Source organism: Manis pentadactyla, chromosome 5 (assembly GCF_030020395.1).
Source record: "Manis pentadactyla isolate mManPen7 chromosome 5, mManPen7.hap1, whole genome shotgun sequence".
Lineage (NCBI taxonomy): Eukaryota > Metazoa > Chordata > Mammalia > Pholidota > Manidae > Manis > Manis pentadactyla.
Window position 1 is genome coordinate 70,394,737 of NC_080023.1, and position 893,613 is coordinate 71,288,349.

Below are 893,613 nucleotides of genomic sequence, written 5' to 3' on the forward strand. Positions count from 1 at the left end.
AGAAACAGCAAGACAAATAAGAATTAGAATGATAGTAATTAAGTTATAGAAAAGCCATTTTAAAAATAGTTGTAACACCTTGCAACTTTAGTGGCAATTCTATCCCTGATGCAAAATAAATCATGTATTAGACTTTCAGCCCCCACAGTGAATTCTTTATCAGTATCACAAATTTAGAATATATAAAAATATCAGCACCATTGTCCCACATTAACAACATAATACCTCAGTTCATCTCCCTGTGCTGGTGTTCTGTAAGAGCAGATTTAGAGAGTCCTAAAACAAATTAACAAATGTTATTTGATAGAAGGCTTTATGAGGGGATAAAATATATTTTGTTAGGGAATAATGATTTGTTTTGCAGACATTCAGTTATGGATGATTGAACTTGCCTAAGTCATCTTCCCGTATTAGTTCCTTTTGTCAATTTCATTTTCTTTATTTCTACTATTAGGCAGGAAAATAGATATGAGAGGGGTGGAAAGAGAAAAGGCCAGGAAAATCCACTAAAAAGACCCAATAATTAACCAATTAAAGCTCAAAAAGCCAGGAGCAACTTGGCCTAGAAAATTTGAATATTCCCCAGATAAAGGAGGGTACCTCAGCATAGTCCATGTCTTTACTGTGTTGATTGTGCAGGCCCAGCTTATTTTTTAAGTTTACCTGTACGCTGTTTTTTCTCTTCTTCGGCTCTACTCAAGTGGTTTGCAACCAAGGCAACTAATTTAGCACTCAGGCCCAGCTGTAAACAACATAGTAAAAGGCAGGAAGGATTCCATCTTAAAGATTTTATTTTAATACCCAGGAAGTTGAGAAGGAAGATTCTTAACTTATTCTTTATTAAACAGACAATAACTCAGCCCACCGTGGGGGCTGGGCAGGTGGTCTTGTTTGATATGCTGGTAGATGCCTGTATCTGTATCCCAGGGAGAAATCAGAGCAGGAAGTTCCCTGTGTTAAGTTAATTTTAAGTATTCAAAGACCACTTAAAAAGTCTGCACCCTCAGCCCTTAGTCATATCCCTGAAAATCCTTAAAATGAGGAACCCCCAACCTTTCTGGGCACTCCTCTCTCTGAGGTCACCCACACTTTCTAAGTGTGTAACATTTCAATCTTAAACTTTCTCTCTCCAACCTTTCAGGGCACCTCTCCTGGCTGAGGTGGCCTGAACATTTTCTCTCTTTAAATAACTTTAAATAAAACTTTTACTTTGCTTCACTACCATGTTTCTGCCCTTCGATTCTTTGTTGCAGCAGGGACAAGGACTGAGGAAGATACACAGTGCTACCCCAACACTACCATTTACACTTAACAGATAAGCATTATCTGTGATTTGTTCCAGCATTATTAAATGTCTAAAATTTGCAGGACACTGGCTTGGGAATAGAAGGGATACAAATATATCATTTTTGCCTTCAAGGGGTTTGTAATATAGATAAAGAAAAATTGCTAAAATGTAAAGAAATAATGTAAGTAATTAATACTTTCAGAAATAATTCATCAACATTTTTCTAGTTCATTAGATTTGTAATTTGAATGTAAATGTGGAGAATTTACTCTTGTCACAATGTAAAGACATATTCTTTTACTTTAATCTTCAGAAAAAGCATCACAGATTATTGTATTTTAAGACAGTATGTGACGAACAAAAAGTTAGAAGTTTATTAACTTTTTGAAGTAAAGCTGTAATTCAGAGGAGCTTTGGAATACACTAACTTTTGTCTGTTATTTTAATTAAGCACCTACAACAATCATTGCATTTTAATGATCAAAATGGACAGTTATTATGTCATGTCACATAGTGGAAGTATGAGATTATTCCTCAGTGCTTTCTGTAGAAGGTAAATGTTATTGACCAATTAATCCCAAAGGGCAAGGCTGATGATGGAAGGACAGCAGAAAAGTAGGACATCATGTTGCCCTCCACTTGAATGCTACTTCTCTTCTCACTATTGCACCATGACCTATGGTGTTGAGGAGTTCACCTAGAGGATCTGGCCACTGGTTGACCTGCCAGCTGAGTCCAGACATTGGTGGCTCACCACCCCATCCTTTGTACTTGAAATGTACATTCCTGCTAGTGTTACAGGACTAGGAGCCGCTTTAAGGTATAGCCTTGAGAAAGAAATGTGTTTTTGAGACCATCTGGACTGCATATGTGACTGAACCCAGTTAAAGCCTCTTTAAAGTTTTAAGATTTGGCGGGTGAGTGTGGAGATCTAGATGAGTTTTGTGTGTAAGTTCCCTTGCTTAGTAAACCTGCAACTTACCAGTCTGAAGCAGCCTAACTCTTTCTTAGTTCACTTCTTGTCATCCATGTACTACACAGCTAATTTCAGATTTCACCTGGGAAGCTCACAAGGGCACAAACCAGCAACTGGAGAACCAGCCAGGAGGGTCTGCCTCTCTCTTTTGCCTCTCCTGCCCTCCAAGTACCAGAGCCAGTTTAGAAGTTCATCTGAAGAATATCTGAGCTTCCAAAACAATATATGGTAAAACAGTTTTGTTTTGTTTAATATTTTTAACTGAAGTGTTCAGATAAATATCCTAAAGCACTACAAAGTTGGACAGCAGAGAGTTTTCACTTTAATTAAATTTACTCCTATATTCTACTGACAAGTGATGAAGCCTTACTTTAAGACTATTCTCATCTGCCTTCCCAATTTGTTCTCCTCTCACTGTCCTCTTACCTCAGTCCCTTCATCAAGTACTTCCCTTTCTTGTGTCCTGATGCCTCCCTGGGGACACTCCAACTCTTTCCATGTGACAGGAAAACCTTAATGGAGTCCTGGTCCCAGAGTGTTTCCTGACTCTTATCAGCATTCTTGCCACAAACTCTAGTGGGCAAAGGTTTTGCTTCTGCCTAGGGGTCTCCCGGCCTGAAGGGACAGCAGGAGTCGGCTCTCTGGAGCAACAGCTGGGTTTGTAGATGCTCTGACTTTGCCTCAGACTCTCCACCCACAATGGCTGAGGCTGTTTTCCTCCCTGAATTTGCCAATGCACAAACATGCCTGACTGATCTTAGTTTTCTTCTAGAAACCAATCTGTTCTCAACATGAAGAATTTAGATTCTTCCTATGACTGTGTTTTCAATACTAAGCTTGAGGAAGCAGTAGTGTAAAAGTAATTAAACAAGCTGGCTGTTAGACCAAGGTGGCTCTCTAATGCCCTGGCAGCCTGTGTAAAGGAACCTAAGCCGGTGTCATTCTTGTAAATGCCTCAAGGCTGGGAAATCGAAACCCAAGGATAACCAGTCACAAATGGCCAACTACACTTTCCCAAATACAACAACCGGTTAAGCTATAAATATCAAATAATTTCCTTGCTTTGCTCCTGCATCCGTCTATAAAAGCCTTTCTCCTCCCCCCTGTTGGTGGAGTGCTCCTAACCACTTACAGTTTGGTGCTGCCTGATTTGAATCAACGTATGCTCAGATAAGCTCTTCAAAATTAGTGTGTTTCAGCTTATCTTTTAACTGTAATGTGCTGTTACTGTGCTAAGGAAACAATCTCCTGGAAGGCATAGAAGACACATTATTTATGTAGGCATTTAATAATGCTGGACTTGGTCAGAAACACTACCAATGTTTTAAGTCTGGGTGCAGTTTTCTTCCTGATGGTTAAGTGATGAATTTCAATCATGTTGCCCCCAAAATATTAACCTCATGCAACACATCAATATATTTCCAAGAGAGAAACCTGGGAGTCAGTTTTCTCTTTTCTTGTCAAATCTAGTTTGCCATCATTTCCAGTACTTCTACTTTATAGCTATCTCTTGAAGCTTCTTTTTTCAACCCCTTTCATACACTATAGGACTCACAAGATGCATTCTAAATTTTATATAGCACTGAATGCAAGGCATTTTATCATCTGACCCTTGTCTACCTACTTGGTGGCCTCGTTTGTAGCTACTCCTCATTGTGGTCATGAAAATGCCACACTCAAGTTTCCTTTTGCAGGGAGCATAATTGAATGATGGCTCTTGTGGTCCAATATTAAACTCTGCTGAGCAAATGGAGGGCTTATCCTGCAGCATCTGATATTTCTGGCTCCATTCTTAGGGCTTCTAGCTGCTCCTTTTAAAACTTGGCCACTGTTTTAAACAGTGGGGGGGTCTCTTCTTTGCTTTATATGGTCTCATTCTTCCTTATCGTTTTACCTTTGCCTCAGAGTAACCTCATGAAATAAAAGTTAGATCCTTCACACTACAAGCATCTGCTTATTGAAAGTTCACAGCGTAGCAGGCACTTGGGACACGTTAATAAAGAAGATAAGAAAAAAACAAAGACAAAAGTCCTGCCTTGTAGAGCTTAAGTTGTAAATGGGGGAGATAGGCAATAACTAATAAACACAATATATAAGTTTATAAAATAAAGTAGGTAAAAAGATGATATGTACTGCAGAATAAAAGTGTGCAGGGTAAGACACGTCTGGAATGTGTATGGGAATGAGGGTGAGTGAGTTGCAATTTTAAATAATTTTGATATCAATCAACCTTTAAAACCCCCTTATCGCTCAGCAAAGTTTAACATTGGACTACAAAGGCCCACACGATCTGACCCCTATCATCTCTTTGACCTCATCTCATGATTATATCCCCCTTGCGCCCTCTATCTGGCCACACTGGCCTCCTTGCTGTTTCTAGAACTGCCAGGGTCCAGCTCCAGCTGAGGGGTATGATGCCCGAAAGGATGAGACGGAGTGGGTGCACGGAGAGACAGGACATGGAGTCAGTTGGAGGAGGTCTCTCGACAAAGTGCCCCATGACATCTTTATTCATACCATTTTGCACAAGGATATGATTATTTTTTATTTATTCTTTTGATTAATAAGTATAGGCAAGCTTTTTCTTTCTATTTCCTTCTGATCTATACATGGTTAGCCAAGTGTCAGACAGGTGACCTTTCTCTGTTCCTTGACCTAAACTTTTCTTAGCAACATGTACTCTATTGTGTTTCTCATTTCTATGCGAAGTGGTTTCTAAGTAATGCATGTGACTGCAGAAGCATGCAGCATGTAGCAGTGACTATGGAGTCCATCAGCTCAGGGTGAAATACAGGTCACTCACTGCTACAGTTAGCTAGGCAGGTATCATCATCTATATTTCTAATGCAATGGGTACATTTTATCCCCTCATAATATTTATTCTATCATAGGTAGATGCAAGATAAAGATAGAAATCATGATTTAGTGCTGTAAGAAGGCAAGTGTAGATGATCAGGTCTGTGCCTATAGACTAGGTATTAATCCAAGTTAGACAAGGGCAACAAAACATCCACGGGTGTAGAAGATTTCTCTCAAAACTGGGGGTGAGGGGTGAGGTTCTAAGCCTCACCTCTATTGGCCCCCATTTTCTCACCTGATGGCCTCCCTGCGACCGGGCCTGTCTTAGGTTGTTCCTCTCTTGAGGAATCTTACCCGTCTCTGGCTAACCAGCCATTTTCCGGGGCCATACAAGGAGATGTAAAGCTGGTAAGTGAGAGGGAAGTAATATTCTTTGAAAAGGTTAGCTTTTCACTTTGCAGATTTATGCTCCATGGCTTCTATGCCCAGCACTTGTCTTGAGGTATCTTTACCACTGGGAAGAATTATGGTACTAGGTAATTTCATGTATGAGGCACGAATTCTAGTAAAGGACTGTAATTAGGAAGGAAGAAGAGAAGCTATAGAAATAGCAGATGGAAGAAAACATGAGAAGATAGATTAAGTGTCAGACAGGGTTATTCCATTCAGTATTCTCCCATAACTCTATTTCTCTAATTTTCCCATAAAACTCTTTATCACTAATTTCACTAGCATTGTAAAAAAGGGGGGCATTCCCACTTAGGCGGAGATGGGGTAGTCAGTGTTTGACTAGCTACCTGCAGGTTTCGATATTCTATGCCAAGATCGCCATCTGGCCCCTTCATGTTCCATCCTTCAGGAGCACTGTCCTGAAAAGCTTCTGGGAAGTTTATGTTCTCCTCCTTTCTGTGCTGCTTATCAAAGCTTAGCTTAGTCTTTGGCAAAAACACAAGCAAAAGCAAAGCCGATAGTATAATGGAGAAAAACAAACTCAAGGTGGGTAATGGGGGAGCCAGCTGTGAAGGCTCCTGCTTTGCTACTCAAGCTTTACACAGCTTGAGTAGCATGGCTCCTGCCATAGAACAGTTCCGACATACTTCTACCTCTGGAGGGAACAATCTTCTACCAGATATCCACAGAGCTGGATTTCTTTTCATGTTAATATTCTCAAATGCCACTTTCTCAGTGAGACAGTTTACACCTACTTTATTGTAAATTGTTCTTTTATCCCCTATAACCTTTCTCCAATTTTTCTGATCTGATTTCTTTTCCTCAGCTGCAGGTATATGTTTATGTAATGTACTATGTAATATACTTACTTATTTATTGTCTGTCTGTTTTTCCCCGGAGTGTAAGCTCCATGAAGGCAGTGTTCTACTGTGCCTGCTGCAACTTACCAGGTACTCAATAAATATCTGTTGAATGGGTGATAAAGGAGAAAATGTCTGAGCCTGGATCAAAGTGGAGAACCTGAAAGGTGGTTGCAGTTGGTATCAGTCTTCTTACAACTTGAGATCTATAGAATAAAATAATCTTAGATAATATTCTTAAATTCATGAGCATTCAATTACTTCCTTAGCCTGCAGAAATTCTTTTTACCTCATAATAACTGTATCACCCGGGCAGCTTTGAGGATCATGATGTCGCCATTCTTTACTCTGTTGCTTCTCAGGGGCCAGCTTATTGTGATTTGCTAAAAGATCACATAATATATATTCAAACATCTACGAAGACAATTTTTGTTGGCCTCATAACAACAGAAATGAGATTGTACCAGTTGCTAATTTCTGTCTCAAGTTAAGATTACTGACATTGGAATTAGATTTATATCTGTACATGTGATTTTACCATTTTCCATTAACTATGAAATTTTGGTTTTGAAAATTCATTAGAACAGAGAGATAGAACTTCATGCACTGCAGAATCTCAGTTGTTATTGCTACTTTCTCTCCCCAACTAGGATTACTGCTAACATTGAAATTATGTTTATTATTTTTGTTTCTACATGACATGTTGTTTTTACTATTTTCTACTAACCATGGAATCTTGGTTTTGATATTTATCACAGCAGGAAGAACATTCACACACTACTGTATCTCAGCTGTAATCAGCATATGGACATATGACCATATTATAGCAAGAAGCTGTGACTTCCAGATGCTGGGAATGGATGCTGTAGGCTGATTTTTATTCTGCTTATTTCCCATAGAGATTAGCTTGTCATGTAGAACATGCAGGTCATCATTTTGGGCATGAAACAGAATTGATTACTCTGTCGTGGACATAATAAAGGCTTATGCAAGACAAAGCTAGTATGATTTAATACTGTACTTGAAAGAAAAAAGAGGGGATGTGAACTCAACAGTCCAAGCAGTTTATTGCTAAACCTGAGAGGGACCCCTCTGTTCTGGCCAGCAAAACAACAGAAAAGAGCTTTCCAACAGGCCAAGAGGCTTTTTATGGCCAGGGTTTTTGGTGGCCTCTTTGAGGGGATGGGTCAGGGAAAGGTGGGCTTGTGGCTTGCTGATGTGTCCTCTAGAGAATGCTTGTATCCTAGGTAAGATGACACCTAAGTCTCTCTGAGATGGTGGGTGGGCTTATTCAAAAGGCGGTACTCAGGTCTGGATTCTATTAGTACTTAGGAAGTTTTAAAGTATATTACAATTCCACTATTCCTGTCAGACTGTATTTTAAATATCATTATATAAGATATCTAGCTCATGTTTTGTTTATTTCCTTGACTTACCTTAGCTGGTCTATCTCATAATTAGGAATTTTAAAGATGTTATTTAGAAACTATTGGATCCCCTTAATTTCCCCTTTATTTGCTGTCTTCTTAATAATTTTGTTTTTTTAGCTATAGGTCCCCGGAATTTTCTAGATGAATACTATTAATCTAAGCCTCTAAATTCTCTGGGAACTGGTTATCAATATCAGATGTGTCATTTTGGTGTTCCAGTTTTTTAAAAATAACACATCTGTGTTATGTTTCATGTATTCTCTATATTATTTTCATCAAAATGTCTCTCTTTTAATTAGTTTACTTGACAATATACTTGTTTGAATACGCATTACTGTTTCATCTGGGTGGGCCAATTTAAAAGGTAAATTTTCATCACAGCTGTTAAAATTAATATTAACAAATCTGGGGACCAGAGTAGATAAGAAATGGGGATATCTCTGAATTCAACTGAGTTGAGGCATTATTTATAGGGAGGTACTAGTTGAACCTAAACATCAATATTGATAAGGGTCAGTCTCTTTCTAGCTGTTAGTTTTTTGACTCTTTTATATTGTAACTTAAAAACATTTTGGAGGACAGGAAAGACTTATTAACATTTCTCTGTTGGGCTATTAGAGATTTATACATCCAAGGGAAAGAGCCTTCTAGTGGAAAGCTTGATATTTGTGAAAGATGGCATTCATTATTCAAACATTCAACAAATATTTATTAAGAACCTATGATATGTTAGGTAATGATCTAGTAACTGAATACACAAGAAATAGAGTCTTGTCTATCATGGAGCTAATAAGTGAAGACAACATAAAAGAACTTATAAATACATGATAATTCTGGTAGCAGTAAGTCCTATAAAAAACCCTAGGGAATATTACAGTGACTGGGACAATTTTGATGGAGTTGATGGACCCAGAGAAAATGACATTAGAGCTGGGACTAAAAAATAAGCAAAACAAGGCATGCAGAAATCCAAGAAAGTAATGGTATGGCTGGATTAAGGGACTGTATGGTATAAAATCAGGTGGGAGAGATAAGCAATGGCCAGATCATGGGTGGCCTTGTAGCCTATAGCAAGGTATTTGTCTTTTATTCTAATTGTAATTGAAAACCAGAGTTTTGAGCAAGGGAGAGATATAATCTGATGGATTCTAAAAAGATTATTCTGGTTTCAGTGGGGAAAATGGAGAAGGGAGTGTGGGTAAAGTTGCAATATTTCCAGAATCTCTCGCCTGGCCTTAGTCCATCTCCATATCAATAGGTGACTACAAGTGGGGGAGAGCAAGAGTATGTCTAGACCAGAGAGGTTGGGTGGGGTCCCTTTTTAGAGCCCTGTCGCAAGAGAATGGGCGAGCAGAAGTGGACAACTGCTTGTAAGCAATAAATGTGTTTCTCCCACTTTATTTCTTGCTTTGACTGATTTCAGTTTCAAAGGTAATTTTCCCCAGGCTGGAAAATATTTTCTTCCTGTAGTTACAGGAATAATGTGGATACCTTGCCCCTATCATGAGGGGAAAACAGGCAGTAGCATGGGCAAGAATGAAGGTCACCATACCTCTTTACATACTCAGAAAATGTGGACTTGTTAGGTAGAAAGCAGCCGGGGAAGGTGAAGATAAGGGTCAAGGAGAAAAACCGCTCAGTTAGGGGTCCCTCTTGAAAACAACAAAGGCTTTGCTGGGAGATAACATCCTTGCCTATGGGAACTGTAACTCCGGGGAAAAATCCCAGGGGAAAATACTTTTGAGACCGAAATCAAAGGGAGAAATAAAGTTTAAGGAACCCATTTATTTCTTACAAGCAGCCGTTCAATCTCTCTCTTGACCAGGCTGCAGCAGAAGAGAGCACTCCACCCAAACTCTCCAGTCCAGATAAACCCTCGCACGCCCTTGTAATCCTATTGATATGTCGATGAACTAAATCTCTCCACCCCTTGTAAACACCTACTGATATGCAGATGACCTAAAGCCAGGCAAGAGATTCTGGAAATACTGCAATCTTACCCACAGGGACCAGGTCAAACTGGCCCCAACCAGATCACAATGCAGGCACAATCAAACAAAACTAAGAACCACCCAAAACACCCTTCATTATAATCTCGTTAAAGGAAAATTGTGGTTTTGCTCAACAACCACCACCTCCACCCCTTCGGTGGGCTTTTCTGTGTACATTTTGGGAAAAGGCATGTGCACTAAGCGGAATGAGTGTGTATAACTAGAACTGCCAATCAAATGACCTCACCCTGTTTGGGTAAAATTGTATTATTTCCAGAATGTCTCGCCTGACTTTAGTACATCTGCATATCAACAGGCGCTCAAGGGTGGAGAGAAGTATGGCTTTAGTGCATTTGCATCATTCCTTAGGGGTGGAGAGAAGTTCATCTCAGTATCAGTGGCTAATTACCTGGGCAGCGGAGGGCCTATCTGTACCTGAGAGGTGAGGTGAGTGCCGTTTTTGTTTCTGCTGGAGCAGGAAAGAGAGAAGGCCCCGGACTGCAGTTTGTAAGCAGAAAACGGATTTTAAACTTTATTTCTCCCTTTGACTGATTTCGGTTTTAGAGTATTTTGCCCCAGGATTTCCTCTCCCTGGACTTACACCCTGTCAATTAAAGACGTGCCTCCTGGCTAGGTCATGATAAATAGACCCTCCCCTAAAAGATCCAGTCCTTTGTCTACCTAGACTTTGGCCAGCTCCTCGGAGTGCATTCAAATAAAATCTCGCTCTGCTTTGCTACTGTGTCTATTTTATTCAGGGACTGTTTCAACAGGGAAAAAGAGATCTCAGTATAGATGGGGGCCCAGTTCTGAATACAGTAAGGACAAATGGGAGATTTATAGCCAAGGAAGGTGGGGAAGCAGTATGTGAAAAATTACCAAAATGAAACATCAGAGGTAAAGGATGATTCTGTTTAAACTGACTTGACAGGATTCTTGCTGAAGATGAGCCACGGTGATCACATATCATGTAGGAGACGGTGAGAGATCAGGAATTATATCAGATATTGATGTGATCAAATATAGTGGGTGTGGTATTCTCTCTAAATTGACTTAACAAGATTCTTGCTGACCTGGACAATTCAGGACCAACAAGGAGGGACACTGAAGCCCAAGGTCAAAGTCTAGTTGAGAAGATGGCATAGCCTGACTAAAGTTTGGTGAACGAGATGGTCTTTGTCAACCAGGAAGAAATAATCACATATGTATGTATTGCTACTTCTTCACTGCTAACATTAATAGGAAGGATGAATGTTTTGTAGACTACAGGGTCCAGGGAAATCAAACAAAGATTTTTATTCACAGCAATAGCATTAGGCAGATATTCAAGGCAATCTTAAGGGGAAAAGAAAATGTTGTAGGAAAGCCACATGCAATTTTTGAAGGAAAAATTAAAAGAAGAAGCAATAGAGTTATACCTTTAATACCTTGGTGACCTGGGAAGCAGTGGGTAAATGTTTTCAGAACCACTAAGGGCTCCACTTTATTCTAGGAAAATAAATTATGGTACATGCTGCATTCACAATCCTTGCACCACTCTACCTACATCCTTCACCTCCATAGTCACAGCATATTTGAAAAAGAAGAGCCCAAACAGCCATATTTTATATCAGATGTTCCTGCCCCTTTGGCTGTAGGTATTGGATTAGGAATATTTCATCTAATGGCAGCCAGTGTATAGATCTCACCACATGCACAATTAAACACAAAATGATGATTTGGGGCCAATTACATTTGCACTTACATTTACATGAGCTGAGAAAAGAGAATCAGGCAGTTAATAGTGAATTTGAAGCTGAAGGAAAAATAGATAGAAGCCCTTGAAATAGATTTTGGGCCATGTATAAGGGATTAGACTGAAGAGCATGAAAGGTCAGGGCAATCTAAGTTATAAACAGAGGTTATTGGGGGAGAAAAGTTCTAGAATATAGTGAGAAAAGAACTAAATTAGTTGGTGTAATAGATTCAAGATGGCTTCAAATTCTTTGACACTTTGTCCTACCAAAGATGAGGTCTGTATCTTCTCCCTTTTGATCCTTTCTTTTTTTCTTTTGACTGCTTGACCAATAAAGTATAGTGGAAGTAACCATATGCTATTTTGGAATCTCAAGAGATTATTAGCTTCCAATTTCTGTCTCTTTGAATACTTGCTCTAGGAAACAAATCAACATGCTATGCCTTGAGGAAGGCTCACAGAGAGGCCTATGTGGAGAGTTAAGGCCCCTCTCAATTTCTCAATAGCCTCAGATGAGCTCCCAGCCAAGTGCAGAACCAAACTGCAAGTCACATGTTAAGCCACCATGGAAGTGGGTGCTCCAGATGCAACTGAGCTGTCCAACCTGACAACACATGAACCAGGATTTAGACATTTCCATTCAGCTATGCCCAAATTGTGGATTCAGGAGCAAATAAATGGCTGATATTAGTATGTCTATCTTTAATTGTGGTGAAATACACGTAACATAAAATGTATCATCTTAACCATTTTACAATTCAGTGCCATTAAATATATTTACATTGTGTGCAGTTGTCACCATTCATCTCCAGAACTCTTTTCATCTTGCAAATCTGAAACTATACCCATTAAACAAGAACTCCCCTTCTTCTCTCCCTCCAGCCCTGGAAACCACCATTCTACTTTATGTCTCTATGAATCTGACTACTCTAGATCCCTCATGTAAGTGGAATCATATAATATTTGTCTTTTTGTGACTGGCTTATTTCACTTAGCATAATGTCCTCAGCATTCATCCACATTATAGCATGTGTCAAAATTTCTTTCCTTTTTAAGGCTGAATAATATTTCATTGTATGTAAATACCATATTTTGCTCAGTTATTCATCCACTGATAAACACTTGGGTTGCTTCCACCTTTTGATTATTGTCAATAATGCTGCTGTGAACACAGATGTAGAAATTGTCATAGCTAACCCTTCCCTGTATATTTGAGTTAGATATGTGTATTATAAAAAGTGCTACTATGTGAAGGGGTTTAATGTGTGTGTATGTTACATGTGTTTCTGTGCATTACATAGACTGTAGGAGCCCAGAACAACTGTTCTTAACCCCAGATGCATATTTGTATCACTTGGAGACCTTTCAAAAATACCCATGCTCAGGTACCACCCAACATCACCAAGTTAGAATATCTGAGGATGGAATTCCAACAAAGATATTTTTTAAAGTTCTCCAGATGATTTTAATGAGTGCCTAGCACAGAGAATAACTGGACAGATTAGATACTATGTTGGTACGTTTTGCAGATTTTGCACAAAGCCAACTACACTTGGAGTGCTCTCTGAACATTAAGGATGCCTCTGTGGACTAGGTCTTTTAGTAACAGATGGGGCCTCAGTTAGATAGGTAGCCACTCTATTTTATAGTGCTTTCAGTTTCCAAGTTCACACAGATAAGATGAACAGTATCCATGACAACGGCAGAGGTGATTCATCCAATACCTAGTTTTCTACTTTTTGAGACATTTGTTCCTTAGGATAACACTGGGGGCAGCTCTTATGCTCTTTCAGTCATTTGGCATAGCTGGTAATTTGACCATTTCTTCATCTATACTGTTTTAACGTTCTAATCCTAAGGCTAGGCCTAATGTGTGATACCAGTTCACAAATGCTTTAGAAAACTGGCATGATAGTTGCATGGTTATGATGAACTATATTGATTGATTAATTTACTCTTTAAGCTTTTGCTGACTGTTTCAGGATCAATTCAAGGACCTTAAATTCTAAGTGAAGGTGTTAGTACCCTATTTTATCCTATCAAATCTATTTTATGACTTAGGGTTTCTCATTTACATATGGCACTGCATTAGTCAAGGTTCTCCAGAACAACAGAATAGAATGCACATATATAAAGACAGATTTATTATAAGGAACTGGCTCACATGATTATGGACGCTGGCAAGTCCAAATCTGCAGTGTGGGCCAACAGGCACAGAGCCAGGAAAGCTGATGTTCCAGTTCTACTCCAAAGGCTGGCAGTGCCGAGACCCAGGAAAGCTGAGAGTGCAGATGACATCCCAAGGCCATTTGCTAGAACATTCCCTCTTGCCTGAGGAAGCAGGTCTTTTTGTTCTATTTAGGCCTTCAACTGATTACATGAGGCCTGTAGGAGGGCAATTTGGTTATTCAAGGTTCATTGTATGTTAATCTTATCCAAAAACACCCTCTAAACTGACACATAAAATTAACCATCACAGAAACTTAGAACCCATTGTGATGGTGACAGAGATGGTGATGGTGATGGTGATGTTGGTGGTGACGTGGCACTGGCAGTGATGTGATGGTGATGGTAGGTACAGTATACTGAGTGCTTACCATGTATCAGACACTGTGCTACTCAGTTTATACTCTTTGATCTTCACATTAGTCCTATGAAGGAACCACTGCTATCATCATCGTACAGAGGAGGAACATGAGACATGAGTTAAGTATCCTCTTCAAACCACACAGCAGGGGTAGGTCCTGTGATTTATACTCAGAACCGCCTGACTCATAGCCTTTGTCCTTCACAAAGGGTCACAAAGATTTTGTGGGGGAAGTTTTCTTTCTGCTCTCCTATGAAGTATACTGCTAATGGGAAATGATACTTTGTTGTACCTTACAAAGGACAAATTTTCATCATTTGCAAAGTTTCATTTAATACTAACTTGAAATACCATGGGTGATTGCATTCTAATATGTTAAATTCAGAGCAAAAACCTGTCTTTTTCCACTGGAAAATTTTCATTGAAAGTAAATGTGCCTCTGTTTCCTCCTATTTAAAGTCAAGAGGAGCTGCTTATCCCTGTAGGTTTATAAAGTGCCCTGAGATCCTCAGGCGACGACTACCCCACATAGGGGGGTGGTGGTATGCTGACTTAAATAATTGAGTCAATTAATTTAATCCCCCTGATCAGTGTAGAACATTAATATAGCTTCTCTGCCATTCTGACTTAATTGCATTGGTCATATTATGAGCATAAAAGTGATGTTGTTGGAGAGAGCTGTGCTGAAAACCAGTTGGAATGGGAATCATGATATATTACCTGTCATAAGAACTGAGAAACTTGAGTGAGTCACATACATCATTTTCCAGTACAGTATACCTTTTTATCTTTCATGGCCCTGGTTCACTTAACATTTATTTTAACTAGCTATTTAGTTAACTAGCAATCATTCTAAAACCTTTCATCAAGTATTTCTAATGTGACGGCTGGACAGCTAACGCCTGTTCAGAACTGCATGAAGCAGTTCCCCGCACAGCGCACCTGTCCTCGCTCCTCTTGTGAGACGGAGCATGTTAACTCTTCACATACGGACTTACTATTTTTGTCCATGTTTCTACTCCTTTTCAAAACTTACTTTTGCTTTAAGGTAACTGTGTTGTTGAAGCTGAAGATCCAGGCTCCCATCAGAAATAACTTAATAACTGATAATTTCCAAAATGTATGGTTTTCACTGAAATTTTCCCACTTGGTCTTTCCATTTCAGTCTGTGAGATTAATTTTCACCACCTGTAATTTTTTAGTTTAATGAATCAATATTATACTGGTTCTTGTTATTTCCTTCAGAAAGTATCAATTATCAGATCAGAATATCAGATTTTGGAACATTGTGAGAAAATGTTACATGATGAGAAGAAAAACTTTATTAAGTTTTATCTTGGTACTTAAATGAAGTGTTAGGCGTGGGAAGGTCATATTATAAAGGCATGTGAGAGTCTTTAGAAAAGTGATTCAAACCTAACCAGCCAATGCTTGCCTAGCCTAGGCCCTACATGTGACAAAAATAATCATAGTTGGAAATATCTATGACAGGTGTGAGGCCCCTTATTGAGCTGGTTTTCCTTCTGCTCTTTAAAGAGAAGTATTGTATTCACCTTTTGCGCTGACCATACTATGCTTTGCTTTGCAAAATGGTTGTTGATTAACTGCCAACTCATTGCCCATATGTTGGACTCTGTAAAGTAGTAAGTTATGCTATCATAATGACTGTGGATATAGAAAGGTTTCAGGCAGTTTTAGCAAGTTCACTTCATTTTTATTGAAACTTAACATCAACATTCCTGGAGACTTGAGCATTATTATCTGTTTTAGCATTATATAGAGATCTTTCTATATTTTTCTGACAAATTCAGTGATTATAAACACAAGAAAAATTAATTTGTATGTGCTGAAGGCTTGCAGATCCTCATATCTTTATTTTATTAAACACTTTCGAAGTTAATGAGAGAACCTCTTGCTGACCTTTTGAGGAACATTTTCTGTATCCTCAATTTCCACTTGTCTACCTATCTTTCTCTACTCCACTCCAATAAAAGGGGAAATACTGAATGGGATTCATAAGGACATTACACAGGTCACATTTTTAGGAGTAGAGCCTAAGCAGGTGGGGAATATATGGAATAGCATGCTTTTGTTTTCCCTTTTCTAGGCTTTCTGTGTAGCTGAGGCATATTATATTTGACAAAATAAGATCTGAGAATTGAGCTTAACAATAAAGTGGAAATAAACAGAGTAGACTTTCCAAATCAGGGTTCTTCAGGCCTGGGTAGTGTACAAAATGAGTTTTCTACAAAGTCTAATCTAGAAAATTGGGGTTGACATGGGGATTTATGGCAGGATCCAGGCAGTAATGAAGGGTGACTTTTTTGGCTCATCTTATGTGTATATACCTTCCTTAATAAATTTGCAGGGAGAAGTGGGGTAAGACAGGTTGGGGTGTTTATGTATCCTAGAAAAAGAGCACTGTAATGCCATTTTAATTTTGTTTTAATGACATCCATTCAATTACTACATTTATCTAGTGTCTTAATGGACTTCCATTGCAGGCGCACTAAAGTAGCCTCAAATTAAGTCCACTCTATTAATTCCTACCTGTAAACCCAAGCCATAGTTTTGCATCTTACTATTTCAATTCAGTGAAAGATCATACATGCCTTTCTTAGAGAAAAGAGAGGGGATGGGGAAACATATCAACTTAGCAGAAGGTTCATCTTTAGAGTGATGGACTGATCAGTAAACCTGGAATCTGATCTCTGGGGAATAGATAGGAATGGAGGTGAAAAGGTAAAGAGCATGTGCTTTCACTGGAGGTCAGAATTCTTTACTCTAGATGTGGCCTCAATAATAGTACCCAGCACAAACAAGCATAATAAATAGTGAAACACAGCACAACACCCTCAAAGTCATACAACACTTACTCTTGAGTTCCCTCCCCTACCCAGTGTGAACCTGACAGAAAGTACAATTACATTTGGAAATTGAAAAGCCAATAGTATGTTAAATACACCCAAGGAAGAGTTTCTGATCTACCGTATTATTTTAGAGAGAAGGAAACAAGTTTCTTTTACTCAATATTGACATTACTTTTCCATTCCTTTCCTAAACGTGAACACTCGCCATTCCTCATTTGTCAGGTATCAGGTTAACTTAATTAATCTTAGATACTCTAGTGAAGATACAGAAACACTTGATAATGTTTATTGAATTATTTCTATGTGCTATTCATTCTATTACACTCTTGTTTAATTTTCATGACCACTGTGTGACTAACTTCACAAATTAGTAATCTTAGGCTTTGAGGTGTTAGTGTTTTGGAGGTCAAACAACTAGTAAGTGACAGCCCCAAGATTCTTTCTCAGGACTGTCAAACTACAGTCAGTCTTCCTGTTTTCTGTCTGTTGTATACATACATTAGTATGGTATCATTTTCTATTTTAAATAGTTGGTTCTGTTATGAAAATTTTGTTTTGCTGGGTAGATGTTCCCCCAGATATTTGCATTCCAATTATATACAATTCATCAGGATTTTTTAATAAGAGTGCTACTCTTTGGACGCTAAACTCTTCTGAAAAATAATTAAAATTCTTATTTTTTCCCTACTGAGAAGTTTCTACAGTTTTCCTGCTTAAATATTTGTACAAAATCACATTCTTTGAGTTCTCTGTTTTTTTGTGTGGAGTATATAATTGTCCTTAGATATTAACCCAGGTATTTCATTTAATTTGAATCTGAAATAGACACAGTCTTGCATATAAGATCTAAAGCTTAAAGTCTTTCATGAACTCATTTTGGGAAATGATTCTATATGGCTGGAACAGGGAACCCATGAGGGTGTAGAGAAATAAAGATGTGGGTGCAAAGGTAAACTGGGCCCAGTTTGTAATATGGCCTCCGTGTAAGCCTTGTTGGAACAGTGTTGCTTTCAGCTGCTGAATATCCCACACTTTCAAATTACTCTGTACTAGGCACAGAGTAGGTGCTGATTTAACTTTGAGGGGAAATAAACTCTGGCTAAACAACAAGTTTTAATAGAACATCATTAAGAATCAGAGATGGATTAATGTCTTAATATTATTATTATTAAGCTTAAAACATTTTTAATCTGCAAAAGAGAGTTTAGTAAAGGAAACAAAGTATATGCAAATAAATAAATACTACAAATATAATCAAGTACAAAAAAGTGTTAAGTAGTCAAATACCTACATTATTTGGCTAACATGGCTCACAATACTATACCCAGGTATGTAGGCCTAGGTCAAATGGTCTAATACTTGACCAGTGGTTTTTTTTTTTTTTAATTCAAGTATCATTGATATACAATCTTATGTTGGTTTCAAAAACACAACACAATGGTTCAACAGTTACTCATATTATTAAATCCTCACCCCCTCTAGTGCAGGTACCATTTATCAACATAGAAAGATGTTACAGAATCATTGACTATATTCTCCATGCTGTAGTACCATAAATTATCTGCAAAAGAATTAGAGTTTAGTAAAGGAAACAAAGTATAGGCAGATGAATAAATACTACAAATATAATCAAGCTTTTTCTTAATACTATTTTTAGTATCAAAACTACTTTATGAGGAAAACATAAAGGGATATTGGAGAATGATTAACTTTAAAATAGACAGTAATAGAATGGGGATTAAAGATGACAGTGTGAGAGGTGAGACAGAGGCTTCCTCCTAAAACTGCATACAGTTCAAAAATGTAGTTGGTGCAACTACTCCTGAGAGAGCAACAGGAAAGAGGACTTTGCCAGACTGCATACACCTGGAGAAAAGAGCAGACCTCACAGAACAGGGTAACGTACCAAAGCTGTGGCCCGGCAGGACCCAAGCCCTTCCCGCACCCCAGCTCACCATCAGGAGGAAGAGAAATGGAGCAGGGAGGGAGTGGAGGCATGGGAATGCTGAATACCTAACTCTGGAGATCTGCTCTGGGAGCACAAACCTACATTTCATGGTACTTTCATGATACTCACATGATTACCGGGTTGGAAAGTTCAGACAGGCAGAATTCCTGGAGAGACTGAGATTCCAGCTGCTTGTGGAAAGCAGGGATCCATATCCAGCTGCTCTGGGACAAAAGCTTATACCTGTGTGCTTGGCTCACTGGCTCAGGCAGTGGAGACAGGCATAGCAGCCAGGAAGCAGGAAACAGCTCTTTCCTCCCCCAGGCATCAATACTGCTCCCATGCAACCCCCCGACATTGCTTCAGGGGCTGAGCAGCTGCAGAGAGCAGAGCTTCTGGACACTAGGGGGCACCATATACAAATATGAAATGCAAAAGGGACCTGGTCCAGAGTAAAATTAATATTTAACTCCGGAGAAAGATTTAAATGACATGGACCTTATGACTCTTCCTGAAAGGGAGTTCAAAATAAAAATCATCAACATGCTAATGGAGGTATGGAAAGATATCCAAGAACTCAGGAATGAATTCAGGTTGGAGATCCAATTGTTGAAGAGCACAATGGAGGATATTAAAAGCAGGTTGGATACCATGGAGGAGACGATAAATGAAATAGAAACTAGAGAAGAGAAATACAAAGAAGCTGAGGCACAGAGAGAAAAAAAGATCTCTAAGAATGAAAGAATATTGAGAGAACTGTGTGACCAATACAAATGTAACAATATTCACATCATAGAGATATCAGAAGAAGAACAGAGAGAGAGAAAGGGATAGAAAGTGTCTTTGAGAAGGTAATTGCTGAAAACTTCCCCAATCTGGGGAAAGAGATAGTCTCTCAGGCCATGGAGATTCACAGACCTCCCAACACAAGGGACCCAAGGAAAACAACACCAAGACACATAGTAATTAAAATGGGAAAGATCAAGGATAAGGACAGACTGTTAAAAGCAGCCAGAGAGAGAAATAAGATCACATACAAAGGAAAGCCCATCAGGTTAACATCAGACTTCTCAGCAGAAACGTTATAGGCCAGAAGGGAGTGGTATGATGTACTTAATGCAATGAATCAGAAGGGCCTGGAACCAAGATTACTTTATCCGGCAAGACTGTCATTTAAATTTGAAGGAGGGATTAAACAATTTCCAGATAAGCAAAAGCTGAGAGAATTTACCTCCCACAAACTGTCTCTACAGTCTATTTCGGAGGGACTGCTATAGATGGAAGTGTTCCTAAGGTTCCATAGCTGCCACCAGAGGTAATAAAACAATTATAAAGAAAGTAGAACAGCTAATTACTAAGCAAATGGAAAATTAAATTAACTATCCCCAAAGTCAATCAAGGGATAGACAAAGAATACAGAATATGATAACTAAAATATAAGGAAGAAAAAGGAGGAGAAAAAGAAAAGAACCTTTAGATTGTGTTTGTAACAGCATAGTAAATGAGTTAAGTTAGACTCTTAGATAGTAAGGAAATTAACCTTGGATCTTTGGTAACCACGAATCTAAAGCCTGCAATGGCAACAAGTACATACCTATCGATAATCACTCTAAATGTAAATGGTCTGAATACACCAATCAAAAGACATAGAGTCACTGAATGGATAAAAAAACAAGACCCATCTATATGCTGCCTACAAGAGATTCATTTTAAACCCAAAGACATACACAGACTAAAAGTGAAGCGATGGAAAAAGATATTTCATGCAACTAACAGAGAGAAAAAAGCAGGAGTCGCAGTACTTGTATCAGACAAAATAAACTTCAAAACACAGAAAGTCACAAGAAGACAAAGAAGGAGATTACATAATGATAAAGGGGTCAATCCAACAAGAAGATATAACCATTATAAATATCTATGCTCCCAACACAGGGGCACCCACATATGTGAAACAAATACTAACAGAATTAAAAGGGGAAATAGAATGCAATGCATTCATTCTAGGAGACTTAAACACTCCACTCACTCTGAAAGACAGATCAACCAGACAGAAGATAAGTAAGGAAACAGAGGCACTGAACAACACAATAGAACAGATGGACCTAACAGACATCTACAGAACTCTACACCCAAAAGCAGCAGTATACACATTCTTCTCAAGTGTACATGGAACATTTTCAAGAAAAGATCATATACTAGGCCACAAAAAGAGCCTTAGTAAATTCAAAAAGATTGAAATTGTACCAACCAGTTTCTCAGACCACAAAGGTATGAAACTAGAAATAAATTACACAAAGAAAATGAAAAATTCAATAACATGTGGAGGCTTCACCATATGCTCCTAAATAACCAATGGATCAATGACCAAATAAAAACAGAGATCAAGCAATATATGGAGAAAAATGACAACAATAATTCAACACCACAAAATCTGTGGGATGCAGCCAAGGCTGTGCTAAGAGGAAAGTATCTTGCAATATACACCTACCTCAAGAAAGAAGAACAATCCCATATAAGCAGTCTAAACTCACAATTAATGAAACTAGAAGAACAACAAATGAGGCCCAAAGTCAGTAGAAAGAGGGACATAATAAAGATTAGAGCAGAAATAAATACATTTGAGAAGAATAAAACAATAGAATGAATCAATGAAAGGAAGTACTGGTTCTTTGAGAAAATAAACAAAACAGATAAAGCCCTAGCCAGAGTTATCAAGAAAAAAAGAAAGTCTACACACATAAACAGAATCAGAAATGAGAAAGGAAAATTCACTATGGACACCACAGAAATACAAACAATAATTAGAGAATACTATGAAAAATAATATGCTAAAAAACAGGACAACCTAGAAGAAATAGACAACTTTCTAGAAAAATACAACCTTCCAAGGCTGACCAAGGAAGAAACAGAAAATCTGAACAAACCAATTACCAGCAACGAAATTGAACTGGTAATCAAAAACCTACCTAAGAACAAAACCACTGGACCAGATGGGTTCACCATGGAATTTTATCAAACATTTAGTGAAGACCTAATACCCATTCTCCTTAAAGTTATCCAAAAAATAGAAGAGGAGGGAATACTTCCAAACTCATTCTATGAGGCTAGCATCACTCTAATACCAAAACCAGGCAAAGACACCACAACAAAAGAAAATTACAGACCTATATCCCTGATGAACATAGATGCAAAAATACCCAACAAAATATTAGCAGGCCGAATTAAAAAATACATCAAAACCATCATGGTCAAGTAGGATTTATGTCAGGGATGCAAGGATGGTACAGCATTAGAAAATCCATCAACATCATCCACCACATCAAGAAAAAGAAGGACAAAAACCACATAATCTCCATAGATGCTGAAAATGCATTTGACAAAATTCACCATCCATTCATGGTAAAAACTCTCAGCAAAATGGGTATAGAGGGCAAGTACCTCAACATAATAAAGGCCATATACGAGAAACCCACAGCCAACATTATACTTAATAGCAAGAAGATGAAAGCTTTTCCTTTAAGATTGGGAACAAGGCAAGGATGCCAACTCTCCCCACTTTTATTCAACATAGTACTGCAGGTCCCAGCCACAGCAATCAGACAACACAAAGAAACAAAAGGCATCCAGATTGGCAAGAAAGAAGTTAAACTGTCCCTGTTTGCAGATGACATGATATTCTACATAAAAAACCCTAAAGAATCCACTCCAAAACAACTAGATCGAATATCTGATTTCAGCAAAGTTGCAGGATACATAATTAATACACAGAAATCAGTGGCATTCCTATACACTAACAATGAACTAGCAGAGAGAGAAATCAGGTAAACAATTCCATTCACAATTGAATCAAAAAGAATAAAATGCCTAGGAATAAACCTAACCAAGGAAGTGAAAGACCTATACTCTGAAAACTACAAGACACTCATGAGATATATTAAAAAAGATACCAATAAATGGAAACATATCCCATGCTCATGGATAGGAATAATTAATATTGTCAAAATGGCCATCCTGCCTAAAGCAATCTATACATTCAATACAATTCCTATCAAAACAGCATTCTTCAGCGAACTAGAGAAAATCATCCTAAAATTCATATGGAATCACAAAAGACCTCGAATAGCCAAAGAAATCCTGAGAAGGAAGAAGAAAGCAGGGGGAATTAGCTCCCCAACTTCAAGCTCTAGTACAAAGCCACAATAATCAAGATAATTTGGTACTGGCACAAGAACAGACCCATAGACCAATGCAACAGACTAGAGAGCCCTGATACAAATCCAAGCATATATGGTCAATTAATATATGATAAAGGAGCTGTGGACACACAATGGGGAAATGACGGCCTCTTCAACAGCTGGTGTTGGCAAAACTGAACAGCTGCATGCAAGAGAATGAAACTGGATTATTGTTTAATCCCATACACAAAAGTAAACTTGAAATGGATTAAAGACTTGAATGTAAGTCATGAAACCATAAAACTCTTAGAAGACAACATAGGCAAACATCTCCTGAATATAAGCATGAGCAACTACTTCCTGAATGCATCTCCTTGAGAAAGGGAAACAAAAGCAAAAATGAACTCATGGGACTACATCAAAATAAAAAGTTATTGTACAGCAAAGGACATCATCAACAAAACAAAAAGGCATCCTACAATATGGGAAAATATATTTGTAAATGACATATCCAACAAGGGGTTAACATCCAAAATATATAAAGCACTTGCACGCCTCAACACCCAAAAAAGCAAATAACTTGATTGACAAATGGGCAGAGGATATGAAGAGACAGTTCTCCAAAGAAGAAATTCAGATGGCCAACAGACACATGAAAATATGCTCCACATCACTAATCATCAGGGAAATGTAAATTAAAACCACAATGAGATATCACCTCACACCAGTAAGGATGGCCAGCATTGAAAAGACTAAGAACAATAAATGCTGGTGAGGATGTGGAGAAAGGGGAACCCTCCTACCCTGCTGGTGGGAATGTAAGCTAGTTCAACCATTGTGGAAAGCAATATGGAAGTTCCTCAAAAAACTAAAAATAGAATACCATTTGACCCAGGAATCCCTCTCCTTGGAATTTACCCAAAGAATACAACTTCTCAGATTCAAAAAGACATATGCACCCCTATGTTTATTGCAGCACTTTTTACAATAGCCAAGATATGGAAGCAACCTAAGTGTCCATCAATAGATGAATGGATAAAGAAGAGGTGGTACATATATGGAATACTATTCAGCCATAAGAAAGAAACAAATTCTACCATTTGCAACAACATGGATGGAGATGGAGGACATTATGCTCAGTGAAATAAGCCAGGCGGAGAAAGACAAATGCCAAAAGATTTCCCTCATTTGTGGAGTATTACAATGAAGCAAAACTAAAAGAACAAAATGGCAGGAGACTCAGAGACTCCAAGAATGAACTAGTGGTTACCAAAGGGGAGGGGTGTGGGAGGACGGGTGGGGAGGGATGGAGAAAGGGACCGAGGGGTATTATATTTAGTACACATGGTGTGGAGAATCACGGGGAGAACAGTGTATCATAGAGAAGGAACATAGTGGATCTCTGGCATCTTGCTCCACTGATGGTCAGTGACTGCATTGGGGTATGGGTGGGGACTTGATTATATTGGTATATGTAGTAACCACATTTTTTTTTCATGTGAAACCTTCATAAGAGTGTATATCAATCATACCTTAATAAAATATTAAAAGAAAAAATTAGACAGTAATATAAGGAAGAACAAGGTTTCTAGAATAACAGTTAAGTTTGTGTCTAGTCACAAGGGGCTCAAGAAATGTCAAGTAAATTAATAACAGTATGAATGAAAAGTATATAGTGTATGCATGTGTGGGTGTGTATGTGTACACACTCATGCAGATCATACTAGTAAAGGACCAATAGGTAAAAAAAATGAAATTTAATGTATTGAAAAATATTCCCATGAAACTCAAAGTATAACTTTTGAAAAACCTAATGGGAAGCCAAACTCAACAAAGCTTATTCTTTGTTTTTATTCACTGCTCTAAAGCCTTTTGACAGCTTCCTTGAAATCTCAAGTTCCCCAATGCAATACTGTAATAATTTAGGGAAGAAAATCTGAAAGTTGGTGTTGAAGCATAATTAGCATTTAACTGGATGTGAATGCAAGCATGAAGCAATATCCCAGGGGTAGCAAATGTGAAAAATACTTAATGAAGGGGAGAAAAGTAATGATGATGACAACAACAAAAAGATAACACTTTTAGACTTCCAGTTCTAAAGTCTTTAAAATGGCACTGAAATTTTCAGTAACAGAGTGGCTTCTGGGACACCAGAATACTTCTTTTTTGTCTGGTTCTTGGAAAAGTAATCATGGAGGTAATGGGTGAGCATAATTTTGAGAAGCAATAATTTTAAACCACACCATCTGTAGCTCCAGGAGATGGGTATTGCCAGCCCAGAGTGAATCCCCTATGAAACCGGTGAAACAGAAATAAGTCTAAGGAAAAAGTAGGTTGGAAGAAAGGCTTTTTATTGCTCATAGCTTGCTTAAATTCACTGGCCAGGCTTGGAACCAACCGTCTCCTTTGGCCCTGGCTTGTGCTCTACTTTGCCCACCCCTTCTGGGAGGAGCTGCATTGGTGGGTCCTTGGTGACTGGTAGATGCCAGACTGATTACATACCAGGAATGGTGGGGAGGAGAAGAGTAGAGAGCTTGCTGTGAGGGCAGAGCTGGGGAGACAGCGGAAGGAGTTGGATGGGGCTGGGGCTAGATAGCAAATTCAAGCAAGCTGTGACAATAAAAAGCCTTCCTCCCCACCTACTCTTTTCCTTGACTTATTTTGTTTTCACCAGTTTCATAGGGGATTCATACTGAACCAGGAATACCCTTCCCCCCAGAGCTACACCTGGCATAGTTGGCAGGATGTTGCTCTGCTGGCCATATCTTGGCTTCAATAATTCCTCTTTGGTTTGCACATGTGATTGTCTAGGAGAGGCAGCAATGTTTGTCAGCAAGTCAGCAGGGCTCACTGCTCCCTTCTGGAGCTTCTCATTCAAACGCCATAGCACTGTCCACAAATGGACTGATCAGACCCGTAGACTGTTGGTGTTTGATTTCAGGCCATATTTCAACAAACCATTGTACCTATCATGCCTGCCATGATAGAGCTATATGGTACTTGAAACTTCCACCTTATCCCTAACTGCTGCATCATTCTTGTAATTCATGTACAGTAAAGTGGGTGCATTGATCACTCTCAATCACCTGTGGTTGGATATAGGCTGCCAGGAGACACTCTAAGCCCCTTTTGGTCATTTGCTGATCTGCATAACATGCAGGAAAAGCAACCAACAGTAGCTATGTCCACACAAGTCAGGCATACTGGTATCTTTCTGATGCAGAGCTACAGTCAGGTGCTTAGCATATCTCCTCAGAACTGCCTTTATTACATGTACCCTCAGTCTGAACTCACCTGCAGTGGTCTGTAACCACAGGCTCTGCAGGATATCCACCCCAAAAATACATTCAGGGATGGGAGAAATAAACAGTTACTCCTTTGAGGGTAAACACCCTATTTCCAATGGGATTTGGGCTTTCTTCACTCTAATTGCCTTACCCCCATAGTCATCTATCACAGCAGGGATCCCAGGAAACTGCTCTTCATAAATGAGAGAACATTCAGCTCCTGGGTCCACCAGTGTCAGGAAACATTGCACATTCACAGGGGACCAATGTATTGCTTATTCTACATGTGGCCTCCAGTCCCCACCATGTCCGCCAATGTGGGGGCCTTGGCCTCTGCCTCAGTCAAACCACTGCACCCAGTTGTACTCCTGTGGGAGTGAGGACCCAGGCAGGGTCTGGGTACTCTCCCTGAGAAAGTCTTGCAGGTACATGGGCCAGACATGGGGCTTTGCCTCTGACTTCCATGTCTCGGACCTCAGTGACTGGAACTGCTGCTCTTCTTTTATCTGATTCCACAGCTCTAGCAAGATTCTGTTGGGCTGTGCGTCAATTTCTCTTTCAATGCTGTGCCTTTATCAAATCAACCCACATTTGCATCATTGAGACCTTCACAGAGCCCTTTGAACCTTTTCTTTCAGTTGCAGACTGTATTTCCTTCTGTGCTTTTATTATTTCAACCTCCCTCAGATCTGCTATAGTACAAGTAACCTTACTTATGGGTTGCCCTATGTGAGTGGCAAGAAGCCACTAGGGACCCAAAGAGGGTCATGGGAGCTGTATGGAGCACCAGATTTCTCATCCCCATGGTGAACAGCTCCTCATGAGGTCTCTGAGGGTTCATATTATAGATGATACTTTTCATGCCCACCTCCCATAAAACCTGCTGGAGCTCTGCATGTGGGGAAATATGGTTAATCACCCTGATTAGGCCAAATTGCCTTGAGGGCTGCAGCCAGCCAATCCAAAAGTGCATGATTCCTTGGGGTCTGATGAGCATTTTGTAACCTCTGTCAGACAAAGGGGTGAGTCATCAGGGAAGCCAGTTTACCTATTTCTGACTCAGAAAGAATAATACCCTCTACTCCTAAATCCCTAAGGCGCAAAAGCCATGTAGGCAGAGGCTCTGAGGGCTTCTGTTGAAGCTGGGTGCTTAAATCCACCAGCTCAGCCTGGGTATTGGGGCAGAGCATGGAGTGCTTCACAACCTGAGGATGGGGCTGCTCTTCTTCCTGAGGAACCTGTGGTTGTTATGTCTTTATTTTCTTAACCACTACTGGGTGGGCTCTCAATACTGGAGGGACTGGAGCCTCAGGTAGTGGCCTTGGCAACAGTTCCACCCTCAGCCCCACCTCCTCATCATCCCCAGCTCCTCTACCATCTCTGGAGCTGAAGGCACCACCCCTTCCTTCACTTCCCCAATGAGCTCATATTTTTTGCTGCCTTCTCCCTTACCACTAATATGTCTCTCAGCAGTGTGACCTCAGTTTTTAATAGCTTTCATTCCCTTTTCAGAGGATCCCACATCTCATCTTCCTGTTCTTCCAATCCATGCTGAAGTGCATCTCTCTCCTTAGTAACTCTTTCCAATGCACGAGAAACAGCCACCTCACTTTTCCTGCTGGCTCATAGCCACTCAGTTCCCCTAAGGAGTCCCCGATTTTGCAGAGGGCTAACTCCACTGCCTCTGGCGTCCCCAGTTCTGGGGAGGAGCCCACTCCTTAAGAGACACTTTACCCCAGATCACATCCCCACTGGGGAATCCCAGGTGAACCCCTACCACCCACAGGGGGACCAAAGATATTTCCTCACCATCTCTAGGGGCAGCCTGCCCAAATATTACACCCATGAAGACAGATTTTGGATTCACTGGATCCTACCAACTTACACCAGGTGTTGTTCCAGGGGGAAGGGTGTTCTTGGGGTGTGATGAATCTCTATAAAAATGGTTTCTCCCAACCTATCCTTTCCCTTAACTTATTTTGTTTTCACTGGTTTCATAGGGTAGTTTCCCTGGCCTTGGAACACCCATTCCCCTGGAGCAATACCATCTTCCCTTCATTCTTCAATGTTTATGTGATCTCACTCCATATGAATTTCATCTCCTGCGGGTGTCTCAAGCCAGCTTTAGAGCCTGAGCCTAAAGTTAAACCTTATGTGGGCAGAGTTTTCTAACATCGTGATGAACATGGTGGAGTTTGCTTTTGTTAAGAAAATCAAATGTAAGGAAGGTAACATTTTAATTTTGTTAAGTCTTTAATAAAGTTTAAAATCATACCACTTTGTGGGAGAAAAATACTTAAATTCTCCATCTCCAGTCTTGATCTTTTCCGAATACTGTAGTGCCACATGTTTTGTGGGTCTATGAGCTTTCTGTTTAGGCGTTCTGCTAAGACTTTGTACTCTTCCGTCAATGACTTTGTACTCTCCTAGTTAAATGACACCCTGGTAACACATTTTGGAATAATTTTACCTTCTCCTTTTTTCTCTGTTTACAGCTTATTACTTTGTCTTAGTAATTTTCCTTCCAGAGCTTAAATACTTAAAAAATCTACTTAAAAATTAAATAGCTAAATAGTTCCATTCTTATTGCTCTACTCTGAATCGTCTTTACTTATTAATTGCTTATCCAAAATATTCTTCAGGAAAATGAAGATAACAGTATGGTTGTTTTGAATGAAATAATGTATGCAAGAGTATGTAGCATATAGTAGATGCTTAGTAAATGGTATTTATTAATACATTCCCTGTTGAAAACTTTTATTGCCTCCAGAATAAAGCCTAGAAACTCAGACTGATGCTTCAGATTACGTGATTTTGGCCCTAACTACCCATCTCAAATTATTTTCTACTAATCTTTATTATTTAATTACACAAATCTCTTTATGGCACCAACAGGCCATATTCATTCCAATATCTTGGGCAACATTCCTACTCTTTGTTCTTAGAGGCTGTGACTTCCTCTATTGAATCGTATACTCCAAGTTTCAACTCCAGTCTCACTATCTCAAGGGAACTTTCTTTAACTGTTCTAGGTGCAGCAGATATGGCAATGAATGAGGTAGACACTGTTTTTGCTCTCACGAAGCTGACACTCCAGTGGGGGAACAGAAAATAACCAGGTCAACAAAGAAATAAACAAAATGTGGTATATGTGCACAATAAAGTATCATTCAGACTTAAAAAGGAAGGTAATTCTGACATATGCTGCAACATGGATAAGACTTGAGGACATCATGCGAAGTGAAGTCAGAAAGAAAAATAGTGCATGATTCTACTTATATGAGGTGCCTAGAGTGGTCAAATTTGTAGAAACAGCAAGCAGAATGGTGATTGCCAGGAGCTGGAGCTGTAGAAATGGGGAGTTGTTCAATGAGTATAGAGTTTCGGTTTCAGCCGATGAATTTGTTCTAGAGATCTGTTGCACAATATGCATTAATGAACACTACTGTACTGTCCACTTAGAAATGATTACGATGGTAATTTTATACTAAAAGTATCTTTTACCACAACAAATAAGAGAAATTATTGAGACAATCTCAGCTGCTTATAAGTACTATTAAGAAAATAAACTAGAAGAACAGGATAGTTACTGGAAGCCCCTCTGAGGGAATGACTTTTGAGCTGAGACCTGAATGATGATGTGGATCATGACAGTCAGAAGAATGGTAAGGGCAAAGGTCATGAGACTGAAACAAGTTTGTCCTATTTAAGGGAGAGGAGGAAGGCAACATTCAGAGAGCAGGCAATCTGCTGAGGAAGGCAGACATTAGGTTCTGTAGGGACTGGTGGGCTGCAGAAAGGGGACTGATTTTTATTTAAGTGCAATAGAAATTCATTAGACTTTTAAGCAGTGAATGAACTGATCCGATCTACAGTTTTAAAAAAGTCAGTTAGTTGTAATGAGGAAACTAACTCAGGGAGGAAAATATAAGAGCTGAAACACCAGTTATAAATTACTACTCTTGGAAAGATTCTGGTGTAATACTTTTAGAGTAAGAAAAGTACTTACTCTGGAAAAGATTATGGTGACTTGCACTTGAGCTGGGGAGTGAGGTAGTCAGGATTGGGATATGTATATATATATATATATATTTTTTTTTAATTTTTAAATTTTGTTATCATTAATCTATAATTACATGAAGAACATTATGTTTACTAGGCTCCCCCCATCACCAAGACACCCCCACATACCCCATTACAGTCACTGTCCATCAGCATAGTAAGATGCTATAGAATCACTACTCGTCTTCTCTGTGTTGCACAGCCCTTCCCATGCCCCCCTCCACATTATACATGCTAATCGTAATGCCCCCTTTCTTTTTCCCTGCCCTTATCCCTCCCTTCCCACCCATCCTCCCCAGTCCCTTTCCCTTTGGTAACTGTTAGTCCACTATTGGGTTCTGTGATTCTGCTGCTGTTTTGTTCCTTCAGTTTTTCTTTGTTTTTATACTCCACATATGAGTGAAATCATTTAGTACTTGTCTTTCTCTGCCTGACTTATTTCACTGAGCATAATACCCTCTAGCTCCATCCATGTTGCTGCAAATGGTAGGATATATTTTGACATAGTGATGATGCATTTGTAGATGGATTGGATGTGAGGGATGTCTAGAGAAGAATCAAGGATGACTTCTATAATATTGGCCTGGACAACTGGGGAAAACTGGGAGAGAAACAGGTTTGGGTTTGAAGGAGAAAGAAGTTAAGGTTTCAGGTATAGCTTTATTAAGGTTTATTTTTTTTAGAACTTTGTATTAAGATATAAGTAGAATACCATGAAATTCAGACATTTGAAGTGTACAATTCAAGGATTTTTTAGTATTTTCACAGAGCCATGTAATCATCACCACAATCTAAGTTTAGAACATTTTATCACTTCATAAAGAAACCTGTACCTATTCCCTAGGAAACCACTAACCTACTTTTTGTCTCTATAATTTCTCCAATCTTGGCATTCATATTAAAGAATGCTACAGTATGTGGCCTTTAATGGGTGGATTCTTTCAAATAACTTATTGGTTTCAAATTTTATACATGTTGTAGTTTGTATCAATCAGTACGTCAATCCTTGTTTTTTTCTGAATAATATTCCATTGTAGGGATAGACCACACTTTGTTTATCGATTCTTCAGTTTATGGACATTTGTGTTATTCCTACATTTTGGCTATTGTGAATAATGCTGTTATGGGTGTTGTGTACAGAGTTTTTGTTTGGACCTATGTTTTCATTTCTCTTTAGGAACCCAAGAGTAGAATTTATGGGTTGTACAGTAAATCTGTTTTTAACATTTTGAGAAATTGCTGAACTATTTTCCAAAGTGGCAGACCTTTTACATTCCCACCAAAATGAATGAGGGTTTTAATTCCTCCACATCCATGTCAACACTTGTTATTATCTATATTTTTCATTGTACCCATATTAGTGGCTAAGTAAGCTCAACTTACCTTTTTTTTCCTTTTGTCATTTTTGCTTTTAGTGTCATATCTAAGAAATGGCCAGGTTAAATTTTAGTTACCTATTAGACATCCAAATGGAGCTAGTAGACAGCTGCTATATGAGAGTCTGGATTTCAAAGGAGAGATCAAATTGGATAGAAATTGGGGAACAATAAGTATAAAGGTAGTATTTAAAACCCTAGGCCTTGATAGGATCACTCAGAGAAGTAGGCATGACCTGAAGGATACAATTCATAAAGGTTAATGTCGAAGTTTCTCCATTTTGAAGTGACAGTTTTTCCATCTAAATATAACATAGGGTGAACTGTATCAGTGAATTCACAAATTTATCAGCTATTTGCATTTCTTTTAGAATAGGCCTCAGATCTGGATGGTAAGTTGTTATGTGTATGGGATGTTATTCATATTTTAATATACATGAACTACTCAGTGACCTTACATTATTGAAGATTAATAATTTCTCATCATAAAGAAAGAAATTTTATGATGTTACTCATTTAATGAGATCTATATGCATTATTTTTGTCTGTGAGATACCTGGCAAAGAAAAGTCACCGTAAAGATACAGTACTAATCATGAATTTATTACAAATCTTTAAAGTAGTAACTAATAGGGCTTGAATAAAACAAGAATTTTGTTTTGCTTAGCCATTGCTTGTTTTACTCAACTTTACTGAAGTATAATTTACATAAAATTAAATATATCCTTTTCATGTTTGGTATGTTTTGGCAAATATGTTCACTCAAAATAGTCACCAGACACAATCAAGATACGAACATTTCAATAGCCTCCAAAGTTAATTTGGGACTTTTTGCTCCTTTAGATCATCTCTACATCCCCAGCCCTATGAAACTACTAATTTACTTTCTGTCGCCATGGATATTGATTTTTTTCAAGTTACTGACGAATAATTTACATACAAGATAATGCATCCACTTTAAGTGTTCAGTTTGCTACAGCCATTGACTTTTAAAAAGTAAAATTATTGTCTCTATGTTTTGTTTTGATTTCTTAGCTGTAGTTACTGAACTTAAAAAAAAACAGTCTACCAATCATTTGGTTATATAGGAAAGCATGAAATACATTCATTTGTCTTCTATATACACAGATTCACAGAGTCACTTCACACTTTCTGCACACAAGCCACATGACATCACAATATTCTTGATCCATAAACTATTAATGAAAAATTGTTAATACGACGGCTAGAGAAAAAGCAGATATAAAACTAAGCTACAGATTTAGAACCAAGCTTTTAGCTACTGCCACACACCTATGAATTATAAGTTCCCTGAAATATGGATATTAATGGTAATTCTAGCTAATCATTCCTATAAAATTATTTTAAGGAAGGTGGAGTATAAATCTTAAGTAAACAAATGAATAATACACAGTTGGTGATTTAATGGTTGATGTGTGTGGGAGAGGATGGCTATAGTACATGTTACTCAGGGACTTCCACAAATGATTCAATTCTAAAAAAGCTTATTTGAAGCTATTAGCATGTTTTATGAGTTATTGATTTTGAAACGTCTTCCTAGCTTGGCAAGAAAATTAGATCTTAGAGGACAATGCCAGCTAATGCTTTTTATCGGGTAGGGTAGATAATGATTTAAGTGCAGTCCAGTTCACTGAATATGAAAAAAATAGAATGGTTTTCTACAGTGTGGTGTCCCAATTTGCATGTGAGTTACAGTAATAAATGCTGGTAGAAAATTATTACAGCTTAGAAATTTGGAGCCATTGATAAAATTTTCAGGGAGGGGCTCCTAAACCATTGAAAAATTGAAAATAAACAAGGATAGCAATTGTACAATCAATGACTAGCCATTAATTAATAGCCATATCACTTTTTTGAACAAGCATGTATTGTGAACGTGTTCCGTATGAATCACTGCCTAAAGCCACAGTGATATGCAGGTGAAGGAGGGCTTCTGCTCTCGAGCTCCCACTTTACACAGGCAGGAGAGAGGGAACGCATTTGAAATCGCGATTGTAACAGAGATTGCTAAATTCAGGAGAGAACTATGTCTAGAGTGCCATTGCAGCAGGGATAAAGAACACTGGATTTACCCTGGGAGAATTAGAAAAAGCTTTCCAAAGGTGATATTTTTGTTAAGTCAAATAGGACTAGCAGAAGTTAGCCAGACAAAGGAAACAGTCTTTTTGGCTGCATTTCTAAGAAACCTCCCATGATTAAAAGTCACATTAAAACTGCTTCACTGGAAAAAGATAAGATGCTAGAGAGCCTCAAGATTATAATACTTAAGTTTTTTTTTCTACTGTAGAAATTTCAATAATAAGGATATCTCTATTGTTATAAGGATACTTTTTTAATGAACAAAAACATCGAAGTGGGCAAAATCAAAACTAAACATTCTCTTATTTACTATTTGGTTGATGCAGCCCGGTTCCCTCTGTTGCGGAGTGCCTGCTGCATTTATAATAGCCGCCGAAGGTGAACAAAGGAACCCCAGGACAGACGTCCAAGGGAAGGTGCTGGGAGAACACCAGCCATGTGCTCAAAGCAGTCATGTGTTTCTAGGCTTTTTCTGCGTGAGTTTTTCCCCCTCTATAGTAAGCTATTAATTCCCAATAGACATTGATTTAGAATCAATAGTAGTTTACACAATGCAAAGTAGGTTTTATAATTAATTGATTATATTTGATTCCCATTATAAAAGCTTGTTCTGTTTGGTATGATTGGAGCCAAAAATACATCTGAGGGTATGTTGAGAGTGAGGCTGGACAAGTGGCCAGATCCTGGGGGTCTTTGTGTATCCAGCTAAGGAATTTGGATTTTATCCTGAAAGCAATACAGGGAGATTGACTGATGAATTTCAGGGAGGGCTGAGAGATAGCACATGATTTGAATTTAGAAAAAGCCCCCTGGCAGTGGTGTGAAATATAGATTGGAGTGGAGAGAGACCAATAAGAGGCTATTAGGATAATCAGGGCCTAAAGTAAGGCGGTAAGAAAGCAAAGGAAGGAACAATTCCGAGAGATAAGAACACTGAGTGATTTTACTTAGTGACAAACTGGATGTGCTTGGATGTGTTTGTGAGTGTGTCAGTGTATGTGGCAATGTGTGTGACTGCATAGAGAGTGTTTAAATTAATTCCTGTCTTTCTGATTTAGTGCTGCCAGGTGACATAAGAAAGACCAGAGGAGAGGCAGGAACAGGATTTCTGCAGGGGAGTGGTGGAGGAGGATGGCTCATGCATGAATTTAAGGTCTATATGGGATATGGAAGAGAATATACTCAGTTGGTAGGCCTGAAAATCAGGGAAAACCAGGAAAACCAGGGAATTATGTTCAAAAGATACAGGAGTTTAGAAAATAAAATTCAACTTCAATTTTTTATTAAAACAAACATATAGTTAAAATAATCTAGTATCCATTATGGTTTGCAAAGAAAAATCATGATTATAGGGTAGCAGTTATCAATTCATTGCCTTTCATTTCCAGTTCCATCCCTCACTGCCTGCTCTGTAATAATGCACCTGGACCCTCGAAACATTTCCCCTTTGCAGCAGGCAGAGTGAAAAGCTTTCACAGTCAAGGGTGCTGGAAGGACAGTGCAAGAGGAGAGAGTTCTCTTATTGACTCCTGTCTGCTCCTTCATTCAGCTCCTGCGGCATGGTCAGCTTCTGAAGGACCAGGGCAGAGACTATGGGCAGCCTCCTCCAGCTCTGGGCTTTTGCCGCGTGTGCAGCTTCTCCAGCACACAGTGGCCAGTGGCTTCCCTGGACACCTATGGCAGCTTTGCAGCAAGTTCCTAGGTTTGGTATCTCCCAGTAAATGGCTTTCTGATGAATGCCTTCCTCTGGCACCTCAGAGGGCAGATTTCCAGCCAGCTCCAGATGACAGATTTCCAGAAAATTCCCCTGGCATTGGCACCACAGTGAATTCTTTGTCATCCAATGAGTCAGAGCTGTGCTCTCTGTGCAAGGTCTGGATCTCAGCTCTGGGAATGGACTTTCCCAAGCACTCTTGCTCAGCTCTAGATGTACTGGCTGCTCTTTAATCTGCTATTCCTGTATTCTTCAAAGTTCTCTTTAGTTCTTATTAGTCAATCTTCTGTTTCCTCAACTCCTAGTAGCACTTTATATTTAACCTTCCATCTTCAAAAGACCAGAATGTTTCTCTCTCCTGATTGGACTCTGGTTGATAGAGTTATCTTTTCTACTCCTCCACAAACATAATGCCACTTTCTAGAGGCAATGATTATTACTCTCTTTTACTATTTCTCATTTCAGTTTTATGTTTTTTGGCTGTTCTAAGATTAGTGATGATTTAGGGTATTGCCACATCACTTCCCTTCCATTCTACCTTCTGCCATCCGTCTCTCCTCCCCTTGGTACTAATATCTTTCTCAGTTCCACCACAGCCACCCTGAAACTACAAACTACATACCTAATCCTTAAATCTTATTCTATTACCTGAAGAAAGTATTTGTTTTTTGTCTACCAACCTTGTAAAGTGAGAACATTGCCATTTAACTTCTTTGCTTCACCTTTTGGCCCCCATTTCACCTCCCTATATGTATCAGCTCCAATTTTAACTATACTCTGGTCTAGATTAGAATGAATCATATATAGGCAAATTCTTAACAATAAAGGCAAACAGGTAGCATTCATATTATTTCAGTTTAAAAGAAATTGCTCAGTGAGCCAAATGATGCCCTACGATTATATTTCATTCTCTAAGTTTATGATGTCAGGATCCAGTGTCATCCAAAAGAGAAAAAACCTAGTATCAAGTTCAAAAGAATTCTTTTTGTTATTTATTCAACTCATGTTTTAGTATGCTTCAGATTTAAGCTGCTTTTCTTTTATACCTTTTTGTCTTGTAAGTGCTTTCTCTTATATGCATTATGCATTATGAGCATATATGCACATAGTCAAGTTTTTACAAGCCCTCATCAGTACTATAAAGTGTATTGAATTTTTTCCTGTCTCTTTTCCCCTTAGAGACCTCCCTCTCAGAGCTTTCCATCTCCTTTTCCATTTTATACTCTATGCCAGCTGAGCAGCCCAAAAATTCTCTTCACTGCTTTTTTTCCAAGTTGATTTCTTCCTTCCTTCCCTCCTTCTTTCCATCCTTCCTTCCTTTCTCTTTCTTTCTTTTTTCCTTCCTTCCTTCCTTCCTTCCTTTCTTCTTTTGTTATGGTTCACTTCCTTGTTTTGCTGGAGCATATCCTGCAACAAGTTTCTAAGAGGAGATTTGGTACATGTAAATTTTAAGAGTTCTTACATGTTTGAAAATGTTCATATTTTGTTGCCATATTTTATTATTTTACTAGGTAGAATGCAATAAGTTAAGGTATTTTTTTCCCTCAGAACTCTGAGGACATTGCATCATTATGTTCTGATATCCAATATTGCTTATAAGAAGCCTAAAGCTATAACTTTCAGAGTTTTCTTTTTATTCTTAGCCTCATGAACATTCATAATAATGTATCTCTTATGAAGCAGAGGGGAGATGATATGACTGAGTGTCGGACACTTTTTCACTTATTCTTCCTACAACACAATTGGCCCATGCTGCTTTATTCCATGCTGCTTCATCAGTTAGCACTCTGCATCTATTTTTTGTCTCCTTATAATTTGTTGAAATATCTCATGTGTGTTGTCCCCTGTGCTAGATAGTCTCTATTTGTCTCTTGAGATTCAATTTCCGCCCTTTTCTATCCTTTTGCATGCCTTGGGAGGGCAGTGTTTATGGACAGCAGCAAGAAGCTCCTTTGCCCTCTGGTTTTCAGTAGTTGGGTTTGGTCAATCAAAGGCACCAGTAGTACATTGGAATATGGGAAGAAGGTAAAGTTGATGTATGACATATTTATCCTTTTTTTCTTGGTGTTCTATTTTTTTTATTAAAGTATCATTGATATACAGTTTTATGATGGTTTCATATAAGCAACACTGTGGTTTCAACATTCACCCATATTATCAAGTCTACACCCTCCACCCCACATTGCAGTCACTGTACATCAGCTAGTAAGATGCTATAGAGTCATTACTTGTCTTCTCCGTGCTGTACTGCCTTCCCTGTCACCTACCTATATTGTGATCGCTAATTATAGTGCCCCTTAATCCCCTTCTCCCTCCCCATCCCCTTCCCTTTAGTAACCACTAGTTCCTTCTTGGGGTCTCTGAGTGTGCTGCTGATTTGTTTCTTCGATTTTGCTTTGTTCTTATACTCCACAATTGAGTGAAATCATCTGGTACTTGTCTCTCTACCTGGCTTATTTCACTGAGCATAATTCCCTCTAGCTCCATCCATGTTGTTGCAAATGGTTGGATTTGTTTTCTTCTTATGGCTGAATAATATTCCATTGTGTACATGTACCACCTCTTCTTTATCCATTCATCTATTGATGGACACTTAGGTTGCTTCCATTTCTTGGCTATTGTAAATAGTGCCATGACAAACATAGGGTGCATATGTCTTTTTGAACCAGAGATCTTGTTTTCTTTGGGTAATCCTAGGAGTGGAATTACTTGATGAAATGGTATTTCTATTTTTAGTTTTTTGAGGAACCTCCATATTGCTTTCCACAATGGCTGAACCAATTTACATTCCCACCAACAGTGTAGGAGTGTTGATGTATTTATTCTTATGGAAACCTCCCTGCTGGGTCATGTATGGACAGTGGTTGTGTTTCTCTACAGAAGATCACAGCTTCTACTTAACAAGTATTAATAAGGTCCAACAAGTGTGTTTTTGGAACTGCTCCTTCTTCTTGCCCCTTTAGATCTAAGGAGAGTAATTGCTTCACACTGTTCCTGGACTCTGGGTCCCTCATTACTTATTGGAGTCCTTGTATTACTGACCACACTTTTGTATGTTGTATATGTCTTAAGCTCTCATCAATACCCATTTTGGGGGTACTATTTGGTATTTATGAAGGACCCGATTCATATAGTGCCCCCTGTCATTTTCTTCTTGGTAGATGAAAATAAACATGCAGAGAAGAGATCGATGTTTCTGCTTAATCTCTCATTATGACTGGTAGTTGAGAATATTGGTGAATCAGAATCATAATACAGGAAAATAAGAATATAAATGATAGTTGATGTTTGGATAAGGACAAGATTATCCAAGATTGTGTTTTGGAGTGCAAGTTGCATTTTTACCTATCTTGTCAGTGCCTGTATTAGTAATTTACTTTTAAGAAGTTAATCAACTGAATGTCAGAAAATTTACAGAGTTTAACCCAAACTGAGTATTAAAGGAAATATTTTTTAACAACTTACTGGTCTTGAGTAACACTTGATAAATAACTGGTTAATTTTGAAGATATTCCATTCATGAGTAAGGAAATTCAATTTTTGGAGATTTTAGGTTGATCTCCTATCATCTTTTTGTACCTTCAAAGTTTCTTGTTACTATGTAGAAATTAATGCCATTTATTTTGAAAATCTAGCTGAAATTTTAATAATTACTTCTGCTGTAGTTAATAATATATAAGCATTCTAAAGGGGCAGATACACAACAGAACTGCTTTCTTATGCTCATTTTACGGAAATACTAGGAATAGTGGAATTTATGTGTATTAGAAAAATGTGAGAGGTCCCAGAAACTTTATAGAGGAGGATAAGTCAAGGTTCATCCTACTAGAAAGTTAAATTCACAGTCACGATTGATTGAAGAATACATAAGGCAGATACCTCTGATCTACATGTTATTCTTGCTAGTCTGCCATTACATCATTTTCTAACACTCTCAAAATTCTCCCTATTCAAGTTATTGCTTCAGTTATGTAATGAAGTTGGGGAGGCAAGGAAGGAGAATGGGCACAGCGTGGTGGTGGTAAGTGGCTACTCCAAAATTCTTAAGTCTACTCTTTGGGGTCAAGATGAATCACATATGCTTAAAATAAAATTGCCTCTTCCCCAACAGAGGTTAAGAGAGAGATGGTACATTGGGTTAAGAGTGTTTTACCTCTAGTTTTCTATCATCATAAGGAGCCCTATAAATTCATCTTTCCCTATCTGCCAGTAGTCATAGCCTATCAGAATCTATATCATATCTACTGGGACTACTCTATTATTCCATTGATGCCTATTTATGTCAGCCACAAAGGAGTCCCCAGACATCCAGGTCACCCCTCCTCTTCCACACCCTAATTCCCATTGATTTCCAGCCCCCGCCCCCAACTCTGTTCTCTTTCCCCATCTTTCTCCAACTCTTAAGATTCTTCCATGGTGCCTTCTGAAATTTCAGTTCCATTGGAAATAAAATCTCTTGTGTTTTCAACCCATTTTCTGAATTTTTCTTTCATCGTCTTGTTCTAAAACAAACCTGGCTCTCCTGTGAAGTTTCTGCTTCTCTGACATTCATCTCCAGTGATGGCTGCTTTTACCTGCAGCTCTCTCACCACTGACTCTGTGAATACAGGACTTCTTGCTCCTTATTAATGCTTCCACACCATTATTCTGAATCCCTACCTACTGCTTCTCAACACTGAACTCATGACATCAGATTGTATCCTTAATTACCCTATTGTTGCCATCATTTACTGATTCTTTAGTTTTTTCTTCTTATTTTCTATGGTTTACACATGGCTCATTCTTGCTTTCTCCAAAACACTCCTCCTAATTCTTTCTAATTTTAATATGGACACAAGGAGTCCTTCCAACACACTGATGTCCAGTCTACTGCAGCCTCTCACTCTCATGGTTACATCCCAGACTTTGTGACTACCAATAAATGTGAACTCTCCATAATCTTAATTTCTCATATCTACTCTAACCAGCCTCTCCTTCCAGCTCAAATCCAGCCATCCTTTGACTTCTACAGGGACCTACAGGTCATTGATCTACCACCTTTAAACTATTTCCTAGGTGACACCTTCATTATCCTTCCCAGCCTAATTCATGAGCAATCCTAATTCTCTCACATTTACTCTCGACTCCATTGCCCCATCTCTCCCTTCATTGAACGCTTCATGAAACTACAGCTGGGTTAGCTTTTTCCTTCTTTGAGTCTACAATCATATAGCTAAGGATTGTTGGAGAAAAACTTGCAACCATACTGACTAATCTCACTTCAAATTTAATAAACAAACCTCAAGGGAGTCCTTAATGCTGCCAGGCAATCATAGTGGCCCATTCAGTCTACCATTCTGCTACACAACTGTTTCACATTTCTCCTCTACCCTTAAACCCACAACCCCTTCTTTCTTGTCATCATTCTCAACTTCCTTGAAAAGAAAATTCAAGCAATAAAAAGAGAACTTCCACAGTTTGTCCAGCACCATATCTAGTAGTATCTAAACTGTCAGACTTTGCTTTCCTGCCTGTTGCTACAAATTAACTATCAGTGCTCTATCTAGAATCCATCCATCCTCTTATGTATTTGATCCCTTTTTGTCTTGCTACAACAGATAATGATTTAACAATTCTTCTGTCTTCCACATATTTTCTTTGCTCTCTCTTACATCTTTCCCATCAACACATAAACGTACTGTTATTTCTCTCCTCTAAAATAAAACTTTCTCTTGGCCTCATTGTCTCACCAGTTACCCACCTTTTCTTTAATCCTTATTGCTGCAAAACTCCTGAGAGGAGTTGTAAACTCATACCAATCAGGATGTCCTTGCTCTTAGGCTTGTTCCAAAGAAGTGACTTCTTTCAAGGCAACCAGTGATTTCCATATCACTAATTACTAAATCTGGTGGCCAGTCCCCAGCCCTCATCTTTTTTACCTGTTAGCACATTTGACATAGTCGATGATACTATATTCCTTGATTCAATTCACTTTGTTTCCATTATACCACTCTCTTTTGGTTTTCCTCATATCTCAAGGTTAACTCCTTCGTCTCTTATGATTCTTTTCTCTAAACCTGTCAGGGTGCTTTAGGATTGAGCTCTTTTCATTCTTGATCCTTTTTTTCTCTTCTATCAATTTTCATTTAATGCTGTCCTCTAGTACAAGCCCAGGGTTTCTAAGTACAGATTTTCTCCTGAACTCTAGATTCATGTTTATATGACCTCCTACTAGACATCTACACATTGGACATCTAAAAGTCAGCATGTTAAAGATTGAACTACGAATCCCCTCCCCTCTACCCATAGCCTTTCCCATTTTGGTTGTTGGCAATTCTATCCTCATGCTTAGTTGCTTAAGTCAAGATTCTTGAAATTATCTTTGATTTCATTTTGCCTCCAGTAGCCTATGTCCATTAAGAAATCTTTTGGCTTTGCTTTCAAATATATTTAGAATCCAAAGTCCTTATAATTGTCTCTGAGTCCCTGGACACTCTGGCCCTTATTTCTGACTCACTCACCTACCCTTTTCCCATCTACTACATGCAGAAAGCTATGAGGAGAGCCATGCTGGCTTCTTTATGTCCTTCCAGCATGCATGGAATCTTTCCTGTAAGGGACTTTTTTCAACTGTTCTCTTTCTCTAGAGTAGTCTCCACCAAGATTTGCAGGTGGTTTAAGCTTTTGCTAAAACATCACCTTCTGGAAGAAACCTACTTCAAACACCTTGATCCCCCAAAAACTCCTTATCTCCCTTAGCCTGCTATATATAGCTCAGATATAAGAACTTTTCCTCTGAAGAGCCTCTTCCTTTTTGATCTCTATTTCCCAAACCAAAGATTTGCATAATATTTCAAGGGAATATGTTTACTCCAAAGTAATTTGTACATATGTATTTTTGACTATTATGAGGTCACTTAGCTGAAGCAGGATAGATAATATACAATTCTGAAAGCTTTCTTGAAATGTAATAAAAGTATCAATTATGCAAATTCTTAGAGACTTAGACACTATGGTAAATACAGGGTAAGAAAAGAGATGACTATTGTCCCAATAATGGTAATTGCTAGCATTTATAGAGAACTTTCAATATTTCAGCTACTGTGAATTACTAATATTTACTGAGTGCACAGTAAATGTCAGGCATTGTTCTAAACACTTCACATACATGTTATTTAAGCCTCACAGTAATACCAAGAGGTAGGTACTAATATATCTCCCCCTTGTGGCTTTGTGGAGAGAATTATGAAAGTGGGATGTAGGCAAACGCGGAAGCAAGGACACACAGGCTTGGCAATTATCTTCTGTGCTCCTAATTTTTCATCCTATCCAAAACTGTGACTTGAGAATCTGCAGGGGCTATGGATCAAGAGAGAAAGGAAAGGAGCTAACAGAAGTGGTCAGTGTCAGGAGAAGCAGGAAACTTGAGGCAGAAACCACAGAAACATTCAGAGAGGGTTTCAGCAGGGTTATGTTTAATGGCTGTTATACCATCTTTTGCTTCTAGCAAATGTAAGTGTTCGTCACAAATAAAGCTTTATAAGTGGAAATTTCTCCTAAAATTCTGGGAATAGGGAGAAAGGTTAGCACCCTGGAGCAGAACAGGAAGTAGAATGTACAAAACCTAGTCAGAGACTCATGAATGAACCATGAATGCTGAAAGGAGGGAAAAATGAGGGTGAAAAAGGTTAGGAAACCAAGGCCTGGGAACAAGCACAATTTTGCCATGTGAATCTTCATTTTCTGCCCAACATGTGAAACCTTGCTACTATCAGTCCCTGAGCACAGTTGAGTAAAGTGCATGATAGCAGCCCCAGTTTCATGCTTGTTACTGATTCTCTTCTACCTTGGCCAAGGTAAATGAAGCGAATCAATGTTCTTATCCTCGAGTCCCCTCTGTCAAGCTATCCCACATTCAGTCTGTGAGGATGCAAAGGGCTCACATGGCAATGAAAAGACACTATTGCATTTCGATGCGTATTTCATCTTGATGCTCTTCTGCACTGTGGCTGTACTTCATGGGAAGGACTAAGGCTCCAGGGATGATTAATCAGTAACTAACTCACCCTTTAATTGGAATGACAGCTCCGGTCTGAGAATGGCCCTTTGTTTATGAAGGGTTTTATTAATTTGAAAAATCTACTTGTTTCCACATAAACCTACAAGGTACATTATTGTCACTGTCGTTCTGAAGATGAGCAGTGGAGCTTGGATAACTCCTATAAGGTCATAAGAGAAGTTAGTGGCTTAGTCACAATGAGAACTCACAGTTCTTGTTTCACCAGATTGTTGCCCTTTGAGTCACAGAATTTTAGTGACAAATGCAATGACAAGAAATAATGTGAAAGAAGTGAGATAGGCATAGAATTCTGTTGATGCAAAAAGTTGGAAGACAAAAGGGGCCACTATTCATGCAACACAGTCTGTGCCATTTTTCATTGTTTTTTTTTTTGGCTGTCCATATTGCCTGCCTGCTGTCCTTGCTTTTAGGCTTGTCAGGTGACTCCTGAACAGGGCTTGACATTCCCATGATGTTTCATGTGTCCGGGTTTCATACTCAGAGGGCACATGGTGAGTGGATGATTAAGCACATCGAATAGGATCAAAACACAGTAGTGGTTTTAACGATTTCATTCTGCCTCTCCTTTTTAGACTCTTATGAGATACATTGCTCTATTGAGAGAGAAGGCCATTGAGGGTGAGAGCAAGGGAGACTAATCTATTATTTTACTTGATTTCCTGATGCAGTGGCTAACAAAGGGAGCTCTTTTTATGTTAGGCATGTGAATCGTAGGTGAAGCCTGAGGTGGGGTCAGAAGAAAAGTGCAGGCTTTAAGTTCCAGAGAAGGGAATTATTTTACTCAGATCTGATGCTGAAGATTTCAAAGGAAGGTTGTCATTGTTGCATTCCAACTGCCATCCCAACCAGGAGTGGTTGGAATGAACAAAGGCAAGGGTAGTGGTGAAAGCTCTGTAACAAAATAGACTAAAGGGCTGGCCTCTGAGTACTGGCAGGGACCCTGCTTGTGGACAGACACAAGGCAGGACTAACCTATACAGAGCAACATCCCTTTGGATGCATGTGTGGAAGGATTAGGAAACATTTCTCACCTGTGCATGTCAAGAGTAAGTACAATAAGTAGGAAAAAGGGAAAATGCATAATAAGTGTGGAAAAAGCCTTGGGAGTCCCATGCCAAGTCAAGATAGTACAAAGGAAAGTTGTCCAGCCTGCCCTCCTTCTTTGAGGGAGAAAATAATCTATGAGACTATTTAATTATAGCAGTTCATCATTGCTGAATTATTCCTGCAGATAGGACAATTAGCAACAAGATATTTGGGGGGAAGGAGAGAAAACTGTCTAGGTTAGTCTCACTCCTTTTTTTTTTCCCATGGTGCCTTCTATGACCACCATAACTATGTCAACAATATTTCAATAGTCTATCTTCTTATCTATACCCCTGACAGATGAAGGCTTTCTAAGGGCAGGACTCTTGTCTGCTTGTTTAGTGTGGTATCTCCAGTGCCTGGCACACTAAATGGTTTTTGGCTGTCCAAAGGTGAATATTGGATCAAGAAAAGCGATTGTACAGACAGGAGGAAAAGTCAAGTTTTGTTTCCCAAATCTAATCCTATGGAACCCTTTTAAGAGATATACAGTGTATAATTAAGATCCAGACCCCTAGGTTGGAAATACATGCTATCATCTCTAAGCTGTGCCATCATGTCATTGTGGGACACTCTTTAGCCTTATCTGTGAATGGGGACAATAATATTCACATTAGTGGATATATCAGGGATATAATTTTGGCTGCATGTATATAAAGCCTAAATAAAAGTAGTTCAAATAAGGGTTTATCTTTTACTACCTAATGAGAAGTCAATTGGACAAGAGGTAGTCCTGGATGTTGTAGGTCTACTCTGAAATCATCATGACCAAGGATCTTTCCACCCTTCATTGTAGTTAGCCTTGAAGTGTGACTTTTACTATGGTGTAGATAAAATGAAAGTTCCTGTGGCCAGGATTCTCCCCTGGCTCTGACTGGCTAGATCACTCCACACATGTGGGTAATATGTTGCTATTGACTCTATATAGAGAGCTCTGCCCAGTGTTCTGGGCAACACGGTGGCATGGCTGCAAGGCTGCTGGAGAGCAGAGAAGAGGCTGGAGTGGTGGCAGTGCCGAGGACAGAGACTGGGATGGCTGTGTGGGCTGAGAGGCCCAGAGGCAGAGACCAGCTTGCTGCATGCAGACTCGCTCTGAGTGAATGGGATTTTTGTTGTTGTTGTTGTTGTTGTTGTTTTTATTATTTTTTATTTTATTTTTTTAATTTTGGTATCATTAATCAACAATTACATGAAGAACATTATGTTTACTAGGCTCACCCCTTGAGTAAATGGGATTTTAGTAATTGACCTGCCACCATGGAAATAAAGTTGGGTATAACCCTTTCATCCCAAGAATGTTCTACTGTCACATTGAATCCACATTGAACTTGTCTGGGGCTGGAGCCAATTGGCAAGACATATAGTCACCCAGTGGCTGCTGGAGCTCCAACTGTTGCACCTGCTCTCCAGATTAACAAAAGCAAACTCCACATGACAGCAATTTGCCTCCCTTTAAAGGAGATTTCTCAGAAGTTTCAACCCAAAACTTACATTTGTAACTCACTGGGCAGAATTATGTCACATGAATCCCCCATCAGAATAGGAGTTTGGGAAATATGTTCTTTCTTTTATTTGGGCACACTGCTACTCCCAAAATAAAAAGGATTATGTTGGAAAGAAAGAAGTGGAAATTGGATATTGGACAGATAACTAATAGTGTTGGAGCAGGTGAAGACACACACAATAGGCACTCAGGAAATGTTGCTGTACTTACATTTAAATTAGGCTCACAGTTGTAACTCAAAGTGTGTATAAATATATAAAAAAATGTGGATATGTGAAGCTGAACTTTGTATTTATAGAATGTAGCTTTTTGGGTGGCTTCCCAGCACATGATAATGATTAATTTTGACATGGTATTTACTCTGAACCTGGATCTTTTTTTAAAAAAATTTTTATTAAGGTATTATTGATATACACTCTTATGAAGGTTTCACATGAAAAAACAATATAGTTACTACATTTACCCATATAATCAAGTCCCCACCCATACACCAATGCAGTCACTGTCCATCAGTGTAGAAAGAGGCCAAAGAGTCACTATTTGCCTTCTCTGTGCTACACTGTTTTCCCTGTGATCCCCCACACCATGTGTACTAAACATAATACCCCTCAATCCCCTTCTCCCTCCCTCCCCACCCATCCTCCCCCACCACTCCCCTTTGGTAACCACTAGTCCCTTCTTGGAGTCTCTGAGTCTGCTGCTATTTGTTCCTTCAGTTTTGCTTTGTTTTTACACTCCACAAATGAGGGAAATCATTTGGCACTTGTCTTTGTCCACCTGGCTTATTTCACTGAGCATAATGTCCTCCAGCTCCATCCATGTTGTTGCAAATGGTAGGATTTGTTTCTTCCTTATGGCTAAATAGTATTCCATTGTGTATATGTACCACCTCTTCTTTATCCATTCATCTACTGATGGACACTCTGGTTGCTTCCATATCTTGGCTATTGTAAAAAGTGCTGCAATAAACATAGGGGTGCATGTGCCTTTTTGAATCTGAGAAGTTGTATTCTTTGGGTAAATTCCAAGGAGTGGGATTCCAGGATCAAAGGGTATTTCTATTTTTAGTATTTTGAGGAACTTCCATATTGCTTTCCACAATGGTTGAACTAGCTTACATTCCCACCAGCAGTGTAGGAGGGTTCCCCTTTCTCTGCATCCTTGCCAGCATTTGTTGTTCTTAGTCTTTTCGATGCTGGCCATCCTTACTGGTGTGAGGTGATATCTCATTGTGGTTTTAATTTGCATTTCCCTGATGATTAGTGATGTGAATCATCTTTTCATGTGTCTGTTGGCCATCTGAATTTCTTCTTTGGAGAAGTGTCTGTTCAGCTCCTCTGCCCATTTTTTAATTGGGTTATTTGCTTTTTGGGTGTTGAGGCATGTGAGTTCTTTATATATTTTGTATGTTAACCCCTTGTCAGATATGTCATTTACAAATATATTCTCCCATACTGTAGGATGCCTTTTTGTTCTGTTGATGGTGTCCTTTGCCATACAGAAACTTTTTTATTTTTATTTTATTTATTTATTTATTTTTAAAGATTTCATTTCTATATTTTTTTTTTGAAGAATCATCGTATTGTTTTCCATAGTGGCTAAGCCATTTTACATTCCTACCAGCAATGCACTAGAGTTCCAGTTCATCAACAGCCTCACCAATATCTGTTATTCTCTGTTTTTTTGTAAAATAGTAGCAATCCTAATGGGTATCAGGTGATTAAAAATTTTATATTGATACAAGTTATCTTGAGTAACCATTGATGTTTGTTACAGAGTATAACTGCCGTACATAGTAGGAGCTCTGCTGTGAGTTGTGTTTGCAAAAGTCACAGCAAACCCTTGAGGACATTAACTCCAGATTTTTAAGGACTCACTGGTGTTTGAATGACAACCATGAACTGAAATCATCACAAACTAGCAACTAAAACTGGTATTCTGAAATTGTTAATGTATACCAATTACCCTGAATTCCTGTTATTAAACTAACAATGTAGTGCTAGAACCAAATTAGTGTTGAAGGGATAGTGAAGCTTAAATCTGTGTGTTTTATAGATACTAATATTAGAATGGCTTCCTAAGATTTCCACTATTCATTTTTCTACCCTAATAATGTGTTTGCAGAGCCTGGAGTATTCTACCCAGAACTGGAATAACAGAGTAGAAACTTTTTTCCTACTTAATGTAAGTTTAAGACTTTGCATTAATTTTTTTTCTTTTGCCATTGATTCTTTTTTTTTTTTGTGAGGGCATCTCTCATATTTATTGATCAAATGGTTGTTAACAACAATAAAATTCTGTATAGGGGAGTCAATACTCAATGCACAATCATTAATCCACCCCAAGCCTAATTTTCGTCAGTCTCCAATCTTCTGAGGCATAATGAACAAGTTCTTACATGGAGAACAAATTCTTACATAGTGAATAAGTTCTTACATGGTGAACAGTACAAGGGCAGTCATCACAGAAGCTTTTGGTTTTGTTCATGCATTAAGAACTATAAACAGTCAGTTCAAATATGAATACTCATTTGATTTTTATACTTGATTTATATGTGGATACCACATTTCTCTATTATTATTATTTTTAATAAAATGCTGAAGTGGTAGGTAGATACAAGAAAAAGGTAGAACACAGAGTTTAGTGTTGTAAGAGCAAATGTAGATGATCAGGTGTGTGCCTGTAGACTATGTGTTAATCCGAGCTGGACAAGGGCAATAAAACATCCACGGATGCAGAAGATTTTTCTCAGAACAGGGGGGGGTGAGGTTCTAAGCCTCACCTCTGCTGATCACCATTTTCTCACCTGATGGCCCCCTGCGACTGTGCCTGTCTTAGGTTGTTCCTCCCTTGAGGAATCTTACCCGTCTCTGGCTAACCAGTCATCTTCCGGGGCCATACAGGGAAATGTTAAGTTGGTAAGTGAGAGAGAAGCCTTATTGTTTGAAAAGGTTAGCTTTTTACTTCTTTGCATATTTATGCCCTGTGGCTTCTATGCCCAGCATTTGTCTTGAGGTATCTTTACCACTTGGAAGAATTATGATACTCGGTAAATTCGACATGTGGCACGAATTCTATTTAAGGGTTGTAATTAGGTAGGAAGAAGAAAAGCTATAGAAGTAGCAGGCGGAAGAAAACATGGGAAGATTGATTATTTCTTTGACATATCTTCTTGTAGAGTAACTTCAGCATATATAGGTTTTAAGCTACTAATTAAATTGTGCGCACACATTAACATAATAGGAGTACAGTTATGTAACTAAAGCATACCTGTAATTACCAGCCATCTCCAGTGAAACCAAGAAAACCAGTTAGGCACCTTAGGCATTTGTGAAAACTTATCTATGATATGGTGGATATTGTCCAACTGAACGTGAACGGTCTGAGAGAAATCAGCAAATTAAAACAACCCATTCCTGGGGAATGTTCACATCCCTTATGTTCTTTTAACAGTAAATAGTCTGTAGTTGTAAGATTTTGGAGTGCTACAATTTGTACTTATCCTAATTCTTGATTGAGTTCCAACAGTATAGATCCAGTCAAATTTGTTGTTTTACTGTATGCACAGGCCAGCTTAGATATCTCCTTCATTCCCATGGCAAGTCCAGGAACTGGTGGGATGAGTGCATCTACATCATCTAGCAGTGTGTGGAATTTTGTTGGGGTTTTTTGATGATCATCTTCTGGCATGAGTCTTCCAGGGAGTGCTGATGTTTGAAGTTCTTTTTCATATCATATCTTAGTTCATTTTCGGGGTAGCCCAATTAGGCTTTGATACACTGTATAAACACAAACAAACCCTTTGCCTACACTTTTATATGCCCTTTGTACCCTTGTGTAGAACTCATTGGAGGTTACCACACAGGAACTGCCTTTTTTTTTTTTGTATCATTAATCTACACTTACATGACGAATATTATGTTTACTAGGCTCTTCCCTATACCAGGTCCCCCCTATAAACCCCTTTACAGTCGCTGTCCATCTGCATAGCAAAATGTTGTAGAATCACTACTTGCCTTCTCTGTGTTGTACAGCCCTCCCCTTTCTCCCACCCCCCATGCATGCTAATCTTAATACCCCTCTACTTCTCCCCCCACCTTATCCCTCCCTACCCACCCATCCTCCCCAGTCCCTTTCCCTTTGGTACCTGTTAGTCCATTCTTGAGTTCTGTGATTCTGCTGCTGTTTTATTCCTTCAGTTTTTCCTTTGTTCTTATATTCCACAGATAAGTGAAATCATTTGGTATTTCTCTTTCTCCGCTTGGCTTGTTTTACTGAGCATAATACCCTCCAGCTCCATCCATGTTGCTGCAAATGGTAGGATTTGCCCTTTTCTTATGGCTGAGTAGTATTCCATTATGTATATGTACCACTGCTTCTTTATCCATTCATCTATCAATGGACATTTAGGTTGCTTCCAATTCTTGGCTATTGCAAACAGTGCTGCGATAAACATAGGGGTGCACTGATCTTTCTCATACTTGATTGCTGCATTCTTAGGGTAAATTCCTAGGAGTGCAATTCCTGGGTCAAATGGTAAGTCTGTTTTGAGCATTTTGATGTACCTCCATACTGCTTTCCACAATGGTTGAACTAACTTACATTCCCACCAGCAGTGTAGGAGGGTTCCCCTTTCTCCACAGCCTCGCCAACATTTGTTGTTGTTTGTCTTTTGGATGGCAGCCATCCTTACTGGTGTGAGGTGACACCTCATTGAAGTTTTGATTTGCATTTCTCTGATAATTAGCGATGTTGAGCATCTTTTCATGTGTCTGTTGGCCATCTGTATTTCTTTTTTAGAGAACTGTCTGTTCAGTCCCTCTGCCCATTTTTTAATTGGGTTATTTGTTTTTTGTTTGTTTAGGCGTGTGAGCTCTTTATATATTCTGGATGTCAAGCCTTTATCGGATGTGTCATTTTCACATATATTCTCCCATACTGTAGGGTTCCTTTTTGTTCTATTGATGGTGTCTTTTGCTGTACAGAAGCTTTTCAGCTTAATATAGTCATACTTGTTCATTTTTGCTCTTGTTTTCCTTGCCCGGGGAGATATGTTCAAGAAGAGGTCACTCATGTTTATGTCTAAGAGGTTTTTGCCTATGTTTTCTTCCAAGAGTTTAATGGTTTCATGACTTACATTCAGGTCTTTGATCCATTTTGAGTTTACTTTTGTATATGGGGTTAGACAATGGTCCAGTTTCATTCTCCTACATGTAGCTGTCCAGTTTTGCCAGCACCATCTGTTGAAGAGACTGTCATTTCACCATTGTATGTCCATGGCTCCTTTATCAAATATTAATTGACCATATATGTCTGGGTTAATGTCTGGATTCTCTATTCTGTTCCATTGGTCTGTGGCTCTGTTCTTGTGCCAGTACCAAATTGTCTTGATTACTATGGCTTTATAGTAGAGCTTGAAGTTGGGGAGTGAGATCCCCCCTACTTTATTCTTCTTTCTCAGGATTGCTTTGGCTATTCGGGGTCTTTGGTGTTTCCATATGAATTTTTGAATTATTTGTTCCAGTTCATTGAAGAATGTTGCTGGTAGTTTCATAGGGATTGCATCAAATCTGTATATTGCTTTGGGCAGGATGGCCATTTTGACGATATTAATTCTTCCTAGCCACGAGCATGGGATGAGTTTCCATCTGTTAGTGTCCCCTTTAATTTCACTTAAGAGTGACTTGTAGTTTTCAGAGTATAAGTCTTTCACTTCTTTGGTTAGGTTTATTCCTAGGTATTTTTTTTTTTGATGCAATTGTGAATGGAGTTGTTTTCCTGATTTCTCTTTCTGTTGGTTCATTGTTGGTGTATAGGAAAGCCACAGATTTCTGTGTATTGATTTTGTATCCTGCAACTTTGCTCTATTCCGATATCAGTTCTAGTAGTTTTGGAGTGGAGTCTTTAGGGTTTTTTATGTACAGTATCATGTCATCTGCAAATAGTGACAGTTTAACTTCTTCTTTACCAATCTGGATTCCTTGTATGTTTTTGTTTTGTCTGATTGCCGTGGCTAGGACCTCCAGTACTATGTTAAATAACAGTGGGGAGAGTGGGCATCCCTGTCTAGTTCCTGATCTCAGAGGAAATGCTTTCAGCTTCTTGCTGTTCAATATAATGTTGGCTGGGTTTATCATAGATGGCCTTTATTATGTTGAGGTACTTGCCCTCTATTCCCATTTTGCTGAGAGTTTTTATCATGAATGGATGTTGAACTTTGTCACTTGCTTTTTCAGCATCTATGGAGATGATCATGTGGTTTTTGTCTTTCTTTTTGTTGATGTGGTGGATGATGTTGATGGACTTTCGAATGTTGTACCATCCTTGCATCCCTGGGATGAATCCCACTTGGTCATGGTGTATGATCCTTTTGATGTATTTTTGAATTCGGTTTGCTAATATTTTGTTGAGTATTTTTGCTTCTCAGGGATATTGGTCTGTAGTTTTCTTTTTTGGTGAGGTCTTTGCCTGGTTTTGGTATTAGGGTGATGTTAGCTTCATAGAATGAGTTTGGGAATATCTCCTCCTCCTCTATTTTTTGGAAAACTTTAAGGAGAATGGGTATTATGTCTTCCCTGTATGTCTGATAAAATTCCAAGGTAAATCCATCTGGCCCGGGGGTTTTGTTCTTTGGTAGTTTTTTGATTACTGCTTCAATTTCGTTGCTGGTAATTGATCTGTTTAGATTTTCTGTTCCTTTTTGGGTCAATCTTGGAAGGTTGTATTTTTCTAGGAAGTTGTCCATTTCTCCTAGGTTTCCCAGCTTGTTAGCATATAGGTTTTCATAGTATTCTCTAATAATTCTTTGTATTTCTGTGGGGTCCGTCGTGATTTTTCCTTTCTCGTTTCTGATACTGTTGATTTGTGTTGACTCTCTTTTCTTCTTAATAAGTCTGGCTAGAGGCTTATCTATCTTGTTTATTTTCTCGAAGAACCAGCTCTTGGTTTCATTGATTTTTGCTATTGTTTTATTCTTCTCAATTTTATTCATTTCTTCTCTGATCTTTATTATGTCCCTCTTTCTGCTGACCTTAGGCCTCATTTGTTCTTCTTTTTCCAATTTCGATAATTGTGACATTAGACCATTCATTTGGGATTGTTCTTCCTTTTTTAAATATGCTTGGATTGCTGTATACTTTCCTCTTAAGACTGCTTTTGCTGTGTTCCACAGAAGTTGGGGCTTAGTGTTGTTGTTGTCATTTGTTTCCATATATTGCTGGATCTCCATTTTGATTTGGTCATTGATCCATTGATTATTTAGGAGCGTGTTGTTACGCCTCCATGAGGTTGTGAGCCTCTTTGCTTTATTTGTACAGTTTATTTCTAGTTTTATGCCTTTGTGGTCTGAAAAGTTGGTTGGTAGGATTTCAATCTTTTGGAATTTTCTGAGGCTCTTTTTGTGGCTTAGTATGTGGTCTATTCTGGAGAATGTTCCATGTGCACTTGAGATGAATGTATATCCTGTTGCTTTTGGATGTAGAGTTCTATAGATGTCTATTAGGTCCATCTGCTCTACTGTGTTGTTCAGTGCTTCCGTGTCCCTACTTATTTTCTGCCTGGTGGATCTATCCTTTGGGGTGAGGGTTGTGTTGAAGTCTCCTAGAATGAATGCATTGCAGTCTATTTACTCCTTTAATTCTGTTAGAATTTGTTTCACATATGCTAGTGCTCTTGTGTTGGGTGCATATATATTTTTAATGGTTATATCCTCTTGTTGGACTGACCCCTTTATCATTATGTAGTGTCCTTCTTTATCTCTTGTTATTTTCTTTGTTTTGAAGTCTATTTTGTCTGATATTAGTACTGCAACCCCTGCTTTCTTCTCGCTGTTGTTTGCTTGAAATAGGTTTTTCCATCCCTTGACTTTTAGTCTGTACATGTCTTTGGGTTTGAGGTGAGTTTCTTGTAAGCAGACTATAGATGGGTCTTGCTTTTTTATCAATTCTATTACTCAGTGTCTTTTGATTGGTGCATTCAGCCCATTAACATTTAGGGTGACTATTGAAAGATATGTACTTATTGCCATTGCAGGCTTGAGATTCGTGGTTACCAAAGGTTCAAGGTTAGCCTCTTTAGTATCTTACTGCCTAACTTAGCTCGCTTATTGAGCTGTTATATACATTGTCTGGAGATTCTTTTCTTCTCTCCCTTCTCATTCCTCCTCCTCGATTCTTCATATGTTGGGTGTTTTGTGCTGTGCTCTTTCTAGGAGTGCTCCCATCTAGAGCAGTCCTTGTAAGATGTTCTGTAGAGGTGGTTTGTGGAAAGCAAATTCCCTCAGCTTTTGTTTGTCTGGGAATTGTTTAATCCCACCGTCATATTTGAATGATAGTCGTGCTGGATACAGTATCCTTGGTTCAAGGCCCTTCTGTTTCATTGTATTAAATGTATCATGCCATTCTCTTCTGTCCTGTAGGGTTTCTGTTGAGAAATCTGATGTTAGCCTGATGGGTTTTCCTTTATAGGTGACCTTTTTCTCTCTAGCTGCCTTTAAAACTCTTTCCTTGTCCTTGATCTTTGCCATTTTAATTATTATGTGTCTTGGTGTTGTCCTCCGTGGATCCTTTCTGTTGGGGGTTCTGTGTATTTCCGTGGTCTGGTCGATTATTTCCTCCCCCAGTTTGGGGAAGTTTTCAGCAATTATTTCTTCTAAGATACATTCCATCTCTTTTCCTCTCTCTTCTTCTGGATCCCCTATAGTACAGATATTGTTCCTTTTGGATTGGTCACACAGTTCTCTTAATATTGTTTCTTTCCTGGAGATCCTTTTGTCTCTCTCTATGTCAGCTTCTATGCGTTCCTGTTCTCTGGTTTCAATTCCATCAGTGGCCTCTTGCGTCCTATCCATTCTGCTTATAAACCCTTCCAGAGTTTGTTTCATTTCTGTGATCTCCTTTCTGGCATCTGTGATCTCCCTCCGGACTTCATCCCATTTCTCTTGCGTATTTCTCTGCATCTCTGTCAGCATGTTTATGATTCTTATTTTGAATTCTTTTTCAGGAAGACTGGTTAGGTCTGTCTCCTTCTCTGGTGTTGTCTCTGTGATCTTTGTCTGCCTGTAGCTTTGCCTTTTCATGGTGATAGGAATAGTTTGCAGAGCTGGGACGAGTGACGGCTGGAAGAACTTCCCTTCTTGTTGGTTTGTGGCCCTCCTCTCCTGGGAGAACAGCGGCCTCTAGTGGCTTGTGCTGGGCAGCTGCGCGCAGACAGGGAGGGTTTCTGCTTCCTGCCCGGCTGCTATGGAGTTAATCCCACTGTTGCTGTGGGCGTGGCCTGGCTTTGGCAGCTGCTCCAAAGTGGTGGAGTCGCGTTGGAGGGGGAGCGGCTGGGAGGCTATTTATCTCCGTAAGGGGCCTCCCTGCTCCCTGCAGCCCAGGGGTTAGGGTGCCAGAGATCCCCAGATTCCCTACCACTGTATAAGTGACCCGCCCTGCCCCTTTAAGACTTCCAAAAAGCACCCACCAAAACAAAACAACGACCACATAAAAATAAAAAAAAAAGGTGGTCGTTCGTTTTTCTTTATTCTGCAGCGCCAGCCTCAGGCATCTGCTCACCGGTCTTGCTGCCCTGTTTCCCTAGTATTGGGGTCCCTATCCTTCAAGACTTCCAAAAAGCGCTCGCCAAAACAAAGCAGCAAAAAAAAAAAAAAAAAAATGTTCACTCGCTTTTCTGTTGTCCTCCTGCGCCAGGCCTCCAGTGCCCGCTCACTGTTCTTGCTGCCCTGATTCCCTAGTATCCAGGGCCCCCTGCACATGCACTGTGTCTGCACTCTGGCCCGGATGACTGGGGCTGTGTGTTCGGCAGTCCTGGGCTCCGTCTCCCTCCCGCTCTGCCTATTCTTCTCTTGCTGGGAGTTGGGGGGATGGGCGCTTGGCTCCCGCCAGGCTGGGGCTTGTATCTTACCCCCTTCCCGAGGCACTGGGTTCTCTCAGGTGCGGATGTGGTCTGGATATTGTCCTGTATCCTCTGGTCTTTTTTCTAGGAAGAGTTCTCTTTGTTATATTTTCATAGATATATGTGGTTTTGGGAGATTTCCGCTGCTCTACTCATGCCGCCATCTTCCGATCCCCCTCATTTGATTTTTATACTTGATTTATATGTGGATACCACATTTCTCTCTTTATTATTATTATTTTTAATAAAATGCTGAAGTGGTAGGTAGATACAAGATAAAGGTAGAAAACATAGTTTAGTGTTGTAAGAGAGCAAATTTAGATGATCAGGTGTGTGCCTGTAGATTATGTGTTAATCCAAGCTAGACAAGGGCAATAAAACATCCACGTATGCAGAAGATTTCTCTCAGAACGGGGGGGTGAGGTTCTAAGCCTCACCTCTGTTGATCCCCAATTTCTCACCTGATGGCCCCCCTGCGACTGTGCCTGTCTTAGGTTGTTCCTCCCTTGAGGAATCTTACCCATCTCTGGCTATCCAGTCATCTTCCGGGGCCAGGCATACAGGGAAATGTAAAGTTGGTAAGTGAGAGAGAAGCAATATTCTTTGAAAAGGTTAGCTTTTTACTTCTTTGCAGATTTATGCCCTGTAACTTCTATGCCCAGCATTTGTCTTGAGGTATCTTTACCACTTGGAAGAATTATGATACTCGGTAAATTTGATATGAGGCATGTATTCTATTTAAAGGTTGTAATTAGGAAGGAAGAAGAAAAGCTATAGAAGTAGCAGGCGGAAGAAAACAGAAACTTTTTTATTTTGATGTAGTCCCATGAGTTCATTTTTGCTTTTGTTTCCCTTGCTCAAGGAGATGCGTTCAGGAAGAAGTTGCTCATGCTTATATTCAGGAGATTTTTGCCTATGTTGTCTTCTAAGAGTTTTATGGTTTCATGACTTACATTCAGGTCTTTGATCCATTTTGAGTTTACTTTTGTGTATGGGGTTAAACAATAATCCAGTTTCATTCTCTTGCATGCAGCTGTCCAGTTTTGCCAACACCAGCTGTTGAAGATGCTGTTATTTCCCCATTGTATGTCCGGGGCTCCCTTATCATATATTAATTGACCTTATATGGCTGGGTTTATATCAGGGCTCTCTAGTCTGTTCCATTGGTCTACGGGTCTGTTCTTGTGCCAGTACCAAATTGTCTTGATTACTGTGGCTTTGTAGTAGAGCGTGAAGTTGGAAAGTGAGATTCCCCCTGCTTTATTCTTCCTTCTCAGGATATCTATGGCTATTAGGGGTCATTTGTGGTTCCATATGAATTTTTGAACTATTTGTTCCAGTTCATTAAAGAATTCTGTTGGCATTTTGATAGGGATTGCATTGAATCTGTAGATTGCTTTAGGCAGGATGGCCATTTTGACAATATTAATTCTTCCTATCCATGAGTACAGGATGTGTTTCCATGAACCTGGATCTTAAGATGCATTCGTTCATTTAACCCTTAACCACAACTCTGAGTAGTTAACGCTATAGTTTCACTTTGTAGATGAGGAAACTTGAGAGTTAAGTATGATGCTACCACAACCTTGAGTGGTAGTTATGTAAGAATGAAACTCAGCTGTTGTGCTTTCAGAGTCAGTGCTCTTGATCACCAATATAAGTGAGAAAATGTCTTCCAATATAAGCAAATTTGAAAAAAACTCATTTCCTTTAAAAATTTCCCAGTTCCCTAGATGCAATAAGTTAACTATGAATCTTATAAAATCATTTAAGTTTGTTGAGTCTCTGTAATACCATGTGCAAAATAAGGGGAATAAGTAGCAGATGGTGATATCTGTTAGAACACAAATCCAATAAGGGAAAAGAGTACCGTTTTTCTGGCTGCATGAAGTGCCTAACTTAGTGTCTCAAATTATGCAAGTATTTGGCAAATCACATTTGTTAGTGAAGCCCACACTTTGACTTTTCCAGCTAACAAGCCTCAGCATATAAATATGCTGCAACTTAAGGGCTTCCTTTACAGATGGAACTGAAATTCTCATCTTTAGTCCAAATGAGAACATGCTGTTTATAAACACATTTAAAGCTGAATGATCATAAATCAAATGGCTGAAAAGAAAAGGCACATATAATCAGATTTCATGTATATAGCATACACACATATACATGTTTATATTTTGTATGTATATATTATAAACACTCGTGCTTATAAAAAAACAGCCTGATTAGTTTTAGAACATCTGTTGGGAGAAAAGGACATTACCAAGTCACCTTTCAAGGAAGACACAGATGGTAGGTCGTGATTATGAAGAAGTGCTGTTACCTATGCAAGGTCAGGCAAAACAAAGCTTTGAGCTCTTTCAGTGTTAGGCTGAAGGCAATTGAAATGCAAATGGGAGAGGCAAGAAGTAGGTAGCAGTTACTGCAGCTGGACTCACCAGTGACCAAGTAATTGTCAGTATCAACCCTGCCTGCAAAGCCTGCAAAGAGGGGTGGTGGCCCTTACCGCCTTTTTCCTTTCTCTTGCCAACCTCCCACCGAGGAGCAGCAGGGTGGGCGGCACCACCCGTGACTGCTTCTGGTCGGAAGGGGAATAAGCAGGTGGGTTCTCAGAAACAGGTTCAGGACCCGGGGACTAGAGGAGATTTTTGCCGTAATTAACCCTGGAGGTGCTACTCTTCCCGTTGTCCCCTCCTTTGTATTTTGCTAGTTAATGCCCAAAATGTGGACTCTTCACTCTGCCCTTAAAGAAGCCCTTCTGCCAGGGCTGGTGGGTACCCGCCTCGGCCCTGCTCTCAGGAGTCAGTAAGTATTTCTCTGGCTGGTTTGCATCTTTTCCTGTGGGCTTTTTGATTGTGGTTGGTGTTTTTTGGTGTGGACATCTACTGTCATGAAAATGACCATGAGGGCCCACTGAAGGCTGCCAGTTGTACGCAAGCCCTCTGTGGGGTCACTGAGGGGGTCATAGGTGACCACTGTTTGAAGGGCTGTGAGGGAGCCATTCGCTGCTCTCAGGGAGGGGGAACCCCACAGGGCACCAAGTCTCCACCGAGTATCACTGTAACATATTATTAATGTTGTTTTTATTATTGAAATTATTAGAGCAACAATCTTAGCAACACAAAATCATAAAAGTATGGGAAATCAACTAACTGTCGTGTGATTTTAGTAGAGGAGAGAAGCTTTTTTATCTTGTTTTCTTGTTGCTTTGTAGTTTTTGAAAATGCATGTAATATCTGAAACTGTATATTTCCCCATGGCTAGCAGAGATGAATGAATTCAGCAAGGGGGAGTGACACCTATTTATTTTTTCCTTTTAATAGTTTTACTTGGTGTGTTTTGTTAAAACTTAGTAAAAGATATACACGGATGTTTGAAATTTTTCAAGCATCTGTTTTTTTAAGCTGTATAAAATGTATTTTCATAGCATTGGGATTTTTATGTGACCAAGACTACTCAAATGTATTTCCATGGGAACAGGATAAAAAATATTGAGTAGGTTAGTTAAATCTGATTATTGAAAAAAACAACTAGTTATGTATTTTGGGGCATTTCAGTTCTTAGTGCCTTTTTGTCCTTTAGAAACACCAACACCTCATTGATTTTGATGATATTAGCTAGCAATTCATCAGTTTAGTCTGGGTGAAAATTTTCTGGCTAGGGCTTAAATCAGAGGTAGAGAATATAGGTTGAAATAACAGATTGTAGAAAGAATGTTTCAAAGAATAATGAGAATACATTGTTTTTTTTTTTTTTTGATAATTATTTTTTATTGAAGGGTAGTTGACGCACAGTATTACATTACATTAGTTTCAAGTGTACAACACAGTGGTAAAACATTTATATACATAATTCTAGGTTCCAGCTATCACCCTACCAAGCTGTTACAATATCTTGACTATATTCCTTATGCTATACATTACATCCCAGTTACTTATTTATTTTATCATTGGAAGTCTGTCCTTTTTTTTTTTTTTTTTTTTTTTGTGAGGGCATCTCTCATATTTATTAATCAAATGGTTGTTAACGACAATAAAATTCTGTATAGGGGAGTCAATGCTCAATGCACAATCATTAATCCACCCCAAGCCTAATTTTCGTCAGTCTCCAATCTTCTGAGGCATAACAAACAAGTTCCTACATGGAGAACAAATTCTTACATAATGAATAAGTTACATGGTGAACATTACAAGGGCAGTCATCACAGAAACTTTCGGTTTTGCTCATGCATTATGAACTATAAACAGTCAGTTCAAATATGAATACTCATTTGGTTTTTATACTTGATTTATATGTGGATACCACATTTCTCTCTTTATTATTATTATTTTTAATAAAATGCTGAAGTGGTAGGTAGATACAAGATAAAGGCAGAAAACATAGTTTAGTGTTGTAAGAGAGCAAATGTAGATGATCAGGTGTGTGCCTGTAGACTATGTGTTAATCCAAGCTAGACCAGGGCAATAAAACATCCACGTATGCAGAAGATTTCTCTCAGAACAGGAGGGGGGAGGTTCTAAGCCTCACCTCTGCTGATCCCCATTTTCTCACCTGATGGCCCCCCTGCGACTGTGCCTGTCTTAGGTTGTTCCTCCCTTGAGGAATCTTACCCGTCTCTGGCTAACCAGTCATCTTCCGGGGCCATACAGGGAAATGTAAAGTTGGTAAGTGAGAGAGAAGCCTTATTGTTTGAAATGGTTAGCTTTTTATTTCTTTGCATATTTATGCCCTGTAGCTTCTATGCCCAGCTTTTGTCTTGAGGTATCTTTACCACTTGGAAGAATTATGATACTCGGTAAATTTGATATGAGGCACGAATTCTATTTAAGGGTTGTAATTAGGAAGGAAGAAGAAAAGCTATAGAAGTAGCAGGTGGAAGAAAACATGGGAAGATTTGATTATTTCTTTGACATATCTTCTTGTAGAGTAACTTCAGCATGTATAGGTTTTAAGCTACTACTTAAATTGTGCGCACACATTAACATAATAGGAGTACAGTTACGTAACCAAAGCATACCTGTAATTACCAGCCATCTCCAGTGAAACCAAGAAAACCAGTTAGGCACCTTAGGCATTTGTGAAAACTTATCTATGATATGGTGGATATTGTCCAACTGAACTTGAACAGTCTGAGAGAAATCAGACAAATTAAAACAACCCATTCCTGGGGAATGTTCACATCCCTTATGTTCTTTTAACAGTAAATAGTCTGTAGTTGTAAGATTTTGGAGCGCTACAATTTGCACTTCTCCTAATTCTTGGTTGAGTTCCAACAGTATAGATCCAGTCAAATTTGTTGTTTCACTGTATGCACAGGCCAGCTTAGATATCTCCTTCATTCCCATGACAAGTCCAGGAGCTGGTGGGATGAGTGCATCTACAGCTGTAACAGTGCGTGGATCTTTGTTGGGGTTTCTTGATGACCATCTTCTGGCATGAGTCTTCCAGAGAGTGCTGATGTTGGAAGTTCTCTTTCATATTGTATCTTAGTTCATTTTCGGGGTAGCCCAATTAGGCTTTGATTTCTGTATAAACGCAAACAGACCCTTTAGAATACATTGTTTTTTAACTATTCACTCATTGCCTACCCAGAAATAATTGGGAAGCATATTTGCATTCAAACAGCCTGGGGGCTTCTAGGCTTTTCACTTTACCTCCTGATGAGTGATGTTCAACAAGTATGTATTGGAAACCTATTTGTCCTAGGAACTGTGGTTGGCTATAGAGAATAAATCAGATCTCCATTGTCAGAGAGCTCCAAGCCCAGTGATGTGATAGATAGGAAATAAATCACAATAAAAGTAGTTAATGTTCTTGTATGTGTATGAACAAAACATCATGTAGTCACTGTTACAGGCATCAAAAAAGGCTTATGGATTTACTCAGGAGGTGAGGTTTAAGGGGTTTTGAAGGAGGAATGAGAGGTTTTTGGGGCAATGAGGTAACAAACAGCACGTGCAGAAGGCATAAGGAGGTCAGAACGCAGGGGCCTGTGACATAAGGATCTGGTATGTCCTTGTGGGAGGTGACTCAGAGTGTGCGTGGCTGTGACAAGGGTTCAGCAATGGTGGAATGGAAGAGACAAGTCTGGAAAGGTAGGTTGGGATCCAACCCCTCAGGGCCTATAGTCCCTCTCCTCTGGCTTCAGGAGCACTCTGGGGATCAAAGTTTGAGAAGCAGCAGGCCAATGGGGAAAGCATGGAACATCATTTCTGAAGCTTTCTGATCTAGTTTGTGTAAAATGGTGTAATAGTACCTACCTCTCCATACTAATGGGAAAAAGAATTTAGGAGAAACATGTGAAGTGCCAAGCAACTTGGTACATTGTTGACTTAAGTACCTTCCTTTCCCTCTTAAAATGCTATTTACAGGAATCCTCCAGGAGCTGTTTTTGTAAGTGGGCAAATCCTTAACCTGAGTCTTTCTGTTTGTTTGTTTTGTAAATATGTATTGTGACTTGAATTATCCATAAATTGCAGTAACCTTCCAAATTCCTTTGATTATAGAAACATGAAAATCAAAAGATTTGGATCTTTAGGCTGAATTTAATCTATCTGATGCAGAATGGACTTAACTCATGCAAAGATTTTGCAAAATTTCCTCTTAGTCCTTTTTTTTCAAGAAGTAGAAATAACAGGTTTCCTATCTGGCTCCTATGGGGATCTCTGAGGGATTAATTAAATAATGTATGCAAAAGAGATCCATACAAAAATAATAACAACGTCACACAAAGCCCCTAATCAGGGTTAATGTGACCTAGGTTATTTTAATTCTTAATACTTTAGCACATTTCAATGATCTTTTGTTGGGATAGAAATCTTCAGATGAAAATGCAAGTGTGTAAAAGCTTTATTTCTGTAAAGATGATAAATACTCAATTCTAAACCTAGTTCAGAGTTTATTCTTTTTCATTTGTTATAGTTAGGCTTTGTGGTGGAGCTAAATCAATACCTTTTATATTTACTTTATTAAACCCCAGCACTCTGCATTTTGGCCAGGATTAATTGGTCGGTTACTATGTTGGCAGACAGTACATCTTTTAACTATTTTCAAAATAGTCCTACATTCTTAGAGAATTATGTTAGTTTGTCATATACATAAGGGATACTTGCTGATATGTAATCTTTTAAAAATTTTTTCTTTGTTATTTTATTTTATTTATATTTATTATTTTTTATTTGGTATCATGAATATACACTTACATGAACAACACTGTGGATACTAGATTCCCCCCATTGTCAAGTCCCCACCACATACCCCATTACAGTCACTGCCCATCTGATTCATAATCTTACCGTAATAATGATGACTGATAAAGTTCACAGTTAAACTAAGAGGGAGCTTTCCCTGATGTTACATGTTTATGTAGGTTTTAGTAGTTGCTCTACCTCAGTTGGTTTCATGAGCAGCACCTGTTTTCTTTCTGTTTGTGATTTTAGTAATGATTACTTTTCCTTGATTGCTGCTGTACATCCATCTGTTAGCCTCAGGAAATCCCTTGTGTTGCTGTAAATTAGGCCATAATCAGTGCATTTTAGGGTGTGAAGTGTAGTTCTGCCCAGTGGTGAGTTTATAGAGGTTGTAATCGCTCAGGTTGTTACTGGATGGCAGTATAAATAACTTGTATGGACAATTCTTTTTCTCCTCTCTTTTGTAGTAGGCAGAGTATTTCAGTTGTGATGTTAGATGTTGCAGAAGACCTGTTGCCATTTTATTACATGGCAACAGTATCTTTTAGAATTTGCTTGAAACTTTTATAATACAGTAAAATAGAATCATGGTTTATGTATTGCTTTAATTTCGTTGCTTTAACTGAGAGGTTTTAATATCTCCACAGGGAAACAATGCTTTTCAATTGAATGACAGTAACATTAGTATCAACAGTCATTGTGTTTGTAAAAAGAGTTCAGTGACAAATCCTTGGCATTTAATTTAGCAGTAGTTTGTTCTGACATCAAAGAGAAACTATGTGGAAAGCCTAAACAGTTTATATGGAATTTATTTGTCTTATTATTCACCTCTAAGGTGTCTTGTAATTTGACCTTTGTGGTAGCTATACAATACTAAAGTAAAACAAAATCAAAATGAGATATTTACCTATGACAACACATTCTTTTGGAAGCAATTTTAAAGTAAATATTATAATGATAAAAAGGAAAAATCTCCTTGTTATGCTGATGACTTTAATTGTTAATTACAAGTCATTTTTTATTTTTAGATGCTTATTAAATCATTGCTTCAATCTGCATTTTTCTACTTTATGTTCTCAAATGAAAAAAAAAAGTCTCTTTAAGGGATCTGTTCTATCTCCATATGATGGTGATTGAATTTCCTAAAGGAAAATGAAAATTTTCTAAAAGGATATTGATTGTTAAAATATATACCCAACAACACCAAATACTTATTTCCTGGGTCCTTGACAAAGAATGAATGAACAAATATTTACCGAGTGTCTTCTATAGACCCAGCCCAGTTCTAGGCATGGAAGATGCAGCAAGAAACCAAAGTTGCTGCTTTTATGAGCTTATGTCCTATAACCCAGATTGGTCTCCTGCTCAATACTTTCCCAAAACCCAATTGACAGAAGGGCTAATTGGACTATAGTAATGATCATTATTTTCACAAAGGAGGAAACTCTGACTGATGGTTGGTTTCAAATTCCTGTATTTTTAATGACATGAAAGTTTCACTAGGAATTAGATCACAGTCATGTGGTCATGTTGGGAAGCTCCATGGGCCCCTATGGAATGAAAGTTTGCTCATCAAAACTCTAAATAGTATAAGTCAGTGGCTCTTAAACTTTAGAACACATTTGAAACAACTTTAGAGATTGTCTATTGCAGATTCCTGACCCCTCTTGGAGAAATTCAGATTCTGTAGATTAGAAATGTGCTTGGGAATCTGCATGTGTAACAAGCAAGAGGGGTTCTGATGTCTGACGATGGTGGTACCTCAACCACAATTTGAGAAACACTTGATTTTAGGTTTTATATATGTGGCATCTATTGATATTATAGACTTAATCTAATTATTAGTAATTGCTACTAAAATTACAAACTTAATGACAACCTTAGCTTTTCCCTGGTGTAGATAAGATATGTGACCCATGTCAGAATTTCATTTTAGCATGAGATGTTAGAAATGTTTACTTTGAATATTTTATCCTAGTGGATAATGTCAAATATGTTACTGGTCCTGTTTTCCTTTCCTTTTGGGATACAGGCAGCTTTGCCTTAAATTAATAAATGAACAATAGTTGTAAATTTAATCATTATAGATACTCTAATTCACACCATCCTCTCCTCCCCATCCCTGAAGTCTATAATTGTCTCTTCCAACTTAATGTTTCTCTATGGTTCTGATGATGAACTTTTATTCATATTTTGTAATTGCAATCCTCTAAACAGCCATAAATATTCTGTGGAATGAGCTAGGTTATGAGCAAAATACTTCATAATTCAGATTTTTATTAATACAGACAAATGTTTCTTCCAACTTAGTCTAATTTCGGTACCACTATGCTAAAGAGGACAGCTAGTTTCCTATTTTGCAGTAATCATATTTTTGAAATTTGTATTCAATTAGAAAATACTGAGAAAGTGGTTAATAAATATTATTATTTGTAATAACCATCACCCCTGAGCATCCTTGGTTATGCAAATATGACATGAAAGAGGCAGTGTGCTGAGGTGGAGCATCCTGGACCAAGAATCAGGAGCCTGGGATTTAGTCCTAGTTCTATTTATAATCACCTACACATTTAGATCACAACCTCTTTGAATTTCTGGTTTTCCCTCCATGAAATTACATGGTTTGGAGTAAATAATCTCTAGGGCTCTTTCAGCCTTATTTACATGTTAATGTAATTTCCTTAAGATTTATATGATATTAACTCTTTTTTAGGTAAAAAACAGGTAAATGCATATATCTAAACTGGATATCTCTATTTAGACAATCCTCCAGCCTCAAGAACTGATCCTGATGTACGAAATGGGCCAGTCTTAATCTCGTGTAAAGTGTTTCTTACCAATGAGACTAAAAGCACAGATGAGTGTTGTTGACACCTCCAATCCCTGCCTATTGCATAGTAGCTATACAAAAGAGGATATGGGAATGCGTGTATACTTTATCAAGAAAATTCAATTACATTCAGACACATGTAAAGTGTGTCTCAATGTCTTTCTCCCTAATTCTCCCATACCTGTTCTAGCCTTCCACACACTTAATCCTGCTCATTCACTTGATTCTTCACAGCAGACCTGAGATGGAGATTACAAACTATTGTCATGGTGATTTTCTGATGATAACTTCTGAGAAATTGAAGTCAGGCTGTAGGATGTTTATCTCTCCTGCAATTGCTCACTTAAAAGAGTAGGCTTATAAAAACATTTTTGATGACTCAAAAATACACTTCCAGCATGCAGTGTGATAGCCTTGATGAGAACATTAAAGTATTCAAGGCCTCCCAATTGAATTTGCTACATATATGATGCAATCTTGTTGCCTAGAGAGGGGGATACAAAACATTTTCAGCATTTACAATGGCTGGAACATCCTTTTGTTTGTTTCTACTATGACAAACCTTCAGAGGGAGTTGAAGCTGTCAGAATATGCCCAGAAGCAGCTTCGTTTTTAGACATCTGGTTAGTGAAAAGATCTCTAGTCCAAAGCATACAAATCAGAGACAGCACTAATTAATCCTTTTTTTCCCCCTTACTGCACTGGGACAGTAAGAATTGTCATCAAGAGGAATGGCCATGCAATATTTAATTAACATGTGCATGTTCTTTGTCAAGCTTATAGTTCTTAAAAAAATGTTTGTCTGCAATAGTGGAGTCCTAGGGACCACATTAAAGGAATATAAATAATTGCGGCTGAAATTTGTGCCCCATTTTTTGTTTCTATCTCGACATTCCATAAAAGATATTCACCAGTGATTAGATGGCAAATTATTTCTTGAGGATTGTCAGGAGCAGTCTTTTAGCAGAGTAGCTGGGGCAACCGCAAACTTGTCATTCAAAAACTATTTTTGGGCCTATGTATCTCCCACTGCAGTGTGCACAGAGGTTTGTTACACGTGGTCTCAAGCCCTTAGGGAACTGGGGAGACAAGGCATCAGCTCGTAACAGTGTGATTAATGTGAGTAAGAACTGCCATGGATTCAGGAAGTGCTGAGGGAATGACTTAGACAATAAATGCTGAATGTAGAGGATGAACAAATTATGTAGAGAGGAGCAATCAGGGAGGCTGTTATTGAGGAGTGTGACCTTTTCAGCATTTTGTAATTTTTATGGCTGGTGAGGAAGGGATGGGATATTTCCCACAAGCAAATGGTGTGTGCAATATTAAACTGAGGGGAAGGTGGAAATGCAAGGACTAAATCAGACCTGCTTATAGAGTGGGGTTTGGTGACTGTAGAGGGATTCTGGGAGATGACAGTGGAAAGATAGATTGATGCAGATGATAAATTGTTCAAAGGCTGGCTCAGTAGTTTGAGTTCTGTGCTGTCAGTGATGGAGAACAATCCAGCAGGAGGAAAGCAATCATTTTGGAAAATTCCCTTGTAAAATACAGGAAGACTAGAGCAGTGGCTCCCAAAGTGTGGTTCTGCAGGCCTCTGGGCATCCCCCAGATTATTTTAGGGGTCTCTGAGGTCAAAACTTTTCATACTAACACTAAAACATTATTTACCTTTTCACCATGTTGATATTTGCTCTGATGATGCAAAGTGGTGGTGGGTAAAACTACTAGCCTCTTTGTGTAAATCAAGGCAGTGGCACCAAACGGGGCCTGTAGTCATAAGATTGTTTATCACCACACTTGCAGTGCTAGTTTTGCTTAATAATGTCCCTTTGAAGTAGTAAAAATGTTTATTAAATCCCAACCCTTGAACATGTATCTTTTCAGTGTTCTTTGTGACAAGGTGGAAGTATGCATAAAGCATTCTGCTGCATATTGAAATATGATGGTTTTTGTAAGGAAATGCACTTGTTTTGAGATAAACTGACCTGGCCACTTTTAAAATAGTTTTTATGAAACACCATTTGTATTTGAGAGAAAGGTAAACTATGGTCATTTAGATTAGGTATTTAGTAGACAAGTTCTCAGAAAAGAAGTGACTCTGGAGATCTTGTTCACAACATGGTAACTATAGTTAATAATAATGTATTGTATACTTGAAAATTGCTGAGAGATCTCACGTGGTTTCAACAAACACGTGAAAAAGCTAAATATGTGAGGTGATTGATAAGTTAGCTTGATTGGGGGAATGGTTTCTGTCTCGCCCAGGGGTTTCAACCCTGGGCAAGTTCATTTTGGATTCAGTGAGACAGAATAACAACAGAACGCTGGAGGGTAAAAAGGGGCTCATACCAAGCTTTAGTCTCTGTCTCTAACTCAGCCTCTGCCCCAGGCTCTGCCCTTGACTCCAGCCTCTGCTCCCCTTTCTCCTGCTCTCTTACTTTCTTCTTTAGGCTCTGCTCTTAGGCTTGGGGAGTCTCTTTTTATAGCAATACCAGGCGGCACCTACAGGTATACAAATGTGTGCCTTTTACATGTTCTACAAACATTGTATATATACAGTGGGTGAAATTAGGGTTAGGTGAGAATCCTGGCTATGGAACTTCCATTTCCCTACAGTTTCACATTGTGTACATATATCAAAACATCATGTTGTAGAATACCAAAGCATGTTGTAGACCTTAAATGTATACTATGTTTATTTGTCAATCACACCCCAGTAAAGCTGGAAAAAAGTGAAATTTGCTAATCAAAAACAAAGTGAGCTTGTCATGTCAAAGAAAACAGCTGACAGTATTTGTTGTCAATGACAAAATTTGAGCTTTCAAATGAAAAGTAGAATTTTGGGAAATGTTCATCCACCACAGTGATGTTGACAGGTCTCCTGTGCATAGAGACGTTCTGAATGAGATCAGTACTGATACAAACAAACATGACTTTTTTTTGTAGAATGAGATTTGTCAACATTTGGAAGATCTGTGTAATTCATTGAAATAATAACTTTCTGAGTGACCAATGCATGATGTTAGACAATAATATACAAAAAAGATTGCATTCAAATTTCAAGACAAACCAATGAAATTTAATGTATCCAAGTTCAAGCAATTCTGTGATATGGTTTTATATTCCATATTGGAACCAACTTTTAAGAAATTATCACTTGTTGAGTTGCACTGGCAATATTAAAGAAATATTCATGATGGTCTAAGAGGGTATTAAAGTATCACTCTTTTTTTCATCCACACATCTGTGTGAGGTGGGATTTTTAAAAATATACTTCAAGCAAAACAGCATATTGCAGCAGATTGCAGGATACAAGTCTCTTACCAAGTCATTGACTATACAGATTTGTAAAAATGTGAAACAATAGCATTTGCTCACTACATTTTACCTGTGACTTGGAAATATAATTATATTCATAAAACTGTGTAATTTGTGTTTATATTTAGTAGGTTTATTAATTTTCAAATGAATTTCTCAAAGCTCTCATTTTAAAATGAAAAGTTTGTAAAACTCTCAATTTTAATTTCCAATTCAATAAATATGAACAACTATGACCTAAATAATAGGACCTACCTCAAAGTTTTTTTTTGTTTTTTGGAGAGCTGGAAAAGGTTTAATATATACAACAGTTATTTACAAGCTGTGACTTTCACACCAGTAAAAACAAACACGCATTTGTTTTGTCCTTGATTTTTGGTGCAACTTATACATAAACATTACATCGGTTAGTTTGTACTTTTAAAAATAATCGAGCATATGTACAATTAAATTTACAACTGAAAGTAAATTAATCTGTTGGTATGATATGACTACAACTTAGTGGACCAGCAGAGAATATTCTAAGACTTCCGTCCCTCCTATAACCAGACTGGAAATACACTGAGAGGACACCCTCTAGCCTTCACTTAAATGGAACTTCTTAACTTCAAAGACGTAGGGTGCAGAAGAAAAGTATTGATTACACAGTTACAATTATACGGACTTTAAGTGTAAAGATGAGAGAAAAACAATACAACATATTAACCCACACATATATAATTAAAATAAATATATATTTAATTCCAAGTGCATATGATAATCAACATTATGGGGGGAAAGGGCCTCAGAAACATTTACTCTGAAACTATTTCAATACCAAGTTATTCCTTACGACTGGGTCTAGTCTCCTTAAAGTACCTTTAAAATGGCTCCAGCTGCTGGGTGCCCCAGTTCTGCCCAGTCTGACATCCCAAGGTACAGAAGGGATAGGTTCCCCCCCAACCCAACCCCTCAGTTATTGTGAGGGTTAAATGAGCTAATACAAATAAAACCTTCAGAAAAAAAAAAATGATGCTACATAGTGAATACTCATAAGTGTTTTAACTTATCATTATTATGTTACCTTTTACTACTTGATAGTTCCTTAAGAAGAAGTAGGTGATTTGTAGTGAAACTCAAGAGATTCGTGTCTTTCAGAGAGCATGTACCTGAGCATTGGCATTGGAGCAGGATGGTTGCTGCTCCCTTTTATCTTGTGAATCTCACTTGAGTGTCTCTCACTGGTAGATTATAACCCAGAACCATGCCTGAAAGAGAATCTGGGCAATAGTGTTTGTGTTCCTGGCTTTTGGCCCCTATTATACAGGAGAGCAGAGAATTTTCTTTCCTAAACTAATGGGCATTGTATTTCTTTAGTTATTATCTTTTAAATTAAAGTATCATTGATATACAATCTTATATTGGTTTCAAATGTACAACACAGTGTTTCAACAGTTACCCATATTATTAAATCTTCACCCCCTGTAGCGTGGTTACTATCAATGTAGAAAGATGTTACAGAGTCATCAACTATATTCTCCATGCTGTACTACTGTCCCAGTGACTAACTTATATTGTGATTGAGAATTATTGTGCCCCTTTATCCCTCTCTCCTTATGCTCTCCACCTGACCCAAACCCTCCCCACTGGTAATCACTAGTCACTTCTCAGTGTCTTTAGTCTACTGCTGTTTTGTTCCTTCTGTTTCGCTTTGTTTTTATATTCCACAAATAAGTGAAATCCTATGCTATTTGTCATTCTCTACCTGGCTTATTTCACTGAGCACAATACCCTCTTGATCCATCCATGTTGTTGCAAATGGTGGGATTTCTTTTCTTTTTATGGCTGAATAACATTCCATTGTGTATATGTAGCACATCTTTTTTATCCATTCATCTATTGATTGATACTTAGGTTGCTTCCATATCTTAGGTATTGCAGATAATGTGGTGATAAACATCGGGGTGCATATACTTTTTGAATCAGGGGTTTTGTTTTCTTGGGTAAATTCCTATAAGTGAAATTACTAGATTGAATGGTATTTCTATTTTTGGCATTTTGAGGAAACTTCTGTGGGTAAAATTGCAAAATTTCCAGAATTTCTCTCCTGGCCTTAGTGTATCTCCATATCAATAGGTAGTTACAAGGTGGGTGGGAAGTGCATGCACTTGTACCAGTGGGGTTTGCTGTGGTCTTTTGAAACCGGGTCCTGAGAGACATGGGTGAGCAGGAGCAGATGACTGCTTGTAAGCAATAAATGGGTTTCTTCCGCTTTATTTCTCCCTTTAACTGATTTCAGCCTCAAAGGTTTATTTGCCCCATGCTGGGAACATATTTTCCCCCATGAAGTTACACCTCCATACTGCTTTCTATAGTGGTTGCACCAACTTACATTCCCACCAACAGTGTAGGAGGGTTCTCATTTCCCGCATCCTTGCCAACATTTTTTATTTCTTGTCTTTTGGATACTGGCTATTCTAACTAATGTGAGGTGGTATCTCATTGTGGTTTTAATTTGCATTTTAATGATGATTAGCTATGTGAAGCATCTTTTCATGTACTTGTTGGCCATTTGTATTTCTTTGGAGAAATGTCTCTTCAGGTCCTCTGCCCAACTAATGGGCATTTTAAAACTCCAAAGGAGATGAACTTATGCTTTCCAACCATATTTGATGTATATTTTTTCCTCTGGATCATTTATTTTCCATGGAATACTGGGGAAAGGAAGAGTATTGTTTTCTTTGAGCTCAGTAAGTTCTGGGCTCAATAAGGCATTGATGCATGTTGGCATTGATGGACTAGAGTCAGTAAGCATCAAATTTCACAGAATCAGTGCTTGAATTCTTGTGATGCACTCAGTCTTCTGGGAACACAGGACATTTCAACATTTGGAACCAATGGGAACCTGCTGATTTGTAAATAACTTCCCATTACCTGAAGTTTTCAATCCTAGTCAGAGTCAACTGGTGTAACATTCATAAAATGATTCTGCAACTGTAATGTCATACTGTAGTTGAATTTTGAACAGAGGTGGATTATCTAATTAGTGAGTTATCAGTATGAATCAGTTATCACTATCCCTTTCATTTTTCATTCCTTATTTGATCCAATAAATACATACATACATGTAGTATGTGTGTGTGTATAGATAGATAGGTAGCAGGTAGATAGGTAGAGAGAGTGTCAGATGATAGTGCCTACTATCAGGTACCAGGCATGCTGCTAGACATGGAAACATAAAAATAGTAGAGAAGACTTATTCTTGTTTTCAAGGACTGTACATACAGTCAGGTTTAGTGAATTCCATTTATGGAGAAAATGGGAGTTTCTGACCAGAATTCCCACCTGGCCTTAATAGCATCCATTGTGTATAGAATAAGAGTCTGTTTGTACTTTTATGTGATGCTTACCAGCAACAGAACAGCTGGTCAGTCATGGGAGTACCAGCCCAGGGAAGGGGTGGAGAGGAATCGCCCATTCTGTTCTCCCCTCACTTTCTGGTATGTAGTTGGTCTGGTGTCCACTGGTCAGCAGAGACCCACCTGAAGAGTTCCTGCTGGTGCTGGGGGTGGGGAAGTGTGTCGCTGGGGAAGCTGTGAGGGAGGAGAGACTGAGACCTACTGCTGTGAGAATAGCCCCCACTTTAAGGCCCCAACTTCTTGCCCTTGCCTTAATTTGGTCTCATTGAATGCATAGGGAACTTGCCCAGGCAGGGAACTTTCTCCTCTTGGAGCAACACCCTTTTTTTCATACTCTGTCCATTTTGTTGTTTATTGAAAGCTTAGTGGGCGAACCACAGAAAGCTCAAAATATCACTGAAATAAGCATTCCTTATAACTTTTTAAAAACAGTTTTATTGGAAATATTAGCTCATTTTCATTAAAAAGAGGTAGAAGTCTGTAAGGAAAATGGATATTTCACAGCCAGGATTCTCACCTGATTCTAGTATTACCCATTGTATACATGTGATGAGGTAAAACTTCGCCTGCTGCACAGGTGCCTGCTTGTATACCCGTGGCAGTAACCTGTTTACCACTGATACTGCTTTAAGAAGAGCCACCCAGAATGAACAGTCACAGAAGTATGGCCTGGGGCAGGGGTGGAGAGGAAACAAACAAGCGCCTAGAAATAATTGGTCATGGTGTCCGCCAGTCACTATAGAGACCTGCACAGAGTTCTGCCTGTGCTAGGAACAGAGAAGGGCAGAGGGAAGCAGCAGAGAGGGAAGCCTCGAGTCCCATGCTGGGGAGCGGGAGAGAACAGGGATGGAGCCATGAGCAGAGGCAGCACCTGGGGAGCAGAGGCTGGAGCCTGGCCAGAGTCTGTGACAGGTGGGTGGGAGCCTAGAACTCGACCCACTCACTGCCTTGAGAGTAAAGCTTGGTATAAGCTCCTTTTTACCCCCAATGTTCCATTGTCATTGTCATTATTGAATCTCACAGAATTCATAGTGAACTTGCCTGAAGTGGGGAACCCACTCGTCTCGGAGCTACAAAGTTCATAGAATATATCGTAAAAAAATATTGGATTAAGTAATTTATTTAATGCTTATTTACTCTGTCATTTATCTATGTTCTTCTTATCTCCTGTTAACTGCTGACCCAAGCTTCATCTTCTAAAGAGTCAAACAAGTATAAATGAGGTCAAAGCTTGATTACTTCAAAATTACTGTCATTACTTTTGGTGTCATATCAATAAACTTAAAACCTCAGCCTCAGGAATTCTTTCTGTAACTATATACCCTAAGCACTGTATGTGTACACATCTGTAATATTTTATATATTAATCAGTGGGTGCTATGGACTGATTTTTGTCTCCTCCCATTCATATGTTAAAGCTCTAACCTCTAATGTGACTGCATTTGGAGGTACATTAAGGTTAAATGAGGTCATAAGGTTGGGGGGATCCAGTAGGATTAGTAAAGACACCAGAGAAGTTACTCTCTCTTTCTCTGCCATGTTAGGACTCAATGAGAAGATGGTCATTCGCAAGCCAGGAAGAGAGATGTCACCAGACACTAAATCCCTTGGCATTTTGATCCTAGATTTCCTAGCTTCTAGAAATGAGAGCAATAAATATGTTTGTTTAAGCTATCCAGTCTGTGGTATTTTGTTATATAGCAGCCTGGTCTGACTGATATAGGGCCCAATGGGAAAAAAATTAACTTTCAAGGTTGAAAGCAAGGAAATTTGTAATCTTGCATTATTCTAAGAACTCATGCCAGTTTAAAGGGGATTTTTATTTTATTATTATTATTTATTATTATGTAACAAAACGTATTGTTACATCTGCCATCTTAACCATTTTAAGTGTACAGTTTACATTCACAGTTTTAAGTGTATAGTGTATATTCACATTGCTGTTCAACAGATCTCTAGAACTTTTCATCTTACAAAATGAAACTCTAATATTTACTAAACACTAATTTTCTATCCCTTTTACCCTCAGCCCTTGACAACCTCCTCTCTACTTTCTGTTTTTGTGATTTGACTCCTTCAGGTAATTCATGTAAGTAGAATTGTACAGTATTTGTCCTTTTGTGATAGCCTTATCTTACTCAGCATAATATCCTCAAGATTTATCCATGCTGTATGGTATGTCTGCATTTCTTTCTTTTTAAAGGCTGTATACTATTCCACCATATGTATATGTGTATATATAATATTTTTTTATCCATTCATTTGTTGATGGACATTTAGGTTGCTTCCACCTCTTGGCTATTGTGAATAGTGCAAAATGTAAAGGGGATTATTTGTCTATTTATACCATCAGATGATTACAGATAGTGCATTATTTCTATGGGCAATGGATTCCTTCAAATTTTCATATCAATGTTACTGATGTATAATAAATACCTGCCAATACTATGATGACTAAATAGTTAGAGGTAAAAAAGAGGACTTAAAAAAAATAACAGAGAAGAAATGCAAAGAACTGTTTAACAGCATAATTGATACCATAGAATTCACTTGAACTTTTATAGCTGTTGTCATAGTTCCCAATGGTTTTTCGTGAGTGATTATCTGATTAGTATAATGTATAAAGTCCACTGCTAGTTTTTCTTTGGAGACTTATTAATTGCAAATAAAAGACCAAAGTTCAAGTAAGTAAAATCAAAGTTACTTGAATTCCTTTTGCACACTCTCTCTTCCTCTCATCTTTGTTTAATCTATTACTCACAAGTATGTTTTTCTTAGAGGGCTCCATTTGAGATGATGGAGTACCCCAAACTGTATTAGTCCCTGGACCTGTTCTCCATCTCTACTTTCTCATCTAGTTCTGTGGTTTTAAATATCATTTACATGGTAATAACTTACATGTTCCATTCCTGGCTGTCCCATGGACACACAGCCATGTAGTAAACCTCCATCTCTGCCTCAATTTCTGTACAACCCTCCTAACTGGTGTCCTCTCCCCACCCTGCAGCCAGGTTCTTTTTTTTTAGGATATTAATTCTGTATTTATTTCATTTCACATGTTAGGCACAAATTTTTTTTTTTTAAGTAGAGTCTATTTTTTTTAAAAAGTCTTAGTTTCACAACAAGACTGAGCAGAAGGTACAGACACATTCCATAGAACCCCTGCTTTCACGTATGTTCAGCAGCTCAATCCTTTTGACTCTTAAGTGGTACTGCGTCATTTTCCTGTTTGGAATCTTCTGTTATCATATATAGAGCAAAAACCACGCCTCTTACCTGCAGGGCTCTTTGCTGACCTGGGCTCTTGCTGCCTTTCCAGCTTCCTTTTCTATTGTTCTTCGCCCTCATGGGGCTCCAGTCACAAGACTTTTTAGCTATTTCTCAACCATTCCAGTCCATCCATCCTTATTTTTGGACTTTGTATTTGCTGTTTTGTATAAACTGCTCATTTGCCAGGTCTTCACATGGCTCTCTATGTTAGTTATTTAGGTAGCTACTCATTTATCATCTTGGAGAAGTTTTCTCTGGCAACCTTTTCTAAATGAACAACCCTTATCATTTTCTATCCTCTTACCCAGATTTGGTTTTCACCCTAGAACTCCAGAACTCTGACTACCTGACATTACAGTATATATTGCTTTGTTTGTGTTTATTGTCTGTTTCTCCTACTAGGATGTAAGCTTCATAAGAGCAGAGGAATTTCCAGTTTGTTTTCTATTGAATCCCCAGTTGCATAAAATAATGCTTATTGTATAGTAGGTTCTTTAAAGCAACTTTTTGAGTGAATGAATATGGATGAATTTTATGCTTACTACTGTTTGAGTGTTGATTCTGTCCATGTTTAATGTTCAACTGTTCTATGTCTTCATAATCTGCTCTCCCTTTTTACTCTTATAGCAAAAATATAGACATTAGACCAAAGGACTTTGGTTCATTAGAATATTCCTTTGGAATTCAGTGACACAGGTAATGACAGTATTCTTTTAGTTTCTCTGACTCCTTGCTCTTTCACTACCCATGGCCAATGCTTCAACCTTTATATTTGTGGACTCCTCTAACCCATCCAACATGCTTCTCAGTTAATATATTCTCTGACTTAGCCACTGAAAATATAGCCCTTCTTAGGTATAAATCCCCTCATGTTCTCTTTTTCTAACCTCAAATTTTATTTAGTTCTTATTTAAACTTTCTTTTTCTCTTAAAGCAGAGGAAGAGGTCTGTAAATGCTTTTCCGAGCTTATGCTTTCTTAATCCTTCTTTTAACCCTCTTTCCTACCGTCTTATCTCCACAGCTCTTTCCCTTGAGCTCAAATATATTTCCCAGTCTTCCCTGTACCAACTCTTGTCTGTTTTCTCTTAAGCCACTGCCCTGGCCCACGATCCTCATACCTATTACCATCCAGGCTCTTGAAGAGGTCAGTGCTTCTTCTATTTCTACACTTCTTCATTTCATATTTTTAAATCTTCATTTTCCTTTCATTCTGTATAAAGATTTTACATCCATAATTCTTTTATATCAGAAGTCACCTCTTATCTTCTAATGATCAAATCCAATAAGTTCTTCTTTATCTTCATCCTGTATGACTTTTGGCATTTGACTTTGGTTCATACTATACTTCACAACCCTATCTCATTTTCTCATTTTAGTATCTCTCTTTAGCTTCTTCATTTCTGTTCACACATATTTGGCCATCTTATATAATTTATTTCACTGGTTCTTATTTTTCATATGCAACCCAAAAAAAAAAAAAAAGATGCTGCCTAAGGTTTAGTGGCCAAAACCCAACTCAGACCAATCTAAGTAATAAGAGAAAATGTGAAGGTATACTCGATTCATAGGCTCTGATATTGCCATTCAAGCCTCTCTGTTCTGTACTTCTTCACTCCGTGGGCCCCCTATGATGGCAAAATTTACCATTGACAGCTCTAGGCCTGTTATCCTTATAGCTAACAATCCTGGGGAAAAAAAGAATGTTCCCCTTTTGATAACTTTAGAGAGATCTAAGATACCCTTGCTGGCCTAGTTTCTGTTCTGCGGCCACCCCTGACTCCATCACTGTGGTCAAGAAGGGAGGACTTGGGATTACCAGGCCTGGGTCACCTATTCATTCCTGGAATTGAGATTTTGGTCATATCTCTCTCTGAGCCCTATGGCCTGAGAATGGGAGAGGGATGGGCTCCCAAAGAAGTACTGAGGATCTTTTCTTTCCATTCTTTACGTTGTGTAAGGCTATTGTGTCCACTGTTATTTTTATCATCTATATTTGGTACCTTGAACATCTCATAATACAGATGAGCCTAATTGCACTGGAAAGCCATTGGAAAGTTAAATGGAGCTGGAATCACTGATTTAAATGCAATGGCTTCCTGATGAGGAAAACTCAAGGGACAGTGTTCAAAGAGATGAGGCCACACTCATGTGTGGCCTATAAAGTATTGCCACCAGGATCTGGCAAATTAATTCAGTAGTGGAGTAGGTAGGGATTGTTCAATTTCAGGCAGACTTGCAGGACTTATTTCCAGTCTCATTGGGAGGCCCACCTAAGGCAGGTAGGAAGCAGGATTTTACCCTACAACTGAGGAAGGCCTGGCCCAAACCAGGTGGGGCATCAGGGCCCTACGCAAGCAGGCTGGTTTTTAAGACCTTAGTGCTATGAACAAATTAGAAAAGTACATAGATTCATTGGGAAGAGCATAGAATGGTGGCAGGCAGGAATCCAGTATGGATGGGATCTGTACAAGGAGGGGATGGGAACTGGAAAAGCAGTGGCTTATAGTCTATACCCAGGGCTTATTCTTGTATAACCAATACAGGTCTGGTTGGAAATAAAACTTTTCTATAGGCCCAAACTATTGTGAATGCTCAGAGACAGGCTTTTGTGTACTTCTGTTCCTCATCAGTTGTGTTTGTGTTTTCCTCTTTATAAATAATGAATTACAAGTGAAACAACTAGGTTGAATTAACTTATCTCTAAGATACCTTCCCAATTAAATACATCTATAATTCTAAGAGTATTCAAGAGTATATAATTAATAATTTAAGGAAAGGCAGAGATTTTGTCTGTTTTTTTTCCTCCATTAATTCATTAACCTAGAACAGCACTTTGCACAAAATAAATATTTGTGGAATTTGAAAGAAACTTGTACATGGAAAAATAAAAAGTGAGCTTCTGCTTTAACTCTCTATCTTGAAATTAAAGAATAAGATTTAAAAATTTTTTGCAGTCTGTGACATGAAAAGGAGGTAACAGTTTGTCTGGAAACCTGGCAAGTTCTTCATTATTATAAGAAAACTGAGATATAGGCAGGTCAAAGTTATTCCTAATTCTTATTTTCAAATAGGAGTGCTTCCAACTTACTTGAATGGATCTTGGTCTTACCTTAAAGGAAAAAAAAGGAGGTAGATAGATTCATAAGACAAAGCATTTTAATGTTAATATTTGATTTTAATTAGCTTTAGTTGTAAAATAAAAAAAACCCAGGCCTTCATCTAGTACCATTCTATGGAAGACTTTTTAGCAGATGATGGCATAATGTGAGAAATTTCCTTAGAATCATTAATTTAAGTAGGAAACCAAGAATTTCAAGTTGTCTTTTTCAGAGCTGAAATCATATTCGTTGGTACTGTTAAGTTGTAAGACCAAATTATATCACTAGGTGGCATGAGTTGCAAGTTGAAAGGCAATAGTATTAGCAGATATGAAATAAAATATCTGACTTATACCTGTACCTTACCTTACTTTTGTATGTACACATATTAATCTTGGAAATTCTCACTAGGTAAAATATGATTTTTGTTTGGATCTTTTCTTATGAAATACAGCTAGTAAAATAGGAAACAAGGCATTTAGCTCTTAGTTTAAGAAAAATTAAAGAAAAATAGTCAAAAAAATACTTTTTATTGACTGAAGTCATTGGCCATTGAGTTAAAAAATTAGAGGGCAGGTACAGGGCATATGGGATTTAAAAAATTTTTCATTTATAGTCAAACAATTCAGCAAACGAATTTCTCTCTTTCAGTTAAAATATTGACCCTATGTACTAAATCTCTGATTTTTAAAAGCCTTGTCGAATGAGAGACAGGCTAACATGTGAATTTGAAATCTGGTGATTAGGAAGTATTTTCAATGATCTTGACACCTGCAGGTAAAACATTAAATTATACTACTATTCTTGTTTAGTTAAACTTTTTAATGTTTTTAAAAAGCCCTTCATAATATTTTGATACGCAAATTCTTGGGCCTGGTTTCAATTTGAGTCAAATTCCAGATAATAGTGTTACAATAAACCTTCTTAACAGGCGGTAACATTAAACTGAAAACAGAATTCTTAAAAAAAAGAGAAAAATTGAAGGCAATAGGGTAAGTAAAGTTAGCTCCAGGCAAAACTTCCCTGTGGGGGGATTAGTTCCTCTCTCTGGTATCCCGCAGGAATTAAAATAGATGGTTCTCTTCTGTTCACTTTTGGAAAGTCCCTTCTCCCAGCTGTTGCTCTTCCTGCTCTCCCCAGCTGCTCCACGTTCACCCCTGTGGGTGCTCAACAGACTCATTAAATTGTACATTCATCAAAACATGCCTAATCTATGTCTCATCCTCTTGGAGTCAGACGTTTGAGTTCTTTCACAAACAGGCTGATTAAGAAACCAACCCATTCATGAATGGGGACTAGGGTTTAATGGGAGAACTAGCTCAGCTTTGTTTATTTCTCTTTAATAAAGTGCATTTTCATAGAGGTTCTGCTGGTCAAGATTTGAGCAGGAAACAGAAAGCATATGCAATGGGCTAAGTGGAGGGAACATCCACTAGTGGTAGGAAACACCTTGGGACTGTCGGCAGCAGGGAAACCATTACCAGCCCTTTGCCACGGAGTGTTTGGCCTCCCATGGGGGAACTGCAGACATTAGCGGAAGAATGCCATCACCACAGACTTGAAGCTCCACACTGTTGTTGTTGTTGTCGGTAGTGTATGTGTGTTGTTAAAAGGTAAACTGAGGCATACTAAACATTTTAGGAGTTTATATAAGCAAAACTCAATTCAAATTGGGCAGCGTCCAATTAGCCAATAGAAAGGAGCTCCGAGGAGCTGTACAGAACGGAAGGCTTTTATTGGCAGAAGGGAGCTGGATGAGGAAGTTATACTAGCCAAAAAGCAGGTTGGCATTGCAAAATAACTTTCCTTTAGGGTATGGCAAGGATCCACCAGGCAGACTACTGACTTGTACTGATCAGGCAATTCCTGACTGACTGGATTAAGATTCCAATTCTGAGAGAGCCAAAACTAATTAACTTAAGTTTTGGTTTGGTGATGTGGAGCTTAGCATGAGTGATTCTATTTTGGGCCTGCTTTTTTTTTTTTAAACCTAACTTTTTGATCAGCCTCTCATCCTGAGAGACCTGATAAAAAATTTAAGGCATTCCACTATTTCCAGCTACTCCTTTGGAATTCTTGCAGTTTTTCCTTTATCTCTGTGGTATTCACAGGTCATGACACTGGGTTCACATTCTTTAAATTGGTCATTCTCTTTGTTCCTTTTCTGATGTTCTATTCTTGAAGAGATTGTTTGCTTGGTGGTTAGTGACTGTGGCCATGCATTTAAAACATTTGAGAGGATACAGAGCACCAGGAGGTCACTGGGATTATTACAGGCAGGATAATTTCCACTGTCTAGAGTGCACTTCATGGACCCCAGGACCTAGGCCAATCCTGATCAAGTCAGTCAGAAAAAGACTGTTGAAGGAGTCACTTCCATAAGCTAATGGACTTGATCAGTGATCTTACATAGCTGAGTCTCAGCTTCCCCAGAAGTGTTAACCCAGATGCAGGAAGTGGTGTTGGCCACAGCACAGACACCTCCTTGCCCCACTAAAAGATAATCAAGGGAGAAGGCTGTGGTGGGCAGAACTATGGGATCACCAGCACTGTGGCAAATCCAGCAGTCATTTGGAGGTTGGATTACCACTCCCCCTTAAAATGGCCTGAGATATATGAACAATGACAATATCTTTTCAGGCCAGAGCAAGACAAAAGGTGAACAAAAGAATCATAAAGGCCTTCATGATATAAGAATTAGGAAAAAGATGGTCAGAGAAGGAAGGAGGAATGGAAAGAAGTATTCTTGATCTGACGTTTTAGGACAACGCCATCTACTTCGGTGCTGGCTGCTTCTCCTAGCATTAGCACCAGACTAGATGTCAGGTCGAGCCTTCTTTGGTTTGGACTTCTTTTAATTTGGCAGCGGTTTCAGTGGTCCAGAGTACTTGCCAGGGTTCGTGAATCTCACTTTTGCAAAAGCATCAGAGTAAAATAGTTACTATTTGTAAATGACAAAAGATTTAAAAATGCCCATGGTTAAAGATTTGATGAGAGTTTATTATAATGAAATTGATAAGGAAATTTATTAATTTCTGTGACACATAGCATTTTGAGATAATAACTGGAGTTATGAATGATAACATTTTACTAGGGCATGTCAGGTTTTAGAAATTTCATACCATTTCTGGAGCATTATATTAATAACAAGCATCCATAAAAATATAACCAAAGAAAGCTTATCACCACTTTTTTGACCGTGCTTCCTATGTAATTTAACATAGCAAATAAATTTAATTAACTTAACATCTCTTACAAGGTGGGAGACAAATCCTTTGAGGTCAAAAAGATTCCATTTGCAGTTTGATTTTGGGAAGTTGTCCAAACATCAAAAGGTTTGAATATTTGACTAAATAGGATCACACATCATTATGAAATAATATTCTATTATCTATTTAACCAAAGTGACAATAGAAAATGTTAAAGGCAAATACAGAAGGTTACATAGTTGTGAACAAAATTTAGCTCTTTAAATATTGAAAAGACTGGGCTTTCTTAATTTATTAAGGAACTGATAAAGACAATGTGAAGCACTATAAATTATTTTGGTAAGGCACGATATCTGTGATTTATAGGTAAATTATGTAAAAGATTAAAACAAACCTTTCACAATCTCTTATCAAGAGCAGACTAATAATTAAAGAAAATGTCCTTTTAACAGAGACAACCAACTTCTAATTTTGCTCCAGTGTACTTTTGATATTAAAAACCATTTAAAATATAAATAAATCCATCCCAACCTTAGTCAGCTTGGCCACATGTAAGATTCCTTTCCCAAGAGTTCTTTTCTATGAATCTTCTACAGTGTTTTTTACATCTGTTTATATTTTGTCCAATTTTTGTCCCTTTTCTCATTCTGGAACAGTCATTTTACTTTCCTTACCTACTTTTAATACACAGTTGTTTCCTTTCATTGTTCTTATTTCTAAGTAGTTTTAATTACATACATTGATAAGAATTCCTTATTAGAGTTCTTTATTTCTAGTTAAAAACTAAGAAGTAAATAACTATGGGTTGTCTCTTTTTTTTTTTTTTTCCTGGATAATTATTTTTTATTGAAGGGTAGTTGACACACAGTATTACATTAGTTTCAGGTGTACAACACAGTGATTCAACATTTATATACATGATAATTCTAGGTACCAGGTATCACCATACCAAGTTGTTACAATATTTTGACTATATTCCTTATGCTATACATTACATCCCAGTTACTTATTTATTTTACAATTGGAAGTGTGTTTATATATATATATATATATATATATATTTTTTTTTTGTGAGGGCATCTCTCATATTTATTGATCAAATGGTTGTCAACAACAATAAAATTCTGTATAGGGGGGTCAATGCTCAATGCACAATCATTAATCCACCCCAAGCCTAATTTTCATCAGTCTCCAATCTTCTGATGCATAACGAACAAGTTCTTACATGGAGAACAAATTCTTACATAGTGAATAAGTTACATAGTGAACAGTACAAGGGCAGTCATCACAGAAGCTTTCGGTTTTGCTCATGCATTATGAACTATAAACAGTCAGTTCAAATATGAATATTCATTTGATTTTTATCCTTGATTTATATGTGGATACCACATTTCTCTCTTTATTATTATTATTTTTAATAAAATGCTGAAGTGGTAGGTAGATGCAAGATAAAGGTAGAAAACATAGTTTAGTGTTGTAAGAGAGCAAATGTAGATGATCAGGTGTGTGCCTGTAGACTATGTGTTAATCCAAGCTAGACAAGGGCAATAAAACATCCACGTATGCAGAAGATTTCTCTCAGAACGGGGGGGTGAGGTTCTAAGCCTCACCTCTGTTGATCCCCAATTTCTCACCTGATGGCCCCCCTGCGACTGTGCCTGTCTTAGGTTGTTCCTCCCTTGAGGAATCTTACCCATCTCTGGCTAACCAGTCATCTTCCGGGGCCATACAGGGAAATGTTAAGTTGGTAAGTGAGAGAGAAGCCTTATTGTTTGAAAAGGTTAGCTTTTTACTTCTTTGCATATTTATGCCCTGTGGCTTCTATGCTATGGGTTGTCTCTTACACTACATTCTAAGGATTGGCAAATTTATACATTTCATAATTTCTAGAATTATATTTTCTTACAGTAAAATCTTCAATGTAGCATAAGACGTATTTACTGATGGACCCAAATATCTTTAGTTCCTTTGTAATATGAACTCAGAAGTAGATTAACTTGTATGTAGTAATTAATGTTTCAATACTGTATGTTATTTGGAAATGATCTAAATATTCAATGAATAGCCAACATTTAACTTACTTCAGTAAAATTTTAAGGTTTCAACTACCAAAGATTTTGGAAGCTATTTTTAAGCAGTCATACCATAAGACATAATTATTGAAAATTTCATTTATAACTTTTATCTTAGTTACATCTATTTAATTCACTCATTCTTAAAAATTATGTTTAGATTTGCCATGAAAATTTTATGAGACATTAAACAGATAACTATCACCTTAGGTTATCTTTCTTACTGACAAAATCTGTAACAGAAGTAACAGGAACTCGTTTGACATTTAATAAACTTAGGTAGAATAAAAGTGTTATATTTAATGCTGATAACTCTAATGACATGCCAGCTTTAGTTAAACTAACAAACTTAAACTAGCTTTTATTTACTGAAGATTATCCTCCATCATGTGAGCTTGAAAAATATTTGGGTTAGCTCTGATATTTCTTAGAGTACAGTAGATTTATAAAAATGCCTGTTTGTCTTTAAGCCATTTAAATAGAGCCTTTTACAAATTAATTTTGACCATACCATCTGAAGGTAGAAAAAAATACCACACATTTATAAAATACATACAGAACATACAGATAGATGCATTCAGGGATCTTACAGCTTTCATTTAAAAATTTTAGCCATGACAGAGGTATAATGCAAAACTTACTAGTTTATAACAGCACCGTTAGATGCAAATCATGTTTCTGGCATATGGAATGAGTTAAATTTACCTGCTCAGATGGCAGATGGCTAGAACCTTTTACTAATATTTGTGGAAGAGACCTCTAAGATTTCTCATAAGTATAGTTTTCAGAATAGCCTTTCCATTATTTTTCTCCTTCTGATAAGAATTACCTCAGTTTCTAGAGAAGACCAGGTAAAATACATGTTAAAGGCACAGAGAAAGAATGCAAGTTCCACTGTAAAGGATTTTGTTCCATAAGTCCAGATATTTTACAGTATCTGCAAGCTTTTTTAACTGAATGGGGCAGATTTTGGGGTGGGTAGGCTTTAAATTGTTCTTAGAACCACATTTCTGTTGTTGTAAAGACTAGGTTTATAAAACAAGTATAGTTGTTTACAATTCCTCAAAATGGGTTGCTACTTGAATGCTATTAAGAGGCTGACCCACTCATCCAACTACCTTATCCTCAGTTTGCCTCTTTATTTTAGGGAGGTCTTCAGGTAGGCTGGAAATCAAAAGATCCCTGTGTTCTAGTTAAGAGTTGTGTGTATTTAGACTGCTTTAGTAAATCCTTCCACAAAAAGCTCCAGATGTTTTCTCTCTGGGTACATAGTTTCATTTTAGCTGAGGGGAGAAGGCCTGAAAAAATTCAGGCTCTGAATATCAGCTTCCAATTGGGCCAACTTCTGGACATATAGCTACTTAAACAACAGCGCAACAAAACATCCTTTCAATTATTTTGTCAGGGTTCATCTGGAGCAAACAGTAAATATTCCTGGCAGCACTGAACAACCCCTTGGACCCAAGAGGTGTCCCCAAAGAGGGTGTAAAAGATACCACCCTCCCAAGATCCAGAGCTACTCCCAAAGATAACTAAAAGATAGACTTAGACAATTCCCATGAGAGCTGGCATCCGTGGTAGGATCCCAGATGCAAATGCAGTACAACCTACATTTCTGCCCAGCCATATTTAACCATAAATTTGTGTTTGTTCATATTTTGGGGGCCCCCAACTTGACGGTTGCTAAGACAAGTTCTCAGTGCACAAAGCAAAATAAACAAGAAGACAGTAGTTGTCCCAGTAGAGGAAGGACCAACAACCAGTGAGTACACAAAAGCAAGTTAACGAGTCATGGTTCAAAGATCTAGTTCTTACGAATGTTTTCTTGCCTGCCAATCTGAATTTAGAAAGGAAGGGGCAGTGTGAAAGTTTGTCTTTCCCTCTTGGCCAAGCACCAGAGATACAGATCTGGGAACACTGTCTTTGGTGAGAATTCTCATCCTTTGCTGGCTTTGGCCAGTTTTCCGAGAATCTCATCTGCAGCCTTTGGAGTAAGCAGTGTGTCACAGTGGGAAAATCATTTTCCCTCTGTCTTTTACGGCAAGTGCTTGGCTGAGAACCCTTTTTCTCTAGGGCACCTCATAAATGGATATGCTTATCTAGGTTGAAAGGTCCCCACTATGACCACTGTAATTCAAGCTCATTTTCATAAGGTTAATCAGCTTGTTCAGCCTTAAGATACAATTTTATTCACCTAAAGCATCACACTGTTTCCTGTCCAGCTTATGTTGGGTCCAGTCTGACTTTGGCCAGTTTCTGGACCTAGACCAGAAAAAGAAATGCTCAAATAAAGTTTGAAAGGTCATAATACAAAAGCTTCATAGCTAGGATCTGAGAGGGGTGCCTCCAGAGAACAATTCTGCTCTACTGGCTCTTAAATAAAAAAATTAAAACACAAAGGAGGTTTTCTTGTTTCTTCTTCCCTGGCCCAGATTGTTCTTCTATGAGCAAAGATTAACAGGACCCCAGAGAATCTCATAGTAAAGACTTAGAAATGCTTCACCACCCCAGACTGTTTACTAGTTTACTGAGGAGAAATTTTAGAACTAATTAGGATTTTGGTCACCCTCTGACTCTGGCCCTCAGATTCTCCTGGTACTTAACACCAGGTTGCTAAGCATCTGGGGTAAAACTGGGTCATCCTTGGTCCTCTTATTTTTTACTTAAACTTTCTTTAGACAAATTTATGTAAGCCCACTGCCCCAGCTACCAGATATACACATATAACTGTCAGTTACAACATTCTCCTTTGATTCAAGCACAACTACCTCATAACCTAGTTTTCTAATCTCCTTTTCAGATAATGCCACTACAACCTACCTGTGAGTAATCCTGCATGCCACCATCTTCTGCGTATCTCAGTAAGTCATTAATTTCCATTTACATCTTTAAAACTGCTGGAACATGCCCTCTCCTCTCCATACTCTTTGTAACTGCCCTGGGTCAGGTAATTTCCCTGCACTGGTGGTGTGCTCTGGTCTTACTGAAGTACTTGCTTTTATCATTTTTGTGTTAGCTTCTCCATCTCTTCATTTTATATGCTTTCATTAATTAGCTCAAGTGTCAATGCCTTGTGATGTGAAGCCATGATTGATTCCCCAGGTAAACTCCAAACTTCTCTCTCTTGGTTCCTATAGTGCTTTGACCATATTTCTCATACATTTTAGCAATTATTATTGTATTATATTTGCTTATTTCTATATATGTCTCCCCACAGTCCTGAAACTCTTTATGAGTTGGGACTTTGTCTTCATATCTAGGTATCCTAAACATTCCGAATCAGCACTGAATAAATATGAATTACTAAGTAAGTAATTATATGCGTATAGGACCATCCCCCTTGTCATGGAAGTGAAACATTCATATTCCGGTGGTGAGATCTAATAAAATGGTTTACCCAAGGGGAGGCTGGGAAAGTCCCATGTTTAATGACTAGCTGGCTTGTGTGCCATAGGAACTATGTTATTAGAGGATATGTATTTGGAAATGTTAGCTGCTCCTTTTAAATAAAAATTTCTATCATTATGTAGTGAATCCTGATCATTTTTGCCTTAATGTCTTTTTATGTCTAATATTAATAAAGATATAACAGATTTCCTTTGACTGATTTTTATCTGGAACTTGTTTTTTATTATTAAAAATTCTATATCTTTACACCAATTATTTAGATGTGTCTTGTAAAGAGCATATAGCTGAATTACTTTTTTTAACAGCTTTATTGAGATATAATTCAAATACCACACAATTCAACCATTTAAAAGGTACAGTTCAATGGCTTTTAATATATTCACACAGTTAAGCACCCATCACCACAATCAATTTGAGAGCATTTCATTAGCCTACAAAGATAACCCACATACTTAGCCATAACTCTCCAATTTCTGTACCTCCCCACCATCCCTTAACTATTAACCTACTTTCTGTCTTTATAGATTTACCTATTCTGGACATTTCATATAAAAGACCATGTTAATATGTGGTCCTTTGTTACTGGTTTCTTTCAGTTAGCACATCTTCAAGGTTCAACCAACATTACAGCATGTATCCGTATTTCATTTCTTTTATTGCCAAAAAATATCCCATCTTAAGAATATGCCACATTATGTTCATCCATTCATCAGCTGAGGAACAGAATTCTATACCCAGACTATCACTTTTTAAAAAAATTTTTTATTAAGGTATGATTGATATACACTCTTATGAAGGTTTCACATGAAAAAACAATGTGGTTACTACATTTACCCATATTATCAAGTCCCCACCCATATCCCAATGCAGTCATGAATTACTTTTTATAAATCCAACATGACAGTCTTCCCTTATTGGTAAATTTAAACATTTAAGTTCAAATCTTACACTTACTGTAACTTATGACATTTTTGGATTTCATTCCTCCTTATTTTATAGTTTCTGTTTGTCTTTTTATATGATTCTTTTCCATTCCTACTACCTTTGGATAGACCAAGATTTAAAAATTTAATTTTTTCCTTAAGGGTATGTGTATCATCACTTTCCCAGCTAATGACAAACTTTTCCAAAATGCTTTACCAATTTATACTACCATCAGCAGTGTATGAGAATTTTCTTTGCTTTACATTCTCAACAGCATTTGATATTGTTTGGCTGGTATTATTTTTGGCAATTTAGGAGGTGTGCAATGGTATCTTAATGTGTTTTAATTTGCATTTATCTGTTTACTGGTGAGGTTGATCTTTTCATATATTTAGTGGCCATTAATATCCTTCTTCTCTGAAGTGTTCATATCTTTAGCCCTTTTTTTCCCCCTATTAGGCTTGTTTCTTTCACATAAATTAGCAACAGTTCTTTATGTTTTCTCTGAGCTAGTCCTTTGCCAATCTTATGTGTTGCAAGTGTTTTTTTCCACTTTGTTGCTCATTTCCTTCTCTTTCTGTGGTGTCTTTCAATGAAGAGTTTTTTATTTTAACATACTTAAATTTATCATTCTTTTCTTTGTGCTTAGTAACTTTTGTATCTTAAATATCTTTCCCTCCCCTGAAATGTAAGGATATTTTCCTGTATTTTTTCTGAAAGATTTATGGTTTGCTTTTCCTATAGGTTTTCAATTTACTTTGAAGTGACATTAGTCTGTGGCAGGAGACGGGGCTTTTCTTAAATGAAGATACCCAATTATTCTAGATAATTTACTTATAATTTGTGATAACACTACCTCTCCCCCAGTTTCTAATGACACCTCCATCATATATCATATTTCCCTCAATTTGTAATAACTTCTGTCCTAATTTCTAATGACACCTATGTCATGTATCACACATTCATATATGTATGTTAATTTCTGGGCACTCTTTTTGTTCCCTTGGTCTGTTTTCCTAGCACTGTAGCATTACTAAACAGCCATATTTACTCTAGCTTTGTGATAAATGCTGCTATCTTATGGCAAATTTCTTTCTAATCCATCCATGTAGCCTTAAAATGTAAGGTTCTAGGTCCCAGGACTCAGTACCTGCCCTAAGGCAGGATTCATATCACACTGTATTCCTGGTTCTTTTTCATTTCACAGCTTCTGAGGATTTCCTTTACTTTTTGGATTCTTAGCTATGTATTCAAATGAATATTTATTCCAAGTCATCTTGCATTGTTTTTTTTTTATCTGGAAAGATGTTTAAGGCTATCTTGTTCTCCATATTGCCAGAAGCCATGCCTCCTTCACTTGACAAGGAGAAACAACCTGCTTTAAAGAGTATTTCTAAATTTTAAGAGGAAATATTGCTCTAAAAATTTTGCATGAGCATGAACATGGAGAGGAGGATGGGGAAGAGAAGTTTAGTTTTATGATTTATCCCCATTATCATGCAATCAGTTATCCCCAGATCTAGATAGTCCCTACTAATTAAAATATTGCATCTAGCAGGAATATTTTCATAGAGATATTTAGTAGCTGACCATGACTTTTTTTCTATAACAAATAGTTTGTAAATTATTTTTGGTTGACTAACTGATGATAGTATTTCAGAAGAAGTCAACTTGTTAAAGGAAAAATTTATATAATCCTTTTCATGTGCCAGACACTATTTCAAATATAAATATTGGCTCATTAATACTCATACAACTCGATGAAGTAGGTAGTAGTATAACTGATTTATTAATGGAGACATGAAATTATTAAATTAGATTGCCTAACATCAAAGCTGGTAAGTGGCAGAGCAGGGATTTGAATCCAGATGGCTTGGCTTTAGAGTCAGCATTTCTAATCACAATACTTTGCAAATTCAGCTTGTTTTTCCAGAATTTGTTTTCTCCCATAGGAGATAGAATTCTTACTGATAAAAAATGATAATAAAGTCTAAAGAGAGAAATAAGAAATTATGTAAAGTTATTTCTATAAATCTACACTACTTGGCTTTTACAATCATATTAGTGTATGATTCACATTAATTTGGCAGTGGGAAATGGACTATAGCATGCTCATCTTCTATATTGTTCATTCATCATTTTTGCTACATTCGGAGGTTAAAAATACGAATAAGATAGGCCTTCCCTCCAATTCTCACTTCTAGAGTCTAGAAGAAAGTTTGCCAGAAAGGCAGAAGTGGGTTCTGTTGAATAGGGGTACATCTCTGTAGGAACTTCCTTAAATCTGCACAGTTGGAGGTTGGAAGTGTAAGAGAAAAAGGTAAATATATATAAAAGAAGGAAAGCAGGAAGATGAAGTGTTTGACCATATTCCTCTTCCTGTTTCACCTGTGCTGGCGGCCTATTTCCATGTTTCTGGGATGGAGCCCAAGGATTTCTGTTCCCTCTGCTTTGAGCACTGCAGACAAGATGTGGATGTGATAGACAATTTGAGCATGTTAGTTTCAGGGAAACTGATGAGGAAAGAAAAAGCAGTTGACACATCTCAGAGCTCACTAATTATTATTGTTTTCCTGGAATGTGAAAAAGGGAAAGCACAATGGCAGAGTGTTCTAAGGTAATAAGGCAACAGATTATCTGCAGTGTGAACATGGCTGTTACGACTTCTCATTCCAGTGGTGTAATCAACTCATATGTGACCCTAAACAATTGCTGCTTGGGCATTTTCACTACCTAATTCCCAGAATTGTAAAATAAGAGCAAAAACAAACTGAAGTCAATCAAAGTATCAAAACCCAGGGCTGATAATAAAGCATAGGTCCTCTGAGTTTTTAGTGGCAAGTTCTGTATTTTTGTAGGTAAATACTTTCAGAAAAATCTGCACAATATGCTTTCATATAGAGTTTACTCTTTTAGCCCACAATCAGTCATATAGTTTCTTGGTTCCTATTACAGTTACAGGGATAGTTCTATATTATTCTTTCCATTCATTCCCTTTTGCCTGACTCCCTTTCCTTTTGTGACAAATACCATGCAGAAGACTATTAAGTGGTATTCTGGCAAGATAAAACACTTATATAAATTTATTTAATTAGAAGAACATTATTGTATTTTTGTACTAAAGAAAATGTATTTGTCATTGCACTTGTTATATGTTATATTAGAGACCACATAGAAAAATTTTAGGAAAATGGACAAAATAATTAGGCCAAAGCTTGCGAAGAAATGTATATTAAAATAATAATTCTTAAGGGGATATTAGTAACATGATTTATTGGTGAGATGAAACAAAAAGAGAGCAGGAGCATCTTAATAATCAGGAAAGCTAATGGAACTAAGGTTTGCATCATTTTAAAAGTAGTTCAAAGGGCCTGGAAGCCATCCCTCTTGGAGCTTTGTGCATGATTCTGAACCTTATATGACAGGAATGGTAATGAAGCATCAGTAAAGAGAGCCATGGTGATGAAAGATCTTTAGGTCACAGCTCCTTGCAGAGATTCAAAAAATGAAGTCTGTGTTCACTCTTGAGAAGGGAAATGAAAGGTGAACATACTAATGCAGGTAAAGTTTGGAGCATAGGAAAGGCATATGAAAGGAACTTGCTCAAGGATATAGTAGTTCAAAAGCAAGAGGGCATGAAATAGAACAAAGAAGGGACTGAAGTTTATAGAATGAGTGTAGTTCAGATGTGGAACTAATGGCCAAAGGTGGCCATGGAATTTTCCATTTAGGAAGAAGGAATTTATTATATACTCAGGTAACATCATGGAACAAATTGGAGGATGTTGTAAGTGTTGTAACTATGACCTAGATGTTCTTCTATGAAGAACTTCTATGTCTTGGAGTATATCTTATAGATAGTTTGTTCAGAAGTAATGGATCACATCTGTTAGGCAGCTTGACAGTATGTTATATGCTGCATTTAGTTCATTGTTTCTGGTCAATTGTTGTATATTTGAAATTATATTTTGAAGTTTTTATTTATAAGCACATTTATATGCTGGCATAGAAACCTGTCAGTAGAGAAAATTGTATTTTACTAACTATATAATGAATAAAAATACATACAGAGGGGATACTCAGGTAGATCTGGGAGGAGACTAGAGGTCAATTTACTCTGACTACTTTCTTGGTTAAATGAGAGTAAACTGGATGTACATGAAACGTGTTTCTCTGAGCTACACCAGCTTAAGGGTAAAAATGTACTTATATTAATTACAATAAACTATGTTTTTCTGGATTTTTTACCACTTTCTATTCTGTATTCCCATTACTCTGCATATGTCTTCTATACCTTTCTGGGTTTCTATAGGGGATGTGTCTTGTGATCTCACAAATATGGCTTTTTAATTATTACAGGCTATGGAAAGGCATTTTTCTAGCTGCTTCTGTGTCCACAGCCTCCTACTAGACATAACCACTAGGTATCACCACCAAGTGCAAATCCTGCCCTTGGATGTCCTAGGGCAGTATCGTCTATGTGGGACCTTTTCTGAAATGGGGACCTTCAGCCATTCTCCCCTGCAGAGGTAGGAGAGTGTCTCTCTCTCCCATGTTGGGTTTTGTTTGGCCATGTGGATACCAAACTGGTGCCTCCTTGGTCTAGAAACTTAAGAGGTTTTAATGAAAGATCATATGTGTGTGTGTGTGTAGATATATATATATATATATATATGATGTTATATAATAATAATAAAAATATATAATATGTAATATATATATTAATTTAACATAACTAGGATTATTTAGCATAACTAGGATTGAGTCAGTGGGTCAGGGAGATTGCTTATGATAAACACTTACCAAGGGGCTTCCTTCTTAGTCCTGAGTGCAAATGGGTTTCTATATTTTCTTCTTAACACCCCTTACCCTAATTCTGTCAGAAAAATTTAGACATATCTGAAGCCCAGAAATGAACTCATCAGATAAAACCTGGGAGATCAGGTTGAATGAAGAATCTTCAAAAAAAAAATTAAGGAGAAGAGGTAGAGGAGAAATAGAAGTTGAAGAAGAAAAAGGCATAAAAGAAAAAAAGAAGTAAAGATTCAAAGCAAACAGTAAGCTAGTTTCCCATTCTATTTTCCTCCCTTTCTCCATACTGGTCTTTCATTAATACTGTAACTCTGACGTTTCTTAGTTTAATATTCAACATTTGCTTCCTATTGGTTTCAAAATCTGTTATTTCTTGTTAGATGGAATCAACTAGATCTCACCAAAATCTTTACATTTGACATTTTAGATAGCACATGCAATTTCATGGTTTAAATGAAATTCCATTTTAATTAGTGACTACCAAACAGGCATCCAGCTTGATTCTCTTTTTATATCTGAAAGAATGCCGGAAGTGTACCCCTTTGGTTGCTGAAGAGAAAGAAATTCTCTTTATAGCTCTTCTCAATTCTCTTGCTCCCTGCCTTATAATATTTTGTTGGTGGCTGGCTGCATCTTTATAATTCAATTTTCCATGGTATAAATTTTTTTCCTTTGGAAGTAAGTTCCCGTTTCAATTGAGTAGATCTTTTCCACAGATATTTCAATGACATCAACAAAACTTGTGAGCCAACAAACACTGGCAGGACTTGACTGTGGACTTCCCTTCCTCTGATTTCTAGAAGGGAGGGCTGTACAACCTCACAGACAAGGCCAGGCAAGCCCCTAATGCCAGGACACTGGGAAATTTCTAAAGCTAGAATAGCTTTCTGTTCTCAAAAAGGAGAAGCATATCATGTTCATTTTCTGATGACCTTAGCTGCAGAGTCAACAATGACTGTAAATAGCAAAATTAAGAAGGTTAGGGTGTTTCCTGTCATCATTAACACCTACTGGAGAATTTAAGGGAGTCCAGTTTTAAAGCTGAGATAATTATAATTCGCATGCAGTTGTAATGAATAATACAAGTGATCTCTTGTGCACTTTGACCGTTTTGCCCCAGTGGTAATAACCATAGTGTAATAACAGCCATGATGTAATATACAAGATGAAAACCCAGGAGTGCAGTTTTGGGCTGCACGGTAGTTGAGCCTTTAGTTTGATAAGAAACTGCCAGTTGTTTTTCAGAATGGCTGATCATTTTACAGTCCCACCACTATGTCTGGGTGATCCAGTGTCTGAACATAGCCTTGCCAGCCTGTGGTGGTGTCACTTTTTAATTTTTGCCATTAGGTGTGTAGCTGATAGGTGTGTAGTGATATTCCATTGCAGTTTTAATTTCTATTTCCTTAATGGCTAATGGAATTGAACATCTTTCCATGTGCTCATTTGCCCTCTGTATATCGTCTTCATATGGGCTTTCACAGAGCAAAATTTTAAATTTTGATGAGGTCCAACTTAGCAGTTTTTCTTTTTATGAGCTGTACTTTGGTGCCAATTCCAAGAACTCCACCTAACCCCAGATGCCAAAGAATTTCTCTTGTGTATTTTTCCCCTTAAAGTTTTACAGTTTCAGGTTTTATATTTAAGTTTATGATCTATTTTGAGTGAATTTTTGTATAAGCTGTAAGATTTAAATCAAGGTGTATTTATGTTTGGCCTATAAATGTCCAATTGCTGCATAATCATTTGTTGAAAAGGTTATCCCTCCTGCATTGAATTGCTTTTATAGTGTATTTATGTTGGTCCATTTTGGGGTCTTTTGTTATGTTTCATTGATCTATGCATTTATGACTAAGGTAGTCTATTTTGATCTAATTTGATGAGTGAACACACACAAATGAATTCACTGTGACTTTTTTGGCAGGTGGTCTTAAACACATAAAGGTTTATTTTGACATGGCTGCACTATGACTTATTTTTAAGATCAGTAGTTTTATGGCCATTCTAGATATTTCTTGTTTTTAAAAACTAAACTGGCAAATCTAAAACCAGTATAACAAAAATAACTAAAATGTATTGGGGGTTGTTATTTGCCAGGTACTATTCTAAGTATTTTTTTTTTGTATCATTTAATTTGCATAATGATGCTGAGCAGTAGGTGCTATCCTTATTTTATAGATGAAGAAACTGAAGCACAGAAGCTTAAAGGTTATACAGCTCTTAAGTTAGAATGTGCTCTATGACTTTGGAAATAGGACTATTATTCACAATACTAGATAAACTCTTACAGAAGGGTATATATTTATAGTATGTAGAAACCCAGGTAATAATGCTCATGAAATCTATCTTTTAAAGTCATTATGAAAGTTTGCATCTCCATTTGCTGAGATGCTTATCCACTATAAAAATTAATTTGTAATTTAGAAATAAAGGCACAGAATTTTTTGAAAGACATTTTTGAATGATAATTATACAACTTCACTTTCCCTTGCTACTTGATGACCTTTACTTTGAAAATATTTACCTTATTTTTGCATTAATTATAATCAAAAGCATGAAAGGGAAAGGTGATTATCTTTAGGACCCTAGACACTGTGTATTGACCTGCTATTTCTTCATGGCTTTATTTAAATTATACTTTGTATACATAGGAATTGTTGCATTAATCCTTTTATAAAGGAGCTAAGTTTTTTTTTTCTTCTTTCAGTAGTGAAAAGAAAAATGACTTTTCCATAAAGCCTTTCCCACTTGGATGTTTAATGAAAAATTTATGAAGCTCTTTAAATGTATATAATGAAAAGTCCTTGTCAATATTATGAAAGCATTGTTTTTCTTCTAAGGTCTTTAAATGATTATTTTTGTTGCATAAGTTATTTTCTCATTAGTACTGTGACATTTTTTTTCACTTTCATGATGGTATTGACATTTGGCATTTTTCTGTTATTATATATTAGTAGTTGTGGTAGGCTAATAATGGCTCCATCAAAGGTATCCGTGTCATAATCCCTGGAACTTGTGAGCGTTACCTTCTATGGCAAAAAGGACTTGGCAGATGTGATTAAGTTAGGGAATCGGAGATGGGAAGATTGTTCTGGATTATTTGGGTATGCCATAAATGTAATCACAAGAGACTTCATGAAAGGAGGGTTGGAGGATTTTTGTGAAGAAATAGTGATGATGGCAACAAGAGATTGAAGCAGTGCAAGGAAGGAGTCTGAGCCAAGGAATGCAGACGGCTTCCAGAAGCCGGGAGGAGACCAGGGAATGGATTTTCCCCAGAGGCTCCAAAAGGAATCAACCCTACCAACACCTTGATTTTTACCAGTAAAACTGACTTCATACTTCCTGTCTCCAGAACTGTGAGAGAATAAATTTAGGTTGTTTTAAACTATGAAGTTTGTGGTTACAGCAACTGTAGGAAACTAGTTACGGTAGTCTTCTCATGGAAATGTGGAAGTTTGGTCTGATTTGAAACATATTGAGGCCAGAAATTCCTGACATTGAGTTTAAGGTGGTTGACAACACAATTATTTCCCTTTTGATATGGACATCTTTGAAAGGGTGGCCTGCTGCCCCTCTGAGGTCAGGGGACCTAGGGAGAGGAGAGCCTGGGGGCTGGCTCCAAGGGAGGGGCTGGCAAGGCTGGGGCAGGACAAGTCAGGGAGATTTCAAGATACAGGTCAGGGGAAGAGTTCTTATTTGACAAGTCAAAGTTTTAAGGAAAAAGAAAGCTAAAGGGCAATGTACAGAGACAGTAGAAAAACAAGAAAAGTGTAGCAGAGGGTCAGTGGAAGGAGAGGCTGAGCTAGGAGAGGCTGTACAAGTTGACGTCAGTTAAAGCCTCCCCAGATGATGGACTGGAATGGCTGGAGGTTACTTTCACTTTGGTTGCCTGGCAAACTGTAAATTATGTCCATCAGAAAAGCACACACATGAATGTCTGCAGTTACCTGATGCCTCCCTTGTTCCTTAAGGAGCTGCCACCTAGATCCTGTGATCAGTGCCTCTGATCACAAAACCACCCGTTCAGAGGAGACGAGAAACCTTACGCCCTCCTCTGCCCTTTAAACATTAGTCTAGGAGTGGGGACACGGCATCAGTGGTCCGCTTACTGCAAGTAGGGCATCCCCACCTGGCCTCAGCCACTAGGGTACAAATACACAACATACCGGTACCAAATCTCTTCCTAAGAGAACATTTTGGTAAAAGATGGGCCTATTGCAGACCTGGACATGATCTACCACAGAAGCTCTCCAAGTGTTAAAGAATAATATTTAATAAAAATTCCATTTCACATTCCCATTTTCTTAGTAATTGAGTTTATGCTGAAGGAGTTTTCGTCCTTTATTTCCCCAATAAACAGAAGAGGATTCACTCACTTTTGAATTTGTAGTTCTTTTCAGATAAAAAGGGAAAGCAGAAAATCCTCTGTTACTGGATTGGGAGGGAGAGGGAGAGAGAGCAGGGGGTTAAACAAGAGCGTCTCGGGTCTGCTTTCCCAGGGTGTATCCAGTAAACTCTGCAGCCCCTTCTCACTGTCTGCATATGGCACCAACATGACATGGCCTGGTCATAGTGGTACAGGAGACTTGGTGGGGAGGGTGTTGTAGGCCTGAGGGTGGAACCCCCTCAAGGGAGATACTGAGACAGCCACCTGACATCAAGGGCCCTCCTCTGGGGAGAGGGAAGGCTGCCATGGCCTGGGGGAGCTCTGTGGTTGGGGCGAGGAGGGTGCAGAGTACAGGGGCTAGGGGTTGCTCAGGACACTATAGACAACCAGCCACACCTTAGCAGAAGCCAGTGCAGCAGACACAGGGGATCATGTGAAATGAGGGACATTTTCAAGGAGGTGATAAAGATCTGAAAAGCAGGGACAAGGGTACATTAGCCATCCCTTACACTGGTGTCACTATGATAAGAAAGCTCCCCAAGATTTAGATCAAGCAGAAAAGGTGGAATCTAAGTAAGTGCCCCCTGAGATCACACTCTGAAGACTAGTCTGAAAGAGCCCAAGTTAGTCTTAAAGAAATACCTGAGATACCTTAAGTAGATGAATGAAAGTTTTTCTTTTGTTTTGTTTTGCTGCTGTATAGGAAGGGGGTGGGGGTGCTCAAAACAGAATGAAGTAAGTTATAAAAAGAAATGTACACTTAAATATTTTTTTGTACATTTGAGTAGGAGGGTGCAAATTTTGGCCCTCATCACCCAAGGTTAATCCTTTTGCTTTTGTTCTAAAATATTCTCTCCTGCTCTAAGATTGTATGCTTTACTCTCTGTTTTCTTTCCCACACACTCTTCCTAACTGCTTCTTATTACCTCAAAGATTATTATTATCTCAAGGATTGATCATCACTGATTTCATACTTGCCAAACCTGATGACTGTCTGCAGTCCTTATTCAATATGATTTCTGTGCTGGTTCTGGGACTGTGCGGGCTCTGATTCCTCTTCATTCTTATCCTGCTCCGGGTGGTGTGCTGGGGTCTGAACCCTGTAGCTTGTTTCCTGGTCTTCCATATGACTTGCTCATGCCTGGATTGAGATAAGGGGAAAAAATGGCTAAAGACTATAAGGGGAGCTTTCTGTTAGCTCCAATATGTGAATCATTTCTGAGTCTGCTTTGATTACTTTCTTTATTCTCTTGATTTTTAGACACATTTCAAAGGTCTATATTTGAATTCTTGTATTATGTTGATTTTTGTATTATGTTACAATGGACTGTTCTCTGTCTTCTCCATTCCCAACCTAAAACATCAATAAGTTTCTTAATGATTGTGTGTAGCACTTGACTTACAGAGAACAGACTACAAATGTTTACTAGCCAAATGAATGGGTAGAAGTATGGAGTGAGGTAACAGAGAAACCTCTTCTGAGGGAATTATCAGAGTGACTTTTTTTGACAAGATTCTGATATCCTGCTGAGAATCACTCTGTCTAAGTGTTACTCATGAAAGTGTGTCTTATCCACAGGTATTACTATCATGCAGAAAAAAGGTGAGAAACTTCGTTCTGTGGAGAAGAGAGCTTCCTCTATAGATAAGCCTCTTAACTCATTGGAAAGTAACAGAACTAGACTAAAAATTAAAGTAGATCCAAATATAGTCCAAGTATGGAGACAGTGCTTCTCAATCTTCTCCTCCCGTGTACCCGTCAGGGCACAGGAAGGTAGGTATGTACATCTGGGCCTGAGCTGGAGGTTACAGCAGTGTGGATTAGAAGCCTATCTGCTGTAAACTGAGAGTTTACCTCTAGAATTGATTGAAATGTAAATTCTTCTCTGCTGCGTGTTTATTTTGATAGGAAAGTCTTCTACTTTGAATCGATTTGACTTTCTCAATGTGTGGCTGGAGTTTTACTCTGAGACTGTGTTCACTGGCAACTGCTCCCCCTTCTCCATACTTCGTCTTTGAAATGTACAGCACTAGGGTACAAATACACAACATGCCAGTAGCAAATCTCTTCCTAAGAGAACATTTTGATAAAAGAAGAGAGCTGGAAGCCATCAAGTGCATGTAATGGGGGACAGGAGAGAAGATTTGTCATGGAGATGGGAGAGGCCACTGAAAGGTTAGGATGGAATCCCTTTGACTTTTTCCTCTGGCAGGTCCTGTTGTCTTAGAATTTTTGAGTAGCATTGATTTTGATTAATACAGGACATATTCTCATATTTCCCTTCAACAATTCTAATGGCTCCACCTTCCTTTTATGACAGTCAGTAAAAGAAAACCTGATCTTGCTAGATAACCTGTGTGTCCTGCCCCAAACCGCAATCACCATCTGCTTTAAAGTTGTTACCATGGTCCCAGAGGACAAAAAGTCACATTCCTATTTCTTCTAGTGAGGCTGACATTCCTTGCAGTGCACTTTACCTTTGTTCTTACCAGATATGTACAATCTCGTTTAGAAGTGCTGAGATGGGAGAAAATAGAAGCCTTGAACATACTATAAATCTGATATGCAGATTTTATCACAGTTGCATTATTTGCTGAAGTTCATTTTGAGGCACTCTGGGATGTGATTAATTTTAAGGGCAATACAGAATGTTGCCTACTGAATGTAGAGGCCCTGAGGGATAAATGAGCCTGCCTGTTTTTGTATTACCAAGGGGATTTTTAATATAAAATGGAAGCATAACAGTCAGAGTAGAACCTTATAGTATCTTATATTTACTGAGGCATAAACTATACTAAGAGATGAGCTGTAGGATAGATGGGCCTATTACAGCATAGGTCAAACTAATAAAATAAAAATATGTTAAATTCTGTCTATTTGTGTCCTTCTGTGCAGCACAAGAGTGCCTTGTACCTCTTGGAGATAAGGTTCTATCAATCAATTATCTGTCTTTTCAAACTATTACAGATTTCTCTAGCCATAATGTACCACTTTCTTGTCAAAACTTATATTCCATAAACTCAGCAACAATCACTTAGTAATTAGTCTTGTGCTATTTTAAAATAGATATTTGGAATCTGTATTATTACACAGCTAGTCTCTTTTCTTCCTAATTGGATTATAAACCTTCAGAGAACAGAGACTGTGATTTCCTTTTTGTACTACCCAAAGGTCCTAATGTAGTTCTCAATGAATATTTTATTGGGTTTCAATTATATAAGCACTTTTTTTAAACCAATAAAAGAAAGTAGAGTTTCAAAATATTTAGCAGTCACTCAAGAAGTCAGGTGAATGCAGTCAGATTATTCTCCTTTCCTGGGTAACACCCAGGCCAATTCATGTCACAAACCTTATTGAGGATTTAGTTTTTCAGGCACTGTTATGCATGGCAGCAGGGAAAGCCGTAAGTTCTTTTTTTTAGGTCATAAAACTATTTATTTTATTTTTCTCCTGGGAACACAGGAAGATGTATATTTCCCAGTGTCACATTGCTTCTGGGCGGGCTGTGTCACTGAACTCTGCAGTGGAAGAAGAGTAGAAGTAACATACACCACTTCCAGGCCTGGCCGTTAAAAAGTCCCTGTGTCATCTCCCTCACGCTTTCCCCCTAACCCCAGAGCAGTAAAGGAAGGCTTTTGAAATGGCACATGAAATGGAAGTATCCTCAATTCTGAGTTGATCACTTGGAAGAGCTGCCCACCCAGGAAATCTCCTGGCCAGGAACTTCAGCTCTAGATTTTGTATGAGCAAGAATATTGTATTATTCTATTCAGTTGCTGATATACTGGGGTTGGCTGTCACAAATTAATGTAAAATAATACATGTGGAAAAATCAGTAATAGGGTTTGAAGGGTGAAGAGCTGCAATTAGAGCAAACTAAATGAGAGGAAAAAGGGAGGGAGATTGGAGCCAAGTCACATGGTCTTCGGCTGGGCTCCATGGAAGGGCTGATCGGGAGAAGATGTTGTTTGAGGTGTTAAAAAGCTGTAGGAACTTGAAGAGCAGAGGTGCCAACTACTTAGGTAAAATGTTTTTAGAACATAATGCTTGATACATATAAAAGGATAGTTACGTTAAATTTTAGCAACAGGATGAAAAAAGGCAAGTCTCAGAAGATTATATACTATTTGATAATATTTTTTATGAAGCTCAGAAAAAACAAAATAAAACATTTATGGATACATACACACTTAGTTTTTCAGTTGCTATGCTGTGCTTTTCTTTAAATTAAGGTATCATTGATATACAATCTTATGAAGGTGTCACATGAGCAACATTGTGGTTACTACATTCCTCTTATTATCAAGTCACCCCCACATACCCCATTACAGTTACTATTCATCTATGCTGTGCTTTTTCACCCTAAACCTTCAGTAAAAACTTTTTTGAATTTTGTTGGCATGCTGGAAGGATAAGTTCTGAGATTTAATGAAGGGAGAGAGATATATAAACATCTGACTATAGGCTACTTCTTAAAGTGCATTCTATGGACCAGCATCCTTGGGATACCTTTGAATCTTGTTAAAAATGCAGAATCTCAGTGCCAATGAGACCTCTTGAATCAGAACCTGCATTTTAACAAGGTTCTAGGTGGTCTGTATGCACATTAAAGTCTGAGAAGCACTGGACTATAGCACACTCTCCAGATTGCTGTTCTTTTCCTTTTCCTGTCTTGGTTCTGTATACAGTGTTCATCAGAGAGCTCCACAGGGGGACAAAATAAAGGGGTGGGGAATGAATGTTTACTGAGCACCCATCTGGAGATACAGACATATCTAGGGTTATCCTTCCTTTCTCTTCTCTCTTCCCTGATTCTCTGTTATAATCAGGCTCATGGTAGCAGGAGCCACTGACTCATATTAAGTCCCTAAATCACTGTTTAGCTGTATGTCAGTAACATGCTGACTTCCAGGGAAATATCAGTTGAAGAGCCTGTTATTGTTCATGCTCCCACTTAAGGCTATGCTCCTGAAGAGGATCATGTGTCACAGCTGGGCTGTGGTGTGCAAGAGGCACTGGGATGAAGCACCAGTGTGTTGCTTTCTCAAATGGTGCCTCTGTCTATTGGAAATGCTGGGTGTATTTCACACACTAATGAATGACCTTGCTGGCTGCTAATGCATGCCAGAGGCATTAATTTAATCTAGTTTTTACTGTGCACTGATGGATCCTGTCAGGAAATAGACTAAAAGATGAGATAAGACATTTTTTTTAAACTAGATTTTAAAAAAAGGACAGTCTCTTTGGTTTTGTAAAATGAGTTGACATGTGGCATTAAATTCATTGCTGTTATCTGTCATAGGCTTTTCTGGGAAGAATAATGAATGCTAAACTTATTAGAAATATGGCTCAATCTTAATATCTCAAACCTGTTGGTAGACCAGAAGGAATGTAATTGTTTTATCAGAATGACTTTGGTTGCTGGAAGCATAATTAACAGAAGAGATAGCTTATGCCATCAGAATTTTCCATTTAGGTTTTGAAAATCTAACAAAAACCTAACAAGGAAATAAATGAAATATAAATCATACTTGAGAATACAAAAGAGATTAAAGAATAAATGATGCAACTTTTTATTAAGCATGGTGGATAGCATATATGCATTCACTACCAACTCCACTGGAAGCTCACTAAGTGACAGTATAGAGATTAAAAAAAAAAAAAAAGGTCTTATGCCCCAGGAACAAAAAGACCAGGAGGGGGGAAAACACAATATAAGTTGGAAGGGGAAAGCAGATTGTTCTGGTTGTCAACGGCTGAAGAATTAACTATCTCAAAAATTAATGGATTAAAACAACAACTATCTTATCATACTCCTCACTTTTTATGGTCAAAAATTTGGGCAAAGTTCTATTGGGTGATTCTTCCATTTCATACAGCATCGATTGTGATCTCTTGGGTTTATCTATCTGGCAGCTGGGCTCATGTGAAGTATCCCAGAAGGCTTCACTCAGCCCCTTAGCAGAGGCAGCAGGAGTCTGAGCTCAGCTGACTAGTTTTCACCCTCTGTGTCGTCTGTCAGGGCTCAGACACGCTGCCTCTCCTGCCTAGCGGTTAGATTGTTTACCTGGCAGCTCAGGCACCTTTGGTGAGTTTCCAAGAGCAGAAAATGAAGGCCGTCACTTTGGTGAGGCCTGGATCTCACAAGTAACACAGCTCCATTTCTGCCATATTTATTAGTCAAAGTAGTAGTCTCAACAGAAAAATGGGGCAAAAAATGTATGGCCATCTTTAATATATTACTAGCTATGTGAACAATGCTTAGACGACAAGAGGAATCTGAAACCCAAGCCAGCAGTGAGGGAAACACAGAGGTCAGCCCGGTCTGCCACAGTCCCAGACAGGCTCAGGGATTGAGGGTGGTGGACGGACTATGTAAGGATTGGTTGACAGTCTGTGTAAGAACAGTTAGATCCCTTGACCTTCCCTTAGCTGCTGAGCCCCTTCTCCATGCTGACAGAAGACTAGAGGCCTAATTTCCGGTGAGGCTGAGCCAAACAGACTCTAGACTTGCACAACTGAAAATGAGAGAAACATACAGAACACAAAAGTACTGAATTAAAATCTACATATTGTACCATGAAGCCCTTTTCCCTTCATTTCCTAAATCAGCTCTGGTAATACTGGCAGACTCTTACGTAGGAATTGAAGAGCTCCTCTTTGGCAAAATTCACCAGTCCAAGAGAAAATGTGTACAGACGTTGACAGCTGGGGCTTCGGTGAAGGGCGCTTGCGAGGCACGGCACGGGAGCGGTCAGCGCACCTCATCCGCACATCCAGGGTCTACGCAGCTTTCTGGGGCCTCACTCTTAAAAGGAGAAGGTAATCAAGGATCAATAGACATTTGAGGCAGCTTCATAACATGCAGAAGCCAAACCAAATAAATAAAATAAGGAACATAGGGTAAATAAAAAATGTAGAGGACAAAGTAAAATAAGAAAATTGTAATCAATATCCCTAAACAGTTGAGAAAATATATTCCATAAATGAGACTAAGTAGAAGTTTGAGTAAACAAACTAGAATTCTTGGAAATGAAAACTATGGGATCAGAAAGTAAAAATTCAATAGAATGTCTGAAAGATATTTGAGGAAATTTTATGAATCAAACAACCAAAGAGATGAAAAATAGTTAAGAAATTGTAAGAAAATTAGAAAGTAAGTTCAAGAGGTCCCCTATTCTATCCAGATAATAGAATAAACAGAGGGAACTGAAAAGACAGAGGGTAATAAACAACTGGGGAGATACATCAGGAAAAGATATCATATCTGAAATGCCAGACTGATAGGGACCACAGAAGGAACAGAGAACAAAGGATGAGAAAAGGATCCATGCTATGGTACGTCATCACAAAATGTCAGGAAACTGGTGGTGAAGAGGAACTCTGCAAAGCTTCAGAGGAGGAAACAAATTGATCAGGATTCAAAATTGCACACGTCTCCTCATGAGCAACACCATATGCTAGAAGATTCATGGTGTGACATATTCAGAATTCTGATTGAAATGATTTCCAATCTGAAATTCTATGCTCAGCTAAGCTATCAATCAAGTGGGTTTATAAAAGGCATACTGCTTTTTGCTAGTTAAAATTTGATAGAATGTATATGGGATCTTTAAAAGTTGTAAATGATCACTTCTCTTTATTATGCATTCCATCCTCAATTAGCCTCTGTGGTTCCCTAGGGATATGATTTTAATTTTTAATTTGTCCTGCATATTTATGAATGGTGTTTATGAATAAATGGACCCTGTCCTACTTTAAATCATGATTATTTGAAGTGCTGAATATAATAGCATTGCTTTGATATAGAAAGGCAACTTATTTGCTTATTTGCAATTTCTTGACACCATATTTATTTGCAGATGCTTTTCATGATCTATTTTTATTTGCATAAAAAGGAATCTTTTATCTTATTTTCTCCTTTGGTTTAATAGTTTAAAGGGTTTTCTTGCCTGAATGTTTAGAAAGAAGAGTAGATAAGATACACATTTGTCATATCAGAATACTTTCAGAGTCACTTGTGAGGATGTTGACCTGATAATTAATACTGAGTACCAAATAAATTAAAGATAAAATTTGAATTTTCCCCATAGTAATTACTATCCAGAACAGTAATCAGATGTTAATTATTCCCAGAATTACTGTTGGTAATGAAGTGTTTACTGCCACCCATGAATAGGAACTTCAGTGAATAAGGGAACAAGCAGATTGGTTTATACAGTGGAGGAAGATGGCTCTGGACCCCAGAAATAATGGCTCAAGGAGAACCCAGGGATCTGTATGAGGGTCTGGAAGTCAGAAGAGACTTCAGCCACAATTGTAAAAAGAAAAATCCAGAGATCAAGAAGGACAGGAAAGAGAAAGTCAGGTTGGATCAGATACAGAAATATTTTGGGTCTTGAGAGAATGTAGGCTTCAGTACAGTAGGAAGAACTGATCTCAGGTGGCTGAGCAGAAATATTCAAATCAAAGAATATAGAAGGTCACTCAGTAACCAGTGCACACCTATTTGTTTTTATTCTTTATAAGGGTAACTGTAATTTTTGCTGCTTATAGCAAAGCCATTTATTTTTTCTTTCTTGCTTTTAAGAAGACTGACTTGGATATTTGACTTCCCATTAAGATAACTATAGGGATATAGGTATAATTTCATACCACAGGCTAAAGTCCAAAAGGGAGCCTTCTGTGACCTCACACATCCTAATTAACATGCAGTCACATGATAGAGGTGTTTTATTACTTATACTCCTCAGGCAATGCCAGGGCTGATTGCTACCCCTGTGTATTCACCCCTGACTCCTCACTGACAAATGCTGTGGTGTGCTGGGAGCTGTGTAAGGGCACAGACGGGGACATGTGGGGCTTGAGGAGTGAGTGGCATTGTGGTAGAGATGCCAATCATTCCTTCTCTCCACACCACCTTCCCTTAGAGAATGTCCCTTCCGTTAATCCCCACAAGAGGTGGCCTTATGTATCACAAGACTTCATCCTTCATGCAGTGGCTGACTGATCATAGACTGACATGTGACCCAAGCTAAGTCTGGAATTTGGAGTTGGGATAGTGAGAGCTTAATTCAAATAAACGGTGGCAGGCATTGGACCCAGGAGACCATGCCAACTTGGGACTTGTGATCTTGTTAGCCACATGCAATCATGGGGAGAGGGAAAAAGTAAAGGAATGAAATAGAGACTAAGCTAATACTGATGTGACCACTGCCTGACAGAGTGTGATAGTGACTGGCTTTTCAAGTCCAGTTCTTATTGACAGGAGCCCTGACTCTTTACTTAATACTTTGCAGATGTAAACTTAAAATACCCTCCACTTCCCGTAGCTTGAGCAGGGTTTTTCTAACTCAGCAATAAGGTTGACAAGGTTGACCCACCTGCAGACCCGTTAAGATACCACACAGTCCCAGAATGCCCAGTCTATTGCAATCACGACTTCATAATTACTTGGCTTTTATCTGTTTCTTTTAGAAGATGGTGAGCAACCTGAATTTTTTAAAAAAGGAAGCTCCTCCAGTTCATTTCACAAAATAGGTGGCCAATTGATTTTTGAAGTTGGGTATTGCCTGAGCTGTAGCAAACATGGCTTATGTCAAACATGTTTGTCTTGATACTCTCAGAGAACAATATTTGTAGCACTACTCACATATGTTTTCAAACAATTCCCTTTAAAGTTCTGTTTATATGAAAAACTAGGTGTGTATGTGTATTACAACGTGAGCATCCTCTGACCCACACTATTGACTATATTAAGGGTATCAGGGCCTTTGTGACTCATGGAGGAATTAGTCTTGGGTCATCAGCCTGCCTGTCAACACCAGAGGTGAGGAGGTCAGCCTGACAGTGTGGCCAGCAACTTTTGGTCGTTATGATTCCCAAATAGTCATTCTGATTCCACACAGTCCATAGGGCAGACGGTAGGCACTTCGGCTGTAAGAACATTTGGATGAGCATGTATCACTGTAAATTTAATTATTTGGCAACTGTTGAGTAAACTCATCTTGGGAGAATAAACTGTCATTAGAGTCAGTTTTCACATTAAAAAAAAATACTGCCTAGACAGTAACACAAGTGTAATATCATTTAATTATGTTGCCTATTTATTGACTTTCTCAAGAGAGTTCTTTCTTGCTTTTCCTATAATACCTTATAATGTTACCATAATGGGACTTATTTCTTATTTTCCACATGCATTGCTCTGATAATTGGAAAAAGAAGATTCAACAATTGAAATGAGTGACCTTCACGTTTGGAAAACTCATTTGTTTGACATAAATATAGGAGTTCTTATCATTCTAAAACACAGAATTAATGATCAATTTAGTTTTTTGTTAATGGAAATTGTTTACTTAAACTATGCATATCATATCTTTGTCTAATTTCCTTTCTGTTATTTATTCTACTCTTTTCCTCCTTCCTACCAAATTTAATAAGTTTTTGATACTTTAACATTTGAGAATGCAAATTTTTATATAGAACCAGTTATCAATGTCGGGAAAATTAGCAGCAAGTAGGTCATAACAACTCAGACTGGAGAAAGTTCATGATTTACTCACCTTCCCAGGTTCCTCTCAGAATTTCTATTTGAGAAGAGCCTTTGGCTTTACGAGGTCTTTTTTTGTTTTAATTGCAAGTTATATCACTTTGTACTTCTGGAAAGCAACAGTGCCCTGGAACTTGTTCCTAAGTATTTCTTTATTTTTATTTTAGTATCTCAGGCACTACATTATGGCCTTACTTAGTTTTCAGCCTAGATTTTGGTCCTTTTGATGAGGGGGAAAAAACCATTTATGTACAAAAGAACAGGCCTCCAGCTGTGGGTGAATCCACAGATGCTCTGGGAAGTCATCGTCTCTTCCCGTGGACAAGAGCTGAGGCTCCAGGATTCCCAGGACCAGTTCTGTCTAGCCTGCCTACCTTACATTTTATCACGAAAGGAGGAAGCCTCCCAGCTTACCCATCATTTCAAAAAGAGTTCTCCTCTTGTTCCTCAGGACATACTCTGGTCCGAGGCAATCTCCTACCTCTCCCTATCCACCCAGCCTCGCCCACTCTGCCCTCAAGAACCCACGGGCTTTCACCTGTCAACTGCTCAACACCGTCCATCTCCCCTCGGACTGTTCCCACCGCACTGGTGTTCAAGGGTCACCAGCTTGTACTGGCACCTCTTCCCCTGTAGTCCCTGCAGAGGCCGCTGTATTCTCGCTCACACTCCAGTAGGACTTCAGGGCCTGGAGGGGAACAGATGGCCTCTTATCCCTTGCTGCCTACAAAGCTTCCTTCCCTTCTTTTAAACTCCTAGTTCTTTTTAGCTGATGACTTCAGATGTTACCATGACTTCATCTCACAGTGCCATTCACCCTCCTTCCAGCTGCTTCCTCTTCCTCCTGGGTGACTGTCCCTGCGGCTCACTCCCTTCTCTCTCCTACTTCCCTTGTTGCTATGCTCGACTCTCAGTTGCTTGACCTTCCAGTTCCAGGACTGTCTTCCTCTTCACCTTCCTGACTCATGTATATAGTTACAGTCGTCCCCCCTTATCCTCAGGGCATATATTCCAAGACCCCCAATGGATGCCTGGAGCTGTGGATAGTATGGAACCCTGTATATACTGTGTTTTCTCCTGTATATATATATATATATATATATACCTGTGATAAAGTTTAATTTATGATTGAGGCACAGTAAGAGATTCACAAGAATAACTACTGATAAAATAGAACAATTATAACAAAATTCTGTGATGAAAACTATGTAAATGTGGTCTCTTCCCTCTTTCTCTCTCAAAATATCCCACTGTATTGTACTCATCCTTCTTCCTCTTGCGATGATGTGAGATGATAAAATGCCTATGTGAGAATAGGAGGTGAGGATAAGGGGGTACTGTAGTAAATCCAAGCCCGGCATCACCTATAAGTACACCACCTCCAACATCCTATTTTCCTCCCTGACTTTGCCTCCCAGCTAATTCCTAACTTGTCCTCTTACTTTGGTAATTCTACCTCTTAAAGATCTCTGATCAACTGATCCTTCCACATTTTCACTATTTGCAACCCCTTAATATTTTCCCTCCCCTTAACTTAGATTTCATGTTTTGCCACTATAACCATTCCCTTGCTAACATCTTTGACTCTCTTGACCCCTTCCCCTCCATTGTAGGCACCTGACCAAACCTCAGTTCTTACCTCTGGTTTTCTGCATCTTCTGGCCGTGTAGCAGAGCAGCTGATCGCTGCTGAGTAACAGTCACACGGTGAAGCTGACCAGCCTCACTTCAGATGTATGACCCCAGATCTCAAAGCACTGGACACTGTCAGAAAACCCTATTTCATTCTGTAGTAAATTCACCTTCATCCTCCCTAGATGACTGTTTCACGCCTTCTCTTCTCTCTTCCAACCTCAAAACTGTTTCTTCTTTGTTATATTCACATGATTACTTGACTTTATACTGCTTAGAAAAAATAAATGCAATCAATAAGAAATGCCTCATTTTTCTACCACCTGTCTTTATCTTTAGCCGCATACTCTGTCTTTCCTCCTCTATTTGCTCTTGGCTTGTGTTTTCAATGAATTTGGTTTCTCAGGTTGTTCTTAGGTTTGCCAGCTCCATTTCTTTATGTATCTCTAAATGTTGAGTGCCCCAGAGGTTAATTTTTCAGCCCTCTAATCTTTGCTAGCTACATTTTCCTCAGGAGAGCTGTTTAATCCCATGGCTTTAAGCACCATCTGTGTGCTGATGGCTACCAAATTTTTGTCTCCACCTTGAACTCTGTCCTGAGCATCAGAATTGTACATCTGATTTTTTATTCAACATTGTCACTTGGTGTCTTTTTGGCTCCTCTAACCTAACATGGTCAAGACAGACCTTTTAGTTTTCTCAAAAAGAAAAAAAAAATTCCACCCTCTCTCAGTGCCTCCTTATATCAGTAAATGGTACTATCATCCACCCAGTGGTTGTTTAGGCCAAACGCATGGAAATTATTGTTGAATCTCTTCACTCACTGCCCGCATCGAATCTACCAGCAAGTCCAGTTGCCTATGTTTCCAAATTACATCCCAAATCTGACCACATCTCATCATTTTCAGTGCTACAAAACTTGACCAAATTGTTCCTGTGTTTTATTCCATGCACTTAAAAAGTTCCTGAAATTACAGTAATTATTTTTTCTGTGTTTACTTTCTGCTCCCCTGCATTAGAATGTAAACTCTTTGAGAACAGGGATTTTATCCTGTTCACTGTTGCGTCCCTAGTACCTGTATTTGGCACATAGTAAGGGGGCAATAAGTATTCCTCCTGACTGGTACTTCAGTCTATGGAATCTGTCTACCAGGGTAATCATTGAGCTATATGGAATTCATTAAATGTTTATTTATATTCCTGAAATCCCAACAAATTGTCAAGTCTCAGTGTCTCAAATTTTAAAAAGATAATCAATCATGCCAGGGCCTAGCTTTCAGCTATAAACTATTCATAGGACATGACTCTAAAGAGATCACTGAAAAGTATATACATTTCTGTGTGTGTGTGTGTGTGTGTGTGTGTGTGTATGTAACATATATATAGTGTGTATACAGTGTATATATACACAAAATATGTATACATCTATATGCATGTATATGTGTATATATGTACATATATATACAAGCTTACTATTTTACATAAACAGTCATATTATAGACGAGTTTTTCCCTTTCTTATTTTTTATTTGCCTTTCCCTTCCCTACTTGTCTCTTACCCTCTACCACGTAGTTTTCCCAACCCTGAAATAACAATCTGCCATGTTTTCTTCTGAATGAAAACATGTAATACATAAATGTACATGTATTCAGCAGTAGACTCACAGACACTGAGAAGGGACTGGTGGTTACCTTGGGGGAGGGATTGGTATGGGGAATAAAGGGGCACAAAAATTCTCAATCATAATGTAGGTTGGTCACGAAGATGGTAGCACAGCATGGAGAATGCAGCCAGTGTTCCTGTGATGTCTTCATATGCAGACAGGTAGTAGCTGTACTAGAGGGAGCGAGGATGTAATAATATGGGTAACCATTGAACCACTGTGTTATATACTGAAACTAAAATAAGACTGTATATATATAAAAGGAGGTGGTTTCCTCTAAAAAAATGTTACATGCATTTAAATATATAGGGATAGAAGGATACTTTGTGATTGATTGTTTCACATAAATGGGATCACATTATGTTTAGTATTGTGCATTTTACTATTTAAAAGGTTAGTTTTAGCAATCCATCTCAAATGCTTCCTCTACAAATTTCAGGTTCCTGTTTTTGCTATAAAAAATCATAAGAATCCCTTAGAATACTCCTGTGATGCTTGTGCAGTGTAAGTGAGAAGAGATGAACAAAGAATTGTGTTACACTTGAATAGGCCTTAATCAGCGGTCTACCTAAGAAGGACTCAAAGTTCAGTAATGCGATCAGTATGGACTTTTGGAACAATCAGGGAAAGGCATCCTGGAGAGACTTGCATGTATACAAGGGTAGGGCTCTGCAGTGCGGTGGTAGTAAAAGCCTTGGCTTGGCAGTAAAATGGCCTAGATTTTAACTCATATACTGCTGCTGATGTGGTGGTTAGCCTTCAGCTTTTCATTTCATGTCTCTGAGGCAGCCTAATTTCTGGATAGGAGGAGACTTGGGTTCAAGTTTATTACCAGGATTGTGATCCTAACCTATGAAGATCTTAAGTTCTCTAACCTGTCAGCTAGAGATAATATAATATTTGTCTTAACCCCATAGATTATTATTTTGGATCCTAGGAGATAAAATAGGACAACATACCTTGGACTGCACTGTGATTTAGAAATGATAGTTGTCATTATTTATGTTTTCTCGCACACGAACTGAAAGCTGTAATAGACATTTGAGCAGTAGTTCAGCTCTGTAGGATCCAGTGTGGTAGCTACCAGTCACATGTGGCTATTAAGCACTTGAAATGTGGCTTGTCCAAATTGGTATGGCCTATAAGTGTAAATACACACAGGGTTTTAAAATGTAGTATGAAAAAAATATAAAACATAGTATGAAAAAAATGTTAACTATCTCACTAATATTTTAATATGGATTGTACATTTAAATGATAATTTTTGGATATATGAAGTTAAAAATATTATTAAAATTAAAATTTATGTCACCCATTTGTTTTTCTTTTTCACTTAATCTTGTGTAGGTGTCAGGAGCCACTCAGCTGAAGGTCTGACCTTTGTGGGTATGTTTGTGCCAGGTGACTCTGTCTGCTTTCAGCTGACACATGCTGGGACTTGGAGATCCTACAGAATCCTTGTCTTCTCAGAGCTCCTGTAAGGTCATATCCAGCATAGGATCAACTTCCTAGTTCAGGTAAATTACAGGAACATTTGGGATAATAAAGAGCCAGTAGCCTGAAAATGCTCTGCTGTTTTTCTTAATTAGTTTTGATGGATTAGATTCCCTAACACCTGGTTGTTTCTATCACAGATTTCAGGATGGCTCACACATTTTCTCTGGTTCTTCCTTTGATCATCCTGCTCAGGCTTCAGCTCTGATTCCTGTCCAACTTTACATTTCTGCTTTCATCTTTTTAATCTCTCTTGTAATAGCCTCTTAAATCCTGCATTAACTGTGTTCTCCAAGCGCACCTCCTCGGTGGAGTGTTTAGAATTTTCTGTGTATAGTATCAGGTTATCTGCAAATAGTGACAGTTTTACTTCTTCCTTACCAATCTGGATGCCTTTTATCTCTTTGTCTTATCTGCTTACTGTGGCTAGGACCTCCAGTACTGTGTTGAATGGAAGTGGTGAGAGTGAACATCAGAGTATAGGTCTTTCACCTCCTCGGTTGGGTTTTTTTTTTTTTTTTAATAATTATTTTTTATTGAAGGGTAGTTGACGCACAGTATTACATTACATTAGTTTCAAGTGTACAACACAGTGATAAAACATTTATATACATAATTCTAGGTTCCAGCTATCACCCTACCAAGCTGTTACAATATCTTGACTATATTCCTTATGCTATACATTACATCCCGGTTACTTATTTATTTTACCATTGGAAGTCTGTCCTTTTTTTTTTGTGAGGGCATCTCTCATATTTATTGATCAAATGGTTGTTAACGACAATAAAATTCTGTATAGGGGAGTCAATGCTCAATGCACAATCATTAATCCACCCCAAGCCTAATTTTCGTCAGTCTCCAATCTTCTGAGGCATAACAAACAAGTTCTTACATGTAGAACAAATTCTTACATAATGAATAAGTTACATAGTGAACAGTACAAGGGCAGTCATCACAGAAACTTTCGGTTTTGCTCATGCATTATGAACTCTAAACAGTCAGTTCAAATATGAATACTCATTTGGTTTTTATACTTGATTTATATGTGGATACCACATTTCTCTCTTTATTATTATTATTTTTAATAAAATGCTGAAGTGGTAGGTAGATACAAGATGGTAGTTCATGATTTTATCTAAAGTTATATATCAGAGTTCCTATGGTGACTACATTCAGCTTGATCTGTGCCCATACAGTTAGGCTATAGGTGGTGTCAGACAATGTGGGCAGTAGGAGTACAGCCCTTGGTTGACTCCAGTGACAATGACAGTGGTTCACTGTGAGGTGGAGACTGAGGGCTCAGAGACATATCTATGCCCCTGCCCATGTGGGCATGACTTCTCCATCACTAGGGGAGTTTTGGGGAATGGGGAAGATGTGGCAATGTTGTAGATCCTCTCTCATTATAAAAGGGATTTATGACAAAGATCAGTTTAGGTATGGAGAAAAAGTCCAGCTCATCCCACCAGCAAGGAATTAGTTAAGTTTGAAGAAGATTGTAGGAATCCAAATTCTGAACAGTGGAAAATGGGCCAAATTGAAAAAGCAGATGCAAAGGCATTGGCTTCTGCACTGGGACAGCCATTCTGTGGTCTGCTTTTCTGGTACAGTGCGGACCCTTTCCATGGACTGCTGAGTTCCTCTGCAGTCAGAGAAGTGAGTCCGTGGCAGGATGGGTGAACCTGGATTAGAACTTCTGTGTTTAGAACTTTGAATTGGAAATGTCTTTAATTTTCCATTTCAATTGAAATGGAGATAATTTCAAATTACTAATTAGTTCATTATCTGATAAAAGCATAATCTATCTCAAAGCCATTGAGGATTCCTTAATAAAGAAGGGATTTTACTATTTTTTTGAAAAGTTATACTTTAGTAAAAGGCCCAACCACTTGTTTGGTGGCTGCTGAAAATGCAGGTACTGTGACCAGAAATAGACTTTAAAGACTTTGCATTTATTTTTCATAATTATTCCATAATTATGAATTTATGGGCAATTTGTTTTTATTTTTTATTGAAGTATAGTTGATATGCAAGACTATATTGGTTTCAGGTATACAACATAGTGATTCAACAATTATATTCCATACGAAATGCTCACTATGATAAATGTACAAAGATATTCCAATATTATTGACTACATCCCCTATACTGTACCTTTTATCCTATGGGCAATTATGGTTAGTTTCTTTCCTGCTTTGTGCTTCAGAGAAACCAAGATGATCATGCTATTGTTGCATGCATTTACATTCTGAGATTGTTTCTGATGCTCCTTCCCTAACAAATAAACAAAAAAACAAACTCAGCTTCAGGGTGGGCCTCCCCCATCCCCTCTTATGATGGACTTCTTAGGTGGTTTCACATTGAACCTTCTGGAAATTCTGAGATTTGACAGCATCCTTTCCAAACCCACCAATTTTGTATTTGTGTTTTTGAAGATGGTGTAATATTTCAAGCCCATAGCTCAGTGAGAGTGTTCTGTATTGAAGAAAAGTGAGTCATAAAGACATGTTCTACTGCTTGCACACAGAGTAAGGCAAACGTTGGTTTGCTTTCTTTGTTTTATCTAAAAACTTGTCTTTGACAACCCTTCCATCTCTCATATTCCTCCCTGGAGGCCAGATGCACATCTGCGCCCCTGTCCTGTGCCCTGGCCCTTTAACTTGTACCATGCTAGTCTTTCAGTCCAGCAGAACAGAGAAGATTTCTTATCCGGGGCCAGGGAGGAATATAGGGCCTTTTAAAAAAAACAAGTTTTCTTCATCTATAGTTGGAGACATTTACCCCCATAAAAATAAATAATAATGCTCTCAGGTTTTAATTTTGCAGTGTTTGGATACCTCTATTGGGAGATTTTGAAGGCAGAAGGCACAAATCTTAATTAGTTGCTTGTTTAAAAGTAATTGTGGAAGAAGAAGAATAGAGAATCAGCTAGCAAATAAGTGACTCCTCAGGGCTTCTGAGTTACCTGGTCAGGGAAACTTCATTCAAAGAATGTCACAAAGGTGTGCTAAGGAGCCTTTTGACTGTAGGCAGTCTCTTCACCTAAGTTTCATCAAGAATTGTTGAAAAGTGTTGACTTATTAGAAGGCATATAACTCATTTAAACTGAAACTATACCTAAAGCTAATTTCTCTCTCTCTCTCCACACACACACACACACACACACACACACACACACACACACACTCACACAAACACAGGTTTCATTTTTGAGACATATATTTGTAATAGCTACAGCTTTGAAAATAATTTATCATATTTAACTATATTTATTAAAAAATACCTCAAGGGTACATTTCCTTTGTTTATGTCATCACTGTTCTCTTCTCACATAGGCTCAGAATGTCATCACTCTCAGGGTTCCTAGACTTCATATGGTTGAAGATGAGGCATAAGGGCTGGGTATCCAAGTTTGAGAAGGGAAGAGAAGACGACGCATTGAGTAATCATGGCATGGTCTCCAGGTCTTCTGTTTATTGCCTTCTGCCCAACTTTACCTGCCATCACCCACCTTAGAGTGATTGAGAGATCGTGTCTCAACATGCAATTTGGCATCTTCTCTATCTGTATTTGTATAAATTTTTTCAAGTGTCTTTGCAGATGGTTGGTCCTTTTCTCAGGCTGATCCTCGTTACCTGGCCAGCCAGAGCCTATACTCAATCACTGATTCTGGTAACCTCTTCTTTAACTCTCCTATCTGACCTCCGAAATGGTTAAAGGAGCTCATCACTCTTGCCACAGTGACTGCTGGACTTGATCTCACTAATCCTAGCCATGTTATTCCTTGATGACTGTGAAATCTCAAGTGCAAGTATCTTCCTTAAGCCTGACAGTGTCCTTAATGGCATCACCAAGGTTGGGGTTCAAAGACAAAGATCCTGATCCTCAGTGTTCTTGTCTGACCTTTGCCATATGGTTCACACAGGAAGATTCCTCATATCTGAGACTTCAGTTTACTTTTCCTCCATGACTTATAGTAAATAAATCTGGGGGAAGGTGAGAATAGTTTTAGCAACTATATTTTCAGTTATTATTCCAGTGTTAGCCTCTGTGCCACCTGGCCCATATAAAAAGAATGCATGTCCCCCAGTCTTGCTCCACCTGCTAGTAAGATGAATGCATTTTAATGCACATATGCTACTCATTTATACATGGACCACTTATATGTCAGAAATAAACAGATATTCTTCAGGCAGTACCATATGGTGAAAAAGGCCCAGACATTCAAGTCACTTGTTACTGGTATTGTTTTTTTTTTTTTTTTAGATAATTATTTTTTATTGAAGGGTAGTTGACACACAGTATTACATAACATTAGTTTCAGGTGTACAATATAGTGATCCAACATTTATATACATGATAATTCTAGGTACCAGCTATCACCATACCAAGTTGTTACAATATTTTGACTATATTCCTTATGCCATACATTACATCCCGGTTACTCATTTATTTTACAATTGGAAGTGTGTACTTTTTTTTTTGTTGTTGTTGTTGTTGTGAGGGCATCTCTCATATTTATTGATCAAATGGTTGTTAACAACAATAAAATTCTGTTTAGGGGAGTCAGTGCTCAATGCACAATCATTAATCCACCCCAAACCTAATTTTCGTCAGTCTCCAAACTTCTGAAGCATAACGAACAAGTTCTTACATGGAGAACAAATTCTTACATAGTGAATAAGTTACATGGTGAACAGTACAAGGGCAGTCATCACAGAAACTTTTGGTTTTGCTCATGCATTATGAACTATAAACAGTCAGTTCAAATATGAATACACATTTGGTTTTTATACTTGATTTATATGTGGATACCACATTTCTCTCTTTATTATTATTATTTTTAATAAAATGCTGAAGTGGTAGGTAGATACAAGATAAAGGTAGAAAACATAGTTTAGTGTTGTAAGAGAGCAAATGTAGATGATCAGGTGTGTGCCTGTAGACTATGTGTTAATCCAAGCTAGACAAGGGCAATAAAACATCCACGTATGCAGAAGATTTCTCTCAGAACAGGGGGGGTGAGGTTCTAAGCCTCACCTCTGTTGATCCCCAATTTCTCACCTGATGAACCCCCTGCGACTGTGCCTGTCTTAGGTTGTTCCTCCCTTGAGGAATCTTACCCGTCTCTGGATAACCAGTCATCTTCCGGGGCCATACAGGGAAATGTAAAGTTTGTGAGTGAGAGAGAAGCCTTATTGTTTGAAAAGGTTAGCTTTTTACTTCTTTGCATATTTATGCCCTGTGGCTTCTATGCCCAGCATTTGTCTTGAGGTATCTTTACCACTTGGAAGAATTATGATACTCGGTAAATTTGATATGAGGCACGAATTCTATTTAAGGGTTGTAATTAGGAAGGAAGAAGAAAAGCTATAGAAGTAGCAGGCAGAAGAAAACATGGGAAGATTGATTATTTCTTTGACATATCTTCTTGTAGAGTAACTTCAGCATGTATAGGTTTTAAACTACTACTTAAATTGTGCACACACATTAACATAATAGGAGTATAGTTACATAACCAAAGCATACCTGTAATTACCAGCCATCTCCAGTGAAACCAAGAAAACCAGTTAGGCACCTTAGGCATTTGTAAAAACTTTTCTATGATATGGTGGATATTGTACAACTGAACTTGAACAGTCTGAGAGAAATCAGACAAATTAAAACAACCCATTCCTGGGGACTGTTCACATGCCATATGTTCTTTTAACAGTAAATAGTCTGTAGTTGTAAGATTTTGGAGCACTACAATTTGCACTTCTCCTAATTCTTGGTTGAGTTCCAACAGTATAGATCAGTCAAATTTGTTGTTTTACTGTATGCACAGGCCAGCTTAGATATCTCCTTCTTCATTCCCATGGCAAGTCCAGGAACTGGTGGGATGAGTGCACCTACAGCTACAGCAGTGAGTGGATCTTGTTGGCATTTTTTGATGATCATCTTCTGGCAGGAGTCTTCCAGAGAGTGCTGATGTTTGAAGTTCTTTTTCATATCATATCTTAGTTCATTTTCGGGGTAGCCCAATTAGGCTTTGATCCTCTGTATAAATACAAACAGACCCTTTGCCTACACTTTTATATGCCCTTTATACCCTTGTGTAGAACTCATTGGAGGTCACCACACAGGAACTGCCTTTTTTTTTTTTTTTGGTATCACTAATCTACACTTACATGATGAATATTATGTTTACTAGGCTCTCCCCTATACCAGGTCCCCCCTATAAACCCCTTTACGGTCACTGTACATCAGCATAGCAAAATGTTGTAGAATCACTACTGGCCTTCTCTGTGTTGTACAGCCCTCCCCTTTCTCCCACCCCCCCATGCATGCTAATCTTAATAGCCCCCTTCTTCTCCCCCCACCTTATCCCTCCCTACCCACCCATCCTCCCCAGTCCCTTTCCCTTTGGTACCTGTTAGTCCATTCTTGAGTTCTGTGATTCTGCTGCTGTTTTGTTCCTTCAGTTTTTCCTTTGTTCTTATATTCCACAGATGAGTGAAATCATTTGGTATTTCTCTTTCTCCGCTTGGCTTGTTTCACTGAGCATAATACCCTCCAGCTCTATCCATGTTGCTGCAAATGGTTGGATTTGCCCTTTTCTTATGGCTGAGTAGTATTCCATTGTGTATATGTACCACATCTTCTTTATCCATTCATCTATCGATGAACATTTAGGTTGCTTCCAATTCCTGGCAATTGTAAATAGTGCTGCGATAAACATAGGGGTGCATTGGTCTTTCTCATACTTGATTGCTTCATTCTTAGGGTAAATTCTTAGGAGTGCAATTCCTGGGTCAAATGGTAAGTCTGTTTTGAGCATTTTGATATACCTCCATACTGCTTTCCACAATGGTTGAATTAATTTACATTCCCACCAGCAGTGTAGGAGGGTTCCCCTTTCTCCACAGCCTCGCCAACATTTGTTGTTGTTTGTCTTTTGGATGGCAGCCATCCTTACTGGTGTAAGGTTTTAATTTGCATTTCTCTAATAATTAGAGATGTGGAGCATCTTTTCATGTGTCTGTTGGCCATCTGTATTTCTTTTTTGGAGAACTGTCTGTTCAGTTCCTCTGCCCATTTTTTAATTGGGTTATTTGTTTTTTGTTTGTTGAGGCGTGTGAGCTCTTTATATATTCTGGATGTCAAGCCTTTATCGGATGTGTCATTTTCAAATACATTCTCCCATACTGTAGGGTTCCTTTTTGTTCTATTGATGGTGTCTTTTGCTGTACAGAAGCTTTTCAGCTTAATATAGTCCCACTTGTTCATTTTTGCTGTTGTTTTCCTTGCCTGGGGAGATATGTTCAAGAAGAGGTCACTCATGTTTATGTCTAAGAGGTTTTTGCCTATGTTTTCTTCCAAGAGTTTAATGGTTTCATGACTTACATTCAAGTCTTTGATCCATTTTGAGTTTACTTTTGTATATGGGGTTAGACAATGGTCCAGTTTCATTCTCCTACATGTAGCTGTCCAGTTTTGCCAGCACCATCTGTTGAAGAGACTGTCAGTTCCCCATTGTATGTCCATGGCTCCTTTATCAAATATTAATTGACCATATATGTCTGGGTTAATGTCTGGTTTCTCTATTCTGTTCCATTGGTCTGTGGCTCTGTTCTTGTGCCAGTACCAAATTGTCTTGATTACTATGGCTTTATAGTAGAGCTTGAAGTTGGGGAGTGAGATCCCCCCTACTTTACTCTTCTTTCTCAGGATTGCTTTGGCTGTTCGGGGTCTTCGGTGTTTCCATATGAATTTTTGAATTATTTGTTCCAGTTCATTGAAGAATGTTGCTGGTAGTTTCATAGGGATTGCATCAAATCTGTATATTGCTTTGGGCAGGATGGCCATTTTGATGATATTAATTCTTCCTAGCCACGAGCATGGGATGAGTTTCCATCTGTTAGTGTCCCCTTTAATTTCTCTTAAGAGTGACTTGTAGTTTTCAGAGTATAAGTCTTTCACTTCTTTGGTTGGGTTTATTCCTAGGTATTTTATTTTTTTTGATGCAATTGTGAATGGAGTTGTTTTCCTGTTTTCTCTTTCTGTTGGTTCATTGTTAGTGTAAAGGAAAGCCACAGATTTCTGTGTATTGATTTTGTATCCTGCAACTTTGCTGTATTCCAATATCAGTTCTAGTAGTTTTGGGGTGGAGTCTTTAGGGTTTTTTATGTACAGTATCATGTCATCTGCAAATAGTGACAGTTTAACTTCTTCTTTACCAATCTGGATTCCTTGTATTTCTTTGTTTTGTCTGATTGCCATGGCTAGGACCTCCAGTACTATGTTAAATAACAGTGGAGAGAGTGGGCATCCCTGTCTAGTTCCCGATCTCAGCGGAAATGCTTTCAGCTTATTGCTGTTCAATATAATGTTGGCTGTGGGTTTATCATAGATGGCCTTTATTATGTTGAGGTACTTGCCCTCTATTCCCATTTTGCTGAGAGTTTTTATCATGAATGGATGTTGAACTTTGTCAAATGCTTTTTCAGCATCTATGGAGATGATCATGTGGTTTTTGTCTTTCTTTTTGTTGATGTGGTGGATGATGTTGATGGATTTTCGAATGTTGTACCATCCTTGCATCCCTGGGATGAATCCCACTTGGTCATGGTGTATGATCCTTTTGATGTATTTTTGAATTCGGTTTGCTAATATTTTGTTGAGTATTTTTGCATCTACGTTCATCAGAGATATTGGTCTGTAGTTTTCTTTTTTGGTGGGGTCTTTGCCTGGTTTTGGTATTAGGGTGATGTTAGCTTCATAGAATGAGTTTGGGAGTATCCCCTCCTCCTCTATTTTTTGGAAAACTTTAAGGAGAATGGGTATTATGTCTTCCCTGTATGTCTGATAAAATACCGAGGTAAATCCATCTGGCCCGGGGGTTTTGTTCTTTGGTAGTTTTTTGATTACCGCTTCAATTTCGTTGCTGGTAATTGGTCTGTTTAGATTTTCTGTTTCTTTCTGGGTCAGTCTTGGAAGGCTGTATTTTTCTAGGAAGTTGTCCATTTCTCCTAGGTTTCCCAGCTTGTTAGCATATAGGTTTTCATAGTATTCTCTAATAATTCTTTGTATTTCTGTGGGGTCCGTCGTGATTTTTCGTTTCTCGTTTCTGATACTGTTGATTTGTGTTGACTCTCTTTTCTTCTTAATAAGTCTGGCTGGAGGCTTATCTATTTTGTTTATTTTCTCGAAGAACCAGCTCTTGGTTTCATTGATTTTTGCTATTGTTTTATTCTTCTCAATTTTATTTATTTCTTCTCTGATCTTTATTATGTCCCTCTTTCTGCTGACCTTAGGCCTCATTTGTTCTTCTTTTTCCAATTTCGATAATTGTGACATTAGACCATTCATTTGGGATTGTTCTTCCTTTTTTAAATATGCTTGGATTGCTATATACTTTCCTCTTAAGACTGCTTTTGCTGTGTCCCACAGAAGTTGGGGCTTAGTGTGTTGTTGTCATTTGTTTCCATATATTGCTGAATCTCCATTTTGATTTGGTCATTGATCCATTGATTATTTAGGAGCGTGTTGTTAAGCCTCCATGTGTTTGTGAGCCTCTTTGCTTTCTTTGTACAGTTTATTTCTAGTTTTATGCCTTTGTGGTCTGAAAAGTTGGTTGGTAGGATTTCAATCTTTTGGAATTTACTGAGGCTATTTTTGTGGCCTAGTATGTGGTCTATTCTGGAGAATGTTCCATGGGCACTTGAGAAGAATGTATATCCTGTTGCTTTTGGATGTAGAGTTCTATAGATGTCTATTAAGTCCATCTGCTCTACTGTGTTGTTCAGTGCTTCCGTGTCCTTACTTATTTTCTGCCTGTTGGATCTATCCTTTGGGGTGAGTGGTGGGTTGAAGTCTCCTAGAATGAATGCATTGCAGTCTATTTCCCCCTTTAGTTCTGTTAGTATTTGTTTCACATATGCTGGGGCTCCTGTGTTGGGTGCATATATATTTATAATGGTTATATCCTCTTGTTGGACTGAGCCCTTTATCATTATGTAGTGTCCTTCTTTATCTCTTGTTACTTTCTTTGTTTTGAAGTCTATTTTGTCTGATATTAGTACTGCAACCCCTGCTTTCTTCTCACTGTTGTTTGCTTGAAATATGTTTTTCAATCCCTTGACTTTTAGTCTGTACATGTCTTTGGGTTTGAGGTGAGTTTCTTGTAAGCAGCATATATATGGGTCTTTCTTTTTTATCCATTCTGTTACTCGGTGTCTTTTGATTAGTGCATTCAGCCCATTAACATTTAGGGTGACTATTGAAAGATATGTACTTATTGCCATTGCAGGCTTGAGATTCGTGGTTACCAAAGGTTCAAGGTTAGCCTCTTTAGTATCTTACTGCCTAACTTAGCTCGCTTATTGAGCTGTTATATACACTGTCTGGAGATTCTTTTCTTCTCTCCCTTCTCATTCCTCCTCCTCGATTCTTCATATGTTGGGTGTTTTGTGCTGTGCTCTTTCTAGGAGTGCTCCCATCTAGAGCAGTCCCTGTAAGATGTCCTGTAGAGGTGGTTTGTGGGAAGCAAATTCCCTCAGCTTTTGTTTGTCTGGGAATTGTTTAATCCCACCATCATATTTGAATGATAGTTGTGCGGGATACAGTATCCTTGGTTCAAGGCCCTTCTGTTTCATTGCATTAAATATATCATGCCATTCTCTTCTGGCCTGTAGGGTTTCTGTCGAGAATTCTGATGTTAGCCTGATGGGTTTTCCTTTATAGGTGACCTTTTTCTCTCTAGCTGCCTTTAAAACTCTTTCCTTGTCCTTGATCTTTGCCATTTTAATTATTATGTGTCTTGGTGTTGTCCTCCTTGGATCCTTTCTGTTGGGGGTTCTGTGTATTTCCGTGGTCTGTTCGATTGTTTCCTCCCCCAGTTTGGGGAAGTTTTCAGCAATTATTTCTTCCAAGATACTTTCCATCCCTTTTCCTCTCTCTTCTTCTTCTGGTACCCCTATAATATGGATATTGTTCCTTTTGGATTGGTCACACAGTTCTCTTAATATTGTTTCATTCCTGGAGATCCTTTTGTCTCTCTCTATGTCAGCTTCTATGCGTTCCTGTTCTCTGATTTCAATTCCATCAATGGCCTCTTGCATTCTATCCATTCTGCTTATAAACCCTTCCAGAGTTTGTTTCATTTCTGCGATCTCCTTTCTGGCATCTGTGATCTCCTTCCGGACTTCATCCCATTTCTCTTGCGTATTTCTCTGCATCTCTGTCAGCATGTTTATGATTCTTATTTTGAATTCTTTTTCAGGGAGACTGGTTAGGTCTGTCTCCTTCTCTGGTGTTGTCTCTGTGATCTTTGTCTGCCTGTAGCTTTGCCTTTTCATGGTGATATGAATAGTTTGCAGAGCTGGGACGAGTGACGGCTGGAAGAACTTCCCTTCTTGTTGGTTTGTGGCCCTCCTCTCCTGGGAGAACAGCGACCTCTAGTGGCTTGTGCTGGGTAGCTGCGCACAGAGAGGGCTTCTGCTTCCTGCTGGGCTGCTGTGGAGTTTTTCTCCGCTGTTGCTGTGGGCATGGCCTGGCTCAGGCAGCTGCTCCAAAGTGGTGGATTTGCGTTGGAGGGGGAGTGTCCGGGAGGCTATTTATCTCCGTAAGGGGCCTCCGTGCTCCCTGCAGCCCAGGGGATTAGGATGCCCAGAGATTCCCGGATTCCCTACCTCTGGATTAAGTGTCCCGCCCTGCCCCTTTAAGACTTCCAAACAGCACCCACAAAAACAAAACAAAAACAAAAACAAAAACAAAAATTTTTTTAATTTAAAAAAAAAAAAAGTCACCGCTCGTATTTCTTTATTCTCCAGCACCAGCCTCAGGCATCTGCTCACCAGTCTTGCTGCCCTGTTCCTCTAGTATTGGGGTCCCTATCCCTTTAAGATTTCCAGAAAGCGCTCGCCAAAAAAAGGAAAAAAAAAAAAAAAAATGGCCGCTCGCTTTTCTTGGGTCCTCCAGTGCCAGGCCTCCAGTGTCCGCTCACTGTTCTTGCTGCCCTGTTTCCCTAGCATCCAGGGCCCCCCGCGCACGCACTGTGTCTGCACTCGGGACCGGATGGCTGGGGCTGGGTGTTCAGCAGTCCTGGGCTCCGTCTCCCTCCCGCTCTGCCTGCTCTTCTCCCACCAGGAGCTGGGGGGAGGGGCGCTCGGCTCCCGTGGGGCCGGGTCTTGTACCTTACCCCGTTTACGAGGCACTTGGTTCTCGCAGGTGTGGATGTGGTCTGGATGTTGTCCTGTGTCCTCTGGTCTTTATTCTAGGAAGAGTTCTTTGTTATATTTTCATAGATGTATGTGGTTTTGGGAGGAGATTTCTGCTGCTCTACTCACTCCACCATCTTGGCTCCCTCTGGTATGGTTTTTAACAATAACCTTGCACTTGTTTGTTTCATACTGAAGGGAATAATCTTGCAAAAGGTGATTAAATGAGATTGTTTATAAAATACTGCTGAAGTAGACGATAAATGCAAAGGACCTAGTATAGTCCTTGGGGCAGAGAAGCTCTTCCCGAAGTCACGTTGCCACTGGCTCAATGCTGCTGTGTGTGACCACCAACATGCAGCAGGATCCCCACTACCACCAGCATCTCCCCTACCTGGGGAAGCACCTTTCTCCTTTATTGTTTTTCCCCAAGGAAAAAACTGACACAAAAGCAGAATCCCAAGTGGTTTCTTATGGATCTTGAAAAAAAAGGTTCAGACTTTGCTATCTGGACCTCTTGAACATGGCATGGACAAGAAGACTGGTAGGAGTAGAAATCTCTACTAGAATTGTCAGTCCTTATTTTATTTATTCCAAGCATATTCCCACCTAGAAGCCAGTAGGAGTTCATTCAAAACACACACACACACACACACACACACACACATTGTTGGTTTGTTATTTAAAATTGAACATGTTTCTATGAGAAACTGTCCTGCTACAAACAATGTTTAGAATCTGTGCTGAATAACTGGCTCCAATCCTGGAGAAAATAACTTAATAGTTCAGAAAAGATGATCTAAATTGTACATCTGTGTGTCTTAAATTATAAGCTGATCTCTCTGTTGGATGGTCATGGAGACCCCTGAGGAAATTATTATTAAGCTTTGTTCTCATTGAAAACTGAAACTTTTCCAAACCACCTTACATGAGATTTGAGTAGGGTCATGTAGTTTTGGAGGAAGACCACAGAGGTGAAGTGCCGCTTTTGTCACTTCGTGTTAAGAGTTCCTACTATCAACGTGACTTATCACTGCTGATGTTGACATTAATCATGTGGCTAAGGCAGTATTTGTCAGGTTTGTCCCCTTAAAGGTACTTCCCCTCCCCACCCATACGGTACTCTCTGAAGAAGGCTGCTGTGTGCAGCCCACACTTAAGGAGTGGGGAGTTATGCTTGAGGGCAGTATCTATATAAATTATTTGGAATTCTTCTGCATGGGAGATTTTTGTATTCTTTCTAATTTACTTATTTACTCAATAATTTATTCACAGGAGTATGGACTCATGGATAGTACATTGTGTTTTTATATTATTGGGAAATAGAAGACCCAGAATAAAGCGGGAAAGAAGAAATAAAAAAATACCCAGTTGTGCAAGTTTACTCTCATTTTAAGTGGTAGTGGGCAAAAGTTCAGAAGTATTTCTTTTTTCCTGTAGTAGTCATGGGGATGTGTGTATGCAGTTTTCACAATTTTACAAAACTCAAAATACATAAAAGAATGGGAATTAGAATTTTTATTTAAAAATAAAATCTTTAATAAATCTGAGGATTTTTCTCTGCTTAGACTTTCAGTGTCAGAAAGTACTGGGGACCATGAGACTCAAAAGAATATAGCAAAACATAATCTGTATCAGAAGTTTTGATCTTGGCCTCACAAGGCTAATAAAAATTTTCTACATCACAAGGCACAGTAGATATTCCAAAGTAGGGGTAATTTACTTCACTACTCCTGAAAAAAAATCTAGTAATTCCTTCATAATTTCTCTTTAAAGCTAATTCTCTCCTTAAAAGGGAGACTTATAGTTCTGATTTCACATTTTCTACCTCAAAGAGGGGGTTTTTACAATTCTGATTCTATGATGATATACATAAGCAGCTGTTCCTATGACAACTGAGTTTGATACTGTGGGAAGACTTGTTAACTGTAATTTGTTGACTTACATAAAAGATTGAGAAGGGTAAAAGACTGAGAAGAAAATTATAAAATGTACAGTTCATGAATTATTACAAAATGATGAATTCATATTACTTAGCAAGTGTTTAATCATTACTCTGCTTATAAAAACTCAAACTGGGAATCACAGACATCAGGTTATGGGGAGGACGACTAGGGGCTTGCCTGAAACGGTTTGTTTTGTGGTTGGTGACCCAGTGTCCCATCTGCGAATTGTGGTGGGATATAGAATGAATAAGGTGTAATTTCTAAGGATCTTAGATTATAATCATAAAGATAATCATCATTTAAGCTTGTGACATAATTTTATTGTCTAAGTAGAATAAGCTTCAAGAAACACCTAGATCTCTTGGCCATTCTCTACAGAACAACTTAACAGCAATTACAAAAAAAAAGTTCCAGTAGTGTATGTCCTTTCTTACATTTAAAATATGATCCCAACCCAAGGTTATTTAATAAGGAGGCTGTTCTAATTGGCAATCCATCCAGAAGAAAAGTTAGATCCCTTCCTCACATCATGCACTAATGGATCAAATTTAAAAAAAGAAAATAGGAACATGGCAAAAAAAACCCCACAAACCTAGGGGCATTTGTGGAAAGCTGATTAATTCATTGTATAAAAATAAGAAATTAGTAGGTCAAAGACACTATAAGTGAAATCAAAATCAAAATGATAGAAAGAGCAATAATAGAAATTCTAAATCAAATGTTATATCCTAATATAAAAAGATTCTTATAAATTATTGCATGTGAGACTCAGAGACTCCAAGAATGAACTAGTGGTTGCCAAAGGGGAGGGGTGTGGGAGGGAGAAGGGGACTGAGGGGTATTATGTTTAGTACACATGGTGTGGGGGATCACGGGGAGAACACTGTATCACAGAGAAGGGACATAGTGAATCTCTGGCAACTTGCTGCACTGATGGACAGTGACTGCATTGGGGTATGGGTGGGGACTTGATAATATGGGTAAATGTACTAACCACATTGTTTTTTCATGTGAAACCTTCATAAGAGTGTATATCAATCATACCTTAATAAAAAAAATTGTTGCATGCACAAGTGCTCTCCTGCAGAGTACAATTAACGTGCGGGCGCTTGGGAAGTTTTCAAGTCCTTGTTAAATTAGCTCAACTTGCATGGTGTCTGTCTCTGTACAAGCAGAGCCTCCTCTCTGGGCAAAATGTCACTCAGGCTGGTACATTTTTCACAACAAAACGAATAGTTTACCTCCTTAAAATCTGATATTTAAAGCATATGTTTTGGGCCTCAGCTAACACCACAGCCTACATGAAATACAAATGAAGTAGGAGAAAATTTCTGCTCCCTACAAAGCTGCCTTGCATAAAGTTCCCTTAAGATACCTCATAATTGAGAATGAGTTCTCTCTATTCTTTGGTGAGGTCATCAGAAACAGCATTTCCATGCCACGATATCTCCTCCTAGTATTCTTTTATGTTTGGTTCTGTCTTTATTGAAAGGGTTTATAATTGAAGCCTGCATTTCAGTGATATTTCTGTGCCCTTTATAAAGCCACAATTGATTAAATGACAACATTTTACAATGTTAGCCAGATTCTCTACTATAGTCAGGAGAAGAATTAATTTTTATTAAAATTTATTTCCAGGAATAAGGTTGCTTTTGCAGATGAAAATTATTTTCACTGGGGAACTTAAATACAGTGTCCCAATCTAGCAATTAGTTTCTTTCAGAAATCTTGAAGAGCTAATCCCATTTTTGTTTTTAGGTGGCCACCCTCTGCTTTAATGTTTTTAAAACTAGAATTCTCAAGTTTTATGTTTTTAGTTTATAAGTCACACAAGTCTTTTTGGAAGCAGAAAGTAAAAATCCCTCATCTTATATGCAGTGAAACTGAGGCTCAGAAATACTAATTGGCTGGTCTAGTCTCATGTTAATTTACAGTTGAACCAGGTCTAGAGACCAGTTCATTGACTGTCAGTGTAGAACTCATCGCACATTACTTTCTAAATTTCTAGACAAGTTTTTTGTTTTTGTAGATAATTATTTTTTATTGAAGGGTAGTTGACACACAGTATTACATTAGTTTCAGGTGTACAACACAGTGATTCAACATTTATATACATGATAATTCTAGGTACCAGCTATCACCATACCAAGTTGTTACAATATTTTGACTATATTCCTTATGCTATACATTACATCCTGGTTACTTATTTGGAAGTGTGTACGTTTTTTTGTTTTTTTTTTTTGTGAGGGCATCTCATATTTATTGATCAAATGGTTGTTAACAACAATAAAATTCTGTATAGGGGAGTCAATGCTCAATGCACAATCATTAATCCACCCCAAGCCTAATTTTCGTCAGTCTCCAATCTTCTGAAGCATAACGAACAAGTTCTTACATGGAGAACAAATTCTTACATAGTGAATAAGTTTCATGGTGAACAGAACAAGGGCAGTCATCACAGAAACTTTCAGTTTTGCTCATGCATTATGAACTCTAGACAAGTTTTTATGAAATATTATTCTTCCAGAATTAGGCAAATTGTAGTTTCTAAAGTTTGATAGCAAATCTCAATTTCCGGTGGCTCTTTGGAATTAATTGACTTCTAAGGCAGTTCCTTATAGTGGCTTAATGCCTTTTGAAAGGTGTATATTAAGAGCAAGCAGAAATATATTTAGATTTCTAATTATATTCTTACTATTTAGTGATGGTCGTCTGGTCCTATATCTGTATGGCTTTGACTTTGAAGAACCTGAACATAAATATAGGTTATAAATTGTAATATATAGGATGTCACACAGTATTTCTCCCAAAATAACTCATCGTTATTTTGTAAATGTTCCTATCCCCCCAAAACGCAACTTCATATATAACTGGAGGAATAAACTTCAACTTTTTTCCTTGTGACTTCATTTCCTGTTTGGTAGGCTAAGATTTCTTGAATCTGGCAGGTGTTCTCCAGATTTTCATAATACTTGATTCGTAACAGCCAATTTCCTATGATTTCCTTTTTAATGGTATAACATACCATATTATCTATTGCCTGATATCTGGGATAGTAGTCTCCCAAAGGCTCTTTGCAGCTATAGAGAGCATTCAAGTATTTGCCAAAGAAAAACTGTTTTCGTCCTGAGGGCTGAACAAAAGGAAGCCCTGCCTATCCGAAGCTGTCAAACTGGCCGACCGTTTCTTCACTATACCCTCTGCTGCAGATGAAGAATGTGAACAGGTGCACTGGTGCCTTCCCTAAAGAAAACAAGCCTTTTCGACTACGGCACATTGCTAGTCATGCAAAAAAGAAACATTCCTGGAAAAACAGAGGCCAAATTATTGAGGTATTTTTTTCTTCATACTGATTCCTTTGAAAGTTACTAGAAACTGCAGAAGAATGGGCAGGAGTGGGCGGGGATGCAACATTGCCAGGCTGTAGTGAATCACCATAATCACCACCACCAAGTGCTTCCTAGAGCTTCCCCCAAGCCTGGACGGCACCCTGGTGGTTGCTATGGACTTACAGTGTTGAGTTTCAGCCTGTTGTGCAGGCTCATGGATGACAGCAGGTCGCGGGTTTGCGGCAGCGGGAGCGGCTGCCTCTGCAGTCCCGGCCCCAGCACAGGTGCGGCAGCTATCAGCTGTGAGACAGCAAAGGCGGCTGTTAAGTCTTTCCTTTTTATTAGTTCACTGTTATAAAAGGTGGAAGCTATATATGCTTCTCCTTGATATTTTAAAATTTAGGTTTATTAGTAGATCTAAGAAAAGTTGACCACAACAAATCATTAGAGATATTCACAGGCAAGATTGCAGAATTCGGCTAATAGTAGTAATAAGAAAAAAAAATGTAAGCATTCCTAAGTCTAGGTAGGTAGGTTCCATCTGGAGTTCTCATTGGTGAACAATATTTAGGCAGGTTAAGTAGGTGAAGGCAACAGCCATCCAGAAGTGGTGGCACTATATATTTCTAATTGAATCATACCAGAAGGTCCATGATGTCTATCTCTTTTTGTGATAATTGGTCACTGGGTTCAGATGTTGTCAGTTGATTCATTTATTATAACTTCTCCAACTGCCCTTTATCTAATGGTTTTAGCAAACATTGATGATTAATGCCTAAATTCAAGATTTCATTAGGGTTTCAAAAAGGTTATACTCTAATTCTGATGCCGGAGTTCTGTTCTTGGAGTCAAAGAATGAACTTTGCAAACACTCAAAGTAGGAGAGCAAGGCAGAGGCTTTTATTTAGAGATAGAGCGAGAGGACAGAGCTCCTGGCTTAGACCAGGAGGGGACAAAAGAGCCCCAGGGGTGGTGTGTTGTCTAGGGGTTTTATAGGTGGTTGAGAGACCAAGGGCTAGGGATGTACACCTGCTAAGTGGTCACAAAATATTTATCTTTGAAGAGACATTAAGTTTCTTATTAGTCTTCTGGGTTATTTACAAGAATTTTACTGCTCTGATTTCCTCCCAGGATAGCAGCTTCCTGGTCTGGGACCATATCACTTAAGACTGCCTGCTTTGCTCCCAAGGTGGGCTGAGTTATTGTCTGTTTGTTAAAGAGTAGTTAAGAAACGTACTTTTTAACTAATTGGGTTTTAAAATGCAATCTTATTTTCAAGATGGAATTCTTCCTGTTTTTACTACGTTGTTTTGGGCTTTGCCTGCTAAAAAAGGCTTGTTTGGGCTGGAGGAAGAAAAGCCGCACCTGGGTGAAGTCAGAAAAATAAGCTGGACCCCCCAGCAGGCCAAAGCAAACCCCACAATGGATTATCTTGCTTTGTTTTTTCCAGAGGCCCTCACCCTACTCTGTGTAAGCCCATGGTCCCTGTCTCAATTCTATTATTCCATCTGTATTTATTAGCTGAAATTTATCCACAAAAGAATAACATGTTGGTGGTATTCACCATTAGATGAAATTCTATGAGAGCAGGACCCATTTCTGTTTTAGGTGGCATATCTGTAGAAGTTAGCACAGAAAATACCACAAGAAGAGCTAAGTAAGTACTCATGAGGACAAATGAATGTAAGAACATTCATGTTATTCTTATGATGTTATTAGTCATTCATTCTGACTATACATCATAAGAATTGAGACAGGGACCATGGGCTTAGACAGAGTATGGTGAGGGCCTCTGGAAAAAACAAAGCAAGATAATACATTGTGGGATTTGCTTTGACCTGCTGGGGTTCCAGCTTATTTTTCTGACTTTACCCAGGTGCTGCTTTTCTTCCTATAAAAACTATAATAACATTCTTTTGTGGATAAATTTGAGAATCTGGAAAATGGTTTGTAAAGCAAAGGTAAGGCAACTATTTGCTTTTTTCTTTCTTTTTTCATTTATTGATTCATTATCATATTGAGGCAATTATTAGTCATTCATTCTGTTATCTTGGTGTTCTTTACTGGGCTCCAAAAGATAGTGTAATACTGAGTCTTACTATAGACATTTCCAAATATTAAATATATAAATGAAACCATTGTGGGAAGAATAGAAATTTCATTTCATTCATTCACTCACCCATTTATCAAAAATTCAGTGAAACTAAAATATACAAGATGATTTCAGAAAATATAGAGATGCTCAGGCCAATTGTTTTTTAAGGCAACAGAGATGAGTTAATCAGATTTAGACAATGTCTCGTCAGTGTTTGACCGGCCATTATTCACTGCAAATTGGATTAAATATTTGGGATGAAAGATTTGGATCAATATGCCTGATTTAATATACAAATAAGACAATAATAATTTGAGACAGACTGATCATACTTTTAAAAAGTAATTTTCTTGCAAAAATAGGCATGAGGTAAGGAAACGAATAGGGAATGTCACCTGCCAGAACTGAACCAAGACTCCCTGGTCTATGACTTGATGAGCAAAGATGTGTAGTGTTTTTCTTTATCATTGTCCCAACCCTCACTATTCTATTTCTTTTTCTTTTCACTTCTATTAATTGGCAAGTATATCTTGGCTTTCTTGTTTTGTGCACTCAGTGATATATTCTCTGTGTTGACCTGAGTTATTCTGTAACCTATAGTTTAAAATACCTATGTGTGCGTGTGTCTAAGATACCTGTTGAGATGATTCAGAAATCTAACTTCCGTTCAAGTGTGCAAGTTGGATTTAGGTCATATCTTTTAGATTCTTAGTTTTATAACATTTTTTTTGTGGTGACCAAAGAAAGTGTATTATCTCATTGATATTTTGATTCTTTTTCTCTTTTTACAACTTGGTAACAATTTATTTTCTTTTAACTTTGTCATAACTTTCTCATAATATTTAACTTTCAGTTTTCAAGAGTGAGGGTATGGTGGAATATATTCTTTTTCTCATTTACTTTTTCCCCTTTCTGTTTGAGTGTTATACTTCTTGACCTCATTAATACCATATTTGGGCAGTTTACTTGCTGAGGAATTGGACTGTGAGTGGAAGTAATAGTTAAGAGTCATCATGTAGTTCTATGATTATTCTTTTTCGTCTGCTGTGAGAGCAAAGTAAGAGCTGCCTCTTCAGCCTGGGTACAGGATGAAGGCACTCAGTGGTGACTGAGGCTAATGCAGACAAAAATGACATCATTTTTGTAAAAAAGCTCAGGTGTGTTACTGTAGCATGTAACTAGGCTAATACATAGGAAAATAGTAATTTCATTAGTGTTAAGAGGCATGGGAAAGGACTGTTAGTGTGACATAGAAAAAAGGGTATAAGTTTTGGAGTTAGATATGTTTGACCCAAGTTTGAGCTTTATTAGTTTTGAGTACTTGGACTAATTATTTAACTATCTGAAACTTAATTCTTTCATCTATAAAATGGGTATAAATCTGCTTAAATTTACTAATTTTGCTGTGAAGATTAAATAACTATGTGTTATTTAACTAAATGTTTCATTGAATGCCTAACTGAATAAATATGCCTCTCTTGATTTTATAAAATATTATGACTGAGCAAGTGCTGTACCCTTTTGTAAGGCATATGGCAAAATACGAGGAAGATTAACTAACTACATTAATGTAATGTTTACTGCTGTAACCAATAATCAAAGGGAAACTGCATGAGGACTCAAAATTTATAGAGCTTATTTCTCACATAAACTGCAAAATGGATGATCCTGATTGTCAGATGCTCTTTCCCCAAGCGATGATGGTTCAGCGATCTAGTCTCCTTACTTCCGTTTTGTAGCTCTGATATCTGCAATACATGGTGTCCAAGGCTGGCTAGGAACCATATCTATTCCAGTTATCAGAAGGGTAGAGGAACATGGAGGAATCTCATGGGCTAGGCAGGGAAGTGGTACATACTGCCTCTGCTCACGTCCCGATGGTTAGGGTCCAGTTGCATGCTCACACCCAAGTACATTGTAGGCTGGAAATGTGGTCCACTCTGCTTAAGAAAAGGAAATAGGTTTGAAAAACAGTTAGCAGTTGGAGAGTCAGTGACATATATGAGGGGCATAGACTACTAAGGAGAACCTGGCAGATGCTTAATAAACATTCTTTCCTGTTTGCTTCTCTAGGTTCCTTTAAGCCTTATGTCAATATCAAAAGGAGTTTTTTCCTACTGGGGATCAGGTATATGACATTTAAAATGGAATATATAATCTTGCTACCACAAAAAACTTATTAGTTCAGGGGTCTTTCTTGCCTGATAATCTTTATATTAACACAACAACTTGCTTTGCGCAAAGATCCTGTTCACTGACTTTCAGAACTAAACGTAGTGTTAGAGACATTGACTAAATGTTTCATTGAATGCTTAACTGAATAAATATGCTTCTTGATTTTATAAAATATCATTACTGAGCAAGTGTTGTACCCTTTTGTAAGGCATATGGTAAAATATGAGGAATGAAATTTGCCTTCTAGACATTATTGCTTTGCCATGCAAGAACTGGTATTTCACTTTTGTTTACAATGGAAAATGTTTGTTTTTCTACCATGAGTTTAAAAGAATTCACACAGATTTTCAGTTTTATTTTAATTGTTATTGAATAATTCCTATGGATTTTCACTTTCATGAGACTGGACACATGTAAAAGCTACTGATAATTTGTTGTTTGAATCAGGATTTTAAGAGTCTTGGCAAACATATTAAGATGGACTTGAATCTCAATATTTTCTTTACCTCTTCTGAGGTGGTTGACCTTGTCCAACTTACATTACATATATATGCCTCAATTATTTGATCCATAACCCAGAATGAGGGTAAACCTAGGTTATAGAGTCTTAAATGAGGTCCAATATGTAAAACAATGAATACATTTTCTGGTATATAGTAAATGCTCAGTAAATGGCAACTTTTCTATTTATATTAATAATGATGATGATACTAGTAATAACAGGAATAATAATAATAATTTTAGTAGAATAATAAACTGTTACCTTGGAAGGGTATATTTTTCTCAGAGGTACACCATACCTCTGTGAGGTAGGAATGATCTTTAAACACTTTTTTCCTTTAAAAGTCATCATCCCTAGAGAAAATGTAGAATGAGTTTGCAATACATTTCCTGTAATGCCCAGAGGAAGCTTTTGTTCTCACCTGAGTTTTTGACATTGCGTAATTGCATAGTAAACAAATTATGTCACATGCTGGGTTTGTACTTCTTAATAATTTTGAAAAACCACCAGAGGGTGCTACTTTGTTAGGAAAAATAAAAGCACCTCCCAACAGTAGCATTCAGTCGACAGCGGCGACGTCTGATGTTAGGGGCCAGAACTGAGCTCTCTGCTGTGAGTATCGGGATACAATTTATTCGTTTGTTATTTATGTGGGAAGTAAATAGCAATAGTTCAGGTAAGCCACAAAAGTTGACTCAAATAAAATCCTAGTCTTCTCTTTAAGCAAAGGTTTATACCAGTTTTGTTATGGAAAAGCTGTATGTCTTACCAAACAAAATTGTGAGGCTATTTGACTTTCTTAGGAGAGATAAGCTGGCTTTAATATGTGTGTTGTGTTTCAACCAGATATCTGTTGCTTTAAGTTTGATGTAGTGATTTCTGTCTTTGGTATTTTTTACTGTAAAGATTGGAGGAAATGAAGCTCTTCTTGTATTATTTTTGCCCTCTGAAAAATAGCATTTCAGTGATCCAAAGGTCACAAATACATTCAGGTGGGTGAGGTGCAGATAAAGTAAGTATGCGACCTTCATTTATGTTACTCTGGGTTTAAAGTTAATGTTATGCTGGTGAGAGGTTGTATGAAGTGTCAACCTCAATTATGAATAGCAGCCTTTAGTCTGTAGTTCATATTCAGTGGCAATTTTTGCATCTTTGTGGAGCCAATCATCTAAGGACAAAACACAGCATGAGGTTTGTCAAAAGATTTGTGTAGATAACTATTGTCTTTTCAACCGACCATGGGCAATGATAGGGATAGAAGAAGCCTGTCAATAGTTGGATGAAAGGTAGAAATAAGTGGGGAGACCCAAAAGAATCCTTATTCTTCAGTAGATGTAAACTATACAAAAATTGGGGGTTGTCAGTGGGTATATTTTTGATTCCTGATAGAGCAGTTAGCTTCCTGAGGGTGTTTTTCCTACTATGTATTACTTCTAAAATATGAGTGGGGGAGAGGGTTTTTTATTTGACTTGGGTAAGTGAAAGGAACAACTGAAAAGTTTCAGACAAAATTATCTGGAGGAGTCTAGCTCCTTGAATCTTCTGAGACTCCCATAGCCAGTGTAACTAATCAATAGCCCAGGTTGGATTTGATGATTAAACATAGAGGACTGGCTCTGGTTCATGGTGTGTGTATGTGTGTGTGTGTGTGTGTGTGTGTGTGTGTACTTCACACACTCACGTACTCTTGATTACAACCTTAAGAAGTCTTGTCAGTCAAGAGCTTAGTCTTACCCTGTTTGAATTTTTAATGTTAATCCAGCTTCTTTAGCTTGTTTAGTTTTTGGAACAGTTTTCGGGAGTTAAGGCAGTTATTGGTGGTAGGAGGGGGAGAAGAGTTAGGAGGCTCTGACTATTATCCACTGTTGAGATGTTTTCAATCCCCTACTTCAAATCCTGCACAGAGAGTTTGATGGAGACTGGCAGCAATTGGTGGTACTAAAATATGAAAAAAATTCTTTCTCTCTCTTTTTTAACTAAAATATGAAAAAAAAAATTTTCTTTCTTTTTAATTATAGATCATGTCTTTCTTTTTACTTAAGTTCATTTGAAGATAAGAATAAAATAGTGTGGGGTTATCTCACTGTCCATGTTAGGGGAATAAAGAAACTCTAATTTACCTTCTCTGGATGATCAGAAAGAGAATTCCCAAGTCTTGAGATTTTGCTGAGTAAAACATCTCAGTTTTAATTTGCCAGTTGCAGGAATGCATGGATTATAGAAAATAATAATGAATTAGAAGGAAGCTGGGAGGGGTTTAAACCCTCTGGTTCTGATGAGGGAGGTAGAAAAGGGTAGTTTATCTTCTCATGTAATATACAGTGTCACTGCCAACACCCTACAGCTGGGCTTTTGTTCTTGTTTTCTTTGTAACTTTTGTATGACCCAACTCCTGCTTTAAGGCATTGTGTTCTTATCCTCTTACACTTAGATGCTCACACAGTTCCGTGGGATGCCCTTCATAGACTCAAAACGTGTGTGGATGTGAAATTGGAAATATTGCACTTGACAGACTTATTTTTTCCTCAGATTTTCTCATTTGGGAACTTGAGGGGAGCAAGGTTTTCAGTCGCTTCCTTTTGTACAGCTCCATGGCTTTCAAACGCTGAATGTAGGCTTCCCTTTATTACCTCACTGACTGAATACTGTTAAGGAGTCCTCTTATTTTGCCTTACACAACCTTAAACAAGCCCAATGAGTGACAGCGGTGGTTTCCCTGCCTTAGTTAATAACATATATATATTTGTATACTTCAGTCTGACCCATATGTATGGGGTACGATAGATGGAGATCAAGGAGATAAAAATATCACTTTTATCCTTTCTAATTGGTAAAATTAATACTAGAGCATGTAACTTGGAGAAGTAGAAGCAATAGGATCTCATTACCAAATTCCAGACTCAGCCAGGGTCAGGCAGCTTGGGACACCCTGGGTGGAGGCCTGCCCCTGTTCCTAAGGGCATCATGGGGAATGTGTATTCTCTCAGAGCATCTGGCTCTGCTGGGGGTGCTAGGAAAAGGGCTGAAGCCATGCCTTGCTTGTTCCTCTCCCAAACTCATTGATCAGTCAAATGACTCCAACTTTTTGGGCTGAGAAACCTTGGAAAACCTCATTACAGAAGCATGAGGGGAGGAAAGAATGTCCCCACCTTTCACACCTCAGAATTCTCCAGGGTCTTGTTTTCTTACTTTTTGGAGCAAAGGATTACTGCTGTTGTCTTAGAGGAGAAAATCTGCAGTCTATCAAGACAGCCTGCTCCCATGATCATGAGAATTTTGTCCCAATTCAGATCTCTGACTTTTTGTGGATCTTCCCAAGACAGTGGTGAGAGTGACATCTTATTCCTTCAGAAGGATTCAAAAGGGTCAGTCTGTATTAAAGCTGAACATCCTTCCTCTTCTTTTCCCAACCCAAATTATTACCTAGCTACATTGTCCAAGCTTATTAAAGGTTTTGCAATGATATCAAATGGTCACATGGGACATGGGAGTTATTCCAATAATAACATGTCAAAAAACTAGATATCTTAAATTTAAATATGTCTCTGCCCATTATTAAAGTCAACAAAAATTAAAGTACAAATTTAAGCTCCCTTGAATGTTACAGTTCAAATGAATTAAAATTCAAAATCAAATTGTTTTACCTTTGTGACTTCAAAGAAATTAGTGGGAGAAATCATCCTTGTCAATTCCTTCTCTGATTAGCCTTAGCAGAGGGTTCCTGATGGCTGGAGAGGCTGTTTCCTTCAACAGCTGCAGTATGGAGTCCTTCTCATGGAATGCATACAGTTCTTCACAACTTCAGAAGTTGCATTAATTCATTGCCAAGTTTCTGGTGTACCTAATTTTTAAAAAATGACTTTTTTTATTATAGCATCAGCCCCATGATCTCCAGATTTAGAAAAAAATAAATCCCCAGCCCCTAGAGCAGTTTTTCCAGGAACAACTGAATTCTCCAAGCTCAGTATTTAGTGATGTTAAGGATTCTAGAAGATACTCAGTGGGGTCTGAGAACAGGATAGACAGTCTTGATTTTAGTCTAATCAAGATGCCACTTCATCTATACCAGTTTTTCAGAATCTGTGACTTGGGTGTTGGGTCCGTGCAATTGACCTCCAAATAACCAGGAGATGCATGGATGCAAAAGCAAGAGCATTTATTGGGTAGCCAGCATGCTGGGGTCTCACACTTGCAGGTTGAGACCCCAAAGTACAAGTTCATTCTCCTTTTATACACAGGAATGGGGTCATGTGCAGAGCGGGCTGTGCGCAGAAAGGACTGTGCGCAGAGCGGGCCATGAGCAGAGTGGGCCTAGATATGACCTGACCTTTACTGAATCTTGACTGCCGGGTGGGCGAATTGTCTTCTTTCTATTGGCTGGAAGCATCTGGCCAGTTTTGGTAACTGTGTTGGTTAAATTTTTGTAACTCTTGTAACTTCCTCTTGATGTGAGCTGTCTTTTACAAAATGAAGTCACTTATAAAATGGAGTAGCTTATGTCAAGACTCTTTAGTCAGGACTCTTCATTGGGAATTTGCATTCAGTTGGGAGAAATCGTCTATAAATATATACTACTTTTGACCACAGGGAATTATCAGATCTTGAGAAAATCCATCTATGAATTGGTTTTTCCCTTAGAAAGGGATATTTGAGACATGCTGGCCAAGCTGAGGAGTTTTCAGGTTTCTACCTTCTAATTTGGCATGTCTTTTGTTTGGGGCATCCAGATGGTGGGTAATTTAGTGTGGATTCTATTTAGTGACAAGTCCCCCAACTCTCTCATAGGCCATGATGGGTGATTCCACTGCTCTGCTATGAAATGACGTAGCCCTGAGAACTCTTTCTCTTAAGAGAAAGTTTTTTCTCCTCTTCCTTATTCCAGCTGGAGAAACATCTTCGGTAGATTTCTGAACTCACACTGTCACTGATATTTCTTGAAGCTTGTAGCCTTAGGATGGTTTAGTGAGAACAGGTATCTTCCTGTGTTAAGTAAATGTTTTCTGGCACAAAAAGTTTAAAGCAAGGACCTCACACATGTGTGCTCCAAAGGCACTTGAAGAACTTAGACATTTGTGAACTTAAAGATGGTGCCTACGAGCATGGTTGAGAGACACAGTAAAATCATCAAAAATTGTTTCACCTGTTGTCCACACACAATAGGTAGTTCAAGGTCATGTTGTAGCAGCCGGTTTCTGAAGGTCTCTGTGGCCCACGCAACTTTATTCAAAGCGTGGGAAGCCCTGCCTCTGTAAAAACAGCCATACACTTGTGGACAAGCCATCATAAGCAGCAATTCCCTACCAAATGCGAAGTTCCACAGTAACATATCCTTTTAAAGTCTAAGATTTAAAGCTCCTTAGGCTGTGAAAACCAGTTGCAGGTGCAAAATAAGCCCCTGCAAACTACCAAACTCAACAACTGATACAGGCTGACCTCATCCAGTGCCTCAAGATTCTAAGTTGTTTTTGCACCCTGAATTACACTCCATGTTTCTCAGTATTCCTGGCTCAAGACACCATATTCTAACACTCCCTTGAATTGAACTTCCGAATGGAGGGCAGAAGCAGTTTGCCTTCTAAACCACAGGATTTAGAATAAAGTGCATGCTTCTATACTCTATACTTAGCTGGAGTGATGGGCAGAAGCTGGGCTATTCATGTCCAGTTCTTTTCTGAAACTCACCGTTCAGGTAGCTCACTGTTCTTTGTGCACAGAAGCTAGAAGTATTTAGGATGAATCTCTCCTCAAGGAAAGCTGAGGAGTGGAGAAGTTCTATTTCCCCTTAACAGAACTTGATGGATTTTCCCTCTGTGACCTCCTTTGATAGCCTGTTCTTGAAACCATTTCCACTCAAACCAAACCAAATCAACATAAGATTTATGTGTTCCAAGTAACTGAGAAACTCAACAGTGGAATGGCTCAACGGCTGCATCATCAATTTCAAATCTGCTGCAGGAGGTTTCCCCAGGTGTTTTACATATGTTAGCTGTAACTGACCTCTTCAAACAGTAAACGTAACACATTTTTGGAAATGGTTGGTTAGGTCTCATTTTCCAAAAGTGGGTTTGGAAGGATTTCAAGTAATGTGAATCGAAAAAAAAAAAAAAAAGACCAATAGGAAAATGATTCACAGTGAGCATCAATACAGGGAGATGTAATTACTTTAAGTCAAATGAGGTAATAGTTGTGAAAGCACTTGGCAACTATGTAAAGTACCATATGAAGGTAAAATTTTAGCTGTTCCATTCTGTACAAATGAATTGGAATTTGAAGCCTACAGTTCTTAGCATAAGAATTTTGGTAGGAACTTTAAAGTCTAGTTCCATTATCTCTTAAAGAAACTGGGGACTTGAAGTGGGAAATAAGTTCTCTAAGCCTTACAGTCTGTGGTCACTCACTTGATAATTGGCCAAGTGGAACCAGGGACAGTTTGGTTTTCTCCATGATTGGTGCCAGAAGCTGGTGCTCACCTAGGTCCATGTGAAATGCAAGCCACCAGGGCATGAGGCCCTCACAAAGATGAAAACTTGACAAGAGACAAATGTTAGTGACACCAGCTCTAGATATGAAAGAAAAGAGACTGAAAGAAAAAAGAGGGGATAAATAAAAGAAAAAAGAGCGGATGTGAACTCAACAGTCCAAGCAGGTTTATTACTAAACCTGAGAGGGACCCCTCTGTCCTGGCCAGCAGAACAAAGGAAAAAAGGGGTCTCTAACAGGCCAAGAGGCTTTTTATGGCCAGGGTTTTTGGTGGGTTCTTTGAGGGGAGAGGTCAGGAAAAGGTGGGCTGTGGCTTGCTGACGTGTCCTCTGGAGGATGCCTGTAGCCCAGGTAAGATGACACCTAGGTCTCTCTGAGATGGTGGGTGGGCTTATTCAAAAGGTGGTACTCAGGTCCGGGTTCTATCATTCCTGGCTCTAAAAGGTATAGGAAGACCCATCGTCATTCTTTTCTTGGCTACTTCCTGCTGAGCAGGGGCAATGAAGGGGGTTTTCTGATATTTTGAAGTGGGAAGGCCATTTGGAGGTGTTCTTGAGTGGTTGCCTGGGAGATGGCTCCCATTCGATCCTGTAAAAATCTTTGGAATAGGTTACTTAAGCAGGGAAGGAAAAGAAGGAGGAATTGTGATAAAGATGAATGGGGCCAGGAGAGGTAGAAGGTAACTGAGGGTTGTACTTGGGCCCGGGAGAGGAGGGTTAGAGCCCACTGGCTGGGAAGGTCGGAGAGGTTGCATGAGGAGTGTGCGTATAGGGGCTGATGGAGGGCAATTTTGGGGGGCTTCAGGGATAAGGAGTGTAGCTGACGCCAGGACCTGTAAGCAGAGAGGCCAGCCTTTTATCGCAAGGTTGAGTTGTTTGGTCAAAATAGGCAACAGGCGGGAGGGAGTCCCCAGATGATTGTGTTAGTAGTTGTACCACTTGTTCCTTTTTGCTGGTTAAGAAAAGAAATGTTTGTTAGGGTTAGGTAGGGTCAAAGCAGGTGCCTTGAGGCATGCTCGCTTAATGGCCCAGAAAGAAGCAGGAATTAAATCTGTCTCTGGCACCCTTTCTTGGGGATTCCCATGGGAGGCCTCATAAAGGGGTTTTGCAATGAGTGAAAAATTTTGGATCCAGAGTTTAAAATAGTTAAGAAACCCTAGGAAGGAAAGAAGATCTCGTTTTGTGGTGGGGAAAGGGAGATTATTAATAGCTTGTTTTCAGAAGATGGGTTTGCAGCGAGTGGTAGGGGTGAGGTCAAGACCAAGGTAAACAACCTTTTGCTGTACTGGTTGAGCTTTGTGTTCTGAGACATGGTATCCCTTTTCCCTCAGGAATCTAAGGAGGGAGATAGTGTGGGATATAGAGTCATTTTTTGAGGGGCTGCAAAGCAAGAGGTCGTCATCATACTGGAGCAGGTGGCTAGGGGTGAGGTCGAGAGACTGGAGGTCCTTTGCAGTGCTTGGCCCAAGAAGTGGGGACACATCGGTTAAGACTGCCTGCCCAGTCTTAGCAGTTCATAGGCTGTTGGGCTACTATCTGATTACCAGAGAATATGCTAGGAATCTTACTTCTCAATTCTCTGCTTTTTAAAATGGAATCTTAGCCTTAAGATGGAGTCCCTCCTGTTTTTACTGTACTGTTTATATCTCAGCATTTTTCACCATAGACTGGAAAAGCTAATCATGATGCTTGTCCCATGTCTCTGCGTCACCTCCCTTACTGCTCAAGGAATGTGGACCCTTGGAATCTTTTAAGGAAAGTGGGTGTCCGTCACTCTTCTTTAACTGCTTCCTGCTGAGTAGGAGCGTTGGCCCTGCTTGGGTCCAGCAGTTCCTTTCTGTCTGTCCTGGATTTTTTGTTCTGGAGGAAACAAACTTGACAAGGAGATTAAGAATGAATGGTTGAATGTGAGGACTAGAAATAGTAAACCTCTAATTGAAATGATGGAAGAAAACTGATACATTTGGAGAGTCATAGTCAGATATTTTGAGGAAGCTTTAAAATGGTTGGCTTGATTATTTACATAAGTGCAGCAAGAACAGCCATTGATGGCACAGGCTCTTTTAAATGTGCTTTGCTGGAACTTTTTATAAGGAACTTCAGATTGATCTTTTAAAGAAGGCCTTTCGAGGCCAGAAAGCCAAGCCAGACTTGCCATCAGGTTTTGACTGCAGTACCTGTAGATTTGAGTGAATTCCTCTGTTCTCGAGGTCCCCACCTTTTGAGGTTCCTGCACCCTAGGAAATGGCCTTCCTTACTCACCTGGTAAGGCTGCTGGGAACCCTGTAAGCAAGGTACCAGGCCAGGTCTTCCAAGGGGCTTTGGTGGCTCCATAAAGTCCATCTTAGTTCCTTAAACTATCTGTTCATATCTGAGTCTATGCACGTGTCTCAAATATGACATTCCAGTCAAAGCCTTGGTAGCATAATCAGCGTTTTCAACTGGTCCTGTCACAAGGAGAGTAGATTCTTATTGAACTTATGCAAATAAAAATATTGCCATAAAATATGAAAATAGTCACTGAGAGTTTCTAAATTCTGGAGGGTTGGGGTAGAGAGAGGAAGATAAATGTTTCAATTCTGCTTTAAAGGTAAAATTTACTAAACTGTTGTAAACTAGCTTAAGAGAAAAAGGTTAAAACAGACACTTGTTTTTCTGTTTAAGAGATTAGTGACATTTGCATAAAAATTAAAATCATCTTCCTCAGTTTACCTAATTTTATGTAACTAATTTTTGCTCTGCTTGAATCTAGTTCTTTACTGGTTCCAGGAGTAAAATGTGACTATAAATGACAAAAGACTTAGAAATGGCAATGGTTAAAGATTTGATATTATAAGACAGTTGATATAAAAGGATGTTTGGGTATTTCTATAACATATCAACTTAGCTTTTAGCTCTCTTAATATTAAGATCTCATTTTCTTAAGTACTTAGACAACTCACTGAGCCCTTAAGCATGAGAAATCGTTTTGATAGAACAATTAGAAAAAACCCTTTACAACTTTTCAATATTAAGAGCAGACTAATAGTTCAAGAAAACTTTGTCCTTTTAACAAACAGAAAACAAAATTCCAATTTTGCTGTGTACTTCATATCAAGACTCATTTGCTTTAATCTCACATAGCATGACCATGTCAAATTCTTCCACAAACTTTCTACAACTTTCTTTTTTACATTCAGTTCTCCCTCTATTTAAACAGCTGTACTTTAGAACAATTACCTTCTTTTACCCTCAGTAAAATGAATTTCCATTCCTTACACCTTCTCTTATCAAAACACACATCTTTTCTATCATGCAGAGATGTTTTCTTTATTACTTTAAGTAGTTTTAATTAGGACTTAAAACCATTAGGAACTTTAATTTTTAGTGAACACTGAGAAGTAAGCTATTGTAAACTGTCACACTAGCATTCTTTAGATTGGCAATCAGTAATTAATGTTTCATTATTTTATCTTACTTGGGAGTGACTTAATTCATTAATTTGACTTATTACTTAACTTAGAAAAACTTTAAGGTTTCAGGTTACCACAAAGATTCTTAAGCTGTTTTTAGGAATACATACTGTATTAAGAAGTTTACTTGCTACACTTTAGTTCACTCATTCCTAACAACCATGCTAGATTACTCACAAAACCTTTACAACATTAGACAAAGTCAAGCCTCTCTTTCAGCATTTTTTTTTGAAAGATTTAACAGATAACATCAATTTAAATGACTAGCTAGGTAAACCTAGGCAGCTGATAACCATATGTTTTTGTTAAATGTAAGTTAACATTAATGCTGAGTAACTTTTATCAGAATTTCCGGAAGTTTTGGGATGCTCAATTTTTACAAGTGCTTGTCTTTGAATCAATTAATTTTTAGCAGTACCATCCAGAGGTAGAAAAATATCTTCCATTTACACATTTAGACATACAAACATATAGATTGAGACATAATGACCACAGTTATTCTAGGCTGTAACGCCCATGATTGCTGGCCGCAGTTTGGTAGGACCCAGCTTGCAAGTGGAGGTTTAACTTACATTTCTCTCCAGCCACGTTTGGCCGCAAATGGAGTGTAACCCACATTTCTGGTCATAGGGTCTCCAGCCTGATGGTTATTAAGGCAAATTCACAGGACACAAAACAAGCTTAGGTTTTAGGCTATGCACTTAGAAACTGTAGGCAACCTCAGAGAGAGAGATGCATGCTGAAAGATTGGGGTTCCCCCTGTTAAGGATTTTTCAGGTATGTGACAAAGGACTAGGGATGTAGACTTGTTAAGAGGTCTCTCTTATCTTTCTGGAGACATTAAGTTTTTTAATGTCCTCTGGGTAATTCTGCAAAATTGACATAAGAAATTTACTGCTCTAGTCCTCTCCCAGGATAGCAGCTTTCCTCTGGGAGCATATCAGTCAAGACCGCCCACCCTGCCCCCATGCGGTGGAGGATGTCTCTTCCCAGAGGGGTGTGGGCAGTGCAGGATTACCAGAGAGGAGTGAGGGAAAGTAATATGGCCTAAGGAACAGTATGAAGAGGGGTTTGGGCTGGTGTTTCTATTAAGCCTTTCATTCCAACAACTGAGATAGAGGAAGGGAGCAAAGGTCCTGAATATTCAGTAAGCACATAGAGGCTGGCTCCTGTGTCCACCAGGAAAGAAACCTGACTTCCTGCCACCACCACTGTTACCCGGGAATCCGCTGGTGTCATTGTGGAGGGGGCCCTGGGATCCAGGCCCTGTCATTCAGTCTCTGAAGACATGGCCATAAGGGCTGCCAGGTCCTCTCTAGATTTGTCTGGTTGCCTGGAGGGGAGAGAACTCTAGGGAGGGGCTGACTTCCCTAGAAGGCAAGGCATTTTCCAGTGACCCCAATGTGCGCAGTGCGGACACAGCTTAGGAGGCTTGGAATTAGGGCAAGCTCTTGCCTAGTGGCCCGGACTGCCACAGTGGAAACAGTTGCTGGGCAGGTGTGGGGTGGAGCTTTTTGCAGGGTTGTAAGCAGGAGGTTGAACTAGGGAGGCCAGAATCTGATATTTGGCTTTAGACTGTTTTTCTTTCTGAGTTTTTTGTTCCTTATTCTGGTTGTTGAAAACTTTAAAGGCAAGGTCTACAAGCTCTTTCTGGAGTGTTTGGGGTCCATTTTCTAATTTTTGGAGCTTTTTACGAATATCTGGGTATGACTGGTAAATGAAGTGTAGTTTTAGGAGAATAAGGCCCTCAGGGGAGTTAGGGCTGGTGTTTGTGTATTTGATCAAGGCCTCTGAAAGGTGGTTCATAAAGAGGGCTGGGTTTTCATCTTCCCCCTGGGTAATTTCCCTGAGGTGCTTGTAGCTGACCTGTTCGGTACAACCCATCAGCATGATTTTCAGCTGCATGCCAAATGCGTTCCCTCTCGTCATCCATGAGAGTGGATGAGAGGATGAGGTAAATGTCTCCCAAGTGAAGTCGTGCATTTGAGTAACATGAGGAACTCTTTCCTGATGTTTTATTAATACGCTCCATATCATTAATTGAAAAGGAGACATGGACATGAACAGGCCCTTCAATGCCTGCTACCTCACGGAGGGGCAGGATAGGGCGAGAAGCGGTCTGGGGAGGTACTGGGTGTGAAGGAGAGTGTGAGAGCATGTTTGAGGCTGGGGCGGAGGAGGAGGGACTGGGTTAGAAGAGGCAGGCGTGCTGGCACTCATCAGAGAGGAGGGGAGGGGTGTTCAGAGGAAAAGAGGAAGATGCTTAGGCAGAAAGGAGGAGGGGGAAGGGTGTTCAGGGGAGGCCGACCGTGGGGAGGGGTTTGGATTTTGCTGAGGCTGTTGGGGAGGAGGATGATAAAGTGGAGGGTTGCAGAGGAGGGAAGAGGGGGGTAAAGGCGCGATGTTGTCAGGGTAGGGGTAGGAGATTTTTGTTTGGCGAGGAGAATTTTAGAGGGTTTTTGTTCAGCTCTCACCTGGGCTCTTAGACAAAAGGCTTAGAGAGTGCAAAAGGCGTAAAGGAGTGTTTTGGCCTGGCAAACCTCCCAGAGATCTGGGAGCCTTGTCTGGGGACACTGGGAAGTTAAGGTACCTGGGGAGACTACCAAACTAGTTAGGAAAGTTGCCTGGGCTGAGGCAGGCAGCTGTGGGAAAAAAGAAGCAGCAAAAAAAAGTGCTGAGAAATAGGTTTTGCCCTAGGCTATGTTTCTCCTGCAGGCTGCGTGGTAGGCCGGAGAGGTGGGTTCTCATTGGAAGGTCAGAGTTAAATGGAGAACAAAGGGAGGTTGCTCAGGGAACCTCTGACCTGTTGCCAATCCTCTGCAGGAAGTTACTAAGATCTCGGAGAATTTGGAAATAGAAATTGCCCTCAGCTGGCCACTGTGACCCATTGTCAGTGTATATTGAGGCTACATGGAAATAGAGTAAAAGACCAATTTTTTTGGTTTAATGTCTCCTTTTAATCCCAATTGGGAAAGATTACATGGGAGACAGCTGAGGGAGAACTCCCCATCGTGGAAGGGTGAGAAAGGGTGGCCAGGGTTTGGGAATCAGGCCGCCAGGACGTCTCACTGAGATCGCTTTCCCACCCGTAGGCTTCTGGAGCCGGGTTTTCCTGCATACCGAAAGGAAAAGTACCCCCAGTAAGAGTGTAGGAGGTTCCCTAATGGTGTTATCAACCAGAGAGCAGAGAGGAACGGGAAGGAAGGAAAAGGGGACCCGGACCACTTTCTCTTGGTGCCAAGAGAAAGCTGATGAGAGGCCAAATTCTTACCCTTCTGGGAATTGTGGCTGGTGGTGGATTGAAGTCTGGCAAGATGGTCCCTGGATGTAGTTCATGAGGAGGTGTTGGGTGAGCGAGGGAAGGGAAACGGGGTGAGACACAGGAGGCTCTCAGGATCTAGGATGAGCTGCCTTGTAGGCTGCAAAAGAGACCCTGCTCTTGGCTTCCCACTCCCGGGTTTCAGCGCCAAATGAAAGAAAAAAGAGGGGATAGATGAAAGGTAAAAAAAAAGGAGATGCAAACTCAACAGTCCAAATAGGTTTATTGCTAAACCTGAGAGGGACCCCTCTGTCCTGGCCAGCAGAACAAAGGAAAAGGGGCCTCTAACACATCAAAAGGTTTTTTATGGCCAGGGTTTTCAGCAGGCTTTTTGAAGGGAGGGAGCAGGGGAAAGGTGGTCTTGTGGCTTGCTGATGTGTCCTCTGGAGAATGCTTGCAGCCTAGGTAAGATGGCACCTAGGTCTCTCTGAGATGGCGGGTGGGCCTATTCGAAAGGTGGTACTCAGGTCTGGATTCTCAGAGATGTGTATATTTCAGAAGGTAAAATTAATTCCCCTCTTGTTTTCTTTAATTATGTCAGGAAATTGATCAGTAATATCTTCTTAAAAAAAGAAATGATAAAACAGTATATTACAAAAGGCCCCACTCTTCGTCCTTCACTTCTGTATTAATTTAGCGTTCATAAAGATTTTATCCAGAGGACTAGTTAGTAACTTCTTATTTTGCCATTTTGTTTAAATGCTTAGTTCAGTGATGCATTCTTTTATGTCTTAATGAGACATCCCCTTTCAATGGAAAAAAAGTTCCTTATGGGACTACAATGTATAGCAAGTTCTGCTACAGCAACAAGAAATTGTTCCAACACAATTTGTATTATATATTAGGGAACTTTGAGCATGACACAAATTTTGTCTTTGCTTCTGCAGTTTTGTTTTTTAGAAACTCTAAGTGAACGCAGCAAACTGCAGCCAGCTGAACAGCTATATAGGAATCAAACACGTGCAAACATACCTCAAATATCTATCAGCTAATTCACCATGTGTAGTATCAGCCTCGCCCACCTATATCCAATTTTAGAGCTTTCAGTATCTATTTCACGTAACCCTTGGCCACATTGCTCAGTAACTTACAAGTTGCAACCCTTCTGCAAACCTCAGGTCTTTTTCAAGATAATCTGCCGTGTTTATGGTAATATTTATGTATTTTGTAATTATTTTATATGTATAAAACTGCTACCCAGTTTATTGGTCCTATCTTTAAAAAATGTGTCACTGATGAAATTTCAGTGTTGCATCCTGTAACTCTGGGGGGTGGGGGGGAGGGGAAATTCTGAAGTAAAGTACCTTTGAACCTGGAATCAAAGGGAGAAATAAAGTGGGAGACACCCATCTATTTCTTACCAGCAGGTGTCCTGTGTCTCTTGGGACTGGGCTCAGAAGAGGCCCCACCCAACCTCACCCATCCAAATGCACCCTTGCTTGCCCTTGTAATTACCTATTGATATGGAGATAACTACTTCTCTCCACCCCTTGGAAACACCTATTGATATGTAGATGCACGAAGGCCAGGTGAGAGATTCTGGAAATACTGCAATTTTACCCACATGTCCCTAAACCCATTTTCTCTTAAGCCCTGTAGTTGATGTGTTTGATTTTGCACAGCAGCGTAATTTTAAGGAATGCGGATACCATGTTCTAGCAGAGCTGACTGGGTTTGAAATCAGGTTTTCACTTTTATTTATCATTTGGACCAACTAGTAATACAATTCTCTCTTTCTCCTATCCCTTCCTCCTTTTTTGATAGTGCTGTTAGTTTATTGCAAGATCCCTGCAAAGTGTCTGCTAACTAGTTTCCGTGGGAAGCAGGCCTGTCTGGTGTACATGGGCTGTGAACAATTTCTTGCAATTCTCATCTTTGAAATGAGGCAGAAACCTGCAGGAGTCTGTCTTTAAGCTCAGGGATATTGACAGCAGTCATGCATCCTTGTTTTTCCAGGCTCTGAATTTGAGAGTTTTGACAATCAAAACTTCCATATGTGATATTTAATATACATAAGGAAAAAAAATTTTCCCCAGGATTTTATTTTGATTTTGTGCATCTGTCTCAGGCCAGGTGAATAATATGACATATATAGTATATGCCTTTACTATGGTATTTTATTGTATTGTCTTTAGAATCCCTTTTTTTCCCCTATACTATACAATTATCCCCTATTGAGGTATAATTGACAAAATTGTAAGATATTTAGAGTGTACAGCATGGAGATTTGCTATATGTATACATTATAAAAGGATTCCTTCCATTTAGTTAATTAACACATCCATCATCTACAAATTTATCCTTTTTTTTAGAAACTGCCCTGCTTTTCTACATCCCTTATCCCATTCATCATGTGCTATACCCTATGCACAGCCACAGTGCATGAAATATAAGTTATAGAAAAAAATATTCAGTGATGTGAGGGAAATGCAATTGTTCATAAAACTGAAAAGAGCTATTAATATTTATTAACTTCTTCTATGTTCCCAGAAGTTGGCTACTTGTTCACTGATAATATATCTCATTCAATCTTCATGAGACCCCTTATAGTTTTTACTCTCTAGTTGAACAGATGAGAAAATGAAGCTCATGGAAGGTCATTTCTTAGCTGTCCCCAAATCAAGTGTTGTTAGGATCATGTGTCAATTTGGATCCTCTGATAAGTGAACACAAAGATGAAATGAGATTTGCAAGAGATTTATTGAAGGAAAAGCTGTGATCGAAGATGGATCAGGAGCATCTTCAGACCATGATGCAGGTCTGGCAACCTGGGAAAGGAGAGACTAGGAAGGAGGTCTTGGTAAGCAAAACCTCAAACTGCAGGCAGTTCTAAGAAAGTCTAGGCCAGGCCAGTGCCTCAGGGAATCCCTGAGCAAAAAAAAAATTGTCCGTGAGAGGAGTCCTGCATTGAGTAGAGAGAGCCCAATTCTCATACTCCTGCCCTACTCTGTCATTGATTGGGAGCAGCCCACAGGAAGCATGGTCCCTGTGAGCTCCAAGTTGAATCCAAAGGTGTGGACAGCAGGAGGCTGTCAGTTAACTGTGAACCAATGAGGCAGATTCTCCTGGAGGGAGATCTGAGCAGCGTGCCTCTCTGGGCCCCCTCAGTCATATTACAAGACAAGATCTTCCTGAGCCCAAAGTTCCTCTCTATGTGGGTAATATGCAAGGTTAATAACAGGGATCATTTCTCACCAATCAAAATAACACCCTTAATCACCTCCAAATAATAAAAGCTTAGTAAAATTTGTGAGTTTGATATGTGGACACAACTTCAGGACATATTCCTAAGTCTCCTAGCTTTCACCAGCTTGCTTCATCTAAGTCTGTCCTAAAGAGAAATTCTGTAGCTGCCACTTAAGAGCTATGGGCAGAGAAGCAATTTTCTAAAGCAGTGATTTTTAATATTGGCAGCACATTAGAGTCAGGGCAAGGGGATGGTTAACATTCTAAGACACCTATGGCTGGTCTGCACCTCCAATCAATTAAATCAGAATCTCTTGAGGTAGAGCTTAGCCATTAGTATTTTTTAAAGGTTGCCAGGTGATTTCAATGTGCATCCAAAGTTGAGAGCTGCTGTTGTAAAGGATATCTGCCTGAAATAAAAGAACAGACATGTCTTTGGACATTCTTCTAAGTACCTAATCTCCCTACCAGTCCCACTCATCCACCCCAGGGAGTTACCTAATTAGTTCAGGAATATTCCCAGAAGACATCAAGCTTAAAAAATTTTTTTTGGTCTTTGTGACAGGAATCCTTTACCAGACTTTCCTATACTGAATTTAAATTTGCATTCACATTTTTGTTTTCACATATACCTTACTTTGAGTACTTTTGTATATTTCCAGTGAAAGAAAATTACGATATAAATTATAGCAGGAGTCCTGGTGTTCTGGCTCTAGTCAGCAATGTGGCTTTCTGAGGTGCTGCCTAGTGAATCCTAGGGAATTCTGGGGGCAGAGGCAGAGAGAAGCCTTCTATCTTCAAGTGGAAAGGATCAGTGTCATATTTTCCCAAAATGTGAAAGGAAAAACAGAGAGAGATTGTGGACTGAACTGAATAGAGAGCTCGTACGGGGTCTGTTTTTTTTATTGTGGAGAAGTTGGGGTTCCTATGGCCAGGATTCTCACTGAACTTAAACCACCTGATGATGTAACTGGCCTGTTGCTAGGCTACCACTTCCACACCTTTAGGCAATAAGCTATTATTGTGCTATATAGAGAGCTCAGCCCAATGCTCTGGGCGGAGGCAGAGACGCTAGTGCTCGACCTACCGCCAGGAGAACAAGCCAGGTAATAAACTCTTTCACCTCCTCAAAGAACGTTTTGCTGTCAATTTCTTTGGTCACATTGAATCCATAGCGAACTTGCCTGGGGCTGAAACCCATTGGCAAGATATTTATGATCTTATTTTTATCTTAAATAGCAATGGATATTTAAGTAATATTCATTGATACCAATGAAAATGATGTTTTCATTTTCCAAACAAAACTTTGGAAAAAGACATAGTAGAAAGGTGAAAATAATATAATTAATATTGGTTATTTGCTCAGTGTCTTGCCAATGGGTTTCAGCCCTGGGCAAGTTCGCTATGGATTCACTGTGACCAAAGAAATCGACAGCAAAACATTCTTGGGGTGAAAGGGTTTATTACCCGGCTTGTTCTCTGGCAGTAGGTCGAGTACTAGAGTCTCTGTCTCCCCGCAGAGCACTCCGCGTCAAGCTCTCTATATAGCGCAATAGCTTATTGCCTACAGGTGTGGAAGCAGCAGCCCAGCAACAGGCCAGTTACATCAGGTGGTTTAAGTTCAGTGAGGATCCTGGCCATAGGAACCCCAACTTCCCCACACTCCACCCCTCCAGGATTCTTGCCTTACAATCTACAAGTTATCAATCTTCCGCAATGGTCCCTGTGTGAGAAAGCTTGAGCACTGTAACCAGATTCCACAATAGCAACAGAGGATAACAACAACTTAGAGATAATAAAAATTAAGATACAGCAAGATTTTGATACAAAAATTATAATAATCCTCAAGCCAGAGGAAGTTCCCAATCCACAAAGACTTTAGGGGTGATAAGACACATGTTTTAATGCCACCAACATAGGGAAACTTGTCCATCAGGTAGGATGCATGCAAGAGAGTTGTCCTGTGATAGGACTGTAGTAGGAAGGGGGTCCCTCCCAGGTCTAGTATACCATACTTTTACTCCTTTCCCCGTGGGGGTTACTGAAGGGTCTATACATTTTGCTACTGGAGGTGCATGTACTGGCTACAATGATAAAACTACTCTGTAAGATGTTCTTACCTTCTGGCCGTTCAGGATATACTACTGTGACCTTTGGCAGCCACTCTGCTGTTATTCCAGAAATAAACAGGAGGCCAGCTTCCAGGCCTTGTTCCCAACGTGCCAAGAGAGCCAGTCATCGTTGGTCCATGTGTCAAAAGGTCCAAGGCCACGTCCACTCAATGGAGTCTCCGGGGTTCAGTGCAGTTGGTGCTGGCAGCAAGATGTTATTCTGGTGGCCAAATCTCGGCTTCAGTGATTCTTCCTTTGTTTGTACTTGCAGTTGTATGGGGGAGGCAGCCATATGTGTTAACATGTCTACGGGGCTCAAAGCTCCCTTTTGGGGTCTCATTCAAATGCCGTAGTATGGTCCATAAGCAGACTGACCATCCCCGCAGACTACTGGTATCTGACTGTAGTCCTGATTTTAACAAGCCATTGTGCTTCTCTGTCATGCCTGCTGAGGTAGGATTGTATGGCACATGAAACTTCCACTTGATTCCCAGCTGTCGTACCCATTCTTGCAGTGAATGTCCAGTAAAATGGGTGCCCTAATCACTCTCAATCACCTGTGGTTGGCCATAGGCAGCAAAGAGACACTCCAGGCCTCTTTTGGCCACCTGCTGGTTTGCACAACAGGTAGGAAAAGCAACCAGAAGTCCAGTAGCTGTGTCCACACAAGTCATCACTTACTGGTATCCTTCTGACACAGGTAGAGGCCCAATATAGTCTATCGGCCACCTGATGAGGGTTATAGGTCCCTTAGCTATTGTTCCATGTTGCTGTGGAACTTAGTGTAAGTCCCTTTTGGAGCACATGACTCACTCCTGCCGTGCTCTACTAACTTCTTCGAAGGTCAAAGGCAAGCCCCACAGATGGGCTACAGCCCACATTGTCTTTTGCCCTGCATGCAACAAGCACTGATGTAGCCATTGGGCTACATCAGAGGCAGGCTTTCCTTCTAACCAACGTATCTGGGCTAATTTATCTGTCTCATCATTTCCTGGGGATGCCAGTGGCAAATGACCTGTCACATGGTATACTGTAATTATTTTGGACTGACCACAGGCCCATAAGTCTTGCCATCATTCTTGCTCCCAAAGGGGTTGGTGACCAACTAGCCATTTGGCATGGTACCAGGTTGGTAGCCACAGGGTCAAGCCCTGATAGACAGCCCAGCTGTCAGTGCAGACAACTATAGGGGAGGGCTCCTGGACGATCATAAGCCACACGGCCCACAACTCTGAATATTGGCTGCTCTTCCCCTCACCATCTTCTATCCATATTGTCTCAGTCTTAGGATGGAAAGCTATGGCCCTCCATTTTGGGGGCTGCCCATGGCTGGAGCTATCTGTATACCATGCATCTTTGGGTATAGGGGCTCTTCCCTCCTGATAGGGACTCTCTGCTACTAATGGTTCAAAAGCAAGTTCTTCCTACTTTTCACTAGTATATGTCACCGGCCCCAACAAGAATTGGAGTTCTTCACTCAAGGGGCTGCTAGAGAGGGCACTACGCTTCTGTAGGTAAGCACCGCACTTGGCTAGTGTGGATGTTCGTGCCATATCACTCCTTGGCTTTTGGGTCCAGTCTCGTACCAACCCCAAGATGGGATAGGTGGTTATTACCTTTATCGGGGCCATTCCAGTGATGGGTTCTGTAGCCAACAAGGCATGATACATCGCAGACAGTTGTTTTTCTATCAAAGTGTATCATACCTCTGCCCCCTTCCAGAGTTGTGACTAGAATCCAACAGGTTGGCGAGTTTGTTCAAGCTCCTGTCAGAGACCCCAGCCATAACCATCTTCAGTGACATGAACATCCAGCTCACAGGGCCTTGATGGGTCTATCACACTCAGGGCCTGCACAGCCTTGACTTCCCATTTTGCTGTAGTAAAGGCAGATGCACGTGTCTCTTCCCAGTCCTGCCTGATGCCCTTTCGTACCAACCGGTATAAGGGCTTCAGAATTTGCGCCAAGTGTAGTATAAACACTCTCCAGTAGCCTAGAAGACCCAGAAATTCCTGTAGCAATGTTACATTGTGGGGGTAGGAAAGGCCTGGACTTTGTCTATAACTGCTTCTGGTGTAACTTTGTTCTTACCCAACCAGACGACCCCCAAGAATTTAACAGACAAACCAGGTCCCTGAACCTTGGTGCTGTTCACAGCCCATCCTTTCTCCTGTAAATGTTGCAGCAGTCTAGGTGCTGCACCTTCTAGATCTGAAAGAGAATCGGACGTGAGCATGACATCATCAATATAATGGTACAGCCGCACTGTTGGCAGTTTCTCCCATGTAGCCAAGTCCTGGGCTACAAGTCCATGACAGATGCTGGGGCTGTGGAGGTATCCCTGTGGGAGGATGGTGAAAGTCCATTGCTGTCCTTCCCATGTGAAGGCAAACTGTTCCTGACTTTCCTGCTCAATGTCAATGGAAAAGAAGGCATTTGGAAGATCTACCACATAATTGTATGTTCCTAGTTCATGGCTGAGGGTATCCATCAAGCCTGCAATAGAGGAGACAGAAGCATGCATAGGGGTTATGACTTTATTCAGTTCTCTACAATCCACAGTCATACGCCAGGAGCCATCTGGCTTTTTTACAGGCCACACTGGGGAATTGAAAGGACTATGGGTGGGCTTTATAATACCCACCTTTTCCAGCTCCTGGAGAGTTTCTCCAATCTCTTTATGTCCTCCAGGCAGTTTGTATTGTTTGGTATTAGTCACCCGCCTCCGAGGCATAGGCAAAGGTATGTGCGGGTGCCTAGCATGGCCCCTCAGAACTGCCTTCACCACACGTACTCTCAGTCTGAACTCGCCTGCAGTGGTCTGCAACCATAGACCCTGCAGGATATCAATCCCTAAAATACACTCAGGAATAGGAGATATATACACAATATACTATTTTGGGGGAAGATGCCCTATTCCCAAAGGGATTTGGGCTTTTTTCACCGATAGCCCTCCCCCCGTATCCATCCCTCCCCATAGTGGGGGTCCCGGGGAGCCGCTCAGGGTTACCGTGAATCAGTGAACATTCAGCCCCTGCCAGAGCCAGGACACATTGTATGTTCACTGGGGACCAATGGATAGCTATTTCAACATGCGGCCTCCGGTCACTCTTGGTCCCTCAGGGAAGATACCTTGACCTTTCCCTCAGTCAAACTGTATACCCCAATCACCTTCCTGCATGGCCTCAAGTGAGGTTGGCTTGTTCTCCAGCAGGAAGTCTTGCAAACACACAGGCCGGACTCGTGACTCTGTCTCTGACCCCTGCCTCTTTGGCCTTAATGGCTGGAACTGCTGCTCTGGTTTCAGCTGTTGCCATAGCTCTAGTAAGATCCGATTTGGCTTCCCATCTAATTTCTTTCCATCTGCTCCTACCCATATTAAATCAACCCACATCTGGGTCCTTGTAACCTTCATAGGGCCCTGTAAATTCTTCTTGTGAGTAACAGGTCTTATTTCTTTCTGGATTCTCGTTGCTTCTGCCCCTCCTAAGTCTGCTACTGTAGTGTCACCTCGCTTATGGGCTGCCCTAAGTGAGGGGAAAGAATGGCCACTCGAGACCCAAAGAGGGATGTAGGAGCCGTTTGAAGTACAGTATTTCTCATCCCAGTAGTGAAAATCTCTTCATCTGGGTTATAATTCTCTGACTATAGATGGCATTTCTTACGTGTAGCTCTCATAGCACCTGTTGGAGCTCAGCATATGTCTGCCATCTAACAGGAGAGGATGGCAGATCACCCGGATTGGGCCATACAGCACAAAGTGCAGCCATAAACCAATTGAGGAGGGAGTGACTCCCTGGGGTCTGATGTGCATTTTTTAGTCACTGCCTCAAGGCAGGCTGCACTGCCAGGGAAGACAGCTTTGCCATTTCTGATCCCGACAGAACAATTCCATCCACCCCTAAGTCCCACAGACGCAGGAGCCAAGCTGATAATGACTCGGAGGGCTTCTGCCTAAACTGGGAGCCCAAATCCACCGGCTCAGCCTGAGTATAGGGGCAGAGCATAGAGTGCTGCACGACCTGGGGAGGGGGCTGCTTCTCTCCTTGGGGAACTTTCAGCTGCTGGGTCTTTATTTTCTTTACAACCACTTCGTGTGCTTTCAATACAGGAGGCGCCAGTGCCTCCGGCACCACCCCTTCATCCTTCTCCAGCTCCTCCATTTCTGGGGCTGATGGCACCTTTCTCTCCCCTCCCCCTAGTGTCTCCTCTGCTACAACCTTTACCTTTTCTACTGTGCCTCGCAGCAATGCTACCTCAGTCTTCAGAAGCTCTCTTACCTTCAGCTCAATGCTTCGCAGCTGATGTTCTCGTACCACCTCCACCTGTGCTTCCTTCAGGAGTTCGTCCTTTTCCTTGATGACCTCTTCCTCGTTCAGAACACCTGGCAGCGCTGCCGTCTCATCTCCAATGGCACCTTGTTGTTGGCGCACTCGTGCTGCCTCCTCCCGCATCCAGGCCATCTCCTTCCTTAGGAAATCCACAGAGGTTTGCACCTCGTGCTCTCGTGCCGCCTCCTGCATCATTTCTCTCCTCAGGGCATCCACGAAGTCTGCAGCTTGCGTTCTCATGCCACCATTTCTTGGGTCTCTTCTGTAGCCTTTTTAAGACTGTGAGAAGCAGCCAACCCGCAGTCCCTGCTGCCTCACGGGCACTGTGCTTCTCAAAGGATCTGCTTATTATACAAGAGCCACCCCTACAGCCTCAATTGTCATGTCCACTTGCCTCCTAGGGTGGGGCCCAGTCCTCTAGGAGGCAAGCCACCTCAGACCACATACCCATTGGGGGATGATCCACTGTCTCCCCATTCACAGGAGCAGCCCACTGAAGCACCCCTCCCATAAGGGCAGCCTGTCTTTTACCTTGGCCAACAATGAACCCTGCTGACTTTCACCAATTGTCTTGCCAATGGGTTTCAGCCCCGGGAAAGTTCACTGTGGATTCACTGTGACCAAAGAAATCAACAGCAAAACATTCTTGGGGTGAAAGTGTTTATTACCCGGCTGTTCTCCAGTGGTAGGTTGAGCACTAGCGTCTCTCCTTCCCTGCAGAGCACTAGGCCGAGCTCTGTATATAGCGCAATAGCTTATCGCCTACAGGTGTAGATGTGGCATCCCAGCAACAGGCCAGTTACATCAGGTGGTTTAAGTTCAGTGAGGATCCTGGCCATAGGAACCCCAACTTCCTCACACTTAGAAATCTAAGCTGGTCAATATGTTTGCCACCAGTGAACTCGAACCTTGTTAGATTAGGATGGATTGATCAAGGTGCAGCCTTTGGTAACTGATCTCCTTTGCAGTATTAAATTTTCTCTGTTATCAAGAAAAAACAAAACTAAAGCCCAAAAAACCTACCAGAATATCTACTCATCTGCAGTGGCAGACCAAGAATGTAGGCAGAACAGTAGAAACTATTGGAAACAGTCAATAAGGAGATGTATGGTCTGTAGAAAAGTTACACACAATAATAAAGTGAAGTGAGAAATTGATTTTTAAAAATTATCACCATGCATTGGTAAATCTAAATGATATCAGTGGTAAAAATGCTTCTCCATATAAAAATATATTTTCTCAGTCTAAGTTCCAAATCTCAAATGATCACCTTTTAAAAACCTATCTTTTAATAAACATAGTAGTCTGCACTGTATTCTCCTTGGAATATTGCCATTTATACAGTTAGTCTCTCATATATGTGAACTCTGCCATATACCTTGTCTCCAGAATTTGTTTGTAAAAGCTTGGCCTCCTTCCATCTTGCTTAGGGGTATAGCTTGTCTCTGACGGATAATACATATTCCTGCATTTAAAGAATAGATTAAATAGAGACAATGATGGCACAGTAGGGGTAAAAGATGAACTAGCCCTGGAGTTACTTGAATTTTGTCATTCTGTGGGATGATTTGGGGTTTTCATTTGTGTTTAAACAGTGAAATAGTGCCGGTAGAGAGATGTAAGTGCAAAGTTTAGTTCTTATATGAAATATTTTGAATTCAAATGTCTTTAAAGTTGAAACTTACTCTACTTTTTATATTGTGAATTGCTTGAAAACTAAAGAACTAATCAAGGAAATAAAACATGACAACAATGTGATTAAGTATATCTAGACATTTTGGTTTTATTAAAATTCATTTTAAATAGGTGAAGGGGATTAAGAGGTACAAACATCCAGCTATGCAGTAAAGAAGTCATGGGATGAGGAGTACGGCATAGGGAATGCCACCAATAATATTGTAATGACTTTGTGTGGTGACAGATGGTAGCCACACTTACTGTAGTAGTTCATGCTACATATGAATGTTGAATCACTACATTGTACACTTAAAACAGAATATTGTATTCCAATTATATTTTAATTAAAGTAAGTAAAAAAGCAAGTAAATACATACATAAATAGGCTCTCGATTTGGAGAAAGCCTGGCATGATTATATTGCTAAAAAATTTTATAAAAGGAGAAATTCACTGTCTTTGTATCTTTTTGGCTGTTACTTGTTCCATTTCATGATTATGACCAAAGAATAATTTTGCTGTATGGGGTAGGGAGATGTTGAAAAATGCTCTGCTTTCAGTGCCCGATAGTCAAGGTCTGACACTGCTTTTGCAAAGAGCTTGAAAATCACAGTAATGGGCCTCACACTTTTTTCCTTTATTGTGTCAGTTTTCCCCTTTTCTCCATTTCTCCCTCCTCCTTTGCTTGCTCTTGGCATTGAGTCTCTGAGGGCAGAAAATGTCTCGCAGCAAATGTAGAAAGAAGTCACTAATTATATTTACAGTTCTGCTTTTTCTGTGTTGTCAAAGGGGCTTAAAGCAATCCTGTCTCAGACCTGGTCAAGGATTAGTTGACAGTCTGAAGAGATCAGTGAGATTTATTTGTCCAAGGGTAAGGGCAGTGTGATGAGTATTGTACTGAGAACAATAATCTGATTTGGGCTGTCCAAGGGAGATTGATCAAATTAAATGGTCACTACATACTGTGAGTTCTGTTCAGCAGAAATGTTCAAACAATTAATTGCTCTTTGGTTTGTAAGCAGAGCTGACAACTTTTTTTTGAAGTGAATGGTTGATAGTGGAAGGGAAAAAATGGGTCTTCATAGATTTAGGGAACTAAAGCCTGGAAGTGAAGAAGTATGAGATTGGAGGAATCATTTCACACCTGTACTCCTGCTTACAAATAGAATATCATCAAAGCACTCTTGGAGAGATATGAAGGGAGAGTGTATTAATGAAAAGACTTAGATTTGGTATTCCAGGTTTTCATTTCATTTCTGGACTAAGTAATTGCAGGAATAGGACAAACCACATACAATATAGGAAAAAATGGAGGGACTGGGTAATAGGATCTAAACAAGCCATACTTTCAAACTACTTTTATTGTTGTCTTAAAAATTGACTTGACCTAGAAGTGTACTACCAAAAGGTATTCTGTTTTCTTTGGTGTTTGTCAAGAAGAAGTAATTCTTGAAATTGTACAGACTTTTTTCACAAAAGTAAACTAGAGGGAAATGTCTTTAACTAAAACATATGGCTTTACAATGCAATACTTACAACACATTCCAAATGCAAATAATTAGTACTATTAACATGTTCAGTATTACTTTACTTTTTAAGGTTTTTTTCAATTAAAGTATAGTTGATATACAGTATTATATTGGTTTCAAGTATACAGCATAGTGATTTGACAGTTACCTACATTATTAGATGCTCACCCAAACTAGTGTAGTTACTGTCTGTCAACAAAGAAAAAAGTTACAGAATTACTGACTATATTCTCTGTGCTGTACTTTCATTTCATGTGACTAATTTATATTATGATTGAGATTTTGTGTCTCTTTGTCTCCTTCACCTATTTCACCCATTCACCACCCCAACCCCTTCCCATGGTAACCACCAGTCACTTCTGAGTGTCTACCAGTCTACTGCTGTTTAGTTCATTTCATTTTATTTTTTGGTTCCACTTGTAAGTGAAACCATAACAATATTACTTTAATGATCATATATATCTTAATCTCTTGAATTTTATTTATGAAGCTATCCTTCAAACATGCAGAAAAGTTAAGAGAATATAGGAAGTAACCGTGTAACCAACACTCAGTTTTACAAAGTTTAATATTTTACCATTTTCCTCTAAGAGCTTTTTTTTTTTTTTTTGAAAGGGAATCTCTCATATTTATTGATCATATGGTTGTTAACAACAATAAAATTCTGTATAGGGGACTCAATGCACAATCATTACTCAACCCCAAGCCTAATTCTCAACACTCTCCAATCTTCTGAAGCATAACGAACAAGTTTTTACATGGTGAACAAGTTCTTACTTAGTGAATAAGTTACATAATGAACAGTACAAGGGCAGTCATCACAGAAACTTTCAGTTTTGATCATGCATCATGAACTATAAACAATCAGGTCAATTATGATTATTCGTTTGATTTTTATACTTGATTTATATGTGAATACCACATGTCTCCCTTATTATTATTATTATTATTATTATTATTATTATTAATAAAATGCTGAAGTGGTAGGTAGATACAAGATAAAGGTAGAAAACAGTTTAGTGCTGTAAGAGGGCAAATGTAGATGATCAGGTGTGTGCCTGTAGACTAAGTGTTAATCCAAGCTAGACAAGGGCAATAAAACATCCACAGATGAAAAAGATTTCTCTCAAAACAGGGGGAGTGAGGTTGTAAGCCTCACCTCTGTTGATCTCCAATTTCTCACCTGATGGCCCCCCTGCGACTGTGCCTGTCTTAGGTTGTTCCTCCCTTGAGGAATCTTACCTGTCTCTGGCTAACTAGTCATCTTCCGGGGCCATACAGGGAAATGTGAAGTTGGTAAGTGAGAGAGAAGCAATATTGTTTGAAAAGAGTAGCTTTTTACTTCTTTGCAGATTTATGCCCTGTGGCTTCTATGCCCAGCATTTGTCTTGAGGTATCTTTACCACTTGGAAGAATTATGATACTCGGTAATTTCGATATGAAGCGTGAATTCTACTTAGGGGTTGTAATTATGAAGGAAGAAGAGAAGCTATAGAAGTAGCAGATGGAAGAAAACATGGGAAGATTGATTATTTCTTTGACATATCTTCTTGTAGTGTAACATAAGCGTGTCTAGGTTTTAAATTACTAATTAAATTGCATGCACACTTTAACATAATAGGAATACAGCTACATAACCAAAGCAGACCTACAATTACCAGCCATCTCCAGTGAAACCAAGAAAACCAGTCAGGCACCCTAGGCATTTGTGAAAACTTATCAATGATATGATGGATATTGTCTAACTGAATTTCAATATTTTGAGAAAAATCAGACAAATTAAAACGACACATTCCTGGGAACTGTTCACATCCCATATGCTCTTTTAACAATAGATAGTCTATAGTCGCAAGATTTTGGAGCACTGCAACTTGTACTTCTCCTAATTCTTGGTTGAGTTCCGACAGTATAGATCCAGTCAAATTTGTTGTTTTACTGTATGCACAGGCCAGCTTAGATATCTCCTTCTTCATTCCAATGGCAAGTCCAGGAACAGGTGGGATGAATGCAGCTACAACTGCAACAGCACCAGGATCTTTGTTGAAGATTTGATGATCATCTTCTGGAATGACTCTTCCAGAGAATGTTGATGTTGGAAGTTCTTCATATCATATCTTAATTCATTTTTTGGGTAGATAAATTAGGCTTTGATCCTCTGTATAAACACAAACAAACCCTTTGCCCACACTTTGCTATGCCCTTTATAACGTTGTGAAGAACTTATTGGAGATCACCACACAGGAACTGCTTTTTTTTTCTTTTTTCTTTTTTAAGAGAAAGGAATATTATCAGAAAAATGTATTTCCATAGCTGATCATCTGACTTTAAATGATCAAAATTAAGGATATTTAAAGCATGCATTAATCATTGATTTACAGTTAGTTTTATCCTATCAGGGAGTAATCCCCCTTTTCTTTCTTTTTTTTTATCATTAATCTACAATTACATGAAGAACATTATGTTTACTAGGCTCTCCCCTATACCAGGTCCCCCCCACAAACCCCCTTACAGTCACTGTCCATCAGCATAGCAAAATGTTGTATAATCACTACTTGTCTTCTCTGTGTTGTACAGCCCTCCCCTTTCTCCCACCCCTCCCATTATGTATGCTAATCATAATACCCACTTTCTTCTTCTCCCCCCTTATCCCTCCCTACCCACCCATCCTCCTCAGTCCCTTTCCCTTTGGTACCTGTTAGTCCATTCTTGGATTCTGTAATTCTGCTGCTGTTTTGTTCCTTCTTTGTTCTTATACTCCACAGATGAGTGAAATCATTTGGTATTTCTCTTTTTCCACTTGGCTTATTTCACTGAGCATAATACCTCTAGCTCCATCCATGTTGTTGCAAATGGTAGGATTTGTTTTCTTCTTATGGCTGAGTAATATTCCATTGTGTATATGTACCACATCTTCTTTATTCATTCATCTACTGATGGACACTTAGGTTGCTTCCAATTCTTGGCAATTGTAAATAGTGCTGCGATAAACATAGGGGTGCATCTGTCTTTTTCAAACTGGAGTGCTGCATTCTTAGGGTAAATTCCTAGGAGTGGAATTCCTGGGTCAAATGATAAGTCTATTCTGAGCATTTTGAGGAACCTCCATGCTGCTTTCCACAATGGTTGAACTAATTTACATTCCCACCAGCAGTGTAGGAGGGTTCCCCTTTCTCCACAACCTCGCCAACATTTGTTGTTGTTTGTCTTTTGGATGGTAGCCATCTTTACTGGTGTGAGGTGATATCTCATTGTGGTTTTAATTTGAATTTCTCTGATAGTTAGCAACGTGGAGCATCTTTTCATGTGTCTGTTGGCCATCTGTATTTCTTTTCTGGAGAACTGTCTGTTCAGTTCTTCTGCCCATTTTTTAATTGGATTATTTGTTTTTTGTTTGTTGAGGTGGGCAAGCTCTTCATATATTTTGGACATCAAGCCTTTATTGGATCTGTCATTTACAAATATATTCTCTCATACTGTAGGGTTCCTTTTTGTTCTATTGATGGTGTCTTTTGCTGTACAGAAGCTTTTCAGCTTAATATAGTCCCACTTGTTCATTTTTGCTGTAGTTTTCCTTGCCCGGGGAGACATGTTCAAGAAGAGGTCACTCATGTTTATGTCTAAGAGGTTTTTGCCTATGTTTTTTTCTAAAAGTTTTATGGTTTCATGACTTACATTCAGGTCTTTGATCCATTTTGAATTTACTTTTGTGTATGGGGTTAGACAATGGTCCAGTTTCATTCTCCTACATGTAGCTGTCCAGTTTTGCCAGCACCATCTGTTGAAGAGACTGTCATTTCCCCATTGTGTGTCCATGGCTCCTTTATCAAATATTAATTGACCATATATGTTTGGGTTAATGTCTGGAGTCTCTAATCTGTTCCACTGGTCTGTGGCTCTGTTCTTGTGCCAGTACCAAATTGTCTTGATTACTATGGCTTTATAGTAGAGCTTGAAGTTGGGGAGTGAGATCCCCCCTACTTTATTCTTCTTTCTCAGGATTGCTTTGGCTATTTGGGGTCTTCGGTGTTTCCATATGAATTTTTGAATTATTTGTTCCAGTTCATTGAAGAATGTTGCTGGTAGTTTCATAGGGATTGCATCAAATCTGTATATTGCTTTGGGCAGGATGGCCATTTTGACGATATTAATTCTTCCTATCCATGAGCATGGGATGAGTTTCCATCTGTTAGTGTCCCCTTTAATTTCGCTTAAGAGTGACTTGTAGTTTTCAGAGTATAAGTCTTTCACTTCTTTGGTTAGGTTTATTCCTAGGTATTTTATTCTTTCTGATGCAATTGTGAATGGAGTTGTTTTCGTGATTTCTCTTTCTATTGGTTCATTGTTAGTGTATAGGAAAGCCACAGATTTCTGCGTGTTAATTTTGTATCCTGCAACTTTGCTGTATTCTGATATCAGTTCTAGTAGTTTTGGAGTGGAGTCTTTAGGGTTTTTTATGTACAATATCATGTCATCTGCAAATAGTGACAGTTTAACTTCTTCTTTACCAATCTGGATTCCTTGTATTTCTTTGGTTTGTCTGATTGCCGTGGCTAGGACCTCCAGTACTATGTTAAATAACAGTGGGGAGAGTGGGCATCCCTGTCTAGTTCCCGATCTCAGAGGAAATGCTTTCAGCTTCTTGCTGTTCAATATAATGTTGGCTGTGGGTTTATCATAGATGGCCTTTATTATGTTGAGGTACTTGCCCTCTATTCCCATTTTGCTGAGAGTTTTTATCATGAATGGATGTTGAACTTTGTCAAATGCTTTTTCAGCATCTATGGAGATGATCATGTGGTTTTTGTCTTTCTTTTTGTTGATGTGGTGGATGATGTTGATGGATTTTCGAATGTTGTACCATCCTTGCATCCCTGGGATGAATCCCAGTTGGTCAGGGTGTATGATCCTTTTGATATATTTTTGAATTCGGTTTGCTAATATTTTATTGAATATTTTTGCATCTACACTCATCAGGCATATTGGTCTGTAATTTTCTTTTTTGGTGGTGTCTTTGCCTGGTTTTGGTAATATGGTGATGTTGGCTTCATAGAATGAGTTTGGGAGTATTCCCTCCTCTTCTATTTTTTGGAAAACTTTAAGGAGAATGGGTATTATGTCTTCTCTGTGTGTCTGATAAAATTCCGAGGTAAATCTGTCCGGCCTGGGGGTTTTGTTCTTGGGTAGTTTTTTGATTACCGTTTCAATTTCTTTGCTCATAATTGGTTTGTTTAAGTTTTGTGTTTTTTCCTTGGTCAGTCTTGGAAGTTTGTATTTTTGTAAGAAGTTGTTCATTTCTTCTAGGTTTTCCAGCTTGTTGGCATATAGGTTTTCATAGTAGTCTTTAACAATTCTTTGTATTTCTGTGGAGTCTGTCGTGATTTTTCCATTCTCATTTCTGATTCTGTTGATTTGTGTTCTCTTTTTCTCTTAATAAGTTTGCTAGAGGCTTATCTATTTTGTTTATTTTCTCAAAGAACCAGCTCTTGGTTTCATTGATTTTTGCTATTGTTTTATTCCTCTCAATTTTGTTTATTTCTTCTCTGATCTTTATTATGTCCCTCCTTCTGCTGACTTTAGGCCTCATTTTTTCTTCTTTTTCCGGTTTCGATAATTGTGATATTAGACTATTCATTTGGGATTGTTCTTCCTTCTTTAAGTGTGGCTGGATCGCTGTATACTTTCCTCTTAAGACTGCTTTTGCTGCGTCCCACTGAAGTTGGGGCTTTGTGTTGTTGTTAATTGTTTCCATATATTGCTTGATCTCTATTTTAATTTGTTTGTTAATCCATTGATTATTTAGGAGCATGTTGTTAAGCCTCTATGTGTTTGTGAGCCTTTTTGTTTTCTTTGTAGAATTTATTTCTAGTTTTATACCTTTGTGATCTGAAAAGTTGGTTGATAGAATTTCAATATTTTGGAATTTACTGAGGCTCTTTTTGTGAGCTAGTATGTGGTCCATTCTGGAGAATGTTCCATGTGCAGTTGAGAAGAATGTATATCCTGTTGCTTTTGGATGCAGAGTTCTATAAATGTCTATTAGGTCCATCTGTTCTACTGTGTTGTTCAGTGCCTCTGTGTCCGTACTTATTTTCTGCCTGGTGGATCTATCCTTTGGGGTGAGTGGCATGTTGAAGTCTCCTAAAATGAATGCATTGCAGTCTATTTCCCCCTTTAGTTCTGTTAGTATTTGTTTCACATATGCTGGTGCTCCTGTGTTGGGTGCATATATATTTAGAATGGTTATATCCTCCTGTTGGACTGAGCCCTTTATCATTATGTATGTCCTTATTTATCTCTTGTTACTTTCTTTGTTTTGAAGTCTATTTTGTCTGATATCAGTACTGCAACCCCTACTTTCTTCTCTCTGTTGTTTGCCTGAAATATGTTTTTCGTCCCTTGACTTTTAGTCTGTGCATATCTTTGTGTTTGAGGTGAGTTTCTTGTAAGCAGCATATAGATGGGTCTTACTTTTTTATCCATTCTATTACTCTGTGTCTTTTGATTGGTGCATTCAGTCCATTTACATTTAGGGTGACTGTTGAAAGGTATGTACTTATTGCCATTGCAGGCTTTAGATTCTTGGTTACCAAAGGTTCAAGGTTAGGCTCTTTAGTATCTTACTGCCTAACTTAGCTCGCTTATTGAGCTATTATATACACTGTCTGGAGATTCTTTTCTTCTCTCCCTTCTTATTCCTCATCCTCCATTCTTTATATTTTGTTTGTTTTATTCTGTGCTCTTTTGTGTATCCTTTAACTGCTTTTAGTGGGTAGTTGATTTTATTTATTTTTTGCCTTTTGTTAGTATTTGGTTCGTCTGCTTTCTTTGCTGTGATTTTATTTTCTCTGGTGACATCTGTTTAGTTTTAGGAGTGCTCCCATCTAGAACAGTCCCTCTAAAATACCCTGTATAGGTGATTTGTGGGAGGCAAATTCCCTCAACGTTTGCTTGTCTGGGAATTGTTTAATCCCTCCATCATATTTAAATGATAATCATGCTGGATACAGTATCCTTGGTTCAAGGCCCTTCTGTTTCATTGCATTAAATATATCATGCCATTCTCTTCTGGCCTGTAAGGTTTCTCTTGAGAAGTCTGATGATAGCCTGATGGGTTTTCCTTTATAGGTGACCTTTTTCTCTCTAGCTGCCTTTAAAACTCTTTCCTTGTCCTTGATCTTTGCCATTTTAATTATTATGTGTCTTGGTGTTGTCCTCCTTGGGTCCTTTCTGTTGGGATTTCTGTGTATTTCTGTGGTCTTTTCAATTATTTCCTCCCCCGGTTTGGGGAAGTTTTCAACAATTATTTCTTCAAAGACACTTTCTATCCCTTTTTCTCTCTCCTCTTCTTCTGGTACCCCTATAATACGGATATTGTTCCTTTTGGATTGGTCAGAGAGTTCTCTTAAATTGTTTCATTCCTGGAGATCCTTTTATCTCTCTCTTTGTCAGCTTCTATGCATTCCTGTTCTCTGGTTTCTATTCCATCAATGGCCTCTTGCATCTTATCCATTCTGCTCATAAATCCTTCCAGAGTTTGTTTCATTTCTGTAATCTCTTTCCGGGTGTCTGTAATCTCCCTCTGGACTTCATCCCTTAGCTCTTGTATATTTCTTTGCATCTCTGTCAGCATGCTTATGATTTTTATTTTGAACTCTTTTTCAGGAAGACTGGTTAGGTCTGTCTCCTTCTCAAGTGTTGACTGTGTGATCTTTGTCTGCCTGTAATTTTGCCTTTTCATGGTGATAGAAATAGTTTGCAGAGCTTTCACGAGTGATAGCTGGAAGAACTTTCTTCTTGTTGGTTTGTGGCCTTCCTCTCCTGGGAGAACAGCGACCTCTAGTGGCTTGTGCTGGGCAGCTGCGCTCAGACAGGGCTTCTGATTCCTGCCTGGCTGCTATGGAGTTTATCTCCACTGTTGCTGTGGGCGTGGCTTGCCTCGGGCCGCCGCTCTGATATGGTGGAGCCGTGTTGGTGGGGGAGCTACCAGGAGGCTATTTATCTCTTTGAGGGGCCTCCATGCTCCCTGCTGCCCAGGAGGTTAGAGTGCCCAGAGATCCCCAGATTCCCTGCTGCTGGACTAAGTGTCCTGGTAGTTTTCCATCTGGTTTTGGGTTCCCTGTCCCTTTAAGACTTCCAAAAAGCACTCGCAAAAAAAAAAAAAAAATTTTTTTTAAATAAATAATTAAAAAAAAAAAAGCTGCTTGCTTTTCTTTGTCCCTGGCACCGGCCTCAGGGACCCACTCACAGGTTTTGCTGTCCTGTTTTCCTAGTATCCAGGACCCCATGCAAGCACTGTATCTGCGCTCTGGTGCGGATGGCTGGGGCTGGTTGTTCAGCAGTCCTACGCTCCCTCTCCCTCCCAGCTCCGACTCCTCTCCTCCCGCTGGGAGCTGGGGGGAGGGGCGCTCGGGTCCCGCTGGGCTGGGTTTTGTATCTTACCCACTTGGTGAGGTACTGGGTTCTCGTAGGTGTGGATGTGGTCTGGATGTTGTCCTGTGTCCTCTGGTCTCTATTCTAGGAAGAGTTGTCTTTGTTATATTTTCATAAATATATGTGGTTTTGGGAGGAGATTTCTGCTGCTCTACTCACGCCGCCATCTTGGCTCCACATCCTAAGAGTTTTTTTAAGAAATAAAATATGGTGATGACTGTTGAATCTCTTCCACCTTCTTCCTGATCCTGTTTCCTTTTCTCTCTTTTCCCTAGGGTGAAATGCCATCCTACATTTTGTGATTATCATTGTCATGTATGATGGAGGTCACTGTCTGCTTCCAGATCCAAGCCTAGTAGATCATGGCTTTAGGTCTGCTCGCTATCTTGCATTTCAAGTCCATAGAAGTTATAATCAGACACCTGTTAGGCATTTCAGGTACTTCAGATACTCTTGTCATATCTTGTCTTTGGGACCCTGGGTCACTTACTTTAGCCACAGACACTGCCGCATTGACCAGCTTTCTCTGTAGATACCAAACAATCTTCAATGCAGGTACAACTAAATAGAATTCACTTTCTCACCTCCTGCCTCCTGGCTCCCTGTTAAAGATGGGCAGGTGATGCTGTGGTCCCAAGCATGTACAACCTGCAAGTGTGTGTGTGTGAGAGCAGTGGGTGGGGAGAGTTAGAGACCTTGTTTAGTAAAGCTTTAGCCAATAGGAAATGGGCTTGAAAATAAATTCATCCTTTCTTTCATGGAGTAGGAAGTCATTCATATAGCCTCTCAGAATATAGTTTTAGGAGATTATCAATCAGTCATTCTTAATACCTTGAACCTTTTTTTTTTCCTTCCTTGTCTCATTCCTCTTTTCCTTCATTTCTGCTCCATGGGACTGTACTGCCTAAAAAAGCAGTAAGCCTTTGCCCAAGGCTATGCATTCTGGGGAGGCCAGGTTAAAACAGAGATATTTACCTTCTTCTATCTCTGTCTGGTTGGCTTTATCTTTCCATAGTTCATATATTTATTGCTATGTGTTTGGAGCAGTGTGGTATATGTTACTATTTCATTTGACTAGAAGTCATTGATTCTCTCTCTGCAGTTTTTCTTGCGGAAAGGAATCTGCATTGCTTTCATATTCACCAAGAAATCTTTAACATTAGTTATTAATACATTTCCCATTATGTATAAACCAATACAAACCAATTTTTAGCAGAGAGCCCGACATAGAAGAGGAACATGATGAATATTAATTCCAATCCTGTATCTTTTTCTAAAATGTTATTCCTTAAGGGCCCAGAATTTGGAAAGCCTTTCTCATGCTTTGTACCTATTTATGCCTTTATAGAAATCTAATGATGGATTTTTCTCCCCCACATCTGTTTTTCTCCCAAGACTGTGAACTTGAGGGCAAGGATTTTGTCTCACTTATTTTTGCAAAGAATGTAGTGCTTGGCCCAAATGGCTCTCAGTTAATGGATGTGGAATAGATCTGACACTTGGTGTGTACATAAATAAACAGGCATAAACATTTTGGATATATATATATATATATATATATATATATATATATGCAATTCTCTTGATTTCTTCCTTGGACATAGGAAAAAACTGTCAGTAGATTGTTGGCAGTTTTTTGTTGTGATGGCACATGTGTTTCTTGCTGCTAAGTGTAGCTGTTTGAGCATGTGCACTCTCCGGTATGATAGTTTGTGTGGTAAAAGGAATATTCTGCAAATAGTATACTTCTAGAAAGTTAAGACATAAGTCATAATGAGGATTCTATATTATGAGACAAGTGTCTCATTAGCAATAAAAGCTATTAATGTCACTGTTCTTAATGAAGGACTAAAATAGCACCCCTCCTTTAGGATAGAAAGGGCAAGAGTGAGGCAATCAGCCTTGTGGATAGAAAATTGATGAACAAACCATTGGATGGTGGGCATGTAAAAAAAGGCTGCAATCTGAAATGACTCCAAGGCTTAACATTTGGATAATATGAAAAGATAGTTATGCCATTTTAGGAAACATTGAAATAGGAAAAAGGATGTTTAAGGAGATGAGTTTGGTTTTTAACTGACTTTTACATTAAATAATATCCATTCTATCAAGAATTAATTCACTCAATTTGTTTTGAGTACCTGTTATTGCCAGATATTGTGTAGGCTCTGAGCACACAAATGATATAGTCTGTCATGTGGTCCCTTGAAGAACTTTGTGTCAACAAATTTTCAGGTGACACAAGTGCAAGTGGAATAATAATTATATTAGTTGAAGTAATAGGAGTTAAGAATTCATACTGTTCAATTGGCAGTGATGGTACAAATTTAAAGAGATGAAATTTAGTCAAAATAAATTTATGTGAAAAAAAACTTTGGTGTTTGTTAATAGTATGACATGGGAACCTTCTGGTATTAAATACATTTTATGCTATATTAGTACAGATGTATAATATAATAAGGGATATAGTACATTTTTGTTAAATAAACAGATGCATAAATGATAAAAAAATCATATCTAGTGTATGGTGTTCAATTCCATGTGCTGCATTTTAAGCACCAGTCAACCAGATGAGCTCAATTTTATGTCATGTGAAGAAGTGGTAAAGAACCTAGGAGAAAAATTGCTTTGAAGTGTTTGGTCTACTACCTAATGCCAATGTCAAAACTGAGGCAGTTTATATAGAAATACTAGGGGGGGAGAGGGGGCGGAAGATGGCGGCGTGAGTAGAGCAGCGGAAATCTCCTCCCAAAACAACATATATCTATGAAAATATAACAAAGACAACCCTTCCTAGAATAAAGACCAGAGGACACAGGACAATATCCAGACCACATCCGGACCTGAGAGAACCCAGCGCCTCGCGAAGGGGGTAAGATACAAGCCCCGGCCCCGCGGGAGCCGAGCGCCCCTCCCCCCAGCTCCCGGCGGGAGAAGAGCAGGCAGAGCGGGAGGGAGACGGAGCCCAGGACTGCCGAACACCCAGCCCCCGCCATCCGGGACAGAGTGCAGGGCCCTCGATACTGGGAAAACAGGGCAGCAAGAACAGTGAGCAGGCACTGGAGGCTGGGCGACAGAGGACATAAGAAAAGCGCGCGACCATTTTTTTTTTTGCTTTTTTGCTGCTTTGTTTTGGCGAGCGCTTTTTGGAAGTCTTAAAGGGACAGGGACCCCAATATTAGGGAAACAGGGCAGAAAGACCGGTGAGCAGAGGCCTGAGGCTGGCACCGGAGAATAAAGAAAAACGAACGACCACCTTTTTTTTTTTTAATTAAAAATTTTTTTTTTTTTTTATTAAAAAAATTTTTTTTTCTTGTTTTTTTTTGTGGTCGTTGTTTTGTTTTGGCGGGTGCTTTTTGGAAGTCTTAAAGGGGCAGGGTGGGCCACTTAATCCAGAGTTAGGGAATCCGGGATCTCTGGGCACCCTAACCCCTGGGCTGCAGGGAGCAGGGAGGCCCCTTACGGAGATAAATAGCCTCCCAGCAGCTCCTGCTCCAACGCGACTCCACCATTTTGGAGTAGCTGCCCGAGCCAGGCCACGCCCACAGCAACAGCGGAGATTAACTCCATAGCAGCCGGGCAGGAAGCAGAAACCCTGTCTGCGCGCAGCTGCGCAGCACAAGCCACTAGAGGCCGCTGTTCTCCCAGGAGAGGAGGGCCACAAACCAACAAGAAAGGAAGTCCTTCCAGCCGTCACTCGTCCCAGTTCTGCAGACTATTCCTATCACCATGAAAAGGCAAAGCTACAGGCAGACAAAGATCACAGAGACAACACCAGAGAAGGAGACAGACCTAACCAGTCTTCCTGACAAAGAATTCAAAATAAGAATCATAAACATGCTGACAGAGATGCAGAGAAACACGCAAGAAAAATGGGATGAAGTCCGGAAAGAGATCACAGATGCCAGAAAGGAGATCGCAGAAATGAAACAAACTCTGGAAGGGTTTATAAGCAGAATGGATAGAATGCAAGAGGCCATTGATGGAATTGAAATCAGAGAACAGGAACGCATAGAAGCTGACATAGAGAGAGACAAAAGGATCTCCAGGAATGAAACAATATTAAGAGAACTGTGTGACCAATCTAAAAGGAGCAATATCCGTATTATAGGGGTCCCAGAAGAAGAAGAGAGAGGCAAAGAGATGGAAAGTATCTTAGAAGAAATAATTGCTGAAAACTTCCCCACACTGGGGGAGGAAGTAATCAAACAGACCACGGAAATACACAGAACCCCCAACAGAAAGGATCCAAGAAGGGCAACACCAAGACACATAATAATTAAAATGGCAAAGATCAAGGACAAGGAAAGAGTGTTAAAGGCAGCTAGAGAGAAAAAGGTCACCTATAAAGGGAAACCCATCAGGCTAACGTCAGATTTCTCAACAGAAACCCTACAGGCCAGAAGAGAATGGCATGATATATTTAATACAATGAAACAGAAGGGCCTTGAACCAAGGATACTGTATCCAGCACGACTATCATTCAAATATGACGGTGGGATTAAACAATTCCCAGACAAACAAAAGCTGAGGGAATTTGCTTTCCACAAACCACCTCTACAGAACATCTTACAGGGACTGCTCTAGATGGGAGCACTCCTAGAAAGAGCACAGCACAAAACACCCAACATATGAAGAATCGAGGAGGAGGAACAAGAAGGGAGAGAAGAAAAGAATCTCCAGACAGTGTATATAACAGCTCAATAAGCGAGCTAAGTTAGGCAGTAAGATACTAAAGAGGCTAACCTTGAACCTTTGGTAACCACGAATTTAAAGCCTGCAATGGCAATAAGTACATATCTTTCAATAGTCACCCTAAATGTTAATGGGTTGAATGCACCAATCAAAAGACACAGAGTAACAGAATGGATAAAAAAGCAAGACCCATCTATATGCTGCTTACAAGAAACTCACCTCAAACCCAAAGACATGTACAGACTAAAAGTCAAGGGATGGAAAAACATATTTCAAGCAAACAACAGTGAGAAGAAAGCAGGGGTTGCAGTACTAATATCAGACAAAATAGACTTCAAAACAAAGAAAGTAACAAGAGATAAAGAAGGACACTACATAATGATAAAGGGCTCAGTCAAACAAGAGGATATAACCATTCTAAATATATATGCACCCAACACAGGAGCACCAGCATATGTGAAACAAATACTAACAGAACTAAAGGGGGATATAGACTGCAATGCATTCATTCTAGGAGACTTCAACACACCACTCACCCCAAAGGATAGATCCACTGGGCAGAAAATAAGTAAGGACACGGAAGCACTGAACAACACAGTAGAGCAGATGGACCTAATAGACATCTATAGAACTCTACATCCAAAAGCAGCGGGATATACATTCTTCTCAAGTGCACATGGAACATTCTCCAGAATAGACCACATACTAGGCCACAAAAAGAGCCTCAGAAAATTCCAAAAGATTGAAATCCTACCAACCAACTTTTCAGACCACAAAGGCATAAAACTAGAAATAAACTGTACAAAGAAAGCAAAGAGGCTCACGAACACATGGAGGCTTAACAACACGCTCCTAAATAATCAATGGATCAATGACCAAATCAAAATGGAGATCCAGCAATATATGGAAACAAATGACAACAACAACACTAAGCCCCAACTTCTGTGGGACACAGCAAAAGCAGTCTTAAGAGGAAAGTATATAGCAATCCAAGCATATTTAAAAAAGGAAGAGCAATCCCAAATGAATGGTCTAATGTCACAATTATCGAAATTGGAAAAAGAAGAACAGATGAGGCCTAAGGTCAGCAGAAGGAGGGACATAATAAAGATCAGAGAAGAAATAAATAAAATTGAGAAGAATAAAACAATAGCAAAAATCAATGAAACCAAGAGCTGGTTCTTCGAGAAAATAAACAAAATAGATAAGCCTCTAGCCAGACTTATTAAGAAGAAAAGAGAGTCAACACAAATCAACAGTATCAGAAACGAGAAAGGAAAAATCACGACGGACCCCACGGAAATGCAAAGAATTATTGGAGAATACTATGAAAACCTATATGCTAACAAGCTGGGAAACCTAGGAGAAATGGACAACTTCCTAGAAAAATATAACCTTCCAAGATTGACCCAGGAAGAAACAGAAAATCTAAACAGACCAATTACCAGCAACGAAATTGAAGAGGTAATCAAAAAACTACCAAAGAACAAAACCCCGGGGTCAGATGGATTTACCTCGGAATTTTATCAGACATACAGGGAAGACATAATACCCATTCTCCTTAAAGTTTTCCAAAAAATAGAGGAGGAGGGGATACTCCCAAACTCATTCTATGAAGCTAACATCACCCTAATACCAAAACCAGGCAAAGACCCCACCAAAAAAGAAAACTACAGACCAATATCCCTGATGAACGTAGATGCAAAAATACTCAACAAAATATTAGCAAACCGAATTCAAAAATACATCAAAAGGATCATACACCATGACCAAGTGGGATTCATTCCAGGGATGCAAGGATGGTACAACATTCGAAAGTCCATCAACATCATCCACCACATCAACAAAAAGAAAGACAAAAACCACATGATCATCTCCATAGATGCTGAAAAAGCATTTGACAAAGTTCAACATCCATTCATGTTAAAAACTCTCAGCAAAATGGGAATAGAGGGCAAGTACCTCAACATAATAAAGGCCATCTATGATAAACCCACAGCCAACATTATATTGAACAGCGAGAAGCTGAAAGCATTTCCTCTGAGATCGGGAACTAGACAGGGATGCCCACTCTCTCCACTGTTATTTAACATAGTACTGGAGGTCCTAGCCACGGCAATCAGACAAAATAAAGAAATACAAGGAATCCAGATTGGTAAAGAAGAAGTTAAACTGTCACTATTTGCAGATGACATGATACTGTACATAAAAAACCCTAAAGACTCCACCCCAAAACTACTAGAACTGATATCGGAATACAGCAAAGTTGCAGGATACAAAATCAACACACAGAAATCTGTGGCTTTCCTATATACTAACAATGAACCAACAGAAAGAGAAATCAGGAAAACAACTCCATTCACAATTGCATCAAAAAAAATAAAATACCTAGGAATAAACCTAACCAAAGAAGTGAAAGACTTATACTCTGAAAACTACAAGTCACTCTTAAGAGAAATTAAAGGGGACACTAACAGATGGAAACTCATCCCATGCTCGTGGCTAGGAAGAATTAATATCGTTAAAATGGCCATCCTGCCCAAAGCAATATACAGATTTGATGCAATCCCTATGAAACTACCAGCAACATTCTTCAATGAACTGGAACAAATAATTCAAAAATTCATATGGAAACACCAAAGACCCCGAATAGCCAAAGCAATCCTGAGAAAGAAGAATAAAGTAGGGGGGATCTCACTCCCCAACTTCAAGCTCTACTACAAAGCCATAGTAATCAAGACAATTTGGTACTGGCACAAGAGCAGAGCCACAGACCAATGGAACAGACTAGAGAATCCAGACATTAACCCAGACATATATGGTCAATTAATATTTGATAAAGGAGCCATGGACATACAATGGCGAAATGACAGTCTCTTCAACAGGTGGTGCTGGCAAAACTGGACAGCTACATGTAGGAGAATGAAACTGGACCATTGTCTAACCCCATATACAAAAGTAAACTCAAAATGGATCAAAGACCTGAATGTAAGCCATGAAACCATTAAACTCTTGGAAGAAAACATAGGCGAAAACCTCTTAGACATAAACATGAGTGACCTCTTCTTGAACATATCTCCCCGGGCAAGGAAAACAACAGCAAAAATGAGTAAGTGGGACTATATTAAGCTGAAAAGCTTCTGTACAGCAAAAGACACCATCAATAGAACAAGAAGGATCCCTACAATATGGGAGAATATATTTGAAAATGACACATCCGATAAAGGCTTGACGTCCAGAATATATAAGGAGCTCTCACGCCTCAACAAACAAAAAACAAATAACCCAATTAAAAAATGGGCAGAGGAACTGAACAGACAGTTCTCCAAAAAAGAAATACAGATGGCCAACAGACACATGAAAAGATGCTCCACATCGCTAATTATCAGAGAAATGCAAATTAAAACTACAATGAGGTATCACCTCACACCAGTAAGGATGGCTGCCATCCAAAAGACAAACAACAACAAATGTTGGCGAGGCTGTGGAGAAAGGGGAACCCTCCTACACTGCTGGTGGGAATGTAAGTTAGTTCAACCATTGTGGAAAGCAGTATGGAGGTACATCAAAATGCTCAAAACAGACTTACCATTTGACCCAGGAATTCCACTCCTAGGAATTTACCCTAAGAATGCAGCAATCAAGTTTGAGAAAGACAGATGCACCCCTATGTTTATTGCAGCACTATTTACAATAGCCAAGAATTGGAAGCAACCTAAATGTCCATCAATAGATGAATGGATAAAGAAGATGTGGTACATATACACAATGGAATACTACTCAGCTATAAGAAAAGGGCAAATCCAATCATTTGCAGCAACATGGATGGAGCTGGAGGGTATTATGCTCAGTGAAACAAGCCAAGCGGAGAAAGAGAAATACCAAATGATTTCACTTATCTGTGGAATATAAGAACAAAGGAAAAACTGAAGGAACAAAACAGCAGCAGAATCACAGAACTCAAGAATGGACTAACAGGTACCAAAGGGAAAGGGACTGGGGAGGATGGGTGGGTAGGGAGGGATAAGGGGGGGAGAAGTAGGGGGGTATTAAGATTAACATGCATGGGGGGGTAGGAGAAAAGGGAGGGCTGTACAACACAGAGAAGGCAAGTAGTGATTCTACAACATTTTGCTATGCTGATGGACAGTGACTGTAAAGGGGTTTATAGGGGAGACCTGGTATAGGGGAGAGCCTAGTAAACATAATATTCGTCATGTAAGTGTAGATTAGTGATAGCAAAAAAAAAAAAAAAAAAAAGGGCAGTTCCTGTGTGGTAACCTCCAACGAGTTCTACACAAGGGTATAAAGGGCATATAAAAGTGTAGGCAAAGGGTCTGTTTGTGTTTATACAGAGGATCAAAGCCTAATTGGGCTACCCCGAAAATGAACTAAGATACGATATGAAAAAGAACTTCCAACATCTGCACCCTCTGGAAGACTCATGCCAGAAGATGATCATCAAAAAACCCCAACAAAGATCCACGCACTGCTACAGCTGTAGATGCACTCATCCCACCAGTTCCTGGACTTGCCATGGGAATGAGGAAGGAGATATCTAAGCTGGCCTGTGCATATAGTAAAACAACAAAATTGGACTGGATCTATACTGTTGGAACTCAACCAAGAATTTGGAGAAGTGCAAATTGTAGCGCTCCAAAGTCTTACAACTACAAACTATTTATTGTTAAAAGAACATATGGCATGTGAACAGTCCCCAGGAATGGGTTGTTTTAATTTGTCTGATTTCTCTCAGACTGTTCAAGTTCATTTGGACAATATCCACCATATCATAGATAAGTTTTCACAAATGCCTAAGGTGCCTAACTGGTTTTCTTGGTTTCACTGCAGATGGCTGGTAATTACAGATATGCTTTGGTTATGTAACTATACTCCTATTATGTTAATGTGTGTGTGCAATTTAAGTAGTAGCTTAAAACCTATACATGCTGAAGTTACTCTACAAGAAGATATATCAAAGAAATAATCAATCTTCCCAAGTTTTCTTCCGCCTGCTACTTCTATAGCTTTTCTTCTTCCTTCCTAATTACAACCCTTAAATAGAATTCGTGCCTCATATCAAATTTACCGAGTATCATAATTCTTCCAAGTGGTAAAGATACCTCAAGACAAATGCTGGGCATAGAAGCCACAGGGCATAAATATGCAAAGAAGTAAAAAGCTAACTTTTTCAAACAATAAGGCTTCTCTCTCACTTACCAACTTCACATTTCCCTGTATGGCCCCGGAAGATGACTGGTTAGCCAGAGACGGGTAAGATTCCTCAAGGGAGGAACAACCTAAGACAGGCACAGTCGCAGGGGGGCCATCAGGTGAGAAATTGGGGATCAACAGAGGTGAGGCTTAGAACCTCACCCCCCCGTTCTGAGAGAAATCTTCTGCATACGTGGATGTTTTATTGCCCTGGTCTAGCTTGGATTAACACATAGTCTACAGGCACACACCTGCTCATCTACATGTGCTCTCTTACAACACTAAACTATGTTTTCTACCTTTATCTTGTATCTACCTACCACTTCAGCATTTTATTAAAAATAATAATAATAAAGAGAGAAATGTGGTATCCACATATAAATCAAGTATAAAAACCAAATGAGTATTCATATTTGAACTGACTGTTTAGAGTTCATAATGCATGAGCAAAACCGAAAGTTTCTGTGATGACTGCCCTTGTACTGTTCACTATGTAACTTATTCATTATGTAAGAATTTGTTCTACATGTAAAAACTTGTTTGTTATGCCTCAGAAGATTGGAGACTGACAAAAATTAGGCTTGGGGTGGAATAATGATTGTGCATTGAGCATTGACTCCCCTATACAGAATTTTATTGTCGTTAACAACCATTTGATCAATAAATATGAGAGATGCCCTCACAAAAAAAAAAAAAAAAGGACAGACTTCCAATGGTAAAATAAATTAGTAACCGGGATGTAAGGTATAGCATAAGGAATATAGTCAAGATATTGTAACAGCCTGGTAGGGTGATAGCTGGAACCTAGAATTATGTATATAAATGTTCTACCACTGTGTTGTACACTTGAAACTCATGTAATGTAATACTGTGTGTCAACTACCCTTCAATAAAAAATAATTATTAAAAAAAAAAAAAAAAAAAAAAAAAAAAAAGAAATACTAGGGGGATACTAGGGAGGAAGACTTGACACAGTATAAATTTTAACAGTCTAGTAACTGGAGCTGCCTTCTGTAAGTGAGCTGTTCACACCAAGGCTGGTTGAAGAGCACGTGGCAGGAAGCACTCCTGTTAATGGCAGTGGCCTTTATTTCTTGCTTGCATAAGGTTTGTGGGTACGTATTAACTTTCTAGTAGCCAATCACCTTTCATTCAAAATCTAAAGGAAAAAGAAAGGAACACAATGTTTAATATTTATAATTATATATTTTACCAGCTTAATATATTTTTACCAACTTAAAGATTAAGACAGGAGGAAGTAGATCCATAAAATGACTGTTTTCTAATGCGCTGGGCATTTTTTTGTCAGTTATGCTGTGGGGTGACATTCTCATAGAAGAGAATATAAAGAGAATGTTGATTTACAAAGTTGTTTGGAGAGCAGGTTATTCCGTTTAAGGTTGCATACAGATTAAAAGGTCACATTTAGAGATTCTTCTATCCTGGGAATGTTAAAAAAACATAGAATTCCTTTAATAAGAGAGAACACAGTATACACATTTTAATTCCTTGTAGTCCAGTTGAACTGGCAAAATTAAATAAACATTTGTGGGTAGATACCACTGATGTTGCAGTTGTTTATAATTATTCATTCACTTATTCATCTGCTAAAATTTATTAATGAAACATTTACTAAGGGGCTTCTAAATACCAGAAAATAAGGAAAAAAACAAATGGTTATGTCTGCAAAATAACTGAAATTGCAATATGGGAGACAGGAAGTAAGCAAATGATTGTTATGCAATGTGATAGGTCATATTAGAGTCAGTTGTAGACATGATGAGGATGATCAACTCTACATGTGTCTGAGGTTGATGTATAGAGTTGCTCTTGAAGAATGACATTCAGATGGAAGATGGAGGAAAGGACATTTCTGTATAAGAGATGTGTGCAAGATACAATATATTACAATCTAAGTGATTTCATGGTTCTATATTTAATTCTGTATAACAATGATACCTAACAATTGTTTTGTGCCATTATGTCTAAGGTACCAGGCTAAACATGTTGTGTATATTAACTAATCAAATCATCATAGCAATCTGGAGCAGACTGGCTCCAAAATCTTTACCTTTAACTCCCATGTCTACATACTTTCTTAAAGTGATGGCTTAAGTGTTGATTGACCATTGTTTTTAACAGTATGAGAGCTTAGATACCTCAAAATGAAGTGAAAGTAGGAACCCAGGAGCATACCTGGAATATTTACATGCTGCTTCTGGAAGGGTAAATTGTTACAAATACTTTGGAAAAGAGTTCGCTATTATCTTGTAAAATTGCGTTGGTTCAACCCTAGTTTAGAGAACATTTCATTCCTGAATATATTCCCTACAGAAACTCCTGAACATGTGCTCTAGAAGAACAGTTCAAGGGTGTTCATGACAATATGTTTGTAATGGCACACACACAAAAAGCAAACACCGAAATGTTCATTATCAACACGTTGGCAATAACAGTAGGATAGAAACATTGTAAATGTACATAGAATACAGCAGTAAAAATGATTTAGTTATAGTGCCAACATGGTTGACCTCAGGAAGATTATACTGAACAAAAAAGGAATATTCCATAATACCTAAAAAACATATTTGTGTAAAGTTCAAAATATGCTAAAATAACATATTACTTAAAGATAAAAAACGTATGTGGTAAAATGACAAAAAAAGCAGAGGATGATTTTTTAAAAATTGAAAATAGTGTTCCCTCTGAAGGGAGGATAGGAGAATGAAATAGGTAGAAAAGTGTGGGTAGATGTCACAGTAAGGCCCAATTCACAATATTATTCCTCATATTTAACACATATTTTATGAATATTCCTTTGTACCCACTCAACAATTACATTTCATTAATTTTTTAGCCAACATTTTTTCATATTTTAATATTTCTGAAACTAAGATGTGTCTTAAAACTGATACTATTGTACAAGTATAATGGTCAGCATTATCTTTTCTTAGTTGTTTATAGAAAATAATATGGTAATTGAGGGCATCTTAAATCTGAAGAAATACAGTAAGAAAAACAGTATTCTGGGAATAATTCTGATAAATGCCCTTGAGAATATATAAAGAGTATGTAGGAAAATGGCAGGATATGGGACTCCAGTGGAATACAGGGCCAGACCCTATATATATACCACCATTTTATATATATATACATATACATACACACACCCACACACACATACACACACCACCATTCAAAAGGTTGTATGCCACAACTGAAGTTATACATCCTATAAGAAATGGGAAGCTGTTAAAGGTTTTAATAAAGGAAAATAACATGATAGATTTATGTGATTTTAAAACTTAATTATGACATTATCTTGAACTGACCTTTTCTTTCATGTTTCAGTTTTCTAACAATAAGTATTATCCTTATCTTATTAAGAAAAACCACTTAACTTGGGTGACAATGAATGCAACATATGGTTTTTAATCCATAGCATTATGGATCCTATGTGAGGAGGCTGAACTTTCACTGCCATCTGACAACACATAGATGCCCCCTTCCCTTCCCTCTGGGGTGATATCAGAGGAGGCTTAGTGAAGGATCAGGACTTTCATCATTGCCCAGTGGTAATGAGGCCACCACTATCACAGTGCCAATGTACATCACACAGGGTGCTGGAACTCTCTTTCTATTTAGCAGTAATAAGAAACCCTTCTCCTCCTACTTGATGTCAGCAAAGTCTGAGTAAGGAACTTGGACTTTTGCCCCCTCTTTGCAGTAAGGAGGCAATCTTTCCCACATTCCCCCCATAGAATGGCATTATAAAAAACCACCTAAAATAGGCTTAAATAAGATTCAGTTTCATAACATGAAAGTATTCAGATTTTCAATTTAAAAAATTCATCATATTAAGAACCAAGTATATATCAAACCAAATCAAAGAAGATGTTAATTATAATAGATACTAATACTGAAATGACAGGTTGTAGAATTCTCTGCCACAATAATAAGAAAGCTCCAGCAAGCAATTACAAACATACTTGAAATAAACAAACAAAAAACCCAGAAAACCTCAGCAAAGAAATAGAAGATATAAAGAAGAAGCAAATGAAAACTTTAGAATTTCCTAACACAGAACGAAAAACACAATAACTAAAAAAAAGTACCCTCAATGGATGGGTTAACATCAGAATGGAGGGGACAGATGAAAAAATCAATGAACTAGAAGATAGAAAAATAGAAGTAATCTAATCTGAAAGAAATAAAATAGACTGGGCGAAAAAGCAGTCAGTTAATCAATCAAACAAATAAACAGAGCCTTAGGTAGCTGCAGATTGCTAACAAGTTCTAACATTCATACCTCTGGGATCACAGGAAAGTTAAAAGAGGATGGGGTTGAAAAAGAAATGAAGTTAATAATGGCTGTAGCTTTTCAGATTGGGCAAGAGACATAAACCTACAGATTCAAGAAGCTGAGTGAATCCCTAACATCATAAAGTCAAATTCACTGAAAGACATCATAATCATACTTTTGAAAATTAAAGACAATAAAATATCTTGAAAGTGGTCAAAGTAAAATGACACCTTATCTATAGGAAAAAAAGCAATTCAAATGATAGTGGAATTTTTGTCAAAAACCACTGAGGCCAAAAGGAAGTGGCATAATGTTTTTCCAGAGGTGAAAGAAAAGAAATTTCAACACAGAATTTTATACCCAGCAAAGATTGAAGAGGAAATCAAGACATTCTCAAAGGAAGGAAAAATAACAGAACTGGTCACCAGAAGACCTAGCTTAAAAGAATAACTTAATGAAGTTCTTTAAATAGAAAGGAAATGGTAAAAGAAGGAAATATGAAAGGTCATAAAGGAATAAAGAACATTATAAGCGAGAACATCGCTAACCACAGTAGGCTTTCCTTCTCTTGTTTCCTGAATTATATTTTATAATTGAAGAAAAAATATAACATTGTCTGATGTGATTTTACATGTATGTAGAATAAATATTTAAAATAATTATAGGGAGGGAGAATAAGGAATGTAAACATAGATAAAATTTCTGTACTTTACTTGAACTGATAAAATGGCAACATCTGTAGAATGTGATAAGTAATGCACAAATAACACAATTTTCTGGAGAATGAGTAAGAAAGCTACATAAAAATATATACTCAAAATTACTGTATAAATCAGAATAGGATTCTAAAAGTTGTTGATCAACAGAAATCTATGAAAAAGGAAGCAAATGAAAAACAGGGAGAACAGTTAACAAAAAATGGTAGACTTAATCCCTAAGATACCAATAATTACATTGTTTCAATAAACTAAATGTACTGATTAAAAGATAGAGGTTAGCAGAATGGGTTAAAAAATGACAAAACTATATGCTGTTTTATTTCAACTATATATGATATAGGAAGGTTAAAAGTAAATGGATGGGAAAAGATATATCATAAAAACATTGATCAAAGGAAAGCAGGAATGACTGCATTATATCAGTTAAAATAGACTTTAAAGCATAGAAAATAATTAGAAACATAAGGCTGATACACCAAAAGACATAAAAATGCTAAATGTGCATGTACCAAAATAAAGCTGCAAATTAGGTAGAGGAAGAACTGATAGACTAAAAGGAGAAATAGACAACTTCACAATTACAGTGACTTCAAGACCCCTCTCCCTAATTGATAAAGAAGATGAGACAGAAAGTCAGTGAAAATATGAAAGAACCCACCACCACCATCATCTAACAGGATCTAACTAACATTTATAGAGCACTCCGTCTAATATCAGAATACACATTCTTTTCCATATATACCCATGGAATATATATTAAGGTGGACCATATCTTGGGCCATAAAACAAACTTCAACAAATTTTAAAGAATTGATATAATGAAGCATGTGTTCTGTAACTACAATGAAACCAAATTAGAAATCAATAACAAAAAGATAACAGGAAAATCTCTAACCACTTGGAAACTAAATAGCACAGTTCTAAATAACCCATGTATCAAAAAGGATGATCTTTCTATGTTGACAGATAGTAACTACACTTATTGGGGTGAGCATTTAATAATGTAGATAACTATCCACAATGTTATATATTGAAACCCATATAATATTGTATATTAACTATACTTCAATTAAGAAAAGAAAAAAAGGAATTCTCAAGGAAAGTAAGAAATACACTGAAGTGAAAGAAAATGCTGCATATCAAAATTTTTGGGACAGCTAAGACAGTGCTAAAAGGGAAATTTATAACACAAAATCTGTAGGGGAGAATTTTCAAATCAATAATTTAAAGTTTCCTCTTAAGAAGTTAGAAAGAGAAGACCAAAGTAATCCAAAGGCAAGCAGAAGGGGGAGGGGGGGGAGGAAGGATTTGAGCAAAAATCATTGAAATTAAAAATGGAAAAACTATAGAGAAAAATCAATGAAAATTAAAGCTGACTCAGTAAAATTGGTAACTATTTGGCAAGACTGACAAAGAAAAACAGAAGCAACAAAATTACCATTATCAGGAAGGAATAGGAGGGGAAAAGCCAGGTTATGATGGCACCTTTGGATGAACTCAGAGACACAACAGAGTACAAAGGAACTGCAGTCCATGTCCACTGATATCCAAATGCTGTAGCCCCATTTGTTAAAATGGCAGTATGTCCTCCACTGAATTTCTTTTGCATCTTTGTCAAAAATAAATTGGGTATGTTTGTATGCATCTACTTTTGGTTCTCTGTTCTTTGACCCTCAGTCCTCTTCTGATTGTTGCTTTATATTCACTATCCTGTAATTAAATTAACCTCTTATAGTTAGGAATGGTTATAAAGATAAACACACATATTGTAAAGGAAAATATCTACCTTTGGAAAAGATATGTGATTTATTTTTAATGCATTGTTTTCTGTTCCCCTTGCTAAGACTTACACAAAATGCCTTGTAGATAACAGAGGATCTTGCACTCCTTGTTTAAAACAGAACACGAATTCTATGGTAAGTTTTGGATGTTGATCATAGGGCCGTTACATATCAAAGAACATATCATTCTTTCTTAAGAGGCATCTAATAGGTTAAAATAGTGAATCTTCATGAGCCATAAATCAGATGACCTCTAAGGAACAGGAGAAGCAGAGATAATTTACCCTCCATCTGAAGTGGGGAGGCCTTAAACTTCCCTGGGACACTCAACTCACATCTTCAGTGGAGTGCTATTTGAACTATGTTCAATGAATGTGCAAGAACAATCTATGTGTGAAGACATTCTGGAGCCCTGCGTTCAACTCAGAATTTCTTCTCTCATTCACAAAGAATGACTCTTTTCTCTTCCAGGATCTAAAAAACGTCAGTATTTTTTGAAACCAATTGTGTTGGAAAGCTATTTTCAAATATTTTTCTTGGTTCTAAGTCATTTTGTAAATAAGCAAGATTCAAAACGTTTGGACTGGATTGATGGATGCATTAAATTTGCTGAGGGATTCATGTTTATCTTTGGCAGCTACCAGTTAAGTTACCTGAACCTTTTAGCCAAGGGATTTCATGCCCTGACTTTTAATGTTTTCTAGTGCATTATAGACCATGATCAGAGATTCCTTTGCTATTTTCCCTTGATGTAAGTGCCTACACAAGAAAGAGGAATCCTGTGGATTAACCCTTGTCTCTTTCTAGATAGGCAAACAGATAAATAGATGGCACTGTCATTTGTACCTAAATTCCTTTTACTTGTCTACCTGACAAGGAGATACATATGACAGCTACTGTAGTAAAGAGAAACAAATCTAGGAGTACAATCTGTTTTACGTCCTTTAATAAAAAACAATCCAGTTGAGTTGAAAAGGGGTCTTCAAAATTAACACATATCATTAATTCATCATCTCAATCTTCCTTTGTATGTTTAAGAGACTTTACTTCTTAGTCTTGTCCTGCTCTGATATTGGTATTGTTTCAACCATTGCTGTTTGAGAGGCCCACACAAATAGCCACAGTTTGTCTGAGTGCTGACAGACAGTAGTACACATATTAAATGGTATTGATTTTATGTCCCCAGGGTACATAGTCACACAGAGTGCTTTATCCTAAATTACTTGGACAGTTGTAAATATAAACTATTGGCTAAAGGGGAGTCCTGCTGAGAGTGAATGGATAGCTTTGCACAAATTTGTTACCACTGCCAGAAAAAAACCTGAAGATATATACTTAATAGCCACATGGGGCAGTAGTGTCACTTATGTCATAAAACAAATGATTATCTTCTATGTTCCAAAAATCAGTGTTTAGTTTTTTTTCACCCAAAGTTAAAGACAAATGTGTCATTGAATTGTGGGTATGTATACTGTTTTTAGCATTTCAGAGTATAAAGTCATTTCTAACAAAAGAAGTAAAAAAAACCTGAATTCTTAAAGATGAAGTTAATTTAGTTTTAAATTTCTTATATTAACATTTTGTTGTTATTATTTTTGTTTTTCTGCTTAGCATGGGCTTGAATAAAGACTGTTTGGGTTTTTATGGTGCAACATAAGTCAATCAATACAGTGATTTGTTTTGTTCCTTACATATAGATCCTTTAATAAAACACTCACAAACTTTTATTGAGTTTCTACTTGAGTTAAAAACAGTGCTTATTGGTGGTGTGGGGAGGGGGAAGGATGTTAGAGCAGCCCTCCCTTGACAGTTATGTGCAGGAGAGGCAGAACTGTGAGGTTTTTAAGCTTTGTCCACGGTTCCTGTCATTTTGTTATCTCTTGGTCACCTGGGCACTGGGCCTCTTGGTGTGCCCAGACTCCAGGGGTTTCTGTTCACTTGCTCTCATTATCCTAGCTAATGCCCCATGCCCTCTTTAACTGGGTGCTTGCCACACTATCCCAAATGGCAGTCTGCTGCTCTGATCAAAGATGGTGTGTACACAAACCTTTCTATGCCTCTCCTGTGTGTCTGTATTTTACAAGTCACTTTTGGGGAGCAAAACAAACCCAGGGATTGATGGCAACATAGGAATTTCAGGTGTTATGGAAGACAAATAGGTTGGTGATTCCGTGGGGCTCTCCTGATGTCACACTGTGTGGACAGCTGCCTGCATTTTCATAGGGTTTAGTTGATATATGATAAATAAACATATGTTTCCCACTAGGTTTTTATTGCAACAGTTAAGGTCATAATCCTTGTTGAAAAATAATGAGAATTGTTAATTTTTTTTGTTCGAAGTGGGGTAAATATATTATAGGAGAAGTGCATTTATGATAAGATTGTGCTTTACAGTTAGGCCCTCAGTTTTGTGGAATATTTATTAGTACACTGACAATTCTTTCTTTTTTAAAAATTGTAACAGAAAAATTTGGAATAGTTCCGTTATTATTCCTAAATGTTCCCAAATGTTTCTGAACATCTATTCATTTATAAAATCATGCATATTCCTTGAATTCTTATTGTGTTGCAAACTCTGAGTTAGTCCAGAGAGCATGAAAATTTTTACAGAAAAAAAAGAAGCTAACTGATCATTTGGGATTTATGAGTGGTTAACTAGACGTTATACAAATCTCACCCCAATTTACATACTGTAGAAATGGAAACAGGGAAAAAACAAGCCCACACCCAAACAAACAACAACAAAACAAACATTATCAAAAACTTAACTCAGAATATAGTCATCAGCTTTCCAGACTCCCATTCCCGAGCTGATCCCTGTGCAGATGCCTGCCTTTGGTGCATTGCTTCCTCAGTTACAAAATCACCTCACGTGCCTTTTTGAACAAGGTTTTCTCAGTATGTTCAGCCTTACTGCTCACCAACTCTGAAGGCAGATGGCAAATTTGCATTTAAGCACAATCTGGAAAGACTTTTTTTTTTGGTATCCAGTCAATGCTCTCATCTCATTAGTGAAACAGCAGGAAGTGCCTCTTAACTACAAGGAAGTGTTTACCCAGTTTTAATTATGTTACCAATTTAGAAAGTAGATTCTATAGTTTTAACCTGCAACACTGTGAAGAGTTCAGTTTAGTGGATGTTTGCAACCCTAATATATAAATTTCTTTATTTTCCAAGCCATGTTGTGTATAATGTAAGTCTCCAAGGAACCCCAAGCCTTTAATTGAATCATATTTGCTTCTCTGTTTGATTAAAATTAAAGCTAAATAGGGAGATTTGACCATGGAAATATACATGTCCAGGCAAAGATATTATTACAATTTAGAATAAAATTAGACTAAAAAATATAAAAACCACCCCCTTTCTGCAGTTACCAACAGTTTTTTTAAAGCTTTTTTTCCTTGTGGTAATAAAGATATTGCAATGATCCTTTTTATTTCTAGTCAGTTTAGAACTTTCATAGATACGAACTGAGCTGTGATCCAGAGCAGACTGTTTTCATTTCGCTCCCCATCAACAGTGTTAATAGTGGCCCATAGTCATTTGAGTGTTGGCTATATATTGGTGGTTACTATGAGGCATTAGTCATAAATTGGTAGCTTTTGGACTGCAAACTCTTATTTTGCCTACTGAGTGTTTTTATTTATTTTTTATTCAGTTTGTGTACTTTTAGGTGAACATGCACTTTTCAGTTTCGTTATACATCCCAGCAATCCCTTTTATATATATCCTATTCATTTTAAATAATTATACCTGGCTGGCATTTAATGACATTTAAGTTTGTCACATTGGCTGTGTAAGTGCTCATGAGAAGAGGGATAAGTGGTACAAACTGAAAGTGGCAAAAAAAAAAAGGCAAGTTTTGCATGTCAATATAGCATATAGGATGAACCATTTCACAGTAGAAGCAATTAGAAACAGGAAGTGATCATCTATTCTTTGTGAAAAGTGCTGGGCCCATGCAATTGATAATAGGGAAAGTGATTGACAAAACTGAGAATCTTTGATTGTGAAGCTAGAGGATCAGCATCAGAGTTGAATGTTTATTAGCTTAAAATACATTCAGAAGACAGTTAGGAGTTTGTTAACAGAACTAAAAGCCAAGCATAGTGAAGGCAAGATTGATGAGATTTTTGCTGCAAGTCCTACAGGTTACAGACCTATTTGAATCTGCACAACACTGACGCGAAGAGAGAGGCTCTAAGTGCTGATAATGTAATTTCTTAGAAGAAGGAGTGTTCTTTGCATAATAAAGATGAAACTTCTATTTTGGGGAAAGGATGACAATAGTATGTATATAGTGAGGTGATAAACAGTAAGTAAGTGTTTAAAAGTTTGAAGGACCAATACAAACTTCCACTGGGAAAATGCATCCTGAGATTGCAAATTTAAACATCTTATTTCAAACAGCTTTTTGGATTAAGAGTAATTCATAGTGTGCAGAGCTTATACACTGGAAGATAGAGGAATAAATTTGTCCATTGCTATAACCCTCCATATATGAAAGTGAAAATGAACATTCATCACTTAAATCTTAAGAATGCTGCAGTTATGTTTTTGGTATGGGTTAAAAATTTATATTCACTTTTAAAGTTGTAGTTAGATATATATAACGTAAAATTTACCATTTTAACTGTGTTTAAGTGTACAATTTTGTGGCACGAAGTACATTCACACTGTCATGCAACATTTACCACTGCCCATTTCCATAACTTGTTCATCTTCTCCAGCTGAAAATGAACCTATTATACACTAACTCCCCATTCCTCCCTCCCCCAAGTCCCTGGCAAACTCCATTCTACCTCCTATCTCCATAAATTTGACTATTCCAGGTACCTCATGTAACTGGAATATTTGTTCTTTTATGACTGGTTTATTGCACATAGCATAATGTCTTCTAGGTGCATCCATGTTGTAGCATTTGTCAGAGCTCCTTCCTTTTTAAGGCTGAATAATAATTCCATTACATGTATGTACCACATTTTGTTTATCCATCCATTTGCCGATGGACATTTGGGTTGCTTCCTCCACTTGGCTGTTGTTCATAGTTTACCATGAACATGGGTACAAATGTTTATTTGAGTCTCTGCTTCCTTTTTTCATAATTTTTAAAATTCAAGTATTGCTGATATACAATCTTATATTGGTTCCAAATATACAACACAGTGGTTCAACAGTTCCCTTTATTATTAAATCCTCACCCCAACTAATGGGATTACTATCTGTCAACATAGGAAGCTGTTACAGAATCATTGTATTCTCCATGCTGTGCTACCATCCCTGTGACCAATTTATACTTTGAGAATTTTTGTGCTCTTTTATCCTCCTCAACCTCCTCACCTACTCACCTCAACCCCTCCCCCATGGTAACCACCAGTCCCTCCTCAGTGTCTATGAGTCTACAGCTGTTTTGTCCATTTTGTTTTGTTTTGTTTCTAGATTTCACAAATAAATGAAATCATATGCTATTTGTCTTTCTTTGGCTGGCTAATTTCACTTAACATAATACCCTCTAGATCCATCCATGTCACAAATGGTAGGATTTTTTCTTTTTATGGATGAATAATATTCCATTATGTATATGTGCCACATCTTCTTTATCCATTCATCTACTGATGGACACTTAGGTTGCTTCCATATCTTTGTTATTGTGTATAATGCAGCAATAAACATTGGGGTGTATATGTCTTTTTGAACCAGGGATTTTGTTTTCTTTGGGTAAATTCCTGTAAGTGGAATTACCAGGCTTAATGCTATTTCTATTTAGTTTTTTGAGGAACCTCATACTGCTTTCCACAGCAATTGTACCAGTTTACATTCCCACTAACAGTGTAGCAGGGTTCTCATTTCTCCACATTCTCACCAACACTTGCTACTTCTTATCTTTTGGATAGTGGGCATTCTAACTGGTATTAGGTGGTAACTCATTGTGGTTTTAACTTACATTTCTCTGATGATAAGCGATGTGGAGCATCTTTTCATGTGCCTCTTGGGCATCTGTATTTTTTCTTTGGAGAAATGTCTGTTCAGGTCCTCTGTCCATTTTCTAATTTGTTTTTAGTGTTGAGGCATATGAATTCTTTATATATTTTGGATGTTAACACCTTACTGGATGGATCATTTACAAATGTATTCTCCCTTACTCCAGGTTGCTTTTTTGTTTTGCTGATGGTGTCCTTTGCTGAATAGAAGCTTTTCAGTTTGATGCAGTCTGACTTCTTCGTTTTTTATTTTTTTCCCTTGCCTGAGGAGATGTATTTAGGAAAAAATTGCTCATAATTATGTTCAAGAGATTTTTGCCCATATTTTCTTTTAAGAGTTTTATAGTTCCATGTGTCACATTCTGGTCCTTGATCATTTTGAGTTTACTTTTGTATATGGAGTTAGACAATAATCCAGTTTCATTCTCTTACATGTAGCTATGCAATTTTCCCAACACCAGTGGTTGAAGAGACTGTCTTTTTCCTATTGTATATTCATGGCTCCTTTATTGTATATTAATTGGCCATATATTTGTGGCTTTATATCTGGGCTCTCTATTCTATTCCATTCCTTTGATCTATGGGTCTGATTTTGTGCCAGCACTAAACTGTTTTGATTGCCATAGCTTTGTAGTATAGCTTGAAGTCAGGGAACATAATCCCCCTAGCTTTGTTCTTCTTTCTCAGGATGGCTTTGGCTATTTGGGGTCTTTTGTGGTTCCATATGAAGTTTAGAATTATTTGTTCTAGTTCATTGAAAAACGACATTGGTATTTTGATAGGGATTGCATTAAAATCTGCAAATTGCTTTTAGCAGGATGGCCACTTTGACAATATTAATTCTTCTTATCAAGAGCATGGGATAGATTTCTATTTATTCATGTCTTCTGTAATTTCTCTTGTAAGTGTCTTATACTTTTCAGAGTATAGGTCTTTCACTTTCTTGGTTCAGTTGCTTTTAAAAAGAATAACACTTTGTATTTGCCAAGTTTCAGTCATGTTTCTTTATTATTTCTCAGTATATCCAAACATGTCTGTTTAAGGTTTGGATATTTTCGTTGTTCCTACAACAAAGGTTTATTGAATATAAAAGTTTCTAATCAAAATTTTAAGCTCATAAATAAATGCAGAAATGAAACTCTTAAGTTATGAACCATCACTAAACTATGTCTAGCATATACAATTAAGTTGTGAAACACCTATATGATGGACATTGGTCCTTGGTATATCATAGTGAGAAACTTGGAATTTAAGAGATATAGAAAAGAAAGCAGGTGATTCAAATATATTGCAGCATTTTATTAAAGTTTTTAAAAAAGTTTTGGGGATGTCTCACAAATTTCTTAATGTTCGATCCAAATCATACCCTATTTTTACATGTACAGGATGGCAAAGAACAATTTTTGACTCTAAAAAATTAAAGTCAAAGTTTGTTAGGGAAAATTCATTTAATTTTTAAATGGGATTGCATGTCTGTCCTTGATAAGTGATTTCTTCTAGAGCTGTGTTGGTCCATTTGTAAATAGGTCAGAATTAGGTTATTTATTTTGTACTGTGGTAGGTTTTTAAAAATTCTTTAAGACACAGTTTTAAAGTTTCCCTTGTGTATCTTTTAGGAGTATAAAGAAAAATAAAACAGAGTGCTGAAATTCCTTGAACATCCTGGTAATTACATATCCAATCTGGGTTCAGAATTTACGGAAAGAATTGAAGAATAAAAAAATAAATAAAGGGTCAACTTGTTCTATTTTCTTTAGAACATGAAAGTTTTTACTAGATTAACTATGAACTCCAGGATAACTATAGTAAAACTAGAAAGTTTTACTAGATTAACTTCATGTAAAAAGTTAAACCCAGACATTACAACAAAACAAATATTTAACAAAAAACTTTTGGAATCCTAGAAGGAATCCAATTATTTGAAATAGAAAAAATATTTTAAGAATTCAGAGCAATGAAAGAATGAACCAGTGTTTTTAGTTCTTTATTGAGGCTGTACAACAAAGCAGAAATCTGGGTTATAAATTTATAGATTATGAAGTCTGATTTAGAGATTATGAAGTTTCTGGTGGTTATGCTACAGGAAAATGGTGTGATCTTGTTATATAACTCAGTTGAGTCATTTGTAAACTAAGGATTACAATACCAGCAGTGGCTGTTAAAAAATGAAAGTAAATAGTACAGTCAGTTCTTGATCAGTAAGTCATTACCTACTTTGGGGGATTTTCTTGTTCTTTTGTTTCATTTTCACTTAAGTTACATTATGTATCTTTTGAGTATTTTGCCATTTGTTTTTTGATTATATTAGGGTGGTCATTAATAAGGAGAAATAGATTGTTAAAAAGATTTTTCTCTCTTTTTTAAAAATCTCCTTTTGTATAGGTTTTCAAAAAGCTTTGAGCTTGTTGGTTGACTGCAGCAGTGTAGGGCTGCCGCCAAAGGCCGTACAATGGGCAATGTCAGAGGGGAGTGACCCAGGTTAGTGGCAGAACCCAGGTTAGATGCTGCTTGCATCTTCTGTAGGAGAAGCCTTTTTCCTGGCTTATTGGTTTGGAAATTTATACTTTCAGTTTATTTTATTTTAGTGATTATTCTTACTTTATGTCATATGCATTTAACAAATTAAAAGTCAAGATCTCCACCCTTCTCCCAAACAATATGGAAATTAAATGTTTTAATTCTGACCTTCCATCTTTCAACTTCAGTGCCATTGTTGAATATTTAGTTCCATCCTGTTTTTTTGACTCTCTTATGCTCAGTGATAATTATTACTATTTTATTTATTTAAATTTCCATTATATTTAGCAATTTCTTTGTTTACTTTTGGTTCTTACATCCCAAGCCTTCCTTCTTGGTTCAGTTTTCTTATTGTTGAGTTATACTTCATAGTTATTTCAGCAAAGGTCTGTGAGTGGTGAAATTTCAGGCTTATTGCAGGAAAATATTTCAAGCTCACTTCTATCTGTGAATGATAGTTTAGCTGAATACAGGCCAACAGTTATTTTTCCTCAGAACTTTGAAATTGTCTGCTGGCAAGTAGTATTGCTTAAGCTTTGCTGTCGATACAGCTGCTCCCTTGTAGATAATTTGCAATTTCTCTAAGGTATTTTTAAGATGTTGTATTTGTCTTTGATGTTCTAAATTTCACTAGATGTAGATCTAGGTTTAGATATATCCTACTTGGGACTTGCAGTGCCCCTTCAGTTGGAGAATGAATCCTGTCTTTCTTTAATACAGGCAAAATTCAGTTCTTTCTCTAAATATATATATTTTTGCCATTTTTCACATTGCCTGCAGTGCAAACTCCTAGTATACATATCTTGGAGCTATTCGTTCTCTCACCCATGCCACTCAGATCATCTTTCATATTTCCCATCTGTTTGTCTCTCTGTTTTGTATTCTGGGTCATTACTTTAAATCCATTCCAGTTCACTTTTTTCCCCCACTTGTATCCAGTCAACTCTTCAACCTATCCATTGAATTATTTATTTCAATGACTCTAGTTTTCACTTCTAGCTTGAAATGTTTTTCAAACTTACTGTTTTCCCCACCCTTCTGTTCTCATCTCATGGCTTCTATCTGTTACAGACTGTTGCACTCCATTTTGCCGTGGGGGAATGGGGACGATATAGTCATTCTCCCATTGCTTTAGGTGACCTTTCCGAATTTTATTTTCTTGTGTGGTTTGTAATCTTGTGAGCTCATCTTCACGAGTAGTTGTGTTTTGTGGGAATCAAGAGCATTCTGCACTCTGGAAGTGCACCATTGGGTGTTTCAGTCTGGCTTCTGAAGGGACCCCAATGCATGTGGACAAATGCACCCTGATGTCTCACAGACACTCAAAAGTCTCTCCAAGAAGACATCCCATCTCCTCCACTCCACACTTGCTGCCTCTCCTGTGTGTTCCTTTTCTCAATGAAGGCTACCATTTCGTTTACTAGGGCACCCAAGACAAAGTATCACTGACCAAGTTAAGCAGCAGGAATTTATTTTCTCCTAGTTGGGAATGCTGGAAGTCTGAGAGCAAGGGGACAGAAAGGCTGGTGCTTCTGAGGTTCCTCTCATGCACTCAGTGGCAGCCATCTCCCTTGTCTGCATGATCTTCCTTCTGTGGGTGTCTGTGCTCTCTGCTCCTTTTTTTCATGAGCACACTAGTCAGATTAGAGCACACACTAATGAACTCTTTTTGACTTAATTACCTCTGTGAACACCCTATTTCCAAATATAGTCACATTCTGAGCTACTGGGGATCAGCACTTCAACATTTGAATTTTGGGAAGACATTATTCAGGCCATAATATGCCAGAGATCTGGAAATTGTCCTTCACTCCTTTCTATTTGCCCTCTCAATTCAAGTGTCACCATGGATTCTATTTCCTAAATATCTCTCAAATTTTCACTTTCATGAATTTTCACAGCCACTTCCCACCTTTTAGCCATCATTATTTTTTCACCTAGATGATAGCAATGATCTCCTTACTGGTTCCTTTCGGCCCAATATTGCATTTTTCTGTTCTTTCTTCCACATGACAGCCAGAGTAATTTTTAAAAAAGCATAATTCTTATGATTATGTCCTTGTCTGTTCCTGATGAAAACCTTTCAGAAAGCCGAAATCCTGTCCATAGTTTCTGGGGCCTGCTTTTCTCTCCAATTTAACTTTTTGTTAGATTTTACTAAAACATTTTCAGTTCTCTGTACAGGATATAGTCTCTCTAGGCTCTGACCATTTGCATCTTGTTCTTTATATTTGGAATAGTCTCCTTCCTCCCTTTCACCTCACTTTGGATAACTTGTCCTTTAGATTTTGGCATAAAAGCTTTTCTAGGAGGAAGAATTTCATTATTCTTTAAGCCAGGTAAGTCGCTCCTTAACTGGTCCCCTCTCCCACAGCACGTGACACCCCACACTGGGGTTGCCTGTAGAGACCTCTGTCTGGAAGATCTACTGGAAGAGGATTATTTGCACATTGTTCACAGCTGGGTCAGTAGTGCTTAACCCACAGTATGTACTGAATTAACACTGACACCAGCATACTCCATATCATTGTTATGGAGCAGTGGGTCAAATGGTACTTCATTTTCCTAATCATGGTGTTTAAAAGTTGCCCTACTCTCTTGCTTTCTTTATTTCTTTATAGAAATATCTATAGAATACCTATAGATTTGTTTATTTATTTATTATCTCTCTTCTTTCTCTCTACAAATGTAGAGCTTGTGCTCTAGACTAAGTACAGATGAGAACTGAAGGGTCTACTAAAGTTTTACATGTCTGATCATAAAAGAAATTTTATACAAACTAACTTCTGTTTGTGTAAATTTCAAACTTTGGTGCCTTCCATAGAACATGTTCACATTGCTAGAGCATCTTTGGCCCTACACCTTTCTGTCATGATCCTGGGTGAGTTGGGGCAGTGAGTGAGGAGAGCATTCCTGGAAGCCATTCCTGCCCTGGGGTAGCGAGCAGCCCCTCAGCCATACACAGGCATGGCTGTGAAGCTCAGACATACATCCTGATACACCTAAACAAAATGTGTTCCCAGATTCTTCCTTAACTTCATCCCCCCAAATGCCTGCAGCCACTCCAGTGCCACTTAATACCAGGGAATAGAGAATGGAAGGAAACAGTGGCCTTAACTAATTGCTGTTAATTTTTTTTATTTGCACAAATTTTGCAAAACATATGATCAAGTGAATGTATAGCTAGGAGTTTTGGAAGTGTTTGTGCAAGTGAGGTTCCTTGATGCTTAGCTCTATTGATTTCAAGATAAATATGTGGCTGAAGGCAGAGCTGCTCTGGCTGAAGTGGGGATGTGGGCAGAGTTGGGGGCTGGAGCCAGGCCTAGTGAAATCCACTAGTCCCTCCCTTCACCTTCCTAGGAAGACCCCAAGAAATACCTAAAGTATCTCTGATCAGATGAAAACAACTACTCTATACCACCGTACTTTCCAGTATCCTTTCCTTTAATATATGGTTTAAGAACTAGATTTGTAGTAAAGAACATTAACTTTTCAAATATGGAGAGGAAGTACAATTCTTTTCCCCTGAAAAGCTCTTTCATATTTTTTAGGTTGGCCCTGTCATTTATTATCAAAAGGATAATTCAAACCTCTATTCCTGATCTGGTGGAAAATAGCCAGACTTTCAAGATCCTATCAAAACAAAGCAGCCGAGAACGTCTTTTGAAAAGGAAATGATAAATTGGTGCAAAATGCTGCTGTGAAGGCAGTGGGGTAGTGCGATCAGGCTGTGATTAGAGACCTATTACCTCTGTCTGCCGAGCCATCAGACCAGCAGTAATGATTAGGTTGCACAATATAAATGCCTGCCCATATGAACACAATTTGGTAAGTAGTATGTGAAAGTTTCCAGCCATAACCAAGTAATATTATTCAAAAAGAGATGATTTTAAGGCTCTCCATGCATGCTCTAGGACCCTTAACATGGAAACTGTTTTCAGATTCAGTGACAGCTCAATCTATCAGCCTTCTGCCATGACCTTGCAGGCACACAGGGAAAGGCTTCAGAATTCAGCTATCAGCCAAGAATGAAGGTTCTTTGGTAACCAAACTGTGGCAGGTGGTATGTAGTTTGATCCCTGAAAGGAGAATCTCTGACTTTTAAAAAAAATGGAATCTGTAGTCTAACATTTGTGAAGATTGATAGCAATAATGACAAAATAAACCCAAACGTGTGGTTACTTTATATGGTGTAAAGAGGTGAACTTTGTTCTTGGTGACAGGATATGGGGAACCCAATAAAGTATCTTCTAGGAACTTAGAATTTTAGATGGTCTTTTGAGAGTTAAACTAATCAAGCCTAAATATATACGTATAATTGTCTATAAGGGCAAATGTGTGACTGAATAGGGAACAACTAAAACACCAATAAAAGTGAACTGGATGGAGTCATTTACAGGAGAAAGGACAAGAACGGGATGGGAATGTAATTAGGGGAAGGAAACGGCACAGTGACTTCATGCTCAGTGTGGAGCACGAGCGGGAGAGGTGGGCATTAAATGCACCAAGGAAGGACATTCGGAAGAGCCAGTGTTGATGATGCCATCTGGGTGTGATCCAGTGGGAGGAATGATTCAGCCAAATAGATACGTGTCTTCCAAGATAGGCTTCATGGGTGCAGAAAATCTGCATTTCTTGTTTACTGGCACATAGTGGACACTAAATACATACTGAATTAATTCATGAAGAAATAATGGTGGTGAATCTACCCTACACTTAAAAGAGAGCTGAATCTTACCAACTAATTCGCCTGAGCCTGTGCTTACTAAGCAAATGTATGATCATTTTTATCGTTATGTCGCTTGTTTGTAGGGAAAAAGGTTCAGACTTGGTCAAATTGTCATTTTGGTATCTGAGATCTGAGTTAATTTGGTCTGCTCCTGAGAAATTACTATTCTCACTTGTGGTCACAAACTGAGGTATCTCTCTCCTGCTCGGTTGATGTGTGCAATGACTTTAGCATGGAAAACAACCAGCGTGGGATTCTCTTGTTGGCAGTTGCTCATCTTCTTAGGTGACATTCCACTTCATTAGGCACCTTCTTTGAGTGTACAATATTACTTATTAAAATTAGCTTTTTGGAGACCTTTTCTTATTTTTGAAGATGCAGGATTTAGAACAACAGAGAATAGTTTTGTTTTGTGTTCATTAGACATCAAGCATTTCCTAAGTAATGTCAATAATGTTATTGCAGCAGGACCATGGGGGAGGAGCTCAAGGCTGCTTTCTACAACACAGATAGCTTATGCATTTCAAAAGTTGTGGTAGAGTCTAGTTGTTATTCCTCTGCTTATTAAAAAAACACATCATTCATCATTACTTTATGTTAAGGATGTGGTACAAGTTTTAGCAAACCAGGAAAATACACAGCCTAGCAAAATGTCCAAGGTAGGAAAGTATTGCTGTTGGAAAGGAAACCACTACTTCTGATCATGATTTACAACACTAGATAGAGAGATTATATTTCTGCTTCCACCAGTCACATTCAGCAAGATGCTCACGACAGAATTCCCAAGCCCTGTGGTGCTGGGAAAACTAGTAGTGGCACAAGAGGAGAATATTAATGCCTCTTATAATTAGGGAATATGCAAGGTGACACATTGTCTTGGTAGACATCAAAGGTTATTGTATAATTGCTCTAGGGCAAAAACATTGTTAAGATTGCTGTCATGATTTTATTTTTTGTCATTGCATATTAAAAAACCTATGGCTAACGGACACTTCATCTTCTAACATTATGGATATTTAGGGCTGAGTATTGTTTTATTTGTAGTGGGTTATAAGAGCCACTTTTCTAGTTTGTCTTCAGTCAATGTTCATATACATAGATTCTTATGCTATAGTTTACTGATGTGGCTAAAAATTGACTTGAGAATTTTGACTATGTTTGAATTTATTCATATAATTTAGAACAAAAGTAGCACTTAGTGATTTGGACTGGAAAAAGCAAATGTAGTTGAACTCTGTGATAGGTAAAATACCTCCAAATCAAAAAATTACATAATCACAGGCATTTAATAATCATTTGTTCCTGAGTTCAGCATGGCCCACTTAAACTTCTAAGTGGCAGTTATAAATGTACTAAACTTTTAAAGTTATTTTTATTATCAGTTATATTTTATTTTAAAAATGAGTTTACTGTCATTGAAATGCACATTATAAGTTCAATCGATTTGACAAATACAAACTCCATTGTAACTACATTCTTATCAAGATACAGAACATTTAAGGTTTGTACCAATATGAATAAAACCACTGAGAACAATCTTATACAAGTCTTTTTGCGGCCATACGTTTTTATTCTGTTGGTAATACTTAGAAATAGAGGTACTGGGTAGTAGGGTGGGAATATGCTTAATTTATCAAGAAATCACTAAACAGCTTTCCAAAATTATTGTCCATTTTGTATTCCCACCAGCAATGTGTGAGAGGTCTGGGTGCTCCACATGCTGGGCAACATTTATCACTGTAAATTTTTAATTTTTCTCTGTATTTTGGTGGGTGTGTAGGGACATCTCACTGTGCTTTCACTTTGCAGTTCCCTGAGTACTCATACTTGGAACATATTTTCATGTGCCTATTGTCTATTAATACTTCTTTTGTGGAGTATCTGAACAAATCTTTTGCCCATCTTTCTTGAGATAAATGGTAGTTTTTCATTGAAGTTTTATTTCACTTTACAGGAAGAGACATTAGGGTTGTGGTAAGGTAAAAATTAACATTGGAATTTTAAAGCAACCAACTAGTAGCAAAGAAGTAAAGCTAAAAAACCAATAGGAAATGGAATAATAAACTATACTTTCTTAGTCCAAAAGAAAACAGGAAAAGAAGAAAAAAAAGGAACAAAAAACAGGGAAAAATGGAAAAAAATAGCCAGATAATGGATTTCAGCCCATCCATATCAAACAATTGAATCATTCATTATTTATTTTGTCCTATATTCTCTCTCTGAAAGTAAAATTACATGTATATTAATCAGCCTGATATTTTCCCACATGTTAGAGTCTATGTTTAATTTTTTAAATCCCTTTTTCTTGGTTTTCTAATACCTCCCACTTCCACGTGTCCTGCAGAATATCATCGGAGCTCAAAACATCCCACTAGCCCTTCTCCGCCAAACCTTACACTTCCCCTGCCTACACAGCGTGAGCCACAGCTACAGACCCAAGATGGCCATGCCCTTGCCCGCATCTCCTTCCCTGAGCTGCAACATAGGCTTAACCACTTTCTTTTTGATATCTTTAAAAATATTATTTTGAGGGAAGGCAAGAAACAGAATAGGGAATCTTACATATATAAGGAGAAACAAAGCAGTCATACAATCACTGAGATTGCTGCAGGAAATATTGCAGAGAAAAAGAAGCACTTCAATGTTTGTCGTTTGTTATAATTTATTTTTTTATCCATACTCAATTCTTATACAAGTAGAATTTACTAATCCTGCATACTGAAATCCACACACTGGTGCAGTGATAATGGTTGTTAAAACATTGAACACTTACATACAGGGTAGATACAGCCGCTGCCTCCTGGCCCTCTGAGACCCTACCTGCTACCCCAGCACTCTTGTCATCCAGCCCCTCACCCGAGAGCTCTTTATACCTACCCATAATTGAAGGGGGCTTTGTAGGGGGCTACTGGGCCTTATTCCACACTGTGTTGGTATTTTATGCCATACCATTAGTGGTTAATATTTCTAAGACCACCACATATGTATTCGATTAAGCTTCACTTATTAACAGAATGAAGTTAAGCTTTCAGGAAAAATACTATAGCTGCAGTCTAGGTATTTGTCAGAGACTATTACCTTGATTTTACCTCCATGTAATGCTTTTTGGAAGTTGAGGTTAGCCATCTTCCCAACCTCACGATTACATGAGTGATATGCAATGCATCCATTTCCCATTTTAGAAATGAGAGTTTATTCCTGAATTTAGTGATTGTCAGAGAGAGGTGAATTTTAGGGTAAGTTGTTTTATCCCCTTTGAGTTGCTATTACTAAATTGTAGTTGGTAGTGTATTCTTCGTCTGCTCTGAAAGATGTTTTAAGAAATCACATTCAGAATTCACTTTCTACCAGGATGTGTATTCTTTATCAGAACTCAAGGGAGAAGCTTTTCTCAGGGCTTACCCCCCTTTCTGGGGGATACGTTTGCTTCTTGGCAGTAACTGTTTGGTTTTATATAAGGACAACAGGGTACTGAATAACATGTTCCCCTTATTGGATCAACCTTTAATAATCTCACAGCCAGATATCTTTGCCATTTTAACAAGTCTTCATTTTATCTTTATCTTTATTTTCAATTTTTAAAAATTCTATATGGTATATATATATTTTTATAAACTCCCTGAGATCATTTTTAAACAATGTGAGCACAATTAAATAAGTAAAATATACAAATGAAACATAATAGCCTTTCATTAACATTTTTCTCCTTAAGTCTTTGAAGCTAGACTCACAGGTAGATTGCAAGAGCAGGGGGTGCCTGTGTTTTTGTGGCATGTCATTGTTAACACATGCCTGCATGTTGTATGCCATTGATTTAAAGATGCACAGCTTTCCCACACCTTATAGTAAGAAATCTAGATGTACTTTATAATTGATAGTGTCTTAAATTAGAGGGAACATGATATTATATGTGTTTGTTGATGGTAAGGAAAAGGGAGAGATTGTCTTTATTTTCTCTGTTTAAACTAACTGAAGCCTTGCTTTTTCCACTGTGCATTACATGTGCCCCTCTTCCCTTGTGCTCTGTCTGGTATACCTGATGCACTTTTTCAAGGCAAAATGCAGCAGTCATGTTCTCCAGGAGGCCTTCCTTGATCCCTCAGTTCAGCTTAGGGTATATTTTTATGCTTTCAAGTATCCAATGCTGCCTCCATTTCACTTACCATACATACTCTTTTGTAATTATTTCTTTAGTGTTTGAGAAGCTGTATACAGAGAAACTGATGGTTCACTCCAGACTACTGCGTTGAAGTGAACATCACTATCAAGCCAGTAAAATGAAGTTTTTGGTTTCTCAGTACATATAAAAGTTATATTTACACTATTTTGTAGTCTATTAACTAGGCAATAGCAGTAAATTAATGTAGTCTATTTGGTGTGCAATAACAATAAATATAAAATAAACAGATATACCTTAATTAAAAAATACATGATTGTTGAGAAATGCTAGTCATCATGTGAGTTTTCAGTAAGTCATGATCTTTTTGCTGGTGAGGGTCTGTGCTGATGGCTGTTGACAGATCAAGGTGGTGGCTGTTGAAGGTGGCGTGGCTGTGGCAAGTTCTTGAAGTAAGATGACAACGAAATCTGCTGCATTGACTGACTTTCCACCACTGTTTCTCTGTAGCATGTGATATTGTTTGATAGCATTTTACTCACAGTAGAACAACTTTCAAAATTGGAGGTAATTCTCTCACACCCTGCTGCTGCTTTATCAACTAAGTTTATATAACACTTTAAATCCTTTGATGTCCTTTCAACAGTCCTCACATCTTCATCAGTAGATTACATCTCAAGACACCACTTTCTTTGCTCATCCCTAAGAAGCAACTCCTCATCCAATTGAGTTTCATCATGAGATTCAGTCCCATCTTCAGGCTCCACCTCTAAATTTAGTTGTTTTCCGATTTCCACGAGATCTACAGTTACTTCCTTCACTGAAGTGTTGAACTCCTTGAAGTCATCCACAAGGGTTGGAATCAACTTCTTCCAAACTCCCATTAATGTTGATATTTTGACCTCTTCCCATGAATTGTAAATATTCTTAATGACACTAAAGTGATGAATCCTTCCCAGAAGCTTTTCAATTTACTTTGTCCAGATCCATCAGAGGAATCACTATCTATGGCAGCTATGATCGTACAAAACTTTTTTCTTAAATAAGACTCGGAAGTGAAAATGATTCATTGATCTTTGGGCTGCAAAATGCATACTCTGTAGGCATGAAAATCACATTAATCTCATTGTCCATCTCCATCAGAGCTCTTGGGTGACCAGGTACAATGTCAATGGGAAGTAATATTTTGAACAGAATCTTTGCTTTTTAGCAGCAAGTTCTCAACAGTGGGCTTAAACTGTTCAGTAAAGCTTATGGAAAACAGATGTGTAGTCATCCAGTCTTTGCTTTTCCATTTATAGAGCATAGGCAGAGTAGATTCAGCATGATTCTTAAGGGCCTTAGGATTTGGGGAATGGTAATGGCTTCCACTGAAAGTCTCCAGCTGCATTAGCCCCAATGAGACGGTCAGCCTGTCCTTCGGAGTTTTGAAGCCAGGCATTGACTTCTCCCTAGCTGTGAAAATCCTAGATGGCACCTTCCAGTAGAAGGCTGTTCTTCACCTACACTGGGATCTGCTGAGTGCAGCCGCATCCACTACCTCAGCTCCATCTTCTGGATCACTTGCTGCAGCTTCTCCATCATCACCTGCTGCTTCACCTGCCCTTTTACAATATGGACACAGCTTCTTTCCTTAACCCTCATGAACCAGCCTCTGCTTCCTCACCTCTCTCAGCCTTCAAAGAATTGAAGAAAGTTAGGGCCTTGCTCTGGATTAGGCTTATGTTATAACTGGTTTAATAGTCTATTCAATATGCTAAATTTTTCTCCGTATCAGCAATCAGGCTGTTTCACTTTCTCACCATTCATGTATTCACTGGAGTGAATAAAAAGTTTTATTTCTTTTCAAGAACTTTTCCTTTGAATTCACAACTTGGCTAACTGTTTGGTGCAAGAGGCCTAGCTTTTGGCCTGTTTCAGCTTTTGACTGCTTTCCTCACTAAATTTAATCCTTTGTAACTTTTTGTTTAAAGTGAGAGACACGCGACTCTTCCTTCTACTTGAGCGCCAAGAGACCACTGAAGGGTCACTAACTGGCCTATTTCAGTATCGTTGTGTCAGGGAATGAGAGGCCTGAGGAGGGGGAGGGGGAAGGGGAACAGCTGGCCAGTGGAGCAGTCGGATCTTAGTATTTGTCGATTAGGTGTGCTGTCTTATGTGGCTGTGGTTCATGGTGCCCCAAAACAATGACAACAGTGACGTCAAAGACCACTGATCACATATCACCATAACCAATATAATAATAATGAAAAAAAGTTTAAAGTATTGTGAGAAATAGCGAAACATGACCCAGAGACACAAAGTGAATAAATGCTGTTGGAAAATGGCTCTGATAGACTTGCTTGACACAAGTTTACCCAAACCTTCAATTTGTAAAAAAAAATGCAATATCTGCAATGTGCAATAAAGTGAAGTGTAATAAATAGGTGTGTTCCCGTAGAGAAGTATGATTAAGCAGTTGGCCTCTGGAGGTAGACATCTTTGGATTTAGTTTTATTATTACTACCTCTTGGCTGAACTGCTTCAGTGTGTCCCTCAGTTTGTTCATCTCTAGAGTAGAATTATCATGGTAATCTGTCTCAGGGGAGTATTTCAAAGATTAAATGAGTTCACACATTGAAAACAGTGCTTGGAATAGGAAATGTTTTTCCTTCTTCTTGATATTACTGTTGTCCACTCTAGAAGGTGAGCTCTAGAAGCAGAACTGCCTAAATCCCATCTTATTCTTTCATTTCTAAATTCTTAGAACCTGCAAGAGGGCTTGACATAAGGAAGTCCTCATTAGATGTTTACAAAATGGAGTCCTGTATTAGATATGAATTTTGGGTGACATGTCATATTTTAGTGAAAATTGAACTCTGTTCTTGAAAATGCTTTATGAAATAGAGCTAGTGTGATTATCATATATCTTTCTAGATGATATAAAATCAAATACTTATTTATTAAACATTAATTGAATGGAGAGGTGAAAAGGAACCTCTGCCTGTAAAGAACTTATTTTGTACTATAAAGTCAGAGCTCACGGTTTTTTCAACTGGACATTTGGTTTGTTATAAAATTACCTTAAATCTGTTTGTGATAGTATATGCAAAACAAAGAAAAAGTTTATTATTACATAAATTTGTTATGTTTCTGAGTTTATAGAGGATACTGAAAATACTAAGTTCTTCCAAAAAGCTTTACAAAATAATCTATTTCCTTATCTATTCTCTGATACATTAAAAGATTGGAACTGAGTGACTAGCTGTTGATTGGCACTTTCTTAGATTGTCTGAAAACTGTACATGGTATTGCATATTGCCTTTGAAAAACCTCTTGTGTTTCTTGGCTTCTTTTAGTAAATTATGTTTGATTTTACTAGACCCTTTATAAGTTGTTACATTGAAATTTGGGTCCTCAGTCTCAGGTTTTTCCATCGGCATCCATTTAACTCAGTTGGCATATGTACAAAACGGTAGTCCATTAAGATAAACCCAGGGGTCTTATTGTCTGTGTTGTCCTTCCAAATCAGTAGCTATGAATTTTTTTTTTTTTTTAAGAAAATCCTTGACACCATTGACTTGTGTAGAGGAAATGTTTTCTTGAGAGAAATTCTTAGTTTTCCTTTCAGGAGGATTTCCTTTTTAAACTTACTTATTTCATTTGCTTTAGGGCTTGCTTCCAAGTTTTAGCTGATGTTATTTCTCCTATGATACATATCTCAAGAGACAATTCCTCCAAAATGTTATGAGTGCCCTATACCAGAGCTAATTCTGGGACAAGATTCTTTCTCTTGAATACAATTATCATTTATGGTCTTGCCACTTTTGCTTCTTTCCACTTATTTATCCATCTGGTGTTATACTACCAAGCCTTTACCATTTATGAATCATTGGCAATATTCACACCCAACTGCCTATGACTCACTAGGAATCTTTGCCAGATTTCTAAGCATTTAAAGGATATTTTCCTATTTTTATGTTCTTTCATTTTAACAGGGACAGTTAGCACATATGCTTCTATGTAATGTAATTTCAAAAACGGATGCCAGGTTAAAAGGGGTTCCCATATTTAAATCATTTACACATGTAACCTCTTGAACTAAAAACTCACAAATTAAGACATTTTGGGGGGCTGCTTATAACAAGCATGGACATCAAATTTAAACAATGTGAACTTCTCTAGATGAGACATTAGAGTGAATAACAAAGTTTTTCAATTCTGTAGAAAGTTTGGGAATATTCACTCTCTTTAGGTAATTAAAATTTCTAAGGATTTCTTCCTTGTTTCCAATGGTAATATAAGTATAGCTCTGTTACTAATTAGCTATGTGATCTTAGAGAAGATATTAATAGCTTTACACATTTCCTCATTTGTAAATATTTATATCTATGCCATTCTGTCTTCAGTTCTATAAGGGATTCTCTACATGGAATTTGTTCTCTGGAAAATATATTTATTGATTAGAAGTAGCTTAGAAGATACTTACATAAAAGATGAACACATGGAACAAAGAATTGTGACTAACATTTTTTCAGATATAGGAATACTTATATATAATCTTCTCTCATTGTTTTTTGGGGGTCATTGAACAAAGCATAATTATTCTAAGTATGTGAAGAGAGCCTATAATTTAATAAAGAGTAATACCCTAATAGTATAAAAATGGTAAAGATATGAATAAACAATTCATGCACACACAAACACATAAAAAATTGCAAGTTGATTAAAAAGTTGGATAAAAATGTTCAGTCTCCATAGTGATTGAAGAAAGACAAAATAAACAATAAAATTTTATTTTATATCCATTAATTGGTGAAGAAAATAATAATGGGTAGTGTGGCATGGTTTTAGAAAATGGACATTCTTATACATTGCTGGTAGATGTTTTGGAATTTTTCTAGAAGTCAGTTTGAAGTCTTAATATATTTCTAATACACTATAAGCCTACAATTTATTTATAAAAATTTATTCTTTGTAACCACAAAAACCTACATATATGTATATATAATGTATGTGCATATACATACTAATTAAATATTGCCATTAACAGTGGGAAATAAAAATAATATAAATCTCCATCAGTAAGACCAACAATATATTTATCATATTACCAACCAAAGCACGCTCCCCCTGTGACTTCTCCATCAGTTACAGGGAACTTACTCAGGTAAAAAATTGGGGGTTATTTGCTGCTTCTCCTTCCCTCACCCTCCACTCAGGGTAAATTCCCAAGTCCACCACTTGAGATCCCAGGCGGAGATCTGTTCTTTTATAACATGGTTTAGGGATACATTGTAATTTAATTAAGAAAACGCCATTAAATTTGTTGTGAGAGCAACTGAATTCACTAATTACTAGCTATCCATACTTGAGCAAACTGCTAGAAGCCTTACTCTTTTTATGTGTAAAATGGGGATATGATGGTACAACCTAGTGACTTCGTAGGGCTGCTTTGCTGAAATAAGGTAATGACTATGCAAGTGGCTTATATGCTTGTGTGTGAGGGGCCCTCGCTTACCTCGCCTGTGCTGCACCCCTGCACACGAGAGGGGGCCGTGGCGATCAGGGTGGGGGGCGGGTCTTCTGACACAACAGCTGACTGCTTTGTGCATCTGTGAGGATTGACGTTCACCCCCACAGTAGGAATTTTACAGGAACAAGGAGGAAAGATTAAATAGAATAAAGGGAGTAATGTATGACCTCATTTAAAACTGCATCAGATCAGAAAAATTGAAGGAGCACGCACTTCTGTACACGCATGAACGTGGGAGTCAGACATCGGCGTGGGAGAGAGACGGAGAGGCTGGGTAGAACAACTTACTTGTTTTTGGATGTTCAGAATCGTATCAGAGACTTTTCTATAAAGGCCAATAAGAAAGATGGAACTTGATCTAGTATACTTAGTTACTGAAATAGTTATAATGATCACCTCCCATTGTTTTCATTATTTTGTTACTGTTATTGTATTTGGATTTGCACACCTTTTGAGCCATATAAGATCTGCTCTTTAAAAGCAATTGAAAGCCATGTGTCTCCTTTCTTTCTATTGATATATGTTATTTTTATAAAGGTTCCTTCCAGATGTTTTAGAATTTTTCTTAAGCAAAACTTTCAATTCTTGTGAAATATCTCATACTAGTGTTTATTATCTGTATTTTTCAAACTGGGAAGATTGGTCCAATGTGGTTAAGTGAATGGGTTGGCTAAGTCAATTTAGCAAGAGATATAAAGAAAAATAGACCAGATCTACTGAATATATAGTGGTATTTGTCCAACTGGTTTTCCCCTAACTCTGTATTCCTATTTTCACTGAACTCACACAGAATGGAGGCTTCAAGCAAAAACACAGTGCTGTCTAAATGTAGCTGTCATTGCAGCCTAACAAGTTTGATTAGCTTCATTAGCAGGGATGCTCTGTGGGGAACTTTAGATAAAAAACATTAAAAACTTGGATTATCAACAAACTCTTGGGCCTAGCCGGGCCTGGTAGCCAATGTAGAAATTGATTGTCTCATGTAATTGGATTTACTGGGGTTACTATATCAGTATCATATCAGAACTCTGCTTCTTTCTTTTTAGGTACTCGTAATAGACTTCTACCGCCTATCACTGTCCCTTTTTGATGGAATAATCTGAATTCCCACTGAAAGCTTTGTTTGGCAATGTGAAAAAGCATTATGAGGCACTGGATATAGTCAATGGGAGTCTTTTTAATTTTTGTTATTAGCTGAATTCATGAAAAGTTCACAAGAAAAGGGAGTATCTCTCTCATAGTTAGTGCCATATTCTGATTCTTTTATTGGTCATATTTTTAAAAAGCAAATGCTTTACAGGTTAATGTTCTTTATACAGAATTTGGAGACGTAACATTGCCTTCTATGTACCATTCTCTGGTAAAACATTCCAGAGATTTTATAGGCCATAATTTCAGATACACAAATGCTCATTAAAAATTACTTTCCTATAAAAGTTGTATTTGATGTATAAAGTTAATGTGATCCTCCCCAGACTCAATCAGAGGTTTTTTCCTGGTCTTCAACATTCAGATTTTTCATCACACTCATGGCAAATAAAACATGTCTTCCATGGTGTTCTTGGGTGGAGTAAATTAAGTGAATGTAGATTGATTACCTGGAACAGAACAGGTGTCCAATACTAAAAAAAAAAAAAAAAAAAGACATACCCATTTACCACTATCCCTTTTCCCCTGACATTGAGCCAATTCTCCATTCATGACAAAATGTCTTTTCCACCACAAATCCATATTAGTTTAGATTTTGAAAGCATTCTTCATTAATTAATGCTGCCAAAGGCTTCTAAGTAATCCAAATAAACTACAGTTATTCTTTTTTCCACTTGTTTATTTATTCACTTGTTTGTTCCTCCTTCCCTCCCTCTTTCCCTTCCTCTCTCCTTCCCTTTCTGCCTTCCAAGAATAATGGCAGATTAGCTGGGTATAAGCATTTTTTAAAAGCCTTACCAGCTTTTCCTATTAGTAGCTTGTTCTTGCTAAGTCTGCACTGATGTCCTTCCTTTAGTAGACATCATCCACTGCCCGAGAGGAAAGAGACTTGCCCTAATTTAAGGGGAGGGGGAGGCAAAATGTAGTCACCCTGCCATATGTATTCATGTAGCATGCTCTAATCCACAGGAAAGAATTTGGGTTCCTTATTTCTTTTTGAGTGTTTTGTACATTCTGAATATGTCTGTTCCTGAAAGTCTGATTTTAGCTAATTTCCACTATTTTTCTTAGTACCATAGTCTCCACCTTTTGTGTGATAGCAATTCCACAACATGTGGCTTCTCTGGCTTCTGTGACTTAGCTCATTTCATTCCCATGCATTTAATATTCTCAACCCTTCTGTCTATTGGCCTCTTCTCTGATTTTAGAGGTCCAAGACAAATCTCTGTTCCTTCCTAGGAAATGTCTGCCCACTGAAGACTCAAGGAATCTGCCTTCCCTCTGAACCTTTGTGGCTCTGGGGACTGGGCCATTTCTTAGCCATGTCATTTACTACCACATACTGCCAGTGTTCTTCTCATAGTTTGAATTCATCATCTTTTATACCAGACTGGTTCATCTTCCAGTGTTTCTATCATGGTCAATGATAGAACACCATCCAAATAAGCGCTCAAGCACACACTGGGCATCATCAGTGCTTCTCCCACCATCTGCCTCAACCTGTAAACATGAAGTTTTGTGCCATCTCAGTATCTTTGTCCTCTTCCCTTAGCTCGAGGTATGATCATCTGTGGCCTGCATTACTGCAGTGGCTTTCTATAACTTGTCAGATTCCAAATTATTCATTTACTCTGTTCTCCCTCCTGCAGCCAGAATGATATTTGCTAAAATGCAAATGTGACCTTTTCAATTCCCTGCTTAAAAATTTTCAATGGTACTGAAATGCTTTTAAAATAAAGTCCAAATTTCCTAGCATGGGCATAGAAAACCCTTTACAAGCTAGCCCCTACGTAGCTATGCAGCTTTATATCTTTCCACTTTCTGCACTAAGCTTCTGCATACTGAGATGATTGCCCATGTTGGTGAATGTAGAATGGGGCTTTTCCTGTTGTCTCAGAACTTCTACTAAAGCCTCAAAGTTGAGGGCAGTTGGCGGTAAGTATTCTATCATTTCTTAAGAGAACTACAAAGCATTTCTGTAGAGCTTTCTAAAAGATAAGAATGTGATTTTGTGGCTATCATTTTCCATAACCCACCTCCAGCCCATACAAGAGAAAATTAGAAGTTCAAAAGACAGTTCATTGGAAACTAAGAGAATGTCTAGTGGTAGATGGTGCTGTGGTATTTCCCTCATCTCTCTATGGAAGTCAGAGGAACTACACCCTCTTCCCCTGGATGCACAAGAAGTCATCACGACTATCACTGACAGAGGATGGAGGTGTCTGAAAGAGGGGGCCTGTGGAGGAGTTGGGGTTCCTATGGCCAGGATCCTCACTGAACTTAAACCACCTGATGATGTAACTGGCCTGTTGCTAGGCTGCCGCTTCCACACCTGTAGGCAATAAGCTATTATTGTGCTACATAGAGAGCTCGGCCCAGTGCTCTGGGCGGAGGCAGAGATGCTAGTGCTCGACCTACTGCCAGGAGAACAAGCTGGTTAATAAACCCTTTCACCCCAAAGAACGTTTTATGGTCAATTTATTTGGTTACTTTGAATCCATAGAGAATTTGCCTGGGGCTGAAACCCATTGGCAAGACAGGGCCTCACCTCCCACAACGTTGCTCTATGTGTACTGTTGCATAGCATCACTAGCTTGGGCTCCAGTATCTCCTGGAGCAGAGAGTTGAGGCAGTTCTTGTGTGAATCCTCCCATGGGGATTGGAAACAGGTGAACGTGGGGCCTAGTAATTGCCTTCCCCTGGGGATCTGAAGGGCAGGCGGCTTATGGGAGTACCAGCGTGAAGGACACCAGGCAGCATTTGGTAGAGGAAGCATTTCTCAGGGCAAGGAGAGGGGAGTTCCCCACGCACTTAGTGGATGTCGTGACGGCAGCCGCCAAGTGCTGCAGGGGCGAGGAGAACCCGGCTGCATGGCCTGCCTGAAAGTGCGCCTCCAGGGACAGGAGCCCGACGGGGTCTGCCCAAGTTCAGAGAATGTTGGCTGTCTGGAACAAATGCAGTGTAGACATCCCTGCAGCAGCCAGGGACAGCCTTAGGGGACACCCAAGCATCTCCTGAAACAACCAGTGAATGAAAACCCTCCAGAATGGAGGAGAGTGTAGGGGGAGCAGAGGGGGGAGAGGAGGGGGTTGGGGGAGAGGGTGTAGGGGCTGGTGATGGGCGGAAGTGGTTAAAGAGTGGAAGAGATGAGACAGATTTGCCAGCCAATAAAGCCAATTGGATTTGCTGAGAGTTGGAGGAGGAGTATGAAAGGGCAGACTAGCATGATTTTTGGCCTGAGCAACTAGATGAAACTCATTAACTGAGAAGGGCTTCTGGTAGGAGGGGCAGGGGGCAGGCTAATTTTGAGATGTTCATTAGACATCCAAGGGCAGAGGTCATGTAGGCAGCTGGAGTTCAAGGGAGAGATTGGTCTTATTAGGGCATCTGTCTTATTAACACTTCTGTCTCCAGTTCTAGTGTAGGACCCATGCAGGGTAGATGTCCAATGAGTCACTGGACTCACTAAATGCAAGCAAGCAGGTTAGGGGCAGAGGCTGTGCTCTAAATATTGTACTGTTTTCTGTGGTGCAAGAGAAAGATATTGATGAGGTCAGTGTGTGGATGCTCTTTAATGCTATGAGACACAGGTTTTGATATTTATGGCTATGGAATTTTTATGAAAATGACTGAAAAGCTTTAGGACTGGCTGGATGGCTCAGGATTAAGGGACTGGGTGTAGAAAGATCCAAAGAAACACTTTAAACCAGGTGATGGGGAACAATAATGCTTCCCATTTGCATCCCATCAAATGCTGCTCATTCAGCAGACTAGCTGCATCTGGCTCTATCTTCCTGACTTTACACACAACTTTCCCTGCCTGTGTATTCGCTACACTACCTCTACTTATCTTTGCCTGGAAAGCTAATATGAATTTTTCTAATGTGCATTTTTCTAGTGCTTTATGAGTGGCATTTTCTTACTCTCTTGTGCTTAGATTTCCTTACTATGAGGCTAAGACCCTTCCCTTTCATGACGCTATTTGCGTGTTCTTTGTCCTTTTCTAAGCTGTAAGTTCCCTGAGGGTAGGGCATGTGTCTTATTAACGCTTCTGCCTCCAGTTCTAGTGTAGGACCCATGCAGGGTAGATGTCCAATGAGTCACTGGATTCACTAAATGCAAGCAAGCAGGTTAGGGGCAGAGGCCGTGCTCTAAATACTGTACTGTTTTCTGTGGTACTAGGGACTCGCATCACACTTAGGAGTAAGTCTGTAAATGTCAGTGGCATGGAAGGAGGGCTGCAGCCCTGTTTTCTCACTATGGCTGTAGACACTTGATAGTATCAGACAGAGTCCCTGTTCCTGTAAATACTGGTGAGTTTATCTCCAAATTTTATGAAGATGACGAGAAGGTCTTTTGAGAATGACTGAATTTATATTCTGAAATGAAAACTGTATACAATTTGCCATACATTTATTTGTGTATATGTGTACAATAGCTCTGCATGCTGTACTTGAATATTTCTCAGTAACAACAATCCATACCCAAGTTAGCATCTTTCTTTGTGGTCTGTCCTCTTCTTTCCAATGATGCTGGTGTTCCCTTCTGGCATTACTCTCCTTCAGGCTCTAAGTGATAGAACCTATAGGTTCTGTGCTGGGATTGTTATCTTTTAGGATTAGGTGTAGCTGACTATTATAGAACACCTAAAATAACAGTTTTTGACATAATATAATTGCTTGTTTTTCTCTACTGCAAAATAAATCCATAGATAGATAGTACAGGGTGGATTTAATGACCCCATAGTCACAAGAGACTCAGGCTTTTCCTCAATTTCTGCTCATCCATGTGCCTAGTATGTGCCTTCAACTTCAACTTCACCTCGTAGGCTAAGAAGGTTTCTGATGCCCCAGCCATCATGTTCAAATTACAGACCATGAGAAAGAAGGAAGAAAGGAATGATAGCAGGGATTTCTTTCCAAAGGAGGAAGCTATCCATTTTCCTAGGAGTCCCACTCCACACCACTGTCTGCATGTATTAGTCTCAGAATTAGTCACATGGCAATTGATAGGCAATGCTGTCTCTTACATGAAACTGGGGTTCTATTATTTACAAAAAAGGAAATTGGTAGCATGTGGAGCAACCAGTCTCCTGGGGATACATGGCTGCATTCTTGCTTCAGGGTTTACTATTTACCACTTTGTCCCTTATTTGACTCATGTTCCCCTTACATACAAAATCTTTACTTATTGATTTCCACAAAATGCCCTGCTTCTCTCTAATCTGCTCTGAAAATCCTGGCTGACTGCTTTGTTCGTTCACAGAGGATATAGCTTGCCTGACCTTGCTGCTCTTTCTAACCTCAGTGCTCTGTCTGCATCTGTGTTCTCAGAGCCCACAGTGTTCTCCTTGGAGGGCAGGGCAAAGGGAATGATTTTATTTTGCTCCCTTACACTTATTATAGTCATGTTCTTGTCAGAACCTGAGCTGGAAATTGCACCATGGCTTTGCAGTATTTTGATACTTCCTGTGGCCAAAGGATGGGTGGGTGGAGGGTCGCATGTGTCCTGTAGCAGCAGACTTGCTCACTGGTTATCAAGTCTTCTTCCTTGCTGCTTCTGATTCCTAAGTGGGCTGCCTCTTCCTTCCCGGCTGGTCCCCTGCTGGTCCCCAGCTGGCATGTCTAGACACAGTCCTTTCAGTAGTTGCTGCTGACTCCCTGAAGGTTCCCTTAGGAAGATAAGCCCCTGATGCTATACACCAATATCACAGAAAGCTCCATGTGTATATAAGACTTTACTCAAAGATTTGGGTAACAATATTGAATTACAATGTTGATGGTAGAAAATGGAAACTCTGTTATAAACAGGACCTTTCTGTGGTCAAGGGAGGACCATCCAAGGCATTCGATCTTCAGAGTGCCCTTGTCTATGCTCTTGTGTATTAAGTTCTTTCTGTGTGACAGTATCTTTTCTCTGAACACATTTGAAGAAACCTATTCTCCTCACTGTGGGGAATGGTTTCACTCCAGAACCTATTCCAATCTTGATTCCCCCAGCCAATCATTTCTCCTTGTCGAGTTACTTGGAAAATAGTAACATCCAAGAGAGTTCATAGTCACCTATGCATTCCAAGTCCCATAGAATGATCCAAGTTAGATACTCTGAGGTTTTATGCTGATTATCTGGTAGATAATTGTACCCATTCTTACACACACACACACACACACACACACACACACACACACACACACACACACACACACACACCCCTCTCTACCAAAGACAAACTGTATGAGTCCACCCATAAAATGGTAAGTCAATTACCTGAGATTTTCCTGCTCAAGTAAGATTTACTGACAAGGGCTTTGGGGAGCTTTACCACTGTGGGCACCTTCCCAGTTTTCATTTTGGTACAGGGTCACCATATGTTCCAACAGTGAGCATCACTGGAAGATCTCTAGGTATGTATTGCCTCAGAGGCCCAGCCATTTGTTTCTTTTGTTGATTTTGAGGTGGGTGCTCTTGCTTGGTAATAAGGTGAACTGACCTAGAAATAGGAAAACTTGACTACTCTTGAAAGAGGCAGTTTTGGAAGCTTTTGTTTTTCCTGATAGCTTAGAAACAGAATGTAAGCATCTAAAGACCTCAAATGAGAAAGCTAGCATTAAATTATTATAATTTAGGTATCCTACGGATTTGTTTGCATTATTGGAGAACATTTTATTCACTGCACAAAGGAAGAATGGTTGGGTTAAGAAAGGGATCTTTAGAATACTTTGCGAAGCTATGGCACCAAAGAGACAGCAGGATAACATTCTAGATCCTTCTGTAAACCTTAGGATCAAGTCTGATTTACTTAAGGAATGTTCAAAGGTATTCAAATCATCTCTATTATATATTTTGAAGACAATTTTTTCTAGAGTTTCTATCAAAGTCTTTTTCAGGGTAGTCCTTTGGCCTCTGCAGGGAGAGACTTCTTTTTTTGGGCTACACCTGAATAGGTCCAGGTGCTCAGAGGCCTTTGGGAATCACTTTGAATTTTCAGAATTATTTGCCTCTATTAATTCTGTTGGGCATACACATGTATGCCCATCAGGAACTGAATCTCACCCTAAAGAAGCAAAAGGAGAGGGTGGTAGTAGTGCCATAATGCTCGCGTTGACCCCACCAGGCCTCTGGTGATTTGTCTGGGGCTGTACGCTCATTAAGGAAGAGTACATGGAAGAATCCAAGATGTGTGAGAATGTGAAGGACCTTATAGTTCTAGCCTCAGTATCTACCACCTGACCCTCCCTTGGACAAGAGAAGCCATCTTCTTTTGGATTTCTGAGTTTAGCTCAAATAGCCCTTTTGAGCTGGGCTCAAAGTCCATGGCCTCTCCCTAGCCCCTTTTAATTTGCATGGGTATACTCAGATCTCAGCCGACTCTCTTACTTTGCTTGTATGTCCCTCTTAATACTTTTCCTTATGCCTATAAAGATATGCAGTCTGTCTGTAATTAATACTTTCTTATGAATGGGAAATGCTTATCATGTTTATAAATTGGGCCATATTGGGCATAATCTAGAACCCTTCCAAATACCGTGTAGCTCTAACTGTTGTCTTTTCTCATCGGGTTTATTTATTTTTTTAGTTGTTGCTAACATTTATAAATAAACTTGTAAAACTTTCTAGCACTTTCTCTTAGCAAAATTATGAGAAGGAATGATTAGCCTTGCACTGCTAAGATGGGTTGTGTTAATAAGAAATAGAAAAAAAATGAGCTAATTAAAGAAATGGTTGTATCTTTAGATAAGACCATTGAGAGAAGATGTGCTGGAGGTGGAAATGGTTCAGTGAAGACAAAAGCTCAGGCTAGTAATTAGAAAGTGGCATTTACTTTTGCTTCTGAATTTAATCCCATCTGACAGTCTCTTGTGCAGAACTGTCCGGTAAGCTGCCACCACCAACTTCATATTTTTTCTCTCACTGGGTTAGTCTTGCCTTCCTTTTTATGATCAGCAGATGGAATGCTCAATTAACAGAAGAGCTAATATTATGGAAAAAAAAAATCCAAAGGCTAGAGGACTCCCCTGAGCCCTCATAAAAAAGCAGTGGTGAATGGGTAGGCAAGAGACACATCTCAAATTCTTTGGCACAATGTTGATTGAAAGACAATCATTAAATAGGAGTAATAGTAGGGGTATGCACACCTGTTCCTGTTGCACTTTGGGGTAACAAACAGATCTAGCTGCACCATACATCAGACTCCAGGAGAGGGAGCCTGGTTGTGAGTTTATAAACAGCTGGTTTAGAAAAAAAGAGCCCTTGCCCTTTTGTAATCAGAGGCACAATAAAGGATCACATGGTAGATATCTGACCCCTGGCCCTGTTTTACCACCTCAATACCAGGTTGGGAGAGTGCCAGCCTTTCCTAGGGCTGATCAAGGGCTGGGACCCCAGTCTTGTGGTGGCAGCTCTGCAGTGTGGGGACTCATGTCCCTGATCCACCAAGTCAGCATTCTGTGGGGACTGCCTTTAGCACCTGGCTCTGGCTCTTTCCTTGGTGAGGAAAGAGGCTCTTTCCTCTTTACTCAAGGTAACATAGCTAGTATGCATGTCAAGTTGAGATGCAAGACCAAGTAGGTATTCCTGGATCCGAAGCTTACTAAACCCATGGCTTGAGAAAATACAAAGGCCTATACCTAAGTTTGTGCTAATTTTCAGGAGTCTGACATTGCAATGGGTTTTTTTTTAAACCTCCACTTAATTCCTAAAGTACTTTATCTCATGTTGACACATGAAATTTTCATCTCTTTGAATTAACCCCAACTCATCCCCACAAAACATTAATTAGTTAACGGGATTTACTAAGGATTCCATGGAAGAATCAGAGAAGGGGTTTTCATTACTTTGACACAAATGACTTTAGTTGTCAATTTAGGTGTCTTCATTTAAAAAATATCTACCCTTTGCCTTGCAATTGTGGAGAACTTCTATTCATCCCAGCCTTTCTTGATCTACTGGCCTCTCCTTTCTGCAACTTCCTTTTAGGATTAGGCAAGCAAGCAAGAAAAACAACTAATCCAAGAACATTTCTGTCTTAAAAAAAATTTTGTTTTTAAAGAAAATAACTGTCCTCTTCCTCTGAAGCTTTGGTGTCAGCAAAAGCCAAGGCCCTCAGTGTATTACCTCTAACCCAAGTAATTATGGATGTACTCCCCTCTCCCTGAAGACGTCTACACTGTAAGATAAATGCAGACTTTCTAGTTTCATCACCAGTAGATAGAACCTTCCCTGCACTGTAGAGTTTGAGTTCTTACAGCCTATACACCACGCCTCTCTGCTTGACCATCTACATTGCTGTGCCCATCTCAAAACCTTCTAGAGGAAAAAGTTCAGGAAGGAAAACAGAAAGATGGAGGAGAGGGGAAGGAATGGAAAGGGGAATGGATGCAGAAAGGGTCTTTTTTTTAAACTTATTTTGGAACACTGCCTGTGGACTTCTGAAGTACAAGTTAAAGGTTTCTTCCTAAAAATGCCTGTCCTCATTCACTACCTTTAAGCTCTTTATCTTTATATGTTTTTCTTTCACTTTAACTCAGATAAAGGCACTGTAAAATCAAAAAGCAAAGATATGGTGCAGAGGGAGGAGATTTTGGGGTAGGAGAGCAGCATTAAATGCTTTGTTTTAATACTTTCCTTATTTGCTTATATGCTACAAATTATAGAAGTAGAAAAGAACAGTTTTCTTCATTCTTTTTTGAACAAAGAGGAGAAAGACATAGTTGAAACATCCAGCATTCACATGTTGCCAGTTTTTTTTCCTTAAAAAGTGTTTTTTTTAAGTACTAGGAAAAACAATCTCAGATTATTAATCTATAAAACAAGGACATTGTTTTGTAGGATTGTAGGGTAACTTTCTTATTCATTACTGATTGTGGGAAATGATCCCACACTGTCACTATCTACAGATACACTGGGTAGTAATTGTGAAATTAGACATTTTCACTCTTTTCAGTAAGTTTATTTTACTTCATAAATGAATGAATTCTGGTTTGATTGTGTCTCTCCATTTAGAGTGAATTATTAGTGAATATGCTAAAACTCTTTCTGAGCACCCTGTATCACTCTGTTATTCAGCATAATTAGGTAATGAGGAATTTGTAGCTCATCAAATATTTTAAGTAATTGTTGCCATATATAATACATAGTTTTATATATAAATCAGATCACTGATTTTCCAAAAAATTCAGTAAATGCTTTTAAAGCTAAATTACAACTAATTTAACTTCCATAATAACAAATTGAGCACTCATTATGCTATCTACTGTAGATTCTTAAATGAATGCAAAATGGATCAGATACAACCCTTGCTAGCAGACACTCACAGCCGGAGAGAAGAACACAGTGTATCTCATCTGTATGTACTGGTGCACAAAGATGTTCTTAGAGCCCTGAGGGCTCACGGGTTCATTTGGCTTGAATGAGTTTGAGGGGTGACGACTTTAACCTGGGAAGAAGAGTAAGGTCAGGTTGGCAGAGAGAACAAAACAGGCATAGCAGGTAGAATGGTGCAGTATGCAGGTAGGAAAGTGGAGGCTGGAGTGTAGTTGTACTTGAGCTGGTGGTGGGAGATAAGGCAGGATCTAAGCCCAGTTGCAAGGTGAGGCTCTGAATTCAATGCTAAATGGTGGGCACTTTATTGTAAGACTAGTGTTTTGCTAAATGCTGGTGTTTGTAATTGTTGAAGGTTTTCCTTAAAATAGCATGGACTAACAAGTTTGGGAAATGCTGCTTATATTTTTCCTCTCAGGCATTCACAATTCATAGTGGCACATTAATGGCTTAGAAAACTCCTGCACTAAAGATCTATTTTGTCTTGTTTAACATGTTTCCCAACTTACTTAACCACAGAAACTGCTTTCAGAATCTTTTTTAATACATGCAGAGATACCTTTATTTCATGGAACACAGTTTGGGGAAACTTCAGCCATTGTTATAAATAATGGATCAGAGAAAAAAAATGTGTGGTTAGGACAATAGCATGATCAGATCTATATTTTAGGAAGGAATTTCATGTATTTCAAGATATAGCACCTTGGAGCTGTTATTTTTACAATAATTATCAATGTTTTGGATATGTTCAGAAGTATAAATTAATAAATCTTTCTGGTTACTAGTATGAAGGATAATGGAATCTAGTATCCCAATATTTGGGATTTCTCTGGAAATCTCACATTCTATATGTGACAAAATTTAATTCCTGTCTATCATTCCAAGCTGGTATTTAAAAAAAAGCTCATCGTCAGATACTCTGACACAACTATTAACCATAGACAAGGAAACTACAAAATTAGCTAAAGAAGTGCAATTGGATCCCATGTTCTTAAGAGAGAAAACAACACAGAAAAAGGAGGGCATTTTGGCACTTTTTAGACAGATGTTCCATTTTCTGTTCTGGAAAATGTCTTTTTTCAGTAAATTGCTCTGAGGTGTCTATTTTACTTGTCTTACTTTAGTGGTATATGTGGTTTAGTACTGATCAAGGTGAAGATACTCATTAAAATCTTATTAGAAGCCTATACAAATCTTTTTAAAAATAACCTTTTATAAAAAGGCAAATCAATGTAGTGTGATGCCTTGCATTCTAATAATTATTATTTAAAGTAATTAAATTAGGATACTCCTGCTGAGTAGTCCTTTGTTATAGTAAATCTTATTGAGAAGACAGGCATTAGTCAGGGAGCACTGTGTACAGTTCTGTGTTTGTCAAGGGAAAACAGGTGGGAAAATAATTAGAATTTTAGAAGGATCACTCTGATAGCAGTGTGGAAGATTGATGATGGGGGAGGGTGAGCAAGACTGGAAGAAGGGGTGATTGTGAATAGACTATAGTGATGTTATGAAGAAGAGATTTTAGGGAACTACGTCATGACAATGAAAGTGGAGAAAGTGCAGTGGGGTGACAGATGAAACAGGTACAAGTAATTTCACTGAGTTAAGTTGACAGTATGAATATGAGTGCTAGTGGGAAAAAGTAGAAGGCAAAGAGATTATTTTCTAGTGTCATTTCTGGTGTTATTTTTAGACTTTACTGATTGCAGATTTGCAATTTGTGGATTGTGGTGTAATTGTTCTCACTCAGAACTGCAGGAGGGTTATAGAATTTTAGGGGGAGGATTTTCAATCAAGATATGCACAGTGTGAGTTTGAGGTGCTATGAAAAATTGAGGCAGATCTGTGATTTTCAAAACATGGTCTATTGATGTTTACAGTCTCTACCATCTTTTTAAAAGGTCAGTAGTCAAAATCATTTTCATAATAATACTAAGACATTATTGCCTTTTAAACTGTGTTGACATCTGTATTGGTAGTGGAAAAGTAATTGTGGGTAAAATTACTGGTGCCTTAGCATGAATAAGGCAGTGGTTCCAAACTGTAGGACTGTTACCCTTTTAGTCTTTACTGCCATGTGCTTCCATTTTTAAAAATGTCCATTTCACTTAAGAATGTCCTTGATGAAGCACTAAAAATTATTAATTTTACTAATTTTGACCCTTTAGTACATGCCTTTTCTTTAGAGTAATGCATATTTTATTTATTTTGTTATAAAGTTGCAACTGAATAGTAATTAAGAAATAGTTCTATATGATAGAGATTATGGTTATGGAAAAATATAATGGCAGTACAATGGTGGGGAGTTTAGCTCAAATTACTCAATAGGAAAACAGCATATATAAGTCTGTGCATTTCTAACTCTAGAAATTTTGTGTAAACTTAATTGCTAAAATATTTATTTTTCCTCAGAAGGTTCTTTTTAGAAATATCTAAGGTATCTTATAGTCCAGTTGATGAAATGGGAAATATGCAGAATTATGAGCTGAACTAGCCCACTTTTTGTTTCATGGACTATCATTTTTACTAGAAAGTAAAACTGACCAAAAAACTATGATCATTCAGAATTGAGTCTTTGGCAGTTATGTTCTTGATAATGAATGAACTGAGCTGTCCCTTTGAGAAAAATGACTGATATTATTTGTTGCTAATGATAAAGTTTGAACTTCTAAGCAAAACTGGGAATTATGGAAAACTTGTACTTAACACCATAAATTTGATGGCTTCCCAAAGCTTAAAAGCTTTTTAAATAAAATTGGTGTTAACTTTAAAAATGTAGTTAAAAAAACATTGTGTAATAAAATGTGCTAGTACTTGGAAGATCTGTATAACTAAGTGAAGCAATATTTTTAAAAGACCAATCTATAATGCTACAAACCAGGCAAGATAGACCAATAGCTTTTTGAGTTCATCGATTATTTTATTAGCTCTGTCAAGTCTACTAATAAGAGTTTCTATGGAATTCTTTATCTCTGTTATTTTGTTTTTTATAAATTCAAATATTGCCATTTGATTCTCACAGTTTTCATCTCTATGCTTAAGTTCATGTATTCATGTTTTTACTTGATCTTTAAGCATATTTACCATAGTTATTTTAAAGTCTCTTGTCTGACAGTTCCAATACCTGGGTTAGGAGATTCTGGTTCTGTTAATTGTTTTAATCTTTTGAAAATGAGTTGTTTAATCTTTTTGTGTATATCTTTGATATTTTTGCTTTAAATGCTGGACATTAGATTTAGAACAGTAGAGACCAAGACAAATAGTATTTTTGACAGAAAATAAGCATGCAGTTTTGTTTTTCCCCAGGACCCTTCATGTGGGGGCTGGAGACAATTTAGTAAGGAGTTGATCTGGGTTTGGTGTTTGGCATTGCTATTGTTATCTTACATGCAGCACCATCTTCAAACATGACTGGTGTGCAGTTGCTTTTGTATATTCAGGGTAATGTGAGGGCTGGGGTGCCAACAGATTTTTCTGTTTGTACCCCGCCTTTAGCTGGCAGATGTTGCATGCTTGTACCTGGAAGGGATCTCTCCATGTTTTGCTGGTCACTCAGTTCTAGGCTGGTGGTGGTAAGGTTCTGTGCTGTCCTGGCCCAGCCTCAGTCTTATGAAAGGATTGTATCTCAGAGGTGAGGATCTCAGAGGTGAGTGTTTCTTAGCATTGCTGTCTGTCTTCTCTGTGGCAGCTAAACTCAGTCTTATATCTGTAGCTTGTTGTGGAGTAAATGGAAGTTTTCACTCAGAGTTTCCAGAATCTTTTGCCTGGCCTTAGTCCATTTACATACCAGTGGGTGTTTACTGCAATCATGGGCAAGGGGTGGAGAGAAAACGGAGATTCTCTTCTCCCCTTCCTTCCTGGTACCTAGTTGGTCTGGTGCTGTCAGTCACCACAGACTAGCCCAGGGTGTTCCTGCTGGAAGAGGCAGGCAGGGGAAGGTGTGCGCATGGCAGCCGGAGGAGATGGTTGGGAGCAAGCTGTGAGAAATAAAATCTCTTAACCCAACTGTCATTCCCCTTGTCTTACTCCAGTTTCACTGGATTCACAGGAACTTGTCCCAGGAGGGGAACCCCCTTACTGCCAGAGCTACACTCATCTTGGGTAGGAGTCTCTCCCCTAACCCTAGCAACAGTAGCCTTTCATATTCTGTATATGCATATGTTCTTGGAATCAGGAACCCTGGGGAGAGATCTTTTCTTTTTACCTGCCTCCAAGATGCAATGGGTAATTGCCTATGTTCTGGGAGCTGCAATAATTGCTGCCCCATCCCTAGCAGCTTAAGACTTTTGCTTCTTAGGAAAAAATGTTCCTGGGAAGCAAGCAGGAATTCATGTGTTTTCCCCCAACATCAGCTGACCACTTTCTACAGTCCTGCACTGGAGTAAGACCAGGCTGGTTTTTCCTGGTCCTGCCTTGCTCCATTCTTTCATGTGAGCAGTCAGAGGAAGTCCAAGAAAGAGAATTCGCAAGTGAGTGCAAACTGCCCTTATGTTGGAGGCCTACAGTTATTATAGACTGACTGACTGACCCACACCTTTAACAATTAACTAAAAATTTATTTTATTTCTTCTTATCCATTTGTTTAGTGGCTACCTCTTCTCATGATCTGCCACAGGCAAGACATTTTGTGTATTCCATCTTAGAGAAACTAGTCTCAACTTAGAATTCAGGTTACTCACTTGCCTTGTGAATCTAGCTATTTAGCTGGATCAAAAAAGTTCTGATTTTCTACTTTATCTGACTTAGCACCTCATTGTCAAGATGGGGGTGACTTTTTCTCTAGCTTTTTATACTCTCAGACCAATAGATTTCAATGTATATTAAAACTGAAAAGTTATGATATGATTTAAGATTTCACATCACAACTTACCTTTAAGAACCTACTATTTGTTCAGTTTTGGTGTAGTGTAAAGAACATCTACAATTATTTAAAAGAACTGTTAAAATACTCCTCTCTTTTCCAACTAGTTATCTGTGTGAAGCTGATTTTTTTCACATAGTTCAAACAAAACAATAATATAACAGCAAATTGAATGAAGCAGATATGAGAATCTAGCTGTCTTCTATTCAGACAGATATTAAAGAAAGTACAAAAAGATATTTTTTCACTATTTTTATTCTGAAATATATAGTTCAAAAAAATGAAAACATTTGTTAGCATACAATGGATTTATTATTTTCATGAGTTTTATTTTATTTAGCATTTAATAAAATAAATTGATCTTTAAAATAATAAATATTTCAGAAATTTTCTCATTTTTAAGCTCAAGGAATAGATAAAGTAAATATCTATAGATATAACCCTCAGAAACAATATTTCTTTGGTATTCTTAATGATTTTTGAGAGTGTAAAGGATTTAGTTCCTACGATAAGAGCATCTGAGAGCCATAGGAATAAATGAATTTAATAGAAGCAGGATATATGGGTCTGAAGCTAGGAGAATTCTGAAGCAGAAACATTGTTTGTGAGTCAGTAGTGCATGGTTGGTAGAGAAGACTATGGGAATCGATAATATTATCCACAGAGAGGGTATAGAGTAAGAAAAAAACAGAACAAAGAATAGGCCTGGGGGAACACCAATAATAATTATGGTGAAGGAAAGACAATAACCATGGGGTACTGGGGAGAATTAATCAGGAGAATACAGTGTCACAGTGGTCAAAAGAGCAGAGTTTGAGAATAAAGGGATGGCTTAACTGGGCTCATCAATATCTTAGCGAAAAAAATGTCCTTTAGGTTCTCACTGTGCCATATTTAGGGGGTGTGAGATCATAAGTAATGAGTCCCCTCCAAGATCTGCTAAGCCATTGGATTCCTTCCTGAGTACTATAGAAAGAAGTTCTAGCATCTTAATTTCATTTATTGTAGGCTAATTACCAGCAAACCAAGTGAGTTGGTGGAAACATTGCTAGCCACTAACGCTAAAACATTGACTCCACAATTAGTATTTATTCAGGGTGCCCATATCAATATATTTGCTTCCCTGAAACTTTGAGATTTTTAAGCACTTGATTCCAGGCAATGAGACCTGGTATGTTCTGTAACCTTAGTTACTACGAGCCATGAATTATCATCATTCCATTTTTTACTGGCCATGAGCTCACTATTGCCTTCAAATCTAATCAGCTTGTGGATTTGATTCTACATTCCTATCTTTTGAAATATTATTTTTGGGTATCAAATATGAAAGCCACTCTCTGTGGTGCAGATTTGAAGGGCTTTGGTGTAAGTACCTTGAGGCCCCTACAAGAGATGGGAAGCAAAGTCCGAGAAGCTGTAACTGACAATCTTAGCAGGAGGCATGGAAGTCAATCCATCTCAAAAGCTTATCTGCTTATGAATCTCTCAGCATGTGGCTCAACCTGCCTTTGGGGAATAATGGCCTCCCCTTTCTCCAAGCCTCAGTGAGTGACAGGGGATAATTGGGAAACATGGAGGGAAGAGGCTTCTAGGAAATACAGTTTCCAGCTTTCCCTCTACTATCAAGAAAATTTTAAAAGAGAGAGGTTACGGTGCTGAGTTGACCACAAGTAATTCAGCATGAGGTATGAAATGATGGGTCATATGGGGCGATCTGATAAGATTAAGAGTCTGAGAAGATGCACTGGAGTCAACAGAGTTTGAAAACAAGCAAAAAGACATGGTGGGGAATAGTATAGCCTAAAGACATGACTGCATGTTGAAGTTCAAGCCAGGAAGAAGGAAAAGAACAAGCAATTATTGGCCACACCAGGGTCTCCCATGATACATACATTCCAGAGCTACCTTTCCATTCTCAGCTCTATGACCTACTCTCAGCACTCTCTGTTCAATGCTTTCTTTTGTTCTTCCAAAAGTTATGCTTGACTCCTTTTACATAGGATGCTTTCCCCTCATGTCTTCATAGGGTAGCTTGTAGTTTAGATCTTAGCTCAGAAGCCTTTCCCTCAGACAGACATTCTCATACAACTATAACTGAAGTGTTCCTATACCCTCTCACAACTCTTTGATTATTTCTTTCAGAACTTCTAGAACAATAAACAATTGCTTTGGTTCAATTATTTGCTTAAATGAGTTTGTCATTAAACATAAGACATCAAAAAAGCCCTCAAGGAAGAAATTTACTAGTGATTAGGGGGCCGGTAGGGGAGCTGTTTGAGTCATGAGACTTTCTAGGATCCAGCAAATCATAACATTTTGGTAGCTGCTATTCTGCTTATGAAACACAGATATCCATATGGCTAAACATAATCTTCCATTCATTCATGTGTGTATTATTATTGTGTCCTTAGTTTGGAGTTTCAGTTAGTTGTCATAAAATTCAGTACATTTGGGTATGTCAGTGAACATTTGGTTGAATTCTTAAATTGCTAACTTGTTTATTTGTTCATATCACAAATATTTTATGTGTATCCAGCAGCTCTCCAAATTTTCAAGCTCTCAAGCCTCATTGGTATTGAATTCACATGGCATTTAGATAATAGCTACCATCCTCCTTTGATACCCCTGCCCACCAGCCTACATTGGCTAAGATTATAGCTATGATATAAGATATCATTTTACTTACTTTCCATTTTAGGGAAACAAGCACTAATAAAACCATAGAAGAAAACTGTTAACCTATAGATTTCTTTAAGAAGCAGTTCCCTCTCTGTCAGCACATATATCACTTAGGTTGGTGGGGACTTGGTTTACAATAGTGTTGGTGAAGAGGGTAGAACTATCTGTGTTATAGAATAAGAGTGTAGCAGACCTTTATTATATGTATTTATTTCCAGAGATAATAAATACAGTAAAATAAATACAGCAAAACTGAATCCAGAGTAAAGATTCTTCTTCTGTAAAGACTAGGTTCCATTTCTTTCCTTATTAAATGACAGTTCTATTGATATGTTTATGTACAGAATCATGTGTTTGTGTGTGTGTATAAGCACATGAATACACAGTGCAGTATGATTTGATAATGTTGACCTTGTGTGGTTATTATTTCTCCTTTGTTCCCCTTCTTAATTCCTTCATCTAACCAGTCACCAAGAACTATCCATTCTACCTCTCAACTCTCCCAGACAGACCTTCAGATATGTGTCTCTACAATATTCATTTAAGCCCTCCCCAGTAATCTCTCTCTTGGATGGTTGCAACAGATTTAAAACTCTTCTCCTTGATTTGTTTGTTTTCATGAATATGTTTTTGGGCTGAGTCCTTATTAGGTAGGTTATTTGGGGCAAGATACCTAGTCTCTAAGGTTAGGTTTGCACTTTGAAAAATGGGCACAATTGTACCAGCTTCTTTTGTTTGTTGTGAAGAGTAAATGAACTAATGTATGTAAGTGCTTAGCATTTAATAAGTTCTCATTAAGTGGAAGGGGAAGGGAATCTTCACCGTAATGTGATCTACCTTTCCAACTTCACCTGATTCCACTTTCCTTTCCCAAATACAGTGTCTGCTGTAGTGAAACCAGACTCCTCGTTATTCCCATGAATTCCTCTTAATTAGAATTAGATTTTTCCTCCCTTCTGGCCCCATCTTTTCCTTTGCTTCCATTATCCCCACTTGCCTGGGAATTTATACCAAACATTTGGGAATTAGCAATCTTTATCCTTGCTATCTATCATATTCACTCCTTATTTGTGGGTAGAAATGGCGTTTATTTTATAGTTCCTACTTATTATAAACTCTTTAAGGATAGGGACCTTCATATATCCCACAAAGTCTCCAGTTGTACTTTGCAAATAATAGATGTTAAAATAAATGTCTAACAAATGAATAAAATTGATTATGATTATGAGTCACTTTGAAGATCTTTATTGTGAATAAAATGGGATTGTTTTCTTTGTTGCTGTTCTTTCATTTACTTTTTTCCTGGTTAAAAGACACTTGATTTTGACCTAGAGATTTTCAGTATCCATACACACACTCTCAGAGCCGAGAGAAATTGCCATGTGCCTCGTTCTTCATGCACCAGATGGGAACAATCCATACCTGGAACAGTCCTTTCCCTTCTCCTCCCTTACATGTTAATACTGAGACAGGTGGTGACAGGATGCCCTGGAAAGGGCACTGGGGGCTACAAGACAGTGACATAGAGGAAATGTCAGGGGACTTATAGAGTAATCTTCAAAGGAATCCTTGCTGCCGGTCACATGCAGTGCAGATATTGCTTGTCCTTCCCCTTGCCCCAGTCAAGCTGTATGTACTCATTTTGATAATTTTGAGTAGTTCTCTGGAGAGACTAACAGTGGCAGTCTGTCAGGTTTCATAATAAAAATTCCTGAAACTCATGCTGATTTTAGCCTGCTTTGTAGCTCAACAGTGATACCTACAAATTAAGTGGAACAGACAAATTAAGTGGAATAGAGAGGAGATTATAGCCAAAAGGTGGTAATAACAATAAAGAAAATAACAAAGTGACTAAGCAATTTAATGTTTACAAGTCCTTACATAAGCAAGGAAGAAATTTTTTTAATATTGTTCAAGGTATAAGATGAAATTATGGGCTAGATCATATTTTTTTTCATAATTTGGTTTTGTTTTCTTTTTCAAACTCCTTTACTTCTGTGTGTGTGTGTGTGTGTGCACACGCACACATGAGCTTATTGCTTACCTTGCTAAGAGCTTTTAGAGGATTTAGGGCTTAGATTCTTTTGAATCGTTGCATTGCATAAAAGTTAGGAATTGCATTCTTGGCAGATGTAAGTTAGTGGGAAACTAGATTATGTTCCTTTGAATATACTATTAAACATTTTGTGTACTGTGTGCACAAGCCCCAATTAGAATCTGTGGGTGTTGTGTGCATATATCCAAGTAAGGGACCACCTAAAACCTTTAAAAAAGAAAAGACTTAGTTGGAATCACAACAACATAAATACTATAAATGAACAGAAGGTTTTAAAATGCCAAAGTAGTACAATATATCATATGCTTTAGTATGCGGAGTGTGCGGTTGAGAGGAGCATACAAAGGCTACCCAGAAAAAGACTGCTTTCAAAAGAGACCAAGGTCTGTCTGGGGATGGCAGGGTTTCAAGTTTTGATGTTGCTTTCACCAGAGTAAAATCTTCGTAATTTTCACATTTGGGGTAGCCCACATCAATATGTCTCCTCCCAAATCTTAGATCATGAAGTGAATTCTCCAGATGAATCTCACAGATCAGAGAATACAGTCAACTTTCCATTGTATTGGGGAGTTATGTTTCAAAAAATAAATGTGCACCAAAGCAGAAGAAACTTATCTACCTCTATTAAGTAATGTAGTCTTTCATTTTAAAATGTGAACCCATACCTAAGAATCACTCTATATTCGATAAATGCAAACAACGCAAAAGAGGATGACCAAGATGAAAAACAGAAAAATGAAGCCAGAAGGACACAGCAGTAATGCAGAACTAAGAACCAGCCAACCAACTAACGGAGCACCGTGAATGGTGATTTATATCAGAGAAATCTGTGAATCCAATATACCTGTAAGTAGAACCAGCTTTTATTAAAAGTGATCATTGGAGATTAACACAGTGTTCTCAGATACTTAAAAAATGTAATTATCAAAATAAGAGAAGTTAATAGAAAGTCTGGAAAATTAAATCATTGAATTTTTCAGAAGGTAAATAATAGAAAATATGGTGGCACATTTAGAAACAAGAACTATTACTCTAAAAAGTCTAGTATGCATCTAAAAGGAGAAAGAGTAGAAGGAAAATAAGAAATATGAGAACACATCTTTGATCTAAAGAAAGATATGTCTTCAGATTGAAAATGTCTGTTAGAGTTAAACAGGCTGAATATGTTTTTAAGAAACACACTTAGGTAAAATTTCTCAATAATAAGGATAAACAAAAATTCCTTATAATGTCCAGAAATGTTTTAAAAAATATGTACAAAGGAACAATAATTGGACTAACACAAGATTTCTTGTTTTTGAGAGCATAATGTACTGAGAGCTCTTATAGAATGTAATTTTGCACATAGAATTTCATACCAAGCCAAACTACCAAAGATAAGGAAACAATAAAAATGTGCTGCAGCGTGCAAGAATTCAGAAACTCTGTCACTATCACTAACTTTTCCTCAGGGGTGCAGAAAGTGAGAACTACTTGAGTGTGATTCCAGGAGGAGAATATTTTTTTAAACTTCCAGAAAAAAGAAGAGTATATGCCAGGAAACAAGAATTACTCAGGAGAATAATAAAAATAAATTCCAGGATGACAGATACACAACAGTTCTAGAAAGTAATCTGTCCAAATTAGAACAGGAAGTCAGAAAGTTCCTTAAAACTATCTTTAAGAATAGGATGTCATTTGCTCAATGGAGTGTTTTAATGTATTTTAATGTGATTAAAAATTCATAGAATAGAAATATTAATTGCAATAACAGAAGAAGACCAAATTGAAATTAAAATAAAAGAAACAAATTCACAAAAATGTTGTGGTCCAAATATGTAGCAAGTAAGAACTGTGGGTGATTTTGAGAACTTGGAGGAGAAAAAGGAAAGAGAATCCATTTTATCTTGATGTGTGTAAATTCTAATAGCAGCAAAGGTTTAGTGCGTTTTCCTTTTTCTATGTGTCTATTCAATTAATTAGTTTTAGAATTAATAGTAATTACATAATCATGTTATAAATTCTGTTACTTTAGGTCCTAATTTTATAAATGAACAACTGAGATTTTAATTATATTTACAGAATGGGATGCAAATGTAAACCTTGGCAATATGCATGTGATGATAAAGCTGACAGGAGGTGGAGAGAGAGTACTAGTGTAGAGCCCTGCTTAGTAAAGTATTAAGAAACAGTAGCAAAGTTGAAAAAGCAAGAAAGAAATTTAAGTATTTAACTTTATAGGGCTATTCAGTGGAAGAACTAAAAACCAGAAACATAACCAATACACCTAGATGGTGAGGAGTGGGCGCAGGAGGAGGAACAATGGACACGATTTTTGGAAACTAGTTCTTAGCAGAGTCAGTTGATACCATACCCAATCCATAGAGAAAGTGATAGATAAACCAGGTGTAATGGGTAATTTTATGTGTCAACTTGACTGGCCACAAAGTTCCCACATACTTGGTCAAACATTATTCTGGGTGTTTCTGGATGATATTACCACGTAACTGGTAGATGGAGTAAAGCAGGCTGCCCTCTTTAGTGTGGTGGGCTTCATCCTACCTTTGAAGGCCTGATGAGAACAAAAAGGCTGACTCTTCTCAGAGTAAGAGAATTCCTCCTGCTTGACTACTTTTGAAATGGGGCGTTGGCTTTTTCCTGCCTTTGGACTCACATGAAGACAGTTCTTCCTGGGTCTTGTGCCTGCTGGCGTCAGACTGATGCTGAACCTCAGCTCTCCTGGGTCTCTTGACTCTTGCTGCAAATGTTGGGACCTGTCAGCTTCCATTATCATGGGAACTGATTTCTTATAGTAAACCTATCTGTCTATCTGTCTTTCTATCTGTCCATCCACCATCCATCCATCCAGCCTTTTGGTTCTGTTTCATTTAAGAACACCAGCATACCAAGAAATAGATATTTATATACATCCTTTTGAATTATGGTGATACTACCAGAAGATATAAAAACCAAAATGAGAACTTCTAAAGAATGAGACTCAGAGAAAGGCATCTGGATGGGGAGATAAGACTTTTGTGTCACTCTAATTTTACTTGCTTGTATGCATGCATTACTTTATAAAAAAGAAAGAAAATAGAGAGCCTAAAGAAATATTTATTTTGAAATTATGAATTTTATTCCCAACATTTTGAAACATTGTCTTTTGATATTTAATATTTATTTAATCTTTAATATTTAATAAAAATATCACATGATATTCATGGTGTTTGAATTCCAAATTTGTCATTTCATAAAAGCATATCCATTGCAAGACTAAGATAACATTACAATTCAAAGTGGTGGACTTGAATTTATAAGGCACTGCATAAAGCCTAGGGAAGTAAGCACCTCTGAAGGTGTTAATTGGTCATTTCTCCTAGGTAACTGTTGCCTATTCTGCAGGTAGAGCCCGATATTGAATAAGTTGCTTTTCTTATTAAGCCACATTATATCTAAGTGCTTATTAAGCAATGATTATATGAGTCTGGAGTATGTATGGTAAGAGAGTTGAACTGAGAGAATAGATTTCAGGGTGTTTTTGCTGTGTCAGTAAGTGCCATACATCATATTTAGCATAGCAATAAGGCAGATTTGAATAAAAAGGTCAGTATGAAACTGTCAGGAAAAACATGAGTTAACAATATATCAATAAGTGTTAGGCCAGGATGCATCAGTGGAAACTGAAATGCTATAAAAATGGGCAGTGGACTGTCAATACATATATTTCTGATGTGTGCTTCTATATTGAAGTCTAGAATGATTGTCCTCCCAAAGGTCATGGAAAAGCTGGGACAACTAGCTCCCTTGTAAATCTGGAAATGTTCAAGTGATGGATTCCTGGTACTACCTGAGTCAAACCCGAATATATGGAGAATATATGGAGAATATACTTGAATAGTGGAGATGTGGATATGCCAGGGGACCTCTTACCCTCATTAGGTACTGATGAAACACATGCTTTCAGTAAAACAAACACATTTTATTAGACTGAATTACTGATTTCAGTAAAAACAAATAAACAAAGCCTCAGGGAAATCTCAGTGCTGCGCCAGCCCTAGGAACTTGAATATATAAAGCATATACATGATCAGGTCTTCTAATGTGCCCTAGGAAGAAAACTCTGAAGGAATTACAGGTTCATTCCTCATAATGAAATGGACTATTCTGTAGTTAGAGATAAGTTAGATCTGTAGTTAGAGTTTTGAATAAGTTGCTTCTCCTGCTCAGTCATATTGTATCCAAGTGCTGTAAAGCAAAGGTTATATGGGGCTGGGGGAGGTGTGATAATAACTGTCATTGTGAGGAGATATCAGGAATGTCCCACCTTAACCCCAGAACTTGCTGGTCAGGAACATGCTAAGCTGCACGTAAATTTATTATGACCTTATCTTGTACTCCTGATTCTACATGCCTCATCCTACAGCTCTGACAAATGTCTAGTTTTCTTGTATCCAACCACCATTCCATTAGCCACGATCCCAGAGATTCAGGCGCTAGAAAATCCAAGTGTGTTTAAACCCTGAGATTTGGAGTGCAGAGATCATTACAAATATGGATAATAAAAACTGAATTTTTACTACAAAATTAGAGTACTGAATAGCCTCCCTGGACACACACAACAGTTATGTGTGTGGATGTTACTGTTCATGGTGTTAATTCCGTAAGATACCAATTACTCTCCTCCTAAGTTTCTTCTGACAATGGCTTCCACTCCCATAGCTAAATTTTTGTGCCCTTTCTTATTTTAGAGGAAGTCTTATTTTAAAAAGAAGTCTGTTTGAATAGGCAAGCATGGCAACACTGATTTTGCTTCATGGTGATGTACCTGTTCTAGGTAAAATGGTCACTTGATCTAGTAAAACTTTACACTGCATGAAAGATCTTTGAGAATTCAAAAACTGTTGTAAAGGAAAATGTTGCTCTGCAAACATCAGTTGCTGTTCGCTATTTCTTTCACATGTTAGAAAAAATCATACTTAAGAACTAGGGTGAATTAGTGTGAAATTTTGCCAAGTAAATCCTATTTGAACAGCCAAAGTCTTTTTCCTTTGGTACTAGAATGGTTGTCTAAAATCCCTGCCCCCTCCTATTCACCTTGCCTTCCCATCTAGACACAGGACATCTATGACTGTTGTCTCCAGTGTAGGAGCCCAGTCTCTTTGATATATTCTGCATTTCTTCTTATTCACTAATCTTTCTTTTTCTTCACCATTTTATCCTCTTTTCCCCCATAAGCCTATCTTATTTCATTCATCGTGGAGATATCCAGACCTGAAGACAAAAATATTTAGTTGATATCAATTAATTAACAAACTTACATTAATTGAGCAAGTACTGGCAATCTGTTGGTGCGTGTCCCTAAAGCACTGATTCCCAAACTTGAGTCCTGGGTTTTAGGTAGCTATACAAATAACACTGTGCACTGAGCAGCTGTTTATAATTTAATGTTTATCTGAAACAGCACACTTTCCTATTATACACAGGCTAACTAAAGCATAATTTATTTTTGGCTGGAGATACATTAATTCCTTGTGGTAACACAAAGGATCTCATATGGATCACAAGCTCTAATTGTATGCATTTTGGGAATGCCTTATTGCATATTTCATTTTCTTATGTAGCTGCATAATAAAAATGGGAGAATACATTAATTATTACTTAGTGTTTGATTTGGTACACGCTATGTTTTAATGATTGTAGTTTGCTGTGGAAGGGTAATAAAAAATAAAAATGTGATTGAAATATTAGTACATATTAGTTTTCAGACTTTGTTCTTTGGAGAAGTCGGGATATTGAGCACACATCTGTAGGATCTCTTGTCCTTATTTCAAGCAAAGCAACTCCAAATTGATCATTCATACATACACAGAATATCCATATATGTTTGGAAACTTTTTTAAAACAAATTTGTGATGTCCTTGGTGACACTATATTCATCTCTGCTTCCAGACTTTATGAACACTTGTAGCATTAGGCTTCCGAGTAAGTGTTGTCTAAAGATCATTCCGAGGCCATGGAACGTTGGAATCTAGTGTCCTAGAGAGCTCTTATTTGCCTTAGGCTCCCAGAGGTGGAGCAGTGCCTTTTGATGTTGGCTGTACGGAGGGCACTGGTTTTCTCCCACAGTACCTTACTCAGGTGGTTTTCCAAAATGTAGTTCTCAAAATCACTCTGGTAAATCCCATTTAAAAAAATGTAAGGAAAAGGTGTAATGATGATGTGACTTATTCTTTTGAAGAATAGCCATCTTTTCAAAGAGGCCTGCTTCCAAATAAAGTATGACTGTGGTTCATTAGACGTTGACCAAGGGGACTGTTGCCGCTTGTTGAGAGCCATCCAGGAAAGGACGGACAACTCTGCTCCTGTTTTGTTTGGAACATGGGCTGGGGCATAAAAATATTAAAAAATTCCTTCCATTCATTGAACTTATTGTACCTTTATACGGTCTTACATGCTTGCTAAGACATTTCTATTGTGTCTTCTTTTCATTAATAAAGAGGGATCACCTATTAATATAAAAAATTTTGGAAAAATCACATTTCTTTATACATTGTAAGATACTGTGGTAAGAATTCCAAAGCTGAGTTTCCTTTTCTACCTGTCTTCCTTCAGCAGGGCTCTTTGAAACAGTAGCTGTCTTATTTAAATTTAACTCTAAGTTTACCTAAAAATTAGGAAATACTGCTTAAAAAGAAAGTAATAATGGAAACAAAAAAGCCTTAAACTATATGAGTTTAATTCCTAAACACATGATCATCACCCTATTTACCACCTAAGTTAAGATGTCAAAGTGGCCTCTGTCTCCTGTGTAAAAGTAAAATTGTCATGTAAGTTGGTCATGGGGATGGTAGTGTAGCATGGAGAACATAGCCAATGAGTCTGTGACATCTTTATATGCTGACAGATAGTAACCGCACTAGAGGGGGTGAGGATTTAATAATATGGGTAACTGTTGAACCACTGTGTTGTAAATTTGAAACCAATGTAAGATTTCATATCAATGATACTTCAAAAAAAATAAAAGAAATAAACTTGTTGGTAGTCTTATGTTTTAGTTTATAAGCTTTTTATTTGTGGATAATTATATATTTACAGAGAATTTGCAAACATAGTAGTGAGACTTTCTGTACACCCTTTGCCCAACTTCCTCTAATGTTAATATTTTACATAGCTATGGTACATTTGTCAAGACTGAGAGGTTAACATTGGTCCATTAGTATTAGCTAAACTCCAGAGTTATTTGCATGTCTTGGTTTTTCCACTAATGTTCCTTTTTTCCCCAGGAGCCGCTCAGGGATACCACACTGCGGTAGTCCTTATGTTTCCTTAGCCTCCTCTGGTCTGTGACACTTTCATAGTCTTGTTTTCATAACCTTGAATCTGTAGTGAAATTTATCATATGCAATATTTAGTTGACCTACAAGCCTTTTATTTACCAAATATTCAAAGAAGATTTTTTTCATTTTCAGATCTTTCTTTCTCTCCCTGTATAGATCTAAATTCCTTTGTACTCACTTGGATAAATGTAGTTTGTTATTGTTTAGTTTTTTTTTTTGCTATATTCATTATTTCATTCTCACCATGCTATAACCTCCCCAATCCCTGCCAGGAATGTTTAATTCTTTGCTCAACTAAGAAATAGTGGGAGAGTGTCATCTGCTTAAAGTTGTGGACGAAAAGAAATTCTCATAGAGAAAAAAGCTCTCTCCTGAAAAAATTTTAAGAATGTGATATTTGTTAGTCGAATCCAGAAAACAGTGAACAAAAAGTATTATAAAGGGCTGACAAAAAGAATTTGAGTGTGGAGATAAGTTACAATTCCCAATGAAAGGCTGGTGTTAATCAGTTTGAAATTATCCAGAGATCTGCTCAGGCATTACCTGATTCCAGTTAGTATACCATTAAGGGAACATGTGGTGATATTTATACACAGAATGCTGGTATTTTTACAAATGGCTTTGATAGACTCCTTTGTGTTGGCTTGTATTTGGCATATTATAAGCCAGTCATCACAGCCCACATATGAGCTTGAGCCAGTGGTTCTTTCTCTTTCATGAGTGTCTTTAAAGGGTTTTGAGACTATCACTCCCACTATTACTTCATCTGCAGTTTCCAAAATGTGTGATGTTTTGCATGAAGTTGAGCAGCAATCAAGTAGTTCTCCTGCCCGATGCTGTGGCAGGTGGACAATATTATTGTTGACATGAAAACCAGGCATTGATTCACCAACACTATGCTGGTGATAATGTGGCATTTTCCCCATGCAAAGGCACCACTGATTTCCTTAACGGGGCCGAGGACTGGATGAAATAGAGTTCTGGATCAGAATCAGTCAATATATCATGTTTTGTTCACAAGCAAGATTCAGTTAAGTTTAGCAATAACCGAGTAACAGAGTATAATGCTGTCCAATATTTTATAAGAAGTGAATACCTATTTCCTTTGATTTTAATAATTGTTCTGTGATGAGTAAATCTAAACTTTACATTTACACACAAAAAATAAGAAGAAACCTAGGAAGTCCCATCTTTAAATATGGAATACTTCACAACCCTTACATAATTTTGCTTTCAATTCAATGAACATACATGTCCAATAACTTTGGTTTCTTCCTCATACCAGTTTCCTTCTAAGGAGGTATATTCATCTCCTCTGTGCTATTCATTGTTTATTTTTTTTATGTGTTTTATATTCAGCCAATGAATATCTCATTTAAGAATTTTCACTGAAGACCTATTGTCATATCCTGGGATTTGGTGAGATATGTGTATAGAGCAGGATTTGGAACTACTAGATCTACTCACCGAGGTTGAACAAGCTCTGAGGTCATTGATAACCTACAGAGGGGATCAATCTGGTAATCAGGTAGAATATCCAAGTGTTTCTGCAACCTCTGGTCACAATCTGATTAGCATGGGGAAATTACACGGAGTAGTGTATTGTTGCAATAAGATGATCCAGTTCAACCAGAGGGAATTTTGTGCAAAGGGAGCTATGCTTAGTTTGAAGATGAGTTCAGCAAACAGTTGTGACTGAAAAGTCTGTTCCTGGACATAAAAGCCTGGATATTATTGTCACATTGAGGAGTACATTATCACTGGGAACTCACAACAGAGGACTAAGGCAGAACAAGTTCAAATGTAAGAACTGAGGTTTGTGGGACTATGTACAAGAGGAAATTAGGAATTGAAGAAAGGTAGGAATCCATTTTTCACATCTATTGCACATGTGCTAGTTCAAGACTGATGAGAAAAATGATGTCAAGGCAGAATTAAAAATTTAAAAATTTTATTAGAAGAAATGGCTGTGTGAGGGAAAATGGGAGCACAAAAGTCTGGGACAACCGTGAGATCAGCGGCAGATCTGACCCTTAAGTGGAAAGGGAGAGAAGGTGGGGTGGGAGAGCCTCAGTCTGCTTCACAGAGGCTCTTCAAGGTTGTTTGGGAGTCCTCAAACCAGCATATAGGGCCTTCTCTTCCTCACAAGAGGCACTGCCCCAGGACGCCTGCAGTGCTCCGTCACTGGTTCACAGAGCCTATGGGAAAGCGGGGCTTTGGTGCCACTGTGGCAGTGGCTTTTAGAGCAGGCAACTAAGGCTCTTGGTCTCTTTGCAATTGGAGGGCTGAGGAATGCATCCTGAAGACCATCCCAGTGTATTTCTTCAAGAGCAAATAAATGCTCATCTCAAAACAGAGAACTGTGACTCTGACTTGACTCAGTTTTAGACACTGGGGACAAAATTAATTCTATAAGGGAAAATTAAGACATCCCTGTTGGGCAGAGGAGAATGGCTTTGGAGGTTAGGAATCAGTTTGAGTTTGGCAGCTACTTAGTGTTGCTGAGTTTCTTAGCTTTAGTTTTCTGTAGGTACTTAGGCAGTTCTTAAGTGGTTTCCATTTGCAACTCATTATCCAGTGTTGTTTAAGAAGTAATGAAACCTCCACTCCTTCTTCTTTTCCAACAGTTTTCACCTCAATACCAAGACATTCTGCATAACATTTTTGTACATACCCACTTCTTTCCATGTAGACCCCTCATAAGATGTATTTGCTGGGCTTACCTTTCCTGTAAAAGTTGACTCAGACTTATTAAAATACACAATGAGGGGAGACCACTATTTTCTGCAGCTGACTTTTATCACAAAGATTTCATGGTCAATGTATAACTTGGTTGTGTCAATTAATTCTCACATATCATTTTTATGGCTGTTGTAATAAAATATTTATGGAAATAACTTAAATATTAATAAATAAAGCCACAATGTCAAAAGAGAAAGTTCCAATATGATTTACTGTAAAAGTTATCAGCTTTCTTGGTCCATCTCCCTTTGTTACAATATGTAAGAAGAAAAATAGGAAAGTTCACTTTCTCAAATGTGAAGAAGTAGTCAAACTGGCCCAGAAATACCCCAAATTACCTTGAGTGCTACTGAGATCAAATGGGTGTCTACTGATGTTTTGTTTATAGACTCCAATGCTGTAATGTGAAAAGCCTGAAACTGTTTACAGATGAAGACTTGTAAGGCTCTGAGGTCAGGAAGAAATGTCATTCTTGTTTTCATGGTCCCCACCGACACTCATATTGCACAACTTTTTTTCTTAATGAATTTTCCTGTTTAAAACCTTCTCTTTGGTCCTTTCAGTTGGCATAGATTATTCTGTGATTCTTTTTTAAACTAATATAATCCAGATTCAGTCAACCAGTAATGAAGTTTTAAAAGGACCTACTTTGTCCTCAGAATGCTTAAGATCAAGTTTTCTTGGTGAAGTAGCTTCAGAAAGAAAAGTTGGTGAGAGACGGCAGGAGCACTGGGGGTGGTAAATTTTGGTTGATGCAGACTCCTTCCTGAAGTTTCTTTCTAAGACAGAGGCCAACTATCCACACTCTCTTCTTTACTCATAGTTATGAAGCAGAAGAATGCTGAGAGGGAAGACCAGAGCAGAAGATGATGAATGAATCTGGTTATTCCTGGGTAGTGATCTCTTCTGCTACCTACATCTACTTATCCTCACATAGAGATACACCAAAGATACACATCTGTATTTATATATTTATTTTAATATTTAATATTTATATTTATATAGTATTAAATGCATGTTTATATATTATTTACTTATATTTTTGTGTATCTATATTTTTTACTTTTAGTCAATTTGAAGAACAGGCAAAGGATGCCAAAATAGCATATATTGGAAGGTTTACATGTTTCAAAACCATGGAGAGTTCTTTAAGTCATAGTTGGATTCTTTCTGATTTAGTATTCATTAGGCCTGGGGCTTTTGGCTCCTTTAGATTCTCTTCACATCCTTTCTGACTTTGCCTGTATTAAAGACAGTTATCTTTGTTAATACAAACCTATCCTGTGTTGGTGTTGCCTCCTAAACTGAAAATACAGTCAGGCTTTTCCTAATATTTCATGCCAAATAATTGGTGTTGCTTTCACTTAAATGAAGAATTTGCATTCCTAAGGACTTGTGAAGTGGGTGATACTCAGTTCACTAGAGTTTGCTCAATTCGCTGAAACACTCCATGGTAGATTGTTACAGTAATGGCCACAATAAATCACAATTCTTAAAATCCAGGCACCTGTGCATTGTGACTTGGCTGTTTCTTTAAGCAAGAGAAGGAATCTATTTCTACACACTTTAAATCTGGGCTGGTCTTGTGGTTTGCTTTGACTAATAGTGTGTGGCACAAGTGCCATTGTACAAGTTCTAGAGCTTAGGCCTCAAGGTGTCTTGTAGCTTTTATTCCTACCTTCTTGGAAACTTGAAACCACCATCCTGTGAAGATGCCAGACTGTAGCCTATTGAGGATGAGAAGTCAAATGCAGAAGAACCAAGGCTTCCCAGTGGGTAGCCAGCACCAACACATGAGGGAGACCAGGTTAGGTGCTCCGGCTCCAGGCAAGCTGTCCGATGCCTGCAGCTCTGTTGGTGAGCCCAGTGGGACTTGAAGAAGTGCTCAGATTGACAACGCATAGAATTTTGAGAAGTAATAAGTCATTACTGTTTTACACTGGTAAGTGTTGGAGTGGTTTTTATACAGCAGTAGATAACTGAAACAATCCAAGATGAAGAACTATAAGGATTATATTCCTCACCTCTAGGGAGTCTAAGACTGTGATATAATCACACTGCCCCTCCGTAATCGCAAAATTCCTTTGGCTCACTTTACCTTAAAAATTTGTGTGATTTTGGATTCTGTTCAATGATACAGCTATGTTTATTTTGACCCAGAAATAAATTTAAGAATCTTCCTGACACTAAATATAATGGACACTTAAGAAAGATATGTTTTATTTATCCTGTGGAAATATAACCCCTGGCATGCCACTCTGTATTCCACTTTGAGTAGCATAATATTTCTAACATATAGCTATGGAAATGCAGCATTTTAGAATAGAAGGTGATTTTAACTGTCCATCCCTTGTAGTTTTTTTTTAATTATCAAATAAGATAGGTTTATTATTCTTCTGTAATGTAAGTTTCATTATCTTAACAAGCAGTATTTTCTGCATTCAATTATTCATCCCATTTATAATCACATGTTGACCTCACATCAATTACACTTTTAAATTATAATCTTTTGTTATATATAGATATTTCACACTGAACAGTATTTTTCACATACAGTATCTTTGGTATGCTAAATTTAATTTGAGGTATGACTTCAGAAAAAAATAAAAATGAGATTGTGTTTCTGTACAATATGTTGGTTAAATATGCAATACAGAGATATAGCCAAAATTACATTGTGTCTGATTTTAGCATACAATTACACCAGATACATGCTATCTATTTTTTTTATATTGTTAATGTACAATTACTTGAACAACATTATGGTTACTAGACTCCCCCTATTACCAAGTCCCCGCCACATACCCCATTACAGTCACTGTCCATCAGCATAGTAATATGCTACAGAATCATTACTTGTCTTCTCAGTATATACTGTCTTCCCCATGTCCCCACCCTCCTACATTATATGTGCTAATCTTAATGCCCATTTTCCCCCTTATCCCTCCTTTCTCACCCATCCTCCCCAGTCCCTTTCCCTTTGGTAAATGTTAGTCCATTCTTGGGTTATGTGAGTCTGCTGTTGTTTTGTTCCTTCAGTTTTTTTCTTTGTTGTTATACTCCACAGATGAGTAAAATCATGTGATACTTGTCTTTCTCTGCCTGGCTTATTTCACTGAGCATGATACCCTCTAGCTCTATCCATGTTGTTGCAAATGGTAGGATTTGTTTTCTTCTTGTGGCTGAATAATATTCCATTGTGTATATATACCACATCTTCTTTATCCATTCATCTACTGATGGACACTTAGGTTGCTTCCATTTCTTGGCTATTGTAAATAGTGCTGCGATAAACATAGGGGTGCATCTGTCTTTTTCAAACTGGGCTGCTGCATTCTTAGGATAAATTCCTAGGAGTGGAATTCCTGGGTCAAATGGTATTTCTATTTTGAGGAACCTCCATACTGCTTTCCACAATGGTTGAACTAGTTTACATTCCCACCAGCAGTGTAGGAGGGTTCCCCTTTCTCCACATCATTGCCAACATTTGTTTTTGTTTGTCTTTTGGTTGTTGGCCATCCTAACTGGTGTGAGGTGGTATCTCATTGTGTTTTTAATTTGCATTTCCCTGATGATTAGCGATGTGGAGCATCTTTTCATGTGCCTGTTGGCCATCTGAATTTCTCCTTTGCCATCCCTTATAGTTTTGTCTAAATGTTGTTTATCTCCTCAGTTTTGATGTGATAAGCGATCCTGGAGTTTCTCTTTTGCATCCTTGAATAAGAATGAGTCTTAGTTATTTAATTATGAGCAGTGTTCACAAGTGACCCCAGTGAGAGCCTCCTACCTGGTTTGGTCAGTTCTTTACAGACTGAAGGCTTTGTTTTTTTTGTTTGGCGGGGTGTGGGGTTAAAAAAAAAAAAAGGTGACCTGTTCATTTTTGTTGTCACTAGAGTAAAGAAGTTGTTGCCTAGCAAAATCCTAGAGCAGCAGGATCTTGCTAGGTAAATTGCTTTACAGTTATTCAGAAGAGATTGAATTTATCCCAATATATTCTGGGGTTTGGAAAATAATCCTGGAAGCATCAGGGACACAAAGAAAAAGTTAGGGAAAGACCTGATCTTATATTAAGCCAGTTTGCCCTAGTTCTGCTATTATAATGTTGAAAATAAACAAACAAACAAACTGGTTGGTAAATAGCCACTGCTCTATGTAGATGGTTTTCTCCACTCCCAGCTATCTCATTGTCTCCCCTGAGCTCACCACTACCCTCTATATCCAAAGGGTTAAGATCTGGAACCATAGGCTGTCCTCCAGAACCCTGCTCTAGCCATTCTTGTTGTTAGACATTTTTAGTATAATCTTGGAAATGATCAGGGTTCAACTGATATTTATCAGAGTAACTGGGAAAGCAGGCAAAAGAAAGTGTGAAATAATAAAAAGAGCATGAGGCTATTAGTAAAGGAGCTTGTTGTGTTAGGATTTTAGGAATAACTAGCTGGATAACACTAACCTGGTCTATCATGTCCACATCTGGATCATGAAGGAATTGATTTATATAATCTCTAAAGCTATAATCTGTACAAATATTTTATGATTCTATGTAACAGTCTCCATCTTTCATCAAAATGAGTTCCACCCTAATTTAGAAAATAAATAGTATTTAATTAAAATAAAGTCCAACTTATAGCACTGGTGGGTGACATAAAAGCCAACCAAATAAAGAATTCTGCTACAAGAGGCTAATTATAAACCTTTGAGAGAAAATCAGGAAGTTTCTATAGGCAGCAGAATAAAGGAAAAGGAATAAGGGTGTTAGTTTTTGTACACTGATTCTATTTTTTAGGCATATGACTTTGAAATTATTTTATACTTGAATTTATTAAGAATTATAAAATTATAAACCTTATTAATAAGCTTTTAATCTAGTGATAGTAAATGACTCTGTTCCAGAACAATGAGATCATGTATTTAATAGCTACCATATCCTGGCAAAAGATTTAGAAACAAAACGGTATATCTTGCTTATTATGAATATTTAATTTAGAGAATATCTTTTGATTAATCTGCATAAAGTAATAGTGATCACTAAATAAAGTTCTGTTGGAAAAATTTGAGACTGGATGTCAGCAAAATGACAGGCAGGGAAATACCTGGGTCTTGTGTCCCACAGAAACATCAGTAAACAATTAGAAATTGGCTGAACTAACAGAAACTTGAAAAACAAAGCTCTACAGAAACCAAATGTCCACTCAAGAGAAAGCCACCTACAAAATGACAGGAAATTTGATGGCATTTTTACTCAACCTTATCCCACCCCATTCCTGGATTGTATGGTTTTGGTTTGGAGGAGGTATCACCCTGCTTCCCAGTTCTCTGCTGCATTAATCTCCTCAGTTTGCTGTAACAAACTATCATATACTGGGTGTCTTAAACAACAGAAGCTTATTTTCTCAGAAAGCTAGAAGTCTGAGATCAGGGTGCCAGCAAGATCAAGTTCTGGCAATGACTCTTTCTAGTTTGCAGACAGCTGCTTTCTTCTCTCTGTACTCACATGAAAGAGAGAAAGGGAGCAAGTTCTCTGGCATATTTCTTATAAGGCCACTAATCCCATTATGAGAGCCCTATCTCTATGATTTCACCTAACTCTAATTACTTCCTAAAGTCTCCCCTCCAAATGCCATCACATGGGCTCCAACATATAAATTTTTGGGGAGACAAACATTTAATCCATAGAAGATGCCAACTCCTTGAAGGGAAAGACTGTTTTTAATTACATTGTTCTATTTCTTAGCAGAGTGTCTTGTATGAAGTAGGCTTTAATCAGTGTTTGAATGAATGAATGAATAAACAAATGAACTAATTAACTCTTGCTGGAATCTTGGACAGAGTGCTTAGTCTATTGGTACTGTTAGGTCCTCTATTTTAAAAAGTATCCAGTTACCTCAATATTGTTGTTATTATAGTGAGAAAATATTTAAATAATTTTCAGCAAGGCATTTTGTTTATAGAGTTAAATACATTCTAAAGAAGCAAATTTAAAATACTCTAGAAATTATAAATATTCATACTTCTAAATCATAGTACTGTGTGTAAATCTTTGTAAACCATTATTTGATAAAATAGAGTACTCTTTTCTTACAATATATTTGTTATAAGCTTGAATATTTTTTTGGTTGGAAAGATTACTCTTAATTATATTTTTCTTTACAATGACATTTAATATTTTTGCCTACTGAATATGTATAATTGAGTAGTTTAGGGTTTTGTAAATCAATATACTTTGCATAAAATTATAAATCAAGATCGATAAAACAGTGAAATGTCTAGTTTTACACATTGTTTATGGATAATAAAGGAGAATTGGCTCATTTGTGTACATTCAGTTTGGAAAGTATCAGCCAAAATGTCACACGAGTTGTACCTCTGAACAGATATCAGGCTTCTGAGCTCTACTGAATTCCCTCACGGGAAGTTTTCATAGTATGCAAACAGATGCCTAATTTGTTCTTCTATCACAAGAAAAAAGGAAACCACGTTTATGAGGTGGTGAATTTCCCTCTCCTGTTTTACTGTTTTTGAAATACTGAAAATAAATAAGAAAGAAGCAAAAAACCTACTGTTGTGTGAAATTTTGAAGTTATGAAGAATTTTGAAGAGAAATTTTAACAGTTATATTTCTTAAAATTTCTTTTTAAGAAATTATTTCCTGATCAAGGCCACAAAAGTTACAAAAATGGTAAATATCTTAGTTTGTCCTGTGATTATTAGTCTTGTTACTTTTAATATATTTGTGTCTTTGTATGTACAGTGGTTTCTGTATTTTTCTTTGCAAGCGTGGTAGTTTTCATCTCTAGAAGTTTGATTTGAGAGTATTTTTATATCCTCTACACCTCTAAGTAACATGCTTAGTTCTTCTAACTTGTTGAGCATTTGGAATGTTTTATTGTCCTTGTCTGATAATCCTATCATCTGTGTAATTTTTAGGTAAATCCCAACTAATTGATTTTATTCTACTCATTATGGGTAAAATTTTCTTGTTTTTTTAAAATATGTTTTGCTAGTCAATTTTTTATTTGATGCCATACATTGTGAATTTTAGCTTGTTGGCTGCTGGATATTTTTGTATTCATCAAATTACTGTTGGATATTATTCTGGGACAGAGTTTAATTATTTGGAAACCATTTGATGTTGCAAGCTTTGTTAGGTAGAATTAGAGCTGCACTGAGTTCTCGGGCTGCCTCTCCTCTTACTGAGCCAAAAAAATCCTTTGAATACTATGATCGGTGAATGGCTGGTGGGACCAGGAACTGGTTCTGTCGCTGTCTGAACTCTGGCATTTCCTCTTCTAATCTCTTTGGATGTCTTTTCCCTTGGCTTTGGGTAGATTCCTCAGCCTTATGCTCCAGTCAGAACTCAGCTGGAGATGTGAGGGGAATGCCCCTCAGATCTGAGTATTTTCTTTTTGCAACCCTCTCCTCTTCTCCTCGCTGTGAACCCTAGCTATCTTGGCTTCCCTGACCTGCCAGTGTCATTTATCTTACGACTCTATCAGGCTTAGGTTCTCCCTCCCTGAATCATTCAGTCTGTAAAACTCTCTAGGTGCTCAGCTGAGGCAATTGTAGGGCTTACTTTGTTTCCTTTCCCTGAAGATCACTGGTTTTCATTGTCTCATGAGCAGTATCTTGAGGATTGTCATTTTGTATATTTTGTCCATTTAAAGTTATTTTCAGAGAAAAGATAAATCTATGCTCTGTTATTCCATCTTTCCTGGAAGAGGAAATTTCTCCTAATGTTATTGAAAATACTAGATTCACGTAATTTTGGGTAAAGCATCTTGAAGAAACCAAATAGTAAGAAGACCCCAATATTTGGAAGAAGATATGGGCTTTGTGGATGAGGGTCTTGTCATCCCTAAAATCTTTGGCAAATGTGCTCATGGAACAATAAGAACACTGAAGAGAGGTATTGCATTAAACCTACTTTGAAACTAATGTTTCAAAGTATCCCTTATGAAACATAAATCTGTTCATGCTATTTCTCTCTTTAAACCTTTAAAATGACTCTACACTATAAAGGAACTTAGACCTGAGAGGATGGAGAAAGGTTGAAGGTCTCTAATTCATAACATATGACTGAGAATAGGCTGTGTTGTATAATTATGGGTGATGCTTAGAAAAGGGTGACAATAAATGAGGCAAGAGATACGTGTAAGGGATACTTCCTCAGACCTGTCTGAAATCCCAGATTACAAATATTTCCCAAGTAAGTTCAAGGATGAGTTGCTTCAAACAGCTACTATTCAGATCTCAGCAGTCAGAAAATCTGCCACAGTTCCAAAAATGTGTACTTTAGAAAAATGACCAATCAGTGTCTCATGGACCTTCAGGCTACCCACATAAGCCCTGGGTGAGAAGATTAAATCCATAAATGTCCCCATTCTATTATTTACTTAACAGAGATATGAGTGTCAAGGTGAACGTCTGGTTGGGTGACTAGGGTAACTCCTAAACAACTCTTCTTGGAGCATGTTGGATCTCTGCCAGGCATTTGACACTTCGTGAGGTTGATTATGGTTTTTACTTCTGTTAGAAAAGTTTAGCCAACAAACGATTAATGATTATGGATCATTTGCTCTAATTGCCAAGCATTGTACCTGGTGCTGTGGGGCATTACATAAAAAAGAAATCATGACATATTACTTGAAGATATAAGGCAGCAAAGTGAATACTCCTAAATAAGATGAATGGAAATATTTTATCTGGTTCTATCACAATCAGAAACACATTTTTCCTTCTCACATAAGGAATATATCATGAACAGTTTTGTTCCTAGACATGAGGGCAAAACATGATTTATAGAGATCTTTGGATAGTAAATTCTGAGCTTCATAGAATGTCAAGCTATAAGGAACACACTTTTCCCTATTAAGCCTGTGGACAGCATTTAGCTCAATGGTTAATTTTTTCACTATATGCCTAACCTTGCCACGAAAATGTTCTTTTGTTTATGACATATTCTTTAACACAGGCCATTGTGAACATAAATTATTTTTATAATGCTTTAGACAATATGCAATCATTTGGGGGCAATAACATTAAAACAATATTGGATTTTATGGTGAAAATTTTTCCTACATGGTGGCAAATAATGGTTGCTTTTATGCTGAAGAAAAATATACAAATTTGACATGGCAAGACATGCTCAGAATATGCATTATAAAATACAATGAGGTGACTGCAGGATCTGTTCATCAATCTGGTTGTCTAAAAGAAAATGACCATTTTAAAGAGTGATTTTTAGGCAAAGGGGACTCCCCGAATATTTACTGATAATTGGGAGTACTGCACAACAATGTATATTTCCCTTTGAGATTGAAATTTGTTAGTAGGTGCTAGTGATATTTTCTTGGAGATGTGGGGAAACCTCAGATTTTACCCTAACAACATGGTTCTTTAATAAGCATGATGTCTATGCCTATGGGATGTTAAAACATCTGGATTGATTCCGTCATTAATGAGGGTTGAGGCTCTGAGTATAAAACACATCCAGTACATAAAATATATAAGACCTAATTTAGGGAATGTAAAGAACAGTAAGTATTAACCTGGGCCTGCTTTAACTGGAAAACTTCCATTAGGGAAGTATTATTCTTTTAAATGAAGCCATACTGGCTGATGTGTTTTTGGAATGTTTTGGGGCAATATTCTTGTGCTTTTTACCACTTGTCCAGCCTGCTTCTTTTGTGATTTACATTTCAATAGGCTCTTCATTTCTTAGTAATAATCTAGCAGCTGCTGGGTTCTTGTTAATGAGTCCATTTGGATGCATACTCTCTGTCGTTAGCACACACTGAGCTTTCTGTTCGTGAAGTAAATCTTCTGATTCTGCTTGGCTATGTTAGTTGTTGGTGGTTGCTGATACAACTTCTTGAAATATGCTACCTGACAATTTTGGACTAATAAAGATTGAACTGCATGTGGTGACATTTTCAATCAATGCTGCAGTGACTCATATTTACAATTTTAAGATGTTAAGGGAATAGCCTGTCCGACTCCAAAGAAATCATTTTAAGGCTTCCTTACTAATATCCACAAGGCAGATTTTCAAATAAATCATTAGCATTTCATCTAGAAGCCAGCTCTTAGCTTCCTAGGGGTATCTGCCTAGATGGCTCTTTTCTTGCGTCTGGTTTAGCCAACTTCTACTCATCCTTTAGGATGTGATCCAGGCACTATCACGTCCCTAAAGACTTCCTCGCACCATGCTGAGGGCCAGACGCCTCTCTCGTACCACCCTCCAGTGTTTGTCTCCGCACATGTTACGTGTTACCACGGTGACCTCTTGACAGGTCTGACAGCTTTAGCACTAGAAAATGGATTCTTTTGGGGACAACGGTGTGTCTTTCTAACCTGGGATTTTCAGAGCGTGGCACCTAGTAAACAAGGTTTGTTAAACGGAGAATGGTCGATCTGATGACAGTTGTTTAAGACTGGTGAATATCCATGCTGTTTTTTGGTTTGTGGAATATTTATGAAGCATGGTTTTGATTACTAGGTTTGTTTTAGTAGAGTTGGTTGGAGAAAATCTTTAAAAAGGAGTTTTTCTGGTTGTCAGTCAATTACTTTGGGTCTTTTCTCACCAAGATACTAAAATCTCTGGTGATCAGGCTGCCACTTCTTAGCCTTTATCTAAAAATACTCCTGTAGTATTTCCATATGCTCAAATGACTGTGAATGGTTTCCTGGGTCTTAAAAGTTTTATGATACTGAAGTGACAACTTATAACTTAAAAAAGTTTTTGAACATATAAAAATCATATAATATAGCTAATATGGAACCACTCCTTCTCAGGAAGTTCTATATATTTATGCAATTGATGTTCTGAAACTATGTTTCCAGTGAAAGAATTTATAAGACCCAAGTTACTGAATGCATAAGACCAATGTTACTGAATGCAAAAACTATGTAGTAAACACCAAACTCACTTGGAAAGATTGAACTGTTAACAGAAAGGGGGAAGTTTCAGTTCTTTCATTTCTGAAAGTTACTAGCTGAGCTGGGTCTCCTTCCAGCTCTGAAGAGTAAGGTGAGAAAATGGGTTGAATACCTATTCCTATTCCAAGTATCTTACATATATCATCTAATTTAAACTTTTCCATAAAATCTATGATGCATGGAGTACTGTCCTACTTTTATAGATGAGAAATTGAGCATCACAAAGATTATATTTCTTGTTCAAAGTGGCAGAGTCTGTACAGATAAAGTCTGGTTTTGAAACCAGATATGTCTGAGAATAATTGTCAATAGATTTAACATAATGATCACTCTTGGAACTTTATTCATTGACCAGCTGAATTTGCATACTATGGCCCCTTTTGATAATCTTGTAAAGAAAATAATACGTGGTTGTTAAAAATTACATTATTGTTAAAAAGAGTTCACAGGTACTGTGAAGGAGATTATATCATTATTGTGGATAACCTGGGTTTATGCAGGTTTGTAAAGAATAAGTTAACATATTTCTTTTAAATTATTTTCATTTCTCTCCTTTTTTTTTTTTAAAGTAAGTGAATAACTTAAGCACAGATGCTGTTTTTCCTGTGGGTGCTTGTTGAAGAATAAGCGAAAGCCTCTAATTAGGTTTTCTTGAATATAAGCTGTGTTTTTCTGCAGTAGAATTTATCAAGAGCTCATATACAAAGAACATTTGTACCATTCAGTTACATATGAAAAATTAAATGTAAGAAGTATCTGATCTGATAATGGATACTTGCTAACATTTTGGAAGCTTTTCTAATTGGATTCAAAGTCACTAAATGGTAGAGAAAAATATCTTTCAGTGACATGTCTGAGGACAGATGACAGTGCACATTTTGTTTCTCTGTGGAAAGCAGTGAGCATTAATGTTGAATATAGTGAATACTTTCAAAAGATGCCAAGTAAATGTAAGTCAGCCACAACTACATAAAAGGTTAAAGAGAGCCCTCAAGTTGTAGATGAAAAAAGAATCTATTGGATTAACCTATGCTTCCACAACTATTATAGCCAGTGGGAGGGGGTCACACTAAGCATTAATAATTTACATCTCCCCCTCGGTTGTAATCACAAGGGTAGCAGCTGCCACCCCCCAATTATCTCCTCAAATTTGTGCATCACGTTAATATGTCAAACAGAATTGTAGAAGCAGTAGTAAATGAAAAGCAATAAAACTTTAGGTTTAAACTTAAATTTAAGAAAGAGAACAATTTGAACAGAAGAGGGGAGCCCTAGTAGCCTACCCACCCTCAGGACTGACGCAGGGGCAGCAGCTGCAGGGGCACAGCCACGCTACTTTGAAAATGTTCCTTACTGACTTTTATCTTGAAAATGTAAGCTATGCACGTGACACGGACTTCCAAGCATTTACATGGAAAGCCATACCGATGAGTAAACTGTCTTCTGTTCTCGCGTCTCTACTCCCCAGAGGCAGCACCATTATAGTTTTTCTGAGTCTCTTCACAGATTATGTATTTATTTTAAACAAGGGACTGTCCGGGATGCTCTGTAAGGTGTATTTCCCCCTGGAATACACTAGCTGCACTTTCTTTTTCTGTTCTGCCCCTTTGGAGTACATGCGGAATGAAAAATTAAATTGCCCAGCAATTCTGTCATCACATGCTTAATAAGATATTTAGATTGTTGGCACCTTTGCCCTCTGTGGCCTCAACTGCCTGAGAACTCTTGTAAGAGCAGCAGAATGAGTGACGGGTCAGATCCAGGAGCGTGTGTTTAATTTTCAGTGAGTTAATGTGAGAAAAAAAGAATACATCTTTGCACTTAATGAAGGCTCAGTATACTTATCCCAGCATTATATTACCTTTCTGGCAGGTAGGTGATCCAAAAAGAAAACTTTATTTGTGTGTCTCCTCACCTAGTTGTCATGTATGCAGAATGACTGAGGGCCTCTGTCAGGAATGGGGCAAAATTCTTCTATTTAGGCTCCCTGGGAAGCGGAAGTCCGTCTCTCTTTGTGCCTTTCTAAGTCATCTTCATAGTACTCTAAATTCTTATTTCCTTAAACAGCTTTGTTGAGGTGACATTGACATGCAATAAACTCCACATAGGTAAAGTGTACCATCTGATAAGTTTTGACATGGGAAAAACAGTGAAACCATCACCACAATCAAGGTAATGAACATGTCTGTCATCTCCAAAAGTTTTCTAATGCCTCTTTGTAATCCCTCCTTCCTGCCTTCCCCAGCCTGTACCCCATTGTTAGTCTGTTTTCTGGCACTATAAATTAGCTGCCACTTTCAAGAATTATACATAAATGGACTTACACAGTATGTATTGTTTTTTATCTGCTTTCTTTCACTCAGCATAATTATTCTGAGATTCTTCCCTGTTTTTGCATGTATCTGTAGTTCATAGATGTACCACAGTTTATTTATCTGCTCACTTGTGAAGAGACATTTGAGTTGGTTCTAGGTTTTAGGTCCTACAGATAAAGCTTCTATGAACATTCACATTCAACTCTTTATATGGATGTCTTCTTTCATTTCTCTTGGGTAAATACCAAGGAATAGGATGGGTGAGTCATATGGTAAGTGTATATTTAATTTAATTTTTTAGGAGACTGCCAAACTGTTTCTCAAAGCAATGGTACCATTTTCCATTTCTGTCAACAGTGTATGCAAGTTCTAGTTGCTACCTTAAAAAAAATGTGTATGTATATATATATGTGTGTGTGTGTGTGTGTGTGTGTATGTGTATAAAGAATAGATCATATATTTGGCCATAAAAAGAGCCTCAGTACCAACCAGCTTCTCAGACCACAAAGGTATGAAACTAGAAATAAATCATGGGAAGAAAACGAAAAAGCCCACAAACATTTAATAAAAAAGTGAGCTTTCTCCCTCCTCCCTCTTAAAACCCAGAGGACCAGCTGAGACATTTTGAGGAAGGAGGAGGAACAAGCCCCGAAGAGGAGAAGCTTGGAGAGAGAAGAGAGGGGGCAATGAAGGGGGAAAGGGAGGAAAAGCAAGGGGAGAAGGGGCGAGGGTATGGACGGCGGCCCCGAGGGCCTAGGCTCTCTGCCCTCTCAGGCAGGGGCTCCAAACGCCAGGCATGTGGCGTCCACATTCACAGTTCTCTGCAGGGTCACGTGCTGCCTCCTATATGTACCTATTTCATGGTTTTAAAAGCTGACTCACTTTTAAGCTTCAATTACTCTTGAAAGCAAAGTTCCTGTCTTCTGTGTGCTTGTTTTATTATTTCCAATACACATTAAAATAGAAAAAAAAAAGAATGTTCTAGTTGCACCACATCTTACCAACCTTTGGTATGGTCAGTGTTTTAACTTCAGTAATTTTAGTAAGTGTGTAGTAATACCTCATTGTGTTTTCATTTGTACTTCTCCACTGACACATGATATTATTGAACATACTTTCATATACTCAATTGCCACTTGTATCTCTTCCTTATTATTTTTGTTTTGTTTTGCTTTGTATCGCTTTTACAGATTGATTTTGTAACTGTATGAAGTGTTGGTTCAAACTATTGGTCTAATTAATTAGTTAAGACTGTTTTCTTATTATTAGGTTTTGAGAAGTCTTTGTGCTAAATTACAAGTCTTTAATCAGACATATGATTAACAGATATTTTCTCTGTGCAAATATTTTCTCAGTTTGTAGGTGTGTTTTCATTGTCTTTATAGTATCTTTCCACAAACAGACATTCTTAATTTTGATGAAGTCCAATTTATCAATGTTTTACAAACCTTATGGGTTGCACTGCTGGTGTTAGAGCTTAGAACTCCATGCCTAATCAAGGCCATAGGTATTATCTCCTGTGTTTCCTGTCAGAGGTTTTATAATTTGAGGTTTTCCATTTAGGTCTATAAACCTTTTTGAGGTAATTTTTATTCATGGGGTGAGATATTGAGCAAATTTCATTGTTTTGCCTTTAATACTACTCTACCTTTATTACTGTGGCTTTATAATAATTACTGAAATCCCCACATCTACGTCCCCTAACTTAGTTTTCTTTTACAAAGTTGTTTTAGCTATTTTAAGTCCTTTCCATTTGTGCATAACTTTAGAATCAGTTTGTCAATCTCTGTGCAAAGGTATGCTATGATTATGATTGGGGTTACCTTGAAACTATAGAGTCAATTTGGAGAGACTTGACATCTTATCAATATTGAGTGTTTCATTCCATGAACATGGTAAATTCCCTCATTTATATATGTGTTCTTTATTCTCTCAGCAATGTTTTCTGATTTTCAATATGCAGTCTTATGCATCTTCTGACAGATTTATCCCTAATTATTTCTTATTTTTTAATGTTATTGTAAATGGCATTAAAATATAATATCTGATTGCTCTTTGCTAGTATATAGAAATATAATTGACATTTGTATTTTTTCTTGTATCATTCAACCTTGTTAAACTCATCAGTTAGTTCTAGTAGCTTTCTTTAGATTCCATAGAATTTTCCACATAGTTATTATATAATCTGCAAATGAGGGCAGCTTACTTCTCCCTTTTTAATCTGAATGCCTTTATTTGTTTTTCTTGCCTCACTACCCAGCCTGGCACACCTAATGGAAATTTCAATAGAAGTAGTGAGAGTGATCATGCTTGCCTGTTCCTGATTTGAGGGAAAAAGCATGTGTTTTATTTTACCTACAGTTTTAAAGACACTTTCATTCTAGTTTGACAGTCCTTCCTTTATGGATGTCATTCCACTGTCTTCTAATTTGTATTGTAACAAGAAACCTATCATCATTCTTAACTTCTTCCTTTGTACATATTGTGTCATTTGTCTCTGTTTTTAAGATTTTGTCTTTATCACTGTTTTAAGCAAGTTGATTTTGATGTGCTGCAGTAGCAGTTTTTTTGTTGCTGTTTCTTGTGTTGGGGGTTAATAGATCTTCTTGGATCTGTGCACTTACAATTTTCATCAAATTTGGGCATTTTTCCAGTTACTATTCTTAAAACATTTTTTCTGTCTCCACTCTTCTCAAGGACTTTAATTACAATTGCATACAGATACTTCATAAATTGCCTCTTAGCTCACCGATGCACTATTTGTTCTCAGTCTTTTTCTTTCTTATTCATTTTTGATGGTTTCTATTGCTATGTCTTCAAGTTCACTAATCTTTTCTTCTGTAATGTCCAGTTCATTGTTTATCCCAATCCACTGCATTTCTCCCTCAGACATAGAGTTTTTTTTCATCTCCAGAGGTTTGATTTGCATCTTTTAAATATTTTCCATGACATTACATTTTACAGATGAGAAAACTGTGGCACACAGAAGAGAAGAAATTTGCCCACAACTTTAGAGCTGTAAGAAATGGATGCCAGAGTACAAATCCAGGCAGCCTGATCCTAGGGACTTCACTTTTAACTGATACTTGTATTCTCATTTTAAATGGTATCACTATCCCTTACTATTCTTTCCTAAGCATTTAGAACAATGCTTGGCCCAAAAATATGTGAAAATTTTTAGTCATTGTGATTGTTATAGTAATGAGCTGATAATCTACAAAACCTCCTAAAAATTGAAAACTGAACTCAGATGACAATTCTTTAAAGTTTCCCTGATCCTTCATCACCCGCAAAGGCATTTCCAGTGTGCAATTCCTTCTATAACAGTACTATGGAATTTGTAATTGTATGTGTCCTTGAATTTTGAACGGAGGGTAGGTTGGATGGTGGGCCAAGTAAAGTTTTAGGGCATAGATGGCCTGTTTGGTAGTCATGGGTGAGGTGTTGCTGGCAGTCATCAAGGGAAAACGTCACTAGACACCAGCAGGAAAGAGAGATAAAATGACTTCTCAGTGCAGGCCATGCGCCATGGATGAAGTCATCCCTGCTTTGACTCCATGAGGCTTCTAGGGTTGTCGCATATGATGACACAGCCCTGGGGGAGCAGTCATATCAGTATCTGTGTGCGTAGTAACCCTGTAGAACTGTAAGGCCCACAACCATTACAATGGCATGCAGCTGCCCTGTGAGGTTACCAGGTAGATCACAGGAAAAGATGATTTAAATTGGAACTCAGCTGGAGACAGGGTGGCCTCGAAGTACTAATTCTTCTTGCAGGAGGGTCCTTTGAGGATTGGTTACACCGTCCTAAGCTCTACTAATGTATCATCTTTTGTAATCACGTCCTTCTTGTTTATTCACTTTCTCCTTCCACCCTGGGGAATTTTCATTCTGTCTAGGAGGCAGGGAATTTAGCTTTAACTCATTGGGTTTCTTCTTTGCCCTAAGTTCTCTCAAAGACTAAGCTTTTGAAACTTAAAAATATTTATATTTTCTTTGGTAACCAATCTTCTTGAACAAATTACAAGATCAGATTATTGCACAAATGGGAGAGTCAGAAATATTGGAAAAGGGGAAAAGTGTCAGTTGTTATTTTAAATATGTTTGTCTCCTCAACTAGACTTGAACTTCTCAAGGAGTTTACTATCAAGGGTAAAGAAGATGTTTTCATAATCAAAGGGAATGGATTTGGGTGACATAAAGGTTTGCTCAAACTAAATTGTTAGGTATTTACATTTCTCATTAGTTGCTACTACTCCAGAGGAAATTCTGTTCAATTAGTGCATCTGCACAATTTCACCCTTGAAAATGTGTTGTGTACTTGCCTAATTCACTTCTGTGTTATGTAGCACTTCTGTGCTATAAACTGTTAGGGACAATGTTAGTTTCTCTAGTTTTGGGAACTGTGAGACTGATGTTTCCCTTTATCCCTGATTATAGCTTATACCTATTTATATTGAGTTCCACCATGCAAGCTTCTTAGAATCCTATCTCTGAATTCTGAAAATATGCCTCATTCTTTTTGATTAAACACCAAGATTTATGTGAAACTTAACACTTTGGTTAAAATGATCTACTCCATATTTTCAGAGATGTGTAGGCAATTGCATTTAAAACACTAAGGGAGAAGACTGAATGAGTAGGTATTCATTTTATTTTGTATACTTGGGTTTACAGTTCATATCTAAAAGGAATTTAATATAAATAATGTATAAATTAGAATGTGTAAAAATTATAATTAGTAGCCATCACCTGCTGGTGTCAGATACAAATCAACACTAAAAAAAAAAATCTCATTTGAGCTTATTTTTCAGTAGTACAAAGTGTGGATTCACATTCTGGAAACTTGCTTTCCAATTTCAGTTGTACAGGTACCTTCTGTGGCTTTGAGAAACATATAACTCCTGGTATCTGTGTTCTTGTCTTTATGATGGGGGCACTGGGTACAGTCAGTTGTAAGCTCACTACTCTGCATGAAGATCCATTCAGGAAAAAATGTGCTCTGAAAAAAATGAACACAAATTTTCTTAATTATATATTTTATCAGGAAATGAAATATTTGCAACTATACATAAAATTTCTTTTATTATTTCTCCATGAATAGAGAGTATATTTTTGAATTAAATTTTAGGAAATACAATAAAACATCTGCCATGATGAAATGTTGAGACTGAATTACTATTGTTTTTGAAATTGGTGTATTTTGCTTTCCTACTAGTCTTCTAGAACACTTAGTTGAAAATGTGGTTTATCACATATGGACTCTTGATACTGTATTCTTCAAAACAAGATTTTCCCATTGCAAAGCAAAAAACATCAGTAGTGTTTTTAATTTAAAAACCATTATTCCCCAGGTCCCTTGTGTTGCAACATATGATTTTCATTAGCCACTTTTCTCTTCTTGGCAGTGGCCATAGAAATATTTTATGTTTTATTTGGAAAACAGCCTGTCACACACATATTGCCACCTGCTGTTTTTTTCCTTCTGTATTCCACACTGAACAGATCATTTCTTACATTACTTTCCCATAATTTCAATCAACTTATTCTTCCCTAATAGTCTGAACCCCAAGAGACAGAGACACAAAACGTTGATCAACAAGTGATTTTTAAGGGCTGGAATGTAGTAAGCTGCATTTGGCCCTCTGTAAGCCTCATTCCTAAGCCTCACCAAGGAGTCAGAAGGACCAGATGTGGTCTGTGGATTCCAGAATGCATATCAGCACAATTTATCGTCTCTGGATTCCTTCCATCTTGAAAATATATTATTTCATTATGGAAGGAATATCAAAAGCAGAGTTTTTATTGTTGTTGTTTTGTTTTTTAGATGTAGGCCCTTCACTTCCACCAGAATCCTGTGAAATAAACTCATGGGAATCATCTTGCTTTGGAATTCACTCTTGTTAGGCACCATCTTGATTTTTCTGAAAAATTCTAAGTGATTTTTGACGAAATTGGGAAACAATATTTTGAGACCTCCAAGAAGTCTATTACTAGTTGACATGCTTACTAGCCCCAGAAATACAATATCAAAGCAGACTCCCAATCCTAATTGAATTTGGAGGCCCACGTTGACCTAGAAAGGGTACATATTCCTTGAACTTAGATCTATGCTTATATAAGGCTATACACTTCAGTGGACTCATACAGGAAAAGCAACATAAATAGACATGAACACAAATATCATGTGCAAACACATAAAAAAACTGCAAATACTTTTCTAATAAAAACTTTTGGTTCAAATAATAATAGTATTTTCATAACTGTGGTCAGTCTTACATAGCTTTAGCAGTATTTAGAGGTACTTGTCATTAACACCAAATTTAAAGTATTAATAAGTGGCTGGTGCTATAAGCTGATAATTATTCATTGGTCATAAATTAAGTTCACATTTACAAAATGCATCACCATCTTACACTGCTTGAGACTGATGTGGTAAAGATATGCTATATAGTCCCCAAACCTCATTTCATTCTCTCTTAGGCTCCTTTGTGGTTGGGGAACATGGTCATATGATTCAATTCTGACCAGTGGAATGTGGGCAAAAATAAACCATGTCACTAATAGTCCTGACCCATAAAGTCCTCTTACCATCCGTCACTCTGTTTATTCCCCACTCACATGGCTCCTGAAGGAGGATTCGGTGGAAGACTTCAAGGCTACAAGGAAGATAAAGCCAAACACTGTGCAGCCTATTAGTAGATTTACCATTCTTCCTAAATATGCCTGCCATTCAGAAATCACCTGTGGGTTTTGAAGTCCAGGCTCAATCAAAAATGGCAATAGGGTTCACCTCATTAGCCAATTATAGGACTGACTGGAAAGCTGAAGGGTTAACCTTAGCAGAATTTGGAGGCTGTATTTAAATTTAGTGGAAAAAATTACCCAAATTCACTAGAGATTTTTGTCTTGGGCAACAGAGAGAAGAACAGTGGTACAGATGTCAAATATTTGAAAGCAGATAAGCCCAGGTTGCAAAGGTACTTTTCTTATAATAATGACATAATTTATAACCACAACTGCTTAATTATAGCTTCAACTCTAAATCTCAGCATCATGCTAGGATCTTAAAAGTTATTTGGTAAAATTTTGTAGAATGAATTGGTGAATAAATAGAAATGAAAGGTATTTGCCTATTGAGAGAAAATTCTTTTAAAATAAGTTGTAAAGAAAGATTCCATATTCTTATATGGTGTCCACTTCCTGATTATCTTTTGTGCCATCAGTTATTAGAATGTGAGCTTTGTGAGGACAGCAGTACCTCTGACCCTGGAAGAGTACTTGATACTTTGGAGGTACTTGATTGAATATTTGTTGAACAAATCAAATATGGTTTAGATGAATCTTACTCAGGCTTTGATTTGTTTTCTAGAGGGAAAGTTTCCTCTGCTGTGCTTCTAGCTGGCAGTACTTCTATACTTGACACCACAGGGCTTGTGAGCAGGCCATTTACTTTGCTCTTTATCCATATCAGAGAAAGGTGGTATTCTTAGTGGGGAGTGTGCCCTGGAAACAGATCACAGAGGCTACCACTTGTGCTTCTTAATTGCTGAAGTATTCAGTTCTGTAAGCAGAACAATAAAGTATTTGAATAACAACATTATGAAAATGTATTACTGGCCCGTCCTGGAACTTGTGCTTCTGAAGTCAATAAATAAAGAAATGTGTGAAAAAAATACAAATATACATACTGCCAGTGAAGGGCTTGGTTGTTTCAGCCTATTATTTTGTAGCTTTTGAAGCATTCTAAATACACATTAATTGTGAATTTTTTTCACACGGGAAAGAGTAAAGAAGGCTCCATGTCATACTCACTCATGGACTGGCTTCATGGGTGTGCAGTCTGTGAGGTTGCCTTCTCTGGTGATAGCTCCTAATTCTTGATACACTTTGTGTAAAGGACCTCACATTCTCAACTTGGGCTGCACCCACAAATTATGTACTCACCCTGATCACATGGCATCTTTTAAAATACACCTTGAAGATAGCAGGGCATTTCCTGTCACAGAACAGATGCCCCATAACACAAATGTTTTTCTTTTTTTTTTGAAGGAATGTAACTCTGGGGTGGGGGAGGGAGGTTGAGGGGGATCTGTCTCCCAGCCCGGGGCAAATTACCTTTGAAACCAAAATCAGCTAAAGGGAGAAATAAAGTGGGAAAAACCTGTTTATTGCTTATAGGCAGTTGTCTACTTCTGCTCATCCATGTTTCTTGCCACCCAGCTGCCAAAATGGGCCCTACCCAACCTCAGGGCTTCCCCTTGTAATCACCTATTGATATGGATGTGGACTACTTCTTTCCACCCCTTGGAAACACCTATTGATAAGGAGATACACTAAGGCCAGGTGAGAGATTCTGGAAATACTGTAGTTTTACCCACAGACACAGAGAATTAAAATTGGTGAATTAAAATGCTTCAGTAGAATTTAATAAAAATAAAACTACTTGCATTTCACACTTAAAATGAAAAGTTTCTTACTTGAACTAGGAAATGGAGGTGGAAAGAGTCAAAAGTGAGAAAAAGACAATCAGAAGTTCTTTTTTTCCCCAAATCCACAGAGTAAAAATGTCAGAGTACTGCCTATGAAGCCAAGTAAAATAAGAGTAAATTATTATCTTTTAACTTTTGGTATGTTTATGGAGTATTGATTACAATATAGTCAGAAACATTCAAAGGTTTATTAGATAATCCATTGAAAACCATTTTCTGTTGTCAAAGTTGGACAGGCTCCTTTTAATTTTAATGAAAATTATTTCTCTTGTGTTATGGTACATTATGAGTAGTAATACTGTTACTTGGAATTTGTATCGAACTTTTTCTTTACAAAGCACATGTTTGAAAAATATCTTCTTAACCTGCCCAATATTTGGCAACATGTCAGAAGAAAATGAACTTGAAACTCAGGGTAGTTGACGTTAGATCAATAACAAGAATGGAAAGAAACCTTAAGCTTTTCAGTTCAACCTCAGAAATTTAGATTAACCATGTAGTTGTGCTGTTTTCAACATAGTATCATACCTTGTTTTATGCAAATTATAGTTTATACCAAATAGGTTACAGATGGACATAATCATTATCAAACACTTTTTGCACCACAATTGAGTGTAGCACTGACTTAAAGATCATGGATTTGCTTAGCTTGAGATGTGTGTGGTCTATTTGATGCTTATCCGGTCTCGCTGAGAGACTGATGGTTCTGCCATTGCAGCTTTGCTGCTGCGGTCATGGCCACCTGTTGAGGTGACTTAGATAATGCTTTTGGTCATATTTCAGACCTATTGTTTCTGTCTAGCATAGAAACACATTCCTACAGAAGCAACAGTTGTGTGCTTTTGTTTAAACACTAAATTGAGGTTTTATATTTAACTTCTCAGTAATGTAAAGCCAAGAAAGATGTATCTGATTACTTTTGTTAGATGCTAGTTAATAAATATGTTTTCACTAGAGAGGTATAAGTTCTTCTGGAAGAAATAAAAGATCTTCAATCTCTGACTTGATAGCTAACCTAATATAAAGTTCCCAGTCCATTCTGCTGCTAGTGACAGACATTCTACTTATAGAAAGTAGCACTTTCAGATTAAGTTGAAATAGTGGCAGGCTGGCTGACCCTTGCTACTAATTTCATTTTTAATGGAAAAAATTTAACTAAAATGGGATATTGATTTAATTTTGAAACTATCTCCTTAGAAGAGGTTTGTCTCATTTATTACAAATGAGAAGTTATTTGTTTGGCTGCTGTACCTATCAATTTCCTCTCTAGTGTTTCAAAGGAATTAATGAAATAAATATGTATTGCAAGTTTGTGATCCACTTTAATATAGTCATTAAATATAGGTCTTTTATTTTGGGTTTCACTATGGTAATAAATAAATAAAAATATAAAAACTCACTTAGCTAAAAATTTTAACATATTAATATAATACAATTTTTAATATTTTAAAATATGCATAAGTAGTCTTCCTTATTTTCCCCTTATTTATCATTTGTCCTAATACTCAATATGGCTTCAAAAATGTGAATTATGCCGAAAGAATTATGTAATTTTATTCTTACCTGAATCTACATTTATTGCTTTGTAGATATATTAGGACATTTTTTCCAAGAGGTAATAGGAGTCATGTTTTTATGTTACTAATTCTATATCATAGGCAGAACAGGAAAAAAAAAAATAAAGACTAAGAATCAGAAAAGAGAGCAGTATGGTGTTATATGAGATTTTGGAAAACTCCCACCATGGACTGAACCTTCAGGCTTTGACTGTGTGTTGATGGAATGACATTTCTTTTATTGGAACAAAGGATAATAATAAAATAGGACAATTATTCTTAAACGTGGTAGGTCAGTATAACTCCTCCCTTTCCTATAATATATTTCCAAATATATTAAGGCTAACAAATAAAAAGTTAATCCTTTTATAAATCTCCTTTTTTAGGAATCCCACTGCCTTACTATTTTGATAAGTATGCTCCTCCAATTTGTTAGGGAGAGATTAGGTCCTTTGCAAACACATTCAAAAGACATATGTAATGTTATCTTACCTTGGGTCAAGGTTTAGTAGGATTTTATCATGGTGGAGTACATAATACATTTTACCAAGGGCCAGAAATCATACACCAGGGAAAACAACAAATTATTCAACATGCTCTTTTGTTCCCAAGCAGGAACTCCGGATTAAACATTCCCCACAGTAGCTCAGTTATATTCAAGAAATACCCTTTCTGTCATCTATTCCTTACTGAGCTAGAAGCATCAGCTTTGGGATCCAGGACCATTTCCATCATTAACATTTACCGTATATGTGCAGAAAGTTTAAGAGGTGTATATGGTAACTATTGTTTGAACTTTATGTTTCACAGGAAAGTCAGCATCTGTGAAACACTTTACCAGTTCTGTCTCTTGATAAGCCTGAAATTTCCATCTAATTATTATTTTACAGATTGGAGTGGGAAATCTTCTTTCCCATACTGAGTTCAGGGGTGGAGGTAACCAGAGCTTGAGGCTGTAGGGCAGGAGGTGGTGGAGGAGCCAAGGGCTGAGCAGCAGAGGCTGTGATTAGGTGGAGGGATGTGATGAACAAACAACATGAACCATGTCACAGCACTCATCAACCTGGTAGCTGGCGCAGTGGGATCCCTCAGTGAAATGGTGGGCTTTTACTGGGATCTGTGCAAAGGTGTTGAGTAAATAGCACCCTTTACTCCCACCAGGATTCTGAAAGAGCTGAGAAATAAAAAGAAAGAAATGTAGCAAATGGAGGCATAATATCTTTTTTTCTGATAGAGGCTAGGTTGAGCAAGTGGCTTTAGGTTTGGTAGCCCAGTAAGTTCAATAATTCTGAGGTCCTGATGGACTAGATTTCCTGGCTCAATCAGAGAAGCAAAGGTCCAGGAAAGACAGACTTAGTGGAGGAGCAGAAGTCACACTCCCCTTGAATAGTTCAAGTCCTAGAGGAAAAACGATGATGCTCACCATGCACATTTTATATTGTTCTTCCAAAATATATCAGTCAGATCTCTACCTCCATAGGTAGAAATTGAGCAAAAGGTAGAAAAATGCCAGTGCTGTGCTTAAGAGAAAAAAAAATCCCTCCTCAGACCTAGCCATGGTAATCAGACAAGATAAAGAGATAAAAGGCATCTGGATTGGTAAGGAAGAAGTGAAACTGTTAGTATTTGTAGGAAACATGATATTATATATAGAAAACCCTAAAGACTTCACCAAAAACCTATTAGAACTAATAACTGGATTCAGCAAAGTTGCAGGATACAAAATTAATGTGCAGAAATCTGTTGAATTCTTATACAGTAACAATGAACTAGCAGAAAAAGAAATCAGGAAGACAATTCCATTTACAATTGCATTAAAGGAATAAAATACCCAGGAATAAATGTAGCCAGGGAGTGAAAGATCTGTACTCTGAAAACTGTAAGATGCTTATGAGAGAAATTAATGAAGATGCAAATAGGTGAAAATCTATCCCAAGCTCATAAATAGGAAGAATTAATATTGTTGAAATGGCCATCCTGCCCAAAGCAATATACAGAGTCAATGAAATCCCTATCAAAATACCAATGACACATTTCAATGAACTAGAACAAATAATCCCAAAATTCATATAGAACCACAATATTCATATGACCCTGAATAGCCAAAGCAATACTGAGAAAGAAGAACAAAGTTGAAGATATTGTGCTCCCTGACTTCAAGCTATACTACAAAGCTACCGTAATCAAAACCATATGGTACTGGCACAAGAACAGATCCATAGATCAGTGGAACAGAATAGAGAGCCCAGAAATAAACCCACACACATATGATCAATTAATATATAATAAAGGAGCTGTGAATATAAAATGGGGAAAAGACAGTCTCTTCACTAAGTGGTATCGGGAAAACTGAACAGCCATATGCAAGACAATGAAACCAGATTATTCCCTAACACTGTACACAAAGTAAACCTGAAATGGCTTAAAGACTTAAACATAAGACATGAAACCATAAAACTCTTAGAAGAAAAGAAGTCAAAAATCTCTTGAGCATAAGCATGATTTATTTATTTATTTATTTATAATAATTTTTTTCTGGTCACGTTTCCCCAGACAAGGGATAGAAAAGCAAAAATAAACAAATGGGACTACATCAAAATAAAAAGCTTCTGTACAGCAAAGGGCACCATTAACAAAAGAAAAAGGCAGCCCACAGTATGGGAGAATATATTTGTAAATGATATATCTAATAAGGAGTTAACATCTAAAATATGTAAGAACTCCTGTGACTCAACACCAAGAACACAAATTACCCAACTAAAAAATGGGCAGAGCAGCTAAGAAGCCAAAGAAGACATACAGATGGCGAACAGGCACATGAAAAGATGCTCCACATTACTAATCATCAGGAAAATGCAAATCAAAACCATTATGAATTACCACCTTACATGAGTCAGAATGCCCACTATCCAAAAGATAAGAAATAACAAGTGTTGGAGAGGATGTGGAGAAAAGGGAACCCTCATACAATGTTATTGGTGCTGCCGCTGTGAAAAGCAGTATGGAGAGACCTGAAAAATCTAAAAATAGAAATACCATATGACCCAGTAACTGCACTTCTAGGAATTTACCTGAAGAAAACAAAATCCTTGATTCTAGAAGATATATGCACCCCTATGTTTACTGCTTTATTATTTGCAATAGCCAAGGTATGGAAGCAATCTAAGTGTCCATCAAGAGATGAATGCATAAAGAAGATGTGGTACATATATACAGTGGAATATTATTCAGCCATAAAAAGAAAAGAAACCCTGCTATTTGCAACAACATGGATGGACCTTGAGGATCTTATGCTCAGTGAAATAAGCCAGATGGAGAAAGACAAATACCATATGATTTTACTTACATGTGGAATCTAAAAATAAAACAAGATGAATAGAAGAGCAATAAACTCAGAGACACTGAGTAGTGACCGGTGGTTACCATGGGGGAGGGGTTGGTGTAGGTGGGTGGAGTGGGTGAAGTGGGTGAGGGAGATTAAAAGGCACAAAATCTCAGTCATAATATGAGTTGGTCATGGGGATGGACATTCTGCTTGGAGAATATAGTCAATATTTCTGTGATATCTTTCTTTGTTGACAGACAGTGAGTGCACTGTTTGGAGTGAGGATTTACTGATACATGTAACTGTCAAGTTACTGTGTTGTATACTTGAAACCAATATAATATTGTGTCTCAGTTATACTTCAATAAAAGAAAAAGAAAAAAGGTTACTCCTCTAGAAAACTTGGAGTGGGGAGACATTCTTCCCCTCTAAAACTTATTTATTAAGGGAGGCTTGAGTAAGGTAATATTGGACCTACTGTGACATAATGGTTTGGAAATATGATGGGTATTTATTAAAGAACTTTAATAGTAGATGTAAGAGAAGCAGATTTGATTTTTAGAAAGATCATTCTGGAAGTGCATACACAATAGAGAAGGAATGGGGACAGGGTTTGGGGAAAAGATCAGAGATTAAAGGTAGGAAGTTCATTTTAGAAGGCTTTCCCCAATCTTAGCTAGAATTGTGAGGGTCTCAACTGAGAAAATTACTAAAAGATTAAGAAAAGTATGTCTATTTGGGTATCTGCAATGTAATTATAAGATAACAGCATTCATCAAAAATCAACTCACATAATTAATTGTGATTTTTTACCCTATGTTCTGAGTATTTTGTTATACATGAAGGTTAATGTCAAAGTGTGACCATTTCTAGGGCAGCTTCAGTTCCCTGAATAAAAATGGCTAAAGAAAGAAAAGTGATTCGATGTACCTCAGAGTACTTATTAAAAAGGGTCAAAGTAAAAAGCACTGATGAAGCAAATATTTTTAATCTTGCTCTGACAGGTGTAGAGTGCTGATACCTGAATTTCCTGTGCTGTCTTTCATCTGATGTGACTCACAGAGTGTTCTTTGTATAGCGCCCTCAGTTTAGTTATTGCGTCTGATCTTGACACCTGTCAGCAGGCACTGATGGGGTTCTCATGCTGGACACATCACATACACACAAATTGTCCTAGAGAAAGCATTTCAAATTATTATTTGTTAATACATAATTGCTATCTTCTTAAAAATGTTCTATTTAAAAATTAAAGCGGTATAGAAAAGCATAAACAAGAAAGTAAAAAAGTACTCAAATTTCACAACCAAAAACTAACAAAAACTTGATAACATCATTTCAAACATCTTCCTAGCCATATGTACAGATAGATTTTTTTTTCCATTTGTATGAATTTATTTATTATGGACATTTCCTATCAATGTAATCATACAATGTGTGGCCTTTTGTGTCTGGCTTCCTTCACTTGTTTTCTAAAAAACTTACTGTTACTGTCACTTAGAAATGATCACTACTAATGTTTGTCTTATTTCTACCTAAATAATTGCAAAAAAGTCAAGAAGTAAGACTGTTTAATTTGGTTCATTGTCTTGCAGGAGAGTCTTACCATCAGTGTGTTGCCAAGGATTTCCTATGGGTGTCCTTCTTCCTATTAGCTCTGTTCCTGAGGTACTTGTACTCCAGGATGTGTATATCTTGAATATAGACCACAGACTTTTTGTTCCCTGTTTCATTGTGGTAGGTGGTATCAAGTGGCTGACCCTTGAAATTAATATGATTTGCCCTGATTTACCAGGCAGATCCAATGTCCCCCCAATTCTCCAGCCAAATAGAATGAATGGACAAAATAAATGAAAACAGATTTGGAGTTAGGGAGATATTCCACCATGTTCTCCTGCTGTCTGTCAAAGTGTAGTGGGTCCATGATTCAAGTCAAGTAGCTTGGCCAAATAACTTGCTTTGTGTATCTCCATATGAATAGGTGTTTCAAATGGTGGAGAGAAGTAGCCATCTCCATATCAATAGGTAATTATAAGGGCGACCTGGGGCACATCTGGAGAGACTGGGAGGGGGCATTCTTTGCAGCCACATGTGAGACACGGGAGGATAGAGATGGATGACTGCTCTACAGATAGATTTTTAAAAGGTAATTTAGAAAAATAAATGGGATTATACTATACATTCAATTTTTATGTATTAAATTTAATTTAAATTACATTTAACAAAAGTTCAATCCTCTTAAGTTAAAAAAAAATTGCTGAATTATCTGAAGCAAAAACCTTCAGAAAAATGTTTCTATACAAGAAAGAGATTGATTGGATCTTTAAATATCTCCCAGAGGTAAAGATAAATAAAAGTTAAAGCACTCACTTTTTAAAAAATTTAATTATGTATTTCTACTTTAGATAGCAACATAAAAGTGGAGAAATTAATTGGCAAATTCACACTTTCTCCAGTTCCTTGCTTAGGCTTATATGTACCTTGCCTTTTCTTCCTGAATCATTTATGATTCGTTTTTTAATCCTCAGATTTTGTAATTTTTCCTTAATATATCTTGATGTTGCTCATTCTGCATCAAATTTTTGCATCAAATTTCCTAGGGACCTATCCTAATTTTAATAACTGTCTACTTTCTCTTTCTTGGTACCTGGTGAGCCATTTCAATCTTCAGTTTCAATTTCAATTTCAAGGTTTTCTTCTATGATATTTTGCAATTTTTTCCCTGTTCCACTTGTTTTGTTCTCTGCATTGTGAACACAGATTATATATCAGAACTCTTTATCTCTCTATCAAATATTTTTCTTCTTATTTAATTACCATTTAATGACTGTTTTATTTTATGCTGTTTTTTGTCCCTAGCTTTATTGTTATTATTTTTTTAAATTTTTTTATTAAGGTATGATTGATGTACATTCCTATGAAGGTTTCACATGAAAAAACAATGTGGTTAGTACATTTACCCATATTATCAAGTCCCCACCCATACCCCAATGCAGTCACTGTCCATCAGTGCAGCAAGTTGCCAGAGATCCACTATGTCCCTTCTCTGTGATACACTGTTCTCCCCGTGATCCCCCACACCATGTGTACTAAACATAATACCTCTCAGTCCCCTTCTCCCTCCCTCCCCACCCACCCTCCCATACCCCTTCCCTTTGGTAACCACTAGTCCATTCTTGGAGTCTGTGAGTCTGCTGCCATTTTGTTCCTTCAGTTTTGCTTCATTGTTATGCTTCACAAATGAGGGAAATCATTTGGCATTTGTCTTTCTCTGCGTGGCTTATTTCACTGAGCATAATGTCCTCCAGCTCCATCCATCTTGTTGCAAATGGTAGGATTTGTTTCTTTCTTATGGCTGAATAGTATTCCATTGCATATTTGTACCACATCTTCTTTATCCATTCATCTACTGATGGACACTTAGGTTGCTTCCATATCTTGGCTATTGTAAAAAGTGCTGTGATAAACATAGGGGTGCATATGTCTTTTTGAATCTGAGAAGTTGTATTCTTTGGGTAAATTCCAAGGAGTGGGATTCCAGGGTCAAATGGTATTTCTATTTTTAGTTTTTTGAGGAATCTCCATATTGCTTTCCACAATGGTTGAAATAGCTTACATTCCCACCAGCAGTGTAGGAGGGTTCCCCTTTCTCCGCATCCTCACCAGCATTTGTTGTTATTCTTTTCGATGCTGGCCGTCCTTACTGATGTGAGGTGATATCTCATTGTGGTTTTAATTTGCATTTCCCTGATGATTAGTGATGTGGAGCATCTTTTCATGTGTCTGTTGGCCATCTGAATTACTTCTTTGGAGAACTGTCTCTTCACATTCTCTGCCCATTTGTTAATCAGGTTATTTGCTTTTTGGGTGTTGAGGTGTGTAAGTTCTTTATATATTTTGGATGTTAACCCCTTGTCAGATATGTCATTTACCAATATATTCTATACTATAGGATGCTTTTTTGTTTTGTTGATGATGTCCTTTGCCATAAAAAGCCTTTTTAGTTTGTTGTAGTCCCATGAGTTCATTTTTGCTTTTGTTTCCCTTGCTCGAGGGGATGCTTTCAGGAAGAAGTTGCTCATGCTTATATTTAGGAGATGTTTGCCTGTGTTGTCTTCTAAGAGTTTTATGGTTTCATGACTTACACTCAAGTCTTTAATCCGTTTTGAGTTTACTTTTGTGTATGGGGTTAAACAATAATCCAGTTTCATTCTGTTGCATGTAGCTGTCCAGTTTTGCCAACACCAGCTGTTGAAGATGCTGTCATTTCCCCATTGTATGTCCATGGCTCCTTTATCATATATTAATTGATCATATATGGTTGGGTTTATATCAGGGCTTTCTAGTCTGTTCCATTGGTCTATGGGTCTGTTCTTGTGCCAGTACCAAATTGTCTTGATTACCGTGGCTTTGTACTAGAGCTTGAAGTTGGGGAGCGTAACTCCCCCTGCTTTATTCTTCCTTCTCAGGATTATTTTGGCTATTAGAGGTTCTAGCTTTTTTCCCTTTTTTTTTTTTGAGCACTGTCAGCTCAGTATTTCGTCTTGAGATATTATGCATTTTGAAATTCTGTTTAAAGTTATTTAAAAAATTGCTGAATAATTTATCTAATCTCTTTATCCCTGTGTGGATTTTTCATTTCTCTCACCCTGAGTCATTTTTGAGACTTTTGTGTATATGTCCTACATGAATTCCTTTCTGTTTCTTACTCATTTTTGATGAGACCAGCTAAGTGCTGAAAAAATAATGAAAGAAGGTGTGGAAGAAGGAGCTGCTGGAGGAACATATGCCTTGAGAAATGAGAATTTGTGCTGTTCTTTGATGACCAGAAGAGGAATTTGTTTCTCTCCCCAACTGTTGAGTGTGACCATGGTTCATCTATTTCTTCTGTCTCCTGGGTTCCACCTAGTATGCAGTGTTGTCCACAAGTATTTTTTGAAATGAACATTTTTTTTTGAAACTGGTGAAGCCATAGAAGATGAGATTTTACATAAATTGTTTTTAACCCTTAATTTCAAACACACACACACATGCACACACACAATCACACAATTGTATTGCAGTTCTGGGAAGGTTGGATGGAAGAAACAGTAGTATTTGGGGGAGACCTCAACATATTTCCTAATTGTTGCACTACTTATATATGCATAATTATCCAAATTGCTGCATAGAAGCTTTTTTCCTTCCTCTCAGCTTTGGGGAAAAAATAACCTTTAATGCTAACTGAAGAGAAATTGTGATTTGGATGGCTATCATCTTTTCCAGGGCTTGATTTCTAGACTTGTGTAACTTATAGTTAATGAAGTCACACATCTGAGACTAGCAGTGCCTAGCAACCACATTGTTCTTAATTCCCAGAGAGCCTCACATTCCCAGAGCTGGCAAGACAAACTTATAATGGTCTGCTTTAGATTCAGTTCTATTAAGTTTATCAGACACTTGATTGACAACTGGAAGGAGGTGAGAGGAAGCCAGACATCCCAAGAGGTAAAGACTGGGATTGCCTTTCACTGCTCTGGGGGGCAAGTTTCTCCTCCTGAATGGCCAAGTTGTCACAACAATCAAAACTCCTGTGGAAGAAAGGTTTTGGAGAAGGTCACATTCTCCTATTTAACTTTCTTCTTTCTCATTTCGGTGATTACCAATTAAATTTTGGGAAAATATCATTGCAGAAGCAACACTGTATAAAAAGCCTAGAAAGTGACTTCTCCAGGAAACAGTTATTGACAGTTTTATAAGGAAGAGAAATTTATTTTTGTTTCTTGCTAATAAAGTAATATATGTCAATTTTGGGAAATCTTGTTGATACCAGAATGTATAAAGAAGAAAATAACGTTCGTGCATTATTCCATTCTTTAGAAATAAATACTTCAACATTTGGGTATGCTTTTGCTTAGCCTTTTTCTATCTGTGGGCATATATTGAGCCTATGCTGTACAGTTTTGGATTCTGCTGGCTTTTTTACCAAACATTATATCATAAATAACTTCCCACATTATATATTTTTAGGAAACAACATTTTTCATCATAAGTAATATTCTGAATAAATGGGTATATCCTAATTTATTTCATTCCCTTATTGTTGGATATTTATGTAGCTTCTAGCTGGGTTTTTTTTTTTGAATTATAAATAACACTGCAGTAAAAAATTGGGAGGGGGCATAAATATTTGCCTGAGCCTGAATTTTGTAGGCAGATTTCTGACTTACTGGCTCAAGGAGTATGAATATTTTGTCATCTTGACAAATATTTATTATTCAGACTTGACATGTATTTATTCCAACTTTCTACCTTGTCTTTATGATTTAGCATTTGTTACTAGAAGGATTTGTGTGCTCCTGAAATGTCATTAGACTCTCATATATTAGGCAGTTCCTTGGTATTATCTGGAGATGTGTGTATGTGTGTATGTGTGCATGCATGTAATGATTAAACCAGTTTTGTCAAACTGCTTTTCATGAGGCATAATTCTGTGAAGTATTAAAGCATGTGCTGAGGGACAGAAGTGGTTAATGTTCAACTAAATGTAGGAAACACTGGCCCAAGTGCTATTTATATTTATTGTTCCTAATTACTCATCCATGGCTAATAGCAGCCCCAAATGAGTATTAGTGAGTTGTACAACTGAACAGCAAGGTTTAATACCTGCGAATGACTGTGCCTTAGGGCTGGTAATCTGAAATATCAGTTTTCCAAATAGAGAATCTTTTTCAGAGTCATTGCAAAGTCAGATGGCATGCAAAAATTTTGACGCTTTCTGACTCATAGTGTGTGGACGAGATACGGGCTGAAAGATAAATACATTTGAAGGCTACTGTAAGTCAGGTCAAAGAAGGGAATGCGGCCTGCTGAGATGAACTGTGTCAATTCTCAGGGGCCTGGAGCTCATACTGAGACACACAGACTCTCAGCGTGTCTTCTTCATATTTCTTCTCATACATTGATTTGGAAAGAACTGCAGTTCCACCCAAAAATAGATGCTAATCAGTTTTTTCATTATTATGTTTTCCCATGTGGTAGAAAGGATTTCTGTCCTAAAAAGACAAGAGACATGATCCAGGATGCTTTCTGTTGCTTGGAGAAGTTTTTTTGTCATTTGGAAATATTTTTACTTCTTTTTGGTCCTCTGTAATGATGTTGTTATATATATTTGTATGTAAGCATATCTATTTCTCTATCACAGTTCAGTGGTTAGAAAAGGTGCCTGAGTTGGATGCCATGATATTCTCATTTTTTTCCTCAGGGGACCAGTTGGAGACATTATTATTGGTTATTTGCAAAAATCTTATATTGATGGTGGTTGCCAAAAACAAAAGGTATCATCATTTATCAAGAAAATCTATTAAGTGTTTGTAACATATTGTTTTATACTTCCTCACAGGAAAAGACAGCTATTCATTAAATAATTTAATACCCATTATGAAAAAACACCATAAAAATAATTAGACCTTTGTTTTAACCAGTGACACTTCTTACTTGTTTATAGTACATTTACATTAGCTATAGAAACTGAGGAAAAACATTTTTTTTGCTTTGCCAAATTAGTGTCTAGGAAGTTCAAGCATTAGGAAATAACAAAGAGGTTAATAGATGTGCCATAAAAAGAACAACTATAATAAAGATAATAGAAAGTTCTGGAAAGTTCTCAGAGATAACTTGTATGAAAGGGAATTATGCTCAATATTTTAGAAGATTTTCTTCTCTTCACAAGAGTGAAATTTCTTTCCTTGTAATTTCCACTCTTTGATCTTAGCTCTACTCTTGAAGCTACATGGAATAAGTCCAATTCTTATCCCAATAATAGCCCTCCATCTATTTGAGAACAGCCATCATTATTTTTGAGTGTATTGTGTCACATTCACATTCACACATTATTTTTCTAATATGTGCATAAAAATTTGTCATGTATATTTGTATTTATAAAACTTTTCAGCATTGCACTGCATGCTATTAGATAAATGATAACATTTTAGATAGTTATTCTTGGGAATAATTTTTATGCCTTGGTTAAGCCTTCCCTTTTCTCTTTCATCCCTTCTCAGTAATTAGAAGGTCATAGATGTATTTACACATTTCTACCCATTTCTGCAAGTCAGGATGCAATTATGAGTCAGGAATAGCAATTCTCTTAAAGGCCCTTCTTTCTCTGATGGCTTTGCAGAAACCAAACTGTTAGCCCTCCTTCCCAGGCCTGAGTGTCAAACTTCTTGATTCATGACATCTTTTGGAATTTGAAGACTAGCAGGACCCAACGCCACTACTGCCTTACTTCAGTTTACCTATTTTCAGAAGTGTCTGAATACCCAGTTTAGAGATAAATTGCAAGGCAGGATTCTTTACAAATCCTCCTACAGATGCAGGTTGTTCAGGTCCTGGATACTCAGACATAACTACTGATTATTTTGGGGAAGCCCAGCCCAATCAAACTGGCTCGACTCTTCTCTCATCCACTCACTGCTCCCATTCTGTTGTACTAAACCCATTAAAAAATTTCAGACATCTCTGGATTTTAGGACTGCAACTGGTATTTTTTAGGACAGGTAGTTATTAAATAAAATTTTAGTGCCTAATAACTCTTTGAAGTTAAATAATACATGTAAGTCACAGGGACTGTTCATGAATTATTTATGTGGTAATGTTCAAAAGGAGGAAGGTTATTGCATCAGAAGTAGAGGTCAGTGATAGTTCAAAACATCTGTGAATTTAAAAATTATTAAGAAATTGCTGAGGAAAGACACGTTTATGTTCTTAGAAAATGGACCTTAGAAAATCAGAGGTGTTTGAGTCAATTTCATGTAATTGCAGTTGTCACTGTAATCTTACAAATTACTCTTGTGTGCAAAAATTGAGAAGGCTGAATATGTGCCCTAATCTAGAAGAAAAAAGATCTTACATAAAGATACAGCAACCTTATCAGCATCAATGGTGACTTTTTACCAGCTTTTGGATAGATGGTCATTAGTAGTAAGCTAATTCTTCCTCATGGAAATGGATGAGAGTTCTCAAGATATCTTAGCCTTTCCCCAAGGAGTCTGGGAACCTTGGGGAGGTAGCATTGAAAGAGGTGAAGACTGTAGACTATAGATCCTGACTGCTTGGAATCAAATCCTGGTTCAATCACTTATGAGCTGCCAAGTGTTTGGCCAAGTGACGTAGCCTCACATTCGCATGCACTTAGGCATAGCACTAAGAGAGTTCTGTTTCACAGGGTTGTTTGTGAGTAGATGAGTTAAAATTTATTACTTGAAGTTAGTGCTATATAAACATTTATTAAGTAAGATAAAATAAAAAACAAAAAATAGAATGATGTGAATCATTTCTGTCTGAAAAAGACTGAAGTGTGGTGACCTGAAGCTTCCACTTGCTATAATAAACACTTTTTGTTTAGTTTTGTAAGTAAGTCCCCATATGTGTGTGTGGACGAGATACAGGCTGAATTTTTGTATTCTGACTTAGCTCTCTCTCACAAGGTTATATCCCCTGGGATTAAGTTCTCTGGGTCTTGTTATATCTAGGAAGAAACTGATGCAGAAGGAATTCAATGGACAGTGCTCAAGCTTTCCATTTTCACAGTCTTGGAGAACTAAGGTTTGGCCTAGAGACACCAGTATATGTGTTTGCAAATTAACAAGTAATGTCTATTGAATGTCTTCAGCAGCAGAATATTTTACAGTGCTAATACCCAATGTGATTATTCTTTAAACTGATTATTTGATTACATTGAAGTAACTAAATTGACCTATTTGGTAATTTGGGTACTATGTACACAACTAATCTCAAAATCAGTTTTAATCAGTCCAATAACAGTGTTAGAAATAGGTTTAAGAAATTCTGAAATCAAATTCTTTCCTGAGTTTCTAGAGTAGTGGTTTGCACTTCAGGGTTTTAGAAATTATCATTATTTAGATCTACAACAAAAACATAAGATAACCTTTCAGGAAGATACGGATAGAATCTGAGGAAATGTGTGCTGTAAATCTGAGGAAAAAGCTATTAGGAAAAGCTACTGTACCTACCAACAGTGTAGGAGGGTTCCCTTTTCTTCACATTCTCTCCAACACTTGTTATGTCTTGTCCTTTAGACAGTGGCCATTCTGACTGGTGCAAGGTGAGAGCTCACTGTGGTTCTGATTTGCATTTCCCTGATGATTAGCAAATGGAGCATCTTTTCATGTGCGTCTTGGCCATCTCTATTTCTTCTTTGGAAAAATGTCTGTTCAAGTCCTGCATCCATTTTCTAAGGAGGTTGTTTTTTTTTTTTTTGTGTTGAGTTGTATGAGTCCTTTATATATTTTGGGTTAACCCCTTATTGGATAAATTATTTACAAATATATTCCCGCATACTGTAGGCTGCCTTTTTGTTCTGTTGATGGTGTCCTTTGCTGTACAGAAGCATTTTAGTTTGATGTAGTTCCACTTGTTCATTTTTTATTTTGTCTCCCTTGCCTGAGGAGATGTGTCCAGGAAAATGTTGCCCTATGTTTATTGCCACATTATTTACAGTAGCCAAGATATGGAAGCAACAAAAGTGGCCATCAATAGATGAATGCATAAAGAAGATGTGATACATATACACAATGGAACATTATTCAACCATAAAAGAGAAAGAAATCCTGCCATTTGCAACAATATGGATGGACCTAGAGAGTATTATGCTCAGTGAAATAAGCCAGATGGAGAAAGACAAACACCATATGATTTCACTTATTTTTAGAATCTAAAAACAAAACAAAACAAAATGATAAGAAGAGCAGTAGACTCAGAAACATTGAAAAGTAACTGGTGGTTATCATGGGGGAGGTGTTGGGGTTGGTGAATGAGGAGGGTGAGGGGCATAACGAGTCACAAAAATTCTCAGTCATGATATAAGTTGGTCATGGGGATAGTAGTGCAGCATGGAGAATATAGCCAGTGATTCTGTAACATCTTCCTATGTTGACAGATAGTAACTGCAGCAGTGCGGGGTGAGGATTTAATAATATGATTATATGTTGAACCATGTTGTATCCTTGAAACCAATATAATATTGTGTATCAACTATACAAGAATAAATAAAGAACAGCTATTGAAGATTTTGTATACTTACCATTTTCCAAATAATACATTGCCTTTAAATTATATCGACCTTCTCTCAAAAGGTACATGCACTTGAGAAGTTTCTATAGTAAGGATGATCTAAGGCTCTTTTCCACTACTTTGCAAGTATCCTACAATTTTTTTCTTCCTCAAAAGTCTAAATAGCCCCACCAAGAATCAAGCATATTTGATCAGCTTTGAAATACATCACACTGAAAAGAAATGTGTGACATAAGAGAGGACAAAGAAAAAAACCTCCACAAAATAAGTTCACTTACATCAAAAATAAAACAAACACAAGTTGAACACCAATAAAATTCAGTTAATTGCACTTTATTGTATTAACATGATTATAGTAGGAATGGGAAACAATGTTTATAGAAGGAATGGGATGTAATAATTAAGAAACAAAGTAACTTAAATTAGACTGTTAGATAGTAAGGGAATTACCCTTGGAAATTTGGTAACCACAAATCTAAAGCCTGCAAAGGCAATAAGCACATACCTATTGATACTCACCCTAAATGTAAATGGTCTGAATGTACCAATCAAAACACATAGAGTCACTGAATGGATAAAAAACAAGACCCATCTATATGCTGCCTACAAGAGACTCACTTCAAACCCAAAGACATACACAGACTGAAAGTAAAGGGATGGAAAAAGATATTTCATACAACTAATAGTGAGAAAAAAGCAGGAGTTAGCAGTACTTGTATAACACAAAATAGACTTCAAACAAAGAAAGTAACAAGAGACAAAGAAGGACATACATAATGATAAAAGGGTCAGTCCAGCAAGAGAATATAACTATTATAAATATCTATGCACCCAACAGATGATCACCTCTGTATGTGAAACAAATACTAACAGAATTAAAGGGGAAAATAGAATGCAATGCATTCATTTTAGGAGACTTCAACACACCACTCATTCCAAAGGACAGATCAACCAAACAGAGAAGAAGTAAAGAGACAGAGGCACTGAACAACATATTAGAACAGATGGACCTAACGGACATCTACAGAACACTCCATCCAAAAGCAGCAGAATACACATTCTTCTCAAGTTCACATGGAACATTTTCAAGAATAGATCATATACTAGGCCACAAAAAGAACTTGAGTATATTCAAAAAGATTGAAATGGCACCAACCAGCTTCTCAGATCACAAAGGTATGAATCTAGAAATTAATTACACAAAGAAAATGAAAAATCCCCCAAACACGTGGAGGCTTAATAACATGCTCCTAAATAATCAATGGATCAATGAGCAAATGAAAACAGAGATCAAGCAATATATGGAGACAAATAACAATAATTAAACAACACAAATCTGTGGGATACACTGAAGGCCATGCAAAGAGGGAAATATATTGCTGTACAGGCCTACCTCAGGAAATGTAATAATTAAGGGAGTAAGAATAATTTGGGATTAAGAACAATCCCAAATGAACAGCCTAAACTCACAATTGATGAAACTAGAAAAGGAAGAACAAGCGAGGCCCAAAGTCAGTAGAAGGAGGGACATAATAAAGATTAAAACAGAAATAAATATAATTGAAAAGAATAAAACAATAGAAAGAATCAATGAAAGCAGGAGCTGGTTCTTTGAGAAAATAAACAAAATAGATAAACCCCTAGCCAGACTTATCAAGAAAAAAAGAGAGCCTACACACATAAACAGAATCAGAAATGAGAAAGGAAAAATCACTACAGACACCACAGAAATACAAAAAATTGTTAGAGAATACTATGAAAAATTCTATGGTAGAAACTGGATAACCTAGAAGAAATGGAAAACTTTCTAGAAAAATACAATCTTCCAAGGCTGACCAAGGAAGAAGCAAAAAATCTGAATAGATCAATTACCAGCAAAGAAATTGAATTGGTAAACAAAAAACTACCTAAGAACAAAACCCCTGGATTAGATGGTTTCACTGCTCTATTTCATCAAACATTTAGTGAAGACCTAATACCCATCCTCCTTAAAGTTTTCCAAAAAGTAGAAGAGGAGGGAATACTTCCATACTCATTCTATGAGGTCAACATCACTCTAATACCAAAACCAGGCAAAGACACCACAAAAAAAGAAAATTACAGACCAATATCCCTGATGAACATAGATGCAAAAATACTCAACAAAATATTAGTGAACTGAATTCAAAAATACATCAAAAAGATCATCCATCATGATCAAGTGGGATTCATCCCAGGGATGCAAGGATAGTACAACATTCGAAAATCCATCAACATCATCCACTACATCAACAAAAAGAAGCACAAAAACCACATGATCATCTCCATAGATGCTGAGAAAGCATTTGACAAAATTCAACATCCATTCATGATAACAACTCTCAACCAAATGGGTATAGAGGGCAAGTACCTCAATATAATAAAGGCCATATATGACAAACCCACAGCCAACATCATACTTAACAGTGAGAAGGTGAAAGCTTTTACTCTAAGATTGGGAACAAGACAAGGATGCCCACTCTCCCCACTTCTATTCAACATAGTTCTGGAGGTCCTAGCCACAGCAATCAGATAATGCAAAGAAATAAAAGGCATCCAGATTGGCGAGGAAGAAGTCAAACTGTCCCTGTTTACAGATGACATGATATTGTACATAAAAAACCCTAAAGAATCCACTCCAAAACTACTAGATATAATATCTGAATTCAGCAAAGTTGCAGGGAACAAAATTAATACACAGAAATCTGTGGTATTCCTATACATTAATGATGAATCAGCAGAAAGAGAAATCAGGAAAACAATTCCATTCACAATTTCATCAAACAGAATAAAATACCTAGGAATAAACCTAACCAAGGAACTGAAAGACCTATACTCTGAAAACTACAAGACACTCATGAGATAAATTAAAGAAGAAACCAATAAATGAAAACACATCCCATACTCATGGATAGGAAGAATTAATATTGTCAAAATGGCCATCCTGCCTAAAGCAATCTACAGATTCAATGCAATCCCTATCAAAATACCAACAGCATTCTTCAATGAACTAGAGCAAATTGTTCTAAAATTCATATGGAACCACAAAAGACCCCGAATAGCCAAAGCAATCCTGAGAAGGAAGAATTAAGCAGGGGGAATTACACTCCCTGACTTCAAGCTCTACTACAAAGCCACAGTAATCAACACAATATGGTACTGGCACAAGAAAAGACCCATAGACCAGTGGAACAGAATAGAGGGCCCATATATAAATCCAAGCATATATGGTCAATTAATATATGATAAAAGAGCCATGGATATACAATGGGGAAATGACAGCCCCTTCAACAGCTGGTGTTGGCAAAAGTGGACAGCTACATGTAAGGAATGAAACTGGATCATTGTCTAACCTCATACACAAAAGTAAACTCAAAATGGATCAAAGACCTGAATGTAAGTCATGAAACCATAAAACTCTTAGGAAAAAACATAGGCAAAAATCTGTTGGACAGGGGGGGCGGAAGATGGCGGCGTGAGTAGAGCAGCGGAAATCTCCTCCCAAAACAACATATATCTATGAAAATATAACAAAGACAACCCTTCCTAGAATAAAGACCAGAGGACACAGGACAATATCCAGACCACATCCACACCTGAGAGAACCCAGCGCCTCGCGAAGGGGGTAAGATACAAGCCCCGGCCCCGCGGGAGCCGAGCGCCCCTCCCCCCAGCTCCCGGCGGGAGAAGAGCAGGCAGAGCGGGAGGGAGACGGAGCCCAGGGCTGCTGAACACCCAGCCCCAGCCATCCGGGCCAGAGTGCAGGGCCCTCGATACTGGGAAAACAGGGCAGCAAGAACAGTGAGCAGGCACTGGAGGCTGGGCGACAGAGGGCATAAGAAAAGCGCGCGACCATTTTTTTTTTTTTCTTTTTTGCTGCTTTGTTTTGGCGAGCGCTTTTTGGAAGTCTTAAAGGGACAGGGACCCCAATATTAGGGAAACAGGGCAGAAAGACCGGTGAGCAGAGGCCTGAGGCTGGCACCGGAGAATAAAGAAAAACGAACGACCACGTTTTTTTTTTTTTTTTTTTTTAATTTTTTTTTTTTTAATTAAAAAAATTTTTTTTCTTGTTTTTTTTTGTGGTCGTTGTTTTGTTTTGGCGGGTGCTTTTTGGAAGTCTTAAAGGGGCAGGGCGGGCCACTTAATCCAGAGGTAGGGAATCCGGGATCTCTGGGCACCCTAACCCCTGGGCTGCAGGGAGCAGGGAGGCCCCTTACAGAGATAAATAGCCTCCCAGCAGCTCCTGCTCCAACGCGACTCCACCTTTTTGGAGTAGCTGCCCGAGCCAGGCCACGCCCACAGCAACAGCGGAGATTAACTCCATAGCAGCCGGGCAGGAAGCAGAAACCCTGTCTGCGCGCAGCTGCGCAGCACAAGCCACTAGAGGCCGCTGTTCTCCCAGGAGAGGAGGGCCACAAACCAACAAGAAAGGAAGTCCTTCCAGCCGTCACTCGTCCCAGTTCTGCAGACTATTCCTATCACCATGAAAAGGCAAAGCTACAGGCAGACAAAGATCACAGAGATAACACCAGAGAAGGAGACAGACCTAACCAGTCTTCCTGACAAAGAATTCAAAATAAGAATCATAAACATGCTGACAGAGATGCAGAGAAACACGCAAGAAAAATGGGATGAAGTCCGGAAAGAGATCACAGATGCCAGAAAGGAGATCGCAGAAATGAAACAAACTCTGGAAGGGTTTATAAGCAGAATGGATAGGATGCAAGAGGCCATTGATGGAATTGAAATCAGAGAACAGGAACGCATAGAAGCTGACATAGAGAGAGACAAAAGGATCTCCAGGAATGAAACAATATTAAGAGAACTGTGTGACCAATCTAAAAGGAGCAATATCCGTATTATAGGGGTCCCAGAAGAAGAAGAGAGAGGCAAAGAGATGGAAAGTATCTTAGAAGAAATAATTGCTGAAAACTTCCCCACACTGGGGGAGGAAGTAATCAAACAGACCACGGAAATACACAGAACCCCCAACAGAAAGGATCCAAGAAGGGCAACACCAAGACACATAATAATTAAAATGGCAAAGATCAAGGACAAGGAAAGAGTGTTAAAGGCAGCTAGAGAGAAAAAGGTCACCTATAAAGGGAAACCCATCAGGCTAACGTCAGATTTCTCAACAGAAACCCTACAGGCCAGAAGAGAATGGCATGATATATTTAATACAATGAAACAGAAGGGCCTTGAACCAAGGATACTGTATCCAGCACGACTATCATTCAAATATGATGGTGGGATTAAACAATTCCCAGACAAACAAAAGCTGAGGGAATTTGCTTTCCACAAACCACCTCTACAGAACATCTTACAGGGACTGCTCTAGATGGGAGCACTCCTAGAAAGAGCACAGCACAAAACACCCAACATATGAAGAATCGAGGAGGAGGAACAAGAAGGGAGAGAAGAAAAGAATCTCCAGATAGTGTATATAACAGCTCAATAAGCGAGCTAAGTTAGGCAGTAAGATACTAAAGAGGCTAACCTTGAACCTTTGGTAACCACGAATTTAAAGCCTGCAATGGCAATAAGTACATATCTTTCAATAGTCACCCTAAATGTTAATGGGTTGAATGCACCAATCAAAAGACACAGAGTAACAGAATGGATAAAAAAGCAAGACCCATCTATATGCTGCTTACAAGAAACTCACCTCAAACCCAAAGACATGTACAGACTAAAAGTCAAGGGATGGAAAAACATATTTCAAGCAAACAACAGTGAGAAGAAAGCAGGGGTTGCAGTACTAATATCAGACAAAATAGACTTCAAAACAAAGAAAGTAACAAGAGATAAAGAAGGACACTACATAATGATAAAGGGCTCAGTCAAACAAGAGGATATAACCATTCTAAATATATATGCACCCAACACAGGAGCACCAGCATATGTGAAACAAATACTAACAGAACTAAAGGGGGATATAGACTGCAATGCATTCATTCTAGGAGACTTCAACACACCACTCACCCCAAAGGATAGATCCACTGGGCAGAAAATAAGTAAGGACACGGAAGCACTGAACAACACAGTAGAGCAGATGGACCTAATAGACATCTATAGAACTCTACATCCAAAAGCAGCGGGATATACATTCTTCTCAAGTGCACATGGAACATTCTCCAGAATAGACCACATACTAGGCCACAAAAAGAGCCTCAGAAAATTCCAAAAGATTGAAATCCTACCAACCAACTTTTCAGACCACAAAGGCATAAAACTAGAAATAAACTGTACAAAGAAAGCAAAGAGGCTCACAAACACATGGAGGCTTAACAACACGCTCCTAAATAATCAATGGATCAATGACCAAATCAAAATGGAGATCCAGCAATATATGGAAACAAATGACAACAACAACACTAAGCCCCAACTTCTGTGGGACACAGCAAAAGCAGTCTTAAGAGGAAAGTATATAGCAATCCAAGCATATTTAAAAAAGGAAGAGCAATCCCAAATGAATGGTCTAATGTCACAATTATCGAAATTGGAAAAAGAAGAACAGATGAGGCCTAAGGTCAGCAGAAGGAGGGACATAATAAAGATCAGAGAAGAAATAAATAAAATTGAGAAGAATAAAACAATAGCAAAAATCAATGAAACCAAGAGCTGGTTCTTCGAGAAAATAAACAAAATAGATAAGCCTCTAGCCAGACTTATTAAGAAGAAAAGAGAGTCAACACAAATCAACAGTATCAGAAACGAGAAAGGAAAAATCACGACGGACCCCACGGAAATGCAAAGAATTATTGGAGAATACTATGAAAACCTATATGCTAACAAGCTGGGAAACCTAGGAGAAATGGACAACTTCCTAGAAAAATATAACCTTCCAAGATTGACCCAGGGAGAAACAGAAAATCTAAACAGACCAATTACCAGCAACGAAATTGAAGAGGTAATCAAAAAACTACAAAAGAACAAAACCCCCGGGCCAGATGGATTTACCTCGGAATTTTATCAGACATACAGGGAAGACATAATACCCATTCTCCTTAAAGTTTTCCAAAAAATAGAGGAGGAGGGGATACTCCCAAACTCATTCTATGAAGCTAACATCACCCTAATACCAAAACCAGGCAAAGACCCCACCAAAAAAGAAAACTACAGACCAATATCCCTGATGAACGTAGATGCAAAAATACTCAACAAAATATTAGCAAACCGAATTCAAAAATACATCAAAAGGATCATACACCATGACCAAGTGGGATTCATTCCAGGGATGCAAGGATGGTACAACATTCGAAAGTCCATCAACATCATCCACCACATCAACAAAAAGAAAGACAAAAACCACATGATCATCTCCATAGATGCTGAAAAAGCATTTGACAAAGTTCAACATCCATTCATGTTAAAAACTCTCAGCAAAATGGGAATAGAGGGCAAGTACCTCAACATAATAAAGGCCATCTATGATAAACCCACAGCCAACATTATATTGAACAGCGAGAAGCTGAAAGCATTTCCTCTGAGATCGGGAACTAGACAGGGATGCCCACTCTCTCCACTGTTATTTAACATAGTACTGGAGGTCCTAGCCACGGCAATCAGACAAAATAAAGAAATACAAGGAATCCAGATTGGTAAAGAAGAAGTTAAACTGTCACTATTTGCAGATGACATGATACTGTACATAAAAAACCCTAAAGACTCCACCCCAAAACTACTAGAACTGATATCGGAATACAGCAAAGTTGCAGGATACAAAATCAACACACAGAAATCTGTGGCTTTCCTATATACTAACAATGAACCAACAGAGAGAGAAATCAGGAAAACAACTCCATTCACAATTGCATCAAAAAAAATAAAATACCTAGGAATAAACCTAACCAAAGAAGTGAAAGACTTATACTCTGAAAACTACAAGTCACTCTTAAGAGAAATTAAAGGGGACACTAACAGATGGAAACTCATCCCATGCTCGTGGCTAGGAAGAATTAATATCGTTAAAATGGCCATCCTGCCCAAAGCAATATACAGATTTGATGCAATCCCTATGAAACTACCAGCAACATTCTTCAATGAACTGGAACAAATAATTCAAAAATTCATATGGAAACACCAAAGACCCCGAATAGCCAAAGCAATCCTGAGAAAGAAGAATAAAGTAGGGGGGATCTCACTCCCCAACTTCAAGCTCTACTATAAAGCCATAGTAATCAAGACAATTTGGTACTGGCACAAGAGCAGAGCCACAGACCAATGGAACAGACTAGAGAATCCAGACATTAACCCAGACATATATGGTCAATTAATATTTGATAAAGGAGCCATGGACATACAATGGCGAAATGACAGTCTCTTCAACAGGTGGTGCTGGCAAAACTGGACAGCTACATGTAGGAGAATGAAACTGGACCATTGTCTAACCCCATATACAAAAGTAAACTCAAAATGGATCAAAGACCTGAATGTAAGCCATGAAACCATTAAACTCTTGGAAGAAAACATAGGCGAAAACCTCTTAGACATAAACATGAGTGACCTCTTCTTGAACATATCTCCCCGGGCAAGGAAAACAACAGCAAAAATGAGTAAGTGGGACTATATTAAGCTGAAAAGCTTCTGTACAGCAAAAGACACCATCAATAGAACAAGAAGGATCCCTACAGTATGGGAGAATATATTTGAAAATGACACATCCGATAAAGGCTTGACGTCCAGAATATATAAGGAGCTCTCACGCCTCAACAAACAAAAAACAAATAACCCAATTAAAAAATGGGCAGAGGAACTGAACAGACAGTTCTCCAAAAAAGAAATACAGATGGCCAACAGACACATGAAAAGATGCTCCACATCGCTAATTATCAGAGAAATGCAAATTAAAACTACAATGAGGTATCACCTCACACCAGTAAGGATGGCTGCCATCCAAAAGACAAACAACAACAAATGTTGGCGAGGCTGTGGAGAAAGGGGAACCCTCCTACACTGCTGGTGGGAATGTAAGTTAGTTCAACCATTGTGGAAAGCAGTATGGAGGTACATCAAAATGCTCAAAACAGACTTACCATTTGACCCAGGAATTCCACTCCTAGGAATTTACCCTAAGAATGCAGCAATCAAGTTTGAGAAAGACAGATGCACCCCTATGTTTATTGCAGCACTATTTACAATAGCCAAGAATTGGAAGCAACCTAAATGTCCATCAATAGATGAATGGATAAAGAAGATGTGGTACATATACACAATGGAATACTACTCAGCTATAAGAAAAGGGCAAATCCAATCATTTGCAGCAACATGGATGGAGCTGGAGGGTATTATGCTCAGTGAAACAAGCCAAGCGGAGAAAGAGAAATACCAAATGATTTCACTTATCTGTGGAATATAAGAACAAAGGAAAAACTGAAGGAACAAAACAGCAGCAGAATCACAGAACTCAAGAATGGACTAACAGGTACCAAAGGGAAAGGGACTGGGGAGGATGGGTGGGTAGGGAGGGATAAGGGGGGGAGAAGTAGGGGGGTATTAAGATTAACATGCATGGGGGGGTAGGAGAAAAGGGAGGGCTGTACAACACAGAGAAGGCAAGTAGTGATTCTACAACATTTTGCTATGCTGATGGACAGTGACTGTAAAGGGGTTTATAGGGGAGACCTGGTATAGGGGAGAGCCTAGTAAACATAATATTCGTCATGTAAGTGTAGATTAGTGATAGAAAAAAAAAAAAAAAAGGGCAGTTCCTGTGTGGTAACCTCCAACGAGTTCTACACAAGGGTATAAAGGGCATATAAACGTGTAGGCAAAGGGTCTGTTTGTGTTTATACAGAGGATCAAAGCCTAATTGGGCTACCCCGAAAATTAACTAAGATACGATATGAAAAAGAACTTCCAACATCTGCACCCTCTGGAAGACTCATGCCAGAAGATGATCATCAAAAAACCCCAACAAAGATCCACGCACTGCTACAGCTGTAGATGCACTCATCCCACCAGTTCCTGGACCTGCCATGGGAATGAGGAAGGAGATATCTAAGCTGGCCTGTGCATACAGTAAAACAACAAAATTGGACTGGATCTATACTGTTGGAACTCAACCAAGAATTTGGAGAAGTGCAAATTGTAGCGCTCCAAAGTCTTACAACTACAAACTATTTATTGTTAAAAGAACATATGGCATGTGAACAGTCCCCAGGAATGGGTTGTTTTAATTTGTCTGATTTCTCTCAGACTGTTCAAGTTCATTTGGACAATATCCACCATATCATAGATAAGTTTTCACAAATGTCTAAGGTGCCTAACTGGTTTTCTTGGTTTCACTGCAGATGGCTGGTAATTACAGATATGCTTTGGTTATGTAACTATACTCCTATTATGTTAATGTGTGTGTGCAATTTAAGTAGTAGCTTAAAACCTATACATGCTGAAGTTACTCTACAAGAAGATATATCAAAGAAATAATCAATCTTCCCATGTTTTCTTCCGCCTGCTACTTTTATAGGTTTTCTTCTTCCTTCCTAATTACAACCCTTAAATAGAATTCGTGCCTCATATCAAATTTACCGAGTATCATAATTCTTCCAAGTGGTAAAGATACCTCAAGACAAATGCTGGGCATAGAAGCCACAGGGCATAAATATGCAAAGAAGTAAAAAGCTAACTTTTTCAAACAATAAGGCTTCTCTCTCACTTACCAACTTCACATTTCCCTGTATGGCCCCGGAAGATGACTGGTTAGCCAGAGACGGGTAAGATTCCTCAAGGGAGGAACAACCTAAGACAGGCACAGTCGCAGGGGGGCCATCAGGTGAGAAATTGGGGATCAACAGAGGTGAGGCTTAGAACCTCACCCCCCCGTTCTGAGAGAAATCTTCTGCATACGTGGATGTTTTATTGCCCTGGTCTAGCTTGGATTAACACATAGTCTACAGGCACACACCTGATCATCTACATGTGCTCTCTTACAACACTAAACTATGTTTTCTACCTTTATCTTGTATCTACCTACCACTTCAGCATTTTATTAAAAATAATAATAATAAAGAGAGAAATGTGGTATCCACATATAAATCAAGTATAAAAACCAAATGAGTATTCATATTTGAACTGACTGTTTAGAGTTCATAATGCATGAGCAAAACCGAAAGTTTCTGTGATGACTGCCCTTGTACTGTTCACTATGTAACTTATTCATTATGTAAGAATTTGTTCTACATGTAAAAACTTGTTTGTTATGCCTCAGAAGATTGGAGACTGACAAAAATTAGGCTTGGGGTGGAATAATGATTGTGCATTGAGCATTGACTCCCCTATACAGAATTTTATTGTCGTTAACAACCATTTGATCAATAAATATGAGAGATGCCCTCACAAAAAAAAAAAAAAAAAAAAAAAAAAAGGACAGACTTCCAATGGTAAAATAAATTAGTAACCGGGATGTAATGTATAGCATAAGGAATATAGTCAAGATATTGTAACAGCCTGGTAGGGTGATAGCTGGAACCTAGAATTATGTATATAAATGTTCTACCACTGTGTTGTACACTTGAAACTCATGTAATGTAATACTGTGTGTCAACTACCCTTCAATAAAAAATAATTATTTAAAAAAAAAAAAAAAAAAAATCTGTTGGACATAAACATGAGCAACTTCTTCATGAACATATCCCCCTGGGCAAGAGAATCAAAAGCAAAAATGAGCAAGTGGGACTATATCAAACTAAAAAGCTTCTGTACAGGAAAGGACACCATCAATAGAACAAAAAGACAGCCTACAGTATGGGAGAATATATTCATAAATGACATATCCGATAAGGGGTTGACATCCAAATTATATGAAGAGCTCACGCACCTCAACAAACAAAAAGCAAATAATCCAATTAAAAAATGGGCAGAGGAGCTGAACAGACACTTCTCCAAAGAAGAAATTCAGATGGCCAACAGACACATGAAAAGATGCTCCACATCGCTAGTCATCAGAGAAATGCAAATTAAAACCACAATGAGGTATCATCTCACACCAGTTAGGATGGCCAACATCCAAAAGACAAACAACAAGAAATGTTGGCGAGGATGTGGAGAAAGGACAACCCTCCTACACTGCTGGTGGGAATGTAAACTAGTTCAACCATTGTGGAAAGCAGTATGGAGGTTCCTCAAAAAACTAAAAAAAGAAATACCATTTGACCCAGGAATTCCACTCCTAGGAATTTACCCTAAGAATGCAGTAGCCCAGTTTGAGAAAGACATATGCACCCCTATGTTTATCGCAGAACTATTTACAATATCCAAGTAATGGAAGCAACCTAACTGTCCATCAGTAGATGAATGAATAAATAAGATGTGGAACATATACACAATGGAATATTATTCAGCCATAAGAAGAAAACAAATCCTACCATTTGCAATAACATGGATGGAGCTAGAGGGTATTATGCTCAGGCAGAAAAGACAAGTATCAAATGATTTCACTCATATGTGGAGTATAAGAACAAAGAAAAAAACTGAAGGAACAAAACAGCAGCAGACTCACAGAACCCAAGAATGGACTAACAGTTACCAAAGAAAAAGGGACTGGGGAGGATGGGTGGGAAGAGAGGGATAAGGGGGAAAAAGGGGCATTATGATTAGCACACATAATGTAGCAGTGGGGGACATGGGAAAGGCAGTATATACAGAGAATACAAGTAATGATTTTATAGCATGTTACTACACTGATGGACAGTGACTGTAATGGGGTATTTGGGGGGACTTGATAATAGGGGGAGTCTAATAACCATAATGTTGTTTAAGTAATTGTACATTAGCGATACAAAAAAAAAAAAAAAAAAGAAACCGTGTAACAAGAATAAATAGAATATCGTTCTGACCTTAGAAAAAATATTTTCTAATGCAATCAAGGGAGACTGGCAGAGAAAAGTAACAATGTCTTGTCGTACATGTTGCAATAGGGCTACATGCCAGGGATCAGGAGAACAGAGAACTAAGCAAGGCTTTGCAGGAGAGATCATATTTAAACTGGAACTTATAGGATGATGTACATCAAGAATAGGTACTAAAAGGGAAGGTATATATAAAGGATAGAGATGCAAACAACACTGGATATTTGGGAAATGAGGATTGGCTCAGCTTTTTAGGTAGGAATACTTGGGTGGGTTATGTAAAATGTGGTTGACAAAGTACAATGGGATTAGATTATAAATGCCTATATATTGCCATACCAAGGAATTTGGAATTTACAGGCAGTGGGAAAGCTACAGGTTTCTTACCACATAACAATTTATGTGTAGAAAGAAAACTGTAGCTGTACAGAAATAAATGGTATTTTCCCTATAATGTCTTTAAGTCATTTAGGCTGTCTGTGCTTGTTTTAGTAAATATTTTTCATGTTTATACTGCAAAGAGAATGGTAGGGTATTTTTTTGCAGGCTGAATTTTAAAAAGATCATTTAAGATTATTTTACACATTTGCAAATATTGATATTTTTCTCTTTTTGATATTAAGAAAAATGATGTTGGTAGTTTTCTAATTTAATAAGTTATGTTAATTAAATGCAGGCATACCTCTCAGATATTGTGGGTTCAGTTCCATATTATCAATATAAAGTACATATTGCAATAAATTGAATCAGTTGAGTTTTTTGATTTCCCACTGCATATAAAAATTATGCTTGCACTATATAGACACTATGTAGTGTTTATACTTAATAGACACTATGTAGTGCCTTACATTTATTGCTAAAAAATGCTAACTATCATCTGAGCTTCCAGCAAGTCACAGTCTTTTTGATGGTGGAGCGTCTTGCTTTGATGTTGATGGATGCTGACTGATCAGGATGGTGGTTGCTGAAGGTTGGGATGGCTGTGGCAATTTGTTAATATAAAACATTCTTAATGTAAGAAGTTTGCTGCACCAGTTAACTCTTTCACAATTTCAATGCAGCATGCAATGTTATTTATAGCATTTTAGCCACAGTAGAACTTCTTTCAAATTTGGAGTTAAGCCTTTCAAACCCTAATGCTGCTTTATCAACTAAGTTTATATAACACTCTAAATACTTTGTTGTCCTTTCAACAGTCTTCATAGCATCTTCACCAGGAGTAGATTCCATTTCAAGATGCCACTTCCTTTGTTCATCCCTAAGAAGCAACTCCTTATCCTTTCAAGTTTCATCATGAGATTGCAGCAATTCAGTCACATCTTCAGGCTCCACTTCTGACTCTAGTTCTCTTGCTATTTCCACTGCATCTACAGTTATTTCCACTACTGAAGTCTCGAACCCCTCAAAGAAATCCATGAGGGTTGGAAACAACTTCTTCCAAACCCCTTATTAATGTTGGTATTTTGACCTCTTCCTCTGAATCACAAACACTCTTAATGAGATCCAGAATGGTGAATCCTTTCCAGAAGGTTTTCAACTTGCTTTTCCCAGACCCATCAGAGGAATTCACTATGTATGGTGGCTATAACATTTTGAAATGAATTTCTTAAATAAAAAGACTTGAAAGTCAAAATGACTCCTTGATCCATGGGCTACAACATGGATGCTGTGTTAGTAGGCATGAAAATCACATTAATCTCATTGTCCATCTCCATCAAAGCTCTTGGGTGACCAAGTGCATTGTCAATGGGAAGTAATATTTTGAAAGAAATCCTTTTACCTGAGAAGTAGGTCTCAACAGTGGCCTTAAAGTGTTCAGGAAACTTTGTTGTAAACAGCTGTGCCGTCTGTCAGGCTTTGTTGTTCCATTTACAGAGCACAGATGGAGTAGATTTAGCATAATTCTTAAGAGCCCTAGGATTTTCAGAATGGTAAATGAGCATCGGCTTCAATGTAATCCATCAGCTCCATTAGCCGCTAGCAAGAGTCAGCGTGTCCTTTGCAGCTTTGAAACCAGGCTTTGACTTCTCCTCTTTAGCTGTGAAAATCCTAGATGGCATTTTCTTCCAAAAGAAAGCTGCTTCATCCACACTGAGATCTGTTTAGTGGAGCCCCCTTCATGAGTGACCTGAGCTAGATTTTCTCACTGGATAATGCTGCCACTTCTGCATCTAGCTGCTTCACCTTGCACTTGTCTGCTGTGAAGACGGCTTCCTTCCTTAAACCTCATGAACTAACTTTTGCTGGCTTCAAAGTCTTCTTCTGCAGCTTCCTCAGCTCTCTCAGCCTTCACAGAGTTGAAGAGACTTAGGGCGTTGCTCTGGATTGAGCTTTGGTTTAAGGAAATGTTGAGGCTGGTTTGACCTTCTACCCAGACCACTAAAACTTTCTTCATACCACCAATAAGGCTGTTTTGAATTCTTATTATTCTCGTTATTTGCATGTTCACTGGAATAACACTTTTCATTTACTTCAAGAACTTTTCCTTTACATTCACAACTTGGCACAACATTCCTAGCTTTCTGCCTGTCTCAGCTTTCAAGATTCCATCCTCACTAAACTTAATCACTTCTAATTTTTGTTTTAAAGTTAGAAATGTGAGATTCTTTCTTTCATTTGAACACTTTAGAGGCTGCTGAAGGGTTATTAATTGGCCTAATTTCAGTATTGTTGTGTGTCAGGGAATGGGAGGCCTGAGGAGAGGGAGAGAGAGATGCGGGAACAGCTGGCCAGTGGAGCAGTCAGAACACACACATTTATCAATAAAGTTCACTGTCTTGAATCGGGGCAGTTCATGGCACCCCAAAACAATTACAATAGTAACATCAAAGATCACTTATTACAGTCACCGTAAAAAGTATAATGATAATGAAAAAATCTGAAGTATTGGGAGAATTAGCAAAATGTGATACAGAGGCAGAAAGTGAGCAAATGCTGTTGGAAAAATGTTGCTGATAGACTTGTTGCATGCAAGGTTGACTCAGACCTTCAATTTGTACAAAGCACAGTATCTGTGAAGTGCAGTAAAGTGAAGCCCAATAAAACGAGGAATGCCTGTAAGTTCAAATACATTCAAAGGAAATTTTCTACTGTTTAACTTAAAAATATTGCTTTTTTTTTCCCCTTGAAGAAGAAAGTACTGTTTATCTACCTTTGTCGAATCTCTTAGAACTTTTAACACAAGAAAGATGATAAGACATCTCCTTTGTCCTGACTGTTGTGCTAAAACCCTGACACTCCTGCTTCATCATTTGGTTCTAGCAACCCATGGTCAGTAAGAATCCTGCAAACTTCTTTACCGAGATGAAGCTGTCAGTTTTGGTCCATTTCAAGAGTAAGCAGGTAGGAAGTTAGACTTATGTTTTTATCCTGTCTCTGCTTTTCTGAGTTTTATTTATGGCAAATCACTGTCCTTGTATTCTAAGTAACTCTATCTCCATAGCTATGCAAGAGAACTTACAGTTATAGTTCAGGTCTTTTTCTGATTTAACATTGTCTCTCATTCAATGCCTATGTCATTATTTTAAGGCAGTTACAGAGTAATCTAGAAGCTGGTAATCCTATTGGAAGAAATCACCTGAATACCTAGAGTTCACAGAGCAAAGACCTGAAAGAATAGTAGTGCCATGTGTAGACTTCTGTTAATTTTAGAATATTACAGTATCATATTTAAGGCTGAGCAAATATCTTATGATCTGAAGGCAGAATATAGCTCAGAAAAATGCAAAAGAGAAGGTAATTAGTGAATTACTTTTTCCTCCCAAATTTTGATCAACTTTTTCAAGATACAATTTACATGTGTAATATAATCCACTAATTTTCAATTTATGGTTAGTAAGTTGAAAAATGTAACCACCTGCATAACCACCACAAAAATCAGCCTAGAGAATGTTTCTAGCATTCTCTCATGCATCTTTTCAGTCATCCTCCTACCTTCAGCTCTAGTCAACCACTGGTAAATCATCACTATAGATTAGACTTGCCTTGTCTAGAAATCCCTTTAAATAGGATTTAAATAGAATGCTTACTCTTTTGTATCTAGCTTCACTTATTTAGCATGTTTTTGAGATTCATTTGTGTGTAAATCAGTAATCTGTTCCTATTTATTGTTGGGTAGCATTCAGTTTTAAAGATATACCAAATATGTTTACCCATTCACCTGTTGATGGATATTTAGGTTATTTCAAGCTTATTGTTACAAATAAACTTGCTATGAATAAGCATATGTAATTCTTCCTGTTGGGCACAAGGTTTCATTTCTCTTGGGCAAATACCTAGGAGTGGAGTTGCTGTTACCATCTGGTAAGTGTTTGTTCAATTTTGTAAGAAACTGCCAAGTTTGAAGTTTGTAAGAAAACTTTGTTTCCTAAAGTGGTTTCATGTCTAGAAATATGTGAGTTCTGGCTCCTCCACATCCTTCATAATATTTGCAATTGTCAAGGTTTCTAATGTTAGTCATTCTAATATGTAGTGGTATCTTATTGTACTTTTAATTTGCATTTTTCTGATGGCAAATAATATTGAGCATATTTTCAGATGCTTATTGGTCGTTTATATTTGTCTTCTTCTTAGCTACGTTGTTTGTATCTCTCTCTCCACATATATATATATATGTTACATATAATACACATATATTACATATCTATGTAGGTATTTTCTGCTAATATACTGAATTAAACCAGTTGATTTTCTAATATTAACCTAAATTTACATTCCTAGGATTAACCCCATTTAGTCATGATTTTATCCTTTTTACTATTCTAATTGTATATATTTGTAAAAGAAATTTTCATCTGTGTTCATATGAAGTAATCTTAAGTTTTCTTTCTCATGTCTTTTTCTGATATTGTAACTATTGTAACAGTGGCTTTTGAATTTAGTCTAGCTTTTAATATATGCCAGTTTAGACCTTTTGCTATAGCATTTTCCTTCTGGAGCTTCTCAGAATCTCCACATGTTCAAGAAGGACTCTACTTTTTGGCTAGTCAAAACTCAAATGTCTCCCAGTCCCATATGACCTCTTGTCCAGATCTCAGCTCCTGGTTGGTATGTGTCCTGGGAGCATTCTACCCTATGCATGGCTGGTATGCATTCTATCCTATGCATCATGACTTTATATTCAGCCAAGGTTAGGGGTGGGCATGTGTATTTCTGGAGCTCTAGCTCTCTAGTTCTCTATACTCTGGAACTCTGTCCTTCAATTTCCAGCCACCCAGCCTGCCTGCACTCAGAGCTCTGTTTTAACTCAGAGGCGTCTATGCTTTGCTTGGAATCCCCCCTCCCTGTGCGAGGGGCCGGATAGTGTGCCGCAAGGTAGAAAGTTGGGAATACTGTAGGAACTACCTCATTTGTTTTCTTTTCTTCAAGCATCAGCATTTTATGCTGCTTGTTTTTTAATATCTGAACATAGTTTCTGAATGTATTTTGTCCAGTTTTCTAGTTGTTTACTATAGAGGGGAGGCCCATTTCCTTTGCTCTATCATGGTCAGAGGCAGAATTCAATGTGCCCTGCTCTTTGTTGTTTAAAATCATTTGGGTTAAGCACCAGCGTCTGATCCTGCACTCTTTGGATGGAGTGAATAAAACACTGGATGAAAGCCCTGGGTATTTTTTCTAATTAAGCAACAATATATGTTTTCTTATTTGAAATAGACCATAAATAGTCATCCATGCATTAACCGGACAGTCACTGAACCTAAAACCAAATGACAGGGCTTAGAAACATGACTAAGATTCCTTAAGAGCTGGCTATTTGTTTACTTAAAAATCAAGTTATTGTTTAAAAAATGATAAAAGAATTTATGGTTCACCTTTAAAAATCTAGTTAGGTTTACTTCACCACCATTTTTCACATGTTCAGAAATAGTATATGAACAAAAAGCCAGAAAAACTCTTAATTTATTTGGATTATGCAACACAATTTTATATGGTTTTAACAGTACACCTAAATTAAAAGTGGGGAAGAGAACTAAATTCAATATGCTGTAAAAGAGAAATACTGCTATATTTATGGCTCAGAATATCAAAATTTAAATTGACTCAATAAAATATTACAAAGATGATACTAATGATCAATATCATAAGGGCATATATTTTACAATCATGTTTTTGAATTATGATGAGAATTTGAATTACCCATATGTCTATTCCCTTTCATGACTATTAATAAGTAATTATAGACTGATTGCTTGAAGGTAGAGTTAGCTTGTACCCATAAACTACTGAAGCAAACTGGTCTCACAGGGAGTCAGACTGTTGACTTTGGCCTCTGATCAACAGAGTATACCAAACATTAGTTATTTTGTGTTTTACTAACATTGAGGCATAATGAGAATGCAATTTGAAAATTATTAATGTGCTTCTCTTTTTTTGCCTTTTAGAATATAAGACCTTTGCCTTAGTTTCCCAGGGGTAGATTCTGCCTGGGACTATATTAGGAACTGACAGCATAGAATACAAAGAGAAAAACCACATCTACTCATGCAGATTCCTTAGAGAGGAAGTTGGTGGAGGAAGGAGGAGAATATTAGAGACACAGAGAATTTTTATCCTGAGAAATGAACCCTATATGGATTTAATCCTAAATTTGTAGCCTTAATCTGGATTGGAGAGTTAATTAGTTATTCCCCTTATTCACTAGGGATCAACCACAGGGATTATTTGTAGATTGGAGTTTGTTAGAACAAATGGAAAAAGCTTTATATTTCCTCAGTATATTTAATTGGAATTTACAAATCACTTTAATTAGTGGCTTATTATTTTGATGTAAATTTTAGACAAATTATTTTCATTTATTCCAGTTATGTTCATTGAAAATAGAAATCTAAAATGAACCAAGTTCTATGCAAAGTACTATGGCAGGCACAGCAAACGTGTCTGAGTACCGTCATTTTCCGCCCCTCCTCTACCCGCTATCTTCCCGTTCCCCAGTCATACTCCTGACACCATTACTAATCAACAGATCTTTTTACTGAGACAGGAAACTGGCTGTACAAGTTTTCAACGTGGCACGATGTGGCACTCTAAACAGACCACCAACTACTCAAAGTTGATAGGGGCGAAGAAATTTATTTTACATCTGTGTACAATGAGGGCCCAAGATCTTTAAGATATTGTCTTGCCCTCAAGTGAGTAATTTAATCAAGATAAGTCATGTGTAAAGGTTGACTAGTAAACCAGGTAGCATATGATGAAGGATGTGTAAGTGTTAGAGTAAATGAATGCTATGGGATTTCACACAAGAAAGACAGAACTGGAGCCTAGAGCATCAGTGAAATGTTCATCAAAGATCTGGTCCCTTCTGTGCACCCTTGAAAGCAATTTGAAGAGTTGGAGAGGACAGAGAAGGAAAGTCACTAATATTGTGAGTAGCCCTCAAATTCCTAAGTACACCAGAGTAAATCAAATATGCATTGTAAAAATGTGTATTCAAAACCCTACTCTACCACTTAACCAACCTTGTGAATTTGGACAAGTGACCTCGGTTCTTTGAGTCCATTTCCTTATCTGTGACAATGTGGGTGATAATAGTGAAATTGTAGTATTTTTGAGGATTACATGAAATAGCTTAGACTGCACTGAGTTCAGTGCCTGTGCATAGCTCAACAATGTAATTTAACTCAATTTTTCTGTTCATCATTGCCTTTCATCTCTTTTGACTGAGCAAGTTTCTCTTATAGAAAATTTTGTTCCATCCAGAGTGTTCCCTTTCCATTATTACTTTGTATGACACCCTTCCAATTCCTATTATGTTAAAAATTCAGAAATGGTTATTTAAAATAAATGCTTCTAACAGGCACCTCCAAACTAAAAATACTTAATTCAGCTGCCACATATTTAAATAAATGTAACATTTCACATTTTGCAAGGTCTCCCTTAAACCCTAAATACAATATGCTTTCTTCTGAGTATAATAGTTAAAATGATTGCATATACTAGAGACTTCATGTCAAGGAAATTGCATTTCTTATATATTGCAAATACAGTTATTTTATTATGTTGGCTATTTTCTGTTCAAACTGCATAGCATACAGGAGTTTAGATCCAAGGTAATTTAGTCTTATGGCTCTTGTCATTGCACTGTCAGGTTAGAGAGACCTGAGCTCAGCTATTCCAGTGTTTCCTTCACTTCTTCCTAGCCCTCAGGTTGAAGTGAAAGTAAGGAGCTACACACATGTGGGGTTAATGAATTTGTTGAGATCAGATTATAATTAATTGGATGATGTAATTCCACATTATTAAATTTGCTGCTGGAAATAAGAATCTACCTGCATTCTGAACACCTGTAGGGTGATCTACAAATGGTAAAAATCCACATTTTCTCTGTGTTTTGGAGAATGGTCTCAGAAGAACTTGGTGGCTTGCCAACAAATGTAACAGTTTATAGCTAAATAGGTGCTATGTGCAGTGTAGCTGATTGGGTTATGGAGTGGCAAAGAGAGACCTCTCTCTGTCTAATCCCTGCCAAGGGTATAGAACCTAAAGGAGGTGAGGTAGCTACACAGAACAGACACAAGTGGAGTATTCAGTAAAGTTTTTCTTTTGCCCCTATATTCTTTATGCTTGTGAAATTCTTGGCTGTTAAAATCCTGCTAGAATTGGGAAAGAGGCTGAATTCTTGCTACTTCCCTGCTTTTTTCCACTACATTTACATCTCAGTATTGACACAGTAACCTATGTGCTTCTGTTTGAGGGAATGTCTAAGTATTTCAGGTTCTCCTAGTTCATGAACCAGACTCAGAATTAGCAATGCGAACCGCGGTGGAAGATGGAGTCGGTGTCTGATTGTCTCCTGAAAATATCTCTGCATGTGGCTTTCAAATGTCCCAGAATATCTGTCTTCCAGACTATTATTGGATACTTATCTCCTTTATCAATATGTCTGGAGCTTCCTGGGAATGGAAAGATGAGAGCAGGCTGCTGAGAGGCTGGCATAAGTTGTGAGAACCACTGAGAATTTGCAGTTTGTCAGTTGGTTAATGTTAGCTGTCTTTTGTGCTCAAGGGCTTAGAAAAGTACAGACTTCCTGGTCTCTGGGCTCACACAGTCTTGAATTTTTCCTCTTATTATAAGTAAGACCAACACCTATTCCTGGAATGACATCCAGTTTATCAAATGCTCAGGACGGTTGTAGTTTTAGAATCCATCCCTGGGACAGTGGGTCCCAAGTGCTAGTCTAAAGATCTGTGCCTCAGTAACAAGGGCCCCAGTGGTACAAGGTAAAATAAAAAAATGTTGGTTTCCCAAATTTATGGGAGGACATTTTAGTGGTCTCTGATATCTCAGAGTCAGTAACTTACTGCCCCATAGTGTACTAGGATAAATGAATACAAAGATAAAAAAAGATCCAACAACATTTTAACTCACGTATTAGAGTAGCTGAAAAAAACAAATAGGGGAAATTCTAAAATCAGCAGCTACTCTGTTCTTTTCTCAGCACAGAGCAAGCAAGATATTAAGTATTAGGATTTCAAATACTGACTAGTAACACTGGTCACCATCGGGTAGAAAATATGGTGGAAGGTAAATTAGATCATATTTAATATTTTGCTTATATAAAAATAAAGAGGGTGACTATGCTAATTCTATTTAAAGAAATGGGATGATTTATCTAAGGGAGGTGAATGCTGGGGAAGATTTTACAAGGGTAATTTTTTTACTTTGATATATTTACAAATTATAATATGAACACCAACATAACAATATTTATCACATTATGTAATCATAGTACAGTATTATTGCCTATATTCATTATACTGTTCACTAGGTCTCTATGGCTTATTTACTACACATTGCAAGTTTTCACTCTTAAATACCATCACCCTTATCTCTCCACTCTCCTCCCTTCCCCTGGTGACCACCATTTTACTCTAATTTTTACAGGTTTAACTGTTTTAGATTCCACATATAAGTGATATCACATAGTATTTGTCTTTCTCTGACTCATCTCACTTAGCATAATGTGCTCATGTCCATCCATGTTGTTGCAAATGGGAGGATATCTTTTCTCATGGCTGAATAATATTCATTTGTGTTTATGTACCACATCTTTTTTATCCATTTATCCATTGATGGCTATTTGGGTTGTCTCCATATTTTGGATATTGTGAATAGTGCTCTCATAAATGTGGGAGTGCTTATATGTTGTTGAAATCCTGTTTTCATGTCCTTTGGGTATATACCCAGAAGTGGAATTGCTGGATTGTATGGTAGATCTATTTTTTAAATTTGAGAAATCTCCATATTGTTTTCCATAGTAAGACCAATTTATATTCTCACCAAAAATGTATAAAGGTTCCCTTTTCACCACATCCTTGTACCACCTGTTGTCTCTTGTCTTCATTATGATAGTCATTCTAACAGGTATGAGGTGACAGCTCATTGTGGTTCTGATTTGCTCATGATGATAAGTGATGTTGAGAATCTTTATGTATGTTGGCTACCCATCTTGATGTCCTCTTTGGAGAAATGTCTATTTAGTTCTGCTGATTTTTTAGTTCAATTTTATTGTTGTTATTAATTTGAATGAGTTCTTTATATATGTTGGATATTAACCCCTTATCTGATATATATGGTTTGTAAAAATTTTATCCCATTCTGTAGGTTTTCATTTTGTTAATTGCTTCTTTTGCTATGAAGAAGCTTTTAAATTGGTCTAGTCTCATTTCTTGATTTTTTTCTTTCAATATTTGAGCTTTTGGCATCATGACCCCCAAAATATTGCCAAGATCAATATTGATGAACTTTTTCCCTGTGTTTTCTTTTAGGAGTTTTATGGTATTAGGTATACGTGTAAGTATAATCCATTTTGAGTTAATTTTTGTGAGTTGTGTGAGATAGAGGTCCAATTTCATTGTTCTTTATGTATTTCTCCAGTTTAACCAGCACCATTTATTGAAGAGACTATCCTTTCCCCTTTGGGTATCTGTGGCTTTATTTTTTAATATTAGTTGACCAATATACCAGGGTTTAATTCTGGCTTTCTATTCTGTTCCATTGGTCAGTGTGTCTATTTTTGTGTCATTATCATACTGTTTTTTATTATTATGGCCTTGTAGTATAGTAAGAAATCTGGAAGCATGATTCCTTTGTCTTTGTTCTTTTTTTTCCCAGGCTATTTGGGGTCTTTTATGGTCCCACACAAATTTTAGGATTGTTTCTTCTGTTTCTATGAAGAATGTCTTTGATATTTTGGTGGGGATTGTGTTGAATCTGTAGATGGCTTTGGGTGGTATAGTCATTTTAACAATACTAATTCATGTTGTGTACTTGAAACTAAAATAAGACTGTATATTAATTTAAAAAACAATATTCTTATCTATGAACATGGGATGTCTTTACATTTGTTTGTCTTTTTTGAGTTCTTTCAGCAAAGTTTTGTAATTTCCTACATTTTATATAGATCTTTATAATATCTATAATATTTAATATCTAATCCATTTCTACAGTCTGTATAGATCCTTCAGTTCCTTGGTCAAAGTTATTCCTAAGGATTTTATTATTTTTGATACTATTGTGAATGGGATGGTTTTCTTTATTTCTTTTTCAGATGCTTCACTATTTTGTAAAGGAAAACAATTGATTTCTGTATGTTGATTTTGTATCCTGCCACTTTATTGAAATTGGTGATTAATTCTAATAGTTTTGATCAATTCTTTGGGATTTTCTCTATATAAGATACCATCATCAGAAAATTATGATAATTTTACTTCTTCCTTTCTTTATCCAGTTTGGATCTCTTTTATTTCTTTGTCTTGCCTAATTATTCTACTTATGACTTCAAGGAGTGGTGAGAGGGTATCCTTGCTTTGTTTCCAATCATAGAGGAAGTGTTTTCAATTTATTTCCATTGGGTGTAATGTTAGCTGTGAATTTGTTGTATATGGACTTTATTATGTTGAGGTATGTTCCTTCTTACCCAGTCTGTTTAGGGTCATTGTCATGAAAAGATGTTGTATTCTGTCAAATGCTTTTTCTGTGTCTGTTGAAATGGTCATGTGATTTTTATCTTTCATTTTTATTTATGTGATGTATTAGATTTATTGATTTTCACAAGTTGAATCATCCTTGCATCCCAGGGATAAATCCCACTTTGTATGGTGTATTCTTAATACATTCTTGAATTTGGCTTGCTAATATTTTGTTGAGAATTTTTGCAACTATATTCATCAGTGATATTGGTCTGTAATTTTCCTGTGGTATCTTTATCTGGTTTTGGTATCAAAATAATACTGATCTTACAGAATAAATTTGAAAGCATTTCCTTCTTGTCATATTTGGAAGAGTTTTAGGAGGATTGGTGTTAATTCTTTAAGTGTTTAGTAGAATTCTCCAGTGAAGCCATTTTGTCCTGGAGTTGTCTGGGTTGGGAGTTTTTTGGTTTCAAATTCAATCTCTTGTTATTGGTCTGTTTAGATTCCCTATTTCTTCCATATTCAGTCTTGGTAGGTTGTATGTTTCTAGAAAAGTATCCATTTCTTCTAGGTTGTATAATTTGTTGGCATATGATTCTTCATAGTAGTCTCTTATGATTATATGTGTTTCTGTAGTTTTAGTTGTGATGTCTCCTCTTTCATTTCTAATTTTATTTATTTGAGTCTTCCCTTCTTAGTCCAGCTAAAGATTTGCCAATTTCATTTATATTTTTGAAGAACCAATTCTTAGTTTTTTGACTCTTTCTATTGTCTTTCTGATCTCCAATTTCATTTATTTCTGCTCTGATCCTTATTATTTGCTTCCTTCTGTTAACCCTGAACTTAATTTGTTCTTTTTCTAGTTTCTAGAGGTGTAAAATCAGGTTGTTTGAGATTTTTCCAATTTTTTAGTACATGCATTTATTGCTACAAACATTCATCTCAGAACTTCTTTTGTTACATCCACAATATTTGATATGTTGTGTTTTCATTTTGATTTGTTTTTGGAGATAATTTTGTATTTCCCATTTTAATTCTTTGACCCAACTGTTGTTTAGAAGCATTTTGTTTAGTTATCACATAGTTGTAGATTTCACTTTCCTCTTGTTGTCAATTTCTAGTTTCATACCATTGTGGTCAGAGAAGACAATTGGTATGATTTCAGTCTTCTTAAATTTGCTAACATATGTTTGTGGTCTGACATATGATCTATCCTACAGAATGTTCCATGTGCACTTGAGAAGAATGTGTGTATTCTGCTATTGGAGTGTTTTATATATGTCTACTAAGTCCATTTGTTCTAAAGTGTGGTTCAAGTCCAACATCTCCTTGTTGATTTTCTATCTGGACAATCTATCCATTGCTGATAGTTGGGTAGTAAATTCCCCAACAATTATTGGATCTGTTATTAATTGCTTAATATTCTTTTGGTATATAGGTGTTGGGAATGTATATATTTGTGATTGTTATATCTTCTTGATATATTGAGCCCTTCATCGTTATAGGGACCTTCTTTGTCTCTCATTGCCCTGTTTGGTTTGAAGTCTATTTTGTCTGATATAAGTATGGCTATGTCTGTCTTCTGTTTGTTTCTTTTTGCTTGGAATATCATCTTCTATCTTTTCGTGTTGAGCCTATGTGTGTCTTTAGGGCTGAAATGAGTCTCTTGTAGGCAGCATATAGTTGGATCTTGTTTTTTATTCTATTTAGCCACTCTGTGCCTTTTTAATTTGTGAGTTAATCCATTTACAGTTAGAGTGATTATTGATATTTAAGGATTTGCTACTGCAATTTTATCTTTTGCCTTCTGATTACTTTGTTTCCCCATTGTTTCTTTTTCCTTCTGTTTTTGTCTGCCTTTGTAAGTTGGTGGTTCTCCATGGTGATTTACTAAGTCTCCTCATTTTTTGTTTTGTGTCTCTGCTCTAGATTTTTTCCTCTGTGGTTGCATGAGGTTTACATAAAATATCTCATAGTTAAAATAGTAATTTTTTACTAAGAGTAATTTATCTTCATTTGCTTATAAAGATACAATCTTTTTACTCATCTTTTATGTTTTTAGATGTCACAAATTGTCTCTTTTTATGTGATTTTTGTTACCAAGTTGTAGTAGCTATAGGTATTTTTAATGCTCTTTCAATTTATGGTACAATTAAAATTTAATATACTGTTCTATGAAAGAGTTACAGTATTCTCAATCTGACTACCACTTTAGAGTTTTGTGTATTTTTGTCTTTTCATTTCAGCCTGAAGAGCTCCCTTTAATATTTCTTTTAAGGCAAGTCTAGTGGTTATGAAATCTCTCAGCTTTGGTTTTTCTGGGAAAGCCTTTACTTCTCCTTTATATTTGAAGGGTAACTTTGCTGGATAGAATATTCTTGTCTGGCAGTTTTAATCTTATTTTGAATATGTCATTCTACCATCTCCTGGCCTGTAAAGTTTCTGCTGAGGAATTTGCTGATGGCCTAATGGGGGTACCTTTGTAAATTACTGTCTTTTTCTTCCCCTGGCTGCCTTTAAAATTCTTTATTTATTATTGACTTTTAACACTTTTAATACAATGTATCTTGGAGAAGGTCTTTTTTGTGTATGTGTTGTGATAATACTATGTTCTATTAGCTTTGTGGACTTGTACATACAGTTCCTTCCCAGTTTAGGCAGTTCCAAACTATTATTTCTTTAAATATGCTCCCTGCTCCCTTCCCCATCCTTTCTCCATCTGGGATGCCCATTATGTTTATGTTGACTTTTCTAATGGGGTCAGTTCTCACGGGGTTTCTTCACTTTTTCAAAATCTTAGTTCTCTGTCCTCTTCCATCTGATTCATTTCTGTATTTTACCCTCACACCCACTAATTCTCTCTTCCATATGATCTGCTCTATTTCATCATCTCACTGAGTTTTTCAACTTCAAAATTTGTTTAGTTCTTTTTTAGAATTTTAATCTCTTTGGTAAGTTCCTCCTGTTCATTAATTTATTCTTGAGCTCATTGTATTGTCTAAGTCTTCTTGTGGCTCACTGAATTTCTTCCTAAAATCTATTTTAAATGCCTGATCAGTTAGATAGTAATATTCTTTGTCTTTTAATTTAGTTGCTGGAAAATTATCGTTTTCTTTTTTTATACCATATTACTGTGGTTTTTCATGGTGAGTGATGAGAAATGCTTCTATTGTGTCATTTGAAGTAGTGAACGCCTTCCCCATTTAGGCAAGGCTTTGTTTATGTTGATTCTAATAGTTTAACAGGTCGGTAGTTAGGAGCCTTTTTTTGTTTATCAGCAGGTGGCGCTATATCACAGGTTTTTGGTTTCTCTTAACAGAGCTGACACCCTGCTAAGGTTGGGTGTGCTGGGAGGGGAATTAAAAAAAAAAATATGCAGAGAGTGGTGGCAGAGCAGGGGGAGGTATGTACATGGTGCCCACTGCTTGATAGAGGGACCTTCAAGCTGGGTGGTGGGGTTCCTGATGTCTGTAGTGGTACTCTGGCCTCTAGGGATGGACAGCAAGGAACCCTCTCCTTCAGTTCTGTCCCCTTACTTCCTTTTCCTTTTCCTCCCCACAGTCACTGTGGCTTCTTTCGGAGAAGCAACAGGTCCCTGCAGCTGCAGCTTGTGTGGTGGGGCAGACGCCCCCTTACTGTCTTTACCCTGCACCTCCCTGCACCTCCCTGCTAGGAAGGTCACGCTGACTTGTTGCCAAAACCTGCTGCAGGCTTCCCTGCTGCCATCTCTGCCACTTGCCTCCACCTCCTCCTCCACCCAGTACCCAGCTTTGGGGGCACGGATGTATGGGCCTCTCAGGTGTCCTCTTATGCTGTGCAAAGGCGCTTTCTTTTTGATTATGGATGTCTCATTAGTTGCAAGTCAAAGGGGAGAGAAAAAAATAAATGACTCAAGGCACCATAATGCTAGTGTCACATTCCTAATAGTAATTACTTGGTAGACTCAGTCAGTGTCTCTCACTCATTGGCTCATCAGCCATCATGTGCTGAGGTGTAACATTTACTGAGAATTCTACCAGCTTTATATTGTTTGTGATTCATTGTCCCTGTTACACGTCATGCTGTGAGGCCAATAGTATTTCTCCAGTGTGACAGATCTGGAAATGCCCACTGGACACAACTAACAGAGAATCTCTGGCTTTCTATTTGGCCAAGGCTTTGAGTCTGAACTTCAGAGTCCCAAATTAAAGTTCTTTCACTTGTTTTGTTTGTTTATTTTTAGGCTATCTCACATATTCAGGCAACAATCATTCAGTACCTGGTTTCAACACCTTCCTAAGTAATGCAATTCGCTATTGATAAATCACTCATTAATATATTGTTCAGTTAAGTCTCCTTAGTTGGATGAGTTTAATAATGATAACATTTTAGACCAAGTGGTTTCCCAGGTACGAAATACCCTCAGAGCTAAGTAAGTATTATTTGATTTTATATTTTATGTCCTTGTGATGACTAATACAAGGTAGTACTTTTAGGTAGCTTGGTATTTATGAAGCACAGTGCCCAATGTAAGAATAAGAGCAAATAATTTTACTGTGCTTACTCCGTACTACTCAATTTGCAGGGTACTAAGTGCATTATATGTTTTACCTCATGTAAGCCTTTTAAATACTCTATGAAGCAGTTACTACTATTATATTATCCTCATTTTACAGGTATAAATGGAGGCATAGAAGAGGTTAAGTAGTTGTCCAGAATGATAGTGAGGGGCCCAAGCCAAGTTGTTTGACTTCAGAGTGCAAATTTGAACCTTCTGACTTGGTGGTTACTGGAAGTCATGAAACCATATCATGGAAAGCATATTTGTAGCTATTATTACCTTTCAAAGCTTAGATAAAACAAATTATAAAAAACTCTTACTTATTATTAATTTGTTTGCTGTCTTAATTATTCTTCATCTCTGCTTAAATCCCTGTATGAGCTGCAGGAGGAGGACATTACATTAAATGTAGACTTTTATTGGGGGTGTTGAAAGGACCTAACTTGATAAGAGAGTAACAGTAGACTTGAAGAAACAAAACTTCCGGCCCACAGAAGTGAGTTTCTGCCCAGGCACATGTGTCGTCCTTCCACTACTGCACCACGACCACCACCACCATCATCACCATCCCGTGGTTTTGATGACCGAATGGGGAATTTTCTCCCAAGAATAAACATTATGTTACTTATTAAAGACTATTTCCACCTTCCTACATATTTCATTCCATCAAATTTTCTTTTAAATGGAAATTTGTTACTTGACATTAGATGAAAAGGAGCATATAACTCTAAATTTCATTTCAATTTTTCTAAATTTAATTTCTAAATTTCTAAAACTTCTAATTTTATTGAAAAATGTAATGAAAAGTTATTGAAAATTTTGATGAAATTTCAATAAAATCACCAAAATCAAAACAAAAACCTTTTGGCTTCAAACACACAGCCTCTCATTTTATTTAAAAAATCCAAGTACCATTCTCTCTCCTTGGTATTGAGGCAAGGAGTTGTCTTTGGAGTCCAGCCATCTTAATTTTTCCTTAACTTACCTTTATTGGCCCCTGGCACAGTGTGCCTTGTGGTCTGAGGATTTTTTTTGACCGCTTGATTTTGGGAGAGTGGCCTTATTAATATGTGATTATTGAACTTTTTAGATTGACCAGTAATTTCCGATGGATGTTGTAGCTAAATTTAATCCAAACAGAGAAAAAAATCAAGTTTTATTTCCTCACATCAAATAGGGTTTGTTTTACTGTTAGAAAAATTTTCAAGTTGTTCAGTAGTCCTCCCGTTGTCATCTGTGTTGGGTCGGTCCTAGCCTCCTGATGCCTGAGGAACACCTTAGGCGGAATGTCCCTGCCCAGGACGTGTTACTCCTGGCGAGCCCCACAGACCTTACCCACTGGGGCCAGTGTTGTGGCTCAGCTGGCCTTTGTGATTCTGATTATGGTAGCAGGACATAGTTCAGCAAAAAACCATCAGGGAACTTTGAGGAGCAAGATATAATACTGAGGTCCTGGAGGGTACATGGCGTGTCAAGGGCCATGCGACCGACCAGGTCGCAGGTACAGAGAGGGAGACAGAAAGAGAGAACTTTGGGCTCTGCCTGTATTAGGGTCCGAGGGTGGGTGTCTAGGGTTTTTGTAGGGTCATTCCTTAGTGACTGTTGGGGACAGTGGAGGCAGGGTCACTCAAGCACTCAGTTATCTAGGTGGCCCAGGGTTTTCTGAAAGGAGAACTGCATCCGATTGATGGCCTTGTTCACCTGGTGGTTTTGCTAATAGCTATGTCATCCCGCTGGCGATGTGTTCACTCAAAATGGATGACTTTTGAAATGAATTCCTCAGCAACCAAAGGCTTGGTGTTAAGCGCTAACACTATCGTACTCCACTTCTCACAACTTCATCTGCCTGAACAGCAAAATATTTTTAACTGTAAACCTAAAACTACCTTTTTCGCACTCCACCCCCTTCAGGGTGAACATTCCTACCCAATTGGAAGAAAATAGTCAATTTCTGTGATTTAGTCATTGCAATGAACTGAAATTATTAAATCTACTTCAAAAGATAAACAATTTATTTCACTTCTATTAGTAGTATCAGGGTCAAGACAGAATTGTTTACTCCACTAACTCAAGATGAGACTCAGTATTTGTTTGATTTTATGCCATGTAACTGGCATGACTTGTCCCAGCATGTAGTTTTCATGTAGTCGTCATTTGAATCTATAGCATCTCTTCTTTCATCATGTCTGACAGCACTGTAAATCCAGTGAATTCTTCTAACCTGAGTGATTGTACAAACAAAACAAAACTCCAAACTCATTTCAGGGATGGTTAATCATCCTGCATGAAAGTCGTACTCTTTCTTGTGCTGCAGTGGTCTGAGAGAAATGCCAAGCCAGGGCTATCGTTCCCAGCTACTTGGTATCTAAGTGGGTCCAGGAGCATGGCTCTTGCCAGTGGAATGTGCAGGGGGAATGAAATCTGCCAGTTTCTATTTTGGCAGCTTTCTTCAGACAGGCATAACCAGATGTTCCAACATCTTGGAAGCCAGGTGTCAAAGATGGAAAAGTGTTGAGATAAAGAATGTTGGAGTTCCTGAGCCAACACTTTGAAGAGAAAACCTGATCAGGAATACATAGTTTAGATTTTATGTAAGAGAGAAATTAACTACTGTTGTATTTTAATATAACCTTAAACTTAATTTTAACTGTGGTTAGCACCTAAATTTGGAATGTGCTTCAGCTATAATATCTGATCTAACATTCTATTACTTATTCAGTCATCAAATCTTTACAGAGAACTTACCAGACACATACACACTTACACACACATATGTGCATAAATTTATATTATTTATAGAAAACATACTGAGCCAGGCACAAAGGGTATTAAGAAAAGAACGTAGATGCTAGATACTTTTTGGCCTCGATGAAGTGAAGTCCCTTGTTCTCCAGAAATCTTCCTATGGTGAATTTCTCTTTTCCTGGGTTTTCATTCTTTTTATTTCAACACCAAGTTTTTCAAGTCCCTGTACTTTCATTCTTTATAAACAATAATTTTGCTCAATTGTCACCTCTGTTATTGACCTCTAAATCCATTTGTCTGAGTAGCCTCTTAGCTATGTTCTTATTTTTCATTCCAAATATTTATAGGACATCTTCACTTGAATGCCCACCATCATCCTAAGCTCAACTAGGAGGCAATACAGAGTTATGATTAGTAGCATTTAACAAAGAAGTTAAAATTATGACTAAAGTTGAATTTCCTACAGCAAGACAACTATTAATTGAACAACTACCAAATAAATTGTCTTGCCACTAGCTTATGTTGTTTCTATAAATAACAGGTTTTTTTCCTAAAAGGAAATGTAAAATAAATGCTGAGTTTTAGTTAAAATGAATTTGTGTGTCTCTTTCACATAAATAAACTAACAGTGAATGACACACTCTAAGAAAAGTTGTAGCTATAGCAATTTGAAGGCTTTTAACCTTTGCTCTTTATTCTGATATAAAAACTTCAAGCACCTCTTCACCAAGGAAACCTTCATAAGAGTGTTTGTCAGCTTCTACTTCTTTTCAACCACTTTCTTTTTAGTGTGAGCACACAAGGGCTTGGATTTGAGCTTGAAAACACCCATGTCCTACTTGCTGGAAGAGTTGGTGACCTAGTTCTATATGCATGTAAGTTCCAGGAAAAGCCTAGTGTGAGAGACAGCCTGGACACATTGTAGCCCGACAGTTGTTGCCTCTCTGGACCCTGTATCAAGACTCCTTAGAGATCAGTTCACAAGAGCCACCCTTTAATATCTCTAGCAGTGCCATGACTACATTAACAAAAGGGTCAAGTCACTCAAGCTTTTGAGGGTATTCTGGTTGAGGAGCAAGGAGGAGAGAAAATTTTAGACATAGAAATGTAGTGTCATTAAAATTAACCCATTTCTCATTTCCTCTTTCTTTATCTTTTGACCCTGTCCTGGCAGAACTACTATCCCAAATAATACCTTCAAGTCACCTGGAAAATTTGTCCTTTTCTTGTGAGATGTACCACTGTGCCAGGTCTTGTCACAACGGGGAGGGAGGTGCTGTCCCCATCTAGTGGGTGGAGGGGAGGGATGCTGCCCAAAATGCCTGAGGGTCCCAGGGAAGCTGCCCAGCACAAAGAATAATGCTGTTCAAAATGTGAATTGCCATAGAAAAGACTACTAAGAACAACAAATGCTGGCAAGGATGTGGAGAAAGGGAACCCTCCTATACTGCTGGTGGGAATGTAAGCTAGTTCAACCATTGTGGAAAGCAATATGCAGGTTCCTCAAAAAGCTCAAAATAGACATACCATTTGACCCTGGAATCCCACTCCTCAGAATTTACCCAAAGAATACAAGTTCTCAGATTTAAAAAGACATATGCACCCCTATGTTTATTGCGGCACTTTTTACAATAGCCAAGATATGGAAGCAACCCGTCTGTAGATGAAGGATAAAGAAGATGTGGTTCACATACACAATGGAATACTATTCAGCCATAAGAAAGAAACAAATCCTACCATTTACAACAACATGGATGGAGCTGGAGGACATTATGCTCAGTGAAATAAGCCAGGTGGAGAAAGACAAATGCCAAATGATTTCCCTCATTTGTGGAGTATAACAATGAAGCAAAACTGGGAACAAAATAGCAGCAGACTCAGAGACTCCAAGAAGGAACTAGTGGTTACCAAAGGGGAGGGGTGTGGGATGGCAGGTGGGGAGGGAGGGAGAAGGGGATTGAGGGTTATTATGTTTAGTACACATGGTGTGGGGGGTCACGGGGATGACAGTGTAGCACAGAGAAGGCACATTGTGGATCTGTGGCATCTTACTACACTGATGGACAGTGACTGCATTGGGGTATGGGTGGGGACTTAATAATATGGGTAAATGTAGTAACCACATTGTTTTGTCAAGTGAAACCTTCATAAGAGTGAATATCAATCATACCTTAATAAAAAAAGATGTGAGTTGCTCCGAGAGCCTGGGACAGCCTGCCCTGGAGCACGCCACACCCTGAGCACACTGCCCTTCCTTGCTAGGAGTCCACCAGTGACCTCACCCCACCTCTCACATCAAGCAACCAGGGGACTTGAGTTATCACTTTTAATTTTTCACTAAGCTCTGACTCTGAACAAACCTTATCCTCAATGTCTTCTATCAAATGTGATGAAAGTATTCTTATACTGACTCTATAGGACAGTGATGCGAATGAAATACTAGATGGAATGTTCTTTGAAAAATTTTCAAAATGCCACAAAACGCATTATTTCTGCCACATTGAAGGATTTGCAGACACAAAAGCATTGTCTATCACTGAATTACTCTCTGCTTTATGCCCTTGCTTAACTGTAACTTCAAACAATCCGTTTTAGAAATATGCCACCTTGTTTGAACATAGAATAAGTTATCTATGAGAGCATTTGCTTGAAGTGATTGGTATTCATCTTTTCTTATTCTCTATTGCTTCCCTTGTCATCACTATTTTTTTTGTCCATATTGACATAAGTATTATCTACATCCCTGAAAAAAATCTACTTAAAATTGGGCTGGCTTATAAACATCATCTAAAGTAATGATCATTTATGATCAGAATTTATATTATTTTTAAAAAATTTTTATTAAGATATAATTGATATACACTCTTATGAAGATTTCACATGAAAAAACATTGTGGTTACTACATTTACCCATATTATCAAGTCTCCACCCATACCCCATTGCAGTCACTGTCCATTAGTGTAGTAAGATGCCACAGAGTCACTATTAGCCTTCTCTGTGCTACACTGTTTTCCCTGTGATCCCCCACACCATGTGTACTAAACATAATACCCCTCAATCCCCTTCTCCCTCCCTCCCCACCCGCCCTCCCCCACCCCTCCCCTTTGGTAACCACTAGTCCCTTCTTGGAGTCTCTGAGTCTGCTGCTATTTAGTTCCTTCAGTTTTGCTTTGTTGTTACACTCCACAAATGAGGGAAATCATTTGGCACTTGTCTTTCTCCACCTGCCTTATTTCACTGAGCATAATGTCCTCCAGCTCCATCCATGTTGTTGCAAATGGTAGGATTTGTTTCTTTCTTATGGCTGAATAGTAGTCCATTGTGTATATGTACCACCTCTTCTTTATCCATTCATCTACTGATGAACACTCTGGTTGCTTCCATATCTTGGCTATTGTAAAAAGTGCTGTGATAAACATAGGGGTGCATATGTCTTTTTGAATCTGAGAAGTTGTATTCTTTGGGTAAATTCTGAGGAGTGGGATTCCCGGGTCAAATGGTATTTGTATTTTTAGTTTTTTGAGGAACCTCCATTTTGCTTTCCACAATGGTGGAACTAGCTTACATTCCCACCAGCAGTGTAGGAGGGCTCTCCTTTCTCCACATCCTCACCAGCATTTGTTGTTCTTATTCTTTTCAATGCTGGCCATCCTTACTGGTGTGAGGTGATATCTCATTATGTTTTTAATTTGCATTTCCCTGATGATTAGTGATGTGGAGCATCTTCTCATGTGTCTGTTGGCCATCTGAATTTCATCTTTGGAGAACTGTCTCTTCACATCCTCTGCCCATTTGTTAATTGGGTTATTTGCTTTTTGGGTGTTGAGGCTTGTAAGTTCTTCATATATTTTGGATGTTAACCCCTTGTTGGATATGTCATTTACAAATATATTCTCCCATACTGTAGGATGCTTTTTTGTTCTGTTGATGGTGTCCTTTGCCATACAGAAGCTTTTAAGTTTGATGTAGTCCCATTTGTTCATTTTTGCTTTTGTTTCCCTTGCTTGAGAAGACGCTTTCAGGAAGAAGTTGCTCATACTTATATTCAGGAGATTTTTGCCTGTGTTGTCTTCTAAGAGTTTTATGGTTTCATGACTTACATTCAGGTCTTTGATCCATTTTGAGTTTACTGTTGTGTATGGGGTTAAACAATCCAGTTTCATCCTCTTGCATGTAGCTGTCCAGTTTTGCCAACACCAGATGTTGAAGAGGCTGGCATTTCCCCATTGTATGTCCATTTTATGTTAATTGACCATTGGGTTTATATTAGGGCTCTCAGTCTGTTCCATTGGCCTATGGGTCTGCTCTTGTGCCAGTACCAGATTGTCTTGATTACTGTGGCTTTGTAGTAGAGTTTCAAGTCAGGGAACATAATCCCCCAGCTTTATTCTTCCTTCTCAGGATTGCTTTGTCTTTTATGGTTCCATATGAAGTTTAGAATGATTTTCTCTAGTTCATTGAAGAATGCTGTTGGTATTTTGATAGGAATTGCATTGAATCTGTAGATTGCTTTAGGCAGGATAGCCATTTTGACAATATTAATTCTTCCTATCCATGAGCATGGGATGTGTTTCCATTTATTGGTATCTTCCTTAATTTCTCTTACGAGTGTCTTGTAGTTCTCAGAGTATAGGTCTTTCACTTCCTTGGTTAGGTTTATTCCTAGGTATTTTATTCTTTTTGATCCAACTGTGAATCGAATTGTTTTCCTGATTTCTCTCTCTGCTAGTTCATTGTTAGTGTGTAGGAATGCCACAGATTTCTGTGTATTAATTTTGTATCCTGCAACTTTGCTGAATTCAGATATTAAATCTAGTAGTTTCAGAGTGGATTCTTTAGGGATTTTTATGTACAATATCATGTCATCTGAAAATAGTGATAGTTTAACTTCTTCTTTACCAATCTGGATGACTTGTATTTCTTCCTTTTGTCTGATTGCCATTGCTAGGACCTCCAGTACTATGTTGAATAGAAGTGGGGAGAGTGGGCATCCTTGTCTTGTTTCTGATCTTAAAGGAAAAGATTTCAGCTTCTTGCTGTTAAGTATAATGTTGGCTGTGGGTTTGTCATATGTGACCTTTAGTATGTTGAGGTACTTGCCCTCTATACCCATTTTGTTGGCAGTTTTTATCACGCATGGATGTTGAATTTTGTCAAATGCTTTTTCACCATCTATGGAGATGATCATGTGGTTTTTGTCCTTCTTTTTGTTGATGTGGTGGATGATGTTGATAGATTTTTGAATGTTGTACCATCCTTGCACCCCTGAGATGAATCTCACTTGGTCATGGTGTATGATCCTCTTGATGTATTTTTGAATTTGGTTTGCCAATATATTGTTGAGTATTTTTGCATCTATGTTCATCAGAGATGCTGCTCGGTAATTTTCTTTTTTTGTGGTGTCTTTGCTTGGTTTTGGTATTAGAGTGATGCCATCCTCATAGAATGAATTTGGAAGTATTCCCTCTTCTTCTACTCTTTGGAAAACTTTAAGGAAGATGGGTATTAGGTTTTCACTAAATGTTTGGTAAAATTCAGCAGTGAAGTCATCTGGACCAGTGGTTTTGTTCTTAGGTAGGTTTTTGATTAGCATTTCAATATTGTTGCTGGTAATTGATCTGTTCAGATTTTCAGTTTCTTTCTGGGTCAGCCTTGGAAGGTTGTATTTTTCTAAAATGTTGTCCATTCCTTCTAGATTATCCAGTTTGTTACCAAATAATTTTTCATAGTATTCTCTAATAAATCTTTGTATTCCTGTGGTGTCTGTAGTGATTTTCCCTTTCTCATTTCTGATTCTGTTTATATGTGTAGACTCTCTTTTTTTCTTGATAAGTCTGGCTAGGGGTTTATCTATTTTGTTTATTTTCTCAAAGAACCAGCTCTTGCTTTTATTGATTCTTTCTATTGTTTTATTCTTCTCAATTTTATTGATTTCTGCTCTAATCTTTATTATGTCCCTCCTTCTACTGACTTTGGGCCTCATTTATTCTTCTTTTTCTAGTTTAATTAATTGTGAGTTTAGACTGCTCATATGGGATTATTCTTCCTTCCTGAGGTAGGCCTCTATTGCAATATACTTTCCTCTTAGCACCGCCTTTGCTGCGTACCACCCGTTTTGCAGTGTTGAATTATTGTTGCCATTTGTCTCCATATATTGCTTGATCTCTGTTTATATTTGGTCATTGATCCATTGGTTATTTAGGAGCATGTTGTGGAGCCTCCATGTGTTTGTGGGGTTTTTCATTTTCTTTGTGTAATTTATTTCTAGTTTCATACCTTTGTGGTCTGAGAAACTGGTTGGTACAATTTCAATCTTTTTGTATTTACCGAGGCTCTTTTTGAGGCCTAGTGTATGATCTATTCTTGAAAATGTTCCAGGTGCACTTGAGAAGAATGTGTATTCTGCTCCTTTTGAGTGTAGAGTTCTGTAGATGTCTGTTAGGTCCATCTGTTCTATTGTGTTGTTCAGTGCCTCTGTCTCCTTACTTATCTTCTCTCTGGTTGATCTGTCCTTCAGAGTTAGTGGAATGTTGAAGTCTCCTAGAATGAATGCATTGGAATAAAAGATTAAAATCCTTTTAATTCTGTTAGTATTTGTTTCACATATGTAGGTGCTCATGTGTTGGGCCCATCGATATTTATAATGGTTGTATGTTCTTGTTGAATTGAGCCTTTTATCATTATGTAATGTCCTTCTTTGTCTCTTGTGACTTTCTTTGTTTAGAAGTCTATTTTGTCTGATACAAGTACTGCAACTCCTGCTTTTTTCTCCCTATTAGTTGCCTCGAATATGCTTTTCCATCCCTTCACTTTTAGTCTGTGTATGTCTTTGGGTTTAAAGTGAGTCTCTTGTAGGCAGCAGATAGATGGGTCTTGTTTTTTTATCCATTCAGTGACTCTATGTCTTTTGATTATTGCATTCAGTCCATTTACATTTAGGGTGATTATCGATAGGTATGTACATATTGCCATAGCAGGCTTTAGATTTGTGGTTACCAAAGGTTCAAGGTTAACTTCCTTACTATCCAAGAGTCTAACTTAACTCACTTAATATGCTATTACAAACACAATCTAAAGGTTCTTTTATTTTTCCTCCTCCTTTTTCTCCCTCCTCCATTCTTTATATATTAGGTATCATATTCTGTACTCTTTGTCTATCCCTTGATTGACTTTGGCGGTAGTTAATTTAATTTTGCATTTGCTTAGTGATTAGCTGTTCTCCTTTCTTTGCTGTGGTTTTATTACCTCTGGTGACAGCTATTAAACCTAAGGAACACTTCCATCTATAGCAGTCCCTCCAAAGTACGCTGTAGAGATGGTTTGTGGGAGGTAAATTCTCTCAGCTTTTTCTTATCTGGAAATTGTTTAATCCCTCCCTCAAATTTAAATGATAATCTTGCTGGATAAATTAATCTTGGTTCCAGGTCCTTCTGCTTCATTGCATTAAATACATCATGCCACTCCCTTCTGGCCTGTAAGGTTTCTGCTGAGAAGTCTGATGACAGCCTGATAGGCTTTCCTTTGTATGTGATCTTGTTTCTTTCTCTGGCTGCTTTTAATAGTCTATCCTCATCCTTCATCTTTGCCATTTTAATTACTATATGTCTTGGTGTTGTCTTCCTTGGATCCGTTGTGTTGGGAGGTCTGTGTATCTCCATGGCCTGAGAGACTATCTCCTTCCCCTGATTGGGGAAGTTTTCAGCAATTACCTCCTCAAAGACACTTTCTATCCCCTTTTCTGTGTCTTCTTTTTCTGGTACCCCTATAATGTGAATATTGTTCCACAGTTCTCTAAATATTCATTCTTACTTAGAGATCCTTTTTTCTCTCTGTGCCTCAGCTTTTTTGTATTCCTCTTCTCTAATTTCTATTTCATTTGTCATCTCCTCCACCATATCTAGTCTGCTTTTAATACCCTCCATTATGCTCTTCAACATTTGGATCTCCAACCAGAATTCATTCCTGAGTTCTTGAATATCTTTCTGTACCTCCATGAGCATGTTAATGATTTTTATTTTGAACTCCCTTTCAAGAAGATTCATGAGGTTGATGTCATTTAAATCTTTCTCAGGAGTGGTATTAATAATTTTACTTTGAACTAGGTTCCTTTGGTGTTTCATATTTGTACATGGTGCCCTCTAGTGTCCAGAAGCTCTGCTCTCTGCAGCTTCTCAGCCCCTGAACCAGTGTTGGGGGTCACAGGGGAGTGGTATTGGTGCCTGGGGGGAGGAAAGAGCTGTTTCCTGCTTCCTGGCTGCTATGCCTGCCTCCACTGACTGAACCAGTGGGCCGAGCACACAGGTAAAAGCCTCTATGCTTTGCGTTTGTAGTTGCTGCAGACAGATCTTCTCTCTGGCTGGACTAATGCCAGGGTAGGATTTGCCGGTTTGCGAGCCAGGTGGGGTTGGCTGGGAGAAAGGCAGAGTAGGCTGTGTATCATGGAGGGGGATCCTTGGAGCTGTGTAGTCATCCAGGGAGCTGGAGCACCTGAAGATCATAAAAGCCCCCAACCTCCTGGGCAGAATGCACTCAGACAATTTTGTTTACCTGTCCTTTCTCCTAAGAAGTAAGCTCTGTGCAATCCTTGCCCCTTTAGCAGCCCTCTTGCTAAGGGCTTCCTTCTTAGGACATCTCTCAGACTACCTACCTTTCTTTTGTCCCAGAGCAGCCATATGTGGATCCCTGCTTTCCACAAGCGGCTAGAATCTGAGTCTCTCCAGGAATTCTGCCTGTTGTAGCTTTCCAACCCCCTAATCATGAGAGTACCATGCAAGCACCATGGAATGTAGGTTTGTGCTCCCAGAGCAGATCTCCAGAGTTAGGTATTCAGCAGTCCCAGGCCTCCACTCCCAGCCCACTCCATTTCTCTTCCTCCCACCAGTGAGCTTGGGTGCGGGAAGGGCTTGGGTCCCGCCGGGTCACAGCTTAGGTACATTACCCTGTTCCATAAGGTCTGCTCTTTTCTCCAGGTGTATTCAGTTTGGTGTAGTCCTTTTTCCTATTGCTATTTCAGGATTAGTTGTATTTATTGTATTTCATATTACGTGTGGTTTTAGGAGGAAGCCTCTGTTTCACCTCTTATGCCACCATCTTTAATCCAATCTCCACTTTTTACTTAATCTTTGATGACTTCTCAATATATTTCTGGAAAAGCAGTTGTCCACTTCTGCTCTCCCACCACCCAGCTGCAAAAAGGGGAGAATTTATATATAATTTAAAACTTACAGCTCTAGATGGTAAAAGTCTCCAAACCAGATCTCTTCCCTGGCTCCTGAGAGCAGGGGAGTCATTTGACTTCTTTGATAGAATTACACAAGCGAAATAAAGTGACCTTAGACATGCACAGTCATTGTCATTGACACAAACACACTAAATGGGATGAAACATTATAGAAAATCCATGTATATATGAAATTGGTTTCATAGTCTTACTCCTAGCAAAGCAGGACTGAAAGTAATGTGAATGGGACTTAATGTAAACTTATTATTTGATAAGTGATTGGCCATTTAGCAAAACAGAATGGCACATTCTTAGAGTGAGTCTTTAGTCAGTAATCCAATTACAAAACTTCATCTTACCAGTTAAGAGGGATAAACTGGAAAATAATATTAGAATTATTAATCAAAACAATATATTAGAGACTGAGAAGATAATGGATGAAAGGTTTTTAGACTGCTCTGTTTGAAGCACTGTTTGAAATGGGCATGCCTGTCTAGAGCATGTCAGGGTGTCATAGAGCTACATTTCAGATGAAAAATGTCAGTTTTAGGGAGAGAGATGTTACAAGTGAAAGAAAATTTCTCATCTCCTATTAGATGATTTCAAGATCTTACAGAAAAGACACATCTGGCATTCTCTGTATTTCTCTGAAATTCTAGAAAGGAATCTTAAACTTATATCTTTACTCTATTTTTTGCAACTTGTTTTAATAAAAGAAGTGTATACACTCCTTCAAAATACTGCAGGTTAGGCAGCGAGGAAGAGGTGGTAAAATGGCTTGTAAATTTATAAACTGTTACTTGAGCTTTTCTAGCTTCTTTCAGTTCACAGAATGTAGGTATCATGAATCAAAGTGAACATATCCATATTGGCACAAACCAATTAAGCAGTTGCTGAGTTGTTTTATGAGTTGGTATAGTTTCTGAAATAGTGTAACAAAACCAAACAATGGCCAGAATTTGAATCACTATTTAATGCAGATTGGTAGATGTAAACGTAAGGACTTCAGCTCACCACCGCAATTCACAGGACTGGATGGCATGCTACTGCCTTGTTTTAGACAATGTCCAGCCCATTTCTGGTGCTCAGTGTGCATTAAATAATACTGATACTGTCAAGTGCTTCTTATTTTTCACCTGGGAACATTTATAATTCTTTACTCCATGTATTTTCTAATTCTTCATGCTCAATGATGGAGATGAAAATTAATTACTCTGGGAATGTGAATGTTGCCTTGACAAATCATTTCTTTTCTGCTAAATGATGTTTTCATTGGTGAAACCAACAAGTCCCTGGACTCAAATATCTTGTCCTAGTCCCTTACTCCTCATTCTTTTGCTCTAAGATCTTTTTGGAGGTGCCAAAACTGAACAAGAGTCATTTCCCTTTAATTTAGGTCTGGGATTTGGATGTTATGACCTTCCTAAGTGTGGCATTGAAGTCTACTTGAAATTCCCAATTCCCTATTCCTGTAGCTCAGCCACAGATGTCATTTTGATTTCTGAGCTGCACATTTCTTGGAACAGGGGTCTCATTTGTCTGAAAAAGAGAGATGTAAACTCATTTGAAGTTTCAGTTGACTTACAGTTCCTTTTTGACCTTTGTGACTAATAGCTGACAGAGGATAAAACTAGACATGTCAATCACTGTCTAGATTGTATAAACTATTGACTGTTTCTTGAAGATTGTAATGCTTATTTTATTGGCTTGTTGTACAATAGGAGGAGATTTATAGAGTGCCAAAAAAATGAAATCCATGTCTAGCTAGCATCATCCAGACCTGTTAGTAATAAAGTCATTGTGATTAATAACTATAAATTGAATATAAGTGAGCAGAAATCACACCAAGGAAAGAATCAAAAGCATTTTACTCCCTACATCTCTTTTGGCACTCTCATATTTAAAGCTTTGGAGACAGTAAAATTAAACTAGTTTTCCTGATTTTTATTAAGCTGAACCCTTCCTGTAAATTATTTTGTTCAAATTTTGTAACTTCCAAAGGAAGACTGTCGAAGTCACTACTTAAGTGTGCTGTCATCCAGGAAGGCTCACCCCTTTTCTCTTTACTCCCACTTGTGCCTTAGAGATTTTGAGCCCATGCACCCTTCCACTCTATCCAGCACAATGGCTGCCATAACATTGGTGATTTTCAATACTCTGGCCTCTCAGTTTTTGAACTTCTCTCCTCCAGTGATTTTTGTTCTACATCCTGCCATAGACATTCATTCCGTTGTTCATATCCTAGATTGGCAGTCTTCAAAGGGTGGACCCATGTACCCTGAGGTGCCCAAGACACTTTCTTGGGGTCCGTTGGTTAAAAACTATTTTGTAATATTGTTATGATGTCACTTACCTTTTTTGCTCCCATTCTTTAGTGAATATACAATGCTCTCCAGAGGCTACCTGCCATGCAATATCACAATAGACTGAATTAGGAGCAGATATGAGAAAAAATCTGTCTTCTATTGAGCCAGACAAGAAAGAGATTTGTAAAAATGTAAGACAATGCCACTCTTCTCACTAATTTTTTTGTTTTGGAAAGCATAGTTATTTTTTTTTATTTTTTAATTTTTTTCATGGCATTGGAGCCAAGGAAACCTTTATTTTCATTCTTGGAAATTGTGAAAACATGAAGAAAATTTTAAGCATAGTTATTTTTTATAAAAATATGCCATGTTACCATGTAATGGTTTGTTTTTAAATTGATTTAAATGAACATTTAATCATTTCCTTTTCTAATTTCTAATACAATAAGTATAATAGATGTAATCTATATAAAAATATTTTCCATCAATAATTTTTAAGAGTGTAAAGGGGTCCAGAAACCCAAAAATTGACAACTGTTGCCATTGACCAAATTTCTCAAACAGTCCAGTAAGATGAAACCTTCTTATATTGTTGCTGTTGTTTTTTACTACCTAATTCATCAAAGACTGATGCTTTTGGCAAATGCAGTACAAATAAAGTAGTAAAGGATGTAGATGCAAAACCTGCAAACCAACGATCCAAAGCTTGGGTGTCATACCACTGCCAAACTGCTGTCAAATTTTCTACTTGTTTATTTCCAGTTTCTGCAATTATCTCACTGTGGATGCATATGAAGTGCACAGACTGGCTCTGGTGCTGCTTTGAGCAGCATAGCTCTAGACCTTCCAGGAACAGCCCTTCTTCCGTCGAAACAACATTGGCCCACAACCTCCTTTTCTTTCATTTCACTCCCTTCAGTAATTCAACTCCAAAAATCCTTGATTCCCACCAAGATCTTCAATCTTTTTTTCTAACCCTTTTTCACTCTTCCTCGGTGCCCTCAATTTCTTATTTGTCCCTTAAAATTCCTGATCAATTGTGACAATTACTTCTTTGTAACATTTTCAAATACCTGTACCTATTTCTTCCTTCTTTATATACAATTTAATGACTCACAACCCTATTGAAATCCAACTTTACACCTCTGCCATGCCTGCCTCCATGCAGTGAATGTGGCTGGGAAAAATCCTACCATCATACAATCAGGTCTCACTGTATAATTATGATGGTAACTTTAAGTGGGTCCTTAGTTCTGCCTATAGTAGCCAATTTTGTCTAGTTATGCTGTTACTAAACAACCTCAAAGTCTCAGCAGAGACTATAAGAAAAGTTTATTTCTCATGTATTTTAAATGAACACTGTGGGTCAGCTTTGAACTTCTGGGAGCGAGGCTAGTGGAACAGCTCCTCTCTGGGGGTGCAGCTGTACTCATAGCAAAAGGAAAGGAGATGGTGGGACATAGGATGTTTCTTACAGCTTCTCTTCTGAAATGGCACCTGCCACTTTCACTTAGATTTCATTGGCCAAAGAAAGTCATTTGGTCAAGTTGAGCATCATGAGAAGGGAATTGTAATCCTCCTGCAGGGACAAGCATGGTCAGGAGGAGCTAGTAGGAAAGGTCAATAAATGTTTCCACACTAATATAATCTAACCAGTAACTATCCAATGCTATAATTTCTCATTTAATCACTCTTTGTCCTTACAAAGTGAGTATTTAATGCTTTCTCCACTCCTGAAACTACCCAAACCTCCTCCCCCATCCTTACTCCCTATTGATGACCTTGATTTTCATTTCATTGAAAAAATAAACAATCAGAAGAGAAATTCCACATATCTCACTTACCCACCTGCCTGCATTTGTAGCCATGTGTATCTTCTTCCCTTGGATTACCATTTCACACTCAGGATTGACCCCTTTATTTATCTACTGGATCACATTGCCTCCACCTGCTCAAATTCACTGCTCCACCAACTCTTTTCTCATTCCTACATTGTCAGTATCTACTCTGTACTGGATTATTCCTATCTGGAGGCCAATATGTCCTTTTTTTTTACAATCTTAAAAACAAAACAAAACAAAACCTTGACCTCATTCCCCCTCATGATACTTCTGTATTTTCACTTCTCATCTTTGAAAGAGCTGTTTTGCATGCTGTCACTGTATTCTCTCCAGAACCCACTGCCCTTATCGATGTTTCAACGTCCTCACCAGCGTGAAAGCCAAGAGTAAGTTCTCAGTTCTCATCTTCATTGACCTATCAGCAGCCTGGAAATAATTTCTCCACTTGCCATCAGAAACACATATCTGATTTTAATTCTACCTTTCTGACCACTGCTTATTAAAGTTTTTGTGGCTTCTTCCCCATTTCCCTTTAGGAAGCAATAATGGGTTTTCTTTTTGTCTATACTCTCTTCTTTGGTATATACTGTCTGTACTCTTTCATCCAGTCTTATGATTTTAAGCACATTCTACTTGTTCTAACTCTCATATTTATTACTTAAGCTTGGCTCCTGCTATGTACTCCATACATGCAAATCCAATGCCTATTTTACATCACCAGTTGGATTTCTGATAGGCATTTCTAATGTAATGTCTTAAGATCATCTCAGATCTCCCCCAAACCTGCTCCTTCCATAGACATGCTCATCTTAATAAATGATAATTCAATTCATCCATGAGTCCCAGACAAAAAGCTTGTAGCTGTCTTTGATTCTCTTTCTTTGCCTCAGAATATATGACAGAATATATGTCCATCTGTACATTCTGGTAGCTCCACCTCCAACAAATATTAAAAATATGATCACCCCCCAACCCAATTCCACTGTTAACACTGAAATCCATTGTCTTCCATGGATTATTGCAGTCTCCTCCTACTTGGTCTTCCTGTACCTGGACTTGCTCTCTTTCATCTATTTTTAGTAGGTAATAAAAATGTCTACACTTCGAGTAAAAGAAAAGTGATGGCAATGACTATAAGCAGACAAACCATAACATTTATGTTCCACATTTGGATACTTCAAAAGTGAAAGAGGAGTTAATAATAATTATGCATGGATAATGGGCACAATGTAGAATTGTACTGGGAAAACTGGGATGCCTGGTCACCCTACCAGTAAGGCCCTATAGTCACTGCCCCTCGTTTTTTCTCTACCTTTTCAGTTTCTTAGTTAATACCTTGTTTATTGCCTTTCTTACTAGAATATAAACTCCAAGAAGTCAGATTCTTTTCTGTTTTGCTCTATCTGTAAATATTTTCAGTAAACATTTGAATAAGTTACTTATGAGGTACATGTCTGTTAATGTAATTCAACAAATATTTATTGAGGATTTTTCAAGACACATGTTCCACAAAGGCCAAAAATAAGACCTGTGTCTTATTTATTTATAGGCTAGTCAGAAGTTATTTTGCCTTTTTCAAACTACAAGTTTTACCAAGACCTTTAAACACTGAAATTGTAGGTCTGTCCATTCAAAAGCATGTATTGCACATCAGGCCTTGGGATGCTTTTAGGATATAGCAGGTAACAGGGCACATATGATCTCTCCCCTGTGGAGCTTCAGACACCTCTGGGAGACGTGGGCACCTAGATGTGTTAACACCTTGCAGAGCGCAACACCCCTGCAGCAGGCAAATGCCTTGAGATTGCGGTACTCACCCTGCCTTGGGTATGTGGGGGAGGGCCTGCACAGCTAGTCAAAGAATGGTTGCTGGGCTGGCCATTGTGTGTTTTGCCTGTATTGTCTTGAAGTCTTTATAAAATATCTACAAGATAAGAATTATTATCATCACTATTTTGCAGAACTGAAGCACAGAAGAGTTAACTAACTGGGTTAAAGGTCATACAGTTAGTTAAGGGTGGAGCTTGGATTTGAACCCTGGCAGGGCTGACCTCAGAGCCTTCCCATATGACCACTAAGCTATATTAGCTCATAAATAGGTTTGTCTGGGACAACCTGTTTATACCTGTTGTCTGGGTGTAATTATTAATACAGTCCACTTTGACTCTTCATAGTGTCTCGGTTTGGGTGCAAACACATGTGGCCATCCTCATAGGTCACAGAGGACGAGAGGGCTGTGGCTGTGTCCGGGGACCACTGAGGGAGGCTGGAGCACAGACAGAGTCCAGCACACACCCAACAACTGTTCATGTCACATTCCGGAGTGGGTCCTTTTAGAATAAATTTGCCTTTTCACATGTGATTTGCCTTGCTTAAAATTAAATCATTTTAGTTTTTATTAAAACATCAATAATTAAGACAATATATAATCTGTGTACACAAATAAAATTTCTACTTTTTTAATGTGTACTTTTGGAGGAGCTCAGAGTGAATGAGGAGCCAGGATAAGGACTAGAAACAGACGTGGTGCTGATGATGTAGGTGCTGCTACAGCAAAGAGGGTGTTGTTACCTAGCCAGAGACCTCAGGTCCGACTCCTGCGGCTGCCTTCTCTATCTGTGAACATTTTGGGGCATGAGCCACCAACATAGTCAAGTACTATATGTATTCTAAAATATATAAAGAGATAGAAGTGGAGATGGATGTGACAAAAATCAAACATAATGATTGCAAACCACCTTAATTTATAATTTATTAATGGGATAATTACAGAGAACCCTTTAGTCTCACTAATGGAATAGATTAATGAGGACAATGTGGTTGAATATTCCATTATTTTCAAACTCTTGGCTTACAGTTTTTCATACAGAAATTTGAAGATCTGGTTCACTTGACTTTTGGTTTTAATTTCTCTCATGGGTTTGAGATGCACACAGATCCAGCCAGATGCAGATGGAAGGAGGCCAGTGTCAGTTGTATTTATTAAATCATGATTTTGCTTTTAATCCTAGATTCTAACCATGCAAATGGATTTATTAAGGTTTGGCTAGTAAATTCCCTGGTGTTCATTATTAAACTCTTTCCAATTACCTGGAAGATGCCACATTTTAATATATTTAATGTATGAGTCCCAAACCCACTGCAGCCGTGTTTGGGGAGGATTTATCATCAGGTTAGAAAATTCTGATTGCCAGGGTTTTGTTTTTTTTCTTTAATAAGTTTAATTTTAAAATAGTTTTGAATTACGGAAATGTTGCAGAGAGAGTGCATTGTGCTCCCATGTGGCCCAACACTAGATTCCATACAATCATCAACTTACACTAGTAAGGGACATTTATCACAACTAATAAGCCCATATTAATACATTATTATTAATCGCAGTCCACATGGCTTTCAAATTTCCTTTATTTTTACCTAAGGTACCTTTCCTGCTCCAGGATAGGATATGACTCCTTAGGCTCTCCCAACTGTAACAGTTAACTTTTCTTGTTTTCTCAGACTTACCTTGTTTTGATGACCTTGGTAGATTTGAAGAGTGCTGGTCAGGTATTTTACAGAAAGTTCCCAAATTTGTCAAGTATGCAGGTATGAGATTTTATAGGTGGTATAAATTATATTATATTGCTTTTTGGAACAAATGTTTACAGATGTAGAAACCTTTAAAAACCGTAATTTTAAACTACTTTCTCCTCATCACTCTTGAAGAACACCTTTTGTGTTGTTCATTATAGAACACATCACATTTACATTGAATGGACAGATTATACATAGTTATCATTACATTTTGAAATTTTTCTCCTCGGTGGTATACTACCAAGTGCTACACTGTCCACGGAACAAATCAGCAAATTTGGGACATATGTCTTTTTTTAACAGAAAATATACCATCCATCTTTGGTTCAACAACTCTTTTAAGACTTTGATGCAAGGTAACAGATACATCTCTGATTATGTAACAGATTCTCTTGTTCACTCCCCATCTCATTACTGAGGTATTGTGAGAACTCTATTGTATGTTAAAGATCTTTTAAAGAATGAATTGCATCAGTGAATTCCTTAGCACTCTGCATACTTCTAGCTTTTATTTTGCTGCAAGAGCTCTCATGTGAACCACGAAGGGAATCTTTTCACTTCTTCATGCTATAGCTGTAATTATTCCTTATTGTAAAAAAAAAAAATCATTTTTTTTTATTACAGCCAAAATAGTTGATCCATTAATGGTATAATGTAAATTCTTTTTAGGAAAAAACACTACTGTAAAAAACTAAAGAATTAATTCCATCAACAGTATATCTTTTAAGGTACATCTCTAATTTTGCAGTGCACAGGAAGTTTTGATGTATCTTATTTTTGAAACAGATTTTGATGTATCTTATTTTTGAAACAGCAAGTACCACATATTAAGTCATATTAGAAATGCCTATACTTTCAACCAACTTTAGAGAAAACATATCCCCATCTATAGAGTAGATTGTTCCAGTTCTTTTTTCTCCCAATCTTCAGATGTGTGTTCTATACATTTTCCAAAACTATATGCTCATGGGGGAAGCTATATTATTTTTTCTTAATATTGTGTGTGTGTCTTCAGCTAATTTTTACCAAGGAAAGGAGAATAAAATTTTCCTAGATAATATGTGGCTTTAAATATTTTTTCTCATAATGAGGAACTTCAGAAGACATTTTATGTCTATCATGAAATTTAGTAAATGTTGTAAAGTTAAGGTGACTTTTAAACATGACTGAAAAACTTATGGAGTTTTGTCTTCATGTTCTGGATATTTAATTTTAATATGGCTTACTAAATGTGATGATTTCATACCATCATTAAAGAAAATCTCAAAGAACACTATTGATAGTGGATTTTATTGTTAATGGTAATAGATGTAAATCCATATTTCAAATAAACTTCTTGATAATTTATAAGATTTTGGTCTACTTTCTGTTAGATCTGATTATGTTGCTACAGTTTTCTATGGCCGATAAACAGCTCATACAAAGGATAGGAGAAAGGTCAGTCTGTTTTCTTTTTGCTCTTGGGATTCCATGATTCTCATTTTGTTCACTCTGTTTTCGTTTTTGCCTGAAAATTCTTGATACACTTGCTAATTTGTGAAGACTAACTTGGTTAAAACTAGACACTATTATCTATAAATACACCTAACCATGTACGTACATACTGAAAGGTGTTTCATTAATCTGAAAGCAAGATAACATTTTAATGCCATATTGTAGGGTTGAGTGGAGGCATCCCAAATATATGTCCACCTGGAACCTCAGAATAAGGGTCTTTATAGATGTAATTAAAATAAGGATCTACAGATGAGATCACCTTCGATTAGGTGGGGACTAAATACAATTACAGGTATTTTAAATAAGAGAGAAAAGAAAAGGAGAAGACACAAGGAAGGGGGCCGTGGAAATGAGAAGCAGATTGGAACAACATAGCAACAAACTAAAGAATGTCAAGAATTTCCAGTCAATATTCCACCAGAAGGTGAAAGAAGCAAGGATACCCTTAAGTAGCTCTCAATTGGCTTGGGAGGCAGGAGAACAACTCCGCCTGGCAGGTGGGGGTGCTTCACAGCACTCCCCAAACTCCAGAGGAATTCCAGCCCTTCTGTAGCTAGAGATGAGTGATCTCTAATTCTTAAAGAATAAGTTTTACCACCTTCTTAGCACATTCATATAAGTGACTTCACAGCTTTCTGGGGGCTCTAAGCACAAGCTTCTCTTGACAGTTGTTCTCAACCTTTAGAACTGAGAGGCAATAAAGAAAATCACATTTATCATCCTGTTAAACCAAGAATTAAATTAGGATGTAAAAATATTTAATATATTAATGAAAACCCTAAACATATTTATGTAGCTATATCTATGTATTTTTTGGAAGCTGATCCTCAAAAAGGAGGCTTGATCAAGAATTGTCAGCAGGGCACTGGTATAAACAGCATTTTGGATGTGTGTTGGGACAGAATGTGGGAGACTATTCTACTGAGCAGGAGGGACATGTTGAGGACCCACACCAAGGGAACGATAATGCCAGTGAAGAGGAAGGAACAGTGGAATGTCTGGACCTGGAGATTTAGAAAAATGCTATTATGAACTGAGTTGTGTCCCCCACCCGCCAAAATCATGTGTTGAAGCACTAACTCCTAGGACCTCAGAATGTGACTTTATTTGGAGGCAGGGCCTTTAAGAGGTAATCAAGTTCAAATGAGGTCATTGTGGTGGCCCCTAATCCAACTGGACTGGTGGCCACATAAGAAGAAGAGATAAGAACACCAGGGGTGCATTTGCACAGAGCAAATGCCGCGCGAGCACCCAGCAAGCCGGTGGAGTCAAAAACCAAAGAGCAGCCTCAGGAGAGACCCTCCGTGCTGATCCACCAATCTTGCACTTTCCGTCTCCAGAACTGTGAAAACATAAACTTCTATTGTTTACACCCCCAGGCGTTGGTATTTTGCTCTGGAAGCCCTAGCAAACTTGTAAAGATGCCAAGTGTGAGATAATAGAGATGGGCTGGGACCTTGATTCACAAAGATAAAACTTGTGTGGTGGGGTCAGTTGTGGCACAGTCTTGGAAGGAAGATTTTTGCCTTTCCCCTTCTTTTCTTGTTTATCGTTCACTTAACAATCAAGGGTTGGGCCCTGAACTAACACACCATTCTATGTTGCTGGAAGATAAAGTCAGAGGGTTTGAACATAGTGGTCCAAAACAAGGGTTTTGAGTCAGAAAAATTTGCATTCAAATCCCAACTAAGCCATTTTGAGCAAGGTATCTAACTAATCTTGTGAATGGGCCTAAGTCAATTTGGTCTTGTGCAATTCTTTGGTTAGTATCTTCCATTATGCTAATTAACAAATACCAGGGTTTGTTCAAAGATAAATGAAGAATGTAGAGTACCAGCCTCAGGAGTGTGGCTTCTGATCAGCCTTGGAGTGTTTTTTCAACAAGGTACTTCAGATGTTACTAATTACTCTAGGGAGTAAAATACAACCATGTATCAAAGGTACACATTACACTGTTCATACCAAATAATTTTAAGATAAATGAGGAGATAACATAAAACTCTGTAAATTCACTTGCCCATCTGTGAAATAGAGTTATTCCACCAGTTCCATATGCATAAATCAAAGATTAAATCGTGTCTGTGAAGTATTGAGCTCCATTTCTAACATAATAGTAGGAGCTTAAAAGTTATTATCACTTCAAGTTGACATGAATTAAGCCTCTCAGCAAAGAAAGTAGCTTCCATTCTGTTGCTAAGCCAATAATTAGGAAATCTGATGTAAGAATTTACTGACCAGTAGCAAACATTTCAGTGCCCTATAGATCATATCAATTATGGAATGTTGTCTGGTCTTGCCAGAGATGGATACTTACCACATAGTTTCTTTATTCTTCAATCTTTAAATGTTTTCTTAATCAAATATTTATAAGCTTTTATTATAATACACCACTCTTTTTAGATCTAGAGAAACAATTTTCCTTTCAATCTTTATCTCTGCTAAGAAGTATATATTTCTACTCAGGAAAAGGTGGAGGGATACTTCCATAGGTTCTATTTTGGACTGTGGGCATTTTGTACACGAAAGTGTGTTAACTTTGTGCAGGAAATCTGAGCATTGTCAAGAGACCATTCAAGGTTTGATATGGTCCTGTGTCCACTGGACCAAGAAAGCCTAGTCTGGGTATTTCATTCTAATGCCTACTGAAGGCATTTATGACTTAGGATATTGTTGGAACTCTGAACATTTTCTTTGATTTGTTACATTGCCTCTTTTTCCTTTTCATTAACATTTCTTGATGTCTTGTATGTAAAACTGGAAATAGAGGAAGAAAATGCAGTGCAGTATAGTAATTTTAGAAAAAGTGTATCTCCTGTAAGACATCAACCATTCAAGTGTAAACTGAGAGAGTGGGTCAAAATGTGAACATTTAGGCTGTGTGATAATCCTCCCAATATTTGGAAACATTGTAAATGGGCTAAGTTGAAAAAGGGTACTGATATCATTACAACTCAAATTAGAAACAATGATTGATTTTTCTCTTTTCCAAAACTATAATTTAGGTGGGAAAACATGTTGCCTTAGTGTTGCATATCCTTCAGAAATCAGAACAGCTGTCTTGCCAGCAGTGTGGATTCCTTTTTCTATAATGTAAGTTCGGTTAGAAAGAAAAGTTTCTCTGATTTTGAAAGGACCAGCTGCTCTCATGTTTTGGGAATATTTCCATATGTTCTGAATGGGAAAAATTACATGAAGCCAAACCAAAGACTCTGGACTTCATAGAAGAGACTAAACTTTTCAAGACTTTCTCAACCAGAAAGTTTATAATTAGAGTATTAATTTCCTGGAGGAAATTTTTGCTTCTTTGTGTAACTTAAAGGACAGAATTCTTTATCCATTCTCTCATAGGATTTTGTTTTGTACTTAGATTTAATAGTCCACTGATCCAAAAATAGTCCTAGTCCCCGATGCTTGGCTGAAAAGCTATTTCAAGAGCTACTAGAAATGTATTAAAACTGAATTAGTGTTCAAAATCAAGAGTCTTACAGCCCATCAGAGAAATATGTGAATCTGCTTTACAAATGACTAATTTGGTATTTGTGTTTAGACTAACTGGCATGGCTTGGAAGACATCTGTTTTATGAATACTAACATTTAAACTATATAAAGAAGAACAAACAGAAACTTCTCTCCCAAAAAGTTCCTTGCTGAGACACTTAAAGGCCTACATCTTGTGAATGAATCATCTGTGAGCGTCTGCCTTAGAAATAATCATCTCTCCCATTTACCATTTCTCCCATCTATAGCGATGGTCTTGCATTAACTTAGAGAGTCTCTCGAGGTTATTTGTGGCAAGAGACAAATTACAATCTTTTAGTCAGGCCTGGGCAATTTACATGAAGTAGGCTGGGAAATGAATCTGTATGGGAGAACATGAGCCAGAAATTTCTAGGAGAGCTAGGCCTGGAAATTGTACATGATCTTGAACCTGATAAATGTGCATGTTTCTTTAAGTTTGATGAGGGGGTAACCGGAGTTAGTTGCTTATATTAAAAGAGGAAATTTAGCACAAAAAATGAGGAAACCATATGTCATTATCAAGATAGCAGGAATGAGGGACTTCTAGTTTCCTGTTCTAAGACTCATATGTGTTCTCTAAGCTCCCATTTTTAATCCAGGCTATTTCTGCAGCCCCTTTATCTTCAAACTATCAGCCTCCAAGATAATTTTGTAATACTTTAATTTCAAATGTTTATATTGTAAAAACAATAGGTATATTACACATGCTTTTTGCAAAGTACATACATATTCTCTCCTCTCCAGCATTTACATACACACTGAAGAATTCCCTTCCTTATTGTTTTACTCTATTTGAGATTCAACATCCAAGTGTAAGGGATCTGTCTGTTTATGTGGTCAAACATACCACTTAAACCTGATTTGATTTAGGGAAACTGATATCTATTGATTGTTTTCTGGGCATATAGTGTAATGGTTAATGATAATAATAAAAATCAATAATAATCATATCAGATTATACTTAGAGAATGCTATGTTCCAGGCTATGATCTATTCTTTCATTTTATGTTTTCAGTTATCTTTTATAACAGGTATTTTTTTAAAACTATCTTTCTTTATGGATCACGAAACTAGAGCCCAGATAGGTTAAGTATCTTGCGTAAGGTCACACAGCTAATAAGAAGGGAAGTAGGATTGGAAGCCTACATTGTTTGACTCCAGATCTGACGCCTTTGTTGTTTCATTACATCATGCTGATTTCTTGACTAGAACTTTTCTATGGACAATGGGAGGATTGTACCATTTCAATTTCAGAGATGTTTAAAGTCTTCAGTACACTTCAAGTACAGTGGTTTCTTTTCCTCATTTATACATTCATACCTTTTTAATCTCTCCCTTCTATCATAGGAACCTAGTTCTCTCATGCTGCCACAGGCCCTGCCATGCATAAAGTTATTAGGCTATTTTTCTTGGAACTGGAAACATTTATGACAATTTTATAAAAAGCATATAGGCAGTAGGCAATGCTTGCTACAAATGAATGAATCATAAATTATAGGATTTCCAGTGTTGGTTTAGGTTTTGGGAGAATTGGGAATTTGCCTGAAACTATCTAAATCTTGTCTCTTGGCTAATTTCTCTCACACCAGGGTGGCTGGGGGAATGAGCTTACCTGGAAAGCTGAAGTTAAGCAGATCCCCTTTCTTACCACAGCCACACTACCCACTACTCAAAAATCAAGATGAACCTTTGCTGAATTTGAGTGGGTTCAAGATCCAGAAAGTCCTGTGCTTATAGATATGTCCTTAGAGGACAGAGCTTTGGTTTTACTTGCAAGTGCTTCCAAAATGGTGATGGGAGTTGGGCGAATAAAAGTGTGGTAGCAGAGTAAGAATTAAGTTCTCTGGGCCCAGTGACACCATTCTTTGCATGAAGATGACACTGGCAGCTCGTGCTTCCTATCAGGGCTTCTCACAGCTTCTGAAGTTTTGCTGAGATATGCCGCGGCTGCTTCTACCCTGTGAGGCTGCTTTGCTTTTTAAAAGATTTTGTATCCTTTAATGACTACATCCAGAATATAATTTAGTCTCATAGATGTGTGTGTGTGTGTTTATGTGGTACATGTATGTGTACATGCATGCACATGCCTGTGTGTGTGTTTCAGGGATGGGTTAACTCTTCCTTAGCTGCACAGAAATGCTGCAGTGTATAAAGCTGATGTATTATTTGCGGTGGTGAAACAAATTCTAGATTTTGTATGGGTGTCTTGACAGTAGGTTTCAGCCCTGTGCCAAGTTCACTTTTGATTCAGTGAGAAGAAAATGACAATGGAACATTCTTGGGGTGAAAGGGTTTATACCCAACTTTATTCCTATGGTGGCAGGTCAAGTGCTAGAATCCCATTCATTCAGGGCAAGTCTGCATGCAGCAAGCTGGTCTCTGCCTCTGGGCCTCTCTCCTCCTGCAGCCATCTGTCCCTGGTGCTGCCACCACTCCAGCCTCTTTTCTCCTGCAGTCTTGCAGCCCTGCAGCCCAGAACACCGGGCAGAGCTCTTTATATAGAGTCAATAACAATGCATTGCCCACATGTGTGCAGTGAGTAAGCCAACCAGGTCAGGTGAGAATCCTGGTCATAGGAACTTCCATTTTATCTACAATAGGCTTTTATACAATTTAAGTAAAACTATTTTGTACCTTTTTAAAATCTTGGATTCATGTCTTAGAGTAGGAACTGATAAAAAAAAATTGGGAATAGCCAACAAAATCTCTTAAAACAGACAAAGCCTTTAGTTGGTGTGGCTTCCACACCAATCATTATCTAAAGAAATCTATATTGACAAGTAGAAGTGGGTCAAGATCTGTGAAGAGTTTGAGATTTTATGTTAGTTGCAATTTAACAAGTTAGTCTTCCAGTTTCATTCAGGTAGGGATACTAGTCTCCTGGGTCAGAGACATACTACAGTGTATTACTCACAGCCAATACCTGCATCCAGATAATCAGCATTTTTATGCCATTCTCTGAGCTCCAGTTCATACAGCATAAGGCAAAGGGTTCAGAGATATCCCCACACTGTGTGTTTTAGGACAAGAATGCTGACCTTAGGGAATGGGAACCTTTTATAAAGGGCAGCAAACAAACCTACCCTGTGCTTTGGAGGGAAACACTCTCTCTATATACCCCAAGGCTTCTTACTATCCTTGAAAACATAGTCAACAACAAAGGACTTTTAAGTCATGCAGAAAAATAAGAGACTCGTAGAGAATTATCTCTTAATAGTTTATTTCCCTACTTTCCATTTCTTGGTATCTGTTTTTTTCCCCTTTCTAATACCATCTGCCACACAGTCACCTGGTACTTATGATCAGAACCAAGAGGAAGGAAAATGGTCAGTCTGTTAGCACAATAGTCAGTTGGGATCCATTGTATAGCTGACCTGCTCATTTGTGCAGAAACTGGTCATTAAGTCTGTCAGAAGTAACAGTCATGCCCTACTGGAAAATGTTTTCTTTCAGAACCAAGCTTTATGATCAAGAGTAAAGCCTAGTCAGGGTCTGGAGATCTCAGGGCCCAGTTCTAGAACAGAAAAGGACTCAAAAGAAGTAGCTGAGCATCACTAAGTATGGCTGCTATAACTCTAATGTAGGGAACTGGACTAGAAGGTCATGCCTCAAGGACTGGCTTCCTGGCTATTTTCTGCTTGGCCTTACCCCTAGATCCATTTTCCACCTTTTGTGGCCTTGCTGTCTCCCACAAGAGGCCTACACTTTTGGACTTCACTACCCAGAATCTCTAGCTGGCTTCTATTGGGAGACACCAGGAGTGACTGAAGGTGGGCAAGGGAGGAAGGTAGAGCATTCATTCCCATACCCTGCTTGGGCCAAGTGTCTGGCAGGGACTCAGTACTTCCTCATGTGCAGCTACAGCTCCTGTCAGTAGCCCCTCCTCCCAGCTCCGGTTCCGGTTCCGGTTCCCATGGATCCCGGTGTTTGAAGATGAAGTCTTCAGGTGCCTCCAAGTCCCTGGGTGATTCCCTTAATCACCTCACGTCTCTATAAGGTGAACTTCGTTTAAGTCTTTTGGGTACTTTGAGTTGGATATGGTTCCTTACTGAGACTCTGACTGATATAATTAGAGAGAAAAGATGGGACCCTAGACTGGAAGGACCTGAGATAAATATAAATACTTGCTGAGCCGTAACTGTGTGTTAGTTTAAGCCTCATAGCAAACCTGTCAGGCAGAAACTATTAGTAGCTCCACTTGAGAATGAGGAAACAGGAACAGAAATCTAGTATTTGGTGGTGGTGAGGGGTGCAGACACTTAAAACCATGCAGTTGGACTCTAAAGCTCACTGTTATCACTACACATTACAAGACATGTCACTGCAACGTGCTTCTCTGTGGGGCAGAGAATCAGTGTAGCCAGAGGAGGAGGCAGAGCCTCTCAGGAGGAATAAGGCAAGAGTGAAATGATGGCCACTGATGCTCAGGGTTGGTGTGAGATCAGAGGCAAGCCTGTCTTGTTGCTGAATCACGGGTGTTTTAGTCTAGGACTGGTTCTACATCACTGGCCTAGATTGAATCCAGTGTTTTGAGATTAAGATTCCTTAGATATGGAAATTAAGAGCTATGGGAGCAAGAAGTCAGGGATGTTATTATTATATGTAGGTTTCAAGCTATAAAGTTTTATGCCCTTTGTAAATACACATACCCATCTAAGAATGGTTAGATACACCACTAAATGTAGAGAGTAGTTAGTGCTGTTTTCAACCAATTAGAGTGTCAACATAGTTCAAAAGAATGCTATATATTAATAAAATGAACTGAATTGAGTCAGAAAATAAAAAGAACATATACAGATGGCTGGTTGTCTGACTTTCAGATGTCTAGCAATATTAGCTTTCCAAAGCAGCAATGAATTGAAAAATAAGCAAAAAGGCTAATAATCCAAAACAATAAAAATAGCCCATACACAACACATTTGAGAACACTTAATGGCTAAAAGGAAAAGCATTCTTTCTCTGGCTAATAATTACAATAAAACTCAGTTCTCATTGACACTAAAGCCCAGAAGTCCTGGAGGAATTACAGGGTAAACACTGAGAAAGAAGATTGATGAAAGAATATTTGGAAATATGCACATTCCAGTACGTCTCAGAAAGACAAAACTGGCTGGTCTCATTGCAAACACAGTGTGGCCAGAAGAGAGAAGAAAGCAATGAATAGTTATAAGAGACTGATGAGAAGTGACAGCCAGTAACAGAAATCCTCACAAGGGAAAAGGCAGAAGAAACACCAATTAGCTGAATATGGCAGCCAGAGATCATTTGCTGTGCTGGCAAGTGTAGCTCAGCCTCCCCTGACACCTCCACTGTGTCCCGTTTGAGGCACTCCAACCAGCCCAGAGCAGGGGGCTGTGGTCACCTGACTGCTTCTAGTCCTGCCAAACACTTTTGCATCACCACCTTCTTTACCACTGCCTTGATTCTTAGATTCTTGATTCTTATAGTCTTAGAAGCTGCACAGGAGAGAGAAACTGTAGTAAATGCTGCTCAGATTGTCCTTCTCTTGGAGTTTATCAGTGAACATTTACACTAAAATAAGAATCCCATTTAATTTTGCTTAACCCAGTCTGTCAAACTAACTTGAATCTGAACCTTCTCATTTCTGTCTTGAGAACATTGTTTGGGAAATGCTGCTGTAGTCATTCAGATTGGAATCTAGATCATGGAGTATCACAGACTCACCTGTTTCAGCCAGGGTTGGGTAATATAAGGTAATAAGGGGACTGTTTGTAAAGGTGTAGGTTCAACTTGCATAAAGGAACAAGGGAGAGTGAGGAACCTGGGTGGTGACAACAGAGAGCCACTACTGCTCCCAGGCTACCGAAACTGCAGAGAGCTCAATGGCGAGAGGTTGCCTCCTGGAGGATGTAGCCCACCTGAGGTAACCCAGTGGGAAGGAGAGAAGGACATAGTGCCTGGCCCCCCTCTCCTGCCTGCCTTTGAGTCTGCTGTTGCCTCCTCTGTATGCCAGTGGCTGCCTTGCTGTCAGCTGGCAGGCAAGGCACTCCCAGTAGCATCTTCCAAGGTCAGCATCCCAGGGCAGAGGAGGGCTGGGATGGCTGTTTGGGGCAAAGAGAAGATGCTCTGCACAGTACCCTGTACTTTCAAATCAAAACTTCCTAAGTTAAATTTATGTATACTTAAAGAGACACACAAAGAACTCTATCTGGGATTTAAAGAAGAGAGTCACCGGGATGGATCAGTATAGTGTTGATTCTCCTTGCTATTTACTACAGCTTGGAAAGGACAGATCCTGGTAGACTTTGAATCAAATAAAGCTGTTGACTAACTTGCTTCAGGCATGCAGCTAAATTGGTCTCAAGCTGTGTTTTCATGTGAGTACTTAGCAAAAAGATCAGAAATGTCGCTATCTATGGTTCACTGATTGCTTAAAAGTACACAAAAAATTGCTTGACTAGACTTTCAGAATAAACTATGGCACTTGAGGACAAAAATACAATGAACAAATCTGAAGCTATAGGCAAATATTTTGAAGAAGAATAATTCACTGATCTACTTAGAGAAATAATGCATAGTGCTCCTATTTTGAATTGTAAAGTACATATTATGTCATGCTAGGAGGCAGTATTTTAGAGTGAACACAAGACGTTAGAATCAGAAAGACTTGGGTTAGAGTCCTGGTTCCCTCAATTATGTGGCAGCATCTACCTGGCAAGCTCATCAGACTCTATAGGCATTGTTGTTTTGGTTAAATGATACACTAATGATTATAGGAGCTAATGTTAGCCAAGGTCTTACTTTATGCCAGGCACTTTACGTATGTTATCCCAGTAATCCTTACAACAACCCTAGGGAAGTTATTATTCTAGTTTTGGAATAAGAAATTGAATCACTTCCAAAGGTCACACCGTTAACATGTGTAACCCTTGCTACCTTGCTTGGTAACGATTAGAACTTGATGAATGTTGGCTGCTGAAATTTGTTATTATTACTATTATTGTTAACATTATTTGTCAAAATCTACCCCAGAAATAACAGGCAAATAAGGTCCTCTGGAATATAGCAAATGTGGGTTGCTTGATTTTATATATTTGATGATATTACAGAAACCTATTAAAAGAATACATAATGGTAATTGTTCTTTTAAAAATGAAATTGTTCTGAGGTTTTCCAAGGTGTCACCCATTTGCTTATTTAGAGCAATTTGGTACATGAAGGGATAAATTAGACATATTTTTCTGATTTGTTCCTTAGATTTTGTATCCTTAAAAGAGGAATATTCAGAAACAACTAGGTTCCAGAGAAAAAGAAGCACTTGGTAAAAGCATTGACCTTGAAGATGCAGATTTTAGAGTCTGGGAAAAACACTAAAAATCATTTATTCAGTTACTTAGCCATGCAAAGTTGTTAAGCTCCCATTATGTTTCAGGCGTGCCAGAGATTATGAAAAGATATTACCAAAGACTGGTCATTGATCTGTCATGTAGAAACTGTATTTCAAGACCTATCTTTGCAGGTGAGGCCCCTTAGAAAGGGAACACACTGTATTCTTGAAGTTCTAGAATAGGTGAAAGCAACCTATGATGTAAGGGCATGAGGGAAACTTTTGGGGTAATTAAAACATTCTCTCTCTAGATAGAGGTGTGAGTTTCACATTGGATTTGCCACATAATTGTCAGAACCTAGTGCAAGATGAAAACATGGGGATCCTTGTTCAAAAGTGATTAATACTTTTGACAACTGAGCATTAAATCAAGCACAGAGATCTTCTAAGCTGGGTCTGGTTCTGTATGCATTTGTCAAGTCATTGAACTTAATGCTTAGGTTCCATTTATAAGTTATACCTCAATTTAAAAATGTAGAATTAAAATAGAGTAAAAAAATAAATCAAGTGAAAAGAGATTGGAGACTAAGGTCTAGGTTCTCAAGTAAATCATTGGTGCAAATCATTCATTCTTTGTGAGAGGCTGAAGAGACAAACATTTGCAGAGAGTCTATAAAGACTTTGTTAGATGGGATTCAAGATGGCAGCATGAGAGGTGAGACGGAGAATTCCTCACCAAACCACAAATAGTATGAAAATGTAGTTAATTGATACAACTAACCCTAAAACAGCAACAAGAAAGAAGGCTGAACCAGACTGCATACAGATGCCACAAACAGAGCAGACCTCACAAAACAAGGTAACATACGAATGCCTTGATCTGATAGGACCCAATTTCTTCCCCCACCCCAGCTCACGGGTGGGAGGAAGAAAAATGGAGCAGGGGAGAGGGTGGAAGCCTAGAACTGCTGAACACCCAGCCCTAGAGGTCTGCTTTGGGAGTAGAAACCTACACTATATGGTGCTCTGGATGTTGGGGAGCTCAGACAGGAGGAGTGCTTGAGAGACAGATTCTAGCCATTTGTGGAGGATGGGATCAACATCCAGCCACTCTGTGTCAGAGGAAAGGCAAGCAGTCTGGGAGGCTTCCTAGCAGCCAGAGGGCTGCTGAAGTGGCAGGGTTTGCACGGAGCTTGCTGCGTGGGGGAGAGGAAAGCTGGTCAATGTTGTCTGGGTGTGCTCTGCCCAGCTGGTTGGGAACTTTGAGGAGCTTCAGGCATCCCATCCCCCTGGCTGCCTACTCAGCTCCAAGGCTGCCCACTGTGACACACAGCTTGCTGTGCCTTCCTCCTGGCCTGCCAGCACCATTTCTCAAGTCTGCAGTCACAGTGCTGGCATCAGGTCAGCCATAAGGAGGCCCCATCTACAATACCTAGAGACACAAAGCACAGAGGCTTAACCTTTGTGCTTGGCCAACTGGCTCTGACACCAGAGACAGGCACTACAGATGGGAATCAGGAAACAGATCTTTCCTCCCCCCAGGCACCAGCCCTGCTCCCCTATAACTCCCAACCTCACTCTAGGGGCTGAGCAGCTCCAGAGACTGGAGCTTCTGGGCACTAGTGGGCACCACACAGAAATATGAAACATCAAAAGAACATGGGTCAGACCAAAATCTCACAAACTCCAGAAAAAGGTTCAAATGAAACTGAACTCACCAATCTGCCTGAAAGAGAGTTCAAAATAAAAATAAAAATCATGCTTCTGGAGGTACAGAAAAATATTCAAGAACTCAGGAACAAATTGAAGTTGGAGATTCAATCATTAAGAAATTCCATATCTGAAATGAAACATACAATGGAGGGATTTAAAAGCAGATTAGAGGTAGTAGAAGAGATGGTAAATGGAATAGAAATTAGAGAAGAGGAATACAAAGAAGCTGAGGCACAGAGAGAAAAAAGAATCTCTGAGAATGAAAGAATATTGAGAGAACTCTGTGACCAATCCAAACGGAACAATATTCATATCATAGGGGTACCAGAAGAAGAAGAGAGAGAAAAAGGGATAGAAAGTGTCATTGAGGAGGTAATTGCTGATAACTTCCCCAATCTATGGAAGGAGATAGTTGCTCAAGCCATGGAGGTGTACAGATCTCCCAACACAAAGGACCTAAGGAAGACAACATCAAGACATATAATAATTAAAATGACAAAGATCAAGGATAAAGACAGACTTTTAAAGGCAGCTAGAAAGAGAAAAAAGATCACATACAAAGGAAAACCCATCAGGCTATCATCAGACTTCTCAACAGAAACCTTACAGGCCAGAAGGGAGTGGCATGATGTATTTAATGCCATGAAGCAGAAGGGCCTGGAACCAAAAATATTCTACCTGGCAAGATTATCATTTAAATTTGAAGGAGGGATCAAACAATTTTCAGATAAGAAAAAGTTGAGAGAATTTACCTCCCACAAGCCACCTCTACAGTGCATTTAGGAGGAGCTTCTATAGATGGAAGTATTCCTAGGGCTAAATAGATATCACCTAAGGAATAGACAAAGAGTACAGAATATGATTCACAACATACAAAGAATGGAAGAGGAAGAAAAAGGAGGAAAATAAAAAAAGAACCTTTAGGTTGTGTTGGTAATAGCACCTGAAGTGAGTTAAATTAGACTGTTAGATAGTAAGGGAATTACCATTGAACATTTGGTAACCACAAATCTAAAGCCTGCAATGGTAATAAGTACATACCAATCGATAATCACCCTAAATGTAAATTGTCTGAATGCACCAATCAAAAGACATAGAGTCACTGAATGGATTAAAAAACAAGACCCATCTATATGCTGCGTACAAGAGACTCATTTCAAACCCAAAGACATACACAGACTGAAAGAAAAGAGATGGAAAAAGATATTTCATGCAACTAACAGTGAGATAAAAGCAGGAGTTGGCAGTACTTGTATCAGACAAAATAGACTTCAAAACAAGGAAAGTCACAAGTGGAAAATAAGGACATTACATAATGGTAAGGGGTCAGTCCAACAAGAGGATATAACTATTATAAATATCTATGCTCCCAACACAGGATCACCTACATATATGAAACAAATACTAACAGAATTAAAGGGGAAAATAGAATGCAATGCATTCATTTTAAAAAACTTCAATAGGCCACTCATTCCAAAGGACAGATCAACCAGACAGAAAATAAGTAAAGAGACAGAGGCACTGAACAATGTACTAGAACAGATGGACCTAATGGACATCTACAGAACACTCCATCTGAAAGCAACAGAATACACATTCTTCTCAAGTTCACATGGAACATTTTCAAAATAGATCATATATAAGGCCACAAAAAGAACCTCAGTAAATTGAACAAGATTGAAATTGTACCAACCAGCTACTCAGATCACAAAGGTATGTAACTAGAAATAAGTTTCACAAAGAAAATGAAAAATCCCACAACACATGGAGGCTTAATAACATTCTCCTAAATAATCAATGAATCAATGAGCAAAAGAAAACAGAGGTCAAGCAATATATGGAGACAAATGACAACAATAATTCAACAACACAAAATCTGTGGGATGCTGCAAAGGCTGTGCTAAGAGGGAAATATATTGCAATACAGCCTACTGCCGGAAAGAAGAACAATCCCAAATGAGCAGTCTAAACTCACAATTAATGAAACTAGAAAAGTAAGAACAAATGAGGCCCAAAGTCAGTAGAAGGAGGGACATAATAAAGATTAAAGCAGAAATAAATAAAATTGAAAAGAATAAAACAATAGAAAGAATCAATGAAAGGAGGAGCTGGTTCTTTGAGAAAATAAACAAAATAGATAAACCCCTAGCCAGACTTATCAAGAAAAAAAGAGAGTCTATGCACATAAACAGAATCAGAAATGAGAAAGGAAAAATCACTACAGACACCACAGAAATACAAAGAATTATGAGAGAATATTATGAAAAATTCTATGGTAACAAACAGGATAACCTAGAAGAAATGGACAACTTTCTAGAAAAATACAACTTTCTAAGGCCTACCCAGAAAGAAACAGAAGATTTGAACAGCCCAATTACCAGCAAAGAAATTGAATTGGTAATCAAAAAACTATCTAAGATCAAAACTCCTGGAAAAGATGGTTTCATTGATGAATTTTATCAAACATTTAGTGAAGACTTAATACCCATTCTCCTAAAAGTTTTACAAAAAGTAGAAGAGGAGAGAATACTCCCAAACTTATTCTATGAGGCCAACATCATTCTAATGCCAAAACCAGGCAAAAACAGCACAAAAAAAGAACATTACAGACCAATATCCTTGCTGAACATAGATACAAAAATACTCAACAAAATATTAGCAAACTGAATTCAAAAATGCATCAAAAAGATCATCCATCATGATCAAGTGGGATTCATCCCAGGGATGCAAGGATGATACAACATTCAAAAATCCATCAGCATCATCCACTACATAAACAAAAAGAAGGACAAAAACCACATGATTATCTCCACAGATGCTGAAAAAGCATTTGACAAAATTCAACACCCATTCATGATAAAAATTCTCAACAAAATGGGTATAGAGGGCAAGTACCTCAACATAATAAAGGCCATATATGACAAACCCACAGCCAACATCATACTTAACAGCGAGAAGCTGAAAGCTTTTCCTTTAAGATTGGGAACAAGACAAGGATGCCCACTCTCCCACTTTTATTCAACACAGTTCTGGAGTTCCTAGCCACAGCAATCAGACAACACAAAGAACTAAAACACATCCAGATTGGCAAGGGAGAAGTCAAACTGTCCCTGTCTGCAGATGACATGATATTGTACATAAAAAACCCTAAAGAATCCACTACAAAACTACTAGATCTAATATGTGAATTCAGCAAAGTTGCAGGATACAAAATTAATACACAGAAATCTATTGCATTCCTATACAGTAACAATGAACTAGCAGAAAGACAAATCAGGAAAACAATTCCATTCACAATTGCATCAAAAAGAATAAAATACCTAGGAATAAACCTAACCAAGGAAGTGAAAGACCTATACCTTGAAAACTACAAGACACCTTAGGAGAAATTAAAGAGGGCACTAATAAATGGAAATACATCCCATGCTCTTGGCTAGGAAGAGTTAATATTGTCAAAATGGCCATCCTGCCTGAAGCAATCTACAAATTCAATGCAATCCCTATAAAAATACCTACAGAATTCTTCAGTGAACTAGAGCAAATAGTTCTAAAATTCATATGGAATGACAAAAGACCCCGAATAGCCAAAGCAATCCTGAGAAGGAAGAATAAAGCAGGGGGAATTACGCTCCCTGACTTCAAGGTCTACTACAAAGCCACAGTAATCAAGACAATTTCATTTTCGCACAAGAACAGACCCATAGACCAGTGCAAAGGAATAGAGAGTCCAGATATAAACTCAAGCTTATATGGTCAATTTATATATGATAAAGGAGCCATGGATATACAGTGGGTAATGACATCCTCTCCAACAGCTGGTGTAGGCAAAAGTGGACAGCTACATGTAAGAGAATTAAAGTGGATTATTGTCTAACCCCATACAGAAAAGTAAACTCAAAATGGATCAAAGACCTGAATGTAAGTCATGAAACCATAAAACTCTTAGAAAAAAACATAGGCAAAAATCTCTTGCCCATAAACATGAGCAACATCTTCATGAACGTATATCCCCAGGCAAGGGAAACAAAAGCAAAAATGAACAAGTCAGACTATATCAAACTAAAAATCTTCTGTACTGCAAAGGACACCATCAGTAGAACAAAAAGGTATCCTACAGTATGGGATAATATATTCATAAATGACATATCTGATAAGGGGTTGACATCCAAATTATATAAAGTGCTCACACACCTCAACAAAGAACAAATAAGTCAATTAAAAAATGGGCAGAGGAGCTGAACAGACACTTCTCCAAAGAAGAAATTCAGATGGCCAACAGGCACATGAAAAGATGCTCCACATTGCTAATCATCAGAGAAATGCAAATTAAAACCACAATGAGATATCACCTCACACCAGTTAGGATGGCCAACATCCCAAAGACCAACAACAGCCAATGTTGGCAAGGATGTGGAGGAAGGGTAACCCTCTGCACTGCTGGTGGGAATGTAAACTAGTTCAATAGTTCAACCATTGTGGAAAGCAGTATAGAGGTTCCTCAAAAAACTAAAAATAGAAATACCATTTGACCCAGAAATTCCACTCCTAGGAATTTATCCTAACTATGCAAAGCCCAGTTTGAAAAAGACTGATGCACCCCTATGTTTATCACAGCACTATTTACAATTGCCAAGAAATGGAAGCAACCTAAGTGTCCATCAGTAGATGAATGGATAAAGAAGATGTGGTAGTTATACACAATGGAATATTATTCAGCCATAAGAAGAAAACAAATCCTACCATTTGGAACAACATGGATGGCATGAGAGGGTATTATGCTCAGTGAGATAAGCGAGGCGGAGAAAGACAAGTATCAAATGATTTCACTCATCTGTGGAGTATAAGAACAAAGAAAAAACTGAAAGAGCAAAACAGCAGCAGACTCACAGAACCCAAGAATGGACTAACAGTTACCAAAGGGAAAGGGACTGGGGAGGATGGGTGTGAAGGGAGGGGTAAGGGGCAAAATGGGGTATTACAATTAGCACACATAATGTAGTGGGGGGGGGCGCGGGAAAGGCAATATATACAGAGAAGACAAGTAATGATTCTATAGCATCTTACTACGCTGATGGACAGTGACTGTAATGGGGTGTGTGGGGGGAGTCTAGTAACCATAATGTTTTTCAAGTAAGTGTACATTAACAATACCAAAATTTTAAAAAAAAAGACTTTGTTAGATGGATGGCTAGAGACCTTGAGATTTTTCTCCCAATTCAGAGATTCTATTTGTGATTTCTTGAGGAGGAAACAAGTTATTTTGGAAAAGGTTATTTTTTTAAATTTAACAACTGATTGTGTTTTATAATACCTTGCTTATAGCTATATATATATATAAAATGCTGACATTATTCAGTAGTTCTTGGTTACCTAAGAGACAGCAGCCTTATTTGGGCTTATTTTATTAAATATTGCCCAGTTTCCAACTTCCTCTCTCTTTCTTTTCTATGAATACATTTTACTATCTTAATTTTTTATGATATGTGGTCTTCAACAAGATCATGGGCACCTTATTGAATCTGAACTATAAAAATCAACAAATGTTGAAGTATTTGTCAAAAAAAAAAGTCTCCCTCCATCACAGACACTGTTTATATCCGCCATCTACTCTCCTTTTAATGTTCCTGGGTATATAAAGTAATGCAAGGATGCTCATTCACATGATATTGTCTGAGAATAAAGTGTTTATGGTATTTCGTAGATCTTCTACAGAAAGAGCAATGGATTATTCTGGAAATCATAATCTTGATATGCTCCATTTTGTGTAATTTACCTTCTCAACTGTACTTCAGATTCTCAAAGAACTAAATGGTGCCTTTTCAGCCTTGTTTTTATTCATAGGAATGCTCAATGTAATGCCCAAATGCCTGAAGCAATACCAGATTCAAACATTCTCATTAAATGAAAGACTAAGTCTAGAGCTGATATTTTACAGAAACTGGGAAATTAAATTCATTTTCATGTTCACAGGGCAAATGTGTTTCAAAATTAATCAAAGCTAATTTTCCTGAACTTTTTTAAAGCTCCCAGAAAAACGTATTGAAGTAATTATTTCCACCTCTCTTAAGTCTAAAATTCCAGTTCTCACTGAATTCACTATAAACTGCTGTGCTTTCACTGTCAAAGGAATTTAAGTCAGACCAGGAGATAATAGTGTGCATCTAAAGCCTCATGAATGAATTTCTGCTTCCCTCCCCATACTTCTCATGGTGCAGTGTACCTTAATGTCACCTAACTGATGGGCCACTCCGTGTTATTGTTCTTAATAATTGTTCCTGTGACTGCATGTGACATTTCTTTGCAATTACTCTGCCTGCAGAGATGACCATGAATGTTTAAATGCTCTTGTTTCAGAAATGGTTAAAGTTATTTTTGCTTGGGGTTGTTTAAAATGAAGTTTCTTTCTTTTGTATTCAATACAAACACCCATAGCCCTCACCAGTTTGTGATAAGGTGTTTATAGCAGTTGAATCCAAATTTACTGGCTGAACGTTTGGGCTGTATACCAGGCATATTGGGCCAGCAAAGCTCTTCTCAAATACATCTCAATTTTTCAAGGGCACTTTATACCGCCAAATGAATCCTGCTTGGGGCTGCTGCTGGAGCCCTTCCATGGCTGGTCTCTACGTGCAGAGACATACAGTCCATCACACTGATTTGGGATTCAATAACACTGCTGCCCTTGCTTCTAATGCCAAGGCCAGGCACCTGGCACTGCTGGTGCCATCCAAGGGGGATGTGCACATCTGCTGCTGTAACCCACCCCTCTGCAGAACAGACCTTCTGCAAGTGTGGGCAGCCAGGCTAATGGCTCAGGTCACCTGTGCTTCATCCTCCACTGCAGAGTGAACACGGGAATGGCATCCTTCTTCTAGAATCCGATCCATTATGGCCATTCTTTAGCAAAGGAGCTTAGACTCAAGACATTAAGAGTTTAGTGAAATATTTCCTTCCATTAGCAAAATTGGCCCTTTCCTCTTTAGGGTGTGTAACAACCAATCCAGAGTCTGGGTGGGGAGAGCTGTGTGTCTGGAACCACATTTCCTCTCTGACCCTCAAATTCTGTGCAAATTCTCTTCAGTCTCCTCATCATCTTTCCCTTGAGATAAAATCTCCCTCCAGCGTCTGCTGACCCTTCTTGGAATTTGACTTCTGTCAGTCCTCCTTTGCCTGTGTCCTTGGTTTGCTAGATGTTTAGATACACTCATGGTTTGGGAGTTCCTCAACACCGTGGAAATCAGCGGACACAACTAGATATGGGGCAGGGGAGGAGTGTGACGCAAAGGCGCCACATAACTAAAAAATTCCAGTTTACACAGCCATCTGTACTCTTCGATTCTTAGACTCTCTGGGTGGACAGGTGTAATTGGCAAGTTCCCTCATGCAATCCTGATACACTTTTCTGTGAGGATGGAGAATGGAAATGGAGGGGAAGAAGGGTGTTGGGAGAATGGTACCTCCCCCTATTCTGTACCAAAAAAAATCACTGTCACTAAAAGGATATATTATAAATCTCAAGTTATAAAATAGTGTATCTGACTTAATTACTCTTAGGTAGGAATTAAACAGAATTTATACAACAGAATTCTCAGAATGAGTGAGGGATTTGAGGAGTGAGAGCTTAGAAACCTCTGCTTTAATTTTTCCTGGGTTTTAGTTTATCCTAGTTATATTGTATTCTCCATTCTGGCTCCTCCAAACATCATGGTTTAATTATGTACACGTCAGTTTTCTGAGATCATGTCTCAGGTGGGCTTTTAATATTTTTCTCATTCTATAGAAGTGATCAGTGTAATGATTTCTGTTTGCCTCTTTAAAAATTCTTTTCTTAGAGACCATACCTGTAGCTATGTGTCCAGTGTTACCTTAGATCTATTGGTCAATGGAAATGTCAGAATCAGCTCACAAGAGAAGAGGCCACAGGAGATTGGGCAGTGACCTTCTGGAAGCATAAATGTTTTTCAGAATATGCTGATAATGGGCACATCTGGTGCTTGAGGCTGTAGCAAAGTGAACAAGTCTGGAAAAGTTAGCATCATTTGATTTGCAAGGTCAATAACAAATGAGGTGAAATCACAGAATTAGAGAATTTTGGAGCTAGAAGGGATCTTCTAATTTAGCAGCTTTCCAACTCTGTTGACTAAAAGTACAATAAATACATTTTACATCATGATTCAGTATCTACATAGGTGTGTCTGAAACTGAAGTTTCACACACATACGCACAAAATAATATCCTTATGATAGGGAAACACTTCCATTCTTGACTCATTGAATTAATTTCATATTTCATATATGGTGTGAACAGAAATTGGAAAGTACTATTATAGATCACCTTGGCCAGCCTTTCATTTTGCAGAAGAATTGGATAGCCCCAGCAATTAAGAGACTTTCCCAAGCTCTATCTATGGCTAGTTAGGTCTAGAGCCCAGGTCTTCTGATTCTTCTGAATATGCTCTGTTCTCAATACCAGTGTATAAGTAGTAGTGTAAGACATTAATTTTTAATGTTTCTATTGGACACTAAGCCTGTCGGGCTGCATAAAGATTATAATTGTAACTATGTAACAGCTTTGACTATGAATTAACCTAAAATTCTATTACTTAGATAACGATATGTGCAAAATGTTAGGTAGTCACTCACTGATAGTATGCATGTAGAAGGGGGACAGGCAGAGGCTCAATAATGTGAGGAATGAAACTGGGAGCTTCTCCTGAGAAGTTGAATTTTGGTGAGTCACTGCCCTGCTTGTCCTTGAGAGGAATTAACTAGAGGATACCTTTTATGTGAATAGCAAAGGACCTTCCATCTGGAAAGGGGCTTTGAGCATTCTTGACTCCTAACTGGTCTCTCATTAGTAATCAGTGCCCATTAGGCACCTTCTTGCTTACTCTGCTGCTCTGACACTCTGCCCGCAATGAGCCAACTGTCTAGCACATGGTATGTATTTTGAATTGCCTCCCCAGTAGGTGGCACTGAGTTGTAATGAACTCATGTGGTCCTAATTCAACCCACATTATAAAATCAGTGGTTGACCAAGTATTCTGCAATGTGCTGTCATCAGGCCCTTAGTATCAGGTATTTGGTGTGTTTACTAGAAATGCAGCATCCTGAGCCCCACTACAAATAAGCAAAACTGGACTCTGGGGGGTGAGCCTGGGCATCCACATCTTTGACAAGGTTTTCTTTTATGCACACAAAAGAAATTGTAATATTGTGAGTTCCATGTGGGCAGGCATGATATGTTTTGTTCATCATTTCATTGCTACATAGTAGATACTTAAATATTATTTTTTCACTGAATATGCTTCGTATATCTGATGTCTGAGGTAACTGACTGACCAACACTTCAGAAAAGCTTAGTGAGAGTGTGTGGGTTCTGGACCTGGCTGTGTGCACCAGTTACCAGTTGTTCAACCTTGAGTAAGTTGCTTAACATTTTTAACTTAAATTTCCTTCTCTGATAATATGGAGATGGCACTATGACCTACCCAGAATTTAATTATGAGAATTAAGTGAGTTAATATATAAAAAGTGCTTACAACAATGCCAGACAAATAGTAAGGGCTCCTAAAACTAAACCATGTAGTTGTTAGTATGTGTTAGATGCACTCTTGGGCATTATTGGTTTTAATCTTTTACCCTGTCAGATTGTTTTTGCAGATGAGGAAACTACCTGAGTGACATTTTCGTGACTTGCCCAGGTCACAAGGCCTTGTAAACGTGAGTGTCTGGGTTCCGAGGAGCAGCCCAGTGCTCTCTTCCAGACACCACAGCGGCTTGCTGCTCTTCCCGCTAGTCCTGGTGCCACCTCCAGTTTGTGGAGCCAGCCACGCTGTCTCCTGAACACCGGCAGTGGCTGGAGCTTGCCTTCCTGTTCCCTCAGGCCGCCCCGCTCCTGCCGCTCAGTTTGCTCTCCGCTTGTCACTGCAGTGCTAAGCAGGGAAAAAGAAATGACTCAAGACTAGTTCTTCTAATCCCGGGTGTCTCAGTCTGGACAGTATTGGCATTTTGGATGGGATGATTCTTTATTATGGGGACTGACTTGTGTATTGAGAATGTTTAACAGCCTCCTTGTCCTCTACCTACTAGATGCCAACAGCACCACCCATCCTGTGTGACAACCACAAATGTCACCGGACAGTGCCAAACGTCTCCTGGGGGGCAGAACTGCCTCTGGTTGAAACCCTGCTTTAATCAGTTGTAGCTCCTTCTGCCTCCCCACTTTCAACCACCTGCATCCAACTTCCTCTCTATTGTTTAGTCTCTTAGCTAGCCTCCCTTGTAACCCCTAACAGACAGCAGCAGTGGACCTTTCAAAACACAGTCTTTCCTGGTGCTTGACATTCTATCATTAGAAGTTAGGGCATAGCTTTGAACAACCTTAATTCATGCAAATCTCTAAAAAAAACTACATGCTGTCAATTCTTGAATATAATGATTTAATGTTAGTGTATAATTTTTAGTGGCAAATAGGGGGTGGGATAAACACAGAGCGTAATTATTTCTGTAAATTTTCTCCAACAATTCTTAATGCAATGCTTTATATATAGATGCTTAATTAATTGTTGAATTAATGAATGGATGGATGAATGAATGAATGGATTAAAGAATGAATAGGAGAAGCGGAGACTCCAACAAGACTGTTTTTCTAATAAGTATAAAAGAAAGTGTTGTTAAGTAAACCTACGAAGAGATCTGGATATGGTCAGATTAGTTGTGAAAACAGGAACTAGAGGAGAGGTAGATATACAGGAGATGGACTCCTTGGAGGAGTGCTCTCCGAAGGGAAGGGAGAGTAGGAATGGGATAGAGTTCTCAGCTGAGAGGGTTATCTTTGCAAAGACATTTTTTCTTTGAACTTTTCCTTTCCTTTTCAGAATAAAAATTATCAATAGTGAAAACAAAAACCTTTTGCAAGTAAAAGTAGATTCTAGAAGAAATGTAGTACATAAATTCCTCCCTTTTATTTAGTGTTTTGAGCTTGAAATGGCTTGAGCCAAACTGATTTATTGTTCTCTTACCTGTGCCACTTGCAATTAAGGACTATTCAGCCTCAGCCATCAAGACCTGCTCTTTGTTTTAAATTTTTATCTGGCACTATTTTCAAAGGTTATATTTCTAATTTACAGATTTCCTTTTAGAAAGTACAAAGCCCTAATATTCAAAAGGAGATGCTGTGTGGTCTATAAAGCAAAAGCTGGCTTGTGTATTTATGTTTTAGTTTCTGAATACTGTGTATGAGAAACATCTATGGAAAGGCTCCCGGTTTCTGTATTAGATGAGGACATGTTGCATTGCCAAAACATTCTCTTTGTGGTTGTTGAAATTTGGAAATTCTGAAAGCAATTTATGCATTTGTCTGAGACCAGCTAAATTTAATCTGTTTGACAAGGATAAGTTACAAATGACTTGTTCAATAGATCAGCTGTGTGGGAGGGATTGCAAATGAGGAAATGATGAGGGCAGGGGTAAATTCTGTGCTTTTTGCCAATAGGAGAAATGGCTAAGCAGATTTTGAATACATGTGCTGGGCCAGTTCAGGACCAGATTAATAATGCTAATGGCACAAAGGCTAATCCTTTTTTGTTGCTGTCTTTAACTTACAAGGCATTGCTAGGGTTTAAGTGTAGCTTGGTAACAGGTGCCAGTATGTCATAAAAGAGATCCACTGCTTCCCTGCAGCCCATGGACTTAGACCCAAAGTGTTTCAAAAAATGAGCTCCCCATGCCAAAGGGTGAATTCATTTGGAAATGGCCTCAGTGGCTGAAAACACCCCCTTCTGGAAAGTCCCCTTCAAGAGCGTTGACTCTCAAGTCTACTGCCTAGGTTTCAATTCTGGTTACCTCTAATTACTAACTGTTTGATCTGCAGTGTATGGCTAATAATGGTACCTAATTTGTACCACTTCTGTGAGGATGGAATCAGGTAGTCCATGTGAAATAAAGAGTAAGCACAGTGCCCCAGAAGAAACCCTCAGCAAATGTTAGTAATCATTATTTTTCCTCTGATTATTACAAGTAGAAAATATGGGAGTGCAATGCATGCAATGGAAGGAAACGCAGGAACCAGTTTTAGCTCTAATTTTGTTTGAGAAACCTGCCCTGATCAACCTCTGAGATTAAGCAAGCAAGCAGCAACAATGGCAGTTTACAAGCTTACAGGCCTGACAGACCACAGTCTGCCAGCTGCAAGCTAGGCTCTCAAATCAGGGAGGGCTGTGCCTACTGCAGGGCACCCTGGACTCCTGAATATATGGCCCAGGGTCTGTCCCTACCTCTGTCCAGCCCACTTTCACACAGGGATACCATTCAGAGCATGCCAGGCAGGAGTGGTCCTGGCGCCCATATAGAGCTAGACAATGTCTCTCAGAGCAGACACTGCAACAGAGGGGACTGGTGGGACAATTCCTCATCACTTGGGATGACTTGTTGGAGCGCTTAAGATATTGTTTGATTCTGATTTGCAACTGGCAGAAATATCTGGACTTGCATCCTACTCAGAGCTGAGCAATACCACATCGTGGGTTGCCAATAAATAGGTGCTGTCATGAGAATAATGGAAGAAAGCTGTCATTCAGGTGCCAGTGATTTTGCTAGCCACTGTGGGAAGAGAATGAGCTGCATGTCAGCAGTTCTGCCTTCGAATCCTGAGTTCAGGCACAAGCCAGGTGACAGTGAGTCACAATCTTTCTGCACCTCAGCTTCCTCATGGGTAAAATGGATGCATCTAACCGGGTGGGCTCTAAGATGCCTGCATAGCCTGAATTTGATGATTTGAATACAAGTAATCAGTATACAAGCACGAGGAAAGGTAGAGTGGAAATAAGGAGAGAAACTGACTGAGAGAATCTGAAAGTGAGGGAAGATGCAGAGACAAGAGAGAAGAAGGAAGAAAGTGAAGGCAAAGCAGGTCAACAAGAGGAAAGAAAAACACAAGATGAAACAAGCAAACCGTGAAAAGGGGCTGAGCAGGCATGATGGCTCTCTTACTGGTCAACGGAGGAGTTGCTCTGAGAAGGAAAGACTTGTGGCTCGGATTCCTTCAGGTTGCAAAAATTTCAGTTAGCAAGTCAGATACTTGCTGTTGGAGGAAAAGGAAAAGAAATGAGATATTTAGGTAGGATAATTGGAGATTGTTAATATATCTCAAACATTGTTTTCCTTTTTGAACTTAGTTTCCTGTGAGGTTTATAAATAATAATGGACACATCTAAAGATGTGGTGAGGTTACCTCTGCAAGATCTCAATAAACATCAAGGCTTCTGGAGGCAGGATTTGTATTTCTCTTGGAAGTGCCCGTAAGTTGAGATGAACTTTAGAGAGAAAGCAGAGAAGCTTATTTGAACAATTCCTTCTTTGTCCGCACACACACGAATTTTTTATGGTATATTCAGTCCCAAGGTAGTGCCTGACTTGGATTTAGAAATATAGTCAGAGTTCTGCCTGACATATGAATTTAGAAATATAGTCAGAGTTCTGTTACTTTAGATATCTCAGTTTTGGGAATACAAAAATGTGGAGTAACATTTTAAATCTTTTTTCAGGATGTAAAAGGGCAATTTGGAAAGTGTAATGCAATTTCTTATCCCAGAATGCCTTGCTGCTTCTATGCCATGTCTGCATCCCTCTAGAAGACATTGTTAGTCTTTTTAGCCAAGGATATTGACATGTGCTACCGCTGGTGGACCCAGCTCAATCCAGTTCCTGGGACAGGTATGGCAAATGCTGGAAATATGTTAACCCCTCCTGCTTCTGCCAGCAGGTGGAGCAATAGAGGTAGTCATGCACCAGCAGGGCCCATCAGCTCTCATTTGCCACCAAATGACTATCTTCACGTAGCCAGCTATGTTTCAGCCTGCCCAACTCTGCAGGCCCAGCAATCAAACTGTTTGTGTGGCTGGCCCTTCTGGTTTCCATATGGGATTTGACTGCCTACTGTTAACACTGGTCAGTTTGGTTGGTACTCTGTTATCCTCCCTAGCTTTCAGATCCTCTTCTGCCCAGGAACTGGACTCTTCTCCATACTTACTGATAGACATAGTCCCCTCTGTACATCTGACATCATAACTAGGGCCCATCCACCTGTTCAGCATGGTCCCATGACAGTGCCTGTGCAAATGCTCAGGTTCCCTACATTTCAGCCTGGACCTCGTCCTTCTGCTGCCTAACATGGGTCTCTTGATCACGCATTAGAGATCCTATACTGGGTTACTGATTGCTACTGATGGATGTTAGTCCTTCAGCAGGATGGTTATTACCAGCACCACCCTGTCTCTCTCTTCCAGTTTAGGACTTCCTTCTCTCACTCACCAATCCAAACTGCAGACATTCCTCTTGTTTATAAAATATGACTTCTGTTTCTTTGATCGACTTTTAATAGAAAATCACCTCATGTATTACTTTGCCAGGGCTTCCATAACAAAATAACACAGACTGAGTGACTTAAACAACAGAAATTTATTTTCTCACAATTCTGGAAGCTTAAAGTCTAAGATCAAGGTGTTGGCAAAGTTGGTTTCTTCTGAGGCTTCTGTTCTTGCCATGTGAATGGTTCATAGGTGACAGAGGAGAAACCAAGAGTTAATTGAAAAAGTTATTTCAGTTTTTAATCGATGAAGGTTACACATCAGCTTGTTGACAGAGTAATATTTGTTCATGCACCTGCTGTTTGTCAAATATATTTGGTACCTCCTACATATAAACACTCTCTTAGATTAAAAGAGAATTATGCAGCTTTGCAAGACACTAGCCTTGCCTTCAAAGGACTGAAAGTGCCTTATATAAACATTTTTGTTATTTTGGAAATATATTAAACAGTTTTTTAAAATTTGCATCCAGAGGGGCATTCACTTATATAGGTTTGAAGTGAAAAAATTTTTTGAGAAATTTATGAAAAATTGAGTGAGATGTGCAGAGTCCCCATAAACTCCCTCGCCTAGCTCCTCATTTCTTCTATTATTAACATCTGGCATTAGTGTTCTACTTACTACAATTGATGAACATCTTGTGTCAGTATAGTTCATTTATTACAATTGATGAGAAAATATTGATACATTATTATGAACTAAAGCCCTTGGGGTTCACTTTTTGTGTTATACATTCTGTGATGTTTGACAAATGAAAATGACAAGTGTCCAACATTGTAGTATCACACAGAGTAGTTTCCCCAAAAAGTCAGTCCTCTATGCCCTGCTTATTCATCCCTCCCTCTCCTGAGCCCCTGCCAATCACTCATCTTTTTACTATCTTTATAGTTCTGCCTTTTCTGCAATGTCATATAGTTGGAATCATACAGTATGTGATCTTTTCAGCCTGGCTTCTTTCACTTAATACTATACATGTAAGGTTCCTCCATATTTTTTTGTGGTTTGATAGTTCATTTCTTTTTATTGTTGAGTAATATTCTATTATGTGGATGTACCACAGATTGTTCATCCATTCACCTATTGAAAGACATCTTAGTTGCCTTGACAATTATTTTTTAATTTAGTCTTCTGTTCTATGGCTGAATCTTCCTTTTCTTCTTACTTAAATTTGGTCCTCCTATTTTTTTCATTGAAATATATTTGATATATAACATTATATTGGTTTCAGATGTACCACATCATGATTTGACAGTTTTACACATTACTAAATGATCATCACAATAAGTGTAGCTATGAGTCATCTATGTTTTAATTGGAAAAGCACTGATATAGTATTGTACTAGAACTTGTTTGATTTGCAAGCAACAGAAACCTAAATTGAATCAATTTAAGCAAATAGCTTAATTTACCCAAAGGTTACAGTATTAGTACATGGAGCCTGAAGACAGGAACAAAGCTGAGGCTCCAGAACAAGTGGAATTTGTCTGAGGACCTCTCATCTTCATTATAAAGGCGGATTATCTATACGTGTACCTATCAATCTATCTATATGTACATACAACATACGGATATAACAGGTTCTTTTCAGATTGTTTTTTGAACAATCTACAGTTTTAACCAATGGAATTAACCAATGGAATAAAACTATTCTAATTTTCTCTACTGGTACGAAATCCAGATTCCTATGAAGATCCCCATGGATATAGCTCTGGTGCCTTCCTCTGGATCAATCAGTCATGCCTTTAAAGAAGGGTCAAGAGAAGACCACTGTTTCTGCAGAGACCAAGTGGAACTGTTGATGGGGGTGGGATGGATGATATATTGTACACAGGCAGAAGAAATAGTCAATCTAAAGTAACTATGAAGTTGAAAAAGAGCATAATCTATACTTTAAATACAACTTGATTAAAATGATGCAAAATTTCTTAGAATATGGGGAAAAAACAAAGATAAAAATAGAAAAACATTTTAGTGTTTACATTTTTACCCTTCTGGATTTTACAAAATTCTGTATCTTCATCATGAAGTGATGTGTTAAAAATTAGATCTGCATCCAGGTATAAGGATAGTATCTATTGCAGAAAATGGTGTGTTTTTGAGATCACTCTTTCAGAGTATATATTGGCTGTTTCTTTGGCTTGCTGCTGGAAGCAGAAGGGTTAGAAACAGGATTCAATATTCTTTGGATAAATTTAACTGCTTTTTCCTTCAGTGTAAATACCTGCCTTGGTTTTCCTATACTTATTTATCAACTTGTCATCTTGGAATGAATGAAACAACCAACTTATATTGCATAGTAAATCATTAGTAGCATTCAGCTGATGAATTTAGCAGTTATGGCAAGAAGAATTAATGACAAAGAGCATAAACATGTTATTTTGTGTTTTGATATAGAAGGATAGATGTATTATTAGATAGGCACAAATGACAGTAGTCATCCATTGTCCGTTTACCACTATTCATCTATTAATTTGGTCAATGTTTATAGAATGTTAACGTGAAATGTCTGTGAATCTTGTACTATTTGACTCTGAGGCATGGCCTCTGTCTTTTGTTGTATATGTCTTTATATCTTTCATATATAATACTGCACTTGCCTTGGAGTATGAACACAATCAACATGCATTGGTTTTAACTGAGTTGGGTTGTCTGGGTGATTAAAAGGTTCTTGTGCTCATGGACCTTTGCCTAGGGGCACTGATGGCAAGTAAGCAACACATAGCAGCAATGTGGTCCCTTTAACTGAGCACCTAATACATGCTAACTATTTTCACATATAGCATCTTTGGACCTGATAACAACCCTGTGTGTGTGTGTGTGAGCGCACATGAGCTGGTGTAGAGGTACTATATGGAGAAATTAAGACTGAAAACATTTTAAATACCTTGTCCAGTTATACCTAGCTAATAAGTGTCATGACAGATTCAAAGCCACATTCTTTAAGAATTTTGTGTTTAATTACTGGCTTTTATGGTGAGATTGGTTGATTTGTTTTTCATTTAAAGCAGTTCCTCTTCCTTTGTATATGGTTAGAAAAATAATGCTATTGATTTTTAATAATGCACTTGAATTGTTTTTACAGAGGGATTATGGGACTCATTAAAATGTTCGTGCTATCTCATTTGTGACCAGCAGCAGACATTTTAATATCAGGGCCAAGAGTTCCTTAATTAGCAACCTTTTCCTCTGTGTGACACTAAATGGCTCTCTGGGGGTGGGGTCAGTGACTTTGAGATCACTAGTGCCATGCTTTAGTCAGCTGTGTCTAGCACACTATAAACTCATTATTCCCTACACCACTTCTTTGATTTGTATTGCTGTCAGCTTCCACATTCTAGTATTCCTCCTAAAAATTGGACTCTAAAAACTCAAATGCCAAAAAAATGTAATACTCTTATATTAAATTAAAGATACATATTTAATATTTTTATGCATATGCTCCTGTGTCCCCCTACCCGTACTCCTGTTGTGTGGCACTCTCCTTCAGCTGCCATTCTCTCAGGTGCAGGACAACACCTACCTCTTTGGCCCTTCCCCTCTTCTTCTTAGAAAAGAAGGGCTTGGACCACTTCATTCCATAGGCAACAATAACCTGAGGCATCTGTGACTACATTACCAGAATCCTTATCATTCTCCTTTGTCAAAATACCTCTTTATCACTCAATGATGTTAGCACTACCAGTACCTGCCATCCTGAGTAATCACTCCCTTTGTTCCCTGCAATCACCACTACGCACTGCCACACTATTTAGCAATGATAAATTTTTCTTAATAGAGAAGCCTGAAGCTAAATTTATCCCCAAACTATTACCCAAAGTGTGTTGAAAATGAAGAACTCAAATGAGGTGGTATGAGTTAAGAGAAAAGAATGGCTATCCTTATAGTTTGGCATCTTGGATAATAAACATCTTTAGACATCAGCCAATTAAATGATATTGACACAAAGCACCAGTAAGTCTGCTAAATAAAAGCCATGCTTCTGGAATCCATTATATAATTCATGATGTCACGAGATTAGGAATTATTTTCATTCTTTGAAAATTGAGTTTACTTTGCACCTTAATTTTTATTTGCTTTGGTTAAGGATTTTGGACTGTTGTATCTTTAATCTGACAGAGGCATTGTAATCCTAATGTAATCTAAAATTGTAATGTGAAAATTCAAGTGCTGGGATAAGTGAATCTGGAAAATATTATGAATTTAAGATTTTTCTTATAGTTAGCATACCTATGTTATTGTTTAAGAAAGTTTATATATTTTTTAATGGATAACAGAAAAATTATTATAAGTGAAGGATTTTTCTGTATCTAAAAGAATGGAGAAGAAGTTAAAGGAATAGCATTCTAAAAATAGATTAGGACTAAACTGAGGAAGTTACATAAAAGGGAACAATAACCTACTAAATACCTACTTTCCATTATAGTCATGTTTATATTATTCCAGTCTTTAAAATGAAAAGTAAATATATGAGAGTTTAGAGAAGACTAAAAATATATTTCTCATGTGTGAAAACAACTGATTTTTATTCTCAAGTTCTTGAATATAATCTCATGGACAAACATTTATAGGAAGGAGCCCATTTTTGATCACCTCATGGGAGTTTTAAACTAAAAGACATCACAGTCTTTGTTTGATCTCCTTCTTTTGCTAATGCCTTTTCTTTGCCCTCAGTCATGGTCCCCCACCCCCTCCTTCCACCAGGACTGTCCTTCAGTCCTTCTATCTACCTAAATGTCCCTGGCACAAGGGTTGTGATATTATACAGGCCAGGCTGTAGACTTTCCCATGACATCAACTTAATATGCAGCATTTCCATTAATGTCTGGGTATTGCCACCCTGAGAGGGGTACGCACTAATTAACTGCTCAATAAATACTTGATTCAAATTGCTCTTACCTTACATGAATATGAAAAGCACTCCGTGCAGTCTCCACCTCCTGCCTCCCAAATTAAAGCCAAACGCCTCTGGGCAAGTGTCCCCTCACTTTCTTGGATAATCCTGCTAATTGTAGCAAGTGAGTATTTTCCTGTACATCCTCAGAGTAGAGGAAATACCCTTTTTTTTTTCATATGAAGCCCCAATTTATAAACATTTTTAAACTGAAACACAAGTATATTCATTGTTTATTCCTTCATTCAACAATCAGACATAGAGTGCTCCAGGCACAAGTGCTGGGATCATGAAGACAAGTAGGGAATAAGATGTGGCATATTCCCTCTTGGAGCCATCATTCTAGAGAAATGTCAGACTTGAACAAGGAAAGAAATAGCATCTATCACAGCCATTTGGCATTAAACACCAAATTGCTCATAGCCTTTGTTATGGACTAAGTGTTGTTATTCCCCACAAACTTCATATTTTGAAGCCAAAATTGCCAAATGTATTTAGAGGTGGGCCCTTTAGGAGGTAATTAAGCCATGAGGGTGAAGCCCTCATGAATGGGATTAGTGCCCTTACTTGAAGATGCTGGTCTCTTTCTATTTTGTCTCTTCTTAATTAATGGCCATCTGCAAACCAGAAAGAGGGCTCTTACCAAACACAAGACCTGCTGGTATTTTGATCTTGGACTTTCTTGCCTCCAGAACTGTGAGAAATAAGTTTCTATTCTTTAAGCTATCCAATCTATGGTTTCCTTGTTATAGCAGCCCTCCTTGAGTAAGATTGCCTTACTGCTAGGATTCTTGTTCCATCACATATGGCTAATCTATGGGCTTGGATGTATAAATGTGCAGGAACAAACAGAACCTGAGAGAATAAATAGAAGAGAAATTTCTGGGAATACACATTGTCAGAAGGTCCTTCACTAGCAGATTCATGCACTTATTAATTCAATAAATACTTGTCAAACACATTATATGCCAGACACTGTGTTGGATTTGCACAGTGATGAACTGTGTAGAAATGGTATCTCTCATGGGAGAGTGAAGCGAAAAAAAGAATACCCAAACAGTGTTACATTAAAAAAAAGACCCTCACATTGTGATGAAAAACAAAACAAAACAAACAAATATATTACACTGTAAGCAAAATGAGGGATGAGATTACTGCCTATTTTGCTCACTGGGTGTATCTACGAGAGCAAAAACAGCAGTGGACACACAGAAGCTGCAACAATAAAATATTAGTTGATTAAATCTGGCAATTATCAGGATGAAGGACTGTATCAGTGGGATGATCAGAGAAGGTGGACATGTCAGTTTCCTATTGCTGCTATAACAGATTACCACAGACTTAGTGGCTTAATTAAAACACCACAAATATATTATTTTACAGTTCAATTGCTCGGAAGTACCAAATGGGTGTCACTCAGCTGAAATCAAGATGTCAGCGGGCTGCATTCTTTCTGGAGGTGTTAAGGGAGAATCTGTTTCCTTGCCTTTTTAGACTCCCAGGCAACCACATTCCTTGGCTCACAGACCTTTTCCCCCATCTCCAAAGGTGCTGAGTCTTTCTCATGTTGCCATCTCTCTGATTCTGTCTTCCAGTCACATCTCCCTCTTCCACTTTTAAGGACTGATTACACTGGGAATACCGGGACAATCCAGGATCATCTCCTTATTTTAAATCAGCTGATTAACAACCTCAAATCTATCTGCAGTCATAAATCTCTTCTGCCATGTTATCTTACATATGCACAGACATCTTTAGAATGTCATTCTGAGTACATAGTTTTCTCTGAGTAATGATGTTGAGGAGCTAAGACCTGAAAGATGAATGAAGCCATCATGTAAGGGGTGAGTGTGTGTGTGTGTGTGTACGTGTGTGCGCGCATAAGCAAGTAGGTTACCAGCAATTGGAGAGAGGGGAGGGAGCTTCCAGTATAGTCTGTGGGAAAGTTTAGAGTTTAATCCAGGTATATTTGGAAGCTACTGGTTTTAAGCGAAAGAATGATTGCTTTATATATTAGAAGGGTCAGTCTTGGGAGAGGTTGTAAGAAGGACAGATGTGATCCAAAAAAGCATTTTTTTTTTAATCGCAGGAAGCTAGAAGTGCCATGGCCGGGTCCGTGAGGGAGGAGAGCCAGGAGCAGCTCACGCACTTGCGGGCGAAGGAGGCTGCGTGGGGCGGTCTGGGGCTCATTCCTCTCGTGGGTTGCAGATCTGGCCCGGAAAAGTGCAGGTTTGGAAGGAGGAGGGTGGTGAGGGGATGGAAGGGGTCTGAGCAGAGGGCAAGTGTATTCTCTGTGAATGCATTCTTCACAGATGAGTTTTCTCCAGATTTTAGACAGGTGAGGAAGGCTTTATCGCAAGATCTGGCTCCGTCTGCGTTTGGCTTCCAGATTCCAAAGGAGACAAATGAGGAAGTGAGTCATGAGGCTGAAGTAAGATTCCAGGATCTGAGCGGTTGATAAAGTTAGTTGTGGCCACCTAGAAGTAGCCAAACTCAGCAAGCACGTAATTTTTGGAATCTGTTACTCAGAGGTTTTATGGATTGGGAGAGTTTAAATGCTAAATGGAACATAGAATAGTCTACTTTAAAAGAACTCTCTTTTTTAACACAGAAAGGAAGAAACACATTTTCTTTTGTTTTGTCAACATCTGCAAAACCCTGGCCCCGTGGAAACAGTGGAGAGGCACTCTGCATGGTTTCCTCATTAGAGGGAGCAATCTTAGGGGGCTGGGAGCAGTGTCCCCAGTGTGTTCCCAGGTGCTCAGGGCAGCCCCAGGCCAGTGGGGATGCTCAGCCGTGCTGCAGCTCTGGATGGCAGCTGTGTTTGCTTAATACTTTTAAATCATCATCTTCATCCTGCATTATTTATTAAAATGCTTGTGGGTAAAGCAGTTTATCAGTGAGGGTGTACATATGGTACTCTGTGCTGTGTGGTGATATTATGGGGTTACTGTGGGTACTAAGAATAAACTAATGCTGCCAATACCTTCTGCTATTAAGATATCCAAACCTGTATGCCACGCCAAGCGTGGCCTGAAACAGGTAATTTTGCAGAGTCTTAGCCATAAATAGATGCTCATTTGGATGCTAATTAAAATTTATAAAGCATGTGTCATTTATTTTGGTTGCACAGTTTGATAAGTTATTAAATATCCTCCAAGTGCATCCTTAATAACCAATTAAAATAATTTAGAAAGAATTTACTGTTTTAAAAGGAATATATTGTTTTGAACGTGCCATGAAGGAAGGCAGAGTAGAAGGTAGTCTGCACTGAGATATTCAGCATGGGATCATTAAAAACAACACAAAACTCTTGAGTGCGGGCATTTCAGATGTTTGGAGATAAGAGGTTCAAATGGCACATCATGTGGGAACCTATGGTTCTAACCCACTGTCTGTAGGTTTCTGTCTTCAGGAGGATTCCACCTTCTGTCAACCAGGAGGACTCTGCTTGCTGTGACAGAGAGTTATGGGGTCCGTTTTCCTAGTGTCCTTCCAGCTTCTCTCCAGTCACTCAGCAGTCTTGGAGGAAGCCCAGCTGCAGTTAGAGAAATAGCAGGACTGTCATGAGAAAGGGAACAAGCTGTTGGCAACAGCAGGCCATGCACGAAGCCGAGTGAGTGGGACTTGCTCTGGGAGAAACTGTTGAGAGCATTTATATGGCACCCAGTTGGGACTGCAGATGGCTGGGAGAGAACTTTGAACAACTGGAGCCTCCCTACACTGCCCAGGTCTGTGGAGAGGAGAGCGTGCGAGTGGGGCTGGAAGGATCAAAGAAGCATTCACTTGTCTGGCTCAGCTGACACAGGGCTGGGCAGTAGATGAGCACATATTTTCCTTTTTTACTCTCCTTGATCCATTTCCTTTTCTTTCAGTATTATTCTGTAATCCTCATTTTTAAATAAGCAGGAAGTTACCATCTCAGTAGAGCTTTCAGGCAAAGATGGAAAGAGGCTATTCACTGTGGATAAAAACAATGAATTTCATTAGGATGTTCATATAATGCAGGAAATAGAGAAGTAATAGAAGATTGGTGGTGCCTTCCAGAGAGAAAATTCTGCTTAGAAAGGTTTATGGGATAGTAAAGACATGAAAATGATCATTTAGTAATTGTGCCCACTGTGAATTCTAGCCCCTTAAAACTTTCTCTCTTCAGTCTAGCTCCAAGGCATCTGGTAGGATTCTTTCATTTACTAAATCCACAAACATTTGAGTTTCAGGCACTGTGTTTTGGTGCTATGTGTATATTGATCAAGAAATATATGGTCCCACCCATCACAGATGGCATTTCTTAACCCAAACTTGAGGAGAGGGTGTGACTCTGAACTTTATCCTAGGCAGAAGAGTTTTATCTTGCCAAATTTGGGATCATACAGATTTTACTGACCTCAAGCAAAGGAATCATCCATGGAATCAAAATTGTTATTAGAACTAGAAGTACCCTTTGTCCAGTGCAACCTCCCAAGAGATGTTTGAAGAACTTCCATGACAAGAGAGCAAATCAGAAGCTTGTAGATCATGACATAAAAATGTGTGTGTAAGAGTACTATGAAAGCAATTTTATATTGGTGTATTTTTCATTTAAGAGAGCTATTTTTACTGTAAACTTATGGTCCAAAGCACTTTCAGAATACATTTTTTTCACAAAGAGAGAAATCTCTTATGTTAGCATTTTATTGAGTATTCAAACAAAAATTTCCTTTAAATATGTAAGAACACATCAAAGAAGCACAAAATGATCAAAGCAATTATAGGCAAGCTTTAAGATGATGAATGTATATGTGTTAACCGGTAAATTATATTTGCATTATGATTATACAAAAATTATATATCATTCATTCATTCATTCATTCAATAACTCTGCATATTTACCATTTACTAGGAGGTGGGAGTCATGGAAAGACACGATTCTTGCACTCAGGAAGGCAGATCCAACTACAGGGGAACACGGGAACAATTGTAATATACTTGGACAAATATCACAATAGAGGTTTTATGGGATCTTCAAAGAGAGGATCTGTACCCTGACTGAAAAAGTCAGTGAAGGCTTTGAAAAAAGGTAATGATAGATTTAAAACATTAAGAACGAATAGGCATTTGATTGCTTAATAGTTAGTGAGGAACTCCTGGGACAGAAGTAACAGACTGGAAAGATTATGGAATATCAGGGAATCAAGGATGGCATGCCAAATAAGAAGAATCCTCCTGGGGAGAGTGGTGACCAATGTCTGGAGAGACAGGTAGGGGCCCAGATTGTGGAACTTAATTAAATGTGCCAGAATTTTTATTTAATCCTGGAGAAAAAGGATTTAAGCAAGGTAATAATAAAATCCAATTTTCAAGTCAAAATTATCTTTCTGATGGCAGAGAGAAAATTTGGGGAGTGCAAATTAATTACCTACTGCCACAAGTACAGTAGTTTAAAACAACACAAACTTATCTCCATATGATTTTAGAGGTCAGAAGCCCTAAAACCGAAACGTTGTCAAGGACAGTGTTCCTTCTGGGAAGTCCAGGGGAGAACTGGTTTCCTTGTCTTTTCCAGCATCTAGAAGCTGCCTATATTCCTTGATTCATGGCCTCTTCCTCCACTTTCAGGCAAGCAGTGTAGCATCTTTGTAGCATCTTCAGTGCTCTCTTTCCCCTCTGCTTCTCTCTTTGAAGGACCCTTGTGATCATATTGGGTTGGCCTGGATAATCCAGGAGACTCTCCTCATCTCAAATTCCTTCACTTAGTCACATCTGCCAAGTCTCTTTTGTCATGTAAAGCATTCACACGTTCCTTAGGTGAGAGCATGGGAATCTTTAGGAGCCTTAGTCTGTCTGCCACAGGTGGGAAGAGAATGAAATAGGGATCTCATTTAGGAGACTTTTCTTAATCCAAGTTCGTGGTGATGAGGACTTAAAATGTGGTCATGACCAAGCACTTTCTCTCCTAGATATTTATCACAAAGAAGAAAAAGCCTATGTCCACAGAAATGCTCACAGCAGCTTATTTATTATAGTTCCAAACTAAAAACAATAAAAATGTCCATCAACAGGAGATTGGATCAGCAAATTGTGGTACATTCATACAATGTAACACTATTTTGCAATATAAAGGAACAAATTTCTAATACTAGCAGAACATGGATGAACCTCAAAAACATTATGTGAAATGAATGAAGTCAGACAAAAGGAGACAAACACTGTATGGCTCCATTTGTTTAAGTTCTAGGATTGGTGAAGCTAGTATTTGGTGAGAAAAATCTGAATAGTGGTTGCCTAAAAAATGAGTCTGAGTATGAGGTTGCCTGGGAAGAGGCATGAAGGAGGTATGTGGGATGCTGGGAATACACTGTATCTTGATTGGGGTGGAGATTACTCAGGAGGTTACATCTATTAAATTCACCAAACTGTGCACCTAGGATATGAACATTTTCTTGTCTGTGAATTATACATAAATTAAAATAAAAATATATTTAAAAATAAGGTAATAACAGTGGGGATTTAAAAAGGAGGAGAAACATCAAGAGCTATTTTGAATCTAAAATTGACAATAATCTGTAAGCCTTTGACTGCCAGTAGGGGAAAAACAGAGAGAAATGTATAGGGATTTCCAAGCAGCATAAAGAAAAAAATCAACCAGTGTAGTTTTTGGACACAGATTTCCCTTTTATTCCTACTATAAAAATAAGACACAAAGCATTGACTAATGATTTATAAAACAGTAAAAATAAAAAACATTGAAGAATTCATTTCTTGTTCTTCTGTGCGTGTTTTACTTCTGAGGACTAAATGTTAGTTACGAACCTCAGATAGGAGCAGGCCCTGAGTTGGGATCTCTGGAGTGAAAACTGTATTTCAAGATAGAATTCAAGTTTATTTGCTAAATGGAAAAAGATATATATAATTAACACTAACTCTGCTGTATTCCAGGACTAGTCTATGAGGCCAATAAATTCAGCAATTAGTGTTGTTTTTCAAAAACACAAACAGAATATATTTGTTGAACTTCCCAGAGCTTTTTCCTGCTGTGTGCACTATCATCAATACATTCAAACTGATTTAAAGAGTAGTTTAGATTCAGTTAAGCTGCACATAATTTTTAAAAGATACTGTTATACTCAGTTCAATTATTTTGAAAATAAATAGGTTGCATTAGAAAATCTGAGTAATTATTTTGGGGACTTTTTAATATGAACAGACATCACTGAATCTCTGCTGTAATTCCACTGCTTGTCAGACTCCGAGGTTCTTCCCTTTGCCCCGCCCTGTCCTCATCTACCCATCCCTTTCCCTTCCCTCTCCTCCCCTCTGAGTTTCTTCTCTCCTCCGCTAATTTAGTAGGTTTTATACAGTTTCACATGCCATCTATATGTTGATAACTTTCAAATTTATGTCTCCAGTCCAGACCCTTCAACCAAGCCTGAGACTTAATATATCCCATATTATGTAGAGGTCGTAGCAATTCAGGCATTTGCAGTTTCAAAGAAATGCTAACTGCATCTTTTGTCTATAGAGGCACATCAGGCTACAGATTTCACTCTGGAAATATCTTGAACTTCTGGTTCTATAATACAGTCCTATTTCTCCCTATCTTTTCATAACTTCCAAAATTTTCTTTTAGGAAGCTACAATAAAATAAAATATTTTAAAAATTTGTACTTCCCTCCTGGCCGTCTCAGCTTGGAGACCCTGATTTCTTAGCTGCGTATATTTAATGACCACTGTAACTACCACATCTTTATTTATGACCTAGGTAGTTTACTATTCTAATTAATGAAGTTTTATGTGTATCTGTGCCCTGAGGCAACTTAAAGCAAAAGGCATCGTTTCTGAGCCTTTGCAAAATAAATTCATAAATGCAAGTCTTTTTCAGCCAGACTAATAAAAACCCACTGATTTTAATTGACCATGAGCCACAGTTCAAGCTAAACACCTTCATCATATCGACCTTGTGGGGTCTCCAGTGAAATATGTTAAACTAAGAGCCAAGCCAGGTTTTACACAATTCTGTTGAAAGTAAAAGTTTAGTTCATGTTTGTAAGAAAGCTGAGAAAAGAAAATGGATTTAGATGGAAGAAGTGGAAGGCATGCCGCCTACATCTGGAGAGTTCTTCTGGTACTCTGACAAGGAGCCACGATTTCTGCCTTTGGGCTTTCACAAAACTGCTTGTGAAAGGAGAGTCACGGCTTTTATAAATTTTCCCTTATAAACCAGAAGAAACATCCTGTTTTTGGCGTCAGCTGGAGAGCAAATGGTTTGGAGAAATCAAAGAGGAAAATTCCTTCATGTCATACACTGAATTTTTACTGCAGGGTCTGGATGGAGTGGATGAAATTTGGGGATTTTTTTTCCTCCCCATATTACTAAAATCTAAATGAAATGTAATGTTTTAGGAAGACAGCTAAGTTAAAATTTACTGTCTTGAATATCGTGTCACACGATTTAGAGGCATTATTATGCTGAGGATAAATCAGAGACTGAGGAACTGGCAGCTGTCACTCAAGAGTAAACTCTTCTTTGAACTTGCAGAGAATTTATATTGGTCATCAGTTATTTATTTACATATTCAACTGGGCAAGTTTCACCTCTCTTGGGCTTCTCACTTAGAAAATGAAATTAATAATGATAATAGGCAACTGCCTCATGAAATTTTTGGGAAGAGTAAATGAGATAAAGTCTGTAAGAGTTGGAACTTAGTCTGACGTGTGTTCAGTGTCAAATTAATATTAATTAGTTTTATCCACATTATAACTCACCTTCAGGTCCTACTTCAAAACTAAAGGTTCCTTAAAAGGATCTATTGCTTGGGGATATTGGCTTAAACTTTAATGTCATTATTCTGTCAGTCAGAGTTTTTGTGTCAGCAAATGAGAAAAACCCAATTCAAACTTCCTACACCATAAAAAGGAAAGCTATTAACTGATGGCTGATAAATCCAGAGATAACTTCAGTGATGGCTTGATCCTGGAGCTTTAATGATGCCACCAGAACATGGTGTTTCTCAGGAGTTTGACTCTGTGTCCGGCTTTGTAGGCTTAGACCTCAGCTGCCTGTGGGCTCCAGGCTCCTATTCCCAGTCCCCAGTTCAGCGACACTACAGCGCAAGTTCAGTCAGGGTTGTTCCCTTTCCCCAACTCCTCTGTAAAACTTCTCACACCCCCTTGGGTCTGTGTCCTTTTGATGGTTTTCTCTTAGCCTCTTCCATTCCAGAAATCACTTCACATTCTCTCTCTCTTTAGTTTTTCTGTCTGGCTTCCAGCAGGCTTTTCTTTCTAAGGAGACTGTCTAGCCCTCCCTAGTCTCTGCAGCTCCTACAGCACAGCTTCCCGGCCGCCTTCAGCAGCTGGGCCCTCAGGCTCTGTACTCATGTTCTTTCCAGGAATGTAATGTATACTTTAACGTGTGTACGACAATCACCATCAGGTCATGAGGAGTCTCAGCTTTCATCTGTTATAGCCTTTAAAATGCTTAAAACTGATGTATACTTTAATTTTTAATAAAAACTCATATTTCCAAAATTTTTTCTCCATGGGCAGTTTGAAAAACAAAACAAAAAAACATAAATCAGAAAAACACAAAGAAGAAAATGAAAATGCCTACAGTCCCACTACCTACTGGTAACTACTGTTCCCTTCTTGGTTTATTTTCTCCCTCCCTGCCTCTCCAGCACCCCCACCCCCTTTCCTTTTTACTTCCTTCCTCACTTTCATTTTCTGTCTCCTTATTTGAGCACATATACGCATCTAAGTGATATTATAAGGTTATCCTTCTACCCTCTGGCACTCTCTTTTCAGTCTTCATTGGACCGTCCTCATCCTCTGACCCCTAATGTTGGTGTTCTCTTGGCTCAGTCACCTGGCGTCTTCTTTGTCTGCAGTCACTCCCAAGGTGATTTCATCCAGTCCATGGCTTTAAACCCTGGTGATGTGGTGATAACTAGCTGAGAACATCCCTTGAACTGCAGATTCATCTGTCCCCATACTGCTTGGCAGTCCTGCTTAGAGGTCAAGTAGGCGTGCCCAAAAGGAGTAATTTCTGTTTGCCCTTCTTGTGCCCATCCCATCACAGCAAGTGGCAGCTTCGTCCTTCCACTCACTCAGGCCAATCACTTTGGTGTCATTCTCTCTACCCTTGCTTTCTACTACACATCTAAGCCAACAGCAAATTGCATTTTCTCTACCTTAAGAAGACTTCCAGAACTCTCACTCATTCTCATGCTGACTGCTACTGCACTAGTCAAAGAGTATTGCTTGCTTAGATTACTGTGGGCTCTCTGTGTCACCTTGCCCTCCTTGGCAGTCTGAGTGAGTCTTTCAAAAGGTTAGTGATTCTTTTTAAATGCCACTCCTCTTGTTGAAACTCCCCAGAGACTTCCCATTCACACAAAATAAAATTTCACATTTTACTGTGACCTTGCAGTGTGTGATCTGCATCGCCCAACCTGAACCTGTCTCAGAGCTCATCTACCATTTTCCTTACCAAATTCTGGCAGGACACTTCTCTTTCTGGTTTCTTAGTGGTCTCTGTGACAGCAGCCAAATTTTGCACTTGGGTGCCCTTCTGAGAATGTGTCGTGGGTCCTACCAGGGCTGTGTAGTGCCTAACAGATGCTTAGCTATGGCTCCTTGTACTAATTTGCTGAAGGTTACCATCTTTCCTCTTCTCCTCACTGTGTTGGGTTGTGCTACCTGCCCCCATAAAGGAAAATTGCTCCTCAGCCTCACTTGGTTCTCTTTCCTGCAGAGTAATTTCTGCCTACTCAACCCTCAATATCTCCCTTCACCCCATTTAAAAATGTATTATAGTCATTGTGCTTTCAGGCAGTGGGTTGTAACAATAGAGCCACATAATAATTATAAAAAAGTAAAATAGCATTTCCATGACACTGACCCACACTCATGAAGGGCCTTTATATTCTTTTGAATTCCTTCCAGACTGGTCTAAGATGGTCAGAGTGAGAGGTCTAGAGTCAATGCCTTTCATCTTCCATCTCATTTGCCCTGGCTCATCAGGGGAATACCTGCTTACTACTGCTGCTAAAAGAGACAGACCTGGCACTGATGCTTCCTGGAGGTGTTCCTGTTCTCCTGGAGCTGTATGCCCTAGGCTGACAGGGCTAACTGTCTCCCCAAGCTCCCTGCTGTTTCATCCTGAGGGCACCCACATGCTTCCCTCACAGCCGAAAATCTTACCACTCACTGTTGCTGATGACAGTGATTTCAGTGTCCCAGAGGATTTATGGACTCTGCCTCTTTTTGCTATCTCTGCTTTGCTTTATCAACATACTCCCATGAAGCCTGAGTGTTGGATACCCATTTGTGTGGCAGACACTGTGCACACATCCATGTGTGTATAATATATACATTCATTTTTTCCAACCAGGGGTCTATCATGCACCAAGCACCACTGCAGGCTCTGGAAATACAGCAGTGAGCAAAGCAGATGAAGTCCTTGCCCTCATGGAGCTTTTCTTCTTTAAGGTGAGGTAGACAATAAAGCAAATGATTTCCTACTTGGCATAGTTTCAGGTGATAAGTGCTATGAAGGAAAATAAGGCAAACTAAGGAGGTAGTGCATCGATATTCTAAAACAATTATTTGGGCCTTCTCTTAACTCTCAAATCGATATACATATCAAACTCCATAGTTTCAATTTAAAATGTTCCTTAGGCAGTTGCAATCTATGGGCATTATACCCTGAGAAGTGCCTGAAAGCTTTAAACCTTCTTCAGATTGACATTTGAGAAGTCATGGGGAGCATGCAGCCACTTTGTCTGAGATACTGTTTTCTAAGTCCAAGTGACACAGAGGCCAACAATGTGTTAGCATACAGGTGGAGTTTTTGATCTAATCTTCTCACTGTCTTTTACATGAAAGTGAAAATTACTTTGGGTGAAACATCTTGGGCACAGCTCAAAGTAGGGTTGTTTGTCTGGATTTAAGAGCTATGTAATAATTAATGTTTACTTCCTAAAACTGTCAGAATTCATAGGTTCAAAGTTGTTATGACAACTGGGAGACACCATTCTTTACAGTCATCATTTGGTTATAGCAAAATAAAAATGAAGTTTTATTTTAACTTTGTTGCATCATAAAAATGGGAGAGGGAGAGTTACATGTATACAGACTTGTATATATGCAAGTTAGATTATTTTTGACATCTTAAAGAAGAACTTTTCATATTTAAAGAATAAACCAATTTGACTCTCCCGCAAAATAATTTTTGAAAAGAGTAGATTGATATTAATTCTCTGCTGGAAAGGAATGCTTTAAGAAGAATACTGGAACCCTTTGAAGTCTTTTCCTTTTCAACAAGCAGGAGAGAGAAGGCAGAGGCATGACAGTGTAGTGGTGCTAGACTGCAGGGTTTGAAATCTCACCCCACTTCTTGCCAACACTGGTGCCATGGACAAGTTTCTTTATCTTTATATGCTTCATTTTTTCCATATGCAAAATTGAGATAATAACAGTACCTGCCTAATAAAGTTGTTCTACATTAAAAGAATTAATGGACAGTGTACCTGGAAAGCTGTTAAGTGAACTATAGTTACTATTTTGACTACTAATGATAATTATTAGTTCTATCTCTTATGTTGTATGATATAAGAATGATTACTTTGAAATCCCAAGACTCAGGAAAATGAAGAAAATAAACTCAGAGACAAACAGAAAGAAACCTAGTACATTAATAGCATTAATGAATAAGGACTTAGAGAGGGAATTCCATAAATCTTTGAATTTTATTGACAGGACAGTGAGAAGAGAGGCCAAAAGGCCAGTTAGATGAGAAGGCAATGTTAGATGGCTCTTGGGGAGAGACAAGGACGCTTATTTGTCCCCAGTCCTCTGCTTGAGGTATGATAATTATATTGTGCACTTCCTAAATTATGTGAAAATTGCTTTCTTATATTTGACTTCAAATTGACTCCACAAGTACCCTTAATCTTTATACATTAGCAGGATCCCAAGGCCTATCAGTTATTACTTTGGAGGGCTCTGTTTTCTTTTCTGTATTTCTGTTTCTACATGTGGATGCACAGTTTCTCTAAAGCAACAACTAAATTCAAATTCAGAGAGAAAGGGCTGAAAATTATCAAGTGAATACCTACTGTCCTCAAGTTCCTTGTATGCACACATAATTATTTAATCCCTACCACTGCACTCTGGGATGCCTATTATCATTTTTGGAGTATTGGGAGATTAAATACCTTGTTCAGGACCCCAAGTAGAGGATGATGCCTATTCTGTTGACTGAACAGGCTTCTTGATTGTAAACGCAGTACAACTTGAATTCAACTCCAATTCACTAATTCGAAGAGCACAGGTTTTTAGAATCAGAAACTCTCACTTTGTTGCTTACTGTGTTTACTTGGCAAGTCATTTCACCTTTCTGTTTTTTACTTTCTATTGTATTAAATGAGGCAGAGACCAGCTGCCTACTTCAAAGAATTGTTATGAGGATTAAGTGAGATGATGAATAGATAATGCTTCAGAATCAGACAGCTCTGGTTTCAAATCCCTACTTTACCACTTAGGAGCTTGGCCAAGTTATCTCAACTCTCTGCACCAGAGAGTTCTGATCTGCAAAGCTGATTAAATTATGCCTACTTTTTAAGGTATAATGTATATGTAATAAACATAACCTGTATACTAAAACACATAAACACTTTGTTGGTGGTTGTGGTTAATATATTTTTTATTATTTAAAACATTTTATGTATGTAATTCCAGGGGCCCAACTGACTCATAACTTTATGAGTTATGCATTGAGAATGTAAATTTAAAGATGTGGGGACATTTCTGAACATAAGGCAAAAATCAAAGTCTAAAATTCTCCCTACATTTTGTATATAAATTGTCACAATAGGAGATTTTTTAAAGGGTCTAAATACTAAAATACAAAATTTACATACAATACTCCCTTCACTTAAACCTTACAAAGGGTTGCACTTATTGTCAGGATGAGTTAACATATTTGATAAAGGCTAGTTATGTGTCTTCTTATAAGCTGAAAACAGAAATTGTACACAGAAATGCACATCCAGCTGGTGGTAGACTGACAGTTGTTTCTCCCACCCATTCTCTTTGTTTTCCTTATTAACAGAGTTTTGGCTGTGTACAGCTGCCCAGCTAGGATTTACATTCCCCATCCTCCCTTGTATCTTGGCATGGCCACATGACGATGTGCCAGTCAATGGGGTAAGACCAAAAGTGAGTGTGTGCCATTCAGGCCTTGTCCTTAAAGCACTGTGCCTGCACTCCTTCTGGGTTCCTCCCCCTTTCCTTTGGCACATGGTGACCACCACCGTTCTTGGAAGCTACATGTTAAGTATAGTGGAGTTGCTTCTCCAGTCTGGGTTCTTGGAGAGCCTTCTGAAGTGGAGTTGTTCTACATTCCTGGACCAGATGGACTGTTCTGTGGGAGGCACTTAAACATCCCTCTTATTTAAGCCATAGCATTGCAGTCTCTTTGTTATAGGAGTTCAAACTTTGCCCTATTAATACACAAAGTAGAATATGGGTGACCAGCCTGGACAATTATTCCCTTTCTCTGAGAGGCATTACCCCTAGAAAAGAGACACTTACAAAGCAGAAGCTATTGTAATAGTATGAAGTTTAATTTACAATTAACAAAGGTGAAAGGAGGCTGGTATTGAGTTATTCAACAGCCTAAAATTTCTTCCCATAACCATGAAGATCAAAAATGTACCAAAAACAATGAAGTGTGGTTCCAAAGCACAAATCATTTCCATTACTGAAAACATTACCTTTACCTTTTATCTTGTGGTTCATGGTGGGTTTTAGCAACATTAGTCTGGTAATTCTGGTCTAATGTTGGTGAGAACGTACAAGAAGTGACTAATAGGCAAATAATTTAAGGAGTTGCTTCCTCAAAAATTTCAGACTTGAATCTACTCTTTCTAAAAAATTGTGGATTTTTCAGCACTTGGCAAAAAAGATTTTGCCCAATAAGTGTTTTGAGAAAGAGTGTTTGAATAAATGATACAGAAATGTTATCAATGCAACAGATTTTTAAATATTCAGTGAACTTCAGTGAGGAAAGAAAATAATAATTTCTACTCAAAAATGCTTTTCTACTGAAAATGCTTTCTTTTTTGCCAGTCTTTCCTGTAAGGCGTTTTAAGGACAAGCTCTGAAAGGGACACCCTCACTTTCAGGCAGTGATTGGCAGGTCCATCATCATGTGGCCATACCGAGTTACAGGGGAGGATGGGGAATGGAAGTTCTAGCTGGGCAGCTGTGTATGCAGCCAAGCTCTGTTAATAAGGAAAACAGAGAGAATGGACTTGAAAAACAACTGTCAGTTTACCACCAGCTGGATGTGTATTTCTGTTTACAATTTATAAAAAGATGCACAACTAGCCTTTATCAAATATGTTAACTCATCCTGGCAATAAGTCAAACCCTTTGTAAGGTTTAAGGGAAGTGAGCATTGTACGTAAATTATGTATTTTTAGTTTATAAGAGTAGTTGAAAGTAACTTCTGGGTAATGAAAAAGGCAAATACATAGTCTATTAATAAAAATTCATGACAAGTAAGGATTTATATCATGGAAGCCTAGCAGTCTAATCACAACTCTTTTGTTCTTGCCTAAATCAGTTTTGTGGTTTTTCTAATTGGTGATGTAAGGCATCAAGACAATGATAGCCATGTCCATAGGAGAAAAGAAATAAGAAGCATCAAGTTTTGTCTTAAATGTAATTTTTTAATATCAAAGAGTCTAGTCTTCCTCTTCATCACATAGGCAGTATCACTGAAGTAAACACATCTCTAAGTTGATCAATTCTTTGCAATGCAAATCACTGTACAACTCCACCCAGCCTCCGTTGGCTAGCTGATTCATTAGCTACGTGGCCTCTGCTGTGGGCATATGCTTAGAATCTGCACTTCCCTGGAAGCTGGAAGCAGGAAATATCTGAGCCAACCAGAAGGCTGCCTTCCATTTCTGAAGCTCCAGCTGTTCAAATTAAGAGCTCAAAGCATTATAAATCTAAGAAGGACTTCTAGACTGCAGTAGTTTTCAATGCCAAATGAACACCATGTTTATATTTTTATGTGTGATATTTTTCATGATGAGAACCTTGAATTTGGACAGTTTTTTAGTATAATTGGTTTCCTTTATAGTCTTGATGGCTCTGAGGAGTCCTCACACTTTACCTGACTGCTAAAGAGTCCACAGCACAGAATGTTTAAGAAACCCAGCTCTAGAGTATTAGGGACTAGTAGGTACCGGTTGAGGCTCAGCACTCCATTCCACCAGGCTTGAGATGGAAGCAGGATTTTGCTTGTACAGGGAATCACCCAGTAAGAGTCAAATACGATGCTAGAGTTCAGTATTTGCTGAAGTCCCTGGAGTTCAGTTTAATACCCTTGCAGTGCCTCTCTCCCTGACCGTCGTGCGCACCCATCATGGTTAGAACACCCTCAACTCTGCAAACATCCTTAAAAACCTTGTTATACACACTGAATTTTTCACCATTGACTTTTAAGTAATCAAAATGTCTCTATAAACTAAGCTTGATATAAATTCAAGAAAATATTATTTTACAGGACAAAAGGTCAAATGTCTAATTGGTGATCTTACCAGTGATATTAACTCTTTTTGTCGGTTACTAGACTTTCTTCTCGACTGTCCTACTGTCTTCTGAGAATTTAACGCTATCTGCCCAAGTTGTGTTAGTGGGGACATATTTTAGCCTAAATCAACTCAGTTCCTGTGTTTTATAAACACTGGGAGAACATCAAACTTTGTTTATGCTTTGTTGAGCAGTTTCTGTCATTTCTAAATCCATTTATGTTTGAAAAGGAAATTTCATTTACACATCCCTACATGGTTTACCCATACAAAACTGTTTTGAAAAAAATCCACTCGAAAGCACAGCTGTTCTGATTTATTTTCATATCTTTTACCTTCTAGTAGAATAAAACAGTCCTACTTCATATACTTTCCTTTCAATTGCAGGTAAAATTCAGAACTTCCAGTGAAGTAAAATGGCTGGAAGGAAGTCTGATGGGGCTGGGGAAACCTGGGCTCTGATACGACCCTAAGACTTGGCAGCTGGAGAGATTTGCCCACATTATTTAATCTGGTGTTTCTCAACTTGGTGACACATTATAATCTCCAAGAGCTTTAAAAGATGATTACATTGCCCCCTTCGTCACCCAGGTTTGGGTTTAAATAGTTTGGTATGAGGTCTAGGCTTCCATATTTTAAAAAATTCTACCCTTGGTGACTCTGATGGGCAATCAGAGTTGATAAATTAGTCAGGTTTGAATATTTCATATAATTTTTTAAAAGTACCTGAACACTGTACAATTATATAATATCTAGCACTATAAAATCAGTGATGATGAGACAACATGACAGAAGACTGCTGTATCCCTTGGTAAACATTGGTGAGCATTGCCTATGTTTCAGTTTCAGTGTATAAAATGTGTGGGTAAAATTGTAATATTTCCAGAATATCTCGCCTGGCTTTAGTACATCTGCATATCAACAGACACTCAAGAGTGGAGAGAAGTATGGCTTTAGTGCATTTGCATCTTTCCTCAGGGGTGGAGAAGTTCATCTCCATATCAGCGGGTGATTACCTGGGCAACGGAGGGTTTATCTGTACCTGAGAGGTGAGGGGAGGGCCGGTTTTGTTTCTTCTGGAACAGGAAAGAGAGAAGGCTCCAGACTGTAGTTTGTAAGCAATAAACAGATTTTAAACTTTATTTCTCCCTTTGACTGATTTTGGTTTTTAGAGGTGTTTTGCCCACAATTTCCTCTCCCCAGACTTACAAATGAATAAAGCCATTTCAAAATATTGAACAATGATATTTGTTGTTTTTTGGGGGCAAAAAACAAACCCCCAAAAGTAGGAATCATATTTAGACTTAACAAAACACAGAAACCCATTTAAAAAAAAGGTGCTGGTGCTATACAAGGACAAGAGAGAAGGCTTATATTTACCACTATTATTGTTTTGTTATTTCACTTCCTTAACCAGGTCATAATAAAGTCCTGGTTTATTATTTCTCCTAGGATAAATGATGAATTATAATTTTATAATATTGATGATATAAACAAGATTTATTTATTTATTCAGACATTAAAAAATCAGAAATTGCCTTAACCTTACTGTGAGGTTGACATTGTGGTCACCATTTAAATATTTGTATAACACGTATACAAATCTTGGATTTGTTAAGCAATTTGATAATCTTGCTCAAGATTTATGCACTATTATTTTTGTGTATTCATTTTTGTTGATTTTAGAGCAAGAAGAACATGCCCTTTGGGTTACTGGCTACATAGGCTCATTTGACAAGGTGTCTTGGATCAGTTTCCCCAGAAACAGAGTCTGCGATAGGGATTTGGATGCATACAATTTATTGAGGGAGCGTTCATAGAAGAAAGGGGATGAGGGAAGCCAGCCTGGACAGGGAAGAAACTAAGCAATGACATGTCTTTAGGAGAACTTCAGTCCGGTCTGATCCCACAGGGGCTCAGAAGCATCAGTAGCACCACAGTTTGCCCCTGAAAGCCTTTTGTGCCCAGTGACAGGCAGATTTTGGATAAAGGCAGTTCCCTGGAGAAGAGGGCCAGCTGTGTGCCAGAGCAGGCAGACTCACACAGCTGGAGAGTGTACACTGGCTGGCAAAAGAGGGCTAGGAAAGAGACCCACAGCATTTAAGCCAGAATCTAATCTGCTGCCCCAATTATTACCCTCCTTATCTGCTATTTCATGTTAGTAGTTTCATTCCTTTGGGTATTTAAGGGTCTTTGGTAAGATGAACATTTCCTTTGAATAGGTCACACCTTAGGTTGACATCTTAGCTCTCAAGGGAGAAGAGAGATATTTATTGAGCACCTACTAGGTTTTAGTCAGTGAAATGCACCATCATTATTCACAAATATTTTCTTATGTAATTCAGGGGATGCTTTAGTGACAGACATTGGTGGCCTGAGTGCAAATATATCTAAGCAGGATATTTGAAGAAGGGGAGTAATTTAAAAGGGGACAGGACTGTAAACTCTTTGAGGACATATATGAAATTGGTATTTTTGGGTGTCCCCAGTGCAACATAAAAATTATGCAGGAAATCTATGCTAGATACAGGGATAAATGCCAGGAAATAGAATGATGACAAAGAAGAGCTATTAGCAGAATTTGGCCCATTCACAATTTTCCCCAAAACTAGGAGCAAAAAACAAACCCCCAAAAGTAGGGATTATATTTAGACTTAACAAAACACAGAAACCCATTTAAAAAAAGGTGCTGGTGCTATACAAGGACAGTATTTCTCTTTCATGATAACTTTATTTTTAAAATTGAGAGTCTAGTGTTATTTTGAGGTATTTTTCCTGAAAGACGATCAATTTAATACAATATCCTACAAATTACCAATTGTGTTAATATTCTGTAGATTTCTCCTCTGTGAACCAAAGTTAGAGCTTTATTGATTTAATAATCACAGTGGAAAACATTTGTTCGTTTCCTTACAGTCTTCCAGGAAGAATGCCCATCAGATTTTCATCAGCCTTGCAAACACATTCTTCTAGCATGGAACATGATTTCATTAAATTGAGCTGGCTTCCGGGGTTACATGAAACAAGCTGCAGGTGTGAGTCAAGGTTTTATTCACACCCTACACTGCACACTTCATCCTTATAAACCCCAGTCTTTGCTGTCTAATCAAAGGAGGCTTCAGAAAATCCACCCTTTCTCTTGTCATCAACAAATCCCTTTAATAATAAAAATGATTGGTCTGTATCCTGGGAATACTCATTTTTTTATCCTTAAACCTCAGTGCCAGAATGACCAGCAATTTGCAAACAAACACCCACTTATTTCACTTCCTTCTGTCCTGCAACTTGCAGCTGTCTGAAAACCGTGATCTTCTTCTATGTGCCTCCTCAACCATTTGAAGTGTGCACTATTTTCCATTCAAAATGTTAATACATCAGCAAGTTTTTAAATTAAAAGTTAGTAAAAATGACAACCAGCTAAAGATATCTTGGGTTCAGAAATGCAGATATCAATAAGCTGGCCTTCATCCAGGGACAAAGCACTATGATAAGCCATGGACTCCTTGGAATTTCTTTCATGGAGAACAGAATGACTCTGATCTGCTTAGAGTCTCTGCATAGTCACCTTGGCATTTTCCTGAGGAAGCTGGAACTGTTTGGACAGGCAAGGTCTCCAGTCATGGAGGAGAATAAAGCTTTTTGGTATTAAATACACTGTTTGCCTTAGCCCAGTGCTCTCACCAACCGCTTTCTACCTTTTCCCTCCCTGACCCATGTGTGTAGTGAATTTAACATGCCAAACACTACCCCATGAGAAGCAGAATCTGGCAGAGCCCCTGTAACTCCAGCAGTTGTGCTTTGTCTCTTTCTCATGAAAGAAGCATGTCATGATTGAGTAGGAGATTGGGATCTTAACAAGAGGAGTATTCTTGAATGAGCTCTACTACTTACTTTGCATGATTTACTTGAAAAGAAGTGTTGCTCCTTTCGGTATTACAGATCCCACGTGACACCTGCTCCTTTGCATCACAGCACTGCTGATGCTCAAACCAATACATCAACAGACTACTCACAGGGAGCGGCCAGGGTTTGCCACTGATTCCTGCACAGAGCCAGAGGGAGCATGACGTCAGTGTGGGCAGGACTACAGAGGGGTTAAGGCCCAATTTTATGTGTGCATCTGTGGATAAATCTTCCCAAGTTTTATTTCAACATCATGAGACTAGATTAGATGATTGCTAAAGTCTCTCAACAGAAACTTAAAATCATGGAGTCTTAGGTCTTCAATAATCACTAATTAGTCCTTAGAGGTCAACTAATAAAACCCTCTTGCTGGACCGGAGAGGTGAAGTCAGTGAAAACGCAGTTACTGTTGAGGATGGCTTGGTGAGCTCAGGCTCTGTGTTGGGCACTCAGAAGGGATTATCTCTAATCCTTTCAATAACTGAGAAGAGGAAAGAATATTTTCCTTTTACAGAGGAAACAGATTTCCAATGGCTAAATGACTTGAACAAGGTACCACAAGCTCCACGGAGAAGCTTTCTGTTAGAGCCACCCGTTTTCAAGTACACTGCAGGTTTAGGGACTGTGGATCAGAACTAGGACTGAGCTCTTAGAATTCTAAGAGCGTCCTGCATGTCCAACAATAGGTCACCCTAAACACATCATAATATAGCTGGAGGATGTAACACCAGTAAGTGAAAGTGATGTGAACTCTTCAAATACACTGTTGACTGAAAGACAATATAACAAGTTGATCCTATAAGGTATATTTATAGATACATAGATACATCGAAGTGTTCACAGCTGTTGAGTCTGGGAGATAGGAGTTGGGGTGAGCTCCATTTTTCTTCTTTTTCCTTATGAGAGTCTCCAAATTTCCTACAGTAAACAACTGCGACCTTGTTGCTTAGGCATGTTGAGCCTGTTTGCTCATCTATAAAATAGGGATAATGAAGGTACCTACTTCATAGGGTTGTTGTGAGGATTACATGACAAAATCTTATAAAATGCTCAACTTAGTGGCTGGCGCATTGTATACAACAAATAAATGTCAGTCACTGAGGAAAAGAAAAAAGTGATTTTAAAATGAATTCTAGTGCTGTCTAATATATATATATTTTATAAGTCAATTAAGTGAATATTAATATTTAATTTCTTTGAGAGATTACCATCATTCTGGAAGATAATGGTAGTCTCTGGGAGGTACAGGCCAAACTGGATGATAGCCTATTTTTATTGAGGCCAAGCCTTCGAGTAGTAAAGTATTTGATGCTATATAATTCATGCAGAAAAGTTACCAAAACACAAGTGCAGCAAAAGCTCCAGCTGGAGACTGAACTCTACTGTTTACCCTGGGGTGTAGTTTGTGTCTCAGCATGCTCAGGAGACTGGTAAAGGCTACCTCTTGTATATCTATTTGCCCAAGGGACTGAAGATTCTTATGGGAAAAAACCTAGGGGAACACAGTGCAGACACTCCGATTTGAATAAAAAGCAATGGGCAGGAGAGGGTTGATTTTGAGGTGTGTTTACTATACTTTGGTCAAGTGAGTGGAATGTCCGACTGACCAAGATTCAAGGAGGTACGGTGCAGAGCTGGCCCTAGAGGAGGAAAGGAAGTCGATATTGGAAGTGTAACAAGAATCTCAGGACTCTCCTGGGAGCAACAGCATTCATAGACTGATGATTCTATGGGCCTGCTGGTCTAATCTAGTTTAGAAAAGAAAATCTGCTTTCTTGTAGTAAACTCCAAAAACAGCTAGTAAGGTGACTCGGTTCTGGGGGATATTGTTAGAATCCCAGAGAATACTAAATGAGCAAGGCTTTTCCCTCACTAATCTACCTAAAAGAAAGTGCTACACAAAATCCTCTATTGTGTTTTCATTTTTCCCAGAGTCTCTTCAGGATGAGCCCTGACAGATAGTAGAACAACTGCCTTCTGGATGCTGAATGCAGATAGCTGAGCAAAGGTCCTAGGAATTCTGAAATATGAATCAGATGACATTCTTATAACTTGATTTTCTTGAGTTCCTTAACGTTCTTTTATCCGTCAACATTACCATATTAAAATTTTTTCATGCCTGAAATGTTTATTCCTGCAGTCAAAATCACTCCAGGTTGCAATCTTCACCCTCCCAAATGTATTGCTGTTTCACTAGATGGTTGTTTTTATTTCATCATTCATCATGATAAAAATGAACATAACCTTGAACTTGAATGTTTACTCTCATTGGATTATTGTTATGTTGACACACCTATCCCAGTGAGTAAAATTCTAAACAGCAGCAGACTGGGGGCTGTGACTATCAGCATCCAAAAAGGGGAAAAACAAATGACTGTGAGACATTAACAGTCAGTTGTCAGGGTGTTACTGGTCTCAGCAGGAACAGACATTGGCCATAACCATTACAGGGGTATGTGATCATGGTATTCTGAGCAAATTGCATACCTCCAGGTGTGCCTGTCTTGTGATACACTGCTCGACATCCATCACTGGAGAGACCCCAGCCTTCCTCTCCCACATGTTCCTGGAAGGACCTAATACCTCGTACAGCTGTACTCTGTCTTGTTTCTATTCCTAAAGAGAGGAGATGGGTTAATAGCTGTATAGGCAGAAAATTGTTTTCAGGAGGAGTGGGGAACAGAGCTGTAAAACCATAATGTCTTCCAGACCAAATTTTGTCATTCAGGCAGTCCTAACAGTCAGTCAGTATTAGTCAGACAGAGGGCTTCTCCCTCCTTTCCCAATTCCCATTTAGAAGCTGACTTTGTTTAACAATATCTCTTCATACTTGGCTTCTCAAGCAGAAGACCCATCTTCAGACTTTTTACAGTGAGCTCCATCAATTGTCTTGATTCAGATTTTTCTATGTGGGCCCTTCTCTTCCATCTATGATAATTTTAGCTTTTCAGATCTCATTTTCTTCTCATGCCTCTTTGTCCCCATAGTCTGCTATCCAAAATATCTTTGATATTTGATACCTACATCAGCTCCAATGGTAGATTGGTTCTGGGTCTCCTCAGTTGTGTAATTTTCCTTCTGCCTTCTGGCCTGTCTACAGAACCTGATCATTTGACTCTGTTGAAAAATTCCTTGGCTTTGTGTCAGTTTTCCTTGTCAAATAAAGTTCCCTTTATTATACAAGTTCCAACTCTTCACTGACATTTGAGAGAAAATACGTGCTTGTTCGTGCAGCTTACATCGTTCATGTTTGTGAAGTTGTCTGTATTTCACTGAGTTAGTCTCGACCTCATTATTTTTTCTTTTTACTCACCTTATTTTTAAGTTCTCTACTAGCATATTTCTTGGGACAAGTTTTTTCCTCACTGTTTAAAGGTTTAAGCCCTTGTCTTCTAGATGGGGGCAAGCCCTTATTCTCAAGGAGAATATTCTGTAATATTTTGGGGTCATAGTTACACACCAGGGTAGCTGGTTCTGCCATAAAACTTCCTTGTTGCTAAGAACTACATATCTAACTGCGCCCAACTTCAGTTATCAAACACATCCTGTCCTTCTCCCTACCCCTGAGCAAAAGGAACCAGTGGGATCCCAAAGAATAACAACATGCTGATTATACCACCGAATTCCCAGACACACACGGTCTTCAACTCTTTCTCTCTTGAAATGGCTTTTGCTTTCTGCTATCTGATCTTTGTTTTTTTTAGGCTTACATGAAAGTTGTCTTTTCATTTTTCCCTCTCCTTGATAATAGGTCTTTTTAGCTGTTTTGGGGGCTGTTTATGTACATACTTCATGGCAGATTAGTAAATGTTTGACTGGAAATTTCAGTTGAAACAATTGGTCAGAACTCTTCCATAGAGCTAGAGCATTAGGCTAGGGCTCAGGTGGGTTTTGTCCCAGTCTGCTCCACTCAAAGTTGTGATGCATTAAGAAGTAATTTTACAGTGAACTTGGCTGTCAGAAATAAAAATCATGCCACTTAAAAGTTTAAGACCTAACAGGAACTTGAGTATTCTAGCTCCACAATTTTAGGATAAGGAAACCAAGGTGTTGAGAGGTTGCTTGTCCAGGCTTACAAAAAGCGCGCAGGGCGTAACAGAGTGACTATCGCCCCATGAGAGTTAGTTGCATCCCATTTATTCAGTATTCATATGCTTAACATTGGATCATTTTCCAAATACTTGGGGTTTATTTCTCCCCCACTCCCTGCACCTTGAATCTATAACACTATAAAAGTAAATTATTATCCAGTGCAGTAATACTATTTTGTATAAGTTTTATTTGTTTAGTCACAACAATAAAATAAGAACTGGAGCTGTTGTTTCTACTGCTTTTTATCTTCCTCAAATAGCTTTACTCAAACTTTCCTGAATCACTTATTCCTCCTTCCTTCACCTTTGATCACACATTTAAGGTTGCCATTCTAATCTCCTGTGGGTTGAGAAATATTCAGGTAAATATTATATGTTAAATAATATTTTCTAAGGCTCTCAGTGAGTGATCAGGCACATAATATAGGCATTCATGCTGGTAGCCCCTTTGCTGTTTATTTTTGAAATCTGGGTGATAATCTTGAGATCTCCAAGGAAGTGGAGAAGAGGGCATGTTTCTCACTGAAACCAAATGAGAAGCCTTTGGTATTCATCCATAACACTTGGCTGAAGAGGGTTCCTATCCATGCATTTTGAATGAATCCACCAAATAAAAGTATTTCAGTGTACAGGCCTGAGAGATAACTGAAGTTCCACTTTTCAAATGTATTTTAATTTATAATTTTGGATTGCCTCCTATGTTCTATGATTTTCCTTAGACCAATAAAATACTCCATTTACAAAGGAATGAACAGGGTTCACTCGTTTTAAAGCCATGGTGTGAGATGTGTTCAGCAGTCCTATGCCCTTGATCTAGGAGATGAAAGAGGCCCTTTTTTAGGGAACCTGGCTTCCCAGGCCCTCCCTTCACTGGGCAGGGAAGCAGAATGGCTGACAGACAGAAACACTGGTGAGTAGATCTTTCTTTGGGAGTAATGAAGCACTCTTCTTCCTTAATGTCAGGGCCCTCCTAACAGAGGGAATGCTTTCCATGATCTTTCCACATATTGGGTCTCACCTTAGAAAGAAACATTGTTATACACACACACACACACACACACACACACACACACACACACACACACACACATTTCCTGAGAGGGATTGTAAGCAAAGTCAAAAGGAGGAAGATGTGAACTTCATTGGATCCAGGTGTGACACTGACTACCAGTAGCAGAAATTCCAGAAGTTTAAAATAATTTGTTCTAATTAAAGGGGTGAGTGGGAGCCAGTGACAGTAATAGTCAGTGAAGTTCAAAGTAAGAGTCTTCTAGCTTTGTGGATTCCAACTGTAAAAGAGAATTGATTCTAGGAAATAGATTTATTTTTCCTCTCATCTCTATGTGTCGGGGTGTACAAATATATCACTCCTCTGTTTACCCAGATATTAAAAGTTAGTATCAAAAAGAAGTGTCAAATTGTTTTGATACTAGTTTTTCTAAATCATTGTCTTTAGTAGTCTTTCTTAAAAACCAACTTTTATGTTGTAAACTGATACTGAATGTTATGAAGCACAGTGATTACCTAGAATTCCTCATTTTATTAATTTCATGTGGCATTTTATCTGTTTGGCATTTAATGTATTAGATCCTGTATATCTGCTCTGGAGTATTTTGTCATAATATATTTAGAGAGTTGGTACTGTCTTGCGCTAATGGGATCAACTGCAGTCTTCGAAGCCCTGAACAATCACAAGCTGGGCTGAGAACCTGCATTTAGACACTGCTCCTGACAGGCAGCTGTCAGGTATAGTTGAAGCTTTACATGTTCATCAGTGTGATTGTTAGGGAAGAGAGTGAGTGCATGCCATGTCATCAGTCTGGATCACTTATAAATAATATCTGCTGCTTGGTTATTTAAAAATATAGTATGAACCATTGATCCTTTATCATTCTACTTTGGATGAGAGTACCATCTTAATACTATTTTTTGTATTCCCACAGATTTTGTTTTAGAATGAGAGTGACCTTATCTATTCAAGTTTTTAAACATTTTAATAAAGGCTCTGCAGCTTTTTGTTTGCTTTTCCATCAGCATTTCTTGTTCAGAGTAATGCAAGTGGGTTGAGAGAGACTGTAGCATATGCATCTTGAAATAAAGGAAAAAATACTTGAATACAACACTGACATATAAAAAGAAGAAAAAGACAAAAGGAAAGTAAATATGATTGGAACCATACTAAGACATGGAACTTAAGTCTTATACTTTTCATGATAATCAAATATTTTATTAAAAAATTTAAAGGCATGCTATATATTTCAAGTAATGGTCTTTAAAACCATTCAGGGCATTCAGATGTCCTAGTCATGGGAAAAGTTAATAACAAAATTTCAGAGCCATTTTAGGAAAAAATGATCATAGGATTTTTCAAGCAATTATGGTTCTGTTTCTGACACAAAATCTAAAAGAATTATATGCTATACATACTCCTACTTACTCCTCTCCCCATTCCCCACCCCAGGTTGGGCTCACTGAGAGTAACCTAGTTAGGAGAAAGAACAGACACAGCAGGAATAAACTAAGGGATATGGGGAGTCAACTATTCTATCTGTAGCTGGCAAAGTTCTTAGGGAACTGTCAAAGCCTGACCTGAGGCTAATCTCTGGGAAACAATGAGCATCTTAGAAAATAAGAGAATCTCTAGATTGTCATTTCAAGACATATTAGTCACCAACAACTCTGTATTCATAAGCCAGAGGTTTTTTTTTTTTGTTAAGATCTCACAAAAATAATGACTTCACTCTGCCACATTGACATTGTTTATTCCATGTTGGCTTCTGGTTTTATCCTTGCTTCTCATTGCACAACTTGGTGCTTTTGTTTTGCCAAATTCGCAACAGACTGACATACCCCAGTGTGATGTCAAGTCAGCCCTGCCTTTCCTGTGTGATTTTGTCTTGTCAGTTCACCCATCCTTGGTTTTTCCCCGCTGTCTAAAATCTTGGCCCAGGACTCCTGACTTTGAAGCTTGTACTCTTCCAAATGGCCTCTTTGCCAAAGAAGAAAGAACTCCTTTAATTCCTGGAAGAAAATAACTGTTCAGCTCTGGTCCTTCCCTCCTGGTTTCTTTCCTCCTAAGGGTCACCAGCTAAAACAGTGACCTAGTCCTACATACATTTCTGTGCTGCCATGTTTTGGTCATACTGCCCACTTTGGTACATTAACTTTTAAAAAAGGTCCAATCTACTTCATGGAATATCACAAGAATTATGTATTCCTCTCTGTCGTTTGAAGTGTCTAGTACACTCATGAATGACTCAGTCAGCCAACACATTATTAAGAAACCAATTATGCACTCATGGTTGTGTGTTCTCATAACCGAGGTAGGCATATGGGGGCCTACAGAGCAAATCTGCCGATGCCGTTGGCTTTCAGGAGCTTATTTAATTTAGTCCTGTTGAGATAAAAGTTAAATTGTGTGAATGGGCTGGCCCTTTGCACAAAACACACACCTCTGCACTCCATCTACAAGTAGGGAAGAGCTCACAGCAGAAGCCCCGAGTGCACAGCAGTTCGGCCCAGCTCTGACACGTTCTTGTGCATGAACTTCAGTTGAAGTTGTCTTGTGTATTGCTTCTGCTGCTTCATTCTGAGTCATGTACCTGCTTCTTCCAGGCTGACCATACAACAAAAATCCCTGCTCACAGTCACTTAAGCATATTAGAGATAGTTTTCCATTCTCATAATGTATTATTAAATAGGAGGTAAAATAAAGTGTTAATAACAATACCAAATCCTAATGTCTTACTGCATGTTTGCAGTGGGTGGTGTCTATGACAGGAGGAGAGAGCAGAGAGTTTTGCAGAGTAAGTACGTGTCAAGTGTTGCCAATCATGAATGACACATCATAGTTCAAGGTCAATTCTTTCCTTTGCTTTTATGGACTCCAGCAGGAAAGTAGTTTCCTGAGTCTAAGAATACTAACAAAAGGAAGGAAAACATAATTGATGTGAAAATCTTCCACATCCTAGTCTAACACTTAACAAAAGAAGCTTCTTGAGGCTGGAACACATGTGCAGCTGCCTTTATTAGTCTCTCCTCGCTCCCTGCTTGCCTTTGGCTCTGAGGTCACTGGAGACCCTCTTGTTTTCCAGCATTCTCGAACCCATCAATGTGAACATAGCATTCTCCACTGAAGAACAGACAACTGATACAGTCAAGCCTTGCCTCATATTAAGCCTTCCCAGCATGTCCCAGACACAAAGGGAAATTCATTTCAAATTTCTCTTTAGGAGTGTTTGCTTACTTCACAACTGATTTAAAGGCAATGACCATTAAATAATACTTTATCACTTCCTGAATTAGGTTTTTCAGTCCTACCTCTCCAAATAACTTTAAAAAAAAAGGGATTTTTGGATGGACCCAGAATTAACCACAAAAATGTGCAGTGTGTAGTGTTATCGCCTGTTTACTGAAGTTTGCGTATGCCTCACTGACAGCCCTTCTGTTGGTTATTTGCAAGATCATTAGCTACTAAACCAAGTTTCCTGGTAGGCTGCGTGGTCATCGTCTCTTGATCAGAAATATCTCTGCCACAGTGTGCTCCTACCCTCAAGGACTCAGTCCCCAGGCAACTGTTTCTAGGCTCACAGTGAGAATTTCCGAGTGAAGGTGAGAAAGCCAGCTGGCCTTTACTCAGAGCATTTTCCCTATGGCAGAGGCTGGGCATCTGTTTGTCCGCCTGCATATTCCTCACCGCTCTATTGCCATGTACCCTTTTTTGGTCTTTTGACCACATGCATGTAGCTGCTCAGGGAATGTGTAAAGATCTCCTGTGTGCTTATTGTTTGCAAGGACTTCGAGCCTCTTGCCACCTTGTACTCTTGGGTGTTTACTGTCTGAATTTGGACTCGTCTACTTCCTATCTTTCTTGTTCACATGGAGACTCCTTTCTGGTTTTGAAGCCCTAGCCCTTCATTTGCTGTCACTCATGAATATTGAGAGCAAGCTACTTTTCAGGTGATTAAACATCAGAATTATCTGTCTGCAATAATTGTGTCCTTTTCAAGAGTATCCTTATAAAACCCAGTCTCTCCCTGTGGTTGTAGCTGCCTTGCTTAGTTCTCTCCATGGTGTTAGCAGAGTCATGTGGATTTTGGTCCTCAGTTACCTGTTTCAAAAATCTTGAAATAAGGTGTGCTTGATTTGGGTATCAGAGGCCTAATTCCCATTTAAGAATTCATTATTGATTGAATCATTATTGGTAATGAGGAATACTGCTTACGGGGTTTCTTTTGAAATGGAAAAGTTTAGGATGGCTGGTGTCCATGACAGCCAAACCCCTGTTTGTGAAAAAGTTTTGATGTTAGTGCTGTTTGTAAATTAGGTTTGGTAAAGAGAACATAAACTAGAGGAAAAAGCACTGGGTGTCAGACAGACTTTGATTCTGTTCTCAGAATGTCTGCATACTCCCCAGGTAAATTTAGACACATCCATTAACATTTCTGTTTCACGGTTGGTTAATGAATCAAGTGAGGCAATATACATGAAGGGCCTATAATAATTATGAGACCAAAAGAGGCCCTTAATAAATGTTACTATTCTGTATTCTTTCTCATCAGACCCACCATTCTTTACACTGCCACTGCTCTACGGACAACTTTGATCACATCAATTCTTTCTTAAATCCTTCAGTAATCTTAAAATGAAGTAAATACTGAAGATAAAACTCCTAAGTATGGCCACAATATCTGATTTTATCCATTAAGGTACCTGAAGTGTAATGGCGTACATGTTCAGGAGAGTACATATTTCCTCCTACCTACCACCGCCTTTAGTTTTCCAGAATAACACATGTTGCCTTTCAGTGTTGCCTCTATTACTTATTTACAAAGTTAGAGTTGAAAGGAGGTTGTCCATGTGGAAGGTAACATAAGAACTGAGCAAAGCCTTGAACAGATGGTTGGCTTTTCTGCTGAGTAGATAGAGGGTGATGGGATATCAAAGGGAGAGACTAGGATAGCTTCTCAGAGTGCATAAACACATTGTTTGCTGGAGTGGAAACTGGACCATTCGTGGCCTCAGTTCCCATGCACCTCTTGGGTGAGAGTAGCGGACATGCTTACTCGGGTGCACACTTGGAAATTTCAGAAGAATGACTTTACCCTAGTCTCTGTGTCCTTCTATGTCTAATTCTTTTGTCTCTTATCCCCTTTGTCACCACATCTCCTTCACCTGCACTCTCTCTCCACCTTGGGGAATTCTTTCTAGACTAGCATTAAGAAGCTATCTCCAGATCACAATGTACTCTCCCAGGCTGATTGCCTACTTATACTAGTCTTACCATTACCCTGGTTCATAGGCTTTTGAACCTATTTTTTGGTTGTGCTGTGGTCATTGTTTTTCTGTTCTCTTGCCTGAGGCAAATGAACGCATAGATTGAAGGCACAGGGGAGAAGAAAATGCTAGAAGAGAAATACATTGGCCAAGTATTTCAAATACAGAGTCTCATCTTATAGCATTCCATCATACAGAAATGTTCTGGGACCTACCCACTATAATTATGTGAGGAAATGCATTCATAATTTCAACCAAAGTTATTAGAAATGTATTACCTGCTGTGGTATGTGTGGCACCAAAGTAGATTGCTTCCCATCATCCCATTCACATGGCTGCTAAGGAGCTGGACCGAGGACTCATCCAGCTCTGAGCTGGGCAAGTGATGTTCTGGAGCAACATGGAGCAATGTAAACTTTCAGGGATACTTGCTTCCTGACTCATTTTCCTCCTCTATTTTGAGCTTTTCCTTTTCTTTGTAATCACTAGTAGCTTTTTCTTTCTTTTTTATTAAGGTATTATTGATATACATTCTTATGAAGGTTTCACATGAAAAAAAAATGTGGTTACTACATTCACCTATATTATCATGTCCCCCCACCACACCATTGCTGTCACTGTCCGTCAGTGTAGTAAGATGCCATAGAGTCACTATTTGCCTTCTCTGTGCTACACTATCTTCCCCATTATTCCCCCCACACCATGTGTTCCAATTATCATACCCCTCAATTCTCTTCTCCCTCCCCCCAACACCCACACTCCCCCACCCCTGCCCTTGGGTAACCGCTAGTCCCTTCTTGGAGTCTGTGCGTCTGCTGCTGTTTTGTTCCTTCTGTTTTGCTTCTTTGTTATACTCCACAAATGACTCAAATCATTTGGTACTTGTCTTTCTCTGCCTGGCGTATTTCACTGAGCATAATTCCCTCTAGCTCCATCCATGTTGTTGCAAATGGTAGGATTTGTTTCTTTCTTATGGCTAAATAGTATGCCATTGTGTATATGTACCGCATCTTCTTTGTCCATCCATCTACTGATGGACACTTAGGTTACTTCCATATCTTGGCTATTGTAAATAGTGCTGCAGTAAACAGCGGTGTATATGTCTTTTTGAATCTGAGAAATTATTTTCTTTGGGTAAATTCCAAGGAGTGGAATTCCCAGGTCAAATGGTATTTCTATTTTTAGTTTTTTGAGGAACCTCCATATTGCTTTCCACAATGGTGGAACTAGCTTACATTCCCACCAGCAGTGTAGGAGGGTTCCCCTTTCTCCACATCCTCACCAGCATTTGTTGTTCTTAGTCTTTTCAATACTGGGCATCCTAACTGGTGTGAGGTGATATCTCATTGTGGTTTTTATTTGCATTTCCCTGATGATTAGTGATGTGGGGCATCTTTTCAATGTGTCTATTGGCCATCTGAATTTCTTCTTTGCAGAAGTGTCTGTTTATACCCTCCACCCATTTTTTAATCAGCTTATTTGCTTTTTGGGTGTTGAGGCATGTAAGTTCTTTATATATTTTGGATGTTAACCCCTTGTTGGATATGTTGTTTACAAATATATTCTTCCATACTGTAGGATGCCTTTTTGTTTTGTTGATGGTGTCCTTTGCTGTACAGAAGCTTTTTTAGTTTGATGTAGTCCCATGTGTTCATAATGCTCTTGGTTCCCTTGCCCAACGAGATGCGTTCAAGAAAAAGTTGCTCATGTTTATATTCAGGAGATTTTTGCCTATGTTTTCTTCTAAGAGTTTTATGGTTTCACGACTTACATTCAGGTCTTTGATCCATTTTGAATTTATTTTTGTGTATGGGGATAGACAATAATCCAGTTTCATTCTCTTGCATGTAGCTGTCCAGTTTTGCCAACAACAGTTGTTGAATAGGCTGTCATTTTCCCATTGTATATCCATGGCTCCTTTATTGTATATTTATTGACCATACATGCTTGAGTTTACATCTTGGTTCCCTAATCTGTTCCATTGGTCTATGGGTCTGTTCGTGTGCAAGTACCAAATTGTCTTGATTACTGTGGTTTTGTAGTAGTGCTTGAAGTTAGGGAGAGACCATAGCCTTTTCTTTCAGCTCTTCTGCCATGTGGAATATGACAATACAAAGTCTCTGCAATGCTGGCCTTTATTCTCTGTCTCTGAAGTTAGTAGAAGTGTTTTTGTTTTGTTTGCTTACCAAAAATGGGAAACATGCAGGAAAACTCACCTTTCCAGTTCTGGTACTCTCACTGTTTGCTTTCATCAAAGAACTAATACTCTAGTCCAGCATCAGTGGCTCCCATGTCTGTAGTTAGACAGTTGTGTTGGGTATTATATCCTCTCCTAGCAGGTTGAATTAAGGCTTTATTTAGGAGAGAACATAGTCAGTTTTTATAAGGAAAGCTATTCTAGACATTCTGTCCCAGAAGTCAGAGCAGGCATTCCAATGTGAAGGTGGGAAGCCTCTGGGTGAGGCTCAAGAAGGAGAAGAGAAAGTAGGAAGGACCTGTGAGAGACAGAACTGCCATTCTGCTGCTTCTTTATCCTCGGCTATCTTTATTTAGCTCTGTAAATCTATCCTGGCTTATTTTTGGATTGTTGTATAAAACAGAGATGAATGATTGAAAAAAGATAAAAAAGGAAAGTACAAGAATTCCAAGGATAAGATGGGAAATTCAATCAGCCATTTGGTTAGATAGCCATTTAAATTAAAACATGTGCAGAAGTTGTATATATATTAGGAACTACCTAATTAGAAAGTTGAACAGTATCATGTTTTCTTTCATTAGGTATAACTGATACTTGACTCAATTTGTCAGCTTCCCAAAGAGCATTTTTCTGATTTTTGTGTTTGAAATCTCTGTCTTTTCCAGCACTTTTCACATATGTTCATATTCAATGTATTGGCCAGCTTGATTCTGTAACATCCTATCTTGGGGACTCATGAAGTTCAAGGTCTCAATAGAGAGCAATTTGGAGAATGAATGAGATGCATGTTTTCTGTGGGATAAAGCAGCAGAGACTTGATGGATGATGTCCAAGTCGGAATGATAGAAATAATAAGAGCCCCTATTTGTTAAATGATCTCCCTGGGTCAGGCCTTGTGCATTTTTGTTTCACATGCAATAATTCGTTTTATGTTCAAAACATTTTTGAATAGTACCATCAGGACACTACTGACTCCTGGCTGGAGAGGATACACCTATGGGAGAAATGGGTAAACGGGCTGATAAAAAAAAAAATCTCTAAGGGAGAATGTTGATTAATAAGGACATAAGGACCAAACAACTGAATCCATTATCAGAACATTATGTATACAATGGCAGGAGATCAGCCAGTAAATGAGGAATAGACTATTGAAGAAACTGGTGCCAAAGACGAACAAATAATAAGGATCCCCGGGAAAATCCATAGTTCTTATAGAATAGGTGGGACAACTTCTTGTTGGGAGTTTCTAGGAAGTCACTTAATATTGATGACCTTTTTGTAGTATTTTATTCCAGTCTTTTTGGCCACACCCTTCACAGTTCCATTGCGTGAATCACCTATGCAGATTCTGACATGTATAGTTTTACAGATCTCATAAAATCATAATACTAATAGTAATTCAGATTGCATTGAACATTGAAGTATGATAGTTGAGCACTTCTGTGTTTAAAAACCTTCATTATCTCCAAAGGATTCAAATCCTTGATAGTGCATAAGTATGTTATAAAATGTTTGAATCTCTGTACTTGCAATATGCAAACAACAATACATGCACTGCTCATGCCAGAGCCCTTGTGTGCTATGATAGGAAGCTACTGGTAAGGCAGGAGGGCAGTTGAAATTTCTTGGAATATAAATGTATTAAGCTGCTAATGAAAGACTAATTGATGGTAACAAAAATTAGTTGATTTTAATAATATAATTTGTTCAGTGTCACTATGGAATGAATAAAAAGGGAAAAAGGCTTAAATCTATGAATTCTGTACTGAAAGATGCAAGGTCAAAGATAAGACTGTAGCAATGCTTGTTTATTTGCATTGTGAAAAATAAACATCAAGTAATTAAATTTGAATTATAGTGGAACCATCCAGACAGACTCATGACAACCATTTTAATGAATTACACGAAAGGTAGCAATAATAATTAAACTATTTCGAAACAAGCTCAGTAATTTTTATAAGGAATCTGTTGGGCACATTTCTCTCACATACACATTGGTAAAACTGTAGTGGTAAGATATTTAGACTGTAAGCCCTAGAAATAGCTGTGGCCCTGATTGTTCTCCAGTGAATTGTTTAATGAATTAATGCTGTGTATGTTATTTGAGAAGAGTAGTTACAATCAGTGTCTATTATCCCTCCCCACACAACTCTTCCACCTTCAAAGAACAATGGTGACAATAAAGGAGAGGGGATAGTCTAAGGTTTCCAGTCTTTTCCCAACTATTGGGGAATTTTTTAACATCAAAATATTTAAAAGTTGCTTCACATATAAGTAGTTGTATTAAACTATCCTATTGATCAGCCAAATGTATAATGACACAAAAGCCCTATGATTTCAATAGTAATTTGCATTTTATTAGTCACAACATTTTATTAGTTCTAAATTCAGAGGGGAAATATTAATGAATTTTTGTTTGAACCTATGATATTTTAATTCTCAGATGCAGCTGCTGTGTTTTTGTCCTCCCCTTTCTGTCTGTCCCTAGGATAGGGCCATTGGTATTGGAAATCTGGAGTGGAAACAGGTCCCTATGTTTCTGCAATTTCTCCTTGGGATGTTGATCTGAGCAGACAGTAGGGAAAAAGACTGGGTTACTATGGTGTAGAAATCAACAGATTGGGCATCTACTTGCTCTTTCCATGGGAATGTTTTCTAATAGCTTATCGCAAATTTCTATTTTATTAATTTGTACTTGTACTTGAAACAAAATACAGCTAAAGGAAGAATGAAGCTGGATATTTACTCTTTGTCCCCAATTCTGTGAATATTGAAGCTTTATGTAATGAATAATTAAAAGCCTCTTCATATAGTAAATAAACCTTGACTTTACTGAGCTCAGGAATGACCAATGATGTTAGTAAACATTATTTAGTGTAGATAATTTATTAATCTTATTTTGGTCTGCAAGTAATTTTTAAAAAAGTTTTAAAGCCTCCTGACTGCTCAAAAACCACATAAGGTTCTGAAAAATATCTGTAGGTTTACTTAATAAGACTCATTAGTAAGTAGCCTAATAGGGAGTTATTACATAACTTCATCCTTGTGTCCTGTGTTGTTACAAAGCTGTATGTTCATGGACTATTAGTTTACAGTTGAGCCCAGTGTGTTTCACAATGGGAAGGGCCATTTTCATGGGGGATTCCTTGCAGCTATTAAATAAAAAATGCAGTCATAAAGTCACCAATCTTACCTCTGTAATTCAAATGAAAATTTTTTACTATTAATGAATTTATCCATTTATATTATACAAAATTATATATTTCAGAAACATAAACAGTAATCACAAAGTCAACATGGGTATGTCACAGGTCAACTAATAACGTATTCACATCAGGAGTATTGAATTTTTGGGCTATTGGGCTAAATAGTCCAAAAATTTTGTCAAAAATATTTAGAAAAAAATTTGCTTGCAAAATAACCTCTGAGTACAATCTGTTAAAAGGAACTGTACGTAGAAAAGCCTGATGTAGACAAGATTTCAGTTCTAGAGATGACATTTTTCATTAAAAAAATTAAGAAAGATCTTTGGTATAATCTTAAAATATTAATATAAATTGTCTTGAAAATTCTGAATTAGTATAATCTATGCATGTAAAAAGTACTTATTATTTTAAGTAACCATTTGATTCTTTTTTTAAAAAAATTAGAGATATAAACCTTTATTTCACAACTTTTCCGTAATTCCCTTTTCAGTAAGATGTGTACTGGGGACATAGTTCAAAATCCTGGGAAAGCTACATGCTGGGTATCTTCCAGACAGGAGCAAAGATGTGGTCACTCCAGGGCCAATGCGTTCCTGGGGCCTGAAGGCAGGATGAACCAACACACCAGTATCATCCATCCCAGTTTTACTTAGAGCCCCTCCTTTTTGGGGGCCATTAGTCTTTCTTTCATGCCAAATTTTCACTAGAGGCTCCCTGTTCTTCCAAATGAATTCATGAACCGTAAGTAATGTACCATATTCCAAAGAGAGCTCCCTAAGATGTGCTGCATGATCAAAACATCTCCATTCCAGGATCATTCCTGCTGTGTCTGTGACAATAATGGCTTTTGGGGCATTCGCTGCTGTGAACGTGAACGCTGGAAGGAAGATAACGGTGAGCCCTCCTTCTGGGATCTTAGGGCCGATGGCAACAAGGATGGTCATGATTGTGCCCGATGCACCAAGTGATGGTCCATATCTTCCTGTGACAATTTTATACACATAACTTATAAAGTTGGAAATAATGCCTGGAGATAAGTATGCTTCCATGAACTGCTCTTGACTCAGAATGTTCACTTTGCTGGAGGAAAAGTTCCACAAAACATAGTTCTTTGCTCCATGTGAAACAAGGAGAAATGCCTGGATGTTGACAACAACGTTGGAGAACAAAGGACCTTTGAGGCTGGATTGGATGTGAAATGTCTAATCATTGTCCTCTGTAGAGGAGATACTCTACAAAGAGAAGACAAAACCTTCTGCAGCTATGATACCCTGCCACAGTCCTGGCTATCACTGAGGTTATCCTCCACTTGTTAATCTCCTTTCTGAAGTTGTCTTCCTTTTGTAGTCTTATGCTTTCCAACCAACCAGGATTTGTACCATCTAAATAACCCTGGACCCTGGATTTCAGTGATGAAGTCGTGTATTGCCAAATTGCAGCTGACCCACATGCACAGCCTGTAAACCCAACAGTAAAAAACAAAGCCTTTACAAAAGTCCTTATGGGATAGGGAGAAGGATTCCTCCCACAGGAGGAATCAAAGCACATCTCTTATATGCTTCACTGCTTGTTCCTGTGTCTGATCTTCAAAGTTCAACCTTTCTGGGTGCTTATCTGAATCCGCATTTTGCTGAATAAGAAATTAAACCTAGACCGTTAGTGAGTACCATGTTAAATGTCCCTTCGTGGTTGACAAAATGTTGTCAGGCAATCCAGTCTGAGGAGCTCTCCTGCATGGAGGTGAGACCTCTTCCCATGGGAGAGTTTTTGACTCTGATCGAGTAAGAATTCATGAGCAGGTTGAACAGGTACGAGCAAAGAACAGTTTAATAAAACACACTTGAGCAGGGAGTGTGGGTGTGCTCCAGGGATGAGCAGCCACCATTTGATCTAATTTTTAAAAAATACAGTAGAACACATCATGAAGAATTAATAAATCATTTTATTCATAGCAAATGGCTTAATCTTAAATATTGGTTTTATTAATTTTATAAAAGGCCTAGGGAAATGGACACTTTTACAGTATACCCCAAAGGAGAAGAGAGATGGGGGGAGAGGTAAATTACTTTTAAGCCTACAGATTACATTTCTCTAAATTTTGTCAAGTTTTGGCTTAAATAAGTAAGTATGGGGAGCTTTAACCCAAATATATATGGTTTAGAATTTCATAAGCAAGTCAAGCTAGGGATTAAAATAAATGGATTTTATTGTTGTTTTAGGATGAGGTGGTTTTGCCTCCTGCACAGGCCTTGCATTTGGGTGGTGGTAAACACTTTTTCCATCTAGGTACATAGCAACTAGCTACATTCTTGAATTTACTCATTCTCCCAAGATATTTTTCTTCAATAGTATTACCAATATTGGGCTTAACTGCACTGTACTTCTAATTCCTTGTATAGTATTTGAGTATCCACAGCAGTTTAAAGGGACTGAGGCAGGGATTTGGCTAAAACTTATATTAAAAATGAATGTTCATATACTGGTTAAAGTCTAGGCTTTAGACTGTAGGCTGTGAATTACCACTCAGTAGGATCAATGAAATGCCCATCCCACTGAGCCTCCCACTGACCCCACAAAGGGTACAGAGCACCCTCTGTCCTCTCCGTGGGGGTTAGTGATATTTTCCTGCTACAGATCTCAGTGCTACTGTCCACTCGCTTACCTGGTGCTTCAGTCTGCTGCAGGCTGGGACCTGGAGGGCACAGCTGGGTTTGATCTTCCTGTTGCTGCTGATTGCTTCTATCGATGCTGAGCACCCTGTGTCCCCAACCTGGATAGGAGAGGTTTTCTCTAAGCTGATCTTATAATTATTTTTGGGGATGGTCTCATTCTCTGACTTGTATGTGTTTTTGAAATCCCCTTCCTGGAGAAACTAGGAATCATTTTCCCCAAGTTTGATTCAGAGTGCACTCATCTGATATCCCAGCCAAAAACATCCTTCACTGAAAATGCACTGGTGTCTCAGGCTGAAGTCTTGGGTCTTCAGTTTCCATCTCCTGGGACTATTACTACTAACCATTTAGAAACCTCTTTTACTGGTCTCTCCATTCTTGACTAAAGGACACCGGGCAGAGAGTCCTCCACCCCAGGCCTCTAGCACAGACTGCTCAGCTTCTTGAAACTCCACATTTGTCTTCCTCTGCCTCCACTCCAGTAAGTCCCATCTTGGTCCCAGCCTAACCTCTCTACTCTTGCCAATTAAGCCTTCACAAAGTTTTGTTGTCATGTTTTCAAACTTTGAAAAAGTTGAGACATTTGAGACAAGAAAAGAAATGCAGAGGATAGTAACTTTGTGGTCCTTCCTATTATTTTGTCTGCTTAATAGCCCACATCTTGACTGACCTTTGGTCATTGTCTTCTTGGAATACTCTCCTAGTTTATTTTGAAAATCTTTCACATTATTTTTATTGATATCCCAGGAAGTTTATGTTTGGCAATTTTTCAAATATCCAGGAATTAGTTCTCTTCAACTCTACTGCTTATGTAACCAGCCTCTGACTAGCTTTCCCGTGTCTTAAAAAGCAAACATCTAATTCCAGTTTTTCTTCAGCTTCAATTCATTTCAATTTCATTAATTTCTCAGGAACTCATTTTCAAGTTGGTGAATTATCTAAACCACTTGCTGTTCTTCCTGATATTTCTAGCTGCTTTTTGGCCAATTTACTGTTCATTAGCCCTTCCGATAGATGGTGCGCACAGAAGGAGTGGGAGAGCAGTTAATTTTGCTATTTGCTGGAAACTTGAATACAAGGTTTCATAGGATAGGACATTAAAATTAATACCTAAAAGGGGATTTAAAATTGGTCTGTAGGAAGATGACAGTCCTCTTCCTCACAAAAGAATGTAATGATAACAATTATTGTCAAGCACTTGACCAGTGTGAGTAATATGTGAAGGGGAAATTTTGCTGTCCTTTGCATAGGGGGAGGCTGCTGCTGTCACATTAGGGAAGAGAAGCCAGAATTTGTACCGCAATGTCTTGAATTCAAGTCTTATCTTCATCCTGCATTAACTTATGTGATCCTGAGCAAGGTGTATATGATGTTTCTCTTTGTTCTCTCTTCTGAAGATGTTAGCAATAACAGATTTTTTATAGCACTGTTGCAATGAAAAGACATCACATACAAGAAGGCACTTTAAAAACTATAAGGAATATTCCTTTTACTTTGTTATTATTATTATTATTGTCATTATTAATGTGTTTGAATAAGTTATTTTGATTCATTTACACTTAGTTGTGTGTTTTTCATGCAAGACAGTTTACTAAGTTGATGGTTCTATTTACACTTAGTAACAATAAAACATTTTATTCTTCTGAACAACTTCATTGGTTTGAAGTGACTTAAGGTAATGATCTCAGCCCCAAGTCTCTAGTTAACTGAGATACAGCCCAGACTAGGAAAATAACACTTGTTCAAGGATGGAATCAATTGTACCTAATATCAAGGCTATTAGCAGCCTTAACAGCTAAGCTTTGTATCTTTTTTTCTATTAAGGTATCATTGATATACAATCTTATGAAGGCTTCACATGAGCAACATTGTGCTTACTACATTCACCCATATTATCAAGTCTCCCCCCCACCAAAAACCCCATGTAGTCACTGTCCGTCAGCATAGTAAGATGCTATAGAGTCACTACTTGTCTTCTCTGTGCTATACTGCCTTTCCCGTGCCCCTCCTACATTATGTGTGCTAATCAAAATGCCCCTTAATCCCTTTCTCCCTCCCTCCCCACCCCCTTTCACTTTGGTAACAACTAGTCCCTTCATGGAGTCTGTGAGTCTGCTGCTATTTTGTTCCTTCAGTTTTTGCTTTGTTGTTATACTCCGCAAATGAGGGAAATCATTTGATACTTGCAAATGAGGTAAATTCCTTTGATACTTTTTTTTTCTTATTGATGAACAACTTTATTTTTTACACTGAAAAGGCTGATGAAAAACAATTACTAATCCTATTAAACAAAATGCAACATCTCAATTGAAGTATGGTAACTATACTCATTAAGTATTAGAATTTCTAAAACACAACTTGAGAACATCCAGCATGCATATTTAATCTCAGTACAATGATTCAACACCAAGTATATATGTTACAAGCACCAAGGCTAGATTACAAATTATCATAGTCATCGTCATCATCATCGTCATCGTCATCATCTACACGTTTTCTTTTCAATGTGTCTTATTTCACTGAGCATAATACCCTCTAGCTCCATCCATGCTGATGTAAGTGATAGGATTTGTTTTCTTCTTATGGCTGAATAATATTCCATTGTGTATATGTACCACATTTTCTTCATCCATTCATCTACTGATGGACACTTGTATCCATATCTTGGCTATTGTAAATAGTGCCATGGTAAACATAAGGGTGCATATGTGTTTTTGAATCAGGGATCTTTTTTTCTTTGGGTAATTCCTAGAAGTGGAATTACTGGGTCAAATGGTATTTCTATTTTTAGTTTTTTGAAGAGCCTCCATATTGCTTTCTACAATGGTTGAACTAATTTACATTCCCACCAGCAGTGTAGGAGGGTTCCCCTTTCTCTACATCTTCGCCAGCATTTGTTGTTACTTGTCCTTTGGATGTTGGCCATCCTAACTGGTGTGGGGTCATATCTCACTGTGGTTTTAATTTGCATTTCCCTGGTCATTAATGATGTGGAGCATCTTTTCATGTACCTGTTGGCCATCTGAATTTCTTCTTTGGAGAAGCGTCTGTTCAGATCCTCCACCCATTTTTTAATTGGGTTATTTGCTTTTTGTTTGTTAAGGTGTATGAGTTTTTCATATATTTTGGATGTTAACCCCTTATCAGATATGTCATTTATGAATATATTCTCCCATACTGTAGGACACAATTTTACTGTAGGAGAAATTGTGAGTCAGCAAGCATAAGGAAACTCTAAAATTGTAAGTTAGAGATTTACAAATGTACACTGAAATTATAAATCAGGATCTTTTTCTGGAAGTTGACTGAAGGGAGTCTGCATATCTTGGAAGGGAGAGTTTAGCTTTTTAATAGAATCCAGGAAACTCTTGAGTCTAGGTCTAAACAATACTGAAGAAAACCATTTTTTCAACAACTGGTGTTGGCAAAACTGGATAACTACATGTAAGAGAATGAAACTGAATTATTGTCTAATTCCATATACAAAAGTAAACTCGAAATGGATCAAAGACCTGAATGTAAATTATGAAACCATTAAACTCTTAGAAGAAAACATAGGCAAAAATCTCATTAATATAAACATGAGCTATTTTTTCCTAGACACATGTCCACGGTCAAGGGAAACAAAATAAAAAATGAACAGTAGGACTACACCAAGCTAAAAAGCTTCTGTACAGCAAAGGACAGTCAGTAGAACAATAAGGGATCCTACAGTATGGGAGAATATATTTGTAAACCACTCATATGATAAGAGGTTAACATCCAAAACATATAAAGAACTCACATGCCTCAACACCCCAAAAGCAAATAACCCAATTAAAAAATGTGTCGAGAATCTGAACAGACACTTCTCCAAAGAAGATATACAAATGGCCAACAGGCACATGAAAAGATTCTCCATATCACTAATCATCAGGAAATGGAAATTAAAACCACAATGAGATCACCTTACACCAGTTAGAATGGCCACTATCCAAAAGACAAGAAATAATAAATGCTGGTGAGGGTGTGGAGAAAGAGGAACCCTCCTACACTGTTGGTGGGACTGCAAATTGGTACAACTGCTGTGGAAAGCAGTATGGAGTTTCCTCAAAAAACTAAAAATAGAAATACCGTTTGACCCAGGAATTTCACTAATAGGAATTTACCTAAAGAAAACAAAATCCATGATTCAAAAAGATATATGCACCCCTGTGTGTATTGTTGCACTGTTTACAATAGCCAAGATATGAAAGCAACCTGAGTGTCCATCAGTAGATGAATGGATGAAGAAGAGGTGGTACCTATACACAATGGAATATTATTCAGTCGTAAAGGAAAAGAAATCCTACAATTTGCAACAACATGGATAGAGCTAGAGGGTATTATGCTCAGTGAAATAAGCCAGGCGGAGAAAGACAAATACCATATTACTTCATTTATTTGTGGAGTATAACAAGAAAGCAAGTCAGAAGGAAGGAACTGCGTTAGACTTACAGACACTAGAAGTGACTAGTGGTTACCAAGGGGGAGGGGGGAGAATGGGGGCAGGGGAAGGGGGACCGCTGAACCACTGTGATGTTCATTTGATAAAATTTAAAAAAAAGATTGTCAGAATTTTGAGGTAGTAGAAATATTAGATGTCCTCCAATGCAATCTTCTATTTTTTAAGATGAGAAAATGAGCCTCCAGAGTCATTAATGGTTCACGATTTAAATGGCATAGTTAGTACTAAATCCAGGTCCTCCAATATGATTTCACTTATTGAGGAATAGAAAAACAAAGCAAAACGAGGGGAACAAAAGAGCAATAGACTCATAGACACTAAGATGGTGCTAGTGGTTACCAAGACGGAGGGGTTGGGGTGGCTGGGGTGGGGAAGGGGGAGGGAGTAAAGGGGCACAATAATTTACAATCACAATATAAACTGGTCACGGGGACGTTAGTACAGCATGGAGAATACAGTCAATGATTCTGTAGCATTTTTCTGTGTTGATACATAGTAAGCACACTAGAGAGGGTGAGGATTTAGTAATATAGGTAACTATTAAACCACTGTGTTGTATATTTAAAACCAACCTAAGATTATATATTAATGATACTTCAATAAAAAAAATTAAAAAAAAAAAGGAAACCATTTTAATTGGAAATTGATGTTTGAATATGAGGCCTAGGCAAAAAGGACCTTGCTTTGGTTAGTAATAGGATCTAAACCCTTATATAAGATAGGCACACACACACACACACACACACACACACACACACACACAGGTGAAGAAACAATCAGGCATGTTCAAAATGTTAATACTTATCTCTGAATGGTGAGATTATGGCAATTTTTAATTTCCCCTTTTATGATTCTTTGTAGCTTCCCAATCTTATGAGTTGAACATATATTAATTACATAACTAAACAAAAAACAGCAAACACTGCTTTAAAAATAAATTTAATCATGGATTGAGTTTTTTGTACCATCTAATCTGGGGGTCTAGGGGTGATGGAGTGTGACAGGACTGCCACCAAAACTATGTCAGTTCAATAAGAATATGGTGATGGTTGATACTGTGCTCCACTCAGGTGCATAACATGCTTCAATTTTAAGGCCCATGACTGGTCGCAGTGATGGAATTATAGAGATGGAAGGAACCCACTACCATAGCGGCCCCTGTCTCCTTTGCACTTTCTCTCCTCTGTTACCTTTCTGGTAGGGATTTTGGCTGATTTATTGGGTCCACCATTTCAGTAGTAGTGCATTCCTTCCTCCTTGAATGCTATGAACCAAAGCTATGGGGATGGTGGCCCTGAAACTCCCTCAAACTTTTTCCACCTTATTTAGCTGAGACAAAACTGGACTTTCTCAAAAAGGACCATCCTCCAGGAAATAAAGAGCAAAGGCATAAACAGACATTTTACACAGACATGCTTTAAAGCACAGCCTTTTATCTTAACCCTGAAATCATATCTTGGCATATTCCAGTACCCACACAAATTCTGCATTGTTGGTGAGAGCCTGAAGGAAATGTTAGGATTTTGGCAATTGTTGACTACTCAGTTTTGTTACTATGTTTTTTGACCTCTTAGGAATTTTTATTTTCCCCAAAGAAAACATAATTAAAGGGCCCCAGTATCTGATATTAATGGACAAGTGGGTAACATGACAATACATTACTCTATGCTAAGGTCTTCAAGTAATCTGGTGGAACACTTTGTAATTTTTAAATTAGCGAAGTGCATTAAAGCACATTTTAAATCCATATGTGTTTAATAGTACCATCTGACCTATATACAATCTTAGACAAAGTGACTGCACAATCTTTTACTGAGGTTCCTTTAAGTTCCAGTTGAAGTGGCCTGACAGAAAAGGCATCTGGGGGTCTTTGTCTGTGGTGCTTTTCTGTCCTTGACTCTGGCAATCCTGGTACTCAAACACTTTGTCCAGGTGTAGTGAGGCCATTACTTCTTTCCCTCCCTTTCCTTCCCTTTCCCTCCCTTTCCCTCCCTTTCCCTCTCCTCTTTGCCTGCCTCTTCCACCCCCAGCCCATTTCATTTCTAGGTCCCTGAAATCCCTCTGGTCTTGGAAGTGTTACACATCCTCCTTATAAACCGAAGACCTTCAAGTCCTGCCTGCCTTTTATACTAACTTTTCATAGGCCCATCTTTGAGAGTGTCTATGACTTAGGAATTCTGGAAAGTTAGCCCTTATGCCTGAGGCGTTTGTAGGGTTTGTAGAGTTTATCCAAAGCATGCCTTTAACTCAGAATCGAGATGACTGGTGAAATTCAGCTTTAAGTGAATTCAGTTTAAATTGAATGGCAGGTAACACCTTCCCTAGAGTCTGTGTCAGTAACATCAGCTTCCTCCTCTGGTTAGAATCTTTCAAGTCTGTGATTTAAGAGTTTATTTCTCCTTTAAAGTTGCTACAGTCTGTAAGAGGGATATCTCCCAGTCCCAATTAATCCACAAATAAAAGAGGAACAACATTGAGTCCCATGAACAACCAAGCATTTTCTCTTTTAGGTTATACTCTCTTGTAACAAAGACTTTAGCTAGATCCCTAAGGGGCTTCAAGAATAGGAATATAGTGGCCCTTCTCTTTCCGCAGAGAAGTGGAAGGGGAAGAGGGGGGCTTTGGTAGATACACTTCCCTCCTGCTATCCCCAAGTGGCAATCTTCCTATCCTTCAGTTCTACTGTCTGGTTTAAGATAATCACGTACATCACTCATGTCAGCAAAATAATGTCAAATGGGAAGAGTGGAGGCAGAAGGCAGGAGATGTGAAGGGAAAGGACTTGGGTGCAAGGGTGTGTCACAGAGGCATGTGTTAACCTTTTGGATTAGGGACTATCTGGTAATCACCCTGAGTTTTGTCTTGAGGCTAAATTGCTTGTGGTAGTAATTGTTAGATCCTGAAATAGGTTACTGACAAATAGCTTCCTTGTCTTTTTTAAATGTCACCATCTTGAATCATACTTATTTGACACTTGTCTTCCTGAAGGCTTTGAGTCCACCAAGTGTGTGCAGATTTCATGCTGGTTAATTTCATTGTTTTCCAGCTTTCATCTAAAACTGTCCATTAGCATTTACCTGCCAGGGTGCAGCCAGAACACATAAAGCCGTATGAGCCAATGAAGGTCATTTATTACTACCAATTAGAAAATAAGCTACATTGCTTTTGGCTAGGAATTCCATACTCAGTTTTAAAAAGGAAATGCCCAAAGAGATTTTCCCCCACAGAACTTAATTTGATTCATTAAAGGGCTGAGAATTCTCCCGCCAGAAAATCAATTTTCTAGTGGGACAGCAGGCTGGGATGGGGCAAGTTACCAGGAAGAAAGACTCCAAGAGACCAGAGAGAGAGACTAAAAGAGAAAAAACATGTAGGTGTCTGCACAGACTTTTATTTTGGGGGTTTCTAAATCTGAATGTGTGCTCTTCTTCCATATCAGTGGAGGTTCCTGATGAGAACACTCTTATTTTGTGTCTTAAGGAAATCTCGTGATGATTTTTAAGTACTTTAAAGCCGAGATCTTTATAAAGCGTTGAGTTGGCATTCCAGGTAACCAATACTGTAAGATCTAGACTTGAAACAGACTCTTTTTGGTGCTGGTGGTGGTGGTAAGAGAGGGGACTGTACCAGCAAAAACGTTTACTGATGCAGAGCGATAAGAGGGCAGGAGACATGTATTCTCCAACCTCTTCCGCACCCACAGCCCCAGGTCTGTGACCAGGAGGTATCTCTGTACGCACAAAGTGACAGCGAATGATGCCAGCTGCGGAGGGACGGATGCGGGGCAGGCCCTGGTCGTGAGGGAGCCGGGCTCCCGGCAGTGTCATTCGGGCTCCAGATAATCTAGCAGTGCGGCGTTTCACGAGGGAGGGCAGGGCTGCTCCCGGCCTCCCCGGTAGTGCTGCTCAAATCTTGTGAAGCTACCAGTTGCCAAATGAAATCTGAAACCCCGGGCTGCGTCTGAGGGTTGGCCTGGCTCAGTTGTTCCAGCCTCTTGTACTGTGTATTTACACATTCACACACAATCACTCTTTCTAACTTCTGGGACTCTTCTTTGCGCAACTGCTAGGATTTCTCAAGTGCATGTGGCAACTCAGCCCAGCTCGGTCGGGGTGGAAACCGGCGGGGCTCCGGAGGGTCTGGCAGGCCAGGGGAGCTGTCAAGGCTGCGTCGGGGAAAGAAGAGGATCCAGGCGCAGCCGGTTGGGGGGAATCACCCACAACTTTCCACCCAAGCCGCAGCTCTTTCGGCCGCCGCGCATTTCCTCCGAAACCACAGCTGCGGAGCCGCCAAGTGCATGGGGCGCAACACTTCCCCTTGTGGGAAGTAAAGTGGCCTTCCCTGCCCCCCTTTTTATTTTTCTTTTCTGGGCTTGTCCTGGGATCCTTTTCCTTCGCAGCAGCTGCCGTCCCGGGTCTCGCTGCGCCGCGAGCAGGGTAGGTGACGCCGCCGCGGGGGTGCGCGCCGGGGCCACCGCGGGAGTCTGGGGCGCTGGGGCTGCGGGCACAGTTGCCAGCGACCCGGGAACAGGCAGCGGGGGGCCACGCGGATCTCAGGAATTGCGAGCGGGTGCTGTGTGTGTGTGCGTGTGTGTGTGTGTGTGCGCGCGCGCGACGGGAAACAATGCTCTTATTTTTAAAAGAATAAAAACGGCGCAAGCTGGTAGTATGTGTTTCTGGGCTTAAAAATAGATGAAATTAATAAAACCTCTTCATGCAATTCAGTTCGCTTATTGTCCATGACCCTTTCCCTTTGCTTATTTCCGCTGGTGTCTTCTGAGAGTTCCCTAGATCACAGAGGTGGGTTTTACTAATAAACACTTTTATCGCAAACATAAAGCCTTAGGGAATCTTTGGTGAATTTTAAGTTACCCAAAATATTTTGCTTAGATTTAAAAAAAAATAACTTTTTTGAGGAAGTATTCATTCTCTATCAGTCTGAGGATATGTAATATATTCTCATTAAAAAATACTTTAGAGTGCATTTTTTTATAAGTCTACAAACAGAAGAGGAGATAACATTACCCTGGATTTCTTGGAGGTGTTAGATTTTTAATTCCTACCAGTAATAGGAAGCCCAGACTCCCTTGTATTCTGTGTCTATTTTAATTCATTTGAATTAAAAGATAATCACCAACCCATTTCTGTTTCCGCCATAGTTTCTTTTATGTTACTCTTTTTTATAAACCTAGCACAGGCATCAGCATTTCATCTCTTTCTAAAAAGAGGAAATAAATCATGCTGGGTATTTGAAACATAAAAGTTGTAAAGGGTTTGCTTATCCATAAGTAAAACAATGTGTGTTGCTGTGTCTACTAAGTAAGACAAATTAATTGAAATCCAGGGGTATTTACAATAGAGTTAAGAGCTTTATTCAGTTACTAAGAAGGAGATGGACAGATGGATTAAATACAAACAGTCTGTCCCCTGATTCTAATTAGAGTCAAAACCAACCCCTGAGGGCAAGGTTGGATGTTGGTATTAAACTGGGCATCATAAAACATAAAAGACACAGAATTAATATATTAGAAAAAGCCAGAAAACAAGTATAAAGCCACATCAGACTTGTTAAGATCTTGCCCTCCCTTTAATGTTTCTTAATACTTCCTCTTCTCTGGGGATGTTTCAACTGCCAGGAGAGCTCAATAATACCATTCCTCTTTTCTGTCTTCCTTGAGTACCTGACTTTCAGGTAGCAAGCTGAGAAATCTGTTGTTCTCTTTACAACCATTACTGAGTTGTTGGAGAATTCACCTTTGCTATCTTGGAGGACCAAGATATTGACAGAACTTTAAAATATATATCCTCCTTCCACTCAGAGGAGAAATATTTTTGATGGAAGAACTTTAAGTGGGAATAATGGATAAAGTGTGAAATTTTCAGATCTGGAATTTAGTTTGAGGTATGTGTAAGGAATACATTGCTAGAGTGATATAAGGAAAGAAAATCTGTAATCCTTTCTACATGTGGAAGGCTGTTAACACTTAGTCTGCCCTTGTCTTTCAACTGCATTATTTTGTTTCAGTACTTCATCTCAGAGGTTTGGATTTGAGAGGGGGATGGTTTCACAGCAATGTAGCAATGTTCTTTTGGGATATATGTATATATATATAAAATGAGAATTTGAGCCGTTTTGACAATATAGCCTGATAGTAAGTGGAGAAGAATAAAGTTCTCAAGAAATTAATAAGAAAACACTGCAGAACAAACAACAGTGCATCTTTCCAGACAGAGCATAGATTTAAGCTTAAAAGTAAAAAGTGTTCTGGGCTGAAATTCCCAGTGAAATCCTTTCAGGTTTTGCTTTGTACAGTAATGGCCAAAGCTCTGAGAGTTTTCATTGCCCATAGTTTTATTTACTGTGTGATCGTGGGATCTGGGGGTTGGGGGAAGGGTGGTGAAGGAAATGGGCAGGGAGGGTGCGGAATGTGCAGCAGGTGGTAATGAGTGGTTTGAGTCTGATGACTTGGCTGTGTTGGCCAAAGCCTAGTTACTGTTTACCAGCAGCACCCTTGGTAGATTTGCTGTGACCTACTGGCCCATTGAGTATAGTTTCTTTCTGGCTCTCATAGTGTCTGGGTGGTTTCTTGGGGCTGAGAGCAGGCGGTGTTGCTGTGAAGCTCGACGGTGCAGTTGGCTCCTGTTCTTACTATTTGCTGTGCTGTAGGACCATTTTAGTTACCTGTAGTTATTTTCCTGAGGTGTATTCCAGCCAGTGGTGAAGGGTTCTTTTTCTGAGTCGAGTTTATGTAATGCTGATTCCTTCTTTCTGCTATGTTTCAATTTTTGGTAAAGGTGAGTGCTTCAGAAAAACAAGATGGAAGAGGTGGATAGAGCCTCAGCTTGGAGCCCATTAGGAGGGACAGCCACCCAATTAATCGATGTTGGAAGTTGATGATAACAAGAACTGGACACGTCCATTTTACACTGATCACATTTTACTGAGGAAAAAGAGCAGAAGAGATTTTAAATAAAACAATGCCTGTTTACTCTTAAATCCATGGTTAAAGGATTAAGATTTCTCCCAGATGGAGAATGGTATTTAAAACTAAAATTGTAAATAGTCAACTTAGCCATGAAGTTAATGCTCTTCATGTGAAGAGTTGCAGGCTCAGAGTGAGTCTCGCAGTGGTAACCCATCTGTCTTTGTTCCACAAACTCAAACTTTACATGATTATGATGGCTTCAGTGGCTAAGTAAAAGCACATTTAGAAGTGGAAGAATTACTGTGATGAAGAGTCAAAGAATGTGTGCTTTCAGAGGTTATTGTGTACACGTGTGTTTTTAAGCAGCATCTATGCTCTCCTGTGGCAGTCTACAATTAATCTTTATAAAGTGCAGACCTCTTTGTGTAAATCCTTGTTCTAAAACCTCTGATGGATCCCAATGACCTACAACATAAACTGCAAACTCTTTAGGATAGTGACAAATGCTCTTCAAAGCCCTTTTGTTTTAGCTTTCTACACAAGGGACCCGCACTGTCACACTCTGACTTCTTGTTCCTGGATTTTCATTCTTCTGAAACTCCCTGTGCCTGGAAAGTCCCACTGGCTTCTTCTTGGTCCATTTCAAGTGGAACTTCCTTTGGGAGAACTTACCCAATTCCATGCAGGAAGAATTAATCACTTCATCTTGGCCGCTTCCATGGTGTCTGAACATACTTTGAATAACTAGTTTTAATAATTTTTATGAGTCTTCCCTGCAATCAATCACTGTATTCCTTAATGGGCATACTGGTTGTGGGGGGCCCTCCTATATCCTAGTGCCCAACCCAGTGTCTGAATACATAGCAACAATGATAATGTTTCCTTAGAAAGTGAGCAAAGTCATGAATGAATAAAGTACTAGTGGACTCCAGTTTATGCAGATAGTTATTTCCCAAAAGTCTGTTTGAAAAATGTCTGTTTGGACTCTGTTCATTTTCTCAAAGTAGCAATGCTACAAAACATAATTCGCTTTCCAGACCAGCCCACACATGCCTACTTAATTCCTACAATAGGTGAAATAGTGTGCTTTTGCAATTATAAAGCAAAGGCAAAACAAAAAACTACTGTGGAATCATCTTTTTCTTTTGTAAATCACAAAATATACTTGAGCTTAAAGATAAAAGTAACAGTTATAATAGTTACACAATTTTCAACAATTGCTTTTTTATATGATACTATAGAGTCTGTGTTCTATCAAGTCCCCATGGGAGGTCCTGGATTTGGCTGTAAGGACTAATAATGGAGTTAGATTTGGAGATATTGTTGCCTGTGGAATTCCTATAATCTTAATTAATCAAACAAAATAGAAATACTAATTTTAGCTATTTAATAATTATCTTGAGTACCAGTGCTTGAGGGAAATTGGATTTAATTAAAGGAGAGGGTGGAAGTGGATGGAGAGGATGAATTCAGAGGGCTACCTGCTTTCCTGTTACTGATGATTTATTACATTGATTTCCTTTTTGTGTCATATGAGCACTCAGGCAAATCCAAAGTTTCTTTCTGAGAAAATATATCTCTGTTTACAGTTAGTTCTGCTGCCTAGCATGGAGAAGGGGGTCGCACTCCATTTGAGCCAAAATAAAAGTGGGCTCATTTTGGTTTCAGAGCAGGGGTACTTCTGCCACTGGCATACCTGCTTTTAGCACGTGAATGATTTTTCAATCAGAAATTCATAATACTTAAGTTTCAGGCACTAGCCAGGACCTGTAAGCTCAAATTGCTCTGTATATAGTATCTCTGAAAAGACTGGAAGAGGTAACATTGATATTTAAAAGTAAAAGTCTACCCTGTGTTCTAAATCTTATATGCTCTCTATTTTTATCATATTACATGACCAGAAATGTACCTACCCTAATCACATTGCAACACCTTTTTGTTACTTTGTCTTCATTATTCCATGCTTTAATATAATGTTCTTTAGTTTTTCCTGGGAGTCAATATCAAAAGGATGGGCTGCCTGGAAAATATCTTGGCACTTTTTGTTATGTATTTCAATATTCTTTACATAAGAATCTTTATAAATTCATCTTTGCTTTTACTGCTTTAAAAAGCTGGTCTCTTCTGATTAACTTGCATTGTTTCTTTTGTTGGGAGAGGCTAAGAAATCACTATGTTTCTTATTTTAGCTTGTCACCCAAGAAGCTCAGAACTAAATTTGATGCTCGACTGTACCTTAGTTGAAGTTTTCTTATGGTGTGGTTTACATCCTTTAAGCTTTACTTTAATGCACCTTTCATAGCCATCCATATATTTTACCTAAGTGAGCTCAAATCACTTTGAAAATAGGTTGAATTACCTTCATTTTATATTTTGTTTAACTCTTTAGTTTAGACTTGCAGTTAAATATTTATAAATTTATTTGTAGCTTCAGTTTAGTATTCTAAAGCCAATTTTTTTTTCAAGATTTTTTTTGTGGTTCCTTGAAACATTCTAGGTACTGTTTTTATACTCCCTATGGATAAAATGGCCTTGCCCCAAATGTTGCATTTCTTGAAAACCTCGGAAGGAAAATAGTGTCTGAGTAATTTGGAAATTAGATATTTAAGACCAAACATGTGAACACTTTTCAATTTATGTATCACAAATGTTTAGAAGAGTACTCTTAAGGGTATTCCTTAGAAATAGGAGAGAAAATCTTTTTCTTACAAATAAAATTTATCAATAAACTGAAGTTAATAGAGCTGTAATTAGGGCTTTCTGCCAGTCAGACTGAGTCTTCAGAAAACAAAGTAATTTTTAAAATTCAACAAGGGGAGAAAATAGCTCTTAATTTGCTCTGAAATTTTTCTATCTCTTTGAGTCTTACTCTCATAATGATAATCACTCTAATCAATTCAGTACCTATGAAGTACCAAGTACTCCATGAGATGTTTTTACGTGTATTATTCATAATTCTGGAAGTAGTTAGGATTAATTAGTAATTCTAGGAGTAAGCTATGTGATGTCTAATTTAGATATTATTATTCCCTTTGTAAGAGAATGGTTAGGTTCAGAGAGTAAAGAAGCTTACCCAAGTAATATAGTTAGTAAGTGATACAGAGTAGCATCAAAACCAGGTCTATTTGAATACAAATAACCTGATATTTTTACTATGTTACCTTCCTCTCGGTGTTTTTCTCTTCAATTATTAATTTTCAAATCATAATCTGTGTGTTCCATTGGTTTTACATACAGTACTGACCCTGGTCTCAGCATGGTCTCTACAAACTGGCCTTGGACCTCCCTTGTGGTTCTTTCAGATGACAGCATTCTTGTGTTGATGAGTTGGGGAACCTTAGGATGACACAGCAGGTAACTGAATCAATCTATAGTCATCAGCCTGACCAGACTTTATTTTCCAGTGAGAAGTAAACAGTAAAGGTATAGTCCATGGGGCTGCAGCGATCTATCCCCATTACTTAATTCTTAGACACGGGGACATGTACCCCAGAAACACTGGGAGACACAGGTGGAGGTAGAGGTGGAAGACAGTAAGCAGTCCTTGGTCTAAGGATGAAGAGACCCAAGTTGGAGAGCTGACATACAGTAGGAAAGGATGCTTTTGTTGGAGGTAGCAACTTAGAAGGGGAGAAAAGTTGAGTTAGTAGTGGCAGTACTCATGGGGCACACAGTACTCAAATGGGCAACAGCGAAAGTGACTTCCAACTCAGTTTTTCTCAAAGAAAGGGCATTCTTAGCAAGAACTGCCAGAGTGCATCTCACTCCTGGTTGTACAGAGACCTAGAGGAAAGAATTCTCTGTCCTCCTGGAGGGATAATTTGGTTGTTTCATTGTGTTGGGAATACCTGGTTTAAAAATTTATCATATAAAGGAACTTCCAGCAAGAAAAGATGAGCCAGGGGAGTCAAAAGAGCATGATGGTATCTGTTTGTACTTAATTTCATAACCTTGGGATTAGCTACATAAGTACTACCTTCAGAATTCCATTTTTTTTTATCCCATTACGGTTTGTTAAGGTGAAATGGTCAAGTGTGATGTTGATTTTATATAAATGCCTATATGGGGTATACAGAAGGCCTGAGCCTTCTCACATTTGTGGTTTTCTGATTAGAGACCTCATTTTTGGTAACAAATCATACTTTCATCATGGCATAACTTTTCTCTACCTATGGGGTTAGGTTCAAGTTAGCAGATTCCATGAGGGAGCCTTGGTCTTCGGTGCCTAGGGACAGGTGGAGGCCACAAGGAATTGTCTGGGTAAGGAGTTCTGAGAACACCTGCACCACAGATGGAGGAGGATGGAAGGGAGAAGGGCTAAAGCAAGGTCACAGGATAACAAGCGTCCGAAGCTAAGGAATCAGGAGACAAGGCAATTCCAGAGATGGCACTGGGAGCTAGAAGCCAAGGGAAGGGAGGCAGATGTGATGTGGCAATTAAGAATTCAGTCTCTGTCTAATAATAGATAACAATTATTGAAGCCCTAGTATGTGCAGTTATGCCAAGCACTTGTCCTGGGTTATCTCTTTTAACCCTCACAGCAACCACAGAAGTAGGCCCTATTAGCTTCAGTTTTCCATAAAACTGAAACTTGGAAAGTAACTTACCGAAATCACACAGCCACTAAGTAGTAGGTCTGAGATTCAAAACTAAAATATCTCACCCCAGCAGAGCCATCTTTACCATTATGCCCTAGATTAGGCCTGTGTTCCAGTCTGGCGTTGGTACATGTTGCGAACCAGCCGCGTCAAATCAAACAGGGTCTGCTGAAGGGGAAAACGCTGGGGCTCAGAAGAAAAAGAAGACAGAAAAGAACTGGGAGGGTTGACACTCCAATGCGTTGCCAACAAAGCTTTATTCGAGTCCAGAGTATTTATACAGCAAAGAAGGCACACTATTCCAGGAAATAGCATTATCCAATAGACAATCAAGCACAGTATTGACGTCAGGGGTAGCAGGGCAAAGGTAGGCACAGAAGGGCTCCTTCAATTGCTCCTGGAATGCGTGAACAGGATGTTCTTTGTTCTCCATTCCCGCCACATCAGCAAGTGGGGAAAGGGGCATAGCCCACTCCCCACAGGTACACATGAACCTTGTGACTTTGTGTGGGGTTCCTATGGCCAAGATCCTCACTGAACTTAAACCACCAGATAACTGGCTTGTTGCTAGGCTACCGCTTCCATACTTTTAGGCAATAGCTATTATTGACTCTATATAAAGAGCTCCGCCCAGTGCTCTGGGCACAGCATGGCAGCATGGCTGCAAGGCTGCAGGAGAGCAGAGCAGAGGCTAGAGGCTGGAGTGGTGGCAGCACCGAGGACAGAGGTCCAGAGGACAGCTGTGTGGGATGACTGTGCAGAGAGGCCCAGAGGACGGTTGTGTGGGCAGAGCGGCCCAGAGGACGGCTGTGCAGACAGAGGGGCTCAGAGGCAGAGACTGGCTTGCTGCAGGCAGACTTGCTCTGAGTGAATGGGATTCTAGTGACTGACCTGCCACCTGGAAATAAAGTTGGGTATAACCCTCTCACCCCAAGAATGTTTTGCTATCAATTTCTTTGGTCATATTGAATTCATAGTGAACTTGCCTGAGGCTGAAACCCAATGGCAAGACAATTGGTGCAGTTGGCAGGGTTCATTGTTGACCAAGGAAAAAGACAGGCTGCCCTTATGGGAGGAGTGCTTCAGCAGGCTGCCCCTGTGAATGGGGAGACAGTGGATCGTCCCCCAATGTGGTCTGAGGTGGCTTGCCTACTAGAGGACTGGGCCCTACCCCAGGACTGGAGTCAAGTGGAGGTGACACCTGAGGCAGTAGGGGTGGCCCTTGGTATAGTAAGTAGGTCCTTTGAGAAGCAGAGTGCCCAGAAGGCAGTGGGGACTGTGGGTTGGCTGCTTCTCACAGTATTAAAAAGGTCTACAGAGGAGACCCAAGAAATGGCGGCATGAGAACGCAAGCTGCAATCCCTGAGGAAGGAGATGGCATTGATACAAGAGGAGGCAGCATGAGAGCACCGGCAGCAAGGTGCCATTGGAGACAAGGTGGCAGTGCTGCCAGATTTTCTGAAGGAGGAAGAGGCCATCAAGGAAAAAGAGGAACTCCTGAGGGAAGCACAGGCAGAGGTGGCACGAGAACGTCAGTTGCGAAGCATTGAGCTGAAGGTAAGAGAGCTGCTGAAGACTGAGCTGGCATTGTTGCGTGGCACTGTAGCAGAGGAGGCACCTGGGGGAGTGGAGAGAAAGGTGCCGTCAGCCCCAGAAATGGAGGGACTGGGGAAGGATGAATGGATAGTGCTGGAGGCACTGGCACCTCCTGTATTGAAAGCATGCCCGGTGGTTGTAAAGAAAATAAAGACCCAGCAGCTGAAAGTTCCCCAAGGAGAGGAGCAGCCCCCTCTCCAAGTGGTGGAGCACTCTATGGTCCGCTGCTATACTCAGGCTGAGCCAGTGGCTGTGGGACTTAAGGGTGGATGGAATTGTTCTGTTGGGATCAGAGATGGGAAAGCTGTCTTTCCTGACAGTGCAGTCTGCCTTGAGGCAGCGATTACAAAATGCGAGGTGACACATACAGTAGCTGAAGCAACGAGAACCCAGAAAGAAATAAGATCTGTTACTTGCAGGAGGAATTTGAGGGGCCTCGTGAGGGTTACAAGGACCCAGATGTGGGTTGATTTGATTCGGGCAGGAGTAGATGGAAGGAAATTAGACGGGAAGCCAAATAGGATCTTACTGGAGCTATGGCAACAGCTGAAACCAGAGCAGCAGTTCCAGCCATTAAGACCAAAGAGGCAGAGGTCAGAGACAGAGCCATGAGTCTGGCCTGTGTGTCTGCAAGACTTTTTGCTGGAGAGGCTGGAGAACAATGTTTGAGCTTCCTTGCACAGGGACCATTGCAGAGGACTCAGGGCACATAGATTGAGAGGAGAGAATCCTGGAGGGGTGGAGTGTGAATAAAATGAGAGTTCCTGTGGCCAGGATTCTCACCTGGCCATGGTTGACTAGCTCACTGCACACCTGTGGGCACTACATGGCTGTTGACTCTATAAAGAGCTCCGCCCAGTGCTCTGGGCAGACACAGTGGTAGGGCTGCAAGGCTGCAGGAGAGCAGAGCAGAGGCTGGAGTGGTGGCAGCGCTGAGGACAGAGGCCCAGAGGATGGCTGTGTGGGATGGCTGTGCAGGCAGAAAGGCCCAGAGGATGGCTGTGCAGGACGACTGTGCAGAGAGGCCCAGAGGATGGCTGTGCAGACAGAGGGGCCCAGAGGACGGCTGTGCAGACAGAGAGGCCCAGATGCAGAGACTGGCTTGCTGCACACAGACTTGCTCTCAGTGAATGGGATTCTAGTGACTGACCTGTCATCTGGAAATAAAGTTTCACCCCAAGAATGTTTTGCTGTCATTTTCTTTGGTCACACTGAATCCATAGTGAACTTGCCTGGAGCTGAAACCCATTGGTAAGACACCTTGGACAAGTTGCATTAAACTTCTTGAACCATATATTTCCTCTCAGTGAATAACGGCATTTAATAATACTTCATGGGGTTATTATGGGCTTTTAATTTATGAAAGGAGCAGTGCATGAGTGGGGAAAATGGAAGTTCCTATGGCCAGTATCCTCACCTGACCCTAAACTACTTGATGATGTAATTGGCCTACTGCTAGGCTACTGCTTCCACACCTGTAGGCAATGAAAAGAACTCTGCCTAGTGCTGTGAGGGGAGGCAGAGATGGAGGAGGATTACAGACCTGCAGACTGCTGGATGCAGATGTGATTCGAGTGCTCGACCTACTGGGAGAATAAAGCCAGGTATAAATCCTTTTACCCCAAGAACGTTCCATTATCATTTGTAAGCCTCACTGAATCCATAGTGAACTTGTCCAGGGCTGAAACCCTCAGGAAAGATAGCACGTAAAGAGACTGAAAGGATATCTGGCATCTGGTAAGTATCACTACATGTCAGCAGTTATTATTATTAAATTAAATGATGAACATGGGATTGCTGAGCAGTATTTTTCAAACCATGGGTCTTGATCTATTAGTGGTCATAAAATCAGATTAGTGGTTCATGACTAGTATTTCTTTTTAAATGAAAAAGAATTGTATAGAATGGAATGAAATAAGACTAAAATCAAAGATCATTATATATAATTAAAGTAAGAATTGTTTCATATGCTTTAATTTTTGTGTGTATGTATCCCACACTTCACAGCGGGTAAAAATGAAAAATGTACTTCTGATGATTGATAACTATCAAAAAAAGTATTTAAACTAAAAAAACCACTTTTCAAAGTAGCTATTTTCAAAGTGTGGTCCCAGAATCATCCAGCATCAGTTAGTTACACCTTGGAGCTTGTTAGAAGTGCAAATTACTGAGCCCCACCCAGGACCAGCCATTGTGTTTTAACAACGCCTTCGGATGTTCAAAACTGGCATTTGGAAATCATGAAAAAATTATGTAATTACTTAAGAGTGGGTAAAAGTCCAGGCTGCATGTATTGACTAATGACTTGAATTCTCCACGGAATGCTGTGTAGTTACTCTTTCTTTTTTCTAGGCTGCCTTCTCACGGTGCAGCGGGGTAAGTCTGCACATCAGTTAATGTGTATGTGGAAGGACATGTTTTGTCAGTTTATATGTGAAGGGTTTAACATGAGTAGTTAGATCCTGTCCTTTCTTCCAGAACTACCAGATACAAATTTAGCATTCTTGGTGTGGAGCCCGGAGCCTTGAGTATCTGAGTTGTGTTCCATTTGAAACATTTTAATGGTGATAGCCCAGCTGCCTGAACAGCTGTAAAATTAGGAAATAAAGATTCATAAAAAAACTGCATTCCATATTTTTCTAATTGACATATTTATTTGGAAAAGCTCATACAGATGAAAAGACCTAGAAAATCTAGTTAATTTGAAATTAATACTGATGATAAAAATATATTTTTTGGTAAAAGTGAAAGTGGTATAAATTTTTATACTCGGATTTCCCCCCAACCCCAAAGGAAACAGTGTATGTGTTTAAGATATTTATTGATTGTATGCTATTACTTTAAGGAGAGAGCTGGTAATATCCCATTGACCAGCCTTTGTGAATTATTGTGCTTAATGTAATTTACTGGGTATTTGGTTTTTGATTGATAGGGTGTATTAATTTTAAGACTTAAAAGTATCCTCTTTGAAAACACAGTATCCAGATTCACTAGAAAAGACTTGAAGACTTTCTTTTCTAATTTTTTAAAAAGAACATTCTCATAGATTTTTAAAAAGCAACCTTTCTATAGCTACATATTAACTTTCCTAAAAGTAAGTTCTTTAGTGGTACATAAAAATATTTTTCAGGACAAAAGTGTTAGGACAAATGGTTTCAAGGGTAAAAAAGTCTACCTCCTGGCTCACTACAGGTAACATTTCCATTTAAACAGTAGCTTAAGAGATGTTTGAAAATATCCTTCCATACTTTGCCTTCTGTGTTTGGAGAAGAGTGAAAAGAGAAAAGACTTAAGAGGCAGGCTCCAATCTGACCTGTGTTGTTAATTAGCATCTGTGAACTCAGGCAAATCACTTGGTTTTTCTGGACTTCAGTCTCTTTATCTGTAAAGTAAGGAGGTTGGGATAAATACTTCTTAAGATTGTTCTAGCCTTGAAAAAGTCTCTGTTGTTAAATGGTAGTATGTTCCTTTTGAGCAATTTTGATAAGAATGTGGCTCTCTATTTGCATTAGAAGGTTGAAAAATGAATGTCTGGTTTTATAGAAGAGTGAGGATCTGGAAACTATGTAGATTACATAATAACATTGAGCTTGACCTTTCCTTGTGAAATTTGATGTGCCAGTGGGCTAGTTTTCATCAGCTGGGGGCTTGGGGGCATGGGTAAAAGGGTAAAACCCCTCACTAAGAGGCATTTGAAAATGTGTGAGGTGTCTTGGTCATCACAATGATTGGGTGAAGCTACTGGCATTTAGTGCAGAATGCCATACGTCTTGCAATGTATGTGACAGTGCCTCACTATAAAGAATTTTCCCTCCCCAGATGCCAAGAACATCCCCATTGAGAAACAACTAATGATGTTAAAAGACTGAGTTTTAGCTATGTATTTTATAGTCATCTAGGAAATTGGATGTGAAGTTGTATACTTTCTGCTGTTTCAGTAACACAAATGCAAACAAAATCTATTCTTAGATGACAACTGGTGTTTATGATGCACTGGAGAGAACAGCCTCCAGCTCCCTGTGCTATATATTGACTCCGCAGTAAGAAAAGCAGTAAAAGTCTCAGCTCTATTAGTACACTGTGCAAATATAACTTGAAGACATACTAAGAATAGTTCCTTTGAGGATGAAGTTACTAGACAGCGGTATTTTGAATAAAATGGCTCACAGAAGTTTCCATTCATTGTAACTAGACATTTATTGTGTTCAGACTAATGCCCTGATTATGGCATTAAATGCATAGATTTGATTCTGTGTGATAAGAAGTACCATCTGCTTACCGGCTGTCTGCATGATGAGAAGTGACCTGAGCAGTTCCTGGTCCTCCTCCGTCCTCCTTCCGCACTTGAGTCGGCCTCAGTCTTTCTAGGTCAGGTGAAGGATAGAGCTCCCTCAGCAAGAGTGACCCATCCAGGGTCATGCCAAGACCCTTGGTAATGTTTTCAAATTTGAGATGAACCTTGCTTTGGAATCACTTAAATCATATGATCATTTATCATAATTCTTCTCTCCTGCATTTGTCAAGTCCTTGGTTTGTTAATGTGTATATATTTAAACTGTTGCTTATATTCATCTCTCAGATACTGTGGGTATGAAAGGTGTTGTATGGATAAATTGCTGTCCAGCAAACAAAAGCCAACTTGATATTTTCCAGGAGTGAAAGGGAACCCCTGCTTTTCCTTCCTTTGGTGAGTCTGGGTCTTAGTACCTCTGCAGGAGAAGGGGGAAAGGGAGGTGAAATTGCAATGTGTAAGTTTTCTTTTCCTATAAACTTGATAAAAATTTAGCTGTCAGGAAGGTTGAAATTACAGAATTCAAACAAATTCTTTTGGGTAACCTTTCATGTTCATTATCTATGCTAGACCTCCATAACTGACTTAAAGATTAAGAGTTACATGTTACATTCCCCTTAGAATGAATTTATTGGACATCAAAACTTAGAAAATGGCTCTAAGCATCCTATTTCAATCTTTTAATATGGAAAATGGGTCCAAAGTGACTTCAGTGATTTTCTCTAGAATACAGAATCAGTACTAGGCAGACCAGATTCTTGATTTTTGGTGACTGGTTTTTCTGCCCCACTGACCTGTTCCTGAGAGGCTTTCTCACCTGGAGGTCCCTGAAACAACAAAACCCAAACGCTGGCATAAAGGCATCCAGTGCACACAATGTATTATCTCCTCAGCTCTGCAGCTAGGGTACTAGTTAAGTACCATCTGGCAAAGTTGAGAAAAGAGACATGATTTTCTGTGTTCAATTGTTTAGGTGAGGAATTATGGCTGAGAAAAGAACAAGCGAATCTTATAAAAGCATTTTTTACTGAGCTTAGATTGACCCTAAAGGCAGCTGAAAAATATACCGTATTAAAATCAAGATGTAACTTTAATACTTTCTGCTTCTGGTTACATTTGTAAGTTAATTCCTTGTCGTGATATTAATTATGTTGAACCCATTTGATATGAATGCTTTCAGTACACTAGGTTTTCATTCAGTTCAGTCTTTAAGCCTCCTTACAATCATACGCTGGTCTCTTTATGCTGTTCGTATTCCTGAAAAACAAACAAACAAGCCTGCTGGTATTTAACTGTTAAGAGATTTCAGGCAGAAAACAAAAAGAATAATAAAAAAAAAAAACTGGTTAATCTCTCTAAGCACTGCCTTGACAAGTCAAATACTTCTTGAAGGTGGGTGAGAGAATGGAGTGGGGGAAAGAGGCCTCAGCTCCTGGTGACGGCTGTGCGAAGCCGAGACGCAGGGAGAGCTCTTTCTGTGCAGTGCTTTTATTGTCTCTCTGTTTGCGGTCCCATCCTCTGCTGTTTAATGTGTGGAACATTCCAGGGAGTATCCTTAGCTTTCCTGATGTGAGCCTGGGACTGGGGCCTGAAGAGCCTGAGGGACCCCTTTCTGAAATGGGGGGCGACAAGCAGAGCAAGTTGGCTGGGCGGCGCATGGCTCAGCTGGTTGAGACAGACTCTTCATCGGGAGCAAGGGGAGACCTTTGTGCCGGAGCTCTGGGGTGTCAGAGCATGCTGCTCCGTGTATCTTTGCCGGCAGTTCTAGGAAGTGTAGGATTCAGTCTCAGAAGAATGGGGTTACTTCTATCTCAAGAGATAGAAGCTAAACGCTTAGACTACCTTCAGACATTTGCCTATGGCTCCATGGTGTCCATGTGGAACTCTGCCTCTAGCATATTTATTTTCAAGAAAAGTAGGACTCTAGTGGCTTGTGAGGGTTAGTCCTTATTAGTTCAGCAAATAACCCTCTGACTAGATGCAGAGCAATGATAATAGCGGCATATTTTTTACTGCTGTTTTCTGTTTGTTTAATGCAGTAGAGATTTTCTTAAGGTCTTAGAAAGAGCCATTAAGTAAAATAAAATTATATTGAACTCTTTTGTGAAAATGCCAAGCAATTAGTGTATGATATCATTTATGAGCTGTATTATTAATAAGAAATGTTAAAACAGTTCAGAAAGAGTAAATGATATGTAAAGGTCATATTACCATGAGCTTGGAGGGAGCGGGTCTGGGGAGTGTTTAAAGAGAGAATAAATGAATACATGTGTGATGTTAAGGTGGAATGCACTGACGCTGCTGGTGACATTTCTGCATAGCCTGGGATGTGCTGTTACAGCTGGGGGTGCTGTTTGCCAAGGTTGTCAGGCAACAGGTCCTGTGACTGCTAAGAGGTTTGAGATTGATTCCTGATACCCATGTTGACCCATAAATTGTAACCAGGATAATTAGGATTGTGTTTACAGACATGGGGGCAGCAAAGAAGGCCTCTGGTAACTTGTTATTTCCAATGAACTGGCAAACTTTTTATCTTAAATCCGAGCTTTGATTTAAAATGAAGATACCAGTTGGTTTTTCTCTTTGGTTGGTTGTTCCTTTACCTTCCACTGTTAAGTTTCCAGAGAATTCTTTTTAGAATTCATTCACACAGAAACCAGTTTACCTGCCTGCTTTCTGAGAGACTGAATCTGGTGCTATGATTGATTTCAATCAGAGGCAGGGAAGCACCGCAATTTTTTGACAGTTAAGGACTGTAATAAACAATTCAGCCATAAAGCGTTTGATTGGCAGCTTTTGGAAAGTTATCAGCCTGGTAGCCCCAACTCCTAACAGAACGATGCATTTACCTCTGCAGGTCTGTGACAGTAGTACTTTTTGTTTTGGTCAATAAGTGGTCACTAATTAGTATTTGATAGGATAGTTGAAAAATAATTTTTTTTTTCAGAACAGAACTTGTATATGGCATGATATCATAAAAGCCTGCATTATTGTGTAATTTATTAATGATTCTTTTCCCTATAGAGACCATCTGATATGATTTTCAGTTTCAGGTTTTCAAATTTTTATGTTCTACTTTCTGCAGACTCCAGTTTGCCTTTATTAATAAGTTTGTTTAGTTTAACACTTGCTGATATTCAAGCATCATTAACATCTTTTTTTTTTTACCTGCGAGCAGTATTTATAAGTACAAAACTTGGTATTCCAGGTTGAGCAATTATCCTATTATCTTTATTCTCTTCAAAGTTTTGACTAAGTCAGGCATGATATTAAATGTCTTGCACTTGAGCACATAAAAATAATGCTTTGTTAGGCTAATTTTAAGTTGATAATGTTTTTCATAGTTACTGACTGCTTTTAGATTATAATTGTTTTGTTTTTAGTTTATTGATAGCTATTACAGTACATTTCTTCCATTTAAAGCAAGTCTAAGAAAATAAGTTTCATTTTCATTTCTTCTGCTAACTTTTGTGTTTAACTTTAAATATCAGATTCATAAATTAAGACTACTAAAATGAGTAATAGAAACTAGTCTTTTCTGCTATTAATTGCCACTTATTGTTGTGACTTTTTTATTCATTTATATTAATAAGTCAGGTAGACTCTAATTCAGCTCAACTGTTATCTAGAAATCACCAGGACTCCTTGAGTCTGTTCATACCCGTGTGGCTGTCTGGAAACCAGACTGAAGTCAAGGGTGCTGGGTAGGAGTCCTGAGAGGGATTTGGAATAGATTAGGTACTTAATGGGTGCTTGGACCCAGTGTTTTTCACCAGGATTTTGGCACTTACCTCTTGGTCCTAGGAAGGCCCTGTCCAGAGTAGTACATCATGAGCTGGTAGACCAAGGACGTTGGTATGTGATGACGGCCTCCAGTGGCTTGGGTGTTGTAGTCATCTCCGAAGTGTGAACCTTAAGTTCCTTAGAAGTTTCAGCTTCTTCCAGTTCTCAATTCTAATGACCTTGGAACTGTATTGAGCAGGTGACAGCTATGAGTTAGCCATCAAATCAACAGCCCATTCACTTCTGTTCAAAGTTATAAGCTCTTAACTCTTTCAAGTTCAATGTCTTGCTTCCATCCTTTCTCTAATCACTTTTTTCTTTCTTTCTTCTTTCTTCATTTTGATTTCATTTACTGTCTTTCTTTCTTTGCTTTATCCCCTTATTACCTTATTACCTTATTACTGGCATATTTATATTATTAACTATATTCCCTATGTTGTACTTTCATCCCAATAAACAAAAGTTTATTTATAGTATTCCTTCAAGCCTCTTTCTTTAATTCCCACTCTCATTGTTCTGGTTCATTCACAGTTTTCTCAATTCCACATTCCTTGATTCTTTTCCTTAAAGTCTACACTGAAAATGGAATCAAACTTTGGGCTGTACAGGTGAGATTGTGTGCAGTTTTATAGTCTCATTCCCCATTTTTAATATCACTAGAAGTACTATCTTTTCCTAACCAATCCTACATAAGAGATATTCAAGGAGAAAAGGGAAACTTCTGTCACATATGCCTCTTGTCATTCCAGGTGTGTGTCACAGCTTTCTTTTGAGAGAAGAGCAAAAAGCAGCAAAACAAAACCTCAAACCAAAGCCAGAAGTCCAGAGTATTTGTTCATTTGTTAGTTAGCCAAACCTTAAATGGTAGAAGCACTACTGAATCCCAGTTAATACTTGATATTCAGGCTTCTCCCCCCCATCCCCGTCCCTTTAAAAACCCATTTAACTTCAAGTATGGTTGACAATATAAATAATGTTCTTTTTATGACTGCTCGTAGAAATGTTTATCCATTTTCTTTGTAAGTATTCCTCTTCTACATTTCCTCCATACAGAGTACAATTTTCATCATCTGCATTTTGAACTCTCCCTTCTTTGGGAAACTGCATATTACAGAAGCTCAGAGTACGTAGGCTCTGGTTGGGCTCTCATCCTTGCTCTACCAGCTGTGTGGTTCTTGGTCAAGCTGCTTAATCTCTATTTGCCTTAGTTTCTTCTGGAAAATGAGAACATAATTAGAATTCTACTTGGTTGTTACAAAGTTTAAGTGAGCTAATAGATGTAGGGTGCTTAGGAGCACTCACTGAATGTTACTGCTTTGTAGTTGTTATTTGCATGCCATGGCCCTCTTTGGTCTCCTCATTATAACTGCATTTTCTAGACCACTAGATACATGGGCATGTTGTAAGTATATGCATGATAAGAAACTGGAGTAGTTATTGTTGCACTGTAAAGAGTTAAGACTGGACATCTTCAATCCCTTAGGTGAGGATGACATGAAAGAGGAGATAACTTAAAGAGTAAATGCTACAACATTACTATGTGCTTTAGGCTATCTTAATATCTTTTATATTGATGTAAGTCTCTCACCTATGAACTAAAATAACTGGAAACAGCCCTTTTTAAAAAATTTCTGTAACTGAGTATATACAATAATTCATGAAAAGCTCCAAGATAAAGAGCAACCTAAGCCAAAAATAGACACTCCAACCTGACAAGACATTTTGTCTTTTGGAAAGACGAAACCAGGAAACTATGGAGTGTGCAGTCTCTTCCCCTGCTTTGCTTTTGGGTTTTGGTGGACAGGGAAGGGAGCTGGAAGGGAGGGTGGGAGGAGAGGAAATACTGAAAAAGAGGAGGAGTAGGCCAAATTAAATAACAGTTAAATACAGAAAAAGTTTTTTGTTATTAATCAGGAAGTATCAGATGTGAGGGCAAATTGATTTCTATTAGGATGTCTATTTTTAATAGTGTGTCAGAATTTAGTACCTATAACATGATAGGTGTTGCAAGCATTTCTGATGCCTAGAGGTGTGATAGTGATTCAGTGCTCGGGTTTCACTCCTTAGCTGTAATTTATAACTTTGAACATTATTTCTCTTGGAAAGAGAAAGGAAATTTAGTCTTTCAATAGTCCCACTGACTGTATATACGTTTGTGTCTCATTTGATTTGGTAGCTTCCAAACCCTGGTGAATGTACAAAGTAGTTAGACTACTGTTGTTTTTGTCAGATTTCAATTTCTCGTCTTTAAGTAGCAGAGTGAACTCTTTCTTTTAGAGAATGCATTTTCCACTATTAGTCACACTCAGTGATTACAAAGTTCTGTTTTCTTTCATACAAATGCCAACCTTTTTGTAACTTCTTGGCTTATGAAGGATGCATGTTTGGAGGTAATAGGAACCATGGAAAGGAAGATACCACAGGTATTTATTTAGAGAGTCACTGATTTGAAATTGTTATTCTTTGAAGAAATCTAGGAAAGCTTTTAGTTGCAGGTACCTGTCTGACTTAGCAGCTGGGAAATAGGAACTGCTTGTGTCACCATGTGACAGGGCCATCAGCAGCAGAAATGGGTCCACCACAGTCACTGCTGATTTGTGCACTGGAATTCTTGGTATGGTAGGAATGTTTATTTGCTTACTTTTCATAACCTAAAGTATAGAACTCCTTCCTTGAAGAAGTCTATTTCCCCTGTGGCTTTCGAGAAGATTATAATCTCTTGCATGATTTATTGGTCACCTTCAGACCACAAACATGTCATGATATATGGGCAGGTTTTAATCACAAGGATAAAGTTCAATAACATATAAATAAAAATGGTCAGGCAACAATGTGAAGGCAAACATACTTAAGCTCTAGGGTGTATTCACTTGTAATAATGAGTAAAGCACACCCTTAGGAGCTCCACGGTTCAGGGTTTGTGCCCTGTTTTCATGTTAGTTTCTCAGATTTCCCAGCTGTAGACATTAGCATCCGTATTTTGGCCACAAGTTGAAAACCTCTGGGGAAACTGATATTACCCAAGTGTCTTTTGGTGAAAATCTGCCCTTCTTGGTGAAGACCCTACCAACAGTATATTGAGTGCTGAATAAGATTTATGGATAGACAAAGAAAGAAGGAAGTCATTTCAGGCAGAGAGAAACCCATGTGCAAAGAAACAATGTTGTGATGAGAACAAGATGTTCTGTAAATGTCCAGAAGTTTAGGATGAATTTGGACATTGCTGATGCAGAGGAAGGAAAGGAGTAAAAAATTATGAAAGAGTTAAAATGACTAAACTTGGTGACTAATTAACAGAAGGAGGCTAGAGAGAAAGGGATTGGAAAGACCCTAGCCTACCGAGCTCATTAGTCACAGACCTTAGTGACTCAATCTCACCCTGCCCCATCCATTTTTGAAGAGCCCAGTCAGGGTATTAAATCACATGCTCTTGTGAAGCCTAAAAATATGGTTTCATTTCTGAACTCTGTCAGTTACATGTACAGCTTGGGGAAATATCTTCTGTGTGTATTAAATTTTGGAGAGGAATATTTTTCAGAGGTTTTATAAAGACTAATTGGAGGAAAGAAGTCATTTTGTAATAACTATACAAATGCAAAATATATTTTTGTCCTGTTGTCCACTGCTACTAATTATCAACATTAAAAATGTCTCTGTAAAATCTTTTCCCCTATGCTAAATTAAAAAAAAAAACACAGCACTGTGTCTCTAATTTTTGAATTACACTGTTGTAAGCAGCCTCTGGACACACCCCACTTTCATCATACACTTGAGTCTGCAATCAAGTCCCTTCTCTGTCTTTTTAATTTTTAATCTAAATGAAACAAGAGGTAGCTACGGTTGAGTTCCCTTTTCTCTTAAGTTGGTTAATGAAAAGTGTGCAATCCTTTTATCCAAGTAAAATAATTGCACCAACCATGAGACAGACTAATAGTTTACTTTCTTTTTTTTGGTGACAGGAACAAGGAGATTTTGTGAGGAAACAAAATACTTGTTTGCAAAGAATCAGTGTTAATGTGTCAAAGGTGACTACCATCTTGAATCTCATCCAGACACTTACTGCAGTGGAACTAAGGACACCGTCAAATAATGGCCATCTTTAATACGTGGCTTGGCTTTCAGTACCAAATTTCCATGTGGCATGTGCCCATGTGAGCTGGTCCAGGCCTGACTCAAGTTTTTCAGACCAACCTTGCTCCTTTAACTTAACACTAGATAGAAAGCAGCCAAATGGCTTGTGTTGTTATTTTCTCTGTGACCTGCTTACTTGAATATTCTGCATTTTTCAGTTTTATTGTTGGGAAAAGGAAGAAAGCCCTAGAACAAAGTGACTCTGTGCCTCATTTCTGGGTTGAGGCTCATGCTGAACTGCCTTTAGAGGGTGAGAACCTTCTTTCCCAAGTTGGGAAATCCACAGGCCTGATGTACTATCCTGGCCACAAGAGAACAAAGAGAGTAAAAGGAGTCTTCTCTAAAGCCTAGGGAAATATTAGAGTCTTTAGAAATAGGGCACTAGAATCTACATTCTAAAAAAATTCCTCAAATGAGTCTTCTGTACACTAAACTTTTAGAATATTTACTAAAGCCTACCCCCTACTAAGGTCCTTTCATAAAAAAAAAGCAGCTATGTATAACTAATAAGCACTTATCCACATTTCTAAGAAAATGAAAAGGTACCTTGAAGAGCAAAGGAATAGCTTATTAAGAACTTACTCTTTTCAAATGTTGTGACACATTTATTTTCTCTTTCATTTGCTTCATACAATTTACAGTTTCACTGGATTAACTAGTGTCATACATGAGGTCAGAAGAAACTTACAGATAAATTTCTCCTATTTATTTTATAGCTATTCTTATTTATAATCAGCCTGTTGTTTGTTTAGTTGTTCTTACTATACTACCGTGTTGTTACTTACTTACTAGTAATAACATTAGAAAGTGTTCAGAATGACTTCTGACAAATCAAACCTACTGTTTTAGAGGAAGAATGAATATTTGAAAGTATCAACATGTGTTTTGGAGATGGCAGCATTGTTAAAATGAATGGCTAGCCTTCTAAGATGACTAGTTTAAAAAGGACATCAATGATGGGTTGGAGATGTACATTAAATTCAGGGTATCTAATTAGAATTTCAAGTCTATAGTTTTATAATCAAGCCCATATTCAAATTTAATATTAATGAAATTCTTTGCTTTAGAATCATTCAGAAAACAGCAAATACTATTATTAACATGCACTCACATGGCTTTAAGTGGTAGAGAAATATCTGGAAGACTGGAAAACCTTTATCACTTTCCTTCCCTCTTTTCCTCCTGAATATGGTGATGATTCAAGGTCTATCTGTTTGAATCCATGAAAAATTAAGAAGCATTCTGTAGGGGTCCAAATGAAGACAGCTCCTGCTTAGCTTAACAGGACCCAGGATCAGCCTTTCCACTGTGTTAGCTACTATGACTGTCTCCTATTATAACCTCTTAAAGGAAGAGTCCAATTAAAGAACAAGGTACAAACCAATCTAAGACAAAGGGACATACAGCTTAAATATTACTGCTGAAGAAGAAATGTGGATAGACTAATCTAGGTGTGTGCTGTTCATTTGGGTGGCCACAGCTATTCAGCATTGTAATGTGGCTAGTATGACTGAGGATCTGAATTTTTAATTTGTTTCTAATTTCATTTTACTTGTATTTAATTTTAAAACTTTTTTTTCAATTATTTGAACAAGTATTTTTGGAAGAACTTGGTTCCGAAAACCTACTTTTTAAACTGTAGGTTTCATGAAATCTAACACCAATCAAGTATTTCTGATAAAAATTTAGCCTCCAAGTTGAGATGTGCTGTAATTGCAAAATGTACACTGGATTTTAAAGATTAGTAAAAAGAATGTGAGGTATCTCAGTAGTATTTTTGATATTGTTTAAATGTTGAAATGATATACTTTTGGATATATTGGGTCTAAATATATTAAATTTCCCCTGTTTCTTTTGACTATTTTAGTGAGATAGTAGGAAATTTTATATGTGGCTCCCATTATATTTCTGCGGGACAGCACTGACTGAGATGTTTATGACAGCTGCACATTTCTATAGTATTGGCACTGAGAAGTCTAGTGTTTCAGGATGTTCATTTTAATACATGGCTCCAATAGGGACTATTTGGTAATAACAATGAACAATTTTATGACTTTAGAAAATAATCTGACTACTTCATGACTAAGAATATAGATTGTTAACCAAATGATAATGGGTATCAACTCATTAAGACAACTAGGAATATTTAGAATGAGGACTGAATCAATATTTACCAAATCTTTTTCTTATTCCAGATTTCCTTCCCACAACTTTTAAAGAAATTTATCTCAATTGTGATTAGCTAAGCAAAGTATGTTGTTCCAATTGTATCACATAGTACATATAAATCAAGTAATAAATATTTATGAATGGTCGGCTCAGGTGGAGTGCTCATGGCCACAGAGTGGAATACAGGGGTCCATAAGACCTCATCCTTGCCATGTGGAACTTACAAATATGGTGAAGTAGGTAAGAAACACATTGAAAACTTGACAATATTTTATATACTATATAAATAAATATGTATTTATTTATAATAAAGTGATAAGTTTGGTAGATTCTAATTGTTTGGGAATTTAGGGGAAAGCCAAACAAATATGAACTGAGGTTGTATAAAGGCTGTACAGCGAAGGCAGGTCTGGAGCTTTGGTGGTCATATTAGCATGGACTTTGTTGGGCTTCCCCGAGATCTGCACACTAACACACTGGGCTTTCTTTTGGGTCATTGATCACTTTTCTGTAACTGTTTACTTGCCTTTTTACTCACTGGGATGTGAACTCCTTGAAGACAATGATTCTGTTTATTTCCGTTGCTCCATTCCAAAGCCTATGGTGCCTGATACTTGGTGGGTATTCATTTATGCTTATGAATTTATGCTTACTCTGAATGAGTAAATAAGACCATTCTCTTCAGAAGAAAGAGAATAACCACAGGAACAGTGATGGGTATGAGCATTAGGGGAAGTAGGGAGCAACAGACTTTCTATGATTCCACTTTCTGATCACCTAAAAAAGTGAAAATGGTTCCTAACTTCTTCGGAGGGTTGTTGATGTTCACACTTTAAGTGAAAGGAATTGATAAACTATAATGTGCCCTTAAATTCAAGATTTCACTGTTATTCAGTGAAACAGGTTCTTCTTCATGTTTGTAGTCATCACATTGCAGAGAACTGGATATGCAATAAGTAGTGGTTTAATAAATAAATCAAAGAATAGATGGGAAGTCCCTAGTCTTGCAACTTACTATATTTCTATTTTCCATTTGCCTGAAATGCAGATAATAAACTCTTATTAAAGTGTTTGCATTCTGATTGAACTTTGAGGAGAAGCTGGAACTCTTTGCCTATGAATAAAGTTCATGTGTATAAGTCCATGAATATTCTCATATCTCTTTTGCATTTTTAGCACTATTAAAACTTTTTTTTTTTGCTTATTCTTAGGTAATTAGAATAGATTCAGATTTTTGAAGTTTCCAGATATATAGCTTCTGGATTGAGTTTTCCCACTGTATAGGAAGCATAATTCAAAATATACTTTTATGTTGCTCATGTGGTTCCTCCTATATAAATCAGATGGGTGAAACAAAAGTCTTTTCTGAAATCCTGATTAAAATATACCCAAAGAAAATAATTTGCAGGAGACAAGGTCAAGGTTATTATTAAAGAAAGTAATGCATTAAAAATGCTAATTTTCAAAAGGGGCGATTCCATCTATCTTAAGATAAATATTTGCAGAATTGTGTGGTTTATTTTGAAGAGTGACCTACCATTTTTAAATTATCACTTTAAAAGATTATTTCTTTATGATGTACTTTTTCACTTATCTTACAATTTTATTTATCAATTATACCTCAAATAAAGCTGAAAAAAAAAGGGGGGGATATTTCTGTGACTGACTTCTAAGTTTTTAACCTAAGGCTAAAGAGTCAGAAAACCTTTGTCACCAGCCAAAAGAGAAACACAACACAGATCTTAAAGATAAACCTCCAGCACCCTGTCTCCAAGCTCTGGTAATTCAACTTGTATAATATTTTTTCCTTCCATTCCCACTGCTGTCACCTTCCCACTATTTGATGCCTGGATTATTGCTGTGTTTTTTTTTTATTAAGGTATCATCGATGTATAATCTTATGAAGGTTTCACATGAGCAACATTATGGTTATAACATTCATCCATATTATCAAGTCCCCCCCACATTGCAGTTACTGTCCATCAGCATAGTAAAATGCTACAGAGGCACTACTTGTTTTCTCTGTGCTGTACTTCCTTCCCCGTGCCATCCCCCTACATTATGTGTGCTAATCGTAATTTCCCTTATTTCCCTTATCCTTCCCTTCCCACCTCCCCCACCCCCCAGCTCTTTCCCTTTGGTAACCATTAGTCCATTCTTGGGTTCTGTGAGTCTGCTGCAGTTTTTTCTTTGTTCTTATACTCCACAGATGTGTGAAATCATATAATACTTGTTTTTCTCCACCTGGCTTATTTCACTGAGCATAATACCCTCCAGTTCCATCCATGTTTTTGCAAATGGTAGGATTTGTTTTCTTCTTATGGCTGAATAATATTCCATAGTGTATATGTACCACATCTTCTTTATCCATTCATCTACTGATGAACACTTAGGTTGCTTTCATTTCTTGGCTATTGTAAATAGTGCTGTGATAAACATAGGGGTGCATATATCTTTTTGAATTTGGGATCTTGTTTTCTTTGTGTAAATTCCTAGGAGTGGAATTACTGGGTCAAATGGTATTCCTATTTTTCGTTTTTTGAGGAACCTCCATATTGCTTTCCACAATGGTTGAACTAATTTACATTCCCACCAACAATGTAGGAGGGTTCCCCTTTCTCCGCATCCTTGCCAGTATTTGTTGTTCCTTGTCTTTTGGATGTTGGCCATCCTAACTAGTGTGAGGTGATAACTCATTGTGGTTTTAATTTGCATTTCCTTGATAATTAGCAATGTGGAGCATCTTTTCATGTGCCTGTTGGCCATCTGAATTTCTTCTTTGAAGAAGTGTCGGTTCATATCCTCCACCCATTTTTTAATGGGGTTATTTGCTTTTTGGGTGTTGAGTCTTGTGAGTTCTTTATATATTTTGGATGTTAACCCCTTATCAGATGTGTCATTTATTAATATATTTTCCCATACTATAGGATGCCTTTTTGTTCTACTGATGGTGTCTTTTGCTATACAGAAGCTTTTTAGTTTGCTGTAGTCCCATTTGTTCATTTTTGCTTTTGTTTCCCTTGCCCAGGGAGATGTGTCCAGGAAGAAGTCAGGACTATCACTGTTTTATGCAGCAGTCTGACCTGTCTGCCTCTGGCCTTTGCTGCAATTAAACTCGCCTTTCATGTTGGTGCCAGTTCCATGTCACAAATCACTTCATTCATGTCTCTCCTCTCTCTGTGAATCCACATTGGCCTCCCCTTACTGGAACCTTCCAGTCATAGTTATCTAGTCTACCTGGTAGTATTTCTCTGTATATTCTCCACTGGCTGGTCTCCTCACTAACCTCCTCCTCCATTCCAATATTCTGCCCTTCTTTAGGCCTTTCCCTGCCTGGAATTTCCTCCTCTCTCCTCATCTGAGCTTTGTCTGGCCTGGTTCCAGTCCTATCCTTCTGTAAAGCCTTTTTCCTATAATGAGTGATCACTTCATTATGTGATGGTTTAGAGAACTTTAGCTACACCATTGATTTTATCACTTATAAAATTCTACTTTCTAGTGTTATCTTTTGTCTGTATGTCCTAACTAGAAATTTATTTTTTATTTTTTATTTTTGGTATCATTAATCTACAATTACATGAGGAACATTATAGTTACTAGACTCCCCCTATTATCAAGTTCCCCCCACATACCTCATTACAGTCACTGTCCATCAGCTAGTAAGATGCTATAGAATCATTACTTGTCTTCTCTGTATATATTGCCTTTCCCACGCCCCCCCACTACATTATGTCTGCTAATCGTAATGCCCCATTTTGCCCCTTATCCCTCCCTTCCCACCCATCCTCCCCAGTCCCTTTCCCTTTGGTAACTGTTAGTCCATTCTTGGGTTCTGTGAGTCTGCTGCTGTTTTGTTCCTTCAGTTTTACCTTTGTTCTTATACTCCACAGATGAGTGAAATCATTTGATACTTGTCTTTCTCTGCCTGGCTTATTTCACTGAGCATATTACCCTTTAGCTCCATCCATGTTGTTGCAAATGGTAGGATTTGTTTTCTTCTTATGGCTGAATAATATTCCATTGTGTATATGTACCACATCTTCTTTATCCATTCATGTACTGGTGGACATTTAGGTTGCTTCCATTTCTTGGCTGTTGTAAATAGTGCTGCGATAAACATAGGGGTGCATCTGTATTTTTCAAACTGGGCTACTGCATTCTTAGGGTAAATTCCTAGGAGTGGAATTCCTGGGTCAAATGGTATTTCTATTTTGAGCTTTTTGAGGAACCTCCATACTGCTTTCCACAATGGTTGAACTAATTTACATTCCCATCAGCAGTGTAGGAGGGTTCCCCTTTCTCCACAACCTCGCCAACATTTGTTGTTGTTTGTCTTGGGTGGTGGAATTTCTTAATTGAACTAAAAAACAAAACAAAACCCTAAAGTGCAAGAAAACAGATGTCTAAAAAGACTAATATGTTAAAAAAATGCTACTTGTAACACCCTGTAATGTAAAGCCCTGCTCCTAATAAATATCATATTCCAACAGCACAAAGACAGAATGGTGACAAGATGAGCCTCCATGTTTACGACCCTTGATCTTTAGTATCCAGAAATATTTCTCAAAGACCCAACCACAGCACACTTGGCTCTTGTCACTAGGAAACCAGGGCTTTGATGGCGGTCAAGCACTGCATGTGATGAAGCAGTTCTTAAAAGGGACTTTCCAAAATAAGGTGATAGGAGTGTGTACTGCGCTTTGTGTCAGAGAAGACTTTGCCAAGACTGAGGAAAAAAAGACAGTTTATAAGAGTATTTTCCCCCTTTGGGGTTTTGACAGGATACTTGCCATTATGACAAAGTGCATCTCATTTCATTCTAAATGGGTACTTGGACCCCGAAGAAAACCCCTGGCATGTACATCAGCAGAAAGAATTTCACACCTTCATGCACATTCAGCACATTTTCCCTCTTCCACTTTCCCTCCTGCCCCATCTTTCTCTTCTCTCTCTCTCTTTCCCCTACTCCCCCTGTCTCCCAACTTGCCTGCCAGGTTCTCCACATGCCTCCCCTCCTATCTTCAGGCTCATTTTCTTCCCCTGGTGCACTCACCCTGCTTTTCCTCTTGTGTCCATTTCTTTGTGTGTCACTTCCATGATGTGATATCCTTCCTCTCTCTCCTCTGAGTCTTTATTCTCTCTATCATTTCTTTCATTTGGAAGGAAAAATTCCATGTCTCTCTTCTGGTGACTCGTTGGCTGCGTGGGATCTGTATACTGTGTAGACGGCTCTTGTCTGTCCTCCTAGTGGCAGCCTGCTTCTTCTAGATGAGGGCTTAGTGTGGTGATTCAAATAAACAGTCTAACAGCCACCCAGAAAATACAAAGAATCCTTTTTTGAAGATGAAAATTGCTTCAGGATAGATGTTGGCCATTCCAGTAATTTTAAGGGACATAATTTAAGTTATTTTGTATAACATTTGAAAATAACTACAAAAATTATGTTTGCCCCAGCTGAGGCAGAGAATAGGAATTCTGACTTTAAAAAAATTCATCTTATGTGGATCTTCATGTAATTAGAATTTAATAAAATTTAAAAATTACATCTATTTTTTATATTAAATATTTCTTTTATCATCCAGGAAAGACTTCAAGCTGATGTGATAATAAAACATGGCACTTTGAAGGCATTGAAGTTAGGTATTATATTAGCTTTTAGGGCTGTTGTAACAAAGTACAACAAACTGGGTATTTAAAACAATAAAAACTTCTCACATAGTTCTGGAGGCTAGAAATATAAAATCAAGGTGTGAGCAGGGCCACGTTCCCTCTGAAGCCTTTAGAGGAACCTAACTTTACCTCTTTCTAGCTTTTGGTGGTTTGCCTGCAATCTCTGGTGTCCTTCTCTGTCCAATTTTTGTCTTTATCATCACTTGCATTCCCCCAGAGTTGTGTCTGTCTATTCACAGCCTCCTTCTTATAAAGACACAGTAATACCAGTGTAGGGAACAACCTACCCCAGTATAAACTTACCTTCACTTCACCAGTTATATCTGCAACAACCATGTTTCCCAATAAGGTTATAGTCTAAGTTGATGGGGTTAGAACTTCAGTGTATCTTTTTTGGGGGAGCACAATGTAACCCATAACAGGCAGTGTGCATTCCAGTCTCATTCCTCCACCAGTTAACCATGTGACTTGGCAAACTACTTAACCTCACTGAGCCTCCGTTGTAACATGCAGATAGTTATGTTTCCTACCTCCACTTAAATGAGATAGCACTTAGCAAAATGTCTGGTCATAGTAAGTACAAGTAAACATTAGCCATTTTAAAGTTATTGTTTAGGTTCTTATACTTACTGCTGTTGTAGTTGTTATAGAGACACCATAACTTAGTGTGTAGCCTGTGGCAGTAACTCATTAGATGTTAAATTTCTATGCATCAGGGCCATTATAATTTGTGTACTGGAGATGTTGAAAATGCTGTTAGAGAAAGTTCAACTGTGGAGTGGTTGAGGTCACTATATTTCACTACAGTTTTGCCAGCTGGATGCTAAGGAGCATTTAGTTTATCATGTCTTCTGGGGTTTGGAAATTTAGGGGATCCCTAAGATAACTTTGCACTGTGAGTCATGACTAATGAAGTTTGAGGAGCCTGAACCCTGGTAAGATTTCTCTATAATTTGTCACAAGTTTTTTCTTTTAAAGCTCTTATTTAATTTTATGTAGCAAATACAAAAGTAAGAATATTAGGTATTATATGATAATAAGCCATTTTTTAATACAAAAGAAACACGTTGAGAGAGGTGAAGTCGCAAAGAGGGTGCAAATGAATTAGAGGCTAATTGAAGTCAGCATTCCATCAAAGGTCACACTCCAGAGGACAGAGCACCCAAAAAGGATTTGCGTGTGTTCTCCAGGTTAGGTGTGTGGACCAGCTTGACAAACAGTCGGCATGGGATACATTTCCTGCCTCTTAGGTTACTTTCAATTTGTCTTTGCTTTGTGGATGGTGGATAATTTTTTTGTGACACTCCTGTCATTTCACCTTCTGTTGTACACACAGGACAGCAACAGTACCTACATTTATTCATAGGAATACCTCAATCAAGAGGTGAATCCACAGGGAATTTGCCATCTGACTACAAAAGGGGGTTGGGAAAGAAGTTTATTTGCTGGTTAGATCAGAAGTGGCTGCTCGACTCCAAGGGAGACCTTGAGTGAAGAGGAAGCAGGAATTCTTGAGCACAATCAGCCAGTGGAGGAAGCATGAATCTTTTCCTTCTTTGTATTATGATCTCCCACGTAGGGATTCTTACTTGAGTGTGCACTTCGGCCCCCAGGGACCACTAATATGCCCTTACCTGTCTGATAGCCATAACTTTTATCCCACTTACAGTGGGGAATCATAGCACACCACATCTAGGGATAAGCATTTTCTTTTATTCAATCTCAGTTCTAATGTCCAGCTGCCTAAACACTCTCCATTAAGAATTTTTTCCTTTTTCTTTTCTCAAATTTCTTGTAATTTTAAAAGTAAGTTGGTTGTACATGTCTAACTAGTCTCTTTGTCATGAGTCTTTATCTACTAAAGACAGGAAACCAATTTAAAATAGTTTAAACAAAGAGGAATTTATTGTCTCACATAAGCAAACTATAGGGAGGATGGTATGTAGTGTGTGGCTGACTTTTGGGCTCACTAGAACTGGGGATTGACCACTGTCAGGATTCCCTATTTTTTTTTCCCTCAGCATGATAGCTTTGTTCCTCTGAGACTTCATTCTCCCCCAGCAAAGGTATCTTCTGTGGGAAGACCTTATTCAAATTCCTACGGTCTGATAATGAGACAAGAACTCTTCTAGCACACGTTTGATCAGTGTTTTCAGTAGGCTGTGATTAGCTCAGCTCAGTGGAATTCGTGCATTCTAGCTGGCCGGGTGGGACTCAGTCACAGTCAGCTCACACCAGAGCCACATGTCTAAAGGAGAATTTCTCAACAGAATAGGTGCTGCTTAGGTACTAACATGATAAGTGCCCAGTGTATTTGATATTGTGAATTGTTCTCTTATCTACTGCTTTAGGTTTTTCCCCATGAATTTTTCTCCCTTTGTGATGGATGGATTCTCTTCTCCACTCTTCAGACTGCCTGATTCTGTTCTGTGTGTGATGTTGGTGTTTGTCCTGGAGTTTTGAGTTGTCACAGTTTCAATGTCTCCACTTGCTCTGCAATGTCTCCACTTGCTCTGCTTGAAAGCTGTCATGACAGGGACCCTAAAATATGTATGTTGACTCTACCTGCAATTTGTTCACTTATAAGAGATCTACATTCCTCTTTTTCTGTCTCTGGAAATTAGCTCCTCTTCAGTCTTCTGAAGAGTCTTCATGGAATAGTTCATTTTAATATTATTCCTGCAACCTTTATGCTTGGCACAAATTCCTCTCTTTGAGAATAATACTGTACACATAGTATATATTTTTCCTTTTCTAGTGTTATTTAGTTCCTTGTCACATTGCTCACCTTTTCCACATTCGTTAATCACATCCCCAGCAGTTCTATTATAGGCAATCCATTTATTTCTTAATGAGTTTAAGAATGAGACATTTGGATCGCTTTTTGCAGCAATACAGTAAAAAAATATTGTCTATAATTTTATCTATTGCTTTGCTTATGAAAACTGTCAGTCACACGTGAGTCTCAGAATTATAAGTAGATCTACATTTTCTCAATTCTCATGTCAGTAACACTTTTTAAAACATGTATGAGAGTCTGAAAATACAAGATAAATTATGGGTTACACAGATAACAAAGGTATTTTTTCCATTCATAGGGGCTAATTTATAGAGGGCTGTTCCAATAGCCTGTCCTGCAGATATTTATTCAGATCAGTAAATTCTTTTCTCTTTTCTAAGTTCTTTCACATCTTCTGTCTCTACCAAGACATGCAGCCTCATTCATGTGTTTTGACGGTTTACTCCTTTCTCAAATGCCTTTTCATCTCCTTTTCCACAGGAGGATTTTTCCATGGCATAAAACCGTCTGCAGGCAACTGCAACAGAAACTGCCATCTAGAGATGGGATAAAAAAAAAGGAGATTGCACAAATCAACAACATTGGGAGTGAAAATATATTAAAACTAAGTATATGTAAGGGATTTTAAAGTTTATAGGAAAATTGACCATATTGTAGCAATAAACTTGATATTTTAGATGAAATGGCTAATTTTTTAGGCAAATATAAATTACTAACCTAGCCAAGAACAAAATAGAAATCATGAATAAATCAGAAACACAAAAGAAATAAAATTAAAGATAAAACGCCTTGCCTTCCATCTTGAAAAAACACCAAGCCCAGTATTTATAGCCATAGCTTAAAAATCCTATAAAAGCAGAAATTCCTGAGGCAAACTAGATCAGAGACTTATAGGAAATTTAACCTGATCCCTTAATGCAGTTAGTATAATTTTGATGTTAAGGATAGACATAAAGATAGAATAAAAATCGTAGTTTGTTCTTACTTATGAATATAAAGGAAAAACCTTAATGTAATATTAGCAAAATATTTTCAGCAGTTTATAAAAAGCTACATGACGGCCAAGAGATGATTGTCCAAAAGTGCAAGGATAGTTCAATATCCACCCATCTATAAAATTTAGAAGAAATTTTGTTTACAGTTAGAGAATAAGCACCCAGTAAAATTCAACACTCAACTGTGATATAAACTCTTAGTAAACTAAATGTAGATAAATATTTCCATTATTTTCAAGAAAGACATCTATTAAACACCTTCCCCATACTTCATAGTTATTTATAAATACATATATATATTTCTATTTGAGTTAATCATGTTCTATTCTAGGATAAGATTTCCCATGATTATTCCCCATATTCAGCATTAAACTGGACATCCTAGCCAATTTAAAAGAAAAGAAAAATAAGAGATGCAAGAACTTTAAAGGAAAATCTAAAAAATTTACAAATAATAAAACTGACTTAACAGTAAATCTGAGAGGCAGTAAATATAATCATTACAGTAATTTAGAAATGACTTTGGCATATTCACTAGATTGAAGATTAATATACATAAAATTGTATAATTCCTGGAAATTGGCAATTGATGAACTAGAAAATGTCAGAGTAAAAATATATGCCATTTAGTGGTAGGCAGAATAGTAACCCCCCTAACGTTCACCCTGAAACCTCTGAATTAGGTTAGTTGGCAAAGAGGAATTAAATTTGCAGATGGAATTAGATTTAAGATAAAGGGATTATCCTGGATATCTAGATGGTTCCAATGTAAACCCAAGTATCCTTTAAATATCGAAGTGAGACGGGGAAGAGTCATTGTCAGAGTGGTGTGACATGAGAGAGACTGTCTGCCACTGCCAGCTTTCAGGATAGAAAAGGGCCATGAGCCAAGGAGTGCAGGCAGCCTTTAGAAGCTAGAAAAGGCAAAGTGGATTCCTACCTAGAGGCTTTCAGTGTGGAGGAAGACAATTGATCTTTATTCTTCTGCAACATTCCTGGAAGAAGCTTCCCTGCTCTTTATTTTTAGTCTCCCACACTCAAGGGCCTGAAGAGCTCAGACTGCCTAGCCTTTTCCCTCTTTGGGTCCTTGGAGCTCTGGGAGTTCAGGCTTACACACAGGGCACACTTAGCCCACAGGAGAGGAGGCCACACTGGGATTTCTTCTAAGGTTCCAGCCATTTGCAGACCCAGAAAAGTGTTAGTGGTGGAAGGTGAAGGAAACTACTTTTTTTCTCAGCTTTCCAGAAAGCCCTTAATTAAACTTGTCCGAAGTTCATGTCCAGTGACCTATTGGCCACAAACTTACACTGGCTCAAATGGATCACGTGTTGTCACTGAATTAATAAAATATATGGAAATTATTTTAAATTTGTAAGTAAAGTGAAACAACCTGCCCTAGTTTGGGTACTCTCAAGATCAGGCCCTGAATTAAGAATCTGAGTGGAAGTCATTTTGGGGGAGGTGATCCAAGGAAGCACAGTGCATGAGTGAGCAGCCAGACAGGGAGATAGACAAGTCAGTGAAGGCCACAGCTCTGGGCGGCTGGGGTGCAGTCCTGCTAGGTATCCTCTGAAAGATCATGTAGAACATTCTTCAGAATAAACTCATCAAGAAGCTGGAGTCTGAGGCTTTATCGTTTGGAATTTTCAGCCTGCTCTGCATGCATGAGCCAAGTGTACTGTTAAGATCCGAGAACAATTCCAAGAAGATGGGCATGTTTTTTCTAAAAAGTTCTTTTGGATTTAATTTTATTTTCCAAATGGTAAATCTTTGTTTAGTTTGAAAGTCAAAATTCATGTAAAAGAGATGAATAAACTACGATATATATACTTATTCTTCCTTTATTATTACACAAAAATTAGAGTATATACACTAGTTTATATCTTTTTCTTACGTGAAAATATGTTCTTTAAATTACTCTATTAGCAGTTCCTGGAGCTCTTCTCTGTTTTTGGTTTTGTTTTCTTCATTTGTTTTCATAGCTCACATGATTTTGTTGTGTTGTGGTTTCAGAAGTTTTCAGTAGCATTTAGCTGATTTCTGTGTTTTATGTTACAAAATTATTATTCAAAATTATTACTGCGATTACAAAATTATTATCCTTTCTAAGTAAAACCATGAACATTTGTTGTTTCATAATTTTAGAGGTGAATCATTAAGGCAAAATTCAAGAGGTAGTGTTGCTTGGTCAAAGGGCAAGTGCCTATCATTTTCTTTAGATATTGCCATATTATTATCCACAGGGTTATACAATATTGGGTCCCCCCATGCGTATGTCATAATGTCTGCTTTGGCTCTGCCTTGCCAAAAGAGTATTGCTGTCAAATATTAACATTTTTTGTCAACCCAGTAAGTATAGTTATAATTTGAATTTACTTTTTGGAATTCTATCTTTATTTTCATGGGCAAAGAAATTTGTAAATCTTTTTTTGGGTAAACATCATATTTTTGTACTTTTTTTTCTATTGGGATTTTGGTTTTTGCATTCCTCAGTTTCTGAGAGCTTTTATATGTTGAAGTGATAAAATAAAGACTTAGTACACATTGCAAATATTTTCTCAGTCATTAGACTCTTGACTTCACTTGTTAAATCATGCAGGAGTTTCTTTCCTTAATTTATTTAATTTATCAAACTTTTATTGGCTCTGGATTTGAAATCATAATTACAAATGCTTTCGCTCTGCCTGTTTGTTTCTAGTACCTGTATGGTTTCTTTTGTTGCTGTTGTTTGCTTTACATTTAGATAACTAATTCATTCGGAGTTTATTCTGGTCTGTGGTGTGAGACAGGATCCAGTTTTATGTTTCTTCAAATGGAAATCCAGTTATCCCAACCTCAGTTCTTAAGAAGTCCATATCCTTCCCTACAGTGATTTGAGATGACATTTTTATCCCGTAATAAGTTCCCATGGAACCTGGGTCCATTTCTGAATTTTCCCTTCTGATCTGTTAGTTTGTCTATGCATGAGCCAATATTTTACTATTATAAACATAGAAGCTTCATAATATATTTAAACCTGTATATTTAGCAAGTTTAACTCACCCACCACCACATAATTGTATTTGAATTAATGAAATGTAATTTCTTTCACCTATCCCTCAATTTTGGACATCTAGGATTTTCTTTCCAACTTTAACAATAAGTATCATTTTCATGTTATTCTTTATTCATATAGCTTTAACAAATATTATATAACCATGGATATTTTTATGACTGTGTACAGATTTCCAAATTGCTGTAAAAAATGAAATCACTGATACACAGCTGTCACGAAATTGAAAACATTTTGTAATTAAAAAAAATTTTTTTTAAATCATTACATGACTAGCCAAAAGGCTAATTTTCCTTAGGCTATTGAAGAGGTTAAACATTTTCTCACATGTGAGTTCACTAATTATCATTTCTCTTTTGTGACTTGCTTTTCATGTTGCCTTTAATTTTAATGTTTTCTTACTGATTTATATGAACTTGCATATAAAGGCATTAATCCTTTATCAATCATGCTTTCTGCAATGCTTACCTAGTTTATTAAATATTTAATGTTATTTGCATTTTGTCAGGCTGATATTTTAAACTTTAGGCTGAAAAACTATGACTCTTTGCTTTTATTACTTCATTAGCCATTTCCAAAATTGTTTCTCATTCATAGGGTTGATATGTATTTATAATCTTTAATGAATAAATAATATTTATCCAAAATATAAGAACAATCCTAACTTGCTTAGTGATTTTGTTTCCTGAACCAATGTAGGTTTGAAGTAGTAAATTAGAAGGCAGAAGTGATATTACAGGCAGAGACTTTGACAGCTTTAAGAAGTGACATCTGATGAAGGGACAAGAGACTTACTAAAAATACCACACAGAAATTAAATTCTCAAAGTTTTAGTAATCTAAGGCTATTGAAGGTACAGCAAACTGACCTTAAAGTATCTTAAACTGATGTTCATAAAGAGATTGCAGAGTTATGAAAATATTAAATGATGTTCAGGTTATCATGGGGAAGAAGCACATAAGCATGTAAGATAATATGAGACATTTCTTTCTGAAATAATTAAAAAATAAAGTGCTTAGAGGCATAAAATCCTTAGCTAACCAGGAAAATTGGCTGTGAAGAATGACTTGTTCCCAGGGGTATTCAATGATGTCTTATAAAAACTATTTGCCACTTTTTTTTATATGGTTTCCTAAGTTCTAAACTCCTTTGGAAAAATGATCATGACTTATTCGGTTTCCCTTTAGGGCCACATATTAATAGGTACTGAATGCCAGCTGAGTACCATTATTTTACATATATTTTAAGTCACTTGTTATCCCACTTTCCCATGGAGGAAACAAAGGCTTGGAGAGGCTATGCACTTCCCCAAGGTTGATTTTGAACTCAGGACTTTCTGGCTCTCCCCACGTGGCTCATCCCTTTCTTATGATACCGTGTCATGCCAAGACTTGATTCACTGTTGGTCAAACAGATCAGGAAATAAATTATTTTTAATTATTAATTATTAGAGGTTGGAAGTGGGTAGCATTATGTATAATTTTGTTGAGAAACAGTGCATGCACATGAAATGAGAACTCAAAATTTAAAGGCTGTCATTTTGGTTGCCCTTCTCAGAGCATCTGAATCAGCCCAGAAGCCTTTCCAAAGAAGCCATTAGATCTTCAAGGACCCAGTATATTTGTTTTTGGAATACAGTTCTTAACAGCTGCCTCTAGGACCAAGGCACTGTATAGTCCATGTTAGATGGTGTTTTGCCCTTCCCTATGCTGATTCTTCATAGGGACCGGCAATCTCCTAGTCTTGTTGATAATAAAAGAGAAGTGAAGGATGCTCTTTGTCTGTCTTCAAATCCCTCGCTGTCTGTGGTTTGTTATCAAATGTTCTCCTACCTCATTTTCCACATTCTATCTTGTAAAAATGTTTCTGTGTAGATGATGGCTTATGAAAGTCACTTTATACTTTTCCTATCCATTTAATTGTTGTGAACCCCCTTCTCCTTTTTTAACTTTGGTGAGTTAAAAATTGTATTTTATGGGGGTTGAAAAACATGCTGACCTAGTAAGATGAAACTGTTTGCACAAGATTCCTGTATACTTGGTAAGTTATTGCTTCAAAAACATCTTTGGCCTTCTTTCTCAGCATAAACCGGCCAAGCAAGACAAATAGTGTGTAAAAAAGAGATTTAATTTCTACATTCAATGTAGGAAAACATGTAAGATTTATGTAGTTTTGTGATGCAAAAGGTAAAAAGGTCATCAGGGACTTTTCAAATGATCCATAAATTTGAGTGTCCAGGTGATGGAGGAGAGGTGTGGGTAAGTCACTAGAGGCATTGATGGATTTTTTTGAATTGCAATACCATCTTCTCAGGGAATACAGACAGTGTAAAAACTGAGCTTCATTATCTATCTCTCTTGATTGCTTTAATATAGGAGACCCTTTAACAAACAGGGTGAGCATAGGAAATGTTCCCTTTAAGAATGCCAGTTCTGTCACACAGCCATTGATCATGCCTAATGTAGTGCCAAGAACACAATGCGTACTTGACCAATAATCAATAATTGCAAATGTGGGCAATGCTAAGGGGCAGGATATTTCCTAACAACTTTTCTATAATCTGTCTTCTAATTTATGCTAAATACCTTATGTCTTTTCTCTTAACTGTAAGGTATTGAACTCACTAGGTCTCCTTTATCCATTCAGTGCCCAGTTCTATCGGCATAGATTCAGGGATAATCAAGTGAACATGTACAGTGCTCAGGGCAGGAAATCTTGAGGATACAGACATGAATTAGCATGACTGGACTTGAATGGGCAAGTATGGGGAAAAGGGAATATTAGGAAAGGGTAAAGATTTGACTAATAAAATTGGCAAGAATGTATGTTGTACTCAGGTGACAGTTACTCAAGTAGAGAGTACATTGGAAGAATGGGAAAAAGATTATACAGGAAGATTTGAGGGCAGAATATTTGGGTAAGAAAAACTATGCCATGTCACAGTTTAGATATGATTTGGTGATAACACAGCCTCTTTAATACTCTTTTTCCCAAACCCTTGAACAATGGCCTCAGTCCATTGACTCTCAAAATGGCATTCTATTTTACTCATAAGCCATAATACTATTGTTCCTTTTCTTGGTTGATGCTCTGCTTCAATTCCCCCGCCAATACTAGCCTTTGGAGGCCTCTAATATTGTTAAGACAAGGCACTGGAAATTATCCGGTGACTGAGAGGGGGTATCAGATGAACAGAGGGCAAGTTGCTGCCATATGGCCTTAAGATCAGCTTGAAATGGTAATATATATATATATATATATATATATATATATATATATGTGCGTGTGTGTTATATAAAATATGTATTTATATATAAAATATATATAATAGAATAAAAAACGCATTAAATATATGACTATATATTCTATATACTATTCCCTCCTTTGCTTACTACCTCCATCACTCATACCCACTCTCATGCACTACCACCTCTATTTCATGTCCTCCTTTTGTCCTCATTCTCAAGGCCCCACAGTTAAGACCTTGAACTGGAAGCCTTGCCGTAACACACCTCATATTCTCGCCACCTATCAGCCTCAGACTGCATGCTCTTCTCTGTGACATGTCCAACCTTGGGTCACCCTTTTTCCCCTATTAGCATCTTTACCTGTCTCCCTTCAGCTGATCCTAATGTGCTATCTATCTGGTTAACAAAACTGCACTTGTTCACTTTAATTTTCACCTTTAAAAAGGTCTTAGAATCTTAGTATATATTTTTTATGAGTCTCATGGGAAACTCTATAGGAACTATCTCACTGCAACCCATTTAAGAGGCTGAAACCATTATCATTTATTAGTGACAGTCAAGGATGCTAACCAAAGTTAATGGTAAGCTGTTATGTTAGCAGAAATGGTTTGTATCATAGTGTCAGTGGGAAGGAAGCTAAAGCCGTCAAGTTATTAAGCTCTCATTCCCTAAATCATTGAAATGCTTGATGCCTGTCTTGTAGAATTTTCTGACAAGTTTAAAGAAAAGAAATGATCTGTATTTTTATGTGCAACAATGCTGGTTTTCAATTCAGTTTGTGTTTGGATTCTAGAAAAGTACTCGGTGTGAATCGTTCTGTCAAGTATTAAATTTCATAAAATTTCAATTAAAACCTCATAAAATGAATTAAAAAATGGTATGGTATCTGTTTTATTAGTATTTGCACATAGGCTAAGCCTGGAAAAGAAAATTAAGATACTTTATTGGCCTTTGATTTATTCAAGACCATTGTGAAGATTAATGCACTTTAAATGACACATTAATAAAATGAACAAGACCCATACATTTAGGTCCACCTTAATCACACATCGCAGAGTATTTAGTTTAGTTTAATTCTTTTGTTTTTGTTTTTTGCTTCACTCAGCTGTGGAAACATTAAAATAGCAAATACCTAGTTTTTTTCAAATCATTTTTTTCACAAGACACTGTCCATAACACTGTATGATTTTAAGTATTACTCTCAGTCATAGCAGCCGCAGAATATGGAAATGAAGGTCAGGGTGATGAGAGATAGGCAGTGTGTTATTGTTACTATCTTTGCTACTCTTTTTCCTCTACCCTCCCCCCTGCTTTGCTCAGCTTCTTGTTTGCCCAGGTATTGTTCTGGGTATTTTATAAGGATTATCAGTAAACACCGTGCAATCCCAGCTTTTCAGAAGTGGAGACTGCAGCACCAATTGCTTAAGTAACATACCTAAGGTCTTACTACACATTACTTAGTAAGAGATCAGGATTTGAACTCTGATCCCTGGTTCCAAAGCTCTTGCCTATTTTGGTACACTGTGCTGTCTGGTTATTATGTTTCCATTTATCCATATGATACAAAGTAAGGGAATTCTACAATTACTTGAGTTTTCTTTTTCCTTTGGGGCCAGTTTAGAGGTAGTAGAGGTATGTTTCCCTGCTTATTCATATAATTAGCTGCTTTTCTCTATTTCTGTCTGATGTGTGTATGTAAATAGACCCAGTAGTCACATGACCACATACCAGATGGGCTTGTCATTTGGCCTTTTGGTGGCTGATGCACATCCAGGTGGTTCTGCCAGTCTCTGACGTGGTAGAATGGTATTCGATGTATTCAGATAATATTAGCTATTCAGTACCGAGAACAGAGTCCCACACATAAAGGAGACCATGTTCTTTTCTCAGACAGTAAGGAAGGCCTCTACTATTTAAGGATGCTTATTACATGTCTGACGCTTCCCAAGGGGCATCTAATTTCACCACTGACTCTAAGATGAAAACAATGTATTAAGTCACATTTTCTTTTGAGGAGAGCTAAAGCACTTAATTGAGTGCTGTATATGATCCAGATTTCCCATTTGAAAAAATAACAGTTATAGCTTGCAGCCACATATGGCCCATGACATTTCCTCACTGGCGTCTGTTGCTATGTCTCAAGGAACATATATCAGTTTTAGACATGACTTAATCAAAATATGATCAGGGCAGCCACTCTGGAGGAGAGAAGCGTGAGCACTCCTTAAACTAACATAAATGTTTGCTATTTGTGTCATTGACAGCCTCGTTAACATAAATGAGACTTGTCCTGGTGATGCTAAACATCAGGGCTTTCCTTAATTCATAATGCAAATAGGGCCCAAACCACTAGTTGAGTCACTGCTCTGTAGCTGTTGTGTGAGGGTACTGAGGGTCTCTCCAGGTCAGGGGCACTGTGGGACTCAGGGATCTGTGCTTCTCTCTGTGTCAGATGCTGGTGCTTAAGTTCTCAGTAAATGCCCTTTGTAGGATTCATTGAGCTCGTGTATGCAGTGGTCTTATGATACAATATAGTAATAAAGTGAAGATTGGGAATATAGACTTTATCTCCTAAGGCCCATTATCTTGGCTACTGTCATAATAATATTCAGTTATAGAACTAACATGAGTTCTGTGGGTAAATGTCGCTGGCAAGACTTGCCTTCTGAGGTGGTGACATTTTCAAGTGAAGCCAAAACTGAATTATTATTTCCTATCTATCTGGTCTATGAGACTGTACTCCCTCTTTATATTTCAGGATTCCAAAGTGGCTTTACAAAAACAAAATATAAAACAATTCAGAAATAGTTTTCACCTTACATTAAGGGTAAATTGTAGGAAGATGTCATAATTACCAAAATTTTACATTAGCTAAAGAGAATTGTGTAATTTGGGATGATTTGAAGGCATGACGTTGAAAATGTTATTTTAGAGATTTTTAGCATGATTAAAGGAGCGTATTAGATTTCTAAGTGGAATTATCATGCATAATGATATAAATACAGTTAGCAACTAGGGACACTTAGGTTACAAATAAATAAATGCCTTACATATGAGTTAGTAGGAAAAAATGGTTATTTTTCTCCTCTGTGGAGGAATGTTTCCTAGTATGAAAATGAAAGTATTGAAATAATTTTATTCCATTGACTTCCTTAGATCAAAATTAAATTTTATGGGAAACAGGAATATCAGTAAAAACATTTCTGTTGACCCTAAAATCTGTACTCTTGACATGAATGCACTGTGATTGGGTTGATCCTCATCAATCAATAGGTTGGTCATATTCATACAGAAGTTGTGGTGAACAACCCAGTTCTGTGTCCATGGTTTTTATCTGTATTTTGAGCCAATCTTTTGAAGATTGGATAGTTTATCAGTTATTACTCACAGGCTCATTTGAAGATAACAATATTCTCTACATGTAGTGAAGTTTTGCAAAGGGTTCACCTTTCTCGGGATTACCTAGAGAATTCTGCCATGGAATCCCAATTCTCCATTCTGGACCCTTGAATCAGAATCTTGGGATGCGGCTACATTTTCACCAAATTCGGGTGATCTTAAGCACTCAATATTTGATAACCATATTCTTGGCATACTTATTATTCTTAATGTTGCTTCTACTATTTGCTACAACTAGTAAATATTGAATACATGCTGTATAAGATTTTAACCATTTAATGGATAGGAATTGAATTTAGTTAGTTTCTATCACAGAACTATAGAGTTAATAATAATACTACTAACACATTTTGAACATCTGAACGTAAAATGATGTCCAATGGCATTTAAAGTCTACAATTCTTATAACAGCACTGCATGGTGGATTATATGATCCCTATTTTACATATAGAGGATAAGTTGGAGAGGTTAAGTAACTTAGATAAGGCCACACTTTTAGTAGGAGATAGCATTAGATTTGAAATCTAAATATGGCTTAGTCCAAAGCCTGTAATGCATTTACCATGGCAGAGTGTCTGTTTGCAAATCGTAGCAATGCACAGAGCTACCATTAGTTCATACAGCACTTTTATATGAAATAGGACAACTCTCTTCATCTTTCAGAAAGATGCAGCCCACGTTGGGATGCGCGAGCAGAAGATGAGGAAGATTTCACCTCTCCCTCTCTCCCCCTCAGGTGCTCCTGTGCAGTGAGCAACCTGAATTTCTGTAGGTGGTGGCCTAAAAGATGATTTTAGTGAGCAAATTCGAAGGCTATCTGGTATAGACCTAATATCTTATAAACACAAGAAAATGTGTCAACAGACTAATCCAATAAATGCGGCAGGGTTGAAGAGAAGGGAAAGCTATGAGATGTCTTACTGATTGCCCAAACTCTGTCAATTTATTTTGAATGCCTTTGGGGTTCTTGTGAAATAGAGTGGCTTTACATTCCTATTTTGTGATGGAGGATACCAAGTGATCTCTTAACTTTTAGTAAGAGTCCAGTATAGTTTGATTTGGTTTCATCTACATCTATACTGTATCCACCATTTTATTAATATCCAAATTATGATGTCTTTGATACCAAACTGCATTAATATTTACAAAATATTCAAGATCTAATTGGACTTTTTCCTATATATTTTTGGCATTTAAAAAATATATAGCTCACATTTGTGGCTCATGCTGTACATTTACATCCTTTTCACACCTCTTCCAGCCCACTTTGTAGACATCTTACTGTATTCTGTTCAAGATTTCTTTATTCTCACCACCACAATTCATCTCAGAAAACTAGGAGAGGTTTTAACTATTCCATTAAAAAATAAAACAAAACAAAATAGCTTACACAATTCTATGAATTTTCTCGAAAAAAGAAATTAAGCATGGAAAGTATCAATTTCTTAGACGAAAACCATAACTAAATCTTGAGAACACACTGCTTTTTGAGCCAGGGATGTCTCATAAATAAGCCGTGCTAATTATTGAGCACCTACTGTGTGTCATGTCCTGGCCTATGTTCTTGGCATGTTTTTAGCTCATTAAATTGAATGACCACAGTCAGTCTTTTGCAGATTTGCTTTCCAGGGGAATAGGTTATATATTGTGGTTGTTTCAGTACAGACCTGCCACCATTCCTAGAAAAAAAAAATCCCAGCAAATATTTTACTGTTAGTGCACCAGCCATAGATGTCGTGTACCCAGTGAACCACAACCTGGAGTTCCTGGAGAGTTGTAGTGGATGTTCCCTGTAATGCTATTTTCTTAGTAGGTCACCCTTTCATTTTGTCTTATCCTTTATGTTAGACAAATAGAATCAGATTTTGTAAGGACCTTTATATTCCTCCAGGGTTCCTGATCTCAGAGGTACATGCTTTTAATCCTTCTGTTCCATTTCTTTCATTTGAAATAGAGATTTTTGTCCTAATGAATCAGAGTTTGTCTTGATGAGCACTAACTTGACTGGGCGGAACATGCAGTATGTTTTGAAGGGTTTTTTTTCCCCCTTACACATTAAAATAGCTCTCTTAAAATCAGATTATGAGATAAAACGTAGTTGCCTGGGAAAACCTTAGTGATTTTAAATGTTAGATATTAATGGTATAGAGTCTAGAAGATCACAGGGGTTCTGCCTGTGTGAAGAGAGAAGACAACTCATGGGATCATTTTTCCTGATTGTTACTACCTAATGAGCTCACTTTGACCTCTTTCTTAGGATTCTACTGGAGATTGCTTTAAATAACCACTACAATTTTGAAAACAAATACCACTTTAATTGCTCCTGTTGAACAACTGAGTATCAGTAATAAGTTTATGAATCTCTTATGAGAATATATACATGAGGAAAAAGATCCTCATATCCTCTTTAAAGACAAATAATGCTCAGCTTATTTATATTAGATACATACTTACGGGGCAATTCTGTTATGTTGTGTTAATGTTTTACATGATGTGTGTATTTGTTATGTAACTTATTTCATAGGAGTTCAAAGAGTAATTTTATTCTTGGATCTTAATTAAAGTTTACTTGCTACTTTGTCTGTTATGGATCACAATGGCTTGCACATCTGATTCTCTCAGAGAAGTGGGATAGATCATTGGAATCTCTCTAGCACTCTGAGCTCCAGAGAAACATGTGACAGAAATATTGAAGTACATTATTGTAGGGAAAGCTAAAGGGGGAATAATTTCAGGGTATATACCTGCCTTTCCTGGGGCTGTATCTTACTAACAAATCATCACACTTTAGAATACAGAGCTATTGAGTATTTCTTATATTCGATATAGCCCCAGCATATTTACACTACCTCTTCATGAACTTCATTTGTGATTTTTATTCAATTAATAAGCCCATTTGGGGCATTGATTATGTAGTTAACACTGCACTGGGTAGAGGGCAGAGTATTGTGATGAACAGGGTATATTTCCTGTTTGGGGACATAAGAAGTGCATATAAAAAATTAAAAGGCAAATTAAAATTTTTGAGCCCTAAGGTTTTCATGGAAGTGTTGTGAGAGAAGTTATGAAAGAAGTTCAGATACGGTAAGGTCACTTCCAACTTGAGGAATACACTTTTCTCCTGAGTGTCTCCCCATTGCCCATCTCACCAGAGATCTTTATTTTGCATATGGAAAATTTCACCTGTGTTGGTTGAACTGTTTCATCTCTTCTTTTATACCTTCATTCTTTTTTTGTTTAAGGGAAGACAATGTAATGCTTTCTTTTCTGTACTCATACTCCTTCCCAAGCATCACTTTGAAAACAGATATTCTCTCTCAAACCTGCCAAGTATTTTTTCTTCCATCTTTTAGATGACTCCTGAAATTTTACCTCATGCACAAAGCCTTTTGATTTGATCAAAGTGTGGATATGGATTTTCCTGCTGCTCAACACTGACAACAAACACCGAATTTCTTTCTCTGATCTCCTGAGACATATATTCAATAAGTTTGTTTTGTACCTTTGATGTGCCAGGAACATAAATGAATCTGGAATGACTTTCTCAAACACTGATAAAACAAGTGTATGAACAATAGATTACGATATGCCATGGTCACTGTTATACTTGCAGTGTGTATTTGAGGTGCATTGTGAACACAAAGAATAGAAAGCCTAGCTCTGGGGGAGCTAATAGGTATCATGGAACCAGAAAGAGTAGAGAGAGCAAGTCACTAACAGAAGGAACCACTGCATAAAACAGCACAGAAGCATGGAAAAAGGTATAGATACGGGTCAGATTGTGGGGAACCCTGCATTCTATATGATGGTTGCTGGTTTAAGCAGATAATATGTGTAAAATGCTTAATGCAGGGCTTTATGTGCAGAAATCAAGAAAAATAGCTAGGATTGCTAAAAATACTATCGCTTTTTAATCGTAGTAATCCAGTAAGAAATCAGGAACCACTGGGGATTTCTAAGCAGAGAAATTGAATTCATACATTATAAAAAAAAAACTGGCTCTGGCATCAGGATAAAACCTAGATTGGGGGAGAAAAATTGTGGATGGAAGGTCAGTTGGCAATTGTAACAATGATGTAGGTGAGATGTAATTAGGTTCTAAGGGCGTAAATGTGAGAATTAACCTCTTCATATTTTAGTTTCCTCATCTGTGAATGTTGGGATTATAATCTAACTCACAGGATTGAAACAAGGATTAAATGAATTAATATTTTTAAAGCTCTTATGACAGTTCCTTGCAAGGACTGTGTGTTAGTTGGATCAACAAAATTCAAACAGATGAACATTGCTTATATGTCTTTTGCACATACGAGTCCTAGATTATTGTAATTGGGCATGGATTATATCTATGTCATATCCTTTTCGTAGGTGGTGATAAAGAACTGTTCATTTCAGTTGACTTTAATATTCAGTTGACACTTCTATCAATACTATCAAAGACAGAGACAAGTCTTGGTCTTCTGAATCAAATACAAAATAATACCTTGACTACTCTTCATCTGACTATCATCAGTAATGGCAAAATCTTTCTTGTGCATTTCATGCAGTAGTTATTACAGTCCATCAGCAGTACAAATATTTTAAAGGTCATGTGCACATAAATACAAATTATTTTGTCATTGTCATCGTGGGTTCTAATGGAACTCAAATGTGTTCCCAAGAAGGGACAGTGAGCTACGGTGTTCTAGATGCACCAGTCATAAAGTACATTAGAGACTTTGGCAAATGCATCGTGGTGCATAATTTGGTAGCAGCCTGCTCCTCATGCTGATTAAATAAAGCACCTATTTCTTTATAATTAAATTTTGTTTAATTTCAGACTATGAAAAGACTTGCTTGACCTGGTCTATGTGTAGATTTTTAGTGTAAGATTATTGCTGATGGAGAATAAAATACTGGTTAAACCTGTCCAAGGACTTAATCAAGTTCAGTTGGCCTAAAATTCATTGCATCACTCTTTTTTTTTTGGCTTTTCATCACCATTTAGATATTCTAAATCAAGGCTTTTCAACCTTAGGATTATTGACATTTTTGGTCTGAAAACTCTTTGTGGTTAGGGCTGACCTGTACACTCTAGGATGTTTACTAGCATCCTTGGCTTCTACCCCCTCAACACCAGTGGAGCCCCTTTCCTCAGTTGTCACAACCAGAGCCTTCCCTGGATGTTGCCAAATATCCCCTGTGGAGTGGTGGCCAGGTCACCTCTGAGTGAGAACAACTGTTTTAAATGATGATTAGAGAACACTAAAAAGTTGTGATTTTCATGAGTCATGCAAAATATCAATATCAATTTACTCAGGGTTCATGTTAACAATTTCAGTTTAATATTAGCTTTCTCAGGTGATAAACTTGTCTCTTGGGGATATTATGTTGGAATTGTTTTTTTCCAAATTGTTTTACTGGCTTATTCATATTTTAAGTATTCCGTTTGGAAGGCTGAGCCAAGCTAAACCTGATGTACCATTTGGTTGACTATGAAGCTAATTTCTTCATTTGCTGTATTAGCACTATTTTTTTTTAAATCTCTTTCCACTTTATTCTGAGAATTGGTTAACCTAAGTTTGTTCCTATAATATTTATAATAGCAAGAAATAGAGTGGCATTCAGTTAATATATGTTGAATATATGAAAACAATGGACTTCACTCTCCTGTGTATCTATGTTAAAAGAATTTACCTTTCAATTCCTTCACAAAAGTGTTCTGCTTCTTAGTTAAAAAAGAAAATAAAGTACCATATACTCCTCCAAATCTAGTTAATAAGTGAACAATTTCAAGGTACTTTTCATTTTTATTTAAAATGTCAGTCTAATGGGTTTAAAAATAGTAACAAAGCATTAGATATGAATTCTGTGATGTTCTAATAAATGTATACTTCATTTTCCAAATGAAGGAGAATCATAAGTCCCATGTTTTCACAGTGTAGTATCCAGATGAATGAGAATCACATAAATCCCACATTTTCACAATGTAGTGCTACCTTACTATCAGACCTTTGCCATGTGGATATTTGGTCTGGACTGTTTCACAGTGATATTTAACTTCCGTAAGAATATCTTCTTTACCTTCTGCACTGGTCCAATGGACTTATCACATTGGAAATCTCCAAGAACCCATTCATTGGCTCTCTCCAGTACATTTTTAACACCTTCACTTTGTAGGACAGAAAGTACTTGGAATACATTATCTGGACTGTGATTTTCCAATAAGCACCCAAATAATGCTTTATTGAGAAAATAACACACTGATATATTTAATTTCAACTTTGCTAATTGCTCCAAATAGACTGTAACCTCTCTATAATGAGCAATTACGTCTCACATTCTCTAACATTCTCTAGTATAAGAACAGAGCAAAATAAAGTCACTCTGCAAACCTTATATTCCCTCCCTGAGCAGAGTTGTTTATGGATATAATTATGCAGCTATCCTTAGGAAGCTCATTTGAAAGATTGAGACAGAGAGTAAACACTTAGCAATTTTTGTTCAAAGAAATAATTAATGAGTAAATGAATGTTAGGCCTCATGTTCTTCATTTGCATAATATGCAGGGATGATTTTCCATAATCAAAGTGATAGGAGGTTTTAAGAATAGCTTTTATGCAGCTTGGTAGTATTCTATGATTTTCCATTACCACAAATTGCATGGGCCAGATGGATGGTTTCAATTTCTGTGTAAAACTCTGTCTTTCCTTTCTTATGGTACATATGTTAAGCATCTCAATGGGACCTTGCGTGCCAACTCTTTGAGCAAGGCCCACAGTCCAGCAGCTGGCCTAGAGGTTAAAAAAATAGGATCAAGAGAGGAAGATAAAATGATTTCAGTGGAAGAAATGCATGCCAACTTCTGGGAGATGACATTATTTTTGCCATTGTATATTGATGGCCTATTTTGTTCACTGTTTTGTTTCCAAGACTTAGAATAGTGACAGAAAACTGTCAATAAATACTTGTTTGGTGAATGAATAACTGAGTGATACCAAAGAACGTGAGTTCTCTGACTTTGACTGGCTTGGGTGAGTGTGCTGGGGAATGAGTGTATTCCTATTCACAAGTGACCTTGCAAGGGTAACTAAATTGCTTCTCCAAATTGTTTGGATTTTAGGCTGATCATTGTAGGAAAACAGAAGCAACTCAATATCTAGTATTTTATTACTTGCCTTGTAACTGATTTATGTTGTGTTAAGTCCTTAATATAGGCACTTCAACTCTCTTTGCTTTAAATATAAGATAATAACTGTGCTGAGTATATTACTTTGCTTTTTCATAAAATACTCATATTCATGGTCTGGTTTTGTTCTCACAACATTCCTATAAAATGAGCTTCTATATACTCCATTTAAAAAGTGAAGAAACAAAAGCTAAGTAAACTGATTTGTATGAGATTTCTTGTACAAGCTAAGAGTACTAGTCCTGGGACTTCATGCATAGGCTTCTCATTTCAAAGTCCATCCCCTTTCCACTTCATGTCTTGCAGAGCTCATTTGGATATACTGTCTGTAGAGTAAAATTGCAAGGCAGAAATGTCTAAGTTATAGTAGCAATTCAGCCAGGAAGTGAAAATGGAGATGATGGATACCACTGTTTTTAGGAATCAATTTTAAAGTCATAATGTGAAATTATTTGTGATCCAAAAATTTAGAGGCATGTGGTAGAACATTTCATTAGTCCCTATTTTGCCTCTTTGTGAATGAGTCTTTCACCTAGGGCCCTGTGGAAAAATAAAATTTACTCTATGTAGTTAGAATGAAGAGACTTTAAGGAATGAATTCCTTATCAGGAAAGAGAAAAAACAGAGTGATCCTATGGGAGGGAGGGCTGTGGATGGCAAATGGAGAACAATTGAAACAAGTACTTATACTGAGGATTATATGATTAATTCTTGAGGATTTTCTCTATTTGTATCTGTAATCATGTCTGTCTAGATAGTTTTTTACTAGACAGTACATGGTGCAATTAGAGAATATACTTGGAATTATAAAAGCATTATTCTTTATCTATAATTTGACCCTGCAGAATTTAGTCTCTCCATAAAAGACTATATAATATTTAATATCAAATATAATGTTTTGTGATCTTTGAAAGAAAAAAATACAAATACTGTGATCATACCATGAACATTTGTACATTAGTTAGCATCTGACAACAGTTATTCCTTGTGGCTTGTTTTCCATGAGTGTTCTGCCATTTCATGATCTTTCTGCATGAAAACAAACCTTGTGCAATGACCATTTTAATCCTGTTACTGCTAGAAAGCTTCAATAAATCCTCAGTGTATAGGAATGCTATTTTTACATCGTCCACTGCTTTCTGTCAGTGATAGAAAGCTGAGATCCTGAGCTCATTCTAGTCACTGATCAGTGACATCTCTCAATAGACAAATGTCAATTCTGTCAACAAAAGACATTGACTTGGGGGAGGAAACCTCTCTGCCTAGATAGACCATGGGGTGACACCTGGAACAAAGTCACCTTCAAGGACATAGCTGCATGTTTCCCTTTCTCTGTGTTAGAGGTTACAAAAGCCTAAATAAAATGCTCTAGTAGACAGCCTGGGATGAGATATACAGTGAGAGTGTTTAGTGGAGAGTGGAAAAAAAGAAGCTTCTAGTTATGTTTGTGTTTGTGTTTATAGTATTAATTCTCAAGTGAAATGTTTTCTATTAACCTAAAAAAACCCATATAAATGACTCAAATTTAGACACTGATATATTTTACATGTGATGTTTAGAGTCATAAAGATGCATTATTTGTATAGCTCCATTTATTTCACTATAGCTTTTAATAAATTATACCTTTTTTGTTAAAGAGAAGAAACTTTAAAAAAGCAAGGCTGAAGTAAAAAATTCATTGTGTCCAGAATTACTCCTCACTATTGCAATCAGGCACAAAGTAGTGTCCTTATGCATGAAGAACACATATTCAATTTGATAGATATAACACTACTAAGTAAAGTGGGTATCAGAAAAAATGGTAAATACTTAAGAATGCAGAAGTTGGCAATTACCATGTTATTGGTAGCACACAAATTGAATGAAAGTTAGGAAGGGCTCAGAGGAGATTTAGAGATGGAAACAAATCCCCTGATATTTCATTTGACAATCCTAATGATGATTAAAACAAGGAACCCATAAAAACTCAGAAGAAGGGATATAATTTGGTGGTGGTGAGTAACAATTTCCAAAGCAAAATGTCAGGTCAGAATCACAGAACTTTTTCTATTATCCATCAACTTCTTCAACACCTCCCTTCTCTCCCCACTCCCACCGCCTACCAAAAAGAGACGAAGACGAGCTTGCACAAAGCTTCAATGACATGGTTTGGTGTATGTACGTCTATGAATATGTCTTCTAGTCCCTTATGCTGTTTAAAGGTCCTATATTCCTAAGTTATGGCTTTATTTCTCTATTTTATTCTCTACTGATTTTCTTGGAAGGCTAAACTTCCTAGTCCGCACTCACTATCCCCATTTTTCTCATTTCCCTTTCAATTCCATTTCTATCACTCAAACTATTTCCAATCTCTGTACTTGGTGGTCCCTCGTCAGTTTGCCACCTACGCAGCCACGGAGTTCTCTCTGTACATCACTCACGCATAGGTATTTTTCTCTTTGACTTCCTTCGTATCCTGTCCTAAAAGCTGACTGTTCTACAGTTCCTTAGCCATCTCTTCTGCTCATTCTTCCACTGTCCACCTTCTAAACATTGAAAACATGAAGGGCTCTATTTTCAGTCTTCCCAGTTGGTGATCATTTGTGCCTCATGAGGTTAATTTTAACATGAAGGCCCAGACTTAGTTCATGTTTCTAGTGTTCAGAGTTCACCTGTATCCCATTCATTCAGCAAATTTACAGCAATTTTTATTGACTGTCTCTTATGTGCCAGGCACTGTTTACACTGAAGTGGTTCAGTCACGACCCTTACTCCACACAAAAAAGGACATGGTGATTACTCTCAGAGAGCTTAAGGTCTACTTGGCTGCCCAGACATTAATAAAAGACCACACAAATTGTGTCCAGTGCCACAGAGGAGAGGTATATGGTGTTATAAACACTTAAAACTTTTATCAGGGAGATCAGTAAATGCTTCCCTGGGGAAATGAATGTTTCAGCCTTTAGTTTTTTTGAGTAAATACTTAAGGACCACTGCATTACATATAAATTATTTTATTTCCAGACGGCCTGTGCCCTGTTTGGGGGTACAGTTGCCATGTCTTGACAGCTGAGGTGCCCAGAAGTCTTACCTTTAGGTGGGTGGGATTTCAGTTTTTCCGTCCCTGGTACATGTTCTCTATTCTCTGTAACCCTCCCAGGGCACATGAGGCTACATCAGGTAATAGGCTGCATTTTATTATTGTTTAGCACCCTCAACATATATACCATACAGGCTATGCCCACATTCTAAGTATAGATGGCATGTATGTTATTGAAGGACATTTTTTCCTCTAGATGATATATAATTACATATCACTAAAAATATACTGGTATTGTGATATAGTGATGATATTGAACAGTCCCTCATATTTTGTTTTCAAGTCTCTTGCAAATACCTTTTCATTATTCATTCAAACTCTGATCTACCTATTTATGATAAATTGCTATTTCATGAATTAACTGGCACACAAAAGGTGTGCAGACTTTTGGTCAGAAGGAAATTTGGTGTTCACCTGCCAAAAATTACAGCTATTTTGCTAAATAAGTAATAGCATCTAAGACAACTGTGACAAATAATATTTATGATGGAAGAGTTGGGATAAATTTTGTGAACTTAAATTAACTATAGATCTTGAAGAAAGATGAGGAAGAGTGAGGAAGAATTGCCTTTTGATAAAACTGTCAATGATAAATTACCACTAATGTGTTAACTTGGCTGATGTGATTTAAAGAATAGTGCCTTTTTATAACTTAAAAATATATATATACATACCCACAGAGGGTGTTCATGTATGTGTGACTATTTATAAGTTTGCAGTAAGAAATATATATCTTCTGAATGTTTCAGGGCATCAGTAGTTTTATACAGTGTTTTATCAAAAATCAATACTCAAAAGGCCACAAAAATTTACTGCATTCCTACTGTGGGCCTCTGGGAGACCATGCTAATCCGAGCACGTTTTGTGAGAAAGAGCATCGTTTTTCCCAATTCACTCAAGGAAAGAATAATTCAGAGAAGGAAAAACATCTTTACTGAGTAATATGCTATGGTAAATATTCTATATTCTACTGTTATTTTTATAATCTCCATATCATTTAGATTTCAGGCTTTGAACAAGCACATATTGAGTACCTACTTCATGTTCAGTTCTGGGGTAGGCATGAAGGGATTGTAAAACACAATCCTTGACCTTGAGAAGTTTTCCATCTGACTGGTAAGATAAGGATCAGGCTAAGACACAATTAGAGAAAACTACATTGGGTATTGATGCAAGTCTTCCTTCTGTGCTCTCATTGTGTCATTCATACTCCAACATTCTTTTTTTTTTTAATTTTTTTATTAAGGTATCAGTGATATACACTCTTATGAAGGTTTCACATGAAAAACATTGTGATTACTGCATTCACCCATATTATCAGTCCCCCTCATACTTCATTGCAGTCACTGACCATCAGTGCAGTAAGATGCCACAGAGTCACTAATAGTCTTCTCTGTGCTACACTGTCTTCCCTGTGACCCCCCACACCATATATACCAATCATAATACCCCTCAATCCCTTCTCCCTCCATCCCCACCCACTCTCCCGTACCCCTGCCCTTTGGTAACCACTAGTCCCTTCTTGAAGTCTGTGAGTCTGCTGCTGTTTTGTTCCTTCAGTTTGCTTCTCCAACATTCTTTCTTTTCTTCTTTTGATTATTGACTCCAGTTCAAGGCAGAGGGTGTCTGTTTTGAGCACTGGAAATACAGGACTTTAGTGTGAAAGAATGTGAGCAAAAAACAATTCAACTGTAAAAGTCCACATAGAGCTGAGAGACTCCTGTAGGGAAAAATAATTCTTTTCTTGCTAAATTTTGAAAGTATCTTTGAGGTAAGCTGAAAATATATCTAGAAAAAGTATTGCTTTTTGAGTTTTTAGACACTTCCTTTGCTCATGGTTACTGGTGGTATCTACAATTGCATAAAACTTTGGTTTGAATTATGACTTCACTATTTACTAACTTTGTGACCTTACACATGAGTTACTTGACTGCTTTGTACCCTCTGTAAAATGAGGATGATAATAATAGCATCCATTTCACAAAGTTATCGTGAGGGTTATGTGAGTTAATAGGACAATGCCTGTTGCATAGTAAGTAATATATGTGTCTGCCATTGATGCTGATGCTGACAATCATGATTATTTTAGTCATAGTGAGTTCCAAGCTGAAAGAGCTAAGAAGAGCACTGCATGTTGGGGTTAAATTGTGTACAGAGATTTGGTTGACTGCTTTATAGGACACTTCTTAGGGGAGTAATGAACAATAGATTGGAAAGGTACATTGGGTTAGAGTATGACCCCTTGAAAATGAGGCTAAGTTTTTTTTTTAATAGTACCTACACTAGTTGGGGTGAGGATTTAATAATGTATATAACTTGAATCACAATGTTGTGTATTTGAAACCAATATAATATTGTATCTCAGCAATACTTAAATAAAAAATCTTTTCAAAAGAAAAATTTTTTTAGAGATCTGTTTCGCAAATAGATACTGAACTCCTATGAGCTATGCAATTAGAAATATTTAAGATGGCAAAAGAAATGAGGCTAAATTTAAACACAGTGTGCATGCAGTCAGCAGCTACTGAAGGTTCCGGATTACATGAAATACATGCTTGAGAATTATCAGTCTCAGCACTGAGAGAGGGGCCCTACAGTCATGATATAGGGGGTAGGAATGAAGTCATCATCTAGATGTGAGGCAAAATCTAGATGTGAGAGTAGAATGCAGCTAATTAGGGTAGAGGGAATCTGGAGGATAGCACAAAAGAGTATTATAGTTGTGGGAGCAGAAGGAATGACGCCAACTGTTGGTATATAATGGTATAGCTGGGAAAGAGAAAATGATAATTGAACCTGGGTGTTCTAGCTTTCTGTGAGTGATAAAAATACTGATAACTGACCTTACAAGATTCTGAATGGCTTCTAAATTTCAAAGCAAGCCTGATGTGTTTGCTATAGTTTGATGATATGTATGATTATTTTCCTAGTCAACTGGAAATTGGTCATCTATTCATTATAAAAGACAATGTTACTAGACTTCATATTTGATTAACCTGAGTGTGAAATTTCATAACTATGTCGGAAAGCAGAATTTTTCTACATTCCTTAAAATGTTTTTTCTTTTTACTCTGTAATTTAAGTTTGTGCTAATACTTGAATTTTTTAAGGGAACCTCATGTAAAGTCTCCATTTTATGTTTAAACTCTTGAAATTCTAAAGCAGCTCTATGACAAGTAAATACCATGAAGAGTATTTCCTCAGTGGTCTGTTAATTTTGTCTTACACATTTTTGTAACAGTATTAAGCTCTGATATAATAAACATTCAAGTATCTACCCTGTCTTCTGGTTTCCTTGTTCCTTTGCCTTTTGGAAATGCTAGTAAGTATAAGGTAGTGGTCTACGTGAGGTGATGCTGTAAGTATGAGGCAGTGTAGTTCAGTGGGAAAAAAAGGGGCAAAAACCACTTCAGGATCCAGAGTAAAAAAATACCTGCTCAGGTACTAGCTAGGTTTATGGCTTGAGCAAGTTACCTTAGCCTCTTGGATCCAATATACAGCAGCGGCATCAGCCCTACATTTTAAGGGTTTTGTCAGGATTACATAGAATTATATGGATTCTATGGAATTTATAGAATTTATCTTACATGAGAATCTATGAGAAGTCCTATGTATAAATATTGGTGATTTTTTATTATTTTTTGCAAGGTAATGTGTTTGGCATGTTAAAATATGATGGATTCCAATTCTTATTGTTGTCACAACTCCCTTTTATCCCTCCAGATAATTCCATTGCTATGTAAAAGCACCCTTGCTTAGCAGTTGTTCAGCTTTATTTTTTCCCTCACTGTAGGTCTCTTGGAAGGTGAGCTTGAAATTTTGCATGAGTAATTTTCCAGTATGTAGGAAGCCTGACTGAGCTAAGCATGTGCTTACAGATATTGCCACCTGGAGTGAGGGAACATGTATTAGTCATGCTGTAATAAAATGCTTAGGACTTATAACTTTGTACTTCTATGTACAACTAAAATGACACACAATGCTCTAACATTTCTTTTTTTAAAGGCAAAAAGGAATTTTTCATTTTCTCTGCTAAGCTTCTCTTCATAAAGGGCCAAGCGCATAAGCCTTATTCCTTCTTCCCCTGGGTTGAGAATATCAAGTGTGCTGCAGCATGGCCGGGCTTCATTTGCTGGCCTCTGCAGAAGTGGACAAGCAGCAGTTCTGATTCCTTTCACCTGATTGCTTTCAAGCTGCTGAAGGGGAAAGGGCAGCAAGTCACAGTGGCAAGTTCCATGTGGAGGGGTCTGCCAAGGATTGAAATGTACAAGTAAAACCTCAAAATGAAATATATGTATACAGATATCAAGAAAAGAATCTATTAGTGATAGATCTGGAAAATGAGGCTATGTATACTCAACATATGTATAGATATAGATATAGATATACACACACATATGTATTAGATTTTTGCATAAAAAATAAAGTTTTATGACTCATCACTTTTTCTCATGGACTTCTTGAATTCATGGGCCTATGCTAGTTTATATCTATGTAGTATTTGAAGGGCAATGTAAAGTAATGGTTAGGGACACAGTCTGTGTAGGCACACTGCCTAGGTTCAAATGCTTTTTAAACAGCCACTTTTTAGCAGTAGTATGTAGGTATCATTCTCTTCCTTGGTTTTCCCATCTGTAAAGTGAAAATAATAATGGAACTTAGTTTAGAGTTGTGAGGATTAAATATTGTGAGGACACTTACACACACACACACATATCTACATGCATATATATATAAAACTTAGAATACTGAATCTATAGTAAAACTATATATTATTTATTAAACAAGTAAAAATCATATTTCTATCTAAAATATTTCCAGTGGTAGTTAATTGTTTTATAGTTTTCTAAATTACGGCATGACATTTTCAAAAAATAAAACAGTAAGGTGCTAAAATCACACAACAATTCAATAAAAAGGGCCAGGAATAGAAAAAGATTTCTATGTTATTGTCCTTTTAGTTTTAGAAGTCTTAACCATAAGTGAGCTAGACAGTTTTTTCCTACTAATCATGTTACCTTTAAAAATACAATACTGTTAAAAAATTTTCTTAATATCACATCATTTTAGAATTAACAGAAATTTTAGGTATCAAATAGGGTGTTCATTTATTTTGTGACTTGGAGGACTGAGACCAAGAAAACCCAATGAGTTTCTCAAGTTCAGGTGACTACTTCATTCTACAGCCATGTCCACTGACTTGTAGAGAAAACCCCTTTCAATTACAATAGTGTACTGGTAGGTAGGTCCAGTGAAAAACAGAATTTGCTTCTCCTTTGTGTCACCATACAGTAAGCCATATGTGTTGTGTAACTTTTTATTTTGATGTGTTTTCACATTTATAGAAAAGTTACAAGAATAGTAATAGGAACTTCTAAATACCCATTACCCAGATTCAACAGTTTGTCTTCTGTTCCATTTGCTTTATCATTCTTTCTGTATTTCTATTTATGATACTTAAATGAATTGTTTAAAAATAAATTGGAGACATCTCGTCTTTTTATAAATGCTTGAGTGTATATTTCCTAAGAACAAGTACACTGTCACATAACTGCAATTATCAGTGATCTAAATGAGAAAATTTGACATTGATACAATATGATCTAGTCCACAGTTTATATTTAAGTTATATGAATTTTCCCAAGAATTCCCCTCTCCCTATTTTCTTCCTGGCTCAGGATCTGAGCCAGGGTTATGCAGTGTGTTTAGTTGTCATAACACCTCGTGTATATTCATTAGGAGCAGATCCTTATCTTTTCTTGTCTTTATTTTGACCTTGAGATTTTTGAAGAATATAAACCAATTATTCTGTGGAGTGTCCCTCAATTTGGGTTTTATAATGTTTCTTCATGACTAGGTTCAGGTTACGCATTTTTGACAGGACTACCACCGAAGTGATAGATAGCGTGTCCTCCTCAGAGCATCACATCAGGAGGCACTTGATGTCGGTTCAGTCCAACACTGATGATGTAAACTTTGATTGCATTGAGTCTGCCAGGGTTTCTACACAGTAAAGTCACTATATTACCCTTTCTAAATAATGGGTAATTTGTGGGAGATATTTTGAGATATTTGATTACATAAATACCTTTTCCTCACTAAAATTAACCTGCTAATTTTTGTGTCCATTGATAATTTGTAACTGCATTATTGCTTCCATTTGTATTAGTTGACATTCTACTGAAAAAAGGAGCTCTCTCACTTCTTCTATTTGCTTTTGAATTTATTATATCAATAGAACTCATTCTTGTTTATTCTATGGATACTATTATGTTTATTCAAATTGTCCCATATTTGGACAGTTGAAACCACTTCAGACTAGCTTCTGTGTCTTTTTGTTATTTTCCCATCATTCTTGAGTATTTTCTTATTTATTGGCACATTTTATTCTAGAATCATTGTATACTTGTCCTAACCAAGCTCTGGAATCAACCTTTTATCCAAGTAGCCATGATTCCATTTAGAAGTAAATGGCATTCAGAAGTCAAGATCTAGACACTAGGTATACTCATTCATTCATTCATGTACTCATGGATCACATGAATGAATGGTGGATCATTACTTCTAGGCCCTCTCAGTGGACAGCATTAGTAAATATATATCTATGTTTATTTCTACATCTATCTGTAAAACCATGAGATGTTGGTCAAAGGATACAGAGTTATATAGGTTAAAGAAGTTTAGAGATCTCATATACAGCATGATGACTATAGTTAATACTTATCAAATACTGGAAATTTACTAAGAGTGGATTTCAGGTGCTCTCATCAAACACAAAAAAATGGTAACTATGTGAGATGATATATTAGTTAGCCGCAGTTTCACTATGTATTTCACTATGTGTATGTATGCCAAATCATCATGTTGAATACCTTAAATATATACAGTTTTTATTAAAAAAGAATATAAAAACCATAGCTTCATACTGATATCTCTAATTTTATTCTCCAACCATAGGATACATTCTTGTCTTCCCATTTCCGTATTTGTAACTTCCTTTTCAACCCTGAAAAACCCTGACTAACCATTATGCTTAACATACATATTTGTTTATTCAGCTTGGAAGACACAGAAGGAAATTTTAGAATTGCTAACCCATACCACAACAAAAAGCAAATCTATTAACTAGAGTTCAGTATTTTTCACAGCTTTTGGGGAATAAAACTTATTAGAAGACCAGAATTTGTGCACAGATCTCGTGTACAGTTTACGAGCTTAGACAAGTATCTTACCCGTGTAGTTCATGTCCAATCGAGATCTGTAAGGCATCTCCATGGCCTTAGGAAGTCCTCTGGGTCCCTTTCCAGTCAATATCTACCCCCTCAAGAGTAACCATTTTTCTGATTTCTATCACCATAGATTGGTTCGGCCTATCCTAAAACTTCATATGAATGGAATCATGAAATGTGTATTTTTGTATCTGGCTTCCTTTACACATGACTATGGAAATCATTTATGTCGTTACGTATATATATGGTTTGTTTCTTCTTATTGTTAAGAAGTATTTCACTGTATGGTTATGTAACAATTTGTTTATCCACTCACCTATTGATGGGCATCATTTAGGTTATTTCTAATTGGGGCTCCTGTAAGTAAAACTACTATGAATATTATACAAATATTTTTATGAGCCTATGGATTCCATTTCTCTTGGTTAACTATTTAAGATTGGAATTGCTAAGTCTTAGGCTGGGGTATATTTAATTTTATAAGAAACTGACAAATAGTTTATCAAAGTGGTTGTACTATTTATACTCTTGCCAGCAATGTATGAAAATTCTGATTGCTCCATGTCCTTACCAGCATTTGGTAGTGTTAGTCGTTTTTAACTTTGACCATTCAAAAATTTATGAAATTTACCTAATTGTGATTTTAATATACATTCTCTGATATGTAATGGTACTGATTTTTTTTCATGAGATTATTAGACACTTTTATATCTTCCCTTATAAACTGTCTAATTTTTGTCCATTTCCTAAATTGGGCTTTTTTTTTTGTCTTTTTATTATTGAGTTGTAGGAATTCTTTGCATATTATGGATGAAAGTCTTTTGGCAGATAAATGTTTTGCAAATATTCTCAGGTAGTGCTTGGTTTGCCTATTCATTTTAAATGATGTCTTTTGATAAGCAGAAGTTCTTACTTTATTATTAATAATGTCTAAATTATAAATTTTTATGGTTATTACTTCATGTATTATAAAAAATCACTTTCTTCTTCAAGGTGTAAATTTGTTCTCTTATGTTTTCTTCTAGAAATTTGATCTTTTAAACTTAGGTCTTATAACCATACTGAATTACTTTTGTGTATGATGCAAGGTAGGAGAAGCTCTATTAGTTGTAAACCTAGATTTCTATTATTTTAAAGTGAATTTTCCCAGAAATATTTTCATTAAGTATTTTTCATTGGTATTAACAAGGACTCTTTTGGGTAGCAAGTAATTAAAAGGAACTCAGCTAGATTAAGCAAATAGGAATTTATTTGCTCACTGTGCTCAGAAGAGTAAGACACACCTAATAGAACCAAAGATACACAAAGGCCAGGACTTCAGGAACTAGAACTAAGATGGATATTCCCGGGATCTCTCCATTCTTCTCTCACATCTGCTTGTCTCTGCACAGCTTTATTTTGTAAACAGCTTTTCTCTATGAGGTGTGAGGGAGGAATGATGTCAGCTTCAGACGCTCATCCTTGCAGCATCTGTGTAGCTGTGCCCAGGGAGGACTCCACCTGGCACTGCTTCAGTCACACCCCTGGGCTGGTGCTGTAGCCAGGGAGCTCAGGACCTATGTGTGATCAATTCCAGACCCACCTGTGGTGGTGGACTGGTGCTACCAGCTGAAATGACATGGCATGAGGGACTGAGGGTTCCCCAGAGATGGGCTTCTGGACTTCCCATATAACATACGTCCCACCTATTTTCTTAAATGGCTTTTATGTAGAATTTATTTATTTTTCACTGAACTGCTAATTAAACGTTCAAGTGCTGTGAAGCTAGGTTTCTATTCAGCTTATCTAAAACTAATGTGTGAATTAATTAGACATATTCAAGAACTGAAGTGTGTTCAGATTATATGGGAATAATAGTACCTCATCAAAGATCTAAATTTAACAACAAAGTGCATCATAATGTAAATAATGCTGAATAAAGTAGAAGAGAAGTCAGATATTTTTTCATTTTGACATTTCTCTACTTCCCTCAAATTCTAAGGAAAAAGTTGTATTGTCTGTACCTCAATATAATAAAACATTGAAAGAGCAACTGTGGTTCCATGATTAAGACAAGATTTATCTACTTAGCATGCCCAGCCATTTTCCAGAGCTTATAAAGCAAGGCTGATGTTGTTCAACCCACAGGATTAATTGACAAAGAAGAAGCGGTCCTTATTGAAAATCATTAAATACTTCAAAGCTTACTTTTGAAAGAGAAAACCTGAAAGTTCATTGTAGACAAATGACTGTCTCAGCCAAAGTTACCTACTTGTAAAGTATTTTCTTTGAAGTGTGCTTAATAAAATGCTGGCCCCATAGAGAGCCTTGAAATGGTAATCCAGTCAACAATATACCTGATTTTCCTGGGTTTAATTCATTAAAAGTAATCTTTCAGACAAGCTTTTATCTAAGCTTAAAAATGTGGCCATCAGGGAACAGAGATGGAGGAGCTCCGTAAATGACAGGACCACCCTATTGTGAGCGTAGCACCCAGCTGAGAAGTTCTCTCCACCTGAGTCTGACTTTCTCAGCATTCCACTCGCTTCAGCCTTTTTCTCCCCTCTCTTCCCACCATTTGCTAAAGCTCTCCTTCATTGCTGCCATTGCTTCCCCATCCTTTGGGAATGATAAACCTAATATTTTTCAGATTTAGTTGTGCACAAACTCTTTGTTCCTGGAGACAGCTTCTCAAAACAAAGTTTCACTAATGAACTTGGAGAGACACACAAAAGCTTAAAGACTGAGATATTTAAATCAGCTTTCAGATACTATTTTTAAGGGTCTAATCATAGATTGGATTAATTCATATAAAATAAGGGACAAACAACCCCTATTTCCTTTTCCCTGCTTCAGATCTGGGTTTGTTTGTTATTTGTTCTTTGTGGCCATATGATGCAATGGTTGTCGCCAACTTGGAACTCTCAGCAAGCTCTTGGTTTCTTTCCATTAAAAAAGTAGCCTTCTGAGTTTGCTGCAGCAGCACGTGTTCTAAAATAGGAATGTTACAGATAGTAGAATAGGAGGCAAGGATGACACACAGATTCCTGAAGTATTCTATGCTTTTGTGTAATGTGCAGCATGGTGACTGTAGTTAATAATACTATATTTGAAAGTAGCTAGGAAAGTGGATCATGATAGTTCTCAGCACAGAGACACAATTTTGTAACTATGTATGGTGACAGATATTAACTGGACTTATTGTGGTGATCGTTTTGCAGTATATCATTACATCGCACACCTGAAACTAACATAATGTTACGTCAATTATACAAAAAATACGGGGGCAAAAGTTGGCTTTCTTTTTTTTCCTGTTTCAAATGCCATTCTCTCTTAAGGAGTGCCTGAATTTCTATTTTATATGGGAGGGCTACCTTCAGTTCTTGGTTTATTTGTAGAATCAAAGTAACAAAGAGTCTTCCTCTCCTTTTCATATATGATTGATTGGTTGTGGTGGTCTTGAGTATTGTATTGAGAAGGCATCTGGGGGTGCATCTAGGTTCCACAGGGAAGAGGACTTCTGTTTGCCATGAACTTGAAGAGCAGTAGTACAATTGTCATGCATCTGTCATTTCTTTCTTGATCCCATTGATGCTATAGTATTTGTTTTGATTTGATTTTTGTTTCTTCTCAGGTTATCAGCCCTGGGAATTCTAGTGTTTCTCATTTTTACTTATCCCTTAGATAGTGATATCCTGGTAGGGAACACATCTAAGTATATATTAAAATATTTTCTCCCTATTCTTTAGGAGGAAGCAGATTTTTCTCTACAAAGTATGAGGCATTAAACATACATAAAAAAACAAAGTAAATCTTTAGAAGAGGTGTTCTTTATTTGTTTTTAGTGGTTCATCCCACTAGGTCATTTTGATTTTTGCCAAATGAATATGGAAATACTGAAGGTTAAAATGTAAAATGTAGATTGACATTCCTGGTCCATCTCAACATATACATAATTTTCTATTACTGTCTCTTCTCTGATGTTTGGGAAAGTTTAATTTCAAATGACTCAAGCAACAAGATATTTAGTGCTTCCTCAGGAAAATAATAATACATTTACAAAATTATTCCTTTTAAAATTCCCCCAGGTGTGCTCTACTGGTGACTATTTTAAACTTTGTATCAGTGACTTTTATACTTTATTCAATTCTCCTGTTTTCACACTCAAAGTCTTCATTTTTAAGAATAAATATTTATTTTTAACTCAAGTTGCGATTAAGGGTGGCATCCCATGAGGCAAATGGGAGTTTTCTTTTTTCAATAGTTTCTAATGTTTGGTTTATGCTGTAAGTCACTGAAAGCTCCAAGGGCTAGGTTTAGATGGCAGAATGTGGACTGAAGTACTTGCATTGATGTCTAGTCACATCAAATGTTTCAGGATTTTTGCACTGTCTTTTGGGGAGTCTTGAGGCCTCTGGGTCAATTCTGGTAGGCCCCAAAGATTAACTGATGCATTTGTTCATTTATTCCTTTATTGATTTACATTTATTCAACAAACCTTTGAGTGTTCAGTGTCTGCTGTTTAGTCTGGGGGTGCCAGGGAGCCCAAATCCTCACTGAGTTATGGTGCGGAAGACTGGAAAGTCCTAAGTATATGGCCTACATGTGATGAAGTTACGGCCAGTGATACGCAGCTCATGGAAGGGAACATCCAGACTGGGGATGGCGGTGGCACCAGGGAAGCTGTAGAGCAGCTGAAGGATGAATAGAAACTAACCAGGAAGTCCCCGCAGTGAGAACGACCATGCGTGAAAGCCAAGGCCCTTTCAAGGTACTTTAAGGTATTGGATTGCCTCCTACACACAGATTTAGTGAAATTTAGCTTGAGCTAAAACAGTCTTCTCTAAAGCCTCTGCAGTATTGGACTTGGAGTGCTGATTTCCCTGTAGGCACTACAGTTTGATTTGTTCTTCAGGTGAAGAGATGGTGTGGTAGGGAATGAGGGACAGAGAGTGACGGGTTTCACTCATCAGTTTTTAGTTAGCAGTCACCTTACAACTAGCTGCTAAGATTTAATTCTTTAAAGTTTTTCTTATAAATTTTTTTTTGTAAATGTACACAGTCTTAGTCTGCTCTGACTGCCATAACAAATGCCACAGACTGGGTGGCTTGAAGAACAAACATTTCGTTCCCAGAGTCCTGGAGGATGGAAGCCTGAGATCAAAGCCCGGGTTCTGGTGAGAGTCTCTTCCCAGCTTGAAGACCATCTGACTGCTGTCTGCTCACATGGCCTTCTTTGGTGCCTGCTCAGAGAGACAAAGAGGAGGAGAGAAAGAGAGAAATACCAATTATGACATCATTTAAATATTAGGATATTAACAGAGTTCTAAGTTCTAAGTCATGTAAACAATTGCACTTATTGAAGAAATGTTCTGGAAAATAATAAAAATAAAAATAAATTGACTTTAATTGTTCAGTGAACATTGTATGGCAAAATCCTTTTATGTTGTTTCCTTCATCAAAGAATGTCAGATCTACAGGACTATACTCACATGTCCTCCAATGGCATGGTACTTAGTATTTAAAAAATAAGAAAAGAACCTCACAAAATATTTTGCCTTTAAGTATTTTATTCTCTAGGGAAAATACACACACAGTGTATATATACCCACACCCACAGTACATGCACACATATGCATGCACATGTATGCACAGATGACACACATGCATAAAGGCATACAATTGTGTGCATGCATTACATACTGTGCTCAGTGCAGTCACATTTGTTTTACAAAAAAGTTCTAATGTCAACACAAAAGGTGAAAACTGAATGTGAACAAAATTAGTCTTGAAAGTCTCATAACTCTCTCACAGATTGCACTTTTTTACCACTCGGTCATTTTCATTTTTGTTTTTCTCCCCTAGCAATAAAACAGATCACTGTTCCTTGACTGAACAACTGGAGTAGCTGTTTGTGTTGAGGGGTCCTGAGCTGTGAAATTATTTGTATTCTGAAAGTCAGGGACCACATTTATACAGATACTCACCCCACCAGATACAGATGGAATGACATTGACTCTAAGAATGCACTTCCCATTTGTCTCAGGAGCATATGTGCATTGAGTTCACAGAGGCAGTGTGGTGGAGTTGCGTGTGCTATTTGAATTGCTCTCTTTAGTTCCCTTCTCTTTCTCTCTAGCTCCCTCCTTTGTCATTTTTTTGTTTTAGCTGATCACATATAGTCATGTAGGTAAAGTCAAACACATTACAACTCTATGCCATACAGCGTTCTATTTAAATACATCTTTGTTTATATACATGTTTATGTATTCTTTGTTGAAACAAAGTCACAGATATAAATGTCTATGTGTTTGGCTGTTTTTGACTTATAGAAAATTATGTTAGTAGCATATATTTCACTTCTGATTGCAACATGTGATACTGTTGTGTCCCTAGCCTATCTGGTGGCAAGTTAAAAACATGGGAGTAGATGTAGGAGCCATTTTCCACCCTTGGAAAATAATAAGTTATCAGCCCGTCAAATGATGGGAATTTTGTAAAGCTTGGCATAGTACAATAGCCATCAATAAGGCTCCTAAGATCGATATGAAGACACAAGTTAATTTCTCAATTCTGTTTCTGTTTTACTTTAGGATAACCACATTTTTATATTATTGTTATGCTGGCATTGTTATGTTGATTTGCCAAACAGTTAGGTTGATAGTTCTATTTTGAAATCTCGTGTACCACTCCACTGCCGTGGCCTAACTATAGTGAAAGGACTTTTCCAGTGGAGATTCAGTTAAGTCATTCTTTGAGAGTTTGAGTGAGTCAACTGTATTTTTCTTCATGCTAAACCACAATGTACATATATTTCCTATCAAAGCCAAAACGTGTAAGTTTTGAACGGTCCATTTCTTCATAAGGGGCAGTTTCAGGTTCATTTAAGTTTGATGAGATTTTTGACATTGGATAAGAAAAATTTTCATGTTAATGGCAGTCTCCTATGTCAAAGGGAAAAAGAAAAATTCTTAAGGTATAAAATCATTTTAAGGCATTAAATGCAATTAAAAAACTCTCTAAAGTATTCTCTAGTCATTCTGTTATCGTTACATAGCTTCATTTATTGTCTCAACGATTACTTACTAAGTAAGCACGCTTAAAGGCCCTGGGTTTATGCATCAGAGAAAAGCAAGTCCTTGACCTCGTGAAGCTTATGGTCTCCTGTAGGGGTGATCAGCAATTAACAGCCAAAGAAAAGCCATTTAGAGAAGTGTCAGGAAGACGGAGGACAGAGTTCAGGGATAGAAAATAACAAGAAGAAACCAGTTCATTAGGTGATTAGTAAAGGCCTGTTGGAAGAAAGAGATTTTAGGCTGAGACTTAAAGGATAAGAAGGGGATGGCTGTGTAAAGAGCATGAGGCAAAGAAGCCTAGCAGAGATCAGCAAATATCAAGACCCTGGCATAAAGCAGCTTGGGGGTTTCCAGAACTGAAAATAAGCTGGTATGGTTGTTTGCATCACAGTTTTAAATGTGTGTTGTACGTGTGTGTGTGTGTGTGTGTGTGTGTGTGTGTGTGTGTGTGTTGAAGTCAGGAAAATGAGGAAGTGGCATGAGATGAGAAATCAGTAAACAGGTGCCAGATGATTGAGAGCCTTACAGGCCATGGTAAGGCTGTAGATTTTAAAGTAAATGTAAATGGGAACCAAGCAACATTTTAAGAGCAATGAATTGTTAGCTCATTTAAATTTTTAAAAGCTCCCTTTGGCTGCTTTGTGGAGAATGAAATACATGTGGGCATGTGCACATGTGTCTGTGTGAGTGTTTAGAAATGGAAACAATGAGACTAGTGGGAGGGCTCTTAGAGTTGCCTGATGAAAGGTAATGGTGGCTTGGACATTAGGGTGGCAATGGAGATGGAGTCAATTGGATGGATTTGCATTTTTTTGGAGGCATGATCTTCAGAGAACTGATGGATTTGCTATTTAGGGTGAGGCGGAGTCCATAACGAAAAATTATCGCTTTTTCTCTTCTTTGTTTTTTTTTCAACTGGTGTATCACAGTGCTATTTACTAAGATTGGGTTTGGGGCATGATCAGCGTTCAGAGGGAGATCATGTTCACTTTTACATATCTAGCATGAACCCTATTGCAAAATTTATTACTTCATTAAACATTGATTAAGCTTCACCATATGTCAGACATTGTTCTAAGTACTGAGGATATCTGGTGTCCTTATGCTTATGAAATTACAGAGGTGATAGATTTCAGAATGCTAGAAGGGATTATAGTTAGAAATGATCTAGCCCAGTATCCTCCTTTTAAAGATGGAAGGTAGAATTTAAACCATTTAATTTCTGCAGAAATACCAAGATTCCTGTATAAAAAATCATGGTTATTTTAGTAAAACCTAATTTTATTCATCCCATAATCATTGTGGTATTATTTTCCTTTCGGAATATAATATGATCTGTTTTCCTAAATTGTTGCTATTAGTACTGTTAAAATACTTTGGAGGAAGTCTGTAGTCATGAAATATAGGCATTATAGCTAGGAGTTTGGTGAGCAAAGCTGACGTTGTTTTCACCAGACTTATAAATGACATATGCAAAAAGAATTATAAACCATGTTCTAATGTACACCCATTTTTTTACTAGGGCATTCTTGGTAGACAAAAGCAGAATTGGGCACTTAAATTTTTCATATTATTGATGGTAGGTTGCTAATTACCTTGAGCTTTTTGGAAGGGATTTTTCAAACTTAATAGCATGAATATGAGAGGGAAGAAAAAAACAAGGCTTGAAATAAAGACTTCATTGTTGTGCAATGAATTCTAGATTTCTGTGTGTGTGTGTGTGTGTGTGTGTGTGTGTGTTCATGTGTGTATGTATATGTTGGAATGTTTAAGGTATTTGGTTGAAGGATAAATAGTTGATGATGTAAGTTGTATTGATTTGAACAATTTAAATACCAGGAGACCAAAAGCGATTATTTAGAGTAGTCTAAATAAACATACTTACTATCTAACTTGGGTTATAGGGTTTATTGTTCATTTAAAGTGAGATTTACTTGACTCTTTATAGTAGGTCAAGTACTGTGAAGGAAAAGAGATGAAAGCTCCTGCCCTAGGGCACAACAAACGAAGCACCAGGCATGCTTCATACATAAACATACATGCACGCACACACACATGCATGCATACACGTATGCACACATGCATGCATGCACACACACGCACATATGCACAATGGGGTCATGTTTTCTTCAGTAAGTGGTTACGCCATGGGAATGTCCCGTGGAGCAAAGGAAGTTTCAAGATACTTTGTAGAGATGAGAGCTTGTTAATTAGAAGGATGTTTCAGTATAAAAAAGGAAGAAGTGGATTTTGAATGAGACAGAGGGTAGTCAAATGACCTACTTGAAACTTCAAAGTAGTTTAAAGAGATGAAAAAAGCAAGGATGGAGATGGGTTGGAATACATGCCATGGGAGAGGCAGAACCGCTGAGAAGATGGCTGAAATGAAAATAAGAAGTAATTTAGAACCAAAGTTCTGCTTCTTTCCTACAACTGGAAAGGCAGGACTAAATTCAAAGACACTAGAGGCCCAGTAATGGAAAGTTTAACCCTGGACTTTCAAGAAAGAAATGTAAATAACCAAGAGCTGACAATTGAAACTTCATGCAATTTATAATTAGGATTGTGTACCTACAAATCCAGTGAAAAATCAGTGGTGAAATAAAGGACAGACAGAAAGAGACCTTGTTTTGTGGAATCAAGTAGAAAACATAGGAGCTTTGTGCATGAATGTGCCAGAACAAGAATGTTCTATGTATTATTAGCATTATTAATTCATCTGTATCCTTGTATCTTCATCAAAGACACAAGGGTAAGAGTGGACTTTTCACTTCTTGAAAAAGGGCTTAGAAATCTACATTGGCAAGTATTTGCAGGAAGCCTCTGGGATAGCAAAATGTCTTTTATGCTTAACCACCTGGCCCTGGTTCTCCTAGAAAGCCACTTCCTCTGTTTTTACTATGGTAGTTTGGCTTCTCACCTGTTGATTAACATTTTCTTTCTTATAAACTCGTATTCTTGTTATATATAGTGTGTATGGCCTTATACACCTTCATCCATAGCCTTGAAGCGTTCTTCATGATGCAGTCAAGGACTCACGCTGCTGTAGCACAATACTCACTTCCGAGTTTGAAGGAAACTCAGCTGGCTAAGCAGGGTTTTGTTTTGTTTTGTTTTATTTCCTAAACTTTTTCAGCTGTACTAATTTTGACAGCCAAAGAAACTCTCAAGGGGATACTTTAGGTGAATGGGGAGCAGATGCAACTTGAGAAATTTTCACATATGTAAAACAAATGTCTTCCATTGAGGTTTTTAAAATAGTCCTTTTCAACTTTAACATGTGTCCAGCTAGTGTTTGCTCAGATAAATCACAGGCCTGCATAAGCAGGTGTGCAGACATAGAGGCCCATTATCATGAAAATTATGTTTTTGTTGGTGGTTTTAGTTTGTTTTCAAAAATTGCTTCTTAACACTTTATCTTTAGAACTTCCCCATTCTCTCATTCTACTCAGGAGAAAAGAGATGTTATCACCCAGCTGACGAGCTCATTTAAGGCAGACACAACAAACTCTCTTCAAATTTCTTCCAGGCATATTGTTGTCAGGTCTGTAGTTGGCTTCTAGAAATTTGGCAAGTAAGTTAATATGCATTTTTCACTCCTGTTCCTTTTAAAGGACAGAGGTAATTTAAGAGGGAATTGAATATATCAGAACACCTTACTTATCCTTTCCTTTTCTTTTGTTTTGTCTGTTTGTTAAATAGAAAAGTCCATCAGCTTGACAATGGAGGAGAACAGTGACTCTACGGAGAACCCCCAACAAGGCCAGGGGCGGATCAGCGCCGTGAAGTGTGGGTGGCTAAGGAAGCAGGGAGGCTTTGTCAAGACCTGGCATACCCGCTGGTTTGTGCTCAAGGGAGATCAGCTCTATTATTTCAAAGACGAAGATGAAACCAAGCCATTGGTGAGTAGGAGAAAATAAAACCCTTGGTGGTCCAAGCAGTCCCAGAAGTGGAGGGGTTTGCTAGAAACTGATAGAGACTGAAGCCACCGCCACTTACCTGGTCTCCCTCAAGTCGTTGGCAGTGTTCACACTTTCTCTCATTGTTTACTTTGGTTCAAAATGATGAACTTGCTAATTGAGGCCAAGAAGCAAATTACATTTCTCTAATATTAATTTTGACTTTTACTAAGCTGGAACAGAATGTCTGAGTCCCTCAGGCAAACTTACTGCATGAGAAAAATTTTACTGGACATCTGCTAGAAATATACATTGTAGCCAAAACAGCTTTCCTTTACTCAAAAATAAGTTGAAAGAACAGATTTGAAGGAAAAGAACTTCCAGTAATTCCTGAGACACCTTCAATATAAATTCTCTGGGGGCCCTCCTCCACCTTAACTCACATCAGATATGGATGTGGTGCTAAATGGAGCAATGTCCATGCCTCCAACCGGCATACACAATATTCTCTCCTAGGAATAGCTTCGATGTTGCTTTGTGGTTCCTTAACAGTCTTTTATTTGCTTATTAACTTATTTTCTCAGCCGCAAATCTCTAGGCTGCAATAAGTGGAGGAAAAGGCTCCATCTCTCCCTGTAGCTACAACATACTTTCTTAGCTGTGATCACTGTATATGAATCGATGAACAGAGCTGCAAACTAAAATAACACCCCTGTGTTTTCCCTTCATCTATATCTATGGAATATATAAATGAGAGAAGACACATTTTAGATTAGTTTACATAAACATGCCCATGTTCTTGAGGCTACTTCCCTTGTGTTAGAGTTCAAGAACTCAATTAGAAATTTAGATCAGGGTTCTGCTTTAGTGTTTTAAATTCCTCAGATATTAGAATTGCACGAAGTTCAGAATTGTCTAATTGAATTACATAAAAATAGCAATAAAAGTACAAACTATAAACCCCAGTTAATTTTTGAAATTGCTGTTTTTTGAGCACTCACCAAAGCCAGACATCAAACTAAGAATTTATATATATTATCTTGTGAAATGTTTAAAATAATGCTATGAGGTACGATTATCACCATTTATGCATAAAGAAACCAAGGTATAGGTATAATATACATTACCTAGTTAGTGGTGCCATGATTTGCCTTAGGTGTCTGACTTCATATGGCTTCAGCTAAAGACCTCATAAATAAATTTGTAAGACTGTCCCATGTTGGTATCATGACAATTACAGTGCATCTCTGTGTCTGTTACTGCACTGGACATTGCAACCCACTGGGGAATATGGGCCTTAGCATTACCAATGAAGAAATCAGGGCTTAAGTGATATGAAGCAGCACAACCGAGAGCATGTGGACATCAGAGGCAAAGCAGTGGAGTCTTTTGATTCTTATCTTTTAATCCAGGGTTCTTTTCTCATTGCACCTTGTAATAGTCACATTAAGGCATTATCTTGAACATAAAATTATTTTTACCAAACTCAGAGAAAGAGATCAGGTTAATGTGAGAAAAACAGAATACGGGGGATCCAATATGGGTCTTTGATATGGAGGATCACACTGAATAAAATAGGAGAAGTATGTGTAAGATTCAGTGTTACATCCCATGGACTCTTATTCTGGCATAACTCAGGTGGACTGGGTTGATAACCATAATGGGTCAAATTAAATGATTAAGTAGGTATGATCCAGGACCTAAACAGAGGATTAGGGGAGCAGAGGATTCAGGAACTGAGTGAGTGGAGAATTGAAAGAGCAAACAAATGTTCTGACCCTGTAGTGCTTAGTTACCTTCTAGTAATGAAGATGGGATACCATGGATCAAGCCCGAATGCAATTTCCAAATTTGAGAACCTGCAGATGTAGAGAATATGCCCGTGACCCACAGTCTGAGGAGCTCTCCCCTAAGCTGTTCGAAGAGGATGCTATCAACTTGCTTAGCTCTACTCCTCTGTATGTAATTTTTCTCGGGTCTGCAGAGTCACATATAGTATTCAGTACAGTATAGTCATTTCTTTAAAAATTTATTTATTTTTATTTTTTGAAGAACATTATGTTTACTAGGCTCTCCCCTACCCCAAGTCCCCCCCACAAACCCCATTACAGTCATTGTCCATCAGCATAGTAAGATGTTGTAGAATCACTACTTGTCTTCTCTGTGTTGCAAAGCCCTCCCCTTTCCCCCACCCACTACATTATACATGCTAATCATAATACCTCCTTTCTTCTTCCCTGTCCTTATCCCTCCCTACCCTCCCATTCTCCCCAGTCTCTTTCCCTTTGGTAACTGTTAGTCCATTCTTGGGTTCTGTGATTCTGCTGCTGTTTTGTTCCTTCAGTTTTTCTTGTTCTTATACTCCACAGATTGAGTGAAATCATTTGGTATTTGTTATTCTCCGCTTGGCTTATTTCACTGAGCATAATACCCTCTAGCTCCATCCATGTTGTTGCAAATGATAGGATTTGTTTTCTTCTTATGGCTGAATAATATTCCATTGTGTATATGTACCACATCTTCTTTATCCATTCATCTACTGATGGATACTTAGTTTGCTTCCATTTCTTGGCTATTGTAAATAGTGCTGCGATAAACATAGGGGTGCATCTGTCTTTTTCAAACTGGAGTGCTGCATCCTTAGGGTAAATTCCTAGAAGTGGAATTCCTGGGTCAAATGGTAAGTCTATTTTGAGCATTTTGAGGAACCTCCATACTGCTTTCCACAATGGTTGAACTAATTTACATTCCCACCAACAGTGTAGGAGGGTTCCCCTTTCTCCACAGCCTCACCAACATTTGTTGTTGTTTGTCTTTTGGATGGTGGCCATCCTCACTGGTGTAAGGTGATATCTCATTGTAGTTTTAATTTGCATTTCTCTGATAATTAGCGATGTGGAGCATCTTTTCATGTGTCTGTTGGCCATCTGAATGTCTTCCTTGGAGAACTGTCTGTTCAGCTCCTCTGCCCATTTTTTAATTGGATTATTTGCTTTTTGTTTGTTGAGGAGCATGAGCTCTTTATATATTTTGGATGTCAAGCCTTTATCGGATCTCTCATTTACGAAAATATTCTCCCATACTGTAAGGTAACTTTTTGTTCTATTGATGGTGTCCTTTGCTGTACAGAAGCTTTTCAGCTTGATACAGTCCCACTTGTTCATTTTTGCTTTTGTTTTCCTTGCCCAGGGAGATATATTCATGAAGAAGTTGCTAATGTTCACATCCAAGAGATTTTTGCCTATGTTTTTTTCTAAGAGTTTTATGGTTTCATGACTTACATTCAGGTCTTTGATCCATTTTGAATTTACTTTTATGTATGGGGTTAGACAGTGATCCAGTTTCATTCTCTTACATGGAGCTGTCCAGTTCTGCCAGCACCATCTGTTGAAGAGACTGTCATTTCCCCATTGTATGTCCATGGCTCCTTTATCGAATATTAATTGACCATATATGTTTGGGTTAATGTTTGGAGTCTCTATTCTGTTCCACTGGTCTGTGGCTCTGTTCTTGTGCCAGTACCAAATTGTCTTGATTACTATGGCTTTGTAGTAGAGCTTGAAGTTGGGGAGTGAGATCCCCGCCACTTTATTCTTCTTTCTCAGGATTGCTTTGGCTATTCGGGGTCTTTGGTGTTTCCATATGAATTTTTGAACTATTTGTTCCAGTTCGTTGAAGAATGTTGTTGGTAATTTGATAGGGAATGCATCAAATCTGTATATTGCTTTGGGCAGGATGGCCATTTTGACAATATTAATTCTTCCTAACCAAGAGCATGGGATGACTTTCCATTTGTTAGTGTCCTCTTTAATTTCTCTTAAGAGTGTCTTATAGTTGTCAGGGTATAGGTCTTTCACTTCTTTGGTTAGGTTTATTCCTAGATATTTTATTCTTTTTGATGCAATTGTGAATGGAATTGCTTTCCTGATTTCTCTTTCTATTGGCTCATTGTTAGTGTACAGGAAAGCGACAGATTTCTGTGTGTTAATTTTGTATCCTGCAACTTTGCTGTATTCCGATATCAGTTCCAGTAGTTTTGGAGTGGAGTCTTTAGGGTTTTTTATGTACAATGTCATGTCATCTGCAAATGGTGACAGTTTAACTTCTTCTTTACAAATCTGGAGTCCTTGTATTTCTTTGTTTTGTCTAATTCCCGTGGCTAGGACCTCCAGTACTATGTTGAATAACAGTGGAGAGAGTGGGCATCCCTGTCTTGTTCCCAATCTCAGAGGAAAAGCTTTCAGCTTCTCGCTGTTAAGTATGATGTTGGCGGTGGGTTTATCGTATATATGGCGTTTATTATGTTGAGGTACTTGCCCTCTATACCCATTTTGTTGAGAGTTTTTATCATGAATGGATGTTGAATTTTGTCAAATGCTTTTTCAGCATCTATGGAGATGATCATGTGGTTTTTGTCTTTCTTTTTGTTGATGTGGTGGATGATGTTGATGGATTTTCGAATGTTGTACCATCCTTGCATCCCTGGGATGAATCCCACTTGGTCGTGGTGTATGATCCTTTTGATATATTTTTGAATTCGGTTTGCTAATATTTTGTTGAGTATTTTTGCATTTACGTTCATCAGGGATATTGGTCTGTAATTTTCTTTTTTGGTCGGGTCTTTGCCTGGTTTTGGTATTAGGGTGATGTTGGCTTTACAGAATGTGTTTGGGAGTATTCCACCTCTTCTATTTTTTGGAAAATTTTAAGGAGAATGGGTATTGTATCTTCTCTGTATGTCTGATAAAATTCTGAGGTAAATCCATCTGGCCCAGGGTTTTTTTTCTTGGGTAGTTTTTTGATTACCGCTTCAATTTCGTTGCTGGTAATTGGTTTGTTTAGATTTTGTGTTTCTTCCTTGGTCAGTCTTGGAAGGTTGTATTTTTCTAGGAAGTTGTCCATTTCTTCTAGGTTTTTCAGCTTGTTAGCATACAGGTTTTCATAGTATTCTCTAATAATTCTTTGTATTTCTGTTGGGTCCATCATGATGTTTCCCTTCTCATTTCTGATTCTGTTGATGTGTGTTGATTCTCTTTTTCTCTTAATAAGTCTGGCTAGAGGCTTATCTATTTTGTTTATTTTCTCAAAGAACCAGCTCTTGGTTTCATTGATTTTTTTCTATTGTTTTATTCTTCTCAATTTTGTTTATTTCTTCTCTGATCTTTATTATGTCCCTCCTTCTGCTGACTTTAGGCCTCATTTGTTCTTCTTTTTCCAATTTTGATAACTGTGATGTTAGACTATTCATTTGGGTTTGTTCTTCCTTCTTTAAATATGCCTGGATTGCTGTATACTTTCCTCTTAAGACTGCTTTCACTGCATCCCACAGAAGTTGGGGCTTTGTGTTGTTGTTGTCATTTATTTCCATATATTGCTGGATCTTCATTTTAATTTGGTCATTGATCCATTGACTATTTAGAAGCATGTTGTTAAGCCTCCATGTATCTGTGAGCCTTTTTGCTTTCTTGGCACAATTTATTTCTAGTTTTATACCTTTGTGGTCTGAAAAGTTGGTTGGTAGGATTTCAATCTTTTGGAATTTACTGAGGCTCTTTTTGTGGCCTAGTATGTGGTCTATTCTGGAGAATATTCCATATGCACTTGAGAAGAATGTGTATCCTGTTGCTTTTGGGTGTAGAGTTCTATAGATGTCTATTAGGTCCATCTGTTCTGGTGTGTTGTTCAGTGCTTCTGTGTCCTTACTTATTTTCTGTCTGGTGGATCTGTCCTTTGGAGTGAGTGGTGTGTTGAAATCTCCTAAAATGAATGCATTGCAGTCTATTTCCTCCTTTAGTTCTGTTAGTATTTGTTTCACATATGCTGGTGCTCCTGTGTTGGGTGCATATATATTTATAACGGTTATATCCTCTTGTTGGACTGAGCCCTTTATCATTATGTAATGTCCTTCTTTATCTCTTGTTCCTTTTTTGTTTTGAAGTCTATTTTGTCTGATACTAGTACTGCAATTCCTGCTTTTTTCTCTGTATTGTTTGCATGAAATATCTTTTTCCATCCCTTGACTTTTAGTCTGTGCATATCTTTGGGTTTGAAGTGAGTCTCTTGTAAGCAGCATATAGATGGGTCTTGTTTTTTTATCCATTCAGTGACTCTATGTCTTTTGATTGGTGCATTCAGTCCATTTACATTTAGGGTGATTATCGATAGGTATGTACTTATTGCCATTTCAGGCTTTAGATTCGTGGTTACCAAAGGTTCCAGGTTACTTTCCTTACTATCTAAGAGTCTAACTTAACTCACTTAGTATGCTGTTACAAACACAATCTAAAGGTTCTTTTCTATTTCTCCTCCTTTTTCTTCCTCCTTCGTTCTTTATATATTAGGTATCAGATTCTATACTTTTCCTCTATCCCTTGATTGGCTTTGGGGATAGTCAATTTAATTTTGCATTTGCCTCACAATCAGCTGCTCCACCCTCCCTACCATGATTTTACTACCTCTGGTGACAGCTATCCAACCCTAGGAACACTTCCATCTAAAGCAGCCCCTCCAAAATAGACTGCAGAGATGGTTTGTGGGAGGTAAACTCTCTCAGCTTTTGCTTATCTGGAAATTGTTTAATCCCTCCTTCAAATTAAAAGGATAATCTTGCCGGATAAAGTAATCTTGGTTCCAGGCCCTTCTGCTTCATGGCATTAAATACATCATGCCACTCCCTTCTGGCCTGTAAGGTTTCTGCTGAGAAGTCTGATGTTAGCCTGATGGGCTTTCCTTTGTATGTGATCTTATTTCTGCGTCTGGCTTCTTTTAACAGTCTGTCCTTATCCTTGATCTTTCCCATTTTAATTACTATGTGTCTTGGTGTTGTGTTCCTTGGGTCCCTTGTGTAGGGGTATCTGTGGATCTCCATGGCCTGAGAGACTATGTCCTTCCCCAGATTGGGGAAGTTTTCAGCAATTACCTCCTCAAAGACACTTTCTATCCCTTTTTCTCTCTCTTCTTCTTCTGGTATCCCTATAATGCGAATATTGTTCTGCTTGGATTGGTCACACAGTTCTCTCAGTATTCTTTCATTTTTAGAGATCCTTTTTTCTCTCTGTGCCTCAGCTTCTTTGTATTCCTCTTCTCTAGTTTCTATTTCATTTATTGTCTCCTCCACCATATCCAACATGTTTTTAATACCGTCCATCGTGTTCTTTAACAATTGGATCTCTGACCTAAATTCATTCCTGAGTTCTTGGATGTCTTTCCATACCTCCATTAGGATGTTGATTATTTTTATTTTGAACTCCCTTTCAGGAAGAGTCACGAGGTCCATATCATTTAAATCTTTCTCGCGAGTTGTATTAACAATTTTACTCTGGACAAGGTTCCTTTGGCGTTTCATGTTTGTATATGGCACCCTCCAGTGTCCAGAAGCTCTATTCTGGAGCTGCTGAACCCCTGAAGCAATGTCAGGGGTCGCAGGGGAGCAGTACTTGGGGTAGGAAAGATCTGTTCCCCGCCTCCTGGCTCCTGTGCCTGTCTCCACTGCCTGAGCCAGTGGGCCGGGCACACAGGTATAAGTTATTGTTCCAGAGCAGCCAGATATGGATCCCTGCTTTCCACAAGCAGCCAGAATCCCAGTATCCCCAGGAACTCTGCCTGTATTAGCTTTCCAACCCGGTAGTCATGCGAGTCTCATGAAAGCACCATGAAATGTAGGTTTGTGCTCCCAGCGCAGATCTCCGGAGCCAGGTATTCAGCAGTCCCAAGCCTTCCACTCCCTCCCTGCTCCGTTTGTCTTCCTCCCGCTGGTGAGCTGGGGTGGGGAAGGGCTCGGGTTCCGCGGAGCCACAGCTCCGGTACGTTACCCCATTCGCTGAGGTCTGCTCTTTTCTCCAGGTGTGTGCAGTCTGATGTGTCCTCTTTCCTGTTGCTCTCTCAGGATTAGTTGCGCCAATTAAATTTTCTAATTGTATCCAGTTTTAGGAGGAAGCCTCTGTCTCTCCTCTCACGCTGCCATCTTTAATCCGTATAGTCATTTTTATAAGAATTGGAATATAAATAAGAAAATGCAAAAAATTCTGATTAAATCAAATAAAAATCTGCCTCAAAATAAAAATTACTTCAGTTCATAATATTTCTAAGTAGTTTTTTGAAATCAGTAACTACTAGTATTTGTAGACATTTGATGACTAAAATTAACAAAACGGAGTTGTTTTGACAAGAAAGTACTAATTCTTATACAAATAAAACATAGACAACCATTGTTCTATCAGGAAAGTTTTCTTAATTTTTCTTTCTAAATATTATTGTTAAAATTTGCTATTAACAAAACAGTCAAAATTTGAGGTACCTAACTTTGAATTACTATTGTTGTTATTGTATGTATTGTTGTTATTATTTCAGATTATCTTTTATGGTAGTCCAAGCATTGGAAATTTTGACATTGTGCCATTTAATTTTAGTCTTTTATGTACACAGGTGCACACAGAGTCAGATTAAAAACTGGCAATTTCTATACCAAGGTTATTTAGTAATTTTAAAAGATTTTATATTTGCCTATAAATGTACTAATTCCATATTTGAAAGTAGTTTCTTTCAGTAAGGGTTGATGCCTGGCATATTGTAAGTGCTAAAGCATATTTTTAATGAGTTAGTGAGTTGAGTCAATATAGCCAGGTGGGTTAGTACACCAGGAGAGAAATATTGACTATTCTCAACTTAATATATCAAATCATAAACATAACTTCATAACAATATAGGCTAATTGCATTAAATAAATCCTTTTAAAGAATCACCTTAATAAAGAACAGTTGAGCATCTTGAAAAATGTTAAAACTGGAAAAAATTTAGTTGTCATAAAACTTTTCATTTTGCAGGCGAGTAGAGTATGTGTTTCTGTGTATATATGTGTTTATTAGCCAAGGGATATTGTTATCTAGTTCTAGGAAGAATTAGAAGTCAGATTTCCTTGCTCTTGATCTAAAGGTTTTTCAGCTTTGCCTCTTCCTGCTCCCAAATCCTCAATTTTTCTTTAGATTTGCTTTCAGTCAGAGATACTTCTTGGTTGTTTATTTTCAATATTGCATCCAAGCATAAGAGTGCCCTTAGCCTTCATATATTTTGATGAGGGCTATTTCAATAATGCTGGAGGGAATGTCACTAATGAAATGAAAAATTCATGCTTTTAAGTATTCCCAACTGGTTAAAAATGTTCAGTAAACTTAATCTGGATTTGTCTTCCCCTCTCTTAGAAGGCATTTCTAAAATAAGAGTACTAAAACTTGTGAAATTTGTGTCCCTCCTGTCCTAAAAAAAGGTTCTAAGTTTATTTCAGTAAAACTTATTGAGTTTCTCCTCAGTTCAATAAAGAGAGTCAAACTCTATCACTATCCTTGTTATTAAACCTGCATATGTGTTGGGGGAAACATATGCACAAAATTACAACTGGGACAGGTTACCATGTCAGCACTGGGTGCCCTGAAAACACAGATACAATTGGTGTCAAGGAGTGAGTGATGATTCTGTCTACAGGGGCTGAGGAAGGCTGCATATTGTAAGAGGTGATCCTTCCTTGGGGTATTAAAGGTTGGTAGGAGTTTTCCAGGTGGATACATTGGGGAAAGGAATTCAGAGCTGAGGAAAGACGTGGAGCTGTAAAATAGCCATCCATAGATAGTTCTTTATTGTAAGGGTGATGGAATGCCAAGCTGCAGGGTTAGAGAGACAGGTGAGGCCACAAAGGAAAGAGAGGTGTGTGTTGCACAAAGAGAGTGGAATCTCTGGTAGGCAATGGGAAGCTATTCTAGAAAACCTATGCTACTGAGACTGCAAAACTGCATTAATCTGTTAGGAAGGAATAATAGCAGTCATTCCCTAATTGATTAGTCTGCTCAGGTAGCCATAACAAAACACTGTGGACTGGGTAGCTTAAACAACAGACATTAATTTTCTCACAGTTTTGGAGGCTGAAGTGCCAGATCAAGATGCCTGCAGGGTTGGTTCCTGGGGAAGCCTCTCTTCCTGGCTTGCAGACAGCACCTTCCTTCTGTGTCCGCACATGGCTTTTTCTTCCGGCACAGGAAAATGAGAGAGTTCTATCTCTTCCTCCTTACAAGGACAAGCATCCTATTGGATTAGGGTCCTACCCTTACGACCTCATTTACCTTTAATTTTTTCCAAGTACAGTCACATTGAGGGTTAGGGCTTCAGCATGAGAATTTGGGGAGGCACAATTCAGTCCATAATACCTAGTATGTTGAACAACTATGTTAATGAATGTAATTTTCTCAATTAAGTTTTTCTTCCATCTGTACCATCAACTCTCATCTCTACTAGAACCTCCTACTATATCTGATTTAGTGCAATTTAATTTTTTAAACCTCATATTGTGTTTCATGTTCTTATTCATATTGTACTTTGCCTTCCAAATATGCCACAGCCTGCCCAAGTTCAAGAGTTTAGCATCTCACTGCTGCTTTTCATGTATTTTCTTTTTGAGCAAAAGGCAAAAACGCTTCTAGGTTCTTCTTTCTCCAGGGACAGTACCTGAAGTGAAAACAAGATTTTCCAGCCCTTAGCAAGGATTCCCCTAGCAATATATTAGAGGTCTGTCTCAAAATATAACTATTTTATATTTAAAATCAATAAAACTGAAATCTTTAGTTTCATATAATTTTTTAAATGGAAGGAACTTTAGTTCATCTAGGTCAAAACTTTCTCCAGAAACCATTTTCTACAGTGTTTGCATTGATACATGTACAGATTTTATTCAGAACAGATTTAAAAAACAAAGTTGATTCCAGTTGTTTCTGAAAACAAAAACAGAAAAGTGATCTAGGTAGCCAATTGTTAAAACTACATTAATACATATGTAATTTCTGTCACTCATAGACCACTGCTATAAACCTTTTATGATTCATAATTTTCTGGTTTCTAGGTAGTATGTTTTCTCTTTTTTAATCTTTAAAATGGACTCCTATTTATATATGGAAAAAAAGTCTAAAATCATACTGTGCAGAAGAATCTATAAAGAAAAATACAGAGCTTCCATTTACACTGTACATCCCTAGGACTTTTGGATAGCTATTTAAAAAAAGTTTTAAAACAGATTGAAACTGAGTTTGTGACATATCCATTTGGCCATCTTTCATTAATAATCATGACAAATGACTGTGGCCTTAATTATAGTAACATGGGGAAGCAGATGAGTCAGAGATAAAGTATGATTATTATAGTTTCCTGAAAATAAGGCAGTTTTGTAGACCTTTTAAAGTGAATCCAGTGATAAATTCCTAGTGCTTTTTTGGAGCCATCTATTTCACTACTGCCATGAAGTATATTATTACTTAAGCGGTAGGTAAATCTCAAGTATGACCGTGCTAGTGAATGCGTCTAACATACTCTGCGTACTAGAATTTGACACTGAAATATCTGTTTTTTGAAGCCAGTTCTGACACTTTTGATAAAATGACTAAAATCCAAACAGGCACCAACCCAGTTAATCTAGTCTAGACTGTCTACAACAGGTATTGATCCAGTTGTGTGGGGAGGGTTTTTCTGGACATGGTGAAGATGACACTATATTAGATCACAATGGATTTTCTTAACTTAGAAAATAAAGTGATTTGAGTGAATTATAACCTAAGGGCTGACCTCTAAATGTGCAAGAATTGATTACTGATTTAAGAGTAAGCTCTAATTTTATATATTTCATGAAACTTTTGAATTAATGAAATCTAGATATCTCTAGGGTTATTGCTGTGCTCTGTTAAAATATATCAACTAGAAGATGACAAAACCCTGATTAAGCATTGAGGATAAGACTAGAAGCCTTGAAACTTGCATTTCATCCTTAAATCTAAAACTGACTTTCCATCTAGCCTCTAAGTCTCTTGGTATTTAAAAAAAGCACACAGATGGTATCATGTGTCATCATAAATTTTTAGGAGCTCTTAGCTCAGTCCTAGAAATGATTATATCAAGAGACAATGATCAATATAAAATATTTTATTCTGCTATTAGCTAAATACTTTTTAAAAAATTGATTATGTCTATACAGCCATGCAGGTGAGGCATTTATTTACTTCAGAGTAGTTAAAAACAGGCTTTTGAGTCAGATTGTTTAGTTTGAATCCTGACTCAGCTACATCTAATTATGATACACTGGGTGGTAAGTTGGTTTAAACTTCAATGTACTAATCTGTGCAATTAGAAAGCAGTGGCACATTACTACTCATTCATTCGATTTTTTAAAATTCAATTCCACCATGTGTACAGGTTTCTAATGTTCTACAGTTGTTATTGCTAGATTCCAGGAAATATAAATTGGTGATATACCAATGCTGTAACAAATAGCACCACTCCCACAAGGATGTAAAAAGAAGCAACTGATTTCTTTCTCATGTGAAAGTTCGAAGAGATTCTAATAAGTAAGGGAAGTTTGTTTCCAGCAACTGTTTAGAAACCCAGGCTGCCTGAGACTTTGCAATTTTAATTTTTGTTTCCAAATTCATCATGGGGCCATTTCCTTCCCAGTCAAACAAAGGGGGATATAAAATGGAATATTGCATAGGTGGTTTAGATGGACAAGGTGTGCAAGTGGCTCTTATCGCTTCTGTCCACATATCACAAGACAGGACCGAGTCACATGACCTCACCTAACTGCAAAGGGGGCTGGTCACGTAGCCCAGCTTTATCCTGGGAGTAGAGCAGAACATAGGTATTGAAAAAGAGCAGTCGCCACCATGGGTGACAAAATAATACTAAACATCCGTGAGTGTGGTCTTAAATTCCAGTGGTTTTGGAGACAATTACAGTTACTGTATAATGTAAAAAATATTTTGAAAAGGAAAATATAGGGAACCATTGGAGGCCATGTGGGGTGGGAGGGTGCCCAACACTACTTCAAAGTTCAGGGAGAGTTTTTCAAAATAATATATATTTAAACTGAAAATTGGAGGATTGTAGTTTTATTACAAGCTGTTGGGGTAGTTTATGTGGCAGAATAAGAAGTGCAGGCCATGGCATTTTAGAAGATTGCTGAGGAACTCATAGTGATCAGGTGTTTCCACACTGGGCAGAGAAGACAAGTAGTGATGGGCCGTATTTGGAGGAGTCAGCACAAACAAGCACTCTAAGAGCCCATTAAGTGATGTTAAGGACTGTAGATTTTATCCTAAGACCTTACATTCCCTCTGCTTTTATGGGCCTGTTTTCCTTGGTTTCTTGGATTTAGAGCTGAACAGTGAAAAGAGGGCTCAATCTAGGTGTAGCTCATTGTGAAGGAATTCCAAATGCCCACCTAACCAAAAAGGCCTCCTCTGATGGTCCTGCACTCTGCTTGTTGGTCCTATAATTGCCTGTATTTTGTATTATGACATAATCTCTGAAAAAAATTATTGAAAAGCAACTATGCTACAAACACTTGATCTTCTTTCATCCCTTATTACTTAAGTGTGTGTTATCGGAATGACTGCCAGGTCACCTTTGTCTGTAGGAGGAAGAACTGAGAAAATACACTGCTGCTGGAGAGGGTACCTGGGGTAAAGAGCTGCAGAGGATGTCTTAGAGATAGAAATTGATGGGTGGGCTGTGGAGGCTAGAGGGATCACAATGTGTGAGAAGATTCAACTTCATAATTTTCTGTAAAACCTACTTTGTGCAGTGTGGGCATTTCCCTGGAAAGCAGCTAAGGCCAGTTGTTTTGCATACAGGTTTTAGAGTCAGTCTGTCTGGGTTCCATCTAGACTACATCACTAGCTATAGGCCTTCAGTAAGGTACTTGTTTGTTAGCAATAATAATGTCTATCTCACAGATAGTTGTTAGCATGCATGAAAAGATGTATCCAGAATACTTACACAGTACCTGGCTACATACTAAATATTCAGTAAATATTAACTGTTGTTATTATTATTATTATCATCATCACCAGCACCATCTTCCCCATCTTTGACCATCAGGATACACTGCCCCAGCAGTTTAGCAGTCAGGATCTATAATATACATATACCTTATTACTTAAATAATGAAATAATAAATGATCAGTCAATGTAAGTAATGCTAAATTAGAAGCATTTATTTAGAAGATAACTTGTTTTGACTTGTAACCTCTGCTGTCAAAACACTGAACTCACATGGAAAGATTCTCAAAAAAAAGAAATGCTCACTTTTGTAGTATGTCTTTTCTCCTTGTTTAAATTACTTTTGGGGCTCCTTCAGAGTGAATTGAAGTAATTATGATGACAGCCAAGGATATCTGGAGGATTTTCTTTGCAAAACTGGACCACCCCAGAGAGTAGCAGCCCATGTTTTCTTATCTCATGGACACATTATTCCTCAGCACCAAACTGGAAAGAGAATTATTAGAGTTGAATCCCTTGAGTTCTGCTTCTAACATTTACTCATATTGACTGAAGACTTTTGTATTCATGATGCAATTCAATATTTAATGTATGGGACCAGATAGTCCATATGGACTATCTCAATAGCATAAATGTAGGCATATTTCCATTATCTCAATTAGTGGAGAAGAGAATTTAGGGAAAAGAGTTAATGGGTGAAAAAGTGTGATTTGAACATTTACATTTTCACTGTTTACAATAATGTACTTTAAAAGGCTATTTTTCTTCCTCTGGTATATGAAATACTTCCTAGTCATTTGCTACTGATGCTTTTTAAGTTTCTTTTAGGCAATTCATCTTCCTGTCCTTTCTTCTTTAGCTTTATTCTGCCAAAATTCAACTGCTCTCTATTTTTCTAGCACTATTACCATGTGTTCACTTATTCAATGATTATTTATCAATTGTACATTACATAAACTATAATTTACAAAATGTTTTGATGAATTCTGATGTACAAAGAAGGAAACCCTGGCACATGAAGTATTATTCTCACTTTCTGAGCTGTTGAGGTACTTGTCGTCTATACCCATTTTGTTGAGAATTTTTATCATGAATGGATGTTGAATTTTGTCAAATGCTTTTTCAGCATCTATGGAGATGATCATGTGATTTTGGCTTCTTTTTTTTGATGTAGTTGATGATGTTGATGGATTTTAGAATATTGTAGCATCCTTGCATCCCTGGAATAAATACCATTTGATCAAGATGGAAGATCCTTTTGATGTATTTTTGAATTTGGTTTGCTAATATTTTGTTGAGTATTTTGCATCTATGTCATCAGGTATATTGTCTGTAATTTTCTTTTTTGGTGGGGTCTTTGCCTGGTTTTGGTATTGGAGTGATGCTGGCTTCATAGAATGAGTTTGGGAGTATTCCCTCCTCATCTACTTTTTAGAAAACTTTAAGGAGGATGTGTATTAGGTCTTCTCTAAATGTCTGATAAAATTCAGTGGTGAAGCCATCTGGTCTGGCAATTTTATTCTTGAGTAGTTTTTTGATTACCGTTTCAATTTCATTGCTGGTAATTGGTCTGTTCAGATTTTCTATTTCTTCCTGGGTCAGTCTTGGAAGGTTGTGTTTTTCTAGAAAGTTGTCCATTTCTTCTAGATTACCCAATTTGTTAGCATATAATTTTTCATAGTATTCTCTAATAATTCTTTGTATTTTGGTGGTGTCCGTCATGATTTTTCCTTTCTCATTTCTGTTTCTGTTTATGTGTGTAGGCTCTCTTTTTTTCTTGATAAGTCTGGCTAGGGATTTATCTACTTTGTTTATTTTCTCAAAGAACTAGCTCCTGGTTTCATTAATTCTTTCTATTGTTTTATTCTTCTCAATGTTATTTATTCTCTGACTTTTATTATGTCCCTCCTTCTGCTGACTTTGGGCCTCATCTGTTCTTCTTTTTCCAGCTTCATTAATTGTGAATTTAGACTGTTCATTTGGAATTGTTCTTTCTTCTTTAAATAGGCCTGAATTGCTATATGCTTTCTTCTTAGAATTGTCTTCTCTGTGTTCCACAGAAGTTGTAGCACTGAGCTGTTGTTTTCATTTGTCTCCATATATTGCTTCATCTCTGTTTTAATTTGGCCATTGATCCTTTGGTAATTCAGGGTCAAGTTGTGAAGCCTCCATCATGTGTTTGTTGGCCTTTTTATTTTCTTTTCACAGCTTATTTCTAGTTTCATACTTTTGTGATCTGAGAAGTTGGTTGGTACAATTTCAGTGTTTTTTTAATTTACTGAGGCTCTTTTTATGGCCTAGTATGTGACCTATTCTGGAAAATGTTCCATGTGCATTTGAGAAGAATGGGTATACTGTTGCTTTTGGATGGAGTGTTCTATAGATGTCTGTTAGGTCCATCTGTTCTAATGTGTTGTTCAGTGCCTCTGTGCCCTTACTTATTTTCTATCTCATTGATTTGTCCTTTGGAGTGAGTGGTGTGTTGAATTCCCCTCAAATGAATGCATTGCTTTCTATTTCCCCCTTTAATTCTGTTAGTATTTGCTGTACGTATGTGGGTGCTCCTATGTTGGGTGCGTAGATATTTTTAATGGTTATATCCTCTTGTTGGACTGACCCCTTTATTATTATGTAATGCACTTCTTTGTTTCTTGTTAGTTTCTTTGTTTTATCTGATACAAGTATTGCAACTCCTGCTTTTTTCTCCCTGTTGTTTGCATGGAATATCTTTTTCCATTCCTTCACTTTTAGTCTGTGTGTGTCTTTGGGTTTGAAGTGGGTCTCTTGTAGAGAGCATATGGATGGGTCTTGCTATTTTATCTATTCTGTAACTCTATGTCTTTTGATTGGTGCATTCAGACCATTTACATTTATGGTGATTATCGATAGGTATGTACTTATTGCCATTGCAGGCTTTGGATTTGTGGTTACCAAAAGTTCAAGGGCAGCTTCTTTACTGTCTAACTTAAGTCACTTATTACACTATTATAAACACAATCTGAATATTCTTTTTCTTCCTCCTCCACTCTTTATATGTTAGTTATTATATTCTGTACTCTTTGTGTATCCCTTTACTGACTTTTTGGTTAGCTGATTTAATTTTGCATTTGGTTAGTAATTAATTGGTTTAATCCTTTCCTGTGGTTTTATTTTCTCTTGTGACAGCTATTTAGCCTTAGGAGCACTTCCATCTAGAACAGTCCCTTTAAAATGCACTGTAGAGATGGTTTGTGGGAGGTAAATTCCCTCAACTTTTGCTTATCTGGGAATTGTTTAATCCCTCATTCAAATTTAAATGATAATTTTGCCAGGTAGAGTATTCTTGGTTTGAGGCCCTTCTGTTTCATTGCTCATGTCACTCCCTTCTGGCCTGTAAGGTTTCTGCTGAGAAGTCAGGTGATAGCCTGATGGGTTTTTCTTTGTAGGTGATCTTTTTTCTGTCTGTGGTTGCTTTTAATACCCTGTTCTTTTCCTTGATCTTTGCCGTTTTATTATATGTCTTGGTGTTGTCTTCCTTGGGTGCCTTTTATTGGGAGATCTGTGCATTTTCATAGCCTGAGAGATTATTTCCTTCCCCTGATTGGAGAAGTTTTCAGCAATTATTTCTTCAAAGACACTTTCTATCCCTTTTTTTCTCTCTTCTTCCTCTGGTACCCCTATAATGTGAATATTGTTCCATTTGGATCAGTCACGCAGTTCTCTTAATAGTCTTTCATTCCTAGAGATCCTTTTTTGTCTCTCTGCCTCAGCTTCTTTGTATTCCTATTCTGTATTTTCTGTTCCATCTAACCATTTCCTCTATCTCAGCTAATCTACTTTTAAATCTCTCCATTTTTTGTTTCATTTCAGCTACTGTATTTTTCAAGGTGTCTATCTCCCTCTTGAATCATCCCTTAGATCTTGAATATTTTTCTGTAGCTCCATTTGCATGCTTATGAATTTTATTTTGAATTCTTTTTCAGGAAGATTGGTGATTTCGGTGATTTCAGTTTCACTGAGCCCTCTTTCTGGTGTTTGAGGGATTTTGGATTGAACAAGGTTCTTTTTCCTTTGCATCATCCTAATGGCTAATGAGAAATATTAGGTTTGTGTTTACGGCACTGTCTAATGCCCAGAAGCCCTGCTCTTTGGAGCCACCCAGCACCTGGTGTGATGGTAGTGTTCGCAGGTGAGCAGTGCCAGTGCCTACACTTAAGAGCGAGTTCTTTCCTCCTTCCCTGCCATAGAGGCAGCCTCTGCTGTCAGGGCCAGTGAGCCGCATGCAGGGAGCAGCCTCTGCGTTAAGGCCCTAAGATGCTGAAGCCAGGGCTGCCCTCCTGCTGGCCTGGAGTGATGGTGGGTGCTGCAGTCAACCAGTGCTGGTGCCTGCCAGGAGGACAGAGCCCTTTCCTGCTTCCCAGAATGAGTGCCTACCTCCGCTGTCAGGCCCAGTTTGCTGTGTGTGCAAAGAGCAGCCTGTGCATTAAGCCATGTAGTTGCTGTAGGTGGGGCTGCCTTCCACCTGGCCTGGTGCAGTGGCGGGGCTTCAGGTTTGCTTTCAGGTTCTGGAAGGGAGGAAGGAGTGGCAGGCTGTTTATCATGGTGGGGTGCATTGGGGCTGCATTGCCAGCCATGGGGATGGAGCGCCTGAAACTCCTGAAAGTTCCCAACCTGCTGGGCTGAGTGTGCCAAGATGATTTTTTCCACCTGTTCCTTCTCCAGAGCAGCAAGCTCTGTGTAATCCTTTCCCATTAGCAGCCCTCTCACTGTTGGGAAATCTTTCAAAGTGCCTGCCTTTCTTTTGTCCCAGAGCATCTGGTTTTGGGGACCTATTTGCCACAATCAGCTAAACCTCAGTCTCTGACTGCTTTTCAACCTCTATAATTCTAGGGCTGGGTATTTAGCAGTCCTGGGCTTCTGCTCCCTCCCTGCTCTGTTTCTCTCTCTCCCGCTGTTGAGCTGAGGTGGAAGGAGTGTTTGTGTCCTGCAATGTCATGGCTTTGTTACTTTACCCTTTTCCATGATGTAGATTTTCTATTTCTCTTTTCCCAGATGTAGACTGGCTGATGCAATCTTTATTACTAGTCACTCTCTTAGGACTAGTTGTATTTGCTGTATTTTCTTATTATATGTGGTTTTGGGAGGAGATTTCTGCCTCACTTCTCATGCCACCATCTTTTTTCAGTACCACTTCTTGGCTATTATGAATAATGCTTCTATGAATATTTATGTGCAAACTGTTGGGTGGATGTTTTTTTTTTTTCATTTTCTTGGTTATATATTTAGGAGTGGAAATGATGGGTGTATGATAACTACATTAACCTTTTAAGGAACTATACTAGTCATTTTAATTATTAAATTTCAATCTAATTGAAAAATCAAGTGTCCTCCACACTCCATCCCAGCACTTGCCAGTCATGATGGGGCACTTCGAGTAGGGAGGCAGTGTGGTGCACTTGTCCTCCCTCTCCCACATTGTGTGTGTGTGTGTGTGTGTGTGTGTGTGTTTGAGAGGACCATGGGCTGGGTGCTCTTTCCTTCTCTTTGAGACTTCTGTGAGGTCTGTGGTACTCAGGAGTGGCAGAAGGGAAGATGAGAGCTAGGAAAAATGCATCTCTGCCTAAAAGCCTTTCTTGTAGGGGAGCTACAAGTCCACCTTGGTTGCTCCTGTTTCTCTGGCTAGTTCACAGTTGTTTATGACCCTCTTGCCTGCCCAGGATGTTGGAGATGTGGCTGTATCTTGTCCTTTCTTTTTACCCTCCAGCTCTCAGAATGGGCAGGGCACCCAACCGCTTCTTGCTGCTAGATCTCATTACCATGTGACCCCCCTTCCTGGTTAAACTTTAACTCCTGGAAATCCATCCATGGTTGCTATGATGAATGTGGTATTGCAGGCTCCTCCACACAGCCACAGAATTTTCTCTGCCCTATGATTCTTTGTCCACTATTCAGGTATAGTTTCAGAGCAGCCTAAGCATATACAAACTGAGGAGCCAGCTGCCAGTCTCCCCAGTTGCTAGGGATTCTCCCAGAATTCCCTCTCCTTTGACTTGAGGGGGTTATCACTCCCCCCCGACTTCCTTCTCTAGGTAGAAAGGAGAATACAGGTGGTGATGCTGGCATAGTTGTAGTATCTGAGTGGTTTGAAATTTATTCTGTTATCTCTTAGAACAGTAAAGCAATAGTAGAGGTCTTTCACCATCTCTGTTATATTTATTCCTAAGTATTTTATTCTTTTTGATGCAATTGTAAATGGGATTTTTTAATCAAATTTATTCTTTCTGATAGTTTGTCATTAGTGTATAACACAACCAATTTTTGTATGTTGACTTTGTATCCTGCAACTCTATTGAATTCATTTATTAGTTCTAACAGTTTTTTGGTGGAGCCTTCAACATTCAGAACCTTCTCCAGGGAAGGGAACATCAGCAATAAGACACTAATACATTTTGAGATGGCCTTGTGATGCCAAACTCTTGTATCTATTCTGAATCTCTTTCTTAGCTTTTTAAAAAATGCCTAGACCTAATTCTTATATTCTCTCTACATTTCAAAGGAGGCTTTCTACATCCTGTCAATTTGCGTTTTCATAAAATCCAAGGGCTCTCCTGGTTATGACTTTTTTCTTCTATTCATGAGGCACATCACCTTGTTTTAGCCACTTCTCCCCACACCTTCTCTGTTAAATGAAGAGATGAAGCTGGTGGTTTCAAAGTTACTTCTCAATCTCAGGTTTCTAGAAGTTTTGTTTAGCCCCACAAATGCTCCTGCTTTCTAAAAATTAATCTCTCATGACTCTTTCAGTGGGCTAATATTTTTAATTATTTCCCAAATAATTACATTTACCTATAAAATATGCATTGTAATACTCAGAAATGTTTTGGAAATGGGTAATTTACCTTTAAAGTATCCTGGAGGAAAATGAGCAGTAATTCCATTTTCAATCTATACAAATATTTAATAAATGTTCTAAGTGTTTTATGTTAGTCTGCATTTTGAATATTTAAGCAAAAATCCTTGGTAAAGGAAGTTTTAGTTATCACATATAGTGACATAATTGGTTATCTAAAATATTCAGTGTTTTGAAAACTACCTCTTTAAAGTGTCATCATTTCACATGCAGTCGTGATATAAAGGCAGTGTTTGTTTAAAATGTTTCTCTTTTTGGCTTTTAAAAAATGTATTTTAAAGATACAAACAAATTTGTCCCCTCTGAAGCCATTTCCTTACAGTATTATGAGATGCAAAACTTATGAGATAGAAAACTTGGCTAGATTTTTAAAAACACACATAAATCATCCATCATACTGCTGTTTACTGCTTGAAATTTTGTCACTGAATGCATTTTTCAAAGCAGCGACTACAGCATTCTTTGTGGCCACTATCCAAGACCTTAACAACAGTGGGGTCAACAAATATCAGGCATTATTTTTTCAATTCTTGTAACACATCTTAGTATTACTAGGGGAAAAAAAACCCCAAAAATACTTAAGGATCTCAGGATGAGTTGAATAATATAGTCTGAATTGAACATTTTAACATATTAATTTTAATTAAGATATTTTGCATCACATAATTTGTTTTGATCATAGAAATAATTTTTAGAAGTAATATTTGTTTTTTCCATGTTTACATGTCTTTGATCAGCTGCTTCAGCAGAAGCTGCATTTCTGTTTCTGACCTGTTTTCTTCTCCTAGATTCTAGATTGGCAAGTAGGAGTTGTGTGGTGCTATCCCTGAAGACTTTCATTATGTGACATTCCATACAGTTGATTCTAACTTCTTGTTTTGATGTCTCTCTGAAAATTTCTGATTTTCTCTTGTGAAATATATTAGTAATTTTACTGAATCCAAGAAACTAATATAGTAAAAAGCTTTCTTATTTTAGAATGCAATCAACTCATGACACTCCTCAATTTCAATTTTTTTATTATAGTGGCAATTAAAAGTAGTTCCAGTTAATAAAAACAGAAAATACATTTTAAGAGGTAAACTCGCACTCTGCTGTGGCTTTCCAGGAAGACCAAAAGGGGAAAACATTTATTATGAAATGTTATTTGTTAAGTTCTGTGCTCAGTACTCTGTTTGTTATTATCTCATTAATTTTCACAACAATACTATATGCATAGTTTTTTTATAAATGGGGAGACTGAGCTTCATTACAGCTATAAAAATCTATGTCCCAAGGCTACAGTTGACAAAACCAGGCAGAACAGCAAACAAAAAAATACAAGAAGGCCAGGAAGGAAAAAATTAATGTTCTGAGAAGGTGAGCAGGATCCAAGCTAGTGTCAAGAGGTTTTTGAGTACATATAATTATCAAATAAGAGAGAAAAAAATAAGAAAAGTATACTTCCTTTAACAAATAGGAATATTGCTTCAAAGAGCTTTGCTGAAGAACCCTATCCATTTTGAAATAATGGTGACAATTTAGAGGTACCCTTGGGGTGCTAGGAATTATGTGAATAACATGTCATTTTTGCTGAGATGTCCTAGGAGATGGGATGCTGGCTTTTGTAGGTGCTACTTGGCTGTTTGAGAGGTATGTTCAAAGAGTATATATCCAAGACGGGATGTGGAGCCTGCCAAAACCCAAGTAGCAACATCTAATAACTCAGTTTTTGCAGTCGTTCATGAAATGAACTTCGATGAGCTCTGTAGGCACTTTGCAGGCAGTTTCCACTTTCAGTTGTTCCCACGGTAAACCACTCCTGGTCCATCAGCACCACCTAATAATGTAAACCTGAGTTTAAGTTCTGGTTCTCTTTACAAACTCATACAAAGAGGATTTCATGGACGAAAGCAGATGTGATGTGTTCTGTTTCTAACACCAGACACAAGTGATACGGAGCAGTGGCTGATGACTGTCTACTAAGCTACACACAAAACAGGGAAATAGCTGATCAGGACATGTACCAGGGACTGTCTTTTGGACATGTGACTGGAAACTGAGCAGAGCATGTATTGGCCAATCAGATCCATCTTGTGCCACTCATTTTTGTGGATTCTTACAAAAGGAAATGTGGTGGCTGAAGTCTTAGAAAGACCGACCTTTAAACTCTGTTTTAGGCTTATGACTTTGGAAGACAAGAAAGGCTATAAGACCTGAATACCTGCTGAGAGGACAATGTTGGAGAATGGATTTGGACATTTCTGGCAAGGAATGAAATTAATTTTTATAATTTCACAGAACTGAATCTATGAAAGATGTTCATCTTCCCTTCCATTCTCCTTACTCCATCCTCAAGGAAAAGAAGTTCTGCTTTGTTAAGTCACACTTGAAGGCTTTTCACTGGCCACTGTGTGAGTGATGGCTTACAGTCGTGCCTTAAAAAAAAGGCCCATCTGGGGCATGCACACACATTGCTCCCCATGCCCTTTAGTTCCCTAGGGACTGCTATCCAGAAGAAAAATTTCCAATTATCTCTTTATCTTTGCATCTAGTTTGTTCTTGGCCCAATATATAAAAGACTTGAACCTAATCCTTCATTGGAAGAATAATTTTTGACTCCTTGAATTGTTCAGATTTTCTGAGCCTCTTTTTGTGCTTCTGCATCTCTCTTCCTTGCTTTTACTCTTTTTCTCCATTCCATCTCTCAGCAAATGTTCTAGGGGCTCTTGATCCTCTCTAGGGTGGTCACAGAAGAAAGCTCTTTACTTTGGGGCATTCTAATGTTCTCTCTGTTGCTCTGCCTCTCTCAGTCTCTCTGCATGCCTTTCTCTCTCTCTCTCTCTCTCTCTCTTTTTATTTTGTTATCATTAATGTACAATTACATGAACAACATTATGGTTACTAGACTCCTCCTATTATCAAGTCCCCACCACATACCCCATTATAGTCACTGTCCATCAGTGTAGTAAGATGCTATAGAATCACTACTTATCTTCTCTGAGCTATACTGCCTTCCCCATGTATCCCCTGCCCCACATAATGTGTTCTAATCGTAATGCCCCTTTTTCCCCTTATCCCTCCCTTCCCACCCATCCTCCCCAGTTCCTTTCCCTTTGGTAACTTTTAGTCCATTCTTGGGTTCTGTGAGTCTGCTGCTGTTTTGTTCCTTCAGTTTTACCTTTGTTCTTATACTCCACAGATGAGTGAAATCATTTGGTACTTGTCTTTTCTCCACCTGGCTTATTTCACTGAGCATAATACCTTCTAGCTCCATCCATGTTGTTGCAAATGGTAGGATTTGTTTTCTTCTTACAGCTGAATAATATTTCACTGTGTATATGTACCACATCTTCTTTGTCCATTCATCTACTGATGGACACTTAGGTTGCTTCCATTTATTGGCTATTGTAAATAGTGCTGCGATAAACACAGGGGTGCATATGTCTTCTCAAACTGGGTTGCTGCATTCTTAGGGTAAATTCCTAGGAGTGAAATTCCTGGGTCAAATGGTATTTCTATTTTGAGCATTCTGAGGAACCTCCATACTGCTTTCCACAATGGTTGAACTAATTTACATTCCCACAAGCAGTGTAGGAGGGTTCCCCTTCCTCCACATCCTCACCAACATTTGTTGTTGTTTGTCTTGAATGGTGGCCATCCTAACCGGTGTGAGGTGATATCTCATTGTGGTTTTAATTCACGTTTCTCTGATGATTAGCGATGTGGAGCATCTTTTCATGTGCCTGTTGGCCATCTGAATTTCTTCTTTAAAGAAGTATCTGTTGCAGCTCCTCTGCCCATTTTTTAATTGGCTTATTTGCTTTTTGTCTGTTGAGGTGTGTGAGTTCTTTATATAATTTGGATGTCAACCCCTTATCGGATGTGTCATTTATGAATATATTCTCCCATACTGTAGGATGGCTTTTTGTTCGACTGATGGTCCTTTGCTGTACAGAAGTTTTTTTAAAAATATAGTCCCACTTGTTCATTTTTGCTTTTGTTTCTCTTGCCTGGGGAGATATGTTCATGAAGAAGTTGCTCATGTTTATGTCCAACAGATTTTTGCCTATGTTTTATTCTAAGAGTTTTATGGTTTCATGACTTACATTCAGGTCTTTGATCCATTTTGAGTTTACTTTTGTGTATGGGGTTAGACAGTGATCCAGTTTCATTGTCTTACATGTAGCTGTCCAGTTTTGCCAACATCAGCTGTTGAAGAGGCTGTCATTTCCTCATTGTATATCCGTGGCTTCCTTATCGTATATTAATTGGCCATATATGTTTGGGTTAATGTCTGGAGTCTCTATTCTGTTACACTGGTCTGTGGCTCTGTTCTTGTGCCAGTACCAAATGTCTTGATTACTGTGGCTTTGTAGTAGAGCTTGAAGTTGGGGAGTGAGATCCCCCCTACTTTATTCTTCCTTCTCAGGATTGCTTTGGCTATTCAGGGTCTTTGGTGGTTCCATATGAATTTTTGAACTATTTGTTCCAGTTCATTGAAGAATGCTGTTGGTATTTTGATAGGCATTGCATTGAATCTGTAGATTGCTTCAGGCAGTATGGCCATTTTGATAGTATTAATTCTTCCTATACATGAGCATGGGATGTGTTCCCTTAATTGGTATCTTCTTTAATTTCTCTTATGAGTGTCTTGTAGTTTACAGAGTATAGGTTTTTCACTTCCTTGGTTAGGTTTATTCCCTGGTATTTTATTCTTTTTTATGCAATTGTGAATGTAATTGTTGTCCTGATTTCTCTTTCTGCTAGTTCATCATTAGTGTATAGGAATGCAATAGTTTTATGTGTATTAATTTTGTATCCCACAACTTTGCTGTGTTCATATAATAGACCTAGTAGTTTTGGACTGTAGTCTTTAGGGTTTTTTATGTACAATATCATGTCATCTGCAAACAGGGACAGATTTCATAGGGATTGCATCAAATCTGTATATTGCTTTGGGCAGGATGGCCATTTTAACAATATTAATTCTTCCTAGCCACGAGCATGGGATGAGTTTCCATCTGTTAGTGTCCCCTTTAATTTCTCTTAAGAGTGACTTGTAGTTTTCAGAGTATAAGTCTTTCACTTCTTTGGTTAGGTTTATTCCTAGGTATTTTATTTTTTTTGATGCAATTGTGAATGGAGTTGTTTTCTTGATTTCTCTTTCTGTTGGTTCATTATTAGTGTATAGGAAAGCCACAGATTTCTGTGTGTTGATTTTGTATCCTGCAACTTTGCTGTATTCTGTTATCAGTTCTAGTAGTTTTGGGGTGGAGTCTTTAGGGTTTTTTATGTACAGTATCATGTCATCTGCAAATAGTGACAGTTTAACTTCTTTACCAATCTGGATTTCTTGTATTTCTTTGTTTTGTCTGATTGCCGTGGCTAGGACCTCCAGTACTATGTTAAATAACAGTGGGGAGAGTGGGCATCCCTGTCTAGTTCCCGATCTCAGAGGAAATGCTTTCAGCTTCTCGCTGTTCAATATAATGTTGGCTGTGGGTTTATCATAGATGGCCTTTATTATGTTGAGGTACTTGCCCTCTATTCCCATTTTGCTGAGATTTTTTATCATGAATGGATGTTGAACTTTGTCAAATGCTTTTTCAGCATCTATGGAGATGATCATGTGGTTTTTGTCCTTCTTTTTGTTGATGTGGTGGATGATGTTGATGGACTTTCGAATGTTATACCATCCTTGCATCCCTGGGATGAATCCCACTTGGTCATGGTGTATGATTTTTTTAATGTATTTTTGAATTCGGTTTGCTAATATTTTGTTGAATATTTTTGCATCTACGTTCATCAGGGATATTGGTCTGTAGTTTTCTTTTTTGGTGGGGTCTTTGCCTGGTTTTGGTATTAGGGTGATGTTAGCTTCATAGAATGAGTTTGGGAGTATCCCCATCTCCTCTATTTTTTGGAAAACTCTAAGGAGAATGGGTATTATATCTTCCCTGTATGTCTGATAAAATTCTGAGGTAAATCCATCTGGCCCGGGGGTTTTGTTCTTTGGTAGTTTTTTGATTACCGCTTCAATTTCGTTGCTGGTAATTGGTCTGTTTAGATTTTCTGTTTCTTTCTGGGTCAATCTTGGAAGGTTGTATTTTTCTAGGAAGTTGTCCATTTCTCCTAGGTTTCCCAGCTTGTTAGCATATAGGTTTTCATAGTATTCTCCAATAATTCTTTGCATTTCCGTAGGGTCCGTCGTGATTTTTCCTTTCTCGTTTCTGATACTGTTGATTTGTGTTGACTCTCTTTTCTTCTTAATAAGTCTGGCTAGAGGCTTATCTATTTTGTTTATTTTCTCGAAGAACCAGCTCTTGGTTTCATTGATTTTTGCTATTGTTTTATTCTTCTCAATTTTATTTATTTCTTCTCTGATCTTTATTATGTCCCTCCTTCTGCTGACCTTAGGCCTCATCTGTTCTTCTTTTTCCAATTTCGATAATTGTGACATCAGACCATTCATTTGGGATTGCTCTTCCTTTTTAAAATATGCTTGGATTGCTATATACTTTCCTCTTAAGACTGCTTTTGCTGTGTCCCACAGAAGTTGGGGCTTAGTGTTGTTGTTGTCATTTGTTTCCATATATTGCTGGATCTCCATTTTGATTTGGTCATTGATCCATTGATTATTTAGGAGCATGTTGTTAAGCCTCCATGTGTTTGTGAGCCTCTTTGCTTTCTTTGTACAGTTTATTTCTAGTTTTATGCCTTTGTGGTCTGAAAAGTTTGTTGGTAGGATTTCAATCTTTTGGAATTTTCTGAGGCTCTTTTTGTGGCCTAGTATGTGGTCTATTCTGGAGAATGTTCCATGTGCACTTGAGAAGAATGTTTATCCTGTTGCTTTTGGATGTAGAGTTCTATAGATGTCTATTAGGTCCATCTGCTCTACTGTGTTGTTCAGTGCTTCCGTGTCCTTACTTATTTTCTGCCCAGTGGATCTATCCTTTGGGGTGAGTGGTGTGTTGAAGTCTCCTAGAATGAATGCATTGCAGTCTATATCCCCGTTTAGTTCTGTTAGTATTTGTTTCACATATGCTGGTGCTCCTGTGTTGGGTGCATATATATTTGGAATGGTTATATCCTCTTGTTGGACTGAGCCCTTTATCATTATGTAGTGTCCTTCTTTACCTCTTGTTACTTTCTTTGTTTTGAAGTCTATTTTGTCTGATGTTAGTACTGCAACCCGTGCTTTCTTCTCACTGTTGTTTGCTTGAAATATGTTTTCCCATCCCTTGACTTTTAGTCTGTACATGTCTTTGGGTTTGAGGTGAGTTTCTTGTAAGCAGCATATAGATGGGTCTTGCTTTTTTATCCATTCTGTTACTCTGTGTCTTTTGATTGGTGCATTCAACCCATTAACATTTAGGGTGACTATTGAAAGATATGTACTTATTGCCATTGCAGGCTTTAAATTCGTGGTTACCAAAGGTTCAAGGTTAGCCTCTTTAGTACCTTACTGCCTAACTTAGCTCGCTTATTGAGCTGTTATATACACTGTCTGGAGATTCTTTTCTTCTCTCCCTTCTTGTTCCTCCTCCTCGATTCTTCTTATGTTGGGTGTTTTGTGCTGTGCTGTTTCTAGGAGTGCTCCCATCTAGAGCAGTCCCTGTAAGATGTTCTGTAGAGGTGGTTTGTGGAAAGCAAATTCCCTCAGCTTTTGTTTGTCTGGGAATTGTTTAATCCCACCATCATATTTGAATGATAGTCGTGATGGATACAGTATCCTTGGTTCAAGGCCCTTCTGTTTCATTGTATTAAATATATCATGCCATTCTCTTCTGGCCTGTAGGGTTTCTGTTGAGAAATCTGATGTTAGCCTGATGGGTTTCCCTTTATAGGTGACCTTTTTATCTCTAGCTGCCTTTAACACTCTTTCCTTGTCCTTGATCTTTGCCATTTTAATTATTATGTGTCTTGGTGTTGTCCTTCTTGGATCCTTTCTGTTGGGGGTTCTGTGTATTTCCATGGTCTGTTCGATTATTTCGTCCCCCAGTTTGGGGAAATTTTCAGTAATTATTTCTTCTAAGATACTTTCCATCTCTTTTCCTCTCTCTTCTTCTTCTGGGACTCGTATAATATGGATATTGTTCCTTTTGGATTGGTCACACAGTTCTCTTAATATTGTTTCATTCCTGGAGATCCTTTTGTCTCTCTCTATGTCAGCTTCTATGCGTTCCTGTTCTCTGATTTCAATTCCATCAATGGCCTCTTGCATTCTATCCATTCTGCTTATAAACCCTTCCAGAGTTTGTTTCATTTCTGCGATCTCCTTTCTGGCATCTGTGATCTTCCTCCGGACTTCATCCCATTTCTCTTGCGTATTTCTCTGCATCTCTGTCAGCACGTTTATGATTCTTATTTTGAATCCTTTTTCAGGAAGACTGGTTAGGTCTGTCTCCTTCTCTGGTGTTGTCTGTGTGATCTTTGTCTGCCTGTACCTTTGCCTTTTCATGGTGATAGGAATAGTCTGCAGAGCTGGGACGAGTGACGGCTGGAAGGTCTTCCTTTCTTGTTGGTTTGTGGCCCTCCTCTCCTGGGAGAACAGCGGCCTCTAGTGGCTTGTGCTGCACAGCTGCGCTCAGACAGGGTTTCTGCTTCCTGCCCGGCTGCTATGGAGTTAATCTCCGCTGTTGCTGTGGGCGTGGCCTGGCTCGGGCAGCTACTCCAAAGTGGTGGAGTCGCGTTGGAGCAGGAGCGGCTGGGAGGCTATTTATCTCCGTAAGGGGCCTCCCTGCTCCCTGCAGCCCAGGGGTTAGGGTGCCCAGAGATCCCCGGATTCCCTACCTCTGGATAAAGTGTCCCACCCTGCCCCTTTAAGACTTCCAAAAAGCACCTGCCAAAACAAAACAACGACCACAAAAAAAAAGAAAAAAAATTTAAATCAAAAAAAAAAAAAAAATGGCCGCTCGTTTTTCTTTATTCTCCGGCCCCAGCCTCAGGCCTTTGCTCACCGGTCTTGCTGCCCTGTTTCCCTAGTATTGGGCTCCCTATCCCTTTAAAACTTCCAAAAAGCGCTCGCCAAAACAAAACAGCAAAAAAGCAAAAAAAAAAAATGGTCGCGCGCTTTTCTTATGTCCTCCGGCACCTGGCCTCCAGTGCCCGCTCACTGTTCTTGCTGCCGTGTTTTCCTAGTATCGAGCGCCCTGCACTCTGGCCCGGATGGCGGGGGCTGTGTGTTCGGCAGCCCTGTGCTCCGTCTCCCTCCCGCTCTGCCTGCCTATTCTTCTCCCTCCGCGAGTTGGGGGGATGGGCGCTCGGCTCCCGCCGGGCCGGGGCTTGTATCTTACCCCCTTCACGAGTTGCTGGGTTCTCTCAGGTGCGGATGTGGTCTGGATATTGTCCTGTGTCCTCTGGTCTTTATTCTAGGAAGGGTTGTCTTTGTTATATTTTCATACATATATGTTGTTTTGGGAGGAGATTTCCGCTGCTCTACTCACGCCGCCATCTTCCACCCCTCTCTCTTTCTATTGTTTTATTCTTCTCAATTTTATTTATTTCTTCTCTGATCTTTATTATGTCCCTCCTTCTATTGACTTTGGGCTTCAATTTTTTTTCCTTTTCTAGTTTCATTAATTGTGAGTTTAGACTGTTCATTTGGTATTGTTCTCTTTTCCTGAGGTAGGCCTGTATTCCAGTATACTTCTCTCTTAGCATGGCCTTCGCTGCGTCCCACAGATACTGCAGTATTGAATAATTGTTTTCATTTGTCTCCTTATATTGCTTGATGTGTGTTTTTATTTGGTCATTGATCCATTGATTATTTAAGAGCATGTTATTAAACCTGCGTTTGTTTGTGGGATTTTTCATTTTCTTTGTGTAATTTATTTCTAGTTTCATACCTTTGTGATCTGAGAAGCTGCTTGATACAATTTCAAACTTTTTGAATTTACTGAGGCTCTTTTTGTGGCCTAGTATATTATCTATACTTGAAAATGTTCCATATGCACTTGAGAAGAATGTGTATCCTGTTGCTTTTGGATGGATTGTTCTGTAGATGTCCATTAGGTCCATCTGTTCTAATATGTTGTTCAGTGCCTCTGTCTTTTTGCTTATTTTCTGTCTGGTTGATCTGTCTTTTGCAGTGAGTGGTGTGTTGCAGTCTCCTAAAATGAATGCTTGCACTCTATTTCCTCCTTTATTTCTGTTAGTATTTGTTTCACATATGTAGGTGATCCTGTGTTTGTTGCATAGATATGTATAATAGTTATATCCTCTTGTTGTACTGACCCCTTTATCATTATGTAATGTCCTTATTTGTCTCCTGTTACTTTCTTTATTTTGAAGTCTATTTTATCTGATGCAAGTACTGCAACTCCTGCTTTTTTCTCCCTAGTAGTTGCATGAAATATCTTTCTCCATCCCTTTACTTTCAGTCTGTGTTTGTTTTTGGGTTTGAAGTGAGTCTCTTGTAGGCAGCATATAGATGGTCTTGTTTTTTTAAGTATCCAGAGACTCTCCTTTCAGTCTGTGTTTGTTTTTGGGTTTGAAGTGAGTCTCTTATAGGCAGCATATAGATGGTCTTGTTTTTTTAAGTATCCAGAGACTCTATGTATTTTGATTGGTGCATTCAGACCATTTACATTTAGGGTGATTATTGATAGGTATGTACTTATTACCATTGCAGGCTTTAGATTCATGCCTACCAAAGGTTCAAAGGTTCACAGGTAATTCCCTTACTATGTATCAGTCTAATTTAACTCACTTCATGTGCTATTACAAACACAATCTAAGTGTTCTTTTTTTTTTCCTTCTTTTTCTTCCTCCTCCATTCTTTATATGTTAGGTATATTCTGTACCCTTTGTCTATCCCTTGATTGACTTTGGGGGTCATTGATTTGATTTTGCATTTGTTTAGTAATTAATTGTTCTACTTTGCTGTAGTTTTATTTGCCCTGGTGACATCTATTTAGCCTTAGGATACTTCCATCTATAGCAGTCCCTCCAAAATGCAGGGTAGAGATCGTTTGTGAGAGTTAAATTCTCTCAGCTTTTGCTTATCTGAAAATTGTTTAATCCCTCCTTCAAATTTAAATGATAACCTTTCCAGGGTATTCTTGGTTCGACACCATTGTGCTTCATTGCATTAAATATATCGTGCCATTCCCTGCTGGCCTTGTAGGGTTTCTGTTGAGAAATCTAATGTTAGCCTGATGGGTTTCGTTTTTCTCTTTCTAGCTATTTTTTGAAGTCTGTCTTTATCCTTGATCTTTGCCATTTTAATTATTATATGTCTTGATATTATCTTCCTTGGGTCCCTTTTGTTGGGAGATCTGTGCACCTTCATGCCTCCCTTTCTTTTATTCTCACTTTCTTTTAGCTCTGTTGCTAGGATGAGTCATTATATCCCAGTGGAGTGGTTAAGAACTAAAACTTGGATTTGGGTATTAGGGTGGAAAGAGAGGAAATAAAACTGTGATTCAAGGCCACTTATACTCACCTTGCACTGGTAAAAGGAATCCTCCCTTGTCAACACTATATCAGATATCTATGCAGGAGCTTTGGGCCAAGGCCTGAGCCGGTAATAGATAATTTGGGGCTTTGCTTTAGTGCCTTTATTTATAGTCTCATGGTGACAGGTGATTGGTTGAATGAAAGTCTCAGATATTCCTATATTCTCTGACAAATGCCATCATAACACCACTTTAAATGGCATGCTGGTCCATATATCTGAAACAAAATGGAGCTTGAATATCAGTTGTTCTAAGTCTATTATTTTATAGAAGATGAAACTGAGGGTGAGAGATTATAATCTTATAGTAAGTGTTTCTCACACTTAGTAAGGTAGAGAATTGCTTATGTTTACACAGCTCATGTTTTTCAGCAGTTAATTTTTTTTTTTCAGATAATTTTTTATTGAAGGGTAGTTGACACACAGTATTACATTAGTTTCAGGCGTACAACACAGTGGTTCAACATTTATATACATGATAATTCTACGTACCAGCTATCACCATACCAAGTTGTTACAATATTTTGACTATATTCCTTATGCTATACATTACATCCCGGTTACTTATTTATTTTACAATTGGAAGTGTGTATATATATATATATATATATCTTTTTTTTGAGGGCATCTCTCATATTTATTGATCAAATGGTTGTTAACAACAATAAAATTCTGTATAAGGGGGCCAATGCTCAATGCACAATCATTAATCCACCCCAAGCCTAATTTTCGTCAGTTTCCATTCTTTTTCAGCGGAGTTTAAAATCTAAATATTCTGCTATGAGCACTGAAGCCAGAAACTAGGCCCTAATAGACGATATGCCTCTTCCACAAAATAGGAAATTGATAATTTTTCTCTCAGAATTTTAAATGCATTCTTAGTAATAAAAAAATCCCATGTATTTATTATATAATCAAGACCTGCCTCATGTTTTCAATAACTGTGTGTTTTGTTTATAACCACATTGGCCCCAACAAGTCTTCCTTAATTGGTTCAGTAAAAGAACAGAGGTATATTTAATACAGAAAACGTTCCATTCCCTTAAATTGAAGTCATAAGACATCAGTGATCAGACAGAGATAAGTGGTAGGCAAATTGAGGCATCACATCCTCCCCATGCTAGAGTGATCAATATCTAATTCCTGATGTGAGTGATAATTAATTTTGAAAAATAACACCATCTAGCAGATCACTGTAATGTTTTTAATTAAGTTATATTAGTTTAGTTTGTTCAGCATAGATTTATAAATTTCTTTGAGTTTTATGTTCATGTATTATTTAAATATTTGTGAAGAGTCAGTGAGAAAATGTTTCCTTTAGAAATACATATATTAGTCAAATCTGACAATGGTGATCTAGGGAAGAGCCAGAAGATGAAATAAAAACAGTTGCATCCACCCCAGACTTGATGTAATAGGACTCTTGGTTTCTTTTCCCATTCAATCCTTCTTTCTCTCTCTGAATTCATGAATAGATTTATGCATGTTGACATATGCCAGGTATAGTACTTGATATAAAACAAGTCAATGCTCTTGTGAAGCTAAGTTATAATGAAGGTGGCAGCATTTAACACATAGCAGTAAGGTAATAAAGTGCTGTGAAGGAAATGAATACATACCTAGACAGACAATAATGACACAGTGGTGGGGATGAGGCCTTTTGTATGACGAAGAGCATTTTTGGCCGAGAGAATTGCATGCACAGGGAACACAGTCCTGTGTGCTGGTGACTTCATAGCAAGCAGTTTCTGATCATCCTTGCCTTTATCTCGCAAGTGATTTCAGCTCAACCAACAGGCTCCACCAGGCAGTCATTTAATGCTATGCATATGGATAATCGGACTCTCCACAAAAGCCCCCTGTAGCTTTGCCTTTTAATCCAACATTGACTATGCTTCCTAATTGCTAAATGCCTTGTGCTGCCCTTAAATATAATATTCTTTGTTTGTTTGCTTAAGAAAAAATTAAAGTATGTTTTGTGTCCCCCTTCCCTTCCAAGATTATCTTCATTCTCTGCCCAACCTAAAGGGTGGGAGTTGAAGTAAATAGCTTCCTCTTGTGAATTCCATAGAATCCTGTGGATATCCTTTTGATGGCACTTGTCACATAGGATTGCTATTATGTCTTTTAACTGTGAACCCTTGAGTCCAGAGATCTCACATAGCGAGTGTCTGACGCACAGTATGTACCCAATTTACATCTATTGGCTGAAGGAGTATCATAAACTCATGTTCAATATGAACATCTGATTCTTTGAAGTGTATGGTTATAAAAAATCATGGAGGAGTACCCATACCTATTTTTTCAAAGTGATGACTCTCTACTTTTGGACGTGGGATTGTTTTACATCAGTAATTAGGGTTAAAATAAATATTTTCTTTCTAAGCTTTCAAAACCATTAACCTTGTATTTTAATTGTCAGTACAGAGCTTCTAACATGCACAGGAGGGAGTATAAAGGCAGTGATTTCTAAAGCCTTTATACCCTGAATACTTAACCTCTCTTTCTGACCCATAAAGTTTCTAATTTAATGAAATGGAGAAGCAGGAGAAGTTGTCTCCTCTCTAAAGGCCATCAGGTGATATTTTTAGAGGTAAATTGCCTGCAAGGTGAAGCTTTCAGGGGAAAACAATTTTTTGAAAGAAATTGCACTGGGCCTCAGAGACACTGGCATGTGATGGATAGAGGTTCTATAAACTCAGTCTCTTCCTTTGAACTCTGCAGAGTGAAGCTTCTGTGGGCATTTTTATGGAGGTGAATTACGTTTGATAACAAATGGAATTGGAATCTAACAGGGACAGGAGAATCTGGATTTTAGTCCTAACTCTGACACTTAAACCTGAACAATTAATAACTCTGAAGGCTCAGTGTCTCATCTTAAAAAGTAGAAGATTGCATTGGAGGACATCTAATACTTCTAGCAGCTTGAAATCCTGATAACTTAAAAAAATTTTTTTATCAAATGTACATTGCAGTGGTTCAACAGCCCCCCCTCCCTCTCCCTTTCCCGACTTTCTTCTCTCCCCCTTGGTAACCACTAGTCACTTCTCAGTGTCTATGTGTCTGCTGCTGTTTTGTTCTTTCTGTTTTGCCTAGTTTTTATATTCCACAAATAAGTGAAATCATATGGTATTTGTCTTTCTTTGCCTACTTATTTCACTGAGTATAATACCCTCTAGATCTGTACATGTTGTTGCATATGGCAGGATTTCTTTTCTTTTTATGGCTGAATAGTATTTCATTGTGTGTATGTACCACATCTTCTTTATTCAGTCATCTATTGATGGACACTTAAGTTGCTTCCATATCTTGGCTACTATAAACAGTGCAACTATAAACATAGGAGTGCATATGTCTTTTTTAATCAAACATTTTGCCTAGGAGTGGAATTACTGGGTAAAATGATATTTCTATTTTTAGTATTTTGCTTTCCACAGTGATTGAAGAATCAATTTGCAGTCCCACCAACAGTGTAGGAAGGTTCCTCTTTCTCCACACTCTCACCAGCATCTGTTATTTCTTCTGTTTTGGATAATGACCATTCTAACTGGTGTGAGGTGATAGCTTGTTGTGGTCTTAATTTCCATTTCCTGATGATTAGTGATGTGGAGCATCTTTTCATGTGCCTGTTGGCTATTTGTATTTATTCTTTGGAGAAGTATCTGTTCAGGTCCTCCACCCATTTTTTGATTGGGTTTTTTGCTTTTTGGGTGTTGAAGCATATGAGGTCTTTATATATTTTAGATGTTAACCCCTTATCAGATATGTTGTTAATGAATATGTTCTCCCATACTGTAGGATGCCTTTTTGTTCTGCTGATGGTGTCCTTTGCTGTACAGAAGCTTTTTGGTTTGATATAGTCCCATTTGTAGTCCGCTTTTGTTTCCCTTGCTCAGAGATGTGTTCAGGAAAAAGTTGCTCATGTTTGTTTATATTCAAGAGATTTTTGCCTATGTTTTTTACTAAGAGTTTTATGGCTTCATGGCTTACATTCAGATCTTTGATCCATTTCAAGTTTACTTTTGTATATGGAGTTAGACAATAATGCAGTTTCATTCTCTTACATATAGCTGTCCAGTTTTGACAACACCAGTTGTTGAAGAGGCTGTCATTTCCCCATTGTATATCCATGGCTCCTTTATCTTACATTAATGGCCATAGATGCATGGGTGTATATTTGGGCTCTCTATTCTATTCCACTGTTCTATGTGTCTGTTCTTGTGCCAGTACCAAATTGTGTACTGTGGCTTTGTAGTGGAGCTTGAAGTCCGGGAGTGTAGTCCCTCCATCTTGTTCTTAGAATTGCTTAGGATATCAGGGTCTTTTGTGGTTCTATATGAATTTTATAACTATTTGTTCCAGTTCGTTGAAGAATGTTGTTGGTATTTTGATGGGGATTGCATTGAATCTGTAAATTGCTTTGGGCAGGGTGGCCATTTTGACAATATTAATTCTTCCTGCCCATGAGCACAGGATATATTTCCATTTATTGGTCTTCTTAAATTTCTCTCATGAGTGTCTTGTAGTGTTCAGAGTATAGGTCTTTCACCTCCTTGGTTAGGTTTATTTCTAAGTACTTTATATTTTTTGATACAATTGTAAATGGAGTTGTTTTCCTGATTTCTCTTTCTGCTAGTTCATTGTTAGTATACAGGAGTGCAACAGATTTCTATGTATTAATTTTGCATTATGCAACTTTGCTGAATTCAGTTATTATTAGTTCCAGTAGTTTTTTGGTGGATTCTTTAGGGTTTTCTATGAATAATATATTATCTGCAAATAGTGGCAATTTAACTTCTTCCTTACCAATTTGGATGCCTTTTATCTCTTCGTTTTGTCTGATTTCTGTGGCTAGGGCCTCCAGTACTACATTGAATAAAAGTGGGAAGAGTGGGGATCCTTATCTTGTTCCTGATCTTAGGGGAAAGGCTTTCAGATTTTCACTGTTAGTAATGATGGTGGCTGTGGTTATGTCATATATGGCCTTTATTATGTTGAGGTACATACCCTATATACCCATTTTGTTGAGAGTTTTTATCATAAATCAATGTTGAATTTTGTCAAATGCTTTTTCAGCATCTATTGAGAAGATCATGTGGTTTTTGTCCTTCTTTTTGTTGATGTGGTGGATGATGTTGATGGATTTTCTAATATTGCACCATCCTTGCATCCCTGGGATGATCTTTCTGATGTATTTTTGGATTCAATTTGCCAATATTTTGTTGAGTATTTTTGCATCTATGTTTATCAGCGATATTGGTCTGTAATTTTCTTTTGTTGTAGTGTCTTTGGCTGGTTTTGGTATTAGAGTGATGCTGGCTTCATAGAATGAATTTGAAAGTAGTCCATCCTTTTCTACTTTTTGGAATTCTTTTAGGTACTAGCTCTTTTTTACATGTTTGGTAGAATTTGGCTGTGAAGCTGTCAGGGTCTAGAGTTTTGTTTTTGGGGAGTTTTTTGACTACCAGTTCGATTTCATTGCTAGTAATTGGTCTGTTCAGATTTTCTATTTCTTCCTGGGTCTTTCTTGGAAGGTTGTATTTTTCTAGGAATTTGCCCATTTCTTCTAAGTTGTCAATTTTTTTGCATATGATTATTCATAGTATTTTATAATGATTCTTTGTGTTTCTGCAGTATCCGTGTGATTATTCCTTCTTCATTTCTGATTCTGTTTATGTGTGTACTCTCTTTTTTTCTTCATAAGTCTGGCTAGGGGTTTATCTGTTTTGTTTTTTTTCTCAAATAACGACCTCCTGGTTTCATTGATTTCTTTCTATTGTTTTATTCTTCTCTTTTTTGTTTATTTTTACTCTGATCTTTTTTATGTTCCTCTTTCTACCAACTTTGGGTTTCATTTGTTCTACTTTTTCCAGTTTCTTTCATTGTAATTTACTCTGTTTATTTTGGGATTGTTCTCGTTTCTTGAAGTAAGCCTGCATTTCTATGTACTTCACCGCTACCCACAGATTTTGGGTTGTTGTGTTTTTGTTTTCATTTATCTCCATGTATTGCTTGATTTCTGTTTTAATTTGTTCATTGATCCATTGATTATTTAGAAGCATGTTGTTTAGCCTCCATGTATTTGTAAGTCTTCTTGTTTTCTTTGTGTACTTTATTTCCAGTTGTACCTTTTTGGTCTGAAAAGCTGCCTGATGCAATTTCAATCTTTTTGAATTTATTGAGGCTCTTCTTGTGGCCTACTTTGTGATCTGTTCTGGAGAATGTTCCATGTACACTTGAGAAAAATGTGTATCCTGCTGCTTTTAGGTGAAGTGTTCTGTAGATGTCTGTTAAGTCCATTTGATCTAATGCATTGTTTGGTGCCACTGTTTCCTTAGTTATTTTCTGTCTGGTTGATCTTTCTATTGATGTGAGTGATGTGTTAATGTCTTCTAAAATGAATGTGATGCAACCTATTTCCTCCTTTAATTCTGTTAGTATCTGTTTCATATATGTAGGTGCTCCTATATTGGGAGCATAGATATTTATAATGGTTTTATCCTCTTGTTGGGCTAATCCCTTTATCATCATGTAATGTCCTTCTTTGTCTCTTGTTACTTTCCTTGTTTTGAAATCTATTTTGTCTGATATAAGTACTACTACTACTCCTGCTTTTTCCTCCCTATTATTTATATGAAATATCTTCTTCCATCCCTTCACTTTTAGTCTGTGTAAATCTTCGGGTCTGAAATGAATCTCTTATAGGCATCGTATAGATGGGTCTTGTTTCCTTATCTCTTCTGCCACTCTGTATGTCTTGACTGGTGCATTCAGTCCATTTACATTTAGGGTGATTATTGATAGATATGTACTTATTGCCATTTTATTAATTGTTTTCTGCTTTTTTTATATATCCTCTCTGTTCCTTTCTTCTTCTCTTATATTCTTCTCTTGTTAGTGATGGTTTTCTTTATTGTTGTAGTTGGATTTCTCTCTCTTTTTTAAAATTCATTTTTGTGTGTGTATATTTATTGTAGGCTTTAGTTTTGTGGTTACTAAAGGTTCTAGGATAGCTTCTTTGCTATATAATAGTCTGTCTTAAATTGCTGATTACTCAATTTCAAACACAGTCTAAAGGTACTTTATTTTTCGTCTTCTTCTTCCTCTTCCACATTTTTCGTATTAGATGTCATAATCTGCACTTTCTGTGTATCTTGACTGATTTTATGTATAGTTGATTTTTCTTGTTTTGTTTTGTTTTAATTTCATACTTACTTGGTAGTTAGTTGGTCTACTACCATTACTGCGGGTTTATTTTCACTGGTGAAAGCTGTTTGGCCTTAGGGTCATTTCCATTTACAGAAATCCCTTTAACATATTATGTAAGACTGACTTAGTGGTGGCAAATTCCTTCAACTTTTGCTTATCTGGAAATTGTTTAATGCCTGCTTCAAATTTAAATGATAATCTTGTGAGGTAGAGTATAAGTGTTTTTGGTTGAAAGTCCTGTTTCAGTACATTAAAAATATGATGCCACTCCCTTTTGGCCTGAAGAGTTTCTGTTGAGAAGTCTGCTGATAGCCTGATGGGATTTCCTTTATAAGTAATCTTTCTTCTCTGGCTGCTTTCAACACTCTCTCCTTATCCTTGATCCTTACCATTTTAATTATTTTATGTCTTGGAGTTGTCTTGCTGGAAACCAGGGGATCTCTGGTTTCCACGACTTGAGTGTCTATTTCCTTCCCCAGACTGAGAAAGTTTTCAACAATTATTTCCTTAAAGAGTCTTTCTATCACTTTGTCTTTCTCTTCTCCTTCTGGTACCCTTATTATGTGAATATTGTTTCATTTGGATTGGTCACAGCTCTCTTATCATTTTTTCATTCCTGGAGATCCTTTTTTCTCTCTGTTCCTCACTTCTTTGTTTTCCTGTTCTCTAATTTCTATTTCTTTACCATCTCCTAAATGAACTAATCTACTTTAAAATACCTCCTTTGTATGTTTCATTTCAGATACTGTAGTTTTCAACTCCAAGTGACTCTTTATAAGAGCTACCTTTTTTCCCAGGTTTTCTATACTCTGTTGAAGTTCTTCCTGAGATCTTGAATACTTTTCTGTAAATCCTTGAGTATGTGTATGACTTTTATTTTGGAATCTTTATCAAAGAGATTGCTGGTTTCTGTTTCATTTAGCACTCTTTCTGGGGTTCTGTCTTGCAGTTTGGATTGGATCAAATTCCTCTGCCTGCTCATTTTGTCAGGGATTCTGTGTTTCTTCCTATATATTAGATATCTCTGCTATGCTTTCTGGTCTAAAGAGTAATAGCTGTGTGAAGAAGGTGTGCTGTGGTGCCCACAAGCTGAAGATTATTTGCTCTCTGCTTCTATTTTGTGAGGGCCCCAGCTGTTGGCATGCCATGGGTGGGCCACCTTTCTGTTTGGCATTTGTAGTGGTCTAAGTCTGGGTGGGAATTTGCTTGAACTGCTGCCTTTGTGACCGGCTCAGGAATCTCTGCTGGAATCACTGTGGGCAGGGCCACCCTCTTTCTGGCCTGCAGCAATGGTGGGGCTGCAGGGTTAATGGGGTGGGTGGACCAATGTGCCCCAGCCAGACGCACAGCACTAGTTTTGGACATCTAAAGGGAGGAAGGACTTCTTGGGGTTGGATCCTTCAGGCACCTCTCTGTTTGTGCTGAAAATGAGTTCAGCAAGCTGGGAGAGTCTCCCACCACCTACCAGGCAGCAAAGGCTGATGCTGATTGGCCAAGTAGGTTGGTTCCTGGCAGTGTGCACAGGGAGGTGCCTTAGGGTTGCTTCCAGCAATGGGGATAGAGTGTCTGGAGCTCCCAAGAGTTCCTGATCTGTTGGGCTGAGCAAGGGCTGGGGAGATATCCTCCACCTGCCCTGTCCTTTCTCCTGAGAGAGAGTGTTCCTTCCAACCCTCCTCACCTCTGGCACCCCTCCCACTGCTGGCAAGCCTTTCAGACTGCCTCCTCTGCTTTGGGTCTCAGGACTGGTGGAGTGTGCCTGTCCTCCACACTGGCTAGAGTCTCAGGCTCCCAGTGCTCTGCCTGCCCTTTGTGTCCAGCCCTAATAATCACCAAAACCCAGTGTAATGTGGGCTTGTGCTCCTGGAGCATATCTCCAGGGCTAGGTATGCAGTGTTCCTGGACTCCTACCCACTCCCTGCTCCGTTTCTGTTTCTCCTGCATGTAGGCTGGTGTGGGGGGAGGGCTTGGGTCCTACTCTGTCTTGGCTTTGCTGCCTCACCCTTTTCTGTGTGTTCCTCTCTTCTTCCTCAGGTGCAGGGTGTTTGTTCTTCAGTCTTTAAGTTGTTTTCACGTCCAGTTGCATGTGCTATATTTTCCTCTTTTTTGTGTTTTTGGGAGGAGGTTTCCATCTTGCCTTCCTATTCTGCCATCTTTAATCCAGTAATCAAATTCTGATAACTTCTGAAATATACTTTTATTAATATTTTATGAATTTTTTAACCTTGTAATAAAAAGAAAAGCTAGTGGACAGGACACTGTAGCACTGGTAAGCTTGATTAGGGGGAGGAGTTTTTATTTTTTACATTTAATATTTGAACAAGTTATTTTTATCACATAATCATGATAATGACCAGTTTGGGGTCAAGTCTGAAAACTTACTAGGTAATGAATCCAATTCCTGTTACCACTGTCTACACCTCTGTCTATGCCATTAGCCAGAATATATAAACTTTTAATTTCCTTTTGTTTTAATATCAAGCTATCCTTGTTTTTTGTCCCTCTTTTTTTGAGATTAGTAATTCCTCTTTGGATAGAGCTAGACACAGATCCTTGGCTGGAGCATTGAGTTGGCTAGTGTGGAGGCTGGGTGTACTTCAGGAAAGCTAACTCAACAGGTCTTCTTTGTTAAGCTTACCACAAAGGAACTCCATCCTTTACAGTAGAAGTAAAGGACACTGTGAATTTTGAGTTGAAATTTTGCATTTTATGTTTTTTTGTGCCTTTTCTTTTGAAGACTTTAGTTTTGAGACATCCACTGTCAAAATGTTATGATAAACATACACAGTGCATGCTAATCCTGTATGCCAAAGAATGCTTTCAAAGTAGAGTCAAGAGTTAAAAAGAATAGAATGTGTGGTTATGAGGAAGGTGGATTTTCATTTTACAAATGTTTCCCTTTTAATTTTAAGTGCAGAAGTTAAATCTGAAATTTTTCAAAACCACTGATGCAAATTTCCACATCAAGCCATATTTTTGTACCAATTAATAGAATGTGTACTTTGCACATTGATTTAGACTATCTCCTTTCTTAATAAGAGAAGGAGAATTCCCTCTTAAAGCCATGCTTAATATGTAATTGCAAGAGAGTGCATTGGTAGAACAAAGAGGTTAATGTTTAGAAAATGACTTAAAGTAAATGAGATTTTAAGTTGATTGGAATGGAGAAACTTCCTTCCTCCCTTTCTTCCTTTCTCTCTTCATTTCTTCTTTCCTTCTTTCTTTAATTAAAGTAAACACTCAATGTGCACCTGCAGTTTGCCATGCTTGCTCCCACAGGAGAACGTATTTTATAGGTGATCCAACTTTACTGCTGAAAATTCCATACAACTTTATCAAAATTATTAATGCACTTTTAAGTAGTCCTAAAGATATGCTTATTTAAGATTTAACATAAAATACCTTCACTTTTTCAACAAATTTGCCATGATTTTTATAAATGTGTATGGGGAAAAGAGTAGCCAAATATAAGTGAAAATCGTTACTTTCAGTTTTCACAGTTTCAAAATGGAAGGTTTGGAAAAAATAGTTTATAATGCCCTTCCCTTGCAGCTACATGATAACTACCTTGGTCTAGGCAGAATGGGATATGACAAGTAGAAACAAAATAATGCCTGGAAATGCGCTTGCATTTTCTCTGAAGAAAACTGTGGTGCATGTTTATAAGCTCAATTTTATCACAAGGATTCTAATTCTTACATGCCTTGCAGTCTTTTGTGCTTTTTGGAATGGAGCCAGAACTGTGTGTCAGCATTGAAGGTCAAATATCAAGTGGAGAGTAGGCAGCCAAAAAGATCACTGTTAAGTCCTGAGCCTCATAATATAGCTATTTAAAAGCAACTTATGCGTGGGCATTTCCCAGTTTTTGCTTTGTCTTCCACAGAAAATATTGTTGTCCTAGTGGAGTTTAGGTAAGTTAAGGTGAGGTAAGAGAAGGGAGATGGAGATTTGGCAAGGGTTTAAGGACTTATTTTCTGATTTAGCTAGAGATGCCTGTGGTTATGAGAAAGGCGATTAAAAATCCCTGCATGCATTTTATTCCCATGATTTTAGTTGTCTCTCAATTTTAAGACCAGCTTTTCTAAAATGGAAAATAGCATATCCAAGCAAGGGTCTGAAGTCCTGAATATTCTTCTGAAATAGAAATGGAAGGAAAATTGTACATCAAGCAGTCCAACATAATATCTAGCATTTACCCTAGGTGTTCTAAAGATGGATGGTATATGACTTAACAGCTAATTTTCTTTCACTAAATCGGGAGTATGGAATCCAGTTTTGAGCTTACCCTTATGGTTTTTTCAACAATATTCAAAATGTCCATCTTTTGACTCTTCCTTAACTAGGTGTTATGATATCTTAAGCTCAAGGACCTTTTTAAATAAAATAACTTAAAAAATATATAAAACCATCATTTATAAAAAGAAATGACATTCACATAAAAGGAACAATGATTGGCAAGTTCATACGGTATACTCAGTTGGTCACTGCAAGATGCTGTGTTTTTTTCTTCTTTAAACAAGGATTTTACTTTACAATGAAAAGTATATGAGCATATATTTTCTGTAGATAAGTGTAATTTCATGAATAAATCATGAGCTTAGGAAATACTCTTTCATTCTCTCTTAAGATGTAAAATTTTATTGCTATAAATTGGTAATCAGAACAAAATATTAAGTTGTTGATTTTCCCTCCTTTATTTAAATGGAAGTGAACAAATTCTCCTTTCAGTCAGGTATCACCGAACACCTTTCTACTGTGCCTCAAAGCCCACAAATCAATACTTTTCTGATGTTTAAGAGTTCCTTGCTTTAAATGTAGTTAATAGAGTATGAACTTTGTGAAAGAAGCCACAAAGTCATATGATCCCATTGCCTAGCAAATGGTTCACACTTAATATTGATTGACAATAATATGAGTTAAGAAATTAAGGAGAAATTTCTTGAGAAAGCCAAGCATTTATTGGAGGAGAACAAAGTGGTGCCTCGAGGAAGTAAGAGGGGGTAGAAGTTAGGGATTGCCTAAAAGGATAATCAAATGCAGAAGAAATATTACCTATTTCCCAATTTGTCTGTGTTTTGGTTCTTTATCCTCAGTCACATGGCTGCCACAAAGCTCTCATAAGGTATTTAATATGGAATCTCTTTGAAAATATGAACTTTGCACTCCTTTTGGGCAGTGTCAGAGGTAGAATTTTTATTACAACTGTTCTCATAAATGCCTTGTTAGCTTTTATGTGGAATGGTTGCCACAACAGATTGAAAAATAGAGAATCTTAATAAGTGAAATAAACATTCAGACTATTCTATCAGTTGAGCCTACAATAAGTTGAATGTGACATGAAATTAAACAAAATTCCCAGTGAAAATATCAATGACGATATCTATAGACATGTGAATCCATAATTATGAGAGATAACAGTGTTGTGACAACTGAGATGACACTTGGGAAATTATCAAATGCACCTTTCATCCTTCATTTTTAACTTGGAGAATGATTTCAAGCTGATGCAAGGGATGGATATGTTCAAGTTTAATATATCACAAGAATCTGTATTCATTTCGTAGTCACATTATAAAAAAGTAGGGGCTTCCTGAATTCTTAAAAGATGAATTTAATATGAATTCATCTTTTTATTTTAGGAACTCATTCCTTTTCTTTTTTAAATGAGATAAAATTTTAGCTATGTTCTGTCCAGTTAATAAGTGGATATATAGTCTGGAGGTGTTAAATAAGTCTGAATTCATTAAGTCCAAATATGGGATTATTCTCACATTCTACAATTATATCCCATTCTAATTATTCATATTATATGTTGACATATCAGAATTATAGTGCCTAACTTTTACTCCTTCCTAATACCCCTCCATCCTTTCATTTATAAGGGAAATGAGGCTTTGACTGGTAAATTTCTTGTTCCAAAGCACGCAGGTATTTAGTGGCAGAGGTGTGTGTGTGTGTGTGTGTGTGTGTGTGTATGTATTTAATGTCCTGGCCAAACTATAATTTGGTATTTCTCAGTAGCTCATTATTATACTAATATATGATGATTCCTTGAGATTTTTAGGCACTTGAAAGTATTATTTGAAAAGAAAAAGATGAATGGTATCAACCAAAGAGTTGAATTTTAGTGCTGGATATCATGTTGTATTAATGGTGACTTATAATATCACCCCATTTGGTTATATGATCATAGATTTATAAGAAAATGGATATTCAAGTTTGGAGGAATTTTAGTCATAATTTTTATAATATTTCCCAAGGCAAATAGTTAATTACAGATTGAAGAAATTGTCAGGCTATTCAATAGAAATGTGATTCAGGTCACAAATGAAAATCACAAAGTAATTTAAAATTTTCCAGGAGCCTAATTTAAAAGACTAAAATGAACAGGCAAAATTAATTTCATTAATGCATTTTGCTTGACCCAATATATCTAAAATATTATAATTTCTACATGTAAAGACTATAGAAACTATTGAGACATTTTATTTTCTTTTTCTACTGTCTTCAAAATCTATGTGTTATTTTATGGATAGCACACTTTAATTCAACTAACCACATTTCAAGTTTTTAATAGCGATGTGTGGCTAATGGCTACATTATTGGATAGCCATTCTAAATGGTCTGCTATACCTCTAGCAGTGAGGGAGGTGAGGAGGTCAAAGAGGAGGTGATCAGCTATCTTGCTCTGGAGAGATGTTTAGAAGAGGGAGTTCGCATGGGGAAAACATATGAGGGCAAACATCCCATTTTACAAATGAGGATATTGGGGTCTAATGGTGTTGAGAAGCTCACCAAGAGCCTGGACCTGTAGAAGTGGTAGAACTGGAAAGAGAGCTCAGCCCCTCTTGAACTTTCCATCCTTTTCCCCCACTATACCATATGTCTTCTCTGGAAAATAGAAATCATTAAGTAATTCCAGGAAAATCATTTCTGTGCCTAAAGGTCTATAGAGCAGTAGCCTCCATACCTTAAGGGAAAATCCATGGTTATTGGATGGAAAACTTCCAATGGATTTGTTTACCCAGGTGACCCTCTCATAATGGATGTAATGGATGTGTTATATTAATCCCCACACTTGAATGATGTTAATGTAATAACATTGCACCTCATAATTTTGTTGAAAGGGAACTTTTTCCTCTAAGAGGTACATGTGAATTGCTATTGGCATATTAAATTTTGGTTTTATATTATATGTATCACAATTCCTAACTGTAAAATTCAAATATAAGGGAAAGTGTCTCTACTCTTTATATGTAGTATTTTATAATAATCTCTTAAACTCTGTAATTAAAGTAATTGTAGATGTTTTGCAAATTGTGGTCTGCAAAGGTAACACTGTCTTTTAAACAAAATGAATTCACTTTACATTATTTATTTGTTCATTCATTGAGTGTATATCTAACCCTTATTGTATATCTGACAACCTGTTAGATGCTTGCACTCATGTTGAGGATGAGGTAGCATGGTTTTGGCTTCATGTTGCTATAATTTTATTTGAGAATACAAACAACAAATATGTAACTAAAAATAAATATGCAATTATAAACCATGCTAAGTGTTGTAAAGAGAAAAAATAAGCCAATGCAATGAAATAGAGAATTAAGGGATAGAGTGGAATATTTCTTTGAGGTGAAAAGGTCCGGAATGGGAGAAGGAACAGCAGGTGCAAAGGTCCTGGGTCAGAAAAGAGGTTGGTCTGTTATAACAGGGAATAGAAATCATTTTGACAGAAGCAGAGTCGTACAGTGAGAGGAGACAGAAGAGTCTGGAGCTAAAGGCAGGGGCCAGATAATATAGGCCTTTAAGGACAGTAAGAACATTTATTTTCCTGGCATGTGATGGAAAAATGTACTGAAAAGTTTTAAGAGGGGGAGTGATATAGTCTGATTTTTGGTAAAAGAATTCATTGTGGGAACTATGTGGAGAACGAGTTTCAAAAGAGCAAGAAAGGGACAGGGATAATATTTAGGAAGGCATCCGTGTACTCCAGGTAAGGAGAAAGGAGACGGGGCCTTTCTCTACCACAGAAAAAGAAGGTACAGCACATTGAAATTTCAGTAGCGAGTAAGCTTTGCCCATAAGTGCCTTAGAGAAATCATTTACCTTCCTTTGAAAGACTAAAACTCCACAGGATATTTTAGATCATACGGGGTGAAGTATATTCACGATTCAGGTGTTCCTTCAGTTAGTCACTCGAAGACACTTGTGCTACTTCTCCTTTAGGATGTAGTTTCCATCAATATGCCTTTCATGCAAGGCACATGTAAGATGCTCTACTTAACTGTTAGTAACTCCCACTAAAAGCTTCTATTTTTTTTCAAACATTCCTAGGGCAATGTATTCAAATTGATGCATGCCCTAAGAAGCCTTTTTAGTTTTGTGTTCTGGTCATCTTTTACAAAAGAATGTTAGGAAGTGAATGCTCAAAATCAGACTTTCTCTCTCAGCAATATCATTAATAAGTGATGGATAAAATTTTGAATATGCTCTTAGGGTGGCTTTTACAGCACAAAAGAATGTGTTCACTTTGTCCAAACACTGGAGTAGTATTATGACATGTTGAACATTTTAATTTTTTTCATTTTTAATTAATTCTTTTCAGCATACTTTAAGAGCCCCTTTTGTTTCTTTCCTTTATGCCATCCATCACAGTGTATAGTTTTAATTTATTGTTTTATTTTCTATTTCTCAACTGAAATGTAGCTTCTGTGGAAGTGAAATTGTATTCTGTTATGTTCTTTTCAAAGTTGTATCCCTAGAAACTCTTATAGTTCTTGGTGTATAATAGATATTTGGTGCTCAATAAATATTTGTTAGCTAAATGAATGACTGAATGGGCAGTTGGCAATAAACTTTGGGATTTCTATTATAACAAAACCCATTTTGTCGATAACCATTTGCCCAGTGTTATATGCAGAAACCTCTTCTCTCTGAACCTCCCCTTTGGCTCACTTTATGTTAAAGCAGGGCTTTTCAGCCTCAGCACTGTTGGCATGAGAGGGTGGACGATTCTTTGTTCAGTGCTTTGGGGAAATTTGATGTCCTGTGCAGCATATTAGCAGCACTCCTACTCTCTGTCCACAAGATGCCAGTAACACCTCCCCAGTTTTAACAACCAAAAATGTCCCCAGACATTGCCAACTGTCCCCAGTTCAGAACCACTGAAGAACTGTTTGCATGGTATACAAATAAACAGTGTCGAAAACACCTAGGTTTTGAGGCATCAAATACTGAATTCAGCATGTGGGATATTTTCTATGTGGAATGTTTTATTTAAAATTTCATGGACTATTTTATCAAGAAGGTAAACTGAAATGGAAATAATCATTTCCTTGTATCCATTTGGAAAAGTTATGTCAAAGGTTCACAGGTCATTTAAAACTGTTAATTCATAGAAATCAACAAAGAACTATCACTTTAAATAAGACTCTCTTTTTCTGGCAACACAGTATTGACATATGAATCTGGTTTCCCAACATGAGAACATAGAATGTCCCCAAGAGGCAAAATTAACTCAATTGCAGTAATTAAGACAGAACTACTGCTTGCTCAAGAAGAAGGGGAAAGACCAGAGTTCAGTTAGCAACCCACAAAGGTCCAGGACTTTCCTTCATTAAAAAAAAATTTGTTTAAAGTAGTTTTAGATTTACAACAAAATTGGGAGAGGTACAGAGATTTCGCAACTACTCCCTGCCCTACCAAATGCATAGCCTTCCCCATTATCAATATCACTGGTAGAATTGTAGTTTGTTTCCAAAGATGAACTTACATTGACACATCTTTCTTACCCAAGTCCGTAGTTTACCTTAGGGTCCACTCTTGGTGTTGTACATCATATGGGTTTGGACAAATAGTTAATAACATGTGTACATTATTTAAATGTCATGCAGAGTATTTTCACTGTTCTGAAGATGCCTTTGTGCTCTGCCTATTTATCCCTCCTCCCTCCCAATTCAGGCAACCACTGATCATTTTACTGTCTCCATAGTTTTGCCTTTTCCAGAATGTCATATAGCTGGAAACACACAGTATGTAATCTTTTCGAATTGGGTTCTTTCACTTAGTAATGCACATTTAAGTTTTCTCCGTGTCTTCTCATAGTTTGTCAGCCAAGTTTTTAGTGCTGAGTAACATTCCATTGTCTGTATGTGTCCAGTCACCTACTGGTTGCTTCCAAGTTTTGGCAGTTATGAGTAAGGATGCTATTAGCATCTGTGTGCAGGTTTTTGTGTAGACATTAAGTTTTCAACCCCTTTAGGTAAGTGAGCTTAGTTGCTGGGTCATTTAGAAAGAGTGTGTCTTTAGTTTTGTAAGAAACTGCCAAATTGCCTTCCAAAGAGGCTGCACCTTGCATTCCCGCCAGCAATGAATGAGAGCTCTTGCTGCTCCACATCCTTGTCAGCGGTTGGTGTTGTCAGTGTTCAGGATTCCATACATTCTAACAGTTGTGTAATGGTATCTCATTGTCTTAATTTGCATTTCCCTGATAACATAGGACAACGAGCATCTTTTCATGTGCTTATTTGCCATTTGTATATCTTCTTTAGTGAGGTGTGTGTTAAGGTCTTTGGCCCAATTTTTAATCGATTGTTTTCTTACTGTTGACTTTAAGAGTTATTTGTATATTTTGGGTAATAGTCCTTTATCAGATATGTTCTGTAAGTATTTTTTACCAGTCTGTGGCTTGTCATCTCATTTTCTTGGCATTCTCTTTCACAAAGCAGAAGTTTTTAATTTTAATGAAATCCAGCTTATTGATTTTTTTTCCTTCATGGAATGTGTTTTGAGGTTGTTTATACCTAAAAATGTATCACCAAACCCAAGGTCATCTAGGTTTTCTCCTGGGAGTTTTATAATTTTTGTATTTTATGTTTAGGTCTATGATTCATTTTGAGTAACTTCTATGGAGGTTGTTAGATCTGTTTCTAGGTTTATATTTTTTGCATGTGGAGGCCCAGTTGTTCCAGCACTACTTTCTGAAGAGGTTATCTTTGCTCCATTATAGTGCCTTTCCTCCTTTGTCAAAGAATAGCTGACAATATTCATGAAGGTCGATTTCTGGACTCTCTATTCTGTTCCATTGATACATTTGTCTATTCTTTCACCAATACTACATTGTCTTGATTACTGTAGCTTGATAGTAAGTCTTAAAGTTGATTAGTATCAATCCTCCAACTCTGTCCCTTCCTTCAATATTGTGTTGGATATTCTGGGTCTTTTGCCTCTCCATACAAAGTTTAGAGTCAGTTTGTAGATATAAACAAAACCACTTGCTGGGATTTTGATTGGAATTGCACTGAATCGATGGATCAAGTTGGCAAGCAGTGCTTTTCTAAGTAAGAGCCTGGGAAGACAGCCAGAGTCTCCTGGTGTGCTAGAGCTTTCAGTGGGATATATGCATCACTGTGTCTGGAATTTTGTCTTTTTTATTGATCATAGTAAACCATGGTATAGATAAAACTTTTTATTGAAAGTGAAAAAGGAAGTAGTATTTGAAGGGAAAAAACATGTCATATATCACATAATTTCCACAGAAAATGTGATAATCAAGAGAATGACTACACAGGTCATGTTCTGAAGAAAGACAAAAGTTCAAGGGAAGATTTGGGTGGCAGTAGGGAAAAAGTGACCTCAAAGCTCACGGTATAATTAATCACTACTCCACTATTTTACTCAGCCAAGTTTGCTAATTAGATAAAATAAGAAAGCCTAGTATTACTCTGGAAGGAAGTGGTGGATGTGTCCCTAGTGCCTAGCAGACTGGTTTTCACACAAAAATGTAATGATGTTGGTCCTCTCATAACAATAATATATTTTTAACTAATGTAATTCACAAATTAGTCTATATTAAAATTATTTTATTAATTAATTCCAAATTAAGACATTGTGAATAAAAGTGAATAAAACAATGATACACACATAAATCCAAAGTTATGTAATATATTTTCTTATAATACATTTTTAAATCAACTGATTTCAGGGATCAACAGTGGCCTCTCTCTTATTGCCATGCAAAGTTCTGAATGTTTTTCTCTTGATGTCCTATCCTAAATGCCTAGTCCTTGATAAAAGAACTTTTATCTTAGTTCCCACAATATTAGATTTTAGAGAGAAATCTTTCAGTGTGTGCTTTGTGATGATATTGAAAAATTATTTTGATTAATCATTATTACCTCACTACATCAAGCTGCCCTATTTTAATCTCCAGTATGTTAGGAATTGTTTTATATTTTAAGCTCAGAAAACCCCACCTTTGGTGACATTTGTGAGCAAAGATGCTCTTTCTTAAATGCACCAGCCCATTTGTTTTTTCACATCTCATGACACTGTGTGGAAATAAACTGCTTAATCATTGTAAGCAAACTAATATTTTCTGTTTTCATTTAGAAACTAATGTTAAAATTTTACTTGATTAACATGGCCTTTTGTCCTCAGTTTGGGGGATAAGAAAATGTGCATAATAAACTGTCCTTGACAAGGTCATTTATTTGAAGTGCTCAGTGTTTAAGAACACATGGAGGTGGGTGACCACCTTGGAAATGCATCTGTGTGGGGACTGCTCCTCCTCTGGGGTCCTGTCTGCTGCTGGCCCCTGAAGCTTAGGTACATCTCACTTATCATCCTTGACACCTTCCTCCATAGCATAGCTTATTAACTTTATCCTTTAATAACATTTAATAATGTTCCTTATGTTTTTCAAAGAACTCTTAAAAATAATTTTAATACTGAATATCTTTATTTTTAATACATGGATATGTGTTACTGAATCAAAAAAAGGAAATCAGTTAAGGTTTTTAAGATCATCAGTCTATCATTTTTCTCATTTCATAGCTGGTGATCAAATTTAAACCAAAATAGTCACCACTAGTACAATATGGGCTACATATATTAGAAAACAGTGTAAGCAAACGAAGACGTAGCCATGTTCATTCATTCATTCTTTCATTGAATGTTTAAATTTTGACTTCCTCATGTGTTTCTGGCACTGGGCTAGATGCTGGTGATATGTTTATGAGATGACACTAATGTTTCATTAATACTGGGCCTTATGATTTGATGTTGGAGATACATATACATAAATGCATGTAAAACTGTAGCTGTTGTAGGAAAAGAAGTTCTTGAGGCTAGAAGACCACTTAATAGGGGACTCTGACCTAAACTGGGAAGTCAGGATGTGCTGTTCACTGAGGAAATAATATTTGAGTTCAGGTCTTAATGACTTGGTTGTAACCTGTGAAGATAGGGAGACTGGAAATAGAAGATAGGGAGGGGTGATAGGAGTGAACTGTTCAAGCAGAGGGAACAGTATATGAAAAAGCCCTATGGTGGAAGTCACTAAAAGCAGGCCTATATTTCAGGGACAGGATGAGGGGAAAATATGTGCGATAAATTGGTAACTATAATAATGAGAAGCTCTCATGACAAACTGTAGGATTTTTTTCCATATTTGAAAGTTCACATGGTCTGCAGATGGAGAAGGGCCTACAATGAGGCTAGAGAAGATCAGGATGATTTTAGAAGCCTGGAAATATGCAAGGTGGGTTAAACCAAAGAGGCAACAGCTGAGATTGAAAGAAGTTGATTGATTCCATATCAGGCAAAGAATGAAAGTCAACAGATTAGATGCAGATTATAGAAGTGAGTTTGTAGCCAGGTGTGGTCAGGTGCCTCATGGTCCTGTTCTCTGAGAAGCAGAACATTGCAGGAGGACCAGTTTTTTTGTTTTGCAAAGTCAGGTAATGAGTTATGTTACCAGAAGGTGATGGGCTAGACTCTCTAAATCAGTTAGGTATCCATATAATTCTCATCTTCAAAGTTGAAGCTTTCATTAGCAGCATCTCCTATTATTGTTGAAATTGCTGCCTGGTAATACACTAAGCAGAAAGGAGATTCATTCGCCACTCCCAGTATTTTGAGAGCTACTAAAAAGGTGGTATGCATCTTTGCAAATCCTGGTAAGGCAGCTCAGTAAATATCATGTCCTTGGGCAGAATGCAATCTGTAAAATATGTTGCCTTACACTACAAAGCAGATGATATCAAAACTGGACTAGAACTTGAGATATCCTGTTTTCCAGTAATAGGCTTAGATGACTCATTAGGCTTGAATGAGATGCTTTGAACCAGGGTCACTACAAAGATGTTTGCATGTCAAAATGAGAGACGTCTCCTTGGCCCATTGCCTATCCTGCCTGTCATAGAAATCTACAGCTGTCCAATACCTGAAAGAAAACTATGGCTATATCTTTTGAAAAAAATATAGATGAGACAAATCACTAATAAATTATCCATAGTTAATAAACATACGAAAAATCCTTTTATTAGTATTAAATACACTTGAAATGACATGATTGGAATTAATCTTCATAACCAGCGATAGGGGACTTGGTGAGATAAATTCTATTTATATGTTGCAATATTAGCAGCCATTAAAATGTTCTTACGGATGAATTACTATTAAGAAGGAAAAATGTTTATGACAGTTGTAGTTAAAAAGACATCTGTTTCATCCCACTTTAAAAATTTGATATTATTTAGATTATGGTATGGCCATTCATACATACACATAAAGAAACAAAGCTGAAAGTATTCATACCAAATGTTATTAGTGTTTGTGTGTATTAAAATACGGGTGGTTTTAAAACAAAACAAAGTGAACAAGATAGCAGTAGACTCATAGACACTGAAAAGTGACTGGTGGTTACTGTGAGGGAGGGTTGAGGGGTGGGTGGGTGAAGTGGATGAGGGAGATTAAAAGACACAAAAATCTCAATCACAATATAAATTGGCTATAGGGGTGGAAGTACAGCATGCAGAATATAACCAATGGTTCTGTAACGTCTTCCTATGTTGCCAGATAGTAACTACACTAGTGGGAGTGAGGATTTCTTAATATGGGTAGCTGTTGAAGCACTGTGTTCTGTACTTGAAACCAGTAAAAGACTGTATATCAACTATACTTCAGTTAAAAAAGGGTGGTTTATTTTATTGTTTTTCATATCTTAATTTTTCATATTTTCTGTAATGAACATATTTTCACCATGAAATAAAGTTATAGAAAATGAGAGATTATTTTTTATCTGTCAAATTGGAAAATATATTTTTAATCATAAAATATTGGCAAAACTTCAGGGAAATATATTGTTAAAGAGCATTTAATCAACTTTAACCTTCTCAGATGTAAGGTCCACAACATACCTCAAAACTTTAAAGTGTCATACTCTTTGGCTAGCAATTCCACCAGACTTATTCTAAGAAAATAATCAGAGAAGTTTATTTATATGATACTTTCATGGCTTTGTTAACAGTAAATAATAAAGAACAATAAAATATCTACAAATATGGAAAAGGTTAAATGAATTATATTCCAGTCATACAAAAAGCTGTCTGTAGTCATTTAAATTCATGTAAAAACACTCAATGAAATGGAAATGCTTATGGTTCATTGCTAAATTTTTAAAAAGCAGGTATGAAGCAGTATATGCAGTAAAGTATCAACAATTTAAAATATGTTATATACATGCATATGGTAGAAATGAAAAGATATACAGAGACATGTTATAATTGCCTTCCTGAAGAGTGAAATTATATATAGGGAATGTACATTCACTTCTGTGTTTTTCTTTGCATTTCTAAATTTCTACAAAGAGCATACACCAAGTTCAACAACAACTAAAGTACATTTATATTTCACCCTGGAAAGATTAGTAGGAAAATAGGGATGGTTATGTGTTTTGTAACCAAAGTGTTTATGGAGATCGTAGTGGACTCCTTTAAGAATAATAGTTTCCTACAGTGCTGACCTCCTTTTCTTATTGTCCCTGGAAACTCTTCAGGCAGTCTGCATTTCTACTCCTCCTTGCAGGCACATGGAAAATCATAACATTTATGTGGTGGATAGTATTCTCAGTTACTTAGATTCAGATGCAAAACAATTGGTGGGAACATACTTTGTGCTAAACAGCTTATGGAGTATCTTTGCTCTTTGTGACATTAGGCCTCAAAGGGGCATTTAGGATTTCTATAGAAAGAGCATAAGATATATGGATTTCTAAGATTGAAGGTTGAGTCCAGTATCTACCACCAATTATCTTTTTAACTGAGCAAATTATATTTTTCTGAACCCTTATATTCACTAACTTATTAATTGCTCAGTTATCCAGCCCATATTGATTAAATCTCACAGGCATTCTTCCAGGCCCCAAGGATACATCAGGGAACAAAACAAAGCTGTTCTTCTCCTTCTTCTGAATTGAGACTGACAATGTGTAAATACATAAGTAGTAATAAATCTCTTTTATTTTAATCACAAAGATTATCCATAAAGTGGATTTACCACTGAATTTTATTAGGCATATAGAGAAGACATAATACCCATTCTCCTTAAAGTTTTCCAAAAAGTAGAAGAGGAGGGAATACGTCCAAACTCATTCTATGAAGCCAGCATCACTCTAATACTAAAACCAGGCAAAGACACCACAAATAAAGAAAATTACAGACTAATATCCATGATGGACATAGATGCAAAAGTACTCAACAAAATATTAGCAAAACAAATTCAAAAATACATCAAGAGGATCATCCATCATGATCAAGTAAGATTTATTCCAGGGATGCAAGGATGGTACAACATTCGAAAATCCATCAACATCATCCACCACATCAACAAAAAGAAGGACAAAAACTACATGATCATCTCCATAGATGCTGAAAAAGCATTCAACAAAATTCAACATCCATTCATGATAAAAACTCTCAACAAAATGGGTATAGAGGGCAAGTACCTCAACATAATAAAGGCCATGTATAACAAACCCACAGCCAACATCATACTGAACAGCGAAAAGCAGAAAGCTTTTCACCTAAGATCGGGAACAAGACAGGATGCACACTCTCCCCGTTTTTATTCAACATAGTACTGGAGGTCTTAGCCATGGCAATCAGACAAAACAAAGAAATACAAGGCATCCAGATTGGTAAAGAAGAAGCCAAACTGTCATTATTTGCAGATGACATGATATGTACACAAAAAGCCCTAAAGACTCCACTCCAAAATGACTAGAACTAATATCTGAATTCAGCAAAGTTGCAGGATACAAAATTAATGCACAGAAATATGTTGCTTTCCTATACACTAATGATGAACTAGCAGAAAGAGAAATCAGGAAAACAATTCCATTCACAATTGCATAAAAAAGAATAAAATACCTAGGAATAAACCTAACCAAGAAAGTGAAAGATCTATACCCTGAAAACTACAAGACACTCTTAAGAGAAATTAAAGAGGACACTAACAAATGGAAACTCATCCCATGCTCTTGGCTAGGAAGAATTAATATTGTCAAAATGACCATCCTGCCTAAAGCAATCTGCAGATTCAATGCAATGCCTATCAAAATACCAACAGCATTCTTCAACGAACTAGAACAAATAGTTCAAAAATTCATATGGAACCACCAAAGACCCTGAATAGACAAAGCAATCCTGAGAAGGAAGAATAAATCAGGGGGGAACTTGCTTTCCAATTTCAAGCTCTACTACAAAGCCACAGTAATCAAGACAATTTGGTACTGGCACAAGAACAGACCCGCAGACCAGTGGAACAGAATAGAGAGTCCAGATATTAACTCAACTATATATGGTCAATTAATATACGATAAAGGAGCCATAGATATACTATGGAGAAATGACAGCCTCTTCAACAGCTGCTCTTGGCAAAACTGGACAGCTACATGCAAGAGAATGAAACTGGATTATTGTCTAACTCCATACTCAAAAGCAAATTTGAAATGGATGAAAGACCTGAATGTAAGTCATGAAACAATAAAACTCTTAGAAAAAAACATAGGCAAAAATCTCTTGGACATAAACATGAGCAACTTCATGAACATATTTCCCAGGGCAAGGGAAACAAAAGCAAAAATGAATAAGTGGGACAATATCAAGCTGAAAAGCTTCTGTACAGCAAAGGACACCATCAATAGAACAAAATGTTATCCTGCAGTATGAAAGAATATATTTAAAAATGACATATCCATTAAAGGGTTGACATCCAAAATATATAAAGAGCTCATGTACCTCAACAAACAAAAAGCAAATAATCCAATTAAAAAATGGGCAGAAGATCTGAACAGACACTTCTTCAAAGAAGATATTCAGAAGGCCAAAAGACATGACAAGATGCTCTACATCACTAATCATCAGAGAAATGCAAATTAAAACAACAATGAGATGTCACCTCACACCAGTAAGGATGGCTACCATCCAAAAGACAAACAACAACAAATGTTGGTGAGGATGTGGAGAAAGGAGAACCCTCCTACACTGTTGGTGGGAATGTAAATTAGCTCAACCACTGTGGAAAGCTGTATGGAGGTTCCTCAAAAAACTAAAAATAGAAATACCATTTGACCCAGGAATTCCACTCCTTGGAATTTACCCTAAGAACACAGCAGCCCAATTTGAAAAAGACATATGCACCCCTATGTTTATCGCAGCACTATTTACAATAGCCAAGAAATGGAAGCAAACTAAGTATCCATCAGTAGATGAATGGATAAAGAAGATGTGGTACATATACACAATGGAATATTATTCAGCCATAAGAAGAAAACAAATCCTATCTTTGAAACAACATGGATGGAGCTAGAGGGTATTATGCTCAGTGAAATAAGCCAGGTGAAGAAAGACAAGTACCAAATGATTTCACTCATCTGTGGAGTATAAGAACAAAGCAAAAACTGAAAGAACAAAACAGCAGCAGACTCACAGAACCCAAGAATGGACTAACAGTTACCAAAGGGAAAGGGACTGGGGAGGATGGGTGGGAAGGGAAGGACAAGGGGGAAAAAGGGGCATTATGATTAGCAGACATAATGTGGGGGGGGGCATGGGGAGGTCTGTACAACACAGAGAAGACAAGTAGTGATTCTATAGCATCTTACTATGCTGATGGACAGTGACTAATGGAGTATGTGGTGGGGACTTGATAATAGGAGGAGACTAGTAACCATAATGTTGTTCATGTAATTCTAGATTAATGATACCATAAAAATTCCATAAAGTAAAAATTGGAAAAAAACAATATTCCTCAAAAAAAAACACCTTGCATAATCTGTCTAACAGTTCACTGGTTTCAGATCATCAGTGTCACTAAAAATGTCACACATCTATCCTCTCTGTACCCTTCCCTAGTATCTTTAATAAATCCGGTTCATTTTAATCCCTCCTTGATATTTCTCTGTAGATTTTTCTGTATTCACATTTAATGCAGCCACCCTGAGGTGAATTTTAAATCATAAGGAAGGAAAAGAAAGAAAGCTTCTGAAAACCGTTGAACACTAATTTTGATACTTCCTCATTAAGCCTGGGTGCTGAAGCCGAGGCCACTCTGTGCCGGATTTCTCAGGGTTCAGTCCCCGGTCACATGCTTGCCCTCAGGTGTTGATGGGGCTCAAGCGAGACGGAATATGAGTGCACGGTGCCTGGGGCTGGCAGCAGACCAGCCCAAAGCTCTGGGGCTTTGTGTTTATGCACGTGTGCTCTCCCAGTCAGTGGGTCTGCCAGTTACACAAAGGAAGCTATAAAAGGTGTCAGAGGGAGGGGGAAGCTAAGAATGAAATGAAAATTTCTGAACTCTTTATTTAAACGAGTTTTCCATATAAGATCCTTGTTTTGTCTTTAGCAGATTCTACTGAATTGTTTATAATGAGTGGACAGAAACTATACTGTTCTAGTGTATGCTCAGAAACTTTGAATTGAATTTAAGCAGGAAGGCCAGCAGGAAGTAGAAAGGGAGGGAGAGAGAACAAATGAGGGAGGGAAGGAGGCTGCTGTAATATGTAGCACTTTAGGACATAAATTAGATGTGTGAATATGGAATGTTTTAAAGGATGCTATTTGCTTAATGATTCCCTATTGTTGTCAATAGAGGCAACAAAGTTGAGTGCTACAGTTCAGGCAGATAGCCAAACACGTTATAATATGCTGGCTACTCCTTCTCTGGACCTTGCACTGATAGATACCACATATTTAGTCTTTGTGAGTTATTTTGTTTATTATTTCCATATAAATATGTACACAGTAGTATTCATCTCTGAGTATGCTCAGTACAGTACCTGGTTGGCAGTACTCCATAAATATTCTTTACTATGAAGTCATGATAAGCAGACCTTCTTTTAGAGAGGCAGCACAGGGCAAAGAGGTGGATTCTGGGGCCAGGCTGCTTAGTTCGAACCATGCTTCCTCCACTTAGTGTGGGACCCTCAACTGGCTGTGTAATCATTCTGTAGCTCAGGCTTCCCATCTGTAAACTGAGAATATTTACCTGCAGCAAAGGATTGTTGTGCTGACTAAATAAATTATGTACATAAAATGCTTAGAAAAATGTTTAGTATATATCAAGTACTAGGATACTATTTGCTATTACATAACTAGAAATTGGGTAAGTCCACACCCTGTGATGAAACCCTAGGCAATCACCCGTTTTGTTAAACATAGACTTGGTGATAATACTAGTGTATCCTGGGTGCTATCAGCTGAATTTTCTCTTCATTGAGAAATCAGTGACAGCTTTAAGCCAGCAGGGACAATGACATTAATTCTGTTCTCATCTAGGATATTTTCGTTGTCCTAGTCCAGAGCTAATCCCCCTTTATGAGCCCCACACTCTTCCAGGATAAGTTACTTTGTTTCAGGACTGAGTTTTTGTCACTGTTTCTGTGAATGCTGCAAGTTTACAGTCAGTTCAATATTCATCAATTTCTAAGGCAAGTTTATTTTCCCTTTAACAGATCCTGCAAAATACATGCCCTTACTTAAAAAAAAAATTAACCTGAGGATATTTTCACACCAATGCTTCGTGTGTGTGTGTGTGTGTGTGTGTGTGTGTGTGTGTGTGTGTGTGTGTGTGCCTTCTCTGTTGTTCCCATTAGAACAGTGGGGAAGGTGGCCCAACACATTCCCCTTTTGCAGGATGATGGTTTTTATTTGGGTTATGAACTGGAAAAGAGACCCTTCATTGCTTAACACTATGGCACTTTTAGTGCAAATGCCATCAAGCTGCACCTTATCTGCAGTAGCTTTATTTTTAGCCATTTCACAACAGATATTTCTAGGCTGCATAGTGATTGGAGCCTAAGACAATTCAGTGAACATTGTTTATCTGTGTGTGTACTTTGAGGGCATGAACCAAATCTGGATCAACTTATTATTGCTCAGGGTTAGCAGAATGTTTGCCTTGGTGCACTGAATGGGTAACAGAATGCTCTGCTCTTAGGCATCTATTGCTTAGAAAGCATGCATGGGTTATTGAGCCACACAGCTATGTTTTAGTGAATTCAGCTCAGTATCATTAACAGAAATAGATCAGACGCAAAGTCTCTGAGATGGATGAAGCTGAATTGGAACAATATCAGAAATAAATCTCTCAAATTGGTTTCCAGCTCCTTGGGAAAGAAGTGGCATGCTTGTTCCTCATGCGTGGATTTGTGCTGCCCTCGTGAGCAGGTGTCCCCAGTTTCCAAGTTCTTGTATATGTTTGTTGCTCCCAGGGTCTCCATTCACATTTACCAAGTCTTTGACAGTTTCTTTCACTGTCTCTCCAGGACCCCCATAGCAGTGCCTCCAATGTGGTGGCTCCTGTTTTCTATTGGAGAGTTAGACAGCAGAGTGAGTGAAAATAAGAACTGTGAAGTCAGTTAGACCTGAATTTGTCCAGGCTGTCAGTATGAGAGAAATTGAGAAAGACTGCCTTTGTCATCAATTTTTCCATCTAAAAATTATGATAATACTAGAATAGAGGAGGCTCATTATTAAAGAAAATTGATGTAACTCCAGGGGGGAAATGTGTTCCTAGCCCAGGGCAAATAAACCTTTGGAAATCAGTCAAAAGGAGAAATAAAGTGGGAGAAACCCGTTTATTGCTCACAACACTTGCCCACTTCTGCTCGCCCTTGTCTCTCTCTACCGGGCTGAAAAAAGGGACCCCACCCAACCTCTCCAGTCCAGATATGCCTTCGCTCCCCCTTGTAGTTACCTATTGATATGGAGATATACTACTTCTTTCCACCCCTTGGAAACACCTTTTGATATGGAGATGCCCTAAGGCCAGCTGAGAGATTCTGGAAATATTGCAGTTTTACCCACAATTGGAAATAGAAAAAAGTGTATCTGTTTAAAAGACCCACTTTCATAATAAATAATAAACAAAAAAGTTATATTAGGAATTTATCTTGAAAACACAGTTATACAAATTAAGGGAATTTCATCTTATATAAAACAAATCATAATTTGTTTAGCACATAATTCAACTATGTGCTACTGCTGTGTGGTAAGCAGGGAAGAATATTTGAATGGGGACCCTTATAGGTCAGTGCATAAGTGAGTATTTTGTATTATCAAAGCCTTTGCTGTCCAATGTGACCTTGTAAATGTAGGGGTTTGGACAATAAATTTCCAAATAAAAAGACTCACCCAAAGTTATTGTGTGCAAAATATGCATGGAACACACTTGCCACAGTGCTGGATAAATAAAGTCATTGTGTAATAATAGAATGCATCTGCACTGGATCCTAAGATAATTACCACCTAAGGAAAAAGGTAGCTTTACAAATTGCATTTTTTAGGCCTTTAGAAATTATGTTTTGCTCTTCCTCTAAAAAAAAATCCCCAAAACAAAAAACTTCAGTTTATGGAAATGTTTGGATTTATTCTTTGGTACTACAAACATCAGTAACTCATTATCTGAGCTGTTTATTGGTAGTCCCCACCAGTGCCACCTGCCCCTCCTCCCGTCTCCTGATCCCTTCCTCTCCCGATATTCTCTCCTAAGGAAAAACCTGAGAGGTACATGAGTCTCCCTCAGAAAATGCAGAGTACGATTGGAAATGAAGATTATTCTTTTAGTGGCAAACATCTGATGAAAATATGTACTGCTTACTCGTTGAAACCTGATGGGGTAATCAGGAAAAATGCGAATACAACAACTTGCTTGTTTTCAAACTCTCACCTGGCTCTATGCACTAGACACATCCTTTCTTCTTTCAGATATTTAACTATAATCCCCTACCTGACCTGTACTTTTCTCCAAGTTCTGGTTTAGTACTGGTGGGTATGTTGTAATTGATTGCACACACTGGCAAGGAACTCTGAAAAAATAACTGGTGCAAGTAATTAGGGTTATATTTCTTCTTTGGTGTTTAGTCAGGCCAATATATAGATGGGTTCTTTTCCATTACATTCACACACACACACACACACACACACACACACACACGATGCAAAACATAATGTGCTAATTTCTAGACTCTCTTCTCAAGCTGTGAAGTTGTATTTTAAGACCATTGTACAGCAAGATGATCCAAGTAGCAAAGTGCATAATTTAATATTTAAATATTCTCTTATTATTTTTGTCTAGGAAGAACTCATCTGAAGAAGGGTACTAAAAGGAATGCTTTTTATTACTTTTCAATTTAATATCTTTAGTTTTAATCATGCAGTATTTCAACAACTCAAAAATGTAAAACCAATTTAAAAGATAACCATGTATGCACCACACACATCTAACTTGGGAAAGCCTTTTGCCATATTTTGTTCAAGGAGCATTTTCGTAAAGGAATAAAATGTTACAACAGCCAGAGAGAGCCCTATACTTTTCCTCTTTTTCTTGTTAGAGTTGACTTCTCTCCTCAAGTCAAGTTTAATGTCCATACATGCTTTTGCTTATTTTTACATATGTGTATGCATAAACAATATATACTGTTTACTTTTTAAAAGTTTAATAAATTTCATCATAATCTATAATTCCTTTCATAGTTTGTTTTTATCACTCATCCTTCTATTTTAAATTTTTATTCATGTTGAAATGATACATTTAATATCTAGTTCATTATTTTTAACTGTTTTTGTGATATTCCATTGCATGGAACCAGTTCTAAGAGATCTTAAATTTATGGAATGCTTTCTAGTTTCAGGCAATATGGTATAATATTTACATCTATCTCTCTATATATGGTTTGTTTTTTACTCCCAGGTTGTAACTTAGTTTGATGATGCTTTACTGACTGACAAGGCTAGGAATGAGAAAGTTTTATTTTCCTGTCTAAAAAACCCAGCATTTCTGTGCTTACTTCTGGCTTACTACATGTCCTCTCAATTCTGTTTGCAAACCAATCAGTTCTTTGACTAGCTTGTCTATTTCTTGTAGCACCTTGGCAAATATGTGTACCAGAAGCCTGCTCCGTCTCTTAATATTCTAGCTAGAAACCTATTTGCTTAAGTTCATGAGTTTGTTAGGTATATTTTCTGTCTCTAAGTTATACAGGCAAGATTTTTACCAAATATTTTATCATTATGTGAAACTCCTCCCTATTTTTCTAGACTTCTATAATAGTTTGTTGTCACTTACTATCTGATCTGAAATCCAGTGTTATATGTATTAGGTTTTTGGCACAGCTGTACCTTAATTCTAAGTACCAATTTCTGTATCACTTATATATTTCTTCAACAATTCATAACAAACCATCATGATACTCAGTGTCTTACAACAATCATCAGTCATTCTTGCTTCCACATTTGATTTTCACAGCTGCAGACTAGTTGCTCTAAACTGGGCTTGGCAAGGCTCGATTGTAAGCTGCAGGTTGAATCCAGATTTGTTCCACATGCCTTTACTCTTCCTTGGACCGTGGGCTGGGTTTGACCTCCTCTTGGTAATCACAGAAGCCCAAAGGGAAAATTCAGTATTACAAGCACATCAAGCCTCTGTTTGCATCAAGTCTGCTAAAATCCCATTAGTTTAAGCCTACATACAAGAGGCAGGAAAGGGTACTCACAATCATATGACAAAGAATATACAGAGAGAGGAATAAAGAATTAAGTAAAGTAATGCAAGAAATATGAATATCTCATTTTTATTGATTGCCTCCTATGTGCCAGACATGTGATAGGTGCTTCATATATATAATCTCACATAATTATCATATTTCCATCTTGAGATATGTATTGTTACCTCCATTTTACAAATGAGAAAGCTATGGCTCAGAAGAGCTACTAACTAGCTTGGTATGTAGCAAAGCCAGGAACTGAATCCAAATCTTTAGGTCTCCAGATATATGCTCTTTCTTCCAATAACCATATGGCTTCAATTATAATATCCCCAAATTTTTATTTAAAGTAAATAGACATGTATAGCCATAGAACTTTAAATAAGTAATAATATTAATCTTATGTCTTCTATGTGTCCTTCAGAGCCAATTTATCCTTGCTGTTTGTCTTGTGAGTAACAGAGGAGGTAAGCATCATTATCCATTTGGGACAAAAGAAAATGAAGACAGGAAAGACAAACGGACCAAGCTTACAGCCAGAATAAGAAGTCTGAATTTAAATTTTCTTGTTATGCTTTTAAGCATGCAACCCTTTCCTTCAGAAAACTTAAGTGGCAGAACATGTAATCAGATTTTAGTGATGAAACTGAGGTGAAACTAAATGAAGAACTCTGTCATCTTTGTTCACAACACAGTCTTCCAGAAGAGAACAGAAATTAATCTTAGGCCTCCAAATGTTTTCTTTATTTCACTGAAGTAAAGTGATGCAACCTAGGAAGGTGGCACCTGACTTCTACCACTTGCTAGCTGTGTGACTTTGGGCATCTATGTAACTTTTTTGCGTTAATTTCCTTATCTGTACAATGGGGGAAACAATACCTACCTCCTAAATCTGTTGTGAGAATTAAATTGTAGCAAATATTTATAAATATTCAGTGCTTATCAAGGGAAGAAATCTGGGATAACAACTAGAGGAAATAAACTCCTTAGGTATACATGTATCTTCCTAATGGATGGTAAGGTGATTTTCCTATGTAATGGCTAGTTTAAACTTACATTTGTTGGCTTAAGTTTTTATGAGTATATTTCATATAATAGTTGCATACTTATTAATAAGAAAATTTAAATTTTATGAGTCCTAAAGTAAGTGAAGCTATTGAGAAAACAGTATTTTAAAATCATTAACCATGTTTCCTACCATTGATTAGTTTATATCTAAATGGTGAACACAACCCAGTGATTTTAGCCATCTAATTAATGATTTATTTGAATTATTACCTGATTTATGTGGACACTGGAGGTCTTTAGTTGTTCACTAATAGTTGAGCTACTTGATATAAAGGCTTGGTGTTAAGCATTCTTCTGGGATACAGAAATTGATAATGTATGGCCCCTCCCTCAAAAGGATTGCAATCTGATAACAGAAATAAGAATGAGTATAATCAATGTTGAAAAAGAATGGAAGGCCATATGCAATTTCTCATAAAAGAATTACTAATAAAATTGTATAGTTCCAGAGTGCTATTATTCCAAATATTTCAGTCAGAAAATTTCAAGGAAAGGAGACAGTAGAATTTTGATAGGAAAGGCAAATTTTAGTAATTTCAGGGAGAACAATTTATGTTATAAATAAGAAAGCACTAGACATGGAACTGGAACATTTAGTATTTATAGACAGTTAGTCAAAGGTATCTGATTAGATTAAATAAGTACTGTTGCCTGCATATCATTTCACTTGTTCTGAGGGATGACATCATTTAATATACCATATGTAGAAGTCTTTAAGATTAATTTCATGGGCTGCAGAACCTCTGAGCAGTATGAATCCTATGTAATCTAGTAGACTGCCAAATAAATACCTAAATACCTATCCTTTTCTTGAAAAAATGAGAACCAAACTCAGGTGGCCTGAACTGTACTGACTTTGGATTAACTCCCGTGATAACCATGAATATAAGAATATAAGAATGTTAGATTCAACATTAAAGTTGTTATGAATTTTGAGAAAGTGATAGAACTACTGGGAATAAGAACTGTGGGGAAATTTTTAAAAAGTTTTACTGTGTATTTTGAAAACAATATATATATATGTATGTGTATATATATGTATTATATATATATACATATATAACAACACAACAATGTGAATTTTGAAAACTATGTATATCCCCAGTGAAATATTTTCCTTTTATGAGAAGTCATAAAAATGCACAGGAAAATCACAGAAACAACAGAAAAATGAGGGTTATTTGTACAGAAAATGAGGGTTATTTGTCTACTTTGTCTTGATAAATAGAAAAAAAAGGAGACAAAAAAGAGAAAATTCAATGCAAGCTACTCGTAACTGAACTAGAGAAAAATAAACTAGAGGGAAGGTTAAAATCTTGTTTGGGGGAGATGGAGGAAAAATGAGATAAGGTAGGAAATTAGGAAAAATTCTGCTTTTGTCTTTGGCTCATCAATTTAATTTGCAAAGGCAAACATATGTTATTGCCTGAGATATGAAACAGATGAACACTCTTCATTCTCTCTCTTAAAAGTGGGGCAGGCAACCTTCTATAAGAAGACAGATAACCATATGACACTACCATGGAGAACTATTAGGGTAATGTTCCAAAGTCAAACCATCTAGACCCGTCCTCCCCACATCTTGGCTCAATGTTGATCCACTTTATTCTGATCAACCCTAGGAGGTTGCACTGTTGCTACCAGAATAGCCCAAATTTTCTCAGGGCCATACTTTCTGGGTCAGCCAGGAGCCAGAGTACAGGTGGACTGATTCTAGCCTAGGCCCCAAACACAGAGCAAATTATTCACATTTGATCCATTATTCTCCATTATATAATGCTGCTGGGTGAATCTTCCATGCTGCTTTAAAGCACTTAAATGTCACATTAACTCCTTTTGATAATATTATATATCAGATCAATAATCCTATGTAATCCTGTCATTATTAAAAATTGCTCATAGACTTGCCGTTAAACTAGGCCATCCAAGAGCCACATAGGTATTTATTAATAGATTGTCCTTCTTCCCTATCACAGTATTGCTTTTAGTGAAATGTAACTTGACTTGATGTTGCATGCCTATATCTAGAAACATCATTAAAAAAAGACTTGTGAAAACTAACTTGTCACTATAAGGATGTGTTATCATGCTGCAGTTTTATTTCTCTTCCAAATATGTGTTTTTCCTTTATATCAAGTGTATATTTACTTTATAAATACTGTCAAATTTCTAAAACATTTATTCCTTGGTTTCAGTTGAGTGCAGAGGTTTCAGAGTTTATATACTCACTGTAGTTATTATATAATCCTGGTAATTCATATACTAACCCTGTGGTTTATGCAGTTCATATACTAACCTCCTTCCATATTGCATTTTGTTTTTTCCTTCCCTCATTTTCCTTTTCCCTTAGTTTTATTACTTTTGTTTTCTTTATTTTACTTTTCTATATTTTTATCTGTAAAACATGTCTTAGTTTAAACCCTTCTTAAAACAAAGATAAAAATTAATGTTATGAGTGATTACTGCAAGAAATAATAGTCACTAAGAGATTTCCTTAATGTTCAGGAGTAATAAATTTAATTTAATATGCAGCTCACCTGAGCAGAAGTGAATAGATTAACCCCAGGCACTTTTTGATAGGACTGCTGCTTGCCTGATTAGCGTATCTTGGGTGCCAGAATCTAGTCTACAGTTCAGTTGATCTGAGACATGTATCGTTGCTCATATATATCTTTAAAATTGCTAAATGTTATTTTGATAAGAAAAATAATAATTGAAAATATATAAATTCATGGTGTAGAGTTAGTACATTCTAATTATGAAAAATTTAAGCAAACAAATTCACAGAGCAGACTGTGATTACATGGCTTATAGTATTAATTAATAAGGAATGTGGAAATTCTTCTCATAAGGAATTGGTGAAACTATTAGTTGAAGGGACCTGTTTTATTAGTAAATAAGTTTTTTAAATTCATGTAAACTTGCAGAAATATGTGGTCATTGAGAGTACTGTTTATATTATTTATCCTGGGTAAATAATTATTAGAGCATCTATTCCAAGACTGTCTTTGTCTGGCATATGGACAAAATCTAGTTTGTGTATTTGTGTTTCTCTGATGCTGGAAGGATGCTTATTTTAATTATGTGCCTCAGACAGATCAGACTCATGGAGAACTCAAGAGTTTAATAACCACAAACTGGTAACTGTAAAGAAAGAGAAGTTTTTATGCCTTTTTTGCATCATTAAGTTCTTCGTCTCATTTTCCAGTCACCAAAGGCACAAAACTCTATTAATCCTGCAGCTGAGAGGCATATTTCAAATAAAGGATTTGAACTTATCTTAACAACAGCTTTCCTGACATTTCCAAATAGTTAATATCGTGATGAGAATGGCTGATGGGCAGTTACATAAAGCCTAGTGTATGTGTTGCAAAGTATTTGTGGATTCTAGCTTCACTGAAATATTTTGGTTTTGCAATGTCTGACTTGTGAAAGAAAGCATTAATTTTAATTTTGATGACTTCTTATTATGACTTATTAATATTATTTTAGACACTTCTAATGTTTGATGATCCCTCTAAATATCCTTACTTCCAATTCTCTTGTTGGCCATGACTTTGTGTACAATATAAGGCCTAGAAAAATAAATACAGAAGACATTAAGTTACCTTTTTGGGTATTGTTGTCTTTTATTACCAGTTTTGCAAACGCTGTCTCCTTTGCCTATGTGTATCTTTGCTCACTTTAAGAAATAAATTAAGGTCTTTTTCTCTAAATCTCAGATTATATGAAACCAAACTTTGCATTTATTTACATAACAATGAGTCATAGGAAAGTAACAGTTTTTAATGTATTTATATACCTATGGTAAATATATCAAGTTAAATATATCTATTTTTAAATGTATTGTTTGTATAGTTAGGTGCTAAATATACCCAAATGTTAAATATATCTATACATCTATATAAACATTTATGTGTATATAAGTCTATGTTTGAATAAATTGGATAAAGTTACATTTTTAAAGTAAAATTTTAAGTGTTCAAAAGAGCATACAGTGAAATATCTCCTTTCTTCTACTGTTCATTAGCTACCCAGAAGCCTTCTCAGAGACAACCCCAGAATTACTGCTTCCTTTTGTATTTTTCCAGAGATATTCAATGCACATGGGCATGTATTTTTCCTCTTTTTTTATAAAGATTCAGCAGACTATGAGTTTTATTCTTTACCTTTTTTATTTCACATGAAAATATGTCTTTAGTTTGTGTGTATGTATAGATAATGTATAGATATATACATAATATATATCCTCACACACACAACCTTATTCATCCTTTTTATAATTCTACAGAGTATTCTATTATATAGATATACCCAGTTTATTTAATTTGCCCTCTATTGATGGATATTATGATTGTTTCCAATCTTCTGCTATCACAAATGATACTTATGCAACATTATGCACATGTACAACATATCAGTACGATAAATTCCTAAAGGGGGAAAGCAATTTTTAATTATGGTAGATACTTGTAAATAGTCACCTATGGAGCTTTTTTTTTTACCAATTTACACTACCACTAGCAATATATAAGAATATTTTTTTTGTTAATGCCCTCTCCAACACTGTATGTTGTTAAAGTTTTTTATTTTTTGGCAATCTTATTGGTGAAAAATATTTTGAGGTTATTTCTTCACATTTAACAGTGAGTGCTCATATTATGTGTGTGTGTATGTGTGTGTGTATGATTATCTATACATATATATATGAGACAGATATTGGTGGAATTTATAGAGTTGAAACTTTCGATCTTTTCTTTTTTTGAAATGGATTGCGTTTTGCATCCTGCTTGGGAAGGTCTTCCACACTGAGATTATTAAAACCAGTTTCCCATTGTTTCTTCTAGTACTTTATGTCTTATTTTTTTACTTTAACATCATCAATCCATCTGGCATTTATTTTGGTGTAAAGGCTGATGTATGCATCCTAGTTACTTTTACATGGGATCTTTCTGTGTAAAGTAAGAGTAAATGTGTCTAACTGTATTTTAAAAAGCCATGATTCTATTGAAAAGAAGTTAAAATTTTGTATTAACTTAGTGGAAATTGTCATCTTTATAGTATTTTAATCAAGATATGATATGTCCTAGTTTCTTTGGTATCTCCAAGTAATGTTTTAAAGCTTTATTCAAATAGCTCTTTTACATTTCAGATTAAATTTAATGTAGGCGTTTCTTATTTTTGTTGCAGTTTTATATAGAGGAGGGTCTTTTTCTTTAACCATTACTGGGGATTGTTTATATATATGGATGGTATTGATTTTTTAAATTAAATTTTGTACCCATCTGTCTTCATATAAACCCTTCTCATTCACAAATTTTCAATTGGTTCCTGTGGATATTGTAGATAACTAATCATATCTGTTCATTATTTTACCTTCCCAATGTACACAGAACTAGCCAGCTTTTTAAATAAACACTACATCTCAGTGGCTCAGCAAAATAGTTTTATTTTACAATATATCCAGTGTAATATGTCAGGGTGGGGTGGGTCTGCTCAGGGAGTATTACAGGGAGATAGGCTCCTTCTGGCTTCTATTTCCATCATCTTAGGGTGGGGTTGTCAATTATTTTTCTGTACAGGGACAGACAGTAAGTATTTTAAGCTGACCATACAGTTTGTCTTGGCAAGTACTCAACTGGTGTAACTTGAAAGCAGCCATAGACAATACGTAACGCATGGCTGTTCAATAAACTTAATTTATGACAGCAGGGGGCCAGGTTTGGTCCATGAGCCATAGTTTGCCCACCCCTGTTCTCAGGCCTCAGAATTATGCATTAGATTCTCCGTATCCAGTTGACAGATGTGGGGAAAAAGAACCAGTTTGATTTGGAATGTTTTTTTATTAGACAGTCTTGAAATTAGTACACCTCACTTCTGTCTGTGTTCTACCTGTGGGACTCAATTACATGGCTTTGCTTACTGGGAAATTTAGTTTATATATGTGCCTAAGAAAAGTAAAAATAGAGGGGATGATCATCCAGCTAATTTCTACTATACTTTTTTTTGACAATCTTTAGAAGAATAATTTATTTCTTTTGTGTAGTTATATTGGCTGTCATCATTAGACAGTGTGAAACAATAGTGGTGATAGTGAAGATCTTTTTATTGTCCCTAATGTTAATGACTTGCTAGAATTTGTCATTAATCTTGACGAGTTTACTTCTAATCATTTTGCTCTAGTTTTCTCACTCTTTCCTATTTGACAAAATTATTACTCATGTCACTTCAAGATGAGCTCAGAACAGTATTCTTTGGCTTTGTTTGAAAATATGATTGGAAAATTATTGGAATATATTTTATGTTTTTGTGGCCTTTATAATCATTTTTCCCCTACTATTTTCCAATGCTGAATATTATGGTAGAGAAAACTGAGATCAGACTGAATTTTAGTTGCTTAAAAATGATTTGGTCATCTCACCTGGCCACCCAAAGAATTTTTTCTTTAACAAATAGAATAAATGTAACAAGGATGCATCTCACTATGAAATGATCCTGATACGTAGTATATCTTCTGTGTCCACAGATCCAAATCTTCCTTTATTTCTGGAAAAATTAATTTATATTTTAATATTTTGTGTGCTTCTTTGTCTAACTCCCATATCTATCATTTTATAAAACCCATTTAATTCTTTAAGTATTTTTCTTTTATCTTTTCCAGTGCTCCTGTGTCTTGTAATTTAGTCTGATATAATTTCATCTTCATGTCTCCAGTGTTTGTGTTTATTTTTTTCTACTTCTTCCATGAACTCTATCAGCTTGTGATTCAACTATTTGTGATTTCCTACCATCTGTTCTCTATCTCTTACATAATCATGTAGCCATATAAAAATTTGGCTTATATTACTATTTAAGAGACTAAGCAAACATATATTGAGAGACAATTAGCAATTTCCACCACAAGTAAAGGCTGACCTCTGAGGGACAATATTTCTTTTGTCCTAAGCCATGTGTCACATAACTGGGGAACTAGAAACGTGTTTCCTGATGAACTACCTTTCTTTTATTGTTGAAAGAAGTAAGGGAGATGCTTGGGGCAGGAGGCATTTTTTTTGCATTCTCCTGGTACAAGGCCTCAGAACTCCATCTTGCTGGATTTTACATAATAACAGAACCTAAGGTAGGTTATACAAGCTGGTAAAGGAAATACAAAATGAGGCGTTCCTGCGGTCTCACTGTTTCATATCACTTAGGTGCAGTGGGGATTTAGTATTTCATTTTCTGTTAACCCGTATGCCACCTCCCTGCCACGTCTGCATTGATTAATAGCAAGTCAGTGTCTAACAACAATGTCCAACAACACGCTTGCCTCTGCCGGCTCCATTTAGCTTCGTAATTGCAGCTACCGTGTGCTGCGTATTTCCTTACAGCATGAGGGTGTCATCTGCAGGTTAAGAAATGTTTTTGAATTATCAGGAGATAAAATTAGATTTTGTTTTCCCTGGTAAGATAACAGATATTCTAGGATGCTAATTACCCTAGAACAATATCATTTACTTAGAATATATTAGGCTCATTAAAAATTTTTCCTTTTGGTTTTGTTTCAATGGACAGCTTTTTTTTTTTTTTTGGTGTATGTGTTTGGCTCAAGGGAAATATAATAATGGACACACTGCTGCCTACCACTTACTGTTTGGAGCTCCTAGCGGAACCTGGCTATTAAAATGCTTAGTGTACATGCACATACAGTGTTACCACAGTGCCCGTATGGAAGTCTTGGCATCCCTCTGATTAACAGCTCATCTGAATGGCTGGCTGTATTTCCCTTTGCTTCTCTTGCTGGCTGTCATTTCTTTGGCTGCCTCCCTGAGTCTCTTTTCCTCTTGATGCATATCTTTTTACTTATCTGTCAATCTTATTGAAATAACACACATAGGGAAGGCATATGCTTTGTTTGACAGTTTACTCTTTCTTGGATTATATTGGAAGGTTTAGAAAGTTACCCAGTATAGAATGATTTTGACAAATTAGTATGTACTTTGGTCTTTTCTTGACAAATATTTAGTATCTTCTCTTAGGATAGAACTCTGCTACCATGTGTCTAAACTGGGAATTTCCTATATCTCTAGGCATCTGCAAGTTCCTAAACTTTTAATGCAGAGTGCTCCCTGAAATAACCTCACAATTAATTTTGCCTTATGTAAAATACACAATTTCTTACCAAGAAGTACTAGTGGAGTGTTGTTAACAAACCATTGGCTATCTTATCTTTTTCCTTACGCCCGTTCACTCACCAAGATCCAAGAAATTAGAATGCAATTTTAGATTAAGTCCTGAGTTTGTATTCTCTTTTAATTAACAATTGTAAATCAATAGTTCTAAAGAGGTATTTTCAGAATAGGTATAATTATTATGTGCTTCCTAAAATAATCTGGGGCTTGTTTCCTCCTCTCTAAAGTTAAGTTCTGAGTTTTAGATTGGCTCAGCAACCATATGCCTCTGGATGTGGCCCTTATGGCTCAACACAGTGTTCTTTTCACATGTCAATATTTCTTTGACTTTTTTTTTTTTTTAATAATTATTTTTTATTGAAGGGTAGTTGACGCACAGTATTACATTACATTAGTTTCAAGTGTACAACACAGTGGTAGAACATTTATATACATAATTCTAGGTTCCAGCTATCACCCTACCAAGCTGTTACAATATCTTGACTATATTCCTTATGCTATACATTACATCCCGGTTACTTATTTATTTTACCATTGGAAGTCTGTCCTTTTTTTTTTTTTTTTTTTTTTTGTGAGGGCATCTCTCATATTTATTGATCAAATGGTTGTTAACGACAATAAAATTCTGTATAGGGGAGTCAATGCTCAATGCACAATCATTAATCCACCCCAAGCCTAATTTTCGTCAGTCTCCAATCTTCTGAGGCATAACAAACAAGTTCTTACATGTAGAACAAATTCTTACATAATGAATAAGTTACATAGTGAACAGTACAAGGGGAGTCATCACAGAAACTTTTGGTTTTGCTCATGCATTATGAACTCTAAACACACAGTTCAAATATGAATACTCATTTGGTTTTTATACTTGATTTATATGTGGATACCACATTTCTCTCTTTATTATTATTATTTTTAATAAAATGCTGAAGTGGTATGTAGATACAAGATAAAGGTAGAAAACATAGTTTAGTGTTGTAAGAGAGCAAATGTAGATGATCAGGTGTGTGCCTGTAGACTATGTGTTAATCCAAGCTAGACAAGGGCAATAAAACATCCACGTATGCAGAAGATTTCTCTCAGAACAGGGGGCGTGGGGTTCTAAGCCTCACCTCTGTTGATCCCCAATTTCTCACCTGATGGCCCCCCTGCGACTGTGCCTGTCTTAGGTTGTTCCTCCCTTGAGGAATCTTACCCGTCTCTGGCTAACCAGTCATCTTCCGGGGCCATACAGGGAAATGTAAAGTTGGTAAGTGAGAGAGAGGCAATATTGTTTGAAAAGGTTGGCTTTTTACTTCTTTGCAGATTTATGCCCTGTGGCTTCTATGCCCAGCATTTGTCTTGAGGTATCTTTACAACTTGGAGGAGTTATGATACTCGGTAAATTTGATATGAGGCACGAATTCTATTTAAGGGTTGTAATTAGGAAGGAAGAAGAAAAGCTATAGAAGTAGCAGACAGAAGAAAACATGGGAAGATTGATTATTTCTTTGACATATCTTCTTGTAGAGTAACTTCAGCATGTATAGGTTTTAAGCTACTACTTAAATTGCGCACACACATTAACATAATAGGAGTATAGTTACATAACCAAAGCATACCTGTAATTACCAGCCATCTGCAATGAAACCAAGAAAACCATTAAGGCACCTTAGGCATTTGTGAAAACTTATCTATGATATGGTGGATATTGTCCAACTGAACTTGAACAGTCTGAGAGAAATCAGACAAATTAAAACAACCCATTCCTGGGGACTGTTCACATGCCATATGTTCTTTTAACAGTAAATAGTCTGTAGTTGTAAGAGTTTGGAGCGCTACAATTTGCACTTCTCCAAATTCTTGGTTGAGTTCCAACAGTATAGATCCAGTAGTCAAATTTGTTGTTTTACTGTATGCACAGGCCAGCTTAGATATCTCCTTCCTCATTCCCATGGCAAGTCCAGGAACTGGTGGGATGAGTGCATCTACAGCTGTAGCAGTGCGTGGATCTTTGTTGGGGTTTTTTGATGATCATCTTCTGGCATGAGTCTTCCAGAGAGTGCTGATGTTGGAAGTTCTTTTTCATATCGTATCTTAGTTCATTTTCGGGGTAGCCCAATTAGGCTTTGATCCTCTGTATAAACACAAACAGACCCTTTGCCTACACTTTTATATGCCCTTTATACCCTTGTGTAGAACTCGTTGGAGGTTACCACACAGGAACTGCCCTTTTTTTTTTTTTTTTTTTGCTTTGTTTTTGGTATCACTAATCTAAACTTACATGACGAATATTATGTTTACTAGGCTTTCCCCTATACCAGGTCTCCCCTATAAATCCCTTTACAGTCACTGTCCATCAGCATAGCAAAATGTTGTAGAATCACTACTTGCCTTCTCTGTGTTATACAGCCCTCCCTTTTCTCCTACCCCCCCATGTATGTTAATCTTAATACCCCCCTACTTCTCCCCCCCTTATCCCTCCCTACCCACCCATCCTCCCCAGTCCCTTTCCCTTTGGTACCTGTTAGTCCATTCTTGAGTTCTGTGATTCTGCTGCTGTTTTGTTCCTTCAGTTTTTCCTTTGTTCTTATATTCCACAGATAAGTGAAATCATTTGGTATTTCTCTTTCTCCGCTTGGCTTGTTTCACTGAGCATAATACCCTCCAGCTCCATCCATGTTGCTGCAAATGATTGGATTTGCCCTTTTCTTATGGCTGAGTAGTATTCCATTGTGTATATGTACCACATCTTCTTTATCCATTCATCTATTGATGGACATTTAGGTTGCTTCCAATTCTTGGCTATTGTAAATAGTGCTGCAATAAACATAGGGGTGCATCTGTCTTTCTCAAACTTGATTGCTGCGTTCTTAGGGTAAATTCCTAGGAGTGCAGTTCCTGGGTCAAATGGTAAGTCTGTTTTGAGCATTTTGATATACCTCCATACTGCTTTCCACAATGGTTGAACTAGTTTACATTCCCACCAGCAGTGTAGGAGGGTTCCCCTTTCTCCACAGCCTCGCCAACATTTGTTGTTGTTTGTCTTTTGGATGGCAGCCATCCTTACTGGTGTGAGGTGATACCTCATTGTAGTTTTAATTTGCATTTCTCTGATAATTAGCGATGTGAAGCATCTTTTCATGTGTCTGTTGGCCATCTGTATTTCTTTTTTGGAGAACTGTCTGTTCAGTTCCTCTGCCCATTTTTTAATTGGGTTATTTGTTTTTTGTTTGTTGAGGAGTGTGAGCTCCTTATATATTCTGGACGTCAAGCCTTTATCGGATGTGTCATTTTCAAATATATTCTCCCATACTGTAGGGATCCTTCTTGTTCTATTGATGGTGTCTTTTGCTGTACAGAAGCTTTTCAGCTTAATATAGTCCCACTTACTCAATTTTGCTGTTGTTTTCCTTGCCCGGGGAGATATGATCAAGAAGAGGTCACTCGTGTTTATGTCTAAGAGGTTTTTGCCTATGTTTTCTTCCAAGAGTTTAATGGTTTCATGGCTTACATTCAGGTCTTTGATCCATTTTGAGTTTACTTTTGTATATGGGGTTAGACAATGGTCCAGTTTCATTCTCCTACATGTAGCTGTCCAGTTTTGCCAGCACCACCTGTTGAAGAGACTGTCATTTCGCCATTGTATGTCCATGGCTCCTTTATCAAATGTTAATTGACCATATATGTCTGGGATAATGTCTGGATTCTCTAGTCTGTTCCATTGGTCTGTGGCTCTGCTCTTGTGCCAGTACCAAATTGTCTTGATTACTATGGCTTTATAGTAGAGCTTGAAGTTGGGGAGTGAGATCCCCCCTACTTTATTCTTCTTTCTCAGGATTGCTTTGGCTATTCGGGGTCTTTGGTGTTTCCATATGAATTTTTGAATTATTTGTTCCAGTTCATTGAAGAATGTTGCTGGTAGTTTCATAGGGATTGCATCAAATCTGTATATTGCTTTGGGCAGGATGGCCATTTTAACGATATTAATTCTTCCTAGCCACGAGCATGGGATGAGTTTCCATCTGTTAGTGTCCCCTTTATTTTCTCTTAAGAGTGACTTGTAGTTTTCAGAGTATAAGTCTTTCACTTCTTTAGTTAGGTTTATTCCTAGGTATTTTATTTTTTTTGATGCAATTGTGAATGGAGTTGTTTTCCTGATTTCTCTTTCTGTTTGTTCATTGTTAGTATATAGGAAAGCCACAGATTTCTGTGTGTTGATTTTGTATCCTGCAACTTTGCTGTATTCCGATATCAGTTCTAGTAGTTTTGGGGTGGAGTCTTTAGGGTTTTTTATGTACAGTATCATGTCATCTGCAAATAGTGACAGTTTAACTTCTTCTTTACCAATCTGGATTCCTTGTATTTCTTTATTTTGTCTGATTGCCGTGGCTAGGACCTCCAGTACTATGTTAAATAACAGTGGGGAGAGTGGGCATCCCTGTCTAGTTCCCGATCTCAGAGGAAATGCTTTCAGCTTCTCGCTGTTCAATATAATGTTGGCTGTGGGTTTATCATAGATGGCCTTTATTATGTTGAGGTACTTGCCCTCTATTCCCATTTTGCTGAGAGTTTTTAACATGAATGGATGTTGAACTTTGTCAAATGCTTTTTCAGCATCTATGGAGATGATCATGTGGTTTTTGTCCTTCTTTTTGTTGATGTGGTGGATGATGTTGATGGACTTTCGAATGTTGTACCATCCTTGCATCCCTGGGATGAATCCCAGTTGGTCATGGTGTATGATTTTTTTTATGTATTTTTGAATTCGGTTTGCTAATATTTTGTTGAGTATTTTTGCATCTACGTTCATCAGGGATATTGGTCTGTAGTTTTCTTTTTTGGTGGGGTCTTTGCCTGGTTTTGGTATTAGGGTGATGTTAGCTTCATAGAATGAGTTTGGAAGTATCCCCTCCTCCTCTATTTTTTGGAAAACTTTAAGGAGAATGGGTATTATGTCTTCCCTGTATGTCTGATAAAATTCCGAGGTAAATCCATCTGGCCCGGGGGTTTTGTTCTTTGGTAGTTTTTTGATTACCGCTTCAATTTCGTTGCTGGTAATTGGTCTGTTTAGATTTTCTGTTTCTTTCTGGGTCAATCTTGGAAGGTTGTATTTTTCTAGGAAGTTGTCCATTTCTCCTAGGTTTCCCAGCTTGTTAGCATATAGGTTTTCATAGTATTCTCCAATAATTCTTTGCATTTCCGTGGGGTCCGTCGTGATGTTTCCTTTCTCGTTTCTGATACTGTTGATTTGTGTTGACTCTCTTTTCTTCTTAATAAGTCTGGCTAGAGGCTTATCTATTTTGTTTATTTTCTCGAAGAACCAGCTCTTGGTTTCATTGATTTTTGCTATTGTTTTATTCTTCTCAATTTTATTTATTTCTTCTCTGATCTTTATTATGTCCCTCCTTCTGCTGACCTTAGGCCTCATCTGTTCTTCTTTTTCCAATTTCGATAATTGTGACATTAGACCATTCATTTGGGATTGCTCTTCCTTTTTTAAATATGCTTGGATTGCTATATACTTTCCTCTTAAGACTGCTTTTGCTGTGTCCCACAGAAGTTGGGGCTTAGTGTTGTTGTTGTCATTTGTTTCCATATATTGCTGGATCTCCATTTTGATTTGGTCATTGATCCATTGATTATTTAGGAGCGTGTTGTTAAGCCTCCATGTGTTTGTGAGCCTCTTTGCTTTCTTTGTACAGTTTATTTCTAGTTTTATGCCTTTGTGGTCTGAAAAGTTGGTTGGTAGGATTTCAATCTTTTGGAATTTTCTGAGGCTCTTTTTGTGGCCTAGTATGTGGTCTATTCTGGAGAATGTTCCATGTGCACTTGAGAAGAATGTATATCCCGCTGCTTTTGGATGTAGAGTTCTATAGATGTCTATTAGGTCCATCTGCTCTACTGTGTTGTTCAGTGCTTCCGTGTCTCTACTTATTTTCTGCCCGGTGGATCTATCCTTTGGGGTGAGTGGTGTGTTGAAGTCTCCTAGAATGAATGCATTGCAGTCTATTTCCTCCTTTAATTCTGTTAGTATTTGTTTCACATATGCTGGTGCTCTTGTGTTGGGTGCATATATATTTATGATGGTTATATCCTCTTGTTGGACTGACCCCTTTATCATTATGTATTGTCCTTCTTTATCTCTTGTTACTTTCTTTGTTTTGAAGTCTATTTTGTCTGATATTAGTACTGCAACCCCTGCTTTCTTCTCACTGTTGTTTGCTTGAAATATGTTTTTCCATCCCTTGACTTTTAGTCTGTACATGTCTTTGGGTTTGAGGTGAGTTTCTTGTAAGCAGCCTATAGATGGGTCTTGCTTTTTTATCCATTCTGTTACTCTGTGTCTTTTGATTGGTGCATTCAACCCATTAACATTTAGGGTGACTATTGAAAGATATGTACTTATTGCCATTGCAGGCTTTAAATTCGTGGTTACCAAAGGTTCAAGGTTAGCCTCTTTAGTATCTTACTGCCTAACTTAGCTCGCTTATTGAGCTGTTATATACACTATCTGGAGATTCTTTTCTTCTCTCCCTTCTTGTTCCTCCTCCTCGATTCTTCATATGTTGGGTGTTTTGTGCTGTGCTCTTTCTAGGAGTGCTCCCATCTAGAGCAGTCCCTGTAAGATGTTCTGTAGAGGTGGTTTGTGGGAAGCAAATTCCCTCAGCTTTTGTTTGTCTCGGAATTGTTTAATCCCACCGTCATATTTGAATGATAGTCGTGCTGGATACAGTATCCTTGGTTCAAGGCCCTTCTGTTTCATTGTATTAAATATATCATGCCATTCTCTTCTGGCCTGTAGGGTTTCTGTTGAGAAATCTGACGTTAGCCTGATGGGTTTCCCTTTATAGGTGACCTTTTTATCTCTAGCTGCCTTTAACACTCTTTCCTTGTCCTTGATCTTTGCCATTTTAATTATTATGTGTCTTGGTGTTGCCCTTCTTGGATCCTTTCTGTTGGGGGTTCTGTGTATTTCCGTGGTCTGTTCGATTACTTCCTCCCCCAGTGTGGGGAAGTTTTCAGCAATTATTTCTTCCAAGATACTTTCCATCTCTTTTCCTCTCTCTTCTTCTTCTGGGACCCCTATAATACGGATATTGTTCCTTTTGGATTGGTCACACAGTTCTCTTAATATTGTTTCATTCCTGGAGATCCTTTTGTCTCTCTCTATGTCAGCTTCTATGCGTTCCTGTTCTCTGATTTCAATTCCATCAATGGCCTCTTGCATTCTATCCATTCTGCTTATAAACCCTTCCAGAGTTTGTTTCATTTCTGCGATCTCCTTTCTGGCATCTGTGATCTCCTTCCGGACTTCATCCCATTTCTCTTGCGTATTTCTCTGCATCTCTGTCAGCACGTTTATGATTCTTATTTTGAATTCTTTTTCAGGGAGACTGGTTAGGTCTGTCTCCTTCTCTGGTGTTGTCTGTGTGATCTTTGTCTGCCTGTATCTTTGCCTTTTCATGGTGATACGAATAGTTTGCAGAGCTGGGACGAGTGACGGCTGGAAGGACTTCCTTTCTTGTTGGTTTGTGGCCCTCCTCTCCTTGGAGAACAGCGGCCTCTAGTGGCTTGTGCTGCGCAGCTGCGCGCAGACAGGGTTTCTGCTTCCTGCCCGGCTGCTATGGAGTTAATCTCCGCTGTTGCTGTGTGCGTGGCCTGGCTCGGGCAGCTGCTCCAAAATGGTGGAGTCGCGTTGGAGCAGGAGCTGCTGGGAGGCTATTTATCTCCGTAAGGGGCCTCCCTGCTCCCTGCAGCCCAGGGGTTAGGGTGCCCAGAGATCCCGGATTCCCTACCTCTGGATTAAGTGACCCGCCCTGCCCCTTTAAGACTTCCAAAAAGCACCCGCCAAAACAAAACAACGTCCACCAAAAAAAAAAGAAAAAAAAAATTTATTTTAATTAAAAAAAAAAAAAAAAAAGTGTTCGTTCGTTTTTCTTTATTCTGCGGTGCCAGCCTCAGGCCTCTGCTCACCGGTCTTTCTGCCCTGTTTCCCAAGTATCGGGGTCCCTATCCCTTTAAGACTTCCAAAAGGCGCTCGCCAAAACAAAACAGCAAAAAAGCAAAAAAAAAATGGTCGCGCGCTTTTCTTATGCCCTCTGTCGCCCAGCCTCCAGTGCCTGCTCACTGTTCTTGCTGCCCTGTTTTCCTAGTATCGAGCTCCCTGCACTCTGGCCCGGATGGCGGGGGCTGGGTGTTCGGCAGCCCTGGGCTCCGTCTCCCTCCCGCTCTGCCTGCTCTTCTCCCTCCGGTAGCTGGGGGGGAGGGGCGCTCGGCTCCCGCGGGGCCGGGGCTTGTATCTCACCCCCTTCGCGAGGCGCTGGGTTGCCTCAGGTGTGGATGTGGTCTGGATATTGTCCTGTGTCCTCTGGTCTTTATTCTAGGAAGGGTTGTCTTTGTTATATTTTCATAGATATATGTTGTTTTGGGAGGAGATTTCCGCTGCTCTACTCACGCCGCCATCTTCTGCCCCTCCTCCTTCTTTGACTTTTATCAAAGAATATTTTATTAAAGATATTTCCTTGTTTCATCATCCACATTCTGCAGGAACATGCCCCCTTCTGAAGACACTGTTTTCTTCTATTTAAATGACTTGACATTACACTTGAATATAATTATGCAACTGACATTTTGCAGAAAGGTATTAGACGCTAATTTAACTAAGGAATGAAAAAACTTACAAATGGTTTGGTCCCCTCTCCATCAGTGAGTTAGCATTATGTATTGATATATTTAATATGTAATGGATAAATAAAAAGATACCTTATCACAATATTAGCAATATTGTTTCAAGAATGTATGAGCTTTATAAGCTAAATATTCTATAGTTAGTTCAATAAATTTGTTCTGCCACTAATTATCACTAATATTCCTCAATTACTCTATTTTTAATTTCAGCCTGAAGGCCAATTAAGATCATGATAATTGTTAAATATAGGATTTCTCCACCTCTACTTTCTGTCAATTTTCAGGAAATTAATATCTTCAAATATGTCTCAAGACTGGTGGCTGTCCTCAGATGCCCACTGTGTACTCCGTGAGGTATTCCCTTTGGCTTCCAAATCAATTTCTTCCTCTCCCACATTTTTCATTGCTTCACTTCCTACATTTAATTCTTTCAGACACCCATGAAAGATGCTGTTCATGCTTGCTTCAGCTTCAGTATCATTACTGATCTTCAGTGGTGTTGGACTTGGCCTGTGTCCCTAAGACATTTCTATCCTCATTGAAACTTCCACTGACACCAACTCCTTCAAGTTTTACCCTTTGATTATATGCCATATCTTGAACACATGGGCCAAAAGACCTTTTCAGTGACAGACCCTTGAGATACTCACAATTATTACTACCCCTTGACTCTTGTGTACTTTCCTTGAAAAAGATACTCTCTTCTCATGATTCAAATAAATGTAATCCATACTTTATTCATCCTGAAGGCCTAACGAGACATGCCTGAATCTTTAGATGAATATACCTTCTGATCAGGCAGAGAACCTCATCTGTAGTTTTTAGAAATAGTATTTTAAAACATCTGTGGTTGTCAGCTATTTATTTCTGCTACCTAGACCAGCATATGAGTTTTTCATGAATTTTTGTCATAGTGAGTACATGCACTACATTTTTTTCTTTTAAATAAAGGCCAGTGACTTTACTGATTAAGCAAACTCTACAAGGACAGTGGCTGTTCTGTCGAAAAAGAAGCCAAGTGACTTCAAACAGATCAGAGGTGAGGGAAGGAGCCAGGAATCCCCTCAGAAAAACTGGTAATGGTCAACATGAAACTGGCAGGGGCAGGTGAAGGGAGCTGCATGCAAGAGAGAGAAGTCCCAAAAAAGGTGAAATGGTGAGGGGAGAGAACCCTCAAGAGACACTGGCATGTGTCGGAGGTGAGGAGGACAACAGCAGTCTTTTCCTTTGTAGAGGACGCGGGTGGAGTTCGCACGGGGCTGAAAACTCCGGAGACTGAGTGGTGGGGCTCGGGATCGGAGGCTTCCCAGAGAGCATCACAAGCAGGCGTCGCCCCTCTCAGAGGCCCCTGAGGAGGTCCCAGGACTGCCTGGCGTTAGCGCCACATGTGTCCTTCAGCCATTCCAGGAAAGATCTTCATCTGTCTTTAGCACCAGGAACTGGGCAAGGACCACACAGGCCTTGTCAAAGCCCCTTTTCTCCAGCTTCTTGCCCACGACCTCACCAGTCCCGGCCAGGCTCCCTGGGCTCAGCGTGAAGTCTCAGTGCTCTGGGGACACTGTCGCCTTGATCAGCCTTACTCGGCAGCTCCGGTTCTCGCAACCAGTCCTCCCCGCTAGAACTTTCCTACATACACTGCTTTTTAACTACTTGCCACTTTCTCCTTCCATTTCTACCTCCCTGGGTTCAAAATTCTGTTGGGGAAAATGGAGAATGATGAGGATTTTGCCTACTAAAAAGCACAGTGTCACTTGAAGACTAAACGTTCCCCAATATTCAACAATAATTTTATTGGCCATTTATTACCCGTCACCTTTTTCAAGTATTCTTCACCTTTTCCAATTTCCCCCACCCACTTACTAGTTCTGCACCCTGGCAAGAGGATCATGTCAGTGTACCAAGCACACCTGCTCTGCAGGCTGCACGGACTTCCCTCTTTCCATGGCTTTCACTGAGTCCTGCCTTCGCACCTTCTCATCCATCTGTCTGTGCTTAAGGAGGTAGTTCCAAAGACCTAGTTAACACATTAATCTCCAACCACTCAACCCTCTGGTGATCTAGGTTGTGAATGAAGACTTTCAAAGATGGTAGTGGGCCTTTAGCTTGTTACACTTCTCTCCTTTATTACACCACACCAAAAATTCTCAGACTAAGGGCTTATTCACAGTGCCTCCTTTACTTACAACCTACTTTCTCCTTATTTCACAGAGACCTGCTTCACATTTTATTGAATTCCTCTTTCCTTCTCAGTGGATTCCATGGTTTTTCCTGACTTACTCCTCTTGATCATTTGATGTGACCGCCCATCCCCCTTCCTTCCTTGGCCCTAACATCTCCCACCTGCCTCGTCTTCCTGGGGCTCCTCTCTCTTTCCTGGCTCCTCAAATGCCTTGTCCAGCACTGAATATTTCCCAGGGCATAGGCCTTGGCCTTCATTATTCTTCTTTTTAGATGCTTTCTGACAGTAAATTAACAATATAAACTTCATTCCCAAGGTAATATCTGGAGTCTCAACCTTATGTGGCTGTCCTAATCCCATAGTCCTGACACTTGAATGTTCAACTATTACTGTGAGCTTAAAAGTGCCCAACCTGAATTCATCATATATTTTCCATCTCTATAGACCTTAGCTACTTGACTCTCTGTGCTTCAGACTTCTCATCTATAAAATGGGCATGTTAATAGTACCTATCTCATAGGCTTTTGTGAATATGACATATAAATTGTCATATGTCATATTTACATATATGCATATTTTACATATACATATATATATTTATATATATAAAATTAGTATTAGCCATCATTATTATTCCTTCACAAAATTGCCAATTATATTAGACTGTTTTTATCCCCACTCACTGAAAATTCAGTGGAAAGGCTCAATTTCATTTCCTCTGTTGAAACTCTTTCCCCTAGATGGAATTGTCAGTCCAAACCAATCATCCTTGCGACCCATTGCAAGTTTAAATTTCTCCATGAAGTCTCTCCTGACAAATCCAAGACCTATTAGTTTCTCCATTTTTTAAATTGTCACTTTTTAAACTAAATATATACTAATTTGATATGTATCTTCATGCAAACCAAACTGTAAGCTCTTTGTGGCCTGAATTCATACTCCTGTCACCTTCCCCTCAATGCTTTGCTATCTATGGACATGGTAAGTAAGCACTTCGTAAATAATATTTTGAAGGAAGGAATGAGTGAATATCTTTCAAAGGCCCCCAAAGTGTCATATTCATGCACACATATGATTTTCCTACATTAACACATTAAGTAAATGTAAACAATATTGAATCTAGAGCCAAGTTCAATTAGAAAATGTGCAAGCTACATTAGTTGAATACTTGAGTTGCATAGATAGCCAGTGTTACTTATGTTTTGTTTAGTTCTGAGGATATAATTGTGGATCTCTGCGTACTCATAAGGTGTCTGAAACTTGGGTAAGTTTCCTTGGATCATCTGTGTGGATAGTGTAGATATAACTGCAATCATAATTCAGAACCACTGACAAAGAAACTGATTTGACCCAAGATTAGAACCATAATTATAGTGCAAAGATCTTTCACATCAACTTTCTAGTTTCTAGAACCTCAAGTTTTAACAACAAATAAGTGATGGTTTTTGAAGAGTAGAAGTTTTAGTCTAACTGATATACCACTAGGTATTCCTTCAGCTTCACTGATTTTTCCTTTTTAAACATACATTTGCTTTCTAAGTATTCCTCAATAATAGATTCCAACATTTAGGTAACTACTAATGATGTGTGGTTATTGAGGACTTGAAATGTGACTAATATGAACTGAGATGTGCTCTAAATTTAAAAGACACTCAATCTCAAAATCTCCATATTGAAAAAAATGTAAAATATCTCATTAATATTTTCAACATGTAATCATGTTGAAATGAGAATGTCTTGAATCTTTGGATTAAATAAAATGTGTAATTAAAATTAATTTCACCTGTTTCTTTTTTTAATTGATGTAGCTACTAGATAATGTTAAATTAATTATTTGGCTCACATCATATTTCTACTGAACAGTGCTGATCTAGATCAAAGAGGTATTTGAAGTGGTTCTTGAAAATAGGAACATTTATTAACATAGAAAGCCACTGCTAAGAACTAAGACTGTGGTTTGCATTCTTTTGAGGCTTTGTCCAAAATCTGCACTCCCTTTGCCTCATCCCCTGAGCAGAAGCTTCATCTGCACCACACACCATCTCAGTCACACCACACTCTTGTCTGAGTCCGCATCCTGAGTGATCAGCACCAGGGCAGGCCAGGACTGTGTTATAGCTCGTAATAACTTGTCTCATCTACTCTCCCTTCTCCCCAGTCATGATTGTCTTACATAACTCTAGCTTAGTCCTGCTTTAAGGAGCACTGCAGCAGTGATTTAACTGGAGAGATAATTTTGTACTAGTTTCCTGGTACTTTTTTTTTAGATCTAAATACCACATTTAATGATACTTACTTGACTTGTACATGTTATATGATACAACTTCTTCTGAGTAACATTCTGCTTGACTTAGTGATATAGTTCAGCTGTTCCAATGAAGTTAGAGAAGAGCCTGTTACAATTTAATATTCTTCTTTCTTAACACCCTTTGGCATCATCACTTGAAAAACAAAAGAGATGCATTCTTCAACTGACATGTGACTTCTCCAAAACCCTCTAATGGTTTTGGGGTGAGAAATGCTATAAGTCATAGCAGCTTATTTTAAACTGAAATAAACACCACAACAGTCTATTTAACAATACAGGGCTATGATCCTGTTCTTTTTTCTTCTTTTCTAGTTTTGACATCAATTTTAATTGTGTGTGTGTGTGTGTGTGTGTGTGTGTGTGGTACCTTGTTAAACTGGATTATGGAGAATAAATAGCTGTAGATACTTCTTTAATACGTAAATTACAACTTGTGTTTAATACCTAGAGTATATTGTCATGGACAGATATCCTCTGACCATTTGATATTTAATATCGAAAACCCTTTCCTTTAAATAAAATTGTGAAGATAAAAATTCCCTTAAGGAAAGACTAGTGATAAAAACACTTATGAATTAAAGGTAAGAGCCTAGTGCTATTGGTTGACTTCAGTAGGCACTGACTTGAGTCTCTGACATAATCATGATGCAATTTCAGGATCGCCTTACCACTTCTTATTCAGGCCTTCCATTATTCTACATGGAGATGAAGCTGAAGAAGGAAGGTAGAATAATGTTTAGGTAGTTGCTTCTATTATAGAAACTAATGAAATGGTGATCTATTTTATGATTAAGTACTATAAATTTCTATTATTGATTATTTCTCAACTTGTCGTAGGGTTACCTAGGGAAGGGTAATATAGTCCATGGAACTGAGAAACAGACATGACCACATGACCACTGTCTTTGATCACAGTCTTGGATATACCCTATTTCTAACTCAGAAGCTTTAGGACAAAAGCTTGCCTGAGGAGATGTGTCCAGGAAAATATTGCTCATATTTATGTTCAAGAGATTTTTGCCTATGTTTTCATTTATGAATTTTATGGTTTCATGTCTCACATTCAGGTCTTTGATCCATTTCAAGTTTACTTTTGTGTAGGGGGTTAGACAGTAATCCAGTCTCATTCTCTTGCATGTAGCTGTCCAGTTTTCCCAATACCAGTATTGAAGAGACAGTCTTCCCTATTGTATATTCATGGCTCGTTTATCATATATTAGGTGACCATATATGTGTGGCTTTATTTCTGGGCTCTCTATTCTATTCTAGTCTTTTCTTGTGCCAATACCATGCTGTTTGGTTACCATAACTTTGTAATATAGCTTGAAGTCAGGGAGCTTTATACCCCCAGCTTTGCTCTTCTTTCTCAAGATCGCTTTGGATGTTTGGGGTCTGTTGTGGTTCCTTATGAATTTGGGGGTTATTTTTTATAGGTCATTGAAAAAAATGCTGTTGGTAATTTGAGAGGGATTGCACTGAATCTGTAAATTGCTTTGGGCAGGATGGCCATTTTGACAATATTAATTCTTCCTATCCATGATCATGGGATAGATTTCAATTTATTTGTGTCTTCTTTATTTCTCTCATGAGTGTCTTATTGTTTTCAAGGTACAGGTCTTCCATCTCTTTGGTAAGGTTTATCCCTTTTATTTTAAGGTTTACCCCTATTTTATTCTTTCTGATGCAACTGTAAATGAAATTGTTTTCCTGATTTATCTTTTTTTCTCAGGAATACAACAGATTTCTGTGTATTAATTTTGTATCCTGCAACTTTGCTGAATCCAGTTATTAGTTCTAATAGGTTTTTGGTGAAGTTTTTAGGGTTTTCTATGTATAATATCATGTCATCTGGAAATAGTGATAGTTTAACTTCTTCCTTACTAATTTGGATGCCTTTTATATCTCTGTGTTTTCTGATTGCTGTGGTTAGGACCTCCAGAACTATGTTGAATAAAAGTGGTGAGAGTGGACATCCTTGTCTTGTTATTGATCTTAGAAGAAAAATTTTCAGCTTTTTGCCACTAAGTATGATATTAGCTGCATGTTTGTCATATATTGCATTTATTATGTTGAGGTATGTAGCTTCTATACCCATTTTGTTGAGAGTTTTCATCACAAATGGATGTTGAATTTTGTCAAATGCTTTTCCAGGATCTATTGAGATGATCATGTGTTTTTTTCCTTCTTTTTGATAATGTGGTTTATCACATTGACTTATGAATATTGTACCATCCTTGCAACCATCGAATAAATCCCACTTGGTTGTGATAGATGATCCTTTTGCTGTATTTCTGAATTCAGTGTGCTAATATTTTGTGGAGGATTTATGAATCTATGTTCATCAGATATATCAGTCTATAATTTTATTTTTTTTGTAGCGTCTTTGTCTGGTTTTCACATTAGAGAGATTCTGACCTCATAGAATAAGTTTGGAAGTATTCCCTCTTCTACTTTTGAAATACTTTAAGAAGGATGGGTATTAGCTCTTCTTTGAATATTTGGTAGAATTCAGCTGTGAAGCCACCTGTTCGTAGACTTATTTGTTGGAAGGTTTTTATTACCAGTTCAATTTTGTTACTAGTAATTGGTCTGTTCAGATTTTCTGCTTCTTCCTTGGTCAGTCTTAGAAGGTTATTTTTTTCTAGGAATTTTTCCATTTCTTCAATTTATGGCATATAATTTTTAATAGAATTCTCTAATAATCTTTGTATTTCTATGGTATTCATTGTGACTTCCATTTTCATTCCTGATTCTGTTTTTTTGTGTACTCTTTCTTTTTTTCTTTCTTGACAGGTCTGGCTGGGGGATATCTATTTTGTTTATTTTCTCAAAGAACCAGCTTTTGGTTTCATTGATTTTTTCCTGTTGTTTTATTTTTCTCTATTTTACTTACTTCTGCTCTGATCCTTATTATGTACCTCCTTCTACTAACTTTGGGTTTCATTTGTTCTTTTTCTAGTGCCTTTAATTGTGAATTTAGAGACTGTTTATTTGGGATTGTTCTGGTTTCTTGAGGTAGGCTTGTATTGCTACATACTTCCCTCTTAGAACTGCTTTTGTGATATCCCACAAATTTTAGACTGCTGAATTTTTGTTTTCATTTGTCTCCATGTATTGCTTGATTTCTGTTTTAATTTGTTCATTTGATCCATTGATTATTTAGAAACATGTTGTTTAATCTCCATGTGTTTCTAGGCTTTTTTTTGTTTTCTTTGTCTTATTTATTTCTAGTTTCATACCATTGTGGTATGAAAAGCAACTTGATACCATTTCAATCATTTTGAATTTATTGAGGCCCTTTTTATGACCTAGTATTTGATCTATTATGAAGAACATTCCATGGACACTTAAGAAAAATGTGTATCCTGCTGCTTTTGGGTGGAATGTTCTGTAGATATGTGTTAAGTCCATCTAATGTATTGTTCAATGCCTCTGTTTCCTAATAGTTTCTTTCTTATTGATCTGTTGATGTAAGTGGTGTGTTAAAGTCTCCTAAAATGAATATGTTGCAATCTATTTCCTCCTTTAATTCTGTTAGTATTTGTTTTACATATTTATGTTCTCCCATGTTGGGTGCATAGATATCTATAATGGTTATATTCTCTTTTTGGACTGACCCCATTATCATTATGTAATGTTCTTTGTTTCCTGTTACTTTGTTTTGAAATCTCTTTTTTTCTGATATAAATACTGCTACTCCTGCTTTTTTTCTATTATTTGCATGAAACATCTTTTTCCATACCTTCACTTTTAATCTGTGTATGTCTTTGGGTCTGAAATGGGACTCCTGTAGGCAGCATATAGATTGGTCATGTTTCTTTATCGATACCACTCTATGTCTTTTGATTGTTGCATTCAGTCCATTTACATTTAAAGTATAATTATTAGTAAGTATCTACTTATTGCCATTTTATTAATTGTTTTCTGGTTGTTTTTTATAGCTCCTCTCTGTTCCTGTCTTCCTCTCTTACACTCTCTTCTTGTCTTTTTGATGTTTTCTTTTGCATTGTGATTGGATTTCTCTTTAAAAAATTTTTTTGTGTGTATCTTTTGTAGTCTTTAGGTTTGTGGTTACATTAAGGTTCAAGGATAGCTTCCTGACTATATAATAGTCTATAGTAAGATGACAATTGCTCTATTTCAAATACAGTCTAAAAGTACATATTTTTTTGTTCTTCCTTCTCTATACTTTGTGTATTAGATGTCATAAGCTGCACTTTTTTGTGAGTCCCTTTACTGATTTTGTATATAGTTGGTTTTACTACTTTTATTTTAATTTTTTACTTACTTGGTAATTAATTAGTCTACTACCTTTACTGTGGGTTTATTTTCACTGGTGAAACTATTTAGGCTTAGCAACATTTCCAACTACAGCATCCCCTTTAACATATCCTGTAATGCTGGTTTAGTGGTTATAAATTCCTTCCTTCAGCTTTCATTTATCTGGGAAATGTTTGATCTGTCCTTCAAATCTGAATGATAATCTTGCTGGATAGAGAATTCTTGGTTGAAGGTCCTCTTTCAATACCTTAAATTTTTTATACCACTCCTTTCTGGCCTATGAAGTTTCTGCTGAGAAATCTGCTGATGGCCTGATAGGGTTTCCCTTATAAGTAATAACTTTTTCTTTCTCTGGCTGCTTTCAGTGCCCTCTCCTTACCCTTAATCTTTGTCACTTTAATTATTATGTCTTGGTGTTGTCTTCCTGAGGTTCTTTATTTAGGGGCTCTTTGTGCTTCCATGGCCTGATTGTCTATTTCCTTCCCCAGACTGAGGAACTTTTCAACAATTATTTCCTCAAAGAGATTGTCTATCCCATCCCTTTACCTCTCTCTTCTCTTTCTGGTGCCCATAATATGCAAATATTGTTTCATTTGGATTGGTTACAGGGCTCTTTTATCATTCTATCATTTCTAGAGGTTCATTTTTTCTCTCTGTTCCTCAGCTTCATTGTTTTCCTGTTCTCTGTTTTCCATCTCATTGTCTCCTCTACCTACAGCAATCTATTATTCATTTCCTCCATTGTATATTTCATTTCAGTTACTGTATTCTTCAGCTCTGAGTGGCTGTTTTTCAGCTCTTGTATCTCTTTGTTGAAGTCCTCCCTAAAATCATCAATACTTTTCTGCAGATCAATGATCATATTTATGACTGTTAGTTTGAGATTTTTATCAAGAAGATTGGTGATCTCTGTTGCATTTAGTCTTTCTGTGTTTTATCCTGTATTTTACTTGTAACATATTTCTCTGTTTCCTCATTTTGTCAGGGTTTGTGTGTTTTTTCCTTTGTATTATGTGGATCTGCTCTTCTTTCTGGTCTAGAAAGTAATAGTTTTATGAAGAAGGCATCCTGTGATTCCAAGAAGCTGAAGACCCTTTCCTCCCCAGTGCCTGATTGTCCTTTGTCGTGGAGTCCCAGTTGTTGTTGGTGGGCATTGGGTGGGGCCACCTTTCTGTCTGTCTGCTGGTGATGGTCTATCTCAGTCCACTGTGGTGGGCAGTTTGCCTCAGCTGGCCCTTTGTGATCAGAGCAGTGGCTTCTGCTGGGATTGTTGTGGGTAGGGCTGCCTTCTTCCTGCCCTGCAGTGATGGCAGGGCTGCTGGGTATACAGGGTGGGCAGGGAGGATATAGAGCTCTTGGGCAGTTGTGTGGTACAACAAGTCAGTTAGTGGCAGAGGCACAAGCTTGTGGTGGAGTTGAGTCACATGGTTGTGAGATAGTGAGTTGCTAGGCAGGAGCAGCAGGGCATATGGTGGCACTGGGTTTGGCCACCCATGAGGAGGAAGGAGCTCTAGGAGCTGGTTTCTGCAGGTGACTCTCTAATTGTGCTGAGACAGGACCCAGAAAGCTGGGAGAGCCTTCCTCTGCTTACCAGGCATCAAAATCCGATGATGGGCTGAGTGGGCTAGCTGCTGGTGGTGCACAGGGAAGTGCCTTGGGGCTGAGTCACCAGCTAGGAGGATGGTGCATCCAAGAGTGCCCAGACTATTGGGTCAAGGGAGGGCTGGGGAGGTATCATCCACCTGCTCTTTCTCCAGCAGAGAAAGCTCTGTCCAACCCTCACCCCTCTAGCACCCCTCACGCTGCTGACAAATCTTTCAAACTGTCACCTCAATGTTGGTTCTTAGTGAGACTGGCAGAGCATGCCAGTTTTCCACAAATGGCTGGAGTCTCATCTTCCCAGAGTAGTCCAGCTGTCCCTCATGTCAGCCCCGCTGATCACCAGATTAGTGCAATGTGGACTCATGCTGCAAGAGCAGATCTCCAGGGCCAGATGTGCAGAGTTACTGAGTACCTACCCCCTTGCCACTCCATTTCTCTTCCTCCCACCTGTGGGTTGAGATAGGGTAAGGGCTTGGGTTTGCTTAATCACGGTTTTGCCTCTTTACCATCTTTGTATATATGGCCTTCTCTTCTACACTGGGTGTAGGTGGTCTGTTCTGCAGTCTTCAGGTTGTTTTCAGGGTTAGTTGTATTTGCTGTAGTTGTTTCCTTGGTGTGTGTGGAGGACAAGGTTTCCACCTTGCCTTCCTACTCTGTCATCTTTTTTCCTGTCCTTAGATTCATACAGCTTTAAGTGCCACTGTGTATCAGCATCAATGCTAAAGGTAAGACTGAGTTAATGTGTTATGTGAGAGGTTGAAAAAAGTCAGAAATATCACTCAGTTTGTTAATTATTAAAATGACAAATTAGTAGGAAATGTAGTAACCATGTCTTTTTGTTTTTCTTTATAGCAGTGCTTTGACATAAGGGTCAGCCCCTCCTAGGATTAACCAATATCTAAAATTGGTAGAGGACTTGGCCTTTCAAATGCAAACAAATCAATACAAAACTCACAGGCCCAACCCTCAGTTGGATTCTTATACTCTTACACTCTGGGGCCACTGTCAATTGTGCTAATCACCCCAGTCCAGTACCAGACAACTACTGATAGCCCTTATACCCCAGAGACTGCTGAAATTATTCAAACTAAGCCTGCTTATTCTGCCTCTCCCTTTTTTCCCACAGAAATCACAATAAAGGCTTGCGCCCATGTTTCTCACTATTCCTCCCATCCCATTCACTCTCTGCCTTCTTACCCACGTGCCCCAATGCCTCCACCCCTGCCCCCACAGACTGTGTGATGTAATGTGCCCCCTCCTCTTGGGATCTTTGAGTATAGCACATAATCTTTTCAATGGCAGTTGTCTCCTGATCCATTAGCCTTGCCATACCTAACTAATAATAAAACCTATATTTTAAAACATCCTATCTCAAGGTTTTAATGTTAACTGTAAGATGTTCATGATATACTTTTACATTTATTTAACAAACATTTATTGAGTCTGTACTAAGTCAAAGACTATCCTAGGTTTCATACTGCTTTTCAAGATCAATAACACAGTCCTTGCCTTCAGAGAATTTATGACCTAGTTGTCACTAATTCTTTCTTCAACTTAATGAAAAAGTAATGGTTACTTAAAATGTAATTCTTTTTCTATTCACTACCTCTTTAAATGCATTTTTCTCTTTGTATTTTCATAAATATAGATAGGATTTGATTACTTGGCAAAAAGGGTCATATAGTAGCTTCTATCAATTGAGAGGTAATTAAAAAATTATTTATATTGATCGAACCACAGAAACAATTTTTTGCTTCTATAGGTAAATATAAGGTAAATCAAGAATGTAGAATTCAAGTAAATAGAGAAGTTAGTGCCAACTAAAAAGAAATTGAGTAACTTTCTAGTTTACCTTCTGTGCTCTTGAGGAAATATTCCTTTCTATTCTTATGGCATTCTTTTACAGATGAATGCAAAAGGTGTTCCATTTTAGCTTTATATCCTGTATTAGTTTTCTAGGGCTGTCATAACAGAGGACCACAGACTGTTCAGTTTAAACAATGAGTATTTATTTTCTCACAGTTCTGAAGCCTGGAAGTCCAAGATCAAAGTGTCAGCAAGGTTGGTTCCTTCTGAGGTTTGCAAAGGAGAATCTGTTCCAAATCTCTCCTTGGCTTGTGGATGGCCATCTTCTCCCTGTGTCTTTACCTGGTCTTCCCTCTGTATATTTCTGTGTCCTAATTTCTTCTTCCTGTACGTATACCAGTCATATTAGATTAAAGCCACCCAAATGGCCCTCTTTTAACTTGAAGATCTCATATCCTGCTGCAGTCACTTTATGAAGTATTGGGTCTTAGGACTCCAACATGAATTGCTTTTGGGTGAAGAACATAATTCATCCCATAATGTATTCAAAACCTGGTTGTTGAACTAAAAAAAGCAAACCTCAGTTTTTAATTATCTTTTTGATTTCTCTACAACCCTGATTGCATTGCAATTGAGTTTTTTAAAAATCAAAATTTTAGCAAAATAAGCTGGTAATTATCAATTTCCCCTCCTCCTCTGGCCCCTCCTTTTTCCTCTGGAAAGGCGTGTTATTGTCATAAAGCAAAGGGTCAAGGAAGATGGTCTTTGAGAGTAACCAGAGCTTGTGTGCACATTGACACACTTCTCTGAAGTTCAACTGAAGTCCTACTACTCCTTCGGTTGGCTCTCTAGCCCTCAGGGAGCACACTTTCCTCTGAACAGCTATCACAGTTTTGGTCTTATTCAGACCTTTTTTCTCTAACTATGTAGTTAAGTTTCACCAAAGATAAAATTCTGTGTTACATGTTAATGTTTTCATTAATCCAATGAACAGAAAAAAAATCTTAAATACTTGACATTGATCAGAAACTAATTATCAAGCCTGAAAAAAATATCAAGCTTCATAAATTATGACCTCTTTACACATAATCTCCAAAATTGATAAGGAGAACTGTAAATTAAATTAATATGAGAATTGTTAGAATAAAATACTTAGTTTGAATCCACCTTTTCTCACCTCCACCTGTTGCCAGTCCACCAGTGGTCAAGGTGACCAGTATTCCATGATGTTAAGTGCAATGGTCAATGTCCTCCTTATCTTGTTAGGACTATAAGCAGAAGTTGACACAATTGATAATTTTTCTCCACTTCAGGTCACACAATCTCTTGGTTTTTCCTCTACCTCACTGTTCACTTCTCAATCTCCTTTGCTAATTCTCTTTTTATCCTCACTTGACCATTTAGCTGTATAATGTTTGAGGGCCTTGCAAATCAGTTTTTGGGACTTTTTCATTCTCTATTTACTCCCTCTATTTACTGTGATCCAGGCTCATGGTTTTAATTCCATATATATGCTAGTGACTCCCAAATATATATTTCCAGTCCATTCCTTTCTCCTGGACTTCCAGACTTATTTCTTCAAATATTTCCAACAATGTAATCGATGACTAATAGTTATTCCAAACTCAACATGCCCCAAACTGAGCTAGTGCTCTTGCCCCAAAACAGTTTCATCCACAACCTTTGTCACTCCTGTTGATGACAGTCCCTTCTGTCTTAGTTATTCAGACCCAAGGCTTTGGAATCATGCTTGTCTGCTCTCTTTATCTCTCATCTCATATATTTTACATCTAATCCATTTTTAGAAATCTTGTGGGCTCCTCCTGCAAAATATATCCAAAGCTTTAAGCACCTTTTACCTCTGTCCTGCTGCTACCCTGGCCTCAGCCATCATTTCTTTACTGAATTACTCCAAAACTCCATTGCTCATCTCCCTGCTTCCCTTCTCATCTCACAACAGTCTGCTTTTAGCATATGAGTCAGATTTTCTAAAACTTAGCAAGTCAGGTCATGCTACTCCTTCGCTTAAAATCTTACATTTCTCTCAGTACTTAGAACAGAAGCCAGAGTCCTTCAAGACCCTTCAGCATCTGGCCCCTAGACATCTCTCTGTATGTTTCTTTCTTGTTCAGTCTCCCAAGCCCGGGATCAAAACCCAGTCATAATCACATCCATGTCCTTTGCAGTCCTTTCTTCTTCCTCAAATGCTGTCCTCCAGGGAGCCTCAGGTTAACTCTTTGCTCACGTGCCACTTTCTCAAGGAGGCTTATGTGTGTCACACCACTTCCTGTTGGAAACTGCCCTCTCCTCCACACTTCAGCCTGGTTCTACTTTTTTCTTTTCTTTTTGTTGTTCTTGTTCATGGTATTTATCATTTCCTAATGTGCTGCAAAATTTACTTGTGTTATGCTTCCTTGTCGTCTGTTTCCCCCACCAGAGGGCAAGTTTATGAGAGCAGAGATCTTTGTTTTCTTCTCTGGAAGAATGGTTGGTAGTATGCTCTCAGTAAATACTTGTGGAAGGAATGGACATGTGAATGAATTAACCACTGTGAATTCACGTTGTCTGTAGGGGTAGGTGCACAGTGTCACTGACAGCTGCGGAATTGAATCTTCCAAGTAAGCCCCATAAAAATGGCTTAAGACTGCTTCAGTTGTCTTTAATTATGTTATTATGAAGTATCTAGATTGGAAGTTAGTCTGAATCAAAGATGATACCTATTGACTTCACTCTTGATGCGGCCCATGAGGGCAAATGTGTCTATTGTAAAGAACATGCAATTGTACATCTTGGCTGAGAGCAGGGCTCTGGGGCCATCATTCCTCCAGAATAGTTAGTTCACTGTCTCATTAGTGAAGGGCAGTGACTTAAACTTTGCCGTCTCAGTTTCCGAATCTATAAAATTATTTATAAGAAGCTTAGAGTATTTACCTGATAGGTTGTTGTGAATAGTAAATGAGTAAAGAGCTTAGACTAGGGCTTGGCATATATGAATCAGTTAATAATCATGAGATATTAATATAATTATTACCTTGGAGAGGTAGCTCTATTTAATGAAAGAAATCACTAATCACATGGGGTAAACAGTCATTTAATTATTCTGCTTATATTTGAAAACAAAGAAATAGTACCAGATTACATCTAAGACTTCTTCTGGCTCTAAAAGCCTATAATTCTCTGATAATGATGATGTTGAAATAATTCCTTAAAGACATTTATCAAATGCATGGCTCATTTCTGTAGGAAATTTATTGTCCAGATTAATTGAAAATGACTAAACTGGTAGAATTCATTCTTATGTTAATCCTTATTTTACATTAAAATATTTGGGAGATTGTAAGGACACTATGGGGTTTCAAGATAGACTAATTAAGATGATGACACATGTATGGCATCTTGCAGATAAACAATGTAAGCTTTTAAATAACACATATAAGCATCTACCCTTACTCTTTTGTAGTTAACTGTTCTTTGAAGGAATACCACAGGCTGTGTGTAGCACTCATTTTAGTCTATATGACAATTATATATGGACCTTGCAGGATCTAGCAAAATCTCATTAAATTGTCACAGTTCAGTTTGATAAATAGGAACTCATGTGCTTCCAAACCATAGATATGGCAACAGGAAGGAGCAACTAATTTCCTACACTTTTTATGAAGATCAGGTCTTATAATGATGCTCATGAAAATGTTCTGTTACTTAAAAAAAATATATGACCATTAGCAATAAGAGTAGCCTAGATAATAAAATTTAAGTAGATTTCTCTTGAATAAATTCTGATTATGATCAGTAGATAACTGCTTGTTTGTTTTCTTTCAGTTTGTAGCTTAAGATAAAAATTCCAGACAGTTTAATAACAAAAAGTAAGTCCATAATTTTAAAAAATGTCTATCAAAATTTCCATACAACATGATTATTTTCATGCTCTGGTCATTGACACATTTAATTCAAACACTATTTCATATAGTAAATTTCCAGAAAAAATAGGTTAGAATCATGGTGGTTTTGGTAATAGAATTTGGTCTTTAATCATTTTTCTTTCCTTTAGCTCTGACTTAAAAAAAAATCTTGATTGCAGGCAACATTTATATTATTGTTCTATGGTCAAGAATGAGAGTCTACAGGATAATAAAGAGGATGAGCAGATAAAAAATATGAGATTTATTTTAATACTAGAAGAATCTCCTCTGAGTAAAACTGTAGTATTTCTATAATGTAAAACTGACTTTTAAAAAGCAGTTGTCTATGCTTCTTGGCACTGGGTCATGTTCATCAAATGTGTGTGCTGTCTTGTGCTAAATGTCCTTGCTTAGTAAATTTCATTTTAACCCTGAAAAGGGCATGCTGAAGGGAAAACTTGACTCCCAATAGATATTTCTCAATCAAATTTTTTTTCTAGTGTGATTTTTGAGGTTACAAGAAGAAATTGATAATTTAGCTGGGAGCTTATTGAAGAACCTATATCAGATTTTTAAGTGGCTTTGAAAGTATCAGTCTAATTGCATGGAGATTTTAAAATATATTATGAATCTGCATTATAGAAGAATGTATTAATGTTTGATTGTTTATGTAGTTTATATAAAACCATAGATGTTAGTTGTATCTCATTGAACAAATATTTTCAAAGGCTTCCATTTAGTTTATCCAAAGTCATTAAGGGGTGGAAAAATTATATACTGCAAATACCTATCATTATTTTGGTTTTCATTCTTTTTGATAATAAGAATTTGAAAGAAGTCAGTACCATTATTTCTTACACTAATTCAACTTAGAGCCACAGTCTATATTTTTCTTTACTTCAAAAGTCCTTTTTCAAAGATGCACCATTTCAGGATTAAATAACTATATATTCATAGACTTTAATTGTATAAACTGTATGCATATGTCACTATTTGAAGAATTTATAAATTAGGAATATCATGAATTTTTTGTAATCTCTGATTTATTTGTCTTCTATGTACCCTAGTCTCTGCAGAAATAAAAGGGAACCAAGTATACAGTTATCTGGCCAGACTGTACTACAATTTAGAGTCGAGTTGGGGAAATGAGGATATTTGCTATATTTATGATTTGATTTCAATTCAACCAATATTTGTTAAAAATGTCACTAATAAAGATTTATACTTAGATTTATGTATCATGCAAGGATTAAAAAGCCATTGAACCTGCCATATAAATTCGTAAATTAGTGAAACAGATAGACATATATAAAATCTGACACACCAACCAATTGGGTTCTGCATATAAAGCTGGCAGAGATGAATACTAACTAGTTGAGGAAACGGGATGAAATTGTGTGATAGAAGGACTAGAGCCAGAGGTTGACATTTGCAGGACATTTCTCTAGTAAAATAAAGTGGGGAAGACAGGTGATCCACTCAGGTCCAAGGGCCCAAGTATGGGTGTGCAGGGTAAACAATAACAGCAAAATTAGGTTGAATTTTTAACATTTTATAAAGTGTGTTTACTTTGCATAATGCTCTACTTAATTATTGCAATACAGTCGTAAAGCCATATATGACTAAATTGTAGCAAAATAGCAAATTGGACACAATTATTCAGTATTTCTTTGCCTTTTGTGTTGGTGTCCCTCAGCTGAGTTTGGCACCTAACATCCTCGTGTCCTGAGACATTCGGCTGTGGTGACCCACCCCCATGGTCACATGGTCTAGTAGTTACTGCACATGTTTGAAAGTCAAATGACCTGGAGTTGATGTGCAGTTCTAATTCTACCTCTTACTAGTGAGTGATGATGAACTGGTTATTTGAGCACTCGTCACTTTATTATTTCAACATATAAAACTAATAGGAAAGAATACTCACCTCAAAACATAAAATACAAAGATGAGTGTAAACACAAGTTTCTATCACAATGACTACCCAGAAGTTGATGATGAGGGTGCTGCCTGCTATGGCAGTGGGCGTGGTTCTGTGGTGATGCACTGAATACTCCTCGCTGGATACTCAGATGTCCGGTGCCCATGATCTCTGCTCAGGTGTCATCTCCTCAGTGAGCCCGATCAGACCAACCCTTCAAACGTGGTGGTCCTCTCCTTACAATCACACTCTGTCTTTATTTCTGCTTTATTTTTGTCCATGGAACTTACCACCATATGTTATACTATACATTTTACTAATTTACTTCATATCTGTTTTCTCTAGTTAAAATATATGTTCTACAAGGGAAGGGGTTTTCTTCTACTTTGTTCACTGCTGTATTACCAATGCTTACAAAACTGACTGTCATGGAATATTTTTTAATTGATGAGTGCATAAATGCCCTTATTTAAGTTACCTAATGTAGTCAGCTAAATATGCTTTTTGCTGACTTGTTCATACCTAACCTAAAAAATATGCATGCATTTACAGATTATCTCCAAAAACGGAACCTTAACCTAGTTATTGTAAAGGTAGAAACTCCTGATCCATGCCACGTGGGAGGAGTGGTAAATGACATTTCATACATCATCTTACAGAGGTCCTGATGAGAAGTTCTGAGATGAGTTAACTTTCTACTTGCTACTCTGGTATCTTGCTGTATAGTACATTTTATTCTTAGATATTGAATCATGAAAGTTACAGTAAATTATATAAAATTATAATTATTTTTATAAGTTATATATATTATCTAAAATTGTTACATAAAATTATGTTATAGAACATATATTATAACTTGTATAAAAGTTTATAATAAAGTTAGTTTAATATATTTTGCCCTGAGTTTCAGGTGCATGGGCAAATCAGTTACTAAAACCAGTTTAGGAACAAATGAAAAGATTCATGCAGATGAAAAGAACTGCAGTGTGTCTTCTTGAGACCACAGATGACAGGGACACCTAAACATATATTATACATGGAGGTTTTGCAAACAAATACAGATTCATTCCACCCAGAGCTGCTGACAGAACACACAACTTTAAAGCAATCAAAGGCAAAGATATACCACTGCCATTTATAAGCAAGAATCCTAAGACCAAACACTTAATGCAGGTGAAACTTGTTATTTCTGTTTTCTGAGTTTCTTTAAAGAAGATTTTCAGTCAGGATATAGCTTGTGACTTATGAACTAGAAAATAAAAAAGTTATGTCTCAGCTTGTGAAATTCCTACTGGTCTGATATATTTTCATTATTTCCCCCAATTTTTTTCTTTCTGGAAATGTAATTACTCTTGCCTCCTAGAACTTAATTATAGTGTCCTTGAGGGGTTTCCCAATGTTTGCTACTCAATTTCTTTGTATAAAGCATGTTGGTATTTTAATAATAGAACATATTAAAATTTTGCATTTAAAAACGTTTCCAGTTAGAGATTAAACTTCCTAAAATGATTTTATAACTATATGACGTATATGTATTCAGAACTCTGGATTACGAAAAATATAAGTTTATATTCTACTATTAAAAGTAAAATCCTAAAAATGGCTTCAAGTGAACTCGGTGATTGTTTGGAAGGTATCATGGGAAGGGCTTTCTGGGTGATGCACTTTTAATTCGACAGGATTTACTAAATATCTAACCCATAACTGGCACTCTACATTTTATGAGAACAATCCAAATCCTTAGTCACAGAATGGCTTCGATTCAGCAGCCAATTCCCCTAACCTTGGCTGTCCCATTTAGCACATTAACCAAGCATTATGTTTTTAAATACACTATCATATTTAATATTCATAACTATCCTGTGGGATATAGACGACCATTTTAGAGCTAAGGAAACAGTCTCAGAAGTGTTCAATTTTTAGATGACATTCTCACATCTATAAACTGCACAACTAGAATTCCAACCCAGATACTCCAGTTTTAAGTCTAGAGTTTCTTTCACTATAGCACAGCCCCCTTTCTTAATGACTTGGTAGTCTTCCTGGCATGCAATGCAATGTAAAGTATTTTTTTGTCACATGGTATCCAGATTGTTTTAACTCATGGTTAGAGAATCATTGACTCATACAATATTCTGTCACAGACATTTCTCATCCACAGAACTGGCTATTGAGACTTATTCTCAAAATCCAATCTAATCGTGAAACAAGGCCAAGCCAACAAGATCAGAACAAGTTACCCTACAGAGTATATTCATCTTTCTTACTTTGTTGTTCACTGGAACAAGCAATAAAATACATGTGGACTGGCTTCTGGCCCTGTGTGATGTCACATATATTTTCAGCAGCTTTGATGTTGTTTCTTAATCAATAATTTCCTTGTATTTCTTTGATATCCATAAGACTTCATAATGCCTTTAATAGTAGGCATTGTTTCCCTCTTTTTATAGATGAGAAAATTGAGGCTTAAAGATATCAGAGCAGTCATTGAAGGTCATATGGCTGGCAATGGAGAAAAAGGACAAAAATTAAGACTTTTGGCTCCAAATCTTTATAGTCTTTCCATGTTTCACTAACTTTCATGTTTCTTACACAATAAGCAATCTTATATGATGCAGATATATAGTTTACATATTAGAAATATATGGTCTTTCCATAATGATATACAGTAGTGATTTGGGGCAGAGGAATCCACATTTTAACCCCAAAGTGTAGTGCCATAAGAGATGCTGTTACCAATGAAGCAAAAGATGATGGAGTTTAGAAATGAAACATTTAGCAGAATAATAAACAATGCTTATAGGTTATTTAGTGTCATCAAATTAAGCTAGGATGAATTTAGGCAGACTTAGAAAAATCAGTTCAATAATTTTTATGCAAAATCTTTGTAAGACAAAAATATTGCCTCAAAGAAATGATCAATTATTTCATTCCTTTGTTCTTTCAACATTGAATATGTATTTAGCATTGTTGTTAACAGCAGAATACTTAGGTTTGAGACTTAGCTTCACTACTAGCTGAATGAAAACTTGACAATCTCTGAGCTTCTAGTTTTCTCATCTGTAAAATGGAGATATTAAGAGTGCTTATCTTACTGAGTTGATATGACTAATCCTCACATCAGTAACTGAGTTAATATATGTCAGGTACTTAGAACAGTGCCTGGCACCTGTAGTAAGCCCTGTATATGTGCTTAGAGTATTGCAATATAATAATCATTATTGTTGATACTATATACAATGCATTATAGATATATAACAGAATAAGAAATATCCCTACACTCTATCTATTTATAGTCAAGTGAAGGAGATAAGTTCTGTGTCAAAGGAGACTGCATCAAAGAGGTAGTGTTGTGACTGACAAGGTGAATCCTAGAAACAATAGAAAATCTGTGAAAATGTTGATCCTTAAAGATGCGTTTTCCTAGATCAAGCTCTTTTGTCAAGTACAAAGTGAGCACTAACAATTAGTTTTAAAATTATGAATCCCCTCAGAGAACACAAATAAGAAATAGAAGGTGCTAGAATAATATCTGAAGCTATTTGGAATGGCTTTAGATAGAGTGACCATTAATCACTTAAAGTTTAAGGAGACACCTTGTAGGAGCATCTATGTGGGGAGAATGTTCTAGATGAAGGGAATAGCATATGCAAAGGCCCTGAAGTTAAAAAAATTCAATGAAGTTGGAGCTTAGTGAGCAAGTGGGAGAGTGGCAGGAATAAGACTGAGAGTGAGATAGGCCTGGGACCATACAGGTTCTTGGGTGTTCCTAGAAAGACTTTGGGTCTTTTCTCAGTATAATAAAAAAGATATTAAAAGGTTTTAAGCAAAAGGGTGGCCTGCTATTGAGTAGAGAAGACTTGGGGAATATGGAAGGCTAAGGGTTCAGAGGTGTAGGTGTAAAGGTGCCCCTCCTCCAATAGCCATACTCTTTCATTTGAACAACTAATTGACCATAAAGAGTGGCAATTAAAAAACAACTCACATTATTTAAACTTTACTCTGGGAAAATGGTCTCTGAAACTGCATACGTGATTTCAAAATAGGCACTGTAACACAAAGAAAGCAAACCTATTTGGAGCTACATGAGAATTGGACTGTGTGTTGCTGTTCTAAGTGACAGATTAAGCTGATGATCCTAGCAGACTAGGTTACAGCAATTAAGAGTCAGGAGCAGATGGAGTGTCTCCCTCCTTGTCAAGGATCAGAGAGGAAAAGCAGGAAGAGCACCCTCTTTTGTTTACAAATTTACAAACAGTACAAAAAATAAATAATATTTTAAGACAGTACAAATGCAAATACTGTTCCCTTTTGTCAGTTACATTCAGCATGACTAAACAGAGAATGGCAATTCTTCATTCACAGACAGGTCATTTGGCATTACACTATTCAAAATGCTTTGATCATCCTAGGTTTTGTTTTTGGTGCTAATATATTTAAAAAGGCCCTGCATTTGCAACTTATTAAAGGCTCCCAACAACAAATAGTTCACTTTGTTTTGGACTTGTAGTTCTGAGTAATTAATCATCCACCACATAAGGGCTGGTCAGGAGATAGGTGAAGCTTGCATTGTGGGGGTTCTGCCTTGGAAGTTCTGAGTCCTTCTCTGAGCTCAGCTCAATATCACCTTGGAGGGAGACTAGTAAGGAGATTAATTCTTCTGTCCAGGGGTAAAAAATGTGGATGGATTTGTGAAAAGTTTTTGTAGTAGAAATGACAGAACTTGCTGATGGATTGAACTGTGTATGAGACATAAGGACCTCAAGGAATCAGGAAAACTCTGAGGTTTTTCCCAAATTTTTATTTTGATGTATTCACCTACATGGAAAAGACATGCAATATGTGATTGTTTACTTTTTAATAGCTATAAAATAATATTTAAAGACTGAAAATGTAACTTTAAAAATTTCTCCTGATCACTAAATATTCCTTTCTAGCCTTTATCCAATATAGTTTTTATAGCTGTGAGCATGGTATAAATGTAGTTGAATTTTTTCTGCTTTCACTTAATAATGGGTCATATGTGGTCTTACATTATTTTGCATCTTCATATAATTTGATAATTTTGATGACTGCATGCATTTTATTCCTCCAAAGTCATATCTTTTATTAAATTAACCATCTTTCATTATTAGTTATTTCATTAAGATTAATGAAAAATATTGACTAAATCAGATCTGTTTTTAAAAAGGTGTTTTTTATCTTTCAAAGTTAAATACAATATTATCAAGTGGACTTAGAGATATGAAAATCATTCAAAAACTTCAGTAACCAGTTTAATGTCTTTCTCAGAAAACTTATTTCTTAGCATAGCTTACAGTCTGAGACTTTTAAAATGCTGATGAAACTGGTCTATTTTGCTTGTTCACTTCAACAAGTGTTTTTTAGCATTAGAACAAAATCTGACTTTGTGCTGTGTGCTGTAGAACAATGAAAATATTAATTCTCAGTGTTCATATTTGAGATTTTTAAATGTTCTATACCTATTGGTTATTTTATAATGAGATAATGAGTGACTGAATGACTTCAACTCACTTTTTTGGGAATACCATTAGTGAAATGTCACTTAAAGAAAAGTGGTAATGATAGTACTCCACTTACAGAAACAGAGCTACCAATTAGCAATAGTTACTAATTAACAATAGAATTTCTAATTAGGAATAAGTCTTATTGTCTCATAATGCTACTTTATTGACTCAGCCTATGAAATGGGATATAAGTCAAAACATGAAATTGTATTTATTGAAGAAATCTATGGGAAGTTGACCCTAATACAAATTAGGGTTTTCAAGATCTCTAATATTAGCATTCCCATTTTATGTGTTTCTTGTGCCTAGAATTTTTATCAAACCAAACATTTTTTAAAGCATAACAAAAACTCTCCCATCTGCAGAAATATTTAATGACTATGAAAATGAAGGAGAAATGCTAAGATTTGTGGTAAGAACTTCCTGAGTCATTCTAACACAAATTTGTGTAGACATGAGAGATAATTCTCTTTGCCTCCAATCAATAATGTAATACAAGTGAGAAAAGATACACTACTGAGGGATGCAGAAACTAGATTTTGGGAAGGCCAAGTGGTGGTAGTGTGTTTAATGTACTTCCATTACCGAGGGCAAAACTGTTGCGCAGTTGGTCTGTTTTGATTGGCTGGGTAAGAAGGAACTTTGAAAGAGCCGGTGCATTTATGTGATGATTGTAACAATAAATTTTTGTTTGTTTGTTTTTTGTTTTAAAGTTGGGCATAAGTTTGTTTTCATTATTATTTTTTGTTTTCATATTGATTTTCTTCTAATTTAAGTTTTGCTTCAAGTTGTTAAGAGCTCTTGAACCACATCATAAGCATGTGATAGCAAAATGTCTTTTTACCTAAAATGATGCTCATAATGATGAACCCATGGCTTCAAGAAAAGGCTGAATTAACTCCAAAAGGCAAGGGAGATTCTGAAACATTTCCAACCAAAACTAATAATATGCAATGAAAAATTACTATGTTTAAATGTGTAATCTTCGATTACACAGGACTGGATAAAACAAGAACATATCACTATTGTAGGTAGAGTAGTCATTTTTTATTTTCTGCATGTGAATAATGGTAGAGTCATTGAAGGATTTTCTATATTAATTATGGTAATTTGGTGCAGTGGCCTAGAGAAGTCTTTCTATGTATTATGTAGTAGAAAAACTTAGAAAAAAATATACAAGATGAAAGTTGGTTGGGTAGATGTAGGCTCTAGATTTGCACTGTCCAATACAGCAACCATTAGCCATGTGTAGTTACTTAAATGGAAGTTAATTTAAATTAAATAAAATTAAGAATTCAATTCCCCAGTTGCACTACTTACATTTCAAATGCTTGTACATGTCCCCTCATCTCTTATTATTAATAATGATTATAATCATAATAGCAGTATAGCTAACATATTGGTACTAGAGTATATATCAGAAAAATGCATATTTTAACACATATAATTTTATAGATGGTTAAAATAATCCTACAATATGTGTTATTAATCTCCTTTATCATATGAGGAAGCCATGACCGTGATGGAAAAGTTAGTAGTTGATAGAGGTAGGATTCCCATCTAGGCCTCTCTCATACTGTATACCATGATCTTTCTTATACAAGCTCTTTTATTATGAATGGATTCACAAATAAAGATAAATATCCACATTTTGCAAAGAGAAAATCTGAGGCTATTTATGTAACTGGGATAAATCTACATCCTACAGAATGGAAGCAGGAGGATTGGGAGGCACTGGGCAATAGATGATAGATGTTTATCCTAGCTATTGATACTTTTAAAATGTTATATAATATCTATTGTCATGAATCTGAGTTACAACTTTTTTGGCAGATATTTTTAGGCCTGTTGGGTGTATGAACAGTCTTGACTACAACACAGTATTTGAAGTAGGTTACTTACAGTCAGATTGCAAGAGCTATCTATGTTCAGGAGCATAGGGTGATAAATATCCTCACAATTAGGTAACTTTTCAATGAAAGTACTCTTGTATCTCATGGAAATTTTACCAGGTTTATTATATAATCATAACATTTTATTATTGCTATTGAACAAAGTCCTTTAGGGACTGACTACTGCAAAATAACCTAAAATTTTGAAATGAGCTTAATAGGAAATTTTAATTCATATTCATTTTTAGTAACTTATTCAGTCTAATAACTGCCAGAGAAAATTCTTATGCATAACTCTTGATCATTAACATTGAAGCTTTAAAATGGAAGTTTAGTTAGGCCATGCCTTGAGAGAATAACCATACCATACACTTGAACAAATATTTGAAATTTTTATTGAGATAAAATAAAGCAGTTTCATTTTGCAGCTGAAGAGGTTACCTTTTATTGGGTGGCTTCCCAATAGAGGAAATATGCAGCTTCCTTAACTGCTGGATAAATTCAAATTGCAAATTGTAGTTTTAGAGTTTGCCTATGGTTATTGAAACTGGCATGGACACTTAAAATCCTATATTCTTGGGTCAAGGCATATTTTGTGAATTATTTGCTTTTAGTAAGAGAAGGTGGTAACTATAAAATCAAAACTACCTAATATGCTGAAAAGTATTAAAAAACGCTGTTTTAAAATGAGAACAAGAAACTATTTGTACAACCGCTGAATTTGAAATTATAATTAAAATTTTAAATGACATTTTATGGAAGTGATAATTTTTAATTTTCCATGACATGTCACGGCAAAAAAAAAAAATACTTCAACACATAGAAGACCAGAAAGATAGACAATATTTTAGAATCAATTAGTTTATGTAATCTAAATAATTTAATAAAAGTTATTTTTAAGTAATCAGTTCTTTTAAAAAAATGTAGGCATGAGATTCGTGGCCTGTGTCCATAACATAGCTGTTATGTGAGTTTCACATAATAGTGATCTAGATAATGGTACTAGTGCTTAACAAACCTTGCTCCTTTCATAGTTCATTCAGATTTATTCTTGGCCAAAGTACAGATTGGTGAAAAAACTTATAGCATCTCATATAAAACAGTGCAAATCAGGGTCAAATAGAAAAGGTTGTAATATGAATCTAAACATTTCAGTGGTATTTTGGGAACCAATTTCTATTGAATAAAACAGGAATTTTGTCTTGTGTTGATTCTATCATCCTTTAGATATGAATAATGCTGGATTTTGTTTTCTCCTTACCCTTTTGATCTTTTTTCTGGGCTATGGCTAAATGTCCCCATCTTTCCAAGGCCCAAATTATATAACTGTACAATCAGCAGAAGAATTTCTTGGAACTGCCACGCACACTGAAACCTTTGGAGGGAAGGGAATGCATTCCAAGTGGTTTACTTTGTTCTTCCTGTTGAGTTCCATAAGATGTAAGAGGGATTTCTCCAAGGAAAGAAAAAATGCCTCTTTGCCCTCATTCTCAGAACTTGTGTGCTAAAAATTAACAGAGAATCTTTAACATCTAGCCAACAGTGAAACTTTCAGTAAGTCTCTGAAGAAATCTGGGAGGGAAAATGGTCAAAGCAGAGTCATCTTCAGAATACTCAGAGTATTAGGCAAATTTTTCCTCCAGGCAGTTCTGCAGGTGAGTTACTTTCTCATTTGGTTGGCAAAGTGCACATACTTCAGGGACAGATGAGTTTTACAAAATGTCACAGCTCCAGTTTTTCTTCATTTACAATAGCATTCTCATTGGTCAATTTGTCAAAATTTTCATTTTGTCACTAATGGAAGAAGAAACAAACTCTTTACCTCTCCACTGGCTTGGCATAAATTATTTATAGAATACATTTTCAATAATTAAAACAGTGCAAGTCATCACTATTGAGATTCTGAAATTCACTACGCTCCTTGTTAAGTCACTAAGCAAAGCAAAATTATTAAATTTGAAGGAACATATAGCTGATCTTTCTTTGAATTGTATTAGTGGAGATCCTGAGACAAAGTTCAACACTCAAAGAGTTCTTGCTATACACACCAGTTAAAAGAGCTTCTCAGGAAGCTTTTTAAAATTTTTGCTAGAAAATTGTTCTAGTGAAAACCACAATTACCAACATTTGTTTGTGAGACAAAGTAGAAAACCTTTTTATTAATATCATTTGAACCCCAAGTTATTATAGTGAAATGCTTCTGTATTATAGAATTAAGCACATAGTCAGGCACTCAGTAAGTACTTTCTTTGCATTGATTATCTGAATGTAAATGCATCTCATTATGTGAAATTTAATTTGGTTCAGCACCATAACAAGTAGATGAATTTTCCAGGGAAATTCATAGTAATATTAGTATGTCCTTGCACAGTCCTAAATATGGGCTGTGGGGAATCTTTGAAGCCATTTTTTTTCTCTGTGGCTGGCCAAGTCTTGGAGCTCCTTGAACAGGCTCTGTGAGTACAGTGTTGGCAAGCGCCCATGGGGAGGACAGGCTCACCCTGCTAGTGAGGTAAGCAGAGAAGTTCAAGCCCGCCAGCCTCTCATATCTGACGCTCACAAGGGGAAATGAAGAGTAAAACTAATTAAAGATAACACATTCCCTCATAAATAGACTGCATGAAAAACTGAACTGTTCTTTTTGACAAGTTATTTTGATTTAGAAAAAAACAGGAGAAGAGCGGTTCCAAGGTAGATAACTGGGAGTAACTACCATCAGCCAAGGTCATCTAAGACAAAACAAGGGAAAAAGCTTCCTAGAAGAAAATGAAGTTGGATTTTCTGGAATTATAAATTATATTATGTTCTTTTCTCAAAATCAAGAATTATACTTTGCCCATTGTTGAGGTTTAAAAATTGATGTAGATTGAATGAAGTAATGAAGGAATTTTATGGTTCTAACTTAGGTTCAAAAATATTAAAATCCATATTTGACCAAGTTATTTTTGCTGAAGTTTTGTTTAGATTTGAATGACAAGTGTGAGAAAATATGAAAAGAAAACTTCTGTAAGCCTGAGGGCAATAATTCATATCACTTTGCTTGTCAAATTAAGGAATACTGAGAGAAAAGTTATTGAGACTTCAAAATAGCTTAAAAAATTTGAAAATACTAATCTGAAACAGAACATTTATCTTTTAATTCTCAAAATTGAATAAATGGTTTTGAAAATCTCAAACATTCCCCTGGAGAGTCTCCAGTAGTAATCCTAGAGAGGCTGTTTATTCAATATATTTTGATTGGTAGCCTCTCAATAACATTCCAAGAATTATTCTTGACCTTGAGGATAAATTAGTGAAAAAAAGCAGGAAGTGAAGGAAGTGCTATCATCATGGAGCATAAAACCTACTTGGGAAGAACCAGACAATAAACAAAATAAATAAGTAAATGATGCACTAAGATGATAAATCAGTGAAAGAGATAGAGAGTGGGAATGGAACAAAGTCCTACTTTAAATCTGGCTGTCAGGGATGGCCTCACTGACAGGTGACATTTGAGCAAAGACTTGAGGAAATAAGCCTGACCAGCAGAGGAAACAGCAGGTACAAAGGCCCTGAGGCAGGATCCTGCCTGAAGTAAACCAGAAAGAGCAAGAAGGTCAGTGTGACTGTAGTAGAATAAGATGTCATCAGAAAACCCATTTAAAGAATCTTTGCTTTTACTGTTTGTGAGATAGAAAATTATTAGGAAATTTTGTGCAGAGAAGTCTATAACATTTTAATAATATTTGGCTGGTGTATTGGGAATAGGACATAAATGGCCAAAAGTGGAAGCAAGAAGACAGGTTAGGAGGCCCTTGGGGTAACCCAGGATTTGGATGATGGCAGCTTGGATCAAGGTAGGAACAGTGGAGGTGTGAGAAGCACTGGAATATTTGGTATGTTTTGAAGCAGAGCCAGTAGAATTTGCCAAGAGCTTATGTGGTATGTGAGAGAGAGCCAAGTCAATCATGATTCAGAGGCAGTAATTCTTCACTGATTTTGCCCCCCAGGGAACATTTGGCAACGTTAGAGACGATATTGTGTTGTCACGGGGAGGGTGCTGTATATGTCTGGTGCTGAGATGCCAGAGGTGCTGCTAAACATCTATGATGCACAGGACAACTCTCTCCAACAAAGAGTTATCTGGCCCCAAAGGTCAACAACAGTGAAGTTGAGAAACTCTGGACTCAGTTTTTGGCCTGAGCAACTGGAAAGATGGATTTGCCAGGAAGAGAATGAGGAGGTTGCTAGTAGAGTAGTTTGGAGAAAGGAAATCAGGAATTCTATCTCTTCAAGGTGCCTAAGATTTTCAAGAGCCCAATTTCAAATACTACAATGTCATGAAGTAAAAATGAGATCAGAGTTTGTCGGTCTTTAAATTCTTTTTTAAATGGTTCCTTTAGAAATTAAATTCCTATAGAATAGAAATAGCATCTCAAACCTTCTCTATGTCTTCAGCGGCGCTTAACATAGGTTCCAGTGTTCAGATGTATAAGAAAAACATGAATATAGGGCCATATTAACTTTCTCCCTGCAAATTCTAGTATGCTGTTTGAAATGATATCTTCTAGTCTTAGAAAATTCTGTCTCATCATTTTGACAAACATGTTTTATAGCCAAAATACAAGGACTATTATGAATGTGTTTCCTAATACATTACAGTTTTTCTATCCTCTCACTCTGGCTGATTTTTACAAAGAGGAAATTTTCATGCCAGAAGGACTCTGAAAACAGATTATCTTAGGGATCTTTCTCTTTTAGCTTCCTTCCCTATTTTGCATCCAGGGCTAGTACCACATGCTCCTCCAAGCAACGTTTCTGATAGCTTAGAAGATATCCTTTTAAAACCATCCCTAGAAATAATCGGTTTCTTTTCACCTATTTGTCCCTGAAAATAGCTCCCTTTTCCTGTTAGGACCAGAATGCTTGCAGCTGAACAAGTTCCAAGAGTGGGATGACTTGCTGCTAGGCCAAGCTGGCCTTCTTGCTTCTCAGCCCAACTTGGTGGTTTATGTGGAAAAATTGGCATGTGTTGAACATGAGATTTGGAAGTCTATTAACTTTGCAGTAGAGTGCCTAAAACTGAATTTCTCAGTTAACTTCTAAGTTGTGACTGTCCCTCTCCTTTTCTCCCTGCACACATTCCTCTCTGCAAGGGAAGAAACCAGTCAGTAAATACCTTAGACCTGCTCACTAGCCACAAAGCAAGGAAAATGTTGAAGCCAGTGATGAATTTCTCACACTTCAGTTAACACTGTTCAACATGTCCTGTTTTTTATTTTCAAAATAAAGTCAGACTTTTCTTTTTAAATACTGTGTTCAAGAAGAATGCCTTAAAATGCGTAGCCCATGCAAATATAACAAAACAGCAAGAATAATTAATTCACAGCAACTGGTTTCAATAACCCAGATGTCCAGGGCTACAAGTACTGAAGTGATGAGAATCAGCAAAGGGAGGGGATTTGTCTGAATTAATTTAAAAGAATCTGTGCATGAGGATTCTTTAGAAAGATGTTGGTAGACATAATCTATGTTATTTTTAGTGTTTCAATTTCTACTCCACTTGCTATTTTGAGTTTCAGTTCATGATCACTTACACCACTTTTATCAAGACTTCAGAAATAACAACAGTCTTAGATAAATGTTATGATGCACGTGGCTTCTATTTTCTTATTTCTCACTAAGTTACCTATATTCAGATATTACAAGGGTGATTGATGCATCTTACAAACCTAGAAAAGCCATTAGGAATATGCATGGATTTTGCTGTAAACATATTTTATAACAAAATTGATATGTGGGCACATCTTCCTGAATTGAATATAGTAAATAATATCAGAAATGCAAAATACAGATTGTGTATGGTTAATAATCAGCAAAGAAGGAAAGTAGCATGGTTAGCTAAAATTGAGTAATTAGAAAATGACTCTTTCTAAAGAAACAGGGAAAGACAGGGCAACCCAATTTCAAGACTCATCTAAAAACTTTTTCTCTGGTGGTTGAATGGAAATAGCCCACAGACTCCACTTACTCTATTACAGCTTGCTTATTAAATCTTCATATGGTTCTCTTTTATTGTGTTACTCTAGATTTACAAATTTTCAGAAACTACAAGATACACAGAAGTTTGATTTAATTTATCAAATATATAAGTTCTACATAACTTTGCCATTTATCTTCTTCCCCTGACATCCATAAATTATCTTACTAAATTCTGTAACAGTAAGCTAATAATTATATTTTTCTGTATCCAGTGTACTAAAGAATCAAAGGTTACCATGAAAGAGAAGTAAAAATCTACTAGAAAGACAGAAAAGAGTTTCTTAAACTACCTATTGGCTTGTGGTCTGCTTTTCTTGAGATTTACAACAATTGTTAACTACTATTTTTTCTCACCTGTCTAGAAACAAAAAAGAGGAAATACACTTAAATTGAAGTTAAAGGTTTGATAACACCTAAAAATTATCTGTAGTAAGGGTAAATAAATACAAAAGTTTACTTAAGTGGTTGAATAATACAAATCCTAAAGATCTTTTAAATATGGAAAAGTTACAACATATCAAGGCTTATTTAAATACTTTTTGGGATGATCTTTTGAGATGCCCTTCCTTTTTGTGGCATTCCTTGAAAGCCTGATAACAAAAAGAAAAAAGAGTCAAAGTATAATAAATTCCTTATTAAAGTACACTTGACCCATTTTTCCTTAGTGTATTAGTTGAACCTAACCTTCAGTTGATAGGCTTTTACCACACTTGTAATTAGTGATTTTCTCTGTCAATGGACCATTAAAACAAAACAGAAAATTATGCACAATTTCACTTCAATTATTCATTTACGCATTCATTCATTCATCTGTTCCATAACTAGTACCTGAGAATTTACTCTGTGCAGGCACTGAGCTAGCTACAGGAGCTACTAGGAAAATAAAACAGACTCTATGTACAAGGTGCTGATGAGGAAAAAGAAATAGAATAAGGAAGTTGATAGACAATCCTGGTGCATTTGCAAAGTACTGTATAAATACAGGCAAGTACAGGCTACCAGAAGAGCACACAGAGGGGGCTAATTTCCTCCTAGAAGAAATGACCTCTAATCTGAGATCAAAAGATGAGTGCATGTTAGCTAGAAAGAGAAAATAGATGACTTCCCTTTCAAAGAGGCTAGAATTTTGAGTATCCTGCTTTGTCTGAGGTTGTGAGTGGAAGCCTTGGGAATTCAAGCTATGGGTATAGAGGAAAGCATTCCCTTTCAGTGGATCTTGAGATTCAATCCATGTCAAAGATTTGGATATTGATCCATAGGACAATGGGGGTCACAGAAGGGTTTTAAGCTGTAAATTAAAGTGTTGAATATACATTTCAGAAGGATGACTCTGTCTGGCTCTAGTTTTGGAGAAAAGAAGGAAGGGGAGATCAAAGTGAAGATGATCAGATAGGAGGCTGGTGACATAATCAAGGAGAGAGATGTCAGCGGTCTGAACCAAGGTCTGAACTGATATTGAAAGTGATTAGACATTAGGCATTAGAATTTCTAACATTCCCCTTTTTTATGCACTTCCTGATTGTCTTAGTTGCCCTACCATCACTAAGTGACAGGATTTGCCCTGGAATGCCAGGTGGTCAGAGCTTCTGGCTTAGTGACCACGCTCCCTCTTCATGTCTGGGTGCACAGAATTTAGGAATGCTGAACCTTCAAACTCTTCCTGTTATACTGGCGCCCAGGGAGATATTGCCTTAAAATTCAATCTTCACTTCCAAGGCAAGTTATGTAGAGCAACAACATGATTTTATTCAATTGAGGAAGTCTGATGTTAATTTGATGTTTCACTACCCTGTAAGCCTGATTAGGTTTCAGGGCCATGTTGTTAACATATTGAGGCAACACATCTAGTTAAAATTCATAGCACATTATTTAGAGAATGGGGGGATGACAGCAGGTAAAAGGGCCCATCTAATCTGTCTGGGGCAGTCACAGTGTACATTTTGCTGGACATCATATGAGACAAGGAAGTTGGGAAGAGAGGTACAGAGACAGTGTTGATAGGAGGAAGTGTTGTTAAGAAAAGGAGGAAGAAATGACCACCAATACATTTGTACATGTATGTCATATATAAAATATACATACACTTATATTATTTTATGTTATGTTAACTTACACATCAATTATTAGAATTGCAACTTGCCCATGGTGTTTGAAATTGTGAAATGTTAAGTGCTACTGTAGCTAATTCAAATGAAATCCCTTCCAAATCACCAACAGTGCAAACATACAAATATATAATGTGAATTAAAAGATAAAAAGGTGGACTGCATTGGCCTTGTACTTTCAAAAATAGGTTTCTGTGAAATGTATGGGAAGTTTTAATCTAGTTATATACATTAGTGGATTGAACTCTCCACAGAAGACAGTGATAGTAAAATATTCTAATGCATCTATTCCTGCATACAGAGATATCATAATGAAAAACACAATCAAGTATGTAGTATTTTTAATAATTCAGGAAAATAAACCCAGGATATTGGTGAGCTAGATTCTTTACTGCATAGAAAAATATGTCAGTATCCCTTGTTGGGGCTTCAGTAGAGATCCCTAGAACACTGACCCTTGGAAGGGGTCCCAGAAAGGTGCAGGAAGGAGGGAAGGGATGCGAAGCTGTGGAAAGTAATTTTGTCTAGGTTGGGATGAGGTGGCTGTCAACTCTGATTCTGTCCCAAGAACAATTTATCCTACTTGAATATTATATAACATATCCAGTAAACTGCTAAGTTTGTTTGGCTACATAAAAAAGCAGCACATGGACCACAGTGCTGAGTGGTTCCAGGAGAAGAGAAAAGATTATGAGGTAAGGAAAATTCTCTGAGGTTGCCTACTTAGTGCCCTCCCAATCTTTAGAGGAGGGTGGAGTGATTCTATTGGACATTTACTTGACACAAATTGTTAGAATTGCAACTTGCTTGTGGTGTTTGGAATTGTGAAATCTCGATAATTTCTATGTTAGCCATTTCAAAGAAACTACTCCCAAATTACCAAAAGAGCAAACAGAGGAGAAAGAACTAGGGAGTAGTAAATTAATACTTTCTCAGTCTTCTTTGTAAACATTCTGAACCCAGTCAACTAAGCAATGAGAACTTGAACTCACTTCCTTCTCTCCTTGACCCCATGTCTTCTTTCTTGGGGAATGAAGTCACCAAAACAGAAAGTAAGGGGAGAATGCAATTTTAGGTCACCAAAATCTAATTCCTACAATTTCTTTGATATCTACTTGCCTTGCCTCTTGCCACATCCTAACTCAAGACTTTGTTCATTTTTACCTGAAAGTTTGTATTGCCTCACAACCCAGTTCTTGCCTAGAATCTCTTTTATCACTTGCAAAATATCTTTCACATTCTACACAAACGGTCCTATCAACACTTAGCTGACCATGGCTTTCCCATACTCATAAACCTTCAGTAGTTCCTAGAAGCCTACAGCAGTTCTAAAAATAGGGAAATGCAACATGATCTATAAATGCTTAAGAAAGCATAGATGAAAAGCTTCACCCAAGACCTATGAAACTGGAAGCTCTTGGGTTGGTGCCCAACTGTACATTTGAAAAATAACCTCAAGGTCATACCCAGTTAAGAACTGCTCTGCAAGATAAAGTCTAAATTACTTTGTATGGCAAACAGAGCCCTTCATTATTTGTCCCCTGCTGTGGACATTCTCAGATGACACCATATATTTTTGCTTCATCAGTACTGAACACCTTTTAGTTTGGGGAACACATTTTTTTTTTATGCCCCAGTGCCTTTGCACTTGATACTAACTCTGACTAGACTGCCATTTCCTTGCATCATCCTACCAAATCTTTCTAGCTTTGCTTTCCTAACCCTTCCTGCCTTTCTCAGAAAAATTAAATGGTCTGTTTTCCTTCTGTATTTTGCCCATAGGTCCATTAAAAAAATATCATACTCTATTTGTTTGCATCTTTCCTTCCAAGAAATAAAAATGATATTTAAACTTCTATATTCCAATAATGTGGCTTCAAGTAAGCACTGAAATAAACACTTGTCAAATGAAAATATGAACAAACGAATGAATGAGTAGAAGTGATCCAACAAAGCTTGTGGATGAGGGAGCTGGGAGCTGTATAAAAACAGAAGCTTGTGCTGCAGCCTTTTATGTTGGAGCTGTGAGTACAGGGCAACCGCTTCCATTGAGCAGACACTTTTTCTCCAGGAGCCTTAAAAAACACTTTTAACATGGCCCAGAATATTTATGTGATTGAAAGCAGAGCTTTCTATAGAACATTCTGTACACTGATTTCTAAGGTTGTGAAAATATAGTTGAAGATGAGGATTGCCTATAAAAATGAATACCTTCTGATACCTCTAGTAGAATGTGCTGCAAATATACCACTGAACAGAAAATACAACAGCAGAAAAGTCTCTAAGAACAGGGCTGAGAAGCCTCAAAAGACCCAGGGTCTGAGGAAGGGGCTTTTTTCCAGTTAAGGAACACAGTTACCAAGTTTCAACATATTCTGTCTTTTTCAGACCTAAGATTTTTATTGAAACTTTAACGTATGAAAATATGAATGAACTTAATAAGAATACAGAGCAGTTTTCTATTCCTAATGAGGAAACAGGCTCAGAAAACTTTGTGCACATCAGGAACCATTCTGCTGTTATTCTGATGTGTTTCATGTATACAAATGACAGAAACCATGTGGACTGAATTTCTCTTAGAAATACTTTGTGCATAGAGAGAAAGAGCACCAGGAGTAGATCTGAGTGGATTTGGAATAAACTAGAGAGAAGAGGTGTTTAATTAAGCCATGTTGTGCCAAGGAGTTCTTTCCATTTCTGGTTTTATAAGCCCCTGCATTTGTGAATTTCCTTTTAACTTGTACTTTCTTTTAATCCAGCTTTCCTTTAGGAGTGTGCAAATGGTTTCTCCACTGGGACTTCATAAATGGGGCTTCATACCTTTGTTCCGGTCATGACATGGGCTATACATGTCATGTATATAGCCTAATAAAAAACACCAAATGGGAGGCACTGTAGTTGAGTGTCTTCCCTTCACCCACCCCACCTTTGATTGGAGTTGCAGGGTCTGATCTTGGAGGTGTTAGGGCAGAATCCTTCCAATCACCAGCTTGATTATTGCTCTGTATCAACAGGTGAAACTTGGCTGCACAGTCAGATGACCAGTCTGTGGCTACACAAAAGAGAGGCAGAGTCCAGATTCCAGCTGGGCTCTGGTGGTCCAGGAAGACCTGGCTGTGTGGATACCTTCATGGCCAGGAACTGTTTGCTGCTGAGTGTCAGTCTGAGAAAACTTTATTTTAAACACTTGGGAAGTGAAAAATGGAATACACTGAATTCTAGCTTTCAGAGGCTAGCTGCTCCTCTGTGTGTAATTATTATTTCCCATGCTGAGTGCTTATTTCCTTCAAGTCTGGTAGTGTGATGTCCTGCAACCGTAATGGTATAATAGTGTGCTATTTTTAATAGTACATTGGATTTATGTCATCCTTTCTCAAAGGGTGTTGATTTCTTGGTAGACATTCAGTTCAGTTCTCCTTTCTGGCCTTGGAGTTCCAGTTTCACCTTTACAAAGCCAGCCAATGGCTGTGGCATGGTTTTGATAGAACAAGCTGGAGAGGAGGTTTGCCCTGTCATGAGGAGTTTATACAGGGAACATAGTACGTAGCAGCTGTGTTGCCCTCTGCCCTTCCTTTTGCTCAAGGACTACATTCCTTTATCGGCCAGGGTTTGTAGACGCCCTGCGGTAGACCTGTACTGCTGGCCTTTGGGACTGGTCTTCATCCCCTTTCATAATGGTACAGAAAGCCCTTGAGACATCCCCATTCACCCATTTGCTGGTTCCTTTTACAGGATGAACACCATTTGTTGCATAATTGTTAAAATTTGGTGCTGTTTCATATTAATTTTATGGTTGAATTTTAGTTACTTTTTATAATTTTATATCAATTACTTCCTGGTGTGGGAAATGAAATGTCTCTGTGTAAATTCTTTTCTTCCTCAGCCAGTGTTTCTCTGGTCCTGCCTTTATGCCTTCTGTTCTATTATAAGAAAGCAATTCTCAAGATGTGAATGAAAGAGAAGGAGAGAAGAAGGAAGGCTTCTGTTTAGACAGAGAAAGCTGGAAAAGTGCTTACAGAACATTTTGGTACAACCATTTCAGCTTACCAGTTAGGACATGGAAGCATTGAGAAGCTGACTTGCCATGAGTCACTCAGAGAACTGATGGCTAAACCTGATCTAGTGCGCTTAGTCACTTAAAGTAGAGGCTCTTTCCTTGTAACTGCAGGAATGATATTTCTTGAACCAACTCTGGTTCCCTGGTCTGGCAGTGCACTTAAAAAAAATAATGTGCATTTACTTATTAAAGAAGGACTAACAAAGGTTTACATAATTACCTTCTGTTGCATAGCTTTTATTTAATGGAAATAATAACATCACGAGAAATCTGCACTGACTGAAAATCTGAGATAATTTGTTGTTGTTAATGCACAAAACCTCATGTCTTATCCTAGCCTGGGCTCCAAGCTTACCCAACAAGTGAGTGGCATCTGGACTAAAACCTCAGTCTACTGATGAAGACAGCGCTTCTCTATCTCAGTGTTTAGCTTCGTCAGAGCCATCTGAAAAGCTGATTCAGTAGGTCTGGGGTAGAGCCTAGAAACTGGCATTTCTAAAACTGTTCCTAGATGCTGGTGACACTGTGGGCCCAGTGAACCACTTTATGAACCACTGCTTTCGTGGAAGTAGTAGGTTTCATTTCTCTTACTGCCAGCCTAATTAAAAGGGATTAAGCAGGCAACTTCAGCTAGTCTTGCTGAACAACTCCTCTTAATATTAAAGTCAGGCTATATATCTTCCACTGTCAAAGGTGTACTCATCTTTTTAAGAAGATTATGTGAATTATGTCACTTTACATAAAATCTCTTTAACTGATATATGGTTATAATAATAATGTTATATTTCCCTTTATTCTTAAATAAATGCCTATATACCTTATCTAAGTCAATCCCCCTTCAATGTTGCTACAGCGAAGGTTATTTTGCACACTTTATAGATGAAAAGGCAGAGTCTCATCTAAGACCACACATGACTTACAATAGCACCGCCAGTAAGTGCAGAGATGACAAGGATTAGAAGTTAGTCTTTCTGATTCCAAATCCTGTGTTCTTTTGACAGCCTGGTAATGAATATCAATAAGCTAATGGCACCTTTCATTGTCAGATGAGATGTGTCAGTCTGCATGATATTGACTATACAGGATATATGAAAAGTAACCCTGTAATTTATTCACATTCCAAGACTCTTACAACTGTCTTGAATTGGCCTGAAGGATCTGCCTTGAGATAGGCTTTTTTTTTTAACTGTTTGCTAGAATTCCAAATGGTTGATGGCAGAAAAAAACAAATAAAAAAGTAGCTGCAAATAAATGTACATCTAGACAATTAGAGTTGTATAGGTCTATTCACAGGTGCTAAGAGGGCAGCCATAACATTTGTAATCAGAGAGTTAGGCTGAAAAATCTTCACAGAGGTTATTCATGAGCAGTTTTATGGAAAAAAAATATGATGTTTATGATACAGGAGGAAAGTGCACTTCTGGTCAGGTAAAAGGAAGTGAAGTTTGATAAGCCTTCCTCCTCAGCAGGAGTGAAGACTGAACAGCTGCATGTAGCACAAAGTTGAGGGCAATTATGTGTTAGAAGCCTGTTGAAAAACCAAGATATACATGCCCCTAAAATACTCAGCTAAGACAGTAGTTCATATAATCAGTTTTCCCTAATGGAAGTGAGACAAGAGTCCAAATAAGAAACGCAAGATGTATCATCTTCCCTTACTAGTCCTCTCTGAATGTTTTCTATATAGCAAACTTGGCATGCATCCTGCAGTTGTAGGAAGAGTCATTGCAGGTCAGGATGACTGAAGTAACTGGCCAAATGTTGCATTGGTTAATGTGTGCGAAACTCCAGACTCTGCCCTGGCCAAAAGAACCTGGGAAGTTCAGTGAGAGACTGGGTTGTGGGGGGAATCCATTTCTGGATATTCTTCTAGCAGAAAATTTGCTATAATCTTTAAAGTTGATGAGACCAACCTTCCCCAAATGATGAGGGCCACCCATAGAAAATTCCAGCTTGTGGAAGATGACAACAGGGAGCCTATGGAGTTATTGCAATTATTTAAGGGCACAATAATGACTGTGAAGTGTGTACTTTGCTTCACTTAACATTATGTTGAGATTCAGTTGGCTTGTGGCTCACCTCATTTGATGAAGCAAAGCTGCCTCAGTGTTGAAATATGCCCCTGATGTTTACGTGCGCCTGCCTCTCTGCCCACAGTCATCACAGGATGTTAGAGCCAGTGTTACTCACACGTAATTATGTTTCCTTTGAAATGCATACCTGGCTCCCACTCTGAACCTCAGCAACTGGAGAGATGTCCTGCATACAGTCTCTATTTTGTTTGGTAAGAACTGCTCAGGAGATTCCAAAATTAAGGTGGAGAAGTAAAGAAAAGAGTTTTCTAAGTTACAGATAATTGATGATGATTATAAAATTGATGGTAAGTTTTCATTGCATAATTTGATTGATATGGCAGTTATCATAGCATCCTTGAACAGAATGCTCTTATGAACAAGATAATTTATCTCACTGAGTTTGTTTCTGTATAAATATTTTAAAAAGAAAGGCATAATAAATCTGTCCATAGTGTACACACAGTGGGCTGCCAAACCCGCCACCTGTTTATGGTTTTAATGAACCATTTAGCAGGCAACAAAAAGCCATATCAGATTAATGCCGACATTTTGCTTTGCTGCAGCCGTTCATATTCCAGGAACTCTGAGAGTTCATTTTGCAAAATCCTCTAAATGGGGCAACACTGAACTTTTCATTAGAATTCAGCGACAACTTAAGCAAACTCCCCCAGAATTCATATTTACAGCTGCAGCTGAGTTTGGGCTCTGGGGGCAGAGTTGAGAGTGCTGGGTGAAAGGAGGGTCAGAACTCCAGTGACGGGGGCAAAGAGCCCCCGTCAGGAAACCTAAATGTTTGTCTTGGTTCTCCTACTGTTATCTGGGGGCCTTTCGGCTCCTGAGGCCACTTTTGGAATGCAGAGTGTATGTTCTACGTCAGGAAGCAGGGAGAGCAAGAAGCAGGGTTATGGGTACTATAACCATCGGACAGTACAGCGCCAGCTGGCACCATGCATGCCCCCTCCTCTTGTAAAAGTCTTGCCGAGGCAAATAGAGCAATGTCATCACGTTCTCTAAGTGTACTGCCCTCTATTCTGTCAAAAGAAGTAGTTGTTTTGAAGTACCACAGCATGCTAAGGAAAAGATTCCCGTATTTCCTACTCTAGTGTCATTAAGACACAGGGGCCATCAGAACTTGGTGGTGGCAGTGCCTGAAAGAAGGAAACAGCTGTGACATCCACAAGGCTGAAAAAAGGGAGTCTTCAGCCCCCCAGGGTGAGAAGACCCTTGCTGGAGCTGGGCAGGGCACTCCTGCGGGCGCAAAATGGTGATTTTGTGCTGGCTTTTTACAAGCTGCTTTGCTCCTGAGCAGTGTGGATATCTCCAGAATCAAGAAGCTTTGATTAAATAAAGAGCGCTAGCTGAGTCCTGAGTTTCACACACATTGACCAGTGCACACACCCGTGCAGGTCATTGCTCTTCTGCTCTGGTCTTCTCCGTCCTCCTCCCAACATCCTAATGAGCCCTTAATCCTCCATTTTTATATTAGCATTATTATACACAGAGATTTATCGTGCACTCCTGACCTTGGCAGACAACCCACATTTTATATGCACTTTTGGGGCGGGGAGGAGATCAAGTTTGCCCCCGGCCTAGTTAGGCACACCGCCTCTTCTCCCCGCTGTCCCTCAGGGCAGCAGCCAGGGAGTAGTGGGCTTCATTAGACTGTTTCACATTCAGGATGATTTTCCAGCCTGCCTTTGGACCTGGTCGGATGCTGAGCGTTTATCCGTTCTTGCTGCTGCTGCTGATGGTGAAGTGAGTTGCTAACCCTGAACTGTTGTGAGTCCTCTGATAACATTTGAATAGTAAAAATCCCTTTGATCTTTTCATTTCTTTTAATAGTGATCCCTCAAAAAGAATAAAATCGAGGTTTGCTAGCCAACAAATGATGCCATGGGTACACATAGTCTGTTTAAGTCAAATTATATGCTTTTTATCAAATGTTAGGAAAACAAACATGAGTTAACCGTGTGTTGGTATTATGTGTTATTTTTTAATTTTGTAGGCTATTTTTCACTAAATTGTTTTGAAGGGGTTATTTTCGTGTGAACATCAGTTTCAAACCTCAACATAATCAGCACGAGATCTGGGCCCAGTGCCCCAATTTGTTTTTATTTATAATACTTAAAAAAAATTTTCAAAGATGTATATAATAAAAGGCACAAACCCAACATTAAAACAAGAGCCAAATAATCAAGGCAGCTGGAGAAGTACAATTAATACCAGAAAGCTTAGGCTCATTTAGACTGTAATTCTAGGTATTAGGGGTTGAAAAGAACTGTAAAGTTAGATAGTATCAATTTCTCAGACTACAAACTCAGTGTAAAATAAAATGTAACTACATTTTTATATAATCAGATTAACCTAAGCATCAAGTTCTTATTCCATCTGATAGTCAAAGCATGGTTCACACAATTCTTAGCCATTTTCATATTTACAGTCATTTGAAACAGGATCTTCCTTTCCCTTCCTTGTCTCCAGAATAAGCACTACATTTTAGGGGGTACATGGAACCAGAGCATCAGAGAAATGTCTAGACCCTATTGACATCCACTACAATGGAAATCACTCCTTCAAAGAAATTGCCTCTGCATACTTGTATCTGTTAAGATAATGTCCTGGGCCTCTGGCCCTCAATCCATGAATTTTCTATCTTACTCACCCATAGTCAAATCTTCTCCACTCTCAGCCAACTCCAGTACACACCTTTGAGACACAAGATTTAACTGCTCCTCCATGGTCCCTGGAATCCTACACTCTATAAGTCTCGCACCTGCTGGAGTGGGGTGAGAAACCCTACCATTTCCCTTCCAGAAAAACTGACTTTGACCATTACGTCAAGGATGTCAGGACATAGGTTCCTTTCTCTGAGAGTCTCCTCACTGTCTGTCTTTCTTGCTTCTCCTTCTGTTCTTCTCTCCCATTGCAGGTCCCAAGTTTACATTCTTTTTTAATCTAGTTGAAGGTGGGAATGGGAGTAGATAAGAGGAAATGTATTGGTTTTGCCTAGCTGGAATTTCTGTCATATTCTTGGTCTGAAGCTTTTTAACTTTGATACTCATTTGAACTTTTACCTGATTCTACTTCCCTCCACGGAGGGGAGGTCCTTCCAGTAGCACAAATGTGGCATGGTCATGTGCCAATGAGGAAGCTCAGGGAAAGTGTGTTATCAACACCTATATCATCCAGGCATAATTATCTCCACTGCTAAGAATCTGGTAGAGCAGTACCAGATGGCTGTCTGGCCTCTGTGTAAATAGTTGCATTGACAAGAAACTACTGGCTTCTAATAGTTTCCCTTTCTGCTCTTGAACAACTCTCCTTTAAAAAATTAATAAATTCTTTCTTTTATTGCTGAAATCTATCTCCCTATGGCTGTTCCTTTTTTTCCTCCATGCCTATCCATGGTCCAACATCTAATCCCCTGAAGCAAAATGGCAGTAAGAAAGGTTTCTAAAAAGCCCTGCCTTCCACCAGGTATATAATCAATCTTTCATTGAATGCCATACTGCCAATGTAACTGCTTTGGAAAGACAATACTAAGCTGGAGTGAATTAATGCTGAGAGCCAAAAAGTTACCAAATAAATTTCATGTATCTTCTCTCATTCAATTTTTGATGCCACCAGACTGTGAGCTCCTGGGGCCAGGGGCTCCTCACCCTAATGCAGTCACCTGCTTCTAGTAGGCACTCCCACAGTATTTGAAATTTGTGAAGTAAGTGTTGTTTTTACATGCTTCAGAGTCAGTTGAGATTCAGAGGGGTTAAGTGACTAGCTCAGAGCCATACAGGTAGTAAGTGGCAGAGGTGAAATAAAAATCAAAGTATTTTGAAGTTAAACCCAAGTGCATGGATATCTTTCCATTCCCTGTTTTGATGGATGTAAACAACACTGTGTGTATCATGAATTAGGATGTGTATTTTGAGTATCACAAGTTTCTCAAAGCTTAACAGTCATTTCTAACAAGAATGGCAAAAAAAACCTCTCAGTGATAAGCCTTCCTCTTAATATTTTCCTGATGATTTCCTAAAGAGAAAGTGACAAGTACTATAGGGAGGACTCTTAGAACACATCTTGTTTAAAGGATAGTCATGGCATCTAAGAGTGTCTCGCATGACCACACCAGAGCTCTTATATAAGAACTACTGTAGATTTTTCTCTAAACTCAACAGACAACCATCCAATATATAGTAAAACTCAGTATAATTTTAAGACTTGAAACTAAAATGATATCCTAACTCTTTCAAAATCTTGCTCAGAAGGTCTTTCGCTAGTTTTTTTCCATGAGACTGAATAAGAATGTGTCTATTGTGCTAAAAGAAGCCAATTGGCTCAGCTGACTCCAGCATGAGCAACTTGACAGTCATGTGACTCAAGTTTAATTTGAGGCCCCCAATGATCGGAGATTTCTGGTTTTGTTACAGATGCCAATAGTTTTTCTCCTTGTTTCTTCTTCCAAGAAACACCACAAACCTAACCACATAACGAACAGCATTTGATACAATTAAAACACGATGTAACTTCAAGAAAGCCTTTGCAAACTCGTATGACATCCACCAATCCACTTCCCTCCCTGGTCTCCTTCCTGTTGAGAGCGTTGGAGCCAGTGCTGGCTGGCTCATCAGGAGAAGAGAACAGCTGCATCGAACTCTTTGAATGAATTTGGAAATCACAAGTTTGCCCCAGAGAATGTCCAATTTTTCTAGGAGAGAGTCCAGAGAGAATTTGTATGTATGAAATTTAAATGTAGTGATTCAGAAAAATCCATGTATTCAGTTCCCATATGCAAAATAACAACAGGTAATGGTCGTTTGGTGATCTTCATGGAGGAAATTGAACCATCCAAGTTGGGAAGCTGTAGATCAGCCTTGTTAACATGAACATATTATTCATGCTTTTATTTCTGTCTCTATGGTACTTTCAATTTAATAGCAAAATGCTTTTTTGTGTGTGTGGGAGTGGAATTAAATAATGTAGCTAAGATTTATTGAACACTTGGCTATGTGTAGAAAAATTATTTATATGGAGTATATTTTTTAATCCTTAAAAATACACCCAGAATATAAATGCTACTATTATCCTCGTTTTATAGATGGAAAAACTGGGGCAAAGTTAAGAGGCTTGGCCAAGTTCAGCAATTAGTGTGCAGCCTACTTCAAATCGGCCTGTTTGACTCAATTATGGGCTCTAACCAGCATATTACACTCTGCACTAAAAGGGGATCTATTTCAAGAAGCATTCACCAAGCTCAGCTCCACAGTGTCCTCCAAGTACCAGTACCAGCAGTCCACTTCCACTACATTAAAAAAAATGTGCAGAAATATAACAGACACAGGCACACAGTATTCCTGATTACTTATGTTGTATGACCTTATAACTATGTCAACTGAGTGCTCTGATTTGAAAATATTATGTGAATTCGCCATATTACCAGGAAGCCTTAGTATCTTACTTGAAAGAACAGCTGTGGTTTGTGTTGATACTTTTGCGTTGTCTCAAATTTGTGCATTTTTATGAAGCAGAGACAACAAGTCTTCATTCTGTGAGCCCTGTAGAATAAACCAAAGGAAATTAAGGCAGCCATCCTGACTTTTCCAGCTCCAGTGGGCTTCCCACTTGGCCCCAATGCAGCCTAAACTGTTTGTTTTGGGAACCAGCAAGAAGAGGGATACTAGAGATGTTACAGAAATGCAGAATCATTAGTTTAGCCTCCAGAAACATAATTCAAGCAGTTGCCTTCAAGGAATGCAGAAGTTCAGGGTTGGAGTTGAGTAATTAAGAGAAAAATATTCCTGTTAATTTATATGATTGTTTTTGCCTTTTTTGGCACATTTATCTTTCCTTGATAGACCTACAATCAGAAACATGAAAACCACATTGAGTATCTTAACATTACTGAACTTCCGACAAAGGAGGTAGGGTAGAGGGAACTTTCTCCTCCAAGAGCTACTCCCTCAAGAAGTAACATTATTCCAGTTTCTCACCAACATAGCCAAAGCATCTTATGCTTATCCAAAATATTAAGTGCTTTTAAAGATACATATTATGTATTTGCTTATGAATCTCCCATTGCCAGAAATGATTTCTCTCCTTATTCTGCCTATGACATTCTAAGAAATAAGAGAAAAATTTTAGGTTTCTGTACCTACGTTGATACTTAGATTAGGATTCAAACTTGGATGAAACAAACCCTTACCACTTCTCCCCTGACTTCATTACCAATTCTTACCTCCCTCAGTTTTGTGTGTGTTTTGGGTGGGGAAGAGGAGAGAGAGAGAGAGATTGGGATAAATAGGCAACAGTGAGTCTTGGTAATAAAAAAACAGTTCTTACAAATGCAAGGAATATGATTTGGGTTACATTGAGAAAGACTGCAGGGAAGGGAACCTACATTATTTCTGTTAGAAAACTTTCCAGCATGTGCTTAGATAAATTCTCTCACACACTGTAATGAGGCAGAATGCTGAAATTCTATCCTTATCCACGAAGGTAAGCACAGCTAGTGATAGAGAGAAAGCTGCTCTAAAAACACTCATTTTAGAGATGGATCTATACAAAAACCTAGAACATGGTATTTTAATTGTTTGATTGCTAATTTAACTCGTAACTCACATACTTATTAAAACAGTGTTTGGGCTAACATGATGAAAACATGACCTCTGTTAAATTAGGTAGCCTGGATTTAAATATTTTGAAGTTGTCACACTTTGTAATGCTAAAATCGATTATCATTTAAGATGTGTTTTACTGTGATAAAAAAACATGAGATCCACTCTCAACAAATTTTGAAGTATACAATGCGATATTGTTGACTATATGCAAAATGTTTTAGAATAAGTCTCTAGAACTTTCTCACCTTGTACAACTGAAACTCTATACACATTAAACACAGCTCCTCATTTCCCCCTCCCCCAGGCCCTGGAAACCACCATGCTACTTTCTGCTTCCGTGAGTCTGACTCCTTTAGATTCCTTATATAAATGGAATCATTCAGTATTTGTCCTTTTGTGACTGGCTTATTTCTTTTAGCATAATGTCCCCAAGATTCATCCATGTCATAACGTAGGACAGGATTTTTTTCTTTTTTAAGGCTGAATGATATTCCGCTGTATGTATATATGACATTTTCTTTATCCATTCATCCACTGATGGACATTTAGGTTGTTTCTACCTCTTGGCTATGTAAGTAATGCTGCAGTGTAAGTAATGGGTGCAAATACTTCTTTGAATCCTGTTTTCAATTATTTTGGATAGATACCCAGAAGGAGGATTGCTGGATGATAAGGTAGTTCTGTTAATTTTTTGAGGAACTTCTGTACTGTTTTCCATTGTAACTATACTATTTTCCATTTCTACCAACAGTGCATAAGGATTCCAATTTCTCCACATTCTCAACAAGCTTGTTATTTTATACTTTTTTGTTGTTATTGTTATTTATAATGACCATCCTAACAGGTGAGAGGTGATAGCTCATTGTGATGATTTGCATTTCTCTGATGATCAGTGATATTACTGATATTACATATTATATTTTAATTGTTTTTAAGTGTTGGTTACATCCATAGTATATTCTGCATCATTCATTCTTTGACATGAGAAATGGCTTGTGCTTGAAACTGAATGGCCTTTTCAGCCTGTTTCCCATGCTGTAGAAGGTTGAGAATAATACTTTCCATTTCATCTTCAGCTGTAGCTATCCCTGTCTGTCCAAACTGATAGAATTTCTTTTAAAACCTTGTGGTAGTCCAGTGTATCATATTGTAGTCTGTTCTATTATACAAAAACCATGCCCACACTTATTTCTGATATAGGCCCTTCTGTATCTTGGACTGAGAGTCAGAGGGCTGTGGGGCAATACTCTCAGCTTCCTACAAGCCTTTTCATCTAGTTGATATGGTCTCCAAGGTACCTGTAAGATGCTTAGAGTCTCACTTAACTGGAAGAGAAGGTCTGAGAGTTGTCTTTAGTATTTTTAGACATCCTACAAGGCATGCCTTTGAAATTTTCTGAGGTCTCAATGAAATAGTTCTTATTTTGTGATATTTTGATGCCTGCAGAAACTGGGGACTAAAAAACAAACAAACCAATTTTATTATGAGACCCAGTAAATTTTACCTCTTCATGTTTTCTCTGAAGTCTCTTTTCAGCAGTTCTTCTTAACTCATCTTTTTCTATCCACACATTATCATATGCAGATAAAAGATGGCACAGTTGGCATTTTCAGCTTTCTGCCTGGAAAGTTTCATGAACTCCCCCAGGTTGTTAGGTCTATTTATGTTGTACCTTACCCATGGCACAGTGTTGTCAAATATGAGACCATTACATAACTGGGGTTATCTTTTCTCCAGCCTCCAGCTTCCTCACTGGCCTTCATGTCCCCAGTCCCAAACCAAAGTTTCTTTGAGGCCCTTTTGACCTCTGCCTATTTCTTGGTCCCAAAGTCAATCCTACATGTCCTAGGTTTTTGTTACAATAGCACTGATTCCAGGTACTGCATTATGTTTCAGTTACATAGCACTGCTTAGCAAACTATCCCAAAAGTTGGAGGCTTGAAACAACAACCATTTTACTGTATCTCATGATTTTGCGAGTCAGATTTTTGAGCAGAGTTTGACTGAATGATTCTTTTGCTCCAGCTAGCAGCAACTGAACTTGCTCGGTGATATTCATTGGTAGATGGGCTGGTCTGAGGGCTGGAGAAGCTTCATTCATGTGTGTGGCACCTGGGCTCAGTCATGGCTAGTGATTGAAGCACCTATCTGTGAGCTTTCTAGCTTAGTTGTTTCAGAACAGACCGGTAGATTTTCATAGAGGATCCAGGCTTCCAGAGTGTCGCAACAGCCAGTCCTATGCATAGGAATTGGCACAGATTCAAAGCAGTCATAGAGCCCATCTATATTTAAGGGAAAGGCTGAGCATTTCATCTCTTGAAGATGTCAAAAAAGTTGTACCCATATTTAGTATGCTACATGATGGTATAAGTAATAATAATGAATCAGTAAGGAATAAAGGGGATTAGATGAATAACTTAAAATACTTATTAGAGAAAAAGACACTATTAGATTTTAACCTAAAACCTTATGCAATTCAGAGTGTACAGTGAACATGCTCTATTACCAAACCTCTTTGAGATAAAAAACATACATAAACTTAGGAACTTTACCTTTGTTTTTCCAGAACTAGTCATGACAAAGAGGTGTTTATCAGGAAAACTGAGCCCCTGGTGACTGCTTATACTGATGTGACTTCTAATGAAAGCTCCCAAAATTGACTTTCAGAGAGGTACAATATTGGAAAGGTTACTCAGAATATCTTGCAACAATATTTATGGGCTATAAAGCTACGTGTGTGAGGGAGAAATGGTCTCTCACACCCCTCTTCTTAAAGTATGCCCTGAATACATTAAACAGGTCTCAAAGCCTGGTTGCTTATTGAAAAAGAAAGCTGAAATTGTGAAATCCAAATATACTTGTGAAACTGGAACATGCTTCTATTCCCTAGCATCCTAAGGAATAAGGCTTCACTCAGCAGGGGTGGGGAGGGGACTTTGAAAGAAGAGGATAAGATTTTTACCAAAATTATTGTATTCTATCAGTCAGTCTTCTCTGCTACAGACATTTGGCCAAAGATGGGCATTGGAAGTATTTTCAGAGAGATTTCCACTACAAAATAGGTAAAAGAGCCCTTGCCCAATGTAGAAGTCTTCTCATTAACCTCTTGACATCCCTATTGGGTGTTGCCTCTTGTTAGTGTAGAAATGGGCTTTGGGGAAAGGACCGTACATTTATTAACTTCCAGAAAATTTCCCAACCTCTAATTAAATAGATAGATGATAGATAATTCTAATTAATATTTTTGTTAAGCAAGAAATCAGTAGGAAGAAGTTTTGAAATTGTGCAGAGGGTACTTGGCTTGGGAAACAGATTAGACCTGTACAGTACTTGATTTATCTGTTTGTTTATATATAGATTTTGTCTTTCTTTAAGTTCTGGAAAGTAAGGGATTACTCAAATAGGAGAGAATGGTTGGATGTTAATGCAGGAGGGGCTTGGGGATCAACTAGGCGGTGTAAGAACAGGGAGTTTGGAATGAGGGTGGCTGTGGCACAGGTCCTCACCTCACCGACTCTGTCATCAGCCAAACATGAGCTCCAGTGGAACAGGAGCTTCATCTGTGTTTTCTACCACGCGATGTCCAGTGCCTGGAGCACTACAACTGCTTTGTGAATGAACATTGTAGTATTGGTGTTGAAGATTATACTACTATTGGCATTAATTTTTTGTATCTGTAAAGGCCTAGGAAATGATTGTACTGTTTGTATACATGGTGAGAATGGCTTCTTGACCTTAAAGAAATTGTATCATCTGTCTCTGACTTTCTCCCTCGCTGTGTGTTTTTTACATAACAAAAATACATATGCATAAACACATGTTCATATACATAACTATGCATTCTTCAGTTCAGCTTTCAGACTCCAAAGAGAAAGTATGTTAAACAAGTACATGTAAACATTAAAGCATTTTCCTCCCTTTCCTAATTATATAGATGGATCTTCATTTCAATATTCTTATTCAGTTATGATTCTTGTCCTATAAATTTTCTCAAGTAATGAATTATACACCCAGTGGTCTGGATTTCTAAAAAAATATTAAAGGTAGGTTACTAAATACAGATTCAATATTTAGCTCACTTAAGAAAACAACGAGTGTGAAGGTAAAATGTTATACCTCATACACAAAGGCATATTTTAAACCAATCCTACAGGTTTTTATTTGGGATTTTAGTAGGAGAATTCAATCCCCCAGATATCATCTCCACTGTAAGCTCTTAATATCTTCCCATTGTGAAAAATTAAGCAAAAGCATATTTTGGTTCCTGCATTTATCCATCTCTACGTAAAAGATTAAATGATGCTTATGCAAGACTTCTAGTTCTCCACTACCCTCAAAAGACACAGCTCTTTTTCTCTTGGGGGGTATGCACAAGAAAGGGTTTGTTTTCACCTAAGATGTTGGTCCATAATAGGAGCATGAAAAGAGTTGAGCTACTGCCTGGCTCATTAACTTCCTGAAAATGTTAAAAACTGAAACTTGCCTTAGCATAATCAGAATGCCCAATCATACCATAGGTGGAAAAAAAAATCAAATTCTTGTCTGAATATCTCTTTATAAACTGGCAATCTATTTTGAGCTAAAACCCCACTGTCATTCTAAGTGTGGTTACTAGTGAGAGATTTGTGCTCTATTTGATTGTCACTGACCCTGAGATACTGAAAATAATAAGCTAGAATTCACAAGCTGAGTAAATCACACATAAGTCATTTGATGGGCTATCACAGCAGGAAGTCAAATAAATTAGAGAAGAATGTTTTCAAATTAACTACTATTAGTTAATATTCATTAGAATAAGCCCATCTAATTTCCTCCTAATCAGTTTTGTTTGCAAGGGAGCCAATTAATTGTTATAATACACTATGCAGTGTGTGTGCTCCTCCCTACTTCCTCTCCCCTACACAGGCGCTGTTCAAAAGCAAATAAAGTTCCATAGGGGAAATAGACTAATAAAGTACAACTTGAGTTCATTTTTCTGAAGGAAATGTATTGACAAAGTCACAAATAGTTTAAGGAACTAGAAGAATGGACAGTTTGCTTTTTGTCTATGCTTAGCTATCTACAGATAAAAGATGATGCAGCATTTTGGAAATAGGCTAACATACCCAAATAATAAGATGATTGTAATTTTTCAGAATGTATGAATTAGGTTTGCAGGGATGGGTCTCATTTAGCAACCAAAAGCTTTTCATTTTTATGGAAAATAAGTCCTAAAATCCCTTATTTTTAAATTCCTACCATAAAATATATATTGAATGTATTTATTCTTCCTGCTCCATCATCAGCTTTTACTGGAATCTAACATTCAGATGGATAACTTAATATAATAGGAAGGAAATATATTCACATGCTGTTTTTACTGTCAGAACAAGGAAAAGGGGGATATATACATTCAACAAATATCATCCCTATTTAGAAGCCAATGCACAGAATGATTTATCTGAATCATTTCAGGTTCATAGCTTGTTTCCTTCCCTTTACTAACACATTTCCATTTCTGCTTTTAGTACTTGTAATGGTTTTATGTTATTTTAAGTTGGGTATGCTTTTATATACTTTAAATTTTGCATTAAATAGAAGTTTAGTTTGCTGAAAAGGATTCACTGACATCTCAAGTGCAGTCACTGTATTTCTCAAGCAAATTCTTTCAACTTAACTCACAACTGGATTGTGTTTATTGTGAATAGAAGTACCCCACAAATCATCCTCGTGTCTGAGGTGGGGCTACTCTTTCAGTCCAGCAGAAACTGGGGTTGGTAGAGCCCTTGTTGACTCATATGAAAAGATACCATGCAGAAATGATGAGACAAACAGAACATGCATTGTGTTGTTGAGGATCCCCATGTCCTGCCAATGGAAAAAGAAGCAGTTCAAGGGAATGACAGAAGGGTTTTCCTAGTAGGAGGGATTTGGAGTGCAGTTTGGATTTATGTAGTTGAGGATGATAATGTAAACGAATAATGAATGTACTACAATTGAAAACAAGAAATATCCCCCTTGAGTTGTGGAAGATCATTGCAAGATAAATTAAGATCAGCTAGTGAGGAAAAGGTCTTAGAGTTTTAACTTGTTTTCCAACTCAGTTAATGAACTGGCATGCATTTCTGCTATTATGCTATTAATGCGCATTTATTATTATGTATAGAGAGAACTACTTTGTCCTTAGCATTGGACTATACTCTGAAGAAGTTACGAAGAATGATGTAACCCTTTTTCTGTATTCAAGGAGCTCAAATAGTGAGCATATGCAGGAAAAGGACATGCATGAAACCAATGAACATTACTTAGAATAACATAGCACACTGCTATGACAATAGGCTCAGTTGTATAATTGATAGAAAATAGGATAATATAAACATGTTAGACATGAAGGTGCTCTGGGTGAGGGTGGAAGAGGTGGAGGCAAGCAGAAAAAGGAAGGGTGCCTTGACCAGAGGTGATAGTAGATGAAGGGTAATCAAGATTAAATTTGGATAAAGCTACAAAACTTGACAGAAATGCTAAGGCCTCTATACTTTTTTAGTCAAACACATATGGTTATTTACAAATCAACATTAAGCAGCAGAAGTGGGTTTGAGGGGCCTGTGGGTGAAGGGCAGAGAAGTGGGAAGGGAGACTGGCCAGCAGTGTCTGTGTTACAAAGGACTCGCTGAAACTTTGTATGTCTCTGTCTATTGTGGCAATTTTAAATGGGACTCAGTTATTTCAGGTTGACAGATATTTCAACATCTTTATCAGGCTGGAACTTTGATTCTTACCAGAGAAGTCTTCATATTTAACCATTTGATGACTTGATGGGCTCACAGAAGCTAGTAGGGTTTCTGTGACTGGGGCTGCCTTTGAAGGCAAGAGGGGCAGCCAGGAGACCACGCAGGAGACTATGATGGAGGTATATCTGTAGAAATAGAGAATAAGGCAGATCCCAGACATTTTTCTGCATGTGAGAATTAACAAAATTTTGTGGGATTAATTGAATGTTAAACATATTATCATTTGTGAGGGGCTATAAATTGTACCAGGATGTGACACTTCTCTATGTAATATACTTCTTGCTTCCTAGGTTCACATTTTTGATGTTTCAACACTTAATAGTGTAGAGATGTCTTAGTCTGCTTAGGATGCCAGGAAGGATAACAAACCAGGAAGGATAACAAAGTACCATCAACTGGGGGGCTTAAACAATATTTATTTTCTCGCAGTTCTGGAGGCTGGAAGTCAGAGATCGGGCACCGGCATGCTCAGGTTCCGGTGAGAGCTCTCTGGCTTGCATATCGCTGCCTTCTTGCTGTGTCCTCACAGGGCCTTTCCAAAAAGAGAGAGAGAGAGAGAGAGAGAGAGAGGTCAACTCCCTGGAGTCTCTTCTTTCAAAGGAACCACAGACCAGGGCCCTGCCTTCATGACTAATTATTTTGCAAAGACCCCATCTACAAATATCTTCCCGCTGGGGTTTAGGGTTTCAACATGTGAATTTTGGGAAGACACAAATATTCAGTCCATAACTGGCTCAGTAGATATTTTTTGGTTGCTTCTCCCATTCCTTTCCCCATCCATTCCTTGCTCTCTCCTTTTCTAACTAGTCCTTTAGTTGGAGAAAGGTTTGAATCAGAAACTAGGGCATGGTATGCCATTTCATTCTGGACATTTTCTTGTTCCCTTTTTGAGATATGCAGGAGGGAATCAATCTGACAAGTTTCCATTAAAAAATTTACTCTTCTAAGAGCCACCCTATTCAGTACTGTAAACTAACACCTCCTACCTCCCAATAACTCTGGATTTCACTTAATCTATTCTTTTTCTTTACTTCGTAGTCATTATCATCTTCCAACATATTACATAATGTACTTATTTTATGTTTTGTTTATTATCTGTCTCCCATCATTAAATGTAAGATTCACTAGGACAGGGGCCTTTCTTTTGTTCACTGATATATCTAGAGTACCTATGGCAGTGCCTCGCCTGTAGTAGGTTCTCAGTATATGTTTTATTGAAAGAATAAATGCACAACCACAAAGTCAGACAGGTGAAAGGAAATATTTATCTATTGACCTTTGATAATTTTAAGAAAACACTATGTTGTACAAACTGAATTAGAAGTCCAAAACTCAGACGTGGCAATGATTTTTACTTTCCTAAAGAGATTATACAGTAGAAGTAATAAGAAATGGGCTGACAGTGGATATATTTTGAAGATAGAGCCAACAGGAGTTGCTCATGCCCTTGTTGTGGGTGTAAAAAAGGGAAATTAAGGGCAATGTTAAGATGTGTGGCTGAGCAATCTGAAGGACAATATTGACATCAACTGAACCAGGAAGGATTACAGGAGAGAACAGGCTTGTTGGTGATGGTGATGGCTGTTGGGGTATGAGATGAGGACCTTAGTTCTGGTCGTGCTGAATTTAAGATATTTCTTAGACATCCAGGGGGAGATAGAATAAGTACTTGAATATGTAAATATCAAATTAAGGATACAAGTCCGAGCTTCTATCTTTAATATAGATGCAAATTTACATTGATTTTATTTAAAAATCCACTTCTATTATAGTGAATTTGGCAGGAGGTAAACTATGCATGTGTGCTAATTTTAAGATATCACAGAGGGGGAAAATGGAGAATCCCTTTCATTGTTTTTGACATGTATCCTATGTGACCATGTCCCTGTGTAGTCTCTCTCTTACAACAGGCAAAAGAAAAATAAAATATTTCTCTCTGATTATTCTAAACTGTTGAATTTTTATTCAGATATCATTTGCAATATTTATTCCTTAAGAGTTTTTTTTCCTGAAAATTATTAAGTTGAATTTGAATAGGAAAAAATATTTCTTTGGAGGAAATAAAGTGAATAACTTTTGGGTGTTTTATTAGTCTGTCGCTATAATTACAGGAGTTTTAAAGAAAAGTTTTATAGAAAGAGAAGCTAAGACAATAACCACTTCTGTTATCTCTGCTTGCATCAACTACTTATATTTCTTCTTGCATATGACCACTGTAGACTTGAGAGTCCTTTTATTTTCATGACCACATTATCTATCTGTTGCATTCAAAGCTATTAGTAGCCACTTGCTACTTTATTGTTGCATTTGTTGTTTGATTCTTTCAAAAGACTGTAGTTTATGCCTAGCTGCTTCTTACAAATAAAAAAATATGAAGAATCAATAAATCAAGAATTTGGAAAAGCTGTTATAAAAGGAAAAGTCTGTCCTTGCATTTCACATCTTATCTGGTCAGATTTTAGTTAATATACTTTTCTCTTTTTAAGATTGAGAATTTCTTGGGTGGTCCTGACAGATGTTCAGAAGCCTTGTAAACTTTCACATTAGCACAAACTATAGTACGTGACATCAAGATCCATTTAAAGACATGTACACACATGTGTGTATTATGTGTATTTGTATAATAAATACACACAGGGCTTCGGCTGACTGAAAACATGTGGCAAGTGGATTTAATAAAATTATTTTTTGAAAGGTGATCATGTTAACCATCTGCAGTGTGACTGGATCACACTTCCTTCATGTATCTTCTGAGAAGACAAAATAACCAGAGATGTGGACCCAATTCCTCAGTCTAAAGAGGTTTATTCAAAAGCCTATCTGCCCTGTGGTGCATATTTCTCCTTTTAACAAGTCATTTAATCTCCAGTGCACACCAGGGGCCCCCTTTTCTCTTTCTCTCTCTCTCTGGTTAAAACATGTATGTGTATAAAATGCACACACCATATGTAATATAGCTTCTCTCTTTATAACTCTATTAACTAGCATATATGTAGATAAGATGAAAGAAGAGGAGGAAGTTAAAAAGGGAAGTATATTCTGTTCTGTTTTGGTGAAAAAGCGAATGCAAGAGAGAAGTGAAACTAATTTTTAAAAAGCATCTGCCTTTTTTTTGGCTGAGAGAAACAGATGGATATTATATTTAGACAGATGTAGTTTTCTTAAAATTAGAATACTGCATACATTAAAATTATTGTACCATCTTCTTAGCACCATAGTAAATAGATGTCAACCTTATTAATAATCAATTATTTATCGATACTTGTTTTTATGAGATATGCTTCTTAAATGTATTTTAACTGAAATGTTAATACCATTAGCATTTTAGTGTTTTTATAGATTTTAATTTATTATAAGAAAATATGTACTTTTGAGACACAAAAATAATTAGTACCTTTACAACTTGGTAAGTTTTTTCTTACACATATTGTCAATGAGTTACTCAGTGTCATAATAATGTTTATGTTTCGTTTCACTTGCCTTGGGGTTTGTGAGTTTTGATGTACTGAAATTGCAATTGTTTTCAGAATACATGACTAAATTGTCAAGATATATTCATGTTTAATTTACAGTATCCTTTGTACTCAGTTTGGGACATTTAACCTCAGCTGACATTATTTTGAAAATGTAGATGATGCTTACTTTGATGTTTTGTTTTTGTGTTTGTGTGTTGAAGTTCTAATATATCCAATCCCATACCCACCCAGCTTCATATGTAGTGTGTGCATAAGCATAAGCAAAATTTATACTTCTTATCATGACCCTTGAAGGCCACTCTCTAGGCCTGAAAAGTATAAGATGTGTTTAGTAATTGAGAAGACCCTCCGTGGCTCTGTGCAAAGTCATTTGTGGATTGGCAGAGATGTAAGTCAAAGCACCAGTGAGAGCATAACAGAGACCCATGTGAGAGGAAAAGTCACATGTAGTGAAGAATAGAAAAGAGATTCCTGAAAATTGACAGGATGGAGGAGAAACATGAATAAAAAATAAACTAAAGATCCAACCAAGATTATGACTGAGATAGTTGGATCTCTGTTGGAAAAAGGAAGCTAGGAAGAAGGAAATTTTATCTTTATGTTATAGACAGATCCTATCAAGTTGGTAAAAATAGAATAATTCAAATAAAAGTTGCCTCATCACCAAGAGTTATAGTTACATAAGAAATTCATTCATCTGTTTTTTTTCTAAATTCATTTATCAGTTCATTCACTCATTTTACAAATATTTTTGAGTACCATCTGAAAGACACTACCATTTTCTCTTCATGGAGTGTGATGGAGATTATGAAGAAAAATGCATGATGCTCATAACTCCTGTCTTTGAGCATATTACTTGAGAAAAAGGAGTAAAACAGGAACTGGGCATTCCTGATAGGGGAAATTCACAAAATTGGTTCTAGGGGCATGGGGTGATCAGTCTGGCTAGAGTACTGTGTAAAAAGGCTACCACAAGACAAGGTGTTCAGGTTTGGTGGTGTGAGACTGCAGATGGGTAAGGATGAAGTACTGTTGTGGGTTGACAGTGGGAAGCTTTTCAACTCCCCAGAACATCAATGATACTGCATTAAAAATTTTTTTTTTCTATTTTGGTATCATTAATCTACAATTACAGAAAGAACATTATGTTTACTAAGTTCCCCCCTTCACCAAGTCTCCCCCCACATACCCCTTCACAGTCACTGTCCATCTGCGTAGGATACTGCATTTTTTAAAGTCAGGTTTATTGAGGTATAATTTACACATAGTTATTTACACCACTAAAATCAAGATACTATATAGTTACATCACCCTACAAAAGTTCCCCTATTCCCCTTCATGTATTTCCCTCCCTCACCCTCAGCCTCCAGTAACAAATGATATGCTCTGGGTCCCTACAGTTTTGACTTTTCCAAATGTTATATAAATGCAATCTACAGCATGTAGCCTTTGAGCCTGGCTTCTTTCACTAAATACAATGCATTTAAAATTCATCCATACTGTTCTATGTTTTCAGTAGCTCCTCCCTTTATGTTGCTGAGTAATATTCAATTGTATGGATGAACCATAGTTTGTTTATCTATTTACCTGCTAAAGGACACTTGGATTATTTCCAGTTTTGGGTGATTATGAATTAATCCACTGTATACATTTGCATATGGTTTTTTTTATACTGTCTTTTAATATATCTTCTTTCCACCACTGTAGCTTCCTGCCTTGACTCAATAAAACCATTTCTTCTTCAAGTTCAGGTTTTAAAGATTGCACATGAGAATGTGTTAAATTTTTAGTATTAAACCCCTTGCTTATGACAAAAAATCTATTGACAGCTGTAAGAAAAAGGTTTTTACATGATGCCTATGGAATGCAGGCCATAAAAAAAAAAAGGAAAAGAAAAGAAGGCAATGATAGTAGAGGTTGGACAGTCTTTAAAAATGACTCTTGTCAAATGCTCCATCACAAAGTGCTGAATGTATTATCCACTTATTGTGTATGTGATATGGCCCAAAGGGAGACTGAAAAGTATGATAGCTATTTATACTCAATTATTTTTAAATATTTTAAAAACTTTAATGCCTGACATTATGTTACACATATATTTATGTCTCTCCCTCATTACAAACTAAACTCCACAGACAAGATGTGATTTTTGGTTTTGCTACTTTACATTTTATCTTTTTGTTTGTTTTTAAGCACTGTATCTTCAACACCTAGAAAAGTATGTGGCATATAGTAGTGCCTCATAAATACTTGTGAACATATAAACAAGGACATAAAACATTTTTTAAAAAATGAAAAGTAAGCAAGCATTATAAGGTAATTTGATTAACAAAGGGGTGTATATGTGCTAAAATTTGAAGTGTAAAGATAGATTTAAACGCTAGTCACTTAGAAAAGTGGATGAGTTTACTTAAAGAGTTTGCTTTAAACTGTGTTGCTTCTTATAATGAATGTACCTATTCTTCACATTTAAACTATATTTCAGTTAGTATAAGACTATATAAAATGTAAAACATACTATTAGTTTGTGTATCACTAAGATAAATAAAACTGTAATTTAAAGTATGGTTTTCTATTATCTATAAGATGTATCCCAATTTTTTAAAAAGTGCAAATTCTAAATTAATGAAATATGGGATTTTTACCAAGTTTAAATAGGTTTGTTTAGAAATCCTTTGTTACCTATAAAAATTTACAGAAATGATAGATACTATACTTTCATTCAAAATTTAGTTTCTTGGCCCAAATTAGCAAGAAAATTTAACAAAGAGAATATATATGAATATACATATAATATTTTTTAAAAGACATGTGTACATTTAGGTTTAATCATTACTCAAATGAATATAAATTTATTACTTACATGCATATAGAAGTTCATGTGGAAATTGACCACATACTCACTGTACTACAACAATATAATCAGAATGCCTACAGTCTTAGCAAAATTTTAGACCCTTTTTGTTGAGTTACATTGTCCAGATACAGAAGGTTAAGTCCAGCATTTAAAAAAATAAGCGTTTTTTCTGTGTACTTACCATGTATAAGTATTGCATTAAGCTGTCAACAGCTCTATGAGTCAGTTGTTAGTATTATCTCTGTCTTATAGATGTACAGACTGAGGCACAGAGAGGTTTAGGACTTCCCCAAGATTGTGCTAAGAAGAGGCAGAGCTTACATGCAAACAAAGTCAGTGTGACTCCATAATTCATGCTCTTAACTTCTACTCAGTGGCTTGTGGTGTGGGAGACTGGGTTCAGGACACCATGCTTTAAGAGCTAGAATGACAAGCTCAGATTCAGAGCAGGTCATCTGGATGTGAAGTGTTTGGATGGTATTTTTTCTGACCAGATGAACAAAATATAAACAGGGGAAGGGGAGACATCGTGTGGGGATGGTAGCTGCCTCTGGAGATGTGAGAGCCAGAGGGCATTACCAGGCAGTGGTTTGGGAGGGGCTGGTGGCGCAGAAATTCTCAAGAGTCAGATTGCAGCTGGGTATGAAGCAGAACTTGGAAAGGACCAGAGGCTACTGTTATAGAGTGAACTTCCCCAAGAGGTAGTAATTGCCTTTTCACTGGAGGGCTCAGCAGATGATGAAGGCAGAATCAAGGTATTTTGTAAGAGAGCAAACTGAGTAACGTAAATGTAACTTTCAGCTCTAATATTATGTGATTTGTAGATATAAAATTAGTTTAGGGGACAGATGACTTCACAGAATTGCATCAAAAAGTTATTTCTTTGAAAAAGTCCAAAAAAGATGTAGTTTTGAAATTTATTAGGAGCACCTCCTTTTGTTTACATGTTTTAAATTCAAATTTCTTTCCTAACACCACTGCTATACATCATGCAAGGAAATATTTTTTTTACCAGTGTTTGTGAGTGAAGAGAATGCAGAAATATAGATAATCTGTTGGTGCTTTTTTATTTTCCTCACCAGATAAATTTGGAACAATTCTTTGTGCTTCCTGAATTACTATTTTATTTTGACTTCCTAAGAGATACTGTTATCTATTCAACTTTTGCTTTCAGTATGTCTATAGATATATTTCCAATAAGGTTAATTAATTCAATTGTTCTAATAGTCATAAAATACAACTAGATTTTAAATTCAGATTTTAGATCTGTATGGTGTGAACATATAGGTAATGAGAAACAGTGATCCCCTACAGGATTTTATTTTTCATTAAAAATAGAAATAATTGAAAATAGTCTCTACCCTTTAGCTATATGTGTAGGATGCAAGCTATATCTTCTTGAAAAAAAGAAAATTTACTGAATGTTATAGAAGTTGGACAGTTTATTGTTCCATCCAGAAATTGGGTCACCAATGTCTCTGGTACAAAAAAGAAAGTTAATGATCTCAACCTAGAATGAAAAAGAGACCAGCGTGATTACTGCACCTAGAGTTCTGAGGATTCACAAAGCATCTGATTTATGCCATAAATTACTTGTTAACTTTATATTTCCTTTTAGAGAGGAAAGGCTTGTTTTCTGGTCTCACCTGCCTACTGTTAGTAGGTGGCAAATGGTCTGAGTGAGCTGAGGAAATTGTTATTAGAACTCTGACTGGTTCTAGTTCAGAAGGCTTGCTGGTTTTCATTTCCTAATTTGCCGAAGAAAAACTCCCCACAAGATGAGCCTGAAAACTCACAGATATCAAACACTATCTTGCTCGGGACTCATTTATTCTTCAACATATGTTATTTTGAGTTACATTGTATATGTATATGTGTGATCACTTTTCAACACTTATTACTCTATTAGGCTATAAATATAAACAATAATAACAGATAAAATTAACTGTGTGCTAAAACTATCTTGTACACAATGAATTACCAAACTAGACTTGGATGAAAAACAATCTTAATAATGGCTATTTGCTGATCCCAAACCATGTATCAGGTACTATGCTAAACACTTCACATCTAATATTTCATTTAAGCCTTTAAAAGCCCTCTGTGGAAAGTTCTTTTTTTGGGTCCACTTTACTGTTGAGGAAACGGAGGCACAAATATTTATAATAGTTTTCTCCCAGTCACATACCTAGGATGTGGAAGTCAGAATTTAACACCAGTTCATCAGACTCTCAAGCCTTTGCTTATTTCACTGTCTTTGTCTACTTAAAGTCATCCTAATGGGTGCATATTTTCCTCACCTTCCTGCTTCCATACATCGTGGTGCCTTTATGCTGGAAAAGAGGCTAAAGGTCAGGAGTCAAAGGGCACAGTGTTGGAATCCTCTTCCTAACAATCCTACCAAGTGATTTCTCAGACAAATTTTGAATTCCTCTGATAAAAAGGAGCTCAATTCACCTGAGAAAACCAATTTTATCCTCTAGTATTTTTAGACAAAATAAATTGTCCTGGGAGAAGAAAGGAAAAATATCTTTTCTATAGTATTTCACAGTTTACAAATTCCACATGTTTATTTAATTTTAATCCCCGTGTCATCCTCTGTGTTAGTTCAATTTTGTACTCTATTATAGTTATCCTTATTTTATAAGTGATGAAATTCACCAAAACATTAGGCAGCTTCTTTCCATTCAGCCATTCAACCAACCTTTATCTGTACCTTCTATATGCCTGGTACCTTATAAGCGATTGGGGGTAGAGAAATAAATAATCTTGAGGTCTTTAGAGATCATGGCATCCTAGGGGCTCAAACTCTTTCGTGGCACTACTCTGCTTCTTTTCTTAGTAATAAATTGTCATCATCAGAAAAATTCAAGTATTACCCATTATGATACAGTTTCCTCAAGATTTCAAAGCTCTCACGATCTCGTGGTATTCTCCAAGCATCTGTAGGAAGAATAATCCTGGAGCGTGACACCCACACATACATATAAATACATACATATGTGTGTGTGCATACACACTCTACAAATTATGTCTGGAATTAGGCACTTAATCAGTTTGTAGCTTTACAACTTAAAGATACCTTTACTTAGCCATTAAAATGGGAACAGACAGAGGTGAAGATCCTACAGACTGTTTATAGCCACGTTTGGAAGAACATCACTTTTGCCTACATGCTTTGGTCAGAGCTCAGTCACATCATTTCACCTGGATACAAGAGTAACAGAGAAATGAAATCTTGCAATATGCTTAGGAGGGAGATGAAATGGGTGTGTAAATATAGTATTGGCTCTGCTTCATTTAAGATTTGAGAATTAATTATTAATATAAGAAGTGGCTACAGGAGAAAAATCATCTGCATATTTCCATAGACACAAAAAATGATGTTTAATAAAGTTTAACATCCATTCATATTATTAAAAAACAAAACAATTCTTTGCAAACTAAAGATAAGAGGGAACTTATTTCTATTTCTAGGAATCCTTATATCCTGAAGGATAGATAATGTGTATTAAAGACCTCTAGCTATAATCACAGTAATTGATGTCCCTTTAATACCAGGACTAAGTTAAGGATATTTGCTAACATCCCTTAAGTTCACTATTTTATTAATGGGTTCTTGCCAGCAGATGGTAGGATAAAAGAAAGAAAATGTTTAAGAATTGGCAAAGAAGATACATAACTACTATTATTTACAGACAATATGCCTGTCTAGAAAACCTTTAAGTATCTTACAGATAATAGAGTTCAGCAAGATTGATGTAAACAAAATCAGTATATATTTTCATATGCTAGCAATAAACAGTTCAAAACAGATTTTTTTTTTAATAATTATTTTTTATTGAAGGGTAGTTGATACACAGTTTTACATTACATTAGTTTCAAGTGTACAACACAGTGATAAAACATTTATATACATAATTCTAGGTTCCAGCTATCACCCTACCAAGCTGTTACAATATCTTGACTATATTCCTTATGCTATACATTACATCCCGGTTACTTATTTATTTTACCATTGGAAGTCTGTCCCGTTTTTTTTGTTTTTTTTTTTTGTGAGGGCATCTCTCATACTTATTGATCAAATGGTTGTTAACGACAATAAAATTCTGTATAGGGGAGTCAATGCTCAATGCACAATCATTAATCCACCACAAGCCTAATTTTCGTCAGTCTCCAATTTTCTGAGGCATAACAAACAAATTCTTACATGTAGAACAAATTCTTACATAATGAATAAGTTACATAGTGAACAGTACAAGGGCAGTCATCACAGAAACTTTCAGTTTTGCTCATGCATTATGAACTATAAACAGTCAGTTCAAATATGAATACTCATTTGGTTTTTATACTTGATTTATATGTGGATACCACATTTCTCTCTTTATTATTATTATTTTTAATAAAATGCTGAAGTGGTAGGTAGATACAAGATAAAGGTAGAAAACATAGTTTAGTGTTGTAAGAGAGCAAATGTAGATGATCAGATGTGTGCCTGTAGACTATGTGTTAATCCAAGCTAGACCAGGGCAATAAAACATCCACGTATGCAGATTTCTCTCAGAACAGGGGGGATGAGGTTCTAAGCCTCACCTCTGTTGATCCCCAATTTCTCACCTGATGGCCCCCCTGCGACTGTGCCTGTCTTAGGTTGTTCCTCCCTTGAGGAATCTTACCCGTCTCTGGCTAACCAGTCATCTTCCGGGGCCATACAGGGAAATGTGAAGTTGGTAAGTGAGAGGGAAGCCTTATTGTTTGAAAAGGTTAGCTTTTTACTTCTTTGCATATTTATGCCCTGTAGCTTCTATGCCCAGCATTTGTCTTGAGGTATCTTTACCACTTGGAAGAATTATGATACTCAGTAAATTTGATATGAGGCACGAATTCTATTTAAGGGTTGTAATTAGGAAGGAAGAAGAAAAGCTATAGAAGTAGCAGGCGGAAGAAAACCTGGGAAGATTGATTATTTCTTTGACATATCTTCTTGTAGAGTAACTTCAGCATGTACAGGTTTTAAGCTACTACTTAAATTGCGCACACACATTAACATAATAGGAGTATAGTTACATAACCAAAGCATACCTGTAATTACCAGCCATCTCCAGTGAAACCAAGAAAACCAGTTAGGCACCTTAGGCATTTGTGAAAACTTATCTATGATATGGTGGATATTGTCCAACTGAACTTGAACAGTCTGAGAGAAATCAGACAAATTAAAACAACCCATTCCTGGGGAATGTTCACATCCCTTATGTTCTTTTAGCAGTAAATAGTCTGTAGTTGTAAGATTTTGGAGCGCTACAATTTGCACTTTTCCTAATTCTTGGTTGAGTTCCAACAGTATAGATCCAGTCAAATTTGTTGTTTTACTGTATGCACAGGCCAGCTTAGATATCTCCTTCCTCATTCCCATGGCAAGTCCAGGAGCTGGTGGGATGAGTGCATCTACAGCTGTAGCAGTGCGTGGATCTTTGTTGGGGTTTTTTGATGATCATCTTCTGGCATGAGTCTTCCAGAGAGTGCTGATGTTGGAACTTCTCTTTCATATCGTATCTTAGTTCATTTTTGGGGTAGCCCAATTAGGCTTTGATCCTCTGTATAAACACAAACAGACCCTTTGTCTGCACTTTTATATGCCCTTTATACCCTTGTGTAGAACTCATTGGAGGTTACCACACAGGAACTGCCTTTTTGTTTTGTTTTGTTTTGTTTTGCTTTGTTTTTGGTATCACTAATCTACACTTACATGATGACAAAACAGATTTTTAAATGCCATTTTAAGAGCATCAAATATGAAGATATATCAAAATATATGCTAATATAAGTATATATATTATGCATATATGATATACCATATATAAACACAATTTATATATATAAATAAATATATAGTTCATAATCATTTGTGTAAGGACATTAAAAAATCTGTGTTAATGGAGAGATACAGCATGTTTATGGATCACAAGTCTGAACCCTGTAAAGATTCTATTCACATTATAGAAGGCTTAATATTGTAGGAAGGCAACTGATCTATGGACTCAATTCAGTGCCAATAAACATCCCAACAGGGTATTTTGGAGGGAATTTTGGGTATTTTGACAAGCAGGTTCTAACTTTATATGGAAGTGCAAAGGACCAAGAATAATTGTGACATTTCTGTGAAGGAGAACAAATTTACCTCACCAAATATGAAGATATAATAATTACTATAGAGGAGTATTTATGCATTGATGGACAAACTGAACAATAGAACAGAATAAGGAACTTAGAAGTGATCCTAACATATATGAAAAGTAATATAATAACACAACTGGCTTAGGAAGATCAGTTGCGAGGGAATAGACTTCTCAATAAATGGTTCTGAGATTATTGGTCCCCCTTTCTACTGAATCATTGCTAGCAGCAAATAAATTTTTACAAATAAAATTTTTAAAGTATGATTTTTCTTCTGTAACCTGTTACAATATTAAGCAAGTACATCCTCTCCTAAAATGAAGTAAAACAAAACACAGGCACCTTGGCACCTACAACCTTCTTTAGCTATGGATCCATTTGCCTCATCCCTTTCATATCAAAACTTTCTGAATAGCTATCTCTAATAGCTGTTCTTCACTTCTCATCTCAGATTCTTTCTTACCCACTGGAATTAGATTTGCTTTCCCACCAGTGCGGTGAGACTTCCCTTACCGAGTGTACCAGCAGCCTCTCTGGCCAAATCCATTTGTCAGTTGTGGTTATGCTCTCACTAGGCTATTCACCAGCAGTTGACAGAGATGACCGTCGCCTGTAATGCTTTCCTGGGGCTTTCAGGGTCCTGCGCCTGCCCCTCCCACTTCTTTTTCCTCTTCTCAACCTTCTTTCTGGTTCCCACCCTACTGTCCTGTAGAGGCGTGTGTGCCCTGAGGTCTTCCCTTGGCCTCCTACCTTAACCAGTCTACACATTCTCCCTAGAACCTAATTCTGTGATTTTAAATGCAATGTATAGTCTGATGATTCTCAAAACTAAATCTCCAGGTTGAACCTGTCTCTGGAACTTGAAATTCATATATCCAACTTCCTGCTTGTCATTTTCTTCTTATGTCCAATGGGCATTTCAAACTGCATGTGGCCTAAACTCAACTCCTAATTGTCCCCTAAATCCTTTTCTCCCTCTTCTGTCTTCCCCACCATAGTGTATGAGAATACCCAACCCTCTGATGCTCAAATGCAATTCTAGGCATTATCCTTTTTCCTTTCTTTCCAGAAGCCCCACAACCCGCCAGTTAACAAGTCCTCTTTACCTCCAAACCACAACCCAAGTAATATGAACTTCTCTTCATCTAAGTGACTGCTTACCTTCTCTTTCCTGAGCTATCTGGACTCCTGCTTCCACTCTCCTCCCTCTACAACCCACTTTCTAGTCAATGGCCAGTATGTTCTTTTACAAATTCAGATCAGATACCATGTTCAAGACCCTTTAGTGGCTTCTCATTGCACTTAGAATGAAAATTCAAACTCATAACCTTATCTTGTAAACCGGGACCTGATCACCCCGGCCTCCCTCTTGAATATCAACATTTTCCCCTTCAGCTTCACATGGATGGACTTTTCTTATATTTCAATCTCAGCGAAAATGTCACCTGCTCAGAGAGGTCTTCCTTGAATAACTCATTCCAAAGAAGCCAGCCAGGAACTTTCAAACGTATAACCCTATTTTAATTAACTATACTGCACTGTGCATTATCTAATAATTCCATTATGTTTTAAAATTTATTTATGGATGACGGATATATGTATGTCTTCCTTCATTAAAATGTAGCTTCATAGGAACAAGGGCATTGTCTACTTTCTATGCTGCTTTATCTTTCCTCAAGACACTATCTGACCTAGAAAAGAAATGCAATAAAAATTTATGCTGCATTATGATTTTATCATTGTCATGATATCAAGGTGCTGGATGCTTGCATTTTGTTACAGTACCTCCTTTATGTAGGAAATCAATGCATGTTAAAACAGTTTTAAAAAATTCTACTTAATGTATTTTAGAAGTGAGAAAGTTTTTATATTAGTTTTAACTGTTGAAAATTAAACTAGATTTTAATGTGATTGCTGCATTAATTATCATTGATTGGGAGTAGGGTGAAAATGTACATTTGGAACTTAGAATTGAATGGTTCTTTCATTTTGCTTCTTAATCATAGACAAATCAATATTTTTAAGTTAGATGGAGAAATCAATGGCATTTGGGTTGCTTGGGGCAAAAGCCAAGAACAAACATATTGTGTGATATTGTGTAAAAGCAACTACAAAATCAATGGAATTTCCAAGATTAAAAAATATGAGACATTGTGAATCTGAAACTTCAGTCACTGATATTTTCCCTGAGATTATTTTGCTGAGCAAGAAGAGTATCTGTTTGCCAACGAAAGCCAAAATTAAATTAAAAATAAAAATATTTGCATATACACCCACATTGTCAAAGAAACTTGGATATGAATAAAGTTCTTTAAAAAATTGTGCCTCGGCTGATACTCCCTGCAGATTCTCAGTTCCAACTTGCCTTAGTATATCTAGAATAATACAGAGCCCACTAGCTATATCTTTAACATGATGAATGAGTTAACTCAAAACAGCTTTTCATACAAAAGGAGTTACTATTTTATATTAAGTAATATTCTTGCAATGTAGATGTTCTGGAGGAAAAGTGTGAAGAATATTAAAAATTCAACTATATGGAGAAAAGTGTTAATTTTTTGTGAAATTTATTTTTTCTTTACATATTTTTATTTTAAATTTCATTTGTGAATAGATAAAATATTCAAGCAATTTTAAACTAAAACTGTAATAAATGTTTACATTGAAAAGTCTTACTTCCCATTCATCTTTATTCCTACCTGCTCCAACTCCCTACAGATAACTACTTTCATTACTTTCATGTATATTCTTCCTATGATCTTTTATGTGAATAAAAGTAAATACAAATATATGTTCTTAGTATCCTTTCTTTCTTAAAGTATAGCACACTGAGTGCTTATTTCTAAATCATCCAAGTCATCTTTCTTTTTCTTTATAACATATCCAGTAGAGAGTTATATAAATATTCTTAATAGATATAATTTATTTTATTTTTATGACTGCATAATATTCCATTATGAAGATGTACCATTGTTTATTTAACCAGATTTTCATTGATGGATGTCTGAGTTGTTTCCAATCCTTTTATTATGAACAATGCTGTTTGTAATGCAAATAGCCCTGCAAATACATTTCTTATGTCTGGGCGTGATAAATATCACCAAAGTGCTCTCTGCAAGAATTTTACCATTCTGCCCTCCTTTTGCCTCCCACTGTGAGTGCTGTTTTCCTTGTCATAAAACTTGCAATTTTGCAAAAGCATATTATCTTAACACAAGTAAATATTGTACTGCATACGCAATTTCAGCACCAGATTTTAAGGATTATATTGAACCATAATTAACTGTAGGCCAGAGAAGTAGGTGTAGCATCAGCTAAAGAAGATTTTTTAAAAAAAAAGGTTCAAAGTGTCAAAAGCAGCTGTGTGATTAAGTCCCAAGTCTTCATGCCAGAGACATTTTTCTCCCAGTTGAATTTCACAATTTTAAGATTTACATATATGGCAAGTTATTTAACTATAAAACAGTTTTACTTCATTGTTAAAAGAAATTAGCAAGATCATTGTATTCAGCATCCTGGCTTACTTGGTGCTTTAGGTTTTACAATTACAATTTCTTCCAGGGTTGAGCATCTGTCCTTTTTACTTTACTTTTTAAACACACAGAGTTTGCTAATTAAGGTAAATGATTAAGTGAGGCTATTTTAATTATAATCAATCTTTCTGGTCCACTGAAAATGGCTTATTGGACCCTACTTTTTAGGTTCCCAGATTTTCCCATAATAATTATCAAATGGCTATGACTGTTTTGCTTTTCATATTTCTTTTTCATGAGACAAACTCAAAAAAAATTTTTTTCCTTTCTCTCCTACTGCTATAGACTTCATTTCAACCTTTGGCATCAACCACCCCTTAAACAGCTGACTTTCTTTTTCTAGTTGAGAAATAAGAAACATTGCAATATTGCATATATTTTTGGCCACATAATACAAAGTCAGGTTCCCAGTAATTAACTGAAAGACGGGTTAGCAATTGAACTCAGTCCTCTCCAGCTAAGGACTCCTAGCCTTGCCACAGATTCTGTCATGGGGTTCCAAGGACATGAGTGTGAGATTGGTTTAATCAGTTCCTCTTACTGAGAGTAGAGGGTTGGGTGAAGAGAGTTTTAGAATGATAATCTTATTTTCCCACATTTCCAGTCATTTTTCCCCTTATAGTCAAGGAATTTCTCCATTCTCCAATGAATTGAAAACATATAGACAAATAGGAGTGACCTCAATGCAACTCTATTGGTAATGACAACGTTTCTGGGGAGAATGTTCATGCAGAAGGACACCATTGGACAAGAAATTCATGTACTTCTTCTGTCCAGATGGGGAGTTTACATGGGACTCAGGGTCCTTGTGCCTAAGAAGAAAGGGTTAAAAATATTTAAATGAATTATGTCAAAACACTAGACATATTTTTCTCTATCACAGTTAATGCTATCCTGTTAGTCCTCTAGAATCTGAACATATGTAATAATATTATGAAAATGCTGTTTTAAATTAAAATGAACCCAGAATGACAATACTGCTCAAGTGCTAAATCTGTAGCTTATAATAGAAAGCAGCAAGATGAAACATTCTATATAGAGAACTTGTTTATTCAGTAATAATAAAAGAGTTTCATGCTATTATGTTTGTCATTGTTAATTTAAATAATGTTTTGAAAAGATTATGTGTATTATTTGCTTTTGTGTTTTTTATTAGCTGAGAAAATGTAGTACATTCTGAAATATAAACAATTTTGTTAATATTATGCTATTTCCTTTATAAGGCAATTTATAACAATGCTTAGGTCAGTGTTTCCCAAATAGTTTGCACAGAATTACTTCTGTAGATTCTAAAACTACCCATTTGCAAGTCTCCCTTTCTGTTCTCTCTCTGGCAGTGCCCCAGGAATCAGTGTAACTAATTTCAGAAGCTAAGAAGAAACTTGATAACTACTTATAAAACTTCTCCAAACTGCTTTAATTAGAAATAGGACCATAAACTGGGTTAATAGTTAAAGATAAAATTCTTAGAGCAGCTTATATTCATTTATATATATTGGGTTAATATATATAATGTTATATATTATATATATTTATATATAATATCTTGTATTTCTTGCTGGAGTCTTATGGATCAAAGACCTGAATTCAAGTCATGAAACCATAAAACTCTTAGAAAAAAACATAGGCAAAAATCTATTGGACATAAACATGAGCAACTTCTTCATGAACATATCTCCCCGGGCAAGGGAAACAAATAAAAAATGAACAAGTGGAACTATATCAAACTAAAAAGCTTCTGTACAGCAAAGGACACCATCAATAGAACAAAAAGGCATCCTACAGTGGGAGAATATATTCATAAATGACATATCTGATAAGGGGTTGACATCTAAAATATATAAAGAGCTCACGTACCTCAACAAACAAAAAGCAAATAATCCAATTAAAAAATGGGCAGAGGAGCTGAACAGACACTTCTCCAAAGAAGAAATTCAGATGACCAACAGGTACATGAAAAGATGTTCCACATTGCTAATCATCAGAGAAATGCAAATTAAAACCACAATGAGATATCACCTCACATCAGTTAGGGTGGCCACCATCCAAAAGACAAACAACAACAAATATTGGCGAGGATATGGAGAAAGGGGAACCCTCCTACACTGCTGGTGGGAATGTAAATTAGTTCAACCATTGTGGAAAGCAATATGGAGGTTCCTCAAAAAACTAAAAATAGAAATACCATTTGACCCAGGAATTCCGCTCCTAGGAATTTACCCTAAGAATGCAGGAGTGCAGTTTCAAAAAGACATATGCACCCCATGTTTATCGCAGCACTATTTACAATAGCCAAGATATGGAAGCAACCTAAGTGTCCATCAGTAGATGAATAGATAAAGAAGATGTGGTACATATACACAATGGTATATTATTCAGCCATAAGAAGAAAACAAATCCTACCACTTGCAACAACATGGATGGAGCTAGAGGGATTATGCTCAGTGAAATAAGCCAGGCAGAGAAAGACAAGTATCAAATGATTTCACTCATCTGTGGAATATAAGAACAAAGAAAAAACTGAAGGAACAAAACAGCAGCAGAATCACAGAACCCAAGAATGGACTAACAGTTACCAAAGGGAAAGGGACTGGGGAGGATGGGTGGGAAGGGAGGGATAATGGAGAAAAAGGAACATTATGATTAGCACACATAATGTAGTGGGGGGGTCATGGGGAAGGCAGTATAGCACAAAGAAGACAAGTAGTGATTCTATAGTATCTTACTACACAGATGAACAGTGACTGTAATGGGGTATATGGTGGGGACTTGATAATGGGGGGAGTCTAGTAGCCATAATATTGCTCTTGTAATTGTACATTAATGATGGCAAAATAGAAAAAAAAGAGGGGGGGTCACTGGAGAGTGTGTGATAAAGAAACCATTTACAGAATGTTGGAAAGGTTAATAGAAACCAAACCAACAGATAGTGAAAACACTTGGAGCTCTAAACAGGGAGTACCACATTACCGCTGTTAGCTTTACTGGAACCTGGGAAAGCCTGCAAGTTTAGGTTATATAGACTAAGGCAGCCAGTGCGACTAGGGCCAAACTGCAGTAGCATGGAGGCAGATAGGTCAATAAATACCTTGGTCTGTCTATCTTGTGACCTTCTGATCTCCTGCTATGGCCTGTAAAACCCAACCTGAGGCCAGAAGTCAAGAGAGCCTGCTTTATGCAATTTTTAGAGATTAGTCTCCTAGGGTACAGAGTGGAGTGATGGGTGGAGAGAAGATCTGGAAGGGCAAATAGAGACTATCCAGCATAGCTACTAACAGAAAATTAAGCAAAATTAAAAATTAAATTAACATAGGTTTGGCTCATAGTGCATGGGCCTTGCCTCATGGAGCTTGAATCTTCCTAATTCCCTACTTCTAACAAGAGGCACCACCTCTCTTCTAAGTGTATAGAAGAGAGAAATTGCACCATCCCTAACTCTTCCTTCTTTATTGCCTTCATTCCCATGACCAGTTTCTTTCCTATTTCTTAGAAGTATATCTCCAATAATACATCTCTGCAAATTTATGCCACTTCTACTGCCAACATCGTTTGTAGATCTTGACTTTGACATCTCATGGAATATTAATTGCTTTATGGTAACAAACTCCTAAGAGGCTGGTATTCTTAAATCTCCATCTGCTTTGCTGAAGAACCTACTCTGGTTCTCAGTTGTTATGGATGTCCAGTGCAGCATCCGCTGCTCAGGGCTAGATGTTTCATAGCATGTCCTCAACAATGTCCATCATCTTTACTTCCTCATTATCCCTCCACATGAAGCTTCTCCGTATTCAGTGTGCTCCGTGCATATGGCTCTAATTACTGCTTTCCTTGATGCTACTTCCTCTGTTTTTGAAGATTACTAAATCACTAACTCTTATAACCTTATCTTCCTTTAAAAACTATTTCCTTCATATTATCTTTCCTAACTAAGCAGACTGTTCTAATGACACTTTCAAACCTTTATTATATTTGTTTGTTTTTCCACATACTTTGGCATTTATTTGTTTTATAGTTATACATTGTATTATTCTTGTACTGAGAATAAAGAGTATTTCTTTCACATACTACAAATCATTTGAAATGATTCTAGAAATATCTGACATCTGGTAGTGACTTTTGAAACAATTTGGGTACTTTAACTATACTTGCTTATTAGTGGTTTATTTGTTTGGTCAGCTAATTTAGAGCAACTCTGGAAGAATTAGCCAAACCCACACAAACAATATATACTGTTTTACTAGTAATTTCTGTCTTAGGTATTTGTCTTAAGAATAAGTTAAGGAGGAGCTCAAAGATTTAGTTTTATGGATGATTATGAAAATGTTCTTTATAATAATACTTACAAAAAACTATAACCACTTTACAATAATAGAGGATATAAAAGTATGCATATTCAAGCAGGTATTACACTATTCAGCTTTTTAAAATGGTATAGATTATTAAATCACCATAAGAATATATGATTTTTGAGTTTTGGGTCAGATAATAAGTCTTTATTTTGATTACTGTTCATGTAAAATGTATGTGTTAATACATACATTTACACTAATATATACCAATATGGGAAGAGGTATATGGTGTAAATATTGGCTATCTATTGCAGTGGTTAGATTATAGATATTTTTCTTTATCTGTATTTTTTGACAATATAGATATTGCAGAATACTTCAAAAATACCTATTAAGACTCTTAGTTATAGACTCTATATGGTCTCTATACAAGGTGATAGGGTTAGCTGTTTCAATTAAATGACTTTATTTTACTTACTAAATGACTTAATGAATTAAACTAGCAAATTTTTGTCAATTATAGTATCTCCTGTCCTAAACATTGTCAATTAACATTTAGACTATTACATTTACATCATAATTGCTTGGAAAACTGTCAAAATATAAAATCTGTAAGATGTCAAATTTAAAAATGAAAATAAAAATTTCAGTTGAAAGTAGCTATTTCACACATATATAAAAGACAATAAAGCATAGCATTACTCTGCCTTCTAATTACCAAGCGAGGTACTTGGGACTTAATGGAGGAGTATGACTTATGCAGGACAGTGGCCTGAATTCACCTTACAGAATACATGGACAGCTTTTAAGATCCTAAGTACAGTCTGAAGACATAGAATTAAACAGGCACCGTACATACATAAATTGTCAAAACATGCATGCATAAATGAATATTGTATCTAGCTGGGAGGTTAGATGCTACGTTCTCAAACTAAGCTAAATCACAGATTTAATTACTCTATAAAATCATTCCAGTAAGTAAAATAAACTTGTAATTGAAACAATTAATTATATCACTTTGTATAGAAACCACACAGATTAAACCTATATATTAATTATGATGAATATTTTCAAAGTATTTAGTATTTTTTAAGTATTATTGAAAAATGCCAGTAAACAAAATGGGATGCTTAGGCCAGATACTCTAGCTATGAGAAATAGGAAAATTTACTTCCTAGAGGAAGCAAGCAAAAGACAGTTCACCGTGTGAACATGCAGGCGGAGGAGTGCTATGCTCTATCATTCTAAGCCCAGAAAGTAGGCACAGAGTTGAGGACAATAATTTTCTTTGTCAACCAGACAATCCTAAATTGAGTAAAATATTACTTGATCTAAATATTGTTTTGTGCTGGGAAAATGGGCAATATAATATAGTGGACAAGAGCATAGGCTTTTTAGTCCAGTATGCTTAGATTTGAATGCTGGCTTTACTACACTAGCAGCATTTATTCATTCAACTACACTTATTTTTTAGCGTTAACCCTATGCTAGGCAAAATGCTAGACACTGGTGGTAAATTGGACAGTAAAACACATATTATCCTTTCTCCCTTACAATTTAATGATGGAGATAGACATTAATTAAATAATCTTAGAAATAACATAATTACATACAGTGGTAAATCAGTCCAGGAAAAATTCTGGAAGATATGCAAGTGTATTTTGGATGTAGTCAATCTGAAAAAATGGGTATAAAACAACCCAGGAATTAATATAGTCCTAAGGTAGATTGGAGGATGATGCTCTTTATAGAAAGACAGTTGGCTTGATCAAAGAAAACCACAGAAAGCATCAAAAGCATGTGGAAAAATTAGCTTAGAGGTGTGGGTGGAACCAGACCACTCACAGCTTTATCCTAAGGCAAATGAAAGCCATTGAAGATTTTTAAGCAGGAATGTTGCAAGATCAAATTTCTATTTCTAATGATGATTCTGGCTGCATTAAGAAAAAAATTGGGTTGAAATATGTTAAATATTATAGAAAATTCAGTGAAAAGGTGTTTGAAATATTCCAGACAGGAGACAATAGTCTCTTGAATGAGGGAGTGGTGGTAGTAGAAACGTAGTAGAGGTAATGACTTCTACATTTCTGGCCTTTGCAGATGAGACGATGATGCCAGTGACTGAGCTAGGAAATACATATATGGGACCAGAATTAATTGCAATTTAATTTGACTAAGTTTAGTTGAAACATGCTTTTGAGATATCTAAATGGAAAGAATAAGTTCTTAGATATAAAGGTCAGAAGCTCAGAGAATCCTAGGTTAGAAAACTTAATCTGATATCACTGGTTAATAGTTGGTTGTTGAAATCATAGGTGTGGATAGACAACTTGGAGAGAGTATAGAGTTAGAAGAGAAGAAATCATTGGATAAATCATTGAAACACTAATATTTAAAGACCTATTAGAGTCAACAAAAGAGACTCAGTCAACAGAAAATTTAAGAGAAAAACTTGGAGAAAAATCAAGAAACCAAGGGAAGAAGGGGCCTAGTGGTAAACTGTGCTGAATGATTGTGGAAAGTCAAGTTCATCAAGGATAGAAAATCATCAAGCAAGCAGCTTGTAAGCCTCATGAAACTGAAATTATGGGTGCAGGGACCAGGCTGCAGTGGATACATATAAGGAAATAGATTTGGTGTAGACTACTCTTTGCTAGATGAAAAAAAATAAAAAGATAATAGCTAGAGAGGGAGGTGAAGTCAAACTAAATTTTTTAATAGTATAGATTTTAAATATGTCAGTACAGAAGAAAATGATCCACTGAAGAGGAAGGAAAGAGAAGGGATAATCTAGAGAAGATTATGGCAACACCGGCTAATTATTTGTCTCTGTCTTAGTTTTTGCAGCTATAAAATAGAGAAAATAATACTTGTCTTATAAGATTTTCTGACAATTAAATAATATGATGATAGTAGAATGCTTAGTAAAATTTTTGGCAGAATGCATTTAGTAAATAGGTCCTTAAAATGAATTCAGCACATAACACAGTGTCTTATACATGTTAGATGGTCAGCAAATATTTGTTAAATGTTGAATGGATACGATTCTGTTACATGATTTTTTATTAACTGGGTCTATAAATGAGCCTGATGAAAATTACTATTTATCACAGATGCACTTGGATATTCACTGATGATGGTGATGTTTATTTTCAGTATTTGGTTGTTGATGTTTTGGGCATTTGTCTTCACAGGGTACTATTTTTCTGCCGGGAAATAAAGTCCTTGAACATCCCTGCAATGAAGAGAGCCCAGGGAAATTCCTTTTTGAAGTAGTTCCAGGTAAGATATTTTTTTGGTTTTATTAAATTACTGCCATCCCACATCGGTAAAGGTGTCAAATTTGGCTAGTGTTTACACAGATCATGATTCCAGGTAGGTACACTGGTAAAAATGAACACACACATACACACATATGATCACATGACTGTTGGATAACCATTTGTCCTTGAGACTTTAGAGATGACTGGAAGTTATGACAGTATTTGTAAGTGACTTTTGGAGACAAAATCGATTTTACAGTGCTTCTGTGATATGAAATTTGGCAAGAGGTTACAGATAGAATGTGTTGCCCTGCTGATTCACTGTCCAGTGAATTCACAAAACTGCATCTTAAAAAGCTTGTGCTATAAAAACAAAACAAAACAACACCCCCAGTCCCCGGCCTTAATGACTGACCAAGTACTGCAGTTCCATACCTCAGCTTTGCTCTCAACCAACCACTTCCACATGTTTGGCTTGTAGAGTTGAGGACATCTCTGCCAAGATGTCAGATCTTGCAGTTAAATTTCTTCAACATCTGTTAATTTTTTTCTAGTCATCTGCATCCACCCCTCTTAAAGTACCTGATCTCCACTTAAATTTTTGACTCAGCCAGCAACAATTTCTTCAAGGACATGATCTCCTTCTTTGATCAGTTCTTTAACCCTTCCTTAACTCTTAAAGTAAGAAAACGGGTATTAGGAATTTGGTTTTTATAGCATTGGCTCTGGCTGACCCAGTTTATATGATATTGGTATTGATTTCATCATTCTAGGGTATGTTAATTTATTTGGGTGATAAATATGTTATGCATATCAATAATGCTGACAGAAAGTCAGTCAATAAAACATTTTGTCCCAGATTAATAAATGCTGGGAATCAAAAATGTGAAAGCATATTTTTCCATCTCAATGAAAACAGCTGTAGCACTGAGTTCATCTGGCTCACGATGGAATCCATGACTAAATGTTAATTAATACAGCTGAAGTGCAGAAAGGTTAGTTAGATGCACTGTGTTATTTGTTTTCCCCCCAGGGAGAACATATTGTAAAAAACCTGAATCTTGTTTGCCCTATTAAAATCTTTTTATACTTCTTCTTAGTGGAGTACCCTGTATGGAACCGAATTCCAGATGTTGCAAAGTCTTTGAAGTATCACTGGAGGAAATCTCTTTCCCTAATTATTCTCAAACATAAGTGCTTCTTGGCTTTTAAATGAGCATGGTATTAAGCCAGCAGCTTTGAGTCTTTATCTCCAGTAATGCTAAAGGTCTACTTTCCCATTCTATCTACTAAATATGTAGAGATTTATCTTTTGGTGAAGACATTCTGATATAACATAGATGGATATTTTCAAAAATTTTCTAGAGAGAACTGTGTCTTCAAGCTCAGGAAGTCACAAAACCTCTCCTCTGAGGGCTGGTCTAGGCATATGTCTCAGGTACAGTACATATGACATAATGGCTTTTGATGAGAAAAGCTTAAGAAGTTTAAGACTGTGATATGGAATCTGAAAGTTGTCCTTTCAAGGAAAAAAAATTCTTAAGTAAATTCAGGTTTGCTGCAGTAATTATGGAAATAAACATACTATACACATGGCTCTTCTGAAAAGATGCTTCTGAGAAGTGACTGGTAGTTACCATAGAGGATTGGTTGTGGTGGGTGAATGAAATAGGTGGAGCAAATAAAGAGAAACAAAATCTCAATCATAATATAAATGAGTCATGAGGATGAAAGTACAGAATAGAGAATATAGTCAGTAGTTCTTAAACATCTATGTTGACAGATAGTAACTGCACTAGTCAGAGTGCGGATTTTAATGTATACAACTGTTAAATAACTATGTTATATACTTGAAACCAATATGATATTGTACATCAACTGTACTTCAATTAAAAAAATAAATACTTCCTGAATCATTAATACAGTATGTAGTAGCTTCTGCTTAGGTTTTCTAATTCTGAACCATCTTACAGAATGATAATAGAATTGTGCAAAATACTTCGGTGGGGAGAATGGAAGTTTCTATGTCCAGTATCATCACCTGATCCTGAACTACTTGATGATGTAACTGGCCTACTGCTAGGCTACTGCTTCCATACCTATAGGCAATAAGTTATTATTGACTGAGTCACTATATACAGAGCTCTGCCCAGTGCTCTGGGTGGAGGCAGAGATGGAGGTGGATTACGTACCTTCAGACTGCTGGATGCAGACATGATTCTAGTGCTCAGCCTACTGCCATGAGAATAGTGTTGGGTATAAACACTTTTACCCAAGAGTGTTCCACTGTCATTTCTCTGTCTCACTGAATCCATAGTGAACTTGCCTGGGGCTGAAACCTATTGGCAAGACAGCTTCTCATAAAGGGAGTTGGAAAAATACTATGGCTACATTGAGAATCATGTTTCTGTCATTAGTCCTGGTCACTGGAGCTTTATTGGTGTGCCCCTTATTTTGGGACAGAGTTTCCAGGCAAATGCTTCTGTATTTGTATGGGAATGTGTATCACATGATTTTAATCAGTTTTTGTAGAATCAAGATTGATTAGAGGGACTTAATATATCTTTGCAAATGGCAATGACAAGATAATATTCTAATCATTCCAATTATGTGATAGTTTGACATGGCGAATCTGAGAAGTTGTGAGAGTATTTCATTTATCAAAAAGTGTAAGAGACAGGAAGGATTGCAAAAATGTGGTCATACCTTGTACAGAAACTTCTGCAGACCTGCCTGGCAGCAGATCCTCGTAACGCATACTTTTCCTGTGGAATTCTCTCCATCACCACTTCTGAAAACACATCCTACAAATGGTGATTAGAGAGCCAACATGATTTTGTATTTATGGAAAAATACCTCAAGCCTACCTACCCAAGGTGTATCAGTGGATAGAATTAAATCATTTAATCCTACCTGCCTATAATGATTCCTGAAAAAGCTGGCAAAAACCTCCAGGAAGCTCATCACCAAATATTCTAGCACTGTTTACATACACACACATTTCTGTATTTTTACATATTTGTGCTATGTGTCTTTGTGATTTATCCATATATGCTATGTAGCTAGTTTTTGTTTTCTTTCATTTTTTTGTTTTTGCTTTAGTGTGAAATGTCCTATGAAATTAAGTTATAATCATGTGTAAATAATTAAAGAAACCAATATCTTTCAATAGAATTGAGGATCTTTGTATATTACTTAATTGCATTTGTATATTATATTTCTATGCAGGTTTTAGGCTTTATAAAAATCTGAAAACAACTACCATAATTTAGTCTTAATTTCTTAGTCTTACTATCCCATGAAATGAATTGTTTCTCTGAGTAACGCCATTATTTATAACATTGCACTCCAATTTTTTCCTATTTCTCTACTTGGTATTCAAAAGGAGATATTAGCTGAATTGGCAAATTTGGAGACTTTGCTGTCAGACATCCCAAATTTTAGACTGGAGTGAACTTTTATGGCCGAATGCTAAGCTTTTGGGAAATGTGGTTGAGAAAGGAATGTTGGGAAACCTTTAGTGTTACAGTTTTTGAAGAAAGAAAGTGCAGTTGATTAAAAATGTGTTCTGGAAAGGTTTTCCTTGTGACTTTTAAATATATATATATAAACAGCACATAATGGAATGATGATGTCTTTACTTTCTTAGAAGAATAAGCTGTCAGAGAGAGAGAGAGAAACAGCAATTCAGAGACAGAGACAGGCAGAAAGAGATAAGGGAGTATGTAGTCCACGTAGCTGGAAGCCACATCTTTCTTCTCATTACTATATCCTTAACGCCTAGTGCAGTTGAATGCATGGTGCTGTATAAATATGTACTGAAGTCTGAGGAATTTCAGTCATATGCCATGGTTTTATTGTTGGCGATAACTGCTCCCAACTCGGCTATGCTGTACTCTCATTTCCTCCTGTATAGGCTCTGTCTATCCCCTGGCACAGCAAAGACCCTTTTGTGATCCAGACCCAAAAACCCCTCAAGTGGAAGGAAACCCCTCCTATTCTCTTTACTATTTCTGCCTTCCTCTCTGATAGTGATGCCAAGAGAAAGATGGATGAAAGTAGACATCTTCCTACACAGAAGCTAATTCTGGGGTATAGGCCCTTCACACTACTGGGTTATTACATTCCTCTAGAAGAATTGATGCCATCCTGGGGTACGTTTGTGGATTCTTCAGCATCCCTTGAGTTGGAAATCCATTCCACATGGTAGGCTTCTCCACTGCAGGCCTGGGCCCATTGGATGGGATGCCATCAAAGGGCTGAAAGGTCAGCTGCTTTCTTTCTGCTGCTTCAGCTAACAGGAGACACATTTTACCTTGTCCTGCCAAGAAAGGAAAAGGCTACTGTTTCACTGAGGTTGCCCCCCTCAGCCCTGCTGTCTTGCTCCTTTTTTGCATGAAGCATGAGCTTCAAACGCCGCAGATGCAGTGGCTTTCCAAGCTTCCTTTGACTCCTCAGTTTGGGGAAAGGGTGGGTGACAGTTCTAGCACCCTTTAAAATTTACGAGCAACTCTTTTGGGCTTCCCAGACTTGTTCTCATGGTTGGAAGACATTCTTTTCTTCCTGCTCAAAAAATAGTGTTTTTCTTGAAAACTGTTTTCTCTAAGCAGTACTTCTTCTTTTCTAGTCTTCCTTTTGTACTAACTTGGGCCAGGGAAATGTGTTCTCTGTAAGCTCTATAGGGAAGTGGCTAGGCACCACTGTTTTTCTGAACTAAGAATGTGAGTATTTTGCAGTTTTTTTCTTCAGATTTGGACCTTAATAGCAATTCCAGGATAATGGAAAAACAACTATTTATCTATAAGTGTACTCTTAGATTGGATTCGGGTGAAACACTCTGTGGTGGGGAGGTATGATCGCACATCTCCTGGGGAGTGCTGTCTGGAGATGCCTCATCTGTCAGGAGGTGGGGAGAGCAGGATCAGGCAGAGGGGGCAGCTGACCCACAACACTGATGCAGCTGAGTTCTCAGATGATGCTGTGGGGAGCTGTGGAGTGGGGATGCCCCTCAGCGTTGCTCTAAACTGAGGAGGCAGGCCATTGCTTCCTGTCATCAAGTAGTCTAATTTTTCACTAGGGAGTTAGGAGACAGATAAACTAGGGTTGAATCAATTCTGTGTTGCAATGCAGAATACGTTCCATGAGGGTCTCTGTGAGCCATGAGCAACGAGCAATACAGTATCAATTATAATATCTATAGCTTTATCTGTATGTAACTCTTTGTATCCCAGACAATGTTCCAGACTTTTACATATATCACTTAATTTAATCCTCATCACAACCCTATGAGGCAGGCTCTGTTTTTATTTCCATTTCCAGATCAAGAAACTGAGGCACAGAGAATTAATTTGATCAAGGTCAAATAGCTAACACTAGCTAGTGAATATGTGTGTGTGTCACTAATTTATCTTTATAAAAATAAAGTTCCAGAAATCAAAGTAAAGTTTTATACATTCTTGCTTAAAAATATGAGGTATTAGAGGCTGGAGCTTAGTTTCTGAAATGTAAATGTGTGGATTTTTAAATTGTTATTAACTGCAGTGTATATACTGAAATCTCTTCTTAGCACATCTAGTAAGAATGAGAGTTTGGGCACTTAAGTGAGAGTAGGCATTTTCATTTATTTACAACTATTTATATGTTTAAGCCTATCATAAAAATAGGCACCTAATACAGATGCTTACTTACAGCTCTTCTGAATGTTTTTCTAACACCACAACTATACTGTCATGAAAAAGTGGGGAGAAAAGCACACTTGCCTGTAGTGGCCTTACTTTTATATAAACAACTGTTCCAAAGGCATCCGTAGTTTTTTCCTATGGAAAATGCCTGACATGGCAGGGTTCAGTTTTTTTCATTACAGAACTAATTTTGCTGAAATTGTTTCAGCTTCTTCACAGGCTCCTTCCACACACTGGCCACATTATCACTCACTGTTTAGCCCCAACAGCTTGCCTGATATTACTCACATGCTGGGAATCAGTACGCTGACCTGCAAACACATCACCGAAGCAGAGGCTCGTTTTGGGTTTCAAGAGTAATTACCAATATGCCAGGCTCTCAAAGCCCTATCTCAGGCCTGTGCCCAAATTCAGTAATAACCAGAACTGGGAGGTGTTCTTCCTCCAGGGAAAGAAAAGAGAAAGAGGGAAGTATGGAAGAACAGGATGAGAGCTAAAGAGGCAGCTATGGAAACAAAGAAAAAGAGACATTTTGAAGGGTACTCTAAAACGATCTTCATCTTCCTGGAAATGAATTTAGGCCCTTTGAAATAGGAGAAGGTACCATTTATCCCACCTTTAGCCATGTCTGTGTTTATTATTTCCAATACCCTTTGACATTTATATATTATTTCTGTACATTTCAATAAAAAATGTTTCATGTTCTAATTATTTTCCAGAAGCATTATAGAAGCTAAATGAAAAGTTAGAGAACGTGGGGGCTTAGACAATCCGATAAATGCATTAAGGAACTTTTTGCCAGAATTGCAAACACTCCTGGAGGCCTCAGAGATTCCTTGAAACTCAATTATGGACTTGAGGTTAAGAACCATAGGTTAAATTTGGGGACCAGAGACTTTATTAATCGCTATCTCTTTCTCTATATTGAGCCATTTACCTCTATGTTCCTATGTATCTATCTCTTTCATCTGCATACAGGTATGCATAGATGTGACAAGTTTTTCTATTGCTTGTAATTATGTGGTATCAGTTTTTGTTTTTTCAGGGTTTGTTTTCTCCTGGTTATATGACTGTATAACTCTAACAGACCTATGTCATGTGTTCACAGGAGAACTTCTGGATAGAACATTTTATAGGTCTAGAGACAATAAAATTTTTGATTTACCAAACTTGAGCCTACTTTGTTGTGCAGCTGCCTTCTAGAATAGACCATCTGAGAAACAGCTAGTTCTGAGAGAGTCATGGGTGTCTTTAAGGAAGAAAAAATGGTTGGCCAATTTTTTGAGTGTTTGAGGTAATTATGTGACATCAGCAATGAAAACTTGTCATCCATGCCTGTATTTGCAACTCCTTGTAGGATGAATAGGGTCATTGGATATATTAATTTTCTGTCATTTAAAAGTGTGAACCAGTTATTTGGTACCTATTTTATATGAAAATGTGGGGATATTTTAATAGTATTTTAACCTTGAAGTTGCTAATTTTCTCAGTCATTAGTTAAATATGCTGCTGAGGCATTTAATTTGTACAATGCTTGCTTTATCGTAACTTTTCCCCTTTTGTGTTAGTATTGTAAGTTAACATCCATGCAATTATACTTGTTACCCAAAGGCAACTGTAACAGTCTTTTTTTGTCTGCCTAAGTCTGTAGGCAGCACTGAATCTTGTACTTTTTTCCTTTGCTTAGTTAATGTGTGGAAATCATTTAGAGAATGTGAGTAGGAGTTGTTTATGGTATGAAAACATAATTCTATATACACAAGTAATTCTGAGCATGAATTAAAGAAATGCATTGAAAATCAGCATGTTTAACTATGTATTCTTTTATTTTCAAAAAAGTGGGATTTTTGCTTCAAAATTCCCTTCCTACTTAAAATGCCTTAAAATATACATTTGAAAGAAGCTATTAAAATGGTACAAAGGGCACTTAAAAATGTTCATAATCCCTTGAAATTCTAGGTAATGTCATTTCAACCAAAAGGCATTTGGGGTATTTATGAGCCAATTTAGAGTGTGATCATATGATCAGACTGATGAGAAGTGTCCATGTGAGCAGTGTTTCTCTTACAGTACTTGTACACACGTTGATCCATTCCTACTTAATTTTAGCACTCCATAGGCTAGATCAGGGGACAGCAAACATTTTGTGGAAAGCAAAAGACCAGAGAGTAAACATTTGCAACTTTGCAGGCCATAAAGTCTCTGCCATGGTAGCATAAACAAATGGGTATTGGCTGTGGTCTATTACAACTCTGTTAATAGACAACAAAATTTGGATTTATATAATTTTCAAATATTAAAAAACCTCCTTTTGATTTTTTTTCTTCCCAACCACTCAAAATTGTAAAAAATACACAGTGGGCCAGATTTGGCCTATGAGCCATAGCTTGTCCACCCCTGTAGCTAGATTTAAGAAGGCAACACTATGAAAAGGAGGCTGAAGATACTAATATTAATCACTAATCCCCACTGGTGCCACCAGAGCCATAATTAGAACTCTGAGACAGCCTGTCTCCCCAGGCCATGGCCTCACCCAGTGCCTCAAAATCATGGCTCAGGAGCTGTTTGCCAACATTTTTATTTAGAAGCTCCATCTTTGAATCTCTTTTTTATTTTTATTTTAATCACAATGGACCTAAAAATTTGTAATGACCAAACTGAAATTCTTTATTTAAGCCCCATCTCTGCTCATTTTGAGTTCTAGCTTCTGAACAGAGCTGAAATCTATTATGCTACATTTTAAGAAAAGAATACCATTAATAGGAGATTGGGTGTGCCTAGCATGAAATACGTTTCCCATACTTTGTTCAGTCTACACAAATTAAGGAAATATGGGTAAGTGTTTTGAGGTGGAAGCATCCCTTATAAGATCAAACAAGCTTGCAGTTCTCCTGAACTATCCTTTGTACCATGTAGATTAACATCTTAAAAAGCTAAGTATCTCACAGAAAATGACAATTCTTTGTTGACTAGTCAAACTAAACTAACAAACTCATTTTCTTAGGGGGGTAGTTTCTTTGCCCCATCATCCATTTATTGACATCTCTTTCCCCTAACTCACCAGTTCTGCTTTAATACTAATATGAGAAACACTCCCATAATATTTATAGCTAATGCTTACTGAAATACATGTTGGAGCCTACTAATGAATGCTGGTCTTTATCTACTATGGCTCATTTACTATGACTACACTTGTGATAGATACCATTCTCCTTATTGGTAAACAGTGGTACAAACTCACATTTCTAACAAATGCTAAAAACAGGGTTTACCCTTATCTGAGTCCACAAAATTACATGCTACAGTCTTCTTATGCCTGCAGGAATATGGGTAAGTTTATTATCTAGATCCCACAGAATCCAAATATCCAAGAGTTAGGAGAAATAAGGGAAATGAAGGGAAGAGGGTAAGAGTTTAAAAGTTTGTGTATGCTGCATTTCCTTCTTCTCTCCTTGGGACTCATATTTCATATATTATCTGTATTTTCTTTCTTCCCATTCAGTTTGAAGCTCTTGAGAATAGAAATGCTCCCTTTGTGCCTAGTGCCTGACCAGGTGGCTGTCATGCAGTAGATACTCAGTGAATATTTGTTGAATTGATGAATAAACTAGACCTCAGTTTTATTATCTATGGAATAATTGCATTGGGCTAATCAAAATTTTAAAAGCCTCACAGGTTTGAATTATTTAACTTGATCATAGATCTTTTTCTCAATACCTTAGGAGACTCTACCCTCTTTAAAAAGTAGCCCACATTGCCTCATTCTTCTGTTACGTGGTGGTGGATTGTGTAATTCCTTGGTTCTTGTCTTCTGGAAGGAAAGAATTCAGTCACAAGAGACCCAGTAGAGAGTTAAAGCCACAGGAGGCCTTTATTTAACACACCTTAACAGCGGGGGTAGCAATCCTAGTCATGGCACCAAATATGTTACTGGGCTGAGTATTTTCTCCTTTGTTCTTTTGCCCACTGCAACAAAGAATTGAAAGGCAGAGACACAGTAGCAAAGCAGAGTGAAAGTTTTATTTGAATATGCTCCAAGGGAGGAGCAGTCCAGAGTCAAGGCAGACAAAGGCCCTGATGTGTTAGGCGGAGGCCTCTATATTGCATTCTGGCTGCAAGGCACCTCTGTGCCTGGCAAGATGGGGTTATTTGATTTCAGGTCCATCTATAGAGCCATCCCTCTCAGTGAGCATGTGCTTTCCCATGATGAGGTGTGATTTGGGCAGTTTTTAGTTCCCTTCAGCTGTGCCCACATTGGGATCTGGTTGGATAGTAAGTTATCTTGCTGGGAAGCCTTTGTTGTCTTCACATGGGACCCCCTACCTGGGCAGAGTTTGAGCAGTTTTTTCTTTAAACCTTACCTGGGCAATTTTTGATTTGAACCTTATCTTTCCCTTCTCAGCTGCTCCTTTCTGTCTTTCTATTAACATTCCTAATACTTCAGTCCTTCATTAATACTAAAACCCATAGTGTCTTTTAGTTCTTCAATAATAGAAGCTATTTATTAACAAGTTATTTGCTTGAATAAATGTGATTTCTCTCCTCCCCCATTGTTCTTTGTGGAATAGTTTTAATTATGCATTTGCAGGCTGTTTGTGTTTACCTGTCTTCTTTATCCAGTAATTGGAAAGGGCTTTGCAATCCAATCAAGCTAAGAAAATAGACAGTGAAGTGATAAACAAATGTCAGTGTCAGTTATTATGAAAAATAAGAGCCTCTCTAGGCAGCTCTTTTTGGTGGTAGTGCTTTTTGGAGCTGTATCTTAGCTAGGGAAAAAATGTGTTCAAATGAGTCAATGGCCAGTGGAGAGAACAACCAATAGGTTAGAAATAACATGGGACAAGAAAGAGAAATCATACTTCACAGGAGAAGAAACATATCAGAAGGAGGGAAATGAGCGTGCGGTGGAACAGCTGCTGATAATTAGGTGTGGGAAATAAGCTTGCAAGGAGGATAAAACTGGCATATCACTAAGTCCTGTGCCAGCTCTCATGGAACCCAGGGAGGCTTTTTCATTTTTCTCTTATTTTTTAATAGAAAAGTAAGCTGAAGTGGCCCTGAATGTCTCAAAAAGAGAAACTTCAAGGACCATCTGCAGCCCAGTGTTCCACCCTCAGGCCTGTTGGGCTCGCTGGCTTCAAAACAGATGTCTTCTTTATTTGTCTGTTAGTCTGGCTTCATTTGCCCTGTCCATTTTGCAAATGCTGCCTATCTTGAAAACTGTCCATCATCATGGCCTCATTACATCAGGCCTAGAAAGGCCCAGATGGAAGTCGGAAGAGGTCTGAATCCCACAGAAATTATATGGTTCAACCTGTTGAAATCCCTGAATGCTAAATAAGAAAACTGGCGGTTTATGCTAAAGCCACCTAGGAGTATTAAGTCCTAATTTATTGCAGGTGCTCTGCTAAATACCAAACTATTGGCTTTAGGTCTGTGAGAGTAGAGGCCTCATAAAAACTGTCCTGTTTCTAGTGACCTAGGAGGAGAGGTGCCTAAGGGAAGAGGATGTAGTTAATGGTGAAAAGGGAAGCCATGAAGTTTGCCCTGGAAGCCAGTGCAAAGAGAGGAGACAAATGTGATACTTCTCTGCTGCACAGGACTAGAATCAGATCGCAGCTCTGCTGCTCGAGCTAGCTGCGTAGGCTCTCTAAGCCAGTTTCCTCTTAGTAAATGTGAAGTAAGACTCCCTCCCAGGTTGTGGCAAGGATGGAAGGAAATAAGAGTATGGGGAGCACTCAGCTCTCTGCCTGGCCTGGGGTAAGGGTTAGTTAGAAGTAGCAGTTTTGGACCAATTGTCTGTTAAGTGTTGTATACAAGAAAGTGCTGGCCTGGATACTGAATTTTCTTAGATGGGATTATAAATGCAGCAGAAATTTAGGAAGCAAGAGGTCAATATGGACTAGACTAATCAAAGAAGTCTTCCCAGAGGCAGTGAGGGAAGGTGGAACTGGAATTTTAAGAAACTACAGGATTTTGATTAGACGACTGTAGGGTTAAGAATTTCAAGTTGAAAAAAAATAAAGGAAGATCTGAGGCCAGAAAAGGGCACTAATGTGGTAAGAAAGGGGAGTGTACCAGGGTCGTGCACTGTGGTTCCTACATGTGTCCTGCTGATCCAGGCTTCCCTGGGTAGCTGGCCAACTGGCTTTCCCTTTTATGGGGCCAAACTGGAGCCCTGGTTCTTAGGGAACTTTGCAGCATTCACACACCAGGCTACCCTCGCATATGCAATCAGCTAATTTTGTGAAAATACACAGGTAAATGCTAATCAAATGCTAATCAATTAATTTCAGATTCAAAGTGATTTCTTTAAAAGCCAACTCATGTTGAGCATAGAATGATGGAGACAGTAATAGCTAATCACATAAACACTAGTGAACATATCTTTTAATAGATCTAAATCTATAATCTTGGGAATATAAAAAGAGCCACAACTACCCATCTCTTGGTTATAAAAAAACAGCAACTTTAAAACAATCTGGAGTGTGCATGAATGAGTAAAACTTGTAAAGCCTTAAAAAGCAAAAGATTTTATGTGACCCAGATTCCAGATTTCTCAAAAATGGAAATAATATGCTAGTTCTCGTATGCCAATTTCAAACATCAGAGTAACAAAACTAAACTCAAGCTTCTATATTACATTCAAATTGCATGAACCAGCTATGGGTCTAATAGGCCTCACCAACTCTAGAAGATAGTCACTGGATGGTTACAAAGTGTCACTGATTAAGGATTCTCTGGTGTCATACAGCAGGTTTTCCAATAAACTCTTACTTGACCAGCACTATTTTTAAAATAACATTTTGGGTGTTTATGACCAGAAAGAGGGGTGGGTAAAAAGAATATTTATTAGCCTTCCAGGACTACCTAACAAAGCACCACAGACTGGGTGGCTTAACAGCAGAAATTTCGTTTCTCGCAGTCTGGAGGCCAGAAGTCCAAGATCAAGGTGTCAGCAGGACTGGTCTCTGCTGAGGCCTCTCTCCTTGCTTGTGTCCTCGCACTGTCTGTCCCTCTGCCCACAGATGTCCCGATTTCCTCTTCCCATAAGGACCCTAGTAAGATTGGATTAGGGCCCACCCTAATGGCCTCATTTTAACTTAATTAACTCTGCAAAGACTCTTGTCTCCAAATAGAGCCAGATTCTGAGGTACTAGCAATTAGGACTTCAACATCTGATATTTTAGGGGAATACAACTCAGCCCATGACAGAGTCAAAAAGGAAATGAGACATCATTGTTCTTCCAGAGGCTTCTCTTTTTATGGGACAAAGTCTTCCTCATGTTTATTAATGACTATTTGAGTCCCATCCTGTTCTTCAAGGAAGGAAGCAGAAACTCAGACCTCTCTGTATACACATCAAGCCAAAATCCAGAATTTTACTTAATCCCTTCAGAAATATTAGAAAACATGAATGATTAAGCAAGTAAAGCATTAACTAGAACATAGAAATAGAGATGGAGGCTGTCCAGAGAAAGAACAAATAATTTCTATCTACCTACTCTTTGCTGCAAAGTGTCCTTGGATTTAACATTCCCCTTGATTTTGCTCCTAGGCTTGATTTTGTTGTTATCCTTTTGTTTTTAAGACTTCGCCTAAAGGAAATAAAATAGACACCTACCCTTGTGTTGTTGTTACTATCTTTTTTTTCTTTCAAGTCAGGCTAATTTTTATTTGGGAACAAACTCCTTTCTACAAATGGTTACTAATGCACTAAATACTGCTGTGACGTGTCTGGTCAGTGGGAGAAAGTCCAAGGGAGCACTTGATAGATCTCACCCAGTTGCCCACGCCGTCAGTAGTGGGTTACCAACTTGTCATCCAGGGTACAGAGGAGCAAGGAGTGCCAGAACAGGCACATAGGCTTGGGAAGGAGTTCGTGCAGGGGCACCACATGATGTGGGGCTCATGGCTTCAGCACCCATCGCATTCTCTTTCTGTCTCATGACTCACTGTTTCTGATGTGTCACTTGCTTACAGGAATCACAGAGGAGATAATGGCAGGATTGTGCTTGGGGGTTATTTGACTCCAGTCTAGGGGCTGTGATTCGTCATAATGTGTTCTTTCATTGAGACACAACCCATCCCAATGTGGATATAACTGATGCAAATCAATAATCATTTGAATAGTTGATTTACTTTGTATTTGAGTTTTGATCAGCCTCTCTCTCTCTCCACAGAAAACCTTACTACCAACTCCTTACTTCTGCCATGTGGTCCTCTTTGCTGCTTTTACAGCAGAAGAACTGTCCCCTTTCCTTCCTAAAGCCAGTCCTTCATTTGTCTTAGAACTCCATCCAGTGTCACCTTTCAGAAGCCATTGTAACTTATTGATTGTTCTGTTTCCATCTTGGTATGTGGTTTTGTCTCTATATTATGTTATTTCCACAGGCTTACAGGGATAGTCTGGGAACTGGCATTTTTATTTGATCTCATACATACTAAAGTTTAAAAGATATGAACATACAATCATACTGTTATTCCTCTGATTTAAAAAAATCATTTGAACCTCACTTCTCCCATTATTCATCCTCTTGTATGTTTTACTTCTTTTTGCACCTGCTTTATATTATGCTCTTTCCAATTCCTGTGTTTGCCTCAATGTACTTTTGCCGCCCCCACCTCAACTCTACCAGACTTTTTCTTATTCATGTCACCCATAGCTTCACATTTTCCTGAATGCAGTGATTAAGTTTCAGTCCCACAATAATTGCCCAGTCAGACCATTTGACCCAGTTAGTCACCCCTTTCTTCATACACAGTCTGCCTTTGGTTCCGGGAATACCACCCTTGCCTGGTTTACTTCCTCCTTCCTCCCCTGCCGGTGCCCTCTTGGTCACCACTGCTGTTCCTCCTCGCCTCCTGACCCGCTCTCTGGGGCTCAGCTACTGTCCCCATTGTCCTGGAGAACCACAGTTTTCTCTTGGCTTGTCCTTGTCCTCAGACTCTACTCTGCCCCTCGCTCTGTCCTACACATGCCCTGTAGTCAGACTGATATTTTTTAATGGACTTTATTTTTTAGAAAAATTTTAGGTTTATAGAAAAACTGTAGAAAGTACACAGAGTTCCCATATAGAAAGTGATATTTCTGATATTCAAAACCAGTGAAGTTGCCTCCTATTAAAGAGAAAAACCAATTGAGCCCACAGGGTCCCCCATAGACTATTAAGTGTGTTTCATTCTCCCCCCTTGCTCTTTGAACCCAGAGCCACACTGGCTTTCTTCCCGTCTTTCAAATGTGCCCTGCTTCTCTCCAGCTACAGAATCTTTGCATATGCTGTTCTTTCTCTTTGAGGTGATTCCTTCCCATCTTACCAGGATTCACAAGATAATCCTGCTCATCCCTCAGATAGTACCTCAGTGGTACTTTAGAGAACCTGCATTTGATCCTCCCTCCCAGTCCATGTCTGAATCCATTATCGAAGGCCCATTACCTGTATTTCTTAATATTTTTCTTTTACAAATGATGTCTGTTTCCCTCGCAAGTTCCATAAGTAAGTTCTGTAATAGCTTGAACTCTGCTTTTAGTGTAAGTTCTGCAAGAGTTAAAAATCTGCTTTTGCTCATCACATTGTTTCTAGCACACAGAAAACTGCATGACATGTCATAGCCACTTGTAAGTATTTGTGGAAGGAAGAAAGGAAGGAAGAAACTAAGGAAGGGAGGGAAGAAAGGAAGGAAGGAGGGAAGGAGACAGGGAGGAAGAAGAGTGAAAAATAAGGGGGAGGGAGTCATAGGAAATCAGTGAACATAGAAACAGTTAGCTTCTGGACTTGATAATAGGTGCCTTGAATGTTATGCTAATTTTACAACTCAGTGCAAACTCAAGGTTTGGTTTAATTCATCAAATATTTAGTAAGAGTCAGCTATAAGCCAGATAATACGTGTGAAGTTCTTAACCTTAAGAATCTATGATTTATCATCCCAGTGAATGTGCCCTACAAGCAGAGTTCCCCTAAACACTTGAGAAACACTGGTCAAGTCCACTTATGAAGCAGTCCAGCAATTACAGAACTAATGGGTAGGGGAGATAGGACTGCTACCATTATATCTCTTGGGCAAGTCCCCTAATCCCTGTGGCATCCATTTCCACATCAATAAAATGAACACGACACCATGGAATTACCAGATGAAAGTGTATTATGAGTGTGTGCAAGCTAGTGTCACCCAAATTAGCATAGTGACCTGTATAAATTAGTCCCACTTGTCTGCCATCATATATGTATCTAATGTGTCCTCAACTGACCTGTCTTTACAGGGCACTTCATTATTTCTAATGTGTTATAATACAGTAGTAAGTCTTAGTAACAGAGTTCTCCATCCTTTTCTCCCCTAGCTGATGTGATATGTGAAAATCAAACTGTGTGAAAGGACTCAGTGCAAAAACGATGTGATAATCTGTGTGCTAGTGTAAAAAATGGATTTCTTTTATGCAGTAGTGATCCCTTCCCTCTCTGAATTCTGAAAGTCCAGATCTGAGCCATAAATTCCCCTTGTCCTCAGTCAATATGAACTGATGCCCTAATGTTCGATCCAGCCATTCTGCTCAGCCCATTGTTGTTAAACCTGTGAACCCCAGTGGACTGGATTGCTGCTTCCTTTGAGATAAATGTCTCTCCTGAACTTCCTGGCAGCCAGAAGTGCCTCTTCATTAGTTGTCTGGAACATAAAGCCTCCAGGGCATAAATGATCCTACTGAGGGAATTACTCGTGATGGGGCTAATCACACATGGGAAACTGCAGGCGGCAAACTGGTCTGTGCTCCATCTATATGTCACTGATTTAATTACACAGAAAGAGTCGAGAACAATGGCTATGTTGAGAGTAGCTGAAAACACCATTTTCTTCCAAGTGCAATACCACCATCTCCTTGCTCCTCAAAATAATAGGGAGGTTTCTTTTTCAAATATTTGAATTTGGCGCTTTTATATGCTCTCACATCCGTGCCACTTGCAAATTCATACTCTGCTTCAGGTTACTTAATTGAAAATATGAAAGACTGTAGATCCTTGAGAGCCATCAGTAGCATAAAGGAATTGCACTGAAGGGGTCAGAATAAAAGGTCTACAGAGGAAAGAAGGATGGCTAGCCCTTAACAGCTTGGCTTCCATTACGTCAGACATGGGGTCCTGCGTGATACTGTCTACCAGCTTGGGCTGGGTCTCTAGCAAGCACAATAAATCTGTGGGACAAGTGACAGTTAGAGTCATAGCCTTTCAGCAAGACTTGAGTCTGTAGGATTCCTTGGGCAAATAAATGCTGAAAATTACTTTTAAATAGGACCCTAAGATTTGCCTAATAAAATTAGATTTTCATCTGAAACAGCAATGTCAAAATCAAATGGGGAAATATAATTTTCTTCTTGGACTCTCAAGATTTAAAATAAATATCCTTTACAATATGAATGATATAATTTACCTTGGAAAGGATTATTTGAACTCAAAATGTGTTCCAAATTTGAGATGGTATTTTCGGTTTTATAAAAATAGCAGTAAAGAGGTAAATTCTTGCCACTTCTTAATAACCTGCCACAAATACTATATGGAAATTATCTCATATAGCAGAAATTATAAACACCAAAATTCTCAATGGGAGATGACTATCCATATTTCTAGCTGTGGTTAAAACTGGCATATGAGAACTAGCATATTATTTCCATTTTTGAGAAATCTGGATCTGGGTTACATAAAATCTTTTGCTTTTTAAGGCTTTACAAGTTTTACTCATTCATGCACACTCCAGATTGTTTTAAAGTTGCTGTTTTTTTATAACCAAGAGATGGGTAGTTGTGGCTCTTTTTATATTCCCAAGATTATAGATTTAGATCTATTAAAAGATATGTTCACTAGTGTTTATGTGATTAGCTATTATTGTCTCCATCATTCTATGCTCAACCTGAGTTGTCTTTTAAAGAAATCACTTTGAATCTGAAATTAAGGTGAAGAGAACATTCCAAAGAACAGTATAAGGAAAATAAAAGTTAATACATCCCTTTTCCTTAGTTTAGGACATCGTAAGAAACCTCAAATATAATTTTGTTCACTTTACAGATGAGGAATATGGGTCCTAGAGAGGTTATTGTGGCCAACCTTATATAAATTCCCATATTCCAGTTGAGTGGTCTTTCCACTCCCCAATATCCTCTTTGATTACATTAATATGCAATTCCCTTGATCTCTCAAATTTAAGTAACAGAACCTCTACTAATAGTCCACTCGATTTGGTAGTATAGCAATGATAATTTAAAAACCATAATAATAGCAACTATTTGATGTACTCTATATGCTAACTATAATATTAAGTCCTTTATGGAACTTAATATTCAATTATTAATATTCAATCCAATAATATTGAGTCCAGTTTAAAGGTCTTAATCCAATATAGGACCTAATATTCAATTATTTTATTGAATTTTTGTCACTCTTTTGAGCTACATACTGTTTTTTCACACAATGAAGTTAGGTTTAAAATTTAAGGAACTTCCCAAGGTCTCAAAACCAGTGAGTGAGTGGCACAGAATTCAGATCTGAGTTTTCTTTTCTAAGTTAGTTTGCTTAGGATGAGAATTGGAAAACGATCCAAGAAATGAAAATTGTGTCCTCTTAGTAAACTATCTGTGGCATCTTAATCTTATTAGATCTCTGCACATGGTATCTGTTGTTAATTAAAATTATATTGTCATGATGAACATTTTTCTGCTCATCATGTGTAGAGAATTATTTCCAATTTTGACATAAGCATTTTTTCTTGCTAAATTAATATTTGATGTTTGTGCTACATTTTGAAGAGATCCTTCCTCTAAACAGCAGTTTTGGGCTAGTTCGTCTATTGTTCGTATCTCTTATCCATCTACTGCAGAGGCCATGAGCCTCACCCCTGCACACCTGCTGAGTGGCCCATACTAGAGAGATATCTGTGTCCTGAGGCAGGTAGAATGTTAGGAAGCGTTACCATCCCTAAGCTGCCCTCCATGCATATGTTGTCATTGTGCTGTTCTGTGTCCAAGTGGAGTCAGGGTATGCAGGGATAGGAAAAACTTTGTAGTCTTCAGGAACTTGTTAAGGCTGTGCACAGAAACGTATTAAACATAAGCTGGCAAATAATTTAATGGAATGTTACTTCAAGAAGCTGACCAAAAGCAGTTAAAACACCATATGGAAGGAGGGAAGATGAGGAGATTGTGTTTGCCCAACAGTGTGCTATTAAGGAATCTTAGTATTCCAACCATTTATTGTTAGGAAAATTTCAGTAGAGAGGACAATATTTCTTGAACATCTACCTTGATGGTGGGCAAACTGAAGCAAAGGGACAAAACTGAGGGCTTGTATAAAAGGTGATATATTATTTTCTATTAACTTCAGGGTAGGCAAACATAATTAACTTCTGGTTTCCTGACAGTTCTATGAGAAAAAGCTTGTGATTTAATTTTTTTAACAACTTTTTGCAGATACAACTTACATACCTTATAACTCACCCATTTAAAGTGTACAATTCAATGTTTTTAGTACATTGACAGATTTGTGCAACCATCCCCACAATCAATTTTAGAACATGTCCATTCCCCCACGAAAGAAAACTCAGAACCATTAGAAGTCACTTCCCATTTCTTTCAAGCCCCAAACATTAGAAAAACATTAATCTATTTTCTATTGGTACAGATTTGCCTATTCTGGACATTTCATATAAGTGGAATTACACAGTATGTGGTTTACAATACGCTGGCTTCTTTCCCTTAGCACATTTTCAAGGTTTATCCATGTTGTGGCATGTATTGTGCATTCATTCCTTTTAATTGATGAATAATATCCCATTGTAGGGATGTACCATTTTTATTTATTCCTTCATCTGTTGGTGGAGATCTCCACTTTCTGGCTATTATGAACAATGCTGCTAATGGGCATTCATGTAGAAGTTCTTATGTGGACATAGAGTTCTTTTGGGTGTAGATCTCAAAGTGGAATTGCTAGGTCATATTGTAACTCTATGCTTAACATTTTGAGTGAATACCAAACTGTTTTCCAAAGTGACTGCAGATTTCACATCCCCAGCGCCAGCATTTGAGGGTTTCATGTTCTCTGTATCCTCACCAGTGCTTGCTGCGCTCTCTCATTTCAGTTGCAGCCATCCTAGTGGGTGTGAAGTGCTGCCTCACTGTGGTGGGTCTGCATTTCATGAATGGCTAATGATACTGAGTATTTTTTCACTTAAAGAAATGAAAATTAAAAATTCATTTGCAATTTATGTTTCTTTTGGACAAATATCTGTTCAAAACTTCAGCCAAATTTTCAATGGAGTTTTTAAATTATGGAATTGTAAGATTTCTTTTTGTAGTCTGGATATAAGTTTCTTATGAAATGTATAACTTGCAAATATTCTCTTCCATTCTATGGGTTGTCATTTTGCTTTCTTGACAGTGTCCTTGAAGCACAAAAGTTTTTAATTTTGATGAGGTACAGTTTCTTTTTTTTTTCTTTGATCACTTTGTATCATGTCTGAGAAGACTTTGCTGAAATCAATGTCATTAAGTTTTATTCTCATGTTTTCTTCTAAGGGTTTTATAGTTAAGCTCTTACATTCAAGTATGTAATTTTTATTTTAAGTTGATATTTTGTGTGTGGTGCAAGTAAGAAATTCAACTTTTTTGCGTGTGGATATCCAGTTCCAGTCTCATGTGTTAGAAGGAGTAACTTTTTCCCCCATTAGATTGTCTTGGCCCTGCTTTTTTTTTAAAGCTATGAGCGTTTCTCCCTCTGGTTGAATCAGCTGAAGATAGCACAAGACCAAGCATGTTTCTAAAAAACCTCATTCTTTAGTTTTCAGTAATTCTCTTGTCTGTGCCTGCTGTCTATTTTAGCCCTGGGGAGGATGCCCAGCCCTAGCCTGGGATCACCATGGATCGCCTTTTGATGTTATTAAAGCTTTGAAAATGAAAGGAGCATTTAGAGACTATGCTGCACCTGGCTCACCCTGCCGCCTGCTTCTCTCGCCATGGCCACTACCCTCTTCTTGCTTCAGGCCAGGAGAACCGCGTGGGCTGCCCGCTGGGCTCGCCTCTTGCCTGGCTCCTTCCCTCCTGCCTCCTCCCCGGCTCCCTGAGCCTTGAAAATTTGAGTCTGCTCAGATCTCTTCTAATATTTCCTTCTCTAGGTTGCTAATATGCACTTAATTGGATGAAAAGCCCCAACACTTGCCATACCTCCGGGTGTGACCCCTGAGTCCTCACTGTTCTCGTCTTTGACCTTCAATCCATCAGCCAGTGGCACTGCTTAAACTTCCCAAATGTATCTCCACTCTGTCCTCAGCTCTCCATCACCTTAACTCACTCATGTCTAGGCCCAATCACCTCCCTGTTGGATTTCCAGACTCTGTTTTCTTCTAAAATTCCAGAAAGATGATTTTAAAATAAGCTAAATGAAGTCACTGGCTGTATGAGGTCTTCAACAGCTTCCCATGGCACCCAGCATGTCACAGCTCCATGCACTGCCTCACAGCCCCACGGGATCGCTTCCCCACCTGGCGCTTTAAATATCTAGACATTTCAAACATCTACATGTATATTAGATTTGGGTTAGTTCACTTAGGCTTCTGCATGGCTTCTGGGTGCAGGCAGAAATGCCAACTAGCCGGCACATGGTTGCCAGCATTATGGCAAAGAACTGCCTCAGTTACCCAGATGTGGGCCATTGTCCTCCCTTGGAGCTGAAGGAAGGACAATGGTGCTGAACATAACTGGAAGTGGAGAGGGAAACTGAATTTGTTTCATTGCCTAGTGACATTTTAGGGCATACTTTTACAAAATCAAAGCACCATTTCATGAGTGTGGGAGAGGAAAGAAGTGTCCCCAGGAGATAACTTCTTATGCAGGCCCTGGTGCCTTTCCTTTGTGTTTTATGTGGTAGTTCAATGTTACAATGACGGCAGACACAACTTCACATGGTATGATTATGTGGTTCAAAGAGCAAAACCAAATAAAAAGATCTGCTCTTTAAAAAAGTCTCTTTTCCATTGAGGGAAATATGGAAAAAATGACAAGTGTTTAAACGTCTGTGTTCTATTTGCCAAAGCTGGGAAGGGAGTGGGAAAGTTATAGTGAAGTGGAAGCCCATGGAAGCACCGGGAAATTCACCCAGGCCAGTTGCTGTGTGACTCTTAGAGGGTCCGAGGGAAGATGCCATCTGCCACGTTTGGCAGGACTTGGCCACAGGGCACAGAGTGGGCGACCATCCTTGACTTTAGGGGCAGAAGCTGGCAACTGACCCAAAAGTCTATTTTTTCTAGAAGAGACAGGCAGTCACTGAGCTGAGATAATGATGGTGCCTTCTTATACCATGCAACATGGAAACTGGGAGAAAATGAGGGAGGGCCTGAGAGAGTGGAGAGAAGAAAGTAAGATAAGGACTACTGATCAGCTCAACCTGTTTCTCTAACTTTGAGATTGATTTTTCTCCCTTCTGGATTTCTGAATTGAATAAATAACAGAATTACTAAGTTACTGCAAGTGTAGGAGAAAAGAAGAGAATGAAAAGTGTGTCTGGGTGTGTGTACACATAACTATATGTAGCTGTAGACAGAAATGCGTACTGAATTAATTTATGTCCACTCTATACCAGGCAAAGAAGTGTTGGGGAACTTCACGATAATGCCATTAGGATTGGTTCTTTGACTAGGTCCAATTTACAGATATGAAAACTGAGGTTTATGATAATTTTCAGTCTCTTGTTTGTACAACTCTAAGGCATGATAGTGTTTATACATTCTGTATGTTATTAATTGTTTTCAAGTTGTTTTTTATATCACTAGAAAAGTTATACCTCCTTTTAAGGGTGAGAACAGCATTTTAACGCTTATAATAGCTTAGTGCCATTTTGCACATAGTTCATAGACAATAAATAATCATTTCTGTGACCTTCACATGCTATTTAAACTTGTTAGAATATAGATATTTTATGGTAAAGCATATTCCAAATTTCATATGGGGCACCTAAATTACTTTAAGTGTTGGAGCACTAATGGTTTGCCTGAAACCTAGAGACTGAAGCCTTGAATAATTGTGGCTTATGTAAAGTCTCAGTGCCTCATCAGGGCTCCTGAATCTCAGTTAAAGTGAGCAAATCTAAATCTCTGAGCATTCATGGGTGTTTTTGAAATTGAGATTCACTGGGAAGAAACTGAAAGCAAAAGGAAGAGCATGTTAAATGACTGTTATATGATTGCCTGGCTGGGAAAAAAAAGATCAAAAATTTAATGGAAGCTAGAATGCATCACTGTCATTAAGATATTTAGGAGGTGAAATTGAGAGGGGACATCGAGTGAAGTGCTTAAAAGAGTCAAAGAAAGCAAACACACACAGAGGAGAAACATTAGTGTTACACTGGAGAGTAGTGCCCAATCCTTTCTCCTTTTCCACCTAAACACAGAGGCTGGCTGGGATTGTCTGCAATTTAACACAAGACTGCAATAACTGTTAATTCCATCCCTCACTCTCCCATTCAAGGAAGCACCCTGGAGACTGAGTGAAGTAACCTTAAATCAACTTTAATTATATAAGCAAATCTCTCACAAACACCACTACTCATCAGCTACTACTGGGTTGCCATACAGCTCATAACACAGAAATGTGACATCGAGGCTGAATGCTACTCAACTAACTTCTAGAGTCTTTCCTGCTCTTGAGTCCCAAGATTTACCAATGACCAGTCCTTTGAAGTATTGAATTGTCCAGTGGATGATTTCATCTTCAATATCTTTACAAAAATCTCTTTGAAGGAATCCATCCATTTGTAATTGCATCTTTTACCAGTGGTTCTGTTGTGTTTGTTTGGATTATCATATATGAATTCAGCTTTTTCCACACACTCGTAGAAAAAAGTGGAAGCTATTTTCCCCTTGAAAAATGTTTTTCATTTTGTAAGACTCCAGAGTACTTTACTGGTAGCATCACAATTCAAACTTGTTTGGCATTAAGCGTCAACCCTAGAGAGGCAGGGGGCCTGGCTTGCATTCCCTGGAATGGTTATTTGCTTGATTTCAAATCCCATGGCCCCTGAATCTATGAATTTTTAGAATTCTGTGTTTAATCTCAGTCACATTCTTACTTTATCTGTGAGAAATATATAAGGCCCAAATCACATGTAATGGAATAGAATTTCCTATATGGGAGCAAAAAATTAGTACTCTGTACAAAAATGTAATGAGAATAGTGATTATTGAATGCAGTGTTTAAGTGGAGGGAGAGGGAGAGAGAGAGGGAGATTGCTTGAGGCTGAGAAGCAGGCTGACCAAGGTCTCTAAGAAATCCTCCACATGTAGTCAGAGGAAACCCCTGCAGATGCTGGTAGTCAGGCTGTAGCTACGACATTCCTGATTGACAGAACTCCAGAACAACTTTGTAACAAAAAGGACACAGGCGTGTGTTGAATTATCTTTCACATTGGTTCTGGGATATTTTTCCATTATGTAGTACTATTTTTTAAATGGTTCTTGAGTCTTTTAAAAATATACCTATCCCAATAAGTGCCCTTTGTTAAGCCCTTATTTCAGAGAATTCTTAATAGGTATTACAGTCATTAGAGGGAATTAACCAGGTGACACAGAATATCATATGCAAGGCTCCATTACACAGCCAGACAAGTCTAAATATGCCCTCCATTTTCAGAAGTGTCCTGGTCCTTAATCTAGTCTCAATACTCTCCATTATTAATTCTAAACTATGTTTAAATATGGATGTGAGGCTAAAGCAAGGTGCTTTAATCCTCAAAGTGCCTGTCATGTCAGATATGGATAACTTGGTGCCTGGGAACGGTGAAAAGAGGAGAAACTTATGAATTCAACAAGAATTTTTCATGTACCTACTTGCACACTGCATAGTGCAGAAGACATAAAAAATGGATAAAACACTTAATGACATAAACTCAAGACATTTGTGCCCTCATTGGCTGCAGAGTACCAAACTAAGTGTATGACAGGGAAGAATGCTTTCTGTGCAAAAGAGAGTGCTGGAGTCCATTGAAGGGAGAGTGCCCATAGGCTAGCCCGGATCTGAGGCTGGGCTCTGTATGCCCTCTGACGGCTTGCCTGGCCCCACTACAATTCCACATCCCAGTCCCTTCCCTTGAAGACTAACAATTCGGTAGAATAACAGAACAGTTGTGTTAGGAAATTACCACAATTCCATGTTAAAGGCACTTTTTGATTTAACTTAAAATCAAGGGTAGTTCTCTTCTTGTTCTGTTCTCATGCAGCGATGGTGGTTTCCTAGGGGTGGTGAAGGGGGAGGTACTGAAAAGCCTAAGGTAGGTGATGTTATTTCACTGTTTTTCTTAGGTGGGAAAGACAGGGTATGCTAAGGAATCATGAGCTATTTCCCTCCCTGGTGACATTATGGCCTGATTTCCAGGAATGGAGAAGCTAGGCTGGAAATACACTATTTTTTCAAGAAATGTCATTTAGGGACTCATGTATTGCAGCTGTGATATACTGTCCTCCCACTTTTGAGGACGTGGTTGATTCTCCATGAAGTGTTGCTGTCCTCATTTTTTATTTCTCTACAAACTTATCTGTCTTTATGGCCCAGCTTCTTCTCCAGTAAATTTCACAATAACCAATCCCTGACCCACTAAATCACACACACACACACACACACACACACACACACACACACACACACACACACCACATTGGCTTCTTGTATCTGATTGCAATTTTGCTTTTTTATAATTTCTTTTTAAAAAAAACTTTCATCTCATACCCTGACATCTCAAACAGAAAGTACACTCCTTGGAGGCAGGGATTAGATTGTCTGTCTGTGTGTATCCCTCAGCAGCTTGCCTGGGTAGGAGAGGGACTAAGGTTATTTGATTGGCTTGAGTATAAGATATCAGAGTCCTTTGGATGGAACCCCATTGCAAGTCAGTACTAATGAATATTGAGGATAATTGCTTCTTCCTTTCATTTAAAATCATTCTGAACAGCTTTAGAAAGAACTTTTTTCCCCACTTTTAAGGAAATGCCTAGAGCAACATGAGCAAGTATCTCTTTTAATGTAAGCTCTTTCATTTTTTTCTTATCTCTTTGCATCAGTTTGGGTTTTAGTTATGTTTTAAAATATGAAAATATTAAAATATTTCCAAAGTATGAAAGATCTGGTGTGGCTTTTTAAAAATTCTTCTTTGAGAGGCAGGCAGCCTTGGAGGATGTTATTTGAACTTCTTTTGAGCAAAAAGAAGTACCAAGCACAAAACAAATGAACAAAACAAAACCGACTACAACATGATACTAAAATAGCCAAAAAATGCAACATCATTTATATTTGGAGTCTGAGACAGAATAATTTTTATGATTTTTTTAGAAAATAATCAATAGGACAGAATAGTTAATAAAAGTATAAATAAATTAAGAGGATTTTGGAGGTAGGTGGGTAGATAGACTTCTAATGTTTTAGAATTTTGTGAGTAACTTACAATAAAAGTAATAAACCAGATATCCTTAAAAAAACTGGTCTAAGACTCTTAACCTAGAATAACTGTTTTTGTTGATGCCTGTGTTGTTTGGCCGTGTGCATAAAGTATGCATAAAATACACAGCAATACTGCCCTCTACAGTTTTCCTGTAAGACAGCTATTTGTTTTCAAGTATGTAAATAGCTGGTTAGTTGTAAAGAAACCCTAACTTAGATGGAAGAGCTCAAATGTGTTTGGCTTTGATGTGTGTCATGACAGTAAGCAACCAGGGTCATCCCACTACCTTTATGTGTGGTGGCTCCCTACAGAGGTCAAATACTCGAGAAGTTATGTGATCCTTGTTTCTGTAAGTATATGATATCAATAATTCTTTAGAGATTTTCATTCTGCTGTCCAATTAGCAATACATACCTCCTTTTCTCATACCTGTCATGCTTGAGTTAAGAAAGTAGTCTCACATGCCATGAAGACAGTGGATACACAAAGTCTGGGGGAAATGCTTAAGATTGAAAACAATAATATTGTTTTATAGTTATACTTTTTATTTGTAGTAGAGGAAATATTTATAGATTCAACTCAGTTGTCCCTGATAATGAAAACTAGAAAGTAGAAAGAATATATGATCCAAATGAGCTTCCAGGCCAAACACTTAGGTGTTCAAATAAGATGTGGGTATTTTTTAACTATAGATGCATATGAGAGACAATAAGAAACTAATAGTCATACAACATAATGTATGAAAGCTCTGCAAAAGGACTGACATGAATATAAAAATGTATAGAGGAAGAAATATGTTTTTTTGATGCAGACAGACAGTATTTCCTGATTCACAAGAGCAAAATCAGAATGGGTTCCGATCTATGTTGTCACCTACTATGTGAATTTTGGCAGGTCACTAAAACTCTGGGCCTCAGTCATGAAGTTAAATGGTAACTGTTAGTACTGTCTTTGCTGTTATTATATTACTGTTTCAGAGTAATATAAATATGTATAAACTTGCTTAGGAGTGTGTGTAAGTTGTGGGAAGACTGAAGACTCAATAGCTGCATTCATTAGGATGTTAGTTATAAGCAGCAGAATGCAACTCATTAGTTTAAAGAAAAGGGAAGGGGTAACATTCTAAGAATTTAGAGGTGATTTACCAGATCCCAAGGAAAATTAGCCACTAAAAGTCCAGCAGACAGTGTGTTTCTCTGCTCTTGTCCTCATATATTCTGGTACATCTGCATCGTTCCTCTTTCTTGTCAGGCTACTGTCTCTCTTTCAACATGGAAGAATAGGGCCACCGTATGTTGTTGCACTTCTAGTAAAACAGAGATACCGAATGCCTTTTTCTTAGCAACTACCCAAAATTCCCAGGAATGGGACTCTAGCCCAACATGTGTGAGATGCTCAGTGGTAGCTAACAAGCTTTGGCCATCAGGAGAGATAGACTTGCAGCAGAAATATAGACCTAACATGCTGTCCTCATGTCATTTTCTAAATGTAGAATTCAGGGATTTCTTTAATTCTTGCTCTATAAGCAATCTCGTTTACCAAACTTTACATTCAAATAGTTGACTGTTAGTTGTTTGGAATTTAGAAAACATTTCCTGAGCCAACTTTGTTGTACAGCATTGTTACGGCCTTTGCAGAATCTCACTCTCTCCCTCCTTCCAAAGAAAAAATGTTGCAAACAACTGATTAACCCACTATGTGTCTGAAAAAAATTTTACTAATTGCTATAGAAGTTGTGAGAACCACACGCCATAGGTTTTTCAGGACTGTTCTATTTTCATATAATCTTGTCAGATTGTCACACTATGTATTCCTTTTCATCATTTGAAAACTATGATCCCCTAGGAATCTAGTTTTAATCGTAGTGAATAGTGTTTGTTTTAAGGAAAAGTGAGCTCAGGGCGCCCTCTCAGGGGGTCGTGGCCCCAGAAGCTAGACCTCCCCGCCTTGCCGCGCACCCACGCATGCGCGCGCACACAGCCACGTAGCCACTTCCCTACCGCCCCCCTCCTCGGGTGCTGTGCCCGGTGTTGTTTTAGACTCTAGGGAGGCAGTATTAAACAAGACAAAGTGTCAGCTCTTCCAGAACTTGATTTTTGGTAGGAGAAAACAAGGGGTGGAAAAAAGCAATTTATAAACAATAAAGTGTTAGTTAATGTATGAGTATTAGGTAACGGTAAGTGCTGTTTTATGGAGGCGGAGGACGGGAGGTTAAGTAAAATAAATCAGAAAATTGTGATATGGCGGGACTGGGAGCTCTCTTTAATTGGGCAATGAAATCAGATTTCTAAATTTCAATTCCACAGCTGTGATTTTAGGGACCTGGGAGATGGAGAGGCTCCCGATGGCCTTGTTATCTTGCCCCATCAGAGATACTTAGGCCCCAAATGGCTCTTGCTCGCCCTCTTTCTAAAGCCCAAGGTATTTATTTGGCTTCTTTCATGCCTTTTTATCTCCAACTTGCTTCTTCCACTCAGAGGTTTTCTCCTTTGCTGGTCCACTGCAGGGTAGAAGACTCAGAGACCTCCCCTCCCTTCTACACAGTTTTGTTGTGATTTTTAAAGCATTTTTCCTTTATCTTTTATAATCATTTTTAACATACTACACAAATAGTAAAAAAAATTCAAATGCTGCAAAAGAATACACATAAAAATAAGTGTTTTACTGAGTTACTGACTTCATCACTCTCCCAGCCTGGATTTATAAATATATAAATATACTTAATACATTTATAAATAAATAAATATAAATACATACAAACATAAACATAAATATATATGTGTATATGTATGCAAATCATATATTTATGTGTTTATTTATAAATAAATATTCATATGTATATATACATTCACCCGTAAATTTATTGGATATATTGTTCTTGTTCTGTACCTTGTTTTTTCACTTAATAATTTATTTCAGGTATCTTTTTATATCAGCACACATAGATGTACTTAATTATTTTTAGTAGCTGTATAGTATTTCATTTTATAGATGCAAAATTATTAATTTTTCATCTACCTTTTAGTAGATACTTAGATTGTTTGCAGTGTTTGCTATTGCAAACAAAACAGATGTTTTGATAGACTCGCTGGCTCAGATGTGTGTGAGTGTGTATGTATTAAATTTGTATATTAGGTTGCCCATAAGAAACTCTGGGGTTAAAATGTCAAAATCTGTCAAATATTGGTAACTGTATTTGCTTTAACCTAATGGATATTGTCAAATTTCTCTCCAAGGCTCTCAGCCCAACTTTCTTTGTTTTTAATCTCTACCAGCTGTTGAAACAGAAAGGGAATATCTCAGATACTAAGCTCTGCTGGATAATGTCAGAAAACTAAATGGATTTGTATCACTTCAAAATCATTGTTTCTTAATAACTAGACCCATATTTCCATTCAGAAATGTTCTGGGATACTGCCTTTCCATTCCCTCCAGAGCCAAAATCTGAGTCTTTTACAATTGTAGGAATTAGACAGTTGAATAGAGGAGAGGAGAAAGTATGGACGTGGACCCTAGGCTGACACTAGGATAACACTGGATAAATCATTTAACCTTTCAAGCTTGATTAGTGAAGACAGATAGTATCTACCTAAAAACTAAATGAAATAGATCCTGCCACACTGCCTAGCTTGATAAACCACATCCTTCTTTCTTCCTCCCTCCTTCACTTCAAAGCTCTGAATCCAGCCTAGAGCCAGGATATAACAAGGCCGAGAGCGCCTCCCTGGGCCCCCCAGTCCCACAAGCACCAGCCTGCATGTGGGAACCAACTCTGCTGCAGAGGCAGACATCGACTATCATCCATAGATGCTCACCTCTGCCTCCTAGATCAGTGGCATGAACAGTGCCTTCAAAATCTGGCACAATGGTGTCTGGATAAGTCAGGCCCAGTCTGTGTGTTCAATTGCCAGGGAGCTCGGGGGATCCTCACAACTTTCCCAATATTACTCTCCACCACTCAAAAAACACTGTGCCCACCAGGAAGCCTCCCATCTGCTCTCTGAGTGTGTTCCCCAGAGCAAGCCCCACCCCCGTGAGGCATGTCTTTTCTCTGGTGTTATTTGTCTGTGTTGTTTTGCCTCCATGGTTATTCTCTTTGTTAACTCAGGAAACAAATATTGTTGCAGATTCTGATTTAGCTCTCACTGAGTGTTAACCAACTGGCATTAAATACTAAGGGCCATCACTTTTTTACAGGTGAGAAAAGAGACTGTTCTTCCATGCTTTGAAATAGTGGAGGGGGCACCACAGGCATTGGAAAGATAGGCCTGAGTTTAAACCTGACATTGGCACTTAATTATCTTTATTCTGTGAGCAAATTGGTCATGTCTCTGCACTTCAGTTTCATTTGCCACAAAATGGAGTTAATAACCCTCACTGAAACAACTAGGTTGTGGTCCGTGGGTGTTAGTTGAGAAAATATAGGCAATGTGTCTGATACTTTGCATGACACAAAGAAGCCCTAAATAATCATTAACTTTGATTCATTATTCTCTGTATGATCTGCCACTGGAGATACTTGCCACTAAACACTGCCAGAATTTTGGAATTACAGAAGATTGTTGTAAGGGATAAGATAGTTTAAATCTTGGCAGCATGGACTAAATATTATTCTCTTCAGGTACTGTATCTGAACTTTTTTCAGTTTCTGTTAAGTGTTTAATTTGGGAAAAGTTTTTAAATGGGTATAAGAGGATGAGAGGACGACCAGATAAGGTGTCTTCTGAACCTCTTTGTCCCTGGTGTAGAAGAGAAGGATGGTGTCTTTTTGAAGCTCTTATGCTCGTTAGAAAGCCCTTCACAGAATGAAAGCACAGATTTGAGTTTATAGAGATGTTCTAGTTGTAGGAACATGTTCTGATAATTATAGAGCATGTTGTTGTTTTCTATATTTCTTCTTATTCTGGGTTATGGGCATAGTGAACTTGGCACCATTAGAAATGTTACAACTACTTTCCATAGGACTTAAACCTAGGAAGAGGTGGGAACTCAAGTGCACAGAGTTCTCAAGTAATAAGGTAATCGTTTTATGGGACCTTCATTTCAAAGCCTCATGTACACATCAAACCTGCATTTGCTTCAACAGCTAAGAAAACTTTCTCTTAATGCCAGGGTGACATTCTAGCCTTTGAATTGGCATGTGTTTCAGAAGAGTATTTAAAAGCCAACGTTTCAGTAGAGCAATTTGTGGGCCCCACACATACGCCTTTATGTACTAGCTGATGGTTTCCTCAAATACTTGTCCGTAAAGTTGGTTTTAAAAAGAGGAATGTCTCTGGCTTATTTTTACATCAGCAGTCATCCTTGTGAACAAGTAATAGTTTTCCTTAAAAATGCACTTATTTAGCAATATCTTATTAGGCAATATCTTTCACTTAATTTTAACTTTCAAATGAGAACTTCCATTGATAGTACACAGCAGATGTTTCTCACATATTATCCTTATTAGAATAACTTCAGTGATATTTTGGTTCTCATCATATTCCCTAGAAAGGCCCAGATAGAGATAGTCCTATGAGGAGAGAGAGAAATAAATAGTGGGGAATATAATTAAAAGATCCTCCTCAAAATTCAATTAGCTCATGAAGAATTTAACATAGTTTGGTAGACATTGAATTTTAAGTTCTATGAGTAAGTAATGTCTAGGTTTGTCTCTTGAGAATTTATAAAGATAAGGTAAGCAATTGGTATGAGGCTTTAAAGTCTGGTAAATACTGAAAGCAGCCAGAAATACTAGAAAGAGCACTGAACTTAGAAAAACTGCATTTAGTCTTGGCATAAACATATGTGAATCAGGTAATGCTGAGCAAGCCTCTTAAAACTTGGGTCCTCTGTCTAGGAGTCTGTAAAACTGGGGTGATTATTTCTGTCCTGTCTGCCTCTCATGGTAGTTATAATCAGATTATGTGATGCATGTGAAGGAGCTTTGTAGCTATTCAGATGTAAGGCCTTGGTATGAATCACCTCTATTTTAAGTTCTGTAAGCTTTTTGAGGACAAAGATTATGTCTTTGAGTCATGAACACTATATAGATCCTGAGCAAATGAATGAAGGAACTTGGTACATTAATTCAGGCAGAAAAACTCTGGGAGGTGATTCTTCCACTGTAATTTTCTGTGAGATTGTTTATTTTGCATTTTTCCTAGACTTATAAAAGATAGCTCTTTTCCTGGTTTACCATCTCAACATATGTATGGGGACAATTCTCCCTTTTATGCCAACTTGCTTGCCTAGTAAGAGCCTTTAAACTTAGTAGGTAATTGTTTATTACAAAGGAGAAGTTTATTCCTTATCAATCCAGTGTATTTCTAAATGTATCTTACGTCAGACATCAGAATGTAGACATGTCAAAGCTTATATGGCATTGAATGTTACAACACATGAAATAATACCACCAACACATTGGTTTTACAACCCTGAATTCTTCAGCAATTGAATAGCATGTTTTCTTGCTTAATTTTATTGGAAAGCGAACATATTCCTTCATGTGTCACTAACTTGTAGGAGAAAAACTCAGTACTCTGGGAAGCTTGCATTATTTTATAGCAACTATATATGGCAACACTTAGTTGCATATTGTTCACAGCCCCTTCAAGATAAGACACTAAGAAATGTAATAATATTTGAGATTACAAGAGCCAATAGATGATACAATATGTCCATTCCCCTTAAATTATTTCTTACTAGTTAATAACTGAACTGATAAAACTAAAACAATTACAAATTTTTAAGTTACTCCATACATTTAATCTAAAAAGATGCATTTTTAGGAATTGGATATTATGATCCACACCTAACTTACCTTCTGAAAATTAAAGCTTTAGCATTTTATACCTGATGTCAAAATTTAGAAATTCCAATCTCAAAACTTCTTCATTATAATTGTAGGGTGTCAGTAACTAATATTCATTTCTATTTATTGGAAAATAAAGAGCTTAGTTCCTCATCTGCAAAAATTATAAGAATCAGAGTTTAACAGTAAGAAAGGGGGTGGGGTAACTTGTACAAAATTTCTAGGTGCTGAACGAGCTCTTTTCTTAGTACCCTTTCTTTTTTCAGTGACTTGGAACTTTTCAATGACTTCAATAACTTGTGAGTCCAGAATGTCTTCATATTGTTTAGAGAAAACAAATCTCATAAATCACACCTAAGAGAGTGCCAACGCTTTGCCAACCTTTGTTCATTTGTTTGCTTGCACAGGCATTTATTTCCTGCAGTTGGCTGTGTTTTGCTGACCTCCAGGACTCACAGCCTATTTACTGAACTGCAGTGTAATTCCAAAGCCCCTTGTTGACCAGGGGAGCTTGAACTAAGGTTGGAATAGGAAGAGGCCCTCACCAGCTGAACTGGCTCTAGTTCTATAGCAGTGATGTAAGGATAAATTTATTTCAGGGTATTACTGGGGCCCTCAATAATCTTAACTATGCTCCTTTAAAAAATATTTTTTTTTATTTTTGTGTGTTTTGTCTGTCTTCTGACCAGAATAGCGCAGCTGTCTGAAAGTTCCTGGAATCCAGTTCTTCCCTGGAGGCCAGATGACCTTTGTGAGCCTGGCTGGAATGAATCAGTTATAGCATACTTGAGTTAGACTACCAATCTCTGTTCCTCAGGTTTGCTTTGTTCCGTATTGAAACCCTAGGGGGATATACCAAACACTCACTAGAGGGCAGCAAGGGGTCAGTGCAACCAATTCTTCTGTCACTTGTTAGGCTGTATTCTGTGCCTTGAAAAACAGCCTCACCATTAAAAAAAGTTCATTTACTACTACTTCTGCTGAAAAACTATGACACCAGTAATCTATTCAGATGAGTGTATTTGTTTCATTAAAAACGTGAATAAAAGACAAATGTAACCTGGATTTAATAGTGAAGAAATTTGTTAACTCCAGGGCATGCATCAGCTACCCTTTCTGGAGACAGCCGTGCACCTCCAAGGGTACAGGTCCCAGTCTTGGGGGCCAAGCTAGGAATCAAGCCACAGGTGAGTGGGTTTTGAGGCAGGAGGCCTCAAGCTCAAAGGTGAGAAATGAAGGGCAATGACACAAGGCCTCCCTAAGCAGCTGCGGTGATGGGGACAAGGGATGGCCTGTGGGGAGGTTCTCCTCTACGGCAGATAGAGAGCCCAGGTCCCCCGCTCCATCCAGGTGGTGTGTTTGCAGGAAGAAAAATCATTCAGTTGATCTTTCAATACAGTTCCCTAAGGAAATCTGGGCAAGGGTTGTGAGCATCTTGTTCTGCAGTTTTGTGCTGTGAGTAGGGAGCCCAGAATCTCAGTCTACCTGACACATGGGAGGAAGAGAAGTGAGCAGGCTGACAAAGGGCATGGCTTTGTAGGACATCTTGAGGAGGCACAAATATGGAAGGTGGCAAGGACGAGGGGGAGACTAAATGGAGGGGTGACTGGAGTCATCATGTGCCACAGTGAGCAGGAAGCACAGAGACCACAGTCTGCAAAGGGAAGAACATTAAGGGCCGTAAAGGAGAATGATGCGTGAGCCACCCCAGGATCCATTTAAGGAAAGGAGAGGATTAGGGTAAAGAAATTGTTATAATTTTGATGGCAAGACTTGAATATAAAAATTACTAAAAGGAACAGAATTAATTAGCTAATACCTACTAAGCTAGCAAAGATACACTGCTGGCTGTAATATTGGCATAGAGGTTGAATCCAGCTTGAAAGTCTTCATACAAAGTATTAAGAAGTTTCAAGATTTATTCTGTGGTCACTTTGGCAGGTATCTGCACAGAGCTACATGATCAGAATTGCACTGAAGACAATTTTTCTGTCTGTAGGCCTGGGGCAAAGACTGAAGGCAAAGATATGTTAGGAAATAGGTGAAATTGTCCTGAGCAGAGGAAATGAGTACATGGGTAGCGAGGCAGTGGCAGTGGGAATGGATGGAGGGGATAAATGAGACAAACACTAAAGAAGGAAAAAGTTGATTTGTAACTTGAGACTCTTAGAATGTACTTTATCAATTTTTGGAATGAAGAATGAGCTTTGTCTTCAAAAAATGTGTGTGTTGCAACCATGGATCAGTTGGGATGTATCCAAAGATAATCCAACTCCACTTTCAAGGTTCAGCAGTTGACTCAGAGACGGAGGCAATGAAGAGAAAATGTGCCTTGTTAACTAAGGTTCCCGAAGTGTTACACAGATAGCTGTGCTGTGAGTTTGGGGCTTCATAAAATGTAAATAATGTTTGCTTCCTTATTTCTTCTGGAAAAGTTTGGATTTACTGACTTACATGTTAATATGTTTAATTCAATTTGTGTTAAATAACACAAGTTTATTTCAAAGAGGAGACATCTCATTTTAATCCCAAATAATAATAAACAAAACTGAATTCTTGGGGTAACTGAAGTCAGATTAAATTTAGGTAGTTCATGATTGCATTATTTTAATATTAGTAATACTGCTAAAATAATATTAGGCAGTTATGATGAGCTCTTAAACCTGAGATCTTTGTTGTATTACATATCAAAGTTTTGAAAATATATTATGACTAACCAAATTATGAATTGTGCTTTTGTACTTCTTATTAGTAAATGCTTCAATTATATGAAATGCCTTTCTTTTATATTGCAATGGAATCTTACATGCAGTCTAAGAAACTTAGAATTTTCTGTTTGAGCTTTTCTTTCACTGTAGCATTGAGCTTCCCATATGGCAACAGAAATGACATTTTCTTTCTGCTATGCTATTTGAGTAATCTGCTCCAAATAGGAAAGCAGGGACTAGGGCCAAACCGCCTGTGACACTTACCTTTGGAGCAAGATTTGAAGCCAATTAAATCATTGCCATATGATGTTGTTTGGACTATAATTGCTCTCGTAATGAGATGCAGGATGAACAGAAGACCTCAGAGCCAAGAAGGACAGAACTTGGAAGAATTCAAGGCCTATCACATTAGCAGTTTTCGCAAACTGTGCTCAGAAGAGATCTGACTTGTCCCAAGTAGTTCGCAAATTAAACAGCCCAACTGTGTCTTATGTACAGTTTCTGCTTTGCAATTTTGACAGATGCATGTCTGTTATGTTCCAGTTGCTCTCTGAAAAATATTTCTTAGCTTCCTGCCTCAGCCAGTTTTCAGTCATAGATCAGTATTACTATAGCTTATCAATAATTTAAAATAAAAATGTAGAAAACAGTAATGAGATCTCTGTAGGCATGGCACTGTCAACAGGAAAAATGAAGATGCGGTAATGAGGCAAACATTAGTCTGATTAGGAGGGAGAGCTTCTCATTCTTTTTGTGGTAGCACAGAAGCAGCAATTACCTCCCTAAATAGTGCTTGCGATCATGAATGGCTTGGAGATACCTAGAGTTCTTTCTAGTTTATTCTTTCTTGTTATTCTATGCTTTATGAAAGTGAAAGAAATATGCACCCAGATCTTATCAGGGCAGCCAAGGTAGTTCTGGAGCTATTTCCCCAAGCCTTGTGATGATTTCTCCTCCCTCTCCCCGTGTTCTGACACTTCTGAAGAGCTGAGAACACTCTCCTGTTCCAATCTCCTGTCCCCAGAGCTCCTCAGCACTCACCTGCAGCCTGCCTGAAAGTGCCCTGCTGGGAGCCTGCAGATTTTATTGGCTTTTGGTTTATATGAGTGAATTATCTTTTTCGTTCCTCTAAGCTGGAAGTTGCAATCAACTGTACTAGAAGGGGGTGAGGATTTAATAATACTGGTAACTTGAACCACTGCATTGTATACTTGTAACCAATATAAGATTGTATAGTAATGATACTTCAATAATAAAAAAGAGAAAGAGAAAGAGAAAACTGAGAGAAAGGAGTTTAAAAGGGAAAACAGTAGAACTTATATTTGGAAACCTAAGAAGACTGAGAAAGGATAGTTTTAAAAGAAGAGAAAATAGTGTGGTCCTGATTCATGGGTCAAATGAAGAATGAATATGGTATGAGAAAGGGGTGGGGTTTCAGATTAAGCAAAAAAAAAAAAGGAAGAAGAAAATATTTATCTATCTATCTATCTATCATCTATCTATCTATCTATCTATCTATCTATCTATCTATCTATCTATCTATCTATCTATCTATCTATCTATCTATCTATCTACCTATCTATGTATCTAGATCTCCCTGCAATCTGTGTCATGCATTCTTTCTGTGAGAAGTCATGAAGGTGAGTTGCAGAGGCAGAGAACACCTGAGGACCTCTTTTTCCCTTGGCATTGCAGAGGTTTTAACCTGTTTGCCAGCTCTCCTCTTCTCGGGGAGCCTAACTTTCAGTGAACCATCAGATGGATTTAAGGTGTTTGTAGAAAGGGGAAAGGCTGATGCTATGGTAACAGCTGTATTTTGATCAACAGTGCTGTTTTCTTTCTTCCCCAGAGTTCCTGTTTATGTCTTGCAGCCTTTATATTGTCTTTTTAAGAACTGAGCCAGTTGGCTGGTGGCCATGGTAAAACTGCACTGCTGTTGAGTATAAATACATCCCATCAGTGGACACATCTTTCAATATTCTGCTTAAGTTTGTTTTTCTATTCTAAATGTCATGTGGCTATAGGTGAACAGAGAACACTATTTAAGAAAGGAAGATTTGCTCCAAAGAGTGTCCAAATCCTAAACTACGGTATTGAATAATTTGGATATCACTAAGAAATTCGATTCTATTTCTACATAAAAACTATATATTACACTTATGCATTAATATTTGCATTTACATTTATGTAAAATAATTGCAGTATTTGTAAAATATGTGCATTGCATTTATGTATTAATATTTGTTTGAGCATTTGTCTCATGTCCAGAAAATCATATGGTACCTTTTCTATGAGAAAGTGAAGGAAAGAAAGAAAGGTGCTCTGAAAGAGAAAATATGATACCCTACTGTCAGCCTTTCACTTTCTCAACTGTCTATGTACCAAACCTCATTAGCCTAAATTAACAAATATTATTATTAATGAAACTAGTTTCTTGAAAGGTGACAGTGTTTACTTTGCTGAAATATTTCTTCATACAAATCTGAGAAGTAGATTATTACCTCTAATTTATAAATTAGGAAAGTGAAGAGGACCAAAAAGTTTAATAGAAAAAATGCTCAATGTTGTGCAGCACATGAGTGACTGAGCTGGGACTGGTTCAGTTTTATTGACTCCAGAGCCCATGTTTTAACCTTTAGGTTCAAGTGCCTTCCTTTACGGCCAGAAGCTCCTCCAAAAGCAAGCCCACCAAAAGAGAGGGAAGCAATTTTCTGTTACACTTAAGCCAAGAATTCCTATGTGTCTAAAATAAAGAGATTTACTCCATACCATTGGTTTAGAGACCTTAAAGATTAACTAGTTCAGAAATGCTTTTTGTTTTTTTAACTTGGAAGGCCTATGATTTTTTCTGAAGATCATGTTTAAAATTCAATGACATAATAGCTTAAATCTTCTTTCAGATGACTGATTTTCCTAAATATCTAACATAAAATATTTTTTAAAGTGTCACTTTTGGATCTTACAAACATTATATCAGTATTTTAAATACATATCCATTGCCAGATTCTGGTACTTCATAGTTGCAAGAAGTCAATATTCCAAGTGGAATGATTTGACGTTGTCGTTTAGCACTGCAAAAGCATGCAAGACAGCACTCATTTGTGGTAAATCACTGACATTCTGCTGTGGTAGCCAGTCCTATTTTACTATATTAGGAAAAACACTGCAGAAAAATAGAATTATATCTCATGTAATATTATTTGCAGGAATGATTAACTAGAGTGCCTAGGACACTTACATAAACAGCTGTTTCTAGTATTTTCCAGGTGATTAAAACCTATTAGTTTGGCAATTTACAGAAAAGCCGTTAGATCCATCCCAGTGCCACTGGCATAACCGAGGCCTCTGGGGCAGGGCGCACCTGCCAATAAGAGGCATGGGGCGGGGACCTGACGCAGGCCTGGATCAGCAGGTCCCTATCTCACCGCCCACCAACCTGGAACTGCAGCGAGGAGCCCAGAGCCTTCAGGTGGCAGAGGTAGAGATCCGGGATTACTTGGTTGGTTGGTTGGTTTATAACTTAAAGGGAAAAGCATGTTTCAAATACCTCCTTTTTACCTTCCTGAAATAGTACTACTGATAGGGTGACAGTCTTTACATTTTCAGAAGCTAATGACATATTTAATAGAGAACCATTCGAACAATCACATTCTTTCTTATCAGACTTGAGAAAGCCACAGTCTTCCACACTAAAGGCCTTTACAAGATGCAAAAGCAGCAAAAAGCAGAATTAATATTTGCAATAACATTAACATATATAAAATCCAAAAGTCATCATCCTATATTTTTCATATCAGAATAATCAGAATATATATCACACTTTATATGTTTTTAATACTCATTTTTTATCTCTCCTAATAAATTTTAAGATCTGTGAGAAAATAGACTTGCAGATTATAAAAAAGAAAGTTTAGAACTTAGCATCATATGTCATGCTGAATACCATGGAGGTTACTAACAACACTGAGAGTTTCTTGTAGCATTTATTAATGGTTCTTTTGTTTTTTACCACCAAGAAAACTCTAAGTTAAATTTTCTTTCCTCCAGCTTTTAAAAACTTTGTGCTCCCTCATAGTTTATTTAGATGCATTGTCATAAACAGGTCTGCTGTTCTATCTCCTATACCGTGAGGAACTGCAAGGCATCATTTTATTATTGTTCTCCCTTGCAATGATTGGTGCATGAAAAAGGAGGAGGTTCTATGCAGGGTTGCTTAAAAAAATCAATGAAACACGTTCCCAAGCAATAATAATGTGACAGAGTCATTGAAGTTTGATTGGTGACCTTTTCACTCTGTGTGGAGATAACCTTTATTGATATCATTAACCAGATGAAACACTGGCTTGATGCAGCTCTTTTAAGGAGGGAGCTTGGTATTGATTGAGAAGCAAGATCTGAGATTTTGTTAGTGTCGAGCTGTTTACAGAAACAAGAGGTACATTCCTCTCCTGTTCTCCAGCTGCTGAAGTAATTATTTCTTACCAGCAGCTAAAAGAAAGGAGAAACCAAGGACATTTTCTTACTTTGGTTGTGTTTCCATGAACAAAAAGCCGTTTAAGTGAGAAAGCACTTTCTAAGTGCCTATCAGGGTGGAGGCATTTCATATGCATTAGCAATCTTGGTGTGGCCCAAGTACATCCCCTTTTCTGTTGTTATTCTCAAGGCTCTTTCTTCATCTAGCTGCTCATGACTACTTCCCAATTCAGAAAGCTTGCATACTTTTATGTCAGTTTACAGTTAAGCCAACCAGGTAGTATACTTATTTGTTGCCCTGTGAAAGGCATATGTTATCCTAGGAAACACCTATGGCCCAAATATCTGATTATCTTTGAAAGGTTTAACTATATATCCTTCCCTACAATAGAAATGGAATATTTGTTTATCCTTTAATGAATGACTTAACATAGGTGTCAAACTTCAAGTTTTAATTAGCGAACTAATGTTTAAATGGAAGCCAACTCTTAAGTTGAATACACTATCCATTCTAGAAAAAGAATTTAGTGAAAGGTAGCTATTGCTTAAAGCTGTGGTTTTCAACTTAATTTGGTGAGATTGATTTAAGAATAATTCTGTTTATGATGTATGGATTGATTGTGCAGTAAGCAGAATATTAGAACATGCTTCTGAGTAGAATTATGAAGTTTTTGTTTGGATTGCTTTGGGGACTAAATACAGAGTGCTTATGTGCTATTTGTGGATTCAGGATGAATAAATTAATATTTAGCAAATAAGCAATAGAAAAAATGGGTGGAAAGATTTACTAAGGTACATAAATAAAAATATTTTGTGGGGAGGAATAGAAAAACTATTAAGGGTGAAAGTATTTTCATGTTTAAATAAAGAACTATAGTGTAACTCTGGGGAAAGGAAATCCCAAGGCAAAATACCGCTAAAACCAAAATCAGTTAAAGGGAGAAATAAAGTTTAAAACCTGTTTTTGCTTACAAACTGTGGTACAGGGCCATTCCTCTTTCCTGCTCCAGCAGAAGCAAACCAGCATTCTCCCTAATTTCTTAGGCTCAGATAAGCCCTCGTTTGCCCAGGTAATTACCCACTGATATGGAAATGGACTAATTTCACTACCCCTGAGGAGTGCCTATTGATATGCAGATGTACTAAAGCCAGGAGAGATACTCTGGAAATATTACAATTTTACCCACATATAGACATCACTACATTTTATTAGCAAGCTTCTGATATATTAAGAAAAGATAATTTAGTAAAAAAAAAATTCTATGTATTTGCAGTTTTAGAAGAAAATTAGCAAAATAACTATGGAAGATAGTAAGGACAGGTAGTAAGAATGATATGGTTGTTTATTATGAAAATGGAAAATTCATTATGAAAACCTATCTAATTCTATAATTCAAAGATCAACTTTTTACAGATGAAAAGTATATTTTTTAAATATCAGTGGCCACTCTCTTTTGAAACAGGAAAGCTCATGTAAAGCATAGTCCTTTGGTAATGAAAAGTCAAGAACAGAGCAGAAATAAATTTATACTCAATGACATGGAATAATTTTTTCTGTTTTGTTTTGTTCTGTTTTCATTTGTTTTGTTTTGTTTTTTTGCCTGAATCTGTTTTTTTCCCCAAAAAATACAGATTACAGTTTATGCAAACATTAAATATGTCGATTTGCTGCACTTTCTTAACAAGTCAGATTTCTTTTACTTTGCAATCTGTTCTCAGCATAAAGTAATACCAACAATGATAATACCAAAATCAAAATACTTAAATCCCTGAAAGGACAATTCATCAACAAAATGATGTCCTCATTTCCTAATCCTGAATATTGTGAGTCGTCCATCCTTGTATATATAGAAGGAGGACTTAGAGAAGGGGGCAGGGGCTGGGAGTCAGAGAAGTGGAGACAATAAAAAAAGAGAGCGAGAAGGAAAGAATAATAAGAATATTGGAAATGCTGGAATTTATTATACTTGCATGAAGGTCTGGGGTGCAATTTAACACAGCAAAAGACCTCCTTGCTCTCTGGCCACTGCACTACCTCTGGGTCCTTGAAATGGAACCACTGTTTTTAAATCAGTAGTGTGTAGATCCTTGCCAATCAAAGCATAACCATTGGGCCAGCAGTATCAACAGCGAACTTGTTAGAAAATCAAATTCTCCAGTGTCCACCCCAACCCCTGGCCAAAATCAGAATCATAAATAGGTCCCCAGGTGGTCATATGCTTATCAAAGACTGGGAAGTACAGCCACATATGGCCCTGTGTCTACTGACAGAGTATGAACTTGTTGCTTCATGACCAAGGACCACAAAAAGAAACATAGTGCGTGAAAAAGAAGATGAAAAAAATCTCCTAGGATGAAACCATCGATAAAGGGAATTACAAAATCCCCCACTTATGTTAAATGCTTCCCACGAGACAAGATATCACTAAGGTCATTCATTAGCTCTAACTTGAGAAAAGCAAACTACCCTGGGTCCACTTGCCTTTTTCTGCTTCTCAAAGTCAAACAAAAACTTTCTCACAAATTTAATGTTTAGCAAATAGTTTTAAATGGTCTGTTTATCTGTACTAGCTCCAGTCTTCAGGAAATAATATTTTAATATTTTGATTTTGAGTAAATTTAAATGTTTCTCCAGCTTGCATTGCTTCTTGACTGCCCATTTCCAAATAGGTAGGTAGTTTTTTTGTGTGTGTGTTTATGTTTGCATTACATGACCATCATACACACACACTCCATTAACACATGAATGCTCCATCACCTTTATTATGGACTCTGAGACCACAGAACTGTTTATGGCATTCCTGTGAAAGAGGAGGAAGGCTTGTCTGTTAATATCAAAAACCCTGGAGACCTGGACAGAGCATCTCAACAACAAAACCAACCTGAATACTGGGTAGATGGAAAGAAAAATGACATCTGTTCTTAGGTGTATAGATGGCCATAGAGTGGTTAGTTATTTAAGAAAAGAGAAAAAAATGTTTTCAAGTTTCAGAATTATATTTTAGTCAGGGCAGTAGTAAATTATTTCTAGCTGATGTTAGCAAATGTCAAATATGATTGTAGAGAGAAAGGCTCTTCCAGAATTATGACATTCTTGGTAGGAGTTAAACTCTATATCCTTGCCTTTGTCTGGCAAAAGATCCTCTGATGTGTGAACTGGAGAATACAGTACATGTTTGTATATATAATGCTATGATACTTACATTACTGACTTTTGTTTATAATTTGGCCCTTGCAAGTGGCTGTTGAGGAAGGGAATTGCTTTATACTTGAAAATCTTAAGATATCCTGAGGGTACAGCCAAAAAAACGTACCAACTCCTGAAAAGTCATCTTTGCTCTGGAAGAAAGATAAACAGTGTTCTTACAAGGTGGGAAGGATGTCAAAGATTTAGCCTGATGGTCTCAGGGAAAGGAGACTGTTAAGATTTGGCTACTGTGTTAAGCATGAGCAAAGTGAAATGAACTGGCATGACAGCCTGTGGACATGCTACAGTGAAATATAACAATAAAAAATATGCTAAGTAAGAACAAAGAAAAAAAATGAGAAATGAGAACAGCATAAAACAGATTGAAAAATATCTAAGAATAGGATAAAAACAAGTTAGAATGCTAAAGCCCTCTGCAAGTACCCAGTGCTATGCCCTATAAAAGAAAATGCATTACCTAAGGAAACCATGAAATCCACATGAAACTTGTGAGCTCCAAGACAGAGTGATAGAACAGGAAAAAAAGGTTTTTAAGGGGCGAGGCACACTGAGAACATAGGAAGACCTTTATGAACCTAACAAATAATTAGAATCAAAAGAGGGACTGTGGATGGTATTACTGGCATGAGGGAAACACTGGCAACAAACACGGTGAAAACAGAGGGGCCCCCAGAAACTAGGATAGCTGCCAAAAAGATCACAGACAAGAAGGAAGTAATTGGTATCCCTGGAGTACAGAAACCAGTAAATGAACTAGGAGAAATATTTAGACACAATGAAAGAAAAAAAGTAAAATAAAAGGAGAACCTGTATCTGCAGACTAAACAGCACATCAAACTGCCAGGAAACATAGGCTGTCTGCACATACTCTTGTTATCTAGCAACAGGGGTAAAGGAAAATCCTCCTGGCACCAAGGTGATAAAATCAAGTTACATAGAAAGGGGAAAAGACAAAACAAAACACGCTTACCTCACATTTCCTCATAGCAATTTTCAGTACCAGAAGACACTGAAGTTCTGAGGATAATAAAGTGATACCAGGGAAAATGTGTCAGTAGGAGGAGCTGAAGTTCATTGCAAGACCGAGGGGCAGCCAAATGTAGCTTGCCAGATGAAAAAACATAAGGAACACACTGTTTAAAACTTCTAAGAAAAATAAAATTATTCTCTGGATGGACTAAAACTGTCAGTAATTATCTTACCAGTTCGGTAACTGCTGGCCAAAGGCCGGCCTGTAGCAATGGTTTTTATTGGCTTTTTTTTTTTTTTCCTAGAAAGGCTGTGGGAAATATGCATTGGAATCTCTTAGTTTCAGGCACTGTACATTCAACAGTGTTGATCAAGGTGAAGGAGAGGCTAAAGAAACCAATTTATGTTGAAGGAGAGGAATCAATTCAAGTTAGACCTTTTATTGCTCAGTGGTGATACACTGATGATGAAAAATACAGTTTGAGGTGGACATATTCTTCACACAAAAGTGAGGATTAAGAAAGATTCAAAGTAGCTCTTCTCAAGCACTTGATAGAAAGAGGAATGGATGCTAGGGATGTTGAATCACCTGGGATTATTCCTAGCAGCTTCTCCCACACTGATGAGATAAGGGTCTTTGTTCTGGTTCATCCATTCAGTCAAATCAGTAAACAATTATTAGGTACTCATCTTGCTAATCATCTTAACTGTCCATAAGACATCATTTCACTTATTTTTTTAGTCACCTGATAAATTGTACAGGTAAGTCCAAGGGTTTAAGGCTGCAGGAGAGAGTTTTATGATGAGAGAAGAAAACACATTTATTATTATGCTTGCTTGCTTGTCCCTAAAGATCAACAAATTTAATAACTGTGCCAAATATTGGAATAAAGGAAGATAATGTTTCAGTTTAAAAAAATAAGATTTGTGGCTATATATATATAGTGTGTGTGTGCATGCAAATATATACGTATGTGGAGAGAGAGAATCTGGATGTATGTACAGCAAACAGTTGATGGTGGTTAATCCTTAAGAGTTATATTGGTGAGGGTTGAGAGGGTAGGAACCTTAAATTTTACATTATGTGTTTCCATACTGATTTTATATTTTTAAAGAAATATGTTACTCCTGTATTGAAATAATATAATAATTCTGTATGGACATAATACAATAATATAAGGAAAAGGTCTGGCTTCCTTGGTTGCACTGAAGCTTGAGTTTCAATCTACAGGATTGATAGGCAATTTGTTTTCATTATTTTCTGAAGCACACTTGTGTGTCTAGGAATTTGTCAAAGATTACAGACCAGGAAGTTGCCTCCTGTCTTCATTTCCAACTTTGTCTTGTAAATGTGAATTCATTCTTTCTTTGTGAAAAAGTGAAAGCGTAGGAAAGCAAGTTTATACTTCTGGGAGAAATCTTTTCTCTGTATAAACTCAGGAAGCTTGATCCTCAGTATGTTTTGGGAGCCCAACTAAGCTCAATATTTTAAAATTATAAAGCACAATGTGGTGAATAATTTTATATCTAATGACTTTCCCCTAAGAACATCTTAATAGTGCTCCTATTATACACTAAAAAATGAAATGTCTTTCCAGTGCCTATGTTTGTGTTCCTGGGAGTCTTGAAAAATCATTATTGTTACCATTGCAATTGTTTTGTCAATAACTGGCTGTTTTAGTTTCTTTGTGATGCAACAGATATCCTCCCAGTCCTCACAGATAAATAAACCTTAAGCAAATTTAAAACATATGGGAGATAATTATCTCAGAGAATAGTTGAATTTCATATCTGAAAGACCTTCCAAGCTAATCTTCCTAAATCTTCTCATTTTATGTAGGAGAAAACTAAGCCCCAGTGAAGTACTTTGTCCAAGGTCACACAGCTAGTTGCTGACAGAACCAAGGTTGGAAACCTAATTAACTTTGACTGATAATGTCCTATCTGTACCTGGCAATGTTTGCTTTCCCTTCTATGTCTCCCCTTCCATTTGTCTAACCTCGTAAGGATACTTGCCATATAAGGAAGAATGTCCTCATTTCTTGAAAGAATTTAGGAGTGGGCAAGGAGAGTGGATTAAGATTTTATACAGTTTGATGTTTATTAATATTGACTCACTGATGGTTAAAACATATAAAAAAACCTTGTGCTTATTTTTAAATAATCAAAATAGTTAGGGACACCCATCCATACCAATATCCTTGTATTTTATACCCAATGTTTATATGAATACATTAGTTTATATAGAAGACTAGACACTGGACACCTGTTTACTATGACTCTCATAGAGGCATACCTTGACATATTTTGAATTTACTTCCAGGACACTGCTGTAAAGTGAATATTGCAATAAAGCAAGTCAAATGAACTTTTTTGTTTCCCAGTGTATATAAAAGTAATGTTTCTACTACACTGTAGTCTATTAACTGTGTGATCGTCTATTAAGTGTGCAATTAAGTCTATTATGTCTTAAAAATGTATATACTTTAATTAAAAAATACTTTATTGCTAAAAAATGCTATCTGAGCTTTCAGGAAGTCATCATCTTTTTGCTGGTAGAAGGTCTTACTTCAATGTTGATGGCTGCTGACTGATCAGGGTGTTGGTTGCTGAAGGTCAGGGTGGCTGTGGCAATCTCTTAAAATAAGACACCAATGAAGATGGCTGCATCAATTGACTCTGCCTTTTACGGATGATTTCTCTGTAGCATGTAGTGCTGCTGGATAGCATTTTACCCACAGTAGAATTTCTTTCAAAATTGGAATCAATTCTCTCAAACCCTGCCACTGCTTTATCAACTAACTTTATATAATATTCTAAATCCTTTGTTTTCATTTCAACAATCTTCACAGTATCTTCACCAGGAGTAGATTCCAGTCTCATGAAACCAGTTTCTTTGCTCAGCCATAGGAAGCAACTCCCCATCCATTCAAGTTTCAGCATGAGATGGCAGCAATTCAGTCACATCCTCAGGAGCTACTTCTAATTCTAGTTCTCTTGCTATTTCCACCACACCTGTAGTTCCTTCCTCCACTGAAGTCTTGAACTCTTTAGTCATCCATGAGGGTTGGAATCAACTCCTTCCAAACTCCTATTAATGTTGATAATTTGACCTTTTCTCATGAATCATAAAATGGCATCTAGAATGGTGAATCCTTCCTAGAAGTTTTTAAATTTTATCTTGCCTACATTCATCAGAGGAATCATATCTATGGTTGCTATAGCCTTACAAAATACGTTCTTAAATAATGAGACTTGTAGGTTGAAACTGCTCCTTGATTCATGGGTTTCAGAATGGATGTTGTATTAGAAACATTATTGTACATCATCAGAGCTGTTGGGAGACCAGGTACATTGTCATGGAGCAGTAATGTTTTGAAACGAATCTTTTTTTTTTTTTTGAGAGGTACATCTCAACAGTGGGCTTAAAATTCAGTAAACAGATGTGCTGTCATCTAGGCTTAGTTGTTCCACTATTAGAGTACAGGCAGGCAGAATAGATTAGACATAATTCTTAAAGGCTCTAGGATATTCAGAATGGTAAATGAGCACTGGCTTCCACTTAAAGTCAGCAGCTGTATTAGCCCCTAACAAGAGAGTCAGCTTGTCTTTTGAAGCTCTGAAGCAAGCCTTGACTTCTCTTCTCCAGCTATGAAATTCATAAGTGGCATCTTCTTCCACTACAAGGCTATTTCATCTACACTGAAAACCTGTTTGGTTGCTTTCTTTAAACCTTACGAACCAACTTCTGCAAGCTTCATACTTTTCTCCTGTGGTTTCCTCACTCTCTCAACTTTATAGAATTGAAAAATTAGGGCCTTACTTTGGTTTAGGCTTTGGCTTAAGGGAGTGTTGGCTTAAGGGGTGGCTGGTTTGGTCTTCTATTCAGATCACAAAACTTTCTCCACATAAGCATTAAGGCTGTTTCACTTTATTATTCATGTGTGTACTTGAATATCACTTTTAATTTCCCTCAAGAACTTTTCCTTTGCATTCACAGCTTGGCTAGCTGTGTGGCACAAGATGCCTATCTCAGCTAATGACATGCCTTGCTCACTAAGCTGATCATTTCCAGCTTTTGATTTAAAGTGAGAGGTGTGCTACTCTTCCATTCACTCGAACATTCAGAGGCCATTGTAAAGTTACTAACTGTCCTAATTTCAATATTATTGTGTCTCAAAGAATAGGGAGGCCTGAGGAGAGAGAGGCAGAGAGATGGGAGAATGGCAGGTTGGTGGAGCAGTCAGAACACACATAACATTGATCCATTCAGTTGTCTTACAAGGGCATGCTTTTGGCAGCACCCCAAAACAATCACAGTAGTAACATCAGAGATACTGACCACAGATCACCATGACAAACATAATAATAATGAAAAAGCTTGAAATATTCTGAGAAATATCAAAATGTGACACAGAGACACAAAGTAAGCAAATTCCATTGGAAAAGTGGCATTGCCAGACTTGCACGACACAGGATGGCCACAAACCAACAATTTGTAAAAAACGCGGTTATCTGTGAAACAAAATAAAATAAGTATGCTTGTAAATGAGGTGTCACTTTTCATCATTCTGTTATCTTTTTCTTTTATAAAATAAACTATGAAACTAAAAAAGTTAATATATCCTAAATGGCTCAGTTGATCTGGCCTTTGTATGTGTGTTGGTCACTTTATCCAACTCATGTAAGAATTCTTGACTTGTCTCACTGTAAGAGCCAGTTACTATAAAACCTATGACCTCATTCTTGACACCATCATTATAAAAAGGTCAGTTTTAAGGCTGACCTCTAAGTAGCATAAAGTATATCCAGGTTTTCCTGTAAGAGTTTTCCTATAAAAAAACTGGACATGTCATTGTAATTAATAATAGTGCATCCCTTTACTCTTAAAGTGTTAAGATTTGGATAGTAAAGTAAAAGGTTATCCTACTCATAGTGGATATAAAATATGCTACAGAAGGGATTTTCTTACTCTAACTTTCAGGAAAATCTCAGCATTTCTTCCTGTTTGAGCTAAGTTTCCCCCTTTCTGTTTTCAATGTCTTAGGAGTTTTACTTCTTTCTTTTCCAGATTAATTGAAACTGATTTATCTCTCACACTCCATTCTACTCAAAACTCAGTATTTGACTTGATTGAAGTAGGGCATATGCCAAGTCTGCTTTTGTTTTTATTTTAACTGACTGTCCTAGTATAGAGTGTGAGTAAATTTTCCAGGCTTAGAAATGATTTGATCATCAAGAGAAATTTAATGAAGGATATGTGCTTTGCAGAGTAGCTAATCATGTAGTTCCATAGAAATAATGCAAATACAATTTTTTGTGTGTTGGGGTCTTAAAACTGGACATGATCATGCCAGAAAGCCTTATCAGTTCTGCCTAAGGAACCTCCTAAAATACTGCCAAATTATGTTCCAAACAATGTCTTCAAATCTAGTCACTTAAGTTTACAAAGGTATCCAAAATTTATGGTCTCTTCAAAAAGACAGGCAGTTTATGAATACGGGCTTTATAATCACATGAGCATGAGTTCAAATTCTGATATCACTCTTTGAAGTTGTGTTCAACTTCATCTGTAAATGGAAAAAAAATATGGAAAATGTCTTATATGCTGAGGACTTAGAATATTTTTATGCAATTCTAATAATGGATTTTTTTCTGTAACAATTTTATATGGAATTTGGAAGTAAGTTTACTTTCTCTCCATCTTTCTACCTGTAGATAAATTTAAAAATCATTTGAGGCCATCTTTTCCTTGTCTCTGCTTCCTAATTTCAGACCATCACAATATTTTAATTAATAAGAAAACAACCCCTAAAGTAGTCCTTTAGATCACCTATCTCTACATTATTTCCCCACGTAGCATTCTAAAACAAAATGTTCCCTGTTTAAAAATCTTTCAGTAGCCACCTGTTACCTCCAGGATAAAAATAAATTCCTGAGCCTGGCTTTTGCCTGTATTTCCTTCTGCATATTCTATCTATTAGCCTATGTCTTTCCTTCTACATTCCAGCTCTACAGGACTACTTGAAGTGATCCAAGTGTGCCCTCTCTTCTGCCTGAAATATTAATCTCTCTCTCTCTCTCTTCCTGCATTTAGAATGTGCTTTGGTTTCATTTCCCCAAGGAAGCCTACTCTGGACGCTTCCCATCTTGACCCTATGTTACTTTGACAAGCTCCCCTATAGCCCTGAACCATCTCTCCAGTAGTTAAATTTCTCCTGTCTCCAGAGGGAATCCTTATGTAGAATTTTGTCTTTTTCTTTATAACCAGGCACTGCACATTATATGGGCACAGTAAGTATGGGCTTCAATAAATTGAAGAAAGGAAAGAAGGAAAGAAAGGAAAAAATGAGGAGAGGAAAAAAGAAACTTTTACCTTATTTTCCTCTGAATAAAGAAATAACCTGTGAGATTACAAGGAATAATTATACAAATCTTATTACTAGTATGAGGCCTTGTCCATGGAAGACAATATATATATTTGTAGCTTTGAATCTTTCCCTAAATAAGTACCACTTAAGTACTTAGATTAATACAAAGAGTCAGCACCATAGAAAAAAGGTACTTTTTTCAAAACTGACTTTAAATGATGTACTTTGTCCCTGAGCAACAACAGTGTTCAAGCAAGAAATTCTCTACCTGGGTGTCCTGGGGAACAACTACTGTGGCACTTGGGGAAAGTCATTTTCTTCCAAAGTATCACTCTCTCTCTCTGCCTGTCGTCATACAGCCACGTTTCTGCTGTGGCTGGACCTGGAGCGTGTTGAGCCAGTCACATTATCCCACAATGTGTTTGAGCCCCAGGATGCAGAGAGACTGACTCACTGGAACAGGTAATTAGGAAGCCAGAGGACATGAGACAGGAGAGGAAATCTAACTTATTGCTCCCTGGAGAGCTCTGAATCAGTGGGGAAGAGAACTAAGATGGGAAATTAAATTATCTGTATGCTCTTCTCTCTAAAATTATTTAGTCTGCCCCCTTTTCACTTAGAAAACATATGCTGTGAATGCAACAATTTTGCTTCTGCTCCTAAAGAGTTGGCAGCTGAGAGCAATTTCTTGAAACACCTGGAAAGGATAGAACTAGCTTTAGGATATCTGCTATTCCACTAAGAACAACTACTATAGAGTTCAGGAAGGAAAGGCGATGTCCAGAAGCTCTTAGTACCTTCTGGCAAACATAATCACATATCTAGTTAGGTGCATATATCCATAGAGGATATTCTCACAAGTCAAGGACGTATTCTGGCCTTTGCGTTAACAAAATTCAAGGGCTTAAAAACATCTTATGTAGATACAACTACTTTCTGGGCTTTTCACTTACATCCTGCTGAGCCAACATGGAGATTTATGGAGTTAAATCCATTGCAGAAGCAGATTAAGCTTTGCCTTCATGCTTATGGATTCATGTTGGATGTTTGTTGACTAAAGAGTAGTGACCCAGGCAGAAAATACAATTAATTTATTCAAGAAATATTTGATGGATGCCTATTTTATTACAGACATTGTTCTGAACACTTGAGAATAATGTGGTTTAAAAGCCTGTATCTTACATTTCTGATCTTATTTATAATTTCTGACACATTTCTGGTCTTAAAAAAATTATTCTAGAGGTGGTACAGTAAGTATATTTAAACTTACTAAGTAAATGGGTGAAGAAGTAAAATAAGGACCAAAGATAATTTCAGATAGTAGTACCATGAAGAAAAAACAAACTAGGGAAATGGGGTAAAGAGTGTATGTATGTGTGTGGCCGGGGATGGTTAGCAGAGTGCTTGAGATATTTTTCTGGTAAGGTAATATTTGAGATGAGTCTTGAGTTTTGAGAAGGAGGTAGTCCTATGAAGGTATGAGGGAAGAACCTTCTAGACAAATGGAACAGGAGATTAGAAAAGGAGTAGGAAATATTAACAGGGGCAAAATTATGTATGGCCTAGGAGACCATGGTTAGGCATTCGGATTTATACTGCAGGCCATGGAGTGAAGCAGGAGAATGATGGGAAATCATTGACCAATATAAGCAGGGAATGATGGGAAATCACTGGACAGTATGAAGCAGAGGAATGGTGGGAAACCATCAGAAGGTATGAAGAGTGGAATAATTACTCTGCTATGAGGAAAATGGATTGTGAGAGGAGATGGGCAACACAGTAAGCATGAGCTTGAATTGGTGTAAGAGTTGCTTGAGAATTTCATGTGCATCAGTTCCCTGGGACTGTTAAAAACTTCCATGTATGAAATCACTTCCTAAGCATAGCATATTATAATTCAGTACCTGTTCCTGCAGTCACTTCCCTTCACTGCTATCACAAAGCTCTCTGCGGCTCCTCAGCAAAAGCCTTCTAGTGTTACTGTGAACCTGAAAATTGAGAGGAGGTGAGATCAAGAGTTAGGGAATTCCGACTGCCTTGCCTGTGATAATGTAGTCTGCCCCGGAGTTCACCTCTGCTCTAAGTACTTCTCCCATCAGTGAAATTCAACTCCACAGGCCCAGCCTTCATAAGATGGTAAATATTCCCCTCTAAACTACCCTAGGACTCTGAAATCCAGAGCATGCCCAGAGGAGGGCAACCTGGAGTATGTCCAAGAAATCTTAATAGAAGGGGACAATTTTTTTAGTGGTTGTACGCCATTGTGCTGTTTTAGATTGTGTCACATCACATATTGACAGCACATGCTACCTTCCAATGGGGAGAAACAAACCATGTGATGGATTACAAAGTAAGTCTGAGGGCCAATTTCCTGTTGCTTACACTGGTCACCAAAATTGCTAGTTCTCTCTTGGTTAACCTATTCTGAGAGATTTGGTTCTTGAATTTAATACCTATAATCCATAGTCTGTAGTTCAGCCCACTTCTGTTCTAAACAACCTGCTTGTATGTGACTTCTCTTTACACCTTCCTTCCTGAGGCCAGTCAACAACCCTGAATCATGCTGACTCATTCCATCTATACCCTGTGTATCCCATCACAGCCTACCTCTCTTTCAAGGTTTTACTCATATTTCCTTTCTCCCCCTTTTAGCAGACAAAAGGCAAAATGTTCAAATCAAAAGTAAAGTTTTACAAGTGAAAGAAAAATATGGAATAGTTTCAGTAAACCCAAATGATATGTGTCAGTGTGTCAAACTCTTGTCAATCTGATATATTAGTGTTATGTCTAAATGTGGGTGTTAATGTCTTTGGGATTTACCTTTGCATAGGGCTCAGTTAGACAAAATTAATTGAGAATGAAAGAATAGTATCCTGCCGTTATGTCAAAAAGCACAAAGTATGGTTTTATAAGATTTCTTTCTGAACATTTATGTGTTTAGAATTTAAGTGGCTTATTTCTCAGGGTTGGAAAATTGATATAGTACCCAATAATTACTCAACATTTTGGAAAATATGTCTCAAAAAGTTTAATTGTCATTTTTAAAAGTATACTTTTATAATTATTTGGTCACAGCTATATTGTTTTCTGCCAAAGACCAGGGCAAGAGTAAATAAGTAGTCTCAACAGTAGATGAGAAATTTCAAAGTCAAGAATTGAGTTTCTAAGCTAAAGAATGAATAACAGTTTGAAAATGGGTCTTGGATGATCTGAAACTTTGCTAATTCCATCTTTGAATTGTATAACATGGAAAGTAGATTTGGCTTTAATAGTTTAAAGAGCCAGATCAAATAGAAAGGCTGATAGTGACCAGAGCGATTTCAGTCTGGGCCATTTCATCTATTACTTATCTGACCCTAGGTTGAAAGTGGGCAACTCAGTGGATAGGATGTAAATAAACTTGGAGCACATGCTTGAAATGTGACAATGGAGAAAAAGGGAATTATAGAAAATTGGCCTATTTCCCATCTAAGCTCTTTGATTTTATTTGAATATTATGCACTTCTCTAAAAAAGCTATTGCTAGTCAGTTAACTGTATTCCACAAGGAAAGGATGAGGTGGGTTTATACATGTTCAATTAATATTTGCTAAATAAGTGAATGATGAATGAATACAATTCAGAAAGCAAACTTTTGTAAAAAGTAATTAAAATGAGGATATCATTTCTTCAGTTAGAGGAAAATAATTTCTTCATGTATAAGTAGGAACTGTTATGTGAAAGACACCAAATAATTATTATGCTCCTCTTTTCTCATTTAACAAAATTGTAATTAATAATAATCAAGAATAAATTTCAATGTGTGGCAAAAACATCTTGATAAACTGGAATTGGGGATTTGTAGTAACACCAGTGTGTTTGTAGTTCAAGAGCCATGTAACGATATCACTGATACCAGGTAGAAATATTAAAGACTTACTGTAAGACCTGTCACAGTGCCAAAGGGATGTTAACATCCCATGAAAAATGGCAGTTCCTGAGGCATCAAAATATTCTGGAAAATTAGCAAAGGAAAAGATTGTTCCCTGAGTATACAGAGAAATTGGGCGTTACGGAGTACTGAGGATTTTAAAGTGGAGAGAAATGGTCTCTCTGGGAACAGACAGTTCCCATATCATGACTACTGTCACTGCTCCCTGCCAACCCATTTGGGTATCACATGAAAGGTAAACCATTCCTTTTCAGGTGCACTACAGCAGGAAAGAGCACTGAATTGGGAGTCATGAAACCTGGTAACTGTTTCAGGCTGTGGCAATAATTAGCTATATAACTGAGCTTGTACGAATCCTATTTGTTCTGGGCTTCATTTCCTTAACTCTAAAATGAGGGCATTAGGCTGAACTGTATGTAAGACCCCAATGTGCCTTCCGCGGTTCTCATTGCTTCAGCTACTTCTGCTGCCGAGGCTGCTGCTTCTTTTTTCTAAATGCTCAACTACTACATTATTTAAGGTATATTTCCCAGTGGTTTTCTTCCTCCCCTTTCTGTCTCTTTCTTCAGTATGTGGGATAGGAGGACACTGACTAAGTCTGAGGGGAGGAGGAGGAAGAAAATTAGCTACAGGAAGGGTTTATTTCCCCCTGTCCAAGAAAACTTAAATATAGCTACTATTGCCTTGAAAGGAATGGTTTATGTCCCAACAGCATTTTCCAGACGAGCTCAGTGCTTTTTTGCCAGCAGAATTCACTTTAAACTGAAGGCAGTAGACAGTTAAACAAGAGTCGGCACTGGAAACAGCTGTGAGTAGACAAGACCAGTTACTTATAAGGTACTGTTTCTTCCTCACTGAAATCTCCCTCAGAGCTTAATTGCTTTGGGCACAAGTATTCTGTGCTCTTTTGACTTTTTTCCCCCACCTCGCTTCTTTTCTGAGAGAAAACACGTTCTTTAAAGTATCTTCGCTCCTAGCTGTATTGTTTTGTGGCTGTTGATATTTGAAGCTACTAGGATTTTGTTTTGTTTTGTTTTTGTTTTCAGGAATCTAATGATTGCTGTTATTTAATTTATAAACTTAGTTGTCTGCTTTGTTGCATCTTCTCATGGGTGGTTTTATGTTTTATTGTTCATATCAGATAAAGAGGGATATGTTTTAACATTACAGAACATACAGAATGCTCTTGACTGAGGGGGAGCCATAGACTAATGCATCTTCAACTCGAAGTACAGAACCAGTAGAGAGCCAATCAGATGAGCAGACCAGGACAGGGCAGCTCCAGGCACTTTAACTGACTCGGTCAAGGTTCACTGACTCGGTCAAGGTTCACTGACTTCATCACAGCTTGGTGGATCTGTCCTGGAAAACATACATTTCTGAGTGGGGGATTTTACCTCTAGTTACTTCTATATTTGTTAATTTTAATGCTTCTTTCCCTTATCACATTCATTTTTTAAAATTCTGGTATACCTTTTTTTTTTTTTTTGATGAAGTTTATCTTGTTTAAACTCATTCATGTTTAAAGAACACCTAGAGTAGTCTTCCCAGAGTGACTATCTGCAGTAAGATTTCAAATCACTGAGCTATGGAAGGGCTTCCAGAGCAGAAGGACGATAACCCAAAGTGGCAGTGGAGTGGACAGAAAGGACCCTTCGTACTGCTATCCTCTGAGGTGTCACTCTTACCCAGAGAACTGGCTATCTAATATGTAAATTTGCAGCTGTTCAATAAACAAATAGTAGAGACAATTAATGGGTTCTGCATATGTGGACTTTCCAAAAAGTGAAGTTTGCAACTTTGCCACTGGAAACTCCAGAAGTTTTAGAAAAAATTTTGCCATTTTTGGATAGTTATCTTTCTGGGATCCACTATATGTTTTGATCTCTCTCTGGAGGGGACTAACTTCAGTTTAACATTTTATGAATTACTCAGCATTCTCATCATGGATACACATTATAGAATTATTCTGTAATGTAACGACACTTTGGGGGCTTATTCTATGGTGTGTAAAGCTATTCCTTCTTATGTTAAAAGGCCAAGTAATCACTATGCTTTTTTAAATTGCTGTATTATTTTTATAGGACATTTTTTCTCCTGTGTCCATTGTTCATATGAAAGTGTGACTGACTACTTATTGGTGTGGACAGTTTGCATTCCTCTAATCACTCCTCAACCTCAGCTACCCCTTTATAAATATTATTTCTTTTGTGTTCTGCACAAGAAAACCAGAACAAAACAACTTTATAAAAATTATCGCAGGAATAAGAAGCAACAACTTTATCCAAGGGCCCAAGAGATTCTCTTACGAGGAAAGTGGATGTGCCAAAGTGCAAAGACACAGTGACATCTATTTTAGGTGCTCCAGACCTTTTTGGTTTGTGTCCAAGTTCTTAGTTGTGTTCTGCAGTAGAAGTTGCCATAGAAGTGGCTCTGGGATAAGTAAAGCATTATTGCATCTGATATATAAAGTGCTGTTTGTTCTCCTTTTTATAAAGTTGCTGGAGTGTGTGTCAAGGAACCAGTGACTAACCAAATCCCACTGGGCAGATTTGATCAAGTACTAAGCATTTTATTTTAGTTCCATTAACACATATGCTTTTCATATGCACACATGACTGAGAAATAGCATAATAATGCTTTATAGGAAAAAGGTATGTGAAAAGAAAAAAAATATATTCATCTAGTTAATACATTTCTTTTTTGTGAATTTATACCTTCATTTCTTTAACTGCATCCTTACTTGCAACTTCTTTTGAGCTGAAAATTCTTTAAATCATTGAATTTATTAGCCGAATATGTGTTTTCTTATCTTGCAATATTTATGTTGTGCATATCAGAGTAAAATTAAACACTGGTTTCTCAATGATCTTGGAAAATAATCCCACACTATCCAAGAAATATTTAAAACTAGTTGTATTGGATACGTGAAGCTACAAACCAAGTCCAGGGAAATTCTAAATTCTGACTTTAATTAGAGTCCATTGTAATCAATTGATCGTACAGCTTTATTTAGAATTATGTTGTGAAGTCTTTTGTGTAAGAGGGCCTTTTTTGATTAAGCTATTTTTTTAAATACAAGTTTCACATAGGCACTATAGAAATTGTTCCTGGGTGTTAAAGCATCTTGTGGTGCATAACACAAACTCTTTCCGTTTGAAACAATAAGTTAGGGATTGCCTTCTGCCTGCAACAGTGAATTTAGGATTCACGTAAGTTTAGAAGCATTGTCTGAAAGCTAGAGGTTTTGCTTATTTTTTCTCTGTACTTCTTTCAGTTAAATGGCATGAGCTATTTTAAAGTAAAATGTTATTCCAGTTGAAGTACAACTCTTTGAAATTGAAAATATATTATTTTAAGTCTTTGTAATAAAGCTTTTCTTTACCTGACTGAGTCTTCCAGTTTAATCAAATTTGATTCTCACAGTCATAGCTAATTAGGAAATTTGCCATATGAAAGATATGTATTACAATGAGAACTATACTATTAGTAGTCCTAAACTGAAAATTCCTTAAAACTCAATGCCATTATGAATACACATATAGGAAGGCTTCTATTTAGAAAAATGCTTTTTAAAACTAGGAAAGGAAGACCACTGAAATAAATCAATGCATGTTAGTGTTCACTGATAATGCCTTCTATGGGCCCTTAACACAGCCTCATGAGAATTCTTCAGAAACCTCAGAACTCAGACCCTCATGAACTAGAACTCGGTGAGCAAAATGTGTGGTTTCCAAGATGCTGTTGAGTTCTGTGCTGGAGGTTGTGGACAAGGGAGAGTAGCTATCTATATTTCCTAACTGTTGAATAGATTGCTTTGTTCTCATAAAAACCCACATTTAGTTAATTTTCAGTTTCAAGCTCTCAGTAAAGATGCTCAAATTGACTCATGTATGTTCTTATATGTTGGCCTGCTTAATGTACCAAATTGATAATTCTGGATAATTTAAGAGGTGATGCAGTCAAAGACCAAGGTTCTTTTCATACATCTTAGTAGTGCAGTAAATGTTTGTTGAATGACTATAACTTCAGATCCTTAAATTAAAAGGGCATTAACAAATAAAATGATAGTAAAACCATTAAGCTTTACTTAATATTTTATTATCAGAGTGTTTTTATTTAGTTTGCTGCTGTGTCATGCTAAAACATGAAAACTCCATTAAGCAATGCCATTTAATAAATGACTAAATTGCTATTAGCAAATAATAATTTGGAACTGTAAATTGCTATGAAGAGAAAGCATCAGGTGCCTACCATCAATAGTAATTTGAAAAGTGGAGCTGGAGGGCTTGAAGGTGTGGCCTTTCTCCTACATCCTTTGCTTTGTTTATTTGCTGATGGTATTGTGGAATGTATAATACATTTACTACAAGCAGATGCTGCTATTATTTTATTCTATTAATGTTACTTATTTTATTGTTTATTGGGGAAAACAGCAAGAAATTCGAAGAACAAATAAATGTGGCTGAGTCTAAGTCAGTTTTACAGGCCAAATATTATTCTGGTGATCTTAAAATTTTAAAAACTAAGTATTAAAGATGATATAATTTACAGAGCTCTAAGCAAAGACTGACATCTTTCCAAACTAGCAAAAAAATAATAATAATAACCCTAAGGAGCAATTTCCATTTTGCGTTAGCCTCTCTCTCCAATCCACTTGCTTTTGGATTTGTTCAATACCAAGGGTGTCTTCTGAGGTCCTTCGCCACAGCACCATGCTAGTCCAGCAGGGAAGGTGGCATCCGAATGTCCTCCATCTCCACACTTGAAAATGTTATAAGTAGAACTGAATACAATGGAAATGAAAATAGCCTTCCTGCAAACTCAGGTATAAAATGCCCTACATAATTCACAAGGGAGTTAACAATTATAGTGATCATGAAAAGAATAACAGCATAAGGGAAAATAAATTATCGTCACCAATTCCACTCCCTAGTGGATACACTCCTACTGTCAGATTTCTTTCTGTATCTGTGTATATAATATGGTATCAATATTTTGTTTTGTTTTATATTCATGAAAATGGCTTAATACTGCAAATTTAGATTCTACCTTTTTTCATTTAACATTTTATTGGAAACTTTCCTGTAATATCACAACACTTTGGAAAATAATTTGTGACTGTATAATATTCTATTCTGAACATAATAGAATTCACTCCCATGAATACACAGGAGACCTATGTTGTTTCAGTGTGTTCCATCATAAGAAAGAAAAGATAAGCACTTGTTTATATATGATTTTTGCTCATATGATTATTTTAGGGCTGTAAAGACTTAGAAATTGCCAAATCCCTGTTTGTCAGAGTAGGAGAACTAAGTCCAGAAATACTCCTCATCTAGAACCCAGGCTTCCAGCTCTCAGTCTAATTTCTTTATTCATCCAGAAGTAATGACTGTCTGATAAATTATTTGGAGTCAAGAGGGGAAAGCATAATTTCCTTCTGTCTGAGTAAGAGGTCAACCATGTACCCTATTCTCTGAAAATCCCAAGGGAATGGAAGGGTTCTCATACTAAAGAAAGAACTCAAGATTCCATGCCAGAAGTCTTTATTACACAAGGGGTGATAAACACATAATAGCTATGGGAACATTTTTAAATAGCTGTCACTCTGCTAATGAGCATTTGCTAAAGCATTTCCTGGGCCACTAGTGTTTATGGAACTTTTAAACAAAATATTTATGGAGATGAAACTAGGACTTGCTCCATGAATTATGCCATCATACTTGCACCTTTGCTTTCCCTCAGTGCCTGGCAGTGGTCAGGCCTCTGCCACACTGAACAAACACTTAACTTTCTCAACCAAGCTCTCTCCTCCTGGTGCCAAGAAAAATGCCCATTTCCTGTTTCTGCTTCCTCACCTCCCTCTAACTCTCTCTTTGCAGTTTGGCATTTATTTCTACCGCAATACTGAAATTACCTCTCAGAAGCTGCTAATGATGACTGAATTGCTGTTAAATCCAATAGCTTTTATCCCTTGTTCACTTCTGCTCTTCCTGCCATTTATACTGTTTGCTGGCATACTCTTCTGAAACATTTCTGCCTTTTGATGTTAGGAATCTTGTACAAGCTGAGGGGTCCACAGCTTTTTCTCATTTTACTTTTGATGGCTCCTGTCTTCCCACCACCTGGCTCTGGATGTCTGTATTTTTTCATTTTCTCACCGAATACTTTTTTCCTTAGAAGATAGCATCCAGTCCCATGGCTTCTCTCTAAAGCTCAATCTAGAGATCTGGTCAGCAAGACCTCTTCTAATCCACACTTTGTACGAGTTATAAAAAAGGACCCCTTCCTCGGGGTTCACATCACTCATATTAGGATCTTCAGCTTGACAGGGAACAGGGCTGGATCTCAACCCCACCCTGACTGCACAGCTTTAAGAAAGCGCCCTGCTAGTCAGAGCCCCTGGGGGCAATGCAGTCTCAGGTATTCGGGTCTTCAGACTCTATATTGTTCCATCACTCAAAACCAGCCCTTTATCTTTTATTGCCTTCCTCATTTCCTGTACACCCAGGTGACAGTTATCATAGAATTAAAAAAATATGTATTCCTGGCATTTTTTTCTCTTCATCCCCATGGCCACTACTTTGCTCAGAATTTAGTTATCTTGTCAACCCACTGTCTCCTCACTGGTTGCCTTCTCTACAATCCTTTGCCTCTCCCATCCATCGTCTACACTGCTGGCAATTTATAGGATATATTCTCTTTTTTCCTAAAAGTTTTCAGTGAATCTTTAAGTAGATGGTTAAGAACAGGGGCAATGGAGTTGAATGACAGAATTTGAGGCCCAGCTCTGGCATATTTTACATGTACCATCCTATGCAAGTTATGAACTATTTCTAAGCCTCCATTTCTTCACATAAAATAAGGGTACCAATATCATGAACCCTAATGTACCAACCATTGTGCTGTCCATGTCCAGACATCCCTTCACTCAGTACTCAAAAGAGCACATTTTATTAGATTTATACTAACCATTCTTTAAAGTGGAATCCACTTTATCTTACAGAGACCGATTTATTCTTTGTGAGCTCAGTTTGTTTCTTGAAGAAGTCTACACTGAAGTTAAACTCAGATAATACCAATGGCCTTGGCCCAATTGCACGTAGTGGTAAAATCCAGACAAGTGGGTGTTTTTTTTATTTCATTTTGAGACCAAGGTATGTCTTGTCCCATTTTTTCCTTTAAGAAAGGGAAGCAAGGAAAATAAAATCAAGGTTTTTTATCTCTTTTTAAATAACTACAAACCACATGATGGAAATAAACACATTTATTTATTCAGTGTTTCTGTGTAGTTTATTTATTCTTTAAAACTAACTCATATAGTCACAAAGCAAACAAGTGGAACAGCCGGGAATCGATTCCAGGATTCTGACAAGCTCTCTGCCTCATTTGCAATTGGTTCACTTACTTTGACTTTAAGAATCCACGTAGTTTCTCAAATTTATGTCAAAATACTCCAAAGTCATGACTAAGGGCTTTCAGATGTGTGCCAGCAATATTATTTCAGTATGTTTTTACCTTAGAATAATAGATTAATTTCATCTTTCCAAATTAACACATGGCTGTCATTTGGGTAGATAAACTGACCATTTGCCCTTGTTTCCAGTCTGGGTTTTCAGAAGCTCTCGTCAGGGTCTCCCCTAGTGTTTTCCACCAGAGGCTGAGTTTTTTCAGTCAGAGGATTTTGGCTCTCTCTTAGCATCAAAGGGTTCTGTGGTTTATTTCATTTCCTTAATCAACTGATTCTTACTTATAAGTGGGAGTTGCATAAACCATGCAATAGGGAAGTTGGATGGCTGTTGTAATTAAGCCCCACATATTTCAAATGACCAGAACAGTCCAAACTGGGTGAAATGACTTATCAATGATCATAGAGCACGTCTAAAACATGTTTCCTCTTTAGAAACGTCCACCTTGCAGTTAGCTGGCAACTTCTTAGAATATTCAGTGAATTGAAAGGTCTCAGAATAAATCTAGTAATAGAAATAAACGTAAATTTTCTCTTTCCTTCTCCCTCTGTCTTTGAGTGTCAGCAGGGATACTTGAGATCCAGTGTGCATATTAGAAACCCATCTTCTTTTTCAGTCATGGGAGCTGCTCTGTGGTGGAGAAAACCATCCAAACAATGTTTGCTTGATGTTTAGTTTCTTCAGCTCCTGAAATGAGAATTAGTGGCATGTATAACAAATAAAATAATAAGATAGTATGAATCATCCCCAAAGTGCAACTCCCAGTGTTCCCCACTGTTTTCCAAAGTAAAGTGAATCTCAGTGTCAGAGGTAAACTTGTGCATTCCCACAAGTATTAATGTTATGTCATGGCAGTTTTATGAAATTAAGTACTGTATTTCTTATGAACACACACACACACAGACACACACACACACACACACACACACATAGATGCTGGGGAAAATAGTTTGAGATAACTAACTGATAAGAGGAAGTCTTTCCCTTCCTCCCCTCAGGTTTGTTACCATCTCTGCCACTTTCTCATATAAACACCTGGCTTCAGTGTTTCTCTCCCTTTGTGTTATTACGTAGGTGGGCTTTCAGCCTAGACTACTGTCCCTCAGTCTTGTCTTCTAGAAACGATCACCCCCTCTGAGATACTGGCCCTGTCTCCATCCTGCCCTTTGTTCCTGTGGCCCCCTTCAGTGGCTTTCACCACTTTGCATCTACCTGCTTACTTTCTGGCCTGCTTTTCTAGCTCAGCTACACTGTAAGCTCCTGGAGACAGGGGTTTTGTCTTACAGGATTGTAGGACCAATGTTCAGCACAGTTCCTACATGTGGATGCCAAATGTAGGGGCCCAAGATAGCGCTTGTCTTATTGTTACAACGGGGCCTACATCCTGGGTGAGGTTCTCTCACACGAGAGTCTGTTAAAGGGTCAGCCTGTCACACCGGACATGTGGTCCGTCAGCTGGAAGGACAAAAACAGACAAGAGAACACGAGCTTACTTCCTTTTCCCTCTGGGTAAAATATTCCAGGTTTTTGCTCTACATATATTTTATCTCATATTTACTCAGGTCTTAGAGCAAATGACCATTCAGGTGTTTTTGTTTTTTATTTATTTTTGTACCACCTTCACTTTCTTTGCCTTTCAGATGTTGTATTAAACTTTATCTTAGCTTCTTTATCATTTGTGAGAGTGTCAGTAGTTCTTTTATATGATGGCCGCTGGGACTCAGTGCAAACATTCAATAAATACTTTGAGATTTTCACTCATAGTCTATCCCCCTACTTTGCTCAAATTTCATTCATTTTATGACAAATGGCCTCAGAAAAGGGACAATTCAGTAAAAAGAAGTTTGGAAAATTTTTTGTTTGCAACAGCTTTTGAATTTCAAAAAGCTAACTCTATAAGTCCTTAGGGTACAAAGTTTACATCACAGCAACAGCAAAGTCAGATCCCTGTATTGCATCCCTAAGGGTAGATAATGAATCTTATGGTAGTGGCACCAAGGGAGGGATCAGAAGGAAGCAAAGGGACCTTGGGGGCTTGGAGGATGGTGGAATTCTGAGACAGGGCTCTGTGTTGTGCCATCCTCTGTCCCACTCCCTGAGCAGGCAACATGGGAGACAGAACTGAAAACCTGGGTCAGATTGGGGAATCTAGGAGCAGAGGCATCTCTGAGTCACTTCCTGTGTGAGTACATTCACAAAAAGTGCATCATTTTTAAGTGCCGCTGTACATGGTGCCAACCGTCAGAGGTGGGTGCCTAGGCACACAGTTCCAGAACAGCCTCCAAGCTTATCCCTGTACCTTAAGGGCAACCAAGAGGGGAAGAAAGTCAAGAGCAGTGAAAGTCAAACCTGGCAGGGCCACAAGTCAGACAAGGAAGACTTAATTCCGGGAACAGACAAGGGGAGGAAATCAGCATCCCAGAGATGCCCGCGTGTGCACGGGTGACCGCAGACCACATTCCCTCTCTTGCTCATCCAGGCCGTGGTCTGCTAGATGTCCCTGTCATCAGGCAGTCCCCCAAGAATTAGGGGTCCTACATTAACCAACATTAAGTTTCAACTACCTGGCAGTATAAAAGAATAAGTATAAATAGTATAAAAGGGTAACATTTCATATACCTGACTTTGTAGACCAACAACCATTCTTTCCTTCTACGTAAATCGTTTTAAACTTAAACCAATTACTTTGAGCTGTGTGTTTTACTATGGAAAATACTAGTGTGTAAATAATGGTTTATACACTTACCAAAAGTCTAAATTATACTTGTTTTTCTTTGAAGTTGGAGGAATATCAAGGGAAGAAAGACAACGTGTAGGATTTGACCTGTTTAGGTCTTGAGCATAGAGGTGAGAGGATTTAGGGAAGGAAAGTATAACCTTTCAGGAGAGTCTGTATTCTAGACAGCTTAACAGAGCTTTATGTTTTAGTTTCTATTTCATCCAAATGTTGATCTCTAAGAACCAGAAACATCTGTTATCTTTCTCTTCCTTCCCGATGTTATCTAAATGACACAAAGCAAATGCTGGAATTTTAGTAAATTGCTTAGAAGGATTGTTGCCTGCCTAAAAGTGCCTTATAAAGTGAGCCCACACTGGTAATGAGTGATCTTTTCCCAATATCTTAAAGCACAGCTAAGCTATCCAAAAAGGAAAATCTGCCCTTAGTCTATGTGCTCTATATCCATCAAGAACAGAAAGAGAAAAGAAAAAAATCACTTACTGGCTCTCTGAGGGGTTTGAAGTTTACTCAGGCTAAGGGCTAAATCTGGACTTGCCGAGAACTTCCCTGTGAAGATCTAAGTCCTAGGGAGTTCTTAACTTATTGATGTGAGAATTTTCCAAACTCATGGCCTATTTAGGGTTCCACTGGTCCTCTGGGACATCTATGGAATTGCTTGGCCAAAACTTGGTAACTGCCTGTATCTGACCCAGTTTTGTACTACCCAGTGCACAGACAGAAAGGGGGCAATATACAGATGTACACTCTCATGCATGGTGTGTGTGTTGTGGGAAGGGTTGGGGGGCAAGAGATTGTCACCCCATGCAAGTGCAAATATAGTCTGTGAACAGAAGTCTTTGCTGAAAGGCCAGGCTTAGCACGGGTTTAACAACATCGAGGTATAATTTGAGGAAGCAGGGCTTCCACTATGTGACAAATGAGATCTAGCCCATCAGAGAGTACAGGATGGCAAGAAACCAAAGAACAATATACAAACAGGTCAAGCAGGCTTTCCTTTTCAGGGAAGTCAGCTGGCAGACTGGCTGGCGTTCAGGGATAGGACTCTTCTTAAGGGAGAAATGGAAGGCAAGATGCAGGCTCATGAGCAACTGGGTGTTAGACACTAGATAGGAACTAAGACACTGAAAAGCAAAAATAAGGTCATAGTAGGAGATCCCGAAATATGATCCTTGCATATGTGAGGCAGAGCGGAGCTAGCATTGAGAGTCAAATGATAGTACAAAGAAGCAAATTACAGGTATTGGTAATCAGAGATAGCCAGGTATTCTGCAGAGCTCTGCCTGTTCTGGACTTCTGATACTCATGGTAGACCACCAGGGGTCTCCAAAGATGGGCAAGTTAGGGCTGCGGGGATTATGATTTGCCCTCTGCCTGAGATGCAGTGTTAAGGATTCTCCAAAATCCCCTTGAGAAATTCTATTAAACCTTCAGACATTTTCTCTTCCAAGGCTACTGGATTCTCATATCTCCATACTTTAAGATCTAAGAATGTTGAATTGTCTGAGTTTCTGGCTTGTCTTCCAATGCCCTGATTTTAAATATTCTTTTCTCTGTCTTCTCTCTAAGTCTGTGTATATCAGATACTTTTAGCAGGAGCAAAAATCATCTAAAGAACTGTAAAAAATGCAGATTTCTGAGTCTGTGCCCAGATAGTCTGATTCAGTTAACCTGGTATGGGGCCCTGGAATATGCATTTTTATTTATTTATTTATTTATTTTATTTATCTATTTTTTATTAAGGTATCATTGATATACACTCTTATGAAGGTTTCACAAGAAACACAATGTGACATTTTAACAAAAATCCCAGGTGAATATGATGCAGGTTGTCCATGGACCACATCTGGAGAAGCACTGCTTTAAGTAATCTACATGCCTTGGAAATTTGACAATTCTTTGACCATATTACATCTTTTAGACTGCCTCTTGCTCCCCTTGTAGCAGCACAAATCATTCCTTACCATAGCACATATCTTGATTTTGGGTTATGAAATGGCCCCCATTAACAATACCCTGGGCAAAACATTAAGAGATTTAGGATACAATTCAGAATTTACGATAGATTGTGTTTTGGCTGTCTTTAATTTTATTGCATCTGCACTTTAAAGGGCAATTTGTTTTTATTGAAATTTAGATCTATTCTGGGATATGAAAATGGTTTCAATTTATACCTGAAATATAAGATTGCATCTTTTTGTTCTTTCCAGGGCAAAATATCTCTCTTTCTGGCTTATTAGAGAATTGTTCTTTCCACTGCAAGGAGAAAGACAGCTTCAGACTCTTGGTAAAAGTTAAAAAGGAGTATTTGGGATACTTACAGTGTCTTTTAGAATTGGAAGCTGGGCAACAAGCAGTCATCACATATGGGAAAGATTTACATTGCCTGAGTGGGCTCAAGTTTGATGTATCATAAATGGTATTTTCAAGAGCTGCAGTTCCCCAGATTTTCCATGGTTACAGTATATGCTCTTGTCTGTTCTGAGAAATATGCTAGTCTAGGGAATAATGAATAAGCGTTCTTCCAGGCAGTATAGTCAAAGCCTTTGTTTTCTGCCAAGGTTTGTGTGACTGTTGCACATATGATTTTGCTCTTCATGAATTGCATTGGAAAAAATGAAAATATGGTCTAAAAATAAATATGTCAGGCATTTAACCACTAACCAGTAAACATTCATTATTACTAAGGTCTGTAAGAACTGGATAATAGGCTTGTAATGCACATTGAAAGTCCAGTGCTGGTCAAAAATCTGTTGTGTGTTCACCCTTTTTGACCCAACAAAGAAAGAAGGAATCATGGAGGAGAAGAAACTCCATGACATAATGTATAATGTATATTATTATTTTTTTTAAGCAGGTAGAATCAGAACTAAATGTTCACATTTTGGGGAACAAGTGCAGTCTTCTTAAAATTTTTTTGACAGTACCCTTATCAGTATTTTCAGTGTTATAAATTCTTCTGCTGTAGTGTATTGAGGTAAAGCATAAAGGCATAAATGAGGGTAAAGATAAGATGCAACAATGTAGACTATTGCTGTCTACCACAAGTAAGATTTGAGAAGTGATCCTGGAAAAGAAATTATATGTGTTAAATAGTGAGTCATGTATTGTGGCCATCAAGTATTTTCAGCTCTCTGTTCTCCTACCACTTAACATAATTATATTTTCCCATGACTTGTTTTGGCCAGAGAAAAATGAACAGAAGGGATGTCTTACTCCTTGGTAGAAGTTTTAGGTGCCACTGTCCAGATCGTCATGTGCCCTTCTGACTGCTCTGGGATTGGGGATCCTTGAATGACCATGATAAGTTGAAGCCCTTGTTGACCCAAGATGGACAATAGTGTAAGTCACAAAAAACTTTCATTGTGGAATTGATTGTTAGTGCAGCCTCATTTAGCTTATCCTGACTAGTACAAATAAGCACATGGAGACGAAAAAAAAAAAAAGACTTCAAGTGTTTTGAAAGAAAATGGGGATTTCCCAGGTAAATATGGAGGTTGTCAATAATGTGATTGTGCATCGTATATCCTTTAAAGGAGCACTAAAGCCAGCTTGATGGAAAGAATTGCACTTGTTCAATTGTGGAGTCAGCCTGAGTTTAATATGTAAAACTGATATTGAAAAATTTATGTTCATGCATATATGTAGTAAAGAGCAGCAACATATAACAAAACTGTCAGTGATAATGACCTCTGAAAACTGAGAATGGGAGTGAATGGGATAAAGATTCTATTTTTTCCTTTTAATAATTCAAACTTTTTTTAAAAAATGAGCTTGAAGCAATTTTACATTTAAAAATACAAATATGGGAAAATTGAATGCCATAGCCCAATACAAATCTAAAGTTTAAACATTTTTTATAAACTGTATTTTAGAATAACCATGGTGATCAGGATAAAAAGAATTCAGAATATGTCAGTCCTGAAGGAATATCCTAAAATCAAGGATTTAGAAGGAAAATGGAGTATCATAAGTTATTTATATAAAAGCCAAGTCACATGTGGTCTACTCAGAGCATAGATTGCTTTTAAGAAACATTGCACACTAATTACAATTTTTTTTTCAATCCAGTGAAGTCTAAGTAAGTTAAAGTGTGGTTGAATTTTTGATTCATTGAATTACCTCTTAAAATTCTCTCATGTCTTGCAGCTGTTCCCAAAGGCTGTCTGAACTCTCAAAAACACACTTTTGTTCCTGAAATACAGTCCATCGCCTCTCTTTTCCTTTTCCTCATTCAAAAAATCTTTTCTTCTTACTTCAAGAATTTCTGTCCTTGATTTTCTCAGTTCTCTCTACTCATTACCCAGTCTGTAAAAACAAAGCCAAAAATGGAGCAGAGATTATTCTGAATATTCTTTGGAGTGAGACAAGCTAAGAGTTAAAGACAAAATGCTATGTAGCAATCAAGAGGAGATAAGATGTGAAAAAACTATGCATTTCTTTCTTTTTTTTTCTCTATGTTATGAGCAATGAGCTTTCAAGGAACTAGCCTTTGCTTATCTGTAGGGGTACCCCATTGAGTACATCTTTTGTACAGATAGGCCTCTTCTTGAAAGTAAATATTGGTGTTCCCCCTTGAATATGTCTAGAATTAGCTACAAGCCTAGCCCTCTATGGAATATACACCTTACTGGTATTTTGAGAGGCATTATGGCCATTTATGGATAATGTTCCAAATGCTGTTCACTTAGGAATCTTCTGATGTGTCTTTCTTCCCAACATCATCCCTGTTTGGCTTTATTTTCCTAGGAAATACCTGCTCTCAAAGAGCTACTACTATGTTTCCCATTTCAGAAATCCAATTTCATCAAGTTGATTTAATAATATAATCTGAAGCTCTCTCAGACCTCATTGTCTGCACCACTGAAGTGCATCAACAAATTGCACCCATCAACTAATATTTGGACTTGTTTAACTCTGTCATTATTTAATTAGGCTCAAAAATGTCACAGTAGTCAGAAAAGTCACTGTTTTTCTCTATGGAAGAAATTCTTACTGAAATAGAGGTATGTTTTTCCTGGCCCCATAAACTAGAGACAGTAAGATAAAGAGAGTTGACAGATATAAGAGAAGCAAAGTTAGCTCCCAGTTATATAACACCAATAAATTTTTAAAGAATGAAATTTTGTGTTAGCAGGAGGTCATAAATATTATAGCATACACCATTCACTTCCCTCTACTTGTAAGAACATGAAGTAGTACAGATATATAACTTTGTCTAGATAAGTTTGATGTACTTATCTGAGTATGAAATATCTCTAAAATCTATTTCAGGAAACTGCCAGCAATAATTCTATTTGCTCACTTATACCAAGTTTCTGTGATGAGGAATTATTAAGGAAACAAAGTTGAGCATGTGTTATGTTTCTAGATCTTAAGAGGATTGCTTCTTAGAGATGGACGTCTTTGTGGACATAGTTTTAAAATGCTAGCTCTGGGAAAAAACTAAGCATATAAAACATAGCCCAGATAAATGAAAATGGGGTTAGTAGAAATTGTAAAACCTTATTCCCTACAGGATAATCAAAAGATAGGATAGTCCCTCCTCTTTTAGTTCTGTTTATGGCACCTAGCAAACTCTTTTCCATCACATTCTCTTTTTAAACAAGACTTCAGTTTTAAAATTATGACCCTCAGTTTGTATATGCTCTCTTTTTTTAATTTCAGAAAAAATATGTGATGGAATGAGATGAGGCTATTTCCTGTCACAAAAATAGAATGCGCTTGTGGCTACTTTGAAAAGAAGAAATGAATCCCCAAGTGTTTTCCTCAGTATGAATCTGCTCTCGGTGGTGCACTGAGTATTGCCCAAGATACACACAGAGAAACCAGCGTCTTACTTTTGGGGATGTCAGATTCATTGTAAGCACGTATATGGTGACAAGGAAGAGCAAAGCCATAGGGATATAAATATGAGGATTTCAAAGGAAATGTATTGAGGCTTCACCTGAGAAGAAAACATGATTTGTCTAACAGTGAGGCAGTGACTAAGAAGAGTTACCATATAGCTCTTGGCATTTTATTTAGGAAACGTTATTCCTCATGCTGATGGGGAGAGCTTACTGGAGCAATCTAAACATGTATCATAGAGAGGGGATAAAAGCAGACATTCTGAAATTTTAAAGAAAAATTTCATTTTTTATCTTTATTCAACAGAAGTGTCTATTTTCTATTTTATTTCTGCTGTTTTTAGAGTTGTTTGAATCTACTGAAAATAGCTGTGTAAGTCATTTATAATGCAATTTACATCTGTCAGTATCTGAAATCTTGAAATAATAAAATGGTGGAATGAAAAATGGACCCCCATATGCCACTGAATAGTGTTTTGCTGATGTTTTCAATGCTCTTTTTGTAACATTATGAAGTTATTAAGCCAGTGGCATAATAAATAAAGTACAAAGGGGGAAAAGATAATTCTCAAATATAATTCTAGTATATGAGGCTTTTAAAATGTGCTATTTTTAAAGTATTATTGTGAATTCTCTTACTTAAACATTATCTTCACCATCTTAGAAAATTCTGATTATGTGATTTTTCAAATTAGTAGCACTGAGCCCGTAACTGTGTTTGAATTTCTGTTTCATCTCATGTATTGTTTAGTGTAATGTTGTTATGCAGCAAATAAAATAAAGGTCTGCCCTCGTACTTACCGGGTTATGCCCCTCAAAGAGCAGCCTGAGGTGTAAGGACTGGGGGGAAGGAACATTGCCTAATTAGCTAAAGACCCTTTTCATGCTAGTGGACAACATCCAATCACAAGAAGTCCCACCAAGTGAACAGAAGGATGTCACCTCTTACTATCATAATTCCTCCGTTTCACATTACATCTCTTCACCTTAACATTTTTTACATTAGCAACTGTCTCAGAACTGAAGGGTAACTTGATACATAAATTCATACAAAGGAATCAATGTTATCCAGAAGCAAGAAAATATGGTAATAACCTAAGGACCTTTTCTTCATCATTCTCTATCTTTCTATTCCCTTCCTCTTTCTACCACTGAAAGGCAACGTGGTTTATTAGAGAGACTATAGGTTGTGGATTCCAACAAATTAGGATTTGAATTTGAGTCCTAATTGTGGATTATTTTGTCCCTCAGTTTTTTTTCCCACAGAAGAGTAATAATGCCATTTTTTTAAGGTTGCTGTGAAGTCTGATGAAATACCACAGGTAAAATTTTCAGTGGAAGCATAAGCTCAACAAATGATAACTGGGCCCCTTTCCCAGTGTTCTGGGTGCTTACCAGGCTCCATTCTCCTTCTGGAGCTCCTATTTTACCATCTCCCTTCTGATGTTTTTGCCAGATTAAGTGGATTTCAGTGAAAAAACAGACAATACAGCAACAGAAGCAGAATCAAGAGATTCTTCTTCCATGCATAGTAACATGAGTCCAAGTTAATATATTCTCAATGGAATGGAAAGGAAAACTATATCCAATTCCTTTGTTTCTCACTTGGATAAAAGCCAAGTATCCAAAATTTCAGTTTAAATATCAGTTTGACCATTCACTGAAAACATCAGAAAGAATGTGTGAGTAAGAACGTGTGGTTTATTTCTAAGTATCTATAAAATTGAGAGATACTAATGGCAGAACCCAGTCAAGTCACTTCTTAAAAATTGCATATTATCTGGGAAGGCAGCAAATCTCTGTCATATTTCAACCTCTACCCTACCCCAAATTTTAGTGGCAAGACTTCTAATCCAAATAATTTAGAATTTCTTGGATCCTTATCCATTTCTGAGGGAGATGACAGGTTATTGATTCTTGGTCATGTAGTTGTCCTTGTCCCTTTTATAGTAATTATAGAAACACAGGGTTGGACTGAGACCCTCAGAATCTGGTAATTCCTCCCACCCACCTTTCGGTAACAGTGGACACCATACAGCCTTGTAAACAGGAGACTGGCACTCTGCTGTCTGGGTTTTGGTCGATATTTCTTTAAGCTTTAAAATATTTATTGATCTGATTTTAGTGGCAGATTCTATCTAGACTATTTCTGCTTGTTGTCATCTTAGTTAATTGGAAATTTGTAGATAGGCAACAATTATTAAATATTCATATCTCAATCACTGTGGTCTTTCCTGTTTTTTTGGCAGACAGAATCTGAAACAAGGCTATTTATTTATATGCTGTTTTCTCATTCATAGATTATCTTTTTAGGGACTGTCCAGATTTTGTTATTTTTGCATTTGTAATTTGACTACACAATTTGTATCTATTCTAAAAATAGAAATGTTTTCGATTAATACAGCATGGTGGAAAAAAAATTAGCTGAAAGCCAACTTCTATACACACATAAGATAGTAATCAAAGCACAAAACCAAAACTAAAACTAAAAAGAATTTGTTGTATTTCTTTGCTTAAGGACACTCAGCTTACTGTATCTTTATCTTACATTAAATCTGCTTTCACCCTTTCATGCATGTTCCTCTTGGATAGTCTCAGGATCAATATAAGAGCACTACTGCTTAATATTTACTGGGTTACATTGATTCACCACCAGAAAGTAATTAGTGTCCATTCCCTGACAGCAGTGTTCTACCCCGCATACAATGAGATATGTTGCATGAAACTGGTCCCTCATACTAAAGCCCTGAATCGAAGTTGTGAAATTTACTCATAAGTTCTCTTTTTAAAAATAATTTAGAGCATATTCCAAAGTATCACTCTGATATCTTTCCTGTTAGCTAAGAAAAAGTTTGCTAGAATTAGAATCTGTGTGGTTTGAATATGAAATCTACTTTTTAAACATATATTTATAGGTCTCTCTAAGACCATTTTCTCTATATTAACCTTCTTATTAATTTCGTGGATCTTATTTGTATCAGAACTTTTCCCATTCCAGTTATAAAAAATCAAGCACAGTCAATATCAGCAAAAAGTGGAATTTAATAGGTCAAAAAATTGGTAAGTCCTAGGATAGCTCAGCCTTCAAGCATGCTGCAGCAGCCTTGCTCCAGTCAGGAGAGAGAAACTACGTAGCGATTTGAACAGGGAAGGTTTAATATAATGAATTATTTACTATAACAGAGGATTAGCATATCAAGTAATTGACGAGTAAGCAGTAAAAATAACTGTCAAAAACATAGGCAGAGAAGATCTAAGGAACAGCCAGAACCCTCAGGGGAGAAAATGGACACTCCGCAGGCTGAGATCTAGACCTTGATAGAGAGGCCATGACCTTGGCTTATTGGACGGCTGAGTAGTCACTGTGGTGCTCTGCTGGCAGAACTTTCTGGAAGTCTTCCCTTTGGAACTTGCTTGAAGTGTGCTCTCTAGGGTGAGAGAAAAATTTATGGAGAGGTGTCCCACTGGAGGCACTCCAGGACAAAAGGGCCTGAGGAAGTACTGGGGAAGCAGCTGGCCACTGCACATTAGTGTCAGTGCACGCTGCCGTGCTCCACGCTGAAGACGCTGCCAAGTGCTGCTGAGCACTGAGGAAGCCGCGTGTTCCTGGAGGCGCAGCCTGCTAGGGACGCTGCCTGTGCCCCAAGAGCCTGCAGAAGCGTCCCCCAGAAGCAAAACCCATTTTCTTCTGCAGTGTCTCTATGGCGCCCTCTGCTTACAGCATTTAACATGATGCCTGCTGATAAAGGAAAAATGTTTAAGGGGACCATATCCATTTTCACAGAGCAGGCAAAAAGGATGAATTTAGAGCAAATGTGGCTAGATCCAAAGATTCAAATGACATCAGCAAGGTTTGCTTTTCCTCCACTTCTGAGTTTTGATTTCCTCTTAGGGTGGCTTTCTTCTAGGCTGGCTGCCTCTGTATTGTGTACAATTAATTCAGCAACACAAGAGGTTTGAGTATTGTAGCAAAAAATCCTTTATTGAGTATAATTGCCTTGACTCTGATTAGTCTAACTTGACTTTTGCCACATGCCTTCCCAAAATCAGTGTAGCTGGGAGATATGACTTTTTGTTAAAATTTTATCTGTCATTATGCTTCACTACCCCCACCTTGTCAGAGTGCTATTAGCAGACTAAGGTGGGTTGTGCTGGATAGAACAAAACAACTTTGGTCACCAAAAATAGGGGCGCTATATCTGAGGAGTAAAACTGCCGAATGTATCGCATACCTTCAAAAAGTTGCCAAATGTGCCTTATATCCTTTCGAGCATCTTTATTTCTTAAAATCATTTTTACAAGTTTCTAGGGTTCAAATGGAATATAGACCATCTAGTTTAGTCATATCCTTTGAGTTTACTACTAAGAAAAAAAAGTGTTGCCATTAAGTTTTGAACCCAGAATTTCTGTGAAAACAGAATTAAAAAGTTATAAAATATAACTTTTTTCAAAGATGAGATGCTATATCTACTTAACTAAACATTCTCTAAGCAATAGTGGTATATATGTACCATCTGACAAAATGCAACAATACAAAGGAATGAACTACTGATAAACACAAAAGTTTGGGTCAGTCCTAAAGGCGTCATGCTGAATGGAAAAAAAAAATCTCCATAGGCCACTATAGCATGATTCCATTTTAAACATCGTTCTTGAAATGACAAAATTACTGTGATGGAGAACTGAGCTTTGATTGCTAAGAGCTGAAATTCCTTGAAAACTATATAATTGTTCCCTGTAGATCAAACCATGTGCTTGCATAAGGTAGCAGCTAGAAATGAGTGAGCCATCTCAAGGAGGCATTCCTTATCTTAGCAACACATAGCCAGATACTGTGAAACCAGTCTTAGTGTATCCATGTATTCTAGGTGTATTCCAATTATTCAAACCCAGGAAAATGATGGAGAAGGCCAGAAGTGTATCACCACTTTTACTTAAGCTGAATTACTTTCATCAGTAAAAGCATTGTCTTTTCTCTGTGAATTGAAGATAATGAGAGCCAAATGATTTTTGGAAGGTGACTTGGTAAACCTGAAATCTGAAGAATGGGCATGTGATGTAGCACATGTGTCATATTTGACTAAGTCATTTAAGAATAGGGGTAAAATTGGGGGTATATTGAAGTAGATGAAGTGCATTAACTAGGGCCTCTTTGAGAACAATGTTTGGATGAGAACTGATAGCACTGGCTTTTTGGTTTCCAAGGGTTTCCACCAATTTTAATGTATATCTAATGTCTAACCAAACTACTTGACCTCTCAGAACCTCACAATAACTTCTCTTTAAGATTTTTGTAAACATTTTTATGTTTGACAGCATTTATATGTACTGCCTAAATAAAAGTTTCTTAAAGAAGATTATTCCCTTCCCATCCACCTTCTATATCAGTTTTAAACCTAGAAAGAGTTTTGAGTTAAGAAACAACTTTTTTTTTAATTTTTATTTATTTATTTATTTTTTTAGATAATTATTTTTTATTGAAGGGTAGTTGACGCACAGTATTACATTACATTAGTTTCAAGTGTACAACACAGTGATAAACCATTTATATACATAATTCTAGGTTCCAGCTATCACCCTACCAAGCTGTTACAATATCTTGACTGTATTCCTTATGCTATACATTACATCCCAGTTACTTATTTATTTTACCACTGGAAGTCTGTCCTTTTTTTTTTTTTTTTTTTTTGTGAGGGCATCTCTCATATTTATTGATCAAATGGTTGTTAACAACAATAAAATTCTGTATAGGGGAGTCAATGCTCAATGCACAATCATTAATCCACCCCACGCCTAATTTTCATCAGTCTCCAATCTTCTGAGGCATAACAAACAAGTTCTTACATGGAGAACAAATTCTTACATAATGAATAAGTTACATAGTGAACCGTACAAGGGCAGTCATCACAGAAACTTTCGGTTTTGCTCCTGCGTTATGACCTATAAACAGTCAGTTCAAATATGAATACTCATTTGGTTTTTATACTTGATTTATATGTGGATACCACATTTCTCTCTTTATTATTATTATTTTTAATAAAATGCTGAAGTGGTAGGTAGATACAAGATAAAGGTAGAAAACATAGTTTAGTGTTGTAAGAGAGCAAATGTAGATGATCAGGTGTGTGCCTGTAGACTATGTGTTAATCCAAGCTAGACAAGGGCAATAAAACATCCACGGATGCAGAAGATAAGAAACAACTTTTTAAGCACTCAGCCTCAAGGAACAGAAAAGAGTACAACTCAAGAGTTCAATTTAAGAGTTGAACAGACACACATATACAGAGAAATAGTCAAACTTCATGATTGTTGACTGAATCATAAATGGTGAATACAGAGTAACAGTTCTTTAGTTTTAAATGGAAGAAATCAAGGCAATCAAATTTAAAGTAGTTAATGCTCAGTTTGAAAAATAATTAAAAATAATTTTTTTATTTTGATATCATTAATATACACTTACATGAACAATATTGTGGTTACGAGATTCCCCTCAGTATCAAGTCCCTACCACAAACCCCATTACAGTCAATGTCCACCAGCATAGTAAGATGCTATAGAATCACTACTTGTCTTCTCTGTGCTATACTGCCTTCCCTGTGCCCCCCATGTACATTATGTATGCTAATCATAATGCCCCTTTTTCTTCTTATCCCTCCCTTCCCACCTATCTTCCCCAGTCCCTTTCCCTTGGGTAACTGTTAGTCTATTCTTGGGTTCTGTGAGTCTGCTGCTATTTTGTTCCTTCAGTTTATGCTTTATTCTTATACTCCACAGGTGAGTGAAATCATTTGATACTTGTCTTTCTCCGCCTGGATTATTTCACTGAGCATAATATCCTCTAGCTCCATCCATGTTGTTGCAAATGGTAGGATTTGTTTTCTTCTTATGGCTGAATAATACTCCAGTGTGTATATGAACCATATCTTCTTTATCCATTCATGTACTAATGGACACTTAGGTTGTTTCCATTTCTTGGCTGTTGTAAATAGTCCTGCAATAAACATAGGGGTGCACAAGTATTTTTCAAACTGGGCTTCTGCATTCTTAGGGTTAACTCCTAGGAGTGGAATTCCTGAGTCAGGTGTTATTTCTATTTTGAGTTTTTTCCACAATGGTTGAACTAATTTACAATCCCACTAGGAGTGTAGTAGGGTTCTGTTTTCTCCACATCCTTGCCAACATTTGCTGTTGTTTGTCTTTTGGATGTTGGCCATCATAACTGGTGTTATGTGCCATCTCATTGTGGTTTTATTTTGCATTTTTCTGATAATTAGTAATCTGGAGCATCTTTTCATGTGTCTGCTGGCCATCTGAATTTCTTCTTTGGAGAACTATCTGTTCAGCTCCGTGGCCCATTTCTTAATTGGATTATTTGCTTTTTGTTTGTTGAGGTGCATGAGGTCTTTGTATATTTTGGATGTCAACCCCTCCTCAGATGTCTTTTATGAATATATTCTCCCATACTGTAGGATGTGTTTTTTGTTCTATTGATGGTGTCCTTTGCTGTACAGAAGCTTTTTAGTTTGATATAGTCCCACTTGTTCATTTTTGCTTTTGTTTCCCTCGCCCAGGGAGATATGTTCATGAAGAAGTTGCTCATGTTTATGTCCAAGAGAGTTTTACCTATATTTTCTTCTAAGAGTTTTATGGTTTCATGACTTACATTCAGGTCTTTGATCCATTTCAAGTTTACTTTTGTGTATGGAGTTAGACAGTAATCCAGTTTCGTTCTCTTACATGTAGCTGTCCAGTTTTGCCAACACCAGCTGTTGAAGAGGCTGTCATTTCCCCCATTGTATATCCATGGCTCCTTTATCATATATTAATTGACTGTATATGCTTGGGTTAATATCTGGACTCTCTATTATGTTCCACCTGTCTGTGGGTCTGTTCTTGTGCCAGTACCAAATTGTCTTGATTACTGTGGCTTTGTAGTAAAGCTTGAAGTGGGGAAGCAAGATCCTCCCTGCTATATTCTTCCTTCTCAGGATTGCTTTGGCTATTCAGGGTCTTTGGTGGTTCCATATGAATTTTAGAACTATTGTTCCAGTTTGTTGAATAATGCTGTTGCTATTTTGATAGGGGTTGCATTGAATCTGTAGAATGCTTTAGGCAGGATAGCCATTTTGACAATATTGATTCTTCCTAGCCAAGAGCGTGGGATGAATTTCCATTTATTAGTATCCTCTTTAATTTCTCTTACGAGTGTCTTGTAGTTTTCAGGGTATAGGTCTTTCACTTCCTTGGTTAGGTTTATTCCTAGGTATTTTATTCTTTTTGATACAATTGTGAATGAAATTGTTTTCCTGATTTCTCTTTCTACTAGTTCATTATTAGTGTATAGGAAAATAACAGATTTCTGTGTATTAATTTTGTATCCTGCAATTTTGCTGAATTCAGATATTAGTTCTAGTAGTTTTGGAGTGGATTTTTTAGGGTTTGTTATGTACAATATCATGTCATCTGCCAACAGTGACAGTTTGACTTCTTCCTTACCAATCTGGATGCCTTTTCTTTCTTTGTGTTTTCTGATTGCCATGACGAGAACCTCTACTACTATGTTGAATAAAAGTGGGGATAGTGGCATCCTTGTCTTGTTTCCGATCTTAGAGGAAGAGCTTTCAGCTTCTCACTGTTAAGTATGGTATTGGCTGTGGGTTTGTTGTATATGGCTTTTATTAAGTTGAGGTACTTGCCCTCTATACCCATTTTGTTGAGAGTCTTTATCATGAATGGATATTGAATTTTGTTGAATGCTTTTTCAGCATCTATGGAAATGATCATGTGGTTTTTGTCCTTCTTTTTGTTGATGTGGTGGATGATGTTGATGGATTTTCGAATGTTGTACCATCCTTGCATCCCTGGGATGAATCCTACTTAATCATGGTGTATGATCATCTTGATGTATTTTTGAATTCAGTTTGCTAATATTTTGTTGAGTATTTTTGCATCTATGTTCATCAGGGATATTGGTCTGTAGTTTTTTTTTTTTTGTGGTGTCTTTGCCTGGTTTTGGTATTAGAGTGATGCTGGCTTCATAGAATGAGTTTGGAAGTATTCCCTCCTCTTCTATTTTTTGGAAAAATTTAAGGAGAATGGGTATTATGTCTTCTTTTAATGTCTAATAAAATTCAGCAGTGAATCCATCTGGGCCAGGGGTTTTGTTCTTGGATACGTTTTTGATTACTGATTCAATTTCACTGCTGGTAATTTGTCTGTTTAGATTTTCTGTTTCTTCCTGGGTCAGTCTTGGAATGTGTTTTTTTCTAGAAAGTTATCCATTTCTTCTAGGTTATCCAGTTTGTTAGCATATAGATTTTCATAGCATTCTCTAATTATTCTTTGTATTTCTGTGGGATCCATCATGATTTTTCCTTTCTCATTTCTGATTCTGTTTATGTGTGTTGATTCTCTTTTTTTTTTAAATAAGTCTGGCTAGGGGTCTATCTATTTTGTTTATTTTCTCAGAGAACCAGCTCTTGGTTTCATTAATTTTTTCTATTGTTTTATTCTCAATTTTATTTATTTCTTCTCTGATCCTTATTATGTTCCTCCTGCTGCTGAATTTGGGCCTCACTTTTTCTTCTTTTTCCAGTTTCAATAATTGTGACTTTAGGCTATTCATTTGGGATTGTTCTTCCTTCTTTAAATAGGCCTGGATTGTTATATACTTTCCTCTTAGAACTGCCTTCACTGAGTCCCACAGAAGTTGGGGCTTTATGCTGTTGTTTTCATTTGTCTCCATATATTGCATGATCTCTGTTTTAATTTGGTCATTGAACCATTGATTATTTAGGAGCGTGTTGTTAAGCCTCCATGTGTTTGTGAGCCTTTTTGCTTTCTTTATACAATTTATTTTTAGTTTTATACCTTTGTGATCTGAGAAGTTGGTAAAATTTCAATCTTTTTGAATTTACTCAGGCTCTTTCTGTGGCCTAGTATGTGGTCTATTCTGGAAAATGTTCTGTGTGCACTTGGGAAGAATGTGTATTGTGCTGCTTTTGGGTGGAGAGTTCTGTAGATGTCTGTTAGGTCCATCTATTCTAATGTGTTGTTCAATGCCTCTGTCTCCTTACTTATTTTCTGTCTGGTTGATCTGTCCTTTGGAGTGAGTGGTGTGTTGAAGTCTCCTAGAATGAATGCATTACATTCTATTTCCCGTTTTAATTCTATTAGTAGATGTTTCACGTATGTCGGTGCTCCTTTGTTGGGTGCATAGATATTTATAATGGTTATATTCTCTTGTTGGATTGACCACTTTATCATTATGTAACGTCCTTCTTTGTCTCTTGTGACTTTCTTTGTTTTGAAGTCGATTTTGTCTGATACAAGTACTACAACACCTGCTTTTTTCTCCCTATTAGTTGCATGAAGTATCTTTTTCCATCCCTTCACTTTGCCATTTTGATTATTATATGTCTTGGTGTTGTCCTCCTTGGGTCTCTTGTGTTGAGAGATCTGTGCATCTCCATGGCCTGAGAGACTATCTCCTTCCCCAGATTGGGGAAGTTCTCAGCAATTACTTCCTCAAAGACACTTTCTATCTCTTTTTCTCCCTCTTAGTCCTCTGGTACCCCTATAATACGAGTATTATTCCGTTTTTATTGGTCACACAGTTCTCTCAATATTCCTTCATTCTTAGAGATTGTTTTTTCTCTCTGTGCCTCAGCTTATTTGTATTCCTCTTCCCTAATTTCTGTTTCATTTATTGTCTCCTCCACCGTATCTAATCTGCTTTTAATACCCTCCAGTGTGTGTTTCAGTGATTGGATCTCTGTCTTAACTTCTTTCCTGAGTTCTTGAATATTTTTCTGTATGACCATGAGCATGTTAATGATTTTTATTTTGAAATCTCTTTCAGGAAGATTCATGAGGTTGATTCATTTGAATCTTTCTCAGGTATATTCATAATTTTGCTTTGAAGCAGGTTCCTTCAACATTTCATATTTGTCTGTGGTGCCCTCCAGTGTCCAGGAGCTCTACTCTCTGGAGCTGCTCATCCCCTGGAGCAATGGCAGGGGTCACAGGGGGAGCGGTGTTGGTGCCTGGGGGGAGGAAACAGCTGTTTCCTACTTCCCTGCCGCTATTGCTTTTTCCACTGCCAGAACCAGTGGGCTGAACACACAGGTGTAGGCCTCTATGCTTTGTGTTTGTAACTGCCATAGGCAAGGCTTCCCTCTCACTGGCCTGATGCCAGGATTTTCGAACCAGGTGCAGGCTATCCAGGAGGAAGACACAGCAGGCTGTGTATCATGGTGGGGGGCCTTGGAGATGCATAGCCAGCCAGGGGGATGAAGTGCCTGAAGATAGTTTAAGCTCCCAACCTGCTGGGAAGAGTTCACCTGGACAATTTTGTCTACCTGTCCTTTGTCCTGAGCAGTAAGCTCTGTGCACCCTTGCCCCTTTAGCAGCCCTCTAGCTTTTAGGAAGTCTCTCAGACTGCCCACTGAGATCAGCCTGATATGAATCCCTGTTTTCCACAAGCAGCTGGAATCTCCATCTCTCCACATATTCTGCCTTTCTTAGCTTTCCAACCCCACTAAATCACCAGAGCACCATGCAATGTAGGTTTGCGCTCCCAGAGCAGATATTCAGCGCTGGGTGTTCAGCAGTCTCAGGACTCCACTCCCTCCCCTCTCGGTGAGCTGGTGTTGGGGAAGGGCTTGGGCCCCACCAGGTCACAGCTTTGTTACATTACCCTGTTCCATGAGGTCTGTGCCTTTCTCCAGGTGTTTGCAGTCTGGTGCAGACTTCTTTCCTGTTGCTCTTTCAGGATTAGTTGTATTAATTATATTTTTTGTATTATACGTGGTTTTAGGAGGAGGTCTCTGTCTCACCTCTCATGCCACCATCTTTAATCCCTGAAAAATAATTTTTAAAGCAAATCAGGGTAGTTTCAATGAGCAGCGTGTTGAAGTGAAAAAGATCAGAGAGTTTAGAGTGGACTAACTTGCCCTGGAGCTCCAGACTCTAACAAAGCTCCTGGAAGTTAAGTAACACTTGTGAACTTCTGTTTCCACACTGTCAAAACAATAATAATTATTTAAGAAAATACTTGATGAAGGTAAAAACAAATAACATATTAAGGTGTGTCAACTATCTGACATACAATGAGACATGTAATTTTAGCATTGTGTTTTATAAATGTATTTATGTGGGCTTCTGAATACCAAGTTTATGCCTCTGGGTCTGTCTTCTGTGCTTGATGGAGGCTTTTATGTGACTACATGAATAGGTAGAGTTACTTCTGCTACTAGTTGAGCATTATATGACTAGTCTTCTAAATAGTAGAAAATATTAAATCTGTAGAAAGTGTGCTTGTCTGCTAGTAATGTTTTCCTTAACTAAAATTTTTAAAAAGCCCCTCCCAGGGCTTCCTCCCCATTGTTCAAGTGAAGAAGTGGAAGGGCAGGAAACACTTTCACCAGACTACCAAGGAACTAGGATAGCATTTTCATATATCCACCTCAGAACAATTGGTTTTTATCTTTATGATGTTCATTTTTCTATTTCTCCTTCCATGTTTTAAAACTCCTTGTGTTTGCACATATTTCCTTATGTTTCATGTGCTTGAAGCTGTATTTGTCACAAAACCTTTTAAAATGTTAAGAGTTTCTTCTGTTTCTAAAATTTATATCTGCAATAAATAGCCTTCTGCCTTTTGCCAGATTGGGATATTTAAAAGGCAGCTCACACCCCTTGTTTGTGTGATTTACTGGGCACCCTACTGTGAAGGGTCACATAAAGTGATTTTGAAATAGTGTGCTGTGGCTCTTTGCATATTCTTATTGGGTTAGAGGCTCCTAATGGTTCAGAGACATTTTCATTCATAATAAATATAAGCCCTCCATTTCCAATTCTAGGAAGAAACTATTTTTATAAGTAGGCAAATTCTTTAAATAGGATTTTGTAGAATAAGACTATATAATATTAGATGTAAGGAAATATTTAAGGTTTTGTAGAGTTTATTATGCTAAGCATGATAATAAAAAAGCTTGGTAAAGTAGCAACCCAAAGGCTAGTTGTTGTTTGGCCCCAGTAACTTTCACAAATAATTCAGCACTTCTTTGGAGTGGCTCTTCCTCATGTTTACAACAGGACTTATATAGCATCTTGGTCTTCTATCAATAGTTGCAATAAATATATGCTAAAATATATTCTATGCAAAGTTGATATGTAAACTTCTATGTAAGCAAGATTTTTATGAATCACTGAAAAAGTCATTATAATTTAAATGAAAGAAGATACGTCATCTGCTCTTTAAGAAAGCTAGGTAATACTACCAAGTATTACTTAAGTGAATTTGTCTTATTTAAAACAATTGTACGTACACCTACACCTACACATGCATTTAGAGTAGGCAGCCAGAAGTACAAATTAAATTATTAGTCCAGGTAAAGGCTTTTTCATTGTTATATATCACACCACAAATTGATGGATTGCTGAGCCACCTCAGAAGTCAATTTTTGAAAAAGTTGTGGTATCTATACCTTATGTTTTTCAAACCATTTTATTTTATTTCACTCTAATGAAAGCTGTATATTCTAATCCTTTCTTGGATTTTCTCCTAAAAAGCAGTAGTTGTGCACAGTGTTCTAAAATTGCCAAAGGACAGACAATATTGAAAACCCCCACTCTGCAACTAAATTCTAAGATTCATAGTGCTTTGGATGTGAGACAAAGGACCTGCCGTTGCTTTGGTTGTTTTTTTTTTGTGTTAATTGATGGCTTTTCGCCATTTCTTTCTCCTTCCATCTCTGGTTATAATAGGCTGCCATCTTAGTTGCAGATATATGCTGACAAAACAAGAACAAAAATCTGAATAAAAGTTTATTTGAGCTTCAATTTTATAGCAAATGTGAATGCAAGTTGATGAGGGAGTCTGTGGTGTGACTGACAGGGAGAGTCTCATAAAAATATATCTTCTTGATCCTTTTGCATTTGATGCTGTCTGCTGGCATGCTGAAATGGCTGGTATTCCCTGCAAAATGGATGACTTAGACCAAGTATTTTGCTGTTCTTCCCCCTCCCATTCCTTCTAAAAGCAGTAAAGGCAAAGGTGATATTTCAGTCCTGCCAGAGTTCAGTGTAGTGAAGTGGAATAGTCCTTTGGAGCAATCAGGATGATTATCCAGCCAATTGGACAAATTTGCCGACAGCTGTTGCAATCACTTTTGCTGTACACATCTACCATTAACAAACAGTAAGGGCTTTAATTAACTGAGCATACTGAAGAGTGAAGCTCTGATAAAATGGCACCATCTGGAATAAAAGGATGTAAAGTTCTCTCCTCAGTTGTGTTGATAAGGAATATTAAAGTTTGTCTTGATCACAAATGATTCCCCTGCTATGCAGGGTTAGTCACAAAGGCTTCATGTTTTGAAATATTTTGCTCAGGTGTGCCACAGTATTAAAATGTAAATTTTCTGAGCTTCAGCTTTTTCCTTTGGCCTTTTGTTAACACCCCATAAGTACTCATTAACTTTGCATGCTCTGCACATAGTCATGTTGATCAACTGTGAGCTTTAGGAAGAGGTCAGCTAGAACCAAACATGTCCAAACTCTTAAAAATTGTTCTTCACACACCTATTTGGAAATTTGATGTAAATTCAGGATAATCTAGAAAAATTCATTTGTACACGTTATGAGGGAAATTTGGATATCATTTCAGGGAGGGCTTCATAGACTTTCTGTGAGAAATACTCTCACTGGTCCAAACACAGTAAGTGGACACAGAGACAAACAGAACACCAGAGCAAAGTTTTAATAGCAGTGTGACTCCAGGAAGAAAATATATTTCCAGCTCAGGACAAATAACCTTTGAAACCTAAATCAGTCAAAGGCAGAAATAAAGTGGGAGAAACTTGTTCATTGCCTACAGAAGTCATCCACTTCTGCCCTCCCATGTCCCTCATGACCTGGCTACAAAAAGAGACCCCACCAAACCTCTTAGGTCCAGATATGCCCTTGCTCCCCCTTACCCTTGTAATCAACTACTGATATGGAGATGGAATATTTCTCTCCACCCCTTGGAAACACCTAATAATATGCGGATGCATTAAGACCAGGTGAGAGATCCTGGAAATATTGCAATTTTACCCATAGCCTACCACCCCTCCAGAAATTTCACCATTGCTCCCCATCTTCCACAATGGCCCCTGTGAAAGAAAACAGGAGCACTGTAACTGGACTAATAACATACAATAATAATAGCAATAAAATCATGGTAATCGTCAAGCTGGAGGATTCAGCTGGGTTCAAAGTACTATACAGATTAAGTCCATAGCTCACCCATTCCACAGGCAGGCAGTAGTAGCTGAATGGATAGGGAGTTCAGAGCAATCATCACACGGCAGTTGCAGCCAGGGGGTGGGTCCAGGCCACAAGGACTATAGAAGAAAATAACCTTGGGGCAATAAGATACATGTGTTAATGACACCAGCATAGGCAAATCTTGTCCATCAGGTAGGATTCATGCAAGAGAGTGGTCCTGTGATAGGGCAGTGGCAAGAATGGAATCTTGTCCTGGTCTAATATGCCAGACCTTCACCCCACTCCCTGTGGTAGTTACAGATAGGTCAATATGTAGGGCTACAGGTGGTACATGCACTGGCCATAAAGATAAAACAAAACTTCCCCATAAGATGCTCTTACCTCCCAGGCATTTTGGGTACACTACCATGGTCTTTGGGGGCCATGCTGCTGTTACTCCAGGAATACACATGAGGCCAGCTTCCAGGCCTTTTCCCCAAGGTTCCAGAAGGGCCAGCCATCACTGGTCCATGTGTCAAAATGTCCAGAGCCACGTCCACTCAACAGAGTCTCCAGCAGCAACCTAGGTGTCCATCAGTAGATGAATGGATAAAGAAGATGTGGTACATATACACAATGGAATATTACTCAGCCATAAGAAAAAAACAGATCCTACCATTCACAACAACATGGATGCAGCTAGAGGGTATTATGCTCAGTGAAATAAGCCAGGTGGAGAAAGACAAGTACCAAATGATTTCACTCATATGTGGAGTATAAGAACAAAGGAAAACTGAAGGAACAAAAACAGCAGCAGAATCACAGAAACCAAGAATGGACTAACAGTTACCAAAGGGAAAGGGACTGGGGATGATGGGTGGGAAAGGAGGGATAAGGGTGGGGAAACAGAAAGGGGGCATTACGATTAGCATGTATAGTGCGTGGGGGGCACGGGGAGGGCTGTGCAACACAGAGAAGACAAGTAGTGATTTTACAGCATCTTACTATGCAGATGGACAGTGATGGTGAAGGGGTATGTGGGGGGGACTTGGTGAAGGGGGGAGCCTAGTAAACATAATGTTCTTCATGTAATTGTAGATTAATGATACCAAAATAAAAAAAATAAAAAAAACAGAGTCTCCAGGGTTTAATGCAGTTGGAGCTGGCAACAACATGTTGCTTTGCTAGCCATATCCTGGCATCAACAACTCCTTTAGTTTGCACATACAGTTGTACAGTAGAGGCAACAGTGTGTGTTAGCATGTCCACAGGGCTCAAGGCTCCTTTTCAGGGCTTCTCATTCAAATGCCATAGCATTGTCCATAAACTAACTGACCAGCCCCATAGACTATTAATGTCTGACTTCAGGCCAGATTTCAACAAACCATTGTACCTCTTTATCAGGCCTGCCCCGGTAGGGTTATATGGTACATGAAACTTCCACTTTATTCCTAATTGCTGCACCCATTCTTGTAATGCATGTCCAGTAAAGTGGGTGCCTTGATCACTCTCAATCAACTGCGACCAGCCATAGGCTGCAAAGAGATGCTCTAGACCCCTTTTAGTAATTTTCTGATCTGCACCACATGCAGAAAAAGCAACCTACAGTCTAGTATCTGTGTCTGCACAAATCATGGCATACCGATATCCTTCTGATATGGGAAGAGGCCCAATATAGTCTGCCACCTGACAAGGGCTTTCAGCCCCTTTACTATTGTCCCATCTTGCTGTGGGACTCAGTGTAAGTCCCTCTTAGAGCACAAAAAACACTCGTTCTGGGCTCACTGATTTCTTCAAAGGTCAATGGCAAGCCCCACCGATGGGCTACAGCCCACATTGTCTTTTGCCCCGTGTACAACAAATGTTGATGTAACCATTGGGCTACATAAGAGGCAGGCTTTCCTTCTAGCCAACCCACCTGAGCCAGGGTGTCTGCCTTATCATTCCCTAGGGATGCAAAAGGCAAATGACCAGTCACATGATATATGGTAACTGTCTTAGTTTGACCAGAGGCCCATAGGTCTTGCCACAACTCTTGCCCCCAAAGGTGCTGGTAACTAACCATCCAGTTGTCATGGTGCCATGTCAGTAGCCACAGGGTCAAGCCCCAATAGATGGCCTAGCCATTAGTGTAAATAAATATAGGGGAGCACTCCTGGGTGATCATGAGCCATACTGACCATAACTCAGCCCATTGACCACACTTTCCCTCTCTTCCCTCTGTCCATATTGTCTCAGTCTTAGGAAGGAAAGCCACAGCCCTCCACTTTGGTGGCTGTGCGCAACTGGAGCTGTCTGTATACCAAGCATCTTCAGGTATAGGGACTTTTCTCTTCAGATAAGGACTCTCACTACCAATGGCTCAAAAGCAAGTTCTTCCTGCTTTCCACTGGTGTATGTCACTGGCCCCAATAAGCACTGGAGTTCTCCACTTAAGGGGCTAGTGGAGAGAGTGCGCCACTGCTGTAAATATGTGCCCCATTTGGCCAGTATAGACATCTGTGCCACGCCACTCCATGGCTTTTAGGTCCAGTCTCACACCCACCCTGCAATGGGATAGGTAGCTATTCTGGTTGATGGACTCTGTAGCCAGCGAGGTGTGGTACACAGTAGCCAGTTGCTTTTCTATGAAGGTGTACTGGACCTCTGCTACTTTCAATAGCTGTGACCAGAACCCAGTAGGTTGGTGTGTCCATTCAAGCTGCTGCTAAAGGTCCCACCCATAATCATCTTCTATTACATGAACATCCAGCTCACAGAGCCTTGATGAATCCATTATGCTCAAGGCCTGTACGGCCTTGACTGCTTGCTTAGCAGCAGTAAAAGCAGTTGCACATATTTCATCCCATTCCGACCTGATGTCCTTTTGTACCAACCACTATAAGGGCTTCAGAATTTTTGCCAGGTGTGAGATAAACACGCTCCAGTAGCCCAAAAGACCCAAAAACTCATGTAATACTGTCACAGTAGTAGGGGTAGGGAAAGCCTGGACCTTATGTATGACTGCTTCTGGGATATCTTCAGTTTTACCCAATCAGACAACATCCAAGAACTTTACTGACAAACCAGGTCCCTGAACCTTGGTGCTTTTTACAGCCCATCCTTTTTCTTGTAGATGTTGCAGCAGTCTAGGTACTGTCCCTTCTAAATTTGCAAGAGAATCAGACATAAGCATGTCATTAATGTAGTGATACAACCACACCTTTGCAGTTTCTTCCATGTGGCCAAGTCCTGGGCTACAAGCCCATGGCAGATGGTGGGACAGTGGAGGTATCCCTGTGGAAGGACAGTGAATGTCCACTGCCGGCCTTCCCATGTGAAGGCAAACTGTTCTTGGCTTTCCTGTGCTATGTTGATAGAGAAGAAAGCATTAGAAAGATCTGCAACATAATGATACATCCCTATTTCATGACTGAGGGTGTCCATAAGGGCTGCTATAGAGGGGACAGCAGCATGCAAAGGGGGTGTGAGTTTACTCAATTCCCTATAGTCCACGGTCATACACCAAGAGCCATCTAGCTTTTCAGTGGCCAGACTGGGGAATTAAAAGGACAGTGAGTGGGCTTTATGATGCCCACATTCTCCAACTCTTGTAGAATTTCACCAATTTCTTGTGCCCCTCCACCACCAGGTAATTTATACTGCTTAGTATTTGTCACCTGCTGAGGGACAGGCAGAACTGCAGGTGGGTGCTTAGCATGTCCCCTCAGTACTGCCTTTACCACACATACCCTCAGTCTGAACTCACCTGCAGTGGTCTGTAACCCCAGGCCCTGATGGTATCTACTCCCAAAATATATTCAGGATGGGAGAAATGTTCACAGTATACCCCTTTGGGGTTAAATGCCCTGTCCTCAGTGGGATTTGCATTTCTTCATTCTAATTGCCTTACCCTCATAGCCATCTATCACAGCAGGGGTCCTGGGAAAATGCTCAGGGTTGCCATAAATCAGAGAATACTCAGCTCCTGTGTCCATCAACACCAGGACATGCTGTACATTCACAGGGGACCAATGAATTGCTAATTCTACATGTGGCCTCTGGTCCCCACCACATCCCCCAAGGTGGGGGCCTTGATCCTCCCCACCCCTCAGTCAAACTACAATGCCCAATTGTCCTCCTGTGGGGGTGAGGGCCCAGGCGTAAACTGAGTACTGTTCCACAGGAAGTCTTGCAGGGACACAGGCTGGACATGGGACTTTTTCTCTGGCTTCTGTGTCCTGGCCTCAGTGACTGGAACTGCTACTCTGGCTTTAATTGATTCTAAGAAGATTCTATTGGGCTGCCCATCAAGTTTGTCTTTCACCACCTCCACTTCTATCAAATCAACCCACATCTGGGTCCTTGGGATTTTCACAGGGCCCTTTGCACCTCTCCTTTCAGTCACAGCCCATACTTCCTTCCATGCTCTTATTGTTTCAACCTCCCCCAGATCTGCTAGAGTGTGAGTAGCCTCACTTACGGGTTGCCCTATGTGTGTGGGGGCCAAGAATAGTCACTAGGGACCCAAAGAGAGATGGGGGAGCTGTATGGAGCACCAGATTTCTTGTCCCTACAGTAAGCAGCTCCTCTTTGGGGCCCTGGGGGTCCATATTATAGATGACGTTTTTCATGTCCAGCTCCTGTAACACCTGCTGGAGCTCTGCATACGTTTTCCAGCTAGTGGGTAAGTATGGTAAATCACCCTGATTAGGCCAAACTGCCCTGATGGCTGCTGTCAGCCAATCCAGAAGCACCTGATTCCCTGAGGTGTGATGGGCACTTTGAAAGCACTGCCAGAGGGAAGGGTGAATTGTCAGCAAAGCCAGTCTACACATTTCAGAACATGAAATAACAATGTTTTACACCCCATATCCCCAAGACCCAAAAATATGTAGGCAGAGGTTCCGACGACTTCTGCCAAAACCAGATGCTCATGCCCACCAGCTCATCCTGGGTATAGGGGTGGAGCATGGAGTGCTCCACAACCTGTTAAGGCAGCTTCTCCTTCCCCTAAGGAACCCACGGTTGTTGGGTTTTTATTTTCTTAATTACACCTGGGTGGGCCTTTAATACAGGAGGTACTAGTGCCTGGGGCAGTGACCTTGGCAATAGTTCAGCCCTCAGCCCCATCCCCTCATCCTCTCCCAACATCTCCTCTACCATCTCTGGGGCTGAAGGCACTGCTCTTTCCTCCCTCTCCACCATGGCCTCCTTCAACATGGATTCTCCTGCTGCCTCCTCCCTCACTGCTGCTGAGGAATCTTCTGGGAGCATGACCCAGTTATCTTCTCAATAACTGCCTCTCTTTCTTAAGGGCATCCCATAGGTCATTGCCCATCTCCTCCAAGCAATGCTGAAGTGTGTCTCTCTCCTCAATAACCCTTCCTGCAATCTTGAGAAACAAACATTTCACAATCCCGGCTGCTACACACACTCAGGGCCTCTAAGCAGTCTTCTATCTCACCAAAGGCTAATTCCACAGATTCTGGTGTCTCCACCTTTCCCTAGTTCTGGAGAATGGCCCACCTACATAGGAGGTGCTTTATCCTAGACTGATTCCCCACTAGGGAAGCCACTAGGGCTTCTCTAAGTGGAAGCCCCATGGATAGGGGGCTCCCAGGAGAAGCTGCACCCTCTACTGCTTCTAGAGGTAAGGGTGAGTCTTCACCCCCCCCACTGCAGCAGCCGCCAGGGCCTTCCCACTATCCACAGGTGGTTTCCGGATATCTCCCTACCATCTCTAGGGGCAGCCTGCCCAAGCATCACACCCATGAAGACAGATTTTGGGTTCAGATGTCCTGCCAACTACTGCCACATGTAACTCCAGGGGGAAAATATGTTCCCAGCCTAGGACAAATAACCTTTAAAGCTGAAATCAGACAAATGGGAAAATAAAGTGGGAGAAACTTGTTTATTGCTTACAAGCAGTTGTCCACTTCTGCTCGCCCATGTCTTCCGTGACCTGGCTGTAAAAAGGGACCCCTCCAAACCTCTCTGGTCCAGATATGCCCTCACTCCCGCTTGTAATCACCTATTGACATGGAGATGGACTACGTCTCTCCACCCCTTGGAGACACCTATTGATACAGAGATGTGCTAAGGCCAGGCGAGAGATTCTGGAAATACTGCAATTTTACCCACAGGCAGTCTTGCAAGATTGGGTGTCTGGTAAGCAGAACACTCAGGGTGGTTACAACAAGCAATTTATTCCTTAGTGCATGAGTCCCTCCCCTGGTTCCTCATTGGCTGAGTACTATAGCATTCACATTCGTTCTTAGACATCACCTAAGCAAGTTATATCCATATTATGCTTTCTTTACATTTGTCTTAATTTAAAAAACTATTTCTGCATTTTTCTGGGCAGCCCACTCTTTCTCAGTCTCCCTCCCCATCACAGTCAGAGTGACCCTCTGGTACATGTTCTGACTTTTAGGCTTCTTGTCGATACCCTTTTGTTTAAATGTTAATTCCTCTGGGAATAAATCACATTTAGTTTGATGCTATTTCTAATATCTCTGAAGGCCATTCATACTAAATCTATGGATTACAGATTGAATATCTCTTCTTCAGACACACTCTTATTGTCTCTTATACCTGCAGCTTTGAACCCATTTCATTCCAGCCACCTACTTCATTTAACTGCTTCATTTGACTCAATTTCTCAGCAAACCTGAACTTTGGCTTTAGAAACTAAATTTATTCCAATTTTTTTTCATTCTAATGGCTCCCAATTAACTAAATTTTACTACTGACCAGAAGGACTAATGAATGGATTGCAAGTCATCAGTCTTGCCTTCCACTGATCTAACTAAGGTCAGGAATGGGGGAGATCTTGAAGTAGATCCTAAGAGTGGGGACTCTGCCACATGCTTCTTAGCAAGGAAGCAATGCTTTCTCCAATAAAGTTAAAGTTCATTGCAGCTAAATTTGCATAACAGAATTATTCTTGAAAACATTTTATATTTGGCAATAGTGTTTGACAGTCATGAATTACATGGTCTAAAACTATACATTTTACTTCTCAGGGCATTTGAGAAAAGGTTTAGGTAACAGTCCTAGTATGCCTAAGGCAATGATATACTCAATTATATAACAATCTTTCCCCATGGAAGTGACTTTTATTTCTAATTGAGGGCTGGATTAGGAATTCAAGAGAATTTTGCTACATAAGCTCTCTATATCTGACAAGCACAAACCTGGGAGTTAAACAGTAAAGATTCTCCACCACCTCTCTCATTAAACTGTCATTTTCTTAAATTCATTTATTGGGATAATCTCTAGTTCTAATATTCCAATGGTAAAATGGGAATACAATATAACTCAAGAATTAGGTATTTAATAAAAAGCTAATGACTGTCTCAAAGTAGGTAGTTTTGCTACCTATGGGTTTTTTCCTTATCCTAATCATCTTTACATCAATCTAAATAAAGCTTTGTATTTTTCCAGAAAAACATATGCGATATACCTGTTTTAACTTAACAGAAGGCCTATACCTGTTCTACTGTAGAACTTCTAGAACTATATTTGCCTTTATATATATTACCAAGGGAAAGGCATCCAGCATCAGAAAGATATTTACAACTAATGCTAGTGTCTTCAAGCTAGAGAGCCTTTTGTATTTTGTAAACTTGTATAAGTATTTCTAACAGTATAATCTTTACCCCACTACTGTTCAGTGACAAGAAGTTCCATTGCTTTTCTAATTATCTTAAACCCTGAAATTCAAGTCACCAGCATATTGAAGAAATGAAACTTTAGTCTTAGCCATCAGTGTTGCTCCTCATCTCCTCTTTCCCAGCCCCCAAACTGAAGCTGTGTTGAAATGGCATAGAGAGAGGACTTTGAGGTCTTGAAGTCACACCTGGCTGAAATGATCAGTGACAAGCCACATAGTGTCCTGATGATGGATGGGTCTGCAGCTTCTGTGCCAAGGTCAGTGAGGCCTCTGTCCAGCCTTGAAGCCCAGAGGGCTGGGGGCTGTGTCTGCCACCATTCTCCTCCCAGTCCTCTTAGCTCCCTGGGGTGTGTCAAGCCCCACTATTGCAGTGACTCCTACCCTGAGGTCAGCTTTGGTCTCTGGCATTTTAGACCTTTTCTCTATCTCTTTCTCCCACTGCACACACCACATGCCCCAAACAATTCATAAATACAATATTGATCTGTCTTTCTTGGGCATAGAAAAGTTTTTCTTACAAACTAATCTTATTACATATTTTTATTTACTTCTTGACAGTTTTAGATAGTTTTGTTTCTTCTTTTAGTGAGACAGGAAGTTCCAGCATTCTTGTATTTCTCTCCCAATTTCCTAGAATACACTATTTATCTCAGTGTGATCCTTTTGAAAAAATTATGTAGCAGCAATCAATAAAAAGCAAGGTTCTCAATGTTAAGAGTCCAAAGGGTGATAAATGGGCCTTTTCATTCATTCATAGACCTTGTCATTCTAACTCAGTTTCTGGGCCGGCAGTGACTCCCTGCCTCTGAGCAACACTGGTCTCTCTAAGTTACTCCCTTTCAACTGCTTCAACCGCTCTGCCACGTGAACCTTTTCTGGCTCAGTGTGACTCCTACAGTCCCTTACATCTTATTCTCTCTGATGCTTCTTCAGTTGCCTTAGGCAGAAATATTTTGTTTGAGTTTCTTCAGGTAAAAAAGAAGGAAGGATGCTGTTGGTTGTCAGAGTTTCTTAGTCTTTCCCAGGGACAGGTGGTCTGAAAGTTAGATTCTTAGATACTCTGAGAGAGTCTCTCCCCTCCATCTCCCCTCCACCTCTGTTCACAATATATGATTCCTAAATGTCATCAAAGAAAAGGAAGATCAAGAGAAATCATCCACAAAGTGTAACCTATGAGTCTAGAAGTGAAGAAAGTTGGCCCTGATGAGGCAGATCTTTCTGTTTTGTTTTGATATTTTGAATGATAGTTTTCTGCATTCCTGTTCTGAAGTCTAAATGTCCATAAGGTAGCAATTATCCACTTTAATTATGAAAGAAAAGGACCCAAAAGGAATAGTGATTAAGTAAAGCAAAGAAAAAAGAAAGGGGGTCGTGGTGTTCTTTAATGAGTGAAGGTAGGTGAGTTGGAAGATTAATCTTTGGACAGAAAACAAGCTCTTTGTTACATATGAACTTGAGACTGTGCCTTCCTGGAAGTCATGGAAAGGGTCATTGCAAAATCATTCACACAATTCCTCCTACCTTTCATCAGATTTGAGTTGACTAGCTGTCATAAGCTTTGGGTTGAAAATTATTACTGACAGTCTGGTAAAATTTTGGGTAAACAAAGGGAAATGTCAGTCCCAGGGTTAACTGGTTTAGGACAAAAGGATATTCTGTTAATACCATTACAAACAGGATCAAAGAGAGTTCATTTAGTCATCACTATAAGCACTTATTGATATATGTCTAGCCACCATTGTCAACATTATTAACATTTCTGGGGTTTCTGTATTAGGTACTGAAAAAGGAGTTTAAATTCAAAAATAGTGAGTTCTTTCATTTAAATATAATTGAGAATAAAGATATTATTATATAAAATTAAGAAAAAGAAACAATAGTATTGAGATATATAGAGATTTATACATTAAGGTGTTCATGATACAGCCAGTAAATGAGTTATTCTTGTGATTCTTTAAATAAGTATTCCAGGCAGAATAGAGAATTACTTTATTCCATTCAAGGCTTAATCACTTAGACAATGTTATGATGCAACTGAATATATTTATACATGCAAAAGTTTATTTAAAGTTCTTTAGCACTCATCCCCACCCTTTTTTTTTCAGGTATAGAATCTACTGCAGGAACCACAGTGCTTAGGGCTAGTATCCTTTATTGTTGTGTGAAGTTTCTGGCTCACAGAGTATTCTGGAAAGGCAACCTCTGAAGATAAAAGAAGTTTTTAGTGGAATGGCTAACAAGGATGGGCCTTTCCAGACTAGAGTAGTGATAAGTGGTAGACGTGGATCAGTGCTGGGGCAGGGGACACTTGGCAAAGACAGAGTGAAAACAGCATGTGTCCCAACTATGGGATTTCTCTTTTGCTCATTTTCCTGTAGTCAACCCCTGACACTGAGATAGCAGCTGGGCTCCCCAAAGTATATTTGAAAGTATGTGGTCTATGGAGTTACACCCTGATTCATCACCTGCTAGGTGTGTAATTTGGGGCAAGCCACTTAAAATTTTGAGACTCAAGTTTCCTCATCTGTAACATGAGGATTATAATATGAGATAAAATGAGAGTCTACCTTTCAGGGCTGTTGGGAGGATAATAAAAATTCATGTAAAGCCCTTGGAACATAACCAATGCTCAATAAATAAAACATTATTGCAGAAACTTCCTTTGTAAAAATTTCAGTCTTGACTTTCATATAAATGAATTGCCAACTTTGTAAGACGATATCTTCTTCATCTTTAATTTTCAGCACAAAATGGCTCTGTGACTGTGAGAAATGCTCTTAACCTTTATATGATTCAGTTTCTTCACACATGAAGTAACAGGAGTAATATCTTGAGTACTGCTAGAGCTCCATAAGCTGATGGTGCTAATAGCAGGCTATCCATTGTTCTTGATCATAATTAAAGCAAACTAGAGGCATATGTGCCAGTGCTTCACAGTGCAGCATAAAAGCAGGCATCAGTAGCATGGCCTGGGGCTAGATGAGCTACATTTCTACACGGTGTTTCCACTTAGCATGGCTGAGTGATCCTGGGCAAGTCACTTAGCTCTTTTAAGCCTTAGTTTCTTCATTTTCTGGATTTCCTTTGCACAGTTTAATTTTCCAGTGGTATTATAGAGAAAATCTTTTGTCTTCAAACCCCTTTTACATCATCTGCCCTAGTGGTGCTCTACCTTCCAAATGCAATAAATAGTTCTAACGAAAATATTTAATTGTTTTACCAAACCTGGTAGAACATCAACACTTCATTTTCTCTCCTCAGTCAAACAGAAAAACATTTCTAGTGTCATTTCTTTTTTAGTTCTAGACCTATAAAATAATTATGATAAATCTTCAGTAGAAATTTGATATATTACAGAAAATTAAATGTTATTAAATTATTAAAACAGAGAAGGGAGTATGAAGGCGTATACTCATCAATCAGCACTTCCTCAATATTTACTTTGTAGCTTTCACTTTTCCTGAGTGAACCTGAAGGTTCATGACATGTAGTACCTGTACAAACACATCTGTATTCAGGAAAGGTTTAGAATATTTCTCTTCCAATATTAATGGCCTACTATAGTGAACAGGAAAAAATATTGTGGAATCAGTATTTTTAACTTAATAAGAAGATAGGATTTGAGCTACATATCCCCTCATCTTTTCTAATGCTGAGATCCTGTGATTTTTATATGTTCCTTAAGGAGTTTATTGGCTATTAAAAATGGCAGTATTTGAAATGATCTCCAGAGATGTAACTAGTGTGGGTCAAAATGGCTTTGTCTCAAGATGCTGAATTGTAAATGCTATAAAAATTTTTAATACAACTTTTTTAATCATATAAAGTTTAACACTTTCCTTCCCTTTCGCAAATGTTTTCCCATCAGTCGTCATCCTAGAGTGAGTTCTCCCCAGAACCTGAGATCCAGAAGCTGGTGCATATTGATGGAGACTGAGTCCTAGTCCAGGGCAATGAACTGCCTAGCCCAGACAGACATGGTATGCAAAGAGGGCATCCTATTACCTACCATTTTCACCGACTTTTATATTCATGCTACTAGATCTTCATGACAAAATTGCTGCATTGGTTCTACTCTAAAATTTCATTTTTCTGATGCTGTTACTTAAACATTTATAATTTTGTCCCACTGATAATGTAGTGAAAATAGAAAATCTTAATGATGAAAATGCAACCCCAATAATGAGCAACTATATATAAGTTGAAGAAAATCTTCACATGTTTTATTATCATGTGGATAAATTCAAAGTCATCAGAAAGATCTAGAGAAAAATCAATATATTTATTACATACAAATTGATTTTAGTATCTTTTTCAAATATCCTCATATCATTCTTCTGTGCAAAATATATATGTGTAGAGAAATAAAAGCTGATGACATAATTAGTACTTTATAACTTTATAATAAATGAATTTCTAATAACAAATATCAAAATGAGGATTTTTCACCTTACCAAAAAAATCATTTTCATATATTCTTCAAAACATGATTGTTGAATAATAATGGATGATATAAAATGTCTGGTAGTTTCTTAGGTACATTTCAAACATAGGTTCATGGGATTTTAATAACTATGAAAGCAATACCTTGAACTTAAGATTATGTTTTATAAAATGCATTAAGTTCTGAGGAAACTAATCCATACTCTCTTCAGAATCTAGATAAATCTAACACAACATTTGGAACTCCAAACTGGATTTTTTTTCCCCATCAAAAAAGATCTTTGCTGTTAGGAAACTACTCCCAGCCTTAACAATAAAACGGTATTATCCAAGTGGCCAATAAAGAGTGTCTCACCTGGGGATACATAGCCCCAGTCCTCCTTCCCTAAGTTCCTTGAGGATATTTTTTCCATTCAGGAGATGTATTTCCATCAGCTATTTGTTGTCATCCCATGACTTCATAGGGCCTTTTGTTTTCATAATTTACCATACAGCCTTCCTTATAATAGCTGGCAGAACACCTGCTACCAAGCTGGGTTCTTACAGAAGGCCCAGAGAAAACCCAAGGAAAATAAGCAAGTGAATCATCATGCCAAGAAATGCCTCCTGCTCTCCAGTGTGACCTGTCTCAGGTACATCGTGGCCCCCTTCTCTGCCTCAGTGTAGTCGGTGCCACCTTAGGACCTGTCACTTAGAAGACTTTCTGGACATCCATGTTCCTCAAACATGACAGTCTGGTAGCTAGAAAATAGTTTCTTCCTCTAACCTTGAGGGCCTTGGTCTAGGTGTATTTTCTTTTTAAAGAATCTACCTCATTCCAGGATGAAAAAAATCAGAAATGACTGAAGTCCATGACAGAATAGTCATCACCTTGGTACAACTCGATTGGCCCAGCATTCACATGGGCTGTAAGCACAGGAGCAACAGGAAGGTGGTTCACTTGGATTTCTCTACAAGTTTCCTTGCTTTGACTAACTGGAGCAGTGCAGTTGGGATAAAGACCTACTGCCTGAATAGGAATCATAAAGTAAAACATAGTAGTAAAGTAGAAATAACCAAATAGGGAATCTCATTGTGTTTTCTAGATCTGACCAATCAAATGCTCAAGATCTATGTGACTTTGGGCAAAGGAGTTTTTTACATGAGGGTATTACTGTCCTCACTTGTAAGATTCCTACACTCTTTTTCATATCCGTGAGTTATAGTCTAATTATTCAAAGTGAAAGCTGTCTAAATAAAGTTTTGTTTGGTAGACATCCACCATATCCTTAAATGAGAAGTAAGTCCTAGACTCAGAGTAGAGATAAGACATTATAAAATATAGGTTTGGAAATCTTATTGAATTGTCTATTTAATGAATAATAAGTGAAAAGTGGTAGTTTTCCCACATAATTCATTTTACTAGGTTTAAGTCTTTTACATCTGATTGCATTATTAAAGCCATGTTCAGTGAAAGTGATCTTTTAATGTAAAGACTTTTTCTGAGGTGTTTAATACAGAATCATGACCCTGTACCCAGATCCTAAGATTTGAATTGTGATCTGTCCCATTTGGCTAATTGTTTTCTTTTAATAAAATTCTTAACATAATCTATATTTGATATTCCTATAACCTTAGCTATTAAAATCCATCTCTACTCTTCTTTGGACTTGATCTAAGAAAATGTTGTGTCATTCGTCACTTACTACAAGATGTTGATATTATGATACATGATACTGAATGTCCGAAACCTCAATTCCCTTATCTGTGAAATGAAAATAATCATACTCAGTTACTGCTCTGTAATTACTTTCCTATTCCTTAGGCAAGTCATGAGGAAGGAAGGCAAAGCAAAAACTTCCAGTATCGAACGGGCTATTTTCATTCTCTTGTCTATTTTAGCATAATTTAGGACCATGTAAATCAGGACAGAAACATTCAAGACCATGGCAGAGGGTGATTGGTTTATTCTTAATTGGGTGTCAGCAGATCCCTTTAAATGCATTATATTATTATTGCCTGTAATAATTATATTATTCTTATCCATAACATTTAGAACTTTGGTGAGAAAGTAAAAACCAGTTTTAGGTAATATATCATTTCGTTTGAGAGAAATAGGGCTCCACCTCTAGCTTTCTTCCCTACACAGGGTCCTCTTTCTCACCAGGGAAATCTTTCTTCTGGTGTTTTCCTCTCCATAGTCAGTTAACAGTTATTGATCCACATTATGAGTAGAGAGGTTTATTACCTCTGCTCATGCCTACGCCCACTGGCTCATTCCTAGTTTCTCCCCCTTTCTCAGCATGTCACAACAGCCCTCTGCACAACAGATTGTTTGCCATGATATGGATTCCTTTTTGTTGTTTTGATGAAAAATGTCATGGGACTTGTGGAGGGAAGTGGTTATCAGAAGAAATATTTTAAGAACCATTATTTAACCCATTTAAAAAGTTCTGCAACTGCATAAACAGTGTGGAAATGCTTATGAATTCAGTTTTTCTGCATCATTTCTTTTTCTTTCAGTTTATGAATAAATACTGGTATGAGCTGATGGTAATATGCCTTTATATTACATTATGATTTATACTTGCCTAGCTGTAAAAGCCATGGAGTTCATATTAAAATCAAAGAAAATCAATGTAACACCAAATTCATAAAACTTAGCACAGATTTATTATAATGACAACTCCTTATATTTGTCATGTACACAGTGTACATGGCATTTCAACATCCAGTATCTGATTGGAATCTTATTTGACAGGTAAGGGAATTGAGACCTCAGTAGGGGAAGTAATACACCCAAGGTTGCTCTGTTAAGTGGCAGAGTCCACCTGACTCCCATTCCAGTTCTCTTTCCATCAAACAAGGACACCTTTCTATTTGCTGCCACTCTTGGTGGTACTTAGGTGTTCCTTATTTCTCTAATTCTCCTTCAAAATTTGCAATGGTAGAGAAAAGAAATGTAAATAATAAAAAATATATTAGAAAAACTATACTGTTGCTAAGAAAGTTATTCTGCAAATGCAGACTTTATATCCTTATGGTGTGTTTTATTATAGCCTTATAGAATGAAAATACTGCCTGTTTTTTACTACAATTCCTTAAAAGTACTCTGTTGATAGAGAAGATAAGTAGTGACTCTGTGGCATCTTACTACAGCGATGGACAGTGGCTGCAATGGGGTGTGGGGTGGGGGCTCCATAATATAGGTGAATGTAGTAACCACATTGTTTTTCATGTGAAACATTCATAAGAGTGTATGTCAATAATACCTTAATAAAAAAATTGTATGAAAAAATATTTTGTTGATATAATTGAAGTAAGTACAGTTTAGGAAGGCAAGCTTACATATGGCTATAAATTTATTTTTACTATTAAAATGTACTCCACATTTTTATAGTTTGAGTAATACAGAAATTACATGAACAAAATAAGTATCAAAATACCCATTTTAAAGTAACTATTAAAACTATAAAATATGAATAACTATAAACATTCCTGTTATAGTGAATAAGTGATTTATGAATTATAACATGGAAACAATGACTATTGCATCATTAATTTTAATGATTTTTTAAAATATTGTAAGATGAACTTTAAAACCTTCAAAGGATCCACACATATGGAATTTATCAAATAGAAATTATAATGGGTTCTTTAGGTGACATATATTCTTTATAAATACTTAGAATGTGTCAGTAGAATTTGTCATCTTGGATGAAATGAAATGGCGTTTATGAGATCAGCATCAACTTGAATCTAAATATTTTATTGGGATAAATACTGGTCCTTGTTCTAGGGATACAAAATAAGCAGGTCACAAAATTTACACAAATAACTTGTACCAACAGAACACAGACAATTGGTATTGGACTAAAATATCCAACACAAGTTATAACAAAAATTGTAAATGTGCTAATTTTGCCCTCTATCCCAAAAAGAAATGCTTTAAAACTACTGTGTGTTAATTTTTTTTTTGCCTCCTACAAAAGAAGCTCCCAATTAGAACAGACTTTTTTTGACCCAGTGATCCTTTTTTTCTAGAAATATCTTCTGAAAAAAGACTTCATAAAAAGAAATCTACAGAAAACAAAAATATTCTTAGTATAATAGTTTAATTTTAGTCAAAAAATTAGAAACAGTCAAAGTCTGTGCCCCCAAATGGAGGAATGTATAAATAAGCTATATAACATTAACTCAAAAGAATATTATTCAAGCATTGAAAGTAACAAATATAATAATGGTTTATTCATGTATTTTATAGTTTATAAGGTTTGTTTTTTACATCTCACTTAATGATTGTGGATATAAGAAAAAAATGCCAACAAAATATCCAAACTAAAATAGTAAATCAGAAATGTATATATGACCTATGACTATAGCCACATAAAACTACACAAAGGTAAAGATTGAAATACATATATATATATATACACATATACATAAATGTGTGGATGTATGCATTTAGATAAATAGAACACACAGACACTATGCAGGGGGTTGTAGGTGTCATTGTCTTTCATATTAAGATACTTAAATTAAACAGAAACTTTTCTTAATAGTAAATCCTAAATTTTGAACAGATGTGGTATGATTATTTCACCTGAATAGATTAAACTAAAAATATTATCTTTTTTCACGATAGAATGGAATTCATAATACAAATCTTTTACTATTATTTCTATAAGAATGACTAAATTATAAGCTTTTCAAATTTTTTAATCAACCAAGATGAAATTTAGGAGAATATTAACTTGATCTGTAAAAATAAATTTAAGTATATTCAAATGTTATCCAGCTTCCCAAAATAACTCTGGAATTCTCACAGTAGCCCAACTAAAGAATAGGAATAATGTCACTACATACATTTGTTTAGTTATAATACAAAAGAAACTACAAGTATTTACTATTTTCCTTAAGGGAGTCTATTGGAGATTGTTGTTTTAAAAATATCACACTTTTATATTTTGGGGCCTTTAGCTCAATAATATCTGAGGAACATGGTGAACTCTCAATTTCATTTGTGTTGACTGTTTAAAGTGCAAAAGTCATCCTCTTGAAATATAGCTCTGTTCAACTAATGAAACTTTTTCTCCGTACGAGCATGTTAGAAAAATTTATTTCAATTTAAAAAGGAAAACATATGAGTACGACTTAACTATTGTAAAATGCTCAGTTTATGTGGATTAGGTCTTGTTATTTCTCCAATTCCTATAATGTTACTTTAGCAAACAAACAAAGTAGTCGCAGGTGAATGTATTTTAGGCAGTGTCCAAATATTCTTGACTAGCTTGAACACTTCTGTGTCCAATATTTCGGTTCTCAGGAAATGTAGACATTGAGGACCCTAATCTACCATTTAATTAACAAGCTGATGTTTGTTTATCTTCCTTTAAATCCTGAGTTCTCTACCAGCTGGCTCCTAGTTAGGGCAGAAAGACACATGGAACACAAACAGAAGAGCAAGTCAGGCCCGAGAGAGGCCAGCAATGCAGTGTCTCTGTGGGGTGCCCTGCTCACTCCCAAACAAATTTGTATCAGCATTACAGAGGAAATCTCTCTGAAATATGTACTGAAGCCAGATCATTTTTTAGAAGACAATAGATTTTCTTGGTCATATATATACTTCAGTTCACCATTCTGCTTCCTGAAAAAGAAGTTACCCTAAAACTCTGACTATATAGTCATGCATGTGATCATGCTGTTTACATTTGTACCATATCCATCATTCTCTCTGTATTTGAATTTATACACACACACATACCTGTCATTTCTTCTATCTCCTTTTTTAATATTATAAAAATTGGTGAGACCAACTACTCCATGTTTTCCTTGTATTAAATACTCCAAAATATTTTTCTTCTTCAAAAATGCTTTGAATGTATTTAAGGAAGCTGTTTTTGTAAACCCAGAACTGTGGGTCTTCACATCTTAGAGTAGAAAAGGCAATAATAGGTACATCTTTTTGCATTCAGCCAAAAAAATTACCATCCACTAAAAAAAAAAAAATGTTAAAAAATACAGTAAATTATGACTGTGCAGGAAGTGTTCAATTTTATGATTTTAACTATATATAGATGAAGAGACTTCATATATACATATCTTTAAGCATCCACACAAAATGATTGAAATTCTAAAAGCTTATACATTTCAGATTATTCTAAATTTTCCCTGAATGTCTTTCAGTGTTTTAATGGCTTTTCATCTCCATGATCAATAGGTATTACCATGTGGAGTTGTTTCTAAGGCCTAAGAAAAGGAATCAGATTGAAGGGAGTGGCTTGGAAAAATGTGTTAGAGTAGTACTTTTTTCTCATTAAATTACAAATTAGAAACAGCTACTACTCATCCATGAACCCAGTTCCACTCTCAATGGAAAGATGCTAAGACTTTGAGGCCAGACCTCCTTGGATACCTGTGTGAAGTTGAAAACAGCCACTGGGACACCTCAAGATGCTACTGTTGGGCAGGGTAGCAAAGATCACATAGAAAACCAGAACAACTTATTTCCTTTCTTCCCCAGTTACTAATGTTGACCCATGCTTCCATATGCTTTCTTCTTCATACATTAAAACTACAGTGCTGGTTTTTATTCAATACATGTTTCTGAAATGAGGATCTCAAAATCTGAGAGAGGAAATGAAGGTTCTGAGACAAAGAAAGGGAGGAGGCATGTGCTCTTATGTTCTGCCATGGAATTGCACTCAGGCAAACACTAGCTGATGTGTTTGAAGACAAAATACCTTAATGGGACAGTTTAATAATGTGAACAAAGGGCCAAAATTATGCTTCTTTTTCAGCTTTATGATTTCTGACATGAGAGATAATTGAAAGCTTACTGCAATAATTTCTATTTTTTTCTTTTTGATTTTGACTATGGTTGTTTTTTCATCCTTCATTCAGAAATAAAAGGGCTTTTTACTTTGCTGTAAATTATCTATGTCATTACTGGCTTAACAATAGATTAACTCGTTTAATTTTTCTTGCTTTTTAGTTAAACACGATGCCACTAGAACAAATGGATTATAGTGTGCATCAAAATGCATATTCTAAGCAGAAGTAGCCATGAAATGAATACCAAGTAGCTGAAGGTCCCTCAGATTCTTTTATGTGAGTTGATCGGTTGTTTAGGATACTGTTAGTGTTTTGTTTTTTTCATTCAGAATTTAACTTGAAAAACTGTGATTAAAATACCTGTATTTTTTTCTCCATGATTTATTTTGACTTACTACTCACTTAGTGACCCAGTCACTTTCTTTAACTTAAAAAATCTCAAGCAAAGCAATTCTATCTGCAAGACTTTCAAGTTTATAGTTTTATTTCTAAGGCTAGATTTCGGGAGCATGAGAAGGCTGGTTTTATGGAAGGATTTCGAATAGCACACTTTGCAGATGGGAATGTTAAAAGCAGAGGTAATGTATAATTAGACAGTGACACTCTCAGAAAACACTGCAAAAATGTGGAAAAGGGAGACTGAAGGCAGGAATAGAGGATTTAGTATGAATTGGACTGCTGGCTTGCAGATGTAATTACAAGGTTTCTCTTCCAGCTGAGAATGCCACTTAAAAGGGGGAGACCTGAAATATACACCGTGTCAGGCTGCGGTTCAGGCTCTGCCTCTAGCTTTCTAATAAATTGGTGGAAAGAACCTGGCATTTTATTAACATCCTCAGACCAAGAGGACTGAAAATTGTGGCTTCTCTACTGTTCTCTAAACTACAGTCGAAAAAAATGTCTTTTCTGCTACATTTAAGGGTAAGAGATCACCTTGCTTCTTTGTGAGCATTCCTAAGGACCTGGCAATTTTAGCAAATTGGTCGTATGTTGAAAAACAGGGATTCTGCTACAGACAAAGACCTCTGAACTCACTTCCTCACTTTGAAGATAGGTAGGACCAAATTTTAAAAAAGAATTATTGACGCATATTAGCAAAAAGAAATTTTTCTGTACCTGCAATGACTTCATTATAAAAAAAATCAAAATGTGTTTTCCTAAACATGTCTGTGCTCTTTATAAAAGTTAATTTTGCCTAGTGAGTAGTGCCGTCAAGCAGTTTTCTTGGTAATTTGCATTCTTGCCTTCCCTACCCCGCTGTTTAAAAACCAAACTTTGTTTCCTTTCTTTTTCTGAGAAAGTTATAAGTTAATGAATTTACTCTAAATATGGGACTCTAGGCCATGCTGACCTCGATTGTAATTTGATCTCCACCATCACCAGTGACAGTGTGCAGGCTAATTATTCTCATCTATGAAATGGGAATAATAACAACTACTTTGTAAAATTACTATGAGGATTAACTGAGAGAATATTCATGACACTTCCAGCCCCGCCTTCTCCTAAGGCAGTTGCTCACATTGTTAACTCCTTCCTTCCCCACTGACGTCTTGTCCCTGGTGCCCTCATTCCCCAACAACTGATCTCTAAATAATGCACATGTAATTGTAGGAACCTTAGCATGAAGGCCCAGAAGCATTTGTTACTGAATTAACTCGGCAGTGAATTTGGCATTCCTTCCCCAACCCTTCCTCTTCATTAATCCCCTTGGGCAACCCACTCCAGCACATGAGTGTAGCAGGATACCAGACGAACTGTGAAACCAGCCAGGCACGTGAGCATTTTCTCCCAGGGTTTCAGCTTGTCTGGTTCCGCCTCAAAGACCAGAGCCAGCTCATGTTGTTCACAATGAACTGACTGGCCATGTGGTCACTGCCATCAAGATGCACCGCAAGGACAGCAGTTCCATAAAATCTTGAACTCTATTTATAGCCCACTTGAAACAAACACTTCCCTGCAAAGCCTAAGGAGCCCTCCTTGAACATAGAAAGTAATTCACTAGTCCCAGGACCATCTAGGGCAATCAAAGGGGGAAAAATGCAGTAAGTCCATTTTTTCCCACCCCTCTGCCTTTACAAAGCATTTGCTCCTACAGTTGTCCCATTTCACCCTCGCAGCAGGAGGCAGACAAAGCAGCAGCTAGTAACAAATCTCAGTTTATAGATTCAAGAGGATGCCTAGGAGGTTAGAGAACTTGCTCAAGTTTACATGGCTGGTGAGCAGCTGTGGGTGGAGAAGGAAGGGAGAGGAAACTGGCTGAAGAGTGAGAATAATTTCATGTTAATGCAATCAATCTAAACCTCAGTTAATAATTATTTACTGATAAGAAAAAAAATACACAACCAAGAGAAATAATATTTTGAAATGAACTTGCAAGCTTAAAAATTGTTCATCTCCACTTCAGATAGGAAAAACCAAAGTATGAGAAATAAAAACCTATAGAGGCTCCACAAGAAAGCATTTATAAACATGCTTGTTTTTGTCTATAACTTAAACATGCTGAATGATTATATTTTAGGCCAGAAATACTTTATTGAAACCTTTCCAAATTAAAATGTGCATAAGTCAAGACAAATCCTGAAAAAGATGGTAAGAATTTTTATAAGCAATTTTAATTGACTCTGCCAGTCAGCTCTGAAATAAATACATCTTTACTTTCTTTTTAACAGGGGATGGGGGTGTTAGCATAATTCCAGTATGTGTATAAAAAAACAAGACTTCATTAATATGAATTAGTTTATGGACCAGAAATAATTTTGCTCTAGAAGAATTATTTTATCTTTATTTTGGCTGATACTTTAATTTCTAAGACTTTTCTTTAAGCATTGTTACCTGAAAAAGGTATGCAAGTACTTTTTGGCTTGAGAAGACTGTCTGGACAATTAGAATAGCTACACTGGTGTGTGTGTTTGTGTGTGTGTGTGTGTGTGTGTGTGTGTGTGTGTGTGTGTGTGTGTGTGTGTGTGTGAAGAAGAGAGAGAAATTGTTGCTTAAAGAGTGCCCCTGGGTTAGCAGATTGGCTTGGTGCCATGTTGGGATTCTCAGATTTACTGCTTCTTTGACTACTGTCGTAGCTCTGATTTATGGAGTTCAGCATCTCTTGAAAGACAAGATGTTTGGAGTTTAGGGTCTTCCTTTGATGGCCCTTCCTCTTCCCCTCTTCCCGTGCACTCTCTCTGCCTGTTTCACCTTGTGGCGACCTTGCAGGACTCAGCGTTTTTACCTGAGCTCAGTAGCTGGGGAGCCCACTAGCGCTGGGGAGAGGGCAGTGGTTTCCATTCCTGGGTGATGGAGTCATGGGAGAAACTGCGCGAACCAGCAGAGCAGGACCCGAGCCGACTGTGCTTTAAGCAGCTCAGGACAGAGCAGCTGCTGTGTCTCCCAGCCTGCAAGTGCAGCCTGCCTTTGCCACTGACCACTGAAGTGTGTATCTGTACACAGTGAGAGCTGAGTGCTGCTTCGTTAATTGGGAGACAAAAGGCCAGGTATTGTTGTTTATTGTGTTTGATACTTTGGGGATATTTATATCACCACCAACACAGGACCTAGACAAGTGTATGGTTTTATTTATACCGGTGTTTTCTGTCAGGATCCATTCAGCCCTCCAGAGTATCCAAATTGTGGCAGCCGATTGGCCCTAGGGCTGCTCTTACCCGGAAATCTGATCGGCTTAGTGTTATTTTCTTGGATTCTTTCATTAACTGCTGTTGCCAAATGATATAGCTGTTTATGTACAGAGTTCAAGTGCCGATTTGAAAGCATATGAAAACTGTCTCAGATAAAAATCTGAGTTGCTAGTTTTTGGAGTACTTGCTGTGGCTTAATCTTTATGTTACCCACGTTTTGGTGGTTGAAACTTTGGAGAGAGTAAAGTGCTTTAGTCACTGATCTGGTGGTAGAAGTAACATGGTTATTTTCTGTGTTTTTGCTTGTCAAAATAGAGACTTCTGGTTGGCTATTTTATTAGAGTGTGTGTGTGATCTTTTATTTCTAAAAAAACTTCTTGAGAACCAAAAGAAAACAAATAACGTTTTTCTATACTTTAATGTACATATATTAGCTCAGTCAGGTTATAAAGCTTTTGTTAACAGCATCTTTGAATTTTGGAGCTTCGCCCTTTGTGTACACAAGGCCAATACAGCTCCAGCGTGCATGTGTGTAGGTATGTAGGGACCTATATTTATTATGAGTGCAATAGGAATCCAAAAGGTGCTCTGGGTAAACTGGCCAGCCTTAATCCTGTACTAGTTTTGTATGTTAGCTATTTAACTGAACCTATATAAGATATAAAGGAGATATATTGTATTGTTATATTTAAACAAATATGCAGGAGATTTGTATTCATGAAACACATGCTCTCGAAAAGGGAAATGCATGAGAATTTGGTGTTGCATTAATGGGATAAAAAAATATCAAATTTAAAAAGATAATCATTAAAATGAGGAATAATTTGATGGAATACCAAAGAGTACTCAACTGCTCAAATTTTTACATCTAGTGAAAGAACAATGGCACACTTCAGGAAATCCAGTCAGCAGAAAGGAAGCCAAGAACACAAACTCTTAATAAAACATGTTGTCAACCTGTGGAATGTGCATGTCTGTCTTAACAAAGTTGAATTCTGCTGTTAAGACTGATAAAATTAGAATAAAAGTGTAAATTTTTAAATTTTATGTAAAATTGGTCTCTGGCTGAAAACTAATGATGTAAAATAAGACATATTAAAATGCAATGAACATGAAAATTGTTCAAAGCACTTAACAACTAGCATACAATATCAGAAGCATTTGTCCTACCTTTGAATTGTGTCCGTTTAGAAAGAAGAGTCTGATGTTCTAAACTAGAATGTCACCTGTTGCTACATACACAGGGACTGCTAAATTCCTTGGATACTCTCTTTACGGTTTCTTGCTTTCAGACTGTGCTAGAGTACTGGGATGGTGAGCAGAGCACACCTACCTCTAACATTGCCATGCTTTCTATTCAAGTTAAGAGCAACAACAGTTTCATTTGACAAGAATGAAACTTGAGTTGTACAAAGATTTGATGATTGGCCTTTCCATAATGGAACCTGTAGTACCTTGGCTTTTCCGCTTCTATGATCTAAAGTTTGGCTACTTCTTTAAGAGGCTTTGACATGATTTTATCTCCATGACTGAAAAGTTGTGATGTAAGGCACGTATCACTGCCTTATAAACATGAGGGTCCACGTCTCTGAGGATTGCAGTCCAATATGCTCAAATGTGGTGTCCATCTGTACCCATGGTCACCTTCCATGCCAAAAAGAATAGAAACTTAATCATCTCTTGATGAACCATAATCAGTGTAAACAGCCAAGAAATCCTTGAATAGTATCTACATTTATTCTTTAGATAAACTAATTTATCTAAACTAGCTTACTGGGATATGCAAAGAGGCTTAAAAAGGTTTAGAGATTATAGGTACTGACCTCAAAGCACTTGCCGGTCTGTTTAAACACATTTACCTCTATGCAATTAAGCTCTCCTTGTTAAGGGGAAAGATTAGCTTTTATTTATATAGTTGATAAGTATCTCTAATTTTTAAAAAAGCTCACCCTTAATACATTGTTTCTAACTCCCTGTGTTCCTTCATTCAGCTTTATACTTTATTCTAGACTTTATACTAAGTCCTGAATTACTGCACCTGTTTTCTTTAGACCTACACTCAATCTCTTCACCCTCGTCAAGAAAGCTATTACGATTTATTTCCTGGGACTGGGGAAAGACCCACCTCCTCTGAGAAAGAGATCACAGCTCACTCTGTGATCAAGAAAAGGGAGTGATTAGTGGGAAAAAATGGGGTAAGTGGCTACCAGGCAGGGCATGGCCATGTCTGTAGTGCCTAGCATTCCTGCTATTCATGCTTTCTTATCCATCTAATGTGTAATTAGGCTTGGAAACCTTTATCAACAATTGTGTACCCATACCAACATAGCTGCACTTCCATAAAAACTTTTGGTAAATTGAGATTAAATCTGATTGACAGTATACAGGACTGGCTTAAAGTAGTAGCAGTAATTTTTATGTGTCTTTACTTTAGCATTAAGGTAATTAAGTTCCATTCTGCCCATTAACTCTTCCCAAAATAGTGCAGACACAGATGAGGTAACAATGCTCACACAGCTTTGATTTGTCACTTGCAGATCCCTTAAAGTAGGCCTGGGTTATCTGAGGACAAGAACCATGGAAGGCAGGGCATGCAAAATGACAATTCTGGTAAAATGTCCCTGAGACCACAGAGTGTCCTGGCAGTCACTGGGCTCTTCTGTGGACCACTAAGCTTTGAGAATTTGACAACTGGAGGAAGAGCAGATGGCAGCAGGGGATTCTCTACTGGAGACAGAGACTAGAAAGATTTCCTGCAAGTCTGCTCAAGAGTTCTGCCTCATTTCTTGAAACCAGTGTGTCTGCTAAGGGAATGGAATGGGTGGAGTCTGGAAGCTGGAAGACAGGCCCAGACTACGACCACCTGTCACCCTTACCCACCAAAGTAACTTATCTTGAATACATAATTTTACAACAAATACAGTTACTGTTTTTTAACCCTTCAAATTATTTCTACCTGGGCAGACTTCAAATTTGATTCCATTCTCCAGCCAGGCTCCACCTAATAGCCACTCCTTACCACACACAATTTCTTAAAACCTGATAAACAATCAAACTCTTAACATCTTAATAGCCAAATGACATGTAATTCAAATAATTACTTCAAGACAATGTAACTACAACTTCCAAATATTTCTAATGGCCAAGAAACCATCAGCAGGAAATTATTGCAAAGTTTCCTATTATGTGTATATTGAATCTTAAGGGAATGTTCAAGAGTTCTACTCCAACGCATCAAAATTTTTTAAAAAGACACTTTTATATGCTCTCTTCTGATAAAATACTTTCAAGATTAGCATGCTTTGCATATTTTTATGATAAAGTATAAAACAAACTGCAGGTTGTCCCCTCTCTAACTCTTATTCTCTTGTAGAATGGGGTTTCACTTGACCGATCACTCTTAAAAGAACACGTCAGTGCATTATGAGGGATTATTTTGTAGCTATAAGAAATATCTCCTTTTCTGAAAATACTGATCACAAATCCGATCACATACCCAAGTGAACAAGTTGCTATGGGAAACACTCAAAAAACCAAAGGAAAGACCCAGAGACACCATATGAGACATGAGGGTTTATTGGGACTTACATACTGGCAGCCCAGGAGTGACCAGCTGGACAACGTTGTGCCCCACTGTCGGGAGGGAACTGCTCATGTGGGCTGAGGAGACAGACTAAGTGTGAGCTAGAGGACAAAGACTACGTGCTCTGCTAGAAGAGATCATTCTTATGCTACCAGTGCCCCAAGGGACAAAACCTTGGTCAGAGGGTCTGTCTCCCCACAAGGTGTTTCCATCAATAAGGGGGGCCTGGATTTGATCAGCTTCAAGCCATCAACATACCACAGACTTAGCATACAGCCCAAGAGGAGGGGTCGTGTAGACACAGGGTTATTCGGGGATTAAATGTTACAAGTAGACAGTGCTTGTTCTCACAATAGGTTTGTATAAGAACTATTTTCTTTTTTTAATGTAGGTTTTATTATTATTCACATATAGTAAGACCAACAGATCAGGAGGTATTTGCCATTGAAAAGATAGTTTGGGACTCACAATCCCCAGGAAGAGGGGGCATGTCTAGCCACAGGTGTAGAGGGGACCACAGAGGAAAGCACCAGACTTGAGAGGCAGAGAGAGAGATGTGAAAAGGAGGCAAGAGCCTTTATTATGGTTTCCTTGGGACGTAATGGGCAAGGCAGGGTAAGCAGGTTTAGGATCGGCTAGTTTGAGTATTTTCAACAGTTTCTGGGGCATTAGAGGCTGTCACTAGTAGTCTGGCCCTGAGGTGTTTAAGGCAGATGAATAATGGCCCAGAGTGTGAGAGGCAGATAAAGGAAGGCATTGGGGCAAGGGCTCTGACTTGCATATGAAAGGCATGCTCCCCAGGAGTCTACTGTTTTTAGGAATTGGCTAACCCTGGGCAGGCAGTCCTCCCAGGGTCAGCAAGACCCCTGATGTCAAAGCATCAGAAACACAGAAAATAAAAAGGCGTGATTAATACAAATTAACACACCCAAACAGAAATAGACTACCTTGTGTCATTTTGTCAAGTGCGGTGTTCACCTAGGTAGTCCACTCTGGACAACAATCTCTTGACACCAAATGTACCTCCTCAATTCAGATACCCTTCCTAGTAAACTCCAGAAAGGTTTTTGTTTCATTGGTGGTGTTGTTTTTGTTTAATTTAAAACAACAAAAGAGTTGATAATACTGAACTTCTTTGCTAAATAATTAGGTACACTTTACTTGTTCTACACACCATTATTCTTTGATTTAGAGACAAACAGCAAATGCTTCCACATTAGGTTTTGGTAAAACCCTTAATTAGACTGGAATTATTAAAGGACTTTTTTCACATTCACTGTTTATTTTTGGTGGGAATCATCTTCTGGCACACAATAACTAATAAATAATTGTTAAATGAACAAGTAAATGATTAAATCAACCAAATTCACTGGCAGAATTTTCTTCATCATTGTTTCCTGTCTGATTTTCATAACAAAGAAATTCAGAAAAAAAGAGTGAAATACATTAATTATTTTGTTCAAACAAAAGCTGAATCCCCTATTATTGAAAAACATCCATAACCACATTTGCCCTTATAAGCAAGCATAAAAATATGGCAAGGGAAAGGCATAAATTGATTAGCAATTGAGTTTCAGCTGAATTGGCAAAACTCACATTCAAAATGTCCCTACTCCTCAAGTCAGCAGCAATATACAGAGGGGTTGAGAACTTTTAATAGTTGAGTAAGATAATTAGCTTACAGAATTAGAATAGATCAACATGTGCTGAAAATAGCAGGTAGTCAAGAAAGGACTCAGAAATATGCCATTTTTCCTTGTATTATTTTTCCTTTCCATTTTTAAACATTTAGGAAAGAACACATAACATATATGTTATTTCACTGGAAATGGAATTTTTTTGCTCTCTTATTTAAATTCTCCATTCCAGTTATTGGAATTTCCTACACGAATTTAGTGACTAGTAAATACAGAACTACAAAAGAGCAAAGGATGATTGAGTTGGCAATAGGTATTGGTACAAGTAGACAGCCATTTGGGGAAAAAAAAGGGGGGGGAGGTCTTATCCTTTACACCAAAATAAATTCTACTGGAGTCAAAGATTTAGATGTAAATTATGAAACTATATGCCTACTAGAATGAGGCTTTGGTGTCCTGACTTACAGAGTAGGTGCTATGCCAGCCATGTCACTGAGCAGCCACGAGCAGGGGTGAAAATGACATCCAGCTGTTTGAGAGGTGCCTGGACTTGGTGACAACCACAGAGGTAACCAGAGCAGAAAGGAGGGTGTCAGAAGTGATTCTTTCTCTGTACTTGCTGCCCCGTCAGCCTCTGTGTCTCTCAGGCACGTAAGCTCCTGAGATAGAGGAAAGCAAAGATGGTGTAAATGTAAAACTACTTTCTTTTTTAATTCCCAATCATGTAGTTTATGTTTTATCCTGGGGCCAGACAAGTGTTAGGAAAAAACTGTAGAATGATATCTTGCCCTTAACACTCCTGATTCTTAATTCCACACTTGATTGAGGCCTCAAATTGGCATCACTGTTTTTAGAACCTGCAGGTCTCTGAGCTGTGTTTTCTGTTGGTGTGATAGGGAATGAGACACTGTCAGCTGTGCACTGGCCCTTCTGAGTTCCAGACTGGACTGAACCGATTCCAGAAGCTCTCAAAGCCTGGTGGGGACCAGGGGGGCTTCAGCTGGAAAGGTTTTTCCTTAAGGTTGTGGATTCTTTCTTTTTCACTTCCTTTCCTCTAGTTAATTTCTTTATCCTGGAATTCCCTCCCTCCCATGACCTCTCGTACTACCGCACACCATCCTCTGACCAGGATAAAAGAAACACTTATGTCATTCACGCTGCGTTTCTCAGACTGGCAGGCTGTTGGGAGCAATGTGCAGTGTTCTAGCAACAGATTAAGGCAGATCCACAGCACTTCAAAAGCTCGCAGGCATTGAAGAATCACAGAGGGCTACCTGGTTATATCTGGAATTTCTGCTTGGTGGATTTGTATTCACTAAGAAACCAAGAAAAGGTTTTAAGCAATATTTTTTTTGGTTTATTTTTAATGGAATCTTGTAAAAACCATCTTTCTGAAACAGTCATGATGAATTTAGTCAGGACTCTGTGAATAAAGACCAAATGTGTCTAAGCTAAAATTTAAAAGTAGGGCATATAAAGTTCACTGGCAGCCACAGGAAGGTGACATTAATTATCAGGAATATTTTATATTTGTTAAGAACACAGGTGCTATGGTCAGCTAGACCTGTTTTGAAATTCATGAACAAGTTATTTGACTATGGGAAAGCTATTTAACCTTTTAAGCCTCAGTTTTTACATCTGCAATATTAGCATAAATCACATATTTTGAAGCTAAAAAATATATATGGATTAGTCTATAGTAGAAGAAATAATCATAAAGCTAGTCAGCATAGATTGTGAATGGAGATATTTCAGCAAATAGGATTGCCATGATTTTATGGAGGAGTGAACTTTCTCTAGATCAGACAGATGGATAAAGTTGGGGAAAGTTACCAGGGAGAATAAGGAAAAAACAATGATAAATAAAACAGGATAAATCTTACTTTCACAGAAGGTAGATCTGATTATCATAGTACACAACCTTCCTCCATGGGGCCTAACATGATACCTTACTCATAGCACATGCTTATTTATGTTTGCAGAATGCGTGGATAAAGGAAAGAAGGAGACTGGAAGGGAGTAGAAAAGAATATGTAACAACACCTCCAAGATGTCTATGGGAAGCACACTGTGTTAGTCAGATTTATCTGTAATATTAAAAAGAAGAGAGACAACAAACCAAGAGGAATAGATATGTTAGTTCCACTGTATGTTCTTTATCACAGCCCAGAAAGAAGTGAGAAACCAGTGTTCTTTGAACATGCAAAGGGGTGACACACCTGTCAAATCAGAAAGAAAGAGAAGTGTGAAGTCAGCATGGTTCCTGGCAGAAGTCAAAAGGTGAACCCAGAGCTCAAACGGGAAAGACTATTAATCTTAAAGAAATGTCAAACTGGGATGAGGGCCTCAACATAGAAGAGCCTTTGGCATTTGAAGAGGTGCAAAGCATCATCATCCCTTGCTTTGCTTTATTTAGTTTTCCCTGGCTTTGCCCATTAAATGCCAATGATGCCTTCCATTTATTGTAAGAACTCAGTAACCCCTATGCTTTTCCAAACACCCCTTAAGGGAGTGGTACCACGCCCAGTGGGACCCATGGAAAGTATAAAAAAGTATTATATTCAGAAGAATTGTAAGGACCAAGCATCAGAATCCATAACATCACGCCCTTGACTTTCATGGATGTTGGAAGTGTGTTTTTATTCTTTTAAAATGAAAGCAAAGCCTCTAATTCCTTGTAAGTAATTTGTCAACTTGTTCAGGATTGCATTTGACTCATGCTTGGTGTGAGATTGATTTATATGGACCCATCATTTAGTTAGGAGATGAAAATAGCTTAACTCATACTTGCCTACACTTTCACATATAAATCTATATAGGTTTTTTTCTTCCTACATGTATTCATTGCAAACTTAATAACTCTCGTAATGTGATTTTCAAAAAATAAAAAACGACTTTGTTTCATTGTAGAAAATTGGCCCTGAAAAGAGAAGCCATCAGTTGGGTTGCTAATGAAGCCCAAAGGATGGGAAGAGGTAGAACTGAATGAGACTTAATAGACAAGAGCAGTTTTGCACAAAGGATGGGACTTGGTGGTTTTGGTCCTGTATGTCAAGGGAGTCCACCAGATGTGCTCTAAACAAGAGCAGCAACAGCAAAAAAAGGGATACATAAAATTGTTTTAATGCCTTTACAATTTACTTTAGGTCTATGTTTACAAAACTGTTAGGGGCCACTTCAAGTTTATGGTTATGGTTCATTTTCTGAAGGAATTATGAGCTACAGAAGTATTTGAGAATTTACAGATTAACAAAAATCCCAGGATATTTCCCTTTAGAGTGTTAAGAGTCATTTGTTCGTTTCTAAGGGGAAGTAACAGATACCAAAAACAGTAGATTTAACTAGTTTCATGGTTAACCCCTGCAATTACTCTAGGACCAACCCAAGCTGTCATCTTGCGCAAACCTGAGAAACAAGACCCACCCCTTTGCGTTACCTTATCTGTGTGCAGGATGTTGTCCCTACATTCCTTACATTGTACTGAACTGAGTGGTGCACTGGCATTTTCCGTATGTGTCAGAGAGGATAAGATGGAAGAGGTGTCAGGGAAAAGTTGTTAATACAGTGGCTGTATTACCTTCCTAACGCTACTATACCCAGTAAGGTTGCCAGTCATTGTAGGTTAGGGCCTCTCCTACTGAACTCAGTTTAACTTAATTATCTCTGTAAAGACCTTGCTATTCCCAAATGATTTCACATTGTGAGGTCCTGGGCGCTAGGACTTCAGCGTATCTCTATGAGGGGACACAGTTCCACCCATAACATTGGCTCAGAAGAGGGGATAATAAGGAGAGAGTGGGGGAAAATTCAGAGCTCAGGCCTGGCCTCCTTGTCACCTCCGTGCTGTTCTGGGTGTGGCCAGAGCCTCAGCATTGTCATTCTCACCTCAGAACTGGGTAGGAATGTAGAGTCCCAGTCCCAGCTGAGGCCTCACAAAGCCCAAACTGCCTCTTTGCCTAGATCCCCAGGTGTTTCCTTTGCACATTAGAGTCCAAGAAGAGCTGTTCTAGCTCCTAGAATAAAAGCCCCATTCTCAAACCAAGAAGGAAAGCAAAAAAAGTCCATTTTTTTGTGCACAGGCCTCATTAATATGCACCTAGCAAATATAGGTCGTTATTCCAACGTAGCTGTGGAACAGTTACTTGGAAGGGGAGTATTAATCTTAGGATAGTTTTAAGAGTTAAATTTCTATTACCATTCATTGCTGTCACTGTAGAATTTCCCTTAGGATGAACTCAGAAGGTAATCATGTACAGAGAGAACTCAAATTATTTTTCCTACAACTTACTTTGCATATAAGTTGCTTCTTTTCTGTCAACCTGGTCTACAATTTGAGCTGACGCAGTTAGTGGAGTCAGACATCTTAATCCTGAAATAAGGCCCATTGAGGGTAAAAATGATGCCCCCAGTATTTGGGAAAAGGCGTGTGAGTTTACAGCATCATCTTCTAAGTGATCAAAAACATGGGAACTTTTGCTTCACCTATTTCTGCCTTTTCCATCCCTTCATCTTTGTGCTTCTCTAGGACTGTAATTCAGCCAGAAGCCATTGTTGTGAAGTCTATGTTACATGAGGACAAATGGAAAGATAAAACTTTAAATAAAAGAGGCAGAATTAAATTTTGTCCTGCAGTCAGCTTTGACAAGTGCTTATAATAGCAGGGGAACAAATAGAACTTCCCCAGATGAACTCTGAGGGCATGGTTCTCATGGGGGGTGGGGACTTTAAGTGACACAAGATTGTCTACAGAATTAAAATATGCTCAGGTGGAATCTGTTCCCTTAAAATCCATGATATCAGCAAGTATGCAACATGAGCCATATTCTGATTCCATTAAAACTGCTGCCCTATGGATAATATTGTAGATAAATTTCTCTACATGGGAATGCGTCTTTGAAACTGAAAATTAGAGACTTCTTGATAATGTTTATACCATCTCCTCTTGAGATTTAGATTTGATCCCTAGATAAATACTGGTATTTCTGATCTGTTAGCTTTATCTGTATCTTAAGTAGTGAAACTGTACTTTGAAAATGTTATCATTTAATTGTCTTGATCATCCTTTCTGCTAACATTCTTTATTGAATTTGAAAAATGTCAAGACAGAATAGTGAACATGTACTGTTACTATGTGCCAGCCACTTCCCTAAGTGCTTTACCGACTTAACCACCTCTAGTTCTCACAACAATGTGATAAATTACAGATGAGGAAAATGTGCAGATGAGGAAATTGAGGCAGAGGTTAAATGAGCTGCAGTATCCATTAGTATCAAAGTCAGAATTCCAGATCTGTTTCCAGAGCCCATACTGCCTCTCAAGAAACACAAATGATCATTCTGAGCATCTCATTAAAAGGCCAAAATAACCACTTTAAATGTGTTTTTGAGATCTTTGATCACACAACTATTACTGCAGGAGTACCCTCTGTTTGTTTTTATTTGTTTGTTTGTTTGTTTTGGAGGGTGGAACTGTGTCCTTCCTCAAGTGATATATTTTAGGCACATTTCCTTTCAGACATAAACCAAATTAAGCGTTTTCTGTACCCTCTGCTCCTCCCTAATTCCCTCCCCTCGCCATTTAGCTCTGCCATTCCCCTGCTGTCTTCTTTATTCCCCGGAGGACATCCCCCCACCCCCACCACCCCCACCCCGGGCTATTTCTGCTCTTTCTTTCCTTGCATCTGTTCCTCCTTTTTATTTAATGTTGTTGCTCTGATATATGTAATTCTAATAAAAATCATAGGTCTGTTCACCACAAACTCTTCACTGTCTGCAGCATTCTCATGAACAACTAATTACCTTAGATGAGATTTAGTAAATGTTTGATGCCTGCCTGATTACAGAAGGAAGGAGAAACAACAATGACAGCAAATGGTAGCTACTCACATTGCTTTGTAAAAATATAATGAAACAGAATAGACTTAGAAATTATCTTAAATTTGCACAAATTGCACAAATTATCTTAAACATGAAAAATAGCACTTTGTAAATATATATTGCTTAACACAGTCCTTGCTTCCAAATACCTTCCTCAAAGAGGAAAGTATATATATTGATTAGAATTTGAATATCAAAGGATAGAAACTTTCTAGTGGTCAATACCATTAATCAATGTCATTTATCCAAACTTGAATCCCGGTTAACAGTGTTCATGTTCACACAGAACTTCTTTACCTCTGCTAATAAAACACTAAACCTGCATTTGTCAGATTAAAATTCCAGCGTTTTTGAGAATGAGTTAATTTCACTCTGTTGACCAAGCATATGGAAAATAAATGATTTTAACTGGGATTAACTTAAAAGCTTTAAAGTGCTTTTCTTAGGAAACTCAGTGATGTATACTGGTTGGGGGAAACAGAACAAAACAAAAACAAAAAAACCATGACAGAATAAACTTAAGTAAACTTTGATAAAATTTACTTAAGAACACTACTGCCAAGTCCACAATTACTCAAGGGACATGAGGAATCATTGTTTCTGAAATGCATTCTAAATCTTGCCATTGAGCGGTGATTTCATGTAACAAAGCCATGAAGAGATGAGCTTTAGAGTGGACACTGGGCCCAGCTGCCGGGCAAAGTGTGATGAACCCAGGGCTGCTGCAGACATCACATTGCACTTGGCCTGTCCCATCCCGCAGGTTCCCAGTCTCATTCTGTATTATTTGCTGCAGATGACTTGTTTCTCACTCATAACTGCTATGGATACATGGCTTTGCAGTTTAGCAGGGTTGGCCCTGATGACTATGACTTTGGCTCCGAAAACTGAAAGGAAGCCCACAGAGGGTGAAATTTTTTAGAGATAAACACCCTTCCTGTAATGGACCAATGTTATTGAAATACAGCTTCTATAAGTCCAAATTCAAATAAATTTTATTTTGTCTTGTGACATAGCTTGTTGGTAATGGCTATTAAGTTGTCTTAAAACCACTATGTCACCTGATGAAAAAGAAGTCCCATAGATGAAGGGCAGAAATAGATGGAAAGATATATTAATTGTGGAATAAGACAGCATTTATCAAATCATCAAACATGAAACTGCTGATCATTTTGGGTACCTTATTTGATTTTAGTCTCTTATTTTTGGATTTGGTCACTTAAGTGTTACAAAGACCATAAAAATGGACACATTCAAATAGTTACCTTAATATTGAATACAGAAACCACAAAGGATGTTGTTTTATTTACCTCCATTCCACTTTAGACCTACCTATTGTTAGTTTTCAAATGAAATCAGAATTCAGTAGAACATTTTTTCAGTAGCACCTATTCTTGAATGTTCAGAAGAACATACCTAATAAAGATTTCAGCTCTCATCAAAACAACCTCATGAAGTTGTGATTATAGAAGTAAGAATAGAGGAGTTGTTTATCAATTCATTTGAATGTCTAGGTATTTTAACATTTTTTAGTGGATAACCTGATAATCCAGATAAAAGAGGAAACTTCTCCCATAGTTGATGCTTCTAGTGATTGCCCAGAGAGACCGAGTACACTGTTGTCTCCTGCAACTAATAAATCCTAGCTCTTTTAACGCATTAGGTTGAGTCCCTACTATTACAGCTTCTAGGAGAGAGGGTGTATCTTTTGCCAGTATTTTTGTTGTTGCTGTTTCTGTAGTTTGTTTTAATGGTGTGGGAGGATTCATTGAACTAAATGGGCTGAGCTACATAACATGGCACAGTTCTTTGCATCGGCCACATTTATATTTTTTCTGAGTCTCTTTTATACTTACATTTTGTATACCTATTGGACATACTTTCAGATCATATTGTTAGGCAAGAGAGCTAAAATTCATTATTCTAATTCAAGTTTATATCTCAGGGATAGGGATGAAAAATTGTATGAAATGTGTGAAGAGTAACTATTCCTTTTGATTTATAAAACGTTACTTTAAAAAAGATTTCAAATGTGAAAGGGAGTAAAGATCTTTTGTAATTAATTTCATGGCAGCATTAAGACAATTGATACTTGGTTCATAAACAGTTTTAAATATTCAAAGCTGTCATTTTAAGCTCTGTTGAAATAAGTACACATATTTCAACATTGATATAAATTTGGTGAAAATATGTATTTTTCAAAATATACGCCTATGTGCTTTTCAGTATACATTTTTACATATCAAATTATGTTATTTACTTAAAATGGGAAATATGAATAGATTTTTAATCTCTGAAATCAACTGCCTGATGCCTTCTAATTTAGTAAATATAATACATTACAAAATTTCCTATTTCTATCAGATGGATAAAAGTAGAGCATACTATTTTTATCTTTAATCATCATTTTGTATAATTCCACATTTTTCAAGACAAGTTTTTCAAGGAGGAAGTATTGATGAAAGAATTCTCTTTTTATAGTCTTTGGATACTAATACTTTGGGGCTTATATATGATTGAGATGATTAAAAATAATTACACTAGATATTTATTTACCCAAATATAACCGTATGAAATGGTCATAGTATCATTTCCATTTTAGCAAAGGAATCAACTGAGTTTTACAGAGATGGACTTACTTGCCCTACTATCAGATAGCAGAGTCTGGGTCAAATTCACTTGGCCTTGAGACCAAAGAGGCCAGGAGCTCTTAAATTCTTGCTTAATCAACCCTCTTAAGTTCAATTTTATAGCCTGCCAAGGAACATTCTGCTGATGTCTAGGTCTGCGGAACACTGCAGAATGAAATGTGTTCCCGACTTTTTATGTACAGGTATGCACAGGTGAGGTGAGAGGAAGAAGTTCTCACCACTGTTTCAACTAAACAAAATTGACTTTATGTATGCCATAAATACAAAATCTGCTATGTGTGTGTTGGATTTCTGTGTCCAATTTCATTTGAAGAAAAAATTCTACTAAAAACAAACAAAAACAAATGTACAAACAAAGCTACTGCTAAAAGTATAACACGGTTAATGATGATAATAATACTATCTAATACATGCATGGGGCTTATTTAAGGGAGGAACTATTTCAAGTAATTACTGTTGTTATCCAATGAGATAAGTCATATTATTCTTTTTGCATAGATGAGAAACTGAAGAGGTTAAATGACTTATCCAAGGTCTCAAGCTAATAGAAAGTACAGTTGGAATTAGAGCCCAAGCAGTCTGGCTCCAGAATCCGGGTTCTTAAATACTATGCTATGCAGCCTCTGGAGTGTAAATAAGAATACTAGCATTAAATTATTAACAAAAATAGTAAGTAGTATAGGTCTCACTGTGTACCCAGCACTGTTCTAAACATTTACATGTGAGCCATGCTTATGTGACCCTTTCCTCTTAGGTAAAAGAGACCAAGAAGAACAAAACATGTCTCTGAAACTGTTGAGATACAATAAAAAAAGTATTCTCTGTGGAACACACATTTTTTAGGTACTGTACTTAAATGATATAAAGGAAGATGCATATGAACCCCTCACAAGGAAATTTCAGGATTTCTCTTCTGAAATAAATAGATATTTAAGATACTTTATATCATTCAGGTGTTCAGTGATGTGTCCCCAACTCTGTCCCCTCAGCTGAGTGCAGTGGAAGGTAGATGGAAAGTCCGGGCCGGTGCTCACTCAGTGTACAAATCCAGCTCTCTCTTTCATTTTTATGAGTTTAAAGTGCCTGCCTGGATTCAGGACATCTTCTTTCAAATCCCGCCTGTCTCTTACTCCCCAGTAGATGCTGCGCAAATTACTTAATTTGTATTTCTTAGTGGCTGCATCCACAAATTGGAAGGAGTGATATTATATACATCATTGGGCTATGGTGAGAACCAAACAACATAAAACATTTTTGTTGTTATTACAAGACAATAAAGTCTTCCAGGTCTGTGAAATGTACAAAACATTTCAAAACTGCCACTTTCCCTCAATCTAGTCCCATAAAGTGAGGAACAATAAAGAAAAACAAGTCCTTTATTCCATGGTCATGAATTTAACCCATGAGAAGAACCAGCTAGACACATTACACACACATCAGCTGTGGCAAAAATAAGTCAACATTGTTTGTAGAAGGCCTGTGATGTCTGGATTACCAGCTGTCTGGAAAAAAGAGAACATAGCTTCCTTTTTTGTTTCATGTGGTCTGCCAGCCAGCTGGCATTACGGAAAGAGGACCGGAGCTCCTGTTGATTGCACATCTATCTATGCCGAGTACATTGTGTGTAACTCATCATTTGGTCCCCCAGCTTGGTAGTCGATGACATCAGTACCCCCAGTGCACACACAGGAGGCAGAGATGTAGGGAGTAAATACCCCAGTCAAGAGCCCACAGTAGTAAATGGGATTCTGACTCCAAATGCAGTCAGACCACTCACTGGCTGCTCTTGGTAATGCTAAATATACTCACCATTGACTATGTGGAGTTAGAAATAAAAATAAAAAATTTCACATTAAGAAATATCACATTAAAACATATAAAAATTGTGTAATCAACAAATGTTTGTTGATAAATGGCCTCTAGTTTTTTTCCCATAAAATTTAACTCAAAAGCTTCATGTGTCTTTCATTTACATTTTTGTTCTTTCCCTTTCTAAATTTTCATATTTCTTCCTTATAACTAAGGTCATTATGGAGAGGAAAGCTGTGGAATAATACATACCTAAGTAAGAAATTTTAAAAGTATGAAATAAGTTTTACATGCATAGGGTTAGAAGTATACTAGACTTTTTTCTTATAAAGATCCATAGGAGATGAACTCAGGGAATGTGATGCATTTATCGAGTCAAATATGTAAGTTACCATTAGAATTTTTATGACTGCCTTTACACTTTTAAAAGATTAATGGTACAGTAAGATTTTCTAATTAGGTTAATACTTCCATTAAAGTGCTATACTAGTCAGACAGTTCTTTTATTTTCTCCATATGTCTAATAATGTAAAACCAGATTAACAGAATTGAAACCAGGCCATTTGTCAGGAAACCTGCATTCTAGCTCTATGTTCTATTGTTATCTATGATTTACAGGTAAGAAAAGGTTGAGCAGCCAGCAAGTGGCAGAGCTAGTATTCAAATTCAAAATGCAAGTAACAAGAGAGGCAAAGGGGGCTCATGATAAGAAAAAATTTGAAAGTAGATTCATAATTTTGTACTATAAGTGTTATGACCCATCCATTGTAGATCAGAAGGCAGATTATAGGTTTTAATCATTCTCTGAATAATGTTGACTTTCCTTAGCTAATAAGATAATAAAATTAAACCAAAGAATACCAATACTGCTTTACCACTAATTCCAACTCATGAAAGAGATCTAAATTTAGAAATTGGTGTATATTAAAAATAAGAAATAAAGATTCTTTACAAGTAGCTATATATTTTAAAATAAGTTTTTCACAAATATAAATTTTTATATATTAATGGATAGATATTTTGTGGACAGTATGTAATTCAAAGCTCAACCTTTTTCATGAATCAACATTTTTCATGTGATTTTCATTAATTCTTGGAGGGAAATTTCTTTAACATGTCTTGTCCTGTAGAATTAATAGTGTAACATTATATATGACATGGAAGAATTGAATATATATGACATGGAATGAATTGAAAAAATATGCAACTATAATTAGAGCAAAATTCAATTGTTTTCAAGATAAAAATTTTTCTACATTATTCTGTGTTCCTAGAATGGAAATAAGACGTGTGTGTGTGTGTGTGTGTGTGCAAGCCTATGTGTGTGCATGTACATATGTGTGTATGTGCAAATGTGTATGTGTGTTGTGAGTGGGCAGAGTGGAGCAGAGAGATGTGGGTATTGATACTGCTTTTTAAAAAAAGGGCAAAACATTCCATTTTATTAGATTACATATGTGTTGAACTTAATACATTAAAGTGTACTATAGAGATGTGAGATTAATTTCTGTTAAAGATATATGGATCCATTAAAGATTGGGTCTTCAAACTACTTTCACTTATATTCAAGTCTAATGAGCAGGGCTTCATATATAAGAAGTGTGTGAGAAAGTACATTGCTGTATGAAGTTAAAAGGATTGCAGTAAGTCAATAAAATCAACTTACAATAAAATTATATTTTATCATGGGGGAAATATAATTCTGTCAAAATAAAGAATGCCATGAAATAGCAGAGAATCACATTTACTTATTGCAAACTAACGTTAGAAAATTTTTTGAAAATTTGAACCATTGACTATGTAATACAATATTCTAAAACGATTGACTATATGTCATTGATTCCTTTCATAATATATTATAAAAGTTGGAATTAATGCAAAAAAGTACATTGAATTATACCTTTTTTCAGCTTAATATATAAAATTTTATCACTGAGAACTATTTTTCCTCAAGTACAGAATAACTAGAATGTGTATACAAAGAGCTCTAAAACATAGTAACGTCATGTTTTCAAATTTTTCATTGTTTATGAAAATGTAACAGTGAATCCTAATTGCTTACTTTTTATGTAAGGAATAAATGAGATAACATACATATACAAAAGCTTCTCCCTAGACTATTGTAGATTATATACCATCTTTATTGACATTGTTATTATGATTCGTGTTAATATTATTAATAAATTTTTATGCATAATTATATAATAGGGAAATCTTATAAAATAGATTTAGGAATTTGTAAGGGAAAATATTAATGGTTGAAGACTGACACAAGAGCCTGAAATAGCCAACAGCTCTGTACTCAGCATATTATAAATCATTAATAAATATTTATTAAATGAATGTATAAAATTTCTTCCCTAAATTGCAAAGTGTTAATTTAGGCTGCTTTGTGGTAATATTCTGAGGTCAGGGGATTAAATAAAAACATATCTAATCTTCTTTCTATTCCAGGATGTTAGCATTTGTTAGTAGAAATTCACACACACACACACACACACACACACACACATCACAAACACAGTTTTTAGTAGCAAAAAAAGTACTTAAGCATTGTGTTTTCTAAAGAAGGAATTAGATAAAAGGACAGTTTATACCTTCCCTAAATAATGGTTTGAATGTTTTCCATATAAATTGCAGTGGCAGTTACACTTCATTTTAGGTAATTTACTTGGTGGTCTAGGAGATTTTTATCAGTATAATGAGATTGTTGGTGTACCTTGAAATTCTTTTTTTTTTAAATTTATTTCAATTTTTGGTCAATTGTAGTATGTGGAAATGATGGTAGCCCTGGTGAATCTTAGAGGAGATGGGGGATTGCAAGTGTATGTGTGCGGGATGGGTGAGTGGAGATTGGAGTGAGATAAATGGACCCAGTCAATGGCCAATTTATCCCTTCAAATGTCCCATTGCACGGCAACAGTTTGACAGATGTATCATTGAGCAAGAGGTTGGAAAATACTAGTCTGTATTAGTTCCACCTGGATTGTTTTATGCTTTGTAGGATTTATCACTTCCAACTTTCTTGCATCAAGAAAAAAATACATGTTTCTATGGACAATTTTTTTTCCTTTTGCAAGTCAAACTTATTGAACAGTATCTGGTCAATAAAGGATGTTTCTAACTGTCCTAACTTTCCTAGAGAAATTATCTTTATCACTCATGATAATTTTCAATCATAATTATGGTTCTATATATAATTTAAATTATTTGTAATTTATGTAGCTTGTGTAAAAATTTTAGTATATATGCAAGAACTCTGTTGTATGCACATATCTGAACACCAACTTGCATTATGTCTTCACTTTACAGAATGTTATTCACAGTGATCTGAGATGTTATTGCTATTATCTTTATTTTAAAGATTAAAAAACTAAGACCAATGAAGATTAAGCAGCTTGATAAAATCACATAACTAGGAAGTGGCAAAACCCATTCTAACTCAAGTCTGTCTTACCTTCAAATTATGGAAACATTAAGGTATACATTAATGTAACACAAATATAAATACAATATTTGTATTTGTTTCCCCATGATTTTTTCTACTTTTAATAATCCTCTCCTTTCAATACAAGTTTTGCTTCCACACACTTAGGACATAGCAGTGTTTCTCAAGCACACCCACCTCACTCAGGGCCTCACTCAGGGAGAAGTAGCAACACAGCCTCCTAAATTAAAGAAATACTAAATGCTGAACTGTGGGTTGGAAGCTCGCACCTATGTTAACAGAGTTAAGAAAAGTTAAGTAAATGAGTAACGGTTTCCATTGGCAGGTACTGGGTGGGTACTCTGGGACCTATTGTTTTCTAAATAGCAAAAATGTTAGACTTTAGAACAACTAGTTTGGCTACTATGAGGGTGTTAAGATTTATTGGCGATTATATTTTTTAAAGGAAAAAATATCTTTTTATTTTTCTGTTTATCATTTCATTTTTTTATGAAATTGTTGACATTTTTGGAAAGCAAAAAACAAAACAAAAACACCTGCCATCCCACATTACCTCATCTTCATGCTCTGCTCTGCCTTCCATTAGGTAAGAAAATGGAGAGCTCAGTGTCTCACAGTCATACATCAGGATTTTTGATTAATGACACTTATTGTTGAGAGATACTACTTTAATATCTTACATTTTGCTACTGTTATACAATGAATCAGGCAATGCAACGTAAATCATCTACTATTGATCATTGGGCTAGGGAATTGCTATTCTGAAATTAACACTTTATTTCCTATTGTAATAACTATAAAACAATCAATTAATTCCCACCTAAAAGGTAACAGGGTCATTCTCACACATCACAGTGTGGTTACAAACCAATTCTCACTCTCCCTGTTATCTTGGATGAAGATAGTTGGTCAGAATTCCCATCTGCTTTCTTCACCATGCCATGGATATCAGAAAACTTGATTTCTGCATTTTAATTAGGAAAAACAATAAGGAAACAGATTTGTATTGTTTGGTTTCTGAAGTACAGTAAATAGAATGTTACCTTTCAGTCAAAGGACCACCTTAAGAACTACTATTTCATTATTTATGTTACAGGATAATGTATCAGAGCAAGACTTACAATAATTTACCACAGTTAATAGCTCAACTCTTGCAAAGCTAGAATGTAATTGAGCTAAAGTAAATTTAAGTTCAGACGTTCTTCTGAAAGATCTAAGATGCCAGCTGGTTCTAGGAGCAAAAGGAGGAGTTTTGAGGGCCCATCCAATTATGAACTATTTGGGGAATTTCTGGATATCAGATTTCTACTAAAACTTTCTGGAGCACATTAAAAATTCTAAGCAGTAAATTTTTATAATCTTACAATATTTCAATATCCAGATTTTACTATTCACTTGATCTGCAATGAATTTCTAATAGGATTAAAATACCACCTGATTTTTTTTAACCCTTAGAAAATTTGCTTGTTCTGTTTTTTCATTCATTTACTAAATATTTGTTCATTTGTTTTATGTGATAAGTATGATTCTGAATCTTGGGAATATAGCTGTGAATTAAACTGACAAACTCCCTGCTCTCAATTATCTTACATTCCAGACACTAAAGATGTGCAATTACAGTGTATTTTATGCATAATCAATGCTTAAAAAATAAATGTGAAGTATGCCAGGCACTGAGGGCCGTTAAAGATACAGTAGAATAAGGGAGATAGCAAAGAGAGCAGGGTACTTTTATGTAGGATAGACAACGACACCTCTCTGACGTGAACTGTAAACAAAAGTCTAAGGAAGTTAACTGTTTAATGAGCTGTCCAGGGAGGAAACTGCACATGGATAGGTTCAGATGTGGGAGTTAGGTTCTGGCCAGCTGGAGGAACTGCAAGTTTGGGGAGCAGGTGAGTTCAAAGATTAGGGCACACATACAGTCCTTCCTGCTGACTATGGGATTATCTGTTTATTCACCGCATTAGAGACTAGGGATCAGGATGTGGTAGTATTTTCCAGGGTAGTAGTTTAATGCATCCCAAAGCTACAGAGGAATTACGGTTCCTTATCAGATGAAGGCATCTCACAATAAGGATGTCTAGGTGTGTCATACATGATTGCACAGTTAATAAATGGCAGAGCTCAGAGGCCAGTGTGTGCTCTGTAACTTTCCCCCAGGTCGCCACCCCATCTCCACAGTGAAGCAATTCTGCCACGTCCATTTCTCTACCCAAACAAGAAACACCTAAGCTAGCAGATGAAATGTCTCCCATTTTAAAATTTGTTCATATGAGATACAAAATAGCCAAATTATGTATTTACATATATGTTTTTAAATTGTATTGAAAAGAAGATAATTATGAAATGACGGCTGCCCCAGAAATCAGGTCATGGAGTAACGCCTTGTAAACACTCTTTAGGCTCAAGGGCCTTTTTAGATGCAGTGCTCTGGCGTGTTGTTAGCCACTGTAAATTCACCAAAAACAAAACAAAACAAAACAAAATATAAGGAACAAAGTTCTAAGAGGAGCGAATCGGTAAGCCTTGTTTTAAGAAAATTGTAATTTCTTCCGTTTTTCTCAACTTGCACTTTCCCTTCCTTTCCCACTTTACTTACAAATTGTAGGTGATATAAGACATTATCTCTAAGTCTTTGTGGCTCTTTCTGAAAAATCCCTAAATTCCATTAAGTCCATCCCTATTTTGCTCCTTTTATTTCTGTTTTCCTTTAGCCTAGAAAGCCTGGAAACCTCATAATTTGGTGGCTGTTTCTTGCGTCAGGACAGGTCTAAAGAGAAACTGATGTTCTTGCTGAGCCAGTGAGTGAGTTTAGACACCTTGTGTGCACTTGATTCCAGTCTGGCCACTTGAAATGGTATTTTCAGGAATGACTTCACAGTATAGAAAATAGATACTTAACCATGCTTGTCACTTGTTCCAACACCAAACAGGCAGCATTTCTAAGAAAAAAACAAATAACACTTGTTAACTTTACAGTTCTGAAGTTGTCCTCAGAACAAGGGACTCTGTACAGGACTTTGATTCATTTCAAGGTCCTGCTTTATGTTAACTTTGTTTTGTTCTTGCAGAAGTGGTGTCAGGTGACCAGGTGTCATGTACTTTGAGTGACTTGCCATGAAGCCTACCACCATCACTCCTTTAGACTGCAGCCAAGACCTCATGTTGGTGGCACTCTTACCATTTTGAAAGACAATTTTCTATGCATTATCTCATTAATAGTCACAGTAGGTCTGGGGGTTAGTTAGTGTTAAATTACTAGCCTAATATGGTCAGACATCTTTGTGTGTGTAGATAGGTATCATAAGAAAGGGAGAGATCCTGAGCCAAAAGACAAAGTTCTTCAGACTCTAAGTCTACTCTTTTCTTCCCTAAACCACATAAACCTGAATCTAAATGTTGCAACTCAAGAAGACTGGGGTACATAGGAAAAAGACTCTCTGTCACATTAAGCCTGGACATTCTGCTCCTCAATTTGAGTGAATGATCAAGCTCAGGATCAGCATATCTGGGCTTGATTTCACTGAATCTACTAGTCTCTGTGAAGAACCTGAGACTCCTATGAGTGTTACCTTCTATTTAGAAAAGTATGTTGCTCAGAAGTTCCTCATTCCATCAACCTGGCTTTGGAGTTGGCCTCTGGAAATGAGATGCCCATATAAAATCACTTTTTAATACTCTTGATCAAGTTTTGAGTTTTTAATACTGTTGAGTATGTTTGGAGCTCTTATGAACAAAGCTGCTCTTATGAACATTGATTATTATTTTTGTGGACTTTTTTTTTTAAATTCTTGTGGATATGTGTTTAGATTTCTCTTGAGTGAAACTTAGGAGTGGATTGGCTGAGTAATTTGCTAAGTGTATTTTTAACTTTATGAGAAACTGGCAGACTGTTTTCCATTTTATAGTCTCACTAGTATATGTGAGAGTTCCTGTTGCTTCACATCTTTACCACCACTTGGCAATGGCACTTGTTTTTAACAAAATTCTGGTTATCCTAATGGGTGCTTAGTGGTATTTTAGTGTGGTTTTAATTTGCATTTCTCTGATGACTAATAACATTGAATATCTCTTTAAATACTTATGGCCATTCATGTATCTTATTTTGTCAACTGTTCAAATATTTCACTGACTTATTTTAAGGGGCTAGTTATCATCTTATTAATGTGTCGTAAGAGTTCTTTATGTATTATGGATCAAGGTCTTTTGTCCAATAGAGTATATGTATTGTGAATATTTTCTCTCAATCTGGAACTTTCCTTTTTGTTTGCTTAACTGTATATTTCTAAGAACAAATGTTTAATTTTGATGGGTTCTAATTTTCAATGTATTAGAAAAGGTGAAAATTTACTGAATTTTTACTGGATGAAACTAATAGGTATTATTCACTAGAAAATCTGGATGTATAGAATGATCTCACTTCGGTGAAGAAAATACCTTAATGTACAGAGATACAGAGATAAAGATCTGAAAGGACAAACACTAATGATGAAAGTTTGATGTTTTAACTCTTTAAGTTTTGTTTGTCAGCACTCCTTTTTACAATGCTCATATTATGTTTTTATAGTGGTAAAAGGGATTTTAAAAAAGAAATGACAATAAGAAGTCAAAGTAATTTTTTTGTCCTTCTCTTCCAAACCTACCTTTGGTGGTAAGCTCTGTTAGCATTTTACTACGTCTTCCTATGGCTACTTCTATGTGTACACATAATATTTCAACAAAAGTATGATTATTTTATACTGATTTTAGGTAACTCACTTTTTAAAAACTTTTGCATACCATACAAATCTCATGAATTTAGATACACCAAAAAATACTTGTCATTTCTCCTTTGCTAGATACACTGATTACTCCCACTTTTATTGTTGTGCTATCTTAGTCAATGGCTCGATAAGCATCTTAGAATGCATACTTTTAAGAAATCAACATTCGATATTTATTGAGCATTTGTGTCAGGCTCTGTTCTAGACATTGAGAATAAGGCAAAGTTCCTGCTCTTCAGGTATTTACTGATACAGGGCTAAGAGCAGAACTATTAGCAAGAACAAACTTCGTTGGTATTTCAAGACTGAGGAAAGCAGAACAAAGGTGCTTTGGTAAATAATTATTTTTGTTTCAGAAAGTAGCAGCAAAAGCTTGTGAATGTAAAAACAAGTGTATTATGTGGCAAGTAAGATTACTAGAATAAAAGTAGCTGAATAGGATGCTCTCTGAAAACATAAGAATGCATTGCATATACTCTATCCATTTCTACCATCTATTTATTCAAGAATAAGAAATCATGGGTTATAAACTCAAATAAATCATCAAAATCAATTCTTTTACGTATATTTACGTGTTAAATAGATAGATAGATAGATAGATAGATAGAGAGATAGGTTTCCTAGAATCCATTTACTCTTCCTCATAATGCTTTCATTTCCTATTCAGAAATGATCTGTGTGGAGTTTTAGTGGTAGGAAATTCTAAGTTTATACCTTTCCTTAAAGAAGCAAAAGACATTAGATCCTTATTCCCTCAGGCCAATAGAATCAAAGAATAGCACATGGATTTATTTTGAGCACTTTGGTGCTCTTTCTGTCAGCTGTTAGATACAAGGATAGGGAGAAGTGGCTGGAAGCCACACGTTTGAACAGTAATTGCAGAAGAAGTGATAGAAGCAGCTAAGCTGCTGTGGTTGGCTGGTTGCCGTACCTCAGGATCCCACCTTTTATTTTTATTTAATCTCTTTGCTGGTCATCTGGGGCTCTGAAGCCTGATTCTTAGCCTCCCATTGATTCTGAGCTCATAACATATTCTAATAATTTTCCTTTTGCTTAAGTTGGCCATTTTTAAAGTCTCTTGCTTACAATTAAGAACTTTAAGTAGAACAAATGCTACTTTTAACTTTTTCTTCAGTGCCACTCACAAACTCCTTATAACAAGAGCTGTGAGAAATATGGAATAAACAGAACAGATATGTGGACTCATGCCTTTTTTCAATTAACAATTCATTCACATAACCTTCAAGAAATACTATTAAATGCCTACTGTACCAAGCACTGCACTAGGCTTTGGGGAGTGAGGGGCCAACCCTAACATTTGTGAGACAGGAGTGGGCTTAGCTGGTTATCAGATCTCTGAACTCATGTGAGATGACAGGGCATGTACATGGTGTTTTACTCAATTGATCCTCTTTCTCACCATTTTATTATACGTAATAATGCTTTGTACCATTTAATTTGAAGATTCCTCACTTTTTCAATAACAGGATACCATTGAATGGTACCTGGAAGATATGTGATGTATTTTCTTCTCACCCGCCACCACAGTAGCATTTGCCTGAACATGAATAAACACTTTGTGCAACTAAGCTGTGTTTACACAGAGGGAGTCCAATAAATTCAGAGAATGATTCATGTAAACACTCAAGTAAAACATTATCTGGTCTGTTATGGCTCCCCAAATTGGCTTTGCCTCTGTGGGCAGGATGACTCTAAGAAGCAACATCACGGAAAAGAAGGAATTAACCAGAAATGGGAAGGGCTGGCATTCCAAACAGAAGGAAGACCATGTGTAGAAACAGAAGCAGCATGATGCCTCGAGGGCCTGGAAGGACCTGGAAGAGTTTACTTTACCCAGAGTGCGTCAAAGGGATGCATCTGGTGACAACAAAAGTAAATGAATCTATAGAGATGTGCAGATGCCAGATATTGAAGAACTTTTCACACCAAAAAGACTGAACCACAGATACACACAAACAATCCATTCAATTCATATCCTCCTGCCATTACTTGTTCAGAGCTCTTAGGGAAAGCTCTTTCCTTCTTTCTCACATTACTGCAGGCCTTTTATGGCCATTAAAACATGGTTTGGCTACCAGGGGAGAAAATGGAGCAGTAGAGATCCAACACACATACCCACACACGCATGCGTGTGGGCGCATGCACACACATGTACACACACAATGCACTTGTGCTTGTTGCCTTAATTGAGAACAGCTTGGTCTTCATGCGCCATACAGTGAATTCCTCAACCAGAGCTACTAAGGGTTAGATAGTCTTAGGATATCCTTTTGGAGTCTTTTCATAAACTTTTGACATCAGAACCTTAAGGAGACTTACTTAAAGAACGTTCACTTATGGAGCAAAGATAGAAAATGATGATAGAGTGACAAATAATTTTGGCAGGTAAAAATAAAAATCTTTGATAAATGCCAGTGTATTTTAGTAATAAAGTCAATTGCTCAAATACACAAACTTTGCAGCCTAACTGTTGAAATATTCCTCTTTATAACTAAGAAGTACTGTTCCATACTTGTTTTTCTCCTCAAAATCGCCACTCCTTTAGTGTGGGATTTTGGTCTCAGCATCTACACAGACCAGTGCTAATAGGCAGGCTGGGGGGACAAGTGAAATGTCAGGGCCAGCAGTATACACTCCTGAACTTTTCAGAACATAGGTTCATTTATTTCAGTGCGTGGACTATTTTTACTGACAGATTTTTCCAGCTTACTGTACCCTGGAGTCTTAGCTTCCTATGTCATTCAAAGACCTAAACCGACTAATGAGGCAGTTTTTGCAGCGGACAGGAAGAGAGAGAAATGGACGACTCCCTTCATTTTGAACTCCCCTAGCTATCTCTTAGTCTCCAGTATAGAGCTTATTCCTCACCACAATATCAAAGAAGCAAACACAAGTTTGAGAACTTGCAGCTTTAAAAAATGCAAGCATTCTCCCAGCTGGGAAAGGGTCATTCTTCCTGATATTAACAGGGCAAAGCTTGCTAATAAGATAGTGACTCTAAGCAACCTTTAATATTTAATGATGGTATCACAGAGGCATTGACTTGACAGTGAACAATAAATTATAAAAACACCCAGAAGCTCATGTCAGATGAATCAGAACAATTGGTTTTCTTTTTAAGCATGAGCTTGCCATGGTAAGCTCATTTTAATATAGCAGAAACAGGGCCAGAAGCTTAGGCTTAGAATGAATGAGGCATGGTGGATGAATCACAGGACAAGGTGCTATTTATGGAGAAGATAAAAAGCAAGTGTGTAGAGAGGTTGGGGGAGCAGGGTGGCTTGTTGAAATACAGTGGTCAATGAGGGCTCATTGATAGATGATCTCAAAAAACACAGACAATGCCAAGAATGAACTGCGATTGACAGAGACAGGCTGTCGAAAGACCAAATATTAAGCACACATGATATTTTTATGACATCTCTTCATTACAGTTTAATATTAAATCTGCCATCCCTCTTAGCCAGGGACAGCTCTTCAGCCATTTATTGTGAGATCCATTCTGGTAGAATCACCAGCATAATAGTCTGGAAGGAATGGAGGCTTTTACTGCATGTGTGTTTGTAAAACCCAAGATTGACTTGGAATAGATGACTTCACTTTGAAAGAAGCACCAATTACCAAAAGAAAGTAGGCATCAAATATAACTGAAGGTCTTGAGGACAGGACAGCCATATAGTGATGAATAATTAGGAGTGGATTTAATACTGAACTGTAAGTACACTGCAAAATAATTTGTCAATCATCAGTAGAATGAAGGTGGACATTGTGGACATCTCTTTTCATTTGTTATTCAAATGAATCATCAGAGCCACCCACACATCATATTTGGGGAACAATTTACTTACTAAAATTATTAAATCTTACTGGTTTTTTTAATAAAATGCTTTAGAAGGAGTGTATTATGTTTGATACTGTTTTACTCAGACCCATTTTATCAGCATTTAATGTCAATGTTATCCCTTTATGTTTTCTTAGTTTCTTACAAGAATATGTAATATTCTGCATCCACACACTCAAACACAACCTTCTCACACTTTACTAGATTACATGATTTCCTTTTTTTAACTGGTAAAACCAAGGCACAAAATGGGAAAGAACTGCCTAAGGCCAGACACTGTTTTAACAACAGAACAAGAACAAGAATGCCAAAATTAAACACAAAGCTGACCATTAATCCTCCTTGTGGTTCAGCTAGCTCTTGCTGCTGACAGTCACAGTATTTTTCCCATTTTTATTTTATTTGCTTTTGCAATATTTACATTTTGTTGATCATCTCCTTCCCATATAAGAAAAGATCTCATATGAAGTAGAAAAGGACAAGATTAAATGCTACACTGGGAGGGCTGTGTAACACATTTCACTGTACATGTTTTCTTGCTCCAAGTATAGTTTTGCAGATATTAATCTTATCCTTCAGCTACCCTTATTTTTATGCTTGAACTTCTCTGGCCCAGCAGTCACCAGGTTTGCCTGCTGTCTACAAGCATCGCTTTGTAGAGTGTGCCTGCAATTCCAGAGGAAACCAGACATGAAGCAAGGTATATGTGGTATGCGCTGCTTAGGCACACTGCCAGCGTATACTGGATAGTTAAAAAAGAAAAAGGTATGAATGGTATTTACCAAATTATTTCCTCTTATCTCCTCCCCTCTCCTGATGTCTCAGACACCAAATATACTGATGTTTTCTTTTCATATTACTTTATCTTCTCTTCCTTTCTGTGTCTGTGCCCATCTTAGTCCAGACAGTCATCCACTCATACCACAGCTACTGCAACGATGTTCTGGGAGAGCCCCACCTCAGCTGAAGGTTTTGCCTACCTCCAAAAATTAGACATGAATAGTCATAGTTGTTTGAATGATTTGTTTGAATAATGCACTTCTGTCCCACAACACCTCTAACTCCACATCTCTACTTAGTTACCCTCCCTAAAATTAAACAAACAACAACAACAAAAAATCATAAATTTGAATTTAAAAGTCCTCTCATAATCTGGGCTTTATTTACTTCTCCAACGTTTTTCTTTGAGTGCATCCCTACTGGAAATCTCTATGCAGCTAAGCTTATCATTCACTGTTCCACATTTAGTTCAGCCAGTAATTTGAAGTACGTTGGGTGGCTTCCTGCTTTCCTCTAAGTCCTAGTCTTCCTGGAATTCCCAACTAGAGTTTCAGCTCTTCCTTCAGGGCTCGCATCCTCTTCTGAATTCCTGCCTCAGCCCTCTTCCTTGATAAACACTCAGATGGCCACCTCATGGCCAGTGTACATCTCCAGCTTCAGTGTACATGTCCAAAATGCAACTCCCTGTGCACTCCCCTACCAGCACCAGATCCTCTTCTATCCATCCCTAGCTCAGTAAGTAGCAACAACATCCATGTGATAATTGACAGGGTCCCATTTTTCCTTCTTCCTCACGTTTAATTCATTTACAGTCCTTTGAGTTCTACTCCTGAAATGAGTTTCACATCTTTCAACTTCATTTTGTTTATTGTCATCACGATGGCACAAGCCACCATCACTTGGAGTATTGCAAGAGTCTCCTAAAATGTCTCTCTCCCACTCTCTCTCTCCCCAGAACAGCCTTCAAAACAAACATCAGACCCTGTCCCTCCCCACTTTGGAATGGTCCACATTTCTTAACTTGACCTTTAGACTCAGCATGACAATGGCCCATCTCTAATCTCATCTTGGGTAACTCTTTATGACACATGTTCTAGGGACACTGGCCTTCTGGTGAGTCCCAGATATACCACTAGGACTTTTTAAATTTAGGTTTTTATGTTGGGAGCCCTTCTCCTCCCCAAAGACCTATTTTTTCTTGACTGGCTGGCTCCTTCTTTTTCCAGTCTCAGCTTAAACTTCACAGAGGGCTTTATTCATCACCCTAAATAATACAGATTACCACCCCATTATTTTCTTTCATAAAGCCTTACTTCCTTCATAGCACTTACTACAATCTCTACTTATTTGGACATCTATTTATTTTCTCAATATTGAAGTGTTCTTTTTAAATCATCTGGCACCCACACTGGAATTTAAGCTCAGTGAAGTCAAGGATGAGGTCTGCCTGTTTACCTTTGTATTTCTGGCACTTGACTCTGCTTGGCAATAAGATCTTCAGTGTCAGTTAAATGAATGAATACTACTTTTGGGGCACAGGTTATTATCCATTCTTTCATGCTATTGCTTATTGCTGATATAGAATTCATCTTATAACATTTCCTTCCCCAGTGTTTAGGAAAGCACCCTACATATACTTAGACCTCAGTACATTTTTTTTTTTATCGTCAGTGTAATTGAAATAGGAACTTGGAAATGTCAAGTTAAGTGTGTGGAGTGTGATTGGGGGGGGTACATACTTTAGGAAACAGCTTATTACTCCTTGAATGCAAATCTGAATGGTGTTAAGGAACTTGGAACAAGACTTTTTTAGTATAGCCCTGCCAAAGAAAAGAGCCTAGTCATGTAAGGGGATTGAATTAACCATGTAAAATTTGGTACAGATTTATGTTGAATCCAATATAGTCTAAGAAGAACAGAATTATTCTCCTCTGGCTTGGCAAAAACATCTATACAAAAACCTTGAGGCCAAACTTAACAGTGGATTGTGAAATGGAAAAAAATTAGATTTTGGGGGGGATGAATAGATAAAAAAATATGAGCTCAGGTTTGGGGGTCAGGGAATGTACAGGATGAAAAGGAAGAAATAGTCCTTCAGAGGTGTCTCCAGGAGGTAGGCTCATTTGCAATGAACAAGAGAAGTTAGGGGTACAGAGAAATGTAAGCCAGTTAGGTAGGGTGAATTTGCAATTTTCTTCTTTATTTGGTTTTCCTTTTTATATGTTAGAGGAATAGAGGAGCTCTGGCTGAAGTTCTTCAAAAATGTCTAAATGGCTAAAAATGTCTAAATGGCTAAATGGCTAAAATGTCTTCAAAATAAATAGTTTATAATAACATCTTGAGAATGTGCATACGTTTGAAATGAATAGACTCTGTTCCTCTCAGAGAATAAGTTCCACAAATCCTTTGCATCGTCCTCCTCCATGCAGCGTTGGCCTGTGAGCAATGAGCCCAGTTTCCATCCCACACTCACTAGGAGGCACTTCAGATTTCCTGTGATGTAGATGGAGTAGTGACTCCATAGAGTTTGCTAGTTCTTGGGGAACATTTTTCCTTGTTGGCTTTCTTGGAATTATTTTCAGAATGCTTATTTACCTCTTTGCAGTATTAGTCAACCTCACTGTATCAATAAAAAGCTTTTTTAGCAAACTCTTGATTTTTTAGGTTTGAATTTATTGTGACCAAAGTAAATCCTAAGATTTCATGAGTTGCTAGATGAGGGGAAATCACATTTAATAAGTCACAAACTATGATCAGGGTAGAATACTTTATATATGTTTTTTCAGAATTAGTTTTGTAATTTGGTTTAGAAATAAGTTGGAAATATTGAAATCTGCATTGCATTCAAAAAAGTTACTCAATTATTGAAGTTTAAAAGTTCACTTAACTCTTTATTATTTGTATTTATTGATGACCCAGTCTCCGTATATTTCTAAACGATTTAGATAACTTGTATTGGAAAACAAAACAATAAAAAGAAAAACAGAACAAAGGTCAGTTAAAATGACCAGAGAAGTGGATTTAGTTCCTGGAAACACCTATTTGCAATGTGCTTAACTCTACATTGATCAGATGCAATATTAATTTGATAAACAAATACATGTATTACATTAAGCATCAGGTATTGTAGTAGAGACAGAAAAAATAACTGAGGTACAAAACTGTTAAATCATTTTCTAAACACATTTCAGCACTCAATTAAAAAAGCCAGAGCAGCAGTTCCTCCGGAATAACTTCTGGAGTAATTTTTCATGATTGGAAGTGCTTCAGTGAACAATAAGTTACCCTCTCCAGGTACTCCTGACTTGGAAAAAAAGAAAAAAAGTCCCAAAGGCTACAGGGCATTGCTTGGGCTTGTCAACAGGCAAAGGCTGTCCTTGGGCCTTTGGCACTGTTTGTTTTTTTCTATGGTTTGTCTTTCTTCCTTTCCACATTAACGATTTCACCTTTGGTTCTCACACACTTGGAAATTCAGGGCAGAGGTCTTTTGCTACTGGTTTTCAAGTTCATTTTCAAGAAAATAAATACTTTGCACATTTAAATGAATGTGAATCCTATGTTGTTTCTACACGAAACCAATAGTTGCAGAAACGCAAGCATTCGCGGAGCTCTTCGGTTTGCCTTTCCAGGCGCGCGGCCCCCCACCCCCAGCCCCTGCGCTGCTGCCGGCGGGACTATGGGGACCGCCGCACACCCGCCTCGCCCCGTGCCTTCTGTAGGGTTGCTTGCGGAGAGCTTCAGCAGGGCGTCGGGCGGAGGGCATAGAGCATCGCCCTGACTCTCTCACGTGGTTGGAGGGGCGGTGGGTCGCCTCTGGCTGGCTGCGTCCTGCGGAACGTCTGGCTCTCCAGGGCCCAGCCTGGAGTAGTGCGCTCCTGGTGTCCTTACTGCCTGCCCAGGCCTGTGGGACCTCTCCGTGGACTGCCGTGTCTGCATGTGCTGTGTGCTGCCTGGATCCTGATCCCACACGGCCTGGAGTGCTTCTGTCCTCCGTGGATTTTAGTCAGAAAAAAGACTTTAACTGGATTTTCAGCAGGCTTCATGGGTATTTAGACAAATCACTTAACCTTTATTTTAAAAATGGAGTTTAAAGCATTTGATTCAGGAGAACTAAAGAAGAGGATTAAATGAAATAATTTGTTTATATAAAGCACCTGGCAGATAGCAGTCATTTTTTTTCACTTAAAAAAAAATTCTTAATGCTGACCGAAGAGCTCTATTTTCTTATAAAATGTCGTTATATGCTGTGTGCTTCATCTTTAACACGGGTAAGGATAATCTGGGCCTCATTGTCATGGATTCTCCTGAATCTGCAACCAGTGTCAGAATTACGAGAGCATCAGACCTATGTTCCTTAGCCAAATAGCCAGTATCGGAAATATTTAGGTTTCAGTCAGCCAGGGGTGGGAGATGGTGATAGGCCTATAGCTGATCTGGGAATAAGCAAAATTAAATATATAATTTCCTTTTCTAATTTTTATTTGTTGATGGGACATTCTGTTTTCCTCAAAATAGCACAGACCATTTAGCTTACTCAGCAAATTACTGATTGTTTTTTTATAGGAAATAAAATTGAAACATAACAGTGCCTCCCCTTCTTTTTTAGAATCATATTTGTATATATCCATTCTCAATCCTCAGTGCTGTGATTATCAGGCAATAATGGTCTAGGTGATCTAAAAGTTCTATATTTTTACATTAAAGTCTATACTGTATTTTATATAATATAAAAAATATATATTATGTATTGTATAATTCTATACTATAATTTTATATTATAATAAAAAGATCTATATATTTTTAGAATTCCTTAAGAGGGTTTATATATTAATATATGTAATTATAACATATATTATCTTATTATAACCTGATATTTTGATATGTAGCAGCAAAAGATAACCTCTCCCCAGAGGTCATATTCAACGTCAAACAGACAGCCTGGCACGAGCATAGATATAGTGATTAAAATTCAGATGGGTAAGATGAAGCTGGTTCTTTATGTTGTGATTTGGTTTAATCCTCCTAGCCATGTAAATGGGAAACCTGAACTGCAGGGCCTCTACATTCCCACCCAATTCCCCTTGATTATGGTAAAAGGAGATACAGTGATCAATTGGGAATATCGTGAAACTGGGATGGATATTAAGGGGGAAGGAAAGGGAGTAGGTTATGGGGAAAGATTCAAGCTGTGCAAGACTGAAGTAGCATTCACATTTTTAATAAACTTAATGAAAGATTATAAAGAACTTTTTAAAAACATGAACCATACACTGAGCACTCACATCATGGTTTCTAATACTATTCTCTAACAAGGAACTAGGGCTTTTTGGAGAAATGTCTGATTCCAGGACAGTGGCAGAAAATAATACAAGATGAGCCTAGAGCATTTTGTAGGCCAGATAAGGTAAGGAAGTCTTGTTAAAAAAAAAACCAAAAAATTACGGGGATATGTCAAAGGGCCAAGTACCTTAAAGAGCTCCCACTGGACAAAGCTGAAACAATTTTAGCACCAAAGTAATTAAAACAGTATTGGATTTTAATCCAAGTTATAAAATAAATATCTATGAGTTACTACTGATTAAAGAAATGATTGAACTTATAACTTGGAGAGGTACATGTCTGTAAAGAAGAATTCCAAATAATTTTTGTGGATACTTTACTTCAAGGAGATGGAACATAACTCCCATTCCTAAAATTTGTGCTATGCATAGTAACTCCTTACAAGTAGTACAGAAGGAAAGGTAGAAAAAAAAAAAGTACATTTAGAAGGGAGAAACCTGACAAACATTACCTCCATTGAGCCACCAAGATAAACATAAACAGTGACTAGTCATGTAACAGTGTAAGCCTTTGAAGTGATAGGATGAGATGGGCATTTCATCTCTGGTCTTTCTCCCAAAAGCCTATAATCCCAGACGAATCATGGGACAAACATCAGAGAAATCCTAATTGAGAGGCATTCTATATCTCAGAACTGTCAGGGTCCTCAAAAACAAGGAAAGGCTAAAAAACCATTCTGGCCATGAGAAGCCCAAGGAGACACAATGGCGAAATGCAATGTGGTGTCCTGGATGGGACCCCAGAATCGAAAAATGTACAAACTAAGGACATCTGAGTAAAATATGAGTTTAAGTAATAATAATCAATCGATATTGGTTCATTTGTTATAATAAATGTACTATATTAATGTAATACTAGTATAAGGTACTAATCATAGGGAAATGGTGTAGTTATATGGAAACTGTGTTATTTTTGTAATTTATCTGTAAAGCTGTTCTAAAATTAAAAGTGTTTTTTTAATCATTTATAATCTGATTACTCTAAAAGAGATTGCAACTTCTCATTTTAAATCATCTTCCAAATATTGCCAGGGTACTTTTTCTAAAAACAAGTATGTTGATAAATGCCCACATTTCAAAATCAGCCACTACCTACTGCCCATGGGCCATCTTTTACCAATCCAGTTGGCCCCTACAGCTCTCTCCTTTCCCTGTGGCCTATCAGTTAGTATTGCATTTGTCAGCAAATGAGAGAACACTTGGCCACGCAGCTGAAAATGATAGGGGTTTATATTTCTGACCAAACTTCTGAGAGGTAGATGATTATTAATGGTGCTTCAGTGGCCCTTCATGTTCAGGCTGATGCCTCTGAGATTCTTCTAGCCTTTACCTGGGAGCGCAAAAGGGCAGACACAGCTTCAAAGTAGGGGAATGGGATGATAGAGAGCAGTGGAGCAATGGCCACATCTTTGCTCTTTTTACTCCACTGCTTTCCCCCTTGCAGCTGTCTGCTGAAGTCTGATTGTCCAGAACCCTGTCACACGGCAGCAGAGGCTCTGCTTTTCCAGTCTCTAGAAAAACTCATCAAGGATCTGTCATTCCAAGAATATCATGCACTGTGCCATTTCTATCATTACGTGCAGGGGACTCTGGTATTCCACTAGCATGAGCTCTCACTCCCAGGCATTGTTAGGCAGTAATGCTTCCAGCTGCATTTGACTGGTGTCCACTATGAGCCCCTAACTCTAAATTACTATAGTTCCATTCTGGGGAAAAAAACAAAAATAGAGACAAAAAACACATGAAGCCAAGAAACGTCCAGCTCACCAACTTCACACCTACTTCAACAAAATAAGGGAGAATATTTTTTTCACATCAAGTTGGGGAAAAAGAAAACCTTGTATTTTTCCCATGAAATTCCATAATTTTGTTTTTCATTTGTAGATTAACAGAATCATCTTGTTAAAGGAGCCAATTATTTTGGAGTTGTGGGAACTCTTGTTTTCTGAAGCTGGAGTTGAGGCATATAGCAGAGAACAGAAAGGTTGTATTTAGGATTCAGGTTATAATGTTTGAAATTAGAATTCTTTAGAACAGTACCAGAGGATGGCTCATACACGTACAGTATAAAAATGAAGAGTTTGGTCTATGCATCCACATTTTCTGGACTTGAATCTCTGCACTGTCAGCACTGTGGCTTTGTAACTTTGACTCGTGTCTCAGTATTTCTGTGTCTTAATGTCATCATATGAAAAATGGGGAGGGTAATAATAGTAGCTATCTAAGATGGATGAATGAATTGAGTTAAGGTGTGTAGAGCTCTTATAACAGCACCTGATGCATAGGAAGCATTTAATAACTGTGAGCTGCTACTAGTATCATTAGCATAATGTCAGTATTACAAGAGAGCAAGAAAAATGCCCTTGTTATTTCTATTATCATGTACTATATAGAATTTATCCTTTTTTCCTCTTTCGTAACCTTAATGTTGCCAACCAATTGTGTTAAAAAATATGAAACTACTTCCTGCCTATATTGTTAAGGCTTTTTATGTGCATATGTCTACACTTTGTTTCAAAGATGAAATTTTAGTGGTAGAATTCATTCATTAGCTATGGCTATGAAGCAGATTGACCTCAATTGTTGATTTTGCTTTCCAGGAAGAAATGTAAGCTCAGTGTATACTCTGCTGACCTTTATCACTTACCTGTGGAAGTTCTCCTTCACATGTCTGTCTGTGTATGGGTGTATGGCAGTTCATTGTCTGTATTGCCTCAACAATTATGAGTTAACTTTTTCAGAATTAAATTCACTAATTAGATTAGACTTTCCTTTTCCATGAGCTCACCTTTTTAAGGGTGATATGAACATATGAGTGCTCGGAGATAACAGGTGTTTTGTACAGTGGGATAGATGTCTACAGGTGTTACCTAGTTCTCTGAGCACACTTAAAACCCACTCACATTGTATAATAATATTTAATTATTTAATGAGAGTTTTGGATTTCTTTCCTTGGTATTAAGTTGTATACAGAGGAAATGTTTTTTAGACGTATCAAGGAGGAGAGATCAGGAGAGGTAAAGAAGGAATAACGCCTCCTTTGTTTTAAAGGTAGCAGTATACTCTGTTTTATTGTTTACTGTTTCATGAGTTTATTCCATTTCCTTGTTCTGAATAGTACCTACTAAAATGGTGCAATTGTACTTCTGTTTGCTGACCAGGGTAGTGTTGAAATAAAAGGAGAAATTACAAGTAGATATGAGATTATTAGAATATTCTTGTTTCTTCTCTCCTTTGAATAAAGATTTCGTAGGTAACTCCTGGTTGGGAGAAAGGGTATGGATTTTCTCATCTATTTTAAGGAATGTGTATAAATCTACTGCACAGCCTTAGTATTTTAACTTCTAGAAATGTTGTAGGTTACTGCCTAGCGGTAGGAGAGTGCCAGGTTTTGAGGACCCTAAAGCTTATCCCATCTGGAAGTTGATTTTAAGAGAAAGAATACACAATTATGAATAAGAAATCAACTATTGCTTTAGAATGAAAAAGAATTCACAACAAATTACAAATTCATGACAAGTGACAAATACTGACAAGTGTCACAAATCCAGCACTAAAGCAGGATCATTAATTATAAAATGCCCAGCACCTGTTCTTTCCTACCTTAATTGACTGAGTACTCTTTGCTCACCCCTTTATTTGAGAACTATTTTGTAATATCACTTTCTACTGAAAGAATGAGAAGACAATTCAGCCTTTCCTTAAACCACATGCGTGTGTGTGTGTGTGTGTGTGTGTGTGTGTACATACACACATATGCCACTAAACCCAAGTTATACTAAAAATGCCATCAGCCCGTCTAGCATTAGCTGACCCAAGGGAATGTGTGATGTTAGGTAAATGGATATGCAAAGAGCGGACTTGATAGACTGTGGCTAAAATATCTTAATTTTGTGAATTTTACAAAACTATGCGAGCACATTGATACAGCCCCTCCAGGACCTTCGAAGAAGCCCATGCAGTTGAAATCTTGAAGCTTAAGCTTCATTTGTTTTATAGTTAATTCCCCTCTGCTTGAGATTACAAACAGCTGACAGCACATGGACCCCTCCTTTCACCCACAGAGACACGTTATATTATCCACAGATTTACACTGTTTAAGACTCCTAATTATAGGATGACATTATTGTGTGAAGGTAAGGGTAGGAAGGAATTGTTTTCCTTAAAAAATCATAACCATAGACAATATTTGTCAAAGTTTACTTGCTCTTTAAACTAGACATTTAAACCAGGTCTAGTGTGCACCACATATTAAGTCTAAATTGCTAATATACCTACAGGAAGAACTAAAAATATTCATGAATTATTCACTCACATACTTCAAACAGGCTGAATGAGTGCTTGTAATAGGTTATCTTTTGACTATAGATTAGTGACCTTGAATTTATGAAACATTGTATCTTTTAGATTTGAATTCCCTAAGTCTTTTATTTTATATTAGGGAGGCAGAATCAATCAACACATTAATATGCAAACCACTCTAAGTCTTAAAGCATATCTTAAACCAACTTGAATGAATCCACTGGAACTGAACTACGCCACCTGCCAGAGCTTTGTGGTTTTGCCTTCCAAGGTTTCACTTACTTGAGGTCAAACGTGGCCTGTAAGCACATGATCCTCCCGACGAATCATCAGGACAACAGTATCCTAATACTATGGCACAGTGCCTACATCACCCACTTCACTTCATCTCCTCATGTAGGCATTTGATCATCTCCCGTCTTCACAACAAGAAGGGTGAGTCCGTTACAGTAAAATATTTTCAGAGAGAGAGTACATTCACATAGTTTTTATTATAGTATATTGTTATAATTGTTCTATTTTGTTATAGTTATTGTTTTTAATCTTTTACTGTGCCTAATTTATAAATTAAACTTTATGATAGGAATGTGTATATAGGAAAAAACACAATATACACAGGGTTCGGTACTATCTGTGGTTTTAGGTATTCACTGGGAGTCTTGAAACATATCCCTGACAGATAAGGGGAACTACTGTATAAAGAAAGAGTGAATTATTAATGGCTGATTTTTCTTCCCTGCTTGGGAAGTCATAGTTAGCCATAATATTGCTGAGGCTCTGGACTTCAAAGAATCTTGTGGCTGGCATAAATATTACGCATGAAAAGGCAGTGGTTTATGATTGTAACTACCCTCAGCAGAGCTCCTGCCCCTTACTGGCAGCATGAAAGAGCCGGGAGTAAGAATTCCCATGTCAGATCATATTGCATACTCTGGCCCTGCTACTTACTAGATGTGTCAACTTAAGGCGAACAAATTAACTTCTGAGCTTCAGCTTCCTCTCTGTAAAAGGGAATGTGTACCTCATGGGAGAGCTGTAGAGTTAAACAAAGTAACTGGCTCCCCATTTGACACATTATGGCCACTTGATAAATGTTCTCTTCTTTTCTTCCTCTTTACCCTATTTCCTTTCCAACTGAGCACACATCTTTATTTATAAATCACTTGATTCACTCAGTATATATTTGGGATCATCTACTATGTACCAAGGCTTTTGACAAGTGCAGAGGATTTACAAAGCTGAGACATGGTACCCTGTCCCAGGGACTCATAGGGGAGTGGAGGGCAGAAGAAACTAACCAGAGTGGAATGTGATAAATGTTGCCACAATGTGTTCAGAATGGGTGATTCCATTCTTGTCTGCCACATGACTGAGGTCTGTCTTGCATTTATGTCCAAGCATCCATTTCATGGGACATCATTTCATGCATTTCTAATTCAGTATCTCAGTCTTATGTTTCTGTTATCTGACCCGTTTGTTGAGGGTTCCTCACTTCCATTCTCCACACTGAAGCTGATTATCTGCTTTTATTCACTCCTTTCCACCCAGGGTGGTATAAACTGGACCAGTGGCCTCAGAACATTTTTGACTGAGATCTCTCACAATTAAAAAAATAAAACACATAGACCATGCAGTCCAATGTAAATATATGTATTTGCTTATGTTTTATGTTTTATTATTATAAAATAATTTTTTATAAAATGTATTTTCATATTTAAAAATATAAAATGTTAGGTATTTTTGTTATTTTATTTTTTATTATAAAACATGCAAAAAATTAATTTTAAGATTGTGTGATTAAGTTAGACACTTCTGCTGTTATGCTCCATGTGAGTTTCTAAATATTCTGTGGCTTGAAAAATTGCTTAATAAAAAGCTTGACTTTTCCCATAGAATTAGGAAGTGATCACTCAAAACCTAGAGCAATTTGGAAATAGTGCAAATGAGAATGATAAACAATCTTCATACAAATTTTAGCATCATTAAATGTCCATGGGCATTCGTACCGAGCATCATTGTCAGTCAGTCTGCCCTTTGCAGCCTTGAATCCCGGGCTTGTACTTCTTCCTTTGAGATGTAGCTCTGGAATGATACTTGCTTCTAACTGAGACCATTTTCCATTCTCCTGAAAATTAAAAATCCTATCCCAGGTGTAGACTTTCTCATTAATTTATTGTTTTAAGTGAGGGAACATGTCATATGCATTTTTCAGCTACACTTTCAGCTTAACCTATTGGCAAGCTGAGCAATTCTTAAAATTCCTAAATAAGCCACTGTATGTAAGTGATTCCAGGAAGGCACTTCTATAGATTTTTATCCATTCTTAAGGTTTTCAAATATTGCTAAGGCTTTCTTTTTGTGAGAAAGTCTCTCCCTGATTCCTTCATTACATTGACATTCTGGGAAAAGTCATGCATGGATCAAAACAACTATTATTATCTTACTGATATTATTCCCTTATTTAATAATCACATGTAAGTTTATATCAAAAAACATGTAACAAAAGAAATCGTATTTTTTAAATTATGACTGTATCTGTAAATGATTTTTAAAAATATGAATTTAAATGAAAGAGATAACATATGGCATTATTTTTCAAAATCTTTAACACTTTACGAAAGTGATTATTTTGTTGACCATTATAACTGAGATAAGTTGTCTCTCAAAGGCAGAATATACATGCCGTACAATCAACATACACCCAGGGCGAGGTCTATCAACAACTATATATATACATATATATATATATATATTTCAAATAATCTTCTTATATTTTTAGTTTTTAGCCTACTTCTCATCAGATCCAATTAGATTGCTTCATTTTTTAGCTTACCTGATGGAATTGGCTTGTGCTTAAATTATCAGCATTGTCTTTAATCCTTGGCTTCTTGGAAAGAATCTTTTTAAGCCATCTGTCCATTTTGTGTGGACCAGTTTCTCAAAATTGATGCTATAACCCATTGCTTCATTGAACCACATGCCCATAAGCTACAATATATCAATAAGCTCAAAACTGCAATATAATTCTAAGATCTCTGCTCTCAATTCCTTTGCCTTGTGAAATTTCTCCTCTTCCTTCAAGAGTCTTCATCTTCAGGAAGTAAAGCTGACCACCACCTGACATATGCACTGAGTGAAAATGCCAAGGTCAATCACATTTTAAACACTACTAATATTGGCTATCTTTATTCTTTGCAAAGAATATGAAACCAAGTTGTAATATTTTCTTCCAGCACCCAGTGGATTTTCATGTGAAGTCCCTCTGACCATTGGTTCTAAATGCTATGGAGCACATATAACTTCAGTGTACTTTATCATCCTGTAGGGTCTCCCATTTAGTGCTCCTGTTTTACTGTTACAAAATAAGTATCATTTATAGAAGTTTTTCTGGTACTACCTAAGACAAGAGCTGTGTGTTACTTGTTTTAAAAAATTATTCATGATACCTGTTAAAGAATAGTAAAGGCAGATTTTAGTCGGGGGGTACTGTATCTATAGATATAAGGACCACTGCAATGGGATTCTACAGTAGGGGAGAGAGATTGGGTTGCATTCTGAATGCAACAAGGAAAAGTGAGATTTTAATAACCAAGAAACAGGGTTGAGAGGGAAGTCAGTGGGTAGAAAATTGCTAAGAGGAAACATTAAGAGTCAGGGGGGATTCTGAATAAATTACCCTCACAGGATTCTTATTGGAAGTAGACCAGGGTGATCAGACATCACCCGAGGGTTGGTAGGGGGTGAGAAGCCCCATCACATATCAAGGGCAGGGGTTTTGACTAAACTGACTTAGCAGGATTCTTGCTAAATCAGACAATGTAGAGAAAAACACAGAAGCTCAAAAGTCAGGGCCTGCTTGTAAGAAAGAGTTCATAGGAGGCTGAGTAAAGTTTGTTCAAAGAGAGATTCTTTCTCAGTTTGCAGTCTTTTCCCATTTTTCATTGGACATTTCCTCTCACCTCTAAGACAATAGCAAACTAAAGCTGACCTGTTTTGAGGTTTGACCTACTTTGTCAATTGCTGCATTATTATTAGATTCTGTTTACATGGAAATCTCCAGTTATAGATGTTATTTCTCTATTCCATCTCTCTCTCTCTCTCACTCTATGTCGGTCTATCATCTATCTTTTTGTTTTCTCATGACTGTCACAAAACATGGTAACAAATAATTTAAATATTTTGAGTCTGCTAGCCTGAGGTAGATTTTGTTGCTTGTATTTTTCATTCTTTTCCCAATTTATATTTATTATTTAATGCAGGGTGGTATAGAAAAAGCAAAAATGTGTAGTGGGTAGGTATAGGTAATTATTTTGAAACAAAATTTAAGAGCATAATGACTGAAAATTTCATCCTGTTTAAAATATAATAAAGTAGGGGCAAACTTTCAAAAAGTTTTATGTTTAATAAAGACTTATGTTAGGTGTTTTATAAATTGTTTAGTAAAACTAATTAAATGTGTTCAAACAGTAGGGAGTTTATTGCATTTATGTTTATTAATAGAAGTTTTGCCCATGATTGTGAAAACAAGAAAATAGATAAAATATATGTCCAAGAATTTATAATTACTTAAATATTAATGCATACCTCAAAGTTTTATACTCTTTATCTGATGTTAAAATGATTAAGAAGTAGCCAATATTTTTTGTAGCTAGTTAAAATGGAAGATAGAATACTTTCATAAGGAAAGAAAAAATACCTTCATCTAGCTGAATTATTTCTATAACTAGCAAATCTGCCATTTCAAATGATTGCTAATACTCAAAAAAGTTCATTGTATCCCTTTAATTTTCAAGTATGCATATATATAAACAAATATGTGTATATATGTTTTTGATACATTCTGCAACATTCTTTTAAAAGACAAACTTGCATGTTTTTTAGTTGAAAATGGAGAACAATGTGCAATGCAATGGGGTAAATACTCCTTGTTAAAGATTTCAGCAAGACTGTGTCTAGTTATTTTTAAAAAGCTAGCCACAACAATTGCACAGCCCACATTTATATATGCTATGAAAGAGACAGCTGTTTGTTAGTTACAATTAGTATCAACTGCTAGTAGTTCTATCATATTTTGAGACTGAGGAGATAAATTCTACATTAAGACCCCCTTTAATAAGTTAGTGTTCATACGATGAAAGTCAAATCAGGCTTAGATAATACTGTCAGCCAATTTTGAAGCAGCACTAAGAAATATATATGTGTGTGTGTGTATATATATATGATCCTATATTCATGTCTTTTACAAATTATCTTGGAATAAAATGTATAAGTTCTGTCACTTCTGACCTTGCATAACCCATTTGTTTCATTGTAAAAGTCCAAAGTATTTGTTATCACAGAGTATCGTACTCTCTGAAGCCTCCCCAGTTATATCCCTTAAGATGTTAATAAAAAAGCAATTTTTAGGTTTCCCCATCTCCAATATAACATTACCATTTTCTCTACAACCTTGAATTTTTCTCCTTTGGCCAAGACTTATGACATAAGATGTCACCTTTGTGAAAGCATTGAGGAAACTGCAAAAATGTGGAATGAAAAAATGTCATGGCATTCAATCTCTGCTGAGCAATACAACAGAGCACAGCACCAAACATTTTGAGGCTTGTCTAAACATTGCAAAGGCTGGCTGCTGAATAAGGGCACTGGAATCTTCTTGTCTTGAGAAAAAAATGTTAAGAAATAGAATAGTTGTCTATATTTTATAATAACAAAATAATATGTCTAGTAATGAAGAAAGTATCTTATTTGGCTTTATTTGCATGAAATTTCAACATCATGATCGATCTTGTTCTATGCATTTTCTCCAAGACAACATACCAGTAAAGTTGTGTTAGATGTACACATCAGTTTTATTATGCTATTCTAAAAATTACTCTTTGGAGATTTTTTTGTTTTGGCATTAAATGCAATGAGATACAATTTGTCTTTTCCTACCTTTATGTGTCCTGGAGACTTGCTATGATCACTATCTAGATGTTATATATTTATATAATTGCAACAAGGGATATTGCCAAGACAAGTATAACTTTACAGATCAAATTAGGGAAATTAACATCTGGTTCAAATGGTAAAAATAAAATACAGACTTCCAATACAATAATTATTTGGTTTGCTTTTATTCTCTTTAAATTCCTTGGATTAAATTATGTTTTCCACGTTGTGAAACTATGAGCAGTTGAAAATAAAAATAATATAGTTTTCAAATATAAATATGAATTACAATTGTATTAGCAATTGAAAAACATAACAAAATACTATTTGTGCTAAGGATAATAATTAAAATAGCAAAAGAACATGGTAAAATTAAATGAGTTCTTGGCGCAGCAGGTTTGTATGTGTTTTATTTTATGATTGTTAACCTCACCACACTGTTTATTCATTAAAAAAAACTAAACAGTGAGGGAAGAACATATTGTTCAGGGTTTTTTTTTTTACATCATTTATGTTAATCTCTGGGGCAGGTTTTCCTTCATCTTCACAAGTCTACATTATTTCATAGTCACATTGTGATTCCAAAGAATTGTCAGATTAGTCAGATCTAACTGTGCAAATCTAACTATGCTTGTTGTGCGGTCACATCACCAAGTATATGTTTACTACCTGGGGGGGAAGCAAACCTTCACTCCTTAATGTCCTTAGCACCCTTGGGTTCTTGGCAGCTCTGGATTCCAGTTCTCTCCTAGAAGTACTGCCCTCAGGTTTGTATTGTAGATAACACAATCATGCCAACACTCTATTTGCAGCCTCTTTGCTCCACATTTGGAATGCAACATGAGGCTCACTGCAAAACACAGTGTATGACAAGCTGGAATTGAAGCTTCATTTCTTCATTTTATTTTCACTATGTGTACCAACTCCTGGCAGTTTCTTTTTTTGTACATGTTATATCTATCCATCTATCTATATATATATAAACAGGTTTTTTTTAAAAGCAGCTTTAGATTTGCAAAAAAATTGAGATGAAGATAAAGATTTTCCAAAGCCGCTATCCCTCCTGCACATGCATAACCTACTCCATTATCAACATCATTCACCAGAATAATACATTTTTTACCAAGCATAAACCTACATTGAAAAATAGTTTATTTTTAATCATTTGTGACCATGTACAACACATTTTGCTAAGCTGAAATCTCTTTTATGTAACAGATTCACTGAGCAGTTTTAATTCTGTGTAAACCAGACTTGGCTGATGGGAAACAGGCACACAACACATAAATGGGGCAGCTTCTGCAACAATGATCACCTCTCCCCAAAACACACAGAGATGTCAGTCATGGGTGGGGAATTAAGTCATCATTCTGCTAAATATAATCAGCATCTGGTGACTTTTCAGACTTAGAAAACATGTAAGATAATAGACTTAGATGAAAAAACAGGTTTCGTATTTTAAGGCCTACAGTAACGTGTTGCAAAATTTAGTGCTCACTTCTTCCCCCTTAAACGTAACTCAGGATGGTTAATTTTGGACGTCTCAATAGTTTCAGGCCCAAATTAAAGGCATTATACAATAATTTTTATGTAAAACTTTAAGCCCTTCAAAATATCTTATATCTACTGAATAGTATAAAAATAATTATTTAAATGTTTTGTAGATGATGATTTACTTTGCTAATTCCCTAAAGACATATAAAAGTTTGATGAAACCTGAAACTGGCGATTCCCAGTCAACACTTCCTAATGCTGTCTGACTGTTCCTGGAAGATTTCCTCAGGTGCTAAAGTCACCAGTGGGTACTGTGAATGAGAGAAGGGTATGAGTTTGAACTTAGCTGAAATGAGAACTACAAAAGAAGGAAAATAAGTGACTCAAAATGAAGGACCTAGGTTAATAAAAGTGAAGGTAAGGCATCTTAGGAAGATAATAAAATATAGAAAATCTAGACAACTAAATAAGGATGGAAAGAGGAGTCAAAATATAATCATGTGCCACATGAATTTGATGAAGATGTAGACATACATTTTCAGAAATACTGCCAAAACCCTTGTGGCAATTAATAAATTGACTTATTCACTTATTCAACAAATATTTACTAAGCAAATACTCTGAGTTCTAGAATTATGGTCAGAAAAACAACAACAAAACCTTGGTGCCTGCTCTGGTGGAATTTAGATTCCAGTATGAGAAAGAGAAAATTAATTGCTAATGCTTAAATAACAAAGTATGGACTGTGCTAGGAATAAAATAAGTTGGATGGTACTCACAAGGAATAATAAACATAGACAATGGCTCTTGGGGACTCACCTAGTGATATTACTTACATTTGTTATATTTCTTTATATTCCTTCATCATTTTGATCCCTCAGTAAAAGAAAATGTCCTAAAAATACTTTTTATATTGGAATTTGGAGTTCGTGGGATTTAAAAATCAGAAGATCCCATTTCAGGGATTTTATTCAGTGCATTTCTTAATTAAATCAAGAATTTAAGCTAAATTGTCTTTCCAACCCTTTGGTCAAGCTAACAATGGACAAGCCATAGGCTCTGGAGCTGGGCAAAGCCGGGTTCCAAATCTGTGCCTAGCATTTGTTAGTTGTGTGAGTTTAGGAAAAAACATGTAAGTTTGTTGAACCTCTGTTTCCTCTTCTTTAAAGTGTGCAAATATTATCAATACCATAGGGTTATTGTGAGAATTAAGTGACAAAATGTATACAAAGCTTTTAGTCTCTACCAGACACTATGAATAGTCTTCTCCTCCACTGTCCATTCTGTGATTCTGTGCTCATCATTAGACTTCCTGATAATTAAGATGACATCCTTCAAAGTTAGATCCAACTTCCAGCTGTACTAACTAGTTGTAGACCTTGGCCAGTTCAGTAAAGCCTTTTGGTCCCTAGTTTCTGATCTGCAAAGTGAGGAATATGAACACAATAAGTTTTGTGGTTCTTCTGTACTACTCTGATTTTAAAATTGTGAATATTAAAATATTTGAGTGACATGAGGAAGGATAAAAACTTTAAATAAGGAAGATTTAATATAAAAAAATGTTGAGCTGTGTATTTTAAACTTAAATGAAAAGTTCAAAACCATTTGAGAACTTAGTGTGTGCCAGACACATTGTGAAATGTTATAGCAAAGATAAAATGCAGTTCTTATCTACACCAGGGCTCAAGTTTAACGCCTAACAGTTTCTAAGAGTCAAAAACACTTCAGGTAGGTGAGGAAAGATATGGAACCTGGCATAATTCCCACAATTGGAGCCACACAAGAGCCAAGAAGCATGTCCAGCTGACCACCAACTTAGAGAGTTCATCAAGATGTAGTGTCTACATGGCCCAGGGATTTGGGAAACATTTCACAAAGATTTTCTAAGAGAATGTAGAGTGTTCCTAACAGTTAACTAGAATGTAGCAACAGAGACTATAAAGGGACAATGCCAGTGTCAAATGGCATGCCAGAATCAGCATGTGATTATGCAAACCCCAGTGACTGGAAGAGGGTTTTCCCAGAGCAGACTGGAGACCAGAGTGTTAGCAAGACACAACTTGGGCATGCACAGCATGCAATGCCCAGCACCAGGGCCGCTATCTGGGAGAGTCAGCATGGCATGGCTGGGCCGGCCCCAACTGAGGAGGAAAGGCATGGGAGACGTGCAACTCCTAGCCCTGTGTTAGAACCGTGTAGGTCAAGCAAGTCAGGAGGAATCGTTGGAGGAAACAAAAAGGTGGAAGGGTGAGCAGGACCATCACCTGGCATTTTCCAAGCTTATTACTGAGTTGGAGGGCTCAGAAAATCTTCATACAAAGAAGAGTTTGGAAAAGATCATTGAAAATTTGCAAGAGGAGGAAAAAATGGAAGGGAGGCCTATGGCTGAAAGGGTTTATGAACAGAATTTGAAGCAATGAGGAGAATTTTGACAGGCTTTTGTGGTTTTCATTTGTGGCTGAATATTGCAGTCAATTGGATCACCTGGATTGTTTCTAAGATATGTTAGGGGATGGTTCCTCTCTCTAGGTGATTCTAACATGCAACTGAGGTTAAAGAAACACTGGGATAGGAGCTCATTCCAACTAGTGGGAATGCCATGAGCAAAGACCCCAGGACAAAGAGCAGGCGTAGTCAGAGCCGGGCCTCCACCTCGGCGGGTGCAGGGATGAGAGGACGCTTAGTCGGATGTTACACTGGGGGAAGGAAAATAACGCATCATTACACAAAGAGGTCCAATGACAGAGCCTTGAGAAACTAGCTAAACTAGGAGAAATGAAACCAAGATGGTCCAAGATCTGGGAGCCAAAGATGGTGAGAGTTCCTGGAGAAATGATATGGCCAACAAGTGAAAAGTCCAAACAGACAGAGACAGAAGTCAGAAAAAATATATCCCAAATTGAGAAGCCATGTGATTTCTTTCTACAGCATTTGGTGTCATATGATAACTAAGTCTATTGAAATTGTTTGTTCTCGTCTTATTGTTGACCTATAATTTTTTGTGCATGTTTAGTGAAAAACACCCTCTGTCTCAATTTCTTTATTTGCAAAATAGAGATTTGAACAACCAAAAATCCTTGCCCACTTAAATCTCCTGTGGTTATTTTGAGGGCTAGTGTGTGAAAGCTGTTTAAAACATCTGTTTTCACAAAAAGTAAAACGTAGTTAAATCTTAACGTGTAGTTTGAGTCAGAACACACAAAATTTAGTATTCATTTCATCAGCACCCTCAACGTCTCTAATCATTACTCAGTGAACTGGCAATTGAATTTATTTTCTATAACCTGTTTTTCAAAGAAGTTTTGCTCAAACTTTCTCAGACAAATCCCTTTTAGGCACTATCTGATCATAGAAGATTCCAGTCCGTTCAAACAAAAAGATGCTGAAAAGTTAATGAGGGAAAAAACTTGGTGCCTATTTTGACTTTAAAGACCACTGGGACAGTAAGCCACTTCAAAGCCTGTCTTTTAATCTTCTCATTGTTGAGTCCTTTGTTGTGAAGGAACAAGGGGGTGTGCTGTAATCAGTTTCTGTCAAGACAAGCTTTCTAAACATTTGTTAGAGGGGAGTTACAGAAGTATTATGTGTGGTCACTGGTCTCTCACCCTTAGCTGATAAAAGGAGAGATGAGGGTCAAGTCAAGCAAACCCCCAGACTGTAAGCTTTCCTCTGCAGGTCTAGAAACGAACCCACTTTCCGCAAACACACCTATAATGAAGGGAGATTGAATTTGACACTGTCAAGTTGTGGCGTATTTGACTTTCCTCTTGAAAAAATGGAAGGTAAAATCATTGATTTATTTTCTTATTAGAAATATTTGGAAGCTTGGAGAAAGAAATCAGTCTTTGGGTTGAAGTTGGGCTTTTTGAATTTAGAGGGACATTGTTGCATCAACTAAAACTGTTACTTAAAAGTATTATTTCAGTTTGCTGTCTGCTGCCTCTATAAATAAAGTGTGTGTACAAATATAACCTCTAGAATTTGCTACTCTACACAGCTCTATATGGTGAAAATGGGTTTGGAAGTATATAAAAATTATGTAGGCTGTTTATGTCTGTCAGGAAATACAGATAAACTTGAAGAGTGGCCTGAAATCACCATGTAGAAGGATCAGGGGAAAGAGTAAGACTTGCAGATCCTTTTCCCATTTAAGGCAAATAGTGTTTTTTCAGTGTTCAGATATATTCACATTAGCTAACACATTTTAAGAAGACATTTTAGGATTTGGTTGCTTTGTGGTACATACTGGATTTACTGTGGTTCCTTTTGTAGAGGTTAATGTGGATGTGGTGTTGATTATAGTGTTTAAGTGCTGTGTAACTCCCCTAGCCTTTTAGTTTTGTAGTCTATATGCACAGCCTAATTTAGGCTTATATTTGCTTCTGGCAACTTGGTGTTTATTTATAGATTTTTAAATACATGTTTTGATCTGTACTTCTTTCTAATCGTGCTCTTCAAATAAGGACCATTTTTACAAACTCTAATTCACAGTATATTTTCTAAAGAAACCTGTAATTAACTATTAACTCTTACACAGTTTGTGATTTTTATTGTTTCTCAGAGAGTACAGCCACACATTTTTGGAATTTTCAAGATGATCTTTTGGAAGGTTATTCACTGTCTCTGAAATAAAATAATTTGAAATAAAACAAAAGCATTGTTTGATCATACATTGTATGGCTTAAATTGTATAGTAATAGACAACACTGTAAATTTTTAACAACTATGTATATCTTTTTGAATTATCTATAGTCAATTGGGGAAACAGTACATCTTCAGTCTTCCATATGTTTCCAAGTATTTGATATTCTCTAGTGTATGAAACCATATGGAAACTAAAATGGTGTGTTCTTATGGTTAACAGAGAAGTCATTGCTCTTAACATCTGGGCTCTTTGATTGTCTCAAGCTGGAGTTAGAAAGGATAAATTATGTTGGCTGATAATGTATTGATTCCCTTTTATGCCTAAGAGAGCAAAATTCTAGATAATTAAAGCACAGCCTAGAAAGAGAATCCTTCACTTAGAGAAATTTGAAATGGAGTGTCATAATCAATTTCATTGTTGTGCTTGTCCAGTACATTAAAGATAAATATTAATCTAAGTCACAAATCACTATTCTAAGCTGTAGAGAACTTTGAATCATCTTTAGCTATTTTAAAACACCTTCAGGAGGTTGTGTTCAGATATATCTTTAATTTAGCAGTAGTTGAACTCAGAAGTAATTAATTGTTTAAGGGCTCAATATATTCTTTAGAAAACTATATTTATAACAGAAGTTTAATGATTGTCAATTCCTATTATCTGACAACATAATTTATTTACTGTATTATGGTAAACTTCACAGAATAATCATAAAACATTTTTAATAAGTGAAATAGAAATTACAGCGTAGGGTAACATACAGCAGTGAGCTGCACCATGAATATAGTATAGTCTTCATTTTTAGTTTTCATTCTTCTCCACATTAACATTCCATTGATATGTAAAGATGAGCACTTTATAAATGAATATCATTGCCAGAAGATGGGCCTGCAAGAATTAAGCCTTAACATCACAGACTGAGACTATGTGTCTCTTCTGAAGTCACTGATGAAATACAGTCTGGAGTTTATGCCCCTAAAACTGATTGAGAAAGAGGGGATGATAAACAGTAATTTGATGTTTATTTTCTGAATGTCACTTTAGAATTGATATACATTCTGAAAGCTTCACAAGTATTAATTGAATAGCTTCTTTAATTCCAAATAGGTGAATACGTTATGATTTGAAATCATGTCATAAAGCAGCCAAAATACTGAAGCAGACCACATCCACTTATTCCTAAGAGATACAAATAAAACAATTGAAATTAAACCCATACATTTACATGGATATGAAGACAATGTTTTGATTCAAGGTAATGTTTAAATACAGGTGACTCATGGGTAGTATATTATTGTATGCATAAAGTTTATTATTGATATACATACAGGTTTTATCATATAAGCTGTTCATATTTTCTCTTGCATGTAGAGAATATCCTGGGTCACATATGAATCATAATTTTCCCGAAGTTACGTAATACATATTTGTAAGTCTGTATGGTGCTTTATGATAGACATATTCCCTTTTTCTATAGTCTTTTTCTACAGTTTTCTCTGGGGTCCAGAATAAGCACATCCCCTACCCCACCCCAAATTTTTCACATAAACCAACAGCCTCTCTGTTCTCTACCTCCCCCTTCTTTCACCTTCCCTTTATTTATATAGGCTATGTTTTACAATTCTATATATTTTTTTAACAGCTATGTATTTCATTCTTAATTTAAAAATTGGCATGTAAAGTTATTTTTAAATTATTCTCACCATAAAATAAATCTTACTTTTTTGTGTATTTTTACTTCTTAGGCCTTCATTTGATTCGGTTTTTTGTTACATGAAGTTTTTTTAAAAATATTCTCACTAAATAAAATAAATCTTACTTTTGTGTGTATTTTTAATTCTTAGACCTTCATTTGATTCTTTTTTCTTTTTTTTGGTGAGTTTCAGTGAATCTGTATCTAAGAAAGTTCTATATTTACTCTTTACAAGTGATGTTTATAGCTTCAGATGTACTTTTATTACATTGAGGTCGTTGCTCTAAACGGCAATTGTTACAGCATTCAAAAAAAATTGAAGTTCAACTGCTTCAAGAGGATAGATTTCCTATACAATTCATCCAGAAAAAAATCCAGAGATTTTAATTATACAAGATGAAAGTTCTGCTGGACATAACGCAGTAGTGTTTACAGGAACTGAGTTTCTCATTCCTACTGAGAAAGTGTTTGCATTGGTAGTAACCTGCAAGATGTAAGGAAAGGCAGAATTCTCTATTCAATGTGTCATCTGTTTACGTTAACTGCAAATAAATTCCAAATTTGTAAGTCTTCCTAATTAGAAAAATTGTAATTAACATTAGTATTTCTGGATGAAATAATGTACTTCAGGAGATGTCTCAGTTAATACCAGGGATCACTGTTTTCTTTTTAATACAAGGCCTCATGAAATTAAAAATAAAACACCTTTCATTATGTTGTCTGCTAGGCTGAGCCGCATTTAATAGTATAGAAGATGGTTCTATGGTGGAAAAGTCAGAGAACTTTGATAACTCACATCTTCTTTCAGTGGCTGGTTAGCTGCTTGTCTACTGATGTTTACAGCACAATGGATGTAATACCAAGAGAAAACTCAAAGGATCTGCTTGGTTAAAGTACTGTACATTCATTCTCTTGAAGTTTACACAGCTATAAAAGTGACCTCTGGTGTAAATAATGCCACGCATCCGATATTTCTATCATTTACAGTTTATAGTGGCCACAGCAGCCTCAGCACAATATTTCTTAATCCCCCCAAATGCCTCATCCATACTAAATCATCTGTATCCTGGCGGAATCTTGGACTGACCCTCTAAGACTTTCATTGCCATTTCATTCATTTTTTATTGCCACTTTTTTCTTCTTCTTCTTCTTTTTTAATTTCCTGAATCCAGGAGCTGATAAAGGGGTTACAGGTTTCATTTTCTTGTGAATGATGTTTCTTCCCCATCATGCTGTCAGGGTTGTATGGCAGCACCACTTCCGTGTTATGAAAAGTCAACCTGAGCAAATGAATCATTAGCCTGATGAAAGTCTGTGGGGGACAATCCGTCTTTCCTGTTAACCGTCAGTTAACAATGACACCTAATCCTTCGCCTTTACTGAGTGCAAAGGAAAGGTGGTTAACCATTTTATTACCAGTTCTTTCATCCCTGAAGATTTCCCCGCCCCTGACGCTTTCGTCACTCTTCCTCTGTCTTTTCCCTTTCTTCCTTTTGTTTTTGTTTACGTTGTTGTCTTTGGTCATTAAACAAACCCTTACTGAGTTCTTACTGTGGCAGAAGTTTTGCTAGGGGCTCAAGATACAAAGATGACTCTATCAGTTTTCCTGCAGTTCAGGACCTGACATCTTGGTGGGGGAGACAGATATGCAAACAAAGAATTATAATATTCTGTGAATATGGGCAGTGATAGAGGCATGAACAAACATAGCCACAAAGGAGGTGTCAGTCAAGCCTGGCTGGGAGATTGAGGAAAACCTCACTGAATGAAAATTTCTAGCTAGGTCTTAAAGCTTTAATAGAAAGAAGAATAGGAAGAAATAAAGAGAACACAAACAAAAGCATGTTCAGGCAATGGCAGCTGGAATAGTCCACCTAGAAAAACAGAGCGAGAAGAGGGAAGTTGGGACTGAAAAGAGGACTGAAAATGTGTTTGAAGCCAGATGTTCAGGGCTTTGCTTCCTCCTGAACTGGGATCTTATCCTCTGATGATGGATGGTTATCAATGCTTTTTAATCAGAGGAAATGCCAACTTAAAAAAGACAGTAGCACATAAAATTCATTAGGGCAAGAACTTTGTTTCATTCACTTCTAAGTCCCTGAAACAGAGCAGGTGGGCACCAGTAAGTACCCAGCTAACACATGTCTCTCTCTACAGATTGTCTGGGGTCAGTGTGGTGGTGGGATTGCTGATAGAAGATATCAGAGATAGGGGCACCAGGAGGAGACACTTGCAGTAATCTAGGTGAGAGAGAGTGACCACTGCAACTAGGATAGTGGGCATCAGTGGACATCACTATGGTGAGAGGGGCAAACCAGAGGGAGATTTGGAGGCAGGATTGACAGGGGTGAGTGACTATCTAGGTTTGGGACCTCAGTGGGGTGATGAAAGACTTGTACAAAGGGACTAGAGTAACTTTCAAATGTGTTAAGAAAGGCAAGAGAAAATGCAGGTTTGGGGGTGAAATTGATGATTCTTACTTGGAGATATTATATGTTCGAAGTCAGTACATCTCTCATTCAAATAAGGGTTGGAGATGTAAAATTAAAACCCATCATACCAGGATTAATAGCCGAGTTTGCTGGAGCAAATGAGATTCCTCAGAAAGAGGCCCATGGAAGAAGAGGGTCACTACAGTGAAGATAGAGGACGATGTGCCCAAAGGAAAGGATGAGGGAAAAACAGCCCGAAAAACAGGACTCCAGGGGAATGCATACAGTCCGCTCTCACTCCCGCCTGCTCTCTCACTAGCATTCTTCTGTTGGTCTTTGAAATTATAATAGCCTCATCCACATCAGCATGATTGACAGTGGAAATTTTATTTATCTCCTTTGTGAACTCCAGGTAAAGTTGAATCACACAGGAATTTAATAACAGCTGATTACCAAACCCTACATTATTCATTAAAACATTTACAGGCAGGAGACAAAACAGAATTGGTGAAGGAATCAAAACATAGGACATAATTTACTTATTTATTGCTGCCAGATTCTGTCACTTGCCACGGAGAATTTTCCACTGGTGAGTTTAGAACCAGAACTAGCATAGCGTGTGGAGGTCAATCTATGCTATGACTAGTTTCTCTGCAAAGGCGTTTATACCAAAGATCACCTGGGCTTCTGCCAGCAGAATATTGATAAAAGACACACGTATAAGTGATCATGGAATTCATACCATGCACTCTGAGCAGTTGGGTTTTCTATCTTTTGTGTTTTTGTTTTCCTGAGTAAAACTCTTTGTGGTGGAGACCTCTACTTCTATTTCTGTTTTTTGTGACTATTGATACAGGCTCATCTGCATCAATATTTTATGGCAGATATCATATTACTAATTTCTAATTCCTTAATATTTACCCAGCCTGACTACTAGCTGAGCCATTTTTGGAATCAGACTTGATTCTAGACACAAGTGGTACAGTGTATGGGTGAAGGGTATTGTTTAGGATTTTTGCCTAATATGGAAGACTAATGATCAACAAACCAACTTCATAAAGCTTAATAATGCTAGGCCATTCACATCTTATTTCTTAGTATTTTGTTAATTGTTTCTAGACTGTTGCCCCTGATAATATGGAAATTTAATGCCACTTCCCAAAACCTGTCTGAAAGATTTATGGGTCACTTCTCTCTTCCAGGGGTTATATATAGACCTCACAGCCTGTAGTAATCAATTACCTTAATTCCATGGTAAGGAGTTCTTCAGTGTAAAGTTAATGGCTTCTGTGACTAAATCTGTAATAATAATTACTTTGTTGAAACAAAAATACAAGAACAGAAAGAGCCTCCACTCCCAAAAAGCACATATTTCTTGATAGCAGGTATATTTAAATAAATAGAATATTTGGTGGGATACTTAAACCAAATTTCTAAATTTTGAAGTGATACAAGTGTAACAAGAATTTTTTGCAGCTTACTCTGTTGACATTTGGTTATCAATATCATTTTGTCATTGTCGGGTTAATATTACTTTTTTTAGGTTTATTACTTTTCTGATTATTGTCCATTTTAGAAGAATTTTCTCTCTCAGTCTTGAAGATACTGGCGTCTATTTCCCTTGTAGCTATCTCTTACCAAAAAACAATATTTCTCTTGTTTTGAACCCTTCTCCCCCAGCCCCATGGGAATTCTAGCATCCTCAAGTCTCCAGTAACAGTGTTGTTGTGTAATTTTTTGCAGTAGTGGTTCATAGTGGAATGCATTTCGAAGGGAGTTCCAGATCCCTCTTCATGAAGTGTCATTGCAGAGTGCATTCATTTGCTCATGCTGGGAGATATAAGACAACCTAATAAGATAAGATAATCATGGGAGATATGAGCTACAGCACCTCAATGCCCAGCCATTTTGCCCCTTTATTACCTCCTCTTCTCCTGATGCCCAGATGCCCCAGCAGTATTACAAGCTTGCTCTTCAAGTGTCCTCTCAGATCCCAATATCGCAGTTGTCACTGCTTCTGCTCTGAGGATCTCTTTCAAATGGCACTTAAATGCTATGTCCTATCTCATTTCACTACTCAAATATAGATTGGTCTGGATTGCTGCTCAAGATGTTATGCTCTTTTTATGACCTATCATGCTCCAACAGCAGCAGAATGCTTTATACCCCATGGGTGCTGGCTATAAAGTGTGCTTCCTTGAACTCTCAGAATCTTTCATTGGAATTCTGTTTTAAAAAATCTCTTTTAGATTTTATTCTGTCTTTATGTAAATGCTTTCACCTTGTGAACTGCATATGTACCATCCTGAGGACAATGTGAATCAAAGGCACTGTGCACTATACCGCATGTTCCTTTTCTCCTCTTCAGCAGTTACCATCCCCATGGGACAGACTTGGAAGTCTCAATCTCTCTTCTCATAGGATGAGTTCTCTCTTGAAAGATGTAATATGACACATCAAATCAATCCCAGCTCCACCTTGCTCCCAGTCTGAATTCCAGTGTGCACGCTGATCAGTTTTCAAGCAGAAGCACCACCCTTCATGTAAAATTAACAAAAATTCAAAAGGCAAATGTAAGGAAAATTACTCCATATACTGCATCCAAATAGATTTTTTTCTGCTTGTTCAGGTTTTTTTTTAATATGCTTTATGTAAGGAATATGTACTAGTTTTCCTTCTCCCACATAGTAGTTATTGATCATAGTGGTAAATGTGACCCCAAGATAGTATCAGGTTTAGTCATCAGTCTATAGGCCAATGTTAAGGAAGTATATACTATTATTATTATTATTCCTAATTTTTAAGGCAGAAGTAATTGGTTTTATGATAAAGTTCAGAATTTACCAGTGCTCGAAAATCTAAAGAAATATTTATATAAAAAAATACATGAAGAAATGGACAAAAAATTTCATAGGGAATTAAATGGGTGATTAACCAATGTCAAATGACAAAACTGAATTCTGTAACAACAAGCAGTGGAGCACTCTTCCCAAGGGACTTGGTGCAAAAGCAAGCTTTTGTAGAGTGATAGAAACTGCAGCACACACACGGCACGATTGGCTGGGAGGCCAGGGAATTCCTCGGAAGGCTGGTGGGTCCTGTTTTCCACGGTAAAGTGAGCTCCTATAGCTGAGCTGGAAGACTGATTGGCGTTGGGTTTCCTTGCCAGTGAGGCATTTCCGTAAGTGCAGGCTCCCTTAGGTTTAGATTGCGACAGGGTCCAGGCCTCTGCGGAGGCCTCCACTTAGTGGGTCCCCATCTACACATTTGTGTTGTCACCTTTCTTAACACTGAAGCCAGCAGCTTTCCACTTCCCCTCTCCTCCTGTGGCTGTCCTCTTAATGCCCTTCTTACCCCTCTGTCTCCCTCCCCACCACATTCTTATGTCTGTTCTCATTCATCCTCCTCACTCTTTATTTATGTATTTATAATAGTATTTTCTCATCACTATTCTTCCAATGTCTTCGCAAGTTTTCTCCTTTCTTTTTTAAATTTGATGAGCAAATTGATAGGCAGAGTGAGACAAGTGATCAAAGGAAAGAAATGCTGAAGAGGGGAAGATAAAGGTTTATGTGTGTGTTTGTGTGTCTGTAGAGGGGTGGGGGGGTAAAGGTGGGGCAGGCAGACAGAATGCTCCCTGTACAGCAAGTTACTGCCCACATTTTTTTTTTTTTTTGGTTAGATTTTTGTTTGTTCTTTGGAGATTTTTTTGGTGATTTTTGTTTTGTTTTCTTTTGGGAAAGGTCTCTAAATGAAATTATGTCCAAAAATAATAAAGTTACTACTATCTCCTTTAAAATGCCTTCTTCAGTATTATTATTGTTATTAAGCCAGTTATTATAGTCCCACTTGAAGAACAGTCAACAGAAAAAAAATCTCCATCTTATACATGGAGAAGTTAGGCCCAAGGAGTTTTCACTGTGTCCCAGTGGCATATGACTACTGGACAAAGGACTATGTGATAAAATTTCCACATTATTTGCTTGAATTGACAACACTATGTTCTTCCTCGGACCTTTGCACAGATCACTAGCAGCTCCATGCCTAAAAATGGGTTCACATACCCTCTTAGATATTATTTATATGCACATGGCTGCTTGTTCTTCATTGATTAAAGAACAAGAGAACCGCCACAGGCTGGAACTGATGAAAGGCCCGTAGTGAGCAGAGTTAGTCTAGGATACATGTAAGATCAAAAAATGCATTTGGTAAATCACTTTAAAAAAAATGTCAAGTTGTAAATATGAATAAAGATTGACATATATACTGGGATAGCTTAATAGCTGGCAGAGTTGGGATCTTCTTGGGAAAACACAGAAGTCCAGAAAGATGTAAAAGAGTTATTCCAATCAGACTTGTATGGATTTAATATGTGCATAAGCTTTTTAGTAACTTACAGTATAACTGTGTTGAATCCTGCATTAAAAAGATTAATCAGGTAACTTTGCTGGCAATTTTAAAGCACAACCTATTAGTAAATATATTGAAGGTCAAAAATACTCTTTGCTTCATTTTGGGAAGTCCTTATTTTGTGAAATAGGGCAAAAATCTTCAAAGGGAATAAAAATTTCCATACTACATAGATAACTTGAAATACATTTATAGACTGCAAATAAGAGAACAAAACATATTGGGTACTAAAATAGAATTTTACCTCCTGTGCATTTGGGACAAGGTCAGTTAATCAGTAAATGACTTTGGCTGTGTTACAAGCAATGTTCACTGGGACCTTTCAGTTCCTATCATTGCTTCATCTGCACACTTCCAGACGTCATTATTTCTTTTCTTTATTTGTTATATAACTATTTCCATTATGTAGACATAGAATCAACAAGGAAAAAGAAGATAGGAGAAACTACTTTTTTTAAAGGTGAAGGGATATTAAGAAATATCCAGTGATAAGGAAATGAGACTGATTTTGTGTGGCAAATAATATGTTCTAGAGACAAAATATACTTTGAGATAATCATCTGGTCAACTTCCAGGTAAAACTGAATTCAAACCAAACAGCAAATTAAAAGTGTAGTTTCTTCCCAATGCTTCCCCAAATCCCAAAATATCCTTGAACTTCAGAATCTTCATTTGTAATACATACTATTTAAGTAGTCCATGTACATCAAGATGATATTTTTAAAATGTGATGAACCTCAGATAATAAAGATATTCACAGAATAATTAAGATTATAAAGATATTAACATAGGAAGATCTACTAAATTCTATAACATTAAAATGGCTAGAAAAACAAAGAAACCAGAAGAACCAAAAGAATGTGTATATTAACATGCTTATGCTGTCAATCTCTGGTACAAAGCAAAAGTGGAGTAATCACATAAATTATTGAATAGAAACCTTAATATAATGGTCTATATGACTGACAATGTCTACCTGCTAATCTGTATATTTGTGTATTCTTAATATCAAATATTCCCTTCCTTTTAATCGGTATATTTTCTTCTCTTAACTATACAGGATAGATCAGGCAGCATTGACTGATAATTTTAACTAAGCTGGGAAGGAATAAAGTGTGCAGTAAGCACAATTAACACACATTTAATACAAAAGTAAATAATGTGAGAAATGTAAAGTTAGCTTATCCTGTGGATCATTTTTAACACCAATACTTCATATAGAAAACAGCATGTTCCCTGCACCACAAGGTCACAAGATTATCCTGTTGGGCCCAGAAATGCTGAGGCTGGGCTTTCGTTTATTAAACAAAATCAATCTTTCAAATCCCACACAGATTGGAGCTCCACACCATTTATTTGTTCTCTTGCAGAAAAGGACAGCTTTCTTTAGAAAGAAGAGCAGGCACCCATATAACAAATTTCTATAACCTCATACCCATGCCCTTGAAGACATGTGCACCACATTTGGACTGGTAGATGTTCAATTAATTAGTCTACTTAAAAATTTGGTTAAAGTGTGAAACTATGAATTAATACGTATGAAACAGAGACACTTTGTATCAATTTCAAACATTTACGCATGTATACATTTTCAATTTTGATGTAAGACCAAACTTTTTTCTTTGGTATTCTCCTTGTCTTTTTGTATAAATTGCTTCATAACTTATCACTTGTAGTTTCCAAATTCAATTTACAAATAAATTTGTAAAGCAATGTGAGCTCAGAATCCTTCCAAATTTCTATGATTCATTTTTAAAGTCAGGTATATTAAAGTATGATTATTTTATGCAAATAATTATTATTGGTTTGCCCACATCTTAATAGTAATTTTACGTCAATCCTGTATAGCAAGGCATTAGATACTTTTCATAGAAATGCCTCTCTTTGTTTCTACATCCATATCTGAATACTTTATACTGTATCCACTACCAAACATATTTCATAAACCAAAAATATTTATGAAGCCAAGTTCCTTGGATCATTTGTCCATAGGTACTAGAGGGAAGTGAATCTTTTCAGATCAAATAAGCTTTGGAAATGCTAGTATATAGCACATTATGCAAGTCTCTTGACTAAATAACTCTTCAGTGGCACTTGCAACAAATCTGACTTTCATAAAGGTTTGGCAACAAACACAATTTACCCAGCTGGTGGGAATAGAAGTGAACAGATATACAAGAAAGGATTAGGCACAAAAACCAAGGTGTTATGAGTAACAATAAATCTGTTTTATAGATGGAAGTGGAGAACATTTGTTATCCAATGCATTAATGAGATTAAAAACTAGTAAGAAACTCTTTTGTAAAATTTAATTTTTATGATTAAGACTATTGGCTCCATAGATATTGTTTATCATCTTGGGAAAACTCAGAGTAAAGATGTTTCTGATCCCCTATGAAAAGTGCAGTAAATCTTGCTCCCAAAAGGAACAAAGGTAGTTCCTGTGTGGCTTTAAACTTTCTACACAACCGCATGTTTGGCTGATTCAGAAATATGATGAATGAATTACTTAAATACACATGCCCCTACCATGTCATCTAAGAATAGTTTTGGTGATGACATTCAAACAAGTGTATATTTTTGTCTTACTGATATGTAAGTCTATTTTGTGTCAGCAGATATGAAACCTTCGAATGTGTATAATACAAAATATTAGTACATGTGAAACTGAGCTTCTCATATCATCTGTCCATAATTAAAGGGGAGTAAATGTTTTCAGATCAGTTAAGTCGAGAAAATTGTATACCAGCTTATGCAAGTGTATGTCAAATTATGCAAGTTGCTTGACTGAGTAATTTTTCAGAGTTTTTAAATTGCAAATGCACTTACGCATTTCTCAGGGGCAGTACAGTGTTATAGACTTCCCCACACTTACTTCTTCAGCAACTCTTCTTCCTGGATTACCTATTACATTATAGGAACAAGCTAAAATTAAAGCATGCAAGCAATTGCTAAGGAAGAAGGGCTTATGAGTGGAAATATCTTAGCTGGTAGCCCATTATCCTTTGTGATTGCAAAGAAAGAAGGCAAGAGCAAGAATGTTGCAAGAGCTGTAGACTTTGTGGACTTCAGAGTGGTGGAGAAGCCAGAGTAAGATTGGGTCTAACAAACTCAAGTTGCTGCTACCTTCCTTCTTCTTTGAAATGTGTTCTTATTAATTATTACTGTTACCATGAACAAATGCAAGAGTATGTAGACCTCTTCTTAAAAGCTGCCACTTACCTAAAACAACTTTGGCTTAAAGAAGAACACTGTAGTCCTCAGTTATGCAGAAAACTGAGCCAGAGAGTATCAATGCCTTGCCCAGAGACAAGTGACTCTTGGATGTCAGTGAAGTACTCAATATTTTTAAACCTCAGTTATCTCGTATGTCCAGAAGATATTTGTAACTCTGGGGAAAACACATGTTCCCAGCCCAGGGCAAATTACCTTTGAAACCCAAAATCAGTCAAAGGGAGAAGTGAAGTGGGAGAAACCTACTTATTGCTTACAGCAGTCATCCGCTTCTATTTCCAGTGTCTCTCACCACAGCTGCAAAAAGAGACCCCATCCAACCTCTCTGGTCCAGACATGCCCTTGCTCCCCCACTGTAATCACCTATTGATATGGAGATAGCTACTTCTCTCCACCCCTTGGAAACACCTATTGATATGGAGATAGATGCACTAAGGCCAGGCAAGAGATTCTGGAAATATTGTAATTTTACCCACAACATTATAAAGCTCACCTTGCAGGATTATTGTGATAAGTAATAAAATGTGTTAAAATGCCAAGCATACTGCTTGGCATACAGTGGGCATACAATAAATATTACTTGTTTGTTTCTACTCACAGTATGCCCTCTCAGTTGCAGCCATGGCCTACATTCTTAAAGCCAAAGTTAACCTTTCCCTATTTACGCAGACTTTAACTTGCTATGTCTCGTCATCTTCTTTTCTCTTGGGTAAAAGGATTCATTTCAGGGCCAATTACTTGACTCTTGGGGAGGTCATACTTTCTAATTTGTTTTTGTTATCAGAAATACATTAGAAAAAATAAGAAAATAAATGATTTACCAATCCAAGGTGCATACAACAACATTGCAAAGGCAATATTTTATTTCACAGAGAATTGCCTTCATTTTTAACTTGCTGTTACTCCTTCATGTTGAAACAGGAGATGTACTAAGACACTTACAGTGATTTGTTTCTTGTTGGGATCCATTATGAAAACCCAAGTGGCCAAAAGCAACTGACAAGACCCTGGAAACCATAGAAATCTCCTTTCTCTTGGTCAGATTACCAATCACACACAGTAGTAGACATGGTAGAACATTTGATGGGCAGCCAGATTTTTACATGGTGTTTTAGAATCCTAAACGTAATAATGTATTGAAAACTTGAGTCAGATCAATAACGTTTAAGTGATAGTATGTCTTCTTGAAAGGTGAATTTTATTTATTCAGAAAGGAGCTTGAGAACATACATGGGAAGGCAATTACGCTGAATATTTACCAGTTGCTTTAACACTATTGTAGCACTGCTTCTTTAAGAATGGTCAGTTTGCACCCAAGGAATGATTTGTTTGCCAAACAGAAAGTAAATGTTGGATGTAACCTTACTTAGCAGAAGAGGTGGTTCATTCTATAGGCAATCTATTTACCAAACTATAAACGACATTTGTGCTATACTGATTGAACCCTATTCTTCAGAAAGTATTTAGTATGTAACATTTCCATTGTGGTAAAGGCGCCTAAAGATATTTAAAACCTCTGTAAACTCAAGACAGTGCACAGGTAACCAACTGAAGCCTATTGGTCTGTCTAATTAAGAGATTATGAAATTTTCTTTCTCAAAGTTTGGTTTCCACATGGTCCCATCGAATGGGTCTAGTGCCTTCACACTTCTACATTCCAATGCAGGCTGGTACAACACCATAGTTCCCTGTCTCAAATAACCTTCCAGCTCTTAGCTAGCCACTCATTTTTTAGGTTGGATGAGAGAAGAAAATAAAACCTCCATGGTCTGGTAACCATGGTCTAGTAATAATGGATTGTCCTTATTTGTAACATGTTCCCCCTTGGGCTAGGTCACAGATCGGTTTTTAAAAAGCCCATCAGTATTGTCTGGAACAGAATGCAAGCAAAGCCAGTCAAATGTGACAAGAGTTTTGAAATTTCATGAAAACTTAAACTTTCTCAGTGAAAATGATCAGGGCTTTGGTGAAGGGTTTAATTGCTCCATCCTATATCCCAGTTTAGTTTTATTTTTCTCCAGTACACAGGTTATGTTTATGTATGCCTTACAATAATCAACTGAGGGTGTAATTGAGGGTTTATTGAAAAATATTTCTTCTTATGATTTATTTATTTATTGAAAAGAAAAAAAACATTGTGTTTAATTTTTTTCTTAAATGATAAACTTTGCATACATCTAAACTCTGTGAGAGAGGGGAGAAGGGTCAAAGAATTTTTCTAATTAACTGAACCCTTTGCTCTTTGGTCAGAAGCATCTAAAATCTAAAATCTTCTGATAGGTGCTGGATCTGTGGCAATGCTAAGAGCACCGGCATGTATTAGATTTGATTTTACTGTTGCTGGGCTATTACAAATTAAAACTGAGCTTTTAATTTTTTTTTTCTTTTGCAATACTGGGAACACCTTTATGTTGATTCTAATATTCTTTTGTGATTTTTATATTGATAATTTTATTTCAAAACCTACTTAATATAATGTCAGTTTTTTGGATATACTTTTTTAATTGAAGCATAGTCAATATACATTATTATATTGGTTTCAAGTATACAAATTAGTGATTCCACAGTTAATTGCACTATTAAATGCTCATCCCAGGTAGTGTAATTACTATCTGTCAACACAGAAAGATGTTACAAAATTATTGACTTTATTCTCTGTGCTGTACTGTCATCCCCATGACTAATTTGTACTATGACTGAGATTTTAAGCCTCTTTATCCCCATCACCTACTTCACCCATCTACCCCAACCACTCCCTCACAGGAAACCACCAGTCTTCTCAGTGTCTATGAATCTATCGCTGTTTTGTCCATTTTGTTTTGTTTTGTTTTTAGATTCCACATTTAAGTGAAATCATACAGCACTTGTCTTTCTCCCCTGACTTACTGCAACTGCAATGTGCAACTGCAAGACTTACAGTTGCTTATAGTTTGGAACATTCTTTAAACACACATACACACACGTGGGTGTTTAAAACATAAAAATTACCTTACAAGCTTTTTAAAAACTATGAATTTCTAGGCTATGTCCTCAGAGATTCTGATTCACTTGATCTTAATTGGGCCCAGACACACCAGTTGTTCAAAACTCTCTCCCAGATGATTTTTATGTACACTGTAGGCATTAGTGTGTATAGTGACCGGCATAAAAGAGCAGTATTTCCCAAGATACATTTCATTAAACACAAATCCCTTGAGATGATTTGCAAAGAAAAGTTTCCATAGTCAAGTTTGTGAGAGATCCTCTGCATATTATCCTTTCTTGGAGTTTGTTGGAACACTTCTAAATATTAAGACTCTAAGAAGTCCTGCAGAAAAGAAACTTGCTTTATTTGGTTTAACATGTAGTTTCTCAGATATTTCTGATCCTGGATAACATTTTAATCACATGGTATCTCTTATCAGACCATGAAACCTATTTTCTCCAGAATGTCCTTTGAGAAATGCTACTAAATGAAACTTGGCAAGATCCAAACTGTTATTTACATCAGTACTGCTTTTAAGTGCAATATGATTGTGACATCTTTGAGAGTGTGCAACTTTCAAAGTGACAGAATTATTTTACCTTTGTTTAGACATACAAATTGAATACTTCCATTGCCTAACATGATATATAAAAATTATGCTAAAAATTCACACTATTTTTTGGATGATTTGTTTCCTCATTGTATGAAACAATCAGGAAGAAAGCAAATAGATGATAGATAGATGATAGATATAGATGATAGATAGATAGATAAAGTGGTTCGTTGCAGTGGTTTAAGTGGCAGCTTCTCTGAAAGGATGAATGGTTCTTTGAAGCTAAACTACTCAAAGTGTTCTTGTCACCTTATTATTAATTATCAATTAAATTGAAGTTTGCAAGCAAATTCATTTTGTTGGTGAGTGATCTTTCCACATCACAAAGCTTTACAAACAGACTGGTAAAAAAAACAAAAACAAATTATAAATGCTTAATTATTGCCTTTAATTGCAGAACCAGATGTAAAATTATGCTCAGGAGTCAGGGGATTTATCAAATTAGTTACTTGATTTTTTCGCTTACAGTAATATGCTGAAAGAAGTTCGAATTATATTAAATTTGCATTTTCCTCCATTAAGAAAAATATTAGAAGATTACTGGGCTTGTAGACAGAGTTACAGTCACAAGGCTAAGAAAGGAAGCATTTCTAAAGCATTGCAAAATGTTATCAAAACAGGAAGGCAAAGAATTGTTAGTTTTACCTTCCAGAAAAAAGGAGAAAAGAGGGTGATTTGTTAACCAGCATCTTTTCAGGTCATGTGAGCCAGTGACTAAGTCAGGCACATTATATATATGACCTCACTTAAGCAGGAGAAATTGTCTTCAGATCCTCTTATACTTAAGAAAAGATTACCTATTGTTTGGGGTAATTAAAAAAAAGTTGTGATAATGAACTTGTACCTGCTGCATCTTTAGTCATACTATATGCTCCCTTTCCCCAATCTTCTTCCTTCACCTGCCCCATCCTTTCTTATTCTAATTCTTTCTTCATTTTGAGAAATTACTTCTGTGCTCTTCACCCTGTGAGTTTCATTGAAAACGCTAAGTGAATGAAGAACCACGCTTCCATGGAGTGTGTGTGCAAAGATGCCCTTGTGTTTGGTTTCCACTGAACATCAGTCTTCTTCCTGATCTGATGGTGCACATGACTTGTCATTGCACCTAATTCACAAATACATACCCAGAGTATTTTACCTTAATTACAGTGATAGGACGGCCATCCTAAGCTATTAATTTTCACCTCATACTTACTGTAGCAAACAAGATAAAACTTCATATGCTTGGTTTCAAGTATGTAGATGATCTGAAATTGTGTACTTGGGTTACTTTTCACATCTGATTCACCTTGCTTGACTTCATGACACTGTCCCCTGGGTGCCAATTAGTACACTGGACATATGCCAGGGAGGAGCCAGAATAAGGCCATCAGCTCATTTGGCACCAAGGTCTCTGCTAAGCTGTATTTAACCTGGTGCTAGAGGCCAATGACATTGTTTAGTCTGGGAACTGTATTATATGCAGGAGCCTTAAGGAGAAAATGTGCAGGGTTTTTTTCTTTCTCATTCTTCTCACAATAGAAAGGTAATGAAAACCTATCACAATTATTTCAGAATTATGGCAACCACTACTAGCATACCAAATGCACATTCATAGGTTTTCCCAGCATATGAAAACCCATCGTTCATATAAGGGAGCTGTTTATATCACTCTTGTTTCTCAGAGTCAAATAAATGATGACAACTATGTTATCTGGAAAGCAGGGGGTGTGCTTACTTGGTAGAAGGGGAGGTTTAGAAAGAAGGTACTAGTTGGGGTTGATAATATTCAAACTAACAAGGCCAAGATCAGTAACAGTGATACTGGGACCTAAGACAAAAGGGAAAAAAAAATAAGTAATTGAGATTCTGTCTTTATTTTGACATTTTGTTCATTGTGAAATTTTGTTAATTAAAAAAAATGTTTTTAATATATCATTTATCTTTATTACTATTTCATGTAAGAAAATAATAGATCTCCAAGTTTCAGCATTAGTAGTATTTGACAATTTTTAGTGCATAATATTGGGCATTAAAATTATCAGCGTCATTGGAAGTCAATAATAGAGTGATTCCCAATGAAAATTTCATGAAGAGAGGGGTAAGGGGTGTGTGACTGAGCTAATAAAATCTGTGATCACCTATGTTTAAACAGGAGCTGGTATCCAAGGCAGATTTTCCTCACCCACTAGCACAGTCTAATCTTTAAGAATCAGAGAGACATTTTTATTATTTTTATTTCTATTTTAAATAAGGGAGAAGGTTTAAGTTCTGACTGGAGGGCACACATTGGTGAAAAAGGAGACTGAATATGCAAAGAACTGACTGCCTTTTGTTCATATTCATTATAGAAACAAAATGAATAGAAAAAAAGTATATCTGATTTGAAAGAAATCCTGCTTGCTCAGATATCTTGCTATGAAATAAGGACTCAGCCTTGGCCTAATGCTGAGCTCCTATATTGGATTTTCAAATTACCACTTTGCTCGTCTGTAGCTGTTAATATATTCTTAGTGCTAGTATGTTTCTGGGTTCTAAGAAAAAGCGAAAGCTCCTTTCTGTCCAGCTTATCATTTGGTATTCCTATAACTGCCAGTGTAAAATTGGAGAGCAAAACAAATCTAGTTTATTTTAACATTTACTGTATTTAAATGTTCAATGTCGTTTTTTCACTTGAACCACTTTATGAAACCCATGTAGACAGATACAGATTAATTTTGTTAAATTAAGTGTTATCTTGATATTTATCATTTATCAAGGACCCTGTGCTTTATGCTTTTTTTGAAATTGCTCTCCTGAATGATTTCAACACTATATATTTTCTCTTCTCTATTAGCTCATATGCAAATGAATTCCTGTCTGACACATTATTGCTAGCAAAGGTGTACATGCATGTGAGCATGTGTATGTATGTGTTTGTATGTAGATATATGTGTGTATAAGTGTGTTTGTGTGTGTATAAGCCAAAATGCTCCTACTCTTATTGGGATTAGAAACTTGAGATTCATATACTTGTTAATTTCCCTTCCTAAAGAGCACACTACTTTTGAACAAGAACTGTAACTTAGCCATCTTTGCTCTTAACTAGTTTGATACTGCCAAGTAGTGTTGCTCAAGATGAACTCATCCACAAAGTGATACCTTATTGCTATTCTCTCTATGCCATGGATTGTCTAATAATGGAGCATTTATTTGCAAAGAATGAGCCTAGAAAAAAATGGCAATATACAGGAAGAGCTAAAGAAGGCTCAGGAAAATGGAAAGAAAGAAAACTTTCTTATGCGGCCTGGAGGACTTCTCAGACCTTAGACATAAGCTGGAGGAAGTCCAGAGCATATGGGTGCCTATTCCATCTGAGCTTAACATACCAGAGACATCTGAGCCAGGTCTTCAAGCACACTGAACCCCACATGGACTTAGATTCCTCCCCACCTGCAGTACCACTTCAACTTTAAGACTTTATCAGAAGACTTTTCGAGTTCCCCTGCTTTCAGAACACTCTTCCTGTTAATGTAAATTAATATTTATTCTTACTTTCTTAATAAATGACATACCTTATTCTTTCTATCATAAATGGTGGCACTGACTGTTTAGTTCATGCTTTCTTTATAACTGTCTTCATTTCATGTTTTGTCTTTAACAAGTTCATGAAGTCCTAGAGGAGAGAACACATCATAAATCCTTTTTGTACTCCTCACAGTGTTGTTGGCAGTCCTGAAAGCATATAAAATTTAAGTAAAGGTGGCGTAAACTAATTGTAGGTTTATTAAGTTTTTCCTGTGCCCTGAAATTACTACATATCTAGACTTTTAGAAATGAGGGGAATGTTGTGATTTAAAGGGTAACAAAATGCATTACCTAAATCATAACTGTATTCATCAGAGTCCCAACTAAAAAAGGTGACATACTCAAATCAGGATAATTTGAGGAAGTTTCTGTACAAGGGTATGATTTACAAAAGTGAGGTGGTTATAGGGGGGTTACAAACAACAGTGAAATAGCCGGGGTCTAATAATAATCAAGGAGCTTTTCCCATCTGAAGTCTAGGGGACAATGGCAGAGAAGGCTTACTAGAACTTGGAGAAAGAGTGCCATGTAGAAAAGTCTCCCAGAGAGTCGTGATTTTTGGTCCAGTACAGAGCCAACCCGGTTGGGGAATCAGGAAGTAAGCAAGCTGATGTCAGGCCTCGCCTTCCCTCCTATCTCCTACCATGGCTGCCTACCGACCACACCCGGGGGGAACTGGGAAGGATGAGCACCCTCTGCTAGCATCAGCATGGGTTTGTCTCCATGGGCAGCGAGCTTGGTGGAAAGTTGCAGCGTGTATCTGAAGGGGCACATAGAAGCTACCTGGCACATTATCTCTTATACAACCTGCCCTGATACTTGAAAATTTATACTACTAAGGACAGTATTTTCCTAAAACACACATATATTTGAATTCAGTAAGTCAAGTGCCTATTCAATGCTGCTATACTATAATTACAAAACAATGTTATATGTGCTGTACCAGAGATAGGTACAAATTGTCTAAAGAGTCAGGGGAAGGGGCCAATTTTACTTGAATGGGCAGGACTTCTCATTTGGGTAAGGTCCTTAAAGATCCCGGTGAAGAAATGAAGAAGGAAGTGCTAAGCAGGAAGTACAAGGGGAGTCATGAAAAAGTGTAGGGTAACTTTGAAGAAACAAAGAATAATGGAGAAAGAAATTTGGCTTTTGGAGTTAAACTGAAACCTGTTCAAACTCCAATGTCATTGATCAGCTATGTGATACTGGGAAATGAACAGAACCTGTCTGTTACTCAATTTTATCATCTGTAAAACAGGCACAGTAATTCCTACCTCACAGGTTACTTGCACTGATTAAATGAGGTAATTAGGACCATTATCTTTAGACTCAGAAACTGTTACTTCCAAATACTCATTCTAGGCTACAAAGTAGTAATTTGTCATTAGACTAAGAAACTTTAGATAAAAAGGCAAACAAACAACAAAGTAACTTTCTAAATTGGAGTCATATGAAAATTTTTGTCCTGGGTGGTGGATCACTTCTAATAGTCAATCAGCAATCCCACCATCTTCCTTTTATGGTCCTTCTCCACTGGCATCTCATATTGATACTGAATAATTTCCCCCATCTTTGCTCATGTGTTACTTTGTAATATGGTGTAAGCTATAAGAAAGTCTTCCCTACATGGACTGCCTTATGTTACAGGTCCATATAAAAGATAAATAAGTAATGACTTTGAATGAATGGAGCAACATAATTCTCCAGTTCTTGTTCATTTATTCAAGAAATATCTTTGACCAACTATTTGAGTTATTTCCTTAGTCTTGCTTTCTTCACATCTCCTGAGTAGGGCCTGGTTTTCCATTAACTAAATTACTGAATTTGCAAACTTTGAGATGTTCATCGTATCTACTGAAGTAACCTTGATTTAATCTTTCTTTTGACTACAAAATATTCTTCTTCCATAAGAAAAGAAAAGATCAGGAAAGACAGCATGTTTCCATTACCTCTTCGGTGGCTTTCTTATATTGTACTTGGAAAAATATTTTGTTGTTTCTCATTGGTTGATTTTTAGGAATCTTGGCTTTAGTTTAACAATATGCCAATCAATTTGTCAATCTGTATTCAGAGTTCAGCCAGATTTAGGTTGATAACTGTATGTGAATCAGTGTGTGCTCCCAAACAGCAACTGATTTACTGACTTTGAATACTACTGCATACACCTGTGGGTACTCATTAAATGTTAATTAATGATAATACGCTGAGTTGAATTGACTTGTAGATTCTGACTGATTAGTCTAAAATTTTAGATTATGAGATGCACAGCATCAATCTATCAGCCAGGAAAATCAAATTTTAATTCATTGCATGTGTCTAGACAATTTTAGAAATTTTCTAAGATTCAGGAACTTTAGGAATTCAAAGAAGTAGATATTTGTACAGCAATGAAAAATTATATTTAATGAAAAAGTGAATACAATATAATAAGTTCTGACAGCTTTTTCTAGGAACTTTACCTGGCCTTGCTCTTTAATTTAAAAAGTTTTCATTTGGACTCACTTATCCAAGTTCATGTAAAGGCTAGGTGATTTTTTTTTTTTACTTCTAGTGTATTTGCTGATAAGTGGATAACTATGAGAACTTGGAACTCTTTGCTAAGGACAGTCACCATGTTTTTAAGGTTTTGGAAGTAGTTGCAGATTATTTTGAGAACTGGGGAGGAATTACTGAACTATTTTAAGTGCTTTTCAACTTTGAGAGTTCTCATTTGCTAGAAGCAATTTTAAACATATGACCCCATAATTACATTTTTAACTGCCTGAAAATGGTATTAGAAGTGATAGTTTTAAGGGAGAATTTCAGATTTTCATCTATATGTTTACTTAATATTATCTAAAATTTTTTAATTAACTTTTTTAAAAGCCCAAGAAAACCCCTCCATAATAACTCTGATATAATTAGCCAGATTGACTCTAATTTGGAAAAAAAAAAGGGGGGGTTAATCTTCCAATAAGATGAATTTGATATATTTTGAAGCACTAAAATTAATTTGTGTCCATTATGGTTCTTGTTTTTAATTATCTAAAGGGGGCTTTTTGTTAAGCAAACACTCCTAAATACTACTTGCATTTAAATTAATATTCCATTAATTAAAGATACAGAATCCTAGAGTTTTCTGAGCCTTAAATTCCATTTTCAGTTTTCTTTATTTTATTTGTTAATTTAGTAAATTTTCTGTTATGATTACAACATAACGTATTTGCTTTGGGTTAGAGCTCACTTAACCTATGACTATGACAATTTAGATTTCCCTAAATATTTAAACAGTTTTTGCACTAATTGAAATCCCTCAGTCATTTTACACCATAACATATTTAATTCTCCTAAGTACTTTTGTCACCTTCCAAGGCAGATGCAGAGACCTACCAAAATCCTCCCAAGCATGTACTGAGTACTTACCAACCTCTTCTGTCCAAACATTTAGTTGTCATAACTATTTTTAAAAATTCAAAAAGTCACTTACATTAGTTGAGTTCTGCACACACACACACACACACACACCCTACTTGGTTTTATACCATTGGTAAATGTATAAACATTTACACTAAAGCAATTTTACAACCCCTTTTAATAATAATTTTTCCTATCCAGCTTAGTAACCCTGATTGTATGTATGGTTGTGTCTTGCCAAAGAGTTTCAGCCCTGGGCAAGTTCGCTATGGATTCAGTGTGACCAAAGAAAATGACAGCAAAACGTTCTTGAGGTGAAAGGGTTATACCCAACTTTATTCCAGGTGGCAGGTCAGTCACTAAAATCCCATTCACTCAGAGCGAGTCTGCATGCAGCAAGCTGGTTTCTGCCTCTGGGCCCCTCTGTCTGCACAGCCGTCCTCTGGGCCTCTGTCCTTGGCGCTGCCACCACTCCAGCCTCTGCTCTGCTCTCCTGCAGCCTTGCATCCCTGCCACTGTGTTGTGCCCAGAGCACTGGGAGGAGCTCTTTATATAAAGTCAACAGCCATGTATGCCCACAGGTGTGCAGTGAGCTAGTCAACCACAGCCAGGTGAGAATCCTGGCCACAAGAACTCCCATTTTATCCACAGTTATTATATTGATGATACTGAAAATTGATGGACTAACTCATCAGAAGTAGTGAAAAATTTGAATTCCAGAAATTTTGAAAAGAAATTCAGCATTTTAAAGTGTTTAAGAAATGTCTAAGACTGAATTAGGAAGTCTTGCCTTCAAGGATTCATGTTTCAAGAAAAAGGTCAAATAATCTGTAAGCAGCCTCAATGCAATTAAGTTTGCATATTCATAAGTGACTATTTTTAAAGAAATAGCCCTAAAATGATTCATATAATCAGTAGAATTAAAAAGAGAGAGTCTGTTAGCCCTCCTGACAACGTTAATCATTCTAAATCAGAACAGCAGAGTTTTAGATTAAGAAGCACATTTACAGGAGCACTCTTTATTAGAACTTCTATATCTGCCAACAATTGGGGGAAAAAAATGTGACTTTCTGACCCCCTACTCCTTCTTTTGGGTCTTGGAATTATTTATAATTAGAATAAGACCATTGGGTGAGACTCCTAACTCCAGACATAGGTTGAAGAATTAACAGAGTGAACATATAATCTTTCAACATTTATTGAGGATACAGCTTACACTGGAGGAAATCATAGTGTGTAATGTGTTTATGTCAAGCAAGATATTCAAAGTATCCTTGTGGAAGGATTCCATTACTAGTGGAAGTGATCATAGTTATGAAACACAAACGTTCTTGTTAGTGTTAGATTTTGGACACATTATACAAATGTGTGCTCTGTGAAGCAGTGTGCCTTTACATAAAAGGCAGGGTTCAAATTCTAGACTCCAAGATGAATTTTACATCTTCTCTTCCAAACATATACATTAGAGCTCATGAAACCCAGCAAATCCAGACGTAAACTGTGGGAGACAAAGCGCAATGGACAAAACAAAGCTGTTTTGATTACAAAGTTAACTTCAATTGCTTAAGAGAACTAAATTTAAACTGAAATCAAGAGGTTTTTCTTAATTTTACACTATTAAAATGATGACTAGTTATCATTTGTTGAATGGAATAATTTAATTTTGAGCTATGTAGCATAGTATTTTATTTTAAAATATCACTTCTTTTGTATATACTAAAACACATTCTGTAACACAGCTGTAAAATTGGATAATTAGTATCTGTGGCAATTAAAGTTAATAGATTATGCTATAAAGAAACTTGTCCTAGTTAAATTAAGTAACCAGAAATCTCCTATTGAGCAAATAATAAAAACTGCATTCAAATATATAAAATTTAACTTTAAAAAATGACTTATGAGCTTAACCCCATTCCTACCTATTTTGCCCCCAGGCAGAGCTATGAAGAAAAGCTGTTCCAGGCTAGTTCCTTTTCTTTCAATGATCCTCTTGTGGATGTTTTGAATATTTTTTAAGTAACAGACGTTGGGGAGATATCAGTTATATTAATTGTCAGACCTTAATAAAGATTCTGAGAAGAGTGAAAAATTTGAGCAAAGCTTTAAAGCAATGTGGATAAGTCTTTGTGGATAAAGTGAAGGTTCCTGTGGCCAGGATTCTCACCTGGCCCTGGTTGGCTAGCTCACTACACACATGTGGGCAATACATTGTATTGAGTCTATATAAAGAGCTCTGCCCAGAGCTCTGGGCGACACGGTGACACTGCTGCAAGGCTGCAGGAGAGCAGAGATGAGACTGGGGTGGTGGCAGCACCGAGGACAGAAACCGAGACGGCTGCAGGGGTTAAGAGGCCGAGTCAGAGACCGTCTTGCTGCATGCATACTCTGTCTGAGTGGATGGGATTCTAGTGATTGACTTGCCACCATGGGAATAAAGCCGGGTATAAACCCTTTCACCCAAGAGGGTGAGGCAGACAAAGAAATGCTTCTTTGGTTTTATTGAATCCATAGTGAACTTGCCCTGGGCTGAAACCATTGAAAAAACAGTCTTTAAGGCTACTTTCTCCTGCATCATCAATTTTGCTCTGTCCAGTGAATAATTCCCATAAGCATATAACATTCTGTAATATTTCTCATCTTAACTCCCCTTGTCCCACAAATCCCCTATCAACCTGCTACTTCCCCATTTCTCTGCTCCCCTATATAGGGTAAAATGCCAAGAACTCTCTATACTGGCTGTTACTGTTTTCTCTCTTTCATAATCGTATGAACACATTCTGATGATAATTCGATTTGTTGCTGATCTGGTAGATTTTCCAAGGTCACCAGTAACCTTCATGTTGCCTAATCCAATGCCCTCCATTTTCTCTAATCTAGTGGTCTGTACTCACTTAGTCCTTATTTTATTTATTTAACCTCTGAACAGCACTTGACTCACCTGATCACCTTCTTCACTCAGCCTGTCTTGTTTCTCTCCCTACTTTACTTGGCGACTCCTTCTCAATCTACTTTGCTGATTCTTCTTCCTTTTCTTAATCTCTCAATAGTGGAGCTCACTTGAACTTCATTTTCTCTATTCTGGCTATTCCCTGGGGTTCTCATCCAGTTCCATGTTTTTAAATACTGTTATTTCATTGACTTTCAAATATATCTTCAGTTCAGACTTCGCTCCTGAGCTCCAGACTTTGTTTTGGTCACTGCTATATTCTCAGAACCTAGAAGAGTGCCTGGCACAGTACAGGTGCTCAATAAAAATGGGTTGGGCACATGAGTGAATGCCCTGCTTTACCTCCTAGAGTAATTGTAAAAATCAAATGAATCAAGGGATATAAAAGTAATTTGTAAACTATTAATCAGCTGCAATTATTAGTCATGAAGATTTCTATTATTAAAGAATGATAAAATGAGTGGGGGTGAGGGAATTTTAAATGTAGATTCCAACATTCTAATCTAGATCTTCAAAAGTGGCATGCCTCTCCAAATTCAGTGCTCTATTTCACTCATCAAACTCTGGGGATCAGGAAAAGAGGCATAATGAATCTGTATTCAAATGCACAAAGTAGTTCTAATGTTTGCTGTGATAAAAGTGTGGTTTCTTTACTGCATGAGTCCAACAAAGGTACTAGACTCAGTAATCCCAACTAGACTGACATAATCTTTGCAAAACTAGTTGCAGAGTGTTAGCCATTTACAAAGTGAAAAAGCAATTAGGTAAGTTATAGGATTCATAGCTTTAAAGCTTAGTACTTTCTGGCTCAATGGCTGTCACTGAAAGAATCAGACATGGATACGAGCTGTGGATGGATGTGGCTGAAGTGCATGAACTCTAAAATGTATAGCCTCTGCCTGTTAAGCAAATTCTCTAAGAGTAGTAGTTCTCAAACTTCAGAAGTCTTCAGAATCTTCTGACAGGCATCTTAAAACACAGAGTGCTGGGTCCCACCACCACAGTTCTGATTCAGGTGGTTTGAGCTTGGGCCCAAGAATTTGCATTTCTAACAAGTTCCCAGGTCTTCCTACCCTCCTGGATAGATACACTGTGTTTTCATTGCACTTTGAGAAACACTACAATAGAGGGTTTATAGCCATGTTCATGGGGAGCATAAACTTCAAAATTAATTCCAAAACATTTCTCCCAAATTTTCCTCAATATTCTAGTCATCATTTGTGCTGTTAAGGAATCTCCTAATAGAAAAATGAATTAATTTTAGATTCATGCAAAAACAGAGTCTCTGCCTTGCCTCTTTGACTATGAATGGTATTCCATTTGCTACAAGTTGTAGATCGTTGCATCAAGACTTACTTTCTCTTGTGAATTTGGTCTGTATCATTGCCAGAGGAACACTGATCTGAATAAACATCGCATCTGTTCCCCTTGCCTGCCTTCTATATCAATCAGATAAAACTTTGAATTCTTTGAACACCCCCAAACTAAGCCAGGCCAAGTTAGAAAAGGACATAAAGTCTAGATACCCTGCCTCTGCCAAGGAAATGTTCCACCATTATTTTTCAGAAATTTCAATCAGAAGAATTTAGTTAGATGTAGAGAAGGAAATAACTGGATTCTGAGCCTCTGACATAAATGAAAATCAAAATACGTTGTTGAACTTAAAATAAGATCCTATTTCAGATCCAGTACGATCTGGAAAACAGATATTCAAAATACAATAAATTATATCATTTTTATAGTTAATGCACTATGCACAAATAGTAGGTTTTTTAAAAGAATGAGTCCAAAAAATGTGAAAGATCAGTGGAAATATAAACTATGCCTACTTGAGGTTTAAAACATTTTCTTAGTCATTTAAAAGAGAATGAATCACAACTGGGCTTCTAAAAACATGACCAATATGAAAATCAATATTTACTGGAAAAAATTAATTAATAGCTACTTTCTTATAAAAGGTTTTTGTTTACAAATATATTCAGAATAGTTGTCCAAAAGTAAGCTACTGTCCTTCATTTTAAAGGCTTCAAATTATAAATATTCATTTTATTAAAAACTTTAGGAATAAAAGTTATTATTCATGGCAATAACAATATCAACAAACTATACTATGTGCCAAGCACTATTCCAAGTATTTTATGGCGTTATTTATGCAATGAATTCACGATAATGCTGTGGGCAGGTGCTCTTCACATCCACAGTTAGAGATGAGGGATCTCACAGCTAGTCAACACCTAATTTGAAACTTGAGAAGTCTGGCTTCACTGTCTGGACTCTTAACCATTTTTTCTGCACTTTATAAGCACATATTTGTTTCTATAATTTGATGCAGGCAGCACTTTTGCTGTCATATTCACATTTTTAGACATTTTTTGTAGTAAAGTTTGAGGAAAAACAAGTCAGAAGTAACTTGTACCATATGAAATTTTTAGGTCAATGTTTTCTGTGACTGTAGCCAAGGAGACAGACTCCCAACAAATCATTTCTAAATGTAATTGTTAGAAATCTACCATAATCATAAGTACCGATCAATCTATAATTGTCTAAGAAGTGTGCCTTTATAGCTGCTTTCATCTTAAATATATAAACAGTATTGCAAAGCACTCATGAAGTTAAAATCTAGTATTAATTTTACTACAATGCAAGATAACACTTAGTGATGTATTTGTTTGTGTGGTACTGACTACAGACTACAGCCAGAATAATGGTTACTGCTATGGGCCATTAATTCTCATTTTCTGAGTAGGGGTTTTAAACTATTCAAATCTCATTATAGAATCGTGCAATCATTCTCTTGACAAAATGCACTGAGATTTTGCCCTTTTTATATTTTTGAAATTAACGTTTAAGAAAGAAATACTTGGAAAAAATTTGATTAGCGAAGCATACCACAGCTTAATTTTCAGATAACAAGGTCTTCATAGTACACAAAACAATCTGAAAAAATTAAATGTGATATTGAATGTGCAGCCATTTTGCTCTCTGGCCTTATGCTGTAAATTACATTCTGTTTTTTTATTTTGTTGCTGCATACTAAGTGGTGATAGTATCCAAGGAAGCCTATAATTTGTAGCTAGTACTTAACATAAACTCTGGTTGTTTTCCAAGTATCAGTCTCAATAAAAAGGAAGAAATGTTCTTCCATCTCAGTAATTATCCACTGATAAGCTTCAGAATTTACTTTGTATCTTGTAATTTTCATTCGAGTTCTATTACCAAGAAAGATCCAGACGAAATTTTGAGGAAAGTAATGCTTTAAACAAAGAGACTTTTAGTTGTATGAGTGTAAGTTAATAACCCTACTTAGAACATTAAAATATTTTTCTATAAGCTACAATAAAATGAATAGTACAATGGGTCTGATCTAGTTTTGACCTGATTGGTAATTGGGAATGAGGAAGTAGTTTGCCCTTGGAAATATGAACAGTATCAGAGGTACTCACTGAGATGCCCTCAGGCCTGTACCATGAACTCTGCTGGGAAAAGAACCCAAATATCTGTGACCGGAGTTTCCGTTCAGCAGTTTGTTTTAAAATACAAATAGAAACAAATAACTCTCTCTAATCTTTAAAAGTTCGTTTATTTGAGATGACACACATATAAATACTTCGCTTGTGAATGAATAGTCATTTTGTTTTTCAGTTCATAACTTTGACAATTTACAATTAGTTTTCTCCAAGGGAAAAAAATAACAAAAATCTACTTTGGTGACTACTTTTGGAAATTTCCACACAATAAATTCAGTAAAATATTTATTTAAATATATGTATATTTTTAAAGGTAATGCACCTAATAGTAGCGGTCTCTTTCCCCTGGCAAAGTCCTAGTTACATCATGTAGTCTGCAGTTTGAGCAACACTGATCTCCTATTCCAAATCGTCCTTTGAGGATGTACTCGGGGATCAGTAACTTGGGAAAGAGGGAGAAGAGGTTAGAGGTAAGCTGATGAGCTTTCAGAGTAAACAATTTAAGCAGCACTGAGGAAGATAATTACCTTGCAGTTCACCTTGGCTTTTTATTGATTAGTGCTTTCAGGACCATACAATGCCCATCATTTGTTCTTTTCAATAATGTTTCTTTCCTCTCCCTATAAAATGATGCATGATACAGCATTTATAATAATGCCTGTGTTTTGTAACAACATGTGATTGAGCATCTGGAAAATACAGAAAAGTACAAAAATATAGGAAAACATTTTCCCACTCTTGGCATCCAAAGTACGACCACTGTGAAAATTATTATGTACTTCTCTCTAGTGTCTTTTTTGTCTGATTTCTACCTGTGTGAAAATTGAGATAATAGCATATATCAAATTTGTATATTTCCTTTTATGTAATAAAAATTCATATGAATAAATAATCTTTGAAATCCTTTTTTAGTGACTACCTCATAAGGAATATTAGCCATATTTCCATAAGCAATGAGCATGTACATCCTGGCATACCATTTCCAATATTTCTTTAAGATTTTTAAATATTCTTTGCAGTTATTCATGGAAAATACTATCTTTTAAATTGTTATTTTGTAATTATTAAAGGAGTAGAACTTTTCATATGGTCAGCAGAAATTTGCATTTCCTCTTTTAAATTAACTGCATTTACTTGAATGTAGATTTCATTAATGTACTTTATTTTCCCACTTAGATTTTTCTTATTCTGCCAAATTCATTGTTTTTCTTCATCTACTTTATAGTTTTTGCAAAAGTTAATTATGTCAAGAATTGATTTTATTTCAAAGAATCTATTTTATTTCTGGAAAAGAAAAATTTTAATCAAATGCAAATATACAGAAAACCCCAATGAAAGGTACACATAGTTTCAATTATATATAAACAAATAAACCTGAATAATATGACCAACTCAGTTAGTTAACTTAAAATCACAAATGCTTAAAGTGTTAACACTACCACTAGAGCATTGCGACCAACCAGAGTTAATATCTAGGTTTATACAATTAACTGATGCAGTGTGTCCTTTAAAATGTGTTCAAATCCATCATCATCTAAATTAGTATTGAAAAATAAAGATAAAACCATATAGGTATTTATGTTGAGGAAGAACTTATGCATGGAGAATGTAAACTAGCTTCAATACATCATCATATCATACACACACATACACATTCTTTTATGAGGATTGAAGATAACTATGACTCTCACTCCATGATAATTAGGTCTTAAGGCAGCTTCTGAAGATTTTATTTTTTGAAAGAATTTTAGATTCACAAATAGTTAAATAGAGCATTAAGCCCCATTAAGGATTAACGAAGAGAGTGACATTTGGTCTGCATGGTTGAAAGTCAATACTGAGTTTATTTATTTATCAAATCATACATTTAATAAATTGTTTTAAAGCCCTTCAATTGCAAGATGTAGTAGCAGGCTCTTAGAACTGAAGGGTGATGAATCGGAACAGATGGCGTGTCCAGTGAGCAGTCACATATGTTTATTATAGAGTGTCTATTTCATATAGTGCCTATGTAAGTGTCTCCAATTGTTTTAATGACATTCCTAGCAATGAGTCTATATTTCTACCGAGACTTGTAGAAAGTTTTTCTTAAATTTTACCCCCTTTCTTGCAAATGCATGGAGGAATCAAGATCTATATCCATGGGTGAAATTCACAGATGGGATTTCATATCTGTGATTGGCAGCCTAAATGAGATTCAGGGTCAGACATACGGCACCACCAGCAGAGATAGAGAACCAAATGAAAAGTCAGGGAATAATGGCCAGCTGTGCTTATCATTCTCTTTTTTTTCCCCGCCTTCATACAGAAGCACACTCAGCAGCTGTCACTCACTCTCATTACTAGGGCTGTTTCTGCCTGGGCTGGGAGTGACACAGCAGGATATTGCTGTCTGAATTGCTAAGCATCCTTCAGGCAAATACAATAATTAAAATATTCTGATTTCAAAATGGTAAATTTTTTTGGCCCAGTACTGTGTTATAAGTGGATCAGAATACAGAATTAATTTTTAGTGCCATGCCATACCAAAGGAAGCATCTTTTTCTTTGTCATTTAGTTATTTCTGCCACTTATATGTTATATAGCTATGCATATGCATAACAATATGTGGCATATATTTACATACATGTATAGTATGCAATTTTAATGTGCATTGATTATGTATCAAAGAAAAATCTCCCTTTAAAAAAATATTTGTGTATATGTACCATTGACTAAATGTTTCCATGCACTTACTAGACATAGTATCTCTAAGGTCAAATTAAATGTAATACATCCTTTTTGCATTTGTATGTTTGGGAGGCAGTTAAATGAGACTGAATATTTATAGAATTTCTCTGTAAGCCTAACACAGTGCTAGTATCTTTACTTACTTTATTTCAACTAATTATCACAAAAATGTACAATAGAGGTGGTTTTAGTATATCTAAAGCATGGTTAGAGACACTGAGTTTCCAGAACTTATGTAATTTCCCAGAAGTTAAACAGCAAAAAAACAGCTCCAATTACAGTTTCACTGGGCTTTTTCTGGTTCCTGAATCTCTGCTTTATCAGATAACAAAGTTGCATAAAGTAATGATTGACCTAGTATAGACCTAGAGGTGTAAGAGGGTCATTGTTCCCCAAATAGTGAGATGTTCTTTATAAGGTGAGAAGGCTAGTCTTGTTTATTCAAGAAATTTGTAAACATTAAGAAACTTTATGATTTGATGTGGTCTCTCAGCCCCTCCCCTGCTCCCATCCAGTTATATTAAAATGTACACCAATTCTAGTTGTTAATCTGGTTGGCTTCAAGTTATTTTACTCTGAACTTTCATGTGGTCTACAAATTTACACCAATGGTAGAATAGTTATATTGCTCAACCTAGGGCATTTATATAGAACTCAGAGGTCACAGACCCAAATGCCTATAGATTTCAGAGCTATGTGCAAATTCGGTTGGATGTGAAAGATAGGGAATGGTGGAGCTTGGTGTGAATTGGAGCCTGCAAGCTCCTCAGAAAGGCATTCAGATCCACTTACAAACAACAACCTCTTAACAAAACACAACACTTGGATATGAATTAACTCAACCCAAGACTGCAAGTTTACAACACTTAGTGAAAATTAAATTTGATAGATTATTTGAGCACCTCAGAAGTTAGTGTAATACTAACATAGTTTCAGAATTCAGTTAAATATTCCATTTCCTTAATTATTCGTTCTGTGAACATCATTCTAATTGTTTTCCAAGAGAGTGAAGCAATGCAGTCACTGATACTTGTCTTTAGAAATACTTCTTTAAACATAAAATAAGGAATAAGGAGAACCTTGCCCTAACACCTATTTCAAGGTCACGTATGTTTTGTAAATGAGAAAACTCCATCACCAGGGAATTGTAAAACTGCTATAAAAGATTTCTAAGAAATTAAATCATATGCAACAGAAGCAAAACCCTTTGAAATTGATATTAGAGATTATAAAGGTTTTAAAGTGTGTGGGGTGCTATTTGGGGGGTAAGATAAGGAACCCCCAAGCTTTTGCATGGAGGCATTGCCGGGTCTTCCTCAAGTCACCCTTCGGTGAGGGGTCATGTGGGAGGTTGATTTGGCCATTGTGGCCACCAGGCTTAGGTCTTCTTTCCTTCTGTTCATTTGCACCCCTGAAGGTGTGATCTTGGGAAAGAGGCTTCGGCTCCCAGGACAGAGCAGTGGTGGACCTATTGGTCACAAGGTTCATATGCGGCTCTTTTCCCTTTCCTGGAATTGCCCTGTTCACCCACTGTGTCCTGGTGGCCTCACTGCCTGTGCACGAAGCACTACCAGGCATTCAGTATTCACTTCAGATAAAAATCCAGGCCCTGCGGATCACTTCTCCATCTTTCATTTTGCTTTGCTAGTTCTCCCTGTTCAGCAGTGCGGTGTGAATAGATTGGATTATGGGTTAATGCAGGCCTATTGGTCGTTGCTGGGACCGAAAGGCAGGCTTTGTTTGGAGAATAACGTGTGTTTAGCTTTCTCCTGGAAACATAAGAGCCTTTCCTTTTTAAGCAGGTTTTTTTTCATGTGATATGATGATCAATATTTCCAATTGTTTGGGTGGAGCCCAGTGCTGTTGCATTCGGCCCGGTGTGTGCTTCAGGAGGCCCCGAGGCGGTGGCTGATGGGCAATCTTGGGCTGAGTGCACATTCAGGCATTACTATCTTCTTACAGGAGGCGATCGGGATCGCATGACAGCAAATCATGAGAGCTACCTCCTTATGGCGAGCACCCAGAATGATATGGAGGACTGGGTGAAGTCCATCCGCCGAGTCATATGGGGACCTTTTGGAGGAGGTAAGTATATTTAAAATCATAGAAAAACAGAAAGCCAAACCTGTTTATCTTTCCCCTAACAGCTCCTGTTTCCAAATGGATGACTGTTAAAACAAATAGTAAACTATTCCGCATATTGATAGACACATAGCTAACTCCTAAAAGTTTAATTTAAACCAGATATCATTAATAAACAGCTGTCTACCATGAATGTCTTGAATTATGAAAAGGAATGATATTTTTCTTTCATTTTGCATTTTTCCGTTTCACTAACAATAAACAATTATGGGGACAATACTATAAATTTAGATTAGTTAAGAACATGCAGATATGGGGCAATAAGAAATGTTTGAGTAATTTTGTAAGGGATTATAGCCCCCAGATGTTCAATGGTATCAAAGAGGAATGGCAAAGCTTTGGATGAGATTCTGATGATTATTAAAAGTTAAAAAAAAATTGTTTGTGATAGACAAGTGTTTGTATACTTGATAATAAGTTTTTTAAAAATCTTAGTGAATACGGTATTGAAAATAGACTATATGAAGAATCAATTAAGTGGTGCTGTGAATAGAACTAAAATGAGGAAGAAAAGGTAGAAGATGTGATCTTTGTCTATCAAGGAATATAAAATAGAACAATATAATTATTTGAAGCAAAAATTCAGTCAATGGAAAAAAAAAATAAGGACTCAAAAATATTTGTCTATAACCAACATGTAATCCAAAAATGTAAAAGCCTACTTATTTTATGTTTGGATTGATGATGTAAAGTAAGTGTATTAAATCAAATTCATATTGAGTAAGCCAATTAAAATTCCTACATTTATTATATATTCTGTTTTGTGTATTGTTAGTACCCTGAATTCAGAAATGATTTTTTCTTTCATTAACATATCAGATGCTTCTTAGGCTGACTCAGCTCTGTACATTTTAGAACAGCTTCAAAAATCTTAGTTTACAAAGTTGAGAAGTTAGGTTTAAGTTAAAAGAGTAACCATTCATTAAAGACATGGTGATATTTTACCAGATGAATGATAGTCTGCACATTGTGTTTTAGCATTATCTTCTGTTAGGGAAGGCGGAGCTTCCTAACCAGGGTGACCATTCATCCCGGTTTACCTGGTAACCACCTGGTCTATGACCGCTGTCCCAGGTTATTGATAGTGCTACCTTTCACTTTCACTGTCACTAGTTTGGGTGACAACTTACATGATCACCCTATTCATAGAAAACACTTGAAAAGGCCTGTGGACTGAGATCCCCACCCACAGCCTTAGCAGCGGATTCCTCATGATTGTTCATGAGAGACACAAACGCAACTGTTAGAGGTTTCCTGGTGCCTCCTGGTGCCTCCAGGGCCAAGGGTTTATGGGGGTCCTGAGGATGTATCTTTAAAAAGTTCCTGTCATTTCTAAAGACCCCCTTTTCCCTTCTGTTATCAAATTTCTGGGGCTTCTCAGTTTAGGAAGATCCTTAATATTTGCGGAAGAAGGTATTTTTACTGAAGGAGTATTTCCATCAAGTGTGCTGTTTTCTCCCTTTCCTGCTCTTCCATCAGTTCTTTTCTCAAGAAACCTGAATGAGATACAATTAGCTTTACCAAATCAGTGGCCACAGGAGGTTCTGCCAGCCCAGGAGTCTCAGAAATTATCCCAGTGCAACTAGACAAGAGCTGTATATGAATCTTCAAATTTATGAACCTGGAAGAGATATTGTAGTAATTGACTGGCTTATATACACTAGTCCCCCCTTATCCATGGTTTCACTCTCCTTGGATTCAGTTACCTGCAGTGAACCGCAGTTCAGAAACAAATGATCCTCCTTCTGACTTATTCTCAGAAAGCCAGTAGAAGTCTAGCTCTACATCACACATACATCACTCACCTCAGTTCATCCCATCACGAAGGCATTTTACCATCTGACCATCACAAGAAGGGTGAGTACAGTACAAAAAGATATTTTGAAGAGAGACCACATTCACATAGCTTTTATTACAGACTGTTATTTTAATTGTTCTATTTTGTTACTAGTTAATGTTGTTAATCTCTTATGCTTAATTTGTAAGTTGAACCTTATCATAGGTATATATGTATAGCAAAAGACATAGTACATATATATGTACATATGTGTGTGTGTATATATATATATATATATATAGAGAGAGAGAGAGAGAGAGAGAGAGAGAGTTCAGTTCTATCCGTGGTTTCAGGTTTCCACTGAGGGTCTTGGATAAGGGGGACTATTGTATTTTGGGCACTTCCATGTTCTCATATTCACTAAAAACATGATTGTAAAGGCTACATAGTACTCTTACTACATGTATTTGAGAAAACATACATAAATACTGTCTTACATTGTTAATGTTGGGAAAATTAACAGGAATGTTATTGTGTTGAAAGATATGAACATTTATAAGACGCATGACATATTGTCAAATGTCCAACAGAGAGTTTGTTGGCTCACATTCCCACTAGTAGTATCAAACGGGTTCTCTTCAGTGCAACCTCTTGTGCCACTATTATTGACTGTGTCACTTTAGACATACCATTAACATTCTCTGAAATTTCTATTGTTTGTGAAATGAAATATATACCACTTACCACCATGCAGTCATTATGAGCATGAAATAATGTAGTATAGTAATAGGTCATAACCCTCGCCCCTTTCTACTCTATGTCCCTTCTGCTTTAGAGACCTGATCTATTTCAATGGTTTCACACACCACCTTTTGCACTCTGCTGAGGACTCCCAAGTCTCTCATTGGAATTCTTCTCTGATAACTTGAAATAGCTCCCTGGATATGTTTTCTCTTATGTCTCATGGTCACATGTAACCCTAACACCCAACCGCTTCATCAGGTCTTCATTCCATTTTTGCTTTTTTTTTCCTTTTTTAATCTAGATACTTAATGGTTTGTATTATCTGCTCAAAATCACCCATAAACAGTTGCTTCCTCATTAACAATGCTAACTGAGAGGCACATAGTTGCTGCTTAAAAGTCAAATCCAAAAGTAGAGATGTCAAAACATTTATTTAGTTTTGGAAAGTTCAGGGATTTTGTTTTGTTTGTTTGTTTATCTTTGTTTTTTCACACTGGGTTTCTTTTCAATTGTTTTTGAAGCAGTGTGTTTGGAGGTACCTCGCCCAGAATCTGGGGAGAGTGAGAATCCATTAATTGTAGAGCTGAATGTTTAGCCTAACTTTAGCTACTAACAAAATCAGGTTCTTCCTGTATATTTCTGTCTCCTAATGAAAGAAGTTCATTCAGAGATTCAACAAGACAATAAAATACTGAATGTGAATAATCCTCATGGTGAATAACTGGTGTGTGGTGAATTAACAAGCAGCAGTTAATTAAGAGGCTACTTGCTCTTGCCTTGGACAAGGACTCCTCTGAACTTGGCTAAGTGGTATTACTCCCCTTTAGTTTCTGTGTTTGTGAAATAAGAAAACTGGACAGAACTGTTTCATCCGGGATTCATTCCAGCTCTGGTGCTCTGATGACCCTTGTTCCCTCCAACCTGGGGCTCGGGTCAGGGAAGCTTTCAGTGGGCCGAAGTGCCTTCCGGGCCAGCATGGCCACTGTCTTGTTAGTACTTTGAGTTAAACTTGGAGGTTCTTTATTTTCCTAGCCTCATGCTATGACACACAAGGTAAAAACAGTGTTTGAACCATAGAGCAGAGATAACTAAACGGCTCCTTCAGTGACAAAATATTACCTATGTGGGCATGCTGGTCAAAGGAACGGTGTTTGTAAAGGGAGCATCTTTTGAGTGCTCCTCACAGTTATGTAGCGTTCCTGTTGAATAGCTAGGAAGGAACACAGAGCTTGGGGTCAGCTGGGGTTAAAGCACTAGCATTCTGGATCTGCTCATGGAACAGCAAGGTGGATGAATGATTAACCCACTGAGTAAACTGTTCAGCAAGTGGGACTGACAGGCTTGGCGATGTGGGGCTGGGTGCAGCAGGTATGTGCAAGCAGAGGAAAATGCTGAAAACAGGACTGGTTTTCAAGCCATAGCCAGAGAAATATATATGTATAAATACATCTGAACACACACACACACGAGTTGAGTAGACTTGTTTTGTGGTTATACCTGCAAAATTTTTGCTATTTGATTTAGACTATTATTCTATTTCAAAGACACATACATATATATACAAATACAAATATGTTTTAATGATATGCACATTTAAATCAACACTAACAAATGGATTCAGTTGAAAAATCTCTGAAAGAAAAATCTTGTCTAAGAAGAGAATAAATGCAGGAAGGATCCGAGCCAAAAGTTTATCTCCTTGGTGTTTGATTTCTGAAGGGACAGGAGCTGCAAAGACTAGAGTCGGGAAGTCAGCACAGAGTCAGACGAATGAGAAAGGGGTTCACACCGCCCTGCGGCGTTCTCCCTCCCCAACCCCCTCCGACTGTTGTGACCGCACCTGGGGCATGTGACCGGCGGCGGGCACTGAAGGCAGCCTCAGCCACAGCGCGGTGACGAGGCAGCCGCAGCCCTGCCAGCTCCCGCCCAGCTCTCATTGAGAAAAGGGGACACGCAGCAGGACGAGGGGGAGGAGAGCGCCCTGCAGACTGCCTCCTCCACCGATCCCAGGATGGCCACTCGACTCTTCTGACGTGGCAATTCCCTCGGGAGTTTGGAGACAGAAGGGAAAAGGGAGAAGCCTGCAGAGAGCATCAAAGGATGAGGGGTGCTATAAAAGGAACAGGGGAGTCCTTTGAAAAGACTATCATGCACTGAAATGCTTTTCTGGAGAAGGTGCCATTCTTTGCTTCCCCTTTTGCTCAGATGAAAGGAGCCGGCAAGGTCGGTCCTGAAGTATTCCCCGGGGGCCTTCCTGTCATTGTTCCTCTGTCCTCTCGCACACCGCTATTTGCTGACCTTTCCAGAGGAAATCTCAGCCTCCGCTGTTCCAGCTGAGAAGACAGTTTTTAATAAAAAAAACCAATTTCTGCTGTTTGAATGGGAAGTGCAGCTTGCTTGCTGCGGTTCTTTTTTGCTGTGACATTTTGGAATGTCTGCAGAAACTTAAAAACAAAAACAAAAACCTTAAAAACTCCCCGGATTAGGCAACAGAAAAGGAACTTTTGCCAAAAAGAAGAAAATGAGAGGTGGTAACTTATCTTTGACCCAGGACCTGGATGATAAAAACCTTCAAGTTATAGGAATCAGCATTTCAAACCTAACAAATAAACAAACATGAGGAGTGTCTGTGGGGTTTCTTCCAAAGGCAGGTTTTAAAGGAAGCCTGGAACTGGTTCAGAATTTCCAGCCTTTATGATGCCTGAAGATCGACTTGCTGGGGGCCGCCCTTCAGGTGCCTTAGCAGCAACTCCTTTCATTCCCAAAACTACATACAGGAGAATCAAACGCTGTTTTAGTTTTCGGAAAGGTAGGTAGATGATACATTAATGTCCTTTTAAAAAATATTATCTGATGCTTTAAGATCAGTTTGTGTTCAGATAAAATGGAATTCTGGAAACCCAGACCTTAGAACTGGGCAAGAGTGGTGCACATGTGTCTTTGCTTGTCTCTACTTATTTTTCAAGGTTCATATTGGTTTGTTTATGACTGTCTGTGAATGGGCTGGGTAGGTGGGGCTCAAAGGATGGCAGTTCCCTACAGATCCCCTTGACTGATGCAGAACTGAGCAGGCTGGCCTCTACATCCTGGGAGGAGGGGCTGAGACCACCTGGGCCCTCCCAGACCCAACTCAAGCAGCCATGTTGCTATCTTTTGAAATGTGTCCCTCTCGATCCTTGTTCTGTGCTGCTGTCAATTCGGTTTGGTTCTGACTGCCTGCACTTGTTTCACCAACCTGTTGAGAAGATTTGAATAATATGGTTTCTGTAGTGCCCCCTTTTCAGGAGGCTTTCAACCATACTGGTTAACACTGATTAGGAATTGCCCTCCTAAGTACATCATAAGGTGACATTGGGAGAGTCCAAAAATGAGAACCCTCAGAAACAAGAGGTGGGAAAAAAATAATTCATAATCAGTAAAAGAAATGAAGCATTTTGGAAGTTGATTTCATGGAGAGTGCATCAAAGGGTACAGCAAGGGTAAAATAAAATGTTTTTAGAAAACATTTATGTATCAAAGTATTTTAAAATGTCCTTTTGCTTTAAAATGGGGATAATTAAGTGGACTGATTATTTAAATTGAAACTAGGAAAGTATAATTTTAAGGACATGTACAGTCCACTAATAGTCTAATCAGGAGTTGATTTGGGTAACACCCAAGGTCATTCCTTCTCCCTTTTTTCTTTGATTTGCCACCTAATAATTAACCTTCTCTGCTTTGTAACCAACAACAACAAAAAAGTAGAAGAAAACAAACCAAGAGAAACCACATACATAAAGCAAAATGCAGTGGGAACTTTTTAAAAGTAAACCTTGTTCCTTCTTTGCCTTTCTCTTTGAACAGTTAAGATTCTTTGCCTTTTTCTTTGAACAGTAAAGATGTATGATCATTATCCTACGTTATGAGCAAGGAATTCAGGTGTTAATTTATATTCCTCTCTCATCCACAAAGATAATTAAATGAGAGATGCATGTCTCGTATTCTATAGATCCATAGAGATTTCATGGTGACTGCACCAGTGCGTCATTGATAGGGAAATTAACAATGGTAGAAATTAAAAAAGGCCTGGGACTACCTACTTACAGGCGCTTCCTCTGCCACTTCTCCCACCCCTCAGCAACCAAACTGGGTTTATCCAAACATATAGAAGACTTCTTCGGGGAGTTAGTGCTGTTTATTTGTAACAGGAGATGTCCTGGGGACAGTTAATGTGTTTTTGAAACACACAGTAAGGCGTATTTCGCCTTCTCAGTCGGTCGTGCTCCAGCACTGGAGTGCAGCATGTCTGCAAAAATCCTGGCTCACACTGCTGTTCGTTACTCCTTCCTCCTTAAATACCAAGGACAGGAGCCAGTGCCTGCGAAGAAAACCCCCATGGGCGGGCAAATGGCAACCTCAGGAGTGGGGAACGGCTTCCAGCTATCATCTCCTGTGGGCTATTTTTAAGCTATTGTCCTTTTACTATGCAAAGTCTTAGGAATCCGAGGAGTGTTCAGCATTTGAGTCCAGTCAAGAATTAACCAATTTTTACTTTACGAAGCTGTATTCTGGTCTCTGTCAGAATCAGAAGGGAGAGAGGGTGCAGCAAGCATTCAGCCGCGTTGTTTCCTCTCGCGTCCTCCAGAGCCAGCCGCACACCAGCTCCCTCCGCTCCCGGCTGCACCCCCAGGGTCACCGGCTCGCCGTAGGGCTCTGGAAGCGAGGGTGCGCCGCTTCTCCCCAGCTGTTTCTGCGCAGCACTAGCCATTCTTGCCAGCGGTAGAGTGAACCTCAGGAGGTTCGCATCTTTATTTAAGCTCCTGCACTGAAAAGGATAAACTTTATTTTAAGTGTAAGGGTTCCCAACTATGCTCCCTTAAAAAGAGTGCTTTTGGTGCTTTGTTTAATCTCCTGGGTGCTCCAGTAGTTGAAGAAGTAGCCCCGGGTTTCTGGGTTTCTCTCCCAAGGCTGTTGGGAGAACATCAGCTGAAGCCATTTCAATGAAAGCGAAAGGGAGGGCTGTGGATCATGGAAAAGTGCCCAGAAGTTAAAAAGGTTGACGTGTCTGCTTTTCCTGATTCACACTGAAAACATATTTTTTACTGTTGCCAAGGATAAGCCTACAGAAGAGGAGACTCACTGCTTTAGTAACGCCCTCAGAACCAAACCTGGGGTTGAGTTAGAGTTTCCAGAGGCCTGGTGGTATTGGCACTTGGGGCTGTGTAAGCCTTAACTAGCTTGGCCAGTCCTTCCAGACTCACGCTGTCCTTTACAGCCCTTTTCATCTCACGATTTCTTTAAGTACCAATAAAGGTCATTGAAAATGTTTTCCCAGTGGTTTTAAAAATCTAGGAACTAGGAGACCCCTATTAGGCAGGAAGCTGAGAATAGCAGTGTTGTGATTTACGTTCTACTGAGATACAGATCACAATGTGTTTTTTATGCTGTTGATTTTGGAACTGTAGTTGTTTTTACCTCTATAAGATTAATATCTAATATACAACCACAACCAATCTTGTGATTACTTGGGGGTGCATAATACTTTGGGTCCTGGATATTAATGTTCACTTCTGGTCATCACAAGCTAGCTGATTTAAAGTGGTTGTGATCACAGGACATTCTAAAGTAAATTTTTAAACCCTATGTTTTTTTCCTGAGTTGCCCTCTTCCTTGGGGATAAGTCATCATTAATTTCCCTGTGCTTTTTTTTCCCCCTACTCTGTCATGCACTATTGCTTCTTCCTACTTTGTATACTTTCAGCTCCATTTCTATTTCCATCACCTTAGTTCTCTGTGCCTTTGTAGCTTCATGCAAACAACTTACTTCAAAGTAAGACAGCATCCATCCTCACCACTTTGCACCCACACTGTTCTTCACAAATTCTTACGACACGCACTCCATTTGTGAAGTATTGCTCAATTGGTATTCCTGAAATGGTATGGTCAAGCACAGCTCAAAAAATTTTTATGAGTCCCTAATACTCCCAGGAGAAAGTTCTAACTGTTCCATGTAATTATCAAGGCCTTCTAATCAATTCCAACTATTCCCCAGAGAATTAACTCCCAATTCCCTCAACTGGTCAACTCTATCTCCCTAAACACACCTCTTACACCACTTCTTTGGTTTTGTTCACTGGGTCTCCTTTGCTATAATGCTCTGTCTCCTCTGGTGTCTGCCCAAACTTTACAGTTTCTTCAAAGCATCATCTCTCATTTCATTGTCAAGCCTTCTCTGTTCACTACTGTGCTTTTTACTCAATAATCTTTAAATTTCTTATATGCTGCCACCTTATACCTGGTCATCTTATCTTCATAGCCATCTTAAAGTGCTTTACGTGCATTTGTGGTAAAAACAAACAATAACAACTATGTATTTGTTTATTTCTCCCCAAAGTGAAGAATGGCAATAGACCTATTCAATCAAGGATTAAAGGTTTATTGCAAGCTAGTATAGTATCTTTTCCTGCTGGTCCATAGCGTAGCCTTATAGTTGTGATGGATAAAACCAACATTTTCTTTAAAGCTTATTGCATGTTGTATGCATTGTAATCACATGTGGAAAATGATTTGTCCAACAGAATGCTGCTATCCAAATCCATACAATTTTAAGTGGTGCTATAAAAGAATAGTTCATTAACTCATATACCTAAGTTCTATAGAGCAACTACCAAGTAGTTCTGGGAATGAAAAGGTACCCAAAACAGGTTGCTTCCAATATGTGAGTTTGCAGACTTCGTGAAGATAAAAATACATCGATGAATACTTACTTGCACTGGTAAGTATGAAGTCTGAGAAGCTCATGAACAAAAGACTGGCCAGGGCTCATCTGGAAAGGCAGAGATTCATCGGAACTACATGAAATCAGACTTACCCTTGGAAGTTATGAAAAGGCTTTTTCTCCTATATGATCTTAAAAGAGTGGTCAGTGTGCCTATGGAACAATATGTCTAAGTTGAATTAACAACATAGTGTAAAATGAAGACTTTTTGAATCATATAGATCAGTGTTTGTATCCCTGATCTTCTGCTATGTAGATGTGCGACCTCGGGTCACCTAGCATCCCTGAATCTGAGTGGAAGAGCTACCTCCTTGCAGAGTATCTGCGAGTGTTAAATAATAAATACATGCAAATTGCATGGCTTGGTACCTGTATGTAAATGGTGCCTTTAATTACTCTGCTGGTCTAAGGTGTAGGCCGCTGGGTCACTATGTTCATATTATTACAGTTCCTTAATTTTTCCAGGCCTATATTTTTGTCCTTTCTTCCCCACTCTGACTACAAGAGTCAGGATTCTACCAGTCAGTGGTTGTTATAGATTCTGAGCTCCTTTATTTAAGTTTTCTATCCGTATAAGATTTGGTGGCTACTCAGAAAGTGCTTATGACAGACTGAAGTAAGCTTTCTTGTTTCTTAGTTCTGCACTAAATTTTTTATCTTTTTTTGTATTTGCCCATTTGCCATGGATGAATGTTCATTATTAATTGAAAATTATTATAATCCTGGTGATACCAAAACATTCTGCTAGCAGGGTTTCAGTAAGCAGGGTAGGTAAAAGTAAATTCTCAGAATGGCTTAGCATGTGATTTATAAGAAGAAGAGAAAGGTATTCTGAAAACTGACAGCAGAGACTTTGACTAAAAATCAAGAAGTTGTTAAACTTCTGACTTCTCATCACAAATCAAAGACTTTTTTTTGTTTTCAAGTTTTTATAGAAATCAGTGCCACAACCTGGGAACTACTGATGAGTTTCCTTTTGTATTGGAGTTACTCATTTCTATCCTATAACTGAGAGGTGAAGCATTTTGTTTTGATGCAGGCATTTATTCCACAAATGTTTAGAGAACACTTAATCCTTTCCTGCTTTGGTTGTAAATTCCAGGGATGTAAACAAGCAAGTTTGCCTGTGTGTCTTAGTCCATTCAGGCTTCTATAACAAAAGGCCACAGAGGGAATTTTTTCTCACAGTTCTGGAGGCTGGAAGTCTGACATCATACCTGCATGACTGGGCTCTGGCAGAAAGGGAAGAGTGAGAGAGCCTGTTGGGATCCTTTTAATAGTAACTAGTCCCCTTTATGAGGGCTCCACCCTCATGACCTAGTCACCTCCCAGAGGGCCCACCTCCTAATACCATCACCCCAGGCTTAGGTTTCCAATACAGGAATTTGGAGGGGACACATATTCAGACCATAGCACTACAGCAAGATGGAGTATGAGCTTGGGAGTCATTCAGATCAGGAACCAATCCCAGTCTAGACCTTGTGTCTGTGACACCTTGGGAAATGTACCTAAACCTCTCTAAAGTTCATAGAATAGATATGTAGTACGTAGCCGTTTCCCAATATTATTTATAACAATAACAATAATAAATGTAAAAAATTGTTTCATTATAATAACTGTGAAAGTGCAGTCCTCTTTTCAAGGGTGGAGAACTGGCCCAGTACAGATAGACAGTCAAATAAGTAATTACAAAGCAGTGTGTTAAGAAATCAAAGAAGAAACATAGCAAGCTTTGCTTTGTGGGCAGGGGTGAAGGGATGTTAGTAAAGACTTACCACAGAAGGTGATATGAATTAATCTTGCAGGGTAAGTTTTCTTAGACTGATTCATGATGGCAGGACTTACCTTCCAAAAGGAGGCCTGGAGATATGAAAAGTTATGTTACATTTAGAAAACAGCAAATGTTTCAGTATAGTTAGCATGGGTGTTTTTTGAAGAAGCAGCAGAAATGAGGGTGGATATGGCACTTTGGTTGGCACACAATGGATGCTATTTAAGCATCTGTTGATTGAATGGTGGATGAAGAAGCAGAGATCAGATTGTAGAGACTTGGTATTTCATGAAAAGGAGTTTGGTTAGCCAGTTCGTGCCAATAAAAGAAATAAGCAAAAGAGGGGCATGATAGAGTTCAAATGTTATCAAGAGCACTGGGTCAGCATTTCCCTGAATTAGAGACACTGCTCTTCAAAACGTCACTTAAGAAACATCACTGACTGAGCCTAATATAGTGGCAATGAGTGTAGAGGGGATGGACGGACATGGTAACAAAATGAGGGTCATGAAGGAGCGAGGAATCTAGGTTGACTCTCAGAATGTGCTTCAAATGTCTTGGGGCATAACTGGTACTGTAAACAAAAATAAAGATTACAGCAAGTAGAACAGGTTTCAAAGTAAAGATGGTTTAGCTGGTTTTAGAAATTTTCAGTCTGAGAATGTTTTGAGATGTCCGTGTTGAGGAAGGGTCTAATGGGCACTTGGAAATCCTGTGCTAAAGATCACAATATGGCCCAAATTGAGGTGCAAATCTGGAGTCCAGCAAAATAATTGTGTCAAATAAAGTGAAAATGGGGCTGAGGACAGAACCCAGAGCACCAGTAAATTTATGGGAAGGGTGTGGTAAGTAGCATAGTCAAGAAGGAGATTAAGAAGAGTATTCTAGAAGGCAAGAATTATGAGAAGTGTCAGGAAGAAGAGTGAGATTGATAGTTTTAAAGGGATTGAGGCAAAAATAATAATAAAAAAAAATTTGGCTGTCAGTGTTTTGACAACTAGGAATTGGTGACTTTAGGAAAAGCTCCTTTAGTGGAATGATGATGTCAGAGGACAAATTGCAATAAGTGGACAAGAGGTAGAAAGTGACAATATGGAACCAGAGTTATGCTTAACTGGGAATCAAGGAGCGAAAAGAATAAATAATAGCAAGGCACAGAGAGTCCAGGAAGGCTAGGTTTTATATTTGTTTATTCATATATAGGATGGGTGTAATTTGAATATATTTATCTGATCACACTCAATAATAATAGGCTGCCTTTAGCTATTGGGTGTATAAATCACATGCAAAGGAGGAACCTTACATATCCAGAAGGATATTTAGATTTCTCTCTCTCTCACCAGTTAAAACAGGTGCCGAAGCTATAATAAAATCATGTTTGAATTACTTTCTCAGTCCAGTGAAAAGTCATGTATGTCCTCAGTAACACTTTATGACACCATCAATGTACTTCTAGGGGAAATATGCATGACATGCCACCATCACCCAGAAATTCCAGGGGCAGTTTTGTCAGGGAGTGAGAAGCTTCCCTTGGAATTTAAACGGGCATAGCTGGACCTGTGTGCATGACTCACACCACAGGGAATATTCTGGTTAATGATCTAATAATTAATGTGTCCTTTTCCCCTTGCTGCTAGTTGGGGATGGATCATGACCTTTCTGGGTTTTTTGTTAATTTTAAAATTTGAAGTTTCATTGTTTGCTTAAAGAAATTCTAAATAAATCAGCTTTAAAAAGAGTTTTCCTATAACTTTCTGCACAAAAAACACATTCATCCAGGAAGTTAACTCACATCTGTCATCATAAGTCAGAGATATTTGGGACTTTCTATTTCCAGTGCTACAAAGTGGGAAGCATATGTCCCTTATAAACATTTCATATCATTTTTGCAAGACCATATCTACAGCAGAAAACTTATTTTTCCACAATAATTTCTAAGCATATGTATATATTGTCTACATGCTTTAACTCTCTTATATATTATATTGTTAAATAGGCATAGCACTTTACATAAAGGAAATTATTTCCTTAGGCAGGATGCTCACTAAATGTTCATATTTTCCCCTTCTCCTTTTTTAATTTTCTGACCCTTTCCAAAATTTGCATTTTTTCTCAACAGAATACACCCGTCCTAGTGTGATGACAGCAACTGAGCTCAGAAAGCTAGTAAGTGGCAGGATTTTTGCCTCCATAACTCAGTTTTCAGCCAATATGCACACTACACAGTATTGTGTAATAGATGCCGAGTGGCTCTGAAACTCAGCAGCCTTGGACAAATCCTGGCTCCACCATTTGCTAGCTGTGTGACATTCAGCAGGTTACTGAACCTTCCCATGCTTCAGTCTTCTAAAGTGGAGCTTACTGCATGGAGTGCTGTGAGTTTTTAAATGAGAGAAATGCACGTAAACTGCTTGTATCTATGCTTGGAATATGTAAGTACAGCTTAGCTTTTATCACTTTTTAGAACCAATTTAGCTATTTTTAGAAAATGAGGGCACTTAATCAAATAAATATGGAAGAGGACTAGTATTCAGGATTGAGCAAAGGTTTTAAGGCTGAATAAATCTGAATATGGATTCCATTCTTCCACTTGGTGCTGTGTCACTAACCTTGGGAGATTCATTTAATGTCTCCGGGCCCCAATTTCCTCATGTATGCAATAGCACAATAGCTACCTTATGTGTTTATTTTGAAAATAAGAGAATATATGTCAAGGTCCTAGTATGTAATATGTATTTAATACATGGAAAGATGTTAGGGCCTTTTAGTTTCTTGTTACACCTCTTAAGTAAATTCTTATCATTAGGATAAAAAAAAAGGAAACCAGAGTATTCTTCTGAAGCAAAACTTACCATTACCTTTATCACCTCCCTGAGCTACTGGGACAAAAGAAATTCTCCAAATTTAAAATAAAGAATGTTTAATGGTTTTTCATTACTGCATAAATCCAGATCTTAGAAGTTTGGTTCTCATTGGTAGTTCACATAAAGAATGAACTGGATGCAAGAGACTCACCTCAAACCCAAAGACATACACAGACTAAAAGTCAAAGGATGGAAAAAGATATTTCATGCAAACAACAAAGGAGAAAAAACCAGGTGTTACAGTACTTGTATCAGACAAAATAGACTTCAAAATAAAGAAAGTAACAAGAGATAAAGAAGAACATTACATAATGATAAAGGGCTTAGTCCAACAAGAGGATATAACCGTTATAAATATATATGCACCCAACACAGGAGCACCAGCATATGTGAAACAAATACTAACAGAATTAAAGGAGGAAATAGAATGCAATGCATTCATTCTAGGAGACTTCAACACACCACTCACTCCAAAGGACAGATGCACCAGACAGAAAATAAGTAAGGACCCAGAGGCACTGAACAACACACTAGAACAGATGGACTTAACAGACATCTACAGAACTCTACACCCAAAAGCAGCATGATACACATTCTTCTCAAGTGCACATGGAACATTTTCCAGAATAGACCACATACTAGGCCACAAAAAGAGCCTCAGTAAATTCAGAAAGATTGAAATTCTACCAACCAACTTCTCAGAACACAAAGGCATAAAACTAGAAATAAATTGTACAAAGAAAACAAAAAGGTTCACAAACACATGGAGGCTTAACACCATGCTCCTAAATAATCAATGGATCAATGACCAAATTAAAACAGATATTAAGCAATATATGCAGACAAATGACAATGACAGCATAAAACCCCAACTTCTCTGAGATGCAGCTAAGGCAGTTCTAAGAGGAAAGTATATAGCAATCCATGTCTATTTAAAGAAGGAAGAACAATCCCAAATGAATAGTTTAAAGTCACAGTTTTTGAAACTGGAAAAAGAAGAACAAATGAGGCCTAAAGTAAGCAGAAGGAGGGACATAATAAAGATCAGAGAAGAAGTAAATAAAATTGAGAAGAATAAAGCAATAGAAAAAAAAATCAATGAAATCAAGAGCTGGTTCTTTGAAAGAATAATCAAAATAGATAAGCCCCTAGCCAGACTTACTAAGAGAAAAAGAGTATTAACACACATCAACAGAATCAGAAACGAGAAAGGAAACATCATGATGGACCCCACAGAAATACAAGCTTCTGTACAACAAAGGACACCACCAATAGAACAAAAAAGCATCCTATAGTATGGGAGAATATATTCATAAATGACAGATCCAATAAAAGGTTGACATCCAAAATATATAAAGAGCTCATGTACCTCAACAAACAAAAAGCAAATAATCCAATCAAAAAATGGTCAGAGGAACTGAACAGACAGTTCTCCAAGAAGAAATTCAGATGGCCAACAGACACATGAAAAGATGCTCCGCATCTCTAGTCATCAGAGAAATGCAAATTAAAACCACAATGAGCTATCACCTCACACCAGTAAGGCTTACCACCATCCAAAAGACAAACAACAACAAATGTTGGTGAGGATGTGGAGAAAGGGGAACCCTCCTACACTGCTGGTGGGAATGTAAATTAGTTCAACCATTGTGGAAAGCAGTATGGAGATTCCTCAAAAAACTCAAAATAGAAACACCATTTGACCCAGGAATTCCACTTCTAGGAATTTACCCTAAGGATGAAGCACTCCAGTTTGAAAAAGACAGATGCACCCCTATGTTTATCGCAGTACTATTTACAATAGCCAAGAAATGGAAGCAACCTAAGTGTCCAGCAGTAGATGAATGGATAAAGAAGAGGTGGTACATATACACAATGGAATATTATTCAGCCATAAGAAGAAAACAAATCCTACTATTTGCAACAACATGGATGGAACTAGAGGGTATTATGCTCAGTGAAATAAGCCAGGTGGAGAAAGACAAGTACCAAATGATTTTATTCATATGTGGAGTATAAGAACAAATAAAAAGCTGAAGGAGCAAAACAGCAGCAGACTGACAGAACCCAAGAATGGACTAACAGTTACCAAAGGGAAAGGGACTGGGGAGGATGGGTGGGAAGTGAGGGATAAGGTGGGAGAGGGGAAAGAAAGGGAGCATTACGATTAGAATGCACAATGTGGGGTGGGGTCACAGGGAAGGCTGTACAACACAGAGAAGACAAGTAATGATTGTACAGCATCTTACTATGCTGATGGACAATCACTATAATGGGGTATGTGGGGGGAATTTGGTGATGGGGGGAGTCTACTAAACATAATGTTCCTCATGTAATTGTAGATTAATGATACCAAAAAAAAAAAAATGAATTGGAACATAGTAAATTTTCTGCTGGGTTTGGAGGGAAACCTTACGTAATATATTTATCAATCCAAAACAGTAAGTGAAAAATTACAGATACATAAGATTTATTCCCAAATGTGAGCATTATTTTTTAAAAATATCCTGTAAGTACCTTTGAAAGGCTATTACCTTCATTTTAGCAGAAGAGAATCCAAACATCCCCACCCAAATAAGCATCAAAGATCTCCCCAGAAAGAGTCAATATACTCCATGCATAACCAGTTTTCAAGCTTTGTTACTAAACTACTAGAATATCTTCAAACTCATTATCACCACTCTGTGGGTCAGAATTCCGCATTGCTGCACATAATAGAAAACAGTGGCTTACACACACAGGGGCTTCTTTTTCTCATGTTTAAGGAAAATATGGAAGAAGGTGCTGTTGGCACTGGGTCTGTGCTTCCATAGTTTCAGCTACCTTGTCTCTGGATCGTTCAGCTTTACCCTCAGGGCTGTTACCTAATGGTCAAAAGGTTACCCTTAGGTGGACAGATGTCAAAGTTCCAGATAGGAAAAAGGAGTGGCTGGCAATTCCACCTATGCTTTGTCTTTCACCAAGAAAACAATTTTTCCTACAGACTTCAGAAAACCTATTGGAAGTAGGGGATATATTTGATTTTCCAGCCTCTAAAATGAAGGTAAGAGAAAATAAGAGCGTAACTGTGTATGGAGTCAGCAATGTCTGACACACTGTCACTGAGAAACGACTTGTTCTAAAGTCCTCAAACTAAGCTAAATAGGCCTATTACCTGCATTAATCTTCCTGCCCTCAGAAAATTCCATTTTCTAATTCTGTTTTATACACACTTCTCACTCAAACTTTTTTCCTTAAAGGAATTCCATTAGTGCTGGATTTAATACCAGGTCTGGAATAATTTGGTTTGTTTTTTTCATTATTGTTTCTACCTGGGCTAAGAATATTGTCTTTGGTAGTAGGTGTTTATTGCTTAGAATATGATGGTTTTTTCATTACTGAATCCATACATCATATATTACTTTACAAATAGATAAAGCATATGTTCTTCTTGTGAAATCCTTAACCTACTGGTTTTGAAATAATTCCCCAAACATTCTTATATAATTTCAACATGCAACACTATTTTTTCTTCCCTTCTATGAAATTCATTAGATCATCTAAAGGATTTAGTGATGTTCATCCCAACTGAGAACATCAGAGTCACATTTGCTTTGGATTTTCCCCCTCTCTTTTCTCATAGGTTGATCATTTTTGTCAAGCTACCATCTGATGTTAATATATTTTTCTTAATCAGTGAGGTACAAAGGATGAATAGTGGGGATATTCATCCCCAGACAGAAGTACCAAGGAATTCATTGTTTGTAGGTATTTTAAAATCATTAATAAAACTCATCAAAATTGGCCTGCTTTTCACTAGCACCAAGTACTGGCAATTCTAGGCAATGGGTGGTACAATAAACCTCCTGTCAGGGCAAACTACTATGACCCTGCCTCCTCACTTTGGGTGTGCCCTGCTTCACGATTCAGAAGGTTTCCCTTCAAATAAATTAATAGATCAAGGTTTTCAAGAGCAAACACTGTCTGAAATATTTCATATGGATGAAAATTCTGGGTTTCTTTTCCTGATTTTATTAATTGTGTAATCATTGCATCATCACTTGACTGGAAACAAAAGGTGAGCAGAGAAATGACCAATATTAAACTAAATGAAAACTGAACATGTAACAAAAGTAGAGTTTGACTATTGTCTACAGAATATTTCTGCTTTTAAGCTTTTGAATACAATTCCATTTCCAGAAGAAAAAAAAAAAAGAAAATCCAAAACGAAAATTATATTTATTGCAATGTTTCTCATTTCCAAGTGGATATATTAAACTCTCTATTTCTATTTCAGTTATGGGCTAAATATGAAATACAGGGGGAAAGGGCAGCATAAGATAAAGCCTTTTCGTTTGAAGAATAGTGCGTACTGAATTTGATTCTGTAAGACTGTGGAGTATGAAATGTTAAATGCTTGCAAGCATTCCAGCCTTTGTTTTACCTTCACGCCGAGTTTTAAAAGAAAGCAACAAAGTGGGAAGAGATGCAGTTCTCAGATTCATTGGGATCCTTTATTTCTCCAGGCATTTTTGGGCAGAAACTGGAAGATACTGTCCGTTACGAGAAGAGGTATGGGAACCGGCTGGCTCCCATGCTGGTGGAGCAGTGTGTGGACTTCATCCGACAAAGGGGGCTGAAGGAGGAGGGGCTCTTCCGACTGCCGGGCCAGGCTAATCTTGTCAAGGAGCTCCAGGATGCGTTTGACTGCGGAGAGAAACCATCATTTGACAGGTAGACTCCAGGATTTTACTCGCCATCCTTCACTGAGAAATTCAGACTGAACTGAAAGGATGCATTGAGCTGAGACAGCATAACCTTAATTGATGTTGTAACAGTTAAAAAGAGAGATTATATGACCACAGAAGGATAGTTTGGTTTTTTTTTTTTAGTGACTGAGTCAAAAATTTGATGCTTCAGATGTCTTTCTCTTCCATACTTTTTTCTCCTTCAAATATTTTTTCCCCTTTGGTTCTAAAAAAAAAAAATGTAGTAAACTTTTTAATTTCAAGAGTAAACTTTTAAAATAGGAGTCTTGTTAGGTGTTTTAAAAAAATTCTTTCAGCTAAGATACAGCAAAAGTATTAATAAGCAGAGATTGAGATATTGGCAATGTGATGAAAATAACTTTTTAATAATAACAATGAAAGTATTATATCCTTAAATATATAGCTCTTCCTTAATCTAGAATAAATTTACAAAGTAACAAAGAGAAAGTAAAGTGTGGTGAAATTCAGGAAATGGAAGTTACAGAGAAGAATGTAAAAGTATCCATAGCTCTACTAATACACTAAACAGTGATAACATAATGTGAATTACCTCCTTTTCTTCACCTTTTTACATTTTAGTAGAAAAAATCATCTTTTAACCTAATATTATTAATTAAAATTGTGTAGCAGAATGTTTCCATATTAGAAGTTTAAAAATGCCCTTTTTTTCCAATATGTTTTAACTTAACATCTGATCATTGGCAACCTCTGTGAGATTAATTTTTAATATTTAATATTTCACCCTACAAGTATATTGTTCATACCATTTCAATAATGTTGGGCATTATGTCGTGACCCTTTTCACTACTGTAATAATGCCATAGTGGGAATGCATTCACATAAATATCTTCTGTTTTTGCATTATTTCCTTAAGTGAGATTCTCAGTATTGGACTTTGCCTTGATACTTGAAATTAAAAATTGTCTGCTAAGTATTATTTCTCTTTGCAAGTATAGAATTAGCACATGGGTGGAAATACACTTGAATACATGATATGAGATAAAGGAAGCATCATTGAAAATATGGGTTCTTGCTAAAAATCTAAAAAAAAAAGAACATTAACTCATTTAATACCCTTTTACTGTTCACATTAACAAAATCCCAAACAATGATAATACTCAGTGTTGGTAAAGTATAGGTATTCTGATTGAGAAAGTGCAAATTATCTTAGCCTTTCTTAAGAAATGTGGTCATGTTTTTAAAGACCTGTTAAGCAAGAAATTCTAGTCTTAGAAGATAGATAGAAAAAACTTAAGTGCAAAGTTACTTAGTTTTTATAATAGTAAAAAATGAACACCAATCTGTTATCTCCAGCAGTTGAGTATGGTTTATTAAATAATAGTGCATTAATATACAAAATGTTACACAGGTATATTAAAATTTTGGAAAAATACTAATTATGTAACAATAAATGGAAATGATAAATGGAAAAACAGGACAGGATCAGTCAACTGATTAAAATCCTACCTTTTTATAAAAGGTATTATAGATAGTTTATAAAGATTCATAATTCTCTCTGAGAAAAATTAAATGTAGATTTAAAGAAATAAATTAAAAACCCAGGTCCGAGAACAAATTTCAATAATGCAAATATGCTTTTGGCAGGAGAGCTCCATGCTTTATTCTACACTCTGAAAAAGAAAAACAGTTCAGTAGTTCATAGTTCGGGCCTGTCTACAAGATACAAACAAGTTTATATCCAGGTTTATCTGGGAGAAATGTAGATTTTTGGTTCCAAAATTAGAAAGAAATTTGTCAATTGGATCCTCATAGTAAAATTTCATGTAATGGGATAAACAACATCTACAATGAACTTCATGCGACATGGCCTTTTCTTATGTTTATACAGGTATTATACTAAATACATGCAGGTGACATATAGCAAAATATATTTATTAAAATTATTTTTCTTTAGTCATTTATGATTTGGTTCTTATAACAGATTTTTGCTAATATGGGAGAACAGATGACTGTTTTATATATTTTAAGATACATGTAAGAAGAGATATGCCCTTAAGCTATTATCTCCAAATCAGTTTCTTGATAACTATGGGCTGACAATAAAATACTGTACAGTCTTTATATAAAGTGTGATCCCAGTTATGAAAAATGCATTTTTTGTATAAAATGCATCAATACATAAACAGACTAAAGAATATGTAACAAAAGATAAACATTGATTTTTGTGGTATAATGATTGCTGTCTCTCCCTTTTTTATATTGTAATTTACATAAGTATCCATTATTTTATTATCAGGATTTAATCAGAAAAATCTCTTAATTACCTGCTGATTTCATGCTGCAGAAAAATGTCCTTATCTTTTAATTTACAGAAGCTACTTATTACCTAGAAAGCCTATAGAAGGGGGCTGCAAAGAGTATTTCCACATCAGACACAATACGGGAATGGTGCTCAAATACTTCAGGCAAAGGAGAGTGGTATTCCTTGTTTCAGGTTTCTACGCTTGTTTAACAAACCACCCCAAAACTTTGTGACTTAAATAATAACAACCAATTATTTGTTCATGATTCTACAAGTTGAGCGGGGCTTGGCCAAGATGTACTCATTTCTAATTCACATGATGGATGATTCTTTTGAAATATTTTTTAATTCAGATTGCTAATATTTTGTTAAGGATTTTTGCATCTATGTTCATCAGGGATATTAGTCTCTCTCAATGTATCTTTGAATAAATTGGAGCTCACTTCCACTGAAACCTGATTGAGTTATGAATAAAGACAGTTAATTAGCCAAGAAGTTTCCCAATGTTTGGGATATCTAACACTTAGTGTTTTTGTACTTATTCAAAAGGAAGCAGTGTATGAATAGGAGTTCAGGCTTTGACGGCAGGCAGCCAACTGTTTGCTATCTATGTTAACAACCTGGGACTAATTACTTAACTTCTCAAAACTCCTAGTTTTCTCATGTGTAAAATGAAAATTATAATGCTTAACCCCACAGGGTTGTTATACTTACACATTTAAAAATAAAATAAAATAGAACAAAAACACATGAGTAAATGATATAATGTAAATATGACACTTAGCATATTATTGTCATTGTAAACCTTGTGATGTTGATAATGATAATTCTAACATTTTATATTCAAGCAGAAGTAATATGCTTGAATCTATGTAATACAGAAATTATTGCTTAACCATAAATTCATCAGTGTTTTTGATCTGGTATATCTTCATTTATGTTTTGAAATTTCTTTGCAATTCCTATAGAAAGAAATACAAATACCTGTAAGGTTTTCTCTTCTGAAAGTGTGTGTTTTGTATGTCTTATAAATTAGGTTGTTAATATTCTTGCATGGTGATAGTACATCCCTCAAAGTAGTGTATTTTCTGTAACAAATTTGTTGAGTCATAGTTTACATACCATGTAATTCACCCATTGCAAGGGTAAAATTCAATGATTTTTCATAAATTTACCAAGTTATGCAACCATTGCCATATATCAGTTTTAGAACATTATTGTCACCCAAGTAACACACTTCAGGCTGTCTACTGTTATTCCTAGCTTCCTTTCCTCCCCTGGCAATCACCAATCTGCTTTCTGTCTTCACAGACTTTTTCCCTTTTCTGGACATGTCATATAGGTGGAATTATCAATATACGGTCTCTTGCATCCAGGTTCTTTCACTTAGCATAATGAAGCTTGTCCATGTTACAGCATATATCTGTAGTTGCCTTTTATTGATAAGTAGAATTGCTTTTTGTGAATAAACTGCATTGTGTTTATTCATTCATTAGATGGTAAATATTTCAGTTGTTTCTACATTTTGACTTTTATGAATAATGCTACTGCAAACGTGTGTGCATGTTTTCATTCCTTTGGATATATAACTAGAAGTGGAATTGCTGCTTTAACATTTGAGAAACTGCCAAACGATTTTCCATAGTGGCTGTGTACTATTTTCTTTTCCACCAGCAACGTATTTGTGTTCCAGTTTTTTTATTTTAGCCATTAGTGATTGTGAAATGGTATTTCATTGTTGTTTCAGTATGCATTTCCTTAATGACTGCTGGTGTTGTATGTCTTTTTATGTGCTTATGAGTCATTCATTATGTACATTTTAGAAGGCATATGTTGTAAAATAATTTTTCTGATGATCTTGATAATTTGTTATAAGAAATGATTAAAAAATCACAAACAAATCAGTATTGCTCTGGGAATATCTATTTAGGATTGACATAAACATCTGTGATATCACAGGAGTGTACTTATATATACCAATGAGGGTATCTCTGTGGATATTGATTTACAACTCTGTATTTATAAAGTAAAACTCTATACATATACCTAGAATATGAACTCAAAGAGAGTAGACAATTTTATGAATCTCGATCACATTTATTTATCCCTAACACCTAGGACGTCATACATGATGTAGGTACTCAGTAAATCTGTGTTGAATAAATGGATATGAGGAGTGTGTTTTGAATATATTTGTTGATGAAAGAATGCCAGTATTTCTGACATCTCAATAAGTAGGCAGCTCATGTACTCATTTGTAGATATTAAAATTAAGGAAACTTGAAAATCATCATGTTTCAAAACAACTTCTAAAATTCTGTTAGAGTATTTTTGTCAATAGAGCAAAATATCAGCCTAGGTTAATGTAGAATCATAATCCTATGAATGGGCTACAATTTCATAAAAGCCACAGCTCTAAATAAGACCAGTACCTTTATTTCTTCTGTACTCCAGAAATTGCTCTCATAAATATGGATAAATTATACTCCAAAAGTGAACTAGGTTTTGATTTATAACAAAATAATTACAAAAACAATAAAACCCCTTACTTCTTCATTTAATTTTGTCTCTTTCTTCCCACTTACACTAACCTCTCTTAAGAATGGTCCAAGTAGAAACAGCACTAAGATAATAAATATCTGTGTTTGTGGTAGCAAAGTACCCTTTCCAACAAACAGCATGACAGTATTTGAGAATAAAAATAAATATATAGTTGCATTCTTTTAAAGCTTTTTTCCTTTCTCTCTCTCTCTCTCTCTCTCTCTCTCTATATATATATATATATATATATATGAATAAACTGGAATGGTATCATTGATCCCCTATATTTTTGGAATAGGAGACTGTTGAAGTGTCCAGCTTGAATAGTTTGGGGTGGACTTACCTGGATCTATCAGAAAATCTTTTAAGTTCCCTCTAACACTAAGAGTTAGAGATTGACAATGTAAAATAGACCTCTATTTACTCATCTCTTTTATAAGGCACAAAGGTTTTGTTTTATAAAGCACAGTTATTGGAAGAAAATAAAGTTTTCTAGAAAGGAATGTTTGCATCTTTTATTATTCATCCCAGAATCAGATAATCAAAATTCTCCAAACTTGTGACAGTTGTGGCAGGAAATGGCAACGTGCAGCAAGGTCATTGAGGGACACAGCAATAAGGAAACTTTGGTTATTATTTAGTCTTCATTACTAGAAAAATTATTTGTGATATTTGGCTCTGTTTTATTTTTATTTTAAAATTGAAGTATTAAAGTATGTATATGGGATTTAAATGCTGTTAAGAAAAATTTTAAAGTATCTATTTTAATATAAATACACCCCCTCAGTATCTGAGCATCTATAACACTTCTCTGGGAAATCCTTGTTTGCATAATCTGAAATCTGTCAGAAAGAAATCAATTGCTGAATGTATTATGGGATTGTATTTCCTTTGTCCTGAAACTCCACCCACAGTGTTTAGTAAAGGGAAAACTATGTAGTCAGATAACAGAATTATAAAGTGAATATAGCTGTAACTTCTCTGTTTTAGATTAGCCAAATTCATTAGCTGTTTGCCAAAGCTTTCAAGACCATATGAAACTGAAATTACAACCCATGGGTACAATTGGAGCAAGAAAGATACATACATCACTAAGGTAAAGACATGAAAACTAGTAAGTCATGTAAACTCTTTGACAGAATACCCTCTGTGTCTGTATAGAATCAAATATTAGGAAGGACAGCATAGGCAATTTAAGCAAGAAATGAAAGCTCACTGTTTACATAATCTAATTAGATAATTGTGTAACCATAGTGTACTTAGAGAATGTACATTATTTCTTCCAGTTATCTTTATTGCCAAGCCATTCCTGGGGGACATGTGAGGTGAGCAAGAAGGGTCTTAGTCCACCTCTCTCAAACTACAGTCACATAATCCATTGAACAGTAAGTGCTATTCATTAAGTATAGTTTTAGAATTTCTCGAAATTTTCTTGTACCTCTTATTGTGAATAGTTTCCTTATAATGACCTGAAAATAGGTCCTCTGAATTGACAATAATCTTCTAATCTTTTGAGCCATTCTTGTATTTCTTAGCATCTATTTTACGCTTTGTGAATTTAGGAAATTATGTCTGCAGAACAGCTGGAGAAAGTGTCGGTGCTACTGTGATACTACTCCATCGTAACTCCCAATCTAGATTAGGAATGCCTATGTTTATTTAAAAAATTGAGCAAAGTAGCTAGTTGTCCGTTGGCAACTATAGATACTCTGTGGGATCTCACAGCCTTGAGCTTTCCACTGAGACAATCGTGAATAAATAGAGCAAAGATCTGCTGGCCCTGAGAACAAAGCCCAACATGTACAGTCAATCAAGGAGATCAACTTAATTTTCTTCATATCACAAAACCAATTGAATATGTTTTTTAAAATTCTACAAAGAGCAAAATATATGTATGTATGTAGTACATGCATATGTGTAATATGCATTTACATGTATATGTGGTATGTGGATATGCACACACTCAGCAGAATCTCTGTGGTGTGCAAACAGGCTATAATCTCTTTATCACTGGTGATTTTGCAAGTAATTCCTTAGGTCAATAATTTTTCTAAGCAATTATATACATTATTGATATGAACAGGTTCTTAGTTTAGAAAGAAAATCTTTGTGGCTTCATTGACTTCAGATTCAATTCCTGTGGGAAAAGTTTATGGGAAATTTTTTTTATACCTTGGTTCTTAAGACTTTGGACAATATTAATGTCATTTAGAGTATAAGACTGTATCAAGTGCATATAAATGTTAGTTCTAAGTTAAATTTGGATGTAACATTGAACTTTGGGACCCAGATCACCAGACATAAAGGGACATATTAACTTATTTTAATAGCCATGTTAATTAATTTTGTAACTAACAGCACTTACAGTTTTTAAAAATTACTTTTCTTGAGATAAAATTGACATAAAACATGTGCAAGTTTAAGGTGTACAATGTGTTGTGTTGGTTTGATCCACTTACGTATTGCAAAATGATTACCACTGTAGTGCTAGCTAACATCTCTGTTAGGTCATATAATTATAAGTTCTTTTTCTGTGGTGAGGGCAATTAAGATCTAGTCTTTTAGAACCTTGAGTTTATAACACAGTATTGTTGACTACATTCCCAGTGCCATGTATTAGATCTCCAAAACTTGCTTATCTACTAGTTTCAATTTAAAGCTTTAATTAGGTTTTTCTTTTGTTGTTGGAATTAAATGCATATTATGTACAAGATAACCCATTAGAGTTATCCTGATGTAATATTACTTTAAAGAAACTTCTGAATAGTCTATATCAAGCTTCATAAGCCTCCATCCCACTAAGTTTTCTTCTTCAATGAAAGCACCTGAGTATTATAATGGAAAAAGAAGGATTTTACTTTTAATCTTTAGTCTAAATTTTTAATTTACTTAGACAAATTAGAGTGTGGCTATTTATAAAGTGAATCAGTACTTTCCATACTAACCCAAACTAACTAAATGATGACAAATCTAGTGACTAGTCTATGAGATATATATATATATGTTTATCTATATATACATATATAGGTTTGTTTAACTGTGTGGGGTTTATTTACATATATTTAGACATTTGCCCTTTGTATTTAAATGTAGTATTCAAAGGCTATACAAGGCATTTTACTTGTCATTTTTATTTGTTACTAATGATCACCACTTATATGTGTATGTTTGGGGAGCTGAGGTGGGAAGACAGGTTTGTAGCAGAAAGACCAGCTAATATGCTCTTATATTAATGGAGATGAGTGATACAAACTTGAACAGTGTCAATGACACTGCTGAAGAAGGAATGGAATGGATTCCTAAGATTTCACATCAGAATATATAGAATTCAGTCATTAGAATTTTTTTTTTTAATTTTCTGGGTGATCCCAATTTCCACTTTATTCTGAGAATCACTGACCACTGTTAGATTTAAGGTCTCAGAAAGAGCAACCTTAAGTTGACTGCTAGGTTTCTTGCTTATTTGTGTGAATGGTGATGCCATCAATGATTGAGGAAATGGTAAAGAAGGGATGATTTTATTGTACTGTTTTTGTTGTTCTCCAGCTTTGTTTATATTGAGTTCAGAGTGTGTAAGGAACACGGAAGAATTCAGTGGAAAGGTCTGGTGTAGAGCTGTATACTTTGTAGTCATTTTGCAAAAGTGATAGTTAAATTCATGGATTTATGCAGGGAGTATGAATGGAGTTGAACATAATAACACTTAGAGGCCAGCAGAGGGAGAAAAGTGTGGGAGCTTACTAGTAAGGAATGATGGCCAGAGAAGGAGAATGCAAGGTGCCAAAAAAAAAATGTAAGGAGAGACTTATTCATGGGAAATATTTGTCAGAAACAGCAAATGGACAAATATCTGTGGGATTTTTTTTTTTTTTTTTACAATTTGGGATGTTACCATTTTCTATTTGAGGGGTCTATTATTTGGAATCACCAAACTCATATTGCTCAAAGGAATCTCTTATAGCTACACAACCGGGCGTTTTATTACCTTGAGTGTTTTATACACATAGGTGTGTCCGTGTGTATGCACACATGTGAGTAGGCATGCATGTGCTCATGGTATATTGGACTGCATATCAAACTGTCAAGTATTACTTTTATATGATTAGCTAACAGTGTAAGGGAGAAATCTACGATTTCTATACACGTAAATAATTCTAGAAGTAGGAAAAACAAGGCCAATGTGATATTTTGACTTAAGCATGAATAACATCTCCTTACCAACATTCCTCCCACCTCTTTTCGAAATATGCAACTAATAGGCTGCAATGGATGCGAAAGTGGCCAGATTTAAGCTTCTGATCATTACACATCAGAACTGCCTCCTTTCCCTGGAAGTTTCCCACCTCAGATGCCTGTCCTATAGCAATGCTTCTCAACCTTATCAGCTCATGAGAATGATTTGAGAAGCTTTTCAAAAATCTCAGTACCCATGTTTCAGCCCAGACCAATTATATCAGAATATATAGGACCCAATAATCAGGATTTTAAAAAACTTTCCTGGTGACTCCAGTGTGTAACCAAGGTTGAGAATCACTTTTTTCTAAATCACACTACTTTATCTTATTATATTTCCATATGTCCACACTATGTGAAAGCAGGTTTCTATCTTTCTGATAACATTTCATTACCTAGTACTAGTAATAGTTTTATAGCTAAGCTCACCAGATGCAGATTTGGGGGCTATATTAGTCAGCTCAGGCTGCTGTAACAAAATACCACAGACTGGGTGGCTTACATAACAAATTTATTTTCTCACAGCTGTAGAGGCTGGAAGTCTGTGATCAGAGGGCCAGCACAGCCAGCTTCTGTTGAGGGCTCTTCCTGACTGGTAGACGGCTACCTTCTCATCCTGTGCTCACACGGCCTCCCTCATTGCACGTACACGGGAGCAAGGGGGTGGGGAAAAAGCTCCCTGGTGTCTTTACCTATAAGAGCCCTAATCCCCTCAAACCAGGGCTCCACCCTTGTGACCTCATCTAACCCTAAATACCTCCCAAAGGCCCTTTCTCCCAATACTGTCACTTCAGAGGTTAAGATTTCAACATGTGAATTCTTGAGCTACACAGTTCAGCCCATAGCAGAAGGCCTCATGCAGTTCTGCTATGAGTCGTTTATCGTCATGACTTTTAAACGAAGAGACTTGTTTGGGATCATCACCAATTCAATGTAGTCCTGACACATAAAACTCTTTTGCTGTTGTATATAATTCAGTGGTGACACTTACGTAACTACAGTGAGCCATGGCAGCTTAACCAAATTCAAGTCATGCTGCCAACAAGTGTACCAGTTTTGACAGGTACCAAAAAAGAGTAAGTTTAAACAGAACCAGACTTTTCTTGTAAATGTGTAGTTTAGTTTGGAACAGCTTACCACCTTTGGATTCGCTTTGGTAAATTTTGGTGAATTCAGTGGCCAGAGCAGCATGTGGATTAAGACAGTTTTGTGGCAGTCTCCATCTTCGTAGTGCTGTTGGACAGTTCCAGCCTCATATATGTTCTCCCTTGAGTTTGATGGATATGACATTATTTTTTTCTTAATTCCAAATGAATTTTAGGTCATCTCATTGTGTGTGTTTCAGATAAGTTCACTATATCTTTAATAACCTTCTGTGTGGGTGCACTGGAAATTTATTCTATTCAGTTAAATTAATGGATATATTGTGTTCTGTGCATAGTATTCAGTGAAAAATTCTCATTTCTAATTTTGAGGCTTAGAAGTTTCAAGGTTTTGTCTGTGTGATATTACACTTGTAATGACTGGCATTTAGATTCATCTGTGTGTGTGACTGTCAGGGAGGGAACGAGTGGGGATAGAATGTGAGAAAGGAAGGAATCTTGTCACACTCCTTTATCCATGTTCAGATTAGTAAGAGGCCTTTCTTATACATAGATGATAAATAAAGCAGGTCATTTCCGGAAAGTATAAAGAATATTCTTGAGATCACACACCTGAAAAAGACTTAGCAGCTAGAATACACAGGTGGTCTTAAGAAGTAGAACAAATGAGACATGGTGTGAAAAGTACTGATGGTGATCAATGAGAGATACAGCCCAAAGGGGACAAAAAAGATCTATGTTGCTCACTCTGTCTCACCTAACATGTGGCATGAGGCAGTGCACACCGTAAGAGTTCAGCAACTATTTGGTGAGTGAATCATTGCGAGAACAATTCCAGAGTAACCAAGAAACACCCACAAGAATATAAATTAGGTCAATCATAGAGTGTCTCAAGGAATCCTCCCTATAAGCTTCATAAAAGGATGGTAACAAGATTCATAAGTAAAGTCCAAGTATACTATAAGGTGAAAATGAAACCCATATGTTGATCAATTAAGGGACATATGCTCAGAACATCTCCTGGTATGACAGCTCTTTTGCTCAGGATCCCTGGCCTGTCCATACACTTCTGCTGGAACGAATGTGTATGATTATTCATTCTGATTTCTGAAAACAGAGTCTACCACGAGGTGAGTGGAAGAGACCTGAGGTCTGGATAATGGTTTTACAGTAATAAATAGTTTTGAATTTCTATTAAAAGAGCATAACTTTAAAACCCTCATATCTCAGTGATTAGCCAAAAAGAATTTCATACCAGTGGAGTTTCCTGATCAAGTGTGCCAAGCAGGGTTAATCCCAGGACCTAGGTACCAGACTGCTGCGTGGGCCAGATGTAGAGAGAGATGAGAATGGGTGTACGCTCTGCTGCTGGTGGCGGTGGTGGTGTCGTGATTATTACTAACCAGGTGGGGATTTTAAATCTCCATTATACTGTGACTTTTGTCACAATGCGACTGTGTTTCTGTGAGGCAAAGATGGCACATTCCTCTAGGTACACTGGGCAACTAACACAATATTTTCAATTACTTAATTGGCTGTACATATTAAACAAATATTAATTCAGCAAAGTAGTGGGTTTTCAGTAAGCGACATCAGGCTGGAGAGTTAGATGCAGATGGCTGCTATTTTGTAGAGTAGATACACAAAGAGATTTTTCAGAGCAACTCCAGATTTCTAGGCAAGCATACTGATAATTGGGGCAGATGCACTGAGCTTCGTGAGGTGAGCAAGGACTGGTGAAATGTTGGAGTGTTCCCAGAAGTGACTGTTTTATTCCATTCAGTAGGAAAGGACAAAGCTAAACATGAGAATGCTGGGAAAATACAGAAGTCTCTGTTTCTACAAAATAACTTAAGTTTAATAAGGCCCAACAGGAGCCATAAATTTTTAAGTTTTAGCCTTTAAGCAAAAATGTAATAACCATAACCTTTGCTAATTGAATAAGAAAGAAAATATATTTGGTCATTTTTCCTTTATTGTTTCTACATGGCTGACAGTGTGGATATATACTGGAGTGCTAGAAAGCTAATGTAACATATCAGTTTAGGGAAGGAATGAAATAATCATCCAGTCCACATCTCTTACCTTGATTCATAGCTCAAATATTTTTATTCTTGGAACATTACTGTAGCTTTGGTGCTAAGAAAATTGCTGGGGGATGAAGAATGATTCTGCAGACTTTAATCCTTCACAATTTTCACACCATCCTGATTAGTCTCACTTTGCAATCATGCCATCTAGTGTTCCCACGTCCTCAGTTCTATAGTGTAACTTCATTAGAAACAAAATAATATGGGAAGTAGCAAGAAAGTTACTTGGCAAACAGTGTTTGTAAAGAGTCAGTGTAATGAATAGTCCATCATTGAAACACTAAAGCAGATTTCTTATTAACATGTATTTCTTATTGATCATTATTGTCTCAATTATTGAATTCATTTCATAAATATTTTTATATACTCTATTTGTACAGTTGGCAAATCAAAAACTCTACAGACTAAGAGATCTCTGAAACAAAAGGGTTTATTGAGCCTTTAAGATGCTAGCTGAGTAAGGACTGAGTCCCAGGACAGGAAATCTCTGCTTCACCAACAGCAAGTCCAGTTCACAGAAACAACTTGTCTGCCAGACTCAAGAAATAGGACACAATTATAAGGGGTCTCAAGGAAAGAAAGCTCTTTAAATTCACATTGACTATAGATAAGGCAGGTGGGCTAACACGAAGCGGGGAAAGCCCTGGGGTAGGTGGTTAGTCCAGAGAGAAGGCTCAGGGATTGGGTGTTGATGATGGTCCGACACTAGTCACATGCAAGGGGGCTGCTGTGGTCCTGGGGCCCTTCTAGGTGCTTGTTGAAATGACTTCCTCCAGGAACACGGAGTTTCTGGTCAGCTGCAGCCTGCAGCTAGTGACTGATGGCCTTCCCTTCTCTCTCCCCCTCATTCTCTGGCCCTTATGTTACTTAATTTTGGACATTTCAGAATTTTTACCTTGTCAAAGGCAACACAAGCCAACCCATGTTGGGTTAGGGGATTGAGTTAGAGTCAAAAGCTGGAAATGGTTTTATTGTAATATTTGATTCTCTTGCATAGTGTCCTGTTACAGGGAGGGGTCTCTCTCACCCCTCCTTCAGTGCACTTGGACAAGGAAGAGAAGCAAGATGAGCAGCTAGAAGACAGTTTTATTTAGCAAGGAGAAAGTACACTCTTGAAGAGATAGCAGGTGGCCTGAGAGGGCAGTACCAGCCCTGCTTATCTGAATATTTGCTGGTTTTATAGTAAAGTGTGCGGGTTGGGTTAACAGCCTCAGATTATATAACTGCTCTGGCTCTGCACATGCTCTTACTTGTAATGCAGACAGAAAATCCTATGGGGGGGGGGGATTCTAATGATCATAGGAATGGGCCAAAGTCCTTCTCAGACATACATGGGTGTCTTTTGCACAGGCATCAACCTTGAGGATTTCCCAGCAATGCCCTCATTTTTGTTTTAGGCAAAGAGTCGGTGAAAACCCACCGACTCCCACCTCTCCCGCTCATATCTTCCCAACTGCCTGCTCTAACACTGCACCCCATTATGGTTTTGTGCCTGAGCATCACTGTACCTTCAAGGGTCAGGTGGTTTATGACGCAGTAAGAGAAACACAGAAGGGCTTTGGTAGGTGTGAAATAGAGTGGTTTGCCAGAAAACAAAACACTAGTGTCTTCCTTGGCTTACCATTGAGACTATTTTAGATGTATCTTTTCAAACACATTTTGGAAAAGTATTTCTAGGAATTAATGGGCTTGAGCAGTTTTCAACATGCCCCAGTGACATGATTTTCAATTTCTTTACTGCTAGCCTTTAAGATGATTTCTATGTTGTCTATCAGTTCAGAATTTTAAGAGAAAAAATTCATTTATTTAATTATGAAAAGAATAAAATTAATAAAATAAGACAGGTCCTATCAGACCACCTCTGTTGAGGAGGAAAAATTCTCTTTCAGCTCATTCTAGCTGGTCTTAAGAATCAAATTGACATGAGACAGATTGACAGGAGAAAAATCAAGCAAGAGTTTAATAACATGTATACACAGGAGAGATCCAGGAAAGGAGCAACTTCCCAAAAGCTATCACCTGAAGTAAGGTCTTCAACCAAAGACAAAAGAAGATGTTGAAGGTAGGGAGGGAGGTTGCACAAGTAAGTCCTTGTTCTCCTTCAATAAAGGTTTTCAGAGACTGTGTCCCCCGGCTCCACCTGGGTACAGCAGGGAGACACTCTTACATGTGGATATTTCCCTTTTAAATGTAAATATCTCTGACAAAAGGGTACTTCTACCAGGTTTTCAGAGCTTCTCCATCCTGTCTTTGAAATAGCCAGCTTAAAGTAATTCATATGCCAAAGAGGCTTACCTTGGGGTGGCAAGATTTGCCCCCTTTCCCCTCCATCATTTTAACAGCGGCAGAATGGTTGATCATATGCTTTCTCTGACTGAAGTGAAATGGAAAACCTCAGACCTTGCCCTCTCTGATTCTGATGCAGGTGAAGTGCCATGCTCCTTGAGGTGCTGCCTACTGCCCGAAAGTCACCCAGCCCCCTTCTGAGCTTTGGTCCCCCTTAGCCTTTTGTCAGCTCCAGGACAGGATGCTCCCTCCCACTTTGGGCTGTTTACCTGTCTTGCTTTAAGAAGGAATGCCTTCATTTGCCCTTCTGCTCTCAGTTGATTCTTAATGCAGCTTCTGATCTTGGCCCAGGCATCACCTCCTCAGAGAAGCCCTCCCATACCTGCTAGACAGCATCCAATCCTCTCCTCATGATCACTCACCATACTTTGTAATTATATACTTTACCTGCTGAGTATCTCCTGCCCCCCTGGATTACAAATTACAAGCAAACTAAAATAATATTTTTTTAACCCCTTGGGGTCCTGGCCACTGTGTTTTCTACAATGCCCAGTGCATTGTAGGTGTGTGGGAAATAGCTGATCAAATCAACCTGAATCCAAACTTGAGAACTGAGCTGCCCACTGTCCCAGCCCATGTAGTTTTGTGAAGTTAACTCTGCTTTCGTGTCATCCTCGGGGAAAGAGCCTATTCACTGACACACCAGTGCCTATATTCCAGCTTCTCAAGGTGAATGGCTCTGGGCACTGGTCACTCTGGCTATAGCCCGGGAGTGGGGTGTATTTTCTCACTATGGGCAGAATCCCTGACCTTGTTCACTACCACTCTCTGCTTCTTGGAAATCCATTGACCTTTTACTTCCTGCCCACTGTTAAAGTACAGAATTTCAGCTGGTAAATTCGAAGATTTCATCGGCTTTATTAAGCAATTCATGACTAGGCCAGCATCCCATATAGCAAGGAGAGATGCTCCAGAGAGTTGTACAAAATTATAGGAAGGAGAGTGGAGCAAGGGAGTTATTTGCAAAAGAAAAGAAAGGATTGTTTCAGGCCAGGTCATCTTCCCTTAGGAGGAGTTCAGGGTATCTTACCAGACAGATGACCTCATCCTTTGGGAGAGATGAAGAGGCCCATGTGACAGACGGCCTCATTGGTGCTCACCAGAAAATCCCTGGCTGACTGTCAAGACTGTGTTTCTGTGGGAAGCCCCGGTTTTGTGACTTGGCCTGGCATCAGTGACTCCATATGGGGCTTCTGTTTTTCTTATCAACACCGTGGATCTCTCCTTTCCACACTCCTGTCCCCATACCTCAAAATAAAAGCAAAATGAAACAAAATAAAATAAAAAATCCGAAGACCTAGTTCTTCCTGTTGTTACTGCCAGCCATCTTCATGGAATAACAGGGAGATACAGAGAACAAAATACAAATTACTATTTCAGTAAAATATTTTGTCACTCTGGTATTCAGTAGAGAATAAAAATAAATCTTGCATGACATGCAAGGACATGTTGGATTTTTATCAGTTATTTTTGTAGCACCTTCCTTCTCTTTCTGGCAGACTCTGGATTCCACCTCTTAGAATATTATACAAGCAATCAAGCTAAGCATCAATCATCTTCAAAATGAATTCTGCTTAAAAAGTTGTATCAGGTCATACTAGGCTTTAGGTATCTACGACCAATCACCAGTGTCTTCTAAAGAATAATACATGAATTCAGGATTCAGAAGTAATTAATTTTGGCATAAGTATCATAAAAACATACATACATATGTAGATTTGGTTTTTTTTATTGTATTGTTTTATTTTAAGTCTAGTATGTTCTCATTGTTTTAGAAAGCTAACACTGTTGCTTAACATCAAATACACACACACACAAAATGCTTGAACCTATGAATATTTTCAAACCATACTGAGGATTCCTGGCAGGGACCTCCCTTTCTTACCTGTGTGGCATTGAATAGGCATTACATATGTGTGTGCTTCTTGAACGCTGGAATGACTAATTCAATTGCCAGAATTTATAGATGTGTATTTTATGACCAAGTAAATCAGACAGTATGAAATTTACCCCAAGGAATATCTTCGCACTTGTCTCTCCACAGCAACACGGACGTACACACGGTGGCGTCACTTCTTAAACTGTACCTCCGAGAACTTCCAGAGCCAGTTATTCCCTATGCAAAGTACGAAGATTTTTTATCATGTGCCAAACTGCTCAGCAAGGAAGAGGAAGCTGTGAGTTGATGTATTTATTTCTAAAAACAGCTTTGGTTTGGGAGTTGGATCAGCATTCCAGGTCTTTAGTCTATATACTTCCCTGTGCCTCCCCTGGGTTTGTTTCTCACTATTCTAGGTACTGACATCACACACATTCAGATTTTACACACACAACTCAGGTCCCATTTTTAATCTCCTCTCTCATCAAAAAGACAAATGCAACTGAATGAATGGGCTCAGTACCCCTTGCCACTGTGTTCCTCTGAATGGTGAGGTATGCCGCATCAGGCCCAACCCTCCATGAACAGAGAGGGTGCTATATTTCCTGCTCCCCTTTTAGCTGCATGCCCTCTAAATCACAATGGCTCCTACCAAATCCTACCTACTGCCTATGTTTTTAAAAACAGCTTTATTGAGGTATAATTCACATACTATACAATCACCTATTTAACATGTACGTTCAGTGTGTTTTAGTATATTCTCAGACTTGTGCAACCAGCACCAAAGTCTAATTTCAGAACATCTAGCACATTTTCAGCATCCCACAGCAAACTCCATTCCTGTTCCCCAAGTCCCTCCTTTCCCAGATCTTGGCAACTACTAATCTGCTTTCTGTCTCTGTAGATTTACCTATTCCAGATGTGTCAATATAAATGGAGTTAGTCAACGTGTTGTCTTTTATGACTGACTTGTTGAGAAGGCTGTTTCCATTGTTGTACTTTCTTGGCAATCTTGCTGAAATTGCTGCCTGCTTTTTGTAAATGAAGGTTTCTTCAGTTATATAATATTATCTGTGGCTGTTTTTGTGCTACAACAGAAGAGTTGACTATTTGAGACAGAGACTATCTGTCCCAGAAAATCTAAAATATTTACTGCCTGGCCCTTTACAGGGAGACGAACAGATCAGATTACATTATCCATTAGCTTTTCTGGAACCATTTACATTTTAGAAGTTCTACAATGAGAAGAACCAAAGCAATTAATTCTTTTTTTAAATTTCCAAGAAGGTTAGCCTTTCTGCCCCACCATCCCACCCCAAACAATGTATTCTAGACATGACTGGTTTTTAGTGACTTATTTGTTTATGAACATGTGTTTGTCTATGTTTTGGACATGCTAAAAATGGGAAGGAATCTCTCTATATCCAAGCAACTTTTTCCCCATATAATCCTACTATAAATGAGTCTATTTTCCCTCTTCAGTCAATTGTGGACAAATGTTAAAAATGTTAAAAGGGCTTTGCTTTAAATCTGTTTTTCCACAAATATTACATATGGAGATATTTGAAATGCTTTCACTTCTTTAAAAATATTTCTGAAATGCCTTATGCGATATTGGCATGTTTTCAGGACAGGATCCTTCACTGGCAGTATGTGAAACCAATTTTTTTTAAAGTATGCCCATTTTCCATTTGCATTAATTTTTGGCCAAGGCTTAGATAACATTTATTCTCTTCTTCATACACAGGGTATTAAGGAATTAGCAAAGCAAGTGAAGAGTTTACCTGTGGTCAATTACAACCTCCTCAAGTATATTTGCAGGTAAGATTTGTCCTAAAGACAAAACTAAACAGAACATGACTCTACTTAGCCAGATACTAGTTTGCTTTTGACAATGAATAAAATCAATTAACTCCTCTGAATTCCAGTGTTGGCTTCTATAGAACTAAAAGTTTTGACAAAGTGATCTCAAACGTTTCTTTGAGCACTAAAATTGCTTGATTTTGTAATCTCTTGTTTCTGAAATCTCTTGCCTCTACCCATGAAAGATATGTTGCTTTGAACTTCCATCAGAGGCATCTGTACATGTGCCATGTGCCATTGTTTAAGGAAGAAGCATGGACCTTGGCATGAAAGATCTGCCCGGGGGTTCAGACCCTACCACTGACTAATGTGTCTTTATGCAATTTTCTTATCATCTCTAAGTCTGAGGGTTGTAATAGGTAAATGTAGTGAAAACACATTTCACATAGTTGTTCTAGAAATAAAGTTATATTTTCAAATGATTAATATATATTGTAAGTGTTCAATAAATATAATTTTCTTTCCAATTCTCTCCACTCATTGAAAAGACATTGCAATTTAATTCTGGTAGAGCAATAATCATGCCTGGTAAAGCTCTCTTCCTCAATGATCAGGTATAACTTAAGGTCTGGTATAGTATGTGCCATGTCTGTGCCCCTATTTAAGAAAAAAAATATGTGAAATTGAAACATTAACTTAGAAAATTTATGATTGGTACAACAAGTCACTATAAGGAATCTTAAAATGATAGCTTCCCTGTTCATTTTATAATAAAATTCAAATTTTTAATTCAGGGCAATACATTATTTCCATAAGCTTTTTGTGTCATGATTAGGTCAATATTCAGCAGACTGATAACTATGGGGTTTAAGACTAATGCCAGACCATTGTCAACTCTGAGAAGGAATTCCAAAACCTCCTTTCATTACTTTGTTTGGGGATGGTTATGTTCAGGAACAAACAAGACCTTAGGTTTCAGAATCTGAAAAATCTGAAATAGTTTCACTGATAGCACTGACTATTAACACGTAATGGTTCTGTCCCAAGATTCTGAACTCATCCAATCTATTCTTAATGGATAAGAAAAGGGTGACATTTTCCTTAAGTAAAAGGGAAAAAATCTTTTTTAAGAAACATATTGCAAGTATTTATATCCACAAAAGAAAAACTTAACTTCCCTTGAAATATTTAAGCAGACCTGATTTTAGCTTTTTCAATAAGAAACAGTAGTTTCACTTTCTTTGCCTTCAGTTTTAGTATAATTTAGGGTATATAACAGTAATGAAAATGTGGCAATAGGTACCTTTTCAAAAAATCATGGGATAGTAGCCGAGAGCACAGACTCTAGAGGCAGACCACCTGGGTTCAAATCTCAGCTCTGCCACTTATTAACTCTGTGACCTTGGAGAAGATTTTTAACCTCTCTGGTGCCCCATTTGTCCCATCTATAAAATGGAGATACTAATGGTATTTATTTCATAGAGATGCTTTGAGAATTTAATAAGTTAGCAGAAGGACTGACACATAATAAGATATATTATTTTAAAGAACATTTTAAATAAGTTATTTTTAAAATTTATCACTTCTTCCTTGACTCTCAGTACAGTTAGTAAGCCATGAAGTAAAAGCTCTTGTAAGGAAGAGGGGATGGGGAATGAAAAAAGGCTGAAAGATAACAAAAACAGTCCCTTCTACTAAAATCATTCAAGGAAAGGGTTGGTTATTTCATGCCTCTTATTCTTTAGCACCTAATAAATGAGAGAATTTGTGCTTGCATTTTTTCATATCATTAAAACTGGGGGTTTAATTTAAACCATGTTCGATCTCATTTTTTAATAGCCTATAAATTTGAAGCTCACACATGTCTTCACAAAGAGGGTTGATTCCTTCTCTCTGAAATAAATGGTTGTACCAGATGATTTTATTTATAGTTCTCAACTTGAGTATGTACATAAGTTTAATACTTTATTTAAGGATTGGAAGGAAATCCATATGCTTGAATCTCAAGTGCACATTAGCATTATACAAACACACTTGTTTCTGTGACTGACAGAAGAAAACGAGTCAAGCCAGGCCAGAGCTGATATCTGATATGATCCCTCAAATTTGATCCTTAACAATTTGCCCTGTATTTTCTCCATAGTTGACTGAGAAATGTTTGAATTTCTAAACAATTTTGACTCCATAATCATCTTTGAACATACTCCAGTTCATGTATTTCCCCAAAACCCATTTTCTTCCACTGACAGATTTGATCTCATGGTGTTTTGTTCATCTTCTTACACCCAATAGATTCTTGGATGAGGTACAGTCCTATTCAGGAGTTAACAAAATGAGTGTGCAGAACTTGGCCACTGTCTTCGGCCCTAACATCCTACGCCCTAAAGTGGAAGATCCTTTGACCATCATGGAGGGTGAGTAAATGATTACCTTACACCCTCATCAAAAGAGCAATCAACTGTCTTTTGGTTGGTCTGCAACTCTTCTCCTCTGAGGAAACTAGGGAATAAGTGAATTCCTGGTACCTCCATTTATTGCCTCAAGTTCTTCAAATGCAAAATCATATCTCTTCGGGAATCAGGCATTTTTTAGAGTTTTCTAAACATAATAATTTACTGAAAGATTCCTCAATTGCCTTACAAGAATAAATTGATTTCCATAAACCATGTGCAAACTATTATGCAAGAACTGGAATAATCTAGTTCACTTTTTGAGTTCAATGCCATTTTCAGAAAATTCAAAATATTACTATTTTAAGTTGATATATTATTGTTAATTTTAGTTTTGTTAGACTGATTTCAGGAGGTAGAAAAAATATTGTCCTCTATAAGATAGTGCTTCTTATTTATCTGCGAGTTGAAACATGAGGGAATTCTTGTTATCTAAATTACAAAATGCTTCAAATTCTTTTTCACAATGAACTGCTGCTTCTGCTTATTTCCAGCAGGGCTCACTGCTTAGCATACTTCTGGCACCCATGGCCACAAAGAGGAACTGTTTTCTGCGAACTGGCCTGAAGGAGAATTTAATAGGGAAGCAAGGAGAAAGAATAATTATTTTTAGTTTTACTCTGAGTTATGTAGTCTAGAACAAAATATCCCCCTGATACTGCTCCTTTCTTGAAACTTGCAAGATTTTCATTCCTTTCTGTCTTATGAAAGAGAAAGCAGGCTTCTAAGCGTTTGCCTACATCAACTCAGTGTACTTTCCTTTGTCAAATATTGAGGGAATATAAATTGAACATCAGAATTTGGGCAATAAGAATGAATACTTTGTCATTTCTGTGTGAGGAATTTAGCAAACATTAGAAAATATGAACTTTGATCCTACGAGAAGCTTAAAGATACTTTAGTCTATTGTTTTCTAAAAATCTTGTGCTTAATATAAAATAAATATATATGATACAGAAAACCAGTACCCCCACCACTTACACGCACACATGTACATCTTAATGGATTTGTCCAAGATAAAAATTCTAGAAATCATCCCCAGGTCAAGAAATATAACTTTTATAGGTATCCCAAATGCCTGTCCTTGTGCTCTGTCCCCCCATCTGGTCATCCTCCTTAATTAACATCCTCTATCGTACTACCCAGATATTTATAGCAATTACTTCCTGGACTTTCTATATAGTTTTATTGACCAAATGGACTTCCTGAGACATTATATTTAATCTTTGCTATTGCTATTTTTGATATCTTTTAAAGGCTCTCTTAATATACAGGATCCCTTATAATTTATCTGATGAAAAATTAGGTTATCCGACCTGTAGAATTTCCCATGGTCTGGCTTTTGTTGATTGCATATTAGTGGTGCAATTTAACATATTCCTCTGTCCTGTTTTCTACAAATTAGGACCTGGGTCAAACTCACATTTGCTGTTCTTGGCAAGGCTATCAATTGTGTTGTATAGTGTCTGATTATCTCTCTTTTTGTTATCTTAGTACAATTCTTAAAACCATTAATTCACTAAAGTTGAAAATGGGATATTTTAATTCTACATTTTTTTCCTTTTCTTTTGTTCTGGTAAAATACATATAACATGAAATTTACCATCTTAATTATTTGTATGTGTACAATCCAGTGATACTGAGTGCATTCATATATTGTGCAACCGTCACCGCCATCCATCTCCAGAACTGTTTATCTTGCAAAACTCAAACTTCATAGTCATTCACAACTCCCCTGCTCCCCTCCTTCCACCTCCTGGCAATCCATTCTGCTTCCTGTCTCTAAGGATTGTGCTAGGTACCTCATATAAGTGGAATCCTGCAGTAATTGTGTTTTTTTTGTGACTAGCTCATTTCACTTAGCATAATGTCTTCAAGGTTCATCCATGTTTTTTTAAGAAAAACTATTCCCCTCTTCTACTACTTAATAACCCAGTGGTAACTTTCATAAATTAAAGGTTGCTTGAGTCTTTCCCTTCATTTACCAGTTTTTAAAACAATGAAATATAGATTCTTGACACACCCTAAAACTGAGGCCCCCTCCTCCTCTTCCTTCTTCTCATTAATATTTTTAATTTTATTTTTAACATATCATTATGAACTCATGAATTTCAATCTATTTAATAGGTCAATCTTTGTAATTATTGTTCTTTATAATTATTTGTCATGATTGTTTCCCATCTTTGGCCAGTGGAAGCTTTTTAAATTGTCTTCTAAGTCCTTTTGGCATGCTTTTTTTTTATATGACATGATTCCCCACACTCATATTATGTTTCCTATACCAAATCTGGAATCAGCAAATTTCCAACCATCCAATTTCTAAAAAGTTCTTTTAGTTGGAAATGATATTTCAAGATCAAAATCTAGATACCCTTGATGCTCACTGCTACTGGCTTGGTCACTGTTTAGGCTTTTAGGGGGACAGAGCTGGTAGATCTAAATGCATACATACAGACATACATATGACATGCACAGTATACATAGATGCACACTTACTTATCAAAGAAAAGTTTTCTCACAAGTTTAAATTACACTTGTAATTCAATAAAGTGACTATAGGGCTTTTATTCATTCTTTTCTATAGTCTAGTTTTATCTTTTTTCTTACAAATGAGAATCCTGGTTCTCAAAGACATTGATGATGACAGAATTAAAATACGTCATAATTAATCGTCAGACACATAATAGTCTCAGAATACCGATGTTATAATGGCCAACACTGGTTCATTAAGCAGCTACTTTGTGCAACACTCTTCATTAAGACTGCATATTTAAAGAAAATGCTTGGCCCTCAGCAAAGTTGTAGTTGACTTGGAGATTTTAACATGCAAACATTTAATTGTAAATAGTATAAGAAATATTATGTTATATATGTGATATGTCAAAGAATTCTGAGAGTACAAAGTAGGGAATGACAGACTTTCTCTTGGAGGTCAGGAAAGCTTCATAGATGAAGAGGCATTTAAATAGTCATCCCACTAGAGGAAGAAACCTAGTCATAGGTAGGCAGGTAAGTCAGTCCACAGTGTGTCTGAATGAAGAATTTGGTAAGGTCAGTGATATCGGGCATATGGGGACTCTTGGTGGAAGAATGACTAGAAAGACCTCACAACGGTCTCAAGCCTTATAAACCATTCTGCATTTAGAAGTCTCATCATTTTTGAGCAAAAGGATGTTGAGATTGGATTTTTATCTCAGGAAATTGACTTGGCAGCTCTGGGAATTGGCAATGGGAGGTTAGATAGAAACCAGACTGAAGCTAGGCATTGACTTTCTCTGGGTTTGAGTTCCAAGACCAAACTTGTATTTGTGCTCATGGCCTCCTAATCATTTGTCCACATTTTATATACAAAATATTACAATTGAATCAAATATACTCAGGCTGAAGTAGTCCATAAGATACAATAGCTCGATACAACATGAGCTCGCTCTTAAGTGTGAGTTTAATCCATGTGCATTAGTTTTGTCCTTCAGCATTTCCTCTCACTATAAACAACAGGTCTGAGTAAAAATTGCACAGGTTGGCAAATGAGCCTTAAATGTTTACTGACCCATAATATTATCCTTTGCCTTCTTTTCTCATTTTGGTAGATATTTTAAATGAATTAAACTCATTCTTGGCTACTTACATAATATTTGCAGTCAACTAATGTGAATTATATTGAAAAACATGGATAATTTGGATTATTCTTTTAAAACTCTTCTTTCTTTTAAAATTCTCTCTTACATTAAATATTCTCTATACATTCCTCACCATTGTGCTCCTCTTACTACTGTTCTATTCCAATATTGATGTAGCCATTAGTGATAACCTTGTTAATAGGCATATCCATATCTATATAACTGATAGGTGTTTTAAAGGAAACCCTTTGAGGACTGTTTTTAGCATTATTTAAAATTACTGCCCAACAATATTGCATTCTGCTTCTGGCCATGAGGAAGGAACAGGGGCTGCATTTATTCTCCCAAATTACACAACTAGAAAATATGGGGGAAAATATATGAAATAGCAGCTTTTAAATGCTAGGCAGTGGGTAGTATGCCCATTATTCTTAAGAGAGGCAAACAAGTGAGGGGAATTCTGCTATTGCCCTAGATTACTGCTAGGGGACAATTTCTGCATTGCTTCACATAATAAGACTGAACCCAGTGAAAAATTGGGTGAAAGATTTGAATTTGACATTTCATCAAAGAAGACAAATAGCAAATAATTAGTGGAAAAATGCTCAACATCTTTAGCCACTAAGGAAATGAAAATTTAAACTACAAAGAGCTATGCCTGCACATCCCCTACAAAGTATAAAATTAAGGCTGAAAATACCAAGTTTGGCTGGTAGAAACAGAAAATGCTAGAACTATTTTGCAAGAGTTAGAGAGGGTCTCATAAACATAATTTTTTACTAACTATAGACCCAGCAGAGCAATGTGTTAAGTATTTTACCAAGAAGAAAGAAAATATATTTCACCCAAGATTTATAGCCAAATGTTCATATTAACTTAACTGATAATAACTCAGATCTGGAAACAGACCAATTGTCCATCAATCAGTGAACAGATAAATTTCTGTACATCCATAAAATAGAATACTACTCAGTAATAAAAAGAATGAACTACTGATACATGCAGCAGTATGGATAAATGTCAAAAGTATTATGCTAAATGAATAATGCCTAGACACAAAAGAGTTCATACTGTGTACTTCCATTTATATGAGATTCTAGAAAAGGGAAAAAAAACAGTGATAAAAAGCAGATCAGCTGTTGCCTTGGATGGGAGGCAGGGTAGGAGATTGGCTACAAAGCAGCACAAGGGGACTTTCTATATCATGATTAGTGTCAATTTGTCACCTGATCTGTCATTTGACTTTCATTTGTCAAAGTTCCATGATATATCTTACAAATATCTATACATTTGCAGAATGACACATGTACAGGGTTATTCATTGTAAAAAGTACAAATTGAAAGTTTTTTCATACAATACTGCTGTACATGTATAATAAATATGTGTATGTGAGTGTAGTTTAAAGGCCTAGGTACATTTTATTAAAGAAAACTAAATTCTTATCTAATTCTTACAAAGAAAAGTACCTATAATATGATATTAAAGTCGAGCCAGAGGGCACGGTTGGATCGCGGAGCGCAGTGCGACCCTCGCGGCCTGCACCCTCTGGACCAGGCTGCTGAGGATGCCCACTCTGGCCTCGTTCCTTGGGCTCCATCCCTCTCATCAGCGTTCTGGGAAAGAGAATGATGGAGAGGAAGGAAGGAAAAGGGAAGAAGATAACGCAGATAGCCAAACACGCTTCATCATTACTACCCAGACAGTCTGTCCTAAGTGGCTATAAAAATTGAAAGAAAGTCCCTTAGTAAGGAGCTATAGCCATTTATTTTCCTGGAGACTGGATGAAAGCAAAGCCTCCCTAGATGGCAGAGAGAGATTTCTGGCTCCCCGGGGCCCTGACACTCACTCTGTGATTGCGGCAGATCCTCTTTGGCATGGCTGTTCACAGACACATCCTGAGACCTTGGGGATGTTGCTCTAACTAATCAAATGTCCCACACAGTTCACAGCCGTGACTGGAAGCAGTGATGCTTCAAATGTTAATATTCCAGTAATGGGGGAAAAAAGCTCCATTTTCCCAAAGTACTAGGCAGAGTCATATATACAAGAGGCTGCTAACATTTGAGAGTGTGTCTGCCACATGGGCAAATAGTAAAATAGAATTAAGTGCACATGCCTTCAAACATAGTACAGTATGGGACAGTGTTGACGGCATTTTAACTACACGAGAATCTTTCCCTCAGACTCACTGCCACATTCATTGGAAACATATGACAAATTCAGAGGTTACTAAAAGAGAAAGGATTGGTATATAATACCATTAATTTAGTTGTCTTTTTTATTCCACAACTTTGTAATAATTAATGGTGATTCAATAAATAGTTGTCTTTTATTCAGTTTTTAATTCAGAACCCCAAGTTTGCCTGTTTGTCTGTTACTGCTGCAGTTCAAATCCCAACAGCTGAAATATAATAGGACAAAATACATGATCTGGAGTAAGATGATTCTGTATTGCATTTCCCCTTGGTCACTTATCCTCTGTGTGGCCTTGAGCAAACAGCTTAACCTCTCTGAACCTCATTTTTCTCATCTGAAAAATGTTAACTCCTATCTCACAGCTTTTTAAGAAACTTAATTTAGAAGATTTAAGTGAGACATTTTCACCTAATATAGTGTTTCTCAGCATCTGACATGCATAAGGAGTCCCCTGGCAATATAGTTAAAATGCAGATTCTGATTCCAAAGGTCTTTGGTGGGTCCTGAACTTTTGAAGCTTCAGGGTGATGTCAGTGCTATTATTCCATTATTGTTGGTATCATCCAGGAGCTGGTTAGACATGTAAAGTCTCATGCTCCACCCAATACCTATATTTTAACAGAATCTCCAGGTAATGTGTTATAAACATTAATGTTTGAGCAACACTGATCCAGCATCAGACCTGCCACATTGCAGATGCTTGATCTAAATATAAGTTTGGAATCATCACAGAGGAAGTGTGCAGGAAATAGATGGCTATAACATATTTTTCTTATTCAGATTTGAATTTTGAATTACATTCAGGTCAAATCTTGCCCAGGTATTGCTTTAAGCTAGAGTGGTCTCACCCCAGGTCAGTCTTCTGCTCTCTGACAGCTGCTCAATTCGTAGCTGTTTCAGTAGAAATCTGCATTGTCAAAAGCCCCTGTTGTCATTTTCCTCATCAAATCTCATTTTAGGTACTTTATATAGAAGCTACACTTAATAATAAAATTTAAGTTGCTTCCCTGTATTTATGAGAGACTACTCTATGGGCTTTTATCAATATGATATAAACCCAGTAAACACACCAAATTAATATAGTTCAAACCAAAACAAAGATGACTAATGTTTGCATTAGCCTATACTGTTTATTGTGGGTACATGAATAAAATTAATCCTTAAGAAGATTCTTAGGGGACTAGGAGGCCCTCAGTTAGGAAACTATCCCAGAAGCCTAATTAATCATGGCAGCCAGTTTTAAGGCCTGGGAACCCAGCTTGTAAGTCAGTGAGGAATATGTGAAAAATACATTTTAAGATCTCAGTTAATATGCCATAAAACCTGACAAATCTATCGATTTTTAAATATATTACTGCTTTTAACAATAGATTAACCTTTGTAGCCACCATTGTCTAAGTTATTTTTACTATCCTAAACTTGTAAGGTATGGGTTTCTAATTCATAGTATACAGGCCATAGTAAAAATATGAGGATCAAGTGGGAACCATAATATTTTTATCTCTGAGAGAAATGTTTTCTTTCTTGAGGGTCTACTCTTTAAAGTGCCCTGAATCTTCAGTGTTTTCTGCAGTGACACATTCTCTCAGTTTTTGTTTATCTAGGATGTCTTTATTTCTCCTCCATTTTTGAAGCATAGATTTGCTGTATATAGAATTCTTACTTGACAGTGTTTTTTTAAATATTTTTCATCCCATTGCCTTCAGGCAATGAAAAATTATGAGAAATCAGCTGTAACACATGAATTGTGTTACATCCCTTACACATGAATTGCTTCTCTCTTGTTACTTTTTGAGGTTATCTCCTTGTTTTTGGTTAAAACAGCCTGACTAAGATGGGTCTCGGTGTAGTTCTTTTGCATTTACTTTGCCTGAAACTTGCTGAGCTTATTGGCTGTATAGATTCATGTCATTCATCAAATGGGATATTTCCAGCAACTATTTCTTTAAAGATTCTTTCTGCTCATTTTCCTTCATACTCTCCCTCTGGGATGACCACTGTGCAGATGCTGGCATGCTCGAGGGTGTCTCGCAGGTCTCTGAGCTCTATTCAGTTTTCTTCATTCCTGCTCCTCTCTGTCCCTCAGACTGGATACCCTCAGCTGAACCATCCTTAGGTATGATTCTCGCTTCTGCCTGCTCAAGCCTGCTGCTGATCACCTCCACTGGTTTTTTTCATTGTAGTTAGCACACCTTTCAACTCCAGAAATCTATTCACTTGTTTTTTGTACTTTCTGTCCCTTAGGTGAGACATTGTTCTCGCTTTCCTTTGGTTTCTTTACACATGGTTTCCTTTAGTGACTAGAAACACATTTCCCATAGCTGATTTGATGAAAGTCTTTTTCTAGTGAGGACCACGTCTGGACTTTCTCAGAGTCCTCTGTTTTGTTTTTGTTTTACCTGCACATGGGCCATTCTTCCTCTGTTCTTCACATGTTTCACAATTTTGTGTTGAAAACTGGACATTTTTGATAATATGATAAAGGGAGAAGCTCAGAACATGGATCCAGCCCCACCTAGGGTGTGTTGTCACTATTGTTGTTATTTGATTGTTTAGTGACTTTTCTGGACCAATTTTATAAAGTCTATGTATATTGCCATATGTGACCACTGGAGTCTCTGCTTGGTTCATTTAGTTGTCAGCTAACTAGACAAAGATTTCCCTAAATGTCTATAGCCAGTAAGTCCACCATTCCCTACCAAGGCACTCTGCATCACGTGGGGGGCAAAGCTTTGACAGGCAGCCTACAGCTCTGCCCTCCTTTAGTTCCTGCTCGTGCAGAACCTGAAGATCAACCAGACGTGACACAGGCATTTCTCAGATTGTTTCTATGCACACACACAGCCCTGGACATGCATGCAGGCTTCTGGGTTTCCAGGAATATATCAGAGCTTTTCACGGCCTCCTAGGGAAATCTCTTTCCTCAGATTCTTCTCTTAAGCTTTTTGGTTAGCCTACTATTATCCACTATGACAAGCAGCCATGATGTTAAACAAAGTAAACCGTCATTATTTTTGACAAATGCCTGGAGGAACATGCTGCTCACACTGGCTAAATTCCCCATCAGATCAAATTAAGGCATGCATCACAAGTAGGGTCTTCTGGGGAACCAGCAGACAGGTCAAAGATAATTCTTTGGGAATGGAGCTCTAAGGAGTTCTGACATTGTTTGGCGACCCCATTCCAGGGTCTGCCAGGTTGCTGATTCCAACTGTGATTGTGGGCTGTTGGTTTTCAAGGCTACTGCAAAGCTAGGGAGAGGAGGATGGGAACAGTGAAAGTTAAAACACCATAGAGCTTGCTGTTCTTACTGGTAGTCAACAATTTTTCTTGAGAAACACTTTCCATATTGCAACAAACTGATGCAGAAAATTTTGTCAGTTGCTTTTATGGAGGAGAGGACTTTTTAGAAGTCCTTATTACATCATTCTGGCTGATGTCACTTAAAATGCCCTGAAATTTTTGAATAGTGAACAAAAATCATATGAAACTACCTTAGAAAGACAGACCATTTATCTACTAGAGATTGTATGGGGTTTCACTAAAAGATGCCACTAAAATGCCTTGATGGTATGAGGCAATTATCAGGTAAGACACCACAGTGAATCTCCTCCTAGAAAGAATTTCTCATAATTAAATGTCAATGTGCAAGAAATGTTGTGTAATAATTAAGATCCCAGTCTTTGGAACTTGGTTCAAGCCCTGAGTCTCCTCCTTAGTAGCTTTAACTCGAGCTTTGAATAAGTTACTGCATGTTTGCAGTACACTGATAAGAACTACTGATTCATAGATTTGTATTAAAATCAAACTAAACTAACAACAGTAAAGTGCTTGGTACAGTTCATGGCCCATAGCAAATGCTAAAGAAATTTTAGCTTCTCTTGCTATTATCATCATTAACAATATAGTTTGACATTGCTAACAATAATGCTGAATGTTTGCCTGAATGTGATTCTTTAAGAGTTACTTTCAAAATGGGAAATAAATAAAAACTACTTGACTCACACTACTTTGATTTCTATGCAATTCCAGGCACTGTGGTGGTCCAGCAGTTGATGTCAATGATGATTAGCAAACATGATCGCCTCTTCCCCAAAGACGCAGAACTGCAAAACAAGCCGCAAGATGGAATAAGCAACAACAATGAAATTCAGAAGAAAGCCATGGTGGGCCAGCTGCAGAATAAGGAGAACAATAACACCAAGGACAGTCCTAGCAGGCAGTGCTCTTGGGACAAGTCCGAGTCTCCCCAGAGAAGCAGCATGGATAACGGATCCCCCACGTCTCTATCGGGCAGCAAAACTAACAGCCCCAGGGGCAGCGTTCACAAGCTGGATGTCTCCAGGAGCCCCCCGCTCACGGTCAAAAAGAATCCCGCCTTCAATAAGGGCAGTGGGATCGTCACCAATGGGTCCTTCAGCAGCAGTAATACAGAAAGTCTTGAGAAAACCCAGACCACCCCCAGTGGGAGTATACAGGCTAGAAGGACCTCTTCCCTGAAGGGGTCTGGCACCAAAATGGGTACCCACAGTGTACAGAACGGAACGGTGCGGATGGGTATTTTGAACACAGACACCCTTGGGAACCCCATGAATGGTCGCAGCATGAGCTGGATGCCCAATGGCTATGTGACCCTGAGGGATAACAAGCAGAAAGAGCAAGCGGGAGAGTCAGGCCAGCACAACAGGCTGTCCACCTACGATAACGTGCACCAGCAGTTCCCCATGGTGAACCTTGATGACAAGCAGAGTGTGGACAGCGCCACCTGGTCCACGTCCTCCTGTGAAATCTCCCTCCCTGAGAACTCCAACTCCTGTCGCTCCTCCACCACCACCTGCCCGGAGCAAGACTTTTATGGTGGGAACTTTGAGGACCCTGTCCTGGATGGGCCCCCACAGGACGACCTTTCCCACCCTGGGGACTATGAAAACAAAAGTGACCGGAGGAGTGTGGGAGGCCGCAGCAGCCGAGCCGCCAGCAGCAGCGACAACAGTGAGACGTTCGTGGGCACCGCCAGCAGCCACAGCGCATTGCACAGCTTAGTTTCCAGCCTGAAGCAGGAAATGACCAAGCAGAAGATAGAGTACGAATCCAGGATAAAAAGGTGAGGAAAATCGGGGGCTCATAACTGCCAGAGAGGGTGCGATAGCCTCCTCCTGCAGACAGGATTACACAGAGGCTTCAGGGTGCTGGTTCCAGGGCCACAGACCCATGCTCAGGTGCTGGCTTCCCATTTGGTACCTGTGGGGCTTTGGGAAAGTGCACTTTATCTCCATGAGCCTGTTTCTTAGCATGAAAACTTAACTACTAGTAGTGTTTACCTCAAAGGCACATAATAAATCACTGAGCATCACCTCTGACACAGAATAGTGCTCAATAATGCTCTCTCTTGTTATGATTAAATGTTAGAAGGCTGGAAAGAGGGAAGTTGGGACGAATGGAGAATAAGGAGCTTGTTTAAACTGACAGGATGAGGATGAAATGAGGATTTTTAAAAGTTGCAGAAATAACCAGGCTCAGTTCCAGGCCCTGAGGGTCAGCAGTGAATAAAACATAAAAACTCAGCTTTCAGGAACATGCTTCCATTCTACTTGAGGAGTCAGATAAATAAGTAAAATGATCCGATGCTAAATAGAAGGCTAAAGCAGGGAAGAGGGGTATGAAGTGTTGGTGAGGGGCAACTTTAAGTATAGAGCCTTTTAGGAAGTTCTAGAGAAAGCTGCGCAGATGCCTGGGGGGAAAGGCCAGGGCTAACGCCTGTGATGGGCTGGGTGAGGCACTTAGAGCCGCAACAGCCCAGGTGTGCTCAGGATCATGTTCAGTCTTTGGCTTTTACTCTGAGGTTGAAATCTATGGAGGTTGTTGAGGAAAGTGATGACATGAAGTGTATTCAAATGGACAAGGGACATTGTTACCTCAAAGGGGAGCAAAAACTCTGATTTATAAGAAAGCAACTATGCTAAAACCTAATTTATATCAGTTTACGTCTTCTCACACAATGACCAAGGTAAAGTTTGCTCAACGACTCCTCTAGGGAAGCAACTCAGGCAAGACACAGGGCGTTAGCTGAGGGACCTGTGTTCGAAGTGCCTCTGAATTTCAAATGTCCCATGGACTGGACAGGCAGGAATACAGAGGATGGAGCCCAGGACCCACAGATAGAACCTCGTACAGGAAAACTGAAGGTCACCACCCCTACATTTTCACTATGGTTATAGAGATTACAGAACTGATTATTTTTATGTTCTCCTTTCAGCATAGTGTAGGGAAAAGAACACTGTACTCCAAAGTCAGGAGGCCCCAAGGCTTGGCTCAGTGTGCCATGGGCCCTCTGGTGGTCTCAGTGCCAGTCTCCGGCCATGTGGCTGGTGGCTGTCCTCCTGCACCACGTCCTCAGATCCTCACAGTGTGAACATCAGCCTTTGTCCTACTTCATGCTGCTTCCATGGTCCAAATCTCACATGGTTTCTTTTTAATATATAAGACTTTATTTTAAAATGTGTCCCATCCATATATCAATTATCAGGCCAGAAGTATGTATTTTTAAGAGCTATGGTAAATTTAAACTAAAATGCTACTTATATGTTAGATTGAAAACTCAGCTGAACAGAAACTTGGTTTGAATTTTTCTATATAATGCTGACTAACAGGAGCTTTAAATAAGAAGAAAAACAGCATCATTATCATATAAAGTTACTCTTATTTCTGGATGCAGTTTTTGGAATCACTGGCTATCAGAACTCTGATTTTCTGCCAATGCCTGATGATAAATTAGCAATTAGCACTGCGAAGCAAGAGTTAATGCTTTAAACCTGCATTAGGAGAGGAAAAAGTTATCCTGTATGGCTGCAGATGTACGCATTCATTTATGAGAACACTGGTGATACGTTTATGTTCTGCAATCTACGGTGCCTTTCAGAGACTTTGATAAAAATAAGAGACCTTTCCACTAGAGCACCATCTCAGTGGACGCTTTCTCTGTAGCGTTCCCACCGGTCTGACAGGTAGAGGGAGAGGGCAGCAGTAAGGGAGGGCAGAGGCTCTGCCATGTGCCCAAGCCACAGAAATACAACGGTAATTGTTTTAGGTAATTTTTGATCATTCCTATTAAACTTACATTTCTCTTTCAATTCCTTTTTGACTCCACCCCACAAATATTGAGGTAGATAGATACATAGATGACAGATGATACAGATGACAGAAAACATTTTACTTTAATATCTATCATTGACATATGTTTTTTAGTTTTTAAACATCTGAGTTTGGTGTACTTTCTTCCTCTAAATAGTTTCTAACTTTATTATAGTGTGGTCAGAAAAATCCATTTGTATGATATCAATTAATTGGTCTAGTAAAAATTAATTATTCTCTTATTGGTTTGGGATTCTATATATAACTAATAGACCAATTCTGTTAATAAAGTTGTCCAAATCTTTTACATTTTTCCTAATTTTTATCAGATCTACAATTTCTGAGAAAGAAAATCTAATATATCATGGATTTATCAATTTCTCCTTATAATTCTGTTATATTTTTACCTTGAATAATTTGAAGCTTTTCCACTAGGTGCATGAAAGTTCAAAATTGTTTATATCTCCCTGATGAATTGGTCCTTTCATCATTAAGGACTAGTCATCTTTAATTGTAAAAATGCTTTTTTGCTAAACGTCTTTTTTTCAGAGATCAGTAACATTATAGCATTTAAATTTTGATTAGTAACTTCCTGCTATGAGACTTACACTATCTAAAAACGATATTTTCACTATCATTATTTTTCCTTTGATAGAAAGAAAACGTAATTGCCCTCTTTTCCTTCTGATGTTATCACACTTTTCCCGTTCTTTTAGTACATCTCACTTCACGTCTAATGACCCCAGGAAGCCGTGCAGCCTGGCTTGCCTCCAGCATCTGCCATTCTGTGATACCTGACATTGGCCTCCGGGTCTCTGTGCTGACATTCATTCATTCACTCTCAAATGATAACTAAGTTTTCCCAAAGGAGGTGCTGGAGTTTCTGGTTAAAATGGTACTACACTGTTTTAACAAATAGTAAACAAAACAAAACAACAAAAAGCACCTTTTCAATCACTGAACCTTGCTTCACCGATCTAAAAGGGCTCATCCCAATTTCCTAAGCATTGCAGCAACAGCCTTCACAAAATATTTGAGTCCCTCTCACATTTCAAGTGAATAAAATCACTTTATCTCTTTCTCCTCCCTCACCCTTTGTAGCTTAGAACAGCGAAACTTGACTTTGGAAACAGAGATGATGAGCCTCCACGATGAACTAGATCAGGAAAGGAAGAAGTTCACGATGATAGAAATCAAGATGCGAAACGCCGAGCGAGCAAAAGAAGATGCAGAGAAAAGGAATGACATGCTTCAGAAAGAAATGGAGCAGTTTTTTTCCACGTTTGGGGAGCTGACAGTGGAACCCCGAAGAACCGAGAGGGGAAACACGATATGGATCCAGTGAGCCTGCTTCAGCCTGCGGTCTCCCATGGATCTGGGAAGGACTTGGGGGGTTCTGGTGGAAATATTAAATGGGACCAGGTGGCTGGTCACCTGGCCGTATACAGTGGTCTCCCTGTGAAGGAATATCATTTACAGACATTAACCATCCATTTCTGCAGTGTGTACCAAAGTTATATTCCCATGCCCATAATGCTACTGTCAAGTGTTACAACTGGATATGTGTATATAGAGTAGTTTTTAAAAAAGTAAACTAAAAATAAGAAGCATATCTCAAGAATTATTTTATTGCAAGCCTTGTATTTAAAATGTTAAATCAATATGTTGTTGCAGTTTAGCTTGCTTTCAAGCTTCACCCCTTGCACTTAACATAAGCTATTTTTGGCATTGTGTTATCTATCATCAGCTTATTTTATAGATCAATATTTTTATTTCCTCTTTTGCTGAGGAAATGAAGATAAGCAGATATATAAATATATATAAGATGAGTTATTAAAATCAAAAGAATACTTTGTGGCTGTGCTGTTTGTGCCAATAGTCCTTTACCATGACCAAAAAGAGAAATGTCAATAATTTTATAAAATACAGTAGAATCACCAGGACTCTTTGAACTGTTTCTCAAATTCTTCCCTCGACACTGCTCAGTGTTCCTTGTGAGAAGACCTGAGACAGGAAATTTTGGACCCTGTAAAAAAGTCCCCTTCTCAAGCCCCATTGTCTGCCTTGCCAGTTCCACCCACCCGTGTCTGCTCAGCAGGATGCACCTCAGGAGGGAAAGACGGTAAAGAAAAGCATCCAACTAGTCATGCCTTGAATTATTCGGACCTTCTGGACTGACTGTAACTGTTACATAGTTACAAAAGAAATTCTTCCTGCTATTTGGAAGTTGAGAACACTGCTTGCTAAATTGTGCCCGCATGAACACCTGTTCTCCACCTGGCACCCCACCCCACCCCCAACAGCCACATGGCAGCGACGGCACTGCTGTGTCCCTCAGTTAAGCTGCTAGAGGGCTGCCGTAGGGCGATATTTCTCCTCTCTCAGGCTGACTGTTCTGCTGTTACTTGGGACTCTCTCTAGGAGGCAGCTGGCAAGGGCAATTTGCAGCAAGAGGGAGGTGCTGGAGGGCACCAGAAGAGGTGACAAGTTTACAAGAAACAAATCACTTTACTTCCAGTTTTTACAATATTGCTCTCTTCCCTGTTGAAAACATACCCATAAAACATGAATGCTTAAAGATCCAATTTTAACAAATTTGTGAACATCAGTAATGGGAACTTTCTAGAAAAGCCCAGGGCTCTCTGGAGCTAGAGTCTGGGAAGAACAATTCTTCATATCTCAATCAGGCAATGATTTTTGAGAAGCCAGGCAAATACATCTTTCGCATATGAGAACAAAAAGACATCCGGAAATAAAGGCTACGTGAATTATAGGATTGTGTTGGTTGCAGGTTCTCTGTGTGTATTTATTTATTTTCAAAGGAGAGAGTGGTCCATACAGCAGTCATCCTTGTCCCTGCCCTGTTTTTGTTCATATCCTTCCACTGAACTAGTTTCCGTGGTCCTTTGAGCTCAGCCATGACCTATACAGCAACACCTTCTTTATCTGCAGCTCTCTTTTCTCTTTCCAGTTTTTTAACCACACTCTTTTACCCAGATATCCTATAGGAAACTCTAACCAGTGGGCAAGTTTGATCTCAGTATGTCTCTCCCTAGTTTTTTTTCTTTTTAATATTTATCATTTATTTTATATGCCTCAGTCCAAGTATGTTTTTTTCTTTTTTTAAATTAAGTTATCATTGATATACACTCTCATGAAGGTTTCACAAGAAAAACAATGTGGTTACTACATTCACCTTTATTATCGAGGTTCCCCCTGCATATCCCACTGCAGTAACTGTCCATCAGTATAGTAAGATGCCACAGAGTCCCTATTGTCTTCTCTGAGCTACACTGTCTTCCCCGTGACCCCCCACACACCATGTGCACTAATCATGATACCCCACAATCCCCTTCTCCCTCCCTCCTCACCTGTCCTCCCCCATCTCTCCACTTTGGTAACCACTAGTCCCTTCTTGGAGTCTGCTGGTTTCCCCAAGTGTAGACAGTCTGCTGCAGCCTTCTTTCCTGTTGCTCTTTCAGAATTTGGTGAATTTGTTATATTTTCATATTATGTGTTGTTCTGAGACAATGTTTCTGTCTCACCTCCATGCTGCCATCTTTAATCCTCTCCCCTGCAACCAACATTTTTTAAGAGCCAAATCAAATGTCATCTCTGCTGTGCATATCTCAATGCACAGTCACCTTTTGTGCTCCCAGTTTGCATGTATCTTTTTCAGCTTTTCCCACATCTTATTATTTTCTTCAGCAGATAATAAGCGTTGTAGGAGGCAGCACAGTAGAATGGAAATAGCAAGAAACTAAGAGCCAAACAGAGCTGGATATGCATCTCAACATGCCTCAGCCAAGATGTGTAGCAATGACAAGTCACTTAATCTCTCTGATCCTCAGTTTCATCATCTCTAGAGTGGAGCCAATAATGCCCACAAAGTAGGGATGTTGTACTACTGAAAAATGTTATGTAATGTGACTACCCCAGTGTGGCACTTAGCTCCACTGACAGCTCTACTGATAAATGGAGCCTCTTAAGGTACCAGAATTGTCTCATACTTATCTTAAATCCCTCCCTCTCCGCCATATGTGTGGCATATTATGCCATAGAATGTTAGTCCAGAGATTTAGCAATACATTTTGCCTTTGAAGTAGGAGGGATGCTTTTATTAATTTTAATTATTGATTTCAGTGATCTTGACCTCCAATCCATGAGCAGTTTGTCCATCTGAATTCCTGTTCTTTTATTAATTCAGTTAAGGTCCTAAAAATATCAATTGCAAATCAATATAACAATAAATTAGAAAAAGGTAGATGGTATCAAGAGTCCTTTGCTACATCCTGTACACACGTCTTTAAAACTATTTAGGTAACTATAATGATTCTTAAATTATGAGTTCAGGAAAAGAGGATTTGCCTCCAAGTGTTGAGCCTACAAGATTGGTTTCACTAATCACAGTATTTGGGTAGGGGTCTATTAGAGAATACCTGAAATAGAATTGACTGTGATGTTAGGTCATCTGAAGTCCATACTTTTTAATGTAATTTCTATATGTAATTTTATTATGAAATGATGAAAAAGTCCAAGTGGAATTTAAATAATGTCATTCCCATCTATTTTTATTTATTCACAAGCAGAGCCCACCTTTTAAAAAATTAGATCATTCCCAGGTAGGGTGGATTAAATCACTACATATTTATCTCACCTTGCAAATTCAGGAGCCTATTTAAGACTGTGCTGTGGCCACAAACCCCAGTGTCCCTTATATTGCAGAGCTATACTTCCTTAGAGTAACATCATTGAAAGGATATGCGTGAGCTTTTGGAATCAGAGACATGGATTCAAGTCACAGCTGTGCCACTTTGTAGCTATAAGAACTTAAGTTACCTAATGTTTATAAGGCTTAATCTGTTTTTTCTATAAAATAGGATAATGTCATCTCTTATCATTAGGTTTTTTTTTTATAAGAATAAGATGAGTGAAGCAAATAGCACAGTTGTATAGTAAAGCTATAGCAATAAATGGTAGCCATCAGCCCCAAATTTACTTATATTGAAGTGTGTTCCAGCTTCTAGAAAACATAATACAGTTTTGGCCTCAAGAATTTGGCCAATAATGAAAGAGTAACATGCTCACCAGCAGAGGGTACATTATGTTCCTTTCCCAGAGACTCTAATTTTATCTTTGCCAGAGCCTGATGGCAAGGTGGCAGCGCCTCAAAGCCGTTCTGCTCTGAGATAGCACAGCTCCACCTGTGGCCTGAGAATAAGGCCCACAGAAGTACCTGTAGCAGCCCCGCATCCACTCTGTCCACGTGGACACTGCAGGTGTTGGGCATGAAAGGTATTGGGTAAAATCTACGGAAGTGTCTGAGGGAATGACCAGTGAACATGTGTGGACTCACGTTCCCCGGTAGTGAATGTTTACTGAAGGCCAACACTAGGCAAGGTGCCCTGGGTTCCTAGTTTACAATGACTACCACATTAGCTGATGTTCTACGAAAGGAACTAAGGGATCCAAAAGGCTGGAAAAGGCTGCAGAGCCGTGACTATGACAGAATCCTGAAGGATGAGCAGAAGTTATCAGACAGGTGGCAGTTTGGGTCAGGGGCCTCCTACATCTGCAGGAATAGTATGTGCAAAGCTGCCTTTAGCACAGACTTTAGGGAGCTTTGCAGTGAAATAAAAATGACTTACCGCACGTGCGCCATTAAGGTGGTGGTGTGTACAACAGCGTGACTGCACACCATGAGACCTGAAAGGACCCAGGAGATTTCTACTCTTTCCTTCAAAGAAACAAGCCAGAACTTAATACATTCTGCCTTGTGTGGATTCACAAACCACAGGAAAAAAGCGGCTCCCAAAGGTCTCCTGCATTATTCTCTTTCTGGTCTTCTTAATTGCACAAGTGAGGAATGAGTTGACTAACCAGCTTAAGGGCATCTTACTGCAAAGTGACTTGGACAACTAACAGTTCCTTAGGCATCCAAAACCTACTGAACCTACAGTAGATCTTTAAGTAGAAAGCTTAACTGATGAGAAGTCTTTTTAATGCACCATTTGTGGCTCAGGTCCAGGGCTGAATGACATTATTTATGGATTCCATGTGGCTGCAACCATTATGGTCCCTGGAGGGCCAAACCCAGTGAGACCACCCATATAACAGGGAGGGTTACCTGTCAGTGGAGAGTACAGATAACAGGATAATACTGAATTGTTTGACTAAAGGAGTCCAAGTGGCACTATTTGTTCTGAGGACAATTGTTTCTTAGCCCTGGGGTCATCCATCCCAGTTCCCTCAACATGCTCACTCCCAGCCTCCTCAGGATTGATTAGAACTCATGATGCGCCACCCCAAAGTAACCCCCAGGTTTGTGCCACATGCCTTCATCCTTGATTACCTTTTGACAAAATAGCTCCAACTCCTGTGTCACTTGCCTTCTCTAATATGCTTATCCCCGTAACTGCTAAGCGTATTACTTTATTTCACACTGATCTCCTCTCCACTCCTCCACCTGTTCCATTATAACATCTAGATTTTACAGTTCCATCATCCTCCCCTAAACTTTCTTCTCTGAAACATGATTACCTCCCTGCAGACCTCTCAAGGGTGGTGATTTTTCCTTCCCACAACCTGCATGCCATTAGCCTGAAGGAGAGGCAGTGCTGCCTTTGCTCTTGACTGCTACGTCCATGCCTTTGATACTCCTTTCTCCCTAAAAACTTCCTTGGAAGTACATGTCATGTGACTGGATATTTCAGTCACTAAACAACTGTTTTTCCCCCACCAGGATTCATACGCCATCCACCAACTTGGCTGCTCAACAACCTGACCAATTCATTTCTTGAAAACCTTGATCTCCTTCTGCCAGAACGTCAGGCACTTGCACCTTACATCATGTCACACCAATAATTGCGCCGAAATGTCCACTTCAATCTCTCATCACCACCTATTTCTCTTTTAGGTCACTCCTTTTAGCAACATCACCCCAACTGTCCTTGGATATGCCCAAAGTACCTCCAGTTCCCTCCTTGACTAGTGTAGCTTCTGTGGTTCTTCAACATAATTATTCTCCTATCCCCATTCTCTCATCCTTCATCTTCTCTTTCACCACTGTACTCATCTGAGAAGAAAACAAAACAAACAAAAAAGCCCACTCTGGCTAGATCCAATTTCTGCTTACTCCTAACCTGTACCTAAGAAACTAAGTACGACTGGAAAGCCAAAGACCGTCACACTGATCGTCTTGCTCCTGTCTGTATAAGTGTGGCTCACATGGCTCTCCTCACTGTGCAGTAACCTAACCTCCACACTTTCCAAAGTCAAGTCACACTTCTCAAACCTCCGTAAGTCCTTCCACTCCTCATTCTCAACTGATAACCTTGTTTATATGTCTTCAGTTACTGATAGCCTGTCTTTACTGAGAAAAAAGACAGTAGCAAAAGATCACATCCTTACATTCCATCATCATGTCTACCAGACTACCTACGTCTGTCCCGTACAGGCCACCTCACCTCCTGCTACAATGATTGTGCCTCCTGCGCCAACCAGCCCAACTGCTCTTCTCATATCCTGCAGCCCATTATGAATTTTTCTCTTTATAAATTAGTCCCATCAACACATACCCATGCTATAATAGATTTTTAAAAACCCTTTATTCACCTCACATTTGTGTCTAATTTCAACATCATTTTTCTGCTTCACTTTTTAGAAAAAACTCATGAATTTTATGTACCAGTTTCTAAATCCTCACCTCCCATATTCTCTTGAACACATTGGAGCCATGTTTTTCTGCTCAGTCCTAGAGCCACTGCTCTAGTCAAGGTCAGAAATGACCTTCACAAAATCAAGTTCAATTGTCAATCTTCAGTCCTCTTCTTTAGTCGCATCATCCCAGTTGCTGATTCCCACATTTTCTGAAACACGTTTACTTGGCTTCCAGGACAGTTCACTCTCCTGGGTTTTCCTCTACCTCACTGGACATTCCTTAGAATACCCTCATGTTTTTGCAAAAAGTACCTCTCTCTTTGGACTTCTTTATCTACACTGAGTCACTTGGTGGTCTCATATGGTCTCATGGTTCTAAATAACACTTAGATTTATGTTACAGCTCAACTTGTTCCCTTTATCCCAGGCTTGTACATACTCCTGCTACTTCACTTGGATATCTAATGAACATCTCTGACATGCCCCAAATCAAATATTATTTTCTTCCCAAATATGCTCCTAACCCATTGTTCACCATCTCACTCAAGTGCACCATTATTTCCCCCATGGTTTAGATTTTTTTAAAATCTGGGGTCATGCCCCATCTCTTTCATATTGCTTACCAGTTCATCTGCAAATCTTGCCAACTCTGTATTCACAATACATCCTTAATTAAGTGAACCCAGCCACTTGCCAGCACCTCCACTTTCTCGTCCAAGCCCCGTTATGTCTTTCTGTGCTACTGTTACACCCTACAACAGAAACTTCATTTCCATTCTTTTCTTTCTTCTAACCTCCTCTCTCCACTCAGCAGCCAGAGGGATCCTTCCAAAAAGAAAATTTAGATTATATCATTTCCCTTATCAAATCTGTCCATCATTCTCCCATATTTAGAGTAAAATCCCAAGATCTTGCCATGCTCTGACCCCTGCCTACCTCTTCCATTTCATTCACTATCACACTTTCGCTTCTCCATTCTTTGTTCACAATCCTCTGCCATTCCTTATATACACAAATAAGCTCTTACTCCAAGGCCTTTGCATTTGCTTTTCCCTCAGATACTGATATGGCCCACTCCTGCACTGTACTGGGGTCTCTGCTCAAACACCACCTCTTCTGAGAGGCCTGCCCTGACCACCTGGCCTAAGTAGCACCCCTTATCATGTTGATCCTTCTAACATGCTTTGTTTGTTCTGTTAATGTCTCCCACTATCTCATTTCCCCATTAGATGTAAATTATATAAAGGTGGGGAGGTCTCCTGAATTCACCACAAGTGTGTATGCCTGTAACAGCCCATGAAAGATTCAGGTGCTCATTCAGTATTTGTAGCATGAAACAGTGAGTGAATGTTCAGAACTCATTGTCAAATTTCTGGTTCAGATATTCAGGGATGTTCTTAGTTGGACTTATTTATAGAAAATAATGGATGACTAAATTCTACCTTAAGTTGTTTTAGGGCCCAATTCTCACCCACAGACTGAACAAATTTTGGAGATCTGCTTCATATCCAAATATCACTGCAGAGACCCCAGTGTCCATTGTGAGGTCATTTGCTGATTTGGAAATTTTGATGACAGAAAATATGAACCTCAAGCTCAGCATCCGGGCCAATGGCTCTCAAAAGAAATATGTATCAGAATAAACTTTATGTAATGTAGAAAAGAAACATCCATGCTATTTTTGTTACTTTTAGCCTATGAACATTTTATCTATTTTTTCTAGAACACAGATATCGTAAGTCATTAATAAAGTCTAAATATGTCATTACATTTCTCCCTTTGTCCAGAGATTGCCACTTAATTAAAACATACTGTCTTGCTTGAGGAGGAATGCCCCTGGGTGAGTTCACTCTGGATTCAGTGATACGAAATAACAACAATGGAATGTTAGGCATAAAAGGGTTTATACCAAGCTTTATTCTCATGGTGGCAGGTAGAGTGCTGTTAGCACATCTGCCTTCTGAGGTGCTGGCAATCTGTCTCTGTCTCTGCCTCAGGGCAGAGGACTGGGCAGAGCTCTTTATATAGTGACTCGGTCAATAATAGCTATTGCCTATGAGTGTGGAAGCAGTAGACAACAGAGTAGACAACAGAGTAGATCAATTATATCAGCGAGTAGATTGGGGTCAGGTGAGGATCCTGAATATAGGAACTTTCATTTTTCCCTCCACATACCAAAAGGTAGTCTACCTTTTAATTAAAAAAGCAAGAGTGAGTATACATATATTTCCTCAGTAAGTTAATGCAGGCCTTACTAATACTTTTCATCTCCATGCTATTTTAACAAATAAATTGTAAAAATGGTTACATTTCTAATGTCATGGGAGATACCCAAAATTTTCTTATACTCATTAAGTGCACTTACATAAAATTAGACAAAATAACACTGAAAGAAGATTTTTTTAGTTTCATTGCTTTAAGGGAATAATAAAAATGGACTCATTCAAGTCACACCACTAATTTGAACACATTGTTACTTTAAAATAAAGTAAATAAATGAGATAAAGATATTTTGCTTTAACCACGCATTTTTTTAAAACCGATTTTAAAACCTTTTTCTGAGAAAAAGGACTATGCTGTATTTGTCTCCTACCTAGGACACATTGATAGATGTTCAATAAATGTTTTTGGAGTGAATAAATGTACTACTTAAGAGTGTAGCTCAGAAATTAAGTTAGAAATTTAGAGTGATCCTCTTTGAGCTTGATTTGCACCAAATCCAGTATTTTGCAATATATTAACATTAAGGAAGAAACAACTGCTTTTTGCAAGTCTTCCTTTTATAAAAGAAATACTTTAATATTACTACTTCCCTTAGTCTGTGTAAAATACCATTTGAGTTATAAAAATTGATTTTGTGTATAATTGCTCATAGACAATATTTTTACCCAAGTGGATGTAAAAATGTTAATGGAAGGCAAACAATGAATGAGATATTTTCTAAGCAGAGTGTGAAGCGTTTGTAAGATAAACAACATTGTGCACCTGCTTTTGAGTTGCAAACAATCTGGACTATTGGATAAACAGGAAGATTCCAGACAAGATCAGGGAAGGACAGTACCAGAAGTTCAGTGAGAAGGAAGTGAAACCACAACTCCATAGAGTGAAACTTGACTCCTCTAAATTGCCTTTCAGATGTATTTTACATTGGGTTTTATACCATGGTAAGCATGAAAGAAAGAAATATGTGACATTGAAACGGTGGGAAATTCCAAAGGGATATGTGACTCTCATTTTTTTATGTATCATCACATTTCATGTATTTGAGAAATATACATTTCTAAAGACTGTTTTCAGGAACTAAAATAGAATACACTGGTCTAAAAGGTTAAGTGGATGGGAATCAGTCAAGAGCTAAGAGAGATGACTTGCCCACACAGTGATCCCCTAT

At 37.6% G+C, this 893,613-nt stretch overlaps 1 protein-coding gene and 1 pseudogene across 13 annotated transcripts; one reads left to right on the forward strand and one right to left on the reverse strand.

Moving 5' to 3' along the window:
- Positions 1-397,606: 397,606 nt before the first annotated feature.
- Positions 397,607-408,130, reverse strand: LOC118922993 (presenilins-associated rhomboid-like protein, mitochondrial; annotated as a pseudogene).
- Positions 408,131-408,327: 197 nt separating this feature from the next.
- On the forward strand, positions 408,328-884,420 carry ARHGAP24 (Rho GTPase activating protein 24). Of its 13 annotated transcripts, none has more exons than XM_057502414.1 (11): positions 408,618-408,739; positions 478,944-479,065; positions 479,194-479,393; positions 638,045-638,132; positions 830,067-830,189; positions 848,665-848,872; positions 865,528-865,660; positions 867,110-867,183; positions 869,458-869,579; positions 879,465-880,536; positions 883,665-884,420. In XM_057502414.1, exons 3-11 carry the CDS (start codon positions 479,214-479,216, stop codon positions 883,906-883,908), a joined length of 2,244 nt encoding a protein of 747 aa, XP_057358397.1. In that variant the 5' UTR covers positions 408,618-408,739; positions 478,944-479,065; positions 479,194-479,213; the 3' UTR covers positions 883,909-884,420. The 13 variants fall into 13 exon arrangements, with proteins under 13 accessions (XP_036762233.2, XP_036762228.2, XP_057358397.1 ...); XM_057502415.1 differs by having other exon boundaries at positions 478,944-479,035; XM_036906333.2 differs by lacking the exon at positions 478,944-479,065 and having other exon boundaries at positions 408,601-408,739.
- The last annotated feature ends 9,193 nt before the right edge of the window (positions 884,421-893,613 follow it).

Excerpts from the sequence above, each read along its gene's own strand:
- ARHGAP24 (XM_036906333.2), top strand. The coding sequence starts at position 479,214 with ATGGAGGAGAACAGTGACTCTACGGAGAACCCCCAACAAGGCCAGGGG. Across the intron at positions 830,190-848,664 it reads ATGGGGACCTTTTGGAGGAG|GCATTTTTGGGCAGAAACTG; the intron begins GTAAGTATATTT and ends TTATTTCTCCAG. Across the intron at positions 865,661-867,109 it reads TCAGCAAGGAAGAGGAAGCT|GGTATTAAGGAATTAGCAAA; the intron begins GTGAGTTGATGT and ends CTTCATACACAG.